This window comes from Sitophilus oryzae, unplaced genomic scaffold (genome assembly GCF_002938485.1).
Source record: "Sitophilus oryzae breed Bouriz unplaced genomic scaffold, Soryzae_2.0 scaffold_1743_pilon_pilon, whole genome shotgun sequence".
NCBI classification, from domain to species: Eukaryota; Metazoa; Arthropoda; class Insecta; order Coleoptera; family Curculionidae; genus Sitophilus; species Sitophilus oryzae.
Window position 1 is genome coordinate 160,905 of NW_022146439.1, and position 990,659 is coordinate 1,151,563.

General features: G+C 32.7%; 15 protein-coding genes, 3 long non-coding RNA genes and 1 pseudogene across 52 annotated transcripts; 7 read left to right on the forward strand and 12 right to left on the reverse strand.

Moving 5' to 3' along the window:
• The first annotated feature begins 57,232 nt into the window (after nt 1-57,232).
• Nucleotides 57,233-66,722, forward strand: LOC115881842 (odorant receptor Or1-like). The gene is made up of 6 exons (XM_030899535.1): nt 57,233-57,439; nt 59,460-59,917; nt 61,937-62,036; nt 63,621-63,725; nt 64,173-64,331; nt 66,675-66,722. The coding sequence occupies exons 1-6, from the start codon at nt 57,233-57,235 to the stop codon at nt 66,720-66,722; spliced, it is 1,077 nt and encodes a 358-aa protein (XP_030755395.1).
• Nucleotides 66,723-85,678: 18,956 nt separating this feature from the next.
• Nucleotides 85,679-94,959, reverse strand: LOC115881843 (annotated as a pseudogene).
• A 37,657-nt stretch (nt 94,960-132,616) lies between these two features.
• On the forward strand, nt 132,617-137,906 carry LOC115881834. 3 transcript variants are annotated; one of them, XR_004050095.1, is made up of 9 exons: nt 132,617-132,770; nt 132,831-132,956; nt 133,264-133,426; nt 133,795-134,060; nt 134,378-134,594; nt 134,651-134,771; nt 134,852-134,992; nt 136,733-136,893; nt 137,555-137,906. It is a non-coding gene; the product is annotated as an uncharacterized LOC115881834 (long non-coding RNA). The 3 variants fall into 3 exon arrangements; XR_004050096.1 differs by having other exon boundaries at nt 133,834-134,060; XR_004050094.1 differs by having other exon boundaries at nt 133,892-134,060.
• A 282,131-nt stretch (nt 137,907-420,037) lies between these two features.
• On the forward strand, nt 420,038-436,311 carry LOC115881835 (cysteine-rich motor neuron 1 protein-like). The gene is made up of 5 exons (XM_030899526.1): nt 420,038-420,239; nt 420,474-420,684; nt 426,970-427,520; nt 429,900-430,283; nt 434,093-436,311. The coding sequence occupies exons 1-5, from the start codon at nt 420,140-420,142 to the stop codon at nt 434,278-434,280; spliced, it is 1,434 nt and encodes a 477-aa protein (XP_030755386.1). The 5' UTR covers nt 420,038-420,139; the 3' UTR covers nt 434,281-436,311.
• Nucleotides 436,312-448,769: 12,458 nt separating this feature from the next.
• LOC115881840 (unconventional myosin-Va-like) lies at nt 448,770-453,952 on the forward strand. The gene is made up of 5 exons (XM_030899530.1): nt 448,770-448,902; nt 448,959-449,208; nt 451,957-452,219; nt 453,236-453,466; nt 453,624-453,952. Exons 1-5 carry the CDS (start codon nt 448,835-448,837, stop codon nt 453,856-453,858), a joined length of 1,047 nt encoding a protein of 348 aa, XP_030755390.1. The 5' UTR covers nt 448,770-448,834; the 3' UTR covers nt 453,859-453,952.
• Nucleotides 453,953-456,466: 2,514 nt separating this feature from the next.
• LOC115881825 (sphingomyelin phosphodiesterase) lies at nt 456,467-515,452 on the reverse strand. Of its 4 annotated transcripts, XM_030899494.1 has the most exons (16): nt 515,254-515,451; nt 488,211-488,274; nt 483,465-483,625; nt 479,582-479,732; nt 477,294-477,464; nt 474,401-474,528; nt 471,657-471,805; nt 471,523-471,601; nt 471,298-471,470; nt 469,888-470,082; nt 469,297-469,550; nt 469,130-469,239; nt 468,871-469,055; nt 465,099-465,284; nt 463,391-463,427; nt 456,467-457,240 (listed from the first exon to the last, which is right to left on the reverse strand). In XM_030899494.1, the coding sequence occupies exons 1-15, from the start codon at nt 515,254-515,256 to the stop codon at nt 463,418-463,420; spliced, it is 2,019 nt and encodes a 672-aa protein (XP_030755354.1). In that variant the 5' UTR covers nt 515,257-515,451; the 3' UTR covers nt 456,467-457,240; nt 463,391-463,417. The 4 variants fall into 4 exon arrangements, with proteins under 4 accessions (XP_030755354.1, XP_030755353.1, XP_030755356.1 ...); XM_030899493.1 differs by lacking the exon at nt 463,391-463,427 and having other exon boundaries at nt 515,254-515,452; XM_030899496.1 differs by lacking the exon at nt 463,391-463,427 and having other exon boundaries at nt 483,461-483,625.
• An 8,933-nt stretch (nt 515,453-524,385) lies between these two features.
• Nucleotides 524,386-609,379, reverse strand: LOC115881833 (protein argonaute-2). 6 transcript variants are annotated; one of them, XM_030899522.1, is made up of 16 exons: nt 609,039-609,378; nt 580,666-580,783; nt 579,013-579,102; nt 561,245-561,498; nt 558,105-558,305; nt 557,801-558,044; nt 556,980-557,202; nt 555,351-555,459; nt 555,163-555,284; nt 550,637-550,817; nt 544,475-544,608; nt 542,716-542,900; nt 540,797-541,148; nt 533,004-533,337; nt 528,595-528,794; nt 524,386-527,368 (listed from the first exon to the last, which is right to left on the reverse strand). In XM_030899522.1, the coding sequence occupies exons 2-16, from the start codon at nt 580,769-580,771 to the stop codon at nt 527,260-527,262; spliced, it is 2,844 nt and encodes a 947-aa protein (XP_030755382.1). In that variant the 5' UTR covers nt 580,772-580,783; nt 609,039-609,378; the 3' UTR covers nt 524,386-527,259. The 6 variants fall into 6 exon arrangements, with proteins under 6 accessions (XP_030755382.1, XP_030755381.1, XP_030755383.1 ...); XM_030899521.1 differs by having other exon boundaries at nt 524,387-527,368; nt 550,625-550,817; nt 609,039-609,377; XM_030899523.1 differs by having other exon boundaries at nt 527,260-527,368; nt 550,625-550,817; nt 579,052-579,102; nt 609,039-609,379.
• A 5,419-nt stretch (nt 609,380-614,798) lies between these two features.
• Nucleotides 614,799-618,969, reverse strand: LOC115881854 (tectonic-3). The gene is made up of 6 exons (XM_030899552.1): nt 618,716-618,969; nt 618,328-618,660; nt 616,597-616,830; nt 616,289-616,457; nt 616,029-616,225; nt 614,799-615,976 (listed from the first exon to the last, which is right to left on the reverse strand). The coding sequence occupies exons 2-6, from the start codon at nt 618,652-618,654 to the stop codon at nt 614,825-614,827; spliced, it is 2,079 nt and encodes a 692-aa protein (XP_030755412.1). The 5' UTR covers nt 618,655-618,660; nt 618,716-618,969; the 3' UTR covers nt 614,799-614,824.
• A 9-nt stretch (nt 618,970-618,978) lies between these two features.
• Nucleotides 618,979-628,482, reverse strand: LOC115881856. Of its 3 annotated transcripts, none has more exons than XR_004050100.1 (3): nt 628,098-628,482; nt 627,870-628,027; nt 618,979-619,052 (listed from the first exon to the last, which is right to left on the reverse strand). It is a non-coding gene; the product is annotated as an uncharacterized LOC115881856 (long non-coding RNA). The 3 variants fall into 3 exon arrangements; XR_004050098.1 differs by lacking the exon at nt 618,979-619,052 and adding an exon at nt 627,075-627,313; XR_004050099.1 differs by lacking the exon at nt 618,979-619,052 and adding an exon at nt 627,320-627,686.
• A 156-nt stretch (nt 628,483-628,638) lies between these two features.
• LOC115881855 (serine/threonine-protein kinase VRK1-like) lies at nt 628,639-637,812 on the forward strand. The gene is made up of 7 exons (XM_030899554.1): nt 628,639-629,248; nt 629,349-630,065; nt 630,125-630,285; nt 630,351-630,583; nt 631,454-631,699; nt 635,445-635,638; nt 636,086-637,812. The coding sequence occupies exons 1-7, from the start codon at nt 628,948-628,950 to the stop codon at nt 636,160-636,162; spliced, it is 1,929 nt and encodes a 642-aa protein (XP_030755414.1). The 5' UTR covers nt 628,639-628,947; the 3' UTR covers nt 636,163-637,812.
• A 3,040-nt stretch (nt 637,813-640,852) lies between these two features.
• Nucleotides 640,853-729,875, reverse strand: LOC115881827. 11 transcript variants are annotated; one of them, XM_030899502.1, is made up of 16 exons: nt 729,547-729,875; nt 714,311-714,871; nt 697,896-697,991; nt 675,429-675,682; nt 666,732-666,861; nt 665,704-665,930; nt 661,971-662,160; nt 656,846-656,990; nt 656,668-656,780; nt 656,566-656,589; nt 655,237-655,509; nt 653,427-653,643; nt 647,960-648,212; nt 646,647-646,799; nt 645,827-645,858; nt 640,853-641,433 (listed from the first exon to the last, which is right to left on the reverse strand). In XM_030899502.1, the coding sequence occupies exons 2-15, from the start codon at nt 714,836-714,838 to the stop codon at nt 645,831-645,833; spliced, it is 2,631 nt and encodes an 876-aa protein (XP_030755362.1). In that variant the 5' UTR covers nt 714,839-714,871; nt 729,547-729,875; the 3' UTR covers nt 640,853-641,433; nt 645,827-645,830. The 11 variants fall into 11 exon arrangements, with proteins under 11 accessions (XP_030755362.1, XP_030755360.1, XP_030755359.1 ...); XM_030899500.1 differs by lacking the exon at nt 645,827-645,858 and having other exon boundaries at nt 656,566-656,586; nt 656,861-656,990; XM_030899499.1 differs by lacking the exon at nt 645,827-645,858 and having other exon boundaries at nt 656,861-656,990.
• LOC115881829 lies at nt 671,301-671,870 on the reverse strand. Its single transcript, XR_004050093.1, has 3 exons — nt 671,715-671,870; nt 671,557-671,643; nt 671,301-671,380 (listed from the first exon to the last, which is right to left on the reverse strand). It is a non-coding gene; the product is annotated as an uncharacterized LOC115881829 (long non-coding RNA).
• A 1,154-nt stretch (nt 729,876-731,029) lies between the features above and the next one.
• On the forward strand, nt 731,030-800,858 carry LOC115881828 (protein enabled). 6 transcript variants are annotated; one of them, XM_030899513.1, is made up of 9 exons: nt 766,605-766,743; nt 768,207-768,476; nt 785,343-785,508; nt 786,709-786,864; nt 791,511-791,786; nt 792,893-793,243; nt 794,767-794,913; nt 795,712-795,991; nt 797,439-800,858. In XM_030899513.1, the coding sequence occupies exons 2-9, from the start codon at nt 768,265-768,267 to the stop codon at nt 797,465-797,467; spliced, it is 1,617 nt and encodes a 538-aa protein (XP_030755373.1). In that variant the 5' UTR covers nt 766,605-766,743; nt 768,207-768,264; the 3' UTR covers nt 797,468-800,858. The 6 variants fall into 6 exon arrangements, with proteins under 6 accessions (XP_030755375.1, XP_030755371.1, XP_030755373.1 ...); XM_030899514.1 differs by having other exon boundaries at nt 766,608-766,710; XM_030899509.1 differs by lacking the exon at nt 766,605-766,743 and adding an exon at nt 766,899-766,980.
• Nucleotides 800,859-801,523: 665 nt separating this feature from the next.
• LOC115881841 (lysophosphatidylserine lipase ABHD12-like) lies at nt 801,524-805,368 on the reverse strand. 3 transcript variants are annotated; one of them, XM_030899532.1, is made up of 7 exons: nt 805,029-805,368; nt 804,859-804,959; nt 804,421-804,726; nt 804,120-804,367; nt 801,926-802,087; nt 801,736-801,863; nt 801,524-801,679 (listed from the first exon to the last, which is right to left on the reverse strand). In XM_030899532.1, the coding sequence occupies exons 1-7, from the start codon at nt 805,061-805,063 to the stop codon at nt 801,613-801,615; spliced, it is 1,047 nt and encodes a 348-aa protein (XP_030755392.1). In that variant the 5' UTR covers nt 805,064-805,368; the 3' UTR covers nt 801,524-801,612. The 3 variants fall into 3 exon arrangements, with proteins under 3 accessions (XP_030755392.1, XP_030755393.1, XP_030755394.1); XM_030899533.1 differs by having other exon boundaries at nt 804,859-804,954; nt 805,029-805,366; XM_030899534.1 differs by lacking the exon at nt 804,859-804,959 and having other exon boundaries at nt 805,029-805,367.
• Nucleotides 805,369-806,056: 688 nt separating this feature from the next.
• On the reverse strand, nt 806,057-816,126 carry LOC115881847 (lysophosphatidylserine lipase ABHD12-like). Of its 2 annotated transcripts, none has more exons than XM_030899541.1 (7): nt 815,893-816,126; nt 815,705-815,808; nt 815,325-815,627; nt 815,026-815,270; nt 806,633-806,794; nt 806,427-806,551; nt 806,057-806,293 (listed from the first exon to the last, which is right to left on the reverse strand). In XM_030899541.1, the coding sequence occupies exons 1-7, from the start codon at nt 816,015-816,017 to the stop codon at nt 806,230-806,232; spliced, it is 1,128 nt and encodes a 375-aa protein (XP_030755401.1). In that variant the 5' UTR covers nt 816,018-816,126; the 3' UTR covers nt 806,057-806,229. The 2 variants fall into 2 exon arrangements, with proteins under 2 accessions (XP_030755401.1, XP_030755400.1); XM_030899540.1 differs by having other exon boundaries at nt 815,322-815,627; nt 815,893-816,123.
• A 613-nt stretch (nt 816,127-816,739) lies between these two features.
• LOC115881851 (transmembrane protein 223) lies at nt 816,740-819,146 on the forward strand. The gene is made up of 2 exons (XM_030899550.1): nt 816,740-817,282; nt 818,744-819,146. The coding sequence occupies exons 1-2, from the start codon at nt 816,928-816,930 to the stop codon at nt 819,040-819,042; spliced, it is 654 nt and encodes a 217-aa protein (XP_030755410.1). The 5' UTR covers nt 816,740-816,927; the 3' UTR covers nt 819,043-819,146.
• On the reverse strand, nt 819,080-823,640 carry LOC115881850. Of its 2 annotated transcripts, none has more exons than XM_030899549.1 (5): nt 823,329-823,640; nt 823,131-823,268; nt 822,984-823,070; nt 822,746-822,919; nt 819,080-819,268 (listed from the first exon to the last, which is right to left on the reverse strand). In XM_030899549.1, the coding sequence occupies exons 1-5, from the start codon at nt 823,538-823,540 to the stop codon at nt 819,160-819,162; spliced, it is 720 nt and encodes a 239-aa protein (XP_030755409.1). In that variant the 5' UTR covers nt 823,541-823,640; the 3' UTR covers nt 819,080-819,159. The 2 variants fall into 2 exon arrangements, with proteins under 2 accessions (XP_030755409.1, XP_030755408.1); XM_030899548.1 differs by having other exon boundaries at nt 819,081-819,268; nt 822,984-823,073.
• A 5,650-nt stretch (nt 823,641-829,290) lies between these two features.
• LOC115881848 (probable E3 ubiquitin-protein ligase RNF144A) lies at nt 829,291-974,940 on the reverse strand. Of its 4 annotated transcripts, none has more exons than XM_030899544.1 (9): nt 974,810-974,940; nt 919,262-919,307; nt 880,659-881,002; nt 863,858-864,218; nt 857,186-857,468; nt 841,982-842,144; nt 840,571-840,726; nt 838,540-838,739; nt 829,291-832,435 (listed from the first exon to the last, which is right to left on the reverse strand). In XM_030899544.1, exons 3-9 carry the CDS (start codon nt 880,942-880,944, stop codon nt 832,190-832,192), a joined length of 1,695 nt encoding a protein of 564 aa, XP_030755404.1. In that variant the 5' UTR covers nt 880,945-881,002; nt 919,262-919,307; nt 974,810-974,940; the 3' UTR covers nt 829,291-832,189. The 4 variants fall into 4 exon arrangements, with proteins under 4 accessions (XP_030755404.1, XP_030755402.1, XP_030755405.1 ...); XM_030899542.1 differs by lacking the exon at nt 974,810-974,940 and adding an exon at nt 968,300-968,552; XM_030899545.1 differs by lacking the exon at nt 974,810-974,940 and adding an exon at nt 968,102-968,267.
• Nucleotides 974,941-979,793: 4,853 nt separating this feature from the next.
• On the reverse strand, nt 979,794-986,759 carry LOC115881849 (cathepsin B-like). Its single transcript, XM_030899547.1, has 5 exons — nt 986,568-986,759; nt 982,929-983,089; nt 982,598-982,763; nt 981,786-982,082; nt 979,794-979,999 (listed from the first exon to the last, which is right to left on the reverse strand). Exons 1-5 carry the CDS (start codon nt 986,737-986,739, stop codon nt 979,794-979,796), a joined length of 1,002 nt encoding a protein of 333 aa, XP_030755407.1. The 5' UTR covers nt 986,740-986,759.
• Nucleotides 986,760-990,659: the final 3,900 nt, after the last annotated feature.

Sequence of the window (990,659 nt, forward strand, 5' to 3'; positions counted from 1 at the left end):
TCATTCTATATAGAGTATCATTTCCTGTCGAATAAAAAAAATATATCCAGGGGACCATTTAAAAATCAAAAGTTGTAGTCATTTCCGCTGAAACAGGAAGTGATCAAAAACAATAATTATAATTGAATACGTCTATCATTACTAATTTATGTCATATATTAACATTCCAAATCTCGTTTTTTTATCTGAAAAAATAAAAAAGTTATGGGGTGAGCCACTTTTGGAACACACCCGGTATAACTGTAAATCTAGTTTTGTTTAATATATCAAAATTAATAAAAACAATTCTCTTTATTTAATCTAAGAAGCGCTCTTATCAATATGTCAAATGACATGCAGAGAAAAATGTTTTAAACTCATAGAACTTGAGTTTTTAGCCTCATCTACGAATATTTTGCCACCCTAGACTGGACCATTTTAGTTGATTTGTGAAAAAATATATCACTACAACAAAAATTGTAAAAACTACTGCTCTGCTAATATGTCAAATATATTTCGTAAAAAAAGTAAACTTTATGATTTATCAAATATGAACGAATGCCTAAACTGATTAGAAAAATTGGAATAAACTGGTGACATTTATTTTTCGCTGGAATATATTTTGTGTTGTTGTATGCCGGTTTTATTTAAAATTATAGAATTGCTAACTAAAATATATCGACAAACACTAGCTGCGATTTTTTAATTGGAAATATCACGTAAAAACAACAATGGGTTTTTTTGTTTTATTAAATTTTCTCTAAAACGGAATGGGATTTTGGAAAAGTATATAAACGGGATTATCCATTTTAGACCAAGCAAAATTTTTTTATGAAGAATGTAATTTTCTCAAACTAGGATATATATATATATATATATATATATATATATATATATATATATATATATATATATATATATATATATATATATATATATATATATATATATATATATATATATATATATATATATATATATATATATATATATATATATATATATATATATATATATATTCTACCAAACCTCTCTGTTGCTGGATTGATTACCAGAAGGCATTTGACTCGGTTCCTCATTCCTGGCTGATGGAGATTTTGAAAATCTATAAAATTAATGAGCAAACCATCGACCTACTCCGGCACCTAATGGGTTCATGGCGCACCACACTATTAGTTAGAGGAAATACCAACTCTTACAAGACCAGAGAAATCCCCATCCAGAGAGGAATATTCCAGGGAGACAGCTTGAGTCCCTTGTGGTTTTGTCTCGCTATGAACCCGTTGAGTAACATGCTAAACCGAAGCGCATACGGATACAAGATTGACGACCGAACGAAGCTTACACATCTATTTTACATGGATGACCTCAAGTTGTATGCAAAAAGTCGAGAGCAGCTTGAGGGACAGCTTGAGCTGGTCAGAAGTTTCAGCCAGGGTATTTGTATGAGGTTTGGGCTCGATAAATGTGCGACTATCCATATAAAGAGGGGAAAGCTAACTGAAAGCGCAGACATCACGCTAGCGGACGGAAGCGAAATTCGAAATTTGGGAGCGGAGACTTCATACAAATATTTAGGCATACAACAAACCTACGAGCTGAAACAGAAAGACAATAAAGAGCAGGCCGAAAAGGAATTGGTACGAAGAACAAATAAAATATTAAAAACACAACTCGATGCCAAAAATAAGTTTACTGCATACAACATCTGGGCAGTACCGGTGCTAACATATACCGCCGGCATACTCACGTGGTCAAAAACGGATCTAGAAAGACTGGACCGGAAAATTAGATCTCTACTTACAAAGCATGGCATACTACACCCAAACTCGGCCATAGAAAGGTTGTACTTACCTAGGGATGAAGGGGGTCGAGGACTAATCAGTTTAGAGTCTGCTAGCCAGGAAGAAAGACAGAAATTACGAAAATATTTACTCACCAACAATGCACCTGTGTATAAAAGCATACGAGTCTTAGATAAAAACTATACATCACTCAACCTGGCTAGCGACCAAGAACCGGAAGCTGTAAATCTTGCTGGACAGATGAAACAGCGCTGGCAGAGTAAAGAACTGCATGGCAGATTTTACGCCTCCTTACACCAAGAAGATGTGGATTTCAAGGCCTCAAATACCTACCTAACAGCTGGATACCTCTTCCCAGGAACCGAAGGCGCAATACTATCCATTCAAGACCAAGTAGTAAAAACCCGAACATATGCACGGTATATATTAAAACAACAAGTTGAAAACACAAAATGTCGTTTGTGTAATATTAGTGAGGAGTCTGTACAGCACTTGTCTTCTGGATGCAGTAAAATAGCCGGGACCAGATACCTAGAAAGACATAATAACATGGGAAAAGTAGTGCACCAGTTGGTATGCCTGAATAAGGGCCTCCTTGACACATTTACCCCCCACCACATGTACGTTCCAAAAGCTGTATTAGAGAATAACACCACCAAGATATACTGGGACTTTACAGTAGAAACAGATATAGGAGTAGAACATAATAAACCCGATATGGTAATATGGAATAAACCTGAAAAAACCGCCATCATAATCGACTTCTCAGTACCGCAGGATTATAACGTGGCTAAAGCCTATGCAGATAAGATAAACAAGTACGCTGCACTTTCTCAGGAAATAAAAGCAATCTGGGAACTGCGGAAGGTGATTATAGTACCGTTAATAATAAGTGCCAATGGACTTGTGCACAAAATGACAAACCAACATATCAAAGAACTAAACCTCCCGAACAACACCATAATGTGGATGCAAAAAGCAGTTGTGCTTGGTACCGTCGGAATTATTCGAAGAATTGTCTCACCTTATTGACAATATTCGTCGTGCCCTTGGCTGGTTACAGCCCGGACATGGACTAGAACTACCACTAACAGTGTGAGAAAAAAAAAAAAAAAAAAAAAAAAAAAAAAAAATATATATATATATATATATATATATAATAGTTTTTCCTCAGACACTCCTGGGACATACTGTATACTATTATATATTATATGTTATTATCTTTTTATCACTAAGTTTCTATAACAGATTTTGTCATTATACCGGGTACGTCTCAAAAGTGGCTCACCCCTATAAACAGCGAGATTTAGTATGTTAGTATATAACATAAAGTAGGATTGATTGAAGTATTCAATTGGTTTTGGTCACTTCCTGTTACACCGGAAATGACTAAAACTTTTGATTTTTAAATAGTACCCTCGGTATTTTTTTACTTTATCCGATAGAAAATGACATTCTGAATAGAATGACATATCATAGGTCATAGGTCAACTTTTGACATTTTCGCTTAATAAAAAATCGTATTTTAAAATTCAATCTAGAGTGCCATGGCTATGTTAAAAACACTAATTCTTAATCAAGGAGCCTTGGAAAAATAATAATATATTTGACTGTCTAATGTTTTTAGTGTCTTTTCCTGGCCAGTTAGAAAGTGCTCAAATCGTATTTTTAATAATATCTCAATTTTTTGAAATGGTACGAGGGTGGCTCATTAGCATATTTGGAAAAACATTTTTTTACGACACACTTGGTATTTCGAGTCAAATTTTCGTTACGAACCGCAAGTTATATTTTCCAAAAAAAACATATGCAAAAATATCAAAAGTTGACATATGGTATGTCATTCTATATAGAGTATCATTTCCTGTCGAATAAAAAAAAATATATCCAGGGGACCATTTAAAAATCAAAAGTTGTAGTCATTTCCGCTGAAACAGGAAGTGATCAAAAACAATAATTATTGAATACGTCTATCAATCCTAATTTATGTCATATACTAACATTCCAAATCTCGTTTTTTTATCTGAAAAAATAAAAAAGTTATGGGGTGAGCCACTTTTGGAACACACCCGGTATAACTGTAAATCTAGTTTTGTTTAATATATCAAAATTAATAAAAACAATTCTCTTTATTTAATCTAAGAAGCGCTCTTATCAATATGTCAAATGACATGCAGAGAAAAATGTTTTAAACTCATAGAACTTGAGTTTTTAGCCTCATCTACGAATATTTTGCCTAAACTAATAAAATATATTAATATATATTTTATTAGTTGATTTGTGAAAAAATATATCACTACAACAAAAATTGTAAAAACTACTGCTCTGCTAATATATCAAATATATTTCGTAAACTTTATGATTTATCAAATATGAACGAATGCCTAAACTGATTAGAAAAATTGGAATAAACTGGTGACATTTATTTTTCGCTGGAATATATTTTGTGTTGTTGTATGCCGGTTTTATTTAAAATTATAGAATGGCTAACTAAAATATATCGACAAACACTAGCTCCGATTTTTTAATTGGAAATATCACGTAAAAACAACAATGGGTTTTATTGTAAAATACTACTATGTGATCGAAAATAAAACGGCGTCCAGTTGGCTTGAAAAACACCAAAACTCGATGACGTTCTCCATATAATTTTACATATAAAATCACAGCGATCTTCATTTCATAGCTATCGCTGACGGCGATTTTTTTTTCGATCATATTGTTTTTGGAGTGTACCTATACACAGGGTGAGTCTTAAATAACTGTAAATATTTTTAAAGGTAGTGTATTTCCACCCCAGATACACGATTTTGATTTTTTTTTCGCAAAAATTTTTTTTGGAAATTTTGGTATTTTTTGAAAAAAAATTTGGAATTTTTTTTAGTTTTTAGTTAAAAAACATAATTTCTAGATAATATGGCAGCATAAGTAGTAGACTAAATTTACAAGAGAGAAAACACAGAAAAGATTGTGGTTCTCAAAATTTAAGCAAAAACTTTTTTTTTGAAAATTTTCAAGATAAAACAACTCTGCCATAATTCTACCTTATGGTTTCCGAGATCCGGGACATTCTGTATTTATGAGTAGAAACCATAGGGAAATTAAACAACATTTTTCCCGATATATTGCGGGCTTTGTATCATATTTTTTCTCGTCGTAACTTAAGACTTCGAACCGCCCACGTACCTACGTTGAGCAACAAACGGTTAATTTATATTTTATCTGCTAGATAAACCTTTAGAATTTAGATTAGAAGATATGTGGGGATGTATTAAGATTAAGAAGATATTTTAAACTTAAAATAAATAATTTTTAATTGAAAAACACTGTGAAGCGAATTGCCTATTTGAAAATAAATGTTTCTTCACAAATGACATTCACTTTTAAGACACTTTGTATGTTAGAAAGGTTAGAGTAAAAGTTGGAAATCAGTGATTACTATACTACGCCAGTAAAAGTTCAACAGCTATTTTTAAAACCAACTTTTACTAGTGAATGCTAGCATTCCCTGGACGATAGCAGTGAAAGATTTAGATAGTGCGGTTGCCACATGTTGTAAAATATAAGGATAAATAAAGATAAGTTGCATAATAGGCAGTATAAGGATAACATTAAATTGGGCTAAACATCTGGCGTAAATTCGCTTTGTTTTTTGTGATTATGTATAATTGTTTTGTTATCGTTGTAAAATGTGTAAAAACTATTTTCCGTATGGAAGAAATTTTTTTCTGTGAAAAAATGTTAAAATGCTGTTTTTCTGAAACATTTTCTATGAAAAATTAGCTTGAATATTGAGGTGATCCAATATTCTTAAAAGTTTTAATTGTTCTAATTTCAACCAATTTCATTCATCCTCACCACACTCGCCCTGTACAATAGAATAACTTTTATTGGCAACCTTTAGTAAATGTTACTTTCACTAATGAATGTTAGAAATTACTAGCAAAAGGTCGACAAATCTTTTAAAATACTACATTCACTGGTCCAAGGCATAATTGCTAGCATTTCCTAGTGAATGTTAACAATCACTGAATTTCCGACTTTCACTGTAACATATACATATAAATTATTGATACACGAACCAGGTAGAGGGAAATCTAACGACAAGCGGAGAGGATAGATGTTAGATAATGATAGTTTTTCAATTACCATTCAAGACGGACCTGTGCAATGTTGGTTTTTGATATTGGGGCGAAGAATGTAATGTTTTGTCAATATTCAATTTGTGTAACTTAAACAAGAGAGGCCTTGGCGTTAGGCAAGGAGATACCATTTCTCCAAAAATTATTTACTCTGACACTAAACATCGATGGGGTACACCTCGGGTACACCTTTGGCCCATCTAACACCAGGCGCGCTACCGAAGTGATGTGGCGGTGGTGAGGTAAAGGAATGGCGTGAGACATAGGAATGGTGATTAATTGGCCAAACAACATAACCAACTGGAATAGCGGCGAAGTGGTATGAAAGTGAAGTAATGCGCACTGCAGTAGCAAGCGACGTGGATGTCACTGCTTCATCTCATCAATAATTTTATTCTTATCGAAAATGTGATCAGCATCAGAGGATGAACTGAACACCCAAAATAAGGAGAAAAAGAAAAACATTGTTATTGATTCATTCTTTGTGGCACAAAATATAACGTTTGGTATTTTTAATAACGTTTATAAAAAGGATTTGAACCTGGATGACCAAAAAATTTAAACGTTTCTGTCAAATGAAGATAATGACATTTTGAAAGTTACTAAGAATAATATAATTCATACTTCAGATCACAGTAAAAAAATATATAAGTAATATAATTACGTATTGAAAGGCAGTTGTAATGCAAACTTCATGAAGTCACCAACCGCTTGCCAGTCGAAAATTAAACTTGTCGGAGACTAGTGGCACCTGACTGATGCCACGCCACTTACAAAAGACCACTCCATCGCCACCCCACTCTTATTAGCGCGACAGCATATCTTTACGTGGGCTTTAGCAGATCCACTTGCCACTCCATTACCACGCCGCTACCACGTCACTTGCTTTACAACCTTGATGCGCGCCTGGTCTAAGCAAGGCGTGGTGATGTAGCGGTGGTGAGGTAAAGGAATGGCGTGAGACATAGGAATGGTGATTAATTGGCGTGGCACTGGAATAGCGGCGAATTGGTAAGAAAGTGAGGTAACTACAGTAGCAAGCGACGTGGGTATCACTGCTTAATCTCATCTGTAATTTTATTATTATCGAAAATGTGATCAGCCTCAGAGGATGAACTGAACACCCAAACTAAGAAGAAGAAGAAAAATTTGAAGAAAAAAACATTGTTATATGGGTTCATCCTTTGTGGCAGAAAAAATAAAACGTTTGGCATTTACCCCAATAACGTTTTTAAAAAAGATTTGAACCTGGATAACCAAAAGTTTAAACGTTTCTTTCAAATGAAGATAGTGACATTTTGCAAGTTACTAAGAATAATATAATTCACACTTCAGATCACAGTAAAAAATATGTAAATAATATAATTACGTATTGAAAAGGCAGTTGTAATTCAATCTTCATATGGTCACCAGCCACTTCATGAGGTACCACGCCGCTTACAAAAAACCGCTCCATCACCACCCCACTCTTATTAGCGCGACAGCATTTCTTTACGTAAACTTTAGCAGATCCACTTGCCACTGGATTACCACGCCGCTGCCACGTCACTTATTTACCACCTTGGTGCGCGTCTTGCCTTAGTGTTCTGCATTTGGATGGCCCAGTCAAGATTTTCTTGGCTTGTTCTATTACCCCCTAACACATTTACAGAGCCGGTCTTTTGAGGGACTTTTTGGAACGCTAAGTGACGGTTCCTGTTTTGGCGAGGGATAAGTTACTCGATATACATATTTTATTCAAAAACCAATTAACATTTTGGAGTGATTTTTAAGGAAAATATTTCATAACATTTTTGAAGTCCTTACGAGAAAACGAAAATCTTATTCATAAATAGTTCCTGTCATTTCTCCCACTTATTACTAACTACCCCTTATTACTAACCCCTTAACCCTTAACTCCCACTTATTACCCCCTTAACTCCCACTTATTACTAACATAGGTCTCATAAATTATTTTCTATTACCTCGTTCAGACGCCGTAAATTTCTTAAATAAGATCAATAAATTATTGTTTCTAAACTACGTCCTCTAACGTAATAATACCTTTAGAAACATATTTTTAAAGTTTTACCGTGAAATCGTTGGCTTGTGATGTTTACGATCTGCTTAAATAGGATGAAAAGCCATTTAGATAAAAGCAGTGTAAAACGTTTTAATACCGGCGCTTAACATATCTCTCTGGCGTTACCTACTTTTTTATTCTATTATTTCGTTTTACTTCAATAAAATCAAAAAAAAAATCCTAGCATTTATTTTGTCCTGTTAAATTTTAAAATCTGTTTATTTAACAACAGTTTTAGTATTATTTAATTTTATTTTTTGTTAGATGGCAGCTAGCCTACTTACTTGGATGTTACGAAGCCTTCCAACTTGACTTGGATAAGACAATTAATACGATACAAGCAGCGTATCAGTGAGACGCACTCACTCACTCAGTATTATTATAAGCATTCATTCAACTGTGCAAGTACACTTGGACCGCGTCAACCCGCCTTATGAAATGAATTTGAGTTAAACACTTCAAAGACAAAGAATATTATCCAAAAACCGTGATGGCATTCAAAATTCAAAAGTGGTTATTGGTTATATTGGTATAGATACTATCCAGAAAAACAGTATGTGCACTATGTACGCATATTTGAAGTGAAACTACTTACTACCGGCTATTAAATAGAAGGATTTGAAGGATATGTTTGAAAAAGTGACATATCATGCTGTTTTAATATAAATATTATTTTCATTTTATTTCTGTACATTTTCTGTTTACTCAATAGCCTATAAATTTTGTGGAATGCCACTAGTGCACTGTAAAAAAAAATGAGTGAAATTTCACTCAGATTTCACTCAATACTTTCTCAATTTCTGTCCACACCCGATTGAGTGAAATTTCCACTCTACAGAACCGAGTGAATCTTCAATTCTCAGAGTGAAAAGCACTGAGTGTTTTCACTCAATCGAGATTAGACGAAAGACTCCTTTTACTCATTATTGTTTACCTTGAGTAGGATTTTGATCGATTTTGATAATTTATTCACTTTAAAATGAGTGAACTCACTAAGTGTTGAGTTCAAGACACCTTTTATTGAGTGACTTTTACTCAAATTTGTGTTACACTTAACTCGATTAGTACTCATATCTGAGTATTAATTTCACTCAGTATTGAGAAATATATTCTAAATTATTTTTTTAAAAGCTATATGTAAGCTAACTTGTTATTTTATAACAGGTGGGCAGGTGCCTTTCAAAGGTAAGTTTCAGTTTAGGACATGGTCTCGAACATGTCCATTTCCTAAAATTCACTTTTGGGAGGCATCTGGTCACTTGTAATAAAATAACAAGTTAGCTTACATAGCTTTTAAAAAAATCATTTAGAATATTTCGTTTTTTTTAACAAACCAAATAAAAAACTGTAGAACCTTCAAAAATATTTTTATTTGTCATTTTTATTTGACAAAAAAACAAATAAAACCAAATATAACACTATTATTATAATATCAAAAACATTTTAAAAAGTTTTCAACTCTTTTTGGAAAAAATACAGGAACTTTTTAAGCTAGATGTCTAGAAAAGTTGCATCACATCGCAAAAATCCGCTTTATTAAGAGCATTCGTCAGCTCGGCTACCAACATTCTCGAATATTTCTAATTTCTAAACTAACTTTTAATAACGAAAATCCTCCGGAAAATCCAGATACTTTTCCTCCTGAAAATTAAAAAAAAATGTTATTCTGCCAAATGTTCCAGTTCCCAGTTCCAGATTGAGGGAAAGTACCTAGATTTTCGCTACGCTAATTAGTCCAGGAAACATCCGAGCATTGCGGCAATCAGTAGACGCAGTCGAATTTGAATATATGTTAGGCGGATTTCTGCGATGTGAAAAAAAATGTTCTTAACATAAAACATATTTAGGAGTTATGAGTTCGTATTCGCTTCACCACGCCACGCGGCCACTGTCACACTTTACATCACACACACATACACTATGGACTTGTAACCTGGGCACCTTCGAAGGAACAAGACAACCTACGACTCGAACAGATAATTAAAAACTGAGGAACAGGGAAATAGCTTATTCGGTATCGAAGAAGCGCGTATGACGTATGATTAGTAATGAGCGAAAATACTCTAAACTGGGTGATTTCACTCAAATTTTTATTGTGTAAAACATAACATGAGTTTTTAAGTGAATTTTTCTATTCCATTACTCAAAGATAGGGGTTATAACTCGAAACATGAGCTTATTCAATAGCTATTGATTAAATAGAGATCATATTTGAGTAAAATGATGAATTTACTCTATTTTAGATAAAAATGTACTCAATTATTTCACTCAAAAAATTCACTCCCTGAGAAATATGTGTTCACTCAGGCTGATTTTTTACAGTGTGTTCGACCGATAGGCTTTTTTTGGCCGATACCGATAATCAGCCGATACCGATATGTTTCAGGCCGATACGATATACATATCGGCCTATGGGCGTATTTTTTTTAATTGCCGCGAGGGCCGATTTTTACAGCGGCGAGGTTCAGCTCAAGTTCTTTCGCCTAATATATTATGCATATAATTTAATTCCGAACATTTGGCAACATTGCACCACAGTAGTAGTAATAACTTTGGTAATAATAATAATGAATTAATGACCTTGGTAAATCCTCTAATCGTTTTCGCGACACAGCGGCCGTTTCTGAGCATCCCGAGTTTCTTTATTATTCGGTATTTCCCAGAACACGCATTTTTCGTTCACTAGACTCTGGGCTTGTTTTGGGATTGAATTTGTCTAATCCTGTTAGGGTGTTAATTTTTAAATGCGTGTTGTGTTTAAACTAATATAAAATGGCTTCAAAGAAAAGTATTTATTGGAAATATTTCCAGAAGAATAACTAATCTGTGACAGCTAAGACTTCGACGGTTAAGTGCCAATTATGTGTTTTATTTATTCGTTACTATTTATCTTTTTCTCTTATTTTAAGGAAATCGTCCGGTTTGTGTTCCTATACATTCCTATACTAAAGCTTTTTTTAGACAGATTTAAGGGAAATTTGTTTTTTTCAAATTTTTTGTTTTAGTTTATTTTTCTGTTTATTATTTTAAAGAATCCGTTTCAGTTTGTATTCATATATGTTTAATAAAGTTGTTCCTAAAAAAATCAAGTTCAGTTAATTTTTTTATTCCTTTTTCGTGACTAATTAATAAAATAAAATATCGGCCGATATACATTTGTATATCGGCCGATACCGATAATCGACATGATGGCCGATATTTTCATATCGGTATCGGTATCGGTCGATCACTAAATAGCACCCAAAATATACACTTTTATTCATATGCTTAATAATGTTAATAACGCCCCTTAAAATTTATTTAAGAAGAGAATTGCGGGATGGTTCTAGTAGCTTAGTAGAGGTGTATTGTAGTTCGTGAACGAACTAGTTCCACGAACTATTCCGACCCGGAATGAAACGAACTAGTTCCTGGTTTCTCAAAGAAACTAGTTCTTCAGGACCTATTCCAGGATCGAGACTGTGACCGATATAGAATAATATGCGATTTGCGACGGATCGGCTAGCGCGCGTAGCCCGATGATAGGCAGGGGTGGGGAGTGCCGGCCGTACGTTATCGGATCCGGACCTAGAGGAACTGAACTAAATAAAAGACTAGTTTACGTACGAACGGATCGGGCCAGGGCGATCGATGCTAGGCAGGAGTGAGGAGTGCCAGCCGTATGCCGTATGTTATCCGGACCTAAAGGAACTAGAGGAACTAAATAAAAGACTAGTTTACATATGGATCAGCCAGCGCGATTGATGCTAGGCAGGCGTGGGGAGTACCAGCCGTATGTTATCGGATCCGGACATAGAGGAACTATTAAAAGACTAGTTCACGGTAATCTATTCAGTCGGCAGATCCGAGATATAATACAAGGCGACGACGATGGATTCGGCCTTGTCTATTGCCACAGCCGGCGCGGCGTAATTACCACAGAAATTTGTCGTGGATACTGTTTTTGATTTTTAGTTTGTTTTTTAAATATTTTATGGGAATGTTACAATTTAGGTCCCTAAAATTAAGAAATACCTTATAAAACGAAGTAGATATTCTGAATTTTTAGACAAAAACATAAAGCTTGAATTGAGGAAAAACGCAATTTTTCGTAAAATTTTTGTAATATTTGCTCCAATTGATTTATGATATAGTTTTTTAAATTCTGATTTGAGTTTTTTTATTTTTTTTATCTGCAATAAAACTTACCTATATGTTTTTAACATACACAGTTATCTCCGTACATTATAAAAATTATACAGATCATACTGTGAATAGTTCTGACTGACAACGAAACGCATTAGCAAGCAAGGGGGATGTCAATGTTAGTCGAGAACTATTGTGAACTAAAGATCTAGTTCAAGGAACTATTCCTCTGGAGGAACTAGAACTAAGGAACTAGTTCCTCCCAAGGAACTAGAATTCCCACCTCTATAGCTTAGGCCTTTAAATTAATTAAAAAAAGAGAAGAAATTTTGAACCTAACCAACAATTTGTGTACCCTGCTTTTGTTAACATATTTTGTTCATTATTTATAGTGATTTACAGTAATTTTGTTAAATTATACGACTATTCTCGTTGATTATTGGTTTGAAATAAATATGACAATGAAAATGCGAGTTGTTAACTCTAATAATTCTAATTCTGAGCTAGAAAATGAACTAAATGCTTTAACTAGACCGTTATTCAGAAGCTACAAATCTATCGATGAAAATATGCATGAACATTTACTTTCTAGTACACAGCCAGAGGATACTGGTACACATCAGGTGCAGTATCAAGTTTATTATAAAGATTTTCTTAGCTTTAAATCAAATGTTTTTTGGCGTTTGCGCGATCGTGCAATTCTTACCACTTTTTTTCTCGTTAACTCATCTGTCAAAACCGTGAAATGTTGAAATTTTACTCCCCTCGCGCTTAAAGAAGTTTTACTTTAATAAAAAGAAATATAAAATATTAGGAAGAGCCTATGAACAAAATAATGAATTTGGAGAGTACGAAAATTTTAATTGGGTAAACAAAAAACATTTTTGTGGGTAACTTGTTTAGTATTACAAAATCTATAAAAATATAGCATTACAAGATGTAAAGTAAATAAGAGTGCAAACAGTAATATTTTTAGTCGCATGCACTTAATAAATATGATTCAGAATATGACTTAAAAGGATCGCAAAATTTTGTCATCGTATCAGTTGTCGGGGTGCAGTGTTTGTTTCTGTACTTTAATGACATCATTGCAAAGTATACATTTCCATATATGGAAACGATCAATATTTGCTGCATTTGAGGTATTAAAACCGCAAAGTTATCTTTGTTGACTAGGAAAAATTGGAAAATAATGTTAGCTGTAAATTATGTAAAATAGTATATTACATACCGAGGAGGGAAGTGTTTCATTACTGTCGAGAGATTAACTAAATTTCGAGACAATAATGAAAACTTTCCTCCAAGGTTTGTATACTATTTTATTTACAACCACATCATTAATTAAAAAATAGGGACAGTATTTCATTTGAAAAAAAATAAATATGCGAAAATTTGTCGTTTTCTGTTTTGCCATTTCCATATCTATAGTTACCGGTTGTTATGGCAACCTTTCAACAGCAAAACAAACAAAAATTCAAACAAAATGGAAATCCAGTGCTGTGGCTGAGAGTTATGTGGATGCATCTGTAGCCAACCAAACTAAAACCGCAGATATGATATCTTTAACGACATCGTTGCCATCGTCTTCCTGTAGCAATTCAAACTCTTTACCTTCTTTCGTTGACATTAGAAGACCTGGCACAAGTCAGGATTAAGTTTTTGCAGCAGTGAAACCAATCAGAGGCAGAGCCTCAATGCTCAATGAGTGAGACACATCATCAGGGCGGCCCCTTAACAATATCGATTAACGCGTACAATAAGTCAAATTTGACCATTAATTTCAACAAATAAATGTATTAAAATCTTCAATTATTATTGTTAATCTTCTTGTTTATTTTTATTGATGTTAGATAAGTATTTAATAAAGATATATTACAACAATATTTTGCTTAATTAAATGAGGTGAGAAATAAGAAAAACCGAGTGAGGGAAATGGAAGAGGAAAGAAATGTAGATAATTTGACACTTTCAAATTTTGTAAATGTCAGTAATGTCAGTATGACATATGTGGTTGTAAATAAAATATTTTACATATTATTTAGATACAAATTCGAATGTTTTAGGTTAATGTTACCTTGGATAAATTTCTACGTGAAATTCTAAACATATTTGTGAATAATATTCTATAAGTTGGTGCATTCTCCGCCGGTACTGCCACCATCAGAGAATATCGTAAACAATCGGTATATACAAATACACGGGTTTAAATGCGAGTATACGAAAAAAAGTTTATATAATAGTCTGGAAAAAGTCTTAGGAAGTATAATTTGTAAAAAATTCTAAAAAAAAATGAAAAAGTAAATATTTCGATATCTTTAGAAGGTCTAAATTGTATTATAATTTATTATTCCAGTTAAACAAAGTTCTGGAAACGCCTCAGTTCGAATTATTTTTCACTTATTTTTTTAATACCCGAAACAGCAAGGTTACGTCACACAAACCTCGTACCTGAGGGTTTTATAGTCTCAATAACTGCACTAGCAAAAAAAACCAAAATACTGAAATATTATGACAAAACCACGATTTCAATATTATTTTAATGCTAACATTTTAATGATAATTTTTTCATTTCTGGCGTTGGAAGCGCTGCGGTCGGAATTTGTTGAAATCATCTGAATGCACCAAGCCTATTATAATAGTGCTGAGGGCGTCTCACTGATACGCTGCTTCTATCGTATTAACTGTTTTATCCAAGTCAAGTTGGAATGCTTCGTAATATCCAATAAAATAGGCTAGCTGCTATGGACAAGCAACAAAAATCGCAAACTGCGCATATTTCTTCAAACCCAGAAGATTCAGTTTTAAGACATTCTGTATACATAATGATTGATTTTTTAAAATACTTATTCGCAAACTAGGAAGAGAGAAATCAGGCAACGAACAGAGATGATAGGTGTTAGGTAATAGCTTTTTTGTGTTATAGGTTTGTGTTCGAGACGCACTGATGTTATTTTGGTTTTGTTTTAGTCATTGTGACAAAAGAATGTTATAGAAGGTATTGTTGTAAGTTGTAATAGTCTGTGCTAAAACTTTTCTTTATTTATTTCATCTGAGAATTATATTAAATAATATGCGTGTGTACTGAATGGAATCGATTTATGGTTGTGAATAATTTCAGTTGTAATCTAAATACAATCGTTTACTGTTCATTCGTGCCATTGTTTTTGGTTCAGTTGTCACAATAAAGGCCTTGTTGAGTGTTCTAATATTTTTCGACCGACTAATATTACTTCTGTTGGGCGCATCCGAGGTAAGTCACAATAAAAAATATATTTAAAACACAACGTAGGTTCTTTTGTTTCATTTAAACCGCTTGTCAGTGGCGGATACAGAGGGGGTCCATGGGGCCCGGGCCCCCCCTAAAATCTGTAAATTATGTTAAATATTAGGCTTTTTTGTTAAAAATGGCGTCCTAAAAGCATATTCTATATTACTTTTTATTTTGGCCCCCCCTAAAATAAATTCCTGTATCCGCCCCTGCCGCTTGTTATACAGTTGGTTAAATGCTTACCTCTTCAACTTTGTTGAACGACTCTGGGTTGCTATACTACGCTATATTTGCATTCAGGACGTCATTTTAATGGTGCCAGGGCTATTTTTTGTACCCTAGTCTTTTTATTAGTTACGATATTGGATTTAGCTTTCTTCATATTATCTTTTTTTTTCAGGTAAGTTATCTGAACTGTCCAGACAACCCCCCATCCATTTAAGGTAAATACTACTGCTTTTAAATAATTTACGATATATCTATATATATTTTTGTAAATAAATTCAAGGTTTTTAAGCAATAATTACTTAAAAAACGATCGGTTTCTAAGCAATAAAAGCAGCAAAATTATTTAAAGTCTGTTAAATATGCATTGTTTATCAACATGCGATGTAGTCGTGATAAAGTAGATATTTTATTTAAAACTCAATAATGCTGTTTTTATTATAAACATTGTAATTTTTACTGTGTCTTAAATATCTTTACTGATCTTTGAAGGTTAATTGTTTGGATTATTACGTCGTTCTTGCCTTATGTTTCTAGTGACGAAAATATATACAGAAAAATATATTTTTTTAAGTGTAAAGATTATTGCAGCTTTAAGTGATTACTTATGACTTATAACTAATAAACTATAGAATCAGAAATGCAAGCGTGAATAGATTTTAAACTTTTTATTTGTTTTATGGCTTGGTTGTACTGCTTTATTTTAAATAAGTTAGATATTCTAAATCTGCATAATAACCAAAATTAGTAGCATGAAATTTGACAACATTGTAGATTAGAAAACCTTATTTTTCTTGACATATGTTAGTAAGAAGCTTTTGTAATTGATATTTGTTGTATTGATATTTTGATTTGTTTTCTTCGTTATGGCTAGAATCGTCTTAAGGAGAATACACACCGAATCGACTTCGACGAGTCTATTTAACTAATAGACAATCCTGGGACATACTGTATACTATTATATAAAGAGTGGCGCACCTCATTCGCCTCGGTTGATTATACGAAAACGGAAAGATGTAGAAACAAAATATTTTATGGGTATATGTGGGGAGACAATGTGCACAATTTAAAATTATTTCGAAATATACAGGGTGTAAGAACTAACAGAACTAAGATCCATACCAAAGTTATATTTTTTCTTGTGGAACACCCGGTGTTTTATTTCATTTTTGGATTCTTGGGCCCAAAAAAAGGTATTTATTATAAGGGTTAAATATGTCTAAAATCTTAACTAGAAACTAACTGTCACTAGAAACTTGCAATGACGAGACTAGCCCTCTTGGTTGCCATTTTATTGAAAATTTGCTCTTTATTCAAAATCTGAGCTAGATTGGTATAAGAAACCCTAATATAGTTTGAAAGAGCATTTGAATCTGCTTCGATTTATTTAAAAAAATACAGGGTGTTGTATTTGAAATAACGAAGTTTTTATGTAAAATAAATTCTTAAAATAGATCAGCAATTTTTGATACCCCTGTATAAACTTAAGAAAGCAATAACATATTTCTGTAAAGTTTATTTCTCTACTTTTAAACTCAAGACAAGAATTGATTCTGAAAAGTAATGTACAGGGTGTTAGTAGTCTATTCTATTGTAGCATGCAAATTTAAATATCTTTAAATATCTCAAAAACCAAAGATTTTCACCCTCATAATAAATGCCTTTTTTTGGGCCCAAGAATCCAAAAATGAAATAAAATACCGGGTATTCCGTAAGAAAAAATATAACTTTGGTATGGATCTTAGTTCTGAAACACCCTGTATATTTCAAAATAATTTAAATTGTGAACATTATCTCTCTACATATACTCATAAAATATTTTATTTCTACATCTTTCCGATTTCACATAATCAACCGAGGCGAATGAGGTGCGCCACCCTGTATATTTTTTTGTCTTTTTATCATTAAAACAGATTTTGTCATTATATAACTGTAAATCTACCGTATGATCGAATAAAAACGGCGTCAGCGATAGCTATGAAATGAAAATCGCTGTCATTTTATATGTAAAATTATATGGGAAATGTCATCGATCGTCATTTCATAGCCATCGCTGACGCCGTTTTTATTCGATCATAGGGTAGTTTTGTTTAATATATCAAAATGAATAAAACTATATATAATTCTCTTTATTTAATAAGTATAATAAGTGACTCTCATCAATAATATATGTATGTCAAATGACATGCAGGGAAAAATGTTCTGAACTCATAGAACTTGAGTTTTTGGCCTTCCCTACGAATATTTTGCTACCCTAGACTGGACCATTTTAGTTGATTTGTGAAAAAATATATTACTTACAACAAAAATTGTAAAAACTACTGCTCTGCTAATATATCAAATATATTTTGTAAAAAAAGTAAACTTTATGATTTATCAAATATGAACGAATGCCTAAACTGATTAGAAAAATTGGAATAAACTGGTGACATTTATTTTTCGCTGGAATATTTGTTGTGTTGTATATGCCGGTTTTATTTAAAATTATAGAATGGCTAACTAAAATATATCGGCGAACACTAGCTGGGATTTTTTAATTGGAAATATCACGTAAAAACAACAATGGGTTTTATTGTAAAATACTACTGTGTGATCGAAAAAAAAACGGTGTCCAGTTGGCTTGAAAAAGACCAAAACTCGATGGGGTTCTCCGTATCATTTTACATATAAAACGACAGCAATCTTCATTTCATAGCTATCGCTGACGGCGATTTTTTTTCGATCATATTGTTTTTGGAGTGTATATATACACAGGGTGAGTCTTAAATAACTGTAAATATTTTTAGGGGTAGTGTATTTCCACCCCAGATACACGATTTTGATTTTTCTTTTCGCAAAAATTTTTTTTGGAAATTTTGGTATTTTTTGAAAAAAAAATTGGAAATTTTTTTAGTTTTTAGTTAAAAAACATAATTTCTAGATAATATGGCAACATAAGTAGTAGATTAAATTTACAAGAAAGAAAACACAGAAAAGATTGTGGTTCTCAAAATTTAAACAAAAACTTTTTTTTTGAAAATTTTCAAGATAAAATAACTCTGCCATAATTCTACCACCTTCGCATCTCTTATAGTTTCCGAGATCCGGGACATTCTGTATTTATGAGTAGAAACCATAGGGAAATTATAATATTAATAGTGTTACGTAAAGATGTTTCTGTCTTATCACTGTTTTGTGCGCTTGGTCTGGACCCGGCATTAGAGTAACTACTATCAAAAATTCAAGTTTTTACCAAAATTTCGTATTTAAAAGCTTATTTTCTTGGACTAAGGAAGGGGAATCGCTTTTGGTAAGTATTTATATCTTTTAAGAAATATGAACATGTTTAAAGAATTCATTCGAAAATAGATAACCGTGATATTTATTACCTAATAAATAACATTTTACACGCAGACACGCATACATCCCAGAAAGAATTATTAAAGTAAAACGTTTATACGTGTATATCACGGCGCGGTGTCTTAAAAAATCGGACAATTTATATCGCTTAGTGGGAGGAAAGGTAAACAGAATACTACCTCGCCGCAGTTCTGGAATAATGCGGTAATAAATAAGGAAGATGCCACGCAGTCACACCCTTGAGTACTTCTTCTCGTCGGGCTGGAAGAAGAGAGCCAGCCATCGAGAGACAGACCGAGATTTCCGTTTTATTTATTACCGGATTTATAAATGTCTCGCTCCTTTCGGGAGCTTTTTTATTATATGTTTTCCATATTACATGCCCTCATCAGCTCGTTTTTGTATTTGTCCCTGTTGAATATCTTATTTGACGTGTAATTTTTTACGAAGATTTTTTATACGTTAAATGTTATATACTCAATTTGTATTATAAAATACTTGATTTAGAGTTGGGAAAAAATCGCTACCTGTGATTTTGTCACAGTGAAATAAAAGTAACTGATTACGGTCGTTACCAAGTTACGAGTAGGGTCAATACTGTTGTTCCCGCTTATGCTAAATTTATATAATAAATAGCTCCCGTATATAGCGTTTAACGCCTTGGGAGTTGCAAGGTACAGCTTGCTATACTAGAGCCGTTCGGTATACAAGGAAGGTAACGTGGCTAGCACTACGCTTCAACCGCCTATTATTAACTCATGATTGTGAATCCCAAGTACTCATTTAAGGCTGAGTCGACCTAGGTACCCAAACTATTTTTATTTTAATAAAAATAGTCGGCTGATGAAATGCCGGGTGTGGGAATCGAACCCACCCCTTGAGATTGGTAGACGAGAGCATGTACCTCTACGCCACCGGGCACCTTCTTATGCTAAATTTAATCATGATTAATTATAATTGTGGCTTTATCAGAGCTTGGGAGTACTTTGAATATTGGTTATTTATTTAACCATGGTTAACTATCCTATCTTAATAATTAATTATCCTTATTAACTATCTATCGTCTGAGAAGAACTACGCAATTTTAGTAATGAGTAGTGCGGTTCTTTGACCACTCCATTAATGAACAGTATTAAAAAACTTAAAGGGGATAAGCATGCATAATCAGTGGGAGGCACAATCACGCAGCACAACATCAATCAGCGCACAACAAAACGCAATGGAGGAGAATTGTAAACTCAGTTAACAACGACATCCCAGAAGTAAAGAGGCAACAGAGCGAAGGGTGTCTCACTTCGGTCAAAAATCTACAAGTACTGCCAAAATATCATTTTACTGCCAAGCGACTGCCAAGGACTACGGAGAAGACTGCCTATGACTGCCATGTAATTATTATAGGCGACTGCCGTAAGACTGCCAATGACTGCCAGCGACTGCCAATGACTGTCAAGGAAAATGTACATGTAATTCCAATAGTGAGACACCCCTCGCAGCAGAGTAATGAGATTTTTGAATATCCGGAGTGCGGAAGCTATGAAAAAATAAAAATATAGGTTAGAATTATAGAAAAGGTTAGAAGTATCTAATATTAGAAATACTTTGCTGTCCATTTTCTATCACTTTCTAACATACACTTGAATAACGCCGTTATATATAGTATATAGCGTGAATATAGTATTGCTTGCCTTCTATATAAAATGAGAGGGACGTTTAAAAACGCCGATTAAATTAATAGGTCTTTTTGTTAAACAATGATTAATCAGAAAGTAAAATACTGGCTTTTAGAATTTAGAATTCTTCTCGATTGGAATGTTATATTCCAAAAAGTCCTCTGGGTATTTCGCCACTTGCGCTCTAAGAACATCAACAAAATAAAATAGTTTTTAAACACCTTTGCGTTAATCCAACGAAGAGCAACTTGTCAGCGGTATTTTACTAATAAAACAAATTTGCCTAAGGAACAAAAAGTTGGTTTAAGTTTCGAGAAGTATATGTCTTCCGGTCATCGGAAGCAAAATAACAATGAAAAAAACTATTTAAATTTATATTAGAGGTGTGTAATTCGTGAACGAACTAGTTCCAATGAAGTATTCCGATCCCGGAACGAAAAGAACTAGTTCCCTGCTTCGCATAGGACTAGTTCCTCAAGATCTATTCCGCGGACCGATATATAATAAATAATACGCGACGGCGGCGGATCGGCCAGCGCGATCGTAGCTCGATCAGAGCTCGATGCTAGGCGAGAGTGCCCGCCGTATGTTATCGGTTCCGCACTAAGAGGAACTAGAGGAACTAAATAAAGGACTAGTTCACGTACGGATCGTAGCCCGATACTAGGCAGGAGTGTTACCGGTCCGGTAAGGACTGAGAGGAACTAGAGAAAATAGTTAAAGACTAGATCCGGTCTTGCCTGTTGCCACGGACGCTGTAATTCCACAGAAAATTGTCGTTGATACTGTTTGTTCTTTGAATATTTTATGGGAATGTTTCACTTTAGGTCCCTAAAATTAAGAAATATCTTATAAAATGAGGTAGATATTCTGACATATTAGACAAAAACAAAAAGCTTGAAGTGAGGAACAATGCAATTTTTTGTAAAATAAGAGAGAAAACTTTACCTTCATTTTTATCATTTAGCTTCACCTAGTTCATATAGTTTTTTAAACTCTGATTTGAGTTTTTTTTAATTTTTTGTTTTTATCTGAAATAGAACTTACCTATATGTTTTAAACATAAATATGCAATTACACGTCTCGTTATATTTCGTGCATTATTAAAATTATACAGATCATACTGTGCATAATTCTGACTTATAACGAAACCCGTGAGCTATAGCAACGGGGATATGAATAATAGTCGGGAACTAATCTGAACCAAAGACCCAGTTCAAGAAACTATTCCTCTGACGGAACTATAATTAAGGAAGTTTAGTTCCTCCCAAGGGACTAGAATTCCCACCTCTATTCTATATTCAAGAACTCTTTATTTATTTTTCAGCACATACGTCTATTAAAAACATACGTCTATTAAAATAATGCTCACCCCTAGTTTTACCTCCTTAGCGGATAAATTAAGGTATTGCTTTTCAGTTTACACTTCTGTTGTGTTGGACCCGTTGGGCAAAAATGTATAGTTCTGTTACAGAATTTTTACAATTTTTTTATAAAAACTTTTACTTATAATTTCAACCTCTTATGGTAAGTACCAATTTCATACTCCTAGAACTTTTTTTTTACTATTTGAAAAAATATTTTTTTTAATTCTATTATTTATTCCCTAAAGAGAACCTCTTTATTTTTTTACTCTGAGTGAGGACGTTGCCCTCCTACGTTGCATCACATATCTCGGCATTCAAACAAATCAATTTAAATATGTTTGGCTGCGAATTATAACCGAAGCTATACTTTTTTTTTCGCGATCGGAATTGGTTCTCGCGCCCACTTATGTTTTCGCCGATCGGCCTCAATCTGCCACTCTCTGTTTACGAAATGTGCCACTCAAAACGGTCCTTCATCGAGGGATCGTTTTTTTTACTTCGGCCGACGAAATACCTTTTTTTTTCACTGTAATAGGCCAGGATGTATCGAGAATTTTTTTAAGAGGTGAAATTGAGAGGTTTTGCTGAAAATGTTTTTTGATATTTAAATCAAATTTTTTACCGCTGTCAAATCAAGTTATCGTTTTTATGGTTTCAAGTTTTATTAAGGAAATATTTGGAGTATGGTTTGAGAATAAAATATATGTTTAATATTGAAAGTATTAAAATGTACAATCTAAATTTCGCTCCCTAAAGGGTCGATTACATTGGGCGAATTTACTAGCTACTCGCTGGCAACTAAAGTCGGCCTACTACCGAGCGTATTTGAACTCGCTCACGGCTTACAATTAGACAGAGTGATTAAAGACGCAGTACATCTTTGCGGCTACAAACAACGAATTTTCTAGAGAAATGCTATTACACACGGCGACTTTGCTCGCCAGACACCAAAATATCCAGCGAGTAGCGACTAAAGTAGCCGACTTGGCTACTTTAATCGCAATAGCTGCGCGACCGGCGAGTTTATTATTACACTGGGTTTCGTCGCGGCTACTAAATTCGCCCAATGTAATCGACCCTTAAGTGTAATAATAAACTCGCCGGTCGCGCAACTATTGCGATTAAAGTAGCCAAGTCGACTACTTTAGTCGCTACTCGCTGGATATTTTGGTGTCTGGCGAGCAAAGTCGCCGTGTGTAATAGCATTTCTCTAGAAAATTCGTTGTTTGTAGCCGCAAAGATGTACTGCGTTTTTGCGTTTTTAATCGCTCTGTCTAATTGTAAGCCTTGAGCGAGTTCAAACACGCTCGGTAGTAGGCCAACTTTAGTCGCCAGCGAGTAGCTAGTAAATTCGTCCAATGTAATCGACCCTTAACTAAAACACGAATCAATTAATAGTATAATATACAGGGTGTCCCAATATTCCGTTTACATAGAACTACTACCTATTTTTGGAATCAAAATAAGTTCATTGGACACAATTTACCTCTATACAAAAGTGCCTCGTTTGTCCGCTAGAGGGCATTAGACTTCAAAAAAATAAACACATATTTTCAGATATTTTTAGAACCGTTATTCCGACTCGAATGAGATTTTGGGTGTCTATGTTGTGCTAAGTATTTTTGACTTTCACAAAAAATCAGGAAAAAGTACGGGAAGGGTAAAAACTACCCCCACCCCTATATAAATTTTGGTATAAATATTTTCCATCTCAACCGACGATTTTTTTTCTGTAAAATGGTCCCCCTAGTATTTACTACATTTTTTGTCTCCTGTAAAAAATGCCACCTCGCATAATTTTTGAGAAAAAAAATGTTGAAGAATTTATTTTTTCAAAGCAGACCTACAAAATATACAGAGAGTTCCAATATTCCGTGGACATAGAACAAGTACGTAGGTACATTTTGAATCAAAATAAGTTAATTGGCACATAATTTACCTCTATACAAAAGGGCTTCGTTTGTCCGTTAGAGGGCATCAGTAAAATATAGACCCGATCGTTAATTAAATTAAAATTTATTAATTTTTTAAGCTTTTTACGAGGGGTAAACCGCAGAGGGAAAAGTGTACACCGTAATTCCTTTTACTCAAATAATTCCTCAGAATTCCTCGTAATTCCTTCGGAATTCCTTGGAATTCCTGGTCTTCGAGGTCAAGGTCAATCATTCAAGGTCTTCCTTGGAATTCCTTGGTACGAACTCGGTAACTCTTTCAGTCTGAACCAGCGTTGCCACCTCGGTTTCGCAGTTCCGCTATGAATTTTCTGGTGATTTTTATAAATGTCTAATGTCTCTATAAGTACTAGATCTAACAATAAAAGTACTCTTACGAGATTTACGTTTTTTAGTTAAATTTTAGAACTAATAGGGGATCATGAGGTGAAAATACTGGAAATATGTCGGAACTTACTTATTAAAATTAATTTTTCTCGAGATTTTTTGAAAATGATAGGTACCTAGTTATACTCGTATCTATAGGAAAGGAAATTAATAAAACTTCAGTTGCACGTCATAATACGATCATCAGTAAATTCCATAAGATTACCCATGGTATCATTGATGAAGTGCACCCAAAGTTGTATTAATTTTACACTTTCTGAGTACTGAATAAAAAAATATTATGAGGGTTTCTTTAAAATGGCGAAATCAGGGAACGTTATAAGTAGATCTCTCGGGGGTGGTTCGGCCGTACTATTAGAATATATTTTAGATATATAATCGAGGATACAATATTAAATTAAAAGAATATCTATCTAACCTGTAGATATTTGATATTGAGAAATTTTGGAAGCGATTCTAAAACGAAAAACGGATAGTAAAAAATCGCCTGCAAAACGTTTTTCTTTAAATTTAGTACTACCTATTATAGTATTCATGGTTTACTAATGTTCGTTAATTTTTTATAAAGTTGCTTGTAATTCCTCTTAATTCCTGTGGAATTCCTCTAAATTTCTAAGAAATTCCTTGGAATTCATTGGAATTCTTACGGAAATAATTGGAATTCCTAGTAATTCCTATGGAATTCCTTGGAATTCCTGTAGAATTCCTTCATAGTGTACACCATAATTCCTCTGCGGTTTACCCCTCGGCTTTTTATGAAGCTTGTTGTCAAATATAATTTGTGGTACTAATATAAAATTTCATATTTTGGCCAACTAGATTATTATAGCATAATAGATTTTATTCGTCTCCATAGTTTAATGTGACAAAAAACATTTTTTGGAAGTTGGAAGTCGCAAAAATATTTTTTTTCCTCAAAAAGTATGCGTGGTGGCGTTTTTTTTACAAGAGACAAAAAATGTAACAAATACTAGAAGGACCATTCTACGAAAAAATATTCGGTCGTCGGAGTTGGAAAATATTTATACCAAAAATTTATGTAAGTGTGGGGGTAGTTTTCATCCTTCCCGTAGCTTCTCTTGATTTTTGTGACAGCCAAATGTTAAAGCACCTAGCAAAACATAGACACCCAAAATCTCATTCAAATCGGGATAACGGTTCTTAAAATATCTTAAAAAAAGTGTTTATTTTTTTAGAGTTTGATATTCTCTAACGGACAAACGAAACACTTTTGTCGAGACTTTTGTATAGAGGTAAATTGTGTCCAATGAACTAACTTTGATTCCAAAAATACGTAGTAGTTTTATGTCCATGGAATATTGGGAAACCCTGGATCTGAAAACAAATATTTAGTTTTGATTTTTTTTAGAGCATTTTTTAGAGCTAACATCACTCAAAAAAGGATCATAATTATATTATTCTAGCATCCTTTCTTAGCAAGGATATTTTCATTCTTCTCGTCCCTTATCCGCAATTAGATTACAAGACTGATATTCTCTGCATGGTGAAATATGGACACTGCGTCCGATTTCCTGCACTAGTCTCTAAGGGTACGAACATAGTGGAGGCAGGTTTCTGCTTTCCGGCAGCCAGCGCCGTCTCTGGGCACCTATTCTTGATCACTCGTATCTTCAAATATGGCTCACATCTCGCATCTCCGAAAAAGCCATATAACAATACACGTGATGCGTAACTTTGCGTATATGCATCACGTGTATTGTTATATGGCTTTTTCGGAGATGCGAGCAGGGTTCGGAAGTAGCTAATTAAGAGGAAATTTACCTGATTAACTAACCTAACCTAACCTAACCATATTGAAACGCCGCGCCCGCCGTGCCGGGGCCGCTCATAGGGGTATTTGGTCTATAAACCTGGCCAAAAGTGATATTTTTTTTATTTTCGTTTTTTATTTTAACTGAATACAAATCTATAAATACTAAATGTAAGCACGTTTATTAGTTATTAGCTTTTTTAAGTCGTAAGTTGACTATCAAATAAATAATATATTTCAATTATAAGTACGAATTATCTTGAGTGTATTCTGCATATTTCTAAGATTATAAAATAGTGGAATTGTTTGTAGTGCTTTTTTTGCAAATTGTTTATAATAACTGTCATGATGGATACAGAGCCAGCTGGCAAGTCCTGTTTTATGCCATATTTTTTTTTGAAACGTTTCCTTCTATTCTATTTCTTTATAATGTTTTATATTTAAAAAATCAGAGGCATTTTTATAAGGTGTAAGACTATTCGGCAATATTCCGCATTGAAATTAGTATCCGTTCAATGCTTAAAGTCTCCAGCGTTGGAATATGTACAAAAATCTTGCCAATATTTGCCACTGCCAAAAAACATTGATTTAAATAGATTCTTAAAGAAAATAGTCTTTACCCTATAACACCCATCCTCGCCCAAATATCGTCGATAATATACAAATTACTTTCTTGTTCTAGCATCCTCATCCAATTGCTTGGTTTTGCACAGAATGGCCCTATTTGATCGGTAGAAAGGGTTTCAGAGTAGAGGAAAAAATATTGTGTAGGAAAAACAAAATGAGGTTCCATATTAGCACCCTCTCCTCTAATAATTAATATTACTAGCAAAAAAGCAAAAAAATCATAAAACATAATTTTGGCCAACTTTAGTTCTTAATACCCTCTGTGCGCCGTCGGCGCCTGCAAAAGCAGAAATAAATAAATTTTCGTTCCGGTAAAAGCGAGAACGCCGATGAACGCTGGTTGACGGCTCCTACCTGCTTTCACTGTGAACTAGCCGATTTGATAACACGCTTTAATTTTTCAAGGTTACAAGCGCGAGGTGGCGCGGCGCGGCGCTACTATGTAACCATATACAGGGTGTCCCAGAAATACGTGCAAGTATTTTAACTTAACTGGTAGTATAGTTCAACCCCAGAAACAACGCAAATATTTTTTTTTTAAAATTCGGAATTTTTTGAAAATATTTTTGGAATTTTTTTGCAATTTTTTTTAGTTTTTATTTAAAAAAATAATTTCTTGATAATATGGCAACATAGGTAGTAGATTAAATTTATAAGAAAGAAAATCCAGAAAAGATCCAGTGGTTCTCAAACAAATCTCGGAGTATTGAAAAGAATATGTAAGGACCAAGACTACAATAAAACGACGGAAAGCAGCATATTTTGATCATATTTTTCGAAATAACAAATATAGTTTCCTACAGCTGATCGTTGAGGCATCAGGCGTAAACGGTTTTCCTGCTTGCGGAATTTGCGCCAGTGGTTTAATATAGGAGAGGCAAGTGCAATTATCCGTTTGGCTCAAGACAGGGAGGAATTCCAATTGATGGTAGCCAACCTTCGATGAGAAGAAGGCACATGAAGAAGGTGCTCAAAATTTTAGCAAAAAATCATTTTTTTTTGGAAATTTTCAAAGTAAAATAACTCCGTTATTTTGGACTTATTTGAAAAACGATAAAGAGAAAATATGTTTCTTTTATCGAGATCTACCACCCTTTAAAATACTTGCACTTATTTCTGGGATACCCTGTTTATAACAATACACGTGATGCGTATACGCAAAGTTGCGAACGATGTCAAGAATAGGTACCCAGATTGGCGCTGGCTACCAGAAAGCGGCAAACCTGCTTGCACTGTGTTCGCACACTAATATTGCAGACTCATCAGTGCTGCTTAAGCGCTGGTCTGCGTTTACCCCCGATTTTTCTTCGGAGTATCGAAATAAAGTATCTATAGTATACTTAGAATATATAGTATATATTCTAAGTAGAGTGACTTAAAACATGGTGGAAACATTTGATTCTTAATAGTTGTCTAAGGTGTTTCTGTTGCAACTTGTTTAATGCGTTTATGATTGTGTCGACGGTACGATACCCAAGTTTCGCTTCCATATAACATGGTGGGGAATATTATTGCTCGGTACACTGCAAGTTTCGTGTTTTTTGCTCAAGTCATGATTGTAGAAAACCTGTCTTTTAATTTCCAGAATGCTCTTGAGGCGCTGCTAATCCTGTGTTGAATTTCAGAGTCGATATTGGCCTTCTCCGAAATCCAACTGCCGAACTAATTGAATTCGGCTACTTATTCCAATAGTTCTTCTCCGATTTTCATAGCATTGTTCTGATTTTTTTGGGGCACGTTATTTTAATTTTATTAATGTTCAGCTTAAGGCCCAAAGCCTCGTATGCCCAGGTATGTCTGTTCAGCATTTCTTGTAATTGCTCTAACGTTTTTGCAACTAGAATAGATCAGTCATCAGCGTATTAAAGTTCTGTGATAAATTTTGTACGTGTTTTTGCTCTGAATTCTTTTATCTTGAACAGACCGCTGTCGTACCTGTATCTAATGCCCATTCCTCTTTCCTGCAGTTTGCTGTCCACTATAATGGAGAGCGCTGCCATGCATATGTTGAATAGGAGAGACACATCCCTGCCTAACTCCAGTATTTGTTAGGAAGATATCGCTCAGTGACTCATGTTATCACTTAGTGAATCACTTTCAGTATCTAGGGGTTGGAATATCAAGTTATGGCAACCTGCAGAAAGAAGTTAGAGAACACACTATGAAGGCGTCTCGCATTTCGGGCTGTTTAAATGACATCGTCTGGAGGAACAAGTATCTCAACACAGAGAGCAAGATTAGAATATATAAAGCCGCGATAAGACCAGTCATCACGTACGCAGCCGAAACAAGACCAGACACGGCCAAAACAATGCAAATGATGAGAACAACAGAAATGAAGGTGCTGAGAAGCATACACGGAAAAACACTACATGATAGAGCGAGAAACGAAGATATTAGAGAGTGGAGCAAAATCCAGGATATAGGAAGATGGGTTAGACAAAGGAGAAGGCACTGGAACAAACACGTAAGAAGAATGGACGACAACAGACTAGCAAAAAAAGCGCAACAAAACAACCCAATTGGAAAAAGGTCGCAAGGAAGGCCGCCAAAACGGTGGAGAGAATGCTGGACGTCGTCCTCCGGGGAAGACTTGTTAGGATTGAACAGGCGATAGCCTACCTATATGGGCAACCATAATAGAAAGAAAGAAGAAGAAGAAGAAGAAGACTCATGTTATGATACTCTTGACGTTGTTATGGAGGCTTTTACACACTGTAAGAAATTTATTGGGTACTTTTTCATAATTGCCCAAAGTACGTCTCTGTTTACAGTTTACAGGCTTTTGTTAGGTTGATGAATGCAACATAAAGTTTACACTGCTTCTCTTTTACTTTTTCCTGTAATTGGCGGACGGACAATATGGAATCAAGTAGTGAAATTTTCCGGTAGTTACCGGAATCTGATGTACTTCCTTTGTTTTTAAATATATTCACTATATTCACGTTGCGAAAATCCTGAAGTACCTCTCCGCTGTCCCATATAACATCGAAGAGAGCCTTAAGATGACCAATAAGTCTTCATAATAAGAATCGCGTCACAGCCAGCGTTTTTAAACTGTACATCAATGCATAAGAGCATGATGAAGAGCGCAGGGTTAGTCAGATAATGAGTCAATATAGTTGGTCTACAGCATCTATATACCTAGTCAGTCAAATATGCGAAAGTCATAAGTCAGTTAGCCAATCAGCTAGAATGTTTCTGTAATTATTCCTCTATAGTCTTGACATTTGCTAAAATTGTTCCCGATACTTATTTATACTGTATCTTTTACCAAATAATAATCTGAAGACTTAAACGAAACTAGCAAAGACCCCCAAAGCTAGGTCAGGATAATATGATAATAAAAGTATGATAACAGAATCACATATTTTTAGAAGTTATATTATACATTTTTTGAACTGTCAAAGCTCACTTGGTCACAAACAAATTTTGTATCGTACTGTATCTAAATGGGGTTCTAAATAAGATATAACTTGAAAGAAAAACAAGTTTTTCTTAATAAATTTTAAAAATATATATTTTTCAATAAAACTCGCATCTTTATAATTAATAAACGGAAAAATATATGGATTTTGAGAGATCAAAAAGATTTGTGCAACATATTTTTCATCAATTTTTCCATCAAATTTTACCTGACTTCCGATTAAGATTTTACAGAACGCCAGTGAATGACAGGTTCTATTAGCCGACCTAAGCCATACATAGCGAGCGCGAGGTAGTTTTAACCTCACTTTTTTTCTCTCTGAAAACGGATTCGTTTTACAACGGGTTAGAGAAAATTAGTTTACTTTGATCAGAAGAAATCCCATCTGATGGAGTTGGGAGTTTAGAGGAACGAAAACAAATTTAACTTTGCTCGTATTAAAAAAAGATTGTTTGGCGTGTTACGGATTTTTTCGTCTTTGTCCTTCTCAATCTTCCAATTTTTTAAAGCTGTCGCTGTCGTTTAGTACTTTTAGTTGGATGCGAGGCTTACCACAACACATAACAAAGAAGGTATCTTATTTTATCAGGTTGGGTGCGTCATATTCAAAACTTTTGGAGAAAAAATTTGAATATTATCAAAGTCATCAAAACTTTTAACAAGTTCACAAGTCGATGTATTCTCTCAAATGCCTTTTTTGTACAGTCTTATCTCATATGTTTATCTCAAATCAGTATTTCTTATAAATTAGTAGAATACTTATTTCATACACTACCTAACTGGCTAACTTCGTACCGTTTTATTGTCTACAGGGTGTTTCGAAAAACATGCGCCATCTCTTGTGGGAGGATTCCTCTCGTAAAAATAAGATTTATTTTTTATATCAACTTAGATCCGATCCTGCTTTGTTTCGTAGCTACAGGGTGTTAAAGTCTTAATACTCTTTCGATTTATTATAATTTTCTTCCAAGTACTTTTAGTGATTCGAATGAAATTTTGAGGGTAAAAGTTACTATAAATGCTACATATTTTAATGCTAAAAAAGTGGCGATAAATTCATCAGGGACGTGCATATGGGTTATCACTAGAATATTATATTTTTCAAAAAACAGTATGTGCCCCATCGACTTTTTTTTGATATCACAACGAGAGATAGCCAGTAGTGAAATTCCTCGGTAGTTTCCGCAGTCTGATGCACTTCCTTTGTTCTTAGATATATTCACTATATTCCCGTTGCAAAAGTCCTGAGGTACCTCTCCGCTTTCCCATATGACATCGAAGAGAGCCTTAAGATGACCAATAAGTTCTTTACTGGCATACTTATAGATTTCCGCCGGAATAGCGTCACAGCCAGCTGATTTGTTGTTTTTAAGCTGTTTTATGGAGTCCTGTATTTCCTGTTTTATTATTGGAATATCTAATTCATCGAGGCTGTAATACTGAGGTATTATGTTGAGTGCTTCCATATTGGGGTTGTTCTTGGTTATGGATATGGCTGTAATGCTCTTTCCAGCGGTTTCTGATTTGCTCTTTCTCTTTTAGAAGTTTGCCATTTTGTGCCATTGAGTCAATGGCAACAGCTTAACAGTAAAATATTTTAGTCCCAAATAAAGTTCTACAAGAAACAGTCTCTACCTAGTGCAATAATCATAATTTTAATGCATAATTACTTTTTGTCATAGAGGAATAAAATACCGTATGGCGCGAAAAAAATAACGCTGCCCATCCTTAAAATAAAAATCAATTCCGAAATAATTTTACATATAAAATGACAGCGACCGTCATTTCTAAGCCATCTCTCAAACTTTTCTTTTGTGTCGTGTAGTATATCCAAATAAACGAATAATATTTTATTTCTTGCTGTTAACATAATTGTTATTTTAGTGATTTGTAAAATTACGAGTTATATTATATACCCACTTAATATAATTGCTTTTTTCCTCCCGACTTGCAAGTTCAGTACTACCTAACTCGAAACCTAACATAAAAAAATGGTTAACTAATTGAAACATAAACACCGAATATTCCGAGTTACATTTTCCTGGATATTTCGTTCCGCGACTATGATGAGCCGCGCTCGACTTGGTTCTTTTTTCACCTACATTTTCTCACTTGAAAAAAGCTTTTAATTTCAACATGCGACCCTGCGAACGACATCCGACAAAAACCAATATTGACAGAAGCCTACCGGAACTTTTTGCTGACGTTACAGCCGCCCGGCAGGTCAGGGAAAAACCGTGCACTTTCTGCCTCTTTACCCACACAAATTCACGAGAGCACACACGTCTGTACATACAGAGACACGCCTACATAGTAACGACCGCAGCGGCGGTAATTAAAATTGCGCTTATATTTCATAGATAAAACTAAGCATATTCGTATTTTAAGTTTTATTATAAAGAACTACTTACAATACGCCACAAACAACGTTTGTAGAGCTTTTCTATTTGTTTTATTATTTCATAAAATTAGGTGCATAAAAAATGGCAAAAAGGGCTATGGCCTCAGCGCTTGTATATTTACTACTGCGCAAGAGTAAATCCTGAGTAATTGCAGGAAATGAAATTACAAGAGAACAAGTTTACTGATATATTCAAGATTTAGCAGACTTAAAACCTTACGTCAGGATGTACGTTAAGGTGCGAAATTTTTAATGGAACATTACGACATGTCCGGATTAATCCGGACGTCTGGTAACCCTACTCGTTGCTATCCGGTTTTGCGACGGCCGATCAAAGAAAGCTCGCGGCACAGTTTGGAGGTGTTTTTGGTAGGCTTGCTCGACTGCGAGATATTAGCTCTGATTTATGAATTTCGACTATTTAAAATTAAATAATTTTAAATTTTTTTAAATGGTTCACTGTATGTATTTTCATTTTTTTTGATAGATTTTACAAATTTTGCGTCACTGATAATTTTTACCCTTCCGAAATCTAAGATTTCTTTAAACAAATTGAATTATTACAAAATCTATTATATATACACAGTGTCCCAGAAATAAGTGAAGTATTTTAACTGGTAGTATAGTTCAACCCCAGAAAAACGCCTATGAGGTTTTTTCGCGAAAAAATGTTGAAAATTCGCAATTTTTTGAAATTTTTTTAGTTGTTAGTTAAAAAACATACTTTCTTGATAATATGGCAACATAAGTATTAGATTAAATTTGCAAGAAAGAAAATCCAGAAAAGATCCAGTGGTTCTCAAAATTTTAGCAGAAAATCATTTTTTTTGAAATTTTTAAAATAAAATAACTCCGTTATTTTGGACTTGAAAAACGATAGAGAGGAAATATATTTCTTTTATCGAGATCTACCACCACTTAAAAGACTTATTTCTGGGACACTCTGTATAATATCATATGCAAAAGAAGTTACCGAATTATACATAGAATCTAATAATAAAATAAAAAATAGATTATTTCCATTAAAAAATATATGTTATATCCTCAACAATAAGTACTCTGTATACCGCTACTGTAATTTTAAAATGTGCTTTTAATCTTCCGTATTCCTAACTTTTCTATTTAACATTTTATTCTAAAAAACGTTAAAAAAGGTATTTTGTAAAAGACGTCGTGTCTCGAAACAAATGAATGGTTAAAGGGGAAAACAACCAAAAGGGGAAAAAGCCGACGATGAATAAAATACGACCAACCATATACCAAGTTAACGATACAAAAACGTATTACGGTATGCGTTATTATTTGGCCATCGTTTGTTATATTCAATTACAATTTAACATGTGTTTCAGTCCCTTTCATTATGATCCAACTCGCTTGTCTCGTGGCAGGCTTGTCTCAAAAAATGGATTGAAGATGTCTCGCTCTTGCATCGCTCTCGTCTCGTCAGGTCTGGACACACCCTTAAGGTTATCAGTTTTTTCCTTAATTTCAGTAAGCTGAGATTAAGGGTTTATTGGGGACCGTTAGGTAGTTTGCGGTCTCAAGTTTCAAGCACCCAACTAGGGACAAGAGAGAGTTTTAATTGGAGGCAAATTAACAAATAATTTTGCGGGGTAAATTTGTTAATTATATTAGTTAGTTATATAAATCTTATCGACTCGAAATGCCATTTGCCGTTGGGTTAATATTTTATTAATAAATTATTTGAAAGCATCAAATAAATTAGAAAAAAAGCTTTTTAAATATTTCCCAGCCATACTGTCGTTTACTATTATAATCGTTGTTGATATTGCGTTTCACCAGTTAAGAGAGAAAACACATTTTGATCAAGAAAAAGGGATAGAGTTAAAATTTAATTAAATTAAACTCAACGTAAATCCTGAGAAAGGGACGAAAATGAACATGGAAAGAGAACTAAGAGAAGTTCGCTGACATGGTACAAAGTTTAGTAGATTTAAGACCTTGCGTGAGGGTGTAGGTTAAGGGTGTCAGTTTTTTTCCTTAATTTTAGTCAGCTGAGATTAAAAGGTTTATTGGGGACGGTTAGTAGTTTGCGTTCTCAAGTTTTAAGCGGCCCACTAGAGGCAAAAGAAAGTTTTAATTAGAAGCAAATTAACATATAATTTTGTGGTAAATTTGTTTATTAGATATATTAATTATATAAATGTTAGCCATAGTTACAATACAAAATGTAAGGAAACAATAGGTTTTAACATTGTGTTTGATCAGACAAAAAAACAGTTTTATTACGAAAAAAGGATAGAGTTAAAATTTAATTAAACTAAATGAAAAACCTGAGTAAGGGAAGAAAATAAACATGGGGAAAGAGAACTGAGAAAAGTTCACTGACATGGTACAAAGTTTATTAAACTAACTTAATACTAGACTCATCACAGTGTTGCATCAGATAGGGAATAAAGGATAAAAATAGTATTGTCCTTAAGAACTGAAAACAAATTATTTATTTACGTTAAACTTATTTATAAATAATGAACATAAATATTTAAGTTTTTAACTGTGCTTCTTGGTATTTGTGTTTGGTTTCATTCGTCCTAGTAAAATATATTCTAATGGGTCATGAAAAACATGAAATTAAATATAATATTTAAAATACAGTTGTCCCCTAGTACACAACTACAAAACATCTAAACAACTCATTTAATCAAAAAATAAGAGGTAGTTAAAAACTAAAAGTTTAGGGTGATTTTTTATAATACCTCTCTTTAACATTGCTATATTGTTGAAGCTTTAAAAAACCAAATTATTATTACTGTAGGGTAATAGAAATATTCACACACAAAAATTAAAACGTGTCTACTTCTCATAAAATCATTCATTATGACATTAAAGCTCAGTATGCAAAGTTGCATAACATTCCGTAAAAGGCTTATGCCTCAAAAATCCCTAAAATTATCGTAATCGTTTGAATCCGCCTGACGTCACTGCTTCGATCGGTATTTCCGCGCGAGTAAACGGTGCTGTCGGCACGCTGTGGAATTTCTAACAAAAGAAGCTAGAATACGATATATTATCGCGTTCTGCTCGGATGTAGTTTGTATATTAAATTTGGTTTATTGTGATTAATATTTGGAGTTTATTACTAGTTTAAAAACAAAGCTACTTAGTGAGATGGAGGACGGGTTTCAGAAAGCAGATTCTCATAATTTACCTACGGTAGATGTTTTTATGGTGTCCGATTTTTTAATACAAAAATTTAATAAAAAAAAAATAATCGAAAAAGAAAAATGTGCATTTTCTAAACACCACCATATTTTCTTTATTATTGGAGCTAAGGTCATCAAAATTTTAACATAGGGGTAAGGCAATATGGAAATTTTAAAAATTATGTCCAAAAAAGTCTAGGCGTACTACGTTGCGCATGGTCGAAGTGCACTTTTGCTTTTCCTATGGGCGCCATATTGAAATACATGGTTGAAAACGTTTTTAATACGGATTTATAAAATGCCAAATTTAAATATGGCGCTCATAAGAAAAAAAAAAGCTGACTTCGGCCGTGCGCAACATAGAAGGCCTAGGTTTTTTTTGATATCATTTTTAAAATTGCCATGTTGCCTTGCCCATATTTTGATTACCTTAATTCCAATAATAAAGAAAATATTGTGGTTTTTCGAAAATGTCAATTTTTTTCTTTTTCACCTTGTATCTACGTAACGGTATAGATTTAAAATAAAATAGACATAGATTATTTTTGGGCACACAAATACGCAACTTTGCTTCCATTTAACCGACTTTGTATCTTCAACGGTTTTCAAGATCCTCGTGTACCTCATTTTATTGGACACCCTATTAGGACCCATATTAAGCGACAAATTTACAAGTGAAAAAATTGATAAAAGAAAAATTTTAAAAACAAGCTTAAAATTAAATGCACTTAAAAGTAGAAAATAAGAATTAAAAGCAAGGGGCGGAAAGTAACGATTTAAACTTTACGATAACAATAATAAGAATTTTTTGAGCCCCTCGCTTTTTTTACGGTATCCTTAATTCTTATTTGCTCTTTTTTAGTGCATTTAATATAAGCTTGTTTTTTAAAAGCTTTTTATCATTTTTTTAATGTTTGAAATGCTTTATTATAATATATTTGAATTCTGATATTCATTTCAACTAACACAGCATCATTACGTTGAAATTCATTGAAAAACATTCCGAGGCACTGAGATGAATATTTTCTGTAGATTATTTTTTGAAGTATTAATACACCCAGGGACAAAACACCACTTATTTGAACCCTTTTTACTTCTTCAAAACACCAAAACAATGAAACTAAACAATACACCTTCGCGAACGTCTGCAAAAACAATACGGCAAGTGCACGATCGTACGGACGCCATCGATCGATCAAAGCAGTGACGTCAAAAACAGGTAGCCTCGAGCCGGGTATGTTTTCTAGCCTTGCTGCATATCTCAATTTTGTTTTGCCTTTATGTGAGAAAATTATAGTTTTTAAGAAAAATTTTGAGTGCCATGTTTTTTTACTCATATGTAGCTATCGAAATTAGAAATTAGTGAACATGTCTATTAGTATAGTTTTCACACATTGTAGAGGAAGAAAAAAGATTATACAGTGTAGATCAAACATAAACTTTAAATATATCCTTTTTTATTATTTACTATCGAAACTCGAAGGTATAATAACATGTAGCATATCTACCATAAATAGAGTATTTCGTAATGTTTTGAATTTTTACTGGAATCGACTCGTGACAAAAAAGGGATTAGACTCTAGTTTCCCTTTGCTCCAGCCTGTATACTATTTCTTTGGGTTTTCTGCACGTGTGCAAAAACTACACTAAAAACACTACATCTTATAGAACATTTTGCGTTGAATTTGAGGTTCTTTTTTTCTGAAAAATTATTAATTGGAAGAAAAGCGGCAACAAGCGGCAGAATTTCCGTCAATATTTGGATGAAAATTGATATCTGGAAGTTTTCTGACATGAGAAATTTGATTTTGATGCCAATATGACTCTTTCTTGTAGAAGACGCCACCTACATATTTTTTAACTGGTTTGAAGAGTAATAACTTTTCGTCCGTACCCGTTTAAAACTACTAAGTGAAAAAATATACATTCCCGTGATTTTTTAAAAATGTCTCTTGGTAAAAATCGCTATGAGCAACCGTTCTCAAGATATTTAGAATCGAAATAGTCAATACATGCAATTATTGACAAAAAATAAACATGTTAAATTTTTCTTCGAAAAAATGATGATAAACCAGTTTCTGTTGAACTTTTGGCACAAAAACATTTCAAATTTATGATTTCAGTCTAATAACTATTTAATCAACATATTTAATTTTTGTCAATGATGACAGGTATTGATAATTTAGATTCCAAATATCTGGAGAACCATGACTCGCAGCGATTTTTACCAAGATACCTTTTTTACTTAAAAAAAGTCGTAAATGTATATTTTTTGCTCAGTAGTTTTATACAGGTACGGACGAAAAGTTATTACTCTTCAAACCAGTTAAAAAATATGTAGGTGGCGCCACCTACATGTAGAAATCATATTGGCATCAAAATCAAATTTTTCATGTCAAAAAACTCCCAGACACCAATTTTTATTTAAACATTGACGTTACTTCAGAAATTATTTGGAAAATATCGAAATAAAAATGAAACTTGTACACCCTGTATCTCCGAAATTAAGCATTTTAGGACACAAGTTTATACGAACTTTTTTAATTATTTCTATGTGTAGAATATGCTGCCGACGTTTTCGGAATACAGTTCGGACCACCCTGTATATTTTCTAGCTCGAGTCTTTTACTATAATCAGTTGTAACATTGTATTTGACCAGTTAAGAAAAAAACAGTTTAATTACGAAAGAGGGAGAGAGTTAAAATTTAATTAAAGTAAACGTAAATCCCGAGTGAGGGAAGAAAATAAACATGGGGAAAGAGAAAAGTTCACTGACATGGTACAAAGTTTAGCAAACTTAAGACCTTGCGTGAGCGTGTAGGTTAAGGGTGTCAGTTTTTTCCTTAGTTTCAGTTTGCCGAGATTAAAGGGTTTATTGAAGACGGTTTGTAGTGTGCGGTCTTAAGTTTCAAGGCCCCTTTACGAAGGGCAATAGAAAGTTCTAATTGGAGGCAAATTAGCAAATAATTTTGCGGTAAATTTTTAATTAGATTAGTTAGTTTGATGAAAATGATTGACTCGAAATGGTATGTATTTTATTTGACGTTATTTTACTTATTCTGAAGATGTTTTTTATGTAAAGCAGGAATTGATTATAATAATCGCTCGTACCTTTAGCAATTGCTATATTGGTGAAGTGGAAGCTAATATAAAAATTAATAAAATTGAGTGGAAAATTCGCCATATAATCCCAGAAGATCGACAAAAACTTAAAATATTGTCTCGTATCAATAAAGGTGGTAATAGTGCAAATATTCATAACGAACTCGAACTCCCTGCCCTAAGAGAGACTTCGTCAGATGTTTGGGCCATTAGAACTAGCAGAAGTTTGGAGAAACCTCGTTATATTATCATCGGATTTCAAGATAATAATAATTCGGAAAATTTTAAGAATAACGCAACCCAGTTTACTTCTGCCAACGTTAGTGATATTAGGTGTATCTTAACTCAACTGTTTTCCCCTACGAGAGATGGAACCTAGATTTTACAAAAAAACTGTACGCTGCAGCCTATTACAATTATGAAAATTTCCAAAGAAGCTATTATGGACGCGAATTTAATGATCCTATGATGCATTTCGGCGAATACACAAAAAATCCAGTATTCCTAGTCGATTGCGTTCACCAGACAGAGAATGTGAAATCTTCAACCGTAGATGTGAAAATCGAGTTACAAACACGAGATAGTTTTTAGTAATTTATTTTAGAATACTCAATTTTTACCGAGTTGCATAAATAAACGACATTAAAATAATTATATATGGTAAATTTTAAATTAGATTAATTAGTTAGATGAATGTTATTGACTCGAAATAGCATGTATTTTAGATGACACTGTTTTAACTTATTCTGAAGATTTTTTTTATAAATAGAGAAGATTTATTATTTAGTTATTACATTGATTTTAGCAAACTCAATTTTTACTAAGTTGCATAAATAACTAGCATTAAATTATATATTTATTTTTGTTTTAGGTACAAGTTAATATTTAAATAAAATAAAGTAAAATTTTATTTTTTGAAAAGTGACTTAACATATTTATTATCATAATTATTCTGATTTTGAAGTGAAACTTCTTTACGCCCTGTAAGTGTAAAAACTCAAGGTCGTTACACACCACGGCCTTGACACGACATAGCCTTGACCATGTCTTGACGCACGAACTAGCGAGAAAAAAAAATTGCATACCAAAAAACCTTTGATTTGAAGCTAAGGAAAGCATTATAATAAACTTGATACTGTACCTGGGTACCAATATCCTCTGGTTGTGTGCTAGATAGTAAATTTCCATGCATATTTTCATTGATAGGTTTGTAGTTTCTGAATAAAGGTCTAGGTACAGCATTCAGCTCATTTGTTAGTTCAGAATTAGAATTATTAGAGAGTTAAGCAACTCGCATTTTCATTGGAGGACATTGTTATATTTATTTCAAACCAATAATCAACGAGAATATTCGAATAAATTAACAACATTACTGATGTAAACCACTATAAATACGAATTGTTGGTTAGGTTCAACATTTTTTCTCTTCTTAAATAAATTTAAGAGTTAACAATATTATAGACCGAGAGCTGGTTACATAAAAAACCTTATCATCGTTACATGGCTATTTTTTTATGTGAAGTATCCTTTTGTGTAGCCATTCTAAAATAGTCATGTCTGCCAGCGGGATCCCGGGGCTGAAAGCGGGGGCGGCTAATCGAAAGGGTGAAATTTTGACACTAAAAATATTATAAGATACACGAGTTGTAATTGCCAAATAGCTTTTATTTATTATTAGGAAACGTGTAAAATTGTTGACAGACATTTTTCTCGTGGCTGAAATGCCGGCAGACAACGCGAAAGAGGCATAGAATTTTGACAAAAGAAAATCATCGCATACATGCATGTCGGTTGGTGGAATGTCATGTTTATTGTTAATTAATTTAAAAAGCCGTTTGCAAAAGGGCAGACAAAAAATCGTTATTGAAATAATAAAAAAATATATTTGTAATATAATCGTATATTATATGATTTATCTATACTTAAATGGATGAGGCGGCCAGCGTTCCCCGAATAAAGCGCTAGAGTGATATCGCGCTTTTGATAACTGTCTGCAGCTGATTGAGCCACGATCTTTTTGTCTGCCCTTTTGCATACGGCTTTTAAAATAAATAAATATGACATTTCACCAATCGGCATGCAAATATGCCCTAATTTTTTTCATTCTTCAAATTTCATTTTTTAATAATTTTTAAAATTTCATGCCTCTTTCGCGTTGTCTGTTGGCATTTTAGCGACTAGAAAAATGTCTGCCAACAATTTTCCACGTTTCTTAATAATAAATAAAAGCTATTTTCGCAATTATAACTCATGTATCTTATAATATTTTTAGTGTCAAAATTTCACCTTTTCGATTGGCCGCCCCCGCTTTAAGCCCCGGGATCGCGCTGGCAGACATGATTATTTCATAATGGCTACTAGGATATAGGATACTTCACACAAAAAATTAGCCATGTAACAATGATAAGGTTTTTTATGTAGCCAGCTCTTAGGCTATTAGGCATGTGCATAAAAATGTGAATTTTGGATGGTATGTCACAAAATTTGCGGGTTATTGAGGAAACAAAAAACGTTCAGATTACAAATAAAAATAACAGAAACAATACACAGAAATAATAGTAACAACATTATGTCACTGTTTCAAACATGTCCTTCAAATCCTTCAATTTAATAGCTTGTAGTAAGAAGTTTCACTTCAAATATGCGCACATAGTGCACACATAATTTTTTTTATATACGTTCGTGATGTATACCATGGGGCGGGCACTCCTGCGATTTGACAGGTCTTTATTTTTAGTACATTCACGCGCCACGTATTGTGCTGTTGTCGCTTCCAGACGTCAGCTGGACAGCCCCACTCCCCAAACTGTCGATCGGACACAATTTTCGCGTCGCACGTGGTCGTGGTCAGTTGTCGGTTTGTGGTTGTCGGTTTGTGTTTTGCTTTCGGTGCTGTTCGTTTCGTTACTGTAGTGGTGCGATTCGGTGTTTTTTTAGCATAAATTCCCAATGTATTTGTTCAAAATGGTATTCTGTTATGGTGTTCCTGGCTGTAGAAATACTAGCAAAGATGTGAAAACACATTGCCTACCAAAATACTCTGAGGTAAGAATCTACCTTTAATTTTTATGTTATTATAATATCTTAATTCAGTCCATTTCAGTTAAAAGTTTGTCTCAGAATCTCATTTTAAAAATATTATATTCTACTAAAGTGTAGTTTTTCCATTATTTTGTTTTAGTAAATATTCTATATTCTGTTATTTTATACTAGGTACTTAAAAAATTTTTTTATTGTTTTTATAGATGAGAAGAATGTGGTGCCAAGCAGTAAATCGACTTGATTTGGTAGATATTTTGTTTATATTTTTTATTTAATTCTAAATAAAATAATATAAAAGTAATCTCTGTTTTTTATTAACATATAATTTTACATTAAATACATCTCTTGAATAATTCAAAGCAATAAAGTAGGTTGCAAACTATTTATATTTGATGAAATAGTAATCAAAACAATAGTTGCAACTTGCTTTATAGTTTTGAATTATTCAAGATATGTATTTGAAAATAAATTGTAAAATTATTCCGATTTGAATATATCGGCAAATGAAGCTTAGTACCCGCACGCTCCACGAGCGTCGCTGCAAAACATGTTTTGGCGGGAGAGCGAGAGTCGCCAATCTAAATTAGTTCTGTTATCTATGATGTATACTAACAGTATTTTGCATCAGTTCTAATGTTTTGACTGCCGAGCAATCAATAAGTTATTCTTTATATTGAAATAGCTAAATTTGAATTACAAACATTTCAATTAGAAAACGAATATGCTTGTTTACACATTTTTTAACCGCCGTCTTTACTATAACCGTTTTTGACATTCTGTTTAACCAGTTGGGAAAGAAAAAACATTTTTATTAAGAAAAAGGGAGAGTTAAAATTTCATTAAACTAAACTAAACGTAAATCCTGAGGAAGGGAAGAAAATAAACATGTTGAAAGAGAACTGAGAAGAGTTCACTGACACGGTACAAAGTTTAGCAAACTTAAGACCTTGCGTGAGAGTGTAGGTAAGGGTGTCAGTTTTTTTCTTAATTTCAGTCAGCTGAGATTAAAGGGATTATTGAGGACGGTTAGTAGTTTGCGTCTGAAGTTTCAAGGACTTAACGAGAGGCCCGAGAAAGTTTTAATTGGAGGCAAATTAACGAATAATTTTGTGGCAAATTTTTTAATTAAATTAATTATTTAAATGAATGTTATTGACTCGAAATAGCATGATCGTAGTTGATGTTGGATTACTTACTTTGGAATTGATTTTTTTCGAGAGAGAATATTTATGTACTTGACATAATTTTAAGAAAGTCAATTTGTGTTAAAAGAGATTCAAAAAATAGTTATTAGAATGTAGAATGTCTAGGAGGGGAGTTAATCACCGCGGTCTTACAGATCTATTATGTGTTCCCCTTTCTTGAGTTATAACGAGTTATCATCATACAGTCTCAGGGCTTTAACAAAAGCCAATATCTGAGACGGCTCCACAGAGGCCAGCTCTCCATCACCAACATCAACCGTACCAAAGTTCATGACACGAACGGTCGTCGTCTCGGCGCACTCAGTGATACGGTGTTCTGGTGTTTCCCCATTTTCCCCACAGAATCTGCATTCGCCGTTGTTTCTCAGCTTCAGCCTACTGATGTGTTCGTTGAGGAGTCAGTGTCCTGTTAGAAACCCTGTGACAATGCGAAGATTGTTTTTACTTAAATCACGGAACATATTTGATTTTTCTCGGTCGTAAGTTTTGAGGAACTTTATCTTAACTTGAGGAACGTCGTAGACCGTTGGAGGACACCCATTCCAGAGGTTACGGATATAGAGCCTTCCAGGTTTTTTAGTTCCGCTTTCAGTTGGTTCCCCCTTGGAAAACAGAACGGTTCTGGTCCAGTTAATGGAGTGTTTGCTCCTTTTCTAGCTAGCTCATTTGCTTTTTCACTGCCTTCTATCCCTTGGTGAGCAGGCACCAATAGTAGGAGGACTTTATTTTCTTTGCCTAATTTGTTGAGTTTGTCTAGGCATTCTTTGACCAACTTCGAATTGATGAAAATAGTTATTAACTAACTACTAAATTAAAATTCTTATTCTGTTCTTCAATATACGTTTGTGATGTATACTAAAAGCATTTTGTACAAAAAAAAAACACTAATATTTTGATTTCTAAAGAACACGAAGTAGTTTTAAATGTTGTGTTGCGGTTGGGGTCACCAAACAACTAGTTTTCGACGACGTTTCGCATTTATTGTATCATGCTTCTTCAAGATTTTTTTTTCTTCAGGTCTTTCCGATGTCTTGGAGTATTTAATACCGCTTCTTTTTTTCCTGAGACTTAGTCTTTCCTATGTCTTGGAGTGTTTAATACCGTTTCTTTACTGAGACTTAGTCTCGAAACGTCGTCGAAAAATTATTGTTTTAATCTAACCATAGCCACCAAACCCAAGAAACAACTAAAAAAAAATAATATATATGTAAGGCTAAAGAATAATCACTGTCAATAATTTATAGTTAAATTGGTACAAAAAAGTCTAGAACGTCTTGCGACGTTGTCCGATACCTAACATCAACGTCTTTCGATCGTTCCATTGTCCCTAACTTAGATTTCTGGCACTCATTGTTCTTGTGACACCCTCCTTCCAAGTTTTCTTAGGTCTTCCACGTTTTCTTCAATGTTGGGGTATCCCTTGCATTTCTTTTGGAAGTCGGGTGTCATCCATCCTCTCGACATGTCCGTACTACATAAGTTGTTGGCGTTCGATGTCGGTTGCCAAAGATCCCTCTATTCCTATCCTCTGTCGGATTTCTTCGTTTCGGACTCTACCTCTTCGGGAAATTCCTAGGATTCTATAGTCATCTATTTCTTCGGTTGGCTTTCGTTATTCGCCAAGTCTCACCATAGAGTAGACTGCTTTCATTACTCCAAAATACTCCATTCAGACAGTCAATTGTTCTTCTAGCTTGTGATATTCGTTTTTTATTTTTTTGTCATCTTTAGCTGTTGTATCAAATATCACTCCTGTCCTGGTGTAGTCATTGCAGGCTTCTATACCTTCATTTTCTAGATGTACGCTAGATAATTCTGCACCAATAGGTAGATATTTAGTTTTCCGTGTGTTTATTTCGAAACTCCATCGTTGATATTCCTCTTGTAGTTTTCTTGTCACAAAAAATTACTGTTCTATAATATTGTTAATATATGATTATTTCAAGACATGATATTTTTATGTCAATTTCTTTTATAAAAATCTTTTATTTTTAGCTTATTTTAGCACAAAAGATACAAAACTGTCCATAAACAGGTCCATTGTATAAACCTTACTTTATCGTACCTAACCATAATGGATTGGAATTTTATAGACGATAAAAAACACTTCCAGTATATTTTGCATGTACCCAGTCGCGCAGGATTCAATTTATTTCGGATATTAATCGACTATATTAAGAGCTATAAGGCGTAAAGCCGCTAAAGACCTATAAACGTGTCTATAAAAAGAGAAAAATATAAAACCTGGTTAAAAACCGATAATCCCTATAGCCAGTTTTTTACAATCCTATATTGTATTTGGTAGCAGTCGGCAGAGTCGGATTTAGTATTCTTTTTGTGGTAGTGGGAGTATAAAATATGTAATAATAATATGTATAAAATATATAAATAATCCTCTAAGCGAATTAATTTTTGTCTGTACTGGAGGCATTTATGTTTTTAGATGAGTCTAGTTTTTACATTTATTTTATGAAGAGAATTTCTCACTGAATGATTGTAATTGCTTTATAATTAATTACTTATACGATAGATTTTAGTACTGCAGGTACTGTAGAAAGACAACGTCAAAAGCTACTGATCTAAAAAAACTCAACTTATTATGTTACTCAACTTTTAACGTATAAAATTCAAGTGTTATGATTAATAAAATATAATAAAACAAAATATAGTAAAATAAAATAAACTACTTTGAAATTAAAATGACAGACACATCTATCACTGTCAGGGATTTTGTCGTTGGACAGACTATAGTGAATGAAAAATAACAAAAAATAGCAAAGGCATAAATTCGTTTTCTGAATCCGTGTTATTAGTATATTTAGTTGCCATTGTAACGGAACAAAAATCAATCTCCTGATAGACTATAGAATGTTGGTACGATATTTTCATGCAAAGAACTTGAAATAATATCAATGAAATTCAAATACATATATAACTTTAAATAAAACACAAATTAGCAAAAAAAAATATATTTAGCAAAAAAAACTAGATTACTCTCTGATAATTACTCTCAGATAGATTTTTTAGGAAATTTTATGCTCTACAAGAATCCACGATGTATTTTTTTTTATCGTAAACCGTTTCAAATTTATGGTACTTTTAATGGAAAAAGATTTTTACGTGTTATTTAAATGGAAAACTTTGGATGTTCACCGTGCTACCTTCCCGTTTGGGAGGTGGGTTCAAAATTGTACCTATATAAAACACCAAATTTTAGTTCAATGTAATTACACAATAAAACACAAATTAACAAGACAGACGTTTATTCAGATGTAGGGTAGCTCATCATTTGAAACAATACAATTTAAAATGGTTTAAATAATTATTACAATAATATAGAGAAATTAAAACGACTATATTATAAATTAAATATTTGCAATAATTGGTAATACTGGTTACCAGTTAGTGTAACCTAGATTATAAGATTACCTACTCTACTAAAATTTTATACTAAAGAAAAACGGGGTACCCACTATATAAATGATGCTTATAATTACTAAATAAATGATCTTTAACTAAAACTATAAATCAGAAGCAACAAAAAAATATAGGTACAATGTTTATTAAGTACGCAGGAACGAGAGGGAGCTAATAAAGAGTTTGGTACTTAGCTTTTATACGTAAGGGTCCCAAAAATCCCCTACGCCCGGATCTGCCGCACAAGCAAAAGGCCCAACCACGTGGCTTCCCCTTAGCTTATCAGTTGGTTTGAACGTCTAAGGTTTGAACAGGAACCTCGCTAGCCAGTCGTGAAAACTCTCGTGGAACCAAGCCGGTGTGTAAAAGGAAACCCAAACCAAGGTGTCTAATTTAAAATTAACCCAATAAAAATTTGTCCCACGTGATAATTAATAACCCAAAATTTATATTAACTTACCCAAACTGTGGGCGATTTCCTTGGAAATAATACAAAAGATGCAATGCTATTAGTTTCGTCTCAATCCAACCGTAGTAGTCTCAATCCGTTTCGTCTCAATCCAACCGTAGTATGATATAACTAATATCAATTAACCGTAGAGAATTATTAACCTTTCCCAAAATCAAATGAAAGGATTTTCCAACTCAAAACGTGACTTCACTGCCAGCGTGCCGAAAAGAAAAGAAGGAAATCACCAGACAGGTGGGCGCTTGGAATTTTAATCTCGATACCCCCTCCTGATATAAATTTAGCTATAAAATCCCTAGGTACATCCGCAACCAGTTAAGTACCAATGTTGCCAGGAGTAATCTGATAATAAAAGAAACTTAATTATAAATCAAACAATAATAATAAGTTAAATGCAATTACAACTAGATACAATTGATAACAGTTTAAGATCATTAATAAATAAAAGTATTAAAATAAGTTAAATGCTAAAATTAATTATTTAGAGACTAAATATGAATGAGGTGAAATATAAATATAATTAAAATAAATATAAGAAAATTAACTCCCCTTTAAAATATATAACCGTAACAACCGACACCTTTTAAAATTGAGCTAAAAATCCTGCCTTTCGGGGATATTTTTTTCTCGGTTATTAGGTTCATTTTAACCCATAAATTCCATAGGGTAGTTTTTTTGGCTCACCCTAACTTCCATATTAAAATCTTCTACAAAAATATCAACTGCTTCTGCAATTTTTAAACTACAAAAAATAGTAAATATTGTTACCACTTGTATTTGGCCCTTATATTACTATATGTATACAGTTTGCAACAAAGGATTCACAACATTTTTTTTCTTCGTCAATATAAAACGGTGAATTATATTAGTTTAGTTTTTGTGGCGATATTCTCCCGAAGATTACGGGGACGAGATTACGTAGTCAATGAACAGTATTTGGAAAATTCCGACGCTATCTACGACGTACGAGCGCCGCATAATACGTCGTAAATCGTGGGCGCGTCGCGAGCGATTAAATATGGATTTATGTCGAATATAACTTACTTCCTATCTTTACGATGCACATTCGCTTTATCCAGCAGCGAAATTAATATGGTAATTCGGAGACGGCTGGAGTTAATTTCCAGATATTCGTAGCGCCATCCCAACAGCTCGCTGACTGACGGCTTGAGCACTGGGCGGCGAATTAAAACATGGAAGTTGGCAGGTGAATTGAAGATAGAAATGTACTTTTGGAATATTACATTTTAATCTTAATAGTTTCCGCGCATCCTTAAAATTAGTTTTTTCACTTCTTTTGGGATAATTAATATTCAGTATCTAATACTATTTGAAGTAATTTTTTTATTTTATTTCTTTGCCTTTTACACTTTTTGAGTATTTTAATGATGGATTTTTGCAGTGCTATACACTTAATTTGACTTAATTGTGGACAAAATAATGTTTAGAGATAGACTTTACACTGAAGAAGCAATAGTGTTGTAGAATGTAGAATGTTTAGGAGGGAAGTTAATCACAGCGACCTTACAGATCTATTGTGTCATCGTGTGTTCCCCTTTCTTGAGTTATAACGAGTTATAACTCATCATACAGTCTCAGGGCTTTAACAAAAGCTAGTATCTGAGACGGCTCCACAGAGGCCAGCTCTCCATCCTCGACATCAGCCGTATCAAAGTTCATGGCACGCATGGTGGTCATCTCGGCGCACTCAGTGATAAGGTGTTCTGGTGTTTCCCCATTTTCTCCACAGAATCTGCATTCGCCCTTGTTTCTCAGCTTCAGCCTACTGTGTGTGGTGTTCGTTGAGGAGACAGTGTCCTCTTAGAAACCCCGTAACAATCCGAAGATTGTTTTTACTTAAATCAAGGAAAACCTTTGATTTTTCTCGGTCGTAAGTTCTGAGGAACTTTTTCGAGTGTCTTAGACCGTTGGAGGACACAATTCCAAGTTACGGATGGAGTCTTCCAGATTCTTCAGTTTCGCTTTCAGTTGGTTCCCGTTTGGAAAACAGAACGGTTGTGGTCCAGCTAGTGCGCTCCTTTTCTAGCTAGATCATTTGCTTTCTCATTGCCTTCTATCCCTTGGTGAGCAGGCACCCAGAGTAGGAGGACTTTATTTTCTTTGCCTAATTTGTTGAGCTTCTCTAGGCATTCTTTGACCAACTTCGAATTGATGGTAACTGACTTGATCGCGTTTAGCGCTGCTTGGCTATCTGATAGGATGGCAATTTCCTGTTTCGATAGTTCCTATCTAAGATAAATTGTACGCATCTTTCGATAGCGTAAATTTCTGCCTAAAGGATACTAGGGTAGGTGCCCATTGGTTCGGAGTATTTAGTTTTCGGCCCAAATACTCCTATCCTGCCCCTGCTTTGGTTTTGGAAGCATCAGTATACCACGTTCTGGTATGGTTTTTACATGCTGAGTAAGAGTTTTTTCCTTCCAATCCTTTTTATTACTCAATACTACTACTCGTTCTGATCTCAGTCATTTTGAAACAGCGTATAAATGAGTCAAAATTGGCGATAAATAATCTGAACAGCGCGTTTTCGATTTTTTTAGGCGAAAAGTAAGAATTGGCCAGTCCAATAGAATAACTATATTTTATCTTCTAAAACTAGATGTATATTTCACGTCGCAGAAATCCTTTGAGCTTTCCACTCTAAACCAGACAAAAGTAATTTTGCTCTCTAAGTTTATTGAATTTGCTTAAGTACGCTGGCGGATCGTGCACCGCCGTTCCAATTACATTCTTTCAATTAACGTAGACGATTTACCGGCTGCATCCGAATGGAGTTTATATTAGGACAGAGCCGGCTTCAGCCCACCGCGACGCCACGGTTAAAAGTCGTTAAATTATTTTCAAAATCCTCGCTGGAATACCAATGCCGCTCAGTAGAAAATGCAGGTTTTGTTTTTGAGCGTAATCTTAAAATATAATTTCTTGAAAATGTTAATTTCCAATAGTGAAGTACCCAGCTGTTTAGAAGAACATTTTTTTTAAATTTAACTAAACTCTTTTTTTTTCTCAGGTAAGATTTCGACAGACGATGACAGAAAAAAAGCAGATGACGTCCATATCATCTATTTATTTCGCAAAAAAAAGTTTCTAATATTTTTTAAGTTAACTATGGATGGGTTATATATAAATCCGTCGTGCGTCGTCTCTTGTTTTTAATTAGTTTTATTGGTTTATTTCAAAAATGACAGATCATATTTCAATATTATTGGAGCGACGTAACGATGAACGATGCATGGACGCTAAAACGTATGAACTCACTTAAGATTTATAGGTTATAAATTTATGTCAAATAACCTGCGTTTTGGAAGATTATAAACAATTGTTTGAACTAAAATGCAAAAACAACAGCGAATTGTTTTTGCATTTTAGTCCGTGTTATTACGTGTGTTTTGTGTCTTTTGAAGTTAAATGGAGGAAGAATCAAGGGAAAATGAACTGTAGACCCAGAGCACATTTTATAGTTAATATTCGGTGCCCAGAATGAGAATTTTATACACCAATAAAGTTACCATTAGTAAAGTTTATATACCATCACGTATATGGTACTAAAACAGGAGTAGCTGTAAAATAACATCACAGGAAGGTAAATAACAGATTTTAGTACTGCCGAAAGATAATGTCATAAGTACTGGTTAAAAAATTAAGATTAAAGTTAGTTAATCAACTTTTAAGGTATAAAATTCAGTAAGTGTTATTATTAATAAAATATTTTGTTTTATTTATGTTGTGTTTTATTTATTCCTGTGCAATATTTTGTTTACTTATAGGTTCATAACTTATATTGATAAATTTAATAATAAATGCAGGAAGTTTCTTGAAGCTTGAATGTAAGAAATAGTTTTTTTATTTATTTTTTCCAACAATGCTGGCAGTTTCTGAAGCGGACATAACAGTTTTAAAGCGACATGGAGGTTGGTGATCAAGCTCGATTGCTGAAGGTTACATTGAAAATTCAATTGAATAGAAAACCGAAATATCATGGGTCAGAAAGATACGCGAAATAAGAAATTCAGAAGAATAAGAAAAAGCAGTTCACGCAGAAGCAGAAGCTACCAGCATTGTCAGTCCAAGAAATTTACTTATTCCGACTCCTACAACTTGCATTTCTCTTAGAGACGAAAAGTTGGATGCCTCTTGTATTCACTTTAATAATTTAAATAATTGTACCTTTAAGATTTATAATAAATAAATATTTTCAATGTTTATAACGTTTCGTTTTTACTTTTAGGCACTAGTGCCGAAACAAGTGTCACTTTTAGATACTAGTGCCTAAAAGAATGCCATTTCGAATTTCAAATAAATATCATTTTTGGTATGTGTTTTGTTTACAATACTGTGTTTGTTTTGTATTAACACCGAGATTAACACATACCGTCATTTTTTTTAAATAAAATAACTGAACTAACTAAAGATTTTTTCAGTTTTATACTTTGAATAACAAGACTAAGGAAGGAGCATAATGCTATCCATGTATTCATGCATGGTGGGCGGAAAAAGCACCATAAAAGCTCTCTAGGGTGGGGATCCTTGACAGTTCTGTTTGACGATTCATTTGACACATTTGAATTTGATTTGAAATTTTGTGGATTTGTCAGTCTTTACGGAGCTTATTTTATGTTATTTATTATTTATTCTACTACTGATAGTTGTATAAAGGTAGTAAATCTAGATGGAAATTGTGGCAGCACTTAAATTAACAGTGACACTATCGCGATTTATCGAAAAAGACTCTAAAATAGTTGGTTGTGTAGCGTGCGGTAGATCTCGGCAAAAATTGAGTGAAATAATGGAACAACTTTTCGCTAGTAAGTGACTATATAATATACATACGTGTAGTAAACCGATCATTTATGAAATTCACTTAAATTAACTAAATTATATATTTTTCTGCATTTTAGCATTTATTTATTACTTGTCAAAGATTAGATGTCAAAGAATTTAGATACGTTAATTTGACTTACCTGCTTCAGTAGCGTATCGGATGATTGTGGTAATAAATATTTATTATAACTTATCTATTTTTATTAGAATTATATATTTTTATAACAATTTTAATAACTACCAACCTTTATTCACAACGTAAAATAAAACAACACATTATTGAGTCTACCCCACGTCTACCCTACATCATAGTTTTACATTTTTTAAATAAAATTAGAACGACCCTGATAAACCGGAATTTAAGTCGGCCATATTTGAGGCCCATCACGGTGTACCTAAGATTTTTGATATGCTCCTTCCTTAGTCTTCTTATTCAAAGGTTTTATAGTGTTTTTCACAATATTTTGAAGTAATCATTTGTCACTGTCACGCAAATTTTAAATATATTTATTTTCTGCTATGCGTTCCAATGGTACCAACTTATTTTTTTGTAGAATAAAATAAACTACTTTGAAATTAAAATGACAGACACATCTATCACTGGCATGGATTTTGTCGTTGGACAGAGTATATTGCTTAGTCAAATTACAAAACAAAAAATGTTAAAGTACAAAACTCAACAGAATTATTAAAATCCCTTGATTCGCAAACAACTATGAAAATTGATACACTAATTTGATAAACAACATACCGGGTGCATCTCAAAAATAGTTCACCCTTATATATTTTTATTTTTCAGATAAAAGCACGAGATTTGGTATGCTAGTAAATGATATAAAATAGGATTGATTTACCTATTGAAGTATTTTCTATCTCTTCCTGTTTCACCGGAAATGACTACAACTTTTGATTTTCAAATGGCACTCTCGGTATTTGTTTACTTTATTCGATAGAAAATGACACTCTGAATAGAATGACATCATATCTCAACTTTTGACATTTTCGCATATGGTTTATTTCTTAGACAAGGAAAGAGGGGGGACAGGTAACACAGCAGCTGAAAGTGAGGCAATTTGTCACCACGCGAAATTCTCCAATGGCGTAGCATCAGAAATTAACTTTTACCTAGATGGTACAAAATATTTATTAAAACATAAACTAATATATCGTTCATTTTTGAGTAATGCATATACAATTTTGTATTTTATAGTCTCACCTTTATAATATTAGAATATCTAAGTCGATAATGCAAAATTTATTTAACAGTCACAGTAGACTGATTATCAAGACAATTATTTATTTATTAACGTGTGTATAATGTATAATTAAATAAAAATTAATGTAATAACATATATTTTAAACGTGTATAGTGTATATACATATATACTGTATGATCGAAAAAAACGGCGCCTTGTTTGTTTGGAAATGACAATTTCACAAATGAATATTAAAAATTACATTATTCATTGAATCTGTAAGCAAGTGTGAAGGGAATTGGCTAGATTCATTATTATACCGTATAATCGAAAAAAAAAACGACGTCCAGTTGGCATATAAATTACTATCGATGATATTCCCTATATAATTCTACATATAAAATGACATAAAAACTATACAAAACGACATCGAAAAAAGACGGCGTCAGCGATGGCTATGAAATGAAGATCGCTGTCATTTATATGTAAAATTATATGGGGAATGTCGTCGATCGTCATTTACAAGCCAACAGGACGTCGTTTTTTTTTCGACCATACGGTATAATAATGAATCTAGCCATTACCCTTCACACTTGCGTACGGATTCAATGAATAATGTAATTTTTAATATTTGTTATCTTCAATCACAAGAATATCCTATTTTTAAGAATATCCGAATCTATCCACAAAAAAAAATAAAACAATTCTAGAAGCTTTGTGTTATATTATTTATTTTTAAATTTTTATTAATTACTTACTGAAACTATTATTATACACTTAAATTAGCAAATTTTTTGAAAGAATATTTAAAAAAATATATGTATGTAGTAACAAGAAGTAAGAAGTAGCCCACCACAAGTTTGTCCACCCCCAACAAATCTTGGCAGGTAAATTTAAGTTTTATATAACAACTATACATATAGATTTTTTATCACTAGAATTTTTCATTTTTTTATAGTTTACAATTATTTTACATATTTGATAACAATAATTTATACATTTTTTATGTAAAAATGTTTATTGCATTTATACATTTTTATGTAAAAATGTTTATTGCAGAAATTGTATTTCTCTGATTATAATTCTACGCCACTGGTGAAATCCGGTCTGAGTAACAATATTTATAGTTTCAAACATTAATTATAATACAGGATATTGAAAATACTACTTGGAATTATTAAAAATAGTTTGTTTTGGATGTGGTACAAGACATATTAAAAGCATTTTACATATTTTTACTGCTACAATGAAAAAATTTACATTTTATGTATATTTTTTATTTTTTATAATTTACATTTACCACATATCAAAAGTTGTGTATCCATTTTTACCTGTGAAATGTAATTCCAGCCACTTTTTTCTCGCTTCGGCCTTTGCAGCTATACGCTGAACATCTCACCGTACTAAACAACACAGTTTATAAATTTAAAACAAAACAGTTGTCACAAAAACATAAAAATTCGCTCGGTGTCACCTCGAAATCTTGTCACCAAAGTATGGCCGCCGATCGAATTTTGGCCTCACTAACCGATCACGGGAGAATATGCGTGTTACCCGTCCCCTCTCTTTCCTTGTCTAAGGTTTATTTGAATTTGTAAGATCCGGTTCATAATGGCAACCTAACCTACCACACACTTAGTATTTCGAGTCAAAATACTATGTGTGGTACCAAATTATTCGTAAAAAATGCTTTTTCCAAATATGCTAATGAGCCATCCTCGTTCCATTTGAAAAAATTGAGATATGATTAAAAATACAATTTGAGCATCTTTTAACCGGCCAGGACAAGACACAGAAAACATTTGACGCTCAAATCTATTTTTCCAACCCAAGTAGCATAGGAAGGAGAAAAAACCATTGAACACGGAAAATTGACCACTATTTGGTTGAATTTTACTTATACTTAACTTAATAAATTTTTTCTAAGGAATAAAGTGCGAGAAATCTAAAAATCAGGTCGTAAACTAATTAATAATAACCTAAATTATGCCTTTGAAAAGTAGCAACATTGGAGTTAGCTGGCATTGTTAAAATCTAGTTACTAATAACCTATTGAGGGCATTAAGACTACAGGGACTTAAAGTAGGTTAAATGTTACTTTATTATAACCTCAAATTTGTCTCGGGGGTCGAAGGCATTGTTTGGTTTTCAAGTTAGGTTAAAATTTAGTTGTTAATAACTTTAAATGAGACCTTATTTGGAGGAGTTCAAATAAGGTTGAAAATTTAATTTATTTCGACCTCATAAGTCGCTATTATGCTTCAAAGGTAAAAGTAACTTAGTTTTTTGACTTGGAAGAAAGTCAGACATGCGGCAGGTTAAAAATTACCTTTTTTAATTTCTTCGGTGTGATTTCCGTTTAAAAAAGTTTTCGAGGGATTATTACGTCATAGCACATTACCTTGTTCCCACTGGTGGGGAACGAAAGAATATTCAATGCGTTTCTTTTTTATTACCGCCACAATCTTAATTTAGTTTTCTAGTTAGTTAGTCTTCCAGTTTAGGCCACTTCGGTAATTGCATCGGCCAGCAAAAGGATAAAAATTTGACATGTCACGTGACTCTCAATAAAGATTCTCATTTTAGGAAACATGATTGCTGTGAAAAGTTAATCGGATTGCTCGAAGATGTAATTACCGAACTTGGCATAAAATATCATTGCCAACTGTCACTGTCACCCAAAGAAAATAAAAGTTTTCTGTTTTACCGGCGATACTCCAACAATGTAGTGAAGACCTCGACCTGTAGTGAAGACCTCGAATATAGCCCATTTTTTAACTTGCACCTCGAAGGAAAAATACCTTAAGCAAGAAATCTTGACCTTTGAGGTTATTAATTTAAAGAAATCTTAACCTCATACAAAGAAAGCGGACTTTAAGGTTTTAAAATTATGGAAAACCTAACTTCATAGGCGAATAGTTAAAAACACCATTAGCGGCCATTTTCTTATCCAATTTGTTTTCAAAAAATATATTTTTTTTGATATTGTACTAAACTAAAAATAAACAGACGTTTATGAATAATACTACTTACCACAAGTTAAATTAACTAATTAAGAACTTTAAAAGTGTACCAAGGAAGTTAGCGGAAAAAAAGTTAGGTTAGAACCTTGAAAATAGCGATTGATTCTAAAATTAATTGTTGAAAATACATAAAATTTTAATGGCGCATAATTTTTTTGGGCCTATCATATTTACATCTCACAGAAAATTTTTCTCCGCAGACATAATTATCTTGGGAATCCAGTAATCCACTTCTTACCAATAACATATTTACATTTACTAGGAAGTGCATGTATATATGTAGGTATTTCATCCATATTGGATTAATGTTCAAACGGCCATGCCAGTTATTACACTTGTTTGTCTTCATTATTGGGAAATTAATTTACATACACATATTAAAAAGAAAAATTCTTTACCTTATTCTTTATCTTTCTTTCCCATGTTAAATTGTAGGTGGTATAAATTAAGACTATTTTTAGTAAAATTCACCTTTATTTTACCATGTTATGACCTCAGGTCGGTTATTTTTGACTTCATAGCCCATATTTCATACAAGACATAACCTGTTAACCTGTTTTTTTAACTTCCAAATTACTTTAGTTTTATTCCCCTCTTTGGGAATTTTAACGTCAATTCTTGGAAATTTCGACCAATTTCCATCAGTTAGTCAATAATAGTTCAGGTGGTTAATTTAACGTAATTTTACCTTCACATGTTTGTTGGGAAGGCTCCTTGATTAAAAATTATTCTTTTTAACACAGCCATGGCATTCTAGATTGAAATTTAAAATACGATTTTTTTTAAGCAAGAATGTCAAAAATTGACATATGATATGTAATTCTATTTAGAGTGTAATTTTCTCTCAAATAAAGTAAAATAATACCGAGGGTGCTATTTAATAATCGGGAAGCTCGAATGAATAGGGTGTTATTAGTAAATGGAATAAAATTGCATTTATTGACTATTGAACTTTTCATTAACTGGAACTTCAGTACCTATCGTGTTATTTTATAATAAAATAATACTACCACTAAGATCAGCATATAAACGCCTTAGAAAATATCGGTTCTTTTATAATCATAGTGAAAAGACCATTTTCTGACGATTTAATAAGGTATAATAAGCTACTTGTCATTCGATTTTATTTGTTATGATTGACAGCACACAGGCATAAATTATTGAAAAATAAGAAGGGTATAAAGTCAATTGCGAGATATAACACTAGTTTTAATAAAGACAACCATGTCGTCTAATACACACATCGACCTATCTGAAATATTTTTCAGAAACCAACAACTATTTCTTTATTTTGGATTTTGGAAACTAGATCCCTATTCAAAATTTAAATTTGTATACTCGTTCTATACTTGCTTCGGTTTCGGTTTGATCATACTATTTTTGTTGCCGCTAATTCTTCACATGATAGCCAATGCGAATGATATTATGGAAGTAACTGGTACCCTGTACATAACTTGTACGTTTGTAGTAACTTTGGTTCAAAGTACTAATTTTTATTTGCACTTAAATCACATCAAAGAGATTTTGTGTAATTTTAAATCGAACCCTTTATTTCAGGTATGTATGTAATATTACACATAGATTTAGTAAAGTTTGACAAGTTATTGTATATTTTTCAAAACTAATTGTTATGTTATATTGCTGCCCTATTATATATTTTAATAATATACCAGGATAAATCAAAACTAAATGTCGTATTTTTTGAAAAAAAAGTATGTTTTTTTTCAAACGTCACAAAAGTGCGCAAAATGTTTGCGACGTGATTAATTGCTTCCATTTTGGAAAATTTTTGTATTCCTTTTCATAAGTTATTCGGGATTTAAATGGAAGTAGTTTGGATATGGCGTTTGTCGCCTCGGCCTGAATATCTGTTGGTAATTTACTTATTTCGTTTTGAGCCATTTTTGGCTCCAATTCAATCAGCAATCGACACGAAAGAGAATTAAATAATATTGACTCAAAACTGACAACTAAAGAGACAGCTTTATTTATTTTTCAAATTACATAGAAACCAACGCCAACCCAGCACATTATTTTTTCTACTCGCGTAATAAATTCCTTGGAATAATAATTTCTGAATGTTTCTTAAAACATAACTCGCTATGGAAAAAAATATTGTTTTATACACGACGATAAAATTGCATTATCGTTTCTAGAAATTAATTCACTCGCGATTTCATTGCTCGTGAATTAATCTTTTCGGTCGACGATAAAATACCATTTTATCGTCTTGTATAAAAAATATCTATTTTTATATCAGGGGTCTAAATGCAAAACCCAGTAAGTCCACTGAAACAAATTTTACAGAATACACAAAAATTGATTAAAATATTACGAATATTAAAAGAAGTAATAAATCTAAAACAGTGAATTTTTCCGGCGCATTATTTCTTGAAAATATCATGCATAAAAATCTAACTCAGGTAGTTTTCTTGTAAATTGGGGTTTTAATTTAGACATGTCTGGTTTTGCATGTAAAGAGCTGTGACATGTAGGGTTTTGACAAAGAACGTACTTGAATGTAATTAAAATTAAATGGATTATGTTATTTTATTGAAATTTTATTGGAAAATAAAGTAAAGTAGGTAAAGAATAATAAGATACTTTTTTTTTACAGCTTTTAAGTAAGATTAAGCATCAAAATTTAAAATTTCAGCAGAACAAAACTTCTTCACTTAGTTAGTCAGGTCACATTGGCATGTGACCTGATTAAGTCATTTCCATTGGCTGACGAGGTACATGTCGGTGTTTGAATTTAAATCCTGATAGGACTTGTCGCTTTTTGCATTTAAACCAGATTTTCCATATAGATAATGTCGATATTTGCAAGAAAATATTATGAAATTTGATAGCTCTTTGGATAACCAATAAAATGGTGTATAGAACTCAATTTTCAAAAATGTGTGATTTGTCGGGTTTTGCATTTAGACGCCTTATATATACTATTTATATACGTTTGAAATTGTTTAAAAAGTATTTGTGGCGTTTGAAAAAAAATAGCATGTTCTATTCAGAGTAAAAATGACTTTTTCTGCCTGGTTTGTATGTCGGTCAAACGTACAGCCTCGTCACTAAAAGTGTAATTTTTACTCACAATAAAACATTATACCTACTATTTTGTCCGAATCTACAAAATAAAAAAGATGTTTTTTGTAAACACCACTGCGTTTAACACGGTAACCAGCTTGCCAATGGATTTTTATTAATATATCAAATTCGCCTATATCTCCTCCCTTTGTCAGAAGCAAAAAATAAAAAAATATATTCAAAATATCTTTTGTCTCTTATATTTATGATTGTTCTATCTCTTATATTTATGATCACTGTTCGTGGACATTTCAGTAGCAGATATAGCAATTATAAATCTGTGATATTTTTCTTAAAATGACATCGCATTAACAGACTTAGTTTAATGTTGAGATATTATGCTTATGAATTATATTTATTTTAGGTGAAATGTAGGAAGCATTTTGAAATAGGCAAAAAAGCAGAAGCTTTTGGACACAGTCTCTTTTTCTTTGGAATACTTTTAGGTCTATTTACCCAACTATTTTGGTGTTTAAAACCGTTATTCGAAAATGAACGTACGCTACCGACTAAAGCATGGTACCCGTACAACTCTTCAGTTACACCTTACTTTGAAATAACCACTGGTTGTCAAACAATAAGCATAGCTTACACTATTTTTCACATCATCAACATAGATTCTTTTGCTAAAAATTTGTTGATTGCTATTGGTGCGCAGTGTGATATCTTAACGTATACTTTGGAACATTTAAATCAGTTTGAAACTGTTAAAGGTGTTTTAAGAATGAAAGAAGATTCGTTGAAACTTTCTGACCAGAAATTTACTAGGAAAATGAAAGACAATTTGAAGCAATGCATTCAACATTATGTTGAAGTTAAAAGGTACTTAATAATTTTAAATCATATTAAAAAAAAATATATTGGAACGATGATACCTATTAAATAAAAAAACTACATTACCTTAATTAAAGTTTTTTCTTGTTTTTTAATAAACTTGCTTTTTTGCTAAAATGGAGCTATATATATTTTTTTTGGTAATGTATTTTTTTATGGAGGGGAAAATCTTCAAAAGACACCCGATGTTGGATGGTCGTGGGCCGTGTCGGGTTTTTACCGACTAAAAACCCCCCTTTGCCAATCCATGCTCCACGCTGGAACTGCTCTCGCATTACTTCAATGTGGTAGCTGGCTTACCATTCTACTTGTCCCAAAGTTCTCATTTCCTGTTCCTTGGTTCTAATGATCGTCCGTACAACATTATAAGTCATCTTCCATTCATTTTCTTCTCCCATGATGTCCAAGGCAAAGTTCTCCAGAGTAAACCGCCTCCCCAGTTCCTTCTCATATATCTGTCTTGCGTCGTGCCATTTAGGACAGGCAAAAATCGTGTGTTCAGCATCATCTATTGCTTCACAGTATATACAAATCTCCGTATTTGTTCTTTTCCTTTTATATAGGAATACATTGAAGCGCCGTGGCTCTGTCCTGTCTGTTGTATATGTTGGCTCTTTCATTGATAAGGAGGTCTATGGGTGGTATTGCAGCTATCACTCTGACTGCCTCAGCTGAGATTGTCCTGTAGGCCCTAGTTACTCTAATGGACATTAGCCTCTGAACTCTGGTGAGTTTCCTGGTAAGTACGTTATTATTTGTTGCGTTATTCCACACTGGTGCAGCATAGAGTATCTGGGATTGCATTACACATGCCAGTGTTTTCCTTTTCGATTCGCTTGGACCAGCTATATTTGGCATAAGTCTGGAAAGGGCGGACATTGCTTTTTCCGCTTTTTCTATGGTACGGTGTACGTGTATGGAGAAATTGAGCTTGCTGTCCAGCCACACCCCGAGATATTTTAATGATCTACCAGGTACAATTCGTGTTCCAAACAGGTTAAAATGCACTGGTTTCAACTTAGTCCTTTTAGTCAGGAGGACCGCTTCCGTTTTTTTCCGGTGCCAGACTGAGACAGTTTTTGTCCATCCAGTTTAAGACTCTCATTAGACCCAGATTAGCTTTTTCCATGAGCCAGTCCTCACTCCTATCAACTGCTACTATTGCTATGTTGTCTGCAAATCCAATTAGCGTTACGTCAAGATATATGGATTATTGATAAATATATTAGCACTTTCAAAATAGATAATGAATGTTATCCCAGCCTCTAAAGGAATTTATCTTTATTATAATTAAGAAAACGACTATCCTATATTCATAAATTATGATATGAAACTACTATTTTAGTTACAAATGAGTTAAATAAATATTAAAGCATCTTAGAAATTATAAATTAATATCATACATGATAATCTCCTGCAGCATTATGGTAATCTCTACTTAATTTTAACTGGTACAGTTGCTGGGGTCAAGCTATACCGCTGTGTTAAATACGTAAATACGGATAATATATTATCAATGCTATTTTATATACCTAATCCTTTTATATCGTAATTGCAAATCCAATTAGCGTCCTTTGGCATCTCCGTTCTCAATAGATTGTCATATAAGAGATTCCACAGAAATGGCCCAAGAACTGAGCCTTGAGGGACGCCACTACGCAGTTCCAAATTCTTGGTTGCGTGTTCGTACTGCACAATCAACTCACGCTCACTCAGATATGATTTTACCAATGCCAGAAGGCTTCTATTTATTCCTCTTCTCCTCAACTTGCTCAGAATTAACTGCCATGAAGCAGAAAATGTTATATCACACAATATATTTCTCCAAGACAAATCATAGAATGTAAAATATTACAGTTCCCTATTTTATTATTTTAGTGTTGTCATTTGTTTTTATATGTATACTGTTTTTTCTCCCTACTAAACACTGTTTATTTTTGCATTTTGTGGTTTAAGTTGAAGTGGCAAATAAGTTTACAATGTCTAAAATAGTATAAAATATTTTAGAATAACAAAAATGGTTGAAGACGTATATCACATTGCATTTTTGGCGCTATTTATAGGAGGTGGTTTTATTTTCTGTACGATTTTATACCAGTTATTACGAGTAAGTTATTTATATTTACTCAATTATGTTTCATTTTATAAAAATGTTCTTTTACATTTATTGATAGCAGATATAGCAATAAATTTATAGGTATTTCCTTCGATTAGTTGCTGCCGTGAGATAAGTAATTCCGATCTATAAAATTTATTGATTTATATTTATCTACTTAGGGAAGACAACTGTTTTGGTCTCAATTCAACGAATAATGTAGACACCAAGCATGAAGCCTATATTACATCACCCTTTATTACACACAATGACTATTCGCTAACGTATAAAAAACAAAAAAGAAACAGTATTCTAAATATATTCATCTAACATAATTCAAGGTATATGGATTATTGTTAAATATATTAGCACTTTCAAAATAGATAATGAACGTTATCCAAGCCTCTAAAGGAATTTATCTTTATTATAATTAAGAAAACGACTATCCTATATTCATAAATTATGTTATGAAACTACTATTTTAGTTACAAATGAGTTAAATAAATATTAAAGCATCTTAGAAATTATAAATTAATATCATACATGATTATCTCCTGCAGCATTATGGTAATCTCTACTTAATTTTAACTGGTACAGTTGCCGGGGTCAAGCTATACCGCTGTGTTAAATACGTAAATACGGATAATATATTATCAATGCTATTTTATATACCTAATCCTTTCATATATTAAACTAATACAAACATTTTATTTACATTATCTACACTAGTTATTTACTGAATGTTTCTCCTTTTTATACTTTATTTACTTAGTGTTCTACAATGCAAGATTGACTAATTCTGTATCTATGCTTGAAGCTTGAAATCTTTTATATTATCAGATATTTATATATCTCTTAAATAAAAATAATTATGTTATTTAGTCATATTAAATATATGGCGTAGGGAGAATAAGGAATTGTATTGTTGTATTGTAATTTTTTTTAAATAAATAATGTTTTGTTGTAATAACTTAAAAACAAAATATATTATTAAGACTTACTACGATTATAAAACTCTATGTATATTTTTCCTATATAGAGAGATGTGATTAATAAGTGATAATAATTTAAGTGATTATCGCTTGGTGGCCATAGGTCTGTTCTCAGAAGAATCCCTGACTAGTCAGCACGTTTCTCATTGGTTAAAATGCTTAGAAACCAGACTAACAATCAGGTTTCTACGCATTTTAACCAATGAGAAACGTGCTGACTAGTCAGGAATTCTTCTGAGAACGGACCTCATATTGTAATTGTCATTTTTTGTAATATTAATTCAGAAGTCATTTCTGTCAGTCCCATAAAATATCCCGTCAATTCTTATTACAACATGGCAAAAGAAAGATTTGGTAAATGTTTAAAATAAGAGGGATATATGTACTTTATTTCGTTGTATAATCGTTTGAATACAACTCGACGTTTCGGGATTATCTAATACTTTTGCCTGACACTCAATGCGATACCGGCAACCTACCCCTCCTTCGGAGTCGTAGTGTTGCCGGGTAACGCATTTCGTGTCAGGTAAAAGTATTATTCGGTAATCACGAAACATCTTGTGGTATTACATTCGAGAATATATGAGTATTAATATATTTTCAGATAAAAGTTGGCAGTACTGAATTTTTTTATTTACTCTTCTATTTCTTTGCTATGTTTACTCAACAGTCAGGCTTCTGCTGGATAGGCACAGAATTAACGTTTAAGGTAATATTCCTACTTTTCATATTATTTAGAATGCTATTGATATCGTAACAAATACACTATACTTTTGTTTTACTTCCGGTTTAAACTGTAAATTTAACAAATAGGTACTTAAAAAAATATTTAATAAAAAATTATATCAATTTTGCTGTTGTGTGCTGACATAAATTATTTAAATGTAAATAGAATATCTTTATTTTTCAAAAATGTAATATTAAGCAACTTTTGACTTCTTTTAGAAAAAAAAGTATGTTTAAAAATTTGTATCAATAACTTTTAAATTCAATACAGAATTACCTTATTATCATTAACTTGTTTCCTTGCTTAAAAGTTACTTTAATTATTTTATACAAATCATATTTATGTCTAATAAACTGCATGCTTCATTTAATACTTGATTCTTTATGATCTGAATTAATTTGAGAAGCTAATTTAAATGATGTTTTATAGAGTAGCAGAATTTTTAATGCTATACCTAAGATCCCTTATTGGCTGGATTGCGACTTGGAATTTAGAAAAATGATGGTTATAGCTTTCCTTTCTGTTAAAGAGCCTTTAGTTATACATGCTGGTCGCCTTATTCCACTTTCGATACAGGTGTTTTTAAACGTAAGTAGAATTAAACGGCGTTTAAAGTAACTTTTATTTTTCTTCGAACCTTTTAAAAATTATCTTTTATCATAAAAAAATAAATTTATTACTGAAACAGAACTCTAAAACTTTAAGAAAATATATTTTTTGTAAAATTCCACATATATTTGAGTTAAAATCTAAACCGTAACCAACTTGTCAGTGGACTTGTTACTCATAAATAAATGTTCAAAGCCAACAAAAATACTTAACGTTTTAAGCTTGATTTTCATCTATCCGTTATCCGACGCGACGATACGATTATACGATATTAATTTTTTTGGTTGAATTTAAAGACTTCGATTGGTTAGAAAACTACGGAATTTTTAAATTTATTGCATTTTCATGTCTCCATTCATCGGATGTCTGATTTGCTTGTGATTGGGATCGTTTTATATTTTCATTTCCATAACGATTTCATGATTTTACTCATAATCCAAGAGCTAGCGTTCTCGAGAGGGAATTTTAAGAAAACTGGTTTATTAATATATCTTTTGTTATGCTCTCCTGAACAGAGCGCGTTCACTACTGCGTATCATATCTGTATTCAACATCTGTCCACTACTGCGCACCATAAATTCGTCCCGTATTTCAGGAACTAATGAGGCTAGGACAAACTTATGTGTAGCATATTTAGTTTCATAAAAAAGTAGCAAAGTAATGTGAAAATCGCATCATTGTATCTCTACTCATAACCGAGAAATCCCATGAAACACACGAAAATACCCTGTACAGATATGATGCGCAGTAGTCTACCGGCTGCCAGACGGCCTGCACTTTGGTCAGGAGAGCATAGCAAAAGATATTTTAAAGAAGCAGCTTTCTTAAAATTCTCGTTTTCCCGACCTTGCTAGCTCTTGTACTATTATATTTTTATTGGGGTTAGATTAGAATTATCTAAAAAGTGTCAAAGCCATCCGTTATTATACGATCTTTCTCCATTGACGGGCTGGAGTAAAAAAATGTACGGATGAAAAGTGGCGCGAAAATGCTATGACCAGTCAGAGCGCCGTCGGATCATCGTATCAACGGATAAAGGCCGGGACACACCTATCATGCGCGTTTCCGATCCGGCTCCGATCATACAGTCGGACGACTGTATGAGAGGGAAATCATACGTTATTTTTACCGGCGTAGTTTACACCTTTCCGATACGTGATTCATCCCCGCTCCTACTCGACTCCGTTCCTGCATCCTTTTGTGTTCCGATTGCCTGTCTATTCGTCGATGCCGGCTGTGGGACGAGTGTCGTTTTGAACTATTTTGTTTATTTTTTTTTGCTGTGTTATTTTTAGTTTTTTACTAAAATAATAAAAAAATGTCAACGATAAAACCGGAGGAACTAATTGAAGAACTGAGGAAATATCCAGTGCTGTATGACCAGACCAAAGAGCAGTACCGAAACTCCGACTACAAAGATATGAAATCTGCTTTTTGGCTGTTCTCTATAAAAGCTTTCTCGTTTTCCTCATCTTCTTCTTCCAAACAAAGTGCCACCATGGCTAAATCACTGTTGCTAAAATTATTAAACATTTTGCGCAGACGACTTGCGATGATTGTTGAATCAAGACTGGCGATTGTATCCAGCCGAAGCCCGAAATCGCGAAGGAGTCGAAGCATGTATGACATGTGTGTACTCGCCATTTCCGATCCCACAGCGATCCGCTTCTGGGGCAAAATCGGACCGGAGCCGGATCGGAAACGTGCATGATAGGTGTGTCCCGGCCTTAATGGAGGCATGAAAATCAAGCTTTGGGGGAATATGTTCCCCCGTTATAAAACAATCGCGTTGTAGAAGTTTTTGTTGTAGAAACATTTAGATTTTTTTTATTGTTTTTTTTTGGTTTCTGACGACGCGTGACGTAAGGAGACTGCTAACGTTTCTCTGAAAATTAATCATTAAGATTTTTTTGTTGATTAAACAACTTTGATTATGGGTAAAACACGGACCAGTCACAAGCTAATTTCTCTTTGGATTCTAACGCTCTGACATATTGAAAAAAACAACTATTTTATTTTTATAAATTGTTTTAGTGGATAAATACCTTCTCAAGGTTTTTTTTTCAAGAAATAAACACGCCCACAAAACTCTATATATTATTTATAATTTATGGTTAATGTTATTTTTTGGAAGTCTGTTATTGAAACAATAAAGAATAGACTACAAAATGTCAAATTAGCAATTTTTAAAGTATTTTTCTTTGATACATTTTATGAGCACCTATATATTTAACGAACAACTGATTTTGAAGATCACTTTCGAAAATTCAATATTTTATTATTACGGACTAGTTAATATTATAGTTTATTTTCTTGTTGCAGGTACTTCGGACATCTTATTCCTATTTTACACTACTGAGCAACATCTAATAATAGTTATATTAAATGAGTTATTATTCACTGAAACCGTATTGAATGCTCAATTTCACTTAACTTTCATAGAAATTTCATAGTTTTGCCACGTTTAATTGTAAGGAATATTTAAAAGAACGTCGTTTTTACTTAATATTTTACTTTAGGAATTAAACTTTGCTTATAATCTAATTCTTGACATATTAGCACTATAAATGCTGTAGAAATTAATACACAAAGCAAGTCGTTTTGAAAATTGACATTATATATAATATACATTTATAACGATGTAATTTTTTTAATTTGTTCACTTTAACATGTTGTCTCCTTTATAAATATTAACTGTTCTGTATAGAATAAAACTTATTTCGCCAATTACGTTCTATTTCAGACCTTCACGAAAAAAAAATAGAGCAGTAAATTTTCCTACAAAATTCTACCATGGTAAATGTATTTCAACTGATATAAATTTATCTGCTGTTACTTAGTTTAATCAAAAATTCAGGTTTTGTTGTAGCAATTAGTTCGTGCCAGACGGCCTGCACTTTGCGAACATAATTATAATGTTAGAAGATGTTCATAAAACATTTAATCACTAGTTGTTTAAAAAAAGTATACCATTAATATTGCAAAATATATTTTATCCCCTCATAGTATATGTCTGTTTAATTTTTTTAATTATGTAATGGGGACTTGTTTACTCTCTTATTTCCTCGAACTGCTTGAATCCATTTTTGCTTTTGATCAAATGGGTGTGAGAAACTATGAAGCTATAAAATGTTGTTTCGGGAGAGTTGAAAATCGGGGAAAGTCGAGTTATTGAATGTTATTGAACCCAACAGCGCCTTAATTACGCTCTCCTTTACGCTTTAACATTTTTTCGGCATTTTATTAACATTTGAAATTGTCGCAACATAAAACGACCCCTAGTTCGAATTCTTTTTCACTTATTTTTTACTACCCGAAGCAGCGTTACATCACACAAACCTCGTACCTGAGTGTTTTATAGTCTCAATAACTGCGCTAGCAAAAAACTAAAATACTTAAATATTATGACAAAACCACGATTTCAATAATATTTTAATGCGATCAACATGACGGCGACGGCGACGTGAAATACATAGTACTGATAATTTCTGATTTCTGCCGTTGAAGCGCTGCGGTCGGAATTTGTTGAAATCAACTGAAATGCACCACGCCTATAGAAAATAGTAATTCTTTCCTTGATTTATCATGGAAAAATATGCCAATTTTACAAATAAAACGTCAAAACTTGTAAATCTTCAAGAAGATATGGAAAAGTCAAAAAAATGAACAACTCTGAATTGAAATAATTCGCCAACTATTTCAATCATTGTTGATCCGTAGATAAATTTATAAATATGCTTTATCAAGGTGATGCATGTTTTCCTATTACCCTGATGCATATTCCGTGTAGCAAAAGGAAAGCGTTATTCCAGAAATGCTGAAGAATCTCTGACGGATAAATAACAGGAGATAAGCATATTCGACGGCATATAAATGGTGCAATTTATTAAGGATTCCGCACGGCCGAAACTCCCGAATAAAATGCAAAAAACTCTTTTTAACTTCGTAAAGGTATTTGGATGGACGCGCCCGCCGCTCTCTCGCAACTCGAAACAGGAAATTTATTTTATGGACACCACATTTTTATTCGAGCAGAAAATTTAACAGCAATTTTACTCTTATTTTTTTACATTGAAAATGGTTCTGTTACTAGTAAATTCATGAATTGTTTGCAACTTGTCGTGCAACTTTTGCAACACGCTGAAAAAATTAATTTGTGAATTTAATAACATAGTGGAGTGCCCAGAGACCTTTACCTCGGAATTCAATTAGTGTGAATATATTAATATGAAACCTTCTGTATTGTGTTTTATAGATAAAATACTAAAATATTTACCCATTTTTTTTCGTTGCTTTTAATTTTTTATTTTAGTAATTTTAGTAAATCCTTAATTATTTCCTTCTTAAGATTTTGATTTTTTTAATTCTTTTTCTAAGTAAATTTATTGAAATAAATAAATCTAAGGCATAAGCTATACCTATTCTGCTTATATTTTGATCATTGAAATTTTGATTGAAATCGAATTATACAGGGTGGCGCGTAATATACGATGCGGTTTTTGCAAGGAGAACAAAAGTTTGTATTGAAATGAAATTTTGTGAGCTTTTGTAAGTCAATTTAAAGCATTTTCTAAAATTATGTAGAGTTCTACAGGGTGTCCCCAAAAAAAGTTATACATCAAAGTTATGTTTTTTGTAATGGAACACCCTATATATTAATTGATTTTTGGATTCTAGTAAAAAAATAAATGTTTGTTTCATTAAAAATGTATATGACTAAAATGTATAGTTTTTGAAATACATTCACCGGCACGAAAAATGAGAACCTTAAAACTTTGATGTATTTTAAAGGTTAATATATTTTATTTTAATGATCCGATTTTGATGATTTTTTTAGAAATGTGTTTTCAAATTATTTGACTTTTTACTATCTTTTTCTAAATTAAAAATGAAACTCCCCATCTGTTAATTATACGAGGGAAAACAAAATGTTGATATTTTGGTGAAAGTTTGAAACACCCTGTGAAATATGTTAAAACAGCAAGAAATTTAAAAATCATTTTATCATCTAGATACATCCTTTCTCCATGGTTTGTTTTTTGTTTCATCTCATTAGCTTTATTTTTGTTGGAAATACTCGGTTTTAAAGAAGAGACTAACATTTTTTCGTAATTTTTACATGCTTTGCTTATGGGCCTAGTCAACATATCTAGCAAGTTCTGGTCCCGAAGCAGGCCTTCTTGACATAAGATTTACTTCATTTAATCTTCTTCTGGTAGTCCGTTAGTTAATATGCGCGGTCCTTAAATGCAATTCATTATCAATTTGAAAAACTGGCAAACGGCGGTTTCTTAGCGATATACTTACAATAAGTCGATCGTCTCAATTAGAAGTTCTTATACGAAGGTTCGTGGACGTCTAGATTGACGTCGTCATGGATGTGGTCATAACTCAAAGACCATTTAGTATATTCTATGGTATTAGGATATTTTTGGAACCGGAATTTTGTAGCAAATTCACTGAACTTTAATAAATAAATGATATATATTTGACTCACCCTGTATATCTCAAAAAATATTTTTGAAATGTGAACTACCATTAACCATATATTTAGTAAAAAGGTTTGTGGTGAAAATCTCAAATAGGAATCCTTTTACAGAGCTTTTCCGGAATACGGAGCCATCTTGTATGTATGCATTTGTATATGTGTGATTATTTAAATACTAAAGGGAAAGCAACGAATTTAAATGGGTAAACTTTGTAATATATCTTATTAACAATACAATGCAAAAAGTTTTATAAAAAATCGTTCACAGTAAATGAATTCCGAGGTTTGTATCCCATAAGGGCTTAAAGCACTCCACTAACAATGTTGATGGTTATTTCTTGCCACACATTATTGTGGTAAATTTACCATCCGTTCTTTAGTTTTACAACTCGTTTGTAAAATCGCTTTATGGCTAATTTCTGGCATGTATGTAAATATATATAATATATCTTTATATTCACCAATATTCTTTGTGAATTTATGTAAAAAATGTGTATCTCATAGTAAATTTACTTATTCATTGTAAATATATCTTTTAAAATCGCCAACTTCTTGTAATATTACTATACTCGTAGAGTAACAACAAATTAAAACATTTAATTATATAGTGAATTTGCAATTACTTTTGTAAATTCACAAAGCGTTAGTAAATATTAATAAATTTAATAAAACACGTGTTTATAATTATAATATTTATTATAAAGTTTAATAAAAAGTCACAAAACAGAACTTATGTATGTAAGATACTCATTGTCATCTCTTCTTGTCTTGAAGAACCTTACTCAAACCAAAATAGAAAAAAAATTGCCATTAGATACAAAATAAAAAAAACATGCAAGAAAAAGGCATCTAATCAAAACAGTCAGCTTACCAACTTAGAGACTATGGATGTATATAATTGTCTACTCCGGTCCTCTATTAAATTTGTTTTCCGAAACACAGTCTGAAAGAATAAATTAATAATACTTGAGATATGTTGATATAGAGAGATCATGGAACAATTATGTTTACATAAAAATCGTTAAATTAAAATGCAAATAATAAATGTAGATTGTGTTTTCTAAGAGGGCTGGCTTTATATTTACAGAAACTACATATAAACATAATTAATATAATATACTTATCCTTAAATTTTAAAAACACTAATCACCCACGCTCTGAGACTTTCTCCTAAAATGTTCTTCCTCCTTCCTACTAACTAGGTTTTTAATCGATTATTTAATGCGCATGAGCTCTATAAGAAGCCACGTGACGTGGCATCATTTTTTACTAAATATATTATGGTAAATTTACAGAAGTTTTGTGAATATGTCTAGAGATATGCAATTTTACTACGAGATTGTATCTCATTTAAATTTAATTTTTAAACTCACAAAACTCATTGTGAAAATAATATCGTTTTGTAATAATCATTTAATATTAAAAAACTGTTTACTAAAACTACCTAAAAATATCTTATTTTTACAAATTTTTTATTAAAAATATTATAATATATCAATATTTTTTTTTTGTAAAATTACTTAAAGTTATACCGATTTTTTCAATTTTTACCTTAATTTTCATTCATTTACGCTAAACCATCATATAGTTTCCTTGGCCAAACTAAAAATATATATTTTTTTATTAATTAATGTGTTGTTATTTATTACTCTTTACTTTTATTACTCTGTACTTAATTATTAACTTTCCTACTCGAGTAAATAAAATTACCAAATACCATTAAATCGTAACCAAACTAGATGATAATTAAAAAGTTTCTCGAACTATCTTTTGCGGGTTCATAACTAACTTTCAAAAACCAAAGTTTCTCTAATTACATTTTTTTCAGATCTGTGTAATTGACGAGTCACTCTCTTTCTATTCGGAAGATTTCTTTTTTACGGTGTCAAATATCATTACGTTCTAACGCGACAAGCTAGACACTAACTAAAGAGGCTGGCAAATTATCTCTTGAGATTTATCAAATACTTCAACGGCGAACTTCGTCGCGCCTTTTGTATCTTCTGACAAGGGTGCGAAAATTTTAAAAGGCTTCTCAATTTGCGACGTACCTTGAGTTTCGCTATTCCATTCTGGCCGACCTAAATAAATTTGCGCCTTACTTTTTACGTTCTGTATCGCATTTCAAAAGATGCTTATTAGGGTTTTTGATGTGGCAGAAGGAGAAAAAAACGGGGGAAAAATAACTGAAAGAGGACTGATGACTCAGCCAGATGCATTTGGAATAAAGAGCTTTTAGAACATTACAATGAATAATACAGGTGGCTATAAAGGAAATTTTGCAATCGTAGTCTTTTGTGTAGCCTTTCGTTGATACTAAAATTGCAGAGTCCTAAAAATTGATATAAAAATCCGCGACTTTGTATTAGTGTACTAAATAGTAGATAACTCTTAACAATTATATACATCTCTAACTAAGAGAAACATCACAAAAAACAGATATCTTTGATCATTGGCTCACAGTATTAGATGTATATGTATACAGGGTGTTTCAAAAAACATGTGCCACCTCTCGTGGGGAGATTTCTCACGTAAAAAATAAGAGTTATTTTTCATATCAACATATTGTTGCGGACCCGTGTGGACTCGACCTAACCTAACTATATGTCCCGCCCCAGATGACCTAAACATCGCATTAAAGAATAGACATCGTAATGATTCATTCGAACGTTCGAGAAGAATTGAGTTCCACTGGAATGGAGTAGTACATACGAGAACATTCGAAACCTTCTCTATGCACCTAACGATCTATGGATTATTCGAGAAATCTTTAGCTGTGGGTATAAAAACCGGCGGCTGGGGCCTGAAGAGGACAGAAATAAATAGACGAGTACAGTTGTCGCGCTATATTCAAAAATAAATTATTTCTAGATAAATGAGGAGCTCCATATCAAAACGCAGTATACGACCAAAATTCAGGTTTTGACTTATAGATGGCACTCGGTGCTTATAAATGTTTGTAAACAGATGGTATTAGCGGTTCAAGTCTAAACGCAGTATTTCCTTATCAAAACTCTATTCGTTTCTGCCCGTTCAAATCTAAACGCAGCGTTTAACCTATGTCGTTTGTTTCAAAACGCATTATTTTTTTCCGTTTGAAACAAAAAGCAGTTTTTGTATGGATTTTACCCTGTAAATAAAAATTGTCGAGTCAAAGCGCAGTGATTAAAGGTTGTTATTGAAAATATACAGTCGACGCTAGTCGAGAGGTGTATTATTACCGGTGTGTTAAGTCTTGATTAGTGTTAGTAAAGGTGGTTAATTATGGAAACGGACGTATTGATAGCCGTGGCAAGTACAGGGAGCCCAAAAAGGATTAAAAACGAAACCAACCGATAAAAACAAAAGGCTTTGAGGTGACGCAAAATGGATATACATCGACAAATGCACGTAGGGAAAACGAACTCTAATAACAACACGATCTGAACCATTTTATAGAAATGGCATGTTTTCTGAGGGTAAGAGCTTACTAAAAAGTGGAAAAAGTTTTGGAAACATAACTTTGAGAAAAATCCAACTGGAAAAGCAAGTGAAGAAAAAGAAATTAAAGGATATTGAGTCTCTTGCGAGAAAAATGGGGAACGATAGACAATCTAGGCTGGTACAAACATTTGTTTCAAAAATATGAAGATGGTGTGGAAAGGAAAGACAGTGAAGAAGAAAATTAGGGCGAGGAATGTGACTGTATCGAGGAAGATGACAGACTAAAAATTTAGTAATAATGGTCTTTACATGTTCATGTTCTTTAAAAAAAAAATGTTTTATGATTATAATTTTGTTTATTATTTTGAGAGTTTTATTATAACAATACTCTGGAAATCGCACTATTATTTAATAAATTTGGTTCAAAATGCAGTTCGCAAGTTTAGAACAAAACGCATTTTTTTTAAATCACCTCCAGTTTTTGAGGACAAAAATAATTGCTTAGTATGTGAAAAGGCCTAAACCCAATCTTAGTTCTTCAAGAAATATAACTTTGTCAAAAAAACTATCTTAAAATAACTTCTTTAAGCTGCAGTAAAAAATGATGAATTTCTCAAATTTTGAACTTTATCAAATATTGCGTTTTGATTTGGAGCTCCTCAAATAGTTATAAATAGTTTGTATCTAGTTCTTTAAGTCTTTTAATCGTTATTGTTTGTTACTTAGTGTAAATAAATTGTGTGTAAATAAATTCTGACTTTCTATCCACACGGAACCGACGAAAAACGTAACAATTATGTAGGCCCGGTTCTGCTTTGTTTCGTAGCTACAAGGTGTTAAAATCTTAATAATCTTTCGATTTATTATAATTATCTTCCAAGTACCTTTAGTGATTCCAATGAAATTTTAAGGGTAAAAGTTACTTAAGTAAGTGCTAACTTAGGTAAGTACTACATATATTCTGACTTTTTTCTTTTGATATCAAAATTGTATAGGCTGTTTAATGCTAATTAAAAGTTATCTCTTGATATTTTGTCGGCCTCCTTAGTGAGATAAACGTAATTTTATTAATCACAATTAATAAAATTAAAATAAAATTAATAAATTATACATTTTACCTAATTTATTATTAAATATTATTACTATTAGTTATTATTATTCTTAGTCCAACCTACAGCAATTTCAAATAAAAAAATAATGGTATTTAAGATAATTACAAAATCACTAATTTTAAAAAGTTTTAACATCCTGTGCTCTAAAACTATGCATTTTCCATACTCATGTTTATAGGAACTTTTTTTCATATTTTTTGATGAGGAATCAATGAGTACTTACTAGGCACTTTCGCAAGTTAATAATATTATTTTTTTAAAGGTTGCTATTAGACTTGGATCAAATCAAATTAATAAAATTGCGTTTATCTCATCAAGGGGGCCGAAATCGACTAAATATCAAGAGACAACTTTTAATCGGCATTTAACTGCTTACACTATGTAGCTAACAAAGGAAAAAAAAGTTAGTGGCGTACATGTTTTTTTAAGAAAAATATTCTAGGGATAACCCATATATGCACGTCCCTGGTGAATATATCTACAGTTTTTTAGCTTTAAAATATGTCGCATTTATAATAACTTTTACCCTCAAAATTTCATTCGAAACGCTAAAAATGTTTGGAAGAAAATTTTTTGTAATATAGAATTTAACACCCTGTAGCTACGAGACAAAGCAGAATTGGACCTATGCTGATATGAAAAATAAATCTTATTTGTACGTGAAAAATCTCCCCACGAGAGATGACACATGTTTTTTTGAAACACCCTATATAATAGGTTATTGATTTTTTTTGTAAAGTTGGATATTTACCTACTCGATCTATCAAGGCACCTATTCTGTCTGTCTAACTTAATTTCTGTCTAACTTAATTTCAGAAATATAGTGTTGCTGCTTCATACTAAAAGTGGTAGCATGTTTGTTACTTTAAATGCCCGGTATATTATTACATTTTTCGAAACCACTTTCATATCTCATATTTTTTCTACTATACTAACCTATACCTAAAAGTTTTCGAGATAAATAATAAACATGTGTAAAAATGACAAAAATATGATCTTGAATAAGCATTAATAATAAATTCGTCATATTAGAAACTAAAATTTGGTTTATAGGTTAAGGAAAGTCGACATATTCGGTATGAAAATAATTTACAGATGGAGCAGGTACCTTTATCTTCTTCTTTTAGTGCAGATCCATTAATGGATGTTTGCGATAACATTTTCCATTGCTTCTCTGTTCCGGGCGGTGTGTATTAACGACTGAACATCGAGTAGCCATTACAGATGGAGCAGGTACCTTTATCTTCTTCTTTTAGTGCAGATCCATTAATGGATGTTTGCGATAACATTTTCCATTGATTCTCTGTTCCGGGCGGTGTGTATTAACGACTGAACATCGAGTAGCCCTTACAGATGGAGCAGGTACCTTTATCTTCTTCTTTTAGTGCAGATCCATTAATGGATGTTTGCGGTAACATTTTCCATTGCTTCTCTGTTCCGGGCGGTGTGTATTAACGACTGAACATCGAGTAGCCCTGTCCACTGTCTAATATTCCTTAGCCAAGACATTTTCTTCCTTCCGATACCCCTCCGGCCTTCGATCTTGCCTTCGATCAACAAATGCAAGAATTGATATGTTTTTTATTGTTTTAAGCTTTTTATGAATCTTATTGACAAATATTATTAATTTGTGATACTACTATAAAATTCAATATTTTTGTTAACTAGATTATTAGATTATAATAGATTTTATGCGCTTCCATTGCTTGATGTGTTTGTGTTCTTCTTTTCAGTCTTACAACGAAAAAATTGGTGCCGGGAGGCACGTATAGCCGCCCATACTTGATATTTTTTTCTCAATCTCAAAAAATGCGACTTTGACTGATTTTGAAATCGCGTTTCGCTAGCTACTGTAATTTTGGAGATACGATTTTTTAAAATTTTTAACCCTCTCCCATATCCCCTTACCAATAACCCCCCACCCCCACCAAAAACTAATGGCCAGATTCTCGGGTGCCACAGTATTTTTGTGACAAATTTGGTTAAAATCGGTTTAGCGGTTTTTGAGTTATCGTGTTACAGACGGAAAATATTTTGTATTTAGGTCATTTATGACCCAAATAACTCATTTTGAGTGAAATTAAAAAAACTTTTTTTTATCGATCTTAAATAGTCTACCATACCTGTCGGTATGGTCGGCTAAAAAGAACTAAAGAACGAAGGGGCTATAGAGAAAAGTTGAAATTTTTAATTATTTGAACCTGTAAGGATAATAGACTTGGAATGTGTTCGAGGTAAAGCACGAAGGACACTGGCGAGGCGGGGTGAAAACGCAGACTGAAATATTTCATTGTCTGCCACTCAACACCCCCGGGCTTTCAAATATAATGAAAGGTTAAACGCTACACCGGCCGTCCGGTCCGGTCGTACACAAACACACATATACGCGAATTTCATTAATATGTATGAACCTCTGAATTAATGTCTTTTTTTCTAAACTATACGTTTTAATTAAAAGAAAAATAAATCCCTCGCATTTTATCATATCGCGGTGTTATGCTAAGCGTACTCTCTTTTACGGATTCTCTTCCATCTACATTTTTCTTTAATTTATTTTTTTAATCGTAATCTACATTCTACGAAAGCAAAATACTCACCATTCTCTTATTACGATTACGAGATATCTAAAATCATAACCTATAAGCGATACCAAATAAACTTTTAGCTACGTAATCGAGGGCGGGATTTTTAAACTCAATGTTGCCAACAATGGACATATTCGGCGCCGGGCTGACTAACTGGAATTTAAATTTCCCGCTGGGGATTCAGGTGGTATTGGCTCTGCTGTAAAAAATGTCAAGTTGTCGTATTTATATATTTACTAGCCTGTATCCGCGACTTCGTTCGCGTCGAATTAATAATTTGTAATGGTGAGGATAAAGCAAAGCAAAAATTTCCATTAACATTCAAACTGGATAAAATTTTCTCACATTTATGTCAGCATGAGAAAAAATAATATGGCGATATTATTATATAACTTCGTAATATTTGAGGGGTAGTTTCATCTCGTTGGAATTTGACTTTCGAAAAATCCGTTTGCCAAAAATAAGCTTTTTACGTCAAGCAGTTTAAGCAGAATCGTGGTTAATCCAGGGGTTAATCAATTACCCAACTTTTTGAAACACCCTGTATGATTTTTTAAAAAATTTCAAATTATGTAAAAAAACAAAATTAATTATGCTTGTCCAAGCGTTTTCCCGAAAGACTAACCCTTTTTTAAATAACAAATATTGTAATATTTGAGGGCCGTTTTCACCCTCTTGGAATTTGAGATTCGAGAAACCCCTCCTTATCGAACTCTACACCCCACAGTCAATCCGTTTGCCAAAAATCAGCTTTAAACGTCAAGCAGTTTAAGCAGAACCGTGATTACTCAATGGTCATATTTTATGAAACACCCTGCATACATTTTTAAAAAATCATAAAATATGTAAAACAACAAAATAAAATATACGTGTTTAAGAGTTTTTCCGAAAAACTCACCGGTTTTTGAATAAAAAATATTTTAATATTTGAGGGATAGTTTCACCCCCTTAGAATTCGAGTTTCGAAAAATCCCTTCTTATCGAAGCTCTACACCCTAAAGTCAATCTGTTTTCCAAAAATCAGCTTTTTACGTCAAGCGCTTTAAGCAGGATCATGATTAATCAATGACCAGATTTTTCGAAACACCCTGTATATATTTTTAAAAAATCTTAAAATATGTAAAAAAAACAAAATAAAATATACGTGTTTAAGCGGAAACTTGACCGTTTTTTAAATAAAAAATATTGTAATATTTGAGGGGTAGTTTCACCCCATTGAAACTTGAATTTCGAAAAATACCTTCTTATCGAACCTCTACACCCTAAAATCAACCTGTGTGCCAAAATTGAGCTTCTTACATGGAGTGGTTTGAGCAGGATCGTGATTAATCAGTGAGTCAGTCACTTAAGGATTTTATAATATTATTAGTATAGACCATGCATAGACTTCCCGACATTGTCATTCGTTTTGACACTTTAGTTTTGTATTACGAGTTTTTGTTTTAAACAAATAGTGTTGTTCTTTAAGCTTATAAAAATATTTACTAGCAGACCTTGCAGTTGAACATTGTTCTTTTTAGAACCTCTTTTAGTGCAAATGTACAAGCTATCTTGACTAATAACCGTCGCAAAAAACTCATCGCAACCTTATTAGAATATTTTCTACGGGAAAACGGTAGTAATGTCCCTTTATGTCTCTTAGTGCTGTTATGGAGGTGAGTTTTGTTGATGTAAATAATAACTTTTTATATACAGGGTTCGGAAATAATCCGTCGAGCCTCTAGAATAAATTACTTGGGAATTGTGTTTAAGTGCAAACCTAAAGTATGTACGAGGATGTATTTCAGGAAAGTATTTTAACTTCTATAGGGTAGCTCAAGAGTTTATCGGGATGATTTGATTCATATACTGCTAAATGGACCACTCTGTATAAATACAGTTTTGGCTTAATTTCCTGTGAAATTAATCCTTTGAATTTAATCCATTGCACGGTTTTTTTTAATCCATTGCATACATACCTCGCACAAGTTTTCGCGACATGCTTTAGACGACAAAAAACAACCAGTCTTGTTGACTTAAAATTTGTCACAGATACTTGTTAGAGTCACGAACAGTGATTTTAGCCGAATACCGACCACAGACAGTCCCCGAATATTCGACGAAGGAAGTGTTGAGTCGTATTCATGTATTGGACTGAAAGATTTGACGGTACAGTTATTTAGTTATTTCAACATTAACGAATTTCAATCTAAGAAGGTGTATTTTACTTTATAATTCACTATTACCTATACTGAAAAAATTAATTTGTGAATTTAATGAGAATATTGATAGTTATTTCTTACCACAGATTATTGTAGTAAAATTACCATCCGTTCTTTAGATTTACAACTCGTTTATAAAATCGCTGTATGGCTAACTTTTGGCATGTATATAAATATGTTATAATATATCTTTATGTTCACCAATATTCTTTGTGAATTTATGTAAAAAATGTGTATCTCATAATAAATTTAACTTATTCATTGTAAATTTGTCTTTTAAAATCGCCAACTTCTTGTACTATTACTATAGAGTAACAACAAATTAAAACATTGTGTTATAGTGAATTGTCAATTACTTTTGTGTATTCACAAAGCCGTTAAAATAAATTTAATAAAACACGTGTTTATGATAATAATATTTATTATAAAGGTTAACAAAAAGTCACAAAACAGAACTTATGCATGTAAGATACTCATCGCCATCTCTTCTTGTCTAGAAGTACCTTACTGGAATTCTGAGCCTAACCAAAATATGAACAAAATTGTCATTAGATACAAATTAAAAAAAATCATGCAAGAAAATGGTATCTAATCAAAACAGTCAGCTTACCAACTTAGAGTCTAACTATTACAACTATTTGTAATAATCATTTAGTATTAATGAATTGTTTCGCAAAATTACATTTTTTGTGAAACTATGTAAAAATATCTTATGTTTACAAGTTTCTTAACTATACTAGGATGTACGTATCAATATTTTTTTTTTGTAAAATTACTTATATTTTTTCAATGTTCCACTAAAAAAGGTGTTAGAAACGAAAAGAGTGTTAATTAAAATGAATCTGATAAAATATTACAAGATAATTTTTTATAAACTTATTGCATAACTCAATATCTGAGAAGTGACTGAACGGTTGACAATATAAAAGGATTTCTCGTCTGCAATTTGGTCCCGCCCCGTCAATGTTCTTCCCGCTTTACTTCGCACAAATTCCTAACGATTATCCTTAAGAAGGACGACAGGAATCGAATATTACATTATTTTCGGGATCGTCAGAGCGAAAATCCGGTTTTCTAGACAATTTGACGGTTCTGATTGACGTTAGATCGCTTAGAAAACGCGCTCTGTCGCAGATTTAATGAACCGTATTTCCCTCACTTTTTCCTTTGCATTATTGTAATAAAACACGTAGCCCTTTTCGTTTAATATGAAATGCTGAAAGGCTAAAATAAAATGATGATTTTTTAATAGGATCAAAGATGCATTGTTAAAGTTTTGTAAATACTTAATTTAAAATTTAGGTGCCGGGTTATTTTTACAAGAGAATTTTTCTTATTATTGACATTTTGAGAAGAATTTTTGCTTATTCTAAAATGCTGAATTCCGTTTATACTTTTCCAAGTTTCCATGCCGTTTTAGAGCAAATAAAAAAAAACATGAAAATATGGTTGAAGTTCTGAATAATATAATATATACAATTTACTATACTTTCTTCGCCCTCATTTATAGCAATGCATCCATCTAGACCATCGGCTGGCGATGTCCTTGCTTTTTATGTCCAGGGCAGTGTCGTATTTCCCACTACGCACAATACGCCCAGGCGTAAAGCGGCAAAATTTTAGGGACGGCAAATTTTCAAAAAAAAATACGATAAATTGCGGCAAGTGCTCAGAAAATAATAAAAAACTGCAACGAAGGCCAGCAGAATTACTTTTTTTCCAGCATCCACTCGTCGTTGGGAAATCCTGCTTTCCCATTTGAAAACCAGTGCTAAAGTTAAAACGGGATGATGTTATAAGGTGGTCTGCACGCCATGACGCTTTGTTGAGTTAAAAGAGCTGGAACGAATATTTATTATATATACAGGGTGTTTCAAAATAAATGCGAAAAACTTTAGGGGGTGATTCCTTGTTCAAAATAAAGGATAGTTTGCTTTATAAACGTTGGGTCAAAAGTCAACCATTAGGGAGATATCGCGGTACAAAGATGGCGGAAAAATAATGTTTTTATTTTTTATTTTGAAAACGAAAAGAGATAGACTAATGAAATTTTATGGAAGCATTACTGTTATGAAAACACACTTTCAGGTAATTTTTTTACTTTTTTAAAATGAGTGGAAGGGGTTGAAATAAACTACCCCTATCATTCTTGTTAACGAAATTTAAAGAAAAATCTTATCAAACACATGCAAATTATTTAATTTGGATAGTTTAGTTTGTTTAGAAACTTTTTTACCTCTTGTGTTTTTTTGATAAAACTCACCGATTGGAAATTAAAAAATAAAATGTAAAGCATTACATGTCAGGACAAAAAACATTTTTAGATTAAGAATCTAGTGATAACGATAATAATAATCATCTAGATAATAACGTATTGCAGTAGAGTAATGTCAAATAAAATAATATTAGGAACATCCTAAAAAGTAACAGCGGCCGACTAGATTTTTTCCTAAAAAAATTACAGCAGCCCACTAGATTCTTTATCAGAAAATTTTTTTTGTCCTGACATGTAATGCTTTACATTTTATTTTTTAATTTCAAATCGGTGAGTTTTATCAAAAAAATACCAGAGATAAAAAAGTTTCTAAACAAACTAAACTATCCAAATTAATTTTTTTGCATGTGATTGATAAGATGTTTCTTTAAATTTTGTTAACAAGAATGATAGGGGTAGTTTATTTCAACCCCTTCCGCTCATTTTAAAAAAGTAAAAAAATTACCAGAAAGTGTGTTTTCATAACAGTAATGCTTCCATAAAATTTTATTAGTCTATCTCTTTTCGTTTTCAAGATAAAAAATAAAAACATTATTTTTCCGCCATCTTTGTACCGCAATATCTCCCTACTGGTTGACTTTTGACCCAACGTTTATGAAGCAAACTACCCTTTATTTTGAACAAGGAATCACCCCCTGAAGTTTTTCGCATTTGTTTTGAAACACCCTGTATATTTAGAGGCTTTAACAACAATTGAAGAAGCTCTTTCAGAAAAACCAGCAGTTCGAGCTGAGGCAACTGGGATTAAAAATCGCCTAAACCGATTCGACTGCCTTTATGTCAGTTTTTCGGGAAAACATATTAAAGCGATTTTATAAAACCAACAAAGTTCTACAAAGCGATATTGATACTAGTAACGTAACTGAACTCTTCTTGGCTCTGATAAATTTTGTAAAATCTTTGAGAAATTCAGTCATGTTTGAAACATACCTAGACAAGGCAAAACAAATTATGGAGAAAAAATACGATGATGACCGTCAAAAAAATCGAAAAAGAACACTTCTCCCAGGCGAAACAAGAGATGGAGATACAATTTTAACAGGGAGAGAGCAGCTAAAAATGGAAACGTATTTTGTTATACTGTGTAGGATTGCAATGGAACTGCAGAAACGTCAAGAGGCGTACGACAGCGTGTTTAAAAGGTTTAGATTCTCTTTTGATTTCAAAGTAGATTTCCCAGGAACAATTAATACAAAGAACCAAAAATCTACAAACATTTTATAAGGATGACCTGGAAGGTGCTTTACAACAGAATGCTTATATTTTTTAGAAATAGTAAAAGAGACCGATATTCAATGCACACTGTCAAACATGAATAAATAAATAAATAAATAAATGCCTTTATTGTCAAAAAATTTTTCAATTTGTGGACAAAGGTAAACTAACAAACAAAGTAAAAAATAACAAGGTACACAAACAAACAAACAAAAGATAATACAAAACATTATACAAATAATATTGTCAGACTTATTGTTAATATAAACATATATAAATGTTTACAATGTCAAAGAACAAAAAAAATTAAAATAATATTCAAAAATATTTAGCCAGTTTATAGCAAAATATCAATGACCTCTAAATAAATTAATTTCGATGTCATTAGTAAATATAGCAATAGCAAACATTAGACCAGTGTTTTCAAGATCAAATTCGATTTTCAATTCAAATATAATTCATTAACGGCGTAGAAAGCCTTGTCTAGTAAATAAGAGTTCAATGCTTTGCGAAATGAAAAAAATGATGTTATGGATTTGATTTCAAATGGCAGGTGATTGTGCATTTTTTTCGAGTTGTATAATATTGAACTTTTAACTAACTCTGAGCGTGGGGTAGGTAGATAAAGATCTTGCTCCGCGTTCCTGAGTGGATAAGTGTGAGATGGCCTTTCTTGAGAAGCTGATACATGTTTACGTATTAGGCAAACGGATTCAAATATAAATAAGGAAGGAAGAGTCAATATTTTTAATTCTCTAAAAAAGCCCCGGCAATGAGTTCTGCTGTTTAGTCCCAGTGAATATCGAACAGCTCTCTTCTGGAGCTTGAAAATGCGGTCAAATTGAGCCGCACAACACGTACCCCAGAATGGAAGGGCATACCTGAGGTGCGACTCAAAAAGTGCATAATAAACAGTTCTAGCCACTGACAAGTTAAGCTCCTTAGAAACAGACCTTAATGCAAAACAGGCAGAGCTCAATTTTTTCGACAAAGCTTCGATATGTATGTCCCATTTCAGAGAATTGTCCACAACAAGCCCTAAGAATTTTACGGATTTTACGACGTCAATGGTGGTGTTGTCAAGTACAAAAGGCTGCAACGAGTTTTTATACGACAAAGCCTTAGTTTTAGAAATGTTGAGACTCAGGAGGTTCGAATCGCACCAAGATTTAATGGTGATTAAGTCATTTGATATAATCCTATGAAGTGCCGCGATGTCCTTGTTGCTCCAAGTGAAGCTAGTGTCGTCCGCAAAAAGACATATTTTGCCACTGATGTTTATGTTAGCAATGTCGTTAATAAAAAGAAGAAACAAAATAGGGCCTAGTACTGAGCCTTGTGGTACTCCACATTCTATTGGCTTGCTAGAAGACAACGTGGTATCCACCCTCACAAGTTGACTTCTGTTGCTCAGATACGACTTAAACCATTCGAGAGATGATCCCCTGAACCCATAGTGCTGCAGTTTATTAATTAGCTTTCATATATTCGAACTCATAATTTGGAAGCAGTTTTTCCAAATCTGGAAATTACTTTACGGATATTTGTATCCATGGCGGTTACAGTATGCTCAGCGGAACGGTCATTTTCCAAACTTAAACGATTAAAATCCTATTTAAGGGTCACTATGGAACAAGATCGTTTAAATGCCTCAACAATATTAACAATAGAATCAGATTTTACTACAAGTATAAATTTTGACAAAATTATTGATTCGTTTGCTGCCATTAAATCCCGGCGTAAATTATTTTAATTTTTTTTATTTCTACGAATTCATTTATTGTATATACCTACATTTTCAATATAACATTTTTGTTTTATTTTTGTTGTTATAGCGAATATAAGGGCGGCATTTTTTAAGTGACGTAAGGCGGAAATTTGGTAAATCCGGCACTGATCCAGGGTTGTTTTATGTATGGAAACGGTCGATTATTATGTAAAATATAGAAGGTACTCCAAAAAGTTAAATACAAAAATTATATAATTTTTAAATATCTATTAGCGAGTCATCAATTTAAGTATACAGGGTCGGTCATAAAGTCGCGGCACATAAAACTTTCATTTTTTTTAAATAAAACCCCCTGTATATTGTTGTATATTTCAATTCTTCCTTCAATTCTAAGCAAAAATTGAAATACACACAATGTACCTCAAACCAACCGGTTCCGGTTATTGACTTTGAAAGTATCATAAAATTTACTACTAGTAAATTTTAGTACTATACAGGGTCGATCATAAAGTTGTGGCACATCAAACTTTATATTTTTTTTAAATGGGAACCCTTGTGTATTATTGCATATTTGAATTCTTCCTTCAATTTTAAGCAATAATTGTAATACACAATGTACATATATTGAAGAATTGAAATTTGAAGCGAAGATTTTGTATAATTTCCAAAACTTTATATAATCTCATTTTATACATCTATAAATGCTAACTTGAGAACTAATGTCAAATATTATTAAGTATCACAGTTTCCGCAGAATGGCATCGTTAAAATCGTTGAAATTAATTATTAAATCAAATGGTTTAAGTGATATTTTCAAAAGTCAATAACTCGGAAACGGTTGGTTTGAGATACATTGTCTGTATTTCGATTTTTGCTTAGAATTGAAGGATGTATTTAAAAATATAATAATATATACAGGGAGTTCTATTAAAAAAATAAAAATTTTATGCGCCACGATTTTATCACCGACCCGGTATACTTTAAATATAAATATTTAAAAATCCTACTCTTGTATTTAACTTTTTTGGGTACCTTCTATATTTTACTTAATAATCGACCGTCTCCATACATAACAGCGACCCTGTATTTGTTTATTGAATATTGTCTTTGTTCACATGTACATTATACAGGTACATTAAAAATACACATGAAACAAAATGCATTAATGGCCAAATGTAACACCCTCATTATGCCTCTTCTCGAGAAAAAAAACTAATATTTCATCATTCTTATTAATTTTATTTATTCCAAAATTGATTCGTACTATAGTTTATTAAGCTAGTCATAATCAGAGTAGCCTATGTTATAGTAGGTAATAGAGTGGATAATGGTAAATTATCCTCAATCTTCTCATATGGTTCTTCTTTCTCTTTCGTTAATTGAGTCAAGTCTATTACTTCGAAATCGATATCTTCTTCCGTTTCTTTCTCAGCAACCTTTACCATTCTTGGACGTTCTTCTCCATTTAGTAAGTTATAATTATGGGCAATACAAGTTTTCCGGCCCTTTCCAAGGTAAATTTGTTTTTTCTTGGCCGATGGACAACAAGTACTAAAGGTTCTTTCGGTTGCGGCTGTTTATGATATTAATAATAAATTGTCTATAGCCAACATACTTATTTTAGAGCTGGAGCAAATTCCTGCACACCAGACAAGTCCAGACATAGATTTTTCGGTGGAAAGGACGAATTCTTTAGTAAAAATATTACCTTTAATTTTGTATTGTGCAAGTCAGTGCTTCCATAATGAGATCTATTTGTAAAAAATACTTTGGATAATGCCTTGCAGTTTCATAGATGAACTCTGTTGCAATTAAAATGTCAGCTTCAGTTAAATTTTCGCCGCATAGACTAGGTTATAATAGGTAGACAGAAAGATGAATAGGTCTTAAACATTTATTTGTCCGTTATTCCAGAATGGCCCCCATTTTTTTGTTTTCCGACCTAACAACGGATGAATCTGATAGTTTGCTACATAATATAGACCTTATTAAAAAAAAACAGGTAAAAATTGTTGAGATTGTTGGTCCGTTAGCTTCAAAAATTGTTATCCACTTAGAGATTGGCTTAAACAAGTCATAAGTTGCTTGTATTTGTAGCCAAAATTCGTTTCGAAGCAGAGGGCTTACTGTGTTTGGTCAAAGAACATCAGGAATATCTGGGCTATCATCAACTACTAAGCTTTTCAATGAGTATTTAGTGTCTAAAAATCTTTTTAGGCAAGAAACAAAGCAACTTGATCTTGTTTTCACAAAAAAAGGAAAAGAGTAGAGCGGGAAAAATAATATTTCCAATGTTACCGATGTTGCGGTAATATTACGTAATATTACCAAAATTACCGGTAATATTACCCTTTACATCACTAGGTATAGCGCATACCGCATCAAAATCCGTTTACTGGTCTTTCAGTAATGTTCTAACATCATAAAAACAAACAAAAATAAACAATCATAGATTTTTTTATCTTAAGAACATTAATAGTCGTCTACGTATTAATTTGTTGAGGTCTGTTTTGATATACAGACTTTTCGACCTTTGTTCCTTTATTATTAGTGATTATTAAGTCATTGTCAAAACCAATCTGATGAAAATCCTTAATAGGCATCAGCTAATAATTACTAATAGTCAATAATATATTAAAAGAAAATCATTACAGACATCCTTTATAAGGCATATCGATATAACAACATAGTAACAATTAGATGGGCTCTTTATTGGCTATTATAACACCGTTTTCAAGTTCCTGAAGCAGGTATTGTTAGCAGTTAATCATCTCGGATAGTCGTAACAATTTATACACATACCTGAGAGTCGTTAAGATCCATTATTTGTTTATTAGCTCATCTCATCGCTTCATCATTAACGAACCTGAACAATGATTACATTATTATCATCGGTGTAAAAATGAACCTGTAATATACACTTGGCGCGATGGAGTTATTTTTATTAGCTATGAGAAAATATGTAATTTAGTTAGTTGTTTATTGTGTTAAGTTTATTTTTTCACTGTGTAATTATTTAAGTCTGGAAAAAAAAGAAACCATTTTACTCTCCAAAAAAACCCTTTATGGGTATTTCGCCACTGCACTGCAAGAAAATGGACACTGCTTGTCAGAAGTTATGTTTATAGTTATACAAATTTGCCTAACAAAGAGAAAAATGCTTAACGTTTCGGAAAGTCTATCTCTTTCCGTCGTCGGAAGCAAAAAAAATACGAATAATAAAGAAAAAAAAACTATTTAATATATTTAAATTCAAACTATTATGAGAACACTTTAGTTGTGCAGATACGTCTACAAGAAACCGTTGACGCTCTGTTAAAATGACATTATATCAAGTTAAACTTCAAAATTAACAATTACTACGTGATAACAATTACTTAATAAGGTAAAGCTCCAAACTTTCTGTATGATTATTTTTAAATTTTACATATGTTATGTTTATTTATGTTCTTTAAAATCAAAGAAGCGATTGCCATACATTACTAACACCTACAGATACATGAGCAATACATTTATTTTTATTAGATTGTATTAAAAAAGCCTCTTTTATTTTTCTTTTAGAGGCTATCGCTTCTTTCATTATAATTTTATCAAAATCTACTCTGTGCCCTGTGTCCCACGAATGCTGACAAATCTTAGATTTGTGAAAATCCCCCTTTCTTAAATAATCTTTATGTTCTTTAATTCTAACATTTAAGGGTCTAGATGTTTCACCAATGTAAAATTTATCGCATTCACATGGTATTTGGTATATTACATTTTTTGTTCGTTGTTCTGTATTCATTGGTTTAGTATGTGATAAAATGGATCTAAGTGTATTTTGTGTTTTGAAAGATGTTCGTATGTTATATTGTTTTCCTATCCTTCTTATTTTTTCCGAAATGCCTCGTTTGTATGGAATTGTAAACCATTTTATTTAATTCAGCCAAATAAAATGACTGTTTTACTAATATAGTAATTTGCATAGTACACGTTTTATTTAAACAATTTTTACATTATTCAAGAAATACGTTAGTTATGTGAAGTCCATTTTTATTATTTTATTAAGTTCAAATATAATATATATTTTTGCATTGTTGGTGCAATACCCTCAACGTATTGTTCTTTATAAAAGTACCGTAAGATTGAAAAAGCGACGTCAAAGATGGCTCAGGAATGACCGTTGATGATAATTTTAACGAGGTTAATCGTTTAACAGAAATTGACATAAAACTTACTAAAAATTAATAAGAATTATAGAAAGATTGAAAAAGGGTAGAACGTTTTCAGACACACGAATCTTACCAAAAAAATATTTTTTTTTTGGAATTTTAAACTAAACTATATAAAAATAATTTTTTATACTCAATAAACTAAATTATACAACCTATTTCACGCCGTTTTTTTTCGATCGTATGGTTTTAAAGGGTAAAAGTTACTATAAGTGCTACGTATTTTAATGCTAAAAAATCAAGATAAATTCATCAGGGACGTGCATATGGGTTAACACTGGAATGTTTAAAAAAAAACATGTGCGCCACTGACTGTGCGCGACACTTTTTTCATTTGATATCAAAATTGTGTAGGCCGTTTAATGCCAATTAAAAGTTGTCTCTTGATATTTTGTCGAATTCGGACTCCTTGATGAGATAAACGCAATTTTATTAATCACAATTAATAAAATTAAAATAAAATTAATAAATTATATATTTTACCTAATTTATTATTAAATATTATTACTATTAGTTATTATTACTATTAGTCCAACCTAGAGCAATTTAAAATATAAAAATAATGGTATTTAATATAATTACACAAAACCTAATTTTAAAAAGCTGTACCATCCTGTAACTCTAAAACTATACATTTCCATATCCATGTTTATAGGAACTTTTTTCATATTTTTTAATGATAAATCAATGAGTACTTATTTAAAACTTTCGCAAGTTAATGATATTTGTTTTTTTTTAAAGGTTGCTATTATATTTGGACCAAGGCAAATTAATAAGATTACGTTTATCTCATCAAGGAGGCTGAAATCGATAAAATATCAAAAGACAACTTTTAATCGACATTAAATTGTAATTCGCTAACAAGAGACGAAAAGTCATTGGCGTACAGCTGGTTCCAAAAAAATGAATACGACTCTTTACACATTTTTTTCGAGCAGTGTATATTTATGTGTCAAGTATTTTGACATGTTAAGGTTATTGTGACATTATATAAAACAACTTTGCTTTTAACAAAGTGGCAAATAAATTTTTCAGAACGTCAGCATAAGATGAGTAGAGAAATGGGGGACTGGTATCATAGAATATACTGCCCGAAATAATAAAAATATGTTTTAAATCGTACTCAATTTTATTGGAATCAGCTGTACATGCTTTTTTTAGAAAATTATTCTAGTGATAACTCATATGCACGTCTCTGGTGAAAAGTGTCGATATACACTTTTTTAGCATTAAAATGTGTCGCATTTATAGTAACTTTTACCCTCAAAATTTCATTCGAAACGCTAAAAATACTTGGAAGAAAATTATAATAAATCGAAAAAATATTAAAACTTTAACACCCTGTAGCTACTAAGCAAAGCAGAATCGGACCTATGTTGATATAATAATAATAATAATAAAACGTCTTTATTCATTAATTTCAAAAACTGAAACAAAAATTGAAATAAACGGTATAGGGCGAAGTTTAGCTAGAGAGCTATTCTACCACTTAACCCCTTAAAACTAACCAAAAACAAAAACAAAGCAAGAGAAAATAACAATTGATTAAGTAATATAAAATATACTGAAAATATACAAAAAGATCATATTATTATACAAAACAAAAGAAAATCACAAATTAATTAAATTAATATAAAATTTACAAATTGAATATATTTTTATAGATAAATACAGTAGTAGAAACAGCAAATAAAAAATATACATATTATAATTATACGGCGTGGTTTCTATTTAACAAGTATAGTTTAACTTTATTTTTAAATGTGCTCACTGTTAATTTTTTATAGCTTTCTGGCAACGAATTATAGTTTTTAACAGCATTATAACTAAATGATCTTCTAAAAATAGATTTAAAATGACGTGGCATAGTCAATTTATTAGAGTGCCTGGCAGATCTTTGTATTACATTACGTCTAGGGATGAGTTCAGAGACTAGATATTCAGGCTGACCGACCACCAGCAATCCATGGATAAAAGTTAACAAATAATATTCGTATAACTCTCTAATTTTTAACCATTTCAGACCAGCTATGAAAGGTGATATCGTCAGTGAAACGTGATAACCTGCTAACTCCATTTTTTACGCTAATAAGTTTTTTTATACCATTAGAAAGAGAAAAAAATACTCTATAAATAGGTAAAGCAAATGCATTTTTTCCCATTAAAGAAAATTTGTTATTTTAAGTCAATAAAATCTGCTAACTCCCAATGATGGGAAATAGCTACCGAAATGCTGCTATCTCCGTAATTTCCGTTACGATCACGTTAAAGCAAACACACGGTTTCTTATTCGTATGTTTCTTTTGTACAGTACGTCGATCCAGGGTCGAACTAGACCAAAGGGAGTCGGATGGCAATGTAAGGAGGGGCCCGTGTGGTTTTTTTTGTGTATTTTTTTGCCTTACGTTTTAGTCAATTTTTCCCTATTATATACAGGGTGAGTCTTAAATAAGTGCAAATATTTTTAGGGGTAGTATATTTCGACCCAAGAAACACGATTATGAGGTTTTACGGTCAAATTTTCTTTTTTTTTTGAAATTTTGGAATTTTTAAAAAAAAATTTGGAATTTGGAATAATTTTTAATTTAAAAACATGTTTTGTTTGAAATATGGCAACATAGGTAGTAGATTAAATTTACAAGAAAGAAAATCCAATGATTCTCAAAATTATAGCAAAAAATTGGAAATTTTAAAAGTGAAATAACTCGGTTGTTTTGGATTTATTTGAAAAAACGGTAAAGAGAAAATATTATGTTTCTTTCATCGAGATTTACCAGCCCTGAAAATATTTGCACTTATTTAAGACTCACCCTGTATAGAAATTAGGGAACTACCCTAATGCAAGGTAACCCAATGCAATGCAAATGCCATAATGCAATGCAAAAGCAAATATTGTTAAGAATAAATAATGAACTATAAAGGGGGCCCGCGAAGGCTGGGCCGCCCCTAATAGTTATATACATATATATAATATGGCCGGTCCGACCCTGCGTCGATCCGTTCTGTAAATACGGGGTATCCGTAAAGAGTAAGGGAAAAAACGAAATTCTCTATATACGAGCAATTCATCGGCGTGCTATAAATAGTTTAAATAACATTACTTAGTTGAACAAGAATTGCCATAATACCTAATCAGTTTTATTTTTTTTCAACGTTTTTCCACGTAAATGATACATAATTTTCATAAAAATTAAAAAAATAAGGAGAAAAGTAATAAAATTTAATAAAATCACGCACTGTTTTTCAAGCTCGGTCTACTACCGTTATATAAAAATTAGGATAAGCATGGAACTATTCTACCATATCTTCTAAGAATTATAAGTTTAATTTTTAAATTATTTTCATATTCATTAAGTCCAAAATGCTGCTCAGTTCTTTAAAAATTTATTCGTTTTTGGACTTGTATGTTTTGCTTCTAGACCGACGATATTCTAAATACTTATATATGGTTATGAATATCATATTTTTTAAATTGAATTGATTATTTCTAAATCTGTTTGGGTAATATTCTCAATTCCGTTTTTAAAATTTCAAACAATAAAGGTTGCTATCTCCAGAAGTATATTTTTAACTCTTTCTACTCTGAAAAAATTTATGTAACACGAAATATTGAGTTTTATTGTTCCCCAGCAAATAAAATTCTCATCTCTTTATCATATTAACGCATGAAAATACTTCCTACATGTGTACATATTTTTTTGTACCATTTTTTTGCTCTCCTGTAAAATTAGAAATAATGGAGTTAGCAGTTTATCACATTTCACGGACAATATATGGCTGTACCGATTAACTTTACAAACGAATTTACGACAGGAGTTTTGTATCTTTTGTAGTCTGTTAGACGTTATGGTGTCAAGACATGGATAGTATAGAATATTACAATACACCAGTTGAGATAATACTAGACATTCAACAAGTTTCTTTCTTATTTTGTAGTTTAGAATATATCTATTTGCATATAAACGTCGCAGAGTTCCAAAGCACTTCTTAACAAGATTTGATATATGTTCGTGAAATCTTAAGTTAACGTCTATTATTACTAGCGATGGGAACTATCGAATGAATTAGACTATCAAATGGTTAATGAATGAATGATTTCAACTATCGAATAGTTTTATTCGAATAAAATCATTCATTCATTTGTATACTAAAGCATATGTGACAACCTCGCCGTGCGACTAAATGGTTATCGTTGAGCCACGACTATCGAATGCTTTTGATAAATGAAATTTAGTATTCGTTTGATTTTTGTATGCGTCAGTGCATTATTAGTTCTTCCAAATTTTTATAACTTCGCCGTATAAATACTGTGCTATTTTGCGTTTATTAAAATAGTTAAAATACTAAAATAGTAGTTATTTTTCAATTTTATTTATTGACGATTGTGTGCATGTGCAGGTGGTCAAAATTTTTCCGAAAATTTGTGTGGTTTTCCGTAGTCCGATCTTTCAATTATTTAATTTTATATGGTATATGGCTATTTTTTAATGAGATGAGATGAACTTACAATTAATTTTAAAAATACATATTTGTATTTTAGATGTTTTAATAATATGAATTAGTTGAACTTAATAATCATATTTAAGTAATGTAGTTAAGTAAATGGTTATCGAACTCAAACTATGGGGTGAGAAAATTAAAATAAAAGTTTTACACGTGCCAATTTAAAAAAAAAAGTTAACGATGTTTGTATTTTGTTTATGCTAATTCTCTTACATGTACTATTTTGCGAAGAAATATTTCATTTATTTTTTAAAGTAAATGCCAGTAAAAGTAAATATAATTTTTAAATAGTAATATAAAGCACCTAATATAAATAATTTTGATTTCTAATTTTTTATTTATATTTTCCTTCCATTACACTGAATGCTTAGAAAATTAATAAATGTTTATATTTCATGATTTTAAAATTTGTTCTTAATATAACAAATTAGTTCTGTAATTATTATTATTTAATAAACCAACGTTGCCACACACAAAAAATTTAGAGACTATATTATTTTTAAATAGGATCTAATATAAATAATTTTGACATCTAATTTTTTGTTTATATTTTGCTACTACTTAAAAAAAATATTTATATTAAATGATTTTAAATTTTGTTGGTAATGGGTATAACAAATTATTACTGTTATTATTATTTATTAAACCAGTCTTTGCTTAAAAACATTAAAAATCATTTTCCTACATCCAAAATAACAAGTATTATTGCAGTGTAACAACAGAATATTAATAAAAAAAAATGCAGAATATATAGACATGCCTACTATCCCTAACTAACTAAAGCCAAACAATAATATTCTTTGATAATATCAACTAATACCAAAATATGACAACAGCGCCCTTCATAATGTATTTTCTGTGTAAATACTAGCACCTTAATAAAAAAAATAATGTGTCCTTATCTATATCTGACTCCGCAAAAAATCAAAGATGCCGGCTTCTTTCATAGCATTGCCACCGACCGCTGTCGGGTTTCTCGGAAAGAAACCTACGTCGCGTCGCCGGGCGACAACTAAAATTCAGTTAATATTTTATTATAATCGATCCTGACGAATAAATGAATTTCATAAATGAATGATTTTATAAATGAATGGTTTTGCTGCCGAATTACTAGAATACAATATTTCAAGGCAGATGACGGATCTATTCGATAATTTTTATTCGAATAGTTTTCAACGAATGTTTTCTTACTAACTATCGAATTATTCGAATGAATTGCAACTATCGAATGTTTCGATAGTATTCATTCGATAGTTCCCACTACTAATTATTACACCAAGATCTTTAGCAGAGTGAACAAAACTAAGCCGTTTATTATCTAGGTTGATTTGTAGATTAGCTTCGAGAAAGTGTCTTTTGACATTAGAAGTGAAAAGTAGAAGTTTAGTTTTTTCTGAATTAATGTTTAGTGAATGAGATTTTGAATATTTTAAAATTAAGTCTAATTCTTTATTTACCTTGTCGGAGATCGAATTTAAATCATCAGAATCAAAAGTGTGAAATAACTGAGTGTCATCAGCGTACATGACTATATTAGAGTGGCTGATTATTAATGGCAAATCAGCTGTGTATATTAAAAATAACAGAGGCCCTAAGATGGAGCCCTGAGGTACACCTGATTTACGTGAGGGATCTCCCCATGAGAGATGATGGCACATGTTTTTTGAAACACTGTATATTATTCCAAAAGTACTTTATTAATATTTAAAGTACCTCTCAGTACTAGATTTGTCTTGTATTGTGTCTTTGATAAGTTCTTTTTTAAACCGACTTTCATTTAGCATAATTTGTGCTTCCTGTATGTTGTCTGTTATTAAAACAATATCATCTGCAAAATAAACGTGATTTATCATTTTGTCATCCATCTTAATTCCTGTTGAATTCCAGTTTATCTATTTTGCCTCTACTACCTGAATATTTATAGAATATTAGACTCCTTCCTCAATTTTTATTGTAAATATTTCGAATTTAATTTGACAGTTACTAATGAATTTTGAATATGTTTTTCTAAAAATAAATCAATTCTCAAGCAGCTTACTTTACAACGGTTTCCGGAAACTCTTTCTTTACATCAATTTTCCCTTTTATAGCTTTATTTTAAGGATATTTTTACTTTAACATTTTTAGCAGTTCAAGGTTATATTTCGTTCAAAAGCAAATACAAAATCAATGGCTTTTAACCCGCCGCACCGTAGACGTTTTGTACTTGCTGAAGTTTACTTTGAAAGGGTGTCACAAGGGTCTAAGATTAATGATTCCTCATAAAAATTCCATTTACGGAAAGTCTTTCAGTACTTCAATCCTTTCGGGTCGAATATAAAGTAATAAAGTGTTTAAGAAAATATTTTCTTTTTGACCCGCTTCATATTTCTTTGTCAGTAAGTTTGATTTTGTTTCATATACAGTTAGTATAGCAACATTGTGGAAAGAATAACCTATCATTAAAAAAAAACAGTCCAAATCGGATATGTGGTTTTGACAAAAACTTAACTTAAACTTTTGGTTATTTTTGTGTGGTGCGTTAATTTATTGGGGAATATATAAATCTATCATTGAATCCTAAATCTTAAATTGCGTTTTTCAAGTTTTCTTGATATTTTATGGCGTGTATTGTATGGCTTTGCAAACTATCAAAATCTAAACCATCATTCTTAATTTAAATTTCAATCTAGAGTGCCATAGCTGTGTTAAAATCACTAATTTTTAACCAAGGAGCCAAGGAGCCTTGCAAAAAAATACATTTGATCGTCTAATATTTTTCGTGTTTTATCCCTTGCCGGTTAAGAGATGCACAAATCATATCTTTAATCATATCTCAATTTTTTCAAATAGAACGAGGGTGGTTCGTTAATATATTTGGAATTTTATTTACGAATAATTTCGTACCACACACTTGGTATTTCGAGTCAAATTGTCGTTATGAGCCGCATGTTACAATCGCAAATAAACCATATGCGAAAATGTCAAAAGTTCACATGTGATATGTCATTCTATTCAGAGTGTCATTTTCTATTGAATAAAATAAAAAATACCAAGGGTGCCATTTAAAAATCAAAAATTGTAGTCACTTCCGGAAGTGACAAAAAAAAATTAAATACGTCAATCAATTCTGATTTACGTCATATACTAACATACCAAATCTCGTTGTTTTATCTGAAATAATAAAAAAAGTTGTAGGGGTGAGCTACTTTTGAGAAACAACCTGCATAAAATACAGAATATTAGCTGTATTATGAGCTGGAATTATAGCTCAAACCCACTGACGACCAGGTCGCAGCTATCAGACAACGGCCAGGACATTTAATTGTATTACTGGTCGCGGCTTACCAAATTACCAAACTGCGACCGCTGTTATATCATTTGATTTAATGACCTGGCCGTTGGCTGGTTGCTGCAACCTAGTCGTTAGTGCGTTTGAGCTCTTAATGTATTATATGTTGTTCAGTAAACACAAATTCCTTTTATTTTTCTCTGTTAAATTAACTATAATCAACTAAGTCATATAATATATATTTTTTAATTATATAGTGCTAACATTACGCTATAACCTCTATGTTCACAGTTAAAAAAAACACTGTATAAAGATATTCATTAATTTATTTTGTTACAGGTAAGTTCTTCAACTTTAAACTGTCAAGAAACTGGAAAATCCTGCGTAAGTAAATTTTTATTTTTTCGATATTTTATAACCTAGACTCACTTTTTGCATAATATGTAAACATATGATTTTTCTAATTAAATTTACAGCCATGAAAGTTAGTTGTCACATGATATGTCAAAATAATTTTTGATGATATTGGGCATGCTGAAGTAATTTCGCATAAACATCTTTTCAGTTATCCAATAACAAGATAAATTCTATTTTTGGCATCCAGGATCGTATAAAAAAAAAGGAAGTTGATGATTGCAGCTCAAAGGCAAAACGTCGGCGTCGCGTAGCGTCGTCGGTTTGAAAATTTGAAAACACTATCTTGTATAACAAAAAAAAATAGCAATGAGAATGTGAACTTCGTTTAGATATATCTATTCTTTATTCTTAAATTGAATCATAAAAAACGAATTCGCAATTATTTGCTTTTTTTTAATTTAAGGTGGGATTATAATCAGCATCAAATTGCGCACTTTGCCTCCATTTAACCGACCTCGTATGTCTTCTGGTTATTATATATTCTAATACTATTATATATTCAATAACTGTTCTCGGTCACTTCCTGTTTCGCCGGAAATATCTACAACTTTTGATTTTTAAATAGCACTGTCGGTATTTTGTTACTTTATTCGACAGAAAATGACACTCTGAATAGAATGACATATCATATATCAACTTTTGACATTTTCGCATATGGTTTATTTGACATGCGGTTCATACCGACAATTTGACTCGAAATATCAAGTGCATGGTACCAAATTATTCGGAAAAAATGATTTTTTTCTAAATATGCTAAGAAGCCACCCTTGTTCCCATTGAAAAAATTGAGATATGATTAAAAATCTATTTGGGCATCTTTTGACCGACTAATACGAGACACGAAAAATACTAGATGATCAAATCTATTTTCCAAGGCTCCTTGATTAAAAATTAGTATTTTTAACACAGCCATGAGACTCTAGATTGAAATTTAAAATACGACTTTTTTTTAAGCAAAAATGTCAAAAGTTGACATGATATGTCAACTATTTGACATGATATGACAACTGTTGACATGATATGTCCATTCTATTCAAAGTGTCATTTTCTATCGAATAAATTAAAAGCATACGGAAGGTGCCATTTAAAAATCAAAAGTTGTAGGTAGTCATTTCCGGTGAAACAGGAAGTGACCAAAAACAATTCAATACGTCCAACAGGGTGGATACAGGATTTTTTTAGGGGGACAAATAAAAAGTAATGTAGAATATGCTTTTTAGGTCGCCATTTTTAACCCAAAAGCGTAATATTTAACCCAGTTTATAGATCTTAGGTGTCCCGGGCCCTATGGCCCCCCTCTGTATATCTGGAAATATCTGGAAAAAATAAAAAAAATATAGGGGTGAGCCACTTTTGAGACTCGCCCAATATAGTTGACAAACAAGGCAGTGTTATTGTTAGACTGGAGAATGTAGACTAGAGGGACCACAATAGATCTGTAAATATTAGTGATGGGATAACTCGAGCGAAAATTCGCTCGAGTTATCCCATCACTAATTATTCAAATAACCGACATCGCTCGATTATGAACGAGCGATGCAAGTGACGAGTACCAAGCGACGAACGCAAACGATCCTAGAATGAAATAAATTCAAATCTGATTTTAATGTGACATACTCGATAAAAAGCCGAGCGAATTTTGTACATACATTGCAGGTAGCAAATTTATACGAAGCCGTATATATATTTATCCGTTGCGTATCTAAGGAACAAAATTTTACGACCTACATCGACAATGCTTTATTGAAATAAACTAAATCAAGCGATCAAACGAATCGCTCGCCGCTCGCTACTTGCCATTCATCACTGCGCACGCAACTTACTGCTCGGCACTTGGCGTTAACGAGTACTTACAACAGGCGACGGATGAAAAACCGTATTTTTAAATACGAATGATATTTCGCTCGAGCGATCACTCGGTTATTGCAATCGCTTGAAACTCGAGTACTCGATTATTGAAATTAATCGGGTTTTCCCATCACAAAAATCATCTCAAAAAAAAATAATCTGTATTTTGTCACACATCACACCTTTTAGTTTCTTATTTTTACACCATTTCCGGTTACCTTTCTACACACACGTTCCCCCGTCTCACTCTACGCTCCATCCATCATGATTTCAATGCACGTTTCCTCCAAAATGGTCCACAATGTGCACCCTGCTGCTGTCCAGCCGCTGGCGCATAAATTTCAACCTGCAGAGGACAATGCCGCCCTCTGCGACCGTCTGTTTCCTGCTGCACGTGTCGTTCCTGCGCCATCGACACGTGTTATGCGGGGTTTCGGTTAGACAGTGCATGCCGCTGTCTACTGTCCATTCAAGACGAGACGGTCTATTGTCCGAATCCGGTGTTTAACCATAGTAAATTTTTGTTATTTTTAATATAAAATTCAATTGAAGTGATTAAAAAGTACTCCCTCAATACAAAAAGAAATGCAATGAAGTTACAATTAAGGAATAACTAATAAATCAAATTCAATACAAATTTCACTGGTTTGAAATGACGCGTAGAAAATTGTGACATCACCTATCAGCATTTGACTGTATAGTTAACAGAGGGCGCGAGCCTCTAAAGAATAATATTATGGCGTGTCTAGTTCTCTGCTACCGTATTTACACCATTATATCTTAAAATGACGTTAGATTTTTCTATTTTTATTAAGATCGTTAAAAAATACGTTTTTTATGTGGTATTATTCTTTATTACTCCAATATTAAATTTACTTATATATTTTTACTACCAGAAATTAAAACTTAAATTTTTATAATTAACAGGTTACCATTTTTATCGAAGCACTAAACATTACCAAAGTTGTTCGGATGTTCGAGGCGTTCGAGGGTTCGAGGTTAGATTTGTATTTTGTGGATTTTGCGTTTGGCGTTAAATACTTTGAGTTTTCAATTTTGATTTATTGTACCCTCTTTATTATTTTTGTAGTGAAGGGTGTTAAAGTTTGTTTTCATTCAAGGCTGTCTAAATAACTTTGAAGGCTCTCCAGAAAAAGTTTTTATAACTTTGTTCCTTTGGATGAAAGCCGTCGAAGAGCCTGGTTTGAAGCGGCAAGACAGCAATATGTCAGCAAAAGTACAAGATTTTGGTGTGAAGCGTAAAGATCATTTTAACGTAAGTTCCTTAATTTTTATTTTACAATTAATTTTATATCTTCTTTAAAATACATTTAGAAAAATGGTTTTTATTTACCTTTGTACCTGGTGGCAAACCGTGACACTTTTGATAGGTGACGTCAGAGATTGCAAAGTTGTAAATTTGAAATTCTTAATATTGATTAATTTTTAAAAAAAAATGGTATGAAATTGAAGCTAAATAAAAAAATAGAGGTGTCACAAAATTGTATGAAGATTAATTATTTGCAATAAAAAAACTATGGTTAAACTCTGGATTACGGTAGGATAGGACTGAAGCAGAGAATCTGATTCAAAATGTTCTTATTTTAATATCGATTACATACAGGGTGTTTCAAAAAACATGTGCCATCTCTCGTGGGGAGATTCCTCACGTAAAAATAAGATTTATTTTTCATATCAATATAGATCCGATTCTGCGTTGTTTCGTAGCTACAGGGTGTTAAAGTCTCAATATTTTTTTGATTTATTATAATTTTCTTCCAAGTGCTTTTAGCGTTTTGAATGAAATTTTGATGTCAAAAGTAACTATAAATGCGACATATTTTAAAGCTAAATAAGTGTCACATATTTACCAGGGACGTGCGTATGGGCTATCACTGGAATATTTTTCTAAAAAAAGCATGTACGCCACTGACTTTTTTTTCTCTTGTAAGCAAAATAGTGTAAGAAGTTAAATGCCTATTAAAAGTTGTCTCTTGGTAGTTTGTCGATTTCGGCCTCCTTGATGAGATAAACGCAATTTTATTAATTTGCTTTGATCCAAGTCTAATAGCAACCCTTAAAAATGTTAAGATCATTAACTTCCGAAAGTTTTAAATAAGTATTTATTGATTCCTCATCAAAAAAAAAATTAAATAAAGTTCCTATAAACATGGGTATGGAAATGCATAGTTTTGGAGTTACAGGATGTTAAAATTTTTAAAATTAGGTTTTTTGTAATTATCTAAAATACTATTATTTTTTTATTTGAAATTGCTGTATATTGGACTAATGGTATATGGTAATAATATTTAATAATAAATTATTATATATAAAATAATTTATTAATTTTATCTTTATTTTAACTTTATTAATTGTGATTAATAAACTTGTGTTTATCTCATCAAGGAGACCGAATTGGACAAAATATTAAGAGATAACTTTTAATTGGCATTAAACGGCCTACACAAGTTTGATATCAAAAGAAAAAAGTCAGTGGCGCACATGTTTTTTTTTTGAAAAATATTCCAGTGATAATCCATATGCACGTCCCTGATGAATTTATTGACACTTTTGTAGCATTAAAATATATAACACTCATAGTAACTTTTACCCTCAAAATTTCATTCAACACCCAGCTACGAAATAAAGCAGAATCGGACATACTGATATGAAAAATAAGTCTTATTTTTACGCGAGGAATGTCCCTACTAGAGATGGCACATGTTTTTTGAAACACCCTGTATATCTACCTTGTGTTAACGAACCTATTGATAAGTACAGTTCAACCTCTTTAATTTGGACAGCTAATTGTAACAACCTATTCCGATTATGGAGGTAGTGTTCCGACTCTGATATCGCAGTTGAGATATTCCGATTTACACTGAAAAAAATATGTCATTTTACAAAAAAAATATTGATATATTATAGTATTTTTAATAAGAAACTTGTAAAAAAATAAGATATAATAACATAGTTTCACAAAAATCCCCCCATGTAATTTTGCAAAACAGTTTATTAATAACAAATGATTATTACAAAACGATATTATTTTCATAATTTTGTGAGTTTAAAAATTAAATTTAAATCAGAAATACAATCTTGTAGTAAAATTGCATGTATCTAGACATATTCACAAAACTTGTGTAAATTTACCATAATATATTTAATAAAAAATGACGCCACGTCACGTGACTTCTTGTAAAGCTGATGCACATTAAGTATTCGATTGAAAACGTAGTTAGGAGGAAAGACGAAGAACAGTTCAGGAGAAAGTCGGGTGATTAGTGTCTATAATTTAAGGGTAAGAATATTATATTAATTATGTTTATATATTGTTACGTTTTTCGTCGGTTCCGTGTGGATAGAAAGTCACAATTTATTTAAACACTATTTATTTAACATTAATTAACAAAAACAATAACGATAAAAGACTTATAGAACTATTTACAAACGATTTATAACTAAGAATTTATTTTGAATTTTTAGCGCGTCAACTGCACTGGTATATTTATAACTGCCCCCTGTAGGCCACCGCCGCCGGCTTTTATACCGACAGGTAAAGAACTCTAGAATAGTCCATAGATCGTTAGGTGCGTAGAGAAGGTTTTTGAATGTTCTCGTATGTACTAGTCCATTCCAGTGGAACTCGATTCTTCTCGAACGAATGAATCATTGCGGTGTCTATGCGATGTTAAGGTCATCCGAGGGCGGGCCATATTGTGAGGTTAGGTCGAGTCCACACCGGCCCGCAACAATATGTAGTTTCTGTAAATATAAAGCCAGCTCTCTTAGAAAACACAATCTCCATTTATTATAATTATTTGCGTTTTAATTTTAGCGATTTTTTATGTAAACATAATTGTTCCATGATCTCTCTATATTAACATATCTCGAGTATTATTTATTCTTTCAGACTTTGTTTCGGAGGACAAATTTAATAGAGGACCGGAGTAGAGGACTTTATTCGTCCAAAGCCTCTAAGCTGGTTAGTTGACTGTTTCGATTAGATACCTTTTTCTTGAATGTTTTTTTTATTTTGTAACTAATGGCAGTTTTTTCCTATTTTGGTTAGGCTCAGAATTGCCGTAAGGTTCTTCTAGACAAGAAGAAATGGCAATAAGTATCTTACTTATCTTTATATAAGTTCTGTTTTATGACTTTTTACAGTACAGATCAGTTTTTTTTGTACAGCCCAGTATGACTTTGCCCGGATTTCAGAGTTCATTTGTCCGGAATTTCCTCAAGGCACAATTATTGCTAAATGTATTTTGAGGCAGTGAAAATTGCAACTTCAAAATGAAGACACTAACTTAAAAAGCAAACTAATGAATTTTATATATATATATATATATATATATATATATATATATATATATATATATATATATATATATATATATATATATATATATATATATATATATATTATGTATATTCTTAATATTAATATTTTTCAGGCCATAAAATTTAATTTATTTTCCAATTAAATATATTTAAGTAACATCCTTTATACCCATTTTTATAATCATTGTTTAGAGAGTAATACAAAGTTATATGTACTTGTGAATCGTATCAATAAAATTGAAATAAAACTTTTCATGCTCTATACGCTGAAAATTGAAACAAATGTATCGTATGATTTTTATTGCATTTGCTAAACTTCACCAGTACGTTCAGATACGATGAATAGATTTCGAAAAAGACCGGCGTACTCGACGCTATCGTTTCTGTTTCAGAGAAAAATAAACATGTGACTTTAACATGGGAAAATATTTATAAAACGTAGCACGAAATATTAAATAAAGAGATATAAAGAATTGCAAATTTTGGCTTTACAACAATATTGTTACGTATACTATGTTTCCTTAAGTTAAAACACATGATAAAACACTTGAACTAATAAAAAAATAAAAACGCGTAATAAAGAACATCGTACGAAACCCTGTATAATCATTACAAAATAATCGTATACGATATTTGATAATAAACTTTTTTAATAAATAAATGGGTCCACCTAACAATTTTGCTCTTACACCTTGTTTGTATAGCTTCGTTTTGTATAATAAACTTTGTTCATTTATATTATTTGTCTGAGTTAAAGAGTATAAAATATCTAAGATTTTATCTAAGTCATCTGCATACAAAACAAAATTTGAAAAAATATACTACCTAACTTAAAGGACACCATTGATGTAAAAATATTATTTGGTTTTGCTATACTTAACAGCAGACGTTCTTATTTTATATTTTCGCTTACCTCAAGAAAAATAAAGGGGAAAAGGAAATCTCCGGAAATAACTAAATTTAAATTCAAATCACAACCTTTCCTAACAAGAATTGTAACAGGAATTGGAATTTAGTATTGTGTTGCATAGAATATTTTGTTTTTCTTCAAGCGGTGCTTGCCTACACTAAAAAATAAACATTTTCTGGATAGTATAACTATTATTTATTTATATTTATGTAATATACAAACTACTGTTTAACTACAATTTAATAATACCTAATAGTCTAACAGCTGGCTACATACAAAGCCTTCTCACCGTTACATGGCTAATTTTTTGTGTGAAGTATCCTTTTGTGTAGTCATTATAAAATAGTCATGTCTACCAGCGCGATCCCGGGGCTTAAAGCGGGGGCGGCCAATCCAAACCGTGAAATTTTGACACTAAAAATATTATAAGATACATGAGTTATAATTGCGAAAATAGCTTTTATTTATTATTAAGAAACGTGGAAAATTGTTGGCAGACATTTTTCTAGTCGCTAAAATGCCGACAGACAGCGCGAAAGAGGCAAGAAATTTTAAAAATTATTAAAAAATGAAATTTGAAGAATGAAAAAAATTATGGCATATTTGCATACCGATTGGTGAAATGTCATATTAATTTATTTTAAAAGCCGTATGCAAAAGAGCAGACAAAAAGATCGTGGCTTAATCAGCTGTAGACAGTTATCAAAAGCGCGATATTACTCTAGCGCTTTATTCAGGGAACGCTGGCCGCCTCATCCATTTAAGTATAGATAAATCATATAGTATAGGATTATATTATAAATATATTTTTTTATTATTTCAATAATGAGTTTTTTGTCTGCCCTTTTGCGCATACGGCTTTTTAAGTTAATTAACAATAAACATGACATTCCACCAACCGACATGCATGTATGCGATGATTTTCTTTTGTCAAAATTCTATGCCTCTTTCGCGTTGTCTGCCGGCATTTCAGCCACGAGAAAAATGTCTGTCAACAATTTTACACCTTTCCTAATAATAAATAAAAGATGTTTGGCAATTATAACTCGTGTACCTTATAATATTTTTAGTGTCAAAATTTCACCCTTTCGATTGGCCGCCCCCGCTTTAAGCTCCGGGATCGCGCTGGCAGACATGACTATTTCACAATGGCTACACAAAAGGATACTTCACACAAAAAATTAGCCATGTAACGATGATAAGGTTTTTTATGTAGCCAGCTCTCGGTCTATAAGGTCAAATTTTAAGCCTGCGTCTTCGTGATTTTTGGACAGTTTATCTTACATGTTGTGTGTGCTCGAATAACATTGTGAGATTATCTCTTGGTCAAAGTAAGACAACAATTCTGGAATGTGTAAAGTGCTCACTTTACTGATTACACCTCAGTGGTCAATCCGAAACTGATGTTTCGATGAAGCTGATCTGTTGTCAGGTGTTGTGCCCACTAAAGAATTATTCTGTAACTGATAACTAAATCAAAATAAACAATACATGCAAGATTTGTGTTCTTTAATATTTAATCATCATTCTTATCTTTTTATGAAAAAATAAATTCCAACAAAATAAGAGTATCAAGGTATATATTTACTATAAAAAAATATAGGATATTTTCTGTGTAACCAGATCTACTATATTTTTTTCTGGTCAGTTGAGGTCGTCGGCCTTTTGGGTCATTTTCGGAGAGGATAAGCCTTTTTTCGCGCTCTGTCGGGCATTTACGATAAAAACGTATTTTTATGGTAAACTTTTTCGGTATAATGTGACGGGTCACAGTGAGGGTTTTCTTTAGTTAACGCGAGATCGCTATTTACAAGCGAGATTGGAAAATTTCGAATTGCATTATACAGAGAGATTTGTAATTTAAAATTTCTGTTCTTTTTTTCTGCTGATACAAATAAATTTGTATCGTTTACTTCTTTTTTTATTCCGAAAAAAAAATGTTAATTAAAAAATATTTATCTTTTCTTTATGATATATACATAGGCTTGATGCATTTCAGTTGATTTCAACAAATTCCGACCGCAGCGCACTCTACGACAGAAATCAGAAATTATCAATATACAGGGTGGTCCGAACTGTATTCCGGAAACTTCGGCAAAAAAAAATGGTTAAATAACCAAACCCTAAAAGAGGCATTTTTGAAAACACCCTGTAATTTCATTATTTATGAAAATTTTTGAAATCTGTTAAAACTTTCTTAAAACAACTTTTTACATAGAAAATATTTGTGTAATAAGACTTATGGCAAAACAACGAAAAGTAAGATTTTCAATAAATTTGGCAACTTGAAATACATGAAATATTTTAAAACCCTTTGGAAAAAATAAAGAACTAAACAACGTTTATTTTACAAAAAGGGATTTCAATAAATAAATAAACAATCATGTTCTCAAGAAAATTCATAGTAATTAAGTGCGAAATAAATTATTATGAAGTTATATTGAAAATTACAATATTTAAAAATTATATTGTATCCCCGTATTCATGAGTTTCGTTTTTTGGGAAACGGATAACTCAACAAATTGTTTTTTTGCTGATGGACCAGACCCTTCAAAATCCATGAGCTCTACTTCCTCTTCAATAATCGGCTGACTTAGCCAGACATTATTTCTTGCCAAAAATGTATCCCAACAATAATTGCTACTTCGCCATCTGTGTGCCCAACCACTTAAAAATGATTTGATCTTACCTAGCTGTGCCGAACCACTCTTTCGTGCGTTTAAATAACCACAAATGTTATTTGCTATATCGATTTCCTTTCTATTTTGAAATCCATTTTTTAGAAACTTGGCGCAAACGGTTTGGCGTGTGATTACACCTGTGTGGTAAACCTAGAAGTGGAACAAAAAGAATTAATAGGTATTTAACACAGAGTAATTACAGTTTCATAATAGCTTTGGAACAGTTACTAAATAAAATACTTGACTTTATTACTTTAAATAATTATTACTGCGCAATGGGGGTACAGGGGGGTGCGAAATTTGGACGGTAAAAACCTATTAGTGAACAGAATATTTCTGTGAAAAAATTAACGTGGGTCCCCGCAAACCTCTAAAGTTTTATGAATTAATATTTAAAATTTGAAAAAATTATAACATGTTCTTTTATTCAATATATTGTTGCCGGTAACATATGTATTGCAAAGGATAAAATATAAAAATGAACACTTACCTATGTCTTCCATACTGGTATATTCTACACAGAAAAATATTTTGTTTCCAATGCGGTACTATCGAATGAATCCACTTCTCAACACAGCATTTCACACATCTTTAAAAATAGGTCACAAAACAAGATAAGCAAAACGCTGTAAATATGTTTTTATGCGTTATTGGTCAAAACCATTTTAAGTGAAGGTAGATTAAGGTCTGGTATCAATAGTTACATTGGACGCGGGTCCGTGCGTTTTTTTATACGTGCGAGCTCTGACGGAATTTACTCGCACGGCTATTTTATTTTAGTGGTTACATTAGATGCGCGTTCGTGGTGTCCTGTGTGTCGAGTTTGTCAAAACGGACGCCACTACTTTGATGCTGTCTGAGGATTTAATGTTAAAATAACTACTTATGAACAGAAGAAAATGTTGGGTAAATGATTTATATGCTAGTAAAGGAGAAGAAAATGAATATTATGTAAAATATTTGGTGAATTAAAACAGCAACCGGTCAAGTTTTTTGAATATTTTAGAATGTTTCCAGCAACATTAATATATCCTAAATAAAAATAAACGTGGTATTCAAAAATATTCAAATTTTTCGATACTTTATATTCAAATGTATTGGGCCCAGAGATATAAAAATTCGAACGCTCGGACGTGCACGTATTAAAAAAACAAACCAGTGTGTTTTCATCCGACCAACGGAAATTGACGTACGTGCACATACGCGCAAACTCCGATGCAATGTAACCGTCTGCGTAGATACCATTTGTTTGTTTTTTGCTGCGTGCATGTCCGAGCACGTACGACCAAAAAAGCGCACGGACACGCATCCAATGTAACCACGGGCATACACTAAATTTGCAACTCGAACTTTCGCATCTATGAGCAGCTTTTTCAAATTCTGAACCATTGTGCGGCGCCGCGCCGTCATGTCGATCGCATTAAAATAATATTAAAATCGGGGTTTTGTCATAATATTATAAAGTATTGTAAGTATTTCAGTTTTTTGCTAGTGCAGTTATTGAGACTATAAAACACTCACAGGTACGAGGTTTGTGTGATGTAACGCTGTTTCGGGTAGTAAAAAATAAGTGAAAAAGATTTCCAACTAGGCGTCTAGTTGTGTTGTGACAATTTCAAATGTTAATAAAATTGCCCAAAAAATTGTAAGCGCGTACAGGAGAGCGTAATTAAGGCGTTGTTGGGTGCAATATCATTCAATAACTCAACTTTCCCGGATATTCAACTCTCCCGAAACAACATTTTATAGCTTCATAATTTCTTCACCGATTTGATCAATAGCAAAAATGGATTCAAAGTGAGTAAACAAAGTGCCCGTTACATAATCAAAAAATTAAATAGACATATACTATAAGAGGATGAAATATAATTTGCAATATTAATGGTATACCTTTTTAATCAACTAGTGATTAAATAAATGTTTTATGAACGTCTTCTAAAATTATGTACCTTTAAAAAATTTCGTTATAGCCGAAATAGCTCCAATTATGCCTCACTAGCAAAACCGGTGATAAAACAATGCTCGCTAACGTAGTTGAAACTGAATTTGCTAAAATTTTTGATTGATAATTTGTTTTAGTGTCAGTTACCATCAGTTACTTCTTTTTATTTATTTATTGAGCCTAAACTAAAATAAGAAAAATATATGTAAATATGTTTAAATTTAAACCTCTTTTAAATGAAAATACTAATATATTATTATTTTTAACTCGAGGTCAGACGATAATCACATTCCTTTTAAATTTTATCGAAATTCTTATTTAGTAATAGCCGTTCGGTGAAAGAAAAGGAAAAAAGAAGAAGAAAGAAAGAAGACCTTTACATCCACCGCACGATGATTATGCAAAATAGCCATTTAAATAACTGGTACGCGGTCATTGATATAAATTGAATAAATCGATTTTATAAACGCTTAATTAAACAAGTCTGAAAGTAATCAATTCGAAATTCGAGATGTATCTACATGATTTATTTTCGTTCTTGATTGAGTGCAGCAAGCAGCGCTTGATGCACACAGAGCGTAACATAATTTATAGGTTAGTGGAGAAATTTAGACATAGGAAAATTTTAAATATGTTATGTAAGATTCCTGGTTCGAATATTTATATATAAAGCAGAAAAGCCTCATCGTTATAAGTATTTTTGGAGCACAAAATTATTTGATATAAAACAAGTTATAAATTTACGGATCCACTTTAGTGACAAGTGGGTCTTAAAATAAATTTAGCAAAAACTAAAGTAATGTACAACGACCTAGTGGAAAGAAAAGACATTCTAATAAATAACACAACACTGCAAATAGTAGAAGAATATACAGGGTGCTACAAATTCGAGGTACGAGCATTGGTATCTCGGTAACCGTAATAGATACGAACATGGTTAAATTGGGGAAAAGTTGCGCTTTGAGATGTTCACCAAGATGCCATCAAAAAAGTTTTAAAAATTTCAAGGATTGCTGAGTTTTTGTGGAAAAAACGGATTTTTTGAAAATCAGTTTTATTTTTTCCTGTCATTACTTTTTAGAAAATCAAAAAACTAATTGCACATTCTCATAACCACTTTATTAGAGCTATCTGGTAGTCTTTTTAGATTTTCAAATTAACTTATAATTTGTGAGATACAGAGGCCAACTTATTTTTTTTAAATACAGACCTGCATTTTTTATTTTAGGTTTTGAAAGACCTCGGTCTCCTGAGTACAATGATATGCCACACTTGATACTTTTTTTTGTGTGTAAACAATAAAAAAAACACAGCACAACAATATTGATCAGCGCTAATTAACATTGAATAAAGAAAATCAAAAATTGTTTTGGACATTTGAAATCAATAAATTTCAACATTAAGAGTACAGAAACAATTAACGAGTAATAAAAAACAATTAAAGAGTACAAAATGCATTCGGAAGTATAAGAAGATCTGTTCAAAGAGCTATAATTAAGATTGAACGAAAAATAAATTTGTGCATTATGGAGGGTGGTAACACTTTTGAACATGCAGAGCATTAGAAACTAGTTTGTAGAAGTTGATATATTTATAATAACTACGATTAATATTATGCATATTATTAGATCGTACACTGGGATTTCAAATTCACAATAAAAAGAGTTAAAAATAATAGATAATCTTTAAATTGCTGACCTGGATATTAATTATTTGAATGTTTCAATTGACGTGATTTTCCTTATTCAATATTAATTAGCGCTGATCAATATTGTTGTGCTGAATATAATCAGATTAAATAAATTAAAAAAACAGAGTCGGACTTGTAATGAAATAACAATTAAATTGTTTTTTTTTTCTGTTAAGGTATACAAAACAAAAAAAAAGTATCAAGTGTGGCATATCATTGTACTCAGGAGACCGAAGTCTTTCAAAAATTGAAATAAATAATGCAGGTCCGTATTTAAAAAAAATAAGTTGGCCTCTGTATCTCACAAATTATCAGCTAATTTGAAAATCTAAAAATACCATCAGATATATAGCCCTAGTAAAGTGGTTATGAGAATGTGCAATTAGTTTATTGATTTTCTAAAAAGTAACGACAGATAAAAATAAAATTGATTTTCAAAAAAATCCGTTTTTTCCAAAAAACTCAGCAATCCTTGAAATTTCCAAAACTTTTTTGATGGCATCCTTAAAGCGCAACTTTGCCCCAATTTAACCATCTTCGTATCTATTACGGTTTCCGAGATACCAATGCTCGTACCTCGAATTTGTAGCACCCTATATAGATATATTTGTGACAACTCAGACACAGGTCAGGATCTCTACTACCAGAAATCAACAGAAGAATTAAGTTAGCATATAGTACTTATGGAAAAAACTCAATCATATTCAAATCTGGAATGCCAGCCACTCTATCTAAAGAAGAAAACATTCGACCAATGTGTACTATCAGTCATGACCTATGCATGCTGGATACTTAAAACGGACATCATAAGGAAACTGCAGGTCGCACTCAACTCAACTCAACGGAAAGAAATATGCTGGGAATAACCAAGACAGACCGCAAAAGAATAGAGTGGATACGACAAAAGACCCAGGTAATAGATGTCATCCACAGGTTCAAATCCCTAAAATGGCAATGGGCAGGACACTTGGCAAGAAGAACGGACAACAGTTGGACCACAAAAATTACAGCATGGTACCCACGAGGAATTAAGAGACCTAGAAGAAGACCGAACAGCAGGGATAACTTGGGCCCGCATAGGTGAGCCACTTTGGAGACGCATCCGGTATATTAAGACATATTATACTGTCAATATTTTTTTTCAAACGGCACAAAAGTATTAATTTTTGCGACGTGATTGACAATATAAAAAAGTCATTTTAACGCCTAGGCGTAAAAGCAAAGCGCTTTACGCCTAAGCATAAAAATGCGAAAATATATTATTAAACTGACATAAAATGTCAACTGCAACGAGCGTAACCATAGTTTCTCGATATACAGGGTGGTCCGGAAACTTTGGCAGCATATTCTGCAGATAAAAAAAAGTAAAAAAGTTCATATAAATGTATGTCCTAAAATTCTTAGTTTGAAAAATACAGGGTGTAGAATTTACATTTTTATTACGATTTTTTCCAAATATTTTCTGAAGTAACTTCAATATTTAGATGAAAATTGGTATCTGGGAGTTTTTTGATATGAAAAATTTGATTTTGATGTCAATTCGATTTTGATGTTTTGGTGTCCTATTTGTAGGGGGCGCCACCTACATGTGTTTTAACAGTTTTGAAGAGTAATAATTTTTCGTCCGTACCCCGTACCTGTATAAAATTACTGGTTGAAAAAATATATATTTCCGTAATTTTCTACGTAAAAAATTCTACGAGCAACCATTCTCAAGATATTTAGAATGAAAATAGTCAATACATGTCATTATTGACAAAATATAACCATGTCGAGAGTAGATAGTAATTTGACTGAAATGATAAATATGGGAACTTTTTATTTTTTTTAATTCATCATAAATTTTTCTTTGAAAAAAAATGATGACAAAACAGCTTCCGTTGAACTTTTAGCACAAAAACATTTGAAATTTATGATTTCAGTCTATTAACTATTTAGTCAACATGTTAATTTATGTCAGTTATAACAGGTATTTATAAATTAAAAATTGAAATTTCGATTCCAACCATTTCGGGAAGCATTACTCGTAGCAATTTTATTTATATTTTTTACTCAGTTGTTTTATACAGTCACGGACGAAAAGTTAGTACTCTTCAAACCAGGTAAAAAATATGTAGGTGGTGCCCTCTACAAGTAGGAGTCATATTGATATCAAAATCAAATTTCTCATGTCAAAAATCTACCAGACACCAATTTTCATCCAAATATTGACGATACTTCCGAAATTATTTGGAAAAAATCGAAATAAAAATGAAACCTCTATACCCTGTATCTCTGAAACTAAGCATTTTAGGACATACATTTATACGAACTTTTTTACTTATTTTTACCTGCAGAATATGCTGCCGCAGTTTCCGGAATATAGTTCCGACCACCCTGTATAATTACATACAAGATGTAACTTTTAAATAGTTTTATATTATTTGGAACGTTTGAGATTATTTAAAAAAATATTTGTGGCGTTTGAAAAAAAAAATACCATGTTCTATTCGGAATAAAAATGACTTTTTGTGCCTCGCCTGCCAAACATACAGCCTCCTCACAAAGAGTGTCATTTTTACTCCTAATAAAACAATATACTATTATTAATAATTTAATAAATGAACCTGTTGGGTTGTGTTTAAGATATTTAATACACATAACCAATAATATTCTCCGCAATTACAGCTACTCTGTACACCAAACTTACATTCACTGTATCAAAAGTTATTGACTACATCGGTTCTCTTGTTTGTTCGCCCGATGGCTAGCAAATTCCACCTGAATTCCCCCAATTTAGAGGGCTATTCAGATAGGTAATAAGTCCGAAGTTGTCCCCGGGCAAGTTTCGACTTGGACGTGTACCCCAACTTCGTAACTATTGAAAGTGAGGAGGCTGGGTGGTGGAGGCCCCCTTTTACAAATTCGACGGAGGACTCTCTCGGTTTAACTGTGACACTTGTGAAAGTGGACGAGTTTCCCTCAGGACCGTGATGCCCATAACTGTCCCTTCGAATACCTAATTTCGGAAAGTAATTAGATTTATCGGTGAACGAAGGGTGGAGGGTAAAGGGTTACGGTTTGCGTGCGGATATTGTTTGTTTTTTACTGTAAGTTATCCGAAGGTTACTGGGTATTTGATGCTGGTTTTATTGAATATCTTTCATTGGTGAACAAAATAAAAGGATTTTAAACATCCAAATATAACATATTGTAATCGCAAAATATTTTCCGATGCACGTCATCAATCATATCAACATTAACACTAAAATCTATAAACCTGACTACATGAAATTTTGGCAAAAATGTTTAAATTTGTTGTATAATTTTAAATACCGAACAGCTCTTCACTTTACTTTATAGAGCAAATGATTTTAACAGATATTTTTTAGATTAAAGCTGCAAAAATTAGTTTAAACCGAATTTTATTATCGCTATGTTGGTCACATTGCGCCGTGTTGCAATTTTGTACCTTATTATTTATTATTTGACAATTATTCTAATGTCAGTCATTATTTTGTATAATATCGTGTTGTTGGATCTTTGTAAGTAATTCTCGTTTTTCGCCTATTTTCATAGTCTTTTTTTTAAATTGCACTTTTAAGCACATACAGTTCTTTTAAAAACTAAATTTTCGAGTTTTTGTATTGCATTTCTTGAAATTGTGTGTTGAAAATATGCCGAAGCATTTAACCAGTCGAAGCAAAGAGCTTGTAGCTTCCCTGTTTTTTAAAACTATTTTGAACGCGAACGTGACAATAAAGGTCCTTTATTATCGTTGACTGCAGTCAGAAAAGTAAGTTTGATTGATAAGCACATTATACCACTTTCAAAGTTATTTTTACGTTAGTTTTTAGTAAATTATGTGATTATTAGTTTATGCATTAATGGCATCCTTACTTGTTATTACCACTTGTGGTGTTGTAAGATGTACAGGGTGGTCGAAATTGGTCCGTTTTAACAGAGAAAACCTATTTCCTGACTACATAGAGCAAAACCGACATAGATGTCATGGCCTCGATTTCTGAGACAAGTTTAATGGCGTAAACCGCCTGTTGATATTTTCACTGCCAACTGAGATACGGGGTCTGTTTGAATTTTTTACTATTTTTTAAAATTGCCCATAACTTTTTTATTTTGCGGAATAATAAAATTCTGTAAAGACATTATTAAGGCACTTTTTTAGGCACAATCCAGTGGCGTAGTCAGTATTTTTTCTATGCTTGCTCTTTTTGTCAGAAATAATAAAAAATATAATTTTTTAAATGCAAATCATAGTTGGCTATGAACTTAAAAAATGCTGGCGTTTAACCCTTTCCAGCGATATAAAGTTATGTGTATTTATTTCTAAGAATGAGAGAAATATTAGATTTTTTATCTTTGTGTCGAAGCGGGCCTTGATTTTGTGTTGACCTATAGTTGCCTAATTATTTTTTATCACAAATTAATATTCTATATTATCATTTATCTGCATAATTAAAGACTTTTGAAAAGTAAATCAACATTCTATATTAGTATTACCATTTACAATTAAAACGCCACGGTTACAACTGCACTATTAAATGGAGAATTTAGAGAGAATTGGATTGGAACAAAGGGTTCCATATCTTGGCCCCCATATCTAGGCCTGCTAGGTTCAGTAATTTAACTCCTTTCAACTATTTTTATAGAAATTAAAACACCTTATCTATAAGGGAAGAACCAATGGGACGAGAGAAGAATTGCAGAAGATTACTAGGAGAGCTTTTGGACTTATTACACTAGTTCGCCTAATATAACGTTGTGACTCTGTGCGCAAAAGATATTTATTGTGTATTCAACAAGGGAGTGCCCAGTTTGAACATCTTCCACCTATCGTGTTGTTGTAATCTACTGAAATGCACCAAGCCGTCAATAGCCGTCAGATGTCAATAAATAAAGCCAAGTTTGAAAGTAACCAAAAAAAAGTTTCTAGATGTTTTCCAGAAACGAACTTGCCATAGAGGTTAATGCATTACTTTCTATCGTAGTTTTTATCATTTAAGAAGATCTTGTAGAAAATCACGATAGCTCAAACTTAAATGCTTTAATTTGTTAGGTAGTCAGATAGATGGCTTATCTGTACGTAATTCTACACACCCATCAATTTAAAATTGTCCCAGTGCGACAAATTAGTTCGCGGCCACCTGACTGCGAAACAAAATTAGCTGGTGTTTCTCTAATGTCGAAATAGAACAGCACATGTTAAACCAGTTCGGCGATTCTGTATTTGCTATCTGAAACCGGTGATTGTTCCAGACATCCTATCCTCACTAATTTTCTCTAACCAACCTAATCGACTTAGATCAGCTTCGCTCCAAATTGCAGCTTAGCAGTCACGCTTGCAAAATAAAAATAGAATATAATGGGCTAAAAGCCGATATTTTACTAGGTAAGAAATGGGGTTTCTGGCTTTATACTAAGTATAGTGATGTTTTCTTGATTTTTCTTATCGACTTGCAGTAATTAGTAGTTTCGGTGTTACTAATTTTTGATTTTAAAACATTAACATAATAATAATAATAATAGCTCCCGTATATAGCGTTTAACGCCTTGGGAGTACCAAAGTAAAGCTTGCCATACTAGCCGTTCGGTATACAAGGAAGGTAATGTGGCTAGCACTACGCTTCAACCGCCTATTATTACCTCAGGATTGTGAATCCCAAGTACTCATTTAAGGCTGAGTCGACCTAGGTACCCAAACTATTTTTATTTTAATAAAAATAGTCGGCTGATGAAATGCCGGGTGTGGGATTCGAACCCACTACCTTCCGATTGGTAGACGAGAGCCTGTACCTCTACGCCACCGGGCACCTTAAACATAAACATAATAACATAAACCATTAAACATTAGCATAATGTTGATAAATATTGCCATAATAGTATATTGTTTTATTAGGAGTAAAAATGATACCGTTTGTGGCGAGGCTCTACGTTTGACTGATATTATAGGCAAGGTTCATTTTTACACCGAATAGAACATTTTTTTTCAAACGTCACAAATAATTTTTTCAAACAATTTTAAACATTCCAAATAATATAAAAAGATTTAAAAGTTATAGGTAGTTCAAATTGTTATAGGATGTCATTAGATAAAGCCAAGTTTGAAAGTAACCAAAAGAAAAGTTTCTAGATGTTTTCCAGAAACGAACTTGCCATAGAGGTTAATGCATTACTTTCTATCGTAGTTTTTATCATTTAAGAAGATCTTGTAGAAAATCACGATAGCTCAAACTTAAATGCTTTAATTTGTTAGGTAGTCAGATAGATGGCTTATCTGTACGTAATTCTACACACCCATCAATTTAAAATTGTCCCAGTGCGACAAATTAGTTCGCGGCCACCTGACTGCGAAACAAAATTAGCTGGTGTTTCTCTAATGTCGAAATAGAACAGCACAATGTTAAACCAGTTCGGCGATTCTGTATTTGCTATCTGAAACCGGTGATTGTTCCAGACATCCTATCCTCACTAATTTTCTCTAACCAACCTAATCGACTTAGATCAGCTTCGCTCCAAATTGCAGCTTAGCAGTCACGCTTGCAAAATAAAAATAGAATATACTGGGCTAAAAGCCGATATTTTACTAGGTAAGAAATGGGGTTTCTGGCTTTATACTAAGTATAGTGATGTTTTCTTGATTTTTCTTATCGACTTGCAGTAATTAGTAATTTCGGTGTTACTAATTTTTGATTTTAAAACATTAACATAATAATAATAATAATAATAGCTCCCGTATATAGCGTTTAACGCCTTGGGAGTACCAAAGTAAAGCTTGCCATACTAGCCGTTCGGTATACAAGGAAGGTAATGTGGCTAGCACTACGCTTCAACCGCCTATTATTACCTCAGGATTGTGAATTGAAAACCAAGTACTCATTTAAGGCTGAGTCGACCTAGGTACCCAAACAATTTTTATTTTAATAAAAATAGTCGGCTGATGAAATGCCGGGTGTGGGATTCGAACCCACTACCTTCAGATTGGTAGACGAGAGCTTGTACCTCTACGCCACCGGGCACCTTAAACATAAACATAATAACATAAATCATTAAACATTAACATAATGTTGATAAATATTGCCTTAATAGTAGGTATATTGTTTTATTAGGAGTAAAAATGATACCTTTTGTGGCGAGGCTCTACGTTCGACTGGCGTTACAGGCGAGGTTCAAAGACTCATTTTTACACCGAATAGAACATGCTATTTTTTCAAACGTTACAAATAATTTTGTAAACAATTTTAAACATTCTAAATAATGTAAAAATATTTAAAAGTAATACCTTGTATGTTACGTATACCTTGTATTACAAGGTATACCTTGTATAAGTATACCTTGTATTATGCAAGGTGTCCCAGAAATTAGTGCAAGTATTTTAACTGGTAGTATAGTTCAACCCCAGAAACACGCCTATGTTTTTTTTAGCGAAAAAAGAATTAAACTTCGGAGTTTTTTGAAAAAAAGTTTAGAATATTTTTTAGTTTTTAGTTAAAAAACATAATTTCTTTATAATATGGCAACGTAGGTAATAGATTAAATTTACAAGAAATAAAATCCAGAAAAGATCCAGTGGTTCTCAAAATTTGAGCAAAAAATCATTTTTTTCAAAATTTTCAAAGTAAAATAACTCCGTTATCTTTGGACTTATTTTAAAAACGATAAAAAAAATATGTTTCTTTTATCGAGATCTACCACCCCTTAAAATACTTGCACTTATTTCTATATATCGAGAAACTATGGTTACGCTCGTTGAATTTGACACTTATATTATGTCAGTTTAATAATATATTTTCGTACTTTTATGCGTAAAAGTGCTTTACTTTTATGCCTAGGCGTTAAAATGATGTTTTTATATTGTCAATCAAAATATGACAATTAATTAAGTCAATAATAAGTATTATATATACATATATTATAATAATAAAAGTCAATAAAAAGTTAATCAAATTATGCAAATCTAAAGCATGTTCTAGGATGTATATTGGAAAATATTGTAACTTCTCTAGGGTGGCTCAAAAAAGTGTGAGTGGATCAGGATGATTTCTTTTAAATGGAACACCCTGTATATTATTGCATTTTTGGCTTCTTTTCAGATCACTTTACATAATCTTAAGATATGAGTAAATTTATTTCGATAGGTTCAGAGATATTATTAGATAAATAAAAAATATTAATTTTTCAACCTTTCTTAAAAAAAATATTAAAAGTACAACGACTGTCCTGAAATCAAAACTATTTTAAGTATTTACTTTAGATCGTTTTTGTACTTATTTTGCTTTAAATATGGTAATCGTAAATCATACAGGATGTTCCCCGATCCACTCAACCTTTTTTGAGCCACCCTATAGAAGTTAAAATATTTCCTTGGCATACAGTACATCTGCTGGATCTGTGTCTATGAAAGGAATGCGGACAAAAAACATTTAAATAAACAGCAATATATTTTATACGTCGATTTGACGAGTGCGTCACCGCAAATCGCTCCGCCCACTCACTTTATTGGCTACTTGCAAATTTGTCGAATTTTTATTGATGGGACGCGTCGTCTAATTTTTTACGGAAAACATCGAGAAAATATCGTTTCCCCTCTCACGGATACCCCGGACCTACAGAACGGACAGACGTACTGTACATCCCTGTTACAGATGCCCGACGCACTGTTGCTGAACCCTGTATAAATTATGAATACAACTATACGAGTATTTACCTTCCAAAGAGAATTGATAAGATAAAAAAATAAGTATATTTTTAACCGTTCCTATTCCGCTCTTAGACTGTTGAGAGAAAATATTTTTCGTCGTTCAAGACCAGCTCACCTAAGGCAAAATCCGTCGTAGCGGAGAAAAATGAAACTAAGAAGAAAATGACCTCCGAACGAGCTGGAATACGGGAAGCGTCAGGTGGCTGCAAGGATGGAGTAATTAAGTGCAGAGGGAGCGTTGTTTAACCAGACAGCGGGCCAGACAGAGACGGAGATAGAGCGAACGCTAAGTTACGAGTAAGTCGTTAGCAAACATTCGATGTTCTCGGAAATGGTGCTTTAAAAGAATTTAGGAAATTGCAAGAACGGTAATTTTTTTGTTGGGCAGATATCCGATTAATTTTAATAACTAATAAATCTTGTAAGTCTCTCTCTCTCTCTCTCCCTTCCATTCTGGGGTACTTGCTGCGCAACAAAATTTGATCGTATTTTCAAACTTCAAAAGAGAGCAGTTCGATATTTATTGGGACTGAACAGTAGAACTCACTGCCAGAATTTCTTTAAAAATTTCAAAATACTGACTCTTCCTTCTTGATTCATTTTTGAATCCGTTTTCTTAATCCGCAAGCACATATCTGCTATTCTCGAAATGCCATCTCACAACTAATCACTTAGGAAGGCGGAGCACGATCTTTATCTGCCAACCCCGAGTTTAGAACTTGTTAAAACCTCAATACTGTACAAAGCCAAAAAAATGTACAATCATCTGCCTTTGAATATCAAGTCGCTTTCATTCTTTCCCGCATTTCGCAAAGCTCTGAAATCGTACTTACTGGAGAGAGCCAGCCCTATATATGCGGTAAACGACTTTTTTGTTGATGTTTACTCATGAACAATTTTGAATTTTAAAATTTTGATCATCTCACACACTGATCAAAAGTCGAGTATTTAATATTTTATAACTCTTAAAATTATATCCATTTACAATTTTCCTATTGTAAAATTTTATTGATACGCCTTTTTTGTGTTCTGCAATTGTCCATGTATGTTCTATTTGTAATTTTGATGACTTGCATTTTTTTGAATTGTATGATTTGTATTGTATATTTTTTGTGTTTTTTTGTTTATTTTGTAAATGCTTTGGCGACGAAGCTATTTTGGCCTTTTGCACAATAAAGCGTTATTTATTTATTTTTTATTTATTACTCTCTCTCTCTCTCTCTCTCTCTTCGGTCCTTCACCCTACGTGAAAGTATGGTGAGATTATGTATTGATTCCCCTCACTTCCTCGGACCAAGTTGTTCGACACTGCGCCATAATATATGTGAAGCTTCAGGCAGGCTGTGGCGCACTAGGGTTTTGACTTGGTCTACCCACCTTTTAGGCGACCTTCCACGTCAGCGCCTTCCCTCTACCTTCCCCTCCACCATACTCTTCGGTCCTTCACCCTACGTGAAAATATGGTGAGATTATGTATTGATTCCCCTCACTTCCTCGGACCAAGTTGTTCGACACTGCGCCATAATATATGTGAGGCTTCAGGCAGGCTGTGGCGCACTAGGATTTTGACTTGGTCTACCCACCTTTTGGGCGACCTTCCACGTGAGCGCCTTCCCTCTACCTTCCCCTCCGCCATACTCTTCGGTCCTTCCCCTTCGTGAAAGTATGGTGAGATTATGTATTGATTCTCCTCACTTCCTCGGACCAAGTTGTTCGACACTGCGCCATAATATATGTGAGGCTTCAGGCAGGCTGTGGCGCACTAGGGTTTTGACTTGGTCTACCCACCTTTTGGTCCACCTTCCACGTGAGCGCCTTCCCTCTACCTTCCCCTCCACCATAAGTTTCTCCATTGAGGTGCCACTCCTGTCAATATGGCCAAAATATTGCAAGATTGACTGATTTAATTTTGTGACCCAAGAGATTAGACGTGTCCCAATCTTTAGTTCTTCAATAATGGAAATGTTTGTTCGATGAGCCGTTCATGGTATTCGCAGAAGTCGTCGACGTACCCACATCTCCAAGGCTTTTATTCTTTCGTCAGTATTATGGAGCTTTATAACATAAATATTTGATCAACAAGCCTATACAATGTCAATATGCGTATCGCCAAGTCGCGCACAGCCGTACCATCCATTTCTCGATTCATCTATTAGCTGCACTTTTGATTTCCCTGGAACTTAGTTGTGTATAAAGCAAGAATAATAATTTTACTAATCATGAGAACATATTCTAGCTGGCTAGATTGCTAATATATCTAGTAATTATTCCTCATAATTTATGAATTATCGCTTGTCAAATTTCTTTAATTTCGACTGTGACTGAAAAAATTGACATATGATTAAAAATATGATTTGGGCATCTTTTAACCGACCAGGACAAGACATGAAAAACCTTAGACGAACAAATCTATTTTTCCAAGGCTCCTTGATTAAAAATTAGTGTTTTTAGCACAGCCATGACAGTCTAGATTGAAATTTAAAATACGATTTTTTAAGCGAGAATGTCAAAGTTGATATATGATTTGTCATTCTATTCGCAGTGTCATTTTTTTTCATTTCTATCCAACAAAATAAAAAAATACCGAGGGTGCTATTAAAAAATCAAAAGTTGTAGTCATTTCCGGTGAAACAGAAAGTAAACAACTGAATACGTCAAACAATCCTAATTTATGTCATATACTAACACACCAAATCTCGTTTTTTATCTTAAAAAATAAAGAAGTTATATGGGTGAGCCACTTTTACGACGCACCCGGTATAGCAAAACAATTTAGGGAAATTGTTTTCTTTTGACATATACCAATATTATATTTAATGCATTTCATTAAAATATAAATCCCTTAATAAATTATTTAAGTTAATAAAATTTATTTATATCCAGAAATATTTTGGATATAAAATTTAACGAAATATTTAGCAATACCATTAACATTTTTGCAATTACTTGCATTGTACTGAAATATGTTAACACTTAAATACATTAACCCAGAAAATACTAATTTTTCGACTATATTTCTCACATTTGTGCCAACAAAATATCAATTTAAATTCGAAAAATGTCAAGTTCAGAAACTTTGTTGGTGTTTTGTATTTCGATTTCAAGTTTATTGGTTTTGGCTGTTTGCCACTATGATTTTGTGTCTAACTTTATTAGCTATACGTGTAAGTGTATAACGTCCAATTTGTGACAAATTAATGGTGATTTGTCACAAACCGTGAACCGAACCTTGATATATATTTTTACTAGCGGCGTGTCACTTTAAAACGTCCATGCAACGTAAAACAATATATTATTATCTGGTGATGTCAAATGATGATATATTTCTTACTCCTTTTTTAAAAAAGCAGATCAAATGAAAATGTTATTATAAAATGTGTTTAAAAGATTCTCTTAATAAATTACTAATCTATGGAAGATGTGACCGTTTGAAATACACATAGACTATAAAAACTAGATCGCGCATAAAATATTGTAAAAATAAAACCACAAATATAACAGAAATATTTTATTCGCCGTAAGTTTCAATCGCCATTTTTTTTTAATATAGAAGAGGATTATACTATATTGAGCCGGAACCTCATTAGTCCACACGCCACACCACGCCATGCCACCCCACGTCATGAAGATCTGTGCGTATGTTTTTCCATTTAATTACATGTATTGCGTACACCCTAGAACTCACGCCACCCGACGCCACGCCATCCACGCTATCACACGTATGATGGTCGATTCGTCTTTCCCAGATCTCATGTGTACAGGGTGAGTCAAATTCGACGCTTTTAAATGGAAACACCCTTTTCTATAGGAGATAGACAAAAACTTATATCGGTGTCTGAGCTCAATTTTCATCAAAAACATAATGGTGAAAACCGCATATAGTTACGGGGTGTTTTTCAAAAATATGCATTTTTAACAAATTCCTGTAACTTTTTTGCTATGGAAAATTTTGTATTTTTATGAAAACATTTCCAAAGCACCTTTTTACGTAGAATTTAATGGTTTGAGTATATTTTTTTTAAATGAATAATTTAAGAATTACCAACAGAAAATTTGATTTTTTATATGGGACACCCTGTATATTTTTAATTTATTGAAAAGAGTTTAAAATTATCTTTCCAAAAATATAACACACTTGATATTTTGTTCGATTCCTCTTCGAGATATAGAGTATATAAAAATTCGCCCGCTTTAAATAAGTGGACTTTGAACGGCACCGACTGTAATGCAAAAAAATTCTAGCTGTGAGCTGTGAGCATCAGTTAAAAGGAAAATAATATTTGCTATGAGAGATGCAGAATTTTATAACAATTTAAAATATATTTAACCAACATCAACACATTTAAACTATATCTAATAACAATAAAAATAAATAGCAAACCAAGACATAAGATTTTGCTACAGGTGTTCGACATATCGACCGTCTTCTGTTATGGACAGACTGGGCAGTTTTTGAACATTTCTCTCGGAATTCATTAACTCAGTGGGGTTGAAAGCTAACCTCTCGTAACTGCTAAGTATTTATAATTCTTGTCTAGATTATACGGAAGAATAAGAAACCTTTATTCTTCCGCAAATATATCCATAGGATTAGATCCATGGGCACTAAGTCAGGCGGCCTCGACGGCCAACGGCTGGGATCTTGGTTAGCTATTATTCAATTATTCTTGAAATTGTCTGCAAAAATTTGCTGATAACTTCAGCGTTCAGAGGCGGTGCGTCGTCTTGCTGGAAAAATATATTTTCAAGTTCCATTAAGGGCATATCATCAATAAGGGATCCAAAGCCTACTAGTTAAAAGTGGCGAACTTTTAAAAATTCTGTATTTCGAAGGGGATTATAACAAAATATCAAGTGTGCTATCTTTTTGGAAATGTAATTTTAAATACTTTTCAGTTAATTAAAAATATAGAGGGTGTCCCAAATAAAAAATCAATTTTCCTGTTGATAACTCTTAAATTATTAATTTTAAAAAAATTATACTTGACCCATTAAATTCTACGTAAAAATGTGCTTTGGGAATGTTTTCATAAAAATACAAAATTTTCCATAGTAAAAAAGTTACAGCGATTTGTTAAAAGTGCACATTTTTGAAAAACACCCCGTAACTCCGAAACGGTAACCGATATTGATGTGCAGTTTTCACCATCATGTTTTTGATGAAAATTGAGCTCCAGACACTCATATTTGTGTTCGTCTAACTCCTATAAAAAAGGGTGTTTCCATTTAAAAGCGTCGAATTTGACCCACCCTGTACACTCTTTCTCACGTCGCAACACGTGAGATAGCGTCGCGTAGCGTGGGAAAAAATTCTACAAGAATCTCGACAAGAATCAGTTTTCACATTCTCGATATCATCCATAACAACGGATATATGACTGTCCCAAATTGTAAAATTTTTGAAAAGACCCTGTAGCTCAGAAACGAAGAGGGCTATGAAAATTTTGTTTACAGCATCTCCCGTTTGGCAAAAAAGCGGGACAGGTTTGTGCAAACCGCATTCTCCTATCTTTACTAATAAGAAAGATACCGTATGATTTCAACTAAAATGGGACACCCTATACAAACAAGAGAAATGCGGTCTAGATATTTTAGTTTCTAGAAACTTCTAAGGCAAGCTCATCAGCCTGGCACATCCTTTGTATCATTAAAATAAAGTGATAGTAGAACTGTGTAATGATTAAATTATATGATCACAAAGAATTTAATCTGCTTTTACTGCATATATTTTAATCAATCAATTAGTAGTATTGCTATTAACAAAATTATCATTAATTAGTATATTAAACAACGAGTTTCGAAAACGACGTTTTGCACACGAGTTCGGCAGTTTGTTGACTCGAGTCGCAGGCAAGAGCCACAAGTCGAACGAGTGTACAAAGAAGTTTTCGAACGAGTTTTTTACGCTATTTTTTCTACGACTACAAATTAGCAGCAGACTCACTCGGTTTTTGCCAGTTTTGTGAAATAATTTACGATGTAATGATGACGGCGTTTCAGCTAAACATTGGAGGTTAAAAATGTTAAAATTGGCACTTGTCGTGTGCAAAATGACACATGTCATGCGCTAAATCCTTAGCACACAACAGTTTGCAAAACGCCAATTTCAGATCGAGTTTTCCGTGTGTCAAACTGCATTTTCTAGGCTAATCGTATAGAAAAAATATTTTATGGCTTTATAATAATGCCTTGTCATAAACATGGTCATATTTATTAATGGTAATAAATTATTTATGTGACATATATGAATTTTTGCATAATGTACTATTAAATTCTTAGACTATACATTCATCCATCTTATATTAAACAAACTAATTAGTTCGACATGTGTTGTTATTGTACACATAGGCTCCGGATTCTTGGCATTGCGAAAGTTGGGCGCCTGGACCTGATATTTCGGTCAGAATCGGTTACACATCGACAGAAAAAAAAGGTCCAAGGAAAATCGGCCACGTCGCTCTTTTAATTAACTTTCCAAGACGTTGTTGTTGCCTCATCGCGTTCCGAAATAAAACGCATCACGAGATGTATATACCGTCGAAGGTTACATCACAGTTTTTTATGTTTATATCGTCGATATTACAATAACATTTTTTTTTGTTTCGAGAAATATAATTTACTTGCAGTGGAATATATTACTACTGTCAAACAGACATGGCTAAAGTTATTGCATATTTTGTTTCTTTTAGAGATAAGACACTTCAGATTTACACTATCTAAATAAATATGACGCCCACCGTTCTCAGCGAAAGCAGTTAATATTTATTGTAATTAAAATACTTTAGTTAGTGTGTAAGAAGGCTTTTAATTCTTAACTAACCATCTCGAGCTCATTTTCTTCAACAATAATTAGCATACATCAAACTAATTTAACATAGATACTAAAGTAATCTTCTTACAATTTAAAAAAAAAATAATTTAAAAGGTTGTATGTAAAGCCAAAGAACAATAAACACCAAAAAAAAATTATATAATTATAAAAAAAAATATATTGGTGAAACGTACGTCTTTAAATATTTGAAATACAGATAATGAAAAATTATCTAGAAAATGAAATTTTTGCAAATCTAATATTTATCAATATTCGTAGGATAAATATACTCTGTTTTACGACTCAGTCAAGATTTCGACAGACGATCACCCAAAAAGCAGATGACGTCCATACCAATCCATTTATTTCACTTAAAAAATTTAAAAAAGTTAACTATATGAATGGGTTTGGTTTGGTTCCATCCAAAAGTTAAACCCATTCAAGAAAAATATAAACCCATTCATATAGTTAACTTTTTTAAATTTTTTAAGTGAAATAAATGGATTGCTGGTGATTGGTGGATGAATGGATGATTGATTGATTATATATATATATATATATATATATATATATATATATATATATATATATATATATATATATATATATATATATATATACATATATTACATATATCTGAATCCATCATGCATCGTATCTTGTTGTATTTAACCAGTCTTATGGGTTTAAAAATTACAGATCATATTTCAATAAGATTGTAAAGTAAGTGAAGACCCGAAGAGTTGTATTAGCCATCAATAAAGTGGTATACCATCTCGTATATGATACTAAAAACTGGAGTAGCTATAAAATGAAAACATCAGATGATAGGTAAATAATAATAGCTTTTGTACTGCGGAAAGATAATTTCTGGTATACTGGTTTAAAAAAATAAAGTTAATTAACCATTTTTTAAGGTATAATTTTTTTTTGTATGAGGCGTTTTGTTTAATAGACACTTTTGTTTGTTTTGTATTAATACACACCCTAAACTATTTTGTAATAAAATAACTCTAACTGGATTTTTTGAGTTTTATACAGTTTTTTTTTCATAATATTGTATTTTAAAATAATCATTTGTCACTAAAATTTTAAATATAGTAATTTCCCGTTTTGCATTTTAATTGTATCAACTTATTTCTTTGTAAAATATAATAAACTACTTTTAAATTAAAATGACGGACACATCTGACTGTCAAGGATTTTCTCGTTGACAGACTGTACTTAAAGGTAGTGTTGTAAAATGCTCGGGAATTTATTTTTGGGATCGTTCTCTGTGAACAAACCAGAATAATCGAACAAATATCGATAATTTATAGTTAGCGCAAAGAAAATATGAGTTGGTTTTCTTGAGAAAAAATTGAATTTTGAGAACATTTTAAACAGAGTGAAGAAAAAAAATTAGAACAAATAGGTATATTCAGCACACGTTATCCTGCTTTGAATGTGGTAGACAATGATTCAGTATAGTAAATGAAGGTATAAAATTCTCAGGTACGAGATTAGAACAGCATTTACTAGATATACTATATGTGAAACAGCGTTAGAACGCTGTTTCGGGTAGTAAAAGTTAAGTGAAAAAGAATCCAAACTGAGCGCTAAATAATAATAAAATTGCCGAAAAAATGTCAAGACGAAAAGGATAGCATAATTGTACGTGTACTTTTTCTTCTTCTTTAATTTCTATTTTTTCATCGTTTTGAAACAAATGTGAGATTAGTGACAGTAAAGGCTGGAACACATATGTATACGCGATCGCGACCACGATCACGATAGTGATGGTGATGGCGATGACGATGGCGATCAATTGCGTCCATTGCAAAGAAATAAAAGAAGAAGTGTGTGCGGCTTATTTCTTTGCGATGGACGCAATTCGTCCATCGTCATCGCTATCGCGATCGCGACCACGATGGCGATCAATTGCGTCCATCGCAAAGAAATAAGCCGCACACACTTCTTGTTTTAATTCTTTGCAATGGACGCAATTGATCGCCATCGCTGTCGCGATCGTGGTCGCGATCGCGTATATGTGTTCCAACCTTCAATGCGTCGATCTAATGCGTCGATGCGATGGATTGTGCGGCGGTTTTGCGGAATGTCAGTTTTTAGGCGAATCATCAAAGGAATTTTCACGAACACAATGGACGGATTTCCAAATCATATACACTACACATAGTGAGTGTGGGCTTCAAGCGTTAATTGATTTTTTGTCATTTTTCTACACTTTTTTATCAATCATAGTTTTTACTCTTACAAACTAAAGTCAATAAAATTAATTGGTTAACGCGTACAAACAAAAGAACTTTTATTCAGATGAACATTTTTCATTACACGCGATTTTTTAAACAAATATTTGTATACAACGGCATCGTATTTTTATTAAAAATAAACTAAAATATACATGCAACTGTACAAATTGTTAAAACGTGTGGGCAAAACTGAATTTTTGATAACGATCTGAATTCAGAAAAAAATAAAGGGAAACCGTTTTCAGTTGGCGCCGATCAATGGTCTCGCATTACGTGCATTTCATGCCGCTTCAAAAATACTATTACAAAAATCATTTTCCAATTTTATGCCTCATCAGCTGCCGGATATTTTTCGATTAGATATACGTCAGGCCTAAAATACATGCGAATACGGTTTTACACATGTAAATCCGCAGAGCTGCGGAAATTGATGGTTTTGTTTCGTTTGGGCCATATTTGGACAGTTATATCTACTGATATACTAAACTGTACTATATTGACTCGTTTATATTTAACTGGTACGAGGGTAGTCTTAATTCTTTCTGACCAAACTGATGTAAAACATTAATTTTGAAAATACACTGATCGGTAGGAAAAAGTGCCACCTTAAAATTAACGATTTTTAAACTTCAATATATTTTGTTCTTGTGTGCCGATTTTGATGATTTTTTAAGCAATTTGTAGCTAAATTATTTTAGTTAAACTAAAAATTGAAATTCCCATCTGTCTATTATATATACGAAAATCTTATTTCGACAAAAGTTATATAGAAACAGCCTGTAGAATAGTTTTAACCACTTTGTCATATCAACGTTTTTTATCAGCTTTTTGTATTGGAGATATTCGTTTTTGAAGAAGGCAGGAACGATTTAAAGCGCTTTCAGATGGAGCGGACCGTTGGCGCGATTTTTTTTCAAGATAGCTCATCCGAACGGAGCATACGCGACCCATGTGAAATCGTTCATATAAACTCATGGTACTTGCTCGAAGTCGCGGATGGTCCGCTCCATCTGAAAGCGCTGTTAAAGCAATTTCAGCATTAAAAAAACATGCCTAGGCCTATGGTTCTAATCGATACAAAAACACTGTTTTTCTTTTATTGGTAGCAATGCTGCTATTAAAAATTATTCTATATTTTTGCGGGGCAATTTAATTTTTAAACGTTAGTTTGTGTTTTAAAGTTATGAAACATCACAAACAGATTTACTGAGAAATTTCTTTAGGGTTTATGCTTTTGTCATAATTATGACAACAATAATGACCTAAAAATTAACATTAACGGTATAGTTCACGTTCACAGGCTAATTTCGCGGCAAATAACGGTGAAAGGCATGTCTGTTAATGCCATTTCACGTTTTAGTTCAACTCTAATATCTTCGTAACAGATACATCCAACCAAACCACAGTCAAAATAGACATTTCAATTAACAATAATTCGCAGAGAGCTGAAAATTGGTACAGGTCTTAAATACACTATTATAAATGATATCTGAAAAATCCCCACCCCTCCCACGTGTGCTAAAAAAATTATTCAAGGTCAAAAGTCAAAAATATGTTTTTTTGCTTTTTTCTCTTAAACGGTAAGCGCTATCGCAAAAGTACCTTAAACAAATGTTGTAGACCAATAAATTTTCTACAATAATGGTTCTTATACTTTTTCCTTACGAACCACCATTCCTGAGATATGGCGATTTCAAAAGTTGAAAAACTCGTATTTTTCATAATATGCACAAATTTCCGCACCACCTGTGAGGTAGTCTATTTGACGCGTTTTTTTTTGTGTGGTTTCCCCTGTAGGCCTAGTCCACGATCTATTGTGGTCAAGTTTTATTACACATTATATTATTAATATTAAAAAACGGTGCTCTTGGTTGGATTATTATTGATTTTGGGAGAATTTTAATCTGAGTGGTAATCTTCAAATGGTATTTCAGCAGTAATGTCTTCTTCGCTTTCTTCTTTCTCATCTTCTTGCGGAATATCTGGAAATCCATCTATGACAGATGCATCAGTTGTCTCCTCATCAAAATCCTCATCTGTATTTAAGTCAATATTGGAGCAAGACTGACCTTGACAGTTAGTACATATTGGTGTACAGAACAATCCGACTATTTTACAACCCCACTTTGCGCTACAACCCTTTTTGCAATTGCAAAAAATTGTGTTAAGTAGTTTTTCTGGAGCACGTGGAAGTAAAGTTTTAATCGACTCCAAAATATTATGTATAAATTTCCAACCCCAGTCTTCTGTGTTCAGTTGATTGCCTAGCCACAGTTGAACTTGATAGTATACACGATAAGTGTTAACAGGCAGCAGCAGATGTTGGAGGAAGACAAGAAAGTTGTACCATTTTATTGTTCCGAGTATTTTTGACAAAACTTAAATATCTATACCTGTCTATAGAATCAATTTTTTTGGAGCACCATATACATATAGCAAGAAGCAAGCGAATTCCACTTGTGATGATGACTTGTGGAGAAGAGTCAATCTTTTTGAATACGTCTGCGCAATCAATTAAATCATTACGTGTTTCAATTTATATGGGCGAAACCCGTTACAATATTTTTTTATTAAATTCGGTCTCCTATGATGTATACCGGCCGAGTATGTGAGCATATTAGTATTTTCGATGTTTGAAATCGCCATATCTCAGGAATGGTGGTTCTTAAGAAAAAAGTATAAGAACCATTATTGTAGAAAATTTAATGGTCTACAACATTTGTTTAAGATATTTTTGCGATAGCGCTTACCGTTTAGAAGAAAAAAAGCAAAAAAACATTTTTTTGACCTTTGATCTTAAATAATTTTTTTAGCAGACGTGGAGCGGTGGGGACTTTTCAGATATCATTTATAATAGTGTATTTAAGATCTGTACCAATTTCCAGCTCTATGCGAATTATTGTTATTTAACCCCCTTTTTTGTCTGTTTTGACTGGGGTAAGATATTAGAATTTATTTTTCGTTAATTGGAATTAATTATTAACTTTTATTTCATTGCGTCATAAAAAATCTGATTATAAAAACAACAATTAACCTGAAAAATTATTCAACAGTACCTGAAAAACACAAAAACATATTATTAATTTACGGTTGTGCTTATCGTAATATCCTAAATATCCGCCCAATTCTGTACGTTAATACGTAATGTTCATTAAGTTACGTTGATGTGTGTGCACAAACGCGTATAAGTCCGGATTAAATATAACCAGTAATAAACTTCTACTACAAAAACGCTGTGGGTTTGGTGTATGTCTGTATGGTGTATGGAGGTTGTTTTTTCTTGTAGCATGGATGGAATTTTAATTTAAAACTCAACTTGAAAAAAAACTCAACGCCAAAATAAAACGCCAAAATTATAATGAAAGAAGCGATAGCCTCTAAAAGAAAAATGAAAGAGGCTTTTTTAATTCAATCTAATAAAAATAAATGTATTGCTCATGGATCTGTAGATGTTAGTAATGTATGGCAATCGCTTCTTCGATTTTAAAGAACATTACATAAATAAACATAACATACGTGAAATTTAAAAATAATCATACAGAAAGTATGGACTTTTTGGTTTTACCTTATTAAGTAATTATCAGGTAGTAACAGAGACAACTACGAGACGATCAAGCGCATATGGGAATTAGGCCTGCCGGATCTCTGGCCAGATCAAACTTCTTTGGAAAATTAGCATCTGTAGTGGGAGGGCGCTGTTTCGCAAATTTAAATGACCCGGTACATATTTTACTGCTTTTATTTCCGCATCCGTTTTAGTCCCCGCCTCCCGCTAGTCCCGCTCTACGCGACGCCGCGGCAGTAGTGATGGGCAAAACCAGTACAATTGGTTGTACTAGCACACTTCGTACAGTACACTTAATTGTATCGTACAGTGCGTGTCGTACAATTGTACGACGAGATTCACGAGATCAAGGGCGGACGGCAACGGAGTAGAATGAGTATGAGTCACCCGTAACAGAAGCGTACGAGTACAGTTGTACAAATATAGGACGAGACTTGGGGATAGCACCGGTCGCGTGTTATTTTATATTTCTCACGTCTCTAGCTATACTTATTATGTTGTACGATACGTACATATTTACTATGCTACTATACTTTATACTTTACTAATGTACCTAGTAATAAAATCTACAAAATAGCAATACCTTCAGAATTGTTTAACTATAATTATTATATTTTTATATCGATAAATCAAGTTCTAGAATACCTAGGTATATTTTGAATTTAAATTGAAAATCCTAAAAAAATTACCTATTTGAATTAGGATATTAGAAACTAGGCATATTAGGCTTACGTAGATAGTACCTATAAACTACAAAAATAAATCGCTACTAATTTTCAAGTTAAACCGCAGTACTAATAAGGTAGCACACCCTATAATATACACAGTACATCAATTCAGTACGTGCGTATTACTGCGTATGTAGTGTACGTATTTTGGTTTAAAGCTAATTTAACCAAGCAACAGTTCCCGTAGTATGTTGTGTTGCCGGTCCCCGGTCCCCGGTCCCCGGTCCCGGGTCCAGTGCTTGCAAAGATGCAAAGTACAATGATAATGGTGGATTGTACGTTTCGTACAATAAAATTGTACGACACGTACACCGTACATTGAAATGTATCGTACATTTTGTACGACACGCACACGTACTTCCCATCTCTACGCGGCAGCCATTGTTCATATTCTCATATCAAATATCGATTGTCGATTTGATTTTTCGCTTGCGAATTTCCAAATTATTTGAGTTGTATTAGCAATATTATGTGTGTTTAAGTGATCACTAATATCCTATATATTGCGCGAATTACCCAGAGGTATCTATTAACCACAATAATTAGTGAATTTCAACGCAATTAGTTAATTTTTATTTGAAGACCAACATGGGAACAAGGCCTATATTTCGCTCAAGAAAAATGTTGTATTGATAGATCTATGGAGGAAATAACAAAGATGAGTCCAGAATTTAGCCAAAATGCATAATTTTCCAAAAATACTGAAAAGTAAGTACATATAAACATATGTTTAGTATTGCAATAAAACTGATAAAATTTTCTTCTCCCGGTGATGGGAGAAGCCATGACAAAAAAGTCAAAGATAATTCTACTACGAAAATACAATATTCTTTGCCTGAGGCTAGCCAGCTTAGCTTGTTTAAAAATGCTATATTAAAAACACATTTGTGAATTTTATTTGTAGATGGACATTTGCTGTTTATAAACTTTCGAGTCAGATATTAACTTTCTTTGAGGATCAGCTATATTTTAATAATTGAGGAGTAAGAAAATTAATAATGTTTTGTATTTGTAGACCAAAAATATGACAAGAATCTTTGAAAATATAACACAATGCCTTTTGTAATTATGTTGTTTTGTGATGATAGTAAAATTTGGTTGATATAAAACTGAAACATAACTATTCCTGCTCTATGAATGACTCTGTGATAACGTTACCCAGGATTTAACTAATTCAGGTGAGCAGTTAAGCCCTAGGCTCTAGTATATATTTTTTCAAGTTATTTAAAATACAGGGTTGTAAATTAGCTTCATATCTTTCTTCATATCTTCTTCTTTTTCAAGTGTTATATAGTTTCACTTCCATGTTTTTATAAAATATGCAGGGAATATTACACTAAATTTTAAAATAATATTTTATATGTCAAATAATACCAATGTTTTTTAAAATATGGCCATTTTTAAAGATTAACTTTTCTATACATTTAAAAATCACAAAATTGTAAATTCACATTTTCTTTTTAATTCAACGTATGTATAAAACTGTCCTCACATTTGATTTATACAAAGGTACTTTAATTTCAAAATATTTATTGATATTTTGCAGCTCCATCAGCACAATAAATCATGTTATGTAATTTTGTAGAGAAAAAATACAGTATTTTATTTTCTAATGGGACTAATAACAAAATTGAACATTGCAGCATAATCAGGTTTCGCTAGACAAGAGAAATATATGACCATGAAAGTGTATAGAAGATAGGCCTGAAAATAATAATATTCACTGTTAAAATAAAATAAAAGTGATTCAAGTTATAAAAGAACTAACCAGTGTAGAAAATTCACTTTCAAAAAGAAAACATAAAAATGGTTGTAAGTAAAGAAGCTTATATTCTATTATTTCTTTATATAAACTATTTTGTTTTATTTATAACATCCTAGTTTAAATAAAATATTTCCTATTACTACTTTGGTAAATAATTTTAAGTAATCGGGTCTAATCAATTTTAAAATAGTTAGAAAATAAATTTGTTATATTCGAACATATATTTTTTTATATTTTATATTTAATTTAATAGGTAATTGTTTATATTAACTTTTACACATGTATTTATAATCTCTTAGTTATAAGTATTTATAAAAAGATCGTGTTGCAGATAGAGGTGATAAGCAATATGTAAAATTTGTAGGTACAGTTAAAGTGGAATGAACTGATATTTTTATAGAAACAGAACAAAACTACTAAAGGGAAACGAGGTGAAGAGCTGTATGACAGATGAATCCGTCACTTGTCTTGTGGAAAACATGCTTTTCTTATGGTTAAGAAGTGGTATATCATCTTCATGTTCTTTCATAATTGAAGCACCATCATTGTGTATCATGTAGAAAAACTGCCGACATTCATAGGTAATCCCAAAGCGTAATATAAAATAATTTACATCCTATATTCCCTATATTTGTAGGAAATGTCAGTCACAAAATCTGAAATATAGGGTAAAGGAGCCTCACTGCAACTTCTGATAAGACTATCAGAGAGGATAATATACAATCAGAGAGGGTAAAACATAAAGAACGGACTATCTGGTAAACTATTTTTTTTTGTCTTCCAATATTGGTTTTCACATATTGGAAAAAATTCATTTATTAATTTACCTTTGTTTTAGTGATTTCAAGATAGTGAAAATTCACACAAGAATATCTATATACTTATTTACCTTATGAGTCTATACCCAACAGAAAAATAAAAGTGCTAGTAGATAGTGGGATAAATTTAAAGGATAATATAATATTAACTCAAAAATTAGGTAAGGAACTAACAGCGCTTTCAGATTAATACCATCGAAGGTGTAATCTTGCTATACAGGGTTATTCACCTCATTCGACACGGAGTATTGTAGCCAAAGATTTTGAATTTTTCCAAATTATAAAAGATTTGGGTTTGTTTAAGGACTATTAGAGCTACAATTTAAACGTACTTTTGTAAGATACAGATTGTTCCGAATAAATAAAAAATACCAATGTTGTATTTTTTTAAATGGAACACTCTCTATATTATGAAATTTTTAGTTTCTCCAATTAAAATAAAGATAACTTTGATTAAGGTTTATCTCACCTAAAAATGCAGTAACAATTTTAATGCTTTATTTCTCTAGGGGTATTTAAGTTTTTAAAACCAAATATTGTACTGAAGTTTTTCTGTTTTCTAAATTTTGTGTTGCAATAATAAAAATAATACTATCTTATACAGAGTGTCTAAAAATTTTATTTTATATTAAAATTTATTTTAAATAATTACTAGCTTTAAACGGCAATAACTTGTTTAATTTAAATGGAACACCCTGTATATTTTACGTGAATCAGATGCACAATTTAATTGTATTATATAACGTTTTACCTATATCTTCAAATTCTCATAGAAAATGCATTTTCTTATAATATTGACATTTTAGACTGTACCGATGCTAAAAACGATAATATTGCTAGCCCATTTGTTTACAAAGAGATAACTATTTAAATCTTTGCAAAAGAGTGTACCATTAATTAAATATACCACCATTATTTCCGCCCAAATATTAATTAATCACATTTAATTGTGTTAGTTAATAAATTATTATAAATAAATGTAGATTTGAATCAGAAATCAATATATTAAAAAGTTATGAATATGAACGTCTCTGTTATTATAAATAAGCATTTATCAAAAAATGACATAAAATTTAGGTGTTACTTTTACCACATTGTCTAATACACATACAAAATTCAGTTTTTTTTAGTACTGGAGCAATTATTAATCAACGCAAATAGTCAATTAATGTATGTAGTTCGAATACTGAGATCATATTAATTAGTCCTCTTTTACATCTACTTAACTAGTGTTTGATATTTTTATTTATTTGGGACACTGTAGTACTTGTTGCAAATAATTATAAATAGTCCTACAACAAATCCAAAACTTACAATTTGTAAAAATCTAATCGTTTGGCTACAGTACATTACTCCGTGTCTAATGAGCTGAATAACCGTGAATTAATTAAACCAACATTTATAAGAACGAACAATAAATTTTATAGAATTAATCTCAAATACTAAAATACCAAATAAATCTATTATATTTAGTATTGTAGAAAATGCTGATGTTCATACAACCATCTGTTCCAACGCACTATGATTCTCTGAAATAATGCTACAATCCAAAATTCGATATTTTTCATTGGACTTAGATTGGATGTAGGACGTAGATTATAATATTTTTTCAAGAAGTACTAATAGAAGTATTTAAGTATAAAAATATCCTTGGTGTAGCATATAAAATATCGGTATTCTTAATAGATGGTTATTTTCTTTTAATATGATATTTAGTCAACATTAACAACTATCAAACTAAAAATTTCAAATTTTCAATGTTTATGTTTGTTTATATATTAAACCAACAGGAATAAATTTTTAATTTGTCATGAAAACAGCTCACATTACAGAACACATTACAGATCAAAACATATCACAATTACATAAAAAAATGACATAACCAGTATTATATTTTCTAGGTGAACTATGTTCTAAAACAAATTGCAGCACCATCAGGGTTAACATAAACATATGTCATCAAACAAATATACACTCTTCAGTTTTTAGAGCAACATGACCAAGAAGCAATTGTAGGATAGTATTGAAAAGGAATATGCACTCCTAAGGAAAATGACATGGGGTAATATATCCCAGTAATTTCAATAAACAACAAATTAATATGCTGAAATAAAACATCTATTAGTTTCAAGTTTCATTGTCTTTATTTAATGTTGATTTTTTGTACAAAATTTCAACATTAAATATAATATTAATTAAAGAAGATATTTTATTTCATAATATGTCTTTGTCTTCCACTTTCAAATAAAAAAATGTATTCCTCATATGGTCTTATACGAGAATTCATATATGGCATACTGCAATTAATTATGTGTAATTTTTATTAGTACAGTCTGACATTCTTCTAGCTCTTCTAGCATATACATACATAAAGAAGAAATACATATTTTGTAACCCTTTTAATTTTCAATTTTTTTAAGACTTTAAGGAATATATTTTATTTTACTATAATTAGGTATGCACCTAATAAACACCTTAAAAACCTAAACATGGAAACCTTAGAAAGAATGTTCTTTTTAATTTTTAAGGTGTCCGATCGATTTTAAGGGTAATCCAATCGGAAATTGAAAGAAAGTACGGTAAATCTGATCATAAAAACTAAATAATTTTGTGAAACAGTTTAATCGCATAATACCCCAGACACCATAAAAACTAAAACATGCCAAATCCGGATGTATGGAAACCCTAATTCATTCACATCTAATAATACTTTTTTTTTCAAGGATGGACACAGGATAAAAATTTGTCAATGTATTGAAAAGTTTTCTTTGGAAGGAGTTTCGGATGCGGCCACGTTGTTTCGCCGTGCTGAATGTTTGTGTTTCCACGTGGACCCTAACGTGCGTTAAGCATATGGCACGTAAAGCTTTTTCCCTGATGTCATGGTTTTTTCATATGAAAAAAGGCGGATATTCCATTTTTTACTGTTTTTTTACTGCAACATTTGTATCTCAAATGTTTGTTTTATTTCCTTGTACCATTTATTTATTATTATGTTTATTTAAAATTATCATTTTATTGTAACATATTTGAAAATATTATTTTTTTATCTCTTAATAAATAATTTAATTCTTATATTAGTCTTTTATTTGGTAATTATAATATATATATAAAAATATTTAAATTCAAATAAAGGCGCGCTTTTTGAATCGCTTAGCGCCGATCGCAGCACCAACTATCTCCAGATTCAACGGATCCGTCATTGGATTTTTATATATAGCTATTAGAGAACCAGTTATACACATTGACTTGGGCATCTCGTAGTTATCTCTGGTAGTAATTGTTAATTTTGAAGTTTAACCAAAGAATATACCTAGCTAGAAAAAGAATGGACTCTGCCATACTGAAAAATGGTCCTACAGAAGTGGTGCCATCTATTGAGTAGGGCTTGTTTTAAATGGATCGAAGCGCGGGCTTTTTAAATGAGCGTATTTATTGAATTTTGCTCTAAAATAATTAAATTTGATTATTAAATCTTATTTTTTACACGAATTCAATAATACTAATAACAAGTACCGTTGTGATGTGTAAAAAATAAGATTTAACAGTATAATTTATACAATTATTAAATAAAATTAAAGCCAAACATGTGTAAATAATATTTATTATTTGAAGTTTTTATTTATATGTCAAATATTTAAACATCATTTATTATAATAAAACAAGACCAACGTAATTAATACGCCCAAAGTTTTGTAAATGGAGTAAATATAAATAGGTACTTAAATGATGGCAAAAATAAAAGACTTACATTATATTTTTAGGGCCACAAACAAAAGGAATTGTCTAATAAAAACACATATAACAAATTATAGTTTGAAAAACGTTTTGATAATCATTTTTGATAATATTATGATTGGTGCTATGACAACGACAATATTTTTTGAGAATTTGACAATGGCCGTTAGAAACTATGGAAACTACAAAAAAATCTGATTGAACGCCATCTGGCAATAACTAGTAGCAACTTCTTAACCTAAAAATTAATTGCACTACCACCTAGCGCCCGAGGCTGGAATTTATGGTATTTGAAATATCCGTGAAAACGGTGGAACCGCTTTTGCTATTTTACTTTCCGGCCCCTGAGTTTAACTTAATATAATGTCATTTTAACAGAACGTCAACGATTTCTTGTAGACGTATCTGTTTTAAAAAGTAAAGTGTTCTCGAATAGTTCAATTTAAATATTTTAAATAGTTTTTTTCTTGATTCTTTATATTTTTTTGCCTCCGACGACGGAAAGAGAAAACTTTCCGAAACGTTAAGCATTTTTTTCTTTGTTAGGCAAATTTTTATTACTGTAAACACAACTTCTGACAAGCAGCGTCCGTTTAGGTTTAACGCAGAAGTGTTTACAAAAAATAACTATTTTATTTTGTAGATTTTTCTTGCAGTGTAGTGGCGAAAAACCCATAAGGATTTTTTTTTGGATAGATAAATCCGCCACATAGGTATAGACATTTTTTAAAACTCAACTTGGTCTAAATTAAGTTTAAACTAATAAAAATACGATTTTCCTCTAAGGGTAATCCTAGTAAGTAAATTTTGTTGTACAATGTAGAAAAAATTGTTTCCCAATTTGTTCTAGTATCATAAAGATTTAAAGATAGGAATATAATTCGGGAAACAAGAAAAAGATTAAACTGCTGCCAGAGCTGCAACAAGTCGGTTTTAAAAAGATTTAAGTCTTAAATCATTTCTAAAATCAAAGTCTTAAGTCAAATTCAACATAAAGTTCAAATAATTTCAGTCTTAAGTCTTTGATCTAAATCGTTTTATTTCAAGTCAAGTAATTTTAGTAAATACTTAAATCAATATAACGTTATATAAGTCGTTTTTATGACTTAAGTTTATATTTTTGACTTAAATCATGATGATGTGCAAGTTAAGTCAATTTTTTAAGTCATTTGACTCAAATGAATATAACCACCTTCAAGTCAAAACAATCAGAATTTACAATTTAAGTACCTTTTTTTAAATGTGAATATTAATTTTCTTGTATTACCGATTTTCTTATTAAGTAACATATTATTAATTCATTGTATATGTTAGGTACAGTAAAAGTTGGAAATCAGTGATTGTTAACAATTACTAGTAAAAACTCACATTCACTGATTTGCTAAGACTACGCCAGTAAAAGTTCACTAGCTATTTTTGAAACCAACTTTTACTAGTGAATGCTAGCATTCCCTGGACGATAGCATTGAGTTTGAAAGATTTAGTTAGCGCGGTTACCATATGTTGAAAAATATAAGGATAAATAAAGGTAAGTAAAGGTAATAGGCAATATAAGGATAACATTAAATTAGGCTAAACGTTGACGACGTTGACAGACATCTGGCATAAATTCGCTTTGTCTTTGGTGGTTATGTATAATTGTTTTTATAATCCAGTAATATTACGATTTAAACCCGACAAAATTCAGAAAGTTTTGAAAATTGGTAGGTATGTTGGGGATAGCATGAGGATTACTAAACCGAAAAGTTCCCACCCCTAAATAGTGTGCGTCATCCCCCAGCACATCGTTTCTACCCCCATTTTGAGTTTTTTTAGATAATCTCGGCAACGGTGCAATTCTCGACAAAAATACCTATATAGAAAATTGTTCGTTATAAAATTCTCTATCAAAAAGATAATTACACTTTTTTTCTAAAGTTAATAATAAAGTGGCAAATAGGGCGCAAATATAAGGGTTCGTTATGACTGGCACTATCTGCAGTTCAATCTAATTTAAAGTTTAACGTTTAACGCTAACAAAAAGAAGTAACCACTAAATTATACTAAGAATTTTAATATACGTTCTTCTCTCACACTCCTCTACCCCTATAAAAGGGATGATTTGTACTTATTTCCACATCACGCTAGAGGTAAAGTATTGATGCGTTTTTTTTGAAGTGGTATCCCTTGTAGGCCTAATCCACTAATTATCAAATGTTAACTAGTAATCTTCGTCATCTTCCACAGGTTCAACATTCAAGCATGACTGTCCATGGCAATGATAACACATTGTAGAGCAACGCAAGCCTGCTCCTCTGCAGCTGCATCTGTATTCGCACCCTAATTTGCATGAACTTGAAATAAGCGTTAAAACAGATGCGGGGGCTGGCTCTTTGTTTGTCATTGTTGGGATTAATATACCGCCAACTTTTTTCCACCCACAGTCGGTATGTTCGAGTATAACTCCTCTCCATGTTTGAATTTGGTGAAAACCCCGATACGAGTGTTGCCGAGCTGCAGCAGAAGTTGGTGGTAGTTTTGACAACATGACAATGTAGTTGGCTTTACCAAGAAGTTTGTTGAAGTACATAAAAGAGTGTGAGAGAAGAACGTATATTAAAATTCTAAGTATAATTTAGTGGTTACTGCTTTTTGTTAGCGTTAAACTTTAAATTAGATTGAACTGCAGATAGTGCTAGTCATAACCAACCCTTATATTTGCGCCCTATTTGCCACGTTATTATTAACTTTAGAAAGGAAGTGTAATTATCTTTTTGATAGAGAATTTTATGAAGAACAATTTTCTATATAGGTATTTTTGTCGAGATTTGCACCGTTGCCGCGATTATCTAAAAAAACTCAAAAGGGGGGGTAGAAACGATGTCCTGGGGGATGACGCACACTATTTAGGGGTGGGAACTTTTCAGTTTATTAATACATATGATGTCCTGATAATTTCCACCAATTTTGAAAACTTTATGAATTTTGTCGGATATATCGCAATTTGAGCCATAATATTACTGAACTATTTGTTATCCTTGTAAAAAGGGATGTGCGATATTTTTCCTATGGAAGTAATTTTCTGTGAAAAATTAAGGTAAACTAGGCACTCACGAGAATGCAATAGTGCTTGTTTTTGCAATATAATAAAGTCATAGCAAAAGTTAAGCGTGCAAGAGAAAAAACATATGGAACCTAGTGACTATGAATGTATTAAACGTTTTGATATACTTGAAGTAGCGGGTTTGAAAAAACGAATAATTCCTGTTGAAGAAAATTCGGGCATATTTTATTTTGTCCACGATGAAGAACTTTATTAAAAAAACCTTGTGTCAATAAGTAATCTTACGTTTATGAATGTTTTTTTAATTGTTTTGTACGCTTTACAATGTTTACTATGTTTTCCCTCTTAATATGTAGAAGGTTATTTTCTATAATTTTTAAAAAATGGTCCCATTGCTGCCAAAAGTCACTAACTTACTTTTTATTACTTCCGAGAAAAACGCGTTTAAAGATGAATTGCATTGCATAAAGATGTTATAGTTAGTAACTATTCGGTATTAAAATAAAACATAAATAGCCAGAAATCGTAGTTAATGACTTTTCAATCGATTCTCCGCTTCAAAATATAGTTAGTGATTGAATTTGGTTGTTCGGAAAAATGTTACTTAGTGACTTTTGGCAGCAATAGGACGAAATATACTAAAGAAGTAAATTATAATTTTAAGATATGTGGATCAGCTTAAATATTGAGGTTCTTAAACGTTTTATTTGTTCTAACTTCCACCACCATTCTTCCTCACCACACTCGCCCTGTACAATAGAATAACTTTTACTGACAACTTTTAGTAAATGTTACTTTCACTAGTGAATGTTGGAAATTACTAGGAAAAGTCGACAAATCTTTTTAAAATACCACATTAAATGGTCCAATGCGTAATTGGACCAGTTGGACCATTTCCTAGTGAATGTTAACAATTATTGAATTTCCTACTTTCACTGTAACATATATACAGATTTCCGGTTATCCTACAAAGTGTGTCGTGTGTAGTGACCTTTATTTATGCGAGTCCGTGCCCGTCGCCCCATATCGAAAAATTCCAATAAAACGTTTGCTGGTCGCGCCACGCAGCAACGCCACCACCGTTCGTCGGGAACGTGGCGGGCTGGCTGAAAACAGATGTCGGGCACGCGTGGGCTCCCGGAACGCGCGGCATTTCATTAAGATCCGCTTTTTGACGGACGCTCGCGCTCGTAAATTAATCCATTACGGTCGTTTTCCGTCGAGGAATTTCATAGCGCAGTACCGGATGAGCGGGGGGAGAGAGCACCGATCGTTGTCATAAAAATGCCTTTGATATTTTACCTATTTTTTTTTTTCATTTTTTATATCATATATGTACAGGGTGTCTGTTCCATTTTGGTTGAAATCATACGGTATCTCTGTTATTGGTAAAAATAGGAGAATGGCGGTTTATACAAACCTGTCCCATTTTTTTTGTCAAACGGAACGTTTTTTATAACGGAATTTATTATAACGGGATGGGTTTGCAAATATCTAAAAGCTTGCATTATTAGCTTGCATTACTAAAGCATTTTCAGGTGTTCAACATTGTTGTAGTTGCCACGATATATTTCATATTTCAAAGATCCCGAAAATCAGAAATCTAGAACGGACAAATCCGGGAATCAAGGAGGCCATGGCCATCATATGGGTCGATTGATTACAATTCATTGATTTGTGAAATAATAATTTAACAAAATTCTAATATTTTCAAAGTTGTGAGGTGGAGCCCCATCTTGCTGAAAGTATAGTTCACGTAAATTAGCTGTAAGAATATACCTATCTAAAAGTTTCGGTACGATAGCTTCCCAGATTTACGAATAGGTAGAGAGTTACAGAGTTAAGTTTCCCTTATGTATAAAGAATTTATTAGTGGCTCCTAAAATATAACAAGAGACACACAGCAGTATACTTTTAATAATTCTTTAGTTTCTTTTATTATCAATCATGGCCTGCTAATAAATATGATCTTCTAATATTTTTTTTAATATTGCAGTAAATAGCGAAAATAAATATAGAGTGATATATATTTTTGAGAAGCTTAGGTCAAGCCAGATCATATAATTTATAAAAATATAGGGTGTTCCATTTAAGAAAACATAACTTTAGGTCATATCTTTAAAATATTCTTTCTGTAGAATAACAGATTACGCCACTGTATTTTACGTAAAAAGTTCTACAATAAACAGTTATCACCTTCTCGATACCTTTAACAGTAACATAGATACAGGGGGTGTTCCAAATTGCCAAATCTTCACGAATAATGGAGATACCGTATGATTTCAATCAAAATGGGACACCTTGTACATATTTTTTATATACACTCAGATGCAAAAAAACGCAACGGAAAAAATTTTCGTTCAATTTAAAGTTATATTTTTTTTTTTATTTTTATGATTCCTTTGGTAATCAAAAACATAGAATTCAGTATAAGAAGTTGTGAGATCTCTTCCACTATAAGAAGTTGTGAGATCTCATATAAAACCAAGTAAGTTTATTTTATTTAGTTTCTCTTTAAGCACCTATTCAACAATTTTGTTACAAATTGTTAGTATCAGTATTAGTCATCTTTATTTCTGTAATAATTATAATGATTTGGCAAATGCACGATATGATATTCTATACTAATTAAAAAAACTTTATTTTTAAGGGCACTGTTTAGATTTATTTAGTAATCCAAATGGTAGATTATTCTTTTATAATTATGCTGTGCAATTGCCAAGTCATTCTAATTATTACAGAAATAAGATCACTGATACTAACAATTTGTAACAAAATTGTGTATCTTTTATTTGAACTTTTTTTTTCTAGTGCTTACAGTTTCTCCGAAATTTCGAAAAAATAGTTTTATATTTATATTATTTATTTCACACATTCTCGGGGATGAATTTAAAAAAATCTTTCACAATTCGTTTTTAGATCTTTCAAAGTAACTCATATCAAAAATTCAAGTTTTTACCAATACTTCGAATTTGAAGGCCGATTTTCTTATACTATTAGCGCTGGTTGGTTGTCTGTGATATCCTTAGATAGACTTACGGTTTCCTTGTTTACTATTCCTTGTTTCGGCCATACTTTTCCAGTTCCTACGCCTTCCGACGTTCTTGGGCCGTCTGAATACCAGGTTGTCTCAGCTTGAATGAGTAGGTACACTCATTTGCTCTAGTATATAGCTCAGTAGTTTTACTGTACAGGGTGGGCCAAATTGGACACTTTTAAATGGAATCATCATTTTCTATAGGAGATAGACGAAAACTAATATCGATGTCTGGAGCTCAATTTTTATCAAAAACATGATGGTGAAAACCGCACATCGATATCTGTTACCGTTTATGAGTTACGGAAGAATAAATGTTCTTACTTTTAAATTGCCCGATTAATCTAGACAATAATTAAAAGTACATAGCAGTTATGCGAGGGTATCTTTCACCCCCACCGAGTTAATGAACTCCGCAAAAAATGTTCCAAAAACGGTGCCGTCTGTCGATAACAGACATGGTCGACATGTCGAACACCTGTAGCAAAATTTCATGTCTTGGTTTGCTATTTATATTTATTGTTATTAGATATAGTTTAAATGTGTTGATGTTGTTAAGTATTAGTTTAAAATGTTATCAAATTCTGCATCTCACATTGCAAATATTATTTTCGTTTAAATTGCTGCTCACAATTAGAATTTTTTTGCATTACAGCCGGCGCCGTTCAAAGTCAAAGTGGGCGTATTTTTAAAAGCTCTATATTTCGAAGAGGAATCGAGCAAAATATCAAGTATGCTATATTTTTGGAAATGTAACTTTAAACTCTTTTCAATGAATTAAAAATAAACAGGTTGTCCAATATAAAAAATCAAATTTTCTGTTGAAAATTCATAAACTATTAATTTAAAAAAAATATATACTCAAACCATTAAATTCTACGTAAGAAGGTGCTTTGGAAACGTTTTCATAAAAATACAAAATTTTCCATGCAAAAAAGTTACAGCGATTTGTTAAAAATGCATATTTTTGAAAAACACCCCGTAACTCCGAAACGATAACAGATATCGATGTGCGGTTTGCACCGTAATGTTTTCGATAAAATTGAGCTCCAGATACCAATTTTAGTTTTCGTCTATCTCCTATAGAAAAGGGTGTTTCCCTTGAAAAGCGTCCAATTTGGCTCACCCTGTACAGATTAGTTCCCATTGATAATGGTCAGTGATACATCTGACCCAAGATTTTGTTTCATAACTCACCCACTTTCAAACAAATTATTTACATATTTTGGTTAATTAATGTTTCTTAATCATAACAGTCGTAGAAGGCACGAGAAATTCGATTAATATTGTGGTTCGTAATTTGTGCAACACAACCGTCTTTATAATAATAGCGTTTATTTCCAACACGCAATTAGAGCCCACTTATAGGAAATACAATCTTAAAAATAGGTTGTTACTAAACATTAAATATCAAATTTACAAAAACCAAAACGAAGAAAAAAACAAAACAAATTACAAAAAAAAGAGAAAACTAAAACCATTGTTATACCATTGTTATAAACCATCGTTAACTATTCATGCCCCTCACCCACACCAGTGAGACCAAACGACACACAGAGCAGTCAACGGAGACAGAGTTAAGGTTGCTACACATGGTGAAAATCGGATCCTGAAACCTAACGTTAGTTCTGGCTCGAGGAAGCGCAAATGTGGTATTCGCTCTGGGGGTAGGTCGCGGCACCCGGAATGGTATCGTTTCCAAAAGAGTTGGGGAATCTATAAGACCATTCAGCAGCTTCCACAGGAAAGTTACTGAGTGAATGATCCTTCTCAAGGAAAGTGGTTGCACATGGAACCGAGTCAACAACTCAATGTGATCCACACCTCTAACAGGGTAAACCCCCTGCTCCCTGAACACCAGTTGCTTTAAGAAACGCCTCTGATCAGAAACTGATTCAAGGGATGCAACATGACAATCATAGATTGGACACCGTACCAACGATCCATACTCCAGTCTTGACCTGACCAACGAAAAATAGAGCAGATTGAGAAGTTCCGAACCAACAAAGAGTTTACAGTTTCGAATAATAAAGCCAAGAAGTCTTGATGAACTCGCAACAATTTGATCAATATGAGTTATAAAGGACAAGCTAATCAAGCCGTCACAGCTAATAAATAACTAACCACTCTCAGTACCAATAATTAGCAATAACAGCACAACAACTATCCAAACCACCTTGAGAGATGATTTTGCCATCGAGTTTACAATTGAAACAGACGGCGTCTGTTTCACGGGTCGGGCTCGGGTCAATCGGATCGCTGCATCGCAAACAATTTGATTTTTTCAACGGCAATCGCACAATCAAAGAGCACGAACGCGCGCGGCTTGAAGAAAGACACGCCGCCGCCACATTTTATGTCGAACATCTGCGGCCGTCCGTCGTCGTGTGCTGAATTTAATCGTTTTACGACCGCAATCTCGAAGAATTATAATGTTATAATGCAGTTTGCGAGGCATAAAAGACGGAGAAAAATAATGATACGAACTTTATGTGCATAGATTAACTACGCTTGTTTTGTAATTACGTTAATTCAAGGCATGCAGGTAAATGGAATTAGTAATTGGGACAAAATGGCAAGTTTGCAAATGTAAAATTTAACTCCAATAGGCAAGCAATATACAATTAAAACTTTTTTAAGTCTGGAAATATTCCTTGTTAGTTATTTTTGTTAGAATGTAGAATGTTTAGGAGGGGAATTAATCACCGGGACCTTACAGATCTATTGTGTGTTCCCCTTTCTTGAGTTATAACGAGTCATAACTCATCATACACTCTCAGGGCTTTAACAAAAGCCAGTATCTGAGACGGCTCCACAAAGGCCATCTCTCCATCCTCGATCAGCCGTACCAAAATTCATGGCATGAACGGTCGTCATATCGGCGCACTCAGTGATAAAGTGTTCTATTGTTTCCCCATTTTCCCCACAGAATCTGCATTCGCCGTTGTTTCTCAACTTCAGCCTACTGAGGTGTTCGTTGACGAGACAGTGTCCTGTTAGAAACCCCGTGACAATCCGTAAATTGTTTACTTAAATCAAGAAAAACCTTTGATTTTTCTCGGTCGTAAGTTCTGAGGAAGTTTTTCCAGGTTACGGATGGAGTCTTCCAGATTCTGCAGTTCCGCTTTTAGTTGGTTCCCGCTTGGAAAACAGAACGGTTCTGGTCCAGTTAGTGGAGCGTTCGCCCCTTTTCTAGCTAAATCATTTGCTTTTTCATTGCCTTCTATCCCTTGGTGAGCAGGCACCCAGAGTAGTTTATTTTCTTCGCTTAATTTGTTGAGCTAGGCATTCTTTGACCAACTTCGAATTAATGGTTCCTAAGTTGGTCGCGTTTAGTGCGACTTGACTATCGGATAAGATGGCTATTTCCTGTTTTCGATAGTTCCTATCTAAGATCAATTGTACGCATCTTTCGATAGCGTAAATTTCTCTCTGAAGAGATTACTTGATTAAGAGATCACAGATAAATGGCACGATCGCGGTTTTATCTGAGTTGATGCTGAGCCCAACAGTCCTGCACCATCTCTCAGCTATGCGGAGTCCTCTTTGGATAATATCACACAGGATGCCTTCATGTTTCCCTCGTGCAATCATGACTATGTCATCTGCATACCCTCTGCAGAGTTAATTCTTCTTGTAGTTCATCCACTACCAAGCTCCAAAGTAGGGGAGAGGTTACTCCACTTTGTGGAGTTCCTTGCGTTGTTTTAACAACTACAGTTTTGGTATCTCTATATTTTTGTTAAGTGTCGACAAAAACCAATCCGGAATCATCAAAAAATAAAAAATGTGGATCTACCAGGTACCTTGTGAATGTGGTGAGTCGTATATTGGAGAGACAAAATATCCTCTAAATGTAAGACCATAAAAAAACATACCCACAGAGGTGAAATAATGAAAACAGGTATTTCAGGCCATGTGTCGTCGAAGCACCACAACAAAAAGTGGTCGGAAGCCCGGGTTGTCCACATCTAATTGCCCGTAATTTGAGACTTGTTTATAGTTCTTTACTTTTTTACTTGTTTCTTTTCTTTTTAATAACTAGATTTAAAGAACATTTAGCTCAGATAAGATATGGTAGACCGGATAAATCTTGCGTTGCTGAATATATTGTTGATAAAGAACATTGTATAGATCTTAATAATTTAAAATTAATTAAACAAATCTCAAATTACAGGCAATTAGATGCATATGAAAGCATCAGAATTAATAAATGTAAAGACAGTATGAACAGAGACAACGGTCCAATTCCTTCAAGTTCTTTGTTCCTACTACTCTAGTGCGGAAATCTAACTGTTACGCTCGGTGGGCTCTGACTCGGTTAGCTAGATCTTGCCACGGCCACTCGGTACCCACTGAGCGTGTATATAAACGCTCAAATTGTACTTTTTATATTATGTCTTGATCATCTGCTGATGATGCTAACATGATTAGCGAAACGCGCGTCCAGTGTAAAAGTAAAAAGGTTTTGGTGTATTGTGATGATTTAGTGTTTTGTTTTGCAGCAGTTAATTTAAAAATATATCTTAAAATAAACCCAGAGAAAATTACTACTTACTTACTTACGAAATATTCTAACGATGTTACAAATATATCTTTTTCAGCTTTGTGCAAACTCCTACGAAAATATATACACCAAGAATTATCAGTTGATTATATTTTAAATATACAAATAAAAAATGCAAATTGCTTTATTATGAAAATTGTTGATGCTCTACTTATACGACTAAATCCTAAATAGGCATTCAATGAATAATTTCACTATCGAGCTACCTGCAAACTCCCACACAAATCGTAAAAATGGGCGCATCTATTCAGAAATTGACTGTATTTAATATTCGATGCGTATTTTGCCATGTGATGTGTTTATTTAAAACCCTAGTACGTGGAAAATTAAGATATATATATCGCAACAATCTCAGTTTGATCGAATGACTATGCGCGGTCTACAATCCATAATGCAAGAGATGCACCCAATTCCGCATAAATGAATCACACTGAGACGTCATGACCGTTCTAAGTGGTTACGATATTTATTTTGTATTTTTAGTTCATAAACTTTACAGCTGACTCTCTCAATGAAATTCATTTCTCTCTTACAATTATACAAATTCTGGATTCTTATCGTGTGATACATGATTGGTTTTTGGACCTTAAAAGATCCATAATAAAAATATCAGAGCCGTATTAAAAAAAAGTTGGTGATGATAGCTGAAAGGCGAACCGTTGCGTTGCGTTGATTTGAAAAATTGATCAGGCCATCTTCTAAAACAAAACAAGTAGCAGAAGTTAAATTTATGTTATTATTCAAATTTTGAATTTGAATACATATTCAAATTAGTGATGTGTCGGTATTTGAGTAACGCCATTTTGGAGCGGTATTTTTTTGTAACGTCGTATCGCGCTCCACAACGAATCAGGAACCTGTTACTGAAGAACGGCGATTATAAATTATAATAACGACAAAACTAAATTATTTATAATTTGCAAATAAATTATTTATAATCGCTCTTGGAGTTAGCTTGAACCGCAGTAACCGCATACCGCCGTGTTTCGCTCCAGCCGTCGCGCTCCTAGGGTCGCGATTTCGTAGGTCGCAGACAGTAGTAACTGGCACTGGAACTGGTACGTAGCGTCGCGCGATCTCGACCGCTTTGTCTGTCGTGAAGAGATGTAACTGGTAACAACCTATACTGCGACGTACTTCGCTCCAGTGTCAGTAGTCGCGCGACCGCTGGAACGTAGGTTCGAGTTTTTGTCAGTCGCAAAGAGTAGTAACTGGAACTGGTAAGTACGTAGCGTCGTGGTTTGATCGGTCGCTGTTGGCGTTTATGTTCCAGTTACAGTCGTTACGATACTTTCGAGATCTTGATTTTTGGTAGGTCTAGGTATTGGGCATTTTTAATTGAGAATAAATACATGTTCGGTACATTAGATAGTTACAAATAAACACTTTTACAAAAATAAGAAAAAAACAAAGAAGAAATATGAACGAAAAAAATGGAAATTTGTAAACCTACTTTCAATTAATTGATAAAAAATATAATCCCAATTAGAGTTACATAGTCTGCAAAGAAAGATAATGACATTACTAACATACGGGAATAAAGTAAGACTGATTTTATTTCTGACATGAACATTTTACTTCTAACTTTTCCACCAATAAGGAATATACGTAGATAAAAACATATACGTAGATAAAGAAATTTAGCATATGGCGTAGGTATCTCGAATAATAATTCAAATTATCTTACTTTTTATTGTTTAAGCTAAATTATTTCTAAAGTAAACAGATTTTAAGAAAAAGATAGAAAAATATAATCTTACATTAGGTATTTTATATTTCTTATTTAATAGTTTTATTTTCAAAATTAAAAGCTAACATAACTAAATTCTTCTAGCCATCTGCATATTATTTATTGTTTACAAATTTGGGGGGTTTATGAATTGTTACTGTTTATAAATCTGCACGGACCCAGAGATAACAGCAGGGAGAGGAGTAGGTAGGTACTAGTGATGGGTGACCAGAAATACCGCATAGGCGGGAACAGCGACACAATGGACGCCGGAGCCTCGGTTACAAAATCGCAGTATTTTGTCGCTGTATTTCTCTGGAACTGTCGCTATTGTAACGCGACTAATGTGGAACTGGTATTCCCATCACTAATTCAAATTGAGTCATGAAAAAATATAAATGAGATTGCGACTATTTAATTTTTTCGGAAGTATTCAGAAATTTTAAACTTTTAAGGTGGTATTTGAACGGGAACATACTATTATAGCGTACTTATTTTTAGCTTATCTATTTTAACATAAATATATTGTAAAGCAGCTTAAGATTAACAATACAATAACAAGTATTGTTAACCGTAATAGAAAAAAAAACCTTGGAAAATAATATAGCTGATAATACTATTTGGTTTTAAATTTTCGATTTCAAACCGTTTGCTTTTGTTATATATCAGTAATGTTACACTCCAAGGCTTAAATACGTACCTTTTCACACCGCAATGTGATAATTGTTATGACAAGCATTTGTATAATATTGTTGATTTTACGCGTCGAGGCATCGCGTTTCATGTCATAAAAGTGGAAAGAATGTACTTATTGGTTTAAATTGTATAAATCTTAAACTAAATAGTCGTAATTTTAGCATAAATATAGATTATCTCATGTAAAACGTATGGGAAGGGGGTTAATCACCGCGATCTTACAGATCTATACTGTGTGTCCCCCTTTCTTGAGTTATAGCGACTTATAACTCATTATACAGTCTCATGGCTTTGAAAGAAGCCAGTATCTGAGACGGTTTTACAGAGGTTAATTCTCCATCTCCATATCAGTCAGGAGGTGAATGATTGTCGATTTTCGTCTCGGTGCGCTCAGTGATGAAGTGTTCTGGTGTTCATTTTCCCCATTGCATTCGCCGTTGTTTCTTGACATCAATCTACTGAGGTGTTCGTTGACTAAAGCCGTCGGCAGTTAGAAGGCGGCAAGTGACAAAACCATAGTTTTGAGAAAAATGGTAAAAACTTTGCGATGTTGTCCTTCGCTAATAAAAATATATACATTCGATTTTATTGTTCAACACTAATTGGAAATACAATATTTAGTTATTTATAGGTATTTTTAGACAATAGAGCAAGTTTTGTTTAAAAAAAATATTGGTTAATTCTTCCTTACTTCGTTTTCTGTATTGAATACAGTAGAAGATGAAGTTAAATTTTTTAAGTTTTTTTTCTTGTTTTTTGGTTGGTGCTTGTTGGATGTAAGCCGTTCAATTGCAAACTTTGAGATATACTGTTTTCCTTTTTTGTAATTACACTTATTGTAGATCTTTTTTTTAGAAAATGTAGCAGGGTTTCTTTCTCTATGAAGTTATAGGATTGATTATGGAATGTATAAATGTTTTTTTTTTGTAAATGGATAGGTTAAGATAAGAAACACTGCTTCAACTTCACCTTTTGTAATGCTTATGGATTATCTCATGTAGATAAAGACTATTTATTATTATTATTATTATTAAAAGGCGGTAAGCGACAAAAAACTGTTCGAATGCCGCATTTTAACTACAAAACCTTTGACGTGCCGCTATTTAGAATCAAGTAAAATATGTTAAGGTTTTAACTTAAAAAAGATAAGTTTTAAGTAACATTTTATTATTAAACACAGTTTATTTTTTAAATTAATAGTCATCTTGCAAATTTTAAATAGTTTTATGATAACAGTTATATATTCAAATTCAAATTCAAATTTCTTTATTAGACCCCATTAAGTTTTACAGAATAATATTAGTATTAATAAATGTGTGTCTAAAGGGATCGCACCGCGAGTAAAAAACCGATACAATGGTACAAAGTGCCAGAGTGGTGCGACCCCAAATACAAAATAGAAATAAATTAAATTATAAAGATAAACAGAATTAAAAAAATTAAAATTATATAAAAAAAGTGAAAATATAATTTTATCAGGGATGAGCGGAGATAAGCAGAGAGGCATAATGAAACAGTGTAAAAACCGGAACAGCAACCAATGAAGTGTGAAGAAAAGATGTCGAATCAGTTATATAATAGTACAAGGAATAATAATTATAGGTTTAACAGGGTGGTCCATAATGGATTGTTCTGTAAAATATTCTCATGCATTTTTTGTTTGCCTGCGGTCATTCTATGAACTAGAGAGTTTTTTTTGTTGTTTTACTTAGAGATATAACAAAAATGGTTAATTGAGAAGTGCTACCTCAAAAGCATCCGGCGCTAGTTTGGTGTCTGCTTTTTTTAAGCAAGAGGATACGCGTTCGATGCCCGTCTTCTGAAGCCCAAAAACAAATTTACACTTCTGATCGATATACTATAGTATCCAAATTAAAAAATAATAGCAAGGTTTTCATACTTCTGATCGATATACTATAGTATTCAAATTAACAAAATAATAACAAGTTATTCATTTTTTTAATATATGTATATAATATTTTCCTGGCTCTAAATTACGCCTTTAACTAAAAAAAAATTCAATGGATGAATGAAAAATATTTTCTTCAATAAATACAATAAATCATGTATTTATTGCCAATTAATTCGAAATATAAATATGAAACAATTAAACATTAAGATAACTCATAAATATACTGAGATGTACCATTTAAAAGAAAAACTTATGGAGACACTATATAATAGTACTTATTTAATTAATGATACTTAATAATACTTAATTATTGATAAATTCTACTAATTCTAACTATTATATTTTTTTTAATTTCTGGGGTGAAATTTATATTTTGTTAACACCAAAATTAGCTACAAATCCATCATGTAAATATGTATTTAATAATAAATAATATATAATAATCTAAAATGCCTATAAAAATGGTTTAAAAGCTTACTTTTGCATAAAAGCCAGTCACTATTATTATAATAAATTATTGTTAATCACTTTATATAAGCCCTTTAAAAATGCGATGCTTGCCTGGATTCGCAATCGACTAATTCATACTCTCCGCGTGGTGATTTTGACCGTTAAAAAAGGCGCAGTAGTCATATACGAGGGTGGTCTGAAAAGTTTCCGACCTAACAAAGACACAAGACATTTTTTCTGAATATTTTTTTTTAATTTATCAACATAGTCCCCTTGTAACTCTACAAACTTTTCCAAGCGATGCTCCCATCTCTGTAACCCGTCCAAACAGTACTCGGCGTTTTTCTCTGCAAAATAGTGGTTCACGAAGGTGATTGCCTCTTCATTTGTCGAAAATCTCTGTCCTCCGAGCGCAATTTTCAAATGAGGGAACAAAAAGAAGTCGCTTGGGGCTAGATCTGATGAGTAAGGCGGATGGTCAAGCAGTTCAAACCGTAATTCGTGGATTTTCGCCATGGCAACCGCTGAGGTGTGAGACGGTGAGTGATCTTGGTGAAACAGGATTTCCTTTCTCTATAAATGTGGCTATTTTCCGCAAGTTCTGCTTTTACATTGTCAAGTAATGATACGTAGTATGCTCCTGTGATGGTTTTTCCTTTTTGAAGATAATCAATTAAGATAACTCCATGACTATCCCAAAAAACAGTCGCCATCACTTTCCTAGCCGAAATAACAGTTTTTGCTTTTTTTGGAGCCTGTTCTCCCTTTGCAGTCCACTGTTTGGACTGTATTTTTTTTCTCTGGCGTATAGTGTATCCAAGTGTATCCAAGTTTCATCCACAGTAATTAATCGACGCCAAAACTCGGATTTATTGCGCCTAAACTGCGTTAACAGAGCGTTTGAAATGTTCATTCGAACACGCTTTTGGTTTAACATGAGCAAACGCGGCACCCAACGCGCGGACAGCTTTCTCATGCCTAAATCTTGATTTAATATGTGACAAACATGTTCTTTTGATATGTTCGTAACCTCTGCTATCTATATCACTTTAATTCGGCGGTCGTCTAGCACCATTTGGTGAACTTTGGCGATGTTATCGTCGGTAGTTGCAGTTTTTGGACGTCACGAACGTTTATCGTTTTACGGCCACGTTTAAATTTACCTGCCCAAAATTTCACTGTGGTAAATGATGGTGCAGAGTCCCCATGTACAGAATCCAACTTATGTTTAATTTTTGTAGGCATATTGCCTTTCAAAACTAAATATTTAATGACAGCTCGATACTCGATTTTGTCCATTTTCACAAAAACAGTCACGTCAACTAACTTAAACGACTGTTACTTAACAACTGTGTATCCAAAATGGCTGAAACTTTGGTGAATAACTGTCAACAGATGAACAATGAAAATTACTAGCTTATATCTACGAGTGCCGCCATCTTCACGTTGAGGTCGGAAACTTTTCAGACCATCCTCGTACCGCTTTTCTACTACAAGTTTCGTGACGTATTTCACGATCTTATTTAACGAATAGGGTGGTATTAAACAATGCCGCCTTATAACTTCAAGTTTTATGACGTATTTGATATCCATCTTTTAGGAATAGGGCAATTACTGTCTAATGCCGCCTTTTTACTACATAATATGCATCATTACGTCATCATTTTTAAATATAAATGGCATATTTGCAAGAATGCCGCCTTTTAACTTAAATATTTACACTTGCCGCCTTTTTACTTCCAAAATGGTGACGTTATGTCACTTGCCGCTTTTTTCAAATTTCAAAAATCGTAGAAAATAAATATTTTTTAAAATATTTTTGAATATTTAGATAGAGTAGGGTCACATTAGTCTAAAAATGCAGAAATCTCAAAATTGAAAAAAATTCACTTGCCGCCTTTTAACTGCCGACGGCAGTATACGCCTTTGGACCTGTATCGCTACTTCACTTCCAGTGTTTGTTTAGTAGTTACTAAACTTCCATGTAGGTTTAGTACAATTTGATTCAATCATTCACATTACAGTTCAACCATTTCCGACCTATATTGGCCTCATTCTCACTTTTATTTTTAGTTTATGTCAATTGACCGAATCTTTTCGATCAACTGATTAAATCGTTTGGTTCACAACTTCACAAACGAGATTCAAACTTCAAAAAAAAACAATTAAAAGCAAAACATTCATAGTGAGTAAAATAACTAAGTAACCTATTTAGAATGTCGTTGTTTCTAAAATATTTCTGAAAAAAGTCAGTATTGATACCTTTAATTATATTTTATTTTTAAATTAGGTTAAGGTTGATACTCAAATATAGACCCCGCTTTCAATTTGTCCAAAAATAAAAGAACTTTACGAAGAAGCGAGAGATGAAAACGGATAAACAAAAATGCGAAATGCGACGTCGTCGTATGTCTGGCACGCTCGAAGGAAACAATTTCGAGATTAATTCGTTTCCAGTGATGGAAATGCATCATTTCTTTTTCTTTCCATTCCTCTTCTAAATGGCGGGCTGTGCCACTGAAAGAGTTCAAATATTAAATTTATTTCTTCCAGTTGAGGGGACCGTCTGGAATTTTTAATAACAAAACATAGGAAGACGGATGCCGGCACGATGGACCAGAAAAAAAAACGCCTCGAGATGGAAAAATAAGTAGGCGGAGTTTTGTATATTAAATAATTTCTGAATTTATTTTATATTTTATATGACGGTCGTATAGGATATACCGGGTGCGTCTCAGAAGTGGCTCACCCCTATAACCATTTTATTTTTTCAGATAAAAAAACAGATTTGGTATGTTAGTATATGACATAAATTATGATTGATTGACGTATTCAATTGTTTTTCGTCACTTCCTGTTTTACCGGAAATGGCTACAACTTTTGATTTTCAAATGGCACCCTCGGTATTTTTTTCCTTATTTGATAGAAAATGACACTCTGAATAAAATGACATATCATATGTTACCTTTTGACATTTTCGATTAAAAAAATATTGTATTTTAAATTTCAATCTAGAGTGCCATGCATGCCTCTTTAAAAAAACGCTAATTTTTAATCAAGGAGCCTTGGAAAAATGAATTTCATTGTCTAATCTTTTTAGTATCTTGTTCTGTTAAAAGATGGCCAAATCGTATTTTTAATAACATCTCAATTTTTTTTAAATGGAACGAGGGTGGCTCATTAGTATATTTGGAAAAAGCATTTTTTTATTAATAATTTGGTACTACATACTTGGTATTTTGAGTCAAATTGTCGTTATGAATCACAAGTCACAATTTCAAATAAACCATATCCGAAAATATCAAAAGTTGGCAATGATATATAGTTCAGTCATTGGGGATCAAAAAAGGAGCGTGCTTGGAAAAAAGTCCGGAAGTTTTGAAACTTTGCAGGTTTACAGGTTTTCGGGTCCCTAACTAAAATCCATAAAATGCACATTTCCAGACTTGTCGCCGGCGCCGCCATCTTGCCAAGATGGCGCCCAAAATCGGTATTTTGTGAATATCTCAAAAACTATGCGTTTTTCGCGAAAATTTGAAGAGAGCAAAATAACATTTCCTATAAAAAAGGTTTTATGAAAATTTTCGCTCAAGTCAATCGTTTAGGCACAAAATCCCTGTAAATTTTACAATTTTGCGTAAAATATGATATTATGTATAGTCGATTTTCCGAAATCAAATGTCGATTATGGTTCACTAAAACTAGTTTTAGTTTAGTTTCTTCAATTTTGTCATGAAACAGTGGCGTATCATTAATTCGCTCATTAGTTTATGACTAATTAATTGTCGTGCTGGACAGCATTCATTGCGAACTTACCACCAGGTTCAGCATTGGTCTGGTTGTACCAAAGATGCCGAAGAATGGGGATGGAAAAAAAACAAAACCGGGCATTACTCCAGTCACAACGTTGAAAGATCCAGGTCCAAAATCCCTGTTGGCATTTTTATCCTGTAAATGCAAAACCAACAACTATGGTAAAGCCTGCGGATGCAGAAAAGCAGGATTAAAATGTTCAATGATTTGTGCATACTGCAATGGGAAATTCTGTGACAACGTCACTGAAGTGTCACTCGACGAATCCGATGAAGAGGATTTGGACTTGCCTGTAGATATCCCTCTGGAGGCTGAAGATGAAGAGCTGGAGGTATTGAGAGACCACCCTGATGAGCCCAGCACAGCAGACACGATCGACTTTGACATCAATGAGCCAGATCCGTCGGTCTTGTGCAGATAAGTTAAAGTTTTTAATTTATCTAGTGGAGTAGGCCTCCGGGGAGACCACGTTAAAATAAACACACCATATACTTTACCTCTTGGGTGGTGTAGAAACAAATACATATTTTCAATAATTAAAATTAATTATTCATAAATTAATGAGTGAATTAATGATGCGCCACTGTTTTATGACAAAATTGAAGAAACTAAACTAAAACTAGTTTTAGTGAACCCTAATCGACATTTGATATCGGAAAATCGACTATACATAATATATCCTATTATACGCAAAATTGTAAAATTTCCAGGGATTTTGTGCCTAAACGGTTGACTTTAGCGAAAATTTTCATAAAATCTTTTTTATAGGAAATTTGATTCTCTTTAATTTTGCTCTCCCAAAATTTTGGCGAAAAACGCATAGTTTTTGAGATATTCGCAAAATACCGATTTTGGGCGCCATCTTGGTAAGTTGGCGGCGCCGGCGGCAAGTCTGGAAATGTGCATTTTATGGATTTTAGTTAGGGACCCCAAAACTTATAAACCTGCAAAGTTGCAAAACTTCCGGACTTTTTTCCAAGCAAAAATCCCCAATGACTGAACTAATATGTCATTGTATTCAGAGTGTCATTTTCTATCGAATAAAGTAAAAAAATACCGAGGGTGCCGTTTAAAAATCAAAACTTGTAGTCATTTCCGAAGAAACAGGAAGTGACAAATAAACAATTGAATACGTTAATCAATCCTAATTTATGTTCAAATACTAACATACCAAATCTTGTTTTTTATCTCGAAAAATAAAAAAGTTTTTTTGGGTACAGTACATTAATAATACGGATTCTCTATCGTTAAACAATTTAATATATTATGATTAAACAAGCAACGGCATCAGAGTTGGCTTGGAAATGAGGATGGCTGTATATTTTACATCTGAAGTAAAATATTATGGTAAATGTCACTAGTCGTCATTTCCAAGCCAACCTAACGTCTTTATTTTTTAATTTTTTTTTCGTTTTGCATGTTTAACAGGAATAAAATTTCAATACATAAACTCGGATTTTTCATCCAAAGATATTGTCGTCAATCGTATTACAGATATTGCACATTTTAATATAGCAACATATCGCTTTCTATTCCACAGCGTCTTCGATATGCCTTCGCTGGCCGAATTAGAGAAAATGAGTATTTCATTCGTTGGCTGGAGAACGAGTATATACACTCCACCATACAGTACTTGGGTCGTAAGGGGAAATTCAATCAGCCTTGTCACGAATTTATCCATTAGATTGCGTATCTTCCCAATTCTTTCAATCAACGATAATAATCTGTCAAAATCGTAAGAGACTGTCAATTTCCGAAAACCACCGATCTGCGACTGAAACCCCATAAAATTTATACACATTCATATTTATCCTCGAATATCCCCTCACACAATATTCCCTTCCCAATACAACTTCACACAAGCCGGCCAGAATATCCAAAGCAATACGTTTCCAGTCTCCGTTGCCATTTGTCAGCGAAAAATCGAAGAGATTGAGTTTCCCCATTTTTCACGTTATTATAATGTATGGCGTCTAATATTCTTTTAAGAATATGATAGATATGCAGGTTAACTGGGAAAGGCTCACTCGTTATTAAAGCCTTCGATTTAGGATGGAACACTCTCTTGCGAAAGCGGGGCTCGAAGTAAACAAATGGTTCAAATTAAGATACGTTTTTTGGAGTATTTTTTTTATTAAACAAATCTAAGTTAATTTCCGCAAAAAAACAGACAGTTAACTTAACTTTTATTGCTTTTCTGTTTCTTGTTATTTTACATATTGAACTAGTCCACTCCTATTTATAATTTATATAGACGAAATTATTCGTGAAATTAGCTAGAGAATTAGACTAATGTACAGGGTAGTCAAAATTGGTCTGTTTTAATAGAGAAAACCTGTTTCCTGACTAGATAGAGCAAAACCGATATAGATGTCATAGGCTCGATTCCTGAGAAACGTTTAATGGCGTAAACCGCCTTTTGATATTTTCACTGCCAACTGAGATACCTTTTTGAATTGTTTACCATTTGGAAAATTGCCCATAACTCTTTTATTTCGCGGAATAATAAAATTCTGTAAAAATGTTCTTAAGACACTTTTTTAACCACAATCCAATGGCGCAGTTAGTTTTTTTCTATGCTTGCCCTTTTTATCAATTGAATTGGAATTGGCAAAATGTTCTTTTTTCAGATGAGACCATCAATTGACCTAAGATCAGATAACCATCGAATTCGGGTTCTCAGAACTCCAGAAAGACGAGCGTGACTTCAGGCTGCCAAATCTGTACCAAGATATAAAGGAAGAACTCTAATGTTCTGGGGAGGTATTACACTGGGAGCAAAAACTCCATTGTTACCACTTCAACAAACTTTAACGGGTCGGAGATATGTTGACTTGGTGCTAGACCCAATCGTTAATCTTTGGAGAGCTGCAATTGGTTATAATTTTAACTTCACGTGCGATAGTGCACCTCCCCATACCAGCAGAGTGACTAGAGAATGTCTTGAAATGGAAGGTGTCATAGTTTTGGACTGGTCTGCGTGCTCACTAGATCTAAACCCTATCGAACACTTGTGGGACTAGCTCAAAAGAAGGGTTAGAGCTCGTCGAAACAATGCAGGAAACCTTGCACAGTTTATTGATGCATCATTAGCAGAATGGGAAAACATACCCCAAGACAAAGTTGATAATTTAATAAGAAGCATGCCAGCGCTAATAGAAGCTTGCTAAGGGCTAGAGGTGGCAACAAGGAATATTAAAATTGTCAATTTTCTTTTTGTTTTTGCTTTTTGGTCATTAAAAATTTAAATCTTAATTTCGTTTCAGAAACCAAAAAAATACATTTTATTTATTTTGGGAACTGATTATTTTTTTAATTGCTATATGGATTATTTTTCATTAAAAGTCATTGGTAAGGACTGAGTTTTATTTTTAAACACAAAATTTTCATACGTCTCAAAAATTATGAAAAATAATAGATGATTCCACATAAGTTTGGTTGTGTGTATTATAAAATAATATCGAAATATAAGTTACATCCATGACTAATATATTCCTTGTTTTGTTTTAGGTAAGTCTCAGTCTCAATGATGTGCCTCATATAAAGCAAATACGTAAGTAAATTTTTAAATAATTTGTCCTTAAAAACATTAAATACTTATCAAAAAATGGAATAATCTTCTTCTAATATTTCTTCAGGTGTAATAATTATATTTTATACAATTTAAACAAGCGTTATGAAAGTGTATGAAAAAAGTAAACACTGTACTGACAGAATAACAACAGAGTATATTTAAGATATCCCCTTCGAAGAATATTGATATGAATTTAATGTTACCTTTAACATTTTCACCTATGTTACCACTTCAACAACTTCCGCTATCTAATAAATCAATCTGTAAAACTATAAATAGCTGCCGTATTTCTATTTTCCATATTTCAATGTGGGAGCGCTTGATGCATATACTCGTAGGCATCGTTATGTAAATAACATCACATCATAAACAAATATAATTAAACTGGCTTCGGAAATGACAGCTAAATAATTTATTTGGCAACAAACTTTCAAACATCACGACTGCAATTATAATTGTCACAATAATTTTAAGTTTATAACTGTATTTAAGTATATTTTAATACACTGTGTCCCATCTGAGAATGTACAGGGTTTTCGGAGATACTTAGTGTGGTCTAAAGGCACTACAGGCTTACCTATTGGAGGTAGTAAAAAACTTTAAATGTAGGAGTTATAAGGATTTATCTGGACCATGTCCCTGGCGGGGGCACTGCCCATCCTTTTCTCGAAGGCATTAGCGGCACTTTTGACCAGCCTGTACCTCGTTGTGGATAAAGCAAGAATATTAATTTTAACTAAACATGAAGACATACAATAGCTGACTAGCTATAGTATGTATGCTGTAATAGCTATTACGAAAATATCTAATAATTATACCTCATAGTTTATGAATTATCGCTTGCCAAATTTCTTTATTTTCTTCATTGACTCACTAACACATTACAGTTGAGGGTTGGAACCTTTGGTGTTACACAGCAAAATAAAAACACTAAATCACCACAATACACCAAACACTATTACACTAGACGCGCGTTTCGTTAACCATGTTAGCATCATCAGCAGATGATTATAAACTGAGTTTATAATGCCCGTCCAGTGTAAAAGTAAAAGTGTTTTGGTCTATTGTGGTGATTTAGTGTTTTTATTTCACTGACACAAATAGTCAAGTGAATGAAAGTGAATCATCAAAATTCTAACGTACCTCTAGATGCTTCACAAACTTCAAATTTTGAATTTTCGGTAGCTTTAATCCGAGCTTTAAACTTATAACCAAAGCAAAAAATTAAAATTCTTCAAATATCTTTATGGATTAATTTTTACTATCTAGCCGCTACCGGTAATTTTTTTTTCTTCACAACAAGGGGCCGTCCTCTGCCGGAAACACTGCGACCTGTGAGGCCTATTGTGTTTGTCCCCTTTCTATATCTGCACCCATTCTCCTATCCCTGTGCCCTGCACTAACTTATGCAGGTCCTTGATGGAATGGGGGCATAGTTCCTCCGGTTCTAGCCTAGCTTTCCCAAATAAAAAGTGTCGCTTGCGATACAGAGCCTCACAGTGACATATTATGTGCTCCGCTGTTTCAGGATCTTTAACGCAGAGGCTGCAGCAATGACTTCCTTGATACAGGTTGAGCTTGTTCAGGTAACACTTGACAGCCATTTGTCCTGTCAAGTTGTAATCCGCAATTTATTCCTGCTAAGCATTAGCAGTTCTTTTGCGGTTTTAAAACTAGGTCCTTGGATAAAAGCCTTGCTGTACCTGTGCCCCTGTCTGTTTCTGCAGTGGACATTCTGCTTTTCCCTGATCCAGAGTTTTAGTGCACTACGGGCCATACATTTGGGTATTCCCAGTACTGGCTCTGGACCAAGATAGGATGCCGATGATCCTTGCCTAGCTAGCTCATCGGCTTTTTTGTTGCCTTGGATGCCGCTATGGCCCGGCACCCAGAATAATTTAATTCTGTCCCTTCGAGCCAGAGCTCCCAGTTCACCTAGGCATTCCCAGACGAGTCTCGACGATACCTTTGAGTGCCGCCTGACTGTCTGAGCATATATTGATGAGCTTATCTGAATAAGCTCTTTTATTGTTTTCTCTCGCATAATTAGAATGGCGAAGATTTCGGTCTGGAATACGGTTGAGTGTTTACTCAAGGAAAAGGATAAACTTACCCTTGGTCTTTCCCCAAATACTCCAGCTCCTGTTCCTTCAGCGGTCTTTGACTCGTCTGTATACCAGGTTAGTCCATCCAGAAGGAATGTTATATCTCTCCACATTCCTCGATCCATTTTGTTCACCTCGAATGGTTTGTGGTAGTGATAAAGAGGGGTCATTTGGTCCGATCTCATTTGGAGTAGACGTCCCCCGATAGAATTTCCCATCTTTGAGTGTCCTGTTTCTGTCCTATTTCCCAGAGACAAGACACTTTGTGGTCGATAGAGTCCCATTCTTGCCTCCGCCTGGATCACTATGTGAAGAGGCGGAAGGTCCAGAAGCGCCTCCATTGATGCAGTGGGCGTTGATTTCATCGCCCCTGTTGTGCTCAGACAAGCAATTCTTTGCACCTTGCTGAAGCTGAGCATTGTTGTTTGTTGCATTACCTTAGGCCACCATACCAAGAATGCATAATATGTTACTGAAGGTCTCACCACTCCAGTGTACAGCCAGTGCAGCATCTGTGGTCTGAGGCCCCAGATTTTTCCATGAAGTCCTCACCTATGTATTATTATATTACCGGTAATTTACTTTCCAGTAGGGAAAAAGGTAGAAAACTAGAATTAATCGAAGCGGTCTCCTCTGATTTTATTTGTATATGAATGTAACAACAATAATTCAAGTATTATGAATTAGTACCACTCAAACTTCTTTGACTTCAACTGTGACTCTCACTCACCGTGATCAAAATTCTAGAAGCAATCTACAAACTTCAAATTTTGAATTTTTTGTAGCATTAAACTTATAATGGAAGAAAAAAATTAAGAATCTCAAAACCCTTATGGATTAAAAGTTAGCTCTCTAACCGCTATTGATAACTGACTTTCCGACGATGGTAAAGGAGAACCGGTGATAGGATCGTTTTGACTGCACTAGCTATCTAAAATAGTATCAGCATTACAAAGTTGCCGGATCATTTGAATAGTGGTAGCATGTTTGTTATTTTAAATGGAACACCCTTTTTTATCTTTTGGAAACTACTTTTATATCTTATATTTTTTTTATTATACTAACCTATACCTATCTTTTATAGTTTTCGAAATAAAAAATAAAATAGGTGTAAAATTGACAAAAACATGATTTTGAAGAGCATTGGTAAAATCATGACTTGAACATTGTTAAAATTGAAATTTGGGTTATAACGAAAGTCGGAAACTAGAATTAATCCATTTGATATTATCTGACTTTATACAATAATTCAAAGTTTATGAATTATTGCTAGATAAACTTCTTTAATATTATCACAGATTATACAGATTATAAACTTTGTTTTTTCTTTATTGTTTTTCGTGGTTCCAATTTTCGGAATAGGGCACTAGTTAGGTTATTAGTTTGCGCACATAGCACGCCCACTTATGGCCTCTAAAATTGTGCACAGCGCCTGACCGGCACAGTTATTAGAGAGATATCGGAAAACCAAATAGCGTCATGCAGTATTTACGCGTACCTTATCATGGTTACGATATGCGCGAGTCAATTTTTAACGCAACACCCGCTAATAACGTTACCGCCTGACGTAATTTGCGGATCAATTACACCAAGCGCTATTTCTAAATAACGTTTAAAAATTGCTAAAATGGGCATGTGCGGGTATTTGACAACCGGGGCCGGCCGACGAGATCTTTTATTTTAGGTTATGTTTGAATTGTTTTGAATTATTACTTTAGTTTTATTAGGTAATTTGATATTTAATTAGCTGGGATTAGTTTTAATTAAATAAATATGGCCCAAAATATGGATTCCACCTCTTCCAATATTAAAGAACCTATAAAGAGGCTTAGGTTTACAGCAGATGACGACTTAGCCCTTCTAAGAGAATTTGTTGCTTGTTGCCCAGACCTACTGGCAGACGTAAAACAATAAAGCACAAAGCACTGGAAATAAGCACTTTAGTCCTTTAGTTTTAAAATACCTATGAAACAAAACAATTTCAAAGTTTTAAATTCAAAGTTAGGTTAAGTTTAAATAGCGGACGCAACGCGAACAGAATTCTTTCCGATCCGATAACTATAAATGAAGAGAGTTAATGTTAATACAACCTCACGTAAAGGAAATAACACCTGGCCTTATTAACGTCCATGCACGCTATTCGGTTTAGCGATATCTCTCTATTACGCTGTTTATTGTTATTTTATGCGAGTTTATTTTTGCGCACAGAAAATTTTACTCGTTTGCACATCGTCATAAAAAACAATTTTCGTACCACGAATTAAGGATAAGATTTTTGTCTGTATACATATAGTATACCTAATCTGTGATATTATTTTGAATCATATATTACACGAGAAAAAAGTAGGAGGATAACCTACAAAACGAAATGTGATCCCATCAAAAACATAGAATGTAAAAAATGCCTGTAGTCTCGTAGTACAATTCTTTCATTATAAAAAGTTGTGAGATCTCATGTAATACCAAGTCAGTTTATTCTATTTAGTTTTCCTTTAAGCACCTATTCAACATATTGTTTCTATTCAACAATTTTGTTACAAATTGTTAGTTTCAATATTAGACATCTTTATTTCTATAATAATTATAATAACTTGGCAATTGCACGGCACCATCATTAAAAAAGTATAATCCAACATTTCGATCACTAAGTAAATCTAAACAGTGCCCTTAAGAATAAAGTTTTTTTTTTTAATTTGGAGGGAATATCATATCTTGATGGCTATGAAATGAAGGCCGCTGTCATTTTATATGTAAAATTATACCTATAGGAAACGTCATCGATGTTCATTTCCAAGTCAACCGGAAGCAGTTTTTTTTTTCGACCATACAGTACTTACTTTTATTTGAAGTTTCTCTACCAAAACCACTTTATAATTTATTTTAAAAGCATTTTTACATGTTAAAAGAATTATAAATAGGATAATATTTAGACAATTTACTTGGTATCAAACATTCTTATAATAATAGCTATGAAAGATTTATTGTGTTTTTATCTTTAAAATTTTCATCCACCTGAACACTCGAACGCCTTAACTACATCTAGTAAATCAATCTGTAAACATTATAAGAGCAATCATTCTCTAGTGTACGCGGCAGCAGCTACCGTATTCGTTTTCCCATATGCTTTAATGTGGGAGCGTTTGATGCATATAAGTATCGTTATGTAAATACTATTTACCATATCCAAACAGCGCACGGTTTACCTTCTTCTCTTCGAGATGACAATGTGTATTTAGGCTCTATCGGATTTTGCTTACCGTGGAACATTTTTGTTTGGTTTTGTTCGACCCTATACGTACTGGAAATTACCGCCGGCTGATACAAGTGCAAAGAGAAGCTCTTTTTGTGTTGATATTTCCGTAAAACTACCGTATAGAGAATTATTAAATAAATTTATAACTTTGAATGAAAATTGTACGAATTATTTTTCTTTTTGTTTAACTTTTCTTTGTAATATATTTCTTTTACTTTATTTCACAGATAGACATGTATAAATAATTCAATAACCGTATAGGTACCGAGTGGTGCATCCAAGAGGCGAACCAATATTTTGGGCAGTTCAAAATTGGCATGTGATTTCCAACGACCATAAACCACCCGGTATAAATCACATAAACAAGCATATAAGCAAACTGTAAAGAAACTATTTGTTTACCTACAGTTTGATTTGACCACAAACTTTAATAGACCACATTAATCATTCTTTTTTCGAGAGTTGACACCGTCATTGGCGTAGTTTCAGGTTCAGAACCTTTATAAAATCAGAAAAAGAGTTCTGTGTTAAATAAATATCTGTTTCTATTTACCCCAAACCCATTTAGGAATCAGTTGGTTTGGTTTGGATAGAAATTAATTGGCTGGTATCATAAAATACAATTTCTAGAGAAAAACGACAAAATATCTTATGGTCGAAAAAAAAAACGGCGTCCAGTTACCTTGGAAATGACGATCCAGGACAGTCCCCATATAATTTTACTTATAAAATGATAACGACAATTTCATAGCCATCGCTGACACTTTTTTTCAATTATGCCGTAGTATACTGGGTGACAATTTGAAAACGATTTAATATTGCCTCTACCGATGATAGTATGAAAATTTGGCGTCAATTTACATATCAAGGGGGACAATTTTTGAAGCATTTGTTGTCGTGTTACTTTCAAACCCTTGGCTCCCAGGGCACCTACCCCTAAAATTTTAAATAGCAACCCCTATTTCTTTTACCATTTTTGTGTTTCTTATAGAATTCTACATAAAATATAAATTGTGATATATATAAATTGTGATACTTAACCTCACAAATGAATGAAATGTATTTTATGTACATTAAAATTAATGCATTTCCTTGAAAAATTATGATAATGATAATGAAATACTGGAAGGCTTACCTTTACTAATTTATGATTTTTTCAAAATGGGTTCCATTCTTCTCCAAGCACAAGTACAAGTACAACCGGTATTCAAACTGTTCTCGGACGTTTCGAAAAGTTTCAGGTAAAATATCTCTACACTCCTGTACAATTCTTTGTTGTAATTGTTCAATGGAGTCTGGTTGAATTTTAAATACAACGGATTTCAAGTAGCCCCATAAGAAAAAATCCAGCGGTGTCGGATCTGGTGACCTAGGTGGCTATTCTGTGGGTCCCCTCCTACCAAAAAAGATTTCCATTGGTGTCCCTTTGATTTTCCACCTCACGAATTATAAGAGGTTCTATAGCTGTATCTAACATTTCTGCATAAATTTCATCATTTAGATTTTCATTAATGAAGAGAGGACCGATGATACTATTGCCTAATATACTCGCCCAGACATTTATCTTTTGAGGGTATTGCGTATGCCCCTCTCTAATAATGTGAGGATTGATGTCGCTCCAATAACGACAGTTTTGTTTGTTGACCTTGCCATTTAAGTAAGAAGTGCATTCGTCACTGAAACAGATATTTTTTATTAACCTGGGCTGAGTAATAATCTTGTCCGTCATAATAATTTCGCAAAACTCAATACGTCTGTCCGGGTTATCGTCCCCTAATTCTTGAGTAATAAGAAGTTTGAATTGATGAAATTTGTGAAGCTTTAATACTTTCCTGACTGACTCACCCTCACGACAGTCCAGTTTGATCTGCAACTTTACGAAGGGACGTAGTGGGAGCCATAGCAACTTCACCAAGAACCACAATCTGAGCGGCTTCATTGAGCAGTCTTGGCTCATTCCTTTTCTTATTGCAAACAGATCCTGTTACTTCAAATTTAGCTACTAACTCACGAATATACTTGTGTCCAATATTTCTTTCACGATGTGTAACTTACATCTTAATACACTAAATAATAGTGTAAACCATTTTAAGAAACAACACTAATAATTTAAAACTATTGAAACTGTTTATGACATTAACTTTCACAGCTTATTTCACTGATTCTGGAAGAACATGAAATAAATAATGAACACCAGGAGTCGGAAAATAAAGAACAAGTACCTACTTATCATTTGTTCGAAATATCAGGAATAAGCAAAACGGCAATCTTGTTTTGTCGAAAACGACAAAAAAAATAAATTCCTTTATGTTTTGTAGTGGCGATATCGAAGACGAAATGTAAATAAATAAAGGAATTTGGGATGTATAGTATTGGTAGGTACAGACATTTTTAAATGAAATTCTATGAGGCGGTGAATGCAATCCGTTTTAAAATTAGATATTAAATACATTTCATTCATTTGTGAGGTTAAGTATCACAATCTTGACAAAATAATAATGCAATTTATGTAGAATTTTATAAGGAACACAAAAATAGTAAAAGAAATAGGGGTGGCCATTTAAAATTTTAGAGGTAGATGCCCTGGGTGTCAAAGGGGTGAAAGTAACACGACAACAAATGCCTCAAAAATTGTTCCCCTTGATATGTAAATTGACGTATTTCGCCAACTTTTCATACTATCATCGGTAGAGGTAATATTAAATACTGTTCGTTTTCAAATTGTCGCCCTGTATGATAGGTATAATACCTATTACCCTACTGTCAAACAATGCCTTGGGTCGGTGTTTATATATCTAAAAATCTATGGCGATTTAATTAGTCGGAGAGAGAAAAATGCGAAGTATTTATTACAGAATTACTTAATTCAACGCTAATATTCATGCTTTTGAGAAAACTCCTGCTCTTCTTTCTTTATTCAGTACATATTATTGTACTCAACAGTAGTTACACATGAAAAACGGCAACCGTGGTTAGAAGAACTCTCCAAGATACTAACTTGTGAAAGGCTATGTTTTATTTTTAGTGAAAATTTCACAAATCATGCACCTTTTACGTTCCATCTCACAAAATGTTTGTAACATTAACAATCTCAGCCAACGTCTACATTCGATTATTAATATAATAGATTGTTGGCAGCAAATATTTTTTTGGTTAAGTATTCGTTTTAATAAAAGCAACTAGAATTTTAAAGCATCTTTGGTATTATCCTCTGAATATTAAGTATGAATTTTAACTGAAAAGTAATTATGCTAAGATGATTAAAATCGGAGCTAATTAAGATTCTAAATTTTCTTTAATTAGACAAATTTGTTCAGGTTACTTAACTCTCGGATTTATCCGTCGTATTAAGAACCTACGCGGCAATAAAGATTTTGAGTTATGCAAATATAATTTAAATTCTTGTAATGAACATTCAAACAAGCAGATTAATCAGGGAGATACTGCTTGATGCTATTCCTGTAGGCGTTGCAAGCTTAGTACAAAATGTAATATTGAAATAACCATACTATTAGAAAAAAACGGCGTCTCAGTAGCTGACAGTTGATAAAACTTCTGTTGAACGACCAACGACCCTTATACGAATTGATGCAGAAGCAAAAACAAAATATTTTTGTATCAACATGAATAAAGTAATTCAACTATGACAAAAACAATTTATATTTTTTTAAACATTTTGAACTTAGATGCTATTATCTGAAATCTTCAATTTTTGTACCAATTTGTACCAGAATTCGTTCATTTTGACTTAATCAAATTTAAAAAGACAAGAATAATTTATGACAACGCAAAAAAATATTTATTTTACTTACCATTCAATCCATGAAATAAATAAATAGTAAACAGAACTATCCAAAGTTAATTGTCACATCATTCCCATACAAACTCGTTGACATTTAATTTCAATTGATCGTTCGCAGAAGTATAATCTACAACTGAGTTTGAGATTGGCTGGAAACCAATGATTTATAGAAGTAAATTGACAACCGGTTGAATATTTCGCTGTGCGAACAAACCTAATATAATCAATTTTGATTTCAAAGGCCACGTTGATGCCATTAGCTTTTTCGATCTTGCACTACCTTATATATACTTTTAGGGACACGATGAGTTGTTGTTTCGAATATTTGCTGGAAATCTACCAATTCCGGTCAACAGAGAGTTTTTTAAAATTGAGATTTTTGCTCTTCCTATGTACTATTTTTTGTTTCTTCGTATGCTGCCACCGCGTTGGATATCGTCGATGATTATAGCGATACATTCTTTTTTGAAGAAAATGTAATAAAAAACAAACGATTCCTGTAATTTCGGCTGTAGAAATGGTAAGAAGGTAAAACCGTTCTTTCAATTTTTTAAATCATCATGATTTTGCTTATTTCTTGCCAGAGCACAGATCAGCCTTACCTTTTAATTCTTCCTGCCATAAGGAGATATAGTAGAAACCACGGGAATTAAATATTGATGTTACTAACTAGTTCCTCTCGGTCCTATCATCGACCTCAGTTTTAGGATTTTAGATTAGTTTGCAATTATAACGGTCAGTGTTACATTTGTCAGTCCAGGAAGATATTTTATTTCATAATTTACACAACAAAACGGCAATGATTTCACACAACAAATGACATATCACTTTCAAATAAACTTAAATCTTCTTATCACGCCCCCTCCTGCCGAAGGTTGGCGATCCAAATGGCAATTGTGGCGCTGGAAACTGCAGCCCGGAAGATTTCCGCAGACGAGCGTTCAAACCATCTTCTTAAATCTCTTAGCCATGAGTTCTGGCGTCTTCCTACCTGATCTTTTCCCTTCCACTTTGCCCTCTATTATGAGGCGCAGTATTTCGTACCTATCACCTCTCATCACATGACCCAAGTATTGCATTTTTCTTTCCCTGATGGTGTTCAGTATCTCTTTTTGTTTCTTTTTTTTGTTTGGGCTTCATCTGGCCATTCGAGTTCTGAGTTCCGCACTGATGTCTCGTCTTGTAAAAAATGATTTCATACCCACGAAGATTTTTCTCGCTTGCTTAATTCTTGAAAATATTTTTCTTTTCGGGTCGCACTGACTATTGATGTTAGCTCCTAAATACTTTATTCAAGTCACTTGTTTGATTGTTTGTGTCTTGACACGCAGGTGTGCATTTATTGAAGTCTTAGAAAAGACCAATAGTTTGGTCTTGGAGACATTAAGATGCAGTTCAAACATCTCACTATAGTGGACTACGGAATCTATGATGCTTTGCAGTTTTTGTATATCGTTGGCTATTATAACCGTATCATCAGCATGTCTGATGATACGTCTGATATTGTTTATTGGGATTCCATTGAACTTGATTCCGCCTTGCATTCGATCCAGTGCGGAATCGAAGAAAAAAAAATAGAGAAGTCTAAATATAGTCTCCGAGTATAGGTTAAACAGGAGCGGAGACAAGACGCAACCTTGTCGAACACCCCGTCTGATTTGCATATCTTCCGATGTTGACTACTTTATCTCAACTACCGCCGTTTGATGCTAATACAGTTCTGATATGAAAGGTCTTGTTTGTCAACTCCGGTTGTTCTTAGAATTTTGATCATCTTCTGATGAGTAATACAGTCGAACGCCTTACGATAGTCTATGAAGCACATTCACATTCATGTCTCTACACCTTTGTGTCATTACATTTAGGGAGAAGACTGCTTCACGCGTTCCGAGTTCGTTTCTGAAGCTAAACTGGGTGTTGTCCATCTGATTTACGCACTTCTTGTAGAATCTCGTGTGAATGATTCTAAGTAAGGTTTTGAGGACATGGGACATAAGACTTATCATCCGATAGTCATCACATTGTGAGGCGTTGGGTTTCTTTGGCAGCGTTACGAATGTTGATTTAAGCCAATCTGACGGTATTTTTCTTGAGCTATATAATTTGTTAAATAATGCTGTTACCAAATATAGGCTTTTGCTTTCGTTATTTGCAATCAATTTAAGTATTTCAAAGTTTATTTTATCGGGACCTTAAACTTAAATACATCGACATAATAGACTTTGAATATTAATACATAAAATACAAAAAACATTAACCCATATATCATATGTGAAGTGGAAACTCAGATATCACAATTACTTCCCTTCAATAATTCCTGAAACTAAAGTAAAATAAATGCTCCACCTAAAAGTGTCTCTAAAAAGTCCGACTCTAACTGTAAAATATATCTACTTTACTTTTAGAAATGAAGTAATATGTGGCCGGTGAAAATGGTCTGTTCGGCATTAAGATAATCGCGAAAATGCAATCGATTCGGGATTGGAACACGTAAAGCCGGATCTGCGAAACAGAAAAACGAGAACTATGCAAATTTAAGCCCCGCTCGTATTTTCACTCCATCGACTCGCAACGGCACAAGCTCTAATTTTACGATAATAATAAATTGTTCGGCGTTTTATCGACAATCAAATCATAATAAACGAACGGGGCCATGGCGCGGCCATCGCAATTCACGGAATCCGAAATTATGGCCGACGAATCTTTCTTTCTTTCCTTTCGGTCGCGACAAGCCGAAACAAATTCGCCAACATATGTTGTCAATTGACACGCCTTCCAGATCTTATATTTTCGAAGGGAAACAAATAGTCACAACGTTTTATGGATTTCTGTTTGCGTTTTTTTTGGCCATCTGTTTTATTTTAAGAAATATTTGTACGTATGTTGTATCACAAGATATACACAATTAACGAACTTAACACATCCAGCAATAAACTGGATTTCAAAATGAATTTAGCAAAAAGTAAAGTAATGCACAAGGAACTAGTAGACAGAAAGGATATTCTAATAACTTTCAATACAGAAAATACTAAAAGAATATATACACAAAAGAATATACAAGTTAATACACGTATACGACAAGTAATACACAGCCCGGGATCTCTAATACCAGAAATCAACAAAAGAATTAAGTTAGCATGGAGTACTTATGGAAGAAACTCAATCATATTCAAATCTAGAATGCTCTATCTAAAGAAGAAAACATTCGACCAATGTGTACCACCAGTCATGACCTATGCATGCGAAACCTGGACTCTTAAAACAGACATTATAAGGAAACTGCAGGTCGCACATCGCTCAATGGAACGAAATATGCTGGGAATAACAAAAATAACGTAAAAGAAGGATACTCCAAAAGACCCAGGTAATAGATTCACAGAGTGTAGTCATCCACAGAATCAAATCCCTCAAACGGCAATGGGCACGAAGGACGGAAAACAAATAGTTTACAAAAATTACAGAATGGTACCCACGAGGAACTAAGAGACCTAGAAGAAGCTAAACCTAAGATTGGACCATGATATTACGAAATTGGCGGGAATAACTTGGGCCTGCATAGTCAACAATAGACAACAATGGGCCCAACTACAAAGAGAGTATCTAAATATGCGAGGGAGGCTACACCATAATGGGAAATTGTTGAATAAGCTGAGGATGATGATGATGATGGTGTTGTACCGGACGATGTAATTTGCCAAAGTTAAATATATTTAAAGCTCTGTGGAAAATAACAAGGTTCTAAGTTTTTCTTTAATGTTTGGATTAATTAAAATGATAGATGAAAATTTTCGCTTTTCTACTGTTTTTTTCCTCCTCGGTATTAAGGGGCCGCCATTAATTATTATGCCTGAAACGCTGCGACCTGTAAAGCCTATTGTATTTGTCTCCTTTTTTGTCTGCTCCCAGTGTCCTGCACCAGCTTGTGATAGGATGGGAGCATAGTTCCTCCGATCCTAGCCCGATTTTTTTTCAAATAGATAGTATCGTTTGGGATCCAAAGCTCCTCAGTAGTCTCTAGTATTATATGCTCTGCGGTCTCAGGATCTTTATCGTAAAGAGTCTGCAGGGAAGACTTCCTGCTAAAGGTTGAGCTTGTTAAGGTGGCACTTGACAGCCATATTTTGTCCTGTCAAGAGATCTGTTGTAATCCGCATCACTTTATTCCCGCGAGTATTAGCTGTACCTTTGTGGTTTTTGAATTAGGTCCTTTAATATTTTGCTACTGTTAATGATGAGTAAATGCAAGACTAAGACTCCCTTGATCTTAGTCTTGGTGTAGCAGGGTCCTGTCTTGATTTTGCTTCAGGACTCTTTTTAGTCTTGCTTTTTTAATAGATTTTTACTAGAGACTTTTTCTACATATAAAATCTTGAAATAAATAGTATTTTACTAATGTAATGCAAATAAAACTTTAAAGAAAGAAATTATTGAAATATTTGTCTAACAAAAATTGTTTATTTTTCAATATTTTATATTAAATCAGCATTTCTTTCTTTAACATTTTATGCAATAATCGGGAAAACAATATTTGTCATAAATTAAAACAGTAATTTTGAACAAATTAGTAATTTCTTATATCATGTTATAAACGTGAAAAAAAAATGACTGCAAGGGTCTTGCATGCTTGATCTTGATCTTGCTGAAGTCGTGCACTGGTCGATCTTGATCTTGTTCTTCCTGATCAAACTGTACTCTTGGTTTTGCTTTGTGTGAAAGACCAAGACCACGAATAAATTCAGTCTCGCTCATCACTGGCTACTTTTACTTTATCCTCTCTACAAAATGGTAAGGTTAATTTTCCAAACCGACGTTTTGGTTTCGAGACACTATCTTCATTTTTAAATTTAAATACGAATCTTTGAAATATAAATTGCGATATAAAATTCATAGCATACCATTTAATTTAACAAATCATCATCATTTTCAGCTTATTCAACCAATTTATTTCCAATTATTTCCAATAATGATGTAGCCTCGCTCATATATTTAGATACTCTTTTTGTAGTTGGGCCCATTACCCATTATTGACCCAAATCCATAATGATGCCATAGTCCCATCTCAGGTTCGGTCTTCTTCTAGGTCTCTTAATTCCTCGTGGGTACCATGGTGTAATTTTTGTGGTCCATCTGTTGTCCGTTCTTCTTGCTAGGCGTCCTGCCCATTACCATTTGAGGGATTTGACGCTGTGGATGACATCTATTACCTGGGTCTTTTGTCGTATCCACTCTATTCTTTTACGGTGTCTCTTGGTTATTCCCAGCATATTTCGTTCCATTGAGCGTTGTACGACCTGCAGTTTCTTTATGATGTCCGTTTTAAGTGTCCAGGTTTCGCATGCATACACTGATAAAAAAGATAGACGAACTAAAGTCGTCATCGTTCTTGAAAAAAAAAGAATTAGTGGTAAGAGAATTTATTTTACCGTAAAAGAAAATATTTTGCCTGAAGAAAAACTCTCTTAACTCAAGAAAACTGGTTCTCTTGAAAAATTCGAAAATTTCTCTTGAATCTATTTTCATTCAACCAAGTGCAAGTTACTTTGTTTTAAGATAATAACAAAAATACGCTAGGAAGTACTTCATTCAAGAAACATGGCCATTTTTCCAATAGCTAAATACTATTTTGATAAAAAATAATAACGACACGCAAAGACGATGACGAAGGACGGTATATACAATCAGTCGGCTGTCCGATCAGTCGTAAGTCGCATTTCATAGGTCGCACATCATAGTACGCACGGGTTTTGTTGCTTGGAATTTTCCACTTGGAATTTTGCATAATTTGCTTTTTAAACGCATATCGTATAACAAATTAGTGATCGTTATTAACTTGCATTTGTCATTTTTTATGGACAAATTTTAGGATATATGTATTCTTTAAAGGAGTTTCTGAAAAAATGGAAATTGGAGCATTTATTTGCTATATTTGACGGTAAGGGACATTTACCTAATGCACCTGTTTAGATAATGCATGCGTGACTATAGATAGAATAAGAATATAGGTATATCGATTTTTTTATGCAAATAATTACAAAAAGTTTAGAATTTCAAGTCGTCGAAAAACAAAGCTTATAATGTTAATAATTTGTTTGCTTTACTTTGATTAATCGTGATGTAACATTTTTTTGTAATTTGTAGAGTGATGAACCACCCCAAAAAATACCAAGGAGTGAAGAAGCAGAAATAACTACTATCGAGGAAAATACTATAACTTTACTTACTACAGACCAGGAAAACCTAAATTTATCAGAAAATAATATACCTCGTAATATGCCTGTATATGCCTGTATATGATGTATATGACTTCTCTTAGATCAAAATAAATTTTAGTTGAGTCAAAGGTATTCGCTAGTTGAGTCAAAGGTATTCGCTATTGGTTTAAGTAAAGTGTTTTTTTAATCAAGAAATGTCCCTTTTCAATCAAGAATTTTTGCATGAATCAAAGAGACTATTGTTCTTGTAGCAAGAACTTCATTGCATATTAATTTTGGGTCAAGAGTGAAATACTTTGGACAGATAGATTCTTCTATTCTCTAAAGTAATTTTTTAAAGCTTATGAAAAGATAGTTAATGCTTTGGGTAAAGAAACGTCGTTCTTGGCCCTATTGAAAAGCGCCAATCTTTTGGGTCAAAGTCATATTCATTTCGACTGAGAGATCCTTTTTTTCAGTGTAGGTCACGGCTAGTAGTACACATTGGTCGATTGTTTTCTTCTTTAGATAGAGTGGCATTCTAGATTTAAATATGATTGAGTTTCTTCCATAAGTACTTCATGCTAACTTAATTCTTCTATTGATTGCTGGTAGTAGAAATCCCGAGCTGTGTATTAGTTGTACTAAATTTATATATTCTCTTACTATTTCCAGTGATGTTATTATATTATATTATTTATTTAACAAATAAACATTATTATTGGGAGAATTTTGAAACAGCGCCCTCTAGTGACCAGTAACTAAAACATTACGGACAGTTTACATCTCAACAAGTACAGAGCAAAAATGCGCTTATTTTCGACATAAGTTTGATTAAATAATGGGAATTATGAGATAATAATAATCTTCCTGGACTGAATTTGTTAATTTTGGAACTTTACGCAATATTTCAGTCAGACTGTTTTCAATCTAAATTCTAAAACTATTGAGGTTATATACCACGTACAGCAAGTCATTCACTCGCGACTGAGTTAGATGCAGTCATGCCTGAGGATATTCACTTAAGACACGTGTGCAGTGGTTGGTATGTTTCATAAGTTATCCATATATTGAAAAATTTCACTCACGGTTTGCTAAAGATGTTAATATATTTTGACATAAAAACTGATTTTTTAGATTTATGCTGTTTTCAATGATACATATTTTGACTTCTAATTTAAATGACCCGGATCGGTAATCCTTCAACTCCAAATCCATAATCGCGATGTTGCTGGCGTCAAAAACGACCAATACTCAATCTGAAAAGAGCATCCTGATCCGGTTAGAGGTCAGATCGCCGGAAACAAACTGCACCGCCATAACTTTCCGCCGTCGAGACGTGTCCGTGCGAGCTTGTGCAGTCTGCAATCCCATTATGAGAGCCGCCCGTTTGGGACGAATGATTGCCCCTAATTCCCATAATAAATCCGTTGAGAGTTGTGCTTGTTTGAAAAGGGAAACGTATGTAAGCTTGGCCACGAAAGTTATCAGTTCTGTCGTCTGGCAAATGGAAATAGTGAAACTGGATGTTAGCGTTAAGATTATCCTTTTAATCATATAATGTTTATCTCTAATTCGCTTAATTCTCTAAAACTCTCTAGTTCTGATAATATAATTTTGCCTATATTTAATCCTCAACTGGCGTGGTAAACTTTTGCACCGGTTATGGCGTTCTGGGGTTTGATCCGATGGACCCCAATTTTTTTTAGTTAAAAGAGCAACGGCCTAGCTACGTTGAAACACCGGTTCCCATAGAACACCGAAGTTAAGCGACGTAAGGCGATACTGGTGGATGGACGGGTGACCGGTTCGAAACTCTATAGTGCTGTTGTTCAAGGGAAAAGTGTAAAATCTATTGATACATACTGCTCATTCACGCCGGTTCGAGGCCGGATGAGATCGGATATCTCGTGAGTAAGAGTTGATTTAGACACTTCCTAAGTCGGTAGGCCATTGACCATGATATGGCCGAGGACCGCGGTTCGGATTCCGCGTAAACAAAGTAGGCCCCGTCCAGATTAGCCCTGGCAGCAAAAAGGAGACGTTAACTGAAATCTTTACTTTACTTTTTAGTTAAAAATAGCTAATGAAGAGATTTTATAAAAAGTTTGATATTTTAACACTGTTTACAATATATTCAAACTTGCGAATTAAATATATCATTCGTTTTCAAAAAATTAATAAGAACGGACACAAAAATAAAGTGAAACGCATTTTTAGGAATTTTTAACAACAGAAATATAAGTTGGCTTGAAAACCCACGGAAATTATATAATATATAAAAATATTTTATGATTTCCTCGTATTACTGAAAGTATAAGCAATTGAAATCTGAAGTTAAAGTAATAAACATACATTATTTTCAACAAAACTACAAACCTTGAATGTATATAAATTTTTCAAATACAGTTCTTGCTAACATACAATCTGCAGTCGCCGCACATGGATCGTGCACATTTGATTCATGAGATTTTTGTTTTTTTTTCAACATTTCTCATCGACATATACCACATCTCTTTCGTTTCTGGTATGGATTACTCAGTTCTCTCCTTTCTACAGGTAAAAGATTCAGAATCGGAGTTATATAGATGATCTTCATATCACTTAAGTCTATTTTAATTAATTAAACCACTAGATTAGTGTTTCCTCAAAATTAGCGTCCCGGTGACTTTTCAACGAATTCAACTTTACCCCCTTTTAACAACAATACTTTATAAAAACCAGTGCGCCTTTAACAGTTGCATATAGATACCCTAACTTAAAGGTAAATAGCGCGGCGAGACCTAAATGTAAAAACGTAGACATTTTACATAAGTTTAAATAGTGCTTAGGGTTCGCTAGACCCCCCACACCAGTTGAGGGTTAAATAAAAACTACTGACACTAATAAAATTATGAATAATGTGATGTCAACTATGATTAATTATCTCATACTTAAAAATTTAATTATCTTTATAGTCGCTTATATGGACTCGTACCTAATAGTTACTCTGGGTAATTGGACTCGTTACTTTGGACTTTTTTTACCAAATAAATAATATAAATATTTAATATTGATGTAGGCATCAGAGTGAGAAGTAACGAGTAACGAATAGCTCAGTAACTAATCTCGAGCCCTAAATATTGCTTAAAATGGTTTACTCATTTCCACCTATTATTGCCAGAATATAAATAATGTCTTAGCCAGTCCTAAATCCATAAATTAAGCATTACTTCGAGTCCTCGGCAAGTAAGCCGTACTTTGTAACGATTACTTGGATTTAAATAGCCGCTTTACTAGTATTAATTTGATTGAACTTTTTAAACAATAATGTATGGGGGTGGTCCGCCTATTACAAAAATAAATAATATTCCCATTATAATTTAAATCATCTATTTTTAAGACACTCTATATAAATATATAATTATTGATTTTTAAAATAATTATACGCAAACTAAGGAAATGTAAATCTGATGATTTGTGAAGTATTACGTTCTAGAGTACTGTTCATGACGCATTGATGGGGGGGGATACTTTTGGTTCTGTTAATGTGACAGAGAGTATTATTAAAGGTACATTACATAAAGAAAATGTGTTCTCATTATGTAACCTTTGTAACATTTCCAACCGTTGGAGAATATTCTAGAAAAGACTGATAACAGTTATGTGATATTGGCCCAACTTGCAACTAACGTAGCTAAGTAGCATCTCTTTGGGAGATTCAGTACCTGCGGGTAATGGCTTGCTAACTAAAGAAAACCTCTTGAGTTTTGAATATGTTAAACTGCAAGCCTTGGTACCTATATGGACAGTATTTCAATTATTAATATTAGTACTTTTTTATTAAAGTTCAGAACAGCATAATTGGATTTTTTTAGAATGGTGATCAAATTTTTATCTGTCGTTTTCTTTCCTCTTATGAATTTCAGCACGGTACGGAATACGGCACTCTTTTCATTTTATTTAATAAAATAAATAGAGGTATTTATAAATTTAGTGTTTGATTTACAGAATCTATCTAAATTTCCCTAATTTTTCTTTCCTGGGGCACATTGCTGAACAACCCTGGATATCTTATACTACAGTATTCACAGTGTTGTCCGTATCCTGGAAATTTCAGTTGTGAAATTATTAATTATCTCATACTTAAAAATTTAATTATCTTTTTACACATATCTGGTGTGGTAATAGTCTACATTCTTTTTTCTTCGGCTTCAGTTTAACCGTATGCAAAATCCGAAAGAAAAAATTAACTGCGACCTCGTCATAACCTATTTATCAATAAAGGCCGAGATCGCTTTATAAAATAAATAGATATGGCTGCCGCCCGTGGAGTTTTCCAGGCCCGTATCGTGCATTGTTTGCGAGCTGGGGACAAGATAAATCACTTTGAACCTGTCAGGTGCGCTCGAACATCTATCTTTGCGCCGAAAATAGTAAAATCTGGAAAGTGTAGCGCTGGAACGGTCATGGAGAGGGCTGGATTGACAAATTCCGGTACTGCCTGTACAGCCATCGTTCAACGTTACGTCAGCATTATTTGTCAAATATGCATTTTAGGGTGTGTCTGAATTGTCTGATTTTTGAAGTGAAACTTCTTTACGCGCGATGGGAGTAAAAATTCAAGACTGCGACGCACGGCCTTGAATGGCCAAAGCGTCACACTAACTATCACGCCGAAGCATCACACCAAAGCATCACGTCAAGCGTCACAAAAATAGGAAACTGTAAAATACGCAACCAACCGTCAAATCAGATCAAAGAGACGTAGATCGTGCGGTATCGATGATGTTCGGTACCTCTCAGAAAATTGACAGGAGGTATACGTTATTTTGATTATTTTATAGGGTTATGGTTGAGAATTGTTTTTTATTTCAGACTTTTTAGTTCGTTTAATTTAATAATTACTAAAACCAGCAGTTCCAAAAGTATATTGTATTGTTCCAAAAGTATATCCATGTTGGACGTAATATTGAGTTGGGTAGAATATTATGTTATTACATCCACATACATGATTTAAAGTTTTTAAAATATAAATCTTATATGTGGCTTTAAAAACTCCATTAAACTATTAAAAGTGTCATTTATTTCAAAATATATACTTTTATATCGAAAAATAGATTTTTATTTGCTTAGCACCAATTTAATCATCACGTACATATGTATAAACGTTTATTTAGTTATTTCAAATGAAGACTACACAGGAAAAACCAGCTTTGTCCATTTTAACTGGAGCTGAGAATGTTATAGTAGTTTTATTGCTATATTGCGTGAATCGTATTGGTAAAAATAAAACTCTGTCCAGTATACTTTTAGAAAGAAAAGATGTTGCAATATTATTCTTAAAACTGTTGTTTTGAGCTTAGGTCATCCTGTCAATGAACTATCGTATGATCGAATAAAAATGGCGTCAGCGATGGTTATAAAATGACGATCGATGACATTTCCCATATAATTTTACATATAAAATGACAGCGATCTTCATTTCATAGCCATCGCTGCCGCCGTTTTTATTCGATCATACAGTAGTAAGAGGCTTTCTTTTAATATATCGATAACATATTTTTCTAACAGAGAAAAATGCAATTACGCGTGGACTACTCTCATTTTTCCCTTGGATGGGAAAATAACTAAGTTTTAACATCTCTGGGACTAAGCGTATATTGCTTTCTTTGATGGTGCCTCGAATACGAACAACTTTATAGGCAAATGTTAGCGTTATTCGAATTTATATCGCTATCTTAATTTCTATGAAATTAAAAAAACATATTATAAAATTATAAAGCTAGAATAGTATACGGTTTTATATTAACTCTAATTTTTTTGAAGTTTATAAAAATCATTTATAAAAAATTATATCCTTCAAATCCTTCAATTTAATAGGTGTTAGTAAGAAGTTTCACTTCAAATATGCACACACTGTTTTTTTTTTATTTTAAATCATGTGATTTAAATCAAAAAAATCAATATCATGCTGTCAATCGCGGAAGATAGTGTAGTTCCAAACCTAAGACACTTACCCTGTATAAGAACAGAATTATTTCATGAAAGTGTAAAGGATAAAAATATAAGGTGTACCAATGCTTCTAAAGAATGTAATACTTTTATCCTTTACTTTTAAAGTTCATTCACAAATTCCATTTCCATTATAAATAAAAAAGAAAAACCCTTAAACATGTTCGTTCATATGCACGCTCAGCGCCCATGTAGATACAAACCTACGTATCAATATTCAAAGCAGATTTACCTGAACAATATCGTAATCTTCTTACATATGTACTACAAGCCATTCAATTTGTTCTACAAAGAGTATACGTAGCCCTAACGACATTATCCTTTCTGCTATCAAAACTTCCCGTGCAAGAGACGGAAAGTTCTCTATTTTAAATAATTATTCTTTATATTCATAGCATTTTTATTTGTCAGGAAGTTTGGGATATATTTTAATACAAAGCTGAGAAACTTAAATAATGTAGAATTATTAATGATTGAGTATTTTTGTTAAGAAACTTGTAAAAATAAAATATTTTTCACAGAAAAAATGTAATTTTGCAAAACAGTTTATTAATATTTAATAATTACTACTAAACGATATTATTTTCACAGTAAGTTTTGTGAATTTAAAAATTAAGTTTAAACCATAATTACAATCTTGTAGTCTTATTAATTACAATCTTGTAACTCATAAAGCCCCGGGACCAGATCACATTACGGCCGAAATGCTCCAAGCGTCGGGAGATTTTGGTGTGGACATCTTGCACAAGTTATGTAATATGATATGGCATACTCACCAATGGCCATCAGATTCGACCGATTGTTCCATAATAACCATCCACAAAAAGGGATCTCCAGCCAAATGAGACAACTTTCGTACCATTGCGCTAATTTCACATGCCAGTAAGATTCTTCTTCATATCATTAACGAAAGGTTAAAACCGTATGTTCAACCACAAATCCCTCCAGAGCAAGCAGGATTCACAAGAGGTCGAGGAACACGTGAACAAATTTTGAATATCCGTCAGATTATCGAAAAGGCCCGAGAATTTAACAATCCGCTCTATATTTCTTTCATAGACTAACGAAAAGCTTTTGACAAAGTCAAATGGTCAAAACTATGGATGGTTCTTAAAGAAATGGGCGTGTCTCTTCATTTGATTTCATTGATCCAGAATCTCTATGTAAATACCAAATGTAGAATTACCATCAATGGCGTTACTTCGGAAGACTTCCAGCCTACCTGCGGTGTTAGGCAGGGGTGCATACTATATCCTCAGTTATTCAGTATATATACTGAATATATCATGAGAAGGCCATTGGAACATTGGCAAGGGGGGATAACAATTAATGGTCACAAAATTACCAACCTCAGATTTGCAGACGATACGGTCCTTCTAGCGAGAAACGAGGAAGAGTTACAGCAGCTTCTAAAATTGGTTAAAGACGAAAGCGAGAAACTTGGACTTGAAATTAATCCCTCTAAAACAAAAATGATGATTATCGACAGGCAAAACAACAACAAACCTGATGTAGTGAGCATTGGTCGTTTTGAGGTTGTAAGTCAATATATATATAATATCTATATATATATATATATATATATATATATATATATATATATATATATATATATATATATATATATATATATATATATATATATATATATATATATATATATATATATATATATATATATATATATATATATATATATATATATATATATATATATATATATATATATATATATATATATATATATATATATATATATATATATATATATATATATATCATATATATATGTTAGAAGGGGAAATAAGAAGAAGATGTGAAATGACAAGAGTGGCAGTGCGAAAACTCTCAAAGATATGGCGAGACAAAAACATATCTAAACACTTAAAAAAGGCTTGTTCACTGCCTAATATTTCCTATATTAATGTATGGCTCCGAGTCCTGGACGATGAGACAGTCAGAAATGAAAAAATTGACGCAACTGAGATGTACTGTTGGCGAATGCTCAGAATTCCCTGGACTGCCCGGCGAACCAAGGAATCCATAATCCAAGAACTGAACATCACAGAACGCCTCTCAACTTCTATACAGTCACGTATACTTAAATATTTCGGTCACGTTATGAGGAGGGATACTGACTGTATGGAAAAACTCATTATACAGGGCAAGGTTCCGGGAAGAAGACCAAGAGGCCGCTCGCCCTCCCGATGGATAGACCAGCTATCAAAAATCACCCGCAAGCCACTCCACACGCTTGTACATGAAGCACAAGACAGGGAATTATGGAGACAAACCTCACACATCACCTGACCACTACATTCCTTTTGTAGGAATAAAGACGAGAGAGAGAGAGAGAGAGAGAGTAAAATTCTATGTTTTTAGACATATTCACAAAACTAAATGGTAAATATGGTGCGATTCTGTAATATTTTAGTGCGTTACATGGTGTAAGACCGGGTTTATAATAGTTATTTACAGTACAAGTGTGTCTATGAACATGATTACAACAACGAGTGCGTGAACGATTAGAATTCTAATCACACGAGTGTTGTAATCATGTTGAAACGCACGTGTCATGTACAACGTTTTATCTACAACCGAAAAATAAGAAAATGCTGTTTTAATTTTCGTTTATTAGTCGCCCATATTTAACACCTTTAACTATGACATTTGTCACATTTATGCTGAAAAGTCAGTTTGCCCTGTCAAGTAAACGCGAGCACTTTTTGCCCAGAAAAATCATTTTAAAAATTACGATGAGCGATTCCGAAAGTCTCCCTTCAGATGTAGAACTTAACCGCAGTACGTGCCACGGAATCATTATTGCCGGAAAAGTTAATATATTTAGATGTTCGTAGTTGTTTTTCATTATTATAGCAACTAGTTGTGTTATAGATTCATAACACCACTAGTTGTGTTATGAATCTCATAACGTAACTGAAATGCTAAAAAAATAGTGATGTAAAAACGTTATAACTAAACGGTTGTAAATAAATGTGTGTTGTGTTTTAATGGTATGATTCTGTATCGTCATTTACGCGCTATAAGCGATGTATCGATATAACCTTGACGCGATGTAGAAAATGTAGCTAAATAGCAATTCTGTAACTTACAGTACGCTGTAGGAGTGCTTACATTCGCTGTAACTATACATCCTAGAGAATGCAGATGTAAATCCAATGTAAATCCATACAAGGTTAATCAATGTCAGAGACCTATTAATATTTTAATTGTTGCGGTATAAACATAAGAATGTAACCATGGCGTACAGCGTAAGTTATAGCATACCATATTATCATAAAACTGTAAAACCCGGTCTTACATACTTTCTAATGTTACACCACTGTAAGTTTACAGCGCAGCGGTGTAACAAAAGATTACAGAATCGCACTGTTAGGCTAGTTAAATAAGATAGGGATCAGAGATAGAGATCACTTGGAAAATGCGAGGAAAAAGGTGTTGAAAAGCTAATTATGATTTTGATTTGTTCAGTTGACAAGAAAGTATAGGCTTGGTCCATTCTCCGCCGGTGCTGCCACCATCGGAGAATATCGTAAACAACTAGTATATACAAACACACGGGTTTAAATGGCGAGTATACGAAAAATATATTATATAATTATTCTAAAAGTGTTAGGAAGTATAATTTGTGAAAATTCTAAAAATAAAAAAGTAAATATTTTGATATTTTCAGAAGGTCTAACTTATATTATAATTTATTATTCCAGCTAAAAAAACTTTTAAGGGCTCGAACACACTGACGACCAGGTCGCACCGGCCAGGCCGCAGCTACCTCTAAAACCATTAAATCAAATGATATAGCGAACACTAATGTCCGGGCCGTCCGTTGGTCGTTGCGGCCAGAAGACTGCACGGAAATATTATTATTTTCTGCCGCTTGTTGCCGGTTTTCTTCCAAATTAATAATTTTTCAGATGAAATCCCTCAAATTCAAGGCACAAAATTTTATTTCCTATAAGATATAGTGTTTTAGTGTAGTTTTTGCACACGTGCAGAAAATCCAAAGAAATAGTATACAGACTGGATCAAAGGTAAACTTAAATCTAATCCCTTTTTTTATCAAGGGTCGATTCTAGTAAAAACTCAAAACATTTTTATATGACATACCTACTCTATTTATGGTTGGTATGATACCTGTTATTGTACCTATGAGTTTCGATGTTAAAAAATAAAAAAAATAATATTTAAAGTTTTTCTACAACCATTTGTTTTTTTTATTAAATTAGTTTTTTTAGTTGTATTGTAGTCATGTACAAGGAGGACAACTGTATTTTAAATATTATATTTAATTTAACGTTTTTCAAACAGGGTTCATTAGACTATATTTCTACTAGGTACATTATTTTCAAAAATTAAGAAAGTAACTTAAACATTCATAAAAATAGAAGTAATTACTGTTGTAGATTCTTCGTTATATTGTAAACATTGAAATAACTGGAAGCTAAACTTTCTACCTGCTTATATTTAGAGCCAGTGTCTGACGATCTTTTTTTACGATGGCCCTAATATGTTTACTTCTAAAGTCGATAAGGGCGCCATATCAGTAGAAAAAAGAAACAGAATATCTCCCTTTTTGTCGGTCGCGCGTACACAATAATTTTTGTTTGTTGTGAATAGCTACTTCGCTTTTTAGTTAACTCGGATATTTTAATATTTCTGAAACAATATTTTCTAATTGGTAAAACGTAAAAAATCGTTAGATTTGACAACTCTGTTGAAACTGGTCGTTCATCTGGCCGCAGCTAAAAACGCAATACATCCGGCCAGCCGACGGCCAGGTCGTTGCGACCTGGTCGTCAGTGAGTTTGAGCCCTAAGATGAGTTCAACTAGGGTAGCGAGCATAGTTTTAATTACCGGTTTTCCTAGTGGGGTCATAATTGGGAGCTATTTCGGCTATAACGCAATTTTTTAAAGGTACATAATTATAATTTTAGAAGACGTTCATAAAACATTAAATCGTTAGTCGATTACCAATAGTATATTGCAAATTATATTTTATCCTCTCATAGTATGTCTATTTAATTTTTTGATTGTGTAACGAGCAGTTGTGGTGATTTAGTGTTTTTATTTTACCGATTTGATCAAAAGCAAAAATAGATTCAAGCAATTCGACGAAACAAGTGAGTAAACAAAGTAACATTTTACATCAAGTAATACATGCTGAGGAAATGTACATTTTCGGGTTCTGTGTGTGAAAACAAAAATGATAATAATAGAGAAAAAACTGAGCTAAGCTGAAACGGTGGGCGGTAAAAACATCACGCCCGATAAAAAAGTTTTGATATAAAAATAATAGAACCACAAAAACTCAAATTAAAAATTAAAAAAGGGCCTACTGCTCCTTTCATATTTAATCAACTTAATTAAACATTACGAGGCATGCTGGAGGTGCTTAAAAACGCCCACTAAAATAACCTTTATATAAAAACAGTCTTATCTACAGAGTTTTTCTGTAGAACTATAACTCGAAGGTTTGAGGCAAAAAAATAGAATTTTATTTATACTAGGCGCCAAAGTTGACGTTAAAATATCTCTAATTAATCAAACTGGATCTAATAATATTTTTTATATAAGAGTTTCTTGCCTTGAACTGCTAATATAGAAATTAATTCCACGCTGTGCTCGACATAATGTGGATCAACCTGCTCTCACTACCGGTTTCGGGGCCCTACCCCATCATCAGGTGAGCTTGGGTCTTTCCACAATATGTCGAGCACAGCGCAGAGTATATACACACGACTTGTCGTAAAGTAGCAGTAAGATATTAAGTCCCGCATCGCACAGCGTGGAATTAATTTCTACATTAGCAGTTCAAGGCAAGAAACTCTTATATAATTTTATTATATACCTAAAAACTGCAAGAAATTTATTTTCCATTATATAATATTTTTTTCGGTTTGAAAGAAATAATTATGTTAAGAGTAATTACGATGTACTGTTCTGGTTGCTCTCAGGGGTCGGGTAAAGCGGGTGTGTTGTCGAAGGAAATATATAGGTATTATATTTCAGATATCTGCCTAAGGCTTAGCCCGATCCTGTGTATGGTGTGAAGCCACACCCAAAGTTCCAGACACACGTGCTTGGATTCAGACTTGATTAAGGTTTGCAGAGCTTCAGCATTTGCCATAAAATAGCGAGCAATTTAATACAAAACCATATAAATTATATATCACTGTAATCACAAAACTTCAATCTATTTCCATATTGTAACGGAATTATAAATTATGTCTTTATTTTCGAGAAAATTTAGTCCAAACATAAGAAATATTTTGTTGATGTTTGACTATCAAAAACTTAAAAATGAAGTTATCTAAAAATGTGCCACAATACGGATATAGTATAATCCTTTATCTATAATTTCCTTCTTTATTTGTGTAAAAATACCTAGCCAGTTTTACATAAAACATTAAATCCGAACGCTTATTTTGCTACTTTTTCGGACTAGTGAAATGGACTCTTAAATAACAATACGTTCACATAGGACACATAATAAAAACAAAATATACCTACGTACTAGGTGACCGAGAGATTCGAACTCTCATTTCCAATTCCTACATGCGTGGTTGAAACGTAGGAAACATTAACATTTTTATTCCAGTCTGTTCACAAATAATCAGACTTTACTTAATTAAAAAAACAGGTTTTATATTATCACTAAACGTTCTCCAGCCTAGTGTGAGTACATTTCAATTGCACACAAAACCTCACAATCTTTTTAAATGATTATTTCAAAAAATACTTTTGTTTAAAAATGGGGCAACATGTTTCGGGAATCACTTACTTCTCATGGGGCCTGATGATGCGAAGTAACTGATTCTGAGACATTTTTGAGTCCCCTACACCTCTTTAGAGGTTCTGCAATTTTATTTTATGTTTTGAGAATTTGTTTCCTGATATTCAGTTTTATCGATGTTGCTATATTGAAAACATCGTTTAGCAATGCTTCCTGTAAAGGCGCATTCTCACGACTCGTGTACTTGACAAACATTTGTTATTGGAATATACTCGCCATGTCGTGAGAACAGTTTCCTTGGTCACTCGTCGCGTCCCCACTCTCTGTCGGTAAATATAGCCCGAGTCAAAGGATTACAATAATTATTCGTATACTTGCCAAGTGTATTTGGCCAGCCTTGTCTATACTTGCCGAGGCCGCAAAAAAACGACTGCTCAAATAATTGTACTGTTATAGAGTATGTCCCGTATATTTCCGGATCGTAGTGTTTTTCGAGTTAATTGCGGATAATTTAAAACGTTAAAACAATAATAGATTATATAATATCAAATTTACATTAGTAACTTCAATATTGGCGACATACCTAAATCATTCTCACAGCAATAAATGAAGTAGGCAAATGAAGACTACACAGGAAAAGCCAGATATGTCACATTTTCATAGAAATTAAGATAGCGATACAACTTTATAGACAACTATTAACGTCATTCGAGAAAAAAGAAAGCAATAATACGCTTAGTCCCATCAGAGATATTACAGCTTGGTTATTTTGCCGTACAAAGGAAAACCAGAGTAGTCCACGCGTAAATGGCAAAAACCAGAGATGTACTTACGCGTGGGCGACAAGCATGCATCTTGTAATAGTATTTCATGTTATAAATTTATGTATTGTAATAAAAACCTACTTATATATCAATTTTCTTCCTACAATAAAAAAATAATAGTTTATATTTAGGTTTTATACAACCTTTAACTGGACATCCCTGGTTTTCCCCTGTTTTGTTTTGCATTTTGACATTTTTATTTCGGTATTTCAGAATATTACGATAATTCACAATATTAGTAATTCAGAATTGGTAGTAATATATATTTTTCTAATTATTCAACCGAAAATAACATATTTCTTTAAAAACACTAAATTGCATTTTTCTCGGCTCCAATTAAAATGGACAAAACTGGGTTTTCCCGTGTAGTCTTCAAATGATGTTGTTTTGGAATTTATGGATTTATACGAAAATGAACCCTTCATATGGAAGGCCAAAAATAAAGAACATAGAAATCGTATTGCAGTGTACAGTAAAAGAAGTTAAAAAGAAAAAAGAATCACTAGCAACGACATTTTCGGGACGACCGGTATCCATCGATGCGACTATACTGTTTACTTGCCAAGGATTTAAACAATATTTGTGCTGGCGTACTTGTTGAAATATACACGTCGTGAAGGCGGATTCTCACGACTGGCGTACTTGACAAGTACGCCAATATTTGCGTACTTGGCAAGTATCCCCACCAGTCCCCACTTTGTACTACATTGGCAAGTGTACTTGGCAAGTACGCCAATATTTGCGTATTTGCCAAGTACCCCTACAATCCTTGGCAAGTAAACAGTACAGTCGCATCGATGGATACTGGTCGTCCCGAAATTGTCGTTGCTAGGGATTCTTTTTTCCTTTTAAGTTCTTTTGCTGTACACTGCAATACGATTTCTATGTTCGTTATGTTTGGCCATCCATATGAAGGGCTCATTTTCGTATAAATCCATAAATTCCAAAACAACATCATTTGAAGACTACACGGGAAAACCCAGTTTTGTCCGTTTTAATTGGAACCGAGAAAAATGCAATTTAGTGTTTTTAAAGAAATATGTTATTTTCGGTTGAATAATTAGAAAAATATTTATATTACTACCAATTCTGAATTATTAATTTTGTGAATTATCGCCATCTGAAATATTGAAATCAAAATCTAAATAGATAATCTAAAAAAAATAGTCAAAATGCAAAACAAAACAGGGAAAAACCAGAGATGTTCAATTAATTAAAGGTTGTATAAAACCTAAATCTAAACTATTATTTTTTTTATTGAAAATTTATATTTAAGTAGGTTTTTATTACAATACAAAAATTTATAACCATATTGATAACGAAACAAATATTCCATATATACGTACATAAATTAATTACGTATGTGTATACCTGTAAGATTGTTACATAAGGATAATATTTTTCTATCGATCGTGTCAGATGATGTTTTTGAGAGATTTGTTGATTCATCTATGTTTTTCGGTCAGTCGAGATTATTGTTGTTTATTGTAAGCTTCGGCAAGTTTCGAGCGGAATAAATTTGTTTGTGTTTTTGATTTTCGACGTTTATTTTCTGTAATATCCCTTGTTTTAATAATATAATACTAATTGCAAGATGCATGTTTGTCGCCCATGCGTAAGTACATCTCTGGTTTTTGCCATTTACGCGTGGACTACTATGGTTTTTTTTTTGTACGGCAAAATAACCAAGCTGTAATATTTCTGTGACTAAGCGTATTATTGCTTTCTTTTTTCGTGACATTTGTCTATAAAGTTGTATCTTAATTTCTATGAAAATGTGACATATCTGGTTTTTCCCGTGTAGTCTTCATTTGTCCACTCCATTTATTGCTGTGAAAACGATTTAGGTATGCTGCCAATATTGAAGTTATTAATGTAAATTTGATATTACATAATCTATTATTGTTTTAACGTTTTATTTTATCCACAATTAACTCGAAAAACACTACGATCCGGAAATAAATCGGACATACGCTATAACAGTAACATTATTTGCGCAGTAGTTTTTTTGCGCCTCGGCAAGTGTAAACAAGGCTGGCTCAGGCTGGCCAAGTATACTTGGCAAGTGTACGATTAATCGTTTGACTCGGGCTATTTTTACCGACAGAGAGTGGGGACGCGACAAGTGACCAAGGAACCCGTTCTCACGACATGGCAAGTATATTCCAATATCAAATGTTTGTCAAGTACGCCAGTCGTGAGAATCCGCCATGAGAGCGCTACACTTGCCGATGGTGTTTACAAAGTGGGGACTGGTGGGGATACTTGCCAAGTATGCAAATATTGGCGTACTTGCCAAGTAGACGAGTCGTGAGAGTGCGCCTTAAGGCGACATCTTCAATTAAGCGTTATTATGTAAAACTGGCTAGGTATTTTTACACAAATGAAGAAGGAAATCCAAGATAAAGGATTATAGCATATCCGTACTGTAGCACATTTTTAGACAAACTTCTTTATTTTTAAGATTTTGATGCTCAAACATCAACAAAATATACCTTATGTTTGGACTAAATTTACTTACTTACTTTTTTATTTTATTTAATTTTAAAATTCCGTTACAATAGGGAAATAGTGCCAATAATGCCAGACCACATACCGCTGCAGTTACTTGAAACTTCTTCCGATCAGCTAATTTAGCCGTTCTCTTCCGTGGCCCCCAAAGTCGTCAGACTTATCGCCTATTAAACATGGGATGTGATGTGTAGAAGGCTGAGTGTCGGTTGTCACATCTGCATGTACAGGGTGGGTCAAATTCGATGCTTTTAAATGGAAACACCCTTTTCTATAGGAGATAGACAAAAATTAATATCGGTGTCTGGAGCTCAATTTTTGTCAGAAACATGATGGTGAAAACCGCATATCGATATCTGTTACCGTTTCGGAGTTACGGGGTGTTTTTCAAAAATATGCATTTTTAACAAATCGCTGTAACTTTTTTGCTATGGAAAATGTTGTATTTTTATGAAAACATTTCCAAAGCACCTTTTTACGCAGAATTTAATGGTTTAAGTATAATTTTTTTAAAATTAATAATTTAAGAATTATCAACAGAAAATTTGATTTTTTATATAGGACACCCTGTATATTTTTAATTTATTGCAAATAATTTAAAATTACCTTTCCAAAAATATAACACACTTGATATTTTGCTCGATTCCTCTTCGAGATATAGAGTATATAAAAATTCGCCCGCTTTAAATAAGTAGGCTTTGAACGGCACAGGCTGTAAAGTAAAAAAATTCTAGCTGTGAGCATCAATTAAAACGAAAATAATATTTGCTATGAGAGATATGCAGAATTTTATAACAATTTAAAATATATTTAACCAACATCAACACATTTAAACTATATCTAATAACAATAAAAATAAATAGCAAACCAAGAAATGAGATTTTGCTACAGGTGTTCGACATATCGACCGTCCTCTGTTATGGAAAGACGGGGCAGTTTTTGAACATTTCTCGCGGAATTCATTAACTCAGTAGGGGTGAAAGATACCCTCTCATAACTGCTAAGTATTTCTAATTCTTGTCTAGATTATACGGAAGAATAAGGAGCCTTTATTCTTCCGCAAATATATCCATAGGATTAGATCCATGGGCACTAAGTCAGGCGGCCTCGACGACCAACGGCTGGGATGTTGGTTAGCTATTCAATTGTTCTTGAAATTGGCTGCAAAAATTTGCTGATAACTTCAGCGTTCAGAGGCGGGAGCGTCGTCTTGCTGGAAAAATATGTTTTCGAGTTCCATTAAGGGTATATTATCAATAAGGGGTCCAAAGCCTACTAGTTAAAAATGGCGAACTTTTAAAAATTCTGTATTTCGAAGGGGATTACAACAAAATATCAAGTGTGTGCTATATTTTTGGAAAGGTAATTTTAAATTCTTTTCAGTTAATTAAAAATATAGAGGGTGTCCCAAATAAAAAATCAATTTTTCTGTTGATAACTCTTAAATTATTAATTTTAAAAAAATTATACCTAAACCATTAAATTCTACGTAAAAAGGTGCTTTGGAAATGTTTTCATAGAAATACAAAATTTTCCATAGCAAAAAAGTTACAGCGATTTGTTAAAAATGCACATTTTTGAAAAACACCCCGTAACTCCGAAGCGGTAACAGATACTGATGTGCGGTTTTCACCATCATGTTTTTGATGAAAATTGAGCTCCAGACACCGATATTAGTTTTCGTCTATCTCCTATAGAAAAGGGTGTTTCCATTTAAAAGCGTCGAATTTGACCCACCCTGTACAGCGTCTATGTCTATCATCTGATTTGCAGCATACCACAAAGAGTTACAGAATCTCAAAACTTACGTGGACGTGCAACTCACTATTAAATTATTAAAAATTCCTCTTAATAAATTTGTTTCAAAATGTCATCGATTATTATTCATATCTATTCCAACTATATACTGAAAATATTAATAAAATATATTTACATTTACTGAATGTTGCATCTTTCATGTCACATTTTTTATAATACGTCGTATTAAAACATATAAACTAAAAACCGTTTTAATAAATTCTAGCTCAAAAAAAGTTAAAGTCGATTAAATGCAGGACAAAATGCTAACACGGTATGTACAGCATACATTTACCAAATATTTTAATAATAAACACATGTAAAACGGCAAGCCTGCAAATAACTTTAGAAAATAGAATAGCGCACATATTTATTTCGGAGCTATAATACTAACGGGGAGCGCTGTTTATAGGGTTGTTGTTACACGGAAAGATGTTCCTGGCACGTTTAAATTATGAAACTTTAAATGAAGATGCCCGCGAAACTAACGATGTCAATTTATTCCGTACCCTAAAGGAAATCCACAGAGTTTAGTTGAATATTCAAAGAATTAAGCGCGGCTGCCCGTATGCTTTGTGAGAATTACGAAATAATTTATCTCTATTAACAGTTTCATTAAATTTAAATTAATCTGCCTTTTTGTTAACACTAATAAAAGATAGTAAATATACTTTATTTAGAGCGTTTTCTATAACATAAATATATTCTATGGATACATCAACAATGATTAAAATAGTTTACTCTTCTGATTTTGCTCCTCGCACTCCATACAGTTAAACATCACCTTTCTTCTAAAAAGACTGTTAAATAATTTATTTAGATATCTTCAATGATATTTCCTCAATAATCCCTCTGTATAGTTGCCCAATTTGTATCATAAGATTTAGGAAAGCAGCACGTTAATAGAGGAATCTTACAGTAGAGCTTTAAGTATAACAAATGCTACAAATAGATTTTGGAGGTGTAGCATATTATGGTCTGTATATAATGGTTTAAGGTGCAAGGTGACCTGCAAACTGAACTACAATATGAGTCGCCAAAGCATATCAAAATAAAGGATTGGAAAATTAGTTTATTAACATGATATGTTGACGATGATATATAGGGTGCCACAATTTCTGGGTACGAGCATTGGTATCTCGGTAAGCGTAATAGCCTTTAGATACGAACACGGTTAAATTGAGGCAAAGTTGCGTTTTTGGATGTTCACCAAGATACCATCAAAAAAGTTTAAAAAAGTTTCAAGTATTGCTGAGTTATTTGGAAAAAACGGATTACCAGTGGTTACATTTTAGACAATCAAAAAACTAATTACATATCCTTATAGCCACTTTATCAGGGCTATCTGACAAGGGCTGTTTTTTTTTTATTTTCAAATTAGCTGATAATTTGTGAGATACATAGTCCAACTTATTTTTTTTAATACGGACCTGCATTTTTTATTTCAGGTTTTGAAAGAATTTGGTCTCCTGATTATAATGATATGCCACACTTATTTTTTTTTGGTTTCGGGCATTTAAACTATTTTTTTTACTAATTTCAAGTCCGGCTCTGTTTTTTAAAAATATTTAATAATATTTAATTTATTCACCCTTACAATATTGATGAGCTTTAAAACTGAACAATAACGTGGGGTAAAACATTGAATACGAAAAATCAAATATATTAAAATAATAAACAATAATATAAAATAAATAATATAAATATGATACAATATAAACAATCAAATAATTTCCCCGGAAGATGGATTGGAAATGGTGGACAATGGTGGAGCAGTAAAATGGCCAGTGAGGTTCCTGGACCTATCGCCAGGATGGGAAGCATTACTTGACGTCATTTGTAAAAGTGAAATCAATACACCTCAATATTTACAACAAAAAGGAGGTACAAAATACATTCGAAAGTATAAGAAGATCTTTTGAGAGGGCTATACACAAAATAAATTTTGTGAAAAAAAGATAAATGTGTGCAATAGGGGGGGGGGGGTAACCCTTTCAAACATCTAGAACATTAGAAATTAGTTTGTAGAAGTTGATATATTTATAATAACTACGATTAATATTATGCATATCATTAGATCATACACTGAGATTTCAAATTCACAATAAAGAAAGTTAAAAAATATCTTAAAATTGCTGACCTGGAGATTATTTATTTGAATCTTTCAATTGGCTTGATTTTCCTTATTCAATGTTAATTCGCGCTCATCAATATTGTTGCGATGAATATATTAATTAATTCGGTTAGGTTAAATAATTTAAAAATTCAGAGTCGGACTTAAAATTATTTTAAATAATAATTAAATAGTTTTGTTATTGTTAAAGTAGCCCAAACAAAAAAAAATACAAAGTGTGGCATATCGTTGTACTCAGGAGCCTGAATTCTTTCAAAACCTTAAATAAAAAATGACTTGAAATAAAAAATGCAGGTCTCGTCAGGTATTTAAAAAAATTAAATTGACTTATGTATCTGATTAATTATCAACTAATTTGAAAATCTAAAAAGCTAAGATAGCTCTGATAAAGTGGCTATGGGAACGTGCAATTAGTTTTTTGATTTTCTTAAAAGTAACGACAGGAAAAAATAAAATTTCTTTTATAAAAATTCGTTTTTCTCAAAAAAATCAGCAATCATCTTTTAAACTTTGTTGATAGCATGTTGGCGAACATCACAAGGCGTAGCTTTGACCCAATTTAACCATCTGCGTATCTATATATATATCTGCATTTCCGGGATACCAATGCTCGTACCTCGAATTTGTAGTAGGTACCCTGTATAGTAACAAGTTAAAGTCTCTTTGAATACGGTAGAGAATAATTCCAGTATTGGAAAATAAAAGAATTTCGGACTTATTTTTCGAACGGCAATATTCAATAGATATTCAATTTTTCTCAATAACCTGACGCCAACAATTGCATCTTTTAAATACAACAAAGCTCCCCCTCTAATCGACATACAAGAATATCTCTCAATGATTGTCATTAGGTATTTCAGTTCGAACAAAACAACCCACTTTTAAGAAATAGCTAGCATTGCTAATGACGAAAATTGCCCCGGCACGATATCGTCTCGCCGCGCTCGCTTCCCTTTAATTTGGAGCTCGTTGCATGTGCAAACTGTTTACTGGCAATTGGTGCGGCGACCGGGCCGGCTGCAGTACTAAGCCTTATCGAGGCGCGATAGCGGGATGTTAATGCAGGCACATTCTGGATATCTGGAACGGTTCGCGCCACTTTACATCGTCGTTCCCGACCGCCGCTATGGCTCCATTTGAATAAACACTTCGTTGCGCTGATTGAACTTTAACGGGCGACCGTGGCGCCGTTTTCTGGATTATTAGCCGACCGGAAAGAGAAATTCTTTCGTTTGTGTACGCTTCTAAATGTACACTGAGAAGGAATTGAAAAAAAATGTTTTCTACTTAATCAACCGTTAGCTACCTAACTTTTCTTATCAGCGACTATTGAGAAATATTTGTTTTTCTTCTTGGAGATTTTATTTTCACTTATGTAGACTCTTTTTCTTTATTAAATTAACAGGAAAACAAAATTGGAATGAAACTAATGCTCAGCTAGTAAGGGTCCACCTCCTCTAGTAATGGTCGGGAGCCTACCTTTAGACCCATAAGGCTTGTGATGGGAATACCAATTCCACATTAGTCGCGTTACAATAGCGACCGTTCCAGAGAAATACCGCGATTTTGTAACCAAGGCTCCGGCTTCCAAAGTGTCGCTGTTGTTCCCGCCTATGCGGTATTTCTGGTTATTATCTACCTGCTCCTCTCTCTGCCGTTATCTCTTTAGCCGTGCAAATTCATAAACCCCTCAAACGTGTAAACAATAAACAACATGCCGATGGCTAGAATAATTTAATTATGTTATGTGTTTTAATTTTGAAAATATAACTATTAAATAAAAAATAATAAATATAATGTATAGGTTATTCAATACTTTTTCGCCATCTTTTCTTCAGACTCAAGAATCAATTTTTTTACATATTTTTATATTTATGCCAATAATATTTAGATTTATATTCTTCTGACACACGTTATAACCGTTAGAATTTAACGTAAAGTACGTACATTTGTAAGATAATTATATATTTATCTACAACCGTTTAGTTATAACGTTTTTACATCACTATTTTTTTAGTATTTCAATTACGTTATGAGATTCATAACACAACTAGTGGTGTTATGAATCTATAACACAACTAGTTTCTATAATAATGAAAAACACCTACGAACATCTAAATATATTAACTTTTCCGGCAATAATGATTCCGTGGCGCGTACTGCGGCGACTTCTACATCTGAAGGGAGACTTTCGGAATCACTCATCGTAATTTTTAAAATGATTTTTCCGGGCAAAAAGTGCTCGCGTTTACTTGACAGGGCAAACTGACTTTTCGGAAAAAAATGTGACAAATGTCATAGTTAAAGGTGTTAAAGGTGGGCGACTAATAAACGAAAATTAAAACAGCATTTTCTTATTTTTCGGAGGTAGATAAAACGTTGTACATGACACGTGCGTTTAAACATGATTACAACACTCGTGTGATTAGAACGACGAGGTCGTAGACCGAGTCATTCTAATCGTTCACACTCGTTGTAATCATGTTCATAAACACACTTGTACTGCAAATAACTATTTTCTATCTTCTTTCTTATAATCTGTTTACTTTAGAAATAGTTTAGCTTAAACATTAAGAAGTAACATACTTTCAATCATTATTTGAGATACCTACTCCATATGCTCAATTTCTTTATCTACGTGTATGTTTTTTATCTACGTATAATTCCTTATTGGTGGAAAGGTTATAAGTAAAATGTTCATGTCAGATAATCAAAATAAAGTCAGTCTTGCTTTATTCCCGTATGTTAGTAAAATGTAATTCTCTTTCTTTGCAAACTATATAACTCTAATTGGGATTATATCTTTAATCAATTTAAAGTAGGTTTACAAATTTCCTTTTTCGGTCATATTTCTTCTTTGTTTTTTTTATTTTTGTAAAAGTGTTTATTTGTAACTATCTAATCTACCTAACATGTATTTATTATCAATCAAAAATGCCTAGTCCAAAAGCCCAAGAGCAATTATAACTAATTTATTTGCAAATTATAAATAATGTATAGTTTTGTCGTTATTATGATCGTCGTTCTTCAGTAACAGGTTCCTGATTCGTTGTGGAGCGCGACACGACGACGCGAAGCTACAAAAAAATACCGCTCCAAAATCGCCTTACTCAAATACCTACACATTACTACACCAGGCTACATAAGCTACGGTTTCCTCTACCCAGCCTTGGTCAACAAGGCGGGCTAGACGACCCGCTAAGAGTATATCTCAGCGGAGCAGGAGTACGGAGATACATCCAACTGTTCCTCGAAGGATTTCCTCCAGAGGAAGTAAAAGCAAAAACACTCCTCGAGAAAGGGGAGAATAAAGGAACCAAGAAACGGCCTGGCACATCTCTACCATAGAGCAAGAGAGGGAACGAGAACTTCTCACCTCTGCTCCGACAAGAAGAGGAAAAAGCCAGGATGGAAAGCCTGGCCAAACCAAACACCGAGAAACCATTCCAATGTAAGGACATCGAGTTGGCGAGATCATTGCAAATTGCAACAATGCATTAACTCGAAGGGGGAGGTCATGGTCAGGTCTTCACAATAGGAAAAGACCTCAAATCCAAGAAGGTAATAGACAATATCTCTTGACAGGACATATGACTGTAAAGTGCTACATGAACAAGCTTAACCTGTATCAAGGAAATCTTTGATGTACTCTACAATAGGATAGTGTATTTTTTATCAACGATGGACTACTCGGTATAGGTACAGGGTGGGTCAAATTTGACGCTTTTAAATGGAAACATCCTTTTCTATAGGAGATAGACGAAAATTAATATCGGTGTCTGGAGCTCAATTTTCATCAAAAACATGATGGTGAAAACCGCACATCAATATCTGTTACCGTTTCGGAGTTACGGGGTGTTTTTCAAAAATGTGCATTTTTAACAAATCGCTGTAACTTCTTTGCTATGGAAAATTTTGTATTTCTATGAAAACATTTCCAAAGCACCTTTTTACGTAGAATATAATGGTGTAAGTAGAATTTTTTTTTAAATTAATCATTTAAGAGTTATGAACAGAAAAATTGATTTTTTATTTGGGACACCCCCTATATTTTTAATTAACTGAAAAGAATTTAAAATTACCTTTCCAAAAATACAGCACACTTGATATTTTGTTATAATCCCCTTCGAAATACAGAATTTTTAAAACTTCGCCACTTTAAACTAGTATAAAGGCTTTGGACCCCTTATTGATGATATGCCCTTAATGGAACTCGAAAACATATTTTTCCAGCAAGACGACGCACAGTGTAACGAAATCGGGAAATGCCGGACATTAGCCCAAAAAACAAAAAAAAATAATTCATCAAGTTTTTTATATAGATGGATAAAGAACATCCCAGAGCCCCACCATGTGAGATATTTCTTGTGTTGACCTCTTAGTCGGGGAGTTATGGCGGGTTAAAGTTATGGTTTCCTTAATTTACCAAATCTGTACAAAAATTTCATACAATGAAATTTATTATTTTCAGAAGTTTCCTTGTGTTGTTCAATTCCAAAAATTTTTTCCGTAAAGAGAGGTCTTTTACCAACAACAAACCTGAAAAAAATGTCCCAATTTTTTTCAAGTCTAGTTTCTACAGGTTTATTATGACTTTCAAAAAAACGCTTACATTTGCGCAAGGTTATATATAGAAAATATCATAGAGTGAACCTTCTAGTATACTGTTACATATAAATTTCATCCACCTAGATCCGAACCTGGAAGAAAAAAATAAATTTCTTCGCCAATAATTACATTTTCCATTGATTCGACCGTAGTTTTTATCCGTAATTTTTCGTGCTATAATTTCTTTATTGACAAAGCTATACGCTTGCTATGAACATACTGAATGCTATTTTAGGGGCGAGGAACCATCCTCACATTGGGGTGGGGGACAGTTTACAACAATTCAGAAAAATTACTCAAGAGAATATTTTTTCAAACCGGCAAAATTTTCTTCGATGTTTTTAACACTCCATCCTCAATGCTGCATCATTGTTGGTGCCAAACTATTGAAGATATATTGCACAACTTATTGATATATTCAGACCCTCTACTTTCACATCTGCGACCAAAGCACTCTAAAAATAAAAAAGTAGACTTATTTCCGGAAGCGAAAGAGCTCTTGTATATGGATGGAGAAGAAATTGAGAATGATTTTTAAGCATGTTTTATGTAAGTGCCTTACATATTATGTTATTTTGGAATAATATACACCCCACATAAATTATCACATAACTTATTAATTTGGAAAACTGCAAATTATTCTTAAATTCTCTTGGTTAACAATAATCTCAAAAGTTATTTGCATTAATAGCAACTTGTTAAGGAATGGAAAGTATATCATAACTCAGGCAGACCTTAGATTTAAGTTTTTCACATAAAAATGTTTGAAGCGTTTCAAGAATAAATACTACGAAAAATATAAGTGTTGCGAAATTTTTGTGAGGTGTGTATTATGGTTTCCTTTGTTGAAGTTGAATACGTTTTTTTCGCATATTATCATATTATTTAATACTGTTAAATGATATTTGCCACTTGTGTCGTTCTCTTTGAGTTTTTCAGTCTTATCTAATTTATCCCTGATTATTTGAATATTTAGGAATGTTGATTGAGTTTTGACATATTAGCGGGAGATAAATGATTGTTCGACAGTAATTTGATAACGTTTTTGGTCCATAAGAGCTATAAACTCTTCGTAAGTAAAAAATATACCTGTAAAGTTCTTTTATAAAACTTCGTATTTTTTTTTACTTTCTTTACTCTTTTCGCCCTGTAGCAAAAATTCCTAGTCGTATTATTTAATTTCTGCCAAAAAATGTCAGCAAGAATAGTGATAACTGAAGAAAAATGCCAATATCCCACTATTTTAGTTTTCGTTACACTGTGCGACGCACCGCCTCTGAACGCTGAAGTTATGAATAAATTTTGCAGCCAATTTCAAGAATAATTAAATAGCTAACCAAGATCCTAGCCGTTGGCCGTCGAGGCCGCCTGACTTAGTGCCCATGGATCTAATCCTATGGATATATTTGCGAAAGAATAAAGGTTCCTTATTCTTCCGTATAATCTAGACAAGAATTAGAAATACTTAGCAGTTATGAGAGGGTATCTTCACCCCCACTGAGTTAATGAATTCCGCGAGAAATGTTCAAAAACTGCCCCGTCTGTCCACAACAGAAGACGGTCGATATGCCGAACACCTGTAGCAAAATCTCATGTCTTGGTTTGCTATTTATTTTTATTGTTATTAAATATAGTTTAAATGTGTTGATGTTGGTTAAATATATTTTAAATTGTTATAAAATTCTGCATCTCTCATAGCAAATATTATTTTCGTTTTAATTGATGCTCACAGCTAGAATTTTTTTGCATTACAGTCGGTGCCGTTCAAAGCCTACTTATTTAAAGCGGGCGAATTTTTATATACTCTATATCTCGAAGAGGAATCGAGCAAATTATCAAATGTGTTATATTTTTGGAAAAGTAATTTTAAATTTTTTTCAATAAATTAAAAATATACAGGGTGTCCCATATAAAAAATCAAATTTTCTGTTGATAATTCTTAAATTATATTTAATTTAAAAAAAAAATACTTAAACCATTAATTTCTACGTAAAAAGGTGCTTTGGAAATGTTTTCATAAAAATACAAAATTTTCCATAGCAAAAAAGTTACAGCGATTTATTAAAAATGCATATTTTTGAAAACCACCCCGTAACTCCGAAACGGTAACAGATATCGATATGCGGTTTTCACCATCATGTTTTTGACAAAAATTGAGCTCCAGACACCGATATTAGTTTTTGTCTATCTCTTATAAAAAAGGGTGTTTCCATTTAAAAGCGTCGAATTTGACCCACCCTGTACATAAATAAACTGTACTGGGTATAAAAAAATACATTAAATAAATAATATTTAATTACAGTGGTGTCTATTAGTTACTACTGTCAAAGCGTGATTATTCGATGATGACCGATTGGTTTGTCTAGTTATGTTGCTCTGATTTATGAATTGTCTTTAGAATATTTTTTTTAGTTATACGTAATAATTGTATTATAGCTTTTTCACAATTTATTAATGTATTTTTTCTTTTTCAGGTAAGTCAACATTCAACATTAAGTAAATTATCAAAGCGACAATGTAAGTAAGATGTTAAATTTTTTGTTATGTGTAGCAGTAAAAAAGCAAACAAGCATGAATCTATACAAATTAAATCTTGATCACTTAATTAATGTGACATTATATAAAGATTTTATTCAATTTCAAAGCTTTAGAACATGAAATCTTTAAGATATTTGTTATTTATTCTCTTTGTTTATTACTTTGTTTACTAGGTGACTATTATTAAAAAATATGCTACCCTCTAACTTCTAACAATGAAGTGAGGGTTTTTTTCATTGACGTACGGTTGACCAAATGATCTGGAATGAGGTGAAATGAGGTCTAAGTCTAAATTACAAGAAAATGCATTTTCTACGAAAACTTAAAGAGATAGGTAAAAAACGGTATAATATAATTATAATATAATTTGATAGACAATTAAAATGTGCATCTGATTCTCGTAAAATATACAGGGTGTTCCATTTAAATTAAACAAGTTATTGCCGTTTGAAGCTAATAATTATTTAAAATAAATTTTTAGACACTCTGTATAAGGTAGTATTATTTTTATTATTGCAATACAATAACTGATCAATAAATAAACTTCAGTAAATATTTAGTATTAAAAACTTTTTTACCCTTGGAGAAATGAAGCCTTAAAATTTTTACTGCAATTTCACAAAATTGAAAATATTTCAAAAACGGTAAGGTTTAAGTATAATAAACCTTAATCAAATTTACCTTTATTTTAATCGTAGAAACTAAAAATTTAATAATATATAGGGTGTTCCATTTAAAAAAATACAACTTTGATATTTTTTACTTATTTGGGACACTCTGTATCTTGTAAAATCATTTTTAAATTGTACCTCTCCCAAAACTTACAATTTGTAAAAATCTCATCGTTTTGCTACAATACTCCGTGTCGTATGTGGTGAACAACCCTCTATATTTAGATAAATCTACATATTTATTATATCTAAGTATACTAATATATAAAATCCTTAAATGACTCACTGATGAATCACGAACCTGCTCAAACCACTCAACGTAAGAGGCTCAATTTTAGCATACAGGTTGATTCTAGGGTGTAGAGGTTCGACAAGAAGGGATTTTTCGAAATTCCAGTTTTAAGGGGGTGAAACCACCCCTCAAATATTGCAATATTTTTTATTTAAAAAACCGTCAATTTTCCGAAAAAACGCATAAACACGTATATTTTATTCTGTTTTTTTTTCATATTTTAAGATTTTTTAAAAATGTATACAGTGTTTTTCGAAAAATCTGGTCATTGGTTAATCACGATCCTGCTTAAAACGCTTGATGTAAAAAGCTGATTTTTGGAAAACGGATTGACTTTAGGCTGTAGAGGTTCGACAAGAAGGGATTTTTCGAAACTCGATTTCTAAGGGGGTGAAACCACCGCACCGCCTCAAATATTAGAATATTTTTTATTTAAAAACCGATGAGTTTTTCGGAATAACTCTTAAACATTTTTTAAGAATTTTTAAAACTTTATACAGGGTGTTTCATAAAATATGACCATTGAGTAATCACGATTCTGCTTAAACTGCTTGACGTTTAAAGCTGATTTTTGGTAAACGGATTGATTGTGGGGTGTAGAGGTTCGATAAGGAGGGGTTTCTCGAATCTCAAATTCCAAGAGGGTGAAAACGCCTCCCAAATATTACAATATTTGTTATTTAAAAAACGGTTAGTCTTTCGGGAAAACGCTAGGACACGCATAATTTATTTTGTTTTTTTACATATTTTGAAATTCTTAAAAAAATCATACAGGGTGTGCCAAAAAGTTGGGTAATTGATTAACCACAATTCTGCTTAAACTACTTGACGTAAAAAGCTTATTTTTGGCAAACGGATTTTTCGAAAGTCAAATCCCAACGAGATGAAACTACCCCTCAAATATTACAAGTTACAGGGTGATTCTTAACCTATACGCATAAAGTTGGGAAATTATTGCTGATGACAAATAATGAAAAAAAAAGTTAGTAAAATATTTTTATTTACGGAGATAACAAACTAGGTATTTGAAATAAAACCAAAAAACGTAAATTCCATTAAATTGAATGTGCATTTACTGATAAAGTTGATAAATTTTTGTGAAAAAAACTCAAATTATTTCAGAATCTAAAATATTTTACTAACATTTTTTTTCATTATTAGTCATTATTTGTCATCAGCAATAATTTCTTAAAAACTTTATGCAAATAGGTTAAGAATCACCCTGTATAATAATATCGCCATATTGTTTTTTCTCATGCTGATATAAATGTGAGCAAATTTTATCCTGTTTGTATGTTAATGGAAATTCTTGCTTTGCTTTATCATCACCATTACAAATGATTAATTCGACGCGAACGAAGTCGCGGGTACACGCTAATGCATGATATAAAAAATATAGTTCTAATTCAAAGCTTTCAATTTGATACATTTAAAGTAAAACGTTTAAAACATAATTTAATCAGTGCACTAATTATGAATATTTTCTTTATTAGCCAAGCCTCTAAAAAGCATAATTTAATATAAAACCTTCTGGCCAATTAAATAACATTTTTTTCCCTGCTTACATTGTACGTCTTGCAACTAAGTATTGACATTCGGAGTACTTTATTAAAGAACAGCATCGTTTAATTAAAAAATTAAAACTCGGAAGCGTCCCAATTTTCGGTCGGTTCGTTTGATGTTACGCGCTGCGTGCACACCAATTTGATAAAAAAGCCCTGCCCGAAAAAGTTTCTTTTAAGTTCCACCAAGCCAAATGACGGCGTAATTACAAAGATAAAGTGATCGTAAAAGAGCGCCTAAAATTTCATGTTTGTTGCTTTGTGTCGTCGCGGTCGGTTTTACATTTTTTTGAACAAGATATACGTGCTTCAGTTTATGTTTCTGTTTATTTTTAAAGTGTGTATGAATGAATACACTTTCTAAAATTACTCAATTTGTTTTTTTGTATGTGTTGTGTATAAATATGTACTAATAAATACTTATAAGGTATATATTTAAGACTTTGACTTAAAGTCTTATATTTATAGTTTACATACGAGACGTCAAGTTGCAAAACCCGCCTTATCCATTTTTTAAAAAACATGGCCTAATAACATACTTTAATAGTGGATCCAGAAAACTCTCTCTCTCTTTAGTCCTTCACCCTACGTGAGAGTATGGTGACATCATTTGTTGACTCCCCTCACTTCCTCGGACCAAGTTGTCCGACACTGCGCCATATGTGAGACTTCAGGGAGGTTGTGGCCCACTAGGGTTTTGACTTGGTCTACCCACCTCTTAGAACCTCACGTGATCGTCTTCCCCTCCACCATCAGTCTCCCAATTAAGGTGCCACTCCTAGCAATATGGCCAAAATATCGGAGGGTTGACTGACTCAATTTGGTAACCAGACGTGTCTCAATTTTTAGTTCTTCAATAATAGAAATGTTTGTTCGATGAGCCGTCCATGGTATTCGCAGCAGCCGTCGATATACCCACATCTTCAAGGCGTTTATTCTTTGCTTATCACTTTCCTTTATTGTCTATGTTTCATAGCCATACATAGCTATGGAGAAAATGAGGGAGTTCGTAATGCGCAGTTTAATTTTCCGTGTGATTACTGATTAACAATGATTCCACTGAATGGACACGTTTTTTGTAAACTAACCCAAACCAAACATTTGCTAAAACAGTTTTTGCTTATTATCTCGAAACCACGTTTGTGGGATAAGACGGGTTATGAAATTTTCAAAAGTCAATAACTCGGAAACGGTTGGTTTGAGGTACATTGTGTGTATTTCGATTTTTGCTTAGAATTGAAGGAAGAATTGAAATATGCATTAATATACAGGGGGTTTTATACAGGTGCCAACCAATATATCCAATTTTTGTCAATGATGATATGTATGCATTATTTCGATTCAATATATCTCGAGAATCTCGAGAACCATTACCTATAGCTATTTTTACCAAGAGATCGTTTTTACGTAAAGAACTGTGGAAATGTATGTTTTTTTACTCATTAATGTAATACAGGTACGGATGAAAAGTTATTACTCTTAAAACCATTTAAAAGTATGTAGGTGGCGTCCTTAGCAAGTAGGAAATATATTGCCATCAAAATAAAATTTCTCATGTTAAAAAACTCTCAGACATCAATTTTTATCCAAATATCGACGTTATATGGAAAATATTGGTATTATCCTGTATCTCCGAAACGAAGCATTTTAGAACATACATTTATATAAACATTTTTACTTATTTTTATCTTCAGAATATCTCGAATACATTTCGGATCAAGCTGTATACTTAAGAAAATCATGGTTAAAACAACCTTCTTACACGAAAACAAGAAACAGTAATAAAACCCCACATAAAGTGTTGATAATAACCCGAAATCGGGCATTCCTCGACTCTAGGCCCGTTAGTACTAATCGAAAATGTAGAAGGGAACGGTCCAGAATCCGCTTTACGGTGGCCAAAGGTGGTGTTAAAGCAAAACGACGCCGCTTTTCTCGCATTTGAATGATGGGCCTTCTCTCCGCTAAGATTTCCCACAAGACGCTGTCCCCTAGGGGCGGAAGTGGTTGGGGGTTCGGGGGGCGGGTTTTTATTTCCGGTCGGCGATTACGTCCGGCTGGATTTATGTCTTATTTCGGTACGAAACAAGGTTGCCGGATGGCGGGGGTTGATGTTATCGATAAAAAAAACTTTCGTCTATTTTATTGACGTTGAGTTACATTTGACAATTTGTGGCTATATTATGCCAAACGCAGAACAATTTTTGATGCACCATACTTTCGCTTGAGGGCACAGACACTTGGATCAATAGGCTATCATGAAATGTTATCCAAATTTAACTTCAAACTATTTAAAACATGATATGTAGGGGGCATTACATGCAGGAGTCATATTGATCTGAAAACCAAATTTCTCATATCCAAAAACTCCCATACGCCAAATTTCATCCAAACAATCAGTTCAGAAATTATTTAAAAAAAATAGAAATAAAAATAAAACTTCTACACCCTGTACTCCGAAACGAAACATTTTAGGACATGCATTTATACGAATCTTGTTTATTATGCGAACCACTCTCTATAAGATACGTCTTATCATAATCATAAGGTAGGTATATAAGTTTCGGTGTCAATTTGCCATGTCGAGGTCGCGACAGCCAATGTTAATTTTACATAAAAAATTGGTCAAGTGCTAGTCGGACTCGCGCACGAAGGGTTCTGTACGATTCATTATCTATACAACATTGGACACTATATTATTATAAACTTTTTTTCCGATTTAGCCGAAATTTTGAATGCGCGTATAAGTAATTTAAAAAAAATGAAGAAACACATTACTAAAAATTGTAATAATCTATACTGATATATGTATAAAATCCTTAAGTGACTGACATACTGATTAATCACGATCCTGCTCAAACCACTCAACGTAAGAAGCTCAATTTTGGCATACATATTGATTCTAGGGTGTAGAGGTTCGATAAGAAGGGATTTTTCGATATTCCAGTTCCAAGAGGGTGAAACCACCCCTCAAATATTACAATATTTTTTTATTTAAAAAACGGTCAAGTTTCCGAAAAAACGCTTAAACACGTATATTTTATTTTGTTTTTTACATATTTTAAGATTTTTTAAAAATGTATACAAGGTGTTTCGAAAAATCTGGTCATTGATTAATCACGATCCTGCTTAAAGCGCTTGACGTAAAAAGCTGATTTTTGAAAAACAGATTGACTTTAGGGTGTAGGGGTTCGATAAGAAGAGATTTTTCGAAACTCGAATTCTAAGGGGGTGAAACTATCCCTGAAATATTAAAATATTTTTTATCTAAAAACCGGTGAGTTTTTCGGAAAAACTCTTAAACACGTATATTTTATTTTGTTGTTTTACATATTTTAAGATTTTTTATAAATTTATACAGGGTGTTTCATAAAATATGACCATTGAGTAATCACGATTCTGCTTAAACTGCTTGACGTTGAAAGCTGATTTTTGACAAACGGATTGACTGTGGGGTGTAGAGGTTCGATAAGGAGGAGTTTCTCGAATCTCAAATTCCAAGTGGGTGAAAACGCCCCTCAAATATTACAATATTTGTTATTTAAAAAACAGTTAGTCTTTCGGGAAAACGCTTGGACAAGCATAATTTATTTGGTTTTTTTACATATTTTGAATTTTTTTAAAAAATCATACAGGGTGTTCCAAAAAGTTGGGTAATTTCTTAACCACGATTCTGCTTAAACTGCTTGACGTAAAAAGTTTACTTTTGGCAAACGGATTTTTCGAAAGTCAAATTCCAACGGGATGAAACTACCCCTAAAATATAACCAAGTTATATAATAATATCGCCATATTGTTTTTTTCTCATGCTGACATAAATGTGAGAAAATTTTATCCAGTCTGTTGTCCTTGCTTTGCTTTATCATCACCATTACAAATGATTAATTCGACGCCAACGAAGTCGCTGGTACACGCTAGTCAATAATAAATATGTAAAAAGTAAAAATAAATATGTAAAAAAACGATTAAAAAAAGTCGCCTTGACTAGGATTCGAACCTGCCTTACTACGGCTCCAACGTCATAGCAGCGTAAAGTCCTAACGCTTTAACCACGCGGCCACCGAGGACTAAAAGATAATGTTTAGTGTAAGAATACACAAAATTCAAACTTCACCACTTAAATTTTATCAATTTTTATTAGAAAAATACAAAAGACGCTATGCGTCTCAGCGCCAAAACCAATTTAACCAAACCCCTAAAACTCTAGCGTGGCTTCCTTATTATTTTCTTATTTTCGGTATTTCCAGCGCCTTCACCAAACTACATAAATTTTGCCTTGAATCTTTTAGGGGTTACAAGTGAAAGTACTTTTTTATTTATAAACATTTAATTCTGTTTTTAGTATTTGTTCTTATAGCGGCAACATAGATACATTATCTGTAAAAATTTCAACTATCTAGCTATAACGGTTCATAAGATAGACCTTTGTGACAGAGGGACGGACGGACGGATGGAAAGCGAAGTCTTAGTAATAGGGTTCCCGTTTTTACCCTTTGAGTACGGAACCCTAGACATGATCCCAGTAGTATTTTCAATACTAAAAATTAAATACATCAATGGTCTTAATAACTAAGATGTAGATTGTAATAGAAAACAAAACTCGGTCAAAGTTACATCGTTTATAATCATTTTCAATTACAATTTCAACTGTGACAGATTGCTTTGGTCTGGTCATACACTCACAAACTAGGTCGTCGATGAGAGCCGATATTATAAAAAGCGACGAGTGCATATGAAAGACACCGTAATCAAGGACGTTAAGTGACAATTAAACCGGGAAACGAATTGTGATGACGACCACCCAGCTATCAATTTCACCATCGGATAATGTATACAGATCTACGAGATTATGCAGGATAATTTGCCGGCCATTATCTCTAGCCGTTTAGAGCCATTTTTAAGGATGGTAGCGGTTATCGCGACCGAGATTCTGGCTTGGTGCATCTGACATTTTTAAGTGCGCTAGACCGCAACGTGTTTTTATAAGGTTTACGAAATGTCTAGGGTTTTAATTTAGACCGCTAGTTAATTTCAGGGTCTACTTAATCTTTTAAGTTAATAATGGGTTCTACAGATGAAGTCTTTTTTTTTGGTTTTTATAATTCCTTTGAAATTTAGCTATGTATACTGAGTCAATTCTATTTTTGAAGTGAAACTTCTTTACGCGAGATGAGTAAAAATTCAAGGCTGCGACACACGAGCTATATAGCGTCAGAAAAATGGTAACGATCTTGGAGCGTCGTAACTCTGGCCCTATATAAGCTAGGGGGCTGAAACTCGGAATGTAGATGGGGCTCGAATCATTAAATTTGCAAGAAAGAAAACTCCAAAAAAATCCAGTAGGTTTCAAAATTTAAGCGAAAAATCTTTTTTTTTATTTTTAAAGTAAAATATTATAAAGAAATATATAAAAAACGGTAAAAAAAATGTCGCTTCTTTTATGGATCTCTACCAGCCCTGAAAATATTTACACGTATTTAAGACTCACCCTGTATAATAAATAATTAACAAACAATTACAAATAGACATAAGTTATGATAAAGCAAAGCAAGAATTTCCATTAACATACAAACTGGATAAAATTTTCTCACATTTATGTCAGCATAAGAAAAATCAATATGGCGATATTATTATATGTATAACTTGGTAATATTTGAGGGGTAGTTTCATCTCGTTGGAATTTGACTTTCGAAAAATCCGTTAGCCAAAAATAAGCTTTTTACGTCAAGCAGTTTAAGCAGAATCGTGGTTAAGAAATTACCCAACTTTTTGGAACACCCTGTGTGATTTTTTAAAAATTTTCAAAATATGTAAAAAAACAAAATAAATTATGCTTATCCAAGCGTTTTCCCGAAAGACTAACTGTTTTTTAAATAACAAATATTGTAATATTTGAGGGGCGTTTTCACCCTCTTGGAATTTGAGATTCGAGAAACCCCTCCTTATCGAACCTCTACACCCCACAGTCAATCCGTTTGCCAAAAATCAGCTTTAAACGTCAAGCAGTTTAAGCAGAATCGTGATTACTCAATGGTCATATTTTATGAAACACCCTGTATAAATTTTTTAAAAATCTTAAAATATGTAAAACAACAAAATAAAATATACGTGTTTAAGAGTTTTTCCGAAAAACTCAGCGGTTTTTAAATAAAAAATATTCTAATATTTGAGTGGTGGTTTCACCCCCTTAGAATTCGAGTTTCAAAAAATTCCTTCTTATCGAACCTCTACACCCTAGAATCAACCTGTATGCCATAATTGAGCTTCTTCCGTTGAGTGGTTTGAGCAGGATCGTGATTAATCAGTGAGTCAGTAACTTAGTCAGTCATATAAAAAGGATTTTATATATTAGTATAGATTACACCCTAAAGTCAATCCGTTTTCCAAAAATCAGCTTTTTACGTCAAGCGCTTTAAGCAGGATCGTGATTAATCAATGACCACATTTTTCGAAACACCCTGTATACATTTTTACAAAATCTTAAAATGTGTAAAAAATAAAATATACGTGTTTAAGCGTTTTTTTCGGAAACTTGACCGTTTTTTAAATCAAAAATTTTGTAATATTTGGGTGGGGGGGTTTGCCCCCTTGGAACTGGAATTTCGAAAAATCCCTTCTTATCGAACCTCTACACTCTAGAATCAACCTGTATGCAAAAATTGAGCTTCTTACATTGAGTTGTTTGAGCAGGATCGTGATTAATCAGTGAGTCACAGTCACTTAGTCAGTCATATTAAAATGATTTTATATATTAGTATAGTTTATGTATGTTTTTTTTTAACTTAAAAAAATACTAAAAAATTCCAAATTTCAAAAAATAAATGCGAAAAAAACCTCATGCGTGTATTTCTGGGGTCGAAATATACTACCCATAAAAATATTTGCACTTATTTAAGACTAACCCTGTATGTATGATAGATCTGGCAACATCCCAAGACTAAGAATATTACCTTAATGAACACCTTAGTAGATAGAAGCTAAGAAACAATGGTAAATGCAGATTCTGTGTGGAAAATGGGGAAACACAAGAACACCTCATCACTGAGTGCGCCGAGACGACAACCATTCATGCCATAAACTTTGGTACGACTGATATTGGAGATGGAGAACTAACCTGTGTAAAATCGTCTCAGATACTGGCTTTTGTCAAAGCTGTGAGACTGTATGATGAGTGATACCTCAGGAAAGGGGGACACAATAAATCTATAAAGTGGCGGTTATTAACCCCCTCCCATACATTCTACATTGTACAAGACCAGAAATATTTTATCCATATAGTTTATATTCGCTTACATAATCATTAAAGAATAAAACATTATAATCAATCAAATCAACGAATAAAATAAAATAAAATAATTAGAGAAATTGAATAGATATCTTAAATTAAATACCATATATTCGAAAAAAACGGCTTCAGGCATGACTTGGAAATGAAGATCGCTGTCATTTTATATGTAAAATTATGAGAAGAAAGTCTTCGATCGTGATTTACAAGATCGAAAACACGGCGTCGTATATTCTCAATCACTGATTAAATTTAGATTTAGTATGTAAGAAAATTTCGTGAAAAGTAATTCAAGAAAGACAGAGTAAATAAAGATTAAAGATAAAACACCCAGCAATAAAAGGTGAGACTTCAATAGTATTTCAAGTCAACAAGCGAGTATAAGAAATTATCTAGATCTTGGTTTTATTGTTTATCCGCTGATCATGTTACCAATTAGCTATCGCCAGACTTGTTTATCTGGCGTACAGATATATAAAAATAAATAAAAGCCATACCACACAAAATAAAAAATAAAACTAAATAAAGCAAACAACCTAAACTATACGCTTAATAAAGTTTTTTTAGGATTGGCTCCTGAAAAGCAGAAAATATAATAAATGTCCTCTTCTGTCATGCAAATGTGTAAACAAACATATTAGCTTTTCAAAATAGAGTGGGAGTTTTTAATTTCATATAAAAAATCTAAAAGAATATTGTAAATATCTAGACGAGTCTTGTTTTTCTAATATGATAAAAATAATAACAAACATCTACTTACTAAGTCTGTTTTAGTCGTATATTTATATTCAACATTTAGATTACATTGTTTTAATTTGAATTAGATAAAAAAATTTCCATTAAAGGTGGTTTAATAATAGTTGTTGTAGTACGAGAATCTCGTAAACTGTTAAGGATGGATATTGCAACCTCTAAACCTAAACAATTTGATTTTAAATGTTGATATCTCTATTTTCTCTTTACCGTTTTTCAAATAATTCAACATAACCGAGACATTTTTCTTGGAAAATTTCAAAACAAATTGATTTTTGGCTTAAATTTGGAAAAAAAAACATCATACTAGATATTTTTCTGCGGTCGAAATATACTATCACTAAAAATATTTGCATTTATTTAAGACTCACCCTGTATAATTATTTACAAGGTATTAACTTATATTAGGATAAATTTTATTTTTAAATCTTTTTATATTATTTGGAACGCTTGCTCTTTATTTGAAACGCTTGTTAGTAATCTCTAGTTAGTCTTGATTTAAAATTCTCCAAACAAGTTTCACGCACAAATAAGTTTTAAAATGGTAGTAGAATGTAGAATAAGGGGAGGGGGTTTATCAACCGCAACCTTAAAGATCTATTGTGTCCCTTTTTCTTGAGTTATAACGCATCATGCAGTCTATAACTCATTATACATGGGGATTTTCCTGTTGTAGGAGGGACAGGGTATTCTTCGGTCTCAGAACTACGTTATGTCGCTGGTGAAACTACAAAAACAAACAATAATATACCGTATGATCGAATAAAAACGGCGTCAACGATGGATATGAAATGACGATCGATGACATTTCCCATATAATTTTACATATAAAATGACAGCGATCTTCATTTCATAGCCATCGCTGACGCCGTTTTTATTCGATCATACGGTAGTTGTTTGTATAGTAGGTAACTAATTGACAAAATTTTATTTGTTCAATGGCGTGGAGCCCGTGATACTGCGTAGTTTTAGAACATTAGATTTACACCGTAAAATACGATTACCAGCACTATTTTGAAGTAATCAAAATCGTAATCAACAAACCAATGAATATTTGTTTCTATGGTATTTGCAATTGTGAAAGAAGTTTTCAAGCAACTGTCTAACAGAATTGAGCATTATTAAATAGCTTAGATATATTATATCTTCGTTTATCTCAAAATAAAAATTGACCTCAAATCCAAGGAGGTAATAGAGAAAGAGGGATTCTTTATTATAGATACGGAACAACACCGGTATCAGGTCTAAGGAGAGCCAAAGTTAAAGAGGTGGAGAGAATAGAGATCATCCAGCCTCCACCTCACGGGTACCTCAGCCGGAGGCAAGCTCCTCGACTGTGAAGGGCACGGAGGGCCAAACTCCAACCGTGGAAGGGCGTATACCCTCTGAGGAAGAACATATGTTGTCGGAGGAAGATGGGGAATACCCTGCAATATCCCCCCTACAATAGGAAAATGCATGATGGCTTATGGACTGTGTGATGAGTTGTGACCAAACAATCCAAACACATATTTAAGGTCACAGTGATAAACCCTCCCTCTCACTCATTCTACATTCTACGTTATTTAACGGACGAACCGGCAACGCCGTATGGTGATTTTTACTTTATCTCTCTGTTTCTCAACTGGTCGTATATAGTCTTTCTGTCGTATGCATTAAAATACAGACCACGGAAATAAAGTGATCAGGGCCGTATGTTATTCAGCCTACAATAATACAGTAGCCTACAGCCTACAGTAATACCAAAACTTCAAAAATTATAATTTCCCTTTTTATTTTTTAATAATACAGTAGCCTCTTAAGAAACTGCTGTAATTTAGTAATATGCATTATTACGCAAAAATTAAACCACTTGCAAGTTTTTACTGGCCTACAAAATATTCGACTTAAATGCAAATTTGCCGTCTTAACTGCCTTAAACTTTCCGGCAATTATACTTAATTTGCCTAATTTTACAAAGCTCTTTTTCGTTTTTCTGAAACTTTCTTCAAATTTGTATAATTTTCTGTCTTACTACTTATTTCGAAGTAAAAACTGCTTGATAACACTGCCGCTGTAAGGGTTTAATAATCTGCTTTATTTAAAAAATGAAGGAGTATGATAAATTATCTTAAAAAAAGTCTGTGTTTTTCGACACGGGAAGAAAAATCTAAAGAATAAAAAAGTTATTTTTTTTGCAAATACAGCAGTGTTGCATCCAAACAGAAACCAGCTTTTCAGTGGCGTTTTACTAATGAATCAATTTTTCCTAACCGACAAAAAATGCTTAATGTTTCAGAAGGTACCTCCTCCCATCGTCAGAAGTAAAAAAATACAAAGAAAAAGAAAAAACTATTTAAAATGTGTAAATTCAAGAACACTTTATTTTTTAGCAGACGTATCATCATCATCATCATCATTTTCAGCTTATTCAACCATTTCCAATTATGGTGTAGCCTCCCTCACATATTTGGATACTCTCTTTGTAGTTAGGCCCATTGTTGTATATTGTTGGCTATGCGGGCCCAAGTTATCCCTGCTAATTTATTAGAGAGTTTTTAGGCCCTCTGCAGTTTTAAGTCATTATACCTTATCCTTACGTTATCCCTTATACTGCTCATGCGCACTCTTAGTAAAATAACGGATTGCGTTTCCTTTGACGTCTTCAGAAAAGCGTTTTTGAGACTTGACTACATCATGTACCACGTTATTTATTTTGGCAGGTGGCGTTTATTTTAATCAAAGCGTCAAATAATTTATAAGCATGAATCATTTGGTAATTGTTACAACTGTTTTTTGTGCTGTTTTTCGTTTTATTCTAAGTTGACAGCTGGTATTCAATACCGGTGTTGCCAAATTTATGTTTAGAAGATCAAATTTTTAATAATAATATTTACTAATCAGGTCATTAATCTGACGAGGAAATAGTAGAGAATAGATAATTATAGAATTAAATGTTAAATGACTGCAATAGATCCGACAGCAGTGTACAAACTTTCACGTTATTAGCGTTCGGTGATTTAAGTATCAATGCGCATGCTCTGTATAACGTATAAGGTATAACGGAATATGTTTATAGAGCCTAAAAACTCCCTATTAATATCATAGTCCCATTTCAGGGTTCGGTCTTCTTCTAGGTCTCTTAATTCCTCGTGGGTACCATGCTGTTATTTTTTGTGGTCCATCTGTTGTCCGTCCTTCTTGCCAGGTGTCCTGTCCATTGCCACTTGGGGGATTTAATTCTGTGGATGACATCTATTACCTGGGTCTTTTTCTTTTGTCGTATCCACTCTATTCTTTTACGATCTTTCTTGGTTATTCCCAGTATATTTCATTCCATTGAGCGTTTTGAGACCTGCAGTTTCCTTATAATGTCCATTTTAAGTAGTCCAGGTTTCGTCGCTCCGGTTATGGTGAAAATTTCAAAAAGAATTGAATCATTTCTGGGTTTTCTTTTTTGTAAATTTAATCTACTACATAGGTTGCCATATTCTGAATATATTATGTCTTTTAACTAAACATTTAAAAAATTTCAAAATATTTTTTCAAATATGTAATTTCAAATTTTCAGAATTTTTTTTTCTCAAAAAACCCTCATAGACGTGTTTCTGGTGTCGAAATATATACCACCCCTAAAAATATTTGCACTTATTTAAGAATCACCCTGTATATCTATATCTATTATATCTACGATAATAATAATAATTATAGTTTCTAATAAAATATTAGGTTTTCCACTATGTTTTGGACTTTGGAAATATGATTACAACAAAATGCTATTTTATCACTCTAGATCAGTTTTGAATTTCTGCCAACTAAAAAACTTCGATACAAAACAATCGTAAATATACGAATAATCCCGGTAGGCTGCGAATGCCGTAACAAACTTTTTTGGTCTCCGTCAATTTATCATTTTCTGATCGACATGAACAGCTCGTCATATTGGTTTATTTTAGCTTTACCTGGATATCTGCCAGCTGGACATCTGGCACAGGCAGATCTGTCAAATAGTCACCTAAATTACTAGTTATGAGCTTCTAAACGGATAGCATTAGTATTAGTATAACTCTAGGTGAAAATATTCATGTATAATGGATGAGTTCAGAATTCTGATGACTGAAATGATAACTATGATTGACACAGATTTTTTTAAATTATAAGTTATTTTAACGAATAATATTTTTTACTTGTAGGTAATCATGTAAATTGAATTTGTTATATGAAATATAGTTAATTATATTTCATATAGTATATACCTATATAGATCATACGAAATAAACTTTTACTCACGTGATTAAGCTTGACCGGCACAGCGTTGACAACTTTTACATATTTTCTTTTAATCAAAATATTTTAGTAAACATAAATTAATTAATTATAAATATATATAAAAAGTAATTATTTACATCTACAAACTCACCTCCATAAGAGCACTTACGGGATATAAAGTGGCCGTTTTTACTACCGCTTTTCCGTTCAAAAGATTCTAATCTTTCGTCAGACATGTCAGTTATTTTTTCTACAAGTGAGCAACCTAAACTTTTTGATTTTCTGGAAAGATCGGGATATATATTTAAAAATTTTCTAAAAAGCTACATTTTGGTTTAAAGCAACCAATTACTAATTAAATTGTACATATTTTTACGTTTTATTGTTTTATTCTATGTTGTTCTGTGCCATTTACTTTATTTTTACAAAATCAATATCTGTACTGTTAACATATACAATCTGTCTATAAACGTGTTGTTTAGTTTTTACTTTTTGTCAAATATACTACCGAACTAAAGTAGCTGCTTTGATGCTGATGCGGCTTGAAAGCTAAAATTTCTTTCTTTTTTTCTTTCAAAAGATTCTAACCTTAGTTACGTTGAGTTTTAGCAACGACTGTTAAGCTGATTCGGCCTCTTGTACACTTTGCACTTAAAGCGGTTTTAAAAAAATAAAACGAATAAAAAAAACAATGTTTGACTGCAGGTAAAAAAGTTTGCTAAAAAAAGTCTGCTAGTAAAAAATTTTAAGCTTAAAGTATCACAACACAATTCACTTTAACCAAAAATTCGTAATGAAAATGTGAGGAAACAAACAAATAAATGTGGCAACTTGGCATTTTTTACAGCAGAGCCACCACCTGAATCACCATGGCAGCGGGAAATTTAAATACCAGTTCCTCAGTCTGGAAGAGTTCCTCATTCCTCAGTCCCAAAATACGTATTGTACTTCCAAAGTCAATTGGAAGTAGCGAGACTCTTAATTCCTTAATCACGACAACGCCGACAAAGACTGTGCCGAAATTAAGAGGCCCAATCTATTCCAACTGACAGATGAACTATACATGGTTGACAACAATGAATTTAATAATGGCGCCTTTGATGAGGTACCTAAAAGTTTATTTGATATCGCTTATAGTGAAAATTTTATCATATACTAGAGACTAAAGATGGGCAGTAATTTAATGCATCTGGGCAAAGGTGTGGACGAGTGGTTTATTTAAACGAACATTAGAATATCGTGTGAACAGATTAATCACTTACAATACAGTTCATTGTTAAAAAATGTACCAATTTTTTTGGAGCGGGTGGTTGGCATTATTGCGAATATAATTAATTTTGATCTCTTCCAGGTCTTGTATATATTTTTATTAGCATTGTTTCAATAGAAATGCCAATTTTTCCAAAACCTTGCAAATGGTACGATTCAGGAAACCAGTTGCTGAAGTCCTCTTACTAGGCTTTCTCTATCGTACCTACTATCTAAAATATATCTGAAACATACCGATATATCCATACTTTTACAGTTACCACACTTTTAGAGTTGTTTTAAAAAATTATATCAGATTTTAACTTGTTAATAAATATTACAAACTCATCTTCCGAATGACTATTTTTCTCCCTTTTTACGAGTGATACTGTCAGTTAGCTCACAGATCATCTTGTACCTCAAATCGGCATGTGTTAAAAAAATTTCTGTCTACAGAGCAAATACTAGTGATGGTATAACTCGAGCGAAAATTCGCTCGAGTACTCGATTATTGAAATAACCGACATCGCTAGATTATGAACGAGCGATGCAAGTGACGAGTACCAAGCGACGAACGCAAGCGATCCTAGAATGAAATAAATTGAAATTCGATTTTAATGTGACATACTCGATAAAAAGCTGAGCGAATTTTCTACTTACATTGCAGGTAGCGAGTTTATACGACGCCGTATATACCGGGTGCGTCTCAAAAGTGGCTCACCTCTATTATTTTTTTATTTTTTTAGATAAAAAAATGAGATTTCGTATGTTAGTATATGACATAAATTAGGATTGACGTATTCAATTGTTTTTTGTCATTGCCTGTTTCACTGGAAATGATTCCAATTTTTGATTTTTAAATGGCACCCTCGGTATTTTTTTTTACTTAATTCGATAGAAAATGACATTCTAAATAGAACACATCATCATCCAGCTTATACCGTCCACTGCTGAACAAAAGCCTCCCTTAACTCTAGCCATTCCTTTCTATTTTGTGCCACTTGAATCCAGTTTCCAGCCACCCTCTTAATGTCATCTGTCCATCGACTAGGAGGTCGTCCTCTGCTTCTATAGGCCTCGTGTCTCGGTCTCCATTCCACAATTCTCTTTGTCCACTGTCCATCTGTCATCCTAGCCACATGTCCTGCTCAATTCCATTTAAGATGTAGGACAGATATCACCGCATCTCTTACTCCTGTTCGATTTCGTATTGTATGATTGGATATTTTATCTCTGAGTGTAACTCCCAAAAAAGTGGTAAACTTTTGACATATTCGCTTAAAAACAATTTGTATTTTAAATTTCAATCTAGAGTGGCTGCCATACCATACTGCTACCATGGCTGTGTTAAAAATACTAATTTTTAATCAAGGAGCCTTGGAAAAATAGATTTGATCTAATGTTTTAAGTTCTTGCCCTGGCCGGTTAAAAGATGTCCAAATCGTATTTTTAACCATATCTCATTTTTTTGAAATGGAACGAGGGTGGCTCATTAGCATATTTCGAAAAAGAATTTTTTTACGAATAATTTGATACCACACACTTGGTACTTCGAGTCAAATTGTCGGTCGTTATGAACCGCATGTTACAATTTCAAATAAACCATATGCGAAAATGTCAAAAGTTCATTTTCGCATATTTCAGAGTGTCATTTTCTACCGAATAAAGTAAAAAAATACCGAGGGTGCGATTTAAAAATCAAAAGTTGCAGTCATTTCCGGTGAAACCGGAAGTGACCGAAACAATTGAATATGTCCATCAATCCTAATTTATGTCATATACCATACCAAATCTCGTTGTATTATCTGAAAAAATAAAAAAGTTATAGGGGATGAGCCAATTTTGAGACGCATCCGTTGCGTATCTGAGGAACAAAATTTTACGACCTACATCGACAATGCTTCGAAATAAACTAAATCAAGCGATCAAGCGAATCACTCGCCGCTTACTACTTGCCGTTCATTACCGAAAGAATATGTGCCCTGCGCATACAGCTTACTGCTTGGCGCTTGGCGTTAACGAGTACTTACAACATGCGACGGACAAAAAACCGTATTTTTAAATACGAGCGATATTTCGCTCGAGTGATCACTCGGTTATTGCAATCGCTTGATACTCGAGTACTCGATTATTGAAATTAATTGGTTTTTCCCATCACTAGCAAATACTACACTACTCTTTTCATTTGTGGTATTTGTTATACTTATAGCTCTACCGTAAGATTCCTCTATTAGACCTGCTAATTTCCTAAATCGTACTGGTACAATGCAACCAGTACGAGTTTTGGCAACATCATAGAAAATAACACAATAAATTATTTAGTGTGGATTGTAAAGATATGTGGATTGTAAAGAAATATTCTCTAGTTTGAAAAAACAATTCATCTCTAACTACATTCGCTCAAGCCATACAAAACCACTTACCATGAGTCATCGAAATTTTAGAGCACAGATACAAAGAATCTTTGATGTGTCGGTATTATTTCTTCAGGCACTCGTGCTACTTGAAAAATTTCTTGTGTATTACTGGACGTTTTGATGGGGTTACTAAATATACTGCAAGGTGTTTCGCCAATGCAATTTTAGGTCAGATATTGTTTGATTTAGAAGTCCGTGCGGTATAGACGACTTTTCTCTACTGTATATTACTACTGCAACACCAGACAGACGCACTACCAAATGAACAAATCATCTACAACTAAGATCCGAGATCGATTCATCGGTTTGTGTTTTTTTCTTTGATGATTCTCCCAAAAACCGATTTCTCACGGAACCGCCGCACGCCGCGCCGAGTTGATTCGACGCACTATGCAAAGATTCGCGCATCAACGCATTAAGATATAGTGAGTAGCGGAGTTAATAATTTCAAATGCCTTCCCTTTGCCTCAGTTAGAATGTAGAATGTATGGAATGGGAATGTAGAATGTATGTTAATCCTACGACCTTACAGATCTAGTTTCTCCCCCTTTCTTGAGTTATAACTCATCATACAGTCTCAGAGTTTTGGCAAAAGCCAGTAGACGGGATTATAGAGGTTAGTTCTCAATCTCCGATATCAGTCTTACCAAAGTTTATGACACGAATGGTTGTCGTCTAGGCGCACTCAGTGATGAAGTGTTCTGGCGTGTTCCCATTTCCTCCACAGTTTACATTCGCTATTGTTTCTTAGCTTAAATAGTAGCTAAGAAACAACAGCGAATGAGATATTCATTACGAGACAATGTCTTGTTAAAAACCCCTTGACACTCCGAAAATTGTTCTAACTTAAATCATAGAAAATATTTGATATCTCTCAGTCGTAAGTTCTCAGAAAGAACCTAAGTCTCTAAACAAGATTGCCTCAGTTAAATTAATACTCTACACTGAAAAAAAGGATCTCTCAGTCGAAATGAATATGACTTTGACCCAAAAGATTAGCGCTTTTCAATAGGGCCAAGAACGACGTTTCTTTACCCAAAGCATTACCACTATCTTTTCATAAGCTTTAAAAAATTACCTTACAGAATAGAAGAATCTATCTGTCCAAAGTATTTCACTCTTGACCCAAAATTAATATGCAAAGAAGTTTTTGCTACAAGAACAATAGTTTCTTTGATTCATGCAAAAATTCTTGATTGAAAAGGGACATTTCTTGATTAAAGAGACTTTTCTTAAACCAATAGCGAATACTATTCACCCAACTAAAATTTATTTTGATCTAAGAGAAGTCTATACATCATATACAGGCATATTACGAGGTATATTATTTTCTGATAAATTTAGCTTTTCCTGGTCTGTAGTAAGTAAAGGTGATATTATTTTCCTCGATAGTAGTTATCTCTGCTTCTTCACTCCTTGGTATTTTTTGGGGTGGTTCATCACTCTACAAATTACAAAAAAATGTTACATCACGATTAATGAAAGTAAAGCAAATAAATTATTAAAATTATAAACTTTGGTCACATTTTGAATTTTTTAATACGACGACTTGAAATTCTAAAATTTTTCTAGTTAATTCTAAAATTCTAAAAGTATTTGCATAAAAAAATCGATACCTATATTCTTATTCTATCTATAGTCACGCATGAATTATCTAAACAGGTGCATTAGGTAAACGTCTCTCTTCAAATATAACAAATAAATGCTCTAATTTCCATTTTTTCAGAAACTCCTTTAAACAATCCATATATCCTAAAATTTGTCCATAAAAAATGACAAATGCATGTTAATAACGATCACTAATTTGTTATACGATATGCATTTAAAAAGCAAATTATGTAAAATTCCAAGCAACAAAACCCGTGCGTACTATGATGTGCGACCTATGAAATGCGACGTGAGACTGATCGGACTGCCGACTGATTGTATATACCGTCCTTCGTCATCGTCTTTGCATGTCGTTATTATTTTTCATCAAAAGAGTATTTAGCTATTGGAAAAATGGCCATGTTTCTTGAATGAAGCACTTCCTAGCGTATTTTTCTTATTATCTTAAAACAAAGTAACTTGCACTTGGTAGAATGAAAATAGATTCAAGAGAAATTTTCGAATTTTTCAAGAGAACCAATTTACTTGAGTTAAGAAAGTTTTTCTTCAGGCAAAATGTTTTCTTTTACGCTAAAATAAATTCTCTTGCTACTATTTTTTTTTTCAAGAATGATGACGACTTTAGTTCAAGTCTATCTTTTTTATCAGTGTATGTAATTTTATCAAAAATAATCTTACTACAAAACCCTCGATAAAACCTCATACAGCAAATATCAAGACCTGTTTATTCTCGGCTTCGTTAATAATTCACGATTAACAAGACGCTGCCGCCACGGCTTACTACGCAAGAAATTTGTCACTTGTTGATTGGCATTGTTGACACAAGTCTGGGTGCGTGCCAAGCGGCGGCGCTCGCCCGCCCGCTCCACCTGACCCGGTACGGACCTGTCAAGCCGATCCCTCCAATTAGGTTGTCGGTTGTATAAGTGGCCTATTTGCCTCCGGCATAATAAATACGGTTTTTACGAGCTCCGGCCTTGCCGTTATTATGTAATTTCCAGCTTATTTTGTAATTCGACGCTGAGGGTGGTCGAGTAAGAACGGTTTTTATGGAATATTTCACATTTAGCGAGAGAAATGGAATGGTAAAATGAAACAGAGTTGTAAGAACTTTTTGGTACATTCTAACTTATTAATTTTAACAGAAAATATGTTGATTTTAATATAGTAAAAAAATATAAAACAGTGACTAACTAGCCGGTCTACCATTTATCAGCTTATAATCCTTCACGTAATGGCGCTTTACACCAAATTATTTAAAAAATCTTCTAATTATTTATTATTTCTGGTTATGGTAAAGTAACATTTATACTGTAGTCTGTAGCAAAGTTTAGTTTAGTAGTAAGTACATAATTGATTTACTATACATAATGATAAGTACATGATTAATTAGAGTAAGCACATAATTGAGTACAAGTATTACTCATCAAGCATTACTACTCTAATCAATTAAGGCCGTAAACACTTACTTTACTTTACTTTTTCGTATCCGGATTATGTTATAGTATATTAACCCAGTAATGGGCTACATCCAGTGCTTCCCGTTTAGCCAGCCATAGGTTATCGAGGGTACATCTGTGGGTGCACTCAGGCTATTGACAACAACTGTAAACAAGCATATCATATACAATAATTTTATATACTAATTCATTATAATAAAATTAAATCATAAAAATATTGTAATTATATTCCTGCAGTTTAAGTGAAAATTTTTGTTCCTAAATATCTACTATACATATAATAAACGCGTGTTCAAATATTAATTCTGTGGAATATATATCAATATAACATAAAACGAGATGTAATTAACGAAATATCATCGTAACAACAGCTATTTTAGAAACGTCTAGGTTTACCTATTTTACTGAGATTTATGAAAAAAAATCCTTTGCCTCCGATACAGATACCGCCACGTTTTGGAATTAGCTCTGAACGAGGCAACAAAACACGCCAAAAAAGGTCCCCTCTTGCGCTTAGCAAGTTATCGTGTTACAGACGGACAGACAGATGGACAGACGCCATGAAAATATTTTGTATTTAGGTCATTTATGACCCAAATAACTCATTTTGAGTGAAATTAAAAAAACTTTTTTTTTGCCGATCTTAATAGCCTACCATACCTATTGGTATGGTCGGCTAAAAATATATGTGATAAGGGTCTAATAAAAATGATCTGTTATTTTATATGATTTTTTTCATACATCCCAAATATAGCTCGATACGCCACGAAAATTTTAATAAACATCATTAAAATTTGAAATACGAATTTTTCAAATATTAATTTTGGATAACAGCTCTATGAAATAGAATCAGGTCACAATATAAATTACCAATATGTCATTTTACCAGTATATTCGAATAAAAATTGTGTTTCTCATTTATGACACAACATTATACAAATCAGACCTGCGAAAAATGATATTTTAATTCCGATCAATTCGGCCATCAAAAATATAATTTTACTCTTTCCGTTTTTATTCTGTATATTTTCCGATGAAAAATGAGCTTTATATACATTTTTTTTTCGATGGCCTGGTTAATATAAATTTTTTGCTCTACGTTGTTTTTTTTATTCCAACAGTCTTTTCTGTCTTATAAATGTAAACAGAGAAGGAAGGGTATACGCCGGCATAATAAAATGCTTTGTCAACATTCTCATTTCTCATCAGTCTGTCAGCATGTCAACGCCTCAGTCAACGAGCTTAATATACGGAGAGACAGGAACGCGTGCAATGGGAGGATATCTAAAAATTCGGTACCAAAATACATATTGGGAATAAAAAGTTAAATTCTTTTTTTTAATATAGTCTGTCCAACGACAAAATCCTTGACAGTGATAGATGTGCTTGTCATTTTAACTTCAAGGTAGTTTATTTTATTTTACAAGGAAATAAGTTGGTACAATTGGAATGCAAAGCGGGAAATTAATATATTTAATGACAAATAATTAATTCAAAATATTAAAATCAAAATCTAATGGAGTTATTTTATTCCAAAAAAAATATCTTAGGGTATGTGATATACAAAACAAACGATGGTGTGTGTTAAACAAAACACCACATACAAAAAATCTATAAAAAATATCTATTTCTAACTTTCAAACTTCCTACAATTATTATACGAAACGTAACTACAAGAAACCTCCTACAATTATTATATTTATCAATATAACTGTAACCTTGTATACCGAACGGCTCTAGCATGGCAACATGGTAAGACTGAAAGAAGCAAACATTCAAATGAATAGCCAATAGGGGGTTCTCACTCACTGATTTGCTAACGCTACGTCAGTAAACAACAAACTTGTTAAACTTGTAAATGTTAGCATTCACTGGAGCTTACTAGTGAATGGTAGCATTCAAATTGGCTTTGATTTTCTAGCAGCTGTCTGTAAAATATCGATTGATACAGCAGCTGAATTTGAAAATTTGATGTGACACATTCAATTTTAACATCATGGCATTCAAAGCAACCAAATTCGTATTAAAAAAACTAAATCGCGAAAACAAAGGTAGAAACCATTTGAAGAACAAAAAGTTGAAACCTAAGTAATCAGAACTCTTCTTGCTACTTTGTGTCGATTGATATGTAGCGGCTGTTTTTGACGTTAACTATGTACAGGCAAGTACTTAAATTTTGGTTTTCTGTTTTGTTATTTCATTCTTATAATTTTAGGATGAGTGGATTAGCTTAAAGATGGAGGTGATTTAATCTTCTTAAAAAATTTATTTGTTTCGAGTTCCTTAGAATGGCTTACTAACAAGTTTTAATAAATGTTACTACCGTACAGTATGCCAACTTTCTAAGGTATGAATTCTTCTATAATTTCATTAATTATAATAAATTCTGAAAATATTAATTTTGTACCAACATACTTTGTTTCTCGCCCACTATTTGCTACTGTTTGGGTTGTCATCGCACCGAATATTATGCATTAGATTCACTCTCACAGCACGCTAAAAATAACATTAACCAGAAAGGTGTCAGTATATATGCGTGTTTGTGATCCCACGTGCGTGTATACGATCCAGGATTAATTCAAACTTTGCTTATATTCAATTCAATTATGTTTCCAGTCTGTTTAATGGAGAACGATCTGCGTAGTTAAATTGTTTGTGTCCATAGATCAGGCTTAAAAATAATTCGTATTATGATTCGATTCAGTACTTACGCTTACGACTCGTTCATTCAAATTTTATGGATATGTACTGGCCGCGATTCAATTAAACGAAAAGTGGTAAATCGAATCTCACGATTCATTTTTAATACTCGTTCAATCTTTGCCCACATCTAATCTGGAAGCACCTTTCGTTAACCATGCTAAGCTTCATCGTTAGTTTATTAAATATGTTTTTCGGGTTACGATTTTATTCTTTGATGTTGAGGATACGTGGTTGATAAAATGAATTCTGAAAAAAAAATCCTGATGGACATCCCAGGCACAGCGTAATAGACTCTTGTCTATTACGCTGTGCTTTCTAGTCGCTCTAAAGCTCCGCGCGCACTGAAGGGGTATCGGCGCGAGCGGCACGACCGGTCGGAAAGTATTGTAGCCGCGCACTGGAGTCGCACGATCGACGATCGAGAGTACGTCACCAGCATAAATTTGAGCATAGACGAGGAGGAGTTTATTCAAATTTAGTCAAATTCATTCGGCATTTCAAAAAATTATAAAGTATTATTACTATTTATATTTTTATGAAACTTTTTATATTTTATGCTTTATGATGGGAATTAATATTATTTAGATCTTAACCAAACACACATTAACATATTTAGATCTTAACAAACCACATAAAATTAGTGAAATAGAGTGGAAGATGGGGATAAAATATACTACATAACTCTTAGCTTGACCGATTTTAACAAATTTGGTATCAATTTTCGCTCGAGTACTCGATTATTGAAATAGCCGACATCGCTCGATTATGAACGAGCGATGCAAGTGACGAGTACCAAGCGACGAACGCAAGCGATCCTAGAATGAAATAAATTGAAATCCGATTTTAATGTGACATACTGGATAAAAACCCGAGCGAATTTTCTATATACATTGTAGGTAGCAAATTTATACGACGCCGTATATACCGGGTGCGTCTCAAAAGTGGCTCACGCCTATTACTTTTTTATTTTTTAGATAAAAAAATGAGATTTGGTGTGTTAGTATATGACATAAATTAGGATTGATTGACATATTCAATTGTTTTCTGTCACTTCATTCGCTTAAAAATAAATTGTATTTTAAATTTCAATCTAGAGTGCCATGGCTGTGTTAAAAACACTAATTTTTAATCAAGGAGCCTTGGAAAAATAGATTTGATCGTCTAATGTTTTTAGTGTCTTGCCGTGGTCGGTTAAAAGATGCCCAAATCGTATTTTTGATCATATCTCAATTTTTTCAAATGGAACAAGGGTGGCTCATTAGCATATTTCGAAAAAGATTTTTTTACGAGTAATTTGATACCACACACTAGATACTTCGAGTCAAATTGTCGTTATGAACCGCATGTTACAAATTCAAATAAACCATATGCGAAAATGTCAAAAGTTGACAAGTTCAGAGATTTCTACCGAATAAAATAAAGTAAAAGAATACCGAGGGTGCAATTTAAAAATCAAAAGTTGCAGAATTTAAAAAACAATTGAATATGTCAATCAATCCTAATTTATGTCATATACTATAACATGCCAAACCTCGTTGTTTTATCTGAAAAAATGAAAAAGTTATAGGGGTGAGCCACTTTTGAGACACACCCAGTATATTTATCCGTTACGTATCTGAGGGACAAAATTTTACGACCTACGTCGACAATGCTTCGAAATAAACTAAATCAGGCGATCAAGCGAATCACTCGCCGCTTACTACTTGCCGTTCATTACCAAAAGAATATGTGCCCTGCGCACGCAGCTTACTGCTTGGCGTTAACGAGTACTTCCAACAAGCGGCGGACGAAAAACCGTATTTTTAAATACGAGCGATATTTCGCTCGAGTGATCACTCGGTTATTGCAATCGCTTGATACTCGATTATTGAAATTAATCGGTTTTTCCCATCACTAATTCTAAGTGATGAATCGAATCTCACGGTTCATTTTTAATACTCGTTCAATTAAACGACTCGTTCAATCTTCGTCCACATCTAATCTAGACGCACTTTTTGTTAACCATGTTAGCTTCATCGTTAGTTTCAATCTGGTTTTCGGTTTAGGATTTTATTCTTTGATGATGAGGATGATTATATTGATTTAATAAAATGAATTCTGAAAAAAAGCATCCTTATGGACATCCCAGGCTCCCGACTATTTTATGTTATGTCAAGTCTGCAGTACCTGACTTCATTGAAAAGAACTGAACTTGTGTACGGTTTTTATGTTCGTTAAGTTGGACAACTCTCCACACAGACAATACTAAGAATATTCAATTCTAATGTCATTCCAGTTCTACTATATGGCTGTAAGACATGGAGAGTGGCAAAAATATTTATCAATCCCCAAAGGTGTTTATCAATCGCTGCTTGAGCAAAATACCAAACATCTTTTGGCCGGACACTATACACAATACCGACTAGCTTCATCTTACAAACCAACAAGAAGTAGGCATTGAGATTCGCAAAAGAAAATGGGGATGGATAGGTCACACTTTGCGAAAATTTGATGGTAATATAACGAAATCAGCGTTAGAATGGAATCCCTAAGGCAAAAGGAAACAAGAACGACCAGCTCAAACATGGAGACGTTCCATGTTGGATGATCTCCAACTCATAGGGTCAACATGGAACGAAGCAAAAACAACTGCCAGAAATAGAACCCGATGGAGAGCTTTCTTCCCTTTAAAGATCCTGTATAAGTTGGACATTTAGAGGACATTTTTTTTAGTTTTAATACTGAATCATTGTCTACCACACTTAAATTAAAAGAATTTATCGAAATAGAACTTTACTTAAGCTGGCTTACTCCATTACTTGGTATAGAATGACAAAAACAATACAAAAGGACAAACACTCTTAACTTAAAGTAGTAGTATTTTTACATAATGTTATATCTAATAACGTGAACAAAACTCGAAAATAACCATAAATAAAACAAAACAAATTTTCTTCTTGTTCTCAAATTCCCTTTGTGCCGATTCTTCAGCGAATTCAAAGAGGATATCAATAACATTGCGGGTATTATTTTGTTTCGCTCTAAAATTGAAGAAACGGGATATCAACTGCCACAGAATAAGTTTCTGCGTTGAGCGTTAATAAAATTATTGAACTTAGAATGTAACAAAACACAAAATTTTATTATAATATTCATTTTCACTTACCTACAACTTTAGCAAAGTCTGAAACCAAGTTTCGAACTTGATCTTAAAACGAAAAACAAACCTGATAATAAGAAAAAAAAACATTTTTTTATTTAACTCAGTTTGACATCTGTTATATTGCGACAAAGCTGGGAATTAAAATAAAAACTGACATTTTCATAGCCCTCTTCGTTTCTGAGCTACAGGCTTTTTTTTGACAATTTTGCAATACAGGACAACCCCCGTATCTTTCTTACTGTGAAAGGTATCAAGAAGATGAAAACTGTTTATTGTAGAACTTTTTTATACAGGGTGTTTTATAAAAAATGACCATTGAGTAACGGATGAGCAAACAGATTGACTGTGGGGTGTAGAGGTTCGATAAGAAGGAGTTTCTCGAATCTCAAATTTCAAAAGGGTGAAAACGCCCCTCAAATATTACAATATTTGTTATTTAAAAAATGGTTAGTCTTTCGGGAAAACGCTTGGACAAGCATAATTTATTTGGTTTTTTTACATATTTTGAAGTTTTTTAAAAAATCATACAGGGTGTTCCAAAAAGTTGGGTAATTTCTTAACCACGATTCTGCTTAAACTGCTTGACGTAAAAAGCTTATTTTTGGCAAACGGATTTTTCGAAAGTCAAATTCCAACGAGATGCAACTACCCCTCAAATATTACCAAGTTATATAATAATATCGCCATATTGTTTTTTCTCATGCTGACATAAATGTGAGAAAATGTTTTCCAGTTTGTTAATGGAAATTCTTGCTTTGCTTTATCATCACCATTACAAAGATTATTTCGCCGCGAACGAAGTCGCTGGTACACGCTAGTAATTAAATAAACTAATAAAGCCGCTAAAATTTTTTGTTTAGGTTTTGTTCTAGTTGTTTTTGATTTAATTGATTAATATATAATAATTGACTAATTTTGGTTCCACTTGTCATTTTTTATTTTTACATAATTATTTATAAAATTCCAATAGTTTTTTTAAGTTAACGCAACAAGGCTTAAAATATTGTTTCAAAATCGAATGGGCACATAAAATTTTACATTTAAGAAAAAAAGTTGAATTAGTGCTGTCCCGATTTTTTAAATACAAAAGGTGGCAACCCTGGGGTAAGCTCTTGAACTAAATTACAAACTAATACGAAAAATAAAAATTCTCAATTTTTTGATCTATTATAGAATTAATATTTTAAAATAAACATTCCAAGACATTTGATTCACTTAAACTAAAACTAATCTCACGAGTAGTAACGAAAATGGAAGTCTGGAACGATACGATTTTCTTGCTGTTCGTGGTTCGTCGATTTCCTGGATGGTGGAACAACTTCAAAAGCGATACCAATAAAGCCTGTCGTCGGTATTATTGAATTTCGGAATATTTAAGCTCTGGAATTACAAAGACCAGATATCGGTGGAAATATTATATTTCTTTCGTTCCGAGCTAATAAAGGAAAGCGTACCTACTTGGGAAAATAAGACATAAAAATATGTTTTTTTGCTTTGAAGTCGTTTTTATACTTTCCATCTGGTTTTGAAATAAAAAATTACAGAGAGGCATTTGAATTTCCATATTAATTTAAATTAATACATAACATACTTTGTTATCAACATTTTGAAATCTTTGTTTATATTTTTACTTTATACAGGGTGACAATTTGAAAACGAACAGTATTTAATATTACCTCTACCGATGATAGTATGAAAATTTGGCGAAATACGTCAATTTACATATCAAGGGGGACAATTTTTGAGGCATTTGTTGTCGTGTTACTTTCAACCCTTTGACCCTCTGGACACCTACCCCTAAAATTTTAAATGGTGTAGCGTTTTTTAAACAACTACCACTGCGAACGGCAGCTTTTCATCGGAGAGCAGTCGTGGATAAGGTATTTCACTAGAGAGAAAATTAATCAATAATAATAAACAAAAGATATATAGATATTGGGCGCCAGGCACGTACAGAGAAAGAAAACACAGTTGTATAATACTTAAAACTAATGACTATATTTATTCGTGATGAATTCAGATGGTAAATAGCATTGTACAATTAATATAATTATTATAGTGGTTACTTGTTGAGTAAAACTATATATGTAAATAATATTAAATACGTTCTATGAAAAGACTATAAAGAAAATACAATGCGTGTAACGTTATAGAAAATATAGGAAAAGTAGCATTACTTTATTTAAATTGTTAAATTTATACGGTGTTAAATCAGATGTGTTGCAACCTGTAGATTCTAGAATCTATCTCGTTATTCATCTGTTAGTATAGCGTAATAATAATGTCTATAGAAAGTAATACTATTACAATGCGTGATATTATGAAATCTAAAATCTAAATCACACTTTTACTACTGCATCGACATAAATATCCTTAATAATCTAACCACTAAATATAGTCTGTACGCTATTGTTTAAAATGTACGTTACTGTTTAAGACTGAAAACATTTTAGATGTTAAATGCAAAACTAGAACTTAAATATACACTTAGCTGTTCTTTTATGTAACCCTGCTTCAAACAGTAGCAGCGCGAGGAGGTCTAGCATCTCTGTACTGTCTGTCGGCGATCCAGGCTTAGAAATGGGGGTGAAGCAGCACGGGGCTCAAGCCACATCCACGCTGGGGCACTCTATGTGTAAGACAAATCAATCCTACTGGGGACACTTGTCCATGGGACATCCGTCCATAAGATAGTGGCACAAGAGAACACTACTAGGACCTTGAAAAATAGTCCATACCTTGGACACTTGTCCGTAAGACAATGTCCGTCCGTAAGACCCTAAGAACACGAAACTCTTGTTTAAAATCAAACACCGTCTAATAAACAAAATGAACCTACCTCGAAATACTTCCGAGGGCTCAATAAATAATAAACAATCTGTCCTTTCTTCCAAATGACATTCTGGAGGACAAAAGCAAAGGGAAGCCAACGTGCCAGCCAAATACAAATACAAGTTGGGACATCCGTAACCCTACCCTAAAAATATTCACTAATAATATCGAATCTAAAAGGAAAATAACTCAGCTTTACCTGTAGCTTCGAAATGGCAGCTGATTCAGATAATACAGCCAGATTTAAATGACCACCATTTCTCAAGACTGGGACTAATGGCGTCTAAGAGGCCAAACGGTCCAACCAAAAGTGAAGTTAGATCACAGAGAATTGACAGAAGCGATGTTGACAGCGCGCGCTCCCACAGAGCGATACCAGGGTTGTGTCAAACAATAACAGGGTTGTGCCAAACCATAACAGGGTTGTGCCCAGACATCATATATCATAATCAAAGACATGTAACGAACTAAAAACGTTACAATGGCAACCCCTATTTCTTTTACCATTTTTGTGTTCCCTGTAAAATTCTCAAAAAAATAATGCAGTTTATGTAGAATTCTTAAACACTATATAAATATATATATATATATATATATATATATATATATATATATATATATATATATATATATATATATATATATATATATATATATATATATATATATATATAAAAACTAATGTCAATATTAGTTCAGAAATTATTTAGAAAAAATCGAAATAAAAATGAAATTTCTACATGTTGTATCTACTGTATCTACAAAAGGAAGCATTTGAGAACATGCATTTATAGAAGCTTTTTTACTTATTTTTATCTGCAGAATACGCTGCTGATTTTTCCGAATACAATTCGGACCACACTGTATTATGACTTAAAAATATTACGAGAAATACCATATAAAAGACGTATTGATATTTTCTGCTGAGGCATTACCCGATGACTGTACCAAAATATATACTATATATTTTATTTCCCAAAAGGTTTATACAAAAAAATCCGACACGAAGTAAATGACAGCGACAAAAAGCAGTCTGGAAAAATACTAAGCAAGTTCTCTTAGAAGTTTCTTCGGTTAATGTGATTGCATGGTAGCTTGTATTTTTTGTGGGTTTAAAAAGTACAGAAGTATGTTACTTACCTGTTTTTCTCAGACTTATAGCTAACACTATTTATGTCACATTTAAAAGATTTAAATTATTAAAATTATATATATAATGTCTATACATTTATGGCGGGATCATTTCTTGAAGAAAATCTTAAAAAAATAAATATATATACAAGGTGTCCCAGAAATAAGTGCAAGTATTTTAACTGGTAGTATAGTTCAACCCCAGAAACACACCGAGGTTTTTTTCGCGAAATTTTTTTTTTGAAAATTCGGAATTTTTTGTGCCACTTGAATCCAGTTTCCAGCCACCCTTTTAATATCATCTGTCCATCGACTACGAGGTCGTCCGCTGCTTCTATAGGCCTCGTGTTTCGGTCTCCATTCCACAAGTCTCTTTGTCCACCGTCCATCTGCCATCCTAGCCAATTTCATGTCCTGCCCAATTCCATTTAAGATGTAAGACACGTATCACCGCATCTCTTACTCCTGGAAACTGAACAACAAACAAAAAATGTGATAGAAAACGTGAACGTGAGAAAAAAGTGATTTAACCTTTAGGTCAATGCAATGGTGCATTAAAAATGATATTTGTATTTTCGTATTTATTTTAATGTCGTTATCTCTAGTATTATTTTAGTTGGATTTTCAGATATTTGCTGGAATGACCCGGTTCTATAATATTCAGTAGCGTTCATAATTTTAAGCTACGATAATAAAAATTGTGCTTCTAGAAGAGCACTAGAAGAGTCTTCTTCATCTCCATAAAAGCATTTGGCAATAGATTTCATTTCAAGAACTCCTCTTGCATGTAAACTGCTGCTATAACGTAATTATATATTTTTAGTTCCAACTAAAAAAATAAAATGAAGCATCTAGGAGACGCTTCTCTTAGGAGAATAATAGTAGACCATAGATGAGATTAAAATAATATTTGAAAGCATAATAAATAAGTATTTAATAAAACTAAAATAGAAGTGAAATAAATATAAATATAGGTATTGATTTTTGTTTATTTAACTACGTCTGAAAACTATCAATTCGAGTTTAAGAGCTGTTCCGTCTTGGGCCCTCAAGTGTCCTTAGGAACATCTCGCGTCTCGGTCATCGCATCCCATACTATTCTAGTTTCACGGTTCGTTTCACATTATTTCGCGTGTAACAGGAAACGTACATGTATATCTTATTTATTTATTTGAATAAATAAACCCCAAGTATTAAGAGTCCATTTCACTAGTCCGAAAAAGTAACAAAATAAGCGTTCGGCATTTAACATTTTATGTAAAACTGCCTAGGTGTTTTTACACAAATGAAGAAGGAAATTAAAGATAAAGGATTATACTATATCCGTATTGTAGCATATTTTTAGACAACTTCTTTATTTTTAAGAATTTGATGGTCAAACATCAACAAAATATTCCTTAGTTTGGACTAAATTTTCTCGAAAATAAAGACAAACTAAAATGCTTTTTTTACAATATCGAAATAGATTGAAGTTTTGTGATTACAGTGATATATAATTTATATGGTTTTGTAACAAATTGCTCGCTATTTTATGGCAAATGCTGAAGCTCTGCAAATCTCAATCAAGCCTTAATTAAAGCACGTGTGTTTGGAATTTTAGATCTGACTTAACACGATAGGATCGGGCTAAGCCTTATGCAGATTTCTGAAATTTAATATATACACTGATAAAAAAGATAGACTTGAACTAAAATCGTCATCGTTCTTGAAAAAAAATATTAGTGACAAGAGAATTTATTTTAGCGTAAAAGAAAATATTTTGCCTGAAGAAAAACTCTTTTAACTCAAGAAAACTGGTTCTCTTGAAAAATTCGAAAATTTCTCTTGAATCTATTTTCATTGAACCAAGTGCAAGTTACTTTGTTTTGAGATAATAAGAAAAATAAGCTAGGAAGTACTTCATTCAAGAAAAATGGCCATTTTTCCAATAGCTAAATACTCTTTTGATAAAAAATAATAACAGCACGCAAAGATGATGACGAAGGACGGTATATACAATCAGTCGGCAGTCCGATCAGTCGTACATCATAGTACGCACGGGTTTTGTTGCTTGAAATTTTCCACTTGGAATTTTGCATAATTTGCTTTTTAAACGCATATCGTATAAAAAATTAGTGATCATTATTAACATGCATTTGTCATTTTGTATTGAAAAATTTTAGGATATATGGATTCTTTAAAGGAGTTTCTGAAAAAATGGAAATTAGAGCATTTTGCTATATTTGAAGCTAAGAGACATTAAGAGACACCAAACCAAACCAAACCTAATGCACCTGTTTAGATAATGCATGTGTGACTATAGATAGAATAAGAATATAGGTATCGATTTTTTTATGCAAATAATTACAAAAATTTTAGAATTTCAAGTCATCGTATTAAAAAATTAAAAATGTGACCCAAGCTTATAATTTTAATAATTTGTTTGCTTTACTTTGATTAATCGTGATGTAACATTTCTTTGTAATTTGTAGAGTGATGAAACCACCCCAAAAAATACCAAGGAGTGAAGAAGCAGAAATAACTACTATCGTGGAAAATATCACTTTACTTACTACAGACCAGGAAAACCTAAATTTATCAGAAAATAATATACCTCATAATATGCCTGTATATGATGTATAGACTTCTCTTAGATCAAAATAAATTTTAGTTGAGTCAATGGTATTCGCTATTGGTTTAAGAAAAGTGTCTCTTTAATCAAGAAATGTCCCTTTTCAATCAAGAATTTTTGCATGAATCAAAGAGACTATTGTTCTTGTAGCAAGAACTTCTTTGCATATTAATTTTGGGTCAAGAGTGAAATACTTTGGACAGATAGATTCTTCTATTCTCTAAAGTAATTTTTTAAAGCTTATGAAAAGACAGTTAATGCTTTGGGCAAAGAAACGTCGTTCTTGGCCCTATTGAAAAGCGCCAATCTTTTGAGTCAAAGTCATATTCATTTCGACTGAGAGATCCTTTTTTTCAGTGTATTTCCTTCGGCCACACACCCACTTTACCCGACCCCTTATTGCGACCCGAAAGTACAGTGTAATAGACTCAATGTTACTTACTGTTTTGTCTCGGATATTTAGATTATTTATTTGAAGCTGATCGCTAAACAATATTAAAAACTCTAATTGGTTTAAGACTAATGAAGAATTAATACAAATACACAAGACAACACAAAAATAAATGAAAAAATTGTTATAGACAAAATTAAACTTTAAATTAAATATCTTAATCTATTCTTATTATATTTTTTTCTTAATTAGAAGTTCTATTATAGACGGATAAGGCGCTATTCTCACTAACGTATCACCACTGTCACGTCGCGCGTCGAGCTGCCATGCCGCGCACTAAAACAAGGTACTGTGTGGTATATGTTACAGTAAATGTCAGTGATTGTTCGAAATTTGTTTTATTCAAGTTAATTTAATATATTTTTAATAGGCGAAATTGAAAAATATTGAAAATGCACATATAAACTAGCGTAATTAGTCTCTTAATCTATATTATTATTATATAAAGGCATATCTCGTTTTTCAGTGGCATGAAGTATTGCATAAATATCGTTGAAAGTCTCTAGATCTACGTAAGAATTCTGGAATGCTGAAGTTTGTACGCCGTATAATTACGGTCATTGTTAAGGACACTTAGTTTTGCGGTTGGTTTAACAATCTTCATACTGAAACTCGTATGTTTGCTTTTTTTACTTTCAACTTACGACGAACCGGAAAATATCCTCAATGCACATACTAAAAATGCACGTTAAGGGGATGATTTGACGTCCGGCTTTATCATTTTATTTGGTCTGACTATTTACTGGTATTGAAATTGACCAGTGGGACGAAATTATGAAAAATAACTGAACTATTTAGTATTGTTTAAAATAAATTACTATCGGCTTTAATTTTTTTTTGTAAACGGTCACAAAAATGTACAGGGTTTTTAAAATAACCTGTTTATTAAAAATTGGCACCGGGAGGCACGTATAGCCGCCCATACTAAAATTTGTTAATAAAAAGTTGGTAAGCAGTTCTTTTAGTTTCAATTATCTCAAAAACTGCGACTTTGACTGATTTCGATGTTATTACAAATTTTGTTGCAAATATTATTCCTAATCTTAAATTGAAAACCGCGTTTCGTTAGCTACTGTAATTTTGGAGTTACGATTTTTTAAAATTTTTAACCCCCTCATAAACCAAATCTTGCCCCCTTACCAACCCCCCACCTCTACCAAAAACTAATGGCCCGATTCTCGGGTGCCACAGTATTTTTGTGTCAAATTTGGTTAAAATCGGTTTAGCGGTTTTTGAATTATCGTGTTACAGACGGACAGACAGACACCATGAAAATATTTTGTATTTAGGTCATTTATGACCCAAATAACTCATTTTGAGTGAAATTAAAAAAACCTTTTTTTTGCAGATCTTAATAATACCTACCTTGCCTACATGCCTACCATACCTGTTGGTAAAGCACTAATAATAATAATTTAGGCACAAGTCTGAATGTTTTAGGTTATGCATACTTTGAGGTTTACTATCTCTTTAAATATTATTCACGTTTTTGCACTTCAAATTTGACTGGAGGTGGATGATAATTTGATCATTTTAGATAACGTCGCGTTCAACTTTTCCCGATGATATTATTTTGGTTACATTCAGTGTTAGCTATTTTGTGAAAAGATTCGACATTCTCCTTTGAAGATGATGCACCTTTAAGATGATAATTTTTTTATCCACTGGAATACCAGAAGTTGTAACTTGTTCACAAGCCTCTTCTATGCCCCAAAATTGAGACCAGTACACTGAAAAAAAGGATATCTCAGTCAAAATGAATATGACTTTGATCCAAAAGCTTGGCGCTTTTCAATAGGGCCAAGGACGACGTTTCTTTACCCAAAGCATTAACTATCTTTTCATAAGCTTTAAAAAATTACCTTAAAGAATAGAAGAATCTATATGTCCAAAGTATTTCACTCTTAACCCAAAATGAATATGCAAAGAAGTTCTTGCTACAAGAACAATAGTCTCTGTGATTCATGCAAAAATTCTTGATTGAAAAGGGACATTTCCTGATTAAAGAGACACTTTTCTTAAACCAATAGCCAATACTATTGACTCAGCTAAAATTTATTTTGATATAAGAGAAGTCTATACATTATATACAGGCATATTAGGTACGAGGTATATTATTTTCTGATAAATATTGGTTATTTCTGCTTCTTCACTCCTTGGTATTTTTTGGGGTGGTTCATCACTCTACAAATTACAAAAAAATGTTCCATCACGATTAATAAAAACAAACGTACGAAAAGCAAATAATTACGCACGTAAAGCAAATAAATTATTTAAATTATAAGCTTTGGTCAGATTTTGAATTTTTTAATACGACGACTTGAAATTCTAAAATTTTTGTAATTATTTGCATAAAAAAAACCGATACCTATATTCTTATTCTATAGTCACAGTCACGCATGCATTATCTAAACAGGTGCATTAGGTAAATGTCTCTTACCTTCAAATATAGCAAATAAATGCTCTAATTTCCATTTTTTTAGAAATTCCTTTAAAGAATCCATATATCCTAAAATTTGTCCATAAAAAATGACAAATGCATGTTAATAACGATCACTAATTTGCTATACGATATGCATTTAAAAAGCAAATTATACAAAATTCCAAGTGAAGTGATTCCAAGCAACAAAACCCGTGCGTACTATGATGTGCGACCTATGAAATGCGACGTACGACTGATTGGACTGCCGACTGATTGTATATACCGTCCTTCGTCATCGTCTTTGCGTGTCGTTATTATTTTTCATCAAAAGAGTATTTAGCTATTGGAAAAATGGCCATGTTTCTTGAATGAAGTACTTCCTAGCGTATTTTTCTTATTATCTTAAAACAAAGTAACTTGCACTTGGTTGAATGAAAATAGATTCAAAAGAAATTTTCGAATTTTTCAAGAGAACCATCAGTTTTCTTGAGTTAATAGAGTTTTTCTTCAGGCAAAATATTTTCTTTTATGCTAAAATAAATTCTCTTGCCTCTAAATTTTTTTTTCAAGAACGATGACGACTTTAGTTCAAGTCTATCTTTTTTATCAGTGTATAGACTAGTCTTCTATCTAGCCACGCCGCTCTTTAACCGGGTCCCGCCATCGTAGGATTTAGGTTTTTGGTGAGGCTCTCCTCTTAGTCCGAGCGGTTAAGCCAAGATACCCCCTCCCCTCTGCCCGTGATACATGACCACAGACAGTGGGGGGTGCCTGGTATCAGGGACAAGGTAGTCCTGTCCGACATTGTTATACGTCTTGGTGAAATTCCCTTGCATGACACTACAGCCAGGGACAAGACAGTGAGATGCGCCTTAAACCTGCAGCCAAAGTGCCAGAGGGGACTCTCCCTGGCATCTTACTAGAAGCTGTCCCACCAACGATAAGATCTCGCATCTCCTAGATGAAGAAAATAGTCGTATGGCCGCCATTTTCATCATATTATATTATTTATGTCACCTCCCATTACAAAATTTAAATAAGCACAATTGTGTAAAATTAGAATACGAGTTACTTAAATTACTTGAATACAAGTGTTATTTTCTATATTAAATTTGTAATGAATTAAATAATAGAGATCATTGGCTGTAACTCGGCAACACAAAATTGAAAATACCAATTTTCTTTTAAATTTTCCTAGTCAAGGTATGTTGAAAATATCAGCACGGTATTCTTCCACCAGTTATGTATTTTTTGCTAAAAAATTTCTTCTCTATTGTCAAATATAAAGTGGAAGGGAAAAGTTAAACATGTTTGAATCAAAATGTTGACATCTCTGTCTTGAATTGATCAATTTTAATCGTACTGATGTGTGTGCTTGATGATATGCTCGATCCACTGCAATATTTGCAAGGATATTTTCCACTTAATAAAAAACTTAAAAGGAATTAACAAGCAGAATGAGTAGGAAGAAATAGCTCACAATAGAACGAAATGGAGAAAAATTGTAAAGTCAGTTAACAGCGACAACCCAAAAGTAGGCCTCTTGCAACAGAGCAATGAGATTTTTATATGTCTGGAGTACGGTAGACAGATAACATCACGTATCGGGCTTTTCAGTCACAGAAAAGCTCATGAAAGAAAACGCCTTGCGTGACCATCTTCTGATACGTGTCGAATACTCGTCAGCGAGTAATGGCAGTAGTAGTAGTAGTATGTTCGATCCAGTCTAATTGACTTGAAAGGTATTATACAGCCGACGTCCTTTACAATTGAACCTCCCAGTACATTAGTTAGTACGTTAGTTTTTATATATGGAATGACTAGATTAGAATAAATACACTCACCGGCACGAAAAACGGGCACCTTAAAATTTTCATGTATTTTAATTTTTTTAAGTTTAATATATTTTGTTCTAGTTGGCCGATTTTGATAATTTTTTAATAAATTTGTAGCTAAATTATTTGACTTTTTAGAGAAAGATATACTTTCTAAATTAAAAATGAAAGTTTCCGTCTGTCAATTATACGAGGGAAAACAATATGTTGATATTTTGGTGAAAGTTTGAAACACCCTCTGGAGTATGTTAACAAAGAAAGGAATTTAAAAATAATTTTATCATCTACATACGTATTTTCTCGATAGTGTTTTATTCATTTCAATAGCTTTATTTTATTCGCTTTTGAATAAGACACTAACGATTTATAGCAATTTTAGCATTGAAAGGGTGCCTTTGCTTTTGTGTCCTCATCAACACACTTATAAAATAGTGTTTATTGTTTTTTTTGGGCCACTGTCATTGAAAAGTCATATTATTATTGTTAATTGACGTTTACTCTAGTAGAGATGGTTTAAGTTCTAAAGTATCGGCTATTGCTGCTTTAATTGATCAGAGTAGAGATCAACATTTGGACTTAAAACCTTATCTGCTAGGGTAACTGCCTAACAGACAATAATAAAATAATTTTTCAAAGACAGACATTATATAAAACAATATTTGATAGGTCTGTTGACTAAGACCAAAAGCATAGGTATGGTTTTAATGTAAAAAATACGAAAAAATGTTAGTATCTTCGTCAAAAGCGAATATCTCCAAAGAAATGAAGCTATTGAGATGAACCAAAAAGCAAACTATCGAGAAAAGATACACCTCTAGATTATAAAATAATTTTGAAATTCCTTGCTTTGTTAACATACTCCACAGGGTGTTTCAAACTTTCACCAAAATATAAACATTTTTTCCCTCGTTTAATTGACAGATGGCAACTTTCAATTTTAATTTAGAAAGAGGTATTAAAAAGCCAAATAATTTAGCTACAATATGCTGAAAAAATCGTCAAAATCTGGCCACTAGAACACAATATCTTCTTCTTAGTCGTATTCTCATATCTGAGAAATCGTGATCTCATGAAATCAGGAAATAATCACAGTATCATCAGGAATCACAATTATCAGGAATCAGGAATCAGAACACAATAGTATACAAAACTTTAAAATACATGAAAATTTTAAAGTGTCCGTTTTTCGTACCCAGTGAGTGTATATTATTTAAATCAATTATAATTATTTAAATGCCTAACCTAACCCCAGCATTTTATATTTTAATAAATATGTCTCAAAATTTTGAATTGCGTCCCACTGTTATCTCGGATGCACCGTGCACTTTAATCCTGAAAAGAACCAAAATCGGGATGCATACAGCATCCGACGTCGCTCTATTGAAGGAATTTTCAACCTCCTACGCAGGTCTGAAGGGCTAGACCTCCTCTACTCCGTCCACCTCATCCTCTTTATTTCCAAAGAACGACTGTCATCTTTCAAATACGGGATATTATGGACCATTTCAGAAATTGAGATCGCCGCGCTTTGTAGAGAGTCCGGATGAAGTCCGCCGAACCTTTTTATGCTTTATTGGCTCCGGAGACTCCTTTTTTCCTTTGCGTTTGATTTTTTGTCGGCTCGATACTTATAGGCGTTCCTTTTTTCTTTTTGTTGATCTAGACATCTTCGTATGTATCGTTCGGGGTATCCTTACTATAACTTGTCCTCTTGATTTTAGGAAATTTGTGTTAAAGTATATATGTAAAATAATTTGTATTATGACTTAGCGGGTGTTTTCAAGTATTCCATTTAGTTAGGTTATTTGCTGAACATTAATTAGGTATATTTGTGGATATTATAACCGATATCAGACATATTTTAATTTCACATAAATACCTAATAGCAAATATATCTACAAATATATTTTTGATAAAACCCTCTGTATAGAAGTTTATTAACTCTGTAGCATTTTCGTTTTCCAAATGCTACTTTGTTTTATTATAGACGGTTTTTTATTATTATATCGATATTTTTTACATTTCGACAACACTTAAATTTCCGAACGCTCTCTATCGAAAATATTTAATTGGATCGTACCCTGGTGTATCGACAAGACTAACACGTCAAAATCGTCACCTCGGATTCGGCCGCGTTTAACGTTTAATTTATTAAATTTAACATTTTGTTACATTTTATATTTTTTAACACTTTAAGTATTTACCTTCAGCATTGCTAAAATTTTATTTGTATTTGATTATTAAAATAATCATGTTATATTAATTGATCATTGGGATTTGTCATCTTTTTATATTAACCTTTTATAACGTTACAATCTTTGACCTGTAAGGGCAATCTTGGGTACAGATTTTAAACTTTTTCCCCTAACTATATACGAGCCCAGTCGCATATGAATTGGACCAAAAAGAGAATTAACACGATGTTGCATTTCTGAATTAATTTTTACTTATAACTAATAATTAATAATTAATAACTCTAACAAAAAGAACTACGATAATTTAATGCTATATACTATTTATAACTAATCAACAATATTTGTTATTTATTTCAGTTACTACAATAAAAAAAAACAAAAATATATTTTATTATATCTGGCGCATATCAGTTGGACCATCTCATATAACATGATCAGGGGTGGATGGGCCATATGGGAAAACGGGAAAATTATCGGTGGGCCGGTGGAAAGATGGGCCGGTGGGCCGGTCCCGATCAGAACTCAAAAAAGATTGATTTAGCAAAAATTAAATGGTTAATCTTCTAACTAAAATTACGTAAGATTCTAAGTGACTGCCTAACTAACTAATCAGTTTGCATCAATATAATGGTTAGTTGCTTTTAAACATAAACACCAATTTTTAAAATAACTAATGTTAGATGTTTTCCTCTGAGACACATATAATTTTAATAAACATCTAATAATTTTGTTTGTTGTTCCATTTGATATGTTTTTTTTTTGTTTGCTTTGTGCAAATATTTTCAGGGCTGGTAGATATGAATAAAAGAAACATACTATATTCTCTTTACCGTGTTTCGAATAAGTCCAAAATAACCGAGTTATTAAATTTTGAATTTAAAAAAAAACTGATTTTTTAAAAAAATTGCCGCCAATCTTTCTGTATTTGCATCTCTTTTTGTGCCGTAATATTAAGAAACTATACCGTGGGAAAATTTGCAGTGAACAGGAAGTTCTAAAAAATTTTCTAAAATATACAGGAAAATTTAAAAGAAAAAGCACGATTTTCAACATCTTTTTTTTACAAAAAAAAACTCATAGCCTAGGTTTTTTTCGTTTGAGTCATGGCATTATCATACAAGATGCCAAATGTAGAAACTAGGAAAAGTTACGTGATGAGAATTATACCAAAATTAAGACACGTATACATGACGAGGCAGCTGCTGTACCAGAAAAGAGAGACTTTCTTTCTACAATCTGTAAGAAAGTATATACCTGAAAATCTAAAAATAATGTATTTCACAGAGGATGGGGCCAGCTGCTGAACTGAATGAATCAGGAAGTCTTAAAGTTTCTCAAAACCGTGATTCAAACTCGTAGCATATTCAAGATCAAATGGTATCGATAATGGAAATAAAACTGTAGAACCCTGTGAAACTGAGCTATTTTCTAGTAAGAATTCAGATGTCCGACCCGATATTGATCTTTATACAAATTTGGATCAAGACAATTTCAATATTTTTAAAAAATCGGAGGCAAAAGAGTTTTTTTCGCCCGAGCGAAAATCACCCTTACTTGGGGTGATTTGACCCTTACCTAGGGTGTCCCAGAAATAATTGCAAATATTTTAAGGGGGGTAGATTTGGTCAAACGAAACGTTTTTTCTCTTTACCGTTTTTCAAGTAAGCCCAAAATAACCGAGGTATTTTACTTTGAAAATTTAAACAAACAATGCTTTTTTGCTTAAATTTTGAGAACCACTGGATCTTTTCTGTATTTTCTTTCATGTAAATTTAATCTACTAACTATTGTCAGTTGTCAGATTATCAAGAAATTATGTTTTCTTAACTTAAAATTAAAAGAATTCCAAAAATTTCTTTAAAAAATTCCTAATTTTCGCAAAAAAATCTGATAGGTGTGTTTCTGAGGGCGAAATATACTACCAGTTAAAATACTTGCACTTATTTCTGGGACACCCTGTATATTAATAAATAAAATATGTTTCTTCGTTATGGTCATTTTGTTTTTGTGGATTCGGGCCGGTTGCCTGTTATTCCCGGGCCGGTTTCCACTTCCCCATCCAGTGTTATACTGAACATGATAAAAATATGATTACGCAGTGAAATCGGATATACTTTTTTAAGCGGGCCATGGAAAAACAAGAAATAATAATAATATGGTTACTTAGTAGTCAATTTAGTGACTTACGTCTAGCGTCTTAGCGTCTTACGTTTGTTGCAAAAATGGTTCGCGGAAAGGCGTTATCGAACGATATGCGAAATTCCATTGTTGCTGCCCACAGAAAGGGAGTTTCTGGACACAACATTGCAAAAATTTAATCATACCTCAAGGCACAGTGAGGAATATTATCACACTATTCAAAAATAATGGAAATACCCAAGCAGAAGCGAGAACCGGCCGTCGTTCTAAGATCACAGAAAGGGACAAGCGGGCTCTTCGTTTAATTATCCAACAAAATCGCAGAGCTGGATCGAGAGAGATAGCTGTAAAATAGTCACAAGCAATTGATAGACGCGTTTCAAAGGACACTTGTTTGAGAAGTTTGAAAAAAATGGGATATGGGTTCTACAAAGTAAGTTAAATAACAAATATGAACCCCATGAAGAAAATTCAAACTTATCACAAGAATATCACATTTTTATTTTAGGCGAAGGAAAAGCCACTTCAGTTATAGCTTTTCATTTTCTAAAATTTATTGATTTTTGAGAAGTGCGGTAAACATGTCCCGAAATTTTTCACAGTATAAAGTTGAGTTACCATGTATATCTTCCAAAAAAAATCGCAATTTTGATAACTGCAATATCCATCTACATTTAATTAAAAATAAAATTATATAAGGATTCTTGCCACTTAACTGCTAATATAATTATTATATTTAATTAAAAATACACTTTCTCCACTAAGATTTAAAAGATCAGTCTTCAGCCACATCTTCCCCAAATATTTTGTCCACTCCGCCCCTTTCATTCTCGAGAACGACTGTCATCTTTCAAATAAGCGATATTATGAAGCATTTCTGAAATTGGGTCCGCCGCGTTTTGTGTAAAAGAGATCGCAATAGGATCAAACCATCCTTTTTTTACTTTAGTGTCTTCAGGGTATAGTTATGTTTTTGTCAGAATATTTTTCATTGATATAGCCGAGTTAGGATGAGGTGTGAGTATGCTTGCTGGCTTAAATTTTTGCTCTTCATTTTGTAGCTTTTCTTTTAGTAGAAAAAAGAACCATTTGCCCCAACAAAAGAAACATTTTATTATAAAGATCAGAAAATAAAATAGTTTAAGGTATTGTTAATTGTTTGGTTTGGTTTGGTGATAGGGCTAATCTGAACGGTCCCTACTTTCTCGACTTTAATAGACCTTTAGAAAATATCCGTTGAATGTAATGAGCGTTGTGTCTTAATAGATTTTATCATAGTATAAAGAATCTAGTTGCTTTACGTCTTACTTTATTTTTTATCAGATACGTCTATGATAAACCGTTGTCGTTTTTGACATTACTTGAAGTCACTTCTAATTAACAATACTGTACCTGATAAAAATTAATTAATGAAGCAAAACAAAAAAGGCTAATTTTTTTATATGTGATTTTTTCTTTGTTTTTAGTTTTTACTTATCTTATGTGGTGTACTAGATAAAGTTGTAAATAAATAAATATTCAAAGAAGCGATAGCCATGCATTACTAACCTCAACATATTATGCCTACGTATGCCGGAATATATTTATTTATATTAGATTGGATGAGCCAAGCTGAGGCAACATGGTGTACAGGGCTGAAACAAGTAATAGCTTTCCCCGTGAGTTTATCCAAGGATGTCACAATTTTCCAGGTGGAAATAACGGCAATCCGTTATTGTATATGTTACAGTGAAAGTCAGAAATTCAGTGATTGCTAACATTCACTAGGAAATGCTAGCAATTACGCATTTATCGTATTTATTAATTTTATTTGTCGACTTTTACTAGTAATTTATAACATTCACTAGTGAAAGTAATATTTACTAAAGATTGCCAGTAAAAGTTATTCTACAATATGATGATGAAAAATGACATCAGCTATATGGCTATGAAATGAAGATCGCTGTCATTTTATATGTAGGACATGGGGAATGTCGTCGATCGTCACTTCCAAGCCAACAGGACGCCGTTTTTTTTTTCGATCATTCGGTATGTTACAGGGTGAGTATGAGTATGAGGTGAGGAAGAGCGTTGGTGGAAATTAGAACAAATAAAACTTAAGAATATTGGATCACCTCAATATTCAAGCTGATCTACATATCTTAAAATTACAATTTCCTTCCTTAGTATATTTATTAAAAATTATAGAAAATAATGTCAGGTTATAACCTTCTAAATAAGTATTGAAAAAACATAATAAACATTTTAAACTGAACAAAACAGTTAATAAATATAAGATTACTTATTGGTACAAGGTTCTTTTCATAAAGTTCTTCATCGTGGACAAAATAATGGATGCCTGAATTTTCTTCAACTGGAGCTATAATAGTTTTTTCAAACTCGGCACTTCAAGCACATTAAAACGTTTAATAAGTTCATGGTCACTAGGTTCCTTAATAACCTTTTCTCTAATATACTTAACTTTTGCCATGATTTCATTATATTGCAAGATTGAAAAATTTATTTACACTATTACATTTTTGCGATTTTCCGAGGGAGTGCACATGATTTTATGGTTTTATCGATGCGATGTTTAGCTTAAGGCCCAAAGCCTCGTATGCCCAGGTATATGTGTTCAGAATTTCTTGTAATTGTTGTATCTAGAACTTTTGCAACTAAAGCGCAGTCATCAGCGTATGGAAGTTCTGTGATAAATTTTGTACGTGTTTTAGTTACGATTGTCTGGGTACCGGAACAAGGGCAACGAAAAGGTAGATGGAATGCCGTTACCACCAGGACACAACAAAAACAGGACTTCTTTATTTCCTAAAATATAAAAAACATACACGTTCTAAATGTTGGATATTTCCCCCTCTAGTATTTCACAAATAAAGTATAAAGAAATAACACGGTAAGAGGAAAGTCAAAGTTCAAAAACTCGAAAATTGTTGGTGAAATACGACTTTATTGGCTGAACTCGGTCGGTTACATTGGAGTTGCAGCGAAAGTAATTGTCTTTACGATCCGGTCTGCATCTGGGAAAATATTCGCCCCCGGCTCTTCCTGCTGATAGGACACAATGGAAAATCTCGGGAGGCGGTGGCGGGAAAAAAGCGAAATGTCAGAGGCAGTTCTAGCGTTGACGTCACGTGAACGTGAAACCGTCGTCGACAAGAATGAAAAATGTCGAACGTTGTGAGAGAAGCGGCGACGCCTTTTACAGAAATGATATCGCATGCACTTTGCCTCTCGGATTTACACGGTTTTGACCAGATGCACGAAGGAACTATCAAAAGAGAAAAAACACTGAAGAATATACGGATTTGTTTTTTTATAATGGGTTTATCATACGTTCATTATTTTTTTTTTCGGATCTAATCTAGATAACGTTAACGTAATAGATAACGACAATGCGTTATTGTATAAAAGAAATAATGAGGCAGTAAACTATAACACTAAATCGCCACAATACACCAACACAAAACACTTTTACTTTTACGCTAGACGCGCGATTTGCTAACCATGTTAGCATCATCAGCAGATGATCAAGACTAATCTAAAATGTACAATTTGAGCGTTTATGTACTCGCCGAGTGGGCGTGGCAAGATCTAGCCAACCGGGTCAGGGCCCACCGAGCGTAACAATTAAATTTCCGCCACTAGAGTAGTAGGAACAAAGAACTTGAAGGAATTGGACCGTTGTCTCTGTTCATACTATCTTTACATTTATTAATTCTGATCCATCTAATATATGCATCTAACTGCCTGTAATTTGAGACTTGAATATGTTCAGCATCGCAAGTCTACCGTATCTTATCTGAGCTAAATGTTCTTTAAATCTAGTTAATATTGATCTTCTAGTTTGCCCAACATATTTCTGATTACAATCTTTACAAGAAATTTCATAAATACCCGACCTTTCCCGTGGAGGTGTTTTATCCTTTGGATTACCTAATAATTGTTGTAATTTATTATTAGCACTATACACAAGTTTATAATTGACATTAAAAATTCCTTTTAGACCACGGGATAACTCTCTATCAAACGGTATTGACAAATATTTTGACGTATCTTTGTCCACTTGAAAAGTCGAATTTTCAGAAATCAAAAACTTATGCCTACGTTTTCTAATTATTTTATCAACTAGTGAAGGAGAATATTCATTACACTCAGCTACATTCCTAATGTAATCTCTTTCTATTTCATATCTTTATTTGGTAAGTGGAAAACTAAGTAATCTAGGAAGTAAGAAATTTAAACTAGCCATTTTATGTTCAACACTATGACATGATTCATTAGGAATATATCTGTCCATTGTTCCATTTTCCATTTTGGTCTCCTCTGATGTATCTTCGTTGTTCCCAAGTGTTCCAATTCCACATACTTTAGGCTACTGGAAGGAATTACTGAACGCAAAAAAATGGTCTCGACAACATATCTGTGATTGAATATATTGAGCTTACATCGTTATGTATGAAACAAAATTGTATTAAATTTAATAACAACTTTTTTGAACAGCGGGAAGGTACAGCAATGAGTAATCCATTGGCTCCATTTTTGGCTAATTTATTCATGAGCAGGTTTGAAGTGGAGGCTAAGAATTAGTTTGAGTATTTTCCAAGAGTATGGTTTACGTATGTGGATGATATTTTTGCTGTTTTTGACACACATTCAGACACCATAGATAATTTTATTTCTAAGTTACATAATCGTTTTCCTTCCATTAAATTTACACATGAAATTGAGAACAACGATAGATTACCATTTCTAGATCTATTAGTTATTAGAAATACTAATAATTGCCTGGAATATGATATCTATAGGAAAAATACCACTACACGCAGATATATTCCTAATGAAAACATCACATATCTTCATGAAATGTGACTTTATTGGTTAAACAGGAATAGTTACACCGGAGAAATTCTCTTTACAATTTAATGTGAGGCTGAGAACATATTTGCCCTCAATCCGTGTTGCTGATTTGATACAATAGAAAATCGCGGTATACGAAGAAAAAGGCAAAATGTCAAGAGCCATCCTACCCTATAGTCGTCGTCGCTTAAACGTAAAATCGTCCCATTCTGTTGACAAAAATGAAAAATGCCGAGCGCAGTGTGAGAATCTGTAGCGCCTTTTACGGAAATGATATTGCGTGCATTTTGCCTCGGTTTTAAACGGTTTTGCCTAGATACACCAAGAAACTAACAAAAGAACAGAAAAATTGGTGGTGGAGATATTACAGTAAACGACTTCCATTTGTTCTCTTCTTTATTTCACAGCTCCTTTTTTATTTTTAGAACAAGAGTCCTTGTGTTTGAGTCCTTTTTTATCTACCAAAGCTAGATTTTTTACTGTGGGTTATTTTCTTTTTTTCTTCTATTAACTATCTATCTTAATATCTCACACAATTTTTCAATAATTTATTTATTTATTTATTTGTGTCAAAAGCGCCGCCTATAAAATATATAAAAATGCTAATAAAAAAAATAGACAAAATGTTTAGACAAACAGAAGAAAAATGCAAAGATAAAATTCATGACAGTTACAAACATAGAATTGTAAAAAATTTAAAAGATATGAACATTGTACAAGCACTAAATATTATCAGATCAAAAATTAGCAACATGACGGCATTTCCTGTGGCCTGCAATAGGTCGGCGAGCCTACAAGAAACCGGATGATTTGTTCCATACCACATTCGCATAATGTTGATGGATCTCTAAGAAAATTCCATTTGGTCATGTTATCTCCTCTTCTGCCAATCCCATTTCTTAGTCTGTTGAGGGACTTCCATGTTCTCCATTGCAGGTCTGCACCTGGCGGAAGGGAATCAGAAGTTGGGATACATGATGCGATATCTACATTTGTCAGTGTCCACACTGTCCACAAATTTTGTCGCGTCATCAATGGAGGTGCACCGTCATCTATAGTAGTTTTTAGGTAGCTTTTTCTAGATTTCAATCTATTTAGGGGAGGTTGATGTCAGACTGATGTCAAACTGTAGAGTTTGTAGGTAGGCGTAGTCTTCAGGCATCCTGATGTTATTCGACATGTCTCGTTCAGGGCCATATCCACATGAGCAGATCTGTACCAAATAGGGCAGGCATATTCTGCAGCAGAATACCATAATGCAAGTGCCGATGTTCTAAGTACTGCTGGTTGAGCACCCCATCTTATCCAATCCTATTTAGCAGTTTTGTTTGTTTGTGCCTGCGTTCGGTGCAATTTTGCCCTGGCCTTCCTTTTTTCTGCTACTAGTTTTTTGGTTTCAAATGGAATATGAAAAACTCTGCTTTGTGTTTTTGGAAGAGGAATGGATAGCTGAGCAGCTGCTTCCTCTATTTTGTTAGTGGTTTTAAGATTTGCTTTAAGATTAACTTTATTTTCAATTTTACTGCTGTAATCATCCTAATTTGTTTTTCGATTGTGTATATAGTCTATAGGAATAGCATCCTTATAAATGACACAGCTACTGACTAGCAATTATTGGAGAAAGGTCAGATAGATCGTAGTTTGAAACAACAAAAATCCAAGAGGTCTGAAATTTTGTTATGATCAGTTGGCCAATAAGTAGGGGCACCGGTTGAAAGAAAAGAGTAAAGTAAAGTAAAGATTTCAGTCAACGTCTCCTTTTTGCTGCCAGGGCTAATCTAGACGGGGCCTACTTTGTTTACGTGGAATCCGAACCGCGGTCCTCGGCAATATCATGGTCAAAGGCCTACCGACTTAGGAAGTGTCTAAATCAACTCTTACTCACGAGATTGAAATACTGACAGCAACTTTCTTATTTGCCGGCTGCCTATCCGATCTCATCCGGCCTCGAACCAGCGTGAATGAGCAGTGTGTATCAATAGATTTTACACTTTTCCCTTGAACAACAGCACGATACAGAGTTTCGAACCGGTCACCCGTTCTTCCACCAGTATTACGTCGCTTAACTTCGGTGTTCTAATGGGAACCGGTGTTTCAACGTAGCTAGGCCATTGCTAGAAAAGAGTAATGTTTTTCGTCAATAACATTCACTAATTTTCTGCCTTTAGTTGTCAGGCGGGAACCAAATATGGTGTGTTTGGAAATGCAGTCACCACCAGAAATAAACTTTTTGCCCAGAATACTGAACAAGTCATTAAAGTTTTCTTTTATGTTGTGTCTTGGTGGGCAGTAAACTGTAGCAACTCTTAACTCGTAAACAGAGTTATAATGTTTCAAGAGTTATAAGATATAGAAAACAGAAATTACCTACAAGTCTGTTCAACCGTATATTAGAAAGTAAAATATCTAACATGGCAGTGTACATACACACCGGCATAATGCTAACAGGAACGAACGAACGTAGAGAAGAGAATAAACATCGGCCTCAAACATTTCCTCATTGGTTTTTCTTATATTTTTAAAAGCGGCTTTTTTGGGCTTCAAACGAGAAAACGGTATTCGACGACTGAACAGCGATCCCAACGAGGGTATTTAATAAATATTCATCAGAATAGAATTTATCCGCCGAATAATTCAATCTGCATTTTATATCAACGCTCGGATGTGATTTCCGACGTGGCGTTAAAGTAAATTGACTAGTATTAATATTTAATGGAACTTGAACTTCCAGAATTCATAGTACTAGAGTGGATATTATATATTAGGATATTATATTATATTATATACATATCCCAGAGCGATCAGACATAACTTATTTTCACAAGGATGAAACCTTAGGCTCTCAGTAGTGATCTCATGTGCTTTGAATACTGGCGTGTTTGTGGAGTTCGCCCTCTGACACCTTAGCAGATACCAGGTGAGAAAGGTAACTAAAAATAAGAGTTACTTTACTTAAATTTGTATGGCTGATTTTTATATACAGGGTGTTTCAAAAAACATGTGCCATCTCTCGTGGGGAGATTCCTCACGTAAAAATAAAATTTATTTTTCATATCAACATAGAAGCTACAGGGTGTTAAGCTACAGGGTGAAGAAAAATAAATCTTATTTTTACGTGAAGAATCTCTCCATGAGAGATGGCACATATTTTTTGAAACACCCTGTATATATGTTACGGTTAAGGTCCGATGTCCGGTTAATGTCGACATTACCCAGTTAATCTCGAGAATAAGACAACAAAACAACCAAAAACATAACCAAACCCAAACATTAACCTGTTAATGTCGACATTAACTGGACAACGGACTTTAACCGTAACATATATATATATGTATATGTTGCGATACCCATTGTTACAGAGACTAAAAATCTTGGAGTTTATTTTGATGCGAAGCTTTCTTTTCAGGCACATATAACTACTAAATTAAAGGCTGCTTATATACGGTTGAAGAATTATTCGTCTCTTAAGAAATATATACCATCAAAGACTAAGTATCAATTATGTGACACACTTCCAAATACTTTAAAACTCGTGTCTACGATTTTCTTTTAACATTCCTTTTAGAGATCATATAACGCCACATCTTAAAAATTTATCTATTTTATCCATGACTAACAGACGACAATTTCATTTAATGATATTCATTTATCGAATTTTAACTATAGAGCAGCCTCCCTATTTGTTCTCATTGTTTCACTACGTTGACCATGATCATTCGACTAGACAAGTGCATTATTTTAAAATTCCTCAACACAGAACAGCTAACTTCCAAAAATCTTTCAGTTTCATAGCGCCACATTTATGGAATAATATTTCTAATAACTTCAAATTTCAATCCTTTACAGATTATAAAAAACAAATTAAAAATCATTTACTAAATTCGTAAATATTATAATTTCTTCGACTGATTTGTGAGATCTTGTTCCTCTGATATGCCCGTCATTGGTTGCTGTTCCGGTTTTTACACTGGTTCATTATGCCTCTCTGCTTATCTCCGCTCATCCCTGATAAAATTATATTTTCACTTTTTTTATATAATTTTAATTTTTTTAATTTTGTTTATTTCTATAATTTAATTTATTTCTATTTTGTATTTGGGGTCGCACCACTCTGGCACTTTGTGCCATTGTATCGGTTTTTTAATCGCGGTGCGATCCCTTTAGACACACATTTATTAATACTAATATTATTCTGTAAAACTTAATGGGGTCTAATAAAGAAATTTGAATTTGAATTGAATTTGAATTTGAATATATATTAAGGTGCGTATTCAGTTGCAACAAAACACTCCGAACAAACCAAACGCGCCGCGCACTCCAAACAATCTGCAACAAAACATTTTCCGGGAGCGCTTTGAACGACCTGCAACAAAACATTTTGCGCGGAGCGTTCCGCCTGTTTGCGGTGTTCGCTGCCTTCCCACCAGTAATCAGTGTGTGAATCAGTGTTAGTGTGTTTGTCGATAAGTATGCATCTGATATTACCATAGCCGCTGGTGCTTTTTTAATTATAGAGGCATTAGCGGGTAACAAAAAAGAGAAAAAAGGAAAGGACAAAAAATGTGGGCAAGACGCCTCTTTTTGCGCCGTCAATATAATATGGCCTTACTTAGTGACCTAGATTATATGTATAAGAAAAATTTAATTAATTTAATAATTAATTATTAATTTAATAAAATAGACCGCCTTTCAAACTCATCAATTAACTCTAAACACTTTTCTTTGTTCCACTCCATAGCTAGGTACAGTTCAAGAACTTTTATCAGATGCTTTAAAGCTCCACAAAAAAGAATTGAACTTTACTTATTTTATTACATGTCTGATTTTTACATATGTTATTAAGACAGCTATTATAAAGTTATAATCAATCAGTTAAACAAATTGTAATGTCTGAATAAGTTAAAAAATAAGTTATGATCGCTCTGGGATCTTGGACTATACATAGTTAGTATAAATACGTAATGTAAGTAATGGTAAGGGATTAAGAAGCACAAGCTTTATCGATTTATAACAGATATAATAAATTATACTGAATAAATAATGTGTAGAACTTAAAAACAAGCCTTTAAATTGACTTATACACGGTCCGGCAATAGTGCGTCGGGCATTTGTAACTAGAATAAAATTTTAATTATTTCATAACATATAACTTTGTTCTTAGCACCGTACAAATTTGTTAGCTTTGAATCAGTAAAGATTCTGTTAATTTTTATAAAGAAATCATCATTAACATAGGCGTTTTTTTACTATAATTATTAGTATTAGTATTATATTAGTAACAGATATTTCTCATTACAATAATAGGACAAACGACATTGGTAGAGAAAATATTTAATTAATTAGAAGTAGGTTATACATCTCCAAACGAAAAACTAATAACAAGTTAACGTTTACACGAAGTCCGTAGAAACGTCAAGTCAGAAAAGTCCAACCCGGAAACGGCGTCGCTTTCGGACAGACCTTAATTAATGACGTAACAAAATAAGAAATGGGAAAGACAGCCGAGATTGAGAGTATGCGTTAATATCGGCGGTCCTTCGGTCCGAATCAATCTCGACCCACCAAATTAGTTTCTTTTTTCTTGAATATTAGTTTTCTGTGCGACGGCGAACCGTAGCAGACTGGGAAAAGGAAGTGAAGTAAATGGTGGGTAGAGGAAATTGATAAAGAAATTGAAAGAGGGGTTATATGATGTAACCATTAGGTAAAAAGGCTAAGGAACGAAGAATATATTGACAAAATTAGTTAAATTGCATATGTATAGGTTCTAATATGGCTGACTTGAATTCTGGTATAAACCAGAATTCTTCAGATTGTCACTGATAACAGTGGCAATCTATTTTTTTGTGGCTGCAACGACGTCCCGTAATCCTGCTGTTAAAATATAACAGCTGATTTTTATATATAAAAATCAATTGTTTTGTTTTAACAGCAGGATTACGGGGCGTCGTTGCAGCCACCCTTAGGAGGGGAATTAATCACCGCGACTTTACAGGTCTTTTGTGTGTTCCCCTTTGTTGAGTTATAACGAGTTATAACTCATCATACAGTCTCCGGGCTTTAACAAAAATGAGTATCTGAGACGGCTCCACAGAGCCCAGCTCTCCATCCTCGACACCAGCCGTACCAAAGCTCATGGCACGAACGGTCATCGTCTCGGCGCACTCATAAGGTATTCTGCTGTTTCCCCATTTTCCCGACATTTTCTGTGTTTCCTCATTTCCCCATTTTCCCGACAACAAGATTTGACAATACGCAAATATCAGATTTCCCTAACGGACTACCAAGCTAGAACCTGGATGTAGGTCCATTAAATTTGATGTAACTCTGGACCCAACGCTTTTAAAATACCGGATCTAGCCATCTCTAATAGTCATACATAACTCCATAGATTCGTAGGTTAAGAATGGTCGCAGAAAATCCAGTTCTCCACATTAAAGCTTTTTTAAAGATTTTCTGTCTAGTTAGTGGCTCAAGTAAAAATATATAAAAAAGAATTGCAAGAATCTTACAGCAAGACCAAGACCAAGGGAGTCTTGGTCTTGGTGTTGATGTAGTGGTGTAGTTGTTGTTGTGGTTTTGTCACCACTAATATCGATTGATTTATCATGATTCGCGATACCTGGCGTCCCTGTCGCAATTCTAAAAAATGTGAATAATATATTTTTTTTTTCAGTTCTTGTTTGTTACAATATAACTATAATAAGTTAACTCTAAACGAATTGAAGAACCACAGACAAAATCATAAAAAGACAAAATACCTAAGACATTTAAATAATTTTCGAATACTGCTGTTATTGCGTAATTCCGATATATTTTTCGTATATATGACTTACGCGAGGCCGGATTGATTTACGAGTGCTTTATATTGTCTCTAATGGGATATTAATGGCTGCGCCTTTGCGAACTTTCCACTTACCCTGTAGATCGCAATGACTGGAAGGCCAATGTGTTAGAAAGAAATAGAAAAAGAAAATAACGCCAAACCAAACCAAACCTTAAATGTGTGTCTCAATTTAGATTAAAAATAATTATATTGATTACTTATGCTGCTCTTATTATATTGACATTATTTCCCTATCCTGCTTTGATATACAGCTACGCCACTTCCAGACGTCCTTTCCATCTTTATCGATTAACTTGCTATATTGAGTTATCTATCAACCGAGCTATCAACTTACTTGAATATTAATTTCTATTGAGACTACAAAGCACATAGAATGGGAATGGGATGAAAATCGTGGGTAGACAAAAAAATGACGAGAAGTGGAAGGAATGGAAAGGGTCAGTAATGCGGAAAATCAATTAGATCTAATTGAAGATCGGAGGTCTTTCGCATCGGGAGTATCCAATATAAAAGGAACGGATTATTTTTCGTTTAATGAAAAGAAAGCTGGACGACGGTGGATTGGGAAAGAGAAATGGACATAAGGAAGGACAAGAGACAGAAAGAAGACTCTAAGGTTAAAAATTCACGATTATTAGACAAATTCAAAGATTATTGATCGTAACCAAATTTTAATAATTCAATAGTTCTTTCTAATAGGAAGGATGATTTAAATACAGTTTTTCTGATTTAAAATAAATTCTCATTTTATTTTCTCCACGTTTAATAAGAAACCAACAAAATTGGTTATACATTGTCTCAAAAGCGGCTCACCCCTATATTTTTTTTATTTTCTCAGTTAAAAAAACGGGATTTGGTACGTTAGTATATGACATAAATTAGGATTGATTGACGTATTCAATTGTTTTCGGTCACTTCCTGTTTCACGGGAAATAACTACAACTTTTTATTTTTAAATGGCACCCTCAGTATTTTTTTTACTTTATTCGATAGACACTCTGAATAGAATCTAATCTAATAATAATACTCTGAATAGAATGACATATCATATGTCAACTTTTGACATTTTCGCATATGGTTTATTTGAAATTATAACTTAAGGTTCGTAACGAAAATTTGACTCGAAATACCAAGTGTGTGGTATCAAATTATTCGTAAAAATGCTTTTTTCAAATAAGCTAATGAGCCACCTTCGTTCCATTTGAAAAAATTGAGATATGATTAAAAATACGATTTATGACACTAAAAACATTAGACGATCCAATCTATTTTTCCAAGGTTCCTTGATTAAGAATTGGTGTTTTTAACATAGCCATGGCACTCTAGATTGAAATTTAAAATACAATTTTTTTTAAGCGAGAATGTCACAGTTGATATATGATATGTCATTCTATTCAGAATGTCATTTTCTATCGAATAAAGTAAAAAAATACCGAGGGTGCTATTTAAAAATCAAAAGTTGTAGTCATTTCCGTTATTTTATCTGAAAAAATAAAAGAGTTATAGAAGTGAGCTACTTTTGAGACGCATCCGGTATATCCTTAACTATGTATAAATACAATCCAAAATAAAACACTAAATCACCGCAATACACCAAAACACTTTTACTTTTACGCTGGACGCGCGTTTTGCTAACCATATAATTAACCATATTAGCATGATGCTAATATGGTTAATTAGCATTATCAGCAGATGATTTAAAACTTCAGTTCTGCGCGTCGAGTGTAAAAGTAAAAGTGTTTTGGTGTATTGTAGTGATTTAGTGTTTTATTTTGCTATGTAACACCAAAGATTCCAACCTCCAGCTGTAATAAATACAATGTCATGAAAAAAATTATGGATACTCAGACTCTGGATGATAATAAATATCTCCTCAAATTATATACAATTAGATCTCCACCTTCAAATTAAGTTTTGTATTTCCTTAATACCTTAAAATGCAATGTTGCACTTGTTATGTAATATTAGGAGTATAATTTGTATTAATTATCTTAAATGACTATTTTTATAATAATTTAACCCTATCCCTTTTTTTAAGCTATCGAAAGATGCGTACAATTTATCTTAGATAGGAACTGTCGAAAACAGGAAATAGCCATCTTATCCGGTAGTCAAGAAGCACTAAAAGCGATCAACTCAGTAACCATCATTACGAAATTGGTCAAAGAATGTATATAATATATGAACAATAAATATATATTATATTGTATATCAACAAAAATATATAATGCTGAACAAATTAGGCAAAGATAATAAAGTCCTCCTACTCTGAGTGCCCGCTCACCAAGGGATAAAAGGCAATGCAAAAGCAAACGAGTCTATCTAGCGAAGGAGCGAACACTCCACTAACTAGACCAGAACCGTACTGCTTGGAACCTGGAAGACTCCATCCGTAACCTGGAATGGGAGTCAACTAAGACACTCGAAAAAGTTCCGAAGAAGAACTTACGACCGAGTAAAATCAAAGATTCCTTGACTTAAGTAAAAACAATCTTCGGGTTGTCACGGGGTTTCTAACAAGACACTGTCTCTTCAAAGAACACCTCAGTAGACTGAATTTGAGAAATAAAGGCAAATGCAGATTCTATGGGGAAAATGGGGAAACACCAGAACACCTTATCACTGAGTGCACCGAGACGTCGACCGTTCGTACCATAAACTTTGGTACGGCTGATGTCGAAGATGGAGGGCGGGCCTCTGTGGAGCCGTCTCAGATACTGGCTTTTGCCAAGCCCTGAGACTGTATGATGATAAATCGTTATAACTAAAGAAAGGGGAACACACAATAGATCTTTAAGGTCGCGGTGATTACCCCCCCCCCTAAACATTCTACATTCTACCCTATCCCTTTAAATATAATTTGATTTGACCATTTGAATAATATGTATAATATTTTAACTAATTTATTATCATTCTTTGTTTCAGGTAAGTGTAAACTCTGTATCCAAGTCTTGGAGTTTAGTGTAAGTATAACTGTATAAACTATCCTACTAGATTTAACTTCAGTGTAAAGAAAAACAAATTTTTTAATGTCTAGTTTATTGAGCATCTGATTAGGCGCGATACTCCGTCACGTCGGCGTCGTGCCGCTATTTTGCTGTGCAGTAATGAAAAAGCTTTCAAATGTTCTCTTTACTGTTATTTCATTCTTATAATATTACAATTTTTTTTCGATTGTATGGTACCTACTTCATTGTTTTCTCAGAATTATACCTCTTTTGCGTAAAATCGTATTCTTTCATTTTAAGCGCCAGTTTTAGTACAATATTCCCCAAGCAGCGAAATAAATTATGATTTTAATAAAGTTGACTAACCAGCAAACTAGTATTTACCAATTTAGATAAACTAGAACGCTTATTTTACTTATATTAAAGTTTATTTTGCATTTTAACGATATTGTTAAATAATTCATTGAATCATTTGATCCCGATGAAAATATAAAATTAATCTAATTCTCGTTATTATAAATATTAATGTACGTTACAGCAGTGAATAAGAATGTAATGTTTTCGTAGTCACGATTAACATATGTATGTATAAGACAGAAGCTGATATATGCGCTCGAGTTGACGATGATTAACATTACAATGAAACACCTGGTCTTAAATTACAGGTGTCATCGGTGCATCTGTTAAGTACGTAGAATTAATGTCAACGTTTACAGTAGCATTATGGCATTAAAGTATCCTTTTGTGTAAACATTATGAAATAGTCATGTCTGCCAGCGCGATCCCGGGGCTTAAAGCGGGGGCGGCCAATCGAAAGGGTGAAATTTTGACACTAAAATATTATAAGGTACACCAGTTATAATTGCCAAATAGCTTTTATTTATTATTAAGAATCGTGGAAAATTGTTGGCAGAAATTTTTCTCGTGGCTAAAACGCCGGCAGACAACACGAAAGAGGCATAAAATTTTGACAAAAAAATCATCACATACATGCAGGGTTGGCATGATTTAAATCAAATGATTTAAATCATGATTTAAATCATGATTTAAATCGTGATTTAAATCAAGTGATTTTTTTAATTTTAATCATGTGATTTAAATAAAAAAAAAATTTTATTGAAACTTTATTATAAATCAAAAAATAACTGTAAAAGTTATAAAAATGTGTCCTAGAAAACTATAAAAAATATTTCTATAAAAGATATAATAGATAATAAATCGAAAAGTAATTGTAAATATTATAAAACTATATAAAAATATCTATTCATCAATTTAACTGTTGGACCGATTTTTGAAATAATTTCGTGTGAATCCATTACACCGCTAAACGCAGGGATTTATTTTAAAATTTATGTATAAATGACAAAAATCCGCTGTTCAAATACATATCATTCGTAGTCTAGTGCAGAACTAGGTTCTTCTGATATAGAGACTATATTTTCATTCCCGAGAATCTATAATCATTGTCAGGAAATATGTTGTTTTATATTTTTTTTGAAACGGTTGTATTTTTCCAAATTCTTACCGACATTTTGATCTGCAGTAAGTATTTTACACTTTGACATTAGATAATACTAATTTCATTCTCGACTTAAGACTATTTCCGAACAATAGTGTATTGTTTTATTAGGAGTAAAAATTATACTTTTTTTGATGATGCTGTACCTTTGAAGGTCCATCGTAAAGCTATGTACATTTTTACTCCGAATAAAACATACTATTTTTTTAAAACAACAACAAATCATTTTTTAATCAATTTCAAACATTGCAATTAATATAAACACTAATCGAGCAACAATTTGTACACTCGTTGAATTTGACACTTAATATCAGTTTAATAATATATTTTTGTACTATTGTGCTTAGGCGTAACAGTGCTTTACTTTTATGCCTAGGAGTTAAAATGACAAAAAATAATACTTTTGAAACGTTTGAAAAAAAATCCTTTTGATCTGAAGCGAGCGACTTTTTTGCGAAATATATTGGTGACCGATGTAGAAAAATGACAAACGCATCGTAGAATTGTTAATGTTATCGATATCGGGCGCAGAGTTAAAAAGATTTAGCCATTTAGGATAGGACTTTCATTGGAAATAAGTCCTAGTCATTTGGAAATCTGATTTAAATATTGTTTTGAATTAAAATCAAAAAAATCTGTTTTAAATCCAAAAAATCTGATTTAAATAAAAAAAAGCTGATTTAAAGCAAAAAAATCTGATTTGAATCAAATAAATCTGATTTTTTTTATTTTTTTAAAAAAGTCATGATTTTTTACAACCCTGCATACATGTATGTCGATTGGTGGATGGTGGAATGTTATGTTTATTTATTCAAAAAGTCGGATGAAAAAGGACAGACAAAAAAATCGTGGTTCAATCAGCGGTAGACAGTTATCAAAAGTGCGATATTACTCTCTACAGGGTGAGTCTTGAATATATGAGAGGCTGATAGCAAAAGTGGGTTAAAATTTTACTCTCGGCAAAAACGGTTTGCGTTTTTCAGAGGGCAAAAGCGGTTTAAGTAGCAATGAGAGCAAAAATGAGAGAAAGAAACTTTACCGTAAAAATGGGTTATAATTATACCGAGTTATTCAAGTTTGAAAATTTAAAAAGAAATTGATTTATTATTAAATAATTTTGTTAGCCACCTGTTTTTTCTGTATTTGCTGACATATTGGCATCCATTCTTTCAGTGTCGTAACCATAAAGTAAAGCCAAACGTGGCATGGTAGGTTCAGAAATAATTATACCGTCGGTAAATTTGAGGTGAATAGGCAGTTCTAAAATGTTTTTTATAATATACAGGATTTTTTTAAATGCACGATTTTCAACATCGAAAATAAACCTTATAGACGTGTTCCTGGGATCGAAATATATCACCCTAAAAGTATTCACCCTGTATAAGCGTTTTCTGGAAACTCGCCGCGTTATCATTTGAAACATAATACATGTAAGTGTACAAAATTTCTACGGTGCAGATATCGACTCAGAGGAAGACTCGTTTGCGAGAGCGAGAATCTTCAGTACCTACGATGTATCAGATACAAATAGTGAGGCAGAATCGTAAATGTATGATATCTGTTTTTGAAATAATAAAAAAAATATATTTATAATATACCCGATATATGATTTATCTATACTTAAATGGATGATGCGGCGAGCGTTCCCTGAAAGCGCTAGAGTAATATCGCGTTTTTGATAACTGTCTGTCGCTGATTTTGCCACGATCTTTTTGTCTGTCCTTTTGTATATGACTTTTAAAATAAATAAATATGACACTCCACCAATGGACATGCAAGTATGCCATAATTTTTCTTAAAAAATGATGACCTCTGGAAAAAAGTTCATGCCTCTTTCGCGTTGTCTGCCGACATTTTAGCGACGAAAAAAATGTCTGCCAACAATTTTCCACGTCTCTTAATAATAAATAAAAGCTATTTTCTAAATTAGAACTCGTGTACCTCGATTATAGTGATCAGCGATCACTATAATCGGTCCAGCCATTCTTGCGTTACAATTGGTGTAACCCTCGTGTATGTTGAATGTGTGAGTATATAAAAAGAGTAACTAACCTGGCTTTGTTTTATTTATTTAGATTATGTCACCTATTGTAAAAATGGTGTGGATAGGCTAATTTTAGACAGGAATATACAGGGTGAGTTTCCTACGATGTTCTCTATGGGTATCTCGGAAACTACTGGAGATAGAGAGTCGGTTAAATTGAGAAAGAATTGCAGTTTTGTGGGATCATAAACATGCGCCTTCCAGATTTTTAAAAAAGTTCATGGCTTATTAGATATTTTGAAAAAAAAAATTTTGGCTATTTTAAAAATTTTCCCTAATTTCATTATAATCTATTTTAAACAAAAAGTTTTCAGATAAAAGTTGTAGATAATCATATCCTTAATGAGATTGTGTCCTTCGTTTTTTTTATAAAGCCTGTCATTTTTGACATATGACACAAACATATGTTTTTTCTCTTAATTCATAGGTTCTTTTGTAGCCCTTATTGTTAACCATACCGCTTAAAAAATCTAAAATGGATAGGTCAGGTGATCGAGGAGGCTCATGCAATTGGTCCACCTCGTCCTATACCTGAGTTTGCATAATTATGATATAAATAACTTTTTAACTTTTCTTTCATTATTAGGGGGAGTCATAATGTCATAATGATAGTCATGTTGGCACCATTCTATTGAAGCGCAAGTATCTAAATTTAACTTTTCTAAAAAACGTAACTAACGTTCACCGGTCAACGTGTCCTCGAAAATGTATGAAAAAGAAAAGTTGAACCAATAATCCTACACGCTCTTCTTCATTTGAAAAATTCATATTTACAATTTTTTGTTTATTTTAATTTATAAAGTTTGGATGTGACAGTTTGACATTTCTGAGAGCAACGACGATTGAACTTGTTTCCATGGCTAACTAAGTCAAATTGTTTAAAAATTATAAGAATTGGCTATAACTCATTAATTTTTCGAAAGAAACATATTATAGTTTATATCGCTAAAAAGCTTAAAAAATGGCGCTTTTTATGAAGTCATGCGGCCATGCATGGTTTTCATTTAAAAAATGAAAACATATGTTTGTGTCATATGTCAAAAATTACAGGCATTAGAAAAAAAACGGAGGGCACAATCTCATCAAGAATGTCATTATCTACAACTTTTATCTGAAAACTTTTTGTCTAAAATAAATTATAACGCAATTAGGGACAATTTTTAAGATAGCCGAAATTTGTTTTATCAAAATATCTAGTAAGCCAAACTTTTTCAAAAATCTGAAGGCGCATGTTTATGACCCCACAAAACTGCAATTCTTTCCCCATTTAACCGACTCTCTATCTCCAGTAGTTTCCGAGATACCCACAGAGAACATCGTAGGAAACTCACCCTGTATGTATCACGTATAAAAATTTTACGAAATTTATATCTAGAAATATTCCAACACGAGAAAAGTAATATTAAAAATAAGGTTCCGGAAATATTAGAAAATTTATAACAGGTTCGTTCCCTAAAGAGGAATATATCTTAAAATCCCTCTAAGGTAATTTCGCTTTAAAGAAAACATAGACAGGTGAATTGAAACGAACACAGAAAACAAAATTGGCTTGGGAGAACGAAGGTTAAATTATACATAACTAAACTAATTATTTTAACTTAAAGCTCCTCAAGCATTCCAAACAAAAGAAAAATAATGGATGGTTGGAGGTTTATATAGAATATATTAAAGTATACCGGATGCGCTTCAAAAGTGGCTCACCTCTAGATATAACTTTTTTATTTTTTCAGATATAAAAAGAGATTTGGTATGTTAGTATTAAACAGTATCTACACTACGCAAAAACTTTTCGAAACATGTCAAGGTCGCATTTCGTCGCCCAACTTTGACGCATTTCGATTTATTTCCAGTTGTCTTGACCCACTTCGATTTGCCTCGACCTACTTTCTATTCTTAAAAGCGCCTGAAAACTACTCGTGAGGAGAGCATGGGGGGATTTTTTGGCGTTTTTTGTTTCCTCGTTCAATTTTGTTTTGTTTTGAGCTATTTCCAAAACGTGGCGGTATCTGTATCCGAGGCAAAGGATTTTTTTTTTATAAATCTCAGTGAAATAAGTAAACCTAGACGTTTCTAAAATAGCTGTTCTTACGATGATATTTCGTTAATTACATCTCGTTTTATATTATATTGATATACAGGGTGGTCCGAACTGTATTCCGGAAACTTCGGCAGCTTATTCTGCAGATTAAAATAAGTAAAAAAGTTCGTATAAATGTATGTCCTGAAATGCTTAGTTTCGGTGATACAGGGTGTAGAAGTTTCATTTTTATTTTGCGATATTTTCCAAATAATTTAAGAAGTAACGTCAATATTTGGATGAAAATTGGAGTCTGGGAGTTTTTGTACATGATAAATTTGATTTTCATGTCAATATGACTCCTACTTGTAGAGGGCGCCACCTGCACATGCTTTAACTGGTTTGAAGAGTAATAACTTTTTCTCCATACCTGTATAAAACTACTGAGTAAAAAAATATACATTTACAACTTTTTTCACATATAAAACGTCTCTTGGTAAAAATCGCTACGAGCAGTGGTTCTCGAGATATTTGCAATTGAATTTATCAATACCTGTCATAATTGACAAATTAAACATGTTGACCAAATAGTTATTAGACTGAAATCTTAAATTTGAAATCTTTTTGTGTCAAAAGTTCAACAGAAACTGTTTAATCATCATTTTTTCGCAGAAAAATTTATGATTAATTTAAAAAAATAAAAATTTATTATTTCAGTCAAATAACTCTATTCAACGTGTGCTTATTTTTTGTCGATAATGACATGTATTGACTATTTCCATTTTAAATATCTTAAGAACGGTTGCTCGTAGCGAGTTTTACGAAGATACATTTTTTACGTAAAAAGTCATGGAAATGTATATTTTTGTCAGTAGTTTTATACAGGTACGGACGAAAAGTTATTACTCTTCAAAACAGTCAAAACGCATGTAGATGGTGCCCCCTACAAATAAGAGTCATTTTGACATCAAAATCAAATTTCTCGTGTCACAAAACTCCCAGACACCAACTTTCATCAAAATATTGACGTTACTTCAGAAATTATTTGGAAAAAATCGAAATAAAAATGAAACTTCTACACCCTGTATCTCCGAAACTAAGTATTTTAGAACATACATTTATATGAACTTTTTTACTTATTTTTATCTGCAGAATATGCTGCCGAAGTTTCCGGAATACAATTCGGACCACCCTGTATAATCCGCGGAATAAATATTTGAACACGCGAAATTGATCGGGACGCATCACGGCGCTTCTCGATCAATTATTTATTATTAATTATTAGTTGTTTGTTTTTTATTGTTAATCTGGGTTAGCAATAAAAAACAAACAACCTAACCACCAATCACGGCGGGTCTCGATCTATTTCAGGAAAAGTTTCCAGAAATGTTTTGCGAAATGTTTCACAAAATATTTCCAGAAATATTTCGTAAAACATTTCGGGGATAGTGTAGAGGCTGTTTGTAGTATATGACATTAATTAGGATTTATTGAAGTATTCAATTATTTTCGGTCACTTCCATTTTCACCGGAAATGACTACAACTTTTGATTTTTAAATGGAACCCTCTGTATTTTTTTGCCTTATTCGATAGAAAATGATATTCTGAATAGAATGACATATATGTCAACTTTTAACACTGTCGCTCAAAAAAATTGTATTACAAATTTGAATCAGAGAACAACAGAAATATAAATAAAATCTCTTTTAGTAACGAAATATCCAACGTTTTTTTCCAGAAATAATATATCTAGATAAAGAAGTATCTGACATTCATCGATGTATGATTGTTTTCTCTTCGTATTAACCAGAGATGCAGACTGTAGGAGGTAAATTAGAATTCCGAATAAACTAAAAATTGTGACTGACAGGTTTATTGACGTTGCAGTTGATGGAAGCGGTTTTTATACGGAACCGAACCCCGATACTAAAAAAGGGGAGAGAATTGTTCGTTTATCGAGAATTGTCTATCTGTGTGTGTGTGTTGTGGGATCCGGTCGAAGGTTGATTGATGTCTATGAACGACTTTTCAGCTTGTTGTAGGCCGTAGGCTGATATTTGCACTGATGTCAGGTATTTTAGGGAAAATTTCCGGCACTGCCTACTAAATTGGTCGTTTGATCTTTGTAATATGTTATGTATGAAAAATTCTGTAATTTTTTTATTTTTATTTCCTATTTATCGAGATGGTCTTATAATTCCAATTTTTAAAAAATGTACCTATTTATTATTTTAAAGTTAATAACCGATAAACGAAGCACTTTTGTATAGAGATAAATTTGATCTAATGAACTTCTTTTGATTCCAATAATTCGTAGTACGAAGGTATACGGAATGTTAAGACACCCTGTATATTTTCCATATTACAAGATAATTAAATTTAGTTTATAGAATAAAAATTTTACGTTTTGATCATTATCATAAATTTCTGTAGAATTTGTTATATTTTACATTAATATTTATGAATATATGATTAAGATCTTGATATAATCTTCAACGTTTCAAACTACAAACGTTTAAGTCAACGTTTCAAACTACAAACAACGTACAACCGTTATTATAGTCACGGAATGCATCTTAACGTACACCATATTATTTGAATATTTTAGAATTTGCAGAACTAAGCATGGGAATCATAATATATCTAGAGTCTCATATTTTAATAGATGTGTAGGAAATGTTAAGCAGAATAATATTTAACACTATACAGAACAAATAGGAGTAGAGCAAATAGCAAAATTGGCAGTTTACATTAGGTGTGTCTTCTTCAAACTGAACGTGCACAAATACCATACAATCGAAAAACACGACGCGGCGCGGCGTCTGTCTGTCTCTCTGTCCGTCTGTAACACGATAACTCAAAAACCGCTAAAACGATTTTAACCAAATTTAGCACAAAAATACTGTAGCACCCGAGAATCTGGCCATTAGTTTTTGGTAGGGGTGGAGGGTTGGTAAGAGGGTATGGGAGGGGGTTAAATATTTTAAAAATTTGGAACTCCAAAATTAGAGTAGCTAGCGAAACGCGGTTTTCAATTTAAGATTAGGAATGATATTTGCAATTTGCAACAATATTTGTAATAACATCAATATCAGTCAAAGTCGCAGTTTTTGAGTTAAAAAAAATTGGATAAATTCCTTTACTTTGAAACTAAAAGAACTGCGCCAACTTTGTTTATATGTATAACAAGACTATAACTATATAAAATCAATTATATAGTTCTATATTAGGGTTTGCCCCATTAAATAATCTGTTTATCTGTAATAACATGTATGTACATAAACATGTGCAAAACATCTGCAACAAAAGGTTGTGAAAAAATTGTATTTTAGACACATTCTTTAAAAACTTTAAAGGTGATTACCCGTATATAAAAAATACCTTAACCAATTCTATTTGACCAGTTTTTCATTTTAATTTAGCATTTCTGGACCTAAGGTATCAAGTCTCAAAATCAATTATATAGTTCTATATTAGGGTTTGCCCCATTAAATAATTGTTTATCTGTAATAACATGTATGTACATAAACATGTGCAAAACATCTGCAACAAAAGGTTGTGAAAAAATTGTATTTTAGACACATTCTTTAAAAACTTTAAAGGTGATTACCCGTATATAAAAAATACCTTAACCAATTCTATTTGACCAGTTTTTCATTTTAATTTAGCATTTCTGGACCTAAGGTATCAAGTCTCAATCACCCTGTATAGAGTATCCCATTTTTGTGTATTTTATGTGCTTTCTAGTTTATGATAGAGATACAAAGATGCAGTTTTTATGAAACTAAAGATGTTACACACAGATTATTTTACGTAGAAACCAGTGGCGTAACTAGTTTTTTGCTAGGAGCTGTAAGTTCCGAAATATGGCTTAAACTTATGTACTTTTAAATGGGACACCATCTACACCACTTTTTTTTATTTTATCTGCCTTGTCATAATATATTCTATAGTTATTTTAAATTTATTTATATATTATTAAAATTTGACTTTTTTTGATGAATTGTTTTGATTTGACGTATTTTAAAACGGCCGCCCATGTTAAAAAGCTAAATAATGCATTTTTTACCGTGTTTATGAAAATAAGTACAGAGTATATTATATTCCTAGAAAGCTCATAACAAAGAAAATATAACAAAAATATAGTATACTGGGTATCCCATTTAAAAAAGGTAAGTTTGGGTCCTATTTAAGAAGTGACAGCTCGCATCAAAAATCTAGTTACGCCACTGAATTCTACGTGAAAAACTCTATGAGACTCAGTTTCCACCTTTGATAAGTTATAAGATAATCGTGATACGAAGGGTGTTGAAAAAGCAACATTTTCAGTTTCGTCCTGTATTTCAGGGACTAATAGGGCTAAGTGAAATATGTGTGTAGCATCTTTGGGTTCATAATATAGTGGCACGGTGAACAAATTAGGCAAAGAAAATAAAGTCCTCCTACTCTGGGTGCCCGCTCACCAAGGGATAGAACGTCAACAGGTCACAGGTGATAAACGGTCACACGTCACAGGTGATAAACGGCACCATTGGTCGGCAAGCTCCGCGCGCCAATTTCAAATTGTCAAACAGATGACACATAATAAATGTGTCATAACTTTTCAAATGTCAAGCTCGATGATTTGATATAACTTTTGGGGTTATGTCCTAATTCTTCCCTATTTTAGGTCTTTTTTATTAGTGGCAATTGAACAATATGGAATTTTTTTTGTATGGCATATGACGTCACAGGTGATATGCGCAAACTGAACAAAATTGGAGCCGCTAGCTAGTCATACCTTGTTCTCTTTGTACCATGCCAGAACACCGTATCACTGACTGCGCCGAGACGACAACTGTTCGTGCCATAAACTTTGGTAGGTACGTCTGATGTCGAAGAGGGAGAACTGGTCTCTGTGGAGCCGTCTCAGATACTGACTTTTGCCAAAGCCCTGAGACTGTATGATGAGTTATAACCCGTTATAACTTTAGAAAGGGGAACACACAATAGATCTGTAAGGTCCCGGTGATTAACCCCCTCCTAAACATTCTACATTCTCTAGCACAGTGAAAGCCGCATCTTTGTAGCCCTACTCATAAACGAGAAACACTGCACACCCTGTACAATACGAATAGAAGGAAAGCTTTGCATATTCCATTTTGAATTTAATAACGGTATACTTAGGATCGTTAAATCGAGATCCAGATTTGAGGAAATGCTCTCCGTATTTAATTCTGCAAATAAGGCTCTCGTTGCGACTGTCATCTTACATAATAGTAAATGAGACATAATAAATGTAGAGCCGTTCTGGTGAATGGATCCGCATAGCTGGAATCGCTTTAGAAGAGCTCCGTATTAAGATATAATGAGTTGACCTACTCTGAGTATCTACGTTTTCTGAAATACTATAATAGATTTTATAATATGAGATCTAACAATGGTATAAAATTACAATTGCCTGGTATAAAAAAACAATTAAAAAAGTTGCATCTTCAACAATTATTATTGTAAAAAAATGTAAGGTTAAGTGAAGTGTTAGTAGTTTACTCTCCGTGCTGAGCACTGTTTCAAGGGTCTATGGAAAATTGGCCAAAAAGAGAATTGAGGAAGAATACCGGGATATGGAGGCTGAAGAACAAGATTTAAGAAGCGGGATTTAGAGCTGGTATATCCACTGTCGACCATTTATTTACACTAACATAGATAATTGAGAAAAAGATGACAAAAAATCAAGAAATGCCTCTCCTCTACGTAGACCTCAAGAAAGCATATGATAGTGTACCTCAGTCTAAAGTGTGGGAAGCTCTCGAGAAAATTAATATAGCATAACTAAAAATTAATACAAAACTAAAATTAATACAGCATAACATTAATTATGGCTGTCCAAAAACTTTATAAGAACAACACTAGCCAAGTAAAAAAGGACAAACAGGATTCAGCATAAACAAAGGAAAACGTAGAAAAGGAAATGCGAACAGATGCGTATACCACTAAACGACTCGATACTTTACACTCTTTGTTTCGCTGATGATCAAATAATACTGGCTCATGACTACGAGGACTTATAGGAATATATGACCCGCAAACTAATTAAAGAGTACAAGTGGGGGCTGGAGGTAAACCTTAAGAAGACGGAATATATGTGTATCGGCGGCGAACAACAGAACTTAATCCGAAGAACAACAACAAGAGCTAAAACACTGCCAAAAATATAAATATCTTGGCATGCACCTTTACCAGCAATGGTAGCTGTGATGAAGAAATGAAGTAAAAAAACAACCAGGGAAGACAAGCCATTGGACAACTCAACAATATTCTATGGGATAAGGCAATATCAAATCAAAACAAACACAAAATTTATAACAGCATAGTTAAAAGCATCATTAGTTATGGTAGTGAAATATGGCCTTTGAAAGAAAAAAACCTTAAATCACTCGAAGCTACAGAAATGGACTTCTATAGGCGCGCGGCCGGGAATTTCAGAGAATTCAAAACCTCATGGGCGTTAAACACAGAATAATAGAAGACATTAAAATTAACCAACTCAGGTGGTACGGGCACGTACAAAGAATGGAAGAGAGCAGAATCCCATAGAAAGTACAGATAAAAGAAAGAGAGGGAGACCTAGACGGAGTTGGAGAGAATGAATAGAGGGGGACATCAGAACAAGAGGAATAGACGAAAACCTCTGGACAAACAGAGACCAATGGAGACTGGAAATCAGAGACGGCGAAGAACGTTATGAAGTGATATTTATATATGGTATATAAACTATAACAGGGCATTTAAACATACATTTTGTGATTGTCTTAAATACACACACCGGAAAAGTCTAGGGATATTACAATTTTATCCAGCCATCGTCAGTAATTTTATTATTTGCATTTCTGATATAATAAAATTAAAATAAACAAATAGTTACAAATACAGGACGTATTGGAAATAAAAATGCGAAATTTACCGAATTTTTCAAATTTACCTTGATTTTTATTCAACTCAAAAAAATACTCACATTTTTTTTTATTCTAAACTGGGAATTAAAAGATAAAACCATTTTTACTTAATAAAGGGTATGGCCTCCTCTACTGTTCATTACAGCCCTACATCGTCTCTCCATGCTCCTGATCAGGTTGTCGATCTCTTCTTGAGGTACAGCCTGCCACGCTTCATTCACGGCCCGAACCATCCCTACGAGTTTCACGAGGCATACCCATTCTCAAAATTCTTCTTTGGACCGCGTCCCATACGTGCTCAATGGGGTTGAGGTCAGGAGATTGTGCCGGCCAGGGTAAGATATTTAATTGATGAGCATTGATAAACTCACTTACCACTCTGGCTGTATGAGGCCGTGCATTGTCATGCATGAGAATGAAGTTTCTCCCAAAATCATTGGCTTATGGTAACACGACAGGCTCAAGAATTAAATCACGATATGTGATTCCTGTTAGAAACCTTTCAAGAAAAACGAGATCGGTTTTTCGGCCTAACTGGACTCCTTCCCAGACTATAACTGTTCCACCTTGATAAGGGTGCACTTCCTGAACATGATCCAACCGAATAAGATTTCCCGGTTCTTTCCATACCCTAAGCCTTCTCGAATCCGGATGAATTCCAAAGCGTGACTCATCCGTGAAGAGAACATTGGCCCATTGTTCATTCGACCACTGAACATGATCTTGAGCCCACAAATATCGTACCTCTCGATTTCCTCTCGTTAAGGGTTGAGCTCTCCAGGGGCGTCTGCTTCTTAAGTTGACCTCTCTTAATCTATTGCGAACAGTGTCAGGACTAACGGTTACCTTCTATGTTTCCTGGAGAATTAAACTAAGCTCTGGTGCTGTAAGAGTCGGTGGGCGTCGAGCATTTAATTGTAAAAAATAATCTTGCTGAGGGGTAGTAATGCGATGTCGCCCTGTGTGCCTTTCAGCAGCATCACCACTTTCACGGTAGCGTGCACTTAATTAGTGGAGTAAAATCGCTGAGAAAAGTCGCTTCCTTCTCGAAAAATTTTTTTTTAAGGTATAACCACATAAACTCGTTATGAAATGATCGGTTAGAGCTTTGTGCATGTGAAATGACTAATTACGACCTTTTTGGAGGGGTCAGAAATTTTTTATTACGGAAAATGTCAAAAATCTGTCATAAATGTATAACCATGTTTTTTACCTTTCCTACGCGATAACTCCTAAACTAATCAACTTATTCACATACTCTTTTTTCTGGCCAGTTATCATAAAAACATAGCCAGTACAGGTTAAATTCGAATAATTGATGCTAGGTGCTTTTTATATATTTGACAAAAAATGCACAAACACTTCTGCAAATATCCCAAACTTAGAAATAACTAGTGTGACTACTTCGTTTCAATCGAAGTAGAAATAATCGGCCTACAAATATGTGGTTGTTTATTCAAAACATTTATTTTTAACTTTAATAAAATTATATCCTTAGATTTTTCCGGTGTGTGTATAAGACAATCCTATAAGATAATAACCTAACCTAACACTAACCCAGCCTGTCTCATTTTTAGGCTTTTTATATAGGATAATGGGACACTTTTTTCTGCATAGTGACTTTTTTAGGGTATTTTTGATATAGTGCCAAATATATATTTTATTTATATTATAATATATTTTTGCAATAGTTCATTTACCACGAAATGCCTTTTATAGAAGAAATACTTTTGTATTTAAACGTTTTTTGTCGTAACCAAGAAAAAAAGTAAAATATTTTAAAACTGTCTCGTTAATAAACTACTTGACCTAGCTAGTTTTTCTATTAGGTTATAAATATATTACTTTGGAGTTTAGACGTGCAATGCCCTTTTGAAACCAGCTCTACAAAAGAAGAGCCACCCGAGATATATGTGACAGGTTAGAATCAGTGAACTTGAAACGATACGATATTATCCGCACGAGATTTATGGACCTCCCCGATGGCAACATAATTATTACACTCTCCTCATACTTAGTTATAGTTTATCGGTCCCGTGGGATCCACCGCGACACGGTATCTCGCGAAAAACAAATCGTTATAGGTAAGGGTTTGACATTTCTCGTAGATTGGAGCCTCTTTTTCGTTGGGTTCGAGAGGTGGTCTGATATGTTACGATAACTCATGTAATGTAACTCGGTAAAAATACATCGACCGCACCGGCGTAACCAAGAGGGGGCAGAGATGTATACAATACTCGTGACTTTTCTAGTCTACACTGCAATTATTAGTTTAAAATTGAGGCAGTTCGCTAACTCAGAGTTTTTTAAATGGTTGTAGTTCTAGTCCCAAAATGGTACACGCTGTATTGGTAAAAGGTTTATTTGAAAGTAGTAGACAATGACTACCAAACCCATCAGAAATAATGATATGCCCGGTGGTGATAGATATCTTAAGGCGCATCCAATTTCTGAACTCGATCCTTTTTTTTGGCAGAATTGAACTTAGTCAATTGGATCCAAACATCATATCATTTGATATACACATGATATAATTGATTTATAATGACATTACAATACCAGCATTCTAACCTTTCTTAACCATCTTAACCTAATTTGTCGTTGTCGTTTTTTTAATTTGTATTGACCAAAAATCTAGCGTTTATATTTTCTTTTTTATTTACAATGGGAAACATTCAAATCTTAAATAACGTACACACTGTGTCAAAAACAATTCGAAACATGTCAAGGTTGCATTTCGTCGCCAAACTTTGAACGCATTTCGATTTATTTCCAGTTGTCTTGATCCACTTCGGTTTGCCTCGACCTGCTTTCGATTCTTAAAATCGCCTGAAAACTACTCGTGAAGAGGGCGAAGGGAGATTTTTTTGACGTTTTTTATTGCCTCGTTCAACTTTGTTTTGTTTTGAGCTATTTCCAAAACGTGGCGGTATCTGTTCCAAAGCAAAGGTTTTTTTCCTCATAAATATCAATGAAATAAGTAAACCTAAACGTTTCTAAAATAGCTGTTGTTACGATGATATTTTGTTAATTACATCTCGTTTTATATTATAATGATATATATATTCCACAGAATTGATATTTGGAACACGCGTTTATTATATGTACCTATAGTAGATATTTACGAACAAAACTTTTCACTTAAGTGCAGGAATATGATTACAATATTTCGTCCCATTATTGCTGCCAAAAGTCACTAACTTACTTTTTATTACTTCCGAGAAAAACGCGTCTAAAGATGAATTGCATTGCATAAAGTTATTGTTAGTAACCATTCGGTATTAAAATACAGCATAAATAGCCAGAAATCGTAGTTAATGGCTTTTTCAATCGATTCTCGGCTTCAAAATATAGTTAAGTGATTGAATTTCTGAATAATTTGGTTATTCTGTAAAATGCTAGTTAGTGACTTTTAGCAGCAATAGGACGATTTTTATGATATAATTATAATGAATTAGTATATAAAATTGTATATGATATGTTTGTTTCCGGCCTTAATTGATTAATATAAAGGCGCATTCTCACGACTCATCTACTTGGAAAGTATTTTTTATTGGCATACAGGGTTTGGCGAGAATCGGCGTAGTTCCTATAATAAATAACTTAGAAATTCTGTATAGATGTGCGACGCACCATGTATACCCTGTATACCAATTACAAATGTTTGTCAAGTACACGAGTCGTGAGAATGCACCATAAGAGTAGTATTGTTTGACGAGTAATACTGGTTACATTATCAATATATCCCCTTAGTAAAATTATTAATTGACCCGATGTCAAAAAAAATGGTCCACGGACATTATTTAAAAGCAATTGTTCTTAAGAGAAATCTGTAATCGATACTATAAATCCATTCAACTAGTATTTATTATGCAGGGATTTAGACAATTAAAAGTAAAAAAACAAAACCAAATTCGTAAACTAAACTTTGCTACAGAATACAGTATAAATGTTACTTTACCATAACCAGAAATAATAAATAATTAAACGTTTACAGTTGAGGATTGAAACCTTTGGTGTCACACAGCAAAATAAAACACTACATCCCCACAATACACCAAAACACTTTTACTTTTACACTGGACGCGCGTTTCGCTAACCATGTTAGTAAAAGTAAAAGTGTTTTGGTGTATTGTGGTGATTTAGTGTTTTATTTTGCTAATTAGACGGTTTTTTAAATAATTTTGTGTATATTTTGTTCATGAGGCGCAATACCGTTGATTATAAGCCGGTAGTAAATGGTAGACCGCTAGTTTGTCATTCTTTTATATTTTTTTACTATATTGTAATTAATAATATTAGACAATGATTAAAACTAAATATTCTTGTGGAATCTTCAAAGAATAGCCAATTTAATTTTCCGTGTTTACTTATTTTTCTGAAGCCAAAACAATGTTTGACCTTGATTGCCTAGTGCTATTTCACAAAATAGCACGATAAATATAAACCCGTGTTATAAAAATTAGTTCCCACGTTTCCTGAAATTGATCGAGACCCGCCGTGATTCGTTGTTTGTTTTTGATTGTTAACCCAGATTAACAATAAAAACCAAACAACCAATCACGGCGGGTCTCGATCAATTTCAGGAAACGTGGGAACTAATTTTTATAACACGGGCTTATATTTATCGTACTATGTCCAGAAATGTTTTGCGAAATGTTTTATGAAATATTTCCAGAAATATTTCGTAAAACAATTTGGGGATAGTGTAGCGGCGGTTTTAAGCACTCAAATATCAAAAACATTAGGGATGTGATTATCTACAACTTTTATCTGAAAATTTTTTGTCTAAAATAGATTATAATGAAATTAGGCACAATTTTTAAAATAGCGAAAATTTGTTTTTTTCAAAATATCTAGTAAACCATGAACTTTTTCAAAAATCTGAAAGGGGCATATTTATGACCCCACAAAACTGCAATTCTTTCCCCATTTAACCGACTCTCTATCTCCAGTAGTTTTCGAGATACCCATAGAGAGCATCGTAGAAACCTCACCCTGTATAATACGGAACCATTAAAAATTTTGAAACACTTCAAAATGCAAAAAATATTTATTTTTTAATTCTACATCTAATAAAAAAATAATATACAGGGTGTTTAAACAAAGAAAAAATATTTTATATTTTATAAAGTTTGGCGTAGAATTTTGAACGCCCTGTATGATTTAAGATGACGATATTTATAGCAAAGAAAATATAGATCATCTAAAGTAAATACCTAAGATAGTTTTGATTTCATGACAGTTCTTGCATTTGTAATATTTTTTTAAGGAATGTTTTTTTTAGGAATAATAAATGTATTTTCCATTCATTAATTAATATCTCTGAAATTATCGAAATATATACTCATATCTTAGAACTATGTAAAGGGACCGAAAAAAAAAGCCAAACGCGCAATAATATACAGGGTGTTCTATTTAAAAATATCATCCCGATCCACTCACACTTTTTTCTATGGTTACGGCACCTAAAGGAATGTAAATACAGAAAAAAAATCCTGTGACTCTCAATTTTTTTTAAAAATCAATCAATTTTTTTAAATTTAAAACTTCAATAACTCGATTATTTTGGACTTATTTGAAAAACGGTAAAGAGAAAATATGATTATTTTATCGAGATCTGCCAGCCCTGAAAATATCATCCTCTTACATATTTTATTTTTTTGCACTTTCTTTTATATTTTGCATACTTTATATTTGTACAAAATTCTCTAGTTTTTTTTTTATTTTAGAATATACAGATGACTGACGCACTATTGCCGGACCTTGTAGGTATATTATCTATTTCCATTTTCAAATATCTTGTGAAACATTACCTGTAGCGATTTTTACAAAGAGTTAGTTTTACGTAAAATACTACGAAAGATAATATTTTTTCTCTACTCAGTTGTATAATACAGGTACGGACGAAAATATATAACTCTTCAAAACAGTAAAAAAATATGTAGGTGACGCCCCCTACAAGTCGGAATAATGTTGGCTATAAATCGATTTTTTCATGTCAAAAAAAACACTCAGACACCTATTTTCATCCAAATATGGATATTAGTTCAGAAATTATTAAAAAATTGGTCAAGTGCGAGTCGGATTCGCGCACGAAGGGTTCCGTACCATTCATTATCTATACAACATTAGACACTATATTATTATAAACTTTTTTTCCAATTTACCTGAAATTTTGAATGCGCGTATAAGTAGTTTAAAAAAAATGAAGAAACACATTACTAAAAATTGTATTAATCAATAATAAATATGTAAAAATATGTAAAAATTAAAAAAAAACGATTAAAAAAAAAGTCGCCTTGACTAGGATTTGAACCTGCCTTACTACGGCTCCAACGTCATAGCAGCGTAAAGTCCTAACGCTTTAACCACGCGGCCACCGAGGACTTGAAAGATTCTATGTAAAATTCTTACTTAAAAGATAATGTTTAGTGAAAGTACTTTTTTATTTATAAACATTTATTTAATTCTGTTTTTAGTATTTGTTCTTATAGCGGCAACATAGATACATTATCTGTAAAAATTTCAACTGTCTAGCTATAACGGTTCATAAGATTGTTTTGTGACAGACGGACGGACAGCGAAGTCTTAGTAATAGCATAGTATAAGGAAACTAGTAGCTTTACTCCTTGTCAAATCCTTTGTTCTTTTTCTGCCACTTTATATGACCTTGTTCTCGCGTCCCGTGACAACTGTGTAGCTGTATAGTCGTGGTCTATAACTAGGCAAAGTATAGTCGTGGCACTCGCCATAGTTTCACAGAGATGTATTTAGGAAAATATGAGTTCACAATAAAATTAAAAAATTGATCATCGAGTAAAAATTTGCTTGAAAACAGAATATTTTCACATTTCGTGTAAGTAACAACTTTTCTGTATCTGAAAATCTTCTGATGGGAAGAAATGCGGAAAAAATATATTATGACATATTTTTATATTATTATCTATTTCAAAGATTTTCTACAACTTTTTTTTAAATTTAAAACAAGTTTAATTTTAACATTAATGTGTTTTGTAGTAATATATTAGTTAGGTGATTTTAGTTGGATAACTAATACATTGAACAACATTGTATTAAATAATAAAATAACATATTTAAACTTCAATAATAGCTAACAAACATTACAGAAATTTCAAAAGAGAAAGGAAGCAAGAACAATGAGAAATAGCATCACTACTTTCTCACGTAATAAAAGAATAATTTTTTAGTTATTGTTACCGAGTCCCGAAGGTACCGAAAGAACCGGGAATTAATAATTTCGAGTCCTGGTTCTTTGATATCTCAAAATAACCCCGAATTTCCGGTTCTGAACGCTAGTTACCATATTATCAAGAAATTATGTTTTTTAACTGAAAATTAAAAAATTTTCCAATTTAAAAAAAATGCGCAGAAAAATCCTCATATTTCTGGGGCCAAAATAACATTAACAATTACGACCTTTTTGCATTTATTTAAGACTCACCCTGTATAGGGCGATTACACGAGGCGGTACCATGCCTCTAAGGAACCGGGATTTCCAGTTTTTTTTGGTACTTTCGGTACTAGCAAATTTTTCTCAATGATGGTGCAATTTGTTAAACAGCAAGCAAGGGATGGTTGTCAAAAGTAAAATCGATAAAAAAATTGAGGTTTAAATGAAAATAATATCAAATTATTAAGTAGTAATCAGTCATGAGAAAATTACCCTGAACACAAACATGATCATAAATGACTCTCAAAAAAAAACTGATAGCAAAATTTTTTGAATTTTATTTTTTGAATAGCAGCTCACATTAAGGCATGTATTTTTTGTTAATCCGTCTCTGTGCTAGGACGCAACGCTCGAACCTCGCAGGTCGACGGTCGACGGTCGACGGACGGAACTCAACTGAAACGCTCTACAATCTGCCGATATTCGAAGAAAATATTTGGAAGAGTGCAATTACTCTTTTCCTTCTACTATGGTAATAGGGTTCCCGTTTTTACCCTTTGGGTACGGAACCCTAAAAAGACCAAAAAATTAAACTTCTTCACCTGAACGAACCATTTTAGGATATACTTTATATTATATAAAACTTTTTTACTTATACGAACTTTTTTACTTTTTTATCTGTAGAATTCGTTACAGATCCACCATGTATATCTGTTTTTTACATTTGCTTATTTTAAAGTATACGATGTTATTAAGTTACAAATCATTTATTTTTTACCAATAACTCTCTCTGCACGTCTGTATAACATAACAGCTATCTGCATGGGGCCAAACGTTTAATATCATTTAATGTGCATGCGGAAAGAGAGACCTGTCTATCGTTTTATTTATTTGATTGGTTTTCAATGTAGCATTGACGATATTGATGTGGCCTGCCGACACACAACTCGCCAGCATCGAATATTTATGTTTATTGTTTTCTGTTTAGATGTTTTATTACCTCTTTTTTTTTCTTTTTCAGGTAAGTCACCTACGTATATGGGCATGCGTCTAGTGTTTCAATGTAAATAAGTAGTGGAACAACAAAACAAAGGATATATAATAATAAATCTTCTTGTTCCGGATTTATAATTAAGCTGTAAGTTACCACAATTGCTTTAAAATCTTTCTTATAATAATTATTTACAAAATTTTAAATTGAGGTATTACACAGTGTGTGTCTTAAATAAGTTTGGTTAAAATATTTTTGAGGTAGTATATTTCGACCCCAGAATCAAATTCAGAATTGAAAATTTGGAATTTTCTAGTGTTCCGTACCTCAAAATGAAAAAACGGAACCCTTGTACGATCACTTTGTTGTCTGTCCATCTGTCTGTCTGTCAGGACCCTTTATTTTAATTGTATTTAGATAATTCTTTTATAAGATCATAATATCTTGATAATATGGCAGTATAGGTAGTAGATTAAATTTACTAAAAATTTACGCATATCATTTTTTTTTCATTTTCTAAGTAAAATAATTCGGATATTTTAGACTTATTTGTGAAAAACGATAAAGAGAGAATACTTCTACCAGCCCTAAAAATATTTGCACTTATTTAGACTCACCTTGTCCAGACTCACAATTTTATTAATAATGGTTCTGTGGAAAAAAGGCTTTCAAAATCTTTTTGTCACTGAAATAAAACAGAATCTTTGTTATACAGGATGAGTCGTCTTAATGTGCAAATATTTTCAGGGCTGGCAAATCTCGATAAAATAATCATATTTTCTCTTCATCGTTTTTCAGTCCAAAATAATCGAGTTATTGAAGTTTGAAAATTTAAAAAAAATGATTTATTTTTTAAAAAAATGTGAGAGCCGCAGGATTTTTTTCTGTATTTACATTCCTTTAGGTGCCGTAACCATAGAGTAAAGCCGTTAATCATAGTAATATCAGATATTAAGAAATTATACCGTGAAACATTTGTGGTGAACAAAGTTGCTCGATTTTCAACATCTTTTTTTTTTGCGAAAAAAACCTCATAGACGTGTGTTTCTGGAGTGGAAATATATCGCCCCTAAAAATATTATTTATGGCTTCACCCGGTATAACACTAGAAGATGCAGAATCCACTAAGGAAGTAACAATTAAATATTTGAATTTCCACTAGCAGTCTTCTCAAAATGGAACTACTTTCTACAGGAAGCCGAGACAGTTCAGCATGTGTTATACGAGTTTCTGTGTATTATTTATAAATTATTCTGTGTTGTTCATAAATATATTATTATACTGACATATTATTATGTTTCTCGATATATAATAACTTAAAAGGGATCACCTTTAAATATTTTTATATTATTTGTAGCGTTTGAAATTGTTTAAAAAATTATTTGTCTCGTTTAAAAAAAAATAGCATGTTTTATTCGGAGTAAAAATGACTTTTAGTGTCTCGCCTGTATAATATATATCGTCAAATGTAGGTTAATGTAAAATTAACAATTAACATTAAAAAGGGGAAAACAATGACAAGTCTGAAAGAGGATTTAAATAAAATAAAATCGGAATTATATACTTGATTTTTTTAGTGTTATTTGTTTATATTGAAACTACAGTTTGCACGAACGCGACAATTTGTGTTGTATTTATTTTTTCAGCCATTACTGAAAAATAATTAAAGGATTTTCAATCAATTTGCAACTTTTAAAAACAGAGATTTTATTTTAAATAAAAACCAACTCGTTAAAACAAATGTCCTAAACAGAGAATATTGTTTCTATTACACACTTTGCGAAACTAAACATATAGCAAGGTAGATATGGTGTGTCCAAGGACAAAATCCTTGACAGTGAGAGGTGTATCCGTCCTTTTAATTTCAAAGTAGTTTATTTTATTTTATAAAGAAATATGTTGATACAATTAGAAGGAAAAGAATATTTCAAATTTTAGTGACTAATGAATACTCCAAAATATTATTAAAAAAACAGTTTAAGCCTGAAAAAATCTAATCTGACACAAATAGTAACCTTTAATTTGACAAGAGTTTGACAACTCTCAAAAATGTTAAGTCGAGTTCATACGCATCTCCGTCCGTACGTCGTTCATCGTTCCGTCACTCCAATCATATTGAAATATGATCTGTTATTTTTGAAATAAACCAATAACATGTTAAAAACAACAAAAGACGACGCATGACGAATTTATACATGGTGATCCGAACTGTATTCCGCAAACTTCGGCAGCATATTCTGCAGATCAAAATAAGTAAAAAAGTTCGTATAAATGTATGTCCTAAAATGCTTAGTTTCAGAGATACAGGGTGTAGAAGTTTCATTCGATTTTTTCCAACTAAATTCTGCAGTAACGTCAATATTTGAATAAAAATTGGTGTCTAGAAGTTTTTTGACATGAAAAATTTGATTTTGATGTTAATATGACTCCTACTAATAAAGGGCACCACCTACATATTTTTTTACTGGTTTGAAGAGTAATAACTTTTCGTCCGTACCTGTATAAAACTACTGAGTAAAAAAATATATATTTACGACGTTTTTTTACGTAAAAATGTCTCTTGCTAAAAATCGCTACCGAATCGAAATAATCAATACCTGTCATCATTGACATAAATTAAACATGTTGACTAAATAGTTATTAGACTGAGACCATAAATTTGAAAGTTTTTGTGCCAAAAGTTCAACAGAAACTGTTTTATCATCATTTTTTTGCAGAAAAATTTATGATTAATTTAAAAAAAAATCCCAAATTTATTATTTCAGTGAAATAAATATCTACTCAACGTGTTTATTTTTCGTCAATAATGACATGTATTGACTATTTTCATACGGTTGCTCGTAGCGATTTTTACAAAGAGATATTTTTTGCGTAAAAATTGTAGCGTTTTTTATAAACATTACCACTGCGAACGGCAGCTTTTCATCGGAGAGCAGTCGTGGGTAAGGTATTTCACTAGAGAGAAAACTAATCAATAACAATAAACAAAAAAATATAGATATTGAGCACCAGGCATGTACAGAGAAAGAAAACACAGTTGTATATTACTTAAAACTAATGACTATATTTCATGATGTTCTTTGCTGGTACATGACATTGTAGAATTCTAATAAATATATAGTGGCTATATGTCAAAAAAATTGGTGTTAAGAGTTGTACTAAATATCTATGAAAGTAGTACAATTACATCAAGACGTAATGTAATGAAACCTAAGATCTAAATCATATTTTAAATATTAAATCGCCATGAATGTTCTTTACAATCTAACCACTAAACATAGTCTGTACGATATTACTTACGATGTACGTTATTGTTTAAGACTGAAAATCGACTGAAAACCAGAACCTAAATCTACACTTAGCACGTGAGGTGGGCTCATATCTCTGTACTGTTTCTCGGCTATCCTGTTGGCCAATACAACAAAAGGGGCCAGAATGAGGACACCATGAATCAATACAGCCGTAGCTATTGACTACTTACTGGGCTTACGCTGTATCCATACTGGGCTTACTTGGACTACTTACTGGGCTTACGCTGTATCCATACTGTGGCAATATGGGGACACTACCCGTACCTTGGAACACTACTAGGACTTTGGATAATGTCCGTAACTTGGACCATAACCTGGGACACAGTCCGTCCATAAGATAACGGTACAGGGGAACACTACCCGTACCTTGGACACAGTCCGTCCATAAGACCCTAAAAATACAAAACTCTTGTTTAAAAACCAAACAAGGTCTAATAAACAAAATAAACCTACATCGAAACACTTCCGAGGGCTCAATAATAAACAAAAGAACTGTCCTTTCTTCCATTTAACATTCTGGAGGACAACAGCAAAAGTACACCAACGTGTCAGCAAAATACAAATACGAGTTAAGGTGGGTCAATCCAAAACTCTACCCTAAAAATATTCAATAATAATATCGAATCTATAAAAGATAATAACTCATCTTTACCTGTAGCTTCGAAATGGCAGCTGATTCCGATTTTGCAGCAAGATTTAAATTGCCATTTCTAAAAGCCGGGTGAACAAAAAAGTGAGGTTAAGCGCGGAGAACGACCTAACCTTGGAGCGATGTTGACAGCGCCTCCACAGAGCAGTGAAACGATAACAGGGTTGGCGACTAGGGAACGTAAAAATTACGCCAAGCGTGCCAAATAAATTATCAGGCCTGAACGATATGGAATCCGATGACGATACGCCAGACATCATATAAATCATATATAAAAAATACATGTAACGAACTAAAAACATTACAAAATTCCCAGAGATGTATATTTTTTCCTCTCTGTAGTTGTATACAGGTACGGACAAAAAGTTCAAAATCAAATTTTTCTCATGTCAAGAAACCCCTAGACACCAATTTTCATCCAAATATTGACGTTCCTTCAGAAATTATTTGGAAAAAATCCAAATAAAAATGAAACTTCTAAACCCTGTATCTCTGAAACTAAGCACTTTAGGACATACACTTTCACCACAGCTTATACAAACTTTTTTTACTTATTTTTATCTGCAGAATATGCTGCCGAAGTTTCCGGAATACAGTTCGGACCACCCTGTATATGAATCTATCGATAATATAGACAATAAGACAAAGATAATAAATAAAATAAATCTTATACGATGCCAACTTTATCTATGTACAGGATGTCCCATTTTCGTGTGTTTTACAGGGTATCTCGCTTGCTAGTAGAGATACAGTGATGCGGTTTTCACATCACTCTGCTACTTTTTTATAAAACTAAAGATGCTTTACACAGATTTGTCCTGGCCCTCTTAGTTCTTGAAATACAAAGCGAAATTGAAAATTTTGCGTTTTTCGACCCCCTTCATATATCTTTGTTTTATGTTAAAAAGTTAAAAAAAATTATTTTTTTACCTTATTTACGAAAATAAATCTAGAGTATATGATATTTTTAGAAAGCTCATGACAAAGCAAATTTAATAAAAAAATAATATACAGGGTGTCTCATATAAAAAAAATAAGTTTAGGTTATATTTCGCAAATGACAGCTCCCAACGAAAAGCTAGTTACGGCACTGGATTCTACTAGTGAAAATGTCTACTGGGCTCAGTTTTCACCTTTTCGATATGTTATAATATAACCGATATATGAAGGGGGTCGAAAAATGCAAAATTTTCAATTTCGCCCTGTATTTCAAGAACTAAAAGGGCTAGGACAAATCTTTGTGTAGCATCTTTAGTTTCATCAAAAAGTAGCGTGTGATGTGAAAACGGCGTCTTTGTATATCTACCCATAAGCGAGATACCCTGTAAAACACACGAAAATGGTACACCCTGTACTTGTAAATTGTAACCAAATTACAAATCTATTGTTTAATTAAAATGAAATTGCAGTCTGTGCATCAATTTCGTTGTCACCCTGTATATGTTACACTTTTCTGAAATAATTCTCCTAATTGATATTCCTCCTTGAATTCACCCACTTCATCCAGTGAGGATCTGCTCTAAAGCAACGTCGGTTGCTTCGCTGACGAGAGATATCATTAATTTTGATGTTCGGCGGTGCGCACAGTCAAATGACATCCGCCACCAAGATGCTAGCTAGCTACTTCATCGCTTTCGGGCTAAATTAATGAAGGCGCGAGTATCAATGCGAAAAAGGGCGCCGAAATGGGACAAGTTCCCTCCTCGACTTATCGATCCCCTGGCTTTTACTCGTATGCGGATGCGACGAAAGAAAAAAAGTAATTTTTTAGTCGCATCCCAGGGTTCTGATTGTTAAATCTTTTCATCATCAGTTCATAGATTTTGAATGTACCGAATTCACTAGGACATATTTTTTCATTTATACATAATTTAATTTATTTATTTTCTACACTCAGATGCAAAAAAAAGGAACGCAGAAATTTTTAGCCAAATTTAAAGTGTTATATTTTTGTTTTTAGCCGTAAATTAAAAAAAAAACATGAAAGACTAACGATACAGTCCGGGTTTTAATAAATATTAATAACGATAACAGCACTAACGATATTAAAGAAATCATCTGTAATACTCAAGTGTACAAACAGAAAAAAAATATAAGAAATACCCTCATACTTCGTATTGCCGCAATTGGCTGCTATAATCCGGAGTTTAACCATAGTTTTTTTATTGCAAATAATTAATCTTCATACAATTTTATGACAACCGTATTTTTTTTTTATTTTATTTCAATTTCATCCCATTTTTTTTTTAAATTAATCAATATTAAGAATTTCAAATTTACACTTTTGCAATCTCTGACATCACCTATTAAAAGTGTCACGATTTTCCACCAGGTACAAAGGTAAATAAAAACCATTTTTCTAAATGTATTTTAAAGTAGATCTAAAATTAATTGTAAAATAAAACTTAAGGAACTTACGTTAAAATGATCTTCACAGCAAAATCTCGTACTTTTGCTGACATAATGTTCTCTTGCCGCTTCAAACCAGGCTCTTCGACGGCTTTCATCCAAAGCAACAGTTATAAAAACTTTTTCTGGGGAGCCTTCAGAGTTATTTAGACAGCCCTTCACAAAACAAATTTTAACGTCCTTCATTACAAAAATAATAAAAAGGGTACAATAAAACAAAATTAAAAACTCAAAGTATTTAACGCCAAACGCAAAATCCACAAAATACAAATCTAACCTCGAACACTCGAACGCCTCGAACATCTGAACAACTTTGGTAGTGTTTAGTGCTTAGATAAAAATGGCAGTAACCTGTTATTTAAAGTAAAAATTTAAGTTTTAATTTCTAGTAGTGAAAAATATAAAACTAAATTTAATATTGGCGTAATAAAGAATAATCCCACATAAAAACGTATTTTTTAACGATCTTAATAAAAATAGAAAAATCTAACGTGATTTTACTATATATGGTGTAAATACGGTAGCAGAAAACTAGATACGCCATAATATTATTCTTCAGAGACTCGCGTCCTCTGTCAACTATTCAGTCAAATGCTAATAGGTGACGTCACAGTTTTCTACGCGTCATATCAAACCAGTGAAATTTGTATTGAATTTGATTTATTATTCATTCCTTAATTGTAACTTCGTTGCACTTCTTTTTGTATTGAGGAAGTAATTTTTAATCACTTCAATTGAATTTAATATTAAAAATAACAAAAATTTACTATGGGTAAACACCGGATTGCCTGTATACGTCCGTTCATACTGTTATTGAGGCTGCATAATATATCATATTGCGTTATGTTTTCCCATTCTTCTTTAAGGACCAAGCGAAGTTCATTTAATGAAGCTAGTACTGCTTTGCGACCTCGAACCCACCTGCCATACATTTGCCAAACGTCGAACATGATGGACAGTTCATAGTAATATAGAGTTCACAATAATCACCAAAGTCGCCTTGTCACATTGAAAAATAACTTCAAAAAAGAAATAATAATTGAAAAAATTGCAAATTGTTGGTGGCAAGCTCATTTCGCTCTTAAAAATTAACCAAGGCATATATTGACATGATCCAAAAAACAAAATGCTCAGAAGACATGTTTCTGGCCGTAGAATTATATTTTAGGAAAATTTACACACGAAATTATTGCACAGGGTGTTTTAAAGTTAGGGTAAAAAAACAACCCCCCGATTAACCCTGTAAAATATGCCAAATACTAAAATTTATAAAAAAACTCTGTTTACGAATAAAAGGTATAATTATATACAGCTTGCTAAAAAATTCTTGAAAATAGGGCTAAAAATAACAAAAATATAACACTTTAAATTTGACCAAAATTTTCCCAATTGCGTTTTTTGTATCTGGGTGTATTTACAACTGTCAGTCAGGACCCATGCATGCGAAACCTGGACACTTAAAATGGACATTATAAGTCGCACAACGCTGAATGGAACGAAATATGCTGGGAATAACCAAAAGAGAGTAAAAGAATAGAGTGGATACGACAAAAAACCCAGGTAATAAATGTCATCCACAGAATCAAATCACTCAAGTTACGGCACTCAATTGGCAATGGGCAGGAGACCTGGCATGAAGGACAGACAACAGATGGACCACAAAAATTACAGCATGGTACCCACGAGGAATCAAGAGATCTAGAGGAAGACCAAACTTGAGATGATCCCTGCTAAGTACCTAAAATCATGGTCCCGATGTTAGGAAATTAGCAGGGATAACTTGTACCTGCATAGCCAACAATAGACAACAATGGGTCAACTATAAAGAGGGTATCTAAATATGTGAGGGAGGCTACACCGTAATTGAAAATGGTCGAATAAGCTAAAAATGATGATGATGGTAGTAATTTATAAACGAAAATATCTGTAACTACAAAACTTACTGAAATGATCAATATTCAGATAAGATCTACTCTCTAGAAATGAAAATATATTTCAGTTCTAAAAAGTAATAGCCTAAACGTTTATACAACTTATTTTTCAAACCAAACATAGTAACTATATTACATACATATTAAACTAATACCTTGTAGACTACACGGAAAAAAAGCTAAACTGGCTTAAAGATTATTAATCTTGAACCAACGATATGCTAGTTTCCCCATTCCGCAAATCTAGTTATACTTCTTTTCAAGAAAACCTTATCCTTAGAAGCTAAGAAAATTTATCTTTTATTTAAGATTCACCTAGTATTGAAATTAAGATTATAACTACACTCCAGACAATTCGAGATAAAATCTTGTTTCGAGTACTACTTATACTTATTTGTAAATTACCAAATTATTGTATTAAGTATAGAAATTCTTTGTGGACATGTAATAATTACTTTATTCAAGTGTAATATCACCTACTATAAAATAAAGCCTCTTCTTACTTTTAGGTTAGTTACTAGACGCGCCGACTAGGTAGTTTATAAAATTATAAAGTTTTTTGTTATCGTTTGTGCTTGTGATATGTAAAAATGGAGGACCTTCTTCAGGCATGGGAGATGACGATTTGATCCCAAAATTTCAAGGTAAGTTTATCAATAATCCTACATTATTTGATGACATTGGTTGGAGGTTAAGGGGACTCCATTTTAATATGCATTATTTCTTATACACTGGTGGTAAACTAGGTATGTACGCGTTTGGAATGATTCAATTATGTTTTAACAATTTTTATTACTGTCTCTCGTTTTTAATTAGCGATGCTGCTGGCCAATATCTACCTATATTGGGAAATTACACAGTTTTATTGTATTTTCTTATTACTAAAAGCATATACCAAATTATATGCTTTTAGTATGGTAGGTGATGTTTGGCTAATCTAATTTAAAAATTATTAACCATATTCGGGGTTATTCTGGTGATATTTCAAAATTCCATACCTATTGTAAATGGAAATTAAGAAAAGATTTTACCAAAACAAGAGTTTCTTACAAAATCGAACCCGAACCTCCAAAAGCATAGGGAACACGTTACCGAATTTTGTGAGAACTATATAGTTTTTCGATCCCGATTAATATTCGTCCTAAGAAAATCTAGTTTATCCTAAAATCGGGTTTGCCCGGTAACATACATGAATATAATAGAGTTGGGACATGCTAAAAATTTTAATTTCCATTTCCAATAGGTATGGAATATTGAAATATCACCAGAATAACCCCGAATATGGTTAATACTTTATAAATTAGATTAGCCACACATCACCTACCAAATTATATGCTTTTCGTAATAAGAAAATGCAATAAAACTGTGTAATTTCCCAATATAGGTAGATATTGAACAGCGGCATCGCTAATTGAAAACAAGAAACGATAATAAAAATTGTTAAAACATAATTAAATCATTCCAAACGCGTACATACCTAGTTTACCACCAATGTATAAGAAATAATGCATATTAAAATGGAGTCCCCCTAACCTCAAACCAATGTCATCAAATAATGTAGGATTATTGCTAATATTACCTTGAAATTTTGGGAACAAATCTGTCATCTCCCATGGCTGAAGAAGATCCTCCATTTTAACATATCACAAGCACAAACGATAACAAAAAAACTTTATATAAAGTACCCGGCGCGTCTCTTGTCGCAGAGGAGAAACAGAAACCAAATGAAGATAGGAATCAGGAATGCACTGTTGCGTTGTTGCTGTTGGGGATGGTCACTTAATATAAGAATAGTAACTCTTGGAAATGGGGTGTTATTCTCGCGTCGAGAATAATATACTTATTTAAAGTCTTAATACACCGATTTCAAGTAAAAGTTTTAAGAAAGTTAAGAATACGACTTATTATTATATAAAAGCATTTATACTTCATTTAATAATAGTTTCTTCGTTGCTAAAGGATTTATTCACTTGACAGTAATATAAGTTTTTCTTAAATATAAGTCATTTTATTCTTTTTGTTCAGATTCAAAATTACTTAGAGTGACTATAACTATATTTAAAAAACAAGTGTAAAAGTAAAATAGTTCCAAATATTTGTTGTACTCATGGAAAGAATAATATCCTTAAAGAAAGTGTAAAATTTTAAGTGTATGATTGTTCTTGAATATAGAAATGATTTTTTTCCGTGTAGCTACTAGATAGCTATATTACTTATGTGTCATATTCAGCTATTGATTGCCTACTTTTCATTCAAAATCAGTCAAATTATATGATGAAGGTGAATTATTTTCTCCGTTAGGGGCACATTAAATCTAAAAATCCGTAATAGCGCCTCATAAATAAGAAATAACGAGCCACTTACACGCCTCAGAATATTTACTCTTTTCAATTACGTTCCGATTCTATTGTATCAGGCAATTTCGCACTTGGTTAAATAAACGGCACTATAAACATGACCTAAACTTAAGACACGGCGCAGTGGGTGCATTTCCTATTCTCTAAGCGATTGCAATACTATCTTAAAATATTTAATAGTTCGCTTTTTACTATAGAATGGATGCTAGTGGCGATAAACAAAATTGACTTAGTTCCAATATAAACTTTTTGAGGAGGCATAATATTTTATATGAAAAGTATATCGTCGTTGGAAACATCCTGAGCTTTCCAAATATTAGCTCCCTTATTAATTTTATAGCTCATAAATATTGGGTTTTTAAAGAATTGTCTATGGCTGAATACACATGCCAAATTTGATAAATTATGGACCAGCCAATTTTAAATAATTTAAGGGGGGGGGGGACTGCATCTATTTTTAAATTAAAACTGTACAGGTAGCAATGCAAAACCAGTCAAATGTCAATATACCTTAAATTGTTAACCTATAACTTTATCATTGTCAAATGTAATGTGTTGTGCTGTATACAGGGTGAGTTTCCTACGATGTTCTCTATGGGTATCTCGGAAACTACTGGAGATAGAGAGTCAGTTAAATGGGGAAAGAATTGCAGTTTTATGGGGTCATACATATGCGCCTTTCAGATTTTTGAAAAAGTTCATGGCTTACTAGATATTTCGAAAAAAACAAATTTTTGCTATTTTAAAAATTGTCCCTAATTCCATTATAATCTATTTTAGACAAAAGTTTTTCAGATAAAAGTTGTAGATAATCACATCCCTAATGAGATTGTGTTCTCCGATTTTTTCTAAAGCCTGCCATTTTTGACATATGACACAAACATATGTTTTTTTAAATGGAAACCATAGTTGGCCATGACCTCATAAAAAGCGCCATTTTTTAAGCTGTTCAGCGATATAAGCTATAATATGTTTCTTTCACAAAATTACTGAGTTGTAGCCAATTCTTATCTTTCTTGACTAATTTCACTTAGTTAGCCATGGAAACAAAAGTTCAATCGTCGTTGCTCTCAGAAATATGAAATTGTCACGTTCAATCTTTGTTTAAATTAAAATAAACAAAAATTGTAAATAAGAGTTTTTCAAATGAAGAAAAGCGTGTAGGATGTAGGATTATTGGTTCAACTTTTCTTGGCCATACAGTTTCGAGGATACGTTGACCGGTGAACGTTACTTACGTTTTTTAGAGAAAGGTTTTCAAGACATGTTAGAAAAGTTAAATTTAAATACTCGCGCATTAAGAGTGTTTCCAACATGACTTTCATTATAACACACCAAGCTCCCCCCACAATGAAAGAAATGTTAAAAATTATTTATATCATAATTATGTAGACTCAGGGATAGAAAAAGGTGGGCCAATTGCATGGGTCTCCTCGGTCACTTGACCTATCCATTTTAGATTTTTTATGCGGTATGGTTAACAACAAGGTTTACAAAAGAACTTATGAATTGAGAGAGGCACTCGAAGAGGCGGAACAGGAGAAGTTTAATTAAGTCAACCGGTCGTTCTGTCAGAATAGCTAGAAATTCAGTTTTAAAAAGATGCATTTATGTACTCAAAACAATTGCGGATTTTTTGAAAATTTTCTAAAATAACTTATAGTGATATTATTTTTTTAACTTTTAGTTTATGTAATGCAAATTGTAAAGAGCCATTTAATAATATATTTTATCTTTTTATAAGTAATAAATCATAACAAAATTAGAACACCATTGAAAACCGTTCTCTAAAAAACGTAAGTAACTTTCACCGGTCAACGTACCCTCGAAACTGTATAGCCAAGAAAAGTTGAACCAATAATCCTACACGCTTTTCTTCATTTGAAATTTTATTTACATTTTTTATTTTAATTTACAAAGATTGAATGTAACAATTTCACATTTCTGAGAGCAACACAATTGAACTTGTTTCCATGGCTAACTAAGTGAAATTAGTCAAGAAAGATAAGAATTGGCTATAACTCAGTAATTTTGTGAAAGAAACATATTATAGCTTATATCACTGAAAAGCTTAAAAAGTGGCGCTTTTTATGAAGTCATGGCCAACTATGGTTTCCATTAAAAAAACATATCTTTGTGTCATAAGTCAAAAATGACAGACTTTAGAAAAAATCGGAGAACACAAACTCATCATGATACAAGGAGGGTTAGATAAGATATTACGCATGTAGTGGGCGGAGCTTAACAGAAAATTACTCTCCGGGTGACGTCATGTGCGCGGAGAACCGATTTGCCACCGCCAGGGATCTTTTGAGAGAAGATATTGCGCATGTAGTTGGCGGAGCTTAACAGAAAATTACTACCCTAGTGACGTCATGCGCGCGGAGAACAGATTTGCGACCGCCAAGGATCTTATCTAACCTTCTTGTATCTGGCAAACTCATTAGGAATGTGAATATCTACAACTTTTATCTGAACACTTTTTGTCTAAAATAGATAATAATGGAATTAGGGACAATTTTTAAAATAGCCGAAATTTCTTTTTTCGAAATATCTAGTAAGCCACGAACTTTTTCAAAAATCTGAAAAGCGCATATTTATGACCCCACAAAACTGCAATTCTTTCCCTGTTTAACCGACACTCTATCTCCAGTAGTTTCCGAGATCCCCATAGAGAACATCGTAGGAAACTCACCCTGTATACTACTATTTTATAGAAGCTACGGTAAGTATCCCCGAAATGCATTTTGTAATTTAAAACTTGTTCGAATTTGGTAGTAATTCAAGTTCTAGTGTATAGAAAATACAATTATTTTACATTCACAAAATCATAGGTTGACAACTTAAGGTCATAGATAAAAGAAACATGTTTAGAATGCAACGGTCGCTCTCCAAAGCTTTTGATAATTTCGGAGCGGTTCGGCTTTTTCCGGAATTATGTCGCCAAATATTATTTATTCAAGTTTATTATTATTTTCTTTTAATTTTTTAAATAAAATATAGTGTGTTGCATATAAGAAACTTTATTTTATACAAGGACATGTATGAAATACCTATGAAACATTGGAAACCGATGTTATGCCACGACATAGTGCCACGATCCACGGTGGTTTTGGCAGTTCATAATTCACACAGCTTTTTTAAAGTTTTTAATGCCACTTTTTCACAATTATCACAGGTTTGAGTATAAATAAAATTTAAATTAAACTCACAAGATAGCAATAATTACTTTGAAAATGGACGCTTTAAACACTTTTCGGTATTTTTTCAATGAGGACGATTTAAATTTTGAAAGATTTTATAATTTTTGAAGATTCTGACTTTAACAAGAGAAAATTATTTCTGTTCTTGTTTGGCGGTTATCCTTAGCAACCGCTATAGCAGCGCCCTACAAGGTATGCGCTCCAAATGAAATGGCGTTCGCAGGTTTAGGACCAGGAAATAAACAACCTCTTATTTAAAAAAATTGCCGACATTTCAACGTGTATTTCCATCTTTATTAAAGCTATTTTTAGCTAACAGGTTTTTGTGTCACAATCCCTTCTTTTTCCTAAAGCTTTATCATGTACATTTCTCGAGTTACTTTATTAATTAGACAACCCTGTACATATGGGCTATATAATATATCAAATTACAAAGCAACTAATAAGATTGACTACTAAATATAGGAACAGCGAACAGACATACTGAACAACATACCGAAATGTTCCAACAAGTTCGATGTAAGAATTCCACAGGGAATGATATTAAAATAACATTAGAGAATGCTATTCAGAGGCAGGATAATATCTTAGTATAAATAGCGATCATACTGTAAGTTGTACGTGAGAGAGGTACTATCTAGTAGATCAGGCGCTGTAAAGTTCTTTGCACTGCAAGATATGTTTACGCATTTTAGAGGAAATATTTGCTGTTCTGTGCTAAATAATGGAAAATATTCATGTATATTCTAAAGAAGCTGCAAGCCCTAGCAATGAATCAGAACCATCAAGTCACATGCTTTGTGATTGAAAGGCAATGAGTCGAATTAAGTGCCAACGACAACATATTTTCTAGTTATTTAGTCGAGAAACTATATGATCTCGAATGTGTTATTAACCTTGTAGAGTGTATCACAGTTCACAGTACTAGAAAATGGGCACAATAATCGTTAAAGCTATATAGTGGAGTGCCCAGAGACTTTTATCTCGGAATTCAATTACTGTGAATGTATTAATGTGAAACCTTCTGTATTGTGTTTTATAGATGTAATACTAAAATGTTTACCCATTTTTTTTCGTTGCTTTTAATTTTTTATATTAGTAATTTTAGTAAATTCTTAATTATTTCCTTCTTATTTTTTTAATTTTTTAAATCTTTTTCTAAGTAAATTTATTGAAATAAAGAAATCTAATGCATAAGCTATACCTATTCTGCTTATATTCTAATCATTGAAATTTTAATTGAAGTCGAATTATACAGGGTGGCGCGTCATATACGACGCGGTTTTTGCAAGGAGAACAAAAGTTTGTATTGAAGAGAAATTTTGTGAGTTTATGTAAGTCAATTTAAAGCATTTTCTAAAAGTATGTGGAGTTCTACAGGGTGTCCCTAAAAAAAGTTACACATCAATGTTATGTTTTTTGTAATGGACCCTATATATTAATTGATTTTTGGATTCTAGTAAAAAAATAAAGGTTTGTTTCATTAGAAAAGTATATGACTAAAATGTATAGTTTTTGAAATACATTCACCGGTACGAAACATGGGCACCTTAAAACTTTGATGTATTTTAAAGGTTAATATATTTTGTTTTAATAGGCCGATTTTGATGATTTTTTAAGCAGTGCGTAGCCAAATTGTTTGACTATTTAGTATCTTTTTCTAAATTAAGAATAAAACTCCCCATCTCTTAATTATACGAGGAAAAACAAAATGTTGATATTTTGGTGAAAGTTTGAAACACCCTGTGGAATATGTTAAAACAGCAAGAAATTTAAAAATAATTTTATCATCTAGATACATCCTTTCTCGATGGTTTGTTTTTTGGTTCATCTCATTGGCCTTATTTTTGTTGGAAATATTTGCTTTTGAAGAAGACACTAACAATTTTTCGTAATTTTTACATTAAAACCATGCCTTTGCTTTTGGGCCTAGTCAACACATCTATAAGTTCTGGTCCTGAAGCAGGCCTTTTTGCCATAAGATTTACTCCATTTATTCTTCTTCTTATAGTCCGTTACTATGTACATTCCTTAAGTGCAATTCATTATCAATTTGAAAAGCTAGCAAACGGCGGTGTCTTAGCGATAAATTTACAATAAGTCGATCGTCTCGATTAGAAGTTCTCATACACAAAAAAAACGTTCAAAAACCACTTAGTATACTCTATGGTATTAAGGTATTTTTGGAACTAGAATTTTATAGCAAATTCAATGAACTAAACAAATATAAATATATATGTAACTCACCCTGTATATCTATAAAAATATTTTTGAAATGTTAACTACCATTAAACACATATTTTGTAAAAGGTTTGGAGTAAAAATCTCAAATAGGAATCCTGATACAGAGCTTTTCCGGAATACGGAACTATCTTGTATGCATGCATTTGTATATGTGTGTTTATTTAAATACTAAATTGAAAGCAACGAATTTAAATGGGTAAACTTTGTAATATATCTTATTAACAATACAATGCAAAAAGTTTTATAAAAATTCGTTCACAGTAAATGAATTTCGAGGTTTGTATCCCATAAAGGCTTAAAGCACTCCACTAATAGAATTGCTAACAAACAATGACTAATATAACAAAGCTGGTTTTCTAACGAAATAAGTTTTATAATAGAAAACTATTCCACACTTTAAGAATGATATTTATTCTGTCTGTATAGATACAGAATGCCTCTGAAACAATTTCCATTCTAGCTCCGATCCTATAAAGACTCCTCATTGGTATAAAACGTATCGTATCGTATAATAATACAGTTCGTAGTGCAAATGCGAACTGACAATAAATTTTGCCCTTTTAGCAGGTTAAAAGTTAAGTCGTATTGAGAAAATTGTAAACAATCCTGAGGCGATGTAGCTAGCTGTTGAAAAGCATACGTTCTCGCAAACGTTTAATGTTTGTCGCTAGATCATACATACTTCATGGATACGGCTAGATTGAATAATAATATGATGTAGCCAACATTGTTGTCAATCGGAAAATATATATTATTCTTCACGATTAACTATCGTATTCTATAGTAATTTTGCATAGTCTATAGTATCTAATAAATAATAAAAAAAGTTAGGTTGCAATGGTTATAATTTTGTTATCTTTTTTTTACCCTCTGTATATTAAATGGAAGGAACCATATAGGGATGTCCGGACTCCATTCGTGTACCTCTCTCCACGTGCCGAGTTTGGTTTCAATCGACCCATAATTAAGAGAGAACAATCTTGATGATTTCGTCCATTTAGAGGCATCGGTTCAAAACGTCGAGGGCATCATCCTGTAGCTCATCCTCAATTATGCCAAAATAGACCCTCATTTTTCTTCAATATCAAATCCTTAGGCTCATCCTAATGAAGATGGGATGGGAAACTTTGCAAGGTGGGACCATGTACACCATGGCTCAAATGATTGCCCAACAAATTTGGTCACGATCGGACATCAACTTTTGACTTTCTTACGTCAAAACTAACTGTCACAATTACATGTGTTGTACACGGTCAAGTCGGCCTTGGTCCAATCTATCGACATAATTTTATTTAAATCGGACGAATTTTTCGCCATTGATGATCGGATTTCATAGTGCACGAAACGTTCATCAAAATGCTCAGACAGCCCCATCTACATTCCGAGTTTAAAGATATAGGAGGCTTCAAAGACCCATCTCAACTTCCTCATTGGCTTACCACTTTTTCGATCCTTATTACTTTTTATTACCACTAGCTCATGTGTCATCCTTGAATTTTTACTCCTAGCCTAAAGAAATTTCACTTCAAAAATCACAGTAGATATTAAAAGCGATGTTTAGAAAATGATATCGTAAGTCGTCAAAGCTATTTGCACCGAAAAACATGAAATTTAAATGAATGTGTTTAAGGATTTGAAATAAGCCATTTGATTTAGCAACCACTACTGTAGAGAATGTTACCAATTTATTTTGAGAAGTAGAATACTCACCTCGAGCTCACCCCCAACCCCGTATGCTTTTAACACACATCAACCTAATTTAGGGTTGCCAACTTTCAAAATAAATAATAGAGGACGAGAGGGTAAAAAAGAGGCACAGGCGAAACATTTTTTGAAACCTCGTCCAAATGTCTAGTATTTACCAAAAAGCTATTAAACTAACTAATTAAAGGTAAAAGGTAAAGTTAAAAAGTATGCGATGGTCTTTCTTACTTTCCTAAAAATGTTTATACTCAACAAAACTTTTTTTTCAAAACATAAGCTGACAGTAAGTAAACATAAAATAGTTAAACATGTTTATCGCTTCCACAAATATTTCTTATACATAAATATTTCTTCATTTACTTTTCTGTACAAACGAGTGGGAGTAGCGAAAGAGACAGATTAACAATTTTTTAAAGCATTGTAGCGATAAACAAATATTTTTTATGGTATGTAAAAAAGAGGACTTTTTCAATACGTGAGAGAAAAGAGGGCAGTGAGATCAAAAAGAGAACTGTCTTCTGAAATAGAGGACGGTTGGCAACCCTAATCTAATTAAGGAACAGTTTTAAGAAAATTTCCAAAACTTTAGATTTTTTTTCTACCTGTTGATCTTTTTTAATTAGTTTGACTAGAGTATTGGCTACATTAACCGTCTTAGAAAAATCCTATGCAATATGCACCTGAATATTGCTATATGAACACAGGTCCTAAGGTGCTACGTATTCTCCACGCTCCTATATGGAGTGGAAGCTTGGACCTTGACAGTAGCATCTATCAAGGTCCAAGCTTCCACTCCATATAGGATTTGATTACAATCTAAACGCTTGGAAGCCTTTGAAATGTGGTGCTATCGCCGCATGCTCAGGATTTCATACACTTACCATGTCACAAACAACACCGTGATCCAGAGAATGCAAAAGGAACTAGAAATTGTACATATAGTGTGAAAGTGAGGAAAATGGCATACCTTGGGCATGTGATGCGTAATGATAAATACTAACTTATCCAACTAATACTGCAGGGCAAAATAGATAGTAGAAGAGGTCAGGGACGCCGACGAACATCATGGCTGAAAAATATTAGACAGTGGACGGGAATGACGACCGTACATTTATTAAGGGCGGCTGTCAATAGGATTATGTGGACCAACATGATTGCCAACAACCATAGAGGATAGACATTGAAAGAAGAAGATTGGCTACATAAATTGCAATAATTTGTTTGATGTGTTATTTTACGAAAAACGTGTCCTTTGAGTGGAATCATTGTTTTGTATCTCGTTTTTTCTAGAAATAAAAATGAATACTTAATTTTTAAAGAGAAAAACACAAAAATAACTCGTATATGCGGTTTTTTTTGCAGTATGATGCATATTGCGGGTCTTGCTACTGCAAGATATTTGCTAACTTGATTATTAGATATGCTATTTTATTAAAATTAGGTGAGGATTGGAAATGGATAAGACGTCAGTAATAATATTATACTTGTGTAAAAAACCTATGAAAAAATGCGGGTTTGCAATAATAATGACAATAAAAAGAAAATATGTGTGGATAAGACGGATTTTTCTGCAGCAATGTAATTTGTAGTGAATTTTATATAGGAATAAGCGATTATTGCTGCAGTTTGGGACTATGTTTATGTAGATTTCAGTTCTACAGTTTGCTACTATTAAAGAACTGATCAGAATGCATATTTTCTATTCATTATAATATCTAGCACCAAAATATGTACTAACAATAACGTAAAACAAATATATTGACAACAGAGTTGGAAGGGTACAGATTTATCCACCAAAGTATGTATGATCTAAGGTGCTGCCGCGCTCAATATTGACGAGGTGGAGCAAGAGCATAACGGTACATCTGGCAGGATTAGAAAACACCAGGGGCCGGAATATGGTAACTGCGGCAAACTGAAAGGTCGGATCGAAGATTGGACTCTGAATATTGAGGCAGTTCACGCAGATTTATGCAGCGTTTTGCTAGGTTGGTTGGTCGGATGATGCGGAAATATACTCGCTTAACCGCAAATTCAAGAGCTTATTTTGATAGGATCTGTCTGGATCCCATTTTGAGTTTAACTTTTCTTTTTGTTGTTATTCTAATTTTGTTTTTAGAAAAAGAACAAAACCAAGATAAATATTTCGATATATCAGCGTTTCGAGAGAAAGTATCAAACAGAAATCGTTTAATTGTGTTTTTACGCTCAGCCCGTCTAGACAGCTTCTATTTGTTTGTATTTCTTTAAAGCCCCAAACTCACTATACGCTGATGTGATTGTTCGATGTAATTCGTCGAGAGAGATGCGTTGATGGGTTCTGCGACGGTTTGGCGAAATGTCGATTGTTGTCGATTTTGACATTTTATTATAGTAAATTTAAAATTACTTTTGTAAATTCACAAAGCTATAGTAAATATTTATAAATTTAATAAAACACGTGTTTATAATTATAATATTTATTATAAAGATTAATAAAGTCACAAAACAGAACTTATGAGATACTAACTATGTAAGACACTCATTGTCATCTCTTCTTGTCTAGAAGAACATTACCAACAAAAAAAAAGATACAAAATAAAACAACATTCAAGAAAAAGGTATCTAATCAAAACAGTCAACTTACCAACTTTAACAGGACAAATTTAATAGAGGACCGGAGTAGAGGACTCTATACATCCATAATCTCTAAGTTAGCAAGTTGACTGTTTTGATTAGTTACCTTTTTCTTGCATGCTTCTTTATTTTGTATCTAATGACAATTTTGTTTCTATTTTGGTTAGGCTCAGAATTCCAGTAAGGTTCTTCTAGACAAGAAGAGATGGCAATGAGTATCTTGAGTGACTTTTTATTAACCTTTATAATAAATATTATAATTATAAACCCGTGTTTTATTAAATTTATTAATATTTACTAACGCTTTGTGAATTTACAAAAAATTCACTGTAAAAACTCTACTGTTTTATTACAGTTAATTGTAAATTGCACATACAGTGAATTGTAAACAACATCACACATAGCTCTTGAAGGGAAACCAATGGGTAAGAGACAGCCGGGAAGACCTCCAAAAAGATGGAAAGAAAGTTGGCAGTCCATCCCCTAAGAACTCCTACAGAGGCAACCTTAAAATTAACAGATCGAAAGATCTCAAATAAGTAAAAGAAAAAGAGGAGACAAAAGCCTAACATAACTTTAAAAAGTTTTAACATCCTGTAACTTTAAAACTATGCATTTCCATACCCATGTTTAAGGAACTTTTTTTCATATGTTTTAATAAGTAATCAATGAGTACTTATTTAACACTTTCCCAAGTTACATAGGTTAGGTTGCTATTGACTTCGATCAAGGCAAATTAATAAAATAGCGTTAATCTCATCAAGGAGGCAGAAATCAACAAAATATCAATAGACAACTTTTAATTGACCATTAAACGGCTTACAGTATTTCACTAACAAGAGAAAAAAGTCAGTGGCGTACATGCTTTTTTAAGAAAAATATTCCAGAAATAACCCATATACACGTCCCTGATGAAAATGTCGACACTTTTTTAGTATTAAAATATGTCGCACTTATAGTAAGTTCTACCCGTAAAATTGCATTCGAATCGCTAAAAGTACTTGGAAGAAAATTATAATAATCGAAAAAATATTAAGTCTTTAACGCCCTGTATAGCTACGAAACAAGGCAGAATCTGACCTATACTGATATAAAAAATAAATCTTATTTTTACGTGAGGAATTTTACCACGAGAGATGACACAGGTTTTTTGGAACAACTATTTGAAAGGTCGTAGTTTTAAAATCATATATTAAAGACAATGAAAGAAAATCGACATATCGTATATTTTCAGGTATATTTTTCATTATATTGATTTTATGGAAAGCACTGTTTATTAAAATGTTGTATCCTATGTTATAGGGCTTGTTTCTCTCTACAATTTCCTGCCTCACAATGTACCGTTTGTGTCCGGTAAGGGTTCATAGTTTCATAGTTGTCGATTTTCGAAAGAAATCAGTACATGTATATTATTTCGTATATTTTTCGTTTTATTGATTTTATAGAAAGCACTGTTCATTAAAATGTTGTATCCTATATTATAGGGCTTGTTTCTATCTACAATTTCCAGTCTCACAATGTACCGTTTGTATCCGGGAGGCTTCATAGTTTCATAGTTGTCGATTTCAATTAAAACAACGCCTACATCCTTTAAACATCATTATATCTTTTCATTTTAATATTTATTTTTGTTAGATATTCTAACGGCTCCAATTATATCTATATCACAGTGAAATTTATTAGCATAATAAACTTAAACTTGTTCCAGACGATATTTTAGTCAGTTTAGAGTGAGTTTAAATTCAGCAGCTGAGGAGTCTGCTGCGTTTACACGGGCGTCAGGAGATGGATATTCCTGCTGCTGCCTGTCGGTTAATTAGCCCTTTACTCTTGATATATACACCGACCTAAGGGTACTCCGCACCTCATTAGAAACTCGCAGGAGTCAGATTATCTCCATCTAGGAACGCAGGATAGATCTTAGTATTTGTATTAGATTCCGCTTTGAGAAACTCTTAAACGTACCTACCCAATTTTAGGTAGTTTTGTTATATTGGGGAAAGTTTATATAGTTCAACATTTTATTTTATGAGGTTAATAATAAATATTTTAAGATTAGTTTTTTTTTGATAAGATAATTTTACTGTTTACTACGGCAAACTTTCTAAAACATAAAATATATTTACTTCATTTTTTTAAATAGTACACCCTGTATATTATTGTTTCAATAATTGGATAATTAAATAATGAACATTTTTTGTATTTGGAGTATTTCAAAATTTTCAACGGTTTTGCAGATATTCGCGATTTCATATTTCATATGGCATTTTCCACAGTAAATTTTTATCACAGCCACCCTATAATTTTTCTCTCGTATTTTATCCTTGAAAGAGCCGTATGAAATAATAATGCATGCCATTAAAACTTTTGGTATATTTTAAATATAACAATGTTATTTTTTAATTCTCCATCTAGTAAAAAAATAATATAAAGGGTTCTATTTAAAAAAATAAAGAAAAAATATTTTATATTTTAGAAAGTTTGGCGTAGAATTTTGAATACCCTGTATGATTTAAGATTACGGTATGTATGGCAAAGTTAAGTATAGACCTAATACCTAATATGGTTTTGATTTCAGGACAAATTCTTGTATTTGTAATATTTTTTTTAAAGAAGCTTGAAAAATATATATTTTTTATTTATTTACTAATATCTCTGAAACTATCAAAATATATTTACTTATATTTTAGGATTATGTAAAGTGATCTGAAAGGAAGCCAAAAATGCACTAATATACAGAGTATTCCATTTAAAAAAAATAATCCCGATCCACTAACACTTTTTGGAGCCACCCTATAGAAGTTAAAATATTTTCCTGAAATACATCCTCATATATAATTTAGGTTTGCACTTAAACCAAATTCCCAAGTTTTTTATTTTAACGTACCATTGCCGGACCCTGTATTTGGGTGAATTAGTGATCAAGTCGTCGGTATACCGGGTGCGTCGCAAAAGTGGCCCACCCCATTATTTTTTTTTATTTTTTCAGTAAAAAAAAACAGATTTTATATGTTAGTATATGACATAAATTAGGATTGACTGGCGTATTCAATTTTTTTTTTGGTCACTTCCTGTTTCACCGGAAATAACTACAACTTTTGATTTTTAAATGGCACCCTCGGTATTTTTTTTAATTTTATTCGATAGAAAATGACATTCTGAATAGAATGACATATCATATGTCAACTTTTGACATTCTCGCTTAATAAAAAATCCTATTTTAAATTTCAATCTAGAGTGCCATGGCTATGTTAAAATTGACTATTTTTATTTTTTTTATTTTGTTAAATGTTTTTAGTGTCTTGTTCTGGTCGGTTAAAAAATGCCCAAACCGTATTTTTAATAATATCTCAATTTTTTCAAATGGCACGAGGGTGGCTTATTGGTATATTTGGAAAAGGCATTTTTTTACGAATAATTTGATACCACAGACTTGGTATTTCTTATATTATGAACCACATGTTACGATTTCAAATAAACCATATGCGAAAATTTTAAAAGTTGGCATATATGATATGTCTTTCTATTCAGAGTGTTATTTTTTATCGAATAAAGTAAAAAAATACCGATTGAAATCAAAAGTTGTAGTCATTTCCAGTGAAACAGGAACTGATCGAAAACAATTGAACACGTCAATCAGTCCTAATTTATGTCATATACTAACATAACAAATCTCGTTTTTTTTAACTGAAAAAATAAAAAAGTTATAGGGGGTGACTCACTTTTGAGACGCACCCGGTATATTAAAATTGGAAATCATTTTTTGAGAATTAAAATGATTAATGACGGAAACTAAGGGAGAAAGTATATTTTTTCCAACTGATTGATAAAGTACTATTCTCTCAAAAAAGCTTTGTTATAAATTGATTATGGGTCGTAGTGGTGGGCTTTTTTTACTCCGAGTTCAGCCTGCAATTTTCGTTAGATTACCACCGTCATTTCGACTTAAGGCCCTCCTGCTCTCGTTTTAGCTTTATATATGGTCTAATTCTCCGAAAAATATGTCCGAGATATAAGGCTCCATTGTCTTCATCTTCGGGTGCGCTATGAAATATCGACAAAGCCCATAGATAAAAAGATAGAGGCGGATGAGGGTAGGGAGAATGGCGTCGAACGAAGGCAGATAGTAGCTAAGTTAGCTATAAAACAAATACGAAAAGGAAAATAAGCAATAATGCGGAAAGACAACGATGCGGGAGGGAGAAATTTCGTTAGGATAGGCCGGAAGTGAGCCGAGACTTTTGGGATTGTCGATAGAGTTCAATTTGATAAAAATTGGGTAGTAGAAATTGTCTGAGAATAACTCGCTTGATTCGATATTATTTAAAAAAGTTGGATTCTTATATAAAAGCACCTGTTTCGTAGACCTTTATTTAAAAGGTAGTGGCATCTTGGCATCTTTATTATTTGAAATGGGGCTTATGCCACATTGGGGAAATTGGTACATTTTTGAAACTGAGTATATTTTTCATAGAGTTTCTACCATATTTTCGCATATCTTTAGCTTTGTTTTTTTTTGCAGATTGTTGTTACTTGGGTTTATTGGTCCGTAATATATTTTTTTAAGTCAAACACATCATAGTTTATGATAATGGGTTGAAAAAAAACTATGATAATCTGTTTGAGTCAATTTTTTTTTAGCCGAAATCTGTTAAAAAAATTGACATTTAGGTACCTCAGGAAGAATACTACTGAAAAAGTTTTGCTGCGGAAATGAGTCACCATTTTTTGAGTGCGATTTAAAAGTAACGAAATGACATACATGAAAAATTAAAGTTATTTCATATTTTAGACGTCTTTGTATGAGACTACGAGATATATACATATATCTATTGTCCGAAGAATGGTATAATCCAAAAAGCTTTGTTTTTCGAGATATCGAAAATCGATCTTGAATAAGAACTGATAAAATCATAATTTTAACATAATGAAATTTGAAATGTCGGTTGTGCGCTAAGAAAAGTCAATATATTATATCTTTAAACAACCCGTACATTTTACTCTGTTTACAAAGTCTTGGCTTTCTTGGAAATCAAAGTAAAATATCTTAGTTATTTTGGACTTAGACCTGAAAATAGTTGCACTTATTTAAGACTCACCCTGTATATCATACTGTTAAATTTAATATAATATTATAGTTTTTACGATTTTACTATAAACCATAAAACTTTTATTACTAATAAAAAAGTCGAGATTTCATATGAACGTTTATCCGTAAATATACCCAATTGCCAAAGGCTATTGCAATGTGAGTAAGATATTCGCCAAGAATGTTTACTGCCCCATTCTTATCAAATTAAACCGTATCAAGGGTCCCAAGAGTATTAGCTTTTATTCTTCCTGTCCCCACTTTATTTATCCCTGTTGTAACCTTTCCTTTCCGCATTATTGCTTATTTTCTTTTTTGGATTAGTTTAATACAAATCTTGTAGTTTTTTACTCTTTATTTTCTTCTAGTGTTGTACTCTAAAACAATTCTATATTCATAAGTCTATCTCATGTTCATTTGCAACTGAAGATTGTAATCAATTTTAAATTAAGTTTTGAAATTTGAAAAACACACATTAAACACGTTAATGCAAAACACATCTAGACACCCATTTTTACACTTAATAGTTACATAAACAGTTTACTATTAATCAACATTTTAAATCGATATATGAGCCGTTTACTGCACAATTCTATTAACACCACTTTTTAAAAAATCTTAAATTGAAGTGTAAAACCCTTTGGTATATTCATAATTCTTTATTTATAACATTTGTTAATACATCAGAGTTTACCATTATTTCTCTAATGTTTGGAAAAATGTTGTATTGTATTGTATATATTTACTAAGGCTAGATCCCAGTTGGGACCCTCCATCACGAAGGTCTATTGTGGCTTAGTTCTACAAAGATTTAAGAGAAAAAGTATTAAAATTCACCCCGAAGACTCAACCTTTTAACATAGGCTGTTATGTTCGAGGGTGATATATGTCAAGTCTGATAGGTCTAGCATGGTTTTACGAAACACGCCAAACCTGATCCTGCTCCCAATAACATGTTCCATGATTTCACCATCTTCCATACAGAGTCGGCATTCGGCGTCTTTCACCAGTTCCGTCCTCTGCAGGTGTGATTTCAGCCTGCAATGGCCCGTGTATACAGTGAGCGTACGAACTCCATTTCTGCCGGCTTTTATAAGTTCTCCTCTCCTGCGTCTGTATGGCTCTGCCAAGATTTTCATGTTATGTACCATTCTAATGTACTCCATTCTTGATATTCGGTTTGGTTCTCGGTTCATGCGGTTTGATATTCGGTCCATGCTCTTCTGAGAAAGTCCATCTTCACTGACTCGACCATCCTTCTTTTTTTTTATGTAAATTTCCAGCTTGTATAAATAGCTATAAAAAAGATTAATTACTCTATATATGTTTTATACTTACTTCTTCGTGATAAACATCCATCATGCAAGTCAAAGATACTATTACCAACTTTTTCGCGCATTTTGAGAACTCTATCTTTCTTGTTTTTAAAAGAGAGAATATTTTCCTCTTGTTTTGAAATTCGATGACCTGAAAAAGAAAACAATTGATGTTGTGGTATCTAGGACATATTTCTTGTATAATACGATCGTATTGAAGGAACAAGAGCGAAAGGACCTAAAATGGAACAGCGGACAGCGGTTATCTTTAGGAAAATTGCAGGTCCAGTGGAGAGCTTACCACCGATCAGTAATCAATTTCTAGGGCTTCAAAATTGTCTGCCTATACAAGGTGAGGTTTTTAAAGTGTTTCAAAGCATTATCTGGACAACTTTATACTATACGTCACAAAAGTTAATTTTTGCGACGTGATTGACAATATAAAAAAGTCATTTTAACGCCTTCTTATTCAAAGGCCTAGGCATAAAAGTAAAGCACTATTACGTCTAAAGCTTGATTTTCATACATCCGTTGTCCGACGATACGATGATACGATATCAATTTTATTGGTTTGGTTTGGTTTGGTAAATTTATAATATAATTGGCATAAAATTAATATCGTATCATCATATCGTCTGACAACGGATGCATGAAAATCAAGCTTAAAGCCTTATTTTCATGCATCCGTTGTCCGACCATACGATGATACGATATTAATTTTATTGGTTGAATTTAAAGATAATTGGTTAACTGTTTCTTACCAATGGAAGTCTTTAATTTCAACCAATAAAATTAATATCGTACCATCGTATCGTCGGATAACGGATGCATGAAAATCAAGTCTAAGCACAAAAGTATGAAATGATATTATTAAATTGTCATAAAGCGTCAAATTCAATGAGTGTAACCATAGTTTCTCATAGTTCAAGGTATTACATTTAAGTTTTTATACAGGGTAGTCCGAACTGTATTCCGGAAACTTCGGCAGCATATTCTGCAGATAAAAATAAGTAAAAAATTTCGTATAAATGTATGCCCTAAAATGCTTAGTTTCGTAGATACAGGGTGTAGAAGTTTCATTTTTATATCGATTTTTTTCAAATAATTTATGAAGTAACGTCAATATTTGGATGAAAATTGATGTCTGGGAGTTTTTTACATAAGAAATTTGATTTTGATGTCAATTTCACTTCTATTTGTAGGGGGCGCAACAAATACGTTTCCGGAATACAGTTCGGACCACCCTGTATATTATTTCCAATGTTTAAAAATTATTTGTGGCGTTTGAAAAAAATAGCATGTTCTATTCGGAGTAAAAAAGGCCGAAAAGCAACGATTTTTGGAGTAATTAAATTTTATTAAATTTAATATTACCTATGCGAAAACTTTATTTTATGTACTGTCGCATTTTATATTCAATTATATTGACGTTTTATACATTCATATTGCAGTAAATAAATGCTAAATAAACCCATTATATGGACCTTCTTTTAATATTTCATAAAATACTACCATAAAAGTGCATTACCACCTTTAATACCTTTTATTTTTTATAGCATTGAAATGCTTTCTATTGTATTTTTATATGAAGAACTTATTTTTTTAAATTACATTTTACATTAATGTGCAAGTACCTAATAATTTCTCCAGAATTCTAATGATAATGTAAAAATGAATTTAATTTTGTATAATAATTGTTAATTCTATATACACAGTATTATTTCATATGGCTCTTTCAACGGTAAAATACGGAAAAAATTATTGGGTGACTGTGATGAAAATTTACTGTGGAAAATACCCGAGGGGTGTCTCACTATTGGAATTACATGTACATTTTCTTGGCAGTCGCTGGCAGTCATTGGCAGTCTTACAGTCGCCTATAATAATTACATGGCAGTCATAGGCAGTCTTCTTCATAGTCATTGGCAGTCGCTTAGCAGTGGAAGGATATTTTGGCAGTACGTGTACATTTTTTACCCGAGTGAGACACCCCTCGAAAATACCATACAAAATATAATACCGCGAATATCTGCGAAATCTTTAAAAAAAAATAAATACTCTAAATATAAAAAATGATTATTTTTTAATTTTCCATTTTTTGAAAAAAATAATATACAGCTTGTTCCATTAAAAAAAACGACGAAAAATTATTTTATATTTTAGAAAGTTTGGCGTAGAACTTCCTGTATGATTTACGATTACCATATTTATAGCAAAATAGGTAAAGACCATCTAAAGTAAATACCTAATATAGTTTTGATTTCAGGACAGTTCTTGAATTTTTAATAGTTTTATTAAGAAAGGCTGAAAAATATATATTTATTATTTATTTATTTTATCTCTGAAACTTTCGAAATATATTTATTCATATCACCATGTAAAGTGATCTGAAAGGAAGTCAAAATGCAATAATATACAGGGTGTTCCATTTCATGCAAATAATCCCAATCCACTCACACTTTTTTGAGCCACCCTATAGAAGTTAAAATATTTTCTAGAAATATATCCTAGTACATACCTTAGGTTTGCACTTAAACAAAATTCCAAAAAGTTTTTTATTCTAGGAGCTACAGATGCCCGACGCACTATTGCCGGACCTTGTATTTCCATATGACTTACGAGTAAAATGCTCTAGCTCTTATTTAGAGATAAAATATCCAATACCCAAGCACAAAAGCAGAAAGTAAATAAATACCTGCTACGCCAAGAGCGTCGCAAAATCGACAAAATAAGAGAAAAGATCTCGCCGGTCTCGTTTTCATACAAGGTCGAAAGGCAGGCGTGTCGGGAAAACGTATCGCTCGGACTGTTTGCATATTTTCGCAGCGAACACGACTTTTGTGTGTTATTCGAGCTTTCCTGATTTCCTACTTTGCCCGCATTCCGCGCTTTCCGGCCATATGTACGTGTACACGTTCTTTTCAAGAGAAATTCCACGCTTTCAGAACGATTTTTTACCAAGAGCGTTCGACGCTTTTTTACTTTGAAGTTCAAGGATTATATTGTGTTACAAACCATAAAGCTTTCAAAAAATATATACAGGGTGGCGCCCCTCATACGACGCGGAGGCTCCAAGGAAAACGGGAGTATATATTAAAATTCCATTAACAGCTACCTAAATTGTAATTTACCCTGTATAGCCTGATATTTAATTACAATAACCATTGTATGGTAAACCAAATTAAAATTTGTCCCTAAAAGTTATACAGAGTGAGACAAAATTGTATGTCCATAATGGCCATTTTTAAAAGCAAGCTACACCTTTATTTTCAATAGAATACCCAGTATATTATACCGGTATTCAATGGAGAATTCATATTATATTCATAAAATCTAGGTGGATGGTTGCTTTTGATAATTTAACAAAAATTAAACGATGTAGAGTAAAAAACTCAACAGTACTAAAAAGATACACGTTTAAAACACGTTTCAATTATTACACAATTAAAACTAGATATAAGCGTATATTATGACGACAAAAATTAGCTAGATGAAATAAAATTCCCAATATGTTCTCTTTCCTGTCCACTACATAAAATGATTCTGTTCTGCTTTTTCGTGTTAAAAGATATGTGAAGTTCTATTTCGAAAAGCAGTCACAATCATGTCTCTCATGTTGTCGACAATAGTTGGTCGAGTTTTGAAAACACTCTCTTTAACATACCCCAATAAAAAAAGTTAAGGGTTGATAAATTAGGAACATTTAAGTATTCTATTAAATGGTGAATGCACACTGCACTCACCAGCTAATAGAATAATTTCTATATGTAGAATTAGTTTCCATTTTTGACAAATTTCTTAGAATTTTTTTTATTTTATTTTAATTAACACAAAATGGTAACCATTTGTTAAAGTTGAACTAATTTTACAGCTATGTTGAAGTAACATCAAACGTATCACAGTCACCTAGATTTTGTCAAATAATAAAGATCTCCTGACGGTAAATCATAAAATTGAAAATATCTATGAAAATCTTTGTTTGAGGAGTAGGCAACCTAAATACATAGTATTTTGAAGAGACAGAATTCCTCATTGAATATCGAAATAATAATATGGGAGTTTCATTTAAAATAAAAGAGTAATCTGCTTTTAAAGGCGACCAATGTTCAATGTGCATTTTATCTCACCCTGTATCACTTTTTGGGACAAGTTTTAATTTGATTTAAAGTACAATCGTTATTATAACTACATATTGGGCTATACGGAATAAATTCGAATTTAGGTGGCTTTTATTGAAATTTAAAAGTTGTTCTTTATTTTTAGGAATGTTAAATATGCCAAAAACCTTACATTTTAGTCATATACTTCTCTGATAAAACTCACTTTTATTTTTCTCTTAGAATCCGAAAATCAATTAATATATAGGGTGTCCATTACAAAAAAAACAACTTTTTTTTAGGTGGCTTTTATTGAAATTTTAAAGTTGTTCTTCACTTTTAGGAATGTGAAATATGCCAAAAACCTTACATTTTAGTCATATGCTTCTCTGATAAAACTCACTTTTATTTTTCTCTTAGAATCCGAAAATCAATTAATATATAGGGTGTTCCATTACAAAAAAAACAACTTTGATGCGTAACTTTTTGGGGACACCCTGTAGAAATCTCCATATTTTTAAAAATGCTCCAAAATTTCGTTTCAATATAGCGTGTCCCAGAAATTAGTGCAAGTATTTTAACTGGTAGCATATAGTTCAACCCCAGAAACTATAAGCTAACTATGAGATCTTTTTCGCGAAATTTTTTTTTTCAAAATTTGAAATTTTTAAGGTACTTACTACCCATCAATTTGGATTTCTATATACTACATACTACCATTACTCGCTGACGAGTATTTGACACGCATCAGAAGATGGTCACGCAAGGCGTTTTCTTTGTAACAGTTGCACAAATGATGCTATGTTCGACCTTTTTAATCATGTATATTCTAGCCTGAATAACCATCACTCTACAGCTACAATTTTCTGTGATTTCTCTAAGGCTTTCGACTGTGTAAATCATAATATCTTAATTAACAAATTGCAATACTATTGATTCAGGGGAGTGCCGCTCGAATGGCTTAAGTCATATCTTGGCAACAGAAGGCAGCTTGTGAGGATTGATTCATCTATGTCTTCTTTTAAGCCTATAGAATGTGGTGTCCCTCAGGGTTCAGTACTTGACCCTATTTTGTTTCTGGTGTTTATCAACGACATTGCAAATCTAGACATTAGCGGTAAAATCTGCCTTTTTATGGACGATACTAGTTTCACTTGGAGCAGCTCAGATGTTACGGCACTATATAATACTTGATAATACTATATCCAGTGACTTACGCCAGTGGCGGCTCGTGGCCTGTGGGACTGGGTAGGCGACAAAATTTTAATTACATCTATTTGCTCCCCAAAATTTACATAATATCTTAACCCAGTTCGTAAAAACCAATATGTTAGCTCATAGCGCTAAAAAACATAACTAAAACAGCATTCAACATAATGATATAATGATTAACATAATGGATATGTGTGTTTTATTTATTTCCTCAGATAGCATCCTAAATGCTAATGCTTGATAAATAATGTAGATAATAGTACCATGCAGTTCATCATAGGATTTTATTTTATTTATATTTATTTACGTAGCTTAACAATAAGTAAATATATTTACAAAGACAAATTAGACAAATAAATTTACAGAGAAAAACAGATTATCTTATTCATATACATATTTCGAGACTCATAATCAAATGAAAAGAATAATTACTTTTTATATATTAAGTTTATTCGCCGATCTCTTAATAATAATAATTTTATTATTATATCAGCAATGTTGTCAGATTGTTGAAGGGGTATGAAAATATCTTTTTCGATTGAAAGTAAGGCAAATGACGATAAACGTTAATTTTTCATTGAATTTCTAGTGTAATTTTTAATGCGTTTCAAACATGAAAAATGTCTCTCAATCGAAATACTTGTAAATGGTATGAATGTATTGTATACGTCGCATAAATTGCATGAATTGGATTATCCATATTGAAAATCAACATTAATTACTCCAAATTTTACTCTAAATTAATATTTATCCGTATCTCCTCCTTGCTAACTTAGAAATGAACATCCAAATGCACTGTACATTAACAGGAACACCAAATGCACTGTACACAATAATTCAAGTCAATAATAGGGACTCGATAAACAGATTTTAATTAAAGTTTTAAATATTGATAACGTATGATGAATAATATACTACGGAAACCACCGAATTTCTAAAACCTATCGAGCTCCACGCGCATGCTGAGGCGACCAAAGATATCGCCGAAACCCCGCCTTAATTCGACGTAGTCATCGATTTCCATCGCTACCGAGCGATGAGTTAGAGAGAGACAAAAGACAGACACATCGACGCTAGAAATCGCCGAACAAAGATGAATGCATTATACACCAATGGTCAAAATTATTTTGATTTCTAACGCTGCATACGCCAGCGGTAGTTAATATATTAATATAAAAGACTACAAATATTAAATTAATATTAATTGTTACAACTCATTTCCGTGTATTAATAGTATTTATATATGTATTGGCAACATTAATAGTCAGGGTAGGCGCCGGCTACCTTGCCTACCCTGACGAGCCGCCACTGACTTACGCATTATTAAATCTTGGTGCGATTCTAATCTCTTAGCAAACAATCTATCTATAAACAAATAAAAGCACAGTGCTTTTGTTTGTTTTATAAATGCTTTGTCGATGAAGCTATTTTGGCTTTTTGTACAATAAAGCGTTATTTATTATTATTATATTGTAATTAAATGGCATTCTTTTTGGGATTCGTTTGGCATACGAATAAAAAAAGAAATTGTAATTCGATTCACAGTATTACATATACCTACGAGTCCAATAAAAAAGACAATGATACAATTTACAAAGATTTCACACTTCCAAGTTTCCGGGCGAGGAAAGTTTATGTTCAAATTTGAATAAATAACCACTAAATTATTTAGGACTATCGTTTATTTTATTGAGCAGGGATTCCGTGTAAATCCTTAAGCCAAATGGCCCAGAATAAGACGTTCCGAAAATGGATCACGGATTTTATTTCAGCTAGAATGACGTCAAATGCGTTTAAGAATATTAGATGTGGAACAGATAGCTTGCTAGATGAGAGAAAAGCGTAACAAACTGGTCGAAATATACAGGGTGTTTCAAAAAACATGTGCCATCCTTCGTGGCGAGATTCCTCACGTAAAAATAAGACATTTTTCACATCAACATAGGTCCGATTCTGATTTGTTTCGTAGCAACAGGGTGTTAAAGTCTTAATATTTTTTCGATTTATTATAATTTTCTTCCAAGTACTTTTAGCGTTTCGAATAAAATTTTGAAGGTAAAAGTTAATGCGACATATTTTGGTGCTAAAAAAGTGTTGATATGAAAAGAAAAAAGTCAGTGGCGCACACGTTTTTTTTTTAAAAATGATTCCAGTGATAACCCATATGCACGTACGTCCCTGATGAATTTATCGACACTTTTTTAGCATTAAAATATGTAGCATTTATAGTAACTTTTACCTTCAAAATTTCATTTGAATCACTAAGAGTACTTGAAGAAAATTATAATAAATCGAAAACATATTAAAACTTTAACACCCTGTAGCTACGAAACAAAGCAGAATCGGACCTATGTTGATATGAAAAATAAATCTTATTTTTACGTGAGGAATCTCCCCACGAGAGATGGCACATGTTTTTTGAAATACCTTGTATAAAACAAAAATGAATAATTATAATAATATCGATGCGAGTTTATAAAATTTGTTTCTTTTACTTTATCATTATTTTAGCATTAATGTTAGAATATCAAATACGTATGTATACAATATTAGCAAACACGTTCACAAATCACTGATGTTTTTTCACGTTTACCAATTTTTACTATTTTACTAGTGATGGGAAAAATCGTATTATTTCAATAATCTAATTATCTGGTTATAATATTATATATTATAAATCTCTCATATTATAATCAATTCTCAATACTGCACTTCCAATGTCGCAAGGTCGTCACCTTCATAACTCAGTTATTATTATTCGAAACTCGACTAGCTTCTAAATCCCACTAGTCAACTCGCATACCCAACGTTGCCGTTTGTTGTCCCTTAATTTCGCAGTTCTGCACGCGCATAGACGATAATCGGTCTGCATAAACGATAATGGTATCGTGCAATCTTAACAATAAAAACTTACCCCAGAGACTAACCAACGCAATCAATTCTTGCTATTACCGACAACTGTAAATAACCAGAAAGTAAAAATAAAAACAGCTGTAACAAAATAAAAAATGTTTGGTTTGGGTTGGGACACGATCCTGGGACCTCTCGTTCCCGAAGCGACGCCCTTACCAATGGATCCACAGCTGCTCTTTGAAACAAAAGCAAAATTGGCTATAGCTCTCTCTCTCTCTCTCTCTCTCTCAGGACTATTGGCTATTAGGACTATGTCATTTTGATGGTGAAAATATTCTCCAAGTACTCTTAATAGCATATTTACACATACATATATTTTTTGATTTTAATAAAAGTAGGTATAACGTAACTGACGTAGACAAAAATGAAATGTTTATATATTTTTAAAATTCATAAATTAAATAACAAGTTCTGATGTCCGGATAGGTTAACAAATTGACATTTTAAATTTGAATCTTTTATTTTTATTTCATCATCCGTTCAGCGTCATCCATCCCGCAAGGGATACTTCATACTAATATAATTTTTGATATTTGGAATTCATCGTCAATTTTAAAAATAAAAAGCACATTGAAAATATATTTATTTTAATATAGCCTCTATTTTATACATAATATGCATACAATAGGTTTCTTTTTTATTTAAATAGATACTTTAGTGATATTTTAAAATTACCATAACTTTTATAATCTAGAATAATAAATTTTGATCATTTGGAACCGTTTGAAATAAAATTTGTGATCTAGCATTGATCTAGCACAATAAATTAATTTATAATATTCCAACTATTAAAAACAAAGGAAATGGTAATCATGAACTAAGTAATTACACCCTATTCATTTTCCCAGTTTTAAAACATTTTTTCTTAATTATTATTATTAATTAATAATTAATATAATTATTAATTAATTATACAACACAGGAGCCAAAAGCAATCTAGTTATGTAAATACTATATGTCCTTCAATTATTATCTTGATTCTTATATTTATATTTTGTAAGTAATTATTGAACAACATAGGTCATTAATTATATTTGAGTAACCACTTGATTCTTCGTTTTGCTACTTTTTTTCTTACATACTTTTTTGGTGGTAGAGCACAAAAATGTGAATTTCGCTAAATTTAATTTGTATATATGTTACAGTGAAAGTCGGAAATGCTGCGATTGTTAACATTCACTAGGAAATGCAATACGCATTGGACCAGTGAATGTGGTATTTTAAAGAGATTTGTCGACTTTTCCTAGTAATTTCTAACATTCACTAGTAAAGAGTAACATTTACTAAAGATTGCCAGTAAAAGTTATTCTGTTGTACAGGGCGAGTGTGGCGAGGAAGAATGTTGTTGAAAGTTAGAACAAATAAACTTTTAAGAACATTGGATCACCTGAATATTCAAGCCGATCCACATATCTCAAAATTACAATTTACTTCTTTAGTATATTTATTAAAAATTATAGAAACTAACGACATAACCTTCTAAAATATTAAAAGAGAAAACAGTAAACATTTTGAAGTGTACAAAACAATAAAAAAATATTTATAAACATAAGATTACTTATTGGTACAAGGTGTTTTTAATGAAGTTCTTCACCGTGGAAAAACTAAAGTATGCCCGAATTTTCTTCAATGGGAGTTATTTGTTTTTTCAAACCCGCTACTTTAAGCATATCAAAACGTGTAATAAATTCACAGTCACTAGGTTCCTTAATATATTTTTCTCTAGCATACTTAACATTTGCTATGATTTCATTATATTGCAAAAAATAAAAGACAAGCATTATTATATTCTTGCGAGTGCTTAGTTTGGCTTAATTTTTTACAGAAAATGTCTTCCATAGGAAAAATACCGCACAGCACTTTTTACAACGATAACAAAATAATTATACATAACCACAAAAAAACAACGCGAATTTACGCCGGACCTCTGGTTGGTCAACGTTGCCATGTTGCCGATGTTTAGCCCAATTTAATATTATCCTTATATTGCCTATTATTTAACTTATCCTTATTTATCCTTATATTTTACAACATGTGGCAACCGCGCCAACTGAATATTTCAAACTCACTGCTCTTATCCAGGGAATGTTAACATTCAATAGTAAAAGTGGGTTTCAAAACGTGTATTTTTGTATATGGGTTTTCTGTTGAATTTTTACTGGCGTAGTCTTAGCAAATCAGTGAATGTGAGCTTTTACTAGTAATTCTTAACAATCACTGATTTCCAACTTTTACTGTAACATATGCAATAAATTGTTTATACCTAATAAAGACATTTTTGAAGTATCTTTCAAATTATTTTAAGATCCAACAAACCCGTTTTTATATTATATTATCACTTTTTAATATTCGAATACAGTTCGAAGAACTATTCGAAGAAATTGTCATACTATTAACAATTTTTGTTAAACGTCTTCAGAAAGTGTGAAAACTAAGTTATCATAAAACTAAATATTGCCTAGAAGTAGCTGTTACAATGAAAAGAAAGTATTCAAACTTTTTTTTGTCTTTCACGCTAACGCTTTTAAATATTTATATTCATATTCAAACACTCGACTGACTCTATTTAAGTGAAACAACTCGGAAGCTTAAGTTTTACCGTCCTTACAGAATACTGCGGTTTGAAAAAGCTCCACTTAGAGCGAATTTCAATTAGAGGCGCTATATTCATCTAAAAGTTTACTGTTCCGAATTGTGAGCAGTTTTATTAAACGCAAACAATCTTTAGTTCTAAAGTGTTTTATAAAAATTTGTACCAAGTGCTCGAAGCAAGTATGTATGTTAACGTTTAATTTAAAGCAGCATAATTAAAGACCGATTTTCTTTGAATATTATGGTGAACTTTAATGATGTAGCTCTAGAGAAAATGGGTGTCATTGCTTTGTATACCGGGTGGTCCGAATTGTATTCCGGAAACTTCGGCAGTATATTCTACAGATAAAAATAAGTAAAAAAGGCCGTATAAATTTATGTCCCAAAATGCTTCGTCTCGGATATACAGGGTGTAGCATATACCGGTAATCTCAACAGTGACTCACCCCTATAACTTTTTTATTTTTTCAGTTAAAAAAACGAGATTTGGTATGTTAGTATATGATATAAATTAAGATTGATTGACGTATTCAATTGATTCCGGTCACTTCCTGTTTCACCGGAAATGACTACAACTTTTGATTTTCAAATGGCACCCTCGGTATTTTTTTACTCTATTCGACAGAAAATAACACTCTGAATAGAATGACATATCATATGTCAACTTTTGACATTTTACATATGGTTTATTTAGAATTATAACTTGCGGTTCGTAACGAAAATTTCACTCGAAATACCAATACGATTTGAACATTTTCTAACTGGCCAGGACAAGACACTGAAAACATTAGACGATCAAATCTATTTTTCCAGGGCTCCTTGATTAAGAATTAGCGTTTTTAACATAGCCATGGCACTCTAGATTGAATTTTAAAATACGATTTTTTTATTTCTTAAGCGAAAATGTCAAAAGTTGACATGTGATATGTCATTCTTTTCAGAATGACATTTTCTATCGAATAATGTAAAAAAATACCGAGGGTGCCATTTAAAAATCAAAAGTTGTAGTCATTTCCGGTGAAACAGGAAGTGACCAAAAACAGTTGAATACGTCAATCAATCCTAATTTATGTCATATAGTAACATACCAAATCTCGTTTTTTTTATCTGAAAAAATAAAAAAGTTATAGGGGTGAGCCACTTTCGAGACGTACCCAGTATACACAATAGATACAATGTGTATCATTTTTATTTCAATTTTTTCCAAATAATATCTGAGCTAACGCCGGTATTTAGATGAAAATTGGTGCCTGGCTGGTTTTTGACATGAGAAATAGGATTTCGATGTCAGTATTACTCCTACTTGTAGGGGGCGCCACCTACATATTTCGTACCTGTTTTGAAGAGTAATAACGTTTCGTCCGTACCTGTATAAAACTGTCGAATAAAAAAAATATACATTTCAGTCATTTTTTACGTAAAAAAGATCTCTTGGTAAAAATCGCTGCAAGTAATACTTCTGAAGATATTTGGAATCTAAATAGTCAATACATGTCATAATTACAAAAATTATACATGTTGACTGCATAATAAATTTAAAATGTTTTTGTCCCAAAGATTCAACAGAAACTCAATGTCAAACTCAGATAAAATCATGATTAGATTAAGAAATAAAAAATTCAGTCAAATACCTATCTAGGCAACAAATATTGTTTATTTTTGTCATTAATGCCATGTATTGACTATTTCCATTCCAAATATCTTGAAAACGGTTGCCAGTAGCAATTTTTAACAAGAGACATTTTTTACGTAAACAATTACGGAAATTTTTCATTCAGTAGTTTTATACAGGTACGGACGAAAAGTTATGAATTTTCAAATCAATATAAAACCATGTAGCTGGCGCCCCCTACAAGTAGGAGCCATATTGACAATAAATCAGTAATCTATTATTAAATATTATTACTATTAGTTATTATTACTATTAGTCCAACGTACAGCAATTTCAAATAAAAAAATAATGGCATTTAAAACAATTACAAAAAACCTAATTTTAAAATTTTTTAACATCCTGTAACTCTAAATCTATGCATTTCCATACCCATGTTTATTGGACCTTTTTTTAATGTTTTTTGATGAGGAATCAATGAGTACTTTCGCAAGTTAATGATATTAAAAATTTTTAATGGTTGCTATTAGACTTGGATCAAGGCAAATTAATAAAATTGCGTTTATCTTATCAAGGAGGCCGAAATCGACAAAATATCAAAAGACGACTTTTAATCGGCATTAAATTGCTTACACTATTTTGCTAACAAGAGAAAAAAGTTATTGGCGTACATGTTTTTTTTTAAAAAAAAACCTCAGTGATAACCCATATGCACGTCCCTGGTGAATATGTAGACACGTTTTTAGCTTTAAAATATGTCGCATTTATAGTAAATTTTGCACTCAAAATTTCATTCAAAACGCTAATCAATTTTCATCTAAATATTGATGTTAGTTTAGAAATTATTTGAAAAAAAAACGAAATAAAAATGAAACTTATACACCCTGTAACTCCGAAACGAAGCATTTTAGGACATACATTTATACGAATACATAATACGAATTTACTTATTTTTATACATAATACGAATTTACTATTTTTATCTGCATTCACTTAGGGCTGATTACAATATCTACCAAACAAAGGAGCAATTTTGAAATATATGCACCGAAAAGACTTCCATTTTAATTTTCGTGAAACAAAAAGTATGCGGTTCGTAGCGTGCCATTACAATCGAAACGCCACCACGCGCAAACATCTTCATTCCGGTATCGAAATCCACCGGATTCGGAATTACTCCGGCATCGGCGAGACCGTAAATTTCCAACCGGAAATATGGTAATGGCTGACGGTTTTATCTTTTATTATGGATTCGGTTTCTGGATATTCCGCGCGAGTGCTGTGCCTAAAATCCAGGTTTTTCCCGCGAGAACTTTTAGTTCTTTTTTTACTTGAATGCCAACTAAATTTTTGGGAATATCCTACTAACTTTAATTAATGAGATTAATTTTAAATATCTTATTACAAAATGGTTGTGTTGGATGGACTTGAGCGGCTTTTCCATATATTCAAATATATACCAGATTAATATTTAATTAATTAACGTGCTGTATTCGATCGAAGGCTTTTTTGTAGTCAACTTAACATACGTACAGCTTCTTTTGGACTTCCATTTACCTCTCTGCGATTAAACTAATATTAATATAGTAGATAATTATTAGACTAATAATTGAAGGGTCCAGGGGAAAAACTTGACAGTTTAGCAAACTGTCATATTGCCTCATATTAGATAATAGAAAATAATTATTTCGCTAGCTTCGTTTTCAAATATACACATATATTTTAATTGATTGCCTTTCAGAAATGTCCATAATAGATCTAAAAGGATCGCAGTGAAACGGGTTGATAGCCACCTCAAAAATCTAATCTAAATATAAAATAGAGAAATGATTATCATATACTATGCTATTATGCATAATCTTTTTCCCAGTTATACACCGCCCAATAGTTATACACCGCTCCCAGTTATACACCGCTCAAATATACACATATATTTTAATTGATTGCCTTTCAGAAATGTCCATAATAGATCTCAAAGGATCGCAGTGAAACGGGTTGATAGCCACCTCAAAAATCTAATCTAAATATAAAATAGAGAAATGATTATCATATACTATGCTATTATGCATAATCTTTTTCCCAGTTATAAAATATTTTATCTGTTGAATTAAAGTTTACCACAAGGACAAGACTACTCATACAAAAATAATAGATTTCTTTTTAGAAATATATTAAACTAAATGTAAATTTCTAGTAATTTTAAGATCCTAACATATGCAAGTCTTGTGTAATTCATATTTTTATTATGAAAAAATAGTTTATGTTAGTGATGATTCTTATCTTATACGCTAAAGGCGTCAAACATAATAATATAAAATGAAACACTCAACTAGCTCCATTTAGTTGAAACAACTTGGAAGCTAAACTTTTCCTGTCCTTACAGAATATAGCGGCTTCAAAATGAGCCACTTAAAGCGAATTTTAATTAGAGGCACCATATTCACTTCAAAGTTTGTTGTTTCAAATTGTAAGCGATTTTATAAACACGAAATATCCTTTACTCCTCAGGTATTATAAAATTTGTACAAGATGCTCATAACTGTTAAATATGTTAATTTTGTATGTGGTAGACAATGATTCAGTATTGAAACTAAAAGAATTTTGGACTTCGTCACTTTGAACTTTGGCAGTGATCCCTTCGACCGAAATGTTGTATTAATCAAAATAAATAAAGACAATGAAAGTCCGAAGCTCTTTTAGTTTAAGGTATTTTAACGTTTAATTTAAAACAACGTACTTAAATGTCGATTCTCTTTGAAAGAATGTGGTAAAATTTAATTATATAAATGAAGATTTATGAAAATTAATGAATCCGTCCAAGTAATAACACATTTCTGCATGTTGTTCACTTAGGACTGATTACAATATGTACCAAACAAAGAAGCAATTTTGAAATGTACGCACTAAAAGGTTTTCCATTTTAATTTTCGTGAAACAAAAGATCCGTCATTCGTAGCATATCAGTGCAACCGAAACCCGGCCACGTGGAAACGTCTTCTTCATTCCGGAATCAAAATCCACCGGATTCGGAATTACTCCGGCATCGGCGAGGCCGTAAATTTTCAACCGGAAATATGGTAATGGCTGAAGGTTTTATCTTTCATTATGGATTCGGTCAGTTTCTGGATATTCCGCTCGAGTGCTGTGCCTAAAATCCAGGTTTTTCCGCGAGAACTTTTAGTTATTTTTTTACTTGAATAAATGCCAACTGAATTTTTGGGAATATCCTACTAACATTATTTAATAAGATTAATTTTAAATATCTTATTATAAAATGTTAATAGAAACAGCACCTAAAATATTGTAGCAATGGCTTTCAATATCTTTAAATATATAGGGTTTTTTACCTCATTCGCCACGGAGTATTGTATTTTTAGAAATTGTGAATAATGGGATCGTTGGCAGACTACTAAGGCTACAATTTAAAATTATTTTCAAAAGCTACGGAATTTTCCAAACAAAGAAAAAATATCAAAGTTGTATTATTTTAAATGGAACACCCTGTATATTAGCACATTTTTAGTTTCTGCGATTAAAATAAAGGTTTAATTAAGTAAATTTGATTTTTAATCTTACCGTTTTTGAAATATTTACGATTTTATGAAAACTATTTAAAATTTAAGTTTAAATAATTTATTATTTAATATTATCTCATTTATTTTTAAAAAAAAAACAGGTTTAGTCATGACTGACTAAGTTAAGAAAAAAAGTCAAAATTTAAGTGAGGATGCAGTCAATAATCACCACACAGGCTAATAAAACTACTTTTTCAAATTTGTCAAGCTTTCGAGAATTTTATTCCCATCATGACAGTTTGACTGAGTCAATTAGCAAAAACAACAACCTCTGCACAAAATGGCCTAAAAACTAGCATCATATGACATTGGAATACAAGGAAATTTGCTTTATAAAATATTAAAATACATATCCAACGACATTACTTTTTTAAAACATTTTTTTTTAATTTACTAAGACTAATTTCTACATTGTTATTTCGAGCTCGATCAAACAGCGACTGTTTTTTTATGCAGAGGATGTTGTATTTGCTAATTGACTCAGTCAAACTGTCCTGATGATATGATGGAAATAAAATTCTCGAAAGCTTGACAAATTTGAAAAAGTTGTTTTATTAGCCTGTGTGGTGATTATTGACTGCATCCCCACTTAAATTTTGAGTTTTTTTTTAATAAATCATTATTTTTTATTAAATTAATTTAAAAAAAAAATGATTTATTAAAAAACTATGTCTATTCTTTTGATCGTTTTATTACTGAACCCTTTGAAAATAATGATCCCTAAATTTGGTTATATTATTAAATAATCAACCCTCATGACTTACTGTCTAAACTATATCATGTAATACTTAGTTTGTTTAGGTCAGTATTTTAAACCAGAATTTGTTGTTGTACTACAACCATTAAAAAATAAACTATTAAAAATAAAGAAAATATGAATCATATACTAAGCTATTATGCTTTTTAAATTTTTGAGTTATAAAATACTCGATCTGTTGAATTAAAACACATGAGTCAAAGACAATCATAATCAAATAACATTAGTATATTACTTACCAGAATAGAACTTATTAGGGTACTTACTAACTTTCTATTTTAAGATCATAATCAAAGAGCCGTTATCATTATATTAAAATTAAATAACTTGTAATATAGTATGATTTGATTATTAACTTGTATATCAATTAGTTTTAAGAGAACGTTCTATTAAAAAATAACGTTTAAACAGACTATATACGGAAAAATTCTATAAAGTTAACAAAACTTTATAAGTCAACAGAAAATATGAAAATTAGTCATCATGAATCCCAATAGTACCTGGAAATAACTATTATGATGTATAGAAAGTATTTTATTCAAAACTTTTTCTTATCTTTTGCACTACCGCCTTCCAATATTTATATTGTTACGTTTTTCGTCGGTTCCGTGTGGATAGAAAGTCACAATTTATTTAAACACTATTTATTTAACACTAATTAACAAAAACAATAACGATTAAAAGACTTAAAGAACTATTTATAACTTATTTACAATTTATCTAATTATTTATCTAACAGAAATTTATTTTGAATCAGCGCGGCGATTGTATATTTATAACTGCCCTCTCTAGGCCACTGCCGCCGGCTTTTATACCGACAGGTAAAAGAAATCTAGAATAGTCCAAAGATCGTTAGGCGCATAGAGAAGGTTTTCGAATGTTCTCGTATGTACGAGTCCATTCTAGTGGGTCTCGATTCTTCTCGAACGAATGAATCATTGCGGTGAAAATAATGAATCCGTTCATGTAATAACCCATTTATGCATGTTGTTCATTTAGGGGTGATTAAAATATATATCGAGAGAGGAGAAATTTCGAAATATATTGACGAAACGGTTTTCCGCTTTAATTTTCGAGAAACAAAAGGCATGTCATTCGTAGCGTGTTATTATATTTTTAACGCGGCCACGTGCACACTTGTGTCTTTCCGTATCGAAATAAAAAACCAAAGATACGTAAAATTATAACTATTAAATATAAACTAAAAGTGATTCATATACCAACCTATTATGCCTATTAATTTTTCGAGTTATATTCAATCTGTTGAATTAAACAAGAATCAAATATAATGCTAATCCAATAAAAATAGAATAGAACTTATTAGGGTACTTAGTAACTTTCAATTTTATGATAGTAATCAAAGAACAGTTACTATATTTAAATTAGATAATTTGTAATATAATATGATATGATTATTAACTTGTATATCAGTTAGTTTTAAGAGAAAGTTCTATTAAAAAATAAATTTTAAGCAGACTATATACAGAAAAGTTAGAATCGTATTATTATTAACAAGGTTTTTTTCAAAATCAACAGAGAGTGAAAATTAGTAATGATAAATCGAAATAGTACCTAGAAATAACTCTTGCCACGGAAAGAAAGTATTTTATTTAAAACTTTTTTATCTTCGGCTTCAAATATTTATATTCAAACACTCAACTGGTTCTATTTAAGTGAAACAACTTGAAATCTAAAATTTTACCATCTTTACAGAACACTGCGGCTTCAAAATGATAACTTAAAATGAACTTCACTTGCGGTGTTATATTCACGTTAAAGTTCGTTGTTCCGAATTGTGAGCGTTTTTAATAAGCGCGAACTATCTTTTACTTCTGAAATGTTTATGAGTAAACGTAACTACTTGTAACGTTTAATTTCAAAGGGCATACTGTAAAGTCGTTTTTCTTTGAATCGTATTGTAAATTTTATCTCTATAAAGCAAGCATTTTGTAATTATTAAAATTTATTGCTATAATAGCGTAGCAGACACGATCTTTTTTTTACTTTCAATAATTTATAACGGATAATAATGTGATTAACAACCAAAATATTTCAATTTTTCTCCATAATCGATAGTATTTTACAATATACAATATGGTCAAATAAAAACGGCGTCACCAATGGCTATGAAATAAAGATCGCCGTCATTTTATATGTAAAATTGTATGAAGAATGTCATCGATCGTCATTTCCAAGCCAAACTGGACGCCGTTTTTTTTTTCGCACATACGATACTTGTTTGTGTGAAATGCATTAATTAGCATATCTAATTGTATTGTCGTCGGTAACGAACACAATTTAAATAGAAAAAAATCTTATTCCATTGTAAGTGGTAAAAAAGTTTTTAATAACTATATTAAAAATGTCTATTATTATATTTAAATCCCATTTTTAACAGGATGGAAAAACACAAAGAGAAAATTAATACTGTTGAATGAACGAATATACTCCACTCTTCGTTTTTTTAAATCCATTTTTCGTTCCACCTTGTTATTTTTATGGCCGTGTCTGATATCATGACGTGATTCCGAGAAACACATATATGTTTTACGCTAACGCGATTTTTTTGTTTTTGTTCAAAATAGGTGTCAGTATTACAATGTTTCTTATTTATTCGATACTTTCAAAAATATAAACCCTGTAATGGTTGTATTTTTTTTGTATTGGGTTTTATTTATTTATTTATTTAGCATATGGCACATTAAGACACAAAGTACGTATATGACAAAAAGAAAGAAAAAAAAAATACAAACGAACATTTAACAAATTAATATAATCTATTGATTGTGGAGTTGCCAGTAGGACATCTTCTGGTCTGTCGTTATAAGCCGTTTTAGGGCATTCCTCCACGATATGTTTGGTGGTCTGATTTTTGCCGCATTCGCAGGAGGGGCTTGGACTTTTGCCCCAATTATGTAAAGTATAGGCGCATCTGCCATGCAGTATTGGGTTTTTAAACATAGGTACCAAATTCTAAGCCAGTAACAATAAAAGTATATAAACAGTTATTATTTACATCAACGAAACTCACCTTCTCAAGAGCACTTAGGGGACATAAAAGGGGACATTCAAAATATTCTAATAAAGTTGCGATGAGTTTTTTACGGTTATTAAGCTTGTACACTTCGCACTAAAAGAGGTTCTAAAAAGAACAATGTTCGACTGCAAGGTCTGCTAGTGAAGATTCTTATGCTTAAAGTATCACAACACTATTTATTTAAACCAAAAACTCGAAATACAAAAAAGTGTCAAAACGAATGACAATGTCAGGAAATAAATAAATAAGTAAATGTGGCAACTTGACATTATTTACAGCAGATCTACCACCTGAATCCGCAGCGGGAAATTTAAATTCCAGTTAGTCAGACCGGCGCCGAATATGTCCATGGTTGCCAACAATGAATTTAAAAATCGTGCCCTTGATTGCGTAACTAAAAGTTTAATTGGTATCAAATATATATAAATAGTGCTTATATAAATCAGTTTGCTTCGAAGAGCCCCATCTACATTCCGAGTTTTAGCCCCCTAGCTCACATAGGGCTTAAGTTACAACGCTCCAAAAACCCATTAAATCAGACCATTTTTTTGCTATTGATGATAGGGTTTAGTGCACGAAACGTCGTCAAAATATCATGAAAAGATAGGGTGCTTTGAGCACCATCTACATACATTCCGAAGTTTCAGCTTCCTAGCTCACATAGACCCCGAGTTACGACGCTCCGTCTTAACCTCCGATCGTTATCACTTTTCCTGATGGTTCGTGTATCACGGCCTCGAAATTTTACTCCCATCACGCGTAAATAAGTTTCACTTCATAACATTATAATATACATATTGTCCTCACCTTCTAAAGCTGAAGATTTACGTCATTGTTTACAAGCCACCCTTGTATGTTTTTGTTTTCCCAAACTTTGCTATTTTAAGAAGGGAAGATTATATTTTAACAAAAACATCAAAAAGAAAAATACAACGCTTTATTCTACGCATTCAAAAATATTTGAATACCGCTACAGTAACGTCAGCCTCTAATATTAAACCGGAGTTATCTTTTATAGTAGTTCGGTTTAATTCAATTCATGTCCCAAGGGATTTGTAACATGGCGTCAATTTAGGAAATATTGCGACACAAAGGACCTCTTGCAGATATTAATAGTGTCCTTTTAACATGGAGGGTCTGTATTTTATCTATAACCCTCATTATAATCGCCGAAGGGTACTATAACGATTCCGATCTGCATAGATTGATTTTCCTGTAGCCTCGACGTGTAACTAAAATGAAATTTTCACGGTGTGGTATAGTGGATAATTAAATTTGCGATTTTATGTAAATACTAAATGAGATAAATTGATAAAAAATTATAAATAATAGCTTGATAAAAATTTCAATTAATTGTAAATTTGTAATTGTAAATAACAGTAATTTTTCGTAATAAAAAACATATTTAAATCGTTAGACCCATGTTTCTTTACCCAACAGTTATGGTTGGATCCTTTGACGTTACAACAGCAAATATTAAATTTGCTGTTGTTAAAATTTACGTGAAATTAAGGAAAGAAAATAAAAAAAATCGAAAGAAAGAAATATTTTAGAACTTATATATTCTTCAGATAATAAACAAAGTACTGGAATATTGCACGATATATTGAAATTCTTTTAGTATTGTAAGAAATATATGAATTCCATTGCTATAAATTTACCTCGTCTGAAAATAATATCAAATAAAACGATGGATCTTTTTGGGGTTTTCTTTCTTGTAAATTTAATGTACCAAACCACATAGGTAGTTATATTATCAAGAAATTATGCTTTTTAACTAAAAACTAAAAAAAATCCAAATTTTTTTCCAAAAATTCCAAACTTTCAAAATTATTTTTCGGGAAAAAAAACCTTATAATCGTGTTTCTGAGGTCGAAATAGTATATTAGGGATAGTTTCCACTTATTTTAATTAAATCTAAAAAAACTTAAATTTTAACCATATTTTGGGTTGGTCAATGAACACCCTTTTTTCAGACTGGTAAAAGAGTTGAGCTATGCCGATAAAGCCGAAACCCTAATATAAAGTAGGGAGAAAAAAGGTTTTCAATTAGTTGGCTTTTTCTGCCGGTGATTAAAAAACTTTGTGCGAGGATGGGTTTAATTTGTCCCAAAATCGCAAACTCAATGGGGCTGTCTAGCCGTTGACTGTGCTTTTAATTTCGATTTGACAAGTTAGGGCACTCGGGTTTTTAAAAGTAAAGTAGGTAAATTCTATAAGTCATTAATCCTTTTTTTATATAAAAAATATATATTTTTATAGATTTTTTACATAGTTCAATTACAAATATAGATCTTAGCTAATCTGATATACAGGATGATCAGAACTGTATTCCGGAAACTTCGGCAGCATATTCTGCAGATAAAAATATATAAAAAAGTTTGTATAAATGTATGTCCTAAAATGCTTAGTTTTGGAGATACAGGGTGTCGAAGTTTCATTTTTATTTTGTTTTTTTTTTCAAATAATTTCTGAAGTAGCGTCAATATTTAGATAAAAATTAGTATCTGGCAGTTTCTTGGTATGAGAAATTTGATTTTGATGTCGATATAACTCCTACTTGTAGAGGGCACCACCTACATACTTTTTAACTGGTTTGAAGAGTAATAACTTTTCGTCCTTACCTGTATAAAACTATTAAGTAAAAAAATATACATTTACAACGTTTTTTACGTCATATTGACATCAAAGAGCGGATTTCCGGTAGCGGCTAGACATTTACTATTTAATAGCCATTATTTTTCATTTAATAAATAATATAATCGATTTTTTTTTAATTTCCCTTCTTTTATAAGCCAAACGCTAACTAAAATTCAAAATATGAAGTTTCTGAGACTTCTAAAAGTACCTTAGAACTTTGATGATCGGTGAGTAACTGTAGAAATTAAAGAACTTTGACTAACTATAAATTCATAAATAAGCTGTATTGGCAATATAGGCAGTTATAGTATGGTCCTCTTGATCACTAAAAATTAAGAATATTGCTTTATCCACAATTTTGTTACAAGGAGGTCAAAATTTCAGTGAGTTGCTTCGAGAAAAAGATGAAATCACCCTGTATATTAATAACGGCAATTATATTAACTAAGGAAAGCATACTACATAACTTTTATGTTTACGTGAAATTTTTCTCGTCTAAATATTTAATACGAACAAATACGAGCTCATGAATCTTTTGAAATATTTTCGTATTCATAAAGGAACACACCGAAAGGAAATATTGCATATAAATCTGAAGTAACTTAGAAAATTTTACGACTTGCAACGGAATAGTTAGTATTTGTTCTAGCGCTATATTTGCTTGAAATGATATAGATATGTATATTGCATTTTCTAGGTTTTACGATTTTATGTTCTGCCAAAGATAATTCTACTACGTAACTATAATATTCTTTGGTTCTGCAAATACTAATTAACTTAAAGTACTAATTTTTTGTTCATCTTTAGACGTGGTTTTTTAGCATTATGTTCATATTATAATCTTTCCTTTTAATTTCACTTAAGGAGAATTATGCGATATGATTGAAAAAACGGCGTCAAAAATGGCTGGGGAATGACAACCGATGACAATTTTAGCGAAGGCAATCTCTAGACGTCATTTATTGAAAGTTGACATAAAACTCGTTGACGTTAAAAATTAACGCTGATTATACAGGGTGTTTCAAAAAGCATGTACCATATCTAGTGAGGAGATTCCTCGCGTAAAAATAAGATTTATTTTTCATGTCAACATAGGTCCAATTCTGCTTTGTTTCGTAGCTACAGGGTGTTAAAATCTTTTGGCGTTTCAAATGAAATTTTGAGGGTAAAATTTGCTATAAATACGATATATTTTAAAGCTAAAAAAGTGTCAACATATTCACCAGGGACGTGCATATAGGTTATCACTGGAATATATTTCTAAAAAAAAGCATATATGCTACTGACTTTTTTTTCTTGTTAACGAAATAGTGTAAGCAGTTTAATGCCGATTAAAAGTTGTCTCTTGATATTTTATCGATTTCGGTCTCCTTGATGAAATTGATGAGATAAACGCAATTTTATTAATTTGCCTGGATCCAAGTCTATTAGCAACCTTTAAAAAAATAATATCATTAACTTGCGGGAATTTTATATAAGTACTCATTGATTCCTCATCAAAAAATATGAAAAAAAGTTCCTATAAACATAGGTATGGAAATGCATAGTTTTAAAGTTACAGGATGTTAAAACTTTTTAAAATTAGGTTTTTTGTAATCATCTTAAATACCATTAATTTTTCATTTAAAATTGCTCCAGGTTAGACTAATAGTAATAATAACTAATAGTAATATATAATTTATTAATTAATAATAAATAATATATAATTTTTTTATTTTTATTTTATTAATTGTGATTTATAAAATGGCGTTTATCTCATCAAGGAGGCCGAATTCGACAAAATATCAAGAGATAACTTTTAATTGGCATTAAACAGCCTACACAATTTTGAATCAAGAGAAAAAAGTCAGTGACGCACATGTTTTTTTTTGAAAAATATTCCAGTGATATTGTCACGACCTAGCTGGGGGTTGTTTGCTAGGGTCGCTATACCAGGTTCTCTCTCTCAATCAAAACAACCATTGGATAAAATATGCATTTATTTAATATAAGGTTTACAGTGTATAACAATGTTGGGGAATGCCAAGACTTAACGGTTTACTTAAAGAAGTACTTACAGGAACATCTTCACTCTGCGCTGTCTTCTACTAACGGACTGATAACGCGAATTACTGACCGTAATAATGCGACTCACATCGACGGACTAACTTCCCGACTCTCTTCAGCATACATTTTTATATTTTCTATCCCTCGTGGTCATCGCCGGTTACGTCGTTCAATCTGTTTTCATCTAATTACATTCACCCGGCTATGACCATGAGGAAATCGAACTTTGGTAGCCTGCGTTTGATTATCGATCCGAGATTGTTGTATTTTAATTGTTTAATTATCAAAATTGGTTTACTCGAATTATATTTTATTTACTAGAATTATATTATTTGTGTTTTTTCCCAATTTGATCTAAACCCAAGTTGACATCTATTTAAGTCTTGACAATATGCACGTCCCATAAAGACCCAATTTATCGACACTTTTTTAGTATGAAAATATGTAGCACTTATAGTAACTTTTACCTTAAAATTTCATCCAAATCACTAAAAGTACTTGGAAGAAAATTATAATAAATCAAAAATCTGTGGTCATATGAAAAAAATCCTATTTTTATGTGGGGAATCTGGCACATGTTTTTTGAAACACCCTGTAGAAAGATAGAACGTTTACAGATTTAGAAATCTAGAAAATTATTTTTTCTCGAATTTTAAACTATGCACCATTTAAAAATCATTTTTACTCAATATAAAATAAATTACAACATTGTTAAGGCCAACTGGCAGTAAGCGCAATTGAATGAAGTTTGATTTTGGTTTCAACCTCTTTTGATTTTCTTTTTTTAATTCGAATTAGATTTCTCTAAATGTCTTAATTTTAAAATTAAATATCTCACGTTAAATTTTCAAATTCAGCTGCTGTATCAAATGGCTCTAACCATAATTCTACGGATGGTAAGGAACCGACAACTGCTAGAAAGACACTAATGATGGGAATACCGGTTCCACATTAGTCGCGTTACAATAGCGACCGTTCCGTAGAAATACCGCGATTTTATAACCCAGGATCCGGCTTCCAAAGTGTCGCTGTTCCCGCCTATGCGGCATTTCTGGTCACTACCTGCTCCTCCCCCTGCCGTTATCTCTGTATCCGTGCAAATTTATAAACAATAACAGTTTATAAACCCTCTAAATTTGTAAACCATAAGCAACATGCAGATGGCTAGAAGAATTTAGTTATGTTAGCTTTTAATTTTGAAATTAAAACTATTAAATAAAAAATATAAAGTAATATAATTTATTGGTATTCACTACTTTTTATTTGCCATCTTTTCTTCAGACTGAAGAATAGCTTTTTATAAATTTTTTATTTTTGCCAATAATATTCAGATTTATAACACGTTACTGATACACGTTATAACCGTTAGAATTTAAATTAAAATACATACGTTTGTAAGATAATTATAGTTTCTATCTTTTTTCTTAAAATCTGTTTACTTTAGAAATAGTTTAGCTTAAACAATAAAAAGTAGCATAATTTGAATCATTATCCGAAATACCTACGCCATATGCTAAATGTCTTTATCTGCGTGTATGTTTTTAGCTACGTATATTCTTTATTGGTGGAAAAGTTAGAAGTAAAATGTTCATGTCAGATAATCAAAAGAAAATCAGTCTTACGTTATTCCCGTATGTTTAAAATGTAATTCTCTTTCTTTGCAGACTATATATCTCTAATTGGGATTATATTTTTAGTCAATTGAAAGTAGGTTTACAAATTTCCATTTTTTTTCGGTCATATTTCTTGTTTTTGTACAAGTGTTTATTTGTAACTATCTAATGTACCTAACATGTATTTATTATTATCAATCAAAAATGCCTAGTACCTAGACGTAAAAAAGAGGATGAGGCGCGGTACCACCAGTTTAGGGCGAATAACGAAACCTTGGAAACAGCAGATACAATCATGTATTTGGGCTGCAGCTTGAACAAGGAATGGGATCAATCGCGAGAGATCAGATGCCGCATAGAAAAAGCCAGAACCGTTTTTAACCGTCTTAGAAAAATCCTATGCAATATGCACCTGAATATTGCTATAAGAACACAGGTTCTAAGGTGCTACGTATTCTCCACGCTCTTATATGGAGTGGAAGCTTGGACCCTGACAGATGCTACATCTAGACGCTTGGAAGCCTTTGAAATGTGGTGCTATCGCCGCATGCTCAGGATCTCATACACTTACCATGTCACGAACAACACCGTGATCCAGAGAATGCAAAAGGAACTAGAAATAGTACATAGTGTGAAAGTGAGAAAAATGGCATACCTTGGGCATGTGATGCGTAATGATAAATACCAACTTATCCAACTGATACTGCAGGGCAAAATAGATAGTAGAAGAGGTCAGGGACTCCGACGAACATCATGGCTGAAAAATATTAGACAGTGGACGGGAATGACGACCGTACATCTGTTCAGGGCGGCTGTCAATAGGATTATGTGGACCAACATGATTGCCGACATCCATAGAGGATAGGCACTGAAAGAAGAAGAGAGACCTAGACGTACCTACCGAAAATAACGATCTCGAAAGGATCGTAACGACTGTAACTGGAGCATCAACGCCAACAGCGACTGATCAAAGCACGATGTTACGCACTTACCAGTTCCAGTTCCAGTTACTACTGTTCGCGGCCGACGAAAACTCGACCGAACGCTCCAGCAGTCGCGCGACCACTGGCGCTGGAAACTGATGGAACGAAGTACGTCGCGGTATAGGTCAGTAACAGTTACATCTCTTCGCAACAGACGAAGCGGTCGAGATCGCGCGACGCTACCTACCAGTTCCAGTTACTACTGTTCGCGACCGACCAAATCGCGACCCTAGGAGCGCGACGACTGGAGCGAAACACGGCGCTATACGGTTACTGCGGTCCGAGCTAACTCCAAGAGCGATTATAAATAATTTACAGTTTTGTCGTTATTATGATCGTCGTTTGTCAGTAACAGGTTCCTGATTCGTTGTGGAGCACGGCACGACGTTACAAAAAAATACCGTTCCAAATCGCGTTACTCAAATACCGACACATCACTAGAAGATACTATAAACTACTAAATGCAAAGCGAACTTGAATTCTAGCATTCACTAGTAAAAGCTTATTTCAAAATTAGTTAATGAAATTGCTGTGGTTGGAATAAGAAATCGGTGAATGTGAGCTTCTAATCGTAATTTTTGACTTTTTTTATTAACTTATTTCTGACGTTCACTGTAACATATAGAACGAATTTATCCAAAAAATAAATCCAAAAATGTTCCCATAGATTTCGACATTGAACCAACCCCGGCTGAGCGTTTTTCATTGAAAAAATGCCATAAAATCCAACGTTAAAGCCTCACAATGGCCCAACCCATTTTTTAAACAACGACCCACTTAAAATCACTCGCGCCACCGGCACTTTGTAGCCGGGGCTTCGTTTCAAAAGCTTCGCCCCGTTCAATGGGCCCCCACTCGCTTCTCTTCTTAAATGTTAATGGCGACCTTTTAACATTTCGAGGCTCGTCTCTATCGATAACCTGGTTCTATTATGGCAACATATTAAAATGGCAAAGGAATTAAAACAGGGACATCAAATTTATAATAATTATCGATTTATGATATAATTTAGGTTATGATATTTAGAAATGTGTATGAAAACTAGCTGACCCTGCTTATTTCGTACCGTTAAGTGATCTGAGACTTTTTTGTCAATATTGTGGTACGGATGACTGATTGACCGAATGATCTGAAATGATTGAAACCAATTGATTGGACAGTTGTCGTCATTTTTTATTTTCTATATTTTTGTTTACATTCGATTGTGAACTATTTTCTATATATTTCAATATTTCTTCTTTCAAATCTTTATTCCGAACTAGAAAAATATCAAAGTCTTTTGAGAAAAGACGACAGTCATTAAAAAGATTTAAGTCTTTCTAGAAAAGACAAGTCAGATTTTTATATATTTTTATAATATATTTTAACAGCAGCATTTCTTTTTAAGCTGTTAAGCGGCAGCCAGGCAGCAGATAAAAAAACAGTACTCAATACCACTATCAAATAAAAAGTTAGTTTTTTGGAACCGGTTTTGATTATTTGTCATGTTACGCGTGCGTAGTGAGTCTGTTGCCCTTCAAGTGAATCCCCAACTACGTTATGTAGCCCGAAAGACGAACGAAAGAAATTATTGATCTCGAATATATTGAAGAGTGGCATAAACGCTGCTGGATTTTATGGTATCCTCCAGCTCTTAGCTTATGCCATCTACATATTACATAGTGATCAAAACATATCACCACTTTTTAATGGACATATATTTGATGACATCTAAACTGTAATGGATACATATAAAGTACTACAAAATCGGTTAAATTTTATAAAAAATATATTTTTGTGTTTGTAGTTATTCTGAAAATTAACCGTTTTATTTTATGTGATTTTAGTCTTATTTGTACCTACAATAAATTAATAATATAAGTAATACATGTAAGGAAACCGGCAATCGGTAATACGAGAAAATTTATATTAACATTAAAAAATAGGTATTTAAATTGAATTTTGGTTGTCTTGACTTGATGGTAATTATTTTAATTTAAGCCATTTTGCCGACTTAACTCGCAGATCATGATTTAAATCAAAAATACAGACTTAACTCATAAAAACGACTTAAATTACATTATATGGATTTAAGTCTACGAAAATGACTTGACTTGAAAGAAAATGATTTAGATCAAAGAATTAAGATTTAAATAATTTAAACTTTATGTTGAAATTGAATTACGATTTAAATTATTTTGATATTTGAGGAGCTAGACATCCGACGATCTTTAAGGCTATCGGATGACTGTAATGTTCTACAAGCAGAGGTTTACGCCATAAAGGAAACGGCCAGTTGTATACGAGAAAAAATCGCTGATAGACCAATAGGGGATATCGTGATATACTCGGACAGCTAAGAAGCATCACCAGGCAGTTAGTGAGATCGAAAATGGATTGCTGAGAAGTACTGTCCTGGCTACGCCAAGGCGGGGCTACTCTTTGCTGAGTGCCAGGCCACATCAATATGGTGGACAATCAAAAAGCATACAGACTCGCCAAAGAGGGGGCCAAGGGAGAGAATACGAAGAGGAAGGAGAAATCATAGAGCACCTACTGTGCTACTGTCCAGCACTGGAATACCGACCCTTTAAAACTTTAGGGTAAGTTTTTTTGGAGAGACTAGAGGAAGCAGCAGAAGCCAACATCAGCGACATCGGGAACTTTCCAAAGAACTGGAAGTGCTTTAACGCAAAGGAATTTTCTTTTTGCGAAATCAAAAGGCATTTTTCTTTGACGGTGGCCTCTTATGTAGTTTGTAGTCTTTTCTTTGTAGTACAGTAGTCAGGAGTATCGTATATTGCTAAAAAATAGAGCCTGCTAAACGACTTTTGCTGAAGAAATGCAAGATTGGATTGCATTAACAAGTAAGGAAGGTTACTTTTAAATTGTCGGTCTAGGTTGGAGACAATAAAAATATATACATTATAAGAATATACCTCCAGTAATCTGGATATTTCATTAATTCGGCGGTGGCTATTCCGCTATATCGAACTATCGAACTTCCTACTGCATATCAAAAAAGATCAACAGTTGCAAACTAAAATAACTCAATATTTTTTAAGTATTTTTATTATTACAACTAATTATAAGTATAAAATCGAAATGAATATTTATATAGAAAATTGGAAACGTCGTATTGGATGTTGGCATGGAATAACAACAACAATTTTCTTATTGTTGGAAATACAAATAAAGGCTCAAAATCGTCGGTAAAACATCACAAAACGAAATTACCCGAAAGAGAGTTACGAAGACGTTTAATTACCACAAATCATACCGAGGCGCTTTTCTGTGCGGAAACGGATAAACAATTCAAAACTCGCGGCGAATTTATGACATTCTTTATCGATTTTGTACCTAACACATTTTTCTTAATAAGAATTATTTTGATTAACCTTACAATATACAAAACAGGAAAAAAGAATATCAAAACAAGAGAACGAGTGCCTCTACCAAATACCTTGTGAATGTGGTAAATTAATGGTATATTGTAGAGACAAAACATTATCTAGAAGTACCTTAATGAGTATAAAGAACATACACAAAGAGGTTTTAAACTCAGAAATCCCGTATTACAGACCATGTCGTCTATTCACCACAGCATAAAGTGGTCGGAAGTCCAGGTTATCCACAAGGAACAAGGAACTATTGAAAAAAAAATAAACTTAAAGAAGCCGTCTTTTATCAAATCATTATAGCATTTTTAATAATCCAAGTATAAAAACTTCCAGAATATAGAATGGAGCTCTGAAATAGAAAAATATGGAACTTATACACGTATACTTAACATAAAACTTACCAATGGCCACTGCTGACATCCTCGGTGGACAGCCTCATATGTAACAGCAGCAAAATCCGCCACAGATGAAGGGCTGGCTTTAATTTTTTTTTCAAGTTTTTCCTTTTTTTCTCTCGATTTTTAATCGAGATTTACCGCGTTAAAATTTTACACCTTTTTCTGGAATTTAACTTCTTACACAATATCCTATATTGACTATCTATCTCTCAACAAAACCATTTGTAGAATAAATAATATACAGGGCTCTAGAGTTTTTGTTACTGGAGCTTGAGATGGGGAAAGAATTGCAATTTTTTGAGGACAAACATATATGCGCTTTTCATATTTTTAAAAAAATGTATGGCTTACTATTTTAGACAAAAAGCTGTAGATAATCACATCCTTAATTTTTGACATATAAACAAACATGTTTTTTTACATGGAAACCATAGTTGGCCATGACTTCCTGAAAAGCGCCATTTTTAAGCTTTTCAGCAATATAAGCTATAATATGTTTTTTTTTTCGAAATACTAGTTTACGTACGATAACTATTAGGCTACGATAACACTGGCCGATTAGTGTTATCGTAGCCCGATGCTACGCTGGAGTTGAGAATGCCAGCCGTATATTACCTGTCACCGGCTCGAAAGGACTAAGGGGAACTAAAGGAACTAATGAAAAGACTAGTTCACGGGAATCTATTCAATTGGCAGATCCGAGATATAATACAAGGCGACGACGATGGATTCGGCCTTGTCTATTGCCACAGCCGGCGTAATTACCACAGAAAATTGTCGTGGATACTGTTTTTGATTTTTAGTTTGTTCTTTGAATATTTTATGGGAATGTTTCACTTTAGGTAACTAAAATTAAGAAATATCTTATAAAACGAAGTAGATATTCTAAATTTTTAGACAAAAACAAATAGCTTGAAGTGAGGAAAAATACAATTTTTCGCAAAATTTTCGTATTATTTGCTCCAAGTGATTTGTGATATAGTTTTTTAAACTCTGATTTGAGTTCCTTTTTTAATTTTTTTATCTGCAATAAAACTTACCTGTATGTTTTTAATATGCGCAATTCCACGTCTCGTTATATTTCGTACATTATAAAAATTATACAGATCATATTGTGAATAGTTCTGACTGACAACAAAACTCATTAGCAAGCAACGGGGATGTCAATGTTAATCGGGAACTATTGTGAACTAAAGACCTAGTGCAAGGAACTAGTTCCTGCCAAGGAACTAGAATTCCCACCTCTACTAAATACTAGTCGATACCGATATATGCCCGTGGTCGACGCGCGACGGAGGCGTTACTTGTTACTCGATCACTGTATGTTAAGAAAGTAAGGGGCGGAACGGCCGGAACAGGTATTTGGAACCGTTCCAAGAACGGAACAGGAACGTAACAGGACTGTTATTGTAAAATCGTTGTTTTTACCATCTCTACGAGATACCCATACAGAACATAGTAGAGAAGGAATGTAAATACAGAAAAAATCCGGTGGCTCTCAATTTTTTTTTAAATAATAAATATTTTTTTTTAAGTTGTGAACTTGAATAACTCGGTTATTTTGAACTTATTTGAAAAACGGTAAAGAGAAAATATGTGTCTTTTATCGAGATCTACCAGCCCTGAAAATATTTGCACTTATTTAAAACTTCCTCTGTATATTTAACGAACAATGTATGCAATACCATTATTTTTCTACCACCCTTCGATAGTAATTAAACGCAATGTTTGTCATTTATAAAAATAAAACGCATCAGAAAATCGAAAAAAAGTTACCCTGGCTAGTGGCTACCTCCATCATAGCGACAGCGGCGAAAAAAAAAGGTTTTCGGCGAAATTAAATTCGCCCGTGTATTTTCCGCGTAATATATATCTATGGCAAAGTAAACAGATGCAAAAGTGACACACCTGGGCCGCAGCATGCAAATTCGCGCAATTTAAAAGCAAAATAACTTCTACTGTATATTTAAATTCGTGTATAATTTTGCATTTAGTTAAGCGATCGCGAGGCGTCGTTTGATCTAGCCCGTGTTTGTAAGTCGTGTTTGCCTAAAAACAAATATTCCAATTACGTTAATTTGAAAATTTATGACCTAGTCTTAATTGACATCAAACCAAAAATAATCAACAAAAGAATGGTGAAGCTTAAAGCCAATCTTAAATGGTGATCATGAAATGATCTTCCGAGGTGTATATGTAATGTTAATATATATTTATATGTAAATATTATATGTTATAAAATATATTAATATTGTTTTATTCATGTAACAATAAAAAGCCTATATTTGGAAAGTACTGAGAAAAAAATTTAAATTTATATTTTTTTATCATCAACAAACGATCGAAGCCAAAACAAAATGGTGGGGGGATACGGCAGCTAACGAGGAGAAGTGTTTTCGGCAAACGGAAGCAATGAAAGTTGAACAATTATTAACCAGGATTCGTTAACCAGGATGAAACTTCTAAGCGTAAATTCACTTTCGGAGTGATAAAAGTTTTGCCATCGGTTCAAGGTCTTTTAAGAAAGAGTGTAGAAATCAGTTATTTTCTTTTAAAAAAATAATTGGAAAATAAAGATTTATGTACAGTATTTACATATACAGGGTGTCCCAAGCTGAGCGTGCATTAGAAGTTTCTAGAGAACTACAATGCGCGATCTTACAGATCTATTGTGTTCCCCTTTCTTGAGTTATAAGAATTGAGCTATAACTCATCATACAGTCTCAGGGCTTTAACAAAAACCAGTAGCTGAGACAGCTCTACAGAGGCCAGCTCTCCATTCTCGACACATCAGCCGTACCAAAATTCATGGCACTAACGGCCGTCGTCTCGGCGCACTCAGTGATAAGGTGTTCTGGTGTTTTCCCATTTTCCCCACAAAATCTGCATTCTTCGTTGTTTTTCAGCTTCAGTCTACTGAGGTGTTTGTTGAGGAGACAGTGTCCTATTAGAAACCCCGTGATAATCCGAAGAATTGTTTTTACTAAAATCAGTCCCCTTTGTAAAAAGGTAGACTAATTTGACGCGAACTCTGCGGTTGACGGAGAAAACATATCTATGCTTGGTTTGAATTGGGGACGGGACGGACTAAAAGCCAAGTCTAAATTGTTGTTTAAAATGTTGCTAAAATGAATTTGCTACAAATTACTGAGACCGCAGAGAAGATTTAAATAAGGTTTAAACTAGATTAGATAATAAAATATTAATAGGTATGTCTCGAAAATCCAAATTATTCTTTATTATGGTCTGTGACATAGCATTACATCAGAAAACAAATATATCCACTGCCTAGGTATTGCCTAATTTCTTTTCATTTCAGTTATGGCATTATTATTTTACAAGATATATTATCATATTATTACAAGATGCCAAATGTAGAAAAGTATAGAGGAAAGTTTTCGTGATAAGAACTATATAATAACCTAAAAAATGCTGCAGTTTTAATGACGACCGCGGTTCATTCAATTAAAAACACGTATACACGACGAGGCTGCTGCTGTAGCAGAAAAGAGAGAATTTCTTTCTACAATGTGTAAGAAAGTATATACCCGAAAAACTAAAAGTAATGTATTTCACAGAGGATTAGGTCAGCTGAACTGAATGAATCAGGAAGTCTTAAAGTTTCTCAAAATCGTGACTCAAAATCGTAGCCTATTCAAGATCAATTTACCGTCATCGATATAATGGAGATAAATCAGTAGAACCCTGTAAAACTGAGCCATTTTGTAGTAAAAATTCAGATGTCCCACCCAATATTGGTCTTTACGAAAATGTTGATCAAGACAATTTAAATTTAAAAAAAAAACGTAGGCAAAAGAGCATTTTCGCACAAACGAAAACGCCCTTACTTATATATTAATAAATAAAATATGTTTCTTCGTTATGGTCATTTTGTTTTTGTGGATTTGGGCCGCTTGCCTGTTTTTCCCAGGCCGGTTTCCACTTCCCCATCCACCCCTGCCCAATTTTTTTTTTGGACTGTTACCTTTTCTTACAATGTCCAATATTTAGTTAATTATATTTTTCTAGCGCCTTTATTATTTAGTCCCTATACATAATATATTTTTCCCCATCCCTGCGGGGAGTTTATTCCGGTCTCATCGGACCGGATTTAAGCGGCCGATTAAGCTACTCCGGGGGCGAACTAACTTAGCCAATTAAAAATAAATTATTGCGTGTGTAGAATGGACAAAAGGTTAACGAGGAAAGGCGAAGGATATAGGCCCGATTAGATAGCAGATAGAGGCGGCAATTCTATCGTAGGCTCAGAACCATTAGCACGTTATAAATCGTAATAGAGCAATCCGCCCGCACTAAACATTTGTTAAAGTTCTATCTGAACTAAGTTTGGAAAATGGATGTTTTGAAAGATTTTTCTCGGACTTTTAAATAATAGTCGAAGAAAATAGGCCTTCAAATACGAAGTTTTGGTTAGGTTAGGTTTCTGTTGACCTAGAACTATGAAATTTGGCAAGTATTACCGTCTTATACTAACAGTATAGGGAAAAATCTGAAAATTATATATTTGTAATTAAATCTTAAAAAAATGCAGTATATCCTCCGGATGTTCTTTATAAGAGAAAAAACTTTTTATTGACATTTTGAGAAAAATGGCATTCTTCATAAAAAAAATTTGCTTGGTCTACAGGTTCTGGCAATAGTGCGTCGGGCACATAGACTAAAAATAAAATTTTATTTTAAGTCTATATTTTTTCAAATAAAATTTTGTTTTATTTTAAGTCTATGGTCGGGCATCTGTAGCTCCTAGATGTTAGTTTAAGTGCAAACCTAAAGTAGGTACGAGGATGTATTTCAGGAAAATATTTTAACTTCTATAGGGTGGCTCAAAAAAGTGTGAGTGGATCGGGATGATTTTTTTTAAATGGAACACTCTGTATATTATTGCGTTTTTGGCTTCCTTTCAGATCACTTTACATAATCCTAAAATATGAGTAGATATATTTCGACAGTTTCAGAGATATTAATAAATAAATAAAAATATATTTTTCACCCTTCTTTAAAAAAAATTATTACAAATACATACAAGAACTGTCCTGAAATCAAAACTATATTAGGTATTTACTATTTACTTTAGATGGTTTATACTTACTTTGATATAAATATCGTAATCTTAAATCATACAGGAACTTCAAAATTATACTCCAAACTTTCTAAAATATAAAATTTTTTTTTTTTTGTTTTCTTAAATGGAACACCCTGTATATTATTTTTTTATTAGATGAAGAGTTAAAAAATAAAAAAAAATGTATTTAAGGTATTTCAAAATTCTTTCGCAGATACACGCAATCAAATAGTTTCGCAGATACACGCAATATTATTTCATATGGCTCTTTCAACGGTAAAATACGAGACAAAAATCATTAGGTTGTTTTGATAGAAATTTACTGTGGAAAATGCCATATGAAATATAAAACCGCGAATATCTGCGAAACCGTTAAAAATTTTGAAACACTCTAAATACAAAGAATGTATTTTTTTTAATTCTCCATCTATTGAAGAAATACACATATACAGAATGTTTCCTTTAAAAAAAGACAAAGAAAAATTATTTTATATTTTAAAAAGTTTGACGTAGAATTTTCAACATCCTGTATGATTTACGATTACCATAATTTTAGCAAAGTAAGTACAGACCATCTAAAGTAAATATCTAATATATTTTTGATATTAGGACAGTTCTTGTATTTTTAATAATTTTTTAAGAAAGACTGAAAAATATATTTTTTTTAATTTATTTATTAATATCTCTGAAACTGTCGAAATATATTTACTCATATTTTAGCATTATTTAAAGTGATCTGAAAGGAAACTAAAAATGCAATTATTTACAGGGTGTTCCAGTTAAAAAAATCTACTCACACCTCGACTCACACTTTTTTGACCCACCCTATAGGAGTTAAAATATTTTCCTTAAATACATCCTCGTACATACTTTAGGTTTGCACTTAAACAAAAGGTTTAAAAATTTCAAGTACTTCCAAAGGTGTTTGGAAAATACCGAATATGTGAGATTTTATTTTTATTTTTTTATGATTCTATTTAAATAGATATAGCAAAATAAATTTCAGATTGTCATTGCTATATATAAAGCCCAATGAAGATCCTGCTCAAATTCAACCTCTGCTACAATTTATTTTTTGTTCTCTTCTTCTATTTGTCAACTAGTTTTAAGTTTTAATGATATTTATTTTAATATTTACATTGTATATATTGAGTCAATTTATATTGGTTACTCTATCACGTCTTTGTTCGTGATTTTTTTTTTAATTTTAACGTTTCTATAATAGTTTTAAAATATAAAATATGTTTAATTTTTTCAGGTAAGTCAACCCCCGCAAATACATCAGCAAAATATGTCCGTAGTTTATCTGTGAGTATAAAATATTAATAATGTATCTATTCGATAGATAATTTGATTAATAATATATTATAATTAATAATTTATTATAGACATTAATAGATATAATTTACTGGAAAATATATATTTATAAAATCCGATTTTTTAGTTTTAGTTATTTAGTAGTTTAGTTTTAGTAGTTCTGCCATCATTTTCATTATTATTTTTCCATTTAAGTGCTTTATTTAAATTTATAAATCTAATTTGTAAACAAAAACTGTCCAAAAATCGGTTACTATATTGTTATTTTAAGTACATTAATATATTAATGCACTTCGATAATAATTTTAATAAATCTCTACCATTGCATAACAAAATGATATTGTTTTAATTCGAATTTAGTAATTATATGACAAGAATAACAAAGTCTAAATAAATTAATTAGCAGAATAGCGCCACCAAAGCAATAAGTATTTTAATAAACACGTTAATGGAAATGAAAACAATCCATTAAATAAAATAATAACGTTGGTAATTCGGAAATAACGTTTAAACGAATTAATATTTAATAGAGTGTGATGAAAACAACCCTCCTCCTCACAAAAAAATATTAATTAGAGAAAACGGAGGTAAGCAAAATGGAATGTTCTAAATTTAATGAAGCTGGTATTATATAACAATAAATTTTATAACATACAAGATATTATGTAAATACATTCGTTACTGTATATTTTCCTTGCAATTATTGTTTTATTAATTACAAGAAGTACAAAATATTATAGAGAGGAGCAACAAATCGCAAACTGCGATCGCAGCGATTTTAAAATCGCAAACGCAACCTGCAATTAGCTCTCATAGGAAACTGCGACTGCGATTTTTTCTATTTTCAATTTAGGCAACCAATATTACTATAGTTGCGATTTGCAATTTGCGATTTTGGTGGGATTTGCGATTTTGTTAGGATTGGGATTTTGTAAACTAGGACCGTGATAACCTTCTGGAAGTTTGAAATTTTAGGAGTTGCGATTTGCGATGTTGCGAATGTAATTTTGTGGTCCATTGAAGCATTTTATAGTAAACTGCGATTGAATTTTTTCTCTGATTTTATTTATTTATAGAGAAGGTATTGTTTAGGCATATCTAATGGCCAAGATCATAATATACCGGGTATTTCTCAAGAGTGGTTCGCCTCTATAACTTTTTTATTTTTTGTGATAAAAAAACGAGATTTGCATGGTTTGTAAGCATATGACATAAATTAGGATTGATTGACATATTGAATTCGTTTCACCGGAAATGACTACAACTTTTGATTTTTAAATGGCGCCCTTGGTATTTTTTGAATGTATTTGATAGAAAATGACACTCTGAATAGAATCCCTAGTACAATATTTAAATATTAAAATCGCAGGTTACAGTCGCAGCGATTTAAAAATCGCAATCCCAGTTTCGATTGCGACTGGAGAATCGCAGTTTTGCTTATCTCTAGAAAATACTTACTTTTTTTTGTAAATTGTTTCTTGGGATTATTGTCCGTAATAATTTTTTTTTTTATTTTTGAAGTCAAATACATTATTATAGTCAACGTTTCGATCTTTATTTTTTTTATCAAAACATTTTTGGACGTCAAAATAACAAAATTATAAATTTACATTTTAACACAGTAATAGTCACATTACTACATTTATTTCAAAATAAATGGTAGTAATGTGACTATTACTGTATTAAAATCTATAGTTTGCCATTAAAAATTTTCAGTTAAACTACGAGAGAACTACATAAGTCATAAATTTATTATTTTTTCTTTCTTATTACATTTCTTGTTACCAATAGAGACAAAAGAAAACACTAATTCACCACAATAATACACCAAAACACTTTACTTTTACACTGAATGGCACGTTTTGCTACCCATATTAGCCCATATTACCCACATTTGCTACCCATATTAGCTAACTGAAATCAGATGATTAAAACTGAACTAAAACAACTGTAATACCCATAGAATATTAAAACCTAATACCAACCCTATTGTAAATAGAAAAATAAATATCTAATAAAAAAATGAGGGCTATTTTATTCAGATTTGCATATTTTAAATCAGCACTCTATTTTGACGATTTAAACTTGGCTTTCAGTCTGTATGGAAGCTACGGCTTCGCTTATAAGCCGCACTAATTAATATTTTAAAAGTTAAATTAGGGCTTTACCGGATTCACTAGATTTCATACATGAGCGATTTGTTTTTATAAGCTGCGGTCGAAGAGAGATTTACAACTGAAAATTAAATTAAAAACAACGGCACTTTTTATAAAAGTTCCAATTAGGCTTATTAATCATTTTGAGTGTTACTCATAAGATTGTTACTCTATTCAAGTTGTCATCGTTCTTTTTAATACATGACATGTTCATTCATTTTAATTTACGGTATTTTTTTTCAATTTTTTTTTGTAATTATTATTTGGTATTGTAATAAACAAAAAAATATGATGGAATTAACAATCGATATATGTATATACAGGGTAAGTAAATATTACATTCAGAAATTATTTGGAAAAAATCGAAATAAAAATGAAACTTCTACACCCTGTATCTCCAAAACTAAATATTTTAGGACATACATTTATATAAACTTTATTATTTATTTTTATCTGCAGAATATGTTGTGTTTTCCCAGTACAATGAGGACCGGTTCGAAACTCTGTATCGTGCTGTTGTCCAAAAAAAGGCAAAAGTGTAAAATCTATTGACACACAACTCATTCACGCCGGCGCCGGTTCGGTCGGATGAGATCGGATATCTCGTGAGTAAGAATCGATTTAGGCTCGGATTCCGCGTAAACAAAGTAGGCCCCGTCCAGATTAGCCCTGACAGCAAAAAGGAAACGTTAACTGAAATGTTTTCTTTACTTTTACTATATTTTAACCGCTCTGTATACCTATGAAAATATTTTGAAAGTATCAGTTACCACTAATCTTTTTATTCAAAGGTTACCACTGTCCACATAGCATGTGAAAAATTATTGAAAATTTTAGTGGAGATCCTTTAGCAAACCGTGTTGCTCATTTGACGAAATTTTTCTGTAGTTATTTTAAAAATACATGGAGCGCTATTCTATACACGGCATCAACAATCGTCGGTATCTCGGTAAGTTACCAACAGCTATCGGTACGTACTACCAATGAGCGTTGTTTTAAGGTAGTATTTTTATATAGTAAAAAGGTGTTAATTGTTGTCATAGTTTTATCGGTCGTTAATATTGTGTATAGAGTGTAACAAATTCGAGATACGAACATTGGCATCTCGGTAACCGTCATAGATACGAGCATGGTTAAATTAGGGCAAAGTTGCGCCTTTGGAATGTTCACCAAGATGCCATCCATCCTAAAAGTTTTAAAAATTTCAAGGATTGCTGATTTTTTTGGAAAATACGGATTTTTTTGAAAATCAATTTTATTTTTTCCTTTCGTTACGAAATCAAAAAACTAATTGTACATTCCTAGCCACTTTATTAGGGCTATCTGATAGTATTTTTAGATTTGTAAATTAGCTAATAACTTGTGAGATATAGAGGCCAACTTAATTTTTTTAAATACGGACCTGCATTTTTTATTTCAGGTTTTGAAAGAACTCGGTCTCCTGAGTACAATGATATGCCACACTTTATATTTTTTTTTATTTTGGGTTCTTTAAATATTTAATCTATTCATCGTTACAATATTGTGTTCTTGACGTCATTTGTGAAAGTTAAATCAATACATTTCAACATTTATAATAAAGAGTACAAAATGCAACAAAATGCAAAATTGAACGAAAAATAAATTTGTGCAATAGGGAGGGTGGTAACCCTTTCGAATATGTAGAGCATTGGAAACTAGTTTGTAGCAGTTGATTTATTTATTATAACTACGACTAATAATATGTATGCTATTAGATTGCACACTGAGATTTTAAATTCAGAATAAAAAAAGTTAAAAATAATATCTTCAAATTGCTGACCTGGATATTATATTTATTTGAATCTTCCAATTGGCTCGATTTTCCTTATTTAATGTTAATTATCGCTGATCTATATTGTTGCGGGACAGTTATCAATATTGAGTGGGACTTGAAATTATTTTAAATAATAATTAAATAGTTTTGTTGTTGTTAAGGTATCCAAAACAAAAAAATAGTTTAAAATCATTGTACTTAGGAGACCGAGTTCTTTGAAAACCTGAAATAAAAATGCTGGTCCGTATTTAAAAAAATTAAGTTGGCCTCTGTATCTCACAAATTATCAGCTAATTTGAAAATCTAAAAATACTGTCAGATAGCCCCAATAAAGTTGCTATGAGAATGTGCAATCAGTTTTCTGATTTTCTAAAAGTAACGACAGGAAAAAATATAATTGATTTTCAAAAAAATCCGTTTTTTTTAAACTCAGCAATCCTTGAAATTTTTAAAACTTTTTTGATAACATCTTGGTGAACATCCCAAAGCGCAACTTTACCCCAATTTAACCATGTTCGTATCTATTACGGTTACCAAGATACCAATGCTCGTACCTCGAATTTGTAGCACCCTGTATAGCAAATTTGTACCTACGAGGATCGGTATCTCTCCCAGACCCTTATTAACCACACGGTAAACGCTACCGATGATTGTAGAAATTGTTAATCTCTGTTGATATTTAGTTTGGATTGGCATTACGGATTATTTATGTGAATCGGAACAATTTAAAAATAATTCGAGCAAGAACATTCCACTTGTCACTTGACCATTGCCCTTTAAAGCTAAGCTCGACGTAGTGACTTTTACTAGTGCTTGGATGTCTTTATAATACAATACAGACTTGCTTCATCAACTTATTTATTCCGGAACATTTAAAATTATTAATATTACATTGGTGGCCGGCCGTAGCTCCAGCGGTAGTATGTCGATCTGTGGAGCGGAAGGTACTGGGTTCGATCCCCAGCCAGTACGGTCGCTTTATTTATTTAAATAAAAATATTTATTTATCTAAATAGAGCGACCAACGAGCCGCCACCTCAAGGAAGGCAATGGCAAACCACCTTGAGTATATTTGCCTTGGACAGCCTCTCAAATAGTGCCGTTCGGATTCGGCGATAAACTGTAGGTCCCATGTACTTGTGAAACACTGATGACACACATCACAAGTACATGCGAGAGGTAGCCGACGCTCTATATAGAGTATGACACTGTAAGAAGTAAGAATATTACAAAAACAATAAATTATTACATTAAACTTAAATCTGTCAAAAACAATTAACACCTTTTTACTATATAAAAATGCTACCTTAACACGACGCTCACTGACACGTACTGATAATTATCGGTAACTTACCGATACCGACGATTGTCGAGGCCGTGTACAAAATAGCGCCCCTCTGGGATGGAATTTTATTAAATTGTTATTAATTTATTTATTGGCAATTTACTATTTTGGCAAAAAACTATCACTAGAACTACGCAGACACAGCACAAAATTTTTCACAGCCGAACTTCAGATTAAATGGATATCTCCACAATATTCCATATAACATTAATTCCAAACGTGAACGACGGCCATAAAATATACATAAAAAGTGCTTTCTCAACAGTTCGTTTAAACCTTTTACGATATCGTATGTTGATACGAGGCTAGGCAGTTAAGCAGATATTTTCCTAAAACTATACATTCTGTAAATTTTGTTGTAGTATCTTTTTTTTTGCCCGAACATAAGCGCAAATGTCAAAAGTTGACATATGATATTCCCTTCTATTCAGAGTGCCATTTTGTATCGAATAAAGTAAAAAAATACCGAGGGTGCCATTTAAAAATCAAAAGTTTTAGTCATTTCGAAACAAGAATTCACCGAAAACAACTGAATACGTTAATCCATCCTAATTTATGTCAAATACTAACATACCAAATTTCGTTTTTTTTATATGATAAAAGTAAGAAGTTATAGGGGCGAGTTACTTTTGAGAAACACCCGGTATTTAGGCGAAATTTCAAAATATTCCGGTAAAAATAATTATAATAAATTTCTCGTTGCATTCCAAAAATACTACTATAGTATATTATCGATTTTAGAAATGTGACCTGCTTTCTATTATATTACGAAATGGTTTCAAGCGAACAGAAGGAACTAGCTGAAAATATCGGATATCTTAATTTATTTAATTGATTGGAATTTGATGAAATACGATCGGTGGCGATAAAGTCTAAGTAATTGCTTTTTTTATTCGAAATTGCTTTAATATTTTTAAAAGCCTAAAGTTAACGTAATAAAATAAAATGGCTTCTTGCAACTGAATTAGATGGAATAGTTTTTTTTATATTCTAAATATTACGAGTAGAGGAAAATACCTGATATAACATTAAGCAATTTATGTGTCTCCTAGTTGTCGATACATCATATAGGCTTGGTGAATTCTCCGCCGATGCTACCGCCATCGGAGAATATCGCAAACAACTAGTAGATACTAATACAAGAGTTTAAATAGCGAGTATAAGAAAAATTTATTACTTAATTATTCTAAAAGTGTTAGGAAGTACAATTTGTAAAAATTCTAAAAATAAAAATAAAAAGTAAATATTTTGATATCTGCAGAAGGTCTAACTTGTATTATAATTTATTATTCCAGTTAAAAAACTTTTAAGATGAGTTCAACTATGGTAGCGAACATAGTTTTAATCACCAGTTTTGCTAGTGGGGCATAATTGGGGCTATTTTGGCTATAATGAAATTTTTTAAAGGTACATAATTATTATAATTGACAAACACAGCGTAGAATTAAATTTCTATATTAGCAGTTAAGTGGCAAGAATCCTTATATAATTTTATTATTATAATTTTAAAATGTAATCGGGAGATTAATATATTTAACAGAAATTGATATTTAAAATATAATTCCCGACATTCAACTGTTTCCAAAGCCTACCACTCCGCTACTCGCAAACATCAGCGCTCACGGGGTGCAGGCACGGCGTGAAAATGACTACCTATCATAAGGATCATAGGCGTCGATAACAAGAAGATGTTTATAAAACATTACCTAGTTGATTAAAAAAAGTATACCATTAGTATTGCAAATTATAGTTTATCCTTTCATAGTATAGTCACAGCTTAAGTAAAAACCAGCTCGGACAGTGTAGCGTGCCGCTTTGATCATTTTACGCTCGGATTTGCGATTCGAAAGAGGGAGAACACTAGAGCAGCGAGCTCTCTCGCAGCAACCAATAGCCGCGTAAGCGCCAGTCAGCCAGAGGCGTATTAAAAACATTTTTACACGTGACATAAAAAATTATTCGACTGGTGCTAGAACATAATTTAGATACACGTTTTTTAAATTGTTGACTTTAAATAAATATGCATTCTCAAAGAAAAACATTTAAAAAACAAAGAAACCAAAGAAAAAACCAAATACCTCTGGTTAAATATAAGAAAAAATCGAATTAAAATCTTCCGTAATACGGCCCTACGCGTCACCGGTGGAGGCTATGCATCGACTGAATGAGGCTGACTGTCGCTCGCTTAATTCAGTTAAGCATCGCCGGAGTGGGGCGTTTTAAATTCGAGCGTGGGAAAAATTGGCGAGTGTCCAAGCTATATTATTCTGTAAGCTGTGGTATAGTCTATTTAATTTTTTGATTATGTAACGAGCACTTTGTTTACTCACTTGTTTCCTCGAACTGCTTGAATCTAGTTTTACTTTTGATCAAATCGGTGTGAGAAACTATGAACTTATAAAATGTTATTTCGGGAGAGTTGAATATCCGGGAAAATTGAGTTATTGAATTTAATTGCACCCAACAACGCCCCAATTATACACTCCTTTGCGCGTTTTTAACATTTAAAATTGTCACAACCACAACACGACGCCTAGTTCGAATTCTTTTTCACTTATTTTTTACTACCCGAAACAGCGTTACATGACACAAACCTCGTACTTGAGTGTATTATAGTCACAATAACTGCACTAGAAAAAAACTAAAATACTTTCATATTATGACAAAACCACGATTTCAATATTATTTTAACGCGATCAAAATGACGGCGGCGCGGCAACGTGAAATGCATGATGATATTTTCCGATTTCTGTCGTTAAAGCGCTGCGGTCAGAATTTGTTGAAATCACCTGAAATGCACCAAGCCTATACCGTGTGATGAATCGGAAAACGGGACATAGGAAATCACATGTAAATTTTGAGGCCAATTATTCTCTCTCCATATTTTATGCAAGGGTTTTTTGAAGAGGCGTTAAAGTTAGTACTTTTACCTAGAATTTCGTTTTATTCAGAATCGGCATTTAAATGATATTTGCAAAAATTTACCATTAAATAAGTAATATTTATACAATAATTCAAATACCAGTAAAAATATGATTTTCTCGTTGCCGAATTCGATGTTTGTCTCTTTGAAAGGATTTGAAGTTATCAAATAAAGTAATTTCCACCACTTCCGACAGATCTATACCGATTCAACATTTCAAAGAATAATCCAGAGATTTGAAATAAAAGCACGGCAATAAGCAAATATAAGTGTGAAGATAAAAATAGTAAACAGGAAGAAAACAATGATTTGAATATTCTTCAAAGAAAATATCAACATTAGCTCCCGTCTGCTGGGGGAGGCAGTAGGAAAAGATCACAGTATTCGGACAGTTAGATTATTATAATCTAAGTATAATCTAAGAGCTAGCAACGTTTTCGAAAAAGTATTTTAAGAAAAAGTATTTAAAGAACTTGACATTCATACTAAATCTGCTAGGATTACTGTCCCTCCCCAACTCGGTAACGCTGAAGAAATAAATATGTTCTTCATAAACTCTTCAAACTCTTCAGCCCCGGATCCTGACATGTTGGCATTCTACCAACATAATATAAAACAAGGTAGCGGAGATTTTCATTTCCACTTAGCCACAACTGATGAGGTTTGTTCTGCTCTCTTTTGTATTAAATCAGAGGCTATAGGAATGGATGGAATTGGTCTCTCTATGATATTAAATTGTTGTCCTTACATTATTCCGTTTATTGTTCACTTGGTAAACTACTGCATTGAAACGGCTTCTTTCCCGAGCATCTGGAAAAGTTCCTTTTTATTACCAATTCCTAAGGTTGCATCGCCCACCCAACTATCGGAACTTAGGCCTATAAGCATATTGCCCACTATGTCTAAAATAGATGAAAGAATTCTAGAGGGACAGATCAGAAATTATGTTGATAAATATAATTTATTACCTTCTTTTCAGTCCGGTTTTCGCAGAGATTATAGCTGCGCCACAGCTCTGTTAAAGGTGACGGATGACATACTGCAAGCAGCCGATCGTGGTGAACTCACAACACTTGTCTTGCTTGACTATTCTAAGGCCTTCGACAGATTAAACCACCAATTACTTCTGGCTATATTGCAACACCTGGGATTTAAAAACGATGCTTGTAAACTTATCAAAAGTTATCTCACTGGAAGAAGTCAAGCAGTAAAATCCAAGGACAACAATCTACCTCTAAATGCGTTACAAGTGGTGTGCCTCAAGGTTCCATACTTGGGCCATTGCTATTTACCCTATACACGTCTCAGCTCACCTGCAATTTAAAATATGCTTCTATTCATCTATATGCTGATGACACACAATTGTACCTGTCCTTCCCTCCTTCCGAAATTTTAGTAGCAAATGAGAAATTATCCTCTGATTTGGCTCTCCTCTGTAATATTTCTAAGGCGCACTCCCTGGAACTAAATCCAAAAAAATGCCAACTCCTACTTTTTGGACGGTCCCAATGCAGAGATAGACATGAAAATTTTGTCAAAATAAGCCTGGAGAATGAAGTGTTGAAATGTACTCATGTGGCAAAAAACCTAGGGTTATTCATGGATGTTCGCTTAAGGTTTACAGAGCATATTGACAATTGTATTAAGAAGGCGTTCATTAATTTAAAATTAATATATCGGAGTAAACACCTGCTGAACAGTAACATGAAGAAAATGCTTTGTGACAGCCTTGTTCTGTCACATTTCACGTTTTGTGACGTGCTCTACAGTTCATGCTTACTGTCACGTGACCAAAAGCGAATACAGTATATTCAAAATTATTGTGTGCGAATGATATCTGGGTTGAGAAAATACGATACAGGCATTAGCGCAAAACTGAAAGAAATTAAGTGGCTAGATATGAGTGAGAGAAGACGATTACATAGTCTAGTCCTTTATAATAAAATCATCTTTAAAAAACAACCTGAATACTTGTACCAAAAAATAAAATTTAGATTTGAGGCGCACAATCTAGATCTCCGGCATAAATTCTTGTTAACACCGCCTAAGCATAAAACGACCCTTTTTGAAAGGTCATTTAGCTATAACATAGCAGCTCTCTACAATGATGTCCCTATCAATTTAAAAAGTGCCCCGCCTGAAAAGTTCAGATTGGAAGCTAAAAGACTGATAATAAGCCACGTTTCTTGATAAGTACATTATATTACATATCTATATTTTTTATTATTTTTTTTTGATTGGTGCTTGTTGGATGTAAGCGGTTTAATTGTAAACTTTAAGATAGACTGTTTTCTTTTTTTTGTAATTGAATTTATTGTAGCTCTTTTTTTTGGAAAAAGTAGCAGGGTTTCTTTCTCTATGAATTTATAGGATTGATTATGCAATGTATATTATATGTTTTTTTTTGTAAATGTATAGGTTAAGATAGGAAGCAATGCTTCAACTTCGCCTTTTGTAATACTTATGGATTACAATAAAGACTATTTATTATTATTATTATTAAAGCTCTTTGATATATCTTTTACTATGCTCTCTGGAACAGCATGCGGGCCGTTTGTCTGCCGATACACGTTGCGTTTACTATTGCGCATTGGAAGAAGATCCTATATTTTTTTATTTAGTCGTTAAATTCTAGTATTAAATATAAATCGAGTAAGTCGCGGCGTGCAGAGGTTCCGCCTATGAAGCGAGGTCGAGGTCGAGATCGGCTCGGGGTATAGAACTTTTTTATTTTATTTTCGTTTATATTCTGATATTAAAGTATTAAATATTTGTTTTTTTGAATCTCCAGAAATATTTAATACTTTACTATCACAATATAAACGAAAATAAAATAAAAAAGTTGGTTTGATTAGGAGCTATGTTTGACATAGGAGCTCGGTTTATATTCAATAATTACAGTTGAGGGTTGGAACCTTTGGTGTTACACAGCAAAATAAAAACACTAAATCACCACAATACACAGTAACTAATTTATTACAAATAGTGTTTTCATCCGAATTCAGTTCCCAATCGACAATGAGATGCGACAGGGACACGCGATATCCCCAAAGCTGTTTACAGCAACACTAGAAGAAATCTTCCGTCAGCTGGACTGGACCAACAAAGGATAAAGACAGATGGAGAATATCTTAAAAATCTACGATTCGCTGGTGACATAGTCCTAATTGCCAATAGTCCTGAAGAACTTCGAGCACAAATTAATGAACTAAATACAGCCAGCAATAAAGTAGGTCCCAAAATGAATTTAGCAAAAACTAAAGTAATATACAACGAACTAGTAGACAGAAAAGACATTCTAATAAATAACACAACACTGGAAATAGTAGAAGAAGAATATATATATTTGGGACAACTAATACACAGCTAGCTCTACTACCAGAAATCAACAGAAGAATTAAGTTAGCATGGAGTACTTATGGAAGAAACTCAATCATATTCAAATATAGAATGTCACTTAATCAAAAGAAGAAAACATTCGACCAATGTGTACAACCAGCCATAACCTACGCATGCTAAATATGGACACTTAAAACAGACATTATCAGGAAACTGCAGTTTACACAACGCTCAATGGAACGAAATATGCTGGAAATAGCCAAAAAACCGTAAAAGAATAGAGTGGATACGACAAAAGACCCAAGTAATAGATGTCATCCACAGAATCAAATTCTCTAAGTGATAATAAGCAGGACCCTGGCAAGAAGGACGGACAACAGATGGATCACAAAAATTACAACTTACAACATGGTACCCACGATAAATTAAAAGGCCTAGAGGAAAACCAAACTTGAGACGGGACCATGATATTAATAACCATAACTCAGTTTAACTGAGTTAAACTTCAGTTTATAATCATCTGCTGATGATGCTAACATGGTTAGCGAAACGCGCGTCCAGTGTAAAAGTAAAAGTGTTTTGGTGTATTGTGGTGATTTAGTGTTTTTATTTTGCTATATTCAATACTAGAATTTAGGACTAATTAAAAAAGTATAGGATCTTCTTTCAATGCGCATTAGTGAACGCAACGTTTACCGGCAGTCAGACGGGCCCGCACACTGTTCCAGAGAGCATAATAAAAGATATATCAAAGAGCCAGATTTCTTAAAATACTTGTTTTCCTGATGTTGCTAGCTCTCGTACTATTAACTATTGCCAAAAAGAAATATAATAGAGAAGTCTTTAGAAGAAGTAATTCATGAAGATCAGGAAACGCTCCCATGCAGGTGTTCTTAGTGGAAAACCTCATGGTTGACTGCACCCAACAAATACACGGGTGAATACTCTGAATACTCGGCTCTAGTATATAAGCTCAGTAGTTTTAGGATTTAGTTTAGTTCACACTTGATAACGGTCAGTGATATTTCTAACCGAAACGTTGTGTAAGCAAAATAAATAAAGACGATGGAAGTCCCCAGTTTTAATTCTAAAGTATTTATTTAATATAGACAGTATGGTTGCTATTCCGGGAGATATCAACCTACGTTACTCTCGATTTGTATGTCTACCCTTCATCAGCTAGAATGGTTTTCTAAAATGGCAAACATACCCACTAACCTTGGATTGGCGTCTTTTTTTAAATATTTATATAAAAATAGAAGCACTAGAGTATTTCAACAATATGACCTATATTTAGAATAAAACACGACACTTAGACCGCTGCGAAGTCAATTTGCTTCGACAATAACACCGAAAAGCCATCTTATTTTGCATAATTTATGTTTTGTTGCCGATAGGGAACGGAACAAGTATTGCCATTAAGATCAGGGGCGGGTAAATAGAACAATCATATTTTACGACATACTGTGTAATAAAATTGGGAATAGAATTGGAGGGCACTTGATTTAAAAATTTCGAGGTTTCCATTGGTTATTCATGACATTTGCTCTCTATGAAAATAATAATTTAATTTAATATTGCTCTATATGGAAAAGTCCAAATTCAATCCTTTAAGAGTCTTCAAAATAAATCACTAAATCATCACAATACACCAAAAAACTTTTACACTGGACGCGCGTTTCGCTAAGCATGTTAGCATCATCAGCAGATGATTAAACTGACATGGTTAGCGAAACGCGCGTCCAGTGTAAAAGTAAAAGTGTTTTGGTGTATTGTGGTGATTTAGCGTTTTATTTTGCTGTGTAACACCAAAGGTTCCAACCCCCAACTGTAATCTTTAATTGTCTATTACACTGTACTGTTCGGGTTGCTCTCAGGGGTCGGGTGTGGCCGAAGAAAATATATGTATATTATATTCGAGAAATCTGCCTAAGGCTTAGCCCGATCCTGTCGTGTTAAGTCACACACAAAATTCCAAACACACGTGCTTTGATTAAGGTTTGCAGAGCTTCAGTATTTGCCATAAAATGCGAGCAATTTGTTGCAAAACCATATAAAATATATATCACTGTAATCACAAAACTTTACTCTATTTCCGTATTGTAACTAAATTTTAAATTATGTCTTTATTTTGGAGAAAATTTAGTCCAAACATTAGGAATACCTTGTTGATATTTGACCATCAAAATCTTAAAAATAAAGAAGTTTTCTAAAAATGTGCTGCAATACGGATATAGTATAATCCTTTATCTTTAATTTCCTTCTTCATTTGTGATAAAAATACCTAGCCATTATATAAAACGTTAAATGCCGAACGCTTATTTTGCTACTTTTTCGGACTAGTGAAGCTAGTTTTTCAGCTGTGACAACCACAGATCGTACCGCCAAAAATAAAACCAGCGGCCTACTCGACAAACAAACTTACTTCATCTGCGTTACCGCAGATGGAGCTGAGGCTTGGTAGGGTTTATATAAATAAACAAAATGAAAGAAGCAAAAAATTAAGGCCTTGAAAACCCTATATATATATATATATATGCTTATTCTCTGCATTAATTGGTTATCACAGCTGCCGCTAGATGGCGTAGAGCGTCTAGCATTCGCCGTAGTAGTACGTTTTGTACTCAAATGCTATTCTCTGCTTTTCGTTTGTCAGATCGAGGCATGGTACAAAGAATACAAGGTATGATATTGCGCAGGTTGGTCGCTACGTCACAGGTGATAACAGGCGCTATTCATGGTACAAAGAATACAAGGTATGATCGATAGCGGCTCCAATTTCGTTCAGTTCGCGCATACCACCTGTGACGTCACCAGGAAAATAATGAATAAATAAAAAATAAAGAAAGTTGACAGGAGATCTGCATTTTTTAGGGTTATGGTTAAGAATTGTTTATTTTTAAGACTTTTTAGTTCAAATTCTTAAAAAATATTGTCGTTATCCACAAAACATCCCCCTTTAGAACTTTTTCTTTAATGGCCATAAGCGGGAGTAAAAGACCAACCGCCCGAACAAACACTAGAGGCGCCACCGGTCATCAAATGGTGTAAAAATTGCGAAAATTTAATCATCTAATTTTGACACAAGGGGTCGCGCTTAACTTTTTCAATTTTAATTCAATATTCATTGTTTTCAAACTATATTATTAGACTTTCTTGTATTATGTGAATGTATAAATGTTTTCTTAGTATAAAGTTGCATTATAGTAATTTAAATTATATTACATACATATTTAAGATTCAAATATTATGACATATATGTCAGTTGCCGTCTAAAATGTCATCTTGATAAAAAAGAGTTAGTTATTGTCAACATATTGTCAAAAGTAGTTAAAATCATGTTAAAATATTAAAATTTACAAGATATAATTAGATATTTTATATATTATTTCAACAACAAACACATAATAGTACAGCGTAATGTTGATATGCAGGTCCAAAACAAAAAGTGTCGTTATATTTTTCAGTTTTCGTTGTCAGCCGCGAAAGTTTCAGTGATTTTAGTGTTGTCGGATATTTTTATTTGTGAAATAGAAATATTTCGTTTGTATTGCAAAACTAAAAGTGGAAGTTTTATTGCAATGTAAGTAAGCGTTTGTCCATTTTATATTTTCCTTTTTTCATACCAACGACAAATATACATATATACTCTGTTTTTTTTTTCAGGTAAGATTTCGACAGACGATGACAGAAGAAAGGCAGATGACGTCCCATACCAATCTATTTATTTTACTAAAAAAAGTTTCTAATAATTTTTAAGTTAACTATGGATGGGTTCAAATATAAATCCGTTATGCGTCGTCTCTTGTTGTTTTTAACCAGTTTTATTTGTTTATTTCAAATATGACAGATCGTATTTCAATTTTATTGGTTTGACGGAACGATGAACGACAAACGGACGCCGATGAGTATGAACTCGCCTTTAGATTTTTGACGCTTGTCAAAGTCTTGCCAAATTAGAGGTTATAATTTTGTGTCAACTTTTGTAAGTTTTGTCAAATACCCTGCGTTTTGGAAGATGATGCATTTTGATTCGTGTTATTACGTGTGTTTTGTGTCTTTTGAAGTCAAGTGAAGGAAAAATCGAGCGAAAATTAACTGTAGACCCAGACCCAGAGCACAGTTTATGGTTAATACTCGCTGCCCAGGCAAAAAGTCTTATACACCAATAAAGTTACCATCATTAAAGTTCGTATACCATCTCGTCGTAGATAAGTGCATCTCGAATATGATAGAAGGACCATACTAAACACATACTAAAAACTGGAGTAGCTGTAAAATATCGACATCACACGATAGGTAAATAATGGATTTTAGTACTGCAGAAAAATAATGTCAAAAGGTACTAAGTCTTCTTATTCAAAGCTGCTATGCGTTCCAGTTGTACCAACTTATTTCTTTGTAAAATAAAATAAACCACTTTGAAATTAAAATGACAGACACATCTATCACTGTCAAGGATCTTCTCGTTGGACAGACTATATTGAAATTTTATAATTCGTTTTATTTAAAAAATGTTGGAAAACAAGCTTCTAATCCTGTAAGTGACATAATTGTTATGTAATATTCCATTTAAATGTAATATATTACTTTACAATTAAAAAATGTAAATTTAAAAAATATATTAAAAATATATACAGGCATCAAAGACAGGCATTAATTGAAATTTTTTGAGTGCGAACAAACACGAGAGGCGCTTTATTATTTACTTTCATTTCTTAACATGATAGACGAAGTTCTAAAGGGGGATGTTTTGTGTCGTTATCTTATTCAAAGGTCCTTATCAATGTTTTTCAAACAAAATGTTTTTCAAACTATAATTTGTTATATGTGTTTTAATTAGACAATTCCTTTTGTTTGTGACCCTAAAAATATAATGTAAGTCTTTTATTTTTGCCATCATTTAAGTACCTATTTATATTTACTCCATTTACAAAACTTTCGGCGTATTACGTTGGTCTTGTTTTATTATAATAAACGATGTTTAAATATTTGACTTATAAATAAAAACTTTAAATAATAAATAATATTTCACATGTTTGGCTTTAATTTTATTTAATAATTGTATAAATTATATTGTTAAGTCTTATTTTTTACACATCACAAAGATACTTGTTATTAGTATTGTTGAATTTGTGTAAAAATAAGATTTAATAATCAAATTTAATTATTTTAGAGTAAAATTCAATAAATACGCTCATTTAAAAAGCCCGCGCTTCGATCCATTTAAAACAAGCCCTACTCAATAGATGGCGCCACTTCTGTAGGACCATTTTTCAGTATGGCAGAGTCCATTCTTTTTCTAGCTAGGTATATTCTTTGGGTTACGGCAAAGTCGGCTTGACGATGGAGATCTCCGAAACCGGTCGTCGAATGGCTTTTTCCTTCGGTCTGATGAACTTAATGCAGAGAATAACCATATATGTAGGGTTTTCTTTCAAGGCCTTAATTTTTTGCTTCTTTCATTTTGTTTATTTATATAAACCCTACCAAGCCTCAGCTCCATCTGCGGTAACGCAGATGAAGTAAGTTTATAAAATTTTTTTTTTGTTTTTTTTAATTGAACACCCTGTATATTGTTCTTTTAATAGATAGAGAATTAAAAAATAAACATTTCCTGCATTTAGAGTATTTCAAAATTTTTAACGGTTTCGAAGATATTTGCAGTTTTATATTTCATATGGCATTTTCCACAGTAAATTTTTATCAAAGCCACTCAATATTTTTTATTTTTTCTCTCGTATTTTACCGTTGAAAGAGCCATATAAAATATAATCGCAAGTATCTGCGAAGCCGTTAAAAAATTTTCAATACTCTAAATAGAAAAAATGTTTAGTTTTTTATTTTTCCATCTATTAAAAAAATAATATACCGGGTGTTCCATTTAAAAAAACCAAGAATTTTGAACACCCTGTATGATTTAAGATTACGATATTTATAGAAAAGTGAGTACAGACCATCTAAGGTAAATACCTATTATAGTTTTGATTTCACGACAGTTCTTGAATTTTTAATATTTTTTTTTTAAAAGAGGCTGATTTTTTTTATTTATTTATTTATCTCTGAAACTGTCAAAAAATATCTAAAAATATCTTAGGAATATGTAAAGTGATCAGAAAGGAAGCTAAAAATGCAATAATATACAAGTTGTTCCATTTAAAAAAAATCATCCCTATTCACTCACACTTTTTTGAGCCAACCTGTAGAGGTTACATTTTTTACTGAAATACATTCTAATACATACTTTAGGTTTGCACTTACAAAATTCCAGGTTTGCACTTAAACTGAAAAACAAATCACATTCCAAAAATAATTCTAAACATTGGAGAATGGTTACTGTAGTCACAAAAGTTATATACATAAATCCTCAAGAGGGACATTCTCATAAGTTTCCATTTTTATCGTCAGTTAGAAACAGACGGAAAACCCTACAATATAAAAAAAATAATCTCTTTAATCACGCAGATAAATTACAGTTATTTTACAATATTTTTATGACTACAAAGACCAATGATTTATTACAATAGTATTTTTAATAATAAATTCTAAATCTACTACTGACCCAACCCTGGTGACGACAATACGTTGTACATTATGTCTTTGCGCGCGAAGAACGGATTTGTATACAATGCAGTTCGACAATTTCAATAAAAAAGATGTACTCGCACTCTATTGTGTACCTACTATACGAAGAGGCGCGATGATAAAAATCGGAGATATCGACGTTTACGTCGTGTGATTCGGTTCAATGGCATCATGATATGATAGATTGCATCTCATTTTGCTTTGAATAGTGTCTGATAAATAATTTATATCAATTGTGTATAAACTTATCTTCTCTATTTTATACCGTATAATCGAAAAAAAAATGACAGCTAAGACGGCTGGGGAATGACTAAAGATGTTAATTTTGGCGAGGAAAATTTCCAAACATTTCCTAATATTGCCATAATACTGATCAACACTAAATATTAACACTAATTGTAGAAATTTTAATAAAGGATAGAACCGTTTCCAGACACACACCAATCTATTGACTTTTGCACAATGCACTTTTTGAGTCGCACCTCAGGTATGCCCTTCCATTCTGGGGTACGTGTTGTGCGACTCAATTTGGCCGCATTTTCAAGCTCCAGAAGAGAGCTGTTCGATATTCACTGGGACTAAACAGCCGAAGTCATTGCCAGGACTTTTTTAAGAAATTAAAAATTTTGACTCTTCTTTCCTTATTTATATTTGAATCCGTTTACCTAATATGTAAGCATGTATCAGCTTCTCAAGAAAGGCCATCTCACACTTATCCACTCAGGAAGGCGGAGCAAGATCTTCATCTACCTACCCCATGCTCAGTTAGTTAAAAGTTCAATATTATACAACTCGAAAAAAATGCACAATCACCTGCCATTTGAAATCAAATCCATAACATCATTTTCTTCATTTCGCAAAGCATTGAACTCATATTTACTAGACAAGGCTTTCTACGCTGTAAATGAATTATATTTTGAAAATCGAATTTGATCTTGTAAACACTGGTCTACTGTTTGCTATTGCTATATTTACTAATGACATCGTAATAATTTTTTTTAGAGGTTATTGATATTTACTATAAACTAGCTAAATATTTTTGAATGTTGTTTTTATTTTTTTATTCTTTGACATTGTAAACATTTATAAATGTTTATTTTAAACAATAAGACTGACAATATTATTTGTATAATGTTTTGTATTATCTTTTGTTTGTTTGTTTGTGTACCTTTTTTGTTTACTTTGTTTGTTTAGTTTACCTTTGTCTACAAATTGAAAAAATTTTTGACAATAAAGGCATTTATTTATTTATTTATTTCCAAAAAAATATTTTTCCTCTAATTTGAATAAATGGGAAATATCAATATTTTTTATCTACCTGTATAATATCCAATCCATTGCTTTAGACAGATCGAATTTATAGACTTTCCTTAACCTGTAACTTAACTTTCAACTTTCATTATGGTGAATTCATAATTTTACTAATTATTATTCATGGCTATGTTTTTGTCAATTTTACACATGCTTTATTTTATTTCATAGATAACTAACTATTAGAGAAAATTTTAGGAGAGCATAATATTAGACATAAAATTACTTTATATACCACGTGTTTTATTTAATATATCAAATATGTTACTACTTTTTAAATGAAGCGGCAACATTGTAACACTGAAAATTATGTAAAAAAAAATTATGTAAAACTTCAGATTTTCCTTCGTATTTTATAGATTAATTCTAAAGCTTGATTTTCATGCGTCCGTTATCCGTTGATACAATGGCGATGGTCCGACGGCGGCGGCGCGGCGCGGCGCGGCGCTCTGATTGGTCATAACATTTTCTCGCCACTTTTCATCCGTAATTTTTTTACTCCAGCCCGTCAACAGAGAAATATTGTACGATAATGGAGGTTTTGACACTTTTTTGACAAATTTAATCTAACCCTAATAAAAATATAATAGTACAAGAGCTAGCAACGTCGGAAAAAGCGAGAATTTTAAAGAAGCTTCTTTAATATGTCTTTTGCTATGCTCTCCTGACCAAACTGAGGGCCGTTTGGCTGCCGGTAGACTACTGCGGTTTACTACTGCGCATCCCATCTGTACAGGGTATCCCATTTTCGTGTGGTTTATTGGATTTCTCGTTTATGAGTAGAGATATAATTATGCGATTTTCACTTACTTTGTAGTAGTGCACGCAACGTCTACCTTCAGCCAGACGGTCCGCACTCTGTTCAGGACGAAGCGTATCGGAAACAGCAAAAGAGAAAATGTGTTTCTTTTATCGAGATCTACCAGCCATAAAAATATTTGAACTTATTTAAGTCTCGCTCTGTATAATTTGTTTGTTTTCGATGATACAAAAAAAATAAATTCTTCTCTAGTCACAAAAATTCGTTATAAATGCGGATTTTTGCACTTATCACACGGCTCTTACCTTAGGCTATTGAATTATTCATATGAACTAGAAAGCGACGTCAAATAGCTCTTACTCTATGCAGTTCGATGTTTTCGTTCGTTTTTTCATTGTCAAAACAAATTGTAGATTTGTAAGTCGTACAAGCACAGAAAAAGGACGCTTGGCATCGCTTGTTCGCCGAAAATCCGAACCGAGTATGCGGAAAACGATTATTTTTAGTTTCGAGGAAGAAACTTTAAAGTTTGTTTATCTAAGGATTTTATTCCACTCCGGGATCAATCATAAAAAGAAGTATAAAGAACTGGAATGAAGTTGTAAGGGAAAAACTTTAGTGGAACTGCAGTCGATGCATGTCGATAGCCGTTTTTATTGTGGCTATTCATTTCTGCCATTATACTCCAACCGGAAAACTTTAAAGTTTTGGTTTTAGTTTGTCTATGTTTTACGTTATCTTTTTGAATATATGTCCGACAAGAAAATCTGTACTATTAACTAAATTATTACAATTTATAACGGGTGTTGCATCGTCGAGCGGGACATAGGAAATCCCATGTAAATTTTAATGGGGTCAATTATTGGCTTCCGTAATTATTTTAGAGAATAATTCTATTTAGGTTTATTGAAGAGCACTAAAACCCACATTCAAAAGAATAACTTAGATATTTTTGATTAGCCCATTTACGAGTTATCGCCGATTTCTTTTTAAATATTTCTCCTTTCTTATGGCCCTGTATTTACTTATGAGCACCAGTCAAGGTAAAAGATAACTGTCAAATGAAGTTGTCATTTCAGAAATTTATCTATTTAGTGCTTTATTATTATTATTAAAAACTCATACTTCTTCTCTCTCATACTTCAGGCTTCTTCCAGAAATAGCCCACAATTCTTCTAGTTTTACAACTTCTGAACAATACCAATAGTAGAACAGTTAATAAATAACATAAAATAAGCTTAGCAAAGCCCATAGACAAACCAATAAAAAGAGACTGACAAATCCCATGGCAAAGAGTGGGACCGCGGTCCCGTAGCGCAACTCAGAATAACAATTTTGAAACCAATTAGCAGGACCATGACAGGACGTACGTCTTTATTGCTATCTTTCTTTATTATGTGTGCTTTATATGAAAAAGAAAGAGATAGGTATAAAACGTAAGACATTATCGCACATTCTGGCTGGCGGAAAAATTTAAATTAGCCTTTATTAGTAGTATTCTTTCATACTGAAACTGAAAATTTTCACTTAAACTGATTTATTCTCTATACCACGTAAAGGGAACGTGGTATAGAGAATAAATCAGTTTAAGTGAAAATTTGCAGTTTCTTTCAGAACGAAAGAATACTACTATTATATGGGAAATTATAAAAAAAAGCAAAAATTGTACTATTTTATAAACATATTTATTTATACATAAAAATAAATAAACTTTTTATAATATAATAACAAAAAATAACAGTGTTTATTCCACCCACCTACCAATTTTAAATGCAGAAGAACTGACTGTTGCAGGAAACGGTCGGCCAATTTTTTTAAAGGGCATTAAAAATCTCATTTTCGAAAAAACTGCCTAATTGCAATAACAAAGTGAATATCCAAGCAAAGAAGACTTTACGAGAATCATTGATCCTGAACCATTTTCAAGTCCAGTTTTAATCCTAAAACAAAAATAAAATAGGTATATTAATAAAGTTTCTGGTTACTATAAACCAGCTATAAACTACCTACACAAAAAATGAAAAAAATTAATTGTATCAATTTGTTATGTTAAGAGAGGTTCGAAATATTTTTGACACTACTACTTCTACTTTTTTCTTAATAAGATGATAAATACCTATAACTACTTACTTTTATTTTACCGGGTGTCTTTAACATATCTATCAGAGAAAGGGGGCACCAATACATATAAAAAATAGATGATACTGGGTTCTGCAGCAAATAAAATAACAAATAGTATAACCGAAAATTATAAGTAACAAAATATAAATACCTATATGGAACAAAGGAATTTGTTCCCTCTCCATATTCATAAGTCAATAAAATGGGGAGTTTAGAAAAAAAGGTAAATCACCAAAAGAAAAATTAACAAACATGACGAATTGTAATGATGTTGTCATCTTGGTTGTCATGATGACGAAAACGAAAGGCGATTGTTCTAATTTCTATTTAGAAATTACGTTTTATATGGTTGCTTCTTTCTCTCTTGTTATATAAGAATGAGATAGTGGGCCCAATAGACGCAATGCGCAGATCAACATAAATAGAACGAAATTTTGCGTTCTGAGTTGCGCTACAGGAACGTTGTCCCTCTCAAAAGAAAAATTAACAAACATGACGAATTGTAATGATGTTGCCATCTTGGTTGTCATGATGACGAAAACGAAAGGCGATTGTTCTAATTTCTATTTAGAAATTACGTTTTATATGGTTGCTTCTTTCTCTCTTGTTATATTAGAATGAGATAGTGGGCCCAATAGACGCAATGCGCAGATCAACATAAATAGAACGAAATTTTGCGTTCTGAGTTGCGCTACGGGAACGTTGTCCCTCTCAAAAGAAAAATTAACAAACATGACGAATTGTAATGATGTTATCATCTTGGTTGTCATGATGACGAAAACGAAAGGCGATTGTTCTAATTTCTATTTAGAAATTACGTTTTATATGGTTGCTTCTTTTTCTCTTGTTATATTAGAATGAGATAGTGGGCCCAATAGACGCAATGCGCAGATCATGTTCATCTGCGCATGGTTCTATTTATGTTAAATAGAACGAAATTTTGCGTTCTGAGTTGCGCTACGGGAACGTTGTCCCTCTCTTTGCCTTTTAATTTGCCAGTCTCTTTTTATTTGTTTGTCTATGGCAAAGCCCAACAAATCTGCAAAATTTCAAATCAAATTCAAATGTGTTAGTTGGAACGTTAAACAAAACTGTCAAAAATAGGAACCATGATGTCGATTGCATCCTTAATGCATGAATATATAAATAATATGAAACTTCTCTTCCTTAGTATATTTATTCAAAGGCATCACTTGAGGTATTAACTCGTCAAACTGGAATGTCATTGTACCTAGCACGAATATACAGGCTGGTCCGAACTGTATTCCGGAAACTTTGTCATTATATTCTGCAGACAAAAATAGGTAAAAAAGTTCTTATAAATGTATCTCCTAAAATGCTTAGTTTCGGAGATACAGGGTGTACAAATTTCATATTTATTTCGATTTTTTCTAAGTAATTCATGAAGTTAGTCTGGAAGTTTTTTGACATGAGAAATTTGATTTTGATGTCAATATGACTCCTACTTGTAGAGGGTGCCACATACATATTTTTAACTGGTTTGAAGAGTAATAACTTTTCGTCCGTACCTGTATAAAACAAGCGAGTAAAAAAATATAAATTTGCGATATTTTTTACGTAAAAATGTCTCTTGGTAAAAACCACTACGTGTAATTGTTGTGAAGATATTTGGAATCGAAATTATCAATACCTATCATCATTGACATAAATTAAACATGTTGACTAAACAGTTATTATACTGAAATCATAAATTTGAAATGTTTTTGTGCCTAAAGGTGAATATAAACTGTTTTATCATCATTTTCTCGCAGAAAAATTTATGATTATTTAAAAAAAAATATTTTCCAAATTTATTATTTTAGCCAAATAACTATCTACTCAACGTGTTTTTTTTTCAATAAAAACATGTATTGGCTATTTCCATTTTAAATATCTTGAGAACGATTGCTCGTACCGATTTTTGCCAAGAGACATTTTTTACGTAAATAGTCACGGAAATGTATATTCTTTTCTTCTACATCCTGTATCTCCGAAACTAAGAATCTTTAGACATAATTTATACGAACTTTTTATTAATTTTTATCTGCAGAATATGCTGCTGAAGTTTCCGGAATACAGTTCGGACCATCCTGTATATTGCTATTTTTCAATATGGAATAATATATCACTATTTTGAAATTCACTTTGAATGTGATACTTTAGTAAAAAAAACTAAAATCTTTCAATAAAATCTTTTAGTACTGCCCAATACTCTCTCTCTCTCTCTCTCTCTCTCTCTCTCTCTCTCTCTCTCTCTCTCAATTTTTGAACTTTGTAGCTGTAGTGACTGATATGTTGAATCTGAATTATAATCTAGCTTATTATCATAATATCGTAATAGTATCTAGTTCATACTTGAATAAAATTAATATACAAATATTTCCCACAAACGCTATCTGTAGCTTCATTTAATTTAACAGAACTTTCAGAATGTATTTTTTTAATTTTAAACAAACTGTTTTACAAACATATTGTTCCATTCGATTCACCCTATTTTCCCAACCGCACACGACTTACAAAACAGAATTAATTAAAATAAATTAGTCCGATTTTGTCCGAGGCCGGTTTTGTCTTTTCCGGAATTAAACTTATTCATGTTTGATTAATTGCGCTAGGGCACATACGCATTTGTTTTCAGAAGCCGAGATCTTTCTCCTACATGACTAATGAGCGAAAAAACAAAACTTCCCCAAACCAAACACCATTCGTTTTCATTACTCTTCCTTTCTGTTTAAGAGCGCGTCGCATGGACAGCACACGCTTTGTCATTCTTTGACCCTTTGCTAGCATTTTAGATTAGAGAACTAGGGATAAATCAAGTATTTTGTGTACCGTCTGTTTTTGATCACAGAGGTAGCTTCGTTTTACTACTGTCAGTTTAATAGACTTATAATTTGTGATATTATGATTCACCTTTCCTTAGAAAAATATTCCTCTTCATATTGGCTATTGTTATATAATCTTTGACCATTGAATAGTGTGTGCCTATTTAGTAGAGATAGAAAATGGATGATGGAAGAAAAGGAATCGGAAGGAAGAAGAAATCATGGATGAGAATGATATCCGAGAATGGACACGCATGTGAATTGTTTCATGTTACTAGAGACAGAGATGCCTTTAAGAAAATGATGCCAACCTCCATTTATGGAGACGGCACGGGAGTTATTTGTATTCGTTTTGGGTATTGTAGATTAAATAAAAAAGAGATATTTGACCACAAAGTAAATATAGTGTCTGCTACTAATTTTAGATTGCATTATTTTAATTTTTTATATACAGTGTGTCCTAGGTTTTAGATATACAAAACTCCCAAGTTTCACAATGAGATTTATCAATTAAAACTATTTTCAACATTGCGGCACTTCCGGATGACAGCAACTTTCTTATTTTAAATGGGCACCCCATTTTTTTACATTTACATACTTGAATTCTCCGTAAAATTTTATGAATTTTTTTATAAACTCTATGCCTACCATTAACCGTTTTTGAGAAAAAAATATGTAAAATTTTGGAAGAAACAAATTACCTGTCAAAAAAATTGTATAGCCTAAACATCAAATTTAGTGCACACAGCCACTGTGACATAAAGAGAAGACATGCGGCTATCTATTTCAAAAAATAAACTGTTTAAATATCATATAATATTGGCCGGAGCGGTCATGGAATTGAGAGATTAAAAAATTATCATAAATTATTTTTTTCAAATACAACTTTAAAAAAAAACACTTTATTTATTTCACTAGTGAAAAAGTTTTTTAATTCGTTACTTTTTTATTATACAGGGTGGCGCACCTCATTCGCCTCGGTGGATTATACGAAAACAGAAAGATGTAGAAACAAAAAAAATTATGGGTATATGTAGAGAGACAATATACATAATTTAAAATTATTTTTAAATGTACAGGGTGTGTCAGAACTAAGATCCATACCAAAGTTATATTTTTTCTTATGGAACACACACACCCGGTATTTTATTTCATTTTTTGATTCTTGGGCATAAAATAAGGCATTTGTTATAAGGATTTAATATGTCTAAAAGCTTTGGCTTTTGAGATATTTAAAGATATTTAATTATGCTTGCTATAATAAAAAAAATTGTCAACGCCCTATACATTACTTTTCAAAGATAATTCTTGTGCTGACTTTGAAGCCAGAGAAATACGAGTAAACCTTACTAAAAAAATGTATTGCTTACTACAATACAGGCAAAAAAATGTATTGCTTACTTGATACAGGGGTATCAAAAATTGCTGGTCTATTTTAAATATTTATTGTACATAAAAACTTCGTTATTTCAAATACAACACTATGTATTTTTTTAAATATTTCGAAGCAGATTTAAATGCTCTTTCAAACTATATTGGGATTTCTTATACCGTCTGTTTTTGATCACAGAGGTAGATTCGTTTTACTACTGTCAATTTAATAGACATACTTTATCTTCTTCTTCTTCTTCTTCCTACTCTATATTAGGCAGATTGCCTGTTCATTCTTCACATCATGCCTACAGTTTCAATTGATGGTAAGGTTATCACACCATCTTTTTCTTGGCCTTTTCATACTTCTTCTTCCCAGTGGTGATTTGTCTCGACCTGACCTTAGTATTCTTCCCTTGTCCATTCGGCTTATATGTTCATTCCATTAGCGTCTTCTGCTCAATACCCATTCATTAATGCTACCCAACTTGCATTTTTGCCTTATGTTGTCGCTTCGTTCTCTATCTAGCAGCGTTTTACATGTGATTTTGCGGAGGATTTTCATCTCGGCTGTTTCGAAGAATCTTTTTGTTTTGCTGTATCCGGTCTGGTTTCTGCTGTGTAGGTCATTATGAATCTGACAACAGCCTTGTATATTCTTGACTTGACCTTGACACCTATTTATTTATTTTTCAATATGGTGTCGTTCAGACATCCAGCCACTTTCATTGCTTTTGTTGTGTGTTTTCTTACCTCTGTTTCGATATCGCCATAACCGGATAACTCTATACCGAGATATTTAAATTTCATTTCTTGCTGTATTTTTGTGTTATCCACGATTATCTTGCATCTGATAAGTATTTTTGATGTTGCCAGGCTCTTTGTTTTGGATGCAGAGATTATCACGTTATAAGATTTTGCTATTAGATTGAAGCGATATACTAGTTTTTGGAGATCGTCCCCAGTTTCTGCGAATAGCACAGCGTCGTCGGCATAACATACAATTGTCATATTGCGGTCTCCCATTTTATATCCATTTAAATGGCGCACTTGTTTGATTATTTCGTCCATGATTATATTCAAAAAAAGTGGGCTTAATGAATCGTATTGTCGTATGCCTTTCTCTACAGGGACTGTTCACAGGGTTACAGGTATTGATTCAGTAAGATCCCCGTGGATATTAGCCTGGATTTTGTTAGCACTGTATATATTTTCTATGACTTTAATTAAGTTATGGGGTAGTTCCTAAAATATTTTGTATAAGTCTATCATTAAATGTACAACATCTTCTAATTGAACCCGATCAAATGCTTTCTGCAGGCCTATGAAACACATGAAACATGTAAGCTGGTCTGTTTTGTACTCAGTCGATTTCTATGCAATCTGTTTTATAACAAAGACCGCATCAGTGCATCCGTTCTAAATCTTTGTTGCTCATCTGATAGAGATATAATGCTGTTTAATTTGTTTGTTATTATTTTTGTTGTTAGTTTTAATGTTGTGCTGAGAAGATTTATGCCTCTATAGTTTCCTGGCCTACATACTTTATATCTGTCATAATTTGTGATTTTATGATTCATCTTTTCTTTAAAAATAATTGTTCGCCTTCATATTGGATATTTTTAATTAATCTTTGACCGTTGAATATTTTATGTCTATTTGGTAGAAATAAAAGATGAATGATGGATGAAAAGGAATCGGAAAGAAGAAGAAATCATGGATGAGAATGATATCTGAGAATGGACAGGCATAAGAGTTCTTTCATGTTACTAGAGACAGAGATGCCTTTAAGAAAATAATACCAACCTCCGTTTATGGAGACGGCACGAGAATTATTTATATTCATTTTGAGTATTTTAGATTAAATAAAATAAAGATATCCAAAAAAATCCTTATGGGTTTTTCGCCACTGCACTGCAAGAAAAATCTACAAAATAAAATAGTTATTTTTTGTAAACACTTCTGCGTTAAACCTAAGCGGACGCTGCTTGTCAGAAGTTGTGTTTACAGTAATAAAAATTTGCCTAACAAAGAAAAAAATGCTTAACGTTTCGGAAAGTTTTCTCTTTCCGTCGTCGGAAGCAAAAAAATATAAAGAATCAAGAAAAAAACTATTTAAAATATTTAAATTGAACTATTTGAGAACACTTTACTTTTTAAAACAGATACGTCTACAAGAAATCGTTGACGTTCTGTTAAAAAAAATAACAAAAAAATAACAAAAAAAAATATATATATACTAATATAAATAGTTATTTTTTGTTTACAAAAAATAAATATTTTATTTTGTAGATTAGACTGGTCTTGCAGTGCAGTGGCGAAAAACCCATAAGGATTTTTTTTGGATAGATGAATCCGCCACATAGGTATAGACATTTTTTAAAATAAAGATATTTGGCCACAAAGTAAATATACTATCTGCTACTAATTTTAGATTACATTATTTTATTTTTTTTATATACAATGTGTCCCAGGTTTTTGACATACAAAAGTCCCAAGTTTTACAATGAGATCTATGAATTAATTTTTTTTTCAACATGGCGGTACTTCCGGAAATACGGGAAGATGACAGCAACTTTCTTATTGTAAATGGGCACCCCTTTTTTTATTACAAACTTGAATTCTCTGTAAAATTTTATGAATTTTTATATAAACTCTATGCCTACCGTTAACCGTTTTTGAGAAAAAAATATTTAAAATTTTTGGAGGAAACAAATTGCCTGTCAAAAAAAATTGAATTGTATAGCCTAAACTTCAAATTTAGGTCACACAGCCACTGTGACATAAAGAGAAGACATGCGGCTATCTATTTCGAAATTTAAATTGTATGAATGTCATATAGTATTGGCCGTAGCTATCATGGAATTGAGAGATTAAAAATTTATCATAAATAATTTTTTTCAAATACAACTTTTCACTTTTTATTTCACTAGTGAAAAAGTTTTTCAATTCGTTACTTTTTTATTAAACATGATCGTTTTTAAGTTATTTAAGATTTAGTTTTAAAGCGTAACTTTTCCTTAACTTTATCTAGCTTCCTTTGACATTAAGTGTCAAACAATCAGACAATTTATTTCCTTCTGTCAAAAAACTAATTATTTGAATATTGTATTACAAAAGTGTATTACGTGAACAAAAGAAATATAGTGGAAATGATAGCAGCTGTTATGTTTTACGAGAGTAAAAAAGGATTTGGTGAAAAGGTAAAAGAAATATGTAAATTAATAATATATTATTTATTATTTTATTAGGAGTTAAAGTGATACTTTTTGTGGCGATGCTGTACGTCTGACAGGCATACAGGCAAGCCACTAAAAGTTATTTTTACTTCGAATAGAACATGCTATTTTTTTCAAAAACGCCACATGTAAAATGGCTTATTTTTGGGGCTAACTCAACCGGGTCTCACAATGCAAATTCACCTCTAATATCCATTTAGTTGGTCATTGGCAAGCACTCTCTCATTGTACATGAAAATAACAAAACAAACATTTACTGATCTGGATAAAATTGATAGTTAAATAGTAAAACTCATCCGGGAGTACTCCGCCCCCTAGCCACTGATATATTCTATTCAATATATCCCATTCCATATTTTCCATCTAATTCAAATATCATTCGGTTATATATTGGTTAATCATCTTCAACAAATAGCTAGTGTCACCTGAAATAGTATAGGGGCTTCCCCCGGATGCAAATCTGCCGCTAAACAGATTCGCATCCCAATCGAATAAGCTAATTGGGTAGCTCACTACCCCAACGCCGCATCGTGTCAATCGAGAAGACAAGGGAGACCTCAAACTCTCAAGACCAACCTCGAAGGCAAGACGTCATAAGAGGTTTTCTTCTGGTCAAACGACCCGTTGCCTTACAGTACTTGCAACGTTTATAATCAAAAGACTCTCAACCTCCAAATATCAGCTCTATGACAAAACACAACACAACAGCCTACCGGCCTATCAACAACTGATTCGCCTCAGGCAAGCTAAGCCTCCTCTTAAATCACAATTTTACCTGATCACAAATATTTACATTACTTGCCAATGAATCATACTATTTTCTCTAATCGACTTTAAAATAGAGTGTTTTAGCATTACTAGATAAATAAATAGAGAGTTTCCGAATTATAAAACCATGATTATAACCAACTTATTTTCCAAGTTTTACACACAATAATTTTTTTAAACCATTTCAAACGTTCCAAATAATATAAAAAAATTTAAAAGTTATACCTTGTATAGTTCATACCAAATAAACTTTTAGTTACGTAATCGAGGGAACGATTTTAAAATTTATAGTTGCCAACTCTGGACATATTTGGCGCCGTGCTTATTAACTTTAATTTATATTTCGCGCCGGGTATTCAGGTGGTAGCTCTGCTGTAAAAAACGTCAAGTTGTCGCATTTGTTTATTTATTTCCTGACATTTTTATTCGTTTTGACACTTTAGTTTTGTATTACCAGTTTTTTTAGTTTAAATGAATTGTGTTGTGATACTTTATGCTTGAAAATGTTTACTAGCAGACCTTGCAGTCGAACATTGTTCTTTTTAGAACCTCTTTTAGTGCGAAGTGTACAGGGTGGGTCAAATTCGACGCTTTTAAATGGAAACACCCTTTTCTATACGAGATAGACGAAAACTAATATCGGTGTCTGGAACTCAATTTTTGTCAAAAACATGATGGTGAAAACCGCATATCGATATCTATTACCGTTTGGGAGTTACGGGGTGTTTATCAAAAATATGCATTTTTAATAAATCGCTGTAACTTTTTTGCTATAGAAAATTTTGTATTTTTATGAAAACATTTCCAAAGCACCTTTTTACGTAGAATTTAATGGTTTAAATATAATTTTTTTAAAATTAATAATTTAAGAATTATCAACAGAAAATTTGATTTTTTATATGGGACACCCTGTATATTTTTAATTTATTGAAAATAATTTAAAATTACCTTTCCAAAATATAACACACTTGATATTTTGCTCGATTCCTCTTCGAGATATTGAGTATATAAAAATTCGCCCGCTTTAAATGAGTAAGCTTTGAACGGCACCGACTGTAATGCAAAAAAAATCTAGCTGTGAGCATCAATTAAAATGAAAATAATATTTGCTATGAGAGATGTAGAATTTTATAACTATTTAAAATATATTTAACCAACATCAACACATTTAAACTATATCTAATAACAATAAAAATAAATAGCACACTAAGACATGAGATTTTGCTACAGGTGTTCGACATATCAACCGTCTTCTGTTATAGGCAGACGAGGCAGTTTTTGAATATTTCTCGCTGAATTCATTGACTCAGTGGAGGTGAAAGATAACTGCTAAGTATTTCTAATTCTTATCTAGATGATACGGAAAAATAAGGAACCCTTATTTTTCCGCAAATATATCCATAGGATTAGATCCATGGGCACTAAGTCAGGCGGCCTCGACGGCCAACGGCTGGAATCTTGGTTAACTATTCAATTATTCTTGAAATTGGATGCAAAAATTTGCTGATAACTTCAGCGTTCAGAGGCGGTGCGACGTCTTGCTGGAAAAATATGTTTTCGAGTTCCATTAAGGGCATATCATCAATAAGAGGTCCAAAGCCTACTAGTTAAAAGAGGCGAACTTTTAAAAATTCTGTATTTCGAAGGGGATTATAACAAAATATCAAGTGTGCTATATTTTTGGAAAGGTAATTTTAAATTCTTTTCAGTTAATTAAAAATATAGAGGGTGTCCCAAATAAAAAATCAATTTTTCTGTTGATAACTCTTAAATTATTAATTTTAAAAAAATTATGCTTAAGCCATTAAACTCTACGTGAAGAGGTGCTTTGAAAATATTTTCATAGAAATACAAAATTTTCCATAGCAAAATAGTTAGAGCGATTTGTTAAAAATGCACATTTTTGAAAAACACCCCATAACTCCGAAACGGTAACAGATATTGATGTGCGGTTTTCATCATCATGTTTTTGGCAAAAATGGAGCTCCAGACACCGATATTAGTTTTCATCTATCTCCTATAGAAAAGGGTGTTTCCATTTAAAAGCGTCCAATTTGACCCACCCTGTACAAGATAGCTTCATAGCCGTAAAAAACTCATAGCAACTTTATTAGAATATTTTGAACGGGGAAGTGGTAATAATGGCCATTTATGCCCCTCAAATGCCGTTCAGGTGAGTTTTGTTGATATAAATAATAACTGTTTATATATTTATAATTAATTTATTTTTGTTTCCTAAAATATTTTGATTAAAAGAAAATATATAAAAGTGGGCAACGCTGTACCGGTCAAGCTTAATCACGTGACTACAAGTTTATTTGGTATGAACTGTATGTAATTATATATCGAGAAACTATGGTTACGCTCGTTGAATTTGACACTTTGTCAGTTTAATAATATACTTTTAATATTATTTTTGTACTTTTGTGCCTAGGCGTAAAAGTGATTTACTTTTTGCCTAGACGGTAAAATTATTTTTTGTCTTGTCAATCATGTCACAAAAAATAATACTTTTGTGACGTTTGAAAAAAGAACAATTTTTTATTACTACTTAACTGCCCTATGTAATACCTACAACATAATACTTAATTGCAATCAATAAGAAGACAATCAATCAAAATTATATTTAAAATGATGCGAATCATAGGACGACAAATTATGTAGATTTAGTAACTTGTTTAGTAATTACACAGGCCGACAAAAAAAAAATTTTTCGATGTAACACAAAGCTCAATAGGATATTGTGGTAGAATGAACCTATCTAATCACGAAAGTGGCAAAAAAAAGTCGTAACACGTAAGGTTTTTTTGTTACATTAATAAAACATCATTCAATATTACAATATTCAATATATTAAGATAGCTATTCAAAACATGATTTAAGAACTTCTTAAGCCTATATACCGATTATATTTATAGTTTACACTCCTCAAACATTACTTATACCTAAAAAGTACAAAAACAATCGAAACGAGATCAAAACATAAACAAAAACTTTTACTTTTTCCTTTTATGAGGGACCGCGTCTTCTCTCTTCAAAAACCAACAGTAATCACCCATCATGGCTGGATCCCATCGTCCTTGATAACGAATTTCCATTGTCCTTATGTCTTGATGGAATCTCTCACCTTGCTCATCACTGACAGCACCCATATTTTCAGGGAAAAATGACAAATGAGAATGGAGAAAGTGAATTTTTAAAGACATTCGGGCACCAAGCGATTTATAAGCATCTAAAAGCTCATTAACCAATTGTTCGTAGTTCGCATCCTTATTGTTTCCCAAAAATCCCCTCACTACACTAACAAATGAGGTCCATGCTCTGAGTTCCTGCCTGGTAAGCGTGTCTGTGAAATTTGTGTCGTCCAACAATTTCCTGATTTGTGGTCCAATAAAAATACCCTCTTTCAATTTGGCATCACTCAACTGGGGAAAGACTTGCCTTAGGTATTTAAATCCATCACCTTCTTTATTCATAGCTTTCACGAAGTTTTTCATGAGGCCAAGTTTGATATGAAGAGGAGGCAGGAGGACGTCTTTGGGGTCTACAAGAGGGATATACTTGACATTTTGGGAACCCGGTTGAAATTCACTTCTTTCTGGCCAAATTTTCTGTACATAATGATGATTTACTGCACGACTGTCCCACAAACAAAGAAAACAGCAATATTTTGTAAATCCTCCCTGAAGTCCCACTAAAATTCCTATAACTTTCAAGTCCCCACATATCTGCCATTTATACCTGTTGTAGTTGATTCTATCTAAAAGCATGCGCATATTTTCATAAGTTTCCTTCATTGTCACTGAATGGGCAACTGGTATAGAGGGTTTTAAATTTCCGTTATGCAATAACACAGCTTTTAGGCTATATTTCGACGAATCTATGAATAAGCGCCACTCACAGGGAGAATGTTCTATAGAAAGTTCCTGCATTAAGCCATCGATATCAGTACATGCACACAACGAATCCTCCATACTGTAGAATGCAGAGAACGGAGCATTTCTTTTTCTAAAAGTGGTGATTTTTGTTTCATTGGCTAACAGATTCCATTCCTTAAGCCGGGATCCAAGAAGTTCTGACTGCTGCTTTGATAACCCCAAGTCACGCACTAAGTCATTCAACTCGCTTTGAACAATCAAATGTGGCTTGTCGGAACCGCCCTCTGGGGTAAAGGTAGGATCAGTACACTGGTCTCCAGAGCTGTTTGATTCAATATCTTCCTTATCTTCCAAAACAATACCTTGCCAGTCTAAGGGCGCGATCGGCACTGGGAGATCTGCACCATGAAGAACAGGTCGTATGGCAGACGGCAAATTGGGATACTCGATCTTGTGCTTTTGTTTTTTGGAAAAACCTTCAGTTTTCGTCAGGCAAAAATAGCAATCGTCAAAATGGTTAGTTGGTTCTCGCCATACCATTGGAACCGCAAATGGCATTTTTTTCCTCTTCCCTTTCATCCACTGCACAAGCGACACGCTACAAGTAACGCAGCACACATGAGGAGCCCACTGCTTGTCTTGATCTCCAACCAAAACTCCAAAATACTTGAAGTAGGCTTTCTTCACATTTTCAGAAAATGGTCTGGCTTGTGATTGCACTATAAATTCTCCACAAATGTAACAAAATCGATCAGGAGACACTTTACAACTGCGGCGCGTTTGACTTGACATTTTCGTACTATTTATCTACACGCATAGAACAACTCACGTCGAAAATCAACTGAAAACTGAACTCTCTTATGTTTTTCACAATATATTATAGTGCACAAAATGCGTCCCTTTCAATCATCCCATCATAAAATTTACCTGTATGTAAACGAATCTACCTAGACTTAATACCTGACATTTATAAAATTGACTACCTGCAAAAAAGAGGCGTAATTAGGCAACTGAAAAGTGGTACGTGTAGGAGCTTCAGGAGTATTTTTTCTGTTATTAGAAGCATATTTTTATGAAGAAATTCTGCAACTGACTCGTGTTACAAAAATCATGTCGGCCTGTGTTATTAGCACAATTGAAAAAAATATGGTTTCATATCAAACTAATTGAATGATATAGTATGGGTGTCTTAGTATTATGCCAACTATTCAAAATTACTTTTTAAAAGATGTATATAAGAGCACTACAAATTATGTTATTCATACAGTGAAAGATATACGTGGTCTTGGGTCGATATTCACCGACACAGGATTGTTTATTACATAACCATTTAATCGACGCTTTTCATATACTAGCTTTTTTCAAAGCCCTGAGACTGTATGATGAGTTATAACGAATTATAATTCAAGAAAGGGAGACACAATAGATCTGTAAGGCCGCGGCGATTAACCTCCCTCCCATATATTCTACATTCTACATCGATGCTTTATTTCATACGCTTGAGAAAATATTTGCTCTTCTCTCTTTGTTCAGTACATATTATTGGACTGAACAAATTGACTGTACTCTTTTTACACACGAAAATCGGAACCCAAAACCGCTCTTTGTCGAGCTTTATACCGATCTGGTCATCGAAACTGCGTTATCTGTATTTTAACGTGTAAGACAGTGATATCGACAGCTTAATGGAAAATCAAATGTATTAAAAAGAGATAATAGTTGGGTTGATACATTTCTTCTATACGGTATTGCCGAATTTTGCGTCAAAATTTCAAACCGCACAAGAGGGCGTTTTCGAAAAATGTTGCATCTGAGTTGGAACTTTATTTTTTACAATTAGTTATTCATTTTACTATAACTGTAATAGATTATATTTAACTCAGATATACTATCTTTATTTCAGTAGTATACATGAAAGTTTTTAAAAGAGTTTATTTTATTCTACACACATTTTCTTTCAAACTAAAAAGCCGGCAACACTGTATGCCGGTTTGTATTTTGTCCCACTATATGTCAACCGGTCATTTATATTTATCTCTGTCGAATACACTAAAATACAGACCAAGCAGATGATCATTGCCGAATTGCATGTATGTATTGCCGAATTGCATGCAAAGTATGATTATCACAAACGATAATCGAGAAACGATAAAAAATCTTTATTTTTGGATTAAAATGATAATGATAATTTGGATAAATAATGCCATATTTTAATTTTTACTTTGTACACTATGGTCAATACAGAATAATTACTAATGCAAACTAATTATTTTATCGATTTTTAATAATATAATAATTTAATTTACGTAGTCTAACTAAATGTTACCGATGTATGCAGTCTCTTCTTCCTTTCGTCGTTCTAGGCTAACTTTAAATGGCATTCTCGGATAAAAAGCATGTAGGGGAGATGATAGCAGTTTCCATATTTTACGAGTATAATCGTTAGGAAGTCGTTTTTTACAAGCTTCAGTGCAGTAAAAAAAGATTGGCCGATATAAGGGGATAGGCCCGTAAATGTGAATATGTTATCTTTAATATCTCATGGTATATTAAAATTAGAACTGCGTTGTTTGTTTTTATCATTTGCTTTTATTTTATATTTTACATTTTTGAAATATTGCTTTGTGAGGATATAGAGAATTGTATTAGGAATAGGGTGTCTGGATAAGCAACACGGTTTTATTTGCGGAAGATCGAGTGTTTCCAACTTGTGTGTTTTTACAAGTTTTGCTTCTGAAATTATTATGAGTAAGGGACAGATGGATGTAGTGTACAAAGATTGTGAGAAAGTTTTTGATAAGGTGAATCACCGTCACCGTGAGTCACAGTTTCTTGAACATGAATATTTAATAGAGAATAGAGCGCTTCAAAGAAGAGATGGTATTAGAGACCTGGGAGTCGATATACAATCTAATTTAAAATTTAATGACCACTACCGACATATTGTGAATAAAGAAAGAAAACTTAAGAAACTTGGTTTTGTGATTAGAAATTCAAGGAACTTTGTAAACTGTGATACTTTGATCCTACTGTACAATGCCCTGGTGAGGTCTCAGCTGGAGTATGCCTCCGTTATTTGGTCGCCTCGGACGCTGTCCAGCGGTGACCTCATCGAGCGTGTACAAAAAAGGTGTTTAAGATATTTGTATGTGCGACGGAATAATGCTTATCCTTATATGATCTCATATGCGTCTATGGTTAGAGATTTTAATTTCCAGAAGCTGGATGAACGAAGGCAAATCCAATCTGTGATATTTTTATTTAATATAGTTAATAACCTAAGATATGGCGATTGTTCGTTGATCAATTTTATACCATTTTATGTACCAAAAGTAGGATTAAGAATGAGAAAGAAAAAACTATTTCAATGTGAAATAAATGGTTGTTCACCCCTTAATTTTATGCTCCTCCAGTGCAATGAATTGATCCTTAAGACTGATATTGATATGTTTAATACTATAGTGCTAGGAATATTGTTGCAGCATTTAATGTCATAGTCTAACATATATGATATAGTTAAGTTTATATTACTATTGTTGATTTTTGTTTGTTTACCCTCTCTTACATGTAATTACCATATATTGTGTGTTTGTAAGATTTTCTCTAATAAATAAATAAATAAATAATATAGTTAAGAGTTGGAACCTTTGGTGTTACAACAGCAAAATAAAACACTAAATTACCACAATATACCAAAACACTTTACTTTTAAAACTGGACGCGCGTTTCGCTAAATATGCATTATAACATTATTAAAAACACACTAGTTTTCAATCTTCCGCTGATGATGCAGATGTAGTTAGCGAAACGCTCGTCCAGTGTTAATACTAAAGTGTTGTGGTGTATTGCGGTGATTTGATGTTTCATTAATAAGAATTTAAAATTAAAGAAGATAAGTCTATTTTTTAAGACCTTTCATTCCATAAATTAGACTTTTTCAATTTATCAATACAGACATCGCGAACAAATCGTATTAGGGTTACGTCTAAGTGTTTTCACTCGGCGAGCTATAAAAAATCTAATTCTTTCGATCCCTAGGGACCTCCATCTTATCCCTTCTAGTTCAGATATTCGACTGGAATACACGGATAAGAAGCATTGTAGGGGAGCGGAATGGCAGTTTCCATATTTTACCAGAAGGAAAATCGCTGGTAAATCGTTTTTATAAGCGCCAGTAGAAAAAAAGGTTGGGTGAAAGGGCTTGGACAGGTATAAGGAAGCTTCAGGTGTGTGTCTGGACCTTGAAATTAAACGCCTTTAAATATAATTGCTCGTTTGTTGCTTCCGTTTTTTTTTCGACAAATATTGTTCCTTTCTTTACACTTTCATTTGGCATTAAATTATTTAAAATGCTATTTATTTAAAAAATTTCTATGTAGAAGGTGCGTGTGTAAAATATATTGTAAAAACCGTAAAAGGTGCGTGTGGTATATGTAAAAATGTATTATAAAATTGCAAGACATGCAAAAGGTTTACAGCAACACCAAGGCCAAGACTGGACCATGCAATACCAAGACCAAAGAAGTCTTGGTCTTGCATCTGATTGTCACTAGTAAGAAATAATTTTTCTATTTTTACCCATATTTTTAATACAATTACGCATCATAATACAATCACATCATAGTTGCCATGACAAAAAGTAATAATTATCTAAATTTAATATGTCAAGTTGAGACCAAAACTTCAGTTTTAGTTTAATTTGTTGTAATTAGTATAGATGGTAGAGATCATAGTTACAGATTTTCCTGAAAATCAATCAAAATGTGAGTGATATACACGAACAAGCCAAGAAAAAATATTTTTTGGTTGAATACTATATTATTTTTTTTGTTTCGTTTCTTTGACCTGTATATTATATATTTTTTCTTTATATTCTTGGCTTTAGGTCGTTGGGGTTGCATAGATGTTACTAGATTTTGTTCATTATTTTATTTTATGACGACGTTTCGACAGTAACTGTTAATTCTGCAGGAATCTACCTTTTTCAAGCCTCTTGAACGTAGATTCCTACAGAATTAAAAGTTGTTAAAACTGGACAAAACACAATAACACATATTATATCATTTCAATATAGAGTAGACATCGGGTATTGAAATGATAAATGTGTTTTATACAGAACGGTCTGCTAGAAAATACATACGTGCTCTATACTAAAGTGTGATGTTCAAAAACAATTAAAATAATAGTTTTAATATGTGTTATTGTGTTTTGTCCAGATTTAACAATTTTTAATTCTGTAGGAATCTACGTTTAAGAGGCTTGAAAAAGACATATACTGTCGAAACGTCGTCATAAAAATAATGAACAAAATCTAGCAACATCTTTGCAACCCCAACGACCTAAAGCCAAGAATAAAAAGAAAAAATACTATATTATATTATATAGTACATTGCAAGTACTATAGGAATAGATTTAGATTATCCAGTAAACATTTTCAGTGTGTAGTGGGACCAGAATTGCTACGAGAAAAAAGTTACTTTATTTTGAAGAAAATTCCTATATCAGTAGTTATTAGTAGTCAACAACTAAGTAATCTATTATTACACTAATCTATGGCTATTCGCGCCAAAGGAATCTCCAAGTATCACCTTACATGTAGAAATACACCTAGAACTTCACGCCTGTGATTTTAATTTACTTGAGTAAAGATAAATTAATATACACTAATAATAATAATTGTAATGAATTACTAAACTACTTGTTAATGATAACCTAATAATAAATATTTTTATTTTGTCATGGCAACTATGATATTTTTGTATAAATTAATTAAAAAAAATTAAAAACTTCTGTAAAACTCTACGCTACCAAATTTTAGTAGTCTATCAACAATGGCATCACTGACAATTTTTTGCTACACTGAAATCGAACGTTTGTTTAAACAAATTCAAATATTACAAGAACTATTGATTTTAGGTATATAACATTATATATAGAAAAGTTACAGAATTTTACGCAGAAAAATAAAAAATAGGGTGTTGCATTTAAAAACATATGTTATATCCGCCACACTAGCACTCTATATACTCTACAAACTCTACACTGTAAAATATGTATCGAAATATGTACCTTTTCTATAACTTTTATATTTAATATTTTTTAGTTCCAAGGTTCGATTATACGGTACGTTTAATATGCATTTATAAATAGAAAATGCTGAGTTCTCAAATATCTTTATAGTTAATATTAAGGACAGTGTATTATAGTCGTTAACAGCTTAAATCTGTAGTAAATCGAGTGACCATTATCCTTATATTGATGACATAAACTATCGCATTTACGCAATTTTATTACATGGCGTGTAATAAAATATTTGCAATTTCTAAACTATAAATTAAGATGGTAGTCTTTATAGTATACTCGAGTAGACTTGTTTAATGTTTATGTGCCTCATTTTATGTATGTTTCAAATTTGCTACCGAATAATCTTAAAACCATAAAAATAATGCTGAAATATCTACTTTTTATTAACAAGCTCATTACTTCAGAGCGTCTCAAAGATTTGGGATTGTCTATTTTGTGCAAATAGTTTTTAAAGCTAGAAATATTGGAGTAAGTTGAGAGAAAGAAAAATGTGCAAAAATTAACCGGAAAATTGGAAAATTCTGGAGAATCTGAAAGTACTTTTTTCCTACGGGATATCTCTATGAACCATAATTTATGAATTCAAAGATTGATGATATGAGTAAAAAAATATTTTTATGGTATTTATATCTAACTAGTTGAAGCCTGGCGCATCCGCCACGACATCAGGAAAGAAAATACTTTTTATTATTTATTTTTTTTTTAATTTAATGAGAAACAAAAAATCCGGCGACGACAGTTTTTAGAAGAGCGAATTAGCTATCTTTTAGTAAAAAAAGCAACTTTCTAGAGCAAGTCGTTACTTCAGTAGAGACGACACAGATAAACATTAGCATTTTATATACAATGTAGATCAAAAGGAATATGTATCTGTATTTACTATGTTTATTGCCGGATCTTTGAATATTGTATATGTAGCAGCATAGCATTAGAACAATTTTGCTTTTTATCATGCATAAATTGATACACAAACGAAATTATTTCCTATCATAAAAAATAGCAATAAAGACGCATAAATTCCATGAAATCGGTTTCTTTTTTTTGGTGTTATTTTGCCTGTTTCTTTCTTCAAAAATGTCTTTCTTTCTTCAAAAATTCTGTCTGTATCTTCAAAATTGGTGTTAAATAAATATGGAAAATTGTGACATTTTGGGAAGACCCAACGGTGTTAGAAGGCGTTTAATAATTTAATATATTGAAGAAGTCATCGGAGTTACAACTTTATGGCAGGAGAGTCGGTCGCAATAATAAGTGTCGCAGCTTTCTCATGCTATACAGTCGGTCATTTCTAGACTACGGAATCGACACAGGGAATATGATTTTGTTGTCCGCAGACCATATCTTCAACGAGTCAACCGGACAACGAGGCGGGAATATCGGTATCTTGTTCAAGCCTCTCTTCGTTAACAACAGTTACCGCAAGAAACCTGTAAAATATTCTTACTATGGCCACAAGAACCCAAATTTCAACTAAGACTGTAAAAAATAGACTGCATGAAGGTAACATTAGATCAAGGCCAGCAGCTGTTGTCTGCCTCATTTAACTGCTAATCCAACAGACAAGTCCCGTTTTCGACCAAGTCATAATGATGATAGGGATCGAGTATACAGGTGAGGTCATAAGGTGAGTTTTATTGAAGAAGCATATACCTAAAATCTAAGGATTTTGACATATTCCACATTTTGTGAAAATGAAGAGTAAATTTTAAATTTCGATAACAGCTACCTTAATTTTAGTTGACCTTGTATAGCGTTGTATGTAGCCATATAGCCAGTATCCATTGTATGTTAAACTAAAATTGAATTTTGACCCGAAAAGTTATACAGGGTGAGACAAAATTAATATGGAACATTAGTCAATTTTAAGAGCAAGTTACTCTGTGACAAAACTTTCCAGATTTGTCCGTTAACATGGTAGTGTGGCCTTTATATAATTATAATTAAAATAATTTATTGAGCGGTAGGCAGAACTTGGATAATGAGAACACCGACTTTTCAGAGCGTAAATATAGTTTATCTTTTACATATAAAAACAAAATATAACCAGCTAAAAATCGAAATTAAGGCATCGCACTTTTATGGCAAGGGCTCTTTCTAAATTCAGTTACTATAAACTCTATTGCCACTTACCTTATTACGTCAACATCCATCAGCAATACATCAACAACAAGAACCTGTCGAAGATTTCATTGATCCCCTTGTAGATCTACCTCTTCGGTCTTGGACTCATTCTTTGGATTGAACCACTCGACCGGTTATCACAGTGTTCTTTCAAATAACTTAATATTTTAGTGATTAGGTGAAATAAAGAAATAAAATGCCGATTTTTCACAACACCTAACTATATTTAATATAAAGAAATAAATAAATAAAAAAATAAAGAAAAAGATTTAACAACAAAACATTTATAATTAATGAAAAAGAAAGAAATTGAATCAAAAATACTTAATGACAATTAGAGAATTGAAATTAAAACTCAGAGATAATAAAGTTAAAAAAAATACAAAATATTCTTCTTATTAGTCCAATTTAAATTATCTACAATTAGCATACACTTTCAAATCTCTCTTAGAATTATCGTTGGCAGAAAATTAATATATTAAAAAATATTCACTGAACAATTAAATTTAAATTAGAATTTAATAAAAGAACAATTGCAAAATAATCACTTATGCAATGACATCTAAAATTTACTAAGGCCTTTAGAACAAACAGAAAGTCTTAAATCATTAATAAAGAAAAATATTAGAGAAAATCCAAAAACAACAATTAAAATACTGTAAGCATGAATAGTTTAGAATTTCCTAACTTGAGAATTTATTTGAGAAAATCTTTAGATAGAGAACTTACTAAAACAATTAAAAAGACCACTGGATAATATAAGATCTACACGGAGTAAATTCGACCGTCTAATTTAAAAGTCAGTACCGAACTAATTTTGAAGATGAAAATACTGATGCTGGTACTATCTCGGAAAGGCGTTACTACATCTTCGGCACGCCCCTGTTTGAGGAACCTTCGAATACCCATCCAAATGCATATTTTGCACCTTTTTAATTGGCCGAAGGGTTCCTTCCCCGAAAGATCCCTAGACTTCTTTCACCCTTGTTTCTGGTTCTTATCCCGAGAGGGCATCAGCATGTCCTATTTATTAATTAAATGTAATTTTTAAACCCTTCCGTGTAAATCTTACTCTTTTACCAATTTGCTGAATACATTCATAATCTACCTTAACTAATACAAATGATATCGTGACATAGGATTACCTTAAAAAAAACCGCCTAGAAATGAAATCTTTATTTCTTCATTCGTTTAACTCATTTCTATTTAACTCTAGGAACGGAAAAAAAGATAATCCTATTTCTATCATTTTCAGACATTCATCTCGTGAACATTCGGATTCTGATTTTAAAACATATATTTAATACTTTTAATTTTAAATGCAAAACCTCTAGCGAGGGGATGTTTTAAGTTTACTTGTTTACTTAAGCATGTTTACGTGCTTTTTCTGTGTTGTTTATTTTCTGATATCCGGATGGTACACAACTGGTCCTACTTCGTCAAATAGAGTTTTGATAATAAGGGATGAATGTTTATTCTACTTTACCCTCGTTTGTGTGATTTTTAAACATTTAGAAGATTGTATTATTACTTAGTTAGTTTCTCAGGATATATGCATACTTTTAGAGAGTTTATGTGTCTTGAATATCATTAGATTATTTGCTTAGGCCTTTTAAAATTCGTTTGACTATGTCGACTGATAACTTCGTAAACTGAAATGGTCCCATCTTAGAATAACAAACCAAAAGATAAAATTTTACCAAGCTTGATATTATTCTATTACAACTCCTTTATTTTAAATGGAACACCCAGTATATTATTCTGGTATTCAATGGGGAATTTATATATCTTCAAAGTATTATTAAAGTAGTTTATTATTAGTAAAGCCTACCCCTTAGACAAAGATTTTCTTAAATATTTTAATCTTTATGATTTTGCGTCAGTAGGTCTTTGGGGCGGGGGGTGTGATATACCTTTTGTTAATTTAACAAAAACTAAAGACTGTAGAGTAAAATACTCAACAGTAATAAAAAGATACACGTTTATATATAAAACATATTTTAGTTATTATTACACAATTAAAACTAGATATAAACCTAAAAGAGTAACATGCTTGTAAAGGTGACCATTGTTCAAAATTAATTTTGTCTCACCCTGTATAACTTTTTGGATCAAATTTTAATTTGATTTAAAGTACAATATTTAATTTAACTACATATTAGGCTATACCGGGTAAATTCCAATTTGGGTAGCTTTTATTGTAATTTAAAAAATTGTTCTTTATTTCTAGAAAATGTTAAATATGTCAAAACCTTTACATTTTAGTCATATACTTCTCTTATAAAACTCACCTTTATTTTTCTCCCAGAATCCGAAAATCAATTAATATATAAGGTGTTCCATTACAAAAAACACAACTTTGATATGTAACTTTTTTTGGAGACACCCTGTAGAACTTATTACTCTATATTTTTAAAAAGTATTCTGAATTAACCTGCATATGATCACAAAATTTCATTTCAATACAAACTGTCGTTCTCCTTGAACACTCCGCGGCGTATGAGAGGCGCCACCCTGTATAGGCGGTAGGTGGTAGGGTATCGGTATGCAAGGTCTTTATTGGCACAAGGTTAAACAAATTTTTCATTACACATTTAACAGATTTTTAATTACAAATGGTAACGTTTATTAGGTTACCTAACTAACTTAGGTATGAACTGTTAGTATAACTACAATTTTCCTATAAGTAATTATAGGTTTCGGAAACTGAATTTCGGGAAAAGCTCGAAAAAAACTGCGAGACTCGGTTCTTCAAATATTTATAATATGCACCTATAAATTTGTTTTTTGTACGAGACCTTTGGTTGGCGAGTGTGACTCGCACTTATCCGATTTTTTTAATATATTGACTTTCTTGTAAAGCATATATATATTCATATTTTTTCCTGTCACTTTTATAATAAAAGAAGGACATTTGTTATTAGAGATCCTCCTATTTCATTTAATAACGCCACAAATAATTTATAATAGCATGAGTTTCGCGTATTTCTATTTGCTCGAACATACACAGCGCAGGTAAAAACAAATTACCAAAATGTTCGTAATAGAATTTATAGAGCTTATACCGTCCCAGTCTGGCTCTAACGGTTTAAATCACCGGTACACGTAACGTAATTGTCACTGGGTGACAGTCGATGAGTTATGATCATCACCGCCATTACCACGGTTGAAAATTATAGAAGAGACTCCGCTGGCGAGTTACTTAATTAAGAGTTTCGACTCTTGTTGACGGGATAATTTATTATTGTTCAAATAATACTGCATTTAAATAGTTACATGTATAACTAATTTTTAATATAATTCGCTGTCTGGCCTAAAAATTCGTTTGACATGTGAATCGATTACATAGAGATTAAAAATATGATTTCGCTATTTATATTCAGATGAAGAAAAATTACATGCAGTTACGTTGTAAAGAATCTAAAATGTTTTGGAGGGGGGTTAATCACCGAGCACCTAACAATCTATTGTGTGTTCCCCTTTCTTGAGTTATAACAAGTTATAACTCATCATTAGTCTCAGGGCTTTAAAAAAAGCCAGTATCTATGACATCCACAGAGGTCAGCTCTCCGGGCTAGCTCTCCATCTCCGATGCAGTTATTTTAGAACTGTTATTTTTCAAAATAATAATGCGCAATAGTTATTACTTTTTCAAAAATAACAAGTTTAAAATAACAGTTACTCGAGTCAACTAGTGTCTATTAAAATTGACTTGTTTTTGGATGTTTTTACTGTTTGTAAAATTAATAGATAACAAAATCCTGTTATTTTAAACTAATGTTTTAAATAACAGAAACAGTTCAACTGTTATTTAGAATTAACAGTTATTATAGAAAATATTAGAGATGAGCAAAAAATCGCAAGCTGCGATTCAATCGCGCGTGATTTCAAAGTCGCAATCGCAACCTACGATTGGTTTTCATAGGAAACTGCGACTGCGACATCTTCTATTTGCCAGTTTCAGTTTAGGCATCCAGTATTACTATAGCTGCGATTTGCGATTTTGTTGCGATTATGATTTTGTAAACTGGGACCGTGATTTTGACCTTTTATCTGCGAGTTATTTTTTGGAGTTGCGATTTGAGATTTTGTTGCGAATATAATTTTGTGGTATATTCAAGCATTTTATAGTAAATATACTTATTTTACTAATAATATACCGGGTGTTTGTCAAGAGTGGTTCAACCCTATAATTTTTTTTTATTTTTTTATATTTTTTTATCTATTGTATTTGGGATGTTAGTATATAACATAAATTAGGATTAATGGACGTATTCAATTCTTTTCGATCACTTCCTGTTTTACCGGAAATGACCACAAATTTTAATTTTTAATAGCACCTTCGGTATTTTTTTACTTTATTCGATAGAAAATGACACTCTGAATAGAATGGCATAGAATGGAAAAAGGGAGCCATGGAAAATTTGTCTATTGTTTTTCGTGTGTTGTCCTGGCCGATTAAAAGATGCCCAAATCGTTTGTTTAATCATATCTCAATTTTCTCTCTAAATTTTTCAAATGGACTCATTAGCATATTTAGAAAAAGCATTTTTATACGAATAATTTGGTATTTCGCACACTTGGTATTTCGAGTCAAATGTGTCGTTATGAATCGTATGTCAAAACGAGTGTCGTTTTCTATCGAATAAAGTAATAAAAGTACCGAGGGTGTCGTTAAAAAATCAAAAGTTGTAATCATTTACGGTGAAACAGGATTGAATACAAATCAATTGAACACGTCACTCAATCCTGATTTATGTCATATACTAACGTACCAAATCTTGTTATAGGGGTGAGCCAATTAAAAAAATAATTCTTTTAGATTTTTTAAAAATTGGATACATAATTTTTTTTGGAAGGATAATTGAAAACCGCAGAAATAGTAGTATAGTATATATAAAGTTTTAATAGCTATAATATGCGTTGTAGCTGTTAAAAAAAATCGCAATCTTTTAAAATCGCAATCGCAGGTTACAGTCGCAACGGTTTAAAAATGGCAGTCGCAATCGCAGTTTCAATTGCAATAATTGGAGAATCGCAGTTTTGCTAATCTCTAGAAAATATATTGTCGTGTTGAAGTATATTATTTTTTTACTTATTGACTAAGATGATATGATTATAATAATTATTAATTTGTGTTGTTTTACAATATGTAACGTCAATTAAGTCCGCGTGGACAGCCCATTAGATTCTCGCTCCAATTCTCTCGATCACAAGAGCTTCTCATTCTGTATTTGCGTCCTCGGATTTACGGAGGTTCACCGCAGACACTCAGGTTTCATTGTATATATATATATATATGGACAACGGAAACTGATACCGACTGCGGTTTTCCAAACTTCCGGAACAGTTATAGTCGGCTTAAATTGCGGTTTAGACCCAAGATTATTGCCTAGATTAGTCACATACGCTACTTTTACATTAAATTCGGCTCGATTATTGCATTTATTTTAAATTAAACGAATTACACCTTAAAAATGACTTATTATCTTAAAGTTATTTATCTATTGTATTTAGGTGAGCAGAGGAATTAAAATTTTTTGTTACGGTTTCAAAAACTTCTATTACCTGGTAGTTTATTCAACACTTCGAATACAAAGGTTAAGAACGGATTGCTATTCTATAGCTATATTTCCATCATGCATGGGCATTCCTATGTATATACCTTCCTAGAAAAAAATTAAAAAAAAATAACATAAAAATATGGCATAAGCAAAAAATATGACATATTCTATCAATAACAATCTATAAAAAAATGAAAACGAAATTATATTACCATAGAAACGCCTTTTGGTTTGGAGGTGCACCGTCTTGTTGAAATATTAGATCCGCTTCAACGTATCCAGGATTGTTCTCTATGATGTCAGTTAGGGCTGGGTCGATGGTATTTTCCAGAAAATCCAAGTACATATCACCTGTTAAATTTCCAGGAAGAAGAAAAGGACCCACAATAGAATTTCCAAAAATACCAGCCTACACGTTCAATTTCTGAGGGTTTTGTGTGTGCACCTCGTGAAGAACCTTGGGGTTGTCCTCAGCCCAGTACCGACAGTTGTGCCGATTAACTACACCGTTCAAAAAGACAGTACACTCATCCGAAAGACACACATTAAATAGGAAATTATTATCATTCGCCACTCGTTCACTCATAGTTTCACAAAATCGCAAGCGACGATCAAAATCGTCTTCGTTGAGTTCTTGTACCAACTGAATTTTGTACGGGTGGAACTTGTGTTTTTTTAATATCCTTTGGACACTTGTACGATTCACGCCGGTCTCATTGGCTAATTTTCTTGTTCTCAGCGTACTATCCATGGCAACTTGGCCCAATACGAATACCTCCATAGCTTCATTTACTACAGGATTTTCCATTTGCCTCTTTTTATTCATAACGGAACCAGTTTCGCGAAATTTTGCTACTAACTCGCGAACAATTTTGCCATAAAGATGTTTGTCAGGATGGCGTTCATTGAATATCTGCGCAACCCGATTGGCACATTCATTATTTTTAAAATAAAGTTCGATTATTTCCACTTTTTCTGCAAGTGAGTACACCATAATTAAACAGTTAAAAAGTTTAACGATATTGAGAAGAACATCAACGCACAAGTCACACAGCTATCTAGCAACTACCGCACCTGATCGTTCAACTTTGTGGCAAGTGAAAAAATGGGTAAACATCTAGAAATAGTAAGAAAAAACAGCAAATTGGTCGAAGGAAATTATCCTTATCATTTACTCTGTTAAATGTTTAAATAAACTTTTCAAATTTCAATCCTTTATATTTTCTCAATGACTCCGACCGATTTTCAAAAACGAAGCGGGAAAGTATAGAGAATAGAAAGCCCTTTTCATTGCGGCCCCCTTTCCCATTTAAAAAAAATGGGGGGATGACACCCCCCCTTAGAGGGTTGAAGATTTTGCAATCATTTTTGGGGCAAAAGTTGTCCCTCTCACAAAGTTGACGTGTTTTTGAATTTTCTGAAAAACACATACCCTGGCCGTTATGCCTTGCAGAACGTTTTCCATGGGCCACCCTGTATTATAAAATGCATGCTCTGAGAGAAAAAAAGGGTTCTTGTAAGTCTCCTTCCTTAATCTATTTGTGTCAAGATCTACCAATTCACAGTAAGTTATTACTGCAAAATAAAACAAGAATTCATCACAATACACCAACATACTGTCAAGGTGTATGTGGCGCCATCTGTCGGAGAAGCGAGCAACTAAAACCGCAACGTGTCCAGAAACCTGAAGACAATATTTTGTTGTAGCGCCATCTCTTAATCAAGTCGACAAGTAAGCGAAGCAGACAATAGAATGTACTAGTAGATGGCGGACCCGTCCCGATAATTTTAGATTGTTCGCGAAACACTCACCACAGCTATATAAAAAGGAGCGCTTACGACAGTTGGGGAAGTTTACAGTTTTGAAATTTGAATATACCGCGTGGAAATTGAAAATCGGACAATTTGGTGAAGGAATCTTATAAATAGTTAGTTTGTTGTGTGTTATAAGTTAGTAATTGTGTATAAAGTGAGAAAAATAAATTCGTTAAGTATTTTATTGTGAGTTTAAATTAGTGGACCCACGGAATCCGTAACAATTGGTGTCGGAAGTGCGATTCAAGAGGATTTTAAGAAGAAATTAAGTGGATTGGAAGATTTTTAGACCCAATTAGAGTATTTTTATGGTTGGTACAAGAGAACAAGCGAAGAAAATGGAAGAAGTAAGCAAATTATTGGGCGATTTTATGGAGAATATGAGAAAAGAAAAAGCAGAAGATCAAGAAAGACTCCGTAAAGAACGAGAAGAAGAGCGAGCCCGACTAGAAAAAAAGAGAAAAGCAGAAGAACAAGACCGCTTACTGAAAATTCTAGAAAATCAAGAAATTAAACAGGACCGACTTGAGAACATTTTCGAAGATTTGAAAATTCAACGACAACAAGACAAACAAGAAGAACAGGACCGGCTTGAGAGAGAATTTTGAAGATTTAAAAATTCAACGACAACAAGATAAACAAGAAGAACAGGACCGACTTGAGAAAATATTAGGTAATTTAGAAATTCGTTTGGAGGAGCGACGTCATAGAGAAAGACAAGAAGATCAAAATCGTCTTAAAAAGAACTTCGAAGATCTGGAAAGAAGACAAGAAATACACCTTCAAGAAGCCGTAGAAGATCTGGAGGAGCGCCTTCAGCAGAAGATAGAAAGGTTGGAGATGGACCTACAGAAGACCAAGGTACAAGTAAGGACACCTGGCGTTCCGGGAACTGCGAACCTTAAGGCCCCGACCTACGATGGACAAACGACATGGACGATGTACCACCGCCAGTTTGAAGCAGCGGCTGCTGCCAACGGATGGACCGACCACGAGAAAGCAGCAGCACTTGTCATCGCGCTGCGTGGCCCTGCCCTGGAACTGTTGCAAACTATTCCTGCAGCCCAACAGCAGGAATACCAAACTTTGGTCGCTGCACTGGACAGAAGATATGGCGACCAACATCGACGCCAACTTTACCAGGCACAGATCAAGACACGCCTGCAGAGGTCCGGAGAGAGTCTGCAGGAATTTGAAGCAGACTTACGTCGGCGGCTGGTACACCTGGCATATCCAGAAGCACCGGAAGGATTTAGGAGGAACTCGCTGCTCAGTGCTTTATCAGCGGACTGAGGGACAACGAATTACAGAGGGCGCTGCAAATATCCTGATTTTCCACCAGCAGCGAAGCACTGGTCAGGGCGCTGGAAATCGAAGCTGCCTTTAGCGCCATCCCTAGGCCGAAGATAAGATCGGTAACGGTCGAGGAACAGCCCGAAAGCACTCACAGAGGTTTGGAGGAGATGTGTAAGAAAGTCGATAAACTATGTGAATTACTAGTGAACAAGAGAGTCAACAACACCCAGACAGAGAACCAGAGAAGATCCCAGGATATTAGGTGCTATAGATGTGGCAGGAATGGCCATATCCAACGGGATTGTCGCATCCAAATGCGATTCCATTCACTATCCAGAGAACATCGGCACATCGGAAGATCCCAGGACATAAGTTGCTATAGATGTGGCAGGAATGGCCACATCAAACGGGATTGCCGCGTCCAAATGCGATTCCGTTTACCATCGAGAGAACATAGGCACCAGGAAATCAACACTAATGAGCGAGTATTGGCTGAAGAAAACAGAGCCCCTAGGATGTTTTCCGTTAGAGTCTAGGAAAACCGCTGACAGTTTGGTGATCAACGGAAGGTCAATTGTAGAAGAATTCGAATGACTGTGGACACAGGCGCTATGGTATCGTTGGTGCGGACTAACTCAGTGCAAGGATTGAAGATGATGCCTCTTAGAAGAAGAGTGTATTTACGTACAGTTACGGGGGAAATGGCCGTTGTACGGGGAGAGGCTTTCATAGAACTGGAGTTAGGGAATTTGAAGTTTCGGCATAGCATTTTAGTGGCAGACATTGAAGATGATTTTATCATGGGTATGGATGTGATCAGTCAACATGGTTTTTCGTTCGATCACCATAGAAACATCCTGAAAATCGGAAATGAGGAATTTTCTGTATCTAAAGAGAAGAGACCAGGAAATATGGAAGAAAGATCATCGAAAATTGTGATGATACCTGGTGATACCAAGAAGACTGTGTTCGGGAAACTAGAGAAACCGCTGGGTGCCGTGTAGGACGGGTACAAATTATCGACAACGACCTAGATCGACGACGAGCTACCTTGGACAAGAAAATGCAACATCGCGAAAGCACTATCAGAGTAAAGAATTTTAAACTGAGAACTGACGAACAATGGACGACGTTACAATTGAGGAAAGATCAAATGGAAGATCCAGACATCGGAGCAATACTACGGCTCAGGGAAGGTAACGGCGAGAGACCACCGTGGCTGGATATTGCGGACAGAGGGCTCGTTTTCAAAGCTCTCTGGGCTCAGTGGAATTCACTGGTGATTGAGAATGGATTGTTAAAGCGCACGTGGGAAAGTGCGGATGGCAGGACAGTAACAACTCAGTTACTGGTACCAAGGAAGAAAGTTACCCAGGTATTGGAAGAAATTCACGGTGGTAGAACTGGAGCCCATCTTGGAGTAAACAAGACCTTGAGCAAGCTGAGAGATCGTTTTTACTGGGTGGATTATTGTGAAGATGTTAAGAAATGGTGTCAACGTTGTAAGATTTGCTCAGCTAGACAAGGACCAAGTACTCGATCTGGAGGAAAAATGGAACAAGATAACGCTGGACTGTCGTTCGAAAGAGTCGTTAGGAAGGAAAGATTATTGGGAATTCATAAGGCCGTGAGAAGTAAGATTACGTTAGCCAGTGACCGGATGAAAGCTCGTTACGACCTCAGAGCTAATTCTACGGGATTTCAACAGGACGATAGAGTATGGTTGTATAATCCACAGCGCAAGAAAGGAAGGTCCCCAAAGTTAACTCCAGCATAGGAAGGTCCTTATACAGTCATCAAGAGGATAAATGATGTAGTGTACCGGATTCAACGCAGCCCTAGAAGTAAGATGAAAGTAGTTCATCTGGATCGATTGAAGAGATACCAGACAGGAAACCTTGATCGGGACGATCAAATTTGAGAAGGGGCAATGTCAAGGTGTATGTGGCGCCATCTGTCGGAGAAGCGAGCAACTAAAACCGCAACGTGTCCAGAAACCTGAAGACAATATTTTGTTGTAGCGCCATCTCTTAATCAAGTCGACAAGTAAGCGAAGCAGACAATAGAATGTACTAGTAGATGGCGGACCCGTCCCGATAATTTTAGATTGTTCGCGAAACACTCACCACAGCTATATAAAAGGAGCGCTTACGACAGTTGGGGAAGTTTACAGTTTTTGAAATTTGAATATACCGCGTGGAAATTGAAAATCGGACAGTTTGGTGAAGGAATCTTATAAATAGTTAGTTGTTGTGTGTTATAAGTTAGTAATTGTGTATAAAGTGAGAAAATAAATTCGTTAAGTATTTTATCGTGAGTTTAAATTAGTGGACCCACGGAATCCGTAACAATACTTTACTTTTGCACTGGGCGCGCGTTTCACTAACCATGCTAGTATCGTCAGCAGACGATTAGGTCTAAACTAATATCTACAAATTGAGCGTTTATATAAGCGCTCAGTTGGCACCGACTAGAAGTGGCAAAACTAGCCAAGGGAGTCAAAACAAACCAAACGTAACAATTAATTGAACCGAAACTAGAGCAATAGGAACAGAGAACTGAAAGGAATTGGACCATTGTTCATACTATCTTTACATTTATTAATTTTGACGCTCTCATATGCATCTAATTGCCTGTAATTTAAGACTTGTTTATTTAATTTTAAATTATTAATATCTCTACAATGTTCTTTATCAACAATATGGTGAGCAACGCAAGATTTAGCCGATCTACCATATCTTAGTTTTGTTGGCGTTTTGTTTTAATCTGCTAATGATACTAACATGGTTAGCGAAACGCGCGTCGAGTGCAAAAGTAAAATGTTTTGGTGTGTTGTGGTGAATTAGTGTTTTATTTTGCTGTTGTAACACCAAAGGTTCCAACACCCAACTGTAAGTTGTTACTGTAGTACGTTGATATTAGCATATTTAGAAAAAAAATTATAAAGTTTTGATATGTTGAGGTTATACGTACTAAAAGGAGACTTTTTAAAATCAAAAGAGTTCCTAACTGTAAAGTGTGAGCTTCACCCCCAAAAACCACCCCCAATACGCACTGCGGTGGTTTTTCTCGTTTTTCTCTGAAACCATTAGTCGCACAGAAAATTTTATTCTTGTCAAAAATATTCCTAATAAAATTTGCTACAAAAAAGATTCTTATACTTATTTTGTTTTTTTCGAATAAATATCGAGCAGCAAGCGATCGAAGTTATGGGTAGTTTTCAGCGTAGATGAATTTTGATGTCAATGAATAAAACACTTTAAGATGTTAAAATAATGTTCAACAAAATTAGTATATTTTTTGAGTAATTTAAGTGATATTTAGTTGTAAAATTTGCCATCTTTAATTTTCAACAGATATAAAAATTTATTTGCGATTGCAATTTATTGGCGATTGCTGAAGCATTCGAGTCGTGACATTGTTTTTGATAGCAATACCTTATTGGTCGAACAGAAAAGAAAATTCCTAGGCAATATTAAAAATAAAGAACGATTAATTTCGCAGCTTGCAATACACCTAAACAGCGAGAATATTAGCACATCATTTGCAATAGATGATGCTGATGTTCAAATTATTTGTACTGCCATCAAAATATCTGAGAAAAATGAACGTTCTAGTCGTTGGACAAGATGTCGATCTTGTTGTTTTATTAGCAGCACTTTCCCCCGATGAAAAGGACATTCTTTTTCTGAAAGAAGCCATAGGTAATGTAAAACAACGAATGTATAGTTCGAGAGACTTGGAATCATCCAGTATTATACGTAATTTAAAAAAATCAACTTTATATATTCACGCTATTAGCGGGTATGACACAACATCAGAATTTTTTGGAAAAGGAAAACAACAACACGTACAAATATTTAATAAAGAAAAAGACTTTGATAGTATCGTCGATATTTTTAACAACGCAAAGTCAACACCTGAAGAAATTGAAAAAGCTGGAGAGACGTTTATACTGAAACTATACAAACTTCAATCATCTGAAGGGAGCCTTAGTGAGCAAAGATACGCTTGGTTCAATAAGTTAGTTGGTCAAGCAAACCGCACGGTAATTTTATCAAAATTGCCTCCCACATCTGCTGCAGCTAGGCAACATTCCCGGAGAACATATCTTCAAGTACAAATATGGCAAGAACAAGCTATAAAACCAGACCAGTGGGGCTGGAAGAAAATCAACCCCCAAACACCCTGTCACCTTTATATACAACAGAATCGCCCGTCCCTGCTTCAATTATGTCATTAATAACGTGCAAATGCAAACAAGATTGTGTAAAAAGATGCAGTTGCATTAAAGCCGGCATGAAATGTACAACTATGTACGGAACCTGTCGTCGTGGGCAAAGTTGTTCGAATACTGAGCACATTCTAGAAACTATAGACGATGATAATATGTATGAATGTTAGTTTAGTGGAATAGGCAATGTTTTTGTTTATATTATACAGTATTATATCTGTTGCGTGTATATTTAGCACGTTAAAATACCTTAGACGAGACCTTTTACCGAGACTATAATTTGAAAGGCGACCTGTTATTGCTCGAAATGCATTGGATAAATATAAATAATGAATAGAACCTTTTTTTAGCAAATTTTATAAGGAATATTTTCGGTAAGAATAAAATTTTTTGTGGGACCAACGGGTTCTGAGAAAAAAGCGAAAAACCATCGAAGGGCTTATTGGGGGTGTTTTTGGGGGTGGAGCTCACACTTTAAAGTTAAGAACTCTTTTGATTTTGAAAAGTCTCCTTTTGCGTCTAATCTCGACATATCAAAACTTTATAATTTTTTTCTTCTATTCGGCTATTTTAGGTCTAATATAAATATACTACTGGTTTATAGAAATTAGTTATTAGTTATGTCTATAGAGAAACATTAATTTACCACCAATATATTCTACTGTTTGATCAAATTTTTAACTATGGCAAACTGTCGCGATAAATGTGACATTTGTGATTCAAACAAACCAATAACCAGTGGCTACATTTGTAGGTGCGTGGTTTTCGACAGTCGTCGTTTTTTTTAAGTGTCACCAGCGACACGAGGTAAGTTCTGAGAACGGAGTTTTACTCATTTGATTTCTGAAATATGCATTGCCAACGAAAAAGTACTAAAATATGCAATACGCTATAAAAATACTATCATATGCTCAATTACTTCATTCGGACGTCTCTCTAATATACCGTTTTAGTAACTCTAAAACGCATCTGATAAAGTCAATTTTCACAATTCAGCAATTCGGGTCAGACATGATACGTTTCAAAATTACGGCTTTAAATAAAAATGTAATAAACGAATTGAAATATTTTATTAAAACTGTGAAAATAAAACTCAATATTTTACGAAACCAAATATGGTTTTTACCAACTCATAAACTGCCGATTTTTATTATCATCTATAGCCAAATAGATATTTTTGAAATATATTGTGCATAAAATAAATGTGGTTTTGAATTTTCCTCGGCTATAAATACCTACTAACCATTGACTAAAAATATTAAAATAATAAAATTATATAAGGATTCTTGTCACTTAACTGCTAATATAGAAATTTAATTCTACGCTGTGTTTGTCATAATGTGGATCAACCTGCTCTCACTACCGGTTTCGGAGCCCTACTCTATCATCAGGTGAGCTTGGGAGATCCACAAAATGACAACCACAGCGCAGAGATAGTTAATTCCGACTTGTCGGAAAGTATCGGTTAGATATTAAGTCCCTAACGGGAGATAGCGGCCTGCGTGCAATGGTAGTACTTTCGTACCACCGAGGCGCAACTATCGATAGTAAAAGGATGGTAAAAGGCTTTTTTTATAATTTAATATTAAAATATAGTTTTATCACTTATTCCTGAATCTTTTAACAGACTTTTGTTGAAATATGCCTAGTAGTGTTAAAATAGGTATGTGTGTAATTTTACTCTACAGTTATTGTAGATCTATTTTCATTTTCGATATTTTTCAAAATTTCCCACTTAGATAATACAAACGAAAAGGTGGCAATCTTTTATCGTTTAAATGTCAGAAATATGGCATTTACCCTATAGAATTTTACATACAAAGACTAAAAAAAGGATTGATTAATGCAGGTATTCGATTGATTTCGGTCACTTTCGGCGAAAATTACTACAACTTTTGATTTTTAAATCACACTGATTTTGATCTTTTTAAAAAAAAAGCTGATTAAATTTCCATTTAGAGTGCCATGTCCATAAATGTAACAACAATTTGGTTCAAAATATCAAGTGTGTGGTAGAAAATTATTCGTAAAAAAAATATTTTTCCAAATATGCTAATCAGCTACCCTCGTTCCATTTGAAAAAATTGAGTTATGATTAAAAAGGCGACTTGGGCATCTTTACACTGGCCAGGACAAGACACAAAAAACATTAAACGATCAAATTTATTTTTCCTAGGCTCCATGATTAAAAATTAGAGTTTTTAAAGCTTCATTGAGAACCTCGCAATTAGTGGAATAAATTAATGGTTTTAATTACACTTTATACTTTTTAGTTATATATCATAAAAAAACACAATTAAAATTAACAGAATACCCTAGCAACAGCTAGCGGTAATCAGTTGTATCCATAGAGAAAGACTAATATTTAGCTTATAAAACGATCAACTTTTGATTTCTGGCCATAATTTCTCTTGACGGATGAAAATCAAAGGCCAAAATGACATTTCTCACAAATTTTGAAGTATAATTAGTGGAAAAATTAAAAGTTTCTTAACTTTTGCTACTGATTGAAAATTACTACCGCTATTTTTGATATTATGAATGCTTACATTGAAATTAAAGGAACAAACTTCTGCGCTAATTGGAACTACTAATTTATTCCACTAATTGCGAGATTCTGAATGAAGCTTTACACAGCAATAGCACTCTAGATTGAAATTTAAAATACGTTTTTTTTAAGCGAGAATGTTAATAGTTGATACACCATTCGCATGACATTCCATGACATATGATATACCATTCACAGATAAAAGAAACAAGTTTGTTGTATATAATAATCTTTATTTTATATAAGGACATGTATGAAATACCTATGAAACATTGGAAACCGACGTTATGTCACGATCCACGATGGTTTTTTGTAGTTCACAGTTCACACAGCTTTTTAAGTTTTTAATGCCACTTTTTCACAATTCTCACGGGTTTGAGTAAATAAAATTTAAATTAAACTCACAAGACAGCAATAATTACTTTGAAAACGGACGCTGTAAACACTTTTCGGTATTTTTCAATGAGGGCGGTTTAAATTTTGAAAGATTTTATAATTTTTGAAGATTCTGACTTTGAGAAGAGAAAATTATTTCTGTTCTTGTTTGGCGGTTGTTCTTAGCAACCGCTACAACGTATGCGCTCCAAAACAATTATAAGTTTTGGCGGCAAGCCGAGCATTCCGTAATCTAGCCTTGTTTCCTTTATCTTTGATACCATTCTATTCAGAGTATCACCATTTTCTATCGAATAAAGTAAAAAAAATACCGATGATGCCTTCTCAAAATTAAAAGTTGTGGTCATTGCAGCGTAGTCAACAAGAGTGAACAAAAAAGTTATAGGGGTGCCACTTTTGAGGAACAGCCGGTGTACTGAGCCGTCAGGTCGGTTTGGTTTATTGTTTAAACCACAGTTTTTGTACTGAACACTAACTTTGACATTTGATTCCAATGACCTTGCTTCTACCTTTACCTACGGACCCGTGCACTACTCGTGCAGTAAATGCAATATGATATCGACCTCAGCTTCCTATGAAATGAAGGCCACTATCATTTTATATGTAAAATTATATGGGAAATGTAATAATTTCCAAGCCAATTGGGCGCAGTTTTTTTCTATGATACTGCAGTAAGATGCAGTATGATAAAAATGGCTTACCATGTGTTATAAGTAACACATCTATGTCAACAATCGACTCGATATCATAGCAACGCAACGGTCAAATTCATAAGTCCCTTAATATTAGTATAACAATATTTAATAAAATTTCTGCTTTAAGTTTTATAGTTCATGTGTGTCGTATAGGTACGTGTGCAACTAGAACGCGTGTCATGTTCAATCCTTCCATTGTTGTGCGTAATAAGCTTTTTACAGCACAATACCTAATATATTATTATAATTTATATTTGTATAAACTTTATATGAAAATCCTCAAAGAAAAGTATAAACTTTATTTTTACTTTTTCTTGGCATGTCGCTCGAATTTTCGTGCGTATATTTAAGAGAGCAAACCAGTAATGGCTTTTTCAGTAAGCATTTTTTTTCTTCTTACGACTGACACGAGGAGCTAGGTAATTTCGGCCCAATTTAAATGTTAATCTAATTTTTCACGAAAATTTCTTGCGGAATAACAAATTTCCATTAGGTAACGTAGAAAACGAAACGGAGATGGCAAAAAGTACGTGATTAAATTGACCAAAAAAATATTTTACATTAAAATTACACGAAAACCTTACTGGCTTACTGAAACCCTTATACAAGGCATTATTCAGCTTTTTTAGTTGAATGTAATTATGTTTTTTACCTTCAGTATTAGCTTGCTCATTTATAGTTATTCATTATTTTGTTGGTTTATTTTTATTACATTACTTTATGTTTGTCTAACTCTTGGTACTGTCGTAACAATAGATATCAATATTTACCTATCTAACCAAGTAGCAATTTACCACAGATAGACTTGATTTTGTTAAAAATAATTTAAATAAAGATGTTGTATTTATATTTTACATTAAGTTTTAAATCATATTGATACATCTACCAATACATTTTATTAGTTTATATAACCTATAGCTATACCGGGTGCGTCTCAAAAGTGGCTCACCCCCTATAACTTTTTTATTTTTTCAGATAAAAAACGAGATTTGGTATGTTAGTATATGACATAAATTAGGAATGATTGACGTTTTCAATTGTTTTCTGTCATTTCCTGTTTCACCGGAAATGACTACAACTTTTGATTTTTAAATGACACCCTCGGTATTTTTTAAATTTAAATAATTAATTTAAATTAATTTAGAACTGACATTCTAAATACAATGACATATCACATATCAACTTTTGACATTTTTGCCTAAAACAAAATTGAATGTTACATTTCAATCTAGAGTGCCATGGCTGTGTTAAAAACACTGATTTTTAATCAAGAAGCCTTGGAAAAATAGATTTGATCGTCCAATATAATTCGTGCCTTGTCCATGGTCGGTTAAAAGATGCACAAATCGTATTTTTAATTATATCTCAATTTTTTCAAATGGAACGAGCGTGGCTCATTAGCATATTTGGAAAACGCATTTTTTTACAAATAATTTGATACCACACACTTGGTATTTCGAGTCAAATTGTCGTTATGAATGGCATATTACAATTTCTAATAAACCATATTCGAAAATGTCAAAAGCTGACATATGATATGTCATACTATTCAGAGTGTCATTTTCTATCGAATAAAGCAACCAAACACCGAGGGTACTATTTAAAAATCAAAAGTTGTAGTCATTTCCGGTGAAACAGGAAGTGACAAGAAACAACTGAATACGTCAATCAATCCTAATTTATTTCATATATTAATATACCAAATCTTGATTTTTTATCTGAAAAAATAAAAAAGTTATAGGGGTGAGCCGCTTTTGAGACGCACCCGGTATATAACCTATCAAATTTAGATGTATAAACATTGATCTTTTACATGTTGTCACACATAATGTATTTACTAAAAAATATTAATATTGTTATAAATTATACCTATAATAAATGGGTAATCCATTATTAAAAATCATAATACTCTACTTTGGATCATCAGTAAAATACAAGGTTATTCACGGTAAAGCCCCATAATCACTGTTCTCTTATTAAGAATTATCTTGTCAGACTGTAACAGTTATATTCCAGCTTTTCCTACTTCTTCATTATATTTCTTCCCACCTAAAAGCACGATTCCCTACTAAGACTATCTTAATTATCCACAGTTCCAACGTCTGTGCGAGAAATTCCTATTCCCGAGAACACAAACATACGAAAGATTATCTCACAATAGGCCTTGTTCCGGCCCGATCCTCGCAATCATCCGTTTCACCGGAAAAATTCAATTTGTTTTAATATCCCTTTTCGTGGGCTTACTGAGCTCTTGCCTCGGCCTGTTTTCTCCTGCATTTTCTTGTCAATAATTTAGAGACGGCTTTCGTCGAAAATCAAGTAACATGATTTCGTTTTATCTTTCGGATTTGGGGGAACGTTAAAGGTTTTTCTTTTTCCTGTTGTTCCGGATTCAGAATTGTTTGTTCGAACTCATAGGCGTGGGATATGAAAGAATAATAAAGAACGCCTTAATAATAAAATTTGCTAGTACAGCCTCTCAAATAGTGCCGTTCGGATTCGGCGATAACCTATAGGTTCCGGGTACTTATGAAACCCTAATGACACACATTCACCGTTTTTATAGTTTTTCGAATTCAGTCTATTGATGGTGAAAACAAAATAACCGAAAATAATAATAATAAAATCATAATAACTTTAACATTTTCTTTATTTGTTCTTTGATCTGTGTTAATTTGTGTCCTAGGCCGATCATCTTATTAAATTTAGACACCAGATTGTTATCCAGATTGCTTTGTAAAAAGACATAAATAGAAAATAAATTTTAACTCTATTAAGAATTGGGGATCATCTTACTTGTCAGACTGTAACAGCTATATTCGAGCTTTTCCTACTTCTTCATTATATTCTTCCGACCAAAGAGCACAATTCCCTACTAAGCCTATTTTAATTAACCATAGTTCGTCTTTGCGAGAAATTCCTATTGTACACAAACATACGAAAGGTAATCTCTCCATAGGTTGGAATCACTCGATAGGAAAGTCAGAACATCAATGACAAGGCACCGAATGCACCACCCCCATGCTTCAACCATTAGACTCTACATGCCAAAGGACAAAGGTGGAAGAGGAATTATTAGTCTCATTGCTATGCATGAAAAGCACATCAGAAGTCTGCAGGATTACTTTGACCAATCAAATGACCCTCTTCTTTCAGCTATTAAGACCGCCGACAGGAATTTCACACCTTTAAACTTAGCAGGTCAAAGATTACCTGCAGGAACTAGAAGTGTTGAGGAACTAACCGAAGAGTGGAAAGGGAAAGCCTTGCGCGGAAGATATCCATCCAACTTATATAACCCCGACGTTGACCGAAATCTGTCATTACGTTTTCTCAAAGATGGAGAGCTCAGGGCTGAGACCGAAGGATTTATTATAGCTATACAAGACCAGCAAATACCGACTAAAAATTTCCTAAAAATAATAGCCAAAAAGGACTTACCTAATGACAGATGCCGACTATGCAATACCTTTCCGGAAGCAATTCAACACATCTGCTCTGGATGTACCTATCTTGCAATGCGGCATTATCTGGACAGGCACAACCGGTGAATTCGCTGGTATTCTACACCAAGAAATCTGCAAAAAAGAAAATCTTTTAAATGAAATTACACCGTACTACCGATACTTACCTGAAAAAATAGTAGAAAACGAAAACGTAAAAGTATACTGGGATACTGTCATCATCACAGATCGTACTGTGCAGCATAATTTAGCAGCTATTACTGATATAGTAGTCTTCTATGAAAAAGAAAAACATGCTTACCTGCTGGACATCACAATACCACTAGACGAGAATATTAAAAATGCAAGAAAAGAAAAAATCACAAAATATGAAGCACTGGTACAAGAACTAAAAGTCATATACGATTTGAGCAAGACTTTTATATTACCAATAATACTTACCTGTAACGGCCTAGTAGACGTAAACCTTGTTCAAAGCCTTAAGAAACTCCAACTTCACAACCCGGAAAGAATCATCTCTACCATTCAGAAGTCCACAATTCTTACTTTAACTTTTACTTCTAACTTCAACATTTTCTTTATTTGTTCTCTGATCTAATGTATTCATTTCTGTCCTAGGAGAGGGCATCTTTTGTATATTTTATATGGTATTTTGTATATTTTATATTTTATAATGGTATATTTTATAATGGCTATTCTGATCTCAGTCATAGGAACATTGAATCGAAAATGAATTATATATCGGTTATATAGAATATTTACATGCACTTTGTGAGAAATACGTACAATATTGAACATTTATCAAAATATCAATAATAGGTATCATATCTTTTTTAATATTTTCAAATTTCCAATAAGACGAACTGCTATTGTTTAATTTGTGTGAAGTTATTTGACTGAAAGTCCTAGTCTTCATACGACTTTACCTAAAAAGATTTTAAACTAAATTTCATAAAAATCTAAGCATTTGCACTATGCTGCTCTACAAGATGTTTAGTGTATCCTTCTCCCATTAACTTGATCTAACCCCGTACTTAATGAACTCCTTTATCCTTACTTCAAATTAATTATCACCTTAACAAAGTGTTTTAATTAAGGTTTAGATATACAGATGCACCATTATTTTAGCTCTACTTACCTACAAACATATTTATATGTTTAATATCTGTTTTTATTACTGACTATAAATTAAATTATATCAGATAAACTGTAAAATATACAAAATTATATACTATTCATGAAAATGTCCATGTTTGTAATTAATTTAATAATTAATTTGGATAGCTGCATATCTATATTTAGATTATATTTATTACTGGTCGGAAATTTTGTTAATTACATGTATTTCATAATATCAAAAGTGGCAAAATTAATTGTATAAAACATTTTTTTTATAAATATGTTTAATTACTTTTTTATTTGTGATAATAAAGTTAGTAAAGTACTAGTATTTCTAATAGAACAAAATTTAATCTTTAACGGTTATCTTCACCCTTCTATATATCTAAACATGGGCCGGGGATCAAATCTAGTATTCTCAATCGAATCAGCGGTTTAACATACTTGCCTCTAAGCCATGAACATCATCACATTTTTTGGCCAACCATACCAATAGGTATGGTAGGCTATTAAAATCGGTAAATAAAACTTTTTTTAATTTCACTCAAAATGAGTTATTTGGGTCATAAATGACCTAAATACAAAATATTGTCATGGTATCTGTCTGTCTGTCTGTCCGTCTGTAACACGATAACTTAAAAACCGCTAAACCGATTTTAACCAAATTTGGCACAAAAATACTGTGGCACCCGAGAATCTGGCCGTTAGTTTTTGGTGCGGGTGGGGGGTTGGTAAGGGGGTATTTATTAGGCGGTTAAAGATTTTTAAAAATCGTAACTACAAAATTACAGTAGCTAGCTAAACGCGATTAGGAATAATATTTGCAACAAAATTTGTAATAACATCAAAATCAGTCAAAGTCGCAGTTTTTGAGATAAAAAAAATTGAAAAAATTCCTTTACTTTGAAACTAAAAGAACTGCCTACCAACTTTTTATTAACATATTTTAGTATGGGCGGCTATACGTACCTCCCGGCGCCAATTTTTTTTTTATCCCGAAGCCTTTTTACCTTAAAGCCAGTATTTCATTCTCGGTTTAATATGTATTTGTGTTTTTATAGATTTACATCACCATACAGTTAATACTTTTTCTAACTCAAAGAGCATACAGGATGTTTTGAAAAAATATTTGCTCTCTGAAAATTTTTTATGAAGCTTTATCTACTATTGGAAAAAATTATAAAACAATTTAATAATTTCTTTTGGAGCATGATAGTCAATTTTAACATTCATTGTTTCAACTAATGGCACCAGATTAAGAAGTTTTGTTTTCCATTTATCTTTATGAAAAAATATGTCCGAATTAAGTCCGAAAGCCGAACTCGTTTAAAAGTTTTAAAAAGAAAGTATTGGAAATGTAACTTAGCTCAGTCGTTTTAATGGTTTTTGGGTCAGCATACCACCACTCTTCCTGGTGAAATCTTATAGAACGTCTAGATCACTATAAAACTTTATTTATTTTTTTATTGTACAGAGTGAGTCAACGATAGAGTAAAGTCCATTATGTCATTTATTTCGAGGTTTACAAAAAAATATTAATATACAGGGTGGTCCGAACTGTATTCCGGAAACTTCAGCAGCATAGTCTGCAAATAAAAATAAGTAAAAAAGTTCCTATATATGTATGTCCAAAAATGCTTAGTTTCGGAGATACAGGGTGTAGAAATTTCATTTTTATTTCGATTTTTTCCAATTATTTTTTGAAGTAACGTCAATATTTACATGAAAATTGGTGTCTAGAAGTTTTTTGACATGAGAAATTTGATTTGGATGTCAATATGACTTATAGAGGGCATTACCTACATATTTTGTAACAGGTTTGAAGAGTAATAACTTTTCGTCCGTACCTGTATAAAAGTACTGAATAAAAAAATATACATTTATGACGTTTTTTACGTAAAAAAAGTCTCTTGGTAAAAATCGCTACGAGTAATGTACTCGAGATATTTTGAATCGAAATTACCAATACCTGCCATCATTGACATAAATTATTAAACATTTTGACTAAATAGTTATTAGACTGAAATCATAATTTTGAAATGTTTTTGTGCTAAAAGATTAACAGAAACTGTTTAACATCATTTTTTCGAAGGAAAAGTTATGATTAATTAAAAAAAAACAAAGAATTCCCAAATTTACCATTTGAGTCAAATAATTTATCTACCCAACAGTTTTATTTTTTGTCCATAATGACATGTATTGAGTATTTCCATTCTAAATATCTTTTAGAACGGTTGATTTTTACCAAGAGACATTTTTTACGTTGAAAATCACGCAAATTAATATTTTTTCACTCAGTAGTTTTATACAGGTACGGACGAAAAGTCAGTTAATCTTCAAAACAGTTAGAACACGTGTAGGTGGCGCCCCCTACAAATAGGAGTCATATTGATATCAAAATCGAATTTCTCATGTTAAAAAACTCCTAGTCACCAATTTTGATCGAAATGTTTACGTTACTTCAAACTTCTTCTTCTACTTTTGTTAATATTTATGTCTAATAAGTATATATTGAAATTGAAATGTGTTTTAGTAAATTTTTCACCGAAAAAATATACTAAAAAATGAAATAAAATGTTAGCGTATATTCTCTGTTGTCTGGCTTAGAAAAGAAATGGTTGTGTTGATCATGTTTAGTGGGTTTTTCTCAATTTTAATAAAACCCCTTAAATCTTTTATGTTCAATTTAACTTTATGAAAAAATATTATACGGATCTGGCGCATACTGGTCCAATATAAATGCAGAAACGAGCGGAGAAACCCCAACTACCACACTACGTACATATCAATCACCATGACAGTGGTTCTTTCTCGAAGAATTTTAAGTTTTTTTATTTTTCATTATATGTAGAGAATCTAATATACAATATTTATCTTGTTAACTTCATTTCAAGTGATATATAAAATAATGCGATGTTTCTTTGAATGTAGACAATATTAGTGACGATGAATACCATTGATTCGATTTTAATTCGGTATTTACATATGTGGAAGTAAATAGCATAGAGATTTTATTAAGTTGGAGTGAGAGAAATGCCACGGTGTGCTGTTGCGGCGTTGCCACATTTCTCCGGTTTACGCCTTTCCCTATCAAGTAGAGTAAAATTACGATCGCAAACTACTTATTTTTTTCGAAAAGATAAACTAGAATAGATAAAATCGTTAGATATTGTAGTGTAACAACCCAAATTCGTCAACAAAGTTGAAAAGGTAATATTTTTCGCCAACTGTATAACAAACAATTTAAATGAAAGAAAGGAACCTACGTTGTGTTAAATATTTTTTTATTGTGATTACCTCAGATGCGCCTCGACAAAGCAATATTTTTGGAAATTTGAGGAGAATAGGTTATGTAAATAAAACGCTAAATTTGTAAATAGCCCTACTTATTTTATTAAATGAAATGAATGGAGTGCCGTTCTCTGCCTGGAATTCACATGTAAAAGAGCACGGCAGAGAAAACCATGATCACTATTCCAGAGAATCTAACTATGCTGCCCTGAACTTTAATAAAAAAGAAATAATAATATAGAAACTGTCCTCATACCTAGGTTTATAGTTTAATACATTCAAAACATGCCACATTTATATCTTCAAAACTGAAGTTTTTTGTTAGTTTAACGGGTCCCCACCCATAGCTACGAAGTCCCTTGTTGCGGAATCGACGCTAAAGTTGAAGGTTTGGCGCCAATATCTTATAATTTAGTAAATTGTAAGTTATTCTATGAATTATTTTATTTATTGTTTTTGTTTGACCTTTTGCGAGCTAAGATATTCGCCCATTCAAAGTCGAAAATTGTTAGTACATTCAACAAGGCTCTTATTCTCACAAACCACAAACATCGGCACGAAGGAACAGTAAACAATTTTATTTAGATTACTTTTAAACTGAAATTCCCACAGCATAAATAGATTCCATTAAATGCATTCACATGTTATATATTGCCTTTGTCAGATCAAATGAATAAGGAAAAGCTTTAGAACAGAATTACAACAAGAAAACAATATCATATGATTTAGTTAATATTAGTTAAATAATGAGAAAACATTTACTTTACCTTTAATAACATCCTTTGTCACAGAACTCAAGAACCAAAATAATATCAATGCGTCTTGAATGGTAGTATAGAAGCTATTATCTAACAACTCTCACCTCTGTTCGTCGCCTGATTTCCCTCTCCCTAGTTTGTGAATAATATTTTAAAAATCTATAATTTTGTTTATGTATACAGAGTGTCTTAAAAATGAATGTATTAAATTTAAATATGTCTATTTTTAAATAGGGGTTTCATCTCAATATGTTTCTAAGCATCTGAATTGGAATGATAAGAATGTCATAGGGTGTCCATATTTTTTATGATGAGTAAACTTCAGTAATTGCGATAATCCATATACTTTTAGTTCATATCAATTTTTAGCAATCCTGAACTTTTTTATTTGTAAATATTTTGACATACTGTCTGCAAAGAAAATATAGCAGAAATATTAAAAAAGTTTTTGAAAAAAACTACAATCAATGAGTTCTAATGGATTTCGAGATATCGATTTTTGAATTCAGAATTCTAATAGCTCGACCACTTTCGAACACCGATTCAATTCTACTTATTTTTACCAAAAGTGCAAGCGTTTCTAACTTGCACTTTAAAATTTACAAGTTATAGGAAAAAATACAACGACTTGTTAATAAATAAACAATTAAAGTATCACGAGACGTAATTAAATCGTAAAGCTGAACGCACCCTTCTCTACAATTTTAAATACTGATTGGCACAGATCTGACAGCGCTTTCAGATGGAGCGGACCGTCCGCGCGGGTGTTTTTTCAAGATAGCTAATCCGGACGGAGCATACGCGACCCATGTGAAATTGTTCATAAAAGCTCATGGTACTTGCTCGAAGTCTCGGACGGTCCATCACGGACGCTCCGCTTCATCTGTCGGTCGACCGGTCAACCGCGACGAATCTGCTGTATTCCCTTCCGCGTCTCTTAGCAATGTGCACAGAGTTTCGGTTTATTTCATACGTTTGGTAACGTTTGTACTCTTCTCTCTTTGTTCATTACATTATAAACTCATTGTTTATTTGTATTCTTCTTACATACGGAAATTTCATCCCTTAGTGTAACTCGGTAGATACCGTTTTATATGAAAAAAGAAAGTCGGGTTAGTGACATCATTTATAACTGTAGAATAGCTAGGCTGATTTGAATTGATTCCTCTGATTTATTGGATTCATCCCCCTCGAAGAGCAGAATAATTATTAAAATATCGAAAAATTCATAGAAGAAAATTATACAGAAAATTATTTTTTAAATAATATAGGTTTGGAACCCCGCTATCATCGGTAATTGACAGCTCACCTGACGCACGATTTCAGCTTATTTGTAATAATTGATTTGCAGTTGAAATTAGTGACATGCTAGATTATATAATTTAAATTCAGCGGAAAATTATTGAAAAATAACATATTCTATTGTAAAAAGATATATTGAAATATAGAGAAAATACTTGAGCCGAAATGTAACTGATAACTAACTGTTAAATCGATTGGTTTCAATCATTCCAAATTTCAGCATTTTTGTCAGTTGACCAATAACGACTGACAAGCTAACTTTTTTAATTTTTTAGATTTCCCTTTCAGTAAAATATACAGGGTGAGTCTTAAATAAGTGCCAATATTTTTAGGGGTGGTATGTTTTTAGGCACACGTCCATATGAGTTTTTTTCTTAAAAAGATATTGAAAATCGTGCATTTTCTTTTAAATTTTCCTGTATATTTTAGAAAACTTATTAGAACTGTCTGTTCGCCGCAAATTTTCCCACGGTATAATTTCTTAATCTCTGATATTACCATGGTTACGGCACTAAAAGCGATGCAGAATGTAGAATAGAGGTGAGTTAATCACCGCAACCTTACAGATCTATTATGTGTTCCCCTTTCTCCAGTTATAACGAGTTCTAGCTCACCATCCTCGACATCAGCCGTACCAAAGTTCATGACATGAACGGTCGTTGTCTTGACGCAAGTATAAGCGCAGTGATAAGGTGTTCTGGTCACTAAAAGGGATGCAAATACAGAAAAAAAACAGTGGCTTTCAAACATTTTTAAAAGTATTTTTTTTTAATTTTCAAACTTAAATAACTCGACTATTTTGTACTTACTTGAAAATCAGTGAAGAGAAAATTTGTTTATTTTATCGAGATTTACCAGTCCTGAAAATATTTGCACTTATTTAAGATTCATCTTGTGTCAACTATTGTACATTAAATCAAATTAAAACTTTATCCAAAAAGTTATACAGGGTGAGACTAAATTAATATTGAACATTGTTTACCTTTAAAAGCATGTTACTCTTTTATTTTAAATGGAACACCCAGTATATTATTCCGATATTTAATGGAGAATTTATTTCTCTTCAAAATATTATTAAGGTTGCCTACCCTTCAAACAAAGATATTCCTAGATATTTTCATTTACATGATTTGATCCGAGTAGATCTTTATTATTTGATAAAATCTAGGTGGCTGGTGATATGTCTGACGTTACTTCAACATAGCTGTCTAATTAGTCTAACTTTAACAACTAGTTATCATTTTGTGTCAGTTAAAACACCAAAAAAATTCTCAGAAATTTGCCGAAAATACAAACTTATCCTACATCAGAGAGAATTGATATGATTCTATTAGTTGTAGAATGCAGTGTACATTCACCAATTACTTATTATTACTTAATCTTTCGCGGCGTATGAGAGGCGCCACCCTGTATAGTTATCTGATATTTTTAAAATTGCCTTGGCTATTACTGTTCTGTTTCTTTATTTTAACAAACGGTTTCTTTCTCGTAGAACGCCTCTTCACAATTTGTTTTAATAAAATTTCGTTTTCGCGGCGCGCGGGTTTTGTTTCCTTTGTGGATCGTTTAATTTATTCAAGTATATTAAATTACTTTGCTGGCTATTTCGAAGCTCAAAACGGCTTCAAAGACCGGGCTACGTAAGATTTATACGTGCGCCGGGGGCTACGAACGGATGGAAGCCGTTTGAAGAAATAATTTAAGTTCTTCTTTCGGCGCTTGTGTGATTTGTTTTTACTGCAGCCGTATTAATGTCGGCAATATGGCTTAAGCAGGTTTCCGACAGGCCAGCTCCCATATTTAACTCTGATAAACTTTTAATATTCAATTACCTACCATGCTAGATGTCTGTAGTGCTTCTTGGTGGACGAGAAAATTTTCCTATCCTAAAAGAAATTGTATTTTAATATAAACAGGGAAGAGAAGTAATATTAGTTATATAGGTATTTTATTAGTTTTTAAAATACTTAACTGTTATAATTCTAAAATATATGAGACGCATTTATTTTTTTGATTAAACTATAAATAATTATTCTAAATTTTTGGATTATAATGTGACGATGTATTTAAACTAAACTTTTATGGCTAAATAGATCTAGAGAAGTGTGTAATCTTTATACCGGTGGGTTTCTTAAAAGTGGCTTACTATAACTTTTATTTTTTCAGATAAATAAACGAGATTTGGTACATTAGTATATAATAAATCAGTTTTCATTGACGTATTCAATTGTTTTTGGTCATTTCCTGTTTCACCGGAAATGACTACAACTTCTGACTTTTAAATGACACCCTTGGTTTTTTTACTTTATTTGTATTTTAAATTTCAATTTAGAGTGCCATATCTGTATTAAAAGTACTAATTTTTAATCAAGGAGCCTTTGAAAAATAGATTTGATTGTCTAATGTTTTTCGTGTCTTGTCCTAGCCGGTTAAAAGATGCCCAAACCATATGTTTAATAATAACTAAAATTTTTCAAATGTAACGAAGGTGGCTCATTAGCATATTTGAAAAAAAAATTATACTAATAAAAATGTAACATATTTTTACGAATAATTTGCTACCACACACTTGGTATTTCAAGTAAAATTGTTGTTACATTTATGGCCGTGACACTCTAAATTGAAATTTAAAATGCTATTTTTTGTCATTCTATTCAGAATATCATTTTCCATTTTCCAAAAAGTTACAGGGGTGAGCCACTTTTGAGAACACTTTTAAAGGATACGGTCATAATATGGAAGCTGTTTTAATAAATAACATAAAGTCTTCTGCTTGTGTGATCTTGCTTTTGCTGTAGCCATATTAATCAATCAGGAATACGGCCTAACCAGGTATCCGTTCTATAAACTTTTAACTCTGATAAACTTTTAATATTCACTTACCATTCTGTATATCTGTAATGCGCTTCTTTTAATTATAAATATTTCTTAACTTAAAAGAAATATATTGATATAAATGGAAAAGCAACGAGTTATATTTTTTCAAATTTAAATTGTTATAGTTCTAAATCATATAATGCGCATTTCTTTTTCAAATAAATTATATATTAATTTGATTCTAAATTATCAGATTTTGACGTAACGAGCTATTTAGTCATGTTTGCTCGGAACCAGAAAATTAGTTCAAGTTGTGGGATTTTTAAAAACACTAAAATAAAACCTACTAAAATTTTCATATCTCATATTTGCCTTCGAAGTACATGGAATATTAATTTCAACTAATATCTTATATTTATTTATTTTGTGGCGCATTAAAGGCATCCTTTGAATATATTTTTAAGAAATATGGTCTTCGTTTGACCATTATACTTCACGATCATGAAAAATGTGTCTCGTAGATAGCCATTTTATTTCAGATTTTCTTTAACTTCTAATATTTATTTACAAAGATCATCTTTAATTTTACATTCTGAAGTGTAACGTCGTCTATTGCACTCATGTGTTATATTGTAAGAACATGCACTTACCTGTATATACAATATTATGATCGAAAAAAAACGGCTTCAGCGATGGCAATGAATGAAGATCGCTGTAATTTTATATATAAAATTATATGGATAGATCATTGATCGTCATTTTTCAATTACACTTAACATGCACTTAAATAGATTTAAATCTACAATCTAAGAAATAAGCTTCTTTTTTGTTTTCCTCCTGCGATTTCTTTTAGGCATTTATTGTTTCAAATTTCTTTTTACAACCAACTCAGCCTTTATCCCAACTATTTAAAAACATAATTCAGGGAATTCAAGGTGCCTTTTTTTCAAATTAATATATTTTTTAAAAATATGCGATAATTGTGAGTAGTTTAATATTTAATAGTTTCTATGAAAACATTTGCTTCATGCAAATCTGATTATCTTAATGTATATATTAGATATATTTATAATCTATGTGTTCAACTAGGGGAAATTATTAAAAAAACATAATTTTGAAATATATGAATCGCATTTCTTCTTATTCGCATAAATAATAATTTCATGCAAAATTGCTAAATCTATAGAATTTAACCTTATGATATGCAATAGTGCCACTATACTATAACACAACGTGGAACCCTATTCTTGTGTTATACGAGGTAAGAGAATGAACGGATGATTGTTTTTTTTTCGTACTGTTCTTCCAAGGCAATAATGTAAAATTTGCAGGCGACATATATGGCAGTGACCATATGAAGTCAAACATCTTGTAAATAGTGCCTACTTAGACTAAGTCGGTTTAACTTTTAAAAATAAATAATGTTATAAACCAAAGAAATATATTGTTAATAAGAATCTTAATTTTTTATGATACTACTCGACTACTGTTTAATTTTAATACAAGAATCATTAATAATAACAATATTTAATAACTAAACCTTTTTATAATGAATTTAAAAAAAAATATTAATATGATTTTTCATTTCAGTACATGCGGCGCCATCAATTGAAGCATGTCCACCAGACAGTATTTTATCGGATAACACTTGCATATGCAACATGGATTCCTGCGTGAAGCCCCCTTGTCTATCGGATTTGGAAATAGTAACTAGTGGTGATGAAAAGCCCGGATCCTGTTGTCCTCTTTATTCATGTCAAGGTAGCGTACTAATCTTTTTAATATTAATGCAGTATTATAAGTAAATACAATCAATACACAGCAGCATACTATACCGAGAAAAAGACAAGTTAGGTTTGTTAATACTTTTAAAGTCATTCCTTAAAATCGCCTTCATATTTTATAAAGAAAAAGCCATGATCTTATACAAAAAGTAATTCACAAAAGTATGAAAAGGGTCATTGGGAATATTATCAATTATTTTGTTCTTTTTAGGCTGCAAGAACGAATCACTAATCAACGGGAAGTGTCCTTGTGCTCCCGGGGCAGTGATCAATGAAAGAGGTATTTGTGAATGTGTGGAAAAGGAACTGCATCTTGTTAATGGCGAATGCGTTTGCAATCCTCAACAATGTGAACTTCCACATGTTTGTGGAAAGAAGCATGTTTTAACAACGATAGAGGACGGTTGCTGCCGAAAAACACGGTGAGTTGTTCTCAGTAGATGGTTAAATTTTATGAGAACCTAGACGTTCGGTCAGTTAGTTAAATATCATTATTACTAATCATATATTATCACACTCTTGGATACTCGAGGCATTCGATGAAATTTCTACTTGTACCTAATTGTATCAGTAAAGTATTTGACTAATATTCTTAAATAGAGTGAATAAAGTCTTGTGGAAAATAAATAAATAAACAAAGAAAGAAAGAGGTTTGAAAAAAAAATTGTGAAAAATATGTGATTTATACAATAGTTTTTCTTATGTTATATTATACAAGGTTGCAATATAAAAAGTGGCAATCGGGAATGTCAAATAAAAATACTATCATGAGATTTCATACAGATTGGTAGATTAGAGAAAGAACATTAGGTTTTTGTCTAAGAGAAAATCAAAATTGATAATTTTTAAATAAATATGTCGTTTAATTAACTATTTTGCTAGAAGACTATAATAAGTGGGCAACAAACTTTTCTGTAATGGGCAACACAAGGTAGACTTGTAGGGTGATTCAAAAAGTTTTATGGTATTTTAGATCTTGGTAATATTGTTACGGATTCCGTGGGTCCACTAATTTAAACTCACGATAAAATACTTAACGAATTTATTTTCTCACTTTATACACAATTACTAACTTATAACACACAACAAACTAAGATTCCTTCACCAAATTGTCCGATTTTCAATTTCCACGCGGTATATTCAAATTTCAAAAACTGTCTCAGTTGTCGATGGCTCCGGCTTATATACTCTATTGACTGCTTCTCGAAATTTCCCCATTCTCGGAAAGCGTATTTCTTCATACCAGACAATTCTATTGTCTGATTCCCTCTTTACTTCTCGACTTGACTAAAAGATGGCGCCTGAAAAAGTCTTTTAATTTCTGGCGGATACGTTGCGGTTGTGCAGGCAACCAGTAATACATTTTTAATTTCTGGCGGATGCGCCATTTTTCTTGACATTGCCCCTTCTCAAATTTGATCGTCCCGATCAAGGTTTCCTGTCTGGTATCTCTTCAATCGATCCAGATGAACTACTTTCATCTTACTTCTAGGGCTGCGTTGAATCCGGTACACAACATCATTTATCCTCTTGATGACTGTATAAGGACCTTCCCATGCTGGAGTTAACTTTGGGGACCTCCTTTCTTGCGCTGTGGGTTATATAACCATACCAGATCGTCCTGTTGAAATCCCGTAGAATTAGCTCTGAGGTCGTAACGAGCTTTCATCCGGTCACTGGCTAGCGTAATCTTACTTCTTCACGGCCTTATGAATTCCCAATAATCTTTCCTTCCTAACGACTCTTTCGAACGACCGTCCAACGTTATCTTGTTCCATTTTTCCTCCAGATCGAGTACTTGGTCCTTGTCTAGCTGCGCAAATCTTACAACGTTGACACCATTTCTTAACATCTTCACAATAATCCACCCAGTAAAAGCGATCTCTCAGCTTGCTCAAGGTCTTGTTTACCCCAAGATGGGCTCCAGTTTTACCACCGTGAATTTCTTCCAATACCTGGGTAACTTTCTTTCTTGGTACCAGTAACTGAGTTGTTACTGTCCTGCCATCCGCACTTTCCCACGTGCGCTTTAACAATCCATTCTCAATAACCAGTGAATTCCACTGAACCCAGAGAGCTTTGAAAACGAGGCCCTCTGTTTGCAATATCCTGCCACGGTGGTCTCTCGCCGTTACCTTCCTTGAGCCGTAGTATTGCTCTGATGTCTGATCTTCCATTTGATCTTTCCTCAATTGTATCGTCGTCCATGGTTCGTCAGTTCTAAGCTTAAAATTCCTTATTCTGATAGTGCTTTCGCGATGTTTCATTTTCTTGTCCAAGGTAGCTCGTCGTCGATCTAGGTCGTTGTCGATAATTTGTACCCGTCCTACACGGCACCCAACGGTTTTCTCTAGTTTCCCGAACACGGTCTTCTTGGTATCACCAGGTATCATCACAATTTCCGATGATCTTTCTTCCATATTTCCTGGTCTCTTCTCTTTAGATACAGAAAATTCCTCATTTCCGATTTTCAGGATGTTTCTACGGTGATCGAACGAAAAACCATGTTGACTGATCACATCCATACCCATGATAAAATCATCTTCAATGTCAGCCACCAAAACGCTATGCCGAAACTTCAAATTCCCTAACTCCAATTCCATGAAAGCCTCTCCCCGTACAACGGCCATTTCCCCCGTAACTGTACGTAAATACACTCTTCTTCTAAGAGGCATCATCTTCAATCCTTTTGTACCGAGTTAGTCCGCACCAACGATACCATAGCGCCTGTGTCCACAGTCATTCGAATTCTTCTACCATTGACCTTCCCGTTGATCACCAAACTGTCAGCGGTTTTCCCTAGACTCCTAACGGAAAACATCCTAGGGGCTCTGTTTTCTTCAGCCAATACTCGCTCATTAGTGTTGATTTCCTGGTGCCTATGTTCTCTCGATGGTAAACGGAATCGCATTTGGACGCGGCAATCCCGTTTGATGTGGCCATTCCTGCCACATCTATAGCAACTTATGTCCTGGGATCTTCCGATGTGCCGATGTTCTCTGGATGGTGAATGGAATCGCATTTGGATGCGACAATCCCGTTTGATGTGGCCATTCCTGCCACATCTATAGCAACTCATATCCTGGAATCTTCTTTGGCTCTCTGTCTGGGTGTTGTTGACTCTCTTGTTCACTAGTAATTCACATAGTTTATTAAACATCTCCTCCAAACGTATGTGAGAACTCTTTGGCTGTTCCTCAACCGTTACCGAGCCTATCTTCGGTTTAGGAATGGCGCTAAATGCAGCTTCTATTTCCAGCGCCCTGACGAGTATTTCGCCGCTGCTGGTAGAAAATTGCGATATTTGCAGCGCCCTCTGTAATTCGTTGTCCCTCAGTCCGCTGATAAAGCACTGAGCAGCGAGTTCCTCCCTAAATCCTTCCGGTGCTTCAGGATACGCTAGGTGTACCAGCCGACGTAAGTCTGCTTCAAATTCCTGCAGACTCTCTCCGGACCTCTGCAGGCGTGTCTTGATCTGTGCCTGGTAAAGTTGGCGTCGATGTTGGTCGCCATATCTTCTGTCCAGTGCAGCGACCAAAGTTTGGTATTCCTGCTGTTGGGCTGCAGGAATAGTTTGCAACAGTTCCAGGGCAGGGCCACGCAGCGCGATGACAAGTGCCGCTGCTTTCTCCTGGTCAGTCCATCCGTTGGCAGCGGCGGCTGCTTCAAACTGGCGGTGGTACATCGTCCAGGTGGTTTGTCCATCGTAGGTCGGGGCCTTGAGGTTCGCAGTTCCATGAACGCCAGGTGTCTTTACTTGTACCTTGGTCTTCTGTAGGTCCATCTCTAATTTTTCCATTTTCTGCTGAAGGCGTTCCTCAAGATCTTCTACGGCTTCTTGAAGGTGGATGTCTTGCCTTTTTTTCAGTTCTTCAAAGTTCTTCTTAAATCGGTTTTGATCTTCTAATTTTTCTTTCTGGCGACGCACTTCTAAATCTTCAACAATTTTCTCCAACCGTTCTTGTCTAATTTCTTGATTTTCAAGAATTTTCTGAAGCCGGTCCTGTTCTTCTTGTTTGTCGTGCTCTCGTTGAACTTTGAAATCTTCCAGAATTTTCTCAAGCCGGTCCTGTTCTTCTTGTTTGTCTTGTTGTCGTTGAATTTTCAAATCTTCGAAAATTTTGTCTTGCCGGTCCTGTTCTTCTTGTTTGTCTTGTTGTCGTTGAACTTTCAAATCTTCGAAAATGTTCTCAAGCCGGTCTTGTTCTTGTTGACGTCGTAGTTTTTCCTCTTCCTTTTCTGTTTCTAATCGGGCTCGCTCTTCTTCTCGTTCTTTACGGAGTCTTTCTTGTTCTTCTGCTTTCTCCCTTCTCATATTCTCCATAAAATCGCCTAATAGTTTGCTTACTTCCTCCATTTTCTTCGCTTGTTCCCTTGTACCAACCATAAAAATACTCTAATCCGGTCTAAAAATCTTCCAATCCACTTAATTTCTTCTTAAAATCCTCTTGAATCGCACTTCCGACACCAATTGTTACGGATTCCGTGGGTCCACTATTTAAACTCACGATAAAATACTTAACGAATTTATTTTCTCACTTTATACACAATTACTAACTTATAACACACAACAAACTAAGATTCCTTCACCAAATTGTCCGATTTTCAATTTCCACGCGGTATATTCAAATTTCAAAACTGTCTCAGTTGTCGATGGCTCCGGCTTATATACTCTATTGACTGCTTCTCGAAATTTCCCCAATTCTCGGAAAGCGTACTTCTTCATACCAGACAATTCTATTGTCTGATTCCCTTACTTCTCGACTTGACTAAAAGATGGCGCCTGAAAAAGTCTTTTAATTTCTGGCGGATACGTTGCGGTTGTGCAGGCAACCAGTAATACATTTTTAATTTCTGGCGGATGCGCCATTTTTCTTGACATTATTATTTGTTTAGAAGATATCCCCGTTTACTATTTGTTACCCTTACCTGTTTATTTAATATTGATAAATTACAACAATTCTAATAATTTTTAGTACTATTTATGCAGGGTGTCCCAATATTCCTTAGACATAGAACTACTACGTATTTTTGGAATCAAAATAATGTAATTGAACACAATTTACCTTTATTCAAAAGTACTTTGTTGATCCGTTAGAAGGCATCTATAAACGTTAATTAATTTAAAGTTTATGAAACTTATTGTAATTTTTTTTGTGAAACTGACATAACATTCAACTTTTTCACGAACTAGATTATTATCACATAGTAGATTTTGACGCTTAGTGAGGTAATGAATATTTTTATGTGTCAACTTCGAAAAAACGTTTTATTTCAAACGTCACAAAAGTATTAATTTTTAAGTAATTATATTTTATTATATTTTTTAAGCAATTTTTATTACTAATAATAAAGCACTTTTACGCCTAAGCACAAAAGTACAAAAATATTTTGTTAAAATTCGACAAGTTTTTTTAACCATGTTTATCGATATACAGGGTGCTCCGTACAACTGTATTCTGGAAACTTCGGCAGCATATTCTGCAGATAAAAATAAGTAAAAAAGTTCGTATAATGTATGTCCTAAAATGCTTAGTTTCGGACATACAGGGTGTAGAAGTTTCATTTTTATTTCGAGTTTTTCCAAATAATTTCTGAAGTAACGTCAATATTTGGATGAAAATTGATGTCTGGGAGTTTTTTGACATGAGAAATTTGATTTTGATGTCCATATGACTCGTACTAGTAGGGGGCGCCACCTACATATTTTTAACTGGTTTGAACAGTAATAACTTTTCGTCCGTACCTGTATAAAACTACTGAGTAAAAAAATATATTTACGACATTTTTTACGCGAAAAGGTCTCTTTGTAAAAATCGCTATGTGTAATGGTTTTCGAGATATTTGGAATCAAATTTCTCAATACCTGTCATCATTGACAGAAATTAAACATGTTGACTAAATAGTTATTAGACTGAAATCATAAATTTGAAATGTTTTTAAAGTTCTAAAAGTTCAACAGAAACTGTTTTATCGTAATTTTTTGCAGAAAAATTTATGATTAATTTAAAAAAGTGAAAATTTCCCAAATGTAATATTTCAGTGAAATAACTATCTACTCTACGTGTTTATTTTTCGTCAATAATGACATGTATTGTCTATTTCCATTCTAAATATCTTAAGAACGGTTGCTCGTAGCGATTTTTACAAAGAGATATTTTTTACGTAAAAAGTCACAGTGATGTATATTTTTTCGCTCGGTAGTTTTATACAGGTACGGACAAAAAGTTATTATGCTTCAAAACAATTAAAACACATGTCGGTGGCGCCCTCTACTAGTAGGAGTCATATTGACATCAAAAACAAATTTTTCATGTCAAAAACCTCCTAGACGCCAATTTTCTTCCGAATATTGACGTTACTTCAGAAATTATTTAGAAAAAATCGAAATAAAAATGAAACTTCGACACCCTGTATCTCTGAAAGTAGGCATTTTAGGACATAAATTTGTACGAACTTTTTTACTTATTTTTGTTTGCAGAATATGCTGCCGAAGTTTCCGGAATACAGTTCGGACCACCCTGTATATAATTAATGACAAGGTATTATATTACTTTTGAAATTGTTTAAAAAATTATTTGTGACGTTTCAAAAAAAATAGTTAACTCATTTTGATACAAAAAATACGTCGATATTCGAACACCCTTTGGGTAAACTAATAAAAATGCTAAATAAGTTTGTACTTATTTTATATAATTTATTTTTAGATGCTTGCCATGTCCCGATGACAGTGAATCGACGAATCTTGACAGCGATAGCATCGAAGACCACTGCGTTTGTCTTCCTTGCAAGAATTATTGCGATCATAACAAGACTATAGTGGTGAAGAAGAAAGGCACCAATTTCCCAGGCAACTGTTGCGACCTCTATGAATGTAAACTGTTGGACAAAACAGAAAAAAATTGTGTGGTGGGTGATATTATCTACGCTGATGGTGAAACCTGGTCTACCGCAGATAAACAAGAGTGCAGATGTCAAAACGCCCTATCGCTATGCACTACGCGAGACGACACTAAGAACTGTATATATGATGGTATTATGAAACAACACAACACCACTTGGAGAACAGATAACGATTGCACAGAGTGCACCTGCTTGAACGGCGATATCAATTGCATTTCCCATTTCTGTGAAACTAAAGAGGCCAAGATCAAAGAGAGCACCCCTACGTCTTGTACACGGAACGACAACATATACGAACATTTGAAGATATGGATCGACGAAAGAGATAATTGTACTGTATGCCAGTGTTTCAATGGTAAGTAAATATTTCTGTACTTTCACATTGGAGTGTGCTGTTAGATATAAAATTTTAGACTGCAATGTGCAATTGGAATGTGTTACAACACCAAAATAAAAAATTAGTTCACTACAGTACACCAAATCACCAAAACACTACTTTTGGCATTAAACGAGCATTTCGCTAACCTTGTTATCATTTTTATCAAAGGCGCGTCCAGTATTACAATTAAAGTATTTTGGTATACAGGGTTATACAAATTCGAGGTACGAACATTGGTATCTCGGTAACTGTAATAGATACGAACATGGTTAAACTGGGGCGAAGTTGCGCTTTGGTTCATCAAGATGCCATTAAAAAAGTTATAAAAATTTCAAGGATTGCTGAGTTTTTTGGAAAAAAAAGGATTTTTTTGAAAATTAATTTTATTTTTTCCTGTCGTTACTTTTAAGAAACTCAAAAAACTAATTGCACATTCTCATAGCCACTTAGATAATTTGTGAAATACAGAGGTCAACTTAATTTTTTTAAATACGCCTGCATTTTTGCATTTTTTATTTTCGGTTTTGAAAGAACTCGGTCTCCTGAGTACAATGATATGCCACACTTTATACTTTTTTTGTTTTGGGTACCTTAACAACAACAAAACTATTTAATTATTATTTAAAATAATTTCAAGTCCGACTCTGGTTTTTAAATTATTTAATCTGATTATATTCATCGCAACAATATTGATCAGCGCTAATTAACATTGAATAAGGAAAATCGAGCCAATTGGAAGATTCAAATAAATTATATCCAGGTGGGCAATTTAAAGATATTATTTTTAACTTTTCTTATTGTGAATTTGAAATATCAATGTGCGATCTCATAATATGCGTAATATTAATCGTAGTTATTATAAATAAACCAACTTCTACAAACTAGTTTCTAATGCTCTACATATTCGAAAGGGTTACCACCCTCCCTATTGCACAAATTTATTTTTCGTTCAGTTTTATTTATAGCTCTTTGAACTTTCTTCTTCTACTTGATATTTTTACGTATGCATTTTCTACTCTTTATTATAAATGTTGAGATATATTGATTTCACAAATGACGTGAAGTCGTGTATTCATTTGTATATTATTTTTTATTATTTTATTGTATTTGATTTTCCATATTCAATGTTTTACCCCACGTCATTGTTAAGTTTGAAAGCTTATCAATCTTGTAACGATGAATAATGAATAGATTAAATATTTAAAAAAAACAGAGCCGGACTTGAAATTAGTTTGAATAAATTGTGTTCAAATGTCCGAAACAAACAAAAAATATTAAGTGTAGCATATCATTGTACTCAGGAGATCGAGTTCCTTCAAAATCTGAAATAAAAAATACCGTATAACAGTCCGTATTTAAAAAAAAATAAGTTGGCCTCTGTATCTCATAAATTATCAGCTAATTTGAAAATCTAAAAATACTACTATCAGATAGACCTTATAAAGTGGCTATGAGAATGTGCAATTAGTTTTTTGATTTTCTTAAAAGTAACGACAGGAAAAAATAAAATTCATTTTCAAAAAAATCCGTTTTTTCCAAAAAGCTCAGCAATCCTTGAAATTTTTTTAAAACTTTTTTTATCGCATCTTCTTGAACATCCCAAAGCGCAACTTTGCCCCAATTTAACCATGTTCGTATCTATTATGGTTACTGAGATACCAGTGCTCGTATCTCGAATTTGTAGCACCCTGTATTGTCGTTATCTAGTGTTTTGTAGTTATCTAGTCTCAAATTGTAACTGTTGAAAGTAACACAGAATAGAGATTAGTTCGTTGAGTTTTATATTTTGTACACAACAATAATTGTCCTCAGGTTACCATAGGGTGATAACGTATAGTAGTAAATTTTATCTATACAGTGTGTCAAAAAGTAATGTATATAACTTTAGTGGGTAATTCTACGGATAAAAATAAGACAAAAAGTTCCTATGAATATATGCCCTGAAATGCTTTCCGAAGAAGTTACAGCCCTCGAAAGGGTAAACTGAAATAATATATTTTGTTTATTTTCAAGATCATTGGTAAACCGTCTTTCTTGAAATTTGGTACTCTTACACACATTTAATGCAAAAGCGAATGGCGATAGTGTAAAATTCCGTAACAGTCCTCAAAGGGTACTTTCTTACGACTTTAGGACTTTTTTACGTATACAAGGTACTCTTGGTTTAGTTCGAAACAGTGAGCGGTTTTTAGAATATTTACGTTTAAAGATTACGATATATCGATTTTAGTACTAATACTAAAATGAGAGTTAAAATACTAAAATGAGAGTAAAATCATCAGATTAATTAATTTATAATTTCTTTTTTTATCATTTACCATTTTGCTAATCATAATTATAATCTTTATTTTCTAGGCGTTGAACAGTGTAACTCGACCAACTGTGCCATAAAAGAAACACCGGAAGTACACGAATGCCGTCCATTATCAGATTGCAACAAGCAATGTCCCAATGGTTTTAGACTGAATAGAAGAGGTTGCGAAATCTGTAAATGTAATCCGACCAGGGTTGGTCAAGAGTTACTCAGCAAATATAATATTAGCATGAACGATCTGATCCATATCTTAAACGATTACGTTAGAGAAAAAATCGATTCTGAAGAAACAAATACTACCTCGACAAGCACGACGACCACAACTACTCCTCCGTCCATTTTAACTATTCTGAAGAACGATGAAGGTATTCTTGACAAATCAGCCAGTGATACTACCATTAAGCCAACATGTTTTTCAGAAAATGGTGAGTACCTAGATTAGATTAGATTCTTCGAGGTGGCTATCGTCTTGATCCACAGCGACCTTTTCAGATCTGTTGTGGTGCTCTTCTAATCTTTAGGTTACATTCTCCAGCCCTGTCCTTTTTACAAAGTGTAGCAACTCGAAGACTGAACTCTCCATATAGCTATTGTCAATAGCCTTATTACCGAGAACCGCACATTTGTCAAGCTGTCGCACCGACTTAAAATACTTTCTGTTGTTTCTTCTTTAGATTGACAGAACCTGTACATGGCTGCGTCCGTCAATCCTATTAGCTTTAGATGTCTATTCAGCTTACAATGTCCTGTTCGTAAACCCACTACAGCTTTGACCGTCTTTCTGACAGTCTGCCGTGAATTTTGGCGAATGTTGCTAATGCTAACTATTTTGCCTGCCTCAGCCCTGGTGAATTTCTTCTTCCACCATTCCATAGATTTGTTAGCCAGCCATCGTTCTGTGATCATTCTCATGACTCATTTTGCAATGCTGCCGAATGAATCTGGACAGATGAATGGCATTAATGACCCTTGTTTGACCATTTCATCTGCCTTTTCGCTACCCTTGTGACCTTCGTACCCAGGCTAACGTCACACTGCTACACTCACCCAAAATATTTAGAGCACACACACAATTCCACACTAGTCTAGAATCAACCTGCCAGTGCCTTTCGCGCTGCTCAAGTAATAATAAGTCAGTGAAGACTGACAACCAAGATGAGATAATGATATAAGAAAGAGAAAGATGAGATGCCATTAGAAAGAGATAGAATAAGGAAGTAACGGGTGATTTAATTTTGTCGGCGTCGCGCGTCGAACTGCTGTCCTGCGCAGTGACGCCAAATCTAAAAAAATCCGAATTTATATAGAAATAATTATTTTGATTACTTAATTAATTACTTATGCTATTCTTATTTTATGATTTTGTCAATAACCTACCCTGCTTTGATTTGCAATGTACACCACTGATATTCCTATTCTAAAGGCGCATTCTCACAACTCGTGTACTTGACAAACGTTTGTTATTGGAACATACTCGCCATGTCGTCGTGAGAACGGTTTCCTTGGTCACTCGTCGTGTCCCCACTCTCTGTCGGTAAATATGGCCCGAGTCAAAGGATCACAACTGCTCAAATAATTGTACTGTTATAGAGTATGTCCCGTTTATTTCCGGATCGTAATGCTTTTCGAGTTAATTGCGGATAATTTAAAACGTTAAAACAATAATAGATTATATAATATCAAATTTACATTAATAACTTCAATATTGGCGACATACCTAAATCGTTCTCACAGCAATAAATGGAGTGGACAAATGAATCGTACACGGGAAACAACAGATATGTCACATTTTCATAGAAATTAAGATAGCGATACAACTTTATAGACATGTTAACGTCATTCGAGGAAAAAGAAAGCAATAATACGCTTAGTCCCAGAGATATTACAGCTTGGTTATTTTGCCGTACAAAGAAAAAAGCAGAGTAGTCCGCGCGTAAATGGCAAAAACCAGAGATGTACTTACGCATGGGCGACAAACATGCATCTTGCAATTAGTATTATATGTTATAAATTTAAATATTGTAATAAAAACCTACTTAAGTATTAATTTTCTTTCTACAAGAAAAAAATAATAGTTTAGATTTAGGTTTTATACAACCTTTTCAGGGACGTCCCTGGTTTTCCCCTGTTTTGTTTTGCATTTTGACATTTTTATTTCGGTATTTCAGAATATGGCGATAATTCACAATATTAATAATTCAGAATTGATAGTAATATATATTTTTCTAATTATTCAACCAAAAATAACATATTTCTTTAAAAACACTAAATCCATTTTTCTCGGCTCCAATTAAAATGAACAAAACTGGGTTTTCCCGTGTAGTCTTCAAATGATGTTTTGGAATTTATGGATTTATACGAAAATGAGCCTTTCATATGAATGCCAAACATAAAGGACATAAAAATCGTATTGCAGTGTACAGGGTGGGTCAAATTCGACGCTTTTAAATGGAAACACCGTTTTCTATAGGAGATAGACAAAAACTAATATCGGTGTCTGGAGCCCAATTTTTGTCAAAAACATGATGGTGAAAACCGCATATCGATATCTGTTACCGATTCGGAGTTACCGGGTGTTTTTCAAAAATATGCATTTTTAACAAATCGCTGTAACTTTTTTGCTATGGAAAATTTTGTATTTTTATGAAAACATTTCCAAGGCACCTTTTTACGTAGAATTTAATGGTTTAAGTATAATTTTTTAAAAATTGATAATTTAAGAATTATCAATAGAAAATTTGATTTTTTATATGGGACACCCTGTATATTTTTAATTTATTGAAAAGAATTTAAAATTACTTCTCCAAAAATATAACACACTTGATATTGCTCGATTCATCTTCGAGATATAGAGTATATAAAAATTTGCCTGCTTTAAATAAGTAGGGGTTATTAAGGTAAGTAAGTACCGCATTAACTCAGTAGGGGTGAAAGGTACCCTCTCATAACTTCTAAGTAGTTCTAATTCTTGTCTAGATTATACGGAAGAATAAGGAACCTTTATTCTTCCGCAAATATATCCATAGGATTAGATCCATGGGCACTAAGTCAGGCGGCCTCGACGGCCAACGGCTGAGATCTTGGTAAACTATACAATTATTATTCCTGAAAATGGCTGCAAAAATTTGCTGATAACTTCAGCGTTCAGAGGCGGTGCGTCGTCTTACTGGAAAAAATATGTTTTCGAGTTCCATTAAGGGCATATCATCAATGGGTCCAAAGCCTACTAGTTAAAAGTGGCGAACTTTTAAAAATTCTGTATTTCGAAGGGGATTTTAACAAAATATCAAGTGTGCTATATTTTTGGAAAGGTAATTTTAAATTCTTTTCAGTTAATTAAAAATATAGAGGGTGTCCCAAATAAAAAATCAATTTTTTTGTTGATAACTCTTAAAATACTAATTTAAAAAAAACATACTAAAACCATTAAATTCTACGTAAAAAGTGCTTTGGAAATGTTTTCATAGAAATACAAAATTTTCCATAGCAAAAGTTACAGCAATTTGTTAAAATGCACATTTTGAAAAACACCCCATAACTCCGAAACGGTAACAGATATTGATGTGCGGTTTTCACCATCATGTTTTTGATGAAAATTGAGCTCCAGACACCGATATTAGTTTTTGTCTATCTCCTTTAGAAAAGGGTGTTTCCATTTAAAAGCGTCGAATTTGACCCACCCTGTACAGTAAAAGAACTTAAAAAGAAAACAGAATCACTAGCAACGAATTTCGGGAGGACCGCGGTATCCATTGATGCGACTATACTGTTTACTTTCGAAGGATTTAAACAATGTTTGTGCTGGCGTACTTGTTGAAATGGACACGTCGTGTGAGCGCCACACCTGCCAATGTTGTTTACAAAGTGTGGACTGAGGGGAGTGGTGGGGATACTTGCCAAGTATGCAAATACTGGCGTACTTGCCAAGTAGACGAGTCGTGAGAGTGCGCCTTAAAGTATCTTTTCAAAAAAAAATCCTATTCAAAAAACTGTTCCTTCTAATGTATCGTATGATCGAAAAAGACGGCGTCAGCATGGCTATGTAATGAAGATCGCTGTTCATATGTAAAATTATATGGGGAATGTCATCGACGACGTTCACTTTCAAGCCAACTGGACGCCTTTTTTTCGATCGTACGGTATTTACCTCATATAAAACCGTAATATAGCTTATACCCTAATATATTTAACTATTTTTGTTCAGCTTTATTCTATTCAAAAAAAATCTTTTCAGATAATTCTAGCTGGATAGTACCAGTTGCAGTTATTGTGATTGTTGTAATTGCGATCACGACTGTTTACATATGCTACAAGAGCAAAAGAAGACAAAGTATGGACATAACTCCTTTCAGAGGCAAATACCACACCGTCAATCTCATGGACAACAACAACACCATCAAAAAAAGCTCTATTGGTTATTAAAAAACTCAAATGCTATTATTGTGATATTTTAACTGTATTTTAAAAGCTGCATCGCAGAATAATGTTTTAAATATACATATTAATAATAATCTTTAGTAGATAGATGACTACATCAGAACATAACACATAGACGATAAAAATATTTGTGCTTTTTATATTATGCCTATGGTATTTTTAATATGCAATATTTAAAAAAAATTCTCGGAAAAGGAAGTTCTAGAAAAGGATAAGTATTAATATAAAGGATCTAAACTGTGTAAAGAAAAAAATGTCTATGAAGTACTCGCCTACATGTTACGAGAGTATTACCAAACAAAGATTAATTTAACTATTATTATCACCATTTTTTTCTCTTATTATTTTATAATAATAATGATGCAAAAATTGACTTAACAGTTATTGTTTATATCCTAAATCGGTAGGCAGGGTTAATATAATTTAAAATGAATATCAAAATGTAAATGAGTAACCGATTTTTTTAATAGTTTATAAAGTTAGCCTTATTTTGTTTGATCACAAAAGATTTATAAAAAGAAATTATAAAGAAATTCGGTTCTGTAAAAACAAAGAAAACATGACATTAATTTCATTTCGATCTCAAAATTATCAAAATGTATATTGCTTAGTATTAATTACAGTAGATTTAGTAAACCTAATTTTAGTTGAAGAAAAAGTAACCCTGTAATTTAAGGCTAAACAGTTATATCATAATTTCGATATCAATTTGAATTTGAAACATAAATCACTCTAAAAAAGTAAAACTGTATGCAAAATAGAGTTTCTGTAGATTGTTCCTATCACTAAGACTTCGACTTTACTTTAAATATTTATTTTTGTTAGTTTAAGTTCATTTTTGTTTAACTCCAACAATCAATGCACCGTCTTGAATGAGTGTCTAAAGGCAAATTATATTTTTTATAGAGTAATAAGACTAGTATTACAGAGTTTTGTGGAAATAAATAAGAATAAACCGGTATTCTATAGTTAATTATTTATATTTGCAGATACAGACATCTATTTATATTACAACAGAGCAACCACCTGAATCGCCAGCGGGAAATTGAAATTCCAGTTAGTCAGCTCGGCGTCGAATATATCCATGGTTGGCAACAATGAATTAATCGCGCCCTCGATGACGTAACTAAACGTTTCTTTGGTATCGCTTATAGTTATCATAATGGGCAATAATTTTAAAATAAATTTACACAATTATTAAGTAATAAATATGCACATCACTATGTGAATTACACTTTTAAATTAAAAAAAAACTGTGTCTAGCCCCAGCAAGGCAACTATTAAGCTTTGGTTAGCGTGGTTATTTGGAGGGTGTTAATTCATTGGTTAGTTGGTTATTTGGTGGAGTTATTGTTGGTTTTTACTAATTTATATTTGTTTTTTAGATATTCACTGATTTTCTTTATTTGTTTGTAATAAATTATATAGTAAGCCACAGCTGTTCTGCATCCGCTTTTGTCAAAAACTCTAACGTGATTGGTCAAGCTTAATAGTTGCCTTGCTGGGGCTAGACACAAGTGTAAAAATATATATTATAATAGTGGCTTATGGAAAAAAAATGGCTAGAATCTTTTCATGTAATTTTATTTGCAATTGTTACTCTCGTGCCAGAATATTAACGCTGAGAATATTCGAGGTAGTAAAGTTATTTTAGAAAAATATGTCTCTTAATTATATTAGAGTTAATAATTACATCGCCGCTTATTCAATACATACCTGATATCTGATATCCTATACATATTTTGTCGTCGTCTTTACCTGCCATCAGAATGTAAAACAGTCGAAAATACTGAGCTGTTGTTATAGCAAGTCATACCGTGCTGGCAACTGTTACTTTTGGGTCGGTATTTACATGTGTGGAAGCAAATCGGCATAGGGAACTTATTAAGTTGAAGTGAGAGAAATACGACGGTGTTGCGGCCTTGCCGGTACGCCTTTCCCTATCAAGTAAAGTAAAATCACGATCGCAAACCGCTTATTTTTAAAAGACTTTTTTTTGAAAAGATAACTAGATAAAATCATTTGACATGTTTCTGAGCATCTGAAATGGAATTATAAGGATTATGTGTTATTTATGTGTTAAAAACTCAATTTTTTAACACATAACACGTCATAACTCAAGAACCACTTTAGATATTGAAACTTTTTTTTATTTTGAAGATCGGATCTTTTACAATGTTTACATAAGAAAAATTCGATAAGGTTGTTTTTTCCATTCAAAAATTGTAAACAACACATCCGTTTACTTTTAGAGCACAGCAATTTTCAGCAATCGTGTAATTTTTTTATTGATAAAGATTTTCACCTACTGTCTACGAAGAAAATACAACAGAAATTTTTATTTTTACTGTCGAACACCAACTCAATTCCACTTATTTTTACCAAAAATGCAAGTGTTTCTAGCTTCCACTTAAAAATTTTCAAGCTATTGGGGAAATTACAACGACTCGTTAATAAATAAACAAATAAAGTATCACGAGACGTAATTAAATCGTGAACCTGAATGCATGATGTACACCTTACCCTAGAACTTTAAGTACTGACAGAGGTACTGATTGGGTCGACCGGTCAACTGCGACAAATCTGCTATATCCCCTTCCACGTCTCTTAGCAATGTGCACAGTTTCTCGGTTTATTTCATACGTTTGGCAACGTGTTTACTGTTCTCTCTTTGTTCGGTACATTATAAACGCATTGGACTCTTCTTACATACGGAAATCCCGACCCAAGACTAACCTTTGCCAGCCTTAGTATACGAACAAACCTTAACATTAACTAATAAAAGTAAGACTAAATGCTATCATATTTGTAGTCAGAAGTAAAATATAGTACGTAATTCCTATTGCAAAAGTATATCACGCACTCATCACTACGCACCTAATGCGTGCGTAATATGTTTTTTACTTACGATCTAACCGTGCAGTAAATAGCGTATAGCGCACGGTAAGCAAAACGCACGGAAACACATATACTATAGCAAATATTGCTCGATAACAAAGTAACAGTAAAATTTAAGGAAATCTTTGACTTTTACTGTGACATTACCTAATCAAATTCCTAGGACAGAATATCTACACTCAGATGCAAAAAACGCAACGGAAAAATTGTTGGTCAAATTTAAAATGCAAAATAAAAACACTAAATCACCACAATACACCAAAACACTTTTACTTTTACACTGGACGCGCGTTTCGCTAACCATGCGAAACGCGCATCCAGTGTAAAAGTGAAAGTGTTTTGGTGTATTGTGGTGATTTAGTGTTTTTATTTTTTATCTGCATAACACCAAAGGTTCCAACCCTTAACTGTAATCAAGTTTAAAATGTTATATATATTTTTTTATTGAGCCCTATTTCCTACACTTTTTAGCAAATTGTATATAAATATATCAACTTTAATTCGTAAACTCAGTTTAGTATAAACTTTGGTACTTATTATACAGGGTTAATCGAAGCGTTGTTTTTTACCCGATCTTTAAAATACCCTGTACAATAATTTCATGAGCAAATTTTTCTAAAACATTATTTTTCGGTCAGAACCATGTCTCCTGAATATTTTGTTTTTTGACGCATGTCGACACATGCCTTGGTTAATTTTTAAGAGCAAAATGCAATTTTGCACCACAAACATTTTGCAATTTTTTCTATTATCGTTACTTTTTGTTGCTATTCTTCATAATGGCGAGGTGGCTTTGGTGATTATTGTTTTGTACGATTGAATATGGTTCTTAGTATTGAAAATTGATCAAAAGTCATTGATCTTTGTCGATATTGTCAATATTCGCTTGGTCCTTGAAGAAGAATGGGAAAACACAACACGATATATTTGCAGCCTCATTAACAGCATGAACCGATCCCTACGACAGTTATAGCAGCCGGGGAGGCAATACAAAGTATTGCTAGAAGCTATTAGAGTATTTTTTGTTTGTACACTTAGTTATTACAGTTATTTTTCTAATATCCTTAGTTCTTGTTATGTTACTAATATTTATCAACCCTGTATCGTCAATTTTTAACGTTTTTTAAATTTTAATATAGAGTTCTAATCCGTGTCGATAAGTCCTTAGACGAATAGTTACCAAAGCCACCTCGTGATATTAAAAAATAACATCGTAAAGTAATAATAGTTGAAAAAATTGCAAATTGGTGGCGGCAAGTTCATTTCGCTCTTAAAAATTAACCAAGGCTTGTGTTTACATGGGTCAAAAAACAAAATGCTTAGGAGGCTTTGGCCTATGATTACCCGTCAAGAAAAAATTTGGTTAGAAATCAAAAGTTTATTGTTTAATAAGCTAAATATTATGCTTTCTCTATGGATACAGCAGACTACTGCAAGCTGTTGCTAGGATATTTTATTAATTTTAATTGTGTTTTTTTAGACATTGTGAATGATCGTAAACTAAAAAGTATAAAGTGTAATTGAAACCACTAATGTATTCCACTAATTGGGAGGTTCTGAATGAAGCTTTACAATACCTTCCAGTAAAAATTTAATTCAAATTTAGTACTTTTTTGAATATTCACACTACCCCTCCCAGACTCAATCTCTAGAAGAGCCACTGGTCAGCTTAAAAAATAACTTTCCAATTTCAAAGTCAACCATTTCTCTATCTGAATAGTGAAAAAACTGCTATAAACTGGTTATATATTGTTTAATTTTTATTACTTGCTTTAGACACTTATACAGGACGATGTTTCATAAGTTTTGCCAATTTATGCCAGACTGGATGGGTGTATACCATTTCAGAAAATAATTAGATATTCTAGTTTCTTCTTATTTAAACCTCTCAATTTACGTGATCTAATACAGCCCAATAATTATGTTTCCAGTATTTTAAAGTATTGAATTAAGTATATTTTTGATCCAGCTGAATGTTGAATAGTTTTGTAAGGTTAACTCACAAAAGATAATGAAATGTAATGAATTTTGAGTTATTACGCTTCTGGCTGTAACAGAACAAGCTAAATGTAAATTAGTAACACACTTTACCTTAATGTTTTTTGATATATTTGTAAACTTTAATAGGTTGATAATATGAATTTTCTAACAATTCGTGAGTACTAAACAAAGATTGCTTTTATAAGTTTGGTTAAGTGAGTTGCTGAGTTTACTTCGTATTTACACAACTCGTGTAAGCACGTAGTCTGTGTAAAACTTTGTTAATTTAAAAAATATTTCTTTATATTTCTGTATATATTTAGTTTATAAGTCCACAAGTGATTTTTAAGTTATTGTACGTAGTAGTTTGGATTGGTTTTTATTCAAATTTTGTTTATATTAAAATATATATTAGAATTATTTTCACAGCTGAGTAAACGGCTTATAAAACAAGCTGTTTCGTTTATAATATTATTCATAAGTGTTATATAAATATATTTGGAATAGTGTATATATTAATTAATGCTGACTTTAATCTTAAATCAATAAACTAAATCAAATATAAAATGGTATTTTATTTTTATATTTTAATACTAAAAGAGATTTATCTACGATTACCATGTAAAATAGACAAGAACACGGGATCTGAGACACGCTAAGTACTAAGTACAAAGGTGATCAGATAAAAAAATCTATACAAATTGAAGAATCAGATTAAGATCAGATTTCTGTTTAAAAAATGCAACCTATGTCAAAATTTTACAGGTCCGTCATTTCCAAAATTAGAATATGGCGATACAGACAAAACTGAAACTTTCAAACCGAAATAGACCTACGTGCGCCGTGATTGGTTGTTTGTTTTTTATTGTTAACAAATCACGGCGCGTCTCGGTCTACTTCGAGAAACGTTTCTATCAGTTTCCACAAAATTTTTATAACACGGGTTTATATATTATCGTACCGGATGGCCAACTAAGAATGGACGCCGGCTGTATCTCAGAAACTACTTATCATATAACTTCGGGAAAAAAATTCTAATAAGTAAATCGACCAAGAGAAATCTCTGGAAACTATTTTCGAGTTCGAAAAATGCCCGCTAGGGGGCGTTTCTCTAATAGCTAATCAGAAAACAGTTTTTTTCTCAAAAATATGCAGGTGAACAGGTATTTTAAATATTACTATTGTAATCATCGAGAAATTTGTAGTTTTGTTGATAAAAAGTATTTTGCTCTATCTCATAAAATAAAGTGGTGGAGGAAGGTTAAACTTGCTCTGATTAAAATAAGGATAACTCTGGTTTAGGTTACGCGATTTAAACAAACTAGGGCTCGTTTAAAAGAGCTTTTCTTCCTTAATGATCTCCAGTATAAATTTTGTTTCTACAATTTTTTTCGTGGTAGCTAGAGGGCGCTGTTTGACATCATAACAGATATTGCGCTTTTGCGTAAAAAAATTAAATATGAGGCTATATTTCTCTTTACACAGTTAAATAGAGCACAAAATTTCCAAAATATCAGCGCAAACCGCAACTTTCTATCTTATCTCTATTGTATTGTATTGCATTTGACTAAGAGTGGGTCCCATAGGTGGGGCCGCGAGGGCCTATTGTGGCTCAGTTTCTACAAGCTCTAATTTACAAGAGCGTCAAAGTTCATCCTCAAGACCCAGCCTCTTAATATAGGCCGTTATGTCTGAGGGCGATATGTCTCCTAGGTCTGATAGGTCTAGCATGGGTTTGCCAAACATCTCAAACCTGGTCCTGCTCCCAGCGGGGCAGGTACACATAACGTACTTCATTGTTTCATCATCTTCCATACAGAGTCGGCATTCGGCGTCTTCCACCAGTCAGGTCCTCTGTAGGTGAGATCTCAGCCGGCAGTGGCCCGTGTACACTGCAGTGAGCACACGCGTTCCATTCCTACCGGCCTTTAGGAGTTCTCCTGTTCTATGTTTGGATGGCCCTGCTAGGATTTTCTTGGCATGCTCCATTCCGGGACTGTCATTCCAGTCTCGGAATGTCTCACCTAACCCATTAACAGAGCCTGTCTCTTGCGAGATTTTTGGGAACGCTAAGTGTCGGTTCTGGGCCCACGAATGGCGAGCCTGCACCAATTTTGGCGAGGGAATCAGCACGTTCATTTCCTCTAGGCCGACATGTCCCGGTATCCATATTAGCGACACTTTGTTCCTATCTCCCAGTATATTGAGTAGTTTCTTACAATGAAGAATCGTCATAGACGTGCTTTTCGTTGCCTCAAGTGCTTTCAGCGCAGCTTGACTATCCGAAAATATGCATATTGTTTTCCCGGTGTATTGCTGTTCTACTAGCAGTTGCTCACAGGTTTCAATAGCATATAGCTCAGCTTGGAAGATCGTGGTGTGTTTTCCAAGACTGTGGTAGATCTCAGTCTTTGGACTGCTGCAGTAAATTCCTGCGCCAGATCCTTTTCCATTTTTGGATCCGTCCGTGTACCAACATATTTCCGCATGTAATAAGCCGTTTCCCGGCTTATCCCACTCGTCCCTGTTCGGAAACAGGACGTTGTAGGTGCGCGTCAAGAGTTGGACTGGTGGTGTAAGATCCGAGATCATTCCCATAATCTCATCCGACTGTAGTTCTTCCAGTTCTAGCCGGTTTTGTATGAACATAATTGTTCCTTGGCTTCCTCGTGCTATATTTAGAAACCTATATGTAGCCCATCTCGCCTCTCTTTCCAAAAGAATTTGAAGAGGAGGTAGATCGAGTAGGGTTTCCATAGCTTTTGACGGCGTGGAATGGAAGGCCCCAGTCACCGCTAAGCATGCTTGTCGTTGTAGTTTCGACAATTTATTCTTTGCCGTTATTTGGTTGGCTTTCTGCCACCAGGCAACTGCACCATACGTGATAATAGGTCTGATGGCCGTCACGTATAGCCAGTACATATTTTTGGGGTTTAATCCCCAGTTTCTACCACAAATTCGGCGGCATGCCCATAGAGCATAGCAAGCCTTTTTTGATGTTTTTTCCAGATGAGAGGTCCAGCTAAGTTTTTTGTCCAGGTTTAATCCCAGATACTTAACTTCCTCCGCAAACGGAATTGTCTCACCAAGAAGAATGGGCGGTTTCAGTTTGTCTGTTTTCCTTCTTCTGGTGAATGGTATGATCACGGTTTTCTGTGGGTTTACACTTAATTGTTCCAGTGTGCACCAGCCGTGAATTGCATCTAGGATTTCCTGTATTTTTGAGGAGATGTCCTCCTCTTTGTGTCCTTTTACTAGGATCACCAGGTCGTCCGCATATGCCTGTGCTTCAACCTCGTATGCATCGATGATTGCCATCAGGTCGTCCGCTAACAGGGTCCACAGAAGAGGAGAGAGAACTCCTCCTTGCGGGCATCCCCTGCCCGGAACAAACCTAACGGACTCACCACTGAGCGAGGTCGTTGCTACTCGATTTTTGAGCATTTGCTCAATCCATTCAGTTATGGTAGCTTCGACTCCTCGTGCTTTCACAGCGCCTAGGAGCGATTGAGGGGTGACATTGTTGAATGCTCCCTCAATATCTAGGAATATCCCTACCGCAATTTCTTTGCGATCAAAGGTACTCTTAATTTCCCCTACCAAATTGTTGAGGGCCAGTTCTGTTGATTTTCCCTGTTGATAAGCATATTGTCGGACATTCAGGGGATTAGACGTAAGAATCCTCCCCCTAATGTGTCCATCCAATATCTTCTCCAGAGTCTTCAGCAGAAATGATGTAAGGCTTATTGGTCGATATGAGCCAGGTTGTAGGTTTTGTTTCCCCACTTTCGGTATGTATACCACCTTTGCTCTCGTCCAGTCAGCGGCAGGTGTGACCATGCCAGACTTGCCCTAAAAATTCTTAATAAGCGAGGGACGATAATGTTCTCAGCCTTCTGCAATAAGGCCGGAAACACTCCGTCCTCTCCTGGGGATTTGAATGGGTCGAAACTTTCGATCGCCCCTTTAGTCTCCCTATAGGTGATTACTTTCTTCGCTATCTCCCAATCCTCTTTTTTGGGCCGGTTATCTTCTCTCTAACCGGAGATATTAAGAGAACAAATCATGTTAGGCTGCCACTTAGGATTATATGGTCTAAAAATTATAGTAGTAGGCTAGGAAACAAAAAGAGGTAAATTGCTTACGTCAAAATATCAAAACATATATTTTAATTTCATTTTAATACCGTTTAATTATTATCCATGTTTCGTTCTTGATTCGACCCCATAAATTAAAACCCAGGCATATTGTATCCGATGACCGAGCTGGCCATGGAAATATGCCGCTCCAGCGTCTCTATCTACTAAAATAAGTGGCATCCAAGAAGCCCCATCAAGCGGCATCACTGCCTCAACTACACCAACGTATTAATGCTGATGAAATTGCAACAAATGCAATTTCATCATGATGGATCCCCTAACAAAATTGGCAATTCATTTCTTAGAAATTATGGATAATTCATTTCATTCAGATAATTAAAAAAGTCCAATCATTCGCTATCCTAGAATTCATACGTAAACATTTACCGGCCAACGGTCTTGGTGCTAAACTACTTGCATCAAGGGCAGATTTCGAGCTAAGTTAAAATTCGCACCTTCGTTAGATGCTATATGAAAAGTGTGACGCAAACAACATAAACTTTATCATATAATAATAAATAACACATACAACAGGTAAAACACGAAAACAAGTGAAATCAAGGACGAACTTGGATTAATAACTAAATGACGTTATATGAATAAATCCCTCTAGTTTTCGACCATACGAAATTCGCCGGTTTTCTGTTAAAAACAATATGGCGGCACAAAATTCCTAGAAATTTTAATAAAATTATTGATTCTTCGACTTTCGGACATTTTAATCTGAGAACTAATTATGTATAATTAACCAAGAAATGCGTAAAAATTATATGGATGGATGATAATGTTACATAAATACGTTTAAAAAATTATGACGTCATTTTTTTAAGAAAACGCCCGAAAGTCGGATGCATGAAAACTGAACTTAAACGTTTTGATATTTTGACGTAATCAATTTACCTCTTTTTGTTTCCTAGCCTACTACTTTAATTTTTAGACCATATAATCCTAAGCGGCAGCCTAACATGATTTGTTCTCTTAATATCTCCGGTTAGAGAGCAGATAGAGAGTTGCGATTTGTGCTGATATTTTGGAAATTTTGTGCTCTATTTAACAGTATAAAGAGAAATATAGCCTCCTATTTAATTTTTTTACGCAAACGCGCTATATCTATTATGATGTCAAACAGCGCCCTCTATCTACCACGAAAAAAAATATGGACACAAAATTTATACTGGGGATTATTAAAGAAGAAAAGCTCTTTTAAACGAGCCCTAGTTTGTTTAAATCGCATAACCCAAACCAGAGTTATCATTATTTTAATAAAAGCAAGTTTAACCTTCCCCCACCACTTTATTTTATGACATAGAGCAAAATACACTATCTCAAAAAAAATACAAATTTATCGATGATTACAATAGTAATATTTAAAATACCTGTTCACCTGCATATTTTTGAGAAAAACCCTGTTTTCTGATTGGCTATTAGAGAAACGCCCCCTAGCGGGCATTTTTCGAACTTGAAAATAATTTCCAGCGATTTCTCTTGGTCGATTTACTTATTAGAATTTTTTTCCCAAAGTTATACGATAAGTAGTTTCTGAGATACAGCCGGCGTCCATTCTTAGTTGACCACCCGGTACTATTTAGTACTATTTCGCGAAGCAATCGAGGTCAAACTTGGTAGATTCAGGAATATAAGTAAACATGGAGTACCTATGAATAAAAGTTGTAGTTTTTAACGGAGTGTAATGTAATACCACTATACCGGGTGCGTCTCGGAAATGGCTCACCCCTATAACCTCTTTTTATTTTTTCAGATAAAAAAACGAGATTTGGTATGTTAGTATATGACATAAATTAGGATTGATTGACGTATTCAATTGTTTTGGTCACTTCTTGTTTCACCGGAAATGGCTACAACTTTTGATTTTTAAATGGCACCCTCGGTATTTTTTTACTTTATTCGATAGAAAATGACATTCTAAATAGAATGACATATCATATGTGAACTTTTGACATTCCCGCTTAATAAAAAAAAATTATTTTAAATTTCAATCTAGAGTGCCATGGCTATGTTAAAAACACTAATTCTTAATCAAGGAGCCTTGAAAAAATATATTTGATAGTCTAGGGTTTGGGTTTCTTCGCCTGGTCGGTTAAAAGATGCCCAAATCGTAGTTTTAATCATATCTCAATTTTTCTTCATATCTCAATTCATTCTCAGTTTTTTTCAAACGGAACGAGGGTGGCTCGTTAGCATATTTGGAAAAAGCATTTTTTTACGTATACTTATTGATACCACACACTTGGTATTTCCAGTCAAATTTTCGTTATGAACCGCAAGTTACAATTTCAAATAAACCATATGCGAAAATGTCAAAAGTTAGGTTCTGTGGTTGGGTTAGGTTGACATATTATGTCATTCTATTCAGAGTGTTATTTTTTATCGAATAAAATAAAAAAATACCTAGGGTTCCATTTAAAAATCAAGAGCTGTAGTGATTTCCGGTAAAACCGGAAGTGACCGAAAATATTTGAATACGTCAATCAATCATAATTTATGTCATATACTAACATACCAAATCTCGTGTTTTTAACTAAAATAATAAAAAAGTTATAGGGGTGAACCACTTTTGAGACGCACCCACTATTAAACTGATATGAAAAATCAAAACAGTGCATTTAGAAAACATTTACCAAGGGTAGATTAAATTGGCTAATCCTCTAAAGTTACACAAGAATGTTTAGTTTTAATCATTGTCTAATATTATTAATTGCAATATAGTAAACAAATATATTTCCAAAACTTAAAATCGTAAAACTGTAGGGCAACAGAGACTGTTCTGGCACGGTATTAAACTATTTAAAAAAATCCTCTAAATATTGCTTATTTTTGAATGAATTTAGATCAAACCATGTTATTGTTATATACAAAAGTATCTTTTACAGTTTTCACTTAAAACAATAAAAAAACATTGCTTTTGATTGTTTGATTGAGAAAACAGGAAACACAAAAAAATCCCCCGTGCCCTTCTCCGCAATTTCCGAGTAGTTTTGAAGCGCATTTAAGAATCGAATGTAGGTCGAGACAAACCGAGATGCGTCAACACAACACGAAATAAGCCGAAACGCGTCAAAGTTAGGCAAAAACAAAACGCGAGCTTGACCTGTTTCCGTCTATTCAACCTTTAAAAATCTAAAGCAGTACGCACTGCCAGAATTTCTTTAAAAATTCAAAAATACTGATTCTTCCTTCTTTATTCATTTTTGAATCCGTTTGCTTAATCCGCGAGCATATATCTGCTATTCACGAAAGGCCATCTCACAACTATTCACTTACTAATGCGGAGCACGATCTTTATCTGCCAACCCCGAGCTCAGAACTAGTTATAGGCTCAATACTGTACAATGCCAAAAAAATGTACAATCGTCCGCCTTTGAATATCAAGTCGCATTCATTCTTTCCCGCATTTCGCAAAGCTCTGAAATCATACTAACTGGAGAATATATACGGTAAACGACTTTTTTGTTGATGCTTAATCATGAACAATTTTGAATTTTAAAATTTTGATCATCTCACACACTGAGTAAAAGTCTAGTATTTAATATTTTATGACTCCTAAATGATTATATCCATTTACAATTTTCCTGTTGTAAAATTTTATTGCTACGCCTTTTTTTGTGTTCTGCAATGTCCATGTAGTAATTTTAATGACGTAAATTTTTTTGAATTTTATGATTTGTATTGTATGATATTTTTTATTATTTGTATATTTTTTGTGCTTTTGTAAATGCTTTGCCGATGAAGCTATTTTGGCTTTCTGTACAGGGTGGTCGAAATTGGTCTGTTTTGACAGAGAAAAACTATTTCCTGGCTAGATAGAGCAAAACCGACATAGATGTCATCGGCTCGATTTCTGAGACACCTTTAATGGCGTTAACCGCCTGTTAATATTTTCACAGCCAACTGAGATACAGGGTCTTTTTGATTTTTTTACGATACTACTTATTTTGAAAATTGACCAATACTTTTTTATTTCGCGGAATAATAAGATTCTGTAAAAACGTTCTTAAAGCACTTTTTTAAGCACAATCCAGTGGCATAGTTAGTTTTTTTTTATATGCTGGCTCTTTTTGTCAAATGTAATAAAAAATATAATTTTTTAAATGGAAATCATAGTTGGCTATGAACTTAAAAAAATGCTGACGTTTAACCGTTTCCAACGATATAAAGTTATAGGTATCTATTTCTTAGAACGAGAGAAATATTAGGTTTTTGATCTTTATATCGAAGCGGGTCTTGATGTTGTGTTGACCTATTTGCCTAATTTCTATATTATATTTATTATTCTATATTATTATTTATCTGCGTAATTAAAGACTTTTGAAAAGGTAAATTAAAATTCTATATTAGCATTAGTAATTACAATTGAAATCGATACAAAAAACAAACGTATTTTTTGAGTGACAAATATATTTTACTAAAAAAAATAATCAAAGATGTTCACACTGAGCACCTCCTTGTTGAACACACAATAAACATCTTTTGCGCACAGAGTTACAATGATTTATTAGGCGAACTGGTGTAATAAGTCCATAAGCTTGCCTAGTAGCCTTCTGCAATTCTTCTCTCGTCCCAATGGTTTTTCCTTTATATATAAGGTGTAATTTTCCCCATTTAAAAGTCGAAAGGAGTTAAATCACAGAAGCTAGCAGGCCAAGATATGAGGCCTCTTCTTCCAATCCAGTTCTCTCTAAATTCTCCATTTAATAGTTCAGTTGTAACCCTGGCCTTTCAATTGTAATTGGTAATACTAATATAGAATGTTGATTTACCTTTTCAAAAGTCTTTAATTATGCAGATAAATAATGATATAGAATATTAAATTGTGATAAAAAATAATTAGGCAACTAGGTCAACACCATCTCAAGACGCGCTTCAATACAAAGTTAAAAAACCTAATATTTCTTTCAGTCTTAGAAATAAATACACATAACTTTATATCGTTCAAAAGGGTTAAACGGCAGCATATTTTTAAGTTCATAGCCAACTATGATTTCCATTTAAAAAATTATATTTTTTATTATTTCTGACACAAACTGCAAGCAGAGAAAAAAACTGACTACGCCACTGGATTGTGCTTAAAAGAGTGCCTTAAGAACGTTTTTACAGAATTTTATTATTCCGCGAAATACAAAAGTTATGGGCAATTTTCCAAATGATAAAAAAATCAAAAAGACCCCGTATCTCAGTTGGCAGTGAAAATATCAACAGGCGGTTTACGCCATTAAACCTGTCTCAGAAATCGAACCCATGACATCTATGTCGGTTTTACCCTATCTAGTCAGGAAATAGGATTTCTCTGTTAAAACAGACCAATTTCGACCACCCTGTACAATAAAGCGTTATTTATTATTATTATTATAATCATCTCCCGTCAAGTAAAGAATATACAAGGAAACCGTCAACGAGATGGCAGGAGTTTTATGACATGTGACAATCACAAATCATGGATAAATCTAAGGTAAAAAAGACATTTATAATGTGAGTTTACTTCAAACTGTCAATTTAAAATCCATATGGCTTCGGTTTATTATTTATACGATGATGGTCTTCATATAGCAGACGACATAGTCCAGAAATATTCGTAAGTCCCTTTGAAAGAAAGCTATGAATATCCTTTCCTCTAGTTTAACATTTAAGAAACCAGGACCAGGATGTCAAGGATAATTATTTGGCAGCCGTAATTATACAAAGGGCTTACCGAGGATATGTGGTGAGGAAGGAATACAAAGCAGTACGCAACGCCGCAATAACTGTACAAAGATACGTACGCGGTTGGTTGGCTCGCTATCATTTACCGGACATCGTGCAGGAGTATTATGACAAAATGTGTTTACGCCATTACAATAATATGGCAACTAAAATTCAATGTAACTGGAAGGGATATATGGTAATATGTCACCAAATTTTATTATTTTTTAATTTATATTTCAGTAGAATATTTCCATCAAAAACATAGAATGTAATAAATGCAAATAAATCTCACAACGCAACAGGGGCGGATACAGGAATTTATTTTAGGGGGGGCCCAAATCAAAAATAATATAAAATATGCCTTTTAGGGCGCCATTTTTAACCCAAAAGACTAATATTTAACCACACTTACAGATTTTAGGGGGGGGCCGGGACCCATGTGCCCCCACCTCTGTATCCGCCACTGCAACGCAATTCTTCCACTACAAAACATTGTGAGATCTCATGTAAAACCAAAACACTCAAAACTGTTTTAATTAATTTCTATTAAAGCATCTATTTAACAATTTTGTTATAACTTGTTAGAATCAATATTACACATTCTTTTCTGTAATAATTATGGTGACTTAGCAATTGCCACGATATGATATTCTACTAACTAAAACAATTTATTCTCAAGTGCACTGTTTAGATTTACTTAGTAATCGAAATGGTGGACTATTCTTTTATAATTATAATACTGAACAATGTTTTTGCATTTCTATGTTTTTGCTGGGATTTCATTTCTTTTTGTAGGTCATCCTCATATTTTTTTTCGGATAATATATCTTTCAAAATAATATTAAAGTAGCAATAAATACATAAACTTTGAATTATTATTGTTACATTCCTATGCAAATCAAATCAGAATCTATAACATAAATCCATTAATTCTAATTTTCTATCTTCTTTCGACTGGAAAGTCAGTTACCGGTAACTGCTAGACTAGCTAAAACTAACTTTTAATCCATATGATACGGATATTTCGAGATTTTTCGTTTTTTCTACCGTTATAAATTTAAGGCCCAATTATACCAAAGTAATATAGATAAGTAAAATAGGTACCAAAGTTATATTTTTTCTTATGGAACACCTGGTATTTTATTTCATTTTTGGATTCTTGGACGTAAAATAAGGCATTTATTATAAGGGTTTAATAGTTTTAAGGGTTTAAAAGCTTTGGTTTCTGAGATATTTAAAGATATTTAAATATGCATGCCATTATAAAAAAGTATGTCAACACTTTGAACATTACTTTTCAGAATTAATTCTTGTGCTGACTTTCAAGCCAGAGAAATAAACTTTACTAAAAATTTTGATTGCTTCCTTAAATGTATACAGGGGTATCAAAAATTGCTGTTCTATTTTAAATAAAAACTTCGTTATTTCGAATGCAACACTATGTAATTTTTTAAATAAGTCGAAGCAGATTTAAATGCTCTTTCAAACTATATTAGGGTTTCCTAGACCCTATCTGGCTCAGATTTTGGATAAAAAGCGATTTGTCACAATGGCAATTTTCTAGTGACACTAAGTAGATATTTTCAAAATCGACATTACTTTATAGACTATATTTAAATTTATAACAGGCTGTTTTTATTTAATTTACCTACAATAAGCTTAATAGGTAAGTATTTATTATTTTATCAAGAAAAATGTAGCAGTATCTGCTGGCGGAAGAAATGGATATGTTACTAATGATTTTATTTTGTGAGGACAATTGCTTTGGGGGAGGTTAGCGACCTGAAGGGTTTATGCTCAAAGATAGAAAAATAGGAATAGAAAATAGAAATTTCCTTGACAAGCGTTCCTTTGAAAAACTACTTTTCCTATTTCGCAGAGCTGATCGTGTGGTATATGAAAAACCTATTAGGCAGAAACCTGTCGCTGGAAGTGAAGAAAATGAATTTGCTTTAATTGGTTCTTCTATGGAAAATCCAATAATATCTACAAGTCATCGTAATATAAATCAAAGAACTACTTTTTTATTTTTCTTGATAAAATAATAAATACTTATTTATTAAACTATCGTAGATAAATTAAATAAAAGTAAACTGTTATAAATTTAAATAATGTCGATTTTGAAAATAGCTACTAACTGTCACTAGCAAATTTTAAGTCACCAGCCATCTTAATTGCCATTTTATTGTAAAATCGCTTTTTATTCAAAATCTGAGCCAGATAGGAAACCCTAATATAGTTTAAAAGAACATTTAAATCTGCTTCGACTTATTTTAAAAAATACATAGTGTTGTATCTGAAATAACAAAGTTTTTATGTAAATTATACTAAAATAGACCAGCAATTTTTGATAGCCCTGTATACATTTAAAAAAGTAGTAATTTTTTTAGTTAAATTTATTTTTCTGGCTTCAAAGTCAGCACAAGAATTAGCTCTGAAAAGTAATGTACAGGGTGTTGACAAACTTTTTATTATAGCATGCATATTTAATTTGATTTAATTATCTCAAAATCCAAAGCATTTAGACATATTAAACCCTTATAATAAATGCCTTATTTTATGCCCAAGAATCGAAAAATGAAATAAAATACCCAGTGTTCTATAAGAAAATATATAACTTTGGTATGGATCTTAGTTCTGACACACCCTGTACATTTGAAAATAATTTTAAATTATGCACGTTGCCTCTCTACATATAGCCATAAAAAATGTTGTTTCTACATCTTTTCGTTTTCGTATAATCAACCGAGGCGAATGAGGTGCGCCAACCTGTATACTATCTTTCCTTTTATCTTGGCGGTTGGTTGAGCGCGCGCCCCTGTACCCTATTAGGACCAACCTCCACTGCTAAATACAGGAAAGTTTTCCAACCATAGTAGATATCTGTGGATACTTGATATTTTTGAATAAAAAGACAAAAAGTGAATATCAACTATTGTTATAGGTAAGAACGGAATATAATATAAAAGAGATAATAAGAGAGAAACAGATGAGTAACGTGGAGAAAGCTGAACAGAAAATAGAACAGAAAGATGAAGCTGATGAGAAAAAAGAAGAAAGTAACACATCAAACACATACTTGTTTGGTTCAGACAATAAAAGACGAGACACTGATATGTTCCATAAAATGAAAATATTAGAGATGCTGTTCGATAGGCATCATCTATTAAGTACCACCATAAATAAAGGCGTCTTACATAATAACAAGTAATAATTTTGATGGGGTTGCCACCAGTCCTTTTTTGAAATAAATTGTTCTTTTGACTTTTTTACCTAAAATGTCCTTTTTATTTCCCTTGAGATAAACATTAATTCCTGAGAAAATTGTCTACAGCAACCAGCGATATTCCTTTCGTCCAAATTTAATTACACATGTTATAAAATTTACAAATGAACGTCTTTTTTCAAACGTCACAAAAGTATTCATTTTTTGCGACGCGATTGTAATATAAAAAAGTCATTTTAATGCGTAGGCATAAAAGTAAAGCACTTTTATGCCTAAGCACAAAAGTAGAAAGGTACATAAAGTGTAAAATTCAACGAGTGTAACCAGAGTGAAACGTTTAACCATAATTTTATGATATACCTTACTCACCTGCTTTGCCTACAGGGTATTACTTTTAAATCTTTTTACATCATTTGCAACGTTTGAAATTGTTTAAAAAAATATTTGTGGGCGTTTGAAAAAAACAGCATGTCCTATTCGGAGTAAAAATGACTTTTTTGCCTCGCCTGTAAAGTCGTCAAACGTACAGCCAAAAAAAGTATCATTTTTACTCCTGATAGGTAAAGCATATCTCCGTTTAATCTCAGATTATAGTTTAGGCTGTATTTTTAACTATTTTGATCTTAAAAAGAGCTTTTCAAAATTTTAAAGTAGCGATTTATAATCGGCGGTTTGTAATCAGCAGCTTACCCCCCCCGCCTCTCACTACCCCGGTCCTTTTTCATAGTCCAATGTCCCTTTTTTCCTTTGCCAGAAGGTGGCAACCCTAAGTTTTGACCACAGCCTTTTTTCATTAGACAGCCAGTCAAAGCACCAGTCTCTATAGTTTTTTTTAACGAAGCTTCAATGGTCCTCAAAATCTGACACAAGATATGCGAATATCTAAACAGGTAAGTAAGCGGAATTCCACATAAATGATCATAGCTCGACTAGCTGTCTAATAATAGGCTGTGGTTGTAATATTCACTTTCTTTCAATTCAGGTAATTATTTTTTAGGGAATTGGCTGAAATTGAAAAAGTACTATCGACATTTTCTTGGAAAGATTATATGACCGAGCTTAAAAGAATGTACAGGAAATTCTATCGCAAAGAGAAAAATGAAAAATATGTATACAGATATGAAAACAAATACCTTCAACGTCAGGAGGATCTACTTAGACAAAGAGATAAAACCAAAGACGTGAAAGACTGTTTTATGGTCAATTATAGCCTGGATAATAAAAACCGGTCTTTAATTTCAATTGTATACATAGTCTGTCCAGCGAAAGAATATATGATTCCTCCTCCGTTTGAATTATAATGACAGATAACTACCGTCACTGTCGTATATTTCTTAGCTGAACAAACTATACATAGGAAAGATTCTAAATCAATAAATTTTTAGATTCATATTAAAATCACAACTGCCAGAAGAACAATATGAAAAAAAAATTATGTATTTAGGAAAATACACTGCACAAAGTAGCAATATTGTTAGATCCGAAGATAAGACTAAGAATATTTGCGACAAAGATTTTGTGTTAACTCTCAAAAAAATTGTAAGAGATAGCAAAGTACCACCTTATTATGCAGACTTTTGGTACAAAGAATGTATCGCCCATACTTTAAAGGAAATATAAAGAATAAAAATGTCTTTCGCCCATGTTCCTTCATGTAAGAAAGTGAGAAAAATAAAATAATCCATTTAAATAGTTTATAATCTAAAATATAATAAATTTTGGATATTCACAATTATGTATTATCTATTTATTAGGTAGAATGAATTTAAACCCTAGATATATACTTACGTGGATAAATCAACGCCATAAGTTTAGCATTAAAAAATTGGCGCCGGGATGCACGTATAGCCGCCCATACTAAAATATGTAAATATGTTAATAAAAAGCTGGTAGGCAGTTCTTTTAGTTTCAAAGTAAAGGAATTTTTCCAATTTTGGTCCGCGGTTATTTCCCCTATCCGCCACCTGGGGTCGCGTCCGATGGGAGAACGGACTACGGAAACACGGACTATCTCAAAAACTGCGACTCTGACGGATTTTGATGTTATTACAAATTTTATTGCAAATATTATTCCTAATCTTAAATTGAAAACCGCGTTTCGGTAGCTACTGTAATTTTGGAGTTACGATTTTTTTTAATTTTTAACCCCGTCCCATACCCCCTTACCAACCCCCCACCCCCACCAAAAACTAATAGCCAGATTCTCGGGTGCCACAGTATTTTTGTGCCAAATTTAGTTATAATCGGTTTAGCGGTTTTTGAGTTATCGTGTTACAGACGGAGAGACGGACGGACAGACAGACAGACAGACAGACAGACAGACAGACAGACAGACAGACAGACACCAGGAAAATATTTTGTATTTAGGTTATTTATGACCCAAATAACTCATTTTGAGTGAAATTAAAAATACTTTTTTTTGCCGATCTTAATAGCCTACCATACCTATTGGTATGGTCTTCCTTCTTTATTGCACTTATGAAACGTTCAATAGGTTTGTCTTTTCCAAGGACCTTAATTTGTGCATGCGCATTAAATGTTACACGTATTTCCAAAATAATCACAATTTTATACGGTTTAGAAAGTACAAATTATGCATTGTTATGGAAACCAACTTTTCACTGTCATCATATTATCATAATCGTGTCATAATCATATATGAATCATATCTCATAATTTTATTTCTTATTTCCATTGTGTAACGACGCTTGTTTTTTGCGTTTTTGATTTTAAAAATTGTATTAATTACTCTTTCATCGACTGCTTTTATATAGCCAAGGATGCAAGTGTGTTCAGTGAGAAGTTAATGTTAAGTTTGTGCAATTATATTTCTATTTTTTTTCGTTAGACTTTCTAAATACTCTCTAAATACTAAATGACTAGAAAGTGTTTGGTGTGTGGAAGTTCTAATATAAAGGTCCCCGAATTATATTTTCATAAGCAAGTAAAATATTCAGTTGTTCTTTTATTTATATTAAACCACATGCATACTTCTGGTTAGATTTCCTAAGAATTGTGATATTCATAGGGAGTGGCTAAATGTATTTTTTATATAATTTAATTTTTAGACAGTAAACGTTTAATTTATTGTTCAAATATATGCATTTTACAAATTAAATTTTTAAAATTAATGTTCAAATTTGGCGCGTGGACGATAGGTCCTCGATAAGGATAGATAGAGTAGAAGTAGAAGCACCGCTGTGCAACAAAAGAAGAAGATAAATGGTAGTGATGGGAATAATCGAATTATTTTCACCATCGAATAATTAGTAATAATTGATATTTCACAATCGAATTAATAATTCGAATTATTTAGTAGTATTATAAATTTAACCTAAAAATAAATTCGTCCCAGCTAGTGCTCGTCTAGGGGCTATTTTAAACAAATTCTGAACCATTGCCATACCTATATTCTATCACTGAATAAAAAATTAAAAAAAATATTCTTTATTCAATGTATTCTATTAACTGTGCCGAAGCCGTTTAATAAATTAAACCATAATTTAAAGTTTTAAATTTAAAAGTGCCGAGTTTATGATTGTTTCAATTCCTATTGAAAAGCTCATATCTAAAATAAAAGCTTCTTCTAAAACGATATAAGTATGTCCTTGTTTACGTGCGGTTCGTATTTCTTTTTATTTTATCAGTTGCAATCAATAATTATTTAGATAAAAGAAGAAAATTAATTTTAGTGTTCGGTGAAATTTGGGTGAGATCAAAGGGTGAGATGGAAATGAACCAAATAATAGTAGTATTCTTTCGTTCTGAACGAAATGAAAATGTTCACTTAAACTGATTTATTCCTACGTGGTATAGGAAATAACAATGATTTCTGGATTTTTCTATATCGGATCGTTCCATTCTTTGCCGATTCCCTTTATAAATCAGTTTAAGTGAAAATTTTCAGTTCGTTCAGAACGAAAGAATACTACTAATAGTACTATACTAATTACTAATATTCGTATTTGTCCATAAGAGGTTATCTTTTATGTTCATTTGTAATTCGGTTACCACAGATATAATATAAAATACTACTAATTTTTATCTCGATATATCGAAAAAGATAATTCGAATTAGTTAGTTTTAATTTACTATCGAATTAGTCGTATTATTTAATTCGAATTTTCCCAACACTAATAAATGGAAGTCGTTGATATGTTTGCGACAGTTTCCACAGTGATTTACTTATCCAAGTAAGAATACATGATCTATGATTAAAACAAACCAATAAAACCACGTTTTATTCAAACTTTATTAGCATTTTAAATAAATGTATGTACAAAATATAAAACTAAAATATATAATTCTAATTCGCATATCCAACATGTAACTTTGTATTACTGTCTCCTAAGGCACAGCCTATTAAAAATTATTTAATAATCCTTATAAAAAATATTTAAGCTGTATTCTATATAAATAATAACAGAGTACTTATATTAATAAGGCATTTCGTTCACAGTACAACTCATTATGTTTTAATATTATAAGTAAATTCAAATTTACAATATAATCTTCAAGTTCTAGATATCTTTTAAATTTTCCATCATCAACCAATCACAAAGGAACATTTAAAATGAGTAAAAATTGAAATTTGTTATTATTTGTTTCTTATATCTTTAATTTTTTTAATAGTCAAAGCATATTGCTAAGAAGTAAAGGCATATGTTTTATATTATTATGTATTATAGACTGACTGAACAATACTATAAAGAGAAAATAAAAGCTTCTATAACAACATGAAAAGTAAAATTGTCAAGGACACAACAAGGAAAACTTAAAAGATATCTTACATTAATTAAGAAAATCAAAAATAATATAGCCTAATCATTGCCTGCTTCACATCCAACACACAGTTTCGTGTTTTTTACAAGAGTATCGGTCAAATTTATTATATTTAAATAAATGTATACCTAAGATAATATAAATCTAATGTTATCCTAATCCTAAAACATATTTAGGTACCTGCATAGTTAGTCTTGGAATGGACATTATTACTGAAACCCTAAAAAATACATAAAAATTACCAATCGTGTAAATAAAATAATTTAAATCTAGGTACGTTAGTAGGTAACTGAATGTAGAAAATTAGTTTTAAAGTCTGTCCAACGAGAGAATATATGGCAATAACCAGTGGCGCAACTAGAGGAGGACTAGGGGGTGCTTAGCCCCCCAATTTCATTATTAGTCCCCTGGGGGACGCGAAAACCAATTTTAAACGACACGCACTAGTCGTTTATGACTTGTCCAATATTGTTCAGATTTGGATTGATTGTTTGGTTGGACTGGTTCCAATTTTAAGTAATTAAAGTGCATCTATCTAGAAATTAAAAGCATATACGTTAAGTTGTCAACCTATGATTTTATCATTGTTAAATGTATTTTTTTATGCTGTCTACACTACTACGTTGTAGTATCTACGCTTAGTGTCCCCGAAATGTATTTCTGTAATTTAAAACTGGTTCGAATGACGCAAAAGCCTAAAACAGCGTACACACTATGCGAGAAACAATTCGAAACATGTCAAGGTCGCATTTCGTCGCCCAACTTTGAACGTATTTCGATTTATTTCTAGTTGTCTTGACCCACTTTGGTTTGCCTCGTCCTACTTTCGATTCTTAAAAGCGCCTGAAAACTACTCGTGAGGAGGGCGAGGGGTGATTTTTTTTGGGCGTTTTTTGTTGCCTCGTTCAATTTTGTTTTGTTTTGAGCTATTTCCATAACGTGGCGGTATCTGTACCGGAGGCAAAGGATTTTTTTTCATAAATCTCAGAGAAATAAGTAAACCTAGACGTTTCTAAAATAGCTGTTGTTACGATGATATTTCGTTAATTACATCTCGTTTTATGTTATATTGATATATATTCCACAGAATTAATATTTGAACACGCCTTTATTATATGTATAGTAGATATTTAGGAACAAAACTTTTCACTTAAACTGCAGCAATATAATTACAATATTTTTATTAATTTTATTATAATGAACTAGTATATAAAATTGTATATGATATGTTTGTTTACGGCCTTAATTGATTAATATAAGAGTAATATTACTTGATGAGTAATACTGGTAGCATTATCAATATATCCACTTGGTACAATAATTAATTGATCCGATGTCAACAAAAAGGGTCCACGGACATTATTTAAAAGTATATATATTCTTTTATTGTCCTTAAGAGAAATCTGTAAACGATACTATAAATCTATTCAAGTAGTACCGTATGATCGAATAAAAACAGCGTCAGCGATGGCTATGAAATCAAGATCGCAGTCATTTTATAATGTAAAATTATATGGGAAATGTCATCGATCGTCATTTCCAAGCCAACTGGACGCCATTTTTTTGTTCGATCATACGGTATTTATTATGCAGAGATTTAGACAATTAAAAGTAAAAAAACAAAACCAAGTTCGTAAACTAAACTTTGCTACAGACTACAGCATAAATGTTACTTTACCATAACCAGAAATAATAAATAATTAGACATTTTTTTGAATAATTTTGTGGTATATTTTGTTCATGAGGCGCAATACCGTGGATTATAAGCTGATAAATGGTAGACCGCTAGTTAGTCACTGTTTCATATTTTTTACTATATTGTAATTAATAATATTAGATAATGATTAAAACTAAATATTATTGTGGAATCTTGGAGGAATAGCCAATTTAATTTACCATCGGTAACTGTTTTCATATCAATTTTTCCATGTTTACTTATTTTTCTGGAGCCAAAACAACGTTTGACCTTAATTGCCTCGTGCTATTTCACAAAATAGCACGATAAATATAAGCCCGTGTTAATCTGGGTTAACAATAAAAAACAAACAACCAATCACGGCGGGTCTCGATCAATTTCAGGAAACGTGGGAAGTAATTTTTATAACAGGGTCTTATATTTCTCGTACTATTTCCAGAAATGTTTTGCGAAATGTCTCACGAAATATTTCCAGAAATATTTCGTAAAACATTTCGGGGATAGTGTAACGACTGTTTAAGGTTTCGAAAATACAATATGACATTGAGAAAATTAGGGTTTGTAAATTATAGTATGGCAACTTAAAGTGCGTTGGGATTTGCCTAGTTTTGCATTGTGACGTGTTCAGTTTTAATTTAAAAATGTATGCAGTTTTTCTAAAATTACTTAAAATCGGCTTGTCCAAAATTGTTCAAATTTAGCATGTTATTCAGTATACGCAGACTTTTAAAAAACCTATTTACAACTTCGCTGGAAAATTAACAGGGGAGCCAATATCTGGACAGTTCAGAATATGCATGCGATTTTCTGTTTCCAACGATGATGCACCATCCGGTATATCGAAATCTTATTCAACACAATGTACAGACTTTAGAAATAAAATTTATAAGCGCAGAAGTAAAATAAAGCAATATTATTTATAGTAGCCAAATTTTGTTAAGAATTTATTATACAATATGACGGAAAAAACGGCGTCAGCCATGGCACTGAAATGAAGATCGCTATAATTTTTTATATAAAATTATATGAAGAATATCATAGATCGTCATTTCGAAGCTAACTGGACACAGTTTTTGTTTTCTGACATACGGTATATCGGATATGAGTAATAGTAAGTCTCTTGTTCTGGTCTACCTGTCAAATTTGACATACAAAAGAAAAAATTGCTAAAAATGGATTGTAGAATTTTGAAAAAAATATATTTGAAGACTTGAATATTTATTAATTTTACGTATTAAGTATTCCAATTATTATCCATCTAAATTATTTTTTCGCATTTTCTACCCAATTGCAGCCGTGTCTCAAAGTACAGTCAAAAATATCGGTAGCAACGGTAGTGCTTTTGTCAATTACTTACTTAGAAGTCACATATCTAGTAAAATTCATTCTTCAATTAGTAGTTTTTAAAAAGAGAGATAAATTTGGTTGTAAACAAATTGACTTAGGTTTGATGCAAAGTATAAATCCCCAATTTATCGAGATGGCACCATTAAATTAATAATAGTGCCTGAAGCGGAATCTAAATTGAAGTGGAATAAGGAGAGAAATTATATAGGTATTATACCATCCCGATAAATGAGAGTTATTCATATTTTGCATCATGTAAATCCATATTCCTTACAACTTAAATTAACTTTTCCTTAAAAATTATTAATTTGTTAAATAGAATTAACTAGCTAAATATTTGATAAAAAAGGGACTATCCAACCATCATTTATTTTTGGCGAATTCAAATGTCATGTATCTAAATCATTAAAAATAAAAAATATCATATAAAAAAGACTTAAACTCATACTTCATATAATGAAGATCTAAACTACTCATATCAAGATTAATACTGACAGTTTGTTTTGACAACATTTAATTACCACTGTACACTTGATGCATTGCAATTAGTTGATAATGCTTCATGAGACAAAAATAGAATCTAATCTTCTTATGTAATGTCATATTAACATTAAGTCACGATCGCCTATAATCATTAAGTTAATTATTAATGCCAATACGTTATTTTAAGTAGACCTTTATTAAGAAAAAGAAACATTAAATAGGCACACTATGCATTAAAAAATATTAAACTTTCTTTTGTTGCATCAAAAATGTAAATAATTTAAATCAGTAAATACGGATTTCAAGTTATATCAAATGAAGTATCTATAAAAAAATCAAATCGACCTAAATAGAAGACTATCCAATATGCGAAACGCGGAAGACCTATCATTGGATGATCTGGTACAACAAACAACCTCCCAGATTATAAATAGTACCAGGAAGACCGCATCAAGATTAAAAGTTGCCAGAAATCCAAAAATATCCCCAGAAACACAACAACTCATGATGGAGAGACGGAAGCTGGATAAGAGCACATCACAATACAGAGAAATGAACAGGGTAATTAATAAGGCTATACGTAAAGACACTAGAACTTACAACACGTATATGATAAAGGAATGCATAGAACAGAATTCCAATATGAAAGTACTTAAGAAGGAACAGACTCGGAAGCAAAAACAAAATTTACCAACTGAGGGTGCAGCCACACTATCCTAAAAACGGCGTATCGGCGTAACGGCGTAACGACCTTGAATCGATTTCCCGTAATTCTATCGGCTGAAATTTTTGACAGATGAATTTGACAGATAAAATTTCTGACAGATGAATGTTTCAGCCAATAGAATTACTGGAAATCTATTCAAGGTCATTACGCCGTTACGCCGATACGCCGTTTTTAGGATAGTGTGGCTGCACCCTGAAAGATTCAGAAGGCCACCTAGTCTCGACCACAGATTCAATGCTGACGGTGATTGAAAAGTTCTATACAATACTATACAGCAAATAACAACGATCAGCGAACCCACTAGACCCCCAGTCATTAATGTTAACTCCGAGGAAATTCCTGAAATAGACGTAGAAGAAATAAGGAAAGCCCTGTCCCAAATGAAAAATAACAAAACACTGGGAGAAGACAGAGTAACAACCGAAATGTTCAGATCTGGTGGACAACTTCTACTGCAGAAGATGACGGAAATTTTTAATAGATGCATTATGGAACAAAGAATACCAGAGCTATGGCAAAACGCAACAATCACTCTCATTCACAAAAAGGGTGATAACACCAGACTCGACAATTATCGTCCCATCAGCCTGCTCTCGCACTTCTACAAAATATTCACAAAGATGCTGACAAATCGCCTGTCAAACAAATTCGACTTCTATCAACCTCCGGAACAGGCAGGGTTTAGAAGTCGATATAGTACTGTGGATCACCTTCAGGCAGTCCGCACTCTCATAGAGAAAAGTACCGAATACAACTTCCCTATATATGTCGCATTTGTGGATTATGAGAAGGCTTTCGACTCTATAAAGCTACACGCCATCCTCGATGCCCTACAAAATGCCAGAATAGACTACAGATACTCGGCCATAATATCATCTATTTACAAATCAGCTACAGTGACTATCAAACTGGATGACATAAATATCACAAATAAAATTAAAATGGAAAGAGGAGTCCGACAGGGAGATACTATTTCCCCAAACTTTTACACTGGCCCTGGAGGACGTATTTAAGAAGCTGAACTGGGACAAGAAGGGTATTAAGGTAGATGGTGGGATGCTTAACCACTTGCGCTTCGCTGATGATGTCGTTGTCCTGGCCTCATCGTTGGAAGAACTTCAAACAATGCTCGAACAACTTCACCACACATCTGCGCAAGTAGGTTTAAAAATGAATTTGTCTAAAACTAAAACCCTAAATGAAAATGAAGAGCAAGTTAATGTTAATGGACAAAGGATTGAGAACGTTAAAGAGTATATATATATATATATATATATATATATATATATATATATATATATATATATATATATATATATATATATATATATATATATATATATATATATATATATATATATATATATATATATATATATATATATATATATGCCATAAAACTCGGCAAGGAGAAAATCAAACAACCGAAATTTCTAGAAGGATCAAACTCGGATGGGCAGCTTTTGGTAAACTTAACTTTATATTCAAAAGCAAAATCCCAAATAGCCTAAAAAGAGACGTTTACAACAAATGCGTCTTGCCTGTCATGACCTATGGTTTGGAGACTATGACGATGACGGCACGAAGTGTGAACAGGTTGCGAGTGAGCCAAAGAGCTATGGAAAGAGCCATGATGGGTATCAGTCTTCGCGACCACATTAGAAATGAAGACATTCGCCGACAGACGAGGATAACGGACATCGTAGAGAGGATAGCTAACTCTAAATGGTCTTGGGCAGGACACTTGGCCAGACAGTCCGAGGAGAGATGGGCAAAAAGACTTCTTTGCTGGAGGCCACGCCTAGGAAAACGCCCAGTCGGCCGACCTCCTAAAAGATGGACTGATGATATCCAAACCGTAGCCGGTAAGAACTGGATGAGGAGAGTACAGAATCGAAACGAGTGGAAGAAACTGAGAGAGGCCTACATTCTGCAGTGGATGAGTAATGGCTGAGAAGAAGAAGATAAAAAAACATCTTAAATTCTGAATATATTCATAAAAATAGATTTCGTTGTATTTGTCAAATGAATAAAAAGAATATAAAATAAAAATATATCACTATATTATATGATAAATTATGCGTTAGTTATTATTAGATTTCAATGTGTATACATACCTTAACAAAATTAGAATCCATGGGTTCCTACACCATACTACAATAAAAAGAAATTAGTAGAAAATATATTTACAAAAGATATTTAACAGCAAATAATTCAGATGTTATTTTTGACCACAACCATTTTAGAAGCATTTCATAAATTGTAACAATCTCTCATTGTCTTTGAAGAAATAGTTATCCTTAGGTATATCATTATAGAAATGTTCACTTGTGTTATTCAAATATATCATCACAACCATTCTTTATTGTTTTTTTTTATAAATTGTACCATACGATCAAAAAAACGGCGTCAAAGACGGCTGTGAAATGACAATCGATGATAATTTAGAGAGATCAAGCCTGAAACGTCATTTACTTGGCCCATACTCTCTTCTTTAATTTTTAATGGCATTCACTGCCAGTTGGTTAAGAAGGTTGGAATTTATCTTTATATTGAGTAAAAACTATTTTTAAATGGCCCGTGAGGCAAAACTGAGTAATATCAAACTTATAGTTTGACAGCATACATAATCTGAGCTAATACCGAAACGTGCACACGCATATGGTTCCTTGATGCGAGCAAGCAAATGAAAATCGTGAAAATCTTGAAGTGTTTCTAATTTTTGCAATTTCCACAGTGCAATAAAGAAGTAAAACATTGGAAAGAGGTGAGTGTTATACCTTGTGATGCAGTATATTTAGTTTAGTGTACTTTGTGATGTGATATCAAAATCCAATGAAATATTTGTGTCATGTAAATTTGCCCAATAACAGAAAAATGGCTACCATTTCCAGGAATGGGCACACTTTCCGTCACACCACACCACACCCTTGTTTTTTGCGCGTCAAATATCGTTATTTATGTTATCGTAATACATTTTAACAGTTTTTCTGTGAATTTTGTAAATTTCCGAGTCGAATGGATAATTTCTTTCATTTTGTCAAGGCCAATTTCTCACTTTTTTTTCACTAAAGATCACTTAATTCTGTTTTTTTTTGGCACTAAAAGCCTTTAAAATAAATAAATTCTCCTTTTTCATCAATTCATATGCATTTTAATTCATATTTTTTCATTTCATGAGATTTTATAAGGGATTTAAAAAAAACAAACGGACGGATAAAATTTTTTGGTCAAAAATCAGCACTTCGCATAGGTGGCTGCAAAATTTTTCCTTTCGTCTGAATTGATATAGTTACTTCAAGAAAAAGTTAGCTAAAGTCTCTAACTTTCCATTGGTGTGCATAACACTGTATAATGTTGACTTGAAAAAAAGTTATGGGTGAAATGTGCAAGTGTGCCCACCCACAAGCAGGTCTCCCCTATAGTTTAAAATTTAATATTTTTTTTTAAATAGATTCGTGTGTCTAGAAACGTTCTATGCTTTAATCTTTCTTTTTGTTTCTTTTTGTCAATTTTTAGTAATTAACGTCTAGAAATTGACCTCGCCATAATTACCATCGTTTGTCATTTCCCAGCCGTCTTTGACGCAGTTTTTTTTCGATCATACGGTATTATTTAAAAACCCCCCCATAAATTATAACTAATATTATTAAATTCATATTAATTATTATTATTACATAAACGTTTTAAGTATTTCTAAAATTCTTAATAATTACTTAAAAAATATAAGTAGAACAAAAATAGATTTTCTTCAGTTTAGTCTTAATTAAATTAGCTCATATTCCATCACCAAGGCTGGTATTGATTGGTCAACTCAATACTTACGAAACGGAGATTGTATTGTAAAACCAATCTCTCCATGTCGTATTAGACGACGAGTCTACCCTTGATTCTATTGATTGACAAAGATTTTTACGATCGTGGGACCTTCCTGAATGAAGGTCACACAAGATTTTCTTCTTGCACTCCATATCACATGTAGGTTTCACTGGACTGGCTTTATAATAATATCTGAAAGAAAATATAATAATTTAATTATGTCCGACCCTTTTAATAAAAATCTTATAAAGTGTTCAGATCAGACATTTGAAGTTCTTACGTAGGCAATGGGCAATAATAATTGATTTGTACCGTACCTATATGTATTTGTCAAATTATGATAAAACTGTTAAAAACAACTGTATGGTATATATATAGTATGTCTAACGAAATGATCCGTGACAGTGACAGTTATGTTTGCTATTTTAATCCACAGGTATTATAAAAGATATTATAAAAATGTTATACAGGGTTGGTTATTCACCACATACGACTCGGAGTATTGTAGCTACACGACACTTTGTATTGAATCGTTTATTCAATTTTTTCAAATTGTAAGTTTTGGGTTCGTTAAAGGACTATTAGAGCTACAATTTAAAAATATTTTTACAAGATACAGAGTGTCCCAAATAAGTAAAAAATATTATAGTTGTATTTTTTTAAATGGAACTCCTTGTATATTATACCATGTTTAGATTTTACGATTGAAATAAAGGTAAATTTGATTAAGGTTTATCACACTTAAATCTTACCGTTTTTGAAATATTTTCAATTTTGTGAAATTGCAGTAAAAAATTTAAAGCTTCATTTCTCCAAGGGTATCAATGTTTTTAATATTAAATATTTGCTAAAGATTATTTATTGATCAGATATTGTGCTGCAATAATAAAAATTATACTACATTATACAGAGTCTTTAAAAATTTATATTAAATACTTAGTAGCTTTAAACGGCAACAACTTGTTTAATTTAAATAGAACACCCTGTATATTTTAGGAGAATCAGATGCACAATTTAATTGTCTATCAAATTGTATTATACCACTTCTTACCTATCTCTTCAACTTTTCGTAGAAAATGCATTTTCTTATACTTTAGGCCTCATTTATCACTATACCCATGGAATATTGACATTTTAGATCATTTTTAAAGATGTAACAAATTTTCAAAGGGTACAAATACTAAAATTGTCGATATAGTTCGCTTATTTTATTAAAAAAATAAAACTGTTTAAGTATTTTTTTGTTAAAGAGGACCAATTAATATGATCCCAGTATTCAAACTACATTAATTGACTGTTTACTTTGATTAATAATAATAATTGCTCCAAATACTAAAAAACTGATTTTTTTTATGTGTATTAGACAGCACTTTATAAATTTGATTTCATTTTTTGACGAATGCTTATTTATAACAAAAGAGAAGTTTATTTTCATAACTTATTATTATATTGATTCTTCTGAGTGAAATCCACATTTATTCAGAATAATTATTAATTAAAAAATAAACTAAGTATGTAATTAACTAATTTTTGGGAGGAAATAATGGTGGTATATTTAATTGTTATACTCTTTTACAAAGAAAAAGTAAATAGTTTTCTTTTTATAAACAAATGGGCTTGCAATATTATTATTTTTACCACCTGTACATTCTGTATGTATGTTGCTTTAAAAAAATCTTAAATGTCAATATTCCATGGGTATAGTGATAAATGAGGTGTAAATTATAAGAAAATGCATTTTCTACAAGAACTTGAAGATCTAGACAAAAATGGTATAATAAAATTTGATAGAAAATTAAATTGTACATGTAATTCACGTAAAATATACAGGGTGTTCCATTTAAATTAAACAAGTTATTGCCGTTTAAAGCTATATACTAATTATTTAATATAAATTTTTGGAGACTCTGTATAAGGTAGTATCATTTTTATTATTGCAACACCAATATCTGATCAATAAATAATCTTCAGTAAATATTAGTATTACAAACTTTGATACCCTGGGATAAATGAAGCCTTAAATTTTTTATTGCAATTTCACAAAATTGATAATAATTCAAAAACAATAAGGTTTAAAATCAAATTTAGCTTTATTTCAATCGTATAATCTAAATATAGAATAATATACAGGATGTTCCATTTAAAAAATACAACTATAATATTTTTGACTTATTTGGGACACTCTGTATCTTGTAAAATTATTTTTAAATTGTAACTCTAATAGTCCTTCAACGAACCCAAAACTGACAATTTGTAAAAATCTAATCGTTTAGCTACAATACTCCGTGTCGTATGTGGTGAACAACCCTGTATATGTCGAAATGTTCCCCGTTAAATAAACTAAAGTTTTAAATAAAAAAATGATATCTAATTCCTTTGTAATATACCTATGAGGTGCCATGTTTAAAAAATATACTTTATACCCTTCGAATAAACATGATATTGTCATTTACATTTGATAGCGTTTCACAATTTTAGTAATACTTCTTTAAAACTGAACTAAAAACACTATAATTTGTTCTTTAATGAATGTTTTTCATCTCCAAAAATACAAGATGTTCTAGTGTTTTAAGTTCAACCTTTTAAGTAAAAATGTGTAGATCATACCATCACACATTATGCATAAATAGCATTCAATCAAGTGTCAGTAAGCCTTGAAAGATCTGTGTTAGGAAGACTAGGTATTTATGGTAAAAAATTATACTGAGAAATATGTTAACTAGAATATAAATCATAAACAGCTTCAAAGGCAGCATTAAGCTAAAGGGTGTCAATTCCACGTCGTCCTATACCGAGTAGGTCTCACTACTCTCACCAAGTGGCTCACCCCTATAACTTTTTTTTTATTTTTCAAATAAAATGACGAGATTTGGTATGTTAGTTGATGACATATATTACGATTAATTGACGTATTCAGTTGTTTATTTTACCGGAAATGACTACAACTTTTAATTTTTAAATTGCACCCTCGATATATTTCTACTTTATTAGATAGAAAATGACATGTGATAACATGTGGTTCATAACAACAATTTAACTCAAAATACCTAGTATGTTGTACCAAATTATTCGTAAAAAAATGCTTTTTTCAAATATGCGAATGAGCCACCCTTGTTCCATTTGAAAAAATTGAGATATGATTAAAAGTACGATTTGAGCACCTTTTAACCGGTCAGGACAAGACACGAAAAGACACATTAGACGACCAAATCTATTTTTCCAAGACTCCTTGATTCAAAATTAGTATTTTTAAAATAGCCATGGCATTCTAGATTGAAATTTGAAATACGATTTTTTTTAAGTGTCAAAAGTTGACATATGATATGTCATTCTACTCAGAGTGTAATTTTCTATCGAATAAAGTAGAAATATACCGAGGGTGCCATTTAAAAATTAAAAGTTGCATTTCCGGTGAAACAGGAAGTGACCAAAAACAGTTGAATACGTCAATCAATCCTAATTTATGTCATATACTAACCATACCAAATTTGTTTTTTTTATATGAAAAAATAAAAAAGTTATAGGGGTGAGTCAGCCATTTTCGAGACGCACCCGGTATATTCTTAAGGAAGAATCATTGCATACCAGTAGATGATAATAATTATATAATATATAATTATTAAAAAAAATACCGATTACGAGAGCATCAAAGTAAATAAGAGTATAAAGGATTTAATAATACAGACAATGGTCAAATTCCATCTAGTTCGTTAATCCTATTGTTCTAGTTTATGAAAATTTGTTATTAAGCTCTTCCCTAAAGTCTCTAAAAACTTACTTATAAAACAACTCAAACAGTTGCGGGTCATTGGTCATCCTTTCAACAAGATCATCCCAGTCTCTAGGTCTTAATGCGTCCATTCCAAATGATTGTCTAGCACTATAAAGTTGGAACCAAAGCGGGTAACCGTAAATGTTAGCTTCTCTAAGATTCATTATCCACGTTTCATGATCTACTATTCCCTACAAAATTCAATAATTATATTAGTGTGAATTAAACTGAATGAATTGTTTGATATATCAAAACAGCTACTTACTCTTGTAGTCTTGTCGTGATCGCCATCCACATAATAAATCCTGTAACCGGGATTCAGATGGTAATAAGGAGAGACTGACGGGCCGATGTATGCTACATTTATGGGTCTACCTGTAACAGAATATTTTGAAAACTATAGATTAAATGATTATTATTATTATTACTCACTCAAATCTTTATGGTCGTAAAACACTTCAAATTCATCGTAATGGGTGTGTCCAAAGAATTGAGATATTATAGTAGATTCATATCTACTGATAATTGCATAGTAATTCCTCGACCAAACTTTTAGACAATCTGAATGACCTGGTGGAATATGGCCTATTACGTGAACTTTTTCACCGTTAAATTCGGCAGATTGTAGTTCGTAAATGAACCACTGTAGTTCAGTGGCAGGATCAGTACTATTCAAAAGCAGCCACCTAAAAATATTATTGAATAGTATGATTTCATTTATAAATATACAGGCTGAGTCTTAAATAAGTGTAAATATTTTTTTTTCGACCACAGAAACGCGTCTTTTTTAATTTTTAGTTAAAAAACATAATATCTTTATAATATGGCTACACAAGTAGTAGCCCAGAAAAGATCCAGTTTTTCTCAAAATTTAAGAGAAAAATATTTTTTTTAACTTCCAAGGTAAAATATCTCAGTTATTTTGGACTTGAGATATGTTGTACCAAACTTGAGATATGTTGTACCTGAAAACATTTGCACTTATCTAAGACACCCTGTAGAATGTTCAAATTATTTTCTTACCAGTTCTTGTTATTACAGTAATTCATATTTAAGGAAATGAGCCTAAATCCTGGTCTAACCAAAACTGAATAGAATGCTCCTCTTCTGACTGTGTTACTGACTGAACTTGGTAACCATTTTCTCCACTGGGTGTCTAGTTCGTCATAAAGCCATGATATTGAGCTGTCTGGTGTATTAACAAATGGAGGTGGAAAACTGGAATATTAAAATATGCAAGAAATGCGGCCTAATTTGTGATATTTTCAATTTTTAGGTCCCTAATACAGTATGATCGAAAAAAAGATATGAAGCTGACATGAAGACATTCACCATATAATTTTATGAATTTCCTATATTATAAATGCTCCTTCTTAAGAGTGTAACAAGTATATTTATAACATGGACGGATCTATTGTTCTACATCACTTGACGTTTAAAGTCATAGGCTACTGGTTAAAATCAAGAAAAATATAGGTACGCTTTAAAACTAAATCCTAAATAAATTAAAAACGACTTATTTTAGGTATAGGAACATGTCAAAATTCAAAAAGTCAAGAAAAATATAGGTACGCAAATCAAGAAAAATATAGGTACGCTTTAAAACTAAATCTTAAATAAATTAAAAACGACTTATTTTAGGTATAGGAACATGTCAAAATTCAAAAAGTCACGAATTAAAAACCCTTTTCACCAGTGAAATAAAAAAAATGGGTTTCCATTTGAAAAAAATGATTTATGATAATTTTTTAATCGCTCAATTCCATAACAGCTGTGGTCATTATTATATGACATTCAAACAATTTAATTTTTGAAATAGATAGCCACATGTCTTCTCTTTATGGCATAGTGGCGTGATAATCACTAAATTTGACGTTTAGGCCACAATTTAGGCTATACACATATTTTTGACAGGCAGTTTTTTCCGTCCAAAAATTTTAAATGTTTTTTTTTTCTCAAAAACGGTTAATGTTAGGTATAGAGTGTTTAATATCAAAATTCATAACATTTTACAGAGAATTTAAATCTGTAATAAAAAATGGGGGCACCAATTTAAAATAAGAAAGTTGCTGTCAACTTCCAGTATTTCCGGAAGTGCCGCCATATTGAAAATATTTCTAATCGATAGTTCTCGTTGTGAAACAATGATGTGCAAAAAATCTCCGATCTAATAATAGACAAAATAATGAACGCTCAGCCTGGGGCACCCTGTATAAGCAGGAAATGCAATAATAGTAAGTATGATAGACAAGTAATATACACAAACAAGTACCAAAGAATAATTGATTGAACAGCAATTTTATTAATCTCTAAGAGTAAAGTAAAACCCGTAAATATTTTTCATTATTTACTTCAGAGTAAATTATGATAAATTATTCACGATTTGGTTGGTTAAGGCATATAATATCGTCATTATTATTGTAATAACTATACCTATTAACTGGAGCTGCTTCGTGATTACCCAATGCCGGAAAAATGGGAACACCAGGGAACATTTGGGACATTTGTTTCACAGTTTCTTTCAGTATTTTCAAATTTTCATCTCTTGTTTGATTCCAGATATCATGAGGCGGTAAATCACCCGTCCATAGAATATAATCAATGTCCTAAAACAAAGAGTATAATGTTTGAACTACAATATTTTTTGGCCAAACTTACGGGATGTGTATCTTGGATGTGCTGTAACATGTTATCTACTGTAATTTTTGGTGTATCACATTTTCTGTAATCACCCCACCTAAAATATTTTAAGTAGTAAAATTTATTTAAAAAATAAAACTATTAAAACTTACTTTCCAGCTGCAGATTCTTTAGATAAAGCATGCCCGTTTGTTAGTCTACAACACAATGGTTCTGCACAATCTGCGTTAGCACCTTCCATATAATAAGGATCATAATGAGTGTCCGATAAATGGAGTACTTTAAACGTTGGTGCGTTTACCTAATAAACATTATAATACTGCCAATATACGAGGTGCGTCTCAAAAGTGGCTCACCCCCTATCACTTTTTTATTTTTTCAGATAATAAAACTAAATTTGGTATGTTAGTATATGATATAAGTTAGAATTGATCGACGTATTCGATTCTTGTCGGTCAACTTCCTGTTTCACCGGAATTGACTACAATTTTTGATTTTTAAATGACACCCTAGGTATTTTTTAACTTCATTAGATAGAAAATGACATTCTAAATAAAATTACATAGTATACGTCAACTTTTGACATTTTGAATTAATAAAAAAATACTATTTTAAATTTTAGTACCATGGCCATAAATGTAACGTAAATCGTAAAAAAAGCGCTTTTTCAAAATATGCTAATGAGCCACCCTTGTTCCATTTGAAAAAAATGAGATATGATTAAAAATACGATTTGGGCATCTTTTAACCGGCCAGGATAAGACACGTAAAACATTAGACGATCAAATATATTTTTCCAAGTCCCCTTTATTAAAAATCGGTATTAGAAATACGATTTTCGTATTTATTCGTTTCATTCTATTCAGAATGTCACTTTCTATAGAATAAAGTAAAAAAATACCGAGGGTGCTATATAAAAATAAAAAGTTCTAGTCATTTCCGGTAAAATAGGATGTGATCAAAAACAATTAAAAACGTCAATCTCAATCCTAATTTATGTCATATACTAACATACCAAATCTTGTTGTTTTATCTGAAAAAATAACAAAGTTATAAAGGTGAGGTGAGCCACTTTTGAGAGGCACCGGTAGAGGGTGTAAATAAATAATAGTGAAAAATCTGAGAGGTAATTACTATAATGGGAGTTTTCTTTTTTTATTTAATTTTGCGTTTCCTTACAAAATTATTTGCTAAAGAGTTGGACCTATTTTGCTAAACTCTACATCTGACAATTATTTTAATATGACATATCGTCGGTAAAATGTATCAAACAGCTAACTCCATTATTCCTAATTTGACAGGAGAGCAAAAAAAAACGGTATAAAAAATATATACACATGCATCAAGTATATTCATGTTAATATGATAAAGAGATAACAATAATATCTGTTAGGGTGTAACAATAAAACTCAATATTTCGTTGAAAACTTAACGTAAAAGTTATGTATTAAACATTTTATTTAATTAACATAAAAATGTTTAGCAGATTAACACGTTTCACTGACTTTATGTTGTATTACATTATACAGATTATAAACTTTGTTTTTTCTTTATTGTTTTTCGTGGTTTCAATTTTCGGAATCGGGCACTAGTTAGGTTACTAGTTTGCACACATAGCACGCCCACTTATGGCCTCTAAAATTGTACACAGCGCCTGACCGGCACAGTTATTAGTGAGATATCGAGATATCGGAAAACCGAATAACATCATGCAGTATTTACCTTATGGTTACAATATGCGCGAGTCAATTTTTAACGCAACACCCGCTAATAACGTTACCGCCTGACGTAATTTGCGGATCAATTACACCAAGCGCTATTTCTAAGTAACGTTTACAAATTGCTTAAATGAGCATGTGCGTGTATTTGACAACCGGGGCCGGCCGGCGAGATATTTTATTTTAGGTTATGTTTGAATTGTTTTAAATTATTACTTTAGTTTTATTACGTAATTTGATATTTAAGTAGCTGGGATTAGTTTTAATTAAATACCACCTCTTCCAATATTAAAGAACCTATAAAGAGGCTTAGGTTTACAGCAGATGACGACTTAGCCCTTCTAAGAGAATTTGTTGCTTGTTGCTTGTTGCCCTAAACCCACTGGAAGACGTGGAACAATAATGCACTGGAAATAAGCACTTTGGCCCTTTAGTTTTAAAATACCTAGTAAACACAACAATTTCAAAGTTTTAAATTCAAAGTTAGGTTAAGTTTAAATAGCGGACGCGACGCGAATAGAATTCTTTCCGTTCCGATAACTATAAATGAAGAGAGTTAATACCACCTCACGTAAAGGAAATACCACTTGGCCTTATTAACGTCCATGCACGCTATTCGGTTTAGCGATATCTCTCTATTACGCTGTTTATTGTTATTTTACGCGAGTTTATTTTTTGCGCACAGGAAATTTTACTCGTTTGCACATCGTCATAAAAAACAATTTTCGTACCACGAATTAGGGATAAGACTTTTATCTGTATACATATAGTATACCTAATCTGTGGTATTACTAACAGCGCTTTCAGCGCTCATGGTACTTGCCCGAAGTCGCGGACGGTCCGTCGCGGACGCTCCGCTCCATCTGAAAACACTGTAAGTCGACTGTACCGTATGATCGAAAAAAACGGCGTCAGCAATGGCTATGAAATGAAGATCACTGTCATTTTATATGCAAAATTATATGAGGAATGTCATTGATGTTCATTTCCACGCCAACTGGATGCCGTTTTTTCTCGATCATACATACGGTACTTGTTGAAAATGTTAATGTTGCCTACATTGGAAATTTGCAAATAAAAGAATTATACGATGTATTTAAAACAACAATCACCACCTAGATTTTTGGAACTAATTGACTGACGTTGCGTCCTCGTGTATAAATAAGTTACTTGCATACCTCTGGTACTTTTGGTTCGACCACCGTTGGTTTGGGTACAGGAGGAAATGCGACTTCCCATTCGTGGTAAGGATTGTACACATCGCCGCATGCATCTCCAATAACAAAACTGCATATCTCATCGGGTCCTGCAATTAGAAAACATGCTTTTATATTTATATCAAGTAAAAGTCGTAATTGATAGCTGATTTAATGCAACATAATAAATAATAATCACGTAGATATATTTTGATGTTTCTTTTAACACTACAGTCACATTAAGATTTTTCAGTAGAATTTAAACTTTGGATTTATTTTTGATTGGTGCCTTCTAACGAACAAACAAAACACTTTTGAATAAAGGTTAAATTGTATCCAATTAAATTATTGTGATTTCAGAAATACATAGTAATGAAACCTTGCAGATAAAATATAATATAGGATATGTAATATTATGAAATAAAAAATATATTTTTGGACTTTAACTAATTGGAAACATCTGCCATAAATTAATGGCCTGTAAAAATCAGAAAAAAGTGAGTCAAAGCAATTATAATTAAAAAACGCTGTCGCGTTTAATGCATAAACAATGTGAGCAAACCGGAAAAAGGTAGCATACTTTTACCGAGGAGAAACACAATTCATTGGAATCTGCGGTTTCGCGACAAAGCACGGAAAGAGAAACAATGTGACAGAAGACAGAAGATATGTTTTGTTATAAGTTGATGGCCTTGGTTTAAGCAAATTCAGTACACAACAAATGTTGTCTTGCATAGCTAATTATTGAATGCTATCGATATATTTATGTAACCAGGTCTATTAAAACTCGAGAAATTATCCAATAAAACTGTCATTTGAAAAAAAAAATTACGGGCAAGCTGATTTTGTCAGCAAGTGTCTTCTGAGTGTAAAATAAACAAAATAGGAAATGTTCCCCTTGCGGTTTTTGAGCAATAGGGGTGTTTTTTTTTTAAATTGTACTACAACAAAATAATTAGAGGCAAATTGTACATCAACATTCTCTATAAGTTCGCCTAATGAATTTTTTTTATAAGTTTATTATTTCCGGACTTAGCAGCCGTTTCATGAGCATTTTGGGGTGGTTTTCAAAAATTTTGTTTTACAGCAAATTGACCCGTATGAAAGTTGTTCATAATAAATGGACAAGCAACTTTTCCTCATGATTTTTTTTGTAGCTTATTCATTATTTTTGGAGATAGCGTCCAGTTCATGAACAAATTGGGGTAGTTCCATAATTTTTGTATAGTTCTACAAATTTACCAACTTAAAGGTGTTCATATTAAAATTACATGCAAACTTCCCTATGATATGTATTTATTTCCCCAAAACGAAACATGGAATTCATCAAGTGAATGAATATTATGATTTTTTTTTATTTGTATCGTCTTCTTTTTTGTGATGGACATGGCGTTGGCTCCTCAGATTGCCCCTACCCACACTTGCATTTAGAAGAGTTGCCAGTCCTTTTCTCTGAACGTCCACAATTTCAGCAACATTCAATAATTTCTTGCAAATAAAACACGAATCCATCCTGAAACAGGGATATTTAAAGCTACCACCACTTGTTCATGATCTGGGCGCTATCTCCAAAAATAGTCAAGTTACAAAAAAAGTTCATTAGGCAAAGGTATATGTACTCTTATTTTGAACGAGTTTCCTGGGGTGAATTTGCTTAAAAAAGAGTAACATTGAAAACTACCCTAATTTGTTTATGAACTGGACGCTATCTCCAAAAATAATCAAGCTACAAAAAAAAATTATGAGGAAAAGTTGCATTTATTATGAACAACTTTCATATGGGTCAATTTGCTGTAAAACAAACTTTTTGAAACCCACCCCAAAGGGCTCATGAAACGGCCGCTAAGTCCGGAAATAATAAACTTATAAAAAAATCATTAGGCGAACTTATAGAGAATGTTCTTATGTACAATATGCGTCTAATTGTTTTGTTGTAGTACAGTTTTAAAAAAAAAACACCCCTATTGCTCAAAAACCGCAAGGGGAAAATTTATTATAATTATAGACTTGTGACGGTGTCAAATATCACCACGTAAACATGTTATAGTTGTAATTAATAAAAAAACATATACCTTTCTTTTTGATAAAGGTGAGAATGCTTCGCGTTCAATAAAGAATTAATAAATTTTTAAAACTACGCAATATAATAATTAATAATTTTACACAAGCAAAAGCGTATATGCGTCTGTGGGATTCCAGTGCAATTATCTATTTAAATGATAGCGGTCCATAGCGCCGCGTAATAGACCGCTGTTAATTTACTAAATTGTTATGACTTTTTACGCATTAGTTTATTAGAAAAACGTGAATTTATTTACGACTGAAATTCATTTATTTAAATTCTTTATTTAACATTAGGTGCATAAAAAAAATATCACAATTTAATCACAATAAATAATGTCTATACCTGGCGGGTTCGTTTCTTGAAAAGGTTTTTTTGCCACTGTAAAGGAAAATCTACAAAATAAGTTATTTTTTGGAAACACCATTGGGGGGGCATTGAATCCGAACGAAAACCAGATTGCCAGTTATTTTTTACTAGTAAAACAAATTTGACCAACAGACAAAAAATGCTCTCCTCCTGTCGTCAGAAGCAAAACAATAATTAATTAAAAAGCGAAAACTATTTAAAATTTCTAAATATAATCCATGGAATTGTAATATTTTGTATATTGGGGTGTTATTGTATATTTATTTCGTAGATTTCGACCAAATAGTTTTTTAAGCCAAGATTAGAGAAATATATTATCCTTATATTATCTAGTGCTTCTGATTGCAAACAAGGCGAATATGATGTAATTTTTATATTATATTAAAAATAATTCACTCTATAACTACAATAATGCAGTGTGTGTGCTGATAAAAATAATCTTACCTATATTGACTTTTCCTAAAACGTAGATGACCTCGCTGGCAAACAATTCGGTAATTCCCTCGCACACTCTAGGCGACTGAATTTTTAAGTTTACACAAAAATGATAAATGGTCTTCTTAATCTCTTTTTCAGACTTGCCAGTTTTGGTGTAATGTTGCAACAGTCCAGCACCTACAAATAAAGAAAATACTAAAAATCTAGTGGATAAAACAGTAATTTTTAAACACTTTTGTAATTTAATTAATATGATCGTACTAGCTTGTGTTGTTTTCCATAGATAATAGAACATCATTTTTCAAAATTATCTTTTCATCTAGGTAGTTTTATTTTCTGTTTTTAATATTTTCGATTTTGGCATAATTGGGGACGGGCTACAGGATGACGACCTCGACATTTCGAACCGATGCCTCTAAATGGACGAAACCATCTTATGGGTCGATTAGAACCAAACTCGGCATAAATATGTTAAAATCTTTGGTTTTTGAGATTTAAAGATATTTAAATATGCATACTACAATAGAATAGATTATTAACACCTTATACATTACTTTTCAGTATTAGTTCTTGTGCTGAGTTTAAAGATGAGGAAATTATGAGGAAACCAAACCAAACTTTACTGAAAAAATGTGATTGCTTTCTTAAATTTATACAGGGGTACCAAAAATTGCTGATCTATTTTAAGGATTTATTTTATATAAAAACTTCGTTATTTCAAATGTAACACCTTGTACTTCTTTAAATAAGTCGAAACAAATTCAAATGCTCTTTCAACAAACTATATTAGGGTTTCCTATACGTATCTAGCTCAGAAGCCAGTTTTCAATAAAATGGCAATCAAGATAGCTGGTGTCGCCATGGTAATTTACTAGTGACAGTTAATAACTATTTACAAAATCGACATTGGTTTATGGACATTATTATTTAGATTTATAACAGTTTACTTAAATTTACCTACAATAGTTTAATAAGAAAGTATTCATTATTTTATCAAGAAAAATAAAGAAGTATCTGCTAGCGGAACGAATGTTACTAGTGATTTTATTTTATGAGAAAAATTGCTTTTTCAAGCAAGGGCTTATGCTCAAAGATATCCCAATAGAAATCTCCCTGATAAGCGTTACTTTGAAAAACAACTTATCCTATTTCGCAGAGCTGGTAATGTGGTGTATAAAAAACCTATTAGGCAGAAACCTGTCGTTGGAAGTGAAGAAAATGAATTTGCCGTAATTGGCTCTTTTATAGAAAATTCATATATCTACAAGTATTCGTAAAACGAATCAGAGAACTACTTGTTCGTTTTTCTTGATAGAATAATAAATACATATTTAATAAATATTTTTTATTAAACTATTACATATATATGTAAATTAAATAAAAGTAAACTGGCATAAATCTAGATAAAGTTCATAAACTAATTCGGATTTTGAAAATAGCTACTAACTGTCAATGACATTAATTGCCGATGACGACATTAACCCTCTTGGTTGGCATTTTATTGAAATATTGCTCTTTATTCAAAATCTAAGCTAGATAGGTACCTATATAGGAAACCCTAATATAGTTTGAAAGAGCTTTTGGATCTGCTTCGATTTATTTTCCAAAATACAGGGTGTTGTATTTGAAATAACAAAGTTTTTATGTAAAATAAATATCTAAAATAGACCAGCACTTTTTGATACCCCTGTATACATTAAACAAATCTATCAAATTTTTCAGTAAAGTTTAATTCTTTGGCTTAAAAGTCAGCACAAGAATTAATTCTGAAAAGCAATGTACAAGGTGTTGACAATTTTTTTATTATAGCATGCAAATTTAAATATCTCAATAACCAAAGCTTGTAAACATATTTGACCCTTATAATAAATACCTTATTTTGTGTCGACGGATCCAAATATGAAGTGTTCCATAAGAAAAAATATAACTTTGGTGTGGATCTTAGTTCACAACATACCCTGTACATTTTAAAATAATTTTAAATTGTGCACATTGCCTTCACACATATACCCATAAAATATTTTGTGTCTACATCTTTCCGTTTTCGAATAATCAACCGAGGCGAATGAGGTGAGCCACCCTGTACTATTATAATAGTGAAAATATAAGTATAATAAAGTGGCAAAATCGAAATACAATACAAACATAATACAAATTGAAACAATTATTGAATTCTGGTAAGTCAACAAACTTAATACTTTTTATGTCTTCTGATTGTTGATTTAAATACGGAATGGCTAGTGGTTGAGATTCTTCGAATGGGGTACTCGTGCTGAATACAATATTAGACTTACCGGCTCTGCATGCCGTACACGAAACTTTTGTCATGACCGAGTTTTCAATTTCGAAGGCGACCTGCTTCAGGTTGAGCAAACGCAGGGCCTTATCAACGAACTGGGGTAGGTGGGAGGATTTTTCTTGGTCTCTGCTGAACAAAAATCTACCCTAAAGCAAAAAATGCATTAAATAAAAAGAAATTGGAGGAATAAGAAAAAAGTTATTAAATTAATATGGCTACTTTATGTGCGTAAATATCAACTGTAAAAACAAAAACTAAATAGAATTCGCTATTTGCTTCACATATTAAATATATATTAATAGGTATGTTAGTCTCTGGAATAGAGGTCGGTTGGCAAACCTATCTTATGCCGGAACCGCACATGCGGCATTTAGCGAACTCCGAGCGCTCGTCAACTACCGAGCGCTCGTCATCGGACTTCGCCTTTCCATCCACACCATGCGGGCTCTGATAGTAACAACATAGAAACGAGCACTCGTTCTCGTCGCCGAACTCCGACTTCCCCCATCCACACACATAGGAAATCGGCGAAGCCCCGTTCGGAGATCGCCAAATGCCGCATGTGCGGTTGCGGCATTACTATTATATGTTCAGCTTGGAGATCCAAACGATTTGAGTCTTGTGGTCAGTAGAAAAGAAAGTCACTGATGTCACTTCTAGCATAAAACATACAAAGATATAATTTATGTACAAAAACTAATAGACATATTTTTTTCTATGAGCCCACCCCTTCCAGAAGTCACGAGCCGCCACTGCATTAACAAATAAAGTAATATGTTCACACTTAAACTTCTGAAGCATGAATCGCCCTTGCACTATAAATAATCATAGTATTTGATTGTTCATAAATATCTCATATACCATGAATAAAATAATATAATAAGCCAAATACGCAAATACAATTTTTTTTTCATTCCCTTACTGGTGTAAAATTATGTATTATTCTTATTAACCATTATTATGTGTTATGTGTTTGTAACGGTTCCATATACGTTTAAAGAAAGTTTTTATTTATGCCTAATAATAATAAACTCTATTATTGTGGTATTATCCACCACCTGATTTTTTTTTCAATAAAAATTATTATAGTGACAAGATATGTAAACTTTGATTTACAATGGAGTTATGTACCAGGTTCGGTGGCCAACTAAGAATGGACGCCGACTGTATCTCAGAAACTACTTATCGTATAACTTAAATCTAATAAGCAAATCGAAAAATGTCCGCTAGGGGGCGTTTCTCTGATGGCCAATCATAAAACAGGGTTTTTCTCAAAAATATGCAGATGTACAGGTATTTTCTATTGTAATCATCGAGAAATTTGTAATTTTTTTGATCTATCTCATAAAATAAAGTGGTGGGGGAAGGTTAAACTTGCTTTTATTAAAATAAGGATAACTCTGATTTGGGTTAGCCGATTTAGACAAACTAGGGCTCGTTTAAAAGAGCTTTTCTTCCTTAATGATCTCCAGTATAAATTTTGTTTCTACAATTTTTTTTGTGGTAGATAGAGGGCGCTGTTTGACATCATAACAGATATTGCGCTTTTGCATAAAAAATTTAAATAGGAGGTTATATTTTTCTTTGTGCCGTTAAATAGAGCACAACATTTCCAAAATATTAGCGCAAACCGCAACTTGCTATCTTCTCTCTAACGGGAGATTAAGAAAATAAATCATATTAGGCTGTCGCGTCGCCTAGAATTATAAGGTCTAAAAATTATAGTAGTAGGCTAGGAAACAAAAAGAGGTAAATTGGTTGCGTCAAAATATCAAAACGTTTAAGTTCAGTTTTCATGCATTCGATTTTCGGGCGTTTTTAAAAAAAAATGACGTCATAAATTTTTAAACGTGTTTATGTAACATTATCGTCCGTCCATATACATATACGTAGGTGGTTCTCAGATTAAAATAACCGAAAGTCGGACAATCAATAATTTTATTAAAATTTCTAGGAATTATATGCCGCCATATGGTTTTTAACGAAAAACGGCCGAATTTCGTATGGCCGAAAACTAGGGGTTTATTTCATGTAACGTCATTAACTTCGTTCTTGATTTCACTTGTTTTCGTGTTTTATCTGTTGTTTGTGTTATTTATTATTATATTATAAAGTTTATGTCATTTGGGTCACTTTTCATATAGCACAGGTGCGAATATTAATATGCACTACTGGTCCAAATCTACCCTTGCTGCAAGTAGTTCAGCACCAAGACCGTTGGTCGGTAAATATTTAGGCAGGAATTTTAGGATGGCGAATGATTGGACTTTTTTAATTATCTGAATGAAATGAATATCCATAATTTATGATAATTTCTAAGAGATAAATTGCCAACTTTGTTAGGGGATCCATCATGAAATTGCATTTATTGCAATTTCATCAGCATGAATGTAGTTGATACAGTTGGTGCAGTTGTGCCCCCTATTTTGCTATGAATGTGTGGGGCTTCTTAGAGACCACTTATTTTAGTAAATAGAAACGCTGGAGCGGCATATTTCGATGGCCAGTTAGGTCATCGGATTCAATATGCCTGGGTTTTAATTTATGGGGTCGAATCAAGAACGAACATGGATCAATAACAATTAAATGGTATTAAAATGAAATTAAAATATATGTTTTGATATATTGACGTAACCAATTTACCTCTTTTTGTTTCCTAGCCTATTACCATAATTTTTAGACCTTATAATACTAGGCGACAGCCTAATATGATTTATTTTCTTAATATCTCCCATTAGAGAAAAGATAGAAAGTTGCAGTTTGCGCTAATATTTTGGAAATTTTGTGCTCTATTTAGCTGTTAAGTAGAAAAAATATAGCCTCCTATTTAAATTTTTTATGCAAAAGCGCAATATCGGTAATGATGTCAAACAGCGCCCTCTAGCTACCACGAAAAAAAAATATGGAAACAAAATATATACTGGAAATCATTAGGGAAGAAAAGTTTTTTTAAACGAGCCCTAGTTTGTTTAAATCGGCTAACCTAAACCAGAGTTATCCTTATTTTAATAAAAGCAAGTTTAACTTTCCCCCACCAATTTATTTTATGAGATAGAGCAAAATACTCTATATTAAAAAAAATACAAATTTCTTGATGATTACAATAGTAATATTTAAAATACCTGTTCAACTGCATATTTTTGAGAAAAACACTGTTTTCTGATTGGCTATCAGAGAAACGCCCCTTAGCGGACATTTTTCAAATTTGAAAATAATTTCCAGCGATTTCTCTTGGTCGATCGGTAGTTTTTTTACTATGTTTACTATTTAGATTTTTTTCCCAACGTTATACAAGTAGTTTCTGAGCTACAGCCGGTGTCCATTCTTACTTGGCCACCCGGTACCTACTGTATGATAAGTATTGAAGTACTGTTAATTTCGAGAAAAATTATATATTTTATGATAAGACCTTATTTATTTTTATGTCAAAAATATTTGGCTACATAATTCCGGAAAGTACCCAACCGCCCGAAAGCATCAGAAACTTTGGATCGCATCCTGCAAGAACAGAGCGCAACATAATATTTATATGAAATTGTCCTTACGGGCACTTTCCAATCTAAACTTGTTTCGTTTTCGTTATAAGAAATTAATAATTTATATTTTAAATCGCCATTTACAAAATCTATTATGGCGCATTCTCACGACTCGTATACTTGACAAACATTTGTAAATTGGTATACAAATAAAGAAAATATCCAATTTATAAAATGTTTGATCTACTTTCATCTACTAATAATTAATTAAATAACCAAAATAATATAATTTCTCTCAAAGAGTAACCTTTATTTGAACTTTTTAATTAAAATTTTGTTAACAATTTTATTGAAAGTTATTAACAGATAAAATATATTATAAATATAAAAATACCTACTTACAGTACTTTCCGGAAGAGGTGGTAACGTATGGTTTCTTATCATCGCGGATAGTATTGGGATTTTACTTCGTTCCATTTCATAGTTCCACTCGTCTCTAAATTGGTCTTCATCCGATACCATTATTGTTTCTTCGTTTGAAGATGTAAGTCCTATAGGAGAAGCTAGAAAAAATATAATAATATGGTAATCAATAAAGTCAAGCTTTTATAAAAAATATATTGTACTCGCAAAACATTTTCTGATGCACGTCATCAATCATATCGACATTGACATTAAAGTCTATAAACCTGAAATTTTGGCGAAAATGTTTAAATTTGTTGTATAATTTAAGATACCGAGTAGCTCTTCATTTTACTTTATAGAGCATATAATTGTAACAGATATTAGATTAAAGCTGCAAAAATTAGTTTAAACCGAATTTTATTATCACTATGTTGGTCACATAGCGCCGTGTTCAGCAATGTTGTCCTTTATTATTTGACAATTATTATCCTAGTGTCAGTCATTATTTTGTATAATATCGTGTTGTTGTTGAATCTTTGTGAATAATTCCCGTTTTTTTGCCTATTTTCATAGTCTTTTTTTTTAAATTACACTTTTAAGCACAAACAGTTCTTTTAAGAAATTGTGTGTTAAATATGCCGAAGCATTTAAACAGTCGAAGCAAACAGCTTGTAGCTTCCCTGTTTTTTTTTAACTATTTTGAATGAGAACGTGACAATAAAAGTCCTTTATTACTCTTCTCTATTCTCGGACTGCAGTCAGAAAAGTAAGTTTGATTGCTAAGCACATTATACCATTTTCAAAGTTAGTTTTTATTAAATTCCGTGATTATTAGTTTGTGCATTAATAGCACCCCTTAGCCCACGGCCACACAGAAAGCGTTTTTAGCGTTTTGCGTTTTTTGCGTCTCAAGCGCTTTTTGCGATTTTACCGCTTTAAGCGCTTTTTTCGATTTGTGTCCATTAAAAATACGCAAAAGACGCGGCAGGTCTGCAGTTTCTATCAAGGTGTCAATTAGTAACGTCGCAAGCTCATGGATTCCCGGCCCGTCCAACAATCAATCCTGTAAGAAAGAGATAGGCGAGATCGGCGCTGTTAGCATTGAAGTGACGAAGATAATATATTCGGAGACAAACAATCTACTGCTAGTGGCCAGTGGTGTGTGTAAAAATAATTATTATTATTTGCCATTTATTTTACGAATTTTAGTTTATATATGTATAGTTTTTTTTTTATGTTGTAGTGTTATGGTTAGTACTTGTTATAATAATTATAATATAATATAATAAATAATTAGAATTATATAATAGAATAGTAAATATTTATAGTTACTAATACAATTTTAGGACATTTTGGAGTGAAACTTCTTTACGCGCGCTGGGAGTAAAAATTCAAGGACGTGTCATACGAGCTAGTGAGACGGCCCTGACACGAACTCGTTGTAACGAAACGTATTAACGGCTTAGAAATACGTAGTGACGCGACGTGTATTTGTGAGCAGTTCACGTGTTTATCAAAAATATTGATATTTTAATACAAATTTTGTAAAATTGAATCAAATTATTACGTGTAAAAACTATTTTTATTATTTTACGCGAATAAAATTGTCACAGTTACGCTTTGTTAACACTTAAAAACTATTTTTTTAGATGTATAAAACTATTTGTTACTGGTAGAAAACTCTATTTTTACGCGTATAAAGCTATTTGTTACGTGTAAAAATATATTTATTACACGTAAAAACTATTTTTACGCGTCAAAAACTTATTGTTTCTGGTCGAAAACCTTTCTTACGCAAAAAAAATATCTTTTTTTACGTGTAAAAAACTATTTCTTACACGTAAAAACTATTTTTTACGCGTTAAAAACTTATTGTTTCTGGTAGAAAACCTTTGTTACGCAAAAAATTTTTTACGCGTAAAAACTATTTGTTACATGTAAAAATCTATTTTTACGCGTAAGAAAATATTCCTTTAATTTATTACTTTTTCAACATTTCAAACTATACTTTTTCAAACCATTCCTTCAAATTTTTGAATTTAATAGAATCTTCCTAAACAGTAGATGTTCTTTATAAAACTATTTTTAGATAATATCCTAAAATGAAAAAAAATGCATACTATTTAATTTATTTTTACTGTATTATCAAATATAACGTACGCCTATGACGGGGTCTCATCTTAGAAAACGCTAAAGACGCCACGTCATTTGCGTTTTTTGCGAGACACGCCGAACGTTACACGCTTTTGGTGTGGCCACTCCTATATAATCCTGTTATTTTGTTTTAGTCGCTAAAGACGCTTCACGCTAAAAACGCTTTCTGTGTGGCCGTGGGCTTGTTATTACCACTTATGGACCATTTTGGTTGTTTCTATAGGGTATCTAGGAAACCGTGGGAAATATTCAAATTTTGATATTGCAGTCTCGGGTTCTTTTTTTGAAAAAATCATAATGGCGCAAACGGATCGTGGCTATCTTGAGCGGTTTCGAAGCTACAGGGGGATTCTCAAATTTTGTACTTTTTGAAGATGTTCGATAGTTTGTTTATTTCAACAACTACGCAAAAATGAATTAAACATTCTAAAGGCACTTTTCGGTGTAGAATGCAGTGGCGTAGTCAAACTTTTTTTGAAAAAATATTTTTATGATATTAACTATACTTATGTTTTTTTAAATACAACCCCTATATATTTTAAATTTCCTGATTCAGTTTGGCATGGGCTTCTCGAAAATATATAAACACTATATATTTATTTTCACTATTAACTTTAAAATTCCAATTTATTTAAAGACATCGACTTTCCTCTTGGTAGGTCATGCCGAGTATTAAAGGAAACAAGTGAATATCTACTTTCAAATTAATCCATGTATTAGCAATTAAATAAATTCGGAGAAGAAAAAATACGAAGCAAATAATTAATAAATTAATATAAAAAATAAAAACACAGAGAATACATTAAATGTTCAAACTGCTGCCCATTATTATCTAGACAGAGTTGGCACCGTCTCTGCACACCGCCGCTAACAGCATTTCGAATGTGTATGTTGATTATTCTTTGCAACTTCCCCTAGGAGATGCAAGACCTTGTCGTTGGTGGGGAAGCTCCTGGTCAGGTGCTGGGGGGAATCCCCCTAGCACTTGGCTTGGTCTAAGAAGCATCGCACTCATCGTCTTGTCCCTGACTGTAGTGTCGTGGCCAGGGAATTGCACCAAGACATATAACGATACCGGGCGGGGTTACGGACAGCCTCAACCGTGGGGCATCGGGAGGCACCCCATTGTATTTTACCTCTTACTTCTACATGCGGGGCTCTGTAGAAGTGGACCGACTGTCCCTAGCGACTCATGGGAACACTATGAGATCTGGTAATAATAGTAATAAAAACATCACCGGTGAAGCTGTGGGAAACCCTCTAGCAACACTAGGGAACAGTAACAATGAAAGTTCCAAGGGGCCAAACCCAAAGAGAACTACAGGAGAGGTGGCTGACACTTGCGTGAGACCATCCTCCGCAAGTGGCATACAAGCTACCACCTCCTCCAAGGGTCGGGAGCCTACCTCCTACCTCTAAACCCAACAGGCGACACAAGCTACCGTTTCGTCTACCCGGCCTGGGTCGTAGCTCCTCGACTGTGAAGGACACGGGTCTCCGTAGGAAGTCCTGAGACTGTATGATGAGTTAGATGTAATATAAATTAAAGTAATTGGAATATCAGCATTTAAATATCTACCAAAATAAGACTATACAGATACAGCATGTCCCCGAATTTAAAGTATCATCCGTTGTTAAAGTATCACATTTTCCAATAACTAATGTGAGCTAACGAACTAAATAAATTTTGTGCTTCTTTAACATTTTAAAACAACAAAAAATATGACGTTAATTAAAATTCTACAAATAACAATCTATCAAAGAATGAAGACAAAGTTATACTACCAGAAAAACGCGTTTTGATTTTAAAAAATTCAACAATATTTTCATGTTTTTCTCAATTAACTTCTTAATAAAGCTTAATCCTTATAATATAACTTTTTTTAACTTTTTTTATCTTTTATTATATCTGTTTCAGTGGCAAAAATGCCTAGACTTTTTTTCGAATTGAAAACAATGCCTTTCCTGTATAACTCATTCAAAATAACCACTCAAAATATGACTGAAAAAACACGGCGTCAGCGATGTCTATAAAATGAAAATCGCTGTCATTTTATACGTAAAATTATATGGGTAACGTCATCGATGTTCATTTCCAAGCCAACTGGACGCCCTTTATTTTCTATATTCTTCTATATATCTTCCATAAAAAATATTTAAATTAAAAAAAAACTAGGAACTGGATAAAAACATACATAAGCAGTAAATAAGCCTATCCAATCAATACATAATCTTAAATAACAAGTATTTTAACAAGGTAGAATAACCAACTTAAATTAGAACAATTAAATTTAATAACCTACGCCTCAGGTATAACCTACACCATCAGGTATATTGCGTTCGTCGCTTGGTATTCGTCACTTGCATCGCCCCTTCATAATCGAGCGATGTCGGTTATTTCAATAATCGAGTACTTGAGCGAATTTTCGCTCGAGTTATGCCATCACTAGTATTATTCCCCTTGAGTATATCCCAAAATCGCCTCTCGGGCTCCCCTACTATAATATAAATTACAATTTCCATGAAAATGTAAATATCTTAAAACCAGAAATTGTATAACTATTTTTGTTAAGTAAATGTAAAGCTTACCTTGAATTGTTAAAATGTTGCAAAACCCGCATAGCGTCAGAAGGTATAATTTCTGGAGCATAATCTAAAAAAAGAATAGTGGTTATTAATAATATCAAATGACCCAGAATTATTATTGATATATTATGTAAAATAGATAGTATTATCCTATTATTTCAGTATGTCTGTATCGAATTATTATACAGATAAGTTTTCAAGTTTTGTTTGAAAATTAAGTTATACTTTCTTGCAATATTATTAATTTAAATATGAAATAAATATTTCGGAATTACTATTATTTTTTTTTAATAGATACATTATATACAATATGATCGAGAAAAAAAGTGTCAAGTTATCTTAAAAGTAACAGTCGACATTTTATGTATAAAATTATACAGGGTGGTTCGAACTCAATTCCGGAAACTTATCCGGAATTCCGGAAACTTATAGCAGAATATTCTGCAGAAATAAGTAAAAAAGTTCGTGTATAAATGTATGTTCTAAATTGCTTAATATCAGAGATACAGGGTGTAGAAGTTTCTTTTTTTTTCAATTTTTTCCAAATAATTTCTGAAGTAACGTCAGCATTTGGATGAAAATTCATGTCTAACAGTTTTTTGACAGGTTTTAGCTGTTTTTAACTGTTAAGAGTAATAACTTTTCGTCCGTACCTGTATAAAACTACTAAGTGAAAAAATATATGTTTTTTATTTCAATGGTTTTTTAGGTAAAAAATGTCTCTTAATAATAATCGCTTCGAGCAACTGTTCTCAACATATTTAGAATAGAAGTAGTCAATACCTGTCATTACTGACAAAAAATAAACATTATGTCGAGTAGATAGTTATTTGACTGAAATGATAAATTTGAGAACTTTTTTTTAAATTAATCATAAATTTTTCAGCGAAAAATGATGATTAAACAGTTTCTGTTAAACTTTTGGCACAACATTTCAAATTTATGAATTCAGTCTAATAACTATTTTAAATACTATTTAATCAACATGTAATTTATGTAAATGATAATAGGTATTGATAATTTCGATTCCAAGTATCTCGAGAACCATTACTCGTGGCGATATTTACCAAGAGATCTTTTTTACGTAAAAAACGTTATATTTTTACTCGGTAGTTTTATACAGGTATGGACGAAAAGTTATTACTCTTCAAACCAGTTAAAAAATATGTAGGTTATTACAAGTAGAAGGCATATTGACATCAAAATTAAATATCTCATGTCAAAAAAATCCCAAACACCAATTTTCATCTAAATATTGACGTTACTTCGGAAATTATTTGGAAAAAATCGAAATAAAAATTAAACTTCTACACCCTTATCCCCTAGACTATTTTAGGACATACATTTATACGAACTTTTTTACTTATTTTTATCTGCAAAATATGCTACCGAAGTTTCCGGAATATAGTTCGGACCAACCCTGTATAGTGAATGTCATCTGTCGTCACTCCTAAGGTAACTTCGAACCTTTCATCCCCCACTATGAATTCACACTTCTATAATAACTTTAATAAATAATTAAAAATAATAACATAAAAAGCTCATGATTTAATTATCTGTTAATACTAACATAATATAATAATTATAAAGCTTTTAACACAAACTTTTTTAACACGCCAACTTTGCTCATATATAAAACTGATATTACTGCTTGCACTAGCCACAGCATCAATACCAAGCTAAACTAAGCAATCAAACAAGAATCGTGGCCTACTTGGTACCATCGAACGAATTAATTTATATAAATTATAAAACAAGCGGTATTAAAATACTATTATGAATTTCGCCAAAGAACTGCTGGTACCTTACCATCACGTATCTTAGGACTAACGGGACTAGAAACCTAATTAATTTGTAGTTCGTACCAATTAGAATGTATAAACAAATAATCCACTGATACAGTGCCAGTACTTAAAGATATATACAACAATTAGTATAACCATGTTATATTAACTTATTAATTAATTAAATTATTCTCTGGTCCGAACTAAGTTTACTCACTAATAAATCTAAGCTACCTTCATAAAACAAAATTCACACGCAAATTAAATTTTTTGAAAACAAAAGTGTATGAAAGGTCCACCATATACAGGGTGGCGCCTCTCATACGCCGCGGAAGCTCCAAGGAGAACGGTAGTTTATATCGAAATGAAATTTTGGCAGCATATATAGGTTCACTGAAAGCATTGTATAAAAATATATAGAATTATACAGGGTGTCCCCAAAAAAAGTTACACATCAAAGTTGTGTTTTTTCTAATGGAACACCCTATATATTAATTGATTTTCGGATTCTAAGAAAAAAATAAAGGTGAGTTTTATTGAAGAAGCATATACCTAAAATCTGATGATTTTGACATATTTCACATTTTATGAAAATGAAGAGTAAATTTTAAATTTAGATAACAGCTACCTAAATTTTAGTTGACCTTGTATAGCCTAATATTTAATTACAGTAAACATTGTATATTAAACCAAATTGAAATTTCATCGGAAAAGTTATACAGGGTGAGACAAAATTAATATGGAACATTAGACACTTTTAAAAGCAAGTTACTCCTTTATTTTAAATGGAACACCCAGTATATTTTTCCGGTGTTCAATGGGAAATTTATATATCTTCAAAATATTATTAAGGTTGCCTACCCCTCAGACAAAGATTTTCCCAGATATTTTAATTTTTATGATTTTGCGTCAGTAAATCTTTAATATTTGAAATAATCTAGGTGGCTGTGTGATATACCTTTTGTTAATTTTACAAGAATTAAAGATTGTTGAGTAAAATACACAAGGGTAATAAAAAGATACGCGTTTAAAACATATTTTAATTATTACAGAATTAAAACTAGATATAAGCTTATAATAATGCGACAAAAATTAGCTAGATTAAATCAAATGCTCAAAATGCTTCCCTTCCTGTTAACTGCATAAAGTGGTTATATTTTCAAAAGGATCTTTCCATTTTAAAAGGCATTTATGTGGAGTTCTACCTCAAAAAGCAGCTACAATAATTTCTCTTATGTTGTCGACACTATTTGGTCGAGTTTTGTAAACGCTGTCTTTAACATATCCCCATAAAAAAACCAGACTAGATAAAATCAGGAACATTTAAGTATTCTCTTAATTGGTGAATGCAGTGTGCAACTAACAGAATCATATCAATTCTCTCTGATGTAAGATAAGTTTGCAATTTCAGCAAATTTCTGAGATTTTTTTTTGTTTTAACTGACACAAAATGATAACTAGTTACTAAAGTTGGACTAATTAGACAGGTATGTTGAAGTAACGTCAGACATATCATAGCCACCTAGATTTTATCAAACAATAAATATCTACTTAGATCACATCATGTAAATGAAAATATCTAGGAAAATTTTTGTTTGAGGGGTAGGCAACCTTAATAGTATTTTGAAGAGACATGAATTCTCCATTGAATACAAAATAATATTCTGGGTGTTCCATTAAAAATAAGAGAGTAACATGCTTTTAAAGGTGATCAATTTTCAATATTAATTTTGTCTCACCCTGTATAACGTTTTGGATCAAGTTTTAATTTGATTTAAAGTACAATAGTGAATTTAACTACATATTAGGCTATACCGGGTAAATTCTAATTTAGGTAGCTTTTATTGTAATTTAAAAATTATTCTTTATTTCTAGAAAATGTTAAATATGTCAAAAACCTTACATTTTAGTTATATACTTCTCTTATAAAACTCACCTTTATTTTTCTTTCAGAATCCGAAAATCTTTTAAAATATAATGTTCCATTACAAAAAACACAACCATATGCTCACAAAATTTTATTTCAATTCAAAATATAAACTGTCGTTCTCCTTGGAACTTCGGCGGCGTATGAGAGGCGCCACCCTGTATAACTTTTTATAATTTCTAAACAAGCAGCAGAAAACAACTAAATTTTAAAATAACCATATCCAATAATCATCAGTTTGTGTAAGGATTCAGCTGCCATGTGAATAATCTTATTATAAATAGGTGCCTACAAAAGAGTTTTCCTAATTTTGTCTTCATCGTCTCATTAAATTTAAATGTGTCATGATTACTATAATTAATTTTCAGTCAGCTTCTTGATCATGAACCTCATTATCGAATTTCTTTTTGAAAATATAATTCCAAATGGCAAAGATTAAAAAACTTTGATCGTACGATACATATCATATGAATCAGAAATTGCGTTAAGGAAATTTATATAGGTAATTAAATATTGTTGAATTTTTCAACCATATTTTCATGTCCATTTCTGTATGAAAATATTTCAGTTTTAGATAAAGAAATCCGATTCATAGAGAAGAAAATACATAGTCAGATTGTCAAAACTAAATTACTTTTTTCGCAATTTTTTTTCAGTTTAGAGAATATTTTTTGGAATTAGAAAAGTTCGAGATAGAGACGTCTCACTGATATCGATCACTTTTTGTAGAAGCGCAGATTGTTTAATAACATTACGCACAATTAAATAGCATAAACATAATTTTACGATTATAGACTAATTTCGGTATCAACATAATGACAATTAGATATTTTTAATATTAATTGCTGTTTATATTATTTATTTGGTTTTATAATTGCCGGTTCAACTAAGTTCGATTTCTCAATGGGAGCTATCTTCGCTAGATAAAGTTCATTATAGTCGTCATTAATGGCGCGTCATTTAAACATTTATCTTTATATCAAAATCGAACGATTCTATTTTAATGACAAACATACGATATTTCAATATTTACTGGTTTTACAGGGAGTAAATACCTAATATTAAAATTAGTACATATTTAGTACACCCATAATAGTTGCTCGAAAAAAATATTTACCTATTTTAGCTTGTTTTTGACTAAAGATCTAGAGTCTATTTCACTAGTCCGAAAAAGTACCAAATAAGCGTTCGGCATTTAACGTTTTATGTAAAACTGGCTAGGTATTTTTACACAAATGGAGAAGGAAATTAAAGATACAGGATTATATCCGTATTGTATCACATTTTTAGACAACGTCTTACGTAATACTTTAAAATCTTAAAAATAAAGATTTTGATGGTCAAAAACATCAACAAAATATTCCTTATTTTGGACTAAATTTTCTCTAAAATAAAGACATTATTTAAAATTCCGTTACAATACAGAAATAGATTGAAGTTTTGTGATTACAGTGACATATAATTTTTCTACGACTAGCCTAGAAAATGCAGTTTGACACACGAAAAACTCGATCTGAAATTGGCGTTTTGCAAACTGTGGTGTGCTAAGGATTTAGACACAAGACATGTGCCAATTTTAACATTTTTAATCTCCAATGTTTAGCTGAAACGCCAAACGCAACGCAGCCGCCAGAAAAGTGTCATCATTACCTCTGTCATTACATCGCAAATTATTTCACAAAACTGGCAAAAACTGAGTGAGTCTGCTGCTAATTTGTAGTCGTAGAAAAAATAGCGTAAAAAACTCGTTCGAAAACTTCTTTGTACACTCGTTCGACTTGTGGCTCTTGCCTGCGGCTCGAGCCAACAAACTGTCGAAATCGTGTGCAAAACGTCGTTTTCAAAACTCGTTGTTTAATATACTATTATATGGTTTTGTAACAAATTGCTCGCTATTTTATGGCAAATGCTGAAGCTCTGCAAACCTTAATAAAGCCTTAATCAAGGCACGTGTGTTTGGAATTTTGGGCGTGGTTTAACACGACAGGACCGGGCTAAGCCTTCTGACATATAATATACATTTCCTTCGGCCACACACAGGGTCTATTTTTCACCTAGCGGGCCCTAAGGCCCAAGCAAAAATTCGGGCCCTCTTTTCCAATAAAATTCAAAAATTCAAGAAATTATGGATATTTTACAATCTTTAACGGGCCCCCCAGACCACCGGGCCCGAGGCCCGGGCCTTATGGTAAAATAGGGCCTGGCTACACACCCGCTTTACCCGACCCCTGAAAGCGACCCGAACACAGTACAGCGTAATAGACTAGTACAGTAACATAGTACAGCGTAATAGACTCTTAAGAGAGATATTCAAACTAATAAAATAAATTCATTATTTCAAGTGGATTTAAGTAGGGGAAACCGGGGGAATCCCGCGCACGGGGGAATACCACGCACGCCGCTGTAGAAAAAACTACAACTAGTAATACACAGGTGTGAGGCTGGAAGTGTTGCATAAGCCATATGAAGTTTGCTCCAAAAGTTTGGAATAATTGCCGGCAGTCGTTAACCAATAACGAATATTTTAGTGCTAGATGGGTTTTTCATCTATCTTTTCGGCAATTTAATCGGTTGATAATTAGTAGTTCCAGTAATTAATAAAAGCAGCTTGATTTTAATTCCACTTACCAGTGCATCTATAAGTGTTATCGCAAGCGATCACCAATAAAATGTAAGTACTTTTGCTAAAATAATTTTTTAGGTAAAAAACGGCTCCCGGGAAAATACCGCGCAAAAACAAATCAAACAATAACGCGCTGCGCGGTATTACCCCAAATGTACACTCTTCTTGTTTATTTTTTTATAGCTAGTTTCTTTTAGTTTATGATGCCCAGAACATACCAAAGGGCATCAGAGAAAGGCAAATGGTCAGCGGATGCACTGAAATCAGAATTGGAAACTATGGAAGAAAAAAGAAGAGAGAAAACTATGGAAGAAAAAAGAAGAGAGAAGAGAAAAAAAGAAGCAAGTAATGTAAATATGAAGGAAAAGAGAAGGAAAAGAGAACTCACAACAACTTTAGAAAGTAAAAAAATCAACAAGAAGCCAAAGAACATTCGCAATATTAAGTTTGATGACGATGATACTGAACCTGAGTGTTATTCTGAAATCGATCTTTGTGTTTGATGATGACTTAGACGAAGTTGATCCTTTCCCAACCCATGAAGATGACATCTGTTTAATTTGCGGAGAGTTTGGAAGGGACAACGAGGTCTGGTATCGGCTGTAATTCCTGCTCAAAGTGGACCCACGCTGCTTGTAGTAGAAAGGAGAAAGGAAAAATCTACCTTTGTGACTACTGTTGTTAGGTAACAGTTTATTTTTTATATAAATATCTGTGTTAGAATGTGTTTGTTATGTTAATATACAATAATGTATCTTTACTTTTGTTGACACTATCATCTTTTTTATTATTTGTGTTATCTATATACCTGTATTTTATGTATAAAGTCTTAGTTAAACTGCCTTAAAATACCTCAATGCATTCCATTCCCCCAGACCATGCGCGGTATTACCCAAAAGCCCGGGTAATACCGCGCAGTCACACATTTTTATTTTTTTGTATTAATAGGTACAACAAAACAAAAATGTTTAATTTTCGATGTTGCAATAGTTTGTATATTGTATCAATACTCCTCATACAAAAAATTACCTCATAAAAAGCTTAACATCAATCTAGGAGCTTTCTGCTTATGTGCGCGGAATTCCCCCGGCTTCCCCTATTTATAAAAGAAATATAAAATGTATATACAAACTTATAATGGTTTTAAAATATGATTTGAATACGGACGTTAGCAGAACCTGTACTGACTTGTAATGTAACAAAAAAAAACGACAACCGAGTGGAGCACCATTGTTTTTCGCGAGCCGCTCGGTTCGCTGGTTATTTCCAGGCACTGACTAGCGAATGATGGTGTTACAAAGCGTAACATTACAACCCTTGGCTCAAGTCAATATCCGCCTTAAGAATATGGCCAAGCTAACGGCAGTATATAGTTTACCGAAGTTGCAAGGCCCAAGGCCCCAAAAGATAGGAAAACGGTTCTACATTTCCTATACCGCTGTCCGGCTGTGTATAGGGTATAGGACCCGGAATCGTTTCCTCGGAGGCTACAACTTCGCAGATCTTGAAGATGTTGCCGAGAAACGGGAAGAGCATAACGGAAATCATCTGTTTCATCAATGTCGGCCAATAGTTATAAACACAGCCTCAGATTGGGTGGTATCAAAACGAATTCTTCTGCTAATTGGAGTTTGCACTTTAACCAACCAAGGCATGAATGGAATATTTTTAACGACTAGTATATTATCGTAAAAATTGAACGTAACTGTTCCAGTTTTATTTAAGTTATACTTCTTCTTTTTTATGGGGTTAACCAATTACCACTATTTTTAGCACTATGTGTTCATTGTGTTATTGTTTACTTTTTTACTTAACACAATCTATTGAATTTTCTGCAGTGCTACAAATTAAACGAGTATTTCCTTATGTACCTTCGAACCACAATACTTGAAAAACCCAATGAAAAAATATCTTTAGTATGCAAAACTTTTAAGATTATTAAAGTTTTTCCAGTGTAAAATATATATATATACCGTGAAATAATATTAGGTACATCATTAAGAGGTTTATGCATATTGGACTTAAAGTGGTAGTATTGGTTTAAAGTATAAAGTAACATTAAAATTAACAAACTAACACTGAACAACAAAAAAATAATGTGATATACTAAATAATATAAATAATATACAATGTATGTATGTATGTATGTATGTATGTATACTCGACAAATTGTATAATGATGAAACATCTACTCGCGCAGGGGCGGATACAGGAATTTATTTTAGGGGCGGCCCAAATAAAAAGTAATGTAGAATATGCTATTTAGGGGGCCATTTTTAACCCAAAAGCCTAATTTTTAACCCAATATATACATTTAGGGGGGGGGCCGGGCCCCATGGACCCCCCTCTGTCTCCGCCACTGTACTCGCGTACTTGGCAAATATTTATTATTGGCATACAGGATCCGGCGATAGTGCGTCGGGGATCTGTAGCTCCTATATTAAACAACTTAAAAGTTTTGTATAAGTGCAAGCCTAAAGTATGTATGTATTAGGATGTATTTCAGTTCAGGATAATATTTTAACTTCTACAGGGCGGCTTTATCAGAGTCCGGCTTTATCAAGAAATGATTTTAATATTTAAACTATATTATACTCGTATATGTGTATTTTTAATTTTAATTATATATTATTATGTATTAATATTGAAGCACTAGTATTTTCGGTAAATTTATTAATCAAACTGCACTCTAAATTTCGTAGGTATTAAAAGAAGCAAGGTCTTTACTTCAATGTACCTGTATAGACATCTTCAGCATTTTATAAAAAAAGCAGTTCCTATGTCTTTTTTAGACACGTATTATACAATTATTTCATCATATACTTGTTCCACAACGATCAACTTCAGTTAGAATACTTTCTTTCTGATTTTTAATGAAATAAACTTACCTTCTTCGGAGCTTATTTATTCCACATTATCTCACAGACCACACATGATACTAAATTGTAATTTTTGTCAATTCCGTGCGGTTAACAGTTTAAATATGCGATTGGCCTACTTTCTCAGTTCAAAGTGCGAATAATGACTTCCTTCTTATGTTTTTTCAAGAAGTTTTTTCATTAGTTAAAAAAAACGAAAGAAAAATTAAAATCTAAATTTTACATAACAAAATTTAAAAAAACGTAATTAACATTATAGGCATGTAGGAAAGGCAGGACAACCAAACCAACCAACCCAATCCACTGTGACATAAAGAGAAGCCACACGTGGCTATATCTATTTCAAAAATTAAATTGTTCGTTATTTCAAAAATTAAATTAAAAGTTAACAATGATTGGGTGTATATCTATCATGCTTTGCTTCTTGTTTTTTTTTAACCACTCTTATTGTTTTATTTTAAAAATGACACATCATATGTCAATATGATTGGACTGACGAAAAGATGACCGACGCACGTATATACGCAGATACGTATGAACTTCACTTAAGATTTTTGAAACTTGTGAAACTCTTGTAGACAAAGTGTAGACCCAGAAAGTTGTATTGGCTACCAATAAAGTTTGTATACCATGTCATATATGGTACTGGAGTAGCTGTAAAATAAAGACATCACACGATAGGTAAATAATAAAATTGTTTTTAGTGTGTAGAGAAATAATGTCAAAAAGTACTAGTACTAAAAAAAATAAAGTTAATTAACCATATAACTACATAAAACAATATACCTGTTATTTGATATCTAAATTTCTTACATTCGTTTACTGCTAATTCGAAACTTAAACATCAATATAACTTTTATACACAAATGAGTAATTCTTTGGGAACCACCGTCAGTCATTCAACTCAACGGATAATTTTGTTTTTCTTCATTATTCGATGCATTATTTATTGCGAGGTCGGCGAACTAACCATCATCATCTTCAAGTCATTCTTCTTCTTCCGTTTTTGCCGTATCACAATGAAAACAATAAAAGCAAATAAAAAATAGGTGACGTAGAGCCTATTTAAATCTTCACCTAGGTGACCGTGACAACAAAACGCACTTTCATTTCTTCGCTTTCGTTGTGAGATTTTTTTTTCGCTTCATATTTTCCGATCAATGACTGCATCTTTTTATCATTTAGATATAAAATAGCATATTATTGAAAAAGTTGGAGTTACAGTGGCCTTTGGAATGACAATCAAGTATAGTTTGAGAGAGCCAGACCTCCCTCTGTCAAAAAATAATTATAAGATGGAAAAATGTTTCTAGACAGTCCAGTAATTCGCATACAAATAGTTCTACTAAATAATATTTTTCGAAAATAGAATGGTCTCTAAAAACGTTTCATTATGTAAAAAAATAATAATGCAGCAAAGAATGCATCGTCCGATGGTCAACTTCACTGAAAGTCAAGCAGCGCCTAAAGATACGCGCACACTGACTAGAGCCGCACGCGCCGCGTCGACAGAAGAAAAATATTGTTTGTGTTACTTTCAATGAAGGTGCGCACACTAGCCAGAACCGCACGAATCGCATCGACGAAAATGCGGCCAGCATTGTTGGGCCAGAATGATTTTCGGTAAATGCGGCTAGTGCTGCTGACTGCTGTCGTCACACGCAATTCCTTCCACTCTACGTAGCGTAGGTAGCCAAAGAGGAGATTAGAAATTCAATATGCTAAGAAAGTTCGCAAATTTTTCATGGCTCATATTGTAATATTAAAAATTTTTTAGTTCATCCTCAATTAAATATGGAAATAATGTGGATTTTTGCCAATATTGTGAGCCTATAACTTTCGAATCTTTCTCGTGATTTCTTCTTCTCCTATTAGCAAGGAGCTCATAATTATTTCTTGTTCATTGTCATTTATTGTCGAGAAATATTAAAAAGCACGCTTATCACCGCAGACAGGACTCAGGAAGCAACTGATGAGAAATTTGATTGGCATATACGGGTGTAGTAAGGGCAAAAAGAAACAAAATAGCGAATAACGCGGCGAATGCGGCGCGTGCTGCTCGGGTCGGTGTGCGCGACAAGATAAAAAAAGTGTGATTCGTGCGGCGCGGCGCGTGCGGCGAGTGCGGCTCTGGTCAATGTGCGCGTACCTTAAAGGTACTCGGTTCCACGGAGGCCAATTCAAGACTAATGTGAGGTTGTGTGTATGTGTGTTCTAAATACATTAGGCGGGCGTACCAATGTTATATTAGTCTGGATACCAGGACACAAGGGTAACGAAAAGGTGGATAAATTGGCCAAACAAGGCTCATCAATTCTATTCATAGACCCAGAACCCTTCTGTGGCGCGGCGTTGCAGAAGCAGTCATGAGATGAGTGGCTAGCAAATCTCTAGAATGTAGAATGGTGGAGAAACTCACCAGAGCAGAGACAGTCAAAAAATTCCATAGTAGAACATTCGCCAAAGTTCACGGCAGACCTAATAAGCAAAGACAGAGAGATAGTCGAATATGTAGTGAAGTAAACTAAATAGACATCTAGAGCTAATGGGATTGACGGATGAAGTCATATACAGGTTGTCAATCTGAAAAAGAAACGACAGAACACATTTTATGTCGGTGCGAGAGCCTGACCATGGCCTGGTAATGTGTGATTCTCTATGGGCCACTGCCTATATGGTGTCATGAATTATATTATATGACATCACTATGTCATTCACAGAGCTACATGGAGGGTTCATGTTACTAGACTTTTTGAAAACGATAGGACTCTAGAAGAATGTACCCTGAGGATCAGAAGAGGACCACATTAGATCTGAAAAGGTCGCAGTGGAATAAGCCGACAGCCACCTCGAAGAATCTGATATAATCTAGTTTTATTTTTCTCTATATTTAATATTAAATTTGTATGTCAATTTTTATGTATGTATGTCATATAGGGATCGGTAAAAAAGAATTATAATCGATTGTCAAATTAGACTCTCATGTGACGACTTTTTTTTAATCATATCCGTAGTAGTATATCTCTCTCTCTTCAGTCCTGACCCCCATTAGGGAGTGTAGTGGTCAGCGTAACTAATGATTTTTCTCCATGCGCCTCTGTCTTTGGTCATCTCGATGACATCGTGCATTGGCTTGCTACAGCTAGTCGTGATCTGGTCTATCCATCGCAACGTTTTCGAGAAAGTATTTTAAGACGTCTGGCTCTTTGATATATCTTTTACTATACTCTCTGGAACAGCATGCGTCCCGTCTGGCTGCCGATACTCGTTGCGTTCACTAGTGCGCATCGGAAGAAGATCCTATATTTTTTTTTAAATTTAGTCCTATAAATTCTACTATTGAATATAAATCGAACATGTCTCCATAGCGCAGTGCGTAGAGTTTCCGACCACGAACCGATGATTCGGTTGAGTTCGAATCCGGGTCAGGGCAAATACTTTTTTATTTTATTTTCGTTTATATTCTGATAGTAAAGTATTAAATAATTCTGGTGATTAAAAAAACAAATATTTAATACTTTTCTATCAGAATATAAACGAAAATAAAATAGAAAAAGTGAATCGATGATTCGTGGTCAGAAACTCTACGCACTGCGCCATGGAGACATGTTCGATTTATATTCAATACTAGAATTTAAAGTACTAATAAAAATATAGGATCTTCTTTCAATGCGCAGGCGCAGCAGGGAACGCAACGTTTACCGGCAGCCAGACGGGCCGCATGCTGTTCTAGAGAGCGTAGTAAAAGATATATCAAAGAGGCAGATGTATTAAAATACTTGTTTTTCCGACGTTGCTAGCTCTCGTACTAATATGATTGTTCGATAGACATCATATATGCTACCACATTGCTTATGACCTCTATATTGTTTGTATTTATAGAACACCTGACGCAGATATGCATATGTCCTTTCAGAAATTACTGAGTTTGCTAGAGTCCGTGCCTGTGAATAGCAGGTTGATCTTGTGTGGTGACCTTAATATTGACTTCTCCAGTGTGTGTGATGCTCGGGAATCTCTCCAGTCTATCTTCGAGACTTTTGGTGTAGTAATGCATGTTAATGCACCAACAAGAATCACTAGAACTTGTTCTAGTACTATAGACTATGTCGTGTCATCCTTTGATCCAGAATTAGTTGACTGTACTGTGTTGAACTCAGGCTTCTCTGATCATGAAGGAGTATTAACAAAATTTTCCATAAAATCCGAGAGTAGAAACACTTTTCGTAAATTAGGACGTATTTTTTCGGAAAAAAACTTTATAAATTTTAAGCAGCTTTGTCTAACAACAGATTGGCATGTCATCTCTGGTGATGTAGACACTGAATTTTCCAGATTTACACAAACATTATCTGGTCTGGCATCCAAAGCCTTTCCTCTCAGGCCTGTCAAAATTAAACATCATAAACCCTGGACTATTAAGGGCCTACGTACATCTGCAAAAAACATGCCTCTTTATCTCACCTAAAAAAAATTCTCGGATAGTGTCTTCTTTCACGAGTACGTGAAACTTTACAGGAAAATTTACCATAAGACTATAAAAGCCGCCAAGGACATCTATTACAATAGGAGGTTGACTGAGTCCAGTAATATTGCCAAAGAAACATGGTCGATTGTGAATGACTTGAGGAGTAAGGTTTCTTCGTCCAACATAACCTCAACTTCACCTGAGGACCTAAACAATTACTTTGTAAATGTGGCGAAGAATATAGTGAATACTATCTCACCCTCCCTTGATCCTCTATCATTTCTCTCTGACTATAATGTTAATTTGCACAGTTTCTTCCTTACGCCTGTGGGGTTGGCAGAGCTTCGCAATACATTAAATGATATTAAAAATAAATCTTCAGCAGGGACTGACGGACTTACTCTTAAAATGTTCTCTAGTATGCCGGAATGTACATTAAACCATCTTTCAGCCTTAATTAATATGTCATTTGAATATGGTGCTTTTCCAAATTGCCTTAAGTCGGCGATAATTATTCCTTTGCATAAAGGAGGTGATAAAGAGCAAGCTTCCAACTATCGTCCAATTGCACTCCTTCCCACGTTATCGAAGATCATGGAGAGACTGGTTAAAAAGAGGCTTGTATCATTTCTTCTAAAATACAAAATACTCACCCCCTTTCAGTTTGGGTTCTTGAGTAACAAACGTACAAATGACGCTATGTTTTCGCTGTTTAATAATGTATACTCCAGTCTGAACAACCGTCTCGTTACAGCAACAATTTTCTGTGATTTCTCGAAAGCTTTCGATTGTGTTAATCATAACATCCTAACTAACAAATTGCAGTACTATGGTATCAGGGGAACGCCTCTTGAATGGTTTAAGTCCTACCTTAACAACAGAAACCAGCGTGTGAGGGTTGATAAGACTGTGTCTTCTTGCAAGCCAATAGAATGCGGAGTACCTCAGGGCTCAGTGCTAGGTCCTATTTTGTTTCTGTTGTTTATCAACGATATTGCTAGTCTGGACATCAGTGGTAAAATCTGTCTCTTCGCGGATGATACTTGTTTCACATGGAGCAGCCCGGACACCACGGCACTTCATAGAACCATTTCCAGTGACTTAATCAACATAAAAACATGGTGCGATTCTAATTATCTGTGTCTCAACGTCTCTAAAACTAAAGTCTTATCATATAAAAGTACGTTGCTACCTTTTCAACTTGATAATACCACCATTGACGTCGTTGATTCTGTGAAATTTTTAGGCCTTGTTGTGGACAACTATTTAAAATGGGATTTGCACATCGATGCTTTAGCTAAAAAATTAAGTTCTGCCTGTTTCGCACTTAGATCAGTTGCTAATGTGCTTAATTTGTCAACATCTAGGACAGTCTATTATGCCCTTTATGAGTCGCATCTCCGATACGCACTTCCATTCTGGGGTGCGTGTTGTGCGACTCAATTTGAGCGTATCTTCAAATTACAAAAGAGAGCTGTGCGATATTCACTGAGGCTAACCAGTTGTGCTCACTGCCGGGACTTGTTTAGAAGATATAAAATATTAACTCTTCCTTCCCTATTCATACTCGAATCCGTCTGCCTAGTTCGCAAGCACGTATCGAGTATTTCTCTAGAGCCAGTTCATGGCTATCCAATTAGGAACGCAGAGCATAACATGTATCTGCCAACCCCTCACTCTGAGTTAGTAAAGAGTTCCCAATTGTACAATGCAAAAAAAAATGCACTATCATCTGCCATCTGAAATTAATTCCATTTCATCCTTTCCTGCATTTCGCAGAGCCTTGAGATCATACTTACTGGAGAAAGCCTTTTACGCGGTTAACGATTTTTTTATTAATATCTAGGGTTCTAAATTTAACACACATTCACTAAATTTAGAAATGATTTTGTTTTCTATCCATTTAAATTTAGTATTGACATTATATACAGTTGTTTATTTACATGTATGTTTATATTTTATTTATATTTAATTAAATAAATTTTTGACAATGTACAATTTCTATAATTGTATAAAGTATTGTTCTAGTTTTGTATGTTTGCTGTTAGTTTTATATGTTTTTCTATTGTTAAGTGAAGTTTTGTATGTTTTTTATATTCTTTTTTTTAAGCTTTGTCAACAAAATGGTAAAATTTTTATGACAATAAAGCAATTTCTTTCTTATGTTGTGATATATACAATTATATTTCAAAATTTAGATCATATAAAGAAATTCTAAGACAAGGCTAAAATACCAAATAGGAAGTAATAAAAGACATATCAAATTATTTCCACAAATATGAACGTCTTCTTGTTGTCCAAAACCTTGTTTGAATCAGGCATACTCTGAAATTGTGTTACAAGGTTTTCATATTATTTATTTTTACTACATCATAACTGCTTTAAAAAATAATGAATTATTTAAAAATCAGTGGCAATGAAATTTGTTTTACTTCAAATAATTGATGTAATCAAAGTTCGTTTACAAAATAATTACATTAATAAATAGTAAAAACTAAAGTGTTCTCGAATAGTTGCATTTAGATATTTTAAATAATTTTTTTCTTTGTTCTTTGTATTTTTTTGCTTCCGACGACGGAAAGAGATATACTTTCCGAAACTTTAAGCATTTTTTGTCCACTAGGCAAATTTGTTTATTACTAAGCCACTGCTTACAATCAGTCTCCGTTGGATGAACGCAGGAGTGTTTACAAAAAATAAATATTTTATTTTGTAGATTTTCTTACAGTAGCGAAATACCCATAGGAGAGATGAATCCGCCACAGAGGTATGGACATTTTTAAACAGAATATTTGCTGCTCATAAAATATGCCCAGAGACCGGTTCTATGATTGGGTAAGAAAAAAGCTGTTCAAAGAATAGAAACGAATTTTTGGAAGTTCAAAATGGGACACATCAAGAACACCCTATTCAGAACTTCAGAACCATGGGGTGTTTCCCCATTTTCTCTTCAGAATCTGCATTCGTCGTTATTTCGTAGCTTCAATCTACTTCAGTGTTCGTCGAGGAAACAATGTCTTATTAAAAACCCCGTGACAATACGAAGATTGTTCTTACTGAAATCAAGGAAAGTCTTTGATTTTCTCGGTCGTAAGTACTGAGAAATTTCTTCGAATGTGTCTTAAACCGTCGGAGGATTTACATTCGAGGTTACGGATGAGGTCTTTCAGGCTCTCTACCTGATCTCTGCACCCATTCCCCTATTCCTGTTCCCTGTACCAACTTATGCAGGTCCTTGATAGGATGGGAGCATAGTTCCTCCGGTTCTAGCCTAGCTTTCCCAAATAAAAAGCGTCGCTTGCGATCCAGAGCCTCGTAATGACATGTATTATGCATAGCAATATTATGTGCTCCGCTGTTTCAGGATCTTTATCGCAGAGTCTGCAGCAAAGACTTCCTTGAAACAAGTAGAGCTTGGTCAGGTAACACTTGACAGCCATGTGTCCTGTCAAGAGGCCTGTTGTAATCTGCACTTTATTCCTGCTAAGCATTAACAGTTCTTTTGTGGTTTTAGAACTAGGTCCTTGGATAAAAACCTTGCCGTGCCTGTGCTCCCTGTCTTTTTCTCCAGTCCGTACCTGTATTACACTTGTATTACACTACTGAGTGAAAAAAATACACATTTCCGTCGTTTTCTACGTAAAAAATGTCTCTTGGTAAAAAACGTTACGGGTAATGGTTCTCAAGATATTTGGAATCGAAATAGTCAATACATTTCATAATTGACAAAAAGCGTCTGCAAAAAAAGTCATGAAGAATTTGAAATGATTTTGTGCCAAAGATTCAACAAAAACCTTTCTTGAGTTATAACGATTATAACTTATAGAGTCTCAGGATTCTCAGATCTCATAGAGTCTCAGGGCTTTGACAAAATCCAGAGACGGTTTTACAGAGGTTAGTTCTCCATCTCCGATTTCAGTCGTACCTAAATATATGGCACAAATGGTTGTCTCGGCGCACTTAGTGATCGGGTGTTGTTTCTTCCCCAATCCGAAGATTGTTCTTACTTAAATAAAGAAATATCTTTGATTTTTCTCGGTCGTAAGTTCTGAGATGTGATCAAAAATATTTTCTTCGTCGTTATTAAGCAATGATATAAATACAAAACACTAAAGTATTTCACCTACGGTCACCACCGTTTTTTACATGTTCTAGAGACGTCTTTTGATAGACAAGATTTGTAAGCTATTAACCTGTAACCTAACCCCGTAAAAAACAGGTGTTAAACCGGGGATCAGCGCCAAAACCAGTAGTGTCCGGGCTAGTCCGGGCGAAACCCGAGCGCTTGAAAGTATGGTTATATTATTTGAAGACAATATCTAAACATCAAGCTGTAGACGATGTCGAATAATAAAAGAGATAAAGACACTTCCAGGAGAGACTGTGCAGATAGAAGAATTTCTTATTAGTTCTAGAAAACTAAAGCTAAGCGCCAACCTCTATAAACGTTGCGGAATCGTCATCGAGAAAGAAAATTCCACGAAAACAAAATCGTCCGTTCTTCCGGCGGGGTCTAGTCTAGCACGAGCACTTTCTCGAAATCCAGTTTATGAAGCGGTGCATATATGTCTACAAAACAGACACGTATACGAACATACGTACGGACAAATGTATAATGAGAAAGTAAAATTGGAGCTCAGCTTGTGCGTTTTTATGACGCTTCAAACCCATACGTCTCATTACTTTCCATCTAGGACGTTGGAAGAACCCGGAACTTAATAATATTATTTATGATATTTATTTAATGACTGCATTCAGCATTCAGATAAATTTATAATTTATTAATAAACGTCTCTGAGAAATGTGTGTCTCTAGATTCTAAAGCTAATATAATTGTACATTTTTTTAACATTTCTTTCAGTTACGAAAAAATCAACATTTTCAGATAAAATTTCCAACGAATTCCTTTACATCATGCCATAGGATGCCTATACCCGGCTGAGTATTTTGGAATGTAACAAGTACAATATAATCGAAAATCTAAATAGTCGAACATACTTTGGCTGTTGGTAACAAGACAAATCTTTTAAGTGTCAATAATACCTACCTAAAAATTCCTCTACTAAGAAAAGAATTTTATCATACAGTAGATACATAGGTAAGTGCATGTTATATGAGGTAATATTCTAGGTAATCTCGATATAAAATATAAAAACATACCACAACCAAACTTATATGGAATCATCTATTTTTTTCATAATTTTTGAGATGTATGAAAATTTTGTTTTTATGAATAAAACTCAGCCCTTGCCAATGACTTTTAAGAAAAATAATCCATATAGCTTTTTTATTGCTATATCTATATAATAATCAGTTCCCAAAATAAACACAATGGTATTTTTTGGTTTCTGAAACGAAATTAAGATTTAAATTTTTAATGGCCAAAAAGCAAAAACAAAAAGAAAATTGTTAATTTTAATAATCCTTGCGACCTCTAGACCTTCTATCCGCGCTTCTAGCTTCTATCCGCGCTGGCATGCTTCTTATTAAATTATCAACGTTGTCTTGGGGTATGTTTTCCCATTCTGCTAATGCTGCATCAATAAGCTGTGTGAGATTTCCTAGATTGGTTCGACGAGCTCCAACCCTTATTTTGAGCTGGTCCCACAAATGTTCGATAGGGTTTAGATCTGGTGAACATGCAGGCCAGTCCAAAACTATGACACCTTCCGTTTCAAGACGTTCTCTAGTCACTCTGCTTGTATGGGGAGGTGCACTATCGTGCATGAAGTTAAAATTATCCCCAATTGCAGCTCTCCAAAGACTAACGATTCGTTCTCGCACTAAATCAACATACCTCCGACCCGTTAAAGTAGTAACAATGGAGTTTTTGCTCCCCCCTTTATATCTTGGTACAGATTTGGCAGCCTGGAGTCTCGCTCGTCTTTTTGGAGCTCTGAGAAACCGAATTCGATGGTCATCTGATCTTAGGCCAATTCTGGTCTCATCCGAAAAAAGAACATTTTGCCAATTCTCAGTTGTTCAGTTTTGATATTGAAGGCATCAATTTAGCCGGTTAATTTTATTTTGCCGAGATAACTGTGGGATCCGTAACTCTCTCCTGCTGCAAAACCCTCAAGCACGAAGCCTTTTTCTTATGATTACAACTGAAACGTTCACACTTGTAGCTGCCAGAAGTTGTCTTGGTAGCTCTGTATGAGAAACGCTGGGATTTATTCTAGCAATTTGGCACACAAAGCGGTCTGGTTGTTCAGATGTGACTCTTTGACGACTTTGTCTGGACCTGTCCTTGTGTGTTCCTAATTCCAAGTACCTTGCATATGCTTTCGATACATCACCCTTGGTAATGCCTACTATCTCTCCTACGTCTCTTTGGGGCATTCCTTCTTCAATGAGCAATAATTCTGTACATCTGTTAATCCAACATAAGGCATTTTTTATTTTTTTTGGATGGAATTAAAATTACCGGGCAATCGTGATTTTACTACTGAACACAAAATTCAAAAGGAAATAAATCGCAGCAGTCCTTTATTTTTTATTATCATGTTAATTTACAACAAAAAGCCTTATCTTAAAGTTGTATACCAATTTTTTTCCTTGCATGAAATTTAGTCAGAAATAAAGAGTGATTTCATATAAGTTTGGTTGTGTGTATATAAAAACAAATAAGTAGGTATACTCTGTTTTTTTTCTCAGGTAAGATTTCGACAGACGATGACAGAAGAAAAGCAGATGACGTCCCATACCAATCTATTTATTTTACTAAAAAAAGTTTCTAATAATTTTTAAGTTAACTATGGATGGGTTTAAATATAAATCCGTCATGCGTCGTCTCTTTTTGTGTTTAACCAGTTTTATTGGTTTATTTCAAAATGACAGATCGTATTTCAATTTATTGGTTTGACGGAACGATGAACGACAAACGGACGCCGATGCGTATGAACTCGCCTTTAGATTTTTGACGCTTGTCAAAGTCTTGCCAAATTAAAGGTTATTATTTTGTGGCAACTATTGTCAAATTCCCTGCGTTTTGGAAAATGATGCATTTTGATTCCTGCTATTACGTGTGTTTTGTGTCTTTTGAAGTCAAGTGGAGGAAATCGAGTGAAAATTAACTGTAGACCCAGAGCACAGTTTATGGTTAATAATACTCGCTGCCCAGGCAGAAAGTTTTATACACCAATAAAGTTACCATCAATAAGGTTTGTATACCATTTCGTCGTAGATAAGTGCATCTCGTATATGGTAGAAGGATCATACTAAACACATACTACAAACTGGAGTAGCTGTAAAATATCGACATCACACGATAGGTAAATAATGAATTTTAGTACTGCAGAAAAATAATGTCAAAAGGTACTGGTTTAAAAAAATTAAGATCAAAGTTAATTAATCAACCTTTAAGGTATAAAATTTGGTAAGCGTTATTATTAATAAAATAGTTTGTTTTATTTATGTTGTTTTATTTATTCCTGTGGAATATTACAAATTCCAAATGTGTATTTGTACATAAGTTATATTGATAAATATAATCATAAATGCGGGAAGTTTTATGAAGCTTGGAAGTAAGAAATAGTTCTTTTTTATATTTTTTTGGTATGTGGTGTCATGTTCTTGTTTGTTTTGTTTGGTTGTGACACCGTTTTTTGTTAAATAACACCGTTTTTTGTTTTGTTTGGTGTAACACCGTTTTTTGTTAAATAAAATAACTCTATTACATTTTTTCAATTTTATACAGTTTTCTCACAATATTTTGAAGCAATCACTTGTCTTGTCAGTCAAATTTTGAATATATTAATTTCCTGCTGTGTTCCAGTTGTACCAACTTATTTCTTTGTAAAATAAAATAAACTACTTTGAAAATAAAATGACAGACACATCTATCACTGTCACGGATCTTCTCGTTGGACAGACTATACTTTAAAATATCACTATAAATCCACCGGGATGAAAATATCTACTAAGATGACAAATTTCTCAGTGGTTCTGTATTATTTAATAACTGTTATTTTTGTGATACTCAATACTCTCCAAAGAGAACGATAATTTGTGTAATGTATGTATATTGGACTACATTTAAAATTATTGAAAACCCTACAGAATGTCCAAAAAAAAGTTAGTCCAAGTTAAATATCAATGTATATTTTAAATGGAATAGCCTATACAGGGTAAGTTTTAAATAAGTGGAAATATTTTTAGGGGTAGTATATTTCGACCCCAGAAACACGTCAATATGTTTTCTTGCGAAAAAAAAATTGAAAATATGGAATTTTTTGAATTAATTTTTTTTAGTTTTTAATTAAAAAACATAATTCCTTGATAATATGTAAACATAGGCAGTAGATTAAACTTACAAGGAAGAAAACTCAGAAAAGATAAACGGTTCTCAAAATTTAAGCAAAAAAACAGTAGGTATACCTACATTTTTTGTAATTTTCAAAGCAAAATAACTCTAAACTCTAAAGTTATTTTAAACAGCCTCTACACTATCCCCGAAATGTTTTACGAAATATTTCATAAAACATTTCGCAAAACATTTCTGGAAATACTTTCAGAAGTAAACTCAAATATAAGCCCGTGTTATAAAAATTAGTTACCACGTTTCCTGAAATAGATCGAGACGCGCCGTGATTGGTTGTTTGTTTTTTATTGTTAACCCAAATTAACAATAAAACATTATTAATTACAATATAGTAAATAAATATATTTCCAAAATTTAAAATCGTAAAACTGCAGTGCCTAACTCTTCTGGCGGTCCGCCTTTTACAGGTTATAATCCACTATGTTAAACAATTTAAAAAATCGTCTAATTATTTCTTATTTTTGAATGGATTTATATCTAATTATGTTATTATTATATATAAAAGTATCTTTTATTGAGATCGGGTCAATCAATAATTTTCCCAATGAGGATATGGTTGGATATGTTGATGATGTTGCCAGTATTACTCATCAAGCAATACTACTGTTGTATTAATCAATTAAGGCCGCGTAAACAAATATAACATATACAATTTCATATACTAATTCATTGTAATAAAATTAAATAATAAACATATTGTAATTATATTCCTGCAGATTAAGTGAAAAGTTTTGTTCTTAAATATCTACTCTGCAATATTAATCTTGTAAAATATATATCAACATAAAACGAGATGTAATTAACGAAATATCATCGTAACAACAGCTATTTTAGAAACATCTAGGTTTACTTATGTCACTGAAATTTATGAAAAAAAGTCCTTTGCCTCGGGTACAGATACCGCGACGTTTTGGAAATAGCTCAAAACGAAATAAAATTGAACGAGGCGACAAAAAACGCCAAAAAAATCCCCCCACACCCTCCTCACCAGTAGTTTTCCAGCGCTTTTAAGAATCGAAAGTAAGTCGAGGCAAACCGAAGTAGATCCAGAAAACTAGAAATAAACAAAAATGCGACAAAGTTGAGTGACGAAACGCGACCTTGATCTGCTTCGAAGAGTTCTCCGCATACGGGAGATAATAATAATACGGGAGAATTTGTCTTAATCAAGATAATTAGGAAAAATTCACACGGTTACAAACATCTGCGTAATTTTCTTTGTTTTAAATTTAATCCAATTTAAGTTGATTAAAATATTACTCAGAAATCCATATATATTTTGTTGTTTTTGCAAATGACAAAGACATATTAATCACATCTACTAACAAATAATAAATTTTATTACAGGGGAGTTACTACTAACATGTAAGTGAGTAGGTAGATAACATGTAAGTGGGTGGTAGGTCTGTTTATTATTAAACGGTAGTGCATTCTGGTATACCTACAGTGTGTTTAACTTTTAACTAATTGCGGGACACATACATTTGTTACAAACGAATGACATTAAATGATATTTGATTTATATTACTGAAGCTCGTTCTAAGTCTATAGCGTGTCCAAATCTATATACAATTCCAGCGTTTGGAATGAATTACTTAAAAAAAAAATTACCTACAGATGTTGGTTGACATTTTTCGTAAACAGAACAATAAGAATCTTTTAATAAATTTGCACGCTTTGTGGAGCAAGTTTTTTTTATTTTCGATCATATTACATACTTATATTATGATTTTAGCGTTCTAATTTTAAGCGTCAGATGTATTTACGAGATAAAATAACTATAAAGAATAACTAACTACCATATTCCGATATTTTTTATTTATATTTGAGATATTCAATATCACTCCAACTATCTTCACTCTACAAATTGTTGAAAATAGTAAATTAATTGTTACTCCATTTCCTGTGAAAATATCTTATTGATTCTTGACAGTTATAATTCTAAATTTGTTAAAGGAAATTATGCCCATAATAATCAGTGGCGAAACTAGGGGGGGCTTGCTAAAAATCATAATTGATGTAAAAATACTTACATTTTTAAATAAACAACGACATATAACCAAGAGTCAATGACTAATTATGCAAAATATTTTGATATAAATACAAATAATTAAATACAAATTTTATGATATTCCTACCTTTTATCTTATAGCAATTTAGCAATTTAAATGTAAATTCTAATGTTATTTTTCAATTTTAATAGGTACTAACTTGCTTTTATAGAAAGCTATAATGATATGATTAATTCAGCGATGTTCCATTTTCGTACAGGATTATCAAATGTCTGTCGCTATTATAAAAGCATAATACATATTTATTTTTTAGAAGCGATTTATAAATATCTAATTGATTTAAAAGAAAAAATGTCTTATCTTATTCATTACTAGCACCACAGAATGTGCTAGCACCCTTGTATAATAAACAAGTCTAGCAGCCTAGCACCACAGTTCTAGCACTAATGCGAACACGAGTGCAAACCAAAGATATTTAAAATTTAAACTCATGCAAACACTTAAAAAACAAAAATAGCTATTTTTAGGCAGAAGTCTACTGGATAAAAAATCTACCAATTTCTCAATGGTTCCTTCTTTGTAGACAAATTTAATCAACAAAAAATAACATTGAAATAAACCTATTTATTAAAATGTGTAAAAAATATTTAAAAGTTTCTTGATTTATTTGGGGTTTTAATTTCTTATAATTTTAAAAATTATAAGAAAATGCTTTTTCTACGAAAACTTGAAGAGATAGGTAAAAAATGGTATAATATAATTTGATAGACAATTAAATTGTGCATCTGATTCTCGTAAAATATACAGGATGTTCCATTTAAATTAAACAAGTTGTTGCCGTTTAAAGCTAGTAATTATTTAATATAAATTTTTGGACACTCTGTATAAGGTAGTATTTTGTTTATTATTGCAACACAATATCTGATCAATAAATAAACTTCAGTAAATATTTAGTATTAAAAATTTTGATACCCTTGGAGAAATGAAGCCTTAAAATTTTTACTGTAATTTGCATCAACAAAATATTCCTTATGTTTGGACTAAATTTTCTCGAAAATAAAGACATAGTTTAAAATCCCGTTACAATACGGAAATAGATTGAAGTTTGGTGATTACAGTGATATATAAATATTATGGTTTTGTAACAATTGCTCGCTATTTTATGACAAATGCTGAAGCTTTGCAAACCTTAATCAAAGCACGAGTGTTTGGAATTTTGGGTATGGCTTAACACGACAGGATCGGGCTAAGCCTTAAGCAGATTTCTGAAATATAATATACATTTCCTTCGGCCACACACCCGCTTTACCCGACCCCTAATAGTGACCCAAAAATACAGCGTAATAGACTCTTAAAGGTGCGTATTCACTATCCGAACGAACATTCGTTGGTTCGTTCGGTAGTAGTATGGACGGGACCGAATTTTAGAACCGAACGAACAACATCTACCCATTCGTTTTCGAACTCCTTGGATGTACCGACTCGAAACGGATGGTCGAGCAAACGAACGGCCGCATGCGTTCGGTTCCCCGTCCAAATATACCGAATTCCATGCGTTCGCTCGTTCGTTCGTTGGTTTGTTCGGATAGTGAATACGCACCTTAAGAAAGATACGAAACGAGCCAATTATAATAATACTACTATACCGGGTGCGTCTCAAAAGTGGCACACCCCTATAATTTTTTTATTTTTTTAGTTAAAAAACAAAATTTGGTATGTTAGTATATGACATTAATTAGGATTGATTGACGTATTCAATTGTTTTCGGTCGTTTCCGGTTTCACACAGGTATTTTTTTACTTTATTGGATAGAAAATGTCACTCTGAATAGAATGACACATCATATGTCAACTTTTGACATTTTCGCATATGGTTTATTTGAAATTATAACATGCGGTTCGTAACAAAAATTTGACTTGAAATACCAAGTGTGTGGTATCAAGTTATTCGTAAAAAAATGCTTTTTCCAAATATGCTAATGAGCCACCCTCGTTCCATTTGAAAAAATTGAGTTATGATTAAAAATACGATTTGAGAATTTTCTAACTGGCCAGGACACGCCACTAAAAACATTAGACGATCAAATCTATTTTTCCAAGGCTTCTTGATGAAGAATTAGTATTTTTAACATAGCCATGGCACTCTAGATTGAATTTTAAAATACAATTTTTTATTAAGCGAGAATGTCAAAAGCTGACATATGATATGTCATTCTATTCAGAATGTCATTTTCTATCGAATAAAGTAAAAAAATACCGTGGGTGCCATTTAAAAATCAAAAGTTGTAGGCATTTCCGGTGAAACAGGAAGTGGTCAAAAACAATTGAATACACCAATCAATCCTAATTTATGTCATATACTAACATACCAAATTTCGTTTTTTTATCTGAAAAAATAAAAAAGTTATAGGGGTGAGCCACTTTAGAGACGCACCCGGTATTCGTGTTCAAAACACACAGTAGTTGACATTTAGCATAATACTAATTATTATACTTTATTAGCGGATTGGCAAAAATCAATCATAGAAAATTACAGACACCTACCCTAATACATTTAATTATTATTTAATTATGAAAAAATCTAAACGCACGTTTTGTTAAGACTCCATTACGCTGTTTGCAGAGCTTCAGAATTTGCCATAAAATAGCGAGCAATTTGTTACAAAACCATATAAATTATTTATCACTGTTATCACAAAACTTCAATCTATTTCCGTATTGTAACGGAATTTTAAATTATGTCTTTATTTTCGAGAAAATTTAGTCCAAACATAAGGACGATATCTTGATGTTTGACCTACAAAATCTTAAAAATAAAGGTTTTCTAAAAATGTGCTACAATACGGATATAGTATAATCCTTTATCTTTAATTTCCTTCTTCCTTTGTGTAAAAATACCTAGCCAGTTTGACATAAAACGTTAAATGCCGAACGCTTATTTTGCTACATTTTCGGACTAGTGAAATTGACTCTTAATGTATAATAAAATGAGAACCCTTAAATTATAGATATAAGTGAAAACTAAACTTACCATGAAGTGCTAAACCGTAAATCCTTGAATTGAAACGGTCAACAGAACTGGTACCATCAAGCGAACTTTCTTCGCGCTCGGAGAACGTCCGAACAGAGACTTTGTTTCGCGGCACAATTAGGCCCGGTTCACATGTGCGAAACGCGCTGGCGGTCTGCGTCGACTGGCCGTCGCTCGAGTTGCGACAAAACTACGCGATCGGGGGCCGACAGCCGGCGGAAGACGCGCGTCCCCCTTTCCATGTGGGTCACCGTCGCCCGTATCGAGCCAGATGATGGCGCTCCGGTAAAATTTCTCCGAAAGTATGTTTGTACACATGTGGATCTGACGAAGTTTATGGCTTAAATTGATTAATTGGCTGCGAATAATTCAGTACGAAAAAGGAATTGTTTCAAATTGGCAAATTACAACCCAGATATGTGTGAAGTCTATAAACATTTTAAATTAGGAAATTTTACTTGGTATTACTGATGCTTTTAGGTTAAGTGCTTATAGAGAAGAATAAAAAGTAATAGAATTAAGGACCAAAATACTTTTTTATAAGTATAGGCTTGGTGCATTTCAGTTGATTTTAATCAAATTTCGACCGCAGCGTTTGAACGGCAAAAATCAGAAATTATCCCTACCTATTTCACGCCGACGCGGCGGCGTGAAATAGGTAGCGATAATTTCTGATTTTTATTGATAATGATAATGATTGATAATGACCGGCGCGCCGTCATGTTGATCGCATTAAAATAATATTGAAATGGTGGTTTTGTCATAATATTTAAGTATTTTAGTTTTTTGCTAGTGCAGTTATTGAGACTATAAAACATTCAGGTATGAGGTTTGCGTGATGTAACGCTGTTTCGGGTGGTAAAAAATAAGTGAAAAAGAATTCGAACTAGGCATCGTGTTGTGTTGTGATAATTTCAATTATTGTTAATAAAATTGCCGAAAAAATGTTAACGCGAAAGGTACATTCAGGCTGGGAGCGTCAACGCAGCGTCAGCGCAGCGTCATATGAGCTTGTACTTTAGGTTTTCAGTTTGTAAAATGGCTTAAAGGAGAGCAGTTTGTCTAATGTTACTATTGAAAACACCATATTTTACATTCAAATTACTTAGATTATTAATTACATAGGTTAAAATACTTAGATTTTATGTAATTTATTACCTATTATTCCGTTAAACTAATTAATATATTTGAATTTATATTTATAGGCATTAACACAACGAAGGCCAAATAAGAAGTGCCTTTATTCTGGTTTAAAAAAAAATATATAAAAATAGCTAGTACATATAAAAATCTTGGATAAAAACTAGCCAGACCAAATTCCTTTAATCTACAAAAACATTCACATTTTACAAACTAATATATTTAATTTTAAGATTTAATCCAAATTAATATGGATTAATTAATATATTACAATAAGTAAAAAAAATCCATTAGTTTATACCAGCCAAGATAGAATTAAAAACGACTAGAATTGATCCTTTTCAATTTTATCGGGTATACAAAACCCATACAAAGAAATTTCGAAAGCTCTCATATATTTACTTGTACTGTGAAAAAATACTAGAAATATCTAGAATTGTAGGCATTTCTTCAAGTAGTCGATCACGCAGATTTCTATTTTTATACCTATTGAGGCAATTTTGCATTCCACAGTGTAAGTCTTGCCTGTATTTCGGCGATTAGCAATTCTGCGTACTGGTCCTCAGACGCCATGACAACCATTGAACGCTAGAAATCTCGCCGAAAACAATTCAGATTGAACTGGATGCTCGATGCTCAGCGGACGCTAGCGCAACGCCGAACGCGACGCTGTCTGTGTATGTCTGAACCGTGAACCGTCTAATTTAAGTTAAGGGAATTGATTCCATTTCGTGGCGACGCAACGCGACGCTCTGAGCCTGAATGTTCCTTAATAAAGGAGAATTTAATTAGGGCGTTGTTGGGTGCAATAACATCCAATAATTCAACTTTCCCAGATATTCAACTCTCCCAAAACAACATTTTATAGCTTCATAGTGTCTCAGAGCCATTTGATCAAAAGCAAAAATGGATTCAAGCAGTTTGACGAAACAGATGAGTAAACAAAGTGCTCGTTACATAATCAAAAAATTAAAGAAAAGTGATTAAATGTTTTATCAATTCATGCCCCACTAGCAAAATCGGTGATTAAAACTAACTATATATATATAGCTACCGTAGCTGAACTTATCTGAAAAGTTTTTTTAGCTGGAATAATAAATTATATTACAAGTTAGACCTTCTGAAGATATCAAAATATTGACTGGTTTATTTTTATTTTTAGATAAATTTTTTTAATTAAATATTAAATTTTTCATATTCTCGCTATTTAAACCCGCGTATTTGTAAGTACGAGTTGTTTACGATATTCTCCGATGGTGGCAGCACCGGCGGAGAATACACCAAGCCTATACGAAAGTGAAGCTAAATTGCAATAAAACCGAAAAGATATTAATGTTTGTCCAACAAGTCAGGAAACATTTCGACAGACGACATCCAACAATAAAAATGGTAGAAAATACAATTTACCCGTGTATAAAAATGACAGACAACTATCACTGGCAACTGTCAGGTGTGAACAGACTACAGGGTGTCCCGGGCTGAGCGCGCATTAGAAGTTTCTAGAGAACTACAATTCCTAGATCGGAAATTTTTTGCACATTACACATTATTGTTTTACGAGATCTATCGATTGAAAGTATTTTCAATATGGCGGTACTTCCGGAAATAACGGAAATTGGCAGCAACTTTCTTATTTTAAACGGATGCTCCCATTTTTTATTGCATACTTAAATTCTCTGTAAAATTCTATGAATATTGATGTTAAACACTCTATATCTAACATTAACCGATTTTGAGAAAAAAAATATTTAAAATCTTTGGACGAAAAAACTGTCTGTCAAAAAAATGTGTACAGCCTAAAAGTCAAATTTAATGCGTACAACAGCCACTGTGACATAAAGAGAAGACATGTGGCTATCTATTTCAAAAATTAAATTGTTCGAATGTCATATACCTAATAATGACCGCAGCTGTCATGGAATTGAGCGATTAAAGCTTCATTCAGAACCTCGCAATTAGTGGAATAAATTAGTGGTTTCGGTTAGCGTAGAAGTTTGTTTCTCTAATTTGAACGTAAGCATTCAGAACGTCAAAATTAGTGGTAGTAATCTTCAATTAGTGGAAAAAGTTAACAAACTTTTAACTTTTCCACTAATTAAACTTTTCCACTAATTAAACTTTTCCACTAATTATACTTCAAAATTTGCGAGGAATGTCATTTTGGCCTTTGATTATCATCCGTCAAGTGAAAATGTGGTTAGAAAACAAAAGTTTATCGTTTTATAAGCTAAATATTAGGCTTTCTCTATGGATACAATTAATTCCCGAAAGCTGTTGCTAGGATATTCTATTAATTTTAATTGTGCGTTTTAGACATTGTGAATGATCGTAAACTAAAAAGTATAAAGTGTAATTGAAACCACTAATTTATTCCACTAATTGCGAGGTTCTGAATAAAACTTAAGAAATTATCACAAATCATGTTTTTTTTCAAATGGAAACCCATTTTTTATTTCACCAGTGAACAGGTTTTTCAATTCGATACTTTTTGCCTCTGCAGGATGGCACACCTCATTCACCTCGGTTGATTATACGAAAACAGAAAGATGTAGAAATAAAATATTTTATAGGTACACGTAGAAAGGCAATGTGCATAATTTAAAATTATTTTGAAATGTACAAAGTGTGTCAGAACTAAGATCCATACCAAAGTTATATTTTTTCTTATGGAACACCGGTGCCCGGTGGCGTAGAGGTACAGGCTCTCGTCTATCAATCTCAAGGTTGTGGGTTCGAATCCTACACTCGGCATTTTATCAGCCGACTATTTTTATTATAAAAATAGTTTGGGTACCTAGGTCGACTCAGCCTTAAATGAGTACCTACTTGGGATTCACAATCCTGAGGTAATAAGAGGCGGTTGAAGCGTAGGGCTAGCCACATTACCTTCCTTGTATACCGAACGGCTCTAGCATGGCAAGGTGGACCTTGCTACTCCCAAGGCGTGAAACGCTATATAAGGGAGCTATTATTATTATAGAATGGCATATAATGTAATTGGGTATTAAATAACTATCTCGGTACAAAATATCTAAATAAATAGAATTTAATTAGTCTAGTATCTCTGAAGTCAATTGGAATAGGTTACGACTCTAATTTCGGCACTGTCTTTGTCGACGCCATTGTCGACATGGTCTGGACAAACAAATTAGAATCCAATTGTCATCGGAAATATTATACCTAAATTTCTAAGGTTTCTGCAAGAATCTAGATCTACAAGGTTTCTGCAAGAAAAACAATTTATTATCTGTTAATCAATAATTTATTATCAGCTGATAAAATACACATTAATAAACATAAAGCCTAAATAACAAAAAGAATCTAAATAATTAAAATCTTTCTTGGCATTATTACGCATAACTAAATTCGAAAGCCACTAAATAAACTAGAGAACAAAGTAAAAAAGTTCGGGGACCTGACATCGTTCGCAAACATCTGTCACATATCAATAAGTGACAATTGATTAAGCAGCTTCCCATAAACAGCTTAAATAATCAAATAAGCAATAATTGGTTCCATAAGTAAGAAAGTCCATTTTGTAATAGGTACAATACAAATTGTTAAAATAGTGTTCTTTTGGAAATGCTTAAATTGACCAGAAAAAAAGGTATATCACAGACCTAAAGATAATTGTCGTCGATAATTACAATTTGCACCAAAAACACATAGAGATCAATAACCACTAAACAAGAAAATAATATGAAGACTAGAGAAAATTAGTTTGAGTTAATTTGCGTGATTATAAACCTCAAGTTTTTAAAGGAATGTAAAGCATAACAGCTCAATTAATAAAATAAAATACGAATTTGGTAAATAAAGAGTTATAATTACGTATATAGAAGTTTGGACATATAAAAAAATAGAACTGGTTAAGGTTTGCTTATTTTCTTAAATCGGTATATCCTCACAAAATATATAAAAAAGAAGAGTAGGTAGTCCCTTTTGTAGCACTTATACATATGATTGTCTACTGTTATATAAAATTTTGGGTACTTTTTTGTTGTACATGAGATCTGTAAACTTATGTTCTTCAATTTATATACCTTCCAAAATACTAACAGCAATATTGACACATTTATATATTTTAAGTGACAGTATACTTAATTATATGGGACGATTGCCTTCAATTCCTCAAACATTTGGTGAAAACTCTGTTCAAAATATAAACAAATGACCTAATAAGAGATTGATGTATTCCAACCATACACTTCATTCTAATTTAACTATACTGTCATGTAAAGCTTTATGATTTTTAAGATATTTAAAAATGTATCTTTTTATCGAGAATATTTAGCTTGAGCATTTGTCCCTATATGAATAATAATACAATTATATTCATCTTAAAAGTAAAAAGCTAGATTAGAATGTGCCTTAGAAGCAAAAATACTAAGATAGATAGATATAAGAAGAGTAGGTGTTTAAAGAGAAAAACTCAAATAGCCTTATGCTCGGAGTAAAGAAAATATTAGTCTAAAGTGGTTCACTAGTAGTTCAGTTCAATGTTGTTGATTTTTTATAAGGCAATTTTGGAATATAAATTTATACAACAGCAGACTAAATTCATTAATAGCATTAAAATTATAGCAGAACATATAACGCGTTCTAGTAACTAACAGACTAAAGCTAAACCTAAAAAATAAAGTTGAGAAATCCCCACTTTTTTACTTTGCATAATCAAAAATAACTGTAATGTTATTGGCAACGCAACCTTAAATTTAAATTGTGATATGCAACAGAGACTAAATATTACTTGCATTTCTATTTGCATCAAAGTAAAGTGCACTAATATTAAGAAATATTGAAACTAAATACTAACATTGGCCACGAAAAATATATTATTACAACCTAAAGAGTAACAAATTGATAACATTTATTATTAGAATGTTGATATTACTTTAGTACGCTTGTAGAATCAAAAATCATTGACAGGCTTTTTATATAATGGCATTTTTGTCAATTTATCTTTGGAATCATAAAGGCTTCCTGTGAAGGCAACAGAATTTGTTCTTTTTAATACGCGAATGTTCAATTATACCGTATGATCGAATAGAAACGGCGTCAGCAATGACCATGAAATGACGATCAATGACATTTCCCATATAAATTTCCATAGAAAATGACAGCAATCTTCATTTCATAGCCATCGCTGTTGCCGTTTTTATTCGATCATACGGTATATGTTTATAAACAAAACAAGACTTAAAATAAACTGTCAATACAAATTTCAATTTTAGAAAGTAATAAATAAAACACTAATCAATTTTATAATCCAATACCGGTTATCAGCGATACCGGTATTTTTGACCATTTTTTGAAAAAAAAACGTTTGAACCATTTGAAGATTAAGTGATTAATTTTATTCTCAGGGATATTATTTGGGTCATTGTTGAAGTACAAAATAATGATAAAATGAATTAAGTATATAATGAAAAAATGTGTTTAGTATGACCTTTCTAATGACGGCCTATATATTAATATTTAAATAACTATTATTAAAATCTAGTTAAAAGAAAACAAATTCTGAATTAAATTTCTTCTATGATTATTATTGCAGACGTCAGTTCTCTAACCTATGATGAGATAAAAAAACTAAACTCCTTTCTGATATCCCTAATCCCTATATTGTCCTTTCACTACCCTACTAATAATAATTATCATTAAGTACACAATTGATACTGCTTGAAATATTGGCAATAAATCTTTGGCATCGTGCAATGTCTGTCAATGATTCTTGGCCTGAAATGTATTCTTAAAACTATTATATTACGACCGGTTCTTTATAGATCCATCATTATTTATTTCCCGGCTTTAAGTTATGCCCTTAAAAACTATTCATTTGTCCGACGTTGCCAGTTTTATTTTGAGTTGTATATATTTACGCATTGGAGCAAGAAAAATTCGAGATCAAATTTCACCACCCGTTTAGAAGGAATACAATAAATACATCTAATTAATATTTTCCTCTATCATTATTTTGAAACGATTACTGTATTACTAGAGAGAATTAAAATTAATTAATAAATATTAATGGCAATAAGTAGTACAACACAACATAAAACTGACGCTTCCCTTAAAAACTAATGTTTCTCTGTTGACTATGATAGGTTTTAAAAATAAATAATATTCATCCCTTTTAGAATACATACGTTGGAATTGAAGGATTTGTTGATATAATTGCTTAAACGAACATATACATAATGTGTTGCCTAATGTAAAAATAAAATATTTTACATCCACTTTCGAGTTCCAGTATTTGACTAAGTTAGAAAATGGACAATAAACCTTCGAAATTAATATTAACAAATCCTTTTACAAGAAGAAATATTATCTTTGTGCCATTGGAATGCATTGTCTAAACTTTGCATTTGAAAATTATTGTCTAGACATAAATATATCATTTGAATACTTTTTATACACAGTAATTAAAAATAAGGATATGAATAAATAATATGCAATGTTTTTCTCTCTCTCTCTGTAAATATGTATCTGAGTTCTCCGAGAAGTGTTTCAAGTTTCATTAGCCCTTAATTCTAAGATCGGCATATACGCCGTATATCATTCATATACAGCAACATTTATATAATAGCCCTTTATTTATTTATAAGAGTTGTACGACTTTAAATTTCATAATATAACCCCTTCTTGTTTGAACGTTTCTTAACTTAACCGAATTCCAGATTCTCCAATACAATATATACATACAGAGTACATTAATGGTACTACATTTTGTAATTTGATAGCACTCCATACAGTTAGATTTTCGTTTAAGTCGGAAACACTCGTTATTATTAATTTATACTAGCTAAAGACACACTCTAAAATAAGTAACTCTATTAAAGCTTCAAAATTTGACCACTTAATTGGAATATAAAAGAAAGACATAGTGCTATAAGAAAAAAATGGACATATACACGCACACAAGCATTCTTATATTGTATCTAGTATAGAATATATCTCATATATATTATCTCATATTGTATTGAACGACAAATACGTTAAATAATAATATAATCAACGAATTATAATTCTCATAAACCAAAAAAAAAGTCCCACTTAATATTAATAGTAATGATAAAAATTGTATACCTGCCGTTTTCATTAAAAGTAAGAAGGCTGCAAGTCATCTGAGCTTAGATAAAAATCATAATTGTATACCTAAAATCACGAGCATTTCTGGCTGTCACTTATGTATTTTCACACGCAAAATATATATATTAACGAAATTTAACGGATTTTATAAGCATAATAAATCGCGCTAATAATTAAATGGAAATCATAAGAATTTCAAGGCAAAGAATTGGCCATACATTTAGAACTACACAAACAAGATCAGGTTTTAGTTATCAAGCGTTTTAAAGTTATTTTTGACATATGCAACAACTTGTTGTATATTAAAATTATTTTGTTTCCAATATTATTCTATATTTCCCTTAAAATAGAAAATAATATTAGTTTGATTTCAAATTGCTGTTATTTATAACTACAAATAAAGAGAAACTTTAAGAATCGTCATTTTTTGTCAAAAAAATGCTCGGTCACAAAATTACTATATCCTAGGTACATTAGAAATCTTGATTTTTGCTATCTAAAAATATTATTTTCTTGTTTGTTTTCTGAGTAAGATCCTAATAAATATAAATTACTATTGAAAATGTCTTACTAATATCAACTATACTATACGCAACATAGTTGATTATAATATCTAAGAGAAACGTACTTCAAGGCAAGTAAATAAATATTTACATTTTTTAAAAATACATAACTTAACTGACAATATAAACTCTCCATAATGCCAAAATACCGCATAGCGTCTTCTAGATGCAAATATAACCATGTAGTAACGTTTACGGTTACTATGACATTTTAACTGTCAAAGTTTTTAAAATAACGTTTCCTTTAATAACTAGGGTTCCCAACCGTCCCGGTTTGGCCGGGATTAACCAGGAATCAGAAAGTTTGTCCCGGCGAAAGTTTTGCCTTGGCCGGGACCTGGAAACTAAAAAAATGTACTACACACATAATATTTATTATTTTCTAATATTTAATGTCTTGCTTCAATTATTTAAAAGCTTAAAAATAATTGTCCCGGAATCGCCGATGCTCAAGTTGGGAACCCTATTAATAACGCATATCGCTGCCGTAGCTCTAGGGTAGTATCAGTTTCAAAGACATTATCGAAAAATTCAACGAAGATAAATAACTACAAGTTCGCATTAAATACGAAAAGTCAGCATCTTATATTTGGACAGTCTTCATAGGTCTAGGTAAATATTTGTATTTACATATGTGTTATGTCGAAGTGTGGCTTAGAAATAGATATAAGGCAATAGTAGTTTTCCATTTCAATGTTAACTGCTCAAAAAGAAATTTGTCGTCGTAACTAGTAGCTATTTAATTATTAATCCTGATATGCACCGCTATGTGCACGTTTTTAAAAAATTATGCGTAATTTATAATGTAAAATATGTAATGTGTATGTGTTAAATATGTAAAGCGACCATACTGGCTCGGCTGGGTATCAAACCCAGTACGATAGAGTAATATCTACGATAGAGAAACAGATTATTTAGAAAAATGTAAAAAGTTACTTTGAATGTACAACAATGTTAAAAGTCTGAAAAATATATTTTATAAAACTGTATTGTGGTTCAATAAACTAAAATTACTGAATTAGAAATTATGTCTATTACATTCGCTTTGTCCTATAAGTCATACGTAAGAGAAAAAAATAGGTACTAATCTTCATTTATTTTCGAAAAATAACCAAAATACTGATTTTTAAAAAATCCCTGTATATATATATGTATTCTGTAATATAATACAGTACATATGGCGTAAAATCAAAACAATTTTTCTCTTGGACGTTTTTCGATATTTTCCATTTTTGAAATTTTCGAGTGGCATAATATGTCAAAATATTTTTTGTTTTTGGATATGCTGAATAAATTCCGTTGTTTCAATAACTCAATAATAAAATAATTCCATTCGTTGCGAAATTTAAGAACAATAATCCATGATTATCAAGATTTAATTGAATCACTTAAATTAGTTATAGATGCCCTATTGTCGAATTATCAATAAAGCAATTTAGTTTCAAACAAACGAATGTATAAAGTCAGAAGTGTTTCCTCTAAACACCCAAAAATAAATAAATTGTTTTAAAAAGTCATATTATCATATACAGACAACAATTTTACTTTTAATTTTAAATGTTTGCTTTATGAAAAACACAGTTTCAGTATTCTGAAAATAAGTATCAAGTGTAAATATAGTTACTTACCTATTATGTTAATAATAGGCAATCAATTGGTAATAAGTAAAATATAATCATAGGTTATAGTTTGTCCATTTTCACAAAGTGGTGGCTCATGTTAAAACTTGTTTAACATTGACTTTGTTAATCACATTTAAGTTTTATAATCATGGGTATTCTTTGAATTTAAATTGCGATCAATATCTTATTATTACTATATTACGTTATTTAATAAATAGATTAGATACCAATATGATCACATTATCATAAATATAAAGTTGCCTCATAAAAAACGACGATTCTTATTGTAGCATTTCAGTTATGTTATATACTAAGTGTAAACTCCAAAAAGATATCTCAATAACGATCCAAGATAAAGAATAAAGTATACAAATGTCAAAATTACAATCCATGTCTAGGTTTTAGACAATTTCGAATATAATTGGCATAATTAGTATTTCTATGCTACAATGGAAGTTTTATTCTTTTTTATCTAACCTTGGCAGAAATTAACCGGTAAACATAAACTTGGCCCATGTACGTTGTACAGTGTGTTCCACTAACAATAGCTGTCGGCTGTATCTCGGAAAGTATTACCTTTCGAGCCTGCGGAAAAAATAGAACTAAAGAGGTCATAAGAAATTGCTGGAGGTTATTTTCAAGTTTCTAGAAGAGACTAGAGAACACAACTGGCTATGGCAAATAAGAAAATACAAAGTTTTGCCTAGTTAAAAAATAGTAGAAATAATAGCGTTATAATAATCAGCAAATTTCGATTTTTTTTAAACATTTTGTCCTATCTGCTAAAATGAGATGGTGGGGGAAGGTTAGATCTGTCAAACTAGCGCTCGTTCCAAGAATAAAAGAGCGTTCATCGTTTAGAGCCCCTTACCTAGGAGAAATTTTGTAAAAATGCAATTTTCCGATTTGCCATAACAATTGCGGCAATTCTACAAACTTAAAAATGATTTCCAGCAATTTATCATGGCCTCTTCAGTTATATAAATATTTTTTCCGCAGGCTCTGCGGCTAATACTTTGCAAGATACAGACGAGAGTTATTCTTTGTAGTACAACAATAAATATTTACCCTAGCAACAGGATAAGAACATCTATAAGAGTTTAATTGCACTAATTGATTTTTTGTATTTTGTATATTGAATAGTATATTGTAATTGAATATACGAACACATAAAATATGCATGTATTTCATTTTTTAATTGTTTTAATTCACCTAATAGATATCATACTATTTTAAAGAAAAATTTTCCTCTTTTTGTCAGGCACATAATTTCTTGCATTTGGTTTAATATTCGACCCCATAATTGAGTAATTAATGACCTTAAATAGATGAGTAAATTAACAATAAAGACGCATCCATCTCGTATAAAATATCGATACACAAAAACGATTGATTGAATCTATATGGAAGATAAAATAGATCCAATTTGGATGAGAGAGGATTGCGATTAAAGCTATAATTAAATTAGAAGATAGCTTGTTGACTCCGCTTTTTTTGGCCCAAATCTTACCAGATCATTATTTAGAAATAATTCGTGTTCTCGACAACTAGACTGCCTGTTTTCGTCTATACGCGTCTCGATAATTAACACGTTAGGCGAAGTACATGACTTTCTTAGTGTCAGCGTGAACGGTAATAGCTCTAGCCATGGCACCTGGTGTTCTATCCTCCGAAGAGCCAGACTGGTGCGATCCTTCACCGCTGAAAATTAAAAAGAAATAGTATAATTCCAGGTAAAATAGAGTTATTATAAGGAGGCCAGAGGCCAGAAGTGCAATAAGACGTACAAGGAAGATATCTATCACATTGCATCCTATTCTAAACGAATCATAACAAAGTATGTCTAACAAGTCAGGGAAGATTTCGACAGACAACTGTCAGTCATGTATTCTCTTGGACAGACTTTACAATATCCGCAGATACCACCTTTTTTTCAAAAAGTAGGTAGGTACAACATTTTATTTTTGAAATAAACAAATGTAGTAAAAAGTCCAAAATCTTTCAATTTTTGTTGTGAAACCCTTCAAAACCAGTAACACATGTAAATACATTGTGTCAATATTGCATTTATCATTTATTCCTTCATATTTGTGTAGGTTAGGAACCTCTACGCGCCACGCTATGAACTTGCTCAATTTATATTCAATACTAGATTTAGCGGACTAAATAAAAAAATATATAGGACCTTCTTCCAATGCGCAGTAATGAACGCAACGTGTATCGGCAGCCAGACGGCCTGCATGCTGTTCCAGATAGCATAGTAAAGATATATCAAAGAGCCAGCTTTCTTAAAATACTTTCTCGAAAGCGTTGCTAGCTCTTAGACTATGACTTCAAATAAACTATACACGTATGCAATGCTTACAGTAATGTCAACATTGCAAATATGATTGTAAATAATTTTAAAAGAGACTGATCAGGAATGTTTTCATGGAGAATAAAGTTAATAAATTATTTTATGAATATTATTACAGAATGCTAAGAAAAACATATCCTGAGAGAAAATCTATTTTAAAAAGGATAAGAAGTTTTCTTTGTGCACGAGGAGCGCCTACATTTCATTTCGCTACATTTCCTACATTCGCGCAAACTGGTTTTCGCAAGCCATTTTTTCCCCTACACTTTGTTATTGGGTGCTATTTGTCTAACGGTTTTTATTTAAATAACGTAAAAGACATTCGATAAACAAATTTTGACCTTAAATCTCAACCAGTAAATGTCAAAATTATCTAAAACCATGATAACACTCAATTAAAAATCAAAACGAGACAAATTTTACTCAAGAGAAACATTTGAACTGCACAAACTAACGATACCTGTTTACATTTTATGATTTATTGGTACAATTTAGCTTCCACAATCCAATTTGCGCAAATTAGCTGTTTAAACCGCCTTTAAGATGAAGCATGTTTTGTGTTAATACAAACCTGTCATGTTCCTTTTCGACGAGATGATATCGAGCACGGAAAGCGACAAGATGAGCGTAATACGCCGGAGCGGGTATGGACACCGAACGCGTACAACGTACATAGGTGTGGCACAGCTGGTAAGTTAAACATTGTAGCTCATCCGAATCCAAGTGCGAGTCATCCCACAGCACATGATAATGAGATGGTCTGGATGTACCCTGAAAAGTAAAGACGAAGTAGTAGTAATATCCATATAATATAAATTAAAGTAACTAAACTACCTTGACCACATTCAACAAATATAAAAGATGGGGTTACCCATACTGATAAAGCTCCATCTTACTTGTTTTCATATTAGCGTAAACAACAGACCCAATTTTAAGTGCTGCATAATTTGTGGTTTATTTTTATTAGTAGTGTTTTGAATTATTTTACGTCTGATATGTTCTAGTGGTAGTAAGAAAATATACATTGGGTATTGAACAAGAAGTATAAAAACAGATCTTTTTGTTCTGAACACGATCGCACGCTGCACACGTTAAGTATTCTTGAAGCATCTTTCTAAGATTAACAATAATATCGTAATGTCTTTCCAGATTTGTACACTTTGCATTAAACTAATTATAAAAAAAAGCAAGAAATAAAATGAGGCGTCAAGTTGCAAAACCCGCCTTATCCATTTTTTTTTAAAGAATGGCTTAATGATAATATACATTAATAGTAGACGCTACAATCTACATAAACATAGTCCCAAACTGCAGCAAAAGTCGCCTATTCCTATATAAAATTCACTACAAATTAAGTTACTGCAGCAAAATCTGTCTTATCCACTTATAGTTACTTTTTATTGTCATTATTATTGCAAATCCCGCATTTTTTCATAGGCTTTTTACACAAGTATAATATTACTACTGACGTCTTATACATTTCAAATGCTTACCTAATTTTAATAAGTTAGCATATCTAATAATTCCAAGTTAGGATACAAATATCTTGCTGTAGCAAAACCCGTAAAATAAAAAAGCACACAAAAAAAACGTGCGTATAAGTGGAATCATTGTCTTGTATCTGGTTTTTGTAAAAATAAAAATTAATATTTAATTTTTAAAGAGAAATAGCACAAAAATAATTCAGATAAGGCGAGTTTTGTTGCAGTATATGCATCATACTGTAACAAAACCCGCCTTATCCGAATTATTTTTGTGTATGAAAATGAATTGTGAACTTAATGGACACGTTGTTTGTAAACTAACGCTTCAAACATAGCTAAAACAGTTTTTGCTTATTACCTCCAAACAACGTTTTTGGGATAAGGCGAGTTTTGCAACTTGACTCCTCAAATAAACTCGCACAAATTATGCAACAAACCTCAAAAGTTCTCATCATATTCAAATGGATCAAGTGAAATGTCAAACAAAACTGACAAAATAAGGTATTTCCATGACGTCATTTCCGTCTATAAAGAATGGATATAAAAATAGTATTAGACTCTACAATTAGTGTTTTTGTTCAATGGTCAAAACAAATTAGAAAAATTAAAAATGGAACACAACAAAGAAACGAAAAAATAAATTAATCATATTATAAATATGTTTCAAATCTCAACAAGTACAAACCCCAAATAATGTAGCATAAATATGTACTGTTCATCTGAAGAATTTTAATAGTAGCCAAATCACAACAGATAATGCACAGAAACTGCACGTACAAATGATTAGTACTGAAAGAGTTCAGTGATTTTTATCAGTAAAATGGTAGGAAAATACTAGTTTACACATTTGTAATTTACATGCACAATAAAATAATCCAAGTTAGTTTATTAATGAAATTTAATCAAGATAATAATGTTTACCATTAAGGCAAAAAACAAAATAACTATTAAAAAATACGTCTATATAAAAATGTCAAAAGTGCCACTATACCAAAAGTTAACAAAACACTGTACTATACAATCGAAAAAAACTGTATCATAGTTTGCATTGAAATAACAATCAATGACATTTTATATGTAAAATTATATGATGAATGTAACCGACAGTCATTTCCTTACAGACTTTGACACTATTTTGTTTTCGATCATACAGTACGTGATAATGTTATTAAGTAGATGTAAACTAATATAACAAGACAAATAAACTATAACTATAAAATAAAAACAAATACAAAATAAATTTCATAACAAACACAAGCAATAAGGTAAAAAAAACCTCATGGTTATACAAATATGGTTGTGTGTTACTAATATGTATATGTTACGATTAAGATCCGATGTCCCGTTAATATCGACATTACCCGGTTAATCTGGAGAATAACACACAACAAAACAACCAAAAACATAACCAAACTCAAACATTAACTTGTTAATGTCGACATTAACCGGGCATCGGACTTTAACCGTAACAAATATACCTATAGTTCATATCATTTAGAATTTCCATGAATGTAGCTGAACAGATCACTTTCAAAACTAGCCTTTTTAATACTAAATAGAACAGAGTATGAAAAAATAACCAATATAAAAATAAAAAATTGACCAATTCCATAAATACTATTATTAAATGTAAAAACTGCTGCAAAAATATTAAAAAAAAAACGAAGTAGTCTGCCCTGCGAAGAAATACTTTCAACAGTCAAGAAATTCAAAAGATTATAAAAAAAACTCTACATTTGAAATAAAATTGCAGACAACTAAAATTGCCATATAATCTATCACTGGACAGATTATATTGACCACAATATACATAGGACTGGTACAGTATATAAAAAAAGGACGACGAGTAAGGAGTAAGTACTCCTTCTATGTAGCAGTTTACGATACCCGGATTTTTTATTTTAGTCCAATTTGATATCAGTCTAATATTCAAAATTATAGTAATGACGCCTCTGACATCACTTATGGAAAGTGCCACGCACTGCCATCTTCAAACAAATTTTGGCAGTGATTAGTCAAAAATATGTGGTTGGGATTACCTCTAGAGTTAAGCAAAATAAAACATTACCTAATTAACCACATTACACCAAAACACTTCAAATTTCAACACTTTTACTGTAACTTTAATCATCTGCTGATGCTAACATGGTTAACAAAATGCACGACCAGTGGTACAAGTTAACTGTTTTGGTGTGCTGTGGTGAATTGCTTTTATTTTAAAGAGATTAGTGTCTCACTAAGAATAACAAGGATAACCATGACCATCTGTATTTACAACTTACGATTTGAGAGTTACAATCTTTATTCAACATAATAAATCCTATTAATTGAACAAATACAAGTAATAACACCAACCTCAATTCTGAATTAAATACGATTAAAGCTTGATTTTCATGCATCCATTGTCCGACGATACGATATTAATTTTATTGGTTGAATTTAAAGGCTTCGATTGGTTAACCGTTTCTAACCAATCGAATTATTTGAATTCAACCAATAAAATTAATATCCTATCATCGTATCGTCGGATAAAGGATGCATAAAAATCAAGCCCCTTTAAATACTAGTATATATAATACTAGTATTTAATGACGCCCTCTGTTGCTTAACCCACTAAATGCGCTTAAATGACGTCACATTTTTAGGCGCCTATTTGAACTATAATCTGGTGAGTCAATTTTCTGTCATTTTAATTCAGATATTTTCCGGATATCGTCTGTCGAAATTTTTCCCGACTCATTGGACAGATTTTTATTTTATAAAATATAGAATTTCATTTAATGATATTCCTTATTCATACCCTAAATGCAAACATGTTTTTTTCGTGCTAAAGATATCTTTAGGTTACTTCAATTAAACTTTACAATAAAAAGCAATAGGCTTAGATATAGTAAACAGTGTATTAGAGTGGTCGCAACCAAAAAAAGAGTCAGAAGTGTCATCAATGACGCGACTGCACAGCGATCGCCCCTTGCTTGCGATTCGACGGTTCGGTGACCCATGAACGCAAGCTTTGATGTTTTTACTCTAACGCCATAAAATAATATTTACTTATTTCTTGCAGCACAGTCAAACGCCGAGGAGACATTCACTGGCAGAATATTGATAATTCCAAATATATAACCTCCTGACTGCGTCTTTATTTGCGACCACTCTATTAAAACCGGAACTCACATCGCTTTTTGCAATTTCCATACTCTGCGTAATCCACAAAACGTCACTACATGTATAAACCATACCGGTTATATGTATATTGTACTTACTCACAGAAATTCCAAAAATGTTTCTCCAATAAAAATACAAGTAAATAAACAATTGTATGTGAACATAATAAAATAATACTTTCTCTACCACCTGTCTTACAAAATATATGTTTATAATCAAGGAAAACCCGTAAGGATAGCATGTGCGTTAATATGAGTTAGTTTAATCTTTCACCACAAATAAACAACTTATTACATGACAGGCAACGGGCAATATAGTCAATAAATGTTACCTGGATACCCTGATGACTGCACAAATAAAAGTCAAACTCTGTAGGATGAGTAATACCAACGTCCACCGTCGTACCAGCCGGAATGTTACCACTTTTGCCACTCTGCTCCTTCTTATCGGCACAGAACAGTCTAGTGTGATGTCGCTTTTGAACAACAATGAATGTGATCCCTGGCTTGTAATCACTTTCCAGCTTAATACAGGCCTCTCGAATGGCGGTCAATTCGTGCTGCAGCAATTGTAAAAATTGCCCCTCTGACACGCCATCCCGGTATAGAATAATACGATGCGGTTTATAACCACCAGTGGATTTGTAGAACATGATAAGGAGTTCCCTGCAACAAAAGGAATTATTTACATAAAATGATTCCCCTATTTCTCTGTACTGGAAAATTAAATATATGTACATATATTTCCCTATGGAAATATATATTTTACTTTGAATAAAGTAAACTGTAATTATTAGAACAGCAATATTAGTCTGGTCAAATTTTATTTTTTGTTTTGGGGTATTTCTAATTTATTTTGCGCTCCATGTTTTTTGGAGCGATGAATCCGAATCTGATGTTTGCTAACAAAATTTCGTGACGGGGCAATGAAAACAAAAACGCAAAAAAAACGTAAAAAATGCCTTCAAAAATGACAAGAAAAGGAATAGGAACTAAGCTCAAACTGCAAAAATGCATCATATGAATGTTTTACCAATTCGATAGAAAAGTGTGGCTGGATTGTAATAATAGTTCTGATTTAAATCTGTACAGAGTTATTCATTATTGCAAGATGCTTTTCCACTTCATTTAAATTTGATTGTTTAAGAATTACCACCCATAACGCGCTCTATACTTTTCTCTTTTAACAAGTGACGTAACAAGTATATTCTTTCATCTGCAATTATACCTGCACCAGTATTTACAAGTATTTTATATACAGGGTGTCCCAAGCTGAGCGTGCAGAAGTTTCTAGAGAACCACAATATCGGGATCGGAGATTTTTTGCACATCATTGTTATACAACGAGATCTATCGATTAAAAATATTTTCAATATGGTGGCACTTCCGGAAATACCGGAAGTTGACTACAACTTTCTTATTTTAAATAGCCGCCCCTATTTTTTATTACATATTTACATCCTCTGTAAAATTCTATGAATATTGATGTTAAACTCTCTATATCTAACATTAACCGTTTTTGAGAAAAAAAATATTTAAAATTTTTGGACGAAAAAAACTACCTGTCAAAAAAAATTGTATAGCCTAAAAGTCAAATTTAGTGATTACCACAGCCACTGTGACATAAAGAGAAGTCATGTAGCTATCTATTTCAAAAATTAAATTGTTCAAATGCCATATGATAATGGCGGTAGCTGTCATGGAATTGAGCGATTAAAAAGTTATCATAAATCATTTTTTTTCAAATGGAAACCTACTTTTTTTATTTCACTAGTGAAAAGATTTTACAATTCGTTACTTTTTAACTATACATGTTCCTATACCAAAAATAAATCGTTTTCAAATTATTTAAGATTTTGTTTGAAAACGTATATTTCTCTTGATTTTATCTAGCTTTCTTTGACATTAACTGTCAAAAAGTCAGACAATTTATTTCCATCTGTCAGAAAATAAATTATTTGAATTTCCTATCTTGTAAATACTGTTGCCTTAAAAGTTTAAAAAGTGTGTTTATAAAAATATATCCCGTATTTTCGTTAAAATCATTAATTATATTAATAATGTACTGTATCAACCCTGAAGAAAAAACAACACAAAGTTGGCTTGCAAATGATGATCGATAACATACTGCTTTCTGAACAAAGTGTCACAATACGACATGGCCAGATCTATTATTTTACATCACTTGACGTTTAAACTAGGCTACTTGTTAAAATCAAGAAAAATATACGCTTTAAAACTAAATTTTAAATAACTTAAAAACGATTTATTTTAAGTATAGGAACATGTATAGTCAAAAAGTAACGAATTGAAGAGCCTTTTTACTAGTGAAATAAAAAAATGGGTTTCCATTTGAAAAAAATTATTTATGATACTTTTTTAATCGCTCAATTCCATGACAGCTGCAGCCTTTATTATATGACATTGAAACAATTTAATTTTTGAAATAGATAGCCACATGTCTTCTCTTTATGGCACAGGGGCTGTGGTAATCACTAAATTTGACGTTTAGACTATACACATATTTTTGACAGGCAGTTTTTTTCGTCCAAAAAACTTTTTTAAATATTTTTTTTCTCAAAAACGGTTAATGTTAGGTATAGAGTGTTTGATATCAAAATTCATAAAATTTTACAGAGAATTTAATTATGTAATAAAAAATTAGGACAACCATTTAAAATAGGAAAATTGCTGTCAACTTCCGGTATTTCCGGAAATGCCTCCATATTGAAATTATTTTTAATCGATAGATCTCGTTGTGAAACAATGATGTGCAAAAAATCTCCGGTCTAAATATTGTGGTTCTCTAGAAACTTCTAATGCACGCTCAACGTGGGACACCCTGTATATATAATATAAATTTGATTTTTTTACTATGGGAGGTGGTATAATAATTGTTGAAGAAATCACTGTCTATATAACGCTTACCTTAAACTAAAAAAAACACATACCTACTAGACTTTAATAATAAATTAAGAGTATAGGCTTGGTGCATTTCAGCTGATTTCAACAAATTCCGACCGCAGCGCTACAACGGCAAAAATCAGAAATTATCAGTACATATTCCACGCCGCCGTCGTGTTCTTCTTCTTACAGCGCCATACTCTATACAGAGCGTCGGCTACCTCTCGCATGTACAGCTGGTTCCAAAAAAAATGAATACGACTCTTTACACATTTTTTTTGAATATTTGAGCAGTGTATATCAGCATACGGTTCCAGGTATTTTGACATTGAATAAGGCGACCTAAAGCTGGTTTAGACGCTTATGCATTCTACGCAAACAACTTATGCAAGCTAGAACAAGCAATTAGCTTAAATTTTATAAGCGTCAAAGTTAGAATTTTTCGTACATTTTTTAGAATTTTGTTCGAAAATAAACAAAATATTTAAAATAAGTTTATTTTTATTACTTCCACAATTTTATAACGCAACTCTTAAACTATTATCATTGTAAACATACTATATTGTGGCGTAAAGACAAAAATGTATTACTATTGGGCATACTGCTACCACTGGGTCTAAACAATTAATATTTTCTCATTCTTCCATCGGCGTCTATCACCGCTTGGAGCCTTCTGGTCATCGATTCTAAAAATGATATTAAAAAACCTTCTTCTTGAGACAGTTCCTCCCATATTCCTTCAATTCCCGCCCATAAATCTTCAGCATTTTGAGGCAAAAAATTTCTTTGGTAAAGTTTTTTGACCATGACTCCCCACACATTTTCTAGCGGATTTATATCCGGGCTATAGCTTGGCCATGGCAGTGTTTCGATATTGTTTGTTTGAACTACTGAGTTATAATATTGGCCGTGTGCACCGGGCAATTGTCATGTTGATATAAAAAATTATTCTCTGGATAGAGCTGCTCAACACTAGGCTGCATTATATTTTCCAATATATCTAGGTAGGTTTGCCCAATAAATCTAAAACAAAATATACTTTAAATTAGGTATCCAACTGATTATTTAGAAAGTTACCATCTTTTCGATCACGATCTAATTAAATATAATTTTAGTTACAAACCTTTCATTAATACGGCACAACACTCCCATTCCCCTCGATGAGATCCATCCCCAAACGTTGACACTAAAATGACCTGCAGTTCGAAAATAATTTGTGTAACGTGGATCATATCTGGTATTTTCAGGTCGGTAAACTCCAAGTTTTCCTTTTTTTGGAGGACTGAAATATTTTATCGTCAATAAACACGACACGATTCCAAAAATCTTGATCTCGGTGTATATGGTTTAATGGAAAAATGATGCGGGACTGCTTTTGTTGTGGGGTAAGGTCGGTTTTGTTTGCAGCAATCCTATAGTTTAATTGAGAATTTTGAATTCTACGCCAAACCGTGGTTTTTCCTCCAGGAAACCCAGACAATATTCGAGCATTTCTCGCATTTTGAAAGGGGTTTACCACTAGTTCCTGAATAAGCGCTTCGTCCTCTTCAGCTGTACTGATTTTAGGTCTTCCGGATCCCCCTTGCTGTTCAACAGATTGCTGCTGCCTCCACCTTTTATTAATTCGAAAAACTGTTGCTCTGCCTTTATTAAAATGATCAGCAACTGCTGTGATGAACCAGCCATCTTCCAGTTCAGTTATTATTGTTGCTTTTAGCTCTTCCGATGTATGTGGAGCCATTTTTACTTGAGAAAAATACTATGCTTTTGACAAAGTGGCAAATAAATTTTTCAGAACGTCAGCATGACATAAGTAGAGAAATGGGGAACAGGTATCATAGAATATACTGCCCGAAATAATAAAAATGGGTTTTAAATCGTAATCAATTTTATTGGAACCAACTGTACTTGTGATGTGTGTCGTCAGTGTTTCACAAGTACATGTTGATCGCATTAAAATAATATTAAAATTGTGGTTTTGTCATAATATGAAAGTATTTTAGTTTTTTGCTAGTGCAGTTATGGAGGCTATAAAACACTCAGGTACGAGGTTTGTGTAATGTAACGCTGTTTCGGGTAGTAAAAATAAGTGAAAAAGAATTCGAACTAGGCGTTGTGTTGTGGTTGTGACAATTTCAAATGTTAATAAAATTGCCGAAAAAATGTTAACGCGTAAAGGAGAGCGTAATTAAGGCGTTGTTGGGTGCAATAACATTCAATAACTCAACTTTCCCGGATATTCAACTCTCCCGAAACAATATTTTATAGCTTCATAATTTCTTACACTGATTTGATCAAAAGCAAAAATGGATTCAAGCAGTTCAATGAAACAAGTGAGTAAACAAAGTGCTCGTTACATAATCAAAAAATTAAATAGACATACTATGAGAGGATAAAATATAATTTGCAATATCAATGGTATACTTTTTTTAATGGCTGTACTTAAACTGCCGTTAAACGGTAGCTTACTAAAATGCCGTTAATAGGTATGACGTCGTTGATGTGACGCACTTGACGGCTTTATGAAATATAGAAATTTTATAAGGACTACCCAACGCTATCCACCCCACCAAATAACCAACTTAACCAACGCAACTAACCTCGACACTGATAAAAAATATAAAAAACAAATATAAATTGGTAAAAATCAACCAACCCCACCAAATAACCAACTAACCAATGAATTAACACCCTCCAAATAACTACGCTAACCAACCCGCCAAATTACTAAACCAATCCAAATAAAAAGAGTGAAACCAATGCAATAAGATCACGCTCTATAAGCAAAAAAAATATAAAAAAGTCTTGGTCGGCGTGAGATTTGAACCCGGACCATTCGCTTACGAAGCGATAGCCTCAGCCACTGACCCACAGGTACTCTTGCAGAAAGCTTAAGGCCAGGCATTACTTTCCGCCGACATGAACGACGTCAAAATATCTATTAACGGCATTTTAGTAGGCTACCGTTTAACGGCTGTTTAAGTACATCGTTTTTTAATCAACTAGCAATTAAATGTTTTATAAATATCTTCTAAAATTATAATTAGGTAACTTTAAAGAATTTCATTATAGCTAGCCGAAATAGCCCCAATTATGCTCCACTGGCAAAACCGGTGATTAAAACTATGCTCGCTACCGTAGCCTGAACACATCGAAAAAGTTTTTTTAACTGGAATAATAAATTATAATACAAGTTAGACCTTCTGAAGATATCAAAATATTTACTTTTTTATTTTTATTTTTAGAATTTTAAAATAACCATTTTATATTAACCAAACACTTTTAGAATAATTAAATAATAAATTTTTCGTATTCTTGATATTTAAACCCGTGGATTTGTAAGTACTAGTTGTTTACGATATTCTTCGATGGTGGCAGCACCGGCGCAGAATACACGAAGCCTATCGGAGTACAAAAAGTAGGTATTAGGCGGGGCAACCAAAGAACGCTAATTTTCAACTAGTTGTTGAACCTAAACAGTTTTCTTCAGAGATAAAACCATTAATTAACAATAATTATAGAGAATTATATTTACTGTAATTTAGAATAGAAAGATTATTTCCGAAAGTTTGATATTTTTAAAGCCATAAATAAAAAACCGCAAAAAATCCAGTTTTTTTTTCGACTTTTTCGCATTTTTCTCCGTGTTCCGTCACGAAATTTTGTTAGCAAACATCAGATTCGAATTCAGCACCCCAAAACACATAACATAAAGGTGCGTTCACACAGGCTGAGCGGCACCGCGCCAATTTCATTATTTTTTAACATATACTTTTGTGCGCGCTAAAAAAAATACACTTCAAAAGTACATGTTAAAAAAAATGTTTTACGCGGCGAGGCGCGGAGCGGCGCAGCCGTTGTTAACGCACCTTAATAGATAGAAGAAAAATCAGAACTATACCAAAACTTTCCTCCAAAAGGCATTTTTAAGTACAAGGTGACTAGATTATATATAAAGATTAAAATCGCCAAGTATCGATTGGTTTGGTTCAGAAATTAATCGTTATTGTAGATTATTATTTATACTCTGTTTTTTTTCTCAGGTAAGATTTCGACAGACGATGACAGAAGAAAAGCAGATGACGTCCCATACCAATCTATTTATTTTACTAAAAAAAGTTTCTAATAATTTTTAAGTTATCTATGGATGGGTTTAAATATAAATCCGTCATGCGTCGTGTCTTGTTGTTTTTAACCAGTTTTATTGGTTTATTTAAAAAATGACAGATCGTATTTCAATTTTATTGGTTTGACGGAACGATGAACGGACAAACGGACGCCGATGCGTATGAACTCGCCTTTAGATTTTTGTCATATTTGACGCTTGTCAAAGTCTTGCCAAATTATAGGTTATAATTTTGTGTCAACTTTTGTTAAATACCCTGCGTTTTGGAAGATGATGCATTTTGATTCGTATTATTACGTGTGTTTTGTGTCTTTTGAAGTCAAGTGGAGGAAAAATCGAGTGAAAATTAACTGTAGACTGCCCAGGCAGAAAGTCTTATACACCAATGAAGTTGCCATCGATAAAGTTTGTATACCATTTCGTCGTAGATAAGTGCATCTCGTATATGGTAGAAGGATCAAACTAAACACGTACTAACGGTACTGGTTTAAAAAAAATAAGATTAAAGTTAATTAATCAACCTTTAAGGTATAAAACTTGGTAGGTGTTATTATTAATAAAATAGTTTGTTTTATTTACCTGTGTTGTTTTATTTATTCCTGTGGAATATTACAAATTTGTATTTGTACATAAGTTATATTGATAAATATAATCATAAATGCGGGTAGTTTCATAAAGCTTGAAAGTAAATAATAGTTCTTTTTTATATTTTTTTGGTATGTAGTGTCTTGTTCTTGTTTGTTTTGTATTAACACATACCGTTTTTATTAAATAAAATAACTCGATTACATTTTTTCAGTTTTATACAGTTTTTTTCACAATATTTTAAAGTAATCACTTGTCATCTTGTCAATCAAATTTTAAATATTTCCTGCTATGCGTTCCAGTTGTACCAACTTATTTCTTTGTAAAATAAAATAAACTACTTTGAAATTAAAATGACAGACACATCTATCACTGTCAAGGATCTTCTCGTTGGACAGACTATAGTAGTTAGTATTATTAAGAACTTAATTAGTTTTTACTTATTTATATTTATATTTTGTTTAATAAATTAGGTGAGTTCCATAACAATATGTATGAAATGGTGTTTACCTGACCATAGAGCTGAGTTCCTGAATGATCTCCTGGCGGTGTTGCTGGACTCGGACGGTGGCGGCGTACCTGGAAGGATGCGCGTCCATGGAACCGACGACCGCGGCGATCGATGGCTTCTTGTTGTCGCCGGCCGGCGGATGGGTGACGTCCGCGCCCAGGAAGATGACCGGCTCGTTGAAGATCTTCGGACGAATGGATGGTACAAGGATACTGTTGATGCCGCCCAGTTTGACGTTTATCTTGAGGCACAAATTGGACAGGGTTTGCGGCGACGTCTTGTTGACGTTCTTCGCCTGAACACATTGAGTGGCCATGCCGAGGACGGTATCCCCTACCCGTTTAACCTCGGCTAAAACAAAAAGGGGTTTAATCATTACAAACTGACGAAATTACTGCCTAGGCGCTATAAACAATTGACGAAAGAAAGACGGCCGTTAGACGGTTTTAGATGTTTATTAAAACATGAATCCCGGTGAAAACGAGGTAAATTTGTAAAGTATGGCGGTTATTGCTAAATACAATAATACCGTTGATTGAAAGAATTGGGAAAATATGCAACTTAATGAGCGAATTCGTGACAAAGCTGATTTGATTTCCCCTTACGTCTCAAGTGCTGTACGGTGGAGACGCCAATCGTTCTGCGAGCAATGCTAAAACACTTATTTTCCCTAATTCGGCCAGCAAAGGCATATCGAAGACGGTTTGGATCCGAAAGCGACAGTGTTATATTTGCCCCATATTAAAATCTGTAATATCTGTAATACGTTTGACAAAAATATCTTTGGATGAAAAATCCGCGTTTATGTATTGAAAATTTATTCGTGTTAAAACATAGAATAAACAAAAAAATAAAAATTCTTTTATAGGTACTGAAAGATCGAAAAAAATCGTTTAATTAGCTTAAAAATGACAATTATTGACATTTACCATAATATTTATCATATGAAATAACAGCGATCCTCATTTCCAAGTCAACTCTGACGCCGTTCTTTGTTTAATCACATATAACGTTATATTAAATTGTTTAATGATAGACAATCCGTATTATTAACGTACTGTACCCAAAATCCGTAAATATACAGATTAATAAGTAATTCTGGCAACACTGTCTCCGGCAAACACCCCCTCTGTCCACGGAAAGCAGAACTACGGTACAGCATTCTTTATCCGCTCCGCTGTAAGCCAGTATCAGCGCGCAGTGGCGCAAAGCTAAACTAAATTTCGAATCTTGGACAGGCTGACGTCAGCTACATCTCGGCCAGGTTTTGTGCCACGAAATCTTCCATAAGGTTGCGCATCTTCTTATTTCCTCAATCAACGATAATACCCCACTTTACGCGGTAGATGCGTTCTATAGAAAATCCCGTATAACGAGGTTCAAAACATTATGTATTACTATTTATAGGTTACTTTCCCAAAGAAGCAATCCATTACCAAATTTTATGTGTTATTGTTTTCCCCAACGTAAGTTCAGCGATTAGGTACTGTTTTTAAAATAAAATTACATTTTATTGCATACAAAAAAAAACAAGCAACAAACACCTAGTTTTTATTACCTAATCGAAAAGCAAAAATAAAGGTTGATTTTCTTTTCAAAAGAAGTTTGCCTGAATGGAGGGATCGACAGTAATGATTTGACGGTCAGTGGACCTAAAAGTTAGGTTAATGTCTAGCTATAGATCTAGCGTTTTGATTGCTTTGGTTTCACTCTTTTGTTTTGTTTTTTCATTTTTCTGTTTGATTAAGAGAGAGTTTCGAGAGAGAGTTTTTGAGATTCTGTTTGATTGAAGAGTATGATTTTAAAATTGGATGTTTTACAATGTTAAAAATTAAAGAATTGCGCCGTATTCAAAAACCAAGTCTCACTCAAGAATTTAGTCGCACAAACCAATAGAGGAAGACTAAAAATAACTCACCATAAACCGGGGTTTTTCCAGGCAATACTACAACAACCAATTGCAAGGATGCAAAGGTGGTCTTCAGATATCGGAACATGGGTTCAACTTGGTCTGGACCTGTGGCGTACTTACAGAAACATGGCTGACCAATGATCGGCATACCAGCGTCGTTAGAGATCTTTTGTAATTGCTGAGTAAAATTCCTGAAATATTCACCACAAATTAAGTTTTTAATGCATTTTTTTGTGAAGCCTGTTTTTTATAAGTGATATAACAATAGACATTAGGCTGGAAGCACACAGAAATAGCAAAACTGTTTTAGTTAAAAACATGTTTGTTCCAGGCAAAAAAAACCTTTTTGTCTTTTATGAAAACATTATGTTTCAAAGAGAAGCAAAATATTTTATTGACAAAATCTATCGATTGATATCCCTTAGCCTGACTGTGACCCTAAACCCGTGTTAAACCTAGCGACTAAACAGCGTTTCAAAAACATTTTTGACTAAAACTGTTTTGCTCCTTTTCGTATTTAAAAATGAAAATAATATAGAAAGAATGTCAATTGAAAGAACTACGTTTTTCACTCAAAGGTATTCAAAATTCGATTAAAAACCGTATTTTTTGTCCATTTATAACTGTCTTAATGAACAAATTTAACAGATATAGCAACACGTTATTTTTAAAAAGAATAGATTAATAAAAAAGGAGCATATAATGCTGGATTTATCTATTAACAAAAGATATAAATAATATAATAAATAAATGAAGGGTCTAGAGGAAAAAGATGACAAGCGCCATTTTACTAATTTTAAAAGAGAGCCCAAAGAGTATATTTTTACTAGGCATATATCATAGGATTTAACAGCTTATAGCCCTGCAGAGTTTATACATTTTGTAGGGACCAGTTAGACCTACTGTAATATTATAAAACCCTAAAATTAAGAAATTGGCGCTAATCATGTTTTTCTTTCATGGACCCTTCAAATATAATAGTCAAGGAAGGTGTTGCTAGTATATTTATTATTAAGTATTTAATTAACTTAAAAAAAAATGGAATAAAGGTATTTTACATGGTCTAAACGTAAATGTTAAAAAAATGCGAGGTGGTTACTTTTTGAAAATATAGGGGATTTATAAGCTGTCCAATGACTCAGGAAAACTTTCGAGAGACGACATTCAACAAATGACAGAACAGCGAACTCCGAGCGAATCTCCCTCTACTACACCTTCTTTGTAGGTAAATAATAGTATCAATCACTTCGACTCCGCGTCGACCGCTAAAGGACCCGTTCGTGGACCTCCTATTATTTACGTAGGAAGTAGAGCGAAGGGAGATTCGTTCCAAATTCGAGACGCCTCCGCTTCGAGATTGAGACGACTCGTGTGTGACAGTCTAATTGAAAATAGTACTATTAAAATATTACAATGGAGCAGCTGTTTGAACACCCTCTATATACCATACCCAACCAAAAAACATGACTTGATTTGGGTCATCTAGACGCTAAACGTCAACTTTTTTGCATAAACTAATTTTTAAAAAATTATTATATGATTTTGAGTCGCTCTGTCAAAGCAAATAACTTTGTAGGGAAATGTCAAAACAAAAAATTTTACATGAAAAAGAAATCGCCTTCACAATTTTATGCACTGATATCCTGTATATTTTTTCTTTACATAAAAATGTTGTAATGTTTTATATTATATTTAAAATAATTCCCCTATATTTTTTAGGAACATAAGGGAACAACTGACACGATAAAAATATCAAAAAATATACCTTAAAGCGTCTTCTCTCACTGTTCGCTGTGGTGCAAAACATGCGATAGCCCATACTCTGATCTCAACTCCGGTAAAGAATTGTTTACCGCGCATGTCCCATACGCCCTGGTTTGGACATGCTTGTTGTTTACTCTGTAATAAATTAGCAAAGCTGGTATAATTTAAACACATGTTAAAAGTATATAATGTGTAAAGCCTGTCCAGCTAGAAAAAAAAAAGATTCTGACAGATGACATCCAAAAATTGATAGAGAAAATTACTTTAGAATAAAAATTACTTACAGCTGTCACTGGCAAATATTTTCTCGTTGGACAGGCTATAGATAAATAAATAATTTATAAAATTCTTTCTAAAAATATCTTTTGCAGACCTATCCCTATAATGAATATTTTATTATTATAACTAGAAACATTAACATATAATAAAAAAATTAGTCGGTATAATTTAAGAGACGTTATGTTAGAGAAGTTAATGACTTTATATCAGTCTAATTTTTGCTTTGATGAGTGTAACACTGACAAAGTAATAAAAAATCAATCAATCAAATACGTAAGTATAAATAAAACCTAAATTCAATTACAAATACACGTCCATAATTAATACATGTAAAAAATTAAAGATGAAAATACAAAACTTATACAACATCAATTAATACATGTACTACGCACAAATCTAGAGTTAATGAAATTGTAAAAACCAACATCAAACTACCATAAAGAATCTAAAAATAAGAATATTTCAACTAAAAGCAATAGTGAATGTAAGAAACAAAAAATAAAAAATAAATACATAATTTTCAAAGGAACTATTTCCTTAACTATCTAATAAAAGTTTTTCAGTTAGTAAACTTAAGAACAGAAGAGCTTTCATCTTTTATGCTTACTTCCTTGATGATAAAATATTCAATAAAGTATTTTTCTGGCTAATTCAGACCAATAACTGTTTTCGGTATTCCTTCACTATGATTGAATTCTGGGCCATAATATACTGATATTAATAATGGGACTAATTGGATATTAAGGCGCATTCTCACGACTGGTGTACTTGGCAAGTACGCCAATATTGGCATACATGACAGGTATCCCCACCAGTCCCCACTTTGTAAACAACATCGGCAAGTGAGGCGCTCACACGACGTGTCCATTTCAACAAGTACGCCAGCACAAACATTGTTTAAATCCTTGGCAAGTAAACACTATAGTTGCATCGATGCATACCGGTCGTCCCGAAATTGTCGTTGCTAATGATTCTTTTTTTTTTCCTTTTAAGTTCTTTTACTGTACACTGCAATACGATTTCTATATTCTTTATGTTTGGCCATCCATATGAAGGGCTCATTTTCGTATAAATCCATAAATTCCAAAATAACATCATTTGAAGACTACACGGGAAAACCCGGTTTTGTCCATTTTAATTGGAGCCGAGAAAAATGCAATTTAGTGTTTTTAAAGAAATATGTTATTTTCGGTTGAATAATTAGAAAAATATAAATTACTACCAATTCTGAATTATTAATATTGTGAATTATCGCCATATTCTGAAATACCGAAATAAAAATGTCAAAATGCAAAACAAAACACGGGAAAACCAGGGATGTCCAATTAAAGGTTGTATAAAACCTAAATCTAAACTATTATTTTTTTGTTGTAGGGAGAAAATTAATATTTAAGTAGGTTTTTATTACAATACATAAATTTATAACATATGTATAATACTAATTGCAAGATGCATGCTTGTCGCCCATGCGTCAGTATATCTCTGGTTTTTGCCATTCACACGTGGACTACTCTGGTTTTTCCTTTGTACGGCAAAATAACCAAGATGTAATATCTTTGGGACTAAGCGTATTATTGCTTTCTTTTCTCTCGACTGACGTTAACATTTGTTCATAAAGTCGCTATCTTAATTTCTATGAATATGTGACATATCTGGTTTTTCCCGTGTAGTCTTCATTTGTCCACTCCATTTATTGCTGTGGGAACGATTTAGATGCCGCCAATATTAAAGTTATTAATGTAAATTTCATATTACATAATCTATTATTGTTTTAACGTTTTAAATTATTCGCAATTAACTCGAAAAACACTATAATCCGGAAATAAATCGGACATATGCTATAACAGTACAATTATTTGCGCAGTCGTTTTTTTTGCGCCTCGGCAAGTGTAAACAAGGCTGGCTAAGGCTGGCCAAGTATACTTGGCAAGTGTACGATTAATCGTTTGACTTGGGCTACGTTTACCGACAGAGTGGGGACGCGACGAGTGACCAAAGAAACCGTTCTCACGGCATGGCAAGTATATTCCAATATCAAATATTTGTCAAATACACCAGTCGTGAGAATGCGCCTTTAGATGAAGTAATTTTGATAAAAAATAGTTTAAAAAAAATCTAGTGCTATCTATTGCAGTAGAACTGCTTATTATTATTATTATTTTTTAAGAATATACAATGTGGCGTATCCAATTCTTCTATATAAAGGTGCGTTGAAACCGGCTGCGCCGCGCAAATCATTTTTTTAACATATATGTACTTTTGTGCGCGCTAAAAAAATACACTTCAAAAGTACATGTTAAAAAAATGTTTTGAGCGGCGCAGCCGGCGTGAGCGCACCTTAATAGCTCTATATTTTAAAAAATTTTCGTACCCATAATTTAGGGAAACGTTTAATAAAAACTATAGTTAGCTTGCAATTTTTGACATTTCTGATGTAATGTAATTTAATTTAGTATCTCAAATAAGAAGTCAATTTGACATGAAAAGTCGAAATAGTTATAGCAACTTTTTCGCTGAATTTTAGTTTGGCAACATCGCTTAACTGCCAGTGTAATTGTAGGTATGGATTTACACGCCATCCGTCTTATGTCGTCCATCAATCATTTCAAAAATAACAGCACATATGTATATCTGATATCAATTAAACTTTTAGTTACCTCATGGAGGGCGCGATTTTTAAATTCATTGTTGCCAACCGTGGACATATTCGGCGCCAAGCTGACTAATTGGAATTTAAATTTCGCGCTGGGGATTCAGGTGGTAGCTCTGCTGTAAAAAATGTCAAGTTCCACATTTATTTATTTATTTCCTGACATTGTCATTCGTTTTGACACTTTAGTTTTGTATAACGAGTTTTTGGTTTAAATAAAGTGTTACTGTGACACTTTTAGCTTAAAAATGCTGGCCATGCAGTCGAACATTGTTCTTTTTAAAACCTGTTTTGGTGCGAAGTGTACAAGATAGCTTAACAGCCGTAAAAAAACTCATCGCAGCTTTATTAGAATATTTTGAAATGGAAAGCGGTAGTAATGGCCCTTTATGTCCCTTAAGTGCTATTAAGGACTGATTTTTGTTGATGTAAAAAATAACTGTTTATATATTTATAATTAATTTATTTTTGTTTCCTAAAAGATTTTGATGAAAATATGTAAAAGTAGGCAAGTTTATTTGATATAAACTATACCTAAATTTGATTGGAGTGACAGAACGACGGACGAAGCATGACGGATGCATGTAAACCCACACTAGTATTGTAGATTTAAGTTTGATGTGGAAGCAAAGATTAAAAATTAAAGGAAGGACACTTAGAAAAGGCAATCAAATATGAGAGACAACTACGGGTGTATGTTTAAAGGGACAAATCTTGCATAATTTCCTCTATAAGACTGATGACTAAATAACTATTAAAAAATAAGATCTACAATAAGCATGTAAGTCTCCTCCATTGTTCCCAATGAAAAATATAAAAAAAATGGAATGATCACAAGCATTTGCTAATTATGCGGTGATTTAATCAATTTTACTATAAAAATGGTTATTCTATAAGTTAACTTCGTTTCGCGAAAAAAGTCGAACGTAGTTCAAACAATTTTCAAGAAGCTAAAATTTCTTTTAATAGTCGGTCGAAACTAATGATAATTACAATACAAAGTTACCAAAATATTCATAATTGAGACATCCTTGCTATTTAATAACTAAAATGCAAAACTTAAATTGTAAAAACACTGTTTAAAATGAAAGAATAGCGCCTAAAGATAAATATATCAGTGTAAATTCTCAGTGAATTCAGTAAGAATACCACCAATATTGATAAGAATTGATAACCCAATTGATTAACAAAGAACTTTTGTTTAGGTTAGGGTCCGGCAATAGCGCGTCGGACATCTGTAGCTCCTACAATAAAAATCTTGAGAATTATGTTTAAGTGCAAACCTAAAATATGTACCAGGATGTATTTCAGGAAAATATTTTAACATCTATAGGGTGGTTCAAAAAAGTGTGAGTGGATCTGGATGATTTTTTTTAAAATTAAAATTATTTTGAAAATGCCTTATGAAATATAAAACCGCGAATATCTGCGAAACCGTTAAAAATTTTGAAATGCTCTAAATAGAAAAAATGTCCATTTTTAATTCTCCATCTATTAAAAAAATAATATACAGGGTGTTCAATTTAAAGAAACGAAGAAAGATTATTTTATATGTAAACTTAACGGGTATTTTTTTGCCTAATGTAATGCCCCTTTGAATTAATTTCAGTAACAAAAAAGGATTGCTTTTTTGTTATCATTAATTTCTTTCCCCGTGTTTCTGATGCTCTTAAGAGCCCTAGTCAATTTCTTATGTGCAGGCTGGTCGACATCGCCATAAACAAACAAATGGAATCATAAAAGTGGGCCTGATAGTAATTAAAATTAAATAATTTTTTGAAATTATTTGTCAACAAATAAAAGATAAAAGAATAAAAAAAAAGTATTAGAAATTAAAGAAACATATAAAAAAAATTGCGTTTCGTTTCGTTGAGATCGAATTAAAAACTAGAAAAATAATACATTGAGTACACAAGTAGGTATATATGTATAAACAATAATAATTAACAGGTTTAGACAAAACAACCACAAAACTTCAATTTGGCAATATCAAGGCTGGCAATATTGCCATAACAACAACTTTGCACACGGAAAAAACACACAATTTTTGCTTCAAAAACTGCTTCTCCCACAGTGCCTGAAGAAGCGACAATAAAGTCGCGAAACGTCGCAAAAACATTGTTTCCTTTCGAGCCTTCCCAAACACCCACAATTTTTTTCTTTCTGCGTACTAATTATGACTGGGAACTAACAATGATCATAATTATTTTATATTTTAGAAAGTTTGGCGTAGAATTTTGACTATCTAAAGTAAATACCTAATATAGTTTTGATTTCAGGACAGTTCTTGTATTATTAATAACTTTTTTAAGAAAAGCTGAAAAATATATAATTTTTTTATTTATTTATTAATATCTCTGAAATTATCGAAATATATTTACTCATGTCTTAGGATTATATAAAGTGATCGGAAAGGAAGCCAAAAATGCAATAATATACAGGGTGTTGATACATCCTAGTACGTACTTTAGGTTTGCACTTAAACAAAATTCCTCAGTTTCTTTATTTTAGGAGCTACAGATGCCCTACACACTATTACCGGGCCCTATATAAGAATTTATTAAAAAAATGTATACAAAAATTACAACATAATGCCTATTCTTAAATAATCTGATAATATTGTTCTTCTTGCATAACTTTTTCCAATATGAATTTGTAATTTTCTACAGATAAAATTAAATTAATTAATTTGAGTAAAACCAGCGTCGGGCTAAATTCAAACTATTTCGCAAAAAATATTTAATATATTTAGTTTCAAATTGTTACCCCTAAAAAAAGTAGTTGTTTAGTATAACTAAATAGAGTAACATAATAGATTATATAATAAAGAATTAATTAAATTGTAAAAAAACGTAATATTCTTAATGTCATATCCCTAATCTGTCGGGCAAAAGCACATATAACAGAAACAGTTGTTTTAATTAGTATGTAAAATAAGCTATTTGAGAGACTTCCTCGTGGTGTCGGCTCGATGGTGGTATTCAGATAAATATTTTTATATAAATAAAAAAGGCCACACATATCAGCTGAGGACTGAATCTTTAATCTTGGGTAATAAGAAGAGCCACTTGCCAACAACGAAAAGTTACGTTTAAAGAACTATACTTAAGATCTTTGTCTAACCCAATAAGAATATTTAAAAATAGTTGAATATTTCTGAAAATAACAAGCCTACGTACTAAAAACCAAATTAAAATAAAATAATACAACAAGGAAACTAACGTGCCAGCCCACCTGTCCGCTGAGGGAAGCCACTCGCCCACCGTACTGCAGTTTAGGGGGCGGCAGAACCCTACCGCGCACTTCCATCATGTTATTGGAGATGGTCAGACCGAATTCCTGCACGTACTCGTCGTTGTTGAAGTCCGCCCTCCGGACTAGATTGTTGATTTCACGCTCTCTATCTGGGGCCGACCTGAAAACAAAATGGAAAAAAATTATATTAACCATAAAGAGAACTGTCGATTCGCGAGTTTTAACCAAACCCACCTTACCCTTTACGGATACTCTACCTATTTACAGAACGGATCGACGCAGGGTCGGACTGGCCATATTATACAAACCAAACTAATAGAGGGGCCCCAGCCTTCACGGGTCCCCTTTTTAGTTCATTATTTATTCTTAAAAATATTTGCTTTTGCATTGCATTATGGCATTTGTATTGCATTGGTTTACCTTGCATTAGTGTAGTTCCTTGATTTCTATACGGGGTGAGTCTTAAATAAGTGCAAATATTTTCAGGGCTGGTAAATTTCGATAAAAGAAACATAATATTTTCTCTTTACCGTTTTTTCAAATAAATACAAAACAACCGAGTTATTTCACTTTTAAAATTTCCAATTTTTTAGTAGGTAAGTAATTTTTTGCTATAATTTTGAGAATCATTGGATTTTCTTTCTTTTAATTTAATCTACCTATGTTGCCATATTACAATCAAAGTATGTTTTTAAACTAAAAATTAAAAAAAAATCCAAATTTTTTTTTTTAAAAAATTCAAAAATTAAAAAAAAATCGCGCAAAAAACATCATAATCGTGTTTCTTGGGTCGAAATATACTACCCCTAAAAATATTTGCACTTATTTAAGACTCACCCTGCATATAATAGGGAAAAATTGACCAAAACGTAAGGCGAAAAAATACGCAAAAAAAATCCACAGGGCCCCTCCTTACATTGCCACCCGGGCCCCTTTGGCCTAGTGCGACCCTGGATCGACGTACTGTACTAAAGAAACATACGACTAAGAATCCGTGTGTTCGCTTTAGCGTGATCCCATAGACTTAAAATAAAATATAGACTGAGCATCTCATTCATAAATAGCTGGAACATGCGGTCAGACAATATCTTGTTATTGTTGTGTTATTGATTTAGGTTGTAACGAGTGCGACACGAGCGATAGATAGGTTGTCTCTGTCGTAACGGTCGTTCCCTGACGACTCTGCCGAGAAACACAACACTGTCTTTCGTTTCTCAAGTACACCTGAACTCTCCGTCTCATAGCCGGGTAATTTTTTTATTTTAATGAAGCTATAATTAAATTAAAAATATATCGTATTTAAACTTTTTTATATTTTATTAAGATTTAGGACAGGTTTTTAAAATAAAAGTTTAGAAAAAACGTCTTAGAGTCCAAAAAGGATAAAAATAATAAACTACACGTTATAGAAGAAATTTTACAATCGAAATTACTTAATTTTTGAAATTAATAATAAAATATTAATTTTAGTCAAACATTTACAACCCCTAATATTAATCAAAACAGGATCTATTCCACAGATATAATAGAATCGGCGACAGGGAGAGAAAAAAAAATATGATTGTTGTAATTTTTTTTCTGGTTAAGTGATGTCTTATGTAAATTAGAGAAAACATAAATCTGTTCCATTAAAGCAAGGAAGATGATAGGAAGTGGATAAAATGAAAACTACATTTATTTAACTCGGTACTGTCTTTCGGGTGCGTCCCAAAAGTGGCTCATCCCCCATAATTTTTTTATATTTTCAAATAAAAAAACAAGATTTAGCATGTTAGTATATGACATAAATTAGGATTGATTGACGCATTCAATTGTTTTTGGTCACTTCCTGTTTCACCGGAAATGACTATAACTTTTAATTTTTAAACGGCACCCTTGGTATATTTCTACTTTATTCGATAGAAAATGACACTCTGAATAGAATGACATATAATATGTCAACTTTTAACATTTTCGCATATGGTTTAATTGTAATTGTAACACGCGGTTCATAACGGCAATTTGACTCGAAATACCAAGTGTGTGGTATCAATATATTCATAAAAAATGCTTTTTCCAAATATGCTAATGAGTCACCCTTGTTCCATTTGAAAAAATTGACATATGTATGATTAAAAATACGATTTGTACATCTTTTAACCGGCCTAGACAAGACACGAAACCCATTAGACGATCAAAACTATTTTTCCAAGGCTCCTTGATTAAACCTTAGTGTTTTTAACAACACCATGGCACCCTGGATTGAAATTTAAAATACGATTTGTTTTTAAGCGACAATGTCAAAAGTTGACATATGATATGCCATTCTATTCAGAGTATCATTTTTTATCGAATAAAGTAGCAATATACCGAAGGTGCCTTTAAAAATCAAAAGATGTAATCATTTCCGTGAAACAGGAAGATACCAAAAACAATTGAATACGTCAATAAATCCTAATTTATGTCATATACCTACTAACATACAAATCTGTTTTTTTTATCTGAAAAAATAAAAAAGTTATAGGGGCGAGCCACTTTTGAGACGACCCGGTATATTAAAAAATATTGCTTCATAATGTAATATCATTTTAAAATTCTTGTATGTTATTTTAGATTCTCAAGATAATTTTAGAATAAACCGGAATATATTTTTAATAAAAGCATTATTAATTATTAACAGGGTTATAATTATGATTTTGTTACAATGTAAGTAAGTAAATAATGTAATGTAAGAGAAAAAATTCAGATTTTACATTTTACTAAAATATTATCTAAATAAGCGCCTTTCTACAACAACGCCACTTACTCCTAATGGGTATATTGAGAGTTGCCTACCGGTCGAAAGTTGTTTCAAGACTTAAATGGATTATTTAAGTCAAATTTCTTGCAAATTTGGCACTGACGAACCATATTTTATAGTTCTTGAACAGAAAAAGTCAATAAAATAAACAATTAAAGACTACAAGCTAAGAAAATGCGTTAATACAGCCGGGGACATAGCGGCAACAAAGCTTTACCGCACACGTGCGACACGTACTACAAGGTAATAAATGAATGAATAGGCTCCCTCGCCTCTAATCGGTGTTGTCATATTGTAAAGAACTTATCCTTATTAAACAGTATCCCACTTATAATTTAGTAGTATAAGGTCTATTTAATACATCTATGGAATATTAAAACCTATTTTATTAAACTGTAGTATTAATATCTCAATATATGGGTGTAACAACAAAAAAAAAATATTGATAATATTAAAGACGTGACAACATAGGCTGGATGAGGAAGGCTCGGTCGACTGTACCCAGAAGTAAACATGTGTACAAAAAAGGTTGTTTGTCCGCGTTGAGATGTAAATAGTGTAGTCTATATTTTATTTTAAGTCTATGCGTGATCCATAACGGAAATTATCTATTACTATTTCAGACCAGTGGGAGTTAGCAGATATTATTGAGTTAAAACAGCAAATTTTCTTTAATGAGAAAAAATGTATTTGCTTTCCCTACTTATAGAGATTTTTTTTCTCTTTCTAATGGTATAAAAAACTTATTAACGTAAAAAATGGAGTTAGCAGGTTATCACGTTTCACTGACGATATATTAACCATAGAGTTAAATTCATTTATTTATTAACAACTTAATTTATTAATAAATAAATAAATACAAGATTGTTGTCCCGCTAGAATGACCATCTAACGCACTGTGCGCCGCGAGTTGTGCCGCCTGCGTAGGCTCTTCAATGAGACTTCGATGGTACAAAACCCACGGACGGCGCCGGCGCTTAGCGGTTACAAGCGGGTAGGAACAAAGTGCCGATCAGTGTTGCCCATTGTTAGTGGCAAAATTTGAAATCTAGTGGCTGGTGGTTTTTTAGTGGTTATTTATGTTGAATCCAAGCCCGGTGCCGAGCTTATCTACTCGGTAGTCATGTAAAATCCAAAAATCCATTTATATAAGTAATAATATATCTACTACTTTAGATACTGGGTTGCTTATGGAATGAGACCACAGGGCATGCCCCTTACATGATAATAAAATTGTTCAATCAATTTATACTTTTAATTTTAGCGTAAATACTTAGATAAAGTGAATTTTTAAGCAGAATAAGCCCGATATAACCCTGCTTCTTTTGGTGACAATTGAAACGATCAATTGAAATGAGTAAATACCGCATGTTAGTGGTTTCTGGTGGTTTTGAGGATAAAATATAGTGGGGAGCCACTTAAATAGTTGGTCACTCTGGTGCCGACGCCGCCGCCGCTTATAAGCCGCCTCTTATGTCCTCACCCATACTAAAAACAATGTGCAGTAATTTACGAAATACCGTAATGACGTCACTAATGTGTTTAATCTGGTTGTCAAGGGAAAGCCTGTCATCGAACTGCCCGTTTTTGAAATTCACAAACTACCACTGCTTACTATGCAATTCTATTTCGTCACAAAATGTCACAAACAGGTATAATTTTTAGATGATAAATATAATGTTGATAATATTAAAAGAATCATTATGAAGAATGTACTAATCCTTACCTAGCCGTGGCTTTGATCATTGTAGATGTCTGCATATCAGTGAGTTTCTTAATGCAACGTTGACCAGCGACAATATTGCAGACTTCCAGTGGTAGGTAAGTGTGCTTATGTTCTTGTCCCACCTGAAAATGACGTAGATTCAAATTTAATATAACAAAAAATGCACAATATATTTGTGAAATATGTACCTGCAAACATGGTAAATGAGGATACCTCAGTTTCATTTTGTACTTGTCCAGGAAATATTTTGCTACTGTACATTCTACTGTTTGTCCGTTTTCCAGTTGCAGAGGAAATCTTGAAGTAAAAAAAAATATTTTAGTTAAATATGGTAATTGAAAGTGATTATGAATAAATGACACACGGTAGTTTCAAATTTGCGTAATTAAAAAAAGTTTTTCTTTGTAGAAAATGATTTTATGTACACTGAAATATTTTTAGTTGTAAAATCCAATATGTGTAATTTTATTGCTTATAACATTAGTAATTGACAATAACATTATTGATAGCTGATGTTCTAAAGTTAATTAATTAGAAGATTGATTGCTATTAACATTATTTTGAGTAAATAGCACTGATTAGTAAAAAAAGTCTAGTACATTTACAAAAATTAGAAAATATAATAAAACTAGTTAGCACATAATATGTCATTACACATAATTCTAAAGTTTTATCTTTCTCTTACTGTAAAAATATAGTGCTCTTTCACATGAAGCAGACGGTCCGCGCGGATCATCTATTTTTGAAGTTCGACGGAGTACTTTCGCCTGTGCTGTCAATATGCGCAAGTAAAACGTCTTTACAGCATGCCGCGCGCGGATGATCCGTCCAAACAAAGGTCCGGCGGGTGACCGACATACGAAACCATCCGGGCGGATCATCTGCGTCCATGTAAAAATATTCATATAAACTCATGGTACTTGTTTAACCAACGGACGATCTACTCCATGTGAAACGGCGCAATAGGACGATCAGCGGGGACGGTCCGCCCCTTATGAAACAGCACTAATATTTCAAGATTTTTTTTTCATTTCAGTTATATGAAAGGAAATTCAATAAAAAACAACTTCTAAATTTAGAAGACTATCGTTTATAAATAAGTAGCTATAATGCTTGACACGACGTGTCAAAAAGATTTTGTTCTACTGGACATCTTAAAATAATTCCACATATTTTACTTTCTAAATCAGTGATAAAAATTCCATCGTTTATAGCCAACTTATTGTTTGGTAGTCACTGTGAAATACAGTCAGTCGTTTATTCATTTGTGTGAACAATAGAAATCACAACCAATAAGAATAACAACAAACAAAATCAAAAATAAATACAAGAAAACAATGTAGAAAACTACCAAAACAGTTACAAAGTCAAGACAGACAAATGTTTAATTACAAGCTCTGTTGATATTTTTAATGACCTGTTAGGACATTGGTTGGTTTACTGTGGATAAAATTTCTCTTTATAATAATTAAAGTTGAGCCCTCCCCCCCAGTACTTGCGCCCATTAATGATAGAAATCCAACACAATCAAATAAATTTTATGTATTTGTATTATATCAAATAATATAAATTCCCTTACTCTACCGGCAGTTTAGGATATATACCGTATGATCGAGAAAAAACGGCGTCAGCGATGGCTATGGAATGAAGATCGCTGTCATTTTATATGTAAATTTATACGGGAAATGTCATCGATGTTCATTTCCCAGCCAACTAACTGGACGCCGTTTTTTTCGATCATACGGTACAATATACAATCAAAAGGACATTATCGGAAATATTCCAGGAAAATGAAGATAATTTTGTAAACAACTTACGATTGCATCTGAGCTGGTCGCCTCGTCACGTTGCACACTCTGTACTTCCTTCTCATAGCACCACAATGGGTAATTTCAATCTTGAGCCCTTTGATCTCCTTGGTAAACTTAACTCTCTGACTGTCGGTTAGAGGTTTCCGCTGTTCGTTTATGTCCCTGATATCCAACACTTCACACATAAATTCTATCACAGGCTGCGCTTTGTAAAATGCCGTGGCCGACACTAGCAAAAGAAAATGCTGAGTTAAAAATTATGTTCATAGGCACATACTTTATATAAAAGTATGCATCAGTATATTTTAAATTAAAATAACATGCCTTATGAGAAAATAGAATGAAAATGAATGTGATTAAGACCTCTTGATCGTAAAACTTTTGGATTGTACAGTTTATAGTATTTTGACAGACGTCATCCAAGTTAACACTGGCTTATAATGAATATAGTATGTATAAAATTATTTGTAATACAGTTCTGGAAACAGGGTTGCAATACCCAGTTTCCAGAACTATAGAAAATAGTATTACTTAAACTGATAAGTGAAATGAAATGAGAATCCCTCTAGGTTTACTTATTTTTCTGAGAAAAAAACTACTTATATCTTATATCAGAAATAATATCTAATTTTCACTTTTCTGCTAACTGAATATCGATTTAAGCAATTTTTGCAGTAATTTTTTCGCCAGACAGACCACAATAAAAAATCTTTGGGCAAAATAACTTTCTAACTTTGATGATATCATTAAATTAAATAGATTTCATGAAATGAATATTTTTCGTGGATATTTTCAAACAAATTCGACTTAAATAACAAAATAATTACCATCAATGTTGAGCATCATTTTCCACTGACTTGGTCTAACTGATTGATGGAAACCAAACCAAACTTCACGACCACCACCCAATGGATGATAGTATCCCTCAGGACTACTGAAGAAGCTACGGCCCACAGGAGTGTAGCTCATTGAAGGCAAGTGACGCATCACTACATCTAAAGCTAAAATAGCTTCATATGGAATTTGACGTGTTCTTCCTTCAAGGGCTTCTTCAAGTCCATAAAGCGATACCTACGGATAAATTAATAAAAAAAAAATTCTAAAATAATTAATATGGCAAGTATAACGTACCTGTGCTACCCACTTGATGCTAACCCTGAACAGGCGATCTTTGCCTTCGCCTGGTAAAGTAACTTCTAATTCTTCTCTGGAATTACCAATTGGTAAAGGGTCCCGTGTATACAAATTATTGCGACCATCAAAGACGGGTTTCAAGTTGCCAAATATTTTCCCATACGACTTTACCATAGTCTCAATAATTTCACGGTTAACCTGTAACATTCCATTATTATAATATCAATTACAAATGAAGGGTCCAGGGGAAAACATCATAAGCGCCATTTTACTAATTTTACATGAGAGTACTGGACGGCTGGTGGTTATTAGTGCTGAACCGATATCGATACTCAGTATCGGGTATCGGCCGATATTGACTTTTTTCCGATACTCGCCGATACCTAGTACTTCATATACCAAAGTATCTGATTTTCAGATACTTTTTTCTTCTGTCAAATCGTTGTAATAAATAAAAATTGTTGGCCGGTCTCTCTCGTTAGTGGCACATTAGCCGGCATGTTTGACACAGCGGTGCGGCAGATTTTAGACTGGTCTGTCTTCTCTGACTTGGATCTGTCTTCTATGAACAAACTTTTTCCAAAGCAGGGCATATTGTGAAACCTACAAGAACTTCACTAACATCAGAAAATGTCCAGAGATTAATATTTTTAAAGAAAAATTTTTACCTCTTAGGTTGAGATAAACTTTTTTTTGAAGTTGTTAGCTGTTATAGCTAAATCTTATGTAACGAGTTTTGATTTTTAATAAAAGTTCAGTAAAAAAAACCTTTATCAGTAAAGTAAAAAAAACAGTATCGGTATCGGATTTTAGGTATCGAAAGTATCGGTATCGGTATCTGAAAGGTAGTATCGGCACAGCCCTAGTGGTTATTAGGTTCTTTTCGTATATTCTGAATTTTTACTAGGCATATATAATAATAGGATGTAACAACTTATAGTCCTGCAGAGTTTATACATTTTGTAGAGACCGGTTAGGCCTTCTATAATACTGAAAAAACCTAAAATTATGAAATTGGCGCTTATCAAGTTTTTCCCCTGTACCCTTCAAATATAAATGGCACAGAATATTATGTACCTCCGGCTATACAGGATGTCCCAATATTCCGTGGACATAGAACTACGTATTTTTGGAATACGTCTATACAAATGTGCTTAGTTTGTCCGCTAGAGGGCATCAAAAAAATAAACACTTTTTTTCAGATATTGTAAGAACCGCTATTCCGATTTGAATGAGATTTTGGGTATCTATGATTTGCTAAGCGCTTTAACATTTGACTTTCACAAAAATCAAGAAAAAGTACGGGAAGGGTGAAAAATACCCCCACCCCTACATAAATTTTAATATAAATATTTTCCAGCTCTACCGACAACAGATTCAATTTTCGCAAAATGGTCCCTCTTACTATATTTTTTGTCTCTCATAAAAAAAACGCCACATCGCATAGGTTTTGAAGAAAATTTTTTTTAGAGAATTTATTTTTCCAAAGCAGGCCTACATATATACAGGGAGTTCCATTATTCCGTGGACATAGAACAACTACATATTTTATGAATTAAAATAAGATAATTGCACATAATTTACCTTTATACAAAAGTGCTTTGTTTGTCCATTAGAGGGCATCATTCAAAAAAATACCTGAATGTTAATTAATTTAAAATTTATCAATTCTTTTAAGCTTTTTATGAAGCTTATTGTCAAATATATACATATATATATATGTATGTAATACTAATATAAAATTTCTTATTTTCGCCAACTAGATTATTAGAGCATAATAAATTTTATGCGCCTCCATAGCTTGATATGACAAAAAAAAACATTTTTTGGAAGTCAGCTTCGGAAAAATATCTTTTTTGCACAAAGAGTAAGCGTAGTGGCGTTTTTTTTACAAGAGACAAGAGTAAATACTAGAAGGACCATTTTACGCGAAAAAAAAATCGGTCGCCGGTTGAGTTGGAAAATATTTATACTAAAATTTATGTAGGGGTGGGGTTAGTTTTCATCCTTCCCATACTTTTTCTTGTTATTTTTTTGAAAGTCTAATGTTAAAGCAAAACATACAGACTCAAAATCTCGTTCAAATCGGAATAACGGTTCTTAAAAAATATCTGAAAAAAATGTGTTTATTTTTTTAAAGCTTGATGCCCTCTAATGGACAAAGGAAGCACTTTTGTATCGAGGTAAATTGTGTCCAATAAACTTATTTTGATTCCAAACATACGTAGTAGTTCTATGTCCACGGAATATCGAGACACCCTGTATATAGAATCTCATTTTTACTGAGGATATACAGAAAATGGCAAAAAAAAACATTGAAGTTAAAATGATAGACGACAACTGTTATAAACTTTAGCTAGCCTGATAATTCTAAATATATTGACTGTATTTTAATGTGTAAAACTATAAAAGTAATTGACTTATTATAATTAAACAAAAACTCCTGAAAGAAAAAAACTACTTCAAAATTAAAATGACAGACAACAGTCCTGTCATTAATGTTGTAATAGAGGAGACGTTCGCGAACAGGTTCATCGTGCGGAATAAGAGGGGTCTTATAAGAGTGCGGGGCTTATATTAAACATGTATAAGCACTAACGAGAGCGTTCCCTATAAACGTTTTTTAAAGTGTAGAAAATATTTATAGAAAACCCACTGTTTGTCGCCAAAATTAGGAGTTCAGGGATTCCCCAGTACTAACTACTCACTGGTTACTCTGCAATGTAAATATGCCCAGAAATAAGAATAACATGTTCTGAATAATTATTTGTTCTCAATCTTTTTCTTCTTTTTGTTCTAAATATTCTCAAAATACTCATTTTTCTCGAGAATAGGAAAACACGAAAAAATCTGATTATAAATTCTCGACATTTGCTGGTTTATTCTAGTTTAGTTTTGTCACTTTAATGTACATGTAAATGTAAAAAGTAAATTCTTTTTCATGATCTTGTCGATACGATCGAAAAAAAAAACGGCGACAGAGTTACCTTGGAAATAAAGATATCTGCTATTTTATATGTAAAATTACATGGAATATCTCATCAATCGTCATTTCCAAGCCAACTTACGATGTTTTTTTTTCAGTCTACAGTATTCTGTTGATGGCTGCATAAACTAAAAATAAATTATCCATATACCTTTCGAGGACATTTATCTGGTTGAATATTCACATCGTAATGGTGTACGAAGCCTCTGGGCATAGAAATTTGAAAATGATTGGCCTTAAGGCCAATTGGACGACCTTCCCGTCCTAAATTCGGTCTGCGTGGACACTGGAACACTGGAGGTTCGGCAGGAGGTGAAACAGCCAATGGACCAGTTGAAGGTCCTGCGGCCCCAATTAAGGCCACCGCTGTAGTAGTCTGGCCTATTGGGGCACTTGAGGTGCCTGCTGTAAAAACAGATGAAATCATTTTGTAGATTTAATTTCAAGAAATTATAATTTTTTAATTGAAAATTCATTTTTAATGTACTTCATTCGACTAAGCTATTAATTGAATTAACATTTTTATAGGTACTCTATTTTGTGCAAAAAGAACCACAAATGTGATCTATCTTTGTCTATAGATCAATACTGCTCTGTCTGCTGTGCTATAGAAAGGTCAATGACCTATCATGCACTAGAAGCAAGCATACAAAAAATTAATTTTACAAGAGTATTTTAACACACAATAATTATATGAAATAATGATAAATAAAAATATGATACTAAGGTGATAATACTAAAATTAAAAAGCAAGCATTCATTGCAAAATTATTAATTAATATAGAATTTCATGATTATAACGTATTTGTTACTTTAATATACATATAATTTAAAATAGATTAGCATATCTTCATACTGAAGATATAATAATTCAACTTAAACTTTTTGTACTGGGGGATGAAAATACAGGAATAATTAAAACGATACTAATGCTATAATATAATGTTCTTCCATAATCTCATTATGTAAACAAAAAATTTTGACATACAACTTGGATAAATATTGAAAAAAACATTGTTTACAAAAAAATTAATATGTAATATGTAGATATAAACAAAAAAGTCATAAAAAAATAGTGTTGACAGTTACATATAAGCCGGTTAGGTAGATTGATTTTTTTAAATTGAATTATTGCAACTTAATAATATTAATTCCAGTCAACAAACTCATCTAAAAATCCAATAAAAAAAGGTGACCTTATTTTCCATCAAATGGCTAATTTTGCATAGCTATATGTTAGGTTAACCTCGTTTTATTATAATTTAACGACTTCTAAAATACAGTAACGTAAAATCGATGATTGGCATTACTAAGAATTTCATGCAAATTGCTCATAAAAACAGAATATACTGGAGAATACACTTTAAAACGAGATATATCTGAAATATTCCAAAACAAAGAATGACACCTCCAATTAAGATGCCCACTTGGATATGCAAAACAAACTCGCTTATAAGCCTAAAATTAACTATTTTCTCTAAAAGACTTACGTCCTCCAGGTCCCGGATACATATTTTTTACAAATAAATTAAGCACACAAGCACACGCACACCACTAACTATTTTATTCCTGAAAAATGTTTGTCGTGTTACTAAACCACGTCGGCCATTTGCAATCTGCCCAAATATCTACGTCACAAAATTTAGATGCAAGCGACGTGACTGATATAGCTGTCCTTGTTGGACTCAATAGGGTTTATTCTTAGCAATAGGGATACGACAAACTGCACGAAGGAAAACTTCCAAAATATGTAAAACTTGAATTGATTCTGGTTTTTTGAAGTAAATAATTGGAGTTGACTTTTAAGTAACAAGTACGGTTATGGTCACAAAATAATTTAATTTTTTCATTTTACGTCTTATCTCGAATAATTTTAAGTTAGATATTTACGCTATTAACAATATGTATTAATAAGTTTTTTTGAAGATTGGCGCCAGAAAGTGACGTACGTTCTTTTCGCAGTCTTTATTTAAAAAGTGTTTTTAGCGAGTGGAGTAGTATAAATAAGTGCAATTTTGATAGAAATAATTAGTGGGTAAGTGGGAGCAATAATCCTCTGATATAATTAGCTTTTATTCCCTTTTTTTTCCTGCATCGCTTTCCATAACCTAAGTTTCTTGAATTAACAAGCATGGCAGCTTCTTCAGGGGAGTCAATTGGCCCCCCTAAGAAGTTTTTTAAATACACATATAAAGAATCTGGACCATACTTGGTAATAGTGGAAACCAGAAAAGAAGATGAGGAGGTTACACAAAACTTGGGCAACCTACACCCTATGTGTTTAGGAAGATGGCTTAAGGAATTTGGAATAATAGGTGTTAATAAAGTCTCGAGGAAGGGAAAAAACAGAGTCGGTATTGAATTCAGCTCTTGGAACGCAGCCAATGAATTGTTTTCTAGCAAATTATTAAAGGAAAGAAATCTAGAAGCATATATACCACCTAGCTTAGTCTCCTGTAAGGGAGTTGCTAGAGGAGTGTATAAAAACATAGAAATGGAGGAAATAGTATCGGAACGGAGAACTGGACCGAAGATAATTGAAGCTAGACGTTTACAAAGAAAGATAATAGTTGATGGCACTGCAAAGTATATAGACACAGAATCAGTAATTATTACATTTGAGGGTAAAATTATTCCTAAATCCATAAAAATTGAATATTGCGAAGTAAGGGTGGATGTATATGTCAGCCCTGTGATTATGTGTTTCAATTGTATGAGGTATGGACACTCGAAAACACAATGCAGAAGCAAACAGAGGTGTTCGAAATGTGCCGAGGAACACGGTATAGCTGCTTGCCAAGAGAAGGAGGCGGTATGCATATACTGTAAAGGAAATCATGTCACCACAGATAGAAATTGCCCGGAATATAAGAGGCAGAGGGCTATAAAAGAAATAATGGCGGCAGAAAACACGTCATATTTTGAAGCTAGAAACAAAGTACCCAAGAATTATGAATCAGCCGAGTCTTCCTTCGTCGGAGCTCATCTAGACAGCAGGGACTTTCCTAGTACCCTGAACAAGCAGTTAATAAATGAGGGCATTCCGGTCAGGCAAAGAATGGCCAATATACAGTCGCAAAAATCAGCTTTAACACAAAAACCAACATACTCACAGGTAAGCAAACTTAAGAGGAAAAAACTATCATCACCCCCTCCCCTGATAAACAAGATAGATACAAGGGGAGCACTATATGCCAGTCCCTGTCGAAGTCCAATTAACCCAATTATTAATCAAGTTCCTTCAATGGGTTCAGATGAGGTAGAAGTTATGCCGTTAACTGAGATCATGAGGAAAATAATGGAGGACTCAGGAGTCTCACTTGAGGTAGCGCAATATGTGTTAGGAAAAATTAATACAAGTGGAAACGCTCAGATAAGTAATTCAGAAAATAACATTTCCTCGGAAGATATGGAGCTGGAAGTTCTTCCGGGGAGTTCACATCATACACCTTAAAGGTACCTAATGATCCAAGTTAACAAATTAAGTATCATACACTGGAATATCCGAAGTTTACTGAGAAACTATTCTGAATTAATAATTTTACTCAATTCTTATAAACCTGACGTAGTGTGTCTTAATGAAACATGGCTGAGTCCGCACATCAAAGTTATTATCCCATCATACAGTATTGTAAGGAAAGACAGACAGGATAGAAAGGGAGGAGTAGCCATTCTGGTCAGCTCTTCTATACCATTTGCCCAGAGCAATACTAATATTAATATAGACTGGAGGGTTCAGTATTTAGGAATCTCCATAAAAAATTTGTCCATCTTTACTGCATATTGCCCTCCGGACATTCATTTAACGAGAGAGAATATCCAAGAGTTTATGGACAAATGGACAAATAGAAGCATTTTTTTGGGAGACCTTAATGGACAACACAGTAATTGGGGCTCTTCCCGCAATAATCACACAGGAAAGAACATCTTAGCCAAATGCTCTGAGAATGATACATTGATAGCAAATGACGGGTCAGCGACCAGGATTACTCCCCCGAACCAAGGGAAAAGTTGCCCGGATATCACCTTAATGACGGCAGAACTAGGACCAAACATCTCATGGGAAATTGTGGATAGCCCAGGCATGAGTGATCACTTTCCAACGAGGGTATTTATTAATTCTAACTTGTTCACCCAAACAGTACATAACCCTATAAGTAGATGGAACACAAAGAAGGCGGACTGGGACGGATACTTCATGAGCTTCAATCAGGGGGTGAACGTAAACTCTTATCTAAGTCTGGTAGACGAGATCAATAGGGCAGCATTGGGACATATCCCAAAAACGTCATTCCAAAAGGGCAAGAGAAAAGCAACTCCCAAACCAAGGTGGTGGGATAAGGCATGGCGCGTGGCGGTGGATGAACGGAGCAGGGCCCTTCGGGCATATAAAGAAAATATCAGCGATCATAACTATCTGGAGTACAAAAGAAAAGCGGCGGTAGCAAGAAGGATCATGAAACGAAAGAAAAAGGAAAGCTTTAGAAAATTTACTGAAAGCCTTGATAAAAACACACCCATGAGTACCATATGGAAAGTGATCAAGGCATACTCCAATAGTTATATACAAGTTAAACACTGCGCTGAAAGGGAGTTGTGGCTCGAGACGTTGTTGGACAGCCTCGCCCCCCCTCACTGCATCGCTAAAGACTTCTCAGCAGTTGGAGCATTCAACAACTACGACCTAAAGAGTATTTCCATGTATGAATTCAACTATGCCTTAAAAAACAGGAAGGAATCATGCCCTGGTAAAGATAACATTACGTTCAAGATGATCTCCCAAACACCCATTAAAATGAAGGAATGTCTGGTAAACATTTATAATGACGTTTTAAGACAAGATATGGAGATACCTGCGGAATGGAAGGAACATATCATTGTCCCACTACTAAAACATGGTAAAGACCCGTCTCACCACGAATCTTATAGACCGATTGCTCTTTCCTCTTGCTTATGCAAGATATTTGAAAATATAATAAAAAATAGAATAGAGCATAAGTTAGAACAGGATAGGTTCTTCAATCAACATCTAAATGGATTTAGAAGAGGACGTGGTGTCACTGATAATCTGGTAGCATTATCTAGTTATATTTACCAGGCATTTGCCAGAAAGGAGATAGCTGTCTGTATATTTATTGATCTTAAAGCCGCTTACGATAATGTTCAATTAGACCTCCTAGAGAGGAAATTAAACGATGCTGAAATTGATAAATGGTCCATACAAGCAATCTTAAAAATCTTAACACAAAGGAGCATCTTTGTCAGATCCCCTAACACAGGAGATCTCATAGGTCCCCAAATAGCCTATAAAGGCCTCCCTCAAGGATCACCCCTGAGTCCAATCTTATTCAATATATATACTAATGGTATACATCAGGTGATGAAGGAGAATGTACAGATTTTACAATATGCTGATGACTTGGTCATTTACACTTCCCATAAGAATGTTGACAATGCGGAAAACAGAATTCAACGTACATTAAGATCGATGTTGGTTTGGTTGAAGAACAATGGTCTAAGCATCTCTCCCTCTAAAACTAAGGCAATGTACTTCTCTCGAGGGAAAAGAGCAAATCCTCCTCACTCGATAAGAGCGGATGGACAAGATGTGGAATGGGTGGAACAATATAAGTATCTTGGTCTCATAATGGACCGTCGTCTTCTCTGGAATCCTCATATTGAAGAATCTTGCAGAAAAGCACAGAAAGGAGTAGACGTGATGCGTGCTCTCTGCAGAACCTGGTGGGGATCCCCCCCATCTACATTAATGAATATATACAAGGGCATCGTAAGATGCCACATGGACTATGGGTGTCAGGCATTATTAACGTTGTCAAAAAAGAATGCAAGAAAATATGACAAAATACATATGCAAGCTTTAAGAGTAGTAACAGGTTGCATGAATAGCACCCCCACTAATGTTTTGATGTCTGAGACGGCTGAAATGCCGTTAAGAGCCAGAAGAGTTTGGTTATGTGCCAAATTCTCGGCTAAGAAACTGGCTTGCACAGAAGAGGCTATTTCAACAAGTCTAATTGGGCTATACATATCTTACAATCAGGATCCCCCTTATTGGGCGAGAAGGGAATCACCAGCCTTGTTGGAAGGCTTGGACTCAGTGCTATCGTTTTACAACATTCTTGAAAAAAGCCAGATATTACCATGTTTCGAAGCTGACTTTGATTGTCAGATACAAGACGTACATTGGGAAGATTCAGGCCTTACTAAAGCTTCCCCAGGTTGTCAGTCCAAACTGCAGGAGTTTATCTCAAAAGAATTATTAGGGTATGAGCTAATATACACGGATGCGTCACTGGATCCTGTATCTGAAAGAAGTGGTATTGGAATATACAATTTTTCTAAAAGATACTCAGCAATTGGCCGATGCATAAAGCACACATCTATATGCAGTGCTGAAATGCTAGCCATTGAGAGAGCCTTATTGGGTCTTGGGGATGACGCAGAGAAAATCGCCATTATGTCAGATTCAAAGAGTGCTCTACAGAGTATCACACGTTCGGAGATTTCTTGTAGAGCAGGAAAAATAGCAGGAAGAATAAAAGAGCGGATCATTACTCTAACACAACAAGGAAAATCTATAAAACTAATCTGGATCCCTGGCCACTCTAATATTGATGGTAACACGGAAGCTGATAGACTGGCATCTCTTGGGAGAAAGTCCGGGAACCTGGTGAATAATAAGATTCATCATTCTGAACTCCTTGGCGTCATAAAGAAGGAAAGCAGACAAGAATGGACAAATTTATATCATAATATGGGCCAAACAAAAGGAGTCTTCTACTATAACATTGTTCCACAACCTCTCAGATCCCCATGGTTCGACAAATGCGCGGATGTAAATCGCGAATATGTCAGTTTGTTCTGCAGAATGAGGTCGGCACATTGTCTCACTCCGACTCATCTCCACAGGTTGGGTATCAAAGACTCTTTTCTGTGTGAATGTGGAAGTAAGGGGGACCTTAGCACGTTATCTTTGCTTGTAGTTTGAGAGATCAAGCATGTCATGCTCTATACCTGTCTTTAGCTAGCTGTATGAGTTCTCCCATTAGGATTCAAGATGTCCTGAGGGACCCAATATCCAAAGAGGCAAGATTGGTGAATGAATACCTTAAGCAAAATAGTATTAAATTGTGAATACCTACGGATATGGATTCGCCACGCTTATGGATTTCATGCCAATAAGACTATCAGTCTGTACACTGGCTAATCTAGAGTAAACTTACATGTAGATGAATAATTGTGGCTTGATGGATGTTTTGCTTAAATAATTTTCAACTAGAAAGGAATCCTATCTCTATAGAAGTAGAACTAGTACTACAGGTTTTAATCGAGAATGCATTGTAATAGTTTTTTGTAGCTTAATCACGCTTTGCATGTTCCTGCTTTGCTTGAAATGGTGAATAATGATGATATTTAACTTTCAATAATAAGTAATTTATTTTGCAGTATATCCCTTATATTCATCCTGGCCTGGCGCAGTCCCTGTCTGTTAGTTGCTGGACACGCCACAGTACATGTCTTTCCTTTGTGATTCCTGATCCTTCACTACCTTGACATAAAAGCCTAATTTTATTGGGCCCTAGAAGAGGGCCCTAGAAGAGAACCATCCCACATGAAAGTGCAGTCAGGAGCAGAAGTTTCCCTCAATGCGCCCAAAGTCTCTTCAATTCCAGGCGTCTGCGTCCGTGAGGACGTTCTCTGTTTAACTGAAGAATAAAGAAATCAGAAAGAAACAATAATCAAAGAACAATAGACTCTGACTGGCCGTCGAAAGGCGCGTGGTCATCGTGAAACAAGAAGAAGAAGAAGAAGAAGATGTATTAATAAATAGTATTATCGCATGATCATACATAATATTTGATTTTATCATATTCAAAGCTAGGTATATCGTAGACGATAAAATATGCCTAGTTTAAAAAGTTGTTAAATGCATAAAACGTTGTTTATCATAAAAAGCAGATGTCATATTTAAAGTCTATTTCTTCTATATATGTCTATGCTTTCTTTATCTACGAGTCTAATAAGTTTCCAATTCGATAAAAAATAGGTAAACGTGTTGAATTTGCAACTATTTTCATCACAAACCTGACAACACATAATGATAACAAATATAAATGAGAGAATAATTCTAAACAACCGACAATAACCTAATTATGGTTTATGAAAAAATATACTTAATTGACTTTTTAAAAAATTTTACACGTTTTTTAATTCAGTATTTTTAGACACTCTATAGATACTCGTTTATTGTGAAATTGACAATTTAATAGTTTTCTTTTACAATGCACACTAATAATAATAATATACAAGAAATATGCGTAAAAAGTGCCTATTTCATTAAAATAATACCGTATGATCGAATAAAAACGGCGTCCAGTTGGCTTGGAAATGACGATCGATGCCATTTCCTATATAAATTTACATATAAAATGACAGCAATCTTCATTTCATAGCCATGGCTGACGCCGTTTTTATTCGATCATACGGTATAACAAAGACCTTAATCAGAAATTAACATTAATTAAATCATTCTTACAATACATAGATATAAATTTTATCTAAATAAACTGCATTAATAAGTAGTGTGAAGAAATGAGTGAATTAAAAAAATCTTACAAGGGATTAAAAAGTAGACTAGAAAAAAATACTAAAAGCGACAAAGAACACGCCTCGTGCAGATTGTCTGCCCGCTCTCCCTAAAAGACAGGCTTTTTGAATAGATGTTTGCTGCACTTGCGCGAACCCATCGTGTGCCAAGTACAGACATACGTTCCATTCAAAATGTATGGCAACGGTTTTACGGTTTTTCAAGTCCGTCTTGCGTCATTTTTTCTTCAATAGAGACATTTTAGATAAAAGAAACAATTAATTTCGTTTATCTATGAAGAGGAGGGATAATTCTTTTGGTAAGTTTTTATTTTTCAATTATTATTTAGGTAGTTATCGCGAGGGAGCAAATTTGGACTAAAATGAGCATTGATATTAAACGGTAAGTTAAGAAGCATTATTGAATAATATACCATATAATATACAGTGCTTGAATATTTTATCTATGAATATTTGATTTTTATAACATTACCCTGTTCATAGACCTAATATATGGAAACTCTTTAAATGAACAAAAAAAATCAAATCATTGCAAGTAATACACTTATATTTTTCGGAATTTAATTTCAACGTTGTTTTTTCTACATTTCACTTAAAATATTACAGCGTGATAAAAATAATCAAGCGGGCTACCTATAGCTAAGGTTTCCATATAAGTTTTTAGAAATTCCGGACAAGTGAGGTCTCAAATTCGGACAAAATCCGGATTTCCCCGAAAAATGAATTATAAATTGACTTGGATATGTAAAGTTTGTATACCTGACACTGAGGGTTGTCTGTCATTTTAATTCACTAGCAAATTGAATTTTCAATTTTCTGTCATTATTGGGATGTCATCTGACGATATTCTTCCCTGACTCGTTAGACAGACGAACATCAGACTTTGTTATTTTACCCGGAGCTGTCTGGGTAAAATAACGTAATATATCCCATAAGAATTGTTTCACAAAAGGTTTGTTCTCACAACGTGTTCCCAACATGTTTGTGCCATGTTTGTGACTTCTTCCAAACCGGTGTTAATGCGCAGGTCTCACATAATGCAGTTTCTGATCGATTTCAAACTGTCTGTGAGAACAGCGAATCCCCTACTCTTCTTTTTTGATCTAATAATACAACTAATTTTAACTCCGACGTAATACCGAATAATGAAGAAAACGAACAGGGAATTAACCAAAGACATCTTTTTAATGTTTTTGTTTTGTTCTTTTTAATGTTTTAATGTTTTTGTAATTTTGATTTGGTTTGGATACAGACACCAGACCTAAAAGAGCTGATGGAGGAACGGGTTAGGCCCAAGTGACCCGTTCCTCCATCAGCTCTTCTAGGTCTGTGTCTGTATCAAAAATTCGGACACCTCAGATTCTTCGGCAGATTCAAAATCGCTCATTTCTTTTCTTTATTTTTTGAAGAAAAAACACTAAACAAAAATAACAAACGTTTTGTAGGTTCACTTTACCAAGTAATGACGTTGGGTCGCAATACGCATTACTTGCAAAAGATCCGCAAACAGGTCTGACTGTCAGCTAACAATCAGAATTTTCTGTGTGAACAGCGTACTGTTGGTTGGAAACCAATCAAAAATTTCTGTGCGAACGCGTTTTACCCTATTGCGCATGATTATCTGTTGGAAATATGTTTCTTACAGCTGTGAGAACAAACCTAAAAGCACGCTTGATCATAAAACATATTCAAATTGGATATCAGGATTTGATGTATTTTTGAGATAACCAATCTCGAATAATAAAAATATACCATTTGATGCTGACTTTTTGTGGATACTGTGTACCCAGGACAGAAAAATAATTTTATAGAAATGTTAAAGGTAGTATCAGACATAGCTATATACTTTTGTTGCGCAGCACATTAAAAAACTGCGCAACTTGATCTGCTGCAAGTGTGAACACATCGGCAACCTGCAACGTTGCGCTCGCAACTTGGTTGCGTAGGCTACTTTTTTGTTGCGCGCAGTTTAAGAAATAGCCGTGTGTGAACAGTTGTTGAGGAAGGTTGCAAGTGCAGCAAAAGATTACTAACCAGTTGAAACTTTTACTGCTGACATCGGTGCAGTATTCTGTTGGTATGCCCGAAATATATACACTTTTTTTCAGTTAACTCCAGGATTTATACGTAGGTATTTAGTAAAGAATTAACCGACAAATCGCGATGTTGTCGAAGTCAAAACAAGCGATTTGGAATAGAGAACAAGTAAAATGTTTAATAGAAGCGGTAGAAGCAAGGGAGTGTTTATGGAACGTAAAAAGTCCATTCTATCACAACCAAACGAAAAGACGAGCCGATATTTCGGAAATTTCTTCTGAATTACATATGCCCGATGAAGACATAAAAAAAAATTCACACGTTGCGTGCACAATATTCGAAAGAACGTTCAAAAATGAAAAGTTCCAAATCTGGTTGCGGAGCAGACGAAACCTACAAAACAAAATGGGAATTATTTCTTACTAAACTTACAAAACAAAATGGGAATTTTACTAAACTATAACTACAACCGTCTCCCAAAAGGTACACACACGATAACTTGAGCTGTGGGTGGTGTACTGTTGAATGTTGCCCCTCCAAGGCTGCGGCTACCAAAATATGTTGCCAAAGTAGCGCTTTGGTGTGAACATATGAGAAGCATGCAGTGTCGACCTTCAACTTTTTTAAGCAGCTGCTGCATAAAAACTGCGCGTTTTGGGCTACTTTCTGCTGGTGTATGAACACTGTATGTAACTTTTGCAGCGGCTGCAAAAAAATTGCGCAACAAAAGTAGCTGTGTCTGATACTACCTTTATAACTATTTGACTATGTTCATATCATGCAATTACTGTTGAAAGATACTGTTGACAAAGAATAATGTAAGATTTCTTAATCAACTTATAGCAAGTTATATATTGATTTTTTGCTAGGGAAGTACTATACAGGATGAGTCTTACATAAGTGCAAATATTTTTAGGGGATATATCACCACTGGAACACGTTTATGAGTTTTTTTTTCGCAAAAAAAAGATGTTGAAAATCGTGTATTTTCTTTTAAATTTTCCTGTATACTTTAAAAAACTTTTTAGAACGTTATACCAGTGCCTTCTATTAAAAGATCAGCCTACGGGCGAGATTTATGACGTCACGCTACTTAGATATAACGGATTAATAAATATGTTGTAGAATACATGGAAAACATAATTATTCCTCAGATTTTTGGTTTGTATTTTAAAAATGATATATCTTGAAATATGATATAATGAACTAAATAAAATATACATAATATACAGTTAATAACTACAACATATATACCTATTTATAGTAATAAATACTTTGGCAAATAAACTATGAACCATACAAATGCAGCAAATGTTTTACAATGTACAAATAATGTATAGGTACATAAGATAATGGGTAAATGTAAATATATTTTAAATTTGGGGTTTGAAAATCGATCTAATTTAACAAAAACATTTAATATCTACTAATAGTGATGTATTATTATTTGCATTCACAAAATTTATATGTATATTTTGCAAGTATCGTTCGAAAAATTATATTTACAAATAATACAATATTATCTAAAAAGGCGTCAGCGATGGTTATGAAATGAAGATCGCTGGCATTTTATATGTTAAATTATTCTTGTACTTTGATTTTCTTGATTTTAGTTTGGAAAACGTTGATTAAGTTTTCATTTGTTTCATTATTTTTATTTGTTTAAAATGCCTGCTAACTATATTTCATTAGTGTCATATGAGAAATAGTAAATGAGGCTAGAATCCAAAAATTACATATACAATATAATTCACACCCTACAATGTTTACTGCAATTACTGAACTAATATAAACTTATCAAAAGACACCATACATTTTTAAAAATTATTATTTTAACACTAAAAATATCTACATTGACTATGGAGTACGCAGTAAACATTATGTGCTTGGTGTGAATATTTTATATGCAATTTTTGATTATATCTCGACACTATTTTTCTTTCATATGACACAACACTGATGGAGGCTAGTAATGTTAGCCGAACCGTTTTTTTTTTAAACCAAATAAAATAACGAAACCAAATGAAAACAATCAGCGTTTTTCCTGAACCTAAATTCCAAGAAAATCAAAAATTCTAGAATATTTAGAATCAAGGTTCAAGAATATCAAATATTCCAAGATTGTAAATTCTAGTTAATTATTTTATGTGTACAGTTATTTAGGAATGTCATCGATGTTCATTTCCAAGCCAACTAGACGCCGATTTTTTCGATGATACGGTATATTCTTTACGTAAAATGTAACATTAGACCAATTAAAACAAAGAAATATGAATTTCTTAGTATATTTTTAGTAACACCTTTATTCTTAAACTTAATTTTTGTATTGCAAATATACCAATTTTATTGTTATTTTATTCATATTGTATTCAGCCATCACTTAAATATTTTATATTAATTTGGTATTATAAATAATCAACACTATTCAGTAAAAATTAATAAATATATGTTATAGCTTACATACATTATAATATCAAACAAAACATTCTTCTTTAAACTTTTATCATTCTTGTCTTTACAAAATCTTTTTAATTTTGAACTCAAAATAATAATCTTTTTTCATGATCTTTAATACACATATTCTTTTATTTTTCCCCAGATCATAATACCTACTTACGTTTTATCTTACGTGTTTGAATCTATCGAAGCTGAACCAACAACACCAGTGGAGATTCCACAATATGAATAAATAAACATAATTGTCCAGTTTTCTTTAATACCATCCTGGGAGAATATTATTTAAATTTATTAAAGATATTTTCAATAGAATTGTCTTGATTTATAACTCGTACCCACTTTTCTTGCTCTTCCGGATATTTTAAGCTGCCTAGTATAACTATCCTTTCCGAACACAACAAAGATGAGCCACCAAAACACACTAATTTAAGCTTTATTGATGAATTGTTAGAGTCTTTAAAAACACACACAAAAATCACGATAAATAAAAATTTATGGGCACTTTTAGGTTAAAGCACTTAACAAAAAAACGTGTAATATTGTGTTTTTTATGAGAAACAGAGGACCATCATAGCGACCATATATCTGGTAGTACTTTATGTCACTTAAACACCAAAATAATTAGTTTTTTGCACTACAATAACAAATAATACTAAAATCAACCGACAAAATATGAATACAGAATCTAACCCAATATCTAAGTATGTACAGCTGATGAAGTAAACAAAAGTCCGCCCGTAGGCTGATCTTTTAATAGAAGGCACTGAGCCAGCTTATTTCTTTAATATTTAATTGGTAATGGTGTGGATCAGTGCCTTCTATTAAAAGATCAGCCTACGGGCGAGATTTATGACGTCACGCTACTTAGATATAACGGATTAATAAATATAGCAACAAGCATGGAAAACATAATTATTCCTGTATTTGTTTGTATTTTAAAATGATATATCTTGAAATATGATATAATGAACTAAATAAAATATACATAATATACAGTTAATAACTACAACATATATACCTATTTATAGTAATAAATACTTTGGCAAATAAACTATGAACCAAATGCAGCAAATGTTTTACAATGTACAAATAATGTATAGGTAATATTAAGTGATAATGGGTAAACAAATATATTTTAAATTTTGGGTTTGAAAACGATCTACCCTAACAAAAAACATTTAATATCTAATAATAGTGATGTATTATTATTTGCATTCACAAAATTTATATGTATGGTTTTGCAAGTATCAATGTTCGAAAATTATATTTACAAATAATACAATATTATCTAAAAAGTGTCAGCGATGGTTATGAAATGAAGATCGCTGGTTTTATATGTTAATTATTTGGGGTTCTTGATTTTCTTGATTTTAGGTTCAGAAAACGTTGATTGGCTTGTTATTGTTTTATTTGTTTGTAATAACGTTTTACACGAGAGCTTATTAGCAAGTTGTGTCATATGAGAAATAGTAAGAATATAATCCAAAAAATTACATATACAATATAATTCACACTTCATAATGTTTACTGCAATTAATAAACTAATATAAACTTATCAAAAAGATGACCACATATTTTTTTAAAATTATTATTCTTTAACACTAAAATTATCTACATTGACTATGGAGTACGCACAAAATATTATGTGCTTGGTGTGAATATTTTATATGCAATTTTTGGATTATATTCGACACTATTTTTTCATATGACACAACACTGATGGAGGCTATATAATGTTGAAGGAACCGTTTTTTTTAAACCAAATAAAAATAACGAAAACCAAATGAAAAATCAATCAGCGTTTTTCTCCTGAACCCAAATTCCAAGAAAATCAAAAATTTAGGAATATCAAATCAAGGTTCAAGAATATCAAATATTCCAAGATTGTAAAATTTAGTTAATTATTTTATGTGTACAGTTATTTAGGGAATGTCATCGATAATTCATTTCCAAGCCAACTAGACGCCGATTTTTTCGATGATACGGTATAATTTTACGTAAAATGTAAATAACATTAGACCAATTAAACAAAGAAATATGAATTTTAGTATATTTTTAGTAACACCTTTATTTTAAAACTTAATTTTGTATTTCGTAAATATACCAATTTTATTGTTATTTTTATTCATATTGTATTCAGCCATCACTTAAATATTTTATATTAATTTGGTATTATAAATAATCAACACTATTCAGTAAAAATTACTGAACAAATATGTTATGTTTACATACATTATATTATCAAACAAAAAACACATTCTCTTTTTAAACTTTATCATTCTTGTTCCTTACAAAATCTTAATTTTGAACTCAAAAATAATAATCTTTTTCATGATCTTACTGGCTAATATATTCTTTATTTTCCCAGATCATAATACCTACTTACGTTTTATCTTTACGTTTGAATCTATCGAAGCTGAACCAACAACACTTGGAGTGGAGATTCCACAATATGAATAAAATAAACATAATTGTCCAGTTTCTTTAATACCATCCTGGGAGAATATTATTTTTAAATTTATTAAAGATATTTTCAATAGAATTGTCTTGATTTATAACTCGTACCCACTTTTCTTGCTCTTCCGGATATTTTGCTGCCTAGTATAACTATCCTTTCCCACTAGGAACACAACAAAGATGAGCCAAAAGCACCAAAACACACTCAATTTGCTTTATTGATGAATTGTTAGAGTCTTAAAACACACACAAAAAATCGATAACAAAAATTTTACAGGCACTTTTAGGTTAAAGCACTAACAAAACGTGTAATATTTCGTGTTTTTATGAGAAACAGAGTGACCATCATAGCGACCATATCTGGTAGTACTTTATGTCACTTAAACACCAAAATAATTAGTTTTTTGCACTACAATAACAAATAATACTAAAAATCAACCGACAAAATATGAATACAGAATCTAACCCAATATCTAAGTATGTACAGCTGATGAAGTAAACAAAAGTCCGCCCGTAGGCTGATCTTTTAATAGAAGGCACTGGTTATACTTCCTGATATGTTACCGTGGTTACGATACTAACAAGGATGCAAATACACTAAAAATCCGATGGCTCTCATTTTTTTTTAATAAATCAATTTCTTTTTAAACTTTCAAACTTGAATAACGCGGTTATTTTGGATTTATTTGAAAGACGATAAAGAGAAAATCTGTTTCTTTTATCGAGATCTACCAGCACTGAAAACATTTGCACTTATTACCCCCAAAGACCCCCCTGTATAATCGAAAAAACTCGGCGTCAAGTTACCCTACGAAATGACAATCGATGAAATTTTATTTGTAAAATTGATATCATAGTGAATATTACTGAGTTGAAAATTTCTAAAGTAACTTGACACCAGTTTTTACAAACCCTAAATAAGCCTAATTAACCATAATTAAACCGCAATTAAAGTTGGCTACATCCAACTTAAGTTTGTAACCTGTATAGGTCCCTATTTAATTATAACAAATCAACTTAAGAGTATACAAACAAATACATGCATAAGTCAAAATATTCAAGAGTCCAAAATGTATAAAATATATCACTAACCAACCAGTGGCGACACACAAGGTTAGAAATTTAAAGGGCAATGTACTAGGATTATTCAATTCTCAATAGAGTAATTAATATATATTTATAGAATTATTTATAGAATTAATTATTATTAATTAATATTATTTATAGAACTATTTATAGAATTTTCTTGTGAAATAAAATTAATACTAATAGATATACCTAGATATATTCCTAATGACTGTTATCATGGTGTTAATACACATTAAGGTGACTTTGCTAGTTTAAACTTAAGACTTAGTATATAAACTACTCAGTCACTCAGTGTTACACGTGCTAGAGGAGAGCCTTTCCAATGAGGTCTGGGACGATTTCAACAGACGATATACATTACAGTTGAGGGTTGGAACCTTTGGTGTTACACAGCAAAATAAAAGCTAGACGATATACAAAAAATGACCGAAAATAAATATAAAATAAAAAAACGCTGTCGCCGCCATAAATGATAAAATAATTAGAAAACGTAAATTTAAGAATATAATTTTTGTAAATTCGATCTTTCGAGTGAAAAAATATACGCCAAATTATGTTTCAGTATTGTCATTATCATCATCATTTTCAGCTTATTCAAACATTTCCAATTATGGTGTAGCCTCCCTCACATACTCTATAGTTGAGCCCATTGTCTATTGTTGGCTATGCTGGACCCAAGTTATCCCTGCTAATTTTCTAATACCATGGGAAACACGTGGGTACCATGCTGTAATTTTTGTAGCATATCTATTGTCCGTTTTTCTTGCCAAGTGTCCTGCCTATTGCCACTTAAGGGATTTGACTCTGTGGATGCAATCTATTACCTGGGTCTTTTGTCGTATCCACTTTCTTCTTTTACGGTCTCTCTTGGTTATTCCCAGCATATTTCGTTCCATTGAACGTTGTGCGACCTACAGTTTCCTTATGATGTCCGTTTTAAGTGTCCAGGTTTCGCCAGCATAGGTCATGACTGGTAGTACACACTGGTCGAATGTATCCTTCTTTAGATAGAGTGGCATTCTAGATTTGAATATGATTGAGTTTCTTCCATAATTACTCCATGCTAACTTATCAACACAACGTGTGACGAAGATGCAAAGAAGCCTAGTTTTTGTGAGATAACAAATTTATAAACAAATTGGGCTTAAGAATAACTTAAATCTAATAACTCCATTAACTATATGCCCAATTCTAACGTCACGGGACGCCACTGGAACAAATTGCAATTGGCAGGCAAAGCTTCATACTTACAATACGACATATCGTCTGTGGGTTTACTACTGTACGAACCGTTAGCTTGCTGCATTGGATGAGATGGGGGAGGATGCCCTAAATGGGGTCCTTGAGCTGGAGGATTTGACTCTGTGGATGCAATCTATTACCTGGGTCTTTTGTCGTATCCACTTTCTTCTTTTACTGTCTCTCTTGGTTATTCCCAGCATATTTCGTTCCATTGAACGTTGTGCGACCTACAGTTTCCTTATGATGTCCGTTTTAAGTGTCCAGGTTTCGCCAGCATAGGTCATGACTGGTAGTACACACTGGTCGAATGTATCCTTCTTTAGATAGAGTGGCATTCTAGATTTGAATATGATTGAGTTTCTTCCATAATTACTCCATGATAACTTATTCTTCTGTTGATTTCTGGTAATAGAGATCCCGAGCTGTGTATTCGTTAAGGTGTGTGGCGACATCTGTTCACAGAAAAACTATAACACATTTGCTGTCCTCCATTCGCGGATTTCAAGTCACAGAGCATTACGCCCTGGGCTACTCGAGAACGGTTCTGAAAGGAGCTGTGCGCGATAGCCTGGTGCCTCCATATAGCGCGGAACAGTTCTAAAACAGTTCCGAACTTTATGACTCAATTGAATGGAGTGAGAGTATCGCGTTCTTGAACAGTTCAGAGCTGCACAACTGCGTGAATGGAGGACAGTAATTGCGAACATAAAACCACTATGCCTACATTGTCAAGAAACCTGGCGAAGTGAATAGCGCGCCCTCTCTGAGACTCACGTGGAAAATTCAAATTCAAAAAAAAATATCGATGATCTAAAAATAATTTACTGGAAGGAAAAATAAATACTACAGAGAGAATTCTAGAATAGAACTTTCGAAGATCGACAGCGATATATAAGCACAGACCGCGGTCGGCAGTTAGTCAGTTATAGGATAGTGCTCCGCAATAGAAAAATTGTGAACTATTTGGCGAAGGTGCTAGAAAATTGAGTAATAGTAGTTGCACAGTTAATTAGTTGTGTAAATTGTGTATATAGTGAGAAAAATAAATTCGTTAAGTATTTTATCGTGAGTTTAAATTAGTACCCACGGAATCCGTAATAATATGTAGTAGTAACATCATCAATATGTCGAGCTGATAGGGAAACTGACTGATTGACTCCATGTCAACAAAACTATGGACCATGAACATTTTTTAAAGGCAATCTTATTGTTTCCATTGAACGTTGTGCGACCTACAGTTTCCTTATGATGTCCGTTTTAAGTGTCCAGGTTTCGCCAGCATAGGTCATGACTGGTAGTACACACTGGTCGAATGTATCCTTCTTTAGATAGAGTGGCATTCTAGATTTGAATATGATTGAGTTTCTTCCATAATTACTCCATGCTAACTTATCAACACAACGTGTGACGAAGATGCAAGAAAGCCTAGTTTTGTGAGATAACAAATTTATAAACAAATTGGGCTTAAGAATAACTTAAATCTTAATAACTCCATTAACTATATGCCCAATTCTAACGTCACGGGACGCCACTGGAACAAATTGCAATTGGCAGGCAAAGCTTCATACTTACAATACGACATATCGTCTGTGGGTTTACTACTGTACGAACCGTTAGCTTGCTGCATTGGATGAGATGGGGGAGGATGCCCTAAATGGGGTCCTTGAGCTGGAGGTCGGTGTCCTATGAGACTGAGGGTTGTCAAATCTGGTGGTAGTAGTACCGATTGCAGCCCTGTTTGCATCGTCAGCTCAGTCTCGGCTGACATAATGGTGTTTTTCTGAAAATAAATTAATGTTAGATTAAAATACTCACCGTCGAAGATGCAAAAAATTATTTTTGTATATTATACCGATGTTATACCGTATCATCGAAAAAAACGGCGTTAAAGACGGCTATGGAATGACAATCGATGATAATTTTGGCGAGGTCAATTTCTAGACATAAAACGTTTCAAAAATTAACACCAATTATAGTAAGATTTAAAAAGGATAGAACGTTTTCAGACACCCGTTCTGACATCAACTATTAAGGTGCGTATTCATTATCCGAACTAACGAACGAACGAATGTTCGCTAGTGGTATGGACGGGGACCGCACGATAGGACCGCACGAGAAGACCGGAGGCATTTGTTGGCGAACGCCTTTGATGTACCGACTCGAAACGGATGGTCGAGCGAACTAACGAACGAACGGCCGCATGCGTTCGGTCCCCGTCTAAATATACCGCACTTTCATTCGTTCGTTCGTTCGTTCGGATAATGAATACGCACCTTTATAGTACCACCCTGTAGGTATATATTGGTAAAAAAATAAACACTAGTTAAGTAATATATGTTTTATGTGACGCATATATTATTTATATATATTTATTCATATATTAGGTATATTTCATTTTTTTAAACGCATGTTTTAATTTATCAGGTCTCCTAACTTATAACAAATAATTTTGAAATTATTGTCAAGGAGCGTGGCGATATCTTTCGAGGAAACTAAGAACCGTTAAAGCGTGTTCTGTATTACTACCAATGGACATTCGAATGGCGCGACATCTCTTGCACCGGTAGTGAAAATCCCTTTCTAGAAACAAAAGAATGTTACAGTTAGTTCCGGAATTGAAATTACGAGAACATCCGCTAGAATATATAAATGGTTAAATCGCGCCAAATCAGTCAGTTTTAAGTAGAGGTTTAAAAAAAGCGAATAGGAGAATTGGCGAAGGTGCTAGAAAATTTGGCAAAGACTTATTTATGTGTTGTATTTAATTATTATTTTTTTTTTATAATCTAAAATAAATTTGTTGTAGAACGTAGAATGAGTGGAATCACCGCGACCTTAAAGATCTACTGTGTCCCCCTTTCTTGAGTTATAACTCATCACACAGTCTATAACTCATTATACATGGGTAGTGATGTAAAATTACCGGTAATTTATAAATCGGTAATATTGCGGTAACATTGGTAATTTATAAAAAAGAGATTTTTAAATAATATTTTTTTTTATTTCAAATTGCAAAAAATTATTACAAAAAAAGACTAGAACATTTTTTAAACTAGTTAGAGTCGGAGAGGTCTATGTTATAGTACGTAATAGAGTGGCTAATGGCAAATCATCCTCAATGTCGTCATCTGGTTCTTCTTTCTCTTTCGTTAATTGAGTCAAGTGTATTACTTCGAAATCAATATCTTCTTCCATTTCTTTTTCAGCAGCTTCTACCATTCTTGGATGTTCTTCTCCATTTAGTAAATTATAATTTATAATAATAATAATAATAACTCCCGTATATAACGTTTAACGCCTTGGGAGTAGCAAGGTACAGCTTGCCATACTAGAGCCGTTCGGTATACAAGGAAGATAATATTGCTAACACTACGCTTCAACCGCCTATTATTACCTCAGGATTGTGAATCCCAACTACTCATATAAGGCTGAGTCGACCTAGGTACCCAAACTATTTTTATTTTAATGAAAATAGTCGGCTGATGAAATGCCGGGTGTGGGATTCGAACCCACTACCTCGAGATTGGTAGACGAGAGCCTGTACCTCTACGCCACCGGGCACCACAAAGTGAAAAATTGTAATTATAATTTTAGGCAATATAAGTAGGGTAAGTTTTCCGCGGTAAGTCTGTTTCTTCCGATGAACAAATCAATAAGTTTAGTACTTATGGATTTCTGAGTAGTGATGGGAAAAACCGATTAATTTCAATAATCGAGTACTCGAGTATCAAGCGATTGCAATAACCGAGTGATCACTCGAGCGATATATCACTCGTATTTAAAAATACGGTTTTTACCCGTCGCATTTTGTAAGTACTCGTTAACGCCAAGCGCCAAGCAGTAAGTTGCGTGCGCAGGGCACATATTCTTTCGGTAATGACCGGCAAGTAGTAAGCAGCGAGCGATTCGCTTGATTTAGTTTATTTCGAAGCATTGTCGATGTAGGTCGTAAAATTTTGTCCCTCAGATACGCAACGGATACCGGGTGCGTCTCAAAAGTGGCTCACCCCCTATAACTTTTTTATGTTTTCAGATGAAACGAGATTTGGATGTTAGTATATGACATAAATTAGGATTGATTGACATATTCGATTGTTTTCGGTCACTTCCGGTTTCACCGGAAATGACTACATCTTATAATTTTTAAATGGCACCCTCGGTATATTTTTACTTTATTCGGTAGAAAATGACACTCTGAATAGAATGACATATCACATGTCAACTTTTGACATTTTCGCATATGCTTTATTTGAAATTGTAACATGCGGTTCATAACGACAATTTGACTCGAAGTACCAAGTGTGTGGTATCAAATTATTCGTAAAAAAAAATCTTTTTCGAAATATGCTAATGAGCCACCCTCGTTCCATTTGAAAAAAAATGAGATATGATCAAAAATAGGATTTGGGTATCTTTTAACCGGCCAGGACAAGACACTAAAAACATTAGACGATCAGATCTATTTTTCCAAGGATCCTTGATTAAAAATTAGTGTTTTTAACACAGCCATGGCACTCTAGATTGAAATTTAAAATACAATTTGTTTTTAAGCGAATATGTCAAAAGTTGACATATGATACGCCATTCCATTTAAAAACAATTGAATACGTCAATCAATCCTAATTTATGTCATATACTAACATACCAAATGCTCATTTTCTATCTAAAAAAATAAAAAAGTAATAGGGGTGAGCAACTTGTGAGACGCACCCGGTATATACGGCGTCGAATAAATTTGCTACCAGCAATGTATGTAGAAAATTCGCTCGGCGTTTTATCGAGTAGGTCACATTAAAATCAGATTTCAATTTATCTCATTCTGGGATCGCTTGCGTTCGTCGCTTGGTACTCGTCACCTGCATCGCTCGTTCATAATCGAGCGATGTCGGTTATTTCAATAATCGAGTACTCGAGCGAATTTTCGCTCGAGTTATCCCATCACTATTTCTGAGCCTTATGGGTCTTATAGATTCTTTTCGGTTGCGGCTTTAACGATGGAAAATTTAAAATGTCTACACCCAAAATACTTATTTTATAGCTGGGCAAATGAAAAAGAGTAGAGGGGAAAAAGCAATATTTCCAATGTTACCAATCTTGCGATAATATTACGTGATATTACCACTAATATTATTAATTATATTACTTACTATTACCGGTAATATTACCCTTTATATCACTATACATGGGAACTTATTGCGCGAGCCGGTGTGGACTCGACCTAACCTCACAATATGGCCCGCCCTCGGATGACCTTAACATCGTATAGACACCGCAATGATTCATTCGTTCGAGAAGAATCGAGACCCACTAGAATGGACTAGTACATACGAGAACATTCGAAAACCTTCTCTATGCGCCTAACGATCTATTGACTATTCTAGATTTCTTTTGCTGTAGGTATAAAAGCCGGCGGCAGTGGCCTAGAGGGGGCAGTTATAAATAGACAGTTGACGCGCTAAAATTCAAAATAAATTCTTAGTTATAAATCGTTTTTAAATAGTTCTATAAGTCTTTTATCGTTATTATTTTTGTGCGTTAGTGTTAAATAAATAGTGTTTAAATAAATTGTGACTTTCTATCCACACGGAACCGACGAAAAACGTAACAATTGGTGTCAAGTGTGGCGTGTTTGATAGACTAGAAAAATAAAAAGACTAACAATGGCTGCGAAGAAATTGTTGAAAGACTTGAAAGTGTCCGAACTGAAATCCATATTGGAAGAGAGAGAGTGCGAGACAGATGGAAAGAAAAGCATTTTGCAAACCAGACTGAGAGACGTTTTAAGGGAGGAAGGCGAGGATCCGGACACATTTTGCTTTGAGTTCGAAGGTGACCTTGACTCGTGCCTACAAAAATTAGAAGCTAAAATGACGGAAAACTCTCAAAAATTAGAAGACAGTTTGAATGACAAAATTACAGAAAATTCCCGGGAATTGCAAGACAATTTAAACGACAATTTGAATAGTAAAATAATTGACTTGGAAGTTAATTTAGAAGATAAAATCACAGAGAATTCTCAAAAATTAGAAGACAGTTTGAAAGATAAAATTATGGAAAATTCCCAGGATTTAATTAATATTTTAGAGGATAAAATCATAGAAAATTCTAAAGATCTACAAGCCAGTTTCAATGACAAAATACTTAATTTAGAAGAAAGTTTAAACAATAAGATTATAGAGAATTCTACGGAACTACAAGACAAAATAACGGAGATTGAGGAAGATGTAAATAGAAAAATCGAAATTTTAAAACAAGAAATAGAAAAGGCCAATTCACCAAAATGTCAAGAAACATCGGAGGCACCGAAACTAGTCGAAAATAAGTATATCTCAAAGTCAGTTATTAAGCCTCCACAGTTTGACGGAAAAACCGCTTGGGCCAATTATTTTTGCCAGTTTGAGGCCGCTGGGTGAGAGCGAAATCGGATGGACAATCGCTGAAAGGCTACCGCTTTGACTGTCGACTGCGAGGAGATGCGACTGATATCCTGCAGACACTGTCACCATCGGAACAGGGAGATTATCAGCAATTGGTACGACATTTAGAAATGAGGTACGGCCAAGCTCATTTGGAACATGTCTATCATTCACAGCTAAAAAATCGCATTCAAAAGTCAAATGAGTCTCTGCAGGAGTTTGAAGCCGACGTAGCCCGCCTGGTTCGCCTTGCGTATCCTGCTACGCCCGAGAATGTTATGGAGCGGTTGGCAGTACAGACATTCTCCGATGGCTTACGTGACAGGGAGACAAGGCAAGCGCTTCTTCTAGCCCACCCAACGCGCTTGGTGGATGCTTTAGCACGTGCCCTAGAATTTGAGGCCGCGAAACAGTTCTCGGTCTCTAGTGAGAGTACGGGCGGTCAACCAATGTTCCGACAAATCCGTGGAAAGCATTGTACGGAAAGTCATGGAGGAGTACATGGGCAAGAAAGGACCGACTTGTTGCTGGAATTGCGGCCAGGCAGGACACGTAAGAAGTCACTGTCAAGAAAAAGACGTGGACTCGGTTTCGCCAAGTGTCGAATCAAAGGGACACATATGGAGCAGTACCCAACAGGTTCCAACGAAAACTGTTCAAGTCGCATCGCTACAACACAAGTTCAACAGCATTTTTGTGGCTAGTTTCGTGGATGGAGAGTTACGGACCATGCTGTTGGATACGGGTGCGACCAAAACGATCATCAGGCCGGATATCCTTAAAACATCAAAAAGGATTAAAACAACACAATGGCGACTACGTACAGCTACAGGAAGCTGCGCTCTCATCCATGGAGAGGTAGATCTTAATTTTGTTATCGGAAGCACCTGTTTTAATCATCGAGTGTTAGTAGCAGACATCGAAGATGAACTTATTCTCGGAATGGACATCGTGACCACTAGAGGTTTTGAACTAAACCTCAAACAAGAAATTTTGAAAATAAATGAAGAAGAAGTGGTTCTACATCGAAAATGTGAGGAGACGCTTCGCGTGGTAGTAGCAGAAGATGTTTCGATCCCTGAGCGCTGTGAGATATTTTTGGATGGTCGCCTGGAAGGTAAAACGAATAATGGGAGTATTATTCTGTTGGAGCCAAGGAACCATGACAGCGAAATAGGACGAGGGGTCGCTGTTGGAAAACCCCTGCTACGAGCGAAGAAGTCTGTACCGGTAAGAGTAATGAACACGAATTATCATTCTGTATCCTTGAAGAAGGGAACCCTGTTAGGGTACTGTTGTTCGGCCTCCTCAGTCATTCGAAGCGTGGAAGCCTCCAAAGTTTCGATTTCAAAAATTCCGGACAAAATGGTTAAGGAGTTAGTAAACGTTAAGGGATTATTTCCCGAAGATAGTAGAAAATTGAGAAACCTGATAATCAAGTATCAAGATGTGTTTGATAAAGGAGAAGCAGGACATAGAGGTCGTACCAATTTAGTACAACATAAAATTGACACCGGAGATGCACGACCAATCAAACAAAATCCGAGTAGACTGCCGCTCGCCAAACGTGAAGAAGCTGACAAAATCCTTCGAGAAATGAAAGAAGAGGGTGTCATCGAACCATCTAACAGCCCGTGGACATCGCCGGTAGTACTAGTAAAGAAGAAAGACGGTACCACCAGGTTCTGTGTTGATTATCGGCAACTTAATAATGTTACCAAGAAGGATAGCTATCCCCTGCCGAGGATAGACGATACTCTAGACAGGCTGGCGGGATCGACTATATTCTCTACCTTAGATCTGAAGAGTGGATATTGGCAAGTCGACATGGCGCCGAAAGATAGAGAGAAGACAGCGTTCTCGGTGGGCTCCGGACTGTGGCAATTTACCGTCATGCCTTTTGGATTGTGCAACGCGCCAGCTACCTTTGAGAGACTAATGGAGTCTGTGTTAAAGGGACTATCCTGGACTACCTGTTTAGTGTACCTGGATGACATCATAGTGGTTGGGAAATCCTTTGACGATCATCTGAAGAATTTGGAAGAAGTTTTCAAGCGACTAGGGAGCTCTGGTTTGAAACTTGGGACATGTAGTCTCCTCCCAAGGAGTTGCGGTAGATCTACAGAAGACCAAGACAGTGGAAGAGTGGCCAATACCTAAAGATAAACATGAACTACGAAGCTTTTTGGGACTATGCACATATTATCGCCGCTATGTACAGGGTTTCGCCACCATCGCAAAACCATTGACCAGACTTACCGAAGGCGAGAGGCGTTCTCTTGGGACTCAGATTCTGACGAGGCATTCCGAACATTGAAGAAGGCCCTGACTAGTGCGCCCATACTTAGCTACCCCCTTGGCAACGGAAACTTTATATTGGATACCGACGCTGGCAATGTTGGATTAGGCGCTGTTCTGTCTCAAATCCAGGATGGTCAAGAAAAAGTAATTGGTTATTTTAGTAAGACCTTGTCAAAACTGGAAAGGAACTACTGCGTGACCAGACGAGAATTACTAGCCGTAGTTAAAGCAGTGGAACACTTCTACAAGTATCTCTATGGAAGAAAGTTCTTGTTAAGAACAGACCATGCTGCTTTGAAATGGCTGTTGCAGTTTAAGAATCCTGAAGGGCAGGTAGCTAGATGGATCGAACGATTACAAGAATTTGACTTCGACACAGAACATCGAGCTGGGGCAATCCATCGAAATGCCGGCGCACTTTCCAGAAGACCTTGCGATAAGGACTGTAAGCATTGTTCCCGAGCAGAAGAGAAAGAAGCGAAACTCGTAAGAACAACTGTGGTTAATGATACTTGGCAACCCGAAGATCTTGCAAATGACCAAACCAGTGACCCAGAATTAGGTTTAGTAATTAACTAGAAAAATGCAGACCTAAGACCAACGTGGGAAGAAGTTTGCAGATATTCGCCGAACGTAAAGTCGTACTGGGCTCAGTGGAATTCCTTGGTAATAGATAACGGACTACTTCGCCGTGTGATCGAGAGACCGGAGGGACAAGAAGAGAGAAGGCAGATCGTCATTCCAAAGAAGAGGATCCCGGAAGTCTTGGAGGAAGTTCACAATGGAACCAGCGGTGGACATCTCGGTGTTACCAAGACACTTGCAAGCTGCGGGAACGGTTCTATTGGGTGAACTGCAAAGGAGATGTGAGGAAATGGTGCAAGAAATGTGACGTTTGCGCCGCCATCAATGGACCACAAAAGCGCGGTAAAGCCCCAATGCGCCAGTACAATGTAGGCAGTCCCTTCGAACGAATAGCGATCGACGTGGTTGGTCCTTTCCCAGAGTCGAACGATGTCAACAAATATATTGTGGTAGTAATGGATTACTCCGCAAATGGGTCGAGGCCTACGCGTTGCCAAATCAAGAAGCGTCCACGATTGCTGATGCCCTTGTTAAAGAATGGATCTGCAGGTTTGGTGTTCCCATGGAGCTTCATTCAGATCAGGGAAGAAACTTTGAGTCCAATCTGTTCCAAGGCGTCTGTGAAGTCCTGAACATCCGCAAGACCAGGACGACTGCTCTACATCCACAATCCGATGGGATGGTTGAACGCATGAACAGAACTATCAACCGTTATCTGGCCAAAGTAGTCTCTGACCACCAAAGAGACTGGGACAAATTTCTTCACCTGTTCCTGTTGGCCTACCGTTCATCCGTCCAAGAATCTACAGGGCAAACTCCAGCCAGCATCGTTATGGGACGGGAAGTGCGCCTACCCTGTGATCTGAAATTTGGTTGCCGACCGGGAGAAGAAGTCGCCGGAGAAGATTATGTCCACACACTACGTCAAAGGATGGACGACATTCATCAGAGAGTCCGCCTAAATATTCAAAGTGCTAGTGACCGAATGAAGGAACACTACGACATTCAAGCTGAGCATGGAGGATACCAACCAGGGAAGTTGGTGTGGCTATATAACCCGCAGAGACGTCGTGGGTTATCTCCGAAGCTACAATCCTCGTGGGAAGGGCCATACGAAGTCATGGATAGAATTAATGACGTCGTATACCGTATCAGAAAATTGCCAAAAGGAAAACCGAGGGTAGTCCATTTCAACCGTTTGAGCCCCTACCAAGGCGAAATAGAAGATCGTGCTGGGACCGTGAGAACCTGCAGCTTTGATCCCCCTGATTCGGAGATGTCCTTTGACGATTTCATGGCCCGATACAACAGCAGTGAGAAGGCTCGCTATGGTGTAACCAAAGAAGATCAACGAGACCTCTTTTCCGTGCCTCCTGATTATTCGCTCGCTCATTGTGTGGCTCGAGATTTGCGGATGTCCAGAGGAATCGCTGCGACGTTCAATGAGAAGTTTGGGCGTGTCGGAGAACTACGCCGACAGGATCCAGAGGTTGGAAGCGTCTTGAGGCTAACCGACAATGCACATGGTCAAGCAAGGCACATCTTCTACCTGGTCACCAAGGAATGGTCCCCGAGTAAGCCGACTTATCTCAATCTATGGAAGACCCTGATTGAACTGAGAGAAGCCCTGCTAAACAACAACATTGCACGATTAGCCATTCCGAAGCTGGCGTGTGGACTCGATGGTTTGAGTTGGCGTACAATCCGGAACATGATTGAAGTCTTGTTCAGATTTACGGGAATCGAGATCCTCGTTTGCTGCTACAACCCAAAGCTGAGATCGGGAGAGAAAACTGTAGACTGCTATTTCTACCAGACTTCGCAAAAATTAGGCCAGCTTTGCAAATACCTTTCATTCACCGGTAACAAGAAGAACATGATAATGTTACGGATTCCGTGGGTCCTTAATTCAAAATACACGATAATACACTTAACTAATTTATTTTATTAGCCTGAGACAAGCTCCTCTACTTTGAAAGGCACAGAGGGCTAAACCCCAACCGTGGAATGGTGTATACCCTCGTAGGAGGTAGATGTCCACTCCTCGGAGGATGAACAGTTGTTGTAAGAGGAGGATGGGAAATACGCTGTCCCCTCAGCAACAATAATGTTACGTTTTTCGTCGGTTCCGTGTGGATAGAAAGTCACAATTTATTTAAACACTATTTATTTAACACTAATTAACAAAAATAATAACGATAAAAGACTTATAGAACTATTTACAAACGATTTATAACTAAGAATTTATTTTGAATTTTAGCGTCAACTGTATATTTATAACTGCCCTCTCTAGGCCACTGCCGCCGGCTTTTTATACCGACAGGTAAAAAGAAATCTAGAATAGTCCAAAGATCGTTAGCGCATAGAGAAGGTTTCTCGAATGTCCTCGTATGTACGCGTCCATTCTAGTGGGTCTCGATCTCTTCTTCGAACGAATGAATCATTGCGGTGTCTATGCGATGTTAAGGTCATCCGAGGGCGGCCATATTGTGAGGTTAGGCTTTCGAGTCCACACTGGCTCGCAACACTGCCCCCTTCTTAGGCACATGGCTCGTCCCGAGATGTATACGTGAATGAAGGTATTTGCAAAGCTGGCCCCTGGTACATTGCGAAGTCTGGTAGAAATAGCAGTCTACAGTTTTCTCTCCCGATCTCAGCTTTGGGTTGTAGCAGCAAACGAGGATCTCGATTCCCGTAAATCTGAACAAGACTTCAATCATGTTCCGGATTGTACGCCAACTCAAACCATCGAGTCCACACGCCAGCTTCGGAATGGCTAATCGTGCAATGTTGTTGTTTAGCAGGGCTTCTCTCAGTTCAATCAGGGTCTTCCATAGATTGAGATAAGTCGGCTTACTCGGGGACCATTCCTTGGTGACCAGGTAGAAGATGTGCCTTGCTTGACCATGTGCATTGTCGGTTAGCCTCAAGACGCTTCCAACCTCTGGATCCTGTCGGCGTAGTTCTCCGACACGCCCAAACTTCTCATTGAACGTCGCAGCGATTCCTCTGGACATCCGCAAATCTCGAGCCACACAATGAGCGAGCGAATAATCAGGAGGCACGGAAAAGAGGTCTCGTTGATCTTCTTTGGTTACACCATAGCGAGCCTTCTCACTGCTGTTGTATCGGGCCATGAAATCGTCAAAGGACATCTCCGAATCAGGGGGATCAAAGCTGCAGGTTCTCACGGTCCCAGCACGATCTTCTATTTCGCCTTGGTAGGGGCTCAAACGGTTGAAATGGACTACCCTCGGTTTTCCTTTTGGCAATTTTCTGATACGGTATACGACGTCATTAATTCTATCCATGACTTCGTATGGCCCTTCCCACGAGGATTGTAGCTTCGGAGATAACCCACGACGTCTCTGCGGGTTATATAGCCACACCAACTTCCCTGGTTGGTATCCTCCATGCTCAGCTTGAATGTCGTAGTGTTCCTTCATTCGGTCACTAGCACTTTGAATATTTAGGCGGACTCTCTGATGAATGTCGTCCATCCTTTGACGTAGTGTGTGGACATAATCTTCTCCGCGACTTCTTCTCCCGGTCGGCAACCAAATTTCAGATCACAAGGTAGGCGCACTTCCCGTCCCATAACGATGCTGGCTGGAGTTTGCCCTGTAGATTCTTGGATGGATGAACGGTAGGTCAACAGGAACAGGTGAAGAAATTTGTCCCAGTCTCTTTGGTGGTCAGAGACTATTTTGGCCAGATAACGGTTGATAGTTCTGTTCATGCGTTCAACCATCCCATCGGATTGTGGATGTAGAGCAGTCGTCCTGGTCTTTCGGATGTTCAGGATTTCACAGACGCCTTGGAACAGATTGGATTCAAAGTTTCTTCCCTGATCTGAATGAAGCTCCATGGGAACACCAAACCTGCAGATCCATTCTTTAACAAGGGCATCAGCAACGGTGGACGCTTCTTGATTTGGCAACGCGTAGGCCTCGACTCATTTGCTGAAGTAATCCATTAGTAGTTATTAGTCCATTATTAGTACCACAATGTATTTGTTGCCATCGTTCGTCTCCGGAAAAGGACAAGCCACGTCGATCGGTATTCGTTCGAAGGGACTGCCAACATTGTACTGGCGCATAGGGGCTTTACCACGCTTTTATGGCCCATTGAGGGCTGCGCAAGTGTCACATTTCTTATACCAGGCCCTCACATCTTCTTTGCAGTTCACCCAGTAGAACCGTTCACGCAGCTTGCCAAGTGTCTTGGTAACACCAAGATGTCCACCGCTGGTTCCATTGTGAACTTCCTCCAAGACTTCTGGGACCCTCTTCTTTGGAATGACGATTTGCCTTCTCTCTTCTTGTCCCTCCGGTCGCTCGATCACACGGCGAAGTAGTCCGTTATCTATTACCAAGGAATTCCACTGGGCCCAGTACGACTTTACGTTCGGCGAATATCTGCAAACTTCTTCCACGTTGGTCTTTGGCCTGTGTTTTCCAGTTAATTACTTAAACCTAATTCTGGGTCACTGGTTTGGTCATTTGCAAGTATCTTCGCTACAACTATCATTAACCAAGTTGTTCTTAGGAGTTTCACTTCTTTCTCTTCTGCTCGGGAACAATGCTTACAGTCCTTAGCGCAAGGTCTTCTGGAAAGTGCGTCGGCATTCCAATGGATTGCCCCAGCTCGATGTTCTGTGTCGAAGTCAAATTCTTGTAATTGTTCAATCCATCTAGCTACCTGCCCTTCAGGATTCTTAAACTGCAACACCCATTTCAAAGCAGCATGGTCTGTTCTTAACAAGAACTTTCTTCCATAGAGATACTTGTAGAAGTGTTCCACTGCTTTAACTACTGCTAGTAATTCTCGTCTGGTTACACAGTAGTTCCTTTCCGGTTTTGACAAGGTCTTACTAAAATATCCAATGACTTTTTCTTGACCATCCTGGATCTGAGACAGAATAGCGCCTAACGCAACATTGCTAGCGTCGATATCCAATATAAAGTTTCCGTTGCCAAGAGGGTAGCTAAGTATGGGCGCACTAGTCAGGTCCTTCTTCAATTTTCGGAATGCCTCGTCAGAATCTGAGTCCCAAGAGAAACGCCTCTCGCCTTCGGTAAGTCTGGTCAATGGTTTTGCGATGGTGGCGAAACCCTGTACATAGCGGCGATAATATGTGCATAGTCCCAAAAAGCTTCGTAGTTCATGTTTATCTTTAGGTATTGGCCACTCTTCCACTGTCTTGGTCTTCTGTAGATCTACCGCAACTCCTTGGGAGGAGACTACATGTCCCAAGTTTCAAACCAGAGCTCCCTAGTCGCTTGAAAACTTCTTCCAAATTCTTCAGATGATCGTCAAAGGATTTCCCAACCACTATGATGTCATCCAGGTACACTAAACAGGTAGTCCAGGATAGACCCTTTAACACAGACTCCATTAGTCTCTCAAAGGTAGCTGGCGCGTTGCACAATCCAAAAGGCATGACGGTAAATTGCCACAGTCCGGTGCCCACCGAGAACGCTGTCTTCTCTCTGTCTTTCGGCGCCATGTCGACTTGCCAATATCCACTCTTCAATCTAAGGTAGAGAATATAGTCGATCCCGCCAGCCTGTCTAGAGTATCGTCTATCCTCGGCAGGGGATAGCTATCCTTCTTGGTAACATTATTAAGTTGCCGATAATCAACACAGAACCTGGTGGTACCGTCTTTCTTCTTTACTAGTACTACCGGCGATGTCCACGGGCTGTTAGATGGTTCGATGACACCCTCTTCTTTCATTTCTCGAAGGATTTTGTCAGCTTCTTCACGTTTGGCGAGCGGCAGTCTACTCGGATTTTGTTTGATTGGTCGTGCATCTCCGGTGTCAATTTTATGTTGTACTAAATTGGTACGACCTCTATGTCCTGCTTCTCCTTTATCAAACACATCTTGATACTTGATTATCAGGTTTCTCAATTTTCTACTATCTTCGGGAAATAATCCCTTAACGTTTACTAACTCCTTAACCATTTTGTCCGGAATTTTTGAAATCGAAACTTTGGAGGCTTCCACGCTTCGAATGACTGAGGAGGCCGAACAACAGTACCCTAACAGGGTTCCCTTCTTCAAGGATACAGAATGATAATTCGTGTTCATTACTCTTACCGGTACAGACTTCTTCGCTCGTAGCAGGGGTTTTCCAACAGCGACCCCTCGTCCTATTTCGCTGTCATGGTTCCTTGGCTCCAACAGAATAATACTCCCATTATTCGTTTTACCTTCCAGGCGACCATCCAAAAATATCTCACAGCGCTCAGGGATCGAAACATCTTCTGCTACTACCACGCGAAGCGTCTCCTCACATTTTCGATGTAGAACCACTTCTTCTTCATTTATTTTCAAAATTTCTTGTTTGAGGTTTAGTTCAAAACCTCTAGTGGTCACGATGTCCATTCCGAGAATAAGTTCATCTTCGATGTCTGCTACTAACACTCGATGATTAAAACAGGTGCTTCCGATAACAAAATTAAGATCTACCTCTCCATGGATGAGAGCGCAGCTTCCTGTAGCTGTACGTAGTCGCCATTGTGTTGTTTTAATCCTTTTTGATGTTTTAAGGATATCCGGCCTGATGATCGTTTTGGTCGCACCCGTATCCAACAGCATGGTCCGTAACTCTCCATCCACGAAACTAGCCACAAAAATGCTGTTGAACTTGTGTTGTAGCGATGCGACTTGAACAGTTTTCGTTGGAACCTGTTGGGTACTGCTCCATATGTGTCCCTTTGATTCGACACTTGGCGAAACCGAGTCCACGTCTTTTTCTTGACAGTGACTTCTTACGTGTCCTGCCTGGCCGCAATTCCAGCAACAAGTCGGTCCTTTCTTGCCCATGTACTCCTCCATGACTTTCCGTACAATGCTTTCCACGGATTTGTCGGAACATTGGTTGACCGCCCGTACTCTCACTAGAGACCGAGAACTGTTTCGCGGCCTCAAATTCTAGGGCACGTGCTAAAGCATCCACCAAGCGCGTTGGGTGGGCTAGAAGAAGCGCTTGCCTTGTCTCCCTGTCACGTAAGCCATCGGAGAATGTCTGTACTGCCAACCGCTCCATAACATTCTCGGGCGTAGCAGGATACGCAAGGCGAACCAGGCGGGCTACGTCGGCTTCAAACTCCTGCAGAGACTCATTTGACTTTTGAATGCGATTTTTTAGCTGTGAATGATAGACATGTTCCAAATGAGCTTGGCCGTACCTCATTTCTAAATGTCGTACCAATTGCTGATAATCTCCCTGTTCCGATGGTGACAGTGTCTGCAGGATATCAGTCGCACCGCAGTGCGACAGTCAGCGGTAGCCTTTTCATTGTCCATCCGTTCGCTCTCGCAGCGGCCTCAAACTGCAAAAATAATTGGCCCAAGCGGTTTTTCCGTCAAACTGTGGAGGCTTAATAACTGACTTTGAGATATACTTATTTTCGACTAGTTTCGGTGCCTCCGATGTTTCTTGACATTTTGGTGAATTGGCCTTTTCTATTTCTTGTTTTAAAATTTCGATTTTTCTATTTACATCTTCCTCAATCTCTGTTATTTTATCTTGTGTATCTATTATCTTTTCTTCTAATTCCTGTATTTTATTATTAAAGCTGGCCTGTATATCTTTAGAATTTTCTGCGATCTTATCTTCTAAAATATTAATTAAATCCTGGGAATTTTTCATCATTTTATCACTGATTTTATCTTCTAAATTATTCAAATTGCCGTTTAAATTGTCTTGCAATTCTCGGGAATTTTCTGTAATTTTGTCATTCAAACTGTCTTCTAATTTTTGAGAGTTTTCCGTCATTTTATCTTCTAATTTTTGTAGGCACGAGTCAAGGTCACCTTCGAACTCAAAGCAAAATGTGTCCGGATCCTCGCCTTCCTCCCTCAAAACGTCTCTCAGTCTGGTTTGCAAAATACTTTTCTTTCCATCTGTCTCGCACTCTCTCTCTTCCAATATGGATTTCAGTTCGGACACTTTCAAGTCTTTCAACAATTTCTTCGGAGCCATTGTTAGTCTTTTTATTTTTCTTATCACACACGCCACACCTGACACCAATTGTTACGTTTTTCGTCGGTTCCGTGTGGATAGAAAGTCACAATTTATTTAAACACTATTTATTTAACACTAATTAACAAAAAACTAATAACGATAAACGACTTATAGAACTATTTACAAACGATTTATAACTAAGAATTTATTTTTGAATTTTAGCGCGTCAACTGTATATTTATAACTGCCCTCTCTAGGCCACTGCCGCCGGCTTTTATACCGACAGGTAAAAGAAATCTAGAATAGTCCAAAGATCGTTAGGCGCATAGAGAAGGTTTTCGAATGTCCTCGTATGTACGCGTCCATTCTAGTGGGTCTCGATTCTTCTCGAACGAATGAATCATTGCGGTGTCTATGCGATGTTAAGGTCATCCGAGGGCGGGCCATATTGTGAGGTTAGGTCGAGTCCACACCGGCTCGCAACAATAAGTTCCCCATGTATAGTGATATAAAGGGTAATATTACCGGTAATATAGTAAGTAATATAATTAATAATATTAATTGGTAATATCACGTAATATTATCGCAAGATTGGTAACATTGGAAATATTGCTTTTTTCCCACTCTACTCTTTTTCATTTGCCCAGCTATAAAATAAGTATTTTGGGTGTAGACATTTTAAATTTTCCATCGTTAAAAGCCGCAACCGAAAGAATCTATAAGACCCATAAGTACTCAGAAATAGTGATGGGATAACTCGAGCGAAAATACGCTCGAGTACTCGATTATTGAAATAACCGACATCGCTCGATTATGAACGAGCGATGCAAGTGACAAACCTAAGCGATGCGAAGAGTACCAAGCGACGAACCCAAGCGATCCTAGAATGAAATAAATTGAAATCCGATTTTAATGTGACCTACTCGATAAAAAGCCGAGCGAATTTTCTACATACATTGCAGGTAGCAAATTTATACGACGCCGTATATACCGGGTGCGTCTCAAAAGTGGCTCACTCCTATAACTTTTTATTTTTATAGATAAAAAAAAATGAGATTTGGTATGTTTAGTATATGACATAAATTAGGATTGATTGACGTATTCAATTGTTTTCTGTCACTTCCTGTTTCACCGGAAATGGCTACAATTTTTGATTTTTAAATGGCACCCTCGGTATTTTTTTACTTTATTCGATAGAAAATGGCATTCTAAATAGAATGACGTATCATATGTCAACTTTTGACATATTCGCTCAAAAACAAATTGTATTATAAATGTCAATCTAGAGTGCCAGGTCTGTGTTAAAAACACTAATTTTTAATCAAGGATCTAATAATCAGAGGACATAAAGAGAAATCGACATTTTTATTTTCTCTTATAAGAAGGAATACATATTAAAGAAAGGAAAATAAGACGGCTTTATTATTAGAAGTTTAGATACACGAAGGCAACAAAAGATAAAAATATAAGAAAATAACTGTATACGTCCTTAACTTAAAGATTTATTTTATAAAGAATGGCGAAGTGTGATCTCAAACATTTTATTCGAAGTACTGAAGCAAGCGAAATATTAATAATTTCACTATTAGAGTTGGGGGTTGGAACCCTTTGGAGTTACAACGGCAAAATAAAACACTAATTCATCGAACTTAAAAGTTAAGCTTTAATCATCTGCCGATGGTGCTAACAGGGTTAGCGAAAAGCGCGTCCAATGTTAAGAAGTACCGTATTTTGGTGTATATTGTGGATTGTGGTAAATTAATGTTTTATTTCACTAGTAAACAAGAATACTATTTTTACAAAGGACATTCTTTTTTATATTTATCAGTTCGTTACGTCTGTGCATTTACTCGAAAACTGTACGTATACAGTTCATACCAAATAAACTTTTAGTCACGTGATTAAGCTTGACCGGCCCACTTTTATATATTTTCTTTTAATCAAAATATTTTAGGAAACCAAAATAAAAAAAAATGTTATTATTTACATCAACAAAACTCACCTTCTTAACTTGTTTACAGGGCCATTTCTACCGCTTTCTCGTTCAAAATATTCTAATAAAGTTGCGATGAGTTTCTTACGGCAATTAAGCTATCTTGTACACTTCGCACTAAAAGAGGTTCTAAAAAGAACAATGTTCGGCTTCAAGGTCTGCTAGTAAATATTTTCAAGCTTAAAGTAAACCAAAAACCAAAAACTCTTAATACAAAACTAAGTGTCAAAACGAATGACAGTGTCAGGAAATAAATAAATAAATGCGGCAACTTGACATTTTTTACAACAGAGCTACCACCTGAATCTCCAACGCGAAATTTAAATTCCAGTTAGTCAGCACGGCGCCGAATATGTCGATGGTTAGAAACAATGAATTTAAAAATTGCGCCCTGGATTGCTTGTCTAAAAGTTTAATACTAAACTTAACACTTACTTTAAAAGTAAAGACTTTTACAGAGATACATATATATTACTGTATGCGTTATTTTTTAGAAATCGTTTGTTATATTCAATCACAATTTAGCACCAGTGTAGGACTTGGTATTCTCAACAGATTAAGTTGATTAAGTACTTAAAAATTCTTATAAAACAGACATCGTCGGTTTTTCCCCTTGCCCTTCGTTTTCTACCGGTATTCTACTGTAGTCGTCCACGACGAGGCAACGTCGCTTCATGCGGTCGATTTATCACGATTTCACTTGCGTTGCTGCGTACGACATCCACAATAATGCACTTCGGGGGTGTTTTTATTTATACGGTTTGCAGTAGAGAATATTTCAGAACGACCATTAAATTGGGATTAAAGTTAACTACCCCTTTCCATTTTTATCTTTCCTATATTAGGAATATATTTATACCTATTACTATATTATGAAAACAAGCAGTAATTATATAATATTTTATTTTAAATTAATTATATCCTATTTTATATTAGGTTAATTATTAATAACATCCATTCTACTTCCGATATTATATAAAAAGTTCTATTACACAAACATTGGATAATCTCAGGAATATAAATAAACATAAAATAATTCGAGCGTTTCAAGGTCATGGTCTTCATCACTTTCCTTCAGTTTGTGGTTTTCCAACAAACAATTTATTTAGCAAATTAGCTTTTACAATTAATTTATTCACCCGTGAAATAAAATTATAATGATTTTGACAAATTTATTTTTGAAACAATTTTGAACAGGTTACTAGAAAAAAATATGCATGTGACTTGCAGGAGTCAAACCAGAAAGAAGTGCCAACTTTCTAAACTAATATAAATTGGTATTTATAACAGATCAATTATTGTAAGTTTAGTTTCTGTTAAATATATTTTGAATATTGTTAAATAATGTTTTTTTTTCTACAATTTGTCTTTGCAATTAGGTAAATGCAGAGTTTCGTATTAAACGTTCGCTGATGTTGCTTATTTAAGATGACAGGAACATTAATGAATTAAAAGGGATTTCTGTTGAGCCCTAATACATTGATAAAATAAAGGTAAAACTTGACTAAAAGGAAAGGAAAAAACTCCAATAAAACCTTTCAAAGGTTATTGAATAAATAATTGTTAAACACTGCAGGTTTTATCTAAGAAACATGAAACATGCCATTGATATATTATAAGATTTCATGATTTCAAACTATTTTTAGACATGACTGATTTACATTCGATATAGCTTATACAATAGAATAATATTTCCAATATATTGTATTACATTAATATCTATTATGTACACTTAAAACCGATAACGATTACAAAGTAAACTAAAAAGTTTGATAAATAAACATTAATAGTAATATTGCAACGTGTACACATATGTTCGCGATTCTTAAAATAAACAGACTAATTTTACATAAACTTGGATAGCAAAACGAATGCTAATAACTTTTGCTTAAAAAAATATATTTTTTCTTTAACTTTTTGAATTAATACAGATATAGGTATGCATATCCAAATTAATTAGCCAAACTTTTTAGCACATACATACACAACGTTAGTACGTCATAATATGTGTGTGTATAAGTTGGTCCAGATTTCTTATAACAAGACTTAACTGAATAATAATATTATTAATGTCAATTGGGTGCCAAAATGTTCAGAAAAAAATTGGGATTATTTAAAAATGTTTAGTACACAACCATCACACTGTAGATTACTATATTCGGTACTAGTGTCACAAAAGTGTCTACACCCCTAGCGAAATAGTGGCGTGGTTTTGGCGGTTGGGATGCCATAAAATTTAAAAATATCAGTTCCAATACTCTCTGAAATTAAATTAATGATTCAATTAATTCCCATCAAAAATGTGTTTTTGGGTCTTTCTCAGTCTTTCATCCTATAAGTTTGATGCACTCGCATATTTAAATTACAAAGTTAATTCAAAAAATGGCTAAGTGGAGTTCTCGAGGAATCCATCCCCATTCTAAAGAAAATCCAGTAATTTATTAATTCAACCCGTTCGTTACAAAAAACTCCTCAATTTAAACAGAAACCATATAAAGCAAAGATATATGTAAAGCATAAAAAGGGCCCGACACACAAAGATTTCTGAGAGATTTCAACTGTACTTTTCGTTTCTAAGCTACAGGGTCTTTTCGAAAAGCTTGCAATTTTGGATACCCCCGTATCTCTGTTATTGTGAAAGGTATCGTGAAGGTGAAAACTGTTTATTGTAGAATTTTTTACGTAGAATACAGTGGCGTAGTATGTTATTCTACGAAAATAATATTTTTGAAGATATGAACTAAAGTTCTTTTCTTAAAGGGAACACCCTTTAAGAAAACATAACTTTAAGTTAAATTAACTTTTTTTTTTAATTTTTAAATAAGCTTCTCAAAAATATATATCACTTCATAGTTATTTTCACTATTTACTGCAATATTTAAAAGTTTTCATTAAAAAATCATTTTTATTAGTAGGCCATGATTGATAATAAAAGAAGCTAAAGAATTTTAGCCCGGCTAGCAGTATACTTGCTGCTAGCCGGGTCTTTTTTTATTTTGGGAGCCACTAATAAATTCTTTATATATCATGGAAACTTAACTCTCCTACCGCTAAATTTGTAAATCTTAGAAGCTACCATACCGGAACTTTTAGATATTCCTTTAAATAATTTACGTGAAATATACTTTCAGCAAGATGGGATTCCCCCTCACAACTTTGAAAATATTAGAATTTTGTTAAATGACTATTTCCCAAATCAATGAATTGGGACCAATGGATACATACGATAGCCTCCCTGTTCCCCGGATTTGTCCATTCTCGATTTTTGTATTTAGGGATTTTTGAAATTAAATATATCGTGGCAACTACAACAATGTCGAAAGCCTCGAAAATGTTATAAGGGAAGTTTTAGATATTTGCAAACCCATCCCGTTATAAAAAAAGAAGAAAAACATTCAGAGATTCAGTGGTAACAGTTTAAAAGTAAAATATTTCGGTCTCATATAAAATTTTAATACGTGTAAGTATGACGGCCTATTATCTATCACGGCCTACCAATAGGAAACGATATCTTTTAAATATTACAGAGAATAGTGAAAATAAATATAGAGTGATATATATTTTTGAGAGGCTCATAGCAAGACAGATCATATGATTTATAAATTAACAGGCTGCTATTTGAACTAACCTAACCAAAAAGACCCTGTAGCTCAGAAACGCAGAGGGCTACGAAAATTTTGTGGACAGCATCTTTCGTTTGACAAATCAATCCTATCTTTACTAATAACGGAGATACCGTATGATTTCAACCAAAATGGGACACCCTGTACATACAGTCTGCACATCGCCAAAATTATAATCGACTATCATTCTCCAGCCGTCTTTGACGCCGTTTTTTTTTTCGATCGTATATCGTATGGTACTTTTGAGGATGCTGCAAATGCAAAATAAATTAACGACATGGTACATGTACGTTTTGTTATTAATAATTAAGATGGTAGTACATTTTTATTAAAATAGCGTTTGTTCAGAATAAATGCAATATCCGAGCCGAACATGTATACGAGCTATTATTAGACCTTTATCAACGATAATAACAATCCATTAAACAACCGGCGCGCGGCGTGTCCTCATTGTTGTTGATGTACGTTATAACTTTTAGTTTAAAATATATTCAAAAATACGTATTTATAATCCCTTTTATAGAAACACAAGCTAAGAAAATAGAAGCAAAAAAGTTTCTATAACAAAAACGTAAAGCATTTATAAATTTCCATAACAGCGCTTTCAGATGGAGCGGAGCGTCCGCGCGGACGGTCCGCGATTTCGAGCAAGTACCATGAGTTTATATGAACAATTTCACATGGGTCGCGTATGCTCCGTCCGGATGAGTTTGTCGACTGCTATCTTGAAAAAACATCCTCGCGGACGGTCAGCTCTATCTGAAAGCGCTGTTAACTTTATTACAGCGTGTGACAGCGTTTTCAGATGGAGCGGAGCGTCCGCGTCGGACCATCCGCGACTTCGAGCAAGTACCATGAGTTTATATGAACGATTTCACATGGGTCGCGTATGCTCCGTCGGGATGAGACCTATATTGAAAAAAACATCCGCGCGGACGCTTCGCGCGTACGGTCCGCTCCATCTGAAAGCGCTCTTATTTGTATTAAGAGGATTCTTGTATGTAGGTATTGTACATTTTTTAAACAAAAAATTGCTTAGGGGCGAAATACATGGAGAGATTGTGCAAGAATTAGATCCACTCCTAAAGACTTAGGTTCTTATGTGTCTTGGTTTGAATATACAATATATAAGCATATACGATTACAACAATCTAATTGGTGTTAAAAAGAGAAAGAGGTATAGAGAATTTATATCCGTTCATTTAGGAGACGCGTATAAGTACTGCTAGATTTATCTCAACAATTAATCATTTTGCTACAGTACAATACCTACCGTTATGTTCCAAATACTATTGGTGAATCCCAGGTGTACCTGCTAAATTGAATTTCACTACCACATGGGTCGTATTTAACCATGTTGCACCTAGGAACCATGGCAACTCTTAATTTTATTAGTTTTTCTGTTTACCAACTGGTATAAAGTCGGTTGTGTCACATCATGGATCACTGAGCGATCCATTTCTAACAAATGCAGGAGTTAGGCAGGGATGTGTCTTAGCGCCCCTCCTATTCAACATATTCATGGCAGCGCTCTCCATTATAGTGGACAGCAAACTGCAGGAGAGAGGGTTGGGCATTAGATATAGATACGACGGCGGTCTGTTCAACATAAAAAGACTCAAGGCAAAAACACGTACAAAATTCATCACAGAACTTCAATACGCTGATGACTGCGCTCTAGTTGCAAACAAGTTACAACAATTACAAGAAATGTTGAACACATATAGCTGGGCATACGAGGCTTTGGGCCTTAAGCTAAACATCTATACAAAACCAAAATCATGTGCACTCCCCCGGAAGATCACAACAATGCTATAAAAATCGGAGAACTATTGGAATATGTGGCGGAATTCAATTACCTACCTCGGCAGTTTGATTTCGGAAAAGGCCAATATTGAATCTGAAATTCAGCACAGGATTAGCAGCGCCTCAAGAGCATTCTGGAAATTAAAAGACATGGTTTTCTACAATCATGACTTGAGTACAAAAACGAAACTTGCAGTGTACCGAGCAATTATAATCCCCACCATGTTATATGGGAGCGAAATCTTGGTGCCATACCGCCGACACATGAACGCATTAAACAAGTTGCAACAGAGACACCTTAGACAACTCTGAAGAATCCGGTGGTTCCATCATGTCTCAAACGTATCGGTCCCTGAAAAAGCTAACTGCGAGAGTATTGGAGTCATGGTTACAAAATCCCGCTTAAGATGGGCTGGTCACGTATGCAGAATGCAAGAAAACCGCATACCAAAATATCTGCTTTACGGTGAGCTTGTAGACGGTAAGGGGAGGCCGGGTAGACAACTGAAAAGGTACAAGGACATTTTCCACGAAAACTTAAAGGGGATTAACATGCAGAATGAGTGGGAAGAAGCAGCTCACATTACAACTCAATGGAGAAGAGTTGTAAACTCAGTTAACAGCGAGAACCAAAAAAGAGGCAACAAAGCAATGAGATTTATGAATGTCCGGATTGTGGTAGGCAGATAACATCACGTATCGGGCTTTTCAGTCACAGAAAAGCTCATGAAAGAAAACGCCTTGCGTGACCATCTTCTGATGTGTGTCGAATACTCATCAGCGAGTAATGGCAGTATGTATGTATGTAAGATTGTCACGGAGTTTTTTAACAGGACACAGTCTCCTCAACGAACAACTCAAAGTAGATTGACGCTCAGAAAGAGCACATTCTTTAGGGAAAATGAGGAAACACCAGAACACCTCATTGAGTGCGCCGAGACGACAAACATCCGTGCCATAAACTTTGGTACGACTTATATTGGAGATTGAGAACTACCTTTTCTAAAACCCTCTTAGGTACCGGCTTTTGTTTAAGCTCTGAGACTGTATGATGGCCGTGATTGGCCTGTTGGGTAAATAGTATAAATATATTTCGATAGACGAGTCTTCAATTATGAGAAGAAAGAATGAGTTTTAAATTGACTCTTCTTTTAACTGACACCATTTGAGTAAAAACAAATAAAAGGTAGTTATACTTTTTTGTCAAACTGCTGTAAATAATAAAAGTATTTCGGCAGTAAGTGACGTAGGTTTAAATTAAGTTTGACACACACAAACTTTTTCAATATTTCTGTATTTTGTGCGGTGTTAATTTTGCCAGAAAAAAATATATAGAGATATTGTTATAAAGCAAGTAATTTATTGTTACACACCAATTAAAAAATTGAAATCAAATAAAACAAAAACCAAATTAAAATACAGTAATTGAAATACCTGTAAGTATAGAATAATTTATCTTTATAATACGATCACTTAAGCACTTATTCACTCTTCATAAAATTATTTTATCTAATTCAATTAGTTATAAAATATTGTAATAAAAAGCTAGTCAAGAACTTATTGTTTAATCTTATCGAGGGAACAATTCAAAGAACTAAATAATGATATAATACATTTTACATTATACTGAATATAATGTGTAGACAAGGAGTTTTACTGAAATCAACAAAATTTTACATTTTATGTCTACGTAACTTGTATAAAAGAACTAACTAAATTTATTATCTTTACTCGGTAAGAATGGCTTTTGTAAAGATATACATACAATGGTTTAAACATCTTTATTGCATGAGCTACACCATATAAATTGTTCAATTAACACTTTGTAAACTGACTGTAAACTGTAAACGTTTGTGACTGCAGCTAGGTATATTAAAGAATATCAATATAATTGTCTGCTGCAAATTCAAATCGAGATGAATTTATTGTCATCGGTATAGATATTGACATTGACCTCATAGGTATAGAACAAATATTTGTATTATTAATTGTTTTCTTTTAATTACTTTGTCTTCTAATTTTAGATATTCCCAAAATTTTTCAGAAATACCTTCCCACAAATTACTATTTTTTTGTTGTTACATTTTCTGCGAGACAGATTCATCCAGAAAACAAGTAATTTGTGTTTATAGTTTATCGACATTGTTTGTATTTGAACCTTCCTGTAAGAACTGCATGTGTGGGTAGCAACGAGTACTCGAAAGATAACAATACTACTCACGTGTTAACTCGACATTATCGTTCCAAGAATGGATTGTCTAACGGTTTCCTCAAAGTTAGATAAAATAATCTCGAATGGAGGAAAAAGTTATATCACTTTTGTTTTTACAAATGGCGTTTAATCGTAAATGAACAATTATTTTCTATCTATCTGAGATAGCAGTTGCGTATGTGTATGTAAGTCTCGTTGGGTGGTAATGATAATTACAGCGGAATAATTAAAAAAATATCTGCTGCATACAAAACATAGTGCTTGTGTGGATAAGGTTTATCAGGTCATTGAATTATGAAATACGAAAATTACCTTAAAACTTACACTATTAACATGACACTGTTACAGTTTGGTTACAGGTAGGGTAAAAACAGAAAACAGGTCTGTTTTAAGCTGGAACCGTCCCAACTAATTTATCAATCAGTAATATTTAGCGACATATACAAGGTGTTAATTAAAAAGTCGGAGAAAGTTCAGGAAATGGTTCCTTTTTTAAAAATAAGTTTCTTTCATATCAAATTTTTCGATTTGACGTTTCCCTACAAAGAGATTTGCATGATGTACCGAGTATCCCATTTCTAGTTGCAATTAAGGTTGAACGATAATGGATTTTACCTATCGATAAGTTATCGGAATTCATCTATCGATATATTTTAGTTATCGATATGTCAATGATCATCTATAAATATCGATAAGTATCAATAACTCGATAGATATATCGATAATTTTGAAATCACCTATTGTTATTTGATGTAACAATAGTTATCGATACATCGAAAAAAAATCCCATCCCTAATCCGTAATTGCAATTTCCATTTGATGATTATCTCGCTTATTAATAAAAATCTGAGTAAAAATAGAACTTTACGATTTTGACGAACCAGAGTACTTCTTTGTGAAAACCAAAATGACCAAAATTGTCACGGCCAGCATTCTTAGTTTCTATTACAAGGTGATTTTAAAAACATTGCAACTTCAAGCACTCCTCGTTTCTAATTTGTTTGACAACTTATCAAAACAAAATCAAAAAAATATGAAAAAGGATTAATATAGAACTTTTCACGTAGGATCCATTTGGGGTAGTTACCAAAGGTAGTTTTCTTAATATGTCCATTTTTAAAATATTGACTAAATTTTAATTGATTTAAATAATAATTTATTATAAAAATAATTTAAAAAATCAAAAAGTGATTTGTCATGAGAAATTCGATTTCGATATCAGTGTCTCCTACTTGAAGGAAACTTGAAATGAACTATTCATTTCAGAGGTATAGGGTGTAGAAGTTTCATCTTTATTTCGATTTTTTCTAAATAATTTCTGAACTAACGTCGATATTTGGTATATTGTATATTAAGCCTTGCATATTGTTGCAAACGTATTTTATACTACTTTTATATTTACTATTTTTCTTAATATTTTGACTACAACTGTTTATACTTTATACTGCTTCAAAGCCTAATATTTCTATGTTAATCACAAATAATCCACTCTTTGATGCATAGAAACTTAATTAACTTTACTGGCAGATATCTCAGAAAATCTTAGAAGAATAATATGTTGTTTTTTTATAAAATTTTACAAATAAGTAAACTATGTAAACAAAGTAAAGGGTTTAAAGTCCATCCAACAAACCAGGGAAGAATTCGATAGACAACAGACAACAGCCGAAAATGACAGAAAGTATTACCTGTGAATCAAAATGAGAGACACAATGACACAACTGTCACTGTCATGTCATTGTATCCTTCCGTTGGGCAAACTATAGTCAAAAGATTTGAGAACATAGTTGTTGATGAGAATAATTTTCGATACGTAAAAGTTAATGTACAGGGACTGCTCAAAATATTCGAAAGATGGGCAAGAATTTGGGAAGCAGATAAAGAAAAGTAAAACTAAAAAACAGTTCCAACAGAATGTTCGCACATCTTTGACGGTATAAGGACTATAAGGACTTAATCTATGTTTTTTAGACAAGCAAAAAATAATTGCATTACCTAATTTCACCGGACTCTGAAACCGGAATAGAAAACAAATTATTTGATGCAGGAGACTTTTTTGTTCACACTGCACCAGGAATACTCCTAGTTATTGTCTTAACTCTACTTATTGTCATAAAATTATAAAACAGCTTAATTTGAAAATTTTAATTCAAATTGGTGTGTTATAAGTGCAGAACAAAGGCAGGATGGATTTGATTAATTTCCTGCAGATTTTTTCGTAACGTTTAGTTCATTAAACATCATTGGCTCAAGTTTCGTTTACTTGAAATCAGTTATGTAAGAAATATTTGTTTATTAGAGTTATTAGAGTTCATATTCGAGTTTTTCAACTTTAGAATAGCTGAAATCACGGCTACTTTCGTTTACTTGAAACCAGTAATGTAAGTAATATTTGTTTATTTAGTATTTGGAAGCCTTTTTCAATAGTATGTCATAAAAAATTTTCTGCGGAAATGCATAATTTTCAGTTTTTCAACTTTAGAATAGCTGAAACCAGTTACGTGAAAACACGTTTCTGTTATTCATTCTAGAAATTTTTCTAAGCATAGACACGCATAAAAACTTCTTGCGGAAGTGTACCATTTTCATTTATTGATAAAATATTGTAAAATATAGCAAGATTTGAAAAGTACCAGGCAATTGGAATTCGTAAACAGACGCGTTTTAGCTTACAGCGTGTTTTGATTGCTTTCGTTAGGTTTGTTTTGGTTTGATTTGCTTTGGTTTGGTTTGTTGGTTTATTTTTGCTTATTTTCGTTTTTTCTCGGTACGATATTGATGTCTAAATTACAGTATCTACTAAGTTAAGTTCATACCTACACAAGTAAAGTATTTAGAATGTAAAGCAGGAACACGTTTTCATGTAACTGATTTCAGTTATTCTAAAGTCGGAAAGAAGAGATGATGCATTTCCGCAAAAAAAATTTTATGGTTTTGTATTTGGGGAGGCTTCTATATACTGGATGTTTTGTTGTGTTTTTTATAAGTGATTTCAAGTAAAAAAAACTTCACCCACTTCATTTTTCAGTGTGCTCCGATTAAAACATAATTTTTAATTTAGGCGTTAATTAATGCATTATATTAAGACTAAAATTTAGTTTAAAACACTTGGATAAAATACCTGGATATTCACAGAGTTTTATCCATGACCCGCGTTAACGCACAAATAGATAGAACCGCAAATAGTTTTTGTGCGTAATACAGTCAGTATTCACCCGCGAGAACTTACTGCTCCCGCCAAACGCCTTCCGCCGTCGCCGGAAGGTCACAACAGAACGTCGCGTCCATCAGGACTCCCACGTGACCCGGGCCGCGACCGTAGCAAAACGACAACGCTGAAGGGGAGACAGGGCAGAGAAAGCAACGAGGAAATTTCTTTTTTAATGACACATATATCGGTTTCGCGAAACCGTCCGGCCGGAGAAATCGTCTGCCGATCAATGTCAAATCAAAATTGGTGTGTTTGCGCCGAATTGTCGTCGGTAGTCGGACCAGCGCCAGGCGAATGGGCCAATCGATAGTGGCTTTGGCCTTGAAAACGCACCGAGGGACGGCGGCGGCTGCGGCGAGCCCTCGCCAGAAGCAGGAGCGCCCTTGCGCCGTGTCCTTTCACCTTGAAATTTGCAAACCAGACCCTGGACCATCGATTGTCTATCCCAACTTTTCGCGATTATTCCTACCATGTTGAGTTTAAGATATCACATTATTGTGAATGCGTGATCTAATTTTAATATAATTAACACCCTTATAGTATTTTCTTCACAATACTTTTAGTCTAGGGTGTCTGTAGTATTCTATAGGAACGGGCAACTTAATTTAATCTATTTCAAATCGACAGACACAAATTTGTTATTTATAAATAACAGTTCGTAATAGTTGTGGTTTCAAAAACAAAACAACAATATTCGGCATCGCTGTCCCACGTAATTCTATCAAATCCACAAGTGCCTCACGCAATACGATTTTCAAAAAAAAATAACAGCGCTGACATCGATTAGCTAGACGCATCAGTGACCTGCTAGACGTGTGAATTCGACATCGCCGCTCTACTACAAAATTCTACCAAGTTCACAACAGTTCTTTCTAAAAATAACAGGTTTTAAAATAACAATCTGTTAACAGCGACCGCAATATGATATCGGAATAGCTGAGACAAGGGTTTTACCAGACTTGGCAAAAGTTGGTACCTAAAAATAATAATAGAGTTGATGACAGTGATGGCTCGTGATGTAAATCCGACTGGGCCACGAAATTCTACCAACCTCATAACCGTTGTTCATAAAAATAACAGGTATGAAGTACGTCGATGGCGTTCCTCCAAGCGCGCAACTGTTGTTACTTAATAAAATAACAGCGCTGACAGCGGTGGCTCATGGTGTGAATTCCGCATCGCCGCACCACGACACTTTGCCAAGCTAACAACAGGTATAAAATGCGCCGATAGCAACCGCACGCGATGTGATATTATCAAGCTCACGGCATGCGGCACCACGAAATTCTACCAAGCTTACAACCCAGTTGTTCCTAAAATAACAGTTTTAAAAATAACAGTCCCCGACAGCGGCGGCTCCGATGTGATTTCGGAATAGCTGAGCCACGCGTAACAGTTATTACTTTAAAACAACTGTTGCGAAATGTTATTTCTGAATAACAGTTTCATAAATAGGTTGTTAAAAAAACACTCGCTTCTTTCTCAGCAAAAGTCATTCTATTATAGCAAAATCAAAATTAAAATATTTTCCTTTTTATTTAACCTCAAAATGCATCAATATTCTAGCCGCTATCGGGTAACTTCCTATAAATGCTGTTGTACCGATAGGCTCAGATCGAAATAAGTTATGAATCAATAGTAAGTTATGGGCAGCTATGAAAAGATAGTCAAAAAGCAAAGCGAATTTAAACGCTTGCATTCACTAGTAAGTTACAGTGAATGCTAACTTTCACTAGTAAAAGTTTGCTTCAATATTATATTTTGAAGTTTTACTGGCTTAGTGTTAGCAAAAAAAATGTGAGCTTTTACTAGTAATTGTTGACATTCTCTGATTTCTAGATTTTACTGTAACCATATGTATAACTTAAAATTATTTCTTCTAAAGGCGGAGATTGACTTGAACCGAGCGTTGTAATGTAACGTGTTACAAAACGAGCGTTCGCTAGTCAATGGCCGCAAGTATTCTGCGAACCGAGCAGCCCGCGAACAACAACGAACAACGGTGCTCCATTCGACTGTCGCGTCGGGTTTTTAGCCAATCTCTTTGATTGTTTCATTACGATTCAGTACGGGTTCGGCAAACGTCTCTATATTGTAAGAAATACCGTATGATCGAAAAAAACGGCGTCCAGTTGGCTTGGAAATGACGATCCATTTCCCATATAATTTTACATATAAAATGACAGCGATCTTCATTTCATAGCCATCGCTGACGCCGTTTTTATTCGATGATACGGTATAATAAATAGCTAAAAAATAAAATAAACATAGCATTACTGATTTCTAGATCCGACATTTTTTAAAGTCTGAAAATATACTGGAGCCCAGCGAGCTGAGCATTAGAAACTAATTCTTCGAGTTTTGGATTTCAAACGAAACGCTCTTCGCGAGCAGCGGACAAGTCAGCTGAAGTCAATATCCGCCTTAAAGATATGATAAACATTTAAAACGGGTTCATTATTGTTAAAAACTATGCCAACACACTTTCTTGTCTACACGATACCTTTGACTGACTTTAAATGTCGCTTTGACTCATAAAAAAGCAACCTCGTGAAACTTGAAACAACACCAGAGGGGCATTTTCGCTCCTTTCTTTGTAATTTCCTCATTAATTCAAGGTGGCCCCGCATTGACCGATCCGTCCCTTTCAAGAACAAAGAAATCCCCAAATAAACCAATACAGTTAAATGACAGGGTCGTATTTCAAAAATTATTTGGAATGTCTGTTAATTTATCATATTTTTTAAATACAAAATAGCGTTGCATATATTAGAAGCTGTATTTTATGGGTACAAATTTAAAGCATTATAAATTTTAAATAAATATTTGAAAATAATCTTTGTTTTATTTTACATACGTCACAGCATACGTAATACATTTATATATCATTTTATCCCTTTTGTAATTTTTAATAAAATAATTCAGCAAAATAAAACTCTAGTTCGCCACAATACACCAAAATGCTTTTGCTAACCATGTTAGTATCTACAGACGAGAATACGCCTGGAGAATGTTACTTCAGGGTAAATTCAAAGATCGTAAAAGCTCGCTTGAAAAAATACGGCGATAACGGTGGTACGGATGGTACGGGCACGTACAAAGAATAGAAGAGAAGAATTCCAAAGAAAATACTCAATTGGACACAGCAAGGTAAAAGAAAGAGAGGGAGACCTAGACGGAGTTGGAGGAATAGACAGGGACATCAGAACAAGAGGAATAGACGCAAACCTCTGGACAGACAGAGACCAATGGAGACTGGAAATCAGAAGACGGCGAAGAACGTTATGAACTGATTTGTATATACAGATTGTTAACTGGACAGTTACTTATAGGGGAACAGAATGGCAACACTGCCTATTGAGAACGCATGCACTTTTAGGGTTTTCTGCCGACTCGTCCCGTCGGCGTCGCGTCGTCTATCGACGAGCGGGCCGAGGTTGCCATATTTCGACCATAAAGCTCTAGCCGCGAGTAATAAACAAATTAACGACCTGTATATACTACTGATATTCTATGGATTTATGGTGAATAGACGATCCAGTGGACATTCTTGGATGGAACGGTTTTATACAAACAATGCAATCTGTAAATCTTACTGTAAATTCCGAGTGGTCTATCTGCCGCTCCTGTGTTCACCACCTGGCAAATATGACACGATATACTCTGTGTTGCTATCAGCAGTTGAAAGCGATCAAGACTTTAATATTTTGTTACTTTTGATCAGGTTCTATATTTCAAAGCTCGGGACATAGCACCTTCTAGCTTCATGCTTATATAATAACATTTATGTTATTTCATACAGAGTTGGAAGGAATGGGCACTGAAAAGTATACTATAGTAAATTGCAGAATATTTTCCTCCAAAATTCAGAATATATTTCCTGGGCATGTACTTCATCAAAATTTAGTATACACGGTAAAACTAAAATTTGGTGCTCTGTAACTTTCGTTGCATCATGGTACTCATTCGACGTAAAATTTAATAATTTTTTATCTACGTAAAGTGAAATTCGCTAGAACGCAAAGTTTCGATACTATAAGCGAAAATCTAAAAAATCCAAGGATTCTTTTGGGCTTTCTGACTCCATTCTTGAGGAGCCCTGCAAACCTAGGGGTCTTTTATTTGACACACACACGGCAAATTAACCATTCAAAACAATAGTTATATATATTAATAAAAAAATATGTTTCTTCGTTCAGGTCGGCAACGACTAGCTTTGGGTACCGATTTTCTGGCCGTGTGTACGAAGAGTACAGTCAATGTGTTCAGTACTATAAGATGTACTGAACAACAGAAGAGCAAGTATTTTCCTAAGCGCATGAAATAAAGCACCGGATTAAGTGGATATGTAATCAACACTTCGCATTTTTGTCTCTCCGACGAGATGGTCATGGTTATAACAGCAAGTCTGCATGAAGAATACTTGTGGAAGATAATATGACTATCTAGAAATTACTTGTCATAATTTTATCTATTTTTTCCTAAGATCAGTAAAATCGTAACTTTACTTTACTTGTAACTTATATCTATATCATTCTGTACAAGGGGGATTTTAGATATAGGTAAAAGCTTTAAAATCTCTTATACCGATTTGGTCATCGAAACTGTACGGTCTGGATTTTAACGTGTAAGACAGTGATGTAGACAGCTCAATGGAAAATCAAATCAAGTAATTAAAAAGAGATAAAAATTGGGTCGATAAATTTCTTCTATGCGGTGTATTGCCGGATTTTGCATTGAAATTTCAAACCGCTCAATTAGGCGTTTACTAAAAATGCATCTAGGGTTGGAACTTCATTTTTCACTAGTAGTTATTCATTTTACTACAGCTGTAATAGATTAAATTTAGCTTAGATATATTATCCTCATTTCAGTAGTATACATGATAGCTTATATTTTTCTACACACATTTTCCTACAAACGTAAAAAAACGGCAACACTGTATGCCGCTTTTGATTTTGTCTCTCTGTCGGTCAACCGGTCATTTATATTATTTTCTGTCACACGGATTAAAATTCAGACCATATACTTTGGATGACCAACAGGGTATATAGGTATATCATACCAAATAAACTTTTAGTCACGTGATTAAGCTTCACCGGCACAGCGTCGCCCACGTTTACATATTTTCTTTTAATCAAAATATTTATTTAAGAAACAAAAATGAATTAATTATAAATATATAAACAGTTATTATTTACATCAACGAAACTCGCCTTCTTAACAGCACTTAAGGGACATAAAGGGCCAATATTACCGTTTTCCCGTTCAAAATATTCTAATAAGGTTGCGATGAGTTTTTTGCAATGACTGTTAAGCTGCTTCGGCACTTCGCACTAGAAGCAGTTCTAAAAAGAATAATTCTCGACTGCAAGGTCTGCTAATAAAAAAAATTAAGCTTAAAGTATCACAAAATATATAATTAAATGGGGCAACTGGACATTTCGTACAGCAGAGCTACCACCTGAATCCACCTACCGCCAGCGGGAAATTTAAATTCTAGTTAGTCATGGACGATGGTTCAGTTAGTCCATGGTTGGTAACAATGAATTTAATAATGGCGCCCTCGATGACGTAACTATAAGTTTATTTGGTATCGCTTATAACTATTTTTACAAAACTTTTTTAAAATCTTGGAAATATGTTTATCATCAAATAATAAAACAATAATACAGAAAATAAGTGCACTTTTATTATTAAACTATACAGTTCAAATACAAGACTAACATTATCAATAGCCACCCTCCTGTATCTTTTTCCGCTCCGTTATGAACCCTAATAAACGGGTAGAAGAAGTCATAAGGCAAGCGAATATCGATACTAGGGGGCTCCACAAACTTCTTCTCTTTTTTGTTCGTAATATCGAAAAAACTAACACGACTAACCAATTCCACAACAAAATCAAACTGAAAGCTATCCTTATTTTTAATTATAGGCACTTTAAAACTATCGATATCTTTGAAACTGTAACTGGTCCCTAAAATTTTCTTTTGATTTAACAAATTGCCGAAATCGACTTTAGCAAACAAAATATCGACATCGACTAGTGTAGAAATATTTTGGCAAACTAGAGTCCTGTTTTTGTTCATAAAATTCCCTTTATTCAAATCCAGAAGTGTTTTTGGATTAATTCTGTACAACACTTCGCTCCAATTTTCTTCTTTTGATGGATCTGCATTGCCAAACTGTCCAATTACCAGGGATTTATTGACTTCTTGTTTAATGTTCCACGACATAAAAATTATTCTTTGGATTTCTTGACATGCAGTTGTCGCATTTTGTTGTTTCGTGCTGAAGGATAACTTCTTTGACATCTTGCATTTCATTATGGTGTTATAACCGAAATATATCGGATCATTGTAAGTGCTATTTCTTATACATTTATTGCCCACATTTTTAGCAAAAGTTAAGAAGTTTTCTATAAACGCACTAGAATTTCGTTGTATAAACGTATTATTCTCTTTAATGATTTTACTACCAATTAATATAGGTTTTCCATCAATATATCCAGGATTTCCACTGAGAATTTTGGAATAGTTTCTTGTTTCATTCATCCACAAAAACTCTACAGAAAACTCTTGGACATGTTTGAAACTGTCAATTCCAAAATGATAACTGATATTCTTCAAAACTCCCAGCACTTCTATTTTGTGTATGCCTTTAGATCCATTGTGATAGAAATTATAATGAATTTTCTCGACCAAGTTTTTGCAGACATTTATATTTTCTTTAAAGTTATAGGTACATTGAGCTTTAAAACTAATATTTCTATCAATTTTTATACATTTGTCCAATTGGGCATCACATATTTGTGGTTCAATTTCAATACATACATTTCTTGGACAAAACTACAAGAGAATGGATTTTAAATGGGAAATATAATTCTATACAAACCACTACCTTGTAGATATATTTTTGTGATAAATTTAATAATCCTTGCGAATTTATTATCTTAATATTTTTATAGTACGTTGAAAAATTTAATCTTTGGTTCTCATCTTCTATAACTGTTTGACTACATGTGAATTTTGTATTTTTCAAGTAAAATACCTCGTCCTCAAAAACACATTTCTCGCTAGTAAAACTGTTTGGTAAACCTAATAAAAATAACAAGATAATGTAGGTATGGAACAGCATATAAAATATATGTTTTTACTGACTGAAATGGGCGATGATGGAACTATTTTTAATAACTATAATAGGATCACCATATTTGTAATGCTTTAAAATCTTAGGAATATTATCGTTTATATTTGGGGTAAAATTGTCACCAGACCAAAAGGCTTTTCCAATTATTTCTTTCCGAGTGGCATCAAAAGACTTGATTGGCTAAAAATGATTTGGCTTGATTGGCTAAAATAACTTAAAAATACTTAAGAGTCCTAGTCGTCAAAAAAACTGCTACCATAATATTGGGCTGATTAGGCCTTGTCGAATTAGTAAAATAGAAATTGTACAAGCTTCTTACTTTATCTTTTTGAACCAAGTACGACTTAGGCATATTCTTGCTTACAACGCAAAACATTCCTTCCTGTTTAACGTGCCACTCTACTTGACTGTTATTTACATAAATATACTGAATATAGTGGCAATATCTAGTATCATAAAAGTAATTCTCCTCTACGGTGCAGTATGCAAAGACAGCTTTGTCAGCTTGCTGGCAGTCAGGATCACAACAGCAATTAATATCGCAAATATTAATCTGAAATTTTATGAAATTTAGAAATTCTTTATTAAAAACCATTGAATAAAAAGACTAAGGAAGGGATGATATAAATAAAATTGGGGAGATCACGAAGGGTTTTTAATATGGTTGACTTAAATTCCGGTATATCAGAGACCGAACATGATAAAATATAAAAGGGAAAACACTACATAATTTACTCGTTTTACGTTGTCAATAAATAATAATAATTAAAATTATTGATTAAAGTATAAAGATATAATTTTAAGAAAAATATACGGGACCGCTAGCAAGCGTAGCGACATCTCTTAATAAAATGAGAAACGACAACACTGGCTGAAAAATGATTTCTGTTGTAACTAAACTATAAGGACAGATATCTATAATAAAAAGAAATAAACGACTGATTACGAAGTTGAGAGAGGGCGGTATATACGCGCCGAAGAACCCGGCATTTTAAAATGGATTCGAGATCAGATGGAGATCAGTCATCAGTCTAGAGATGAGGCGTCGAAGTGGTCGAACATTCTAGAAAATGGAGCAATAACAGGGTCCGGCAAAAATGCGCCGGACATCTGTAGCTCCTAGAATAAAAACCTGAGAATTTTGTTTAATTGCAAACCTAAAGTGCGTACCAGGATATATTTCAGGGAAATATTTTAACTTCTATAGGGTGGCTCAAAAAAGTAAGTGGATCTGGATGATTTTTTTTAAATGGACTACTCTGTATATTATTGCATTTTCCTTTCACATCACTTTAAATAATCCTAATATATGAGTAAATATATTTCGATAGTTTCAGGTATATTAATAAATAAATCAAAAATATATATTTTTCAGCCCCCAAAAATTATTAAAAATACAAGAACTGTCCTGAAATCAAAACTATATTAAGTATTTACTTTCTAAAATATAAAATAATTTATCTTTGTTTTTTTTAATGGAACACCCTGTATATTATTTATTTATTAGATGGAGAGTTAAAAATGAACATTTTTTTGTATTTAAAGTATTTCAAAAATTTTAATGGTTTCGCAGATACACGCAGTATTATTTCATATAGCGCTTTCAATGGTAATATATAATACAAGAGAAAAATCATTGGGTGGCTTTGATAAAAATTGACTGTGGAAAATGCCATATGAAATATAAAAACGCGAATATCTGCGAAACTGTAAAAAAATTTGAAATACTCTAAATACAAAAAATGTTCATTTTTTAATTCTCCACCTATTGGAAAATAATATACAGGATGTACATTAAAAAAAACGAAGAAAACTTAAGACTATATTTTATAAAGTTTGGCGAAGAATTTTGAACATCCTGTATGAATTACGACGTGCCACACACGCAAAAATTTAAATTTGCCAGGTAAGCATACACGGTGTCAGGTAAGTCAAACAAAACTAACTAAATAGGCGTTGCAAAATAGTACTTGACTGAATCCCTATAGTCTTTTTATTCAGTGATCAGAATGGACGAGTGACACAGAATTATAATTTATAGTTTCCTCACCTTCAAATTGCAAGTACAGCTATGCGTTTCTTGGTCAGTCTTAAGTCTTGGCATTTTATCCGCTTGTCTAGTGCTTCTAGTGTCATTTTCACTATCAAGTGACGTTTCGAGTGTTGAATTCTCAAAACTTGGAGTAGTGGAGCAGTTTGTGTCATTTGATTCACATGTATTAACAGTTGTAGTTATATTAGATAATTCTGTAGTGGTGGTCTCGGTATTTGTCATCGTTACTGATCGTACCGCGTCTTGGTCATCTAGACTTTCTATAGTACTTCCATATGGAATATTGGCACTTAAGAAAATTAGTAATACCAAAAAGCCATACATTTTGCTCTGGAAATTTAGAATAATTAGGACAAAATAATTTTATAAACTCTAAATCTTTTACATCTTTTCAAACGATGTTCGAACTCAATACTCTATTCCATAATTATTAAAATTTCTGAGAATAAGGTCCAACTCGAATGTAACTACACCCATAGCTTCGGTAGATAATTTATATCTTTTTTCGGGGGAGAATATTAAATCTGGATACTTAATTTGCTGACTGCCTCCCAAAAAGTATTCTACAACACGATCCCTGAGTGTGCCCAAAGGGCGCCAGGTATAACAATTTAAAATATGACGACCTGGACTAGTAGGTATAGTTATCAAACCATATCCAAATAAATGGGCTCGTCCTATCCAATCCAGATGGTAGACTTCAATATAAACTTTTGGCCACCCTAACGGACACACACTAACTAAATTACCAAGTATGTACCGGGTGGCCAACTAAGAATGGACGCCGGCTGTATCTCAGAAACTACTTATCGTATAAATTTGTGAAAAAAAAAATAATTAGTAAATCGACCAAGAGAAATCGCTGGAAATTATTTTCAAGTTCGAAAAATGTCCGCTAGGGGGCGTCTCTCTGATAGCCAATCAGAGAACAGGGTTTTTCTCAAAAATATGCAGGTGAACCGGTATTTTAAATACTACTATTGTAATCATCGAGAAATTTGTAATTTTATTGATATAGAGTATTTTGCTCTCTTTCAAAAAATAAAGTAATGGGGGGAACGTCAAACTTGTTTTTATTAAAATAAGGATAACTCTGGTTTAGGTTAGCCGATTTAAACAAACTAGTGCTCGTTTAAAAGAGCTTTTCTTACTTAATGATCTCCAGTATAAATTTTGTTTCCATAAATGTTTTCGTGGTAGCTATAGAGCGCTGTTTGACATCATAACAGATATTGCGCTTTTGTAGAAAAAATTTAAATAGGAGGCTATATTTCTCTTTGCACAGTTAAATAGCACAAAATTTCCAAAAAAATCAGCGCAAACCGCAACTTTTTATCTTCTCTATAACGGGAGATATTAAGAAAATAAATCATATTAGGCTGTCGCCTAGGATTATACGGTCTAAAGATTATGTAGTAGGCTAGGAAACAAAAAGAGGTAAATTCGTTACGTCAAAATATCAAAACATACATTTTAATACTATTTATTTGTTATTTATCCATGTTCGTTCTTGATTCTACCCCATAAATTAAAACCCAGGCATATTGAATCCGATGACCTAGCTGGTCATGGAAATATGCCGCTCCAGCGTCTCTATCCAGTGCCGGACTTAGGCCTAGGCCAACTAGGCCCGGGCCTGGGGCGGCAGATTTTTAGGGGCGGCAAATTTTGAACATACCAAAATATTTCTTTTTTTTTACTTTTATTTGTTCATAAAATATTTCGAATATAGCCCTAACCGATTACATATTTATTTACTTAACTATTATTATTGTTTAAATATATAATTTGCTTGGGTTATTTTTTACTGCATTGTGCCGTGCATCCAGTTAATAACATAAATACCTCGAATATAAAATCCCCATTTATAGTACGAGTACGAGTACCGACGCGACGGTGGCGCTGTCGGCGATTTAAACCAGTCCAAATCTACTGATATTGATGAATATGTAGGTATTATAATGTATAATATAGCTAAATCATTTGAGGAATATGAAAGAAGGGCCATAGAATTGTTCGGTGAGAAAGAATATGCGGCAGATAAAAACAGAAAAGTGAAACGAAAACGACAATTTGATGAAACCAGTGATAATGAAACTCTATTTAACGCTAAGGACGATTTTAGGATAAATGTATTTAATGTTAGGTATTATTGATAAATTAATCCTTGAAATTTCCTACAGGAAAAGTGCCTACAATGACTTTTCAACCAAATTTGGTTTCTTTAGTGATTTATCTACTTTAAGTATTGACATTACCGATAAGTCCAGACATTTAATAACCTGTTATCCAAATGATTTAGATGAGTCAAGGCCTAATGAATTAATACATTTTCGTGAATTTATAAAATGCATTAAGTCAGCAAAATCATCTGCTAGAGAGCTTCTTAAAGTAATTTATGAAAAAAAACGCTCAAGATCTGTTTCCAAATACTTTCATAGCATTAAGAATCTTCACATGTACTTTTATTACTAACTGTTCTGCTGAACGCTCGTTTTCTGCATTGAAACGTATTAAAACTTATTTACGGTCCACTATGGAAACAGATCGTCTAAATCATTTGGCACTTTTACATTTTGAGTTCGACCTTTTAAAAACTATCAATTACGATGAAGTAAATGATAATTTTGCGAACAAAAAAGTTCGTAGGAAACCTTTATAGGCATATAAGAAAACCTTAAAGTTTTGTTGCTCGTTTGTTGTCATTTTATATGAATATTTTAATATTTATTTTATGTTCTGTGTTGATCTGTTCTGTCAGTCTATGCTGTAGTTTGTTCTGTATTCAAATAAATGTTTTTTATATCCGTAATTTTTTGAATTAAAAAAAAATGTTAAGGGGCGGCAATTTTTTTTTTTTGGCCTGGGGCGGCAACTTCGTTAAGTCCGGCCATGTCTCTATCTACTAAAGTAAGTGGTATCCAAGAAGCACATCCATCTTAGCAAAATAAGCGGCACAACTGCACCAACTGCATCAACTGCATTCATGCTAATGAAATTGCAACAAATGCAATTTCATCGTGATGGTTCCCCTAACAAAATTGGCATTCATCTCTTAGAAGTTATGGATAGTTCATTTCATTCAGATAATTAAAAAAGTCCAACCATTCGCCATCCTAGAATTCCTGCCTAAACATTTACCGACCAACGGTCTTGGTACTGAACTACTTGCATCAAGGGTAGATTTGGACCAGTAGTGCATATTGTTAAGATTCGTACCTTCGCTTTGGTGCGATATGAAAAGTGGCCCAAACGACATAAACTTTAATATAATAATAAATAACACAAACAAGAGGTAAAACACGAAAACAAGTGAAATCAAGGACGAACTTGGATTAATAGCTAAATGACATTACATGAAATAAACCCCTAGTTTTCGGCCAGACGAAATTTGTTATTGTTAAAAACAATATGGCGGTACAAAATTCCTAGGAATTTTAATAAAATTATTGATTGTCCGACTTTTGGATATTTTAATCTGAGAACAACCTACGTATAATTAACCAAAAAATTCGTAAAAATTATATGGATGGACGATAATGTTACATCAACACGTTCAAAAATTTCTGACGTCATTTTTATTAAGAAAACGCCAGAAATTCGGATGCATGGAGACTGAACTTAAACGTTTTGATATTTTGATGTAACCAATTTACCTCTTTTTGTTTCATAGCCTACTGCTATAATTTTTAGAACATATAATCCTAAGCGGCAACCTAACATGATTTGTTCTCTTAATATCTCCGGTTAGAGAGAAGATAGAAAGTTGCGGTTTGGCGCTGATTTTTTGGAAATTTTGTGCTCTATTTAACTGCGCAAAGAGAAATATAGCCTCCCATTTAATTTTTTTCTACAAAAGCGCAATATCTGTTATGATGTCAAACAGCGCCCTCTAGCTACCACGAAAAAATTTATGGAAACAACATTTATACTGGAGATCATTAAGGAAGAAAAGCTCTTTTAAACGAGCACTAGTTTGTTTAAATCGGCTAACCTAAACCAGAGTTATCCTTATTTTAATAAAAACAAGTTTAACGTTCCCCCACTACTTTATTTTTTGAGATAGAGCAAAATACTCTATATAAAAAAAAAATACAAATTGTTCGATGATTACAATAATAGTATTTAAAATACCTGTTCACCTGCATATTTTTGAGAAAAACGCTGTTTTCTGATTGGCTATCAGAGAAACGCCGCCTAGCGGACATTTTTCGAACTTGAAAATAATTTCCAGCGATTTCTCTTGGTCGGTTTACTTATTAGAATTTTTTTTGCAAAGTTATACGATAAGCAGTTTCTGAGATACAGCCGGCGTCCATTCTTAGTTGGCCACCCGGTACAGGGTGGTCGAAATTTGTCTGTTTTTTTCCTATTCCTATTTTTCCTTTCTTTTCCTACTTTTCCTATTCCTATTTTAATTTCCTATTGTCTGTTTTAACCTATTTCCTGACTAGATAGAGCAAAACTGACATAGATGTCATGGGCTCGATTTCTGAGACACGTTTAATGGCATAAAACGCCTGTTGATATTTTCACTGCCAACTGAGATACGAGGTCTTTTTGATTTTTTACCATTTTGAAAATTGTCCATAACTTTTTTATTTTGCGGAATAATAAAATTCTGTAAAGACGTTCTTAAGGCACTTTTTAAGCACAATCTAGTGGCGTAGCGAGTTGTTTTCTATGCTTACTCTTTTTGTCAGAAATAATAAAAAATATATTTTTTTTAAATGGAAATCATAGTTGGCTATGAACTTAAAAAAATGTTGGCGTTTAACCGTTTCGAACGATAAAAGTTATGGGTACCTATTTCTAAGAATGAAAGAAATATTAGGTTTTTCATCTTTGTATCGAAGTGTGCCTTGATTTTGTATCTAATTATCTTTATCACAATTTAATATTCTATATTATTATTTATATGCATAATTAAATACTTTTGAAAAAGTAAATTAAAATTCTATATTAGTTTTAATAATTACAATTGAAATCGATACAATAAACAAAAAACAAAGCTAAAAAATGTATTTTTTGAGGGACGAATATAGTTTTCTAAAAAAAATCATCTAAGATGTTCAAACTGAGCACCTCCTTATTGAATATATAATAAACATTTTTTGCGCACAGAGTTACAGCGATTTATTAGACGAACTGGTGTATTAAGTCCAAAAGAAGAGTAGCATTCTGCAATTCTTCTCTCGTCCCAATGGTTCTTCCCTTATATCCTTATAAGGTATTTTAATTTCCCCATAAAAAAGTCGAGAGAAGTTCAATCACGGGACCTAGCAGGCCAAGATATGGGGCCCCTTGTTCCAATCCGATTCTCTCTAAATTCTCCATTTAATGGCGTTTTAATTGTAATTGGTAAAACTAATATAGAATGTTGATTTATCTTTTCAAAAGTCTTGATTTCTATTTAAATAATTATATTTTTATTATTTCTGACAAAAAGAGAAAGTATAGAAAAAACTGACTACGCCACTGGATTGTGCTTAAAAAGTGCCTTAAGAACGTCTTTACAGAATTTTATTATTCGGCGAAATAAAAAAAATTATGGGCAATTTTCAAAACGGTAAAAAATTCAAAAAGACCCCGTATCTCAGTTGGCAGTGAAAATATCAACAGGCGGCAGGGGCGGATACAGGAATTTATTTTAGGGGGGCCCAAAATAAAAAGCAATGTAGAATATGCTTTTTAGGGCGCCATTTTTAACCAAAAAGCCAAATATTTTACACAATTTACAGATTTTAGGGGAAGCCTGGGCCCCATGGGACCCCCCCTCTGTATCCGCCACTGACAGGCGGTTTATGACATTAAACGTGTCTCAGATATCGAGCCCATGACATCTCCGTCGCTTTTGCTCTATCTAGTCATGAAATAGGTTTTCTCTGTGAAAACAGACCAATTTCGACCACCCTGTACATTATACCATACGATCGAAAAAAAAACGGCCTCAAAGACAGCTTGGGAATGACAATCCACGATAATTTTGACGAGGTCAAGCCCTAGACGTCATTACTTGGCTCGTCCTCTTCTTTACTTTTTAATGGCGCTTATAGCCAGTTGGCCTTAAGAACGTTGCTATTTATTTTTATATTATGTAAAAATTATTTTTAAATAGTGTAGTCGAAAATTCGAGAAAAATATTGCTTCAAAGATAGATTTGAGTGAGTCTAGAAACGTTTTATCCTGTTTTAATCTTTCTACAATTAGTATTAATTATGACGAAGGTTTATGTCAATTTTTTGGTAAATGACGTCTAGATTGACCTTGCTAAAATTTATTATCATCAACTGTAATTCCCCATTGGCGGCGTTTTTTTTCGATCACGGTATTACTTATACAGGGTGCAAAAAATATGTGATGTCTCTCATGGGGAGATTCCTCACTCCTTGTAAAAATAAAATTAATTTTTTATATATAATATATATATATATATATATATATATATATATATATATATTATATATATATATATATATATATATATATATATATATATAGGTCCGATTATGCTTTGTTTCGCACCTAGAGGGAGTTATAGTCTTCATTTTTTTCCATTTATTATAATTTTCTTCCAAGTGCTTATAGCGATTCGAATGAAATGTTGAAACGTTACTATAAGTAGTGTTACCTATATTTTAGTAGATATTAAAAAAGTGTCAACAGATTCACCACGAACGTGCTTATGGGTTATTATTGGAATATTTAAAAAACCATGTGCGCCTCTGACTTTTTTCTCAAGTTAACCAAATCTTATAGGACGTTTAATGCCGATTGAAGGTTGTATTCTGATTGATATTTTGTAGATTTTGATTTTCGATCTCCTCGATGAGATAAACGCAATTTTATTAATCACAATCACAATTAATAAAAGTAGGCAATAACTTATTATGTATTTATTTAACGTATTTGATTAATAAATTTCATTAATAGTTACAGGGTGTCCCAGGCTGAGCGTGCATTAGAAGTTTCTAGAGGACTACAATATATAGATCGGAGATTTTTTGCACATCATTGTTTTACAACGAGATCTATCGATTAAAAATAATTTCAATATGGCGGCACTTCCGGAAATTCCAAGAGGGTGAAAACGCCCCTCAAATATTACAATATCTGTTATTTAAAAAACGGTTAGTCTTTCGGGAAAACGCTTGGACAAGCATAATTTCTTCGGTTTTTTTACATATTTTGAAATTTTTTAAAAAATCATACAGGGTGTTCCAAAAAGTTGGATAATTTCTTAACCACGATTCTGCTTAAACTGCTTGACGTAAAAAGCTTATTTTTGGCAAACGGATTTTTCGAAAGTCTAATTCCAACGAGATGAAACTACCCCTCAAATATTACCAAGTTATATAATAATATCGCCATATTGTTTTTTCTCATGCTGACATAAATGTGAGAAAATTTTATCCAGTTTGTATGTTAATGGATATTCTTGCTTTGCTTTATCATCACCATTACAAATGATTAATTCGACGCGAACGAAGTCTCTGGTACACGCTAGTAGTTTATATTAACAATAATATTTCGTATGATCGAAAAGAAAACGGCGCAAAGTTGACTCGGAAATAATGCTGCTTTTTGAATAAAGCGTCACAATATGACATGGCCAGATCTATTGTTTTACATCACTTGACGTTTAAAATCATAGGCTACTGGTTAAAATCAAGAAAAATATACGCTTTAAAACTAAATCTTAAATAACTTAAAAACGATTTATTTTAGGTATAGGCACATGCATGGTTTATAAGTAACGAATTGAAAAACTTTTTCATTAGTGAAATAAAAAAAGTGGGTTTCCATTTGAAAAAAAATAATTTATGATAATTTTCTAATCGCTCAATTCCATGACAGCTACCGCCATTATTATATGACTTTTAAACAATTAAATTTTTGAAATAGATAGCCACATGTTTTCTCTTTATGGCACAGTGGCTGTGGTAATCACTAAATTTGACCTTTAGGCTATACACATATTTATGACAGGCAGTTTTTTTTCGTTCAAAAATTTTAAATATTTTTTTCTCAAAAACGGTCAATGTTAGATATAGAATGTTTGATATCAAAATTCATAAAATTTTATAGAGAATTTAAGTATGTAATAAAAATAGGGGTACCCATTTAAAATAAAAAAGTTGCTGTGAACTTCCAGTATTTCCGGAAGTGTCGCCATATTGAAAATATTTCTAATCGATAGATCTCGTTGCGAAACTATTGATGTGCAAAAAATCTCCGAGCTAAATGTTGTAGTTCTCTAGAAACTTCTAATGCACGCTCAGCCTGGGACACCCTGTATAACACTGATGATCAGTCCTATCTAGAGCGAATTCAATAAGAATTAATGATATTTAAAACAATTATTACAAGAGACCTCTAAGTTTTAACGTATTGTAACTTTAAAACTATGCGTTTCCGCACGCATGTTTATAGGAACTTTTTTTCATATTTTTCAATAAAAACGTACTTTGGTCAGTTAATGACATTTACATTTTTTAAAGGTTACTATTTGACTTGGATTAAGACAAATTAATAAAATTGTATTTATCTTATCCAGGAGACCAAAATCGACAATGTATCAAGCACACTATCAAGAGACAACTTTTAATCGGCATTTATTAAAATATGTCGCTCTTATAGTAACTTTTACCCTCAACATTTTATTCGAATCGCTAAAAGCACTTTTAATAAATTATAATAAATCCAAAAAATATAAAGGTACATGTTTTTTGAAACACCCTGTATAGTGGCTCCCAAAAAAATGCCCGCCTCTGCCCGCAACAAAAGTTCCCATCATTTAATAAAATTTTATGAAAACAAAGTAGCGCATTTAATATCATTTATTACAGGTTTTACCTTAAAATATACAGATTACAGATCACATAAAAAAAATAGCCATTTTATAAGAAATAATACTTCACAGGGTGTTTCAAATTCGGCTCTCACCATTGGGATCTCGGAAACGGTAAGAGATACAGGGTAGCTTAAATTGGGAGAAAGTTGCCTGTTAGTGAGCCCAATGATAATCCGTTTAGGAGCTGTACCATAAAATAAAAAAAAAAACGACGTCAGCGATGGCTATGAAATGAAGATCGTTGTCATTTTATATAGAAATTATTGGGATGTCATTGATCGTTTTTTCCAAGCCAACTGGGCGCCGTTTTTTTTTCGATTATAGGTATATCCGTCAATGGATCAATAAAAACGTTAAATGAAAACGTATGAAAATATATGACGTAATTTTTTTGGCAGTAAACACAGAGTGGTAAACATACAAAATTTTGATTAAGCTTTAATTATATTGTCTGTCATTTTTTGGTTGTAGTTATGACGGAATCTTCACTGAAAATCGGTATCTAAAAAAACTACCTACTTATTCCTTAGATTCCTTATACCATATGATCGAAAAAAATGTCGTCCGCGATGGCTATGAAATGAAGATCGCTGTCATTTTATATGTAAATTTGTATGGGAAATGTCACTGATTGTCATTTCCCAGCCAACTGGACGCCGTTTTTTTCGATCATACGGTAGATTACCTCTAACTCCGGCAGTGGCTAAATGGATATCGATAGGAAATAACCAGTTGCATGATTCTGTAAAATGGGACGAGGAAACCTGGGTTTGTCCTTCTTTTTTGCCCTCTATAATCCTCCAATTATTTCCTATTTATACGCGCTCATTAGTATTCACAAATCTAGTTTATGCATTATAAATTCGAATTATTCTATCTATTAAAATCACATAATACAAACAAATAAACGCACCTATTTGAATATACCATTTACAAAAAAGTTCTTGTTTTGGAAATTCTTTTGCTTCGGTAATTTGACCAATTATATGCACCTCCGCCATTTACCTACTCCATTTGAAATTAATTGTAGCAAAGATCTTTACAAAAAAACAGGAATGGTTGTTAAAAACTCACTGGATTTCATGCTTATGGGAAGTAAACGCATTATTGTTTCTGGGTTGCTTAGCAACTGGCAACATACAATCCAAAAAAATGACATTTGCCGGTCCAATAACATTTGAATGTTTTTCATTCTGAGTTTAATACATATTTTTATAGGTGTTTATTATTTCAATATCAATTAAATAAAAGTGAATAATCATTATTTTTTTCCATTCATCCATTCATGTTATTTGAAAACTGTTAATAGACCTGTTCTGTGTAATAGACTACTAACAAATCTTTTCATATTCGGAAAAAGTCAGGTGCGCCTTCTTAAATTTATTTAAAGCGCATGTCATTGCCTGTTACTGCGCCTGCGTTGATAATATCCGTCAAGAAGACATTTCAGAGAAGATGGCTGTATAAAATGCCTGAAAGTGTATAGATGTATTTGTTTACAAAGTTTTAAATTTATTTCCAATCGTAATAAACTAGTGAGCACAAATTCAGTTCCTTCCTTATAATCATTGTCGTTAATTAATAAAAGTGATATGTATTGTGTATAGTGTAAATAGTATTGAACTATTATTTTAACTTCTTAAAAAGTCGTTAAAATTTTGAAATTTGCACTAATTTTCGATATCTCTTATTATTTCGGCTGAAGGTCGATGACCCTTTTAAACCTTCAGAGTTTCGGTGGTTTTCTTAAATTTTAAACAACTATGCCTAAAAGGGCCGCTGGACCTGTTCCTTATGAATTGCCTAAGAAAAAGTCATCAGGAAATCTCTCAAATAATGGAGTATTAAAACAAGGAGAATGCATCGTAGATAATGCCGGTAAAAAGTGGAAATTAGGTAAAACTATTGGCATTGGAGGCTTTGGAGAAATATATGATGTTTCTGAACATGGCTCGAATAAAGAATTCAATAACCAAAGTTTTGTGGCTAAAATTGAAAAGCATACTAATGGACCTTTATTTGTGGAAATAAATTGTTACTTGAGGCTAGGAAAACTTAATATGAGTAAGATTTTGATTATGTATTATATTAGTTTTCTTGTAGATATCTACTTATATTATTCTTGTATTTAAGTACATTTAAAAATATTAACATTTATTTCTAGTTCAAGAATGGAAGGAAAATAGGGACCTCAACTTCTTAGGACTTCCCTATTTTGTAGCCTCGGGTTCACATTATTCGAAAGGTGATAAATATCGGTTTCTTATTATGCCAAAGTACCACCAAGACTTGGAAGCTATTTTTCAAGTTAAAAAGCTTTTTAATTTGAAAACTGTTCTGGTCATTGCTACAAGGATAATTGATACGTTAGAATACATTCACAGTCATGGATATGTTCACTCTGATATTAAGGCCTCCAATATTATGTTAGGACATAATCAGGTTACCCACAAATCTAGAAATAGAACTCCTGTTAGGAAATTACCTTGTCGAAATTTAAAAGGTCTTGTAAGACCAATAGTTAGAACTTGTGGACGTAGTTTACGTCCAATAACAAACCATAATTACATTGATGACATACCTTATTTAGAAGAGGTTTTAAAAGAATACGAGTCTGGTAGAGATGAAAAGAATAGAGTGCCTAAACTGTCCAATCCCAAACACAATAGCGAGTTTAATGGTGATCCTATATATCTACTTGATTATGGTTTAGCAACAAAATATCTTTTATCAAATGGAAAGCACAGAGAATTTTCTTCAGATCAAAGAAGAGCTCACGCTGGGACGGTTCTATTTTGTTCACGTGATGCTCATAAAGGGGTTCAGTCTCGCAGATCAGATTTAGAGTCTCTAGGCTATAATATGATTTATTGGCTTACAGGTTGGCCTATTCAATTAATATTAATTTATATTTGTATCTATAACACATTTCAATTTTAGGTACGTTACCTTGGATCGATGACATCAATGAACCGGAAATTGTAGAAAAGAAGAAAAACAAATTTTTCACAGATGTAAAAATGTTTTTGGGAATTTGTTTTGAAGACTGTCCAAGATTTCTGGTAGAGCTTTTTGAAAATCTTAAGGATTTAAAATTTCAGGTATTTATTTTTAAATTATTGTCAAAGTCATCCAAATTTCAGTGCTTAAATAATTTATATTTTAGGATACTCCAGATTATAACTTCTTTAGACAGTTATTTAAGAAAACTATAAGAGAGTATGGATATAAAGATGATTCTAAATTAGATTTTGATAATTTGGAAGGCTGGGGAAGAAAGCAAAAGAAGACTGGAAAGTGTAAAGCAAATAAGAAGGAGAACGTGAAAATTTTTAAGAGACCAAGTCTTTTATTGTATAGTCCTCGTCTACCTTTAAGTTCTAATATTATTTTTAAAAGGTAAATATTTGGTTTTTAAACAAATAGTTAGTTACTTATAAATGTTAGTAGCGAGTTAAACAGTATATCAAATATATGCATATATGGTTTTTAACAAATTAGCATAACAAAGGTATATTTATATATGGTTGTTTTTTTAAATCAAACAGATTTTTTTAATCCAATATCCAATAACAGTATTGTAAATATGTTCAAACTGAAGTTTAAACTTTACTACTAATACTACTAAATAAACTACTAAATATGAATGTTACTTTCTTTTGTCTACCTCATTTTCTTTTTAATATATGTAGCTGTATTTTTATTAAATATTTCTTTAGGTTCGATTTCTTATTCTGACAGTCAATTTCGGGATTATAAGTTCTTACTAGTGGGGAGCTCGAGTAGCAGAAAATCCAAGTACTCTGACATAATCTGCCATACACATACCTAGTTACATAATGTATGTCGCGAAAAATTGCTTAAAATGTTTTTATAAAACTTGGTTATGTCCTAATACAGTACTTTTTGTATGCACTCCTGTAGTTAAATAATACCGTATGATCGAAAAAAAAACGGCGTCAGCGATGGCTATGAAATGAAGACCGCTGTCATACATTTATGTAAATTTATATGGGAAACGTGATCGATCGTCATTTCCCTGCCAACTGGACGCCATTTTTTTCGATCATACGGTATTAAAAAAACGTAGATTTTTTAAGACTTGTTACATATTCTATAGTATGTATATTCCTTAATATGAAATATTTTATATAAATTATCTTTTCAAATCCTATAATGTTATTTGTTAGTCAAATTGTTGAACATTTATACAGACAACCGTTATTGTTTTAAAGACATTAAATATTTCTACCCTTTCTTTTATTTCAGACCCAAACTAAGGAAGAAAATCAAGGATAAGTTGGTAGATAATAGTATGATGAATTGGTCAAGAATTTTAATGGACCCTGAGACTATAATTAAACAAGCTCATCGCAAAACTGCTGATGAAGATCGTGGTTTTAATATATGTGATATGGATATAGATAGTCTAAATCCCACACCTGCAATGAGAGATGTATTTAATAAGGTTTTAGACAGAGAGGATAGGTCACCATTTGGAAGCCGAGGTGATGAGTAAGTTACCAATATAATTCGTCAGATATTTAATTCAACTAAGTATGACTGGATCTTGTTCGAAATGTAGTGCCACTTGTATTTTTAAAGAAACTAAAAGTGATCTTTTTGGCTATCCATGCGATATGTGCAAAGTCACATTGTGCAGAAATTGTGCAGGATTTTCTTCAACTGAGATACGGGCGCTGTCAATGATATCCAGAGTGCTCCCTTATTTCTGTACAGATTGCATAACTGTAGTTCGAGAGTTACCTGCGATAACAGCTACGGTTGCTCACTTGCAAGCGGAAATAAATGAACTAAAAGAAAAATCAATTCAATCCAAGCAGTCGTTTGCTGACATAGTAAAAATAAAAAATGAATCAAACGCTCTTCATGGAAATTTCCAGAAACTGGAGGAAAAACTGGAAAATATCACTAAAGGCGAGATAAATCTTGGAAGGGAAGATAATATCGATCATAAAAAAAGACCAATAAAAGTCCAGTTTGAAGACAAGGAGACGGTTTTGGCGATTTTGAAGCAAAAAAGCAAACTTCAGAACAATGATGGAATATATATAAAGAGAGACCAAACACCAATGCAAAGAAACCATCTCAAAAAACTCCTGCAGGAATTGGAACAACATACCAAGGAAGGAAGAAACAATTATAAAATTAGATATCAAGGTTTTGATTTTACACCAAAGCTTGTAAAAGTTCAGCGTAGAACTCCAAAAAACTAAATAAACAAATTCAAGAGGCGTCGTTCTGGTATAGCAATATATGTTCCATAGTAAATAAGGTCGACGAATTCTTTATCTCAATTAAAAAACACGATCCTCTATGCATATTAATAACTGAAACCTGGTTGAATGCTGACATTAGAAACAGTCTGATAGATATCAATGGTTATAATATTTTTAGGGAAGACCGCAATCAACAAAGAGGCGGTGGAGTGTGTGTTTTTGTAAAGGAACAAGTGAATGGACAGAAAATATACTCTAGTGTATCCAAAAAATATAGAACCATAAGTCCTATTGAATCAGTATGGCTGAACATCAAAATTGCTGGTTTAAGGTTTATTGTGGCATGTATATATAGGCCACCACACTCGAACGAAGAATCAGACAGGAATATGATAAATGTATTAGCTGAGGTGTGTGCAGAGGACGTACCAGTCTACATCACTGGAGACTTCAATTATGCTGAAATCAACTGGAACAATAAAACACTATATAGAACTGAGAAACTAAATCAACTGTTTTTGGACAGCTTTAATGAAACGAATATTTATCAAATAATAGATTTTTCCACACGTTTCAGGGGTGATCAGGATGCGCTTCTGGATTTGTTTCTAGTAAATAATAAGAAACTGATTTACAACATAGAAAGTGATTCACCATTGGGCCGCAGTGACCATTTGGTTATTACTGGAAAAACGCAACTCGAATATCCAACTAGATCTACCAATAAAATACGAAAACAAAACTTTTGGAAAGCCAACTATGAACAAATAAATGTATTTCTTGCAGAAAACTTGAATTTTGACCCTTCACATTTGGAAGAAAACAGATATGAAAAAATCACCAAAATTATTGACGAAGCTATTACAAAATTTGTCCCATTTACAACTAAAATAATAAATTCTAAAAAACCATGGATAAATCAGAATATTTTTAAAAAAATTACTAACAAACGAAAATTATGGGATAAATATATTAAATCGCCAACACCCGAAAACTATACTGCATACAGGACGGAAAACAACACTCTAAAAAACATAATCGCAAGTGCTAGCAAAACTACGAAAAATCTATCGCCTCTTCCAGCTCACCAAAACAATTTTTTAAATATATTAATAGGACTCTGTCTACAAAAGTATCCAGTTTCACTCTTAAAAACCCCAACAATGGATTACCTATCATGGACGACTGTGACATTGCTGAGGAATTTGCACACCGGTTTGCATCAGTCTTTACGACAACCAATGACTCTTACATTCCAACGCTTTCACAGAGTTCTAGGCTTCTGCAAGAGATTACTAACATAGAATTTACAGAGCTCAACGTTAGCGAAGCCATAAAATCATTAAAAACTGACAGCAGCCCGGGTCCAGATAGTGTACCGACTGTTTTTCTTCAGAAATGTTGTCATGCCCTCGCACAACCTTTAGCATGTCTATTTAATGATTTACTAATATCTGGCAAATTTCCAGATACTTGGTCTCTTTCTTTCGTTACACCGCTTCACAAAAAGGGAGACAGACAGTTAGCTGGTAATTACCGACCAATTAGTCTAACTAGCTGCATCTGTAAATGCATGGAAAAGGTAATCATCCGCACACTTACTCCATACCTAATGGAAAAAGATGTCTTACCCAGCACACAGCATGGATTTCTTCCTGGTCGATCCACAATAACGTGACTAACATGACATCTTGTCTTAGCGATTGGACAGCAGCCTTTGATAGAAACCAACAAACAGACGTCATCTATCTTGACTTTGAAAAGGCATTTGATAAAGTACCCCACAAGATGCTTCTTTATAAACTAAACCACTAAGGCATAAGAGGGAATTTATTCAAACTTATATCAAACTTCCTAACCCGACGCTACTTCCAAGTCAGAATAAACGGATCTCTTTCAACTAAACACAAAGTAACCAGCGGTGTTCCTCAAGGCTCTGTGTTGGGCCCACTGTTGTTCCTCCTGTATATCAGCGATCTGGCAAGAGGCATAAAAACGAATATCATATTTTTTGCGGATGATACAAAGTTATATGCAAATCCCGAAACGAGCTACGTCAATCTTCAGCATGATCCAAAGTTGGTGGAATCCTGGAGACCAAACAATGGAGAATGAAGCTGAATGAGGACAAATGCACTGTTCTTAGCATTGGAATGAATTGTACGAACAAAACCTACACCCTAAATGAATTAAGTCTAAGACATCTAGAACAACAGGAAGATCTAGGGATTACAGTTACTGGAAACCTAAAATGGTATGTGCATATATCAAAGATTACTAAAAAAGCAAATTCTCTTCTTTATTTCATTCAAAGAGCATTTTAAGACCGCTCTATTGATCTTATTTTAAAGATATACAAGTCCCACATTAGACCTAAAATAGAATATGGTCAAATAATATGGAGTCCCTATTTTCAGAAGGATATTGATCTCATCGAGAAAATTCAACGCAAGGTGACAAAAATGCCCCATGAACTTAAGGATCTGGAGTATGAAGATCGTCTTGCGATGTTAAATCTCACCACATTAAAACAGAGGCGTTTGCGGGGGGACTTAATAGAGACTTACAAAATTCTAAATTGTTTCTACACTTGCCCATTAAATATATACCATCCTTGCCAAACTCCACAACTTAGAGGCCACAGCAGACGCCTGGAAAAGGAAAGATCGTCCAAACTCCAGCGAAAACATTTTTTGACTAACCGCATAGTGTACCCGTGGAACTCGCTGTCAGAAGAAAGTGTTTCAGTACCAACTCTCAACTCATTTAAAAACAAAATTGATCAAGAAATGAATACCTTGAGTTCTGTACATTTGCATTACGGCCAGTAAACTCGAAAAAATTACGAGCAACATAAAAAGACAGTAGACTCATCGGTATTTTTATACCGCTTTCTATTGTGTAAATAATAATAAATAATAATAATAATAATAATAACAACTTAAAATACGAATTTATTGCAGACTTTTTAATACACCCTGTAGTTTAGTATAATGTAAATTTTATACTTAATATTTCAGACCCTACTGCGGGGATGATATCGAAGGATATACGCCAGAAATGATGCGTGTATATAGAAGGATGAAGGAGCAACAGGAGATTGAGTTTGAAAGAGTTGTTCAACAAAGTCTGTCCACAAAGAAGCGCAATAGGAAAAGAGTTAAACGTTCAGAATCTCCAATTCGAACGGCAAATAGACAGACTAAAAATGATGGTAAGTTTGAATTTATTATATTGGTAAATTCTAAAGTATTGTATAATTAATTGAATGTTTTTTTCATTTTACAGTTATCTTTTAATTTGAATTGCACTAAACAATTAAAGTCGATAAGTTTAACAGGTTGACTGCCAGAGCAGGCGTATCCGCCCGCTGTGCAATAGTTAATCTTTGTACTTGGCGTCTGGAGCATCTTTTTCGATTATACGTGGCCAGTCAACCTGTTAAACATAGTAAAGCACCGGATTGTGGTGTATATCTTTGCAATTTAGAGACCAATGACTTATATGTTCCATTTTGGCTCTTTTTTTATTGTTTCTTTTTTTGATTTTTGTTTTGGTTTAGGTTGCTTCTTTTTAATTTTTTTTTCTCTCTTGTATATTCTTTATCTTTTTTATTGCTTTGGTAATTCATGATCTAATAAAAAAAATATTACTTTTTCAGGACCTGCACGAAACATTCAACCACTGAAGAAGGTAAAAAGTATACCCCTAAAACGAACATATAGCTTAAGGGGTTAATTATAGATATGTACGTTCTTACTGTAATAAATTAACTGCAAGACTGGCTTTTTAACGTTCATATTTTTGTATGTTGTTAGTTTTTTTATGCGTTATTGAATTGAAAAAAAGGTAAATTTACGTTCCTGTTTGCCTATTTAGTATTTTTTGTAACTTTGTTTTTAGTTAATGTGGAGTAGATTATTAATGGCTGTGGTATAAATACACATTTAAATGAACCTTTCTGTTATTCCAATCAAAATCGAATAGAACTTTAAAGCTACTCCATATTGTTTTAAATTTTGTATTTGTAAATTTCTTTTGTTTTCTTTATAATGAGGTGGCAATTATTGTTATAATTTGGTAAATTAAATTTGTTTTGTTCTGTAACTTTATTGATTTCAAAAGTATTAAGTAGTTAATTAATTTTTGACAATGCCGAATCGAATATTAGTTTATAAATTTTGACACAGTTATTATAGATAATGTAGTTGTAAATTAATCAATGTAATTTGATTACCTAGAAAGAAATCTTATAAATAGTTACAACTCGATTACTTTATTAACATTTGTATTTATTTTGAAATTGTTCTGTTACGTATACTTAAGAGAAGATTGATTTTTGGGTTACCAAAAAATTTAAATTTGGTATACCTGGACTGATGTGTACAGGACAAATATGACATATTTACAGGATGGGTGAGCTATTCGGTAGATTAATAGTTGAATAGACGTCGACACTGCAAATACAAAAAGCTATAATTAGCCAAATTAATGAATAAATATTCTTAAATTAGAAAAAATACAATACTTGGTAAGGAACATTACGTGAAAACTAGGGAAATTTCAAAAGTGTAGTGATTTATTTCAATTTGCTCTACATCAAAATGACAGTTATAGATACTAATGTTTATAGTATACCCAACGTCAGAATACATGGAGGATCTGCCTTTTTAATTCATAGGCAAATTATATTTTCTGTCATTTTTTGGAAATCTTCCCTGACTAGTTGGAAAGACTAAAGGTGGTTAAATTAGGTGTAACAGATATGTGTGTATTACATTGTCCTGTATGTAGAGGGGTTTAATGAAGACCATAGTCCTGTACAAAAATGTTAATTGAAATTTGATTTGTTCTTTAATTTTAAATTTTTAATATGACAAGTAGACCTTTAGAAATTGTGTGTTTTCTGAATTATGCAGGGTGGGTCCGACTTGGAAACTTCAGCAGCATGTTTTGCAGATAAAAATAATTAAAAAAGTTTATATAAATTTAAGTCCTAAAATGCTTAGTTTAGGAAATACAGGGTGTGGAGGTTTCATTTTTATTTCGATTTTTTCCAAATAATTTCTTAACTAAGGTCAATATTTGTATGAAAATTGGTGTCTTGATGTTTTTTGACATGAGAAATTTGATTTCGATATCAACTGTTAGTGGCGCCCCTTATAGGTAGTAGTCCTATTGACATATAAATCAAATTTTCATAACAAAAACCGCCCAGAGACTAATTTTCATCCAAATATCGACCTTAGTTCTAGTTAAAATAAAACCTCTACATCATGTATTTCCGAAACGAAATATTTTAGGACATACATTTATACGAACTTTCTTACTTATTTTTTTCAGCAGCATATCTGCAGAAGTTTCTCGAATACATTCGGACCACCCTGTTTTATGATATTCATAGTTTGCGAAATTTAATATTGAAATATGTTAAAACTGTGCTTTTATGCATGAAGCTCATATCTATAATATATCATATAATTTGATGGCTGATGTGATTTCCGTTTTTCAGGGTGTGCCAAAAACACGTTACCTTCTACACAAAGTGTCGTAACTATCATTTTGAACAGTTCACAGTAGAGCAAAAAAAAGTCTATTAGTATGAGCTAACAGTCTCCACAATGTTGTAACCATAACAGCAAAAGCTCTTATATTGTAGCAGACAAAATAAGTAGCTTTGTTAGATATAATATAAATACATTTGTTTTACTTTTGTTATGTTAATTTTTCACTAAAAGACGTTTTTTTCGCTATACTGTAAAATTTTCAAAATGTTAGTTACAACACTTTGTGTGGAAGGCGACGAACAAATTGAAAATTATTGAGTTTCGTGGCGCCGGCATTGTAGTCGAAATGATTGCTCTGCTCTCTAGTAAACCTGGTTCGAATCCAGCTTTGTGCATGAATGTTTAATGTGTGTGTGTCTGTGTTTGTCTAATTTACAGTTTAAGTTTAAGAAATATTTTGATGAGGTAAAAGTTATTAGAAAGGTAATTTGTCAGAATGGTCATGGCAGCCTAGGAAATGAAAAAAACAGCATGGCCGGCAATTTAGAAAAATCCTCTGCATATGCGAAAAATGGAATGAAGTGTAAACATCGTCAAAGAGAAAAGTTATTTTCACATAGGCTTTTATCAATAACTCGAATAGTAAAAAAACATTTGTTGCGAACTTTTCGGCACACCCCGTATAAAACAGTGTTTAGAACAAAAAATGTCATTACCCTAGAAAAGTTGCTTTTTGACTATTGGACCAATCAGAATGCAATATTAAAACAGTATAGTCATCATAAAGAAAAGTTGCAAAAATCCAACTTGAATTTAACAAATGACACTGTGTTGAAAAGTAGCAACTTCAGACACTCATTAGTTTTTTTCGTGTTCTTGTTATTACCGATTCTGAATCGTCCTAGAGCTCTGCAGCGCATGCGCAAATGAAATAATGTCTTCATATTTCCTTCTGCGCATACGCATCACAGTTCTAGGACGGTTCAGAATCGGTAATAACAAGAACCCGAACAAAGATATTATTAACAGAGCACGTAGACCGACGAGTAGCGACACTTCGGTTTTCAATTTTCATTGCGGCTGCGGCTGCGCGAAATAGAGTGTCCATTTATAATATGAAGAAGCGAAGTTGCCACTGTTGCCATTTATCAAGTATCTCTATACCGGGTGCGTCTCAAAAGTGGCTCACCCCTATAACTTTTTTATTTTTTCAGATAAAAAAACGAGATTTGGTATGTTAGTATATGACATGAATTAGGATTGATTGGTGTATTCAATTGTTTTTGGTCACTTCCTGTTTCACCGGAAATGACTACAACTTTTGATTTTTAAATAGCACCCTCGGTATTTTTTTACTTTATTCGATAGAAAATAACATTCTGAATAGAATGACATATCATATGTCAACTTTTGACATTCTCGCTTAATAAAAAATTGTATTTTAAAATTCAATCTAGACTGCCATAGCTATGTTAAAAACACTAATTCTTCATCAAGGAGCCTTGGAAAAATAGATTTGATCGTCTAATGTTTTTAGTGGCTTGTCCTGGCCCGTTAGAAAATTCTCAAATCGTATTTTTAATCATAACTCAATTTTTTCAAATGAAACGAGGGTGGCTCATTAGCATATTTGGGAGAAGCATTTTTTACCAATAATTTGATACCACACACTTGGTATTTCAAGTCAAATTTTCGTTACGAACCGCAAGTTATAATTTCAAATAAACCATATGCGAAAATGTCAAAAGTTGACATATGATGTGTCATTCTATTCAGAGCGACATTTTCTATCGAATAAAGTAAAAAAATACCGGGGGTGCCATTTAAAAAAGTGACCGAAAACAATTGAATACGTTAATCAATCCTAATTTATGTCATATACTAACATAACAAATTTCGTTTTTTAACTAAAACAAGCCACTTTTGAGACGCACCCGGTATACTCTATTTCAAGTACCTACGCCTCAGGCAAAGAATTTTCCTAAATCATTTTTTATTTATTAGCTGTAAGATATTTTATGAAATTTATATTGTATCATTATATTCCAAAAATATTATCAATTCAATACTTAATTCCACTTCAAAGTATGAGCAGTGTATACCATGTTTATAGGATCACTTCATAATTTAACCAGTTATTTAGAGTGTCTATCAGACAAACACGTCAAAAGAGAGAAAGAAAATTTGGTCCCGTCACATCTAAAGAGCCGACAGTTTCTGTCGCTACCCGTCGGTTTACGTACTCTGTTATTAACCTCAAATCTATATCTAGCCTGACATGTAGAATTGCTCCTATTTAAACATTTAATTTCAATACATAAATTCAATGAATTTATTCCATAAACCTGATTCTCAAATATATTCTTTTTTAAATTCGCTTTAATATTAAAATTAGCTATGAAGTTATAACCAATCGTTATGAGAAAGAATTATGAGTTTAAAATTACTCTGAAAATTATGTTCCTTTTTTTTCGGTTTTAAGACCAATTTTTTTAACCAAACCAAACTTTTCCTTGAAAATGATTCTAGATTTTTCGTCACTGGTAAAAAAATCTTCAAAATAAAAAAGCAAATTTTTACATAGGCTATTGGCTTACACATTTACTTACATTTCACAAGTGTGCAATAAACTGCTTTTCTTTAGATTTTAGATATTATATTATGATGTATTTAAATATTATACTTATCACTGAAAGTAATAACGCTATGAAGAACAAACTATGAATTTCATTTCTTACCAGATTGTAATTCTCTGTCCATGATTTTTGCGATTACTAACGTTCTTTGTGAAATATATTCACGTATCTATATTCTGTGATTTTTTGTAAATAATGGATTTTTTTCTAAATAAAGACTAAATTAATTATTTCTGTTTTATTTATTCCCAGCGAAATATTTAGGTAAAAAACAAACAATGACAGTGTACTTCCATTATTTTATTACTCTTTGATCTTGACAACAATTTTCTTTAAAATTTTCTTATCGCTAACACCACTTGCGAGAAACAAAAACACCTAAAATATTGAGATTCCTCAGGCACTTAAAAAAAATTATGAGTTCGATTATTATCCTGTTAAAACATTTTACAATGTTTTAATTTAGTATAAAGTTTTAAGTAGTTAAAATAGACAATTTCTTCAGATCGTGTTAATCTTAGCAAGTATTTACAAATAAATTAATAAAATAAAAAATATAAATTATATATAAAAACAATAAAGCAAAATAAAACAACCACAGTATTTTTAAGAAGTAAAGCTTTAAAATTTTTGTGCATAACAGAACTTATCCTAAAAAGCCTAGTTTATCGACTTCAGATTAAGTAATATTTAGACTAAACATCGCCATAACGAAAATCGAAAAATAAACTAAACGTCAACCTTGAGTCAAAAAACTAGACTTGACACTAAACTACCCGTTCAAGTAAAAAATGGATCTGGTAACGCCGAGTTTTCTTTATAATAATGACAAATTCTTATCCGTATAGGGATTCTGAATGTAAGATCTAAAAACGAAAACGAAATATTAGTAATATATATTTAAATCCGTTAAACTAATCTATACAAGTACCTCTTAGAAAATAACTTCATAGATACAGAAAAAAAAATTAGGAAAAGTGAATATAGTATTATAGTATTTCCAAAGTCAGTTGGAATGGTTTAGGGCTCTTAATATCGGAACTGTTTTGGTAGGCATCATCTGCAAAAACAAATTAAGAGTCTCCAATCAGTCCTTTCCAACTTTAGCCTTTGGAATTACTTTACATACTGGAAACTGATATTCAACTAAATTATTCTGAATGGTCTCACTTTACAGATACTCGCACTTTCCACACAAGTTAGGTTAGTTATACATGACTTTTTCCTGTTAGCGTGTGGAAATTATGTACTTAGATATAGTACTGTAGTGTGTTCAACTGTCTGTCTTAGGTAAAGTCGGTCCAACGAGAAAATACATGACAGCGACAGTTCTCTGTCATTTTAATTTTCGGGTAAATAGAATTTTGAATTATTTTTTCGATATCTGTCGAAATCTTCCCTGACCAGTTGGACAGACTTTACCATTGGATAAATGCAATTTTGTGAGGTGCATATATTAAGTGAAGTTATTTTCAAGATATACCGTTTATCAAACATGCGATTATCAAACACCCGCAAGGCAATTATGGCATATTTGAGGAGCTGACTTACTAAATGCATTTTGTCCATTTTTTAAGATTTTCAACCAAAGGTGACATTGCAAACTACATACACAGATACAATATCATGCCAGAAACGACGTATTAAATACATATATTATATTATCTCATTCGAATTAAATGGAGAAAATATCTTAGCCTTTCTATGTGCTGTATGTCCACTGGCGATAGACAAATAAACAGAAGTATATCCTTGTGTGCTGTGGACATACTGCTGTTTGCTTGTCATTGCCAGACAAGGAATTTTTTTGAACTACAACTTCTCTATTTTTTGAATAATACTACTTAAAATAATGAATGGAACTACGACTGGGGACAATGTAGTTGGGGATACGAACCGTGGTAGCAAAAAAATTAAGAGAAATTTTAGGTCTAAAGAACAGTCAACAGTTTTTTTCAATTTTTCAGATATCAACAAAACTAGATTTTTCACATGTAGGTGTACTATTTTTATGATTTTTTATCAATTTTTCAAGTATATTAGTTTTTCGGTAAGTTTCTCATAAAAAAAGTGGCAGTTTATCTTTGTTTGCCAAAATTCGAAAAAATGGACAAAATGCATCTAGAAAGTCTGTTATTCATTTATTTAAAAAAATATCATTGCAAGAGATGCGAATTTGCGAGCAAAAATAAGTTAAACAACCTCATTTGCAAATTTTTAATACAACTTAGAACATTCTTAAATGATATGCAGGATATGCTACTTACGAATATAACGTATAGTGTAAAAAAATAATTTGAAAAATAATGAGTTTATTAAAGATAAACGGTAAGGTTATTGTAAGAGGTACATATTATGTATTTATTTAGCTGTAAGAATGGTACATTTTAAGTGAGATCTTCCAGAGAAAATGCAAAATAAAAACAATTTTTACACTTATATTTCACTTAATTATTGTATTTGAAATAAAATCTTGAAATTAGGTTTTAATAATTTTATAGTTTTTAAAATTATGGGTACTTATGGACAAATTAATCCATCTCTTTCAGTGGGACAATTTTATTGAAATCTTAATAAATATAATCTGTACAACAAAAGAACATATAACAATGATAGGTGTTGTTGGTAAGTTTAATTCAACAGTATCTGTTAGTTTTATGGTTTTATGAGGCAGTCCAAATTGGTTGTTCCGGCACAGCCTATATATTGAGATACAGGGTGGCCCATCGAAAACGTTCCGCAAGGCATAACGGCCAGGATATTTTTTTTCAAAAAATCCAAAAACACGTCAATTTTGTTTGTGAGGGGGACAACTTTTGCCCCAAAAATGATCGCAATATTTTCAACCCTCTAAACGGGGGCGTCATCCCCCAAATTTTTTCAAATGGGAAGGGGGGTCAAGTGGCGCTGCAATGAAAAGAGCTTTCTGTTCTCTATATTTCCTCGCTTCGTTTTTGAAAATCGGTCGAGTCATTGAGAAAATATGAAGGACTGAAATTTGAAAAGTTTATTTAAACATTTATCAGAGTAAATGATAAGGATAAATTCCTTCGACCAATTTGCTGTTTTTTTCTTATTATTTCTAGATGTTTACGCATTTTTCCCCTTGCCACAAGGTTGAACGATCAGGTGCGGTCTCAATATCGTTAAAATGACCTACAATAAAATTTCCAAAAATACCAGCCCGCGACGATCAAAATCGTCTTCGTTGAGTTCTTGTACCAACTGAATTTTGTACGGGTGGAAATTGTGTTTTATTTAATATCCTTTGGATACTTGTACGATTCACGCCGGTCTCTTTCGCTAATTTTCTTGTACTCAGCGTACTATCCATGGCAACTTGGACCAATACCTCCATAGCTTCATTTACTACAGAATTTTCCCTCTGTCTCTTTTTATTCATAACGGAACCAGTTTTGCGAAATTTTGCTACTAACTCGCGAACAATTTTGCCATAAAGATGTTTGTCAGGATGGCGTTCATGGAATATCTGCGCAACCCGATTGCCACATTCATTATTTTAAAACAAAAAGTTCGATTATTTCCACTTTTTCTGCAAGTGAGTACATCATAATCGTTAAAAAGTTTAACGATATTGAGAAGAACTTCAACGCACGAGTCACAGAACAGCTATCTAGCAACTACCGCACCTGATTGTTCAACCTTGTGGCAAGTGAAAAAATGCGTAAACATCTAGAAATAATAAGAAAAAAACAGCAAATTGGTCGAAGGAATTTATCCTTATCATTTACTCTGATAAATGTTTAAATAAACTTTTCAAATTTCAATCCTTCATATTTTCTCAATGACTCGACCGATTTTCAAAAACGAAGGGGGGAAATATAGAGAATAAAAAGCTCTTTTCGTTGCGGCGATTTGACCCCCCTTCCCATTTGAAAAAAGTTGGGGGATGACACCCCCGCTTAGAAGGTTGAAGATTTTGCAATCATTTTAGAGACAAAAGTTGTCCCCCTCACAAACAAAATTGACGTGTTTTTGGATTTTCTGAAAAAAATTACCCTGGCCGTTATACCTTGCGGAACGTTTTCGATGGGCCACCCTGTATATAGGATAACAAAGATTTATAAACTCTGTTTTTCTAATACCCATACAAATCATAGAAAACAGTATTATTTAGGTTTGTTCTTTCTTACAGGATGTTCTGCACAAGTATATACTTTTTTGTCCCTGAATGATCTATATTATAGACAAGGATTATAGTTTACCCGTTTACCATAACCAAAACTAGTGTGACTCACTGGTCAGGTAAGTAGATGACACAAGTTTTGTGGATAACAAAAGTAGTTGGGAGTTATGTAAAATTGCAATAAAGAATATAAAACTAGTGCATACTAGTGCATAAGTTCAATAACAGAGAAACGTCTATTATGACGATAATTGTCGACATATTCAGTAAAATATTAATGCATATTCAAGATTTTTGACAATAAAACGACATACAGAACTGTGTAAGCGATATAATGCTAAAGCTATTAACGGTCAACCAAAAAAATACAATTTAGAAAGTCCAGAAGTAAATAATTCTTGTTTTATTTTTTCACATTCCGAAAAATAATTCCATAATATGATATATGTGTATACCTTGCTGGTCATCCAATTTAGGTGGTCTGGATTTTAATGAGTGAGACATATAGACAGATAATAATATAAATGACCGGTTGACCGGAGACAAAATCAAAAGCGGCATACAGTGTTGCCGGTTTTTTTACGTTTGTAGGAAAATATGTGTAGAAAAATATAAGCTATTTTAAAAACTTTCATGTATACTACTGAAATTATGATAATATATTTAAACTAAATATAATCTATTACAGCTGTAGAAAAATGAGTAACTAATAGTGAAAAATAAAGTTCCAACCCTAGATGCAACATTTTTCGTAAACGCCTACTTGTGTGGTTAGAAATTTTGATGCACAATTTTTATCTCTTTTTAGTACATTTGTTTTTCCATTAAGCTGTCTACATCACTGTCTGACACGTTAAAATCCAAACCTCACAGTTTCGATGACCAAATCGGTATAATAGAGAAAAAGACTAACGTAAATAGTGAGTCTATTAATAATTATAGCATCACACAAGAAACAAATTGGTAACTAAAGAAATAGCAAGTTTATGAAAACTATGTAGTAAGTTTATCACATTTCAGGCATAGAAAAAATATAAAATGCAAAACTGCATAAAAACATAGCAAGAAGCGCATTGAAACTCTTTACACGCCCATTCAAGAAAGTACCTTACCCTCTTACTCGCTTAACACAGGAAGCATAGATCTAGAAAATTATTTTAATATAAACGGGTGATGCAAATAAAGTGCGTACTCTAGGTAACTTTTTTATTTTTATAGCCAGGGCAAATTTATTAATATTTATGTTTAGGAATTTATTATAATAGGAACTAGTGCATTTGTCATTGTTCAGAATATCATATTAATAATGTATAGATCACATATAAATATTTTAAGTTATTTTGCAAAAAAATATAAAGTCTAAATATGTATAAGAAAATATTTAAAAGAAAAAGATATACTAAACACATTCATTAATAAAAGATTACAATAAAAAAGTTACCAACAGACCTTAGATAATAAAAAACATAGAGATAAAACTTAAAGGCCAATCAACGTGCAACCTATATTCACTTCTATCTGCTTTTACCCGCACAGAAGGTAAAATTGTACAATTTACAACAGAGTGGTCACACAATACTTTTAACAAAAAATATTCATATTCGCCTCTCTTCAGTATTAAATTAACTCACAGTGATACAGTGATGTATGTATCAAACTAATATATCTTCGAATCTACCATGATTTATTTTGTTGATTTTTTAGCGTCGTGAAAATTTACTAATTTTAATTAATACTATTTTATTTTCCTAAAGGTATAAGTCAGAAGATAACATAAGCCTCTATGTTTTTTATTACTTATGTATGTGAAAATCTAGCTCAGTAGGTACGTATATTTTTTACCTCTTATAGTACGTATAGGGGAAATGACTATATCAGGTAAAAACAAATTTTAAAAATAAGTGACAATATTACATTTATCTTAATACTTACAGTTCAATGTTGTGAATAGTGGATGTGGGACAATTATCATTAACTTTCACATGGCAGTGCTTGTGACATTTTAAGAAACAATCGCGACATTCGTAGCCCTGCTTGCCAAACCTCCTCGCTATACTTTTTGCACATACTTGACATATGGTGCCACTACAAAGAAAAATATTTCTATTAAGTTTGACTAAGTTCTAAAAATTAATTTATAATGCATAAATAATATACCGTGTGATGGAAAAACAATCCTTTAAGTTTTTAATAATGACAGCTAATCAATAGATAATTGATATTTTTAATAAACTTTAAAATTAAAATATACAAAATAAATAGTGCTAAAACACACAGTTTTATAAAAAGATATTTTAAACTGCACTTTTAATGTTTAACATGGACTTAAAATTTGCGGCACTAAAGCACAACCCCATATGTCAATAGGGAAATAATGTTAACAAATGCCTTAGTAGGGTACACTGGGTACAGTTGAAACAATTTGACTTTCATCGTTCATAATTATAGTGGTTTTTATCCCAGCGAAAATGGTGATATGCCAAATTCAAGAGCGTATTTTTATCTACAAAAAAGATTTACATCATTTTAGTTTCTGGGGTACGGTTTTAGAAGTGTACGATTAAAAAAAAATTGTTTCAATGGTCCCCATACCAAGGGCGGTTGAAACAGTGATGGCGGTCAATTGAAAATTCATAGTTTCGACGCAGTTCGACGAAACAAGTGAGTAAACAAAGTGCTCGTTACATAATAAAAAAATTATATAGACATAATATAATATGAGAGGATAAAATATAATTTGCAATATTAATGGTATACTTTTTTTAATCAACTAGTGATTAAATGTTTTATGAACATCATCGAAAAATTATAATTATGTACCTTTAAAAAAATTCGTTATAGCAGAAATAGTCCCAAATATGCCCCACTAGCAAAACCGGTGATTAAAACTATGCTCGGTACCATAGTTCAACTCATCTAAAAAGTTTTTTTAACTGGAATAATCAAGTATAATACAAGTTAGATCACCTGAAAATATAAAGACAATGGAAGCCCGAAATTCTTTTAGCTTCAATGGTTACTCTATCTTTTATACACGTCTCTATGGAATATATATATATATATATATATATATATATATATAGATTTATTAAACCGCTTATACGAGCCCAAAAACTACGTTGCTTCATTGGGCTCAGACCCGATTTCGACATTTCAGGCCCGGGGTCGGGTCTGAGTACGATTTCATATGTATATATCGATATATATGTACAACTAGTCTTAAAAATAGTGTTTTTTAAACTTACCCTTGCAAATGCTTCGCTACAAACGTATGGTCATTGAATATATGCAATTTCACGCCTTTCTTTTTCCATTTGGATTTCTGCGCTAAAGACAATGGCACGAGGTAGTGTTTCTTGATTCCGTTTTCGATTGTTTCTAACACCAACGTGCTGGCTTCGTTGATGTAGGTACGGGTAGATGCGCTACTTAAACCAGAAGCTTCGGACAGACTGGACCGTCTTGAATTTTCTTCGCGACCAGGTGGATTAAGATAATCTGAAATAAACCATTATTACATACAATTTTCAAAAATGTATCATGTAGAAGAAAAGTTTAAAGCGGTAACATTGACGTTTATATATTTACATAATAGGCTTCAAAAGATTCACTTTATTAGTTAATTAAATTAATATTAAAATAAATGATGTAAGACCAATACATTCCAAAGATAATGATGCCAGATTTTATATCATTTTACACATTAGTATTGTTAATTTTCTTTTTTAATTTATGCCTATATTTTTTTAATTTTTCAAATACAGTTAAATTTTTATCATTCACTTACCCAAGTTTACATGCTTTCCAGTCAGCTCAAGATGATTGAGATGTGATTTCTTTGTTAAAAATAAGAGAGTGTTTTCATATATTTTTTTCGAATTTGGCATTCCGCTACAAAGTACAAGTTCCGCTCCAAGGGATGAACCAAAATCACAATTTTATCGGTATTTGTCAGAAAAAGATCACGCTTATATGTTGACATATTATTATATAGATTTCATACACCGTAAATACAAAAAATGGTCATTTTTAATTCTACATTTAAACAAAAAATAATATAAAAGGGGTTGCTTTAAAAACAATGAGATGTAGCATTTTAAATATTGCAATGTTGGCGACGCCATAAAAATTACCCTGTATAAGATAATGTAAAATTTCCTTCGCGGATTTATTCTCTTAGCCTTGGTTTTTAGGAAAATATACCTAAGTATTAATAAAGTTATATTGACTCCAATTTTTAACCACTTTTCGGATATAATGTTTTTAACCAAAGTTTTTTAGTAAATAAGAAATAAAATAACAACACCGCATAATGCTTCAAATAAAAATAGTGTACTATATACCAAATTTTATCCTTAATCCAATTATGCAGAGAAAAATGGGGGGAGGGGTGCAAATTATAAAAAACTTATCACAACTTTTTTTGAGACATCCTGTATACAACACAATATTTTTAAGGCCACGCAACATTTTTATAATTTTCTTTATTAACAACGACGATATTGGACTTCTTCGCACCCTGTGTATTGTAATTTTGGTTCACCCTGTATAATCAAATAAATCTGTACAGAAATGCCAAACCAAAAAAAAATATATAAAAAACATCACCCCCGAAATCTGTTCGTGCTTAAAGCATGCCGTTTATTATTGATATTTTTTTAAAATAACTATGTTTACTTTCTGTCTTTTTTACTAACTGTCTTTTTGCTTTTAATTCAGATAGTAGCAGAGTAAGTAAACCGACGAGTAGCGACAGTCCCGTTATCAATTTTTTTTTGCGGCTGCGCGAAATAAGTAGGTTATCTGTCATATGAAGAAGCGAAGTTGCCATTTATCAAATATCTCTGTATACTTTATTTCAAGTATACCAGATACCTCAGGCAACGAATCGTTTTTTTAATTATTTATTAGCGGTAAGATATTTTATACATTCAAATTTAGAAATAAGGATAAAAGAAAACAAAAAAAATATGTATAAAACTTTATAATTAATTCCACTTCAAATTGTAAGCAGTGTATACCATGTTTATAGGACCACTTCATAAGTTGAGCAGTTAAATACGTAGTCTATCTGTCAAACACGTCAAATGAGTGAGAAAGAAAATTTGGTCCCACCACATCAAAAGAGCCGACGGTTTCTGTCGCTACTCGGCGATCTACTTACTCTGATAGTAGTTTCTATGATATTTTAAAAATTTACAAAATATGTAATTCTGTATATGAATGATGAATGAAAAATCCATCATCTTTATATCTGATACTGAATACTTTGCTCATCTAATAATAGCGAATCCGATGAAGCCCGTATTTCTAAATATCTAAAGCGCATAAGCATTTATACAAAATCAAATGCTTTTAGATATATGTCTTATGAAATTTTCGTGGTAAATTCGACAACGTCTTATGCCGCGACCGCACATGCGGCAGTTGGCGATTTCCGAGCGCTCGTCATCGGACTTCGCCTTTCCGTCCACACATGCGGGCATCGCTGAGCTCTGATAGCAACAACATAGACAAACATAGACTAGCGCAGGGGGATGACACTTCTTATGGGAGAACTGGCAATGGTTCAAAACTTGGCTAGAAGCGATTTTCTAGGAATCTTCCTTACCGATAAATTATTGACAAGAGTGACAGATAAAACCTTGACGGTCTTTCAGTAATTGAATTCATCTGTTTTTCGTTCTAAAGCGTGCGTTGAAAGCAGGCAAACAATTTTTGGTGACCCATAATTTTTCATTCGAACACCACTTTTTTCCTTGTCCTGGACCCGCCTTGACTTGCCGCCATTTTATTTCTTTTGTTTACACGCTGCACTTTGCTTTGCAAATTTAATACTATAATTATTTAGACAAGTATATAGGTTTTTGATAAAACTTCTCGGACTAACGTGTAGGTAAGTGCAGATAAATAATGTGTACTATTTTTTTTTCATCTTCACATGCTTATTGTCATTCTCCTGATTTAGGTAACAGAAAAGGATCATCAAATCAAACTGAATTTTATGTTTTTTCATCCCAGGACCGATAGTAAAATATATATTTTATGGATACCTTCCTAAATATGAACGAGATGAGCCATCGGAAGAAACGGATCATAGTACAAAACAGAAAGGTGATTTTTTTTCTTTCCACTTAGGATATTGGAATTATATACTGTATATTTGAAATAATCGTCCAGTTGGCTTAAAAATGATGATCGATGACATTTCCCATACCTGGTTTTACATCTATAGGATATAGGAGTGAATCGCTATGGCAATCTAGTAAGTCGGAGAGAGCAAAAATACTAAGCATTTATTACATAACCACTTAATCTGACGCTAGATTCCATGCGCTTGGGAAAATTCTTGCCTTCTGTCTTTATCCAGTACATCCTATTTTGCTAAGCGTATTGACCGTACTCTTCGTACACATGAAAATCGGCACCCGAGACCAGAAATACCAGCCCTATTATAATTTTACTTTCAAAATTATGATATACATATATCTTCATTTCTAAAGCTTGTTTCATATAGACGCGAATCGCGAATTGCGAAAAGCGATTCGCCAAAAAATATTCGCAAAATTTGGACCTATTTTATACAGTCGCGAATTTTTAGGGACATTTCATTTTTGCTCCACTGAAAGTTACTAAAAAAAATCATAACCTGAGATAACTTAATTTGTTTTTATTCGTGTTTACGATCTTTATTTTATATTCTATAGGATACAATATGAGTTTAAATTTGTTTAATGATTATGAATATTGATTACGATTGTGGGATTGGAACAGAAGGTGCAAAATTGCCATTTACTTATTGTTAAAACGTAGAAAAGAACGGGTTTATAGGTCATTTGGGACATGTGAAATATTTAAATTTCGTAAGCAACAAGGTGCTTATCGCAATTTAATTCAAGAAATGAGGAAAAAGATGAGAAAAATTTAGGAATTTTCACAGATTGAGTCTACTGACTATGATGTGTTTATGTTTTTCACAGATTGTCTGTATAGGAGTTTGATAACTTGGTTGAAAAATTGTCACCATATTATATCAAAAACATATACAAGAGAACCCATTTCACCTGGAGAAATGCTTTCAGTTACTTTGTACTTTGGTACTTTGCGGCAGCGTCGTCAAAATAATCGATAACCGGATCACAACACCATTCTGCGCAAACGCGAACCTTCAAATCGCGCGAATATTCGCAAAAAATTGAAAACACTTTAACTTTCCCGCCCCCCAAATTTTAAATCTTGCGAATCGCCAAAATCTTAAAATTTCTGACAGCGCTGCATGATCATTAAAATTGGACCAATGAGAGCAGTTTCGCAAAATCGCAATTCGCGATTCGCGTCTATATGAAACAAGCTTTAGACATCTACGGCGCCGTTTTTTCAGTTTTGTTATATAAATTATTTTGTCTCTTGATATATGTACTTGTAACATTATTCTTTTAATTTATAAAATTTTTGTGAAGAATTATATTTCTGTTGTATATTTGATATTGATATTAAACATATCTTTAAAAAAATGTGTATTTTTTGTGTTTTTATGTATGTTATAATTAAAAATAACTAAAGAATTAAAATTCCTTTTTTGTTAAACTTCCCGCCATACGTGACAATATAGTCCGTAGTTCCTACAAGGGATATTGGGGGCGCTAGTAGCAGTAGGCTTGTCAACAGTGTCAAATTTAAAAGTCAATTTCACTTTCCAATATTTAACAGGGCGCTTGCACTTCTTCTGTATTTGTGTCTTGTGGACTAGCGTTTAACCGGCACGGTATCACTGCTTGCAGCGTTGCCAGTTTTCACCTTTTTGACCATTACGTTTTGAAAGAAAAAAAAAACAAAAGACATGAAGATTACGACGTTTACGAAAAAACGATTTTAGATTAATTCTTGCATCTATCCGGGCTGTGAAACTTTACAACCCGCAGTTCCGCATGCGCATAAACGATAATCGGGTATTTCGCGTGCAATCTAAAAAAACTTACCCCCAGAGACTAACCAACGCAATCAAATTACGCCTACGGCTTATTTTGATTGCTATTATCGATAGATGTAAATAAATAAAAAATAAAAACAGCTGTAAAAAAATAAAAAAGTTCTATATTTGTGGGACACATTATTGTCTCGATCTCGAAGCGACGCGACGGCCTTACAAATGGAGTCACAGCTGCATAGCTGAAGGCTATAGCTAGGCATTACTTACTTCCACCATTCATAACGTAATAATAATAAGTACCAACTGACTAAAATTTCCAATGGTTTGGTTTGGTCACCCATACATACGTCACCCACACCGCTGAGATACCGTGTAGATTAGATGCTTTTACAACATAGAGACGAGCGCTCGTTCGCCGATCGAGTCGCCGAATTCCAACTTCCCTGTCCACACTGATCGGAGATCGGCGACGAGCGCTCGTAAATCACCAAATGCCGCATGTACGGTCGCGGCATTAGAAGAGAAACTTTCCGTTGCCCATTGTATGAGTTGTTCTAATCAACCACATATACTAATTCTAATATTAAGAATTATTTCTAGGTATACCAAAAGAGAGATAGATTAGTCGAAACCTTTAAAGTAGTTCTAAAAATTACCATTATAATATTCAAGGTGTAGCCTAGAAATGGTGCCAAATTTATCTGAAAACAAATACTGATTGTAACTGATGTTCTGCGGAAATTTGAAAAAGGAATAACAAGCATAAAACGTGAAACACTTACGATCGTTTCTTCCTCTGTCAGCTGACACTGATCGGTTTAAGCTGTCATCTCTACCGATGTCATTTTCTGGACCTGCCGATTTCGATCTGTTCTTCGATTTGCCCAATCGCCTCTTGATTGTACCAAAGAAATCTCGGCGTTTTCTAGGGCGCCCTCTGTATTCGTAGTCTGAAGTAGACTGGGATTGAAGAGTAGTAGTAGCTGAGAAATCACCTGCCTAAAAATTAATTAAAATCTAATATTTCCAAATCGAAAAAGTGCATAAAAATTAGAGACTGACTTAAAATTCTCAATTTTAAAATTCATTGCGTAAGTTGTTTAAAATTATTTAAGATAAGTATAAGCAGAGAATAACGAATGTTTGCATATACAGGGTGTCCCAATATTCCGTGGACATAGAACTACTACGTATTTTTGGAATCAATAAAGTCCATTGGACATAATTTACCTCTATACAAAAGTGCGTCGCTTGTCGGCTTTAGAGGGCATCAAACTTTAAAGTACGGCAAGGGTGAAAACTACCCCCACCCCTACGTAAATTTTACTATAAATATTTTCCAACTCAACCGACGATCGATTTTTTTTTTCGTAAAATGGTCCTTGTAGTATTTACTACATTTTTTGTCTCTTGTAAAAAAACGCCACCAAACATACTTTTTGAGGAAAAAATATTTTTCCGAAGCTGACTTCCAAAAAATATTTTTTGTTCCATCAAGCTATGGAGGCGCATAACATCTATTATGCTCTTAATAATCTAGTTGCCGAAGATATGGAATTTTACGTTAGTATAACAAATCATATTTAACAATAAGCTTCATAAAAGCTTAAAAAAATTAATAACTTCAAAATTAATTAACGTTCCGTTTTATTTTTGATTGATGCCCTCGAACGGACAAACGAAGCACTTTTGTATAAAGGTAAATTATGTGCAATCAATTTATTTTAATTCAAAGAATACGTAGTTCTTCTATGTCCACAGAATTTATTGGAAGTATGGCCTATATATTTTGTAGCTCTTTGGAAAAATTAATTCCCCAATTTTTTCTCTCAAAAACTATGCGATATGGTGCTTTTTTATAAGATACAAAATATATATGAAATACTAGAAAGAACATTTTACGAAAAGAAAATCAGTGGTGAGTTGAATTGGAAAATATTTATACTAAAATTTATGTAGGGGTGGGGGTAGTTTTCACTCTTCCTGTGCTTTTTCTTTATTTTTGTGAATGCTAAATGTTAAAGACTTAGCAAAACATAGGCACCCAAAATCTCATTCAAATCGGAAAATGTGTTTAAGTTTGATGCCCTCTAGCCGACAAACGAAGCACTTTTGTATAGAGGTAAATTGTATCAAATGAACTTATTTTGATTTCAAAAATTCGTAGTAGTTCTATGTCCACAAAATATTGGGACACCCTGTATAAAAAAGAAGCGTAAAGATAACTGTCATTCAGTTAATTTAAATTTGATTCTAATAAATTGCAAATTTTTAAGCAAGATGATCCACTTTTTAGCCGCAAGTTTTTAGGATATAAGAAAGGACTTAAATTTATGAAGAAAATGTTTAATAACTTCAAGAAATGAAAAAAATGCACAGAAAGCCTAATTTAATGGATTAACAAGATAGTAAAATTTAAAGATAACTTTTCCGTACTTTTTTAAAAGGTATCTAAGTATTAAACAATATGGTATTAATAAGAAAAATATTAGTTTTTAAATACTGTGTTAGTTAAAACGAGAACTGTCCCAGAACTGGAAATAGAATAACAGATAAAGTTGAAGACAGGACTAGAAAAAGACAGTTGCAAACCTTTCCCGACGACTCTAAATCACTAACGTTCTCTTTAGTTGAAGTATCACCGTTTGCACCACCATTTGTTTCCGCTGTTACTGGTACTCCGTTTTCCTGTATTCCCTCTGTCTTAGAACTGTTTCCATTTGCATGTAATTCAGTTAGCTTCTCTTTAAGTTTGTCACCGTCTACTTTCACTTCAACGTTTTGCTTTTCGGCATCGATAAGATTTTGGCTTGGATTTATCTCCAGCCTTTCTACTTCTTTCCAATCCCCATTTTCCAATTCCAGCTTTAAGTTAGTAAGAAAAAACGAAAAATTCACACAAAGTTAGCTTTAGCTTATTAGATTTCAGTTTTTTTTTGTGCTCAATTACTGCGTACACCATATCTCATAATGTTAACTACGAAATCGGTAAATGAATGTTTCAAAAGTATTAGAAAATAAACAATTTCTAAAATTTTCACGGTAATAAAATACTTGAAATAAAACAATAACATGGTCTGTCCAATAAGTCAGGGAACATCTCGACAGATGACATCCAGAAATGACGGAAAATGCAACTTACCTGTCAATTAAGTCGACAGATACAACTGTCACTGTCATGACATCCTTCCGTTGGACAGAATATAATCGATTTTTTTCCAAATGGCTTTACAACTTCCTGAATAAAGTTTAGGAAAAACAATAACATTTAGTAAGATAAGCAGTATTTCTGTCTTTTAAAAAATAGTTAGCAACAACCGCCGTACTTGAAAAATTTACCTTGTTGTTCAGTGGTATTGATGGTGTTAAATATGTAAAACCCCCTAACGGGGGGTGTTTCTTCCGTCAATTATCTATACCGCCGCGCCGGCAGTAATTTAGCCAGTTTGTTTCAAAAATATGAAATATGCTACTCGGATCCTTTTAAACGAGCGACAAATTTTTGATCAATGGAGCAGGTGTTGCGTTTATGTAAGAATCCAAATTTTCAAAAAAATCTTATCACCAGTTCTCAATAAACATCTAACGTATCAAACTAAAAATCACCCAGTATCTAGCAATTATTTAAAAAAAAAAACATTGAATTTAAGTACAAAAAACAACAAATTGTAAATATTACGTTTTTAGTAATTATACATTATAAGATATTGTGTAGTCAAATCTTGATGTTATTTTTATTTAATGCCCTGTTAATGAATTTAGTCAAATATTAAGAAACCTATTTATTTTTATTACAAATTTATTTAGAAACTAGTTATTTAAAATCGAAACATATCCAAAAAATAAAAGGGTTCCCCAACAGTAACAAAGTTGTTAAAAAAAACAACGATGCGAACTGAAGTACTTCTTTCGTGTTCTTACCTTTACAAATCTTTGTGATGGCTGCTAAAATCAAAACAAAGCTGTGTTAGTCAAAAACATCTAAAATAAAACTAAACGGTTCTAAATCAAAACCAGACGTACCCTTTGAACGCTGTGAATAACTAATGTACTTTTGTTTGGACTGCCAAACTGTCTGTTTCTTTCTAAATCTGTCAGTGCTGAATTTAGTACGTGGTTTCCATTCGTCAGATTATCTGTAATAAGTAAAGTAGTTGGAATGAACTTTTAATGAGTTGAAAATGTAATAGGAACTAGTTACTTGTATACTGATTACCGTTAAGGTAAGTGGTAGTGGTGGTAGAAAGCCTCGCGCGACTAGGTGAGGGTGTCCTGATTGTTTCCTTAATTTTAAAGGGCTGATTACTACCGACATTCGGTATATCGGCACCCTCGATGAAAAGGAACTGTAAAAATAAAAGAAAATAAATATACTATCCTTTAGTAGATCTAATAGCTATTCATTTTAACTACATATTTACAAATATAATTAGATTAAATAGGTATATTACTTTCACAGAGTGAAACAAGAAACTTTTGAACATCAAATAGCAAAGAAACTCACTAATGAAACATATTCGATCATCGTAGCAGCCCAATAACTTTTTTATTTGGATTTCATAAAAAAAAAAATATTTGTTAATTATGTAGAATTGCTGTGTTAAAAACACTAAATTTTGATCAATGAGCCTTTATTTGATGAATCTTTCTTAAAATATACTCAAATCATATTTTTAATTATAAACTCATTTTTTCAAATGGAACGAGGGTGGCTCATTAACATATTCGGAAAAAGCATTTTTTTACAATTAGTTTGGTAATGACACTCCAGAATTAAATTACTATTTTCTTTATGCAAAAATGTCAAAAGCTGTCATATGAGTATGAGATATCGTTCTAGTCGGAATGTAACTTTTTATTGAATAGTAAAATAATATCGAGGACACCATTTAAAAATCAAAAGTTGCTATCATTTCCGGTAAAAGAGGAAGTGACTGAAAATAATTGAACACCTCAATCAATCCTAATTTATGTCATGTACTAACATACTAACTCCCGTTTTTTTCATATACAGCATATTTGACTAAAAATGGCGTTTATATTATATGATAGATGGCTATGAAATGGCCAGAGATTCCAGAGATGGCTATGAAATAAAGATCGCTGTCATTTTATATGTAAAATTATATAGAAAATGTCATCAATCGTCATTTCCAAGCCAACTGGACGCAGTTATTATATTATTGGATCATACGGTAGCTTTAATAAGTTATTTTAGAAGATAGGTACCATACGAAAAAAAGCGTAGTAAAATAAAAAACGAGATTACTTGCAAATGAAGATCGCTGCCCTTTTGTATGTAAAATTATATGGAGAATGTCATTGCTCGTTATTTCCAAGCTAACTGGACCGTTTTTTTTTCGATCATACCGTATAATACCGCTTTGATATTACAGAAAAAAAAAATTAATCAAATTGAAAACAATTATGACGTTCTACCAAAATATTGCGTAATGCCTTCCTCATGTTATTAAAAATTTCTACTTATAAACTTAATATACTGAATAGGTAAATAAATAAATAAAATTATTTATTTAATAAAGTTTCTTATGTATTTTTTGCCCTAAAATTATTATATCCTAAACTAAACACCTATTTTACTGCAAAATAAAAACATTAAATCACCACAATACACCAAAACACTTTTACTTTTACACTGGACGCGCGTTTTGCTAACCATGTTAGCATCATCAGCAGATGATTATAAACTCAGTTTATAATGTTACCATGTTAGCATCATCAGCAGATGATTATAAACTCAGTTTATAATCATGTGCTGATGATGCTAACATGGTTAGCGAAACGCGCGTCCAGTGTAAAAGTAAAAGTGTTTTGGTGTATTGTGGTGATTTAGTGTTTTTATTTTGCTGTGTAACACCAAAGGTTCCAACCCTCAACTGTAACCTATTTTACTAAAAATTACTTAAAAATATAAAAATATATCTTGAGTAGTTTATATTTTAATTAAAACAATACAATGCTTATATATTGTAGTAGAGATACTTAAAAAAGCTGTGAAAGCTCGTTACGTTAGAAAGTAAATAAACATTTTTAAGTAAAACAAACTATTAATAACTTCATCAAATAATAAACAAATGTTAGCTTAACAGCTAGGAAAATTGCTTCACGTTTTAATAGTTATTTACTTATAGATAAACTTTTAACATGCAATTAATATCGCTACGTCATTACAATTAATAAGCTTATTGCTGAGTACAAACTATAATTTGAAAAAAATGTGTCTCTATGGTCACATTTGAGTAGAAAAGATATGCTTAATTTTACAGAAAGAAAAGTAAAAATAATAATAATAACTAAAAAGTATTAAGTATACAGGGGTGTCAAAATATATAAAATAGTGTACCAAACTTCAGTCGATGATTATACAGGTAAATAAAAACAAAAAATTCCTATGAATTGCTTCCCAAAGAAGTTACAGTTACTTTGTTTAGTGCAAATTGATAAACTGTTTTCAATATATTTGCGTTTAAAGGTTACTATGCGTCGATTTTAGTATTACCGAAGGAAATTTTTGATAGAAACCAGTAAGAATTTGAATAGAGTGTATTAAAACAAGGAACAATGTAGTTGTTGTGGTAACAGCAGTAGTACCCACTACCCTATTGGAAAGTACCTAGGACTTTACGGATTTTTGCACTATCGCCATTCGTTTTGGCATTAAAATGTATAGTAACAAATTTCAAAAATAATAGTTTACTAATGTTCTTAAAAATAAACCAAATGTATTATTTACATTTACCCTTTCGAAGACTGTAAATTCCTTGGAAAGCATTTTAGGTCATATGTTCATAGGAACTTTTTGTTTTATTTTTATCTGTAGAATAACCCACTGAAGTTTGGTACACTATTTTTTGACACCCCGTATATTCAGTCCCTTGTTTCGATTTATTTCTGCTAAATTATGTAAAAGCAAATATTAGTTAATAGCTATAGGTAGTTCCATTTAACGGTTTGTATCAGTTCTTGTTTTAAATGTTTTCTTAAAACTGAGCTGCTTATAACCCCCCCCCTCTCCAATTCACATTAAATTTTAGTGTAGCAGATATACAAACTATAGTACTATTCATGCAATATTACAATAATAGTTAGATAAGTTTGCAAAAGAAAAGTATAAAAACTAACCTGTTAAGTCAAACGTGATTGCTCACGGAAATTGTTAGAAATAGCACCAAAACCAATTTGCATGGACTGCACATGGGTGGACCTACTTATTCATGCTGCTAAAATTAAAGCATTAAGGCGGTATGTGCAGAGGCATAACATGCAATCGGATTGTGCTAAGCATGTTACAGTTAAACACATAAATTTGACCATTATATTATAATAATTATTAAAAAGTGAAGAAAAATAAAAAATCTGTTCTATTTAATTTTTTTAAATAAATTTTTAAAAAGTATTCTAACATAATATGTGTGAATAAGTAATATTTATTGCCTTTGTGAAGGGCTCACTGAATCAGTTTACATGGATTTTTACAACTAATAATTAAATAATAATTAATTACAAAATAAAAAATAAGAAAGTAGAAAATAATTTATGAATCAACCAAAACAAAAACTCATTAAGTATATTTCCATAAAGATATACAGGGTGAATCTTAAATACGTACCAATATTTTTAAGGGTAGTATATTTTGTATGTTTGTGACCCCAGAAACACGTTTTTTTCTAAAAAAAGTCTTTTTTCGCATTTTTTTTAAATTTGGAATTTTTAGTTAAAAAACATAATATCTTCATAATATGACAAAATACACAGTAGATTAAATTTACAAAAAAGAAAACCCAGAAAAAATCCAGTGGTTAACAAAATTTAAGCAAAAAATCCATTTTTTGATATTTTCAAAGTAAAATATCTCGGACTACTAAATATATCTGGACTAAATTGAAAAACAATAAAGGAGAAAATATGGTTCTTTTATTGAGATCTACTACCAGCTCTGAAAATATTTGCACTTATTTAAGACTCACCCTGTATATCACAGACTATACAGCCCTGTGGCGCATCTAGAGATTGAGTCTGGGAGGATCAGTGGCAATATTTAAATAAACTACTATATTTAAATTAAATATTCGCTGAAACGTATTGTGACAGTGGAACAAAGTACACTTGGATTGCTTTGGATTTTCTAATTTATATGGTACTATTATCCTTTTTTGTGACAATTTTATTTTACACCATATTTTATTTTATTTATAAATGTCTTCTTGGGAGGGGTAATTAGCCCAATTCCCCCTCCTGTATATACACCCCCAAATATAGCCATTACTTATGGTAATCCAATTTGGTCTAAGCAATGTGGAATATCACATTTCACATTCAATAGCCACTCAATATAATGGCTCAAATTTATGTGATAGCAAAGTATATTTCTATATAGCAATATTCATATTTTTGAAAATACATTATTATAACCAGAATATTGTCACAGTGAGATATAAAATTATGTATTATTAAATTGATATATACAAATAAATAAGTTGTTATTGGTAGCTGTTATTAAAAGCATTAAACATTAATTAATAGTATAACCCCATTTAAAAAAAAATAAATATAAAAATACACATTTCTTGTGTAGTAAGTCTCAATTCAGAACCTCAAAAATAGTGAAATAAATTAGTGGTTTCAAAGTGATGGTACTTTTGAATTAGCATAAAAAGTTATATTAAGTTTATTGTTTTATAAGCTAATTATTAGGCTTTCTCTATGGATACAACTGACTACCGCAATCTGTTGCTAGGATATTCTATTAATTTTAATAGTGTTTTTTAAACATTGTGAATGATTGTAAACTAAAAAGTATAGTGTAATTGAAACTACTAATTGCGAGCTTGAAGCTTTCTAAAGCTTCACTTGTTAACTTTTGTTAATCTTTCACCGAAATTATAGGAACATTTATTTACGTTAATTGAAGCCTCTAATTTATTCCACTAATTAGGAGATTCTGAATAAAGCTAGTTCTATACTTTCATTAAAATTTAGGTATTGGTTAAAAATGTTCTGTGGTTTTTGAAAGCTATGGTAGTACATTACACTAAAAGTGTTTCAGATCGTTATCTGGAATCTGGAGATACCTACATTTGATTTAATTTTACATGTTTTTTTGTAATAATATTAAATTTGTCTTGTTTCTCATTAATTATATCAACTTTAAATAATCTCAAAAGATTTATTGAAAATTCAACCATATTAGCGAAGGAAAATGCTTCAAATAACAGCTAAAATGTTATAATTTGTAATATTGCAATATAGAAATCAAACAATAAATTAGTCATATAATAGATATTCATAAAAGGTAAGTTACTTGCCTCAACTGTTAGCGTTCCTGTAACGGGATCGCTTTCGTACGGTCTGCTTTGCAAAGATATGATCTGCCTTTGCGACGGATTGATTAATAGTTCCTCTACGCCTACTATACCTAATCCTAGGAATCGATGCGGCCTCACAGCGTGATCGTATACTTCGAACAGTAGTTCCGCCGTATGAGGAGATAAGTCACTATATACAAAAATATAATCATTAGATATTGTAAAGTATCATACAATAAATGTATACCGTACTTTTGCTGTACAACACTCCCAAGTCAATATTTTTCATTAATATAATTGAAGGGCTTATTGTACATGATAAGCTACTCAACCAGAAATCAGTTTTATTAACTAGTAACTAGTGTTTTTCTTGCCTTTTATCCAACAAATTTGTTAGATAAATACTAAAAACTCAACTATCTCTAAAACGTCTTCAAATTTATATTTATTAATATTCAAATTTACACATTTTTTCAAGACTCCAGTCTAATAATTCAGAATTATGGATTTGTGGCATATCATGTTATTACAATAAGCCCTTCAATTATTATTTTTAAAATAATTTTAATTATCGTTGTGCTCATAGGTATAGTCACTAACGATTAAGTATTATAGGCTTGGTGCATTTCAGTTGATTTCAACAGATTCCGACCGCAGCGCTTCAACGGGAAAAATCCGAAATTATCAGTACTTATTTCACGCCGCCACACAATGGTTTATTTTTAAGATTTACGGGGACATCTGGCCATACAGTGGTGTTTTGAAAACTTCAAAATACCCTGTATATATAAAAACTAGACTAGTTGCGCACCTTAAAAGCAAACAAAATATATTTGTTGGACAAAAAATTTCTTATAAAATAATTGGCGAAATTCGCAATTGAAAAGGTAAGCATTTAATAGAGATTCTTTAATGTTATTTGATTCAAATTCGAAATTGTTTTTGTGATAGGTGAAATTTTTATATTAATCTAACATGGATTTAGTTTCTTTGAGTAAGTTTTAAGCTGTTTTGGTCTTTTATCCGATAATTATTTTAAACATTTTATATATCATTACAATTTGACCTTTTTATTTAGTTTAAAGGGATGCGAAAAATAAGATGCGCTTTCGATCTGACCAAAGTTAATTTTATTTTAAAGTCTGAACATTTCTCTTCAAAATCAATGTAGTCGCAATGTGCGATGAGGTGCGTAACATTTTTTTTTTTTGGTTTTTCGTTTTAGGTGGCACTCCAGAAATCACTAGATTGCACTTATTTCAATTTTTGTGCGATAACTTCTTGATTTCGCGTGCTAATTCTACTGATGTAAAAAACAAAATGTTAAATTACATTAGTATATCATCTGTTGATGAAGAGAGGGCCAGAAGCAAAATTTCGGTGTTTTCTGGTAAATTATTTAATCGCTGGAAAAACTGCGATAGAAAGAAAACACAGTTTCTTAAAAAACATGTTATTTGGCTAAATGAAGTAGTTTACAGTTCCAAACCTTCTAGTACTTATCTATATAAAGTTCTTCAGGCCAAAAAGGACTGTTATCCTTCCAATATTACAGTAACGGAGTCCAGTGCGGCAATAAATCTACAAAGTCTCTTAGATCATACCAGCATGCGCTTATGTAGAACAGAATGAAGTTTTGGAGCGAGTTTTGAAGGATGGGGCTTTTAATTTTCAAACGATATATAAATGGGGATTTGACGGCAGCTCCATCCACTCAACTTATAAGCAAGTTTTTCAAAATAATCCACAATGGACTGATTCCGATTTACTATTAACACCTATTGTACCATTAAAAATTACGTGTCAGACAAATTTGGGGTAAAAAATATTTGGCAAAATCGTCGAACTTCGTCCACACGTTTCCGTATTCCAATTAAATTTGAACTTATTAAAGAAACACTTGACGTTATTAGGAAAGAAAACGAAATCATAGAAAACTTAAACCCCCTTAACATTTAAACTTAAAAAATATTTCTTAGAGGGTGTGCAATGGGCAAATTTTGACAGTTTTAGAGTTGTTATTAAAAATTTTAGTTTCTAATGACTTTTATTTATTTTTTAAGAAACACCGTTTTTGAGATATTAGGCTTAACCCAAGTTAAATTACACACCCTATATATTTTTCTAGTAGTTACAGATAGTTATGGTAGTCTTTAGAATTCTATGCAACAAATAGGTATCTGTCGTATAAATTTTACGTATAGTATTTTTTTGAGAAACTTACCGTTTTTTAGATATTAAGTTAAATGACACATCCTGTATATATTTTTAGTACTTAAAAAATAGTTGTAGTCTCCTTATACCACAATACAAAAAAACATATCTGGTATAAATTTTATAACTAGTTTCAATCCCGTTACAGTTTTTAATTAAATCTCTGATGTCCCCGTAAATCAGTTAAATAAACCATTGTGCGCCGCCGCCGCGCCGTCATGTTAATCGTATTAAAAAATTATCGAAAACGTAGTTTTGTCATAATATTTAAGTATTTTAGTTTTTTGTTAGTGCAGTTATTGAGACTAACCGTTCTCTAAAAAATATTCACCGGTCAACGTATCCTCGAAAATGTGTGGTCAAGAAAAGTTGAACCAACTATCCTACACGCTTTTCTTCATTTGAAAAATTCATATTTACAATTTTTGTTTATTTTAATTTACAAAGTTTGGATGTGACAGCTTCACATTTCTGAGAGCAAAAACGATTAAACTTGTTTCCTTGGCTAAGTGAAATTGTTTAAAAATTATAAGAATTGGCTATAACTCCGTAATTTTTCGAAGAAAACATATTTTATCTTATATCGCTGAAAAGCTTAAAAAATGGCGCTGTTTATGAAGTCACGGCCAACTACGGTTTCCATTTAAAAAAAAAACACATGTTTGTGTCATATGTCAAAAATGACAGGCTTTAAAAAAAAACGGAGAACACAATCTCCAGTAGTTTCCGAGATACCCATAGAGAACATCGTAGGAAACTCACCCTGTATATATTATAAATCAATCGGAACTTATCCTCGCCCCAGCTAATCAGTAAACGTTTAAATTCTACTTTCTAAAATTTTATGGTGGTAAATGATGGTGCAGAATATAAAGAAGATACAGATGTACGCATGTATAAAAAATACAAGTACAAAATTCCCGCATATATTCCTTCACCGCTGTAAGTTATGAATACGGTAATGAAAGTGTCTATACTCTGTTTTACGACTCAAGGTAGATTATGACAGACCTTCTAATATTTTTTAAGATAACGTATGAATTATTATTAATAAAATATTTTGTTTTACTTATTCCTGTGCTGTATTAGAACTTTTTTTATTTGTAGATAATAAGTTATATCGATAAGTATAATGCAGGAAGTTTCATGAAGTTTGAAAGAAAGAAATGGTTATTTTATTATAGATTTTTTGTATGTGGTTTGTTTAACACACCTTTGTTCACTAAAATTTTAAATATATTATATTCTCGCTTTGCATCCCAATTGTACCAACTTATTTCTTTGTGAAATAAAATAAACTACTTTGAAATTAAAATGACAAACATTTATCACTGACAAGTATTTTGTCATTGGACAGACTATAGTATGAGCTTTCCCACTTCACAGTAAGCTATACATATACTTCAAAATTAAAAATGGGAATGTTAATAGTTACGAAATGATATTTAATTATAATAATCTGTTACGATTATTAAAAATTAACAACACATAGATATAATTTATTTATTTTATTACTTACAATAAGAAATGTTCGTCCCAGTAAGGTGAGTCGGTGTTCTTCTGCACCGAAGTTTGGTTCTTCTGAGAGGGTTCGTCCATCTCTATGACGCAGAATGGTTCTACACAGCCTTGGGTGCCGCCCAATTGGGCGGCTCTTATCACTTTTACTAAAAGTCGTTTCTCTCCTTGAAGTTGGACCGCGTTCAGCGGAGAATGATTAGGCGTTGATGAGTAAGCATTACCTTGCTAAAACAAATGCCAATTGAAAATTATAGACAGAAGAACATAATGATTTTTAAGTAAAAAAGCAAATTCAACTTCATTGCAAACTGGCTAATAAATAGTTGAACAAATTTATTTCTTTCAGTCAAACGGTAAAATTAAATGTATTTGAAGTTAACATATTGTTTACAATAATAATTTAATAAAGACACATTTTACTATTCATTAATTACAAATAAAGTCGATCTAAAAAGAATGACCTCTCATTAAATTACTAAAATACTTCTTTTCATGTGTATATCTGATAATAATTAATTAAAACCTATGTATTATGTATGGTATATGATCAGGGATTAGACATTAATAACCCCCCATAATCCAGCGGATTTGGTCTGCGGATTTATTCGGTAGATTTGGCTCATCACGTACCAAAACCCTCGTATTTCGGATGGCCCAATCTGGCCTGCTTCCGACTCATACCAACTTCTGCTGATTAGATAGATCCTTGCCTGATTAAATCTTTCGACGTTTTATAAAAGCGTTACAAGCCCACAGACTTTATCCTTCGATCGTTTTTTAGACCAATCTAATCTGACAGATCAAGCTTGCGGATTTGGGCCGTCAGAGGCTTGGTCCGCGGTCCGACACACAAACATAAAGTTTCTATCCGCGAATTTGCCAGATGCTATCGGTCAATTTACATGTTGAAGTATGAGGGGCTAATCAAATATCTAGCAGGGTTAGCCTAGAACGGATTTAATAAAGGAAAACGAATATAAAAAATATTTCGCTAGAAACTCTATTGATTATGTGAGAAATACTCACCATGCTGTCATAATGCAAAGGAAGCATACGACCTGGTGTTTCGATATGACGAATTAGTCTTGGGCATGTGGGGTACTGGGCCAAGTTGAGATTCACTTCAGTGTTCCTTAAAGCAGTGGTCACTATTTCACTGAAACAGATTATTCGTATTAATTCACTACCCGTAACATTATTATTTTAATTTTGAAGAAACGATTGTTTTAAGGAATTATTATTTTAACTATTCTAATTGTAGTAAAAATATATAACTAAATGGAGCCACGTTAAATAAAAATATTTCATATTGAAAAAAATATTTTTTCATATGATCACAGATAACACATAATCCAGATGGCCATTGCTTACGGAACAGCATGTTTTCGATGAGACAGTTCCCTATTAATGACACAGAGGGCGCCTATAGCCAAATCTAATAATATTTTTAAAACGAACGAATTTCGAGCCACACCACGGCCACGCGATGTGAAGCGACGTAGCCGGTTGTTCATATTTATAAGCAAATTCCCGGTCAAACTCCAGGGAAAAATGTATATTCGGACTTTAATACTATACAATTGGATATGAAAATACTAGTCGCAGTGGATGTTTGAAAGTCAGAATTTCTAGATGAATATATATGCTATTTATAGCCATGAAATTTATAATTTAGATTTTATTTTTATTATTTGTCTCTTAATATTCATTAGCTGAAAATAAGGGTAAAGGTTATCTATATAGGCATTCGCCCCATAAGAATTAAGGGATGAAAATTTGTACAAAAATTCATTAAAATCGGTTTTGGAAGTATGAAATTTTGCACAGACGTTCCTTATGTAACGTAATTTAGCACTCAGGAACAATTTTTGGAAATTCGCCCTCTAACGGGGTGAAATGAGGTGTGGACAAAAAAAAAATTGCTTGTTATTGCTAAATTACGTTACATAAGGAACAAACAGAATTTCATACTTCTAAACCCGATTTTAACAAATGTTTGTACAAATTTTCATCCCTTATTTCACTCTCTTAAGAGATGAATGTCCAAAATCCACCTGTACAAAATTCCACACTCGTAGGACTGTTAGTTTTAACTAACAATTTATTAAAGTGCAACTATATAAAAATTATACAGGGTGGCGCCTCTCATACGACTCGGAGGCTCCAAGGAGAACGACCAGTTCGTATTGAAATGAAATTTTGTGAGCATATGTAAGTTAATTCTGCGCACGTTTTAAAAATATAGAGAGTTCTACAGGGTGTCCCCAAAAAAAGTTACACATCAAATTTGTGTTTTTTTTGTAACGGAATACCCCCTTTATTAACTAATTTTTAGATTCTAAGAGAAAAATAAAGGTGTGTTTTATTAGGGAAGTATATGACTGAAATGTAAGGTTTTAGACTTACTTAAGATTTTGAAGAACAATTTTTAAATTTCAAGAAAAACTACCTAAATTGGAATTTACTCTATTGCACTTTAAATCAAATTAAAACCTGACCCATAAAGTTATACAGGGTGGGGCAAAATTAATGTTGAACATTGGTATAACCTGTATAACTCCTTTAATACCCACCCTGTATAAATCCTTTAGTTTAATTGAATCACCCAGAATATTATTCCGATATTCAATGGGAAATTCATGTCACTTCCAAATACTATTAAGGTTGCCGGCCTACCCCTCAAACAAAGATTTTCCTAGATATTTTCATTTCTATGATTTAGTGTGAATAGATCTTTATTATTTGATAAAATCTAGGGTGGCTGTGATATGTCTGACGTTACTTCAACATAGTGTCAAATTAGTTCAACTTTAGCAACTAGTTATTATTTTGTGTCAGTTCGTCAGTTGAAACAAAAAAATCTAAGAAATTTTCCGAAAATAGAAACTTATCCTACATCAGAAAGAATTGATATGATTCTACTTTTAGATTCAAATTTTTGTTATATAATTATACATTTATATCTAATTTTAATTCTGTGATAATTAATATATGTTTTAAACGTATGTTTTTATTACAGTATTTTATACTACATCCTTTAATTTTGATAAATTAACACAGCCACCTAGATTTTTTCAAATAATAAAGATCTACTGACGCAAAAATCATAAAAATGAAAGTATCTAGGAAAATCTTTTGTTAGAGGGGTAGGCAACCTTAATAATATTTTGAAGATATATGAATTCCCCCATTGAACACGGAAATAATATACTGGGTGTTCCATTTAAAATAAAGGAGTAACTTGCTTTTCAAAGTGATAAATGTTCAATATAAGTTTTGTCCCACCCTGTATAACTTTTCCTGTCACATTTTAATTTTTGGTTTAACATATTATGGTTATTGTAACTAAATATCAGGCTATACAGGATAAATTACAATATAGATAGCTGTTATTGAAATTTAAATTTTATTCTTCATTTTCACAAAATGTGAAATATGTCAAAATCCTTACATTCTAGGCACATACGTTTTTTTAATAAACACACCTTTATTTTTTCCTGAATCCAAAAATCAATTAATATATAGGGTATTCCATTACAAAAACAACTTTAATGTATAACTTTTTTGGGGACACCCTGTATAACTATATATTTTTATAAAATGCTTTCTAATTAATCTATATATGCTTCATTTCCAAGCCCACTCCCACGCCGTTTTTTTTTCGATCGTATGGTATATTCAATAATTGCATTTACTTATAATTTATAACAGTTTATGTTCACTGATTCATTTATAATTTATATCCACTTAATTACTTGATTTATCCATCATAAACTTTGCATAGATAAAGAAATAACGATGGACAATTTTAATGTGTTAAATTATACCGTATGATCCAAAAAAAGGCGTCCGATTGGCTTGGAAATGATGGTCGATGACATTCCCCATATAATTTTTATATATCAAATGACAGCGATCTTCATTTCATAGCCATCGCTGACGCCGTTTTTTTTCGATCATACGGTATATGGTAAAAGCCATCGATCACCATTTCTAAGGTAACTTAACGCCGTATTTTTACATACAAAATGTGCAAAAAATTCTATATGAATGAACTCACCACAATTTTCTATCCACTTTGTACATAAATTAGGATCTCTTGACGCAGGAAACTTAAACATATGTACACCTGATTTCCGAGAAATCCCACAATTATAAAATTGGCACTTATTACCAGACATTTTAATAATAATTTTATTATCACTAATCACACACAGTTATAATCAAAGACAGTCAAAGGTAAATTACCCGCCTTTTTAAAATATCCGTTAAAAACAACAAAGACAGTAACGACATATCTAAATCTTCTATCTTTGTCGCATATGGTTCGTTCCTTTATTATTCCGTGATAAGGGAAGGAATAGAGATTTTCTATGATAAGTGGTAAAGCTAGGTTTTCATATGTACAAATTTGAAAAACTTTCCAGGAAATTCGGTCATATTATTTCATTAATAAATTGTTTATCATAAATAAATTTATTAAAAAAAAATTTTTGAACGAATATTCAAATTCTAAACGTTTCAATTAACAAAAAAAATTGGCCAAGTGCGAGTCGGACTCGCGCACGAAGGGTTCATTATCATTGAATGTACCATTCACACATTATCTATACAACATCAGACATTATATTATTGTAAACTTTTTTTCCGATTTAGCTGAAATTTTGAATGCGCTTGTAAGTAATTTAAAAAAAATGAAGAAACACATTGCTAAAAATTGTATTAATCAATAATAAATAAGTAAAAATAAATATGTAAAAATAAAAAAAAAGATTAAGAAACAGTCACCTTGCCTACGATTCGAACCTGCCTCACTACGTCTCACCGCCTTCAAATCCTAACGCCTTTAACCACACGGCCACTCGAGGACTTGAATATTCTTTGTAAAATTCTTACTTAAACGATAATGTTTAGTGAAAGTACTTTTTTATTTATAAACATTTATTTAATTCTGTTTTTAGTATTTGTTCTTATAGCGGCAACATAGATACATTAATTATCTGTAAAATTTTCAACTGTCTAGCTATAAAGTTAGTTAATAAGAATTAATAGGTGTAGCATATTTCAACATCATTCATGGTTTTAAAAAGATCCAAAAAATATGCATGTGTGTTTATAGTATAAATGAATTGCTCCCTTTACGTTAGTTCTTATTGATATAATAGCAAAAAGTATAAAGTATAAGCGCAATTTTATTAAAATATGTTATTCTAAGTTAGATTAACATAGAGTTAAAAAATATGTGTTACAATTTCTAACACATATATTTTTTAACTCTAATGTTCTAAATTAATTGTTCAAAATATAATTGTTATTTTTTTCCTAGGGAAAGATAAAACTTCATTAATTTTCATAAATAAATTTATTTCTATTAAATTTTATAGAGCAATATGTACTACAGTTTTATTTCACATTTTGTAATACTGCTTCGTGCGGTGCCCCATTGCTATCTGTGAGTTCATTCAAATTATGAAAATCACTACTGATCTAGAAGATAAAATGTACCTAAGATACCATAATATTATAATCAAAATGACTAATTTTGTAAATTATTACCTATAATGGTTAGATGAGATGCATGTAAACTTCTTTAGGCTGGTTTAAAGTTAGGTGATATTAATTATCTCTCGCATCGTCATAGGCTCTAATCAATTGTAGATTATTCTTCAATCAACCTGAAATATGTAATATTATTTACTTTATATCTATGAAAAAATTATCATTTTCTTTATGAAAATTTTGAGTTTAAATTTAAATGTGATTAGAATAAATATACGTCACTAATTAACATTTTATCACAGGTAATATTCTATATTACTTTATGTTTACTTTTTGTGAAAATATTACTTACCTATAATATTTAAACGAGTTCCTGAATGTACAATTTTACTTGTTTATCGCGATGCCGAGTTCTGAATCTTGTATTGGTTGTCTAAAACTGTTTGATTTTGCTTAGTTATATTGGATCCTATATTTTTTAAACAAACTCAAAATAATGTTTATAATTACCTTCATCAGCCTTTATACCATTAAAAGTCATTATTATCAGTTATTATTATGTAGTATGTAGTTATTTCTTTGAGTTATTTGTTGTTGTTTGTTTTCAAAGATCATTTTTGAGGTTAATATCATATGAAACTTTTCGTAATTAGGCAACTGGTAAATGACGTGACGATAAATTAATAAAATAATAATGTACGTATTAAGTTAAATATTTATATATTAATTTAACATCCGGTATTACCTAACATCCATATCTATTTCATGTTTATAAATTACATAATTTTTAATTTTATATATTCATAATGAAATGAAATATATTTCGATATAACGTTTGGCAACCACGCAACTGAAGTGCAAGCGACATCTGTGCAAGAGAAGCAAAACCTCCCAAAAAAGTTAGAAAAGGAATCTAAAAATTTCAGATTATTCAAACGTCACTCCAATATTTTTCCAAATTGGAGTGAAATTGGGGTGACAATTTTTAACACGTAAGGAGCCATCTGGATTATGTGTTATCTGTGATATGATATTATCTCCCGAATTTCTTCGCACTTGTAAACATTGAAAATTTGTAATAATTAATTGTCAATGTCCAATGCCCGCTTGAATTAGACTTTATTAAATTTAGAGTATTTAGATATTTCATAATTAACTTTACAGCAAAAATCCTAAGATTTATAAGTATTAATAAATATGTATGACAAATTTAGTATTCTAAAGCTTAACAATTTTCACAACTTATTACTTATTTCTTGATTTCTTAATGCTTGAATAATAGCAAAAATTAATGGTTTTGGATAACACATCAGTTGCATTTATCCTTCTTCCAGAATGGCATCTCAATCACTTAGGAGGTTCGAACTCTCAATCACTTAATAACCAGATGAAAGAGATTACATTACGGCATTTCGTAAATTACTGCACATTCTTTTTAGTAATTGTCATTGTCATTTGATTTGAGGTTATAATCTCATTGACGGACATCGACCAATGTCAAAATATCCTTTCAGAAATTGTCATTGTCATTTGATTTGGGGTTAGGTTAGGTATAATTTTATTGACGGACATTGATCAATGTCAAAATTAAAAAATATAAACATAAATATGAACTCATTTCAGACACACCCTAAAACTCATATTTGACAAATAATGACGACGTAACGGCGAACGATGCCTGAACAAACAGTATAAGCCCACGGCCACACAGAAAGCGTTTTTAGCGTTTTGCGTTTTTTGCGTCTCAAGCGCTTTTTGAAATTTTATCGTTTTAAGCGGTTTTTTCGATTTGTGTCCATTAAAAACACGCAAAAGACGCGGCAGGTTTGCAGTTTCTATCAAGATGTCAATTAGTAACGTCACAAGCTCGTGGATTACCGGCCCGTCCAACAATCAATCCTGTGAGAAAGAGATAGGCGAGATCGGCGCCGTTAGCGTTGAAGAGACGAAGATGAAAGATGCTGGGATTGAATTGTGGACGGGCCGGGGCATATATTCGGAGACAAACACAATAATCTACTGCTAGTGCCAGTGATGTGTGTAAAATTAATAACCATTATTTGCCATTTATTTTACGAATTTTAGTTTATATGTGTATAGTTTTTTTATGTTGTCGCGTTTGTATGTTGTATGTTGTATGTATGTTGTATTAGTACCTGTTATAATTATAATATAATATAATAAGTAATTATAATTATATAATAGAATAGTAAATATTTCTAGTTGCTAATGCAATTTTAGGACATGATTTAGAAACATTTTGGAGTGAAACTTCTTTACGCGCGCTGGGAGTAAAAATTGAAGGTCGTAGCATACGACCTATTGAGACGGCCCTGATACACGAGCTCGTTGTAACGAAACGTGTTAACGGCTTAGAAATACGCAGTGACGCGACGTGTGTATTTGTGAGCAGTCCACGTGTTTATCAAAAATATTGATATTTTAATACAAATTTTGTAAAAGTGAATCAAAGTATTACGTGTAAAAAAATATTTGTTACACGTAAAAAACTAATTTTATTATTTTAAGAGAATAAAACTGTTACACGTAAAAAACTATTTTTACGCGTATAAAACTATTTGTTACTGGTAGAAAACTATTTTTTACGCGTATAAAGCTATTTGTTACTGGTAGAAAACTATTTTTCACGCGTATAAAACTATTTGTTACGTGTAAAAATCTATTTGTTACACGTAAAAAACTATTTTTTACGCGTCAAAAACTTATTGTTTCTGGTAGAAAACCTTTCTTGCACAAAAAAATATTTTACGTGTAAAAAAACTATTTGTTACACGTAAAAAAATAATTTTTACGCGTCAAAAACTTATTGTTTCTGGTAAAAAAAACCTTTTTACCCAAAAAAATATTTTTTACGTGTAAAAAAACTATTTGTTACACGTAAAAAAACTATTTTTTAAGCGTCAAAAACTACTTGTTTCTGCTAAAAAAACTTTTTTACGCAGAAAAAAACACTTTACGCATAAAAAAAACTATTTTTTACGCGTAAGAAAATATTCCTTTAATTTATTACTTTTTCAACATTTCAAACTACACTTTTTCAAACATTTCCTTCAAATTTTTGAATTTAATAGAATCTACCTAAACAGTAGATGTTCTTTATAAAAATATTTTTAGATAATACCCTAAAATGAAAAAAAATGCATACTATTTAATTTATTTTTATTGTATTATTAAATATAACGTCCGCCTATGACGGGGTCTCATCTTAAAAAACGCTAAAGACGCTACAGAAAACAAACTGATTTGTTTTCATTTGCGTTTTTTGCGAGACACGCCGAACGCTACACGCTTCTGGTGTGGCCACTCCTATATAATCCTGTTATTTTGTTTTAGTCACTAAAGACGCTTCACGCTAAAAACGCAAAAAACGCTTTCTGTGTGGTCGTGGGCTAACGGTGGTAAATAATGACGTAGTTCAAATAATGTCGTATATCAGAAGAGAAATTTTGCAGCCTAAAGCTTGATTTTCATGCATCCGTTGTCCGACTATACGTTGATACGATATTAATTTCATTAGTTGTATTTAAAGGCTTCGATTGGTTAACTGTTTCTAACCAACTGAAGTCTATAAATTCAACCAATAAAATTAATATCGTATCATCGTATCGTCGGACAACGGATGCATGAAAATCAAGCTTTAATAGTGTTACTTAATTAAACATACAAACCAAACCAGAACTTACAAACCAACAAGAAGTAGTCATTGAAATCCGCAAAAGAAAATGGGGTTGGATAGGTCACACTTTGCGGAAACCTGATAGTAATATAGCGAAATCTGCGTTGGAGTGGAATCCCCAAGGAAAAAGAAAGCAAGGACGACTGTTCAAACATGGAGACGTTCCATACTGGATGAGCTTCAACAAGTAGGGTCAACATGGAAGGAAAAAAAAACAACTGCCAAAAACAGAACCCGATGGAGAGCCACTGAAGCCCTTTGCTCCGCGTAGGAGATATAGGATCCTATATATATAATTAAACATAATTTAGAAGGGCAAACGCATACTACAACAAAAGAAAAATCGTTTGTCTAAAAAATGGTATCTAGGACGAGATGAATTGAGCCATATTCACCACTTACAGAAACAGTTCATGAATGTAATCTTGAAGATTATAAGAAAGAATGGCCAATAAAACACCATTACCCCTAAGTCTTTTTTACCCCAAACACCATTAACTTAAGACTTCTTATTAGTTATCACTTACGTTATAACTTCTTGTAGCTGCGTCTCATCTAGGTTGTTCTTGATATTGCCGACGGGAGCCAGCGCCACCTTGATTTCGGGCCATCCGTCGCATTTGATATTGGCCTGAAGCTTTTCAGAGACGCAATAAATGTTGAGGCGAGCTCTGAATCTATTCAAGTCCACTCGATAGTGGGAAGTGTCGACTTTTTCCCCTTTTTGGCGAAAAGACTTAAGCTGAAATGCCGGTGTCGCATCGCAATCACAAGTAATGGACTGAAAAAGAAGAAAAAAGTATTTTAGTATTTTGTCGGCATTTTAATGTAAAGCTATTGAAATATCGATTGGCTGAATTAATAATATTTTAAACTAGACCAAAAATTTTTCCGTGGCTTTTTTTTGCATCTGAGTGTACATACCTCGCAATATCTAAAAAACTGAGATAATTAGATTTTTTAATTATTAATGTTGAGTAACATCATTAAGTGAATTGAAAAATTTAACTTGTACTTTATGTACAGTAAGTTTTTTTGTACAGTTAATTTCAAAGCCAATATATATATTTTTGTTTAAATAAGCTTGTATCAAAATATTACGAAAATTTCAAAAAAATCAAAATATTACGAAAAAAAAAAAGAATCGCGTTACGACGCATAATTGGCAAGTTGCAAGTTTACCTTTACTTTAAGTTGAAAGTTCTCAATGACCATTTTAGTCTAAGTTAAGATTCTCTTAATTTACTTGACTTAATTATTAATTAATTATTATACTGATTTATGTCTTGCATTCTAATTCATTATTTTCAATATCATCCCGGTTACGTCTTTGTATATGTAAATTTTTCATTGTAAAAATAAAATTATGACTAAAAATTAAAATATGTAATTAAGTTAAAAAAAATAGAAAAACATGATATTACTAAAATGCTGATACTTTTAGTAGAAAATAAATAGAACATTTTGATTGTTTGTTTTTCGATCTATTTTGTTATTTTGCTCTATACACATCCCAAAGAAAATATATTGGCATCGTTTTATTACAAACTGAATCAGATAAAACCGCAGTATTTCTGGAATAAATGATGTTTGTATATTCGTATGGACACAACAACTTTAATGATTATCGGGTTTAGATTTTAGTGTTATAAATCAAGTTATGCTTGGGAAAATACATAAACCATACTTGTGTCACAATCAACTGTCACTGTGAAACAAACAATTGAAAAACAAATCGCTGTCAGAGAGGAAACAGAAAGAAAGTGTTTAAAGCGCCCATTTTCAAAGTAATTATTGCTATCTTGTGAGTATAAGTTTTATTTACTCAAACCCGTGATAATTGTGAAAAAGTGACATTAAAAACTTAAAAAGCTGTGCTGTGAACTGTGAACTGCAAAAACCATCGTGGATCGTGGCATCGATTTCCAATGTTTCATTGGTATTTCATACATGTAAAGTATAATATAAAATAAAGTTTCTTGTATGCAACGCACTGTATTTTATTTATAAAATTAAAAAAATATTATAAATTTGAATAAATAATATTTGGCGATATAATTCCGGAAAAAGCCGAACCGCTCCGAAATTTTCAAAAGCTTTGAGTCGCGACCGTTGCAAGAATAGCGCCAAATAGTGTTTACATTGTCCTTATGGGCACTTTCCAATCTAAATTGATGGTGGAGCTCCAAACCTAATTTATTTAAAAAATATAAAATGTCAAAGTCCTTCAAAGCAGTGATGACTTTCCAGCGTGGTGCAAAATTATATGTGCATTGTCACGTCTGTGACAAAAATATATAGGTAATACATTCAATAATAAATTTTTAAAACTTAAGTCACTACATATAAATAAATGTTATATTAGTCGTTTAAGAATCTCGATTATAATTAACCATACACTAAAAAAACAATTCATTTGATCTAAATAAAATTGGATTGGAAGTAAATTAATGTGTATGTGTCAATGGGTAAAGAGAAAAGTTATTGGAATGCCACATAATTATAATTTAATATTAAAAAATATTATCTAAATAAAGTCATTTATGTATATTATTTGTATATTTTTTCCAGTGTAGTTGCCTCAGTTGAAATTAATAACAAACTATCATTAGCATGACGAAATCATTAGAGAAAAGCACCCACCCGGATGAATAGATCGTCATCGATTACTGACCACTAATATAATTTTAGCCTATAGCGTCATCATTATGTCATCCGTACCTAACGTTCTAAAATTATACACACCTGAACGAAATGTGGAATAGTCACGGTTGTGGGAAACGATCTGTGCGATTTTTTTCAAAGGATTTCTGTACAAATTTTCAAATTTTCACTGTGAATTTTCTTTCAAAGATACCTTTTTTAGTGCACGAAAATAGTCATATAAAATTAAATAGATTTTATGTAATGTCTTTACTTTTTGAAAAATGTCTGGTTTATCACCACTGGAAAAGAAATCTAGAAAATAAAGAAGTTTTCTTTGTTAACACCAATTGTTTACAAACACCAAGTAGCTTTTTAGTACTTTTTAAACAAATTTTCCTAAACGACGAAAAATGCTTAATAGGAAAAATGCTTCACTCGTCAGAAGCAAAATAAATTACAAAGAAAAAAACCATCTATGTCCATCATGTTTTTAGGTTTTACCTCATTAAATAATTGTTATCGGGTAGTAATTGTGTTATCAGGTGGTGTTACTAAGGGTGATGTTTTGTGGTACTATTATTATCGATTGTCGGCAGTTGGCAGAGCATACATTTTAAGAATTTGTACCGACTATTGTTGCTGTAGAAACATGGTATAGATCAACTTCTGGACTTAAAACCATCACTGCTGGAGTAACTTCCATCCAACAATAATAATACGCCTTTTCAATAACAGTGACATTGAAAAAAATAATTAACACTATTTTATAGCTATGATGATTATGAATAAACGCAAAAGTATGATTGTAATGCTAAGATTGATCGTTACTCTTTTCCTCAAAAGCAAATATCTCCGAAAAATAAAGCTATTAAGATGAATAATAAAAACAACAACTATCAAGAAAAACTATTGCACAGGGTGTTCAAACGTTCGCTCACTTAGTTCCACTCTCAATTTTCAGTATCAGTGACTATTTAAAAAAATAGGATATCTGAATATCATTTCTTCCTGATTATATTAATTCCAATACAATAATCCGATTATATAGATTATGTATCTTAATAAATAATCTGTCTCATAAACTAAAGACTGTAATAAATACCTACAAAAGGCAGTTTATATATAAAATATAATAAGAGATAAATATTGTTTATAAAAAAAAATGTAAGAGCCCATCAACCGATAATCTTTATATCGTACTTAATCAGCGAAATAAAACACTAATGCACCACAAAACACCAAAACACTTTTACCACAGAATATCTAGCTACGCAAGCTAGATATTCTGTGCTTTTACTTTTGCAATGGACGCGCGTTTCGTTAACCATGTTAGTATCATCGGCAAATGATTAAAACTGTTGATTGAAAGTTAAAACTGAACGTTTTAATCATGTAATGTTAGCATCATTAGCATATCATATTATAATGTGTGAATAAAATGTTCAGTTTGAATCATCTGTTGATGATGCTAACATGGTTAGCGGAACGCGCGTCCAGTGTTTAAAAGTAAGGTATTTTGGTGTATCGTGGTGAGTTAGCGTTTTATTTTGCTGTTGTAACACCAAAAATTCCAACCCCCAACTTTAATCATTATTAAATCATCCAACCATAATGTAATTAAAAATGGATTATAGTCATAAATATTATGATTAATTTGGATATATCACAAATGTATCTTCATATTTTGTAAATATACAGGGTGAGTTTCCTACGATGTTCTCTATGGGCAACTCGGAAACTACTGGAGATAGAGAGTCGGTTAAATGGGGAAAGAAGTTGCAGTTTTGTGGGGTCATAAATATGCGCCTTTCAGATTTTTGAAAAAGTTCATGGCTTACTAGATATTTCGAAAAAAACAAATTTTGGCTATTTTAAAAATTGTCCCTAATTCCATTATAATCTATTTTAGACAAAAAGTGTTCAGATAAAAGTTGTAGATAATCACATTCTTAATGAGATTGTGTTCTCCGATTTTTTCTAAAGCCTGTCATTTTTGACATATGACACAAACATATGTTCTTTTAAATGGAAACCATAGTTGGCCATGACTTCATAAAAAGCGCCATTGTTTAAGCTTTTCAGCGATATAAGCTATAATATGTTTCTTTCACAAAATTCCTGAGTTATAGCCAATTCTTATCTTTCTTGACTAATTTCACTTAGTTGGAGTTGGTGTGTCATAATGAAAGTCATGTTGGAACCACTCTATTAATGGGCGAGTATTAATAAATTTAACTTTTCTAACATGTCTTGAAAACCTTTCTCTACAAAACGTAAGTAACGTACACCGGTCAACGTATCCTCGAAACTGTATGGCCAAGAAAAGTTGAACCAATAATCCTACACGCTTTTCTTCATTTGTAAAAACTCTTATTTACAATTTTTGTTTATTTTAATTCATAAAGATTGAATATGACAATTTCATATTTCTGAGAGCAACGACGATTGAACTTGTTTCCATGGCTAAGTGAAATTAGTCAAGAAAGATAAGAAGTGGCTATAACACAGTAATTTTGTGAAAGAAACATATTATAGCTTATATCGCTGAAAAGCTTAAAAAATGACGCTGTTTATGAAGTCATGGCCAACTATAGTTTCCATTTAAAAAAACATATGTTTGTGTCATATGTCAAAAATGACAGGCTTTAGAAAAAATCGGAGAACACAATCTCTAAAATAGATTATAATGGAATTAGGGACAATTTTTAAAATAGCCAAAATTTGTTTTTTTCGAAATATCTAGTAAGCCATGAACTTTTTCAAAAATCTGAAAGGCGCTTATTTATGACCCCATTAAACTGCAATTCTTTCCCTATTTAACTGACTCTCTATCTCCAGTAGTTTCCGAGATACCCATAGAGAACATCGTAGGAAACTCACCCTGTATATAAATATATAATGTGTATTTTGAAAATTGTATAATACGGATGCAAAACAAATTTGCTTAAGATAAGACCTAACCTTTATATTGAAAATATGTATATATTGGAGCTACATTTTTACGCTGTTTATTGGTATTTTATCATATAAAAAGGCTGAAGAATGATATTTGGGTTAGATCAGCATTTTTTTTAGACTTATATTATTCAATACATAATACAGACGAACAACAACAAATGTAATTATAAAATTAGTGATGTATATTGGTTTGAGAATTTTGTGTTCAATAATTTTATAGTAGGGTTTTAGAATAATATAGATCAAATTGAAGAGCTTTTTTAAATCTTTAGTCGGCCGACTGTTTAGTTGCAGGTTTGTAACCAATGTATTCTTTGGACTACTTATAGATTACATGTAATCAAATAGTCGATGAGCGCAGCTCCATAGGAATACGTTGGTTACAAATCTGCAACTAAATAGTCTACCGATTGAAAATTGTCTGTCAGCGCATAGTCTTAAGTGTCAGTTCTTTGATTAGTTACATCTATAGACATTTTAAATACTTCGTCTGTATGTATCATGTACCTATATGTTACGGTTTTAAAGTCCACATTGCAATCTATTTGATACCCAAGGTTTTTCTTTTTCAATAACTTAGTAAGGGGTATGAGAGCTACGCAGAATAACAAAGGTGATAGGGAGTCTCCCTGAAAAATTCCCCTCTTGATTGCAATGTTATTAACATCGAGTTCTCCTTCAGAGTAATAAAGTTTTAGATTTGTTTTCCATTTCCCCATAGATGACTTTATAAATGCTATGATTTCTGGACTTATTTTATATGTTTGCAGAATTTCGATGATCCAAGTATGTGGTAGGCTGTCAAAAGCATTTTTGTAGTCAATCCACGACATGCATAGATTCTTCTGTTTCTTTGCTGAGTCCATCATGATCTTACTAAGAAGCAGTTGGTCTTTGCATCCTCTTGATCCTTTTTTGCATCCTTTTTGCTCAGGTGGGAGTATATTATTTTTGTTTAAGTGATTATAGATTCTACTGCTTAGCGCTTGAGTCATAATTTTGTACAAGGTAGGAAGGCCTGTAAGGTGATAGGCCTGTAGTTTCTTGGGTCTTTTGTGTTGTTCTCTTTTAAAAGTAGTATTGTTTTTCCAGTTGTTAGCCATTCAGGGGTTGCGGGGTTATTATTATTATTATTATTAACCAACTCTGGTCGTTATAAGAGTGAAATATTTGAATTATAAAATTCAAATATTTCACTCCTGAATCATTGAAGATGTGTCTCACCAAAAATACGCTCGTGTGACAGCATTGACAGACACGTGTGTCAGAGGTTCGCCATCACTGCACTAGTCAAATCCCGTCACCATGCAGTATGGTGAATTTCTCAATAGTTCAAACCAAAAAACTGGTAAAACTATTTTAAGAAGTTTTCAAATATTATTATATTATATTATATTTTTATATATAATATAATATATATCAATATATATATATATTATAATTTTTTATTATAAAAAACGCACATAAGTCACCCTGTATAAACCAGAAACTTTTTTAGCTAATTAGAAAACAGAAGTATGGTTGATGCTGATATAAATACGTATAAACTTATTTGAACTAATTATCGCTAAAACTACTAAGGCTATTTATAACTTATGTATACATTGTTTACATGCTGCTTATCGTTTAAATTAAGTATTTTTACAATGTTTACATAAATAATCTTTTTATAAACATGATGCTATGCATTCTTTCTTTACTATCTGAGCGACCAACAAACTTTTATGGAAGAATTACTAGGTCACAATGTCAAATTACAGTGGTAACAATTATTTTTAATACGCCGACAACCTTAACATTATCGATGAGCAGAAAATGAGCTGTTCGAATGCCTAATTTAGAGAACAGTGTCTAATCAAAGGTTCGATTACGGCGTAACCTTGTCGCTTGCTGCTATTAAATATGATATTGAGAACAAATTGACCTCAGCCTTAGAGAGACAGAGATGATATTTTAATAGGATAGATATAAGAATAATCGGAGTCGAAAAAAAATTGTAATAAATTGCTGAAACCCCTCTTCTATCAATAAATGTATCGCCCTGTGTGGAGCTATCTGACATCCGTACTGAAAACTGCTACTTCTAAAAGTTTTGCTTGTCCTAAAATGGTTAATCCCGTTTATACTTTTCCAAATTTCCATATCGTTCTAGAGAAAAGGAAAAAAATATAAAAATACAGTTGAATTTTTTCCTAAGTCCTAAAAATCAAAACGCGTTATGGTAATATAATTTCGATTTAATTCTTTGACAGATGGTTATTATTAATTTTGATTAACGTCATATTTTTTGCTGTTAAAGTATCACATTTTCCGATAACTAGCATTGAACTAAGTAAAATTTTAGGTTTCTTTAATATTTTAAAACAGAAAAAAATATGACGTTAATTAAAATTCTATCAACAACAATCTATCAATGAATGAAAACGAAATTATATTACCATAGAAAAGCGTTTTGATTTTTAGGACTTTAGTAAACAAATCAACTATATTTTCATATTTTTCCTAATTTTCTCTAAAACGGTATGGAAATTTGGAAAAGTACAAACGGTATTAACCAATTTAGAACAAGCAAAATTTTTATGAAATATGCATTTTTCTCAAAATCTCGATAATAAAAAAGTTTTTCCTCTTGTAAAGACAATCCTGGGACATACTGTATATACAGGGCGGTCCGAACTGTATTCCGATTCCGAAACTTTGGCAGCATTCTGCAGAAAAAAAATTCATATAAGTAAAAACATATAAAGTAAAAAAGTTCGTATAAATGTATCGGTTGTATAATGTATTAGTTTTGGAGATACAGGGTGTAGAAGTTCCATTTTTATTTCAATTTTTTCTAAATAATTTCTGAAATAACGTCAATATTTGGATGAAAATTGGTGTCATGGAGTGACATGAGAAAATTGACTTTGATGTCAGTATGACTCCTACTTGTAGAGGCGCTACTTACATATTTTTTTACTGGTTTGAAGAGTAATAACTTTTCGTCCGTACCTGTATAAAATTAGTGAATAAAAAAATATATATTTACGACGTCTTTTACGTAAAAAAGGTCTCTTGGTAAAGATCGCTACGAGTAATGGTTCTCGAGATATTTGGAACCGAAATTATCAATACCTGGCGTCATTAACATAAATTAAACATGTTGACTAAATAGTTATTAGACTGAAGTCAAAAATTTGATACGTTTTTGTGCCAAAAGTGCAATACAAACTTCTCTATCATCATTTTTCCGCAGAAAAATTTATAATTCCCAAATTTACTTTACTACTACACACAAAACAGTTAAAACACATGTAGGTGGCATATGAATAGGAGTCATATGACCCAAAATCAAATTTCTCATGTCAAATAACTCCCAGACACCAATTTTCATCGAAATATTGACGGTACTTCAGAAATTATTTGGAAAAAATCGAAATAAAAATGAAACTTCTACACCCTGTATCCCCGAAATTAAGCATTTTAGGACATACATTTATACGAAATTTTTTACTTATTTTTATCTGCAGAATACGCTGCCGAAGTTTCTCCGGAATACAGTTCCCAGTGGTATGGCCACGGAATTTAAAGAAGAGCCAAGAATCTTAAGTTTTTAAAGCTGGAGAGCTATAATTAATTATCTGCTTTTGACCTATTTAAAGTTTTAAAGTTCTAAATTTGACATTTGATTAAACGACACTGTTTTACAGCAAGACAATTTGAAGCAAGCAAGAAAAAAGAACAGAAAAATCCCTAAAATCCCAAAGTTTCTTCAGACTTTGAATCAAACGCTTTTGAAATACTGGAAAACTGTTTTAGAGGTCTTATTGACTTTCGATATAAAGATAGTTCTTAATAAAATACCGTAAACAGACTCCTAGATAACGATAATGAGACTAATCCTGACGAATGATTTTGTGTATAGCAAAAAAGTTTATATCGAATGTGATCAAAATATGCAATTTTAACATAATGTAATTTCTTATACGATGTACTAAAACAGCCGTTAAACGGTAGCCTACTAAAATGCCGTTAATAGATATTGTGACGTCGTTCATGTCAGCGGAAAGTAATGCCTAGCTATAAGCATTTTGCAAGAGCACCTGTGGCTCCGTGGCTGAGGCTATCGCTTCGTGAGCGAATAGTCCGTGGTTCAAATCTCACGCCGACCGAGCCTTTTTATATTTTTTTTTGCTTATAGCGTGATCTTATTGCATTGGTTTCACTCTTTTTGGTTGGATTGGTTTAGTTATTTGGCGGGTTGGTTAGCGAATTATATCCACGTAGCTGGGTACGTCACCCGCCTTTGACGTCACTGCTACCTCAGCAGTAGAAGCCTATAAATATAAGTTACATTTATATTTTCTCATCTTTTTGTTAGTACTGTTCAACCAAACATATTAATAAACTGATCAAGTCTCTGTGTTGTTTTTTAAAAAGTAATTGTCCCGGTCACGAAAGAAAACTGGCGCAGTCGGTAGGATTTGCCAAGCCATCTAACAAAAATCGTAGTTGGTGCCCGTAACGCGGATTAAATTGGTAAAAACCCAAAAAAACGGACGGATCGAGACAGTGAAAAGCAAGAAACAGCCCAAAGACACCGTTGGAACAGAGGACAAGCATCGCCGAAAGTCCAACACCTGGCAGAGGACAAGCATCGCCGAAACCAGCTTAGAATAAGGACCTGGTCGAGGACAAACATAGCCAACACCAGTTAGGTTAAGAAGAAACGAAAAACGAAGCAACGAAAAACGAAAAACCACCCGAAAAACCGAAACCATCACCCGAAAAACGAAATCATCACCCGAAAAACGAAATCATCAACGAAAATCATCCCCGAAAACATCGCACTCAATGAACATCGTAGCTAGACTCACCCTGTACATCTCTCTACTGTAAGTCGTATTTTTCTATTCTGCTTATTAGTATCGTATTTTGCATTTACTTTTATTTTTATTTTTAAAACTATTTTCGTATTTTGCTTTTTTCTCATATATATCCATTTTCCATTTTATTTTTATTTTTTAATTTTTATTCGTAAAAAACAATTTGATTAAGTTTATTTTATGTCCGATTCAGATAGTGAAATCGAAGAAATAACTAATAAATTTAGGCTTCAAAATTTAAGTTCTAGACATTTTGAAAAAGATAGTTTTGAACAAAGTCTCAGATATAGAACTATTTCTGATTCAATTATTAACTCTGAACTAGAAAATATTTTAGATCAAGTAATGGCTACTTCAAATCAATCTCAAAATCAATCTCAAAATCCATCTCAAATTAATTATTCATTTTTAAGATTATATATTGATACAATTCCAGTGTATGATGGCAATCCACATACTTTAAATATTTTTATTGATACGTGTCAAAGCTTAATAACAAACTTTTATAGAGAAGGAAACGATGGACTAACAATTTTATAATGCGTGCAATAATCGGAAGATTATCAGGCAGAGCATTGAGTTTAATTGGTTCACGTATTCATGAATTAAATTCATGGGATCAAATTAAAAACTTATTAAATCTTAGCTTTGGTCACCAACGAAATCTAGATTGTCTTGTTCAAGATTTGATTATCTTAAAACCTAATCGTAACGAAACTCCATATAATTTTGGAATGAGGTGTCAAGACGCACGTTCCTTAGTATTTTCAAAATTAAATATGTTAAGTCTAAACCCAGCTGAACACACTATAAAAATAGCTAATTATGAAGAACTAGCATTAAAAACTTTTATTAGAGGCTTAAGTGGTCAATTACAAAATAATATTCGCTTAAGAGACCCAAAAACTTTAGAAAAAGCTATGAGTTTGGTTATTGAAGAAGAAAATTTTCTTTATAGCCAAAATAAACAAAATTTGGTAAATAACAATCAAACTTTTCAACTGAATCAAAGATTTACACCTGTAGATAATCCTTTCAGTAAACCAATTAATTTCCAAAATAATAATTCTAATCTCTCTTTCCCAAAATTACAGAATAATAATCCTTTTCTAAATAATCCTTTTCAGAGTAATCCATTTCTACAGAATAGTCAAAAACCCTTATTTTCCCCTTATAATAATTTTAAAAATAATTCTCAACAAAATTTATTTAGACCTAATAATCAATCATTTAATAACAGACCAAATTCTAACCAATTTCCAATGAGATCAAATGTATTTCCAAGACCAGCTTTTCAACCTTTTAATAGACAAATGAATTATCCTCAAAGGAGTAATTTCCAACAAAATTTTAATCAAAATCCAAAACCATTTTTCAAATCTAGTCAAGTTATAAAAAATCAAAATTTACAAAAACCAGAACCGATGGAAGTATCATCCGGTAGAAATGCAGTTATGCATCCCAAGCAAAATTTATTATTTTCTCAAAACATTAACCCGGTGACCCAGAATGATTATCCTAATGAAACCTTTGATTGTTCTCAATATTATTGCGAAGAATATCCAGACTATGCTGACCAAGAATATTATAATTATTATTGTAACAATGAAAATGCAAGTTCTAATAATTATATCTCGACGACATATGACACACAAGAATATAATGAACAATTGAATAATGAACAATTTAATAATGAGTGTTTGTTTCCCAATAATAACACAGACACAGATAATGTAAATTTTCCTTTGACTCCACCTATGAAGGAAATAACTTAATTAATATCAATGCACTTAATAGAAAAAATCTACCTCATATTTTTATTCCTGAACTTAATGCTAATTTCTTAATAGATACAGGTAGTTCAAAAAGTTTAATTTCTCCTAAATTAGTAAAACAATTTTATCCTAATTCTATATTTTTTGAAGATTTTCAAATTCAATCAGCTCATATGATATCCTATCATAATGAAGTTATTGTCATACCTATTTTTAATATTTTTAATGAAAATCAAAAACACAAATTTTATGTTTTTAAATTTAGTGACAAATATGATGGTATTATTGGTACAAATCTATTAGAGCAAATTAAAGCTATAATTGATATGAACCGTAAATTATTGATAACACCCCGTATAAAAATACCTATTATTTATGAATGTGACGATAGTACATATAATATAACAATTAATCCAAGATCGAAACAAATCGTTAAAATTCCCGTTAATATTGAAAAAGGTACAGTATTATTAAATTACACAAATTTTGGAAAATCTGTGGAAACACCAGAAGCAATTGTCAACGTAGAAAATTATTTTGCTTTAACAACAGTAACCAACAGCAACATAGTTCCTATCGAAATAACTTTTAACGAGCCTATGGAATGTGAAATATTGAATATCCAAGAAATAAACTGCTTAGAAAAAATGGAAATTGATGAACCACTATCCAATAATCAAGATAACATTTTAAAATCAAATTTAAAACAGTTACGCCTAGAACATTGTAACCAAGAAGAAAAAAAAGCAATTAGAGAACTTTGCTTTGAATACAGAGATATATTTTATTGTGAAAAAATACCCTTAACTTTTACGAACCAAATCCAGCACAAAATAAATCTAAAAAATGAAACACCAATATATACGAAGACATACAGATATCCAGAAGTCCATAAAGAAGAAGTACGTAACCAAATCAATAAAATGATGGATCAAGGTATTATTCAAGATTCTATATCACCATGGTCCAGCCCAATTTGGATAGTCCCGAAAAAACTGGACGCATCAGGAAAAAGAAAATGGCGATTAGTAGTGGACTACAGAAAATTAAATGAAGAAACAATAGATGACAAATATCCGCTACCTAATATATCTGATATATTAGACAAGTTAGGACGCAGCCAATATTTTACAACATTGGACTTAGCAAATGGATTTCACCAGATAGAAATGTGTTCCGAAGATATATGTAAAACGGCGTTTTCAACCGAAAATGGGCATTATGAATTTAAAAGAATGCCCTTTGGACTCAAAAATGCGCCCTCGACGTTTCAAAGAGTTATGGATAACGTCTTGAGAGGAATACAAAACGAAGAATGCCTAGTTTACCTAGATGACATCGTAATATTTAGTACATCATTACAAGAACACCTAGAAAGACTAAGAAAAGTGTTTGAACGATTAAGAAAAGCCAATTTCAAAGTACAGTTAGATAAAAGCGAATTTTTACGTAAAGAAGTAAATTATTTAGGACATGTCATAACGTCTCAAGGAGTAAAACCCAACCCTGACAAGATAGAAGCAATTAAAAAATTTCCAATACCTACTACACCTAAAGAAATAAAAAGTTTTCTCGGATTAGTGGGATATTATCGAAAATTTATTCAAAACTTTGCTAAAATTACGAAACCCTTAACAAAATGCCTAAAGAAAAATTCGAAGATTATTCATAATCAAGAATTTATTTCAGCTTTTAATACTTGTAAAAATTTATTAATTAACGCACCTATTTTACAATATCCAGATTTCAAAAAACCATTTATATTGACAACAGACGCTTCAAATGTGGCCTTAGGAGCAGTCTTATCTCAAGGACAAATAGGTTCCGATAAACCAATAGCTTTCGCTTCAAGGACATTAAATGAGACAGAAACACGGTATAGTACAATCGAAAAAGAATTACTTGCGATTGTATGGGCATGTAAATATTTCCGACCATATTTATTTGGACGAAAATTCACCATTTACACTGACCACCGACCATTGATATGGCTATTTAACTTGAAAGAACCAAATAGTAAACTAGTAAGATGGCGCTTAAAATTAGAAGAATTTGACTATGACATAATGTACAAAAAAGGAAAAATAAATACGAATGCAGACGCACTTTCAAGAATTCAAATAAATGCTCTAGAAGATGAATCGATGATAAATCACCCTGGAGACACAGAAGAACAAGGATTCGACCCTATTGATTATCTGAGAGACCTAGCAGAAAATGTTGACCGTGAAGAACAACCCTCAACAAGCCAAAAGAACACAGATAAAACTAAAGAAAAAGAAAAGATAAAAATTCTCCAAGATATACAAATTAGATCACCAAGAACTAGGAAAGAAGTTCAGAAAAAAGAGTTACAACGAGAAAAAGAACAAGAGGATTTAACTACACAACATTCTAACGTCATGGAAACTACCAATGATGGAATTTCAATATTAGAAGAAATTATAAACAACAAAACAAATCAAATATTAGTTTTCCCACATCTTCATAATAAATTAATTGTGAATCAAGAAAACTATCAACATCATAAAATAATTAATGTCAAAATTCCCAAAACTAATAACTATAATTTAATATTTGAATTTTTAAGGGATTATACAGTGGAAAGTAAAACTTATCACATGTATTTTCATTTAGATGAATTTTATAAACAATTTAATAAAGTTTATCTTGAACGCTTTTCAGAGAAGGGCCAAAATTAATACGTTGCACTAAATTAATAAATACAGTAATAGATAAAGAAGAACAAATTTTACTAATCAAAAATCATCATGAAGGGAAAACAAATCATAGGGGCATAAGTGAAACTCTCGAATATTTAAAAAGAAATTATTTTTGGATAGGCATGAAAAAAGAAATTACAAATTATATTAATTGTTGCGACATCTGTCAACGCGCAAAATATTGTAGGAAAAACCTTATTCACCTTTAATGTTAACTGAAACAGCTTCTAAGCCTTTTCAAAATGTTCATATTGACGTATTCTATTATAATTCAAAAATGTATTTAACTCTAGTTGACGCATTTTCAAAATATGCACAAGCAATTGAAATACCTGGAAAAAATGCAATAAACATCGCAAATGCCTTAATTAAAATATATTGCTTTTGCGGGAATACCAGAAAAAAATAATTTTTAGACAATGGGGCAGAATTTAAGAACGAAACTGTCAAAGAACTTTTAAATTTACATAAAATTAAAGTACATTTACCACCCCTTACATCACGAATCAAACAGTGTAGTTGAAAGATTTCACTCCACAATTATAGAACACCTAAGATTACTGAAAGAAAGTTTCCCTACTGAAACTGAAGGATTGATGGATTATGCTATTATTGCCTATAATAATACAATACATAGCTCAACAAAATATACACCATTTGAACTAACTTTTGGTCATACGAACTCAAGAGAGCCAAATGAGATATTTAATCTAAAAGAATATTTTACAGATTATACCCCAAAATCATAAACAAAAACTAGAAAAAGTTTATGAAAAAAGTAAAGGAAGATCTAAATAAACAAAAGAGAAAGTTGTTTCTAAACACAATGTAAAAGGAAACACAAATGATGAATTTAAATTAGGACAGACGGTATATAAATTAAACCCTTTAAAAGGAATAAATCAAAAATAAATTCTTGGGACCATATACTATAACAAAAATATTAGAAAGGAATCGAGTGGAAATAACCCGGAAAAAGATCCGAATAAAAAGAAATACTACATATTCAAGAATTGAAACCACCTGTTGTTTCAGATTCGCCACCACCTATGGAGAACAAAATACCACCGAATGAATGATAACCCAGGAATACTACCCTTAAAATTAGGCAACGCCCAAAATAAAATCGACACTTGGAAATTTATACAAGTATTTGATATAACTAATTTAATTCAACAATTTAATGAAATTCAAAATCAATATTTTAGAATAAAAATTGCTTTTGAAAATAATACCAATGTTTCAAAAATATACAAATATAATTTTTATAACTCTTATAATTTAGCAAATTTATTGCAAACTAAAATAAATATTCAAATTAAACAAATTAATCCTTTATATGGTGCTAATAATAACAGATATAAACGTGGTTTAATTGATGGACTGGGATCGATAATAAAATCAATAACTGGTAATTTAGATCAGTATGACGCTGAAAAATATATTAAAGCCATTGAAAATCTGTCTGACAATCAGTTAAAAATAAAAACTATTATTAAAAATCAAATTTCAATGTTTGACAAATCAATTGAAAATTTCCAAAATAATATTAAAAATCTATCTAATAATCAAATAATAATTAAACATCGTATTGACATGTTAGAAACAATTCTTTATAATACTGAAGCATATTTTCTTGACACATATCAATATTTACTATTACAAATTACTCTTTCACAAATAATCAATGAATATCAGATTATTTATGATATATTAGAAAAAATCGAAACTGCCATAAGTTTTGCTAAGATAAACGTATTTCACAATTCTATTGTTCAGAGTGATGAATTGTTCAAAGAAATAAATTCTGTTTCACAGTATTTAAAGAACTCTAAACTACCTTTTAAACCTGAACTTATAAATTTAATACTTTTTGAAAAAACTATAAATATTAAAAGTTATAGTGAGACAAATAAAATAATTTTTATTTTAGAAATACCTATTGTGGAAAATGATAGTTATAATTTATATCATCTTTACCCATTTCCTGTAAAAAATAATAATTCCCTAAATGTAATAATACCTAATGCAAAATACTTAATGTTTAATGAACAGAATTACGCGTTTCTGGACAATAAATGTGAAGAAGTGACTCCAAGTGAATTTATCTGCAAAGACTCTAATATAGTTAAGATATCTAAAAATAATCCATGTGAAATTGAACTTTTAAAATATAATAAATTTATTTCTAATTGTCATTTAACACCTGTTGAAATTTTAGAAAATAAAGTTCAAAAAAATTGAACAAAATAAATGGATAGTTATATGTCCTAAACAAACTATTGCAGTTCAGTATTGTCAAAGTAATCATGAAAATATACCTTTATTAGGAAGTTACATTATTGAATTAAATTCTGATTGCGAAATAAAATCAATGATGTAATGATTAAAAATTTAGGTGATACGAAATTTAATTATAAAAATATTCAATTGCCAAAATTAAATTTTACAAAGATGTCAGAAAAAATCTATAAATAAATTAAAACCATTAAATCTAGATTCTATTGATTTAAATAATATACATCCTATTAGAAATATCATAGAAAATGATTTAGAATCGATTAAACCATTTATTTTTGAAACTAGTATTAATATTTGGGTTATTATAATGTATGTTTTATTTATATTTGTTTTAATTTATATATTGTATAAATGTCAGATATTTAACAAATTTAAAAATTCCACTCCAGGAAAATCCTGCACCGAACCCCAGAATTTTCCACTTGTGAGGGAGGAATTATATCCACGTAGCTGGGTACGTCACCCGCCTTTGACGTCACTGCTACCTCAGCAGTAGAAGCCTATAAATATAAGTTACATTTATATTTTCTCATCTTTTTGTTAGTACTGTTCAACCAAACATATTAATAAACTGATCAAGTCTCTGTGTTGTTTTTTAAAAAGTAATTGTCCCGGTCACGAAAGAAAACTAGCGTGGTTATTTGGAGGGTGTTAATTCATTGGTTAGTTGGTTATTTGGTGGGGTTGGTTGGTTTTTACTAATTTATATTTGTTTTTTATATTTTTTATCAGTGTCGAGGTTAGTTGCGTTGGTTAAGTTGGTTATTTGGTGGGGTGGATAGCGTTGGTTAGTTCTTATAAAATTCCTATATTTCATAAAGCCGTCAAGTGCGTCACATCAACGACGTCATACATATTAACGGCATTTTAGTAAGCAACCGTTTAACGGCAGTTTAAATACAGCCTTTCTTATATTTCATTGATCAACTGTTTTTTTAAACAGTATGTCCCCGGATTGTCTTTTGTCTGTAGGAAAAACTTTTTTATTATTGACATTTTGAGATAAAACGCATTCTTCATAAAACATTTTGCTTGCTCTAAAATTGTTAATCTCGTTTATACTTTTCCAAAATTCCATACCGTTTTAGAGAAAATTAAAAAAAAACATGAAAAAAGTCATAAAAATCAAAGGGCGTTTTTATGGTAATATCATTCCTATTTCATTCATTGTATTTTTGACTGTTTTAAAATGTTAAAGAAGCAAAAAAAATATTTAGTTCCATGCCGGAAAAGGGTGATAAATAGTTATCGGAAAATGTGATTTTAAAGGAAGAAGTGAAGTTTAACAACAGCAAAAATATGACGTTAATAAAAATTAATAAGAACAATCTCTCAAAGAATGAAATCAAAGTGATATGACCATAGAAACCCCCGCCTTTTGATTTTTAGGATTTTTCTCTTAAACGGTATGGAAATTTGGAAAAGTATAAACGGGATTAACTATTTTAGAACAAGGAAATTTTTTTATGAAGAATGCATTTTCCTTTAAATGTCAATAATAAAAAAAGTTTTCCTCTTGTGAAGACAATCTGGGGACATACTGTATATTTTACTTTGTTTAACGTTCTGTCAGTTATTAATTGTTATTAAATATTTTTGTAGTGTTAAAAAAACTATAAATTATTATAGTTGAAGGTTCCGGGAATAAAACTTGATAAACGCCAATTTTTTAATTTTAGGTTTACACTATTATAGTGGGTCTAAATGGTCCCTACAAAATGTATAATCTCTACAGAGCAATAAGTTGTTAAATCCTATGGCATGTGCCTAGTAAAATATAGCATACAAGGAAAGAACCTAATAACCACCAGCCGTCCAGTGCTCTCCTGTAAAATTACCTTCAGTTGGAATGTTAAATTTGTGAACCCAAAAATGAAATATATTCTTTTGAATTCAGAAAAATAATTTTATGTATAACCGTTGTATGCAATACTTAACAACAACGTAAAAGATATTATAAAAAAATAATTTTATTCAAAACTTATTTTTTTTTCTGTCCAAAAGCCATAATAACTACGTCTGTGAAACGTCACGTTAAGGCATACGTGATGAAATCGGCACGTTAGTAGTTAAGGGTTTATACAAAATAGTAAATTTAAAAATAGAACACTATTTCAGGAAGAAAAAAACAAAAATTCAATAATAAATTAACTCTAAAAATATACTGTTCTGTTAAAGATATCAACAATGAATAATCGCATTTAGAAAGACAGTAATTACTAAAAATTAAATAATTCATAATATAAAAACTTTAACACTGGACAGAAAGTAATTTATCATTAAACTTTTTACACACATAATTTAGCAAGAAAATGTAAATAATCATGAAATATACACAATACTTAAACAACAGTTTGCTCTGAATAATTTTCCATTAGTAGTGTAATTCCAGTGTTATCCTCTTTCGTTATTTATAGATAGTTAGTCAGAATTACTCGCCTTATATAGAAAGTCAAGTGCCATAAATACGTATTATGCATATCTATTTATTCATGCAAATATACAGGGTGTTCCTGGCTTAACTTGCATTAGCAGTTTAAAAAAAGAGATCTTTAAAAATTAGCACCAAAAACTAACCAATGTCATTTTTATTTCAAAAATGAAATTATTGAGAATATTTTTCGTGAAGCTGCTATATTTATTTTTTTAATTTAATTTTTCTCAGTAGACCATGATTATGTACCATATAAAATTATCATCGATAGTCATTCCCCAGCCACAAACACGGCTTTGTTTGACGCCTTTTTGACACCTTACAAACTACAAACACCTTATAAATATTTCTGTATGATGTTTAATTATTGCATTGAATCACTTTTAAGAAAGTCTTTCATTTATGGCGAAGAAAAATCAATTATCTACAGTAAACCTAAATTTAGAAGAACATCTAAAAAAGTGAGGGTGATACATTAATGTGCAAAAAGATGTAGATATTATATTTCTGTAAGAATTGCTAAAGAGAACTCAGTAAGTAAAAGTATTTGTGTTACTAAAGTGGATACTGCAACGAACTACAATTTGGAAGATTTGTAAAGATCATTTATTGCCACTAACCATCAATAAAAAGAATAGTTGCTACTTAACTGCTGATATAGAAATTTAATTCTACGCTGTGTTTGTCATAATGTGGATGAACCTGCTCTCACTACCGGTTTCGGAGCCCTACTCCATCATCAGGTGAGCTTGGGTAGATCCACAAAATGACAACCACAGCGCAGAGAAGTTAATTCCGACTTGTCGGAAAGTATCGGTTAGATATTATGTAAGTCCCGAGCGGGAGATGGCGGCCTGCGTGCAATGGTAGTACTTTCGTACCACCGACTGAGGCGCAACTATCGATAGTAAAAGGATGGTAAAAGGTTTTTTTTCAGGCAAGGCAAATTATAAAATAGAAAATACATTTCTTGCAGTATAGGCATATGTATAATAAAATTATATAAAAATTCTTGCCACTTAACTGCTGATATAGAAATTTAATTTTACTTAATTTAATAAATAAATTGCCACTCTTAAGTGGCAAGAATTCTTATATAATTTTATTATATACCTATACTGCAAGAAATTTCTTTTCTATTTTATAATTTGGCTTGGCTGAAAAAAAGCCTTTTACCATCCTTTTACTATCGATAGTTGCGCCTCGGTGGTACGAAAGTACTACCATTTCACGCAGGCCGCTATCTCCCGCTCGGGGTTTATATCTAAGCGATACTTTCCGACAAGTCGGAATTAACTTCTCTGCGCTGTGGTTGTCGTTTTGTGGATCTACCCAAGCTCACCTGATGATGGAGTAGGGCTCCGAAACCGGTAGTGAGAGCAGGTTGATCCACATTATGACAAACACAGCGTAGAATTAAATTTCTATATCAGCAGTTAAGTGGCAAGAATTCTTATATAATTTTATTATTAATAATAACAAAACCTTCAAATTTACAGATCTTTTTATTTTCAGTCTCGAGAATGTTTGATTAATTATTAGTTGTTTATTAATTATTTACAATAATAATAATTATTATAATTATGCTTATTTGTATTTTGCAACAATTATTTGGTATATAATTACATTATTAATTACATATTTACAACATGATAATATTTTTTATGGTAATTGGTAATATTTTCAAATTTATCAGTCTGGTTAGGTTAGTTAATAATTTTTTCAAAATTATAATCTGTGGCATTATTTTGCAAAATCACTTTATAAATATCAAATAAAAAATACCAAACTACTAAACAAATTAAAAACAATAAGCAGAATTTCAAATTTAAATAGAGGTCATGTTATTTGCAGTTTGGAAATTTTTGATTTCGTTCTTTCTAATATTACATTACTGTTACACATTTATGTTTTATAGTAACCCATTCTGTTCGCAAAAATAAAGTGTTTTGTTGGATTGTCAAGTATTGTGGTGAATTAGTGTTTTATTTATTTTATAATGCTGTTAACTCAAACGGTTTTAACCATAGAACATAGAACCCCTGCTTTATTAAGTCTATAAATTATCATTATACTTTTGTGTCATTTTAACCTATGTTATTATTACATGTATTACTAATTTTACTAATTATTATTGTAGAGAGAAATTCCCTTCCGATACACGAATAGACATCCGCAAAGTTGGTAAGACCGGTATATACATAAAAATGTTTTAAAACCATTACACAACAATGTTTTAAATTAAAAAAAAAACGATAAATACTAAAGAAAATCTGAATTTCTAAATATGAATCGTTTCTCGCGACGATATCAAAAAATGTGTTTGGATCTACAGCGATTTTGAAAATAAGGAGTAATGTTTCTCGATTTTGCTATATTGAAAATCAGAAAATGACAGTCAGACGTGTATTCTCTATGAAATTATAGTATTATTTATCATGTGACAAATTTTCAAATCAGGGAAAATAAGGGCAAAAGTTTTGTAATTTTTGTAATTTTCAAGACGACGCGCGACACCAGACCCATTTGCCAATTTCGTAAATCAACCCGATTTGCTTTTGTGTTTATAGTTTATTATAGTATCAAATGATACGTTTCATAAGGGTTACGGATTCCAAAAATCTGTCAAATTTTTGCATCCGCAAATTTTCAGCCTGATTGACTTTCTACTTGGGATGCGTCAGACTATTATTTCAATTAATAAAATTATTTACTTTAATAAATGTCAAATATTTATGACTGGAAAAATAAGTGGACTTTTTTTAAATTTTATCTAGTGAACCTATGCATTCGAAAATGTTAGCCAGATTCACAAATTGTCATTTAATGTCACCATATTGTCATTTAACATATTCACCCACTGGGAAAATAAGTACAAAAAAATTCACTGCCTCCTGGGGTATAATACTGAAACTTATTAATTTTCAATATTAAATGTATAGGACTTATGTATAAGAAATTCAATACTGAATATTTTATATATTTATGTCACTTTCCCTAGCAATATGATAATATATAATTACAAACCACCAACAATAGACTTGTCTTATTCATTCTGATTATATTGTGTCATTTAAACATGTTCGGTTCGTCATGTCGTGTACTTCGATATAAATAGTAATTACGAATTGCTTATTATCGCGTTTTTTCTTCAAAACGTGTAGGTTGTATATATATTTATATATTTTCAACTTTCAACGGTCAAGGATAGCGACAAAACTGTAGGTCGATGTTTATGTATACCTACGATATTAAAAATTAAAATGATATAAAAACATCATTTACTCACCACATCGTCTTTCGAATCGGCTTCCACAAAGATGTTTGTTAATGTTGGGGGATGAGTTTCTGGCAAAATCCTCACCAATTCAACACCAATTCCTTGCTAAAAAGAAGACAGAATGTATCAAATACTGTACAATATTATAATAATATAAATCTTAAAATATATTTAAAATATCTCTTTAAAAACTCGACTTTTCTTAAAATTTACAAATCTAAAGACATGCCTAAACCTAAATATATGTATTAAAAAGCAGTTAACTATGAAATGAACAAGTATGTATAAGAACTACTATTGATTTAATTACATAGGTATATAATACTCGTATGTTCATAATTACTTAAGTGAACAAGTAGTACACAACAATTTAGTATTTAATTTACTGATTAGTAATATTCACTGCCAAAAATTGTTTCATATGATTTACTTAATTAAAGTTTTCGTTATTTTTTTAACAATAATTGAAGAAGTATGAAACCTATAAACAGGATTTAATGGAACCAAAGGTCTGAAACAAGGGTGCTGTATTTCACCAACACATCAAGATATATCTCGAACAAGTTCTCAAACGTTGGAAGCAAAAATGTAGAAATATGGGAGTACCATAGATTTAGGAAGAACAGATATCACATTATGCATTTTAACCCGATCAAACATTCGGAGGTTGACTACGTACTGTAAAAATCAACTGAGATAGAGAAGGCGACATTGCCACATATCAAATTTGCGCCTATCTACTTAGTTTGATTTGCAGAAAAGGTGACTTTAAAACCTTCACCGGATATCAATAAATCTCAATTTCTTAATTAAATTAATAGTTTAGTTTTAAAGAAGCATGCGTAATAATATGTTATTAACCAGAGGATATATGCGTTACTATTAAAAGACATGTTTACTATTTAATGTGCTGAAACGTCTAGAACTACTGGCAACGTCGCTGCTAGTCTTCCAGAATGAAATGAGCCGTCCGTCCCACCACCCCTCGCGACGGCCCATGGTCCGTTATAGCGTACTACGTCTAGCTTACGGTGTGTTTGAAGTCGGAATCAAGTCCGAAGTGAACTTTTCAGTGTTTTTCAGTAGTTTTTGTTTTTGTTTAATGTACTTTTGAATCTGCGAATTTTCAATATGGTACGACAGTGTCAAATGTGTGGACAAATAAGCTCAAATTACTCGAATTTGTCTTTTCACAGGTAGGCATTGCTTCCGCCGCGCCGTAATCGTACATAGGCGTCCCACAAGGGAGACTCTCACAATTAAAATAATTTCTAATTATATTTGTTAAATTTTGATCTATTAAAACAAGAACGTAGAAGCCGGTAATTGAATTATAATTCGTCTCAATTACTACCTAACTGTTGTAGATCATAACAAATTTGAATATTAACGTTACATTTGAAACTTTATTATAAGCTAGAAAGTGACATTTTTTTCTTAAAATTGCGTCCTATTTTGGTCATTATATACGATATTCTAAAGGAATTTTGCTCAATAAATAATCAAAGGTGTTAACCCGACCTATTTTACATTTTATTGCTTTATTATATCTGCCCCTTCGGCCTTGTTTAGACAATTGTTTACCACCGTACAAATACATCTTCCTAGAGTTATTTGTACGGTGTGTTCTTTTTTAGAATGGGACGAACTGTAAATAATTCTTAGGCTACTAGTTTTATACATACCTATATAGAGAGCGACCCAGGCCTCCAAAAAAGCTTTTTACGTATTACGTTTTTTGTTTGTGATTTTTATTTCAATTTTTTACATAAAATGGGGGCCATTGTAACGCACATTTTCAAAATATTTTTTTCAACATACAGGGTGATTCAAACCGCAATACATATGCTTAATACAGTTCATGAAGATTAGGATATTTAACTAAAATTTGATTATCTGATGAAGCTACCTTTAAAAGTAATGGATTTGTAAATAAACGTAACGGGTATTCATTATTATGCGACAGAAATCCCATACTGTAGCACACAGATTTTATACTTTTAATGATAAATGCCTTCTATTGCGAGACTAAAAGGCAATTGCCTCGTATCAGAGCCATCATAATACAAGAAGAAGACCGAAAGTCAAATCTTGTCTTATATTTTCAAAAAAAAAACACAATTTTCTCATTAAATATTGATTTTAGGTATAGGAAGTTATTAATAATACAAGATTAAACAACTATTACACAATACTTCACAGGAAGCTATCGATTGCGAACTAACTAAATCGTTACTAATTAGGTACTAATATTGAAAAGTTCTTTTTAAGATAAAAAAAGGTAAAACTAAAACCTAAACTATCATTTGAGATTAAACGGGAAGTTCTAAATAATGTTGCCTATTCTAAACAAGAAAAATTTATTTATAAGTTAAGTTTTATAACATTCCTAATTAAATTTGGGCGAAAAGAATATTTCTGTTTTCTGTAGGTAATTTTCTCAGGGAAAATACGTAAATAAAAATGACTTTTTAAAGCAAAAAAAGTCAAAAGGACAAGTTATTCCAAAAAAGGACTGTCCTTTTCAAAAAAGGACAAGTGGCAACCCTAGGTATTTCTGGAATGGAAATCTACAACTTTGGTTTGAAAATATGTTCCGGCCACCTATGTTTACAAAAATGTCTAAAATGTGCCTAAATGCCTCCATATTCTGAAAAAAAAATTGAAAGAAAAGTCACCAACCACAAACCTAATATAGAACTCTTTCGGAAGCATGAGTCACCCTGTAAATATTCAAAAGTAACTGAAAATCACTCCAACGTCGATTTTCAATTTAAACTTTCAGTTACTTCTATAAGTAACTGAAAGTTTAAATTGAAAATCGACGTTGGAGTGATTTTCGAAAACTACTAACGTTTCAACATAAGTATATGTGGGATATTAATTGTATTATTATATTAGACCTTATAACAAAACTCATCTGACGAAAAAGTGTTAATGTAGTATATTAATATAGAGTAAAAATTTTACTAATTACTTTACTTTTACTTTACTAATTAAATTCGTTCCAAAAAACGATACGCCACTGGCCATTAGAACAATCCCAAATGCGCCTAGTTGCCGGGGTCGGAAATTTTACACTTCTCTGTCTCTTCTGTCCTTGTTTGACACATTGGAATGTTTGATACACTACCAACGAGTATTTATGAATGAGATGTTCGGTCTATCTTTATAATGTCTTTGGGGAGTACCCATAGGGGATAACATGCTCTACACACTTTGCTTCGCGGACGATCAGGTGATCATAGCACAAGATTACGATGATATAAATTATATGACACGTAAGCTTATAGAAGAATATCAGAAATGGGGACTCGAGATCAATACTAACAAAACAGAATATATCGGAGGAGAACAACAAGATCTAATACTAGAAGAAGGGAAGAAAATTAAGTGCTGCACAAAATACAAATATTTGGGTATGCAAATCACAAATGATGGACTGTTGGATACAGCAATTAAAAAACGAAACCAACTTGGAAGGAATGCTATCACGGTATTAAATAGGATACTGTGGGACAGAAGCATAAACAACAAGAACAAAACACTAATATATAATACCATCATCAAGGGTATAACCACGTACAGCTGTGAAGTGTGGCCAATTAATGAAACAATAAAACGAATGCTGGAAGGTACAGAGATGGATTTTTGGAGAAGATCAGCAGGCAAATCAAGACTCGAACGAATAACTAATGAACGCATAAGAGAGATTATGGAAGTTAAACATACAATAGTGGACGAGATAAAGAACAGTCAACTCATATGGTACGGGCATGTCCAAAGAATGGCAGAAATAAGAATCCCAAAGCAAATTATAAATTGGAAACCTGCAGGAAGAAAACCGGGTAGACCGAGAAGAAGTTGGCAGGAAGGGATTGACACGTTTATTGAGGAAAGATCTCTCGAAGACGGTGCATGGAGAGATGGCATCGGAAGACGTAGAACGTTTTAAACCGATTAATATATGTAACCTATAAAACGATGTGTGTCAGTCAAATGAAATAAATTCGACAACAAATAAATGAAAGTGTGTTCGAAAAAAAGATTGGACCCGTCCGTCGCGTCGCGTCTATTGATGTTTGAAGTTGAGCATTTTTATCAAGAAGTCTCATTCACAGAACAGACTGTGTCTCATTCTTCAACAAGATTTTTAGAAATTATTTGCTTTTAAGTACATAAAAGTTTTAAAATAAAAACATCTTAATCAACTTCCACATTTACTAAATCTGATCTAGAATTAAAAAATCTATGTAACCTATAGTCTATCAACGAGAGAATACATGACAGTGACAGGTGCTTCTGTCATTTTTATTCACAGGTAATTTTTTGGATGTCGTCAGTCTAGGCTTTTTGGAGAGACTTTAGATTTTTAGATGTGTAAAATTAATACAAAAACCTCATATGTTCAAACTATCGCGTTAATTGTGTATGTGTATCTTACACCAAACGCATACGATCGAAAAAAACGGCGTCAAAGACGGCTAGGGAATAACAATCGCTGATAATTTTGGCGAGGTCAAACCCTAGACATAATTTACTTACTAGCACGTACTATTCTTTATTTTTTAATGGGGCTTCCTGCCAGTTGGCCTTAAGAAGGTTTTAATTTATTTTTATATCAACTAAAAATTATTTTTAAATGGTGTAGGTAGTTTAAAATTCGGGAACAAATATTTATTTGGAAATAGAGTTGGTGGATACCTATCCTTTCTATAATTAGTGTTAATTTTTGACAAGCTGTATGTCAATTTTTCGTAAATGGCGTCTAGAGATTGACCTCGCCAAAATGTTCATCGATTGTCATTACCCAGCTGTCCTTGATGCCTTTTTTTCTCGATAATACGGTATATATGCATAATATATTGTGTTTGTAAAAAATGTTTCTCCGGAAACGATACTCTGGTGAGTCTGAAATAAGTGCAAATATTTTCAGGGCTGGTAGATCTCGATAAAAAAAATATAATATTTTCTCCTTACCGTTTTTCAAATAAGTCCAAAATAACCGAGTTATTCAAGTATGAAAGTAAAAAAAAATATTTATTTTTAAAAAAATTTGAGAGCCACAGGATTTTTTCTTTATTTGCATCCCATTTAGTACCGTTAACCATGGTACTATCAGAGAGAAAGAAATTATGCCATGGGAGAGTTCTAAAGTTTTCTAAAACGTACAGGAAATTTTAAAAGAAAACACCTGATTTTCAACATTTCTTTTCAAACGAAAAATAAACTCATAAACGTATTCCTGGGGTCGAGATATACCACCCCTAAAATATTTGCACTTATATAATACTCTGTAGAAGAACAAAGGATGTTATGATATTTTATCAGGATAATGTCAGTCATTAATTATTAGAATTAGGATAAAACAACCAATAACTTAACCAAAGTATAAACTATTTATCACTATAAATTAATGATTTCCGATTTTGCATTATAAACCACTGTTTAATATTTACAGAGAATCATTTATTATTATATTTAAAATATAATTAAGATCGGAGATCCGCCGTCTATATTTAACTACGATCCAATTTACATAATATTGTAATTAATTGGTACTAAAAACAACCGCCTATAGCGCACGAGTCTGATAATTACACCAAAAGTCGTAATCTCGAGTAGGTGATGAGTGGTTGCGGTTAACATATGAAATTATTTGTTATTTTTTCGAATTTTTATGATTCTTGTACAAGCAAATACTACTGCTATTAAGATTTTTTAAACATACCTATATATATTTTCTTCTACAAAGACTAGTATAACGAATAGTCATCGGTGACCAGTATACCTCAATCAAGATGAACAATAGCATCTTATATTAAATGTAACATTCAGTATATTATTACATTTTTGGAATACTTCACGAGTCAATGTGATTGACGATTCAGTTACTTCACGAGTCAATGTGTCAATGATCAAAGTGATTGATATCAATAAGTTTCTGCTAGTTGCTTCAAAATGGTGACATACCATTCTGTACGGTGACTGTAACCATTTTGTGCTAGTAACGCTCGAGTGATATAAACCAACATGTATAAAACCTTTTATAATTAATAGAAATACTGTAATGTATTAAATTGTGAATGTAATAATAAATTGTGATCACATATCATGGACATCCTCGCAAAATAAAGCTAAGTGACACATCACTTTGCAGTAGACAAAAACAAAAAGAAAAAAATAATCTACTGTCTTGAAAGTTTTAGTGAAATGAAAATAACGTTTTTTCTTCATATTTATGCAGATTGCTTAAAATTATTTTATAAAGCTCAAACGTTTGTTTTTTTCTTAGAATGTTTTCTAAAACGTGTGAAAAGAAAGATCACAAGCTGTAATTTGTCTGACTGCGAATTCAAACAGAAAACAGCTTGTTTAATTTTTATGTTTGTTTTCAAAGCACGCTTTAGAAAATTTCGAATTTGTTTTGGAAACTGCATATCTTTGTAGTTGTGCAAAAAGAAATTTAAAACATATGTTGTTGATAAAAGAGAAGACTAGACAAATAACTTTACTGTCGTGAAGAAAGCTTTAAAATATGATTTTGTTGAATTCTTCTATAATCGATGAATGTTTATTATGTTTATTTACATCATGGAAATACACAGAGTGATTCAAGGTGATAGCTTATTCATGGAGGACAGAAGTTTTTTGAAAATTTGCATTTTTGCATTGAGGCACCTGTTTCAACGACAAATTATTTTCAGCGGCTTCATTTGAAAAGTAGTAGTATCCTTGTTAAGTAGAACTTCTGTTTCCCATAATGTTGTTATTATATTTTCCTATATCGATCTCTAATCTAAAAGTTTTCGGGATAAAAAATAAAACATATGAAGAGCACACTGGAAAAAGATGAGGGTCCAAAAACAATAAATGTTCAGGAAAGCGTTTTTTAATTCAAATAACACATGAAATTTTATCGTTTTTCTCGAGTATGTAGTATTTTTAAATGCCTGTTTCTATGCGACCGCTCTATCCATATTCTCATTTATTTAAGTACCAAAAGGGTACCAAATTAGGAAAAAATGGACTTTCATTTAAATACCTGTTGTAGAGTGTATGGGGTGGGGGTTAATCACCGCGACGTTACAGATCTATTGTATCCCTCTTTTTTGAGTTACAACACATCATACGTCTCAGGCAACAAAAGACAATCTCTGAGACGGTTTCACAGAGGTTAATTCTTCATCTCCGCTCTCCATCGTACAAAAGTTTATAGCACGAATGGGTGTCGTCTCGACGCACGTGGTGAGGTGTTTAGGTTTCCCCATTTTCCTCACAGAATCTGCATTCGCCTTTGTTTCTTAGCTTCAATCCACTGAGGTGTTTAGTGAGGAGACAGTGTCCAGTTAAAAACCCCGTGACAATCCGAAGATTTATTATTTATACTTATATCAAGAAAAATCAAGGATTTTTGTCGGTCTAAGTTCTGAGAAATTTCTTCGAATGTCTTAGACCGTTGGAACATTCCCATTCCAGATTACGAATGGAGTTTTCCTGAGTTCCGGTTTAAATTCGATTCCACTTTGAAAGCAGAACGGTGCTGGTACAGAAAGAAAAACGGTGCTGGTCCAGTGGTGAGCTGGCACCCAGAGTAGGAGGACTTTATTTTCTTTGCTTCATTTGTTAAGCTTCTCTAGGCATTCTTTGACCAACTTCGAATTGATGGTTACTGAGTTGATCGCTTTTAATGCTGCTTGACTATCGGATAAGATGACTTTTTCTTGTTTCCGACAGTTCCTATCTAAGATAAGTTGTACGAATCTTTCAGTAGCATAGATTTCTGCCTGAGGGATGTTAGAGTGGGTGCCTATTGGTTCGGAGTATTTAATTCTCGGCCCAAATACTCCTATCCCTATTCCTGCTTTGTCTTGGAAGCATCTGTATGCCACGTTATGGTATGGTCTTTTGCCTGCTGAGCAAACGTTTCTCTCTTCCAATTCTTTTTGTTGCTCATTACTAGACTAAGGTGTTCTTCAAAGTTGTACATTCTTTGTATGTCATCCACTGGGAGTTGAAGGAGTAAAGTTTTCCTTTTGAGGGTGTTGCAAGCTCCTAAGCTGACAATGCTTCCAGTACTGTTTCCCTCAATGACCATTCTAATCATTGTGGCATTGAAATATCTACCTATGACGATGTGCACTGGCGTTAGGTCTCCAATGACCTCCATTGCTGCTGTTGGGTATTTTCTCAAGGCTCCAATGATGCAAATACATGCCAGTCTCTGCATTTTGCATACGCTTTACCTTGCTGTACGTTGCTCTAGCTTTGTGTACCACGCAACTGCTCCATAAGTAATCATGTGTCTTACAATCATGATATACATCCAGCGCTAAATGTTGATGGTTGTTTCCTGCCAGTCTTCTGAATATCATGAGAGCATTTGTGGCTTTGCTGGTAATGTTCTTAATATGCCTGTTTCATAGAAGTTTACTGGCCAACCAGGATTGTTACTAAAATAAACTTAATTTTAAACAAGAAACAAAACTCACTGATTGTATTCGATTTTTTTTTTACATACTCTGTATTAGAATAGAGGGACGCAGTATAACAAAAATCTTAATCTATATTAGGGTTTCTCCTTTTTAACTGGTATCTGCCTTCTGTTTAGCTGTTATCTGTTTTCTTCATTCAAACATCAATTCCATCCAGAAAATATAAAAGAAAAGCATTTAAATTAAAATTTTAACACTTCCTTAAGTTCACTCTTAAAAATAATATACCATCTTTAAAAAAAACCATTAAATATCTTCCTCTCTCTAAAAAAAGTTAATTTACAAGCGATGAAAAGAACCGGCTGCGTGCTACAATGTAAAACGAGCGGATTATAAAATCTGAAAAGCGAAAGAACGTTCAAGCTAAATTTAGCTCCGACTTAGTGAATCACATTCTCCCCATTTGAAATAACATTCCAGATTTATATGTGTGTTTGTCCACACTTTTCCAGTGCATTTTAACTTTTACGATCTCCCATTTTTAATTCTGTGTATTCAAAAATATCAGCGTCAACCGAGGCGTCAACTTTAATTTTCACAAAACTGAAGAAAGATATCTAGAGAATTAAAATAGGTTCAACTAGAACAATTTATAAGAGTCAAAAAATTTGAAAATTTTTATTATAAAATAAATATACCGGGTATTTTTCAAAAGTGTGTGCACTACTACTAACAGCTATTAAAATGAAGGATTTTAAGGACATGTTTAAAAAAGTCACATATACAGGGTGTCCTAGAATGAGCGTGCATTAGAAGTTTCTAGAAAACTACAACATCTAGATTGGAGATTTTTTGCACATCACTGTTTTACAATGAAATCTATCGATTACAAATATTTTCAATATGGCTGCACTTCCGGAAATACCGGAAGTTGACAACAAATTTCTTATTTTAAATAGGGACCCCCATTTTTTATTACATACTTAAATTCTCTGTAAAATTTTCTCAATGTTGGTATTTTACACTCTATACCTAACATTAACTGTTTTCGAGAAAAAAAAATATTTAAAATTTTCGGAGGAAAAAACTACCTTTAAAAAAAATTTGTATACCTAGCCTAAAAGTCTTAGTGATTACCACAGCTACTGTGACATAAAGAGAAGACATTCCAAAAATTAAATTGTTCAAAGTCATATAATAATGACGGTAGCTGTCATGGATTTGAGCGATTAAAAATTATAAATCATTTTTTTTCAAATGGAAAACCACTTTTTTTATTTCACTAGTTAAAAGGTTTTTCAATTCGTTACTCTTTAACTATACATGTTCCTATACCTAAAATAAATCGTTTTTAAGTTATTTAAGATTAAGTTTGAAAACGTATATGTTTCTTGATTTTATCTAGCTTCCTTTGACATTAAGTAGTGTCAAACAGTCAGACAATTTATTTTCATCTGTCAGAAAACGTAAATTTCATATATTTTAAATACCTTAAGCCTTAAGCCTTAAGAGTTTAAAAAGTTAATTTATAAAAATATATCTCGTATTTTCACTCTTTAGTGATTAGGGAAATTAAAATAACTATCATTGCACATCATAATACGACCACCAGCAAACTCCATAAGACGAAACATGGTGTCATTGATGACGTACAACGAAAGTTGTTCCAATTTCCCTATAGTCAAAAAGTAACGAATTGAAAAGCCTTTTCACTAGTGAAATAAAAAAAGTGGATTTCCATTTGAAAAAAATTATTTATGATAATTTAATAATCGCTCAATTTCATGACAGCTGCGGCCATTATTATATGATATTCGAACGATTTGATTTTTGAAATAGATAGCCACATGTCTTTTCATCAAAAAATTTTAAATATTTTTTTTTCTCAAAAACGGTTAATGTTAGATATAGAGTGCTTAATATCAAAATTCATAAAATTTTACAGAGAATTCAAATATGTAATAAAAAATGAGGGCACCTATTTAAGATAAGAAAGTTGTTGTCAATTTCCGGTATTTCCGGAAGTGCCACCATATTGAAAATATTTTTAATCGATAGATCTTATTGTAAAACAATGATGTGCAAACAATCTCCGATCTAGATATTGTAGTTCTCTAGAAACTTCTAATGCACGCTCAGCCTGAGTCACCCTGGATAATGTATATTAATGCTGTTTTATTATAAATGTTATTTTCAATTTATTTCTGTAATCTGTACACTTTCTGTTTCCTCAATCGCCTGCAAATTTTGTGGAATACCACCCAAAATACACACTTTTATGCAAATGCCTAATAATGTTAACGCTTAAATTTATTTAAGAAGAGAAAATTTTTGAACCTAACCAACAATTCGTATAGAGGTTTACAGTAATTTTGTCAAATTATACGAATATTCTCGTTGGTTATTGGTTTGAAATAAATTTGACAATGTCCTCCATTGAAAATACAAGTTGCTTAACTCTAATAATAATTCTAACTCTGAGCTAGCAAATGAGCTAGATGCTTTACCTAGACCGTTATTCAGAAGCTACAAACTTATCGATGAAAATATGCGCAACCTATATATGAAAATTTACCTCCTAGCACACAACCAGAGGATATTGGTACACAGGCAATTGGATGCATATGAAAGCATCAGAATTAATAAATGTAAAGATAGTATGAACAGAGACAATGGTCCAATTCCTTTAAGTTCTTTGTTCCTACTACTCTAGTGGCGGAAATCTAACTGTTACGCTCAGTTGGCTCTGACTCGGTTGGCTAGATTTTGCCACGCCCACTCGGTGCCCACTGGGCGAGTATATAAACGCTCAACTTGTAGATTGTACTTTAGTTTATAATCATCTGCTAATGATGCTAATATGGTTAGCGAAACGCGCGTCCAGTGTAAAAGTAAAAGTGATTTGGTGTATTGTGGTGATTTAGTGTTTTTATTTTGCTGTGTAACACCAAAGGTTCCAACCCTCAACTGTAATACACAGGTACCTACAGTATCAAGTTTATTTTAATGATTTTCTTAGCTTTTTCTCGCTAGCATGGCGCGTAAAAAAGTTTTACTTCAAAAACGAGATTTTGTATATTAGTGTATGATATAAATCAGTATTGATCGACGTATTCAATTAGTTTCGGACACTTAATGTTCCACCGAAAATTACTACAACTATTGATTTTTAAGTAGTACCCCCGGTATTATTTAGCTTTATTGGATAGAGAATGAAATTCCAAATAGAATGACATATGTCATTGTGCATAGATGATACAAAAACATTATTTCTAACTATGTACTTGTTAATGTTGCAAATTGTATCATGAAAAGTAGGTTGTATTTTATACAAAAAATTGTATCAAAGGAAATGTATATTAAAATTCTTAATTATGAAGTTGCAACATTTCCTTTGAACCAGACGTCTAATGAGTGGTAGTTAGCAGTTTCCTACTACAGTATTCTTTATAGGGTTTAAACCGCTCACTAGCAAGCTAGTTAGTTTTTTTTTTATTTTTGCTAATTATTTCTGTTTAGATAAGTGGAAATTACTTAATGTTATGTTCTCGTCTTTTATTTGCTACGCACTGTACGTTAAAATTATTGTTACTAAAAATAAGAAGCTAGAAACCAGAACAGTGACGTAACCGATGAGGTCATTTTATGGTAACGAGCAATCTGGCTGCGATATTATCTCATAAGAAAGTAAGATTATTAAGCATCAATAATTTAGAATAAACTTATTAAAAAAGTGGCTTCAATACAAATATTACTAGTAAATGAAAGAACATGTTCGTAATTTTCAATATATTTAATCGCTATCCTCAATATTTAAGCCAAAAAAATTGCTTGGTTGTATCATTTTTTCGTGTAATTATTAAGATATCCAAAATCATAATTCCCTTCTGTGGTATACCAATAAGTTTACTTTAGATAGAACCACCTATGTACCTCAAAATGTGTAAATTCTATATTATTTTTTTTTAACACAATTATTATGATGTATAGTGTTCTGCGAAGCTAGTATAAGGATCCAGAAAAATGTTGACAGACGACATCCGACAGAAAATACAATATAATTGTGAATTTAAACGACAGACAACTGTCACTATCATGAATGATCTTTTTTGGGTAGATTTTTGGTATATTCTTTGCCTATATTAAACAATTTTTCAATTATTGTCAAATATGATATTTACAAATGAAAAGTACTATACATTTTTAAGCATTAATTCAATTTTTTACGAGTTAATATTTTCAAAAAAAAACACTTATATGTTTGTAATAATGAATAATACATCAACATGTTCATTTTATTTAATGCAATATCAAAATTAGAGAAAACCTACGTCGTATATAGTTTTAAATTCAATAGTTTTCAAATTGTTTACATATTAGCATTATCAAATACTGCAAAAACACTAAAATTATTTGTTACAGTATGGGTTCTCCCATTTTCGTTTTAATATTATTGTATTTATGACTTCATTGTTCTGAAGCAGACCCATGTTGTATTTAATTTAACCGTAGGTAACGGTGTTTAGGCTTTTCACCTTGACACTCCGTTATATTTCTTTAATTGGACTGTGATTGTTGAGTGCGATTACTCTAAACCTATATACTATATACCATCCTATATACCATATTATAGAGTATTTATTAAATAATAGTACAGGAGGCAGTGAATTTTTTTATACTTATTTTCCCAGTGGGTGATTATACCGGGTGCGTCTCAAAAGTGGCTCACCCCTATAACTTTTTTTAATTTTTTCAGATAAAACAACGAGATTTGGTATGTTAATATATGACATAAATTAGGATTGATTGACATATTCAATTGTTTTCGGTCCCTTCCGGTTTCACAAAAAATGACTACGACTTTTGATTTTTAAATGGCACCCTCGGTATTTTTTTACTTTATTCGATAGAAAATGACACTCTGAATAGAATGACATATCATATGTCAACTTTTGACATTTTCGCATATGGTTTATTTGAAATTGTTATCTGCGGTTCAAACGACAATTTGACTCGAAATACCAAGTGTGTGGTACCAAATTATTCGTAAAAAAATATTTTTCCAAATATGCTAATGAGCCACCCTCGTTCCATTTGAAAAAATTGCGATATGATGAAAAATACGATTTGGGCACATTTTAACCGGCCAGGACAGGACACTAAAAACATTAGACGATCAAATCTATTTTTCCTTGATTAAAAATTAGTGTTTTTAACACAGCAATGGCACCCTAGATTGAAATTGAAAATACAATTTGTTTTTGAGCGAATATGTCAAAAGTTGACATACGATATGTCATTCGATTCAGAGTGTCATTTTCTATCGAATAAAGTAAAAAAAATACTGGTGCCATTTAAAAATCAAAAGTTCAATCAATCCTAATTTATGTCATATACATACTAACATACCAAATGTCGTTTTTTTATCTGAAAAAATAAAAAAGTTATAGGGGTGAGCCACTTTTGAGACGCACCCGGTATAATAGTATGTTCAGATAGTGACATTAAATGACAATTTGTGAGTGTGCAATTTTATATTATAGTATTTTTTTAGTTAATTTAAGTTAAATAATATTAAATTATAGTATTTTTTCAGTTAAAAAAATGAGATTTGGTATGTCAGTATATGACATAAATTAGGATTAATTGACGTAATCAATTGTTTTCGGTCACGTCCTGTTTCACCGGAAATGACTATAACTTTTGATTTTTAAATGGCACCCTCGGTATTTTTTTACTTTATTCGATTGAAAATAACACTCTGAATAGAATGACATATCACATGCCAACTTTTGACATTTTCGCATATGGTTTATTTCAAATTATAACATGCGGTTCGTAACGAAAATTTGACTCGAAATACCAAATGTGTGGTATCAAACTATTCGTAAAAAATGCTTTTTCCAAATATGGTAATTGAAAAAATTGAGATATGATTAAAAATACGATTTGAGCATTTTCTAACTTGCCAGGACAAGATATTAAAACAGGGGATCAAATCTATTTTTCCAAGGCTCCTTGATTAAGAATAAGTGTTTTTAATTAATAAATTTAAAATACGATTTTTTATAAGCGAGAATGTCAAAAGTTGACATATGATATGCCATTCTATTCAGAATGTCATTTTCTATCGAATGAAGTAAAAAAAATACTGAGGGTGACATTTAAAAATCAAAAGTTGTAGTAATTTCCGGTGAAATAGGAAGTGACCAAAAACAATTGAATACGTCAATCAATCCTAATTTATGTCATGTACTAACATACCAAATCTCGGAAAATTTTCGGATGGGTTCAGTAAATAAAAATAAAACAAGTCCAAGTTCACAAGTCCACTTATTTTCCCATTCATAAATATTTGATCTTTATTAAAGTGAATCATTTTATCAATGGACATACCAGTCTGGCACGTCCCAAGTCGAGAAAAGTCAGCCTGGCTGAAAATTTACGAACGCAAAAATTTGACAGGTTTTCGAAATCCGAAACCCTTATTTTCCCATGCTTGAAATTTAACGTATCATTTGATACTATCATAAACTATAGTCAAAAGCAAATCTGGCTGATTTACGAAATTGGAAAATGAGTCTGGCGACACTGGAAAAATAAGTACCGAAAATTTTCACTACCTCCTGGTCTTAATGAGTTAAGTTGATTGTTGATTTTAAAAATGATAGGAGATCTATGACGTACAGCAAAATTCTGACAGAGTAATTCAAACAACTTCTTCCAAAAAATGAACATGAATTTAAACATACATTCTTTAAATTGAAATAATATACAGTTATATTTAAAGTAATTTATGTGATTTTAATAGTAATAAAATGAGACACCTTTTAGTGGAAAGCCCTTTACTTCTATAAATCTTAAAAGCAATTTTCCTTAAACGTTACTTTCGTACAATATCATATTTCAGAGTCAGACTCAAGGTTTTTTCGCATATTACTAGAAAAAATACACTATAATTATGTATATTTACGCTTGATAATGCATGCAAATGATTACGTTAATCAAAATAAATGTTCCCTGATTCATTAGTTCAATTTACTTGTTTAGTGTTTGCAAACTTATTAAAACTTAAAAAATGTCTATACCCATGTGGCGGATTCATCTCTCCAAAAAATCCTATATATTTTTTATTAAAACTTATATTCTTAAATAATAATTAACATTCCTGTAAATTTTTACCTTATCCATAATGGATTAAATTCATAAGCTTTATGAAGAGGTCAATATCAATGGGGTAATTCTCATGCAAATGTCAACCAGGTAGTAATTTTATTAATATTAAAATTTAAAAATTAAAATTTTTATTAAAATGTTTACCTTAAATAGGAATATATTATTACAGTCCCATAGAACGAAATAATTTTGGAGAAATAACTAAAAAACGTATTATTTCTTTTTAATTTGACTTAGTATACCAATTCTGACAAAGAAGTAGAATTATTATTGCCAAAACTTACGGTTACTTACGAAATTCTTTAACGATCACAATTTCTTCACAAATAAAAAATAATTCGAGAAACTGTAAGTATATAAATACGCTAAACTAAGTATATAAAATACAATATGATCGAAAAAAAACCGTTTTTGATTTTGTAGCATCCGATTTCTGTCGAGGCAGAATATAATAGATGAATAAAAAATGATTTGCAGATCATAATAGACTTAAAATTAATCAAAAAGAAATCAGCAGTGGTGTAAATTCGAGATGTCCGATGTCAAAACTTTGATAATGTGCGAGTTGTGACTGCATCTTTTGGCACTTGAAAATTGAACCTGGTTTAAAAAGTGAAGTGGCTTGTAACAATAACTGGAGACTAGAGACATTGCATTTGCATGGATTGTCGATATTTCTCCGATGTCAATATTGGATTGGTTTAATGAAATGCGTTTACAATTCTGAATGACTTTAAGTTAAGTAATGGTTAAATTAGATATCATCAGAGAGAGTCCCACATTAATTTAAACATTTAATCTGAAATATCTTACCTCAGTGACGGACTTCTTGGTGTAGTCGTTCAGCGAGTGTATCCACACCTGCAGCAACTCATTGACAATGACCAGATCGTTGTACAACCACTGGAACACGTCGTTGACCCACAGGACAACCACGTTGTCCGGCCCAGTGGCCTGGGGCGCGGGCACGTAGCGGGCCTTCCTGGCCTCAGGCGCTGGACTCTGGCGCGTCAGGCGCCTGCGAACTGGCGGGGTGGGGGGCACGAAAGCCCCCGCGGCCTTGGGTGCGATGACCGGCTGCTGCTTTTTGGCCGCGTCCAGCACATCACTGGACCCGGCCAAAACAGCACCGGAAGTAGTATTGGTCAATGCTGTGGTGGATGAAGCCTTCTGCTTGGACCTGGCCACGACGAAGCGTTCGTAGAGGAACCGTCCGAGCCAGAGCACGAACAACGCGACCAGGATCCAGCCGAACAGGAACATAGCGAGGGTGTCCATGGTGGTGTCTCCGGAACCGTCCAGCGCACAAATCAGGTCGTCCACGGCCTCGGCTAGATCCATGGTCCAGCCATTGCGTTCTCAGATGACGGCGCTCTGCGGAAAGAGAAAACGAACGGTCATGGCTGGCGCGGCGATACTGGCGGTTTTGCGTACAATGTGGATTCGAAAATTTTATGTACGGAAAATTGAGTCGGGAAACGTGCCGAGTTTAGCGTGAATGTACTGGAATGTAAATTAGACAATTCGGTTTTAAATTTTCCCGAAATATTTTTACAAGTATTTCAAAACATTACAAAATGCATTTCACGCTTAACTCAAAGTTAGGTTTACCTAATTTTAAGTAAAAACTATTAACGTATAATTACTTGGAATAATTTTATACAGTTTTATGGCCTGAATACCCTATTTATAATTTATATGATTATATAAGTACAGGGTGTGCCAAATTAGACACTTTTAAACGGAAACACCCTTTTCTATAGAAGACTGACGAAAACTAATATCGATGTCTGGAGCTCAATTTTTATTAGTTAGAAATATGATAGTAAAAACCGCACATCGATATCTGTTACCGTTTCGGAGTTACGGGGTGTTTTTCAAAAATGTGCATTTTTAACAAATCGCTAATTTTTTTTGCTTCAGAAAATTTTGTATTTTTATGAAAACATTTCCAAAATACCTTTTTACGTAGAATTTAATGGTTTAAGTATACTTTTTTTTTAAATTAACAATTTGAGAGTTATCAACAGAAAAATTGATATTTTAATTGGGACACCCTGTATATTTTTAATTAACTGAAAAGACCGTAAAAATACAAAATTTTTCATAGCAAAATATAGAAAAAGGTGTTTCCCTTTAAAAGTGTCCAATTTGGCCCACCCTGTACATACTTGATGATGCCATCTAAAACACACATTGCCCTAATGCCTGCAAGTGTTCAATACAATTTATTTTTATAAGTGTACTTAACTTCTTAAATGTATAAGTTTTAAACCGTATTTGTAAGTATAAACTTAACGTCCACACTTTAGTGTACCACGCGACGTTAAGTATACCATTGATAAAGACTATCAATTGTTGTATGTAATACATATAATACACTGTTGTACTTAACTTATTTTTTTGTTTTATAAGGTATTATTTTCCTTTACATTTTCAAACGGTTCCTAACTGGAAACATGCTATTATAATTTTAAGATATCAGTTTTGAAGGTTAACAGTTAAAAATGCTTGTATAAAATGCACGTTATGTTGCAGTGTGGGTATAAACTCTAAAGGCCTAAGAGACGGGCACTTCAAGTCCATTCTATACCAATAGTACGCAGGGGCGGATGGGCCATATGGGAAAACGGGAAAATTCCCGGTGGGCCGGTGGAAAGATGGGCCGGTGAGCCGGTCCCGATCAGAGCTCAAAAAAGATTGTATTAGCAATTGCTGATAAATATAAACACCAATTTGTAAAATAACTATTGTAAAATGTCTTTCTCTGGGACACTTATAATTTTAATAATCATCTGTTGTTTGTTAGGTTTGAAAATTTTTATTAAACAAGGTGAGTCTATAAGTGCAAATATTTTCAGGGCTGGTAGATCTTTATAAAATAAACATAATATATTCTCTTTATCGAGTTTCAAATAAGTCTAATCGAGTTATTAAAGTTTGGAAATTGAAAAAAAATTATTTATTTTTAAAAAAAATTGAGCCACCTCAGTTTTTCGGTATTTGCATCTCTTTTAGTGCCGTAATATCAGAGATTAAGAAACTACACCGTGGGAAAATTTGCGGTGAACAGGAAGTTCTAAAAAGTTTTCTAAAATATACAGGAAAATTTAAAAAAAATGCTCGATTTTTAACATCTTTTTTTGTAAAAAAAAAACTCATAGACGAGTTCCTGGGGTCGAAATATATACCACCCCTGAAAATATTTGCACTTACATATATGACTCACCCTGTATAGTTTTGCCAACTATTCTTTTATTAATATCTAGACTGGCAGCAAAAAAAAGAATGAATAGCATTAGGTAAATTTAAATAGTCTCGATCTAAATGTATACTAAGAATACGGTAGCGTAGATTGACAACTGGGGGCCTCGGTGCAATATTTTTCGAGCTCCCCTTTGTAAAAAAGTAGACGAATTTGACGCGAACTCTGCGGTTGACGGAGAAAACATATCTACCTATACTTGGTTTGAATTGGGGACGGACTGGAAAGCCAAGTCTGAGAACTAAAAGCCAAGTCTAAATTGTTGTTTAAAATGTTGTTAAAATGAATTTGTAAAACATTACTGAGACAGCAGAGAAGAGTTAAATAGGGTTTAAACTAGATTAGATAATAAAATATTAATATGTCTCGAAAATCCAAATATTCTTATTATGGACTGTAACATGGCATTACATGAGAACACATTTATATCCACTGGCTAGGTATTCCCTAGGTTTTTTTCGTTTGAGTCATGGCATTATCATACAAGATGCCAAATGTAGAAAAGTATAGAGGAAAAGTTTCGTGATAAGAACTATATAATAACCTAAAAAATGCTGCAGTTTTAATGCCGACCGCGGTTCATTCGGTTACGGTTCACACGTGTACACGAGGAGGCTGCGGTTGTAGCAGAAAAGAGAGAATTTCTTTCTACAATGTGTAAGAAGTATATACCCAAAAAGCTAAATGTATTTCACAGAGGATTGGGTCAGCTGAACCGAATGAATCAGGAAGTCTTACAGTGTTTCAAAATCGTGACTCAAAATCGTAGCTTATTCAAGAACCGTTATCGATAATGAAAATAAAGTAGTAGAATCCTGTAAAACTGAGCCATTTTGTAGTAAAAATTCAGATGTCCGACCCAATATTGGTCTTTACGAAAATTTTGATCAAGACAATTTTTTTTTAAAGAGCAAGGACGGAGACAAAAGAGCTTTTTCGCACGAGCGAAAAACGCCCTTACTTATATATTAATAAATAAAATATGTTTCTTCGTTATGGTCATTTTGTTTTTGTGGATTTGGGCCGGTTGCCTGTTTTTCCCGGGCCGGTTTCCACCTCCCAACCACCCCTGATAGTACGACATTCTCACCAACAGGCAATTCTCGGTGGTGGAAGCAACTGATAGTAGTCCATTTGCCAGTCAAATGTTTATCTGGTAGTCTAAGCTAAGCTAAATATTTAAAGTGGGATTGGACCTTCGTTCTTTCCTTTCAATTTTTTGACAAGAAAGAACGCATAAGGAAAGAATTACAGGAAAGAACGCTGGTGTATGAGTACCTTTTGAGTCTTGAAGTGATTGAGAAACAAATACAAGTGTCTATCAATTCCATTCCAGATTATGATATTTGTCTACTGTCTATACAGGGTGGCGCACCTCAATCGCCTCGGTTGATTATACGAAAACGGAAAGATATCTATCTGGCTGAGATTTTGAATAAAAAGCGATTTTTCAATAAAATTGTAATCAAGATGGCTAGTGTTGTCATGGCAAGTTTCTAGTGACAGTTAGTAGCTATTTTCAAAATCGAAATTAGTTTATGGACTTATTTAAATTTATACCAGTTTACTTTTATTTAATTTACGTACAATAGTTTAATAAATAATATTTATTAAATATGTGTATATTATTCTATCAAGAAAAACAAAGAAGTAATTCTTTGAATTATTTTACGATGACCATCAGCTCTGCGAAACAGGACAAGAAGTTTTTCAAAGAAACGCTTAACAGGAAGATTCCTATTTGGATGTCTTTGAGCATAAGCCCTTGAGGCCAAGAAGCAATTTTCCTCACAAAGTAATATCACTAGTAACATAATCTATTCGTTCCGCCAGCTACTGATGCTTTATTTTTCTTGATAAATAATGAATACTTACTTATTAAACTATTGTAAGTAAATTTAAATAAACTGTTATAAATTATAAATAATAATGTCCATAAACTAATGTCGACTTTGAAAATAGTTACTAACTGTCACTAGAAAATTGCCATGGCGACACCAGCCATCTTGATTGCAATTTTATTTAAAAATCGCTTTTTATTCAAAATCTGAGCTAGATAGGTATAAGAAACCCTATTATAGTTTGAAAGAGCATTTGAATCTGCTTCGATTTATTTAAAAAAATACAGGGTGTTGCATTTGAAATAACGAAGTTTTATATAAAATATATCCTTAAAATAGATCAGCAACTTTTGATAGCCCTGTATAAATTTAAAGAACCAATACCATTTTTCAGTAAAGTTTATTTCTCTACCTTTAAATTCAGCATGAGAATTAATTCTGAAAAATAATGTACAGGGTGTTATAATAGTCTATTCTATTGTAGCATGCAAATTTAAATATATTTAAATATCTCAACAACTAAAGATTTTAAACATCTTTAACCCTAAGAAGAAATACTTTTTTTTGGGCCCAAGAATCCAAAAATGAAATAAAATACCGGGTGTTCCATAAGAAAAAATATAACTTTGGTATGGATCTTAGTTCTGAAACACCCTGTATATTTCAAAATAATTTTAAATTGTGCACATTGTCTCCCCACATATACCCATAAAATATTTTGTTTCTACATCTTTCCGTTTTCGTATAATCAATCGAGGCGAATGAGGTGCGCCACCCTGTATAGTCTACTGTCTACATACTGCTTTTAAACAAACGTAAGCTATATTCTATACAGTGCATATAAAATGACTGATAAAATAGAAATCCTCCTTTTACAGTACCATGATCTATAACAGATATGCCCAAAGTGATCCAAGTGGACTCCCAGAGATCCACGACGCAAAGGAAATTTCCATCGTTATAACTAATTTTCAATTTTTTTACGAGTTTTGGGAAAATTGTAGAAATGTAGCAGCAGAGGGTCCACCAAAACCAGTAAAATTTCTCTATGAAAAAAATTATGAACCTCCGCTGTATACTGAGCGTAAGCTACCTCTCGCATATTCTTGTAATGTGTGTTATCACTGTTATCAGTGTTTCTGAAGTACACGGGATCTTCACGGGAAAATAGACACCTCGAAGAATCGAATCTACAGTTCATAGTAAAATCCGAACGGCACTATTTGAAAGGCTGTACTAGGCAAATATACTCAAGGTGGTTTGGCATTGCCTTCCTTGAGCTGGTGGCTCGCTGACCGCTCTATATATATTTGTATTTAAATAAATAAATCGAGTATGGCCGGGATCAAACCCAGTACCTCTCGTACAGCAGATCAACACAGTACTGCTAAAGCCACGGCCGATCACAGAACAAAAATAAGTAACGTTAAAGAACAATTTGCCATTGTTTTCAAAAGCCTTACAGAAAATTGATGTAAATCGTACTAAGTCTCGTACAGTGATTCCAATTTCGCCAACCTGTTCAAAAATAGCTGGCCACTCTCCCGTTTCCCACAGCTTGAGGGAAGAGCTATAAATAGTTCTACACTGGCCGTCGTCACAACCAAAGAGCGACCGTTAGAGGACGGGGGCGCGAAGGAGTGCCAGCAGCGGAAAAACATCTACGATGACGACCTACTTACATATGCGCGATTCCCGGCTATATATAATTCCATTGTCTGAGAGAGAGTTATGCCGATTTTCTACCTGTTTTGCCGGGACTACGTACACAGAAATATGTTATGTCGGCGCCAATAAATTTCTTTATGATACAATAACAAAAGGAATTTTATGGAAACTCTATGCAACAAGTTAGGGAAAATTTTCACAGATGACATCCGAATACTGACAGAAAATACAATTTACCTGTGTATTAAAATGACAGAAAAATGTCGCTATCCTCTAATAGGGGAGGCTTTACTTGGTAAAGGTAATAGAAACCCTTGTTACCAAAAGCTAGAAAAGGTGTTTACTCTTGAATCAAATAAATGACTGTTTGAAATGATTCAATGAAAGACCTAGACCAAATTGTCACCATTTCGTTCATAACGAGCTACCAGTAGCTTAAGACTAGCAGAGGTAATATGGTAAGATGTATTTTCTAAATTTTGAAAATTTTGTCAAAAACATCATAAAAGCAACAAAATATGTATTACACAAAAATCACTTCAGCACAAATGATCACATACACTAAGAGAAACTATGAGACGAACAGAAGAATACGAATTTCCACTAGCCATAGCCTTTATACACTTCAGGACAGCTTTCGAGTCGATATATCTTAAGGCAATAATAGAAGCACCAATGAAACAAGGAATAGATATGCCGTATAAGAAACACTTGCCAATATATACAAAGAAGCCAAAGCAAGAGTAATGATATATACAACAAGCTCTGAAATACTAACTGGCAAAGGAATACGACAGGGAGACGTGATAATGCTATTTACAGCAACACTACAGAGAAATCTTCACTTCGTTCAACTAGACTGGATCAACAAAGAATTGAAAATAGATGGAGAATATCTTAACCATTTAAGATTCGCTGATGACATAGTCCTAATTGCCAATAGTCCCGAGGAACTACAAGCATAAATTAACAAAATAAACACAGCCAGTAATAAAGTAGAGCTCAAAATGAATTTAGCAAAAACCAAAGTAAAATAAAGAGTAAAATACAACGAACTGGTAGGCAAGAAAGACATTCTAGTAAATAACACAACACAACACTGAACAACAATGGGTGCAATTACAGAAAGATTATATAAATATATATGTAAGAGAGGTTACACCATAGTTGGAAATGGTTGAATAGGCTGAAAATGATGATGATGATTACACAGGTCTACAATGATTTTGGTGCCGCCAAAACTAAAACTGATTTTAAGTATATTAGATACCCTGATTCTACCAGTATACTTGCTTTTTTAATGCTAGGAAGCCATCAAAGTCAACTTTGATAAAACATTTGATACCATCTAAACAGCGTAGAATTTAGTATATTTATATGGCAGCATCTGGTTCACTTGATCCAAGGCTTTTGCATATCCCTGTGTCTAAGTGGCTATGCAGATAATGTACCTTTATACTCATATTACATCGAAGATTTTTAGCGCTCATTAACAGTCAAGAACTAATTCCTCGTAACTTTCAGCCCTCTTATTTTCTAAGAAATTTTTCACAAATGCAAAAAAATAAAATAATGTGATAATTTTTTTTTGTAATTTTCACAATAATTAATGTGACATTTTATTTTTCATGCTCCTATAACGTTTTGAAATATATGTTTCGTTTCGTAACTAGTTTATATTTTTTTTATAACCAGCTAATATTTTTCTTTTCACAACTATTAATTAAATAAATGATTCGTCACTTTGTCGCTTAAAAAACAAAAAAGAAGCAATTTTAAGTAATTTTTTACATATTAACATATACTTAACATATATATGATATATTTAACATATACAATTAAAAAAATATAGCTTAAAGTTAATATATCTTTATACATATAAGGCATAGCTTCAGAAATAAGTTTACTACACAGTAACCATTCCTCCCTCCTAGGTGCCGTCTCCGTTGAGGTTTGAGGCGACCACTATGGCAAAATCTTCCCTATGTTAGGCTCGATGTATTAAAGTATTCCCGTTTGAAGTATTTGTCCAATCTCGTATATTTCGAAGCCACGATTTCTTCTTCCTTCCTATGCCGCGCTTTCCCTCGATTTTACCTTGAAGTATTAGCTGAAGCTGATGAATTCTTCGTGTCTCATTATATGCTCGAGGTAAGCGGTTTTCCTTATTTTTGTTGTGTTGACTAAGTGGGTACGGGTGTTCATTCTGGTCAGTACTTCCACATTTGTTGTTCTAGTGGTCCAGCTTATACGTAGCATTCGCCTATAAAGCCACATTTCGAATGCCTCCACCTTCCTGAGGTCCTTCTGTTTTAGGGTTCAAGTTTCGCACCCGTATAGCAACAAAGGCCAAACGTAGCACTTGAGTATTCTCAACCTTACCCCTATGGACAAACGCGGTTTGCAGAGTACCTTCGCATCTTAACGAATCCTGCACGAGCGATTTCTATTCTCCTTTTAATCTCTATAGAGTGGTCGAGCTGACTGTTTATTTCCCTACCCAGGTAACAGTACTTTTGTACATTATGTAAAGTGGTGTTATTAACAACAATGTCCAATTGAGGGTGATCTTGAGAGGTCCGAGAAAACACCATAGTTTTGGTCTTAGATGCGTTTACCTCCAAACTCATTCTGATACTGTGCTCTGCTAGGATGTTCATCAGAGTCTGTAGCTGTTCTTTAGACTGTCCGATCACTACGGTGTCATCTACGTAACCATTAAAAATATCCAAATATATGTACCTATTTTTAGTAAATACCTATAGTTATGAACCTGTAGGTAGTTTCACGGTTTTCACCCCTCTACATGACTGCTTGGACATTAGTTAACCAAATTATAACATGGAATTATCAGCACCAAAAAAAATTTTTTTGCAGACCTGTGTTATCATGATACAAAAGTAAACTTACAGCGCTTTCAGATGGAGCGGACCGTCCGCGACGGACCGTCCGTCGTGTTTTTCCAAGATAGCCGTCGGACGAACTCCACGAAAGCGCTGTTAATTGCTGTCCTCCATTCAGGCAGTTGTGCAGCTCTGAACTGTTCAAGAACGCGATACTCTCACTCCATTCAATCGGGTCATAAAGTTCAGAACTGTTCATGAACTGTTCCGCGCCATATGGAAGCACCAGGTTATCGCGCACAGCTCCTTTCAGAACCGTTCTCGAGTAAGCCCCAGGGCGTAAAGCCCGGAACTCGAAGTTCGCGAATGGAAGACAGCAAATGTGCAGCTAGTAATGTGTTAAACTTAATGCGCAAGTTTGCGCAAACTGTACTGTGGACGCAAGTCGCTTTCGTGTGAACGGCCCTTTAAAGTTAGAGAAGCTTCCACAATACTCTCAATTTTAGTACCATCTCATCTTAAAATCAAACACTAACAAATTAAAATCACTGGTATTTATATTAATCACCGCTGGGGATTCAGGTGGTAGCTCTGATGTAAAAATGTCAAATGGCCACATTTATTTATTTAATTTATTTCCTGACCGTCATTCGTTTTGACACTTTCGTTTTGCGATTAAGAGTTTTTGATTTAACTGAATTGTGTTGTAATACTGTAAGATTAAAAATTTTTACTAGCAGTCGAATACTGTTCTGTTTAGAAACTCTTTTAGTGCGAAGTAATACAAGATAACTTAATAGCCGGCAAAAACTCATCGCAACTTTATTAGAATATTTTAAACGGGAAAGCGGTAGTAATGGCCCTTCATGTCCCTTAAGTGCTGTTAAGGAGGTGCGAGTTTTGGTGAGGTAAATAATAACTGTTTACATATTTATAATCAATTACAACGCTGTGCCGGTCAAGCTTAATCACGTGATTAAAGCTTTATTTGATATGAACTATATGTCTGTATATTATTCTTAGAGAATTCAGTAAGATCTGTGGTAAGATTTATTATTAAAGTTCTTGGACAAAGTTATGCAAATTTCCCATTGATTTTAAAATCGTTATGTTGTGTCTGAGCCGAGGCGTAAGAACAATATTCCGCAGTATTTCCTGCATTTAATTAAAAAATCTACATTCTAGAGAGTACTTCTTGCCAGTTTTCTAGCAGTTTGACTGTTTATAAAAATAAAATTTGGCCATCTGGACATTAGAACGCCAGATGTCCGGCTTTCGCTGGACATTTTTAGCGTTTTACTGTCATTTCTGGGCAATTTTTTTCTCCAGCTGTTTGGCTTTTATCACTCGTAAATACAGTAGAACTAACAAAGTAGATTCAAGTAATAATATTAATAAATTTTTTAGATGGATAATGGGAGTAGTATGAGATATATTCTTGTCAATCTATACTAATATATGTTAAGGTTAAGGTCCGATATTCGGTTAATATCGACATTACCCAGTTAATCTCGAGAATAACGCACAACAAAACAACCAAAAACAAAACCAAACTCAAACATTAACCTGTTAATGTCGACATTAACCGGACATCGGACTTTAACCGTAATATATAAAATCCTTAAGTGACTGACTCACTGATTAATCACGATCCTGCTCAAACCACTCAACGTAAGAAGCTCAATTTTGCCATACAAGTTGATTCTAGGGTGTTGAGGTTCGATAAGAAGGGATTTTTCGAAATTCCAGTTCCAAGGGGGTGAAATCACCCCTCAAATATTACAATATTTTTTATTTAAAAAACGGTCAAGTTTTCGAAAAAACGCTTAAACACGTACAATAGGTATATTTTATTTTGTTTTTTACATATATTTTAAGATTTTTTAGTATAGAGGGTGTTAGGTTAGGTTAGGTTAGGTTAGGTTAGGTATAGGGAGTTTAGTATAGAGGGTATTTCGAAAAATCTGGTCATTGATTAATCACGATCCTGCTTAAAGCGCTTGACGTAAAAAGCTGATTTTTGGAAAACGGATTGACTTTAGGGTGTAGAGGTTCGATAAGAAGGGATTTTTCGAAACTCAAATTCTAAGGAGGTGAAACCACCCCTCAAATACTTATTAGAATATTTTTTATTTAAAAACCTGTGAGTTTTTCGAAAAAACTATTAAACACGTATATTTTATTTTGTTGTTTTACAAATTTAAGATTTTTAAAAAATGTATGTATATAGGGTGTCTGATAAAATATGACCATTGAGGTAATAACGATTCTGCTTAAACTGCTTGACTTTTAAAGCTAATTTTTGGCAATCGGATTGACTGTAGGGTGTAGAGGTTCGATAAGGAGGGGTTTCTCGAATCTCAAATTCCAAGAGGGTGAAAACGCCCCTCAAATATTACAATATTTGTTATTTAAAAAACGGTGAGTCTTTCGGGAAAACGCTTGGACAAGCATAATTTATATTGTTTTTTTACATATTTTGAATTTTTTTAAAAAATCATACAGGGTGTTCCAAAAAGTTGGGTAATTGCTAATTGGGTAAAAAGCTTATTTTTGACAAACGGGTTTTTCGAAAGTCAAATTCCAACGAGATGAAACTACCCCTCAACTATTACCAAATTATATAATAATATCGCCAATTGTTTTTTCTCATGCTGACATAAATGTGAGAAAATTTTATCCAGTTTGTATGTTAATGGAAATTCTTGCTTTGCTTTATCATCATCATTACAAATGATTAATTCGACGCGATCGAAGTCGCGGGTACACGCTAGTTGTTTACTGTCCTCCATTCAAGCAGTTGTGCAGCTCTGAACTGTTCAAGAACGCGATACTCTCACTCCATTCAATTGAGCCATAAAGTTCAGAACTGTTCCGCGCCATATGAAGGCACCAGGCTATTGCGCACAGCTCCTTTCAGAACCGTTCTGAGTAGCCCAGGGCGTAAAGCTCTGGAACTTGAAATTCGCGAATGGAGGACAGCAATTGTATAAAGCCAGTTTTGCAACAATTAATAACTAAATTAGTGTAAAAAGTACAGAAAATATATATTGATACATCTGTAATGCAACACGTACGTAGACAGGTCTCAAGTCTCAACGTTCCACGTGTATGGATCTGGATCATCGGCAAAATACGATCCGCAGCAAACGACATCCGATAAAATATTATTTACGAGTATACTCAACGAAAACAATGCGATACGTGCCGGATAGTGTAAATTCACCAGTAAATAATATTTTTGGAATCAAGACGTTACGTCCCTGAAACGATACGTGTGTGATAATGTGCAGAGACCTTAATAGTAAAACTCTCAGGGACGTATCGTATCATACACGTAACGATTACGTTCAGTATACTCGTAAACAATATTTTGTCGGATGCCGGTAGGTGCTGATCTTGTCGGAAACTGTATTATTATTACAGTTGAGGGTTGGAACCTTTGGTGTTACACAGCAAAATAAAAACACTAAATCACCACAATACACCAAAACACTTTTACTTTTACACTGGACGCGCGTTTCACTAACCATGTTAGCATCATCAGCAGATGATTATAAACTGTTTATATATATAATCATCTGCTGATGATGCTAACATGGTTAGCGAAACGCGCGTCTAGTGTAAAAGTAAAAGTGTTTTGGTGTATTGTGGCGATTTAGTGTTTTTATTTTGCTTTTTAACTGTATTAGGTAATTCTTTTTTGAATCTACTATTGGCAAGTCCTCCTACTGAATGCTGTCTTGTTCAATTTACATTCAGTAGAAGGGCAATTGCAAATGTGGTTTTACGAAACAAATGAAAAAACTAAACGTTCTCCAAAACGAAAAAAAAAACATTAGGTACTTTACTGAAGCAACCTGAACAACTATGTATACGACAATGTGCACTTTGTTTTGACATGAAACAAATCGTATTTGATACTAGAGGAACTAGCTTTATGTATTATTATTTAATAAATTTGCTTTAGTTTAGTATTGAAAGTAGAAAATATGGGTTAACCTTTATGGGTTAACCAGTTTTCATATAAAATAGGTAACACCACAGGTAGGTAGGTAATGTATTTTCGGAATACTTATTTTCAGTCAAGACTTTTTGGCATTTTGGTTATAGGTATTCTTTATCTCCAGATGATCTCCAGTTAAAACATTATTTCGTGTAAGGAATATTATCTGCCACATACACAATGTAATTTTGACAATTAATGAGGCAAGTAATTATAATTTAGCAGTAGTTATAATTTTTAATAAAATTTTTATATTATCACTTGCAGGCATTAGTTTACTAGCTATTTGTTTTTATGTGAAATATGAATGCTAATAAATTATTGTAGATTGAAATGTAAATTGCCAGTATAAAATAAAAACTGAAAAGCCCTCGGCACGGGGGTGTCACTTGTATGGGAAAACAGGCAACAGTCAAATTTAAACGTGCCAGGACCAACGACAAAGAAAGCAACATCTGCCAGGCATTGGCTTTCTTTGTCACTCACATTGCTTAAATCATGATACCGCGGCCATTTTGTCAACAAAGAAGCTGGCCGGGCTGTCCTGGCAAGTGATTTAAAACAATTTTGCTTTTTTACAATATTAAATTACCATTTGGATGCATTTAATGCGATTATTCAATTAACTGGTAAGTCAGAAATTACACACAAATACTTTATTCGTAAATACAACTAAGATGTAAACGTATTTTTGTATTTTTAGATTTCAACTCTTGCAAAGACCCGCCGATAGAACTTGCCTGGCAGCGTACCTGTTTAACTAAACGTATTATTTCCTGATAATAAAATCAAAACACGTAAGTACCTCTATAATTTATGATGAAAAATGATTTTGATTATGTTTTATATTATTTAAATACTTTCTAACCTCAAATAATAGTAAGATCATCGCACAGCCTGTTCAAAACTGTATTGTCTTCAAAAAATGTTTACAAAACAAACAATTATTAAAAAAACAATGTCCTTTTAATCTGATTTATACCTCAGAAGGATGCCAGTAAAATTTTATTAAATCAACATTATATTATTTGGCCGTTAATATGCAAAAAGGAGCATATTGCCTTAACTTAAATTTTCTTTTACTTCTCCTGACAATGTTCTCTATATTCTCTATTTTGAGTTAGTAAACTTTTGAACGGGATGTGCGATATATAAAATACATAATATATCCAAGGGTATGATCTGATAAAAGTATTTTTTGATGCATTTTTTGGTTGTTTATGCACTTTGGCTTGGTTTATGTTTTATTCAGCTTATATTCATTTGGTATAACAGTTTTTTTTTGCCTTTGGAATGGCATGCATTGAGGGTAGATAGTGTTTCATTAGATCATTAAAGGAATTTAAATTAGCATATATTTTTTGTCATATTAGTGTGTTATCATGATACAGGTAGTTGTATCATAGTGCCTTATGCATGTTATTTACCTATTATATACTTATGTAATGTATTATCAGTAAATAATAGTCTTTTTAATAGTATGTTTATCTTTCCAATTCACTAGTTATTTGCAAAATGTATTTTGAACTAATTTAAGTCATTAATTGATCATCTTTCTTTTTCAGGTTCCGGGATATTCTTTTTCATTGTTAAAAATATATATATATTTCAATATTATTGTAATATAAATCGCAGCTCTAAAAAATAAATGATATTGTTTACTAATGTGTAATTTATTTACTATGAATTTTCTCTGAAAATAATTAGTCTTTAATAATATCATTGATTTGCTGTGTAAAGTTAATAGACATATTTTTTAATACATTAAATTATATTAAAGTAATAAAAAATATGTTTATTAACTTTAAACAGTAAGTCAGTGATACTTATAAAAATATTTTTTTAAAAATTTCCCCTCTTTTAAGCCCCGCCCCTCCAATTCCCCTCAATTTAGCTAGTACTGCCAGGCGACACCAGGTGGCGTCTGTTTCCAATTTTTTAACATGAAGTTAGCATTTCTTTAATGTACCTATTCTCTGGCCCTCGGGAAAGCCCTTTAAAATACACTTCAAAAGCATACAATATGTTTGACGAGATTTAAGGAAATCGCGAACAAATTATAAAATGAAATAAAAATGAATCGCTAATTATTAAAACTTCTTTGATTAATATCTACAAGATATTAAGCGTAGGTTGTTTACAAAGATAATAAAAAAATATAAATAGTTTACATAAAATAGGTAATTAGGTATCTACTATTCGTTGAGGCTGCTTTCCAAAGAAAATAATAATTATTAATTTTTAAACAAAAATCAAGATAAATCTGATATTCCTTTGTTTATATTGCGGTCATGATATTTATTACAACCCCCTTTGCTTGAGCGCAATGACCAATTATTGATTTTGTTACTAGGTAAATGTTTACATACTTTCTAAAATTAATCCTAAACGGTAAATTCTAGTGCCAAATTGAAAATACTACTCACCACAGTTTTGTTGAACCAAAATCACAAATTGACAACTTTTTTAAAACCTGTGCCAATTTTTCTTTTTTGCACCGTTCACTGTTTATCAACAAAAGGCAACCTGTCACGAAATAGGTTTATTTTTGTTTTTTATGACATAAGGTGTGCAAAATCGATCACTTTATTCTTACTCTAATTAACAATTTCGGTGTTAAAATTGATGAATGATTTAAACCGTTTATAAATATCACTAACACCACAACTACACTCAATTCACAACACAGGAGTGAGCTGTAAAAAATTATGAAAATTGGAATCGGAAATCGGAATCAAGTGTCCTCATCGCATATAGCCACAGAATACAAAATGACACAATTTCAAAATAAATATTTATATATGAGCAATATGATCTTTGACATACAGCGCCCCTATGGTAACTTTGAGAACTAATTTATAGACGATGGCTAGCTGTTTTACCGGCTATTTTATTCTTTAACTGGTTTCCGTCATTGGGTTTCCGTGACTGGTTTCCATACTGGTGATAGTGGTTATGGAGGGAACTATTTTTTTTGTAAATGAATTTTCTTTTAGAGACGAAGGACTACCGAATACTGAATTATCATAACACATATCTGTAAATAACTTAAATACAACCCAAAAAATGCATACTACATAAACATAAATACAATTTAACTATATATTATTAGGATAACGCATACATTGTATATACTATATTTATTAATTATTGTAAAAAATACAGCATAGATGAGATGTACCCTTGTCTATATATAACCAAGGGATATACATATAAAATATCATATAAATAAAAAATGTAATATGTAAAATGTAAAATGCACTGTTCTATTTATATAGATTAATTTATATAGAATTGATGTCTTACATTATAAAGTTTACATATATATAGTAAACGGAATAATTAATACAGAAATAAAAATATGTGTTTTAAGATGGGTTTAAGTTGGGGTTTACAAATATTTTTTATATAAAAAATAATGTCTTTAAAAAAATATCGATGCTATGTCCATCTAGTGTAAAATGTTGAAGCTTCTTATTAGAGTAATAAGGTATCTATACTGGACAGCGCTGCAGTACATAGAACCAATAACAGATGTCAGCGTAACCCAATTTTTTTATAAATTTTAAGTTTAAATATATTAAATTAATTTATTACATATTACATTTCAGTGATTACCATATTCAGTAGTAATTAATGCAACTATTAATTTTTACTCTTTAAGCAGATTTTGATTGTTATAGACTTTTAATTTTATTTTTGACCAAGTATACACAGTTTTAAGTAAAATTATTTTCTGAAATTGAATTAAGAAAATTAGCGCTTTTCTTGATATGTCTCGTATTTAACTAACATTGAGTGGAATTTCCGATTTGTCACTGATATTCGATCTTTTAACACAAAATCTTAGAACCACTTAGAACTTCCTTGATGATTCAAACTTCCCTCCGCGCACCTCAACGTGTGATTGGTTGGTTGACGGGCTGGTCAAATATCATGGCGAATGATGGCGAATCCGAGAGTGTTGTAGTGATGTTATGGACGAATTTTGGGGTTGATTTATAGATGGACTATGGCAAAAATATTGTGAGATATAGTTTTAAGGGTGTGAAAGTACAGTGGTATTATGTTAGCTATTCTAAAGTGATGTTTTGAAGGTGTTTTCATTGAAAAGTTAAAATGTCTAGGTAAGTTTTGCATATCTACATTAAGGTGTTTAATCCGGTTATTTGCAAACTTCGGATAATTTTGCAAGTTGTTGTGTTGATCTATATTTGAAACTGTATGACAATAAATTGATTAATTATAGCAGAAAAAATACATAATTGTGACTCATAAAACAAATTGCCATTCAACTACTATATCACAAAAAGTCTTTCAAGTAGTAGGTTTTTAAGAAAAAAATATGATATTTATGTATTGTTCCATCCCTATTTATAATTCTTTTGTTTGCGATTCTCGACTTCTTTTAAATTGTGTTATTTATACCTTTATTTTGTATTTTTATTGATTTGAAGCACTGGGTGTGTTGAACCTATCCTATAATGATTACATCTACTTCCCACCCCCTGAATGACTATTTGTAGTTTCTTTTATTTTTTCTATGTTTAATATTCTATATATGTAATTGTTATATTATTGATTTAATTAAACCTACATTCTTTTATTTTGGATAACAACTCTATAATTTGTTTAATTTTAAAGTGAAACACGTATTCATGACTTTTTTGTTTATGTTGGAGTTTCTCTTGAAATTTGTTTATTTTTTTGACATGACACTTTTATATAGTCCAGTTTCAATTTGTTTAAAATCTTTACGTTAATATTTACGTAACCTATTTAAATTTTGTCTGTTATAGATAGAGTTGATTATTTATATGTATTATAACAAATAATAATGAAAATAATAGGTTATTTATTTAGTAAATTTAAGTCACAAGCTAGGTATATCAATTTTTTAATATGAAATATAGTGATGGTACCTATATTATTCTTGTAATTTAATATTGTTTTCGAAAAAATTACTGGTATTTAAAGTAAGGATCAACACAAAGCTTTTAGGGCTGACTCATGAACGTTAAAACAGCATGTTATTTGTTAATTCCGCTGCCAGATGGTCTAATTTTGAAAGATTCGTGTTTTTTATATCAAGTTGCAATTACAAAGCTTTGATTTTCACGAGAGTACAATTTTCAGTTACTCCGAAATGAGTTCTTCAAGTCAAGACGGTAGAAGAAGGTACTTTATTGCAATGTTTGTTTCTATAATTGTTCTTTAGTACTTTCAGATCAATGTTTAGATATTTCTAAATATGTATTTAAGTGTCTTTTACAAAATGTCAATAAGCATTTGCATATTATTTAGGTTTTCAACAAACACATGGACCATTAATAGATACAGTATAATGTTTAATGGCATTTTGTATTCTTAAGTGCATAATTGAATTTGAAAATATTTTTTCTTAGTACCACTTTATTTTTAGGCTTTGTCGATGTTTTAAAGCAAATTTCATAGGTCTTGGCTAAAATATAATCAATAGCTGAATAATAAATATTACGCACATATTCATACATTTATTACATTATTATTACATATGTATATTGCATGGATATAGGATTAAAAAGGTCTGTCCCGCCAAAGATTATTATGTTTTCACAAGTTGGCAGCTGACCTTGAGGTCTAATGACAGACAATTGTCAGTGTCAGTATGTCAGTAATGTAAATGTTATATGTCATATTATTCTCGTCTGACAGATTATTCATTTGCTGTCCTTTCACGCAGTTAAGAGAAGTGTCTAGCCCTAGCAGTCAACTTTTAAGCTTGACCAATCAGGTTGGTTAGCGTGGTTATTTGAAGTGTGTTAATTCATTTGTGTTTGTCAAAAACTCTAACGTGATTGGTCGGGCCTAATAGTTGCCTGCTAGGGCTAGACACAAGTCAGTTAAGCAGCTCTGCACTGTTCAAGAACGCGATACTCTCACTCCATTCAGTTGCTGTCCTCCATTCACGCAGTTGTGCAGCTCTGAATTGTTCAAGAACGCGATACTCTTACTCCATTTAATTGAGTCATAAAGTTCCAGAACTGTTCCGCGCCATATGGTGGCACTAGACTATCGCGCACAGCTCCTTTCAGAACCGTTCTCGAGTAGCCCCAGGGCGTAAAGCCCGGAACTCGAAGTTCGCCAATGGAGGACAGCAATTATAATCTCAGGGTGCACATAATAGGTATAGGTATGGTACATAAATGAAAGAGATTCATGAATATAAAAATAAGTTATGCGTTGAAAACTTCATTGCGTCAGTAAAACGTGTTAACCTGCTAACTCCATTTTTGACTTTAACTAAATAATACCATAATCTCTTTATTTTATTAAAAAAAAAACGGCGTCCAGCTGGCTGGGAAATGACGATCGATGACATCCATTCCATACAAATTTACATATAAAATGACAGCGATCTTCATTTCATAGCCATCGCTGACGCCGTTTTTTTCGATCATGCGGTACTTGCCACATGTGTACATATTTTTTTGTACCGTTTCTTTTCTGTCCTGTAAAATTAGGAATAATGGAGTTAATAATGGAGCAATTTAACACATTTCATCGACGATTTGTCATAAGATTTTTAAAATCTAACATGATCTAATAGTAACGTCGTATTTTGAAGAACCATAAACCATGAAATTCTTCTGTTGTAAATTCTCTCCTTAGCTAACAATTTCTATCGCATTACGTTATTTTTAACAAATCCATCAAGATACCATATCATATACCGGGTGCGTCTCAAAAGTTGCTCACCCCTATAACTTTTTTATTTATTCGGATAAAAAAAACTTTGCCATATGATATGTCATTCTATTCAGAGTGTCATTTTTAATCGATTAAAGTAAAAAATACCTAAGGTGTCATTTAAAAATCAAAAGTTGTAGTTATTTCCGGTGAAACAGGAAGTGACCAAAAACCTGAAATGACCAATCCTAATTTATGTCATATACTAATATACTAAAGGCATATTTTAGCGAGATCTCATCTTAAGACTTGTCTTTAAGCGCCTTAAAGAACTACGCCATTACTTTTCCAAACGCAAAAATGTACGTCTTTTAAGCGTGCCGTTTTTATAAATCAGCTGGTAAATATTCCCTCAATTTCCAAATTCATTTACAGATTTGACAGAATCTACCCCTCCACATTCCGCTTAAGAGCTCTTTTACATTATCCGTTTTTTTAACGGTCCAGTAAACTGACGGACCGGTGAAATTACCGATCGTGCAACGTATAACCATTCATACGGTTCCGGTGAATTTGTTTTAGATCTAGTTGAACAGTTGTATCGAGCAGTTGTCGACTTCATTATGAAAGAACGCTTATTATGGAAGTCAGCTTGTATCATGTGAGGATTCCTGTCCATTGTGTCGCCTTTTTCTATTGGTTTTTCCAGAATTTGTTTAATTTTTCTCTCAAATTCATCAGGCTTGCGTTTCCTGCTAGTCTTTTCAACGACTGTTTTGGATGTAGATTGAGAATTTGAGGAAGACTCTGTTGACCATTACTTCGTTCTTCACTGTCAGCAGCTGATGTAGATGCTTCTGGTGTTAGTGCCAAGTCTAAACTTGACGAAGTATTATTATTAATTCCATTTTTTCCACTGCTAACATAGGAAAATGAAAATCACAAAAATATTAAGTATATTTTCATTCATTTAATAATATGTTTTTATTATTAGAGTATTATCAAATAAGTCTACGCAAGCTAAGCTTCGAAAGTTATTAGGATCTATATTTTTTAAATTTTTACAACATCCTGTAGCTTGGAAATGAAAACCCGAAAAGCATAACTTCATACAAAGAAATTATCCCTTTTTACTGACAAATTCACCATTTAATTTATTCTCCGCTACTATATTACAACCCGTATAAATAAAAAATATTAAAAACTTACCAAATTCATTTTTTTCTGCGTCACTGCAGTTTTCAAAATCATTTTTCAAAGCGCAGAAAACCACTTTCCATGCCCCTTGGGTTTTGGTCCTATCCTTATAAATATCTAGCGTTTTGTCCCACAATACTGGACGCTCTTCAGTTAATGTAACTAAGATCTCTACGTCGATCTCTTGCTCCATTTCAAAACATAGATACAACGCAACTGAACGACTCGCAAATCACATATATAACTTTCTTACCCAAACAAAGTAATACGGCTAAGTGTGAACGGGTCTATTAGCCCCCATATGTTTTTAATAAACACTCCGTTGTTTTCGTCGGTCTGGTGGCGGTCGTGTAGAAACCCATCCGTTGGTGCACCGGTACCGGACCGATCTTTTTACGGACGTCGATTAGTGTGAATGCACAAATATAACATAGTGTGTTTCTACTGTATCCGGTAATTTCACCGGTCCGTCAGTTTATCGGACCGTTAAAAAAACGTATAATGTAAAAGAGCTCTAAGACTTTATAAGCGCTCTCTTTAGAAGGCTAGTTACCGCTTAAAGATGCTTTAAGTGTGACGTCATTACTTATTCACTCGAATATGGAAATATCACCAGCTTACAGCTTCTTATGCGCAAAAATTCGCCTTAAATCCGAGACCGAATCTTGTTTTTTTTATCTGAAAAAATAAAAAAGTTATATGGGTGAGTCACTTTTGAGACGCACCCGGTATATATTACAATCTTACATACATAAACATTATTTATTGAATTGGTTAAGTGCTTTTTTGGCAATTTCCATGGATTTGTACATCGTTAATACCTATATCTCCTTATGGACGTATAGTAGTAATAATGATTTGTAAGCATGTCATTATTTTTAAACAAGTTTATCTGTTATTGATATGTCCTTAATTTTTGCATGATATCACTGACCTAATCAGTACAAATTGTAGAAAAATAAATACTTGTGTATGTTGTATGTTGTTATGTGACATAATCTTTTATTTGTTGTATCTTCTAATCTAATCAATTTTTCGTTAGTTTTTCGCTCGGTTTCCTGTATAATTAGTTATTTTACCTAATTTTTTATCAGGATTTAATCGATTCTATATGCCAAGACTTGAAGTAAATAATGTTCTTTGTGCCAAAAAGTCGGTTTGTCATGTTTTATTTGTAAAATGTCCCAAGTTCCATAACCAACAACATTATACAGGGTGGTCCGAACTGTATTCCGGAAACTTCGGCAGCATATTCTGCAGATAAAAATAAGTAAAAAAGTTCGTATAAGTGTATGTCCTAAAATGCTTAGTTTCGAAGAGTTTCGAGTTTCATTTTTATTTTTTTCCGAGACTTTTTAAATAATTTCTGAAATAACGATATTTGGATGAAAATTGATATCTGGGAGTTTTTTGACATGAGAAATTTGATTTTGATGTCAATATGACTCCTACTACTTGTAGACGCCACCTAATTTTAACTGATTTGAAGAGTAATAACTTTTTGTCCGTACCTGTGTAAAACTGCTGAGTAAAAAAAATACATTTACGACGTTTTTACGTAAAAAAAGTCTGTTAGTAAAAATCGCTACGAGTAATGATTCTCGAGATATTTGGAATCGAAATATAAATACCTGTATTCATTGACATAAATTAAACATGTTGACTAAATAGTTATTAGACTGAAATCGTAATTTCAAATGTTTTGAAATTTTTGATTTGAAAATTGAAAAAATGATGATAAAACAGAAACTGTACAGCGATCTTCATTCCCAAGCTATCTCTGACGTTTTTTTTTTCGATCGTATGGCCCTTCAATAATTACTATAAAGTTTGAGTTTTTAACTTTTTCTTATGTTCAAAAGACAAATTAAAATCCGAGTTTAAATCTCAAAACAATTAAGAATAATAATGCCATAATAAAACGGAAAACACTCAAAATAGTGGTGATAGATATGTAGGAAATACGCCTGTGGTATGAATCACAAAATATTTGTATAGTTGTATGGTTCTTCATTATTTGCATATTGAGTAACATGTACCTAGATCCTTTAATGCGACATGTATATCCTTTAATATTTGTTAGAAGTATGATTCCAATCTATAGATTGACTCTTTGGGAAGAACAAAGATTCTATATGTTTCACAAAAAGTTTGCAGTGTTTGTTTTAAACTAAATCGTCCCAATTAAGTCCAATTAATTATACCGAAAAGGTACGATTTCGACAGTAGACATAAAAAAATTGGTAAGTGCGAGTCTGACTCGCGCACGAAGGGTTCCGTACCATTCATTATCTATACAACATTAGACACTATATTATTATAATTTTTTTTCCGATTTAGCTGAAATGTTGAATGCGTGTATAAGTAATTAAAAAAAAATGAAGAAACATTACTAAAAATTGTATTAATCAATAATAAATATGTAAAAAGTAAAAATAAATATGTAAAAATATGTAAAAATTAAAAAAAACGATTAAAAAATAGTAGCCTTGACTAGGATTCGAACCTGCCTTACTACGGCTCCAACGTCATAGCAGCGTAAAGTCCTAACCCTTTAACCACGCGGCCACCGGGGACTTGAAAAATTCTATGTAAAATTCTTACTTAAAAGATAATGTTTAGTGAAAGTACATTTTTATTATTTATAAACATTTATTTAATTCTGTTTTTAGTATTTGTTCTTATAGCGGCAACATAGATACATTATCTGTAAAAATTTCAACTGTCTATAGACCATAAGAGGTTCATAAGATAGACCTTTGCGACAGACGGACGGACAGCGAAGTCTTAAGGGCGCAAACATAGTGAGGCATCTCGATGCGATGCTCGCCAAGATGCTGGCCGCGCTGCTCGCCAGTATGGTAGCTGCGATGCATCCTACGCGCACTGTTTTAAAACTGCGAATAGGTGCGCGTAGGCATACTGAAGCATTTACCATCGCCGTTTTGTTAAACACCAGTTTATATAAAGTAGTTATTAATTAATTAATTAGTGTAGGCCCTTGTTGCATTTCAGTTGATTTCAACAAATTCCGACGCAGCGCTACAACGGCAAAAATCAGATGTTATCCCTACCTATTTCGCGTCGCCGTCATGTTGATCGCATAGAATAATATTGAAATCATGGTTTGGTTATAATATAAGTATTTTAGTTTTTTCTTAGTGCAATTATTGAGACAAAAAAGAGATAAAACACTATAGTACTCAGGTACGAGGTTTGTGTGATGTAATGCTGTTTCGGGTAATAAAAAATAAATGAAAAAGAATTCGAACTAGGCGTTGCGTCGCGTCGTGCTGTGTTGGGACAATTTCAATTGCCGAAAAAATGTTAACACGTAAAGGAGAGCGTACTTAGGGCGTTGTTGGGTGCAATTACATACATTCAATATAACTCAACTTTCCCGGATATTCAACTCTCCTGAAACAAAATTTTATAGCTTCATAGATTTGATCAAAAGCAAAAATGGATTCAAGAATTTCCACGAAACAAGTGAGTAAACAAAGTGCTCGTTACATCATCAAAAAATTAGAAAGACATATACTATGAGAGGATAAAATATAATTTGCAATATTAATGGTATACTTTTTTTAATCAACTAGCCATTAAAGTACTTGCTATAAATAAATAGTAGGTATAGGCTACCCTAATAATAGTTTGAAAGAGCATTTGAATCTGTTTCGATTTACTTTAAAAAATACAGGTTGTCGTATTTGAACTAACAAGGTTTTTATGTAAAATAAATATTTAAAATAAATCATCAATTTTTGGTACCCCTGTATAAATTTAAGGGAGCAATACAATTTTTCAGTAAAATTTATTTCTCTATCTTTAAACTCAGCACAATAATTAATTCTAAAAAGTAATGCACAGGGTGTTGATAATTTATTCCATTGTAGCATGCATATTTAAATATCTCAAAAACCAAAGCTTGTAAACATATTAATATATAATAACCCTTATAATAAAGGCCTTATTTTGTGTCCAAGAAACCAAATATGAAATAAAATACCGGGTGTTTCATAAGAAAAAAATATAACTTTGGTGTAAATCTTATTTCTGACATACCCTGTACATTTCAAAATAATTTTAAATTATGCACATGGTCTTCTCACATATGCCCATAAAATATTTTGTTTCTACATATTTCCGTTTTCGTATAATCAACCAAGGCGAATGAGTTGCGCCACTCTGTATATAGCTGTTCTATTTAAAAAAATATTCGCGATCCACTCACACTTTTTTGAGCCACCCTTTAGAAGTTCAAATATTTTCCTCAAATACATCCTAATACATACTTTATGTCTGGACTACAAAATTCATAAGTTTTTTTTATTATAGGAGCTGCAGATGCCCGACGCACTATTGCCGGACCCTGTAGAATCAAGTTGATTACATTGTTGGTGATAAATTAAATACTAATATTGTGAACATTTTATTCCACCCGGCTCTAGTTCGACATATGCTCAACGAATTGTGATCCTAAACCGACCAATCAAATGTAAAGTTCAGGCATCCGCGTCCGCTTCTCGCAAAAATCAAAAAATTTTGTTTCCTAATAAGTATCGCGCTGAACATTTACGTGCGTGGCGAGGTGCGAGGCTCCAGTATGTTTTGACGCATAAATTTGTACATGTTTGATTCAGCATCGCCGGATGGCGAGGTGAATGGCGCGCATCGCGTCGAGGTGAAATGCCCCGCACTATGTTTGTACGATAGTCGCGATGCATCCTACGCGCACTTACTCGCCGTTTTAAAACAGTGCGCGTAGGATGAATCGCGGCTAGCATCCTGGCGAGCAGCACTGCTAGGTTGTGCCCTTAGTAATAGAAGGGTAATAGGGTTCCCGTTTTTACCCTTTGGGTACGGAACCCTAAAGAATGAAGGAAACAATTAATTTTCAATAAAATTACATATAGGTTATAAATATCTATCGTTGGGGAAACTATATTAATTTTATAGAAAAAAATATGTTTAGTTCTTCGTATTTAAACTTTTAGGATTTTGCCTTGGATTGGCTTAATTTTAATTCATTGATTATGAAATGACACATTATAAAGATAATAATCGTGCATTGCATTATACTCTTTTGTTCCAAATGTGTTTGCTTAAGGTATATTGACGTATTGTCAACGTGCGCAAATTTTTTATCGGTAGCTTTGTAAATATAGAAAAGCAAAATGTATTCTTGATCACGTATACCAGTCTTCGTAATAAATAATCACACAGAAATTGTTGGTTTAGAATTTGCATTTTACTATTATTTTAAAAATAGATAATTCTATTAAATACCTAATAAATAATATTTTCTGTTTAGTAGGTATTTATTCATAAGCGGTTAATATGTCATTGGTGTTTAATTATTTAATTTGCTATTTGTCTGCTATAACAAAATAAAAAACAACGTCCATAGAAATTTAATCAAGCTTGTTAAAAAGACACAGTTCTTCCGTTCCTAGTTCTTATTCTTTCTTGAAAACTCAATTAACCAAGCAAAGTGTCGAGGATATACGGCTACGAATTAACATTGTCTAGTCTAGTCGATAATGATTATCACACTGAAGAAAAGAAATGAGATACCGACAAAAACATAAAATTTAGAAAAATGCCAAGCCTCGCAACGCAGTTCTTGTACTAAAACAAGTTGTGATCTCATGTAAAACCAAGTCAATTATTGAAGTGAAACTTCTTTACGCAAGCTGGGAGTAAAAATTCAAGGCCGTGACACGACACGCGATACGACAGGCGAGAGGAAAAGTGATAATGACAGCCTGCGGCTTAGAAAAAATCGTCCGATTTAAATGAAATTTGGTTTGTGGATAAATTGGACCAAGGCCAACTGTGACAGTTAGTTTTGACGTAAGAAACGTCAAAAGTTGATGTCGTCCGATCGCCACCAAGTTTGATGGGTAGGCTAGGTGAGCGACGAGTGCACACTGCAAAGTTGGATGCGACGTTTCGTTTACATCTTCATCAGGGTGGGATATCACTAAGGATTTGATATTGAAGAAAAAGTGGGTCGATTTCCTCATAATTGAGGACGGGTTACAGGATGACGCCTCGAAGATTCGAATCGATGCTAAATGGACGAAATCATCAGGATTTTTCTTAATTAAATTATGGGTCGATTTGGACCAAACTCGGCACGTGAATAGAGGTACCCGAATGGAGTCCTCAGACGGACAAACAGCCATTTTAATACAAATTTAGTGAAAGTGAATCAAATTAATTATTTCCAAAAAATCCTCTATGGGTATTTCGCCACTGCAAGAAAATTTGTCAGCCTAACGAACAAAAAATGCTTAACGTTTCGGAAAGTTTATCTCTTTCCGTCGTCGGAAGCAAAAAAAATACAAAGGACAAAGAAAAAAACTATTTAAAATATTTAAATTCAACTTTAGAGAACACTTTAGTTTTTTAAAACAGATACGTCTACAAAAACCGTTGACGTTCTATTAAAATCACATTATATCAAGTTAAACTTCAAAATCAACAATTGCTACCTTACATAACAGATTTATTACTTACAGAACGTCAACGGTTTTTGTAGACGTATCTGTTTTAAAAAACTAAAGTGTTCTCGAAAAGTTGAATTTAAACATTTTAAATAGTTTTTTTCTTTATTCTTTGTATTTTTTTGCTTCCGACGACGGAAAGAGATAAACTTTCCGAAACCACAGATTAGGTATCCTATAAGTATACAGATAAAAATCTTGTCCCTAATTCGTGGTACGAAAATTGTTTTTTATGACGATATGCAAACGAGTAAAATATCCTGTGCGCAAAAATAAACTGGCGTAAAATAACAATAAACAGCGTAATAGAGAGATATCGGTAAACCGAATAGCGTGCATGGACGTTAATAAGGCCAGGTGTTATTTCCTTAACTGTATTAACTGTGTTGTTTCCTTAACTGGTATTAACTCTCTTCATTTATAGTTATCGGATCGGAAAGAATTCTGTTCGCGTCGCGTCCGCTATTTAAACTTAACCTTACTTTGAATTTAAAACTTTGAAATTGTTTTGTTTACTAGGTATTTTAAAACTAAAGGGCTAAAGTGCTTATTTCCAGTGCTTTATTGTTCAACGTCTGCCAGTGGGTTTAGGGCAACAAGCAACAAATTCTCTTAGAAGGGCTAAGTCGTCATCTGCTGTAAACCTAAGCCTCTTTATAGGTTCTTTAATATTGGAAGAGGTGGAATCCATATTTGGGCCATATTTATTTAATTAAAACTAATCCCAGCTACTTAAATATCAAATTACCTAATAAAAAACTAAAGTAATAATTTAAAACAATTCAAACATAACCGAAAATTAAAGATCTCGCCGGCCGGCCCCGGTTGTCAAATACCCGCACATGCCCATTTAAGCAATTTTTAAACGTTATTTAGAAATAGCGCTTGGTGTAATTGGTCCGCAAATTATGTCAGGCGGTAACGTTATTAGCGGGTGTTGCGTTAAACATTGACTCGCGCATATCGTAACCATGATAAGGTACGCGTAAATACTGCATGACGCTATTCGGTTTTCTGATATCTCTCTAATAACTGTGCCGGTCAGGCGCTGTGCACAATTTTAGAGGCCATAAGTGGGCGTGCTATGTGCGCAAACTAGTAGCCTAACTAGTGCCCGATTCCGAAAATTAGAACCACGAAAAACAATAAAGTAAAAGCAAAGTTTATAATCTGTATAATCTGTGCCGAAACGTTAAGCATTTTTTTGTTCGTTAGGCAAATTTGTATAATTGTAAACCCAACTTCTGACAAATTTTCTTGCAGTGGCGAAATACCCATAGAGGATTTTTTGGAGAGATGAATCCGCCACATATGTAGGTATTGACATTTTTTAAAATTAATTATTAATTTTTAATTTATTACTTTTTCAACATTTCAAACCAAACCAAATCCTTCAATCAACGGATATATTTCATTATCTAATCAATTACATACTAATATTTATATTGCGCGTATCAATATTAGATATCTTTACAATATTGTATGTATTAGGTAATACTAAATTAAAACTTATTTTTATTTTTTTTATAGTCCATAACTACCTACCTAACTACCTTTTTGCGCAGGGATTAGATACAATGAATAATTATAGTTTGAAACATAGCCGATTAAATTCCTACAAGCGGTTTAGTTGGCCAACAAATTAAAAGCAACGTTGAAGCCAAATTTCACCAACAGTGGAGGATAGCGGTCGATAGATTAATCATAAAGTTAAATGAGATTTGAATAGATATGAGATGAGTTTTCAATACCTAGTGACTACGGAATCAATAATGATTTTTCTAAATTATATTTATATATTCAGCGTATTAAAATTGTTGAATATTTGTTGATAATTGAGAAACAAAAACAAAGAAAAGAGTATATCAATAAAATTGACGAGACATTATGGGGGTTCCAATATGCCTGACTTAAACTTTGTCAGTGACATTCTGTATTAATAAACAGAAAATAATAATATATGAAATTAATATGTAATACAAAATAACAACAGTGTTTTATGTACGTATTGCATATTATTTTTATTTTTTAATTTATTTATTTTAATAGTAGGTACATATCGAGGGTAGTCATTGCATTTCCTAGAATCAAAATATCCAGCGTTTATCAACCCTAACTTGCATATTTATGAAAATTACTATGGGGCTGGATCAACAGCACACGTAGTTGAATATTTATAATCCTATTAGTTAAAGTTGATTTTAAGTTTTATCTTAACTAAATAAAGGCGAAATTAGGATAATGTAGTATCCTATTGCATACCTTGCATTTTTATCATTTCATGATCATTTCTTAAAACAAACTCTTTTTGATGTGGAAAAAAACCTATGTTTTTTTTTATCGTATTTGCAGTAAAAAATATAGACAACTTTGAAAGATGTTCTCTCGTCTATACTCAAATATTCAAATCTTTGAAATTCCGTATGATCGAAAAAACGGCGTCGAAGACGGCTGGGGAATGACAAAAATTTCGTCATTTACTAAAAATTTACGCAAAACATTAATTATTGTCAAATATACACTAATTATAGACACACAAATCTATTTCCAAAAAAAATATTTTTTCTTTATTTTAAACCACTCTCGAGACTGTTCCATTTAAAAATAATTACAGCCTTTATAAGGCCAACTGGCAGTAAGCCCCATTAAAAAACAAGAAGAGTGCGGGCTAAGTAAATGACGTCTGAGGCTTGACCTCGCCAAAATTATCATCGATTGTCATTCTCCAGCCGTCTTTGATGCCATTTTTTTTCTCGTTCGTATGGTATTAGCTTATAGTTACTAATTTAGGGTGTATATTTTTCAGATAAAATCAAATGTGATTAGATTTTTAATCAAAAAAATCTTATCAATTATTGTATTGTATAAGATGTCACAGATATATGTTAAATAATTTTTTGTAACTAAAACGAGAGAGGAAGTAACAAAACTACAAAATTAAACATGTAAGAATTGTCCCTAATGCAAAAAAATGTTCCAAATGAAAAAAATATATTAATGAAAAATCATTACGATTTATTAGTCAGATGCTAACGACCCAATTGCGGTTGTAGAGTTTGAATAACTACCTACTCTATTAAGATTCCAGGCGATTACCAAAACTAGAGCGGAAGAAGTGTTTTTGTTGGCTCGCTTCATTAAATTTATAGAGGCAGTTTCGTAATCTCTTCGGCTAGAGTGAAAATTTCATTTCCGAAATGGCGGAGAATAAATACTTAATAAATCATGGAATTTGGACCAGCTGATTTGCTTTTGTATGAAATAAGCCAGTCATTGTTTTAAGTGGATTTACATCAGAATATGAAATTTTGCAAAAAAAACTCACATTAATATTTTGTTGAAATGGTAAGCACCAGTTTTTAATTATTTTGAGGAGAGAATTTATCCAGAAAAGGGCCTAATTAAATGAAGAATAATTTTAAAATTAATTTTCGACATCATCTTTTTTGTCAACTGTTTTTATTAAACAACATAAAAATAAACAAACGGCGCCAGCAAGTTAAGAAAAATATTCCGGGATGGTACATCGGCGTTGGAAACAGAAAATCCCATGCATATTTTGAACTGTCAAAATATTGACTCCCCTGTTAATTTTACAGTGAAGTTATACACGTGCCACACATATTTGAACAATTTTGAACAAGCCGGTTTTAACTAATTTAAGAAAAACTGCATCTATTTTTAAATCGAAACTGAAGAGGTAACAATGCAAAACCAAGCAAATGCCAACATATCTTAAGTTGTCAACCTATGATGACATACGATATATCTGATCATTATTTGGTGTATTGTGTGTGACGAAATAAACAAGTACTTTCTTCAAATAACTTCAAATACTATGGCGGTTAACAATGAAATAATGAAATGTTATTATAACAATTATAAACGTATATTTTAATCGCGTTTCTATTCCCATACTGTTGATGAGTCTAGACTAAAGACAACATTGTTGAGTATAAAGTCATCTGCTGTTGGTAGCGATGGGTTAAATTTGGATATGCTTCTGTATGCGATTGACAGAATTTTACCTTAACTAACAAACATAATAATTACTTGCATCTTAGAGTCAGAATTTCCAAATGCATGGAAGTTTTCTAAAATATATTCACTACCTAAAACTCAGAATATATTCTGTATAACTTCGTCCTATAAGTATATTTCCGGTAATGTCTAAAATTCTTGAGAAAATTCTAAACAGTCAAATTCGTGAACATCTGAACGAGTATGACTTACTTCCACATACCCAATTCAGCTTTAGACCTGGATTCAGTTGCACGACTGCTCTTCTAAATGTAACAGATGCCATTTTTAGAGCCACGGTCGTTGGCAAGGCTAGTAGCTTTAATGTTGGTTGATTATTCAAAGTTCAAAGGCTTTTGACAAGATCAATCACTCCGTTGGTAATTTTACATTTTTTGGGCTTTTTGCCAAGTTCAGTAAACTTAATTTTTGTAGTCAGTATGTGTCAACGGACAAGGGCGAATAATGTGTAGGTTCCGCCTCTTGCGTGTCCCGTGTCCTCCATTTTTTTGGTGTCCCGCAGGGCTCTGTCTTGGGTCTAGACGCTGGCAAAGCTACAGTTTTGGTGTTGGTTGATTATTCAAAGGCTTTTGACAAGATCAATCACTCCATCATGTTGGCAGTTTTACATTTGTTGGGCTTTTCGCCAAGTTCAATAAACTTAATGGAGGAGTATCTTTATTTTCGTAGTCAGTATGTGTCAACGGACAAGGGCGAATCATGTATAGGGTGTAGGTTCCGCATCTTGCGTGTCCCGTGCCCTCCATTTTTTGGTGTCCCGCAGGGCTCTGTCTTGGGTCTAGACGCTGGCAAAGCTACAGTTTTGGTGTTGGTTGATTATTCAAAGGCTTTTGACAAGATCAATCACTCCATCATGTTGGCAGTTTTACATTTGTTGGGCTTTTCGCCAAGTTCAATAAACTTAATGGAGGAGTATCTTTATTTTCGTAGTCAGTATGTGTCAACGGACAAGGGCGAATCATGTATAGGGTGTAGGTGTGTAGGTTCCGCATCTTGCGTGTCCCGTGCCCTCCATTTTTTGGTGTCCCGCAGGGCTCTGTCTTGGGTCTAGACGCTGGCAAAGCTACAGTTTTGGTGTTGGTTGATTATTCAAAGGCTTTTGGCAAGATCAATCACTCCATCATGTTGGCAGTATTACATTTGTTGGGCTTTTCGCCAAGTTCAATAAACTTAATGGAGGAGTATCTTTATTTTCGTAGTCAGTATGTGTCAACGGACAAGGGCGAATCATGTATAGGGTGTAGGTGTGTAGGTTCCGCATCTTGCGTGTCCCGTGCCCTCCATTTTTGGTGTCCCCGCAGGGCTCTGTCTTGGGTCTAGACGCTGGCAAAGCTACAGTTTTGGTGTTGGTTGATTATTCAAAGGCTTTTGACAAGATCAATCACTCCATCATGTTGGCAGTTTTACATTTGTTGGGCTTTTCGCCAAGTTCAATAAACTTAATGGAGGAGTATCTTTATTTTCGTAGTCAGTATGTGTCAACGGACAAGGGCGAATCATGTATAGGGGTGTAGGTTCCGCATCTTGCGTGTCCCGTGCCCTCCATTTTTTGGTGTCCGCAGGGCTCTGTCTTGGGTCTAGACGCTGGCAAAGCTACAGTTTTGGTGTTGGTTGATTATTCAAAGGCTTTTGACAAGATCAATCACTCCATCATGTTGGCAGTTTTACATTTGTTGGGCTTTTCGCCAAGTTCAATAAACTTAATGGAGGAGTATCTTTATTTTCGTAGTCAGTATGTGTCAACGGACAAGGGCGAATCATGTATAGGGTGTAGGGTGTAGGTTCCGCATCTTGCGTGTCCCGTGCCCTCCATTTTTGGTGTCCCTGCAGGGAGTCTCTGTCTTGGGTCTAGACGCTGGCAAAGCTACAGTTTTGGTGTTGGTTGATTATTCAAAGGCTTTTGACAAGATCAATCACTCCATCATGTTGGCAGTATTACATTTGTTGGGCTTTTCGCCAAGTTCAATAAACTTAATGGAGGAGTATCTTTATTTTCGTAGTCAGTATGTCAACGGGACAAGGGCGAATCATGTATAGGGTGTAGGTGTGTAGGTTCCGCATCTTGCGTGTCCCGTGCCCTCCATTTTTTGGTGTCCCGCAGGGCTCTGTCTTGGGTCTAGACGCTGGCAAAGCTACAGTTTTGGTGTTGGTTGATTATTCAAAGGCTTTTGACAAGATCAATCACTCCATCATGTTGGCAGTTTTACATTTGTTGGGCTTTTCGCCAAGTGCAATAAACTTAATGGAGGAGTATCTTTATTTTCGTAGTCAGTATGTGGCAACGGACAAGGGCGAATCATGTATAGGGTGTAGGTGTGTAGGTTCCGCATCTTGCGTGTCCCGTGCCCTCCCTTTTTTGGTGTCCCGCAGGGCTCTGTCTTGGGTCTAGACGCTGGTAAAGCTACAGTTTTGGTGTTGGTTGATTATTCAAAGGCTTTTGACAAGATCAATCACTCCATCATGTTGGCAGTTTTACATTTTTTGGGCTTTTCGCCAAGTTCAATAAACTTAATGGAGGAGTATCTTTATTTTCGTAGTCAGTATGTGTCAACGGACAAGGGCGAATCATGTATAGGGTGTAGGTGTGTAGGTTCCGCATCTTGCGTGTCCCGTGCCCTCCATTTTTTGGTGTCCCGCAGGGCTCTGTATTGGGTCCTCTTTCTAACATATTTCGATGACTAATTGTTTTTTAATCCTCATTGTTCCAATGAGTGGCGGGAAGTGGGCCCATTAGGGAATGTTCTTTCAGAGTTGTATATTTGTTTGTTATTTTATACTAGGGGCTAAACTTAGACCTTTCCTTTGATTGTTTTTAGCTCCTGTTGCAACGTTGTAAATTGCTTGATATTGAGTACCTACTATATTATGTATTATATCAAATTATTGTAAATTACTATTAGATACCATTGTTATTCATGTAATTTTATATTATTAAATGTTGCAATACATTTATTTATTATTATTATTATTTAAAACCCTATTTACGACTTCGGAATATTTGGACAATTCAAAATTTGCATGGGATTTCCTATGTTTCCAACGGCGATGGTCACGCCACACGTGAAGTTAACAAATTTTTTCACTTTGTGATCGTTCTTATTTTACTTTCTGGCCATTCAGGTAAAACCTTATAAAGCCCACATTTAAAGTTTTTTACTACATGCAATTTATGAATTAATAATATTTGTAAGCCTGTAGGTATCGCTCTGTAGGTATCGCTCACTAAATATCTCTGAAACCCCTGTACACATTTAAGTAAATAATTTAAAATTAGCTTTGTCTTTGTCATGACCAATGTTACCGTACATCAACCGCTATATACTTGATTGTTGACATTTTCGTGAGTCTATTTCGGGACAGATAATAACAAACCGCCGCTAACTGGGAAGGAAATATTTCATATTAAATATAGTCGACGTAAACTGGGTCAACTTCGTAGTTTCCGTCTTTTGCATCTTGCATCGGTGCCCGAGATTCACGTGGGACGGCATTCGCTTGGGCGTCGTTGAAAACTTCGAACAGCTTGCTCGTGGTCTGCCTACGAATCCCCACGAAATTTGAATAGAAATCAAATTTATTACGAGTGAAATTTGAAAATTGCGTTTAGGGAAATGGGCGGAAGCGGGGTTTTAGGTGATTTACCATTCGTTTGAGGGCGTCACGTAAATTATTGGTCGTTTTGGTTTATCATTGAAAGTATTATTGTTATAATTGTTAATTATTATCCTAATGATATAATAATAACAATCATCATCATCATCATTTTTAGCTTATTCAACCATTTCCAATTATGGTGTAGCCTCCCTTACATACTCTACAAAGAGAGGATACTCTCTTTGTATTGTTGGCTATGCGTACTTGCGAATCCAAGTTATCCCTGCTAATTTCCTAATATCATGGTTCTATCTCATGTTTGATCTTCTTCTAGGTCTCTTAATTCCTCGTGGATACCCCAACTAGCAAATATAGTTCCCAGTCCTTTTTAAAATGTCACTGCCCCTAAAGTATAGTTCCTAGACCCAATCTGCCACTTAAAATGTTACTCTATAAGGAATAGTCACTTTGAAGTATATTTCGAGAGTGACCGGTTAGTCCCTACCTACCATAAAAGTGGAAAATAAACACCCCGATTGCAAGTCGCAAACATGAATTTAAAGAAGTGGTTGGAACTACCCGAATCTTCGAATATGACACCATAAAAGACCAAAAACTTTATAGTAACTTTTCAAAGTAGGGGTTACCAACAAGTGCTACCATAATGCCTCCATTAAGTTTTTGTTACTTTATAGTAACAATTTAAGTTACGGGGTAGTCGCGGCCACAACACCTAGTTACTTCTAATTTATAGTAGCATTGAAAGTAGCAAAATGGTTACTGCTACCTTCCTAGGTCACTATAAAGTAGCCGTCGCACATCCATTGCCACTAAAAAGTCACGGGGGTCAAAAACGGCTACTTTATAGTGACCGTAACTTAATATACCCTAATAAATATAATTGCGTCAGATTGCATAGTGTGCTGCTCTGTTTTAATGTTTTCTTTTACTTGCTTTTAAGCTGTATTAAAATTTTGTAAAATCCCTAAGGTGAATAAAAAGAAATTTAGAATATCTAGTACTTTCTATCGAAGAATTAAACAAAATGAATCACTGCGAGCCGATGCATCAACATCAGAAACAAAAACTACATCTTTCTATAGTCCTACTGATGAACATCATAAATCAGTTAGTGACTGAGACATTTTTGAAGCTGTTTCTGTAGATGAGTGTAGTGTTAGTTCATCTGAAACTGAATCTCAGAGGAGAACTAATTTGAGAACCAATAACAATATGAAACAAGAGCTAAAAGAGTGGGCGTTAAAATACTCTATACCTCTTGTAGCTCTGAATAATATAGAAACACTTATAATAGAAAATGCACAATAAATAAAAAATAACTTCAAAGGACAAGGCGGAACGTTATAGTGGCACCAATGGAATGTATAGTCGCCACCACCACGATCAGTGTAGCAACGCTCCAATTAAGTGGTAATTTGGTGGCGCAGGGAACATTCTTGGAAAAATCACTTTATGGTTCCAAAGAATCGTTGACCATGTAGTTCCAAAAAAGTTATTGTTTCTATAAAGTCGCCTTTGGATAGCTACAATTGTCACTTTATCAATCCGAAGATTTTAAAGGTTCAAACGGGTAGGGTTGGCCTAATATGTTATTGTTCCCGGTACTTTGTGGAAGCATATGGGACTATACAGTATTTTTCGGATTAAACGGCCATATTTTTTTCATGAATTTTTAGACGAACAGCCAAATGGCTCAAACATTATGCGTTTTTAAGCTAAATATACCTAGATTAAAGCTTTTTTCTTTAGTTATTTTGTTATTTCTGACGGTGGACTAATATTTTAAAATTTGACCCCGGTTTCAAGCAAATTATTATTATTTTTTAATTACAAACATGAGTTTTTATTGCAAATAATATAATAATTTGAAATATTTTGAGAGGCGCTCGAAAATTTTGTTATATAAACCCACTATTTTATTCAGTAAAGTTGATTGCGTTCTAGAATTTACCTAAAAAAGGCGTTAAAATCGCACGGTAAATAACAAATTAAATAACGAAAAAATAATAATGGCTTCCATAATTATTTTCCATCATGACATTTATTTTTATGAAATGTGAAATTGCATGAAGAGGTCGCTGCGAATAAAGTTCAACAGTTTAACGAAAGTTCCACATGTCGGTGGCTAACACTTGGCTGCCACGAACCCGCGACTAGGCAGTTTCGTAACGGATAAGTCGCATTCACCAGTAGGCTACTTTATAGTAACACATCATAGTAACTCTTTTAGTGGCAAAAACTACCCAAGACACTACCCGGCTACTCAAAATCTTTCCCCATTTTGGTCGCAGTTACTTAGCCGCTACGAATATACGACGTAGCCGCCGATGGTAACCGCCCACTTTGTAGTGGCTTTGATAGTGGCAGTTACGTATCTGCCACTATAAATGCTAGTTGGGACCTTGTAATGTACCTTGCTGTAATTTTTGTGGGCCATCCTTCTTGTCCGTCCTTCTGCTCATTTTTACTTTCGGGATTTGATTCTGTGGATGGCATCTATTATCTTGGTCTTTTGTCGTCGTCTGTACATCACTGTTTTACACGTTAAAATTGTGGCCATCTTCACAGACAGCCAAGCAGCGCTAAAGGCGCTCGGCTCCATGGGGGTCAATTCTAGTCTAGTGTGGGACTGTGTGCGTGCTGAAAATACTTTGTGTGAACGTAGCATATTGTTACGTTGGCCTGGGAACCAGGGCAACGAAAAGGTAGATGAAGGGGTTAAGCACGGCTCATCAATGCCATTCATAGGCCCAGAACCCTTCTGCGGCGTTGCAAAGGCAGTCACGAGGATGGATACGGAACGATGGATAGCCAACAAATCTCTTGAATGGTGGAGAAACTCACCAAGGCAGAGACAGGCGAAAAAGTTAATTGTAGAACATTCGCCAAAATTCACGGTAGACCTGATAAGCAAGGAAAGAAAGACAGTCAAAGCTGTAGTGGGTCTACTAACAGGGCATTGTAAGCTGAATAGGCATCTAAACCTAATGGGATTGACGGACTGATTGAGGTGTAGGTTCTGCCAATCTGAAGAAGAAACGACACATTTTATGTCGGTGCGACAGCCTGGCAAATGTGCGGTTCTCGGTAATAGGCAACGATAGGCCATTGCCAGAGAACTCCATGGAGGGTTCTCCAAGTTGCTAAACTTTGTGAAAAGGTTAGAACTGGAGAATGTAACCTAAGGATCAGAAGGGGGCCACAATAGATCTGAGAAGATCGCAGTGGATCAGACCGAGAGCCTTAGAGAAAATCGACGTTAAAATCCACACCTCGCAGCTTCGATGACCAGATCGGTATATGATTTCCTCAAATAATACAGCACTCACACAGCTAAAAAGACAATTTGGTTTGATTCCTGAAGTCGCTTCTACATAAAAAAATCAATTTTTCAACGTAAATCTGAAATTTATTTCCAGAAATCAAAGTTATCGTATTGAAAATGTGTCTAGGTCAAAGATCTTTTTGTATATTAGTTTGCAAAGAAATCGCCATCTAATGTAATATTACTTTCTTAGAAATTTCTAATACAGACTCAGCTACGGATTCTCTGAATGTCTGCTCTAAGCTTTATTTTGTGAAAAAATTGTTTAATACTTTTTTGCATCTTTAGTTCTCGATATTTTATATGATATATGTCTTCTCCGAATTCTAAAGATTACTCGCAAACTTGACTTCGACATTTATTTAAAATTATTTTGAACGTAACTTGATCTAAACACGTAAATTGCAACTTTAATATTAAATGGTACATATGTTAATGTTTTTGAATTCTGAAACATACCCGGTATAAAATAACGTATTAATTCATCAAAACATGTTTATTTTCCGGTTCCTGTAGATAGCGATAGCCGAAAACCAAATATGTAGTTAATTAGATAATAACCGCCGCTTCCGCAGATAATACGGGCACGTTTTTATAGCCATGGAGGAATTTAAATGTTTTGTGTGCACTTTCATGCATAATAATACTGATAATATAGGTTCTTCTTATGCATTTCGGACATTCTCTGTATTATTTGATCCTGATTTTTACTATAATCAGGGTCAAAAAATCATTATTATTTCCAAAAAATATTTTTATCCACGACTCGTCTATAATTTAATTATCTATTATACATGAGTTTATGAAATAATAATAATATTCGCGATGGCGATCTAGTAAGTCGGAGAGAGAAAAATGCAAAGGTTTTAAGCGCTTGAGAAAATACTTGCTCTTCTTTCTTTATTAACTACACTATGACGCCGACTCCTGGGAAATTTCCCGATTCGGGGAAAATTTCGAGATCCAGAGGGAAAAGGGAAATTTTAACATAAAACTCCATATTCGTGGGAAATTCAAAGTGAGTAAATTCAAACTAGCATTATTCCAAGTAAATACACATTTTCGGTTGCCATTAGACATTATTCTTGTCCCCCCCCCCTCGAATATCTGGTAAATTTTAAATAAGTGCAAATATTTCTATGGATAGTATATTTCGATCCCAGGAACACGCCTATGATTTTTTTGAGAAAAAAATTGAAAAGCATATTTCGAAAATTTTTAAATTTTCAGTTAACTTAATATAAATTTAATAGCAAAATAAAACAGTAATTCACCACAATACTCCAAAAAGCTTTACTAGTTTTAATCATCTGCTGATGATGCTAACATGGTTAGCGAAACGCGTCCAGTGCAAAAAGTAGTGTTTTGGTGTACGCTATATAGTGAATTAGTGTTTTAATTTGCTGTTGCAAGACCAAAGGTTTCAACCCCAACTGTAAAAATCATAATAGCTGTATTGTGTTGACACTAGATTGGCTTTGAAAATTCGTGGAAACTTTTAGGAAAAAAGGGAAATATTGACCGTCTTCGTGAGAAATTTTATTTCAGAAAGTTGGCAACACTGTCACTAGTGTCACTACATCTTATTGTAGTGAGCGTATTGACCGTACTCTCCGAACTCACGAAAATCGGCACCCCAGGCCAGAAATTCGGACCCTGTATAAAATGATACGTATACATTGGCGCGCTGCGCAAGGAACGCGCGGCACGCGCGCCCCGTCTCGCCTGTATCGGTACGTGTTTTCAAGTTGCGCGCGCTCTGCGCGCAAACAGCTTGCCGCAAACCATCTCCAGTCGGTTTTTCGACGGCCCGCTTTAGAAGTGTCTAGCCCCAGCAGGCAAAAGCTGAACCAATCAGGTAAGGTTAGCGTGGTTATTTGGAGTGTGTTAATTCATTGGTTTTTGTCAAAAACTCTAACGTGATTGGTCGGGCTTAATAGTTGCCTGCTAGGGCTAGACATAAGTCTCCGCTTTCGTTGTTCAATTGGGACGGCGAATGAAGACACCGCGCGCATTTATTAGTGACTATGTGTGTTTTCTTTGAATAAATTACCTTTTTTGTGTTTTTCTTTGAATATTGTTTATTAATGGAATGTTTAAAGAGTCGCACTACTCATCACTAAAATTGCGTAGTTCTTCTCGAACAATAGAGACATCATTAACGACTAAACGAATGTTCCCGGGATTTCTATGGATCGCGGGATGTTCGTTAAAAAAACATAATGGTACGCATACATTGGTGCGCTGCGCCGCGAACGCGCAGCGCGCGCGCCGAGCGTTGGCCGCGCGTTACTTTTATTGTTTTAATGAACATCCCGCGATCCATAGAAATCCCGCGAACATTCGTCTAATCGTTAATCATGTCTCTATCGTCCAAGAAGAACTACGCAATTTTTTTAAACACTCCATTAATAAACAATATTCAAAGAAAAACACAAAAAAGGGAATTTATTCAAAGAAAATACACATATCACTGATAAATGCGCGGGGGGTGTCTTCACCGGCCGTCCCAACTGAACAACGAACAAACAAAGCGGAGCCAGAGTACCTAAACCGGCGAGTAGCGACAGTCTCGTTTTCAATTTTCTTTGCGGCTGCGCGAAATAAGTAGGTTATCTGTCATACGAAGAAGCGAAGTTGCCACTGTTGCCATTTATCAAATATCTATATATACTTTATTTCAAGTATACCTCAGGCAACGAATCGTTTTTTTAATTATTTATTAGCGGTAAGATATTTTATACATTCAAATTTAGAAATAAGGATAAAACAAAACAAAAAAGATATGTATAAAACTTTATAATTAATTCCACTTCAAATTGTGAGCAGTGTATACCATGTTTATAGGACCACTTCATAAGTTGAGCAGTTAAATACGTAGTTTATCTGTCAAACACGTCAAAAGAGAGAGAAAGAAAATTTGGTCCCACCACATCAAAAGAGGCGACGGTTTCTGTCGCTACTCGGCGATCTACGTACTCTGGCGGAGCGTCGAAAAACCGATTGGAGATGGTTTGCGGCAAGCTGTTTGCGCGCAGAGCGCGCGCAACTTGAAAACAAGTACCGATACAGGCGAAACGAGGCGCGCGTGCCGCGCGTTTCTTGCGCAGCGCGCCAGTGTGTACGTACCATAATGTAATTTCAAACATAATTCCAAAGTGGCAAGACGCATAGAAGACTTTCCAGATTATTTATTTTCTTTAAGGTTATATACAGGGTGTTTCCTTAATAAGTGTAAAAAAAAACTTTGTTAGAAAAAAGATTAATTTAACGTACTTGTCGTTCACTAAAATTTGTTAACGTGTATCGAAGCCTTTCATTGTACAGCTGGTAATACAAAAATGGCAGATTTATTGAAATAAGTAATCGTTCTACATATTATGTATGTGATAAGAAAAATTGATATTTAATATGATTGTGTTTTCCTGGAATCTTCAGGAAATGGAATAAGTTATGTATCGATTTCGGAGGGGCATGACCCAGGGGAAATTTGTCACACTGGTTGAATCATTGCTATTTGATTATTGAATCACTCTCCATATTCTATTCAATGCAGCTTTAAGGCGGGTTCACAGGAACGTCAGCCTCACCAAAGTATTTTGACTGACTCAGTTTTACCAAGCGAATAATAAAAGCGAGAACTCGTTTTCAGTGAAACTGATCAGTATATACTTTCAGTGTAACTGAAAGCAGGGCCGGACCGACCCCCGGTAGCGCCTGTGTGCGAAACCTACGAAGCGCTTCTTTTTTGTCGTCATGTTTCGCCATGACTATTTTTTATTTTCTAAATTTTTATTGAAATTTTCCGGTTCGTGAAATTAACCTTAATAGTTTCGTGATTGCTCTATAATATGGTCCCCTCTATAGATGTTGTTGATAAATTTGCTAACATTTCCTGGCTTATTGTTGAGCTCAGGTATTTTTTAGAAATATTTAATTTAGAAAAGGACCTTTTTGCGTTTGCTTCCGTAACTTGCAAAATTTGTAATGCACGGTTAAGTGATGTTAGAGCATATGGCTGTGAAACCGTTAATATTAATAATAATATTAATATTTGCGATAATATTAGGTCTCGTTTGATTTTGAGTAGTAATGTCATTTCTTATCGTTTTTACTTCTTTTCTCTTTTTATGTTCCTATAACCTTTATTAGCTTATTATATTATATATATTTTGTTATGTTTTTATACCCATTTTTACAATTTTAATCAAAATCACCTATGCTTTTTTCTTCGCTTGTGTTCATTTTTTTCATGCTAATTTTCTTATGACTGATGAAAATAATACAATTTTTATCGATGTTACTTTTAAAAACCATCCTTTGCTTGTTGATTGGCGAACTGCACTATCATGGAACAAAAATTAGCTAGTACCGAGAAAACCGGGAAATCCCGGTTCTTTGCAGGCCTGATGGTGCCGAAATTTCCGGTTCCGAAAAACAGCTTCAGTTTCGGAAATCTTAATCAGAATATTTCGTTACTCATATGCCAATTGTAAACATACTTCTCAAACAACTGTTTGTATATAATTTTATGTTTACAATATCATTGAATGAAATCTGTCACCGCAAGCGTCGTTTTCCGCTTTTCAGTAAGACTTGTGGAGAGGGGAGTTAAGAGGGGTGCAATATAAAATATTTGGTAATAAATTATTTGTTATTAACAAATATTCATATAAATCGGGAAATATAACAGCTGCTCTGACAAATATTCAATTTTAGTATACTGTGTGTATTATTATCTTTAAGCGAATAATTCGTAAAATGGTTGCAATAATTTACTCATTTTAAACATCATATAATAAAATACAATTTAACCTAAAATAATTTTAGGTTAAAATTTTAATATTTCTCTCGGTGTATTTTTCGTAAATGAATGAGAGTAAAAGACCGATGCATAAATAGTTTTACAACGAATTATATACCTACTATTAAAAATATTAATTAATAGGTAAAAAAATAGTAAGAAAAATTATTTTAATTACTAATTGGATAAATTGCACACAGCGCGTTGTAATTAATCCTTCTATAAAGGAATTTTTAGATTTGTATAGAAAGAAATGTTTTTGTATTTTCATATAGCAATGAATAATTTGTTTTTCAATTGACAACAAAAATTTCAGCCAAATGTGTTTGCTTTATTGGGTAAAGTATTTGTTATCACCTTAATATTCCTATTATGTAAATGTTAAAAAAGCAAATAATTGATATTGAAAATAAATGTCCTGAATTTTATGAAGGGTAAAAATGGGCAAGAAATACATCTATAAACTATGTACATAATTTCAAATAATGAAAATGTATCTAAAAATAAATAGGAGAATAATGGGTCAGGGTAATAGTGATTTTAATGTAATCACTCTAATGTAATTATCGTGTACGTGTTAAAATGATGGGCATATCATATCGAGTAAGGACTATTTATTTTTGTATGTTAGTGAAATATATCCCTACCAATGTAAAAAGCGAATAGCACGCTACAAAGAAAAACTTAAGTAACCTCGAAACACCAATAGGAAGCCATTAAGTTTAAAGCATTAAACAGAGTAAAAACAGGTATTTTATTTATTGGACGCTTTGAATAAGAAGACTAAGGAAGGAGCATATCAAAAATCTTAGGTACACCGCTATGGGCCTCAAATATGGCCGACTTAAATTCCGGTTTATCAGTGTCGTTCTAATTTTATTTAAAAAATGTAAAACTATAATGTAGGGTAGACGTGGGGTAGACTCAATAATTTGTTGTTTTATTTTACGTTGTGAATAAATGTTGGTAGTTATTAAAATTGTTATAAAAATATATAATTCTAATAAAAATAGATAAGTTATAATAAGTATTTAGTAACACAAACATCCGATACGCTACTGAAGCAGGTAAGTCAAATTAACATTTCTAAATTCTTTGACATCTAATCTTTGACAAATAATAAATAAAAGCTAAAATGCAAGAAAAATATATAATTTAGTTAATTTAAGTGAATTTCATAAATGATCGGTTTACTACACGTATGTATATTATATAGTCACTTACTAGCGAAAAGTTGTTCCATTATTTCACTTAATTTTTGCCGAGATCTACCGCACACTACACAACCAACTATTTTAGAGTCTTTTTCGATAAATCGCGATAGTGTCACTGTTAATTTAAGTTCTGCCACAATTTCCATCTAGATTTACTACCTTTATACAACTATCAGTAGCAGAATAAATAATAAATAACATAAAATAAGCTCCGTAAAGACTGACAAATCCACAAAATTTCAAATCAAATTCAAATGTGTCAAATGAATCGTCAAACAGAACTGTCAAGGATCCCCACCCTAGAGTGCTTTTATGGTGCTTTTTCCGTCCACCATGCATGAATACATGGATAGCATTATGCTCCTTCCTTAGTCTTCTTATTCAAAGATTGGACGGTTTTCATTTACCTGAAATCAAAATATTGAAATTGATTCCATGGGTTCTTCTTAAACACATTATAAAACACCTAACTATTTTATTACACAGCTAAAAAGCAGTACACTACTTAATAACCAAAAATGACACAATTATCGATTTCGATCACTTTTATTTATTCAAAAATTGACTTTTCCTGCTTTAACATCTTAGTTCTGGATTGCTCCGATAGTTATTCCTCCTATTATAAGTTTCCTCCATAACGAGAGATGGTTGTTGATTATCGAAAGTTCTCGTCTTAAGCTTAAGTATTATGTTTTACTTGTCAGTCTTACCTGTTCAGCCTAAATGTATCAGGTAAAACATGGCGTATAGGCGAAAAGACACCCTTTTGCTTGAATTGAATTAACACGGAAGAACGTCTAGAGAACTGATGGGATCATTCAATTCGATGACGGGATCATTTGGGGTTGTAGAATGTATGGGAGGTGGGTTAATCACCGCGACCTTACATATCTATTTTGCGTCCCCTTTTATTGAGCTATAACGAGTTTTGGGCTTTGACAGAAGTCAGTATCTAAGACGGTTTTATAGAGGTTAATTAATTATTTATCAGTCTTATCAAAGTTCATGGCACGAATGGTTTGCGTTTCGGCGCACTCAGTGATGAGGTGTTCTGGGTTTCCCCATTTTCTCCCCAGAATCTGCATTTGTCGTTGTTTCCTAGCTTCAATCGGCTGAGGGGTTCGTTGAGACAGTGTCCTGTTAAAAACCCCGTGACACTCCGAAGATTGTTCTTACTTAAATCAAGGAAAATCTTTGATTTTTCTCGGTCGTAAATTCTGAGAAAGTTCTTCGAGTGTCTTAAACAGTTGCAAGTTACGAATGGAGTCTTCTAAGTTATTGAGTTCTGCTTTAAGTTGGTTTTTACTTGGGAATCAGAACAGTTCCGGTCCAGTTAGTGAAGCGTTTGCTCCTTTTCTAGCTAGATCGTCTGCCTTTTCATTGCCTTCTATCCCTTGGTGGGTTGGCGCCCAGAGTAGGATGGATATAGAGCATCTTTAATAAACGACTTTTAAAAATATAATATTTTTGTATAGCTTCACAAAATAAGGTAATTTTACACAATTATGTATAAATATTAATAATGTTACTATTTTCACAAATAGTTGCGTGTTTACAGATTAAATTTAAACCATAAATGGAAGTTTGTAGTTAAAGTCTGTTTTTTCATTTCAATAATTTTACTATATGCTTCTTGTTCTTCTTTTACTTATTTGAGATCTGTTAATTTTAAGGTTGCCTCTGTAGGAGTTCTTGGGACATGGACTGCCAACTGTCTTTCCATCTTTTTGGGGGTCTTCCCGACTATCTCTTACTCATGTATTTCCCTTCAAGAGCTATGAGTGGTAGCCTGTTTTCTTCCATGCATTTTACGTGTGCGAAGCATTGTATTTTTCTTTGTCCACCCCATCTCACTACGTTCTGTATTCCACATTGTTGTCTGATATTTTTGTTTCTAATTCTGTCTTTTCTAGTCTTCCCCATTATGGTTCTTAAGTTCTTTATTTCAGCGACTCTTAACATGTTTTTGGTCTTGTTTGTTTCCTCTCGGATTTCTATGCCATATGTCATTATTGGTCTGATGCAGGTCTTATAAATTTTAAATTTGCTGTCTGTTCGCATGAAGGGGTTTGTCCACACTATTTGCCTCAGACATCCTGACATGGCCGTTACTCTGTTTATCTGGCTTCTCAGATCTTTCTCTGGATCATGGTAGGTTAGGTTAGGTTAGCGACATCTATTCCTAGTTATCTGAACTGTGCTACTATACAGGGTGGTCCGAATTGTATTCCGGAAAATTCGGCAGCATATTCTGCAGATAAAAATAGGTAAAAAAGTTCTTATAAATGTATGTCCTAAAATGCTTAGTTTCGGAGATACAGGGTGTAGAAATTTCATTTTTATTTCGATTTTTTCCAAATAATTTCTGAAGTAACGTCAATATTAAGATGAAAATTGGTGTGTGGGAGTTTTTTGACATGAGAAATTTGATTTTGATGTCAATATGACTCCTACTGGTAGAGGGCGCCACCTACATGTGTTTTAACTGTTTTGAAGCGTAATAACTTTTTGTCCGTACCTGTATAAAACTACCGAGGGAAAAAATATATATATATATATATATATATATATATATATATATATATATATATATATATATATATATATATATATATATATATATATATATATATATATATATATATATATATATATACGAGCAAACCCTTCTGATATTTACGTAAAGATATATTTATGAAAATATATATATATATATATATCTCACTGAAGATATTTAGAATGATTTTTAGTCAAAAGATCTCTTTGTGAAAATCGCTACGAGCAACCGTTCTCAAGATATTTAGAATGGAAATAGTCAATACATGCCATTATTGACGAAAAATAAACACGTTGAATAGATAGTTATTTCACTGAAATAATAAATTTGGGAAATTTTTATTTTTTTAAATGAATCATATTTTTTCTGCAAAAAATTAAGATAAAACAGTTTTTGTTGAACTTTTGGTACAAAAACATTTCAAATTTATGATCTCAGTCTAATAACTATTTAGTCAACATGTTTAATTTATGTCAGTGATGACAGGTATTGATAATTTCGATTCCAAATATCTCGAAAACCATTACTCGTAGCGATTTTTACCAAGAGACCTTTTTTACGTAGAAAGCGTCGTAAATGTATATTTTTTACTCAGTAGTTTTATACAGGCACGGACGAAAAATTATTACTCTTCACACCAGTTAAAAAATATGTAGGTGGCGCCCTCTACTAGTAGGAGTCATATTGACATTAAAATCCAAATTACTGGTGTCAAAAAACTCTCAGACACCAATTTTCATCCAGTTATTCACGTTACTACATGAATTATTTGGAAATAATCGAAATAAAAATGATACTTCTACACCCTGTATCTCCGAAACTAAGCATTTTAGGACATACATTTATACGAACTTTTTTACTTATTTGTATCTGCAGAATATGCTGCCGAAGTTTCCGGAATACAGTTCGGACCACCCTGTATACTATATGCTATAATTGATAAAAGCAGGGTTTTCCAAATTAATCTAAAACTGCAGGTAAAGCTTCCAGTGTGTAAACTAGTCTTTAATCCGTCTTACCGAATGTTTAACTGACAGGTAAAACGTTATGTGTATTATTTAGGAAGAAAATAGACAGCACTAGAAATAAAAATACATTTTCCGTAGTATATTTTTTATCGATTATACCACTTTTACTGCATTTTACATTTTATAGTGTATATGCACTATGATTATCTCTTTTATTTAGCTCAAGTGCACCTCGTAATACGTTCATTCGTTTGAAGACCCCTCTGAAAAAATTATCAACCTTTATTCACTGGGTAATAAGCGTAATATCCACACGTTCGGTGCGCGTTATCGGTCACTCCACGTCGATCCGCATAACTCGATACGTAAACAACTAAAATGTTTAACGCTTGTAAACAATTCGGCCAGTTAATTCCGTTTACCCGCTGACTGATTATTTCATTTTCAGTACGGTTTTACGCGATTCCACGATAATAGGCTGCGAGAAATTTGAACCAGACCTACCATGATTAATTAATCAATTTTTATGTTGAAATTATTACTCCTGTTTGTGGCCAATCAGTTTTCAGGTTCGCAGAGACCGAGATCGTATATATAGTTTAGTGTGTTTTCTTTGTAGTAAAGTCGTAATGGATTATGAAACTGAAAAGATGTTGGATGATATTCGGAATGAAATCTACTCTGAACTGGGTGACGTGCAAAAAAAGGACAAAACTAGACCTCAAAGTTACGCGGATTTTGTTCGAGATAGTTCAATTCCACCTAGCTTTAGTGTGAATAGTGTTCAATGTTATCGAAATAGTGAGGTGCCTAAGCAGGAATGGCAGGATTACTGGGCAAAGTAATTATTATTCATTTAGTATTATTTATTGTATTTATTGAGTACAGTAATTGTTGTTAAATTTTTGTCTCATTGTCTGAAAAAATAGAATAATGGGTTTCATATACAGGGTGTCCCAATATTCCGTGGACATAGGACAACTACTACGTATTTTTCAATCAAAATAAGTTCATTGGCCACAATTTACCTCTATACAAAAGTGCTACGTTTGTCCGCTAGAGAGCATCAAACTTAAAAAAATAAACACATTTTTTCAGATATTTTAAGAACCGTTATTTTGAGTTGAATGAGATTTTAGGTGTCTAAGTTTTGCTAAATGCTTTAATAATTAACTTTTAAAATAATTAAGAAAAAATACAGGAAGGGTGAATACATAAATAAATAAATTTAAATATATTTACATATATTTTAATATAAATTATTTCCAACTCCACCGACGACAGATTTTCTTTTCGTAAAATCGTCCCTTTAGTATTTACTATAGTCTGTCCCTGCGTCAAGATCCCTCCTACGACAAGATCCCTGACAGTGATAGATGTGTCTGTCATTTTAATTTCAAAGTAATTTATTTTATTTTACAAAGAAATAAGTTGGTACAACTGGAACGCATAGCAGATATATTTAAAATTTGACTGATAAGTGATTACTTATCAGTCAAATAATTACTTAATACAAAACAAACAAGAACAAAACACCACATACCAAAAAAAATATAAAAAAACTATTTCTTACTTTCAAGTTTCAAGAAACTTCCCTCATTTATTGTTATATTTATCAATATAACTTATGTATGTACAAATACAAATTTGTAATATTCCACAGGAATTAATAAAACAACATAAATAAAACAAACTATTTTATTAATAATAACGCTAACCAAATTTTATACCTTAAAGGTTGATTAATTAACTTTAATCTTCTTCTTCTTACAGTGCCATACTCTATATAGAGCGTTGGCTACCTCTCGCATGTACTTGTGATGTGTGTCATCAGTGTTTCATAAGTACATGGGACCCTACAGTTTATTGCCGAATCCGAACGGCACTATTTGAGAGGCTGTACAAGGCAAATATACTCAAGGTGGTGCCATTGCCTTCCTTGAGGTGGCGGCTCGTTGGTCGCTCTATTTAGATAAATAAATATTTTTATTTAAATAAATAAAGCGACCGTACTGGCTGCGGATCGAACCCAGTACCTTCCGCTCCGCAGAGCGACACACTAACGCTGGAGCTACGACCGGCCACTTTAATCTTATTTTTTTTTAATTTTTTTTTTCTTTTGACATTATTTTTCTGCAGTACTTAAATCCATTATTTACCTATCGTGTGATTATATTTTACAGCTACTCCAGTAGCATATGTTTAGTACGATCTTTGTAGCATATACGAGATGCACTTATCTACGACGAGATGGTATACAAACTTTATTGATGATCACTTTATTGGTGTAGGTATAAGACTTTGTGCCTGGGCAGCGAGTATTAAATATAGACTGTTCTCTGGGTCTACAGTTAATTTTCCCTCGATTTTTCCTCCACTTGACTTCAAGACACAAAACACACGTAATAACAAGAATCAAAATGCATCATCTTCCAAAACGCAGATATTTGACATAGGTTGACACAAAATTATAACCTATAATTTGGCAAGACTTTGACAACCATTAAAAATCTAAAGGCGAGTTCATATGCATCGGGGCGTCCGATTGTCGTTCATCGTTCCCTCCAACCAATAAAACTAAAATATGATCTGTCAATTTTGAAATAAACCAATATACCTGGTTAGAAACAACAAAAGGCGACGCATGACGGATTTATATTTAAACCCATCCATAATTAACTTAAAAAATATTAGAAACTTTTTTTAGTAAAATAAATAGATTGGTATGGGACATGGGACGTCATCTGCTTTTCTTCTGTCATCGTCTGTCAAAATGTTACCTGAGAAAAAAAACAGAGTATACATTTTTTGTCTCTTGAAAAAAACACCACATTGCATAGTTATTGAGAAAAAAAATTTTGAAGAATGTATTTTTCAAAAGCAGACCTGCAAAATATACAGAGAGTTCTAATATTCCGTGGAGATAGAACAACTACGTATTTTTTGAATCAAAATAAGTTAATTGCATATAATTTACTTTTATACAAAAGCGCTTCATTTACCCGTTATAGGACATCAATCAAAAATAAACTCGAACGTTAATTAATTTAAAATTTATTAATTTTTTAAGCTTTTTATGAAACTTATCGTCAATTATAATTTGTGATACTAACATAAAATTCCATATTTTCGCCAACCATTGAAAGCTAGCTTGATAGATAATAAACATTTTGGGATATCAGTTTCCGAAATTATTTCTTTACAAAAAATATGCATGGTGGCGTTTTTTTCCAGGAGCCATAATAAATAAATTATACTAAACTATTATTCTTATTTTCACACTTTGTCAAATGTTCAAAGGTTAACACAGGATCGTTCCACTGTCTTCACTGTGGTCTTCCGTTTTACCTGAGGCGCAAAACGGACCAGTAAAACTTTATATGTAGATGGAGCTTTAAGTTGCGTATCTTCTTTTTTAGCCGACCATACCAATAGGTATGGTAGGCTATTAAGATCGGCAAAAAAAAAGTTTTTTTTTAATTTCACTCAAAATGAGTTATTTGGGTCATGATTGACCTAAATACAAAATATTTTCATGGTGTCTGTCTGTCTGTCTGTCCGTCTGTAACACGATAACTCAAAAACCGCTGAACCGATTTTAACCAAATTTGGCACAAAAATACTGTGACACCCGAGAATCTGGCCATTAGATTTTGGTGGGGGTGGGGCGAGAGGTGTCTCACTCGGTTAAAAAATGTACACACAAAATGTACTGCCAAAATATCCTTCCACTACTAAGCGACTGCCAATGACTATGAAGAAGACTGCCTATGACTGCCATATAATTATTATAGGTGACTGCCATAAGACTGCCAATAACTGCCAGCGACTGCCAAGAAAATGTACAGGTAATTCCAATAGTGAGACACCCCTCGGGGTAGGGGGTTGGTAAGGGGGTGTGGGAGGGGGTTAAAGGTTTTAAAAAATCGTAACTCCAAAATTACAGTAGCTAGAAAAACGCGGTTTTCAATTTAAGATTAGGAATAATATTTGCAACAAAATTTGTAATAACATCAAAATCAGTCAAAGTCGCAGTTTTTGAGATATTAACATATTTTAGTATGGGCGGCTATACGTGTCTCCCGGAGCCAATTTTTTCTTCAGTCAACGCTTTTACGTTGAATCTTTGAGTTTCATTGTATATACATATTTGCAGAAATAAATAGGAACTAACTTAACTTAAAAATACGGTGTCGTGACATTAATCAAAAAACGAAAAATACTGTCTTATTATTTTATTGGTTGTCAAAAATGTCGGGAAAGTTTACCTAATAATTAATTTACAAATATTGCAAGAAGTTTCAATTTCCATAATATTTAATGTCTGCAACCATTTACCTGAAATAATACTTTCGTAACATGAATATCATTAATATGCCAAACCAAATTGCCTTTGGACGTCTCAAATAACTACTTACCGTTTTTAAAACTACAAAAATGATGCCAGTTTTGTAACTCTTATGATAGTAATTTTTTCATACCGTTCACTACTCGTGTCCCCTTCCTTTCATTATTCGTTTAACTGTTATTGGAAAAATATCAACGTTTTATTCAGTCGGTATAGACGTCACATCGGGTACGTTATCGGTTAAGCTATACGGTCTGAAATGTCGCCAGTAGTTTAGTTGATATCCATTAAGTGATCTGAACTTGAAAGTGTTCCTAACTTCTATGTGCAAATAATTTGTGTAATAATTATATACGTGTAGTGCGATCGTTAAGTAAATTGTCATCTTTTACACAAAATGATGATTTATTAGACTGTGACTAAAATGTGTTTCATTTGAAATTAATGTTAAACATTAATTGAATCATATTCCATGACATTTTATTTGCACATATGTGCATATACTGTTCAGATATGTTATACAGGGTGGTCGAGTAGTCCGAAAAAGTATTCAGAAAATTTTCTCTCCAATCTTTACCACATTTTAAAAATATTTTCATTGGTATACAAGGTGATTTAAATATATTTTTACATTAAAATTGATTTTCTAAAATTAAGTGCTGTAGATTTTTTCTTATTTTCTCTTTAGTAAATTTGTTATAAAATTTTCATTTCAAAAATATAAACTGTAGTAGTTTTTAGAATATGACCATTTTTAGACTTTCTAGAGTAGAAAAACAAATTGTAAGTTTTGGATTCGTTGAAGGACTATTAGAGCTACAATTTAAAAACATTTTTACACGATACAGAGTGTCCCAAATAAATAAAAAATATCAAAGTTGTATTTTTTTAAATGGAAGACCCTGTATATTATTACATTTTTAGTTTCTACGATTAAAATAAAGGTAAATTTGATTAAGGTTTACCGCATTTTAATCTTACCGTTTAACTTAGGTTTTTGTCAAAATACAGTAATGATTTTAATACTTCATTTCTCTATAATTTTCTTATAATTTAGACCTCGTTTATCCCCCATGGAATTTTGCCATTTTAGATTATTTTTAAAGATGTAATTAATATGATTCCAGTATTCAAACTACATTAATTGACTGTTTGCGTTGAATAATAATAATTGCTTCAAATACTAAAAAACTGAATTTTGTATGTGTATTAGACAGTGGTAAAAAGTAACACCTTAAAAATTATATTTTATTTTTTGACGAATTCTTATTTATAATAACAAAGATGTTCATTATCATAACTTATTATTATATTAATTTCTATTTCATATCGACATTTATTTAGAATAATTTATTAACTAACACAATTAAGTATGTAATGAATTAATATTGGGGCGGAAATAATGGTGGAATATTTAATTAATGGTAGGTATACTCTCTTATAAAGATTTAAATAGTTTTTGTATACAAATAGGCTAGTAAAATTATTGTTTTTGGCACCTGTACATTTTGTACATTTGTTGCTTTAAAAACAGTATAAAATATCAATATTCCATTGGTATATTGATAAATGAGGTCTAAATTATTAGAAAATGCATTTTCTACAAAAACTTGAAAGGATAGGTAAAGAATGGTATAATACAATTTGATAGACAATTCTTCTTTGACTGTCTTTGAGTAAAATTCTAGACATTTCTTTCAGTGTATGTACAAGACTTTCACAGATATTTAGTACGATAAAAAGTGAAGTTATAAATTTTTCTTAACTTTCTGATCGTCTTTCTTAGAATACCAAGCCACCCTGTAGATATAGATAATTATATAAATTTCTACTTAGTAAATGCGGTCTAGTAACTTTATTACCGGTGTTGTGTGGCCTTTAAATACGTTACACTATGGATTACGAAACTCAAAAGATGTTGGACGATATTCAGAACGAAATCTATAGCGAGTTGGACGAGATAAAGCAAAAATATGACAGATCGCAGAGTTATACCGATATTGATCAGAACGGTTATAGTTATGTGCAACCTTATGCAGTGAATAATGTGCAAACTTATAGGAGTTCAACAGTTCCGAAAAAGGAATGGAGGGAATATTGGGCCAAGTAATTATTATTTATATTTACTTTTGTTGCTTTATAGAATATACTTTTAAGAACATATGCAGTAAAATATCGCAAATACTGTATCTTTCTAATAGTAGAAATATTAGTTTTTAACAATCTGCATTTTCAACAATCTAATCTATTTAGTATTTACCTCAATGGGTGATTCTGGTGACATTAATTGAAATGAACGGAAATTTTAGACACGGTAAATAATAATAGCCAGTGACCTTACGTAATAGTATTGGGGGACATCATAATGGCTTCTACGACCCCTAGCGCAATGATAAAACTAATTTATTTGATCCTGTAGTATACTGCCCGTTTTGGTACAACCATGTATTGGTTATGTCGTTATGTGTATGCGTCATTCTCTCTTTCTGGGATAGTAAAACTACCCAATATATAGATCCTTTATTAAGCAATTAACAAGGTCCATGTTATACCATGCGATCGAAAAAAAAAACGGCGTCAGAGTTGGATTGGAAATGAATCTCGATGCATTTCATAACTTAATCAGGGTGCACATTACAGGAATCTCGTAAACCAGAAGAGATATAACGACGATTAAAGATAAATTAATTCTTGCCGAACCCCGCAACCTCATTTTTTTAAATAAAAAAAAAACGATTATTAAACTTTATTCCTTTTTTTAAAAGATTATGGCCTAAATGCAATTTTGTGACTACCCAACAAAAAATGTTTTGAATAAAGTTTTTTTTACACTAACACACAAAATCAAAGTGACAGCATGTCATACCCATCTCCTTCCAACAAATTGCCTGCTATGGGAATATTCTTTATTATACATGTTTTGGGCAAATAATGTGCAACATTATTGTATTTGGGAGGTCGATGGATTTTGAAAAATGAAGTAAATCATACAGGTCAGTTAAAAAAAAGAAAATTCCCAGTAATGGCTCTAGATCAACTTTGGATTCCGATGAACATTGCTTTGCTAGTTCGTTGGCTTTTTTGTTACCTTGGATGCTGCATCAAGAATAATTTAATCCTGTTCATTTCTGGTACAATCCCAACTTCATCCAGGCATTCCCAGACGAGTTTGGTCGATACTTTTGGGATCTAATTCTAATAAGGAGCACCTAAGTACCACCTGCATATATTGATGAGCTTCCCTTAGTAATTTCTTTTGTTGATGTCTCTAATTTAAACATATTTGCTTATTTTCATCCAGTTTACCACATCCCTTAGTGTGAATTTTTAGGGGGCGTTCATTAATTAGGAATTATAGGGGAGGAGGTCAATCCGAATCTCACTAAATCTTACGTAGGGGACAGAGGAGTTTTCAGCATATATTACTTAATTTTTTGGGACAAAAGATGTGAGAAAATCAGTTTAATTTAAAGTAAAACATGTTTCTAGACTAAAATTATGTCGAAATCTGTCACACTTCTTCTGTATATTAAAATGCATGCATAGATGTAAAGTTATTTAGTATTGTTATATCGAAAATGTGGTACCCAATTGTTTATTGGTTGAAAAATTATGGCGCGCTGTTTAATTTCACAAGACGAGTTACTGAAGTTCTGTACGCTAATAACAATGGTTTAGAGTGGCTAAATCAGAGCGAAGGTGAAAGAGCAAATGATTTTACTGAAAATCACATTGATTTGTTGGTACCAACAGTCACAGTGTCACAATAGAGACCGTGCACTAGTATCTATGGACTGGATTAGAATGTTTGTTCCCTATTAAATTTGGTAGTTTCCATTCAAGTATTATTTAACGTTATCACTGATTTTAAATTACGATTTAAACAAGCTCAAATAATAGTCTTTTTTTAAAATAAATCCAAATATAAAATTTTGAAATATCTCACGTGAGATTAGGGGAGTGGAAAATACTCAAGAAAGCTCACGTAATTTTTGGACTCCCCTTATATTGGACACCGTGTATAATATAGGTATTATCGACCTTTTTTTGATTGGTACTAAAATAACTTACGATACGCAATATGTGCTTAACCACTTCGAAACGTATCGCTCACTATCAATAATGTCTCATCGTCTGCCAATAAATTACCGATAATAAAATATACCTTGACAACCATTACTCAACTGACGGCCACAATAAAATCTTATTCTAGGAATTCAATTAACGCAAGGCTACTTTCATTTGCTTTCATCGTCTCTAATTACCATTAAAATTCAGTTAAACTTCAATCTAGCCCATTGCTGTTAACGAAACTACAGTGACGTGCATATAATGTAGACAAAAAAAGCGTTCCCTTAAGCGTTAAGATTTACTTTATTGTCCCTAATGGAATATTAAGGCTAAAAGAAATATAAGGAAGTAACACGTGATTTAATTTGGTCGGCTGCGGCTGCGGAGTGATGCCAAAATCTGGAAATTTTTGTCCCAATTTAGAGTAAAACATAATGATTATACTTATAATTCATATCAAATAAACTTTTAGTCACATGATTAAGCTTGACCGGCACAGCGTTGCCCAGTTTTACATATTTTCTTTTAATCAAAATATTTTAGGAAACAAAAATAAATTAATTATAAATATATAAACAGTTATTATTTACATCAATAAAACTCACCTGCTTAACAGCACTTAAGGGACATAAAGGGCTATTACCACCGCTTTCCCGTTCAAAATATTCTAATAAAGCTGCGATGAGTTGTTTAAGGCTCTTAAGCTATTTTGTACACCTCGCACTAAAAGAAGTTCTAAAAAGAACAATGTTCGAGTGCAAGGCTTGTTAGTAAACATTTTTAAGCTTAAAGTATCACAAAACACTATTTATTTAAACCGAAAACTCATAATACAAAACTAAAGTGTCAAAACGAATGACAGTGTCAGGATAAAATGATGTCAGGAATAAATAAATAAATGTAGCAACTTGAAATTTGTGACAGTAGAGTTACCACCTGAATTCCCAGCGGGAAATTTAAATTCCAGTTAGCCAACCCGGCGCAGAATATGTCCATGATTGGCAACAGTGAATTTAAAAATCGCGCCCTCGATTACTTAACTAAAAGTTTAGTTAATATCAAAAATAATTAAATCCTTATGCTATTTTTATTTTATAATTTTGCCAGTTTGCTTACCCTGTTTTGAGTAGCACCGCACGCCACTGTTAAAATATAAAAAAGGATTGTTGGGGCGATTAGCTGATCGTTTCGGAACAATTTGTAAAATTTAAATTGGGTTAGAAAATATTAGCATAGAGCAGTTTAAAATCCGTTTTATTGATTATTCAGCCTTGGAAATAATATGGTTTAAGTGGTACGTATACCTCTTAATCATAAAGTCTTGTAATTAGCGTAGGCGCTGATATCATTCTTTGTTTTAAATTTTGATCTTTCTTAAATGACAGAGATTTACGAAGTGTCTTTGACAGTTATAGGGCATTTGTACTTACATGGAGGTAGTGGGTATATTATGATAATTTATTTGAACAACACAAGCTGCACAAGTATATTTCGTTGTTATTATTTCGTTAAAATTAAAATTTTTGGTTTCAATAAATTATGCTCAGCTGCTGAATTGTACCATAGATCTATTTTTCTTACAGTTTTCATGCTCTGTACATACATTGTGTCCTATTGGCTGCAAGTCAGAATTATCTCTGATGCTTAATAAAGAGAGAACCTTGCGATTTTCACAAACCTGATATGGTGATAGGGATGCTATAAATAAAATCTGCCCAAATTTTACCCACGTAAGAGGTACAATATGATCGAAAAAAAAACATTCATCGTCATTTTATATGGGTAACTTTTTTTTGATCATTGATTTTTTTTGCACCCCGTATTGTTGTAATATTATTTAACATGCCCTCGTAATATTCATAATAAGTATTCATTAAGATAATACTTTCAAATAATACCACAAAAGTACTTTCTTGATCGCAATAATAAATAAGCATAATATTTAAATCTCCTTTACGTAATCCGTTGTTTTAATTATTCCCATCAATTTCATAATGTACAATTCTAAAATAGACAAAGGAGAAAGTTTTACCATCTGTCAAGTACGCTTGACGTGGGATGCCATTCAGAAATGAAAATGCAAATTCTGCAGTTTTCTTTGCAGCATTTTAATGAAGATTAGAATTGACGCAAAGATATAACAGGTTTATAAGGAACAAGTAGTTTGGAAATGCAATAATGTAATAAAGGATAGTTTCCAGATATACAAATCTATTTGAAGAAAATTATTTTTATCGAATTTTAAACTATACCATTTAAAAATCGTTTTTTTTTGCTCAATATAAATAAAAAAAATCAAATCTTCTTAAGGCATATATGTACGCATATGTATATGCGGAATAAAAATTATGTCGATACATATGGATATATTTTTGAAAGAATATCAATATTTGGATATATCGATTTTTGGTCATCCCTAATATACCAGGTGCGTCTCAAAAGTGGCTCACCTTTGGCTTCGCTAACTTTTTTTATTTTATCAGTTAAAAAAACGAGATTTGGTATGTTAGTATATGACATAAATTAGGATTGATTGACATATTCAACTGTTTTCGGTCACTTCTTTTACCGGAAATGACTACAACTGTTGATTTTTAAATGGCACCCTCGGAATGTTTTTACTCTGTTCGATAGTAAATAACACTCTGAATAGAATGACATATCATATGTCAATTTTTGTCATTTTCGCATATGATTTATTTGAAATTATAACTTGCCGTTCGTAACGAAAATTTGACTCGAAATACCAAGTGTGTGGTATCAAATTATTCGTAAAAAAATGGTTTTTCCAAATATGCTAATGAGCCACTCTCGTTCCATTTGACAAAATTGAGATATGATTAAAAATACTATTTGTGCATTTTCTATCTGGCCAGGACAAGACACTAAAAACACGATCCGATCTATTTTTCCAATGCTCCTTGATTAAGTATTAGTATTTTTAACATAGCCATGGCACTCTATATTGAAATTTAAAATACAATTTTTTATTAAGCTAGAATGTCAAAATTTGACATATGATATGTCATTCTATTCAGAATGTCATTTTCTCTCGAATAAAGTAAAAAAATACCGAGAATGCCATTTAAAAATCAAAGGTTGTAGTCATTTCCGGTGAAACAAGAAGTGACCAAAAACAATTGAATACGTCAATAAATCCTAATTTATGTCATATACTAACGTACTAAGTCTCGATATTTTATTTGAAAAAATAAAAAAGTTATTGGGGGTGAGCCACTTTTGAGACGCACCCGGTATTGATGCCTTGCAAATGAAATGCTTATAACTCATTATTAAATACTAATAAAACTAATCTCAGATTACAGGAATGATAGGCCACAGTATAAATATTAGTTTATTGCAGCTGCATTGGATAGAAAACTGCGCCTCGGTTAGATAAATTAATTTGTTACGATATTGGTAGGCATGACGCTGATATAAATCAACAATAAAAAACAATTTCGATGCATAGCACTTTCATGCAATCGTATAATTTAATAAAATATTTTTATTGTAATTTAATAGGGTTTTTATTAAAACTTTAAAATATTAAATCTCTTTTACGTTCAAAATTAAGTGCATATTATATCCCATAAAAAATAGTATTATAATTTTTTAATAATAGTATCATAGTACATTGTTTTATTAAGAGTAAAAATGACACTTTTTGCTGCGAGGCTGTACGTTTCACAATTGGACAATACAGTTTTGCAGCAAACGGTCTCAAATACAAACAAAACTTAATTATTCTTCCATTAGTTACGTTGGACACTAAAAAAAAGATTAGCAGTTGTTATAATAATAAAGCACTCCCTAGTCGCTCTGGCAACATACAAATGAATTATTATTAACTATATGTACATTTAATATATAAACAAGGATTTAATTTATACTTAAATGTCAAGTGAGTAGTTTACACACATTGAAACAAGATTTTTAATCAACGTATGAACACCCCCTATAATTTTTTAACGTTTATTAATAGGATTATCTAGTATACCGGGTGCGTCTCAAAAGTGTCTCACCTTTGTCAGATAAAAAATGAAATTTGGTATGTTAGTATATGACATAAATTAGGATTGATTGGCGTATTTAATTGTTTCCTGTCACTTCCTGTTTCACCGGAAATGACTACAACTTTTGATTTTTAAATGGCACCCTCGGTATTTTTTATTTTATTCGATAGAAAATTACATTCTAAATAGAATGACATATCATATGTCAACTTTTGAAATTTTTGCTTAAAACAAAATTGAATTTTAAATTTCAATCTAGAGTGCCATGGCTGTGTTAAAAACACTAATTTTTAATCAAGGAACCTTGGAAAATAGATTTGATCGTCTAATATTTTTCATGTCTTGTCCTGGCCGGTTAAAAGATGCCTAAATCGTATTTTTAATCATATCTCAATTTTTTCGAATGGAACAAGGATGACTCATTAGCATATTTGGAAAAAGCATTTTTTTTACGAATAATTTGGTACCACACACTTGGTATTTCGAGTTAAATTTTGTCGTTATGAACCGCTTGTTACAATGTCAAATAAGCCATATTATGTGAAAATGTCAAAAATTGACATATGATATGTCATTCTATCAGACTGTTATATTATATCGAATAAAGTACAAAAATACCGAGGGTGTCATTTAAAAATCAAAAGTTGTAGTTATTTCCGGTGCAACAGGAAGTGACCAAAAACAATTGAATACATCAATCAATCTTAATTTATGTCATATACTAACATAGTAAATCTCGTGTTATTATCTGAATAAAATAAAAAATTTACAGAGGTGAGCCACTTATGAGACGGACCCGGTATACCTATATATATGTTTGATTATTTCGTGAGTTACCATCTACTAATTTTAAAATCAACCAGACTTAACTGCTCCCAATATGCTATAGAAGAATATTGGTTTACATTTCACTCTAGTTTGTTTATAATTTTCAAAACATTTTGTACATAGAGGAGTCCATTAGTTTCATGGTCTATACTATATTTCATAAAGATAAATTCTGTTCTAACAGACACTACAAATACAGGTCTGACATCAAAGAAACATTTCAAAATACATTTAGGAAATTTTCCGTTAACTGATTGTTTAGATTTACAAGAAGTACTAGAATTTTGAAAAATTAGGTCAAAAATATACGAAATAACAATTTGTGTTGCATAAACAAAATCAATGATAGAAGTAGGAAGTAGATGTGTGTAGGTTTTACACGAAATTTTCTTTAATTTATTGTTATTAATTAAATCGTTAATTCTTAGGTTAGTTCTTGAAAACTTATATATTTTGTATCCTTTAAGGCATGAGTGTTGAAATGTAACCTCAATTGTATAATTAGTTGAACAAAGGGTGTAAATTTCATAAACTAAATTTTGTTTTTGAAGGTTACAATTTGAAAACAGTGTTTCGTTAACCATGTTATCATCAGCAGACAGCAGATGATCAAAACTAAAATATTATTAAAATTGAACATTCATGTATCATCATAAATCATTATCTCTGTTCATATTGCCTTCGTTTTTATTTATATTAATATTCTCCTAAACATCTAATTTTCCTTTTGAGTCATGCTTGATTAATTTTAAATTATTAATATCCAAACAATGTGATTTATCAAAAATATGTCAAGTATTACAACTGTAGCCGTAATAACTATTGATCCACTAGTCTGCTCAGATTTTTGATCACCAATCCTTACTTGATACTTAATACTCGGCCTTTCCAGTGTAGGTGTAAATATAACACACCTTCCAGTCTAGGTATAAACTATAATATAAAGTTGTAGTACGATTTCAATGACACCCTGTATATTGCTTACTAAATTTACTCTTTTTCTATTGATACGTACTTGTTTGTAATAAATATTACACAAAACCATACTTCCCACGTTTTTTTATTGTAAGAAATTCAATATCTTTGTCTGTGGTCTCAAAGCGGAACAAAGAAGGTCATTCCCTGTTCGAAAAAAGAATGATTTGTAATAAACATCGCTCTTGCCAATTTGTATATCATTAATCTGTTTTAAATTACTGCTTTTAAAATAGAAGTAATTCTTTTCTTAACGTGGGTATTCATGTTGCAAATTACAGCAAAAATCATTATATTTCTGGCTGTATTTCTATCTACAATAATCCCTAGATTTTTTATATACATTCGTTATTATATTTTCTTTCCTTTCTTTTTAATATCTTGACAATGAAAATATGTGTGTACTTTATTGGTAAAAAAATGATTTTACTTCTGTTTTCTATTTTCAGTGTCTAGTTTCTAGTTTGTCTAACTTATGATAATTTGCTTCTCATGTATATATCAAAAAAATAGGTGGATCTTAGGTTTATATGAACGATTTCACATGGGTCGCGTATGCTCCGTCCGGATGAGCTATATTGAAAAAACATCCGCGCGTATGGTCCGCTCCATCTCCATCTGAAAGCGCTGTTAGACGAGGAAACACGACCTTAACCTGCTTTGGACTGTTTTCTGCACAGTGTAAAAGAATATATCTCTAGAAACGTTAAATATACTTTGATTATTCAGTATTTGTTATGAAACTTTGGTAATGAGAAAGCGGTTTTCTAAGAAATTTCAGATAAACTGTCAGTAAAGATGTAGACATTATTTTTATCTACAAATGTATGTTATTGAGAAAAATGTATATTATTGAGAAAATGGTGTTTCACCGATATCAGTATTAAATATTTATTTTATACCTTTGTAATATCTTCTTCAGCATACTATTTACTTTTCAATGATAAGATTAATAAACATTTGATTACACAAATATAAAAAGAGTATTTAACACCTTAGTTATTTATAACCTTCCATGTAAATTTTAATGGGGTCATTTATTGGCTTCCCTAATTATTTTAGAGAATAATTCTATTTAGGTTTATTGATGAGCACTAAAACCCACATTCAAAAGAATAACTTTAGATATTTTTGATTAGCTCGTTTACGAGTTATCGCCGATTTCTTTTTAAATCTTTCTCCTTTCTTATGGCCCTGTATTTACTCATGAGCACCAGTCAAGGTAAAAGATAACTGTCAAATGAAGTTGTCATTTCAGAAATTTACCTGTTTAGTGCTTTATTATTATTGAAAACTCATTCCTACATCGGAAATCTTAAAGATGTATTTATAAATACAAATTAATATGAATTAAAGTAAAATAAAGTAATCAATTACAAGGTTAATTATAGTATTATTACAATATTCAATAACTTATTAATTCTTAGGTACTATTAAATTGTTAGAACTTTAGGATTTAAGAAGATGTTCAAATATTCCTCCATCGACTGCTAGACAATAACCCAGGCGATCATAAAATTCTCTTCTTACATTCGCTAGTTGGTAAACTGAAATTCTATTGCATTCGGCAGAAATAGCATTTTTTAACTCGTCTAGATTTGGGTATTTTTTATCCTTGTATATCCTGTTTTTTAAATGGCCCCAGAGAAAGAAATTATTTGGCGAAATATCAGGAGACCTTGTTGGCCAATTTACTGTATGATTTAGGCCAATAACGTTTCCGTTAAAATCATTGACTAAATATTCCCGAACAGCCAGGTTACTATGTGCCGGGCAGCCATCCATTTGGTACCAAACTTCCTGATTTTCCCTAGCGGCATCATGTAAAGCAGGTAAAATATGATTTTCGAGTAGTTCCAAATAATATTCTGCATTTAAATTTCGCGCAAGAAATAATGGCCCGATAATATTGTGTCCGAATATCCCTGCCCAAACATTTACTTTCTGTGGATATTGCGTCCTTGTTTCGACAAACCTGTGTTGGTTTTCTTTGTTCCAATATCGATAATTTTGTGAAACATATGTTTTTTAAAAATTCCCTATCCGTGTTTGCTCTTTCCATCATATCAAAACAAAACGCCTGCCGCCGTATTTCGTCCCCATCTCGTAGCTCTTGGTGCTTTTCATATTTGAAGGAATAGTATTTAGGTCGTTTCAAAATTCGAAACGCTGTAGTGTGATCTATTCCTATTTCATCCTCAAGTTTCCTTGTGCTGATCTTTCCATCGTTCTCTTCCACGCACAACAAAACTTCCAAGCCGGTATCATTTCTTGCATCTTCTCTTTGTTCCTGCCTTGCTTCACATCTGCAGTTATTTATTAGGGTATCTTTGGTCTCAAATCTCTGGATATTCCTTGCGATTGTAGATTTTCCAGGTATCGGTCTATTCGGATACAGAGCAGCAAACATGTCCGACACCTTTTGATAATTATTTCCTTGATAATACCATTTAATAATCAATACTTTGTCTTCGGTAGTGTAATTCATGGCTAATCTTTTCGATGTAGGTATGAGTTTTTAACAATAATAATAAAGCACTAAATAGATAAATTTCTGAAATGACAACTTCATTTGACAGTTATCTTTTACCTTGACTTGTGCTCATAAGTAAATACGGGGCCATAAGAAAGGAGAAATATTTAAAAAGAAATCGGCCATAACTCGTAAACGGGCTAATCAAAAATATCTGAAGTTATTCTTTTGAATGTGGGTTTTCGTGCTCTTCAATAAGCCTAAATAGAATTATTCTCTAAAATAATTAGGGAAGCCAATAATTGACCCCATTAAAATTTACATGAGATTTCCTATGTCCCGCTCGACGATGCAACACCCGGTATAGATATATACCGTATGATCAAAAAAAACCGCGTCCAGTTGGGTTGGAAGTGACGATCGATGACATTCCCCATATAATTTTACATGACATGACATTATATCAAGTTAAACTTTAAAGTTAACAATTACTACCTGGTAACAATACTTAATAAGGTAAAACCAAAAAGCCTCAAACTTTCTGTATGATTTGGTTTGTTTTTAAATTGTTTTTAATTTTTACGTATGTTATGTTCTTTAAAATCAAAGAAGCGATTGCCATACATTACTAACATCTACAGATGCATGAGCAATACATTTATTTTTATTAGATTGTATTAAAAAAGTCTCTTATATTTCTTTTAGAGGCTGTCGCTTCTTTCATTATAATTTTGGCGTTGTTAGGTCAAATTTATTCTGTGCCCTGTGTTCCATGAATGCTTGTGGAAATCGCCCTTTCTTAAATAATCTTTATGTTGTTTAATTCGAACATTTAAATAACATTTTTTTTTAAATTTTATTCTTAATAGTTATTGTGTCAAACATTGTGTTTTGACAGTTAATCTGATCAAAGGTAGAAAGTAGGTTACAAGAGATAAATAAAGAAGAAATTTTAATTTCTTACTAAAATGCAAGAATAAAAAGAGAAGGGTTTCTGAATAATAGGAGGTAGAGTATATTTTTTATTTGGACTACTTTAAAAGAGACAATTAAAAAGGCAGATTCTTTGTGAAATACCCTGACGCTTTCCAGTTTTTTTTAAATGGAGAAATATCGAAACGAAACTTTTGTTCAATTTTGAGTTTGAGGTCAGTGAGCTCAAGTCTATTGTTCAGTGTTTTCGTGATATAAAGAAAAGAAATACAGATATAAGAAAAGTATAACAAAAGCTAAAAATAGTAATTTTGTAGAGAAAAGATATTTCAAAAACTTATAACGAGGGGTATTAATGAACTTTTTGATGAGATTGCTAATATAATATTCCAGTTATAAAAATATCCTACCTAAAAACGTCTTTTTTAGTTTGATGGTTTTTCTTAGGATTAATTAATTGAAATGAAAGATAATAATTTCCACTTTGTAATTGTAACTTTTCCCAAATTTAATTTTCTAAGCCGACCTTTTGGATTAGAGAAGACTCCATCATCACCTCCGTCCGTGTTTAAATTAATAAATTTAAATACGGACCGGGTTTTTTTTTTGTTTCACTATGTAATGCTCATTATAGCTACAAACTAAATTGTGATATAAAAGTCATAACATACCATTTAATTTGTTTTTTTTTTGAGAAAATTATCATTTGGAGAATTTCGAAACACCATCTAGTGACCATTCACAGTCATTACGGTACACACTATTCTAAATTTAGAATATGTGTTCGTATAGATTCGAAAAATTCGATTATATAAACCTCCATAAAATTTACGGATTAAGTAAACAAATTGCTATTCGAGATTGTTTACTTATACTTTGGTTATTTATTTTTTCATATATTTTTGTTGCAATAGTTATAACGGTAAATGGATTAAAATTGTTGCATTGAACTGATGTATGTCGATAAATATATTGAAATTATTTGACCTATATGCTTTGGATAAGTCAAGATATTTATATGAGATAGGATTTTTCCTATTTTCAATCGGAAAGGTCTTGCTGAAAGACTTTTGCAGGTCTTATACTTTTTTGATTTTTGATTTTCACTAGAAGCAAATTCTAAATACAAAATCTTTAAAATATAGTTTTTAAGTAATTTAAAGCTGATGAAACTTTAAAGAAGTTGTATTTGCCTGATGAAATGTTGTATTTTTTAGTAGTAAATACTAATAAATACTACATCGACAACCGACAAATACTGTGATAATTTCAAATAAAAATACTCAAGAAAATCTAGTTTAGCTTCCTTTAAAATTTCATACTAATGTCTAGAAAAACGTAAGCTAACTTAAACACACCATTTCCAATAAATTCAAGCAATAGGTAGTTTTGTATAAACAAGTAAAAAAATTAAGAAATCGTTCTTTAGTCTTTTAATTATGATCTATGAAAAATTACATGTAAATAAAAAAGGGAAAAAAATCTCAAAACCACAAAAAGCAAGAATCTAGGTTTTGCTTAAGTCTTGCACTTATAGTCGGCTGTCGGCTGTGATCTTGGTCTTGATCTAACTTGGTCTTAGTCTTGACTTTTACCAATCCCGCTTATCACTTTTTTTTATGATGAGGGAAAAAAATCTTCCATAAGACACCCATAGTTGGGTAGTGCCGGATTCCTACCGGCTAAAAAAACCCTCCTCGTTCAAGTAAGCACAACGCCGGAACCGCTTACGCATTACTTCGACGTGGGGGCTGTCTACGCCATGTGGCGTTGTTTCTCTTCTTTTTTACTTAGTATATTATTTATGCATTTGTTTACTGTTTCCCATAATAATTCACCTCCCTCAAGGCTTCTCATCAAGTTCGTTTCAGTGAAAACTAGTCCACTCTCCTTAAAATTATCTCTCTCATCGTTCCATTTGGCACAATAGAATACATGTTCAACATCGTCTATTTCGCCACAAAATAAACATGACTCAGAGCTTGCCCGCCGCATCTTATAGAGGTATTTTCGGAAACACCCGTCCAGACATCATTTGTCAGGTGGTATCCCACTTCACCATATGGTCTGTCAATTCATTTTTCGATGTTGGGTATAAGTCTCCAGGTCCATCTTCCATACTTTCCTTTACTGATCCTGCCACTTCTCCATCACAGTTTTCCTGGCTATTTGTTTGAGCTCTCCCTTGTATCTATCTGCTCGTTTATGAGCTAATAAGTGGATGGGAGGGATGCCCGCAATGACACCAATTGCCTCAGTAGATACCGTTCTGTAAGCGCTACAAACTCTAATACATAATTTGCGCTGCAGAGCTGTTATCTTTCGCTTTGTTTTTATTTTGTCCATTGCCTTACACCATACCGGAGCTGCATATAACAATTGGGAATGTATTACGCTAACAAGAATTCTACGCTTTGTTGACCTAGGGCCCCCTATGTTCGGCATTAGTTTTGATAATGCAGCTAGCAATTATTTGTCTGGGTAAATTACCCAGTCTGGGTAACATGTTCACAGAATGTTGTTTTACTATCTAACCAGACTCCGAGGTATTTTACAGAATTCTTAGGTACGATCAATGTTCCCTCAACATCAAAAAGGACTGGCGCCAGTTTTCGTTTGGTGGTTAGAATTACCGCCTCTGTCTTTTGTGGCGCTAGCTGTAGATCCTTTTGTGCCGTCTATTTAGAAATTCTCAAGAGGCCGGTGTTAGCTTTATTCATAAGTATTTCTTCGCTATCAGCAATCACTACCATGGCTACATCATCCGCGAAGCCAATGAGAGTAATACCCTCTTGCATATCCAATTTCAACAGGGAATTGTACAAAATATTCCACAATGTGGGACCAAGAATAAATCCCTGCGGAATTCCGGAATTTATTCTTACCAATTTCGTTCTCTCTTCAGTTTCCAATAAGATTTTTCTCTCGGACAGATAAGAACTTATTATATTTATTAAGCTATTTTTAATGCCCCTCTCTCTCAATTCTTCCAAGATTAGGTGCCATGACGCGCTATTAAAAGCATTCCTAACATCCAGTGTTCTCAGTGCACACAACCTGCGGTTTCCATGACTAAATGCTGCTGCTTTTTTAGTTAAATTAATACCCTGGATAACTGCATCTACCGTTTGGCGTCCTTTTCTAAATCCGAATTGTCTGTCGCACAGTCCACCAGTTCTCTCCACTTCGCTGTTCAATCTTCCCAGTATTAGGTGTTCAAATATCTTCCCTTTAACGTCCAGGAGGCTGAGGAGCCTGTATGCAGTTGGTTCGCCTATATTTTTATTTTGTTTTAGGATTAACAATAACGTTGCAACTTTCCACTGAGTCGGAAAGCAGTTTGACCCGGCAAGTTGGTTATACACTGACAACACATAATCTGGCTTCACGTTGGCCATTTGTTTAATAACTTCTGGAGGAATACCAGCAAGCCCTGGTGCTTTATTATTATTTAACCTATCACAAGCCATTAATAGTTCATCCTTTGTAAAACATTCAAACTTATCTATATCACAGCACTTAAATATCACAGATTTGTGGTTAGGGAACAGATATTTTACCACTTTCTCCATTGCTATCATGGAGAGATTTGGTTGAGGTGGAAAGCCGATCATCCTCTTCATAACAATTTTATATCCATTCCCAAATATATCACAGTCAACTTCATCACAGAGCTTTTTCCAGCATTTTCTTTTGGCAGTCTTTATTTCATCACGCAGTTTTTTTTACTCTCCTTATAAATATTTAATAGATTCCTCCTCTTCTTATAATATTGCAAAATTGCGGCATTCTTTCCGCAATTTTGCAATATTATCGTTTCACCAGTATACTGGCCGATGTTCCTCAGGAGCCCGTTTTTTTAGCATTACTTTCTTGCATATATTACTCAATATTTTAGAGAAATTAGCGGCGGTACTACTGTTTTTATTACACTCCTCTTGTTCAATTGCTTTAATTAATTTCTCGGGCTGCAATTTATTTACCTGTCAACCCTTAGAATATTTTTTTAGTGTTGTATCGCTTATCACCTAGATACGTCTGAGCCTTGTCTGAGCGAAACGTGTGTAAACTATCAACATTAAAGACAATGCCAGTCCAAGATGATATTTTTTTTATAATTTAAATAATGTTCGATTATATTATTAAAGTATTATTATTGATTTTTAAGTTGTGTCGTGGAAAAATATTTGCTATATTTTTTGCCTAGTATAATATCTAATCCAAATTTGAATACTGGCAAATGTTTAAATTAGAGTTAATTTTTTTCAAGGCTTAATCAGTTTATAAAATTAGCTTTGAATTAGAATACATGTTGTAATACTTAATGTTTTGTTATGGTAATATAAAATTATAAAAAAATTAATTGAAATTTAAATAATACTGGTACTTGTTCCTTTCCGTCGTTAATAATATTTACCTACTTTCTTTACTTTTCTTACTTCAAATCTTTCATATGGATTTATCTATGAAACACCTAAATGGAATTAAAATAATTGCGTAGAAGCCATTATTATACAGGGTGTTCCTTAATGACATGCTAATATTTAAAGGGTTGATTCTTGGACATATTCTAAGAGAAAAACTTCATATGAATGTATGTCCTAAACATCTTAATTTCTGAGTTACAGGGATATCTTTATGAAACTTAATACACTTCTTCTATGCATCAAAATACCTTTTTTGGTATACAAAGAATTTATTTATTTCAACCAGTGCCGTTCATACGGGTTTTACATTGAATATTTTTGGAGAAAAAAGTGGTACACCATTGACTTCTCTTAAAATAAAATTCTTCAAAATCTGGAAGGAAATTAAGAAATAAAACATTTTTTTTGTTAATCAAAATATGCATTTTGATGCATGGAAGATGTGTATCAAATGTATGTAACATTACAAATATTTAAAAAAATATAAAAAATTTACCACCCTGTATCTGAAAAGTTAAGATGTTTAGGACATAATATATTTATATGAAGTTTTTTTCTTAGAATAGGTCCAAGAATCACCTCCTTAAATATTACCATGTCATTAAGGAACAACCTGTATATTTTTTCTTAAAACATATAGTAAATAAAACATATTATTTCTAGGATATGATCTAGATTATACATAGATATAGTCTGCCCAGCGAAAGAATTATGAGTTTAGTGGCAACTTACTGTCATTATAATTCATTATTAATTATCCTTCCTTTAATTTTTTAAATGCCTATGTATCTAAATTATACCAGTATGATTAGTATATATTCTCTCTTATAATATAATGCTACGACTAAAATCATGTATATTTTTGTTTCTGAGAAAGGATTATAGTTAAATAGACCTATAGTTTAGTCCCACATTTTAAAAACAACAAAATAAGAGATAAATAACATCAAAATTATGTCTGTCATCTTTGATACTTTAACAGTTTCTTTTAATAGAAAATAGATACATTTTTTTTACGATTTTCTAGTTTAAATCTCAAATTGTACTGCTTATAGTTGGTGCATACCTTTTTGTAAATGTTGCATGCAGTGAAAATAGTTCGTTATTAGTTCTGTTATAGAATTATGTTATACTTCTATCATCCATACACTTTTTTTTAAGTTTAAGTTTAGCAAGAAATTTGGCATTAAAGTAAACAACCAAAAAGCCATATGCTTTGATAATGTTATTTATTTATTTTTCTTTTTAGCGAGACCTCAATTGCCAGCGCAAGGGCATCTGTCATGATATACGACGATGTCAACAAGAAGTGGATACCATCTGGAACGTCTTCTGGACTGTCGAAGGTACACATCTATCAGCATCAAGTGCACCAGACGTTTAGGGTGGTCGGAAGAAAACTTCAAGACCATGAGGTATATATTTAATAAGTATTAATATCTAATTTCAATCTTTCATGGATTAAATCTTCATTCAGAACTTCGCAATTAGTGCAACAAAGTGGTTTAATTTGTTCCAATTACACTTTATACTTTTTAGTTTACGATCATTCACAATGTGTAAAAAACACAATTACAAGTAATAGAATATCCTAGCAATAAACAACTGATTACCGCAATATACTGACTACGACTATACTGACGATACAACTGATTACCGCAAGCTAGGTAGTCAGATGCATCCATAGAGAAAGCCTAATATTTAGCATATAAAACAATAAACTTTTGATTTCTAACCACATTTTCTCTTGAAAGATGATAATCAAAGGCCAAAATGACATTCGTCGCAAATTTTGACGTATAATTCGCGGAAAAGTTAAAAGTTTGTTAACTTTTTCCACTAATTGAAAATGCCTACTACTAATTTTGACTTTCTGAAAGCTTACATTCAAATTAGAGGAACAAACTTCTACGCAAATCGAAACCACTAATTGCGAGGTTCTGAATGAAGCTTAATCATTCAAAACGTCAAAATTAGTGGTAGTAATTTTCACTTTGTAAAAAAAGTAAACACACTTAACTTTTTTCACTAATTATACTTCAGAATTTGCATTGAGTCATGTCATTTTGGCCTTTGATTATCATTCGTCAAGAGAAATTATGGTTGTTAGAAATAAAAAGTTTATTGTTTTATAACCTAATTATTATTAGGTTTTCTCTATAGATACAACTGACTTACTGCAAGCTGTTGCTAGGATATTCTATTACTTTTAATTGTATTTTTTAGACATTGTGAATGATTGTAACCTCTTAAGTATAAAGTATAATCGAAACCACTAATTTATTCCACTAATTTCGAGATTCTGAATGAGGTCAGGAATTAGTCAAATCAAATAAATTCCTTACCTCCTAACCTCCTTTCGAAAATTTAGTGTAGATTTGCATTGTAGTAGTCTTGCTGATAAAAATCACTCATAAAATAGCGAAAAGAGAGATTGGCTGTTCATGTGAACATCATACTTAACACACTTGATCAGAATCTTGTACTTAAGTACAGTGAATTTAAGACCATGAAACCATATGAAAATAATTTGTAACATTTATTTTATTCTAATATTATTTCCTCATTTTGTAGGGATTATATAGATGTTTGACAATATTTTTTTTAATTTCCAGGTAGTTATCAACTGTGCTATATTAAAAGGACTGAAATACAATCAAGCTACAACCACGTTCCACCAATGGAGAGACAATAAACAAGTTTACGGGCTCAATTTTAGTTCCAAAGAAGATGCAGACTGTTTCGCCAGAGCCATGTTTCATTCTTTGGAGGTAGGTTGCTGTAGGGTGTAAAATTTTATTGTCAACATACATTAGTTTTCGTCTACAAATCAGAGATGTATCTGGCGATGTATAATATATTAAACTTATATATTGTCATGTATCTTAAAATTACAGCCACAAGTGGCCCTATCATAATTCGCAGATGACTGCAAACCTCTTACAACTTCTAGTTAGTAACCTAAAACATCGTAAAAATATTTGTTATATCGTAAAAATATTGTTTATAAAAATAAAGGTAAGTTGAGGCAAAGTTTGTCCAACGAGGCCAGGGACAATTTTGATAGACGTCATTCCAAAAATTGCAGGAAATTAATTTAATCGTGAATTAAAATGACAGAAACGGCTGTCATCTGTCATGGATTCTCTCATTGGACCAATCGTAACCAAACTATAAAGGATGATTCACAGTACACCGGACCGTGCCCGAGCCGGGCACGTTCCGTGAAGTAGACACCGAGCCACGTCCAATCCTTCTGTACATGCAACACCGAGTTGATAACGGGGTTCGTATTAGTTTCGAGTATATTAGAAAACACAGTCCCATAGACACACGAAGATTTAAAACGAACAATGCCAAAGTTCTCGCAATTGGAAATGGTACCAATTGCAGTTGATGAATAAAGAACAACACCTGCAGGGGAAACACCTGCTCAAAGGAAAATATGAAGGACCTATCTTCTTCATTACATCCTTTCATTGTCCAGTTTTACGCCTGTCGTCAAATACTGCTGTAAGATTCACTAATACTTACTACAGACATGATAAAAAGTGTACTTTGTTTATATCATGACTGCAGATTGCAGTCGGGGCACCAGGAAAAGTACATTCATGCTTTCCGCAACGTGGCGGGAACGGAGCGGATCCGAGAAAAAAATGTACGCCGACATTTCTGGGACGGGGCACGGACGAGTTCCGACGAAGCTCGGATCGTGCTCGGCCTGGCATGAATGTATATGTGTAAAGAACACTTGACAATGTTTGGCCGTGTCTTCACCGACGCACGGCTCGGACCCGTTACGGTGTAGCGTGAAGCATCCTCAAAGCGGTGTCTTTGGGTAGTGTTGGGTGTTGGGTAAAAAAATCTGTCCAGCGAAAGAATTCATGATAGTAACAGTTGTTGTCTGTCACAAGTAAATTCTATTTTTAGTAGTTTTTTGGATCTCGACCGTATAAAAATTAGCCACCCTTTTTACTCCAAGTGTGATTATACTCCAATCCGCCGATATACTGGGTGCGTCTCAAAAGTGGCTCACCCCTATAACTTTTTTATTTTTTTCAGATAAAAAAACGAGATTTGGTATGATAGTGTTTATATGATGACACAAATTAGGATCGATTGACGTATTCAATTGTTTTCCAAACCAAACTTTTGATTTTTAAATAGCACCGTCGGTATTTTTTACTTTATTTGATAGAAAATGACACTCTGAATAGAATGACAATATCATATGTCAACTTTTGACATATGCGCTCAAAAACAAATTGTATTTTAAATTTCAATCTAGGGTGCCATGGGTGTGTTAAAAACACTAATTTTTAATCAAGGATCCTTGGAAAAATAGATTTGATCGTTTAATGTTTTTATTATTATCTTGTCCTGGCCGGTTAAAAGATGCCAAATCGTATTTTCAATCATATCGTCTCAATTTTTTCAAATGGAACAAGGGTGGCTCATTAGCATATTTGGAAAAAGTATTTTTTTACGAATAATTTGATATCACACACGTGGTATTTCGAGTCAAATTGTCGTTATGAACCGCATGTTACAATTTCGAATAAACCATAAGCGAAAATATCAAAAGTTGACATATGATATGTCATTCTATTCAGAGTGTCATTTTCTATCAAATACAGTAAAAAAATACCCAGGGTACCATTTCAAAATCAAAAGTTGTAGTAATTTCCGGTGAAACCGGAAGTGACCGAAAACAATTGAATATGTCAATCAATCCTAATTTATGTTATATACTGACATACCAAATCTCGGGGTGAGCCATTTTTGAAACGCACCCGGTATAGATATTTGATATATTGGTAATAGTCTTTTTAATCGTCGCAACTTTCGATTGCTTGTTTTAAAATCGTCCGTCTGTGAATATACCACTCAACAAAATTGAGAGAAATCCCTAAAATTAGTTTTTCAGAACGATGAAACAATAATCCAAAATAATAAGTTTATCATTTAATTACAATTACTTTATAGGTCAGTTAATATTTAATCAATTTATGTATAAAATAGCATGTATATATACATACTTTTACATTAAATTTCAGACGAAAGATAACATTTTCATTACAAACTGTCCGACATGTAAATCTAATAATTCCAAATTATTAACGTATTTTATTTATCAACTATGCATATGCCAACATTTAGTTGCATCGTATTTTAAAATGGGACCCTTTTCGAGAATAAATATCAATAAAATTTCGCTAGTAAACAATGTGTGAATAAATATAACTTAGATATGTATACACCAACATTTTAAGTAATTAATTTGTTAAATCGTCCTATTGCTGCCAAAAGTCACTAACTAACATTTTTCCGAACAACCAAATTCAATCACTAACTATGTTTTGAAGCGGAGAATCGATTGCAAAAGTCATTACCTACGATTTCTGTCTATTTATGTTTTATTTTATTACCGAATAGTTACTAACTATAACATCTTTATGCAATGCAATTCATTTTTAGACGCATTTTTCTCGGAAGTAATAAAAAGTAAGTTAGTGACTTTTGGCAGAAATGGGACGAAATAATAATTAGGTTCAGTTTGAGGTTTATTAAGAATTTATTACGCTGTACTGTTCGGGTCGCTCTCAAGGGTCGGGTAAAGCGGGTGTGTAGCCGAAGGAAATATATATTATATTTCAGAAATCTGTCTAAGGCTTAGCCCGATCCTGTCGTGTTAAGCCACACCCAAAATTCCATTTTGATTAAGGTTTGCAGAGCTTCAATATTTGCCATAAAATAGCGAGCAATTTGTTACAAAACCATATAAATTGTAATCACAAAACTTCAATTTATTTCCGTATTTAACAGAATTTTAAATTGTCTTTATTTTCGAGAAAATTTAAACCAAACAAGGAATATTTTGTTGATGTTTGACCAAATTTTTAAAAATAAAGAAGTTTTCTAAAATTATGCTACAATAGGGATGTAGTATAATCCTTTACCTTTAATTTCCTTTTTCATTTCTGTAAAAATACCTAGCCAGTTTTACATAAAACGTTAAATGCCGAACGCTTATTTTGCTACTTTTTCGGACTAGTGAAATTGACTCTTAAGCTCTGAAATTTATAAGAATCGTTTTATTTTTAACTGTATTTTCAACTAAAATAAGCGTTTTTTTAATAAATAACGCACAACATAAAAAATAATCGTCCTTACTCCACTATGATAAGCCTTTTCTTAAACAAAATGTGATTGGTGATAAGTATAAAAAATATGTCAATTATTTTTTGTTGCTAATTAACAAGACCTATAATTTATAATGACATTCCTGTTGTTATCAGAAGGCAACAACATAACAATGCAAAAAGCCATTAATTTAATTGTTTATTTCCCATTATTATATATTTTTTAGTATTCCAAGCTAGTAGGACTTAGTTGTTCTGAGATCGATGACAACACAGTGTTTGTTTAACATTCTTTAGTGCCTTCTGAATAAAGTAGTTTTTTAGTAAGGTATTATCTGTGGTGGTATTAAATTTTTCTTTGTCATTTGATTAAAAATTCATTCATGCATCAATAATTTGCAATTTTTCTTTAATTTTGAATGAACTTAAGTTCAGTCTCTTAAAGGGGAATGAAGTTTAATTAAAAATGGCGATATTTCAAAAATTTCCCGATATACTGGGTGATCTGAATTTTATTTGGGAAACTTCGCCAGCATATTCTGCTAATAAAAATATGTAAAAATGTTCGTATAAATGTATGTCCTAAAATGCTTAGTTTAGGAAATACAGGGTGTAGAAGTTTCATTTTTATTTCGATTTTTTCCAAATCATTTCAAAACTAGTGTAAATATTGGAATGAAAATTGGTGTTTGGGTGTTTTTGACATGAAAATTTTATTTCAACATCAATCTGATCCTACTTGTAGGGGGCGCCGCGCCACCTCCATATTTTTAACTGGTTTGAAGAGCAATAATTTTTCATCCGTACTTGTATGAGTACTACTAGTCATATTGACACTGAAATCAAATTTCTCATGTCAAAAAAAAACAATTTTCCAGACCAATTTTCATCCAAATATTTATTTTATTCTACACCCTGTATCTCCGAAACGAAGTATTTTAAGACATAAATTTATATGAATTTTTTGGCCTATTGTTATCAGGTAAATATCAAAATCCATTATTTAGACTGCACTTATAACAGAATAATATTCCCATGACAACAGTACAGTAAATACCAAATTAAAAAAATACAAAAAACAATACCTACAGTAAATAATAAAAAAGAACACTTAACAACGAGACTTAAGGCCGAAATTTCTCGAATACAATCCGGACGACCCTGTATATTATGACATAATGTTGGAATGCTGTAGATCGCCCTGTATATCAAATAAAATCTTTTTATGTTTCTATTTTAGTTAATTACAGAATATTTAATGATCTTTATTCCAGGTACTTAGCAACATTGTTCGCCAACCGCAACAGCCATCCCAATACGCACCTCCGTTGGTTCAACAAGTACAAGTTCCCCAACAGCCTCCTCCCGTCCCAGCCCACCAGTCTCAACCCCCCCAACCTCCCCAAATGGTCCAACAGCCGCCCGCACCTCCGCAACCTCCAGTTCCTCCTCATGGGATTCCCCAACATATGGGCCATCCACCCCATCAACAGTACGACGAAGACATGGGTTACAGAACGATGACCAGGGAAGACGTCGCCATGATCCAAGTAAGGATATGTTAATTGCAATCTTCTGTGAGTATCGCTATTTCAATCTTCTTCAGGCGTCTCTCTTCTCAGCGGATATTAGCGATAACTACAATGAGTGCTTCTCTTTCTACTGTTCTGACGTGTGTTTGCACATTCATTCATGTCCAATCCCGTATGTTTCTCATCCACCACGTCTTCTGCCTGGAACTCGCTTTGCCTCCATTTTACTTTTGATAAGATGTAACATATGGCATTTGCCGTTCCTGAGAATATGGCCAAAGTATGCGGGTTTCCTTTTGTATAAAATATTTAGAAGCTTGTTGGTTCATTCATGAGCTCCGTCCAAGATATCTTCAGCATCCGACGAAATAACCACATTTTAGATCTTCTTCATTGTAGTCACTTTCAGGGTCCAGGATTCCATTCTATATGAGAGCACAGAATAAGTATCCCTGATCATACGATATCGGGTGTTCAATGTTAGAAATTACAAAAGAATTGTTTCATTTTGAGGTATGTGCTACGGGCCTGCTCTATCCTAGCTTTAACCTCTACATCCTGATGCAAATCCTGAGTGATCCAACCTCCAAACAATTAACTAATTATAACAATTAATAAACTTATTTCGATTCTTAGAGAAATTAATTAATGAAAATAATTATAATAAATAATAATTAATTAACAGAATAATAGCTTTAATCAGTTAAACCTATTATTCTGCAGTACAAGTACCATGTGGGGGGGGGCTAGGGCTTTTGTTTTTTAAAAAATGAAGAACAATAATATTAAAAAATACACATATTTTTTTAATAAAACATTTACATGAATTTCTCTATCAATAAATTTGATAGACTTGATTATGGGTTTTTAGGATGGGTAGGTTATGGGTTTTTAGGATGTTAATTTCGTATTAATACCGAATATTTATCAGTTGTCCTACTCTAAACAAGAAAATACCGTATGATTGAAAAAAACGGCATCCAGTTAGCTTGGAAATTATCGATGATATTCCCCGTATATTTTTACAATTAAAATGACAGCGATCTTCATTTCATAGCCATGACTCATGCCTTTTTTTCTATCATATGGTACTTTTTATCTATACCAACATATTATTGTTTTAGGAACGAAGGATATCGGCCGCGTTGATGTCACCCCAACCGACCTCGCCTATGACGCCCCAAAACAACGTCCCGGCGCCGCCTGCCATGCCTATGGGCGCGCATAGCCCCGTATCACCACCCCAAGCTGCGCATAGCGGCCACACGCGAACGGTCAGCGCACCTCCCGCACCACCGCTCCCTCCCGGCCCACCGGCGCCGGCGCCGTCGTCATCGAGTACCGTCACAAACGTCGCGCCGCCTCCTCCCGCGCCGCCCCCGATGAACATATCCAGGAGTCAAAGTAGTGATGGTGGAGAGGTCAATTCGTTAGCGGCTCAGTTACAGAACGCCAGGCTTAAGAGGAACAACAAGGTAATTAAGAGCAAACAATATGATAATGAAATTTCACTTCTTTAGGGTTAATGATCTACCGGGTGGTGCATCGTCGTTGGAAATATGGCATGTATATTCAGCATACGCAGTCCCTTATAAAATCTATACACTATTATATACTAATTACACTATTTGATTTATCTCAACAAAAATGCTTTGTCGAGTTGGTTTTTGTTTTCGGCAATAAAGTCCCACATCAGTCAACAATTTCTCGTTGGTATGGAGAATTTAAACGTGGATTGATTGGTCTTAGCGTTGATACGAGAACAGATCTACCAACAACGGTAGGCACTCAGGAAAACGTCGATGCTGTACGTAAGCTGATCCAAGAAGATCCACATGTCACATATCCTGAAACTGAAGCGTCATTGGACATTTCAAAGACCTCAATTCAAAAAATTTTACATGAAGAATTATCTATAAAAAATTAATTTTTCGCTAGATAGCGCATTCACAGAAGAACAGAAAGCAATTCGAGTCAATTGGTGTCAAAAAAACTCTACACCGGTTTAACGCAGGGAACTCAAAAAATATGTACAGTATTGTCAGAGGTGACGAATACTGTATTTACTCTTCTGAAATCGAAAATAAACGTTAATCGGCTGTTTGAGAATTCCGATATAAACCAAAACCGACGAAAGATATTCCTGAAGTGTTTCCAAGAATGGTGGTATATTTGTCCTAAATGGGTATGTGTAGCAACAATTCTCCTCTGCAAAATCAAAGAACTGTTACTGATTGGTACATATCTGTTTGTTTGCTAATTGCTGAGTTTCGAAAACCCAACCCTCAACGTCGAATGATCCTCGACAAAGGCAATGCAAGTTCCCACACAGCTCGAAAAACAATTTTATTGAAGTTTTAAAGCAAGAAAACATCGAATTATTGGATCATCCTCCATACAGTCCTGACCTAAGACCTAACGAATTTTTTTTCCTTTTCCAAAAATTAAGATTAAATTACGTGGTCAAAGATTCCAGTCCCCACAAGATGCAGTCAGCGCCTTCAAAAACGCAATTTTGAAGGTACCAACAATCTAGTGGAATAACTGCTTTATTTTTTCAAAATTGGTTCCAATCGATGCGAAAATGTATTTCTCTTCGTGGAAAATACTTCGAAAAACAATAGTGTTTAAAAGTTATCTACTTTTTTTGGGACCTCTATATGGAAAATATAAAAAACAACCCTCCTATTTTTATTTTATACATTTTGTATGAACAATAAATACAGTTCAATGCACATCAAGTTCTTGAGTTGCGATACTTTCTTAATCTTAAAATTGGACATGGTCATATAATACTTTGATTAATTACTTAAGTTATAAAAATATTTAGAATCCTATAGGATGTAAATTCAAAATTAATTGGTGAGTTTTTGAGATAACCATTCTTAATATGACAGTAATGGTACATCTGTTATGTATTTCACGATTTATTTTGTTTGTATTTTTTATTCACCAAAATTATGTCAATTTTCATAAAATGTTGTTTTTTAAATTACAGAATACTGTACAACCTACAGAAAATAGTGGTTCTTCAACAAGCAGTGGCGGCAGTAGTAATTATGGTACTTTAGGCAGAGGAGGCGGAGGAAGTATGGCATCTATGATGGATGAAATGGCAAAAACTTTAGCAAGGAGAAGAGCAGCTGTAAGTAGAAGTATCTTTAAATAAAAACGTATTTGCAATATTATTACAGAACTCGTAGGAAGTAGAAATTGGTAGATAGATATAAAAAAGCTAACTGCAGTGATACCCACTCATGGTCAAAGAGAACAAGGTATGATCAATAGCGGCTCCAATTTCGTTAAGTTTGCGCATACCACCTGTGACGTCATACGCCATACAAAAAAATATCCATATTGTTCAATTGTCAATAATAAAAAACCTAAAATAGGGAAGAATTAGAACATAACCCCAAAAGTTATGTCAAATCATCGAGCTTGACATTTGAAAAATTATTTTCACATTTATTGTGTCATCTGTTTGACAATTTGAAATTGGCGCGCGGAGGTTTCCGACCAATGGTGCTGTTTATAACCTGTGACATAGTGACCATCACCACTCATGGTACAAAGAAGACAAGGTAACACCTGCGTAATATCATACCTTGTATTCTTTGTATCATGATACCCTCTGTACTAAGAGCTCCTTAAAGTTTGGTATTGCAAATTTTCACTCTAATCTTTTTTTTATAAAATGTGCGAACAGTATAAAGCAGATTTTAAGAATAATTTTTGTGGATAGGGTGATTTAAATATAATTTTCCACTAAAGTTGTAGTTTTACAAAACGAATTTTACCATAATGAATGCTGTATAGTTTTATTCACGGTAAATTTACTATAAAATGCCTTTTCTTTTTGCCTATAACTTTTTATATAATATAAATATAAAAATATAAATAGTTTTGGACTTTGGATAATAATAAGGCTATTTATTGAACATAGGTGGAGAAGAAAGTACCGGATAAGGAAGAGGAAGATAAAAAAGTGGCCATGTGGGAAAAGACCAACACGCTGCCGGGCAACACTTCCAAATTCAATTCGGAATCGCCTAAAAGTAGCAGGAAACGTTTCGGCTCCGCCTCCGAAGAAACGATCTTGAAAGTAAACGGCCTGTCAGAAGTGGCGCTCTCTATAGGACCTACGGAACTAGAAGCTCTTAAAGGCGAAATAGTTAAAGAAATGAAAAAGGAAATTTCTAAAATGAAACAGGATATTATAGATGGTGAGTACAAAATAAGATGTGCAGACACAGACATGGCCTTTCTAAATCAATGGTATGGGTTTTAGCATGTCAGATAATCATACATGCAGATATCCTCAAATTCAAACGTCTTGAAGAGACACAAAAGTGGGGTTACATTTACTTTTTGCGGTATTGCCAGATTTTCGAATAAAAGTTTAAAACTAAACAAGAAAGGTTTTCGAATAGTTTTGCAACAAGGGTTAAACAAGTAATATAGTACCATATGATGGAAAAAAACGGCGTCAAAGGCGGTTGGGGAGCGGCGATTGATTATAATTTTGGATAGGGTTAATCTCTAGACACGCCGTTTATTTTTAAATTAACACTAATTATAGAGAGATTATAAAAGGATAGAATGTTTCCAGACACACAAATCCATTTCCAAAAAAACATTTTTCTCGAATTTTAAACTAACACCATTTAAAAATCATTTTTACTCAATATAAAAATAAACAACAACCGTCTTAAGGCTAACTGGCAGTAAGTGCCATTAAGAAATAAAAGAGAGTAGCCAAGTAATGACGTCTAGGGCTTGACCTTGCCAAAATTATCATCGTCATGCTCTAGCTGTTATTGGCCCCATTTTTTTTTCGATCATATGGTGGTATAAATTAGATATTTTACACTCCGCTTAATTAAATTTTTATTTCTGCCCCGCTAATCCTTAATTTTACCGGGCAACGGCCCAGATACGTTGAAACACCGGTTACCGTTATGTTTTTCTCAATATACAGGGTGATTCAAACATATTTTCAAACGGGGCAAAGGCACAGCTAAAGCTGTCTTAACCGTCTCATGCATCCGAAATCCGATGGTACGACATCCGAAATTTGAAGTTATCCTGTGAAATAAAAAAAGCCTGTCACATATATCCGAAAGTTTGTTCCGAAATTTGACAGTTTTGACATTTAGACCTGTCATTCCTATCAACAGTATCAACATTAATTTTTGGTTATGGCAGAAACAATCCTTGGAGAAACACTTATAAAAATAACTTCCTCGGCAAATATCCCGAAATTGCCCACTTCCCACTAAACTTGTTTTTAAAAAGCAATGTTTTCAAAAAAAGTGAGGTTAAAAAAACACGATATCGTACAAGAGTTAAACAAAATTTAACTCTGAGTTAAACAAAATTTAACTCTGTCGGACGATTAGTTAAAAATATCGGATAAAAATTGGTGTCAAAATATTTCGACCCATAGGAGCACATCGGATCCAATCGTCGTGTCATCGGATTTCGGATGCATGAGACTCCAGCTTAAGTCTTGTTTCATTTAAGATTCGTATAAATAATCTAGATTTGGTGTTTTTTAAATATGTTGGTATGAGTAAAAACAGGAGATATTAACATTTTCAAAATATACGCATTACATTTTTTTATTGCTAAGACTTAGAACAAGCTCTAATTTAGTTTATTTTGTTTCAGCAATCAAATCAGAACTGAATAGAAGGTAATTAACTTACCGGAAACAAAATCATTTAATCTGCCGTTTTTTGTATAGTTTTTACACTTTGCGTCGAATAATGTATAAGTATTAAATCAAGTCATCAAAAGAAAAACATTGGTAGCATAACGATTCATCCATGTGTATGTTAACCTATCTCGTGTAAATTAATACCTAATTGTAAGGAATTTTTTTATATGACAAAAATTACGTTGTATGTAAAAGTGAGCTGAACACATGTCATTTCAAATGTTACACATGGTAATGCGATTTAAGATAAGTTAACAATAATATTTATTTAACTTAAGTTATTTTAGATAATTTTAGTATAATGTCTTTTAAGTGATTCCTATATTACGTGGTTACATAAAGCAGCAAAATTTAATTTTTTATCAAGGTTTTCAAACAAAATGTGGTATTTTCTTGGGAGTTCTTAGTTATCAATAGGTATTTATTGGTGACACTTTATATCAAATTATAAAAATAAAATCTCTAAAGATAAAAAAAGATACTTAAATCTCATAAATTGTCGTTACAAGGTAACTTGACGCCTTTTTGAACATACGGTACAAGAGAAAGTTCTAGGATTTTTATAATTTCTGTTCAAATTTGTCTTACAACAGGTTTTGAAAGATTGTGCTACCACCAAAATCCTATTCTCCATAAATGAAACTCTTCTGTTTTTCAATATTATTTTAAATAGTAAAGAAACTGCATGTAGAAATACTTATCTCCCATAGATCATACGTATATTTTAATTTCATAAATCTCTCTTCCATAATTGACAAACATGAAAATTACAATATTTATATTTATGTAACCGCGTTACGCTCTGTATATATTTTATTAGTTTGAAGGACTTCCATTTTATTTTTGCCTAATTTACCAAATAACCCTTATATTTAATGATATTTTAAAGAGAACTGACAGCAGTAGTATTTATTTTTGAGAGTTTAAATACGATTTTTGTAGGACCAGATCCAAAATGTACGACTTATTTGGTACTGCTTCTACATTAAGCAATATATTAGCTTGATTTTTTTTTGTTGACGAAAAAAAAGGAAGAATATAGAGGCGTATATATTACTCTTGATATTTCCTACCTTCCCAAATTAGATGCTTTTCTAGTTAGCAAAAGCATATGGTACATCGACTTGTTGCCTCACGCGTATATATGTATATTTTTCATTTATAGAAAGGCCTCACTTTATTCTCCAGGGTATACTTATATTTTTTTGTCAAACAAAATTATTTTTAAATTAAAATTAATATTATACATAGAGTGCCAAAAAGTTTTCAAAAAAGCGATTGTTTTATTGTTGAGTTTTTAATCAAAGTTTATGCATAATTTCTTCAGCATACCCAATAACAGAACAAATATTTTGGTATTTGTTATGTGATAACTGATGATGGCAAATTGCACAAATCCTTTTAAATCTTTGTAAAAAGTGGGGTTTAATGACAAAATATCGAAAAAGGATCTAACGGAACATGCCAGATTTTATAAATGTACAGGGGCTTTCAAAAAATATCAGTTATTTGTGTTTATCATTTTCGCTAGATTTTCAAAAAATCTATTTAAGACAAAGTAAATGGAACAAGAATAATGCTTAATACAAGTTTTTTTCTTGCAGATGTGTAAAATCAACGTTTGTCAGATCGAAGGTTCCAGCAAAGTCGACCTGATGATGGGAATAAATCCCCGAAACCGGTCGTCGGATGGCTGTTTCCTTCGGTCTGATGAACTTAATGCAGATATTAGCACACTTGTAGGGATTAAGGCCTTTTTAGTTTTCTGTGTACTATTTTTATTTTATATAGAACTCTACTTTGTGCTTTTAGCTCCATTTATGGTTTCATATATATGAAGCAAGCTTGTTACTTTAAATGTTTTTTTTTAATTTCAGTTTTCTAAGCTTTTTAATTTCAGTTTTCAAAAATTGATAGTTTGGAAATTAACATTTTTAGTTTTTTATAATATATTGTGGACAGTAAAACAAAATTACTGTCTTTATTAATTATTTTTAATATGCTTTGTCTTATGTCAATCATAGGAAAAAGTACAATTTTTGAAAAATAATCGAAAAACCGATATTTTTAGAATGTTCCTGTATGTTTAAGATACTTGGTCCATATACAAAAGAATGAAATTCTAAACAACTTTTCTGTTTAACATTTTTCGTTATTTTGCCACCTAACCCTATTTTTTGCACATATTTAGAAGATATTTTTTTTTATTGTTTCAAAATAATTCAATAATAAAAAAATTACCATTTATTGCGAACTTCTTTGCACACCCTTTAGTGATGAATTACAATGAGATTACGGATTTTTAATTTATATAGTTTAATAAAATAATGATAATTATATTATTAATAAATTATAGTGTAGAATTGGGATTCATTTAGCAATCTGATGGCGTTTCGGATTATTAGATTTCATACTCTATAATTCAAAACTAACAATTTTGGATATCAATAATATAATTTTCGTTGGATCTTTCTGTATTACAGCAAAAAAAGACCTACCTAACCAACTACAATAGAATAAACAGTTTTCTTCGAATCTAGCTGCATGCAGCTCTATGTTGCGTTTCAGTCGTTTTCTGATATGTTAAGAGTATTGTCCGTTAACAAGTATTTTATGGTCTGGTTCATATACGTAACTTAAATTTTTTAGGGAGGCTATCATGACCCCCTTTAATACAATCTTTGTAAATTCATCCACATGATGCACTATACATTGACATTTTTTGTATCATTCGATAGTGGTTATCTATAATCTATGTATATTCTGTAATTTCATTGTAATTTATTATAGATGTTATTTAATAGTCCCATCTATGGTTTGTATTATTATAGATTATTTGTTAATAATATATTCTATATACAAAGCTCAACTTCTAGGTTGTGACCAGAAAATATAAAATCAAAATTTTATATTTAGCAGGAAACATTATGAAAAATAAAAATATGAAATATTGTGGGAAAATGTTTCTTCAATTATTTCATATCAAAATTTGAGTTAGTGAGGCTAGTTTTCTAATTTTGTTTCTATCGCGTATGATGGATATTGTATAAATGACTTTGAGTGATGACAGTTAATATATTCTATAATTTTATTATTATATAACTTTGTGATATCTATCTTGCATTTAACTATTCACTTATGATTTTAAACGTTAAGTGGTTTCTGTTCTATACGTAACTTTTTCCGGTTTTTTCATATTTTTTACCAATATTTTTTCTGGGATAAAAGTAAACAAGACAATTACTTTTTCTACATTTTATGATCTCAAATACAGTCAAAATTAGCACAAGTTTAGTTTGTTATTAATATTTGATCTAAAGTGTATCCGTATTACTTTATGTTGTAAATTTTACAGTGTATTTCAAATAAAATATTTAAAAAAAGATGTGTTCTTCAATAACAAAAATTTATTTAAATTAAAATAAGGTAAATGTCTCATACCCATGTAATGTCTGTCTGAGTTAAGGAAGGTTTCGTCAGACTAAGTCATCAGACGACATGAGAAAATATCAGACAGCTGCCAATGTCACGTATCCATTGGACAGATTTATCTTTGAAATCAACTATTGGGTACGTTCAGAGATGGTCAGTAGCTGAGAAGGCGACTTCCCCGAACAGTGTTTTCTGACACACAACAGTCAGCCGCTGAGCAAAATTCTCAGCCATTTAATCTGGGCAAAGTCAGCAGTGTTTATTACCCTGATCTGTAGTCAACTGTATGTAGAATAACCTCATTTGCGCGGAAAGGATAGCGTTTAAAGCTTTTCCTAAAAATATTTCTACTACTATAACCTTATTGTTTGTTTCTCAGTACTTTTATAATTTTCCATTAAAACTATAATCAGCCATTGTAATATTTTTTTTAAATAATATTTAGCACCAAGTTGCTGTTTCTTTTCCGTTTAGGAACTACCGCAGATGTCATGAAGCAAAGGCGGCGAAAATATTCGCTGGAAGTTAACTGTTGTGTTCCCTGAACACGCCCAATTTTATTGAACACTATTACTCTAAAAGGAAGGATATTAAAACAATTCAACACATTTTAAAATTATATTGTATAAGATAGTCATCAAAATTGAATGTAAAAAATATGTATCAGTATAAATTATAAACCATGAAGGTTAATTATATCACAGATCTGTTTTTAATACTAATAGACTGCTCAAATTGCAAACATTCGTCAACAAATATTCTAAAACAAAAATGACTATATACATTGATTGTTTATAAAATTAAATTTTATCTTACTTGACATGGTTTAATAGGTGAGGTACTAAATATATGAACAAATGACCATAGCCATGCTCTTCGTATAAGTAGTAAGTAACATTTCCTTGAAACGTTGAATTCCTATTATTCAAAGCTGTATAATATAACTAGTAAAATTAACAATATTAATAATATAAAGAAAAAAACAGATTTAACGGTGATTTCTTACTTCTGTAGCAATACTGTAGGGAATAATATCGTCATCTTTAGCGTGAAGTATCATTATAGGACTATCAACATCTGAGATGTAGAGTTTAGAATTAAAATCCATGCCATTATCTCGTATTGGTTTCAAAATTGTTGCATCAAACCAAGGAAGAAAAGAGTAAAACTAAATAACGGTTAGTGGTAGTGGTTATAAATTCGCATTATATAAAGTTTTGAAATTTTGCATATTTTAGTATATACAGGCATGCCAACAAATGAGAACATTTCTTATTGAGTTTTTGAAAAACAGTTTAAGCAGAGAAAAACAATCGTTGAGAAGCGACAAAACGAATCCCGCCTAAAAATTTAGAGTGGGAGGTAAACATGCTAACTGTCATCTCAACGTGTTTTCAGAATACGGCCAGCGTTGCCATTGTTAATGATAAAGTCCTGAAATCTTACTATTTTTTTATTTGTGTATATAATCTTTTTTTGAATTAATCTATATTTAAGATAAGAAAACTTTAGAAAATTAAATATTTTATCACATATATAATTCAATAGCGGCGCTAATTTGAGTTGTGTTATCTTTAAATGTAATATGTTTTTTTATGAAAAATATGATTTTTTAATATATAGGGTGAGTCTTAAATAAGTGAAAATATTTTCAGGGCTGGTTGACCTCGATAAATGAAGCATATTTTGTCTTTGCCGTTTTTCAAACAAGTCCAGAATAACCGAGATACTTTTAAAATAAAAAAAAAACTTTTTTGCTTACATTTTTAGAACCGCTGAATCTTTTCTGGGTTTTCTTTCTTGTAAATTTAATCTACCACCTATCTCATATTATAAAGATAATATTATGTGTTTTAATAATCTGCTGATGCACTGCAGAAGTAAAGTGTGTTGATGTATTGTGGTGAATTAGTGTTTTATTTTGCTGTTCATTGTTGTTGTAACACCCCAGTTCCAACCCTCAGCTGATAAATATTAGAATTTTTCTTAAAATTGTTTTACTTAAAAACACACTTTCAAATATTAATTTCGAAGCAAACAATATTATCAGATACGATTTGAAAATGTCTCTCTAAAAGGAATAGGTTAGAAATCCCGGTCACAAATCGCAGAAACCCGTTAAATCTTAAAAGATAGTTACTATTCAATATGATTCCTAAATATTTCTAATATACTTTTTACTGAACACATGTTTTTTCAGTGTACAGCTTTTCTTATTTCTTTTCCCTTCATTGAATTTCTGTCAGTGTAGCTATAAACATAAACTCGTGCATAAACTACTATAAACATGCTATCTGTCACGTATGCCAATTTGTAGGTCACAAAACTTGGTCCCCCCTACTTCAATAGTGCCGACGGTTTTTGTCGCTTCTCTACGATTGTTCTCTGGTTTAAGCAGACTTTCTTTGGCATACCCAATACAAAAATCATCGGAATTCGGGCCTTATGTGAACTAGGGGGCTGAAACTTGGAATGTAGATGGAAGTTAAGGATGGAGTTCCATCATGGAACTCAAAAATCCCCATCTTTTCATGATATTTTGACGACGTTTCGTGCACTACAAAACCCCATCATCAATGAAGCAAATCAAAAAATCGTCCGATTTAAATGAAATTTGGTATGTCGATAGATTGGATCAAGACCAACTTGACCCTGTACGTATGTGTTACAGTTAGTTTTGACGTAAGAAACGTCAAAAGTTGATGTCGTCCCATTTGAAGAAAAATGTGGGTCGATTTCAGCATAATTGGGGACGGGCTACAGGATGACGCCCTCGACGTTTCGAATGCCTCTAAATGGACGAAATCATGAGGATTTTTCTTAATTATGGGTCGATTGGAACCAAACTCGGTACGTGGATAGAGGAACCCGAATGGATTCCTCAGACGGACAGACGAAAATATGAAGAAATTTCACTTAAAGTATGGACACATATTGCCCACACAATTTTTTATTGTTATTGGATACGCTGAATGAATTCTTTATTTATTAATTAGGGTATATATATTATATCACCTTTTTCTCAATAATTCAATAATAATAAAAATTCAATTTGTTTTGAAATTGTTGGCTCACCCTGTAATGAATTCTCCTAGTTCATTTTATTGTGGACAGAATAAACTTTATATTATATCATTATAATTTAAGTTAATGTAAACTGATATAAAGAAGAAAACTTGCCTACTAAATACAACTATTACCTGCACTATATAATTAGATTTCATTACATCAGTTACTGAGGTAAAAGGAGTTTCTAGGACAACTCCGGTAGATGTTAAGTTTTCCTTTTTTAAACGTGAAGCTAGCAAAGTAGCTACTCCACTACCTAAAGAATGACCCCAAATAAACATTTTTGATTTGCTTCTCTTCCTCAACCATTTATAAATGTAAGCAATATCGCTCACTATATTATTTTCCGTTAACTCTCCTAATGTTGAATCTGCATAACCTACAGAAGAATTTGTTTAAATAATTGTTGGAAAGTATAATTTGAAATCAAACCTCTATAATCAATAGCAAATATATGGAAAATCTCTCGCAAAATTTTATATAATTCTATAGATTTGGTACGATCAGATCCATTTCCATGCAGATATATCAAAATATGAGTTTTTCCATTAGCTATGATACCATCATAATTATATTCATCATTGTTAACAATATCACTAACCATTTCCTTAGGCAACACTTGCCATATTCCTAATGTTATATTTTCAGAGGTAGGATAGGGTACAGTAATATACATGTTTCTAACACCATTAATACCATAGTTTTCAGGGTTTGTATAGTTTTTAGGTTCTATAACAACTAAAATTTTAAAACTTGATTTGAAATAGATTATGTATATATTATTTCAAATGAAATTTATATTAACAATGAAAAGCATGATAATTCTTTTTTATGCCTTCTACAGTTAAAACAAATAAAGACAACACTTACAAGTAGGGAAAATAAAGCTTTGTTGAAAACCTAAGCTAAATTTGAAGATAACTGGGACTATTACAAAATTTAAAAGAGCTACTAAAAGCAATACAACTGTTCTAAAAACAAAATATATTATTGGACTTCAAGATGAATGATATGTAATTTTTACCAACAAATTTACTTACGTGTAAATACAGCATACCAAACACATTTTCTTCATTTTCAGTATAAATTTCGTGTAGTAAGTTATTTTCTTGTACTTTTTTCATCCAAACTACTAAAAATGGTGAAACTGAAGGGAATCACAGGCAGCTTTCTATATATGGATAATAATAGAAGACGTTCGAAATATCTAAACTTGATATTGGTTGATAGCTCTATTAATAGTAGAACTGTACGAATTAAATATTTTGCAATTTTTTTGGTGATATTTTCCCGTTTGTGAAGTAAATAATTTACAGCTGATTTACAGTAACTTTCTAACCTAACCTTTAAATAAGTGTGTATTACTGGTTGCCGGTTGCCGCTAAGGATAAAATAGTAGTATTCTTTGGTTTGGTTTGGTTTTTATTCCCTATACCACGTAAAGGGAATATATCAGTTTAAGTGAAAATTTTCAGTTCGTTCAGAACGAAAGAATACTACTAATGATGTAAATTAAATGAAAAAAAAACAGTGCACCAGAAAAAATCGCAAATTCTCCAATATTATATATAGAATAATGCTTAGCTATGTCCTTGTTATTTTCCCATAAATGGATATTAAAAAGTACCACATACCTAGGTAGATCACTAATAAAATTATAGTGAAGTCATGGTGTAGTTTTTGAGTGAAATCAGGTGTAGTTGAAGGTGGGTTGAGTTACAGCGCTTTCAGATGGAGCGGACCGTCCGCGCGGATGTTTTTTCAAGATAGCTCATCTGGACGGAGCATATGCGACCCATGTGAAATTGTTCATGAAAGTTGTTCTGAAAGCGCTGTTATCGACCGATATCACGACACTCAAGCCTGCTCAAGCCAACCTGATGCCGTTTTTTCGACCGTACGGAATGTATATTCGTACTCAATAATACAAACAATTGTTCACGTTTATATGCATAAAAAGTAACGACTCAAAAAACACCGTCAAATTAGCAACCAAATATTTTTTCATATAAAACGGTTAATGAACGTCTTAACGCCATTTTTTTTTATCGTACAGTATAATCGTTATATCAAAATAAAATTAATTATATTTTGTATATTTTTTATATTAATATATCAATAGGTAAATACATTATCAGATGCCCAATATATTATTGGGCCTACGTATAGCATTTTTTTATAAATACTTATAAAAATAGTAAGTACTTGTAAATCAAGTATCTTCCTTATCACAGCTGTTTGCTAACTTTGATGTGAGCCTTCAAAAAATTCTTCACCTCCCTTAACACCTAATTTCATAAATTCACTAAAACAAAATGCTCTTTAAAGCTTACTGTTTTAAAGCCCATTTTCATGTATACAAAATTCGCTGTCGGCGAAAAAATATGTGCGAAATTTGTACATATGAAAACTCAGCTCGTTTTTTATGTAAATCTTACTAAATAAAGAACGGAGTGTGTGGGTCTTGATAAATAAAGTAATGATCCAATCTTAAGAACCTGTCATATAAATGAAGTACTGAATGTATTTCCTGCCTATCCTTTGACAAGGTAATGTTATATAGCTAAAAATACAAGAAAATATCAGCTTTATAAGAGGAGAATAATTTAATGTAAATAAATTCCAAGTATTCCTTAATACTTACTTTCTCACTCATATAATATGGTACGACAGTGTCATCTTTCGCATGTAAAAACATAATTGGGCAACTAATTTTTTGTATATGCTTGTCAGTATTAAATAGAAACAAGTTATATTGGAGCGGCTGAATTATTGTTGCCTCAAACCATGGTAGCCACGATAAATACTAAAATTTAATAATATAACAAATATATTTCATATCAATTAAACTTTTAGTTACGTAATCGAGGGCCCGTTTTTTAAAATCATTGTTGGCAACAACAATGGACATATTCGGCGCCAGGTTGACTAACTGGAAGTTAAATTTCGCGCTGGGGGTTATGGGTTCAGGTGGTAACTCTGCTGTTAAAAATGCCAGGCAAAGTTGTCGCATTTATTTATTTTCCTGACATGGTCATTTGTTTTGACATTTTAGTATTGTATTACAAGTTTTTGGTTTAAATAAATAGTGTTGTGATACTTTCAGCTTGAAAATGTTTACTAGCAGACATTGCAATGGAAGATTGTTCTTTTTATCTTGTATCAATCAGTAAAACAAGATAGCTTTAAAAACAAGTAGCCATAAAAAACTCATCACAAGTTTAGTAGAATATTTTGAATGGAAAAACGGTAGTAATGTCCCTTTTAAGTGCTGTTAAGATGATGAGTTTTGTTGATGTAAATAATAACTGTTTATATATTTGAAATTAATTTATTTTTGTTTCCTAAAATATTTTTATTAAAAGAAAATATATAAAAGTGGGCAACAATGTGCTAGTGAAGCCAAAGAATATTGTAGTTTTAAGAACTCTCGTGTGGAAGCTTTAGTGATTTGTCACACCGTGCCGCTTTTGAACATAATCGAAGCCTGAAAATGCTAATATTTTAAATTTTGAGGACTACGCGCGGCGATATTTCGTACGGTGTTGCCAAAACATATTTTATTTCTCGATATTTAAAGAAATATGTATTGATTATATTATATATTTCGTATTCGTTAGTACATGAGGCATCCTAAGGTTATAAAAACGTAGCTATGAAAATAAAATTTTAGATTTTTAATTTTTTGTACCTTCTAATAAAATTACTTCTATTCCAATAAAAAATTAACTAGTATGATTATGTGTTATCTGTGCTAGTCTTAGGAAACTAGATTAAATACGGAGAATATTAATTCGTTCTCTAAGATGAGTACTACTAAGTAATTTTTTAAAATTCGACCCATAAGGGGGTGTAATTAGATAAAGGGGTGTAATTATACAAAAAAATCTGTACCTACTAGGAGTATGAACTTTTGCACAGATGTGGCACATTTGAACATTGATAAGCGATTTTTGGAAATGTATAGCCTAAGGGTAGTGAAACTGGGGGTGAAATTTTGTACAAAAATGTTAGTTCTAGGAGTATGAAATTTTGTACAGAGTTTCCTTAAGTGACGAAAGTGAGTACCTAGAAGCTAATTTTTGACATTCATCCCCTAGAAATAAGGGATGAAAAGATTTGTACAAAAGTTTGTTACAATCGGTTTTAGAAGTATGAAATTCTGCACAGACGTTCCTTATGTAACGTAATTTAGCACTAAGTAGCACTTTTTGGAAATTCGCCCTCTAAGGGTGTGAAATGAGGGGTGAACGTTCTGAAACAATTCTGTTGAAGGAATATGAAAATTTGCACAGAGGTGCCTTATGTAGCGTAATTGAATAATTAGAGTGATTTTTGGAATTCATTCCTTAAAAAGGAATGAACTAGGGGTAAAACTAGGGGTGAAAATTTGTATAATTTTTTATGTAAAATCCGTTCTAGGACTAGGAGTATGAAATTCTGTTCAGAGGTCCCTTAAATGATGAAAGTGAGTACCTAGAAGCGAATTTTAGGCATGCATCCCCTAAAAAATAAGGGATGAAAATTTGTACAAAAATTTGTTAAAATCGGTTTTAGAAGTATGAATTTTGCAGACGTTTCTTTTGTAACGTAATTTAGCACTAAGAAGCAATTTTTGGAAATTCGCCCTCTAAGGGTGTGAAATGAAGGGTGAACGTTCTGAAACAATTCTGTTGAAGGAATATGAAAATTTGCACAGAGGTTTCTTATGTAGCGTAATTGAATAATTAGGGTGATTTTTGGAATTCATTGCTTAAGGGGGTAAAACTAGGGGTGAAAATTTGTATAATTTTTTACGTAAAATCCGTTCTAGGACTAGGAGTATGAAATTCTGTTCAGAGGTCCCTTAAATGATGAAAGTGAGTACCCAGCAGAAAATTTTGGACATGCACCCCCTAAAAAATAAGCACTCCCTATAAACAATTAAAATAAAAAAAAATTGTCTAAAAAATAAAAAAAAAAGTTGGGGTGGACCACTCTTATCACTTAGGGGTATAAAAAATAGATAACCTGGGAATAGGTTGTGACCAAACCAAACCAAACCAGACCTACTGAATATACATATAAAATTTTATCAAAATCGGTCTAGCCGTTTCGGAGATGGTAACAAAAACTTAAAAAACAACCCCTATTAAAAAATAGGGATGATGGTAGAACAGTGAAAATTTAGAGTTGTTTGTATTTTTAATGCCAAATAAAAAAAAATTAAAATATTTTTTTAAAAATAAAAAAATGGGGTGAGCTACCCTTATCACTTAAGGGTATAAAAAATAGATAACAAACTATTTTCAGACCTACTCAATATACATAATAAAACGTCATCAAAATCGGCTAAGCCGTTTCGGAGATGGTAACAAGAAAACAACCCCTATTAGAAAATAGGGGATGATGGTAGAACGGTGAAAATTTAGAGATGTTTGTATTTTTTAAGGCCAAATAAAAAAATATTTTTTTTTCCAAAAATAAAAAAATGAGGGTGGGCTACCCTCTCGGCTACCCTTATCACTTAAGGGTATAAGAATATATAACAACCTATTCTTAGATGTACTGAATATACATATAAAATTTTATCAAAATCGGTTAAGCCGTTTCGGAGATGGTAACAAAAAACTTAAAAAAACAACCTCTATTAAAAAATAAGGGATGATGGTAGAACGGTGAAAATTTAGAGTTGTTTGTATTTTTTGAATGCCAAATAAAAAATTAAAATATTTTTTTTTCAAACAATAAAAAAAAATGGGGGTGGGCTACCCTTATCACTTATGGGTATAAAAAATAGATAACAAACTATTTTCAGACCTACTCAATATACATAATAAAATATCATCAAAATCGGCTAAGCCGTTTCGGAGATGGTAACAAAAAAACAACCCCTATTAAAAAATAGGGGATGATGGTAGAACGGTGAAAATTTAGAGTTGTTTGTATTTTTTAAGGCCAAATAAAAAAATGAGGGTGGGCTACCCTCTCGGCTACCCTTATCACTTAAGGGTATAAGAATATATAACAACCTATTCTTAGACGTACTGAATATACATATAAAATTTTATCAAAATCGGTTAAGCCGTTTCGGAGATGGTAACAAAAAACTTAAAAAAACAACCCCTATTAAAAAATAGGGGATGATCGTAGAACGGTGAAAATTTAGGGTTGTTTGTATTTTTTAATGCCAAATAAAAAAAATTAAAATATTTTTTTTTTCAAAAAATAAAAAAAAGGGGGTGGGCTACCCTTATCACTTAAGGGTATAAAAATAGATAACAACGTATTCTCAGACCTACTGAATATACATATAAAATTTCATCAAAATCGATCAAGCCGTTTCGGAGATGGTAACAAAAATTTAAAAAAAACATCCCTATTAAAAAATAGGGATGATGAATGGAACTGGTGAAAATTTAGGGTTGTTTGTATTTTTTAATGCCAAATCAAAAAAATTAAATTTTTTTTCAAAAAATAAAAAAAATGGGGGGTGGGCTACCCTTATCACTTAAGGGTATAAAAAAATAGATAACAAACTATTTTCAGACCTACTCAATATACATAATAAAACGTCATCAAAATCGGCTAAGCCGTTTCGGAGATGGTAACAAGAAAACAACCCCTATTAGAAAATACGGGATGATGGTAGAACGGTGAAAATTTAGAGTTGTTTGTATTTTTTAAGGCCAAATAAAAAAATGAGGGTGGGCTACCCTCTCGGCTACCCTTATCACTTAAGGGTATAAGAATATATAACAACCTATTCTTAGACGTACTGAATATACATATAAAATTTTATCAAAATCGGTTAAGCCGTTTCGGAGATGGTAACAAAAAACTTAAAAAAACAACCCCTATTAAAAAATAGGGGATGATCGTAGAACGGTGAAAATTTAGAGATGTTTGTATTTTTTAAGGCCAAATAAAAAAATATTTTTTTTTCCAAAAATAAAAAAATGAGGGTGGGCTACCCTCTCGGCTACCCTTATCACTTAAGGGTATAAGAATATATAACAACCTATTCTTAGATGTACTGAATATACATATAAAATTTTATCAAAATCGGTTAAGCCGTTTCGGAGATGGTAACAAAAAACTTAAAAAAACAACCTCTATTAAAAAATAAGGGATGATGGTAGAACGGTGAAAATTTAGAGTTGTTTGTATTTTTTAATGCCAAATAAAAAAAATTAAAATATTTTTTTTTTCAAACAATAAAAAAAATGGGGGTGAGCTACCCTTATCACTTAAGGGTATAAAAAATAGATAACAAACTATTTTCAGACCTACTCAATATACATAATAAAACGTCATCAAAATCGGCTAAGCCGTTTCGGAGATGGTAACAAGAAAACAACCCCTATTAGAAAATACGGGATGATGGTAGAACGGTGAAAATTTAGAGTTGTTTGTATTTTTTAAGGCCAAATAAAAAAATGAGGGTGGGCTACCCTCTCGGCTACCCTTATCACTTAAGGGTATAAGAATATATAACAACCTATTCTTAGACGTACTGAATATACATATAAAATTTTATCAAAATCGGTTAAGCCGTTTCGGAGATGGTAACAAAAAACTTAAAAAACAACCCCTATTAAAAAATAGGGATGATCGTAGAACAGTGAAAATTTAGAGATGTTTGTATTTTTAAGGCCAAATAAAAATATATTTTTTTCCAAAAATAAAAAAAATGAGGGTGGGCTACCCTCTCGGCTACCCTTATCACTTAAGGGTATAAGAATATATAACAACCTATTCTTAGATGTACTGAATATACATATAAAATTTTATCAAAATCGGTTAAGCCGTTTCGGAGATGGTAACAAAAAACTTAAAAAAACAACCTCTATTAAAAAATAAGGGATGATGATAGAACGGTGAAAATTTAGAGTTGTTTGTATTTTTTAATGCCAAATAAAAAAAATTAAAATATTTTTTTTTTCAAACAAAAAAAAATGGGGTGAGCTACCCTTATCACTTAAGGGTATATAAAAATAGATAACAAACTATTTTCAGACCTACTCAATATACATAATAAAACGTCATCAAAATCGGCTAAGCCGTTTCGGAGATGGTAACAAGAAAACAACCCCTATTAGAAAATACGGGATGATGGTAGAACGGTGAAAATTTAGAGTTGTTTGTATTTTTTAAGGCCAAATAAAAAAATGAGGGTGGGGCTACCCTCTCTCGGCTACCTTATCACTTAAGGGTATAAGAATATATAACAACCTATTCTTAGACGTACTGAATATACATATAAAATTTTATCAAAATCGGTTAAGCCGTTTCGGAGATGGTAACAAAAACTTAAAAAAACAACCCCTATTAAAAAATAGGGGATGATGGTAGAACGGTGAAAATTTAGGGTTGTTTGTATTTTTTAATGCCAAATAAAAAAAATTAAAATATTTTTTTTTCAAAAAATAAAAAAAATGGGGGTGGGCTACCCTTATCACTTAAGGGTATAAAAATAGATAACAACGTATTCTCAGACCTACTGAATATACATATAAAATTTCATCAAAATCGATCAAGCCGTTTCGGAGATGGTAACAAAAAATTTAAAAAAACATCCCCTATTAAAAAATAGGGGATGATGGTAGAACGGTGAAAATTTAGGGTTGTTTGTATTTTTTAATGCCAAATCAAAAAAAATTAAATTTTTTTTTTCAAAAAATAAAAAAAATGGGGGTGGGCTACCCTTATCACTTAAGGGTATAAAAAATAGATAACAAACTATTTTCAGACCTACTCAATATACATAATAAAACGTCATCAAAATCGGCTAAGCCGTTTCGGAGATGGTAACAAGAAAACAACCCCTATTAGAAAATACGGGATGATCGTAGAACGGTGAAAATTTAGGGTTGTTTGTATTTTTTAATGCCAAATAAAAAAAATTAAAATATTTTTTTTTTCAAAAAATAAAAAAAAGGGGGGTGGGCTACCCTTATCACTTAAGGGTATAAAAATAGATAACAACGTATTCTCAGACCTACTGAATATACATATAAAATTTCATCAAAATCGATCAAGCCGTTTCGGAGATGGTAACAAAAAATTTAAAAAACATCCCTATTAAAAATAGGGATGATGGTAGAACTGGTGAAAATTTAGGGTTGTTTGTATTTTTTAATGCCAAATCAAAAAAAAATTAAAATTTTTTTTCAAAACAAAAAAAAATGGGGGTGGGCTACCCTTATCACTTAAGGGTATAAAAATAGATAACAACGTATTCTTAGACCTACTGAATATACATATAAAATTTCATCAAAATCGATCAAGCCGTTTCGGAGATGGTAACAAAAATTTAAAAAAAACATCCCTATTAAAAATAGGGGATGATGGTAGAACTGGTGAAAAATTTAGGGTTGTTTGTATTTTTTAATGCCAAATAAAAAAAATTAAAATATTTTTTTTTCAAAAAATAAAAAAATGGGGGTGGGCTACCCTTATCACTTAAGGGTATAAAAAATATATAACAACCTATTTTCAGACCTACTCAATATACATATAAAATTTCATCAAAATCGGCCAAGCCGTTTCGGAGATGGCAACAAAAAAAAATATAAAAACAACCCCTATTAAAAATAGGGGATGATAGCAGAACGGTGAAAATTTAGGGTTGTTTGTATTTCTTAATGCCAAATAAAAAAATAAAAACATTTTTTTTCTTTTCAAAAACTAAAAAAAATGAGGGTGGGCTACCCTCTCAGCTACCCTTATCAGTTAAGGGTATAAAAATAGATAACAACATATTCTTAGACGTACTGAATATACATATAAAATTTTATCAAAATCGGTTAAGCCGTTTCGGAGGAGTACGGTAACCAAAACCATCCAAAACTGTAACACGAGAATTATATAGATAATATTATATGAAAACTGCGGAGTGCGGAGAGCGGAGAGCGGAAAGACTGATTATAGCAATAGATGAAATTTAAAACTATAATTTAAAACTATTCAAGAAAGTACATACAAAACAAGGCAACGCCGCGCGTCTATTCGTTCAATTCCGAGCAAAATAGCGAGGCCCCACGAAGTTGGGGCCTCGCTCGCCAAAGCGAGGCCCCATCGACAGGTCAGATTTTGATGCGAGACGAGACTTCTAGGGTATTAAGATATTCTTTGGTGAAGCTTAATCACGTGACTAAAAGTTTATTTGGTATCAACTGTATATACATATTTTAATGTTTTAATCTTTGAATAAGAAGACTAAGGAAGGAGCATATCAAAAATCTTAGGTACACCGCGATGGGCCTCAAATATGGCCGACTTAAATTCCGGTTTATCAGTGTCGTTCTAATTTTATTTAAAAAATGTAAAACTATAATGTAGGGTAGACGTGGGGTAGACTCAATAATTTGTTGTTTTATTTTACGTTGTGAATAAATGTTGGTAGTTATTAAAATTGTTATAAAAATATATAATTGTAATAAAAATAGATAAGTTATAATAAGTATTTATTAACACAAACATCCGATACGCTACTGAAGCAGGTAAGTCAAATTAACATATCTAAATTCTTTGACATTAAATCTTTGACAAGTAATAAATAAAAGCTAAAATGCAAGAAAAATATATAATTTAGTTAATTTAAGTGAATTTCATAAATGATCGGTTTACTACACGTATGTATATTATACCTATAGTCACTTACTAGCGAAAAGTTGTTCCATTATTTCACTCAATTTTTGCCGAGATCTACCGCACGCTACACAACCAACTATTTTAGAGTCTTTTTCGATAAATCCCGATAGTGTCACTGTTAATTTAAGTTCTGCCACAATTTCCATCTAGATTTACTACCTTTATACAACTATCAGTAGTAGAATAAATAATAAATAACATAAAATAAGCTCCGTAAAGACTGACAAATCCACAAAATTTCAAATCAAATTCAAATGTGTCAAATGAATCGTCAAACAGAACTGTCAAGGATCCCCACCCTAGAGAGCTTTTATGGTGGCTTTTCCGCCCACCATGCATGAATACATGAATAGCATTATGCTCCTTCCTTAGTCTTCTTATTCAAAGGTTTTAATACTTCACCTTAAGATAAGGATGGGCATATATTTCATCTTTTAAATTTGTAAAAGGGGCCTCTAAAATTAATCCTGAAGCATTACCATTATTCTCTAGTTGGGACAATGTATTTGTTGCAACTGCTGTTCCTAAAGAGTGGCCCCATACATATATTGAAGCTTTTGTTTTTTTTCGAACCCAGTTATATATTTGAATAGAATCAGACACTACATTTTTTTCAGATAAACTTCCAGTAGATGAATCTCCATAACCTACAACACTTTTCTTAATATTTATTTCTATTAAGCAATTTTTAAACCTACAACGGTAATCGAATGCAATAACATGAGAGAACATTCTAAATAACTGATATTTTCTATGGCTTTGGCTTCTATCCTCACCAGTGCCATGAAAATATAATATAACAGTATAATTGCTATTTAACAAAGCTTCATCGTAATCATAATTAGCATTATTTCTCGCACTTTCGGCCAATTTAAATGGTAGAATATGCCATAGACCTAATGTTAAATTAGTATGATTGTCAATATCTTCTACATTTATATAATGATTTTTAAATCCTGGAAATGGATACTGTTCATAATAACTTCGACTTATAGGAAGGTTCCCTAAATTAAAAAAAAAGAATATAATAAATAGTGTAGAAATTCATTTTTTTACTTTCCAGTATATGCTTAATCCTTACAATGTGTAAATATTAAGTCCTCTTGCAGTGTCACTGTTTTCATAAAAGTAAGGGGAAGTATAATAAAAACCGAAATAAATGTAATAATCAATGCAACAAAGCATCTAAAATAAGATTGTTAAAAGAAATAGTTTTAAATTTTTTTGTATACCTAAATATTTATAGAGTAGGTAGGTGTATATACTTACATTATCAAAAATCTTTGAAAAACTTTTTTTAACATTCGTTTTTGGCAGGTAATTCTAAAATCGACACTATCGTCTAATTCTACATCTTCATCGTTAACTAAATAATAATCGTTATATCTGGACATTATCAAACATTGTATTTTAATTGATTTGTTGATTTTAATTAACAAAATTTTCTTAACTTTCTTAACAAAATGACAAACATATGACAAATATATGCACCTTCAGTTAATTATTCTATGGGTATCGGTTTCGTTATTTGGGCGTGGCAAAAACTACTAGTTGGACAGGATCGGATTAGGTAAAACTTCAAATAATAAAAGCAAACAATGATTAAAATTTATATATAAAGTTAATGTAATATTAATCCATTAAATGTATGTTCGTTATGCTGTAGCAAACTTATGCCTTGTAATTATGTAACCTTTATTCATTATTATTATCGTTAATTTTGTAGTAGCTGCGTTTGGCTGCATTACGGACATGTCCAGTGTTGAATGACCTTTGAAATGTTAAGTCTAGTTCATACATTTGCGAAATGCGGTCTCTTTGCGTTCTGATTGGCTACTTCAAGGAAGGCCTTGAAAGCGACCAATTGCAAGGCAAAAAGGACGCTTTTCGCAATTCGTGAATCGCATTTCGCAAGTGCATGAACTGGGCTTAACTTGGGTGAGTTTCTTTCAGTTCCAGTTAATACCTTTCATGCTCCTATAACTGCGTACAGCCCACAACGCCTTGGTTTTTTTAAATAAAAAACACTCAAATTATTGATGAAAACATTTAATTTCTTTGTTTAATTTAAAAAAAATCGGGGGAGAAAATGCTGGAAGTACAAATGACACAAAACTACTTCCAATATGGCTGCCTGAACCGCTTTTCGGGGTTTTCGCAACGGCTGTAAAGCCTCCCGTCTCCCGTCTCTTATTCCTCCCTGACCTTTGAATAAGTCCGTGACCAAAACTATGGTTAACCTTAATTTTGTAAATAAAAGTTTTACAAATAATAGCTCTGATAATAGCAAATAATTATTTAATAATGTTTTGCTCTTTTAGATTCTGTTCCAGCATAGGCAAACTAAGTAAAAATTTCGGATGGAACTTTCACAGAAAAGAGATCGATAGACAGTTTAGTCAGAAAATAATAGATGTAAATACAAATGTAGTTAAAGATGTGATATTATATAAATCTGAGAACGACAGGCTTTTAAAAATATTAAATGTTTTTGGATTATTCCAATTTGGTCTTTGGTCCTATGTTTCACTGACTGCATTTAAAACTTTAAAAAATGTGCCTGGGGGAGAATTAGATGAAGATGCGGTATGGTGGAAAAAGATAAATCTAGGTGAAAGTAAATACAGAAACGGATTAACAATTATCACATTTGCTCTGGGTAAGTTAAATTGTTGGTGTCATTTCACTTTTGCTGACTCATACCTGCTATTTTATAGGACCATTAGATTTTATAGGTATATATCTTTAAGTAATGTCACTATCCACTACTTATCAATTCAGTTACCCAAAATCAATGTGATTAAGACTTTCATAATTATTATATCATTCTCTTATTATATCTTCCGAAGAAGGCATTGCTTCAGATACATTATACTGAAAACTGGGAATACAAAATACATTTTTAGTATAAGAATTAAAATCCTTAAGTTATGGAATAAGTCTCTTTTCTTATAAAAAATAATTATTTTCCTCATCTTCCGCAGTTTATTTTTATCTTACAACTTACAATAATAATACAGTAGAACTTTGATAGTTCAGACACATATCGGAACAGCCACTGCCGAATTAATGAAGTATCTGGATTACTGAAGGAACAGTTTTATAATGTTATTGTTTCATACTTTTATTGTATCCAACCTAAACTCAAAATTTAAACACATTTTTATTTAAACCAAAACGCCAAAACCCTTTATAAAACATATTAAAACTTCTTTTGGTCTTATAAATTGTGCTTATTGTTCCTACATAAGTACATATAGTATATGCAACCAGAAGAAGTTATCTTATGGGTGCATTAGTTGTTAAAGTTGGACTAATTAGACAGCCATGTTGTGAGTGTGTGAAGTAACGTCAGACATATCACAGCCACCTAGATTTTATCAAATAATAAAGATCTACTGACACTAAATCATATAAATGAAAATATCTAGGAAAATCTTCATTTGAGGGGTACCTTAATAGTATTTTGAAGAGACATGAATTCCCCATTGCATATCGGAATAATATATTGGGTGTTCAATTTAAAATAAAAGAGTAACTTGCTTTTAAAGGTGACCAATATTCAATATTAATTTTGTCTCACCCTGTATACATCCATCCTGTATACACTCACACTGTATACTGATTCATTGGATCAAGTTTTAATTTGATTTAAAGTACAATAGTTATTTTAACCACATATTAGGCTATACCAGGTAAATTCCAATTTAGGTAGCTTTTGTTGTAATTTAAAAATTGTTCTTTATTTTTAGGAAATGTTAAATATATCAAAAACCTTACATTTTAGTCATATACTTCTCTTATAAAACTCACCTTTATTTTTCTCCTAGAATCCGAAAATCAATTAATATATAGACATCCATTACAAAAAAGACAACTTTTTTTGGGGACACCCTCTCGAACTCTCTGTATTTGTAAAAAGCGGCTTTGAATTAATCTACATATACTCACAAAATTTCATTTCAATACAAACTGTCGTTCTCCTCGGAGCCTCCGCGTCGCGTATGAAAGGCGCCACCCTGTATATATTTAATTTATAGAAACTCTTAGTTTTGAGTCAACCAAAGTGAAGCCACCAGTTGTGGGAATTTTAAGATTTCTCAATTTACATATGTTTCAGGATGGAGTATTTTAACACTGACGTGGGCGTTTACACTGCGGTCAGTAAAGTATATAATATTAAGGAGAGGAGGTCAACAGGCTACAATAGTAACATACACACCCTTTAGTAAAAATCGACTTCTTACTTTGGATCTTAATAATATAAGTGCTAAGGAAACTAGGGCAGCCGCTAAATCTTTTTTACCATTAAAAGTAAAGGATTATTATTTTCATTATCTGGTTGATATGAAAGGAGAATTTAAAAACCCACTATTATTTGACAATACAGTAGGCTTGAAGAGAGTTTGGAAGAAGTAGTTCTAAAATATGTATTAACAGCTTTGGAAGGTAACTCATTAGAATAAGTCTTTCTTTTGGAAAATAATTTATTTGTGTTTAATATACATCGACGTTTCATAAATCACTGTAGTTTTTCTAGTCAACTTTAAGAAAGTTTTTAATCATGAATTGGTTGTATTTTTGTTTAGGAAATTCAGGAATTTTTGCCAGTTCGGATAGTTTATTTATTGACCCTTTCAATTGTCTGAAAAATATGTATAAAAGTGATCTTTTAAAAGATTCCACACACCACAGCTTTGTTGTTATCCACCCTGATGTGGTACGATTTTCTCAATTATTAGATTCCAAATTTTGTTGTTTTGTGAAAATTCATATAAATAAATTTTTATGGTCAAAAGTATTTTTTCTATGAAATAACCCTTGAGCATTTACTCTTTCTGGCTGAACTTGCATTAGATGTTTCTATAGAACCATAGTTTAAGGAAAAGAGTAGTTGCACTCTCGCAAATATTTCCTGCCAGTTTTTGCAAGCTGTCGAATATCCGCAGCTTGCAAAGCGTTTCAGTTGAATTCCGTCCGTCGAGCTGCGAGGTTCGAGCGTTGCGTCCCAGCACAGAGACGGATTGACAAAAAATGAGTGCCTTACTGTGTGCTGCTATTAATTGTAGTAATAATTCAAAAAATTGTTCTTTGAGTTTTTTTAGATTTCCATCGGATTTTAGATTTCAATCGGCAAGCTGATAGTAATTATCAATTAACATTTAATTATATTTGTTTATTTTAGAAGCTGAGATATTATGTAATTAATTAAATGTTATTATTTTTTTTAGCATGTGGGCAAATCTTAGAAATAGTTTTTTGGATATACAGGTTGTCTCAAATATGCGCATGAAAATATTCTTTGGTCAGGGGATTTGCCATAAAATTTTCATTCCAATAATAATTTACGAGATAATTTATATAGATTGGTTTTTGAAACAATTTTAGAGTAAATATTTTGTACATCTAAAGTCTCCGCAAATTATTCATATTTTTTAAATGAAAGAATTTTATAATAGCATAATCTATTATAAATTTAGTGGACTCTATTTTTTATGTTTTTTTTTTATTTTATTTATTTTTTTATTATAAGTGGTCGTAATATAACAATATTCAAAATATTATAGACAAAATATTGAGTTTATATTTGAGGAAAGAAAAGTGCCACACCTAGCTTTAAACCACCGTAAATATACAGGGTGGCACATTATTGCGAGGAAGTCCAATATCGTCGTTCTTGTCGAAGATGTGAAAAAAGTTTTATTCATATATTTCAAGGTTTATAAAGGGTCGTATCCTAAAATATTTTGTTATATACAGGGTGTCACAAAAAAGTTATGGTGAAGTTAATTTTATTTTTTTTTTAATTTTACATCATTCTATATACATTATTCTATATAGGGTATTTTTTATGGCGATCGCGTCACCAAAATCGGAATATTTAAAATTGTATATCTCAATTTTTTTAAATGCAACATTCTGTATATTATTTTTCGGTCAGATGCAGAATTAAAAAGTGAACATTTTTTTATTTAAAGTGTTTCTCTAAATTTTTAACGGTTTCGCAGATATTCGCAGTATTATATTACATATAGCTCTTTCAACAGTAAATTTTTATCAAAGCCACCTAATATGATCTTTGTCTGATATTTTATCGTTGAAAATCCCATATGTAATGAAATACAGAAAATATTTGCAAAACGCCTAAAAATTTAAGAACACTTTAAATACAAAAAATGTTCTCTTTTCTACTCTTGGCTACATCTGAAAGAAAAATAATATACTAGGTGTTGCATTTAAAAAAAATCAGATACAACACTTTAAATATTACGATTTTGGTGACGCCATAAAAATACCCTGTATACGATAAAGTAAATTTTTCTACATGAATTTATTCTGGTGTCCTTGTCATGTTTAAGAAAACATAGCTAAGTATTAATAAAGTTATATTCACTCTAGTTTTTTGCCACTTTTCATATATAATGTTTTTAACCAAAGTTTTAGTAAATAAGAAATAGAATGGCAACACCGCAGTGTGCTTTAAATAGAATCCAGTTATCTACAGAAAATTAAACTTGTTTTAAATAAAAAAAAATAGATTTAGAAATCTCTGAAATAGATAATAATATAAAAATATGTCATTATATATATTTTCCGCATTTCTTCCCATCAGAAGATTTTCAGATACAGAAGAATTGTTACCTACACGAAATGTGGAAACATTCTGTTTTCAAGCAAGTTTTTATTCGATGATCAATTTATTTTATTTTATTTTATTGGGAACTCATATTTTTCTAAATACATATCTGTGAAACTACGGCGAGTGCCACGACTACACTTTGCCTAGTTAATAAACCACAACTATACAGCTACGTCAGTGGTCACAGGAGGCAAGAACAAGGTCATATAAAGTGGCAGAAAAAGAACAAAGGATTTGACAAGGAGTAAATCTACTAGTTTCCTTATACTATGATAGAACTACACTATCTAGAAAGGATGAAATTGAAAGCAACTTTTTTGTTTCAAATCATACGTTAACACTTTTATATAAGTTAAAAAGAAATGCGCGCAAATATGACAACGCTGTTGAGTTTCGTGTCGGTCTTAAGTGGCTTAAGTTTTTTTATGAACAACCGTAAAAAATAATTTTAATTTTAATTTCAGTTCATTGGTTAATTTTTTGATTTAGCGTTTGACATCAAAATTCATAAAATTTTACAGAGAATCCTAATCTTATGCATTTGAAATTTGTTATAGTTGGGGGTTGAAACCTTATATGAAAATATTTATTTTGATATATTGGTGGGCAAAAGAACTCTGATATCGTTATTGTATATATAGTTTTCTTAATGTAAAAACTTCTAATGTAAAATCATCAGCCAGAGACACTATACAGGGCGATCGCAGTGATGGTAGTTTAGATTTTATGGGGAATTGAGGTTTTTTTGAAAATTGTGCTAACTAAATAACGGGACCTGCTACATCGACCTAAAATATTTTCAGCGTTAATGTGGGTTTATATTCAACTGTCATGCGTCGACGTAATTGTCTCTCCAATCAACGTAAAACATGATTTGTCATTTTTGAAATAAGCCAATAGAATGGCATAAAAATGACAATGGATAATGCGTATATGCATATAAACTCACATTTGACCCTAACGCTTGGACGTTGAATATTATTGACTTTTCTGGGCGCATAATCCAAATTTAAACTTTCTATATGCTGAAATCATGATTTCGTCGATGTTCATTCAAAATCATGTTTTTGTGATATTACACGTTATATTTTTTTATATCTGAAAAACTTTTAGAGATAGATGTAGAGAAGTATAATAGAAAAATAATGTTAAATGAAAGAAATTTCTAAAAATGTAATAAATATACGGGGTCTTCCACTTAAAATAATAAAGATGCTACTATTTTTTAAATGAACCGTCAGCAATTATTTAGTTCTCTGGACTGAATTTATATAAGATTCCAAGTTTTTAAAAACTGCTATTACTGGAACTCCATAAACCCCTAACTACAGAATATACCATACAATATCTATATATTATTCGGTGTTCTAACCTACCATCGACCGTAAATCACCCTGTATAATTTTGACCCGCAGACATTCGTCATCGTTACAGTTCATCCCAGTGATATGTGGAATCCTTAGAACTGAAATTTAATAATACCTGTAAAGCATTATTCTTTCTGCAGTTTTACTACCAACAGATTGAAGTTTTTCAATGTCTCTCATATCACCTTTATTAAGTATTTCTAATACGTATCTTTTTCTATTTTCAATTAATCTCTCCTTTTCAAAAACTCTATTTGGTGTTTGTAATCGATGTTTAACTGGAGAAAAACTGCAATTTTAAAGGACAGAAACTTAAAAAATCAGTAAATTTTTCTTTGAAGTGCAAGACTTACCTTTCATTAATTTTATTGCTTTTCTTAATTGTTATTTTTGGTTTGCACGAACTGGCCCTTAACAACTGCTTAGGAACTTTCGAAGACCTACTATTAATTTAATTGAAAATGTATGATGTTTTATTTTTATTAATATGAAAACATTACTTTTTATGATACGATTTTTGGTATCTCAGTTTTGGAGCACTATAAATACTAATTATCTCTTTTGAATCATTGACGCTATGCGGATACTTCAGTTTTCTGAATAAGGGTTTTTGGTAGTTAGTTCTAATTGTCATAGATCTGAAATAGGTACTATTGTGTTAACTGTTTCGAAGAATTTATGAAAATAAAATTACTTACGAAACGGTAGAGAGTGGGTTTAAATCCCTCGGGTCCCGTTTTTCTTGCTTCATCCTACTTTTAAATCTAAACGCAGATATGATAAGTTCTGGTTCTAGGTGTCTCAAGCGCCTAGAAAATCTACTGGGGGTTTTGGTTCGCTCGGATTTAATTTTCCTTTTGATGTTTCTCTGGTGTATTTCAGATTTAACGGGCCTTAAATTTCTCGCCATAATATAATAAACGGATCTTTTTATTCAAAATATCAAATGAAATAGAAAATTTTGAAATATCTATCTATTCCTATAATTGTGACAAATATTTATTTGATTAACTGGTGGCTAGAGTATTTCACACCTGACACTGAATTAGGCTTTCATGGTCGCTGTTTATAAAGGTATTAGGACGTTTTCCGAGTTGTGGATTTAGACCGTTTTATATTGAGTTGGGAACCTGACGTTTTGTCCATCTATACAGGGTTATTCACCTCAGGGTGCATTCATACCATGCTAGAAAAAGCGGAACGTAGCATCGGCGTAACAACCTTGAGTCGTTTTCCAGCAATTCTATTGGCTGAAAATTTTCAAAAACTCAAAACCAAACCAAACCAATCCCATAGAATTACGGAAATCTTTTCAAGGTCGTTACGCCGATACACCGATTACTCCGATACGCCAATACGCCGTCGTTACGCCGACACGCCACAGAGAGAGAGAGAGAGAGAGAGATGCGTTATGCATCTTAATGCGTTAATTTTTTCCGGAACCGGTGCTGTTTTTTGGAACCGGGAATTTCGGTACTGCGCCTCTTAGGAAACCGGGATTTCCCGTTTTTTCGGTACTTTCGGTACAAAACTAACTAAACTTTCGGTACTTCAAAACACAAGTAAAGAAAACAGTATAAGTAACATAAACCAACTTAACTGAATTTGAGTCAGAAGTGGTCAAAAGCCCTAAAATATTGAATTAAAAATGCAAATATCTATTAAAACATAACAATAAATATTATAGCAACTTCAAAAGAGAAAAGAAACAAGAACAATAAGAAATAGTATTATTACTTATTTAGAAGAGTTTGATTTCGACCGCTAGAAAGTATCAAAGGACTTTCTCACGTAACAAAAAAATAATTTTTTAATTATTGTTACCGAGGCCCGGTTCTGTGATGGCCAAAAAGGTCTGAACCCTAATTGGTAGTATTAATTAGGGTTTCCGGAACCGTACTAAAATATTTTCCTTCAATGATTGTGGAGTTCGTCAATTAGCAAGCAAGGGATGGTTCTCAAAAGTAAAACCGATAAAAAATTGAGTTTCAAATGAAAATAATATCAAATTATTAAGTCATGAGAACGTAAACATGAACACAAATAATGAACACAAGCGAAAAAAAGAAAACACATAGGTAGCTTAAAAATTACATCAAACAGCATCAACCAACCTCGAATCCAACTTAACTAAATTTGAAAAAAAAACTTAAAATTTTCAATTAAAGATGCAAATCTCTATAAAAAAGAAGACAAAAAATATACCTAATACAGGGTGAGTTTCCTACGATGTTCTCTATGGGTATCTCTGAAACTACTGGAGATAGAGAGTCGGTTAAATAGGGAAAGAATTGCAGTTTTGTGGGGTCATAAATATGCGCCTTTCAGATTTTTGAAAAATTTCATGGCTTACTAGATATTTGGAAAAAAACAAATTTCGGCTATTTTAAAAATTGTCAATATTTAGTTATAGCCAATTCTTATCTTGCTTGACTAATTTCACTTAGATTGCTTGGTATTCTTATTCTGTTATGATTTATAACTTAAACGGTTCTTTACAATTTACATTACACGAACTAAAACTTAAAAAAATAATATCACTACATACACTTCAAGTTATTTTAGAAAATGTTCAAAAAATTCGCCATTGGTTTTAGTTGCATCTTTTTAAAATTGAATTACTACCGATTCTCACAGAAGGACCGGTCGACTTAATTAAACTTCTCTCGTACCGCCACTTCGAGTGTCTCTCTTAATTCATAAGGTTTTTTGTAAACCTTCTCGTTAACCATAATAAAAAATCTAAAATGGATAGGTCAGGTGATCGAGGCCCATGCAATTGGTCCACCTCTTTCTATCCCTGAGTCTAAATAATTATGATATAAATAATGTTTAACATTTCTTTCATTTTAGGGGGGGGGGTCATAATGAAAGTCATGTTGGAACCACTCTACTGATGCGCGAGTATCTACACGTTTTTGTTCATTTGAAAAATTCATATTTACAATTTTTGTTTATTTTAATTTACAAATTTTGGATGTGACAGCTTCACATTTCTGAGAGCAACGGCGATTGAACTTGTTTCCATGGCTAACTAAGTGAAATTGTTTAAAAATTATAAGAATTAGCTATAACTCTGTAATTTTTCGAAGAAAACATATAGCTTATATCGCTGAAAAGCTTAAAAAATGGCGCTTTTTATGAAGTCATAGCCAACTATGGTTTCCATTTAAAAAAACATATGTGTGTGTCATATGTCAAAAATGACAGGCTTTAGAAAAAAAAACGAAGGACACAATCTCATTAAGGATGTGATTATCTACAACTTTTATCTGAAAATGTTTTGTCTAAAATAGATTATAATGGAATTAGGGACAATTTTCAAAATAGCCGAAATTTGTTTGTTTTTTCGAAATATCTAGTAAGCCATGCACTTTTTTAAAAATCTGAAAGGAGCATATTTATGATCCCACAAAACTGCAATTCTTTCCCCATTTAATCGACTCTTTATTTATATCCAGTAGTTTCCGAGATACCCATAGAGAACATCGTAGGAAACTCACCCTGTATATTTAGCAATTTTAGTATAATTAAATAATAAAATAACATATTTAAACTTCAATAATTGCTAATAAACATTATAGAACCTTCAAAATAACTTCAGAAGTAAAAACAGTAAGAGATAGTATTTCTACTTATTTAGAAGAGTTTGAATTCGACCGCTAGAAAGTATCAAAAGTCTTTCGCACGTATGCAAAACGTTTCGCACGTCTTTCGCAAATATGTTTTTAATTACTATTACCGAGTCCCGAAAGTACCGGAAGAACCGGGAATTAATAGTTTCGAGTCCCGGTTCTTTAATGTCTCAAAAGAACAGAGAATTCCCAGTACTTTCGGTACCGGGATTTCCCGGTTTTGAACCCTAATTGTATGGCTGTCGAAGCGGTAGCGTCTCGAACTCCGTGCGAATCTCCCTCCACTCTTCCTTCGTACGTAAATAATAGATCAATTACTTCGACCCCGCGTCAATCGCCAAACGACCCATTCGTGGACCTACTATTATTTACGTAAGAAATAAAGCCTAGGGAGATTCATTCCCGAAAGTTCGAGACGTTTCCGCTTCGAGTTATTGAGACGACCCGTGTGTGACGGTCTATGACCTGGTCTAATTTTTATTATTGTAACACAATATTTAGTAAATAAACAGTGCATACCAAGTTTTAAAAACGCAAATGCACTTAGAGAAGGCGATGAAAATCCAAGAAAATATTTCATTCCAATCTGAAAGTAATTTAAAAATGGTGGAGATTTATATTCAGTAAAACAAGGATAAAATAGTTGTGAATTTTGTTTAATAGTTTATATTTTAAATAAGTACTTAGTATGTACTTAAATTAGCATTTAAAACAATAATATTTACATCTAGAAATATTTGAAACATAAGCCGTTTTCTACTTAGGTGATTCAGATGATCCAGAATTATTTCAGTTTCTCTTATTTACATACCAATCGGACTTAACAACCGGATAATTTAAAAAATTACTTGGATCACATAAGTGGAAAATAGCTTTAAACTCTATTTTACTTACAGATGGTTGATTGATTAAGGTATACAAACAAATACCTTATATCTATAAATTTCAACATTGCAACAATATTAGTTATATGCGCATAAAAATTTAACAAGATCTAGTATGACAAAATAGTGTTTACCTTGTGTTTTATAACTTTCGTTAAATCGCTTAATTCACGTAACTTCTAATTACAACTGCAAATTAGCAATTTTTTCAACTGCAGACCCTAGTTTTATATGATACTTTTTGATGATACTAGTTGATATTGAAATGAATGAAATAAATTTTAATAAGCAATAACTAATAATAATTATATTTATTTGTATTATAATAAATAAACGGTCATGATTGTAGGTATAAAATAAACAAATTTTATCGTCAAACTAAAACAGAGTAGGACTTCATAACAAAGTTATAGGCGTTGCAGTATATTATCACATTTCTATCACAGCAAGCGCCTACAAATGATAATATTCTTGGTGTAAACATAAATTTTTAGCCCAAAACAGAAAATATGGAGAAGTATAATAACATTTTAGGAACTTTTTTATTCAAACCCTATACATCAGGTAATATAAGAAATTTTAAAACATTTTCCCATGCACGTCATCAATCACATCGAAATTGACACTAAAGCCTATAAACTTGAGTAAATGAAATTTTAGCAAAAGTGTTTAAATTTGTTGACTAATTTAAGATACCAAGCAGCTCTTTATTATACTTTATAGAGCAAATGATTGTAACAGATATTTTACGAGCATTTAGATTAAAGCTGCAAAAATTAGTTTAAACCGATTTTTATTATCGCCTTGTTGGTCACACTGCGCCATGTTCAGCAATGTTGTCGTGTATTATTTGACAATTATCCTTGTGTCAGTCATTATTTTGTATAATATCGTGTTGTTGAATTTTTGGGAGTAATTTTCGTTTTTTGCCGTTTTTCATAGTTTTTTTTTCTTAAATTGTACTTCTAAGCACAAACAGTTCTTTTAAGAACTAAATTTTCGAGATTTTTACTGCATTTTTTGAAATTGTGGATTGAAAATATTTATTTAAACAGCTGATAAAATATTTTGAGCGCGAACAAGACAATAAAGGTCCTTTATTACCCTTGAATGCAGTGAGAGAAGTAACTTTGATTGGTAAGCACATTATACCACTTTCAAGTTATTTCTACTTATTTCAATTTGTAGCGAGTAGCTGCTGCCTTAAAAAAATATATAAAAATTATATACTAAATATATTTTTTGTCACTTTTAAATTAAGATTCATCTCATAAATCCATCACAATCTGGCAGCGCGGTCGCCATCGCTTGTCACTCAAAGTTGATGACGTGCATCGGAAAATGTTTTCAAATTTCTATATTTGAATTAACAGTTAACTAAATTCGATTAATTTATATAAAATTATTTTATAAACCTATACTTTACACTTTAAATCAAGCCATTTCCAAATATATGTATAAAGAACTCAAAATAAGTAAAACGTGATGTAAAAAAATCACTGTGTATCACTTACTGGACTATTTTAAGTCATTAGGTCTTAATAAAGTTTCATCATCAAGCATTAGTTTCACAGATTATTTTAGTAATTTTATATAGAATACTTATTTTAAGACATAAATATATAAAATCTCAGACCAGATTAAAATATTTTTATGCATTAAAATAGTTGTTTCAATACAAGAGCCAAAGATTAATCAAGACTGTTTTGTCTTGTTACTTCACTTGGTCGGTTGTTTATACATAAGGCACACATAATTTTGTTAGGTTATAGCGTTATAGCACAGACATTTTTTGGAAATATTTCTCTAATCTAATACAACATTTTTATAAATATAACATTTTTTTCACTTAAGCGCCAATTTGATAATATCGGATGTCATCTGATTGCTCCTTCATATATTTTCAGTTGTACTTTTTATTTGTAATTTCAGTTTAAAGATCACAAATGACAATAATTTGTTATATGAACAGTGTTAGCACTTTATTTTATCTCACTTTTAACTAGCTAGAACTTTTCATTTATTTGAGTTTTTTAATGATATACACTATTTCAAATGTCACAGATATTGGTATAAACTATATATTTTTAAACGGGCCACTCTGTATATTAGAAGAGTAGAAACACATATTTTCTGATTTCAAAAATATATCACACATGCCCTTTGTCGGTTTAATTTTTGGCGCTCAAGTAGTGTTTTTTAAATGATGGCAAGTAGGTGGCTAGAAGAAACTGCTGTGAGGTTTATTAATATTTAAAAAAATTAGGGGTGTATATGGGATATACATAATCCTAACACAAAATTATAGTACGAGAGCTAGCAACTTCGGGAAAACAAGTATTTTAAGAAAGTCAATGTCTTGGTTTTTATGTAATAAACTTTCTCTTAATTTTATTGCCATTATATTGGCAGTTTAAAATACAGTCTTACGCACTGTCGCCATTTTGAACCAACTAACAGAAGCTTTTTGACATGAAATGTGTAAACTCGGAATATGCTTTCAGTTCAGTTGGTTTCAAGTGACTTGATCAATTATTTACTTGACTGGTGTAAACGCGGTGTCAAACTAAAATAATACAGTGTAATAGCACGACAAAAAAGTGAGACAAAATAAAACGCTGCACTAAAACTATTTTTAGAATGAAACGAAAACATAATACATATATCTATTTACTTCAATATCGCTCAAGTCTTTCTTATGGCTTTGTGTTCATCTTGTTGACATAAAATTTTCTTTCTAAAATAAGTTGTTTATCTCCTGTTGCATACTAGAACATACCCTATGATCGAAAAAAAATGGCGTCAATTTACCTTATAAATTTTGTAACATAATTATAGGTATATTCGTATACATGTAAAAGTCATCGATCGTCATTTCTAAGGTACCTTGATGCTGATTTTTTTATCATGCGATATTTATATCCAGGAAGTGTCTATTGTTAAAAAAAAATTAAAAAAAAAAATCTTTCAAAGTAATACAATATTTTTGTTTATGTATTTCTCTCTCGTGTGCCTAAACCGTGGTATTTTATTTTAAAACGAACCTCATTATGCTTCGTATTACGGCTTAACATACTTAACTTATGCCAAATAAACTTTCAAGATTAAATAAAAACTCTTAAATATAACAAAAATATAATTATACATTTCCAGTGAAATCACAATAAGACAGGTATAGAATGAACCCAAATACTAAAGTCATCAATGCACAGCACTAAAAGAAGCGTACTTAAAAGAAACACTACTCTAGAAACCTTCGATAAAATACAGTCAGAGAAAAACAATTTTTTTTTGAATTTTTTAAAATTGTATTTAACGTCATTGCGATAAAATAATGGTTACACGAATTTAGAATATTGAGTATTTATTATTAGAAAATAAAGACTTTATCATTATACATACCGTAGGATCGAAAAATAAAAACGGCGTCCTGTTGGCTTGGAAATGACGATCGACCGATATTCCCTATATAATTTTACTTATAAAATGACAGACATTAATTGCAAAACCTCTAACGAGGGGTAGAGGACTCAAAACCTCACAATCTTTTCTAAATGTTTATTTCAAAAAAAAATTGTTTAAAAACGGGGCAACATGTTTCGGAAATCAGTTTCATCAATCGGGAATCAGAATCAACATGTTTCAGCCCCATTTTTAAACAAAATTATTTTTTGAAATAAACATTTTGAAAAGATTGTGAGGGTTTGAGTCCCCAACCCCTCGTTTGAGGTTTTGCAATTGAGATGTACTCACACTGGGTTGGAGAACGTTTAGTGACAGACATTACTTCATTTCAATGCCATCCTGACGCCTTTTTTCGATCAAATTATATATCAAGTGTACGCATTGTAGAGAACTAATATCCAATCAGATATATATTTGACAAGCCTAAATGGCAAGCCCATATTTGGCAAAAACAGATAGACCACAAATAACATAGTACAGCACATTCCAGGCATGTATATTTATGTTTACGAATGATCACAGGTACTTGCTTAGCAGAATTCAGTATTTGTAGAAGTTCTATAATTGAAGGTTTTTTTTGGACGTCGACTCGCAAGGGCATTAGACGTTTTGCTAAATTCAATCGAATTCTTTACACTTTTAAAATAATTTAAGCTGAGTTAATAATATCCAACAAAATGCATCCAGAAACTCAATAAAAAATATTCCATCTGTTACAAAATATAAGTACAGTAATACCCCGCTTTACGCGGTTTCGATATTACGCGAAAAACTGGATATATTGGCAATAGGGCTAATACCGGCAGCCCGGCGCCGCGCCGCGCCGGCCTATATCCTTGTGTAGATCGTTATACGTGATTTCCGTTTTACGCGATTTTCTATAGAACACATCTACCGCGTAAAGCAGGGTATTACTGCAATAAGAAGTATACATTATTCAACGCTAAGATGCACGAAACAAAAATGAATACATGATGCATACACGAGAACAGTAATACTACAGTAATTATCAGGGGCGGATACAGGAATTTATTTTAGGGGAGTACTTTTAAGTACTTATAAGTAGTATATATTAAGTACATATAAGTACTTAATATTACAGTGATATATCATTTGGTGCATCTTGGCGATGAATAATGTTAACTAATATAAATTGTTAACTAAGGCTCGACAAATATAGGATGATATGCAAATTTCTTGATGCAACGCTCCTTCGTCAATTTAAAGTCAACTAAATAAGACAGTTTTATGGTCCGTATATTGTCTATAAATTCTTTTAGAATTTTTAGCTGTGAATAGTTAGTGTGTAAATAAAATCGAATTTTAAATACTATTTGTTTTAATGCCCCTAATTTTGTTATACGCTATTTACAACAATTTAGTTGTCAACGGCCAAAGATACCTCGATTATAAAACTGTTTAGTCATCTACGGTATTATTGAAACTTAACACTGCTATTAAAAAATGACTTCCTAAATTTGGTAGTGAGATACCAACCTGTAATATTAAGCTTTATTTTATAAAAAAAACTAGCCTTTTTCTGTATTTTATCGAAACCAGTAATAATTTCTATTATCACGATTCATCTTGAATATCTTCTTCGTTGTCCATTTTCGATGTGCCCGCGTTGCACATGCGACACTTACAACACACTATACAGGGTGCCGCGAGTAGCAGCAAAGGGGACGCGACCAGAAGCAATATACCGAACCCCGCGAATATACCGATCACTTGTGTCCTGTGCCAGATGACGGAAGCGCGCGAGTGTCCCAGCTTGTTCTTGCAGGGACCTTTGTCGTAATGGCGTAAAAGAAAATCGTCCTGAAAAAGAAATACAGAAATATAGGAATAACATACCGATTTGGTCATTTTAGAAGTGTGGTCTGGATTTTTACGTGTGATGTAGGCAGCTTAATGGAAGACCAAATTTATTAAAAAGAGAAAAGTTGTGTGTGCACTATGTGCGCATATTTGAAGTGGAACTTCTTACTAACAGCTATTAAATTGAAGGATTTGAAGGATATATATTTTTTATGAATGCTTTTTATAAACTTCAAAAAAATGGAGTTAATATAAAACCGTATACTATTCTAGTTTTATAATTTTATGTTTTTTAATTTTTAATAAAAAACGATAATTCCATCATTCGGCCGGATAGCCTGGCAGTTGTGGCCATTAAACCAAAATACTACTACATCTATATCTCTGACTACTACTAACTGCTACTAGCCAACAATTTTTGTTTTGTGTGGTCTGTTTTTGTTTAATGTTTTGTTCATTATTCATGTTGAGGATTTATTTTTAAATTAATGTTAATTGTTAGGCAAACTCATAGAATATGTATATCTTTTGCATAATCAAAATTCTAAATTACTCTAAATTTTACATAATCAAATTGTCACTCTAAATCACTGTCTTTTTTAGACAGATGTGGTCATTATTCAATTCATTACAACATTTGGCAAAACAAGTTGTCATTATTCAATTCATTATTCGAATTCTCAGAATGTTGTTAACAAAAGTTTCATCTTAAAATTTTAATCAACCACAGTTGTTTATCTCCATCATTTGCCGAATTAATAATACACAACTTACAATACAGAAATTACAGTTCAATTACAAACAATTCATTATTTATAGTGATTTACAACAATTTTATTAAATTATACGAATATTCTCGTTGATTATTGGATTGAAATAAATATGACAGTGTTCTCCTATGAAAATGCGACTTACTAACTTTAAATTCTAATTCTGAACTGGCAAATGAGCTAGATGCTTTACTCAGACCGTTATTCAGAAGCCACAAATCTATCGATGAAAATATGCATGAAAATTTACTTCCTAGCACACAAGGTTGTACCATATCAAGTTTATTTTAGTGATTTTCTTAGCCGCGTATGGCACAGATCGTTACGCAGTGTTGCCACAAGCGTATTGCCGGATTTTGCATCAACAGTTCAAACCGCACAAGTAGGCGTTTATGGAAAAGGTTGCCTCTAGGGTTGGAACCTTATTTTTCAGAATTGGTTACTCATTCTACTACATATGTAATAGATTAGATTTAGCTTATAATATATTATCTTCATTTCAGTAGTATACATGAAAGTTTTTAAAATAGTTTATATTTTTTCTACACAAATTTTCCTACAAATGAAAAAACCGGCAACACTGTATGCCGCTTTTGATTTTGTCTCTCTGTTAGTCAACCGTATTTATATTATTCTCTCTCTTACACGTTAAAATCCAGACCACATTTCTAAAATGACCAAATCGGTATACTGTTCAATGGTAGGGACTGGGGTTCAAAACTTGAAGAGATCTCGAAGATATACGGAATAAAAGGAAAAGCGTTTAATCAAAGTGTAAATATTTGTCTTTTTAAAGGACTAGGAATTTTCGTATTGGTAAAGTTATATCGCATTTACAGAGATAAGTAAGGATTTATATTATAAATAGGACAGGAGTAATTCTTCAACTGACTTTTAAACTGTGTCTATATTTCATACTTTTGTACAGAACTATCAACAATGATTGAAATATTTGGCTATTTTGGTTTTGCTACTTTGGTTAGCAATAACTTGAGAAATTCGAATATTTATAGCCTGCTATCACTAGCGTTAAAACAAACCAAAAATAGATAAAGAAAAAACAAATAAATTAACGTTAATCAATTGAAATAACTTGCTAAAATGTTTCGATCGATAAGTCTGTTTTCAACTATGCTAATATTATTTTTTATCCATGTCTGGATCTAGTTTCTAAAAACAGATTGCAGTATGTACAAAACGTTTGCTGTCGCTTCATTTTTGGTCTGAGGAAGTACGATCATATCTCTGCTCGTATTAATGAATTAAAGTGGCTTAAGATTTCAAACACTGTCAGGCTGCATTTCGTCATGTTTCTGTTTAAAGTTCTTAGCACATCCACCCCTATATATCTGAGTGAAAAACTTATTCCTCGTAATGTCATGCATAATTGTAATATAAGACACCATTACAGTTGAGGGTTGGAACCTTTGGTGTTACACAGCAAAATAAAAACACTAAATCACCACAATACACCAAAACACTTTTACTTTTACACTGGACGCGCGTTTCGCTAACCATGTTAGCATCATCAGCAGATGATTATAAACTAAAGTACAATCTACAAGTTGAGCGTTTATATACTCGCTCAGTGGGCACCGAGTGGGCGTGGCAAAATCTAGCCAACCAAGTCAGAGCCTACTGAGCGTAACAGTTAGATTTCCGCCACTAGAGTAGTAGGAACAAAGAACTTGAAGGAATTGGACCGTTGACTCTGTTCATACTATCTTTACATTTATTAATTATGATGCTTTCATATGCATCTAATTGCCTGTAATTTGAGACTTGTTTAATTAATTTTAAATTATTAAGATCTATACAATGTTCATTATCAACAATATGTTCGGCAACGCAAGATTTATCCGGTCTACCATATCTTATCTGAGCTAAATGTTCTTTAAATCTAGTTAATATTGATCTCCTAGTTTGCCCAACATATTTCTGATTACAATCTTTACAAGAAATTTCATAAATACCCGACCTTTCCAGTGGAGGTGTTTTATCTTTTGGATTACCTAATAATTGTTGTAATTTATTATTAGCACTATCACAAGTTTATAATTGACATTTTTAAAAATTCCTTTTTAGACCACAGGATAACTCTCTATCAAACGGTATCGAAAATATTTAGACGTATCTTTCTCCACTTGAAAAGTCGAATTTTCATTAACCTATACCTACGTTTTCTAATTAATTTATCAACTAGTGACGGAGAATATCCATTACACTCAGCTACATTCCTAATGTAATCTCTTTCTATTTCATATCTTTCGTTGGAAAGTGGGGGAAACTAAGTAATCTATGAACTAAGAAATTTAAACTAGCCATTTATGTTCAACACTATGATGTGATTCATTAGGAATATATCTGCGTGTGGTCGTATTTTTCCTATAGATATCAAATTCAGGCAATTATTAGTATTTCTAATAACTAATACATCTAGAAATGGTAATCTGTCGTTGTTCTCAATTTCATGCGTAAATTTAATGGAAGGAAAACGATTATTTAACTTAGAAATAAAATTATCTATAGTGTCTGAATGTGTATCAAAAACAGCAAAAATATCATCCACATACCTAAACCATACTCTTGGAAAATACTCAAACTGATTCTTAGCCTCCACTTCAAACCTGCTCATGAATAAATTAGCCAAAAATGGAGACAATGGATTACCTTCCCGCTGTTCAAAAGTTGTTATTAAATTGAAAACAATTTTGTTTCATACATAACGATGTAAGCTCAATATATTCACTCACAGTTTTTGTTGTCGAGACCATTTGCGTTCAGTAATTCCTTTAAGTAGCCTAAAGTATGTGGAATTGGAACACTTGGGAACAACGAAGATACATCAAAGGGACAAAATTTCACCTTCATGCAATGTTATATCTTTAATTTTGTTAATGAATTCAATATTATTTTTAACTGAGAAAGAAGGTTCATGATCAGGTAAATTTTCGAACTCCTTGATAACCATTTTGCCAAATTATAGAGTCGGCGAACTACAGCCGAAACAATTGGGCGCATAGACTTGTCCGGCTTATGAATTTTTGGCAAAGCATACAATTTTGGTAATGAGGATTGGATACTTGCAATTTCCTCTTTAAAGAAAAAAAAAGAGAGGAAAAGATTCTTTAAAGAGGAAATTGCAAGTATCCAATCCCTCATTACAAATTGTATGCTTTGTCTGGCTGTAGGTTCGCCGACTTATAATTTGGCAAAATGGTTATCAAGGGAGTTCGAAAATTTACCTGATCATGAACCTTCTTCTCAGTTAAAAAAATATTGAATTCATTAACAAAATTAAAGATATAACATTGCATGAAGGTGAAATTTTGGTCTCCTTTGATGTCTTCTCGTTGTTCCTAAGTGTTCAATTCCACATACTTTAGGCTACTTAAAGGAATTACTGAACGCAAATGGTCTCGACAACAAACTGTGAGTGAATATATTGAGCTTACATCGTTATGTATGAAACAAAAATTGTTTTCAATTTAATAACAACTTTTTTGAACAGCGGGAAGGTACAGCAATGATCAATCCATTGTCTCCATTTTTGGCTAATTTATTCATGAGCAGGTTTGAAGTGGAGGCTAAGAATCAGTTTGAGTATTTTCCAAGAGTATGGTTTAGGTATGTGGATGATATTTTGCTGTTTTTGATACATTCAGACACTATAGATAATTTTATTTCTAAGTTAAATAATCGTTTTCCTTCCATTAAATTACGCATGAAATTGAGAACAACGACAGATTACCATTTCTAGATGTATTAGTTATTAGAAATACTAATAATTGCCTGGAAAAAATACGACCACACGCAGATATATTCCTAATGAATCACATCATAGTGTTGAACATAAAATGGCTAGTTTAAATTTCTTAGTTCATAGATTACTTAGTTTCCCACTTTCCAACGAAAGATATGAAATAGAAAGAGATTACATTAGGAATGCTAAGAGATCACATATGTCTCCGAACATGCAAAATAAATTAATTAGAAAACGTAGGTATAGGTTAATGATTTCTGAAAATTGACTTTTCAAGTGGAGAAAGATACGTCTAAATATTTTTCGATACTGTTTGATAGAGAGTTATCCCGTGGTCTAAAAAGGAATTTTTAAAAATGTCAATTATAAACTTGTGATAGTGCTAATAATAAATTACAACAATTATTAGGTAATCCAAAGATAAAACACTCCACTAGAAAGGTCGGGCATTTATGAAATTTCTTGTAAAGATTGTAATCAAAAATATGTTGGGCAAACTAGAAGATCAATATTAACTAGATCAAAAGAACATTTAGCTCAGATAAGATATGGTAGACCGGATAAATCTTGCGTTGCCGAACATATTGTTGATAATGAACATTGTATAGATCTTAATAATTTAAAATTAATTAAACAAGTCTCAAATTACAGACAATTAGATGCATATGAAAGCATCAGAATTAAATGTAAAGATAGTATGAACAGAGTTAACGGTCCAATTCCTTCAAGTTCTTTGTTCCTACTACTCTAGTGGCGGAAATCTAACTGTTACGCTCAGTTGGCTCTGACTCGGTTGGCTAGATTTTGCCACGCCCACTCGGGACCCACTGAGCGAGTATATAAACGCTCAACTTGTAGATTGTACTTTAGTTTATAATCATCTGCTGATGATGCTAACATGGTTAGCGAAACGCGCGTCCAGTGTAAAAGTAAAAGTGTTTTGGTGTATTGTGGTGATTTAGTGTTTTTATTTTGCTAAGACACCATAATCAACTGACCATGCCTCAACATAGATCCGCCCTTTTTCAAAGAAGTTTTACCTATATGGCCGTCACTAGTTACAATTCCCTTGATAATCATTTCAAACAATGTAATTTTGGTCAATTGCGAAAAAAATATAAAATGTTTCTTTTGTCTTCACAGGAATGATGATGGTTTTGTATTTTTTGTTTATTTTTTAAAAGTATTTATTATGCCATGTGTATAAGAATTAACTATGTATATTTTTTAATTTGTTAGTTTATAGAACATATTTTTTTGTCTTTTGAACATATTTTTCAATAAATATCTTATGGCAGCTATGGGTGGTTAAATGTAAGAATAACTTTTTTTGTTAAATTTCGCCACCCTTGTTGCATGATGTGTAATAATATATGTAATATTACACATCTTTTTTTCTTCAATAAAGACGATTATTATTATTATTAGTATTATTAAGTTGTTTCAGCATGAGTAGCAATTGCTAAATCCTAAAATCCTCTAATACAGTATTGCCAACTATTTCAATCATCGTTGATGGTTCCGTATTTATGATCACAGGTATTTAAATATATAAATCATTTGAAACTTACGTCTAAACTAGCTAGACAATACCAACAAAAAACGTGTTTGCATCTTTTACACATCATTTGGGCACAACCTTCGTCCTTTTCTATGGGCACCCCGCACATAGGGCAACATTTTATCAGATCTGAGTCGAAAGGAATGCCTGCATCAGGTGCAGCTTTTCCCTCCTTAGCCAGTCGTTTGCCGTGATCTTCACAGGTTACACCTATAGTTAAAACGTTTATCCTTCATTAGTAATCTAAGTACCTATGCATATTTATATTTAGGCAGTTAGTAACGGTCATAGCCTGTAGCTGTATTAAAAATCTAATCGAATTATTCTAATGCTAATTATTATTCAAATTTGTTAATAAAATATGATCAAAAATACACTATTGTACAGGGTGGGTCAAATTCGACGCTTTTAAATGGAAACACCCTTTTCTATAGGAGATAGACAAAAACTAATATCGGTGTCTGCAGCTGAAATTTTGTCAAAAACATGATGGTGAAAACCGCATATCGATATCTGTTACCGTTTCGGAGTTACAGGGGTGTGTTTTTCAAAATATGCATTTTTAATAAATCGCTGTAACTTTTGCTGCTATGGAAAATTTTGTATTTTATGAAAACATTTCCAAAGTACCTTTTTACGTAGAATTTAATGGTTTAAGTATATTTTTTTTTAAATTAATAATTTAAGAATTATCAACAGAAATTTTAATTTTTTATATGGGACACCCTGTATATTTTTAGTTTATTGAAAAGAATTTAAAATTACCTTTCCAAAAATATAACACACTTGATATTTTGCTCGATTACTCTTCGAGATATAGAGTATATACAAATTTGTCCGCTTTAAATGAGTAGGCTTTGAACGGCACCGGCTATAATGCAAAAAATTCAAGCTGTTAGCATCAATTAAAACGAAAATAATATTTGTTATGAGAGATGCAGAATTTTATAACAATTTAAAATATATTTAACCAACATCAACACATTTAAACTATATGTAATAACAATAAAAATAAATAGCAAACCAAGACATGAGATTTTGCTACAGGTGTTCGACATATCAACCGTCTTTTATTATGGCACAGACGGTGACAGACGGGGCAGTTTTTGAACATTTCTCGCGGAATTCATTAACTCAGTGGGGGTGTAAGATACCCTCTCATAACTGCTAAGTATTTCAAATTCTTGTCTAGATTATACGGAATAAGGAACCTTTATTCTTCCGCAAATATATCCATAGGATTAGATCGATGGGCACTAAGTCAGGCGGCCTCGACGGCCAACGGCTGGGATCTTGGTTAGCTATTCAATTATTCTTGAAATTGGCTGCAAAAATTTGCTGATAACTTCAGCGTTCAGTGGCGGTGCGTCGTCTTGCTGGAAAAATATGTTTTCGAGTTCCATTAAGGGCATATCATCAATAAGGGGTCCAAAGCCTACTAGTTAAAAGTGGCAAACTTTTAAAAATTCTGTATTTCGAAGGGGATTATAACAAAATATCAAGTGTGCTATATTTTTGGAAAGGTAATTTTAAATTCTTTACAGTTAATTAAAAATATAGAGGGTGTCCCAAATAAAAAAATATTTTTTCTGTTGATAACTCTTAAATTATTAATTTAAAAAAAATTATACTTAAACCATTACATTCTACGTAAAAAGGTGCTTTGGAAATGTTTTCATAGAAATACAAAATTTTCCATAGCAAAAAAGTTACAGCGATTTGTTAAAAATGCACATTTTTGAAAAACACCCCATAACTCCGAAACGGTAAAAGATATTGATGTGCGGTTTTCACTATCATGTTTTTGATGAAAATTGAGCTCCAGACACCGATATTAGTTTTCGTCTATCTCCTATAGAAAAGGGTGTTTCCATTTAAAAGCGTCGAATTTGACCCACCCTGTACAGTGTGTCCCATTTTGGTTGAAATCATAGGGTATCTCCGTTATTAGTGAAGATAGAATTATGCTCAAAAAATGACTTATTATCTCGCTAGATAGACTATAGATGTGACCACCGTAGTACTGGATCAAATTACTAACCTTCGTGCCATTCCAACTTGCAGCTACTGCAAAAATCAGTCGAACACGTGGGACAGGACACGCTCTGTGGTGAGCAAGGTTGCGAAGGACACAAACTGCAAACTGTTTCACATCCCGCTCTTGGACACCAACAACGGCTTTTATCTAATTCTATTTCTGTAAAAAAATCTTAATTTAATCAATCTGTTATATGGTCTACTATTAAGCGTCGCAAATGAGATTTCTGTGCTGGCTAGAATGGAGAAGGTAGAGTAAGTGGGAGGGGGTTATTTACCATGACCTAAAAGATCTATTGTGTCCCTTTCTTAAATAATAACTTATCATCATATAGTCTATAAGACCGCGCACATACGGGTCGCCTCAAACTCGAAGCGGAAGCGTCTCGAACTCTACTTCATACGTAAATAATTGTAGGTCCACGAACGGGTCGTTTGGCGGTCGATGCGGAGTCGATGTGATTAATACTATTAATTACATACGAAGGTAGAGTGGAGTCTCGCTTGGAGTTCGAGACTCGTTAATTATTATGTGTTATATGTCCACCCTCTCCATTTTCATAGTTAACGTATAAAAAAATACAAGAAATAAATATTTAGATTTTAAAAATAGAAAATATATTTTAATGACAATAATACCAAGATTTTACACTAAGAATCGGTGAAATTTATTTGAAGGCATTATTTTTTTATAATTTAGTTTTTAATTATTTAATAAAAATATTTCGCGAAACAATGCATAAATAAAATATAAAAATTCTAGTAGGGAATATTTGCATTATACTTTATTTCCTATAATGGCTATTTTTCAAATATTTTGTATAAGGCCAATTAAAGTTTTATTACGTTAAAAAACTCCAAATAACATGTTTATCCAATTTTTATGTTCTGAAACGCAAACAAATGTAATTACAAACATAAAGGTAAACAAATCAAATACACGATAAAATCAAATGTAAGTAAACAAAATAATGATAAACAAGCGTATATTTTATATAAGGCGTCCGTTGCAGATCTAGATAATACAGGGTGGTCCGAATTGTATTCGGGAGACTTTGTACGCAAATTCTGCAGATAAAAATAAGTAAAAAAAAATCGTATAAATTTATGTCCTTAAATTCTGCGTTTCGGAGATACAGGGTGTAGAAATTTTATTTTTAAAATAATTTCTGAACTAATGTCGATATTTGGATGAAAATTGGTGTTTTTAGACATGATAAATTTTATTTCGATGTCAATATGATTCCTACTTGTAGGGGGCGCCACCAACATATTTTTAACTGTTTTGAAGAGTAATAACTTTTCGTCTGTACCTGTATAAAACCACTGTGTGAAAAAATATACATTTCCGTCACTTTTTACGTAAAAAACACCTTTTGATAAAAATCGCTACGAGTAACTTCAGTTCAACTTACCTCTATTAAGTCTATATTTCTTGTGTTTCTCTAATAAATCATTGCCAGCCAGTCTTTTTATCTCGTCCTGCTGCAGGACTCCCTGAGCAGGGCATTGTGCATCGGGGCAGGAAATATCATAGGCTCCCTCCGATATTTCGAATTCTACATAGGCTTTCATACACTGCAACAAAAATTATTCTATAATTCAATAAAGAAATGTATTAGCACAGGATGCAAGATTATTATGCTCATCATATTTTTAATTAAACTATAAGTTTTACGTTTATTTATGAATAGGGGATAACAGGATGCCAAATGCCAATCAAAAAGTTGCCGGAAATATGTTTAATTATTAATAATAATAATTGATTTTGGAGATGAGATTACGTTCATAACATTCATTGATCATTTATATATCAAATTAAAGTTATTTTTATTCTATGCATGATGTTATAATGGAAAGATCATGTTGGGGCTATCTCTGACAGACAAAGTACCGAATATCGAAGTACGAGACAGAAAAAAAATCGTGGATGTGATAGAGAAAATAACTACTTTGAAATAGAATTGGACAGGGTACATTGCAAGGCTAAACGATGACCCATGGAGGTAGAAAATAATAGAATGGAGACCAAGACATGATGCATTCAGGAGCAGAGGCTGTCATCCATTCAGATGGCATGAAGACTTACGGCGTATTCACAGTAACTGGATGCAAATAGCTCAAGATAGGGAGTTATGGAAGCAAACGAGGGAGGCCTACGTCCAGCAGTGGACTTTAGTGGTTGGTTAATTATGATGATGATTATGTTATAAGGTTGCCTATGAAAAAGCAATAGGGGTTGCCACGGTTCAAATAGTAGAAAGAACAGTTTTATACGGGTTCGGCAATAGTGCGTCGGGCAACTGTAGCTGCTATAATACAAAACTAATATTTTGTGCTAAGCTAAAGTATGTGTCAGGATGTATTTCAGGAAAATAATTTAACTTCTACAGGGTGGCTCAAAAAAGTGTGAGTGGATCGGGATGATTTTTTTAAATGAAATATCCTGTATATTATTGCATTTTTGGCTTCCTTTTTGACCACTTTACACAATCCTAAGATATTATCAAAATGGCTTTGGTCATGCATTTGCCCATCACTAGATGTGACAAGAAATATTTTTGGTAGGTCAGCTTCGGGAGAACATTTTATTCTTCAAAACTATTAGTTCGGTCATTGGGGATTTTTGCTTGGAAAAGTCCGGAAGTTTTGCAACTTTGCAGGTTTATAGGTTTTGTGGTCCCTAACTAAAATCCATAAAATGCACATTTCCAGACTTGCCGCCGGCGCCGCCATCTTGCCAAGATGGCGCCCAAAATCGGTATTTTGTGAATATCTCGAAAACTATGCGTTTTCCGCGAAAATTTGAAGAGAGCAAAATTAAAGAGAATAAAATTTCCTATAAAAAACTTTTTTATGAAAATTTTCGCTAACGTCAACCGTTTAGGCACAAAATCCCTGGAAATTTTACAATTTTGTGTAAAATATGATATACTAGTTGAAGCCTGGTGCATCCGCCACGACATCAACATGAAAAAAATGCTTTTTTTTTAATTAAATGAAAAATATAAAATCCGGCGACGACAGTTTTTAGAAAAGCCAATTAGCTATTTTTTAGTAAAAAAAGCAACTTTCTAGAGCAAGTCGTTACTTCAGTAGAGACGACACAGATAAACATTAGCATTTTATACATATATGTAGATTATGTATAGTCGATTTTCCGAAATCAAATGTCGATTAGGGTTCACTAAAGAAACCCACAGAAACAGAAATTATCACAGAAACAGTCTTAAGACGAACGTCCATTCTCGTCAAAAATTAAATATTAAAATAAAAAATCGAAATAATATGGTTTGAAGATTATGATATAGATATTTGGTATTACAACGAAATGCTCCCTTCTTGAAGAGTTATATAATTTATAATTACAATGAATGAGTTGTGTAAATGTTAACAGCTCTAATTGGTTTTATTGCTTCTGAGTGGTTGTACTTCCTAAGTGACTTTTGTCTTTGGGCCTGAAGATGGGAATATTTTAAATTTCCGAAACATGTCGCCCCCCCTCGCTTTTTAAGCATTAATTTTTTTAAAATTAAACAACCTAAAGGTTGTGAGTTATTGTCCTTTTACCCTCCTTCAAAGGTTTGCTTTGATAATCATTGAACATTTTAATCCTGCTTTTCTACATCCGCAGGCTTTACCATAGTTGTTGATTTTGCATTTACAGGATAAAAATGCCAAAAGGGATTTTGGAGCTGGATCTTTCAACGTTGTGAGTGGAGTCCTGTTATTGTTTTCTTCCAACCCCATTCTTCGGCATCTTTGGTACAACCAGACCAATGCTGAACCTGGTGGTAAGTTCGCAATGAATGCTGTCCAGCACGGCAATTAATTATTCATAAATTAATGAGCGACTTAATGATACGCCGCTGTTTCATGACAAAATTGAAGAAACTAAACTAAAACTAGTTTTAGTGAACACTAATCGACATTTGATTTCGGAAAATTGACTATATGTATATCATACGTCACGTAAAATTGTAAAATTTCCAGGGATTTTGTGCCTAAACAGTTGACTTTAGCGATTTTTAATTTTCATATATCCTTTTTTATAGGAAATTTTATTCTCTTTAATTTTGCTCTCTCCAAATTTTTGCGAAAAACGTATAGTTTTCGAGATGTTTACAAAATGCCGATTTTGGGCGCCATCTTGGCAAGATGGCGGCGCCGGCGGCAAGTCTGGAAATGTGCATTTTATGGATTTTAGTTAGGGACCCCAAAACCTATAAACCTGCAAAGTTTCAAAACTTCCAGACTTTTTTCCAAGCAGGCCCCTTTTTTGATTAATGACCGAACTATATGGGAAGTTGTGTCGTTTGCAAGATACAAAAATGTAGTAAATCCTAGAAGAATCTTTTTAAGAAAAAAATCGGTCTTTGTTGAAGTTGCAACAAATTTCTACTAGAATTTATGTAGGGGTGAAGGTAGATATCACCCTTCTAATACCCTTTACGTTATTTTGTGAAAGTTAAGTATTAAAGCGCCTAGCAGAACATAGGCACTTCAAATCTCATTCAAATCGGAATACCGGTTCTTAAAATAACCTTCTCTAAATTTGATGACCTCTAACGGACAAACAAAGGCACATTTGTATAGAGATAAATTGCGTTCAATTAACTTATTTTAATTCCAAAATTATGTAGCTCCATGTCCACGGAACATTGGGACACCCTGTATACTTACAACCACAGAAATATGGCCATATATCTACATATCCTATCGGAAATCATAAGTATTTTAACATCCGATAATAATTTTTGTAATGAAGAAAGATTAAATAATAAAAGTCAATGTTTTGTCTTCAGTGAAGGCTTTAATTCGTTCAATAAATTTAAGATTACTTATCAAATTATCCGTTTAAAATAGACATTATTCGTACTTTATGGAGCTGCACCTATCAATTTAATGGACTCTCGCATTGTTTTGTCTTTCATTATTTATTAAGCAATGAAAAATAAATTTAATTATTTATAACATTTATATCATATTAGGATTTTTCTTAATAACTATATAACTGATACGATTAGCTGCAATCAAAGAATTTTGAACAAAAAACTCACATTTTATATTGAAGTAGGTAATCCATTTTTACACATTATAAATATGAGTTTTTACATACCCGTTAGACAAATTTCATGTAAATGCATTCCGTTTCATCAGTTTTTAATAAAGTTACTCTCAAAGGTAGATCTCTAGATAATATAGTTTTTAAGAACATAGTTTGTAGTACGTCTAAATATAATGAAAAAGTATTTACCGTTCAAATTTATCCAGGACAATTAATCACAATCTTATATCCACATACTTAATTTGATTTTATCGAAATATTTAGTTGTTAGACAATTAGTTAGTAGTTAGTTGTTAAACAATTAGTTAAATATCATATGCAAAACTTTATATTGCTTACTGAAATTCCTATGAAAATTAAATTGCAATATTTCATACTAATTTTCTAATGTTCTTGTTTGATTCATTTCTTAAAAATGATTGTGTACTACTAAAATTATCGATTACGGAACCGGATTTTAAGGTTCCAAGAACAATATTTCTAAAAAACACGTTTAAGATTATGTTTGATAGATAATATAAAAAACATTGGGCTTAGCAGAATCGGAATTTGAAATTTAACAGGTTCATTATTGAATCTATGTTTTTTTGCGATTCAGTTATAATATATACGTCTTGCAGATTTTATTCTTCTGTACAAATTAGTAAAAATTTAAAAAAATCAACAAAATGTTTAGTCACCCACGCTTAACCTCGATTATTGATTACGTACTAAAAGACTATATTTTTTATGATTTAATTATAAATGTATAGTTTTCAGATGTTTCTATATACCGGGTGCTTCTCAAAAGTGGTTCAACCCTATAACTTTTTAATTTTTTCAGATAAAAAAACGAGATTTGGTATGTTAGTATATAACATAAATTAGGATTGATTGATGTATTCAATTGTTTTTGGCCACTTCCTGTTTCACCGGAAATGACGACAACTTTTGATTTTTAAATGGCACACTTAGTATTTTTTTACTTTATTCGATAGAAAATGACATTTCGAATAGAATGACGTATCATATGTCAACTTTTGACATTTTCGCTTAAAAACAAATCGTATTTTAACTTTCAATCTGGAGTGCCATGGCTATGTTAAAAACACTAATTCTTAATCAAGGAGCCTTGGAAAAATAGATTGGATCGTATAATGTTTTAGTGTCTTGTCCTGGCCAGTTATAAAATGCTCAAATCGAATTTTTAATCATATCTCAATTTTTTCAAATGGAACGAGGGTGGCTCATTAGCATATTTGGAAAAAGCATTTTTTTACGAATAATTCAAATTTTCGTTACGAACCGCAAGTTATAATTTCAAATAAACCATATGCAAAAATGTCAAAAGTTGACATATGATATGTCATTCTAAGAGTGTAGTTTTCTATCGATGAAAGTAAAAAAATAGCGAGGGTGTCATTTAAAAATCAAAAGTTGTATTCATTTCCGGTGAAACAGGATGTGACCAAAAACAATTGAATACGTCAATCAATCCTAAATTATGTAATATACTAACATACCAAATCTTGTTTTTTATCTGAAAAAAATGAAAAAGTTATAGGGGTGAGCCACTTTTGAGACACACCCGGTATACTTCTAGTATAAGATGGTATTACTTGCCAAATTTCATAGATTTAGTTTGACAGACAGATGGACAACAAAGTGATCCTATAAGGGTTTCGTTTTTTCCTTTTGAGATACGGAACCCTACAAATATCAAAATAGAATCATATCATTTCAATTAGAACGGACTTGCTTTACACATGTTTCCATTAGATCCCAAAAGTACCGTGACTTACTCCGAGAAAAGGATGGTATGGCCATAGTATGTACGGCTGTATTCGACTTAACTAAATAATTTATGAAGAATTTAGGAAGTGGTCGAGGAAATCTGAAATTAAATAGAACACTTGATTGAAAGAAAAGAGATTCTTAATCCTTCAGTCAACTATAGAACGTTCAAAATTAAAAAAAAATAAGACGGTAATGAAATTAAATACACCAAAAAGAAAAAAAAATAATTGTCAGAATTGTTTTATTGTACTGCAGCAACACCACAAACTATTATGCTTGTTTGCAGTATTTAATTTATTCAGTGCGACGTAGCGCCATTAGAATGCACAAGGACGGTTCTAGCATTAATTCTTAAAAAATATTGTTTTCACAGCTGTCTATCCGATGAAATAATAAATATTAGCAGGTTTTCTAATCTTCGGCATATAAAAATGCGAAGATAATTTGTTGTTTTGAAATAAAACTGGTTCCAATAAAACAGAGCAATATGGGACAATAATGATATCATATAAGTTTAATTTACTTATTTAAATAGAGAGGGCTTTCTTCGATCAAATATTTAAGAGAAAAATACTGTTTACTATTACCTATTAGTAGTGTTGCCCTATTTTTCGAAAATGACAAACACAAAAAACTATTCTCCTTTTATTTTTACTTCAATTAAATTTGATACTTGCAAAATTTTACTGCTTTATTAAAATGTTTTCAACCTGAGACCTGAGAAACAAATTGTATTTCCCTACCGGCCCATATTCTACAGTACCACGACTAAAATTTATTTCGAACTTCCATTCTCTTTATTTAGTTTAACCATTGTCTATACTCATAATCAAGGGTTTAACTTACACAACGATTCTTGGTACTAAAATAGGTATAGTTAAAGTTAAACATTCTGTCATCGAGCTATCACTATATGCAATAGCCAAGAATCTCTTAATTCTAACTATGTAATATTAAAACGGATTTGCTTCAGAATAGTTACACTGCGAAGTCCCTCGACAAGAGTATATCCAATTGCGAGACTGACTCATTGGTGAGCCAGTCTGAGAAAGACACTCTCTCACTCTCAACGGTTTCTCAGAAACGATCAGGCGAATTGTCAAAGAGAATAAAATTAAAACTGATCGGCTATTCGCTTGAATTTTTTGTCTGAGACAACTCTACGAAGTGTAAGACAGTAAACCCAAAACCGGACTCATAAAAATAAGAGAAAGACTGCATCTGTGGACTGCATCTTCCAGGAAGTCGGTAGTGGTCGGTAGTGCGGTGAGTCGAATTCAGAGATATAGAAGGGATAGAGAATGAGCGTCAACATGCGCAGAAGGTCTAATCAAGTTGGGCGTTATATTCCAGATCTTCGTGTCATTTTGTATATAGGTGGTAATCTATAAGTAATCAAATATCAATTTGCTGTTTTCAACCATACGAGGGGCAATTTGAATTTAGTGAAATTTTCATCATTTATTATGGATGTATAAATATGTCTTCCTATATGAATTTTTCCTACGAACTTCGTTTATGGAAAAAAAATAGATTGAAAAGGAATATCTGGCATGTGTCAATATCGGAAAGTAATAAAACGTTCGTTTGGTATGGAGAAAATTGAGCATTTTGTTACTGACCTTTTGGCCAACAGTGAAAAATTTTGTTCCTAGGGAATATAAACTTTTTTCCTTAATTAAAGTTGGAAACTTCTCTTATTTATTCAAAATGTAAAAAACGAAATATTATTGCTGACAGCAGCTCACAATGTTGTATAACATAATATACATATATGTTTTAGGGGAGATTTTTCTTGGCTTTAGGTCGTTATTTTTTGTGTTAAATTACCTATCAGTAGATATATAGCTGAAGAACATTAATATGATTTATTTAATTATCATCAGTTTCAAAATTGCGTACAATATTGGTATATAAAACACTAAATATACGAATATTCTGACAAAAGACGCTACGGACAGATGAACACTCGAAATGCCATTAAATAAGTATTTACAATTATTTCATGTTTACTTATGTATACTAATACTGAATTACGTGTTTCAATTTAAAATTTTTGCAAATATGGTAAAAATTGTTCTAAACAATTTTTTGTTCAAGTTGTATATTCATAAAACACTTGGTTCATAATTATTTTTGATAATTACCTTGTATTTTTAATATAAACCTAGAACAAATATGTTTTTGTTTTATTTTTTTATTCGTGCCTTCAAATATTAACTGTACATACCTAACATGTTCTCTAACAAATATTTTCATAATACATAAACATTATTGGTTTTATTAAGGATATTGTTAGTATTTATCCTGGTTTTCGTCGACAATAAAAACTCTAAATCTTGTAATAGAACATCAATTTTATATTTCGTAAAATTATTTTGATACAAATTCAATTTGTCAAAATTCAAGTCATTAATATATTGATAAACAACCCAAATTATTCCTAAATATTTTATTATAAAAAAAACTGTTACCGGTAAGTTTGTAAACACATTATGGTTTGTCTAAATACTAGAAAAAATAATTTATTTTTTGCACAAAAGAAGCTTGCCGATCCTTATTTGCCCATAAAAAAATTCTGTATGTACAACATACATACATATACCTAATTTATTATTAAGAAAATTAGATTATATGAACTCAGAATTTTAAAGAATTTTTTAAGATAAAATAGTTTCTCTCAACTGTAATACTTTGGCCTGTATTTTATCTATTTAAAAACATGGGATTGACAATCCCCTTACTAAAATACATACTGGAAGGTACTGATTAAGTTTCACTGCATCAAATACTTTTGCTATAAATCCTGGCTCACAATTTAAGGCCATTGCAAAATTCTTTTGAACTTCATCATAGATTTTACAAGAATAAAAGTGTAATATTGAAACAAACACTCTTAAAGTAAAAGGGTAAGGCTTCATGACTAATAATCTCATTTTTAACACTCTTTAAATATTATCTCATTAACAATATTATGAATATCAGATGATTTTTCTCAGTGATTTGTGGCACAGATAAGAATTAATATATATCCCATAACAGATTTTTAAATAAGAAACTTCTGCCTACAGATTTAATTTGCTTATTGGCATAATACCCTTTCTTCTTCTATAAATCTTGCTATTTTTTCAGTCCAATGTTCGTTGTTTTTACAGTTGTAGCAATACTAAAAATGTTGACTATAGAACTCGATACTATGTTTGAAAAAGCATTTATACCTGTAACTGTGCATAAATCTAAGTAACTGAATTCTTCTCCTCTTGACACTCTGAACACTGCTGTTGCTAATGTTAGAAATATTTAGCATAAAACTACAACTACCTACAGCAAACTTTACAATAAAAATGTTAAATTTTCGCTGTTCGATTAAAATACCCTATCTTATTGTTACGTTTTTCGTCGGTTCCGTGTGGATAGAAAGTCACAATTTATTTAAACACTATTTATTTAACACTAATTAACAAAAACAATAACGATAAAAGACTTATAGAACTATTTACAAACGATTTATAACTAAGAATTTATTTTGAATTTTAGCGCGTCAACTGCACTGGTATATTTATAACTGCCCCCTGTAGGCCACCGCCGCCGGCTTTTATACCGACAGGTAAAGAACTCTAGAATAGTCCATAGATCGTTAGGTGCGTAGAGAAGGATTTCGAATGTTCTCGTATGTACTAGTCCATTCCAGTGGGACTCGATTCTTCTCGAACGAATGAATCATTACGGTGTCTATTCTTTAATGCGATGTTAAGGTCATCTGAGGGCGGGACATATAGTTAGGTTAGGTCGAGTCCACACGGGTCCGCAACATTATGTTTTCTTTTCCTCCAAATAATCTTCTTGTCAAGTAAGGACCAATCTGTTTGCCTAAGTGTTACAATATTTGACATATTTCTGGTACACTTGAACTTGTGCTTTCATGGACACTATAAGAGTGCACTGTTTTACAGACGCACGAACATTGATTCCAAGTATCTTCTTCCTCCACACGTAATAAAAACATCCTCTTTAAGTGGCCACATCACACACTTATTTTTGACCATTCCCAATTACAATCACGATTTTTACAAATCGCCTTTAGGAAAACTAAAAGTAAGCAGTTTTGGATCATCTGTAAACACGGTTATGTGGTATAAACTTACACATGAAAACTAATCATTTTTCCCGGCGTATTAGCTTTCTTAGAATGACTATGAGAATATACAACAAGCTTTTTTGAATTAGTGTTTAGAATAATTGAGATATTAATAAATTTTAACTAGATAACAACACAAACAGATGTCAATTAAAGAGGGGAAGTGACAGCGGGACCTGGAAGATGTCTACCATCTTGCCGTCGACAAAAATTTGGATGCGCACTCGTCGAAGCTCATTCTCCCACTTCCATATCTCTGGTCGAATTACATCTTTAGCCATCCAAATATGGAAATTTCCACAATATGACAACCACTTATATAAATACTAATACGAATATTCTCAGTGGACAAACTCACGCATGACTGCACACTGCACCCAACAGGTTTGCTTTAGTTTATAAGGTCAGTAGTTTTAGGACGTTTATATTTGATCCAAAATGTTGTGGAAATTAGAATAAATAAAGACTAACTATTAATTTATTAATTATAATTATTTACTTAATTTTATTTTATAACAACTTTATTCTACTAGTCCTACTAGTCCTAGTCCTAGTTCAAGTTACTAGACTTTATGAAAAGGATACAACACTGAAGAATGTGATTTAGATATGAGAGAACCACAATAGAACTGAAAAAGTCGCAGCAAAAATATACCAATAGCCCATCTCTAACGCCTAATCAAACTATAAAGAAAGGTGGGATGAAATTTGTATAATTTGAATATTTAGATTTTTTTGTTCGTTAAACTATGAGGTATTATAACGTCCTTGGTTAGGATCAAAACAAAGTGTTTTGTCTCACCTGATCGGAATAAATAAGTATTAAATAAACAAACAAACAACATGTTTATCGTAACCCGACAATTATAAAATTAGAAAATGATCTAAAATAACACTATTTTTTAGAAGTGTCATCACAATTAATTAGATTTTTTTCGTTTGTGTACAACAGACCTGAAGTGTTAACCACTTACTGTTAAGTGGCTATTAATTTCTGAGATGATTGAGGTCAGCTTTATCTAAAAACCTGTCTTGATTTGACGCAGATTTTAAAAATTCGAATTCGATTATTTAATTGCCCGTTTTGACGTTTTATTAACTAAAATCAAATATTATCTAACCATTTTACATACGTATAATGAAATATGACGCAAACATATGCGACAGTGCATTGTTTACATGGATAAAAGATATTATTTATTATTGCAGGAATTCAGCCTTCATCGTGTTTTTTAAACTACATTTTTCTGGAACGTACTCATTGATTTTGATGTACATTTTTTTAAGGTATATGCATGCCAATGTTTTCTTTTGGAACTGTAAATAATATAAGTCGTTAAGAAGTAACATACATACAGCTGTTACTCGCTGACGAGTATTCGACACACATAAAGATGGTCACGCAAGGCGTTTTCTTTCATGAGCTTTTCTGTGACTGAAAAGCCCGATACGTAATGTTATCTGCCTACCGCACTCCGGACATTCAAAAATCTCATTGCTTTGTTGCCTCTTCACTTTTTGGTTGCCGCTGTTAACTGAGTTTACAACCCTTCTCCATTGAGTTCTATTGTGAGCTGCTTTTTCCCATTCATTCTGCATGTTAATTCCCTTTAAATTTTCGTGGAAAATGTCCTTGTATCTTTTCAGTTGCCCACCCGGCCTCCTCTTACCGTCTACTAGCTCACCGTAAAGCAGATGCTATGCGGTTTTCTTGCATTCTGCATACGTGACCAGCCCATCTTAAGCGGGATTTTGTGACCATGTCTTCAATACTCTCGCAGTTAGCTTTTTCAAGGACCGATACGTTTGAGACATGATGGAACCACCGGATTCTTAAGAGTTGTCTAAGGTGTCTCTGTTGCAACTTGTTTAATGCGTTCATGTGTCGGCGGTAAGGCACCCAGGTTTCGCTCCCATATAACATGGTGGGGATTATAATTGCTCGGTATACTGCAAGTTTTGTTTTTGTACTCAAGTCATGATTGTAGAAAACCCTGTCTTTTAATTTCCAGAATGCTCTTGAGGCGCTACTAATCCTGTGCTGAATTTCAGAGTCAATATTGGCCTTTTCCGAAATCAAACTGCCAAGGTAATTGAATTCCGCCACATATTCGAATAGTTCTTCTCCGATTTTTATAGCATTGTTGTGATCTTCCAGGGGAGCGCACATGATTTTAGTTTTGTCGATGTTTAGCTTAAGGCCCAAAGCCTCGTATGCCCAGGTATATGTGTTCAACATTTCTTGTAATTGTTGTACCGTGTTTGCAACTAGAGCGCAGTCGTCAGCGTATTGAAGTTCTGTGATAAATTTTGTACGTGTTTTTGCCCTGAGTCTTTTATGTTGAACAGACCGCCGTCATATCTGTATCTAATGCCCAATCCTCTCTCCTGCAGTTTGCTGTCCACTATAATGGAGAGCGCCGCCATGAATATGTTGAATAGGAGAGGCGCTAAGACACATCCCTGCCTAACTCGTGTATTTGTTAGGAATGGGTCGCTCAGTGATCCATGATGTGACACTCTTGACTTGTTGTTGTTATGGAGGCTTTTACACACTGTAAGACATTTGTTGGGTACTCCGAACTTTTCCATAATTGCCCAAAACGCATCTCTGTTCACAGAGTCGAAGGCTTTTGTTAGATCGATGAATGCAACATAAAGTTTAGACTGCTGCTCTTTTACTTTTTCCTGTAGTTGACGGATGGAAAATATGGAATCGACGATGGGTGCAGGCGGTTTGACATTATTTTTGCAAGAATTTTTCCGCCGATAGCCAATAGCGAAATTCCCCGGTAATTTCCGCAGTCTAATGCACTTCCTTTGTTCTTAAATATATTCACTATATTCGCGTTGCGAAAATCTTGAGGTACCTCTCCGCTTTCCCATACGACATCAAAGAGAGCCTTAAGATGACCAATAAGTTCTTTACTTGCACACTTATAGATTTCCGCCAGAATCGCGTCACAGCCAGCTGATTTGTTGTTTTTAAGCTGTTTTATGGAGGTTTTTATTTCTTGTTCTGTTATTGGGATGTCTAATACATCCATTGGGATGTCTAATACATAAGAAGTAAAACAGGTAGAACACACGACAGAAATAGACTTCTTTACAAATTTCATACAGTCAGATTTTTTAATATATTCTATTGAAACTGATTTTGATAGAAATATTTGATTGGTACTTATTAGTACTGTATTTGGAAAGGCACACTAATAAAATAATAAATAATAATATTAAGCAAACGTACATATCAACTTTTTTGAAAGCAATATTGGTTGCGAGTTTTGGAGACTGAAACAAAAAATAGAGCATTAAAACATTTTTATTGTCTGGCATGTATCTCTCAATTGGCTCAATAATTTAAAAATAATAAGTAAATAATACTTTTAATTTATTAGTCAAAACAATTTATTTATTATTATACAGGTTTGATTACAGCTTCAACTAATACAGTAATTATCTCAGATTTGTGTCTTTTCTGTTTGCAATAAACAGAAAAAGTTTGGTTTTATTTTTTATTAGAATCGCTCTTTTAGGCTAGATGGATGTATAATTTGTAGAACATGCGATTTCAAGTGTTTTCCACAATATTGTAAATAAAATAAGATTAAGTAATGTACTTTACTCTTTCTTTTTCCGATTAACAGAATCTGTTCAAATGCCCTGTTATATAGTAGACCCACTACTACACAGCTTTGACAGTTTTCCTCTTCTTGTAAGATGTAATGTAATATAATTTATATAAATTTGTATAAATTTTTATAAAGATAGATGATAAGACGTATATAATTATGTCAACTGGCAAGATGTATATAATTATGTCAACTTTAATTCGTAAACACAGCTTTTTATAAATTTTAGTATTTGGCATTATACAGGGTTAATCGAGCTGTTGTTTTTTACCCTAATTTTAAAACACCCTGTGCAATAACTTCGTCTGTAAATTTTCCTAAAATATAATTTTGCGGTCAGAACCATGACTTCTGAGCATTTTATTTTTTGGTTCATGTCAAAACACTCTTTGGTTAATTTTTAAGAGCGAAATGAACTGATAACGACCAATTTGCAATTTTTTTTATTATATTATTACTTTTTGATGTAATTTTTTAATACGGCGGCGCCGGCGCCGCCCTGGCAAGATGGTTTTAGTAACTATTGTCGTAACGCCATATTACACCGCATTGCATACTCTATACTAAATTAAAAAAACGGTAAAGACTAACGATACAGTCCGGGTTTTAAAAAATATTAATAACAATAACAGAACTATCGATATTAAAGAAAACATCTGTAAAACTCTAGTATACAAGCAGAAAAAAAAAATTGTAAAAAATACCCTAATACTTTGTATGGCCGCTCTTGGCTGCTATAACTGCCTGTATACGTTCCTTCATACTGTCATAGAGGCTGCATAAATCATATTGCGTTATGTTTTTCCATTCTTCTTTAAGGACCAAGCGAAGCTGGTATTGCTTCGCGACCTCTAACCCTCCTGCCAAGCATTCGTCAAACGTCGAACATGCTGAGCAGTTCATAGTAGTAAGGGTAGTATATAGTTTACAATAATCATCAAAGTCGTCTAGTCATATGGAAAAATAACTTCAAAAAAGAAATGATAATTGAAAAAATTGCAAACTTTTGCTGGCAAGCTCACTCTTAAAAATTAACCAAGGCATGTATGATCCAAAAAACAAAATGCTCAGAAGAAATATGATTTTGACCGTAAAATTATATTTTAGGAAAATTTCCAGACGAAATTATTGCACATTTTAAAGTTAGGGTAAAAAACAACCCCTCGATTAACCCTGTATAATATGCCAAATATTAAAGTTCATAAAAAACTGAGTTTACGAACAAAAAGTGATATAATTATATACAGTTTGCTAAAAAAATCATGAAAATAGGGCTAAAAGTAACAAAAATATTACACTTTAAATTTGACTAAAAATTTCCCGTAGCGTTTTTTTTGCATCTGAGTATATTTAATATAATGGTTCAGTGTTCACCTGTCAAAGAAGAAGTAGCGAACAATATTGCCACGAAAAATGACATCTTCTATGACAAATAATGAAGATTGTAAGTTTAGGGTACAGCTGTTAAAATTCACCAATAAAGGAAACGATTTTTATTCATTTCGTGAATATCTTGACTCGATTTTTTTCTATTTCCAAGAATAAGACTTTTTACGCGTAAATTTTCTATGACAAATGCTTCTTTACTAAAGTAATTTTGTTTTGTAATCGCTAAGGAACTAATATGAACACAACGCATCTGAGACGGCATCGCCGAGAAAATTAAATCGCATTTTATTATAAAATGCTTCAATGGACCACAAAATTACATTCGCAACAAAATCGCAACTCCTAAAATTCAGACTCGCAGATAGAAGGTTATTACGGTCCTAGTTTGCAAAATTACAATCGCAGCAAAATTGCAAATCGTAACTATAGTAATATTGGTTGCCTAAATTGAAACTCGCAAATATAAGAAATCGCAGTTTCCTATGAGAACCGATCGCAGGTTGCGGTTGCGACTTAAAAATCGCTGCGATTGAATCGCAGTTTGGGATTTGTTGCTCATCTCTAATATGAACATGCATAGCATATCCTTACACCCTAGTATAAGATATATTCTTACCTCAGAACAGAACGCGCACTCACACTGCCGTATCCTCACCGCGGACATAGCCGGCACCTCCACCAGACACAGTTTACACAGGATAGGCGGCGGAAGTCGATCGGGGGTGGGCGGTACCCGGACAAAGCCGCCCGCAGCCGAGTCCAGCGAGTAGCGTGACCCGGAGGCGAGCGTGAGCAGGCTGGAGCAGCGTGAGCAGAGGCGCGATTGCGAGCCCTCGGGCGCGATGCGCAGCCGGTTCTGGGGCTGGAGGGGTTCGATGGAGGAAGAGCTAGAAGAAGATCTGGAAAGAAGTAAATCGTATCAGAATGTAAATAAAAATAAATATTGACATTAAAATTAGAGTTGGTCCATTAAAAAATAGTTAGTTCGCTAGTGTTCCAATGGAGTTGATAGCACAGATCGAGGGTTCAGACCATAAAATAGTTGTAAACCATAGGCGCGACGGAACTACTTGCCCCGTAACCTGTACCCATAGTTATTAAAATAAAAAACTCGTAATATTTAAATATAAGTACCTGTATAAGAAAAAAATTGAAATAGTTAGTATTCGTCAACTAGCAAGTAACGTCTATTCATCTAATTAAGATGGCTTCAAGTTCAAGTTTTTCTCCAATTCCTATTTAACGATTTAGCAATAGTGCATATTCCTTGCGGGAAAAAGCATTAATCCTGAAAGTTCATGATGCTCTTGTCACAGTGCTAAACTGTGCTCCTGTATACCAAAACCCCGCAAGCTCTGTTCGTGACATAATTACGAACTGTGCCAATATGATAGGGGTAGAAGAATCAACGATTTGTAGATTTTTACGTGAGAGAAAATGCCGGAACCTCGGTGAACCAATTCCTTACCCGGGGAAGAAACCATCAAATTGACGAGGATGTTAAAAACAGTGTTCGTCGGAAAGTGCATGGTATGTATTTCGCAAAAGAAATACAAACACTGGACAAGATTGTGCAATGCCGTCCAGAATGACGACAACCTGCCACAACTATCAAGAACTAGAGTATGGAGACTTCTTCATGGAATGAACTTCCGGTGGGAAAAACAGAACAGAAAATCTTTTCTTATTGATAGGCCGGATATTGTTTGCTGGAGACGAGAATACTTAATTATATCGCAACGAATGTAAGAATATTTTCTATTTGGATGAAACCTAGCTAAATAAAGGACACACCGTATCGAAAGTCTGGCAAGATAAAAATATACTGAATTCCCGACAAGCTGTCATGGAGGGTTGGTCAACGAGATTAAGACTTCCGTCTGGAAAGGGACGCAGGCTTATTATAACCCATATAGGCAGTGAAAACGGATTTTTGGATCAAAGATTATTGCAATTTCAATATAATTCAAGCAACGACTACCACGAAGAAATGACGGCTGATGTTTTTGAGAAATATTTCCAACAAATGATCGAATATACATGGTGGTCCGAACTGTATTCCGGAAACTTCGACAGCACATTATGCAGATAAAAATAAGTAAAAAAGTTCGTATAAATGTATGTCCTAAAATGCTTAGTTTCGGAGATACAGGGTGTAGAAGTTTCATTTTTATTTCGATTTTTTCCTGAAATCGAATGTCACTATTTGGATGAAAGTTTGTGTCTGAGAGTTTTTTGACATGAGAAATTTGATTTTAATGTCAATATGACTTCTATTTGTAGGGGGCGCCACCTACATATATTTTAACTGTTTTGAAGAGTAATAACTTTTTGTGCGTACCTGTATAAAACTACTGAGTGAAAAAATATACATTTCCGTGTTTTTATGTAGGAGACATTTATGTCTCCTACATAAAAACCCGTTAAATCGACATTTATGTCTCAAGATATTTAGAATGGGAACAGTCAACACATGTCATTATTGAGAAAAAATAAACGTGTTGTGTAGATAGTTATTTCACTGAAATAATAAATTTGGGAAATTTTTATTTTTTTTATATCAATCATAAATTTTTCTGCGAAAAAATAGTTTCTGTTGAACTTTTGGCACCAAAACATTTGAAATTTATGATTTCAGTCTAATAACTATTTAGTCGACATGTTTAATTTATGTCAATGACGACAGGTATTGATAATTTCGATTCCAAATATCTCGAGAATCATAACTCGTAGCGATTTTTACAAAGATACTTTTTTACGTAAAAACGTCGTAAATGTATACTTTTTTACTCGGTAATTTTATACAGGTACGGACGAAAAGTTATTACTCTTCAAACAAGTTAAAAAATATGTAGGTGGCGCCCTCTACACGTAAGTGTCACATTGACATCAAAATCAAATTTCTCATGTCAAAAAACTCCCAGACACCAATTTTCATCCAAATATTGACGTTACTTCAGAGATTATTTGAGAAAAATCAAAATAAAAATGAGACTTTAACACCCTGTATTTCCGAAATTAAGCATTTTAGTACATACATTTATACTTACTTATTTTTATCTGCAGAATATGCTGCCGAAGTTTCCGGAATACAATTCGGACCACCCTGTATATTCCCCAGAAATCAGTTATTGTAATGGACAACGCCAGCTATCATTGTCGATTAGTAAAGAAGCTTCCCACAAGTTCATGGAAAAAGCGGCTATAATTGAGTGGTTGCAGTGTAAAGCCTTAAGTTTCGATGATACAATATTAGTTATTATATTACAAATAATTAATTTCATATGCTTTTACTCAATCATGCCTGCCATTAAAAAATATTTTTTTCTAATATAACTGACATGAATGTCAGTTATCGTATTTTCATACAACAAAATAATTTGATCTTATTATCGCATGACAATATAATAACAATAAATATAATAATCGCGCGAGGTTAACTGGGAAAACTAAGTAGGTACTCATTCTGCCTCATAATGTAATAATAGTAAACATTTTTTTACTCACTCAGTCATATTTATAGTGTTTCCAAAAAAATGCTTCTCATTTTTTTTTCGATACTGGATATCACTGGACCAATAACAGCAATAACCGAATTATTTCCAATTAGGAAAATCCGAAAAGGTTTAGATGTTTACGCTTATCAAATATCAATTATCAAGGAATTTTGACACAATAACTCTATAGTATCTGACACCCCATCAATAAACCAAATTTATAACTGTATAGTACAAATAGATTTGCAAGAAATACGAAATGGTATAATTATTATTTTTAAACGTCGTAAATTGTTTTTACTTCTTTAAATTATCAATTATAGAGTATCATGCAATGACAGATCATTGAATATACATATAAATTTTTTCTTTTATTTATCTAACTTTGATGTAATTCTTCTAATTTCAGTATTCGAATACAAAATACAAATACGTTCAAATATTTTCTGCTTTCAAAAATTATCATTTAAATATATTAATCAATTACCTGTATATTTAGCATGTGGACATAAAGCTATTACGTATTTTTGGAATCAAAATAAGGTCAATGGATACAATTTACCTCTATACAAAAATGCTTCGTTTGTACGATAGAGGGCATTAAACTTTAAAAAAAATATAAACACATTTTTAAGACATTTTATTTATATATTGTTTTTCATTCAAATTGGAATAACGGTTTTATTCCGATTTGAATGAGATTATGTGCTTATGTTTTGCTAAGTTCTTTAACATTTGACTTTCACAAAAAGTAAGGAAAGTACGGGAAGGGTAAAAACTATCCACACCCTTAAGATGCGTCCATTCTGACGAGACGAGAGCGGGGCAAAAGCGAAACAAGAGCGAGACAAGAGCGAGACAAGAGCGAGACGAGAGCGAGACATCTAACTGTTTTTTGAGACAAGCCTGCCACGAGACAAGAGAGTTGGATCATAGTGATAGGAACCCAAACACATATTAAATTGTAATTGAATATAACAAACCATGGCCAAATAATAACGGATAGAGTAATAAATGTTTGTATTTCTAACATTGTATTTGGTTCGTCGTATTTTATTCATCGTCGGTTTTTTCCCTTTTGGTTGTTTTCTCCTTTAACCCTTCATTTGTTTCCAGAAACGACGTCTTTTACAAAATACGTTTTTTAGAACAAAATGTTAAATAGAAAATTTATATAGAAGCACATTTTAAAATTACTGTAGAATATACAGGATATTTCAAAAAAGTGTGTATAACATTTTTAATGGGTTTTTTATTTTATTATTAGATTCTACTTAACATTCGGTAACTTTTTTTGTATATGATATTATCTAAAATTAATAGATTTTGTAATAATTCAATTTGTTTAAGAAATGTTAGATTTCGGTACGGTAAAAATTATCAGTGACGCAAAATTTGCAATTTTTATCAACAAAATGATAATACATATGGTGTACCATTTAAAAAATTTGAGATTATTCAATTTTAAATAGTCGAAATTCAAAAATCAGAGCTAATATTTCGTAGTCGAGCGAGCCTACCAAAAACACGTCCCAAAGACTGTGTCTCGAGCTCTCTTTGATCGGCCGTCGCAAAACCGACAGAGGACGGCTAGCAACGAGGCTCTATGGGTTGTCTCGCGAGATCCGTCCACACCTAAGGTCCACACTTAGCGAATTTGGAACGTCTCGCGTTCGTCTCGCTCTCGTCTCGTCAGGTTTACATAAATTCTAGTAAAAACCTCTCGTCACCTTTACATAAATTCTAGTAAAATATTTTTAAACTCCACCGACGACCGATTTTATTTTCGTAAAATGGTCCTTCTAGTACCTATTTACTAACGTTTTTTGTTTCTAGTAAAAACTGTTTTACAAAAAATGTTTCTTGTCACGTCGAGCTATGTATTGATTGTTGCCCTCTAACGGACAAACGGCACTTTTGTATAGACATAAATTGTTTACAATTAACTAAAAATACATAGATGTTCTATGTCCAAGGAATATTGGAACTCCCTGTATATTTTGTAGGTCTGTTTTGGGACAAAAAAATTATTCATTTTCTCAAAAACTTGCAATGTGGCGTTCTTTTTCAAGAGACAAAAAATGTAGTAAATTTTAGGAGAACCATTTTACGAAGAAAAAATCAGTCCTTGGAGTTGAAAAATATTTCTACTAAAACTGATGTAAGGGGGTAGTACAAACTATGGTAGTACTTTTTACCTAGTACTAATTTACCCTTTGCGTACTTTTTCTTGTTTTTTTTTTAGTAAAAGTCAAATATTAAAGCGCTTAGGCACCTCAAATCTCATTCAAATCGGAATATCGGTTTTAAAATATCTTAAAAAATGTGATTATTTTTTATGCCCTCTAAATGGACAAACGAAGCATTTTTGTATAAAGGTAAATTGCGTCCAAATTCCAAAATACGTAGTAGTTCTATGTCCACGGAATATTGGGACACCCTGTAAATTGAGTGTCGTATGGGTATTGGAGGGTATTGGGTTCGTAGTTCGTATAAAACTTTTTTTATACAGGGTGGTCCGAACTGTATTCTGGAAACTTCGGCAGCATATTCTGCAGATAAAAATAAGTTAAAAAGTTCGTATAAATTTATGTCGTAAAATGCTTAGTTTCGGAGATACAGGGTGTAGAAATTTCATTTTTATTTCGATTTTTTTCCAAATAATTTCTGAAGTAACATTAAGATGAAAATTTGTGTACGGGAGTTTTTTGATTTTGATGTCAATATAACTCTTACTTGCAGGGGCGCCACCTATACATGTTTTTTAACTGGTTTGAAGAGTAATAACTTTTCGTTCGTACCTGTATAAAACTACTGAGTAAAAAAATATACATTTATGACGTTTTTTACCTAAAAAATGTCTCTTGGTAAAGATCGCTACGAGTAATGGTTCTCGAGATATTTGCAATCGTTGACATAAATTTAACATGTTGACTAAATAGCTATTAGACTGAAATCATAAATATTAAATGGTTTGTGCCAAGTTCAATAGAAACTTTCATCATTTTTGAAAAGAAAAATTTATGATTAATATAAAAAATAAAAATTTCCCAAATTTATTATTTCAGTCAAATAACTATCCTACTCAACGTGTTTATTTTTTGTCAATACTGACATGTATTGACTATTTCCTATAGATCTTCCAGAACGGTTGCTCGTAGCGATTTTTAGCAAGAGACATTTTTTACGTAAAAAGTCACGGAAATGTATATTTTTTGAATCAGAAATTTTATACAGGTACGGACGAAAAGTTATTACTCTTTAAAAGAGTTAAAACACAGGTAGGTGGCGCCCCCTAAAAATAGGAGTCATATTGACATTAAGATCAAATTTATCATTTAGAATTTTAGAATTTAGAATTAGTGAGAGGGGGGTTAATCACTGCGACCTTACAGATCTATTGTGTCCCCCTTTCTTGAGTTATAACTCATCATACAGTCCCAGGGCTTTGACAAAAGCCAGTATCTGGGACGGTTTTATAGAGGGTAGTTCTCCATCTCCAATATCAGTATCAATTTATCATTTAAAAAAGTCCCAGACACCAATTTTTATCCAAATATTGACGTTACTTCATAAATTATTCGGAAAAAATCGTAATAAAAATGAAAGTTCTACACCCTATCTCCAAAACTAAGCATTTTACGACATACATTTATACGAACTTTTTTACTTATTTTTATCTGCAGAATATGCTAAAAAACTGTATTGGCGGATTTGTGTATGAGTGTTGAAATTAGATATATTTCTCCAGATATGTAATTTTAAACCATATTTAGATTTAAATACCTCACCTGAGAATACTAGTAAGGGCCAACACAGTCTCGCATTTCCGCAGGCTGGCCAGACTTCCGGCCGGCTTAATGACGGTTCCGGTCGCCTGGCCGTTCCTCTTCACCAGCTGATCGGTCTCCCCGCTACCGCCGCCACTGTTGCGTCGCCCTCTGCGCAGGCGCGACAGGAAGCCCCCACCACCCGGCGTCGTCGCCTCAGTGGCGGGTGATGCCGGCGGGTGAAGGGGTGACGCGTGGGTGGGCACGACTGGCTGATGGGTAAAAGAGAGCGGAGGGGGGCGCGGAGCGTTGTGGGCGCGGGTGATGGTGGGACGGGGTTTAGGCGGCGAGTCGAGAAGAACTGCATTTTCGGCTACTTTTCCTGCAACAACAAATAAATATAAATTACAGTTACAGTGTCTACATTTTAGATACAAAAAATCGGGAAGTACACTGGTAAGTTTTTTAAAATTATATGATGTATACGGGAAGTGTGCTCGAAGAAGAGGTGCATGGAGATTTTTTCTAATTTCCCGCAATTTTTAGAGTATTAAACAGAATTTCAGAGACAGATAAACAGGAACTTTTATTAATTTTTTATTTTCCATAAAGATGAAGTTTTGTTTTCATTATTATGACAAATGACAGCAGCAACCAAGGTTATTAAATTAAACAGGTTGCCTCGTAACTTGACATTAGCAGCCATATTGCGCGTCATCGTGTGGTTTCGTCGTGTGTCTCAGCAGTTTTCAGCTTGTTTACATATAATTTTACATTGTTTTCCGAAGGTGCTGTATTAAGTGCATTTAAGTGGATTATAGGACAGTTTTAGTGGACATATTATTTTTTTTTAGTTTTAGTGTACTTACGTATTATAATTGATGAACTAGACAAATTTTCCTTAGTAATAGAGATCATTCCTACCTGTAACAGCCTATAACGTTCAGTATTGTTTTTGCTGAGTGATGTATATGTATAATAAATTATTTCGACTAGCTTACGATGTTTAGCACGGTAAAAAGCTAAAACTATTTTTTTTTCGAATAGAAATATTGCTTAAAAATCTTAAATGTCAGAAAAATTAGAGAAAAATAAATAAAGACTTTATAGAAAAACAATTTAACTTGTGTAGAGTTGTTATTATTATTAAACAATTTGTTAATAGTTATTTTAAATGTCCCACTAGCTGACGTAACGCGCCAACTACTGTGATTGGTCCAAAGTTACGTGGCAACCTGTTCAATATAATAATCTTGGGCAGTAACCATGACCGTGGTTAGATTTTGAATTAGGGTGGGACAAAAAAATGTCATAGCAGATACGAAAATCTGTCGTTTTACCTTAAAAGTATTTTCCGAAATTTATATTCAATAATGTGCTGCTTTTGTTTTACGTTGAGTACAAATATTATTAATAATTAAAATTGTTAAAAAATTAATTCGTTTGGATATTTTTTAAATTTTCAATTAAAAAACATAAAATCTGCATTGTGTTGACGACACTATATTGGATTTGAGAACTCGTTGGAATTTTTAGCAAAAACGGGATATTTTGACAGTCTTCGTGGGAAATTATATTTCAGAAAGTCGGCAACACTGCCTATGTGACTCTACTTTTTAACACGTCCTCTACGAAAATCCATTGGCGTGCCTATTAAGAGAATTTTATGACGGGCTCGCCAAGGGCCAGACACAACCATTGATAAAGTTAAGAAGTATCCGATTTCGGCACCATGCGTAGGTGTATTTTGGACGAAAACGAAGAAGGGCTAAGGTATGAAGTACTAATATTTAAAAAATTAAAACACCAAAATTTAGTATTAAAATATTTTAATTTTATTTAGAGAAATCTATATTTTAAGCAAATCGAAGGTAAATAAACATACATTAACATTTTATTATTAATTATGTAAAATAAGAATGTTAAACATTCGTTTTCGATATAACGGTGCTTTTGAATCATTCGAATGAAATTTATCACACAATGAACATTGGCCTTATTGTAATTAGGATCCTTGAAAACCTAGTTACCTATTAGATATTGCATACATATTCATTGTATAACAAAAAATAATTCTGAATGGGTTTATTCTCTATTTTCCATTAAAAAAACTCATTTCATTGTTTACGATAAAGTATTTATAATTCGAGGAACAATTAAAGTTGTTTTTATAACAAACTTAAATTATAATCTACGAATTAATCTGTTTTACTTCAAACAATCTCTACAGCGTGTGTTTTTATCCTCCTAATATTTATTTAAGTACAAACAAGTAAGTGCTGCTTAAATAGAAGTATTATTACCGTAAATGCATACATAGTTTTTCTTTAGAAAAATAGGAAAAAAACGTGTATACTTCTACGTGAATCTGTTTGACTTTTTATGTTTTGATCATAGCTATAAGAATTTAGATACATAAATAATTTCCGATGGCATAGAATTATTCGCTAGCATTTATACCAATACTTATACAATCAATTTTATTTAGGCTCAAGTAATACCAAGCAATCCGAATGGCAGAACTTCAGATATATGCTAGTCAACATCATGGAGCATATTAGCGTAACTAGCAATTTATCCTGGGGTGGGCCTGGGGGGAGGCCTGGGGTTGAGCCCAGGGGGGGCCTAGGGCTTTTGTTTTTTTTTTAAATGAAAAATAATTTTAAAAACACATTTTTTGAATACAATTTTACATGAATTTCTCTATCAATAAATTTCATAGACTTGGTTATCAAACCGTGTTCCCGTAGATTACTTAAATACCTACAAATTTTATAAAAAAAATAAAATTAGCACATGTTTTAAACACAATAAAATAATATTAACTAAACAAAACTAGAAAACGTCATTTTTACTACATCACATGCAAGCAAATAAAAATTAATACGTAGCCAAGAGTCATAATTCAGGATATCTCTGGGGGGTGCCCAGCAGCACCAGGGGGGGGCGGCGCACCCCCGGGCACGCCAATGATGGAGCACATGACACGGAACACAGTTTGAATAATGCCAAAATTTTAATGAACAAATCGATAGTTGCGAAAAAAATTTCATTTGCATGTTTTATAACAAAATTGATGGATTGTACATGTATCTGTGTATGTTAGATTAGATTAGATTTTGTGAGGTAGCTATTATTGGCATACTCCATTGCGACCTTTATTGTGGTCCTCTTGTTGTAACCCTACATTTATTATGATTATGATTAAGTGATATTGTTAATATAACCAGAGTAAGTAAACCGACGAGTAGCGACAGTCCCGTTTTCAATTTTCTTTGTGGCTGCGCGAAATAAGTATCTGTCGTATGAAGAAGCGAAGTTGCCACTGTTGCCATTTATCAAATATCTCTATATACTTTATATCAAATATACCTCAGGCAACGAAACGTTTTTTTTTAATTATTTATTAGCTGTAAGATATTTTATACATCCAAATTTAGAAATAAGGATAAAACAAAACAAAAAAAATATGTATAAAACTTTATAATTAATTCTACTTCAAATTATGAGCATTGTATACCATGTTAATAGGACCACTTCATAAGTTGAGCAGTTAAATATGTAGTCTATCTGTCAAATACGTCAAAAGAGAGAGAAAGAAAATTTGGTCCCGCCACATCAAAAGAGCTGACGGTTTCTGTCGCTACTAACATTTTACAAATTATAAAAAAAAATATTAATTTTATCCCAATTCTAATGGCTATATTAATAAAAGTCTTAGAGTATTATTAATACTACTCGTAGTGTACAGGGCTGGTCTGATTATATACAACGACTGCCCTTGTTCATAAATGATTAACTTAGTCATAAAATAGGTGCGTTATACTTTAGAAGTTCTTTGTTTCTCTCCAAAATACAACTTATCGATGGTTGTATTTGACCCTTGGAGCTCAACATAAATTTTTGTTTAAAAATAACAGGCACGCCCATGGATTTTTAGATGGATCTAAAAAAATACAATTAAAATTTATAGAATATCCTAGTAACAGCTCGCCGAAGTCATCCATAGAGAAAGTCTAATAATTAAAATTAAAATAATTAGCTTATAAAACAATAAATTTTTCATTTCTATCCACAATTTCTCTTGACGGATGATATAATCAAAGGCTAAAATGACATTACTCGCTAATTTTGAAGTATGTAAGTATGTATTGTTAATTTTTTCTTCTTCTTCTTTCTCTGCTTATCCATTAACGGATCATTACGACCGCACTTTCCATGGCTTCCCTATCTCTGGCTGTCTGGATCAACGTCTGTACCTATATCACGCATGCCTGTCCACTGTCTTATGTTCCGCAGCCATGACATTTTTTTCCGTCGCAAACTTCTTCTGCTCTCTATCTTGCCCTCAATAATGAACTGAAGAAACTGGTATTTGTGGTAACGCATGATGTGACCTACGTATGCAGTCTTTCTCTTTTTATGGTGTTGAAGAGTTCACGTTCTCTATTAATAAGTTTGAGCACATCCTCGTTTCTTATTTTGGATGCCCATGGTATCTTGAGGATTCTGCGGTATATCCACATTTCGGAAGCTTCCAGTTTGTTTATAGCAGTTGCTTTTAGTGTCCAACTCTCCACGCCATAGAGGAGTACCGATCAGATGTAGCGTTCCACAAATCTCAATCGAGGATCAAGGTCGAAATCTACAGGTGAAGACTTTTTTAAATTTCAGGAATGCGTCTTGGGCTAGCTTTTAATGTCCCTGTCAGATGACCACTAACTTCTTCAACAAACTTCTACGCTAATTGAAACCACTTCGAGCTTCTGAATGAAGCTTAACGGTTTCCCAGTTACCTATACAGGGTGCTACAAATTCGGGGTACGAGCATTGGTATCTCGGTAGCCGTAATAGATACGAAGATAGTTAAATTGGGGCAAAGTTGCGCTTTGGGATGTTCACCAAGATGCCATCATTTTTTTTTTAATTTCAAGGATTGCTGAGTTTTTTGGAAAAAGCGGATTTTTTGAAAATCAATTTATTTTTTTCCTGTCGTTACAGTTTACCTACTTTTTAGAAAATCAAAAAACTAATTACATGCTCTCATAGCCACTTTATTAGGGCGATCTGATGGTATTTTTAGATTTTCAAATTAGCTGATAATTTGTGAGATACAGAGGCCAACGTAATCTTTTTAAAGGACCTGCATTTCTTATTTCAGATTTTGAAAGAACTCGGTTTCCTGAGTGCAATGATATGCCACACTTGATATATTTTTTTGTTTTGGACATTTGAACACAATTTATTTAAACTAATTTCAAGTCCGGCTCTGTTTTTTTTTAATATTTAATCTATTCATCGTTACAATATTGATAAGCTTTCAAACTTAACAATGATGTGGGGTAAAACATTGAATACGGAAAATAAAATGCAATACAATAATAAAATATAATATAAAATAAATAATTAGTAAAGAAAAAAACGTTAGTAATATAGTACGGTCGATATTAAAATTCCATTTCTTTAAAATAAATAACATAAATATAATGTAATATAAACAATCAAATCATTTCCCCGGAAGATGGATTGGAAATGCTAGAACAGTTTAATGGCCAGCGAGGTTCCTGGACCTATCGTATTACTTGATGTCATTTGTAAAAGTGAAATCACTACATTTCAACATTAAAAGTACAAAAACAAATTACGAATAATAAAAAACAATTAAAGAGTACAAAATGCATTCGGAAGTATAAGAAGAAGATTGATTCAAAGAGCTATAAATAAGATTGAAGGAATTTTTATATAGATTGCAGGTCCGTATTTAAAAAAAATAAGTTGGCCTCTGTATCTCACAAATTATCAGCTAATTTGAAAATCTAAAAATACCATCAGATAGCCCTAATAAAGTGACTATGAGAATGTGCAATTAGTTTTTGGATTTTCTAAAAAGTAACGACAGGAAAAAATAAAATTGATTTTCAAAAAAATCCGTTTTTCCCAAAAAACTCAGCAATCCTTGAAATGTCTAAAACTTTTTTGATGGCATCTTGGTGAACATCCCCAAGGCGCATCTTTGCCCCAATTTAACTATCTTCGTATCTATTACGGTTTCCGAGATACCAATGCTCCTACCTCGAATTTGTAGCACCCTGTATAGTCCTATTATTGCTTCCTCTATTATTGAACCTCCCTGTACTATTAAGCTGGACTGTACTGTACAGATTATGCTATTCAACAATCTTTATATTAAGAAAATATATAGTAAAAGTAAACTTTTACATCAAATCAAGTAATTGAAAAAATTACTAGGTACTATTAAAAAACTACTTAAACTTTTTAAAAAATACAAACCAAACAACTTCTGAAATTGTAGTCATTAAGCGACCCAAGAAATTGCGCCAATTATCAAACTACACAAATTATCCAAACGGCAAAAAGTTAAGAAACTGCGCCTACCTACAAGTGCAACATTTACATTACACCGAAATAGTAAGTGAAGCCTTGATAATTCTTGGGTCTGTTATAAGAAACACTGAGAATTATATGGCGGATCATTAATTACGTTATGTAACTACTGGTTTATTTTTAGATAGCACTTATTTGAAAACTGACAATTTTAAACACACAACTACTGGTTATAAGTAAAAAACTTTTACATTTTTTTATATATTTTTTAATAATAATTGTTTTTTTTTATTACGGTTAAATCAGTATGTAATTAATATATTTCATAGGTTTAGTAATATTCACGGTTCAACATAAATTAAACATGAAAGTAAAAATCTATATACATACATACAGGAAAATCCTAAATAGATTTATAAACAAATTTTAATTACAAAATTAAAAAAATGTATGCTTTTTAAGTTAGTGATTATGGAAATGTAGTTTTGAGTGACAAAAAATATAATTATCACAATTTAAAAAAATTGTTGTAATTAGTTGTGTGATTGATGTTATTATAAATGTCTATAGAGGTGACTCCACTAAAATTGTTTGAATATTGTGGTATTTCCGGTAAAACTAAATTCATAAAATGTACTCCAGTGTTCTTATTTTAAGATATACCGTGCTGGCAACTGTTACTTTTGGGTCGGCATTTACATGTGTGGAAGTAAATCGCATAGGGATCTTATTAAGTCGGAGTGAGAGAAATGCGACCGACCGACGCGACGCGCGACGGTGTGCTGTTGCGGCGTTGCCGATACGCCTTTCCCTATCAAGTAAAGTCACAATCACGATTGCAAACCGCTTATTTTTAAAAGACTTTTTTTTCAAGAGATAACTAGATAAAATCATTAGGTTTGTAATGTTTCTGAGCATCTGAAATGGAATTATAAGAATATCGTTAAGGTGTCATTTCTTTATAACGAGAAAACGTCAGTAATCGCGATAATTTAAAAACTCAACTTTTTAACACATAACAGGCCATAACTCAAGAACGACTTTAGATATTGAAACTTTTTTATTTTCAAGATCGGATATTTTACAATATGTTTACATAAGAAAAATTCGATAAGGTTGTTTTTTCCATTCAAACATTGTAAACAATCCATCCATTTACTTTTAGAGCATAGCAATTTTCAGCAATCGTGTAATTTTTTTATTGATAAAGATTTCACATACTGTCTACAAAGAAAATACAGCAGAAATATTAACAAAGTTCTTGAAAAAACTACAATCTATTATTTCTAATAGATTTCGAGATATCGATTTTTGAATTCAGAGTTCTAACAGCGCGACCACTATCGAACACCCACTCAATTCCACTTATTTTTACCAAAAATTCAAGTGTTTCTAGCTTGCACTTAAAAAAATTCAAGCTATAGGGAAAATTACGACTCGTTAATAAATAAACAAATCAAGTATCACAAGACGTAATTAAATAGTGAAGCTGAACGCATGACGTACACCTTTCCCTAGAGCTTTAGTACTGACAGAGGACAGAGGTATTGATTGGGTCGACCGGTCAACTGCGACAAATCTGCTATATCCCCTTCCACGTCTCTTAGCGATGTGCACAGTTTCTCGGTTTATTTCATACGTGTGGCAACGTGTTTACTGTCCTCTCTTTGTTCAGTACATTATAAACGCATTGTACTCTTCTTACATACGGAAATCTCGACCCAAGACTAACCTTTGCCAGCCCTTAGTATACTCTTCATATTCATCTACAGGGTGTTTCAAAAGGCATGTGCCATTTCTCGTAAAAATAAGAAGTGTATCTAGATATTTTGTCAATATTGATGTCCTTGATGAGACAAACGCAATAATCAAATCAACAATCAATAGAATTGAAATAAACATAAAATTAATAAATTATTTGTTAAATCTAACCAATTTTGAACTGCTTTGATCCGGTTTTAAACCGCATGACAGGTGACATGAACCGACGCCATCACATGAACGGCCGCCATCTTGTTTTTAGTGATCTGACACCGGCCTAGCCTTTCTACTTAAATTTGCTCATATTTAGTAGTCACTTGTAGTAGACTCTTAATTCAGTTCAGGTAAAACGGACCGTGTTTCTGTCTATACACACAGGTAAGAGCGACAGGCAAAACGTTATATACGGTTACTGTAAACATTTTTTTTTATTTTGATTGGTGTTATTAATTTCTTTTAGCAATTTTATTTTATCTTATTTATAAATTATTTCTTGGGGGCTGTGACCACCAGTATATCCTTCCAGTATAAGCGTTCCTGACTGACTTAAGCTCATTCTCCAAAAAAAAATTATTAAACGTCTACCAAGGAGGTAAACCTGGCCATCCAAATTAAAAAATATCGACCTTGTCTTTATTTATTATTGTTTACTCTGGTTTTTTCCTAATTTATCTGTCACTGTCATTATTGACTGTAAAATTCATATTAATTAATATTTATCATGATTGTGGTTATATTTTTGTGCATCACGTATCCGTTATTTGTTTTTCAAATATTCAATATAAATGATTTAATTTAAAATTGAGTTAACGTCTCCTTTTTGCTTGCTATTGAACCCGAACCACGGTCCTCTTAAAAATGGCTCACCCTTATCACTTTTTCTTTTTTCTTTCTTCTTTTTTTCTTCACAAATTAGGATTGATTGACGTATTCAATTGTTTTTGGTCACTTCCTGTTTCACCGGAAATTACTACAACTTTTGATTTTTAAATAACACCCTCGGTATTTTTTTACTTTATTTGATAGAAAATGACACTCTGAATAGAATGACAGAGCATATGTCAACTTTCGCATAAGGTTTATTTGAAATTGTAGCATGCTGTTCATAACGACAATTTGCCTCGAAAGACCAAGTGTGTGGTACCAAATTATACGTAAAAAAGGCTTTCCAAATATGGTAATTTGGTAACGAGCCACCATTGTTCCATTTAAAAAAGTTGAGATATCATTAAAAATACGATTTGGGCATCTTTTAATCGGCCAGAACAAGACACGAAAAACATTAGACAATGAATCTATTTTTCCAAGACTCCTTGATTAAAAATTATCATCACCCTAGATTGAAATTTAAGATACAATATTTTTTAAGCTAAAATGTCAAAAGTTGACATATGATATTTCATTCTATTCAGAGTGTCATTTTCTATCGAATAAAGTAAAAATATACCGGGGGTATATAAAATCAAAAGTTGTAGTGAAATTCATTTTCGGTGAAACAGGAAGTGACCAAAAACAATTGATTAAGTCAATTTATGTCATATACTAACATACAAAATATCATTTTTTTATCTGAAAAAATAAAAAAGTTATAGGGGTGAGCCACTTTTGAGACGCACCCTGTATAACGGTCTACCGACATAGTAAGTGTCCAACGAATTTTAAAAAACTTAATTTAAAAAGTTGTTTGTTTAAGTTAACATAAGCATATTAATTTTTATGTGTTAAATTGCTGGATCTGTAAAACATTACAAATATAAATGTTAACAAAGATAAGAAGGAAAAAAACAACGAAGGAAAAGAGAAAAGAGAAGAATAAAAGAAGACAAAGGGAAAGAAGAGAAAATGTAGGAAAGAAAAAAAAAAGGAAAATGATACGCTTATCTGAAGAAGTCGCTCCTAATAAAAAAAGTAAGCCATAAACAATTGCCACATTTTTATAATAATTGACTATTACTTGCGACCACCCATATAACAACTTTTTTAGAAATACCATAAAAAATAGTAATTAAAAACGATTTGATATTCAAGCCACATAGCTAAATCTATTTTCAATAACAACGAATTCTGCTAACAGCATCATATTGTATACTTTCTCATATTTAAGAGTGTTTATTATGTTTGCGGTAGAATATATTATTGTTTATTTATTCTAGTTGTAATGGAAATATTTTTAATGAAACTATTGTCAACATCTCTCTGGTTGAAAAAAATCGCATACAGATTTATAAGACGTGTTTATGTTTAAATCGTGTTTGTGATTAGGGGCGTCCAGAGGATTATTATAGTAAACTAGAGGATATATCAGAAAACTAGAGGAAGAACAGATAAGGCTGATATCAAAAATGAAGCGAAGGAGATATATCAACAGTGGCAAAGATAATGAGATGAGGCGTACGGTGGAAAATGGACACGTATTTGTTAATTCAGAATGGACCGAACCAAAGAATATTATAGTTAACACATTCGTAGTAGAATTATCTTCGACTGAACGAAAGCACGGATAGGTAGACTATACTAAAAATTGATTCGCAGAAAGTTACAGAAAATTGAGATGGCCATATTTCCGGAAAAAACTTATGTTAGCCCATATACCAAAAATAAAAACGAAATCTTTATAGTATTTTAAAACTATATAGACATACATTATATGGATCTAAAGACTTACAAAAATTTAAAAAAAAATCGTATTTATTGTTAAAAAAAACTTCAAACATCAATGAGCTTTTAGCTTCTATTTATAAGGACAGGCGGATTCGACAAGGGATTAAGCTGAGACAAATAGTTTTTCAAAACAAGTCTGTCGATATTCTCCATTTATTTTTATTCTTTTATCCACAGCAAATGTCACCGTAATCTATTTTATAAGGACTCTAAAAGAAACACTAATCCGTACTCTAATTTGCTATAGTGCCCTTTGAAGATAGCATCTTGAACACGGCATCGATTCAAATTGGCCGTGGTTGAGAAAAGCTAACGTTGCCCTAATTCTTTTCTTAAGAAAACACAATATCAACCTTCCGTTTTGACTTTTTATTGCATTTTAATAAACTACTTTTTGTGTACATATTTATAATCTGTAAAAAAAGATCGAAAAATAAAATACGACGAAATTAGATTACATTAAAATGATATTAATCATTTTAATGTAACATAAGCGCCAAGTCATTAAGTTAGTTTGTCAAATATATAGTTAATATCAATGATAAGTATTAGTTAGGATCTGAATCCCAATTTTGAATTTTTACTCCAAGATCTATAATTTTTTGAAAAAAGCCTTGGTATTTTGACACTCGCATTCAAAAACACAAGCTGTGCTGTCTAATGAATGGGCTGTAGTCTGTGGTATTTCAATAAATTATAAACACTTATTATATTTAAAGATTTATAGATTTTTATCTATTGATATATTATGTTTATTTGTTTCTAAATCAATAATTCATAATAACAAAATTTCAAAATCGTCTCTGAATACGCCTGTATTCAGATTTCAAAATTTAATTCACAGTACAATAGTTCTTTATTTACAAGATTAAAAACCTTTTTTACAAGGCCTTAGAGTTTTTGTTTTGTTTATATTTTTAAGTTTAGTCTAGCCTGTCCAATGGTTTTGTTGTGTCTGGATAGATAATATAATATTTATGATCTAAAAAACATTTTCTGTGGGGGGCAGGAGGATAAATAACCTGAGATAGGCGGATGATACCGTGATTATAGCCGCCAGTAAAGAAGAGTTGCAGGAAGTCATGGCTGCACTGTGTAAGATTAGTAAAGAATATGGCTTGGAACTAAACAAACGGAAAACCAAGATCATGATTGTTGACCGCCTCCGCAACAACCAACCTGATGTCCGAACCGTGGCTGGATACGTAGTTGTGGGCCAGTTCAACTATTTAGGTGCCATGATAGCAAACTCTGGAGGATGCTCTGGATGAGGCTGAAACCAGGCGCAGTGACAATGGCGAAGAATGCAACAACAAAGTTTACTAAGATATGGAAGACATCAACAATCACACGATAAACGAAACTGCGCATTGCAAACTCCCTCATTTTCCCCATAGCTATGTATGGCTCTGAAACATGGACATTAAAGGAAAGTGATAAGCAAAGAATAAACGCCTTAGAGATGTGGGTGTATCGACGGCTGCTGCGAATACCATTGACGGCTCATCGAACAAACATTTCTATTATTGAAGAATTAAAAATTGAGACACGTCTGGTTACCAAATTAAATCAGTCAATCCTCCGATATTTTGGCCATATTGCCAAGAGTGGCACCTCAATTGAGAGACTGATGGTGGAGGGGAGGGTATAGACGATCACGTGGAAGGTCACCTAAGAAGTGGGTAGACCAAGTAGAAACAACACATGATGTCACCAAACTCTCACGTAGGGTGAAGGACTGAAGAGAGAGATAGAGAGAGAGGGAAAACATTTGGTATCCGGAAATTGCCGGAAATCAATTTACCGCAGGAAAATTGACCGAAAGCAAATCATCCTAAAAAGGGCCATACATGTTGGATCTGCATGTCAAATCGCACAGCTCAGCTCTTAAGACTAGTCTGATAGCTATATTTTCAGAGAACGCGTTCAGATTTTATAAAAGATAGTTTCGTGAGTCTGTAGTCTAGTAGAGTTCCCGCCAAATCTGTGGTCTGTGCAGTTAAAAATATTCAGCACGTTGAAAGATCGCAGATCTAATCTCTTCGATGAGATCTTTATCGAAACCGCCACTACACGTTGAGATTTGAACTAAATCGAAGGGCGGTATAGTTCAAATCACTCAGATATCGTTGCGTGTAGGACCTTTTTAAGGCCATTTTACCGAACAGGAAAATTGTCCGAAAAAAAGTAATAACGGTCAGATTCCGACGACCGTATTGTAAATAACCGGTATAATACCGGGAATATACCAGTATGTATCAGTGGGTATAGTATACCCAGACGGTGTAAGGTATTTACCCGCCGCCCATCAGTCTGCTCTACAGTTATTTCAATCAATATATCTGTATAAATATGTTTGGTTTTTATTAAATTGATCGTTCTTAAATGGCCTGCATTAAAGCATTTTTGTATCAAAAATCGATATTCCGGGAAATTTTTATTTCCGTCAATTGTAATTCGGTGATTTTTCTTTTCGAGTAGCCATTCTTTTGGACAACTTTCTTTTCGTTCAATTGCTTTCCGGTAATTTTCTTAGATTCTATGCTTTTTTGACATTATATACTTGCTTGTCAATTTAACTTGAATTAATAAAACTACGCCAATAATGTTGGCATATCTGGAAAAAAGGACTACATTAAGTCTGTAAAATAACGGCATCTAGTTGTCGTGAAGGTGACGATCGATGATAGTTCCCATATAATTTTACATACAAAATGAATCTTCATTTCCAAGCCATATTTTATCGATATCATCGACGTCTTCGATCATATGGTTAGACACCCGTAATAGGACATAGAATTAGAAAATGTAATAACTGAATATGATTGTTCTAAATCAAATAATCAACTTTATTGAATGTGTTTTTTAATTTCAACTAATTCTGCTAACAGGATATATAGGATTTTATATTTTCTCATAGTTACAGTATTTATTATGTTTGCGGTATAATATACTTATTATTTTTTTTATTTCAGGGATATTTTTTTACTGTAACAAGCCTAATCGCTTGAAAAGAGACTATTGTTAAGTAGTAAATTGTCACCATTTAAGTTTTATCGTGATAATTCACGTGCGAGAGTTGTTAGTATTTCAACAACTATAATTTGAATAAATTAATCTTAAAAGCTACAAAACCCATACCTGTGTTCAATATCCTAAAACACATGGCTGAAATTCGCTAATTACTACGTAGCAATTAAAAAACAAACATTTCATGGACCAATTAAATAGAAGAGAAAAACACACGTATACACTGCACTTCGTTTGCCTAGCCTACAATTAACACACTGCCAATTTGTTATTACGTTTTTCATATCAGTACATATTTTGACTCAAACGATAGACAATAACCTTAAAATAGAACAATTGTACTGTACGTAAACGTTTCAATCGACTTTCTTATCTAGGTTTTCGCATAAGATAAATAATACCATAACACGATATCAGTACGGAAATTACAATTTAAGGATATTAATTGCAGGTAAATCCGAACAACCATAAAATATACGAGGGAGTTATTCCATACATTATACAATAGTGATTCGTATTAGATTGCAGAATTTTAATATAGATATATACAGGGTGTTTCAAAAAACATGTACCATCTCTCGTAGGGAGATTCCTCCCGTAAAAATAAGATTTATTTTTCATATTAACATAGGTCCGGTTCTGCTTAGATTCGTAGTTACAGGGTGATAAAAGTCTTAATATTTTTTCGATTTATTATAATTTTCTTTCAAGTTCTTTTAGCGATTCGAATGAGGTTTGGAGGGTAAAAGTTACTATGAGCACTACATTATTTTAATGATAAAAAAGTGTCGACAGGATTCACCAGTGTTATATAGGTTACCACGGGAATATTTTTCTAAAAAAACATGTGCGCCACTGACTTTTCCTCTTATTAGCAAAATTGTGTAGGCCATTTAATGGCGATTAAATATTGTATCTTGATATTTTGTCCATTTCGATCTCCTAGATGAGATAAATACAATTTTATTAATCACAGTTAATAAAATTAAATAAAAATGGAATTAATAAATTATTTATTTATTGAAAATAAAAGGATTTCGGACTTCCATTGTCTTTATTTATTTTGATTAAAACAACGTTTCGCTCAGATCAAAAATCAAAATCGGGTGTTAATCAAAATAAATAAAGACTATGGAAGTCCGAAATCTTTTTAGCCGACCATAGATTACCATACCATAGACTACCATACCAACAGGTATGGTAGGCTATTAAGATCGGCAAAAAAAAATATTTTTTTTTAAATTCAATCAAAATGAGTTATTTGGGTCATAAATGACCTAAATACAAAATATTTTCATGGTGTCTATCTGTGTGTCCGTCCGTCTGTAACACGACAACTCAAAAACCGCTAAACCGATTTTAACCAAATTTTGCACAAAATTCTGTGGCACCTGAAAATCTGCCCATTAGATTTTGGTGGGTTGGTAAGGGGGTATGGGAGGGGGTTAAAAACTTTAAAAAATCGTAACTACAAAATTACAGTAGCTAGCGAAACGCGGTTTTCAATTTAAGATTAGGAATAATATTTGCAACAAAATTTGTAATAACATCAAAATCAGTCAAAGTCGCAGTTTTTGAGATATTCCGTGTTTGCGTAGTCCGTTTTTGAGAGAATCCGTGTGGAGAACTCCAAATTCCCATCGGACGCGACCCTAGGTGGCAGATAGGGGAAATAACCGCGGACCAAAATTGGAAAAATTCCATTACTTTGAAACTAAAAGAACTGCCTACCAACTTTTTATTAACATATTTTAGTATGGACGGCTATACGTGCCTCCCGGTGCCAATTTTTATTTTCAATACTGAATCATTGTCTACCACATTCAAAGAAATATATTATTTATTTAATGTAATTTATTACTAAATTTTCCGGTCAGTTCTCGAGAATATCTTCCATCTTATTTCACTTCAATTAAAATGTCTGTTTTTTATACATAGGGTATATTGATATACATAACAACTATACTATCTCTCAGTACTGTCCACTGTTCTCTCACATATTGAAAAAGTCCTCATATTTTTCAATGATTAAAGGTGATGCTAAGATTTCAGAATAGCAACATCGCCATAATATCATGATGTGAACGAATAATGATATTTAAAATATTAAAAATTGTTTCATGTCGTCAAATTCATAGTAAGTCATTTAATCTAATCTCTAGACTTTTAGATTACGACAAATATTGTTTGCACATTTTTTCTAAAATCTGAATATCGGAATCATATAATTAATCAAAAGAATTGAGATTTATTGCATAGTAAATAATCGTTCGTCACATCTTTCTTCACCAATCGGTTTATATATTTTATTATTTCCCATGACTAAAAAACGATAAAAATATAGAAATTTAACATTGTTTTGATTGTTCAGAATATCTAATTCAATTGAATTTTCGTCTAAACAACATTATTATGTTACACAATAATTATTATTTATAAACAGAAACAATTATTATTAATCAATCAGTTAATGTTAGATTAGATTAGATTTTTCGAGGTGACTATCGACCTGATCCACTGCGACCTTTTCAGATCTATTGTGGTTCTCTGTTGATTCTTAGGTTACATTCTCCAGTCCTCTCTTTTTCAATATGTCTAGCAATTTGGAGACTGAACCGCCCATATAGCTCTGTCAATGGCCTATCATTGCCTATTACAGAGAATCGCACATTTGCCAGGCTAATAAAACGTTTTCTGTCGTTTCTTCTTCAAACTGACTGAACCTGCACATGGTTTCGGCCATCAATCCATTAGCTTTAGATGCTTATTCAGCTTACAATGCTCTGTACTTTTTTCCAGCAAAAAATTGGATAAAATGTGAGAAAATCAGATTAATTTAAAGTAAAACATAGAAGCAGTCTAAAATACGTCGCTATTTGACACACTTCTGTATATTAGAATCCATGAATAGATGTAAAGTTACTATTAAATTAAGAAAAAGAAAGGACATTTTTTGGTGAACTAATGCAGCTGTATAAGCAAATTACGATTTCAATGTCGCTTTAATAAAAATGTAACTTCCTACCTTTCTTGCAGGCTTCTGCCCTGCGCACTGCCCCGCTGATCGCGCCTGCCACCGCCGAAATCGTCGTCTCCTCCACGTCGTGCAGCGCCCCGTAGCCCAGGTGCCAGGAGCGGCGCGCCTGCGTCGTCTGCTTAACGGCGTCGCTCCATCCGCCGGCGCCGCCTCCCGCGACGCCACCGCCCAGGCAGGACGTTCTGCGCCTGCCCACCGGCGATTGCTGCTGCTGCTGATGCGCCGACGCCCTATCGCTAGGAGCGCGCAGCGGTCGGGCCACAGGCAGCGTCATCGTGGGCGGCGGGCTGCTGGCGTTTAGGTGGTGCGCACGGCCGAATGTTGGCGAAGGCCTGGAACAAGAATAAAGTACATTGAGACAAGATACAATAATATTCTGCTTGGTCCACCAAAAAAGAAACTAACAAATAGAAAGAATTAATGTTTGTTTGCATTGCACTTCAAATTTCTTTCAAATGCATTTTGACATTAGTGGCAAGGGGAATCATATAAAATTTTTAAAACTCAGGCATCAGGTATTGTATATGAAATAAATTATATAATATTCATCTCGTAGGCATTTTATAGACTACAGATTACGAAGAGATACAGTTAGATTGTACAGAGTTAGTAAACTCGCATTTTCATTTGAGGTCATTGTCATATTTACTTCAAACCAATAATCAACGAGAATATTCGTATAATTTAATAAAATTACTGTAAATAACTGTAATTGATGAATTATTTGTAATTGAGCTGTAATTTCTGTATTATTAATACGGTAAATCATGGAGATAAACAATTGTGATTGATTAAAACTTAAGATGAAACTTTTGTTAACAACGTTCTGAGAATTCGAATAATGAATTGAATAATAACCTTATAACAAGGCAAGTGACATGTGTCTAAAAAAGACAGCGATTTAGAGTGAACATTTTGATTATGCAAAAGAAATACATATTCTATGAGTTTACTGGTTGCCTAACGATTAACATTCATTTAAAAATAAATCCCCAACATGAATAACGAACAAAACATTTAAACAAAAACAGACCACACAAAACAAATTGTTGGTTAGTAGCTTAGTTCGTAGCAGCTAGTAGTAGTCAGAGATATATATGTAGAGAATTCTCGTTTTTAATAAAAATAAAAAAAAACATTATAAAATTATAAAGCTAGAATAGTATACGGTTTTATATTAGGTAACTCTAATTTTTTTAAAGTTTATAAAAAGCATTCATAAAAAAATATATCCTTCAAATCCATCTCTTTAATAGCTTTAAAGAAGGCGTCCATTCTTCTCAAAGAGACCTGGTTTAAATTAAATATAAGTAGAAAAAAGACTCAAACTCTCGGTCTGAACGTTTATATTAAATTAAAGTGACACGTGTTTAATTTAATATAAACGTTCAGACCGAGACTTTGAGTCTTTTTTCTACTTGTAGACTAGGTATTATATTATATTTACTATTTCCACTTGTGTGTCTAGGTAGGGTATATAAAAACATTTATATTTCATACATTGCCTGAAATCGTTAGTCATTTTATAGAATATCTAGGGTTTATACAGAATGCCCTAATTTTATAATTTGCCTTAATATAATTGTAACCTATAATTTCCATTTAAATAACACATTTAAGTAAGTAAAATTTCTAAGACATTTAAAATTAAAGGACATCATTACTAAATGACAGACTATTATCATTTTTGTTCAGGATGTCCCTTTGAAGTTACCGAAAATATTTACATTTTTAAAACTTTTATATATTTTCCGTATATACACACTATTTTTAAACCGTTTTGCATTCGAACGCTATTTTATACCGCGTGTAGTTTAATTATGCAGCTCTAAAATTAGACATTAGCTAATTATTAATGCTTAATTCGAAAACAGGACAAAAAACGTAATTTTTCTCACTAAATTCGAAAGTTAAATAAGTAGAACACGACAGTACATAAAAAATTTACATATACGATACTTCTTATTAATGAAACAGCAAATAAACAGACTATTTGTACAGTGTCTTATCTTTTATAGGTATCTTGTTCGTGTTGTTAACAATAATACGTTTTGTAGTTATCTTGATTTTCTGAATAAAACATGAAAATTGAAAAATAAAAATGCACACTACTGATAGAAAAGTTTTCTTATACGGAATTCTGTTACTAATTAACTTCATATACCTAGCAAAATAAAGCACTCTAAAACTAGTCGCGCATTTCGATAGCCATGTTAGCATCATAAATGAACTTGTGTTTAAAGTAAAATGTTTCAGTGAAAGAGTGTTTTATCTTGCTGTTGTAACACCAAAGGTTCCAACAACCAACTGTAATTTATATACGTAATTGTAAAATATACGAACTATAGTTAATTTATCAACCAAATAAATAAAAACGGTAAAATATTTTATGGCTATTCTAATGAGACATATTATTGGGTATAATGTGAAGCTGATTTGCATATAAGGATCAATTATCGGCAATGACCTAATAGCTATAGTTTAGTCGTATTTCCTAAATAATGAGGAATTATGTATATGATAAAAAAAAGTATAATCGAAAGTATCATAGATATTTATGATTCCTGTATAAGTATTATACAGGGTTATTCACGTCACTTGACGCGAAATGATTATTTTTTTAAAAATTGTAGATGTTGGACTACTAGGGCGACAATTTAAATTATTTTCAAAAGGTACAGTGTCCTAAATAAATATATATTAAAGTGTTATAATTTAATTTTTTTTAATTACATTTTAGTTTCTACGACTAAAATAAATCTAAGTTTGATTAAGGTTAACCTTAATTAAATCTTACCGTTTGATGCGGTTGAAACCTAATGTTATCCACAGTAGTTCTTCTCGATCATCCTTAATTATTCACAAATAAAACACTGATTGAATTTTAACAACGATTACTTCTGTTTTAAAGTAAATAAGTGAAATAACAAATAGAAATATAAAAGAAGCAATAACGAGATCGCTTAAAGTTAGGAAACAACTAATGAGTATTTCTTCGAAATCTTTAACCTTTCTAAACGGGAGAATATTTGCAAAGTATATCGAGGCGGACCTTTTACCAACTGGCGAAATTTTGAGAAAAACAAATTTTGACCATATTCTCGTGGCTGTCCCGTACCCTTATCAGGTACCCGATTATCGGTTGGTACTTGGCCCGTACTTACTACCCCATAGAAGTGTACTCTAAAGGGGTGTCCATACATAGCGGCTTGCTTGAACAGTATAGTTTGTACAGGGTGTCCCATTTTCGCGTGTTTTACAGTGTTTTATACAGTTTCTCGCTTATAAGTAGAGGTAAAAAGATGCGGTTTTCATATTACAGTACTTTATTTTATAAAAATCTAAAGATTCTATATACAGATCTATCCTAGTCCCCTCAGTTCCTGAAATACAGGGCGAATTTGGATATGTTGGATTTTTCGCCTTCTTTGTGTATCCCGATTATCTTTTAACTTATGATTATGAATGGTGAAAACTGAGTCCTATAGAGTTTTTACATAGAATTGAGTGGCGTAACTAGGTTTTCGCTGGAAGCTGTCATTCTTGAAATAGATCATATTTCAAGAATGACAGCTTATGCTTCAAAACAATCAAATATTTTATTCGACACCACATTGTGGTTACTGGCCATTCCACGCTAGTTTCTGTGTGTAGAATTATTGCACTAGCACTTGTGCAATAATTCTATTAAAAATCAAAAGTATCAGTAACTCTGATTAACAGCGTGTTATCTAAAAGCTGCACAAGTTTATTTTCAGTGCAGTTTAGTTTTAGTTTTAGTTTTTTAGTTTTAAACTAGGTTGATTTATGTTAAAAAGTTAAATAATGCATTGTTTATAGACAACAGGCAAAAGGTTTAAAAAATAATATACAGGGTGTCCCATTTTAAAAAAAACAGAAGTTTGGTTCATATTTTGAGATAGAAGGGTCGAAAAATGTAACATTTTCAAATTTTCTCTGTATTTCAAAAAACAAGAAGGCTGGAAAAATATCTGTGTAGCATCTTTAGTTTCATAAAAAGTAACAGAAAAACCCCACGAAACACACGAAAATGGGACACCTAGTCCTAGTACAAAGTTCAGTTCAGTGCTCATATGTAGGGTTTCACTACTTGACTTGACTTGACTTGACTTGAATTCAAGTCAAGTTCAAGTCAAGTAGTTACAATTTCAAGTACTTGAAAAGTCAAGCATTTGCTCACAACTACTTGATTTTTCTCAAGCTACTTGATTACTTCACTTTGTATTAAGTTTCATTTGATATTTTTAATCAACCACAAAATCCTGCAATAATAAACATTATTGAAAAAACTAAATTCTAATGTTAACAAGAATTGCGGATTAAAACATCAATTAAAAACAAATAAAGCAAGAAACTATTTATTAACGTAAACAAATAATAATATATTTTTAAAAGTGAAGTTTGACAAACGCCCGTCAGTTTTAAATTCGCTACCAACACAAATAGTGGCGCCAAATTCAAATTTTTGTGCATTAACTAAAAAGCATATGATTAGCGTAGCGAGCCTGTGTAAGCAAAAGCCTCGTCCTGTAGTCACTTGTTCCCAAAGTTGTGTTCATAAAGGCAAAATTAAATTTTCGTATGCAAATAATTCTGACATTTCATATTAGTATCACTTAATTTGCAAATGTCACTTTGAATTTGCTGATGCGTCGTTTTTTAAAAAGCAAGGAAACCATATCAAAAGGTGGATTATGATTCGGTCAAGCGCTTTATCTACATATAGTTAGACCATATGGTAAGAATTTTGGATACACTTCCCACTTGTAACTTCCACGCCGTTAAAGGGCCAAGTATTTTATTGTTATTAGCGTCAAGACTAACCATTGTTGTTTTAAAACATCGATATTTTTCAACCGATGTTTTATCAGCATCCATAATATTAAGTGATATTATCATCGATGTTAGATATCCGATGTCCAATCACTATTATAGGATGGGCAGTGCGGCAAGATGCAATCAAGTAATATCAAGTAGCTTGAAACTGCTTGATATCAAGTCAAGTAGTAACGATTGAAAATCAAGTCAAGTAGTGAGATTCTAAAATACTTGGTTTTTCAAGTCAAGTCAAGTAGTTTCTAAAAATATCAAGCTTTTTGACTTCATGAATCCCTACTCATAGGGTATCATGAAGATTGGGGATGGAGAGAGAACATTTCTTTCCCCGACGTGTTATTTCAGACCTTTATGACAAACTTTTCTTCTGTCAGAAAGTCTGACAGAAAGTCAAAATTATAAGTTTTCAAAAATGTTGCTTAGGTATAAATATTCTTTTATCACCGATTATCGCAAAACCGAATCGTAAGATTTGTTATAAGACTGTAAAGAAAAAACGACGAGCAATGTGTGATAGATTTCAACAATGTGTGAAGGTCTCCAACTTAAAGGATTTTTTGTTTAAGATATATTCCCGGCGACTACTACTTGTCTAATGGTCACTCTGTATTTTGAAAATATAAACAAATTGCATGACTCACTGTATCAAAAGTTAAATGATCTTGTATATTGACACCGAAACGTTAACTATCGACTAATGTGTTTATGTATTCTTGTGCAATGTACATTTTCTAATTCAGAGAAATATATCATCAAAAACTGGAACGACATAAAATTTATTGAGAACGCCTGCATGAAATTTTCCGTAAGAAATGCATAATGTTTATACAGGTTCGCCACAATATCATTTCAATTCATAATTTATCTTATAAGCCATTTATAACAACTATTTTTGTAAGTTGTGGAAATGGTGACGCGTTTATTATTCTTGGACTTTCCGAGCATTTTCCTTTTCGAGCATTAATTTCTTTTCGAGCATTATTAGTAAAGCTTTTTAATGGTACGTAACCTCTAGGATGTTAAAAATGTTATGTAATAATACAGGGTGGTCCGAACTGTATTCCGGAAACTTCGGCAGCATATTCTGCAGATTAAAATAAGTGAAAAAGTTCTTATAAATGTATGTCCTAAAATGGCTTAGTTTCGGAGATACAGGGTGTAGAAGTTTCATTTTATTTCGATTTTTTCTAAATAATTTCGGAAGTAACGTCAATATTTACATGAAAATTGGTGTCTGGGAGTTTTTTGACATGAGAACATTTGATCTTGAAGTCAATATGTCTCCTATTTGTAGAGGAAGCCTCCTATATGTGTTTTAACTGTTTTGAAGAGTAATAACTGTTCGTCCGTACCTGTATAAAGTATATTAGTGCATTTCCGTGATTTTGTTAAATTAATCATAAATTTTTCATCGAAATAAATGATGATAAACCGGTTTCTGTTGAACTTTTGGCACAAAAACATTTCAAATTTATGATTTCAGTCTAATAACTATTTAGTCAACATGTTTTATTTATGTCAATGACGACAGGTATTGATAATTTGGATTCCAAATATCTCGAGAACCATTAATCGTAGAGATTTTTACCAAAAGACCTTTTTTAAGTAAAAAAAACGTCGTAAATGTATATTTTTTTACTCAGTAGATTTATACAAGTACGGACGAAAAGTTCAAAAAAACATGTAAGTGGCGCCTTCTACAAGTAGGGGTCATATTGACATCAAAATCAAATTTCTCATGCCAAAAAACTCCCAAACGCCAATTTGCATCCAAATATTGACGTTTGTTCAGAAATTATTTGGAAAAAATTCTAATAAAAATTAAACTTCTACATCTACACCCTGTATCTCCGAAACTAAGCCATTTCGTTTGCAAAAAAAAGGATTTCCTGTAATGAAAATATTGTAAGAATATATACGACCATAAACAGATACTTTAGTTTTATTATTATAACACTAAATTTCGATTTTTGGCTAATCTTCTAGTTGTAAACTTTCTAATTGTAAATGCTACAATTTTTACATTTTTTGACGTTTGATAGACCACATACCACATCTAAAATATACTGGAAATACAATCTCCACTTTTGACAGACATTACGTGCCAGTGTCATTATATTCTTTCGCTGAACATACTATAGATTAATTTCAGTACAAACGGTTTTCTAAAAAGGAAAGTTAACAGAAATAAGCTAAAAGCTAAAAAAGAAAGCTAAAAGCTTCATTTAGAACCTCAAAATTACTGGAATAAATTAGTGGTTTCAATTAGCTAAGAAGTTTGTTCCTCTAATTTCAATGTAATCATTCGGAACTTCAAAATTAGTGGTAGTAATTTTCATTTAGTAAAAAAGTTTACTTACATAAGTTTTAACTTTTGCCATTATACTTCAAAATTTATTATCTGTGTTGCGAGTAACAAATCTTGACGTGATTACTGTCTACTGTGAGTCAATGCAAAAACTCTGCTGTAGTGAATTTGGTATAAAAGAGTAACTATAATATCTAAATAATACCAATTTGTGATATATCGTAAAAAAAGAATTCTAAGCTCTATGTAGTTATGCAAAAATATTAGAGGTAGTTCTGCAAAATATCTGAGTTCTTCGCTTAACGAGATTACTGCTGAAACTGGAAGCATTTTTCGTTGGTTTTAAATTGGAAATATGAGTGTCGATAAGCTATATTTTAATCCTAAGTTTCAAATTTGTTTAATAAAAGCAATGTAGATTAGTCGATATAAAGTCTGTTAAGAAAATAATACCTTCATTAATTATATTAGCTTTCTTTAAAAAAAAATATCGACCAAATTAAAAATTTTACCGATAAAAGATTATTAACCACAATATTCAATGTATCTAGTTTATGGGACTGCAACAGGTTACAGTTTAATATTAATTGCATGTATGTTCATTTACAAAACATAGGTGTGCTATATTGTAAATAAATCGTTTTGTTATATTGTTCTCGATGTAGTTAGGTCTAATTTATCCAGTACAGATTAATGATCATTTATATGTTGTTAAATCGTATCGATATTTAAAACCGGTTATATCGATACATACAGAGTGACCATCATTTGTTTTAGGAATTTATTAATCAGTTCTTATAACAAAATAATGTATATTCAAAATCGGTGGTACACTTGTACCTTTAATCTTTATGGTTCATTAGGTACTTAATTCTTAATTATCATTTACTAACTTTTCTGTTTTACTAATATACCTATAATATACACAATATTTGCTTCATTACTAATAATATTACTAACCTAACTAATATAGAGAGATATATTAAGAATGACATACTTATCTGTGTCAAAAATTGAATATAAAATATATTAATACACTTGGAGATCTACAAGTGCTTTTTTTGCGAAACACAATCACAGAATTATTTACTTTTTTCAAAAACGGTCCTAAATAGTTGGATTTAGTAACCTAAGCTAACCGAAATCAAATGTCGATTAGAGTTCACTAAAACTAGTTTTAGTTTAGTTTCTTCAATTTTGTTATGAAACAGTGGCGTATCAATTAATTCGCTCATTAATTTATGAATAATTAATTGTCGTGCTGGACAGGATTCATTGCGAACTTACCACCAGGCTCAGCATTGGTCTGGTTGTACCAAAGATGCCGAAGAATGGGGTTGGAAGAAAACAAAAACAGGCATTACTCCAGTCACAACGTTAATAGATCCAGCTCCAAAATCCCTATTAGCATTTTTATCCTGTAAATGCAAAACCAACAACTGTGGTAAAGCCTGCGGATGCAGAAAAGCAGGATTAAAATGTTCAATGATTTGTGCATACTGCAATGGGATATACTGTGACAACGTGACTGAAGTGTCACTCGACGAATCCGATGAAGAGGAGTTAGACTTGCCTGTAGATATCCCTCTGGCGGCTGAAGATGAAGAGTTGGACGAATTGAGAGACCACCCTGATGAGCCCAGCACAGCAGACACGATCGACTTTGACATCAATGAGCCAGGTCCATCGGACTTGTGCAGATAAGTTAACGTTTTTAATTTACCTAGTGGAGTAGGCCTCTGGGGAGACCACGTTAAAATAAACGCGCCATGTACTCTCTTGAGTGATGTGGAAACAAGTACACATTTTCAATAATTAAAATTAATTATTCATAAATTAATGAGCGAATTAATGATACGCCAGTATTTCATGACAAAATTGAAGAAAATAAACTAAAACTGGTTTTAGTGAACCCTAATCGACATTTGATTTCGGAAAATCGACTATACATATAGGTGTCATATTTTACGCAAAATTGTAAAATTTCAAGAGACTTTGTGCCTAAACGGTTGACTTTAGCGAAAATTTTCATAGAACCATTTTTATAGAAAATTTTATTCTCTTTAATTTTGTTCTCCTCAATTTTTTGTTTCTCCTCAAATTTTGTTCTCCTCAATAGTTTTCGAGATATTTACAAAATACCGACTTTGGGCGCCATCTTGGCAAGATGGCGGCGCCGGCGGCAAGTCTGGAAATGTGCATTTTATGGATTTTAGTTAGAGACCCCAAAACCTATAAATCTGCAAAGTTTCAAAACTTCCGGACTTTTTTCCAAGCAAAAATCCCCAATGACTTAACTATAATGTATCATTTATAAAACTACAACTTTAGAAGAACACAAAAATTCATATATAATAATGAATCTGCCCATATAGTTTGTTTGAATAAACTACAAATATGTAATTAAAAGAGTGTACATAAATTTAAATATTTTAAAAATGGTCATAAAATATTTTTTATAGCGTTACACTAATTTATGAAAAATCCACAAAGTGCGATCTAAAAAATAGATTTTTAGCTTTTTAATAGAACTTGTTTTAATAATATAATATTTGACATATGAGAGACAAGCTTAACAACTGAAAACGCTTAAGAATTTAAAAACAATCAATCAGTTATATATATATATATATATATATATATATATATATATATATATATATATATATATATATATATATATATATATATATATATATATATATATATATATATATATATATATATATATATACCACAAACATACAAAATATAAAATAAAGATATTAAATAAAAAAATACGTGAGGTTTAGCAAGTAAACTAAAAATAAAAACTAAAACCATGTTTACTTACATGGTTTTTGATCGGATGATTTAATATGGAATATTTCAGCGAGTAAATTTAATATAAACAATGTTATATATAACTTTGTGCCTTTGTGATAGGTTCATTTTTTGAAAAATAAATGAGATTTTTCTAATCCATTCAAATATCAAATATAAATATGAAATAATGCGATCGATTTGCTCAAAGTCTCAGCAAAGGGAACGCCAGATAAGTCAGAGATGTTGATATTTGTTAATTGTAAAAAATTGTAAAACATTCAAGTTTAAAACCAAAATATTCAAAGCAATCGGATACGCATTAGTCAAACGAAAAAAGTGAAAAAAAGAGTGAAAACACAGACAAACCAAAGCAATCAAAACACGCTTAAAGCAGTTCCATCAAGACACAGGGGAAAATATTTTAGAGTTATAACTCAGGCTATAAATGACAAGCAAAAAGCAAATAGACATGTTTTTATTAATTATTGTTTAAGAGTCTATTACGCTGTAGTGTTCGGGTCGCTCTCAGGGGTCGGGTAAAACGGGTGTATGGCCGAAGGAAATATACAGGGTGATCCGAACTGTATTCCGGAAATTTCGCCAGCATATTCTCTAGATAAAAATAGGTAAAAAAGTTCGTATAAATGTATGTCCGAAAATGCTTAGCTTCGGAGATACAGGGTGTAGAAGTTTCATTTTTATTTCGATTTTTTCCAAATAATTTCTGAAGTAACGTCAATATTTGGATGAAAATTGATCTTGGTCTGGAGGTTTTTTCACATTAGAAATTTGATTTTGATGTCAATATAACTCCTATTTGTAGGGGGCGCCACCTACATGTGTTTTGAAGAGTAATAACTTTTTGTCCGTACCTGTATAAAACTACTGAGTGAAAAAATATACGTTTACGTGACTTTTTACTTAAAAAATATCTCTTGGCAAAAATCGCTACGAACAACCGTTCTCAAGATATTTAGAATGGAAATAGTCAATACATGCCATTATTGACAAAAAATAAACACGTTGAGTAGATACCGTATGATCGAGAAAAAACGGCGTCAGCGATGGCTATGGAATGAAGATCGCTGTCATTTTATATATAAATTTATATGGGAAATGTCATCCATGTTCATTTCCCAGCCAAATGGACGCCATTTTTTTTGGATCATACGGTAGTTATTTGACTGAAATAATAAATTAAATTTTTATTTGTGAAATTTTTATTTTTTTAAATTAATCATAATTTTTTCTGCGAAAAAATGATGATAAAACAGGTTCTGTTGAACTTTTGACACAAAAAGATTTCAAATTTATGATTTCAGTCTAATAACTATTTAGTTGACATGTTTAATTTATGTAAATGATAATAGGTATTGATAATTTCGATTCCAAATATCTCGAGAACTATTACTCGTAACGATTTTTACCAAGAGACCTTTTTTACGTAAAAAACGCCGTAAATGTATATTTTTTCATTTAATAGTTTTATACAGGTACGGACGAAAAGTTATTACTCTTCAAACTAGTTAAAAAATATGTAGATGGCGGCCCCTACAAGTAAGAGTCACATCAGAGATATGGAAGTGGGAGAATGAGCTTCGACGAGTGCGCATCCAAATTTTTGTCGACGGCAAGATGGCAGACATCTTCCAGGTCTCGCTGTCACTTCCCCTCTTTAATTGACATCTGTTTGTTTTGTTTTTTTTTGGTTTGTTTTGTTATCTAGTTAAAATTTATTATTATCTCAATTATTCTAAACACTAATTCAAAAAAGCTTGTTGTATATTGTCATAGTCATTCTAAGAAAGCTAATACGCCGGGAAAAATGATTAGTTTTCATGTGTATGTTTATACAACATAATCGTGTTTACAGATGATCCAAAACTGTTTATTTTTAGTTTTCCTAAAGGCGATTTGTAAAAATCCTGATTGTAATTGGGAATGGTCAAAAACCAAGTGTGATGTGGCCATTTGAAGAGGATGTTTTTATTACATGTGGAGGAAGAAGATACTTGGAATCAATGTTCGTGCTTCTGTAAAACAGTGCACTGTTATAGTGTCCATGAAAGCACAAGTTCAAGTGTACCAGAAATATGTCAAATATTGTATCACTCAGGCAAACAGATTGGTCCTTACTTGACAAGAAGATTATTTGGAGGAAAAGAAAACATAAGATAGGGTATTTTAATCGAACAGCGAAAATTTAACATTTTTATTGTAAAGTTTGTTGTAGGTAGTTGTAGTTTTGTGCTAAATATTTCTAACATTAGCAACAGCAGTGTTCAGAGTGTCAAGAGGAGAAGAATTCAGTTACTTAGATTTATGCACAGTTACAGGTATAAATGCTTTTTCAAACATAGTATCGAGTTCATATCGGATTTATAGCAAAGGTTTTTGATGCAATGGAACTTAATCAGTACCTTCCAGTATGTATTTTAGTAAGGGGATTGTCAATCCCATGTTTTTAAATAGATAAAATACAGGCCAAAGTATTACAGTTGAGAAGAAACTATTTTATCTTAAAAAAATTTTCTTAAAATTCTGAGATCATATAATCTAATTTTCTTAATAATAAATTAGGTATATGTATGTTGTACATACAGAATTTTGTTATGGACAAATAAGGATCGGCAAGCTTCTTTTTGTGTCAAAAAATAAATGATTTTTTCTAGTATTAAGACAAACCATAATGTGTTTTACAAAATTACCGGTAACAGTTTTTTTTTATAATAAAAAATTTAGGAATAATTTGGGTTGTTTATCAATGAGTTTATAATCATCTGCTGATGATGCTAACATGGTTAGCGAAACGCGCGTCCAGTGTAAAAGTAAAAGTGTTTTGGTGTATTGTGGTGATCTAGTGTTTTTATTTTGCTGTTTATCAATATATTAATGACTTGAATTTTGACAAATTGAATTTGTATCAAAATAATTTTACGAAATATAAAATTGATGTTCTATTACAAGATTTAGAGTTTTTATTGTCGACAAAAACCAGGATAAATACTAATAATAATATCCTTAATAAAATCACTGATGTTTATGTATTATGAAAATATTTGTTAGAGGACATGTTATGTAACAGTTTTTGTAACACAATTTGAAGGGACGAATAAAAAAAATAAAACAAAAACATATTTTTTTCTAGGTTTATATTAAAAATACAAGGTAATCATCAAAAATAATTATGAACCAAATGTTTTATGAATATACAACTTGAACAAAAAGTTGTTTAGAACAATTTTTACCAAATTGGCAAAAATTATAAATTGAAACGCGTAATTCAGTACAAGTAAACATGAAATAATTGTAAATACTTATTTAATGGCATTTCGAGTGTTTAACGACTAAGAAAAGTTCATCTGTCCGTAGCGTCTTTTGTCAGAATATTCGTATATTTAGTATATTATATATATATATTATATATATATATATATATATATATATATATATATATATATATATATATATATATATATATATATATATATATATATATATATATTATATACCAATATTGTACGCAGTTTTGAAACTGATGATAATTGAATAAAATATAATGTTATCTAACCATGATAAATGATGAATTTCACTAAATTTAAATTGCCCCTCGTATGGTTGAAAACAGCAAATTGATATTTGATTACTTATAGATTACCACCTATATACAAAATGACACGGAGATCTGGAATATGGCGCCCAACTTGATTAGACCTTCTGCGCATGTTGACGCTCATTCTCTATCCCTTCTATTTCTCTGAGTCACATCGACATAAAAATCAAATTTCTCATGTCAAAAAAAAACCAGACATCAATTTTTATCCAAATATTGACGTTACTTCAGATATAATTTGGAAAAAATAGAAATAAAATTGTTCTGTAAAATTGAATTGAAAACTTCTACACCCTGTATCTCCGAAACTAAGCATTTTAGATTTTAGGACATATATTTATACGAACTTTTTACTTATTTTTATCTGCAGAATATGTCACCGAAGTTTCCGGAATACAGTTCGGACCACCCTGTATATTATATTTTTTCAGAAATCTGCTTAAGGATTAGCCCTCGGATTAGCCCGATCGTGTCGTGTTAAGCCACCCAAAATTCCAAACACACGTGCTTTGATTAAAGCTTGATTACGGTTTGTAGAGTTTCAGCATTGGCCATAAAATGGCGAGCAATTTGTTATAAAACCATATAAATTATTTATCACTGTAATCACGAAACTTCAATCTATTTCCGTATTGTAACAGAATTTTAAATTATGTCTTTATTTTTGAGAAAATTTAGTTCGGACATAAAGAATATTTTGTTGATGACCATCAAAATCTTAAAAATAAAGAAGTTGTCTAAAAATGTGTTGCAATACGGATATAGTATAATCCTTTATCTTTAATTTCCTTCTTCATTTGTGTAAAAATACCTAGCCAGTTTTACATAAAACGTTAAATTCCGAACTTGGAAATGGACTCTTAAAGCCAATATATAATTATTTTCACCTCTTCAAATTATATTCATATTCATTAAGTTATTATTAAGGAAAAGTTAAAAACATATAATAAAAATAAAGAGGGGAGCTTCCACGAAAATGGTGGATGGTAAAAGAAAACGGGGGCTACATTTGGATTTAGTACGTCATTTTACATCAGAATCAGCAGGAATGGTACCAGGACTCCAGAAAAATTTGTTTTTTTTGCAGAGCAGTGTAATTTAGCTACAAATTGCTTAAAAAATCATCAAAATTGGCCAAATGTTCATAATTTAATAATTACTGCATTTTCACACGCAATTCAACTCAATTAATCTAAAAAGAAAGCTGCTCGCTGGCGTTCGATTGGCGCCGGACGTTATATCTTGTCACTAACCTCCGATAGTGTTGCAATGCCAAAGAGCGGTTGCCGGTGTCTACCACTAAACGTTGCTTAAATAAATATTTCTCAAACGTCGGACTTGGTCGCTAATAAGTCGTAAATAAGTAATTTACAGCTTTAGGCTTTTCCGATAGGTGTCGCAATCGAAAGTTTGAAATTATACCATAAAAGAAAATGTAAGAATAGGCAGTCCATAAGAATAAGAACATTATAAAAATTCTAATTAAATCACAATATTAAGTTATTAGGTGCAAAAACTTTTTGAAGCTAGAAGATAACTTGTAGAATGTATGGAAGGGGGTTTTATCACCGCGATCTACAAATCTATTGTGTCCACCTTTCTTCAGTTATAACTTATTATACAGTTTCAAGACTTTGAGAACGATGAATTGAACGAAAAAATCTATCTTAATCAGTTTCTTTTGCATCCTAATAACCAACATTTGTATTTCCTATTTTGCTGATATTAATGAGAGGCATAGACCGTAGAATTTGAATAACCCTGTACGAGTACAGGAAATATTGAAGAGAAAATCGACCGTTTTATACGAATTTAGGCAAATGTCTTGTTTTGCTAGTTACTGAAATCAATTACTGAACAGTTCCGTTATTTGCAATACAGTTGGGAAATATAGGTTAATTAATATTAATGTATCTACTTACACTGTGCTTACACGTTAGTAAAATTTTATTTCCCAACAAACATTTGACTTCAGTATGAAATATGTATGTTACTTTTTGTGACTTGCAAGATATTATTTATAAAATTAGTAGGTATATTGTTTTATTAGGAGTAAAGATGACGCTTTTCGTGGGGAGGCTGTACGTTTGGCTTGTTACTTGGCGACATACCTACAGCCGAGGCACAAAAAGTAATTTTTACGCCGAATAGAACATGCTATATTTTTTCAAACGCTCACAAATAATTTTTTTAAACAATTTCAAACTTTCCTTTAAAAAACTTACGAACTTTTTTACTTATTTTTATCTGCAGAATATGCTGCCGAAGTTTCCGGAATACAGTTCGGACCACCCTGTATTTTCGTACATGAAGAGATACATAAATCGAAAAAAAGAAAATATGTTTTCTTGTACTATGATTTTCGCACTTTTATGCTTAGGCATAAACGCTGGCCACGGCTTGCCATGCCGTCTATAGTCGGCTTTAGACGAGTCGCAGATACACCATTTCACAAATTTGAAACCTATGGTTTGATAATTTTTCGATTTTTCATTATCCTTAATATAGTATTATTATCCCCGTCTAGAAATACCGTTTTAAATGTCAGGTAAGACGGGTTAAAGACTAGTGTACACACTGAAAGCTGGAGTTTTATCAATGATAGCGTCGTATTAAGCCAAGTTGAAAAGAAAAAAAGGTGAAATTTTACTACAAAATTGTATTTATGGTTTAAATTTCATTTGTAAACACGCAAAGCTAATTATGAAAACAGTATCGTTTTGTAATAATCATTAAATATTATCTAAACAATTAATACTACATTATTTTGTGAAATTATGTAAAAATATTAGATTTTTTCAAACTCGCTTATTAAAAATGCTGTGATATATCGTAAACGCTGTATATATATTGTTTTATTGTATATTTAGGTACCTATAATTATTTTTTCAGTGAGGCAAAACGTTTTGTTGTAAATCTGAATGATATCGTCAGGTGTCAGATCAGAAGATCATCAAGGTCTTCATTCAGTTCTAGTAAAACGTCTGTTTTTTGGTTTACGCACAAGTTTAACTTGATATGCTTTGAGCTCGGTTTTGACTGAACAGGTAAGAAGTAAGGTAAACTGTTGTGTAAAAGGAGCTTTAAAATACATTGTAAATGAATAATTTGATTTAAATGGGCGCATGCTTACAATACCTAATCAAAAATATGTAACAAATATTCTTCCTAGTTTACTTGATGTTCCACGGAAGACTAAATTTCGCTGCAATCTGATACATTTGCATGGGCTCAACTTACAATTTTTTTCAAAAAATATGGAGAATAAAGCCACATGTTCTTTAAATTTAGTTAATATTTATTTTCTAGTTTGAAATATTTTTTATTACATCTGAGACATTTTGACATTTAACAAAATGGAGTTTGCTTATTTTGCAATATGTTGTAGTCCTAAATCTTTTTGATAATTACACTATATTTATAATATTTATTCCAATTAAAAAATGAACACTTCAGAGAGGTGTTAATAATAATAAGATATAAATTACCGATTTATGAATATGACCAAAAGTCAAACTTTTTTGGCCTTTAACCCAATCTGCCGTTTATTTCATTTATAGATACTAGTTTTTTGACTAGTTGGATTAATTACCAAACAGGACAAATTTGGAAATATCTGGAAATGAAGACAAGGAAATTAAATTATATTTCGTTAAATTCAGCTGACTCACCACCGGTATTTCTTATACCGCGTGTTTTGCAAGAGAGGCTCACCTTTATAACTCTCTTATTTTTACAGATAAAAAAACAAGATTTGGTAAGTTAGTATATGACACAAATCAAGATTGATTGACGTATTCAATTGTTTTCTGTCACTTCCTGTTTCACCGGAAATTACTACAACTTTTGATTTTTAAATGGTACCCTTAGTTTGTTTTTACTTTATTTGATAGTAAATGACATTCTGAATTTCTGTTCATTCTTGACAAATCATATGTCATTTTTTGACATTTGCGTTAAAAAAAGTATTTTAAATTTCTACCTAGAGATCGTGTGTTAAAAACTCTAAATTTTAATCAAGGAGCTTTGGAAAAATAGATTTCATCGTCTACTGTTTTTCATGTCTTTTCCTGAGCGGTTAAAAGATGACCAAATCGTATTTTTAATCAGAACGAAGTTGGCCATTAGCATATTTGGAAGAAGCATTTTTTTACGCATAATTTGGTCCACATACTTAGGTACCACAACTTGAGTCAACTTGTCGTTATGAATACAGTCATTGCACTCTAGATTGAAATTTAAAATACCAACTATTTTTTTAAGCAAAAATGTGACATAATATGAGAGAATATTGATAAAGAAACTTACATAAAAAAGTTGACATATGATATGTCATAATATGTCATTCTATTCAGAATGTCATTTTCTATCAAAGTAAAGATGTACTCAGGGTACCCTTTAAAAATCAGCAGTTGTATAGTCTTTCCCGGCGAAGCAGGGAGTGCCCGAAAAAAATTGAATACGTCAATCAATCCTGATTTGTCATATACTTAAATATCGAATCGCGGTATGGCAGAATTTTTTGAAAAACACCCGGTATATGACTGGAGAAACAACACTTTTACAACTTAGGGTATTAGAAAGCATTTTAATTTTTAGAAACAAGACTAATTTTCCTTTGACCTTATTAATGCTGAAAATTACTGCAAAAAACTTCATTAAAATATGGTTTTGTAAAATATTGTTAAGTGTTATTATAGCTGTGATTGGGTTCGAGAAAAAATATCGCCCGCGTCTTACGTCAATCGGGAATTTATTTCCATCAATATTATAGTTATAAATTCTAAAATTGGACTGTATACGAGATGTTTATGCAATATTATTACTGTGCGGAGTGATATAATATTCCATGTACTCTACCCTATTTTCTATATATTTTATTATTAGGGATGGTGGATAATGAATTTTACCTATCGATAATTTAAAGCAATTCACCACCTGTCGATATATGTTAGTTATCGACATATCGACAATTATCCATATATGGATAACTATCGAAATATCGATATTTATCGGTTTAGCGATAACTATCTGCGATATATCTGCTATCGATGTATCGATAATGTTAAAGAAACCTAAAACCTCGACATTATCGATATATCATAAATAATCCATTCCTAATCGTAAATATCTAGTATAAACAGTGGTCTCATAATATTTTAAAGGAAACTAAAAATAAAATATGCCTTATTTTATATAATAATTTTGAAATGTTCAACTAATATTCAAGTTCTAAAAAAAGGGTAAATAAAAATATACCCACAGAAATACATTTTGATATACATATCGAATCGATATATCAATACTTCGAATACTTATGAAAATACTATCGACACATTGATTGGTAAAGATATATCGATAGATATCGATATATTGATATGTATGTATATAAAAGAAAGGAAAGATTAAACGGCTCAGCCCTCAACAACTCGCAACCGTATACACCAGTGCAGACACGCACATATACACACTCCCACAAACACACCTACACTAGTGTACACTGATGTTACTGCCTTCAGGCCTCATCAGTATGGTAAGGAATCAGGAAGCGATGAAACCGATCCCAAAACACAAAAAACCAGGAAGCAAACGATGCACGAGGCAACGTGTGCAACCTAGGAGATGAAAAAAAATAAAGAAGAAATGAAAATTTAAGATGGAAAATAAGCACTGAACCCGATCCCAAAACACAAAAAACCAGGAAGCAAACGATGCACGAGGCAACGTGTGTAATCTAGGAGACGGAAAAAAATGATGAAGAAATGAAAATTAAAGATGGAAAATAAAAGGAGCTAACGGGAGCCTAAAGCACCAATTTGCAGCCCAGACCCAGAGTCGCCCAGGATTGTGGGCTTCGTCCAGAACAGCCGCGGAGGTAGCCAACAGCAACCCGCCGAAATACCCTTAGCCGTGGTACCAATATGAACAAGAAAGAAATAGTGAGGAAAATGTATAAAAAAGAAGAAAAAGTTTAAACGGCTCAGCCCTCAATCTTTTTCTTCGTTGCACACGTTGCCTCGTGCATCGTTTGCTTCCTGTTTTTTCGTGTTTTAGGATCGGTTTTATCGCTTCCTGATTCCTTACCGTAGTGATGAGGCCTGAAGGCAGTAACATCAGTGTACACTAGTATAGGTGTGTTTGTGTGAGCGTGTATGTGTGCGTGTCTGCACTGGTGTATACTGGTGTATACGGTTGCGAGTTGTTGAGGGCTGAGCCGTTTAATCTTTTCTTTCTTTTTTATACATTTCCCTCACTATTTCTTTCTTGTATGTGCTTGTTTTTTTGTGTCTTGGGCATTCCTCCTGTAAAATAAGAAAGGAGTATATCTCCAATACAAAAACAATGGAGACATTCAGTTTACTATTATTCCTGGCATTGTATCTAGTTTCTAAAGCCTAACCAAAAGCCGAAACATATAAACCCATCTTAGTGCCTTCTTGTCTCGTTGTGCTTCTTCCCAGAGGTCCTTTTTCAACTTACGACGTGACAAGATTTACAAAATAACATCATGCTCAACACGTGTCGTCGCTATAGCAACAGTTTGACTCGGACGAAAGGCTAGATAGTTTGCTTGCTGACTTTTACTCCTTACTGTGATCATTCTGTAATAACGCGCCATATGTGCCGTTATTCTCTGATATTTGTTGGCTTTGCGGCTTCTTTTTTACCGAGTACAGCGATAATAACAATATAACCGATACAGACTGTCGAACACCTCCGTAGTCCGAGCGCTCGTACTCAACCCAGTATAAAAGAAAGAAAAGGGAATCATAACCATCGATATTATGATTTTATTTATTGTGAATGTACGTTACATAACATATATAAGTAAAAAACTTATAAATAACTACATGCAGTGCAATCTGTAGGTACTAGAATTGTGTGCTTATTATTTCGTCAAATTACACTTTTTAGTGTGTTCTTTCATAGTAATATAGTTAGTAAAGCATTTAAACATTTACAAAATCTTTTAGGTCAAACATATGCACAAAAATTGTTTATTTTAAATGTATGGTATATATCGATAATGGTAAAGCCATCTACCGGGTGCGTCTCAAAAGTGTCTCACCCCTATAACTTTTTTAATTTTTCAGATAAAAAAAACGAAATTTGGTATGTTAGTATATGACATAAATTAGGATTGATTGACGTATTCAATTGTTTATGGTCACTTCCTGTTTCCGGAAATGACTACAACTTTTGATTTTTAAATGACACTCTCGGTATTTTTTACTTTATTCGATAGAAAATGACACTCTGAATAGAAGGACATATCATATGTCAACTTTTGACATTTTCACATATGGTTTATTTGAAATTGTAACAAGCGGTTCATAACGACAATTTGACTCGAAATACAAGTGTGTGGTACCAAATTATTGGTAAAAAAATGCTTTTTCCAAATATGCTAATGAGCCACCCTTGTTACATTTGAAAAAATTGATATATGATTAAAATACGATTTGGGCATCTTTTAACCGGTCAATACAAGACACGAAAAACATTAGACGATCAAATCAATTTTTCCAAGGCCCCTTGATTAAAAATTAGCGTTTTTAACGGAGCCATGGCACTCTAGATTTAAATTTAAAATACCATTTGTTTTTAAGCGAAAATGTCAAAAGTTGACATATGATATGTCATTCAATTCAGAGCGTCATTTTCTATTGAACAGAGTAAAAAATACCTACGGTTCCATTTAAAAATCAAAAGTTGTAGTAATTTCCGGTGAAACAGGAAGTGACCAAAAACAAGTGAATACGTCAATTGATCCTAATACCGTATGATCGAATAAAAACGGCATCAGCGATGGCTATGAAATGAAGATCGCTGTCATTTTACATGTAAAATTATATGGGGAATGTCATCGATCGTCATTTCCTAGCCAACTGGACGCCATTTTTTTTCGATCATACGGTATATATTATATACTAACAAACCTCTATCAAAATATGCTCTTTCAATGCCAGTGACATTTAGGGTTGCCAGTTGTCTACAATTTTCGGAAAAATTCCGGGAAATGGATTTAGGTAAGATATCCCGGATTTCAAAAATTATTAATATTATCTCGGAAAGCGCCAATCACATTATAAAAGTAAATGTTAGAAGGTCCACAAAGTAAAAAAATAGATACATGCTTAATAATATATGACTTAATCGCCGTTCTTTTTCTGCTGACACTTTTTTTGTCCTCCCGGAATTTAGCTAATACAAACCTAGTGACATTTCAAAAACAATAATCACTATTTCATGGATATTGGTTTTTGGAATAGTGGTTCATAGTGGATATTCACTACAACTACACATTACAACGTAAGAATACAATAAACAATCACAGCATATACGATTGTTTCTTGTATTCTTAAAATATTAATTCATAAAAATACTCTCTCTTTGTGTTTTTAGAAAATAAGTCCATTTTTGCAACATAAACCACCATGTTCCTTTTAGTTCAGTAATATGTAACAACATTGTAAAATAGTTTTAAAAAAAGTAAAAATATTCTGCATATACATACGCAAATAATTCACATATAAAACTAGGGCTCTTTTTATGGGCGACATGAAAGCACAAAGAACTTTATACTTCTAGACAAAGAGCTCTGTAGCTTGATAATGTATCTACTCAGGCAGCCTGACATTCTTATTAATAAAACAACGAGCATTTGTAGAGATTCACCTACCCTTACGGTAGCTTCTATTCATTCGCGTCTCCAACAGGTATTAAATATTTTACATAGTAGTCTGGAAAAGGATACGTGACTATGCATATACTTTAAAAGAAATATAAAATTATTACGGAATATTTGACTATATCTTCAAATAAACAAAAATTAAGCAAGAAGTCGAAGCATCTAACGGCACCTTTGACTCCCCTGTAACTTCGTTGTGGATAAAGCAAGAATAGGCATTTTTACTAATCATAAGAATATACTATAGTATATGTAGCTGGCTAGATTGCCATTATGTTTAGTAATTATATCTCATAGTTTATAAATTTTGCTTAGATACAATGTGCTATAAATAATAGCTTTATAATCTTCAGTAAATTTTGGATTTTTTTTGTTAGAACCATTTTTCCCTATCTGCTAAAATAAAGTGGTGGGGGTAGGTTAGATCTGTTTTTATTTAAAAGAGTAAATAATGATGATCTAATAGCACTTTGACGTTTATACCTATTACGTCAAAGCAACTTCTTTCCCAAGCCTACCATGATTTCACAGAGGTATCATTTCTTATTCACTGTCATTGATATCTTAATAATTAGATATACCAGCGACTTCGTTCGCGTCGAATTAATCATTTGTAATGGTGATGATAAAGCAAAGCAAGAATTTCCATTAACATACAAAATGGATAAAATTTTCTCACATTTATGTCAGCATGAGAAAAAACAATATGGCGATATTATTGTATAACTTGGTAATATTTGAGTGGTAGTTTCATCTCGTTGGAATTTGACTTTCGAAAAATCCGTTTGCCAAAAATAAGCTTTTTACGTCAATCAGTTTAAGCAGAATCGTGGTTAAGAAATTACTCAACTTTTTGGAACACCCTGTATGATTTTTTAAAAAATTTCAAAATGTGTAAAAAAACCAAATAAATTATGCTTGTCCAAGCGTTTTCCCGAAAGACTAACCGTTTTTTAAATAACAAATATTGTAATATTTGAGGGGCGTTTTCACCCTCTTGGAATTGAGATTCGAGAAACCCCTCCTTATCGAACCTCTACACCCCACAGTCCACAGTCAATCTGTTTGCCAAAAATCAGTTTTAAACGTCAAGCGGTTTAAGCATAATCGTGATTACTCAATGGTCATATTTTATGAAACACCCTGTATAAATTAATAAAAAATCTTAAAATATGTAAAACAACAAAATGAAATATACGTGTTTAAGAGTTTTTCCGAAAAACTCACCGGTTTTTAAATAAAAAATGTTTTAATATTTGAGGGATAGTTTCACCCCCTTAGAATTCGAGTTTCGAACCTCTACACCCTAAAGTCAATATGTTTTCCAAAAATCAGCTTTTTACGTCAAGCGCTTTAAGTAGGATCGTGATTAATCAATGACCAGATTTTTCGAAACACCCTGTAGAAATTTTTAAAAAATCTTAAAATATGTAAAAAAACAAAATAAAATATACGTGTTTAAGCGTTTTTTCGGAAACTTGACCTTTTTTTAAATAAGAAATATTGTACCAAAGTTCATGGCACGAATGGTCGTCGTCTCGGCGCACCCAATAATAAGGTGTTCTGGTGTTTCCCCATTTTCCCCACAGAATCTGCATTCGCCGTTGTTTCTCAGCTTCAGCTTACTGAGGTGTTCATTGAGGAGACAGTGTCCTGTTAGAAACCCCGTGATAATCCGAAGATTGTTTTTACTTAAATTAAGGAAAACCTTTGATTTTTCTCGGTCGTAAGTTCTGAGGAACTTTTTCGAGTGTCTTAGACCGTTGGAGGACACCCATTCCAAGTTACGGATGGAGTCTTCCAGATTCTTCAGTTCCGCTTTCAGTTGGTTCCCGTTTGTTCCATCAATAAAAATTCGACAAATTTGCAACTAGCCAATGAAATGAGTGGGCGGAGTGTTTTGCGGTGACATACCCGCCAAGTCCACGTGAACTCTGTGCCGCTTCTATACATAGTGTTAAGGTCAAGGTGTATTACTGACATCATCACATCAGATGCAGTAGACGTACTTTACTTTTTTTTGTATGATTAATGATTGAACTATTTTTTTTATTTGGATCATAAATTTATTATTTCTAAAATGTCTTTAATAGTCGTTTTTCCAAAGTATCCAGGCATTGGTAGTCCTAAAATTTATTTTTAGAGATAAAAAGGGTCATTCAAATAGTTCTTCATACTAAAGGTGTAGCTTTTTCAAGGAAATGCTGTACATTTTTTCACTTTGGGAATTTGTTTCCTATTTGAAATAGGATAACATAATCTACGCCGGCTGGTTTTTGAAATACATTTAACGATATTGGGATAAAAAATGGTTTGTTTCCATTTTTTGGAAATATTTAAAAAAATTAAATCAGAACATAATTTCGATTGACTATGTTTGTTTTTCTGGAATATCCAATATATTTTCTTTTTCGTAAATTTACTTATGGCTGACTCATCCAATCTAATCAATAAGTGCGACGTTATAAAATATGTAATAAAGTAACCCTATTACGGATATCGTAGGCTTGGTAAAACAATAACTCTGGCTCATTAATGATTCAACAGTGGATTTAGTTAGTGCTTAAATCAATCCGATATTATATTAATAAAAATATTTTAGTTTTCCATTGCATACATATACACAGTGAACAAGTGTATATCTCTAGTAAATGACTGGTAAATAATATCCAAAAAATCTGATTAAAATACAAAAATAGATTTTTTATATTTTTTTAACAATCTTGATTTTTTTGTATCCCGATTTTTATTAATTGAATTTGGTAAAATTTGACTTCAGCAATGTTTAACCTGCCGATCTTGGATCTTCGGCAATGTTTAACCTGCCGATCAGTCATACTTACATTCAAAGAATTAAAAAAATCCAAGGGTCGTTAAAGAAATATGAATATGTAAAAAGTTTTTGGAGACTGGTGAAGTGGGAAGAATGAATATATAGAATACATTTTTGTAGCTTCTGTTTATTTATTAAATTATTATTTATATTTGTTTGATTGATTATAGGGAGTCATAATCAATCAAATAAAAAGTTGATATCTATAAAACTTTTTTTTTAAACTTAATGTTAAAATTATACTTAATATTTTATATGTATATAAAGTCAAACGAAGGGTCAACTTTCGTTTAGCTGAAATCAGTTATTAGAAAAAAAGATTGTCTTTAAAAAGCTACTGTGAACCATGGAAAACACAAATTTTCCTTCGGAAATGCGTAATTTCCAAATTTCGCACTTTAGAATAACTGAAATTTGCTATAAAAAAAAATACATTTTACGTTTTATTTTTCTGACCAAATAAACATAAAAATTTTCCTGCGGAAATAAGCTGTTATCATTTTCTAAGGAAATTTATTAGACTTTAGAATAGCTGAAATCAGTTATATAAAAAATAAATATATTTTTGCCTTTTAGAAACATTCACGAATTGAGGAAAATAAAAATTTTCCTGCGGAAATAAACTGTATCCATTTTCTGAGGACATTTATAGACTTTAGAATAGCTGAAATGAGTTATATAAAAAATAAATATATTTTTGCCTTTTAGAACCGTTTACAAACTCAGGAAAATAAAAAATTTCCTGCGGAAATGCTTGATTTTCATTTTCCATTTGTTCCTTATTATATTATCGGGTCTTGTAAAGTATAAGTACCTACGAATTTAGCAAAAATTTTTTTTTGCCAGAAAGTCCTATGCTTATAGAACAGTTTAAAAGAAAAAAAAATTGGATGAAGCACTTCTGAACCAAAAAAAAAATAATTCAAAAGTGTCTAAAATAGCTAACCTATCTAATAATATTTTTACAAAATCACAGTTAATTATTAAAATATAAAAACCACAGCTTAACACCCTCCACAAAGAAAAGCTAACCAAAGCAACCCAAATGCTAACCAATCTAATATTTTTGCAAAATCACAGCTAATTATTAAAATACAAAAGAAAACTGCATGATCCAATGATTTTTTGTTTTGAATCAGCCCTATTTACGTAAAGCTTTAATAAAAAACTCGAATAAGTGCAACATTCCGAGGTACTTAGTTTACAAGAACTTATTTATCTATTCTATAAGAATTGTTATTCCTCCAAAAGATGTTTTACCCCACCCAGCACCCCTATTCGCTCCCGAGTCCCGTAAGCTTCTAAACTGAAAAATGTATGAAAAACAAAGTGCACAAAATGACATTGGACCATTTCCGCAGGAATTTTTTTGTATTTCTTTGCTCGTAAAGGCTCGTATAAAACAAATATAAGTTCACTTTTCATGTAACTGATTTCGGCTATTCTAAAGTCAAAGCATTTTTTTATGTAAAATAAAAATAAAAAATTTCCGCAGACACTTTTTTGTGTTTTTATAGTTAGAAAAATGTCTAAAACACACCCCGAAGACTAGTTTTGATGTAACAGATTTCGGCTATACTAAAGTCCGAAAAATGAAAATGACGCATTTCCGCATTTTTGTATAAGTATTTGTACTCCTAACGCCTTCTAGAACGCAAATATAAAGTCATTTTTTTATATAACAGATTTCAGCTAAACGAAAGTTGAGCCCAAACGAACAACTGTCTTTGACAAAGGTCTGATGATGGCTGGAATTGCCGAAACTATAATAAAGATTTTTTTTGACAGTGGTTTGGACTTTGTTCTTGATTTTAACATTAAGTTTTTTACCATGGGCCACGACTTTGTGAAAATGAACAAACTCTATAACTTTTTTTTATATTTATCTGGAGATATATTGTATACAGCTGTACATTTCATGCAAATATATAATTCCAAAATTAAGGTAGAAGATTAGTTATAAGATATTCCTTAAACTTATAATGTATTGTGTCTCATTTAATTACACATACACTACTCTCATAAAATAAAGGTCAGAAAAAATCACAAATGTTGAAAAGGTGTGTTTAGACAAGTTTACACCAGCTGGACTTGTTGAACAAATTAATAACTAGTTCTTAATTGAATGGTAAAACCTAATTACTGATACCAGAAGTATATTTTTGTATGTCTAAAGCCTGTATTCACGAAGTCACTAAAAACATTTATATTTGTTTTATTAAACCTATCACTGTTTATTTGTTGCTGTAAAAGTGAAAGTTGTAAAAGCTAAAAGTACATTTTCTAATTAATTTGTTACTGATCATTTGCTGTATTAGCAAATCATCTTTATATGAAAGACAGCATGTACGAAAAGTTTTGTTTGGACTAACTCACGAATAATTATTAAGATTAAAAAGTATAATATATAATTAGAAAGCAAATTTGACTTGGGTAGATTGGTAGATGATTGGGTAGATTCACTCTTATGCGGAAAACAATTCTTATCACTTTTGAGCTTTAAAAATGTAACTTTATACTTTCAAAAAGTTCGCAGTAAATAGGATTATATTTCCTATCAAATGGAAAAATGTCATACTTATACAAAATGGCATGAAAAAATAATCTAACTCCATGTTTAATCAATGTCTGTTCAAAATTCAAATTATTACTCTACCTAATTTGATATAAAACATGACTAAAATTGAAACATTTTACAGACACTATGCTTGTTACCTTTTGCTGTAATCTGAAGAGTACCATATCGTCGGTCGAAATCAACTTCCGAGTGTAGGTACTTTCACCTACGCGGTCTTGGTTGCAATAAAATGATTTTTCTGTGATCATTCGCGCTTTTCTTAAGCTTTATTCAGATGAAAGTCATAGTTTATTACATTATTTAACATTAATTATATAATTTATTACCTTCTATAGATTTTTGTATAAAACAACAATTCCTCAGCAACTGCTATGATGTTTCAGTATAACATTTCAGGTACAATATTTCTCTAAGGTATTTTGGTTTGTAAATTTTGGTTACTGAGACAAAGAATGTTATTAAAGGTAAGGTAAATGTTACCTCATTATTTAACTAGTGTTAACTAAAGCATACATTTTATTTTTCTGTTGTAATATTCTGTGCTAAAGCTTTTCCTGATTTTATTTCATCTGAGAATTATATTGTATAACATGTTTATGTATTTAATGGATTCGATTTATGCTATCAATAATTTCTAGTTTAAAATTCAATCTAAATCCAATCGTTTACTGTCCATTCGTGCCGATGTTTTTGGTTCAGTATGACTTACTGTGAGAATAAGGGCCTTGTTGCGTATACTAATAATTTACAACCGTGTCTGGGCGAATATCTTAGCAAACAAGTGAGAAGTCAAAACCAAAGAATGGTATAACACATAATCTAAAGGTATTGGCACCAACCATATCAACTCTAGCTGAGTAGCCTCCCGAATCCAGGGACTTCAGTACCTGCAGGTGGGGGGACCTGCTAACTAACAACACCTCTTCCGTTATGAATGTTGTAAGTAGGGTTGTCAACTGTCCTCTATCTTAGAGGACAGTCCTCTTTTTGATATCATTGTCCTCTTTTCTCTGACGTATTGAAAAAGTCCTCTTCTTACATGCCAAACTAAAAATCTAAAAAATATTCGTCTATCGCCACAATGCTTTAAAAAATTGTTATAATCGGTGTCTTTCGCTACTCCCACTCTTTTGTACAGAAAAGAAAATGAAGAAATATTTATGTACAAGAAATATTTGTGGAAGCGATAAACATTTAATTAATGTTTACTCCTGTAGTTTTATGTTTTGGATTTTTTTTTGTTGAAAATGGTTTGTTTTATTTTTAACAAGTTTTGAGTATATTTTTAAGAAAGTAAGAAAAACCACCAATTGCATACCATTTACATATCTTTTTAGTAAATTTGACACTATTTGGTATTGACACTAGGGCGAGGTTTCAAATAATTATTCTCCTGTACCTATTTTTTACCCTCTCTATTTTTTATTTTGAAAGTTGGCAATTCTAGATTTAACTGTGTTAAATTTCAAACCTTGGTATGAGGACAGTTTCTGTATTATTATTATTTCTCCTTTATTAAAGTTCAGAACCTTGATAGTTGAATTCTCTGGAATAGTGATCAGGGTTTTCTCTGCCGTGCTCTTTTCCAGGCAAAGTACGGCACTCCTTTCATTTCATTTAATAAAACAAGTAGGAATTACAAATTTAAGTTTTTTTAAATTTGAGTTTGATTTACATAACCTATCCTCTTCAAATTTCCCAAAATATTGCTTCTGTCGAGCGTATCCGAGGTAATCACAATAAAAAATATTTTTAACACAACGTAAGTTCCTTTATTTAATTTAAATTGTTTGTTATACAGTTGGCCAAAACATTACCTCTTCAACTTTGTTGAACGAACATGGGCTGTTATCCTAAACATTTTTGCTTTATTGCGTAAATACATTCAAGGTATTTTTCAAAAATTTAATACCAAGATTTCATAAGTAATTCAAAAAATCTAAAACAAAATAAACAGATAAACTATCAATCTGCCTTGGCAAAACAATATTATTAAATATTCATAACAAATTTGCAAAACCAGTCGTGTTATTGTAAACACGACTTAATATGCATCCGATGACGACGCACTCCGTGTTATCCGCACCAATCGGAAAACGCTTTCGGTTTTGGACGTTCGCGAGAGCTTGTTTTCGCTGTCAAAACACGGCGAGTTCGTCGAACCTGAAAAAAGAAATTCGCTATCGTCGTCGTGTAGTTCGATCACGGCCACGTTCATTACCATAAATGTTTTCCTTTTTTTCTTCCTCTCACTCTGTTTCATATTATTTCAATTTCTATTTAATTACGAATTACGTTAAATTGAATAAGTACCGCTGGAGATACGGTAAATCGAGACTGAAAGTTGTGGGAGGAAATCGAACGTGGAACTAATACGCATGATGGAATATTCAGGAAGCAGGAAGAAGTGCTCTTGGAGTACAGGAGTCCCTTGTTTTACGAGGGGTTTTCCGAACCGGAGCTGTTTTTCGGAAACGGAACTTTACGGTTTTCTTGGTACTAGCTAATTTTTGTCCGATGATCATGCAGTTTCTTAATCAGTAACCAAGAGATTGGTGGGGGTAGAAAGGTTATACAGGTTAAAGATGCGTTTTAATGAAGACTTTTTTAAAATCGCAGTTAAAAAGTGATAAAATCGGCTAATAATAAGCTGTGATAATTATAAGAACATAATTGAACGTGTTAAGCAGGCAAAAAATACAGCTTCTAAAATAGTTATTTATGATATAAGTGCTAAAAGTGGTATTTTATTTTGTGAGAAGGGAAGCCCATCCCTTAGAACAAAATAAAATCACTTTTAGCAAACATATCATACACTATTTTTTCTACAAACAAGTTTATGCTCGTATATATCAAGGTATTATTACTTTTTACGTTAATGAATAATTCATAATATGTCATTCTGAAATCAACTAGTTTATGGTTGCTAGGGTAATTGATTCGCTTCAGTGTTAAAAGTAAATCACGTGACTTACTTTTAGCACCAGTGCTAAAAGTAGATGACTTTTACCATCAGTGACAATAATTGTCAGGGACAAGATTTTTATCTGTATACTTATAGGATACCTAATCTGTGCTATCAGTCCAAGAAGATATTTAATTTCATAATTCATCAATGTCTACCACTTTCAAACAAATATTGTTAGTTATGTTTATAAACAGCGTATTTTAATTTTGTATTAAAGACCTATACCTAAAAGAAAGAAAATTTAGTCCATTTTAAATTCAAGTTTCTCAAAAATTATGATTGCTGTTAATTTTAAGTAATTTTTGTTTCAATAAATTAGCAAAACCAGCAGCGTATACTATGTTAGTTTTTAATATAAAATACTTAATAGCATAAACATATTTTTCAGTTCAATTTGTTTTTATTTAAATTGAGTTAATGCCGCTCCGCTGAATATGAAAGTCGTGGGAGGAAATCGGACATTGAACTAACATCGATGATAGAATATTCAGGAAGAAGGAACAGCTTTCTATCGACTTGTCGATGCAAAATTAATTGAAAATTTTCTTTTGTTTACAATAATTCTGATTACTAAAGAAACAGAAAATTTAAAAACGAAAAAAAAAATAGAAATAAAATATTTTGAATTATTTTTTGGCGGTTCCTTGACTAATCGATAGTGAAGTGAGACTGGACTTGGCCATGCGGTCTTGGTCTTGATCTTGCATAAAATAACAAAACCAAGATCAAGACCGACCAGTGCAAGACTTCCGCAAGACCAAGACCAAGCATGCAAGACTCTTGTGGTTCTAATTTTTTTACGTTTATATGATATAAGAAATTACTTTTTTATATGAAATGTCACCTATCTACTATGCAAAGATTCGTACATCAACGCATTATAGTTTTCTTAACGCATGAAATATTGTAATCATTTTATGAGTAAACTATTAGATAATAAATAGATTTAGTATTCACATGCTTATGTATACAGGATGTCCCAGGGTGAGCGTGCATTATAAGTTTCTAGAGAACTACAATATTTATGCACATCATTGTTTTACAACGAGATCTATCGATTAAAAATACTTTCAATATGGCGGCACTTCCGGAAATACCGGAAGTTGACAGCAACTTTCTTATTTTAAATGGGTGCCCCCATTTTTTATTACTTACTTAAATTCTCTGTAAAATTCTATGAATATTGTTGTTAAATACTCTATATCTAACATTAACCATTTTTGAAAAAAAAAATATTTAAAATTTTTGGACGAAAAAAACTACCTGTCAAAAAAATTTGTATAGCCTAAAAGTCATATTTAGTGATTACCCCAGCCACTGTGACATAAAGAGAATACATGTGGCTATCTATTTCAAAAATTAAATTGTTCAAACGTCATATAATAATGGCGGTACCTGTCATGGAATTGAGCGATTAAAAAATTATCACAAATCATTTTTTTCAAATGGAAACCCACTTTTTTATTTCACTAGTGAAAAGGTTTTCCAATATTTCCAATTCGTTACTTTTTGAGTAATACATGTTCCTATACCTAAAATAAATCGTTTTTAAATTATTTAAGATTTAGTTTGAAAACGTATATTTTTCTTGATTATTCTATCAAGCTTCCTTTGACATTAAGTGTCAAACAGTCACACAATTTATTTCTATCCGTCTGAAAACGAATTATTTGAATTTCCTATATTATAAATACTGCCTGCTTAAGAATTTAAAAAGTGTATTTATAAAAATCTATCTCGTATTTTCGCTCTTTAGTGATATCTAATAGTTGATATTATTAATAATATTCCGTATGATCAAAAAAAAAACAGCGCAGAATTGGCTCGAAAATGATGCTGCTTTTTCAACAAAGCGTCACAATATGACATGGCCAGATCTATTGTTTTACATCACTTGACGTTTAAAGTCATAGGCTACTGGCTAAAATAAAGAAAATACGCTTTAAAACTAAATCTTAAATAACTTAAAAACGATTTATTTTAGGTATAGGAACATGTATAGTCAAAAAGTAACGAGTTGAAAAACCTTTTCATTAGTGAAATAAAAAAAAGTGGGTTTCCATTTGAAAAAAAAAATTATTTATGATCATGTTTTAATCGCTCAATTCTATGACAACTGCGGCCATTATTATAGACATTCGAACAATTTAATTTTTGAAATAGATAGCCACATGTTAGGGCACAGTGGCTGTTAGGTATAGAGTGTTTAACATGAATATTCATAGAATTTTACAGAGAATTTAGGTATGCAATAAAAAATGGGGACACCCATTTAAAATACGAATGTTGCTGTCAACTTCCGGTATTTCCGGAAGTGCCGCCATTTTGAAAATATTTTTAATCGATAGATCTCGTGAAACAATGATGTGCTGAAAATCTCCGATCTAGATATTGGAGTTCTCTAGAAACTTCTAATGTACGGTCAGCCCGGGACACCCTGTATATCTAAAGTTGTTGCCCTTGATTAAATTACAGTAACGAAAATATAATTATTCTACAATTTTGTACAGTTATTTTTGCGGTGTTCGCATATCGAAAACCTTATCATCCTAACCCCAGGATTGGCATAAATATTTGTTGTTATTTATAGAATTACAAACTAAGTGCAGTTCAACATTAATGCATGCTGATGTTAGAATACAGATTAACATTTTCTCATGTAATAAATATATTTTTCTTCGCTTGTAATAAATGCAATAAATTACTGGTGTTAAATTAACGTTGATATGTGTACTTAAAAACATTTTATAAACGTTTTTTGCGCTTATCCTTATATAACGAGTTATTGTAATTACAATAAAACTTATTTTATATACCAATTTATTGTTATGTAGTCAATTAAGTACGTTTTTTATTAGGAATTGTTCGTTAGACATCATTTCTATCGTGTCTCGGAGGTATAAAATTGTTTTTTAAAATAAACAGTACAAAACCGAAAGCATATTCATCATATAAATATTCATATAAAATTTACATTATAAATAAGTCTGATATTGTTGTTTAAAAATTTACTTCCATATCGAATCCATAAATTATACAGTAAATATTCATTGTTAATTGCCCGATAGGTAAATATTTAGATAAGAATGTATAAAAACAAATTATTTATTCGTATAAAGGCCCCCACAGACGCCCAGTTTTATCCTGATTGTTCATCACTTTCCTGAGTGCACTCACATTCGCGCATTTGTACAAACTAGTGCTAACAAGACAAATTCAAGAATAAACTGCTCGAAAATTCGGCAATGTGGCAAATTGCTTAGGTTTACAAAAAATGATTTTGTCATTGTCAAAAGTAATTTAATTTTAATATTCAGGGGAACATCTCAGATACACTGTCTAAGCTATTTTATCTCATGCACACTTTTTCTTAATGTGTATAACAATAAACTATTACTAGTACTGAATATTAAAATTAAGTTATGCTTGAAAATGACGTTGACAACTTAAGGTACAATATGTCGGTTTTTGACTGGTGTTTGATTGTTACTCGTTCAGTTTTAATTTAAAAATAGATACAGTTTTTTATTTTTTTCAAATTACTCAAAATTGGCTTGTCCAATATTTTTGAAAAATCTATTTACGACTTCGTTATAAAATCAGTAGGGGAGCCAATATTTGAACAGTTCTAAATTTGCATGGGATTTCCTATGTTTCCAACGACGATGCACCACCCGGTATAATATTTTGGAAAATTTATATTTTTCATAATGTAACAAAAACAACTCAAGAATAATTATTTTGCGATGTGGGAGTAGGAAGTAAACACATATTATGCACGATGTGTTATTATGTATTATTGTTATTGTTTATACGGGGCGTAACCTGAGAAGTTTAATTGCCTGTGCTAGAAAAATTTCATTCTCGTTATTGCGTTAATACTATTGAAGTTACTAAATGCAATGGAATGTTTCCACGATTAGTAAATACTATGTCGTTGTTTTTCTGCTTTTTCTGTTTTGAAACAATACAATTATATTTAACGTTAGATTATGAACAATGGTTAAGAAAACGCGCGGCGAAATACTGAGAAGTCTGATATTAAATTGTTTGTACCGGTTTAGTAATAACTTTTATTAAAATTTAAGTTTTTAATGTTCCAAGTTATGGGGAAATAACAGAACTTTTTTATAAATAAATCATAGCATTTAAGTTTGTAAAAGACCTGTCAAAATTCATAAATTTTCATTGATTGATTGCATTGATGAAATTTTAAGTTCAAAGAAAATTTGAAAATAAATTGTATATGTTACGGTTAAGGTCCGATGTCCGGTTAATGTCGACATTACCCGGTTCGAGAATAACACACAACAAAACAACCAAAAACATAACCAAACCCAAACATTAACCTGTTAATGTTGACAATAACCGGACATCGGACTTTAACCGTAACATATACATTTCGGTCATATAGCAACGTTGGACAACACGCCACGCCACATCATCCCACGTGCCATTTCATAATGAGACGTGGGTAAAGGGTATACACATTTATTTGTAACACGCCATGTGATAACACGCTTAAAAAACCTTTATTATAGTCAGAACATTTATCAGTATTGTCTCGAGAACGAAGTTTGATACAAGTTCGTCTATAGTGACGAAGAATTTTTAGAAGAATGCACGTCTGCGGCTGTGGTGTTTAGGGTTCAGAACCGGGAACTCCCGGTATCGAAAGTACCGGGAATTCCCGGTTCTTTTGAGACATCAAAGAACCGGAAAAATGAAATTATTTATGATAATTTTTTAATCGCTCAATTCCATGATAGCTGTGATAGCCAATATTATATGACATTCGAACAATTTAATTTTCGAAATAGTTGGCCACATGTCTTCTCTTTATGTCATTTTAATTTATGTAGTATTTAAGCATGTAATAAAAAATGGGGGTACCCATTTAAAATAAGAAAGTTGCAATGAACTTCCGATATTTCCGGAAGTGCTGCCATATTGAAAATGTTTTTAATCGATAGATCTCGTTGTGAAACAATGATGTATAAAAAATATCCGATCTAGATATTGTAGTTCTCTAGAAACTTCTAATGCACGCTGAGCTTGGGACAACCTGTATGTAGCTGCACTTTTATCTCGGGATCCCGGAATCCCGGTAGCATTTAAGCAAAATGTACCATTATATAGTCCATAATGTGATTTTCCCTGCTCTCATTGGTTGAGACTAAACGCTAGTGCGTTTTGCCAACCGTGACTAAAACGTGGTACGTTCTGCCATATTCTTTCCAGCATCATGCAAATGTTTTAAGGACAATGCAGATTACACTAACATGTTATAAACGCCATTATTAAAATCTTTGATTTTTAGGAATGACCACAGAATTATCCTATTTAATATTTGATCGTCTTTTTAGGACCAGCGTGAAATGTTAAGAAAACGCCTATTTTATAAAAATATTAATCTGACACTTCTGAAAAATTGTTTGTTTGATTTCCGTGTGTCGTGGCGTCTCTGTAACACAGACAGGTATATGTGGTCAATGTACATAATTTAAAATTATTTTGAAATGTACAAGGTATGTCAGAACTAAGATCCATACCAAAGTTATATTTTTTCTTATGGAGGGTATTATTATACCAGGTATTTTATTTCATTTTTGGATTTTTGAACATAAAATAAGGCATTTATTATAAGGGTTTAAATATGTTTAAATGCTTTGGTTTAGTAAAAGGTTGCTGTTTTAATATGTTTAAATGCTTTGGTTTTTGAGATATTTAAAGATATTTAAATATGCATGCTATGATAAAAAAGTTTGTCAACCTTGTACATTACTTTTCAGAATTAATTCTTGTGCTAACTTTCAAGCCAGAGAAATAAACCTTACTAAAAAATTTGATTGCTTCCTTAAATGTATACCGGGGTATCAAAAATTGCATCATACATAGAAATAACGAAGTTTTTATGTAAAATAAATATTTAAAATAGAGCAGCAATTTTTGATACCCCTATATACATTTAAGAAAGCAATACATTGTTTTAGTAAAGTTAATTTCTCTGGCTTCAAAGTCACCAAAAGAATAAACTCTGAAAAGTAATGTACAGGGTGTTGACAAACTTTTTTATTAGAGCATGCATATTTAAATGTCTTTAAATATCTCAAAAACCAAAGCATCTAAACATATTAAACCCTTATAATAAATGCCTTATTTTAAGCCCAAGAATCCAAAAATTAAATAAAATGGAATAGTATGGATCTTAGTTCGAACACACCCTGTACATTTCAAAATAATTTTAAATTATCCACATTGTTTCTCTACATATACCCATAAAAATTTTTTGTTTCTACATCAACCGAAGCGAATGAGGTGCGCCACCCTGTATAATAATGGTCTTCTTTGGAAACTGCGTGATTTTTGTCCCAAAGCCACCTCCATACAGCCTGTCCAATGCGGAAAGAACAAAGTAAAAATTCGCTGTACAATCCTGGCAACTGAATTTAGTCGCGAAAATTCTGAAATCCACGCGTCGCAATCTTCTGTTGTTTTTAGTTCAGCATAAATATTGCTACCTTAAACCAAAACTAATTTTACACTGTATCGAAATTGATCCGGTAAAATATACGTCAAACCTTCAGATGTCATGGTAGATTAAAAATGCTAAAGTTTATTCAAACACACAAAAACAACGTCTGTCTAATGAAAACTTCTTGAGAAAAGCGTATAACGGCGGCGTGTTTTTGGCGAAGTTTTCATATCAATCCGTCAATTCTTTTTTATTTTTCTCAGGGCTATTGAAAAGGTTAATGCCATTCGATCTCAGGCACAATACACCACGTTTTAGTAAAGTTTAGCAACATGTACCTGCGTTTGGAATGCCTCACGCTAACGTCGCAAAATGTACCGCATTTTAGTCATGTTTGGCAAAACGCACCAGCGTTTAGTCTCGACCAATGAGAGCAGGGAAAATCACATTATAGACTAAATAATGGTACATTTTGCTTAAATGCATCCCGGTATTATAGGTTCTTATTTCAGCATTTCAAAATGGGATCCCGATCCCGAAAATTGGAAGCCCTGTATATAACTTCATTTTAACAAGATTTTAACATCTAACTACTATGTCCAGGGGCGGCGGGTTTTATAAAACCTCGTGGTCATCGGGTATGCGAATTTGTAAGTTGTAGTTTAAAATTCGCTTTCAATTTTAGAATAATTATAATTATTATATAAATATACTAACTCTCTAAACACTTTTAGAGTCCCTACAGACGCTCAGTTTAACACAGGCAGGCGTGCTGGTCACCTTGCGCAGTCTGACCTATACTACAGCCTGTCGCACACACGCGCAATTTTATTAGTACAGTTTTATCTAGAATAAACTGAATGACGCACTCACTTCAGCACATTTTTCGTGCATGTATTGGGGCTGGCATTTCTGGTCTTGGGTGCCGATTTTCGTGTTTACGAAGAGTGGGGTCAACACGCTTAGCAAAATAAGATGTACTGAATAAAAACAGAAGGCAAGTATTTTCCCAAGCGCATAGCGTCAGGTTAAGTAGTTATACAATAAATACTTCGTATTTTTGCTCTCTCCGACTTACTAGACTGCCATAGCGATTCACTCCTATACAACAATATAAACGCCGACCCAAGGTTTCGTTTGCTGGCAGTGTATAACTTTCCACAGTTTTTAAGCGACGTCTTGCTTTTAAGCGATTTTTTACAGATTTTGAGCGCCGTTTTGCATTGTAGTGGATAAGTGTCGCTTAAAGTTGGTTAAACTGAGCTTTGGCGCTAAAGCTCGTTTAAGCACCCACGCAGTCGGTGCCCCTGACTAGGTCTAATAGATTACAAGCAAAATGTGTTTACACTCGCATTAAACTTGACCTGAAAAGGCGTCATAGACAATGGATAATAAAAAAATTAAAAACATATAGTTTTGGTGTTAAAAAAGTTAGCCTAGATAACTTTTTTTCGGGACTTACCATGGTGCAAAGTCCGAGTTACGTGCTCCGATGGTTCAAAGTGTATCTGCAAAAAAAGGTAAATTTAGTTATAAACTTAATTAATAAAACGTTTTATCCACTTAAAAGTATTTATTTAGACGCCGCCTAACAAAATGCCAATTTAGTTTTTTAATGGACACGTCTAGCAGTTTTTTCTTTATTTATTCAAAGAAGATTGATTGTTTTTTCGTCTACAATATATGATCTTGAAAGAACCTGCTATATTGAAAGTTAACATTAGAAAATACGTGTCATTAGAAAACAAATGAGTGTAACAGTTACCCTCGAGAAATAGAGAACTAAAAGATGCGTGAAGCCGCGTCCACACTTGTTGCTCAACATGGTTTTCAATAATGTTTCGCAACATATTTACGAAAATTTCATTAAAAAGCAACAAATTGCATGTTTTTTCAACAAGTTGTATGTTGTCCGTCAGGAGCGAAAGTTTATTTAGTGTTTATCAACATGTGGAACGAAGAGGATGTAATTATAATCTCAGCCGCACTCCTTATTATTTCGCGAAATGAGCGTCGTCAAGCCAGAAACGTCGTTTTTGGATACGTCCTAGCTTCCGGAAGAGAAATTTATATAGTGGTAGTGACTTGCTCACTGATCTTTGTACAGATGACTTAAATCTGCTCCACAATGAAATAAGAAGTAGTTTCAAGAATTTTCTAAGAATGAGTTCAGCTGATTTGAATCATTGCTCCAAATGATTGGTCCCAGGATTTGTAAAATGGACACAAATTATCGAGATGCAATTCCTGTTCAGGAGCGTCTTGCTATTACGCTTAGATTTTTGGCTTCTGGTGATTTATACAGGGTGGTCCGAACTATATTCCGGAAACTTCGGCAGCATATTTTGCAGATAAAAATAATTAAAAAAGTTCGTATAAATGTATGTCCTAAAATGCTTAGTTTTGGTGATACAGGGTGTAGAAATTACAATTTTATTTCGATTTTTTCCAAATAATTTCTGAAGTAACGTAAATATTTGGATGAAAATTGGTGTCTGGGAGTTTTTTGACACGACAAATTTGATTTTCATGTCAATATGACTCCTACTTGTAGAGGGCCACCTACATATTTTTAACTGTTTTGAAGAGTAATAATTTTTCGTCCGTAACTGTATAAAAACAACTGAGTAAAAAAATATGCATTTACAACGTTTTTTACGTAAAAAATGTCTCTTAGACATTGACTAATCGCTACGAGTAATGATTCTCGAGATATTTGGAATCGAATTTATCAAAACCTGTCATCTTTGTCATAAATTAAGCATGCGTTGACCAAATAGTTATTAGGCTGAAATCATAAATTTGAAATGTTTTTGTGCTAAAAGTTCTTTATCATCATTTTTTCTCAGAAAAATTTAAGATTAATTAAAAAAAATAAAGTTCCCAAATTTACCATTTCAGTCAAATATCTGTCTACTCAACATGCCTATTTTTTGTCAATAAAGACATGTATTGACTATTTCCATTCTAAATATCTTGAGAACGGTTGATCGTAGCGATTTTTACCAAGGGACATTTTTTACGTAGAAAATCACAGAAATGTATATTTTTTCACTCAGCAGTTTTATACAGGTACGGACGAAAAGTTATTACTCTCCAAAACAGTTAAAACACATGTAGATGGCGCCCTGTACAAATAGAGGAGTCATATTGACATCAAAGTCAAATTTCTCATGTCAAAAAACTCCCAGACACCAATTTTCATCCCAATGTTGACATTACTTCAGAAATTATTTGGAAAAATTCGAAATAAAAATGAAACTTCTACACCCTGTATCTCCGAAACTAAGCAATTTAGGGTATACATTTACACGAACTTTTTTACTTATTTTTATCTGCAGGATATTCTACCGAAGAATACAGTGCGGACCACCCTGTATACTAGCCTTGGTTATCTTTTCAAATGTGGAAAGCAGACGATTTCAAAAATAATACCAAAAGTATGTGATGCACTAATAGCTGAAATGATATTTTTTATTTTTCTCTCAACTTCCACCCTCTCCACTTCTAAACTTGTTGCAATATCATTCCAGGCATCACACTTTCTATTTCTGTTCTTATACCAAGTATGCTTAGTGTCCCAAGGTTCGGGGTGGGCTTGATATTTTTCAATCAGATTTCTTTTTTTATCATTGCTCCACTCCATACCAAATTTATTTTTAGCAACAGAATCAAAAATACACTTCTGGCCTTGTGAACTACACGAGTACAAATGGCAAAATATACCCAATAAAGTTACTGATAGGAGTTGATTCGGTGGAGACGTCTTTCGACATATTTGTAAACATTGTCGTCGACACGATTTTTCTTTTGATGTACCGCTCCTCAAGCGAAACATGAAACAAAGTCGGCGACAAATCTGCGACATAAAATGTCGACGACTTAACTGAATTTTCAACAACATTGTCGACAACACTAGTCGGCGACACAGTCACCGACAAATGTTGTTTTGGTGGAGACCCTGCTTTATGGAGCGAAAGAATAACGTCTCAGCTTTCAAATCGTTTAACAAATCACTGCCCCTATATTTTTTCCGTGAGAGAAGGGCGCACCCAAAATCTTCTTTTTTTCATATTTTTTTTCTCTGCATGCTAAAATTACGCAAGCTGCAGCCGCAAGAAGAACATCCCTTTCGCCGGCCATATTGGAATGGACTAAACAATAAAAATGTTGCATCGGGCTTCCAATTTCCAACTTTTTTAATGTGGACGTCCTAAAAGATGTCACCAAGTTGCTGCAACATGTTATTGTGAGGACGGGTCTTGACGTAATCGGAAGAAGGCGACGAAAACACAAATAAATACACCAGAGATATAGAGATGGGTAGAATGACCATGAAAGTCTGATGAAAGTGTCACCATATTCACGCTTAGGTAGGTTTATATTGGAGATCAGAAAGTAATATAAGGAATAAAACTGCACTGAAAAAATTAATTCGTGAATTTAAAAACAATATTAATGGTTATTTCTTGCCACAGATTATTGTAGTAAGTTTACCATTCGTTGTTTAGTTTTACAACTCATTTGTAAAATCGCTGTATGGCTAAATTATAGCATGTATGTAAATATGTTATAATACAGGGTTGTTCACCACCTACGACACGGAGTATTGTAGCTAAACGATTAGATTTTTACAAATTGTAAGTTTTGGGTTTGTTGAAGGTCTATTAGAGCTACAATTTAAAAATATTTTTACAAGATACAGAGTGTCCCAAATAAGTAAAAAATATTATAGTTGTATTTTTTTAAATCGAACACCCTGTATATTATTCTATTTTTGGATTCTTCGATTGAAATAAAGGTAAATTTTATTAAGGTTTATCACACTTAAACCTGACCGTTTTTGAAATATTTTCAATTTTATGAAATTGCAGTAAAAATTTTAAGGCTTTATTTCTCCTAGGGTATCAAAGTTTTTAATACTAAATATTTACTGAAGATTATTTATTGATCAAATATTGTGTTGCAATAATAAAAATTTTACTACCTTATACAGAGTGTCCAAAAATTTATATTAAATAATTACTAGCTTTAAACGGCAATAACTTGTTTCATTTAAATGGAACACCCTATATATTTTACGTGAATCAGATGCACAATGTAATTGTCTATCAAATTGTATTATACCATTTTTTACCCATCTCTTCAAGTTTTCGTTGAAATTGCATTTTGTTATAATTTAGACCTCATTTATTACTATACCCATGGAATATTGACATTTCAGATTTTTTTATAGCACCATAATATGTACAAAATGTACAGGTGGTAAATATTGCATGCCCATTGGCATACAAAAAAAACTATTTAAATCTTTGTAAAAGAGTATACCAATTAAATATACCACCATTATTTCCTACCAAAAACACCAAAAATTAGTTAATTACATACTTTTAAATTGTTTTAATTAATAAATTATTCTAAATAAATGTGGATTTGGCTCAGAAATCAATATAATAATAAGTTATGAAAATGAATGTCTCTGTTTTTATAAATAAGCATTCGTCAATAAATGAAATACAATTTATAAGGTGTTACTTTTTACCACACTGTGTAATACACACACAAAATTCAGTTTTTTAGTATTTGGAACAATTATTACTACAACGTAAACAGTCAATTAATGTAGTTTGAATACTGGGATCATATTAATTGGTCCTCTTTAACAAAAAATATTTAAACAGTTTTTTTTATTTTTTAATTAAATAAGCGAACTATATCAACAATATTAGTATATATACCCTTTGAAAATTTGTTACATCTTTAAAAATAAGCTAAAATGTCAATATTCCATGGGTATAGTGATAAATGAGGTCTAAACTATAAGAAAATGCATTTTCTATGAAAACTTGAAGAGATGGGTAAAAAATGGAACAATACAATTTGATAGACAATTACATTATGTACCTGATTCACGTAAAATATATAGGGTGTTCCATTTAAATTAAAAAAGTTATTGCCGTTTAAAGCTAGTAATTATTTAATAAAAAATTTTGGACACTCTGTATTAGGTCGTAAAATTTTTATTATTGCAACACAATATATGACCAATAAATAATCATCAGTAAATATTTAGTATTAAAAACTTTTATACCCTTGGAGAAATAAAGCCTTAAATTTTTTTCTGCAATTTCATAAAATTGAAAATATTTCAAAAACGGTAAGGTTTAAGTGTGATAAACCTTAATCAAATTTACCTTTATTTCAATCGTAGAAGCCAAAAATAGAATAATATACAGGCTGTTCTATTTAAAAAAATACAACTATAATATATTTTACTTATTTGGGACACTCTGTATCTTGTAAAAATATTTTTAAATTGTAGCTTTAATAGTCCTTCAACGAACCCAAAACTTACAATTTGTAAAAATCTAATCGTTTAGCTACAATACTCCGTGTCGTATGTGATGAACAACCCTGTATATCTTTATATATATATTCAGTAATATTCTTTGTGAATTTATGTAAAAAATGTGAATCTCATACAAAATTCACTTATTCATTGTAAATTTATTTCTTAAAATCGCCAACTTCTTGTATTATTACTATAGAGTAACAACAAATTTAAACATTTTATTATAGCGAATTTACAATTACTTTTTTAAATTCACAAAGCGTTAGTACATATTAATAAATTTAACAAATCACGTGTTTATAATTATAATATTTATTATAAAGGTTAATAAAAAGGCACAAAATAGAACTTATGTATGTAAGATACTCATTGCCATCTCTTCTTGTCTAGAAGAACCTTACAGGAATTCTGAGCCTAACCAAAATAGGAACAAAATTGCCATCAACCCAAACGTATAGTTATTTAAAAAAGTTAGTTTTATATATAACATAGTTTTTTTTCATAAATTTATTCATACATTATCGCAAATTACTGAAAACTAAAGAAAAATTAAAATAGCAAATTAATTTTTAATTAATAAATCATTTAGATGGACGTTAAGCCATTATTAAATTTTAAATTACATGTTCTGTCTTATTATATGGGAAATTTGATGTTAAATTTGTTTCCAATATCATTTTTTATATTTTTAAACTAATTGACAAAATGCATATAAACAACATATAAGTATGATCGCGGTAGAAATTTAAATGATTAATTTAGCAAAAAAAAATATTTTATTGAATAAAAACTTGTTCGCTAAATTTGTTTACATTTATGATCAACTATATAATTAGTTTATAAAAAAAAATCGAATCTGAATTATTAAAAATAGATATAATATATAAACTAAACCAAGTTATTAAAAAACAAAATTAGTTTATAGTTAATTTCAATATGCGTAATAAAAATGAAATATAGAAAGATAAGTTGATAAGTAGAATTAAAGGGTTAGTTAAGAGTAAAGGATGCGAAGAGATCTTTTAAAATAATATTTAGTGTTATTATACTTATTATATTGAAATAAACCAGTTAGTGGTTAGGTATATTTTAGTGCTTATAACAAAAAAATAAAAAACGACTGAATCTATATAATGTATTCTGCATATTAATATGGAATCTTATATTTTTTTGGACCCTGTTTGTACAAAAAAATGTACAGAGACAAACAAAATCTAAAGTAACTTTTATACACAACCAAACACGCCCAGTAATACCAAAGATCTTTTTCAAGAAGCACGAGTACCTGAAGAAATACTACCAATGATTCTTTGTACCTGTGCTCTAATATCTCGATGACTTATATTAAGTGATTTTGTATAGCTTAAAGTTGGGAAAAATAAGCGCTGATGGAGGTACGATCAGAAAATTTGCTGTAATAAACCCACCACAAATGTATATGTTACGGTTAAGGTCCGATGTCCGGTTAATATGTCGATATTCTCCGGTTAATCTCGAGAATAACACACAACAAAACAACCAAAAACATTAGTGGTGGGCAAAACTGTCATTTTTAGACAACAGTTAAAACTGTTATAGTTATTTATAAAAAACAGCCTAAAATAACAGCTTAAAAATAACAGGTTTCTTTATTTTATTGTTAAATATCTGAAAGTAATAAGTAATATCCTTGAATATGAAATTGTATAATATACAGTATGTCCCCGGATTGTCTTTATAAGAGGAAACATTCTTTTATTGTTGACATTTTGAGAAAAACGCGTTCTTCATAAAAAATGTTTTATAGCAAACATTTTATGAGGAATACATTTTTCTCAAAATGACAATAATAAAAAAGTTTTTCTTCTTATAAAGACAATCCGGGGACATACTGTATAAACAAGGGTAATATCTAATTAGTAGTAAGTTAAGTTAGTTTCAAGAGGTTAATTTTTCTTAGTGCGATTCCAACCTAACCTAACCAAATAATTTGAAGTCTGTATAATTTAGCCTTTACTTGTTTTAGTAGTTGAAAAACGGATTAATAAACGGATATACATTATTTAAATTAAAATTAATATTACCCTCAATGTGTTTGCTACCTTTTAAACAGTCTTTTCTTAACATAGTGTTTTTATTCTTATCACCATCTATACCAGTAATAGTGTTAAACAGTGGTGAAAAATACCGATGGTAATATATTTTTTATGATTATACAAAAAAACTATTACTTTGCAACTATTGTAATAATTTAAGACTGGGAAAATTTAGAAAAACTAAAAACTTGTTTTTTCTAAAGCATTTCTTTAGAAAAATATACATATTATTAAATAATTAATTAAATTGTTATTTCCATTTTTATTACATATTATTCCATACAGGTACTTCTCACTATTATAATAAATAAATTAATCACTAAGCACCATTCACAATTTCTTACTTCAAGTAAATCTTAGTAAAATTGTCTTTGAAGAGTTTTAAAATGCAAATAGCAAAAACAATGAAAGTATATATTTAAAGATATTAATAAAAATAACTAAGTAACTCAAACTTAATAACTAAGTACTGAAACATACAGCGCCATATCTGGACCTCCGCCCGTTATGCTCGTAACAGGTTGAAAAACAATGTATCTAAAACAACTAATGCGTTATTCTCCAACCTGTTTCGAACCTCCATCGACAATCTCGTGAATTCAACAAAATTCAATCACTTCGATTATCTCGACCGCCGCCTGTTATGCTCGTAACAGGTTAAAAAACAACGTATCTAAAATGACTGTTTATTTTCTATACGTTATTCTCCAACCCGTTGCGAGCCTCCATCGACCATCGACCGATGCAGCAGCTTTACTTTCCCACTCCTGTTATCTCGACCGCCAGGCGTTATGCCCGCAAATGTTTCAAAAAAGCTGCTTCGTTTATATTCTATTATTTTTAAGCTGTTGCAAGCCCAACACGACCATCGACCGATGCAGCTACGTTCGCCGTAGCGCATTCCCCACTCCGTTGTATCTCGGTGCCGCCTGTACCGATGGACCTGATGGTTGTCGAAATAACAGCTTTGTTCGGGTTCTTATTACTACCGATTCTGAACCGTCCTATTATCTGACAAACGAATCTAAAACAGCGGAAGGAATTCGGGCAAAAAAAGTCGATGTTGTCACGTTTAATTATAGAAAAGCAAAGTTGCTCGATATTACCTATAAATTGAATATATTTTAGCTCATTTCAGCATACATAATTATATATATGCTAATATGTTGACGTAGTTCTTATTGTAATAATGTATTCTATTGTAATAATCTATCTAATTAACAGATTTCGTTCATTCTGCCTATTTTAAAAGGTAAAGTATTTCCTTAAGATAACGTCCGCTTAGGGTAAGCTGGCAACGCTGACAAAATTCATCATGGCATCCCGGATTCAACCAGTCTGATTGGTCGAGATTCTCGCACGTCTTGCCGCCATTACCCCCAACTTTATGCCCCTCTCTAGGAATAGTAGAAACAGTCACTACTATTGAAAAATCCAGTGGCGGTGTTATTGTATTGTATTTTATATCTTTAACTTGATTTGTGTTTATTGTAATTAGTACACGCGTTTTAACAAATATTACTATATTTGGCAAATGACTAAACAAAATGTAGGTACATTTAAAGTAAAATAATATTATAAACTTTACTGGAAGATATTATAAAAATTCCTGATATATTTTTATGAAACACCGCACGCTCGTGGATATTTTATGAATGAAATCGGTCATGATTTTAGAAAATTGCGATCCCCTTGCCGTTGCCCCGTTGTTTCAGATCCGTTTGTCAGACCGTAGAACTAGGCAGCGCATGCGCAAATTTAAAAATTTCTTTATATGTTCATCTGCGCATGAGTATCACAGTTCTAATCGGTTCGGACGGTTCAGAATGGGTAATAAAAAAAACCGAAGTAAGCTAACATGTTTTCCATACTAGTTGTTTTTTGGAATTGCTTCGAGCCGCATAGAATTTTGTGGCGGTGCAGAGCGCCGACTTCGTTTCACGAGCGGTCGATCTCTACATGTCGTTATTTTATATCTGTTATTTTTTAGAAGTAGTAACGGTTGCGTTATGTTATTTCTAAATAATTGTTATAAAATAACAGACAGTTAAATAACAACCCATCACTAAAAAACATAACCTAACCCAAACATTAACGTGTTAATGTTGACATTAACCGGACATCGGACTTTAAGCGTAACATATATATAGGTATTTACTTACTTTACCTACAAGAATGGACGCTGTTTTATGAATCACTATACCTTCTAGGTACAGATATTGACAAATTCGGTAGTAGCTTTTGCCTGAAACACGAATTTAGTTAACACACAAAATACTTTTAACGCTTTTTGTTTCACGTGCACATTGATTATGTCTGTTTTGTATAAGCACCCAAATCACTGACACCTGGCACTGTCAAAATATAAATATCCATATACCAATTATGCGACCACATCGTGTTTTTAGGACTTTGGTAAACAATACGAATTGTTATTTTTGTTTATGGCTGTTTATAAAAATACATACATACTACATATTTTTAAATATGTTACCTTTGAACCTAATAAACACCTAATCTATTTGTTTTTCGTAAACTCTAACTTCACCTAATTATTTTATTACCAGTTTTTGAAAATGTAATTAAAATGTCTGTATCAGATAAAATATATTTCAATATATAAACCTTAAAGACAAATGGTTGTGTTTGTAAAATCATCTCAATCAGTTGGTTAAATTTGATCATTAAATTTATTATGAGATAATATGCGGCAACAGTCCTATTCGAACCTCAGTCCAAAAAGCTTTATATATTCAAATTAAAAAAAAAATTGGGTGCGCTTATTTGATTTGAAACTTCTTTTTACTTCCTTCTGTCTGTCCGTCTGAGGACTCCATTCAGGTACCTCTATCCACGTGTCGATTTTGGTTCCAATCAACCCGTAATTAAAAGAAAAATTCTGACGATTTCGTCCATTTAGAGGCATTGGTTCGAAACGTCGAGAGCGTCATCCTAAAGCTACTTCCCAATTATGCCGAAATCTACCCACATTTTTCTTCAATATCATATCCTTACTCCCACCCTGATGAAGTAAACGAAATTTCGTATCCAACTTTGTAGGGTGGCACCATAGACTTAAAATAAAATATAGACTACACTATTTACATCTCAACGCGGTCAAACAATCTTTTTTGTACACATGTTTACTTCTGGGTACAGTTGACCGAGCCTTCCTCATCCAGCCTATGTTGTCACGTCTTTAATATTATCAATATTTTTTTTTGTTATACACATATATTGAGATATTAATACTACAGTTTAATAAAGTAAGTGTTAATATTCCATAGATGTATTAAATAGTCCTTATACTACTAAATTATAAGTCGGATACTGTTTAAAAAGGATAAGTTCTTTACAATATGACAACACCGATTAGAGGAGAGGGAGCCTATTTATTCTATTATTACCTTGTAGTACGCGTCGCACGTGTGCGGTAAAACTTTGTTGCCGCTATGTCCCCGGCCGTATTAACGCATTTTCTTAGCTTGTAGTCCTTAAGTGTTTATTTTATTTACTTTTTCTGTTCAAGAACTATAAAATATGGTTCGCCAGTGCCAAACTTGCAAGAAATTTGACTTAAATAATCCATTTAAGTCTTGAAACGACTTTCGACCGGTAGGCAACTCTCAATTTACCTAATAGGAGTCAGTGGCGTTGTTGTAGAAAGGCGCTTATTTAGATAATATTTTAGTAAAATGTAAAATCTGATTTTTTTCTCTTACATTACATTATTTACTTTTTTTAAAGGCATCCTCGGTATATTGCTACTTTATTTGATAAAAAATGACACTCTGAATAGAATGACATATCATATGTCAACTTTTGACATTTTCGCATATGGTTTAATTGTAATTGTAACACGCGGTTCATAACGACAATTTGACTCGAAATACCAAGTGTGTGGTATCAATATATTCATAATACACGTACGACATTGTCGCTTAAAAACAAATCGTATTTTAAATTTCAATCCAGGGTGCCATGGTGTTGTTAAAAACATTAAGTTTTAATCAAGGAGCCTTGGAAAAATAGTTTTGATAGTCTAATAGGTTTCGTGTCTTGTCTAGGCCGGTTAAAAGATGTACAAATCGTATTTTTAATCATACATATGTCAATTTTTTCAAATGGAACAAGGGTGACTCATAACACACTTGGTATTTCGAGTCAAATTGTCGTTATGAACCGCGTGTTACAATTACAATTAAACCATATGCGAAAATGTCAAAAGTTGACATATGATATGTCATTCTATTCAGAGTGTCATTTTCTATCGAATAAAGTAGAAATATACCGAGGGTGCCGTTTAAAAATTAAAAGTTATAGTCATTTCCGGTGACACAGGAAGTGACCAAAAACAATTGAATGCGTCAATCAATCCTAATTTATTTCATATACTAACATACTAAATCTTGTTTTTTTATTTGAAAATATAAAAAAATTATGGGGATGAGCCACTTTTGAGCCGCACCCGGTATAATAAAGACAGTACCGAGTTAAATAAATGTAGTTTTTATTTTATCCACTTCCTATCACCTTCCTTGCTTTAATGGAACAGATTTATGTTTTCTCTAATTTACATAATAAGACATCACTTAACTAGAAAAAAAATTACAACAATCATTTTTTTTTCTCTCCCTGTCGCCGATTCTATTATATCTGTGGAATAGATCCTGTTTTGATTAATATTAGGGGTTGTAAATGTTTGACTAAAATTAATAATTTATTATTAATTTCAAAAATTACGTAATTTCGATTATAAAATTTCTTCTATAACGTGTATTTTATTATTTTTATCCTTTTTGGACTCTAAGACGTTTTTCTAAACTTTTATTTAAAAAACCTGTCCTAAATCTTAATAAAATATAAAAAAGTTTAAATACGATATATTTTTAATTTAATTATAGCTTCATTAAAATAAAAAAATTACCCGGCTATGATACGGAGAGTTCAGGTGTACTTGAGAAACGAAAGACAGTGTTGTGTTTCTCGGCAGAGTCGTCAGGGAACGAGCGTTACGACAGAGACAACCTATCTATCGCTCGTGTCGCGCTCGTTATAACCTAAAACAATAACACAACAATAACAAGACATTGTCTGACTGCATGTTCCAGCTATTTATGAATGAGATGCTCAGTTTATATTTTATTTTAAGTCTATGGGTGGCACCGTATGCACCGTCGCTCACATAGCTTACCCACCAAATTTCGTCGTGATCGGACGACATCAACTTTTGACGTTCCTTACGTCAAAACTAACCGTCACAGTGACATGTGTCGTACACGGTTAAGTTGGTCTTGGTCCAATCTATCGACATACCAAATTTCACTTAAATTGGACGATTTTTTAATTTGATTCATTGATGATGGGGTTTCGTAGTGCACGCGAAACGTCGTTAAAATATGAAAAGATGCTACATTCCGAGTTTCAGCCCCCTAGCTCAAATAAGGCCCGAGTTACAACGCTCTAAAATCGTTACCACTTTTCCTTTCGCGAGCTCGTGTGTCACTAAGAAATAAATTGCCAATCTTGTTAGAAGATCCATCATGACGAAATTCCATTTGTTGCAATTTTATCAGCATGAATGTAGTTGGTGTAGTTGAGGCAGTGGTTCCGCTTATTTAGCTATGAATGTGTGGGGCTTCTTGGAAACCACTTACTTTAGTAGATAGAGACGCTGGAGCGGCATATTTCCATAGCCAGCTGGGTCATCGGATTCAATATGCCTGGGTTTTAATTTATGGGGTCGAATCAAGAACGAACATGGATAAATAATAATTAAATGGTATTAAAATTAAATTAAAATATATGTTTTGATATTTTGACGTAACCTGTTTCCTAGCCTACTACTATAACTTTTAGACCACATAATCCTAAGCGGCAGCTTAACATGATTTGATCTCTTAATATCTCCGGTTAGAGAGAATATAGAAAGTTGCGGTTTGGCGCTGATATTTTGGAAATTTTGTGCTCTATTTAACTGTGCAAAGAGAAATATAGCCTCCTATTTAATTTTTTTACGCAAAAGCGCAATATCTATCATGATGTCAAACAGCGCCTTCTAGCTACCAGGTAAAAAATTGTAGAAACAAAGAAAAGCTCTTTTAAACGAGCACTAGTTTGTTTAAATCGCGTAACCTAAACCAGAGTTACCCTTATTTTAATAAAAGCAAGTTTAACATTCCCCCACCACTTTATTTTATGATATAGAGCAAAATACTCTATATCAAAAAAATTACAAATTTCTCGATGATTACAATAGTAATATTTAAAATACCTGTTCACCTGCATATTTTTGAGAAAAACCCTGTTTTCTGATTGGCTATTAGAGAAATGCCCCCCACCATTTTTCGAACTTGAAAATAATTTCCAGCGATTTCTCTTGGTCGATTTACTTATTAGAAGTTTTTTCCCAAAGTTATACGACAAGTAGTTTCAGAGATACAGCCGGCGTCCATTCTTAGTTGGATATTACAACATAGGAGTTCAAAGTTGAAATTATCTTATAATTTTTGATTGAAAGTGGCAATGGTATGGTATAATATTAATAAGAGATGCGAATTATAGAATAAAATATATTTTTGCACTGACACTGTATTTAATTTTGAAACTTTACCCATAACGTTTCGATTAGAGAAATCAAGTGTAAACTAATCTAGATCCTAAAACTACGGAAAACTTATACAAGAGTATTTATTTACCGGTGACGGAGTTTGGTACAGTCAAGCCTGGGATTGTTCAATAAGGACGTCAGCTAGTGTACAGAACTCAACTGGGAAATCCCTGTCTCAAAAGTACCGCGAATTCCCGGTTCTTTTGAGCCATCAAAAAACCGGGACTTGAAATTAATTCCCGGTTCTTTCGGTACTTTCGGGACTCGGTAACAATAATTAAAAATAATTTTTTGTTACTGTCTTTTAAGATTGAAATCTATTTATTTAGATTACATTTCTCATTCTAATAGGCAATCCCGGGATCTCAGGATTATAGGTTCGTATCCCGGGATTTTCAATACGGGATCCAGATCCCGAAAATTGAAAACTCTAATATCAATTGTCCTAATAATTTTATACCTTAAAAAAAATCCTAATTCAATATTTTCTTACAGAAAAAGAAGAAACAATTAAAATTGTTTCAAAATGATAACACTTATATAGGTACTGAATTTTACCTATTTACATTTTGATGTACCTATTTATCTAATATTTATAACCATACTGCTTCGGTATTCGGTACGAGTTATTTTCTATTAGTATAAAGAATGAAGTTATAAATCGATTTCCCATAATGTACTTTAGTATAGATGGCTGGAATACAAGAGCCAATAAAATAAAGAAAATAAAGTCATCAATAACCGCATTCTGTCAAGATATCGTCGAACAACATCGTAAAAGAGATTAAACAAAATTGATCTTAAGTGTGTCAACACTATAAAGCATCGAGGTAATTTGAAAAACTTAAGAAGACTATGTAATATTTTACTGAGAGGTAAACATGAAAGATATATATATTTTTATTTGTACATGTTGGTATTTGCAAAGCTGGCCCCTGGTACATTGCGAAGTCTGATAGAAATAGCAGTCTACAGTTTTCTCTCCCGATCTCAGCTTTGGGTTGTAGCAGCAAACGAGGATCTCGATTCCCGTAAATCTGAACAAGACTTCAATCATGTTCCGGATTGTACGCCAACTCAAACCATCGAGTCCACACGCCAGCTTCGGAATGGCTAATCGTGCGATGTTGTTGTTTAGCAGGGCTTCTCTCAGTTCAATCAGGGTCTTCCATAGATTGAGATAAGTCGGCTTACTCGGGGACCATTCCTTGGTGACCAGGTAGAAGATGTGCCTTGCTTGACCATGTGCATTGTCGGTTAGCCTCAAGACGCTTCCAACCTCTGGATCCTGTCGGCGTAGTTCTCCGACACGCCCAAACTTCTCATTGAACGTCGCAGCGATTCCTCTGGACATCCGCAAATCTCGAGCCACACAATGAGCGAGCGAATAATCAGGAGGCACGGAAAAGAGGTCTCGTTGATCTTCTTTGGTTACACCATAGCGAGCCTTCTCACTGCTGTTGTATCGGGCCATGAAATCGTCAAAGGACATCTCCGAATCAGGGGGATCAAAGCTGCAGGTTCTCACGGTCCCAGCACGATCTTCTATTTCGCCTTGGTAGGGGCTCAAACGGTTGAAATGGACTACCCTCGGTTTTCCTTTTGGCAATTTTCTGATACGGTATACGACGTCATTAATTCTATCCATGACTTCGTATGGCCCTTCCCACGAGGATTGTAGCTTCGGAGATAACCCACGACGTCTCTGCGGGTTATATAGCCACACCAACTTCCCTGGTTGGTATCCTCCATGCTCAGCTTGAATGTCGTAGTGTTCCTTCATTCGGTCACTAGCACTTTGAATATTTAGGCGGACTCTCTGATGAATGTCGTCCATCCTTTGACGTAGTGTGTGGACATAATCTTCTCCGGCGACTTCTTCTCCCGGTCGGCAACCAAATTTCAGATCACAGGGTAGGCGCACTTCCCGTCCCATAACGATGCTGGCTGGAGTTTGCCCTGTAGATTCTTGGACGGATGAACGGTAGGCCAACAGGAACAGGTGAAGAAATTTGTCCCAGTCTCTTTGGTGGTCAGAGACTACTTTGGCCAGATAACGGTTGATAGTTCTGTTCATGCGTTCAACCATCCCATCGGATTGTGGATGTAGAGCAGTCGTCCTGGTCTTGCGGATGTTCAGGACTTCACAGACGCCTTGGAACAGATTGGACTCAAAGTTTCTTCCCTGATCTGAATGAAGCTCCATGGGAACACCAAACCTGCAGATCCATTCTTTAACAAGGGCATCAGCAATCGTGGACGCTTCTTGATTTGGCAACGCGTAGGCCTCGACCCATTTGCTGAAGTAATCCATTACTACCACAATGTATTTGTTGCCATCGTTCGTCTCCGGGAAAGGACCAGCCACGTCGATCGCTATTCGTTCGAAGGGACTACCAACATTGTACTGGCGCATAGGGGCTTTACCACGCTTTTGTGGCCCATTAATGGCTGCGCAAATGTCACATTTCTTACACCAGGCCCTCACATCTTCTTTGCAGTTCACCCAGTAGAACCGTTCACGCAGCTTGCCAAGTGTCTTGGTAACACCAAGATGTCCACCGCTGGTTCCATTGTGAACTTCCGCCAAGATTTCCGGGACCCTCTTCTTTGGAATGACGATCTGCCTTCTCTCTTCTTGTCCCTCTGGTCTCTCAATCACACGGCGAAGTAATCCGTTATCTATTACCAATGAATTCCACTGGGACCAGTACGACTTCACGTTCGGCGAATATCTGCAAACTTCCTCCCACGTTGGTTTCTGGTCCGCGTTTTTCCAGTTAATCACCAAGCCCAACTCTGGATCACTGATTTGGTCATTTGCAAGATCTTCGGTTTGCCAACTATCACCAACCACAGTCGTCCTTAAGACTTTCACTTCTTTCTCTTCTTTGCAACGATTTCCCATCTGTCCGCAATTCCAACAGCGAATCGGTCCCCCCTTCTTGCTCATATACTAATCCAGAACTTTCCGCACAATCCTTTCCACTTTGGAATCGTCGGAACTCTCCTCAACAGCCCGTACAAATCCTAGAGACCTAGAGCATTCTTTCGCGGCCTCAAATTCCAGGGCACGTGCTAGGGCATCTCCCAAATGCGTTGGATGAGCTAAAAGAAGTGTTTGCCTTGTCTCGTTGTCACGTAAACCATCAATAAAAGCCTGTACTGTTAAGCGCTCCATAACATTTTCGGGCATAGCAGGGTACGAGGCGAACGAGGCGGGCTACGTCAACGGTTTCTTGTAGACGTATCTGTTTTAAAAAAGTAAAGTGTTCTCGAATAGTTGAATTTAAATATTTTAAATAGTTTTTTTCTTTATTTTTTGTATTTTTTTGCTTCCGACGACGGAAAGAGATAACTTTCCGAAACGTTAAGCATATTTTTTTCTTTGTTAGGCAAATTTGTATTACTGTAAAAATAACTTCTGACAAACAGCGTCCGTTTAGGTTTAACGCAGAAGTGTTTACAAAAAATAATTATTTTATTTTGTAGATTTTCTTGCAGTGCAGTGGCGAAATACCCATAAAGGATTTTTTTGGAAAAATCCCAAGTAAATTCTCCTTTATGATTAGATTAGTTGCTATAAGGCACTTCTCTAGGTATGAAGAATAAATATTTATTACCTTAATTAATTTTTTCATTGCCGTCAGCTGAAGCTGTCATCTGAGCTTTTAGAATTTCGAATTGCTTAATTATTATTTCTTGAGAATCTGAATCATCTGAATTACTATATAATTTAACATCGTATAAGAATTATTATATTAAATAAAGTAATGCTACCTTACTTTTATTTTCAATAGCTGTAACGATATTATATTTTTCTATAAGCTTATTCACTTAACATTTCAACATCATCGTTTTAACATAATTTTATCTGACAAATATCGCTACTATAATTTAACAAAAATTCACCATGTTAATTACCATCATTAGGTTTCATTCTGATTGAATAGTCCTTAATTTTAAACAACTACGACTGTGTATTTTTTCTTTGTATCTTGCCTGGCACCCAGTAATATCAATACTTTTAGTATAGTGTATTTAGTGAGTCTTTTCCTAATCACTAATCAAAGAGCACTAGAAAAATACAGTTCATGTCTATTGTTTATCGTGGCGTTTTCTGGCTGGGTAAAATGTCCCAATGGTATTTTTGATTCATAACTCAATTTTTTCAAATAGAACGAGGGTGGCTCATTAGCATATTTGGAGTAAGTATTTTTTAATGAATAATTTGGTAACACACACTTGGTATTTCGAGTCCAATTGTCGTTATCAATATAGCACTTTAGATTGAAATTTAAAATACTATTTTTAAGCGAAAATGTAAAAAATTTACATTATTGTATATCATTTTATCCAGAATCATAGTTTCTATCATATAAAGTAAAAAATACCGAAGAATTTACAATTTCCAGTAAAACAGAAAGTGATTTAAAATAATTGAATACGTCAATCAATCCAGATTTATGTCATATACTAACATACCAAACCTTGTTTTTTTGCTCGAAAAAATAATAAAGTTACAGGGGTGAGCCACTTTTAAAAAGCCCCCGGTATGTCACGAACATTTTCTCATATGCCTTATCAAAACAAAATAAAAATAACTCCCTATCTGAATTTCTAATTAGGTAACTTTTCAATTATGGAAAATTATTTATATTTAGTACACATTCACTGCATACTCCAATTTACTAAAAAAATTCCATAGCGCACTCTGATTGCCCAAACCAATTTAATCCATATTGAAATAAGACTAGACTTGTATCACAATCACTTTTATGTCGGTCATTTTTTGTTAAGCGGTAATTTCTTAATATTGTTTACTTAAATTAATCTGAATAATTAAAATGAGGCTAATAAATGTACTTCCTAATAAGGTAACAAAATATAGTTACAATAGTCTATCTATGTCTTTCCTCTTTTTCTCTAAAAATATTTCGTAACAGATACTTTTAAGCCTTTGTTTATTAACTAATTAATTTTTTACTTTAGTTTATTAACTAACTGTCAGAACAAAAAATGACAGAAGAAACAAGCTACGTTTGAAATAATATGACACACATTATATTAGGTATATATATTACTATATGACTATATTCACTATCCAAACACCAAAATAGGCATGCATGAACTAAATTGGCGAAATGTGCACATCAAAATTCTATTTATTATTTTAATTTATCTTTATTTTGACAATATATTTATATACAGAGTTATTTCGAACAAGTATACGAACAGAATGTGGCTTAACAAGAGAAGTCAAAGTCTTATCTGGTATCAGACAGGGAGATAGCCTTAGCCCATGTCTCTTTAACATAATAATGAACCAATAAATGAAAGTGTAAAGGAGATTAATGCAGGATTTAAAGTGAACAACCGTTACCTGAGAATACTCTGTTATGCAGATGATGCTATCCTGATTGCTGAAAATGAAGACAACCTACAGTGCCTCCTCTGTAAATAGAACTTAGCGGCACAGAGTCTTAATATGCAAATTTCGTACGACAAAAACACGATTAATGGTAATTTTAAATTTTGAATACGGGTACTTTGATGACAAATTTTTCTTGCCAATAAAAAAAAATCAGCTGCACCAGTACAATAAATGATATTACTTAGATTAGACAAATTAATAAATAATTAATTTGTCACGTGAAAAATGGATTATTGAGTTACTTAAAAGGTTCTTCTACTTTGCTGTAGATAGGTATGGCACTTTTAATAATAAGTCAAATCTTTTGTTATATTTTCAAAAAACACCATTTTTTCATTAAATATGGATTTTAGGTATAGGAAGTATTTAATTAAGCAAAAAAAACTTAAACAAAACTTTGTTCGACTATGATATAAAATACAGGGTGTTCCATTTAAAATAGAGAAAAATAACATTTCGTTTGGACCCACCCCGTATATATCAAACAAGATTGCAAATTTTTGTAGACCGAATTTTGAAAAACATTTACTCTTATGTAAGTGTTTCTTATTATAACATTTTTAAAATTATTCAAATTTAGAATTTTGAGAGGGCTTTAAAAAATTTAGTTTAAAAACGGTTATATTTCCAAAACCACTCGGTATAGTATATACAGGTTGTTAATTTGTTTATACCTCGGCCCGCTCGTCGATATACGACGCGACGCGACGGTACGAGTCGGCAGAAAACCCTTTAAGTGCATGCGTTCTCAATAGGCAGTGTTGCCATTCTGTTCCCCTATAAGTAACTGTCCAGTTAACAATCTGTATTTAATGGCAAATACCTGAGGTAAAAATATATACAGTACTCCATTTAAACATATTATACAACTTTAATTTGAAAATATGTTTGAATCACCATGTATGTTGACAAAAATATTTAAAAAATATGCGTTACCGGTGTCCTTATATTATATAAAAAAAATTGAAATAAAAATCATAAACCAAAAACCTAATATAAAGCTGTTTCGGAATCCTGGATCACCCTGTATGTATACCTATATATAATTTGGTTCATTTAAAATAAAACCATCTAGATTCAAAAAAATATATTATGTGCCAGAAAAATGCATTTAGAAAATGATCTTTAACAGCGCTTTCACATGCGACGGACCGTCCGCTACGGACCGTCCGTCGTGTTTTTTCAAGATAGCCGTCGGACGAACTCCGTCGGACGGAGCATACGCGCCCATGTGAAATTGTTCATATAAACCCATGGTACTTGCTCGAAGTTGCGGACGCTCCGTCGCGGACGCTCCGCTTCATCTGAAAGCGCTGTAAGATTGTAAAATTTTATTTCTGTTTCAAGACTTATTGAAAATTATACCTTTCAGCAAAAAAAACTTAAATGAAACAAACTAAAGAATCCGTTTCATAAATATTTTATGCCCGTATAAGAAAATACTTTTGCCTTGAAATACTTTATTAACAATAATGCTATTTATAGAAATCGAACATAAATCGCTACAAAATTTTACCGCTTTTCGAATTCAAACGCAGTTGTTTCGATTAAATTCTTAGCAAGTTTAAAAGCAAAGTGTTTTCTTTCAAAATAAGTTGTTTTTGAAAGAAGTCGATCATCCAAAAGTACAAAGATTAATAATTAAAAAAAGTATTAATTAAAACACAGAAGTCATTTAAAAAGGTATTTTATTTTGGGGGCTTTCTTGTTTTTAATAAATTAAATAAAAAAAATGAGATGATGTCAAACATTTAAATCTATATCTATACTAATATATAAAATCCTTAAGTGACTGACTCACTGATTAATCACGATCCTGCTCAAACCACCCAACGTAAAAAGCTCAATTTTGTCATACAGGTCAATTCTAGGGTGTAGAGGTTCGATAAGAAGGGATTTTTCGAAATTCTAGTTCCAAGGCGGTGAAACCACCCCTCAAATATTACAATATTTTTTATTTAAAAAACGGTCAAGTTTCCGAAAAAAACGCTTAAACACGTATATTTTATTTTGTGTTTTTACATATTTTAAGATTTTTTAAAAATGTATTCAGGGTGTTTAGAAAAATCTGGTCACTGATTAATCACGATCCTGCTTAAAGCGCTTGACGTAAAAAGCTGATTTTTGAAAAACAGATTGACTTTAGGGTGTAGAGGTTTGATAAGAAGGGATTTTTCGAAACTCGAATTTTAAGGGGGTGAAACTATCCCCCAAATATTAAAATATTTTTTATTTAAAAACCGGTGAGTTTTTCGGAAAAAGTCTTAAACACGTATATTTTATTTTGTTGTTTTACATATTTTAAGATTTTTAAAAAAATTATACAGGGTGCTTCATAAAATATGACCATTGCGTAATCACGATTCTGCGTAAACTGCTTGACGTTTAAAGCTGATTTTTGGTAAACGGATTGACTGTGGGGTGTAGAGGTTCGATAAGGAGGGGTTTCTCGAATCTCAAATTCCAAGAGGGTGAAAACGCCCCCAAATATTACAATATTTGTTATTTAAAAACGGTTAGTCTTTCGGGAAAACGCTTGGACACGCATAATTTATTTTGTTTTTTTACATATTTTGAAATTTTTTAAAAAATCATACAGGGTGTTCTAAAAAGATGGGTAACTGATTACCCACGATTCTGCTTAAACTGCTTGACGTAAAAAGCTTATTTTTGGCAAACGGATTTTTCGAAAGTCAAATTCCAACGAGATGAAACTACCCCTCAAATATTACCAAGTTATATAATAATATCGCCATATTGTTTTTTCTCATGCTGACAAATGTGAGAAAATTTTATCCAGTTTGTATGTTAATGGAAATTCTTGCTTTGCTTTATCATCATCATTACAAATGATTAAGTTGATTCTATACAAATTAACTCTTAGACCTTTATTTGTTATCCCACGAACCCTTTCGTGTTATAACAACAAAAAAACTACTGACAACACAATTGAAGTTTTTGCTAATAAAAATGATCAATTAATTAGTCTCTATTCTAGTCTTGACAAAAGGAAGTTTATTTTCGAAGATTCAAGATGATGCACATTTTTGAATCTATGTATATTCGTATTTGATTTATTGGTTATTTTAAAATTTTTAATGAACAGAGTTATCAAACGTCTAATTGACCCAGTACGAGTAATTAAATCAGTTTTAATTATCTAGAGGAAGTAAATTAAACATTTAAATAAAACAATTGGTTTCAGGGCGGTTAAATCCCATACTCAGTTACTGTTAAAAGTTACAACAGATTTTTTCTCGGCATTAGAAGACTTGAAAAAGAATGAGATGAGATAATCTGGGAATTTTAAGTGTATGTATTAATTTTCTTTCATTTTGTAATTTTTTCTAACTGTGTGAATATAAAGTATTTTATTTTCTTTTTCCTTGATTGGGCTAAGATTGATATGGATCTGATTAGGGATGTCAATCCCGAGATTCCGAGATCCCGGAAAAAAAATTTGCCTCGAAAAATCCCGGGATTGGATTATATAAATACCGATTCTTTATGCTATAGAGTAAATTGCTTAATTTCGGAACTAAACTAATTTACGTAAAATCCGACAACGTTGCGACCTGAAAACAGAGCGACCGGTAAACTCTGAACCAGATTATAGTTTCAAAACATCAAATACTTCCCTAATTAAATCAGAGATAGAAAAGCTTTTAATCAGACTAGAGCTCGACAATTCATCAGATAGATACTTCTAGAAGAGGAACCAGCAACGACAGCCAAGAGGATGAGCTTCCCGTTGCCAAACTTCTGAGAAGAGAAGATAAAGAACCTTCAAAGGTTAAACTGCAGAAAGCATTACAACAGTCTTCAAAGCCGATAAAAACCAAAATAAGTAATAAGACGCGATTGTCCGACATTATTACCCAAGAAATTGAATTATTTTCAAATGGTGGTAGTCGGGGACGTAATCTCCAAATTTTTATCAACCACTCAGGCCAGCAGCGTGGAATCTGAAAGATGTTTTTCTTCGGCAGGGATCTTGTGTAATAAGAGACATTCAAGGCTGGGGGCTGAAACTTTGGACGCATTAATATTTTTGCGCTATTTTTTAAAATTTGTACCCATAATTTGTTTGCTAAAATTTGTTTGGTGTTCATATGATTTTTTTAAAGAGTTTTTTTGTTAATTGTCGTGTTTTATTATATTTATATTAATTTTTTTTTGTGATATTAGGTATTTCATTGTTAATTGTAAACCCGGGATCCCGGGATTTATCGTTCAAATCTCGAAAATCCCGGGATTTTGAAAACCTTTCGGGATTGACATCCCTAGATCTGATTTTATCAAAATTTATGTAAGTTCGTATATTTATAACTATTTACCTACTTATTCCTCCTGATATTTAATTCTGAAATGATTTATTCATACAGTCTATCGGAAACCCTTTTTAATAACCAATTATCGTACCAGGAAACTCCATTTCACTTATAGCAGCATTATCAAGACCAATATTGTTCGCATTCAATCACGTATTAGTTATATTCAATGTACCGTAGATAATTATTCCTCTGATTGCTGTATAAGGATTCGTTCCGTTAGTTCCTTTTGTCGATATTAGACTGAATAAAATGTTCAAAACAACCATCAAATATATTTCACTGCTTATAGTTCGAACAATAACAACGAAGAAACATAATTTTATTATTACTATTATTATAAAGAGAGCATTAAAAATAAGCATGTATAACAGATACCTAAACTAATCTACGGGATGTCACAAATGTATATAGAAAACCAACACATACAGGACAATACTTAAGTCTCAGTCGAACCATTGTGAAGCAACCAAAAGAGGTATAATTAAAACACTAATGTCATAGAGCAATCAGTATATGCAGTGACCAAGAATCTCTGAATTCTGAACTGAAGAATATTAAAACCGATTTGCTTCAGAATAGTTACTCTGCAAAATCCCTAGACAAGATTATATCCAATTGCAGGTCCGACTCGTTGGTACGTCAGTCTGAGGAGGATGCTCTCTCTCTCTCTCTCTCTTGAAGATTGCATATGTGAAAGGAACATCGGAGAAGATCAGGCGAATAGCTAAACAATATAAAATTAAAACTGTTTTTAAGTCTGGGACTACTCTAAGGAGTTTCCTAACAAAAACAAAATCTGAATCATCAAACCAAGAGAAAGAGTGCATCTACCAGGTACCTTGTGAGTGCGGTGAGTCGTATATTGGAGAGGCAAAACGTCTTCTAGATGTACGACTTGACGAACATAAAAAACATAAGCAAAGAGGTGAAACAATGAAGTCGAGCATTGCAGATCATGTGTGGTCCAAGTACCACAATATAAAATGGTCGGAAGCCCGGGTTGTCCACAAAGAACTCCATTGGAAAAAGCGCAAATTTAAAAAGGGCGTATTCATTTCTAACAATAATAAAATCTTTAGCAATCCTAGTATGGAAATTTCAACAATATGGCAACCACTCGTAAAACGCTCAGTTGGTGTTCTTATTGGAAAACCTCCATGCTTGACTGCACCCAACAAATTCACGGGTAAATGTTCGGCTCTAGTATATAAGCTCAGTAGTTTTAGGATTTAGTTTAGTTCACACTTGATAACGGTCATATACGGTAGTATGATACTTCTAACCGAAACGTTGTGTAAGCAAAAATAAATCAAGACAATGGAAGTCCGAAACTCTTTTAGTTTTAATACTGAATCATTGTCTACCACATTCAAAGTAACGTGTCACAATATTCCGTGGACAAAGAACTACTACGTATTTTTCGAATCAAAATAAGTTCATTGTACACAATTTACCTCTATACAAAAGCGCTTCGTTTGTCCGTTAGAGAGCATCAAACAGATATTTTTTAAAGAACCGTTATTCCGATTTGAATATGATTTTGGGTGTCTATGTTTTGCTAATTGTTTTGTAACATTTGTCTTTCATAAAAATCAAGAGAAAGTACGGGAAGGGTGAAAACTACCACCACCCCTACAGGAATTTTAGTATAAATATTTTCCAACTCAAGTGACGAACGATTTTTCTTTCGTAAAATGGTCCTTCTAGTATTTACTACATTTTTTGTCTCTTGTAAAAAGAAACCCAATTGACTTCCAAAAAATGTTTTTTTTTCACATCAAGCTATGGAGACGCATAAAATCTATTATGCTCGAACCTAGTTGATAAAATATGGAATTTTATGTCAGTATCACAAATTATATTTGACAATAAGCTTCATAAAAAGCTTAAAAAAATAATAAGTTTCAGATTAATTAATATTCGGGTTTGTTTTTGATTGATGGCCCTCTAACGAACAAACAGAGCACTTTGGTATAAAGGTAAATTATGTGCAATTAACTTATTTTGATTAAAAAAATACGTAGTTGTTCTATGTCCACGGAATATTGGAACTCCTTGTATATTTTGTAGGTGTGCCTTTAGAAAATATAAATTCTCCAAAAAAAATTCTCAAAAATGTGGCGTTTTTTTACAAGCGACGAAAAATGTAGTAAATACTAAAGGGACCTGTTTATGAAAATAAAATCAGTGGTCGGTGGAGTAGGAAAACATTTATACTAAAATTTATGTAGGGGTGGGGGTAGTTTTCACCCTTCCCGTATTGTTTCTTGAATATTGTGAAAGTCAAATGAAGCACTTATGAAAACACAGACACCCAAAATCTAATTCAAATCGGAATAACGGGTTTTAAAATATCTGAAAAAAAAGTGTTTAAACTAATTTAAAAATCAACACAAACATTCAATTTTATAAGTATTTTCCAGTTAATTTAATTATTTAAAAAATATATTTGGTAATACATATTAACTGTAAAACCGTAAAAAAGAGCACAGTGTTTAATGTATTTATGGATTTGTAGTGCGCATTTAAAACAACAGATCGTAAGTTAATAATTAAAAAATATGCAATTACTAAAGTAAAGGTACTAAAAGTACAGTTATTACTTTGTTTGGTAGATATTTAAATTTACGTTTTCAAAAAGCTAATAACAGATTAAAATTCTCTCATTATTTTGAAAATAAATTATAAGCAATTCGTATTTCATTTAAATAATATTTTTATGATTTCGGAAACGTTCCCAACCTGTATTAACAAAATAAATATAACGTAATGGATAATTTGTTTGTTTGCAAATATGTTTTATAATTCTGATTTCTGCGAGAGAAATAATTTTACAAAAATTATGAAAATATAAGACCGTAAACTTCTCATTATATGATGGTTTGGAGTACAAAAAAAAATTTTAATGGAATATTACCACCAAAAAAAATCAAAATAATTCATTTACATAGAAAATTCTCAAACAAATTTCTCAATGGCACATTTTTTGTTATAAGTATTTGCTAATCTAATAATAAACGACAGAAAAATATAATTTGTATAATTTTTCTAATGTAAGTTTGCCTTATATCGCCAGTCACATCTTAGTATACCAACAGAGAAGGACTTAATTCAAACTACTTAAAATAAATGTGATAAAATATTTTTTCACAATTCTTAAATATCCAGATTTAAACCTTGTAGCATGGAAACTGAGAGGGCTATGACAATTTTGCATGTGCCATATCAAAAAGTAGTTCCTACTTAGTAAAGTAGTTTTACTTTTATTAATTAAGCAAAAAAAAACTATTGATATCAAAATGATGCATCCTCTACAACTGAGGCGTCAAGTTGCAAAACCCGCCTTATCCATTTTAAAAAAAAAATGGACATATATATTGGACCCTGAAATCTACATAAACATAGTCCCAAACAGTATATTTGCTTTTTATTGTCATTATTATTGCAAGTCCCGCATTTTTCATAGGCTTTTCACACAAAATTGCTTTTTTAAAGTCAGTAGTCAGTAATTCAGACGTCAGTAGTAAAATGCTTTTTTACTACTGACGATTTATCCATTTCAAATCCTTACCTAATTTTAATAAAAAAGCATATCTAATAAATCAAGTTAGGATCCAAATATCTTGCTGTAGCAAAACCCGCCTTAATCCGAATTGTTTTTGTGTTTTTAAAAATTAAATATTAATTTTTATTTCTAGAAAAATGAGTTACAAAACAAGGATTCCTCTCAATGGACACTTTTTTTTGTAAAATAACGCTTTAAACATTTCCTAAAACAGTTTTTGCGAACAGTTTTTCTCGAAACAACGTTTTGGGGATAACACGGGTTTTGCAACTTGACGCCTCACTTGTTTTAACCGAATGAAGGTGAATTTAATGTATACCCTACAAAAGTACACTTTTGTGCGCCACTTCATAATTTAACCTTGATTTTTTCCTCTCTCCGGAGTCAATTTATAAAAATCGGAAGTAAAGCAAGAGATCCCTGGTGGGATAAAAATAATTGGATTGGCGTTGAGAATATAACATTGGAGCACAAAGAAATTATTTTTAGAAGCGTATGTTGAGTAGATATAAAAGGTACATAAATTAGTACTATTAATAAATTCCATTGGATTTTATACATCTCAAGTACGTTTCTCGTCTGTGTTGACTTTTGTTCTCAATGTCATCTAACTTCGTTTGTACAGATAAATGTGAATCATGCCACTGATTCATTAACACAATTTAATTTGCTTCCGTTATCTATAAGTAATATTTATTTCCTAAATCTGTACTTTAATTAGTAGTACAATAATATTGTTATAATAGAAAGATTTTTACTACGTACCAACAATTGAAAAAAAAACGGCGTCAAAGACGGCTGGGGAATGACAGTCGATAAACATTTTGGCGAGGTCAAGTTTACTTGGGCCGTACTTTGAGCCTAACTGTATTGAATATCCCTGGTTTTAAGATTTTTTTTGGATAAATGAAACCCATATCTCCTGTGTTAAAAAAAGTCATATATTTTATTCTATATAATTTAAAAAAAATAATTTGCACATCTTTAATCTCAGATAAAGTCAATTTAGATATTAATTTAGAAAATATTTAACTAGAATTATTTGTTAATTAAAAATTACTTTTATTTTTACTATCATAATATGATTTATTAGAATTTTAATAAATGACCCAACACACTGGAAATATTAGAAGAATATATATTTTTGGGACAATTAATACACAGTAATACACAACTAAATCAACAGAGGAATTAGGTTAGCATGGAGTACTTATGGAAAAAAACTCAATAATATTCAAATCTAGAATGCCACTTTATCTAAAGAAGAAAACATTCGACCAATGTGTACTACCAGTCATCACTTATGCATGCGAAACTTGGACATTTAAAATGGACATTATAAGAAAACTGCAGGTCGCACAGCGCTCAGTAGAACAAAATTTGCTAGAAATAACCAAGAGAGACCGTAAAAGAATAGAGTGGATACGACAAAAGACCCAGGTAATAGATATCGTCCATACCCAAGAAGCATTTTTTGTTTTATAAGTGTGTTAGGAAACTTCCCAACACACCATATTATACAACCTAAACGCATCTAGATTGGTTGTCGTGAGTTATTGGTAACCATTATATAACACTTAACACTTATATGCCCTAAACGGTCCATTTTATAACTGTTCCTATGGTAACCCTTACCACTCAAGGTGTGCAACCAAAGTCCTGAAAACTTTCTCAACACCTTTATATATCCTATCGAGTTACCGCTATAAAACTGAAAAAGAGTATATAATAGTTATATGGTGGTGTTGAGAAGGTTCCCAGAGATTACCTCCATAGAAATATCGCGCATGCGCGTTTTTTGAAAATATACTTGTTTCTTTCTGACTAACTACTTTAATATTTGCCTCTTTTTTTAACATAAAAAGCAGATATGATCTTATTGCTCCAAGTTGTCCTACGCAGATAATCCAGACCAGAAACAAAAGAGACAAAATGACGCCATCCCTGTCATAGCCTACAAAAGAGTTTGCGTTATGTAAATGACTATAGAAATTACTGGCTTAATAAAACCTATTGTGCCTAGCCAGAGTACTAAATACATATGCGATTTTAAATTTACTGTGTGAAAATCAATTTTACCTCCAAAAAACACATGCGCCCCCAAAAGTAGAATTAATTAATAGATTTTTTTATAAACAAAAAAAAATATAGTAAAATTTTTGTAATGAAAATCAAATTTATTAATATAAATAATAGAACATACGAGTTTTTTAATACATAGAAATAACTGGCAACTGGCCAAAATATAGTTTTGCACCAGTTTTCAACGTTATCTTAGAAATACTCATTGTAGCCAAAAATGAAGATATCAATAATAATGGCGTCCATTATATTTAAAGTGCTATATATTATTTTAGGGTCTATAACATACTCATCAACCATTATATAAATTTGGTTACTGAAGGTTGCATAAATGAGTTTTATACAACTAAAGGTGATTCAAATCACCATTATAAATGCCGGGGTGTTTATGGCTACTTTTAGTCACCCAGAAAACCTTTATGTAACCCGTGGTGTCGACTGTAGCGACTCACTGCGAACGAAGTTTGACATTACAGCAATTTGACAGAAAATGTACAGAAAATAAAACATAACCTCATAAAATTGAAATAATACTGTTTTGGTTCAATTTGATCTATATTTAAAGTGGTAGGAGTTTGCAAAAGAGTTCTAGGGTCCTTTGGTACTTTGGTAGAACAGTTATGAATGAATTGACTATAGAAAAAAGCTCTTTAAGTGCAAAATGTGTAATGTTAAAGTGCAAAGTTCATTCTCTTATGTTAGAGAATGACTTAACCAGGCATCTTCCTGTTCCTGATTGTTTTGGCAACTTTCTGTTGGAAATATCTCAGGTTGATCCTGATCTCTGATTGTGGATGGTGATTTTGCATGTTGGCTTTCAATATTGGTGGATGTAGTTTGAATGGAGTTTGGATTATTCCTATTTTTTTTTAATTCTGAAGAACCTTTCTTTTGAACGTAGATGTATTTTTGTGTTTTGTCCAGTTTATTTTTTTATTATTCATTATAATACCGAATTGCTTTGCTTGCTAATATATTATTTATTTTGATTACCTATATCAAAAATTTGAGGTTATGTCATTAGGTTTGATATTCGGTAACTACAGGTTATATAAAGCAAACGAACATTTGAAAGGTGCAAAAAAACGATTTGAGGGAACAATTATATAACTTGTAGTATTATTGGTTACATAATGGTTCTTAATAACACCTTTAATTATATAGTGTATATCTTGCGCACCTTTATAACACCTAATACAAGAAGTTATATAAAATAGATGTGAACACCTTTATAAAACCTTACTATGAAACCTTTAGTAACAAGAACCTCTAGTTTTATAAGGAAAGTGATAAACAACATTTCAAGGTTACTATTAGTGATAAGTAACCAACACTACACTTATATAAATCAAAACACAGTAAGATACCAATGAGACATTTATTAAACCTTTATATAACTAACCTTGAAAATATATAACCTAAAGGAACTTAAAATGTTACTTGGGTTGAGTCAAATCCCTCAAATGGGAATGGACAGGACACCTGGCAACAGGAGGGACGGACAACAGATGGACCACAAAAATTACAGCATGGTACCCACGAAGAATTAAGAGACCTAGAAGAAGACCGAACCTGAGATGGGACCATGACATCAGGAAATTGGCAGGGATAAAATGGGCCCCCATAGCCAACAATAGACAACAATGGTCCCAACTACAAAGAGAGTATCTAAATACAAAATGGAATAGAACAGACATGGTAACCATTGAGCATGGTAGCAATGACATGGTAGTGCTACGGTGTAAACACTTTTCCATGTAAGTCCAACATTGTCGGCCAGCCCTGGACCGAATAAAAAGTTGGTCCATTTTTTGTGCCGCATGTCGGGGGCCTCCACCGGTGATAACTCTAACCCTCGCGCCAGCATTGTAGACACATCTAACCCTGTCATTGGAGTACCTACGTTACTACTACCAGCCGCTGGTTGGCGTACCTCTGTATATTGCGAAGATTAATTAGTGTGAATATAGGCAATAATTATTGAATTTTCCTGGTAGATGGCCGGTTAACTAACTACTCTAACCAAAAAGTTTACTGACTGAAAATGATCGCAGTTTTAGTGACTTTGACCACAGTTTTAGTGACTGAAAATGATCGAATAAGCTAATGAATATTATTTATGGAACTTTACTACTATAAATTATTATGCATTACATCTTTAATTATATATTTTGTATTATTGTTTGTGCATCTAAATAGATATTTCCTTTGTATCCATTTGCGTTTTACTTTATTCTAAACAGTAAAAAATATGATTCATTTTTGCTATAAATAGATAATATGTGGAAAATTATTTAAATTATCTAAGAAGTATTACTACCGATTTCCCGTTCAAAATATTCTAATAAAGTTGCGATGAGTTTTTTACGGCTATTAAGGTATCTTGTACACTTCGCACTAAAAGAGGTTCTAAAAAGAACAATGTTCGACAGCAAGGTCTGCTAGTAAACATTTCAAGCATAAAGCATCACAACACTATTTATTTAAACAAACTTAATTATTACTCAACGTAATGCAAAACTAAAGTGTCAAAACGATTGACAATGTCAGGAAGTAAATAAATAAATGGCGGCAATTTGACATTTTTTACAGCAGAGCTACCACCTGAATCCCCAGCGCGAAATTTAAATTCCAGTTAGTCAGCACGGCGCCGAATATTCCATGGCTGGCAACAATGAAGTTAAAAATCGCGCCCTCGGCTACGTACAGGTTGACAAATATAGGAAGGGACTTGGGGATAGCACCGGTCGCGCACACGATTGAAAGAGAACGCATTCGGCGAAAGAGAGATGCAATTACGCTACGACAAATCTGATTGAAGCAAATTTGCGGGCTGTCCACTGCGCATCGAGGGGCGTCTCTTATTTTATATTTCTCACGTCTCTAGCTATACTTGTTAAGTTGTAACTAAAAGTTTAATTTATGTGAAATATTGCTCTCTGTCGTCAATGACCTATCATTGCCTATTACCGAGAACCAACCGAGAACCGCACATTTGACAGGCTGTCGCACTGACATAAAATGTCTTGTCGTTTCTTCTTCGGATTGACGGAACCTGTACAAGAGCTTCGTCCGCTAATCACATTAGCTTTAGATGTCTATTCAGCTTACAATGCCCGGTTACAATGTCTCTGCTCTGATGAATTTCTGCGCCATTCTAGAGATTTGTTGGCCATCCATCGTCTTGTGGTCATTCTCGTAACTGTTTTTGCAACGCCGCAGAAGGGTTGTGAAAGACATATGAATGGAATTGGAATGGAAATGGAAAAAATAAAATTTCATCTGCCATTTCGTTACCCTTGTGACCCTCATGCCCTGGTACCCAGGCTAACGTAACATTGCTATGCTCACCCAAAGTATTTATGACACACACACAATTCCACACTAGTCTCAGTGAGAGATAATAAATCTAGAAGAATATTGTCAAGGTCAAGGGCTAAAATGTATTACTGGTTGCCTGCACAACCGCAACGTATCCGCCAGAAATTAAAAGACTTTTTCAGGCGCCATCTTTTAGTCAAGTCGAGAAGTAAGGGAATCAGACAATGGAATTGTCTGGTATGAAGAAGTACGCTTTCCGAGAATTGGGGAAATTTCGAGAAGCAGTCAATAGAGTATATAAGCCGGAGCCATCGACAACTGAGACAGTTTTTTTGAAATTTGAATATACCGCGTGGAAATTGAAAATCGGACAATTTGGTGAAGGAATCTTATAAATAGTTAGTTTGTTGTGTGTTATAAGTTAGTAATTGTGTATAAAGTGAGAAAATAAATTCGTTAAGTATTTTATCGTGAGTTTAAATAGTGGACCCACGGAATCCGTAACAATTGGTGTCGGAAGTGCGATTTAAGTGGATTTTGAAGATTTTACACTGAATTTGGGAATTTTTATGGTTGGTACGAGACAGCAAGCGAAGAAAATGGAAGAAGTAAGCAAATTATTGGGAGATTTTATGGAGAAATTAGAGAGAGAAAAGGAAGAGGAAAAATTACGACGTCAAGAAGAACAGGACCGGCTTGAGAAAATGTTGGGTAATTTGGAAATTCGTTTCGAGGAGCGACATCGTAGAGAAAAACAAGAAGAACAGGACCGGCTTGAGAAAATTTTCGAAGATTTGAAAATTCAACGACAACAAGACAAACAAGAAGAACAGGACCGGCTTGAGAAAATTTTAGATGATTTAAAAATTCAGCGACAACAAGACAAACAAGAAGAGCAGGACCGTATTCAACAGAGTATCGAAAATTCGGAACGAAGACAAGAGACCCACTTCAAGAAGTCGTAGAAGATCTGGAGGAGCGCCTTCAGCAGAAAATGGAAAAATTAGAGATGGACCTACAGAAGACCAAGGTACAAGTAAGGACACCTGGCGTTTCTGGAACTGCGAACCTCAAGGCACCGACCTACGATGGACAAACGACCTGGACAATGTACCACCGTCAGTTTGAAGCAGCCGCCGCTGCCAACGGATGGACTGACCAGGAGAAAGCAGCGGCACTTGTCATCGCGCTGCGTGGCCCTGCCCTGAACTCCTGCAAACTATTCCTGCAGCCCAACAGCAGGAATACCAAACTTTGGTCGCTGCACTGGACAGAAGATATGGCGACCAACATCGACGCCAACTTTACCAGGCACAGATCAAGACACGCCTGCAGAGGTCCGGAGAAAGTCTGCAGGAATTCGAAGCAGACTTACGTCGCCTGGTACACCTAGCGTATCCAGAGGCACCGGAAGGATTTAGGGAAGAACTGGCTGCTCAGTGCTTTATCAGCGGACTGAGGGACAACGAATTGCAGAGGGCGCTGCAAATATCCCGATTTTCTACCAGCAGCGAAGCACTGGTCAGGGCGCTAGAAATTGAGGCTGCTTTTAGCGCCATCCCTAGACCGAAGATAAGATCGGTAACGGTCGAGGAACAGCCCGGAAGTTCTCACATACGTTTGGAGGAGATGTTTAGTAAACTATGTGAGTTACTAGTGAACAAGAGTAGCAACAACACCCAGACAGAGAACCATAGAAGATCACAGGACATAAGGTGCTTTAGATGTGGCAGGAATGGCCACATTAAACGGGATTGCCGCGTTCAAATGCGATCCCGTTCACCATCCAAAGAACGTAGACACCAGGAAAACTAAAATCAGTCAATACTAAGGGGCGAGTATTGACTGGGGAGAACAGAGCCCCCAGGATTTTTTCCATTAGAAGTCTAGGAAGAACCGCTGACAGTTTGGTGATCGACGGGAAAGTCAATGGAAAGGGAATCCGAATGACAGTGGACACTGGCGCTATGGTATCGTTGGTGCGGGCTAACTCAGTGCAAGGATTGAAGCTGATGCCTCTGAGAAGAAGAGTGTGTTTACGTACAGTTACGGGGGAAATGGCCGTTGTACGGGGAGAGGCTATCGTCGAACTGAAGTTAGGAAATTTGAAGTTCCAGCATAGCGTTTTAGTGGCAGATATTGAAGATGACTTCATCTTGGGCATGGATGTGATTCGTCAACATGGATTTTCGTTCGATCACCAGAGAAATATCCTGAATATCGGAAATGAAGAGTTTATGTTATCTCCAGACGAGGGACCAGGAAGAATGGATGTAAGATCAGCGGAAACTGTGGTGATACCTGGTAATACCGAGAAGATCGTATTCGGTAAAGTGGAGAAAATCGCTGGGTGCTGTGTTGGATGGTACAAAGTAGCGACAACAAACAAGATAGGTACTTAGTAGGAAAGTCATTGGTGAACACTGACAAGAATATACCGATCAGAATTGCGAATGTTTTCCCGAATTGTGTCAAGATTCAAAAAGGTGACAAGATAGCCATCTGCGAACCTGTAAGAAGTGTCACCCGATGTGATGAAGTATCGTCAGCTGTTACACAAAAGGCATCCCAAGAAACACTAAAACATCTAGAACAGCCATGGGATCACCTAACACCTGAGGAGAAACAGAAGGCCAAGCAGTTCCTGCTTAAGCATGGCAGTATTTTTGAGAAGAACAACAGTGGAAGAACGGATTTTGTGAAGCACCGGATTAATACTGGTCATGCTCAGCCGATTCGACAACGTCCTAGAAGGGTGTGCCCTTTCCAAACAACAAGAAATGGAGACCATGGTAGATAAGATGTTAGAAGATGGAGTAATCGAAGAATCATCAAGTCCATGGTCATCTCCTGTTGTTTTGGTGACGAAGAAAGATGGTAGTACACGATTCTGCGTGGACTATCGGAAGCTCAATGACGTCACTAAGAAGGACAGCTACCCACTGCCACGTATAGACGACACGTTAACCACACTGGCAGGTTCGCGCTGGTTCTCCACTCTCGACTTAAAGAGTGGATACTGGCAAGTTGGTCTGGACGAGGAAGACAAAGAAAAGACGGCTTTTTCTACAGGAAACGGACTATACCAATTCAAGGTCATGCCGTTTGGATTATGCAATGCTCCAGCCACTTTCGAACGTCTCATGGAGGTGGTGTTAAGAGGATTAACTTGGAAAACGTGCTTGGTTTACCTCGACGATGTATTGGTTATGGGAAGAACTTTTGAGGAGCATTTGCGAAATTTAGAAGAAGTCTTTGGCCGCATACGGAATGCTCACCTGTACTTGAACCCGAAGAAGTGTAGCTTATTCCAGCGACAAGTGGAATTCTTGGGTCATGTAGTCTCGGCAGACGGAATTTACACCGACCAGAAGAAAATCGCTGCGATCAAGGATTGGCCTAAACCTCGCGACAAACATGAACTTAGAAGTTTTCTGGGTTTATGCACCTATTACAGAAGATTTGTCAAGGGATTTGCCAATATAGCTGCACCCTTACATAGACTTACAGGTGATGAAGTCGGCTACGAATGGAACACCGATTGTGATGTAGCCTTTGGAAGACTTAAGGCGGCTTTATGTTCAAGTCCTATTTAGCCTACCCGCAACAACAAGGGAGGTATATCCTGGATACCGACGCCAGCAATATCGGCATAGGTGCAGTGCTATCACAAGTGCAAGATGGCGAAGAACGAGTGATAGAATATTACAGTCGAGTTCTATCCAAACCAGAAAGGAATTACTGCGTTACCCGGAAGGAGCTGCTAGCAATTGTGAAGGCAGTTGATCATTTTCATAAATATCTGTACGGCCAAGAATTTTTAATTAGGACAGATCATGCGGCTCTCAAGTGGCTTATGGAGATGAAACAACCTGAAGGTCAAATAGCACGATGGCTCGAGAAGCTCCAACAGTATCACTTTACCATCCAACATCGTGCTGGAAAAATGCATGGTAACGCAGACGGTTTATCCAGAAGACCCTGTCAAACCGATTGTAAGCACTGCTGTAAAACGGAACAACGTGAAGGCACTGTCATGATAAGGAGTTTTAAACTTGGAACCGATGAACAGTGGACGACGACACAATTGAGGAAAGATCAAATGGAAGATCCAGACATCGGAGCAGTACTACGGCTCAAGGAAGGTAACGGCGAGAGACCACCGTGGCAGGATATTGCGGACAGAGGGCTCGTTTTCAAAGCTCTCTGGGCTCAGTGGAATTCACTGGTTATTGAGAATGCATTGTTAAAGCGCACATGGGAAAGTGCGGATGGCAGCGCAGTAACAGCTCAGTTACTGGTACCAAGGAAGAAAGTTACCCAGGTATTGGAAGAAATTCACGGTGGTAAAACTGGAGCCCATCTTGGGGTAAACAAGACCTTGAGCAAGCTGAGAGATCGCTTTTACTGGGTGGATTATTGCGAAGATGTCAAGAAATGGTGTAGACAATGTAAAATTTGTGCAGCCAGCCAAGGACCAAGCAGTCGATCTAGGGGAAAAATGAAACAATATAACGTTGGACTGCCATTAGAAAGAATCGCTGTTGACATTGCAGGCCCATTCCCTGAAACGCACAAGGGCAACAAGTACGTTTTAGTGGCGATGGATTATTTCAGTAAATGGCCAGAAGTTTTTGCCATTCCAAACCAAGAAGCATCGATGTAGCTGAAGTATTGGTCAATAATGTCTTCAGTAGATTTGGAATTCCCTTAGAGCTTCACACTGACCAAGGAAGGAACTTCGAGTCAAGACTGTTCCAGAAGATGTGTGATCTGCTTGGTATTCACAAGACTAGGACAACAGCTTTACATCCGCAGTCTGATGGGATGGTCGAAAGATTCAATAAGACCATTGAAGAACACCTCTCGAAAATGGTGGCCGAACATCAAAGAGATTGGGATCAACACATACCGCTGTTCCTAATGGCGTATAGAAGTGCAGTTCACAACACCACCGGACTTTCACCATCGAAGATTTTATTTGGTCGAGAATTACGGTTGCCTTGTGACTTGGTGTTCGGATCACCAGACGACGGCACCACAAATGTAGAGGACTACGCGGATGAACTGAAGGAAAGGTTAATGGAAATTCATAAGGCCGTAAGAAGTAAGATTACGCTAGCCAGTGACCGGATGAAAGCTCGTTACGACCTCAGAGCCAATTCTACGGGATTTCAACAGGACGATATGGTATGGTTATATAACCCACAGCGCAAGAAAGGGAGGTCCCCAAAGTTAACTCCAGCATGGGAAGGTCCTTATACAGTCATCAAGAGGATAAATGATGTTGTGTACCGGATTCAACGCAGCCCTAGAAGTAAGATGAAAGTAGTTCATCTGGATCGATTGAAGAGATACCAGACAGGAAACCTTGATCGGGACGATCAAATTTGAGAAGGGGGCAATGTCAAGGTCAAGGGCTAAAATGTATTACTGGTTGCCTGCACAACCGCAACGTATCCGCCAGAAATTAAAAGACTTTTTCAGGCGCCATCTTTTAGTCAAGTCGAGAAGTAAGGGAATCAGACAATGGAATTGTCTGGTATGAAGAAGTACGCTTTCCGAGAATTGGGGAAATTTCGAGAAGCAGTCAATAGAGTATATAAGCCGGAGCCATCGACAACTGAGACAGTTTTTTTGAAATTTGAATATACCGCGTGGAAATTGAAAATCGGATAATTTGGTGAAGGAATCTTATAAATAGTTAGTTTGTTGTGTGTTATAAGTTAGTAATTGTGTATAAAGTGAGAAAATAAATTCGTTAAGTATTTTATCGTGAGTTTAAATAGTGGACCCACGGAATCCGTAACAATATTGTACCAGAACTTAAATCAACAGTGACATCATTGCGAATTACAGAAGGACTTTAAAATAGTTAGTTGTGCAGTTAGTCAGCCGGAACTAAAATCCATAACCAAGGTACATCCTAAAAGAATTAGAAACTTCATTGAATGACTGAATTATATAGATAAATATTCTAGCAAATAATTAAAGATTATATTATAATACCGTATTTTTTCTTTTTTTAATTACATGATAAAATAAATAAAAACATATCGATCAAAAAATATGCTTCCTAATGCACCCAAATAAATTCAGGGAAAAATTAAAATCCAATCAACAACTCGGCAAGGTTAAATATCAAGGTTCCGCATTCACAGGCCGCATTAGTCGCGCTTTACACGGTGAAAATAATTCTAGCAACAAAAAACTGAAATTTTAAAGAATCATTTTAAATAGATTTATTTATTTCAACGACAGTTTACCGAATAGTATCAAAAAATGTTGGACGAAATACATATTTCGATCAGCATGTTCGAATGTCACCATTGGGACGCAGGGGCTCTAGGAAACGGTAAGAAATACAGGGTGACTTAAATTCGGGCAAAGTTGCCTGCTAATGAGCCCATGGTAATCTGTTTAGTAATTAAACTTATCCTTGTCGTTTCCGGAAATATGGCGGAAAAACTGAAATTTCCGGTTTTCATTTTTATTTTTACGAGTTTATTTTGATAGAAACAATCTGTAAAGACATTATCATAGAAACTTTCTTAGATTCATCCTTTGGTGATGTCAAAATTCACTTGGAACGATCATAAACTTTATTTTTTTTAAATACGAGTAGGGTTTTTTATTTCATTTTTTAGGAATTTATGAATTCTCAACTGCAGTGATGTAGCGGCCAAAAAATGTATAATGAAGAGTATTCTCATAAAATGCAATGTGTTGGGGAGAGACGGATAATGGTCACTTTCGTCATGTGCGTGTAGATCTCGGTTTTCGGGAGGTTCTATTTGGAAGGTTGTGAAATAAAGTTCATATATATAATGGTAGAAGAAAAAGGAAACTTCTTAAGTGATTTTTGGCGTTTCCAAAGGATATGGGTAAAATATTGCTTTGAGAATGTATTTATACATTTTTTATGAGAATTGTCAGAATAAAAACGAAAACAGGAAATTTCAGATTTACCGCCATATTTAAAGAAATGAAGAACATAAGTGCATTTACTAGACAGATTATCATTGGGCTCACTGACAGACAACTTTATCCCAATTTAAGCCACCCTGTACCTTTTACCGTTTCCGAGATATCAATGGTGAGAACAACATTTGAAACACCCTGTATGTCAATTTTAGGGTTTTATATCCCTTAATCGTTAAAAATAATATAGGTTTCTTCGCGGTTGATAAAGCCAATTTTTCCTTATATTTATTTATGTTATACTGCCACCGATTTTGACAAGACATATTTTTACCTAAACATATTATGATGTATTAAAGAAAAGACATTCTAATACATAACACAAGACTGGAAATAATAGAAGAGAGAATATATTTAGGATAACTAATACACAGCTTTGGATCTCTACTACAAGAAATCAACAGAAGAATTAAATTAGCATGGAGTACTTATGGAAGAAACCCAATCATACTCAAATCTAGAATGCCACTCTATCTAAAGAAGAAAACATTCAATGTGTACTACCAGTCATGACCTATGCATGCGAAACATGGAAACTTAAAACGGACATCATACGGAAACTGCAAGTCTCACAACGCTCAATGGAACGAAATATGCTGGGAATAACCATGAGAGACCGTAAAAGAATAGAGTGGATACGACAAAAGACCCAGGTAATAGATGTCATCCACAGAGTCAAATTCCTCAAATGGCAATGGGTAAACTAACCACAAAAATTAGAGCATCTTACCCACGAGGAATTAAGAGACCTAGAAAACGACCGAAGCAGAGATAACATGGGCATGGGCCCGCATAGCCAACAATAGATAAAAATAGGTCTAACTACAAAGAGAGTACATAAATATGTGAGGGAGGCTACACCATAATTGGAAATGGTTGAATAAGCTGAAAATGATGTTGATAATATGTATACCTCCAATGAAAATAAATAGTAATTTATAAAATAATAATGAATACTCACCAATTTTTATAATACAGGGTGGCCCATCGAAAACGTTCCGCAAGGTATAACGGCCAGGGTAATTTTTTTTTCAGAAAATTCAAAAACATGTCAATTTTGTTTGTGAGGGGGACAATTTTTGCCCCAAAAATGATTGCAAAATCTTCAACCCTCTAAGCGGGGGTGTCATCCCCCAATTTTTTTCAAATGGGAAGGGGGGTCAAGTGGTACTGCATTGAAAAGGGCTTTCTATTCTTTATACTTTCCCGCTTCGTTTTTGAAAATCAGTTGAGCCATTGAGAAAATATGAAGGGTTGAAATTTGAAAAGTTTATTTAAACATTTATCAGAGTAAATGATAAGGATAAATTCCTTCGACCAATTTGCTGTTTTTTCTTATTATTTCTAGATGTTTACGCATTTTTTCACTTGCCACAAGGATGAACGATCGGGTTAGGTAGAGTGTACTTTCTTTTTGAAATGTGTAGTTAATCAGCACAACTGTCGGTACTGGGCTGAGGACAACCCCAGGGTTTTTCACGAGGTGCACACACAAAACCCAAAAAATTGAACGTGTGGGTTGGTATTTTTAGAAATTCTATTGTGAGTCCTTTTTTTCGTCCTGGAAATCTAACAGGTGATATGTACTTGGATTTACTGGAAAATACCATCGACCCAGCCCTAACTGACATCATAGAGAACAATCCTGGATACGTTGAAGCGAAACTAATATTTCAACAAGACGGTGCACCTCCACATTACTCTCAAAATGTGCGTAATTATTTAAACAATAACTTTCCCGTTCGGTGGATAGGACGAAGGGGTGCAATTGAGTGGCCTCCCTGGTTACCCTACTTGACTCCTTTAAACTTTTTTCTATGGGGACACAAAAAGTAAAGTGTTAATTACTCGCCTCATTAGAAGACCTGCGAAGACGAATTATTGATGTTTGTTGCGAAGTGACCCCGCAAGGTCTTCAGAATGTTCTAGAACGGGTTGAAAATAATTTGTATTACTGTATGGAGGTTGACGGGCAACATTTTCAGCATTTTCTTCATTAATAAGATAAGTTTTTTTATATAATTCAATTTATGCGTTTTTTGCAAAAAAAGTACTTTTCAAATTTCAGTCTTTCATATTTTCAAAATGACTACACCGATTTTTAAAAACGAAGCGGGGAAATATAGAGAATAGAAAGTCCTTTTCATTGCGACGCCACTTGACCCCCCTTCCCATTTGAAAAAAGTTGGGGGATGACACCCCCGCTTAGAGGGTTGAAGATTTTGCAATCATTTTTGGGGCAAAAGTTGTCCCTCTCACAAACAAAATTGACGTGTTTTTGGATTTTTCGAAAAAAAAAAAAAATACCCTGGCTGTTATACCTTGCGGAACGTTTTCGATTGGCCACCCTGTATATAATTTTTATAATATAACTCACTATGAAAATACTGATATAGCCTTTCAAATATCAATACTTTTTTATAGAACCGATCTTTGTTCATTTTTTTTCGAAACTTAGATCACAGTATAGGCACTTAATAATGTCCCGAGATCGTTATTCACGATTATTAATGTTAATTATAATTAATGTTTACTTATATTAATTGCCTTTTATGACTAATAGAAAAGTTTCTTGGCAGATTCAATACCAGGAATTTCCGTTGAATTAGTTGTATAAATAAGCAGTCCGCAATACAATGTACAGTTTGACAAATATAGGAAGAGACTTGGGGATAGCACCGGTCGCGCACACGATAGAGAGAGAACGCATTCGGCGGAAGAGAGATGCAGTTAGGCTACGACAAATCTGATTAAAGCAAATTTGTGTGCTGTCCACTGCGCATCGAGAGGCGTCTCTTATTTTATATTTCCCACGTCTCTAGCTATATTTGTTAAGTTGTACATATATACAAATGTAAAAAACATAAAATTCTATTTTTTGTCTACCTGGGTTTTCAGTATTTTTTTAAATCGGTATATCGAGGCTCATTGTTTCTAGGTAGCGTATTAGTCGTGCATGCTGAAAATGTCGATTATCTGAATTATTGTGTCATACTTAAATTATTTACACGTTTATACAATTGTAGAATAAAAAAAAACAATTAAATACATAAAGATGATGTGGCAGTACAATGTCATAGTTCATTTGGGCTTATTTTTAAGTAAATTTCTGTTCTTTATATTCAATAAAATAAAACTAGAATTTAACATATCCAATAACTCAACATCCAACCAAATAGCTTTTTCAATATCTAGATCCTCCACCTTCCTATTACTCTATGAGAGTACGGTGACATTATGAAATCGCATTTATTGTGTCTCTCCATGTTGTTCTGTCTTGAACAGCAGTACTTATAGCAGTAGACTATGACCTATTATCGTCTTCATTTGGTCTACCCAACAATTTGGAGATCTCTAGGACGTTTCCTCGTTTACTTTTCTCTCCACAATTAATTTTTCTAGGCCATTGGTGTTCCTAAATATGTGGCAAAGTATTTTTAAATATAACGGATTTATTCATATTGGCAGTCTAGATTCGATATTAAATTGTTCAAAAATTGAAATGTTTGTACGGTGAGCTGTGTAGGTTTGGTCATGGAATTGGCGTGCTATACAGTCTTGTCTTGATTTCTGCATCACATCGTCCTTCGTTTGAGATCTAAGAGCCAGCGAAGGTTTATCATCTGCGTACCTTAAATTCGTTAGTTTTTACCGCCTATAGTGATACTACCGTTGTAATCTTCCAAAACTTCCCCCATTATAGTGGGGGAGCCACATATATTGATGAGTAAGCGCCACATATATTGATGAGTAAGGGAGATAAAATGCATCCCTGGCGCACTCCTGCCTCCAAATCAAATGCATCTGAAATGGTGTTCTTTCTTCTCACTTTTCCTCTACTGTTTTCGTATAGACCTCGAATCAGCTGGATAAAGTGATCAGGGACCATGTTCTTTAATACAGACCAATGTTTGCCCCACTTAATACAATCAAATGCTCCAGTCCACGAAACGCAGATGACTCGTGATATTCTTTCATACTCATACGCTTTCTCGATGATTTTTCGAAAATTTGCTCTTTAGTATCTTCGCCGGGAATGAAACCTGCTTGCTCTTCAGATAGTATTTTAGACGGCTATTGTTACTGTTCTATAATTAGTGCAGTCACTATAAGATAAGATTCATGTGAGGTTAAAACCAATTTTATACGACACGCATGGGTCATCTAGGGGGGCTAAGCCCCCCATGACCCCCCCTAGTTGCGCCTCTGGTTCGCCGCCCATTCCTTTGTGACCTTTTTGTTAATTCCTTTGTAGCGCTGCAGAAAAGTTTTAGTCCGACGAATGACATTGATGAGCCTTGTTTGCTCATTTCATCTATATCTTTCCGTAGCTCCTGTAACCCCCGTGTCCCGATGTTCTGTTTAAGGCAACCTTGCTACGTTCCCCCACAATGTATTAGATCACAAATGTTACTCATACTGGTCTAAAATTGATCTCTATTGAATCAAGATGACAAATAAACTGGTCTATTCCCCTCTATCTTATTATCACATCATATATATCTTTTGCCACTTCATTATTATCATATATCTTTTCTTACTCAGTTAAGGTATCTTGGACTGGCTTACTCTGAAGAGTAAGTCTGCCAGCTGTCATCTACATACCCCTGAGGGGTGCACAAACACGAGCGCAATAGGCCCGAGCAATCCTAGCTGAATTTTTTTAGTTTGATTTTTGATTCAATGTAGTAGTACGAGAGCTAGCAACGTCGGAAAAACAAGTATTTTAAGACGTCTGACTCTTTGACATATCTTTTACTATGCTCTCTAGAACAGCATGCGGCCCGTCTGGCTAACAGTAAACGTTGCGTTTCCTACTGCGCATTGAAAGAAGATCCTATATTTTTATTAGTCCTTTAAATTCTAGTATTGAATATAAATCGAACATGTCTCCATAGCGCAGTGTGTAGAGTTTCCGACCACGAACCGAGGATTCAGAGTTCGAATCCGGGTCAGGACAAAGACTTTTTTATTTTATTTTCGTTTATATTCTGATAGTAAAGTATTAAATATTTGTTTTTTCTTTGAATCACCGGAATTATTTAATACTTTACTATCAGAATAAAAAAGAAAATAAAATAAAAAAGTCTTTACCCTGACCCGGATTCGAACTCTGAATCATCTTAGACTATAGCTTGGTACAAAATGGGGAGTATTTTGCTAATAAAAATAATATTTTATTAATCATCAAAAATAGGTTACAATGATACCTACTAGATTCAGGGAAGGTAAAAAAAAATAGAGAGACAAGAAAATCTGAAATTATAAATGTATTATTGTGAAAATTCCAAATAACCAAAATACACATACATATTACAAAAAATAAGATTGGCTTGTTGTAAAAATAAGTATTAAATGTACATTTCATTACATTAATAATAAATAATATAAATAAAAAAAATGTTTTAAATTCAAATAGTTAAAGAGAATGCCAACTTTCTGGTCAAATTATACGAAATTACATGACAGTACACGATTATATGGGTAAGCACTTAACTTTAACTATATAGTATAAATAACCCCGTAACATTATCCTACCAAACAGTAAACTACTTACTGTTCTAAAAATAGACAGGGTAAATAATTCCAAAGAGCACGGTGGTACGAAAAAGTTACCTAACTTTTACATTAGGGCGAGATTGCTGTATTTATCCCCGTGGGTGGTTATCCTACTCAAGACAAAATAAGAGGTTATATCGTCCGTTGGTTTGCTACAAAAACAAAGTCAAAATTTTTGTTTTATTAAAATAGCTGTACGTCATTGATTATAATTGTGTTACTGTTTCACAAATCAAGATAAAGATACTACGACTGACATAAACTCTAATTTATACATGGCGGATCCAAAATAATGTGTAAATATAAGTTACAGGTTAAACATATTGAAACTGTTCAGACAGGTTAAAAATATTGAAACTGTAAGACAAGATATAGCAATACTGGAAAATTCTTAGATATATTACAGCTTCTATAACTGAACACACTGATTCAGCACCACATTAGTGACTAATGTCCACTTGCACCGTTTGTAGAAACTTTGTTTAAAGGCTAAACAGTGATTAACTATAATATAGTTAATCACTGTTTAGCCTTTAAACAAAGTTTATACAAACGGTGCAAGTGAGCATAAATGCGGTAAGCATCATAATACCGTGAAAATTATTCATAATACCGTGGAAACTTCATGGTAATGAATTTATTGTCCAACTAGTAAACTACCTGGCATAAGTAAAAATTACTCTATAAAAGTCGGGTGAGATGGCCATTGTTTTGAATAGAAGGTGCTTGTTTTTTTTTGTGAAGGTCGGGCTTTAACTAACTTATCTGTTTAACATAACTTAATTATCATCCGAACTGATAGGAAACTGATTACAATCCAAATACTTATAATTTATTTATTATTGTTTGTATAAAAATAAACTGCACGTAAATGGCCAATGTAATAGGGGAGAGTTCGCCATGTAAAATCAAAGTAAAATGGCAAAACTTGAAAACGATATGAGAACAAAATATCTTAGTACCTATTTTTACTAGGTACTAAGAGTGGTAGGGCCCCAGACTACTACCTACTACTACCTATTTTGATTCTTTTTAAAAGCATTTTTACCACAATTTTGGCAAGTCCTTAGATAGGAAGAGCAATTTTCATGGAACCACTCACATATTCTACACTGCAACCAATCTTCCTTTTTCGGGTGTTGTAGCTTTCTCCACAACCTACACGTTTGGTTCATCCACTTCAGAAAAGGTATCACTATTTTTCTTGTATTGGACTTCCATATCCTCCTCATCAAGTATACAATATATGACCATCTCTCCCTGCTATTCCGTGGCCATGTCTCTCAAAATGCTAGGAAGGGGTGGCCAACGGGAAAAGAACTAACGGCATGTTTCTAACTGTTTCTGATGGTTAAGATTATCTAATAAACGTTGTACTCACCTAATAAGTTGAAAAATATAGTAAATTCACTAAGATACGTTCACAGTAGAAGGTAAGTCAAATCTATTGTATAATTTTATAAGGAAAAAAATGTTTTATTTTTTGGGTGTTTTTATATCACATTTATAGAAGCTAGAAGCTGACCGACTGTGCTTATACAGTAATGTTCTTTGTAGTTGATGTCAAGCAACCCCATCGGAAGACGCGTTTTTTCAGTTTTAGCTGTTGGTCATCTCTCTCGGCTGGCCATCTCACCCTACTTTACCCTAATAACAAGTCTTTTTATTGCCCATGTATAGATGATCAGATTAGATTTTTTGATATTGCTATTGGCTTATTTTATTGCGACACCTTTACAGATCTACTGTGCTCTTCTTACCTCTCGATTACATTCTCCAGTGACCAGTCGTATACTTTCATAAATTCTAATAATTTGGAGCCTGAACCTTTTATATATCTTTCACAAAGAACCGCACATTTTCGAGGCTACTGATGCATTGACATATATTGCTCTACAAACTTGAAAATAATTTCCAGCAATTTCTCATGCTCTCTTTAGTTATAAATATTTTTTTCCGCAAGCTCTACGACTAATACTTTCCGAGAGACAGCCGAGAGCTATTCTTAGTGGGACACCCTGTACATACCGTCTTTACATAAATATAATTATTTTGATATTCTCATAAACATAATATAATTGTCTGTTATTTGAGATATGTTTGTCTAATTTTAAATTATTATAATCATACAATAATACCGTATGATCGAATAAAAACGGCGCCGGCGTCAGCAATGGCTATGAAATGAAGATTGCTGTCATTTTATATGTAAAATTATATTGAAAATGTCATCGATCGTCATTTCCAAGCCAACTGGACGCCATTTTTTTTCGATCATACGGTATTTATCAAAATTATGATGAGCACGAGCAACTCAAGACTTATCTGCATTTTTTAGCTGAGAATGAACAGACTAAACGCAGTACGATTTAAGTATGCTCTGCTACATGACGACAATAGACATATGAGTCTAGGTTGAAAAAATAATGATAACGGTCTAAATATACATCGATATTAATTTGAAGGAGATTAATAAAATTTAAATATTTCTTACATTTAGATTTCACATCATCTAAATGCAAAATAGCTCAAATTTATATATCTGCCCTTGCACCAAACTGAATAGTAAATTAAAATAAAAAAAAACAGCTACTTAATGAATTAAAAATTATTAGATTAGAATTGAAAAAATAAAAACAGTAAAATTCAATTAAATTTTTAACTTTTACATGTTGAAATTATCTAATGAAATTGTGGGAAAAAATGTTTGAATTAATTGTATTTTTCCCTATTATTTCATGTTTAAATAATTATTGTGTCCTATTGTTTCGGTGTTTAATAATTTCCTAAAATATCTTTGAGTTGAGTTAAGTAAAAAATTGCATTGTTTTGAAATCTTGTAACTGCTTATAATCTGAAAAGTACTATTAATCAGTGAGTTGATTGATTATAGTATGATTACAGTAATTTTTAGAGATATTTCTTGTAATCACAAATGGTTAATGTAACAATGCTTATGCTATGTTTATGGTACAACAAATATTCACAAGCAATGCATATCATGGTATATTATTATAGACACAGCTGGTTATCTATTACCTGCCGCACCTGTTCCTGTACACATGCTGGTAGTCAGAGCACCATGTATAGTCTGTCCAACGCGCCAGGAAAGATTTCGACAGACATTCAAAAAATTACAGAAAACACCATTTTCTATTAAATTACCTGTGAACTAACATGACATACACGACAGACACAACTGTCGCTGTCATGGATCATCTTGTTGGACATATGTATATTTTTTTAAAGAGAAGTTTCAATGTGGCTCAGATTCTGATTTGCTGCATAAAATATGAGAAAATTTTAGATAGGTAAGTAGGTATGCAGAGTACCATGCAAATGATTGTAATAAATAATATTAATTTTACATATAAAATAATAAATAACAGTAGGGATAATAGATATCGTAAAGCTGGAGCAAAAAAATGTATAATACATCTCTATAGTAAGTTTCTTTGGATGATTGCTATTACAAAATAAAATATTATTTATATAATCTGAATAAAATGCAACAAAAATATTAGTTTGATCCAAATAACAGACTTGTAGTACCTAATTAACTTGCTAAGTATAATCGAATAGGTAGTCTAAATTATGGTATTGGGAATTTTCCATTAAATTTTTTTTTTCTAGGAATTCCTAAAACTCTCTACACAAAAAATATAATAAACCACCATTATTTCTAGCAGTGTTAATTACGATCTTAATTAAACTATTACATATTACAAGAGTAAATAACAATTTGGGTTTGATCAGCTGATTCAAAACAGAATAAAGGTTGACAACTCACGTGACTCAGTAATCAACATTTAAATATAAATATGTGACGTTCGTTCCGCTTATTTGTCGAGAAACAGCACGTTTAAATATAATAAAAAACAGCCAAGTTGTTTACAATTATTAATCGCAGAAACAAATAACGATGGATCACCAATAAGCCAGTTAAACATCAGGAAAATGACGTCATAGGAATAAGTGAATTTCTGTACCTTTACTAGACGACCTAGACAAAAATCGTAGTATGTTTTCATTGTGCCACGTTATGGTTCATCGATCACAGTTCACGGTTCTTCCTCGTTTGGGAAAAGTTAAAAACATCGAAAATTTGACACTGTCAATGTCAAGACACTTTCACCATGTTTAAATTTTGAATAACGTCAAATTAAATATCTATAATTATTTGTTACCTTGTCTGTGTTATTATTAATTATTGATCCACTTCAGTTAGAACATAAACACGAAGAATTTTGTCCGAAAAAACGTAATATTCTCACTGAAAACAGACGGTTGGTCTGCAACCATTCACACTCCGTCGATGTTTACGATATCGGACCGAACGTGGCGGAAACAGCTGAAAGGTGAACTAACCTCTCGGCTAGATTTGTTTTGTGTTGTGGCTCGGTTAAAGGCGAACGTGAACGTGTTGGGCCGGCGAATGGCGGGAGAGCATCAAGCCACAAGAAATGGGGGGAACAATGATAGGAAAGAGTGCGTGGAGCGGATCATCGCAGGATACAGGGGAAACAATGTAGATAATGGGAATGAACATAGGGAACGAACGAGCGGGAAAGCTATACGAGGCAATTTCGATTTGTTTTGTGCGTTTTAGAAAATGGCGAATGTGCCAGGCGAATGAAGGTTTGTTAACTTTTCTTTCAATATAGACAGAAAAATGCGTTAAATTTACATTTTTGGGACAGTTCAAAAAAGGTTAAAGAGGTCAAAATTGGTAGGTATATATTGTAAAATATGAAATGTCTTTATCCAATCCTACATTTACCAAAAATATATTAAATGTTAAGTGTTACAAATTAATTCTTGTTTCTTGTTGTATTATTGACTACAAAAATACTGACATCACAGGAAGTCAAATATATGGGAATAACCCTGGACAGTAATTGAACAGGCATATTCAGAACATTACCAGCAAAGCCATAAAGGCTTTCGTGATACATAGACTGGTGGTAAATATATGGGGCTGCGCCGCTAACATTTTGCGCTGGATGTATACCATGATAGTAAGACCCATGATTACTTATAGAGCAGTTTCTTGGTACACAAACCGTAGAGCAACGTACAGCAAGGCAAAACTTGTATAAAATACAGAGACTGCATGCATCACGGGTGCCATGAAAACCTGCGCAAAAGTATCAATGGAGGTTATTCTGGATCCAACACCACTGCACATTATCATCGGTAGATATTCCAGTAATTAGAATGATCAATAACGGAAACAGTACTGGGGAAGGAAGTCAAAACCCTCAAAAGGAAAAATTCCATAGTATTGAGCAATAAAAGGAATTGAAAGAGAGAAACGTTTGTTCAGCAGATAAAAAACCATACTATAACGTGGTATACTGATGCTTGCAAAACCAAAGCCGTAACAGGGATAGGAGTATTTGTATCGATAACTAAATACTCCGAACAAATGGGCACCTACCCCCGCATCCTTCAGGCTTTTTCTTATAAGCTATCGAAAAATGCGAACTTATCTTAGATAGGAAATATCGGAAGAAAAGCCATCCTATCCGATAGTAAAGCAGCATTAAAAACGATCAACTCAGTAAGCATCAATTCGAAATTGGCCAAAGAATGCCTAGAGAAGCTGAACAAAGGTTAACCGAGGGATAAAAGGCAATGAAAAAGCAAATGACCTAGCTAGAAAAGGAGCGAACACTCCACTAACTGGACCAGAACCGTTCTGCTTCCCAAGTGGAAATCAACTTAAAACGAGACCGGAGGACCCTGAATTTGTAATCTGGAATGAGAATCCCCAACGGTCTAAAGCGTAGTTTACACGGGCAAGTAAATTATCGCAAGTATATGTCTGAGAGCACTTCTACCAAACTTGCATAATGTAAACAGTATCCGAAAGCACTCTCTCAGCAAGTCACAAAATTGGCGGGGAAGTGGTTGCGACGAAAGACGCTTGCAAGTGTAAATAGGTTGGGGGAGTGCTCTGGCAAGTTAAAAATTTATTTCCGTATTGTTGAAAGTTTTTGGTGCAAGTGATTTTCGAAGGCGTGTTAAATAACGATATTAAAATGGAGTATGTGGTCGAAAGAAGATACCATCACTTTGATTAATTTATTTGAAGGATTTCCGGAATTGTGTGGTCGAAAGAAGATACCATCACTTTGATTAATTTATTTGAAGGATTTCCGGAATTGTGGCAAAAAAAATTGAAAATTTACAGAGATAGAGCTAAAAAGCAAAAAGCAATCAAATTTATAGCTGACAAATTCAACACAACTGAGGCTGAGATTCAGCGGAAGCTACATAATATTCGTACCCAAGCACACCCTACCAGGAGTGGAACAAAATTATAAAAAGAAAAAGTAAAATCGACTTCTGACATTCGCAGAAAATTGTTTAAATGCTTTGGGTCTTCTTTTTGGGATTTCTTATTTTTTTTTAATAACATCGCGTAAGCTCCAAGACTAGGCTTTCTGGCAATCCATTCTTTAACCCATATTCTTTTTCTAGATTTTCTTGACTGTTTGTGTAAAATTGCAACAAGAAGGGCAGTGGCTGCAGCTCTCTTTTTACGGCGCGACATTTTTCTACTAAACAATATACTTGTGCAATATACACCATACCGTGTATACGTGCATGCAATTTCTTGCTCAAAGCATATACCTAGAAAGTACTTGTTGCAAGAAATTGCTTAAATGTAAACACTATCGCAAGTTACTCTAGCAAGTTCTATCGCAATTTTCTATCCCGTGTAAACTACGCTTAAGACACTCGAAGAACTTTCTCAGGACTTTCTCCTGGGGGATACAATAAATTTGTAAAGTTGGGGTGATTAACCCCCCTCCCATACCATTCTACATCACTGACAAATTGGTCTCCGTCGAATCAACGCAGTGACGTTTACAAAAAATAACTAGTTTATTTTGTAGATTTTCTTTCAGTGGCGAAAAACCTAGAAGTTTTTTCAAGAAATGAACTTGCCACAAAGGTAAACTTATACATTATTTAAAAAAGTGTTGTAATAATTTTAGATGACGGCGTAAAAAACCTCTTTAATTATCTTTCCCTATATTAAAATTCCAAAATAATAAGTGTCTAAAGTATTTTAAATAAAAAAAAAATGTTTAATTTACATCTGACCAATTTTTCTCGGGTATTTTTTCGCTGGAAGTAACGAGCTCTTGAAAAGTTTCCATCACAACTTGAGGGAAATGAAATGCAATTATGAAAATAAATTGGACAGCCTCGCGTTGACGCAGTTTCAGAAAAAGAAGAAAAAAAATGCAAAAAATAACTCATACCAGTGAAAAATTACGTTAAATTGAAATGGCGGAATATATAAAAAGCTTGTTTAGCTATCTGTTTTAAATTATCATTCCCAGGATAGTTACTTTCTTGTATTACTACAGTACTAAAAGCTTCCATAACAACAACAAGAGTATATTAATAGTGTCACCATCATGGGTCACTGAGCGATCTCTTCCTAACAAATACAGAAATTAGACAGGGATGTGGCTTAGCGCCTCTACTATTCAACATATTCATGGCAGCGCTCTCCATTATAGCGGACAGTAAACTGCAGGAAAGAGGAATGGGCATTAGATACAAATACGATGGCGGTCTGTTCAACATAAAAAGACTCAGCGCAAAAACACGTACAAAATTCATCACAGAACGTCAATACGCTGATGACTGCGCTCTAGTTGCAAAAACGTTACAGCAATTAAAAGAAATGTTGAAAACATATACCTGGGCATACGAGGTTTTGTGCCTTAAGCTGAACATCGATAAAATTAAATCATGTGCACTCCCCCGGAAGATCACAACAATGCTATAAAAATCGGAGAACTATTGGAATATGTAGCGGAATTCAATTACCTCGGCAGTTTGATTTCGAAAAAGGCCAGTATTGACTCTAAAATTCAGCACAGGATTAACAGCGCCTCAAGAGCATTCTAGAAATTAAAAGACAGGGTTTTTTACAATCATGACTTGAGCATGAAAATGAAACTTGCTGTGTATCGAGCAATATTAACGACACCATGTTATATGGAAGCAAAACCTGGGTGCCGTACAGCTGACACATGAACGCATTAAACAAGTTGCAACAGAGACACCTTAGACAACTCTTAAGAATCAAATTGTTCCACCAGGCCTCAAACGTATCGGTCCTTGAAAAAGCTAGAGCGAGCGTTGAAGTCATGATTATTAAATCCCGCTTAAGATGGGCTGGTCATACATATATGCAGGATGCAAGAAAACCGCATACCGAAATACCTTCTTTACAGTGAGCTTGTAGGCGGTAAGAGGAAACCGTCAAAAGGTACAAGGATATTTTCCACAAAAACTTAAAGGGGATAAACATGGATGAAGCAGAACACAATAGAATGCAATGGAGAAGAATGATTGTAAACTCAGTGACCAGCGACAACCAAAAAGTAAAGAGGCAACAAAGCAATGAGATTTTTGAATATCCGGTGTGCGGAAGAGAGATAACATCACGTATCGGGCTTTTCAGTCACAGAAAAGCTCAAGAAAGAGAACGCCTTGCGTAACCATCGTCTGATGCGTGTCAAATACTCGTCAGCAAGTAATGGCAGTAGTACTAGTAGTAATAGTTTTAATTGCCCTTTCTACCAAGTTTACCTTTCTACTACTAAGTATTAATATTTTATCAGTAATTTAACTTTTAGGGTGCGCTAATTTTTTTATATTTTTTTTATTTATTCAATTCTGACCTTGTATAACTTATATAATAGAAAGTCCTGAATATCAATTATTTAAAGAATTTTAAAAACTGCCTACAGGCCCTTCTTGTGTCTGTATTAGTGTACATGTTACGGTTAAGGTCCCATGTCCTGTTAATGTCGACATTACCCGGTTAATCTCGAGAATAACACACAACAAAACAACCAAAAACATAACCTAACCCAAACACTAACGTGTTAATGTCGACATTAACCGGACATCGGACTTTAACCGTAACATATATATTGTTTTCGAATAAGTAAAATTCTAATAATGGTTATTATAATTAATAAGAATTATGCTAAAAAATATCAGAGTTAAAAATCATCAATAAACAAACAATACTATTGAAATAAATATACAGGGTCCGGCAAAAGTGCGTTGGGCATAGAATATAGCTCCTAGAATAAAAAAAAACTTGATGCAAATCTAAAGTACGTACGAGGATATATTTCAGGAAAATACTTTAACTTCTATAGGGTGGCTCAAAAAAGTGTCAGTGGATCGGCATAATTTTGTTAAATGGAACACCCTGTATATTATTGCATTTTTGGCTTCCTTCCAGATCGCTTTACATAATTCTAAGATATGAGTAAATATGTTTCGATATGTGAGAGATATTAATAACTAAATAAAAAATATATTTTTCAGCTTTTTAAAAAAAATATTAAAAATACAAGAAATGTCTCGAAATCAAAACTATATTAGGTATTTACTTTAGATGGTCTATACATACTTACTTCGCTATAAATATGGTAATCGTAAGTCATACAGGTTGGGTTATTAATTCTACGCCCCAAATTTTCTAAAATATAAAATTACTTTTCTTCGTTATTTTAAATGGAACACCCTGTATATTATTCTTTTAGTAGATGGTGAATTAAAAAAAATGAAGAGTTTTTGTATTTAAAGTATTTCCAAATTTTTAATGGTTTCGCAGATACACGCAGTATTATTTCATATGGCTTTTTCAACGGTAAAATACCAGAGAAAAATCATTGGGTGGCTTTGATAAAAATTCACTATGGAGAATGCCATATGAAATATAAAACCGCGAATATCTGCGAAACCGTTAAAAATTTTGAAATACTCTAAATACAAAGAATCTTCACTTTTTAATTCTCCGTCTATTGAAAAAATAATATACAGGGTGTTCCATTTAAAAAAAAAGAATAAAAATTATTTTATATTTTAGAAAGTTTGACGTAGAATTTTGAACATCCTGTGTGATTTAGGGTTACCATATTTACACCAAAGTAAGTACAGACCATCTAAAGTAAATATATAATATAGTTTGGATTTCAGGACAGTCCTTGTATTTTTAATATTTTTTTTAAGAAAGGCTAAAAAATATATATTTTTTTATTTATTTATTAATATCTCTGAAATTATCGAAACGGCAGCTAAAAATGCAAAAAATATACAGGGGGTTCTATTTAAAAAAAATCATCCCAATCCACTCATACTTTTTTGAGCCATCCTATAGAAGTTAAAATATTTTCTTGAAATACATCCTCGTATGTATCCTATGTACTTTAAGTTTACACTTAAACAAATATATAAAGTTTTTTTATTCTAGGGGCTACAGATGCCCGACGCACTATTGCCAGACCCTGTATAGGTACCTATCATTTTGATCCTTCTTAAAAGTGCGAAAATAATTAAAATAGTAAAAGTGGGTATTCTTAATTCCTAGTAGTTTTAATTGCCTTTTCTATCAACTTATTCATTTTTTAACGAAAGCATAAATTTTATACTTTTGTAGTGACTTTATTTCTTGAAAAGACTTCTGTGTTATATATAAAAACGTTATTTTTTGCAGTGATGTTTACAAAAAATAATTGTTTTATTTTGCAGATTTTTTCTAATGGAAAATCCAGAAGTCTTTTCAAGAAAACTAACTTTTAAACCAATGTTTTTGAAATATTTTTATAGTAAACATTCTCTAAAATTACGAATTTAAATTCGCTTACTTGAATCCACAAAACGGCGACCCAAAACACATCCATTTTGAACTGGGTCAGTGGTATCGGAACCGGTGCGTCGTAAGAAAAATCACCACCGTATCCCCGATTTTACATAACTCTTCCCGGAACGTGCCCTGTTTTCCGCTGACGTACTAACGGGTACTGGAGGGGAAGAGCGACGGTTTCACGGACTGCCAACGCGAAGAAAAAAATAGAGAGGAGACGCCGCGACGCCGTTCGGGGCAATGCGGCACCGGTCGATGGCGCAGGCGTCGTCGGCGTCGGTGCGTAGTTTATACACTGCCCCAACGAAAATTTCCGGTTAAAGTAAGGGGTAGTGAATCATGTGTTTTACTGGTTGACGGCCTAATTACCTCTGAAATAAAACATCTTGTTAGCAGAGCTGCAACAAGTCAGTTTTAAAAAGTCTTAAGTTATTTCTGAAATCAAAATGATTTAAGTCTTAAGTTAAATTCAACATAAAGTTCAAATGATTTGTCTTAAGTCTTTGACTTAAATCATCTTATTTCATGTCAAGTCATTTTTGTAAAGACTTAAATCAATCAAGTTTTTTTTACATAAATCATGATGATCTGCAAGTTAAGTCAGTAAAATGATTAAATCAGTATAATTACCCTCAAATCAAGACAACCAGAATTCATTTTAAGTGCCTTTTTTTAAATGTTCTTTTATTACCAATTAGGCGATTTTCTCACTAAGTATCATATTTAATTTATTGTAGATACAGATGGGAGTAAAACCACATAAAATAAAACAGTTAATTTTCAGAACAACTACAAACACAAAAATATGTTTTTTTTTAATAAAATTTAATCGATTCTGTAGTACTTTATATGTATTCATTACAGGATAGATGTCATCGAATATATGTCTTTTAAAAAGTGGTGATGTGTTTTGATCACTATGTAATATATCTGTTAGGGTTAAAGTCCAATGTCCGGTTAATATCGACATTAACACGTTAATGTTTGGGTTAGGTTATGTTTTTGGGTGATTTGTTGTGTGTTATTATCGAGATTAACCGGGTAATGTCGCCATTAACCGGACATCGGACCTTAACCGTAACATATCGATGTCATAAGCTAAGAGCTGGATGGCATAAGCTAAGGTACTCTTGAATATATTCGAGATTAATTTTTTTTAGTTTGTCTTTCGGGCTACATAACGGAGTCGGGGATTCACTTGAAAGGCAACAGACTCACTACGCACGCGTAACACGAGAAATAATCAAAACCGATTCCGAATAACTATAATGGTATTGAGCATTGTTTTTTATTCTGGTGCTTGGCTGCCTCTTAACAGTTTAAAAAGAAATGCTGCTGTTAAAAATTTATCATAAAGATCTGACTTAAGTCTTTTATAAAAAGACTTAAATATTTTTCTATTTCGGAATAAAGATTTAAATCACAAATCATTTTCAAAAAGACTTAAATTTTAAGTTTTAAGCATATATAAAGGAAAATAATCTTCTATTAGTCTAAGTCAGCTTTCAAAAAATGACTTAAAACACAACTTAAAATCAAATGACTTAAGTCATTAAAACGATTTAATTAAGTTTTCTGTGAGCTTGCAGCTCTGCTTCTTAGACCATAGATAAAGATGATTAATGTTGAAAAGGTATTGTTGAAATGTTTAAAATATATAAACAGGGTGTTTCAAAACAAATGCGAAAAACTTCAGGGGGTGATTCCTTGTTCAAAATAAAGGGTAGTTTGCTTCATAAACGTTGGGTCAAAAGTCAACCATTAGGGAGATATCGCGGTACAAAGATGGCGGAAAAATAATGTTCTTATTTTTTATCTTGTTTATCTAAAACGAAAAGAGATAGACTAATGAAATTTTATGGAAGCATTACTGTTATGAAAACACACTTTCTGGTAATTTTTTCACTTTTTTAAAATGAGTGGAAGGGGTTGAAATAAACTACCCCTATCATTCTTGTTAACGAAATTTAAAGAAAAATCTTATGAAACACATGCAAAAAAATTAATTTGGATAGTTTAGTTTGTTTAGAAACTTTTTTATCTCTTGTATTTTTTTTATAAAACTCCTGTATTTTTTTTATAAAAACCGATTTGAAATTAAAAAATAAAATGTAAAGCATTACATGTCAGGACTAAAAATATTTTTAGATTAAGAATCTAGTGATAATAATGATAATAATAATAATCTAGATAATAACGTATTGCAGTAGGGTAATGGTCAAATAAAACAATATTAGAAACATCCTAAAAAGTGACAGCGGCCGACTAGATTTTTTCCTAAAAAAATTACAGCTGCCCACTAGATTCTATATCTAAAAATGTTTTTTGTCCTGACATGTAATGCTTTACATTTTATTTTTTAATTTCCAATCGGTGAGTTTTATCAAAAAAACACAAGAGATAAAAAAGTTTCTAAATAAACTAAACTATTAAAATTATTTTTTTTGCATGTGTTTGGTAAGATTTTTCTTTAAATTTCATTAACAAGAATGATAGGGGTAGTTTATTTCAACCCCTTCCACTCGTTTTAAAAAAGTGAAAAAATTACCAGAAAGTGTGTTTTCATAACAGTAATGCTTCCGTAAAATTTCATTAGTCTATCTCTTTTCGTTTTCAAGATAAAAAATAAAAACATTATTTTTCCGCCATCTTTGTACCGCGATATCTCCCTAATGGTTGACTTTTGACCCAACGTTTATAAAGCAAACTACCCTTTATTTTGAACAAGGAATCACTCCCTGAAGTTTTTCGCATTTGTTTTGAAACACCCTGTATATTTAGACAGATGGAGCAGGTGCCTTTATTATAAAATCTAAATTTTCAAAAAAATCCTATCACTGGTTCTCAATAAACGTCTAACGTGCCATGGCCGTGAATCACCCTGTATATAGGGTGTCCCACTTAAGATGGATACAAGCAAATATCTTGATTGTTTGTTGAGCGATTTTTTTCATTTTTGGCAGGAGGTTGTATGGCTATAAGACGTACATTTTGCCCAGGGTAAGAAATGCGATACCTCATAGACGTACGTTTTAATGGGGTTTGATATTTTTCGAGTCAAGAGTAAACTACCCTTAGGACAGTATTTATTTCAAATCTGATAAATTATATTGAATCCTCCTTACCTAAGATACTTAAGTTCTAATTTTGATAAATATTGATACAGGGTGTGTCATTAAAATAAGACATTTTTATTTTTATTATTATTTTTTTAAGTACTTACGACGCCACTGGATAAACAACTGGTTTATTATCAATAACCAATTATAACCAATTATCAAAATTAGAACTTAAGTATCTTAGGTAAGGAGGATTCAATATAATTTATCAGATTTGAAATAAATACTGTCCTAAGGGTAGTTTACTCTTGACTCGAAAAATATAAAACCAAACCAAACCAAACCCCATTAAAATGTACGTCTATGAGGTATCGCATTTCTTACCCTGGGCAAAATGTACGTCTTATAGCCATACAGCCTCCTGCCAAAAATGAAAAAGATCGCTCAACAAACAATCAAGATATTGGCTTGTATCCATCTTAAGTGGGACACCCTGTATATAATATTATTATTAATAACCAATTCTGGCTGTTATGAAAGACAAATATTTGAATTATGAAGTTTTTATAGGTATCATTTTACGCGTATCATAGGTTCGCCATCACCAATACCGTATGATCGAGGAAATGACGATCGATGACAGTCCACATATAACTTTAGATATAAAATTACAACGATCTTCATTTCATAGCCATCGCTGACGCAGTTCTTTTTTCGATCATATTGTATTGTATATGTTGCGGTTAAGGTCCAATACCCGGTTAATGTCGACATTACCTGGTTAATCTCGAGAATAACACAAACAAAAACAACCAAAAACAAAACCAAACCCAAACATTAACCTGTTAATGTCAAAATTAACCGGATATCAAATAAACGGTGACAGAGATAGCTTGAAAATAAAGATCACTGTCTTTTTGTATGTAAAATTCTGTAGTAAAATTATATGATGAATGTCAGCGATCGTCATTTTAAAGCCAACTGGAGGCCATTTTTTCTCTCGATCACATGGTATAATTTAGTGCATTTTTTATTCTTCATATACCTAATATATTTTTATTGTATGTCTTCAGAGCTAAGTATTCTAGGTATGGAGAAATCTTTATTTTCTGTTAATTATTGTATACAGGCTCGGCAATAGTGCGTCGGGGACATGTAGCTCCTAGAATAAAAAACTTAGGAATTTTGTGCTAGGATAGTGTGCAGACTTTTGCAGAATTTTGGAGAGTGCAGACCTAAAGTATGTACGAGGATGTATTTGAGGAGAATATTTCAACTTCTATAGGGTGGCTCAAAAAAGTTAGTGGATTGGGATAATTTTGTTTAAATGGAATAGCCTGTATATTATTGCATTTTTGGTTTCCTTTTAGATCGCTTTACATAACCTTAAGATATGAGTAAGTATATTTCGATAGTTTCAGAGATATTAATAAGTAAAAAATATATATTTTTCAACCTTCCTTAAAAAAATTATACAAATTCAAGAACTGACCTGAAATCAAAACTATATTAGGAGTTTACTTTTAGATAGTCTATACTTACCTTGCTATAAATTTCGTGTTCTTAAATCATACAAGGTGTTTATATATTCTACGCCAAACATTTTAAAATATAAAATAATTTGTATTTGCTTTTTTAAATGGAACACCCTGTATATTATTTTTTATTAGATAGAGAATTAAAAAATGAACATTCTTTGCATTTAAAGTATTTCAACATTTTTAATGGTGTCGCAGATACACGCAGTTTTATTTGATAGGGCTCTTTCAACGGTACAATACGAGAGAAAAATCATTGGGTGGCTTGGGATGACATTATTGATAAAAATTTATTGTGGCAAATGCCATATGAAATATTATATTAATATTAAATATTATTTATTATTATTAAATATTAGATTTTAAAATTAAGCAATAATATAATGTATCAAAATTTTGGCAGGGACGCAAAAATCTGGCTCTCCACTCCACAGTGATTTGATCCTCGCAATATTTTAAAATATCCTCCATCTCCCCAATCTGTATTCCAGGTATTAGCGCACAACCAATACGGTACTCCATTTTCAACACCCCATCCTAAGATCTTTACTGCGTGTCCTCCAATGAGATGATCGCTAGTCCTTATGTAAACACCTGTATACAATGTAGAATATAGACTATATTGGAAATAAGCAGAGGGTTATTATATTAAGCCAAAATAATATTCCACAGCTTATTCCAGTACCAGATGGTTATCTGTGCCAATGTTTACAGAATATTCTGTAGACGTTGTCTTTGTTTTGCTTAATAGGCTGTGGTTGTAGTATAAATATTTAATATTATATAAAGAAGTAAGTAAAAATTATATAATAAATGAAATCATTCGCCGTGATGATTTTTTGTAGTCAAGTCTGAGTCACATAATATATAAAACAATATTCTTAAACATAAACAAAAAACTTCGGACAGAAGTAGAGAAACTTTTTAAAATGGTGTCTTTTTTGTTAACGCAGGGACTGAGGCCAATTTATGCATTGTTAAAATTAAAGATACTTAAACAGTTCTTATTTAAATGAAATCACATGTCTCACGAAAACTTAAGATTTTATTCAGTTAAATAAAAAACTACAGGGACAAAAATAGAGGAACTAAAAATTAATATAAAAATTACAAGTACATAGTTGTTGCTAACTTAATAAACTTAATAACCGTGATTAGCTATAACTTCACAACATCGCTTTGGCATGGAGTCCAATAGTTTTCTGGTTCAATGGAATTCCAGGCCTCTTTGAAAATTCTTATCAAATCTTTCTTATTGCTAATGTGATTTCGTTTTACCCGGCGATCTAGTTCCTCCCACAGGTTTTCAATGGGGTTAAGGTCTGGACTGGGCAGGAAAGTCCATAACCCTAATTTGTTCAGACAAAAACCATTCTTGTAAGACTTTCGATTTATGCTTTGGATCATTATCTTGCTGAAATATCCAGGTTAAAGGCAAATTATCAGCAGCAAACTTAATCATCACTTCCTTTAAGTTGTCCAAATACATAAATCGATCCATTGTTCCTTCTATTACATGCAGTGGTCATATACATAGCCCGAGATACATGCCATAGCCCGAGAAGCATCCCCATACCATGCAAGATCCACCACCATGCTTTACAGTGGCCTTGGTATACTGTGGATCAAATCTTTTCCCTTCTGGACGATGTATCCACGACATCGCCCGTATGACATCGGACCCAAATATATTGAATTTGTTTTCATCTGGAAACAGGACCTTTTTCCACTTATTCGTCGACCAGTGCAAATATTTGTTTGCAAAGGTAAGTCGGGCCTTTTCTGGTTCTTCTTACTGATGAGTGATTTTTTGGCTGCTCTTCTGCTAAATAATCCTGCTTCCCTTAGCCTTCTTTGGATGGTCTTAGAGCTTATATTGACACCAAGTAGTTCACTTAAAATTTCATTTGCCGATTTATGCGGATTAATTAAGGCGATTTTTTTAATTATCATTTCAATTTTTCTGGTTGTTTTCCTTGGTGGACCACTTTTTTTAATAGCGTTTAAGGAATTGCGAGTTTTGAAATTCGAAATCGTTTTGCTAATGACAGACTTATGCAAATTAAACATTGTGCTTATGTCCATTTGCCGTACCGACCAAACCATTCCGATGTGAGTTGATCATTTTTTCACCTTAAGCAAATAACTACTAAGTAGGGTCAATATTTGTGTTGGTCTCTTTATTTATGTTCCTTCAAAAATATTTGTGTCCATATTATAAATTAACACCTGATAAGATAAATTTGGAATGTGGCTAAAAATGATTGAGTATTGCTAAAAGGAAATATGTTTAAAAGAAACATTATTTTAAATATTGGAGGTTTTTGAAATTCGACGAGTTTTAAAAAGTTTCTCTACTTTTGTCTGATAGTGTACATACCATTTTTGTAACTAAAAAAATCATCAAATATATCTATAGCACCCTCAACTGGCCCATTCTCCATAATTTCCATTTGAATTTCTTCTTCTTTCAAAAACTGGTAAACATCTTGTCCAAAAGTCAGAGAGTGTTCATACTTCAATGAAGCATCTTGACATTTTCGAACGCATTTTGGCGTATCAAGGGTCAAATTTTCGCAATGTGGTCTACTTAACATATTCACATGGTGCTCGCAGGGTGGAAGTGTATAGTCTTTACAACCTTGTGAAGAATTGTATAACCCTCCTGTAACAATACCTAAAAAAATGATGTTATGAGATGTAAAAAAACGTGATAAAATATTCTAAAAGCTAAAAGTTAATCGAGAATATTGTTTAATGGGAATATAGAGATAACGACGATTTTGATTTTATGTAAATGAGCTGTAAGTATACAGGGTGTACCAAAAAATTAGGAATCCATGGGAATGTCTTTTTTTATTATTGCGTCATAATTTTTGAAGGTTTTTGTGTAATTGTGAAACCTTAGATTATTTGCTTATATACCTTTACTTTTATATACCTATTACTTTATTACTTATTTGTTCGTTACTAGACGAATAAAATAAAAAATAAGTTTTTCTTCGACTATTTTCTATATTTTGTCACTTAATCTAACTTTTTGCATATGTATGGAGAATATTTATAAATAGACGTCATGGCTGAAGAAGTTATAATAAAGTGTTTTTTCAATAACTCATTAAAAATTGCATTTATTGCTAAGTTTCTGGTATTCCCTGTATAATATAGTTTAATGCTACATTTATTATGTACCAAATTTCTGCCAATATACCCAAGCCCTTGGAATTTCTCCACCTAGGCAACCGTTTCCACATTGCCAGCAACAAGCTGTCAAATCTTCTGCTGATACAAATACTTGAAGATTTTGATTGGACTTAATGCAGATTCTGTCTGACATTGTAGCAGCAGCACTAGAAGCCTAACAGAATATAGAAAAATAGAATAGTAATAGTAATAAATATAGCATAATTCATTATTTATTTTAAAAATATTAAATTTGTTATTCAAATATTGTATAAATAATCGGTTAATACAATAATATTTTTATATATTTTTTTGGTAATAATTGTTTAAGGAATATTACCCAGCACGAGCCACAATGAGACTGGTCGCTGATTTGCTTTATGGACTTGCAATTGGGCCAAGCCAGTCTTGCATCAAAATGTTCTGGAATTACTTCAGTGTTAATTGCTTTACCTGGTTGATAAAATGATCTGGAAAAGTCTGTAGATGCCCGCCATGTTCCTAGAAATAAATATATTATATTCATTAGATATACCTTATACCGTGCTGGCAACTGTTACTTTTGGGTCGGAACTTACATGTGTGGAAGTAAATCGCATAGGGATCTTAGAGTGAGATAAATGCGACGGTTTGCTGCTGCAGCGTTGCCGGTACGCCATTCCCTATCAGGTAAAGTAAAATCACGATCGCAAACTGCTTATTTTTAAACGACTTTTTTTCGAAAATATAACTAGAAAGAATCATTAGATATGTTTCTGAGCATCTGAAATAGAATTATAAGGATATCGTTAGGGTAATCAATTATTTTTAATAGATTTTGAGATATCGATTCATTTTGAATTCAGAGTTCTAATAGCGCGATCACTGTCGAATACCAACTCAATTCCACTTATTTTTACCAAAAATACAAGTGTTTCTAACTTGCACTTAAAAATTTTGAAGCTCTGGGGAAAATTACAACGACTCGTTAAGAAATAAACAAATAAAGCATTGAGACGTAATTAAATCGTGAAGCTGAACGCATGATGTACACCTTTCTCTAGAACTTTAGGTGCTACTGCTATATCCTCTTCCACGTCTCTTGGCAATGTGCGCAGTTTCTCTGTTTATTTCGTGCGTTTGGCAACGTGTTTACTGTTCTCTCTTTGTTGAGTACATTATAAACGCATTGTACTCTTCTTACATATGGAAATCTCGACCCAAGACTACCCTTTGCCAGCACTTAGTATACTTCATTACTTATATCCAGTGGCGGCTTAACCATGAGGTCAAATGGTCAATGCCCCCCCTCTGCCCAAAAAAAAATTCAAGAAAATTAGAAAAACTTATTTAAAAAAGTATAATTTTTGTAAATCACTTTTTTTCATCCTAAAATATTAAAAACTATTCTCAATTTGTCCAATTTTCGCTTGAAAACATTTTATTTTACCCATTTTCTCTACTGACGGTCAAAATTTCATTTTGTCCTTCGTTCCCGCTATGTCTTAGTGTGCGAACACAGTGCAAGCAGGTTTGCCGCTTACTGGTAGCCAGCGCCAATCTGGGTACCTATTCTTGACATCGTAGAAAATATAATGGATTAAGGTGCGATAGATATAGTTTATATTGACCATTGACCGCGTCATTCATAAAAGGATTTGTAAGGTAGGCAACTATATACCGGGTGCGTCTCAAAAGTGGCTCACCCCTATAACTTTTTTATTTTTTCAGATAAAAAATCGAGATTTGGTATGTTAGTAATGACATAAATTAGGATTGATTGACGTATTTAATTGTTTTCGGACACTTCCTGTTTCACCGGAAATGACTACAACTTTTGATTTTTAAATGGCACCCTCGGTATTTTTTTACTTTATTCGATATAAAATAAAACTCTGAATAGAATGACATATCATATGTCAACTTTTGACATTTTCGCATATGATTTATTTGAAATTATAACTTGCAATTCGTAGCGAAAATTTGACTCGAAATATCGAAGTGTGTGGTATCAAATTATTCGTAAAAAATGCTTTTTCGAAATTTGCTAATGAGCCACCCTCGTTCCATTTGAAAAAATTGAGATATGATTAAAAATACGATTAAACATATTATTATTAGCATTTTCTAACTGGCCAGGACAAGACAATAAAAACATTAGACGATCAAATCTATTTTTCCAAGGCTCCTTGATTAAGAATTAGTGTTTTTAGCATAGCCATGGCACTCTAGGTTGAATTTTAAAATACAATTTTTTATTAAGCGAGGATGTCAAAAGTTGTCATATGATATGTCATTCTATTCAGAATGTCATTTTCTATTGAATAAAGTAAAAAAATACCGAGGGTGCCATTTAAAAATCAAAAGTTGTAGTCATTTCCGGTGAAACAGGAAGTGACCAAAAACAATTGAATACGTCAATCAATCCTAATTTATCTCATATACTAACATACCAAATCTCGTTTTTTTATCTGAAAAAATAAAAAAGTTATAGGGGTGAGCCACTTTTGAGACGCACCCGGTATACACTTGTATTTGGTAGTTTACTGACAAACAAGCATAATTTTATTTTGCACGACAGTTTCACGTCATATGTATCGTTGGTTGCCTAAAACTCACTAAAAAAGACAAAAACCAAAAAATTCACAACCAAAAAAAAACAAAAAAGGCTAACCAAAGCAACCAAAAACCTTCGTGCAACTTTGTGTCGATAGACAGTCAATTTTTGTTCGCAAGAGACTCGGCTACTATCAAATTTTCGCCACCAGTTCGCCACTAAACGTCAAACTGTTAAATAAAATTATGCGACAGACGATATAAAAAGTGGCGATTTTTGTCTTTGTCTAGAAACCAGCGTGTTATTATTGTAATTTGTAATATTGTTTATTAACTGAGAATCAATATAGTTAATTAAGAAATATTGAGTGCATTATTTCTATATAAATATATTACAGGATATAAATATATTTCAGTCGTATCGCTGGAAAAATTTCGCCGTTTGGGCAGTTTGGGTGTTTATAAAAACTCAAATTATAAAACAACCTAGGTTTATGTATCGTTTATCGCGTATTGCGTATAATGTTTGGTTTAGTCAATATAAATCAATATTTAAATTTTTAATATCGAAAAAATTTTTAGTTTTAGTTGCCGTAGCTTTGTCGTAGTCGAGGGTTTGAGATGCAGCGCGAAATTTGTATAGGCAATAATTTATAATTTTCTGGTTCTGGACAAATGATTAGCTCTTATACTGAGTGATGAACTTTGATGATGATACTGAATGATGAACTTACATAGGTGGCTGGTTTAAATTATGTGATATAATGAAAACAATCGAATAATTTATTCGACGTCAAATTTTGGTTATTGGCTATTCCGCGCTAGTGTTTGTGTTAAAATTATTGCACAAGTGCATAAAATATATTAATATCTCTGATTGACAGGGTGTTATCTAAAAGCAGCACAAATTCATTTTCAGTGCAGTTTATTAAGATAACACGCTGGAAAGCAAAATTATGTGGCTAAATTAAATTAAATAAAATAATAGCTTTTAACTCTTTTAAACTAGGTTGGTTTATGTTAAAAGTTAAATAATGCGTTTTTGCTTTCTTGATAAAAATAAGTATAGAGTATATTACGTATATTTTTAGGAAGCTCATATCAAAGCAAATAAAACAAAAATATAATATACAAAGTATCCCATTTAAAAAGTTTGAGTAATATTTTAAAAATGACAGCTTCCACTGAATAACTAGTTACACCACTGGATCTACGTGAAAAACTCTTGGTACTCAAATTAAACCATTGTGATAAGTTAAAAGATAACCAAGAAACAAGTATTTCAGAAACCAAGAAGGCCAAGACAAGTCTATGTGTTACATCGTTAGTTTCACAAAAAAGTAGCAAAGTGATGTGAAAACCGCATCTTTATTGTATATCTACTCATAAACGAGGAACAACATAAAGCACTCTAAAATGGGACACCCTGTACATTTAAACTCACCAGAAGCTATTTTTCTTAACCTGGACCATTCAGATTTATCAAAATTCTTCCCGGCTTTCCACGTATATTGCTTCTCATTTATATTATTTATGTATTGCTCTGAGAGTGGATCATAATTATTTATGTATGCATTTGCCGATAAAAGTTGTAAAAGAATTAAGTATTTCCACATGACTGTAGAAATTTTAAGAGTACTCGTAATATACTTTTATGTGAATATATAATACTAAATATATTTTTATTCGGTAGTAGTAATAATAATACGGATAAGATAAGTAGTATATTAAAAAAGTAATCTTTCAGTGATTTGCTTATTGAGCATCAGTATCCATCAATCAAAAATAAATAATTATTTATTCGGGATTGTAACAAAAATCAGAAAAAATATATTTTTTTAATATTTATTAAATAAATGATTACCCACAAAATTTGATTTCCCGAGTAACTATGATTTTTTTAACAATTTAGCAAAGTTGAAAATACTGAATTAAGATGTTTTGTGTTAAAACTTCTAAAAGAGATTCCTTCTAAAATTTTATAAAATAATAATTTAAATACAACGATTTTAAAATTAGGCCAAATAAACTAAGATTATTATATAGTCTTTAACAAATGGGCAAAAAATTGTTATTTTTTATTTAATAAAAATCAAGTTACTTTAGAAACGACAGTCAATGGTATTCCACAAATGGTACGATTCAGGAAACCCGTTGCTAAAGTCCTATATCATACCTACCATATGTTATATGTCTCTCTATTATCTAGATAATATTCAAACTTAACGATAATTTTAGAGTGGTTTCAAAAATTTTGACTTGAACTTCTTAATGATTATCATAAACCCTTCTTCTGTATCGTTATTTTTATCTAGTTTTACGACTACAACTATCAGTTCAGTTCATCTTGTACCCCAAATCAGCAACTGTGTAAATATTTTTGTCAACAGACCAAATGCTACACCTCCAAATGTTTTTTTTTCAAACGCCACAAAAATATTATTTTTTTGCCAAATGTACAGCCTCGCCACAAAAAGTATCATTTTTACTCCTAATAAAACAATATACTATTTTTTCAAACGTCACAAAAGTATTCATTTTTGTGACGTGATTGACTATACAAGTTGTTAATTTGTTTATTACTCGTGGCAAGAGCTTTATGGTTGAAATATGGCAACCTCGGCCCGCTCGTCGAGAGACGACGCGACGGACAGGACGAGTCGGCAGCTTAGCTTAGGCTATATCTGTGATAGTAGGAAGATGTTTGAAATTTATGTTAAATAAGTACAGATAAAGTTTATACTTATATATTATATATATATTATATATATATATATATTATGTTATATATATAGTATAATATATATTATATTTATATATTATATATATATTTATTTGTTTATTATATTGTGTTATTTTGTTTGGCTTCTGGTGGTTGGTTTTATTTCGGTTCTTTCGGTCCGTTTTTTTTGCTGTGTGTGTGTGGTTTTTTGAGCCTGTTTTATTTCATCCCGGCTCCTTGGCACTTGTTTCCATATTTTCGCCTTCTAACTGCGTCCTTTCTCTTTCGTTTTGTCTTTTAGGTCCGGTCTTTTCAATTCTTTCTTATTTCCTTTCGTGACTCGGGTCTTTCTTGGTTGTCACGTCTTCTCTACTGTTTTTGGTGGCCCGATTTTCTTTGGTCTTGTTTTTTCGTTTATGGCGTACTTTCCTGTTTTGATATGTTATTATACTCTGAATAATCTGTTTAATACTGTCATTAGCAACAGCAGTGTTCAGAGTGTCAAGAGGAGAAGAATTCAGTTACTTAGATTTATGCACAGTTACAGGTATAAATACTTTTTCAAACATAGTATCGAGTTCTATAGTCAACATTTTTAGTATTGCTACAACTGTAAAAACAACGAACATTGGACTGAAAAAATAGCAAAATTTATAGAAGAAGAAAGGGTATTATGCCAATAAGCAAATTAAATCTGTAGGCAGAAGTTTCTTATTTAAAAATCTGTTATGGGATATATATTAATTCTTATCTGTGCCACAAATCACTGAGAAAAATCATATGATATTCATAATATTGTTAATGAGATAATATTTAAAGAGTGTTAAAAATGAGATTATTAGTTATGAAGCCTTACCCTTTTACTTTAAGAGTGTTTGTTTCAATATTACACTTTTATTCTTTTAAACTCTATGATGAAGTTCAAAAGCATTTTGCAATGGCCTTAAATTGTGAGCCAGGATTTATAGGAAAGGTATTTGATGCAGTGAAACTTAATCAGTACCTTCCAGTATGTATTTTAGTAAGGGGATTGTCAATCCCATGTTTTTAAATAGATAAAATACAGGCCAAAGTATTACAGTTGAGAAGAAACTATTTTATCTTAAAAAAATTCTTTAAAATTCTGAGTTCATATAATCTAATTTTCTTAATAATAAATTAGGTATATGTATGTATGTTGTACATACAGAATTTTGTTATGGGCAAATAAGGATCGGCAAGCTTCTTTTGTGCAAAAAATAAATTATTTTTTCTAGTATTTAGACAAGCCATAATGTGTTTACAAACTTACCGGTAACAGTTTTTTTATAATAAAATATTTAAGAATAATTTGGGTTGTTTATCAATATATTAATGACTTGAATTTTGACAAATTGAATTTGTATCAAAATAATTTTACGAAATATAAAATTGATCTTCTATTACAAGATTTAGAGTTTTTATTGTCGACGAAAACCAGGATAAATACTAACAATAATATCCTTAATAAAACCAATGATGTTTATGTATTATGAAAATATTTGTTAGAGAACATGTTAGGTATGTACAGTTAATATTTGAAGGGACGAATAAAAAAATAAAACGAAAACATATTTTTTCTAGGTTTATATTAAAAGTACAAGGTAATTATCAAAAATAATTATGAACCAAGTGTTTTATGAATATACAACTTGAACAAAAAATTGTTTAGAACAATTTTTACCATATTTGCAAAAATTTTAAATTGAAACACGTAATTCAGTATTAGTATACATAAGTAAACATGAAATAATTGTAAATACTTATTTAATGGCATTTCGAGTGTTCATCTGTCCGTAGCGTCTTTTGTCAGAATATTCGTATATTTAGTGTTTTATATACCAATATTGTACTCAATTTTGAAACTGATGATAATTAAATAAATCATATTAATGTTCTTCAGCTATATATCTACTGATAGGTATTTATACATCCATAATAAATGATGAAAATTTCACTAAATTCAAATTGCCCCCCGTATGGTTGAAAACAGCAAATTGATATTTGATTACTTATAGATGACCACCTATATACAAAATGACACGGAGATCTGGAATATGGCGCCCAACTTGGTTAGACCTTCTGCGCATGTTGACGCTCATTCTCTATCCCTTCTATATCTCTGAATTCGACTCACGGCACTACCGACTTACCTGGTAGATGCAGTCTTTCTCTTATTTTTATGAGTCCGGTTTTGGGTTTACTGTCTTACACTTCGTAGAGTTGTCTCAGACAAAAAATTCAAGCGAATAGCCGATCAGTTTTAATTTTATTCTCTTTGACTATTCGCCTGATCGTTTGAATCGTTTCTGAGAAACCGTCAAGAGTGAGAGAGCGTCTTTCTCAGACTGGCTCACCAATGAGTCAGTCTCGCAATTGGATATACTCTTGTCGAGGGACTTCGCAGTGTAACTATTCTGAAGGAAATCCGTTTTAATATTACATAGTTAGAATTAAGAGATTCTTGGCTATTGCATATAGTGATTGCTCGATGACAGAATGTTTAACTTTAACTATACCTATTTTAGTACCAAGAATCGTTGTGTAAGTTAAACCCTTGATTATGAGTATAGACAATGGTTAAACTAAATAAAGAGAATGGAAGTTCGAAATAAGTTTTAGTCGTGGTACTGTAGAATATGGGCCGGTAGGGAAATACAATTTGTTTCTCAGGTCTCAGGTTGAAAACATTTTAATAAAGCAGTAAAATTTTGCAAGTATCAAATTTAATTGAAGTAAAAATAAAAGGAGAATAGTTTTTTGTGTTTGTCATTTTCGAAAAATAGGGCAACACTA

Excerpts from the sequence above, each read along its gene's own strand:
- LOC115881851 (XM_030899550.1), top strand. The coding sequence starts at position 816,928 with ATGTTTTGCTCTTTTAGATTCTGTTCCAGCATAGGCAAACTAAGTAAA. Across the intron at positions 817,283-818,743 it reads AATTATCACATTTGCTCTGG|GATGGAGTATTTTAACACTG; the intron begins GTAAGTTAAATT and ends CATATGTTTCAG.
- LOC115881828 (XM_030899511.1), top strand. The coding sequence starts at position 762,652 with ATGGATTATGAAACTGAAAAGATGTTGGATGATATTCGGAATGAAATC. Across the intron at positions 785,509-786,708 it reads GAAAACTTCAAGACCATGAG|GTAGTTATCAACTGTGCTAT; the intron begins GTATATATTTAA and ends TTTAATTTCCAG. Across the intron at positions 791,787-792,892 it reads AAGACGTCGCCATGATCCAA|GAACGAAGGATATCGGCCGC; the intron begins GTAAGGATATGT and ends TTATTGTTTTAG.
- LOC115881841 (XM_030899532.1), bottom strand. The coding sequence starts at position 805,063 with ATGAAGAAAATGTGTTTGGTATGCTGTATTTACAC. Across the intron at positions 802,088-804,119 it reads AATCTAATTATATAGTGCAG|TTTTACTCTTTTCTTCCTTG; the intron begins GTAATAGTTGTA and ends ACCGTTATTTAG. Across the intron at positions 801,680-801,735 it reads CACCTATTAAACCATGTCAA|AATATTTGTTGACGAATGTT; the intron begins GTAAGATAAAAT and ends TTTTTGTTTTAG.
- LOC115881840 (XM_030899530.1), top strand. The coding sequence starts at position 448,835 with ATGGCTTCGGTTTATTATTTATACGATGATGGTCTTCATATAGCAGAC. Across the intron at positions 449,209-451,956 it reads GTAACTGGAAGGGATATATG|GTAAGAACGGAATATAATAT; the intron begins GTAATATGTCAC and ends CTATTGTTATAG. Across the intron at positions 452,220-453,235 it reads GGCGTCTTACATAATAACAA|GGAATTGGCTGAAATTGAAA; the intron begins GTAATAATTTTG and ends ATTATTTTTTAG.
- LOC115881827 (XM_030899497.1), bottom strand. The coding sequence starts at position 714,838 with ATGGATCTAGCCGAGGCCGTGGACGACCTGATTTGTGCGCTGGACGGT. Across the intron at positions 656,991-661,970 it reads CAGGAACGCTAACAGTTGAG|TTCCTTTTCATCGAGGGTGC; the intron begins GCAAGTAACTTA and ends TTATTTTTACAG. Across the intron at positions 655,510-656,565 it reads CATCACAAAGATTTGTAAAG|CTGGAATTGGAAAATGGGGA; the intron begins GTAAGAACACGA and ends ACTAACTTAAAG.
- LOC115881847 (XM_030899540.1), bottom strand. The coding sequence starts at position 816,017 with ATGTCCAGATATAACGATTATTATTTAGTTAACGATGAAGATGTAGAA. Across the intron at positions 815,271-815,321 it reads TATTGCATTCGATTACCGTT|GTTATGGAGATTCATCTACT; the intron begins GTAGGTTTAAAA and ends AAAGTGTTGTAG. Across the intron at positions 806,294-806,426 it reads CACACTCCGTTCTTTATTTA|TGAATTTATGAAATTAGGTG; the intron begins GTAAGATTTACA and ends ATTTTGTTTTAG.
- LOC115881850 (XM_030899548.1), bottom strand. The coding sequence starts at position 823,540 with ATGGCGAGAAATTTAAGGCCCGTTAAATCTGAAATACACCAGAGAAAC. Across the intron at positions 823,269-823,328 it reads AACCCACTCTCTACCGTTTC|ATCTATGACAATTAGAACTA; the intron begins GTAAGTAATTTT and ends TACCTATTTCAG. Across the intron at positions 822,920-822,983 it reads AGCAATAAAATTAATGAAAG|TTTTTCTCCAGTTAAACATC; the intron begins GTAAGTCTTGCA and ends TTAAAATTGCAG.
- LOC115881849 (XM_030899547.1), bottom strand. The coding sequence starts at position 986,739 with ATGTGGAAATACTTAATTCTTTTACAACTTTTATCGGCAAATGCATAC. Across the intron at positions 982,764-982,928 it reads CTCATTGTGGCTCGTGCTGG|GCTTCTAGTGCTGCTGCTAC; the intron begins GTAATATTCCTT and ends ATATTCTGTTAG. Across the intron at positions 980,000-981,785 it reads TTTTTTTAGTTACAAAAATG|GTGTTTACATAAGGACTAGC; the intron begins GTATGTACACTA and ends CATTGTATACAG.
- LOC115881842 (XM_030899535.1), top strand. The coding sequence starts at position 57,233 with ATGTCGTCTAATACACACATCGACCTATCTGAAATATTTTTCAGAAAC. Across the intron at positions 59,918-61,936 it reads CATTATGTTGAAGTTAAAAG|AATAACAAAAATGGTTGAAG; the intron begins GTACTTAATAAT and ends AAAATATTTTAG. Across the intron at positions 64,332-66,674 it reads CGATACAGGTGTTTTTAAAC|GTACTTCGGACATCTTATTC; the intron begins GTAAGTAGAATT and ends TTCTTGTTGCAG.
- LOC115881833 (XM_030899521.1), bottom strand. The coding sequence starts at position 580,771 with ATGTCAGCCGAGACTGAGCTGACGATGCAAACAGGGCTGCAATCGGTA. Across the intron at positions 541,149-542,715 it reads TGGAAAAACCCCGGTTTATG|CCGAGGTTAAACGGGTAGGG; the intron begins GTGAGTTATTTT and ends TTTTTGTTTTAG. Across the intron at positions 527,369-528,594 it reads GTCGAAAAGGAACATGACAG|CGGTGAAGGATCGCACCAGT; the intron begins GTTTGTATTAAC and ends TTTAATTTTCAG.
- LOC115881854 (XM_030899552.1), bottom strand. The coding sequence starts at position 618,654 with ATGTATGGCTTTTTGGTATTACTAATTTTCTTAAGTGCCAATATTCCA. Across the intron at positions 616,226-616,288 it reads TTCCATCATCGCCCATTTCA|GTTTACCAAACAGTTTTACT; the intron begins GTCAGTAAAAAC and ends TATTTTTATTAG. Across the intron at positions 615,977-616,028 it reads CACAAAAATATATCTACAAG|TTTTGTCCAAGAAATGTATG; the intron begins GTAGTGGTTTGT and ends ATTCTCTTGTAG.
- LOC115881825 (XM_030899493.1), bottom strand. Across the intron at positions 483,626-488,210 it reads CAACATTTTAACAATTCAAG|CTTCTCCTATAGGACTTACA; the intron begins GTAAGCTTTACA and ends TATTTTTTCTAG. Across the intron at positions 471,471-471,522 it reads ACATCCAAGATACACATCCC|GACATTGATTATATTCTATG; the intron begins GTAAGTTTGGCC and ends TCTTTGTTTTAG.
- LOC115881855 (XM_030899554.1), top strand. The coding sequence starts at position 628,948 with ATGCCTAAAAGGGCCGCTGGACCTGTTCCTTATGAATTGCCTAAGAAA. Across the intron at positions 630,066-630,124 it reads TATGATTTATTGGCTTACAG|GTACGTTACCTTGGATCGAT; the intron begins GTTGGCCTATTC and ends TTTCAATTTTAG. Across the intron at positions 631,700-635,444 it reads TTTGGAAGCCGAGGTGATGA|ACCCTACTGCGGGGATGATA; the intron begins GTAAGTTACCAA and ends TTAATATTTCAG.
- LOC115881848 (XM_030899544.1), bottom strand. The coding sequence starts at position 880,944 with ATGACGCTGCCTGTGGCCCGACCGCTGCGCGCTCCTAGCGATAGGGCG. Across the intron at positions 842,145-857,185 it reads AGTGCGCGTTCTGTTCTGAG|TGTATGAAAGCCTATGTAGA; the intron begins GTAAGAATATAT and ends TTTTTGTTGCAG. Across the intron at positions 832,436-838,539 it reads ATTGTCTAGCTAGTTTAGAC|GACGATTTTCTTTTACGCCA; the intron begins GTAAGTTTCAAA and ends TTTCTTTTTCAG.
- LOC115881835 (XM_030899526.1), top strand. The coding sequence starts at position 420,140 with ATGGATTCCTGCGTGAAGCCCCCTTGTCTATCGGATTTGGAAATAGTA. Across the intron at positions 420,240-420,473 it reads TCCTCTTTATTCATGTCAAG|GCTGCAAGAACGAATCACTA; the intron begins GTAGCGTACTAA and ends TGTTCTTTTTAG. Across the intron at positions 420,685-426,969 it reads GGTTGCTGCCGAAAAACACG|ATGCTTGCCATGTCCCGATG; the intron begins GTGAGTTGTTCT and ends ATTTATTTTTAG.